This window comes from Cydia pomonella, chromosome 20 (assembly GCF_033807575.1).
Source record: "Cydia pomonella isolate Wapato2018A chromosome 20, ilCydPomo1, whole genome shotgun sequence".
Classification (NCBI taxonomy): Eukaryota; Metazoa; Arthropoda; class Insecta; order Lepidoptera; family Tortricidae; genus Cydia; species Cydia pomonella.
The window spans coordinates 4,664,196-5,674,309 of NC_084722.1; the positions used below are offsets into that span (position 1 = coordinate 4,664,196).

The following is a 1,010,114-nucleotide window of genomic DNA, read 5'->3' on the forward strand; positions in this document are numbered from 1 at the left end:
TTACAGGGGGGGGACACACTTTTTTTCACTTTGGAAGTGAAGACCTATTCATAGATACCCCACACGTATGGGTTTGATGAAAAAAATTTTTTTTTTTAATTTTATGACTTATTAAAAAAACACTACTTACTAGATCTCGTTCAAACCAATTTTCGGTGGAAGTTTGCATGGTAATGTATATCATATATTTTTTTTAGATTTTTCATTCTGTTATTTTAGAAGTTACAGGGGGGGGAGACACTTTTTTTCACTTTGGAAGTGTCTCTCGCGCAAACTATTCAGTTTAGAAAAAAATGATATTAGAAACCTCAATATCATTTTTAAAGACCTATCCTATCACGATTTTTTGCCTAAAAACTTATAATGTCCGGCTTCAAGGGTTTTAGTCCATCACAAGTATCACAACATGTGCAGGTGCAATAAATACCAAAATAAACCGGCCAAGAGCATGTCGGGCCATGCTCAAAGTAGGGTTCCGTAGTTACTCTTCCGTCACAATAAGCTAAACTGGAGCTTAAAGTATAGTAGATTGTTAACCGAGGGATGAACTGTGAATGTACGTCTTTTTACTACGAAGGGGAAACTTTTAGCGATAACGCAAAAATAGCTAAACTGATCATGCCCGCTATAGTTTTCATTTAATGTCTTTCTTAAGCTCTACTTCCACGATTTTTTTCATTTTTTTTTGGACCTATGTTTCAGGAGGGACACATTTTTTTTTTCTTTCGGAGCGATTATCTCCGAATATATTCACTTTATCAAAAAATGTTTCCACTTTTCGTGTAGGGGAGGTACCCTAAAAAAAATATTTTTTTAGATTTTATTGTACGACTTTGTCGGTTTTATTGATTTATATATATCCATGCCAAATTTCAGCTTTCTAGCACTAACGACCACGGAGCAAAGCCTCGGACACTCGGACAGACAGACAGACAGACAGACAGACAGACAGACGGACATGGCGAAACTATAAGGGTTCCTAGTTGACTACGGAACCCTAAAAATGCCAAAACGCGATGTGGGGTTGCTGGAGAACATGACGTGATAAAAGTGGTGCAGTCTTGTTTCGGAGGCCAAGTCTCATTTTGGGCCATTGAGCCAACGGAGTAAGTTAATAAAAAAAATCGAAATCGCTTCTGCTTTATTTTTGTACCACACTGTGCTATTTATTATATATAAGCAGCATATTTAGACACGCTGATTATTATTCACTTGGCAATTCAGGACAACGTCTAGTTCTCCAAAACCATGAAAATTAATCCGGAAAATACGATGAATGGTGACTTGATGGACAATCACTACAATCTTGGACACTATTTTATGGACTACATGACCAGATTCCCTGAAGACTGTATTTGGCAGGTGGGTATCATAAATTAATTGTCAACAGTGCCTTTCATCCGAGTTAGAGTTTGTGCGGAAAGAGAAGACTCGTGGAAGTCGTGGAACTTATGCTGGGTTCCCTTATATTCCACGACTCTTCTCTTTCCGCACAGACTCTAAATACTCTACTTTTCATATCGAATACGGGAAAATCAAAAAGACAAGGCAAATTTGCATAATCAGTAATTTTATTATAGTAATAGACGTATGGCCATGTTTTTTTCCTTAGGACCTACTTGCTATCGGAGACTTTGCATGTTGGGAGATATTAAAAAAACATTTGGATTGCAATATTTATGAACACACACATATTTTAGCAAACTGCAGTAATTTTAAAATGATTTGTTCATTACAGTATGACAATCAGCGGGATTGCATCTTACTTTTAATTTTTTTACTTTTTCGTTCAAAAACTGCCAATAGTCAACGGCATTGCTCACACAGCCAATTAAACTGTTTGTGAAACTAAATATTAAATAACATTTGAATGAGGAACATAAGCAATTTTTATGTTAAATTTTAATTTATTTACATGACTAATGCCAAATAACTTAAAAAAAAACATTTAATGTCGTAATAAACATTTAGTGTAGCTATATAGGTACGTCTTTTTACTATGAGGGTGAGACTTTTTGCGATAACTCAAAAAAAAAAGGCTGAATTAATCATGGTCACTTAGTTTTTATTTAATGTTTTCCTTATGCTCTATTTCCACGATTTTTTTCATATTTTTTTGACCCTTGGTTCAAAAGTTAGAGGGGGAAACATAATTTTTCGTTCGGAGCGATTATTTCCGAATATATTCACTTTAATTCTTTTTTGTCCAGCGATACCCCACGGTGTAGGGTTAAAGCGAAAAAAAAATACACCCCCCCCCCCCCCCCCCGTTACGTGTAGGAGAGGCATCCTAAAATACTTTTTTAGACTATATTTTACGACTTTGTCGAATTTATTGATTTATATATCCATGCCAAATTTCAACGATCACAGACACAGACAGACAGACTGGCTGTTTTGATTATATATAAAATTCTTGTCCAATATAACATCCTTGAAGATTAGTGAGATTATCTTAGTTCGTTGAGATAATCCGGTTCCTGTTTCTAATAAATATTTTTATCTGCATATGTAGATCGACGCTGGTACAGGCCAGTCAGAATCGAAGTTGTCTGTAAAGAGCCGGTCGATACGATTGGCGAGATGCCTCCGTAACGCGGGCCTGCGGCCGGGCGACGTGGCCGTCGTATGCGGCAGGAACCATCTGGACGTCCACATTCCATTCTATGCAGCATTTATGAACGGGCTGCCGTTGGCTGGAATTGATCCTATTTACAGATACGGTAAGCTGTTAAATTAATAGTGTTATACATATCAAAGAGCTTTTTAATTACTCGTACGATTTACGTTATTGTCAAGTGGGATAACTGGGAAAGGGAGGAGTAACTTTAGACAAAGGAAATATTCCCCAATTATATGAACGTGGCTGGCAGCAGTGTTCTTTTTACAATCTCGAATCAGGAATTATCAGTCTTAGGGTAATTTTTTTAACTAGCTACAATTATCTAATATCCCCCCCCCCCCCTCACTGTCCCCAGTCATCCCAATGGACGGTACGTGAACAATATTAACAGGTACTAGGAATCTACATAAGGCCCTCAGCACACGGCGCGTAAGCGTAAAAGACGCGAAGAACGAGAGAGCGCTACGTACCTACGAGCACGTACAAGTTCAAATTAAATAAGTCCGTACACGAAGCGTTGTCGTAGCGTAGCGTATCAGATTTCTCCCGTCATTACGACAGGCGTAGGCGTAGTATAGAATTACAGACGTAAAAAACAAAATAATACATAATCAAACAATAAAAAATTTCATCTGAAGAGAAAGTAAGATTGTCGATACATCCGCCGAAGACATCCGTTTTTCTAAGCTCAAGTACGCCATAGTAAATGTATGGCATTGTCCTACGAGCACGTACAAGTTCAAATTAAATAAGTCCGTACACGAAGCGTTGTCGTAGGGTAGCGTATCAGATTTCTCCCGTCATTACGACAGGCGTAGGCGTAGTACAGAATTACAGACGTAAAAAACAAAATAATACATAATCAAACAATAAAAAATTTCATCTGAAGAGAAAGTAAGATTGTCGATACATCCGCCGAAGACATCCGTTTTTCTAAGCTCAAGTACGCCATAGTAAATGTATGGCGAATTTGATCTTAGAAATCGGACAGGCTATAATCGTAACGTTTTTACGATACGCTTACGCGCCTTGTGCTGAGGGCCTAAGTGTTGCGTAATTTGCATTGCTATTTAGTAATGAGATGCGATGAGATTGATGTGATGTCATAGATAAATAGACTAACACTAACATAAATCGTCAAACTTTTATTTGTAGAAGAAATCAAAGTTAATTTTAAGACGACGCAACCAAGAATAGTCTTCTGTGAAGTGGAAAATTTCGGCGACGTAAAGAGAGCCGTGAATGATCTCGGACTTGATACGAAGCTGGTGACATTTGGTGACGGTGATCACTCGTTAGCAAAGTTCTTGGAGATGTACGATGACCATGAGCCGGAACACAATTTCAAGTAAGATTTAAATAAATGTACATATAAGTATGTAAGTAGAGAGATACGTTAAATAACTATAATTAGAGCGTTTTCACATAGAAATTTGTTTGGATTTTGGATCAAATATAAATGAATGTTATTAAATAAATATTTATCATTCAAAATAATAAATTAAAAGTCAATTCTACCAGCTAGCATAAGGAAACAACTCAAAATTTGCATCAGGTTACTTTGCTACACATGTGGATAAAATGCAACTTTGTCATCCGTTTTTGAACAATCAAGAGACCAACTGGTGTGGTGGAATATATGTGTATGTGCTCCAAGATTATTAATTTTCAGAGTGGCGAGCTTCGATACGGACAAGGTGTTCGCTTGGCTCATCAGTACGAGCGGAACCTCGGGACTGCCCAAGGTGGCAGCCATCAAGCACCCTGCCGTCATCAAGGGACTTCGGCTATACGAGATGCTCAAAGGAAAGTGAGTTTAAATGTTTAAACATTATATTTACAATAACAATGTACATAATGGATATACATTCATCATTTTCATCCGCTACTTTTGTTGCTGACTGCTGTACGGCTGCGGTACACTAGTTCTGCAAAATGTTTCTTGAAGAACTTAACTTAACCTTTCTTCTATTATGTTATAATTAGTATTCTTAATCTTCTAGAGAAATTCAACCAGCTCTGAACTTGTCAAGTGTGCAGTGGATATCCTCGTACCTAGCTTCTCTGGCCATGATCACCGCCAACCACATCAAGGTGCAATCTTCGTCCCCCATCACCATCGAGCACGCCATTGACATCATCAATAAATACAGGGTAAAGTTTTCTAATAGATACCTACTAACAAAATAGTTTCATTTCTCTTCAAGTCTTTTTACGAGTACTACCTACCTACCTACTAACAAAATAGTTTCATTTCTCTTCAAGCCTTTTTACGAGTACTACCTACCTACCTACTAACAAAATAGTTTCATTTCTCTTCAAGTCTTTTTACGAGTACTACCTACCTACCTTACGAAATGCATTCTATCGTCTCAAGACCTTATACAGCTGTAGGAAATACTTGTCAGAAAAAGTGAGAGAAATTCTTGTGGAAGCTCTAGTACTATCACCATTTAACTACACCGACATTGTTTATGGTCCGAGGTTATTAGCGAGTACAAAGAAGTCCATACAACGAGTACAGAATGCTTGTACACGTTTTTGTTACGATATCCCTAAAAGAGCACATATAACACCCTACCTTAATGTCAAAAACACCTTAAAGATGGAAAATAGAAGAAAACTTCATTTGTCCTTTACACTACGTAAGATTATAGAGTTTGAGAAACCTTATCTTACCTTTTTGAAAAATTGAAGTGGGTAAACGATGGAAACAAGTCAGTGAGAAGTCATAGAAAACATTCCTTGCTTGTCCCTAAACATAGGACCAAGTTTTTTAGGGGAGGATTCAAGTACGCAGCAACAAAAATTTGGAATGATCTCCCGCCACCACTAAGGAGTCCTATGCCGTTGCTAGAATTCAAGAAGCTGGTTAAAGTACATTTACTTAAAATACAGAAAGGAGATCCCCCCCCCCCCCCCTAACTAACTTACTAACTAACTAATAAATACATAACTAACTAATAAATATATACACATATATATATATATATCACACACGCATTCACACACACACACACACACACAGACATATTCACAAAACAACCGCGCCGATCGCATATATTATATATTAGATATTATGACTAGGATATATAATGACCGACCTGTCAAAAAGGGACCCGTCTGAAAATCAGCGCTGGGTATATATCTAGCAATAAAGCTGAGACAGGTACCCATTGCCTATACCAAAAAACCAGATAAGTAGTTAAAAATTTAGGAGCTAAATTGTTTGTTGTATGTTATTTTTTATTTTGTATCTTTGGTAGTTGGGGCAATAAATATTTTTTATCTTTATCTTTATCTTTTATCTTTACCTACTAACAAAATAGTTTCATTTCTCTTCAAGTCTTCTTGTTGTATATTTTTCTCTTGTTGCGGTACATCTTTTGTATTGCATTTTGGATATGTTTATATGACTGTTTGGTTTCTGAAAAAAAAAGAATACGCCGAAACCGTACGGCAGAATGGGGGACAAAAAGTAGACCCTGGGTTCTGGAACAGCTGTGGATGAAACCAACATAATATAAACGGTAAGATAATAAAGAAAGATATATCTCAATGAGATCATAGTTCCCCATGCGATCCAGTGTTATTCCTTTTGAAAGATATGAAACACACTAGGTCTTGAGTAATTGATTTATTTGTGAATTAAGTATTTGATAATATTAAGTCCGACGACCGACGCTCACGTTGGCGCGGGAAGCTCTCTTGACAGCCGCGCCCATGACAGCTGGGCTGTCAGTTAGGGCGCGTTTACAAACCCGGACAATATAAATATTAATAACTAGTATCAAAATAGAAATAGTTTGATGACAGACGGTGTTTTCCATATAATAATGATATAAATTATCATACATTTCTAACAATTTCTTAATAGAAGCAATAAGAAATTAACAATAGGTACTATTCTAACTTTTCAGCCTGTTGTAAGCACCGGGAGTCCAGTTCTGTTTACTGGCATCGTCAGGCATCCAAAATCTTGTGACTTGACTAGCTTCAACTGCATCATCCTTACTGGTTCTTCCGTGAAGTTGCAGATTCTCCAACTACTCAATGTAAGTCTATAGTGGCGAAAGTTCATTGACAGTGTGTTCATCACACTTCTAGAGGAGTAGGTACGTGCAATTATTAATTATTATAGGCTAGATGACGTTTTAATTAATGGTATCAATCGATCAGGTTTTGAGGATCAAATGTCTATATGGAACCTACTGCATTAAAATTAATACAAAAGTCAGAACTGACAGACAAACTCTAACAATCGTACTCTACTCACTGAGAAGCCGTCTTGAAGTATTGAAAACAAGAAAACGGTTGAATTAAGATTTCGTATACCAAACTATAATTACGTACTTTTCATGTATGGGCTCCCACTCAACTATAAGATTAATTTCGATACGCTGTAGTCAACTATAAAAAGAATTTAGCAATCACGTGCCGCCGTGCTCCCATAGAAAAGACTAAACGGGCGCGGGGAACAGGGCACGAGGCGGAATTCGCGCATTTATGTGTACAATTTTGTCTACTGAGATACTTACCAATTTTTATTAATTTATTTAGGTTATATAGTAAAAAAAGTATTATTTTAGATGACCCGTAGAAAAAGTATTGTTTACAATCGTTATATAATACTTGTGTACTTGTGTACCGTATTATGTCCACCACAGGACAGGCTATGCCTAGTGTGGGGGCCAGCATAAATGTAATACTGTTATTATTCTATTTCTGAAATAAAACATTTGTATTTGTATTTGTATTTGTATTTGTATAATCAAGCTTTTCAATCTCGTACCTTACTTGTACTCGTACCTTAAACACGGTACCCGACTGAAAAGCATTCTATTGTATCTCGATTGTATAAAATACTATTTAATAAAATGTAACAACTCGAATAGTTTTTCGTCTCGTCGCTCGCTCACACGTTTAACTATGGGTTTGTGATTTATTTTTATGGTTAATTTTCAGTCAAGAATGCATCCAAAAGCTGAGGTATGGAATCTGTACGCTCAGACGGAGTGCGTAGGACCTATATTCCTCCCTTGCCCACACGGCCCTGCAGGGAATGTGGGGAAAGAATTACCAGTAGTAAAAGTACAGGTACTTATTTTATTTATTTCAATTCATCGATAGTAAACTATTTTGAATAGGTACCTAATAAAAGTTTTTCATGGTCTAATCAAAGGCTTGTACCGATAAAAAACTGTAAAGTTCTAACCGCTGTAATTTTTGATCTAAGCAACATGGCTACGGCTTTCTTACCGCAGTAAAAAGTCTTATTTTTATATTATGTATATTTATATCATTCTGATTTAATGCTATACCATGTTACGAATAAAAGTGAACACTGAGAATTGATATTTTCCAAAGGCATACGACTGCCAAAAACTGAAAAAAGCCATGCAAAATCTGACACTGAATGCGTCAGGAAGAAGCGGCTATATATCACTACTACAGAAATAACTGTACCAAAACAAAAACTACAAATTATCTATATTAAATGTTGCCCCTTATTTTAATTATTCTAAAAAACATAGTTTCTTAACAATTTTCATCTGATTTTTCCATTTAAAGTTTACATTTTTTTAGTGTACCTCTGCCTACACCTTTTAAAGATTTATTATTTAAACTAAATGTGTTGATCAGTGAAGATGTAGTTATTTAGCCATAATTTTTCCTTATCATCATTAGTTTATTATTAACATTTAATGTATTTCTATCACTGAAATGAAACATTTCTATAAATAAATATGCTACTCCATATAAAAATGAACTGTCATAGGAACCATACACTCAGTATGGCTCGAAAAGCTGTTGCTAAAGTTAGATCAAGTTGTCAGCGATTTGGATAGTCCAGATCGTGCAAGTGTTCTTTTAAACGTCAAACTTCTTAATTCTAATATGAATTAGGACGTTTAAATAACATTTGCACAGTCTGGGCTATCGAAATCGCTACCATCTTAGCTGGGTCTAATTGTTTGTGCAGTTGGTCGACACTGCGACTGGCGAAGTCATCACGAAGCCAAACCAGACCGGAGAGCTCTGGTCGAAGGGACCAAGATTTGCAGTAAGTACCTAGACTCTAATAGGGTTAAAAATTAGGGACATTTGATCCTGAGTTATAGGTGCTTTCTTTTCTATGTATTGGTATGAATTATATGCATATTACCTATACAGCTATAAAGATAGCAGTAGGCACGTTTAATCATTTGTTAATATTTATACAACACATGAGATTCGTCTGTCATAACTAAAAAAATTCAAGCCCCTAATATGAACGTCAGCGAATTAGGTTGGCAACTAACTGGACGACCGGTCTGGTCTAGTGGGTAGTGAAGGAACCCTATGAAACTGATGGTCTCGGGTTCTAATCCCGGTAAGGGCGTTTATTTGTGTGATGAACTGATGAACACAGATGACTCCTGAGTCGTGGGTGTTTTCCATGTGTAATAAGTATGTATGGAAATGTATACGCAAGAAGCACTTGGCGTCTTTTGGCTTCGTTGGGTGGACGGCATTCTGAAGATTGCGGGTCAATTCTAGATGAGATTAGCTTAAAACCTGGACAAATGGCGTACTCGACAAGAGGCCTATGCTTCATATTGAGCGATGAAGGCTGATATGATGATGATGAATGCGTCGAAAATTGCATGCAATTATCGGTGAATTAACTGTATGTTCATGTTTTGTAGGAGTACTACAATAACCCTGAAGCAACTGCGGAGGCGTTCACAGCTGACGGCTGGTACAAGACCGGAGACCTGCTGTACAGAGACGGAGACGGTTACTACTTCTACGTGGATCGTATGTCCAGTGCCTTCAAAGTTAGAGGTTACTTTGTAAGTTATGCATACCTACTATTTTCTAATCTGGTCTTACTAAAGAGAAGCCGAAGAACGTGCGAAGTGGAGTAGAAAAAGCAGGTAAGTAGGTCCTGCGCTCTGACGAAATAGCGGAGGATGCAACCGGGATAAACGCTAAGATGTGTGTGTGTGTGTGAGAGAGAAAGAGATTTGTCTTCTAAGCTATTTTAAAATACAATCACTTAATCAAAGTTATGCTAAATTAATTTATTAAGCAAAAATGATTTTAAAACACGGAAGGACATTCATACATATAATACGCGTAATAAGGATAAACTATGCGTTCCTTCGACTAAGCTAGTTAAAACATTTAAGCAAGGTATCTCCCTAAAAGTTACCCTTTACAATCTTTTGCCTCTACACATAACTAATTTAACATGCATACAATTTAAAAATAAACTTAAACGTTTCTTCCAATTAAATCCATTTTACTCAATCAATGAATTTACAGATAAAATGAAAAATTATGATTTTATTATGTAAAATAATTCTAAGCGTAGGTGCTTTCATACTGTATTATATTGATGTATTTGATCATTTACCATTTAATATATTTTGATTTATATAATTTTGTCTACCTATATACCTAATAAGACATTGCATGATTAGTTTTAGCAATGACCTGTATTTTGACATGCTAGATGTAACGTTCTGTTGTTACTTGGCCAAATAAAGAAACTTGAAACTTGAAACAACTTGAAACTATCTTTCATCACTTAGACTGTTTAAATACATCTTGCAATAGTGATCAAATCTCATAGGAAAGAATGTTAAAATGATATATGGTTACGTGTGAAGTGCATGGTGGGTATAGTAACCTCCTGAGGCCCGGTGACGTCATCTTTTGTAAACATATTTTAACTTGAGTACTATATGTATAGAGTCCAAACTCTATGTAATATATTTACGACATGGGGCCTCATGAGGGTAAAGCGATCGCAGCACATGCCGTGGTAAAATGAAGGTTAGCGTCTTTAACATTTCATATAAGTTGTATGCTCGAAATTGAATTTTTAAGTTCCGATAACTTCTTCATTTAAATTGTGTACTTAGTGTAAGGGAACTAAGGGACCATTGTAATCTGTATGAACTGCTTAATGGCTAATGTATTTAATATGATAATGATTAATACTGAGTCCGTGTACATCAGTTTGTAAATATCTTTGCAAATAACACATATTATGTGATCTTTTTCTAGAAGTCAAGTATGGGTATAGTAAGTTATCCTTAAAAGAGAGACAGCACCATCATACATTGTGTTGTTATAAATAGCTCATACGCATTACGTTTTCGATTAAAGATCCTAAACAGCGTGATTTTTTCCGACATCAACCAATTTACACAAAATCTTAACAAGTTATACACCTACCAAATGAAATTAAAGAAATAAATAATTTTAGTAACTTTAAAAATTAATTAAAAACTTATCTAGTAAAAAAAGCGTATTACACATTAAATGATTTTTTTAAAGATAATATGGACGAATAACGTTACCGGCACAAATAAGACATACAGATATATAATACACCAGCCCTTTCTAATTGGCTTATGCCCATGATGCATGTTATTTCATAAGTTAGTTTTAAGAATATTGCTATACCCTTACAGGGTTCATGTGGAACTGTATTAAGTAGTTTTAAAGAACTGTACACTAACATGAGTGCAATAAACAATTCTGATTCTGATTCTACTAAACCTTCCTCAACACTCCAAACCGTATGAAAATCTGTTCAGTAGTTTTTGTGTTTTAGGGACGGGGAAATTTGTTTCGTAAGATGTAGTGGTAACCGCTAGATTTGTCGAAACTGGGTCGCGTGACAGTCGTGCACGTAGCTCTCCTCTGTACAGAGTGAAACATGTCTAGCGTCTTTCGACTTAAAATACGTGAATGACTCGTTTTTTATATATTTCATATTAATTACGTTCCCTAACTAAAATGAATTCTTCAGGTAATGCCCATGGAAGTTGAGAATGTGATCCATACGCATCCCGATGTGATAGAGGCGTGTGTGGTCGGCGTGCCGCACGCCGAGGACGGCAAGCGCGCCCTCGCCGTCGTGCAGCGCCGAGTCGGCGCCGCCGTCACTGAGCAACAGATCAAGGACCTCGTTGCCAGTTAGTATTACGAGTGTAACACTACTATCAAAATCTTAACAACAGTAGGTAGTATATACTACATACTACTACTTTTGCATCGGGCCCAAAAATCAAGTTTGTTCCAAGCTCTAACCCCTGTATTCATAAAACCAAAGAGAATTTGAAATGGAGGTGGATTGTCAAAGCAAACTTTGTAGCCACAGTACATTTACTGCCATCTTTTGACACATGATTAAAACTTTTAGAAAACTATTTGACTTTGATCCTTTTTTTTCACTGATTGTGTGATTTATTAAATGTTAAAAAGTGGCGCCATCTATTAGATCATAGGCCAAAGTTATGGCGGTATCATTGCGAGCGATGGTCATAACCAAATCAAATTCTCTTTGATAAAAGTTTTAACTTTTAATTATCTTACTTAAACTTTTACTTTGTTTTTAACTTTTGTTAAATTCTGTTACGTTCTAACAAACCAAAATGTCAAAAATGACGGATAAGGACAAACGATGTTCAAGGACACAACACCATAAGCGTTTATATAGGTACCCATCTATCGTGTAATTTGTGGTGAAATTAGGCTCATCTTTTAAGTAATTTACCTACCTGTCCCCCTCATAATACTTAATGATACATGAGTATACAGAAACTAAAGTAATCGTTGTTTTTACCAGGTAAACTCTCAGACAGCAAACATCTTCATGGCGGAGTCATTTTCGTAGAAAGTTTCCCGAGAACAGTCACCGGCAAATTGAAGAGAACCAAAGTTCTCGATATGGTCTTAAATGGGCAGAATATGCGTGATATGGAGATTCCCAGCGTCGGCAACACGAAAAAATTGATAAGTACCTTTCAACAACTATGCAGCTACGAAAACAACTCCAAATCTGATGTTCCACGTGTAAAAGTACCTTAAGCGATCGTCGTTTACGTTATTAACGACTTGCTAATACTTATAATGCGGTGCCACTCTACGTAAGCCCCGACCGCCATAAGGTACGTTTACCCGCTGAACGTCACAAATAAGCACGTCTTATCGAGAAGAAACTTGACCGGTCTAAAGGGATAAATCTCAATAATAGTTCACTATGAATAAATTAGATTGGCAACTGTTAAAGGTTTTTATAAATGGTTCCAGCAATCAACATATGTAGTTTTACCTGTCTCTAGATTTCTTCTATGAGATATGGCTTAAAGAGCCTACATTCAGGCCATATAACAAAAAATATTTTTCTCAGGCTTGACAGGTAAATCCTATTCCGGCACCATCTGTAAAATACTTCGACCGGCTCACCCTAGGTTATCCCAATGCTTAACCTAAAACAAAAAAGCATCCTTGGTACAATGCTGAGGAATGAGCCTATTTTATTTAGATTTAAGCTAGGTATAGTAATTATCCATATATAATCATTGTGTGTATTGTTGTTGTAAATAAAATGTTAAGAATTTAAAAAAATATATTGAATTTCTTAATAATTTATAAATATACTTTTTCCCCGACCTATTAAATATTTGTTGCAATAGAAATTAATTATAATAAACTTGCGATAGTTGCGATGATAGTTGATCTTGACTTGGTTTCACTTGAATAGAGATTCGATTTTTTAATGTCACTCGTTAACATTATCATCATAATACCCCCCTAACCCCTATAACACGAGCAATTATAAAAAAGAGATAATAAAAACTTGGAAAAATTACAACATAACTTAATTACATTTCTTTTTAGGGTTCAGTAGCCAAAATGGCAAAACGGAAGCCTAATAGTTTCGTCATGTCCGTCTGCCTTTATACTCTGAAACTATGTATAAGACATATTTTAATAAAATTCAGTGGCTTGTCGAAGTCCTACCTATATTATCCATTAGAAGATATATGACAGAACAAGAAAAGGGAAGTGCAGTATGAGTCAAGGCTTCACGTGTGACAGTGATTGGCTTTAAAATTTTTCGACAAAAATTTACTCTCTAACACGGATAAAATTTAAACATAGATCACGAGTTATTTACCACAGAGAAGTCACTGTTTTTTAAGTATTTAACATTCAATAAGTGATACTAATGTACAGCTTTTCGTCTTCCTTGCCGGTGTTGGTCGAAGCCATGAGAAAAATGAAAATTTACTGTTGGAAATATATCTTATACCTTTAAACGAGCAATTCTTGTATATTTATATATATATATATATATTTCCGGGATCTCGGAAACGGCTTTAACGATTTTGCTGAAATTTGGTATATAGGGGTTTTTGGGGGTAAACAATCGATCTAGATTAGTCTTATGTTTGGGAAAACGCGTGTTTTCGAGTTTTCATGCGTTTTTCTTTCGTCGCAAAATATGGTCGCTAATTTCGTGTTGCCGGCCATTGTCCGTCTGGTCCAGCGGGTTAAGACGCGGACGGCAAGAAACAACCAGTGTAACGGGTTCGAATCCCGCCCGTTGACTAACTTTTGTTTTTTTTTTATATGTTCAAGTTTATATTAATAATTATAAGTTCACATTTTACTTTTTTAAGTTTATGTAGATTATCACCTAAACATCACCATATTACAATAAATAGTTATAACCGAACAAAGCTCGGTCGCCCAGGTACTTTTATTTTAATGGCAACACATGGGTTACTTTTTTGGATTATTTGGTTCATAGTTTCGAATTATTTTTCACATAGCTCGGGTACGGTCAGCTGTCAACTCAATACATATTTTGTGCATTTTTAGGCTTTGACTTGAGTGATCTGTCGATACCCCCCGTCAGGGGGGTATGAGGGGCCGCTACCGCACTATGGCTGCGGCGGCTGTCGCGGGTCGCTTCCCCACCGACTGGTGGGGTGGTCTAATGGCCGTCATTTTGGGGACGGTGTGGGTAGCTGGTGTGGGCCAGCTCTTCGCTACCGATCGTTATCAAACCCCACGGCCCCTAACCTGGTGATACCGTTTGAGCGGGGCCAGGTTATGGAGCCGCGGAGAAGGCGACCGGCAGCTTAGCTGGCGTGTGTTGCGTGTTGAATCCGAGTGTATCATTTTTAGGTGTAGGTAGGTATGTACCTATATCCAAGCTATGTGAAAATGACAATGAAGAACCGGAGGAAACGTTCAAATAGGATGTTACGAAATTCTGGACATTACCAGATTTTATTTAACTCGTGATTAAATGTTTCTAAGAGGCGTATTTTTATTTTAATTATAGGATATAAATCTGGATTAGATATGGATCGAAATCGTATCGTATAATAAAATAAGTATACGCCTGTTAGCAGTGTTGGGCAAAAAGTAATTGCATTACGAATTATGAATTGCAATTACAAAATGTAATTTGAATTATGAATTGAAATTGCGGAAATGTAATTTCTAATTGCATTAAAATTTCACTGCATTACAAAATGTAATTCGCAATGCAATTAGAAATAACATTTTGTAATTTTAATTTGTAATGCATTACAAATTACACTCACACAAAAAACATAAAGGTGATATATTTTTCTATCCTTTAAATGCTTATTAGTAATTTAAATTGTATTTTGGTAAATGTTTATCCAATAAATGTTTTAAACTAGACTGAATATTTTCCTTAACCATTCCACGTGGGCAAATTTGATCATGTTTGTGTAAGTAATAAATAGTTTACACAACGTAATTGCGTAATGCAATTACGGATTAATGTTATTTCAATTAAAAATTACCAGGTAATTCAAATTAAATTTAATTCAATTACGATCGTAATGAATGCATGCAATTACTTGTAATGACAAGTAATTGCATTAAATGTAATTTAATGCGTAATGCAATTACAAATTAATTGCATTATGCCCAACACTGCCTGTTAGTTTGTTTGCTCCTAATGTGACGATTTTAACGAGCCCAAACTAAATTAGCTTGCGTTAATATGGAGTTTATAATGTGGCAACCTTCGACCTTCATCACCAAACCAGATCGATAGCACCGCAGCATTGCATTATCTACATTGTTATAAAGTTTAGGTACGTTAATACCTTTGCTAGATTTTATTAATTCTCGATGTCCAATTGAAACTAATTTGAATCTTGTGGTTCACTTAACACTTTAACTCCGATCTTGAGTTGAATAAGAGCCTGTAACAGTACATTACTATAAAGGCTGGGAAACGAAGGGTTGAAGGCCAAGTAGATATAGACACGGGCAGAGAGAGATACGCAGCCGGAAACCCCGTTTCTCGCAGAGATTTGTATAGTGCTTTTCTCAATGGGAAAAAAAATGACAATTTGTTTTATTCGTAGGAACAGCTAAAAACAACTACGCTACGGAGACTTCTTACCATCAGGCGGGCCGTATGCTTGTTTGCCACCGACTTAGTATAAAAAAAATTACGAATCTACTACTATTTGATGGTTGAATGCCAAGAAGGTTGCTTTAGGCACAAAAACAAAAGAAGGCTTAGGTTTGTAAAGCTGTATAAAATTCCTTTACATACGAGTACATATCATCTTCACTCATCATACCAGATAGTAGTATTCCGGGCCTAATTTGAAGTAAATCATGTCAACATTTTATTGCAAGTTTGAGAAAAAAAATTTTAGTACAAATTTTATTGACAATAACAATATACATAATGGATATATACAGATGATTACTATAACTAGCTTATATCTAAAATAGGCCCTTGAGGCATTGTACCAAGGAAATATATAAATTGAGAAAAAATATTTTTGAATACATGGACACTTTTCAGTCCACGTAAAATTATTAATTACATCAATAAAACAATCAGGGTGATAATGTATGATAGTCTAATGGATAATTTTGATAAAAGGATTTGTTTGGATTACGTAGGTAGTAGGTAAGCATTGAGGATTTGATTTATTTTAGGATATCAATAAAATTGAGTCATGTTATCATGCATCATGTAGTCATTACGTGTCAATTCTTTTATAATAAACTTCAGGTCCCTCCCATACCTTTCGGCACGAAATTTTCAGAAATTGCACTGCTAAATTGAGTCGCTTAAGAGTAAACATAAGTGGTCATTTTTACTTACAAACGTTCTCGACATTTTCCACTCTGAATTTTGGCCCTAGAGGAATATTTTTTTATATGAATTTATAACCAGTACACACAGTACGTGTCTGTACGTTTTTTGTCACTTTTTTAAATGTAAATGCTTGACTTGTTGATGGAAATACAAGAATCACTATATGTATGCCTTTCACATTTGAAGAGTTCCCTCGATTCCTCATGGATCCCATCATCAGAATAGAGTTTTGACAAAAACGGGACAAATCTGTAGGTGTATAAATTTAATCAAGAAAATAATTTTCAAAATCGGTCCAGAAATGACGGAGTTATGAAGTAACAAACATACAAACGAATTGAGAACCTACTCCTTTTGAAATCTTGAAGTCTGATAAAAATTTGCAATAATAAACACAAAACTCAAAACAGACACAGATAATTACTTTTTCATTCCGTTCCCGAAATTTCGTTACGATTGGTAAGTTTCGGAGAAGGGAAATGTCGAGATCAAGACTTCGATTTCTGAGGTTTACGCAGGTTTATTCACCTAAGCTGCAGTTGTCCTAATCGCACTAATTTTAGGATTCGCCCCCGTCAGCGCGACGGAGATATTTACCTAAAATTCTCAAATATGAGAAGGGGCTCAGCTGGTATTTCGTCGTTGAAATTGCTACAGGTTTATTTTTGCACCACACTGAAGGTGACAGTCTAAAAGTGACAGTCCATTTTCGAAAGCAGAAAGAAGCAGCAGTGCTGCAACGTAACGTCGCAACAGCAGTGCAGCTGCAGTCCGAAATAGACTGTCACTAGGGTGACCAGATCTGATTTCTGGTTTTACGGGACAATAGCACTGAAAATATGGGATTCGAGGTTAAAATACGGGACAGGTCGTTTTCTTATTCAATCTAATATTTTTTTTATTACTTTAATATTAATTTGGCATATCTTATTAAATAACTTATAAATTGAGCGACTTTAGAAAACAATATTAAATATTATAAAATACAACAATTTTTATATTACCTGGAAACATCTGGAAAGTAAAATGATAAATAATCAACTAAATAACCTATACATACAAACTTTGATTTTCTTTATGCATAAAAAAAACCCAATATTTTATTCATTATAAAAACACAATATAAATTAAAACTAAAATATTACTAAATTAAATCTAAAATAAAACTAAAATAAATCTAAAAATGGCCCCTGCGGCATAGTACCGAAGACGCTGGCAGCATTTCCTCGCTGGATCGTTAGACTGATGCGTTGAGCGAGGAAGCTGCCAGCTCTTTGATCTCCTGTGGCGTCTCTGAGTCTCTTAGACAGATCTTTGAAGAGACTCAGAACGCCAGGGCCCCACGGACCAAGGGTCTCGACACCGAATGGAATAAAAAATAAATATTTTTTATTTATTTATTTATGAATTACCCTTAAAATAATCAAAAATCAACAATTTGTTAATTATTTGGATAAGAAAATTTGGTTTAAGTAATCTACTAAATAACATATAAAAATAAATTCAATCTTTCTCAATTAAATACTCTTACAATAATAAATATTAATAAACACCAGGTTTTATAAAAATGTATGGAATGATCAACTAAATACCCGCTGTGTGCGTGTAAATAAATATTGTTCAAATAGGTATTTGTATCATTAAATGCCATTACGGGACAACTTACTGTCCCGTATAGGTTTCCCCAAATTACGGGACAATGAAAAATTCGTGCCTGAAATACGGGACAATCCGTAAAATACGGGACAGCTGGTCATCCTAACTGTTACCTACGTACTGATTATATGCTCTTTGGTGTTATCGGTCATATATTACATATAAACAGCAAATCTAGACACGCCGATCATTATCCAATTGGCAATTAAGGAAAGCGTCTAGTGCTCCAAAACCATGAAAATTAATCCGGAAAATACGATGAATGGTGACTTGATGGACAATCACTACAATCTTGGACACTTTTTTATGGACTTCATGACCAAGTTCCCTGAAGACTGTGTTTGGCAGGTGGGTATCTTATAATCATTGTCAACATTCAATTGACCAAACCAAACTATTCAAACTAATGGTTGCTTATTGCACTTCGGTTAAAGTATCTTAAAATGTCCTCCAAAATTCTGAATTTGAATTTAAAAAAGGAATTTTTGTCACTAGACTAAAATTTTTATCACTAGACTTTTTCATCTTGAATTTTGCGAATTTAACATCCTTGAATATTAGTGAGAAGTTTTGTTTAATTTTTATTTATTTGTGTAGATCGACGCTGGTACAGGCAAGACAGAATCGAAGTTGTCTGTAAAGAGCCGGTCGATACGATTGGCGAGATGCCTCCGTAACGCGGGCCTGCGGCCGGGCGACGTGGCCGTCGTGTGCGGCAGGAACCATCTGGACGTCCACATCCCCTTCTATGCAGCATTTATGAACGGGCTACCATTGGCTGGAATTGATCCTATTAACAGATACGGTAAGCTGTGAAATTAATAGTGTTATACCTACCTAAGTTATTTTTACTTACGTTACTGTCAAGTGGGATAACTCCGATAACGAACGGGAGGGGTAACATTAGACAAAGCAAATATTCCCCCGATTACGTATATGAACGTGGCTGACAGCAGTGTGCTTTTTACAATCTTTGAATCAAGATTTTACCAGTTTTAGGGTATAATTTTCAACTAGCGTAGAATTATCTAAAGTCCTCCCCTCCCACTACTGTCCCCAGTGATCCCACTTGACGGTACGTACGTACAACAATATTAGGAGATACTACCTTAGAAATTTGAGTTGCTATTTAGTAATAAGATGAGATTGATGATTGACGTAGACTTCTGGCTCAATTAGACTAACATAAATCGTCAAACTTTTATTTGTAGACGAAATCAAATTTCATTTTAAGACGACGAAACCAAGAATAGTCTTCTGTGAAGTGGAAAATTTCGGCGACATAGAGAGAGTCGTGAAAGATCTCGAACTTGATACGAAGCTGGTGACATTTGGTGACGGTGATCACTCGTTAGAAAAGTTCTTGGAGATATACGATGACCATGAACCGGAACACACATTCAAGTAAGATTTAAATAAATGTAGATATAAGTATGTAAGTAGAGGCATACGTTAAATAACTATAATTAGAACGTTTTCACATTGTCCGATCCCATATTGGACGTAGGGGTTAGGAACTGACCCCCCTGCTTATAAATTTGTTTGCAGGGGGGTTAACTATCCCCGCAGCTGAAATGACGCACCGTGCCTGCTTCAGCGGTCATGCACACTACAGCAAATATTAAACCTGCACATATAGGTACGCACATAAACAAAAAATATAGGTCCGATAGCTAACGGGGTCCGATATGTCTGAAATTATCGGAAGTGCCAATACTATATCGGATGCCATAGGAGTATGTGAAAGATAAATGTTAGAGAGTGCCCTGTGGCATGAAGTCCACTTTTTGGGTAAACGTTATTCTGTATACTCGTATTATAAATACAGAAAAAGATATGTTATACATTTTACTTCTATCCGATATCTCTCATATCGGGTCGCACAATGTGAAAAAACATCAGAATTAACTTCTTCGAGCTCCAAAATTCCAGATAGATCATGAGCAGTTTTTTTTAATACTACGTCGGTGGTAAACAAGCATACTGGTACCGGTGGTAACTGCCTGCTGGTAGGCAGTCTCCGTAGCCTATGAAAGCCCGCAACTCAAGAGGTGTTACATGCGCGTAGCCGATCCTTACACTTCGCATCCTCGTCGAGCTCTGGCAACCTTACTCACCGGCAGGAACACAACACTATAAGCACACGAATGCAACACTATAGGCTAATATAGGTGTCTTTCCCTATCATGAAATGAAAAACACCCGTTAGCAACCCATAGCGAAATTCTTGATCTACGATATGGCTGGACTACCTACGTTCAAGCGAATACGCTGTCAAAACAGTTCTTTGGAAATTAGTAGAAGAAAAAACAGCAGCAGATAAACGATAACAAGGAATACACGATAAAGAGGAATAGAATAGAATACACGACAAACAAAAATAACTAATTTAAGGGGAAAAAATATGAGCATGTGCTCTAAGATCATTCATTTTCAGAGTGGCGAGCTTCGATACGGACAAGGTGTTCGCTTGGCTCATCAGTACGAGCGGAACCTCGGGACTGCCCAAGGTTGCAGCCTTCAAGCACCCTGACGTCATCAAGGGAATTCGAATATACGAATTGCTCAAAGGAAAGTGAGTTTATACATATTATATATTACATTAATTAAAATAATTAAGATCATTGTGGCCAATATAAGTCAGAATGGAAAAGCTTCACTCCTGCTTTGCCGATTCTGTAGGTGGAGTTAGCGTACAATACAAAAGCAAGCGTTTAAAGCGACAAAAAAGCTTGTATATGGTCTTCCCCACATATATCTAAAGTTGGTAAACAAGGGGAGGGAGCGCCAAACAATTAAGATAGAATAAATGAGATTATTAGTATTTAATACTAAAGAGATACTTTACGATGCTGCTTACCAGCAGCAATGTATTAACATTTTATAATTAGTATTTCTGTTCTCTAGAGAAATTCAACCAGCTCTGAACTTGTCAAGTGTGCGTGTGTATTTACAATAACAATGTACATAATGGATATACATTCATCATTTTCATCCGCTACTTTTGTTGCTGACTGTACGGCTGCGGTACACTAGTTCTGCAAAATGTTTCTTGAAGAACTTAACTTAACCTTTCTTCTATTATGTTATAATTAGTACCTATTCTTAATCTTCTAGAGAAATTCAACCAGCTCTGAACTTGTCAAGTGTGCAGTGGATATCCTCGTACCTAGCGTCTCTCGCCATGATCACCGCCAACCACACCAAGGTGCAATCTTCGTCCCCCATCACCATCGAGCACGCTATTGACATCATCAACAAATACAGGGTAAATTTTTCTAATAGGTACCTACTAACGAATTAGTTTCAATTCCCTTCCAATAAACACCGAAACCGTACGGTGGAGTGGGGGACAAAAGTAAACCCTGGGCTCTGGAACAGCTGTGGATGCTTCGCCATATAAGCAACATATAAACGCTGAGATAATATAGAAAGATATATTTTCATAAGATTCCCATGCGATCCCAGTGTTATTCCTGTTTTCTTACTAGGAGCAAGAAAGTAACAATACTATTCCGACTTTTCAGCCTGTTGTAAGCACCGGGAGTCCACTTCTGTTTTCTGGCATCACCAGGCATCCAAAGTTTTGTGACTTGACTAGCTTCAACTGCATCGTCCTTACCGGTTCTACCTTGAAGCCACAGATTCTCCAACTACTCGAAGTAAGTTTATAGTAGCGAAGGTCCTTTGACAGTGTGTTCAACACACATCTATACTATCCGTCAACCAAAGTAATGACGACCGAGGTCACATCACTATCTCTCTCGCTCTTACCATTCATTCACTTATTTATTGTATGTTGTTGAAGCCACGGACGTAGATATATACATCATGGTTAAAGCATGAATGAGAAGTGTTACGACCCCAGTCGTCAGTTTGGTTAGGGGATAGCATAGAGGAGTACGTTCATCATAGACTAGATAACAAGTTTTTACTCATAGTATCAGTCGATCAGGTTTGTTTTGAGGATCAAATTTCTATATGGAACCCACTGTGTTAAAGCAATACAAAAATCAGAAATGACCTAACAAAACGGCGTATGATCGTGACGTCACTCTCACTAAGAAGCCGTCTTGAAGTTTGAAAACAAGAAAATTGCAATTTTGACGGCCGCGACACTGTAGCACCTCGGGTATGAGCACGGAAGGACGGATCGACGGCTTCCACGCGATCATCAGGAAGCGGTGTAGCTCGCTGCTGAGGCGGTGGCGCGCCAGCTCGAATATCACCCTGTGCACGTTGGCCGACCGGTGGGACTTACCATGGCTGAAGCACTGGGTGCAGCTGGAGCCCCATTATGAAAAAAAATTGTTTTAATGCTACTACTAACTCTAGATTTAAGTATTAGTATGTATGTTACTAACACATTATGGACTTTTCTTCGAAATAAATGATGTTTGATTTGTTTTGATTGCTTTCATGTTTATAGTTGCCAATATATTTTTAGTAAAATGTAAGAAATCAAATAGTTTTTTCGTGTCGTCCCTCGCTCACACGTGGAAAAGCCTGATGTGATACGTCAAATATTAAGTCTAGATACGATATGGATCGCATATTTCAGTTTGAAGAAACGTCACTTTATCATTATTCATATCATATCTAGATCTAATGTTTGTGATTTTTTTTTTTATGGTTAATTTTCAGTCAAGAATGCATCCAAAAGCTGAGGTGTGGAATCTGTACGCTCAGACGGAGTGCGTAGGACCTATATTCCTCCCTTGCCCACACGGCCCTGCAGGGAATGTGGGGAAAGAATTACCAGTAGTAAAAGTACAGGTACCTATTTTATTTATTTCAATTCATCGATAGTGAACTATTTTGAATACATAATCAAAGATTATAATTAAATTATTTATTTACATAATAGATATATACAGCACTCAGAATTGATATTTTCAAAATACTGATTGAAAATTCATCCGATTTTTCTATGTGAAGTTTTTGGTAAACCTGTTAAATATCTATTATTTTTAACTAAATGTATTGTATGTGTGTTCCTTTTCCTTATAATGATTAGTTTATCTTTAAAATCAATCACTGCTAATCCTGCGGTTTAAATAATGTTTAAAGAATTTGATAAGCCGATAAGCCATTGATTAATTTTATGACGTTTATGAAATTGACATACATTAATAAGTTAATAACCTTATGCAATTAAATTTATTTCTCGGTGGTTCTAAAGCCCCATTTAGAGAGTTCAAGAACTTGCATGCAATTTTCAATGGGTAAATTTTTTTTTTTTTTACAATCTCAGTATTTGATCTATAGACTTTGTACTCTAGCCAGCAATGCATCTAATATAGCATGCAAATTTATGAGCCGTCTAAATATGGGGCTTTATGCTTCATTTTTACTGCAATCCTATTCTCCATTTTTAGGATTCTGTACAAAACTAGGAACCCTTATAGTTCGTCATGTACAGTCAGCCAAGGAAGTGGTTTACCACTTTTCGACTCTATTTGTCAAGTAATAGAGTCTAAAAGTGGTAAACCACTTTCCTGGCTGACTGTACCTACTTACGCCTATCTGTCCGCGGCTTAGCTCATTTATCGTTAATGCCAGATAAGAAAGCTGTATATCTATCACGACGTCAAAGTGATATAAAAACTAGAATTTTATTTCCGTCATCTCCCGACTGTTCCTTATGGTACGCCATGATGTATCATTAAATAAGTGCTTAAAAATAGGGGTATTAAAGAACATTTTTGAAAAAGTAAATATTTTCGGAAATAATCGCTCTAAAACTTAAAAAAATGTACCTCCGCTTAACTTTTAAATTTAGCTTAATAAAGACTTAAGGAAAACGACATAAGCCATTCTTCTTTATTAAAAGTACGTACTTATAAGCCGCGAAAAAACTCTTTCTTTACTTGTTACCTTCGATCAATAAATACCAATAAACCTTCGATCAATAAATATTTATTGATCGAAGCTTGTTACTTGTTGTTTGGGTATGTCTATTAATTACTACAAAAAGTCCTCTTTTCATTCCATCTACGGAAGGTAACTATGTAGGAATGTAGATATACCTCTCGCGTCGAATAATGGTTCCCATGATAGTTTCTTCAAATATTTTTGGGCTTAATTTAAGAAATCACATATTTTTTTCTTTCTGAGAGATTATTTCCTAAAATATTCACTTTATCAAAAATTGGTTGTCGAAGACCCTTATTCGTTTTAAAATACCTATCCAAAAAAATACACTCTGTGAGAGGTACCCTAAAAATATTTTTGAAGTTTTTATTTTCGCCATTCTATTTCGCGTTCTGTCGTCATGCATGATTTATGTACTCAAAAAAATTCAAAATTCAATTCAAAATTCAAAATTTTATTCTGCAAGTAGGCCTCAAGGGCTCTTTTACAAGTCAATACAACATTTACAGTAACATCATATAGTGACATGAAAAATACATAACAACATTTTATAAATACAACAGCCAATACCTGGGTAAACATTACATTATAATAATCTTAAAATAAATAATTACTACAATACAATAGAGATGTATAGTCTCTATGGTTAAAAACACATTAAATCTGGAGATGTAAAAGGTCCCCAATGTCAGAGTACTAATATTAATAAAATTTGGAGGTGTAAAGTCTCTCCAAGTGTCAAAATAAAATTTATACTAAATAAATAAACCGCGTCTGGACTGTTAAACTAGCAGTCTCATAAACTAATGCTACATTCTGTACATAACTAGTATGTACCAAGTCAAGTATATTATACAATATGACAGAGACGTACTCGTATCTATGCCAAATTGCAGCTTTCTAGCACTAACGATCACGGAGCAAAGCCTCGGATGGACAGACAGACGGATAAGGCGTAACTATAAGGGTTCGTAGTTGACTACGGAAGCCTAATGAACTGTCATTGGGGCCATACTGTAAAAGAGACACGGTCTATTTTGGGTGGGGAATATAAACGCTCCAGGTAGATTTCTGATAATATTTATATATTTTTTCTTCAAACAACACAATACAACTATCAACTATCGTTAATGCTTGCCGCTTTCAGAATGAAATCACCTGCAGATCTTTATTCGTTCAGCAGGGTGATAGTTCTGAATTCAAATAATCGCTGCCAACTTAGCTTGGTCTAACTCCAGTGTTTGTGCAGTTGGTCGACACTGCGACTGGCGAAGTCATCACGAAGCCAAACCAGACGGGAGAGCTCTGGTCGAAGGGACCAAGATTTGCAGTAAGTACCTAGGTTTTAAGTAATATTAGGGTAAATACTAGGGGAATATCTATTCCTGAGTTATGTTATGGGTGTTTTCTAAGTATTTAAGTTTTATTGTATTTAAGTATTCATTCATATTTTATGTATGTTATCTATATAGTTGTGTAAATACCTACCTATAACACAAGCCTTATTGAGCTTACTATAGGATTTTGTCAGATCATGTAATAATGTCCTATATAATATTTATTTTTATTATTAATTTATTTAAAAACTGCGCAAAGGAAAAAACTGCCCTTTGTCAGGTGAGTTTACCTATGGTTTTTAAATGACTTCTTTATGGAATACATGTATAGGTATAATAATATTAATAATCGCGAGGAGAGAACATACTACCATTACTTTTGCCTACTGATCAGATGTGCAAACGGAATATTTACAAAATTGCAAAATTGTCTCATTAAAAAAATTCTGGAACTCATATTTTTGTACGGAGATCAAAATGTTCCATTTTTCTCAATTTTCTGTGAAATTTTCCGGAAATTTCTGTGGAAATTCCACCTTTTTTAGGGTTCCGTAGCCAAATGGCAAAAAAGGGAACCCTTATACATTCGTCATGTCCGTCTGTATACATTTTTGGAACGAAGTTCCTTATCAGACAATTGGCGTATGGAGGCTAGGTGAAAAAAATCTTACATTTTTCCGTCACGGCCCTCTTTTGTTTAAATTCTTTCTCGAAAGTATTAAGTAGCCTAATTTTACCGACTTATGTATATGACACTGCAGGTAGCACTATAGAACTCCAGAGACTTACACTTAAAATGCAGAACAAGTTAATTTTTATTGTTTGTAGACATGTAAAATTGTTCATTTTTATTGTTTGAGACATGTAAAAGTGCCCCTGTGGCCTATTTGCTAAATAAATGTTTTATATTTGATATAAGTAGTGGTGGCGTTGGGAAACAATCAGCCAGTACCAGCGACCATGTATGCAGATATTACTTTTTTTTGCACTTGAATGTTTTCTTATGTTTAGTTGTTCTACCTGCCTCTAAGTCAAATTTCTGGACTGCCCGAGTAGCCAATCGTTAACGCTTCGTACCGAACGAAATCCAACTTTCACTGTCGTACTAATATGGAAGAGTGATATAAAGAGATGACTACGCTACGCTACGGAAGTATGGAGCGTTAACGATTGGCATGTTAGCTACGCGGGCTGATTTGTGAAATTTTGTGAGCAGTTTCGATGATTATTATTTTGTCAATCAAGTTTTTTTGTGTTTGCTAATCAATAATATACTACGTTTATCCATTATAATATATTTCGTTCCAACAGACTGTTCCACACACACTTTTCATTTATTTATAAAGGTTTAGAAGGTTTAGGGTTCTCTCGTTTCGGAGGCCAAGATTCTTTTTGGATTGCTGAGCCAAAGCAGTTAGTTAGTTAGTTGGTTAGAAAGGTAACAATTAAGTAAAATTTAAATTAAATCAATCCACAAGCAGCTCTGACAAAAAAATACTGACAGATTTCGCTTTTAGGTCTACCAGTAAATTACTAACTGCTGCCATAACTATTATTTCGGTATCAGATGGGTTAAATCAGCCCCCCTTTTTCGCCGGAAGTGGCCTTCTTTTTTGTACTTTCGGCAAGTTCCGTCGTGGCAGACTATCAAATTCGGACTTAGCATCACTTTTATGAGAAACCATTGTGCATTTCATCGCGGTATCAAGTCGTAAAAAACCGGGACAAATGGTGTATTACTCGACAAGAGGCCTATGCTTAGTAGTGAGCGATAAAGAGCTGATATGATGATGATGAATGTATCGCAAATTGCATGTAATTATCGGTAACATCTGTGGATCCCATTAACTGCATGTTCATGTTTTGTAGGAGTACTACAATAACCCTGAGGCAACAGCTGAGGCGTTCACAGCTGACGGCTGGTACAAGACCGGAGACCTGCTGTATAGAGATGAAAATGGTTACTACTTCTACGTGGATCGTATGTCCAGTGCCTTCAAAGTTAGACGTTACTTTGTAAGTAATGCACACTTATTTTGCATTTTTCTATTTTGGTCTTACTAAAGAGAAAGCCGAAGACCGTGCGAAGTGGAGTAGAAACAGCAGGTAAGCTGCTTACTAAGCAGGCCCTGGGTGCAGTGGCGGATTTGCAGTGTTGGCCGCCCTAGGCCCCAGGCCTGGTAGTAACTAGTAGCAGCCCCTTTCTCAGGACCCATCATATAGACAGCCGCCTTGCTGCCGCCCCTAATGTCTTGCCGCCCTAGGCCCGGGCCTACTTGGCCTTAGGGCAAATCCGCCACTGCCTGGGTGCGTACTTGCGTAGACAAGATGTCAATCGTTAATGCTCCGAGCGAACGAAACGCAACTTTCTTTGTCGCACTAATATGGAAGAGCGATAAAGAGATATAACTATGCTACGCTACGGAGCGTGAACGAATGGCATCTTGTCTATTACGTATAATTGGGTTCCGAAGTAATAGCGGAGGATGAAACCGGGATAAACGCTAAGATGAACCAGATATTTATTCTTCTACTCGTAAGCTATTTTATATTTCAACTTTTTTGCATTTTATACAGTTTAAAAAACAATAACTTAATCAAAGTTATGATAAAATAATTTAGCATACACATTATAAACAACAACTCAAACTTTGACTGCTTTACATCTTGCAATAGTGATCAAATATTATAGGAGTGAATGTTAAAATGTTTCGAGATTATTGAGCTATTCATTTTCAACTTTGTTCATTAATTACTATTAAGTTCCCTAATTAAAGTGAATTCTTCAGGTAATGCCCATGGAAGTTGAGAATGTGATCCATACGCATCCCGATGTGATAGAGGCGTGTGTGGTCGGCGTGCCGCACCCCGAGGACGGCAAGCGCGCCGTCGCCGTCGTGCAGCGCCGAGTCGACGCCGCCGTCACTGAGCAACAGATCAAGGACCTCGTTGCCAGTTAGTATTACATTACTGTTAAGATTTTGTATTGCATCGGGCCCATAAATTAATTTTGTTCCAAGCTCTAACCCACGTATTCATAACAAACCTTTGTGAAATTTTGAACTTTCTAACAAACATAAATGTAAACATGATATATATAATATAGATAAATACATAAACTTGGTAGAACAAATGTATAAAGTAGAGACTGGCTTGCGATAAAAAAAAATCCGGGAGTCTAAAGTCCCGGAAACGTACCATTTAACTAGGAAACCTATTTATTTGTAATGTGTCAATGTAAATATTATCTAGTATGTATTCAAGGACAATTTACAAATGTTAAGTCTAAACATAGACTTAACATTTGTAAATTACACCACAAGCGTTTATATAGGTACCTACCCATCCTGTAATTTGTTGTCGAATCAGCTCATCTTTTAATTGATTTACCTACCTGTTTCCCTCATATACTTAATGATACTATGAATGTTTGTAAGCTACACAAGTATACAGAAATTAAAGTACTCATTGTTTTCCCCAGGTAAACTCTCAGACAGCAAACATCTTCATGGCGGAGTCATTTTCGTAGATAGTTTCCCGAGAACAGTCACCGGCAAATTGAAGAGAACCAAAATTCTCGATATGGTCTTAAATGAGCAGAATATGCGTGATATGGAGATTCCCAGCGTCGGCAACACGAAAAAATTGATAAGTACCTTTCAACAACTACACAGCTACGAAAACAACTCCAAATCTGACGTTCCTCGAGTACCTTATGGCCATCGGCGCTTACGCTATTATTAATGACTCGCCAATACTAATGCGGTGCCACTCTACGTAAGCCCCGACCGCCATTAGGTACGTTTACCCGCCGAACGTCACAACTCACAAATAAGCACGTCTTATCGGGAAGAAGCTTGAGCGGTCTAAGGGGATAAATCTCATTAATAGTGCACTATGAATAAAATGAGGCTGGTAACTATCAAATGTCATCAACTCTAGTTCTCTTCTATTAGATTTGGCTTAGAGGGCTAGCATCCAGACCATAAAATAAAACAAAAACAAAACAAAAAAATTACATTCGCAGGATTGATAGGTAAATACTTTCTGGCGCCATCTGTATTTATGTGAATTATTTTGTGTAAATGTGATCTTATTTGGTTTAAATTTATTAAAAAGTGTGTTTTTAATGAACCCTTTTGTTCATAACCTTTACAAGCCCCAATTCAAGCCTGACTAGTAAATATGATCACGCGTGGTGTTATAATTTCTATGGAACTAATTTTTTCATACTTAACTGAACTGTCACCCTATACATGAGAATAACAGCGCCCTCTTGACAATGATCATAATTATATTTCTGGTCGGTTTTTACATAGTTAATCTATGTTATGCCTTTCTTATAAATACATAAGACAAAATGACGGATTAAGACACACAACTTATATCTAATAGTAATTACCTAAATCTTATCCGAGATTTGTTAAAAAATAAAGTATAGTTGTTTGTATATCATAAATATACTCAGTAGAAGCGCATGCATGTTTCGTTGCTCATATCCATTACCCGCTATAGTTTTAATAGTAATAGAATAGTTTGAGATAGTTTGTATACTTCCCCGAAGTTGTTTAGAATTGGCTTTGTAATTACCTTCTCCTTTGTATTATGTTAAGTTCAAACATTTATTTCTCATTAAGTGATTATTTTTGTCATCTTTTGAGAAATAAACATCGTAAACCTAAAGCTATGTCTAGGATAAATTAATAGGCTTGTTAAGACCCATGTTATGTTTTAAATAAATAAGTTTATTTTCACCACACCAAAGGCTCTCTTGATTGTTCAAAAACTATTGAGAAAGTTGCATTTTATCCACATGTGGGGCAAAGTAATCAGATATAATTTTTTAGTTTTGTTTCCTTATGTTAGCTGGTAGAATCGACATGTAAATGATGATTTTTTTTTATTACGTTCATTTAGATTTAATTTGGTTTAATTTTTTTTGGTATTTCACAGTTAGTATTTTCCTCGCGTTCGTGCGGCGAAAAGTTTTGTTTCACTCGAAGACAAAGTTTGTTCAACCCTCGTGCCTTGAAATCCTTGCAACACTCAATATTTCGCTTGCTCGGGTATCAACATTAGCACGAGCGGTTAAACAACAACTTTGCCCTCTAGTAAAACAAATAACTATTCTCAGCAAGTAAGTGATTATATTTGTAATCTTTTGAGAAATAAACATCTTAAACCTAAACCTATTTCTAGGATAAATTAATATGCTTGTAAGACCCATGTTAATATGTTTTTAATACATAAATTTATTTACTATATGTAATTATTATGATTAGATGAATCGCGAACTTGTTTATGTATCCATATGTTACAATATAATTATGGTTATAATTAGAACGAATAAAGACATTATTATCAGATATGTTTTAATTGCCCTTCAGTTTTATCGAATTGATGATAAATTTTGATGCATGATTAAGGATGACTCACGATAGAAAAGCCTGGGACCGGGCCGGGGCGTCCGACATTTTGTTTTCTATAGAAAGCATCACATGATCACCAATTATCCTTCATAGAAAACGAATAGTCGGACGCCCCGGCCCGGGTTCGGGCCGTTCTAACGAGAGTCATCCATTAGGCAGCTTACCTAGGAGAGAGGAGCGTAAAGCTTGTACCCCGCCTAAAACGAGTAGAGGCACTGTTTTTTGGCGAAATTTAGGCGCCGTTAGTTTAGGCTCTTCTCCCAACGCAGCTCGCTGAGCACTGAGCGGACGGCCGTGCGTGCCCGGCATCGTTAAATAAATAAAATAAAATCAAAATTGCCATTACGGAAAATGTTTTTACATAATTTGATGGTTTTTAACCACAGCTATGCCCCTAAGTTTGTTATTTTTTCGATTTTTGATTATTGTAAAAATTAGAAGGTGCGAAAAATAGTTTTCATACAATTTTTTAAATGCTCCTAACTTTTATAATAGTCAAAACTTCTAAAAAAAACGGCCAAGTGCGAGTCAGACTCGCGCACGAAGGGTTCCGTACCATTCTCTAAAAACCGGCCAAGTGCGAGTCGGACTCGCACAGGAAGGGTTCCGTACCATTATTTATAAAAACAGTCACCCATCGAAGTACTGACCCCGCCCGACGTTGCTTAACTTAGGTGATTGGATGAGAACCTCGATATTGGAAAGAAATATTTATTTTATTCTGTTTTTAGTATTTATTGTTATAGCGGCAACAGAAATACATAATCTGTAGAAATTTCAACTGGCTAACTATCACGGTTCATGAGATACAGCCTGGTGATAGACGGACGGACGGACAGCGGAGTCTCAGTAATAGGGTCCGTTTGACCCTTTGGGTACGAAACCCTAAAAATCACTTTTTTGTATAGGGGCCCCATTAAATATTTATTTTATTCTGTTTTTAGTATTTGTTAACTATAGCGGCAAGAGAAATACATAATCTGTAGAAATTTCAACTGGCTAACTATCGCGGTTCATGAGATACAGCCTGGTGACGGACGGACGTACGGACGGACAGCGGAGTCTCAGTAATAGGGTCCCGTTTGACCCTTTGGGTTACGGAACCCTAAAAACAAGCGTAGGGGCATAGGTATATAGGTATAACAATATACATAATGGATATATACAGAGGATTACTATAACTAGGTTAAATCTAAAATAGGCCCTTGAGGCATTGTACCTAGGATGCTGGTGGCATTTCCTTGTTGTATCGCAAATTCGCAATACCGTTGTACCAAATGCGTTGTGCGAGGAAGCCGCCAGCTCTTCGATCACCAGTTTCGTGATTTCGTCAACCAGACGTTTCGCGATTTCTGCTATGGTTAATTTTCCATAAAAAATCGAATTGACATCCTCCTCCATCTTTGAAGTCGGTTAAAAAACGCAGTAATTGCATCGACATAAGTAATTGTAAATGTAGCGTGAAGCGTGACTCATCTACCTGGGATTCACCGGTAGGTATGGCTTTACGAACTCCTTCGATAACCACTCGATGTTTCAACAGCTGCTATACCGAGAGTTACAGAGTGGATAGTATTTCTTGATAACAAAACTTTCCACTTTCAACATCATGCCCGCTTTGTAATTTTGACATAATATTATTGGTCAAGTCTACGATTGTTCGCGTCCGTACCAAAGAGCATATAATCACTACACTTCCGTAGAGTCATATAAAATATGTTTATTAAATATCACGCGAGATGGCGCTGTACCGGGAGCGGCGATTTCTACATCGCGCTATTGAAATGTTTATAGGTGTATAATGTGTGTGTAGGTGTATGTAAAAATTTTGCCAATTATTACCAACCATGACAACTTCACGTTTAAGTTGAATATATATGGAGCAGATCTGTTCCTAAGCATGCCAAAATATTTAATTATAGTCAATCCTCCTAATGAGCGTCCTTTTTGAACGAGTTAGGAGTACATACATACAACGATCGCCAAGACAATCAATTGATTAAAGATAGAGGCAGATACCAGATCAAGATGTTTATGATTTAACGTGAGAGTCAGGAGAGCGGGTGTAAATGTAAATAAAAGGAGTTTACGGAAAACTCACAAAACTTGTACCTTAATTTGCACTATTTAGTATCTCCTTTAAATTTGTACCTATTTATTTATTATTTTTGTATTTGTATTTTTGCAGGTGTAATTAAAAGTACACCCGCGATTCTGACAGTCAGGATCGCGCGAGTACCTTAAAATGCAATGATCCCGAGATTGCTCATACATTATACATTACATACGAACCAAATTTGCTTTAATATTCAAGTATAAATTCAATCTTTTTATTTGGAGTTTCCGAGTTTTACACTTGTTGTTTAAATTGCTATTACGTTACCGCAGGCGCTACTATGCTACAACCTAACGGTTTTATAAAAAAAATTATAATTATTTTTACTATGCGGATGCCGTTCCTGTCAAGATAAGCAAATCTATTAAGTTAATGAATCTAGATAAACAAAAAGATCTTTTAGATCTTTAAAAAAAGCCAAGCGCCGTGTCAAAGGATTCTAGCTAGGTACCTAAAAAAACAGATACCTACTAATATGTTCGTTTTTTATTGAGCTTATAATTTTCTACAATTTAATATACTGTGTGATTAATCAATCAAAGCCCGCACATTACGTCTGTCTGCCGTTATATTAGTGTGATGAATACTTCCCCGTAGGATCCTATTCCTATGCTTGTTTTGCTAAACAAATGAAAAATATCTACTATATTTATTTTCTACTGTGCCTATGAGTATATTTTACGTGCAGTATTTTAATTTTACTGTTATGGATTTCTATTGTCTTCGTACCACGTACCACGACTACCACGCGACAACCAATTTAAGTCATTACGAGGGTTGACTTCATTTGCGAGTTTCCAGGTGACCACCAGTGACCAGGTGTTAAATTGGGCATAGTTTAGGTACATATTTCTTATCTTCCATGATTAATTCTCACTTGATGGTCTCATCGCAAGATCAGCGCTGGAAGTCGCTAGCATCTTGCTGAGATGAGGCCATTTCGTGACACTTTATGCTCACTATGTTCTCTTTTATGTCTATTGACTGTGTGTGTTTAGGAATAAAACATTCTATTCTATTCTATTCTTACTATAAGTCTAAATTAACATATCAGTAGTAACTTGACGTAAATATGCGACGGACGTAGTTGAATAAATAGCGTGTAAGCAATAATGGCCTATAAGTTATGTTTTCATTTACTTGCTCTCTGAGCTATACTTGAATACCGAGAATACAACACACCTTCGGTACCTAATGATTGGTTTTACCATGCCATCCCATCTCGATGGCTTTTTATTTATTTTCAAATCAATATCATAGATGGAGCTAAATGTCACAATCAGCCATTACGAAATTTTTATCCTACAGATATATTTAACGTTATTTATGTATGATCTGTGGTTTTCATTAATTTCTATTCGACCCTCCAATTAACCATCTTAATTAATATTTAAATATCTACTACTAAATTTCTCAGCATCTTGTTTGTCGAAAAAGTATGTATTACTGCCTGCTGAAATTTATAAGACGTTGCCGGTGAGATGCTTTTCAACAGCCGCCATTTTGACTCTCACGATTTTAAGTTAACTTCTTTATGAAAACAAGTTTTCCTGAATATTTATCCCTTTTTTATGTAAGGGAATAGTACATTACTATAGAGGCCGGGAAACGAAGGGTTGTAGGCTCAGTGGATATAGATGGATACGCTACTGGATGCGGATGCTTTTCTCAAACTTTCAATGGAATAAAAAAAAAATAGTCAATTTGTAAAAACTATTTCGAATCTACTACTATTTGATGGTTGAATGCCAACACTTTGTGTCTCAATTTGAAGTTGAAAAACAAAACAAAAGAAGGTTGCTTTACAGGCCTTGGTGTGTAAGGCTGTATGAAATTTCTTTACATATCATCTTCACTCAGCGCACCGGATACGTAGTATTTCCGGACCTAATTTGAAGAACATCATGTCAACATTTCATTGCAAGTTTGAGAAAAGTAATTTTACAATACCATGTTGACTATGTTTCACTATAACCTAATTTATACATTTATTTAGGGCCTAATGAATCATGATTATGAGGACTAAAACATTTACACGTTCCATGACAATTATGTTTTCTAGATGTACTTATTGTTATCTTTGAAGAGCATTGGTAAAGATTTCGTTTCTTTAACAAGGGATAACGTTTATCGATCATTTGAATGGAGTTTAGAAGGGCTATGGCATCAGCGGTAGCGGTTAAAACTATTTGTTGGTTAAATAATGAGATGGTGCAAAAAATATCTACCGGCACACTTTTATGGCAAGGAAATGAAAACGTTTTCACAAAATATATTCTACCTACATGTCATATGCTTTTTCTTGGCTCAATGTCGTCATAACTTTTTAATATAGGTAACCATATCCACCTCTTTTAAGTAGATAGTGGACGACCCCTTCTCCATACAAAGGTAAAAACAAGGCAAATGTAAAGGTTGAAAAGGTAAAAGGTAGTCCTTACTTTCAATATTTTTACACAATTTACCATAGCTAAAATAATAATTCAGCCCATATACGTCCCACTGCTGGGCACAGGCCTCCTTTCATGCGCAAGAGGGTTTGGGCTATAGTCCACACGCTGCCTTCTCTTGTTTTCCTTCACCGAAAAGCTAGTGGGAAATACTAAATGATACTACGTACATAGGTTTCGAAAAACTCATTGGTATGAGCCAGGATTTGAACCCGCGACCTCCGGATTGAAAATCTGACGTCAGATTTACTTAGTCACCACCGCTGTACCATAGCCCATAAATACATACCTTACATATATAGATTTCATAAACTAAATGTTGCCCCATATGTTTCGTGTTTAATTTCGCCATGCCATGGCTATGCCCCTTCGTTATATTTTTTAGGTTTGTTTAAAAATTATTAATAGACTAAGGATCTTTTAAAAGAATGCATTGATTTTGTTTTTCACTATTCTAATAATAATAATATTAAATGAATAAAGAGAATAATAATAAAAAAAACCGGTCAAGTGCGAGTTCGTTTTACTCGCGCACCGAGGGTTCCGTACAAACTTTGAATTATCTCTTGTAACTATAAAGGCGAAAGGCTTTTGATCAGATGTACCTATACTAAGCATAATTTTGTGCAGTGCCATCTATCGGCAAATTGTCTAACTAATTTGCGTGTGGTACCTAATAGCTAATGCACGTATGTTGGTTTTTCGTGGATAATTCTCTATCATGTGAACCGATTTCAAAAATTGTTATTTTATATGAAAAAAGGTGTCTTTAATATAATCTCATAGCAATTTCCAGCGTTTTTAATTACACTTATAGTTGGTTAAATTGCAAACTGAATTCGGAAATGTTTTTTGTTAATTAAAAAGAAAGTTACCAAGATAGAGGTCTGATTATATTTTTCCTGTAAAATTTATAGTAATGTTAAAATTATGTAAAAATTTCATAATTTTTCATCGGTAAACTTCGGAGATAGGGGGGGAGGTATTTTTTTTTCACATTTTCTTCCATAATTTTTTTTTTTTCACCACAAAAAAATAATAAAATATTGTTTTGGAATGGTCAATTTGAGCTCTTTCAAATGATATCCCACTTGACCTAGTCAGTAGACTTTGAAATTTTGTCCCCTCTTCATATTTGGCATTTCCCATAGTTATTAAAAATAGAATAACAAAATAATACTTTCAATGTGTCTGGGTTAGCGTTGTTCATAACTATTCCAAATTTCAAATCGATAGCTTAAGTGGTTCTCGAGATATTTAGCGTTGTGACAGACGGAAGGAAGGGTTCCTAGTTGTACCTTTTTGGTACGGAACCCTAAAAACGAACAAATTAGTTTTTTTACATTTCTTTTTATAGGTATAGTTAATAAACATCTAATTTTATAAACATTTTCGATATAATGTCAATATCCAGAAAAACGACTAAAATTAGTAGTTTATGTCTTAACTTCTTTAACCCACAAAAAAAAGTAACAACATAAGGCGCTTCAACTTTTAGTTTGTACCACGCACTGATTTTATGCACTAATAAAAGCCATAACAGTCACCAATTTATCTATTCTCACCTTAGTGTTCTCGTAACGTCTGGTGTGCAACATGCATCTCAAAGAGCACACGGTAAACGGTGACGGAAGGGGAGATGGTGGTTATCATCTTGGACACTTCTTCATGGACTACATGACCAAGTTTCCTGAAGATTGTGTGTGGCAGGTCAGTTTTAAGTTGAGAAAAAAATATCTTACAGGTGGCATCAATTGACAGAAAGTGAGCATTGAGATTGTAGAGAATGACTCACGTGAAACCGGAACGGGGCGTCCGACACTCCGTTCTTTAATGACGGATGATCGGTGATCACGTGATGCTTTATAAATATAGGCTCCCTCATGCTTGTAATGTACATGATACTTAATTACTAATAGCCCCGTTTAGCCTATTAAAGTCAAATAACATTGGACTCTACTCATAGTGTTGTGTTCCTGCTGGTGAGTAAGATTGCCAAAGCTCAACGAGGTGCGGTGTTAGGGTCGGCAACGCACATGAAGCTCCTTCGGAGTTGCAGGTGTCCATAGGCTACGGAGACTGCTTGCCATCAGGCGGGCCGTATGCTAGTTTGGCACCGACGTAGTATTAAAAAAAAATGATAATGATTCTATAATAGCTGCTTATTTATTGATTACTATTTATAGTCCCAAACTCAACTACCCGCTAAGAAAATCATAGTACGCAACTTCTTTACCAACTTCCTTTATATAGTAGATTAAATAGTAGACTTACAATGTGTGACAAAATTAAATGTAGTGGGGATCCGTTAGGCAGTGTCTTACGTGAGCGATGACTCGCGAATGCGACGCGGCGCCATGATGCAAAAAATCTTCTCTATTTAGTAAAAATATGTAATGTACATGATACATGTAATAGCCGCCGTTTTGTCTATTCTAATAGAATGGTAATTACGGAACCCTACACTGAGCATTTTTTTTTATTAAAACTTTTCTAATCTAAACACCTTAGATCGATGCAGCAACAGGCGAATCCGAGACGAAGTCGTCAGTAAAAGCCCGTTCCATACGGCTCGCTATAAGTCTCCGGAACGCGGGGCTGCGGCCAGGCGACGTGGCCGCGGTCTCCGGACGAAACCACCTGGACGTTCACATTCCTTTCTACGCAGCGTATATGAACGGGTTGCCATTGGCTGGAATAGATCCTATTTATAAATATGGTAAGCTACTACTAAACGATTATTTATTTACCTATTCATGATTATTTACAGAATTACCTACAGGAAAAAAAATCGCTATTAGAATGAGAATGATGAACACATGTCGTACTTAAATTATTAAATATCATTTTATCAGAATTACAGCAAGGATTGCAAATACAAAAGCATGAAGCATGAAGGTACCTATGTACCTACTTTCATTACGGTGAAGTTAATGTTATTATATAAAATAAAATACAAATGCAATACAGTCATGTGTCGACACGAAATGTTTAACGAAAATCTCATTGATGCTGATACCATGCTGATGCCTATATCATCGATTTAAAATTTTGGTATTTAAAATCGATGACCTAAACTCCTATAGTTCATTGTTTTAGCATTAGAAAAAAGGTGTACTATTTTGACGTGTCTTTTTATTGAAAATTTGTGATAAACGCTTAAAAAAATCGTTTATATTACTTATGAAAGCAAAAGAATGTAAATAATCGTATATGATTTATAATTGTTATATATTTGCTGTGACTTATTTTTCACGAGTGTTTTCTTTAATAAAAACGTCAAGATCGCTTACCTTTCTAATGCTAAAAAAATGTGCTAACCTGTGGTACCAACGGTACCTAACCTACTCGTATTTTCGGATTTCAATCTCATTGCGGTATAATTCACAAAGGGCTACTAATTTTTTTGCAAGTTTAAGCATATTTAATTAAAGGTTTAAATTCTAATTTCGTTTTTATTTTACAGATGAAATTAAATTTCATTTCGAGACGACCAAACCGAAAATAGTGTTCTGTGAGTTGGATAACTTCGGCGACATGAAAAGAGCCGTGGCAGACCTCGAGCTGGATACTAAGTTAGTGACATTTGGGGACGGGGACCATTCGTTAGCAAAGTTCTTAAAAATGTACGATGATCACACGCCGGAACACGCATTCAAGTAAGATACATTAAATTACAATAATAAAATAAATTTGCTTAAATATATAACAAAAGTGGCATATCATACATGGAAAACAACGAGAAAGATTTTAGTCCGAGCACCAACCCAGCTACCGTGTAATCCTCGGTTGGTTTTAATTATACGTTTGAAAGGATCACTTCCTCGTAACAACCCATCCTAACCTTGTCGGCAGTGACCCTCATATATAATAATGACATCATATATAAAAGTCAAGAGTGAGAATATAAGTAAAGTTACAATATTTTTTTTTTACAGTTTTTAAGAGTGGTAATAGTTATCGCCGGCGGAAAGTCTGGCAGTGTTGATTGTCAATTTTTAACAATGTTTTCTAAAATATACATAAAACTCAGCCATGAGAATATTGAAAAAAGTTAGTAATATTTTTACCAACCTTTAGCACCTTGTAATGCAGACAATAAAAGTACATACTAACACTATATTATCCCATACATTTTATTCATGAGAAAATAAGTAAGGTCTGGCGGCTCTGGGATCTTGGACTATAAGCAGGAGGCTCCGGGTTCAAATCCTGGCAAGGGCTTTTATTTGATTTTTTTTTGACGACCGGCTTGGCCTAGTGGGTAGTGACCCTGCCTACGAAGCTGATGGTCCCGGGTTCAAATCCTGGTAAGGGCATTTATTCGTGTGTTGAGCATGGATATTTGTTCCTGAGTCATGGATGTTTTCTATGTATTTAAGTATTTATAAATATTTATATATTATATATATCATTGTCTAAGTACCCTCAACACAAGCCTTATTGAGCTTACCGTGGGACTTAGTCAATTTGTGTAATAATGTCCTATAATATTTATTTATTTATTTATTTATTTATTTATTTATTTATTTATTTATTTGTATGTTCATCACAGATATTTGTTCCTGAGTTATGGATGTATTTAAGTATTTATCCATATCTGTCATATACGAGTATGATAATATTTTCGTCTAGTACCCACAACACAAACTTTATTGAGCTCGATTTGTGTAAGATTGTCCAATAATATTTTATGTTTTGTCTTAGAGTGGCGAGCTTCGATACAAACAAGGTGTTTGCGTGGCTCGTGAGCACGAGTGGCACCACGGGGCTGCCCAAGGTCGCAGCGTTCCAGCACCCCACCATAATCAAGATACTTCAACTGTACGTGCTACTCAAAGAAAAGTGAGTCGCTAAGTGTATCAATGCTCGTATTCATAGTCACACTAATAGACGTTGTGCTCTAGGAGTTCATGAAGGAATATGTACCTTATTTTATAGCTATAACTCTCTCCTCTAGTAATAGTGTATCTCATTAAACTAGGCATATACTTATAGGTACACTACTTAGCAGTAGATACGTATTATTGTGTACTTTTTCATCGTAAGAATGTATCTACCTAGTTAGGTGTGTCTGATTATTTACCAAGCTATTAATTTGACTTGACCGTTATTCGAAGCTTATTAATTGAGAGAGGCACGTCGTTTCCCGCCATTGTATTGCTATCTCTTTTCAACGTATGGCTATATTTCGCTCTTTTCCCCCACCATTAGTGGACCACCACCTGGCAGTGGGGATGAGGTTTACTTAAATGAAATCCCAGAATGGCTCGTCATTGGCGTCTCGTTTCCCGCCGCGATAGGTCGTGCTAACAAAAAGTACGACTTTGGTTAAATTAGTTATTTAAAATTATAGCTCCAAGTACAAGCATAATATCTAATTTTAAAAGTTTATAGTTACGTGCTCATTACCTGCAAGTATCTAGTAAAAGGTTACCTATTTGTGACAACTTATTCACGTAAGTAATCTTCGAGTAGCTGTTACTTTGTTTCTACTCCATTGCACAAAGAGTTTCGAATCTACCCTTCAAATTTGTGGAAAAATTATAATTATTTAAACGGTTTTTACCGTTCGATTCTTATTGTTGTTTGTATTGTAGATTATGGATGATGTAGAAGGAAAACCTGAGGACAAACTGGATGTCTCGAAAACAAAACATAAGCGTGTATCGAGTGAGTCAAGCAGTAGTGATAGTGACTGCTCCAGTTCCTCAGACTCTTCCAGGTCGGATTCGAAACGCAAGTGCCGTTATCGCAGCAAGAAAAGGGGGGGCCGAAAAAAGTCCCGTCGCAGGCTCCATACATTAACTAAACAAGTAAACGAGCTGCGAGCACTTGTTAATCCTGATAATTATTACACTCGTGATGATGATTGTGATGCATATTCCGTAGTTTCGGACAATGTCAGTCGAGAACTTTATACCGAAGCGGAACCTCAGCCGGGCCCATCCAAACCTTTTGTTTTGGGCCTCGGTACCAAATTAAAGGAACCAACAATTCTTGAAGCTACAGAACAGCAAATTAAACTTTTGTGCGAGGTGCAACGCTTCGATAGTAAGGGCTGGAATGACATTCGCTATTCCGAAACTCAGAAAATCTATAGTAGGTCTCCAGGTTACACTGATTTGGAGGTTAATGAAGAGGTTAAACAGTACGACACTTATCCTCATTTGGTGCATTCTGACAAAGCGTATGGCGCCCTTACGTTTTGTTTGATAAAACAACAAGAAGCCCTGCACGCTGCAGTGGCAGAAATACTTGATTATACTAAGTCAGGTGGAGAGTTTTCGTACGAAAGCTTCCGCGATAAGGTAAGTAGCGTCCTTTTGGGCGGCGACCTTTTCAAAGTATCCGAAGACATGTTACAACTGGTTTGTGGACACAGAGCCGAGGTGATAAACATGAGACGAAATGGAATCACGAAGCATATCAAGGAACCTTTGCTTAAGGCGGCGATACGCAAGATACCGCCATCCAGTTCGTCGCTTTTCAACACCGAAGCATTTACCGCTAAGATTGAGCACCATGGTGGAGTTCGTAAGTGTTTCTGGCCGCTCAAAAAGACCACTGTTTCGCAAACAGATGAGTTTAAGGCCACTACAGGCGCTCCCTCGCAGGGAGCAGTGCCTCATAAAGTGCCCTCGCAGGGCTACTGCAATCATCCACATGCAAGCAATTCTTGTAATGCTCATGTTTGCCAAGAAAATGCTGCCGCGCAGCCATATCTTCCCCAGCGGGGTAATTACAATCATAACTATCCTTCGCAAGGATGTAACAGTGCATTTAAGAATGGGTCAAGCGGTTCCTTTCGGGGACGTCGGTCGAGACAATACCAGCAAAGGCCCCAACATCAGCCCAAAATCGCTCGAAAACGAGGAGCTTCCCCCACGGGGTACAGATACAATAAGAAAGGTAAATATTGACACGAGGTTCAGGGCAGGTCGGCTGGCACAGTTTTACAACATATGGGAGAACATGAACGCACCGGACCACGTGTTACGGATGTTAAAGGGGTATCGCATACCCTTCTTTCAGAAGCCACCTCTGGTTTATCCAAACTGTTGCGGCAACAACCTCAAATGCCCGCAGTCAGCCGAGATGACGCAGATCATCAATCAAATGAAGGAACAGGGTGTGCTAGAAGTTGTGGATCCGTCTCCCAGTTTCATATCAACGATGTTTATAGTGCCCAAAAGCGACGGCTCGCCCCGGCCTATTTTCAATTTGAAGGCTTTAAACCGGTATGTAATGGCCGAAAATTTTGGATTGATAAACGTGCACCGCGTGCCAAATTTCATTCAGCCGGAGGACTGGTTATGCAAGGTAGACTTGTCCCAGGCGTACTTCCATCTGCCGATAAGCCCACCACACAGGCGATTTCTACGCCTTATCTACGGCCAAGAGCTCATGCAGATGACCTGCTTACCGTTCGGGCTCAGCACTGCGCCAAAAACCTTTGCGACCTTCACCAATTGGGTAGCGCAGGTTCTAAGGGACATGAATATAAGGATAATAGTATACCTCGACGATTTCCTTATTGCTCACCAAGACAAGAATACACTGGCCAGGCATGTCAAGGTGGTCGTAAAGAAATTAGAAACACTAGGGTGGTTGATCAATTATCAAAAATCTCAATTGACTCCCCAAAAAGCACTGGTATACTTAGGCGTCTGGTGGGATGCCTGGGGAAACCAGAAACGACTTCCAGAGGAAAAGATCGCTATTTTGATAGGCAAAATTCAACTGATGCTTTCCGCTGCGAAAACCAGCCGGAAAAATTTAGAGAGGTTAGTGGGACTTCTAAACTTCGCAAGTTTTACGGTTCAAAAGGGGAGGTTGAACTACCGAGCCCTACTAAACCTTCTCAACTCTATGCCACGATTTTCAAGCCGGACTTATACCATTCCCGACAGGGTAAAGGAGGACTTGATGTGGTGGTTGCATCATTGTCATATGCCTTCGCCAATCCATCTGCCCCCACCATCGCACTTCTTAACAACAGATGCGTCAGACCTGGCCTGGGGTGCCCAATTAGACGATCTAGCTCTGACTGGATTTTGGACAAAATCGGAGCAAATGCTACATTGCAATCAGAAAGAGATGCTTGCTGTTCAAAGGGTATTAGAAGGTCACTGTCAGTACCTGAGCAACTCTACAGTACTTGTCCAATGCGACAACAAAACTGTGCTAGCTTACTTACGCAATCAGGGCGGAACAAAATCGAATCCACTCCTGGAATTAACATTTCAGATATTTTGCATCCTAGAGCAATATCGCATCCATCTGAACTTAGTTCACATTCCGGGAAAATACAACAGCCATGCAGATCACCTGTCGCGGCTTCGCCAGGCCCCGGAGTGGCATCTGCTTCCGGGGGCCTTAGAGAAAGTTTTTTCAAAATGGGGTGTTCCCCAAATCGATCTGTTTGCGTCTCACAGGGCGCATGTAGTGACAAACTACGTCTCACTGGACCAAAACGATCCGAAGGCATTATTTCACGACGCTTTTTCACACGTATGGAATTACAACCTGGCCTGGGTGTTTCCACCTCCTTACCTGGTGCCGAAAGTACTAGCCCATCTCAACCAAGCAACGGGCACGTATCTGCTAGTAGTACCACGATGGGATCGCGTTTATTGGAGAGCGGACATCAGGTCACGCGCTCTAGCAGCTCCATTCACTCTGCGGTCCCTGGAAAGGTTCCTGATCGACATCACGACGGGATTGGCACCACCGAAAGTTCAGGACATGGTCCTAGAAGTGTGGAAGTGTGGGGGTGGTCAGCGAACTTAACTGACTGGAATTCTGATCAATTAAAATTGCTCGAACAATCTTGGCGTACGTCTACCAGAAAAACTTACGACATAGCGTGGAAGAAGTGGGTGGTCTGGGCTACTAGTCATAAGGTAGACTATAAGAAGCCATCAGGTTCAGACGTAGCTAAATATTTGTCAGACCTTCATTTGATACATAAACTTTCGTACAGAACTATATTGCTTTACAAGTCAGTATAGTGTCAACATTATGTAATACTGAGGATTCTGGCCTATTAAGTTCACACATTCTTGTTAAACATGTCCTTAAATCAATTGCTTTACAGAAACCTATTGGCCAAAAACCACCTATTTGGAATATTAAAATTCTTCTCGATCATCTGAATAAATGTAAAGTTAATTTAGAAAGCCCTTTAATAGAAAGTTAATCTAGGCACACTGCTATGTTACTGCTTCTTTGTTCCGGCAGACGAATTCATGATTTGACATTGTTGAAAATTGATTGTCAACACTTTGTGCAATCTGATGATGCTATTGTTTTTTGGCCGACATTTGGGTCTAAGACGGATTGCGCTGATTATAGGCAATCGGGATGGAAATTGTTGCAGAACCCTGACGGTCAAAACTTGAATCCTGTGTTTTGGGTGAAGCATACTATTTCCTTATTGAAATGTAGGCGTGAGTTAGCCAACATATATGATTTATTTGTTACTCTAAGAGGTGATGTTAAAGGTGCTTCCCGAACGATCATTTCGGGATGGATAAAAAGCTTGTTTAAGGAAGCAGGCATTACTGCATCCCCGGGCAGCATTCGCTCTGCTGTGGCATCAAAACATTGGGTGGACAATTTCCCTGTAGACGACATTCTAGCGCGTGGTAATTGGCGCTCGGAAAATACTTTCAGTCGATATTATAGGCGTGAAGTGATGCCTGTATCCTCTACTGTTGATTCTGTATCACACTTGTTTGAACCAATTAAGTAGAAAACTAAACTAATCTTATAATAAAACTGTGATGATAAAAATTTGTCTGTTATAATATATATAATGTTCTTGAAATAAATGTTTAATTGCTGAATCTAAGGTATTAATACATTTCTGTCCTGTCAAATTTATCATCACGTTGTAAGGTCACATTGGCGTCTTCTTTTCCACCACCACCAGGCGATAACAAACAGGTCTCAATTAATAAGCTTCGAATAACGGTCAAGTCAAATTAATAGACGCGTTTTACCTACCAATAAAACGCATATTAATTTACTTACCTTATTCGAAGCTTATGAGTAAACTCTGCCTGGTGGCATTCAAATAATTTCGAGCCAATGACGAGCCATTCTGGGATTTCATTTAAGTAAACCTCATCCCCACTGCCAGGTGGTGGTCCACTAATGGTGGGGGAAAAGAGCGAAATATAGCCATACGTTGAAAAGAGATAGCAATACAATGGCGGGAAACGACGTGCCTCTCTCAATTAATAAGCTTCGAATAAGGTAAGTAAATTAATATGCGTTTTATTGGTAGGTAAAACGCGTCTAATTTGAAGAATTTCAATATTAGGGAGTGTTACTTCATATGAATCTATTCTCTTAATTTCTACTTAGTAAAACCGGGAAAACATCTTTGGCACCCTTTAGGCATGTAAAAAAATTATTCACTCACGCGGCAGAAGCTTTGAATTGTACTAATATCTCCGATTCTTCCCAAAGTCTTCGGGCCAAATTAACATCTTGCGCTTGTTTGCTGGGTAACACTTCAGCACAGTCTTCGAAATATCGTCCACTAGTTGTTGCTAACTCCGGCGTCACGGCAAGGTGGATCGTTGTCTGCGCTCCTTCCCACGGACTCTTCCAAAAGGCCTTTAGGTAAAATAGGAAGCTTGATGCCAGCCAGTTATCACTTCCAAACCCTGTTGCCACAATTCCAGGATGTAGGCAGTTAACTGTGACACCCGTTCCTTTTAACCGCCGTTCTAATTCTACTGTCGTTAATATGTTGCACAGCTTTGAAATGCAGTAGACTTTCAGTTCGTTGTAAGTGTTTTTGGTTTCCTTTTCTCCATTAAGATTATCGAAGTCGATAACACCTCCCACATGCGCGAGGGAAGAAACGTTTATAATGCGACTGGGAGCTGAACTTTTTAATAGCGGAAGCAGTAAATTGGTCAGTAGAAAAGGTCCAAAGTAATTGTTCTGCATTTGAAGCAACAAGCCGTCTTCAGTGTATTGGAAATAGGCTGCGTAGCAGCCTGCATTATTTATGAGAACGTCGAGGCGTTTTTCGGTTTTGATGATGGCGTCTGCGAAGTGTCTGACCGAGTGTAAGGACGCGAGGTCGAGGTGTCGGTAGTGTACGTCGGGGTTGGCAGTAGCAGCCACAATCCGGTCCCTGGCGGTAACGCCGCGCGCCTCGTTCCTGCAGGCCAGAATGACCCTCGCCCCTCTCCCCGCCAAATCCTTTGCAGTCTCGTATCCGATGCCAGCATTACCTCCGGTCACAATAATCGTTTTTCCAACCAAATGTCTGCTATTCTTACATATTCCGCAAGATAATTTACAGTACACCCATGTAACAAATATAAGCAATATCGTTATTAAAAACATTATATTGTATTTTGAGAACTGCTTAGCAACACTAATGTGTGGCGCAACTGAACCGGAATTAATGACCCGTTGTGCCACTTCCCCCTCCTAACGTCTTTACTATCTATTTCTATTACGAAGTGGCCGAAACAGGATTTTCGTTTTATGAGAAAACTAATTAAGTACGGTGTGTGGCCTCTATTTTTAATCGACTTCTACAAGGGCTGTTTGTTATTATTATTCTCTTTATTCATTTAATATCTTAGGTTAGGATTTTTTATAATATGGATATAAAAGTAAAATATAAAAACACTTATTATTATTATTATTAATTATTTTTATTAATACAATAATTAAAAACTTATAACTAAAATAGTTCCCTGCAAAACTGTATATACAGTTTGACTGCAGGTATGAGTCTCTTTAACATTACATACAATGTTTGGCAAACAAAAATTAAATAATACTAAAACTTATTTAAATTTCAAAAGAAACTAGTTTATGGATATTTATATCTGCGGTATGGACTGATCGTGTGGGGAAACGGGTTTGATGTTCAAAGGGCTTTCATCTGCCAAAAAAAATGTATTCGTGCCATACGTGGAGTGTGCCCAATGACTTCTTGTAAACCTCTTTTCTCGGAATTAAATATTCTCCCTCTACCCTGTCTCTATGTGTTTGAAGTCTCTAAATTTGTAAAACTAAATATGAACTTGTTTAAGACAGCAAAGGAGGTGTTTCCTAGAAACACTAGGAATACAAACAGGCTTGTTGTACCTAAACAGCAAAAAACTGCTGCTTTTAAGAAAAACTGTTACTCAATGAGTGTCGCCATATACAATAAGCTACCAGACTATATAAAAGATCTGCCATATACTAAATTTAAAACAGCGCTTTTTAAATGGGTACTGGAAAAAAAATCTACTCTTTTAATTAATTTATTGCGGATGGTAATGTATAAAATCCATATTAGTAAAATTTAAATTATTTATACTCTATACCATGACATTACATACTTAATTATTTTATTATCTATTGCTGGCACTACTGCAAAATTGACTTATTGTTTATTCTATTTTAGTTTAATTTAAGTTAATGTAGTTTAGTAATTAAGTTAATTTAAGGTAGTCTCATGTAGTACAAATTTTATGTATTATAAGGACCCATTTGCATGCTGACAAAAACGGCTAAAAAGGCTAGGACATGTAACTTTTGTAACACCTTTTTATGTGCAAATAAATGATTATGATTATGAGTATATCTATGAGCAATGAAAACGAAAGTCCATTTGTATGAGAAGGTGAAATTCGGCCGAGCTTTCCGGGAACTCCTATGGTATCAGAGAATGGCAGATACTTAACGCATAGTTTGATACACAAATTTTGATTCACTGAACCCATGCCTTGTCTAAAAAGTAGGTATTTCTTCTAGGGAAGTTCAACCAGCTCTAAACTTGTCGAGCGTGCAGTGGATATCCTCATACCTGGCATCTCTGGCCATGATCACCGCCAACCACATCAAGGTGCAATCCTCGGCGCCCCATACCATCGAGGACGCTATTGATATCATTAACAAATATCGGGTAAGTAAAGAGTTAAAAGGCGCGTCCACGTCATTAAGCTATAAACTACCGCGCCGGACACATTTGACCGGTTTTGGGTATGGAAATTACGTTCGCGGCGTTTAAAGTGTTAATAGAAAAACAAAAAACTAATTATACTAATTTATAAAATAATAAAAAATAACAACTGCCATAATGTGTCGTTTTGAATTGAAAATTAATTTATTGTTGATATGAAGTTATTGCTAACAGCATTTAGTAGAAAATATGCTTTAAGATGCAAAATTATTCACACCTTTTTGGCTGCGACGCTGCCACTATGTGACTTGTTTTCAGACATGCCTACTAACGGACATTATAGTTTTAAATCCGCAATTTTTATCTGTAAACAATTAAAAACTTTACTTATTCGTAATGTTTTTTTTTTCACCAATATCTAAAAAGAAATCGTCGTCGTGTGTGTGTGTCGTGGTCGTATGCAGAAAACGCAAAAATTTTTTTTTTCGGGATAGGATTTTTTTAGGCCTAGTTTGACTAAAACTCATATTTATTATTTGGTCCTTATGACCTCAGGAACGCGTGGTTAAAATCTGTCGGGTTGTACCAGCCCACGGTATTTATATTATTATACATATTTTATTAATACATATACTTATCATGGTCGCGCGTAGGTAATAAACGTGTTCAAACCTATTCCTATACCGGCTGGGAAAATGGGCATAAAACTCCGTTTCGTATGTTACTTCCGACTGCTTACCATCAGGCGCGCCGTATGCTTGTTTGCCACCAACGTGGTATAAAACAAAACAGTATGTAAAACTAAACTACGTTCCTAATTTTTCAGCCGGCCATAAGCACCGGCAGCCCGCTGTTATTCACAGGCATCGCCCGGCACCCGAAACCCTGTGACATGACTTGCTTCAACACCATTGTCGTCACTGGCTCCTCTATCAACACAGAGATATTGCAACTACTCAGGGTAAGTCATCTCTTGATCTTGATACTTATTTATTTACTAACAGCAACATATTTACATTCAATAATAACAGTAACAAAACCCATGAAAAATACAATATGTTTGTACACGTATAGTGGAGCCATTAACCACGTATAGTACGATGAATTTTATCGACAAATCATCCCTCATACCTATGTTTTTTCTCAACCATTTTAAAAATACAACCCCTCGAAGTTTTATGCTGCAAAATACGACTGCACTCGGTTAATGTACCATTATCTCTCCATTTACCTATCGCATTCGATAAATTTCAAGCATGAATGTCACAGATAATTTTCCACAATTACTAAAAATTTACTTTTTTTACATTTTTATCATTTGTTTCGAAAACGAGGTCATTGACCTTTACTTTTTTATTGTAAATTGATAGTACAGGATATCAGCTAAAAGTTGACATCAAAACGATAGCTCTAGTTAAAACATTACACAAGTTACACGAGTCCAAACAAGACTTACTGCAATGAGCGTCAACTTACTTGTAAAGCATAATTGCCCGGCGCCAGAATTATCATTTAGAACTAAAGCAACTTAGTTCGACGCACATTACCGAAAGGTCTTGTTTGGACCTGGACTCGTGTAACTTGTGAAATGTTTTAACTAGGGCTATCATTATAATGTCAACTTGTAGCTGATATCCTGTGCTATTATTTAACATTTAAAAAGTACAGGTCAAAGACCTTGTTTCGAAAAAAAAAGATAAAATGCAAAAAAAGGAATTTTTGAAGACAATTTTTCGATTAATTGTGATTAATTCTCGAGTAATTGTGGAAAATTCTATGTGACATTTATGATTGAATGATTATTATTTTTTAAATGTGCGATAGGTAAATGGAGAGATAATGGTACATTAACCATAACCAAGTGCAGTCGTGTTTGGCAGCATAAAACTGTGAAGGGGTGTATTTTTGAAATGGTTGAGAAAAAAAAACATAAGTAAGCGCCGTGATTTGTCGATAAAATTCATCATACTATACGTGGTTAAAGGCTCCACTATACGTGCACAAGCATATTGTATTAACTAGACAAAATATAGGTAACATCAAACAAAAGCCTGTCATCGAATGACTCTCAAAACCTTAGACATTCAGGATATTTCATACATTATATGCAGACCCCGTTATCAGTGGTGAAAATTCATTGAAATAGAATCATAGGGTTGTCACACAATATTCATTTAATTCGTGTACATTTGACATACTGGTATAAATGTCGCTTAAAACAATTTAAGATGAAACGCATTATTTTTGGTTTATTATTGCACTGTCACCGAATCTGTATCTATGTCACGAAATGTAATATACAGGAAATAGGTAAGAAATGAGTTGCAAGATTTATGATTCCCAGTTTTACATATTATATTTCACTCATAGTTACATCTGTAGGATAAAAAAAAAAATTTTGTCACGAAAAAATTATCAATAACTATTGGAGAAAAAATATCGTCTATTGCACAGTTTTACTAAAATTACAAACCATTTTTTCCGCGTCGCATTCGGTTTATTTCCAGTTTTGCCATTAGCTCCATTTTAAACTGAGAGAATTCAGCACGATTATCCAGGAAGTTTATATTTTTACCGAACAAAATTAAGTAAGTATATGACATCAGACATATTTTGACAAATAAATGTCAATTTAGTACCTAAGTATTATTATAGAGTTCAACAACGAAATGAAACCTTTTTAAAGGCAATTGGCTTCACATTATAAATATATACCAACTAGCGGCCCGCCCCGGCTCCGCACGGGTATTCAACATTTATTTTTTAAATATAATATAGCCTATGTTCACGTGTAGCTTCCCAACGGTGAAAGAATTTTTCAAATCGGTCCAGTAGTTTCGGAGCCTATTCAATGCAAACAAACAAACAAACATATCTTTCCTCTTTATAATATTAGTAAGATGAATGAAATACGAGTAAGTAGGTATATTGTTTTCATCAAATATTAGGTACCTATATCAAATTATACACGTGTAAATATTAATGTTTAGTGCCAGCCATAGTATTTTCAATGTTTCTTCACCACTGATAACGGGGTCTGATTATATGTATAGTACTATAGAACAAGTGCGTCACTAGCCGATAGACTGGGGTGAGGGAGGAGGGGAAGTTCATATCGACAAAAGTCTAACGATATTTATAACCGCTAACGATAGCGATATTTAATCTCCAGGGGGAAATTTTTATTGATATTTGTATAATACCTAATAATAATTCAGCCTACATACGTCCCACAGCTGGGCACAGGCCTCCTCTTGTGTTCGAGAGGGCTTGGGCTATAGTCCCCACGCTGCGGGTTGGGACTTCAAATACACCTTTGCATTTCTTCGCGGATAAAGAAAAAAGTGATATTGTATATTGTATTGGTCTGAATTTTCTTGTCAAATAGATGGTAGATGTACCTTTTGGCGTTGAAACTCTAGATCCATGGGGTCCCAGCGCGCACAAGTTTTTTGGAGAAATCGCGAAACGTCTGGTTGACGTAACTGGTGACCGAAGAGCTGGCGGCTTCCTCGCACAACGTATCAGTATTGCGATACAACGAGGAAATGCCGCCAGCATCCTTGGTACAATGCCTCAAGGGCCTATTTTAGATATAAGCTAGTTATAGTAATCATCTGTATATATCCATTATGTATATTGTTATTGTCAATAAATAGTTCTTTAAAATGTCAATAGATGGTTTTGATTTGAAGTATTTTCTAAATTTGCACTTTTGCAGTCGAAAATGCGGCCCAAAGCAGAGATATGGAATCTGTTTGCACAAACAGAGTGTGTGGGACCAATTTTCCTGCCTTGCCCAAACGGTCCCGCTGGAAATGTGGGAAAAGAAATTAACCTAGTGCAAGTTCAGGTATATTTTATTAAAATTTATCCTACTTTATAATGTCGATATTATTGGACGATAAAAATTAATTGTATCCGGTAAACATTTTGATATTTATGATGATGATATTATCAATGACATGGTTGATAAAGTATTTTACAGTAGACCTATCTTAGTGTTTGCGATTATCTTATACCTTTACACAAGCAATTCGTGTATATATCTAGGTCTTATTTCCGGGAATACGCGCATTTTTGAGTTTTTATATGTTTTCCTAGCAAAGCTCGGTCTCCCAGATATTATTGTTTATACATCTAGTGTTAAATAGGTACCTAATTAGTAAAAATTATTGGACAATTTTACACAAGTCCCACAGTAACCTCAATAAGGTTTGTGTAGTCGGTACTAGAAGACGATAGGTATATTTATTATTTATTTATAGATATATACTGTATATAATACTTATACACGTATAAAACATTCATATCTCAGGAACAAATATCGCAATGCAATGCGGGACCTCCTGCTTCGACTAGGTGGAGGTCGTTACAGTGTAGAATTACTTATTTTAAGGCGAAAGTCGAGGACTCGCCCGAAAACACCTTTTCATACAAACGTTGTCCTGGTTTTCCTCTCTGGATACACACATCCATCTGGACATTATAGAAAATATTTTGATACAATTTATTGTATATCAACTACAGCTATGCCTCTACGTTTGATTTTTACAGGATTTAAATTATTACAGGAGTTAGAAGCATTTAAAATCTTGAATGAAATCTGTTTTTGCCCTTATATTTTATAATAATTCAAACATCGAAAAAAGTCAAATGTAGGGGCATAGCTATGGTTAGTATATATCAAATTATGTAATAATATTTTCCAAAATGTCAATATCCAGAGAGGAAAATGGGAACTACGGTTGTATGGAGAGTCGGCCGTCCTCTTTCCTCATAATATCTATCTTAATTATACCTAAGTACTTACTATTTAAAGGGCCTAATGATAAAACCGGCATTAATATATTAATTCTCAGTTGGTGGACACAAAAACTGGCGAAGTCATTACCGAGCCAAACAAGGTCGGGGAGCTTTGGTCTAAGGGCCCAAGGTTCGCTGTAAGTATTTACTCATTATTAACAAAAAAGGTTTATAAAAACAAAACAAAACTTACTTCCTAATTAAGTACAAAAACCTATAGATAAAATTTTTGTCCAGATCGCCGTCAACGGGCAAGGGGTCCAAACTGGCCGTTTTTAGTTACGAAGATAGTGGCGCCTTTATTTATTTTCTAATATTTTGTCGCACTGTAGGCGCGCCGACAAATATTTACAGAGCCGACGCGCACTTGGCCCCCATGGCCCTGAAGTTTATAAATGTTGTATATGTATACAAACTTGTAATATAATTATTTGGTAAGTATTCCACTGAGCTCGGTTCAGTGCTCTAGCACTGTTAAATTCGTTTTAAAGAGTATAAAGAAGCCAATTTAATTTCAACGTCTGTCATGTAGGAATACTACAATAATCAAGAAGCGACCGCTCGGGTGATAACGGCTGATGGCTGGTACAGGACCGGAGATCTGCTGTACAGAGACGAAGACGGTTACTACTTCTACGTGGATCGCATGTCTTGTACCTTCAAAGTTAGACGTTACTTTGTAAGTATTTTAATTATCAATTCATCAAAAATATACTTATATGAACGAAGCTCCCAGTAAATCTTCTTTTAAAGTATGGCCTCCATCAAATCTATGACGATTTTGCTAATGTTAAGTCGTTCGGTAGTTACTTTTAAGTGTGCTCTTAGAGCATGCGGTACCTAGTGTACCTACTTGCTTTTAGTAAAGAGATAGCGGGACAAATGAGCTCGATGACAAATAAGCCTACGGTCCGTCTGATCATCCATAGTGCTTGCAATTCCAGAGGTGTTACGAGCGCGTTGCGGACCTTTTAAAATGCCTGTTGCCGTTGCGACGTTGTAATATTAAAAAATACGGAACCCTAAAATACATGGTCAACACCAGTAGTACATGGTAAGGTAAGCATGCGTCTCAAATTATCGTATTCTTCAGGTGATGCCCATGGAGGTGGAAACAGTGATCAAAACCCACCCTGATGTGGTGGAGGCGTGTGTGGTCGGCGTACCGCACGCCGAGGACGGCAAGCGCGCCGTCGCCGTCGTGCAGCGCCGAGTCGGCGCCGCCGTCACCGAGCAAAACATCAAGGACCTCGTTGCCAGTTAGTAAAGTTACTCACAAGTACACTTGCAAGCATACCTTTTAACATCCCATTCTCTTCATAAGATAATCGGAAAATTCCATGGAAATTAGATACAAATGCTCGATAGGTGAAATTTATACATATTTCTATAAAATTCGCTCAAAAAATATTTTGATAAAAATCGCTCTGATGCCGGATACTTTTAAGTTGCAGTTTTTTTATAATAAAGAATTTAAGTTGGTGCAGACGGATTGACTTTAAAATTAAATACCTATATTTATTCTTCTTTTTCAGCTAATCTCTCCGTCAACAAACATCTACACGGTGGAGTTATTTTTGTGGAGAGCTTCCCTAGAACATTCTCCGGCAAAATAATCCGACCAAAAGTTGGCGACATAGTCATGCGAGTTCACAGTGAACTTAGCTGTGATGTTCCAACGCACTCAGACTCACCAAATGAAAAAGTAAATTAGAGTACGAATGCTTTAAATTAGAAAATAAAATGTACATATTTAATATCTGATTGTTAGTAAGTAAATATTTTTAATGAATAAAGACATTCTAAACGAAAATAAATCATAATATTAAAACGGAAACGCTTATCGATTTTAACTGCTTTTTTAAGTAATGTAGATGTCGGTGTGTAAGAGAACGTTTGAGAAAAAATAGTAAGTTATAAATGTAATTTAAATAAGAAATATATAAATGCACGTGTCCTTAATAAATAAATGTTCCGGCATTAATATCATAAATCAAATGTACTTATTTTACTAAATAACATACTGGTGCCGGCTCTACCCTACCCTAACGGAGCATCGTAGTCTCCAAAGTAATAGTTCGCCACTTTTCCCTTTTGTGCGCCTCTTCACATACCTAACTACATAAAATTTTCAGTTTTACTTATATAAAATTCAAGTCTTTTAGTCATTATGTATGTACTTATATCGTTCTCGGAGTACTCACAACACAAGCCTTCTTGAGCTTACCGTGGGACTTGGTCATTTTGTGTAAGAATGTGCCTTATAATATTTATTTCCGAATGTATTAATAATGTATAAATTTCCGAATATAATAATTTATTTTACTTATACTGATGATTAGTACCAAATCACGTACCAATAAATAAATCTATCAATCTATCGATTTATTAATACTAATCATCACATAAATTATTATTTTTAAATCGCAGTTCCATACATGATACACGAGGCACATTATTGTAAGTTTTTTGATGTTTTTATTCATCGACGGTTTTATGCCCTATCAGTACTGCAGAGTACCGAGTACCTAGATTGTTTGAGAAGCCTGCCAGGATCCCTGTTTTGATATTTTATTCCTGATTCCTATCCCGTGACCATGACCACACCACCAGATACCTACTCCGTCACCAACCCGGCTGTCACATAAATTACAGTAGATACATGCTTAAGGAAAAATTCGGCCAAGATATGTCGCGCCATACTCAGTGTAGGGTTTCGTAGTTACCATTCTGTCAGAACAGGCCAAACGGGGGCTATTATTAAGTATCATGTACATTAGAAGCATAAGGGACTAAGGGAGTACCTTCGCATCGCTTTGTACGTCCTTTTCCTAAGAAGAGAAGATTTTTTGCAATAACTCAAAAACGGCTGGACCGATCATGTTCGCTATAGCTTTTATTGAAAGTATTTGTTTACACTTTTCTTTCATATTTTTGGACCCATGGTTCAAAAATTAGAGGGGGGACATTTTTTTTCTTCCGGAGCAATAATAATTTCCGAAAATATTAACTTTACCAAAAAAAAAAGTTCTTGGGGACCCTTATTAGTTTTGAAAGGCCTTTCCAACGATATCCCACACCATTGGGTTAAGCGAAAAATAAAAAATAAATGTATGAGAGGAACCCTAAAAAATTTTTATTTCTACTTTTTATTTTACCGTTCTGGTGCTATACATGATTCATGTATCCCTGCAGCTGTTTAGCACTAGCAATCACGGAGCAAAGCCACAGACGGACGGACAGACGGACATGACGAAACTACAAGGGTTTCTAGGTGACTACGAAACCCTAAAAACCTATCTACAATCAAAATATTAAGCTCTAGTGAGGGCAGAGCGACCAATTTTCAACAGAAAAACAACTTAACGAACTAGTTTAACAGGCTCATACCATGACGTAAATCACATGGGGAGGAACGTGAGGAGACTGAGGAGTAATGGCAAAGCAGGCATCTCGGCACAATGCAGGCCAATTATAAAAGGGCAATGGGTTCACTAACTGCCGTATAAAGTATTTATATGTCAAATAGTCAACGAAGATAATGTAGAGTTATAATCAACGTTGAGGTTGGCGTTAGTAGATGTCCTTTAAGTTTTTTTAATATAATATATGCATTAAAATAAAATTAATTTCGGTGTTTACAAGCCCGACATTGGAGAACGATCAGTTTATAACTAACCTTTGCCGCGAAGCGTTCGAATTTCCTAGTATGGCCACTATTATATTTTTATTTCTATTGACGTTCGCGTTTAGTTCCAGCCAATCTGGCTATACCCAGAGTTCGGAGCTGGTGCATCCGCGGGCGGCCCGCGCTGCTCCGAATGCAACTGCCGTTGAAAGTGCTCGCACATATCCGGCGCCAAACAGAGCCACTGGCTTTGTTGATTTCGTAAATTTGTTCACCGATGTGCCGATTTCTATAGTGCGGTCCATCAGCAGCGGCGGCAGCGGTATCAACGGCCTCCCAGTCTCCTTCAACGACAACAACCTTGGAGCTTTGGGTGAAAATTTCGTCTCCGATTTCAAGTATGGCTTGCGTAACGAAGATTGCGACCTCCGATGTGACCAGCTCATTGCTAAATATGGATTTCCTGTGGAGACTCATGAAGTTGTAACTGAGGATGGGTATATCTTGAAGATGTTCAGAATACCTAGCGACGGCGCGCCCGTTTTAGTACAGCATGGACTGATTGGAAGCTCAGATGACTACGTGGTGGCTGGCTCGGAAAGTGGGATAGCGTATTTACTAGCAAGGGATGGATATGATGTGTGGTTAGCTAACTCACGTGGCTGCAAACATTCTCGCCGACATATCAAAATAAAACCTTCCCAAGGTACTTTTTGGGATTTCTCCTGGCACGAAGTGGGTTACTATGATCTTCCAGCTATGATCGACTATACTCTGAACGTCACCGGTCGCGACAAGCTTAAATATATCGGGCACTCTCAAGGAACAACCGCTTTCTTTGTGTTGGGGTCTGAGCGGCCAGAATACATGGATAAAATTGCCTTGGCGGTGGCAATGTCGCCGGTCGCTTTTAATTCTCATATGAGATCTCCGTTCATACGGCTTTTAGCGCCTTCATCAGGATTGTTATATGCGGCGTCAAGAGCTTTCGGTATTCACGAGTTGGGACCAGATAACAACTTGATGAGGCTCGCGCGGTGGCTGGCGTGCGGCACGGGGCCCCTGGCGGAGTTCTTCTGTTCCAACATCATGTTCCTTGTAGCGGGGTTCAATGTTGAGCAGTTGAACGTCACGAACCTTCCTGTAATATTCAGCCACATGCCTTCAGGAGCTTCAGCGAAACAGTTAGTTCATTACGCGCAAGAAATTATATCGAAAAAGTTTAGGCAGTTCGATTACGGGGCGGAAGGGAACATGAAGCGATATGGGAGCAGTGAGCCTCCTGAATACGACCTCGGGAAAGTGACAGCGCCAGTGTCGTTGGTGTACAGCGATGCCGATTGGCTGGTCCACCCCCGCGACGTGGCCAAGACGGAGAGGCTGTTGCCGAACGTCGTCGACTCGCACAAGGTGCCTAGTAAAAACTTTAATCATATGGACTTTATTATAGCGAAAGATGTGAAACAATTAATTTATAAGAGGCTGAGTAAAATATTGTCTCGTTATTAAGATTCGGTAGTGGGCTCTTTACAAAATATGGTAGGTAGCGGTATATTCGACTGTAAGTAGGTAAATTAGGGAACAAATTGTAAGTTGTTAAAACAAGGTGTATCAAGGTATGAACACCTTTTGAGTTTAATTATATTTTTAAATGATGTTACCGACTTTTAAAAGATTTATTTTAAATAAACCAGAATTGTAAGATTTACTCAAATTGAAATTATTATATAAGACTGTCAAAGACTGCATAATGAGTACGTTTACAGAAATATTAAATGAAAGTATGAACTCTTTTGGTTGTCTTCGTCTTAAAATAATAGTTTTAATAAAATTAAATATTATATTAATTGATTCAATATCTACCTATTTTTATTTGATGTTTCACGTGTCTTGTTATTATCTAATATTACCTCGATGACCATGAACAAGGCCGTGATTGCGAGATTATATAAGTATACAAAACCGGAAAATATATGTTACTTAACAAAGTAAATGTATGTGATATAAAATATGTTTGCATTTTGTATTCTTTCAATGATACAAACTAATAATGAATTTGTGGAAACTTCATGGGAATAACTTTTTTTTATATAGGAGTCAATCGAGCAGACGAATCGCCTGATTGTAAGCAATTACCGTTGCCGGACTGTAAGATGGAAGTACGCTCTTTTCTTAAAACTATTTACAACACAGCACGAACTCAAAGGATTTTGCTGTCTGGCAGAAGAAAGTCATGAAAAACTATAGGTCCTTTTTTCGAAAAGGTTCGGCAAGGTTTAAAAATTAGGTGGCAAAGCTCTGATTGGCTGGTGCACCCGCGCGATGTGGCCAAGACGGAGAGGTTGTTTACGAAAGTCGTCGACTGTCACAAGGACAAGGTGCTTAGTAAAACTGCATAATATGAGTACCTACGGTCATGGTTAGAAAATTTAAATATTTAAAACATTTTGAGCTCGATTTATGCTATATTTATCGACGACGAAGATATTGGGAGCCGAGATCCCGGTATTTAGTAACTTCTTTTGTCTCTGCTGCCTCCACTAAGTACCGTACCTGGCCTGGTCAAGGTCCTTGGCAATACTAGTACTCGTGTCATCTGCCTAGGGACTAAGGTCAATTGATCCTAGGATCATCAGAATCCCGCTATGTGATCTGTCAAATTTTCAGGAACGCAAACCTTATGGTAGATATAGTTTTCAGGGTATAATTTCAGTTTTCAAGAATCGGAGACAATTCGGAATTTACAAGCACCTTTTGGTTCGAGTTCGTTGACGGTGGCAAGAGACGCCGGATTTGAGGTGCGATGAGTTCGGGGGGCCTACCGCGAAAACTGAAATTCGCTAATTGCGGGGATCTTTCTCTTTCACTCTCACTAGGACGTAAGAGTGACAGAGAAAAATGCCGGTAATTGACGAACTTCGATTTTCGCGGTTTTAGCCCAGGTCCTTCTCCGAACGCAGCTCGCTGAGCATTGAGCGGACGGCCGTGCGTGCCCGGGTTCTCGGATATCATTATTATTGAACTGTTAACTTTAATAAGAAAAAGTAATCGTTGAGTTTGATCAAATATAAACGCATTTTTAGAAGCAAGTGTTATTTTATTTTGATCGAAAATTGTATAATCAGGCCGCGTAACCAATGTGCCAGTCGTTATATCGCGTACGGTAATCATCTCTCTATCACTCTTCCATATTAGTGCGACAATGACACCAGTTGCGTTTCGTTCGATAATCGATTCGAAACCTGCCCACGTAGCCAGCGCGCCGGCTACCTGGGCAGGTTTCAAATCGATGAAGTTACTAGAAAACCGTAACCGTTTTTGATGACCGTATGATGATGATGATGAGTTACGATATTTCAAAAGCTCTGCCAGCTGGCTGAACTCACTGCACCTTAAGAGGGAACTATACCACGTGTCGTCCATACAAAAAGAGAAAACGTTTTTCCACTTCTAAAGATTTTCCATTCTCCGTGATTTTTTAGTATGTTATAGACACAATGAAAAACTAGGTTTATGGGATTTCCTTTTTTTAAATTAGCAATATCTTTTTTTATTAAAAAAGCGAAACCTTTGTTTGTTAAGATTTAGTTACTGGAAAAGGTTTTCTCCCGAAATGGAATTTCATGGAAAAAGTACCGTTATTTCGCTAGGATCGCAAAGCTATTCTTCTCTCTCAAGGCAGTGTGCCTGGAGAGACGGCCGGCGCTATTTGGCATGAAAGCCCGTGGTGTCCGAGTTCAAGGTTCCTTACAATGTAATAAGACTAAGAAGAGTAGGTTCTCTTGTAGTTTTGACATTCCGAGAGGTAGATATAGTATAGTGGTGGAGCCAAATGAGTGTCATAAAACAAAATGGTTATAAAAGATACAAAATTCGTGTACCAAATTATACGTTTTTCCTCATTCTATTGCCACTCTATTCAATAGTATCCATTGCTTAGTAGTCGTTGTCTCAGCGCCCGTGGAAAATAAATAGCAAAATTGTTTTACTAGCGGTTGCCTTTTTATGAAAGCATACGGCACTACTACTTAGAAGAACATATAAGATTTATAAAATATTGTCCCTATTATATAAATATTCAAAAAACTATGACTTTTTTGTATTTGTATAGTTCTGCTACAGACATTATTTCCATTTACATATGTATACATATGATGGTTGATTGCACAGAATCATACCCAGTGCCCAGACTATTTAATTTTAATGATTGTTTTACTTTTTGAGCCAGCTTTACTTTTATGGTATATCTGTTATGGACCAAATGATAAATTGGGCATTTTTCATAATGCCCGGTCATTATGAAAAATGCCCAATTTGAGATGGCAATGTGATAATACATATGCAAATAATTAAATTGCTTGGGCATTATACATACTGCCTCTCACCTATTGGGCAATGGAATAAAAAAACATTTTTCAATACTATTATTTTTAATTTTAACATTGAAGTGAACGTAAAATTCCTTCGTTTCCTAAGATGCAATTACCTATGATTATATAAATAGAAATATAACACAGAAGAAGCCTAAAGATGCTGCTACAAAACAACAACCCCTGCAACCCTAGAAGATCCGATATTCCAGCATCGTGGCGCCGGTGCTGCTTAACTGGGTAGCGGTGGTCAAGGCAATCACCGCGGAGTTGGGCCGAACCGTCAACGCCAATACAGTGAGGACAGGCTTTCGGTTCGAGCCCAAATCAGAAGAGGAGTACCGTACGGTGTTCAAGCATCTCGAAAAATTGGACAATGCCATAGAGTGGAACGTCTACGAGTTAGACTCGGAGAAGAAGATGAAGGTGGCGCTCCAAGCTTTAACAGCAGATTTCAGAGTAGAGATTTTCAGTTTTCCATCCATTCCAGGTTAACGTCCAAGCATACTGGGCCCTGGATTTGGGAGTCTGACCAGATAGGTTTACGAGATTTGAGGCGGGCGTTAGGAATTTTTGTGTTTTTTTTTTGTTTTAGTTATGTAGCTAACCAGAGTCCTCTCCTCCTACATGGTTGAGAGGATGAACCTGAAGAAGCATGTCGTCGCAGCATTCCTCGACACAGAGAAGGCGTTCGACAAGGTCGGGCATGAGGGCCTGCAAGCCAAAGCTGTCAACGTCATCGGCCCCACGTCGAGTCATACACGTTGTCAACTCCTTCCTCACCAACCGACGCTTTCAAGTGGCAGTTGACCTCGCGGGAGTCCCACAAGAAAGCTATCTATCGCCATCTTGTTATGCTTGGTAAACCGATGATATCTCGGTGGTTGGCCGCGTCAAGCTGGGTCTGTTCGTAGATGACGCAGCATACTCCGCGTCGTCTATCACACCAACCCACGCCTCACTGAAGATCCAGCGCTAGCTTGATGTCCTACCTGAGTGGCTGACCAAACGGAGGTTCTAGGTGAACTTCACCAAGACGCAGCCGCTCCTCACGAGAGCAGCCTATGCGAGCAACTACTAGGCGAGGAGATATAGGGGCAGCACATGGCAAAATACCTAGGGGTCACACAGGGGCATCACAACGGAGCAACACACGGAGGAGTTAGTGAGACGGGCTATAACTGCGCGTACCCTGCTTTGTCTACTGCTCCACAGCAGCCATCCCCCATACGCACAAAGCTGGGGATCTATAAGACTTACTTGCCAGGACTCTCCTGCTAGGAGACGCTGTCTCGAAGCAATTGTTAGAGCGCCGCCAAAAAAGGCCAGAAATAGCCACCTCAAACCCCCAGAAAGGGAAGTAAAAAAAAGAAGTTGGTTTTTACTACATATTATTCGAAACTGAATTACGAAAATAAGATCCGTCCGCGTCCATCCGTATCCGGTTTTAATTCAGTCCAAATCTAAAAAACAACAATGAGCGTTTTACAGTTAACAGTGAATCATTTGACGTCCGCACGTTGCTATCGGCGACTCTGGTTGGTCAACGCGTGTCACGTGTTTGTTTTCCTCCTCGCACCTCATCCAATGTATCTTTATTATCAAATTGCCCAACGACCACGTAGCAATATTCATAATGACCAGACAATGTGATAAATAATGAAGTTCAGATAATAATTTATCACTTGGCTTGGCCCGATATAGCTTGCCATTATTCATAATGCCCGGGCATTATATGTAATGCCCACATTAATCACTTGGTCCATGACATATCGATTGTAGATCACTTAGATAACACTATTCTTTCAGCCCTGTCCATAGAAATGTCCCACCTGTATAACTATTGTGCCGTTGATAGCTGTTGGTTCTCCGATAATTTGATATTCAACTCATTCCCTCCTAAGGCAAAAGAAAAACTCCAAAATTTGCCATTGAACTTTGAACCTATCTACTAGGAAATAGAATTGATTTTGCTTTGTTTTAATATTGAACGAAACATATCAAATGCAACTCTATTCCGATTGAAGATGATTTAAATTAATAACTATAAGGTAGAACCATGAGCCCGAGGATAGAGTATTGCCAGTAATAATATATAATCGTATACTTAATCTAAACTTATCATTATCAAGGCAATTACTGTGTTTACTGAGGCATTAGAACGTTGTACTTTGTCCCGTAGATACAAAGTGCAATGACCCATTCCTCTTCACTTCCAACGTATTAATTAGACGGATGCAACATGCTGAGATGAGGCCATTTCGTGGCACTTTATACTTTCTTTGTTTTTGTTATATTATGTAATACAACGTGTATTGTTTGTGTTTACGAATAAAAATTATTCTATTCTATTCTATTTTCATTATTGTTGAGTTATATAACTAAAATCGAAGCGGACGGCTTCCATTTTCAACGCTCCGAGCAAAGTGAGTTAACCCTTTACCGGGCTGACAGTTCAAAAATGACAATCGAATGTCAGTCTTACTCATCGAAAATAGAATACATGTTTGAAGAGCCGCATGTGGGAAATATATATCCCTTAGCCTGGTAAAGGGTTAATATATAAACGATATATTTTCATATAATTTTGCCTCACTTTGTACTTGACAAATGCCATGAAGATTAGCTTGGCCCGAGTATAAACATTTCATCATCACCAAACATCACCGGATTTCTAAATTCAAACAGGTTTCCTTACGGTATATCTCGCTATAGCTGGTATACTTAATATCAAATGATTTTCCGTTATTTAATATAGGGATCCCGAGAAATCCATTTTTACGACCACCAGCTTAGAAGCTGGCCAGCTAAATAAAGAATAAAGATTGGCCAGTTTTAATTTAGATGATACAATGGAAACGCTGCCCCATTCATATAGGTATTAGTTCGTGTCATCGCAGAGATTGGTCAAATCTAACCTTTAATAACAGTCACGTCTGAAAACATCGACACGATCGAAGTGCCAAAATATGTATACACGCCTTTATGGCCCATATATTAGGGTAATGTATACATATTTTTGGCACTTTGTCCGTATCGATATTTACAGACGTGACCGTACGCGTCGTCGTGAATGATGCGATCTATATCTGTTGCAACCGCTTATGTTGACTACCTCCCACAGACCTCGCATTATGAAACGCTGCTCGCTGACACTATGCATGAGCGTTATTTTACCCAGGTACACACTACACAGATAAAAATAAAACCCGGTCAAGTGCGTTTCGTTTAACTTTCAATTATCTCGTATAAATAGCGAACGGCTTTTTAGCAGAAGCACACCAGAAGCGACATTGTGTACAGCGCCATCTATCGGCAAGTTGGCTAACGAATTTGTGCGACCTGTATGTATGTCGCGTTTTCAGAGATAATCGTCCGTTTTTCAGAAAAAATACATTATCTAAGAAGCATGTTGACATATGCAATGGAAATTATTAAATGTTGCTATACAAACTCCATTCTGCAACAGTACGATTATCTTGAATCAAGATGTGAGCCGTATGTAAGTAAATGATAGTCACTGGCCTTTACTTCAGTAGATCTTGAGGTAGCTCGAAACCGAACGAATGTATAGTAGCTTCGGATGTTGTATGTCTCACCAAGGCACCCACAGAGGAAAAACTTCATCAGCAATACGAGTAAAATCAGGTAAATAAGCAGCGGCAGTCGTGTTTCTCAAGACTCAGAGAAGAAGTATGGGCTGCGTGCGAAGGCAACTCAGGTAGCCCTCATATAAACTTTTAACACAAATCATAAGTATCAAGTCACATTAAAAAAATAAAATCAAAGCTGTGCTATTTGCAACAAAATTCCAAGACTAAAATTCTCCAGAGTAAACAAAAGTCCAACGAAAAGGGCATATTTCTTTTAATAACCGACCAGTGCGCGTGGTGGCTCCACTATGCAGGTATGCCATGTTACACAGGGTCAGATTAATCTAACTCTGGGCATAATATGTGATGACAAGTAGGTCGTTTCACCATCCTTAATTTATATGAAAATAATACGTTTATTGTGACACTAAAATGATTTATTAAATGAGTAAATAAATATAAGAAAACACTTATATCTTACATTTTCAATATCGGATCGAGCAATGTGAAAACGCTCTAAGTCGTCTGATATGCTCCATCTACAAATACAAGGTGATCTAAGCCTAAGCGCACGCATCATTATAGTATCAAAACAAAACACACTCGTAATTCCACGCACAATCTCGCGTCGACGTGACGTTTGTGTAACGGTAACATCCAAACAGTTAACTGTGATAAAATTATGAGTGAAACGTCGAAAAATGTACCAGTGAACAGTCAGAAAAATGAGAATTATCACTTGGGACATCTTTTTAGAGACTGCATGCTCAAAGATATGGATGCTGTCTGTCAGGTTAGTGAAAAAAGCTCGACTCTAATTCCGCCACCGCGAATTTTCTGTTCCGTAACTACAAAGGTGTAACAAAAAGCGGCCAAGTGCGAGTCGGACTCGCCCATGAAGGGTTCCGTACCATTTATGACGTATTAAAAAAACTACTTACTAGATCTCGTTCAAACCAATTTTCGGTGGAAGTTTTCATAGTAATGTATATCATATATTTTTTTTAGATTTTTCATTCTGTTATTTTAGAAGTTACAGGGGGGGGACACATTTTTTTACTTTGGAAGTGTCTCTCGCGCAAACTATTCAGTAAAAAAAAAAATTATATTAGGAGTCTAAATATCATTTTTGAAGACCTATCCATAGATACCCCACACGTATGGGTTTGATGAAATTTTTTTTTTTTTTAATTTTATGTCGTATTTAAAAAAACTATTTACTAGATCTCGTACAAACCAATTTTCGGTGGAAGTTTGCATGGCAATGTCTATCATATATTTTTTTTTAGATTTTTCATTCTGTTATTTTAGAAGTTACGGGGGGGGGGGGGGCATATTTTACCACTTTGGAAGTGTCTCTCGCGCAAACTATTCAGTTTAGAAAAAAATGATATCAGAAACCTCAATATCATTTTTGAAGACCTATAAAATCTTAATGCGGTTCATAGAATACATCTACTTACCAAGTTTGAACAGTATAGCTCTTATAGTTTCGGAAAAAGTGGCTGTGACATAATCGGACAGACAGATGGACATGACGAATCTATAAGGGTTTCGTTTTTTGCCATTTGGCTACGGAACCCTAAAAATAGGGGAGATCCGATCCGTTTAAGGGCCTATTTAGGTTGATCAGATGCCCCGTATTCCAAGCACAAATTTTGATTGTCCCGTAATTTGGCGAAACCAATACGGGACAGTAAGTACATTATGCCGTAATTTTATTTATATGATGACATCGAAAAAATGTTATAAAATTATATTATCACATATTTTGACTATGGTGTAGAGTTTGTGAAGTTAGGGCATGTAGAGTTAAAAGCTTGGCTCTACAAGAGATCTGATAACTTTTTGACAGTGCGAACCTTATGGTTTCGTCTTGGCAACATTTTATATGAAAATGTTTTTGATGGGTTTTCACTTCTTTTTGTAAGTAGCTTATGACAATCTTTCATCCCCTAATTTAAAAGGTTAGGGTGATTGACTATTAAAATCTTGAAGTACGTATCTGGAGGCATATTTTATACAATCTGCTTTTTTTACTGATAGTCCATACAAACTTCAACCCATTTTTCCCCTTACGCCCTTTTCCTCCCCCTTTTCATCCTTACGGGGTGATTGTGGGGTTAGAAACCCCACATAACAAAAACTATCTACGTACCAAATTTCAACTAAATCGGTTCAGCGGTTATTGATTCCCCATACAAAATTCCACCCCCCTTTTCACCCCCTTAGAGGTGAACATTTTCAAGTTTTTGATTTTCGTTGTTGTTTGTGTACTAATACTATCCTATATACTAAATTTCAGCTTCCTAGAACTTCAGGAAGTACCCTAAGGGTTATGATGATCATCAGTGAGTGAGTGAGTCAGTGACTAAATCGGGATTTTTTAGATATTAATAAAATCTAATAAGGTATGATAGCTATGCAATTGATCTTTTTATGCTTAATAAGTCTACTATTGACATTATATCCCGAGAGTTTTGTTTATCTGGTATAATCCAAATCCACGTTATGAGGGTTAAAAAAAACCGGACAAGTGCGAGTCGAACTCGCCCACCGAAGGGTCCGTATTTTTTAGTATTTGTTGTTATAGCGGCAATAGAAATACGTCATCTGTGAAAATTTCAACTGTCTAGCTATTATGGTTCATGAGATACAACCTGGTGACAGGCGGACGGACGGACGGACAGCGGAGTCTTAGTAATAGGGTCCATAGGGGGGAGGGTAGGGTTTTACCATTTGGGTACGGAACCCTAAAAACGACGATGCTCTTCTAGAAAAGTTAGGTAGTGCTCTTGCGCTTCGCTTTGCCCCCAAATTACACAAATTGACTTAATTATTTCGTTATTTGTTCATTAATACTGTTTAAAGTGTAATATCGACAGCTTATTATACAGTAAACTAATGTAGTATTGTACAGTGAATGGAGAATTAATCTTGAAACGGGTTTAACCACCATTTTGGAGTCAACGGCCGGTAGTCCACGTACTACTTGTAAAATCCAGTAGGGCTAAGATGCTTGGCTCTTTATCATTTGTCACCATGCTTGTCACGTTCTAACAAGTATGTAGGTAAGCCCGAAAGTGACAGGCATAGTGACAGGTGATAAAAATGGAACCATGCTGTCACCGCTGCTATCGATTTACAAGAGCTGATAAAATTACCGTACACTGTCTTGTGCTAACGGTGGTCCTCATTTTCTTCCCTGGATATTCACTTTATTGAAAATATTTTGACACAATTTGTTGTTTATTAACATATACTTGATTTTGTTCTACTTTTTTAATTATTATAAGAGTTAGGAGCATTTAAAAATTTGTATGAAACAATTATCAAAAAAATCTAATAAAGTCAAACGTAGCATAGCATAGCTATGGAACATCCAATTATGTAAAAATATTTTCCATAATGTCAATATCCAGAGAGGAAAATGGGGACTACGTTTGTATGGAAAAGCGGCCGTCCCCTTTCGTCTTAACTTTGATTGTACTGTCCACAGAAGTGACCTTTTTCTAAAATGTGTCTGACCCTTTGTAACATTGGTGCAATAGGTATACTTATGTAGCCATGAGATGTCATTAATGTAGGTAGTTATCTCTGTCCATCAGTAGATGATTACCCGCATCCGGTGTGACTGGCGCTTTTATAAGTGCTGTGGATGTGGCAGGCAAGTATGTCTGTCTCCGTCTAACCCAGGCATAGTACAATTTATCGACGTCATACGTGCCACTAGAATTACAACTTTAGCATTCCGACTTAAGACAAAAGGGGACGACCGCCCTGAAACCGCCCTCTTTGAGCACTCACCGGCAGGAAACCAACACTATGAGTAGGGGCTAGTGTTAGGTGTCATTTGGCTGCGGTTTTCTGTAAGGAGGTACTTCCCTAATTGGGCTCTGCTCCAGTGGCGGCGCGTCACAAATATTCATAGGGAACCCGGAGCTAATTTTGCTTTCCTTTTCTCCATGAACCGATCGTGGAAGTACTCAACGGGCTGAAATTAGACAAGCCGGTGGGAATCGAGCTCTTTGAACGATCCGCCACTGCTCTGCTCTAGATCTGGTATGACATCTGAAGTGCTATGATATTCACAGTGCTCATACCTCTCTTTTGGGAGTAGTTTATGGACATACGGGTTCGGGTCCCGGTGACTTGCTTGATAAAATAAAATATTGCACTTTTTATACCTACCTGCTAGCAGCTGTTTGAAGTCGATGCCAAGCCAACTCTTAAGAGCGTCAAAACACTGTCGAACCGAATGCCGACCGTGGGGGCCGATTTTTGAATTTAGAGCGTTCGTTTTAGTCAGTTGTAAATCTGTGGAAAACGGCGAAATGCTATTTTTGAAATACGAGCGATAGTAATTGGGAATCTAGTGTTATTGGCTACTCGTTTTCAATTCTATTACTTAGTAGAATTTAAATGCCTAGTCAGAAGATATTATTATTTATTAAAGGGAGAACACGAAATCGACCAGTAGGTCTAAGATGGTCGGCTCTTTATCATTTGTCACCATGCCTGTCACGTTCTAACAAGTATGTAAGCGCGAAAGTGACGGACATAGTGACAAGTGATAAAAATGGAACCATAATACCGCCGCAGTAGGTCTAAGATGGTCGGCTCTTTATCATTTGTCACCATGCCTGTCACGTTCTAACAAGTATGTAAGCGCGAAAGTGACGGACATAGTGACAAGTGATAAAAATGGAACCATAATACCGCCGCAGTAGGTCTAAGATGGTCGGCTCTTTATCATTTGTCACCATGCCTGTCACGTTCTAACAAGTATGTAAGCGCGAAAGTGACGGACATAGTGACAAGTGATAAAAATGGAACCATAATACCGCCGCAGTAGGTCTAAGATGGTCGGCTCTTTATCATTTGTCACCATGCCTGTCACGTTCTAACAAGTATGTAAGCGCGAAAGTGACGGGCATAATGACAAGTGATAAAAATGGAACCATGCTGCCACCGCAGTGCGCCGGTTCGATAAGAAATACCTAAGAACCGGGCTTAACTGCGGTTAAAAAGTGCAGTATTCCTACGTTAGATGTCGCTAATATGATCCACCCTAATTGGTGTAAATGATACAAACAATCACAATTTACAGATAGACGCAGCAACAGGCGACGAAGAAACCAGAAGATCGGTTCTCACTCGCGCTACAACCCTGGCCAGATGTCTGCGGACCCTGGGCCTGACGCCGGGGGACGTCCTCGCGTTGGGCGGGGACAACCACCTGGACCTCCATATACCGTTCTACGCTGCCCTTATGAACGGGTATCCTATCGGTGGTGTTGACCCGTTTTTCAAATTTGGTAAGATTTACTATGGAAGTTACTAGAATTACTACAGCGCTGCTACTCTCTACAATCTCTCCAAACAGCCTCTACACGTATTAATTAGATCTAAGTAGGTATAGGTAGGACCCTGGTACCCAAAAGAGAGGTATGGGCATTGTGAATGTCATCTTGCTTTGTGTGGTAGGGCACATCACAACGGATGTCATTTCAGATCTAGAGCAGAGCCAACTGCGGAAGTACCTCCACCTTACAGATAACCGCAGCCAAATAACACTAGACCCTACTCATAGTGTTGTGTTCCTGCGAACGAGGGTGCGGAGTGTTTGGGTCGGCAACGCGCATGTAACTCCTCTGGAGTTGCAGGCGTACATAGGCTACGGATACTGTTTACCATCAGGCGGGTCGTATGCTTGTTTGCCACCGACGTAGTATAAAACAAAAGGTATGTTTACGCAATGCCTACGACCAAACACCTATTTGTTACTCAATCATGGAAGTTTTCCTTAGAAGTAGGTCGTTAGATATAATTATCTATATAAATATTTATTTTAGTAATGCAATCCTATGACAGTCATGATAACTTTTTTTACAAGATAATAAACATGCAGTTATTGACTTTCTTATTAGTAATTACCTAATGTTAATGTAACTTGATTAACCGGGAATATGGTTGAAGTTAGTTAAGGAATTCTTCGTTATAACATTAACAAAAGCTACACCTAGTTATTGCTAGCTCTAAAGTTTTTGTTTGTTGAAAATATAAATATGAACCCCTAGTGTAAATTTAGTTGATAGCGAAACGTGACGTACGCGTTTGCGTTATGTCTCATTTTGTATGGGTTTTTGAACAGCGCGCCAAGCGGGACGTTTTGGAAAGTCAAAAATCTCATACAAAATGACACTTAACGCAAACGCGTACGTCACGTTTCGGTGTCGAAAATATTTATAATAGGGGTACAGTAAGTGTTTGAAGAACGTCGTCACATGTTTTTCTGACTTCAGTAGCTAATATCGTTATATTTTAACCAATTTACACAAAACCTGAACAAATTTTCAGTTCAGTCAATTTTCGCTGAAATTTTTTGATAGCAGAGGGTGCTGGTTCGATTCCAGCCTGGGGCACTGAAGGCCTTGGTCACTTTTTAGTATATGTAATTTATTTCAGTTCACTGAAATTATTACGATCTACTTACTTCTCGCTTAATAGTTGTGACAAAATACGGGCCTATAGTTGCAATCGCTCTGTGTGGCGCTGTCGTCTTCCACGGTCCTATTATCTATGACGTGACAGTACCTACATCCATTTACTTTAGTTGTCAAATTCGAAGCACGAGGATCTCTGCTATTTATATAAATAACTAATATAGGTATTTATCAGCGCTCAGGCTCTGCACATGGGGCTAGTACCCATGTGCAGAGCCTGCATGGAAGAAGAAGAAACAAAAAGACATATTCTCCTAGACTGTAAACAGGTAGATGAATACGAGGAAATACCTAGGGACTCCCTGTACAATAAAGGCTGTCTCCTTTACAGCAACCTGAAAGCTTTGCTAGGCTTCGTGGTGGAGTTGGGACGGGGTAGAGTAGCGCTACCACATTTTCATGCAAAATAGGCACAATATTAGTTGTTGATTTGCGGAAAATGCCCAGCATAATTTTCACAACGCTTTCCAGACGAAATCAAACAGCTGTTCAAGCAACTTGAGCCAAAGATCGCGTTTTGCCAGCAGTCTTCATACCAGGACTACAGAAGAGCTGTGGAAGAGTTGGGCTTGGACACGAGGATAGTCAAGTTTGACGGCAGTAGGCACACGATGACCGAATTAATACAACAGTATGATGCCAGCGACCAATCTATAGATGATTTTCAGTAAGTGCCACTGTTGTCGACACTGACATATATATGTCCATACTAGACGGCTATCGAGAACAAATTGTGTCCGCCATTTTCGGCATTTGACGTCTGTCATTAAGCTAAAGAATAAGCGTAGCTAGCCAGAGGCGAAACTGTTATGATAACTTCATTTTCTGCCTACATGCACTGTAGAGAATCTAGACGAAATGTATTTATTTCCTTACAAGTGAATTTTTTTTTTTTTACATATGTGACACTGACGATATTAAAATTTATAAAAATAGTCATAAAACTCTTTCTATTTAATTCTCGTATGTACTCGTAGCAATTTTGATCAAGTCGCGCTTATATCATAATAATATACGCTTTAAATATAATAAAAACACTACAAAAAATTACGAGATAAAGAGTAATATACAGAGGCCGGAATTCTCGTGGCATTTTTGTACTGTCACAGAGACTTCTCATTTATCGACTTCCGATGTACAAAATATCGATACAATTTAAGAACACAACATATTAAAAAGTTAATAGTTAATGAATATTTGACTGTAAAAGTAGTAATTGAACAAGATATTTTGGACGAAATATGACTACGAGTATTAATTTTATAAAGACACTAATGCAACACTTGTTAGTACGAAAACATACAATTGAAAAAGAAAAAACACTGAACTGAAGTAATTAAATGTGAAATTATTAACTATTCAGTTTTCATTGTTTTTATCACATTTTCAGCTACTCAATTTTTTCTGTTTCAATAAAATGATGTTTCCCTGTAATATAAATCTTCTTTAATATGTTGTGCTCTACTTTGTATCTATACATATATGTATATCGGTAGTCGATAAACGAGAAGTCCTTAGGATAATTCAAAAATGCCACGAGAATTCGAAAATATATCATTATAGTGAATATATTATATATTCTGCAAACAATAACGTAGATAATCATTAGAACGTAATACGTGTTACATCTGCGAAATGTAATCTATGCGCCAAAGAAAATGGCGTACCACCGTGTAGCGTGTTTAAAGCGGCGTTTCAAAATAATCTAAATGACCTTAAAACAAGAGTTTTTTCGCAGTGGATTGTTATTACATTGTTTTAAGAGTCTGTTCGGAAAGAGAAGAGTCGTGGAATGTATTGGGCCCCATACATTCCACGACTCATCTCTTTCCGCACAGACTCTATTGTGTTTCTTGATATTGTTAGAATACATTTTCATAACGTGCAGTCATTTTAAAATTTTATTTTATTTTTTAATTTTCGGAGACGTACTAATACTACTAAACGCAATGAAGTGCCGGCACTTTATTGAGGGGCGGAAACTTTTTGTTAGAGATGCTGACTCTATTAGTATTATATCATGATTATATCTCTCAATGGTTTTCAATCAAGGATCAATTAGTGAGGGGTCCTTCTTAACGGACTTCAAAAAAGGAGGTTATTTTTTGTATGTATGTTACTCGATATCTCCGAGAATCGTGAACCGATTTTCAAAATTTTGTTTTTTAATCGAACGGGTATAACCCCGAGATGGTCCCGTTGGCACCAAGTCGGGGTCTGATGATGGGATCTTGGAGAAATCGAGGGAACTCTTCAAATGTTATAGACACATGTATGGCGCTTTTGGTAATTTTTGAAGTCGGTTTTATTTTTTGTTAAAAAGTTTTATTAAAATAAAATGATCATCGCGGTCCGTTTCAACTCGAGTTTATTAAACAAACATAAAAATCAAGATATGTAGGCGGTCCGGGTCCGGACCGCGGGCCGCTTTTGATGAGCCCTATTTTAGATAGACAGGAACTCACGATAAAGGATCTTAACCGCCGCCATACAATAAAAGATGCGTATCTTTTATTGTATGGCGGCGGTTAAGATCATTGTCAAATGACATGTAACTTGACATTGGAGATTACAGCGAATATAAATTTACATACAAAACTTCTATTAGCTCTATTTTCTTTATTTAATAATTTTTAGCACCATTATGCCGTTTCATTTAATTTTAGAACTTGTAGGATTTAACAACCTGAGACGTTTTGTTTCTCTGTAATTTTCTGTACAAAACAGTCCATGCCGATTTTTGCGGGGCACGGAAATGTATGGCCTACGTACAAATAGCCGTGTCAGATAAACTTCAGACCATACAAAACATATGACCATTGGCCGAGGTTTTTCAGTGAGGGGTCTTAACCATCCACGTATACTACGTGATCATCCATACAAAAAGAGAAAACATTTTTCCACATCTAAATATTTTCCATTCTCCATGATTTTTTAGTATGTTATTATTGACACAAAACCAACTAGGTTTATAAATTTACCTTTATTTTCCAAATTTTTAAAAGATTTTTTTTTCAAAATAGCGAAACTTTATAAACCTAGAATATATATTATCAAAATCAAAGTGATTTGTTAAGATTTAGTTAGGGAAAAACGTTATTATAGAATTTCATAGAAAAATTACCGTTACCTCATTAGATTCCAAAAGCTATTCTTCCCTCTTAAAGGCCACTCCAGTTGTTAAGCCATCCAAGTTTACGAATGTCGTTTTAAAATGAGAGTTAAAATTCTTGTATGTGACAACTAGGTTCGTGTGACGGAATTAATCACTAATAAACCTTATTGCAACGACTTAAGGCCTACCAATGGGCAGTTAAGAGCGTTGCTTTTATTTGCCAAGCGTCGCTGTTGCCAAGTTAGTCTTGACAAATAACAAATTAACACATTTCAGACTTCACTGGCAAAGAAACCTGTGATCATGGACCTTATAAAAAGAACTCGTATTTAAATGAAGAATCCTGCCAGTGAGCATGACACGACACTTATCATTTGTGATTGCGTCACTAGATATATCTCGTCTGTTAATTACAGTCACATACCGTGATGACAGTAGGTACGTTGTAAATACAAAAACAAGTATTCTGAGAAAATATATCTGTGGTGTATTGAAGTTATAAACTTATAAACCTATATATTATAATAGCGGTACCTATCTTAGAATCAAACAGGCGCCTATGGTTTAGATTTAGATTTATTTATTTCATAATATTAAATTACAATATAAGTTATTCTACACTAATCTATAGGAATTTATACAATAATGATCGTCAATGACGAAAATAATTATAAATTATAGACAAATGTATCAACTTTTACTATGGGACGCCTCTGGCTAGCAGCAGACGTCAAATGCTGGAAATGGCGTACACAAATTGTTTTCGATAGCCCATAGGACGTAGTACATATAAGTTAGTAGTGTATCTGACATGGCTAGATAAATCGGCAGACTGTTTTATACAGAAAATTATAGAAAAGGCATCTCTAAATGCTCTAAGCTGCCGAGCCCTCGAGCCAGCCGCTGGCGGCCCAACCGGCGCCGCGTCCCCGAGTCCATACGTTTGTATGTCAAAGTCAGTCAAAATATTATTTATTCAAATAGGCCTAGCAACAAGCACTTTTAAAGATGAAAAGGCGATTTCGCACAGATCCTCCACTTTTGTCTTGACTTTAACGGACTCATGTTTTTTTTAGGGTAGCTGACATCGACACGGATAAAGTGTTTGCGTTTGTAGTCGCCACTAGTGGGTCCACTGGATACCCTAAAGTTGCAGCTATGAAGCATCAACCTATCGTCAAGATGATCAACATTTTTACAGCGGCGCACACTTCAAAGTAAGATCCCATTATATTCTTATTCAATTTTCTCTGGGAGGGGGAGGGGATACACATGAATTAAAATCGGCCATGTTTTCAAAAGAATAGTTTTGCTTCTGGTTTCAAAAAATATTGCTAAATCAAAATCTTAAGATCTTAAGCGTAGCAAGGGATTCTAAAGCACGAGAAGCAAATAACTTTGGTTTCGTATCACTCGTATGGCACATACAATTTTTCATATCAGTAGTGAGAATATACAAGATGTGGAAAATAATATATGAAATAAATTAAGTAAAGGCAGATTTGTAAAACACACTAAACTAAAAAAAGTGAATACCTCCCAGTCCAAGTTCCCTTCCCACTCTCATAAACAAATTTTTGTGATAGGGTAGCACAGTTTTTGGATTATTATATAGATACCAAAAAACTGGCTTCTCCCAATTAAAGGACGTTCAGGGTTGTGGAGAATTTTTTGTTTCGTTTGATTCAGCATGCATATGGATGACTTTGTAATCTTGCAGGAAGCTAAAATAAAATAAGTTAAATGTTTCCTTAACACGATAGTCTGGCAAGCCATGTCAGTAGAAATTAATTTTTGGCAAACATTTCATTTTTGGTACAAGGTGTTATCGCTGACTGTACTTTTCTTTCCACAAGCAACTAAATACTCATCGAGACAACTCTAACAACACCAAACACAATTACTTTGCATTGTTTTATATATTGCATTGTCATCTGATTTACATACTTACTCTACTCGTAGGTATGTATGCAAAATTTCAGCTCAATCAGAAATCAGGAAGTGGGTCAAATTTAGCTTCTAAGATTTAACCCACACTAACAAACTAAGATACTAACAGGGCAAGTTAAATAAAAGCTTGTAAAAAGGTGCCTTAGAAAAATATACTTACAATTTTTAGGGTTCCGTACCAAAAAGATATACCCTTATTTAATTAGGTACGCGGATTTTTCTTTTGACAAATCATTTTGCCAGGCTTATAGTACCTAATGACGTTGATTTCAGAACTTTAAAGCCTGCTCTGAATTTGTCAGCCGTGCAGTGGTTGTCAGCCTACTTCAACGCGATTTGCATGCCCGCACAGAACCAGATCAAGATCCAGACTTCGGCGCCTGCCACTGCGGACCATGTTATTGACATTATCAACAAATATAGGGTATGTTATGGGGAAGGTCGGTGAAAGGTAAAGAGAGTAAACTCATACATAAGTAGTACAAAACATACTTCAAGATTTATTTAATTACCTACTTACGAATTACCTATTATGAAGAAACGGAGGCACTGTTATTATGAATCCCACTCGCATACACATTCACACACACATACGCACACACACACACATACACACACACACACACACGCACACACGCACACACAAACACTTACTCTTAAAATCTAATTTAATAGTGTTACCTATTGTTATAAAATATTATAGATCCTTAATTGTAATAACACAATTGAATCGGGTCTGAAATTGTATACTTATTGTAAATTATAATAGTAAATAATAATCAGATTTGTAAATTGTATATTAATTAAGTTAAGTACAGTTTGTTGTTTTTACCCTATTTCCTAATGGAAGAGCGGGGTCTCCCGACACAAGTATTGTTATACTTAATGGGAGAGTCCAGCCCTTTATGTTATGTGTATTATAAGTTAAACCAAATAAACTATTTTGTGTTTTGTATTTTGTATTTTGTAATCCGTTTTCATTTCGTGCTCGTTTGCCGCTTACTCCTTTATATTTTTCTGTCCCTTTTAGCAAAATGTAATGGATATTTATCGTCAAATTTTCCGTGTTGCCAGCCAGTAGCGATGATGAGCACGCCTTCGATTCTGCACCGCATCCTGGAGCATGAGAAACTCTGTGACCTGACCTGTTTTGACGCCATTATCCTCTCTGGAGCTTGTATTAAAAAAGACCTCCTCGTCGATCTAAAGGAAAGGTATTTAGTTTTTTTACCTCTCTTGCAATACAATGCAAGTACTAGCAATATAGTACAGTAATGCAAGTACTAGTAATATAGTGCAGTAGTGTAGTAGTAGTAGTATATAGTAGTATACAATGCTAGTCAGTAAGTGCTAATCCGTTTTACTTACCTACTTGTTTATTTTTCGCATGCAGTTAATGTACCCACCCTCTCACCTCGAAAATAAAAGAACAAACCACCATCAAAAGTACGACATGCGGTTTGAAATTTACTGAAAATTTTGATTGTCTGGCGTTTGGCAATGGAACAGGGATTGCTTCCGTGGCTAATAAGCACCTATACTAATTTGCAGGCAGCACTTCGACCGGATGCGGTAGCGATAGAGGCATACGGGCAGACAGAGTGCCTGGGCCCCGTGCTGCGGCCAGCACCCGGGGGCCCGCTTGGAAACTGCGGTGTCGAAACACCCCTCAATAAACTCAAGGTAATAAGCACCTACTGATTTGCAAGCAGCACTTCGCCTCATCCGGATGCAGTAGCGATTCTTAGAGGCATACGGGCAGAGTGTCTGGGCTCCGTGCTGCGGCCGCCACCCGAGGGTCCCAGTACTGAGTTTGCATGGCGAGAACCGGGAATTCCCGGTTTCCGTACTGTATTTGTATAGAAAACCAGTACCGGGAGCACTCCCTAGTTGGTTGGTCACAGCGGCCTGAAAAAACTACAAAACGACGGGGCGAACGATTGTGTTTATTAAACGGCGACGAAAGATCGCAAACCTACCTAAACCACTTAACAAATGAGTCGATTAACTTATATAAGTTAGAATTTTAAAGACCAATCCAAAGAGGTAAATTAAAAATATTAAATATTTAAGCTTATCCTCGAAAAGATTTTTTTGTTTATCTTTTTAGTGTGTTGAACTGGAAATTGCTATATCGGTACAAAAAAGAACACTAATTTCATTGTGTTTCATGTCATTACATTATTGTATAAGCCTATAAGGTATTATTGACTATGACTAATAATTACATACCTTCTCGTTGGTGTAGGTATGATAAGAATACTGACTGAATTTTTAAGGATGACTCACGCTAGAACGGGCCGGGTCTGGACCGAGGCAACCGACACTTAATTCTATGACAGGTAACCGGTGATCACAAGATGCTTCCTATAAATTTCGACTTTCTTTCGACTTCAAAATTCCAAAAGCGTAGCGTAGGACATTCTCAATTCGGTAGTAAGTACCTATGTTTTTATAGCCATCTTTTTGTAGTTTTTTTGAGAACGATTTTTTTCTGCTCTGTACCTATACATCACAACCGAAGTTTGATCCGAACCCATGATTTTAGCCCTATTAGTAGGTATGTTTCAAATCCTGGAAGCTAAATTTCACCCACTTGCGGTATTCCGATTCAGCTGAAATTTTCCATACATATATGTATAAATCGGATGACAATGCAATATTATGATGACATGGAGCTGATGATGGAAACAGGAGGTGGCCATGGGAATTTAGTGATAAAACAACGCAAACTAATTTCAATTGGGGTTATTAGAATTGTCTCGATGAGTATTAGTTGCCTTTGGAAAGAAAGTATCTACAGTAAAAAAGTTAAAGTTGGTAAAGGTATAAAAAATTGTTACAAAAACGTTTTTTTTTTGCCAAAAACTCATTTAACTTTTCTTTGTGTTTATTCCCAGCTAGTGGATCCGGTTACGGGAGAAACAATAACGGAACCCAACGTTCCCGGAGAGCTCTGGACCAAAGGACCCCGGTTTACTGTATGTAAAACATTTATGACATGACGTCTACAAATTTTCTTAGATCGGAGTTATGTTCTGACAAAGCTCAGTGCACAGTCTTTGCCATGATAATTTCTACATATACGACAAAGGAAATATGACGTTTTTAGTTGCACACTCACACTTTGACACGTCTAAGGCGCTGCGGAGCTAGGTTGGTGTGCCTCTAACCTTATTATACTTAGTCGGAATAAAATGAGTGTCAGAAAAAGTCGTGGTCGCAAATTCACTGCAAAAATTTACTTTGTCAGTCACCTTGAGTGCGTACCAGCGACGCTCTCAGCGGTAGAACGCAGTAGCTGTGGGGAAAACGGCTAGGAGGCCATGATGTATAATTTGTTGTGATTTTACAGGAATATTATAAGAACCCGGAAGAGACAGCAAAGGCGATAACGCCAGACGGTTGGTACAAGACAGGCGACTTGCTGCGGAAAGATGAGAATGGATTTTTCTTCTTCGTGGAAAGATTGAAGATGCTCATCAAGTTCCGCTCTTACCATGTAAGATTCAAAAACTCTCTAAGAAAGTCTGCGTTATCGGAAGGCCCATAGGTCGCATTGTTATAGTAGTTTGTCACCAAACACAGTTTGTCACAAACATTGGAACATCGGAAGCTTGTAATATACTGGTAGGCATAGGAACCTACACTAGCCGCCGCCATACGAGTAAAGTCGAAGTTACTCTTTCATTTTAAAACGACAAACTGAGGTAACACGAAATTTGGCATGAATACCCTTTCGACCCCTTAACCTTTTTAACCCTTTTCCAGGTAGGTATAGTACGATTTATCGACCACATACGCGCCAATAGAATTTTAACTTTAGCATTCCGATTTAAGGTTCAAATTAGATTGGACTTACGGGAAATATGATTTGTATTCAAATGTAATTGGAATATATTTGGATTTTTTGGGTAAACCTTGTAGATTGATGCGGCCTGGAAAAGGGTTAAATTAATATATATACAAATTACACACTTACCTATTTATTTCACAAAAACCTAGTACATATTTAGTACCTACATATCATTTCAGGGTTGGTGTCTCCCGGTAAGCAATTATATTGCCTGTGTTGAGAGAGATCGTTCTTCCGTGATTATTGAATTCTAAATTATATGTCTTACGGGCAATAAGAATGAGGCCAGTACAGCGGTGTCACGCACACGAATTCGAGCCAATCGTGCAGTCTAACGCCACAACGCGATTGGTTGATGAGTTCGCATCACGCATTTGGTCGCAAGTTGCGTCAGACTGCACGATTAGCTCGAGTTCGTGACACCACTGAACTAGCACTTCCTTCCTTAGATATATGTCTATGGCCAGGTATCAGTTTTTGTTGCTTTATAACGTGTCATTCGTAATGTCAATTCCAGGTTATATTTGACAGAACTATAAAACTAATAGAGCGAGTTGAAGTTTTCTACGTAAAATTTCGTAATCGCTCCATTTTCTTTGTATTACAATTCCTAAAACATTTAAAAGGTTAACAAGGGTTTAACAAATAACATTGTTTAAAAATAATAATTTGACCCTGATTTTCATCACAGATCATCCCCATGGAACTAGAAGAGGTGATACAGAAACATGAGGGCGTCCTGGAGGCGTGTGTGACCAGCATAGATCACCCCGTGGACGGCGAGTGGCCGGTGGCGGTGGTCGTGAGGAAGCCCGGGGCTACAGTCACTGCCCAGGAGATTCAGTACCTGGTAGCAAGTGAGTATACTCACGGATTCACAGGGCCTAGCCAAGATGACAATAGATGACACAAAACGCCAATAGAAAATTAAATAATATATGGAATAGTCATATGATTTTCCTTGGCGTCTGTCATTCCGATACATTTTACTTTTCGTTTGATGTTTGTCGATGTATGTCATCTTGATTAGGCCCCCAGGCTTTTTTTTCTGTTTGTCACCATTCAATGGAGCATGCTTCTCAAAACCTTACACCTTTGATGCAACATAAAGGCAGTAGAAGACTCTCCACAGAACTGCTATGCAGTGAGGTTACTAAGTATGGCTTTTGTTCCGAGTGAGTCGATTTGCCTAACGAGTTGGCTTTATCTGTCTTTAAACAGACAATGAAACTTTTTCCAATCCATTAAAATTGGAGATACCAATTACGATGGATCTGCTATATTTAGTCTGTAAACAACTTCATATGATAGGATCAGATGGATGAAGATGATAAATGTGAATGGGTCTCTATTGTTTCCCATAAAGTTTTAAGTCATAATGTATTGTTTGCCCGCATTTTCGCTAGCCATAATTTGGTTTTTATCAGAAACGCGTAACTTTTCAGGATTGCCATAAAACAAACCTAACCTAACCTATCTATAGGATAACCTAAAGAAATTCCTGAAAAGTTAACGGTTTCAGAGTTATGACTATCATAACATTATGACTTTCAATAATTATGCCAAACAAAGGGATCCAATGTGAATATGTAAAGATGTTTTGGAGATGTAGGTGTTTATGTGCTGTTGAACTTTTTTAAATTGTTGATTATGGTGTTGAGGTCTATGTACTTCATCTGTGACAGGTAAACTGTCGGAGCACAAGCAACTGCGCGGCGGTGTGGTTTTCGCGAACGAGCTGCCGATGACGTCCAACGGCAAGGTCGCCAGGGTCAAAGTGAAGCAGATGGCCAAGGATGCCCAACAGTTATGAATCTACTTAAGTCAGTCTTCACATTCCGATGGGCAAGCTGGACATCGCTAACACACCGGAGTGGGATATTGATATCGGTCTACACACCGAAAAGAAAGGAGGAGGATAAGAAAATGGCCGAAAAAGAACCCCAAAAAAATCCAAAATCCAAAGTTTCACTTTGCTTTTTTTGTAAAATATGTTGCAAGTGTTTTCTTGATTCAATCTTAAATCAATTTATAAATAATTTATTTGATAATGTACACTATACATCATGCAATATTATATGATGCATCACTTCGTTGATTTTTATTTAAGTTCCTATTTTTTTACGATCGGTACTTTTAGGAGCGGTGTGGTTGGTTGGAATTGTCGATTAAAATCACTGGTGAATTAAGTGACTTGTAATGGGTAATATTTTATACTTACATATTATATAATAATAATAACTTATAGTTAGGGAAGTGCCGTAACACGATATTTTCGGACTGGATTGTAACACTTCTTTTTGATCAAAGCCTACTCCGTGAGTGATCCTCGTGATCATAATTATTTATTTATTTAAACTTTATTGCACGAGCTAAAATTGTACAAATAGCGGACTTAATGCTTTAAGGCATTCTCTACCAGTCAACCATTGGATCAAACAGAAACTTGCAGTTAGTGCAGGATTGTACACAACGAGAGGGAATATGAAACACAAATCAAGTTATTCTAAACAATATAACAATATTCTAGTCATACACTTACACATATAAAAAATAATAGCAATACGCATATACACAAATTTGCTCTGTGCTTGCCTTAAGGGTAGAGGGAGATCATTCCAACGGCGAATTGCCTGAAGGGCGACGGAGTTGGAAATAAAACCCGTGCGGTGATGGGGAATAGTTCGTTTCAGACTTCGAGACGTACGCAACTCGCAACCGGGACGTGGTGCTACAAAATTAAAGTTAGACTTAAGATACTCGGGAACAGCTGGATCAAATTATATAGAATAAAGGGTGCAAAGAATTCTTAGTGGCCTGCGTTCACGGATGGGAAGCCAGTTCAGTTTGCGGCGGAAGGCCGATACATGATCGTATTTACGCAGTCCAGACATAAACCTAACAACTATTCAGTAGCCTGTCTAGTTTGTTAAGTAAGTCCTGGCTAATATTACAGTAACACACATCTGCATAATCAATCACAAGCAACACCAATGCCTGAATAAGGAGAGTTTTTGTGCTAACTGGGAGAAAGCACTTGAACCTATAAAGAGATCTCTAAATGTTGGTTACTTTGCGACAAACGTCAGACACCTGGGAGGTCCAAGTCAAACCACTGTCAACAATCAGCCCAAGGTTTTTCACGTCAGACTGAAACGGAATTTCATTATTTTCTAATTTAATCGGATCTAAGCAGGATCTAAGAGCGTGATGTCAAGTAAGGACAGCAGACGTGGGCTACCCAGAATAATGGCCTGACACTTGTTGGGGTTGACAGAAATCCTAAAATTGCTAGACCACGCAGATATGCTTTCTAGGTCATTATTTATTTTCTGGATTGCTTGATCTAAGGTACTTCGGCTTGCTTAGGTGTAAAGTTGCAGATTAGAACAAAGACGGCAGAATAACAAATCACGATTATTTTATTTAAAGTTCTAATAAATCTCTCAAAATTAAAGGAACAAATTGCACATTTTATATTACATAACGAAATATAAAATAACAGCATGGAACGATATCAGTATCAAAGTAGCTCACGCAAACACGACGGCGGCCGGAGGCAAAATGTTCCAAGCAACGGTTTGCACCGGTTTTTATACCCTTAGGGGGGTAGGGTAGACTTGACGTTGCCAACAAATAATATTACACACAAATTATAATTTATTATCATCCCTAACCCTTCAAGTAATGTCAGCGAAGACTCCGAAAAAAGTCAAGTGGCCCCGCGGATTTGCGCAAACACAGTCAAGTTTCCGGGCTCCGATGGATGGTCAGCGTGCATTTTCACATAATCAGGGCCCGTACATTTCATGCCGTAGACAGAAAAATGACGTCACACTACATAGAGTATGATTCCAATTAGTATTTTCGTAATAATTAATCATTTGTCAACCTCTTTAACTAACTGATACATATACTTGACAATCATTACAGAAATGTCTAACTGACTTTCATCCTATTGTCACTCAAAGAAATAATAGATTATAAATTGATTAAATAATACATATTATTGTTTTTTAACAGCGTAACAAGCTTTTATTCACGTAACAAGTATTTATTTTGATACCCGTCAATAAGTTAGTTATCTAAATTTGTCAGAAATTTGTAGTGTTGTAAAAAAACTGCTTGTATGTTAAATTACGTCATTTTTGCGTCAACGGCATGAAAAGTACGGTCCCTGCACATAATCGTTGATTTATGCGTATCTTTCTATGAAAGTCCACTGGACCACGAACTCCGCGAAAAGACCCAGGAACTAATATCCGTGCTCATCACACAAATAAATGCCTTTACCAGGATTTGAACCCGGGATCATCGGCTTCATAGACAGGGTCACCACCCACTAGGCCAGAACGATCGTCAAATTTACGGAGTCAGAAAACAAAATTAATGCAATTAATGATTAAACGATCTAATTTGTCCAAGAGCTCCTCACTTAAGTCCGGATGTCACAGCACCATTGTCGATTATTGGTAGGATTAAAGTTTGTACTAGTAATATTTTGGTTTGAGTAGGTAAAAAGTGTTTAAGTCTATTGAGAGCATGAAGAGAACCAGTAACTTTGCGGCTTATGTCAGCTACCTTGTCCTCCAGCTCAGGGTACTAACTAGTTGGCTGTAAGGAATACGCGTGCCGTTAATGTATACAGGAGGTATAAATTCGACATTAAGGAGTTGTCAGGCGCTTTCGTCGCTCTCCTGAACCAACCAGGCCTAGGCCCACATACAAATAACTCATGGTCACGCTAATTAGAAAGAGATGCAATGGCCCACTTTGACTTTTCATGTGGACACACTTTTTTTGGCCAATGTACACCATCCGGATTATTTTCTAGATCCGAGACTTACTCATGCCCCGAAGTTAAGTTCAATAAAAACACGGTGTATATTTTAGAATGAGCTAAGAATTATATGTAATTTTTACGAGCTTACCACTCATTCAGTTCATGCGAACAATACTTAATAAGGCATCCAATAATTAGAGTAGCTGGACCGGCCGGACATTATCATGGCTGTATATTATTAGGTGCCGTCCGTCAACGTCAACCGTCAGTATATCTTATCTTATCTGTGACCAGTTGACCACTTTCTTTCAAAAGTGAGGTTATGTTACCTACTTACATAGGTCACCTAGATTTTAATTTAATGAAAGTAGGAAATTTAGTGTAATTTCTACATTAATAAATCTGTAGGTAATAAGATATACGTTCTTTCGTGATGCCTTCTTTTTCAAGACTTCAAAAAATAGCTATTATCAGCTTGGGCGCCGTTGGAGGCGGCCTAGCGTATTATCAGTTAAATAGTAAACAGGAGAGAAAATACGGCGTGCATAATTCGTGGACTACAAATTATTCTCCTAGTGTGAAATGGGATTCTAACTGGGATCAGTAAGTTTTATTGAACAATATCAATAAGTCCTTATTAATAAAACTTAGTGTTTCAAAGTTCACTCACCTGTGTAAATTAAGTTGCAGATGTTATGTGAACTTCAGATTAGTGTTGGTTTTTTTTTATTTAAAATGAATCAAGCAGCAGTCTTTTTCTTCTGCCCTTGGTAAACCACAATAAGTTCTCTATTGTGACAAATTTGAAAAGCGGGGTACATATTTACTAATTTTATTATTGGGTGTGCAATATTTCGGAATGGTTGCTTATGCAATCTTCACAGAATAGTCATATTGTGAATGTTAACTTGTTCATATTAGTTTGAAATTGTATATTAAATTGGTATTAAACACAGTCATAACTAATTTTAGCCGGGATCCAAAAGCTATTGTCAAGCCTCCAAAGGGAAGTAAACCAGAAGAAGACAACAAATATAATGAGGAACTGGAGAAGGCTAAGAGCAAAGCTGTACGGCACATATTTATGATCAGACATGGCCAGTATTTTGTTGACGGAGCCACTGATAAAGAGAGGGTACTTACAGAATTAGGTAAGATTATTGTCTTAAAATAGATGTTTCAATTAGGTATAAATGTGCACAGAAAAAAATCAAAAGGAGAGCACTTTTAAAATTTGAAGTTAAACATGACTACATTAAATTTAATCATAAGGTAAAAAAGTTGATTAATAACCTAGATACTCATTTCTGTTAATTATTTGCTGAGGTTTATATGTTACATGCCAAAGCCGAGTTTGGGACTTGTTTCTTGGTCTTTATATTTAGTAGTTTGTTGTAAACTATTTTGATGTGACAGTCAATGAGTTTGCCTATAAGATAATCTTTAGATCTAATTTATAACAATTTAAGTAAATGAGTCGTTTAGTTACTTAATCCATCAGAAGCCAGATATTTATATCCTTCTAAGGCCTAGTCATACAAATGAAAAATCCAAATTTTGCCACTGTAATTTGAACCTATAGTGCAGAAAATACAGTTGATATTATTTTGTTTGAAAACTGAACGAAACAAAACAAATGCATCTCTGTTCCAATTGAATATGGTTTAAATTTCATTGAATAAAAAAAAACATTTTCTATAACTAGGTCCTTGGGCCTTGCGAGGATAAACTTTATCTTATATCAATAATATAAGGTTAATACTGACATGTTGTTGGGCACCAAAGGTTTAAAAAATATAACAATAAAAATAAAATGCATTTTTTTTTCAACTACAGTTTAATTGGATCCACATTTTGTTAGCATAAAATTTTTATACCTAAAAGATTAAACTAAACATTACAAATTATTCCTACAGGCAGGAAACAAGCAGACTTGACTGGGCAACGGTTAGCATGCCTAGACATAAAATGGGACTTACTAGTTCGTTCTACAATGACACGGGCACAGGAGACAGCCACACTCATTCAGAAACATCTTCCCGCTGACCTGGAGGTGATCAACTGCTCCTTGATTGAAGAGGGGGCTCCAATACCTCCGGAACCCCCAGTTGGCCATTGGAGGCCTGAGCCAAAAGTAAGTTTTCAGGTTAGGAAATGTTTTAGAGAATAATACTACTACTAGTACTACTACTATTACTACCACTACTTACTATTGTACTTAGGTCAATGTTGAGAAATATAAAACTAGGTTGGGAAGACTGTCAAAAGGCAAGAACTTTCGTATTTTAGATGTACAGTCGCCATCAGATATATCGGAGCGGCCAAGGTGCTCACAAGTATCTGGGTACGCCTCGGCCACTCCAAAATATCTGATGGCGACTGTACTCAGCTTAGACACTGTCAGAGAGAGAGAGCTTCGATCCTTCTACCAACCTTCTGTAAGTGGAGTATGTATACAAGGCAAGAGTTAGATAAAGATAAGATACAGATAAAGCCCAGCCCAGCCCGTCCTTGTTACGTTCTTCATTCTTCTCGTACTCTGAAGTACTCCCTGTACTCCCTCATCGGACTGGATTAATGTCCAACTCATTCACCTGCCAAGCAATACGTCTGTGGAATGCTCTCCCTTTGCCTATCAGACAAGCTCAGAGCAAGCTTACATTCTAAAGCAAGTTGCATAAGCACTTATTTGAAAACATTCGCGACTAAATGTCTGCGTGATATCTCACACTAGGTACATAATTATTCTATATATGTATGTTTATTTAGATAAATATTGAATATGTTTATATTTAGGTATATTTAAAATGTATATTTGCGTAAGTATAGTATCATAGTAGTCTCGACTTGTGTCTATTTCTAATTCAATTTTTTACAATCCTGAACCAAACTAACTTTTTCTGTTTAGCCCAATGGTTGACTGGTAGAGAATCCCTCAAGGCGTTAAGTCCTCCATTTGTGCTCTTTAGAGAATAAAATATCTTTATTTATTTATTCAAATAGCAGGCATATTACAATGCGCTTATAAACATCAAATAAAGCTACACCGGCTCTAACCCTAGAAGTGTAGAAGTACCCTAGAAGTGTAGTGTAGAAGTTATTCTCGTATGTTTCTTTTATCTTAATGAATGTTTTAATTATACTGAATTTTGACTCTTAGAGACTATACATCTCTAAGGATAATTTAATAAAAATCATTTAGTTCTGACATTTAGAGATATTTACACCTCTAAATAATTTTAGAATTTATTTTTGTATCTATTTTGCATTAATATTATTTTCAATGAATTGTATTTTATAATTGTTGCTTGTTTTTGCTTGTATGTAAATTCCACGTTGACGTGTGAAAGTGCCCTTGTGGCCTATTTGCTGAACAAATGTTGATGTTAGAAGTGTAGACGGTTTTAGACTTCTCTCGTTTTAGACTAGATTTTGTAGACTTCTCCACATTGGCCTCATCTCAAGATTTGTTATCTCACAAACAAAGACTGAAAATATCTAGTTTAATTGTCTTTTCTCTCTTATCTGTGTTTTCTACTACACTGCCAAATGCATATACTAACCGTTAGTATATGCATTTGGCAGTGTAGTAGAAAACACAGATAAGAGAGAAAAGACAATTAACTAACCCCTCTGTTTAAATGTTGAATATGTACTTTAAAAATATGTATTTAGTTGACACCACACACATACATAATGGTTTTACATATGTAGAATTGAGTTCTGTAATGAACACTGGATGTTATAACTTGAAAAAGAAGAATAATGTGTGTATATGGGACAAAACCTGTGGAATTATCATAAGGAAGGGTGGTATTCCACCTGTCCAATTTCTTGGCCCAATGTGTATTTGCGTCTCACATTTTGCTTAATGAGAGTGAGTCAAGTCATTCCTCTGAACTTGTAAGATTGGGAAGTTGTGAGGCCCTTTTGATCAAACCTTGTAATATGTTACATGAGCAGAAATCTTGTTTTATAAAAGACGTCAATTTTTTTTTTAATAAAACCAACACTATTTTCACTCATAACTCATAATTTTAAAACTGAAACGGGACTTAATCGCCTGAAACGTCAAATAATAAAAGTTAGTCTAACCAGTAACCAGCTTTCATGAAGCTAAACTAAGCCTATGAACAAGTAATAACAATAGTTTGCACGTATAGCAGTTCTTCCAGGACGGCGCCCGGATAGAGGCGGGCTTCCGCCGCTACTTCTACCGCGCGCCACCCGAGCAGGTGCGGGATTCGTACACCCTCCTCGTGTGCCACGCCAACGTCATACGATACTTTGTGTGCAAGTGAGTTGTTATTATTAGTAATGGTATTGTAGGTACGTATAGCAGGATAGAGACGGGCTTCCGCCGCTAATACTTAATAACGCGCCGCCTGAGCATGTGTGCAACTCGTATACTGTCCTCGTGTGCCACGCCAGCGTCATTCGATACCTCAAGTACTGTTATTATTAGCTAAGTGGCTTGCACGTATACCTATTGTTATCGCCACCTAATAGGGTGACTGCTATAGTTATTGGCCACTACATAATAATTGGTCATTCTTAACAATAAGACTTGTATAGGCTTGTTTCTTTCTTATTTTTTAGGAACACCCAATTACCATGTTGTTGTCCTAAGGTCCAAGGTACCCCGGAGGTGCAAAGGGCCTTCACAAGCTCGCACCACGTCTTCTTATCTTCAGCGACCCTTCTGGCCTCGTTCCAGCTCAACCCGACCGCTAGTAGCTCTCATATGACGAACCGTTGCCAAGATGGAGCCACAGCTTCCGTCCTACGGTTTCCAACGCGAAAGCGATGTTAGCGTTATTCGTTTCCTCTTCAAATAGTATGTCCTATCCATTTCCAACAACAAACAACGCCAACATCACGATACTTCGAAGTCCGCGACTCGCGATTGTAATATGGAGGTATTGATATGCGTCTTCTGTTTTCCAGAGCCCTCCAATTTCCGCCCGAAGCGTGGCTCCGGATATCATTGAACCACGGCTCCATCACGTGGGTGTCCATCATGCCCAACGGGAACGTGGTGCTGCGATCGCTCAGCGACACGGGCTTCATGGAGCCCAATCATGTCACCAGCCGGTAAAATATACTTACTCACTCGGCTGGCGCGATGACCCAGCATTTATGTTAGATACGTAGACAATATATGTAAATTTTATGCCGAATGGGGAATGGGTCTGCCTTGTATGCCTTTACGCCAAACGATAAACAAAATGGCGGACTATATCTGTTTTATTTGGTTTAAAATTTATTTGAAAAAAACATTGTGTGTACTTATCACAGGCAGTAAGGGGGATTACAAACTCAATTCTGATGGGATCACCGCCTTTAATGCACAATGTCCAGTCAGATGCAGAGAAACGTGACCCCCCCTGCATAGACTGATTGTATGCAGGGGAGGGTCACTTCTCTCTGCAGCTGACTGTACTATTTGAAGTCAGCTGTTGAGACACTTTTAAGCGAATCACCTCACAGAAAGAGATGCAAAGTGACGTCATTCAAGGTCGTGCCTCAACAGAATGGCCTACACGGAACGCCTAGTTTGAATGTAAGGTTTCTAATGAAAACCGAAACAAATACATAACATATTGTCACGAAAATTTTGACGTAGCTCGTAGCTATAGATGCTTTCTGCTTCTTGGTCGACGTGGTCACGCCAGCCTGATAAGGCGATTATCACACGGATGCGAGACAACACTTTACGAGTATAATAGCGACATCCCGCTCGCACATGGGAGCAACGTGCGAATCTCATCCAGTGTGATAAGATAACCACCTATAATGTCCGCGCTGGTGATTTTCATATGATCCATAGTCGCTTTAATTAATCAATTCTTAATGAAACGTAAAACAAACTTACCCTATGGACAGTAAGAGACGCATATCTCGGTATCACAAAATTTTAGAAGATTTCATTTTGTTGATATCAATAATTTTTACTTTTGTTTTTTAATAACAGACTTTCGGCAACAAGTTCAGTAAAAAAATTAAATCTTAATCTAATTCTTAAGTCTAATTTGTTTATCCACTTAATTGTAGCGGAAATTTCAAATTATAAAAACACTAAAATAGCGTTATTTGTAAGAACGGAAGTCGTAATTGTTTTCGCATAATTTCAGGAATTTAAATGAATAAATTGCATGAGCCTATTTCGGAGGTGATGGGATATCTTTTGTAAGTTGTAAAAACTGCCAAAGTAATTTTAATTTAGATAGTTGTAGTGTATTAATTTTTTATTCTATTTTATTGTTTGACATATTAACATGGTTATTAATAATGTGTAAAATATATTCAACAAGCTAAAGAAGAAGTTTATCTCCAGTTAAACCCTATTCTTAAGTGATGTATTAAAAAATAATGTAGAGACAATTAGGTAATGAAGACTGTTCACCATACAAAGTATTTTTTAATGTAACTGACACCGAAAATACAGATAAATTCTTTAGAATTAGTGGACGGGTCTCAGCTGTGTGAACAGAACTGCAACACCAGCAGTTGGCCACTCTGATGCGGGCTGTACACACTCGTCGAGACACCCCGAGACAGGCCGAGACCGAGTGTGTACATGCTGCTCCTTTCTGGTCTCGCTCTTCCTCGTCTCGTCTCGGGAGTAGCGCGGCACTCGGGACTCGGCAAGAGGCTCTCGACGAGAGAGTACATCCGTCATAAGAATGTTAAATAAATGCTATTGCTTGTATTTCTATCCCTGATGGTGAGAAACTATCTGTATGGAAAAACAAACTTTGCTTATTTCTTTGTCTTTATGTATGATTACATAATTTGAAAGCCTAAGAGTATCGACATATAATTAAGTATTTTACGTATTTTACTGTAAATGTATTGTCAAGTTTAGTAATGTAATGCCCCATTTAGACGGATCAAGAACGTGGACGCGATTTTCGTTGTAACTGCGACATGTGAATGCATTGCGGTATTTTGGTCGATCTGACTTCATAGTACGGTCGTAGGTTTTGATTATGTCCAATGTAAAGTAAACCCTACATGGCTCAACAATTAAAGTCCGTGACTGTACTCTGTAGTTAACAATGTACCGAATATTGCATGCAAGTTCTTGAACCGTCTTAAAGCAGTGCCTATAGTTGGCTGCAATATCTAGCGTGCTTCCTCTTATAATCCTTATATTATAACATATTTATATATGCTATCAATTTCCTATATAACTTAATAACATGCCTTACAAATAGCGTAGAGTAGACTAGGGAATGAAAAAGTGTACAATATAGCGCGTAGTTTTGATTAGGCGGGTCCACACAGCGATTGTACGCGCGAGGCAATTTCCTCACGCACAAAACGGCCAGTGTAGACGTGCTCGCTCAATGTGGACCCACCTATTGCTGAACGCGTTTTGGCGTCGTATGTTGTCGTAAAAAACCGGCGTCAGGTTTGATACTTATCTCAAAAATTTGGTCGCCAAATAGTTCATCTGTCAAATGAAAATCCCTTCTAATTTTACTATCCTTTTGTTTTGATAATAAATAATTACTGTCCATTCTTTTAATAGGTACTAGGGCTCATAAATAAATAAAATATTATCTTTTGTTTTGTTATGTACCTAGCGGTATTTTTAGTATTTATAGGTATATTTTGTAATTTATTGTCATAAGTGCCAAGGATAAATGCTATGTTACTTTGTATTCTGTAACTTTATACGCATATAGGAAAAAAATATACAATTTTAGTTTTCCTGTTTGAATTCTAACATAATTTCTATGTTATTACTATATATAATATTTAAATGTTATTATGTTTTGTATTTTTTAATCATAATGTAATTTGTAATAATTGGCACCAACAGAAATTCATTCTTGCGAGACGCGAAGAAGAATACCTTAGAAGACTAGTTAAAAGGCAACTCGAAATACGTCTGAACATGCTTCAAATCATGGCCTAATGAGTGTGGGTCAGGCACGTGCAGGAAAACAAGTTGCCTCTTCAGTCCTGAAAGTTGAGGTTATCGTGCGTCTCGCTCGCACCAATACAGGTACGGAGAAGTACGAGCGAAATGCACGATAGGTAATGGAGCGTAATTTGTGGTTGTTACTTAGCCCTCAGCACACGGCGCGTAAGCGTAATTAACAGACGCGTAAGAGTATCGTAAAAACGTTACGAGTACGAGGCGCGTAGAGTTCTGGGCACCAAGCGTCGCGTAAGTTTAATCGTGTTATAAGTGAAATCCTATTAGTTGAAATCATGACGTCACTTGCGTCAGATGTCTTCGGCGGATGTATCGGTCTTACTTTCTCGTCAGATAAAGGTTTTTTATTGTATGATTATGTCAGAAGTCTAGTTTTTTACATCTGTACTACGCCTACGCCTGACGAGATAAATCTCATAAGCTACGCTACGACGACGCTTCGTGTGCGGACTTATCTAAACTTGTACGTGCTCGTAGAGCTCTCGTTCTACTCGCGTATTACGATACGCTTACGCGCCGTGTGCTGAGCACCATATATTGCCCGTTATGTTACCCGTCCCGACTTTTTTGCCAATATTGTGGTCATTTTTTGACCGATTCTCTTAATTTTTGAGGGTTGAAAAAATAAGTTAAAACCTAAGTAAATCTGTGTATGGCTCACAAATTTATGATTTGTACCGTTTTACGGAATGGCATTTTTACACCTGAATGTAATATTTTCGAGAAATGTACTATTAGCTTGTCCATTTGTTAAACCCTTTCACCGTCATATATCTTTAAAAAAAACTTCGCAAATCTTCTTGTTCCTAGAGATACAGATCAAATAGAGACTACGTAAGTAAGGACGGTTTCAGAGCGTTTTATACGAGCGTACGCGTATGCGCGTGTAAGCTCGTATAGACCAAATGTAGGAAAAAGTTACGCGCGCGTAAGCTCGTAAAAACTAAATGTGGGGAAATGTAACGCGCATGTTAGTTCCTACCGCTGAAACGACCGTATACGCGCAGAAAAATACGCTAGTAGTAATTGACGGTGAAAGGGATTATCGTTATTGAATGTCACATAAGAGATTTAACATAATGCAATATCTACCGTAAATCGTTGGTTTAAGTATACCTATCAGTTTCTTTTATATCGATTCTGTGCTTATGTCGCAGCCATCTGGTTTAGTTAGCCAGCTAATTAGTCGCCTAGGCCGATAGAAAATCACTCAACTGTTAACAACTTGTCGTATTGAAAGTCGGCTCTTTGAAAGCGACTGGACCATTCAGCCGAGTTATTTAAATGTAACTAAAAAAATTTAAAGAAATGAAATAACATGAGATAAAATAGAAAATAAATTTACAATAAAATACTTACCTAACCTAACCGAACATCAAATTCATCAAAGTCTTGGCTGTTCTTCATCCAACTAATTAGCCGGCTAATTTAACCAGTTGGCTGCGACACTTACATTTTCATAATAGCTATAGCCTAAAGCTAAAGTAAATCGGTACTAATCTGCCAGTTAAATTCATCAAAGTTGGCTTTAAATTGATTTCAGTACAAAGTTTAAACACTGCCAATTTCACACCAGTTATATGTACCTAATATGTGTGTAAATACGTAACTCAGTAGTAAAAAGTAAAACATACCTAGTCAATAAGTAATGCAAATGTTTGATTTTTCGTTAATATTCAGTTGACCAATAAGCACTAATGTTATTGACGTTTAAAGGCTTTCAATATCTTTCATTGACGCGCTTTGTTTTAAATTAAAAATCTATATTTTGACTGACCGACGCGAAATATATAGACCTCTACAAACGTCATCTATAATCACATGCGATTAGCAATACATTGCGGCATTTGATCGATGGATGGAATTCGTTGCTCCTATCTAGCCAGCAATTAAGTGGGTCCACACAAAACAAGCCGCCTCGGGAGGAAATTGCCGCGCGAAGCGGCTCGGTCGGTGTAGACGTGCTTCGCCCGAGCCAATGCGGCCGAGGCACGTCTACACAGACCGAGCTGCTCCACGCGGCGATTTCCTGGCGAGGCGGTTTGTTCCGTGTGGACCCGTCTATTATCTAAAATCGCATGCCATTTGTTGCAACATGTATATAGATACACATAGATCGTGTCAATCATGAGGCGCGAAGTCATTCAACAAATATAACCTTTAATAGCATAACAATACAAGCCAAGGTACGAGTCCTCGTGACTGACAGGATCTATAGAAACCTTATGTTCAATTGGATGTGCCGATTTGTTACAGGCAGTTTGTTCTATTTTGGTAAATAAACGGTAATCAACAGTTTACGACTAATCAATGATATAATACCACAGATACAAAAATATAGTTTTTCATCTATGGATCATCTTTAGAGTTAGACCAAGAGAACTTTGCAGCGATTTTGATAGTACAGACTGTGTGTTATTTATGCGTCATAATTAAAACTTGCACAGTACGCTGCAGAGTTATCTTGGTCCAACTCTAGCTCGAAGGTCGAACTATCTAGTTTTGTTTGCATTATTTTAAATAAATGCCCGATAGAACAGAATTCTGATATTCTTTTTTATTATATGAACAAAACAAACCCAAGTTGTAATTTAGCCGGAATACCTCAATGCGAAGTGTAGGTTAGCTGTAAGTACCTATTGTATGAATCGTGTAGTGTAAATATTTTGATAATTTAATAAAAAATAATGAAATATCATGACTGTCTTTTCATTATGCCATTACAATAATTTCATCTACGAATTTTCGTAACGTATTTCCGTAGCAATAACGCCAAGAAATGTATGAATGCAATATCGTACGCCTTTTAACCATTTTCCAGGCCGCCTCAATATACACGGTTTACCCAAAAAATCTTAATACCTATATTCCAATTCATTTACAGACAAGTCACATTTCCCGAAAGTCCAATCAAATTTGCACCTTAAATCGGATTATTACGGTTGAAATTCTACTGGTCCGTATGTGGTCGATAAATAGTACTATGCCTGGAAAAGGGTTGAGTGCTGCCAGCATTAGAAGTAGAAAATCAGACTGTGTCAAAAGTAGATTTCTCTAACACTTACTGTTGTGGCGCAGCGAGCCGAAGTGGATCTTGGCCTCCGACACCGAAGACCGCCATGCTTCTCTGTACAAAACCGTTTCTGTCAAGTCGACGGCGCCGAGTTCGTTAAGACCTTTTTGCACTTCGTCTCTCCAGCGGTACCTAGGGCGTCCAGACGGTCGGCCATTTGGAATTCCAAAGTACGCCCACCAGACTGCACTATCTTCACCCATCCGGACTACGTGCCCGAGCCATCGGAGTCTTCGGCTTTCGTTTCTCCAATGATGTTCGGCTCGGACACCAGGTTCTTAAATTTCAATTTTTTTTTAAATAACTTAACAAAAACAGATTATTGGATTCGTGTAAAACAGACTGTCGTTGTTGTTGTTGTGACTGTCGTTTCATTCACGAAGACGCGTTCCTTGACTCGTTCCTTAACTATACAGATAGGTACTTTTGATCGCAAACAATTGGAAATTTATCTCTATAACAATGAACATAGTCGTTTCGTTGCATGTTCCCGAAACCGTTTCGTCTATTTATGGAATATATCGATTCAGTAATGTGTGTAATCACTGGAATATGCAAGTGATAGAGAGGCAAATAAACTAACGACAAAATTAAACAGTTCCTAATGGCTCCTCTACACGATGGCCCAGCGTAGGCCAGTCCAAGGGACGCATTTATGCGTTAGAGGGAGCAAGTGATATTGCTATCTCATTTCACCGCATGGCTGCGTCCCTTAGACTGGCCTACGCTGGGCCATCGTGTAGAGGAGCCCTTAGAAATTGGAACCTGTCGAAATAATACAAATTCTTTAGTTAGTAGATTTTTATTGGTCAATATTTACCATAAGTCACAACATCGATATTAAAATTAATTTGAATATTTTCAATCGTTCTATAAATTGTAACAGTGTCCAGTTGATAGGATAGGTAGGTATTTCTTTGTATCATATATTTCGATTTAAGTATACATTTACAACCTTGATTTGAAAAAAAAACTGGATTTATGAGTTATATCTTCCCAAATCCAAGGTTTCATTTCTACTCGTAATGTATCTGGCCGCGTAGCCAACATTCCAATCGCTTACGCTCCATAGTGATCGAAACGCAACTGTCATTGACGCACTAATATGGTATATGGTATGGTACAAAGGGTTTCGTTGTCGTAGCGATAGGGATTGTCACCTTGGCTAGGCCGGCTGTATAGCAGCAACTGGCTTTATTGTGAGTCTTATGACAGCTATAGTGAGCGTGCATAGGTACATAAACTGTAGAGAGCAGCACAGGAGACGTAAGATTTTTGATACGAGGTGTAAATGTGAAGTTGATACTTCCAATGTGGCTTACAAGATGGCAGAACCTACTTTGCACAAGAAAACGTACGAGAACGGTAGATGGCAGCACTTGCTTTGGCGTGAAGTGTCAATGTGCATGTTTATGTTTCCGATTCAGGCCACAAGATGGCAAACCCTCCAACGCGCACGGTCCCTATGACAGGTAGGGGTGGAATCCGCGTATGTGTGGCATACGGGTGAGTGTGGCTGCCTTTCACATTGGGGCCAGTTAACACATTGATTCACTCACGATTCCCTACTTGCGTGTACTGGCAAATGTATGAACTCGTAAAACACTAACCATTATGTAAACAGACCCCAAATTGAAGTCCAACCACACTTAACGTGTAGCGTCGTCGAACAGAACTGGACGACAAGAGGGATGAGCTGAAAGCCCGACCACCAGGTGATCAACTATAATTATGTTGATTGTGTTCCTTGTGCCCGTTGTGCGCACGGGTCTTTGCCAACAAAATCGGCTACGTCAACCACACTCGAGGGCACATGAACGCCAAAAAAGGAGTTTAAGCAGTCGCCGTGGCCGAAGACGGCAGGAGCATATAATAATAACACGTAGCGTAGCCACAGCAACCCGTATTATGTGTCTATCATATCTGTGTCGATTTATTTTGATACTAAGTTGTAATCAAAAGTTTGGGTCGTGGACATCATTATATTATAGGTAAAAACCTTAAGCAAGTCATCTGTTGTAGGTATATAATTGTGACGTGTTCGAATAGACAATACATGTTTAAAAGACACACACAAACAAAACAAATGTCTATTCGAACACGTCACAACTACATACAACAGGTGACGTATTTAAGTTTTTTACCTATAGTCAGATTAGATTTCTAAGTTGGCAACGATTTTGATAGCCGAGCCTGTGCAAGTGTTAAGTCAACGTTATAATTCCCTCAAGACCATACAAAGAAAAAAAAAAAACGTTATAATTTCGTTAAGTTTGACGTTTAAAATTTATTTTGATCTGACTCTAGCCCACTGTTGTATGGCGCATTGATCATAATTTAGTTAGCTACCTTCCTAATCATTTTTTTATTATTCTTCATAACTGCCATTAGCGTTAAAAAAAAATATACCACGACGGTGGCAAACAAGCATACGCCCCGCCTGATATTGATTTTTTAGCTCGAGCCCTGAGCTGTCAAGATATAATTCATAAATCCAGGTACCTACAATCCTAAAATAGGTACGAGTTATTTTGAAAGTAGCTTAATCCCTGTTAAGATATGTATTAGTATTAGGAAATCAGAATTATTCAATGAATTTCGAGGACAAGCAAAGTACAAATTTATACATGTGTAGCTGCAAGGAAAACCGGTCACTTGACAACGACTTTTTGTCGGATGATCGAGTTCGAGTTGTAGCCGGCCCCGAACGGCTAATCCTTTGTCTATTGTAAGTAAAACCGCGCGTGCTACTTACCTGCATAAAAAAGTTTCGTTCGCTTTAACCGGTTATTGAATTACCACTATGAGAATTGCAATTAGATTCAAAAGGTATTAAAGAAAAAATATGTTGAGAGGCTGTATGTGGCATATCTACGGTTACTGAGTGCCGGCGAGTCGAACGCTACAGAACCACTCTAAAATGTGTCATCGAGATGCGTAACAAAAGCGCGTTACCGAAGAGCGCACTTACAATGTTTTTTTGAACGCTGGACTAGCCCGCACTCGGGTGCCAATTAAAATTATTTATCGCAGTAGCACGTGCGGTTTTACATACAATATACAAAGGATTACACACGTTACAATGATTGCAACTGAATCTTGGCACCAAACAAGTCTGTCTATAGGTAGTGTTTTTTTTTTTATACTACGTCGGTGGCAAACAAGCATACGGCCTGCCTGATGGTAAGCAGTCTCCGTAGCCTATGTACACCTGCAACTCCAGAGGAGTTACATGCGCGTTGCCGACCCTAACCCCACCCCCCTCGTTGAGTGTGTCTAAAGACATGCCATGTTTTTTACGGTTCAACGCCATCTGTACCCCTAGTGTAAATTTATTCGATAGCGAAACGTGACGTACGCGTTTGCGTTAAGTCTCATTTTGTATGGGATTTTGAGTTTCCAAAACGTCCTGCTTGGCGCGCCAAGCAATGTTTCTAAATCCCATACAAAATGACTAATGAGGCTTAACGCAAACGCGTACGTTACATCACGCTATCGAATAAATTTACACTAGGGGTTCTGTATTAAGCTTTGCTCGTTTACCCCCTTTAGTAAAATAATAGGTATCTATACGTGTGTCGCTGTTAGTACTTTCCTTCGCAGCTAACTATAGATATGTACCTAAGCACATACAATTATCTTATTTCTCAAATAACTTGTCCTCGAAAATACATTCATACGATTATATAAGATATGTTATTAATACAATGTTCATATCCATGCTTGTTACAAGCTATCTCACTCTGATGACATTATTAAATGCAGGATGGAGCGTTTAATAGAGTCAGGCCAAGCTAAGTTGCAGCGATTTTAATAGTCCAGACAGTTGAAGTGTTATTTTAAACGTCAAACTACTATTAAATTATGACGTTTAAAATAACATTTGCACTGTCTTGGCTATCAAAATGGCTGCCAACTTATCTTGGTCTGACCCTATAAACCACAAGCTATTTACACGCGCAATATTTTAAACCGTAAATTGATGTATTTATAATTATAAATAGGCATAGATTATAATTGTATTATTAAGTAATAATTAAGGATATTTTCAATTTTCCACTAGCAAATCTGAGCGTTAAGGGCAAAAGCACGAATTCGGAACGAGCCGCGTGGTAGCGCGCGGGTACCTATTATTGGTAGATGTCGTAATACCTTTTTTAACGGTTATTTTTTGTTTTTATACCACGACTTTGGCAAACAAGCATGCGGCCCACCTGATAGTAAGCAGTCACCGTAGCCTACGGACGCCTGCAACTCCATGTCCGAGGTGTTACATGTGCGTTGCCGGCCCTTTAAAAATCTGTAGGTACACCCCTTTTTTTAAAGAACCCTATACTGTAGACCCTCGGGAAAACCCCGGCAGGTATTTCACAAAAGTCCAGTTAAAACTCTTTAGTTTACATAAATTAAAGAGCTCATCTCATTTATGTGAACTAAAAAAAATATAATACCTATGTACTTACACCGAGCTGCAAAACTGCAAGGCCACTCTATGAACGGATTTCATTAATATTATGTCCATGCACTTTTGCAGCTCGCTGTACCTAGTAACATTCGTACCTACACTCGAAAAACATTAATGTGAAAGAGCTCTTATTCAAATGTTTTATTGAAATATGTAAATTATACGTGAAGCTTCCGAATGTTAAGGTACTTAGGCGATCAACTTTCCATCCAATTATTTCTTGCCTGTTCCCGCGAACGTTGTACTTAGTTTCTGCCCTGCCTGAATAGGGTCTAGTCATCTCGAGTCCAAAACTTATACGACTGTGTAGTGATTTGAACTCTTCTTTAAAGCCAAGTTTTGTCCAGTTGCCATTATCTGAAGATGCATTTTAACATCTCTTTTATTAAGGCCTTTGTTCAGATAATTGTGAACACCTTGAGCGCTCCGATATATCTAATGGCGACTGTCCAGTAGGAGCCACTTGCACCATCCCACTAACCCGGGGTTAACCGGTTAAACCTGGAGTTACCATGGTTACCAGTACAATTTGACACTGGGCTTAACCGGTTAACCACGGGTTAGTGGGATGGTGCAAGTGGCGCTAAGTTGGTTAACTTGGGAGATTTAATTGGCGGCCACGGGCCTCGGCAGCGCGATCTCGGTGTCGATGACGTCATCTTCGTCCTCGTCATCACAGGCGTCCTCCGGCTCGCCAAGCGCTCGGACGAATTCTGAAACACAATGTCGGCAAATTTTAAAGGATAGATACAACTACAGTAAAATTTTAGCTACATTAGTTGTAGAAATTTCAGAGAAAGATCTGAGTTTTGATAGTTGTTTATGTGAAATGAAAGCCATAATGGTGTTTGATCTTCAGGTTGGGTTCATTTTGCGCGGGCTAGGAATAGGCGCGACACTAGAGCGTCCGGGCAATCTCGGCTCCGTTCGGCTCGGCAAGTCAACATTGCTCCGAGCAATTATTAGGGTTGGCACAACTTGACATTCCTTTGCGTGCACCCACAGATAAGATAATACTTGAATTTTGACAACCACCAACATTAGAAAAAGACAGCATGATTTGTCCCTGAACCGCTGTCATACTTTGGTTTTGTAGGCAAGTAAAGTGTCATTTCTGTACGGTAGTACAATTTTTTTTGTCGTAAGTGTGCTGCATTGTTCACAACGTAAAATTAGAAAACTCATTCAATAATTTGCACTCTACTATATTTTAAAATTACCTTACCTAAGAAATCAATGCGACCATCTCCATCTGAATCCACTTCTTTTATCATATCTTCAACTGAAATTAAGTGAAACATGTATTATTCAAAAGCATTCGGTTTATTATAAACAGTTTCAGAAGGAAATGAATAGTTTAGGAGCTACTTAATCGAAACTAATAAATTTTTAAAATGCGTATTGGTGGCACACCCCGGTTCTCGAGCAAGGAGTAGACATTATTCTCTCGGATAAGTCACAATTATGCTTATGAAACAGTATAATGGGTAGGTAGGAGTGGTAGGAGAATACATACTTTCCTCCTCGGAAAGGTCTTCCCCAAGACACTGAAGCACAGCTCGCAGATCCGAAGCGCAGATGTACCCTCGATTATGCTTATCGAACACACGGAAAGCGTCGCGAAGCTCGCGCTCCTCCTGCTCGGCGGAGCTGGTGCCGCCGCCCACGGACATGGACTTGGAGAGGATGCTGACGAACTCCTCGAAGCTGACGTTGCCGTCACCTGGAAATGCAGTGCTTGTTATTTCTGGGACTGTTTCACTTATCTTCCATTTAAGATATGTCTGTCATAGTATGCCAGTCAGTCATAAATAGACAGATTTAAGGGCTAAAATCATAGCAAGACGATTAAAATATCGTGGCAACCGGGTGGTAGTTACAGGTAGGTAGACAAACCTTATCAAAACCACAATGAAAATTTCCGCTAGTGAATTTTGAACACATTCTTTTGTCCTTATATTACGCAACATAATCCATCGCTGATTAGTCACATGGTCACTGTGTTTTATAAAATGGCAAAAGTTAATACGAGTATAGTGATGTTCCTCGAAGCGCGCGAACATTTTGAAGTAACACATAACCCTGTAACTTCCCCTACCTACCCTCAAATCTACCCCATCTATTCAACCCCGGACCTAATAAAATACTGAACCTAATCGTTAACAAACCCACCTTTAAAATTACCCCTAAAATTTACCCCAACAATAATTTTACCTTAACAATAATTTGGCCAAGTGATCGTCTAGTTAAAGGTTAGGACCCCTCGAAGCGAACCGCGGTACCCTAGATTCTTTAATGAGTAACAACTAAATCTTGGACTCTGATTCTACCTGATTAAGTTTTACCTAGATGTTAAGACTCTGGAATTTACTATACTAAATAATTTATTATGATGATAGGAAACAATCGATAGGATATTATGTTAAGATTCAACCTTCAGCAAAATACCGTAAGACTAAGTTATTCCAAACCCTTTTCCATATTAAATATGACACCTTATAAGTAGAATGAAAATATATAACAATTGACAAGGTATGAGCAGTGTCGTGGTAAAGGATATAGGCTCCGCCCACACGCGCAAGGTCGTAGACGACGGGAGTAGCCTTAAGTTACAGAAATTATCAATGATTTTTGATGTAATGTAAAATATATTTTTATTAATTTATTAGAAAGATATTTAGGTATTGCAGCATATATGATTATATAAATATAAAAATATATTTGGTAAAATCCTGCTACTCCTATTAAGTCTTCGGGGTAACATTGAAGCAGCACTCCTGGGATAAGCCCATTTACACATTATTATTTTAAACTAAATGTTATTACCTATTATCTTCTAAACGAGGAGTGAATGGATCACTCGTGCTGCCTCTAATGCTAGATGCAGGTCTGAAGACTCTTACTCCGATTAGCAATATCAATCGGGCCACCTACTATCTTATTAGCCAGACGGGCTATGACCAACGCTTCGCAACCCAATGCAAACCTAAGGACTGACGAAAAGAAGCGATAAGTATTCGTCAGACACCATTTACTTATCTCTTTTTTTTATATCCAAAAGCTAAGGCTACTAAGCCAATATCCCAGTCCCCATAGCTAAAAGTAGGCTGAATTCCTAGGCCTTTTAAATGTATAAACGAAGTACAAGTTTAACTCATTACTGTACTTTATGAGATCGAACTATCAAGGTGAGTATTATTCCACTCAAAGATTCCAATGGACTGCGCTCGCCTGCCAAAGGGTCTCTAAAACAAACCATTCTTTAATCCCAGAATAGTCTGTGTTCCTAAACCCAACTTGATGTTTAAGGATTGAATATATAAATACCTTAGGACCTGATCGTAATACTCAGTACTTCGTCTCTACACCAAAAACCCAGAAATGAAAATAAATACATATAAGATGTTACAGATAACCCTCGACTTTCCACTCAGAGTAACAGTCTGGAAGATTTAGGTAATTATAACCCATTACCAGTATTTCCCTAATATTATCATTAGTACACGTTATAAAACCATAGCTTCACGTCATTAGAACCTTTTGAAAGATATATATATACACCAACCAATCAAATTTCTAGATCAAACCTAAGAAAGACCCTATAACAATGTGTGTGACTCTACCCTATTCCTACCCTTAGACCCTAATCTAGTATGTCCAGAACACAGATCGTACTTACCATTGATCTAGTGATTTGGAACATACACAAGTGTATCCCTAAGTCTAAGCTGTAAGCATTCGGCCGACAAAACCGAGGTATAGCAAACCCTAGTGTCTGTGTGATTGGCCCCCTCCTCATCGCCACGTGGGCACGGTGGATGAGAATAGACCGCCCTAGCATGTCTATAAGTAATCAGCACACTAGCACACACACCCGTACCAGTCACATGGGATACCCTGCCATGACTAAAACTTTATCTGTGATTGTTACCAATCATGACAGAAGCTCTCCCGTGACCAGCACTAGCATGAGCCAGAGCACCGAAATATATATAAATATATTTAATACGAGACCTAGCCTCAATTACTGCAGACTTCAGTGAGCTGAGATTACTCTCAATGGCACGCACGTGATGCCCTCACATTCATCTAACAGCTGGACCTTGAGACTAAGGAGAGTATGCTCGCCTCTTATGTTGGTAAAGAAGAGACGCCAAGTCCTCTCAACTTGGAGCAAAAGACTTCTAAACAGCTGCAATTTGACACCGTTAGGGAGCAGCTGATTAGATGGACAAACTGTTAGTCCAAACAGTGATCTGGCTTTATAAAATAACAAACTAACCTCATAGAAAGGTAATAAAATAACAAAATTAGATTTTACTAACAAAAACTCACAATATAGTAACACAGATAAGGAAGTAAAGAATCTCCACCATAGCCTAAGCTTAGCATTACGACAACATTGTCTCCGCAATGCCAAACATAGACACAATTTACAAGTTTAAATTTACCAGGATAATTCCCAGCAAACACAAACAAATAGAAGGAATAGTAGAGAAACTTTACTTACCCAAAGCCAGAGATACCGCCAGTCCGATGGTCAAAGAATGAATGCCCCTCCTCCGTACTTTACGGCCCTTTTATATACCTTAGTAGCGACATAACAGCGACATAACGGCGACATAACGGCGACTAGCGACATAATAGCGACATAACAGCGACATATTGGCGACTAGCGACATAATAGCGACATATCGGCGACATAATAGCGACATAACGGCGACATAATAGCGACATAACAGCGACATAACGGCGACATAGTAGCGACATAACGGCGACATAGTAGCGACATAACGGCGACATAGTAGCGACATAACGGCGACATAATAGCGACATAACGGCGACATAGTAGCGACATAACGGCGACATAACGGCGACATAGTAGCGACATAACGGCGACATAGTAGCTACATAACGGCGACATAATGGCGACATAACGGCGACATAATAGCGACATAACGGCGACATAATGGCGACATAATAGCGACATAACGGCGACATAATAGCGACATGATAGCGACATAGTAGCGACATAACGGCGACATAGTAGCGACATAACGGCGACATAGTAGCGACACAACGGCGACATAGTAGCGACACAACGGCGACATAGTAGCGACACAACGGCGACATAATGGCGACATAGTAGCGACACAACGGCGACATAATGGCGACATAATAGCGACATAATGGCGACATAGTAGCGACACAACGGCGACATAATAGCGACATAACGGCGACATAGTAGCGACATAACGGCGACATAGTAGCGACATAACGGCGACATAGTAGCGACATAACGGCGACATAGTAGCGACATAACGGCGACATAGTAGCGACATAGTAGCGACATAACGGCGACATAGTAGCGACATAACGGCAGGATTCGCTTGGTAGTCAGTTTAAGTAGACCAAAAAAATGATAAAATGAAACGTTTCAAAACCTATCAAGCATGAATATGCTAACATTATTATTTAACTTCAGGTATTATAGTTTTGTTTTCTGAAAATAACGTCTGTATTGTAATATTTTACGTTTATTATTAAGTTAGTAACTCAATGTTTTTTATTACACCAATAATTATACATTTATTCTAGGTTAACTTCAATTGATTATTATCATTCTTCGCAGCATTTTAAAATAATAAAAAAAATGAAAATTTACTGAGTGTTATGTATTTAATCGAAATCACAAATGGTAAAATACGGAAACGTGTCCTTCAAGTTGTAATTGTTAGAATACGGAGTGAAATCATGAATGAAAGATGCAAACAAAGAGTACTGTAGTTTTTAATTATTTTCTATGTGATTTAATATAAAACCAAGGCCAATATTACGAAATAGGCATATGGCTAGTCACATCCGCCCCCAAATTTAAGGTTTTTATGAATTACCACAGGAATTTATAAAAAAACTTCAATTTCCTCTAGATTTAGTCGGAAAATTTCCCCCCCTTTTTTAAACGTGTAGTGTATATTCCAATACTAAGTGACTGTTACCGACTCAGCGTTGAAATCAGTTCATCAGAACTCCGTCAATGATCCAAGACAACTTTTTCCCCAGAAACCTCGCTCCGCCAGAGATACCAGATTGTGAGTCCGATAGGTCCTATTAACCCGTTCTTGCCAGCTCACCCCGGTCTCGGCGAGATCTTTTTCTCTGTGGACCGTACACTTCCGTAGAAGAGCATCTAATGAGACAGCAAAAACTCCCCATGCAAAACGAAGAAACCTTTAATTTTTATAAGTACGAAGCTTTCAAGTTCCATTGCCAAAATTCGAACCAAATTTCACTGCCTTATCACTGTCAGTCACGTGTTCTTGGCGCGTGTCTCATACTTAAATAAGATACACCGACCTTTAAGTTTGTTTGGGTGTTTTTTTTTTTTTTTTTTGTTTTTAAACAAACTTAAAATTTACATTAGTTGACACTAGAAAGTACCTCAACATGGTACAGTAAAAATATTTTTGTCTAAACTAAAGAATCATTTAGCCAAGTAAATTTTTTTGCTAATTATTACACTTTATACCAATAAAACAACCTTATAATTATGTTTAATTAATTCTTGAGAAGAGCCTCGTCGGTTCTAGACGCTCACGGCCCATAAAATATGTCGAATGTCGGATATATCCCATCCAAGATGAGTGTGTGGATTTCGTAAGTGTCTTCATACCTTGTAGAGTACTAACTAGAAAAATCTACCCTTTTAAATGGGTCTAATCCAAAGGATTTTAACCTACTGATAAGACTTTTCCAGTTAGTTGTGTTTCCCCTTCCCCCCCTTTTTCTTCCCCTGCAAACACCGACAAATCTAGTTTGATTACACTCCAGCCTTTGTCTATCTGTATCAATCCATTTTTTCCAATAAAGGTACATCCGTCTACTATACGTCCATCATCTGATATTCATACATCTCATTCATAAAACCTCACATATTCATAACTATAAGCATTCATCGCACATATCCATTCCTCCTCAGTTACGCATTCGTACGATTTTTACAGACAGCCAAGACTCTTGAGATGCAATCAAAAATAAAAAAAATCAAACAAAATTTATTATTGTACTTTCAATTGAAAGAGATAAAAAATCTCATTCTGTCCTAGCCCCATACCAGCCCAATACCCCTTTTATTTATTTATTAATTACTATTTGAATATAGTTTAAATTCAATTGACACATGAAGAGAAAACCAAAAAAAATTATGTTATTTTTTTATGATAACGCTCCGCGACTAATCTCCATGCCCTTTACTCACTAATACCGTTCAAGAATGCAGTGTTGTCTACCCATTATACAGTAGACCATCGCACCGTGGATATGTATAATCAGCTACCAAAAAAAAAAAGTATCCTACCCTGTATAGAAGTTTGCATGTTAGAATCCTAAGCAAATATGGCAGAATTGAGAATAGAAATCAACATAGTTGCCTACTTCTATGAGAGCATTTGAAAAGTATAGAAAGCTTGAGTCTGCAAAATAACAACCTCATGTGACCACAACCCTCAGCCGCGAAGAGTCAAGAAAGAAAACAAGTGAATAGTACTGCTTACAATTAATGAAAAGTAATCCCGAAATGCGCCTAATGGTAATGTCTAACTATTGCCCTACCAAGAGCTCAAAACCACACTCTATTATGCAACACTCATCAGCTAAATGTCATACAATTTTGTTCTCATTACCCTTATACTGGGAAAATTGTCACATTGGGCAAAAATCACTCATCTACCAGACTTGGCCTACATTGGAATGCTATTGCAATAAACCTTAAATTGACTCTAGATGTACTCTGCCTCTATATGGCTAGTTCATTTTTCCAGGCAGAACATTTCAAAATATGTCCAAGAGAAAATTTACAAAAAAAAAATTAAACCCAACATCGAAATTGGTCTACAACCCGTGTGATAAAATATACTAAACATTAGGTATTTTATCCCAGTATAATTCCGAATATTTCTCAGATGACATTCGCGATGATGATGATAATAAATATTAATTAATCATATATGCTACAACAAATAATTAAATAATGATTTCAACTATAAATGTTTTACCATATAATGCATTTTACAAAAGTCAATGACATGTCAAATCTTCATCACACCAAATATACCTATACATATGTAATTATTACATCCAAATTTATAACCAAATTACAGCAATTACATTAAACAAGATTTGAAACAACAATGTACTTTACACAAAAATATCCGCTTAATTCTTCCTTTTACTTTAGGTATTTCTTGGTAAAATTCAAAATAAATAAATAATGGCAAGAATAAAAGTCCCATGTATAAATTGTTTAATAGCAAAGGAAAAGAATTTTATCCTCTGGACTAACGCAAGTTGCTTACGATTTCATGCATAAATTTTCTTCATCTACCACGATGCTCAGTAGACCTCAGGATAGTTGCAACAGGAAGGCCTGTATTCGTTGCTACTTGATCATACTAGCAGCTTGTAAACTGATGATGGTGTCTTATCTCCTCTTCTGACTTGTCCAGCATAAATAACTTGTAGAGTTTCTCCGGTATTACGATTTCACAAAGCACTTGAAAACACTTTAACAGTATTAAATATTACACATTTTGACACAAACACACGTTAACTCACTCAATTAGAATTCAGTTTTTACTTAATTTGAAATGATTTTACACTTTTACTCGCACTAAAACACACACTCCGTTTGACTCAATAAAACAAAATCTAATTCATTATATTAAATACATAGGGTTCCTAATCTACTAAGCATAATTTTATTCATGGCTCCAGTTTGTTATTCACTTATTCACTCATCGGGATTCAATCTTTGATCTAAAACGTTTATGCTCTATACTTTAGTCTATCTTCGAGACCGCTATGCTATGAGAGTGTTAAGAATCCGGACAAATTTAACAATGAGTTTGTGGGAACATATTTACATAGAGATGTGTACAACAAATGGCATGTTTTGTCGAGAAACAATGACGTTGTTCTGATAAGAACAGTTTATTGATTGATCAACGGATACTGCGATTAAGTAGGGAAACAGTGACATTTGCAGATTTGTGTTTGCTACTGGAAGGAGCAGTTTATGCATTACCCTGAGAAATGCAGTTACACATAATGGCTAATTATAAGAAAAAACAATGTTAATACCTACGCAAAATAAATCATGCAGATTTTTTTTGGAAACGCACTATAAATCGAAATCCATGTAGATAGAGAATTAAAAATCCGGAATGTTCAATGGATTTGAGTTTGTAAAGTAGGAGATTTTAGAAATTACATCATATACAAAACTATAAATATTCCGGCTTGTCAAACTTTGTACTCACGTTCAATGCACATTTCTTGTAAATTAAGCTATTTTTCATCACTATCACACTTCACTAATGTACACAATAATAATAGTTTCAATATAAATTTTACTGCATGAACTAATTTTCTTTTCGCGAACGAAACCTACAGCAAGCATATTTGTACTTTGTTTATTCATCCGCCTTACGTTTCTTGTAATTGCAAAATGAAAATGATGATTATTAGTGTTCATAAACTTATTTTCCATATAATTTTGACCAAATATCACTTTACTTTCTTTCAAAAACGATAATTAATCCGTAAGATCGCTCTTTATTTATTTTGAAAACGTCAAACTAAATTGTCAAAACAAAGCTAAAAGTGAAGAATATTGATCTATGATCTATTTCAAAACTATTTAGGACATTCGTAGTCTGTTAACCCTTTCTGTCAGTAGAAAAGGTGGTAAATTCAAAAAATGTACGTGAAAGGGAACTTCGCGCGTTCTTCCCTTGACATAGCGAACCGCCAGCGTATGTTTTATAAACTAGAAACTTCATCTTAACTCCATCTAGTGCCGAGCAGCGACACCATGTCTGTCAGTGCTACTATTTACCGTTAGATGGCGTCGTAATGATATTTTAGAAAACTTTCATTTTACGACCCGAAAAACTACGACTATATGTTTATAATTATATATTACATAATAAGAAGAGTGAAATTTATTAAAGAGAGAAATCTATTGCCTATAATCCTAAAATTACTTTTGCTTTTCGGAAATTTATAGATCGTCTAAGTACCCCTACTCGTCCCTAGATGATTCCACTAGCGCTAGTTTGGCATATTATTTTATTTTCTGTCCAATATTTTATCCGCATTTATTTATGTTTAAAGATATATAATTTGTAATATATTTATGAATAATTTTTAATAATAAATGAGATCGATCGTGTAAACATGCCTTTTTGTCATAGACAATATCTTTTCTAAGGTTGATCTATGTGCGTGCGCTCGTATAATGCAACAAAATTGAAAATACGTTCTACGAACCCTAACAACATGCATAACGCAGCCTACGCAATTTAGTCGGCTTGTGGCTGACTTTGTTAAGGTTCCCCATAGATGGCGTAAGTAACTAGAATCAAAATAATTTAATAGAATGCAAAAATTTTAGTATTGAAGGTCTTAAATATATATATTTTATATTAATTTGAATAATAAAGACACATTTAATCAATTAGTAAATTAAAATAATTGATTCAATCACGTCACGTCACACCATATCATTCTAGACTGTGTCAAATCTTACAAAGGAATTTTGCCCCTGGCAGCTCTAGGCTCTGTCACTTTATTTACTTCCGTTCTTTTAGATTCATATTAGTAGTTTTTTTTATACAGCATTCATTTTCCTTGCCTAAAATTTGTTATTAAATCCCAAAATTATTAATTAAAGTCAAAATTACCAAAGATACCTCAACTACCAGTGTCACAGTGATTTAACACTTTAATAAGCAGATAAGTGACAAACATCCAACCACCATATTGTAATTCATCAAGTTGCATAGAGAAAGTTGACAAATAATAATTACCATAACCATGACAGAAGTTTAAACTGAACTGGAAAAGATCGTCCTCGAGTCGAGTGCGCTTTTTATGATTCTCTTAATATCCTACCCATTGCATATCGCAAGAACTGTACAAGACAAACGACATAGAATTTCGGATTCAAACACGATCATGTTCTACACTTTCGTCAAAAATTTATAAATCTTCAATGAATCTAGTGCCGTAAGGTGTCCTATGACCTAATGTTTAAACCATCTAGAACTACGGATGTTTAATTAATGTGCCTAGCTACTGACAGTGCGAGTGAAATAAACTTAAAATATGGAAACTGTTCCTACAAGCAAGGTAAGATTATGTTCGTTTTCCTGCTTTAGAAAAGTCAAGGCTATTGAGATCTTGTTAAATATACTTAAACGTTAGCAATCAGAAAATAATTAGCCACAAATTGACCTATCTAGCATTAAATCTACTTTTCTAATTGATCCTGTCCATCATAACCTAACAAAGATTTCCCAAATTTTTTATTATCCTACTTAAAAAGCTTACGTCTAATGCAGTGTCAGGCCTAGTGTATTGTCTCCTTATTTTTATGGTTCAGTTCATTTATTTTCAAATAAAATTGAATGGGATCAAAGCGCTGACAAGATGACATTTCTAACTTTGTTTTATACTGCCTATTTAATGTTATTTTGAACCTTCACTACTCATTTCTTATTGCAATAAGACTTACAAGCGATGTGTATCTTTTCAGCGGCTGACAACTATTGAATGTGGTGTGGACAAGTCATTACTGAAGAAAAATAAGTTGAAATTACACTGTGAGATTCCGTTTACTGATTTTGACGAATCTTTCCTGAGCTTTAAGAGTAAGTATAACACCTCTGTTACTGGGCAGTTATTTTTATGCTTGTCCATACTATACTTGAAATTTGAAAACTGTTATCGTTCTATATGATGACATGAGTGATATTTTTTTTTTATATGAGCTTTTCGAACTTGGTAATGGAATATGTTATGAAAATGAAAATTATGTGATCACGCCAGCTAAATATAAACAGGATTTCTTGCGCTACTGAAGATCTGTTAGTGAATTGGTATTTTCCTTTCTAAAAAGAACCTGGCAGTTGTCCGATCATTCATAAAAGTGAACCTAAACTTGAACCTGTCATAAATATTCCTCTTCTTGCAATTAACCTTACAATATATGTTTAATCTTTCAGCAAACAGAGTCAACTCTGATGGCTGCCTATATATATACCTATACCTAGCAATCGGTGATATTTATGCTGAGCGGAGCAAACTTCCATTTGCTGTTTTCATGGGCTTTTCCGAGTCTCTCGATAATCTCCAAGTAAGTATAACAACTATGTCACTAGAAAGCATAAGTTTTAGTCTTAATCCTACTTAGAACCATAAATCTTAGGAAAACCTTTCTTGCTTTCAATATTTTTTTGAATTCTTTTATTTATTTATTTATTAAATGTTAGGACCTTTCTAGTTTAAAATAAACTCTTATAACAATTTCAAGCTAATTTTAACTAAATAATTCCTATTATAGTGCTATTTGGGACATTGTCCGAGCCACACAGCGAGTCTATCATCCACCTGACCTCAATCTTTCTCCTGCTGACTGCTTCTATTTATGAAAGGTACTTTATTTTATTGTAGTTAACTGTATTAAATATGAACTCATATCATAAATGACACCTTTATTTGAAAAACTTAAAAATGAGTCAAATCATTCCCGGAGGAATGAACAAAAGATGAAAAATGTTCTTAGCCTATCTTATTCTAATCCTGTTGGCTCATTTAATTTACTTTGGCATATTTATGACCTAACTGATGGAAATATGTCCTGCAAGGCAAAGGTTCTCAAACTTTTCTGTATTATTATTTTCAAAAAAAATTTCATACCACTATTTTTACATTATGAATACTAATATTTCCATATAATGTGTTTATGTATTCTTTCATTATGAATTGAAAACAATAACGCGCCCCCGCGAATGGATGTCTTAAGAAAATTGTTGATATATTGCCCAATTAAAACTGACCTTTAAGAAATCAAAAGTTACCTATTTAACTGAATTCTTGTAATGCTTGCCTATTTCATTTCAGATTATGAAGAAGCAGACCACTCCAGACTCCTGTTCAATGACTTTATTTCACGACTTTTGCTGCAACAATGGCTGCTGTCTTCTGACACTTGAAAGCTCCCGTTCAACGGCTCTAGTACAAGAAAACTGCTCCTACATCAGCAGTGGTCTACATTGAATACTACTTATAGGGAAAATTTCACTCAAGATCTTCCTTTATATTAGGTGCTTAGTATGCTACCTTAACCAATTTTGTACTATAATTCAACCGTAATCGAAATACGATAAAAAGTACCGTCAGTAGATCAGTACTGTAATCCTAAGTCAACCTACGTCTAGTACTACAAATAAGTATGCTTTTGTATGTGTGTCGTTAGTCAGGGCAACAACACGTTACAAATCTCAGTCGATTTTTGAAAGATAAAGCACTCATAGAGACTAGTAAATAATAGCAATGACTGTAGATGGTAACTATGCACATATTTCAGTGCTATTTTTAATAAATACAGCGGGAGTTCTGAAGAATACCTATGTAGCTAAATTCTCTTACATATGTGTATGTTCTACTAATCCACTAATAATGCCTTTATGACGTACTATGACTGTTTACTTTCCTAGACTAAATATCCTAACATGTGTGTTAAATATCTCTGTTTGTCAGATGAACTCAAGCAGATCCTAGTTCATACATACATACATGATTATCCTACAATAACAAATGTATGATTTTTATATACAACAATCAAACCAAACATAGTCCAAACATATGTAGTTGTCATTTAGATCTACGCTTAGGCGATTAATTGTACCTAACAGAATTAACTGTTTGTTGCTACTACTCTATGAATGACAAAACTTTTCTTAAGCGGCAGAAAATGTATGAACTTTACTATCCATTCCATAGCCTAGTGAGAGATGTTTTATCTGTAACATAGATCGAACTCTTATACTATCACACGCGAGTAGCTATTTATATGATATAGAAAGCAAAATGGCAAACGAATCGCCCGATGGTGAGGGGTTGTAAATGCGTTCCGGCATTTAAGATAGAAAAGTAAGAAAGATGCGGAATACGCCCCCTGTTCCTTAGTATTACAAGAAAATCTACGTGAAACTATTTCACGCCCCCATGATTTTTTTACAACCGGTGTATGATTTTCCATTTTAATTATATGTTTATAACAATTTGCTCTACCTAATCTAGCTTCAAATAATTTATGATATTTTTCTAGGAGATCCTGTAAAGCCTCTCGTTCATTGCTTGATAAAACTATTCCCGTGGTGTAAGTACCGTGTCTGTAGGGTTCTTCTATATACGCTTGATTTCCCCAATCACATTTATCTTCCTGAGTATGAAATCTAACCCATACGCTCTTATCATTATGGCGAATGTTTACCCCGCAATCATCTTTACAGAGCTGTATTGTTGCCTCTTTTTCTTTTAACCAGTCAAATCCGAGTATCAAAGGGAAATTTAAGTCGGGAATTACTACAAAGTTAACGTCCATTTCGAGAATTTCTAGTTGCACAGGTAATAAAACCATGTATTTAATTTCCTTACTTTTATGTCCGGAAGCTGATTTTATGTAAAAGGATTTGATGGGCATGATTGGAATATCGGGATGTCTGTGTCTTATTTCATCCCATAGTTCCTGTGATATACATGTGACATCACTACCCGTGTCAAGTAAAGCAGCTATATCGCAATCCCTAACATGAATTATTATTTCAGATCTAAAATGTTCACGTTCGTTTTTTTCATTTTCTAACTCCTCAAAAACTGAAGTGATTACCTTTTCGCTCCCTATCAATTCTAGTTGTTCCCCTTTTAATTTTAAAACGTTTACTATGCAATTTAATTCTACAGCTTCTGTTTGATCGTTTTGAATGTAACCTAAACCTTCATTTTGTTCCCTACTAGGTGATTTGACCTCTATGGGTGCACGCAATCCCCTTCCATTAATGCCTATTAACTGCCCGGGTTTCCAATTCATTTTAGTCATAATTTCTAAAATAGTGACCCTATCTACAGCTGATCCGGGGACTTTTTCACCAGCCTTTTCTAGTTTTCCGAATCTTCAATATTGATGCTCTGTACTGCCGCTGCGTTTCTTCGTTCAAGGTTCTCGGGTCGGCGCCAATTTGGATAGCTGTTCTGTGGCTGCGTCTTCTTTTTGTCAGTAGCCTTTGTTGTTGTAGTGTTAGTAGTGTTGAAACGAGGCTCCTGTTTATTAACGTCATCCATTGACCGTAGAAACTCGGCTGCCTCCAGGATGCTAATGGCTTTTGAAGTGATAAAAGCTTGCTGTATGTATCGTGGGAAATGCCGCATGATGTCTGTTACTAGCTGCTCTTCTGGTACGATGTAGTTGAGTGTTTTGGCTTGGCCTACAATTTTAATAAAATAATTATGCATCGATGACTCTTCCGTCTTGTCCCATAGTCCATGTACAATTTTCCTTCGTAGTTCATTCTGCTCGAACTCCCCCCAGTGAGATTTTAGAAAATCCTTTTTGAAGTCTTCGACAGTAATCCATCGGTCTTTGTAAACTCGAGCCCAGTCTCGTGCAGGTCCTTCTAGGCATTCCAGAATGGTTTCTATTTCATGGCCTTCTACAGAAATTTTGCGTAGATATGCGTCCAGATCTTCTAGAAACGTGACAGGATGCGAAGGTATTTTTCCGAATTTTGGTCGTTCAACATTGATATTTTTTATGTTGTAGATAATGTTTTTCTTCTCTTGACATGTTAGTTCTGGTTCTTGTTCTTGGTAATTTCGTTCGCGCTCATCTTCAATGATTTCTTCAGATGTCTCCTGTTCTTGTGTTGGATAAATCGCGGCTTGTAATTCGTTTCTTAATTGACTTAAGCCAGCGACCATCTTCTGTTCTGTTCTTCTTAGCATATTAAAGAATAGACCTCTTCCTGTTGCTGCTGAAGTAGATGGCTTTTTTTTAATGGTTTTTACAACTTCCTGTCTTCGTGTTGGCTCTATGGAAGGCGTGATATTCTTTGTTCTCTTCGTTGATTCGTTGTCTCGAACCCTGGCTGGTGCCTGTTCATTGTCCCGAACCTTGGCTGATGCCGTCCTTTTCCTTGTCGGTCTATTCATTTTCTATTTTTCGTACCTTAAATTTGATTGATAAGTCTGGATCAGCTATAGCTATGGTTCTTATATTTGAGTATTATTTTAAATATAATATTTTAAATACTAACATTATATATGTTCTTTCCATTTGTTTAAAAAAATATATACCCGATTAAAATATTATTTTAAGTGTTAAAATTATACTACATGATCTTTTAATTTTGCTACTTATTATTTTCCAGGTATCAAGGCGCAAGAAAATGAATTTGTAATTGATTCTTTTGCAATGACACCTCTTGGTTGAAGAATAAGAAAGTAATCCCCTAACAACGGCGAAAAGAGAAGGAGTAAAGAAGATTGATAAACTTATTTAGTAGGCAATAACTCTAAGGCTTTTCATTTATTAAGTAGACAATAACTAAGGATTTTGTACATAGTAACAGTTTCAGAAATAAACGTTAGGTTTCTTGACTTTTATTCAAAACACAATAAAAAAAAAACAGAGTCCAAAACTCAGCGCACCCACTCCGTCTCACGCCAACAAAATGTAGCCTGAATGGCTACTTTTACTTTCTATCCTTGGTGTCGGTTCCACCAAAATGTGACCATTAAGGTTACGTTCTATACTGGTCACGGCCTACCAAAATGTAACTTCCCCTACCTACCCTCAAATCTACCCCATCTATTCAACCCCGGACCTAATAAAATACTGAACCTAATCGTTAACAAACCCACCTTTAAAATTACCCCTAAAATTTACCCCAACAATAATTTTACCTTAACAATAATTTGGCCAAGTGATCGTCTAGTTAAAGGTTAGGACCCCTCGAAGCGAACCGCGGTACCCTAGATTCTTTAATGAGTAACAACTAAATCTTGGACTCTGATTCTACCTGATTAAGTTTTACCTAGATGTTAAGACTCTGGAATTTACTATACTAAATAATTTATTATGATGATAGGAAACAATCGATAGGATATTATGTTAAGATTCAACCTTCAGCAAAATACCGTAAGACTAAGTTATTCCAAACCCTTTTCCATATTAAATATGACACCTTATAAGTAGAATGAAAATATATAACAATTGACAAGGTATGAGCAGTGTCGTGGTAAAGGATATAGGCTCCGCCCACACGCGCAAGGTCGTAGACGACGGGAGTAGCCTTAAGTTACAGAAATTATCAATGATTTTTGATGTAATGTAAAATATATTTTTATTAATTTATTAGAAAGATATTTAGGTATTGCAGCATATATGATTATATAAATATAAAAATATATTTGGTAAAATCCTGCTACTCCTATTAAGTCTTCGGGGTAACATTGAAGCAGCACTCCTGGGATAAGCCCATTTACACATTATTATTTTAAACTAAATGTTATTACCTATTATCTTCTAAACGAGGAGTGAATGGATCACTCGTGCTGCCTCTAATGCTAGATGCAGGTCTGAAGACTCTTACTCCGATTAGCAATATCAATCGGGCCACCTACTATCTTATTAGCCAGACGGGCTATGACCAACGCTTCGCAACCCAATGCAAACCTAAGGACTGACGAAAAGAAGCGATAAGTATTCGTCAGACACCATTTACTTATCTCTTTTTTTTATATCCAAAAGCTAAGGCTACTAAGCCAATATCCCAGTCCCCATAGCTAAAAGTAGGCTGAATTCCTAGGCCTTTTAAATGTATAAACGAAGTACAAGTTTAACTCATTACTGTACTTTATGAGATCGAACTATCAAGGTGAGTATTATTCCACTCAAAGATTCCAATGGACTGCGCTCGCCTGCCAAAGGGTCTCTAAAACAAACCATTCTTTAATCCCAGAATAGTCTGTGTTCCTAAACCCAACTTGATGTTTAAGGATTGAATATATAAATACCTTAGGACCTGATCGTAATACTCAGTACTTCGTCTCTACACCAAAAACCCAGAAATGAAAATAAATACATATAAGATGTTACAGATAACCCTCGACTTTCCACTCAGAGTAACAGTCTGGAAGATTTAGGTAATTATAACCCATTACCAGTATTTCCCTAATATTATCATTAGTACACGTTATAAAACCATAGCTTCACGTCATTAGAACCTTTTGAAAGATATATATATACACCAACCAATCAAATTTCTAGATCAAACCTAAGAAAGACCCTATAACAATGTGTGTGACTCTACCCTATTCCTACCCTTAGACCCTAATCTAGTATGTCCAGAACACAGATCGTACTTACCATTGATCTAGTGATTTGGAACATACACAAGTGTATCCCTAAGTCTAAGCTGTAAGCATTCGGCCGACAAAACCGAGGTATAGCAAACCCTAGTGTCTGTGTGATTGGCCCCCTCCTCATCGCCACGTGGGCACGGTGGATGAGAATAGACCGCCCTAGCATGTCTATAAGTAATCAGCACACTAGCACACACACCCGTACCAGTCACATGGGATACCCTGCCATGACTAAAACTTTATCTGTGATTGTTACCAATCATGACAGAAGCTCTCCCGTGACCAGCACTAGCATGAGCCAGAGCACCGAAATATATATAAATATATTTAATACGAGACCTAGCCTCAATTACTGCAGACTTCAGTGAGCTGAGATTACTCTCAATGGCACGCACGTGATGCCCTCACATTCATCTAACAGCTGGACCTTGAGACTAAGGAGAGTATGCTCGCCTCTTATGTTGGTAAAGAAGAGACGCCAAGTCCTCTCAACTTGGAGCAAAAGACTTCTAAACAGCTGCAATTTGACACCGTTAGGGAGCAGCTGATTAGATGGACAAACTGTTAGTCCAAACAGTGATCTGGCTTTATAAAATAACAAACTAACCTCATAGAAAGGTAATAAAATAACAAAATTAGATTTTACTAACAAAAACTCACAATATAGTAACACAGATAAGGAAGTAAAGAATCTCCACCATAGCCTAAGCTTAGCATTACGACAACATTGTCTCCGCAATGCCAAACATAGACACAATTTACAAGTTTAAATTTACCAGGATAATTCCCAGCAAACACAAACAAATAGAAGGAATAGTAGAGAAACTTTACTTACCCAAAGCCAGAGATACCGCCAGTCCGATGGTCAAAGAATGAATGCCCCTCCTCCGTACTTTACGGCCCTTTTATATACCTTAGTAGCGACATAACAGCGACATAACGGCGACATAACGGCGACTAGCGACATAATAGCGACATAACAGCGACATATTGGCGACTAGCGACATAATAGCGACATATCGGCGACATAATAGCGACATAACGGCGACATAATAGCGACATAGTAGCGACATAACGGCGACATAGTAGCGACATAACGGCGACATAGTAGCGACATAACGGCGACATAGTAGCGACATAACGGCGACATAATAGCGACATAACGGCGACATAGTAGCGACATAACGGCGACATAACGGCGACATAGTAGCGACATAACGGCGACATAGTAGCTACATAACGGCGACATAATGGCGACATAACGGCGACATAATGGCGACATAATAGCGACATAACGGCGACATAATAGCGACATAATGGCGACATAATAGCGACATGATAGCGACATAGTAGCGACATAACGGCGACATAGTAGCGACATAACGGCGACATAGTAGCGACATAACGGCGACATAGTAGCGACATAACGGCAGGATTCGCTTGGTAGTCAGTTTAAGTAGACCAAAAAAATGATAAAATGAAACGTTTCAAAACCTATCAAGCATGAATATGCTAACATTATTATTTAACTTCAGGTATTATAGTTTTGTTTTCTGAAAATAACGTCTGTATTGTAATATTTTACGTTTATTATTAAGTTAGTAACTCAATGTTTTTTATTACACCAATAATTATACATTTATTCTAGGTTAACTTCAATTGATTATTATCATTCTTCGCAGCATTTTAAAATAATAAAAAAAATGAAAATTTACTGAGTGTTATGTATTTAATCGAAATCACAAATGGTAAAATACGGAAACGTGTCCTTCAAGTTGTAATTGTTAGAATACGGAGTGAAATCATGAATGAAAGATGCAAACAAAGAGTACTGTAGTTTTTAATTATTTTCTATGTGATTTAATATAAAACCAAGGCCAATATTACGAAATAGGCATATGGCTAGTCACAACCCGGCCGAACTTCCTTAGTAATTTGGTGCCGCCACAGCCCTTCGGCTATTTTGCAATGTGAAATGGACTAGCTCACCATCGCTGTCCACCTCCTGCAGCATATCCTGGAGCTCCTCGACTCGCGCGAACTGTCCCAGGCTTCGCATGACCCGGCCCAGCTCCTCCTTGGTGATGGTGCCGTCGCCATCTTTGTCGAAGAGGCGGAACGCCTCGCGGAATTCTGGGTGCCAACAATTTCATTATCAGATGGCGGAATTTATTAACTGAATCATTCAAAAACATAGTTGTTCTAAAGTCAAAGTTCAAAGTCTAAATTAAATACGAAACAATAGGAGACAGCATAAATGGTTGTTTGAAAAACGATATTTCATCAAACCGGAGTTAGTAGGTTCAGGGCTATAACCACGAAAATCGAAGTTCGACAATAGCCTGTTTTTCTCTGTCACTAATTACGTCTTAGTGAAAGTAAAAGAGGAAGATCTCCGCAATTTGCGAATTTCGGTTTTCGCGGTAGGCCCCCAGAAAACGGAGTTTTTGGATCACAATACGGCTGCGATCAATTTGATTAGCAATCTTCTCGAGGGACTGCATCGATTCGAATCCTGAGTTTTTGAATTTCGCTCAATAGAAATATATAAAAAAAAACGAACATAGGTCTAAAATGCACTTAAAAAATTTGTAACAAAATATGCACAAAAGCTAATAGGAAAATTGCATCTAAAAATCGGGAATATCATGTTTGAGGGAACGTACCGTTTCCTTTTTTCCACATCGTACGCACATCGAACTCGCTCACGCACCCACGAGTCACGCTTGAACATTGTAAGGGCGTCCGCTAGCTGGCGCGAAAATAGTACGAGTAACTCTAATTGGCGCGGACGCTTGCGACGAATTTACCTACAATGGCACCCGAGTGCGTGCGCCCGCTCCGTGCACCCGCGCCAGCTACCAGACGCTCCCACTAATCTTAATAGGTTTTCGTGCAGTCACTTCCCAGTTTAACAGATGTCAGTGTTACCTTTCATTTGGGTCCTTGTAATGCCACTGGTCTCATCCACGATGGACGCTTTCCTGTCGAGGTTGGTATCGGCGGCCGGTTTGAGGAACGCCACCTGTCGTTGGACACGTACGGGCGACATTGATCGCTGAGACAGCTGGCTGCAACAATAATAGAGGGTACTTATAAACGAGCGGATGACAGAAATGATGAAAGAGAACGCTCAAATAAGAGACAGATGGGTTACAAGAGCTGAAGGGAGTCATTTTCATCTCCTAACGAGCCTGGGTTTGGGGAATTCTAGAAATGTTGAGCTTATCTGAAAGTGATCCCTATGATAGTAAGTTTTTAGGGTTTCGTAGCCAAATGGCAAAAAACGGAACCCTTATAGATTCGTCATGTCCGTCTGTCCGATTCTGTCACAGCCACTTTTTTCCGAAACTATAAGAGCTATACTGTTCAAACTTAGTAAGTGGATGTATTCTATGAACCGCATTAAGATGTTCACACAAAAATAGAAAAAAAAAACAATAAATTTTGGGGGTTCCCCTTACTTAGAACTGAAACTCAAAAAATCTTTTTTCATCAAACCCATACGTGTGGGGTATCTATGGATAGGTCTTCAGAAATGATATTGAGGTTTCTAATATCATTTTTTTCTAAAATGAATAGTTTGCGCGAGAGACATTTCCAAAGTGGTAAAATGTGTCCCCCCCCCCCCCCCGTAACTTCTAAAATAACAGAATGAAAAAACTAAAAAAAATATATGATATACATTGTCATGCAAACTTCCACCGAAAATTAGTTTGAACGAGATCTAGTGAGTAGTTTTTTTTTTTAATACGTCATAGAATTTAAAAAAAAATTTTTTTTCATCAAACCCATACGTGTGGGGTATCTATGGATAGGTGTTCAAAAATGATATTTAGGTTCCTAATATCATTTTTTTCTAAACTGAATAGTTTGCGCGAGAGATACTTCCAAAGTGGTAAAATGTGTGTCCAAGTCCAAAGTGGTAAAATGTGTGGCCAAAGTGGTAAAATGTTGAACAAGATCTAGCAAGTAGATTTTTTTTTTATACGTCTCAAATGGTACGGAACCCTTCATGCGCGAGTCCGACTCGTTTTACGTAGTAGAAGTCAAGTATAATTTTATAGGCCTTTTTTAGAAGTTTTGGACATCAATCTATCTAGAAATGTAATATTTAAGTAAATACAGTAATATCACATTTCTGCAATTATTTATTAAATTAACTCCAGACAAAAAAGACTTGAAGGAACTGCCAAAGGGATCATCATTCGACGCGATATGTATGTGGTGTGGATAAACATGAGTTTTCAGCTTAACACCTTTGCTGCGACCATTAGAGTAACTCGTAATTAACCATACTTTGCATGGGGTCTTTCGACCCTCTACCGCAGTGAACGTGTATAGGTTTTAGGGAATTCGCGCGTAGTTAAAACCGAAACTATTCGGACCAAAGTTGGACGCTGGAAATGCTTTGACGGGGAAGAATTTTGGTGAGAAGTCAAACATCTACAAACTACCTACTTAAGCTTTACCGTAAAAATGCTAAACATCGCCTACCAGGCTACCTACAATTGACATTGTAGGTAATGTTGAGACAGTTTGCGGTACTTACGTCGATTTAATTTTTTTGTCTAATTTTGAAGAGCTCCTTATTCTGGTCGGAATAAACACGAAATCCCAATTTGGGACAAAAATGTATAACGTAAATTCCATAAGTTTTCGTAACGAACTGGAAGATTTTATAGGGCATACCTACAGCGAAATTGCGCTTATATTTTACAGAATAGGGAACTCTATAACTATATTTATCCACCAAAATTCATCAAAATCTGAGAAATATAAAAAAAGACACTAAAATAAAACACAATAGGTAACCCACTTCTTCACTTCAAAAATGTATTTGGTTCCCTGCCTGGTGGTTGCTGGCGATTATTAGTAAACTGTAGTAGTAGATATTCAGACTATAGTCCCAGTTATATATTTTGGAAATGATTTGTTGGCCTAACTTTTGGTAAATTGTCTTTTAAATGGGCATTATCCTTTTCACTAAAGAAAAATTAGGTAGCCACCGCGGTGTACAAAATAACAATGCCTATTGTTGAACAGCTTAGGGTATGATGCTAAAAATTTATCTCAGATAATTAATACTGTATTTGTATTACTCATTTAATAACAATAAGATGATGACCACCCTACAAAGTCATATTTTTGTATTCATTTTATAACAATAAGAAGATGACCACCCTACAAAGTCATATTTTTGTATTTTTTCATCAAGTATTGTACGTGACCATCCATACAAAAAGAGAAAATGTTTTTCCACTTCTAAATATTTTCCATTCTCCATGTTTTTTTTAGCATGTTATTGAGACAATGAAAAACGAGATTTATAGGTTTTCCTATTTCTCAAAATTTGCAAAACCAAAGTTTTTTCTTTTTTAAAGGCGAAACTTATAAATCTAATAGAATATACAGCGTATATTTTTGATACGAACACATAATCAAAGGGAGGTTAGTTTAGGCTTTAATTAACACACTCTCATATGTCATTTATAAAAAATGGACGACTTTTATTTTTTCATACAAAATAATTCAGCAAGCAATGTTTCACTACTTTGTTTTAACTCTTAACGTCTCATTAACGACGCGACGTCACAACTGTCACAAGTAGCGTTTTCGGAACCGGTATTCTTTTTGAGAACCGGGAATTTCGGTACTTTTGTATTACGGAACCGGGATTTCCCGGTATTTTCGGTTCTTGCTAGTTTTTGTCATAGAAAACAAGGGTTATGCTTCAAAAGTAAACTAAAATTCTGTATTCAAGTAACTTTAATTCGAAAATTTTTCTTCTATTTTCTGTTCTCATACCTAGTAGTAGGTAATTATATATAAATCAGACTATAATTAATCATAGTGTTATGTTATTGTTAGGTACTAAAGTAAGTATTTACTGTCAATTAAAGGGTAAAAATAAGGCAGTCATCTTAGATTCCTTAACATTTAGAATTATCTTAAACATTTTTAAAGAAAACAAAATTAAACTATTTTCTATTGTCATACCTAGTAGTAAGTAATTATATATAAATCAGACTATTGTCAATCACAGTGTTATTCTTAGGATCTTAAGTATTTACTGTCAATAAAATTAAACTTTTTTACCAAAAAATATTTAAAAATAATATCTCTTTCCGAGTACCTACCTATTCATAAAATATGGCGTAACCAAAGTTTAGCTTTTTAAGAGCTTTTAGCTCTCTCTTCTCTATAATAGGACCTTAAAAACAACAGTGCATCTAGACTTTTGTCACTCAAACGAGATCTTATTTTGTTGCATAACAAACCTGCCGAAGAGAAAACTCTTTCTGGCTCAACACTGGTTGGCGGAATCGTTAATAGATGGTCATATGCCTGAGACTAGTAACGCCCACGATCTCCTCCATTCTCAAAGAGAGCCATTTCAATCCTAACATTCGTAAAGAGATCTTCATGAGCAGAAGATCTAACGCGTTTTTCACTAACAGCCTTTGCAAGCTCAGCATTTAACTCATCGCCTTTTGTCAAAGCAATGTTTTGAACTTCAAGCACATCAGAGTCAAATTCACGTTCATTCGCCTGTTCACCTTGTGAGGTTTGTAGGGGTTCAGCTTGAGATACCGGAGTTGTTGAGGATTTGGTGCGACTTAGCAATGACACTATTGCGTTGCACATTTCATCGCTGCTTGGCCGCGAAAAAACTAATGAATCTTCATCATTTTGTTGGAGGAAATAACTTTCTGGATTTTGCAAGTAATTCAGAGTCGCAGCTGCAACATTGAGACGCCGTAGCAACAACGAGCGAGTGTAGGTAGTTATTGGTAATATCGAGCGCACCATTAATTTCGCGCGTTATTTATTTTAACGCTGAATTATTCACGTTAGTTTTGAATGTTTGAATAGTAGAAAGTGTGGAAAATTAAAGTAAGAGTAAATAAGTAAATAGTAGTGTGAATTGCTTAATAAAAATAAAATTCCCGAAAGTACCGAAAGAACCGGGAATCAAATTTGGTTTCCCGGTTCCATTTTACTGACAAAAGAACCGGGAATTCCCGGTACTTTCGAGACCGGGATTTCCCGGTTCTGAACCCTAGTCACAAGTGATCATGATGTACGAAATAGGTACATTGCCGCTCGAAAAAAATTCAAAAATTAATTATGCTCTGGTAGTGAAGACTAAACTAAAAAAATCTTTCAGAATTGTTTCATAGCTCTAAAACCTTCGTCTAGTTTAAGTTTGAGGTTTTATCAAATACACACTGTATTATTATATGCTGAATCGATCGACATCGAAATCAAAGTGATTTGTTAAGATTAAGTTAGAAGAAACCGTTCTATCCAAAAATGGAATTTTATATCAAAAATACCGTTATTTCGTTAGGATCGCAAAGCTATTCTTCACTCTTAAGCCGAATTTCTTAGACTGGTGTTAATGAGGCTTGAAATTGAGGATTTCTTTTAATTAGGTCCATTAAAAGGTTTATACTCTCTTAAGTACGATTTTATTTACAAGTAGCTTAATAAAATCTCTTTCAATATTTTCCCGTCAACATAATCCGAAACTAAGGGTTCCCGAGGGAGGACCCGACTCTTGACAGAAATGAAATCCTTCGCATGCGTGTGTAAATGTTTTCGTTGCGTAACACAATAAGGAAGGGTGACCTTTTGACCGTGTTATTCCCAGACCTTGCCCAGGGTCCCAGGATCAGTGTAAATGGACATAAAAAAGTGTAGGTAGCTTCTTTTGAAACACTTGGGTTATTTCTAACCTATGTTGGGTTATTTAACCAAAGAAAAAAGACACTTATGAAATATTTTGTCAGATTAGTCGAGTATTTTCACATACGTTTGGTATGAACTAAATTGACTCAAAAATATTACATTGTATGGAAAATTGGGGCCAATTTTTTATTAGGTAGTGTATGCTACCTGCTACTATATGAGCAAGGTTTCCCCGCTGCACCTATTTAATTAGCTTTAATGAAATGAAATGAAATGAAATGAAAATCATTTATTTCGAGCTAAAAACTCATATAGTGTTAGTACATACAACAATTATTATTTATCTACCTATATATCTAAGTTAGTACAATATAAACAAAACAATAAATACCTAAAACTACTTAACATAATCTATGTCGATGATGCGTTGGTCCGTTGGGTTCATGCAGTTGGTTCCAACGCCTCATCAGTGGGCAGTCCACTCTGACGACAAATACGTTTAGGAGACTGTTGGTGCTACCCTGCAACCTATGCAATAGGGATGCCGCTCTTTTACGCATAATAGCGTAAAAGTCATCCGTACGGGCATCGGCGAACATCCCTGATGCACTGCAGTACCGAGGCAGACCCATCAGTATCCTAAACGCATTATTATATTGCACACGCAGCGCATTGTACGATCGCTGCGAGAAGCTGGTCCACAGGCTGCAAGCATAAAAAGACTGACAATAAGCTTTAAAAAGTGTAACCTTTACGTCATTGCTACACTTTGCAAACCTGCGCACCAGCATATTGCATCTGACCGTCAACGCCCTGCGCTCTCGTTCCAAATCAGGATCGTCATTAAGGCTTTCGGTGAGCCATTGACCCAGGTACTTAAACCGCTCTACTCTCCTCAGGGCGGTACCATTTAACTCAACCCTAGGAACTTCCTCTAGTTTCTTGTTGCCGGCCCTGAAGATGAGTAGTTCACTTTTTGTAGTGTTATACCTGAGCCCATGTCTCTCCGCATAATGCTCACATATTTTTAGGAGCTTCCTGAGCGCTCTGATTGAGGGAGCCAGCAGCACCATATCATCAGCGTAACTTATGTTGTTGAGGCAGGTACCGCCAATGTTACAACCAACCTTGGCGCCACTGAGTTCCTCAATCAGCCCGTCCATATATATATTAAATAGGGTCGGAGAGGTTACCCCCCCCTGCCGCACTCCACAGTTCAGCACGTATTCGTCTGAGTGCACGCCTGCCCACCGCACAGAGTTGATTTGGTTGCTGTACCAGTATTCAAAGACCGCTAATAACTCTGCAGGGAGACTGGTCTCGGACGACACCTTGCTCCACAAGATGTCGTACGAGACCAGATCGAACGCTTTGGAAAGATCCAGAAAACAGGCGTACACTGGACTATCTTGCTTTCCATAGTACTGGACTGTACTTTTTAAACAAAATATGGCAGATTCCGTCGACACTCCTGGCTGGAAACCGAACTGAGCATCTTTAGCCTTATAGTGTTAATTGTTAATGTTAATTTTAGTCTCGAGAAATTTAATTTAATTGTATATTTGCGTTATTGTAATTTAATGGGTGGGTGATACCTGAATAATAGTACATTATGATACAAGTGTCCTAAGTTGGTCATTACACACGAGGCGATATTGTGCGCGCGAGCTATAAGCGAGCGCGCAATAAGAAAGCCGATGTGGGAAATGACCAATGTACACGCGTTTCATACGACGTTTTTCAACACACTTGCGAGGAAAAAACTTAATAATTCGATTTTTTTGTCAAAACAGTAAAAGTTTTCAAAATGGTGGCTTACAGTTTTAACATCGAATAATTTCACCAAAGCGTGCTGGGCTTGTAGGCACGTATTCGTCAGTTCATTGAAATAAGCTACCAACACGTTTTCCGAGAAACACTGGACGTTTTTGCTGATTTTCCATCGATTTTGATGGTAAAATGCTATCGTTCTCGGCTCTCTCTCTGGCAGCGTCAATTTTATGTGTTCTTCATTTCCAATGCTTGAAATGAAAATGACATTTTCGACAATATATAAACTAAAAACATGCAAAACTATTCCAATTTTATCACAAATATGGAAAATGGCTGGAGCGTTATTTTTTTTACGCACGATTTTAATGCGCGCGCAAGGCAAAGGCGCGAACGAAATCGACAAACAGCCAATTAAAAAAATGTAAAAAAGCTAATATTTTCGTATTTCTATTCGACGGATGGAGATCAAATCGATAAAATGTTATGTTTATTCATTAATGTGATTTACGAGATAATTTAATCCATAAATTATGTTTGGTGTGATAAAACCTCTTTGAACTAACATTTGAAACCTAATAGTTTATTTAAAAATATATATATTACTCGACCAAATTAAGAAGGTTCCGTTACCATGCATATTATTAGCAATCAGTTACCTTCTTAACTCAGTCGGATAATATAATGAAGAAGCGCAAGTGTTATAATATACTGAAAAAGCACGCGTGTTAAATATCTAGGATTATGAGCCAAAAATCGGTGGAATAAAAACGTCGTTTTGAGCAAGTGTGTTGAAAATAACATTTATTAATTTCTAGTCCCCGTGATTCTGTTTCGAAATAACCGAAAATTGATAGTTTTTTTTTAAGTTAATGATTTTTTTTCTGTAAACTCCGTAATCACAAATATGAGACATTTTTATTTCAGCTTTCAGTTTTCAATTTCATGAAAATTTATAATAACTAAAAATGTGCTATAAAAGCAGGAGAGGAGGGGTAAACAATAACTTCTCGGCATGTTTCTACTTCTATTTATTTTCATAAACCTAATATAACGCTATGTATATGCATGCCTCGTGCTTTCTGCCGGATGGGATCATACCTCCATCCTAAATCGAGCTAAGGAGCGGCACAAACGCTTGATAAGCGTTCGGAATAGCACCTCTTTTATCCAGAGCCCCTTTTCAGCGTCAACGAATGAGACCCAACTCGCGAATTAGAATTAAATACAACTGTTTTATATTTGTTGTTTTTGCGCTGAGTAAAGGCATTTATAGATAGAGACTTACAAAGAGTCTACGACCAACATCGAAACGTCGAATAACATTATATCTGCCAAACGTAGTCCTCATTCTCCTGTATGGATATTAACATTTTTTTTAATACTTACGTCGGTGGCAAACAAGCATACGGCCCGCCTGATTGTAAGCAGTCTCCGTAGCCTATGTACGCCTGCAACTCCAGAGGAGTTGCCGACCCTAAACCCGTCCCCCCCTCGTTGACCTCTGGCAACTTTCGCTCGATAGAGAAAATCACGAACATAGGTCTAAAATGCACTATAAAAATAATTTATAAGAAAAAAAACCGACTTCAATGAGGGAGACCGGTGAAAGAACGATTATTGTTGATTGTAGATTTCATACAATGTAATTCAAAAGACAGCGTCCTACGCCTAATTATGTAGAAAAGGAGGTAACATGTTTTTTTTTGCCACTGCACCCACCTTGACACATTTCAGATTTGCCCTATGGTTGACGGGTAAGATACCTGCAATAGGGTATTCGACTGTATTTAAGATAAATTATTGCACATCATGCATGAAATAAAGCACCAGATAATTATTAAAAAAACTAAATAAGTAGGATAGAAATATAAAAATGTGCCTTAAAAACCTAACTGCTTGGCAAAGAGAACAAAATTGCCAAACGTGAATTATGCATCATTGAAGAGTTCCGTTCTGTTCATCATCAGCAGTTCCAATTCATCAAATGTCACTTCTACAAATGTAAATAGTGGATTTGATAATGAAAAAAAAAATATATATATATATATATATATATATATGCCCTTAACATTTGAGGAGTTCCCTCGATTCCTCATGGACCCCATCGTCAGAACTAGAACTTGACAAAAATTTGTCATGAAAATCGAATTTGCTTAACAAACACAGCGAAGAGGAGAAATCGCCAAACGTGTACTATGCGTCGTTGAAGAGTTCCATTCTGATCATCATCAGCAGTTCCACTTCATCAAATGTCACTTTTTTAAATGTAATTGCTTGATTTGTCAAAGAAACTACAAAAATCACTATATGTATGCCTTTCATATTTGAAGAGTTCCCTCGATTCCTCATGGACCCCATCGTCAGAACTCGAACTTTTTCATTTACTTAACAAACACAATGAAGAGGAGAAATCGCCAAACGAGTACTATGCGTCGTTGAAGAGTTCCATTCTGATCATCATCAGCAGTTCCACTTCATCAAATGTCACTTTTTTAAATGTAAATGCTTGACTTGTTACAGAAAATACCAAAATCACTATATGTATGCCTTTCACATTTGAGGAGTTCCCTCGATTCCTCATAGATCCCATCATCAGAACTGAGTTTTGACAAAAACGGGACCAATCTGTATATTATATAAATTAAAACAAAAAAATAATTTTCAAAATCGGTTCAGAAATGACGGAGTTATGGAGTAACAAACATTAAACTTGAACGACTAAATGATTTTTTTGCAAAAACTTAAATTGATATTAAAACGTGTGTTCGAATGTACAGTGAGCTGCGAAATTGCATGGAGAAATTATGAATGAATTCATTGATAAAGTCGCCATGCACTTTTACCTACGGCTGATAGTACCTTCCGGTAATGATGCGAATTGCCAAAAGGCTTCGTAGCGTAACTAACACGGTAAACATACGTAATTAATTATAAAAGTCGAGATGTCGATCGCTACGCCTACGTACTGTAAAGATGCTGTAAAATGAGCTTTATATGCTCTGACAAAAAGGCGTAACTACATTGAATTTCACGTCATTTAAGTCATTTCAGGCTGTATGTACTCCAGAGGGATTTGTATCGATTTGCGCCCGCCGGGGCATCGAGAATTTATAGGGAATTTTATTACAAATCTCTCTGCTAAGGACGCTGTGAATGTTTACTCGTCTATTTATAGAGCTCGTGCATTTTATTGGGGAAGTCATTTGTGATGGATTTTTACGCTGAAACGTTACTTAGTTCACCGCATAATAAGCTATCAATTTAAACACATTCATGAGCCAAAATCAAAAAATATTCTTAAGTTCAACCAGAAATCAGTGGAATGACATGATATGTATTGTGTAATGTACAATATGTCTCCCACTATGGGGCTTTAAGTGCAGGGTTCGATTCTACTCGCTAATTCGAGCTGCTTTTACAATTTGGAACCAACCCCGAACACGCGAATTATTTTTTGGATTATCCATAGAAAACATGGACATCTGCTCAGCTAAAATGTATGAAAAAGCATATATTTTTTTCGTGATTTCGAGTTAGGTCCCATAATAAAAGTAACCCATTGTAGCGAGTAGAATCCAGCCCTGCATTTAAAGCGCCAGGGAGACACCATAAATTATGTAGTTTGTATTTGATTTTTATATTTATTGTCTATAATTGAACAAATGAATATAATTTATAGACCAAATTAGAAATGGTTGTTGTTTAATTACAAACATGGCCCGTACATGTCATTCCGTTGACGGAAAAATTACATCACGCTACATCAATTAGAGTTAGAACAATCTATGTTGCCAACGATTTTGATTCCTCGGACGGGGAAAGTGTTATTTTAAACTTCAAACTTCTATAAGATTGTGTCGTTTAAATAACACTGCCTCTTTGTCCTACGCCTATCAAAATCACTGCCAACTTAGTTTGGTCGCAACTCGCAATTGTTAATTATCTGTCAACCTCTTTCATTAACTGATAGCAATGAGAATTTGAAATAGAGGTGGATTTTCAAAGAAAACTTTATAGCCACAGTAACTGCCATCTTTCGACACATGATTAAAACTTTTAGAACGCCATTTGACTTTGATCTTTATTCTTTCATCGATGTGTTAAATTTGTTAATATCAAAAAGTGGCGCCATACGGGCTTGAACCAAAAATGCTTTTTTTTTACCAAAAACATATTTTCGATTCTAATATTACATGGCGCAGTCGGTATGATTCGAACTTAAGTTTTTATAGGGAAATTGAACTCCAATTGGCATAAATCATAAAATGGTTTTTTTTTAAATACTACGTCGGTGGCAAACAAGCATACGGCCCGCCTGATGGTAAGCAGTCTCCGTAGCCTATGAACGCCTGCAACTCCAGAGGAGTTACATGCGCGTTGCCGACCCTAAACCCGCCCCCCCCCCCCTCGTTGAGCTCTGGCAACCTTACTCACCGACAGGAACACAACACTATGAGTAGGGTCTAGTGTTATTTGGCTGCTGTTTTCTGTAAGGTGGAGGTACTTCCCCAGTTGGGCTCTGCTCTAGAACTGGAATGACATCCACTGGCTGTGCCCTACCACACAAAGCGAGATGACATTCACATTGCCCATACCTCTCTTTTGGACGTAGTTTAAGGACGTACCCGGGTTAATTAAAATGGATTAGACGTGGTAAGGGGGGAAATGACGGAACAGGATGGTCTTATGGGACTTTCAATAGGGGTAGCAGAAAAAGCGCTATTATTGTTTGTCCTTGTCATAGTCTCACGTTTCCTTTCTGCCTACTTCTAAAAAGTTCTAAGTAACGTCGACGTTTTTTGTTGCCCACCTTTGGTAAGTCTTCAGGAATGATACAACGTGTTTTTAATCTCGTCGCATTGCTTGTGTTCTGTCCCTCACGGGCACACGCGTATGGCCCGTCTATGGATAATACTAAATCTATGGCATAAAATAAATATTAGAAGGCAATCAACGGGTAAATATCGTAGGAATAAAGTTATTTTTAAATTTTCCACACCCGCCAGCTCCTCGGCGCGGTGTGCTGACGCCGTCTCTTGCGCCGAAGGGCACAGCTCCGGCCTGCGGGCTGTGCGTCGTGTGACGCCTTCCAGCGCCGCCGGCGACCACAAGGCCTTTCACGCAGGCCCACCCACGAACCAACGCCTGCCAGTTTGTTCTCGGCCCGGCTTAGCTAATCTGGGGCCTGATGAACGCCTGCCTCCTCTGATCTACCATCCGCCCGCTGCTGCTGGCACCGGCGTCCCCGGATAACAACATCAGCCATGGTTGTGTGAGTGCACTGAACTTTAGTATCCGATTCTGGCCAGAATCCCGCGTACCGTCTCGTCTCGTGACCGCGTGATTAAACTATAAGCTTAACTGTGGTCCCCGCCCTTTAGCGGTATCACATATTTTGTTATTTCCCATGCCCGCTTTCAGCGGAATGCCCTGTAACTAGGGACTTTTGTGCCAATTAAATTGCATGTAACCTATTCTGGCCTTATTAATTATATTATCCCTGCCAGATTCCCAGAACCATGTTAAGCCAAAACAAGAGGCCTTTAACTCCAATGGTCCATTGCTTTGCTGCGAGCCACATCCAGGTACTCATTATTCACTACAGTATATAAAATACAAACCCACATTTTTATTCACTACAGCTGCTAAAAACTTTACCCTTTCGTAGTCGAATATGGAACTGATTTATGAACAAATTGACCTTTAAAATTGGTTTAGCTTCGAAACAAGTGAAAATAATTAACTAATTGATTCTTCCCTAAATAGTTTAATCACACGATAAACTGCGTACAATAAATCATTCTCGTATTTCAGTAGCTCTCGCTTCGCCACTTCAGGCTCTTGATTAACACGATCCCTTTTGGGATTGCGTTGAAAATTGAAACACAAACTGGTATTTTAATTAAATTCTCGAAATTAGTAAATAAAAACTTATAATTTTCTGTAAGTATTTAATAATTTAACAGTATGTTTAAGTATACACAAGTACCTATAACTACATTTTTTTTTTCAAAAATAATAAAAACCGGCTAAAAGCATGTTGGGCTATGTTCAATGTAGGGTAGTTAACCGCTTGTCACTATTAGGCTGCCTTGAACGGGGGCTTTTAGGTGGCATCCTGTGTAGCACCTAAGCAGCACTTTTACTAAGAAGAGAAGAATTTTCATAAAAACCAAAATAAATAAGGTTGCGAGGGCTCAACGAGGGGGAGGGAATAACAATTTTGGAGGGAAAAGGGTGCCGAGAAATGAGATACGGCCGTTTATCGTATAGCTATATTCCGACTGACAGGACTGTTGCCGGCTGCAACCGGCTGACGTGAAAATCTCATCTACCCGATATCTTAAACCTAACATCCCTCCACCAATAGTTTTAAACAACCAAAAGAAGTTAAATTAGAAAAATTGTTTATAATCCACCAGGTTCCGAGCGCGTTTAGTCTTTCTCGGGGCCGCGTTTGGTCCCGCAGGTTCATCAGGCACCGACTTCGATGCCGGTAGTGTCGGCGTGTGGACATTGACAGAATCACTTATACCAGGTTCCTGTGCTTCTGGACATTCGGTCCATTCCTCTAACACTGTCTTGGTCGATGACGTTGGTGTCGTAGCCGGAGCGGGCAGGTTACAGAGCGCCGTTGGGGCTGCCATAGCTGATGGTACCGCTGACACTTGTGGAGTATTTGATGGAGCAGCCTCTATAACTATAGCTGGCATGTTATCGGGGGCCAAGGGTTTTTGCCCCGGTCGGGCAACATCTTTGTTTTCCGGTTCAGTTTGCCCCATGGCATCATCCTCCCCCCTATATTTGATTTTTATGTCGTTTTATTAAGTGGTCTGATTGTTCACATTGAACTAAATACGTCGATCTCCCTAATTGTTTCTTCACCAACGCTTTAGACCAGAACGCTCTTTGCTCTTTTTCACTATAACTACGTCATTCGGCTTAAAAATAATGTTCCTACTGCCACGGTACTGTTGCATCTGCGAACACTGATTTTTACGAACGGTTTCACACAATGAAACCCGTGGGAATGGATTCATTAAGTCAAATCTACATCGTAGGTTCCTACCAAATAAAACCTCCGCTGGTGATCGGTTCGTGGATGAATGTTTAGAATTTCGGTACTGAAATAAAAATTCGTGTATTTTCATTTTTAGGTCCTTTTTTTGAACACCACTCAGCAGAATGGCTTTCAAAGCTTTTTTAAAGATCTTCACATAACTTTCTGCCTGACGTTGCTTGCCGGTTGAATGGAGGAATCGTGACATGAGAAATACCATTCGTATTACAAAACACTGCGAATTCTGTTGACGTGAACGATGTGCCGTTATCTATGCAAATTGTGTTTATTAACCCAAACCTAGACATCAACTCACCTAAGCAATTTATGACAACTCTCGAACCGAAACCGTTGCTAACGTCAAAAACCTCAACCCATTTTGAATAAGCATCGACAGCTATCAAAAACATGTTATTATTAATCGGGCCTGCAAAGTCAAGATGTACTCTATAAAAAAAATCTGGTGGGTACTCCCAGGGCGTAAGGGGGGCGCGGCGGGGCGTTGCTGCGTGCATACTGCGCACGCGGCGGCTGCGTGTTCTATGCACGCGCTCTGCCCGGGCCACCAGAACCGATCACGCGCTGCTGCCTTCATTTTAGCGACACCTAAAAACCTATGGGTGACAGATCGGACCCATCGAATTACAGGCCTATCGCTATTACCTCTCTTCTCTCCAAGGTCATGGAGCGTATAATTAACACAAAGCTCCTGAGATACCTAGAAGAACACGATCTGATCAGCGACCGCCAGTATGGTTTTCGTCACGGTCGCTCGACTGGTGATCTTCTAGTGTATCTCACACACCGCTGGTCTTCGGCCATTAAGAGTCAAGGTGAGGCATTGGCAGTTAGCCTAGATATAGCGAAGGCGTTCGATCGGGTGTGGCATCGGGGTCTCATGTCGAAGTTACCATCTTATGGATTGCCGGAGGGACTATGCAAATGGATCGCTAGCTTTTTGTCCGGCAGACGCATACGAGCCGTAGTAGACGGAAGCTGCTCCGATAGCATGGACATTAACGCTGGCGTTCCGCAAGGTTCTGTGCTATCCCCAACACTGTTTTTGCTGCACATCAATGACATGTTGTCTATCGACGACATTCATTGCTATGCAGACGACAGTACTGGGGATGCCTATTACATAGGCCGTGCAAACATCCCTCGTTCCGTGGTGCTGGAGAGTCGTGAAAAGCTTGTGTCGGACATTGAGAGCACTCTATCCAGAGTTTCGGTGTGGGGTCGGGACAATCTAGTCCGATCCAACCCCACAAAGACACAAGTTTGCGCGTTCACCGCTAAGAAAACCCCATTTACTGTGGTCCCGCATTTCCAAGGCACAGCCCTTACCATGTCAGGGAGTATTGGGATCCTCGGTGTCGACATCTCCAGTGATGTCCAATTCCGTAGCCAACTGGAGGAGAAGGCTGCGCTGGCATCCAAAAAACTCGGTGTGCTCAATAAAGCGAGGCGATACTTTACTCCGGGGCAAAGACTGCTGCTATATAAATCGCAAGTCAGACCCCTTAAGGAGTATTGCTGTCACCTTTGGGCAGGAGCACCTGCATGCCAGCTTGGACCCTTTGACTCAGTCTAAAGGCGCGCTGTGCGAATCGTTGATGATCCCAAACTCACAAGCGGTATTGAACCTTTAAGTCTAAGGAGAGACTTTGCCTCCTTGTGTGTGTTCTACCGCTTGTACAACGGGCTCTGCTCTGAGGAATTGTTTGACATGATGCCAACGGCCACTTTCTATCACCGCACCTTAGAACCTAAATGGTCGCGTACTGTGCGGTTCAAGAGCTTTAAATACGATTAAAATTCTACGGTTAGTACAAGACAGTGTACGGTGATTTTATTAACTCTTGTAAAGTGAATTAATTGTGAATTAATCACGAGGCGTGTCTATCAAGATGGCGCTCGAACGCGAAGTCCCAGTTGTGAAATAATCTATCAGTGTTTAAAGTGACATTTCTGCAACCAGAAACGTTTGACGCTGACAGATCATACCCATAACTAATCCAGGGGCACATTTCTCGAACGGTATTAGACTAATATTATTAGTCCACGAACTGTTAAGTCGTATGGGCTACCATGGAAACACTTTTTTTTTATACTACGTCGGTGGCAAACAAGCATACGGCCTGCCTGATGGTAAGCAGTATCCGTAGCCTATGTACGCCTGCAACTCCAGACGAGTTACATGCGCGTTGCCGACCCTAACCCCCTCCCACCCTCGTTGAGCTCTAATAATATTACACGAAAAATGGGCCCCAGATCTGATTCGTAACCTGTGATTAAAATCATAATAAGCCTCTATGTTTAGCATGCAAAATGAGAATAAAGCCTGCTACGCCGCAGACAGCTACGGTTCGCACGTAGCCTTCACGTGTCTACGCTTTGGGATTATTTTCGACATTTTGTGTTCGCATACTTGCTACGTGTAATGGGTTCCTTCCATTATTCATGCAGTGTTTGTGAGTGGTAGGTAAGGTAAAGTAAGTTTGACCTTGGTAGTCCCTCGACTCAGAACGATGGAATCAGTGATATGTAATGGTATGGCTGATGGGATGAAAGGCTAATAAGGGCCTGTTTCACGTCCAAGTAAAGTATAGCTAATTGATAAATAAATTAACTTCCAGATGAAACTTCCTGCAAAAATTTGCACTTTATCTACCAGTTAAGCTCATTTTAAGATTGTCAAACGCGATGACTTTATTCGTCAGATAAGTGGCAAGTATATATATGGCTTATTCTGGATTTTACTTGAACATTGTGAAACAGGCCCTTAATATACTCGTTTATTTTCTCACCAAAGCCTTTCCTGCTTAACTTACACCTTACCTCTCAGAGTGGCTCAGAGCTACGGAAGGAGGACCCCGGCTGGCGGGGCGAGAAGGCTCGTCCGGTGGGCCCGGCTCACCCCCGCCACTGCTCGTCTGTCTAGTCTGAAAGAACGTGGCTTTTAAATGTTTCCTCTTATTTGGATCCTTCTTATTACCATAAAATGTGACTACTTTGCTCCAGAAATTGCTTCAAAATACGAAATTAGAAATATATTTTTTAAATTGCACACTTAATCAATATATACAGAGGTATTTCTATAACTAGCTTAAATCTAAAATAGGCCCTTGAGGCATTGTACCAAGGATGCCGGCGGAATTTTCTAGTTGTAATGCTGATATGTTGTGCCAGCTCTTCGGTCTCCAGCTAGGTACGTCAACCAGACTTTTGCAAACAACAGCTTAGCGATTTTTGCAAAAAACTTGTGCGCGCTGGGACTCCATGGACCTAGAGTTTTAACGCCAAATGGTACAGTCAACGTCAAATACTTTGTAGAAGTAGGTTGTCACGTCAACCATCCATATTCGTTATGTAGGAAACAAACCGTACTACATATCTATCTTACGCACACAAAGGGGCAACTGGACTAGACTACCCGGTCAGTAAGCAATGTGGAGTGGTAAGACCACACAGAAATGTAGGTCATTCGCTATCCCGATCTTGTTTTCTTAACAAAGTACATTTAAAAAGAGTAGTCCATCTTCAAACAAACCAAAAGTGAGGTCAAGTGTTTTAACTGCCTAACATACGGGAACGTGAGCGCATTCTTAAAGAATGAGCTGTAGATAGAATGTTATATTATTTATAAGAGTACTTACATTTAATTTTACTACATAACCCGAAGCGTACAATAAACTCAGTCGATCGACCAAATACCGCAATGTACAGAAAGCTGCAGAGTTAAGTGACGTCTCTGTATAGAAATTTGTTTGCACGGAAGTCACTTAACTCTGCAGTTTACTGTACCTAACGAAAATCGCATGCAAGTTCTTGAACCATCTAAATGAGGCTTGAACTTCGAACATAAATTCCTATTTTTTAAAGATAGCTTACTGTCATTGTGATTACACTATGTTGTTACCGATCCAATTGACCCAGCCATGGACTGCGAACGAAGCTAATTATTTGCTCGATGGAATTCGATATTCGATCAAATCGTGTGTCATGTTTTCCTGTTATTAGTTCACATGTCAAGGGTAGTTTTGACGGTGATTCATCAGTTACATCTAGTCGAGAATGGCAAATTGTTTGGAAATTGTTTCAAATTTATTTTTAAATACACATGGAAATAGGTAACTCGCCAACACATGCATTTTGTACCGAGATTCTGATCGGCACTGTCTATTACACTCAACATAGTCCAATTTTACAATGGTGCGGTCAGCAGCTAATTTGGTTGATAATACTAACGGTATGAAATGTCCAATGTAAAGTAAACACTAAATGGCTCAACAATTAACGTCCAACATAAGTTCAACACGTTATTAACAGTACGCACGCATATCAATGTTATTTCTAAGTTTTTCCAGTGGGGCGACACTCCTCCTTTCGGCTTTTCCCGGCTCCGTTCGGCTCAGCATTGCTCCGAGCAATTATTAGCGTTGGCACAACTTGACGTCCCTATACGTGCACGACCACGGATAAGATAAAGACTTGAATTTTGACAACCCTAAATGGCCGAAAGCGATAGCACTATACATTAGAAAAAGACAGCATAATTCGTCCCTGAATCGCTGTCAAACTTCGGTTTTGTAGGAAGTGTCATTTCTACACGGTCATACTATTATTTTTTCTGTGGTTTGTTGTCTGTTAGAATTGGTCCACTCTCATTTGGTAATCTCACACTAAACTGAGATATTCAAGTTACTTTTGGAATATATACCTAGTTATAAGGATCATTCTCAAAAAATATGTCTGCGGTCTGATTGCCGCCACCCATACAAAATGTATAAAAAGAGTCGTGGTAAATATAGACAACCGTAGACGTATTCTCAGAAAATGACCCTTACCGGTATTCAAAATTTGCTTTCAAATACTTAGGATTCCTACAGGTACCTACCTACCTACCACATAGATAGTAGATACTAGGATAAACTGGGGTAGGTTAAGAGTAGGATTCATCAGTGATGAATTAGCGAAGAAGTTGTTGACCGCGGAGAGGTTTGCTTGGAGCAGGAGCCACGCTCGCACTTTGTGCGCAACTACAGGGGACTCACCATGGAACTACAGGGACTCACCATGATGCCCTTGATCTGATTCACCAGCGGCGAATTCACGAAGAAGTTGTTGATCGTGAAGAATATGTTTGTTTGGAGCAGGAGCCACGTTCGCACTCTGTGCACTACTACAGGGACTCACCATGATGCCCTTGAGCTGATTCACCAGCGGCGAATCAGCGAAGAAGTTGTTGACCGCGGAGAATATGTTTGCTCGGCTCGTCTCGCCGGAGCAGGCGTGCTACGCCCGCTCGCACTCTGTACAAAAATAAAAACTTATGTCGCCGACTGTACTTCACGCCCTAAATTGGACTTGACAAAGGGAATTACAAATTCTATAAAGTATTTACACTATTTACTTATTTAAACTTTATTGCACGATATAAAATTGTAGAAATGGCGCACGAAAGTGGAGGACCTGCGTGAAATCACCTTTTCATACAAACGTAGTCCTCATTTTCCTCTCTGGATATTAATATTATTGAAAATATTTTGACATAATTTGTTGTATAACAACCACAGCTATGCCCCTACGTTTTTTTTTTTGAGGAGTTAGGTTCTTTTTGCATGGAATCTGATTTTCACTCCTATTTTTAGGGTTCCGTAGCCAAATGGCAAAAAACGGAACCCTTATGGATTTGTCATGTCCGTCTGTCCGTTTATGTCACAGCCACTTTTTTCCGAAACTATAAGAACTATACTGTACAAACTTGGTAAGTAGATGTATTCTATGAACCGCATTAAGATTTTCACACAAAAAAAAACACTAAATTTTGGGGGTTCCACATACTTTAAAACTGAAACTCAAAAATTTTTTTTTCATAAAACCCATACGTGTGACAATGATATTGAGGTTTTATAATATCATTTTTTTCTAAACTGAATAGTTTGCCCGAGAGACACTTCCAAAGTGGTAAAATGTGTCCCCCCCCCCTTCATGGGTGAGTCCGACTCGCACTTGGCCGGTTTTTATAATAATACAAAAAACTAAAAAAGTCAAACGTATATAGTATATAGGTATGGTTAATATACATCAAAATATGTAAAATTATTTTCCAAAATTGTAATATCCAGAGTGGAAAATGGGGACTACGTGTGTGAGGGTAGTCGGCCGTCCTCTTCCCTCTTAATGCCTTAACGCAATCAATGCCAGCGTGAGCTACGCGCTACGAGCGTAGCCGATAACACGGGAAAAACCGTATGTAGCGAAAAGCGCCTACGAACAGAGAACCTGCCTACCATTGAGTCAAACAGGAACTATTCTAGTAATAACTAATAAGTGTATTGTAATTTGTATTGGTGTTTTTAAGCATTTCAAGTACCTACAGAAGCCACTATCTACCTCCGGGTATTCTTTTAATTATGCCATATCTTATACGCTTTTCCTCTGCTTTAAGACTCGTCTCAGTTTTTTAGACTCTCATAATTATAAATATGGAACTCTAGTTTTTTTCAACTTAATAGAGACTCGAGTCTTTTGTAGAGACTTGAGTCCTTTTCGTAGGACTTGTATGTTTTTACAATGAACTTCGAAATGCGTTGTCTTTATGTGAAATTCATGGATGTACATAACATAAATCATACAATAACGCCTATTTACTGTTGTTTAGGTTGACTAATAAAATTGTTGACTGAGTCTTTATCCAGGGCTCGAGTCCTTTTGAGTAGCGCTCAAAAAATACTCAATAAAGGACTCAACACGGGCCTTAAAAGACTCAGAAGTTTTTTGAGCTCTGAGTCTCGGAAAAACAAGTCGAGTTCTTCAATTTAGACTCACTCAAGTTGCCAACAACACAATATGTAGGTATATGTAAAGAATAAACGTATTGCGAGTGTATGCTGCCTTGATGTTGGAAGCATTTTTATGTTAGGGTATGCCATATCGATATTATCTATAGTCATTAACTACCTGCTTATAGTTTTACACGGTTACACACTAGACTATTTGACAAAGTTTTTTATTCCAAAAAGTTTTATGTAGACTCAGTTCATTCTGGAAATTAACAAACTTTCAAGCAACGACAATGTCCCTGACTGAGATAAAAATCTACATGTTTATTTGATCGTTAGCCAAGTTTTAAGCGTTGTATAAAAACGAGATTTTCAAATGATATGCTTGTGGCATGCAGTTAAAACCATTATAAAATATAATACTTTAGTTTTATTTATTGACTACAATTATTTTTCCCAGTTTGTTTTGAAGATTGCAATCTGATTTCATATAGGTACATATATTCCCAGGGATTGCAGTGTTCCAATCTAAACCGCCAACGCGACAGTAGGTAAATACATTTAAATCGACAAAACCCATTCGGCGGTTCAAATAGTAGGCATTTTGAGCGTTGCGGTTGCGAGTGTTTCAAGAAACAAGACAAGAAACAAAAGACTTAATTTTCACCATAAACAGCGATAAAATTATAATAGTACATTACGATACAAGTGCGAAAAAAAGGAAATTCGAAACGAGTGGCGATATATTAAAACACGACCGAAGGGAGTGTTTTAAATCGACACGAGTTGCGAATTACCTATTCGCACATGTATCGTACAACGTTTTACAGTACATATGGCCCTTTAAATGTTCGACATAGTAACGTAATATGCTAATTTTCGCACTAGTGCTATAAAGTAGCACCGTATGTACTGTAAATATTTATTATTCAAAATCAACGCTTATCAACAGCTAACGCGAATAAACACGTCATTTGCATATCTAAGCATTACCTTGCAATCTAGATAATAAAGTCTAACTTTGCTCACTGTTATCACTTATCAAAGAATAAAGAGGGCATTTTCTGAGCGGGTATGGAGTAAAATAATTTTTCATACAACCAAAACCAAAATAAATGAAAAAAATGGAAATTGTACAACAGGTGAGTATATAATAGACGTTGTCTTTAGATTAATCAGATTTGCTCTTATTTAAAATTGCACTTGCTAAATCCTTGTTCCTGTAATTTCTAAAACAGCCGGCTTGGTACACTTCATTAAAGACATAATGACTGAATAGCCCCGCACTTATGCAGAAAATAGCTTAAGCAATTAATTCAAGTTACATCGCATCCTTTCCCATTCAACCTTAAATAATATACACGTACGGTGTTTTTTCAAATTATAAGATAAAATACATACCTCGGATGTGAAATGAAGATGAAGTTTTGTTATTTGTACGGAAAGCCACGGCACAGGCTTGCGGGGAGGTTTCCGGCGGACTGACAAAAGATGCTGGGGTGCTGTGTTCCGATTCGTGGAGAGCGCGCGCGTATCAGATCTTTGATAACCAGCGTAGCGTGACCTTCAGATCCTTAACTCGCAGTTTGATAGATAAAACTTTAGTCAGTGTTTAATCTCTTCTGTTATATAAGAAATTCAATAGACAGATGTCTAAAAGATACCGTGGAATAGAGTTCCTTTGATTCCTTGTGTTACTTTGATACGAAACTTAACTTCATGGTTAAACTTAAATTGTACACATTGTTAAAGCATCTTTAGGCTTATTTTTACTGATTGGATGTATTGAACGTTTTTGTCATTGTGTGGATCGCAATCGTGGGTGGGGCTGAAGTCAACAGTGCAAATTGACCTTTATGACAAATGAATCTAAAAGCAAAAGTGGCGAATATTATTGATTGCCGAGTATGATACTCGTACCCTTTTGGACCCGGGTACATCCTTAAACTTCGTCCGAAAGATTGGGCATTGTGAATGTTATCTCGCTTTGTATGGTAGGGCACAGCCCAGAGGATGTCATTCCAGATCTAGAGCAGAGCCCAACTGGGAAAGTACCACCACCTTACAAAAAACCGCAGCCAAATAACACTAGACCCTACTCAGTGCTGTGTTCCTGTCGGGAGTAAGGTTGCCAGAGCTCAACGAGGGTGCGGAGCGTTAGGGTCGGCAACTGCGTGCGTGTGGTGCGTGGTGTCCATGGGCGGCAGTAATCGCTTACCATTAGGTGATCCGTCTGCTCGTTCGAGTTGCAGGTGTACATAGTGAGATCCTGATAATCCGTTCAGCAGGCCGCCAGCGTTATGACGTTTTATACTTTCAACCTGGCGCATAGGTTCCGCCCTTGCTACTCCACTCTGGTCGGCCATTCAAGGCAAGCACAGAGACGAGAGCCAGAAGGGCCATCTGGAATAGAGGTCAGTGGTGTCGCCACTTGCCGTCAGCTCGCCACAAGTTAACCCCGCGGGCTTTTTTTGAGCTACTTTAGTTTTCTCATTCAGTATAAACTCTACATTCAACATTAATTGTGTGTACACTTATATTGGTTACCCCGCCTCAGGATTTGCTCGTGTTCTGTATGTCTGTAAAATTACACCGCTGGTGTCAAAGTCTTCACGCATGCGCCCTCAGCAAGCCTGCCAGCCAGCGCTGATATTATAGTCATATTCACCTCTCTCTGACTTCAAACTGACCAGTATAACAGATTTTTAGCTCCGGCTACACCGATGTTGTAACCCGAGGTTATGTAACATTGGACAGACTCAGGCGAGAACGTGGTAAGATGTGGGAATAACCTTACAGAAAAGGTCTATAATCGATAGAAAAACTAATTTACTTACGCCCTTTGAAATTAAGCTTTCTGAGAGGTAAAAGCTAAGGCGAGTTAGAAATAGCTTTGGGTTGTAACGTATCTTTCGAGAGCTCTTAATTTATTCATTCATAAGGTTGTCTTTCTTCTTTGTAGTGCGGCTCCTTAACTCGATTTAGTATGGATGTATGGTCCCATCCGGCAGAACACACGAAACTTGGCATGCATAAAGCTTTTACGTTTATAAAAATAAATAGAAGTAGAAACACGTCGAGAAGTTAATGTTGTAAACACGCTGCACTTACTCATCCCACTAGTCGTCTGACGTAAATAAATAAAGCATAATTTTAAAACTATAAGTCCTAACTTAACAATTTACTTCCAAAGAGAGAATTTTATGGCGAATATACTTCCCGTAGACATTATTTTTCAGTTTTCATGAAATTAAAAAACTAATAATAGGTATAGGGAGGGAACTTCTCAGCGTGTTTCTACTTCTATATATTCTTATAAACATAAAAGCTATATTATTATATGCCAAGTTTCGTGCTTTCTGCCAGATGGGGCCATAGCTGAGGCTAAGAAGCCGCACTGTAGAGAGAGATAACTACGCTACGGAGTGTTTACCCTGCCTAGTAAGACAGCACGCCTCAGAAAACGCTAGAACAGTGTTCGTGGCCCTTGGAATAGACCCGCCAGACTTCCCAGTCCCTAAAGTCAGTACTTATTTATTGCAATGCCTGGCAAGATTCTATTTGGCCCTGAATCACTGTCGCTACAAACAGCCATAGATTAGTACCTATATATTATTGCAAACAGCTTACATATTTATGACTATAATGTACGTACGTCATACCTATATAATCAAATAAGTAACATGTCAGTAGCGGTTATGTCAACGACTAATTTCAAAACATTGCGGCTTACGTGAGCCAATAAGTCGCGAACGCGAAGAGGCGCCGCGCGGCGCGGGTGTATCAATCCTTTAATACCTATGGAAGTGTCCTATGTGGGCGATCTCGTTGCGAACGCGAATGCCGTAGGCCGCCACGCCGCGCCGTGTCGCGCCGCTTCGCGTTCGCGAGTTGTTCGCTCACGTAAGCCGCTGCGGTAGAATGCTACTCAATTCTCCGTCCTTTTATGATGTTAATATTTTATTGTGCTAAAAATAACTTTTCGTGCATGTTTGGGAATCGTTTTTTTGTCTTTCAAAAATAGAAATGAAAATGGTACCATTCGATTCCTTACATTTTATTAAAAAATAAATTGTATGACAACTATACACATAAACGCAATAATTCAGGGTCAAAATGGCAATTCCCTTGATCTTCCATAGGTACATTTAGGACAGACTTAAGTAATGTGAAGTCACATCACATTATCATTTTGTTAGAGGCGTTTCAATCGTCGACTGCGAGCGTCAGACTTTAGCTCTCATTTCTGACCTTTGTGTTGCTTAAATGCCATGAGTTCTATACAGACATTTGACCCTCAGGAAAATCAAGATCGTTTCACATTATTTACACAAAACTTTCAAGTAGAAAATTGATCCCATTTCATTTATTTCTACCAAAACTTAACTTGTTCGTTTTGTTATTAACTCTTGTATATGAAAAATCTATATTATCAGGCAACTAACTATTGGCCCACTGATATAAATACCTTACAACTAGCATACATATCAAGCTACTCAAAAATTAAAAACACACATTATGGCTGAGATGCATTTCGCAAACTCGCTGTGTCAGAGAGCCGGCCGCGGAACCGTCGGAATTTGACAGTTGAAACCCTTCGATCAAAACTCCTTGGTGAAACAGCTCACCACAATAGAATTAAATTTTTTATTCGCATATTACATTATAGGTATTTAAACCTACATTCGCAGGGGAAGTACCGGCTGGGCAACTACCTCTTGGACGTAGAAGACCTGTCGAAGACAGGCGTGTACGGCGAATACCATGGAATAGGCTACGTAGTGAAGGACGGGCAGAACATTGCGTGCATACGAATGTCCGTTAAGTTCGAACCGATTGACAACTTTGGCTCTTTGCCGGCGCTGTATGGTTAATGGGGTATATATTTAGTTACAAATTTTATCTCATTTCGCTGTCCCCCCTAATATTCATTAAACGAAAGATACAGCGTACAAAATTAAAAGTATGTTTTTTTTTTCAATCATGGACAGCAAAGTGCCATTTCTTTTAATAGCAGCAAAATCGAGAGATTGACAAAATGAAATATCGTCATAACTGTTATCGATAAGCAAAGCAAGTCAAAGAAAAATATATAAAATTAAATATAATAAGTTATTTATTACTCACCGAAATGTTACGAGAATATAAATCGAATGCAAATTCACATACATTTAACCTATTTATAGTACTACCTGACCCGCCCCTACTTAAAGCCCGACTAGAAATATATGATCATTGTCAAGAGGGCGCTGTTGTTCTCATGTATAGGGTGACAGTTCAGTTTAGTACAAAAAATTTAGTTCCAATGAAATTCCGCAATATGGGCGGGATCATGTATAAAAATCTTTAAAGATCGATATTCGTATTGGCAAAGCAGCGACCATGTTCGGGAGGCTACGTTCAAGGGTGTAGTGTAACAAACATCTCACTGTTCGAACCAAGATGATAGTATACCAGACTTGTTACCAGACGTCCTAAGTATATTCTTGTATAGAGCAGAAACCTGGACGACGTATGCAAAACAGGAGCGACAGCTCAACACAAAGTGACTAATCAAAGGGTTCTTGAAAAAGCGCAGCTGCCCAGTCTTGCCGCTCTTCTCAAACAGGTGAGAGACGCTTGCGGTCGCTGGGGCATGTACACCGGATGGAACCCTCTAGAATACCTCGACGTGTTTTGCTTGGTGCAGTTGCGTATGCTAAAAGGAACGTTGGAAGACCGTTTAGCGAGACATGTCAGCATTTGAAATCAACCACCATGCCTGGGAAACCTTAGCTGAAGACCGTGATGGATGGTGCAAGCGTAATGTGGAGAGGAGTGGGCTATGTGACCAAGCCTAGTTTAATGCGTAAGATAACAGAAGGTGTCGCAGAAAGCAAACCGGGACTGGAACCTCAGGTGGCACGAGCTTTCTCTGCCAAAAATGTGGGAGGTCGTGCAGCTCACGCATCGGCCTCCACCGTCACCAAACCCGTTGTTTAAACAGCAATGCTTAAATCGTCTGCAATAGACGCAAAGGCCTGTGAAGATGAAGCTTTTAATATGTTACAAGTCCCAGTTTTGAAGAATCGAGTCCGGAACCCTAAAAACGACCTACAAACGGCAGTTTCTCTTTGCAAAAAGCATGAAAAGTTAACCAATTACTTACTTTGTACTTACTAAACTTAGATCCGAAGCTGCCTTCATCAAGTGAACCATTGGACAAGTACCTCACGAACTGTCTCCGTTAAGTATTAGGATTAGTCTAAAAGGGATATAAGTACTTAACTATGGTCCTTTGGGAAACATCTAAAAAAAGCGGCCAAGTGCGAGTCGGAGTCGCCCATGAAGGGTTCCGTATCATTTATACTAGATTTCGTTCAAACCAATTTTTGGTGGAAGTATGCATGGTAATGTACATCATATATAGTTTTTTACTTTTATCATTCTGTTATTTTAGAAGTTTCTGGGGGGGGGGGGACATACGGACGGACAGACAGACAGACATGTCGAATCCATAAGGGTTCCGTTTTTTGCCATTTGGCTACGGAACTCTAAAAAGGACTATTGAATGTCATATAAATAGATACTTAGATTATCTTGCAACAATTGACACTATTGGAAGTCTATAAATAGATCGATGAATCCGCCGCCATTGCTTTGAGAGTTTTGTTGCTCAATTATTTGGTGAATGTGATAAATCACTATCTTTGTGTCGTGATTGCGCCTGATTGTACGATTCCGGTGACTTTGAGAGGTTTGAAATTAAGAATGTGAGGAAGTCAGTTTGCAGTCTAATGCCTGTATTATCCTCGTAAGGCTAAAGAGAAAAGTGTACCACGTCCATACAAAAAGAGAAAACATTTTTCCACTTATAAATATTTTCCATTCTTCGTGATTTTTTTAGTATGTTATTGAAACAATGAAAAACTATGTTTATAAGTTTCCCTTTTGTTTCAAAATTTGCAAAACAATTTTTTTTTTCCAAACAGCGAAACTTATAAACGCAGAATATATTATGCTGAAGCGATCGACATCAAAATCAAAGTGATTTGTAAAAATATAGTTGGAAACTGTTTTATCCCGAAATGAAATTTCATAGAAAAATTACCGTTATTTCAAAAAGCTATTCTTCCCTCTTAATGTGTTTTTTACAATGTACATGCTCCGTTTCAATGTAGTCAATTAATTAGTACTATTTAGAAACTTTCATAAACGAAATAAAGCAGCATTTTATTTTATTCCAATGCCTTTGCAATAAATACGGAATTTTCCCAATTTACTATACAACAAGTTATTCTGTGAAAAGGACAACATGATAGTATTGATAAGTGTTATACTCGTATTATGTTGTTTGTTGTTCTTGTCACACAAATTTAACGTTACCAATTTTAATGTTAACATTATATAATATAACTGCCAGTGTAGGAGCACTGCGGACTAAGGTCCGACCGAGATCTCGGTCTCGGTCTCGGTCTCGGTCTCGGCATTCTCGGCCAAAAATCGAGCCGAGATCTCGGTCTCGGCAAGAATCTCGGCCCATTTTGTGTCTAAGCCACCCGTTGGTTGCATCGCCCGGTTGGTGTGACGTTTTTTGTGATTTTGATTGGTAATGTAAATTGGCTTAAAATGTGGGTACGAACCACATTTTAAGCCAATTCCTTATCAAATACTAAGTGTTGGGATCGGATAGGCGCGGTTGCAAGTAATGACTTGTTCATTTGTATCTTTTCGTTTTATGGTTGTTATTATTGATGAATAAATGAGTGTATATTGTTACCTGGATGTAACTTAGATTAACTTGTTGTGAATGGATGACACTGGATATTTTGATACTAAATATATTTGTGTTAACGGGAAAAAGCAAAGCAGTAGGTAAATACAAAACGACACCTGTGGCCGATTTTTTGGGTTACAATATAGAACTCTTTAGTTTGATTATTGTTATTGTACCTCTTTTTGTGCACATCCGTACTGAAAAAACCGGCCAAGTGCGTGTCGGACCACGCATAATGGAAGGTTCCGTACCTTCATACATTACAAAAAAGCTTGTACAAGCAAAAGAGCGTATGTTAGTGGCACTTTCGTCGTTTTAATAAGATCAGTTTTTTTTTTATAACTCTTAAATGGCTTAACCAACAATATTCAAAATAATTTTCCTGAAACATTATTTGCTTATTAAGCTTTATTATTTAGATATTTTTAAATGGTTTTGCTCTCCCGGTTCAAAAGTTAAGAGGGAATAACACTATTTTTTTGGAGCGATCATTTTCAAAAGTATTTACTTAATCAAAAAAACGTTTGTAGCAACCTTTATGTATGTTTAAAGACCTATCTAATGATGAGCCACATGATTTTTTTTAAAACTTTTAGTTACATTTATAATATAAATGTAACTAAAAGTTTAAAAAAAAATCATCATCATCCATATTATGGAGTATATATTTGAAAATATATTTAACGATTTTTTTTTAAACTAAGAAGCGACATACATAATACACCTATGTTCCAAATTTGGTTATAAAATATATCGTATAGTTTTTGAGTAAACTGGCTATGACCTACGCATAGACCGACAGACATAAGGTCATGACAAAACTATAAGGGTTCTAAGTTTGCCATTTTGGATACGGAACCCTAAAAGTACTATTTAATAGCGCTACGAATTGATTATGATAACTTTTTTCTGATAAATCGTCGAATTTCGATTATAAAAGCATTTTTAGTGCAAAATTCGTCTTTTTTTTCTATTTTATATATTCTCGGTCCCGGTCTCGGTCTCGGCCGAGAATCCGATTGAATCTCGGTCTCGATCTCGGTCTCGGCCGGGACAAAAAAAGCGTTCTCGGTCGGACCTTACCGCGGACTCGACGCTTGCGGCGCGCGGCGCGGCGGGCCTACCGCGAAAACCGAAAATCGCAAATTGCGGGGATTTTTCTCTCTTACTCTAAAACGTAATTAGAGTGACAGAGAAAAATGCCCGCAATTGACAGCCCAGATATAAATATGATGATAAACACTTAGATATTATATAAATTATTATAGTTTTAACAACTTTACTCCGACGAAGTGTGGGCAGAAACTTCAATTGTCCTATCAAATTCGAGTTCTATCAACTGAACCTATGAAAATCGGCTAAAGTAGGTAAAATTTTGTGAATATTAAAAAATATAAGGAAAAGGTACAAGAGTATTACTAAGGTAGGTATTTAGGTAGTAATAATACTAAGAATTTAATGAACAATGAAATGAATACTTTTCATTTCACAGGAAATTACTAGGTAATGCTAGTTTTCTTATTTATTTTTCCTTTGTGGACTGATAAACGAAACAAGAATTTCGAGGGATTATCTGAATTGAATAACGATACGTACTTGTTACCAAACTTATAGGTACGAGTAAGGTAAGGTATATGTCATTTGTCAGAAATACTGAACAACTATTAGGAATCAACCAAAAAAAAAAATTCGAAATGAGTGTGTTAAGTTTAATTTTATCCTCTAGACAATTTAAACTACCTACTCTGGAGTAAAAACTAAGTTGATGCTAATTTTGAGTCGTTTCTTCATGTTAGGTGGAAGGTAGAATATGAAGCGATGATTTTTTCGCTAGTAGGTAGGTAGGGAATTTTTACCTATTCTCCTCGTGGAGGTAAAGTGTTACACTCGGCAGAAAAGTTAACACCTATCGTGCCTTGAAACCCTCGCAACGTTAAGATTCCACAGTTTGATTCAATTTCGGAATCTTAAACTTCAATTTCAATTCAGGTCTTCAGTATATTAACAAGAGGGGTAAATAACTCGATAATGCTCCCTTGTTAAACAAACAACAATATTAACTAGGTACTTCAATAGAAATAAAATTATTATTACCTTTACGTATTTTTGCATTGCATGTATCTTAGGTACCTACTCGCACATTTTACCCTTCGTATTATATTAGGGTTTAGGGTCATAATGAATAGGGGCGCGCGTACTGCGCGTTGAAATCATAATCAAGTTTTGTTTGTAACAAAAAGAGATGACAATATAGACGAAGTGTTGTGAACGAAATCATCGATTAAAATAAATAGAATTTTTATACAAAGTACATATTTAAAATATTTATCGCATTATGCACAACGTATCATTATTAGGTTACACAGGACTCGAATACAACAGAGTTCATTTCAGATATAATTCGTAGTTACTGAACGCTTTTAGACCAACCGCTGCGTTTTGCACAAGATTACTCTGTTTGTGCGAGTCCATTGAACTCGATCTCGATAACCGAGACGCATCACTACCAAGGTCGAATGAGTCAGATCGTTCCGTTCAATCGTTCATCCGGTCTTCCATTCACTCAATGAGACGGGCATGCGTGCTGTGGCGCGTTTATTCATTCGTGAATCGTCCGGTACGGCGTCAACTAGGTTATTTTTTTCGAAAGAAATAATTACAAATTAAAAATGGAATTCGTAGGCAAGAAATACAAGATGACGTCGTCGGAAAACTTCGACGAATTCATGAAGGCTTTGGGTGAGTTTTTACTTGTATTTATTCCAATTTCTTTTAGAAACCGATGCCGGCCGGCTTCTCAATATCTTAGCCGGTCGACGGCTCTCTTTGCGTTACCACATACCTAACTGTTTTGCAACTCCCTGTTATTTAACCGGTCGATTGAGTTTTATGTGTTTTAAGATGATTTTTAATGAAGTTTCTTGAACGTTTTTACGAATTTCTTCGAGACAATTGCTACCTACGCAGACCAGACCCAACATTAATAGGGGTGGGGCAAGTTAATTACTACCAACGTCAAGTATTTTTAACTTAATTTACAATGCAAATTCTGTATAGGATATTGACTTACGTAGTAGCATTTCAGAGTTCAATATTAACGCAATAAGTACCTAAGAGGTTTTTGAAAACACGTGCCTGTTTTCATAATTTTTAACCGAAGTGCATTAAAAAGACTATCTAGGTATTTAAATAAATTAATAATACAAATTCTTAACTGCCGATAGTTCACCAAATGAATGGGCAACTTTCAATCGATTTCTATTTGAATATAAACTTGTTTGAGGTAGTGATGTGATTTTAAATATATATATATATATATATTTTTTTTTTTCAATCTAAAGTCAACATCTAAATTTGTGAGGGTGTTTGAATTTTTATAACCTCTCGCGTTGCGTTGCGTTGCGTTGTTTAACTTAACTTCGTTTTATGTAAAATGTAAAAAAAAATTGTTATTCTGCGAATGGGTAGCAATTTAGCCGCCATAGTCATTATCATTAGTGATTCAGTGGCACCGCATTGTAATGCTCAATCTACCCGCCATTATGCCCGTGGATAACGATCTGCCGTGCGGGGTAAAACATACGCTACCATCCACACTATTGACTGACAATATTATTTCTTGACAACAATATTAATTGACTGAAATTCGTCAAAATTATGACAAAGGTATAAAGTCCAATGAGGATCAATTAAAAGGCGGTTAACGCAAAACTTTATTTATTGAATTTTTACACGTTTTGATCAAGGGACTACGCCATGAAAAACCGACTACATTTGCAAGAGCAGACTCCAACCATAAACTTAAAAGGTTAAAGTTGACCCTAAATTAAAAAAAATACGAAAACATGTCTAAAGTAGAACCAAGCTAAGTTGGCAGCGATTTTGATAGCCCGGACGGTACAAGTGTTAAGTAAACGCCATAATTTCATAGAAGTTTAAAATAACACTTGCACCGTCTGGGCTATCAAAATCGCTACCAACTTAGCTTGGTCCGACTATAATTTTCATTTATTTTCAATTCTATATCGTTTGAATAAATTAAAACTTGCATATGGCGTTAACCAACCTAAAAAAAAGTTTAATAAAGTGGCGTGTTCATAGTTTTTATTCGCCGACTTATTCTTTTAAGTTTAAGCTAACATGATTGTTCAATTTCTACAGACGCTATGACTATTAAATGTCTAGTGTAAAATGAAACAAATGACTCAATAATTCTTATACCTACCTATATAATATACCTGTCTGATTTTCTAAGTAGTCGGTATGGCGTATTTGATCTTAGAAAAGCGGACAGGTATACTTGAATATATCTATTGACCACAGAATCGCAAAATAATATCAGATACTCTTTCAATCGAAAGTCTGGCAATTGAAACCTAATCGGTAATAGGTACTGAAAAATTACCAAGGACAAACTCATAAATAAATATACCTAGGTAATTATTAGCACATATTTGGTTTCACGTTAGCTCAAGGCAGCATTTGATATGATTTCCACTGATTTGAATATGAACGTTTAAATCGCATCCTTTCAAATATCCTGCGGTTTATTAAAAGTGAGTAGAAAATAAATAATAATTTAATTAGATATCTATAGTTAGTACATTGCACCTGCCTACCTCTACCTTTAACAAAATAACCCTATACTTGTATCTACTTACATATCTATCATCATCTTCCACACGTTGTCTCGGCATTTTGCTACGGCTCATGGGAGCCTAGGATCCGCTTGGCAACTAATACCAAGAATTGGCGTAGACACTAGTTTTTACGAAAGTACCATTTGACCTTCCAACCCCTCTGGGTTTACCCTCTGATAAACTAGGCCTTATTGGGATTAGTCCGGTTTCCTCACGATGTTTTTCTTCACCGGAAAGCGACTGGTAAATATCAAATGAGATTTCGTACAGAAGTTCCCAAAAAGTCATTGGTGCGAGCCGGAATTTCAACTTCAACCCGCGACCTCCAGATTGCAAGCGCACGCTCTTGTCGCTCTGCTAGGCCACCAGCGCTTCATCCTAATACGAGTACATACATATCTATGAATAACAATAATGATTTATGTAGAACCATAATAGGTACGGTCACAGACTTTAATTGTTGATCCACCTAGGGATCAAGCTAATGCATTAAAAGTTGTGTAACTTTAGAATAATTATCAGTATTATCACCCATACACGTATGTTCATAAATATTCAGAGATCTACGACGTATACCTTAGGAAGGTTAGGTTACTACAAGATTATTAACACAAACTTAACACCTGTGTTTTGTGTTCAGAAAACTGCTAAGCATTAACTAATAGCTATATGTTGAAGTGTGTTTATCCATAGCTATTAGGGTATAGTCGAAGAAATATTATTTGCACCGATGAACGTTATCGCTAATGGCTCACTTACAATAGGGCGATAAAACAATTAGCAGCCGGATTTGCTAAAAGTATACTTGAGCTAAACAATCGTGATCCCAGTTACTCGTACTTTTTTACATTTTAATTTCCAAGTTTTCCTAGTATTCCAATTCGTAGTCTATTGTTTAAAAGCATAAAATACAATCCTACAATCTTTTCTGTTTTGCCCTAAGGTTGACTGGTAGAGAATGCCTCATGGCATTAAATTCGCCTTTTGTACATTAAGTTTTTCTTTAGTGCAATAAAGCTTAAATAAATAAATAAAAGATTTATGTAAAGAAACATCAATTTCAAAGTAAATACGAAACATTATTATTAACCTAATAACGTTTCGATATTATCCCAGAAACACAAAGTATCAGAACTAGTTATTACTATAAAAATGGGACTCGCGGCAAAGCACTTTACACCTTTTTTATTCGTAAAGATAAAGTTTTATTACCAATCGGTGCAAATTATATTTCGTCAACTAGATATACCTATGCAGTCGCCTCAATGACTCAAAGATTATTTAAGATCTCTTAAAAATAAATGTGTAAACTACCTACTAGTTACAAAGTTCGACACGCGAAGATCGATCCATGCAAACAGTAGTTCAAACAGTTTTACCAACACGAAGGTATTTTTAATGAGATTGACGATTCTATAGTTTTACAGAAACTTTTGAAAAACCGCAGGTTCAGACATAAAATAACAACAAATTTTGTTTTATCTCTGTACCCTTTTCATCAAAATGCTTTCAAATTTAAATCCAATTTACTTGAATTAGATCTATTAGTTTTGATTGATACGGATGGACATAATATAAAATGCTAATTCGTACCAATTGAGCGTTGACGGAAAGACTATTACACGTAGAAATTTGAAATGGAAGAGGACGTAGGGGAATCGCGAGAGCGACACAATGATTACTTTTGAAATGAAAACTGATATATTTTTCGCAACGTCTAAGGACAAAATAATTAAAAAAAACCGGACAAGTGCGAATCGGATCCGCCCACTGAAGATTCCGTACTTTTTAGTATTTCTTGTTATAGTGGCAACAGTAATACATCATCTGAGAAAATTTCAACTGTCTAACTATCAAGGTTCATGAGATACAGCCTGGTGACGGACGGACGGACAGACAGACAGACGGACAACGGAGTCTTAGTAATAGGGTCCTGTTTTATCCTTTGGGTACGGAACCCTTAAAAAAAAGTGTATCTTCGTTGAAATACACCTCTTTCAATTAATTTCAAAAATGGATTTAGCAGGTTTTGTATTAGCAGTAGCACCTTTATTATGTAATAATGCTAAGAGACCTATCGTTTAACTGATAGCCTAACTTTAAATTATAAACCCATCCCCATCTTTAATTTCGACAACGCACTTACAACCCCTCTGGTGTTGCGCATGTCAATGTCTGCTCTTTTGTCTCCTTCCTATATCATTAAAAAGGGTCAACTGTCAAACATCAATTCTCACATTTTCCGATATTATCTCCGAGGCCTGGCATAAAAATACACATCTCCACGGCCGGACAGTGCCCGTAAAATCATTGTCACATAGTTTTGCCTGCTCACCAAAAAAATAATAAAATGGTGTTCAAACAGCCAATACGTGACTTTGGCACATATCCGAGTCCAGAAGGCGATGCAAAGTCCAAGCGCGCTTGCATCACGGACATAGACAATTATAGCATGACTCGGCGATGTCCGCAAAAAACTAAAATTGCCACTAAATTTTTTAGTTTAACTACAGGACAAGTGTAAATACGGGTTATCTTTGGCATTGTCATTGTTGAAGTGCCTATGTAATTTATAAACCGAAATAAACTTACCTGTACGAAAGAAGTGGGTAGAGGTTTATAGTATTTCTACTTGAAATAACACAAATCAAAATAATTTCATGGAATAATCATATTAATTTCAGAGTAATAAGTACCTACGGTATATTTTGTCAATATAACGACCCTGAACTTAATCAAATAAATATGGAAAAGAAAACAATGTTGAATTGAAAAGTTTTTTCCGAAAGAGGAATCGTCGTCTGTCAAGTTAAGCTAAATTAATAAATAATACCTACTTAAAATACTAGTTGAAAAATAGCATTTTTATGTGTAGGTCGTTATTAATAGGTACACATAAAAATATTAGACGCATTTTTATACCAAGGGCGCATTTGTCGAACCATGGGCCCATTTCTCGAACGGACTAAATATTGTCCATGAACTGTCAAGTCGTATGGGTCATGAGGCGGTGTGGAAGCTGTTCTCTAAAATGTGGGACGAAGAGCGAGTACCTGCTGACTTTCGAGTCTCTCGCATCTGTTCCTTATATAAGAACAAAGGAGACCGCGCGAACTGTAACTCCTACAGAGGTATATCCCTTCTAACTTCTCCAGGGAAGGTCTTTGCCCGTATTCTACTAAACCGCTTGATGCCACTATCGGAAAGCATTCTACCTGAGACCCAATTTGGCTTCCGACCAGATCGAGGCACCTGCGAGGCTATTTTTTCTATACGACAACTGCAAGAGAAATGTAGAGAGCAAGGTCAACCAATGTATCTGTGTTTTGTTGACCTAGAAAAAGCTTTTGACAGTGTGCCTCGCGAAGCTTTATGGGTGGTTTTGGCGAAACTGGGATGCACAGAAAAGTTTGTTAGGATGGTCCGGCTATTGCATGACAACATGCAATGCTGCGTAAGTGTTAAGGGCGAACAATCAGAGTTTTTCACTGTAAGCTGTGGCGTGAAGCAGGGTTGTGTGCTTGCGCCCACTTTGTTTGCCTTGTACTTCGCAGTAGTAGTTCGGGAGGCACTACAAACTTCTTCTAACGGCATCCGTATTCGCTATCGCACCGATGGTGGCATATTTAACCTAGCCCGGCTTAAAGCGCGCACCAAAGTGTCTCTCGCAGTCATAACTGAGATAATGTATGCAGATGATTTGTGTTTTGTGGCCGAATCTCCAGGTGCTCTACAACAGCTTATGTCGAGTCTTGATGAGTCTTGTCAAAGATTTGGCCTAAAAATAAGTGTTAAAAAGACTGAAGTTCTGGCCCTTGACACAATTGCCAATTCCCAGATTGACATTAAACTCGGCCGAGACTCGCTTAACCAAGTAGAGCAGTTTAAATACCTGGGTAGCACCATCACAGCCAAGTGCCACCTTGAGAACGAGATAAACTGTAGAATAGGAGCCGCTGCAGCAGCATTCGGCAAACTTCGTTCAAAGGTGTTTCGGTCACACGACATAAAGCTCGCTACAAAGGTTGCTGTATACATGGCTATTGTCCTGCCAAATCTTCTATATGCTTCAGAAACGTGGTGCCTGTATCGGAAGCATATTCGCTCATTAGACAGCTTCCATCTGAGATGCCTCCGCGACATTATGGGTGTCCACTGGTCCGACCGTCTTAGGAACACGGAGATCCTTAGACGTGCCGATGTCGCCGGAATAGAGGCCTACCTAATGAGACGACAGCTACGATGGTGCGGTCACGTCTCCCGGATGTCCCAGGACCGAGTCGCGAAACGCATCTTCTACTGCGAACTGCAAAATGGTAAGCGAAAGCGAGGCGGCCAGTTTCTGCGGTTCAAAGATGTGTTGAAGCGGCATATGAAGAGAGCTCATATAGAACCAACGACATGGGAGAGTCTAGCTGGTGACCGTCCACAGTGGAGGCATATTGTGCAGACGCAGGTGCGTGAATTCGAAGCCAGGCGACGCACAGAACTTGACGATAAGCGTGACGAGCTAAAGGCCAGACCACCTATGGCCATAACATATAATTACGTCGGAGGGGTGCTGACCTGCAGCGAGTGTGGCCGCACATTCGCTGCTAAGATTGGCTACGTCAGTCACCTGAGAGCGCACCAGCGACACTCTCAGCGGTAGAAAGCAGTTGCTGTGGCCGAAAACGGCTAGGAGACGATGATGATGAATACCGTTCGAGAAATGGGCCCTTAGACTAATATTATTAGTGAATTTTCATGGAAATCCATACGATTTGACAGTTTGTGGATTAATAATATTGGTCTAATAGCATTCGAGAAATGGGCCCTCTAATAGCATTCGAGAAAATCTCTGAAATTTTACAAGTCACGAATTAAGAATAAGAGTGTAAACTTCAAAAAAAGATATATATAATTAATAAGAACTTGATTTTCTCATTTAATGCAGAATATTTGTATCAAGTCTTGAGGCACAATAATCATTCATTCGTTATTTATAACGGCTCTTGTTCTTGACATGTAAAAAACAAGTATATACTCAGTTCCTTATCGTTTTGAAGTTGACAGTGCATGCTTTATTGAAAAAAAGAAGGTCAATGTTATCATGAATGCGAGCTCATTTTTATAGCGCCTTTTAGATGTTGCTATGGTTTTCTTGTACCACAATAGTAGTCTTTATTTTATGTTAAGGCGTATTTTTACAATTCCGGAAGGAAAAAAACATTAAAAAGTCGTCGTGGATAATTCCCAAAAGAAACACTTCTTACAACGGAATACGAGTGATTTTTAAATTATTTTCAAGATTACCCGATAGCTGAAATTACCCAAGTATACCTTATACTAGGGCTGCCATCCGTCCGGGTTTTCCCGGATTTGTCCTAGTTTGGAGGCCGTCCGGGGGCCGTCCCGGGGGGGGGGGTGTCAAGAAGTGTGTAGGGAAAACCCGGACACTTTTCATGTAAGGAAGCACATTAAAACTACATGTAAAATTAAAGGTGTTGTTTTTTAAAAATATTATTTTCGGACTCGTTCGGGGAAAAAATGCGATTTACGCCAAATGTCCGGGTTTTGTTGAACCTTTGTCCGGGTTTGGCGAAATTCGAGATGGCAGCCCTACCTTATACATAAAATACTGTCACGGCCATTATATTTGAATATAAGTAATAAAAGTTTCTTTTCGGAATCCCACCCACCACTTATTTATTGTTTATTTTTCTATTCGGAAATAAGTAAGAATCATTTTTGTTATGTATTAAGTACGTCGCTAGACATAAATGCGTAATAGGAGTCGTGTGTTTAGCCCGAATTTTAAGTAATTCCATTAATAAGCAAAGAAGTTATGATTTGTTTTTCCAAAAAACCGAAATGTTTATCGGCTCTGGTGTAAAGTTTGTATTTTGTCAGTTACTATGTTTTGGCTTTTTGCCATCAATATACCAAACATTACGACTATAAATAATGTACATAATTATAGTCTGTCAAGCTATTTCCGTCAGTAGAAAAAAACGGCAAATTTAAAAAAATATAGGCGCGGGATATAAGGGTTATCGTCCTATAGAAAATATAAATTTCGCGCCTTTTTCTACTGACAAACTTGTATGACAGAGTATAACTATTTCATTGGCTGGGATTATAATAATAATTTTATGTTATTATTTTCAAATGCAGCGTTAAGATTGACAAAGTTAAAACAATTCATTCATATATTGATATACCTACTTTATTATAAAAACAAATTCATAAACTGGTTTGACATAGGTTTTCACTAAATTTTCCATGTTGTTATACATAGCTATAAATAAAAATGTGGTGCAATAATATGTTTTATGGATAAGTTGATTAAATGCTGACCGGATCAGGTTTATCAGTTATTTATTGCATTTTGACGAAAATATATCGCTATCAGAAAATCCACAAAGTTTAACTCGCTAAATTAAGTAGATTAACTTACAAATTTAATCGTTTCATAATCTTTTATTCGTAATCAAATGCAAAGGTAATCCACCACCTGCTCCGTCAACTTTAATAACTTACAAGGTATAAACTTGAATCATGATACTGATAAGTTTCGTAGTTTCTAGGTAATAAAAGCTACCTACGACCACACCCCCAAACGATAGGTATGGGTATGGTGTAAGCCGATACGGCTTATACTATATTAGTACGGTCACGTGTGAAAATATCGATACGAACAAAGTGCCTAAAATATTTATACACTACCCTAATATAAGGTCGTGTATACATATTTTTGGCGCTTCGATCGTGTCTGTGTTTTCAGAGGGCCTACCACGAACCACGTTCTACGTGTTGCCTCTTTGTCGCACTTGTACATTTGTTCGTAAGTGTGACAGGGAGGCAATACGTCAAACGTGGTTCGCGGTAGGCCGTCAAATCTGACTGTACCAACCTTGAAATTGTCTTAATCTCACCACTATTCTCAGGCGTCATCATTGCATTTTATTTAAGTAAATAATCGGCAATTTGAAAATAATAATGTTATTTATGACTCATGTTTATTATCGTTATATTGTTAATAATATGTCTGCTATTTGTGCTATATTGAGCAATAAAATATAAATGAATAGACAAATGTATTTACGATACATACGTGTTTTACTGAAGCTATAAAAAGTTATTGTTTAATAAGTAAATGAATATTATAGGACAATTTAAATGTTATAAATATAATTTCCGAATCAATCTATACCTAGGTATATCAAGCTTATCCTAGAATCGTACAACATCACCCCTTCCGTTCTTTACATAAAAATAAACAATACTCGATACTTGCCAGTCAAATATAGTCCTTAATTCTTGGTCTTTAGGTTTAGGTGGAACGTTTGCAACATTGCAACATTTTAGTTAGTTAGTTAGTGCTTCTGGGCATTTTCCGCAAATCGACAACCATTGTGCCTATTTTGCGTGAAACGAGGTAGCGCTACTCTAACCACCCCAGCTCCTCCACGAAGCCTAGCAAAGTTTTCAGGTTGCTAAATGCCTCTCCTAGTGTGCACGGAGTCCCTAGGTATTTGTTCCTGTATACTTCTACCTGTTTGCAGTCTAGGAGAATATGTTTTGTTGTTTCTTCTTCTTCCATGCACGCTCTGCACATGGGGCTGTCTGTTTTACCCATATTGTGTAGGTGTTTGTTAAGTGTGTTATGTCCCGTAATTAAAGTTGTCTGTGATGTAGGTCTAGCTGGTTGTGTATATAGGATATTGGTAGGGGTATGATGGGCTCGGGTCCATATGCCATTGCATTGCAACATTTTAAATGCAACGTTTAAATGCTAATTGCAATCATTATGCACGTGCCCACCATGACCTGCGCGGTCTCGGATCAAGACCCAGGTTATGGATTACATAGACTTACGAATAGCGCGATGGAGTTTATCAGAGTAGAATCGAAAATCAGGAAATTCAGTAAAATTTCTTAATGTTTTTGTTTCTAGGGCCTAGCTTAGAGGGCAATCGTACATCGACAAACGACATATCTATCAACGATAAGATGCCTACCTACAGAAAGCAAACTAGTCAGAGCCACAACCGATAGCTGCTTTACTAGAAATCCATTTTATCGATTGTGAAATGATAAGGCAGCTTTTATGTTAAAGATAAGACTTGATCTAGCAAGATCAGGTCTATCGTGTGGAGATGGAATTATTTTTACCCTGACGACCAAATAAACATTTTAATTATTTTAATAGTATGTATCTGACTGACGTTTTGGTTTTGTATGAAGATCGCGAACCTCCGGTTCCGGCAATAAAATGGGTTTCAGTCGGACTATTTTATTTTCTATTATTCGAGCGTCGGTGCTCCGCTTTTTGGTGCGCATTTAGGTGGCTTGCGTAAGGAACATAATATTTACGCGATTAACATACATATTTAAATAAAATAATACTGCCTGTCTTGACATCATTTTAATGTTTAAGACAACCAACACAATAGAATATTGTAAATAATAACTCATTTTAATGGAAATACACATACAATAAAGAATTTTAATGAGTTTCCCATACTACAGTCATCAATATAAATTAGTCACAGAGATACCGCATCGTACGATCTTTTCAGGACCAATTATACGGAGGCATGAGCCGTCTAGCGATTACCCATTGGTCGCTCTCTGTCGGCCAATTGTCATAAAATGGTCGACAATCAGCACCAATTGTGGCCAATCACGCGAGAGGCCCGGGTTCTATAACGATTTTCATCCTATTCCGGTGTCTAAGAATTGCAACTGTCTCCGAACAATTGATAATTAGGGAATAATTCGATGAATTAAATTAATACACAGATAATTGGGTGCGCACGTTGAGAATACATTTACAATTATAAAACTAAATTTAACTTTGTGTAAAAAAATGTCCCATAATATTTACTTATTTATCCATTTCACACAAATAAATACATAGTTATTCTTAAAACCGGACTTCCTAGATTCTTTCAGGATGGCACAGCCGTGCCTCTTTGTTTTGCTCGACTTTGACGGCGGCGCTGCCGTGCCCCCAGATAAATTCCACTTAGGTAGGTGTCATCCTGCGGTCTAAATTAAACAAATATTTTTTGCTCTAGACTCTTCTAAAGGATGCCTCTGACATATCTAACAAATACGGTCTGGATAAAACAGGGTGCCTACGCCTAGCGGTTTATTTGCGTTTATCTGACGGGCGGGCACTCCGTGGGCGTCAAGACACCAGTAATAACATGAGCTATGGTTACTCATAGTCGTTACGTATCTCCAGGTCAGATTATTTTGGTTCCATGAGGCGAATGGTCTAAATAAAGGTTGGCATGTCATTAAAGCGTAATTATAGCAAACTAGTCAGGATGCATCTTGAAGAGCGTTGTAATAAAATTATCGCTGATGTATCTGTGGTGATTAAATTGTCGGACAATAATCAATTTGTCATGTTTAATTGTTTATAATATAGATGCTAAGTTGATAAGATGTTTATCTATATGTCTTAACGTGCGATAACACATAATAAATGTAATGCTATCAATTAATATCGGCAAACATGTCACATCTATAACTAATCGCCGCGACTAATTTTATTAAACCGTATAAAAAATATATATCTTGCTCTGATAAATACGTTCTTAACTACTTGATATCGTCAATACAATACAATAAAAAAACTCGTTATTGCATACCACAGACAACAACAAAACTGATTAGAGGTAGAGGTTAAAGAACAGGAAAAGTGATAAACCATCACAAAAAAAAACGATCTTTTCCAGACACAACATTATTAATGATTCGACACATTTTACTATGCGATTATCTTGAGGTATAAACTGAAATTAATGACATACTAGAGAAAAAGCGACTAGGCCCTCCAGTGGCAGAGGCTGCTATCGAACGTTAGTGGCCGGGTGGCCTAGAGGTATAACCGCGAAAATCGAAGTTCGTCAATTGCGGGCATTTTTCTCTGTCACTCTAATTACGTCTTAGTGAGAGTCACTTTTTCTAAGGAGGGGTTGGCAGAGACCACGGATTTCCTCTTGCTACAATCCTGACATACCTCTTTCGCTTCCTTCACTTTCATAACATTCCTCTTACACACGCTAACCGGTTTAGGGTGCTCTTTAGTAGGGGAGAGTCGGCTATATCGTGCCGCCGGTTAAATCGAACCACCTATAGTTTTCCCACTAAACGACTAGTTTATTTACACATAATGTACCAAACAGTGCTCAAATGGAATTAAGCTCAATAATCTAATCAGATATGGCATACTCGTATGACTACCATCGAACAAAAGAGAGAAGGAATATGTTTTTCGTTGAACTTGATCTTACTTTTAATGTGTATTTGTAATACCATAACATATGGTCAAGATAAGTTAAAATACCAAATTAAAAATATATTACTATAAATATAAACGGGTTTACTGTGTAGGTCTTAAAAATTGACTAGTTTTTATACTTTGGTTATTATACTGATTATTTCATAAAAATAGCTAGTTGTTAAAATCGTACTATAGCATACTGGCATAGGTACGATTTAAACGACCAAGTATTTTTGAGTCGTGTAAGTATGATTTCGGATTCCCGTAATAAATATTTGTTATTCAAACCTAAAATAAGCAATAAGTAAACTTGCAAATCGTTTCATAGATACAATTTTATTATGGGTGGTACGATTTAACCAACATGGTCGGGTAAATCGTACCGATGGCAGTGCTTCCGAAGAAATGCATTAAGGCTTTGTTAATTTAATCACAGAATGCTCATCTTCATAACGAATGTAGCCAAGTAACTGAACTTTTATATACACAGTAAAACATATTTGTAACTACCTTCAAACATAAAATATCCAAGTTTATATAATAACTGGTACGATATATCCGACTCTACCCTATATGCTATCTATTTCAGTTTATTGATTATATATAGTATTAGACTACTTCATAAACGAATCAAAATACCTATTTAAATAAATAAATAAAATTCGTTTCCTAGTTAATTATCTCGAGTTTTTATGAAATCTAATTTACATACATATTTTCGATAATTAAGATGTCATGTGGTTATTGTCGAAACGCAACCGACGATGCGGGCGTACAGTAATCGATACGGAAACTCTATCTGGCTGGGAATTGACAAAGATAAGGGCTTGATTGGGAATCTTGTACGCAACGAACCTAGGCGACAGAATGGCGAGCTAAGTCTGTGTGGCATTTGCAATGACAATCTGTGGTAATGCCAAAATACTATGAAATATGACTCTATAACATTTCTAATTTTGTTCTGTTCAAATCGGTCTACTCCGTTTTAAGAAGTTGATTTAATGGCTCCTCTGCACGATGGCCCAGCGCCGGACCAGTGATATGGCCATGCGATGGTTATGGCTCCTCTACACGATGGCCTAGCGCTGGACCAGCGAGATGGCGATGCAATGGTTGAGAGCACGCACTATGGAATGGGCCACGTGTAGATGCGTACGCACCACGCACTATCGCTGGCACCTTTTATGTACGAACGTAAAACAGATACGGTGGCCGCCCCATCGCCATCCCACCGCGCCGTAAGCCATCAGACACCTCTACCCTCTCTACACGCTGGCCCATCTTAGTGAGCCAGTATGATGGTCCGTCGTGTAGAGGAGCCATCAACCATTGCATGGCCTTCTCGCTGGTCCTGCGCCCGACCATCGTGTAGAGGAGCCATAACCATCGCATGGCCATCTCGCTGGCCATCGTGAAGAGACGAGGCATTAAGGAAAAAACCATAACGTTACCGCAATCATGTATGTACCTATGTATGTAACATATTGTAAGTTTTGTTATAAAACTGGAATACCCAATGAAAAATTGTGTGTTAGGTATTATTTCAATTTAAATTCTTGCCCGTTATTTTCAATAGAAGTTTTACTTCTACACCCATCTTTTCTCGCTCCATCATTCGGACTTTGTTGCTGATTTTTGACCAAAGTTATTTACCTAAGTTTACCCTAGTACGAATACTGTGCTATTATATCGCACACTACTATAGGTATCGAGGTTTTCAGTTGCGATATCGATACTCGCTTGCGTTTCGCCGAGAAGAGGTGACGCGTTGGACATTGAACCGCCTATAATTATCTCCACATCTATTCATAACTGTTTGTTTTCCTCTATCTGCAGCTGAGATGACTGCAGAATAAGCTGCTTACATAATATTCGTGTTTATTATTACCTACTTTAGTATCCGCCCGATATTCTTATATCATGTGATATGATATGATATCAGAATTTAAATTAATTTAATAGGATATTTTTTTTGTTGATATTGATGACAAATAAAAATATTATGCAATGATTTGAAGGAGTTTATAAATAAATGGTTACCGAGTGTGTTTTCTTTGAAGCAGTGGATATATATATAGGTAACTATACGCTACAAGTGTAAGAAATTAAAGGGCTAATAAGGGGTAATCAAAACCTGACTTCTTCCTGACACTTTTCCCTACAGTCATCATCATTTTGTTGGGCCTTGTTCCCATTTCCTTGGGGTCGGCCTTCCCTGTTCTTCTCTTCCATTCTGCACGATTGAGTGCAAGGTCTGCATCTATATTGAGATCTTTCAGGTCTCGCTGAACCGTCGTCAGCCAGTTCAGCCAGTTTCCCCTACAGTGAACACCTATACGTCTACCACCAGTTTGAGACAGTGTGCGTAACTTGCTTTCTATGCATCTTGCTCGTACTCGCATATTAGTGCTAGCCAGACGTTAGCGAATATGTCTGTTTGAGACTGCTAAGGCAGCCGTGGTAAAGCTACTGATTCCCATGTCCTTTAAAGTCAGTACAAATATAAGTTTTACGGCAACATTAAAATACTCCTGTGGTCTAAAGTTTTCTTTAAACTTGCGAATCGTTATCTATAAATTCTGTAAAACAATAAAACTAAAACGTCTTCCAAATATTTCAACCCGTTGTCCTTGAACATTGCATTCCTCGCCCGCCTTTTTTTATCCTTTGTAATAATGCTCGCAAAAACTTAATTGGTTGGCTGTCGCACCAAAAAGGCTCGCATTGGAGAATATTGAAGTTAAAATTATGTCGGAATCTGTTACCGAAGTGGACTCTATACTCTAAGCTTCTTTTATCCTAAAGAAACAGAAAAATACTTAGATAAGCAGTAAATTTAAGGGTTCATGGGGATCTTTGTGACATCACGAAGCGAATAAAACCAACACCCAATTTGTCTAACTCTGCCTTTATATAGGCATTATGATGTAGTACAGTGCTACATTCTAAACGGGGTCACTTACTCATGATGTATATATAAGAAGTATCAATGACATTAATGTGTTAATCAATAGTTATATGTTCTGGTATTCTTATTGCATATAAATGGAATGCTGCCCACATTCATATCCAACAACAGCGTAAGAAAGTATTTTCTTCATGTTCGTTACACTTCAATAGCCCGGCCCCTCTAATCCAATTCTCGTTCATTATGCAGCCCGCATAAACCAAAGCACTCCCTCCGGACTGCACATCGGACCTGCATTGGAATGCAGTTGCCGAGAATTGACACACTAGAGGGAGCATATAGGCGATTTCGCTTAAAAGGAAATACCAGTTGAACTCCTTCAGTGGTTTGAGAAATTTAGGTAAATATCTGTGCGATAAGGACAACTGCAGCTTAGGCGAAATGCCCTGCGTAAATATCTCAGAAATGGAGGTTTCGTTCTCGACGTTTTCCTCCTCAAAAACTTAACCAATGATAACGAAATCTTGGAAACGGAATGAGAAAGAAATTATCTGTGTCTGATTCTTTTGACTGTTGCGGTTTTTTTTTTTGCCGAGATTGAATGGTAGGCGTCTGTTTACGGCGCATTTTTTGGCCGTTTTCGCGCTGTTTGAAGTAACCTAGTTCTTACAAAAACCGGAATATAAAAAAGCAAAACGGGTAATGGTAATATTGTTCTTATGTAAAATATTATTCATCTAGCTAGGGCAAAAATCCAGACAAGAAAATGTCTACTTCGTTTTTATGGAAAACGACGACTAATGTTTCCTCTTAACTGTGTACCATTAACGGCCGGTTAGCAATCAGGGAAGTGACAGTTAGACTACTTAAGTCGCGCTTTAAAGTAAAAGTTACAATAAAATGCCCATATAATTGGCGATATACATATAATATTATTATATTTTTACGGAAATTATTTCAAGGCAGAATCGATTTCGAATCAAGTAAACATTTCATAAAGCATAAACAAACCAATTTACCTTTGTACTTAATCCAAATTCTCATGATTTTATCAACAAATTATATCTATACACTAAGCTTGTATTATTTTGACATTAATTTGAAGTTAAAACACTGTTAATTTAATAAAATTGAATTTGTGAATATCAGGTTACTTGCAAGTAAGTATGTCTTATTCTATTTTTATATATTTAATGATATTCCAGTGGAAGGTAGCCTAGTTTCAGGTGAAATTTACTTCAAGTATCTATTTAGTTTTTGACACGCCGCCAAACCTATAACCAGTAACCACAGCTGATGAAGAAAATGTGGTAATCAATAGTGTGAGTTGAAGCAGACTGTTGGCTTGCGACCCAGTTGTAAAAGTATAAACTATGACTTGTGACCCGGTCTTCCTATACTTATTCCTCATAATGCAGTATCTATGAGAGGTAGTTCTATATATTATGTGCAGTAGATAAGTATTATGAACTCTTCAAACAACACGTCCATTCAGAACTCGGCCGTATCCATATAGAGTCAGACCAAGCTAACTCGGCAGCGATTTTGATACTCACAAAGTGTGGTAAGTTTGCTTTAGAATTACAAGTATTACAAGCATGCTTGAGCTAATACTTCAGATGAAACATGGTACTTACTTGTAATGCCCGTGGACAACTGATAGGTACATCAAAGAATTTAATTTCTGTACAATCTCGTACCTAGTCACAGTGACAATCAACAAGAAAGTCGCTAGGGACCTCATACTATAGGGAGCGTGCATGAACTGTAGGAGGCAGCACAGGAGCCGTCAGATTTTTGGCGCGAGGCGTAAATGTGATGTTTATTGTTCCGATGTCGACCACAAGATGGGAGAACCTACTATGCACAAGAAAACACGTGACGTGTAAATGTACATGTTTATGGTTCCGATTCTGGCCACAAGATGGCAGACCCTCCAACGCGCACGGTCCCCATTGTCAATTGTGACAGGTACGAAATGGTAAGAAAATTAAATTCCTTGAGCATACTTGTAAAGACAAAGAACTAACGATAAAAGATTTTGTTTAGTTCTTCGAACTTGCACATGGGTCAAATACAAAATGTCTAAGTTTGTTAAAATGTAGCTTGACTACATTACTACATTTACTAACTATATTTTTTTGGGATGACAACGTACAATGGACTTCTGGAACTCTACTAAAAGCAAATGACAAATATTTTGGGTCGGCGTCTACACACATCAAAACTGTGACTAACTATGCTAATATTTAATGTCATTGAAGAGACAAATAGAAGCAAAATATGTGGCTTTGGCAAATATTACTGGATTAAGAAGCCTAATGTGGTCGGATTAAATATTTATGCTGTTGGCAAACATAATCAAAGTCCATAATAGTTGTGACTCCATTTAGGGATCGAAATATGCGAATACGAGCATATAGCTGACATGAAACCTCTTATGTATATAGTAAGTTATTAGTTAATTGTGTTTTTCTAGTTTTAAGATATATTATTTAATAAAATGTATGCTAGTTTTAAGGTATTTATCTATTAAACGAGAGAATATTTAAATAAAAATAAAAAAACAAAAAAAACGAAAACCAATCTCAGGACTATTTAAGGACAGGACAACACTTGACACCCTTCCAGGGGACTTGAACCGATCGAAAAAAAGAAACAAAAATCTCATTTGTAAGAACAAACAATTTGCATACGTGGCAAATAGCAAGATGAATAGAATTAACTACCTATCCCTGATTAGATGTGTACGTTGGTCGTATTACGGACATGTACGGAGTCGTTGTTTGCATAACTATGTAATCTTTGACCTACCCGACAACATGGGGTCACGCGTGGTGGGTGGCCTCCATTGTTGCTCGGATGCTGTATGCGGAATTACGGCATTTTCACTTTATCATGAATTTTCATAAATCCCATATTTACTTGGATATTTTACGTGACACTTGGTAATTATCAAGTGACATGGTGTCGTGTCCCTTGTGAGGTGTTCAAAATGACCTGCACATGCTCTTATTTTCTTATATTACCTTATATAACATTCTGTAAGGATTATTTTGTCCACTTTGCTTGCTTACCAATTTATGCTGCTGACTGTACCTTTTCTGAAACTTAATTAGCTTTAAGCTTAAGCTTTTATGAAGTTAATTGTGGACCCAAATAGGAGGACCCTTATTCTTCATGTGAAATAAGGACATTTCCATGTGAAATTCCAACAGAAATTCTGATAAAAACTTCCTAATTGCAGCTGAAGTATGTCCTTATGATTGCTTCTCTGATGGAAAGACACAATTTTTTGAAATATTTACGTACATATATAAGTACCCTATCATTACCGAACTTTAGACAAACTATAGGTACCTGTCGATTCCACACGTACCTTTCGGGGCGGTTTCCTAAATCAACCAGGAGTTAATTTTCTGTTTGTCTTCATTAATGCGCTCCGCACCGCATGTGCATTCTCTTGACCTTGCGTGAAAAATCCATAAGATTATTCATAACAACATTAACAACACAAAGCTGTTTTTATCATTATCAGTATCAATCACATAAAGTCAACTGTCAAATACCCATCCTTAGATAAATGGAACACCTAACTGACCTATCTATGACTACACTCTGACGAACCAACCTCTTTATGCAATCTGACAGTATCTTATCTGACATGTGTCACTTCTGAAACTGAAATAGATATCGGTTCCACATTTTATCATTAAGATTAATTCATTTTCCCTTAATTTAAGAATATGGCTTTTAATGTAAGCTTGTATCCATGGGAGGGGAAGAAATATAAATTGGTGTCTTCAAAAAACTTTGATGAATTCATGAAGGGTTTAGGTATAATCATAAAAGTAAATTCTCCCTAAAATACGTTTCGGTTATATGTACATTTTATCATCTAAGTTTTAAATTAGACGCTGTAAAATTTGACCCATCCATCGAGTCCATGATGTATCTTACTATCAATTCGAGCATAAAGTGGAAGTTAGTTATTTCACCCCTATAAGATGGCTAGGGTGTCTTTTACAAAAGTTCGGTAGTGCAAAAGGAGTGAAACTCCTACTTTCTGAGCGAAGTACGTAATTAAGTATGAGAGTTCTCGCCTAATGCCCGTCTTCCGAACCAAAAATGTTATATACCTTCCCCACATTGACTTGACTCCACTCTGTAGACCGCTATAACTGGCGCGAATGAATCTAATTAGAAAATTTTGTTTCCAGGCGTTGGCCTCATCACCCGCAAGGCCGCCAACGCAGTGACCCCCACCGTGGAGCTCCGCAAAGACGGAGACCAGTACACGCTGGTCACCTCCTCCACCTTCAAGACCACGGAGATGAAATTCAAGCCCGGCGAGGAGTTTGATGAGGAGCGCGCTGATGGCGTCCAGGTCTGTTCCCACTGTTACTTGTCACATCACTCTAAAGGTCTACAAAATCTCCTGGCTTCATTACCAGACTGTTATAAGCCCGCAAGACCGCCACCGTGGAGATCCGCAAGGGTGGAGACCAGTACACGCTGGTCGCCTCTACCTTCAAGACCACGGGCGGAGAGGAATTTAGAGCGCGCTGACGGCGTCTAGGTCTGTTCTCACTGTTACTTGTTGGGCAAACGACTTACATTACCGTCGAAGTAATCCATTACAAGTATTTGTCTCAGTTGACACAATCACAGATTATCATTCCAAATAGTAATGTCTCAATGAGGGCTATCGCGTTTAATTTCGCTAGGGGCGCTAGTGTAGACGAAGGTCTTCCAAAGTGTCAAATGCATAGAATTTTTGGGAGTTATTTGTTTATTTGGGGCTTAAACTTTTGAACTCTTTGAAGATCGCTCATACTAATCAGTATGCACAAACATGCAAAATGAAGTGAATGTCGTGAGTGAGATGCGCGTCCATCACCAAAACGATCGTCAGGGTCGTATTAAAATCAGTTCAAAAGCATAACAAATTATTAAAATAGAACTGTCCTAGTAGCATAGATAAATAACTTTACAATGTATGACTCAAAAACAAGCAGTCACAAAAACAGACTAGATTATCCTTGACTCGAGACTCGAAAAGTTTCGAAGCAAAAATTTAAGAGTTCCGCTATTTACCTCGTCACGGCTTTAGTTGACTATTGTCACAGCGGTCTAAAAAAAGACGCTTTCCAGATAGATTTTTGTACATTGAGCCGCCTGTGGTTATCTCTATTGTGCGCGCATAATTATATTGCTGTCATGCTCGCACAGTGACATACAACCGGCATCATGGGCGGGACAGCAATATAATTATGCGCGTGCAATAGAGATAGCAACAGGCGGGTAAATGTACGAAAATCTGCATGGAAAGCGTATAATTAATCAAATGAGTCAATAAGGGAGATGACTTGTTTCATGACAGTTATTTCCTATTTTTCATGATATATTTTTCAAACTGTTATCATGTGACTTACGTAAACCATGGTAAAGATTGTACCATTTTACTTAATCTTTATTTACTACTATACTTGTATGATGATGATGATGATGATCTTTCCGGCCGATTTCGACCATGGCGACCACTTCGACTCCTAGCTAGCTCGGCGCTCATGCGCCCGAAGATGGCTGACATAGCCGATCTTTGAGGTGAACCCCCGCGCACATTGAAGGCACGTGAGGACACCAGCTAGGTAGTGGTAGACACAAACACCTAAAAACTTATTATTTATCTAATGACTGAATATCAAAATACAGTTAACAGAGTCAGTCAGTTACTATCAAAGAAAACTTTGTAGCGACGTATATTTACTGCATCTTTGTCGAAAGACATCTGTGTCGACATAATTAAAAACTTCTAGAACGCCATATGAATTTAATCCTTATTCTTTCACTGATATGATATGTGTTCAATTTGTTAAATATCAAAAAGTGGCGCCATCTTACCGGCCACTACCTAAAGGTTATGGCGCCATCACCTCGAAACGATACTGCTATACCTTTGACCTTTGATATTATATGGCGCCACTTATTGATATAAGAATAAGGATCAAAGTTTCACCCATAATACTCGATATGCCTTAATAACATAGATAAAAATGCACTTACAGATTACTTTTGTTTTTCCAGGTAAAGACTGTGTGCTCGTTCGAAGGCAACAAGCTGAAGCAGGGTGCAGAAGGCTCCTGACGGCCTGGAGGTCACCTACTTGCGCGAATTCAGCCCCGAGGAGCTGAAGGCGGTAAGGGTCCAAGTTCCTTATTCAAATGGATTACCAACACCTGATCTGGCTTATCTATCCTTTTTAAGTTCTTTAGCCAGCGTATGCGATATAACTCATTATGTAATTTCCTGGGGTTGTTACAAGCAAGGCGGATCGTATTAATAGCTTCGTCTGAAGCTGCTCAAGCGGCGGTCTACCCGTGCTGAGCTCACATAGGCTAGCACCAGTAGCACAACCATGGCCAGATTTACTTCACTAGATTTGAAGATTAAGACATTTGTGTTTAATTAAATCTTCTCGGGTCAGAGGTGTAGGGTTAGAGCTGGTGTAGCTTTATTTGACGTTCATAGGCGCATTGTAATATGCATATATTTTATTCCGGCCATTTGTTGAAAAATTTATTATGTGATACTTATGTTAAATCGTCCCGCTATCTCTTTTTTATAGTCGCAATAAAAAGTGTGTAGGCTATAGGTATATTATACGCTTACTGAACCCCTGAAGTTACACGAAATAAGTTTTTGAAAAAAAAAAAAACATTTTTGGTACTGGTACAGCTTTTATCGCTGACTGTACTTTTCTTTCCACAGGCAACTTAACTCATAGAGACAATTCTTAAACCCCAACACACAATTAAGTTGCGTCATAAATTCCTATGGCCACTTCCTGTCTCCATCATCAGAACAGCTCGTGATTACCATAATATTGCATTGTCACCTGACTTACATATGTATGCAAATTTTTAGCTTCTTTGGACACCGGGTGTGGGTTCAAATTTACTGTGACGCTCTCAACCAAAATATAATTCAATACATATAGTAGGCCTCGACACACTCAAACTGAGGCGGAAACTATTGTTAATGGAGCATTATCATGGCATCATTAATAGGATAAACAATTCGTTTGTGTTGGAGCGAATGGGCTTGCACGTCCAGCATGGCGAGGGTTGCCTGAACTGACGCTGCCGCCGCGGCGCCGTCGCCGCTTGTTCGCGTGACTGCGCGCGCGCACCCGGCAGGCTGATAACGTGCCTACGGCTAGGCTCGGCACTGGGCGCAACTAAATGTGATGGCTGTTGAGGGTCATGATATCGATATATTTTGTGGATAATGCTGGCTGGATTTTCGCAGTAAAATGTTACCACATTTTAAATATTCTGTATCCCTGCCGATTGTTTGTATAAATTTGTATTTATAATTTTAATTTGAGAATTTTGTGTTAATTTTTTTTGACAAGTTGAAATTTATTTATTTTATTATGCTTCTGTCTGTTGAATTCGTCTTTTATTGTTGGTTTTTTTTATTGGTTTATAAATTATATTGATTTTATTTGTATTACATTTGTGACATTTTTATATTACAATACTTGACGTTAGAATTCAGATTTAACATGTAAACGACTTGGTGACTGTACTGTAAGTTTATTATGTGTCTAAATAAATAAATATAAATATTCAATAGACATCAATACGAGTATTATAAAGAAGTTATCTATTTATAACATATGTAAGGACATACCTTCTACTGTAACCTTCTGCAAGTCAGGGTCACCGAGATAATGCCAGTGCTAATTGCACATAAAACGATGTCTGCACAAGATAAAGATGAATCATTTTATAGTTTGGTATGTCCTACACCAGTACCTCACATCAAAGAGAATTTGAAATAGAGGTGGATTGTCAAAGTAAACTTTGTAGCCACAGTAAATTTACTGTCATCTTTCGACACATTATTAAACACTTTTAGAACGTCATTTGATTTTGGATCCTTATTCTTTCACTGAATATGTGTTAAATTTGTAAAATATCAAAAAGTGGCGCAAAAAAAACGGAAAAAAAATTATGTTAGTTGTATGGGAGCCCCCTTAAATATTTATTTTATTCTGTTTTTAGTATTTGTTTTTGGCAACAGAAATACATCATCTGTGAAAATTTCAACTGTCTAGCTATCACGGTTTATGAGATACAGCCTGGTGACAGACGGACGGACGGACGGACAGCGAAGTCTTAGTAATATGGTCCCGTTTGACCCTTTGGGTACGGAACCCTAAAAATAAAGAGTAGCATTTGTAAAGTGTAAACATTGGGCATTAACAACCCTTTCAAATCTTACAAGCAAGAAGCCGTGAACAATTTTTAGGTTTAATAGAAGTCGAATAAAAACTATCTCATTTATTTCACAGGTCATGACCGTGAAGGACGTCACCTGCACCAGGGTCTATAAAGTACAATAAGACAACCACTCAAGACTGCAGGGCGGGCGCCCTACTTTTGTCCTATTACATATAGCACAACTATTTTATAAAGTTAAATTATGTTACTACTACGCTCCTACATCTAAATGACTGCCCTGTGGAGTCGGCGAGATCGGCCAATCACAATGCAACAGATTTGACCATGACCGTGAGCACTGATATCGGCCAATCAGATTGCAATAAATAGATTTGACAAACGATCACACTCAACTGACTTCACACCAGGGCGGCTACCGGGAAAAATCGAAATTCGTCAATTTCGGGCATTTTTCTCTGTCACTCTAATTACGTTCTAGTGAGAGTAAAAGAGAAAGATCCCCGCAATTTGCGAATTTCGGTTTTTGCGGTAGGCCCCCACTTGTAATTTCGTACGTGTGACAGGGAGGCAACACGTCGAACGTGGTTCGCGGTGGGCCCTCTGACAGTTTCAACATTTTTTTTAATAAGTACAGATGGCAGTCCTTTGATTTGTAGAGTTTAAACGAGTATATTATTCTGTCAAACATATTGGACGCTGCTTGTGAACTCAAATGTTTATTTTTGTATGATTTCGTATGCGTGTTTGCCAAAGTTAGGTTAACCCTACTACGCGGTGATGCGGACCTACTTGCGTATGTTTGCATAAGCTATGGCGTGTTAAATAAACTCGTTTTATATAATCGTTGTTTATTGCTTAGTGGTCCTCGTTATGTAAGTACAAAGATTATTATATTGCAACATATGTTGTAATAGTAAATTACGATACAAGTGCGAAAAATAGGTAATTCGCAACGAGTGGCGATAAACACGATCGAAGGGAGTATTTAAATCGACACGAGTAAGCCTGACCATGACGCTTAATCGTGTCGACTGATCACGCGCCATATTGCAGAATTTCATTGGAACTAAATTTTTCATACTAAACTGAACTGTCAGTGTCACCCTATACATGAGAATAACAGCGCCCTCTTGACAATGATCATATATTTGTGGTCGGGCTTCACTATAAGTCTGGCAATCACAACTTGTCAGTAAGTAACTACAAAGAAAACTATACTCATCCCTTTCTTTTGGGTGATAGTACTAGCGTAAGACAAAGACAGTATGATTGTCTCTGTCTATTTGAAATGAGACAGTCCTGGGCCGAACTATACAATATAATAAAGATCAGAGATGTAAGTAGAGTACACAAATCCTTATTTTAATTGAAGATGTAAAAGGTCCCCTAAGTCCATAAAAAATTCTAATAGAAATAAATTTTGGAGCATGTACTCAAAGCAAAGAGAATTTGAAATTCAAATACTCTTTGACCTAAAAGGTATGGAAGAAAGAGGCAAGGAATAGAATCTCCTAAGGCAGAACTGTTGCAAAAGTGTCCAGCTGTCAGCTTTTTTTTAATACTACGTCGGTAGCAAACAAGCATACGGCCTGCCTTATGGTAAGCATTCTCCGTAGCCTATGTACGCCTGCAACTCCAGAGGAGTCACATGCGCGTTGCTGACCCTAACCACCCCCCCTTGTTTGAGCTCTGGCAACCTTACTCACCGGCAGGAACACAACACTATGAGTAGGGTCTAGTGTTATTTGGCTGCGGTTTTCTGTAAGGTGGAGGTACTTCCCTAGTTGGGCGCTGCTCTAGATCTGGAATGACATCCGCTGCGCTGTGTCCTACCACACAAAGCAAGATGATATTCACAATGCCCATACCTAGCTATAAATAATAGTTTGAAAATCTCTCCAGAGTAGCGCTAGAGTAGCTAAGAACCTAGGCGTTATTGACGGAGTGAAGTGCGCTGTCTATGATTAGATTTTTTCTCAAGTATTCTAGGTATTGTAGCGCCACCATATTTATGGTTTTTTGTCGGACACTTTTTGGTATATGGAGATTCTGTTCCTTGCCTCTACCTTCTAGGAGGGAGCTACTTCTTATTTAAAGGCTCTCCAAGTGTCAAAATGAAATCAAAGACCTTTTACCAGCCTTTTACTATATAAAGACCGTACCTACATATGCTAAAAAATGGGCCTAGTCCAAAGATGACTTAAACGGAGTTTTTCCCTTTCTTTTACATGAAAGATAATATATATAACAAACACACAAACTACATACTTACATAAACCCCTGGCTAGAAAAGAACACACTCCGTTCGACTATCCTCTTTGTTTGTAGCAAAGCAATATCAACCTTAACGGTAGCTAAATACGGTTCCAATACGGTTTGTCAAAATCTTCAATACACGGTCGGGTTTCGCGTCAGGAGTTCAGGGCTATAACCGCGAAAATCGAAGTTCGTCAATTGCGGCCATTTTTCTCTGACACTCTAATTTCGCCTTAGTGAGAGTAAAGAGAAGATCTACGCAATTTGCGAATTCCGGGTTTCGCGGTAGGCCCCCAGGGGCCGATTTTTTGAATTATGAGTGCTCGATTTCATGTAATTCCCTTAAATTTTTCTCCACTACTAGGCACTTAAATTCTACTAATATAATTGAAAAAAAACGAGTGGTCAATACCACTAGGTTCCCATTTTCTATTGCTCGTAAATTGCTATTTTAGAAATCTAAAATAATAATTCGCCGTTTTCCACAGATTTTCGAGTGACGAATTCGAGCGCTCGAAATTCAAAATCAGCCCCCTGATCTATGTGAAAACAGACCCCCTATGTGAAGGCCAGCCACACTTATCACGCAATCACGCAGTCACTCTACCCAGTATTGACCTAACTGCATAATATAGGATTAACAAGCGTCAGTGGAGGTCCATAAAACTCGCTTTCCACTTGCTTGCCTATTTTGCAGACAATTTAGCTCAAAAAAACTAGTGAATTAATCTTTATGATAAATTGGAGCCCTTAGTGCGCCCATAAAGATGTAGCTGTAATGCTGATAGAAAAATAATTAAAAACACTCTCACGAAAAAACAAAAAACCTTCCCTTTTCACACGCTTGCAACTCTAGTGAAACTACACGCGCGTTGCCGGCACTCTTCCAAGGATTCAAACCAAATTCTAACCTTCATCCTTTGGAGCACTGGAAACCTCACCATGAGGAACACAACACCCCCATACCTACCTACAATACAGACATAGAGAAATAAGTGAGCTTAGAGTGCTCACTCCTCACTCCATAAATAAAACCCCATTTAATATAGTTTTAGACGAGCTTTGCAAAAAACTTATTAATAATAAAATTTAAGCATAATAAGTAAGCAAGTTAAAAATTAATAATGATCGCATACCTCATACCTCCCATACAATACAAATTAAAAATCATAACTAGAGTCAGACCAAGATAAGTTGGCAGCGATTTTGATAGCCTAGGCGTAGTTATATCTTCCAAGTGTTAAGTCAACGTCATAATTTATTTTAACTTTATTGCACAAATAAAGAAAAATATACAAATGCGAACTTAATGCCAAACGGGCATTCTCTACCAGTCAACCATAATTTCATAGAATTTTGGCGTTTTAAATAACAAGTGCACAGTATGGGCTATCAAAATCGCTGCCAACTTATCTTGGTCAGACTATAATCTCTTTGATTGATATCATAAGCCGTCTGACCACAGAAATAGTTTTACAATATTACTGCCATCTATTATGTATCTTTAAAACTATATCGTTAGAATTTACAACTTCAGCCTTGGTCTACTTGAACACTAGATGTCGTTACTAAAGAAATTAATTCCGCTATTCGTCACTAGATGACGCTTTTGAAACGAACTTGCTAATTGCAGAAGCGTTTTTCATAACTGTTTTATTACGACTGTAGAACTTGTACTGTTTTTAAAAAAATAAATCATATAAATAATTACTTCCGTTTAAATAAAATAAATAATATTGCAAAAGGTTTTTTTTTATGTTTATATTAACAACTAAAATACATTTTGTAATGTAACGTTAAAAAATAAACCATAACACCGCAAAATATTATAAGTCTCGTTACTAACTTCCATTACCTATTTCAATAGGATTCTTAATTTGGTTGTATTATAATTTGTACTACGATTATGCTGCGGCCGGTGCTTGAATCGGCCGTGTTGCCTGCAGTTCGCATGCTATGATTAGTTTATTTGTGCCGTGAATAGGATAGCCTGTGTTGGGGCGCATTGTACAGAACGCGATTATTATCGACATCTGTCAAATCTTCAATTTTACGTGTTTAGTGATAGAGATGGTGGATTCTTGATTAATTTGCTGTGCCGGTGCGAATTTACTCGGTGTTAAGTTAAACTAAGCTTTATAATGTTTGGAATTTGTGATTCTGTGTTTTGTGTATAGCAGGCTCGTAGCCAAAGTGGCGTTTTGTGGATTGAGGATCACACAGTTTACTTATTTGGATTAAAAATACTCGCAAGTAAGTAAAATATTTACTTAACATCGTAACGCTGTGTTACAGTTTAAACAAGATACTATTTTACGGAGCAAGCAGCTGCAGACTAGCTAATTTGTCGTTTTTGTGCGGCTAAAACTAGTCAGTTTAAGAACTGTTCAGTTCATACGCCCATTGGTATTTGTTGTTTTATGCATTTAATTGCATTGCTGCATTCCAAGTTGGTTCTGTGTCGTAATACTTAACTTAAGGTTATTCTCCTGTGTTTGTTTACAAAGAGCAAGCATTATAAGTGTAATTAGTAAATTATCAACATGTGGATATGTTAATTGAACTTTTAATTTATTATATAGGTGTCAATAATTAATAAATCAAGTGTGACAACCAGCAGTGATAAGAAAGTAAATATCAACTATACTAAAAGTACACTACAGTTTATAACAGCTTCAATAATAATGATTAATAACAGACCACAAATGTAGACAACATAGGTACATGTAGCTATTATTTACCTCATTTAAATTTTCCTGTGAATTGACAATTCGTTGGCCCAGAATATGTTTGTGCCATATCCATTATCGAGCAAAATCGCTATTTAATGATTTCTAAAATAACAAAAAATATGTTAAAAAGACTATGTTATAACAGATAGAATCACAAAAGTTGAGGCATATCCAAAACTTTGTATCATGTCATACATTGTATGTTTAACTTGCACTCATCAAAAAACAAATATGGCTATAATCCTATAATAAAAATGCTTTTATTTCATGATTATTGATTACCACTATATTCAAAATATTTGTATGGTACTATAAATAGTAGTATAAGTAGTAACAGAATGGACAGGACCACTAAAAAAAGAGGATGAAGAAAACCTAAGAAACGATGGGCAGATGACATCATAAAACTAGCTGGAAAGAACTGGATGGGAACAGCAAAAAACAGAGAGGAAGGGTACTGAGGAGGCTTTCACCCAGTAGGGATCAGTGCAATGCACTGAGCAAAAAAGCTATAATAAATAAATAAAAATGTCAATTGCAAAATCAGTCCACATTGATCGAAAATGTGTTTAGGAATATTATTTTAATACCGGGATCACCAGCTTCGAAGGAGTTTTTGAAAACAAATTTTTTTCATGTTTATTTTCATCATTCTCATCTTCCACAAATTTAAATACTTAATGACATTTACAAAATACTCATCTGCAATATCATTATTCTAAGCCTTAGTACATTAATTTATTATACAGAAAAAGCAAGTATTTTTTCTAAACCTAATGCAGTTTCTTTTTCTGTAGCTATCATAGGTGATAGCTGATCAGATAACATTTGTTAAATAGGTTATATATTATAATGTAATGATGATGATGTAATCCTGTTATCTCTCATTAGGGGCATGGGGCTCGCAGAAGAATTTTCCATTTGACGTGATCCTGAGCGGCTACTTCCAGATCTTTCCAGCATGTTCTCATTTATTTCGAAGATAGTATTAAGAAGATTTTTACAAATTCGCAGTTGCCAAAAACCCTTACAAAATATACACAACCCAGATGGCTACATACATTTACATGTTTGTATAGGTTTAGCAAGACTACACTAATGTGAAAAACATTTACTATAATAGTTACAATGTGTTTACTTTTGTAGTGTGCTGCTGTTGATGTAGCACCTACGTTTATATGAGGATAAAAATAATAAGGGTTGAAAAATAAGAAGTCTGTTCTCTCTCGACCAAATATCGATAGATTTCGTTGAACCTACCCACCTTAAAATCCTAAATAATAAATATCCCTAACAGGACCTAAGACGTTTTGCCAAAACACGTTGGCAGCGGTACGGATAGCAAAGTCGATCTAAAACCAACTTTATTGAGTACATATTAAGGTGCATTTTACGTCAGTGCGTGTGGCCCGGCAGAGGGGCTGGGCTCAATCGATAGAGGGCCCCCGGCCGTCAGCTGAGGCCGTCTGGGTGAGAGCATAATTGCTTGTGATAACTCGATTTTTACTCCAAATGTGAGGTCGCAGTTGAAGTTCAGGAAGTAATTGAAAGGGCGTATTAATCGTATTTTTTATGTTATAGATATCGTTGAAGTTAACTTTGCTCACGGTCTTATTTACAGTACAGCAAGAGGTTAGTTACCTATCTGTGTAAATGAAAATGTAATAAACTTAGGTAGGTCTGAACATTTGACTTTAGCGGATAGCTAATAGGTAGGTAAGACTTACCCTCCGCCGTCTTTTGCGAGACTGCAAGCAGGAACGTGTTTATGTCATTCTTTTTATTTTCTCTTCATAGGGTCTGCCGACAACATCGAAAAATCGAACATCGCTTTCAGCCTATCAATCGCTCTTATTCGATAATGATTTTCGGTTTTTTGATGTTGATGCAAGACCCTCTAGGATCTGTAAGCTAAGAAGGGGCACTTGATCAAAAATTGTACCCTTTGAACGCGACGCCTATCGTGCACGAAGGTTAACATAGGTTTGTAGCCGAGCGCGTCATTGGCGTCCAAAGGGTTCATTCCGACAATCTCCAATTCCCTATATAATAAACAGAGAATACCTTAATAAACTAGCAGGTACGAATACGAACTATTCAGGTCACAAGTATCAAGATCGTCAAGTCAGATAAGTTGTCCTTGAACTTAATGTCCTAGCCAGTATGTCTACGAGCGATAAGTCGATAACCCATTTCAGTCATCTGTTCTCAAATTTCTTGATGCTGCCTGCACGGCATGTAGGTACATTGTGAGTTGTGAGCCTAAATTATTTTAGCATAGGTAAGTTTCTAAAAATAGGTATACCTACATATTATATTCCTCTATTAAGTACATATTCCTCCATTAGGTAGTTTCTATATTCAGAATTCATACAAGCTTTTTGTGAATATTTCACTATAATCTCCACTATAGCACACCTTGAATAGGGAGGAATAACTTTATAAGCGTGTTGAACCCTTGAATAGAATATTTAATGAGTGCGCCTCTAACGAGTTACTCAAATGAGTTACATACCTGCACTCAATGCCAGCTAGGGAATGCTCCCGGTACTGAGATTGTATGACAAAAACCGGGAATTCCAGGTTTCGGTACTGTTATTTGTATATAAAGCAGTACCGACAGCACTACCTAATGCTAGCTTTACGATTCCAAACGATAAGGGCTCTCTTCTCCGCTCCGCTGGATTACAACCAATGCTATTGGTTGATTCCCGCACGTCTCCTCTCATCTCAGCCTCAGTAGCAAGGCAGCCTTGTATTGTATTGTATTGTAATACGGGCGATTTTCCGCAACTCGACGACTGGCGCCTACTTTGCGTGAGAAAGGCATCCTTAAGTCAGGCGAATAATTTTAATTAAAAGACACATCACGCTTTCTATCCCGACATTCCAGACTTAGTACGTATAAGCCTTTTTAACTTTCTTACCTCTACGATGTAACCTTGACTGGTTAAATGTGTCACACTGGTTTGGCCACGCTCGTGGACTGGCTGAACCAAATCGAAGGCCACCCATTATTTACAAGCCTTTTATTCTTTTGTTACGAATGGACAAAAATAAAACGGAGCGGACTCGCGTATAACTCTGTTTTTCATGGTTTTCAAGGAATGTTATGTTGCCTAAGCTTTAAATGAGTCGATCTGTTGACACTTTATTTTTAATTTTGGATTTAATTAAATGTGTTGAGTCTGCCACATTATGCTGCAACGCCCGTAACATACTCGTAAATATGCGATTTTGTGTGTAATATGAAAATTCTACGTACAAAGTGAGATAGTGGCGTCTTGGCTCAATAGTCGTAAACATTTGGTCTCATTTTAGTTGGGTTACCTTGACGCAGGTGATGACAACGTACGTTGCACTGCACTACCACATCCACTGATAGCACCTTAAATTCGTGAGACAGATTAAACTATGCGATTTTGTGTGTAAATATGAAAATTGTAGGTGGCACAAATACAAAGTGCGATACTAGTCTTTGCTTAATAGTCGTAAACATTTGGTCTCATTTAATGTCACCGTGTCGTCCGTGGGATAGATTAAAATATGCGATTTTGTGTGTGAATATGAAAATTGTAGGTAGTGGCGTCTTTGCTTTATAGTCGTAAACATTCGGTCCCGTTTTAGTTGTGAACCTTAAAGTAGTGCTCCTATGACAACGCACATTGCACTGCTCTACGACAACCACTGATAGTAGGTACCTACCTAATTACATCCATGGCATAGATTAAATTAAAACTAGGTCAATGTTCAAAATTGTCCCCCAGTAGGATTTAAGCGGTTTATGCCTGGTTTTCCACTACAAATTGCCCATATCTCGTAGTGAAGTGCAATCCTGTCAAACGTTTATTATTGATGTTCAAAAGCAATTAACGTTGTGTCGGCATTCATTATGAATTCGAGAAGGTTACTTTATCCTTTTTCACGGCAGCTACGGATTAATTAATCAACGTGCTACAATAACACCCTACTTTAGGGTAGACATGGCGTGCGAGGTGCGAGTGACGACTATCTTGGATCTAATTCTATAGAAGTTCTGTGTTGCTTTCATAAAAAGTAGGTAACTTGTTGTTAAGTATTCTAATATAGGAATGCATACTAAACTCCCTAATAAGTGAGCCTACTCCCTTTTTTATATGCATGCTTATTTTATGCTGCGTTTCCACCAGAGATGTGGAAACGCAGCCTTAAACTTGCTCTTTATAAACCTTCGATGTTAGCTTCGGTCCTTCCCGAAACCCACATAAGCTGAAAGCAAGATGTAGGTACATATCTGTTACGCACCACGCCAGTCCGACAAATGCGTTGCAGATTACTTGGTGACGTCAATGCTTGCAGCGCGGTAATACCATCATGATATTGTTAACCGTTTTAGAGTACCAGGAAGAATAGACGTAAAATCTTCATTACGTCAAGATGACGTACTTACTCCCGTTACGTTCCAGCTTTTGGTCCCTCCCGATAGCGACTTAAGCTATGATAACCATCAGCAAGTCATCTGTTCCGCAACACGACACTCCGATTATCGGACCGGCATATGCGTTGCAGATTGCATGGTGACGTCAATGCTTGCAGCGCGATATCGTTATCCGATTAGTCAGTGGGGGGCAGTTCATTCTCTTCCAATAAAATGGACGAGTACCGTGAGGAATGGACTTTATTAACGACTCTAATATTGATACTTTAGAGATAACTGTTTAAAAAAAAAACTTTGGTAATTTAAGTAATCTCTGCACGTTTTTAAAAACTCTTAAAATATAATAATAATAAAAAGATTTGCTCCTGGATGATTATTATTTTCTATAAGTATATTTAATTTCTTGTATTTCGTTGTACAAATATACTTGTACAACTGTATTGCCGTCCAGTAGTTAAGCTCAAAGTGACAATAAGATTATACCATATCATATTTTTTTATTTATACCGATTTACCGCAAATCGCTGTTGAATTGCAATCGGCATCGGCACTTGGAAAAGTTGATATGCCACTGAAACATGTATAAAAAACGAAAATTATGACATTTAAGAAGCTCTTTAGAAAGTAAAACGGTTGACTGGCAGATAACGTAAACCGCGGTAAAGCAATTAGTGTTAACATTAAAATATTATTTTACGGCCCGTTTACTACAGATAAGCGCGGAAGGACTTTCCAAAATGGACACAAATTGATATTTAACACTTTCTTTACCAGGAACTGTCTGTACGGGATCAATTTCATTAAGCGATTTGCACTGCGTAAAAAATAACGTGAATGATATTTGATGACAACAGCGCTGGTAGGCTAGCGGTAAGAGCGTGCGACTTTCCATCTGAAGGTTGCGGAATACTATTACTTATTCTGTGGTTGTGGGTTCAATCCCGGCTCGTACCAATGAGTTTTTCGGAACTTATGAATGTAACGTACTAGTCCTACGATATATCATTTGATATTTACCAGTCGCTTTTCGGTGAAAGAAAACATCGTGAGGAAACCGGACTAATGCCAATAAGGCCCAGCTTCCCCTCTGGGTTGGAAGGTCCGATGATAGTCGCTATGGTCGCTATTGTAAAAACTTGCTTGACGTTAATTCTTGGGATTAGTTGTCAAGTGGACCTCAAGCTCCCATGAGCCGTGGCAAAAGGCCGGGACAACACAAGGAAGATAATGTTATTTGATAACATGGCTGTAACTTGTTTTTAGGGTTCCGTAGCCAAATCTTACCGTAGCAAAAAACGGAACCCTTATAGATTCGTCATGTCCGTCTGTCTGTCCGATTATGTCACAGCCACTTTTTTCCGAAACTATAAGAGCTATACTGTTCAAACTTTGGTAAGTAGATGTATTCTATAACCGCATTAAGATTTTTACACAGAAATAGAAAAAAAGCAATAAATTTTGGGGGTTCCCCATACTTAGAACTGAAACTCAAAAAATCTTTTTTCATCAAACCCATACGTGTGGGGTATCTATGGATAGGTCTTCAAAAATGATATTTAGGTTTCTAATGTCATTTTTAACTAAACTGAATAGTTTGCGCGAGAGACACTTCCAAAGTGAAAAAATGTGTCCCCCCCCCCCTGTAACTTATAATTTTTTTCTGAACTGAATAGTTATATATGATATACATTACCATGCAAACTTCCACCGAAAATTGGTTTGAACGAGATCTAGTAAGTAGTTTTTTTTAATACTTCATAAATGGTACGGAACCCTTCATGGGCGAGTCCAAAATCAAAAAAATCAAAAATCAAAATCAAAATTGTTTATTTCTTTCAAAAACCATGACAAATGTTACAATGGCTGGTGTCTCCTTGTAAGTTATTTACAAAATAACCTGTGCTAGGAGGCACCGCTCTTTCATAGCTAAGTACAGTCAGTATTATACAATTCTATTCTTAAAGCTAATTTCCTTAATTATTAATATGAGTGTGTGTGTGTGTGTGTGTGTGTGTGTGTGTGTGTGTGTGTGTGTGTGCGTGCGTGCGTGCGTGCGTGCGTGCGTGCGTGCGTGCGTGCGTGCGTGCGTGCGTGCGTGCGTGCGTGCGTGCGTGCGTGCGTGCGTGCGTGCGTGCGTGCGTGCGTGCGTGCGTGCGTGCGTGCGTGTGTGTGTGTCTGTCTGTGTCTGTCTGTGTGTCTGTGTGTCTGTGTGTCTGTGTGTCTGTGTGTCTGTGTGTCTGTGTGTCTGTGTGTCTGTGTGTGTGTGTCTGTGTGTCTGTGTGTCTGTGTGTCTGTGTGTCTGTGTGTCTGTGTGTCTGTGTGTCTGTGTGTCTGTGTGTCTGTGTGTCTGTGTGTCTGTGTGTCTGTGTGTCTGTGTGTCTGTGTGTCTGTGTGTCTGTGTGTCTCTGTGTGTGTGTGTGTGTGTGTGTGTGTGTGTGTGTGTGTGTGTGTGTGTGTGTGTGTGTGTGTGTGTGTGTGTGTGTGTGTGTGTGTGTGCCCATGTGTGTGTGTATGTTTGTGTGATCTGGCTAGGCTACATATCCTAATAATTCTTCTACCTGATCGTAATTTTTGTCTTCCAACCACTTTGTTATTTTATTTTTTCCATCATATTGCAGCATTGGATATATATCTAGTGCTTTGTTTAAGGTATTATATAAGTGAGATGAACGTTTGTTATACTGTCTACTAGCAAAAGTTGTGTACGTTTTAGGTAGGTGCATAGCAATATCTTTCCTCCGTCTTGTCAGAATGTTGCGGTCATAAGTTGTGGTTTTATGCTTTCTTAGGACAGCGGTTAATATATACAATTTTCTGACAGTAAGCAACTTACACATTTGATATAGCTTGTCAGTTGAGAACCACATCTTCTTAAAATACATAATTTTGAGAAGACTACGCTGAGCTCTCTCAACATCAATAAAGCGAGTCTTAGCAGCGCCACCCCAAACAGGCAAACAATAGGTTAACACGGATTGAACTAATGATGTGTAGATCTCTTTTAAAAGATCTCTACCGTGTGAGTCCGACTCGCACTTGGCCGCTTTTAGTAACTGGAGTTCTCGAATGCATTGAGTCATGTCATGGACATATGATGTCTCGTGATAACGCGGTTGTGTCCCGAGTGGGCATGCATGAATCTGGAAGTTTTTATCCTGCACAATGAATCACATATATGTGCTAATCCCATATCAGCTTGTGACAGTTCAAACATCAAATCTGAGGAATATCGCGCCGAGAAATCGGAAGGACTGATGTGCCGTCTGAGAGTTGCCAAAATTGGGAAATTTTCACAAGCAAACATTACGGAAATTTCTCATACGTTTGTATAGGTATAAAAAATTCCATTTCTGTAATGATAGTGTCATGATTTATTTGTTTAAATTAAAGATTGCAGTGGAATAATAATTTTAATGTGACAATATTATTGCATAACATTATACTACTGGCAACACGGTAGGTATTGGGGCCATGGAGCAAGTTGGAAAGGCTCGTGCACTTGGGTCGAGGCAGTCAAAGAGAACACATCGTGAAGGATCGGTCAGATCAGGGTACCTGCAAGTACCTCCGTTGTTGTATTAGTAATAGTTAGAGTAACCAATACGACAATAATCTTCACAATAGTGTCCCTGGTTTTCTGTGAATTTTTCCTGAAATTTCTGAAAACTTTCCGCAACATTTGAAAGCGGAATGGTGTGTGCCGCATTTCTGAGAGCAAAATGGCTCCATTATCCATTACGAATATTACGGTTCATCAGTCTTCGAGCGCGAAAAGTGCATGCATCGTATGCAGGTTAATTGTTTGTAAAACACGAAAAAATGAAACTAGGTGAATCGATCGTTTAAATGATTAGTTACCTGCTGTTAGTTCACTGTTGCACTGTTTTTGTAACAGACATGCGCTTGCATAATCTGTAGTCACGAACAATGACTTTAGTGTTCTTTGTCGTTACTTACTCAATGGGTAATAGTCTGAAAAACTTGAAAACATAGTACCTACTAGTATCAGGTGGGTCGATTTTATTTTATGGGCTTTTATTCATTTCAGATGTTTGATAACATTTGTGTAATATCGCATCCACGGCTTTATAATACCTAAAGGGGCCCACTGATTAACAGTTCGCTGGACGACATCGGCCGGCGATCCTTGGGCATACCTATTGTCGGGGCTTCCTCAGGAATGCCGAGGTGTGCTTGGGAATGCCGAATCATCCCTCAGGCGTTCTCAAGCATACGGTGTCAGATATGCTGACGCGTTCCTAGCATTTCTGGACACCTTAGTATACCTGAGAACGCCTGAGGGATGTCTCGGAAATCCCAAGCACACCTCGGCATGCCTAAGGACGCCTCGGCATGCTTGAGGACGCCTTGTTAATAGGTATGCCGAAGGATCCTTGCCGTGCCATCGATAGTTGGCGCCGAGCCTTAAAGTTAGCCAAGAGCTTCCAATTTTTTTGCCATTTGTTTTTCGCCTTCAAACCAGACCGTACCTCCAAAACAGTTTTAGACTTTGTTCTTAAACCAGATAACATATTTGAGCAACAGTACACTTGTTAAACAAATGTTTGTTTTCGACATGAATTACTTTCGTTTGTATCTATTGTTTGTATGTGGGTTGCTTCACAATAATCTTTGTGTACACGTACGTGAACGAGGTTGTCTGTTATAGGTTAGAATTTATTTAAAGGCTGGTTAAAAATGACAGTTGGTAAAAATCTATTGGTATTAAATAGCATATACTTTCATAGTCTGTACAAAGTAATCGAACCAGAAAAATCCATGTTATGTTTTTATTTTAAGCATTACATTTCGACATATTAACGTACGCTCAGGAATATTGAGGAAAAGTCTCTTTGTGTGCAATTACTATACAGAGTGGCCCGTTTTCATTGTCCTTAATTGCATAATTATTTATTAGTACGCTGTTTTTACCTATCTTGATTTTGCTAACTTTGTGTTTAATGATCCTCCAAATTTATTTGTACCATTTCTCAGTTTCTGTACATTATGTACAACATATGTAACATTTTTTAATGCCTGTTTGTGTTCTAAAAATACAGATTCAGGCTTGTGGTGGTTATGAGTAAGAGGGTTAATTTAATAGATTAGTATTCATCATGATGTGTTTATAAATTTTTGACCAGAAGCCTCATATTTTTCATACCACGACGGTGGCAAACAAGCACATATCATGACGGTTACCGGACACCGCAACTTATGGACGCTTGTAACTTCCGCGATGGCACAACCACATTGCCAATTTGCCAGCCCTTATGACATGAGTACCTACCTACCTAGCATTCACACTGAGTTCACAGATCGCATTTTCAAACTTAAAATTACGAGCTAGCTGGGATCATCTGTATACAACATTTGGTTCACTTGGTCGTAAATGTACCATCATTAAACTCAGTTATTTGACCGCTCGAAAACCTTGTTGCGACGGCATAAGGCCTACAACTGGTCAGTGTGTTGCAGTTTGTACTCTAGCAACACAGTTGCAAGGAAATTGCACTGTTCCGCCATTCATGCTTCATGCCAGTCACAATTGCTGAATGATACGGCCGTCTGGCCCACTGACACTGTTTCTTGTGCGAAATACTGGGATGACATTCTATACATCCTTTGGGCTTTTCATCATTGTCTTCCTGTCAAATATTCTTATTTTAACTTGAAGGAACACCGAAGATCTGGTCAGACAGATCATAGGTGTCTATCTGATTCTCAGGCAATCAATGGATTAAGGCAGCGCACGACTGATTGTAATAGAAATCGTTGTAGGAGACCTATGCGCAGCAGTGGACGTCTTTAAGCTGGCATGATGAACTACTTTAATTCTTTAATTGTTCCTTTGATTAAAAATTCAAAATTCAAAAATTGATTCTGCAACTAGGCCTCAATGGCTCTTTTACAAGTCAATACAACACACAGATATATTCCTGAGATCAGACAGCTTTTGACTCAAATGTCGCGGCCCTGCCTTCGGCTCTCTGTCTTCCTTTTCGCGGGCTGCAGTTTAGAAACCCTACCTTCAATTAGCACTTAGAATCAAGTTACACATGTTTGCCACAAAAGAGAATAACTGTAGCAAACAAGACTTTCAATTTCCGTTACCATTTACGAACTTCCGACCGACAAAGAAAGTAGCACAGCACGTGTACAAACTTAACAGTTAAGATCCATTAGAATCGAAAAAAAGGAAAATCGCAATTAACTCAATTTATTCTACAGCTAAACGTACTCCCATTTTAAAGACTCGTACAGATATATCTCACCACAATATAATTATGCTTGTGCGATAGAGACAGGAACTGGCGTGTCAATTTGCGAAATTCTTTGTTCTTAGTCCTTACGTGACCTTGCGTGACGTTCAGTTGACAGGTAGGCCTTTAGATCATTGTTTATTAACAGTGCGGCTCAGCAACATCTATTTAACAATGCAGTACTAACTATTGTTGTTATGACTCCAATTATCACCTGCACTAATGGATTAACACAAGACGGCTAACATAGTTAATGTGGTTATCCTACTTCACACAGGAAAGAAGTAATCAACTAAGTACTCTTCCATGAATCCACGATGGAGTTGCGTTTCAAGTAATTAGAGCAACTGAGTGACCTAATTAGGGTTGATACCGTGTTTTGCAATTTTCGCATTATGCTGCGTGCGGATTTTGACGACCGGTCTGGCCTATTGGGTAGTGAGCTTGCCTGTGAAGCCGATGGTCGTGGATTCGAATCCCGGTAAGGGCATTTATTTGTGTGATGAGCACAGATATTTGTTCCCGAGTCATGGATGTTTTCTATGTATTTAAGTATTTGTATATTATACAGGGTGGGCAAATAAGAAGTATACATTTTGTTTTTAAATTTTAACTGTATTAAGTTCAAAAATGATTAGGTATTGTTTTAAAAATATATTCTTCAGGGTTGGCAAATTCATGCGAAACATAATGTCTGACATATGTCCACCTCTAACAGCAGGCAAATGTAAGCCCTTATCATCCCAATGTTCAGCATCTATTCGCACATTTTGGGCATTATCTTAGTACATTTGTGTCGAATAGTCGGTTTTAACTGTTTAAATTTCATCAGCTCGTTAGCATAGACACGTAATTTTAGATAGCCCCACAGCAATAAGTCAAGAGCTACAAAATTTGGAGAATTTGGGTGCCAATCACTGTCACTTTTTTTCAAAATTAATCGAGCAAACAACGTGTTTTAAACAACAGAAACATTTGAGATAAAATTGCTTGCTGCTAGTGGTATACATTTGGCAGAAATTATCTTCCGTATACAATTGCCAACCCTGAATAATATATTTAAGAAAAAATATTTAATAAAATTTCCACTTAATGTTATTAAAATTTAAAAACAAAGTGTATCATTCTTATTTGTCCACCCTGTATATATATCGTTGTCTGAGTACCCACAACACAAGCCTTCTTTAGCTTACTGTGTGTGGGACTAGTCAATTTGTGTCAGAATGTCCTTATTATATTTATTTATTATTTCCTTTATTTATATTTATTCTTAGGATGATGTTTTTTACAATATGGATATAAAAGTAAAATAAAAAATAAAAAATACAAAACACATATAAACACATTGTAAAAAACCTAACCTACGGTGCCGCCAGCAGCGGGGCAGGGCCCAAGCAGCCCAATCTGCCGGTGGTCAGGGCTGCAGAGAGCGCAACCGCCGGACTATCCGCGCCGTGTCCAAGATCACCGCCTTCTGCATCTGACCCTTGATCCAACCACCTAGCGAGAATCTCTCAAGGTGCTGGTCGAGACTCTTCGCTATGAGACCGTTCGCTTATTTATTATTTATTATACCGGCCAACTAAAATGGGCCAGCGTCTGGCCAGCGTGTAGAAAGGGTAGTTGTATAAAGGTCTTTTGCTCAATGTCTATACCTACTTATATTTTGTATACACATTACACAATTCATTTAGGTGTTTTATATGTATAATAAAAACCTGCTGGTTGACGGTTGGTTGGACGAAGAGCGGATGGTAGACCCAAAAAACGATGGATGGATTGTGTGAAAGAGGATATGAGAAAGAAAGGAGTGAGTGCTGAGGTGACGAAAGATAGAGGAGAATGGAAGAGAAGAACATGTTGTGCCGACCCCACATAACGTGGGATAAGGGCAGGAGGAAGAAGAGAAGAAGAAGAATAAAAGCCTGCTGGTTGCCAGCCCTAACCTTCAGTCTTAATTGATGGTATGTGTGTACTACGTCGTGCGTTATATGCTTTTACTGTGCGGTCAGCGCCAAATACGTATTATGCGTACTGTAAACAAATGGGCCTTCCGCGAACACCGAAAAACGAAGTTCCGGTATCTACCTCTTTATCGCTCTTGCCTGTTTGAGCGATAGAGAGGAGTTGTTGTCATCATCATCAAAATCAAGGATTGAAATCAGCAAAACTTGTCCTATTGCTAAATTCTGGCGTTCGAATCAATCAAACTCTTTTCCGATTTCATTATTTAGTATTTTCTCTTAAAGTGTAAATAGGCGCTTTCTGCTGTGTAATTTCGTATCTGAATAGTCATCACGAAATAGTCATCATCATTATTATTACCACCATTAGACAGTGAAATGAAAAATAATACCACAGTCTCAATTAGCAGCATTTATAGTTCAATTAAACAAATCACTCAAACGTTACACCAAAATGAAATAAAAGGAAGGCGCACTCATCCACTTATGAGGGCCTAGCGCGATCAGCGAAACACGAAAGTCGAAATTTTGTTATCTTCCTCTCTATCACTCTTGTGTATTCGAGCGATAGAGTTTATATTAAGAAATTTCGATTTCCGTGTTTTGCGGCAGGCCCTCTGATTCACGCGCAGTAATTCGCCGTGAGTTTTACGATCGTATTCCGAATGCGTAGTTACGAGACATTGACCTTCTGGGCTCTGAATAGCTATCCTGCGTTGTGTAATTTTAAATGAACTGTACTGTGCAGCTGTACACATGGATATGTGAAACTGGCTTGGGCGCCTAAAAGTCGACGTATGAAATATTTGTACTTTAGGCTATCATGGTCATTCTTTTGGGTTTTGTTATCAACAGCAGAGGGTCTACCGCCAACAACGTCGAAAGTCGAAGAACTTTATCTACAAGATTTATTTATTTATTTTATTTATTTTTTCAAATATTTACACGGCATTACAGCATATGCCAATACACCGAATAATTAGACTATACAAATACAAAACATATATAAAATAAAAAACAGATATTCATCCATCATCTCACAGAACTTTTTCGATGTTGGCGGTTGGCCCTCAGCTTTGCGAAGTCCGTCGTCCGTTCGTCAGTCTGTTTATTCGTTCGCGGCTCAGTACCGTCGCCATCAGATACATCGGAGCGGCCAAGGTGCTCAAAAATATCTCAACACGCACTATTGCGCCATGACAATGGAGGCGTGTTCAGATATTTGTGAGCACTTTGGCCGCTCCGATATATCTGATGGCGACTGTACCTGACCTAAAATCTTCTTCATGGTTTTGCGTCTTCTGTCCAAGTTGTGGAATTAGCAATTTGTGTATTCGTGGATGTTGGTATAGAAAACCGCGTAAATGCAGTCACTATGTGTTTAAGTGTAATCATTAATCTTGATTCTCATTATACCCCATGCTGAGTGCTCTATAATGTTAACCACATATATAATAGTTCTTCTTAACTCCGGCTGACTGAAGACTAGCTTCCACTAACTAGACTAATAGCTTTTAATCGCAGGAACAACCAACGCCTTACGTCATTAGTTACTTAATCAGAAGCCCGTTCCCTCGGGTGGGCGCTATTATTATACCATTCATCGTCAAAAGATGGATTGCCAAAACGGCTTCCTGCAAACCTAATTAATCAGTCATAACACTACAACAAGGTCCAATGTGCCACTCATTTGTCATGGAACTTTTTACATTAAAAACGTAACAGGAGGAACGAATTTACTCCGAAAGTGGAACCTTTGGTACCAAGCAATTCAATTGTCGCTTTGGAGTACAACGACCGTGCCGAAAAGTACGTGATGCGCCGTGTCCGGACGGATGCGATAGAAAAGCCCTTAGAAGAAGAACGACATATATGCCTACAGGCTCTAGTCATACGAAGCTTTACGCTTGTAGATGTAATGTCTAACGGGGTTGCAGTATCCGTAATGCATCATGTGGGGCAAGCTGTGATCGTTAACGCGATGAACCTTTGGAAAATCCAGAGCTTGTATAAAAAAAATGCTACGAAAATATCATTACAGGGGCTTAGGGCTGCGTTCCCACCAGATATGTATGCGAGTGATGTGTTTGTTAAGCACCAATATAAGATTTTCTTTTTTAATGTATGTGGTGCTGTTTTAGATGGTTTTTACAATAAATGATATTCTATTCTATTCATTATAACTTCATTTGTTTTCCTCGTTCAGCGTGTAGTGAATGCAGTGATTCTTTTGGTTCTTAACAAACACATCCCTCGCTACGTATCCTCGCACATCTAGTGTAAACGCGGCCTTACGAGCTTTAAATTACTTTAAAGATGAAACGAAGGATGATGTTCCGAATACATGATCCTCGATCAATCAAAAATATCAATATACTACTTGTCTTCTAAACTTTATGTTAGAAAACGTGTTTCTCAGTCTCAAAACAATTAACACAATACGGTACTGCTTTCGTAAACATATATGCATTATAGTCTGTATCTTTAGGTATTTAAAAATAGGTAAACAAAATCTACCCTCAAATGGCTCCTTAAGGCAGCTGAGGGTAGATGAAAACATTACATGATCAAATAATGTAGGTTTAAAGTCAGGTCGTTCACAGTGACAGATCCAGGCGGTTTTGTATTTGGTTGGTTAACCAATAAATATTAAAACTACCCGAAAATGTACAAATTGTTTGTTTACCTTTTTTTAAATACCTAAAGATACAGACTATAGTAGCAGTACTGTTGGTTTTTATAATTTTAATGTTTCCATGCAAGAAATATAATGTCAATTGATATGTAGAATACCAAACCTTTCTAATGTCGTGTAACCATATTCGGGCACCAATTAAGCGTATGCTACTCAATGCGAGCTTTTGTTTGAATTAAATATCAAGTGTAAAAACGAGAATCAAATGGGTTGGCACGTTCGTTATCCCCTTGTTCAACACAATAGAACATTAACTGGAGCTGACAGATCGCTTGGTACGAATTGGCTATTTCTGTAGTTCCTACTCTTTTTACAATAGAAGGAAGGCAGTCATTAGCAATCTGAATATCATTTCATGGTTATTATGGACAATAAGCCACTATAACATTAAAAACGAGCCATGTTATAAGTTTTAAATACTTTAACTGACTTGGATCTCGATGAATGATATCTATGATGTTAGTAAATATATAAGCTCTACCAAATTGCTCTTGTTCTTGTCCAAGTTTTATATTAAATCGGCAACAAAGTATGCTGACGTAATTCCCTGCATTATGTTTAATATTCAACAAAAAATCTGTAATTTAGCTAACTCCATCAACAGCGGCAAAATCTGCGACTATTAGACCTATCTTTTTCTAGTTCAAAGCATTCTCAGCTATTAAAACTAGTCGAAGAAGTCTGTAATTCTGTATAGAGTATTGATAACAGAGGCGTTTAGTATTGTCTTCGCAGTTCTCAGACTATTAGGTAACAGCTAATATAGGGCTTCGGTAATCCGTATCAGCACAATGGTCCAATTATTCGGATACAATCCTCACCGCAATCTACGGCACCCTATTTTATTGATTCCATGATTCCGAAGAAACCATTTGAGGGCTAGGGAAGAAACTAATCTTTTCCTGGATTGAGTAAAATTGTTATAAATGGACTATGAAATGAACTAAACGTTCGCTTCTTACCTTTTTAAACGAAATATGTCGCTTCAATCAAATTAGGGTAGTTGACTGCTTAGTCAAATCAGTATCTTTTTCGAAATGTCAATACGATTAGCCACTATGTAATCTCTATGAAATACAGAACAATAACGTCACGGTCAAGTTACCTACTCTTTATAGTTCTTTCGGATTGATTACATTGTGATTGGGTCTGAAAGTAACTGCGGTCTAGGTTTTTCTAATATTTTTCTGGTGCTTTATTTCGTGCATGGTCACATGGTGTGAAATAATTTATTTTAAATACAGGAAACATCCCCATTATATTGCTATTGTTATGATTACTTACTACTACTTACTACGGTCATAAATTCCTATGTGTTTACTGTAAGTATTATTAGCAACAAACTGAAATCTGAACGCCTACCGCGAACCACGTTTGACGTGTTGCCTCCCTGTCACACTTACGTACGAATTTACAAGTGCGACAAAGATTCAACACTTCGAACGTGGTTCGCGGTAGACCCTCTGAATTGTCTTATTGTTCTTTCGTATTTAATGTTCCGTTATTATTGTACTCTTTTCACGTGTCATTGTTTTTATTACTATGCACGTTATGTATTAAATAGACGAGATACACCAATCAACCCTGCTGTACGTTTCACACCTAAACTGGTATGTTGATACTCATCTCTATTGTTATATGTTACTGTGTCACTTGTTTCAATAACTATATCGATCGATTGGAACTACAAACGTTTATAATAGGAAGTATTGACAATGAAGTATTAACTACTTTCTTCCAATTCATATTAGCTTTAGCTTTAATTGATACCTTGAGAAGTGGCTTTTCGGTGAGCGATTCCTAGGCATGCGGCAGCAACTCAAGGAAGCTGGCCCGAGGATATATTACAAACTTCCTATGTTACGTTCCACTGCCTCTCGGCGACAATCACTTGTGCCTCGTGATCTGGCAGCGATAGTCGGCGTTGCGTAAAAAATACTATTACTCGTACAGCTTTGAAGCCCGAGGCATAGAACTGGTTTTGGGTTGGCCCCGTACGGTGTATTTATTCATGAGTCATGAGTCATAATTTATTTGTATCAGTGTTGATACGTACATGACGGTATGTGTAGTATTTGGAAATTATTATCACAAAAGAATGCTTATTTGTAATAAAAAATCTTTTATATTTAAGAATACTCATGAATTTTGATCGATCATGATCTCTTAAATTTTGAAGCTTAGCTTGTTTTTTTTATGTAAACGCAAACGAGCAGACGAGCCGCTTGATTTATGTCTAACAGCTACTAATATCGTTTGATAGAGTCAGGAGATGATTTTATACCCTTGTCATCTTTATCCTTACGAGTATAATACCTAAAAGACTACGCTACCATGTCCGTACTTGCTTTTTCGGCAGAGCGTTCGACAAAGTGTCAAATAAGTATATTGAAATAAATAATTATGAAGGTACCAATTACCTTAATGATATTGATAATGGGGATGTAGTAAAAACAAAACTTTGTCTAACAGGAAAATATATGGTAGGGCATTAGCAAGCTGTGATGAGTGATACTACTACTAGTTGACATTTCAATTGGAGGCAACAACTTTCAGATACCATTAACTGAGAACAAAAATTGCAAATATTTACAATGTTCGCGTGTTTTCCATTTACGGCTGCTCTCATTACGAATAAAGATGAAAAAGCCTCCAGGTTGGTTGCGTAATCAGGTGATTGAACTCCAGACGTTGCGTACTCATAGTACTGCGTGCGAATCGAATTGTTACTCTTAATAGGGCTGATGATGAAGGTTGTTGTGGTTTTGTGATTCGCTAACTTTTTGCGATCATTTTTATTTGTAATGCAATGGTTTTTAAATTGTTCTGATTGCTTTTGATGTCGTTGATAAGCAGACGCAAAATCTTCAAGAACATTATTACTATCATCTAAACCGTCTTTAATCTCAATCTCGAAAACAACGGTACTGTAATGTTTTCCGTACTTAATTACAATAAACAAATTGTAGTCAAGGTTTGTTTGTTTCTGACAGCCCTGCAGCACAGATTACACACGCATCGCTGATAACGGTTATTGCCGACATAACTTGGTGTAACAATATAACACTTAGACGACCGTGTACTAACAAAAAACGTTATGCATTTCTTGTCTACAAATTTCACATGCTGACAATAAAGTTTACGATCTTAAGCCGTAATTTGTTGTTGAAATTGTCTTAAATTTTTCTTAGAAAACGTTTATAGTAGGCATATCTTGAGAGATAGTTCTTTGGTCAGAACTGTCATCAGAAGAGGATCTAAATAGGTTTATTCAGTGATTGACTAAAAAGTGTCTGTACGTACAGTCAGCTGCAGAGATAACTGACCGCTCTGCAGACTGTACAATATTAAGAAGATGTGTAGAAGTAAAATTCAGCAATAAAACTTTTGACAATAGTAGGACTATTTTGAACTGTAATAAATCTTAATGCAATATTGTAATAGGAAGGTAAGTAGTAAATAGATACTTAAGTTTTTATACAGACTATGTAATTGATACTGCTACATCAGGAGACAGCCTGAAGCAGTGTGACCTTTACTTGCATAATCTGATCTCATTCTAAAGTAATGGCATGTAGAGATGAAAATGATCAGGTTCCATAACAATGACTGGCGGTATTTAATTCTAGTTAGCTAAATATGCGTTACGTGGTGCATTCCTCTCCATTGTTACTCGCGGCGGTCGCGCTTGTGACGTGCCTTTATGTTTTGTCATGCTGCATGGCGTTTGACACTGTCTTACACTACCGTAAAAAGTTATATGACGTTCGCGCCCATTTTCTTCCACATATATTACATAAGTATCTCGATTTTTTTTGTAAAAAACATCTAGTTTGTTTAGTACAATTGATATTTTATTTATTGGAAAAATTGCAAGATTAGTAAGTGATAAAGTTTTGTCATCAATAAATTCAATGTTAGTAAGTTTTCTTGTTTTTGTTCTTTCTGAAGAGACTGACTCCTTTGCTCCTCTCTGGATCTTTGGACATTCCTTAGCAATATTATTTTCAGTCTTTTTGCCGATTACGTTCATTATTTCTTTCAACTAATAAGTATCTTCGAGCGAATCATCATTATTTAACTATTAGCCTCAACCATTTGCCGTTATTTATTCTTTTTGTTCTTAACAACAACGAGTCGGCCTTCATCAGAGCCTCTTACAATGATCACTCATTTCAAATACAAAGAAACTGATTTAATTGATTGTGACGCCTCATTGACCAACGCCTTTTTATCATTAAATAATGCGAATTCTGTCATCGAAGAAAGTGATGTGGATTGATGTGTGACGTATTCGTTATTCTTAAGATGTATACTTCCCCTTCCCACATGGATAACGTGAGGCCTGATGATTTGTATGGGTTCTCTAATCAATATTAGCTGATGCTCTATCAATCATTATATTAATTTCACCTGTCATTATTTATTACTGAACAGTATTTACGGGGGATGATTGATGGAATGGAGTATTCAATATTATTAACACAAGTAGGTATAGTACAAAACCTTATTTGCTAAGTTATTTATATATAAGGGATTTTTTACGGTAATATTTCATATTGTAAATATTAGACGACCAAATTAGCCTAAAGCCTAAATGAATAATCTCCAAAAAAACTTATTGTGCACAAGTGAGAAATCCCCAGATTTGGGTTTGAAAATTCTCCAATATCCCGCACTAATGGGAATGCACACTACCTTTTTATTCTCTGGTAGATGTTTCAATCGGGAGGTCGTGGGTTCAAATCCTGGCTCGTACCAATGAGTTTTTCGGAACTTATGTACGAAAATCATCTGATATTTACCACTAGCTTTTCGGTGAAGGAAAACATCGTGAGGAAACCTGCATACATCTGCGAAGAAGTTCAAAGGTGTATGTGAAGTTCCCAATCCGCATTGGGCTAGCGTGGGGACTATAGCCCGAGCCCTCTCGCGCATGAGAGGAGGCCTGTGCCCAGCAGTGGGACGTATAATTATAGGCTAAATTATTTTTTTTATATTATTTGATGTTTACCTTTTATTGGCCCTTAATAGGTTAATAGCTACACCGTTTTATAGTTTTCCGGAAATATCATTAAAGTTATATTGCATTCCTGAACATTGACCTCTCTTATCTGTTTTAAAAATTCCATTATTGATTTATAGACCAGCTTACTTAATATAGACTTAATCCTATTACTGCGTCTATTGAATGTTGCTACATTTACGATGGCTTAACGATCTATCCTTATTTAGCTAGTTTTTAGCTGTCCTACCTATGCACCTTATTTGTCGTTTGCAGTGATTATAAACGTTTTTACAATTTACTTGCTGTTGTCATTGCCACATGGATTACATTTCCTTGAGTATTCTCTAAATAGAGGTAACGTTAAATTGTGAAATACATACATGAGGAAGGAAGTATAGCTATATGTACTTATAAAAGTAAGCATTTGCATAACGGATACTATAACACAACACGAAGATCTCTAAGGACCCTGCCTGAAGATAGTTATTCTTGTTACTTCCTGAGCGCAAGCGAGAGTTCGTTTCAACTAACCAACCGGTTTAATACAACTTGACCTGTAAAATACGTACAAACAATGCTATTACAGACTGGAATTATTGGATATGGTAGGTATTACTTATTATTATTAGGTTAGCATAAAAAGAAAAGTGTCTGAATCTGATGGACGGGGTAAAGCACAAAAGAAAACTCAAAGAAAGAAACCAATCGAGGGAAAAGTCCAAGGAAAGAAGAAAGTTATTTTGCCGTTAAAGCAAATAAAAGTAGCATAAGACAGGATAACCTAGTGTGGGTCGAGTAACCTACAAGCTTTAGTCAGCAATAGGGAAACCTGAACTTCCGTGAATAGAAGTTTGATTCGCTGCATCTGATCGGATTGTACATCGACAAGAAAACTGGATATTAAATGAAACTGGCAAATTGTTGTTTTCAGCTACTTTTTTGGTCTAACGCGATCAGAGGCGATTTCTCACATATTATTGCCTTTGTCCTAAGACAGTTTTATTGTGATGATTAACTCCAGGCGAGACGAACTCTCGTCTACTCTCCGTATGTGACAAGGAATAATAGTCTCATCAATGCACGCGGCGTCGCCTAGTCTCGCTATTCAGGCCGATGCCCACTGACCGTATATTCTCTACTAATTAATAAACTTGTCACGCTGCGATTGAATAGTTTATTTCTGTTTGGCTCTATTTAGCTAACAGAGACTTCTATGTTGAATGCTAATGACTATTACGGCACACGATGACTTGTCATTCTTATTGGTATTTTGGCCAAATTGTACACTTTTTACATGTAGACAAATATATTACGATTTTTTTTTTAAAGTTAAGCCATGGGATACTGTCCTCAGAATACAGCGTATGATTTAAAAAATACTCCAACGTAACGTAACACAACAACATACAACCATTAAAGTTTATCTAGTAGATAGTTTGTTGAATATTTTATTCTATTTTAAATGTTTTCATTCCACGTGGGTCACGTGGCTATAAAACGTAGTATTATTATTTGCGGCGTTCCATGCCTAAAGAGCCCTTATGCTCCATGTGCAATAAGGACCCTTCTCTATGGGAAACCACATTTTCTCTCACGCCAACTGCGATGCAATCAGTCGTACTCTTAGAAGATGGATCTCAAATATTTAATTGTTTAGTTTAGTAACACGAACAGTTGTCCGAAGAAAGGGTCCCAAATGAGTTGCATCAGTTGCATTTGGGTCGTTCCATCACCATTATTGAGTGCAGCGCGTTGTCTCGATGTTTCTAATTTACACGCGTTCTTAGGGTGCGTTTATAACTTGTGACTTGTGATTTAGCCTTGGGGGGTAATTATTTTATTTTAGAAATTAGTGCAATATATACGAGTAGGTTGGCAAGCCATTTCCGCTAAAAATGTAGGCGCGAAGGGTTGTACCCCCATATAAAATTTGAACTTCGCGCCTTTTTCTATTGACTAAGTGGGTTTGCCAGATAGACCAGCGGTTGAACAAAAATGGGTTTCGATAATATTAAAGTTTTTTCTTTTTTGATATGTCATTGGGAGTATGTTAAATAATACTTTGGTAAAAAGTTAGAAATTTTAAGGTTGAGCTTTCGGTTATATTTAAATATTTTAATTTTTGCTAATAACTAAGTAAATATAGAATTAAAGTTACAGAAAACTTTAGCATATCGAATAACACTTCAATTTATGTACAATTTTCAGTTTTTAGAAATCTGGAACAGCTGCTTTCTGGTAAACGTAAAAACACGAGTTATTTTGTAAATATAGAATTAGAGTTGCTGATATTGCAAAATTACGATATTATCGATCAACTTAGTAGTCTAGTAAAAAGTTAGACATGTAGACAATGTGCTTGTCTAGATATTGATTTCAGGTTAAGCAGTATAGCTGATATTGAATTAAAGTTTGTAGAGTTAATAATAATCGATCATCAACAATGATCTCAGTTACTAAACAAAAATTTAGAAATATAAAATCACGGCGACACTCATTACTGATATGTATGCATTCCTTGCTTATATAAATACGTTACGTTTCAAACGCGCGGCAAGTTTGCGCGCGCCGCGCGCTGTGGCAGGAGGCAGCGAACAACGGTAGTGGGGAGCGGGGTGCCCTTGACTGCGTCTACGGTCCATCAAAAAAATTCCTAAAGCGTGTTTTAAATTAATAGCAATAGAAAATTGTTATTTTGTTGTTACTATAATAGGTATTGCCCGCGGTTTCGTTCACGTAGAATTCGTTATCGCGTTACATGAATATTATTTATTTATTTAAACTTTATTGCACAAACAAACAAAAAAACACAAATGGCGGACTTAATGCCAAAAGGCATTCTCTACCAGTCAACCATTGGGTCAAATAGAGACAAAATAAACACATTCTCATACAGATGACCACCCTTCCTTGTACCATTTTAAAAGCCAGTTGCAGCTTTTCTTTCCCGATTTTTTTCAGATGTTTGGACTTGGTATTTTCCTCGCGATAGTTATTTGTTTTAAGGGGAATGTTGTTGTTAACCGCTAATGCTAATATTGATAACCGATAGTTATATAGAGATACGTTATAAGGTATATGCACCCTCATGTTATTTATTTCTGATAAGAAATAAATGTAAGACAAAATTCACATGTGATACATTTCAAGTAGGTTGCCTTGTAAGATTGCGTACGGATAGTTTTTTTGTTTGTTATTTCATCCTATAATATATCAAATGAAAGCTTATTTGAAAGTTGCCGTATTAAAAAAGTTGGTCCAGTTAATGGTCGCCTAGATTAACCGATTTTTATATAAAATGTAGGCAACCATGGACTGGACCTACTTGTTAAAAAGGCAACCTAGTACAGTTAGTAATATAGTAAGTGGGCGACCGAGCTTTGCTCGGTTATAACTTTTTATTGTAATATGGTGGTGATAATCTACATAAACTTAAAAAGTAAAATGTGAACTGACAATTATTATTATTTACAATCGATTTTAACCTTACAGCACTTGTCACAGAGTAACGCCATCTATTGTCGATTTCTCTTATTACATAGGTCATTTTTTTTTACTAAATTAAACTTGTGTAAAACAATAAAAATTAAAAAATTATATATAAACTTGAACATATAAAAAAAAAACAAAAGTTAGTCACCGGGCGAGATTCGAACCCGTAACACTCGTTTAGCAGTCCGCGTCTTAACCCGCTGGACCAGACGGACAGTGGCCGGCAACACGAAATTAGTCACCATATTCTGCGTCGAAAGAAAAACGCAAGAAAACTCGAAAACACGCGTTTTCCCAAACATAAGACTAATCTAGATAGATTGTATACTAGTGATGGGTAGGACATCAATTTAAAATGAGTTTGTATGAGTACCTCATTCTCTAAAATGAGGTGTTACAATGTCTTACTTCAAATGAGGAGAGGTACTAGCAGTTTTGCAGCATCGACTATTCCATCAACTCCAACGGCAGCAAACCATATTTAATGTAAATACATATTTAGGCATTGCTAAACTTCCTTTTAAATATTTAATTGGAGTGCAATTCTGGAGGTTTAAAACAGAACTTTAACAACAGAAGACATACATTTAAGAATCAAACTAAGGAGTTAAAGTACATACATCCTATTGCAACTTAATTTGATGCTTTTATGAAACTTGTTCTAATTTAGCAGTTTATTATTTTTATTGTTAGATTGTTCAGTATCAATTTTTGCTACTTGATATCATTTTAAGTTTAACATTCATATATTGAAATAAATACTAACCATAAACTACCAAACAAACAATTAACAAACTAAGGAGAACAAATCCAATATTGTTTGTACCATTATTATATAGAAATTACTAACTTACCACCTCATCATTTATCAGTAATAATATCATTGTAATATGATAACAAACGAAAGCCTCAATAACGTTCGCGCGGTAATGCCACCGGCGTGTAATATACACTTGATTTTTGTATGCAAAAGACACAACGAAAGACCCACAGGTATATTTTATCGCGAAAACAATGTTAATATATTGTTATTTTGGCATAATTATAAGAATGGTCACTGATCACTATTTATAAAACACAACTAAAGATTACGAACAACTTTTTCAAGTTTCTCGTATTATAAATATGTCAAAATCATAAATGATCGAAATAGTTTACGAAGCACGTTAACAAAAAGTATTACAAATTCAAATCGTTAAAATGTACATGTTTATTTCACCTATACAAATTATATTTACTTTTTTTATTAATAAACTAATGTAAATTATCATATTTTGTGTACGCCACTATATTATATTTCAATAATTTAAATAATATTTTGGTCTCTTAAACGATAACTGTTTTTAAGCAAGCTTCGTAAATGCCCAGTGAGACTTGGTTGGCATTTCAATCGCTTATCAAGTAACCATTTCACTGTCCAGTCTAATTGATTCAGATTATACATGACACCAGCAATATGAGTCTTGAGGTCAGGTTATACTGGTATGCGCGTTAGTACAATAATAGCTAACAAATATGGAGGCCTACCGCGAACCACGAAGTTTTGCTTTGCTGTCGCACTTACGTATGAAATTACAAGTGCGACAGAGAAAAAAAACTTTCTTCGGTAGGTTCTTTGATGACTTAGATTTTTCGCTTTTGACAAGTAACTTAGCAATGCTAGGATCAAAATGGCGTAATATGTATGTAAGCTTGCGGACGCTTACGCTTGTTTTCTTTCGTGTTTCATTTTTAACGTATTTTCGATGAGGTGTTATTGAAGCACGGCGCGTGTCTGTCTCACTCCCTCTTTCGGTAAATCCAATTCATTGTTTCATTTTGAAAGGATTTTTGAGGGGATGTCACAGTGAGGCGAGTGAATGGTATAAACACAACGCATTTCTCGGTGGACCTTTTGTCCTTGCAATAAGGTTTGTAGTTGGGCAGTTGATAGTATGAGCGATGAATACGATGACGTCAATGACTCATTTCTTCATTTGAATGTCGGCGAGCACCGAGCGCCTCGCGACTCTCTTGCGAGTTGTGAGGAACGCGAGTGAGTTTGAAAGGCTGAGAGTTTTTTTTTAAATTTGAAGTGTTTGAGTGGTAAGAGCTGTGTGTGATGCGCGCGAGTAAATGAGTAAAATTAATTGAGGAGTGATGTATGACATTTATGCGGTGTGAAGTTCTGCGACAATTTAACAAAGTGAGTGGTACAAATGAGGTGCCTCACGAGTGAGCAACTCAACACTATTGTATACCCCCAAAAACCCCTATATACTAAATTTCAGCGAAATCGTTAGAGCCGTTTCCGAGATATATATATATATATATAGAATTGCTCGTTTAAAGGTATAAGATAAAAAAACTTTTCTTTTGATATATCATGTGACGTTTTCGTTTACACAGTAAAAGCACAGTGTAAAAAGTAACAGGCGCTTTGATGTTTGCGTAAATGCCGACACCGCTCAAGGTCTCCGTACCTACCTTTTTTTTTTTATACCACGACGGTGGCAAGCAAGCATACGGCCCACCTGATGGTAAGCAGTCACCGTAGCCTATGGACGCCTGCAACTCCAGAGGTGTTACATGTGCGTTGCCGACCCTTTAAAAATCTGTACACTCCTTTTTTGAAGAACCTCATACTGGTAGACCCTCGGGAAAACCTAGGGTTATCACAGACTTACACAACTGCCCAAAAGAGGATGGAAATGTTTTTAGTTTTCATGTTGTATGATGTATGTGTACTAATTTTACAAATGACGTCCATTTTGGAAATAAAGATGGCGGACGTCACTTTTTTGAAAAAGTCGTCATGGGTGTTGTTTTCTGGGTTTTTAGGGGTGTGGATTTCAAAAATGGCATCTATTTTGAAAATAAATATGGCGGACGCTACATTTTGAAATGGGTGTCGATGTGTGTAGCCGTGATATCAACCACCTTTAATTCTAAAATGGTCTCTATTTTTGAAATCTGCACCAACAAGAACCGCCAAAATTGACGTCATTTTTGTAATTGGAACCCCGAGGAACCTCGGAGATGACAACCATATCGATTTTTAAGAGGAACCTCGGATATGACACCCATATCGACTTTTAAGAAAAAATAATTTCCGCCATCTTGGATTTCAAAATAAACGTCATTTTCGTAATCAGATCCCCGAGGAACCTCGGAGATGACACCCATATCGATTTTTAAGAAAAATTAATGTCCGCCATCTTGGATTTCAAAATGAACGTCATTTTCGTAATCGGAACCCCGAGGAACCTCGGAGATGACACCCATATGATATGGGCCATATCGATTTTTAAGAAAAATTTATGTCCGCCATCTTGGATTTCAAAATAGACGTCATTTTCGTAATCGGAATCCCGAGGAACCTCGGATATGACACCCATATCGACTTAAGAAAAAATAATTTCCGCCATCTTGGATTTCAAAAAGAACGTCATTTTCATAATCGGATCCCCGAGGAACCTCGGAGATGACACCCATATCGATTTTTAAGAAAAAATAATGTTCGCCATCTTGGATTGCAAAATGGACGTCATTTTCGTAATCGGAACCTCGAAGAACCTCGGAGATGACACCCATACCGATTTTTAAGAAAAATGAATGTCCGCCATCTTGGGTTCCATAATGGATGTCATTTTCGTAATCGGCACCCTGAGGACTTTCAAAAATAATGAAAACATCAAATACTACATGATACAATTGATACATATACAAACAGAAGCAAGAAACAATTTCTTGCTTTTTAAAGTCTTAAGCTACTCATAATTTCTTAAAATAAGTTATAAAACATGTCCGCCATTTTTAATTTGAAAATTGATATCATAATTATGATATATTTTTGTTTACACTGAGACAAATAATTAGCACATGTCGTATGAAATATTTTAATTGTGTGTTTTTATTTATTTATTTTTATACTACGTCGGTGGCAAACAAGCATACGGCCTGCCTGATGGTAAGCAGTATCCGTAGCCTATGTACGCCTGCAACTCCAGAGGAGTTACATGCGCGTTGCCGACCCTAACACCCTCCCACCCCTCGTTGAGCTCTGGCAACCTTACTCACCGGCAGGAACACAACACTATGAGTAGGGTCTAGTGTTATTTGGCTGCGATTTTCTGTAAGGTGGAGGTACTTCCCCAGTTGGGTTCTGCTCTAGATCTGGAATGACATCCGCTGTGCTGTGCCCTACCACACAGAGCCAGATGACATTTACAATGCCCATACCTCTCTTATAATGCCTGTGCTAAAAATGTGATTGCGAACTACCTGCAATAACTATACAGTACCTGGGCGACCGAGCTTTGCTCGGTTATAACTAACTATTTATTGTAATATGGTGGTGTATAAGTGATAATCTTAACTACATTCTTTTACTAAATTAAACTTGTCTAAAACAATAAAAATTAAAAAATTACATATAAAATTGAACATATAAAAAAAAAAAACAAAAGTTAGTCACCAGGCGAGATTCGAACCCGTAACACTCGTTTAGCAGTCCGCGTCTTAACCCGCTGGACCAGACGGAAGTGGCCGGCAAAACGAAATTAGCGACCATATTCTGCGTCGAAAGAAAAACGCATGAAAACTCGAAAACACGCGTTTTCCCAAACATAAGACTAATCTAGATCGATTGTTTACCCCCAAAAACCCCCATATACCAAATTTCAGCAAAATCGTTATAGCCGTTTCCGAGATCCCGGAAATATATATATACAAGAATTGCTCGTTTAAAGGTATAAGATAATTAGGCATTAAAACACTCGTGTGATCTTTTTAAGAAACTCACTTCGTTCGTTTCCTAAGCCCACACTCGTGTATTTTAATGCCTTTTATTATGTAGCAGTAACATAAACTACGAATATATGTTGAAAGTAAGTACAGGCGGCTAACACAATGGTAACAAAAGACAAAAGTTTTGAAAATGTAATTTTCATCATCGTCACTTGGCTGTACATTTGTGGGCCTATCGCGAACCACGTTCGACGTGTTACCTCTCTGTCGCACTTGTAAATTCGTACGTAAGTATGACAGGGAGGCAACACGTCGAACGTGGTTCGCGGTAAGCCCTCTGATGCCACCTCCATTAGTCTTTTGTACGCTGGTATAGCCTTCGACTCAATGTATAATCTACACTTTTTATGGAAACGTAGTTCCTCCTTCCAGTAGAAATATTTAACTTTCCCATCACCAAGAAAGATTATTTGCTCGCAGTTATTAGCTGCTCAATTCCTCGTTTTTTCTCTGTTACTAAGTCAGTACAGTACACATATCAAACATTTTTCACTCATTTTGAAGTCATAATAACTTTTATTCTATAATTAAATTCATGTAATGTCCGCATCTAATTTATGTGCACGATAAACAAACAAATGAATGATTTGAAAGAAAAGACAAACAGCGCTTGCGAAGCTGAGCGGGGGGCGCGGGCGGGGCGAGGTATCTATCGCTCACTAGATCGGCTACGATAGGCTCCCGCGCGCCGAGCCGACATGTTGACGGACCAGTGCGGCGTGGTTATGAATTTCGCGCCTTTTTAAGTTGATTTTACTATTACAATGCAAGCTACACACAGATATTTCTTACTTTCCATAAAATGGCTGCATATATTATTTTATAGTAATAGACTTATCTCTACGGACTTTAATTCAATATTAGATCTTACAGGACAAAAAACGCATATTAATTGTAAAGCACATATCCTATTCTTCTAATTTTTTGCCTTGCCTATTAACTTAAGAATTTAGATATGATATTGTGGATTTTTCAAACTTTAATTCAATATTGACAAAATAATAAGCTAATTTGAGTTTGACAAAGTAGCACGTTGATTTTTTTTCTAAAAATTTGATAGCATAAAGCCTCATACATATTATAAAAGACGATGCTTAAATTTTGTACTTTAATTCAATATTCAAAATTCATCAATAAAAATACATAAATACCTTATTTATATCTAACGCTCGTTCTAAATTTTCTTCATATATTACAAATATGCTTAAAAATATGTCCCATACCAGATAAACATCACTTTTCACTCTTTAGAATTATCGAAACTTATAGGGCAAAAATCCGGTCCCACTATTGGTCTAAGAGATTGATCTACGAAACGTGCTTTTCATTGATTTTTGATAGGTGAAGACATTCAACTTCCAAGGCTCACGGTTTCATGGCGATTCTCGTCATCCTTATTATCTATTTGATACGTTGGTTTTTTGGTTAATTTTATAATTTAAACCAGCATAGTCATAAAAAACACATTCCATTACTGGACTAGCTAACATTTAGCAAATGTTTCTTGCTCTTTTATCCCAGCACAAAAGCTTTGATTAAGGCCACGATTGACGTCTGTGACAGACTTTATCCAATGGCTCGTATTCAAGTCACACAATCGCACAGAATGTGTCGACAGTTAGCTCGGATTCGATTCTAAATAGTAACGGTGTTCTGTCGTTGTCACATCGTGATGGCTTTTGGTGAATTCTTTGGGCGGTGTTGTGAATGCTGTGATTCACAAATGCTGTACTTCTATACTTACACAATGTTCTTATCCCTAAACGGTAGAGAGGGCACCCAGAGTGCGCCGAAAGCATTGCGTTGAGAATGCAAGTTTCGTCTATGTGGCTCTGTCACTCTTGCATATTCGAGCAGTAGAGAGACGAGTAGACTAACGTATCATATCGCAATTCTGATATATGTTTGCCCGGTGTTACATTTGCAAAATTATCATTTATTGAACGTGTATATTCAAAAAACGTTTATATTTCTAACTTTAAAAAAATACTTCCCATAGAAGTCATTGGGATAGGTTAGATTAGTGGTCACCTAAAATTTTTCGGCTTTAAAAAAAACCGCGTTCGTTCAGATGAAAAATTGGCAAACAAAACATCGTACAAATAATGTTTCGAAGTTGCGATAGGTAACTGAAATGAAGGAACGAAGAAGAACGAAGGACGAAGTGGTACGCAGTTTTAAGGGTAGGGAGTAGGTACATCGAGTAAACATCTTCCTGCTCATGTCGACGCCCGAAGAAGTTGCCCCCAGAAGCGATTTTCGGGCCGAAGAAAGACCGGCAACGTCAGGGGAGCAGCATTACTTGAGTGTTTATTACCTTTTGCCACAGCAATATTAATGCTGGTATCACTAGGTTGCGCCAGAAGCATGAGGAATGTGTACCTGTGTTGCTTTGGTAAATAGATTGGGTTGAAAGTCCAAAATTTGGATATTTATTTGTTATATGTTACGGATAGCAGTAGGTAAATAACGGTCGTGTCAGTCATCGTCAAGGCAAATGGTGAAATAAATTGGGCGGTGCTGTGATTTTCAAATGTCACTTTGACAAGACATTTGCGAAACGTTATAAATAACAACGGTAATCTATTCTAGTAAAAGACACTACTACTACAATTTCCATCGGATATATTGAAGCAGTCAAGGCCTTGAGGTCACGTTTATAATCTTTATGTCAATTGCCGATTGGCAAGAATTACAGACGAACTGAAAAAGCTCCATTAATAGATCCAATCATTGAAATAGAATGGTACTTCGGTCACTTATACGCCTGTAATACCAAAAGGAGAGACCTACAAATCTGTATCATAATGAAACGTTTTCTGACTTTAAAAAACAGATTTATCCTGCTTTTGCTAACTTCATTCATGAAATCTGATCCTATAGATCCCGATGTGACCGCATCACAACCGGAAACTAGTTAAATGCAAGGATGCAAGTCAATAAGCTTTATTAGGGTTGTCCGTGGTAGCCGCCTTTATTAAACCGGGCTTTGTTTCCAACCAAAACTGTTTACCATTCCAAAGTCTACCCTGTTAACTGACCAATCGTAACCCTTACTGCGAAGTTATAAGGTTCTCCGACGACTACTTAAAAATGTTGCATTGCTGTTACTACAGTCGTCATTAGATATTTCGGAGCGGCCGATATATCTGATGGCGACTGTACCTTCCACCATCTATGACCACTCGTAACTTATTGCCAAAGGCCTACGGTTCACCGATGATCAGTTAAAGAGTCTTGCTGGTACCGTCGTCGAAACATTTTTCTGCCCATTCTTAACCCTTAATGCAACGAAGTAAGATCTACCATTGATCAGTTAAATGTTAGTACGGACATATGATATATTTGATAGCTGGAACTGTAACTGGTACTTCAGTATTCTATGTAATCTTCGTCTATTGGAAAACTAACGGGGTTCGGTTTACAACCTGAAGTTACGTTAGTTATTCTGTGGGACTTGTGAAACAGATATATTTTCCAATGTTTGTTTTATACTCTGTTCTTTGGTATTTTAAGGTCATTTACCTTCGTCTGCTAACCAGCTGCAGCACCACTGACCATAGATAAGAAGCAACTAGCAGTAGGTAGAAGAGAAAATATTGCTGCGCTGGCACACAGGCAGTATCTGTAATTGTGCAATCATAGATTATTATATGCATTTAATTTATAATGGCTGGTCAGGCTTTGCGAGAAAAAGCTGATCACTTTCTGCTTTTTGCTTTCCGTTTTTTATTTTTTTTATTTTTCTGGGTCTTTGAGATACCTGGACACATACTATCCTCAACTCAAACCAAACTGACTACCGGGATCGTAGAACTTCTTTCTCGGTGACACTCGCATTCCTAAGTTGGATTTGCGGCTACTATATAATAGAAGCGGTTTATACTCTAAAAGCTGTTGGTTATGCCATTATGATTGTGTTCGTTGGTCACATCGTCACATCACATCAAATGCTTGTCCTTTGTCTCCTTGCGTCTACCGTTAATCCCGACGAGTTAAATAGCCACTCATGTAACGTCATAATGTTACATATGACGTTCCATGCCTAAAGGGTACTTATGCTCCATCTGCAGAAGGGTCCTTCGCTGATGGAAAGCCGCAAAATGTTAGGTTAATTTAACGGTAAATTAAATTGATTATTTAGCAGTTTACGGTTCACTTTACATTATACAGCTCTTAGCATAACTGTGTACAGTCAGATGCTGAGAGGGGTGGTGACCCCTCCTGCATAGACTGATTGTATGTAGGGGGGCCATTTCTCTCTGCAGCTAGCTGATTGTATAACCAACTTTACTTGAACCGCAAGCTTCTATATAATCAATTTCTTCGACTGTACCTATAGCCAAAATGCCATTACTAAAGATTGTCACTTTGTTCCAGAACCCGGTCGCCATGTTCAACTTCATGAAGAAGTCGACCGTCCTCGCGGGCGACACGGGGGGCTGCGAGGAGCGGGACGGGGAAAAAGAGAGACGGAAAAAGGAGAAGAAAGAGAGAAAGGAGCGGGAGAAACGAGAGAGGATAGCGGCAGGGCTGGAGGAGCCGTTGAGGCTTGAGGAGGTAAGACTTTATTGATACAATTAAGATCATTGTTCATTGTGCATAAGATGGTCTATCAGGTTAGACCATCTACAAGCTCTTTCTTCTGCGTTTGTACATATATCCCAGTAGAAGAAGGTCGCTAGAGCGAAGCTCTTCCTTTCTGACTGTGTCTAGAATGTATATAAAATAAGAAAGATCTTGCCCTATGACCGCAGTTCCTATATGGAATAAGTCCAACCAAACATTGTGTATGACTCCACATTGACCTTAACTACGAATATTTTAGGTCTAGTTTTTTCAACATAGCCATATGAAGCTCATTGTTTCAGTGATACCTTTAATTCTTTAATAGTAAGGTTAAAAATATTAGTGGTTCTAAGGTTAAGACCCTAAGTGCTGAAGACAATGATTCGATCCCAGCCCTGGGCATTGGAGGCCGTGGTCAGAAAAAAATCGTTTCTGTTTGCGAACTTGTACCTCATAGAATATATTCGTCAGGGAAGAAAGACGATTGGCGGGTTGGCGCTAATGTCTTTAAAGCTCTTCAGCTGCACAACATCTTATTTAATTCAGCAACTGACGACCGGGACACAACTATATACATAAGACATGATAGAGATATCTACATCTCACTTCTACGTATTTCTGCTAAATAAACTTTAGATGGAAGCCTACAAAATACTTCGTATTTTTCGTCCAACTTAGTGATTAACAAGAATACTACTAACAACAATCCTGTTTATGGAAAACGAGTTATTTACGTTATTGCGCAATACCAGTTTCGTGTAATTTATGCCAGGTGCTTGAACTTTACAAGTTTTAATCTAATTTTGTTTAACATTCTTGTCAGAATGCGGTAAGGTCAGGTTTACACGCCCACTTTCGATATTAAAAGCAATAATCAACCGGTATGAACTCTATTAACTCCAACCATACTCCAACACATTTTTTTACTATAAACTGACCGGCGATTGACCCTAGTCACACCTGATGGAAAGTGAAGACAGAGCCTAAGATGGAGCTCACCACCTGTTCGGTATATTAAGGCATGCTGTGTCCACACTTGCGTTAAACCACAAAAACAGTATTTAGGTGTTTCAAATTACTGTTTAAAAAATTTCTACTTATTTTAGATTGAGTTGAAATTTCAATCCCAGGACCTCGTGATTCACTAACGACTATTAGGCTAGGAAGCTGTTATACTGTTCAGCAAAACGTTGTCTACCTGATATCTTCGTGGAACAAACACTGTGGATATAATCAGAGAGTCGATTATTTTGTTTATCCTAAAAGCCTCAAAACGCTATATTATTAACTGCTCTAGCAAAATCCACGCCTTTTTAGGGTTCCGTAGCCAAATGGCAAAAAACGGAACCCTTATAGATTCGTCATGTCCGTCTGTCTGTCCGATTCTGTCACAGCCACTTTTTTCCGAAACTATAAAAGCTATACTGTTCACACTTGGTAAGTAGATGTATTCTATGAACCGCATTATGATGTTTACACAAAAATAGAAAAAAACAATAAATTTTGGGGGTACCCCATACTTAGAACTGAAACTCAAAAAATCTTTTTTCATCAAACCCATACGTGTGGGGTATTTAAAAATGATATTGAGGTTTCTAATATCATTTTTTTCTAAACTGAGCATGGCCCGACATGCTCTTGGCCGGTTTATTTTGGTATTTATTGCACCTGCACATGTTGTGATACTTGTGATGGACTAAAACCCTTGAAGCCGGACATTATAAGTTTTTAGGCAAGAAACAAAAGTTTGGTACAAGCTTTTATCGCTTACTGTACTTTTCTTCCCACGGGTAACTAGTGCTCATCGAGATAATTCTTAAAACCCCAAACACAGGTTGCGTTGCTTTATCACAGAGTTTCTGCACAAACAAAAGCAAGCCGCAAGCTAAAACTCCCTAAGGAAGTTATAGCGTTTTTCCCAATCCATAACTCCCGCGGGAGCAATATAGACCTTTGTCTTTCAGTATACCTGCATTAAATAAGATCTTTTTGAGCAAGTGTGATGAAAATTAATTAATTAATCACCCGCCTACGTCGTTGCCTTACATTGCTAAATAATTAATCAATTGATAAAAATAGACGAACGAAATCTGTATATTATTATCGACTATCTATGAGTTCTAATAACTAATTATACGATTTGTTAGACCTGTACCCCAAAAGCATAAAATTTTTGTAGTAATTCACCGAATCGCATTTCACCTTGAATGAAAAAGATATCACTGGATTTTTTTACTTGACGCACTTTTTCCCGTAGCCTTTGACATTAGTATAATTAATTTGTAGTATTAAATTTTTCGTGTAGTATGTTACCGAAGAGGCATTTCGCCGCGATCGACGTTTGTTTGGGACTCTATTTAACTTGATACGTTAATTTGATGCTTGCACTAAAATTAAGTGTTTTTTTAAACACGTTTTGTACTTGTAGGATTAAGCCTCAAGTGCTATCAAACTCATTAAAATTTTATCTATGTGACGTTGACGTTGCGTTGAATCACGTCGCCAATACAATACACGATCGAGGTGAAATGCGACTAAAGTAATAAACGATTGAGTCACAACGCGATGTTTAAATGTACGGTCGAGGTGAAATGCGACTAAAACTTATAGCCACTAGAAAAAAAAAACTATTGAGACACAATGCGAAAATTAAATATGAGATCGAGGTGAAATGCGATTCGGTGAATTACTACAACAATTTTATGCTTTTGGGGTACAGATCTAACAAATCGATGAATTCTATGAACCGCATTAAGATGTTCACACAAAAATAGAAAAAAACAATAAATTTTGGGGGTTCCCCATACTTAGAACTGAAACTCAAAAAATCTTTTTTCATCAAACCCATACGTGTGGGGTATCTATGGATAGATCTTCAAAAATGATATTGAGGTTTCTAATATCATTTTTTTCTAAAATGAATAGTTTGCGCGAGAGACACTTCCAAAGTGGAAAAATGTGTCCCCCCCCCCCCCCCCCGTAACTTCTAAAATAACAGAATGAAAAATCTAAAAAATATATATGATATACATTACCATGCAAACTTCCACCGAAAATTGGTTTGAACGAGATCTAGTAAGAAGTTTTTTTCAATACGTCATAAAAATTTAAAAAAAATTTTTTTTTCATCTAACCCATACGTGTGGGATATCTACGGATAGGTCTTCAAAAATGATATTTAGGTTTCTAATATCATTTTTTTCTAAACTGAATAGTTTGCGCGAGAGACACTTCCAAAGTGAAAAAAAGTGTGTCCCCCCCCCCCCCTGTAACTTCTAAAATAACAGAATGAAAAATCTAGAAAAAATATATGATATACATTACCATGCAAACTTCCACCGAAAATTGGTTTGAACCAGATCTAGTAAGTAGTTTTTTTAATACGTCATAAATGGTACGGAACCCTTCATGGGCGAGTCCGACTCGCACTTGGCCGCTTTTATTTCTCAGATAAGTTCATGCATATGCAAAATGTAACGGTTGATAACCACGTGTGTATTCCAAATGATTATTTATAGATTGGAAATTGACTTATTGATAATAGCATGGAATGATCGATTAATGATAAGACCAGTTTGCCGAAACTGTGAGCCCAATTTATTCAAATATTCATATCTCTTTTAATTTTATGATATACAACTTTCTCTTAAACTGTCGCAGTAGTGCATATGCTTGCATGGTTTTAAGTTTAGATTTGACTGAGCAAAGTGAGATCTTAGGGTCAACTAGGGGTACATTTGACAGGTTTGTGAGTTCCATGAGTGGCAATGATTACTCTATCAATATTATCGTGTGATCCACGCATATCGCGATCCATATCACGTGATATTGATGCGTATCACAGCTAAATCCAAACGTTATGAAATTTCGCGAAAATATTGACACACCAGTATCACATAACGATATTAATGATAGTCTAATCCAAGCCGTTGTTGGAGGATACATTGAGCACTCCTGAACCAATATTTATGAAATTAGGCAGGCAGAAACGTAGTTCCTATAAAAAACAATTTTAAAGATATAACATGGGAAGGATCGACCTGACAATTAAGGTGTTACAGTGCTCACAAAGTTAGTTAGTTAACACTTTTTTCTTACCAAACCCTAATAAAATCACATTGCACAAGGTCCTCAACTATAATTCACTGTCATATTTTGTACATAGAATACCACCAAAGTTTTATAGACTTAGTATTATGACCGCTTGCGACACGCGATACATTGCATTACTTATTTGCATTCACCTGACTTGTGAGATAAATCAATGACGTCGGCGTTTGAGAGGAGAAATGATGTAAGCGACCGTTTTTGCTACAATTAGACCTCGCTTTATGTTCGTTACTGGACTAGGACCGAATTCCATCCTAGGAGACCGAACTATTAGTGTTTTAAGTGTTTAGTACAGGCGTTTATGTAGTCACCTGCAATAATTTACTGAATATATAGGTCATATTTAGCAACTTTTACTATGGAACCAATCCCGAAATCGCGAGAAAAAACTTTATAATATGGTCAAGGTCAGACAACCAAAATGTATTTTTTTTCGCGTTTCCGGGTTTGGTCCTATAGTAAAAGTTGCTCAGAATGACATGTATATTCACCCCGTAAATTATTGTAGGTGACTAAATAAACAACCTGTATTTATCAAGTTGATGCTCCTAGTTTAGTTTCTAATACATTTTCTTGACGGCTACTGATCGTATGTAATTTTTTTGGTGTAATGGTCTTAATTTATAAAGAATGTTATTAAATATAATAAAAATTGTAACAAGGAAACCGTCGCCCTTAACATGACGTGAAACAAGTAGAATGAAAAAAAAACCTTATCTTCCTATTTGCTTCCTGAAATATTTAGCTTAATCGAAAATAGCTAAATAAAAAATTGGGGTGTCTTGGCGGGAGGCTTGAACCACGACACCGTAGACACTCGTATCATACTAGTATCTACACGAAAAAGCCACACTTTTGATGATAACTCAAAAATCCTTTTCGTTTTTCCGAAAGATTAAAAATTGTCCACCAGTCCCACCTGAGCTGTCTCCCGGATCTCACATTTCATCACAAGGCAAATTTTTTATTGATATTTTTTTAATTTACGTTATTTTATTATGTTGTACATATTTGTTTTTTGTTGTGTCAATAAAGGTACAATGTCGAGGCTAATTGATCTGTATATTAAGGAAGAAATATTTATATCGTTGACTTTGTTACTTCAAAGGCTTGACAGAATATAAAACACGGTCAGCCTAGTTTACTCAGCGAACCGCCCGAGATTGTAAACTACTTGCGGAACGGATTGTTCGGGGTTCTGCAATGCTATGTTGATCTTATTTGAAATGTTAAATTACATAATAATTGACTTCTCTATCCAGCTGTCCGATCGAAGATCCTAAGATTTTACCCGTGACTTCTATACTTTGAAAGGTCAAGAATAATGTATAAAATCAGCAATCTAAATTTCGTCATACTTATATCTATTGAGAAACCAGCTTCTGTCCCTGACTTCGTCTACGTAGAGTGATGATGATGATAATTCCCCTGACAAAAACTATTGTATGCCTTGCCTCGAGGCTCAAGCCATCTCTGTACCAAGTTTCATCTAAATAGGTTTAGCAGTTTAAGCCTGTAAAGGTAAATTATAGAGTTACTTTCGTATTTATAATACATATTAGTAGGAGTAGGTATCGTTTATTGTAGTTTGGATTATGCTCGATTAGACTGATTAGAGCCGCTTGAGTAATTGCTTCCTATATAAAAGAACTATTATAAAGGCTTTATTATTGAATTCAGTTTCGGCTCTCCGATAATCCGTGGCAATAATCTTTAAGTCTATCAAGCGACCCAATTAACTGTCATCGATGGATGGTTCATTGTATTGCGTAGGCCTAGTTTTGCGGAGGGTTCGAAAATCATTTCAGCAGTTATTAACTCTAGGACTGACGTGAATCTGTAGATGGATATTTTTATGCTACCTTCTTCGGTGCAAACAAGCATACGGCTCGCATGATGGTAAGCAGTCTCCTTAGCCTATGGACGCCTGCAACTGCAGAGGTGTAACATGCGCGTAGCCGACTCTAACACTCCGCACCCTCTGGCAGCCTTACTCACCGGCAGAAACACAACACCATGAGTACTTGAGTAGGGTCTAATGTTATTTGGCTGTGATTTTCTGTAAGGTACTTCCCCAGTTGGGCTCTGCTCTAGATCTGGAATGCCATCCGCTGTGCTGTGCCCATAAAGCGAGATGACATTCACAGTGCCGACACCTCTCCTTTGGACGTAGTTTAAGGACATACCCGGTTCCGGGTCCGGGATATAAGGTTTAAGAACTTTATTTCTCAAAAGATTTATAAAACTTCACTTAAATGGGAATTAAATTAAATTAATTATAGATATATATTTTTATCGATTAGTATATTATACTAATGCGACATCACATTTGACATGCGACTCATTACCTAGTAATCCTTGTATGCTTTAGTTAGTCTCATTCAAATGTGTGTGTTACTCAGGATTTTAGGATGAAGGGTTCTATGGTAAGATGTTCTATCTGTTGCAATAGGTCATGCTGTGCCGTTCCAAGCGTGCCATCACATTACCCAACATTAATGTCAGGCACTCGGCAGCCTCCCGAGGCAAGTACCTACGCTATGACGACCTAAATTCCGGGGGAATAGGTCAAATCCTCGGCCAATCGATTGTACACTCTGGTGTGCAGATGATCAAGCATGCTTTGTCAAGCACGTGGACTTGGGGGATAGTTAAGGGATAAAGATGTTACGAAAAGTCACATGATCTCCATAAATTATTTAAGAGGCGTTTTCTATCAACGATTCTCACTTGGCTAGGCCGTGATTTTCGTGATTGACAACTAGACAAGCTTACTGCAATTTCGATCAAGCCAAGCGTCAATATTTTGATCTTAGTCTTGAGAGTTAGATAACCACAGAGATCAAGTGATTGTCAATAAATATGTCGACAATCGAATGAAGTCATTTTTTTTATCAAGCGCCTTTAATCAAGTAGGTAATAGTGTAATTTGACAATCGTTCGCAAGCATAAAGGAATATCACAAGAGATACTTAAGTCCAATCCAATGTCTCTGCAAATGTCGACGACATACAATTATTTTCTAGGAACCAATGTGTAGTCTCCGACAACTGTCAAGGAAGCGGGATATTAAATCGAAAGAATGCTCTCGTTCTCCCTATCTCTAGGTATATCTTAGTCACGTGTAAGACGGAAGTGTTGTGCCAGTAACCCATTTGTCTATCCCTAAGGAAGAGAATTCGAGAATAGTAAGAGGCTCAATAACGAAATAAATTATAATTGAAATGCATGTACAGTCGCCATCAGATATATCGAAGCGGCCAAGGTGCTCACAAATATCTGAACACGCCTCTTATGTCAAGGCGCTAGAGTGCATGTTCACATATTTTTGAGCACCTCGACCGCTCCGATATATATGATGGCTATGCAGAGGTACTCCTAAAACATATTAAAAATAAAATTTAAGTTATTTGATTATTATCTACCTATATTTACATTTTTAATTGTAAATAATATGTTTAAATTCCTTCTAATTGTTTACTCGCAATATTTTTTGTCGAGATGCGCTTTTAGCCTCCACGAAGAAGCACGACATCCAAGAATGAATACTACTAAAGTCGATTTAGTTAATTAACCATTATTAAACCTTATCACTTCGCAATAAGGTTCACAAATGTTTAAACAATGACGATAGTATAAACCACCTAATAACAGACAATCGAGAAAAGCATGCCAACTATTATGCCATTACCATCCATCAACATAATAGGGTGTATCTATTGATTGATGCATAATATTATGACAGTCTGAAGCACGCGCAGTGATAGCGGTGAAATCTTATCTTTTATCGGAGAATGGCTTTTATATCTATTTGCTTATAGTTGGTACACTGAGTCATGTTGAGTTACGCCTTTATTTGGTTTAGGCGTGGTCAAATGAAATATACCTCGCTTTTTGTAGTAGACGACCTAGCTGCTTATTGGCAGGCTCTAGTGATTTCTAAAAAAAAGTAGTTGTTATTATTTATACGAACACGATATAATGGGTCCCATAATTTCCATAGTTATATCGTCCACTTTGACACTACTGTTTGGAAAAGGAAAATAGTTATTTGTGCAACAAGAGAGAAAAGTTGGTTTTTCTTGCGAGTGTTGATTTTGAGTCCTGTGTTAGCGAAAGATTCTAAGTTAGAACCTTGAGCGTAGCGAGGGACTCAAAAACACGAGATGTAAAACTTTGCTCTCGTGTGACACATACAAGTTTTCACCTCAGTAGTGTGAAGTTATGAACATATTAAAGGTTAAAAAATTCAATATCAAGTAAAGTAAACCACATTTATTTACATTCACGAATGCATCTTCATTATGACGAAAGCTTGTCTCACTCCCTTTCGTCACTCCCTGGATGAGGAAAATCGCACTTTCGCCACTCCCCGGAATGGCGAAAGTAGGCTTGTTCGAGCTGCTGAGATGAAAATAAACTATAAGGGGTGGCATTTTTTGGAGAACATAAGTAGATATGCGAAAAGCGACCCTGATTTAATAACTTAGAAAAATATGGACGACTTGATTGACCTTCTCCTTTTTTTGAAGTCGATTAGTAAATAACTTGTTCTTTTTATTATGATAAGCTACATAAGATTCTACTCGTATGTGCTAATATTCCTACTTTAAGCTTTAAGTTCTACTTAAATTATTTTAGTAAATATTTTCACCGTTTGCATTTTAGGGAAACACTTTTAAGATAACATCAGCTTCATAATTCAGTTTAGATGTTCATCTCTAGTGAATGGAGTGAGTAGCGTAGATAATACGTAGATAAGGCTATTATCAAAACTAATGTACTTCCGACGTTTGGCGTCACGATATAGCGTTTTCACCGGATATAACAATAACGAAGCATATTATCAGCGAGTATTTGTATGATTGTAATTTCTTACTACGTGTCAGATAATCCCGTATGCAGGTCACTCCGTCAAATTTCCACATACAAAACAATTGCGCATAGGGTAACGGTCGCTCTGTAACAGAGACGATGGGAGAGTTTGTTCCGTCACGGTCGCCGCTCGCGAAACCGGTGTACCATCACACAGATCACGAGTACCTTATCATGACTGAATAAGGTCTGGTATCCTTTGGTAATGTCTGGTAGGGTTTTGTACACTGGTTTGAAATAGGCCGATAGAAATGACATCCGATCTGCGTTGTTCACAACATTCACAACGCTCAGACTGACCATTGGCCGATGGAAACCCGTGTCTCTGACCTTCGGGCTTAAATAATTAAAACAAATCTCTAGGTCAAATTTAAGTATACTTAAGTCGCCGTCATTTGGTATAGTTTATTTCAAGTCTTTATTATTTTTCAGTTAAATTAACTTGGATCGTCATCCCGGTAATTAAGAAATTTTGAGTTGTCCGCGTTTAGTCTGTAATTAAGCTTTAAATTCTAACTGTAAATTTCTCCAAGACTCTTATTTGCTTTTTGGTGCATTGAACTGGTTAGATATTTCCCACTTTCAGCCTTTCACAACAGATTAACATTGTTTTTTCTAAGAATTTTATTAGAGCGGATACAATTATTCAATTACCTTTTAATACCTAGTTTTATTTATGCTTTAGTTTTTGCTGCTTGAAATTCCTTTGATTTAAATCGGCAGCCTCCATATATCAATGCGGCCAATTACATACGAATGCATTTAAAAGGTCGCGGTAATTCTCAATAATCCTTATTCAATAAAACATGCTCAGCGGACCCATTACGTAGTTTTTTACGCTTCTTAAATAACTCTGCAAAGCTCAACAATTACAAAATGCAGTCCGACCACAAACTTATGGACGAAAATATATCAGTGTCCAGTTTTAAAATGATACCTTTTTTCTTACAAACAGCCTCAGCGGTTGTGCACGCTTCTGTAGGAATGCGACTTTTTGCAATAGCAGGAACTTGTCCGGCTTCATCACTATTCAATACCTCTGTCTGCGGCGCGAAACCGAAAGTCAATTATATCTGCAATCCAATTTGTACTCGCTGCGTATGTTTATTATTACATGCGAACATCAGCTGATTTATAAACTGTAGTCTTATTACGATTCATTCACAAATAAAGGCAATACTAACGCGGGCAATCAATAATAAATATCTCGACCTCAATAAATACGATACGATTTAATCAGATCTTCATAATCTTGTTTAGTTTAGCCTTCATTGCTATTCAACCGTGACTTGCTTAATAAAATATTGCGTTTATTCAACAGGTTCGACGATCTCTCAAACTGCGAGGCAGACGCAAAGAAAAAGAGAAACTCCCCTCCGGCATCACAGCTGACTACACCGCTTCATTATTCGCGCATCTCGAGCAAGACTCCAATTACTCTAACTACCCGCTAATACCCACCTCCGGATCCAACTCCAATCTTAGCGACGAAAATAACCATCTTTCTCCTGGATACCCCACCACGCATGTTTGGAATAGAAAGGAAGGCGTTCTTCAGTCAGATAGTTCGGAGACGTCACTGAATTCTCTAAACAATCCCAATAATGCTAACAGTAGCCCGCGGCAGCCACAAGTTCTACCTCCCATTCCACCCAGACCACCAAAGCGTGGCATACTTAAAGGGCCCCGACTTAGCAATACTAGTTCTAATTCCCAAGAAAGTAACATACCAACTGTTGACACGGTCGATTACATCAACGGCCAAGATTCCAATGTACTAGCGCGTAACACGCAGCAAAATGAAGTAATTTCGTATGGAATACCGCCGTCTAAAAGCACTTCATCAAGCGATGATCTGCAGCAAGTGCAGAACTTTACTAAAAAGGTCATTCATAGTCCAGTTGAAAATCAGGTTAAGAATAATTACAAGAATGGTGGCAACCCATCTATCACCACTCAGGACATGGATGAGATGCCAAAAACGAATGGTAGCAGTTACTTAGGTGTCACATCAACATCTCCAAGCGCTGATTCGTTGACTGACACAACTACTAATTCATCATTCGCTACTCCGCCCTTTTCTACTTCTCCTGTGGGCGAATCTCAGGGCTTCCATAGATGGTCACGAACGAGTAATTTCGAAGATGTTTATCTGCCTTTACCATCCCTAAAACCGCTGCAGCTTCCTAAACCAAGATTGCTGACAATCCAAAGGCAGAAAGCTCCAAGAAATGATTTCGGCTTCAGTCTTCGTCGCGCAGTGGTACAAGAAAGAGTTTTCAGCGGCGATTATAACGGCCATGAGGAGAACGGATTGACCAATGGCGATAACAAATGCAACGGTAACATTACTAGTGCAGTTGCTAGCAAAGTTATACAGAAAGCTGTGATTCTCGCAGAGCCAGGATCCTATCCTGGGGCCAGTGAGTCGGGCTTACTGCCTGGTGATAGACTTCTAGAAGTCAACGGGGTTAACGTTGAAGGCAAGAGTCGCGAGGAAGTCATAGACCTCATCAAAAGCAGTCAAGAATCTGTCACCATTAAGGTAAGAATTCGCATATTTGCAAAAACTTAGGTAAATGCCAGTGTTGCCAGGGCTATTGAGTCAAATTACGTTTCATTTAAAGAAGTCACATTTTTATTAGGAAAAGTCACATTTTTGTCCTTGCATTATAAAATAAAAATAACAAGCTGGCAAGTGCGGCCGTATATAAGTCACGCACACGACACGTCACAGATAAGGGCCCAAAGTAACTATATCTCAACACTGGGAAATGCTATTTGACCAACACCACTCAGGGTGATAGTGTTTTTCATTTATTGCCATTGTATGGTTTAATCAAACATTACGGTTATCTTTATGAAGAATATCTTCATCATTTAAAATAAAATATGGCTACTAAACTTCATGCGAGTAAAAGGCATTTACAAACAGTTAATAACAGTAATCCGGTAACTTTAAGATTTTTTTATTCAGCCGCTCCCACATCTAATAATAGTATGTTAAATCATAATAAATATACCATTAATTTTCGTTCATATGAATTGCCTTGCCTCGTCCAAGTGGCAAAAGCTATGGCTTTAACAGTTATATATGATTTCTTATTTAAACGTCACGTCATAATGTTTAGATGAAAGCTTTCGCAGGCATTATGATTAGATTAGACGTTGCCGGTTGAAACTTAATTAATTATTTGTACAATGTACAGTGTCTGGAATCGTCGACTTAAGTAAATTTAACAGGCTACATATAACTAACAAAGCCTTGTAATAACAGTAGTGCAATATGGAAGTTTTGCCAAATTTTGTAGCACACGCCCATGCCAACCAACTATTTATAAAGGTACTTATTGAAGGACAATCACCTGTGCTTTAACTTACGGACAAAAAAAAAAAAAAAAATGTGAAAAATCGCATACGCCAAGTATTTGTGCTAATAAGTTTGCACGCTTTTTATAGTAGTGTTTACTTTTGGTAGCATTTTTATCTTATCTCTGTATAGGTAAATAATTATTTTCGCAATTACACAGTGTTTAAAAATGACAGTTTTTACGCAGCGATAATTGATAAATTAAAATACTCAACCATAGTTGCTGATGAAAGACATGGATGCGTAAAGCTACTCATTCAAGTATTCAACAAACATTGAATACCTCCGGTGCCGTATCGAGGTTAGATTCAAATTGGCTAAGAAAACTTAACGGGATACTCAAGTACGCGATTAATTTATGTAAAAAACACATGCTCACGCGACTTTCCCTGCGACCACTTTCATGCACAACGGCATAATTATTCAGGTCTGTAATGCGATGTTTTAATAAAGGATTATCCAAGTGCTTTGGTGCAAATGAATTCGAGTTCAGTTACTTGTTTGTATCTAGTTAAGCTGTAGTTTGTTGGCCGCGTTTAACAGGCGAATTTAAACGCGAACGATATAATTATGACATAGTGATTGATAGTGCATATAAGTTTAGGTGTACAATGAGAAGAGGTCTGTGTCTAGCTCCTGATTTAACACTAAACTGCGATACGATTATTGGTACTGTTGTACCTTTAATTTGGTAAACCTATAATGAGGCCTATATATTATAAACGTATAAACTAGAACTCTAGTTACTACCAATTTGGCATAGGTAGCATCATAAAAATCACTAACTTTACTGTACTGACGCCCGAAACAGAATCACGTCAACATCGAGTTAGTAACTGAATAGTCTAACCAATGGGCTTTTTAATGTAACAAACTAATTAGCTTTACAATATTGAACAGGTGCAGCCGATAGCCGAGCTCTCAGAGTTGTCGCGAAGAAAGGCGGTGGATGGCGGCGGCGATGTCGAGCTCTCGGACAGCAACGTCCGCGGTGGCACGCTCAGCCGCTCGGGCAGTCGCCGCTTCACCAGCACGCAGGTAAGTGTTCGACACAGGGGTGATCGTGGATTACTTTGTCCTAGTATACTACGAACACAGCGACTGGACGTAACTTCGTGCGTTATGACCGTTCGGGTAATATTAACTTTGGTCTAACTGGACCCAGAATGGTACACTCTAAGTGTGTCTTACACGTCATGACGTCATAAAAAAGCTGAATAATCACAGATATAAATATGTATAAGGCATGGCGTTAGACATACAAATGGAATCTAATTATGTAGTGCATTTATATTGTCAGCAAAAAATGGATTCGAAAATTTTAACTGAATAAAATAAGATTATTGTGCCTCAAGCGAAATTGACGTGCCTTTTTATTAAGCGATCGATTGACTGCGATGATACAAAAACATGATTTATATTTTCGTATAACCAATTTGAGGTATCCGCGGTTTTTTCCACAAATATAAAATCAATTTATAATTTTAAACTTATTCCAAAACCTAACGGCTGACCGTATTTGTGGTTTAGGTGCGGTATATTTCCTTTAAAGCATAAATATGTCACGCCAATAGGTCAATTAATATATTAAAATAGAAAAACCAATAATCAAAATAAATATATCAATAGAAAATTTATGGAGTTCTTATGTGTCTTGAATTGTAGACAGTTCCTGTAAATATACTTTTTTGTGTGCCTACCTAGTAAAATTACGGTTACAAGTATATGGCTAATGAACATTCTGTCTTCTTCTAGTCGCTTCAATGCAATTTCAAGTTGACTGGGAAATTCTTCAAATTACAACGGAATAGAAGGCTTTTCTTCCCTGCTAGGAGGGATCAAAGTGGCACTTTTCTGTTTTTTTTCTTTTTTGCATACTATTTTTGAAAGTAAATTATATTTTGGAGAATAATAATTTCCTCATAGGTGATGTGAAATGAGCATGTGTCACATGTTAGCAAAATTATTTCCACCTTGGAATTTCCTACGACAAGGATTCTATTTTAGAATCCATCGTTTCTTTCAGGATTCAAAGTACGCCTAAGCCGTAAATATATACCTACATATGTCATTTTGCTCCCTTGTGACACAATCTACTAATTATCCATATCCTTAATAAATGTACTACAATTTAAGTGCCCCTGGCACGCGATGCAACGTGATCCGTCATCCGATACTCGTACCCACTATGATATTGGTTGCACACGCAAATTGGCAGGCCCGTCAAAACGATCGAGTCAACCGGCTGAGGGCCCTTGCCGCAAAATCAAGTTTCTGCGTCGCCATTTATAACCATGCGTTGATCTAGATTTTTAAACAAATAGCATGGATGTCGTCGAAACGGCAATGTATTGCTAATTAAACAAGTATAATAGGTATGAGTATAATAAGCCTTTATTTCTACTATTACACCTCTATAATTCAAAGTACGTTATTTTAAACCTCTATAATTGGCACAACCTGCTTAAATGGAAAACCTGGTTAATTGACACAAAATTGCTGGTCCCTTGAGATTTCAATTATCCAGGTTTCACTATGAACTTACAGTAAACTTAGACACCTTATAATTACTTATACTATAATAATATGGTGTCCTTATGCTCCATCTGCATTAAAATGTATATATATATATATATATATATATATTTCAGGTGTACCAACCCATATGACACATTACAAAATACAATTCAAATATAAAAATAAAATGACTAAAAATTAATTCAATAACAAATTGAACATTACAAAATAAATTAAACAATTATAAGCGCCACTAGGTAGAAATCATTACTTTTTTTGGCCAGTGATGATTTCTACCCAGTGTTTTGTCATGGCGCAGTCCAAGCGCTCAGCGAACATGCTCAGGATGGTGTTGGAGCTGCCGCGTACTCTGTTCAGCAGTGACGCTACTCTCTTCCTTCTGACGCAATGATTGCTGGTGGTTGCAATGATGCATACGTGCGACCAAATACTAGTAATTAATTACGAAAGTATATGAGGATTTCCATCAGAGAAGAGTCCTTGCTCTGACGAAAAGCCTCATATAGTTTCGTATTTAGTTAATACGTAGCTAGTAGCCGCCTCTGCGCGCCTTATCGCGGGCCTTTTGCATTCAGTTGTCATTGTCACCAAGTTCACCAACTATTTCATTGAATATATCCCTCCATCGCCTCGAATGTCCATGATTTCTATTTCCATCATACGGAAACCATTTGGTCACAATATATATTGCTAATTAAGTATAGGTATTGATATCGGTAACATTAATCGTCATTGTGTTTAGTTTACCTAAATATATTATTTTCCCAATGAATATGTTTGCTTAACGCTCACGTCTTCTATCTAGGGTGCTATCGTGTTTTCTAACAAATAGGGAAACGGCCGGAGAGGTTCAAGGGGTACAGATCCCTCTTCAATAACAACATACTTTTCTGGAAAAAATGCTTTACTTTAGTCCTTTTAGCGAAGAGTTTGGAAGACGGGAAAAAGAAATGAATTAGAGGTCGTAAGTCTAGGTCAGTTGGTGTGGGCATTGGGGTGATACTTGGATACAGTTGGATGAAGCAAATTTCACAGTATGTTGACTTTACATAAGTTCTTTACACAACCTCTTCGAGCATGTGATCCCTGCCTAATAAGACTCGAAAATCAAAACGTGTATAAATAGCAAAATAGCTACAGCTACACAAGGTAACATAACGACATGAGTAGTTTTTGCTAGCTTTTTTAACGTATAAGATTTTGCCTGGCTAGGTTCAAATTCAAAGTTATAAACTTATTAATCTGGCCGTTTCGCTACCGTCACGTGGGCGTAAGGTGAAAATTTGTTCACTATTAATTACTGTTTTGTTATAGGTTCCTAGTTCACGTAATGGCACATATTTTGACTAAGGTGTAGAGTTTGTGAAGTTAGGGCTTGTAGAGTTAGAAGCTTGGCTTTACAAGAAATCTGACAACTTTTTGACAGTGCGAGTCTTATGGTTTCGTCTTGGCAACATTTTACATGAAAATGTTTCTGGTGGGATATGTATTTACAGTGATACACTGGTGCAAAAAAAAACCATCTAATAATATATAAGTTATATAACATTAAAATAAAGTTAAGATACTGCATGTTATGACACCTATTCCTACGTAGAAGAAGTTTTTCTTGCGGTCAGAACAGATATGAATTACAAAATAGTACTCATGAAATATTTATGAGCGCATAGTCCGTCAAATCATTAGACTGCAGTTATATATGATTATATTTATAATTGCTGACGATAAGACATTCGTTTGTGTTCGGTGAAGTTAGGTTAGGCATGTTAGGATATGTTCTTTAGGCATTATTAGTCCCCGGCAAGCTCCGCCGAATTTTCCATACATAAGGAGTTCCGTACTCATTTTAAAACTACGTGTTGGATTGTAAATATTGTAATGAAACTTTGCACATACAATGACATGAGGTACAGTCACGTCTGAAAATATCGATACGAAAAATATGCCAAAAATATGTATAAACTACATGTGTATACATATTTGTGCCACTTTTTTCGTATCGATATTTTCTGACGTGACCGTACATCTAGTCCTTTAATTAGCTTCAGTTTATAAAACAAACGAAATAGAGCAAAAACAAGTTTTATATGAATAACTTAAATTCGCTCTATTTTTTTACTATGATATCTGCAGCTACATAAACTGATTACAGGACTAGATATACCTTATCCTATTGTAAGTACAAAGTTTCAGAGCAATCTAGCTAGTCGTTTTACAATGACAGCGTAACTACGTTTGTATGGAGAACCGAGCGTGCTGTGGGGACTCTTAAGAAAAGCCAGGATGGTTTAATAAATGTAAGAAACTATTGTCAATCTCATACATATATAGTCCCCATACTTATGACACATGTCAAATGTTGTGACAGTCCCATAGTGATAACGTGACGAGGTTTAAATCTCAGCCCCTAATTCATGCTCAGGCTTCCAACAATGTCAGAACATGACGTATCTACCCCTAGCATAAACAATGAATGACCCCAATAGCATAGAAGCTATGCCATAGATTATACATACGTACAGGATAGGCAGATACAGATCAGCAGATATAGTTTCATCTTTACTTTGCGTGCGCATATTGAGTCATGCATGAATGTATGGCGTCAATAATTCGAGATTGTGTAAGGCACGGGAACCGCTTTTTGTCAGTCGGGCCGTATGCTTTTCTGCCGCGTGGTATACAAAAAGTACCGTAAGCGGCTATAGGCATTATGTTAGCTATTTGATATCTATTCCGGGTGCTTTTGGGGAAACCTTCAAGACAAGAGCGTACCTACTCCCATCTTAAAGGCCGGCAACGCACTTAACCCCTCTGGTGTTGCAGGTGTCCAAAAGCGGCGGTAATCGCTTACCATCAGTACCCCTAGTGTAATAAAATTCGATTTCGAAACGTGACGTACGCGTTTGCGTTAAGTCTCATTTTCTATGGGTTTTTGAACAGCGCGCCACGCGGGACGTTTTGGAAAGTCAAAAATCTCATACAAAATGACACTTAACGCAAACGCGTACGTCACGTTTCGCTGTCGAAAATATTTACACTAGGGGTACAGATGATCCGTCTGCTCGTTTGTTTCCTATATCATAAAAAAATCGTCTAGAACCAAAAGATCAAAATTTCCTTCTTCAATTTTGCTTTAAATGCTAAAGCATAATTTATTCTGACTAGTTTTGGTCAAAAAGTTGCCGTCTTAATGTTTTACCTAAAACATAGAGAAATAAGAAGTAAAAGAGTGCTATATTATAGGCAAGCCATGTCAGAATCACAAGCACCCTGTATAATCTGTACTGTACCCTAGCCTAAACAATGGGCGACCCCAATACCACTTAATGCCCGACAATGAACGAGTGAATGAATGAGTCACGCAGGAAGATTGATTGGCTCCTTTAATTGCAGATATCTGGAAACGAGTTTTAAATTTAAAGCTATTTGGTACGTTTTGATGTTAATTGGGAGGTCAGTAAAACAGCGTTTTCAAGGTCATTTATGTTTACATCCTAGCATACGGCAATATCTCTAGATTTTTTCTTTCTCTGTATATTGTAATAAACAGTGTTGATATTAACTGTTATACTACCTATAGGTATTTTACTTTCAAAAGTACCTATGGATAGTTACTAGTTGGATTTTTCGAGATGTCCGAATTGTAGGAATCTTAGGTAAAATTCGGATATCCGACACCTTAAACATTCCTTACATACGCTTTTGGATTTGGCTACAAGTGAAATGTCATACATTAGATACATTATTATACCAGACGTATCTTTTCTTCAATGCCAATAGACATCTATAATAGTAGTCCCAAGTACATCGTTAGTCCCGACAGTGGGAATCCACGCACCATTCATCCAGCCACTCAGTCGGGACTCTGAGGACCCTTGTCTCGCCTCCATGCATATTTGATGTGTATGCAGAGATGTTAGTTCCGCGGGCATCGTCTCAGTCCTTAGAACCAGTTTACATGCGACTCTCCAGTAAGCCAAAAAATCGATTTTACGAAATAGAATCTTAAGAGATCGAAATAACATGATTTTACGAAATAAATGGTTAGTCGCTTCGACATGCCGCCTCGCGCCATCTTGCAAAAGTTCTTCTTTAATTAATTCTACTTTAATTTTCATTCATTTTGCCACTCAGTCGGGAGTAGTAGGGATTCTGAGGACCCTTGTCTAACCTCTATGCATAATATGCATTGCATATTCAATATGTATGCAAGGATGTTAGTGCCGAAGTCTTCGTCCTAGTCCCTAGAACCGGGATGGATGCGCTCCACCAATCCGGAAAAGGTTGACTTTAGCAAGTTAGCACCGAAGGTGTAAATAAAATCGGATAGGGAGCATAGATTTTGATATTTGTTTTTCATATGACACGTTGTACTTGCTTAATTAATTTGTAATATCCTTTAAATGGCGGTTTAATTTAGTTTTTAATATTGACGCACTCTGTCATCCGCTGCAAGAAAGGCATAAGTTGGACATGGACATAAACTAGTTTTCTTTCAAAGCTTTTAACTTTTACTATTTTCATCACAGGGATCATACTAACGCACAAAACAGTCCAAATACAATCTGCTCAGTGAGCTTTGGGAATAACAGCATAGTTTTTACAATAAAAAAGGCGTAAATTCCACGTAAAACTACGAGTAACTTACGTCCTTTTGGCATATTTAAAATTTTCGTTGAATGTCCTACGACACATCACTGAGTCTGTGCCTAATCTATAGCCATATCGTATGCAATGCCTAGCTTTGGTTTACATAGTGTATAGATACTGTGGTTGTTTGCGATCCTTTGTGAGAAGCCTTTGATGTTCTCTACGTAGTTTACAATAAATATTTACTTGCTTTGACAGGTTATGTTATGTGCCTTTGAGATGCTTACGTAGCGCCTCTAAGTTGAGGTTTCTTTGAGGAATTCGGTTTTCTAGCTGTATAGTAAGATGTAAGATAAATAGCAGTCATGTATATAAACGCTAGGTGGGTAGAAAAAGTTATATAACTCGTGCGATTTCGTGACAGATTTTATTAACAACTTGGCCTCACGACTGGGCCATACGCGAACTAAACATAAATAAGGGTAAGTACCTAATCGTGGAGCTGAGCTCATCAAATTTACCTAAAAAATCAATTAAGTACATGACAATTATGCCATACTACAACATTGTAAATAGGTTATAGGTTAGCCTATCTTTTTTTTTTTACGCCGTTTAGTAATACAGTTTTGATGTCCGTTCTCCAATTCTTTCTCAATTGTTCAAAGGTTAATTGGAAGAGATCCATGGAAGTTCGCCTTTGTACAAATGATGTGTGTTTTTTCCTGTTTTATGTTTCTTTTTATACAATAAGTGTTTAACTAGTACTACTCCTACTATTATCAGCTAGTAAACGTAATCGGTTGAAGACCCCATAGACCGACGATCACCTTGCGGTCGCCATTGTGTCTGTATGAAATACTTACGGTGTGCTACGGGCAATGATGACGCGCGAACTGGCCTCAAAGTACGCGTAACCATGAAGCTTATCAAGACAAACAGTCCATTACCTAGCAATTATCGGCTTGTAAACGTAATCGACTGATAGCGGGCCGGCGACCCCGTCTAGACGGCCCGCCCTCCCGGGTCGGGTCGTGCGTGAAATCAGGATTGCCTGAAAAGGGCAATTTTGTTGCACCTAGCTTAAATAAATGTGCCTAACTTATTGGTCTACAATCTACAACGTATGTCAGGGGGTTGGTTAAGAAGTCGCGCGGTGATTTCCTAGTATACTCGCCCCGGCTTAGCAAGGGTTACACAAATAATTAATAGAATCAGGCGTTACTTTGCGGAAATCCATGCTAATTAAAGCAAGCAATTTAATATTACTTTGCTAATCCGCGAGAAACCGTAACAAAACCTTAACAAATTATACACTTAAAGAATCACTCTATTGATAGGTGAAAACCACTTGAAAAGAAAATACGGTCAGTAGTTTTTGAGTTTATCGCGAACATACAGACAGACGCGGCGGGGTACTTTGTTTTATAAGGTGTAGGTGCGGTCAAATATATCGCAGCTGCTAAGGTGCTCGGAAAAATCTGAACATGCCTCTATTACCGCGTGATATTGGCGTTAGAGTGGATGTTCAGATATTTTGAGCATGTTGGCCGGTTCGATGCTCCTATAGTTTTAATAAATTATCCAACATAATTGGGGTCTATCTAAAGAAAAGTAGGCCGATAAAAGCTTGTCTCGTTAATATCGTATTTTGAAAATCACATATTATTTCTAGGTATGTACCTATTTTCTCTTTACTAATTTTATAAGTGCTATAAATTAATAGGAAATATTAAGATCGTCATGAATCCAACGTGAACAATTACTATAAAATTATCCTTCAGGTTACGACTTATTTATTAGAATACATTATGTTCAGGAAATTTCCATAACAATTTCCGATAAAATTAGTTTGCTGACCATCCACATGTGTCATGTAGGTACATCTATTCTACCTTTAAAATATTATATTATCCTTCGTTAAATACTAGTTAGATATTTATACATACATATCAGTATCACAAAGTAGTTTTGTGCTATGTTGGTGGTGGTAAACCTTTAAGCGACGAATACGTACAGCGTGGGAAAAAGGGCACTTTCGTAGGCGTGAAATTCATGATATTTAACAGAATCACCACTAAGAAATAACTAATATATTCCGAGGTCTTTATGGCGCCATAATTGTATGTGCCAATATCAGAGCAAACAATGATAAAAAACGTAGTCCTTGGGAGTAATACTAGCAATTACTCCCTGTGCGCTAGCGTAAAACAATACCCCTTATAAACAAGTGTTGAAGAAAATAACCTATAACCATCACATTCCCTTTTATCAGAAGACGCTCCCCTACACGCTATTAAACATCCATTTTAATTATCTATTATATCCACAGAAACATCTTAAATGACTCCGATTGTGCGTTAAGATACGCCCTTTCTACACCCCTCGTCACATTAGCTGGACACCGCAGGGCCTTGGGGTACTCCACAAAAAGATCTACTATGTCGGGAACGTGATGCGTCTAGCACCTATCTTAATAACCTGTAGAAATTTGTATTATATACCGTTGAACTTAAAGCTAAGCTATCAAACGTTATCATGTCAAATATCGGCTTCTTAGCTTATTCTAAAGTGTTGAAAAAATGCGTCACACCCGATACTTTTGGGAACACATAACCTTTCTAGCGTTGCGAGATGTCCATGGGCAACGATAATCGCTTACTATTTGTGTTTTGTGCGGCATAAACGGCCATATCTTGTTTTATGATAACTTAGAAGTTTCATTTTTTCACAGCTTCAAGGTATTATATGGTTTTAATTTCAACTCGATACCTCCACGCGTTCCCGAGATAAAGGGACAGACGGACGGACGGACGTACGGAAAACAAAGTGATCATATAAGGGTTCCGTACCCAAAGGGTAAAACGGGACACTATTACTAAGACTCCGCTGTCCGTCCGTCCGTCTGTCACCAGGCTGTATCTCATGAACCGTGATAGCTAGACAGTTGAAATTTTCACAGATGATGTATTTCTGTTGCCGCTATAACAACAAATACTAAAAAGTACGGAACCCTCGGTGGGCGAGACCGACTCGCACTTGTCCAATTTTTACTATTTGAGTTACGGGACCCTAAAAATAATACCTTCCTGGAATGTCCACACCCGCCGTAAGAATGGGAAATAAATCGAGTTATAGCTTTCTTGTTTGGGGTGACCCTTTTGTTGGTTTTATGTGTTCAATCGGCTTGATGTCTTGAAAGAAATGTCAGGAAGTCCGAATGACACGAATTGACAGAACTGCAGTATCCACAATTTTATTTAATAGAAGTGACATTTGCAATTCACATTTAAAAAACACATATATTATACCTATTTATTAAATATTTAACGTTATCTTTAATATCCTTACTTACATTATTATTTACATACTTTTAATGAATCGATTTTTGTGTAGTTTGGCCAGTCTGAACTTGACCCTTTTGGAGGTGTTACAATAGAGTTGGCCAGACGCATTGTAGGTATACGCGTAGGGCGTAGGAGAAACCGCCTGGAGAGATGGTAGAAATGACACAAATCATATCCCACGCCAGAGGAGCCGCGGGCAAAGCCAGTATGTTAATAATTCGCTCGATATTTTGATCTAGATATTACAAGCGAAATGAATGCGTTTGGCAACAGTTTGGCCTAGCCTAGCCTAGCATCATTATAGCCTACGCTGGCCTAGGTGACATTCCGAAACGTGTCGAGGTCGGGCGGCTTTGGGACCAGTTCTTTACGTAATGTCATAAACAGGTGCATATACATACAAAGTAATAAGACGCGTTAAATAGTTATTTACGATACAAGTACGTAGGTCTTAGGTCATAAATCATATCATAATGCATGGAGCCATCTACAACGGCTAGCAAAGCGGACCAAATATTTTTAATTACACATCTCCGTATTTCTTTGTCTATCAATAGTAATACTAAGCAGGTGCAACATGTCGAAGCTAATTTTTTTTTTTTAATAGTACACCTAGTGGACTGCTTACCATCAGGTGGACCGTATGCTTGTTTGCCATCGACGTAGTATAAAAAAAAGAAACTAGGCGACAGCACAAAACTGCCTGAGAGCAAATTCAAGATTTTGTGCAAGTTGACAATTATAGTTCGTTTTTTTAAGCATTAGAAAAAAGGTAAACAATCTTGACGTCTTTTTATTGAAATCTGCTTTTAAAAAATCAGTAAGTATTACTTTTTTGGAATGGAACCCTAAAAAGCAATACAGAGGTGAAATATAATTATACAGAACATAAGATATATTATGCAATTTATTCAGAAATAGGATCAGTAATACCACTTTCTAGTCACAGTATACTATGAGCTCCATACTTTGTATGTAAAATCATAATTTCAAAACTCTTATACACTAATAAATAATAACTAAAACAATGCACTCCACTGATGGTTTTAAACATCCTGTACATGTCACAAATAACCTAAAAATTCTGTGGGTTTCTGTCAAAACTCTGCATTTCATATTTTGCAATGACATTGCACACTTCCATTTTCACTTTAGGTATTAAATTTGGTTGTAATTTCTTTACGCTGGCCGCCATACTTCTAAAGAACACATCTATTTCATTTGTGTTCTCTTTTAGCACCTTTTCTATAAGTTTGTCCAGAGTCTGGCTTCTCTGCTCAGCCGTTTTTGGTTCCTCTACGTATCGGAGCAGTTTTGGTCCATTCATGAGTATTGGTTTGGGTAGAATCTTGATTGGTTGTAAGTTACGAGGCATTGGCACGGATTTCTTTCTGCCGGCTTTCTTTACCACTTTCTTAGGGGGCTCATCAGTTATGATTTCGGTTTTTGGCAATATTTTGAAGAGTGGTTGCTTTAGCTGCTGTTGTTGTTCTGTTGGGCCGTCCACCACTGTGATCTGGAAACAAATTTAGCCTAATTAGTTTGTGTAAGTAGGTTGCTATTGTATAAAAAGGTTATACCCGGATTTTTGTGGATTTTTAGGTCACTAGTCAATTTTTATTTATATCTCAGTACTATTATCATACAGTTTATATTTAACACCTTCACTGCCGGGAACCCACCTGGTGGGCGCTCGTGAACTTTGTTCAGATGCCAGACAACCCGCTGGGGTTGTTTTGTAGGCAGCTATAGACCACCGGTTTCTGGGGTAGTGCGCAGTTTTTTGTCTGGCAGTGAATGTGTTAAAATGCATCAGTAAATCTCTAGATTTTGTACCTCTATTTACTGATAAATCCAGTACAGGCATAAGCTGTGTTTAAATTTGTTTGTGGTATCAATTCATTGCTAGAGACAGAACAAGTGTTATTTTAAATGTCAAACATATATGAAATTATGACGTTTACTTAACACTTGCACAGGCTGGGCTATCAATCATTGCAAACTTAGCTTGGTCGGACTCTACAATAATATTTACTCACTGATAAAACTGCTTGTCTTTATGCTTCCAAGTGCCTCCCAACACTAAATACCTTTACCATTCTTAATGTAAAATCCCTGGCACTAAAATGACAGTTTAATTGCCCCAATCTATCTAACAGATCTTTCACTCTCAGTGATGGTTGTTTTGGTTGGCACACTGAGGGATATAAAATTGAAATAGTAATATGGATGCACTAACCTCCCAATCTCACAAAACCTATTAAACTGGTAAAAAATACATTATGTATGTAGGTAATGTATTTATAAAATGTAGGATATTAAATAAGCAGTTACTCAGGTCATTCACCCCGAGTGGCTACTAAAACATTTCAGTACAACACCAGAATGTTGTTTGTAGTGAAATGACACATGACACATGATCGGTTGAACAAGTGTGGACAATCAAACTGCCTTTTTATTTCTGAGATAATATACCTTACATATTACTGTAAGGATTACACCTTGTCACACCTGTTTCACTGTTCTCCTAACATACTTACTTCATAATACTCCTGACTGTCAGTAATGACCTGCTGTTCCGTTACAACTTGCTCCTCTTGAACCTGCTGCTCATCATCCTCCATGGTAGCTTCCTCAAGTACTGTCTCAGTGCCGATGCCGTCCATAGGAGTCTCATCAAGGTACTGCATCTTCTCGAAGACGGGTGCCTTGGTTTTGTGCATGGTGCCCATCCGCTTGCTCCTCATGTAGCCATCTCGTAGACCTCGCCAGCGCTTCTTGCATTCTTCAACTGGAATTATTGTTTGTTTTTAGCCACTGCTCTTCTGTCAACTTATTTTAAACTCTGACGTAGACAATCTTGTATTAGGCGGTTACTCGCATCAATTTTGAACTATTTGACACTATCTTTTAATAATATAATTTTCAATTTAAGTTAAAATTGTCTGAGAATCACATGCAAAACGGTTATAGGCGTATTTTATTTTCACACTGATGTGCGGTGCAGCACAACTTTCCACTCGCTTACGCTACAAATTCCCGTTAAGCTTACCTGGCTTGTCCAATGCTTGAGCTATTTTCTGCCATGTAGCTTCTCGTGCTAAAATGTTCTTTCGCGAGGGATCAAGAACGTTATACAAAAAACTGTGAGGTTGAACTAATTCAGCTAAAGTTTGATCTTCTCCAGTGCTCCAGCCAACCGCGTTCAAAGGCATTCTCGTTTTCGCGTGCGTCACAACTTCAAAACAAAATGTCTGCCTGCCTATCACGAACGAAAATAGCCGCGCTGCGCAGCACAACGTCACGAGCAGTGTTGCCAATGTAATAGATTTTTTAGCTACATAAAGCGTGTATAAGCGCCATCTCTTCGCGAGTAGCAACATTTATACGTATTACTAGGTTTCTACTTGACATAAGAATATTTGCTACTCAGTGCTAGGTGGCGCTGTTTTCAAAGTTTTTTAACGCCATCTAGTGAAAAAGAATTACATTAATGTAGTTCGTAAAGTTGTTACTAGATGGCATTTGAAAGTAAATCTATTTTAATTTGATATTGATATGATGATAGCAGATAATAAGATTGATATTGGGACCGTGCGAAGTGCATGGTGGGAGTAAGTAAAGTGATCCCAGCGCATAAGGTGGTAAAAATTAGAACTAAATGCAGATAGCGTCTTTAACATTTCGTACAAGCTACATGGCTCGAAATGATACTCTATTTGCGATTACTCCTGAAATATTTATTTAAATTATATGGTGTAAGGGACCATTGTAATCTGTATAAAATGCTTAATATAACTAACGTATTTAATTTGATAATTATTAATACTGTATCCGTGTAAATAGCTTTGCAAATGCCACATACTATGGAATCTTTTTCTAGAAGTTAAGAATGGGTTTAGAAAGTTATCCTTAAAAGATAGACATTCAACAACGCGGACTTTTTTGTAGACCCATGAAAGAGAGACAACCCCACCATACATTATGTTGTTATAGTTCAAACGGCATATAGGGACCGTGCGCGTTGGAGGGTCTGCCATCTTGTGGTCTGAATCGGAACCATAAACATGCACATTTACACGTCAAGTGTTTTCTTGTGCATAGTAGGTTCTGCCATCTTGTGGGCTACATCGGAACAATAAACATCAATTTACGCTTCGCGCCAAAAATCTGACAGCTCCTGTGCTGCCTCCTACAGTTCATGCACGCTCCCTATAGGCAGCGTTTTCGATTAAAACTCCTAGCCAACGTGTTTTTTTCCGACAACATCGTTATATTCCAACCAATTTACACAAAACCTTAACAAGTTATATATACCTAAACCTATCTCAAGAATCACTCTATTGATAGATGAAAGTTGTATGAAAATCTGTTCAGTAGTTTTTAGTTTTGGAGAAGTTTTATAAGATGTGTAGTGCATTGACGTTTTCCCCTAGACTTGCGGACGCTAGGTTGAGTGACAGTCGTGCTGCTGCACATAGCGAATTGTCATACTGAAATAAGTCGACTTAGAGTGTCACTCCATACATGGGTTTTCTTACTTAATAATATTTGATAATACCAAATAATATTAAGTTGTATGGGAGATATGGTAAAACCTAAGCCAAATCTAATCTGGTCTAAAACAAGACAACGAAAACAATTTCGACCCACCTACTCCGTGCAACTGCGCCCGCTAGCGGTCCGCCATATTGAGGCACACAACATAATTCATGATTTAAACCAAACTAAACACAAACTTTTTGATTAAGTAATTGTTTTGTTTCCGCTACCCAAAGGTTGTTTGGAAGAGATCGCTCTTTAGCGATAAGACCGCCTGTTGTCTGCCTCTATCTTTAATCAATTGATTTTCTTTAAGCTGTAGGTATCTTTTGCTGAGATGTGCCAATAAAGAGTATTCCATCTATCTATTTATCTAAAAACACGAAGTGTTTTTCAAAATCAATGACTATCTTTTTATAAGAGTTGAGTCTTTTCGAGTCTTCGAGTCTATCGAGTTGGTAAATGTACTTACCCTTACTGTACACGAAAAAAGACTATATACAAAAGTTGATTATGAATGATATGTCGATTTATTAAATTTATTCCAATACAAAATCATGAGCATTTTGTAGCCAATTATATACACTTACAATATAAGCACAAAATACCATTCTTATCAAAAGCTCTCTTTGTTTGAGCTTAGTCTTGTATGAGTTTGTTGTGAACTTACTGATAAGATAGGAACAGGAACGTGCATACATTTAGAACACGTTCTATGTAATCGTTTAATAACGAAAAAAGAGATTGTCTTTTATTTCAGGACTTGTTCAATGTTAAGAACTTTTTTTTGTATGAACTTCAAGTAAAAGGGTAGGAAATTAAACGCGGAAAGGAATAAACGATATTCGGAATTTAGAAAAGGTCGGGTAAGGTATATTAAATAAAATACAATGTGATAAATATATACTAAACATTACAAAAAAAAAAAAATACTTTCATATTATTATGGTAGATGTACAGCTATCGTAAATAAATTAGCAGATCAAAAATCGGCTAACTAACATTTCCAGAAGTAAGTAGATAATAAGATTCAAAGAGTAGCGTTCGTTAGTGACACTAGTGGAATGCTCCTAATAGGCAATACAAAGTCGAGGTCCTTTTAAGACTTGGTCTTAGTATTTAAGACCGCCGCAGAACCTAGATAGTCCATACTCAGAGTTAATCAACTGTAATTAGCGCACATTCGCGGCCATTATTCCTTATAGAAGCGTGAAACTAAAATAAAACCTCCCCAAAGTCGTCTGAGTATTTACTCTATAAATAAAGGTTGCCGACATAATGGTACTAATTAATTCTTGCATCGCCATTCGGATCTCTTTGTGGAGATTCCGGCGGTCTGATGGTATTGTGATAAAAATATAAGTATTTTAATGTAGAATACATTTACAGTTACATTAGGACTTTAGGGATTTATACATTGCTTTTTTTAAATAACCTGCAATGTTTTACGATGTGAATATACCTTTATATACTTAGGTCATCACTTTTCCTATGGGAGCAATCCTGAATTCGCGAAAAAAATTGTCTCTCCCGTAGAAAATATCAACACAGACCAGGGGGGCGATTTTTGAATTTCGAGCGCTCGATTTCCTCACTCGAAAATCTGTAGAAAACGGCGAAATGATATTTTTGAAGTAGGAGCGATAGAAATTGGGAATCCAGTGGAATTTACCACTCGTTTTCAATTCTAGTAGTAAAATTTAAATGCCCAGTAGTGGAGATATTATTAAAGGGAGAACACGAAATCGAGTGATCGAAATTCATAAATTGGCCCCCAGCCAAAATGTATGACACAGCCAATATTTTTTTTCGTGTTTTCGAGGTTGGTCCCATGCTAAAAGTTGCTCAGTGTGACCTATGTATACACATCATAAAATATTGCAGGATCGCTGATTGCAGGTAACACAAAAACAGCCTGTATTATGGACGAAAATTTGATGAAAGATTAGGTAAAGTGCCCAGTTGAAGTTTTCAAATTGAGAGATCGGTTGATTTTATTTATTCGGACTCCTGTAGGATGCGATCGGGGAAAAGTTAGTACGAGGAGCAAGGTATGGGTCTGCCACTTAGGTGTCTCAAGACCACCAAGGTGTGCACTGTGACTTTCTAGTTGTAGTTAGCTGAGTTTTGGGGCTAAAACTATTTTTACAAGGTTTTTTAACTGGCCTTGTTAGTAATATATTAATTACTATTCTAGGTCAAATCTTTAATAAATTTGACCGACTTCCCGATTTTCGATTGAGCTGAAAATTTACATACCTATGTAAATTGGATGACACTGCAATATTATGATGACATGGAGCTGATCTGATGATGGACACAAGAGGTGGCCATGAGCACTATGGGAAGTCTGTGATAAAAAAAGCGCGAACTAATTTTGTTTAGGTGGTTACAATTGTCTATATTAATTCTGTGGTAATAGTTGCCTGTTGAATTAAAGTACCTACAGTCAGCTATAAAAGCTTATACTTACCACAAATTACATTTTTGCCAAAATAGTACATTACGATACAAGTTCGAAAAATGGGAAATTCGCAACAAGTGGGGATAAATTTAATTTTAAATCGACATTAGTTGCAAATTGCCTAATTCGCACATGTATCGTACAACATTTTACAGTAAATATAGCCCTTTAAATTTTCTACATAGTGACATAATGTGCTAATTATCGCACTACTGCGGTAAAGTCGCACCATATGTACTGTAAACTTATTTAGTTACCTAAAACAATACAAGTAGGTAAGCTTAACGTAGCCAAAATTTTAAGCAGTCCGTACCTGACCATAATTACCTCTTACTCATCGATCTCTCAATCATTTCTAAGCGTAGGCAACCCTAGCGTTGTGCCGCTGCGCTCGGTGCGGGGAGCAGCGCGTTGAAGGTCATTCCATTATATTTTTATGTAGGTATCAAAACGGTAGGTATTTGCGTTTTCTTTGAGAGATAAGTATCTGTTCATAAGAACTATTACTTATATAATCTGTGCTATGGTACACTTAACACGATTTGTAATCAATAAAAACATCGTTTTTTGTATGGCACATATGTAGCTATTTAAGGTGCTAACAAATTAGCCACATATATTTTTACAGCTGATAGTACTCGGCTCCTGGAGTATATTTCAGTGTGAAACATTATGGCTTATATTATGTTTTTTATTAGAATATTGGAAAACAAATTTGCTACGTAAAACACCGTGGTAATGAGATAATTTATTGAGACCTCGTTGAACAGACTCTAAAATGTGTTTTTTTTTTGCCACTGTCAACAACTTTAAGTGCAGTAGTATTAAAAGAAGTGTAGCATATTTTGTAGCTGAAATCATTGTTCATATTGCGACGTTTTTATTATGCCCATTAAGAATACCAAAGTCAAGCAAAGAATAACCGGCCAAGAGCATGTCGGGCCACGCTCAGTGTAGGGTTCCGTAGTTACTCTTCCGTCACAATAAGCTAAACTGGAGCTTAAAGTATAGTAAATTGTTAACCAAGGGATGAAACGGTACCTTTCACCTGAGTTAAACAAATAGGCAAATTTGCATAATCAGTACCTAATTAAAATATGTCTTTTTACTATGAAGGGAAAACTTTTTGCGATAACTCAAAAACAGCTAAACTGATCTTGTCCGCTATAGTTTTCATTTAATGTCTTTCTTAAGCTCTACTTTCACGATTTTTTTCATATTTTTTGGACCTATGGTTCAAAAGTTAGATGGGGGGGGACACATTTTTTTTTCTTTCGGAGCGATTATCTCCGAATATGTTCACTTTAACAAAAAATGTTTCTTGAAAATCCCTATTAGTTTTGAAAGACCTTTCCAACGATACCCCACACTCTAGGGTTGAAGCGAAAAAAAAAATTCACCCCCACTTTACGTGTAGGGGAGGTACCCTAAAAAAAAATTAAATTTTTAGATTTTATTGTACGACTTTGTCGGCTTTATTGATTTATATATCCATGCCAAATTTCAGCTTTCTAGCACTAACGACCACGGAGCAAAGCCTTGGACAGACAGACAGACAGACAGACAGACGGACATGGCGAAACTATAAGGGTTCCGTTTTATGCCATTTGGCTACGGAACCCTAAAAAATATAAATATTGTACAATACAAACAATATAAATACTCTTTACTGCAGAACTCAATACAGAAAACAATGCAAGGAATACAGCAACTCAAGAAGAGGTAAAAGGCGATTTTTTCGCTAAAAAGCGATATATTATGTGTGAGGTATATTGTGTATCAGAATGTACCGCGACCTGCGTATTGTCATGAAACTAACGTCATATTGGGGTGGCGACCGATGGAGTGTGAATCCGTTCCTTGCCCCTTTGTCCCAGTGTTTAATTGACTGACCGGGGGTATAGGATTATGTTGAATTGTTGCTATTGTTGTTTGAATTTGTCAATAAACTTGGGAAGTGGAGTGGTAAAAAGCTGGGTAAAAATCGGTGAGAACTACAGCTACAAATTCGTATAAAATATCAATATCATTGTCATTTTCGTAGCTTTTACAGGTGATCTGAAGAGAAGGTAATATGTAAGTAGGAGATAGCATACTTAGAGGAGCCTTTTACTTAAATAAATGATCTTCCATATCAATCCCATTAATTTTATCATATTTTTTGCAACTTGACGGCCGTACCTTTAATAATGGGCCAAATAAATATATGAAAATAACAAAAACTCCTCATGTAGGTTCTTTAAGTAATTATCAGTAAATATTATCAATTTATCATACATACTCAAGTATTCTATTTATTGACAATAACAATATACATAATGGATATATACTGATGATTACTATAACTAGCTTATATCTAAAATAGGCCCTTTTACTTACATTAAATAATTCCATATGTTGGTTTTTATGTGATTTAAAATAACAATAAAAAAGTCGCAACTACATAATCACTTCTCAGAATTCTCAAACCGCTCTTAAAACCTACACCTGGGTCCACCCTAATCTGCATCGCTCGTACCTATACCTATCTCGCGAGTCTCCTCTAAGCGTAAACAGTTAAAATCCACACCGTGATCGTCGCGCACGCGCCGACGCTATAACCGACGCGCGAACTAAATTCTATTCCATTTTCGAACTTGAACTTCGAACAGTTTTCATTTAAAGAGTGAAATATTAAGTGCCAGTGTATTTTGTGGTTTGTGTTTTTTTTATGTGATTAATCAATAAATACAATGTATCTTTGCTATGTTACGGTGCAGATCGATGTTGACAACAATTGTCAAGCTGCTTGACAGCTCTAGTTTCTTGACAGGCTACCGTAACAATATCTGAGTGACATTTCTATGCTCTCGAGCGGTTACATACGAATTCGTTGTGACACAGTGATTAATTTTATGCCTTACTTGCCTAATTGATTGGGTAACGGACTGGAAGATTAACTTGTACCGATGTTGTGCATGTCTAGGAGATTAGTCTGCATTTTGTAATATTTTGACAAATTCGCGTATGCAGCTGACAGTTGTAAAATATTTACGTTATTTGCCGACCGTCTTTAGAAACACATAAAAACTAAGTTGTGTAAAGTTTTCATCATAATATATTCATTATAATCACCAGTTTAGTTATGCAACCTAAGCGCAGGCTTCCAAAAGGGTTAGGGCTATAGTCCCCACGCTATTTCAATGCAAATTACGGACTTCACCACATCTTTTAAATCTTCTAATGTTTTTTGAGGATTTCATTCGATACGAATTACGATGTTTTTTTCTTCACCGGTAAGCAACTGAAGAATACCAAATTAAATTTTGTGCAAGATTTCCGAACAACTTATAACTCAGTATGTACCTGGGTTCGAATTCGAACCGACCTCCTAGTTTGGTAGAAGCGTAGCGCCCATCAATGCTGTTAGGCATCTTTAGCCCTTGAACCAAAACCTCACTCACGTGCGCCCAGAACATTAGCTCAAGCAAGATCTTTGTCGTCAAGCTCACCATACTTATTAACCTATCGAATGAGCCAATGCTTTTATGGATACTGGAAAGCGATATGTAAACATACTACATACCTATACGAGGCCTGGACGTTAGTGAGATGACGATATGAGTTGTGCTGGTGTCCGACTTTATTACCTGCATGTAAATGAGTTTCACATGATTATCCACCTGGTTTCTTGAGCTTAATAGTCGCCTCCAAACCTCCCCTTATAGCGACCCCATTCCTCACACAAAGTTTACCTTAAGTTCATATTAGCCTCACTGGATCACTGTTCACTCTGAGTACTGATAACGTTGGTCACAATATACCAGAGACATATCATTATTCTAATAACACCATAAGAACGTTCTTGACTTGATCTAAAAGCAAGTATCACTGCCGCGTCGATCTGTTCGCACACAACCCCCTTTTTCCTACTGTCGTTCTCATCTACCCTCTCAACTTCCTCAAAAAATCCCAATAACCTAGAAGCGGTTACTTAAGTTAAACGTGACTACTAGCGCCATCTACTCCATGACGTTGGCAAATATTAGCTGGTTCGCAATACGTTCGCGACACTCCCGCCCAGAAAGAAAATGCTACTCTTAATTGAAATTAGATGTCTATAGGCAAACATATAAATAAATCAACAATCAGATAATAAGAACACTTGTGAATAACGATGTGTTTTAGCCATCCATTCTCGAACCGCATAGTTCACCCTTCGCGTCGTGAATCGGCACGGCCTGAGACTTTGTGCAATTTCTGATGACGTTACAGAAATGTGCTGAGACACTGCGTTTCTGAGATCGATCCAATCGTGCATCTGGTCTGAGTTGAGTTGTGATTGTGAGTGATCTGTCTTGAGCTGATAAAGAACAGGATTCTGAGTCTGGTCTGAGCATTCATTAATGTTTGTGCTGAGCCAACTAATAACAGGATCCTAAGACTGATCTGAATACTGATCAATTTCCGTGCTAAACTGATTCAAAGCAGGATCCTGAAACTGGTGTGAGCGTCCATCGATGTCTGAGCTGAGCTGAGTGGGATCACGGCTGCGACCTGTCATATTTGGTCCATTACTGGTCTCTCCGTCAACCCATGACCAATGTTATTTCCTACACTCCCGCGCGTACGGTTCTAGATTCCTCCGAGCAGTCCCTAGTTGCAATTTAGGTCACGAGAAGAGACCGCGTCATGCGGCCCATGTGTCAGAGAGTGGCAATGCGATCTGATATCAAATATCGGTATTGTTAAACAGTGAGAGCTCCGTTCGCGATAGGTCTATCCCATCTGTAACTACCATCTGTGATTCGCTCTGTCACTTTGTCACTTTGCTCTTTTGACATCGTTATTAACATAATAACCTATTTCACCACTTCAAGTGTTACAACTATTACTACAGCAGACGTAAACAACTGTAACTGTTTTGAACACTGCGACGACCGCGTGAAAGAAAACAACATACGTTTTTATATGCAATGATAGTTACCACACAGACAAATGCGGCCGTCTTATCCGAACGGGTGTATGTAACCTAAATTCCCACTACTTCTCTTTACTGAATATTACTCGCAGTAATCTACTATGTTAAGTATGCGCTTTAAATCTATTCGCTTATCCATTAAGGCCACTGTTGACATGTCCATCTCTGCACCTGTGCACCCACTTCATGTCCGGCAGCCCTCCCCAGCCAAGGGAGAATCACGCTATTTTTATATAATCACAAATCAGAATGTAAAATAGAATCTATCTACAACTCGACCACACTCCTTTTTTTTATGCTAATTGGACATTCAACAGACTTGTCAAATCAGGCTCCCACTTCGAACCGTCAAATCCAAAACAAGTGATGTGATATTCGAGGCACCTTTTCTTACCTTTCATTTCGATTTATCAAGCAGATATTGAGTCAAAATGAACTCTGTTTGTTTGTTTGCAAAGTGGTTTTTATTCTTCTTATCATTCTCTGGTGCGTTTATATCGCGCCTTTGTGAAATAATCTAGTTTAAATATGTTGGGACAGTCAAGTTGTCAGCAACTGTTTTAAAAGTATTATATCGCGTCCGTGATTTTATTCACGTCGATTTACGCATAAACATTTTTGCCACACTTTATTCTGTCTAAATTGAGCTACACTGATACCGCCTTTGGGGGGTGGATGCTTTCGAGTACCTCGGTATTAATTCAACGCATTCAAAATGCTTTTCTTTTCTCTTTCTTGCCGTTCCACGTCACACCATTTTTAAACCGTTATAACCTATTAAATATGTCTGCCAGACCTACCTTACACTTTGCATCATTGCTTTTTGGAGTCATTCGCGATTAACAGCCGTCTTATCTATTTGAAAAACTTAAGATTTCGAAGGGTCATATACGTGGTGTCCTCAGGTTTAACGGCACGCAACACAGTAAGTCCGCTTTTCGTGGCAGCTTTCGATATGTTTACTCTTTGATTACATCCCCGTGCACATGCATCAGTCCTGCTAAGGATGGTAGAAACAGCAATACATATACTGTACATCCAAGGTACCGATCCATCTTCCTCATTCCGATCAGATCTTAAATTAAGCAAAATATCGCCAGCCTTCCGCACCACAGTGTTTTAACTGCTGTGTCCATCAAATTGACCCACTCTGATTCTTTTATTCACGAATAATCACTTCACAACTTTAACAACCATGCAAGACATATAGATGGGTACTCAGTAGCAAATTCTCAACGTGTGCCAATTAATAAAGAATACAGTGGGTGCGGCGTCTGTATACTCTTTAAGGCTTTGCGCTTTATTGACTTCGCATTCACAAAGGCTTTTGATTTCTTTAACTGGAGTAAAATGTTCAGAGTTATGAGAAATGGGGATACCGCAACACGTAATCCTTTTATAGTTGAACGAGGAGTGCAACTGTTCACTGAGATCTGTGAATAGACAATGAGTATTGGAAGGTTGTGAGGGTGATGTCCAAGTTGGTGGCCAACTAATCAATAAACTCAGTTTTGCAGATGACATGACTATATTAGGTTAAGTGTCTGTGGAAAATGAATTTCGGTTCTGCTACAAAAGATTGAGTATGCCAGTAATGAGTCCATTTTCAGGATCCAGATCCATACCTTATGATCAATAGAAATGAGACGAAGATGATGCATGTCGATCTTCCTGGTAAAATTAAGAGAATCAATGAATTGCACGATCTTGAGGCAAGTTGTTGGTTTACTTGGTATTTTAAATAAGTTATGATGGCATCTGCGACTAAAAGGTGATCAGAAGATCTCATATGGCCAAAGCTGCGGTGAAACGACTCGCCAGGATATGCATATGGAATAACATAAAACAAGGATCAGACTAATGCGGGCGCCTTGGTTTCTCGATCATATTCTTTACATGTCCGAAACCTAGACCATTGAAACTGAAACCCATCATAGGACAGAAGCGTTTGAGATATGGTGCTGGCGAAGAATGCTTGAACGTTACTACGGTGCAACTGCTTCAACTCTTGACAAACTCGACATCACCGAGGTTATCCACTGTTTGTACCCATAGCGTTCTTAGTTTCTTCGGCTATCGAGGCCGAACCAAGAAAGGAAGAGCCAAGGAAGCGTAGGGATGGACGTATGGTCACACGTCGTTGGGCGAACAGAATAACATTAAAGATAAATCCACATTACAGGCTAGCATACACCGCCCAAGAAAGAGCGGCTTCGAGTGCACTGGTGAAGAACCACACAGGACAGGTGTCCACAGTGACTTATGACGATACGGCAACGAATAAGACTTTGATAAATCTGTCTTGTGACTATTGCTACTGTAGGAGTCGTACATAAAACAATTACGGCTCCTCTTCCCGCAAAATACCGTAAAACTAAGTTATTCAGAACCATATTTTATATTAAAGATTGATACTTTCTGAGCAGCAAAAAATATATAACAATCTACAAGATATGACCAACGATATATTTTTCTGGAAATCTATTTTAATTTACACAACTATATTTCTTTCAGTTAGATCGGTAGTACTTCTGCAAAAATATGGAACTTTACAATCATTCTCACAAGACACTATAAAATGATTTGGTTTTCTTGCTTTTTGCAATTTCATAAAACTATGCCTCAATTCCTAAAAAACAATAAGCCTAAATTCCGCCTAGATTCCTACCATTACCCCCCTCTGCGGAGGCAGTGCGAGGCAAGTCGTATTGCTAGACGGACCCGTGCTGCATTGCACGCGCGAGCAAGCGATATTCTATTTCGAACGCATAGCTCTGCGCGCTCGATCTTTTACAGCGGGTGGTGCGGTGAGGGGTATAAAGCTCCGCCCACACGCGCGAGGTCATTGGCGTCGAGTGCAGCCTTAACACTACGATATTTCACGGCAATATTAAAATGAATCAAGAAAGATATCGAACTTCCTTAAATGACATCTGATTCTAATTGTGATTATGATTCTTGGGATCATAGTGTAGCTCCAGTCTGCATTTCAATCCGATTAAATCTGATAAACAAGCTAACAAGCTGAGGTGTCCCGATCAATAATTATCAATAATTATTTGGCTTATGATTAATCTCTTCCTTTTAAAGGTTTAATGGTCTGAGCTTTTGCATACTAAAATAATTAATAATAAAGTCCTTTTTATTGTTTCTAAAGATGATATTATACAACATAGATGATATTATATCTGAATTACTTCTGTCATTACATTTATTAAAATAACACAATACTTGAGAAATTCTGATCTTATTCAGAAATGTATCCACCATGGTCTTCTACCGCCTTTGTAATTATTACTATGAGTATGAAGGTTGAAGGTACTTAATATGTACATCTACGACGAGTAGACTCGATTGAGTTGGCGACATCAATTAACATCTACTGCTCGATTCCACTTTCATTTAACAAAATTAAAATAGTTATGCATGGCTAGTGACTATTCTTTAAATTATCTACCACTCTCTTACCTGTTTTTGTTGGAATAAAATAGATAATAAAGAAACCACTAGCCCATTCAATTAGTATGCATTTCATTTGAAGTCTTCTCAATAATAATATATTTTAATATTTTTAACCCTAGGTTTGGGTCATCGCATGTACATGACATAGATACATATACAATTCAGAAGTTAAGTTAATATTTATCTAATTAGTTTATATCAAATCGCTAATCTGTGACTGTCCACACTATGAATCAATGGTTGAATAATAATAGGAAGTCCTTATACCTATAGGGTAGGGCTTAGGTGCAAACATATTATAATAGCCTGGTGGCTTATACTAAACAGTTTTGCGTTTGCAATTTACTGTTATACAAGTTGATATTTACTGATTCTCTGATGACAATCTCTAGATTGGAATGTTAATTGGGATTGAATCAAGATACTGTGCTGAGTTACATGAACAGAAAAAGTAAGTGAATATTATTTAAACATAATATTTATATTCGGCAGTTCTTTATTCGTTTACCATCCTTTTAACCGTTTATTTTTTAGGACAGCAATATCATGCATGCCAACTGTTAAATCTAGCGAGAGCCCCATTATTGGCAGTTTGCTGGTGCCATTGGAGTGGCTGCGCGATTCTGATTAAGTCTCAATGATGGTCCTGGTCCTTTGAGTTTGGGTAGCCATGTACATATTATGACATCAAATTGTAATCTGATTTCAAGTGCCTCCTGCATTTTCACTAAGGCACGTTACAGGTTACCTACTGCATCTAAATGATACCTATAACTTCTAAGAAACCAACCCGTACCAATACCTTACAACTGTAACAACAAACAACAATGAGGCAAGACATTCCTTAACATCTCTTATGTTATGAGTTGTTCTAGTCCTTCAAACGAAGTGAAAGGGTTGATTTCGAATTTTGAATTACACGCAATGCGAATGCTTCTGATTTTAGCTTAGTGAATATATGGATGCGCAAAACATACGATTATAATAGCCCAGTTTGGTTGTTTGGAAGATATCGCTCCTCAGCGATAAGACCGCTTGTTGTGCACCGTAGTTTGAGTTATGTGCTTAATCTGTATGTTATTTTCGTTTTTATATTGGTGAGCAACAAAGAATATATGTACTGTATTATTTTATTAATCTTGATAAAATAAATTTTGTTTCATTCTAAGAGAATATTTATGGATCATATAAGTATAACGAACGAATGTTAAATCTGGTTCCTACCTAATACGTTAAACATGATACATTCGTTTTTTAAAATGACACGCAGTAGGTATAAATTGTTTCCATACACCACGCACACTTGCGCACACGACGAGTCAAATCAGGGCTGAGCTGATAATTTGTGATAAAGCGGATATTCTGCAAGCAATGCGTGTTATACAAAAGCATCATTCATAAGAGATTATGGTCCTTTTCACAAAATATTATAAACACCAATATAACTAGATCCCGAAGTTACAGAAAATATACCAAATCGGAGGTCAGACCTAAACTGGTTTGTAAGCAACAACAGTCGGCACGGCATTATATCAACTATCCGCATGATAAATAAACTTTAAATTTGGTACTATTCACCATAACAACTATTCCGCCAAACAGAACAATGAATGTGAGATTTTGATTCTTATTATTTTAATATTAAGATATTTATTATTTTGTTAAATTGTTGATCAACCGCATAATTTGAATATGTGATGAAGTCGCTGTTTGAAAGGATCCATTCTGGTTCACAACACAAATTGACCAGCAAATGTTAATTCAAAATGTCGTACATATTTATTAGTGCATGATTTTATTTAATTTATATCAAAGATTGGTCAGGCAACTAAATCTAAACACGTAAAGCACCTTGTCCTCTAGATGATGAAATATAAATATCAAATTTAACGTAACATATACCTAGATATGGATTATAGTTAAACCTCTTGTTCAATTTAAACTTGTTAGGTATGAGCAGGTATGGTAATGGCACCAATCATAGGACTTGAAGAGAACAATTGGATAATTGCTGACATTTCACTGACAATTGAAAAAAATCTACCGCTTTGGGCGTTAAAATTTGAGTTGAATGTCCTTTCGCCCTTTATTATTTTCGACATGTTTACGAAATATGTAGTTAGGTACTTGGTTTCAATATAATGAAATGTGAGACTTAAGAGTTCTATGGCTCTTGTTGAAGGTAAAATGTTACTAAGTCAGTGTTTAAAAACTGATGATAAATACTTGTTTTATAGAATTTATAGTAAACATACCAATACTGGTGCCACGTCCGTAATAGGGGTGTCAACTATACCTAATTACCAATGTTTACTGATACCTACCTGTTAAATGACTTACAGATACATGAATGATTACTGATTACCTTTTATTAGTAGGTAGAGGTAACTATATTTTCTGATGTGACAATCTTTGCCACTCTTCGAATGAGAGAATGAGAATTCTTTTAACATAGAAATGTTGAATCTGTTTAGTAACGTCACACATAACCATGAGCGTAGCGAGTGGTTAAAAAATTAGAATCTTGAGCGTTCCGAGGGTTTCAAGTCACGTGAGTTGAAAACAAACTTTGCTGCTCTGGTGAAACACAAACATTTTTATCACATCAATCAGTGACAAATACTGGGTCTAAAATATAAAAAATATAAATGAATTCTTTTAAATATTTATATCTTTCAAAACCATCACTTGAAATTCCATTCCACTGCTTATTGCTGCTTTAGGGCTAATTAACACACTGTTTTCAAAGATTAAAGAGAGTTTTTTAATTCAGACTACCCTTTGTCGCAAAATATTAATAATCGTGAAAGTATAGTATTTAGATATCTGCTTTTTATAAACTATAATATCAAAGAGCAAGAATGTTCAGTTAAAATGTAGGTACTTAATTGCTTGTGTGCTCAGGTGAACCACTAACATTCGCCTGCTGAATACCTTTTTGGAAGAAAAGGGTTACATAAATATGAGCTTCATGGTTGAAATAAAACATTAAATTGAATTGAATAGACCAAATAATGCAGATCTTTAGTTGTACGCGCGTAAATAAATTGACTTTTCATCTGTTAGAGAGAAACATATGTTACTTTTGATGATGATAACAGTACATGTGAATAAAAATTCCCAGCATGCTCCACCATGTCGTCAAGCTCACCATACTTATTAACCTATCGAATGAGCCAATGCTTTTATGGATACTGGAAAGCGATATGTAAACATACTACATACCTATACGAGGCCTGGACGTTAGTGAGATGACGATATGAGTTGTGCTGGTGTCCGACTTTATTACCTGCATGTAAATGAGTTTCACATGATTATCCACCTGGTTTCTTGAGCTTAATAGTCGCCTCCAAACCTCCCCTTATAGCGACCCCATTCCTCACACAAAGTTTACCTTAAGTTCATATTAGCCTCACTGGATCACTGTTCACTCTGAGTACTGATAACGTTGGTCACAATATACCAGAGACATATCATTATTCTAATAACACCATAAGAACGTTCTTGACTTGATCTAAAAGCAAGTATCACTGCCGCGTCGATCTGTTCGCACACAACCCCCTTTTTCCTACTGTCGTTCTCATCTACCCTCTCAACTTCCTCAAAAAATCCCAATAACCTAGAAGCGGTTACTTAAGTTAAACGTGACTACTAGCGCCATCTACTCCATGACGTTGGCAAATATTAGCTGGTTCGCAATACGTTCGCGACAATCTTCCTTCAGCCGTGGAAAGGGATAAAATACACTGGGGATTCGATCTGCCGAATATGGGGGGGTGTTCTGGCACTGCATTACGTATGGCAGCCACTGCAACATCAGCCTTGTAGGGGGTCTTTTGTTCGGCCGTCAACATTCTAGGCACCCAGCGAGCGGAGACATTTTTCATGAGTAATTCATGCGTTAAGATTTTTTGAATACTGCCGCACGAGATTCTCGTGAGCTCAACTACGAGTAGATGCCTGACAGGCAACCTTCTATCTGTTAACACGAGATCGTGTTTTTTGGCGTTTTCTCTAGTAAGGATGATAGATGGGCGGTCTTTGCGGCGTTCGTCTTTAGAGGATGTTCTACCCCTCCAGGTTAAACTCTTTGTACCCGCATGCAACTGTAGAATACCCCAATGTTCCCCCAATTCGATGTGTATATCTTTAGTTCACTTTTTCCAAACAGTGGTAGTCAGTAACAGCTCGCATTTAAGTTTTCTCCATCTCCACGTATTTTTTCCGACATCTAACAATCAAATGGATTTAATTCAATGACAGACATATATATTTATTATTTACTAGCCAAAAACCACTTTAATATACTTTTTATAATATCTCATTTTGCTGTTGTCACCAGTATTGTCATATCATTACTTTTGGATCACCCCTCGGATACAGATATTTTTATACCTAAACCTAAACTTTTTCTCGAAAGCATGAAGGATATATTGAGATTGTATACCTACATACACTTATAAACGTTCTTATCCCTGTGGCCACGAATCGGTCTTATGCTGCCTGCTATACTATAAATTTTAAATTCTTTAAATTGTATTTATTTTGTTCTAAACCATGACAAATATTACATTAGCTGGTGTCTCCTTGTAAGTTATTTACAAAATAACCTGTGCTACGAGGCACCGCTCTACCATAGCTAAGTACAATATATTTAGTATTATACTATTCTTAAAACTATACTGCCACATCTCCAAATTTATGATTATTAGAGTTTAGTAAAGTTAAGTTTCCTTTAAAAATTGTGGTGTCCAAGCTATTGCATATTTATAAACTAACGTTTATCACCTCATCAGCTCGCTCATTGCGTCTTCCCAAGAACAAACAACCGACACACCTGTTCCCCATGCCGTTATCTATCTTCAACATTTATAACAATACGCTGACAGTGTAATTGTTTGACACATCTTTGTACGAGCAGAAAACAGCGTAGCCATATAATATACACTTGCTGTTCGTGTTACCTCTTTGGTCGGCAAAAAATAGACTACTAAGTATGATGATTTTATCATGTGGTGTATGTTTTGTACGCGCACTGCTAGGTCCCGGCAGATTTGGCAGAATACCAGCGCTGCGGCAGCAATGCTGCAGCACATGCTGAGTCGGCGCTTTTACGGGATTGTGTCGTGACAATACATTTATAGATAATCTATGATCGTTCGTAATTAGTTATTATAATAGATGTAAGTAATATTTTTTATTATAAGATTTCAATATTTATTGTCGTGAGAAGTTTTGCAATAAAGTTTTTATATATCTATGTGTTATATGTTAATATGTTAACGCTTGCTTTTACGTGCGACGCAGTTATTAACAAATAATTTATTTATATTGAAATTGTCTTGTTACACACAGAATGCAAATGTTATAATATATTATATTCACAGATACAAGAACCATAACCATGTAGGTACAAAATGTGGTGGTTCTATATGTAGAACAATTAAGACGGTAAAAGATATACTTTTGAATGTAAATTTTAGAGATTTATCTATATTTGGAAAAGCTATCCGAAATATCAGATACTTTTGGCGCGTTGTTTCATCCGCTACTATTAATGCTGACTGTACATTACAATTTCAATTTGATATTTATTTAAACTTTATTGCCTTTTGCATATTGTTGGTTTTTCAAATCTTTGCTCAATACAATATGATTATACATATAGATATGCATATATCATAGTAGCTATATTAATTTACCTCTACAGGGTGACAATCGCTTATCCACAAACTCCAATAGTAAAGTAAAAATGTATCGGGGTAACATAACGTCGGCTAAAGTCGCAAACCTCGTAACTCCTCCGGAGTACGGCACGTTGAACGGCGATGGACAACCTCTGCATCAAGAACGACTCGGAGCGAGGGTCATGACCACCCTCCCGCATGCGTCTGCCCACTTCCCCAATACATGTCTTGGCCTCAACACACCAACAGCCAGTGGTTTCCACGGCAAGAGGGACAAATATAATCTTATATTTAACTATATCCATAATCTAATATGGTATCCGATCCAGCTGAAATTTGGAGAGCATTAATTCTGATGACAGTGCAATCCAATCCTAACAAGGAGCTGATCTAATAATGCAATCGGAAGGTAGCAAAGAGAACTCATCGATGGAAAAACACACACAGTTCATCAAGTTTAGATTCATTAAAAATGTCTCGAGAAGTAGGTACTTGATAGAAATGCAAATAAGAATAATTATGTACCTAATAAATTAAGTTGTACACCTCTTGAAATGCAAAGAACAGTTCGCATTGCGTCCTAATCAAGCCCCGCCAAGTATTTATATCCAGTAAAAACAGCAATTAATGGTCCAGTGATACCGTCTCGGCGCGCCTGGAACTTAACTGTGCTCCTATAAAAGGCACAGGATTTACTGGCTTGACTGACTGGCCTGTGGCTCGTGCCGGCCTATTTCCGTGCTCGAGCCAAATGGGATTAGACCTAATTTAAATGGAATTGCAGATATCGCGTTACTAATGGGAATAATGTTTTCGTCTTAATTATGGACTGGATGATGCTTTTAAGCGTTCATGTATGCCTGCTGATAGTGCTTTTACCTAGGCTAAAACATCTTGATGCCTGCAATGATGAATGAATGCCTGACTCACTGTTTTTACACTGTAAAGAATACTTGAATTCTACATTTGTCATTTTACTTATTAAACAAACCATCAATTGTTATTATATTTATTTCTATGACTATGACATTTGTAATTATTTCAGTTTTTGATGTAATATTGTATGTTGACATAACTCGTATTGTAATATTTGTATAATGTAAAAATGTGTACCTATATTGTTTAATATTTGTTTGTCAAAAACTTGACTGATATTGGTACAATAACTACAAATTACTTTAACATCTTGTAAGACGTATTATAAGGCAAATAAATGAATAGAATTGATGCGATTCGATAGCTTTATACATCAAATCACGGCGATCGGGCGGTTCAGCTACTTAAAGTAACAATCGTACATTGTTAACGCCAATTGGGTTGGCAACAGTTAAAGGTTTTTATAGATGGCGTCAGTAATAGTTTTGCATGTGTCTAGTTTTATTATATGGAAATTGGTTTAAAGGGCATATAAAACATGTATTTATACTATTCGTAATAGCGTCATCTGTAAATACATCGAAAAGATAAATTATCAATTTTAAGTCACACGCTCATATTAACGCTGCATGCCTTATTTCATGTGCTATCATCATCTGTTATGCTCGCACTATTTAGCGAATTACGTTGTAAATGTGCTGTTATTTAAACCTGATGGATATGTGGTTAAATTGTCGGTCTTATTACCATCAAGAATCAATTAGAAGTCAACCTTATAATCAACCTACAATGTATATTTTTCCTGAAAACGTTACATATGTGTTCCATCAATGGTAAACCGTAGGTAAACTAGATTCCCGAAGGCTAACGATTGGATGCAAATAATTAGTGCAGTTATTATGGTCACCTTAAGACAACATGTGGTCAACCGTGATCATAGACCGATTAACTCATTTTTATCTCGTCATCTGGATGGTTGAGTTTAATTAAACATGGCTTCATTAAAAAACAGGAGTTTTATCAGATCATATCCAATATGGCATGCAATATTTAAGATTATTATTTTATCTTCATCAAAAATGTCAACTGCTCAGGTTATTTAAATGAGTATATTGACGCAACAAGACAAAAAAAGTGTCGCCTGTTCCACCTATCCCTACTGCCTTATCCCCCCTGATAAAGTGTTGCTTGTAAAGAAGTATCTACCTATACTTTTTGAAGTGAAGTTGTCAATTTGTCAGTATCATACGGAATATGGACGTTTTTTAACATTTCCCGATTTGTCTTTACTCCTGTAAATTGATCAGGTTTTTTAAAGGGCTATGCAGGTTAAAGTTATTGACATGTAGTAGAGTTCAAGCGTTCAAACGTATGCATTCAGTAAGTGGAGTGTTTGCTCAGAAATTTCACTGCACTCGACTACCGCCCACGACCAGCCAATACTATGAATGTCACTTGGATGTTTACCAGAAAGGAACGTAACTTACTTAAAATATTTGTCATTTAAATTAATGACGTTTGTTCTGGACAGAAGGTTTAAATTTTCACGGAGAATTGATGTGGATGAGATGATTTTTCTTAAAGCCCACTTGAACTATGACTTCCTATAGATACGTGTTCTGGGGAAAATAAAAAAGGAAATGTCAAACAATGATAGTACCTATAAATAGAATATATGAGGGTCAACAATCATTATTCAATATCTTTAGCACCCAGCTATTACTTTATTCGTTTAATCGTTTTTTGTTTTGTGTGTGACAGAAAATAATGAAACCAATTTTATTTATTTACAATCAAATTGTCTAAGATAACCTTTGGCAACCCTTAACCCACAAAAGAAAACGTTATGATATAGAAGGTCAGCATCAGCATAAGATAACTTAGACCAAGTAGATAAATTGCATATATTCTTCATTCATATTGTCCAACCGAGTTGACGAATGCCTGTTGTGCTTGTAAAACTACTAAGATACTAAATTGGAAATTTTCTTTATCTTACATATTCAGGCTTCGAGCGAGGCATATAACGACATTTTGATTTTCGTGTTTCGCGGTAGACTCTCAGGTATCTGGGCTAATGTTAAAACAACATGATATATTAGTTCAGTCATGTCTCAAGTTTAAGTGATTAACTGCAACTACCCGAAGCTTGTTCCTTTATGTTTTACCACAAGATCTTTCTGTACCCACAGCTGTTAGGATTTGAAATATACATCAATCAGGATTTTTTATTTATTGATTTCAAGCATGTCTAATGTGTTATGTCAAATTTGGTTTTGCACATTTTTGCTTTAAGCAGCAGGTAGATATACGAAATAGGTATACGAATAATTGTGCAAAAACAACCAAGTAACTTGTTGACTTCCGAGTTATTTTCTTCCATGCGTCACTTTCGCTGTTACCGTCATTCAGAAGTACAACAATTAAAAGTTCACGCTAATTTCGGCATAATATTAGTGAAACTATGTTGCAAAACGTATGTTGTCTCATTGTGTAGCTCCGACTGTGAAATTCGAGTATTGTACTGGAGGCGTGGGCGGCGCGGGGGCTTTGTTTTCTCTCATGTTAATTTATGATAACTCAATTTAAATTGCATTGGTGTCTAAAAACCGATCTTGCGTGCGACGCATTCGAAACTATAGGATTTATTGCAGACAATTCCATTTATTACTCCTAGTTTTCAAATAATCACAAATAAAACGTTATACATCTCTTCAAATTTTGTTGGTGACAAAATTTCTTTGATCAAATACCACTTTATCACCAACGCATTAAGTGTATATTTCCATTTATGTCGCGCCTTTGTCGATCGGATCTTTGTCTCTATTTTGGTGCGGAACTCCGATGGTGCCCAATAAAACGTCAGTTTCGATATCCGCTCTTCTGATGTTTATTTTCGTCCCACTATTAACATTCACTGCGAAAGTTGCATCTATCCACATATCTTCACTGTTTAATTTATTCATTAGCGCAGTGTGAATTCTCGTTTTGCAATCAAATCAATTTATGTAATTTGGACATCTCTATCAATTGAACGCGCGTTGCGTTTGCTACCATAATCAAATCAGAATTGCTTTTATGATGGCTTTTTAATATGTTGTTTTCGTAATGGAGTTGTGACGTAGCTTAGCAATTGATATATCCAATTATACAGGATTATCTACTGTCTGTGCACATTTTTTATAATTGGGCGATGATGCATCTGCTAAGATACCATCAAATGCAAATATCACTTGAATTACTGGTCCATCTAAAACTAGTCTCATGAATGGTGATGAATTTTTCTCTGCATCGCCTTGTGAGTTCGCCACCTCACCTACATTCATTTCAATTCTTAGGATTTTTGCATTATTTTTTCTTACATGCATTTACTCAGATTCACTCTGTATGTTTTTTTGGTTCAAATTATGTTAATTAGATCTACTTCCCAGTGTTTCATTGAGCTGAAATTATTACTTGTTTTTAAATTAAACCCAGGAATTATTTCAGCATTTTCATGTTTATGTAATCGCTATTGCATTTTACAATGAGGTTTTACATTTAAGTACCTAATATTTTCCACCGCAACACACAGTAACAAACACATTTGACATTTGCCATACCCCACGGGCGATGTGAAGGATAACGAGTCAGAATTACCGATATTACTGTCTTGTACATCGATCTACTGCATTGTCTTACGTCTGTCCTATCCATACTCTTTAGGAAAGAAAAGGACGTATAGCACTAGACTTTGAAATAGAAATTAGACGTTTTGAAATATGAATACGTGTATGCTAATCAGCAGGTGTTGCGATGACGATTAGCATTTAAATGACGGGTGTATAAACATAAACAGTACTTGAGATGTAATAAGTGACGCGATTTACAAAAATAATGTTTTAACTTTTATTTTTCTTGTAGACGAAACGAAACTCAAAGACGAATGGAAAGAATACATAAAGCCGTACACTCCTGAGATACGATCGCTATCGCACGCTTATATGAAACCAGTTAAAAACTGTCGGTAAATGATCTTAAGAGATAATTATCTTGATTGTAAGAGATAAATACAACAATAATCCGTATTTACATTAAGAGTCATTAGAACCCGTCGTCTAAAATCCGCGTCGATACAATCGAAGTTAGCCTAGTTCTTACAAAAACAAGAAAATCAAAAAAGCAAAGCGTACTAACACAGGTACTATACATATATAAAAAATATTCATCTAAAATCCAGACAGGAAAATGTCGAGAACGTTTATATGGAAAAATTACCACTAATGTTTCCTTTTAAAACGACATGCTTAAAATTCACGGAACTTGGCATGGACATTTATGTTCAAAGTTTCATAGCTGCAAGTACAAGTTTTGTATGTAAGTTTTGGACCCGGGTAAACTAAGAATGTCATCTTGCTTTGTGTGGCAGGGTACAGCACAGCGAATGCCATTCCATATCTAGAGCAGAGCTCAACTGGGGAAGTAGGTGCCTTACAGAAAACCGCAGCCAAATACCATTAGACCCTACTCGTAGTGTTATGTTCCTGCCGGTGAGTAAGATTGCCAAAGCTCAACGAGGGTGCGGAGTGTTAGGGTCGGCAACGCGCATGTAACACCTCTGGTGTTGCAGGCGTCCATAGGTTACAGGGACTGCTTACCATCAGGCGGGCCGTATGCTTGTTTGCCACCGACGTAGTATAAAAAAAAGCGATTATTGCGGCAGCTAGGTTCATGTGACTTAATAATATTCTAATGAGAAGGAAAATTTTCTTGAAGAGCTTCTCACTCTGCCCACATTGGTAAATGCAACCGGTGATTAACCCAAAGGGTTAAGGTATATTAAAATCAAGTTTCCGTTAAAGGAAGCGATTATCTGATATCCTGAAAAGGAACGCGCGTTCTAAGTATAGCTTCAAAAATCCGTGGCTAAACAGCTCCTCCTCCTGAGCTCCAGACAAAAATGTTTCTTTTTTTAATTTATTTGGAAACCAAACAGTCGTATAAACATTAAACAAAATCTAAAAATTCAAATATATATAGATATATATATATTTTTAACTATTAGTTTTAAATAATATACTTAAACCTTCCTCAAGAATCTATTAATAGGTAAAAACGGCATGAAAATCTGTTCAGTAGTTTTTGAGTTTATCGCAACAAACCGACATACAGACGCGGCGGGGGACTTTGTTTTTATAAGAAGTAGTAATAAATGTTACAAAGGGCACGCGGTTATTATAGTGTACAAATAGCGGTGGTTTATTCCCTGGTTCCTATAAGACAGGTTTACCTAGTTTACGGCTCAGGATACTATTCCTAGGCTATCTAACAATAGAATACTCCTAAATATGTAATACTCTTCTACTATGCAATAAGCTGCAATTTTGATACCTAATAAATCATTTTTCATTTTCATTGTTTTGCTGTTTGGTTTTTCGTATATGACATTTATTTCTGTTTATAATTTATATAGTAGTGTTTTTACTTGAAATACTCAAATCAATATTATTTTATAAAAAGAATTGCTGGGCTGAATAAATTATGTATTTAGCTCGATTTTGTGTCTTTTGCTCACTTTGGGGAATAAGCTGCTGCAATCCGAGGCCAGAGGCCTAATGGCGAGTCTCTTTAGAACTGAGTTGACGCGAATGTGTAATCAGTGCATCCTTTTATTTCGAATAATAAAAAAGTAAAAAAAATACAACCACTAGATAATGTCCTACACATTACCTAGTGGTTGTATTTTTTTTAGGTAGTTTTACTAGTTTTATTTCTTATTATACGAGCACACTGACGATATTCCAGTGGCCTTACCGCGAATAACAAATATCCAAATCTTTATCGGCCTCTCTATCGCTCGAATAAGACATACATTTCGTTTTTCGCGGTAAGAGCCTCAGGTAGTGTTTAAATTTAAGCATTTTTACGAGGCCTCTATATTGATATCTCTTGGACATCTTATTTTGACTTCAAAAGTGGCTTTCAAATCATAAATCGATTTAAATTTCACCAAGTAATTTTGTTAATGAAGCCGTTCGTTTTGAGTTTTATTTTATACGAGGCCGTGCCGCACCGTGGTGCCGTTACTGGACTAAATGCGTAGCTCTAGTAATAAAAGAGCCCATTGTGGTTTGCGGTTTCAGTTAAATTAAAATGGTTTAGTAAGTATACAATTGTAAGCTCACCACCGGTAATGAGTCTAGTTTCTTCGAAAAGGATAACGTAAAAAACCGTGGACGCTATATTCGATGTAAAAAAGTAGTTATGGTTCACTAAAGTAATAAATAGTGGAAATAGTGATAGCTTCCTTTGATATAGTGAACCTATTCTCGGTGTCAAAAGCTTGTATGTTATAACTGGCGATGGCGATGCTCGGTTAGGGAATGCTCCCGGGACGGAATTTTGTTTAAAAAATCAGCACCCGGGAGCACACCCTAGCTCTCATGCTTTCAAATCGTCACGGCATCGTCTCCATGTCGTGCCCGACCCTGTTGGTGTAAACCAACCGCAAGCCCACGCGTGTCGTTAATTTAATGCATCCTCACAATAATAAGCGGTGATATTTCTTCGTTACTGTATTATTTACGATATTCCATGATAATTAATTCTTAGAAGTCGTGATCGCGGCTAGCTCAGTCGTGATAGGCTCAAATTTAATTAATTACTTATTGATAAATTTATAAGATTTAATAATGTACAATTTTAAATTATGATAACGAAGTTCCCTAATTAATATCACACTGAATTTTCAATTTAATAGAATAAACCACTAAGTTATACAGTCATAAATGGTCACTGTAATGTTCATTGACTCTTTTTAACACAATAAATATTTATTGATTCTTTGTTTTATATAATTCAAGCTTGTACTCACGATGTCGCCCACATCCTTTAATCGAATTCTCATACAAACTTTTACCCCATACATATACAGTGTGCCACATTTTATCTAAATCCGTTGAGCATCTTTCGCGTGAGATGAGAATAACAAATATCTCACAACTTTAACGTGTACAATATTACATCGTAGATATTAATTCTTTTGTTTTCCGTGCAGATAGCGCTAAAATAAGTTGCCGCTTTCCGGCTACGTCGAACAGAAAAATAGTATACAGTATACACACCTCGGCCAGTAAGGGCCGATACAGATGAACTGCAACGTCGGCTTCGGCGGCAGCTCCCATACAAGTTGCAGTCTGGTCACAGTCTGTTTGTACCGGCCCTAAATAAGTAAGCATCCTCGGCTTCGCCTCGGCCGACAATACCATGTCATCTAAAGCATCTAAATTTCGTATGTACTATTATACTATTTCAATCCTGTCAAACATTCAAATTGCCATCAACAGGGCCCAAAAAACAAAATAAAAACTAACATTTATTTGAAAAGCAACATGATTAGTATTCAACGTATGAGCGTTAAATCTGTCGGCATTGTCGAGCGGCCGTTGCATAAATTATTCCACCCTGTTTTGCCGCGCCAAGGACTCCCACAGGCCAATTCGAACGCAAGTCGCAAAGTGACATCAGAATAATATTGAAATCATTTTATTTTGTTATCGTGCATCTCGCCCGCGCCAGTATGTCTACGGACAAGTACGAGTGAAATACACGATAACTAAATAATATGATTCAAATATCTTTCTGATGTCAGTGTACATTCCAATTGGCCTGCCAGAGGATTTTACGAGATCTTTACCGTCGATCGGAAATTTAGTTAAACAATTTATATTGTGTCAATTTGGGCTGATATTTTAGGGTTTTTGGGACAAAAACAAAATAAAAACAGTATTTTTGCCGTTTGGTCAATGGCCATGCTTTTAAACTTTTCAACACTTATTAAAAATAACCACGATCAGCGAAAAAACAGAGAATTTAATACTGGTTTAAAAAAATCAAGCGTGAACTTAGAATGGATTGCTAATACCTAAACTATAGATATTTTTATGGATGACAGTTACCTATATAAATGTAGTTAAAACCTTATGATTAAATTGTTGACAAAGTTGTGACATTAAGTGCCGGGAAGCCGCGCGGCGGGCGCTCTGTTCGTAGTTGCTTTCATCTATAAAGCGGGAAAACGCTAGAATCGACTACCCTTGTAGTGCTACGAAAATTTTGAAATTCACATTTTAGGTTCAACTCTAAAGGCTACGTCATGTTTCATGTTCCTTCGTGTCAGAATTTATCTCAGATTACAATATTGGTTCTACATAATATTCGTGGTAGGCTGATAACAAATTTCATCGTCGCTTGTTTTCTCGTTAGACATTATGTAATGTAACAGCGACTATAAATAAATGAACATGACTGACCTTGATGCTTGATAATTAGTCGTTGGTACTTTCTTGGTTTTATTTTTATTATTACTCATATTGTAAATTAATAATTTTTCAAAATTTAAAGCTTGCTTCTGGACAGTGGCAGACTTGCAGTCTTGGCCGTCCTAGGCCCCAGGCCAAGCAGGGACCGGACCCGCTTACCCTAACCCGTTCAAAAACCCGGGTTATTGTAAAGCTGTGTTCCAAAAACCGCTTCATTTCGGTAAGCTTTTGATTGGCTTACCGGTTAAGAAACTAATCCTTTTATTTGAATTAATTCAGGTTAGCGCTTACCGATATTAAAAACCCGGGAAAGGGTTACCGCTTCAAGCGCTGATTAAATACGAACAAGCTGTTTTAACTTTTACGTGAACTGCATATGGTCTATTAACGTAGCGCCCGACGCGAAACACGGCGGTTCCATTCCCTACGTGCACGTGCGAGTGCGCGGCGCGGCGCGGCGGCAGTCGGTATTTGTCAAAGGCTTTGTAATTTGCCGACCTAATATTGCTAATTCAAACAAAAGTGTACGTTAAGTCAAGTAGCGCACAACGTAGATTTCAAAACACATGCTAAAGTTTAAGGCAAATTACCTAATATGGTAAGGCGTTGCATTGATTTTGGTATATTTTTGTTTAGTACCTATTACTCCTATTATAGTCACTTTCTTTATCGTTAGCTGTCTGTGCACATCTCCTGTATCAGTGGAACTCATCAATGGCTTCTAATAATTTTATCGAGTTCGGGCTCATTTTAAAGGTCTTGACGAGTTCTTTACGATACATATGGTGGAGAGGGTCTGATGGTGGAATCGGAAGGTGTCGATGGAACTCATCGATAACTACTAATAATGCTATCGAGTTAGGGCTCATTTTAAAGGTCTTGACGAGTTCTTTACGATACACATGGGGGAGAGGGTCTGATGGTGGAATCGGAAGGTGTAGATGGAACTCATCGATAACTACTAGTAATGCTATCGAGTTTGGGCTCATTTTAAATATATTGACGAGTTCTTTACGATACACATGGTGGCGAGGGTCTGATGGTGGAATCGGAAGGTGTCAGTGGAACTCATCGATAACTACTAGTAATGCTATCGAGTTTGGGCTCATTTTAAAGGTCTTGACGAGTTCTTTACGATACACATGGTGGCGAGGGTCTGATGGTGGAATCGGAAGGTGTTGATGGAACTCATCGATAACTACTAGTAATGCTATCGAGTTTGGGCTCATTTTAAATATCTTGACGAGTTCTTTACGATACACATGGTGGCGAGGGTCTGATGGTGGAATCGGAAGGTGTCGATGGAACTCATCGATAACTACTAATAATGCTATCGAGTTAGGGCTCATTTTAAAGGTCTTGACGAGTTCTTTACGATACACATGGGGGAGAGGGTCTGATGGTGGAATCGGAAGGTGTAGATGGAACTCATCGATAACTACTAGTAATGCTATCGAGTTTGGGCTCATTTTAAATATATTAACGAGTTCTTTACGATACACATGGTGGCGAGGGTCTGATGGTGGAATCGGAAGGTGTCAGTGGAACTCATCGATAACTACTAATAATGCTATCGAGTTTGGGCTCATTTTAAAGGTCTTGACGAGTTCTTTACGATACACATGGTGGCGAGGGTCTGATGGTGGAATCGGAAGGTGTTGATGGAACTCATCGATAACTACTAGTAATGCTATCGAGTTTGGGCTCATTTTAAATATCTTGACGAGTTCTTTACGATACACATGGTGGCGAGGGTCTGATGGTGGAATCGGAAGGTGTCGATGGAACTCATCGATAACTACTAATAATGCTATCGAGTTAGGGCTCATTTTAAAGGTCTTGACGAGTTCTTTACGATACACATGGGGGAGAGGGTCTGATGGTGGAATCGGAAGGTGTAGATGGAACTCATCGATAACTACTAGTAATGCTATCGAGTTTGGGCTCATTTTAAATATATTGACGAGTTCTTTACGATACACATGGTGGCGAGGGTCTGATGGTGGAATCGGAAGGTGTCAGTGGAACTCATCGATAACTACTAATAATGCTATCGAGTTTGGGCTCATTTTAAAGGTCTTGACGAGTTCTTTACGATACACATGGTGGCGAGGGTCTGATGGTGGAATCGGAAGGTGTTGATGGAACTCATCGATAACTACTAGTAATGCTATCGAGTTTGGGCTCATTTTAAATATCTTGACGAGTTCTTTAGGATACACATGGTGGCGAGGGTCTGATGGTGGAATCGGAAGGTGTTGATGGAACTCATCGATAACTACAAGTAATGCTATCGAGTTTGGGCTCATTTTAAAGGTCTTCACGAGTTCTTTACGATACACATGGTGGCGAGGGTCTGATGGTGGAATCGGAAGGTATTGATGGAACTCATCGATAACTACTAGTAATGCTATTGAGTTTGGGCTCATTTAAAATGTCTTGAAAAGTTCTTTACGATACACATGGTGACGAAGGTCTGATAGTGAAATCGGAAGTTGTCAATGGAACTCATCGATTACTTCCCATAATGCTATCGAGTTTAAGCTCATTTTAAATGTCATGACGAGTTCTTTACGATACACATGGTTGAGCTCATCATTTTTGAAAACCACATTCCCTAAAACCTATAAAACGACATCCATGACAACTTTTATGACAAGTTGCATGGCCGCCATCTTGGATTCCAAAATAGTCATGACTTTCGAAATCCGCACTCGCTAAAACCTATAAAACGACATCCATGACGACTTTTATGACAAATTGCATGGTCGCCATCTTGGATTCCAAAATAGTCATGATTTTCGAAATCCGCACTCCGTAAAACCTATACAACGACATCCATGACTATTTTTCTGACATATTTCATGGTCGGCATCATGAATTCCAAAATGATCATCTTTTTCGAAATCCGCACTCTCTAAAACCTGTAAAACGACATCCATGATGACTTTTATTAAATAGTACGTGGCCGTCATCTTGGAATTCCAAAATAGTCATCATTTTCAAAACCCGGGAGTGCGGGTAATAAAACCTATAAAACGATATCCATGACGACTATTATGACAAAAAACAAGGCCGCCATCTCGGATTCCAAAATAGTCATGATTTTCGAAATCCGCACTCCCTAAAACCTAAAAAATGACTTCCATGATGACTTTTATGACAAAATGTGTGGCCGCCACCTTTGATTTCAAAATGGTCATCATTTTCGAAATCCGCACTCCCTAAAACCTATTAAACGATATCTATGACGACTTTTATGACAAATTGCATGGCCTCCACCTTGTATTCGAAAATAGTCATCATTTTTGAAATCTGCACTCCCTAAAACCTATATAATGACATCCATGACGACTTTTATGACATTGTACATGGTCACCATCTTGGACTCCAAAATGGTAATCTTTTTCGAAATCTGCACTTCCTAAAACGTATAAAACGACATCCATGACAACTTTTATGACAAATTGCATGGCGGCCATCTTGGACTTCGAAATGGTCATCATTTTCGAAATCCGCACTCCCTAAAACGTATAAAACGACATCCATGACGACTTTTATGACAAATTGCATGGCCGCCATCTTGGATTCCAAAATAGTCATGATTTTCGAAATCCGCACTCCCTAAAACCTATAAAACGACATCCATGACGATTTTTATGACGTAGTACATGGTCACCATCTCGGACTCCATCCATGACGACTTTTATGACATATTTCATGGCCGCCATCTTGGATTCCAAAATAGTTATGATTTTCGAAATCCGCATTCCCTAAAACCTATAAAACGACATCAATAAAGACTTTTATGACAAATTGCATGGCCGCCATCTTGGACTTCGAAATGGTCATCATTTTCGAAATCCGCACTCCCTCAAACGTATGAAACGACATCCATGACGACTTTTATGACAAATTGCATGGCCGCCATCTTGGATTCCAAAATAGTCATGATTTTCGAAATCCGCACTCCCTAAAACCTATAAAACGACATCCATGACGATTTTTATGACGTAGTACATGGTCACCATCTTGGACTCCATCCATGACGACTTTTATGACAAATTGCATGGCCGCCATCTTGGATTCCAAAATAGTCATGATTTTCAAAATCTGCACTCCCTAAAACTTATATAACGACATCCATGACGATTTTTATGACATTGTACATGGTCACCATCTTGGACTCCAAAATGGTCATCTTTTTCGAAATCCGCACTCCCTAAAACGTATGAAACGACATCCATGACGACTTTTATGACAAATTGCATGGCCACCATCTTGGATTCCAAAATAGTCATGATTTTCGAAATCCGCACCCCCTAAAACCTATAAAACGACATCCATGAAGACTTTTATGACAAATTGCATGGCCGCCATCTTGGACTCCAAAATGGTCATCATTTTCGAAATCCGCACTCCCTAAAACGTATGAAACGACATCCATGACGACTTTTATGACAAATTGCATGGCCACCATCTTGGATTCCAAAATAGTCATGATTTTCGAAATCCTCACCCCCTAAAACCTATAAAACGACATCCATGAAGACTTTTATGACAAATTGCATGGCCGCCATCTTGGACTCCAAAATGGTCATCATTTTCGAAATCCGCACTCCCTAAAACGTATAAAACGACATCCATGACGACTTTTATGAAAAATTGCATGGCTGCCATCTTGGATTCCAAAATAGTCATGATTTTCGAAATCCGCACTCCCTAAAACATTTAAAACGACATCCATGACGACTTTTATGAAAAATTGCATGGCTGCCATCTTGGATTCCAAAATAGTCATGATTTTCGAAATCCGCACTCCCTAAAACCTATAAAACGACATCCATGACGATTTTTATGACATAATACATGGTCACCATCTTGGACTCCATCCATGAAGACTTTTATGACAAATTGCATGGCCGCCATCTTGGATTCCAAAATAGTCATGATTTTCGAAATCTGCACTCCCTAAAACCTATATAACGACATCCATGACGATTTTTATGACATAGTACATGGTCACCATCTTGGACTCCAAAATGGTCATCTTTTTCTAAATCTGCACTCCCATAAACCTAAAAACCGATTTACATGACGACTTTTATGACTTACTGCATGGCCGCCATCTTGGATTCCAAAATCGTCATCATTTTCGAAATCGGAACTCCCTAAAACCTAAAAATGATGATTTTTATGACAAAGTGTGTGGCCGCCATCTTACTAAAACCGGATACAAATAAGCATCTATATAGTAAGTCAACATTAACGAAAAGTACTTTTACGTCGGTAGTTACAATATAACTATCGAATCAATTACGTAATGCCCATTTCTGCCGCGGTGCCGCAGCGGTGGGGGAAAGGCGCGGGAGAGGGGTAAGGCTTACCCTAAACCGAAAGGTTACCGGTTAGTACACGCAAAACACAAACCGAATCAGCTCCTGTAAGCGGTAACCACTTGTTACGATTAGGTTAATCTGAATAATACGGGTTAATCATTATTGTTGGGTAACCGGTTGAACGGGTTACCCAAACGATTAGCTTATCATATGAAGGGGTTACCCATTCGAACGGGTAAGCCAAATGAACGGGTTTTCCGGTCCCTGAGGCCAAGTCAGTACCAGCCGCCCTTTTCTCACTTTTTTGTCACGATTTGCCGCCCCTGATATCCGGCCGCCCTGGGCCCGAGCCTAATACTGGACCTTAAGGCAAATCCGCCAATACTTCGTTTCATATCTTTTCCATCCAATCTATTTTGTCCTAATGATAATTTTCAAATTGAAGTCAAAGACACATTAGTTTTGCAACTGTGCCACTAGTTCCATTGTGTTCTATCCATTCAATAGCCATTTTACTTATCAATACCTTGAGAAGGGTTTATGTTCATATTTTGACCAATATCACTTACGTCTAAGTATGCGCGTGGGCAAGTATGCGCAGGCATCACATCAGGACGTTATCGATGAATCGCTTGGGGGGTAAGTAGTCGGTCACGCGCGGTCGGTTAACTAGCCTTTGATAGGGGTTCCATTGCTTCCAAGTTATCGATATTTAGGTATTTCAAGTTATAATAAAATTATCGGCAAATCAGCAAATTTTTATTAAAATACTTCGATTTATGTTATATAATAGGTGGAAACATTACAATACAAATTATAAACTGAATCCAATGGCCAAGGCGGGATTTGAACCCGCCGCGTCTCCAACTTGCGCGGCTTTTAATGTCTCCTTAATGATTTCCGTATTTTACAGTCACATGTTACAATATTGTTTAATCGCAAAGTGAAAGTAAAATGTATGGAAAAATAAGATTTTATTCTATACCAGTGGATACCGGAATAGCAAGCGTCCTTAGGTTACTAAGGGCGCTTGCTATTCCGGAAATGTCACATGCAGATAACGGAGACTTCGGAGTTGCATTATTTAATTAGAGTAGGTACTTGTCCGAAAACTTTATCTTATTCCTTGTACACTGTACGGAGTGTACGTACAGTGGTTTTTACAATTTATTTAACTTGTAATATGTTTGTTCTTCATTATTCGATTTAGCTAAAATTTCACATGTACGTTAGTTGGGTGACAACTGACAATGAAATATAATTCATTGTCACCCAACTTATTTAATTTTTTTAATGTAAGGAAATATGAAAAATAAATTTTAGAAAGTTTGGGTGACTTAATTGGCTGGCTGGGATTCATCAAATCCGGGATAATTTCCATTTCAGGGCACTCTGATAATGAATAAAACTCATCTGACGGATCAGAACTGACAATGGAAATAGCGGTTATGCAACAACAATTTCAATATATCGTACGCTGGCTATCTGTGTCGCCAACGAATTTGCATGAAGCGTTGACCAACGCGTGCGCAGCGCTCATGCGAAAAACAGTACGATATATTTGTTTTATTAGTTACAAACGCATAGAAGATGAATGTTAAAATTCGAGAATAGATGAGGGTTCGTTTGATTGCAACGTCTAGTAGTAGAATAGAAATAGAATAGAAATCATTTATTGTTTACCGTGTACAATAAGATGGAATACAATGTTATACACATAGAGTCACAACGGCAACCTATCTCGGGCATACAATATTACATTTACTACTTAACTAATAATTTAATTAAAACTATATACCTATTTGTTAACATGCTAATTGGTTTCATACATAAAGTTTTCATGCAAATTATAAAAAAAACACGATCAATCAACCATCCCTTTAGCTGTTGCTTGAATTTTTTTCCGTTTAACATTTTTATGCTTGAGGTCAGGTGATTGAAAACTTTAATTGCTGTTATAAATGTGCTCCTACAATAAGCTGCATTTCTGACTGCCGGGAGCAATATGTTGTATTTGTATTGCGATCTCACATTATTGCGCTGTGTTGAGCAACATTAAAAGTTGTATTTATTATTTGATACAAATAAGCGAAGTTCGTAGACATACAGCCCAGTTAATGTAAGAAATTTGTTTTCTTTAAAGACGTGTCTTACGGACTCATTCTTATAGAGGCGGTATATAATTCGGATGCGTTTCTTTTGCAAAATGAAGGTTGTTTCTACATTAACTGAATTGCCCAACCTATCTCGGGCATACAATATTACATTTACTACCTAACTAATAATTTAACTAAAACTATATACCTATTTGTTAACATGCTAATTGGTTTCATACATAAAGTTTACATGCAAATTATAAAAAAAACACGATCAATCAACCATCCCTTTAGCTGTTGCTTGAATTTTTTTCCGTTTAACATTTTTATGCTTGAGGTCAGGTGATTGAAAACTTTAATTGCTGTTATAAATGTGCTCCTACAATAAGCTGCATTTCTGACTGCCGGGAGCAATATGTTGTATTTGTATTGCGATCTCACATTATTGCGCTGTGTTGAGCAACATTAAAAGTTGTATTTATTATTTGATACAAATAAGCGAAGTTCGTAGACATACAGCCCAGTTAATGTAAGAAATTTGTTTTCTTTAAAGACGTGTCTTAGGGACTCATTGTTATAGAGGCGGCATATAATTCGGATGCGTTTCTTTTGCAAAATGAAGGTTGTTTCTACATTAACTGAATTGCCCCAGTAAATTAAACCATAACTCAATAAAGGATATACATTTCCATAATAAACGTTTTTTACTGTATCTTCTGAACATGTATTTGATAATATGGATAAGGCATAGCACTGACTGGAAATGCTTCTGTTAATTTTTTCCTCATGAGATTTCCAATTTAAATGTGGGTCTATGGAAACGCCTAAAAAATTGGTACTATCTACATCTTGAATTTTAGTATCCTTGTATTCAATATTTAAGCTCAGTGGGTCCGTTTTGTAGTTCCTAAATTGCATAACTTTTGTTTTACTTGTATTCACATTTAAGTTGATTGAATTAAGCCATTCTACGACAGCCTTTAAACAATTGTTTATTTTCTGTTGAAAGTTGCAATCTTTATTTTCACCAGAGAACAGAATAGTTGCATCATCAGCAAACATTACACAAATGTCATCTGTAATTTTGGAAAGTTCATTCACATAAACTAAAAATAATAGAGGACCAAGTACCACCACCAATTGGGACTGTATCAACTCTATACATTTGTTTTTTTATTATAACTTTCTATGACAGTGGCTTGTTGTCTGTGATCTTCTAATACCTACGTTATTAAGTTGTGTTAACAATATATTAGGAACGACACTATCAAACGCCTGGGACATGTCCAGAAATAATGCAACGCAGGGTCTTTTGTAATTGATATCATCCCATATATATTTAAACAACTGAAATATAGCCAGTGATGTAGACTTGCCCTTTTGAAAACAAATTGATATTGATGAATGGTATTATTGAATTAAAAAAATCCAATCAGATATCGGATTAAAAAAAAATCAAAATGTAGGTATATAATAAATACCTTTTAGCATTACCCAATTACCCATACAAACGTTGACCGTTGACATTGCATGCGTTTACAGGCAGTCGCAAACGAGTTTTTGGTCATTTAGCAGGAAGACCAAATACGACCGTTTTAAATAAATTATATACCTAAAATAAAGTTTATTTCAGAATTACGTCTTCCATAGATTTATATATTAAGCGTTATGCTTAACCGCCCGCTGTTTATAATGTATACTGTATACCATAAACTTATATTGTTAACTTGTATGTCGTACCAAAGTGTTGTCCAGGTTTCAACACCCATAATTAATTAATAATTACACGATATGGTAAGATATTGTTGTTCTAGCCCAGGCAAATTAATTTGTACTGTGTACTTGTGTCGTACAATGTTATCTATTATCATTTCATTGATCAAGGTCCCTATTATAGTATTATAGTCGACTGTCATCGCTAAATTTTCATTTAATTCGTTCAGTCCAAACCTAGAACTGAAGCCGTGTATAAAACCCTAAAACTTCCTACTTTTTAAAAGTCACAATGAAAAGCAGTGGAAAAGAAAACCGAGGAAAAAGTGGATGGGCTGCGTGAGAGATGATAAGAAACGAGCGCAAGATGCAACGAGAGAAGTGAATAATGAGATGACAGGCAATAGATGTCGCCTAATATAAAAAAAAAAAAAGGAAGAGATGTATGAAAGAAAATACATGCTGCGCCGACCCCAAGTGAATGGGATAAGTGCAAAACTTCAAACATTTTTCCATACATACCTACCCATAGTACAATATCCTATATGCTGTCTTACAATGGGCTATTCGTCCAAACCTTGAACCAAAGTCCTGAAACGTTTTTAACGTCACGTGTCAATATTCAATTATTATTTTCTATACGTACCTATTGTATATTGGTCTGTGCGCTGTGTAGATTGCTAACATCACTGGAAGGCATATTTACACACGATGTCTTCGTCTATCGTATTTCTCTAAGTGCATTTTGTTGTATCGTGAATTACCGATTTAGAGATTTCTAATCTCCGGCTCGTTTATTGAGACAGTTGGTAATTAGGATCGACTTGTCTGGATACATTTAAAATGTCTCTAATGTCCAGCTATGTCTTGGAATGTTACAATATAAAATCACTAGACACATTTCTATTCTGTCTTGGAGATTTCAGTGTCCTCATTCCGGAAGTTTAATATAAGGAATAAACGTAAATAATTCAGGATAAAACAGCAGCACGTGACGCGCTATAATTTCAAATTTGAAGCTACAAAATGCGGTAGATTGGTTTTAGATAGTAGTGGTTGGGAGTGATCGGAGCAAGCAATTAGTTAAGAAGAGAGAGAGAACGTCTAAAATAGCACATATCTCTATAATATGGGACTTTAAATTACAGTTAGCGTTTAAGTTACTAAATGTAATCAAGTACATAGGTAAAAAAGGTAATAGCATAACGAAAATGATTCTTCTTTCATAATTTGGCATATTTTTATGATTTAGTGATGTGTTACTATTATAATACAAATAAAAACAGGGAGTAAATTGAAATTGGTTACGTACCGAAGGTGACATATAGGGCCCCGTTCCCACGTCTAGTGAGAGCAGATAGCGTTGTGTGCGCAGCGATAACTGAATTAACAGGAGGTGTTCGAGATAACGAGGTTTTCTAATAACAGGGCTTATGTATAACGCTGATCATATACTTGAGTTGCAGCAAAATTACTAAAAACGTCTTTCTTCCGGGGTAAAGTTAAATTTGGTTTAAACACAAGGTTTCTTCTGAATTTTTTACTTGATTAAGTGATCGATAGCTAAACTTAAGTTAACGTAGATAACTAACTATTCATGTAGTCATTAACATATCGGAGATAAAAAAAATGAACCATATTTCTGAGGCACATGCTTGACTTAAACTGCGCCTAATGATACGTTTTATATGTAAACAAATTAAATTTATTTAAATATCTAAATGGGGATGTGGGAACTGAGTGAGTGTGTGATTGTTGAATATTGATACACGAAAGGATATTTAATTACATACCACCTAAATATCTGTAATTGTATGACCCATAAAGCAAATCCCGTGCAAAGTCTGTCACTAGATAGGCAATCGTGCAAATCGCGAATAACTTGCAAATCCGTTTTGGCTCTAAGCTAGCTTTTGAATTTCTCTCCTTTTGCATATTAATTATAAGGACCTAACTCGAATGACAATAGATACGAATATATTGGCTTCAATTTTTTTGCTGTTGTCACTTTCGATCTTCGTGGGCAGGATTAGTCATCTAATCCGACGTGCACAATTACATAATGAATATTTATCGATGTCGGAACACCTACTGCGGCTGCTTTTCCTTTCATTGCTAGCTGTGTGTTTGCAAGCATTAATGAATTGCAGGGGTAGGTTTAATGATATTGGTTAAATCTACTGTATTTTATATTGTATAGTTCTATAGATCCGCTTAGTATACCGCACGAGTTGTTTTTACACTAATGCGTGCAGACAAATCGCATTGATCATGAGCCAAGTTAGCTGAAAATATTCGGCACTGAGGTTATTACCTATTTGACAGGAACATCTTGGTTCGGAGAACACAGCCGATGACTATATCATAAGTATAAGAGAGCATAGCATAAGAGATTTTGGTGTAATATTTATTTATAAAACTGAGATTTTGTCTCCTAGATATTAATACTTATCGTAAATCATGAACGCACTGTATCTCTATTCTTTTTTTAGTTTTCTTAGTATACCTTTCGGTCACTGAGACTTTCTGTTGTAGTTTTCAATTTTAAGTTATTTGAATCGGTTACTACTAATATTTTCCCTTTGAGTGAAATAAAACAAACTAATTTCGAATGTTTCGAAACACATTCTTAAACGAATTCCATGTTGGAAAGACTCGTTTCCCAGCTGTTCAAACAGCTCGCGCAGATTGCTAATATATCTTATTTATAACAAAACAGTACATTTTGATCATTTATTGCGACAGTATGTCCCAGAATGTTTTTTCAATCCAAACTGGCTTGTTATAATATAAGAGCTCTAAATATCATAGGAACTTTTATTTTTGACTTCCATGTACAACTAAGCAATTAATCCCTTTTGCTTATGGACTCGCTTCAAGGTCACCAGTATAAATGCTCCCTAAGTCCTTGTATATTTGGAAAAGGCACTTTTATGCTTGGTTAAAAATACTAGGTTGGAATTAACGTGTTCTATAGCAACGTAACGTATGCGCTAGATCAAAGTAGGTATTTTGGCTCCACGGTGGCTTAAAATGGCCGTTGTCTTTGAAATTGAGTAAGGTAGGGCCAATTTAGTTGGACGTGTCGGACAGAAGTGAGCGCGTGCAGAAACACCACGCGTGGCGTGACCTGCGCTGGCATTCTCATTCCCTTCCCTTGGTACAGGCGACGAGAGCTCTGACAATCCAGTATGATTAGTAAAAGTTTGCTCGATGATTCCGCATAGTTAAAAGGTCAAGTAACACTAGACCGTAGAGATTTCGACTCCAATGCGCTCGCACAGGCTAACAGAATACGCGACCAGTGGCTGACTCGACCGTTATTATGCCGAAGTCACGCCCACGCTCCTTGTCTACATCGATGCCTTCGATGCCTTTGATTAATCTACGCTTTGTATGTCGTATCTTGAAAGATACGTCAAGTTGACTGCCTAAACGGGAATATAGCTTTATTGATTCTACATGGCGTTATCTGCTAAACAATAAATAACAATATTTATCAACAATCTAACGGCCCACAGGCGCTGTTTTTGCGGTGATTTTTATTTCTCTATTTTAAATACAACAAACTGCTTACTAACACAATAAATGATCGATCCACGTTCACTGTAATCTCACGATTTATATCGTCTATCTGCACCGTAACTTTAATAAATGCTCTCATTCAAGTGACATTCGCTATGATCCGATCAATACAGTTTCAACTCTGACCCCAGAAAATGCCAAACGAAGCGGGCCGGCCGCGTGAGAATATAACAGCGGAATATTAAGCATGAAGAATGTTCCACGTCCAAGGATCGTTTGAGCAATCGCTACGGGGCGGAGACGAGGTCTCCCCCAGCGGTAATAAAACTTTAGCTGCTCTTGCTAAGATTCATAAGCACTGCACTGGCAAAGCGCACGCGCTAGGATGCGCCGATCACAAGCACAACCCGCTCGCCAAATCTGACTCGAACACCAGTCTCCAATCTAGAAAATCCTTCCGCACCGAATGCATTATCGAAATACAAGATGACAAGAATTTAAATTCAATAAAAAATAATGACGGCTCTTACACTAAGTCGTTCAGCAATAGCACCAGCTCTTACGAAGGTCACAGCGATACCGACTCTGAAAATGCATTAAAAAATCGTATGGATTCCAAGATAACCGATCCTTGTGAACGCCTATTTTCTCAGAATACGAAGGCATCATTAATGAAAACTGCTCGCATGAGATACGCTGATGACAGTGTTATTTCCTCGATGCACGATGAAGTGGATGGTGATAAAAGTAAACCTTTTTGTAGAACACCATTGCGCGGAAGCTACAGGGAAAGAAAGTCTACAGTTGTTACCATAGATGAAGTCAAATCTGATGGCTCCAACAATGAAGAAGATTTAGCCAACGCTGTGCTGTTTGACGAAAAGCGGAAAACACCAACTCAAAACAAAATAGGAATACAGCGAAAAAATTCACCAGCAGCTGTCCTGAACGGCAAAAATGCCGTAAATGGGACGAAGCCTCCCTGGCGCGGTGCGAGCAAGAACAGTATTCCAGTGGAGCCCTTCGTGCGCCAGCCGTCTCTGCGCGGCAGCATCAAGAAGAAGACCGTGAAAAGTGATGGAATCCCTTGGAAAAGGCTCTATGAACTTTCGCTGTGGAGAAAGTTCGGAGTGAGCTTCGCCGCCGTCGGGGCCGACACGGAGCGCGCGCTCCTGCGGCCGTGGAGCGAGCTCTCTTCCCAGCCCCAGCCCCCGCTCTCTGTAAGTACCATGGACACAGTTTACTGACCATTCCTAAATTCTATTTCACCTACAATAAGGTCTATCAATAAAGTTAAGGGTGCTGCTGTTAGTATTTACGTCAATCACCCGCCGGCAGCGCCTGCACTTTGATATCTCACTCGTCTTATTTGGCAGCGGCTGATCACTGCACCGCCCCCTTATCGATGGAGAGCGCACGAATCTGAATGCTATTATGTCTGCGGAGGCGGTCACTCGATAATGCATTCTGTTATGGCTCTTGTTTGTAAAGCATACTTCATAATACAACTAGGTTGCTCTCAATGTTCATGGTGTTTGCACGTATTTAATCTTATCTTTCGCTGTAGATACAAGGCGACCCGCCTTTATTTGCTTTGAGATTTTAAAACTTTTTTGATAATTCGGGAAGAATTGGCAAGCAAATGTGTGACTAATACATGAGCTATAAGTATCCTCAAGCGTAGATTGTAGATTACATTTTTTGCAAACTTATCCCAACTATCACTGAAAATCTTACTAAATAATCAACTGCCAGGAAGATGGAAATTTTAAGTGTTATCGGATGTGTTTACTAGCATTGAAGTATTTATACTAGCTTAGGCACAATAAAAGCAAAGAAAATGAAAACTAAATTGCCGATTCACCTTTTCCCCCTCGAAACTGGTTATTCATTACCCTTATCTGAATCAAACTTTCGTTTTCCTGGGATCACGAATAGCATTTCAATCATATCGCACGTAACTCCGGCCTCCGTATGGAGTAACCTCGCGCCGCCGGCTAGTAGGCGGCGCGTGATCTCGCAGTCGTTACGGTTTTCATCGTGAGACCTTTGTACAATTTGTATGTTAGATTTACTATCTTGAGCTTGTTAAGTAGCAATATCAGGCGTATCGCTTTTATTGTTTACGAGCTCCTTGACCACGCCAGTTATGTTGTAGCCTTAACGACAGAATTTTTATTATAATTTAATTGAAGTTTATGATGCTGTTTGATAAAACTGTCCGTTACGATGAAAGTAAATTCAATTTATCATTCAGACACTATGCGCCTGAGACGCCATTGTCAGTTCGACTGACAGGGACAGTATCCCTTAGGTTCGGGCTAACCAAATTCGCGGTGCTGTGGTTATTGTTAGCAAACTGATTTTCACGCGAATAATTTTGGTTAGTACCAAATCCACCGTCTGTCGGTGTTTACCTAGTGCCACTTCGTTACTAAGGTCTGTATTGTATAGTCTTTACTCATGTTCAGTCTGTTCCAGATTAGTGCGTAATGTAGCTACTCTGTAGAACCTATATGCGTAGACAGAGAAAAATGAAGCTATATACTACAGTAATTTATATTAATTGTATTGCCTAAAACCCCAAGTATCGAGTAGCCTTAAGGGTGAAGTTCGAGTGGCAACTGCAGCTCGACCATTTTGTCAAGAAAATTGTCAGTAACAGCGCCCACATTTAAGCCGCAGCGGTAATGCCGCTACAATAATGAAGCTGCGGTTGCCGTCCGAAGGTCACCTTAAACAGCTTTATGAATTCGGTGTACCTGACATTATTACATTTGAATGACGGAATCTTAACACGGTATAAAATATCTTGAGAGGTGTCTAGGCGGCACTTGAATGCAGATGAGGTTGATTTGTGAGCCGACAGCCGACAAGAATCCGATGAGCTGCATGAATATGTTAATGGATCGTAGATCGAGAACCATGGCAGGGTTAGGCTTGGGGCATATGTGCATCAAATGCATACAATCAATCGATTGGAATCAAACCGATCAATCTCCAAGTAACTCAAGTAGTTCTAACTCAATATTATTTTTGTTTTATATGTGTAATTTCTGTTACCTCAGATAGAAGCAATATGCTTACGGTAAAGTACTTACGTCTCTATTTGAGTAAAGCAGATACGGCAGCACATGCAGACACCAATTTCAATGGAGAGCTTTGGAGCTAAATACCTTGGCCGGCATTGTCTCCGAGACCACGGGGACAATGCCGTTCTCGAAACATCGGAGGTAATTTTAAAACTTAATCATACGCGATTAAGTTCTGTTTTATAGTTAAATATAAATGTAATTGCACTGTATTATTTCTTATTAGATTATCATTATTGTCTAGCATTCACACAAACCTTAATATTCTACTTTCAGTCTAATATGTAAATAGTAAATGTAGTTAACTAATTCATAAGTTTCTATTATGTGGGAGAGGACACTGACTTCTGTAACACAGGTTTTTACCTAGCTCAGAAGTCAGGGACTTCAACACCTAAATGTACTAGCCTTTAATGCCAACAAAATTTATTTTTATTTATTTTATTAGTTAATAATGTGTAAAAAGGCCAGCACCAATACTAGCATTTATTTCTTCGTCCAGGTCGCACTTTGCACTTCAGAAATATGAACGTCCTGAGACACGTAAATGTTGTAGTCATTGATGATGATGTGTGTCTGATGCTAAAAGTGCGTTCGAACATTTAGCAGGAAGGTAGGGTCCGCGAGCCCCCCTAAAGGCGCACCAGAGAGTGGAACAGCTATTATACACTCTAATAACGCTAATTAAAAATGCCTACTCCAAGCACATAAGCGCTTTTGGTTGAAATCGTACAGGAGAATCATCGTTATCATCATTATAGTGACCGTTATTAGAAGAGGTATCTCGCGTTAAACTGTGTTCTAGGTGTGTTTTGCGCTTTAGCTCAGCGCGCGTGGGTTCTCGCGATTTGCAAACGCAGAACAATCGGACAAGACGTTATTCAAATGGTGTAAAGCTATTTAAATACTTCATTACGCGTTGTTAATATGCTGCGATTTGTCTTCGGCTTCCTTGTCTCTGACTTCAGAAGGCACGATTCAACATTGTTTTTGACAGCTCGTGACATCGCAAACTTTGTGACTGCATCACGTTTAGATAAATAGATAGATAGTTATAACATTTATTCGTTTGTCACTGTTCACGCGACTATTTTGCGTGAACTTGTTTCTTGAACTCTGTATTTAATGGAAACAATTTATAACAAATTAACAATATTTATTGTAGTTTATTTTTATTTGATATATTGACATGTATCGTATTATTTTTATGATGATTGACATGTTCGAATTATACATTTGAGAAGTAGAATCTGCGCCGGTTCGTAGTTTCTTCTAGCGGCGTTAATGCAAAAAGGTTGTTACGATCCAACCTCACAATACACACAAAAAAAGTGCATAAAATTATTAACTTTTGCCAAAAATATAATTTTTTGTACAATCATTTATCGCTGACTTTAGTTTTTTTAGCACAGGCAAATAATACTCATCGAGAATAATTCTGTAAACCTCTTAAACACAATTAGGTTGTGTTGATCCATCACAAAGCTGCCAGCATCACAGAGCTGCCAGCATCACAGAGTTGAACCTATGGCTATCTCCTGTCTCCATCATCAAAACAGCTTGATGGTACAATAATGTTGCATTGTCATCCAACTTACATATGTATGCAAATTTTCAGCTCAATCTCAATCGTAAATCGGGAAATGGGTAACATTATTCTTCTGAGATTTGACCCACACTAACTAACAAAGTAACATACTAATTAATAAAAGCTTGTAAAACATTACTAAGAAGCAGGTAGGTTTGCTGTGTGCGTTGTAGCAAAACAAAAGGGTTAAGGCTCAGGTTCCCGCGTATAATTTCATTATTTAATGTTTGTCAAACTGTAAAATTTAAATTATACAATGTACTATGAAAATGGACTATTTAGTATTTACCATTTATTTATAATTATATGATTTTGAGAGTGCCGTGCCGTGCAATTTTGCCGAAATACTGGGAATTTCGGCAAAATTGCAGTTTGCCATCTTCTCGGAGTAACTGACGTGCTACGAGTTTTTTTTTAATTGTGGTCTACTTTTTTTTAAATGTCGATGTTCGCATGTAATCGTATATTGCAAAACATACGTTCGCTAAGAACATCGTCTTTTAAATCATCGTCCTCCATCGTCCACATGTCCTCATGTCCTCATGTCACAAGTCTCATTTAAAACTAGTCGAATTTGCCTTAAGCTATTCTGCGTAATTCACTTTCGTAACGTGACATTGACGTGTGTCTTCACTACACGACGTCGTTGTCTAGCTTTGAATGGTATTGTTTCAGTGTTTGCTTATATGTTAAAATACTAAATACGGAAAGTTTCTAAAAAGTTGGAAAGGTTTTCGGAAATTTCAGGATTTATAGGAAATTAAGGAAAGTTTCATTTTTGAAACGGAAAATTACGATCCGTAATTTTTTTTTACAAATTTCGTAATTATAGTACCTAAGTAAATAAAACACCAATACGGGAAAGACACCCTACAGCGACAGAGATGTAGAAACTTTATATTTAATTTAAGTAATGAAAACACTAATTAACCTTACGTCAAGTTACCTGAAGATATATTATGTACATATTTTCAACAATCACCACCAGTAAATTCGCTTTACGAAATTAGAGTGTTGCATCGCGCAATATTATTTTAACTATTCAGTAATAACTGTCAGTCTCACTTTTTTATAACAAAATTCCTGCCAATGTTAAAAGCACTAAAACGCACTTAGGCTTTACCCTAACGCTAAAATCACTTCTGCTACAGAAGACCTATTATTCCATCTCTGAATTTCTGACGGAATGAAATAAAAATTTCTTTAATGTATACACCGTGTCCAATAAGTTCGAATACAAACTTTTAGCACTTGCTGTATAGACATACGGATCGCTGGCTATAAAATTCTTATTTTAATTTAAAAAGTATATTGACATAAACATAGTACTATAATTTCATAAGTCACGTATTTTTAGTTTGGCTTCAATACACGATGAAGTACGTTCGTGAAGAAATTATTAGAAAATTCCTTAAAGGCGACAGGCCATGTGCTATATTCAAGGCGTTACAACCCCATGGAATTAAACGGAATCTGGTTTATACTACTATAAAAAGGTATAAAGAGATCTCTTCTACAGAGGACAGGAAAAGATCCGGTCGGCCCCGCTCAGCTAGAACTGAAAAAGTGGTAAAGGCTATAAGAGAGCGAATTCGGCGGAAAAAAACACCGTTCTATTAGAAATTAGCTGCTGATCTGAAAATTTCCAGGGGATCTGTACATAATATATTGAAAAAAGATCTTGGATGTCATGCTTATAAAAAACGAAAAGTACATGGCATTTCAGATGCAACCAAGAAAAAGAGAGTAGAAAGATGTAGCACCATACTTTCTTGGCACGCAGGTGACGAATTTGTTTTCTCGGACGAGAAACTCTTTGTGTTAGAGCAGCCTCATAACGCCCAGAACGACCGGTTGTGGGCAGCACGGATAGAAGACATTCCAGAGTATGAAAAGAATGTGCCTAGGTTCCAGAGCTCACCATCAGTGACGGTTTGGGGTGCTCTTTGTAAGAGGGGCAAACTGCCTCTAGTTTTTATTGATAAAGGCGTTAAAATCAATGCGGCATACTATAAATCGGGAGGTTTTGGAGAAAAATGTTGCCACAAATTTAAAAAATATGTTTGGAGACCGATTATTATGTTTTCCAACAAGACGGAGCTCCGTCGCATACGGCAAACGCTGTTCAAGCTTGGTGCAAGGCTAATTTGACCGATTTTTTGCCGAAAAATGAATGGCCACCAAGTTCTCCAGATTTAAACGTACTAGATTATTTCGTATGGTCATACATGCTCTCGAAGCTAAATAATTATAAAGTCGCAAAACTGAGCCATTTTAAAAAGGTTATCGTGCAAATTTGGGACGATATGCCGATGGATGCGGTGCGTGCCGCTTGTGACTCTTTTGAGAAAACGTTTGAAACTTGTAAAAAAAAGTTAAAGGTGGAGTAATTCCAAAACATTTGTTGTAAATATTGTATATAAATGTGGCTTTCAGTTAATATAATTTTCATAACATAAACTACGCGTACATTTATTTCATTAAGGATCATAACTGTATTCGAACTTATTGGACACGGTGTAAATACTCGTAATATTGTGCACAATAATGCTGAACTTTTTAAACTATAAATTTTAATTTCAAGTATGTATTTTGACCATAATTAATCTATCTGTCTACATTAACTATTTTTTCTTATGTTGTTAATGTTAAATTGAATTTGTGTAATTGTATATTTAAATTAACCTGACAATATATAATCAGTACTAAATAAATGAATATGAATATGAACATTACCCCGGTCTAATAGCTCAATAGCAATTGGCTTCACAAAATAATACCGTCTATTACGAATCACAAATCAATCACGCTATACGTCAGCGTGTGAAAGTCGATCATTGTCAAATAGCTCGACTTTGCTGGACCAGACAATGGTTTCGCATCTGAAATTCTTTACCTCTTTAGGATGCAGATTCGAATATTTATTTGTATGAATGTTTATCGCAGATATTTATTTGGTCCTGAGCTATGGATTTTTCTAAGTATAAAGTATTTATATACATCTATTATACATATCAAAGTCTAGTGCGCACAAACAAGCGCTGGTGGCCTAGCGGTGAGAGCGTACGACTTGCAATCCGGAGGCTGCGGGTTCAAACCCCGGCTCGTACCAATGAGTTTTTCGGAACTTATGTACGAAATATCATTTGATATTTACCAGTCGCTTTTCGGTGAAGGGAAACATCGCAAGGAAACCGGACTAATCCCAATAAGGCCTAGTTTATCCTCTGGGCTGGAAGGCCAGATAGCAGTCGCTATCGTAAAATGGCCTACGCCAATTCTTGGGATTAGTTGCCAAGCGGACCCCAGGCTCTCGTGAGCCGTGGCAAAAATTCCGGGACAACGCGAGGAAGACGTTGTCTAGTACTCAAAATACAGGCCTTATTTGAGTTTACTGTGGGATTAAGTGGTTTGTGTAAGATTGTATTTATAATTATTATTCATACATCTTCATCGCACAAAATAAAACACATGACAATCCTTTGGGTGAAGCAGATATATGGTTGGCGCTGCGGCATCGCGTCGTATTACTCGTAATATACCGATTACTTTGTACAGTACATCCAGCCAGAAATATTATAACTTTTATAACGTAATAAACAGGCAAACAGGCATAAACATAGGTACCTACTTATTACTTAAACAATTATACTTACACTTACATATATTCATAATATTAATTCAATGTACTCGTATATGTATGAAATCAGATTAAATTTCCAAAACAGAAACGCTAAAAATCTGGGCTGTCAAAATCGCTGTCAACTTATCTTGATCTCACTCTAAGAATCTTCATTAATGCCAGCGAAGCTTTCCCGTATAAAGTCTCTAAACCCTAGCTAAAGTAATTCAAAGGTCGTATGTTGAATAAGCATTTTTTGTAAACGGAATGGGTTATTACATAGTTTTGTGTGTTTACTTATTGCTTTTTGTGTTTTAATGTTAAGTGTTATTTAAGATTGACGGAATTTGACACTTCCACTTAAATTTTAAAAGAATGAAATAATAACCTAAACCTCATTACACAACTTTTTCTAAGACGCGTATATCGAGAAGATATTTGGCATGGATAAGAATGGCAAAAAATTTCTTAAAAAAGACGAATTATGTATGTAAAAACAATGTGCGAAATAAAAGTTCAATAATCTAAGCGTATCTATTCTTATTTACTTATATATAATGTCTCTAGGTAGTTACCTATTAAATCCTTGAGCGTAAACCTTGTTAACATACCTACCATTAATTACCTAAACGAGATTTCAAAAATGCCCCCTGATTACTATCACGAAGATGTTCGGAACGTGAACGTAGATGAAATATGCCTCGCGCCAAGGGCAGCATTAATGTCAATCCAAGCATAATTCGTCTCCTACACACCTCACCCATTGTGAAATTCACGGCGGCGTGTACCTAATTATGAACACATTGTTGCATTTTTGTGTTCGCATATTTTATTTTAAGGCCTCTTTGTTTTATAATTTAATTTCTTGTAAGGTTTTGTTGTCGATTTAATGTGTTTCGAAATAGCGACATTGTTTAAGCTTTGTGGTCGGAGATTTGAGATTTATAGCGCTTAATAAATGCCGCGTACTAATTTACAATCTACACTCGCGGAATTAAATATAATATAAAGGCTTCTCGCTGCTCATGATAGTGCTATTTTTTATTTTTGAATACCTACTTGCTAATGTATATTCTCAAGCCTAGTGCTCCATTTGCTGAACATAATTAACAATTATTTTTTCTTATCCTGTTCTTGAACGTCCACCAATTTCCACGAATTACGTTATTTTCTCCTCACCGTCTCCATCGCGAACTACCCTGATGCCGGATTCGGTTTATGGCACCTATGTGTTGATATCTTGGGAATTAGGTTTTACTTTTGGTAGCTGGCAATACTAAACTTGCGGAACTGGAAACTTGCAAATAGAATATCATGTGTGCCACACAATAAATTGACTTTCCAAGTTATTTCGAGTCTCTTAATTGCTCTCGCGTGATTAATTTTCTTTTACTGTTCTTGTTTTAACTGTCCCATGTCTGTCCAAGGATTGATAGCTGCAATTTTGCGACGACATGTTACTACAGATAACTTCTACAAAGCCGTATAAGGATGAAATTAAATTAGGGAGTTTAACTTTATTCTGCTGGACATAAAGTAATGTTTTCAACTACACGTTGTGAGAGTTTAGAGGTAGCCTGCTGTTCCTCGATTAGGCGAAAGTCGCTACTTATTCTAGTGTTGCACTGATGGTTATCTGGTCGGTGCTTTTATGCGGGTTGTGTATAATGTGTATTCCAGATTTACATCAGATTATAGAAAGCTATGTTTTTTTCCAAGCAAGTTCGAATGAGACAACTTTTATGAGACCGACGCTACGGGTGTGTTGGCCTAGTGGCCTTAGTGTTTAGCCGCGAAGTCCATTTTCACAAGTTCAGCTATCTTCATCTCGTAACTCTCGTAAGCGAGTAAAAAAAACGCTTTTATACAATTGAAAAAAATAACACAATGAAAATAGATGATTATTGAATAACGGAGCTTACGATATAGCTCCAATCGCGTTAAAGTCAAGATGTAGTTTGTTTGTTGTTTGCAGTGATGTAGTTTTAGGTATTTCGTAATAAAGGCTATTATATTACTCATCTTTAACCCCCGACGCAAAAAGAGAGGTGTTATATGTTTGAAGCCAATGTCTGTCTGTCTGTTGCATCGTAGCTCTCGAACGGATGGACCGATTTTGATACCTTTTTTATGTGAAAGCGAGTTTACGTTATACGATAATTCCTTACACACGAACAACACGAATTCTTCTTTGCTTGTTATTTTTATAGGCCTTCCGATGTTCTACGCGTGCATTTCAGGACTGATTGCTGCATTTAAGTGCAATAAACCTCCTCATAAATATAATATGCATACGGTGGAATTGTTATGCGTTACGTGAGTCAGTATCATTATCTGTCAGTTGTAAATTATACGTTTCATTGATATATTGAATGTCAATTAAATGTTTGCATTAAGTGACTCAAATGGCACTCCTTACGCAAAGCTAGCCTTATGTATAGCTACCTACTTAGTCTTATATTGTCATTTGCACCGTGCCCTAACTCGAAATTACGAGCCCAAAAAGTACTGCATGAATGTTTATGTATACCTGAGGAAACTTGATCTTGATACACCACATTCGCACTCAGTACAAAACTACTTTCAACAAACAGAGTGCTAAGGTTGAATGAGCCGTGTGCTATTCAGATTTTTTGCCAGAAACAGTAATGAAAGGTATGTATAATAAAACATTGTCTGTTTAAAATATACTAGTAAGGTCAATGTGGTAAAAAAATTACGAACTTTGCTCAGACACGGATACGTCAAACATTTGCTAAAGATACGATATGGATTAGATATGTCAGTGTCAAAAGTGACGTTTCTTCAAACAAACACGTCACTTTTAACACTGACATATCCAATTCATATAGTATCTGTAGGAATTTTTTGACGTATCTTAAAGTTCGAATCGGGCCGACAGTCAGAAAGGAAGAGCTTCCCTCCTTCTGCTCTATCGGCCTTCTGTGAGTGGAGTATGAATACAAACGCAAGAGTAAGAAGCGATGAAAGAGCTTGCAGACGGTCTTACCTAATAGACGGTCTTCGCCACATTTACCTACCAATTCTAAAAAACCTTTAGTGCCACTTTTCACGTTTATTATGTGTCGATACGCCTTACGTGAAGAACGATACTCATAAGTCGAATATTTAACACTTCAACGGCTATCTGCCCTTTCCGATGTTAATTACATTACTGATCCCTATCATTAGCCGAGCCGGGTTCCGGCCAACGGGACGTCCCTGTAAGGAGTTGCGTCAGTTATAATTACTAGGAGATGACTGGGATGCTACAGCGCTGTTCTGAATGCTATAGAGCTTGGGCTATTCGAACGGTTCAATACACCAATTTAACCGGGCCTTTTGAAAAATCGCTCACTTTTTTGGGATCAGTTTATCCTTAGTGAATTAATATATCTCTTATGGTCAATAGTCACCTGAATCATGTTCTGAACTCCAATCATATAAATAGTTGGAATAAGTTCGCCAACTAGGATTAAATAATTGCGGGGTAAAAAAATATTACATTTTGAGAGGGATGTCCTATTACGAGCACATTACAGCACAATGGAATGATGGGGTCTCGGAAAACAATGTCGTCCAATATCATCATTGGGGAATATGGTGATATTGTCAAGTGAATTTTAGCGGATAGGTCTCTTGTTTTAAGTATATCGTCTTGTCTGTTGAAATTTTACACCAAGGCGTTAATTGCTAACTTTTAACCAATCTATTATTTACTATTAACCATTTCTTAATTAACTAATAACTGCCATGAATTATGTTAAAACTAAAGCTCGGAAATTACCATAATTTAGAGACATTCAAATATCACTAAATCAATTTTAAAGCCTGTTAACCGCGAAGGAACGAGGACAGTTAAAAAACAAGACTGCTACTGCTTCTACATAGTTTCCTCCATAAAAATAATAATTTCCGATCACAGCATGATACATTTTAGTAGAAGCCAATTAGGAATGTAAATAAAACGGAATTATTAATTACTTTAGAATGAAACTATCGTTATTCAACATGTTTTCGTCCTCGTTGTTCTGATCAGTAATTTGTTAGTCGCCAAGCGTTTATTGCTATTACTGTTTTATATTTATTTGGCACATTTTATTGTTTTATGCTTGTTTATTGAACTGTTTCGTAGATTTATTAGCCAGTCTGCTACTGTACCTAGGAGTAAAGGTTTACAATACATCTTAATTCATAATGATTTCAGTGTATCCTGAACTATCGCTGGTGTAAATACTATCTTGGTAAATGGCAAAGGAATGCTTTATCGAAACTGGATAATTCTATTTATCTCTCCACACAATCATTACCGTATTGCGGGGGCCGGCAAATTTTTGAAAATAGTAGAAATTTTCAATTTTAGGAATCCCAGAACTTCAAAAGTGGATTTGATTGGTCTATCTAAGTGTTACCTAATTGTTTGGGTACCTTGAAGAGCCACAAATGGCATAATTACAGGTCAAAAGAGCTGTATGCTACTCGCGAGCCGCGGTTTGCCGGCGTTAGCGTATAATGAAGACGATCTCTCGATGTCTTTCCAGAGCACATTAGGAGGAATAAGTTTATAAAAAAAAAAAGGTGTGGGTTCTTGACCTTCTAATTTGCCTTTTCTATTTCCGTCGACACGGTGCAAACCAAACTTGAGTTAGCTTTCTTTAGCACCTTTTTAACGTCTATCAATTCGACGCCTCTTGGTTGGTGCAAACTGCCTTAGATGCAAACAAAGCTATCTGGGGACTATATCAGGAGCCGCAGCCAATATGACAATCATCATCATAATCATAATCGAAAAGTAAAAATATATCGCGACAAAAAAGTAATGTAATTAATCATTATCGATTGGCGTTTTCTGTAAACAATTGTCATTTGACTAGACTCCCTGATACGCGAAAGTCTGTTATATTGACAGCTATGTAAAAATCTAGTATTAGTCTTTTAACTCACATTGTTCCTGGAAAGGTTCTTTTGTTTTCCCAATTTGTATGACTCAAAGTGCAATGTTTACAAAAAGCGTCAACAATATCGCTAACCATGCCATCGGTGTCGCCGCCCACGACTCGTTGCGAAAGGCAAAGCTCGGTTACACATTACAGTTATAACTTTATGTCGTTTCGAATTAGAATCCGTGTGTTACTGAAAGTAAGTGGCTATTGTTAAAATGGTTAAAACCGGTATTTATTCTCTAAGTGTGCTTGCTTCTGTGACGTCTTTCGGGAGTTTGAAAATGTATGTCTCTGTTTTTAAAATCCCGGAACCTGTTTTGGCCTCCGACACAAGACAGTGCCACTTTTCTTGGTCCTGTGCGACTTCTAGCCTATATTTGACTCGAAGTTCGTGCGGATCCGCCTCCACCACGTCGCTCTAGCGATACCTGGGGCGTCCGATAGGACGTCTTCTTGCTAGGCAACCTAGGAACGCTCTTTTCTTCTTATTATTTACCCAAATAATAATGCCATACCCTAAATTAGACGCACCATATGCATAATAAGCAGTCGAAGGTGACAAAGGTTGACTGGAAGAGATCCCTTATAGGGATAAGTTCGCCTTTGTACATTGCCAACATTATTATTTTTTCCTTTTATTGTATCTTTACTTGTTCCTTATGTACAATAAAGTGTTTACATACATACATACAATCTTAGATTTGTTTAATTAAAATATAGTACTGATACTGAACTCGATGCCATCTCACTGTCTACTTGTGCCTGTGTCATAGCTCATCTTTATCTCCAGTAAAATCCATCACCACTGTATAAACATTGACTACACCGCTCCCATAATCGTTAAAGTAGGTGTATATTTATTTACATTCACTTTGCTCCGATGCGTTCGAGGCACATAAATGCATTATGCTTATTTTGTATTACACAAACCAGTGCACAGCTTGTACTCAGTAATGCAACGTGTTATTATAGTATATATTATCGCCTTGGGGATATTAAGGGGACATATTAGTGGTCATTTTTCCATACAAACGTTCTCGACATTTTCCTTGCTTGGTTTTGGGCCCTAGATGAATAATTTAATTTTTTATACGAGTTCAATATTACCAGTACCGTGTCTGTACGTTTTGCATTTTTTAATATTTATGTTTTTATAAGAATTAGGTCACTTTAAAAAGCGCTAAAATCGGCAACAATAAATGCAAAAATTAAATCGGTCAGGCACATATATTTTATTTCTAAATTCCGTTCCCAAAATTTCATTCCGATTGGTTAAGTTTTAGAGGAGGAAAATGTCGAGAACGAAACCTCGATCTCTGAGATTTTTACGCAGGATTTTTCGTCTAAGCTGCAGTTATCTTATCGTACTAATTTTAGGCCCTTAGCTGGTATTTCCTCTTAATAGTTCACTGCAATGTCTGAATTGAAATATTTATACTTAAGAATTTATTCTTTATCTTGGTGGGGTACCGCACGATATTCATACAAATTCACTGTGGACCCAAAACGCCGTACAAAAAGGATTTTGAGAGGATGTGCTGTGTGCATTTCCATCTTAAAGAATAAAGTAAATATATACTCGATGGGCAGGTAGAGTGTTTAGCTAAGCATTAACCTCGAGCCACCCTGCGATATTTTGTCAAATTCAAAATTAAATGGATTGATTTATAGGCCTGGGCGGACAGACGCTAAAATTAATTTGATTACCTAATTTTTACAGTAAGTATCGCTTGTATTCCATTGAATCAGGCATTGTTGAGTCAAATAGTCACTTACTGTCTCTAATCTGTACATGCAGTACGAACTGCATGCTTGCATATGATAAGCATCCACTATATCGCCGTTCAACTGTTTATTTTAAGACCCTTCCCTCGAGTGGTTCCTGCGATTATTGTTTATACACAAATATATTCAGCTCAGAATCAATTGGTCGGATAAGTACTTTGCCTGTGTGCTCTCATTGGTTGATTGTTATTGGTTGAATCAAGTTCCTTGGCAAACCAGTATAACGTGACCTTACAAATATACGTAGTTGAAGACAGTCCTTAAATTGGATTTGGAACATCTCGTTCGCTTGGTATTAAGCGAATGGAATATCACTTCTTGACCGATATATCTGGCCTTTATCTTGTGTTGCAAACATATATAGGCCGTTCTTAGTGGTTAGTATTGCATGCTACCTGATCACCAATAATATGATGTGCTTATTGAATTAGTGGATCGATTTTGGATCTACTTTAAAGCAATATCAAATAATAGTTTGGGTGTTTTTACTTTTGGAGTGCTTTTCATAATTATGGCGCTCTTGCAGATAGATTCTGAAAACTGACCATGTCGGTGGCAAACACGTATAGCCCACTGCTACCGTAGCTTGTGAGCGTTTGTACGTTCAGGAGGCCCGAACGAAACGAAACGCTATTGTCTCTCTATCACTCTTCCATATTAGTGCGATAGAGACAGATAGCGTTGCGTTTATTTTCTCTGCGAACGATTGTCATCTTAGCTAGGCCGCCAGGGTGCGTAGATACCAATAATGATGTTTCTCCGACTCTTCCATATTGATGATGATGTCCTCCCAGACGTATCCGTCGACGGCGACATCCTGACAAGTTATTTTATTTTTATTAATATTGTATTTGAATATTATTTATTAACTATTACGCGACTTGCAAATCCAAATTTCGTTTTGAAAGTTCGGCTGCACGGAGCACAGTAGAGCTGTCCAGATGAGTTGTATGTATAGTTGTAGGAGGGCTTGGGCCGAGTTTTTCGGAGTTTTTCGCTACGGAGCGTTAACGACTGGCATTTTGTCTATGCACCCAGGAGTATCGAATGCGCGTTGTCAACCCTTTAGAAACCTATAAGTACACTTTTTTTATTAATGATCGGAACAAATCTCACACCAGCCCTTATGAATCTGTGTTAGGTACCCTACGATAAATTTTTCAAATGTGTCTTTTTATATATACCTTTTTGATGCCGTCTATCCCAGGTACGAATGCAATGATGTGCATACAAAATCAGAGATCCGAGCCTCAGATAACACCGCGTCATTTGTATTCTGAATCTGTCACCTTCCCTTATTGGGTGTGATCCTTTTAATATACAATAGATATGTTGTTTTGTACCTTTTTTTCATACCAAGGAGGCTACAATCGTATGGTCTTTTGATATCTGTAGTTTGTGGATTCTTGGAAGTCCATATGTGACACATGCGCTTTTTCGAAGCTTAAACCGTGATTTTTCGTTTCGAAGGAAAACGGTTTTTTACAATAATATTCCTTGAAATTGCATATAGTTTATTAATAAGGCGCCAAGATGAACGCTGCTGAAATTACTTTGATACTTAATTGTCCGTGCGTTAAGGAAGGTTTCCGCGTCGGCTTGACCCAAAATGATTTCGTATGTCCGGATGTTCTCCTCTACAAGGTCGCAATTCTCAACCGATTCTCATGAAATTTTGTGAGCCGGTTCGATAATTTATTAAGTACAATTTTATTGTCAATTCAGTTTTTGGAGACTTTTCAAAATGGCGGAGCCATACATTAATTTAGTTTTATTTTATGCTCGCGAGGTCTACAGCTCACAGAGCTACTATTAGTAAATATCTTATGCGCTCTACTCTAATGATTTTCTTGAAGTCACCACAGCCAATAAGCGTCGGCATGCCTAAACCATAATACATTCTATGCACGGTGAAGATTTCCGGACTGCGAGTCAACACCTCGCTATGGCATTTCCGACGTACCAGACAACGTACGGTTTCCACCACTTTCTAAAGAAACTATCCCTTCTCTCCTCACGCTAAGGTTCAAAGTTGTAAATCGAGTGCTTATGCGGGCCTAAATCAGAATGCATTATTATATGTCTTAGCTGTTCTATTTCCATGAATGGTGGATCTAAAAATGGTGGAGCTATTCTGCCGCGCGTGGTACGGAATACCGACACGTTTTCGCTTAGTTCTTCTATCTCTATCTGTCGTAAGGCTTGACCTATATGATAAAACGGAATAGTGATATGTTTTTATAGTTGTACTAAGCTTCTAGCACGCATATGTATTCCAAGCGAGGTGTCAGTCAGTGCGAGTCTGGACGTGCATTTATATTAGATACTATCGTTCGCTATATTTGTCTTTACTGCCTCAGATGTGGCGGTCGCTTTATACAAAATATATGGCATATAAAATGTCGTAAACATGTAGTAATAAATTATTGTTTTCTCTTAGTAACAAGGATATACTGAATTTTACGGAAAAGGCACTTGTAAAGAAAAAAACGTTTGATCTTCTCACTCCATTCTAACAATAAAATACTGTTTTGTAGTCTAGGTCTACGATATGCAAATATGGTGCTTACTGCGATGCATTCAAAATACAGATTTAGATCTCCGTGTCTTTAGCTCAAATTTCTTCAAATTGTTCACCATGTGTGGTACTATCTTGAGTCTCCTTGAAGTTCGTGGATGATATAAATTAAATCTACGTACCTGCTATTAGAAATAATTTATTAAATGGTATACATATTTTATAACTTTTATACACCTTAAGTTAAGGTTAAGTTAAATAAAATCTTGTAAAAATACGCAGTGACTTAGATAAACAGTGATATTTCTAACACTAGCATACCGTTTCTCCCCATAGACCGGGATCATGACTATCAACATTTTGACGTAACAAATGACTCAGCCGCCCCGATTTGGTCAGACCACGCCGGGTTCCCGTTTAGGCTACGCATGAGACATTAAAAGATTTCTAAATACGACTCTTAACGACCTTGTCCTTGCGGGGAAAAGCATGTTATTATCCCGGTTATGGTTTAATCTCCAATTGTGGATGGTGATTTGGATAACTTGTTAATTATATACTTAGATATCATAAGACCGGTCTGTCTTACTCGTATATATCGCAAATATCTGAACGAAGACTAGCTAGACACTAAAGTGCATGTTCAAATATTTTTGAGTACTTTATATCATTTTTTTAAACCGATACAGCGACTTGATTACTTGAACTAATTAGAAATAGATACTGACCATATCGTCACTCTAGTTACCTACTTATACACTCTTATTCATAAGTCGAAATGCCTATTCTTAAAAATGTGCCTTGCCTATGTTTAACACAAACGTTACCGTGATATGATAAGTAAGGACAAACGAATAATAACTAGATTTACCAATTGATTATCGATTTTGCCGGAATAAATATAAAAGTATTTCACTGTGATCATTTTATTACGTCTAAATAAAGTACAAATAGTCAAATTGAACTCATAAATATGTATTTACCGTCATAAATTACATTGACATAAGCAAAACCGTTACTGTACAGACATTTATTGTCAATTTACCGCTGTTCCACGTCGTTTCTATTCAAGACTTCTATGTTTCGAGACACTTTCGCATGTACACCGTAACAGCATCCGAAAACTCATTTATTGTGTATATAATATAAAATATATGAACTCGCAATAAACACTTATAAATATGTGTAAAGAAGCCTAATGTGACCACCTAACCTAATATTTGACGTATATTAAATTTCAAATCAGGCAGACATTCATATATTCTAAATGTTGTTAATACACACGATATATACGGCAAGCGCGGCAGTTTAAGTCAAGCTGTGGCAAACAAAAAAACGGTTTTTAATAAATCTAAATCTATTTTATTGGGATACTAAATCAATAGATTTACTTTTATTGACGGACTGATTGATAGCTCGGTTACTGATGTTCAAGGACCTATTACTTTTTCCTAGCAAGTATCCACATTTCTTACACTGATGGTCTCCTATTTTTTTACCGAGTTCTAAAAAAGGAAATCATTTTTCTACATGACTCATAAAGATCACTTTTTCTTGTACTGGTATTGACAAGAAATCCCGTTTCCTGATGGGTATCAGTCCTGTTAAAAAATATATAAAGAAAAGGATTTAGCTGCCTGGCTTTCAATGGATATAGTCGTAAAGTAACTACAATTGATGGACTTTATGATACTTTATTTACAATTTACGCCCTTATGTTAACTCTCAACTGCGAATAAAACACGGAAGGACGGTCCTAGTTGCAATTTACGATTGTAACATTACTTGTAATTTTCACATTCCAAACTGTATAGGCATTAAGAACTTTATTGTACCAATATTGAATTGCCTCTCATTCCCTTTACGAAACACTAATTTGAATAGTGGAAGTAACAGTATTCATATGCCTGTTGTTCGCATAGTTTATGGTGTGGTGACATTTACACTGATAAGTTAACGATAATAAATGTTAACATGATTCTCCAAGATAATAAGGAAAATTTTGTATAAATACCAAAGTTTATACATTATAAAGTGTGGCCAATATACTCGACGGCAATTTATATTCTGAATTTATTGGTATGTTTCTATTTTCTATTCTATGTCTTTTCGACTTAATCTGGAACGAAATAGATATTACTTGTGAGTTATTTCTTCTTTTCCAAATTTAGGCTCACGTTTATTGTTGATAAGGTTAGGTACTATTTTTTCGTCTATGTATAAATTTTGTATACCTACCTACATATCCAATATACTACTACATAATTTGTATCTTACTAATTGTAATGGCTAAGTTAATCGTCATTCTTATGAACTCAATCGAACCGATTCTAATTGCTGCAGTTGACAGCGGGTTGGTCAGATGTCGCGGCAGAATCGAGACCTTAACGTCGACAGCCCACTATTAATGCCAATCACAACTTAATTCCATTGCGTACTACTATCGTTCGACTCAGAAAACCTGCCTTAACAAGATATCTGACTGTTGAGACTTGTGATAAATAACGAGGCCATATTTTATATTGGTTAGCACAAGTCGAACTCTTAGGATAGCAATATGTAGTCGGCAAAACTGACGTTAATGATAGCGATGCACAGGAAGGGCATTCCTCATTCTGCATATGAAATTACCATACACATGCGATAACTGTAATAAACACGCACAGTGTCACAAGGTGAAATTGTGGATGTTAAACTAGTTTGTAATATCGGTGAGGGCGCAATGTTAATAGCGCCCATTGACATGGATATCTTTGATTGTCGCAATGTGGTACTAAATATATGTTGCAACGTGGTTGCAACGAGAATATTTATTTGGAACTGTACCTTTCCCTGATCAACCTTTCACTACGTTACGGTTTAGGTTTTTTTTTATACCACGTCGGTGCAGGTAAGCAGTCTCCGTAGCCTATGTACGCCTGCAATTCCAGTAGAGTTACATGCGCGTTGCCGACCCTAACAAGTGTTAAGTATATGTCATAATATTATAGATGTTTGACGTTTAAAATAACACTTGTACTATCTGGGCTATCAAAATCGTTGCCAACTTATCTTGGTCTGACTCTATACACATATTATATTTTCGATAACAAATTGTAACAAACAAGTAAAATTGCGGCATTTAACTCTGTACCATATATTATAATACTACTAGGTATATAACTTTAATGTAAATCTGAGTCAATTAAATTCCGTGTATTAAAATCAGGTTGTATCTGTACCACTAAAATCCGGTTGTCCAACATGAGTAACGTTGACGCCGGCTAGTAAACATTCGCAACAATTGTTAAGGTAAATATTACAGGGAACTAAATTATGGGCACATTCGTGGAATACCTATGCAAAACCGTTAAGATTAATTCCCTCTAACATTAATTCAACCAGACGTGCCCAGAATTTATCGCGTTTGTTTAAATTTCAATTAAAATTCTGAGTGTCTAATAAATGGAAGAAGGTTGTGAAAAGGGCGAATTTGGTAAACATAGATTACCATAAATGTGTTCAACGCTAACAGATGCCCGCACTGGGTCAACCGTACGCAACACACCTGCTATTCGGCCATACTATTAAACGTGACTGTAAAACGGCATTACTATCCAAACTTCCTATCACATCCAAGTTCTAGCTGAATATTCCACCGTTTTACCAGCAGCTAGAGTGCAATATCTAGCGAACTCTTGATATTTAACGAGAAATTGCGAAAGTAACCGGCGGATCCCTCAAAGCGTGGGATGTATGTAAAGTAACATGCATCATGTTGTAACCGGACTGCGTTCGAAACTGTTTCCGGAGACCTAAAATTAGATGTAATGTAAGTTCCACATTCACTGCAAATAGGTTACTATTTATCTTACTTTAATGTATCGATGTCTTTTATATTGACTTCTGTGCACCCTTTTCGTCTTTGGTTTCAAAGTAATAGGAAATGAATTAGTTGCACTTTAAGGTTAATACTGCTCATCTAACTTCATTAAATAATAGAACAGCTGCAGATATGATCAAACGAAAACAAAAATAAAAACGTTTGTATTTTGGGGTATGGTATGTTTAGATTTACGAATGTGCAAGTTGCTTCTGCAAACTGTTTGGAAAATTTCTAGTTTCCAAAAGGTTGGGAAAGCTCTCGGAAGCTTCTAACATTTTCATAATAATTAAATTAACTTTCCATTTTGGAAAAACTTAATTTTCAGAATCTTGCCCTAGTAATAGCGATTTAACATTTTTACAAATTTCCACTGAAACATCAGAAGCTGTATTTAGGTGTTTTGATTAAAATAATAAGAATAGGTAAGTAAACATCAAACATGTATTCGTACCAGCTTCCAAGTGATATCAAATAAAGTACTTCGCACCAATAACGTTAGCATCAGACGCAGTAAAACGGGAACCACCCATGTAGCACAAATTGATTCGCAATTTCCCCTGACAAAGTGTCGACAGCTGACGATTTATACCGTCCGCCTATTTGGTACCGCTGACCAATGACAACTATTACCTCTGGCGTATATGGGCGATAATGCCTCCCTAGCGGTACCCTGATACCATTCTACCCCGTGGACGTATGGACAGTCGGCGGGAACCATGTTAATGATCTGGGAATATACTGATTAGGAGTAAAGATAGCTGAATTAAGGGGTGAAAGTCAAAGGTGCTTGTAAGTTGTTGTATTTGCTCGAATCTAAAAACAAGGTTGCAAATAAGTACTTATATGTTTTCTAGTGCTAAAAAGAGCGCCCTGAACGTAAGATGTTCTGCCTCTTTTATTAGTAAACTGTGCTAAAAAATCTTGATCAAATCGTATGGCATTATGCATATGTACATTACTATATACAGAGAAATCATAAATCTAATTCCTAATGTTGATGATTGATCATTGTAAACCTTTAAACGATACCGCTAAATATAAATTTAACATATAAGGAAACGGATAGTCAACATCGAGCAGGAGTAGGTACTTACATCATAAACATATGGAAACCAACATAAACTGAAGTCTACCGTATTACAACCTAATAATAGCATAAGCTGCGTAAGTCACAAACGCTATCTCGCCGCAAACATCAGAATATTGATTTTACTATTACCACTTTCTATTTACTAGCGTCCTAAGACTAATGCAAGGACACTAAGCGCGCTGTCCGATAAGGTGGTTTACGGTGTCGCCGTTCGTTGTTTACTGGCGTTCCGGGTCTCAGCTTTGTCTGATCAGCTACCGGGATATAAAGAACTACAATGGTTCTTAGTGCGTAGCCTTAAGAACTAGCGTACGTGCGTAAGTTTATCGGTTTACGCATTTGTCGAATAGTTCACAGCGCGTTGCCGCTGCCTGTTTTATATTCTCTCGTTTTACAAATTTTCAGTTTTGCTTGGTTTCCGTGAATTGCAACACGGCTGCCGGTTTTGTTTAGTTTGTAATATAGTATTTAATTAGGTATTTTAGTAGTTGATAACTGCTCCGATTTACGATATTATATTTCGCCGATTGTGATACAAATGCGGATGTAATTTATGTCTTAACAGATAATTGCATTGAGTCAAGTAGCGTAGGAAGATACATGGATATATATGTGTAATGCGAGCTTCCTCGTCCGTATGTTCGTGTGTGGGCTCACCCGTTTGTCTTTGCTCTTTGTCATTCTGAACTTGTGTCGCCGAAGTGTGACCTCTTGGTCATTAGCAACTATTTGAAGTCAAAGACCACATTGTTACTGGTTTGCTTAAAGCGTTTGGCAAGCATTGAGAATGTTAGGGTCTTTTCGGAAAGTCATTAGCAGCACTTTTTGCAGATTACCATTTGATCTTAAGCATAATAAGGCATATGTAATTTCACAAAAAATAAAACAACTTTTTACAAGGATACCTAATCGTTAATTTTGATAACGACCTTTTGAGTTCAAACGTCAATGCGTAAGCGGAAATCGTATCGTAATTTTGACGAAGTTCATAAAAACTCTTAAGTTTTTACGAATAAGAACACAAAATATCTAACATTCTACTCGAGTTGTAAGAGATATTGTTTTTACTGTTACACTCAAAAGATTGCAATGTTTTGTTAAGTCGTGAAGAGCTTCCAAGTCTTCCAACACTCGTGTTACTACAATATGGATTAAAAATGAAATAATCATCAAACTATATCATGTCTATTCTAATAATATCTCCGAAAGACAGAGTAGATACCTACTTTCTGTCACGTAAAATAACCAGAAGATAAACACTTAGGTATATGAACGACGCTAAGGATCCCTACTTAGTATACAGCCACGGCAGATTGTTAGGTCGTTACGCTCGTTTTCAGTACACCAATAAAGCACTTAAACAAGCTGTTTTCACTTTCTATCGACAATGACGTGGCTCGATGACTAAGATTACTTTTATTTTTAAAACCAAAGTATAAAGTACGCCGTGGGTGTCAAATGCTCAGCAAGCTTTGTCTTAAAATTATTTACTTATTCATTGCCTGCATTTAGAAATCGTTCTTGGAATTCTCCTGATCAGCGTTATCTACAGGGCTATAATGTAATATAATGACTAAATATATTACCATATACTCTTATAACCTTTCTGAAAGTGTATGCTGTAGTAGGTATAACTATCACTTCATCCGCGCCCACTAGTTGTATATCACTTAGCACTGCACGCCTTGTATTTTCAATGGGAAATGCAGTTGACTGTTGCGTTTGAAAGCGGATGCACGAGCTAATAATAATCCGAAAGGCCGAAGTACTATCATTTGAGACAAGAAAATACTGTTCACACGGTGTGAACACAACTTTACCGGTATTAGTGGCGCCGCAAACCAGCGTCAGACTGGCAAAGAATTCTTAAATTTACATCACTTCACTCATTCAAAAAACAAGATTGCGTGGCTTTTTACATCGGAATAGTTGCTATTTCTGTTGTCACTGATAAAAGAAATACATTTATTGTCATGTTTTGAACAGCTTGTGGTGAATTATGCAGCCTCTGCGTTTGTGAGTAACAAGAAAGATACGAGTAGTAGAAAGGTACTTAGCGAATTCTGTCGATGTATTTTGCGCCGCGAACCCGCGATTATCCGCTGACAGACTAATCGCAACGAAATCACATACGTGTGCGCACTCTTACCGCATCGACTCAGCTTGACAAGTTCCTGACACGACTCATGTTAATATCGCGAATAATTCGTGGACGGCGTAATGCCTCCAAATTGGCATGTTTGCTCGAAACTGATTTTGCTCGTTGCTCCTCCGTGTTCCTCGAAGAGCTAAGTGAATATTATTGGTTGGCAATTTGTCGTAAATGCTGTTGTTGAGGGCCAAATTGATTCCGCATGGCTTGACGTAACGCGACCTTATGCTAATAACGTTTTAACTTGTAATACGTATCTTGAAGAGTAAAAGCAGCTGTTCCAAAAGATAAACAGTAGATAGATGGAATATTTAAATGCAATAAAGCATAGCTCCGAGCCGAAAATAATTTCAAGTTTTAAGATTTGACGAGAGAAACAAAGTCCGAACACAATTAAAATAAAAAATGGCGTGAGTAATAAAGTCTAAGTAACATTCCTTTTTTTCGTTTTTCATAAATGTCTCTCGAAAATATTCAACAATTCTGTCTATATACATATCATATCATTTTATTGTTCTTAATTAGATAAATATTTTCTTATAGCCGCGGCAATCCTAAGCGTTTTTTTACCTTCCATATCGTCTGTATGTAAAATAAATAAATAAAAATAAAATAAGCCTTTATTGCTGTTCTACAGTGATAACAATATTAGGTTTTTCTTTTCCGACGACTGAGTTTTGTAACAACAGCTTGTCTTTCGACAAAGGCCTCCTCTAAAGAGTTCCATTTCTCCCTATCTCTTGCGAGTCTCGTCCATCCTGGGCCGGCCACTTTCCTGAGGTCATCTTCCCAGCGTTTCCATTGGCCACCCTGGTTCCTTTCACAACCTATTGGGCACCATTCTATCTTTATCTTCCTAGTCCATTTATCAGTTTTTTCTCTTATCATGTGTCCTGCCCACTTCCATTTTAGTGTTTTACATACTTTGTTCGCATCTTTGAATTTGGTGATACCTTTAATTTTGTTTAATTTTATTTTATCTATTCTTTTTACTCCAATTACACTTCTCTCTATTCCATTTTGGCATACTTTAATTTTGTTGGTTAATTTTTCAGTTAGTGACCATGTTTGGCAACCGTATGTTAAACACGGAAGGATGCATGTGTTAAAGACTTTCCTTTTTTCCTTTATTGGCATGTCTTGGTTTTTCATTACTTCACTAAGTGACCAAAATCTTTTCCAAGTGTTGGCAATTCTTCTATCAATTTCTTTAGCCATAGTATCACTGGTCGCTATTAGCTGACCCAAGTATACATACTCGTCAACATAGTCTATTTTTTCCTTATTTACCATGATGGTGTGACTATGTGAACCGTTAGTCATAATTTTGGTTTTGTTTGTGTTCATTGAAAGGCCAGCTACTATGCTTTGGTCTGATAGTTGTTGTAGCATTTGTTCTAGATTTTCTGGACATTCTGAGAATAGAATCAAATCGTCTGCAAAACGCAAATGATTCAGATTTTCGCCATTTATGTTGAGTCCATTATTATTCCATTCCAGATTTCTGAATATCATCTCTAAGGCCGCCGAGAACAACTTAGGAGAAATTGGATCACCTTGTCGGACTCCTCTTTCTATAGAGAACTCTTTTCCCGTTGCTTCTAGTCTGATTTGGGCAGTGCTTTTGGAGTATATGTTTTTAAATAAGCGTATGTATTTTTCTTGGATTCCTTGAGTACGCAATGCTTCCCAGATGTAATCATGTTCTAAAGAATCGAAGGCTTTGTTGTAATCGACAAATCCTAGATAGTAGGTTTTATTGTATTCCCTGTACTTTTGTAGAACTTGTTTTAAAACATGGATGTGGTCGACGGTTGAATATTTGCTACGGAACCCCGCTTGTTCTTTCGGTTGATTTTCGTCGAGTGTCGATGTGATTCTGGAAAGTATTACTTTTGAAAAGACCTTGTATATATTCGATAACAAACTGATCGGTCGATAGTTGCCAATTTCTCCTTTATCTCCTTTTTTGTGTAACAGAATTATAGTTGATTTGGTCCAATCTGTAGGAATATTTTCGGTTTCTACAATTTCGTTAAATATATCCGTCAGTGCAGGGGTAATAGCCGGTATAGTAGCTTTTAGTAGTTTATTTGTTATTTGGTCTGTTCCAGGGGTCTTGTCTCTTCTTTGTGTATTGATTGCTCTTATGATTTCCTCCTTCAATATTTTTGGTATGGGCTCGGGGTCTGTTATGTCACTTCCAATTGTCGTTATTTTTGAGTGGTTACTTTGGTATAGGTCTCTATAGTAATCAGTAGCTATTTTAAGCATTTCTTCTCTATTGCTTGTATAGGTTCCGTGATTTGTTTTTGCTTTTAGCATCCAATCCTTTTTACAGTTCAATTCTTTCATAGCCTTTTTTGTTCCCCCGGTTTTTTCAATATGTTTTTTTAATGTATCTTGTCTTTTTAGTTTTTTGTCTTTTCTTATGTGTTCATTAATTTTTTTGCTAATGTCTGCTATTTTGAGGCGGTCAGGTTTACTTTCCTTGCTTTGTAGTAGTTTTTTTCTCTCTTGTAGCAGCTGTTGTGTCTCCGTGGAAACTACGCTTTTACTTATTGAATTTACTTTTTTAGTTTCTGATTGTAAAATATTTATAAATTTGTCATATTTTGCCTGGGTTGCTATGTTGTCTTGCTTATCTTTTCCTATTGACTCTTGTAAATATCTTATGAGTTGGTCCTTATTGTGAGTGCAAGTAAGCGAAGAAGTATCCTTGTGCTTCATCCTGTTCCTCTTTATATTTATGCCGCTTAGTTTAGCGCGAACCATTTTGTGGTCCGAATTAAAGTTTAAATGGTGTATGATTGACACATCCTGGAACATTTTGGCGTTATTAGTCATGATGAAGTCTATTTCGTTCTTGTATAAGCTGTTTGGGGAAATCCATGACCACTGTTTTGTTTTCTTCTTTTTATAAAAAGTATTAAGGATTCTGAGTTTGTTTTGTAAAGCAAAGGTAACTAACCGATCCCCGTTTTTGCTTCTTTCGCCATGACCATATTTCCCCACTGTGAATTCTTCTCCACTGTTGCCGCACATTCCTACTTGTCCATTAAAATCCCCCATTACTATAATGTTTTTATGGGAACTTTGAATAGTTTTTTGTAAGTCTTCATAGAATTTTTCGATTTTTAGTTTACTACTTGTTTCGGTTGGAGAGTATGCTTGTATGATAGACCACTTTTCTTCTTTTTTAAAGGGTAATGTGATGTTCAACAATGTTATTCTTTCAGATATTCCTTTGATTTCTTCAATACTGTGTGTAAGGCTCTTCTTGATTAGGAATCCCACCCCGTACAGGCCGGGTGTCTCTCCTTTGTAGTGTAGGATGTACTCTTGATATTCTTCTATTCCTTCGCCATATCTCCTCATTTCACTAATTCCTATTATATCCCATTTAATATCCTTTATGGCTAATTCCAGCTCAATAAGCTTTTCAGTAGTTCGCAGTGATCTTGTATTAAAGGTTGCTATGTATATTTCAGTGTTACGTTTGTCTATCTTTAGAGGGTTTTGGTCTTTTCCCCCCACGAGGACCAGTCGGCTTGGGGGGTTTGTTTCTGTTGTATTCTTGTCTTGTTTTTTAGTTAGTTGTTGTTTCCAGTCGCCGGTGTCTAATTGCTATTGTTCGTTGGTAGCAGAGTTGCTGGAGAGAGATAAAGAACGGCCTCTCATTATATCAAACGCATTTATTCGATAATTATTAGATGCATTCATTAATGTTTGTTGTTTCCTTGGCTGAGAATCGTTTTGCGGGGAGGTAGATATTTCCCTTTTTCTTTTATCTTTAGTATTGATGGTATTCTTGATTATCAGTTGATCGTACTTTATAAAGGCAATATTTCCCTTTTCCCGTTCTTCTGTAAGCTTGGGTTGTAGGGCTTTCCTCTTTTCTAGAGTTTCCTTTGAGTAATCGTCCGTAACATATATCTCCTTGAGTTTCTTTTTATTTTTCATGATTTCACTCTTTTTCCATTTACTTACTAGTGATAGAAGCGTAGGCTTGGGTTTCCCAGTCTTATTATTATTCCCAATACGGTATATTTTATTAATATCCCAGTCCTCTATTTTTATATTTAAATCCTTTGAAAAGCATTCTTTCACTTGTTTAACTAGCTCCAGCGTGGATGTCTCCTCTTCCTTCAACCCATGAATGATTATGTTGTTGGCTTTTTTTTCTCTCTCCAAATACTCCACTTTTTTCTCCAGGTTTTCAACTTTCTTTTGCAAATTTTTGTTTTCTTCTAGAATAGGTTTTAGTTTTTCATCAATTTTTTCCGTAATTGTATTAGTTAGTTCTTCTGTTTGCTTCTGCATTTCAACTTTCATTTTATCGAACAGTAGTTGGAATTGGTCATCCATATTTTGCGTGTAACGAACCGTATATGTCAAGTGGTGAGTTTTACTTCTTCTCGCTGGCAACACTGGATGATACTGACAGTTGATTTTGATGTACGAGTTGGTGACAGTTTTTAATTAAGGTCTTTGTTTATGAACTTCACTTCTAACCTCAAAACGACCGTAGGTTGTTGTACTCCAATTGTTGTGTAATCCTTCTATTTTTTGCACTGTTTTTAATAAGTAACACTCAGTTGTCACTTTGTTTTCCATTCACCGTGATGTGTTTGTGAAACTGCTAGGTTTTCCTATTTATTTGTGATTAATTTCACGGATCGTCGGCACTGTGTTGTGTACAATATGACAACCGGAACCGGAAAAAAAAAAAGTATGTATCCAGCCATAGATATAAGAAGTAAGGAGATTTATAACGAAGCATAATTTCAACGAGTCTCGCTGTCTCCAACAGCCCCCCACCACATCATTAAAGGCGTGGCCAGACAACCAAATCACGCGCTGTGATTGGCCAAACCACGCGGTGTAGGAGCCTAGAGCGGCGGCACTAGAGTGAGGACAATTCGATAGAGCTATCGATATTTTACATGTTCTGAACATGACCTTAGAGTTTTGACATTTTTGTTTTAAGTAATAATTACCATAGACTTAATTTATATTCCTTTAAATATTTTGACCTTATTTACGAGCTAAGAATTTTAAGGTACGTGTAAGGTATATTAGTTGATCCATAAGTTCTCTCACAAAGGTTTTTACTGATAAAATGTAATACAAAGCTTTTAATAAAAAAAAACATGTACCGTGATGCGAAAGCTTGTTTATGCTTCACTAATCAAATTGGTTTAAATTTTAGTAATTATTTGATGTAATGTTTGTTTAAATTGTTTACTTTGGGATTGTCGTTAGACGCGAGCGCTTCATTAAAACAATAGTTTCAGTTTATTATAGCATATTTCGTCACCAATTGAAAGCAATGCCAGCATGTTACATAGAGTTATGAAGAACTGCGAAAGCAAGTTATAGTAAATTATATTGTAAGTATAATGCACCATTAAATAAGCTTTTAAATCATATGTACGAATAATAAGGAAAGAGTAATCATAATTATCAGTAAAAATCTTTTTGATAGAACTTTTGGATCGACTAAGTATACAATATAGTATTATTTTAAACATATTTATATTCTATCGTTATATAAATGAGGCGAAGTGTAACTGGAAACATTTTTCTTGAAAATTATCCGAACAAATAACACTTTTCTCGCTCGTAAACCAGTTAGGGCCTCTACCTTGTAGCATCTATCCATTTTTCTTTAATACTGGGATTTTTCGGGAAACTGAAAAAAATTGCAATAATTAAAATAAATAAATAAATAAATATTATAGGACATTATTACACAAATTGACTAAGTCCCACAGTAAGCTCAATAAGGCTTGTATTGAGGTTACTTAGACAACGATATATATATAATATATAAATATGTATAAATACTTAAATACATAGAAAACACCCATGACTCAGGAACAAATATCCATGCTCATCACACGAATAAATGCCCTTAACAGGATTTGAACCCGGGACCATCAGCTTCGTAGGCAGGGTCACTACCCACTAGGCCAAACCGGTCGTCAAAAACAACAACATGAACATATTTGATTATATCTAGTGCAGTTATTCGAATCGTTGCTAAGAACCTGAATAAAATATACTTATAGGTATAAACCATAATGTTATAAATAAATTGTATTTAATTAAATCAGTTTATTTTTTGGCTTACCTATTAGATTTTTAATCCAAAGTAATAAGTATTAAATTAAACATTAGGTGCATATAAAATCATTGTAAAATTTTACTTGAAAAATAATTACTTTCATACACACTATATCCAAACATTTTTATCGATAACGCTCAAAGATCAATTATATGCACGAGCACCACTCTACTTCGCGGCGTCAATGAAGGGAGCGGTTGGCGGTCGTACCAAGAAACAATAATGCCGCTGTTAATATCTTTAGCGGTTTAATGCATTGCGCCGTTGCTAAGGACACTACACATAGTTTTCCATGCCAAAGCGTCAATGTAGAATGTATAGACAAATTGCCACGCGTTTGTATGACAACATGGTCTGACTCAGAAAAATCATATGTCACTGGATTTATTTGTTAAAATGTGTGGTTTTATTAACTAATACGTGAAAAAAAATGTACTCACATGTGGTATGTAACTCCATGATCCTTATAGTTTTTGGATGCACTCCTATTTCGACACAAAATAACGCTATAATTCGACATTTCAATAAAATTGACGCGCACGTTGTTCAATGACAGCTAATTTGCTACTGTCTTTCGGCGGGCCGGTATGGCCACGATGTGGCCATGTCGCGGCGACACGCGCCACGCCTCCGTCAGCCATCTAGTACTTTCTATGATCTGAGTATCCAGCTATGTTCTCATTTGACAGATCGTTGTATAAAAATGCGAGTTCGATTACCGATCACACATGTGATGCGATAGCTAATGACCGCTAATATCACACCTTTTACGGATCGCACCGACCTTCCATTCACTCTGTTTACAGCTTATGACAGACGGCCTATGTTGCAGTACAATTAACCAGTATTGTGACTTAATACATTCAATTAAAACGCGCCTTTCTAACGCACTCAGTTTTAATGGGAGTAAATAAGTTAACTATGTTGACACAGACAGTTTTGACAGTTATGATACCTTTTCCAAAAGAGTATTTGCAAGTTTGTTATCATGTTTAAAAAAATAAGCACACCCATTTTTAATGTGCGCCTCTAATCTCTGTTTACCAAAATATAGACATCTTCGGTTATATGTTTGTAGGCACTGTTATACTCTTAAATGTATTATCGATTTCGGTACGTTTCTAAGCCTTTTATCATCTAAAAAAACTACTTAAATTCTTTCACGTTTCTACTATTAAATTTTGTTATGCGAGGTTTTTCTAAAAACGAAAGATGGTACACAACAGCTGGTTGTTTAAACGATAGTCCGTACTGAAACCACTACTTTCACTGTGTTTTCTATTGCGGCCATTGACGACTCTCGGCCGTTGCGAGTTACGCACAATACGCACATTGCATAAGCGACGACTTTGAGGGAATTAGCGGCTGTAGGTTGAAGGCGTCGAAGCCCAACGCTGACCTAATAGTGCGACGTATTGTGTGTCATAGTGTCCTCTACATTCAGATTCAGTTGAGCTCTTACTTTTTTATAAAGAAAATTGTCCCTTTTTAAATATTTTCTCCTATCTTTTAGATAAGTTTTGCTGAATGATGGTTTGCTCTCGTTCCGTAACTTGTCAGTTTTTATACCAATAACCAGTTATTTATTTTACTTTTAAGAATTTCTCTACTTTTATATTAGGACGTTTTAAGTCCGGTTCAAGCGAAAGCATAATTAAGTTACAATAAATATCTTTATTATATTATATATATAGCCGAGATACTTCTAAAATCAATCAATAAGACAGATTACTATTATAACACAAGATCCTAATTATTTTTTCCTTGTCCACAGGCAAAATCAGAAGAGCAATTAGCATGCGAGAAGGAATGGCTGGAAGCTGGTCATATGTGGCTCGCACACAGGGGCGGGTTCACCGCCGTGGTGCGAGAGGGAGACGCCGATGCTGGCCGTGCGAGAGTGAGGGTGCTGCAGACTGGGGAGGTGCTCACCGTCGACGAAGATGACTTGGAGAAGGTATGTTTATTACACCTGTCAGGCAAATGCTGACGTGAGAGGAATGGCTGAAAGCTGGTCACATGTGGCTCGCACATCGAGGTGGGTTCACTACCGTGGTGCGAGAAGGAGATGCCGTCGCGAGCCGTGCGAGAGAGAATGCTGCAGACTGGGGAGGTGCTCACCGTCGACGAAGATGACTTGGAGAAGGTATGTCCAGAAGAGCAGTTAGCATGCGAGAAGGAATGGTTGAAAGCTGGTCATATGTGGCTCGCACACTGGGGCTGGTTCACTGCCGTAGTGCTAGAAGGAGACGCCAATGCTGGCCATGCGAGAGTAAGGGTGCTGCAGACTGGGGAGGTGTCACCTTTGACGAAGATGACTTAGAGAAGGTATGTCCATTAAACAAAGTTGGCTAGTGTGAGAGGAATGGCTAAGAGCGGGACGCAAGTGGCTCGCACATGACAAAGGGTTACGGCCGTGGTGCGAGTAGATGTCGACGTGGGCCGTCCGAGAGTGAGGATGTTGCAGACTGGGGAGACTCACTGTCGACGAAGATGACTTGGAGAAGGTACGTCCAATAGAACTGTCAGGCAAAGTCGACTGGTATGAGGGAATAACCACTAGAAAGTGTTGACACAACGCGCTTAAAGACGCGAAATGAAAGTGAACGAAGGTGAATTTTGATCACAAATTTTGAAGCTAGCCATGCTTCATGTTCATATTGTTGTATTTTGTCATAAATCATAAAATCCACGGGCAGCCCATATTCATTTTATATGTTTAATCATTTAATTCATGTTCCAGGCCAATCCACCCCAGATGGAGCGTTGCGAGGACATAGCCTCACTCCGCTGCTTGAACGAGTGCGGCGCGCTGAACGTTTTACGATCGCGACATGCCGCCGGGCTGCCTCATGCCCGCGCCGGCCACGCGCTTCTCGTCCTCGGACCGCCTAAACGCAGCTCCCCCATCTATACTGAGAAGGTAACACCATCTTTTGGTCATTAATCAGTTAATCACCATAGCCTCCCGTCTGAACTAGCCTTTAATAAAGTGTTCAACATCGTTTCCTACTTGAACGAGAACATCTGAAAAAACTGAGATAGAAACAGATGGAACAACTACTGTCAGTCGGGGCCAAAACCTAACCTAACTTATAAACTAAAATAAATGGCATATACGAAACAAAAGGTGACCAAGGCATCCAGTTCCCAAGGCGGGAGTATATCTTATTATTTCTCCCCTTTTTATCTATTATTTGCCAGATTATCGCACTGTTATGGTCTTCCACCTACCACCTTACTACTTCCACTTACCAAAGTAGCCTAATTTCGACTGTCGAATGTTTCAGGTAGCAGCGATGTTCCGCGGGTGCCGCGCCGACGACATGCCGCCGCACATATTCGCGGCCGCGCAGTCCGCGCACCGCTGCATGCTGGCTTCGCGACGTGACCGCGCCATTGTCTTCACGGGGAGGTAAGTTCCTCTAACCTAGCCTAGCCAAATCTAGACTATGGTACATCGATAAACGCTGCACGAAAAAAAACAATCGGGATGACAGATGCTACAAGAAGTCACGCGACTATTTGCATTTTTTTTGCTTTTCTGAAAATTATTGGGATCTTTGCTAGGTCTCCTGGTGACTTGGAGAACTATGCTTGCCTGTCCACACGTACGGCAAAAGACGGCTTAATCACGACCACATGTGTCAAAACTAATTCTGATTGTGCACCGCGAACGCACGAGGTGTTGATTAAAGAAGGTTGACTGGATGCTATGATTGCCAAACAAAATCTGCAGTATAAATAATACTCTATAGATACGATAAGCCGAAATTGGCCCCCCCTTCTCTCATCTATTCTTTCATTCAGACCGAGGCTATTCCGGCTATAATATGTTAAATAATACCTATCTCCATTGAGAAATTGCACATAGGTTACCTAGTTAGATCAGGTACTAAGACGGAAGAAAGGGGATTAAAATATATATTGCATATGAAAAGGAACGTCAAGATAAAACGAAACGCTCAAAAATTATACCTATACACAATCCTAAAATTTTACTAAACTATTGTCACTTACTGCGATTCGGAATAGCTTAAATATCGTAATGTGCTAAATCCTTGATTACATTTGCTCTATAATTTCCCAGCCAAGCGTATAACAGTGTAAATGTATGCACCTACAAAACGCGTTTCTAATGCACGATTTACAACCTAGCTTTAGGAGTTAATAGATAATTACTTTTGTCGTAAATTGCTACCGCGATCGTATCATAACCCGTCTGGATAATATCCTTTATTACTTACCACTTCACTGCACTAACTTAATTTAAACCTTTCTTCATTAAGTTAAAGAGCATTTTTGATTAGCAGTCTCGATGCAGATGTTAATCCTTCGCCGTGTACCTAAAAGGCGTTAAACTAGAAATTATAGCAGAATGTGATAACAAAATTGGCTTCATGTTGCGCATGGACATAGATCATTGATATTCTCTGTTTATACTCTTTAAACTGAATTCAACCTTATTTTCTAATGGTAAGGTTTCTTTTTGTATGACTAGTTGATCCTGTCACTTTTAGTATAGTCATCAATGCGGGGATAATATTTTACATATTAATAAAGCATTAAATGATGCTCGAGTTCAAATTTCAAGGTTCGTTCTCGTATGCTATTAAATATTATTTAGAGACCGGCAGATTTTTTATTTTATTTTTTAAATAATTTCAAACTTGTTTCGCATTTGTAAACAACCATCCAGTAGCATTATTTTCGTTTTTAGATTTTCTAATGAATCGTACTAATGTTCAATTTGTCAAACTTGTCCGTAAACAAGTTTGCCATCAATCAAAAGCATTTTTTGTAGGTTATTTATTTGTCATCTTTTTATCTTCTAAGCATTTATAACCATTGACGACCCGTCGAATTTTAATATTAGGTAATAGTAAACGTCTGTAGGCTTTTACACCGTATCGTACAAGACTAAGTGAAATCTGACTTTTGTTTTTTTTAGATCCGGTTCAGGAAAGACATTAGCCATGCGGCATTGTATCTGGTACCTGGCAAGTGCCTACCCGGCGCAGGGTTCCAAGCTCACGCCGGAGCGGCTGAGCGCTGCGATGGATGTATTGCATATGTTTGGGTCGTGTCGGTAAGCTCATTTTTCTTCAAGATTAACATAAGTACTAAGTATGTAAACTTCTGAATTACTTTCCGCAGCGCGACGAACATTTTAAAAATATCTTACAATCTTAATTTGCCCATTATCTGTGGCATGTTTTCTTTTTATCATTCCTCACAGAATTTTCCAAACCGTAATTTTCTAAAAGAACAATATGATTATTGCAGCACGGGCTCCAACCCTCACGCGTCGCGCGTGGTGTCCCTGGTGTCGCTGGACTTCGAGGGTGGCGGCGCGCTGGTGTCGGCCTCCGTGCAGACCCTGCTGCCCGACCTTCGGCCAGGGCGGTCCCGGCTCACCGCGTTGCATACGTAAGTACATTATGGTTTTACTCGGGTTCCAACCCGTATGGTGTCTCTGGTTTCCTTAGACTTCGAGGGTGCTGGTGCTCTGGTATCAGCTTCCGTACAGACCGCCCATCTGTGAGAGTGGGAGTGTGTGTTGTGTACTTATAATTGCTTAACGGAACAATAAAAGAGAGCCTTCAAGAAGCATCTCAGAAAACGTGTTAGAGATTCGATCGTTTTAGGACTCACCTTCTTTAAACGAAACTGGATATAGTTTTTACATTTAAAGTTATGGTTCGAAATATTGTAATATTATTTATTTATTATTTATCAAACGCTTAACCTGTTAGAATTAAGCGCTTAACACACTGTCGCTCCGATGTTTGGGCGAGACAACGCCATGCGCGTATTATAAAGACATTGCGTTCGCACGTCGGAGCGACATGGGAATCGGATCCAGTGTGCTATGCACCTAGAAGTTATGATGACGAACAACTATCGGAAATATATCCTGAAGGATGGTACGGTCGACATTTGTCGAGCATGCCGCCGTCCCGGAGAGTCACTCAGGCATATCATTTCCGGTTGTTCTCATCTTGCTAACGGCGAGTATTTGCACAGACATAATCTCGTAGCCAGGACTTTTCACCAGCAACTTGCTCTTTTATACGGCCTTGTGGACCAAAGTACCGTACTACAAGTACTCACCTGTGCCAGTTCTTGAAAATGGTCGTTCCACGCTCTATTGGGATCGATCTATTATCACTGACAGGACTATTGGGAGCGTGCACGACTGTCACGCAACCTAGTGTCCGCAAGTCTAGAGGAAAACGTCAATTCACTACATCTTATAAAACTACTCCAAAACTAAAAACTACTGAACGGATTTTCATACGACTTTCATCTATCAATAGAGTGATTCTTGAGGAAGGCTTAAGTATATAACTTGTTAAGGTTTTGTGTAAATTGTTTGAAATCTAATGATGTTTTCGGAAAAAATCACGCTGGCTAGGAGCTTTAATCGAAAACGCTGCCTAATCCGTTTGAGCTATAACAACACAATGTATGGTGGGGTTGTTTCTCATTCATAGGTCTACAAAAAAGTCCGCGATGTTAAATGCCTATCTTTTAAGGATAACTTACTATATCCATTCTTAACTTCTAGAAAAAGATCACGTAATATGTGGCATTTGCAAAGCTATTTACATGGATACATTATTAACAATTATCAAAATAAATACGTTAGTTATATTAAGCATTTCATACAGATTACAATGGTCCCTTACAACATATAATTTAAATGAATATTTCAGGAGTAATCGTAAATCAAAGTTTCATTTCGAGCCATATAATTGTACGAAATGTTAAACACGCTATCCGCAGTTAGTTCTAATTTTTACCACCTTATGCGCTGGGATCGCTTTACTTACCCCCACCATGCACTTCGCACGGTCCCAATTGTAGCCAATAAGCTTGACATTGTGATAATAGATCGATCGCAACGCCGGGCCGTGTTCGTCGATATCACCATCCCCCATGATGAGAATCTCGTGAAAGCCGAGAAGGACAAGTCCAGTAAGTATCTAGACTTGGCTCACGAGATAACTGCCATGTGGGATGTTGATTCGACGATCATTGTCCCAATAGTCGTTTCAGCGAACGGTCTCATAGCGAAGAGTCTCAACCAACACCTTAAGAGACTCGCTAGGTGGTTGGATCAAGAGTCAGATGCAGAAGGCGGTGATCTTGTATACGGCGCGGATAGTCCAGCGGTTCCTCTCTGCGGCCCTGACCACCGGCAGCTTGGGCCCTGCCCCGCTGCTGGCGGCACCCTAGGTTAGGTTTTTTATAATATGTTTATATGTTTTTGTATTGTTTTTGTACGTGTTTTTGTATTTTACTTTTATATTCATGTTGTAAAAACCCTAACATAAGAAGAAAAATTAATAAAGGAAATAATGATAATAAAATACTTTACTGTACACTAGCCAAACAACGATCTCTTCCAGATTCTTCCAGCATCACTAATAACCACGTTTCCATTATCTTTATAGACTGTTCCACGGCTGTGACGGGCGCCTCCGCCGCGAGCTACTCTTCGACCAAGCGCCCGTCAACGCTCCCAACCCCTTCCTCACGTCGAGCGAGAAAGCCGACGCCCCTAGTGACTTCTCGGCTCTAAAGGAAGCCTTCCAGTTACTAGGAGTTACTGAGCAGGAGCAGATGGCTGTGTGGAAGATATTGGCTGCTATCTGTCATCTGGGATGGGCTGGTGTTGTTAAAGGTAAGCCTTTAACTTATTTCTCACGTCGAGCAAATTTACGTAGTTACAGACTGGTCGGTTCTGAAGGAAGCCTTGTAGTTACTAGGAGTTACTGAGCAAGAGCAGATGGATGTGTGGAAGATACTGGCTGCTGGGATCGGCTGGTGTTGTTAAAGGTAAGTCTAACTTATTTCTCACGTCGAGCGAGTAAGTTGACATAGCTACAGACTTCTCGGCTCCGAAGGAAGCCTTCCAGTTACTAGGAGTTACTGAGCAGGAGCAGATCGATGTGTGGAAGATTCTGGCTGCTATCTGTCATCTGGGATGGGCTGGGGTAGTAAAAGGTAACAAGTAAACTTATCACTCATTTCCAATGACGAACGGGGTAGTCGACGTAGTTATTTTATTGACTTTGTTCTCGAAGTTCAGAAGAGAATAAAAGAGTTCCTTACCTGAAAATCTTCAGAAAATTTGTGTTTGAACGGGACAACGTAGACGATTTCATAGAATGCTCCCATAAGGAACAGAAATTGCACGTCGAATTTATATAAAGCGAAAGTGATGAATCCCATTAAGCCTTTCAAAGTTCTTAGATTTTTTTTTAATGTTTATTTGTGGCCTCCTGTGTGAACCTGTTATCGTGTGTGCTCACCCTCAGTTTATTTAGAATCGTAAGACCTATATTAAAGTAAGCTCGTCATATTCCAGCGAACTCCGGATCCGGCATGAAGTACCAGTTCAGCAACGCGGGCCTGGCGGCGCGCGCGCTCGGCGTGGCGGCGGAGGAGCTCGCCCGCGCCGTGTTCGCGGCCGCCGGCCCGGCCTCCCCGCAGCCCAACAACAACCTCAGGTAACATAGCATGGCTTTCCAAGCTAAGGCTTAGAACGCACTGCGATTCATTTCTTGCGGTTTCAGAACCGCAAGAAATGTAACGTAGGGCATGCTTCATAGGCGCACGCACTTGCACGACTTAAATTAATCACACTCTGATACTACAAAAGTACCTACAGTCCGGTCACGCGGGCTGCTTGGCGTCGCGACTGACTCGTGTAGTATTCGTAAAATTCCTCATACTCGTACGTTCATTCGTTACCCACAGCTTAACAAAAACCTACATGATGTCAATCAAAGACATTTAAACAGTAATGCATGGTCTAATACGACCATTTGGCATAGCTCGGGATTTGGTAGCCGCCCTCGGCGATCTCTAATAAAAGACGCAATTTCGCGTCGGCAATAAGTTACCTCTAAGTTGTGATATCACACGAGCATTGGCATGCTTTATTTCAAGGACAATGCGGACTATGAAATATTATATTACAGTACTGCTGCTGGTAAGAACTTAATACTCGTATCATTTAATTTTTACCCATCGCTTTTCGAATCCTTTTTTTTTTTAATACTACGTCGGTGGCAAACAAGCATACGGCCTGCCTGATGGTAAGCAGTCTCCGTAGCCTATGTACACCTGCAACTCCAGAGGAGTTACATGCGCGTTGCCGACCCTAACCCCACCCCCCTCGTTGAGCTCTGGCAACCTTATCCTAATATAGACACGACAGTATAGCGTCTGCGGGCCGGGCTGTATGAGTATGTGTAGAGTGCATACAACGACAAGACCACAGTAGGAATTATAGTAGACTCACAACAAAAATGACATACGGCGATGGCCTACATTTGCCTCATAAGCCTCACGGACGTACAGCGCGGTAGGCGGGTCGCGTGAACCACCGGTCGCGCCGCCCGGCACTAATCTTTTGATCGAGTCAAAATGTATTATAGACTTAAATAAATCTGTTATAGACGATAGCGGCGTCCAGTCTGTGGTCTCAGTGTTTATAATGAAAATTATTCTGCTACTAGAAAAGATAAAACCACAAAATAAATTCATTTTTAAATTTCTAATTACATATGCCAGTATGATTTTATTTAACATTTTATTTCACTTCTTTCGCCTTATTGAGCTCGGTCTCCTTCTTATTGAGCTCCGTCTGATCAGAGCACTCCTCTAACCGCACACACTTCGTCTTCACCTCGTCCCAGACTTTAGTCGCATCGCAGTCGCATCGGGAGTAGTCGCAGTAGTGGCCGATGACGCGCGCGACGGGCGCGCGGCACGTGCGTCGCGACAACGTGTCGAACCCGCAGCCCGGGCTGTATGAGTACGTGTCGGGTGGGCACGGCGACAAACCTGCAATTGAATACATTTATTTTTATTATGTGCCCGGCTACTACTGGCTAAAGAGACTGTATGTACGAAAAATATATCATAACAATTTTAAAGGACAGAGGCTGGGAAAGGGCAATTCGTGGATGAGTTTCGATTTTGCACAAACAATTTCCCTCTTTATTTATTTTTTTAAAGTTATAGGCACAACTATTCTGCCATTCAGTACCATTCAATATAATGCTACAATAAGGTGAACATTTCCGAGCATATTGGAGAAAATAACCTATTATCAATCACCATTGTGCATCTTATGAAACTAGCACGGCTAGGATAATAATAATAATAAGAACCAAGATAAATAAATAAAAAATAATAATAAATGATTATTTCATTTTATTTAATCAATCTATCTATAAATGAGCATTAGTTGCTTAGCAACCTTACTATGAAGAAGAATCGCCAGACGTGATAGGTTCGTTTTATTAATAATTATAATTAATATTAAAGGACATAAAAAATTGCAATAAAAAAATACCAAATCCTATTTTAATGTTTGAAACTTCTACAAAAAATATCGCATTCTTAATAATACAACTTACATTCTCCAAAGGGATCGTATATGCATTCCGTTGCAAACGTCGTCAAAACACATGCACAAAGAAAAACCAAAACCACTCCAGAAACACGCATTTTGATCGTGAAGTTACTCAGCCAACTAAAGGATTCAAAACAAGTTTACGATATCTTATAACCTTTTATACATGCGGAGGGGGAAAAGACTAAATAGTGCTACTTGTTTTTGCTTGGGTGGATTACATTTACCAATTAAGCTATTTACCTCCTTTGCAGATATAGACGGCTAAGGGTCAACGTCAACGTGCATGTTAATTATGTTGTTTACAGGCTGCGGTGCGCAGTGTTGATCAGAATATATTCTGCAGATAATGCCAATTTATATTAATTTTTCTTACGAAAAACAACAACAGTATTATTTTTACTATTTTTAGGAATACTTTCAAAACAAGTAATTAAGTTATGAGCCTTTAAAGAAAAAAGTCTATTACTTATGTATATCTTACAGGCGATGAAGGTGCGACAACATTATGGTGCGATTCTGTCCGTCCGTCTGTATGTCTGTCTCTCTGTTTGTCGCATCGCTAATTATCTCGAGAACCACTTAAGCTATTGGTTTGACATATGGATTAGTTATGATAGACCTCTATCTTGGTAACTTTTTTTAATTAAGAAAAAACATTTCCAAATTCAGTTTGCAATTTAACGAACTTTTCGTGTTTATTACACTTAAGTTTTCTATGAGATTACATTAGAAACACCAATTTTCAAATAAAAGAACAATTTTTGAAATCGGTTCACATGATAAAGAATTACCCTCGAAAAACCAACATACGTGCATTACATCCCGCAAATTAGTTAGACAATTTCCCGATAGACGGCGCTGTACACAATTATACTTAGTATAGGTACAGTCGAGTTCATAAATATGTATATATTTCTTCAATTTAATCCATTGCAATAAGGTGAAAAAATGTATACATATTTATGAACTCGACTGTACTTATGATCACAAGTCTCTCGTTTTTATAGTTACACGAGTTAATTCAAAGTTTGTACGGAACTCTTGATGCGCGAGTAAAACCAAATTGCACTTGACCGGTTTTTATTTTTGTTAGTTTTAATAGGGTCAAATATGTTCAGCAGGCGAATTGTGCATGGCTCTTTCCACGTGATAAAGTAAATATCACATATCACAACGCGTTTGAAAATTACTGACACTGTTTTTATCACGCTGTCACGTGGATAAATCCGACAGTCATGTCCGTACAGAAATATCTACACATCTATTCAATCGTATTGAAACAACCTGTACACAGTGTATTTGGTATGTGATTTACACACTTGTCTCCCTTCGCTCGGCCGTTTTTAGAACTTTGAACAGGAAAATCGTAACAAACAACCATGTTGTATAATATTTACCTCTGTATACCTGAAGAGTTTGTGAAGAAAAATATGCACCTGTTCCAAACACAGAAAAATGGAAGGTTAAAAAACAAACTTCACCTACCTGCACCAAAATTAGAATTATTCCGAAACAGCCCCCTATATGCCGCCGCAAAATATTACAACAATATGCCTAATTACATTAGGTCAGAAGAGGAGGGACGAATCGTTTGCAAAAAACTTGAAGACATTTCTTTTTTTAATGATGTTTGTACCAACTAATGTTACTATGTCAAATAATTATATTCTATTTTTTATTAATTTAATACTTAATAGCACTTTTCCTAGTTTTAAGTAATTGCCATACCCGTTCCGGGTCCATGAGATACTTTTTCATGTTTTAACATCTTGTAATTACCTTGGTGCAATAAAAAATGAAATGAAATGAGAGTCTTTATACTTATGTATTTTATTTATTACATGGGATCTATGATATACGAATGCCATTGCTGGATCAAAAAACTTTTTTTTAGTGTGAGTTATGGTTAAGCCTATTTCCTGGGGGCATTATAAAATGAATGGATTTTAAAGCTTAATGCTGTTACCGAACCCATAGGCATTATCATATTATGTATGTATGACGATTTGCAAAAAAGAATCTGCAAAAATAAATTAGTATTATACACTTATTGAGAAAAGAAAATCTTTTCCGAACGGTAAAACCGTTAGTTATTTTTTAAATTTAAATATATCAGCTTGACTTACAGATTTCTTCAATTTGTAAGTAGATCCGTAACGTTTCGCATTCAAGATGCCAATGAAGGCAAGCGAGAGCCCCTGGTGGCAGGCAGGTAAAAACGGAAATTCATGGAGGGGGTAAAAAGGAGTGGGAATTGCAACTATTCAGCAGCCGTGACGTCACCGCAATCAGTGCTGCCACTCTCAAATATATAATTAATATGCTTCGAATAAGGTATTTCGCTTAATAAGTGTTTTATTGGTATGTAAAACACTGCTATTATGTATGTGGGTATGCCGCGAATTTGCATTTGTGAGGTCTACCTGTCTCTAAAAATATACAGTCAATCATTGCTCGATCATGTTGTTTCATTGAAGTGTTCCCTATACTTCTACAGGCATGTTTAAACGCTCTACTTCTTAAACGCTGTATGATTAAAGCCTCAATAAAATGTACCCAAATCATTAACTTATATAGTGTTAACAGGAAAGTGAGGAAAACCGGCTCCCGAACGTTTTTCACCCTGGGTTTAATCTTACATTAAATTGCAGGACTCCTTCACCATCAACCGAGAGAGAGATTTCTGGCACTGAAGCCCTCGACGCCTTCGTCACTGGCCTATACAATGAGACCTTCAACATCATTGCTGCTCTGGTCAACAGGTATCTCATTCTGAATTATCTACTTCTTTGGAGGACTAAATAATTTTATTGTTTACTAAAACACAACTTGAATATGAAAACTATAATTGGTGTACCTACTACTACGTCCTAACAGGATTTTTTATATAAAAAAAACCGACGTACGATCGGGAAAATTCAAGGACTGCACTGCACGTGTAAATCTTTGGCGTATTTGTGTGTTCGCCTTATCTGGACGTACCTTAATGATTATGCATTTTCAGGAGCATCTCAACTTCAGCGCGAACGTCAGCATCTCTATTGCTCTTGGACGCACCAGGCGCTGATAACCCCATGTCTTCGGGGCACCAGAGTGGTGCTCCACTCTCCAAATTGCTTTCCAATTATCTACAGGTCTGTACTACGGTTATACTAGTGATAATTCAATTGTTCGGGCGTACTCGGGTCACCTACTACTCTGAGCAGTAATTGAGGCATAAATAGCATAGAAAACGATAAAAAAAACCGTGCCATAAGTTAGCGGTATTCATGACCTTCCGTTCTCTAATATCGGATTAGTTCGATATGCAGACGTTATCTAAAACAAAAAAAAATGTTTATAATCGTGATCTTCTTAAACACCGCTTTCAAATGGATTTTCATTGAAAGGTAGACGTTGGGAAATAGACGTGAACCTTCTCTTTTTTATTGGGATACTATATCAAATTAGGCAAAACACTACCAAAATTCGTCTAGTGTTTGTTTTTGTCCGAATTGGAAAAAAATATTATTTAAAATTTACCGATTTCCGATTGTTTTGCCTACAGGAACGTTTGCAAGCGGTCTTCCACGATGCCATGCTGGTGGCGCCACGAGAGCGCTACGCACAAGAAGGCATCACGCTAGACGACGGGGCTGAAGAAGGTAAACCTTACACAAATTCGGGGCATGTACCCATGGTTACAATCATTAACACCGAACGAAAAGTAAAAAAATATTGAAATGTCAAGTACGAAGAATTGTGAGACTAGTTTTGATTTGTCTTTATTTGCAGATTGGCTGTCAGAGACAGTGAACCCGGGACCGATGGTGGAACTACTCGACAAGTCTCCGCAGAACTCCATCGTTCGCAGCTCGCAAGCCGACCTGCGCGAGTGTGATCGACGTGGTCTTTTATGGTTTGTTAAATATTTCTTTGCATCATTATTGGACGTTGGAAAAATATTCTTTTATGTCTATGTTGTGCCATTAGAAAGGATAAGGGGGAATTTTTGTGTTGGAGAGGCTGTCAACAACATCTCTCATGAATGTGAAGCCCGACAGAAGAGCTACATTTTCTATCGGAAGCAGGCAGCGAAAGACCGCACTGGCAGGATCGCCATGTAGTGTACGACGTTGATTAAGACAGCCAATTGGTTATAAGTATGTCTTTATTCTGGATATTGTTGCTAAGTGCTAACGTATATAAAATACTAGGCTACGTAAGAGAGTGCGTAGCTTAGCGCACACTACAGATCGTAAACATGACGCTAGTCCTGAGGTGGATGTGTGACATTGTGCACTAGTTTGGAAGAATGAAGACTCTTCTGATCTGATTGATCACGACGTAAAAGCTTCAAAAGATTTTAGTTTTATGGGCTTTAGCCAAATTTTGATATTGACAAATAATGTTGACAAACGTTTTTATGCTGTTATCAGGCTTTTGGATGAAGAATCTATGTATCCTGGCTCATCCGATGACACGTTCTTGGAGCGAGTGATGACGCACTACGGGCCGCCGAACCAAACTCAATATCTTATCAAGAAGGCGCCGCACGCACGCCAGTTCGTTTTGCAACACCTCCAGGTAACCCCTTTTTATTAGATCATATTATAAACATAAATATGTATCGTATCATCATCCCTTTTCAGTTCCTCTTATTTCCTTGTATTTCCTTGAAAAAGAACAGAATATCCTCTGTCCGAGCGAAAAGTGTAGCGCTGTAATCATGTTTGTTTTCCAGGGAACTAATCCAGTCCTGTATGACGTCACTGGCTGGGTGAAAGCGAGCAGGGAGAACCCAGTGACAAAGAAAGCGCTTACTTTATTGCAGGAGAGCCAAACGTAAGTTTTATTTACTCGTATTATGGCGCGGTGTATAGTAAAATGCGCTATTTTTCAATCGATATTTACAGGCTTGTACAAAGATTTCATTGATTATTTTCTAGTATGTATAACTTCAGTCCTTGAACTAGCCTTCTGCTTGTCAGAAACACGACGGCTCATCCTTTTCTCGATAGATTATTGCTTTGAAAATATGCTTAAAATTGTGTCTTTCTCGATATTTTAGAAGTACTATGACGAATATTAATATGAAATTTACATCATTCGATAGCTTTTAAGTAACTCTATGGTTTTGCTTGTCATGTTATCGGTGCGTTAATTTTTTCATTCATAATTATGAATTCAACATTTTGTCTACTAAACGTTACGCTGCGCGGCAATACCGTCAGTACGCCAGTACGCCCGTGACCACTGTCAGCGTCGGACCTATGCTAGTTTAGCGGATGTTACATAAAATGGATAGTCAGAATCACACTATAAATACACAAATATATTATACACACAATGTTTTCATCACACTTACGAAGAAAAAACTAAAGTTTAAGCTACTTGATTCTTAAATACGGTGATATTTCAGACATCCGTCCGTCATATCATCTTTTTTGACAAGTTTTACACACGCACCCGTCCGGCATTCAGCCACGATTAACCAAAGGATGAAATGGTGCCTTGCACCCGAGTTAAACACTACTTTTCATGTTTAATACGAAGAAAGTAAAATACATGTGTATTAAAAAAAAGAAACACGGCTAAGTATAAACTTCAGTAGCATTTCGTGAGGGGTACTTTTAACTATAAATTTAGGTAAAACATAATTATTTATGAAATGGGGAGTTATTTAACAGAATGGAAATGGTACATCGAATCCATTTAAAACCAAAATTTGAAATGCTTATCGTAAAAAAATAAACAAACGTACTAAAAACGTACAGTGCTCTAGACTCGCTCTAGATCAGTAACTTTTCTGCACTCTTTTGAGAATAACAAAGACCCACTTTCAGAGCATGAGAAATGAAAAAATATTTTTTCTGAATTAGTAAGTAATATTTTTTCGTCACTAAATTATTTGGTATCATTTTACTAGGTTCTCAGTTTTTTCAGTATTGTACATAGTTATCTGATTTTTAATTTCATTGAGTATAAATCATTATCAATATAAATTTCCCGAAAAGATCCCAGAACTAACAATCCAGAATACGGGTGGCGTCAGAATAAGGACGCAGGCGTGCTGCGGGCGCGGCGTGCGGGGCGCCCGCCTGCCTGCTCTACCACTTCGTCTGCTTCACCCCTTCGAAAACCTAAAATCCGTCTATAAGAACGCCTTAACGATGTTGTTATAGCTTTTAGCTAATAACTAAAGATAATTAGAGCTTATAGTTTATTGTGTTTAGAAAATAGTGACTAATTGTTGTTACTCAGCTAGCCACGACTAACAATTAGGTCACATAAAATGTCACTGAATCGTCCAATGACAGAATTTTATAGATACCAAATGTAACTTCATTGACCGAATGTTAGTGTCACACAGTTATTTACACATTATTTTTTAGACCTAATTAGAATAGTTATGGTATTTGTGTAAGTGAGGAATAGTATATTTATTACATACCATCACATGTGGTCCGAGGCTTTTTATTTATTGGTAGGTGTGTTTATAATTTTACTTTAATTTACTTACGGCAACTTCGTTTAGCGCAACTAACCGAAAGTTGCCGGTTTGCGGCCGGAGAACAGAAAAAGAACGAGTCTTGCGTTAGAGTGGCACAACATGATTCTTAACACTGTGGGGATTCTATACGTAGTACTATTATGTACTCAGTGGCTAGGTGCTGAGTGTGCGTTTTCGCTTGCAGCGAGGAGATCGGTCGTCTGTCAGGCTGGGCGCGCGGGCTGTGCGGCGGCGGCGCGGGGCTGTGCGCGTGGGGCGCGGCGGCCGGCGACACCGCCACGCTGCGCCGCGCCTCCTCCATCCGCCGCACGCTCACCGCAGGTAACGGCGGAGCCTGCCGGCCGAGGCGTCGAACGAGTCCGTATGTGATCGGATTCAGTCACATAATAAATAAATAAATAGTACCACAGTTATGATGAGAAATCTTGCTCTGTGGACTGTTTGCTGTGGAAACGGAAAATTCACATCTCGCAAAAAATGCTAATGAAATTTAAAATAACATTTGACAGAAGACTAATAAATATCCTTACTAACCTAAGGATGTCACATCTAAGAATATGTTATACATTATTATTTTTAACAATATTCAGATAGTGAACACAAATAAAGATAAAAATACACTTAAAACAGCGAAATATATGAAGTAATTATAAAGTCAAGCTATTTAATAACTATATTTCATTAAATGTCAAACGCAATAATTAGTCATATAATTTACCAAAATATTCATCGAGACTGTAAAAAGGATTTGTACTAGGTACAAGGAAATAATACTGACAAAACTTTAACATATTGATACAGGCACGGCGGGCATGAAACGGCGCTCAACAGCGTTACAGGCCAAGTTCGTAGCAGACGGCATTGTGGACACATTGCGTCGCTGCGGCGCTGGCGGTGTGCAATTCGTGTGCTGCCTGCTTACCGCACAGCCTAATGACCAAACCGATGATGTCAATGTGCCACTGCTGCGATCGCAGGTATATGGTTTTTTCTTAATTCTTTATAGCTCTGTCTTATGAAGTTTGTAGCGAACTATATTGTGGATACTTTGGGGTCTGCAGTACGGGCGGTGTGCAATTCGTGTGCTGCCTGCTTACCGCACAGCCTAATGACCAGACCGATGATGTCAATGTGCCACTGCTGCGATCGCAGGTATATGGTTTTTCTTAATTCTTTATAGCTCTGTCTTATGAAGTTTGTAGCGAACTATATTGTGGATACTTTGGGGTCTGCAGTACGGGCGGTGTGCAATTCGTGTGCTGCCTGCTTACCGCACAGCCTAATGACCAGACCTATGATGTCAATGTGCCACTGCTGCGATCGCAGGTATATGGCTTTTTTTTCATTCTTTATAGCTCTGTCTTATCAAGTTTGTGGCGAACTGTATTGTGGATACGGTGCGTCGCTATGGTATGGGCGGTGTGTGCAATTCGTGTGCTGCCTGCTGACCGCACAGCCTAATGACCAAACCTATGATGCTAATGCGTGCCACTGCTGCGATCGCAGGTATATGACTTTTTCCTAATTTCTTATAGCTATCGTGTCAAGTTAGTAGTGGACAGTTTTATAGACGTGTTGCCTGTCATGTGTGTAAGTACGTGTGCTGCCTATTTTCCGCACAGCAGAAAGACCTTATCGATGATGTCAATGTGCCCCTGCTGCGATAGCGGGTATATGGCTTTTGTTTCTTAATTTCTTGTAGCTCTGTCTTGTCAAGTTCGTAGTGGGCGTCAGTGTGTACACGTTGCATCGCTATGGGGCCGGTGGTGTACAATTCGTGTGCTGTCTGCTTACCTTTCAGCGCGATGCGCATCAGAGCTATGATGATGTCAATCTACCGCTACTGCTATCGCAGGTATATGTTTTTTTCTTAATGCCTTGTAGACTGTTGTCGCCATGCAATATGCCGCTCCTGTCATCGCAGGTGTATGGTTTTTTTCGTTATTCAAGTTACTAGCGGATAGTATTGTAATTGTAGGTCACGTACACGGAGTGCAGTTCGTGTGCTGCCGTCTTACTTGACATAACCATAACGGCAATGTCCATTGCTGCGATCGCTGTCATATGGTTTTTTATGCCCTGTAGCCAAGCAACGTGCTGATCCTACGATCGCAGGTATATGTTTTTTTTCTAGTGCCGTGTTTCCTTACAACGCTCCATTCCTCCAAGTTTTTTTCTTAAGGTCCCGTTAGGTTTAAAATAAATCATGCCGTTCCTGCGACCGTAGGTATATAGTTTCTTCTTCATGTCTCGTAGCCCATCATTTCAAGCGATGATGTAAATGTGTAGTTGCTGCGATCGCAGGCATATGTTTTTTTTTCTTAATGCCTTTTAGAGTAAAGTTGTCGCCATGCAACACGCCGTTGCTGTGATCGCAGGTGTATAGCTTTTTTTATTGGTTTGCTCTGGATAAGGCAGAGGGAGTGCACAGTGCGCCAAAGGGTGTAGCAGGATAGCCTAGGAAAAATTGCCCCCAGCGATTTTGGGGCGAAACTGTAATCAAACGATGCCTTTTGGGGAGGTTATACTCTGCACAAAGTTTCATCCCTCTGTTACCCCCTGGGGGTGAAAAACACCCGATTAACCCCAAAACTGTTTTAATTATTTTTTCCTAAAAACTATGAAAGTGACGAATTTCAAATTTCGTACAGATATTAATAAGACTAAAAGCTATGTGCTAAAAAAATATTAACCCCCTAACCACTGAAATTCTTGTAAAAAAAACAAAAATAAAAAAAGAATCAACCTGTATATCAAGTTTGGCTCATGGTACCACACCATTTTTTTTTTCAAAAATGAACCAGTTTATATTCTACATGATACAAAAGTTTCATGGACCTACTCCAGAAGGAACATTGCGAAATTAATATGTATTGGCTCTTTGGTGCGTACTATTCATTGAACTCCCACTAAGAGCCTTGCATTATTAATAAACAATGGCTTGCGATCAGACCGCTGGCGCTGCTCGTGCCCGATTTGAAAAAGGTGGGGATAAAGAACTATGAATCAAACTCATTTGTATTTATAAAAACATTTTTAGGGTTCCGTAGTCAACTAGGAACCCTTATAGTTTCGCCATGTCCGCCTGCCTGTCTGTCTGTCTGTCTGTCCGAGGCTTTGCTCCGTGATCGTTAGTGCTAGAATGCTGAAATTTGGCATGGATATATAAACCAATAAAGCCGACAAAGTCGTACAATAAAATCTAAAAATTTTTTTTTTTTGAGGGTACCTCCCCTACACGTAAAGTGGGGGTGAATTTTTGTTTTTTGCTTCAATCCTACAGTGTGGGGTATCGTTGGAAAGGTATTTCAAAACTAATAGGGGTCTTCAACAAACATTTTTTGATTAAGTGAATATATTCGGAGATAATCGCTCCGAAAGAAAAAAAAATGTGTCCCCCCCCCTCTAACTTTTGAACCATAGGTCCAAAAAAAATTTAAAAAATCGTGGAAGTAGAGCTTAAGAAAGACATTAAATGAAAACTATAGCGGACATGATCAGTTTAGCTGTTTTTGAGTTATCGCAAAAAGTTTCCCCTTCATAGTAAAAAGACATACTTTAATTAGGTACTGATTATGCAAATTTGCCTATTTGTTTAACTCACGTGAAAGGTACCGTTTCATCCCTTGGTTAACAATTTACTATACTTTAAGCTCCAGTTTAGCTTATTGTGACGGAAGAGTAACTACGGAACCCTACACTGAGCGTGGCCCGACATGCTCTTGGCCGGTTTTTTTAAATTATTTTGTTTTCGGGTCCGAGACGTTGCGTATTAAGCATGATACGAGTATAATGATTAGTAGCTACGAAATAGTACGTTTATTTTAATTTCGCAATGTTCCTTCTGGAGTAGGTCCATGAAACTTTTATATAATATAGAATATAAATTGGTACATTTTTGAAAAAAAAAAATGGTGTGTGTACCATGAGCCAAACTTGAGATCCATGTACAAATGAGTTTGATTCATGCTTCTTTATCCCCACCTTTTTCAAATCGGGCACGAGCAGCGGTCCGATCGCAAGCCATTGTTTATTAATAATGCAAGGCTCTTAGTGGGAGTTCAATGAATAGTACGCACCAAAGAGCCAATACATATTAATTTCGCAATGTTCCTTCTGGAGTAGGTCCATGAAACTTTTGTATCATGTAGAATATAAACTGGTTCATTTTTGAAATAAAAATGGTGTGGTACCATGAGCCAAACTTGATATACAGGTTGATTCTTTTTTTATTTTTGTTTTTTTACAAGAATTTCAATGGTTAGGGGGTTAATATTTTTTTAGCACATAGCTTTTAGTCTTATTAATATTTGTACGAAATTTGAAATTCGTCACTTTCATAGTTTAGGAAAAAATAATTAATACAGTTTTGGGGTTAATCGGGTTTTTTTCACCCCCAGGGGGTAACAGAGGGATGAAACTTTGTGCAGAGTATAACCTCCCCAAAAGGCATCGTTTGATTACAGTTTCGCCCCAAAATCGCTGGGGGCAATTTTTCCTAGGCTATCCTGCTACACCCTTTACCCAATGCAGGGCCTGGCAACCCCATTATTTGATTCGGTGACATTGTTTGATACGGCAAACAACCCAGAATCGATCTAGTGTAGTTCAGTTGCCCACGTAGCAGGCTCTTTTTGGTTGAATTGGAAAACGCTAAGGACCGGCAGAGAAGGACTGCAACTCGACTGCTATTTGTATGGGAACTGCACTCCGACTTCACGCCAACTGCAACGTCGGCGTGCAGTTTCCATACAAGTTGCAGTCGGGTTGCAGTTCGTCTGTACCGGCCAGGTGATGAGGAGGGAGAGTCATCAATAAAGATGTGTTAGGTGCAGAAAGTTTTCAAACTGTTTTATTGTTTTGTTGTTAGTTGTATATTTTTAGAAACTGAAAATTTCAGTTATTAAAAGCAGTTTTCACTCTGGAACCCCCAATTGGCAACAGTAGAGTCTTTATATAAGTAGAACATATGATCCAATGGCATAACTCTCTCTGTTGTCCGCAGTTCCGTGGGTTCCAGCTTCTGGACGCGGCGCGCCTCTACAAGCAAGGCTTCCCGGAACACATGCCGCTCTCAGAATTCGCCAGGAGGTATTAAATTTACCATTCGATACTGTTAACTGGCTGTTCGTAAACCTTAATATAAATATAAATAGTGTTGCTGTTAGAATAACATTTGATTATTTGTGACGTTCCACGCTAATGCCTTTTATTAAACGGTCGAGACGCTAGCTCCAACCGCCATAATGTACGTTTATCCGTGAAATTGTTATAAAATTTTACATTAATACGACAAAATCTCAATGTTCTGACATTACATAATAAATACGGCATGAAATTAACTATGCAAACTCGCAAACATCCCGTCCTTGGTACGACCGGAGACATTAACCCCTTACATTTAAACGCTTTTTTTTCTTTTTGGTCCGATTTACTTGGCTTCAGAAACTGGTTAGACCAGACACCTTTGCTCGAATATCTTGCGCTATAAGACGCACAGTTTATTAATAATTTATGTCACTAAAGAAAAACATGTCTTGTTGAGTTTTTCTCTTTGATTAAGTGGAAAAAAACTGGTGAAAATGATTCTAAAATACACCGTTTTGTTAACATTCGTTTTGATTATAACACGCAATATGAGGACGAATTATACAAAATTGGACTACGTCAACTTGAATGTAGTCCCATTTTCAACTTCATTTTAACCTTGTGTAAAATTTCCGTCTAAAGTTTTAAGTTCTACTAGGAGGGCATTCAGATAATTCTATAGTATAATATTTTTGACGACCGGTCTGGCCTAGTGGGTAGTGAACCTGCCTATGAAGCCGATGGTCCCGGGTTCAAATCCTGGTAAGGGCATTTATTCGTGTGATGAGCATGGATATTTGTTCCTGAGTCATGGGTGTTTTCTACTCGTATGTATTTAAGTATTTATAAATAAATATATATATATATTATATATCGTTGTCTAAGTACCCACACCACAAGCCTTATTGAGCTTACTGTGGGGCTTAGTCAATTTTTGTAATAATGGCCTATAATAAAAAATTAATGCTTCTGTACCTACTGTGTACAGAATATAAAAAGTATTAGCCCTTTACCAACGTGACAAAAAATCACCCTTAAACATAAACTATTGCCACAGGTACCGACTTCTCGCCACATCAGAGAGCGAGTCAGAAGAAGCACCGCCGTCATCACCCCTTTCGGACCGTCAGGTCGTAGACGATATGCTGCTAGCGCTGGACCTCGACGTTACCAGCTACCGACTCGGGATAACTCAGGTCAGTGCAATTTGTGTCTTATTACACGCAGCACTAGGTGTATCACAGGTCCGAACTGCTCGCCACATCAGAGAGCTAGTCAGAAGAAGTATCGCCATCATCACCACTCCATCCGACTCGGTCAGCCTCACACAGGTCAGTGCTATTAGAAACATAGTTTAGACGCGCATGTGTATGTGCACTGCACACTTTGGGTGCAATATTGACTTTTCGTACCGCGATGGCAACCATTTTGATGACGTCATTACGCAGGATTTGCTTGTGCCACTGTCTCCTGACAGTTTTGGGGTCCTATGCCCAACAACTTACTTAATAAAAGTTGGTAACGGTTATCGCACCTGTACTTCAACCGCGTCCGGTAGGCATAAGACTATTTATTTATACATGACACAAGGTGGACAAAGTAGGAACCGACGGATACCGCTGTCGGATGTCTCCAGCTTCTCGACCTCACCCAGGTCAGTGAAATATGTGTCTTATTACACACGACACAAGGTGTATAACGTACTCTGTCTTATCCAAATCACGGTGGTTTACATGGCGTAACCGCTATGTCGGAAATGAAGAAAATTTGCGACTAATGAGCCGAGACTAGGAAAGTAGTAAAATAAGCCCACTGATGCATTAAACGATCATTTTGTGTCTTGATCTGAATCATAAACAACAAATTACCTTTTACAGTGAAAGCTTTTATGTGCATGATATTTCAATGTTTTTAAAAATGATATCTCGTGCTATTTTGTAACTTGAAAACTCCATAAATATTATGTAGGAATCATCCCAAAGATTCTTGTAGAAAACAATAGATGAGATTTTTTTGCAGAAATGCAGGCAAAACAGCCTGTTCGTTTCATTACCAATCTCTCGCCAATGTCTACCAATGTCTCGCCCATGATGCCGGTTGTCAATGTCACTGTGCGAGCTTGACAGCAATATAATTATGCGCGTGCAATAGAGATAGCAACACGCGGGTCAATGTACGAAAATCTATTTGGAAAGCATCTCTTCTTTAGACTTAGCTAAAAAAACAGTTGTTTCCTATAACAGGGTGCTTTTCAACGAATAGCTTTGCGAGGGGAATACTGTCATATTGAAGAATTTTTTTACAATGGTTGGTACAGTTGACGTCAAAAATATGGTTACTTGGTTCCACATAGAATAAGTACTTCAATATCATCTAGGTTCAGTCGTCATCAGATATATCGAAGCGGCCGAGGTGCTCATAAATATCTGAACACGCACTCTAGCCTTGACAATAGAAGGGTGTTCAGATATTTGTGAGCACCTTAGCCGCTTAGGCGACTTTATATACCACTTGCCAAAGTTTGCAGCTAAAGGATAGGTTAACATTTTAGGCAACGTTACTCAGTTTTCGACTTGTCGCAACATTGACATCTGTAGACATTGTACAGAGTAGAGTTAACATGTATAACTACAGTGAACAATTGTGGCTGATGGATCAGAGAAGGGTCCTTATGCTTCATGTGCCATAAGGTTCTTTTTATCAGAATTTCTGCTGGAATTTCAGATGGAAAGGACCTTATTGCACTTGAAGCATAAGACCACAACCACAATTATATTATCTTATTTAATTACACCTTTCTAAGTTATTGCGATTAATAATTACATAATTGCGAGTTTACGACATTACTTACTAGATATTATTTTCCTGTTAAGATTATTGACAAGTACTAATGTAATATTTGCTATCCTAACTATGATATTGACTTTCTCCAATTATATACTTGGGTAAAGCTGTAAAACCTGCAGTAGAAATGGTTAAGCGTGATACACATTTTATAGTATACTCAAGATTCCGCAGCAAGCTCGTTTCTCCATACAAACGTAGTTACGCTCTCATTTTCAAACGTACTAGCTAGATTTCTCTGAAACATTGTACTTACAATAGGATAAGGTATATCTATGCCTGTAATTAGTTTATGTAGCATCAAATACCATAGTTAAAAAAAATACAGCGATTTTATGTTTTTCGTACAAAACTAGTTTTTTTTGTATAAGCTTTTTTTATATAATCTGGCGCTATATAACGTAATTACAGGCGCATACATGCATCATGTCATTGTATGTGCAAAGTTTCATTACACTCCAACACGTAGTTTTAAAATGAGAACGAAGCTCTGTTTGTATGGGATGATGAAATTCGGCCGAGCTTGCTGCGGACTCTTAACTCGTTCGCGTCTTTCCTATAGACATCGCAATTATTTAATGCAAAGATCGCTTTTACATTGGTCCGTTGGATTAAAATTAATTTAGAAATCCACTGAAAGCTTTAACCAATTTCGACTATTTCACAAAAAAAAATTGTAGTCGGGTAGTAAATGACCAGTAAACAAATTAATAAGACCGCTACAAAAAGAACAGTCGTATTAAAAACATTATTACATTTCAAAACGGTTTATAAAAAAAGCGGCCAAGTGCGAGTCGGACTCGCCCATGAAGGGTTCCGTACCATTTATGACGTATTAAAAAAAACTACTTACTAGATCTGGTTCAAACCAATTTTCGGTGGAAGTTTGCATGGTAATGTATATCATATATTTTTTTTATGGTAATGTATAACCCATACGTGTGTGTTTTTTTTTAATTTTTATGAGGTATTAAAAAAAACTACTTACTAGATCTCGTTCGAACCAATTTTCGGTGGAAGTTTGCATGGCAATGTATATCATATATTTTTTTTAGATTTTTCATTCTGTTATTTTAGAAGTTACGGGGGGGGGGGACACACTTTTTACCACTTTGGAAGTGTCTCTCGCGCAAACTATTCAGTTTAGAATAAAATGATATTAGAAACCTCAATATCATTTTTAAAGACCTATCCATAGATGGGTTTGATGAAAAAAGATTTTTTGAGTTTCAGTTCTAAGTATGGGGAACCCCCAAAATTTATTGTTTTTTTTTTTCTATTTTTGTGTAAACATAATGCGGTTCATAGAATACATCTACTTACCAAGTTTGAACAGTATAGCTTTTATAGTTTCGGAAAAAAGTGGCTGTGACAGAATCGGACAGACAGACGGACATGACGAATCTATAAGGGTTCCGTTTTTTGCCATTTGGCTACGGAACCCTAAAAACGACAGAATAATCAACTTTATTCTAAGAACGGTACAGTCAATTTTTCTCTGACAACATCAATCTAGACATTCTTTTTTTCCTATAACAAATCAATCTCATCGTTTTAAATAGATAGAAAGGACAGGAAGTAATAGATACTTTTTTATTGTATGCAAACAATTCTGTCTATTAAAAAAACGTGAAACGAATTTAAGTAAGCACGAGTAGTAGGTATGGCTTTTACCATTTCATATATTATTATATATTTTCAATTAGAGTAAAAAAATCAATTTCATTTTGGTATTACAATCAGACTCATTTCGCTTATAATATTAAGAAAAAAAACGAAATTGGCAGACTTCATTGGTTGGTAGTGGTAGAGAATGCTTTGTGGCATTAATTTCACCTTCTGTACGATGTTTTTTTGTTTTGTGCAATAAAATTTGAATCAGTACAAGTTCTAACTGAAACTAGTCATTTAAGAACTTAGATTGATTTAAATAATATAATAAATCATTTTTATATGCTATATAATTATTCATAGTATAACTATTTTCTGAAAAATATCGTCGTGTTACGAGCGTGGGAGTAACATTAGATCGAGAAAAAACAGCGATCGATTTCACATAACTAGATGTATATATTAATGTTGTTATTGATCCATTGCCAGATTATCTAATAGCCATAAATTGAGTGAAAAGCTTCGTCAACTAAGCCCCATAGGCCTTTCGCTTTCAATGGCCATCACGGCTATCAACAACTACGGTAAAAACAAGTGAATAACTCGGTCAAGAACGAGTCGGGTCGTGATCAATGTCGGGTTCTGTATCAGATATTTTAAGGTGCTCCCTCATTGTTGTTATAAAGTGTTATATAACGTTGTATAACATTATCATGTTATGTGACGTTGTATAACTTTTAATATTATACAAGAAATTGCAACACTGTAACAAGCAACAAATTGTATTTTTTGTTGTAAAATGATTTATAACAATGTGAAACATGTTAGATGTTATAAGTGCCCCCACACTGAGCACTTACGATTTTTTTTGCAAATTGTTGTATTGGTAACAACTTATAAGTTTTGTATACAATTTGTGATAAAGTTATAAAACAATTGTTATGCAACATATATATTTGTTTGTACAACATGTTATGCATTTTTACCAGCATTTCAAACTTCAAATGTTTTTTTTTATACTACGTCGGTAGCAAACTAGCATACGGTCCGCTTGATGGTAAGCAGCCTCCGTAGACTATGTACGCCTGCACCTCCAGAGGAGTTACATGCGCGTTGTCCACCCAAACACCCCCCCCTTCGTTGAGCTCTGGCAACCTTACTCACCGGCAGGAACACAACGCTATGAGTACGGTCTAGTATTATTTGGCTGCTGTTTTCTGTAATGTATAATGTGGGAGCACCTTTAAATAGAACTCTAAATAAATACTTCCGATAGCTCAACCGCTGTTAGAGTCCGTCTAGGCTAACTTTGCACCGACTGGAACAGAACAAAGTGAGATGTGTGATAAACGTGGTATTTTCATAGAAATTTGACATTAATGACGACATTACCACGCGGTCAGTGAAAAGTTCCCTTGGTCTAAAGTATAAACGCTTCAATCAATTCAATTCAATCAATCAAACCCACTTTACGGCCCCATTTTTTTGGAGAGAAAAGGTGTAACAATAATAGGAAAAAGTAGAAGAAATATTGTTATGACGCAAAAGTTTTAGGACTTTGTATGGAGGGTTGGGCGACTTGGCCCATAGAAAAAAAAACATATATTTGCGTCAAAAAAAAAAACTTTGACTTTTTTCTAATGAGAACACGATACGGAATATGCCCTTAAACGGATGTTCGTATCTCCGACCTCTTTTGTACTAGTAGTTTCTGAGCAAAGCCACGGACTGACCAAACAGTTGAATTTTGACTTACTGTAAGAGTGTTTTCACACTGTCCGATACCGGATAAAAATAAAATGTTTTTTTTTTTTTTCTATATTTATTTATGCATTTAATAATTCTTATGGCAAAAAAACTATAAAGGCGGTATCTATGCCACAGGGCGGGCACTCTCCAACATCTGTTTTTCCGATTAAAGTCACCCGATAATTTGAAACATGTCGGGCCCTCGTCAGCTGTCGGACCGATTTTTTTGTCTATGTGACATAAATGTGGGCATAATGTTTTGTAGTGTGCCGCTGAAGCAGGTACGCGGCGCCCCAGTACAATCTGCGGCTCGACATTGTGGATGTATCCTACATCCGATATCGGATCTGACAATGTCCGCTCTGAGGGTTCCTTGTGACTACGAAACCTTAAAAACGTTCTGTAATACAATGACCTGTAACCTTCGATATCTCTTGAATAACTGAAAAAAACAGTGAAACTCGCGGCAAATGACCTTAGGAACTAAGAAACGATTAAGAAATATAACCAAGCAAATGCAACTTTCAAATGCACTTCATAAAAAAACTTCAGGAACACCCTTGCCTCGTTTAATCTAATAAGATATTTTTTTTATGTATACCTTTGTAGTTTGATTAAAATAATTTAGTAATGATCTTGAAAACATGATGGCTCAAAGAAAATGTAGTATTTTTAATGAAATCAGAAAACTGGTAGGTGTAAGACGACAAAAGCTTTGCAGATTCAATAATTCTTATAAAACACTAGAGCATAGAAACCTAAAAAAGCGTTATCTAAATGAAAACTTTGGGAATTAACCTAAAAAAATGTAACTGGCGTGATTACGGCATATTGCCTCTCTCTTTCACATTAATTTATTCGAAAGGGAGTGTTATATATCAAGTAATCTGATCACCGTATTTTTCCGCACGTTATCTGGTCGAGCCCACGCAACGGTTAATTATGAGCGATAACGTTTTCGTGCGTAGATCTGGCAAACTTATTTCTAGTAAACTAATTGATTAAATAATTTATTTACATAATAGATAGAGAGGTATAACAGTAGCTGTGCAAATACTAAACTAAATTAATAACTAGCTTAAATCTAAAATAGGCCCTAGAGGCATTCTACCAAGGATGCTGGCGGTATTTCCTCGTTGTATCGCAATGCTGATACGTTGTGCGAGGAAGCCGACAGCTCTTCGGCCACCAGTTGCGTCAACCAGATGCTTTACGATTTCTGCAAAAATCTTGTTTGCGCTGGAACCCCATGGACCTAGAGTTTAATTGTAACATTTCATCAAGTTCTTAGTCAAAATTATCACCACATTAATTAGGGAAATTCTCTTTCAATCGAAGACCGTCGTAACTGGCGTATTTAGCAAATGAAAATTAGGATATCTATACATTTCATGTATCTGTCTATTTATTTAATTAACAATTAACATATGTCTATGTGGGTATCAGCAATTTCGCTAAGAATACACTTTTAGATAAGTCATATAAGTAAAAGTGGAACGATATATTCTAATTTTAAAACTGATAACATTAATGCGCATGCTCACTCTATTTTGTTATTATGCTAATTACATTCGCAAAATTTTCATTCGCATGTGAGCGAACGTCTATTATAGGTACGCATTGTTTTTTCCATATGACTGATTTTTTGGGTTTTGAGGGAGGGAGGGTGAGAAATGCAACCATTTTACTAAGCATCAAATAAAACCTCATTATAGATTCACGAAGACGCGTGCCTTGACTGGTAATGTCATGATATAAAAGGTTAGATTTGACAAATCTGCGCGTCATCGTGGATGACACAAACTATAAACCTCAAATAAACTGTCATTTAAAACTATGGAAGGTAGAGGCAAGGAACTGAATCTCCTCAGGCAGAATTGTTACAAAAGTGTCCAGCTGTCAGCTATAAATAATAGTTCCAAATCTCTCCAGAGTAGCGCTAGAGTAGCTAAGAACCTAGGCGTTATTGACGGAGTGAAGTGCGCTGTCTATGATTAGATCTTTTTCTCATGTATTCTAGGTATTGTAGCGCCAGCTATTTATGGTTTTTTGTCGGACACTTTTTGGTATATGGAGATTCTGTTCCTTGCCTCTTACCTTCCATAATTTAAAACTCTACCACAATTTTAATGGAACTGTCAACGGACTGAGTACTAAATTAAAATAGTACATTACGATACAAGTGCGAAAAATAGGAAATTCGAAACGAGTGGCGATAAATTAAAACACGACCGAAGGGAGTGTTTTAAATCGACACGAGTTGCGAATTACCTATTCGCACATGTATCGTACAACGTTTTACAGTACATATGGCCCTTTAAATGTTCGACACAGTAACATAATATGCTACTTCTCGCACTAGTGCTATAAAGTAGCCCCATATGTACTGTAAATGTTCTTATTGAGATGTAGTTTTAAGATTGATACCTTTCACTAGGCACATTTTTGTAAGCAACCGCCCTTGTTAGATCACAGCCATATGAATACTTTTTTATTTATTTATTAGAGTGTTCCACATGTGTTTTTTTCGATTAGGTGACAATGCACCTTCTTGGCACTGAATTAGCAACAGCAGTTACAACGGCAGCAGTTTTTAAAACGCAGCGTTTTGAATTCAGAACGACTCGTTGCACATGAGATTTATATACGCACGCAATATTTTTAAACCTGACGCAAAAAGAGGGGTGATATATTTTTGACGCCAATATCTGTCTTCTGTTTGTATGTGGTATCGTAGCTCTCCAACGGAATGACCAATTTCGATGCGGTTTATTACGTGAAAGCGAGTTTCCATACGGTGGTTATTGGCCTTAATCAGATAAGGTGTACCTATTAGGGTAATTCCAATTTTTTTAAATTTTGAGGTAGTTCCAAAAAGCAGCCAAGTGCGAGTCGGACTCGCGCATGAAGGGTTCCGCACCATTTGTGACGTATTAAAAAAAATCTACTTACTAGATCTTGTTTAACATTTTACCACTTTGGACACACATTTTACCACTTTGGAAGTGTCTCTCGCGCAAACTATTCAGTTTAGAAAAAAATGATATTAGAAACCTCAATATCATTTTTGAAGACCTATCCGTAGATACCCCACAGGTATGGGTTTGATGAAAAAATATTTTTTGAGTTTCAGTTCTAAGTATGGAGAACCCCCAAAATTTATTGTTTTTTTTTTCTATTTTTGTGTGAACATCTTAATGCAGTTCATAGAATACATCCACTTACTAAGTTTGAACAGTATAGCTCTTATAGTTTCGGAAAAAAGTGGCTGTGACATAATCGGACAGACAGACGGACATGACGAATCTATAAGGGTTCCGTTTTTTGCCATTTGGCTACGGAACCCTAAAAATGGACCCTTTATTTCCGGATTTACTCTACGCTCACCCGAATACACCTTGAATTATGCATGCTTGTTTATCAGAAACAAACTGTGACTTTAGTTTCTGTTCAATATGACACCTAGAAAATCTAATAGACTTTAATTTGCACGTAATTAACTTTTTCCCATCATACTGGTGTTTTCATAAAAAACTAGAATATTTATTATACTCATAGATAAATTTGAGATGCAGATGCAATCATGTGTACGTATATATTAACCTTTGTTTATATTTGTCCCTCTCTACATATATCACGTATATCAAAAAGGAAAACCAATGAACTTAGTTTTTCATTGTGTCAATAACATACCATAAAATGACATGAGAATGGAAAATATTTAGAAGTGGAAAAAAGTGTTCTCTTTTTGTATGGACGATCACGGTATACTTCTCTCTTAGATATAAAACCTTACAGTAAAAATTATTGTTTTACTTATATCGTGTGATATTCTAAACGTTTAGTTTCCATGTAATCAAAAAACCGACCGTGCTTAATTCGCAGTGTGTCGAGTTACACTTTAGCTGAACGTGATAGTTCTGCAAAAGTGAAAGCCGCCTTATGCAATCATTGTATTCTGTGTAATGCGCGTTAGGCTTTGTGGAATCAACTGTTTTAACTACATTTAAGAGCAATGAACTTGGGTCACTTTAGTTTACATTTCTCTTGATCTACTAATCATAGTTACCCGCGTTTTTGACACATATATATGTGTTGGTTTATTTATGTTGTTGTGATTACTTTTATATATATAATACTCGTATATTTTGCAAATTATCCGCCATCCAAAGATTATCTCTAAAGGTGTAACCGCTGTCTTTATTTTATAAAGTTCCTCACAGTTTTTAAAAACAAGTTACCTCCAATACACAAGCCTTTTAAGCAGTCTTAAAATCTAGCCGTCACATAATTTACATCTTGATATATACTCTTATTTTAAGTCGTAGACTGCTGACTACGGATGTGTTTATTTATTTTTGAATGCGTTGGGTGAGCAGGTATTTTAATCATTTAAAATACATCGATAGGTCACAACTAAAACTCGTTAATTGCATAAAAGTAATTAAACAGAAAATCAACCTGGTTTTGTTACTAATACGGGTTATTATGGCTCTAAATTTGTGGTGGGAATCACTGAGTTTTGGTGACCACCTGACGATATACGCTACGGACTAGATGTACGAAATTGTCATTCAAAAAAAAAATTCAAACTGCATCGCCAAATAAATCAGGAAGTTATGTATAATCACTTCCGGAGTTATGTAACAACTGATAAAACTATGCACATGTGCATAAACCAGATCGGAAGTAGGTCTAGACAACCGGCCCGTCCCACTTCGGATATTAATAGTAATCAAGTATCAAAAACATTAGTTATACAAGCGTGGTCGTAACGCGTTACGTCACTTGTGTTACTTGTGAGCTTGCGCTGGCGCGTAGGGGCCGCAGTGGGCCAGCATATCGGTATAAGCTAGGGGTACACGGATCTACCAAACATCGAGCTATAGAAAAAACACCTGAGGGTCTACTGCGAAAATCGAAATTTTCTCTATCTACCTCTCGAATATGCAAGAGTGATAAAGAGGCAGATAACGAGACTCCGATTTTCGCGGTAGGCCCTCTGTTCTATATTAAATACATGTACATAGCTGGAATTAGACACAGATATGTCTTCTGGAGATTTGACCGCAGACTTAATATCTGTACCTGATTCCCGACTTACTAATGTACTAGACATTGCCAGAATTGTCCCACAAGCATATCTGCCACTGATCTAATGGACATGTCTGTATATTCCTAGATGTTAACAAAACTGGTTTAATATTTAAGTCTGGAGAATACTAAATCAATATTTTTTTTTTATCGTAAATATCGTAAGTTTAATTTATTTCAATAATAATTTAATATAATTTTTATAGTAAAGTCGTACTAACACTGTATGGACCAAGGTCTGAAATAAATGATTTTTATTTTATTTTTATTTTTTTTATTTTTATTAGGGACTTGCTCTCCGTTTTCCGTTGAAACGGGAGTGAGATTCGTTTCTAAGAATAATTCTTATAATCAGTAGGTACACAGCAGATCCGTTGAATAAAAACCTTAAAGCGCATCTTAAAGCTCGGTCTCCTAGTTTTGATTCTGACGCTCCCCGTCCGATCGTGGGCATAGTAAGAGGGCAATAAGCCGACGCAACTATAACATTTGGCTTAGTAAAGAAAATAAAACAAATCGGTACAACATTGATAGTTCGTTAGTAAGTTATTTAACTTGTTTCCGAACGATTACATATCGTTAAAAAAGAACCAATCTTACTAGTTTGATTTATTTATTTTGTGGAACTCGCCTCACTTCGTAACCTCGTAAAAGTATCTTTCTCTCAAAGGCAGCGACGCGTCATCGAAGTGTGACGAGACCTCAATCACCGCGGAAACTCGCGGACTGTTGTTACATCACAGTCTTCCGACTGCAGACGATTTCCATGTTAGTCATGCTTGCATGCGTAGATTTTAAAACAAAGTTTTTACATATATTTCAATTTTGTGGGGCTCAATTGGTGGTTGATTTAGCCCACAAGTCATCTGGCATACGGCAAACGTGCCCCGCGCAGTCCCACTTCAGCTTGGCGGCTGTTTCAGCCACGTCAGCTATTTGGGTTTTGGAGCGCAGTATAGTGTTTCTGATGCGATCGGTCAACTTCACGCCGAGATATCATAATAAAAATAAATAGTTTTTTTTATCGATATATTATTTTCGCCTCGCTCACACGCTCCCTTATTTAATTCGCCGAGTGAGCAAAGCGTCTTCCTTACAGCTTCCGTTAGTCTGTCCGGCTGTTCTTCTCTACGGGTTGTATTACTCAATCGAGTTTTTGGACATATACTCTTAATTTTGTATTTCTTACTGTTTTAATTCAAATGAGGTCATTAAAAATTATGACCCAAACCTATTGAGTTATATCAGCACTACTATCATAGGCGCTCGTTGAGCTTTTGCTTTGTCATAGCGTCATCGAAGTATTACGCGACCCCGATTCTTACTCGTAACTGTTACATAACGCCGCCTCTTCCGACAAAACTCACTTGGTATATGATTTGCATCTTTAACCTTATAAGACATGTGGGTCGAGTGAGCTCGTGGGTTCTTTTGTTACTTAGCTAGTGACATATTAGTGGGTCAAGAGAAATTACGTTACAGCATCAACGGTTTTATCTAGGCACATTTGTTGTTTAGTTTTTTTTTTTTCTATTGGCTCGCTATCAATACGGGCGACCAGCTTCAGAGGAAGTGTGATCTCAAAGTCCTGACCTAAACACTTTTATGGTCACATGTTTAAAACAATACTGGATTACGATTGATTAAATAACATAAATTCTGCCCAAAATCAATTAAAAACTAGTCTGTCTAGTCTGGCTGAGATATAAACAAAAACCTGTTTTGGGTAGTATGCGGAAATGTGTTAAATTACCTACCTGACAGACAGGTCTCAGATGCTGCATTAATATTTTTTTTCTACTCCAGCACTTCTATTTCTCGATTAAATGGCACTTAAACTTCGGCTCTTGGATTTTAAGAACCCTTATTATGTGTCTAAAAGGTAAATAGGAATTTGTGGACGAAAATTAACGCAGTGGTAAATGCCTTATTTTCATACAAATCGAGAGACAATCAAGGACCACTGAGTTACTGTGGTTAGGAATATTTAGAGTAGTTATTTATGAAACAAAGCCGTCGGGATTGATAGCCTAATTAAACCTCTTTCTCCATCACAAAACAGAAAATGAAAGTAATGGCCAAGTAATCTAAGATATCAATTTTAAAAAAGTGTCAAAAACTTATGTTATGTACAACGAAAAGTACAATGGTCTATGTACCTGTTGCAGAAAATACTATTGTAATTAAGTTCTCCAACATACTTTAGCCTCTGTTTTGGCGGTAAACAATAATTAGCTGAAGAGAAGATGTTAATGATTATGTTAATACAGAGGCGGTGGTGTAGAGACATATGTAGTTACCAAGATATAAAAACTTAACATGAAATGATAATTAGACCGCCCATCTAAAACAAGATACTCGTAACCATTGTGTTTACTAATGTTTATGTGAATGTATAATGATTAAATGGTTTTACATGTTAACCAAAGTATTGCTGCTTTAAAGTAATTAAAACCTTCAAGAAACGAGCGTACTTAGGGAGCGATCTTAAAGACCGGCAACGCACTTACCTACAACCCCTCTGGTGTTGCGTTCGTGTGCTGTTTTGCCTCATATATCATATAAACACGTAAAATAATTAACATTTCAATCGAGAAATTTAACGAAAAGCATTGACGTGTCGTCAATGACGACACGTCATTCTTACAACCAAATTGTCCTGAAATTACAATTGAATAAGTTTTGATACAAAAAAAGTTATCAGGGTTGCTTTTTCATCGTGGCCCGGACGTGGCCGTTACACAAAATTCATAAAAAAATTAAAAAAAGATGGATTTCGATAGTATTACAAGTTTCAAGCCTTCGAGAAACGGGCCCGTGCCTGCAATTTCCGCGTATTTTACGTGGAAATTGCAGAATAAAATAAATATTTCTTTCCAATCTCGAGGTTCTCATCCAATCACCGAAGTTAGGCAACGTCGGGCGGGGTCAGTACTTGGATGGGTGACCGTTTTTATAGATAATGGTACAGAACCCTTCCTGTGCGTGTCCGACTCGCACTTGGCAATTTTTTTTATTTAGAAATCATAAAGGGTTATCGTGCGCAACCTCAGTTATGGTCAGTGGTTAACACTTTCTAAGCGTTGATTTATTTTTAGTTGATGTTACATAAAGTCGCGATGGGAAAGCAATGGAAATGTACTAAACAATTGTGTTTGGTGATCAAGTCACTACTATTATGTTTCTATTGACATAATAGCGATGTTGACTGTATATAAAATAAATTACTTCACACCATGCATAAAATACAGCACCAGAACATTAATTGAGAAAAGTACGAACGAATCAGACTGAAATTATTTTTAGACACAATTTCTATTTTATAAGTCTAGTACCTGGGCGACCGTAACTATTTATTGTAACATGGTGGTGTATAGGTGATAATCTTAACTACATTTTTTTACTAAATTAAACTTGTCTAACTAACTAACTAACTATTGTGGCGCAGTGATCCAAAGAGGGTCTTGGCCTCCAAAACGAGAGAACGCCACCTGTCCCGATCCTGTACTGTTCCTGCCAGTTATCGGCTTCGAGTTGGCACAGATCCGCCCGTACACTGTTGCTCCAGCGGTATCTGGGCCGACCCACTGGAACTAACTTATCTTATCTAAAACAATAAAAATTAAAAAATTATATATAAACTTGAACATATAGAAAAAAAAAACAAAAGTTAGTCACCGGGCGAGATTCGAACCCGTAACACTCGTTTAGCAGTCCGCGTCTTTACCCGCTGGACCAGACGGACAATGGCGGGCATTACGAAATTAGCGACCATATTCTGCGTCAAAAGAAAAACGCATGAAAACTCGAAAACACGCGTTTTCCCAAACATAAGACTAATCTAGATAGATTGTATGCCCCCAAAAACCCCCATATACCAAATTTCAGCGAAATCGTTAGAGCCGTTTCCGAGATCACAGAAATTGCTCGTTTAAAGGTATAAGATATACTATTAGGCGACCAGTTATTGGATGGTGGCCAGTAATGGACGGTTTTGAATGATTCACGGTTAATTTCACTGGATTTAAATCGACTGTGATTTGATTACCTTTTGTATTGTTTTCGAAACAAAAGGTAATAAACGATTGAAGTCTTATCTTATAGACGGTTTATATTATTGCAAATTGACATAGTTTGACAATGTATAATGTAATGATATTATGAAATAAATAAATCTAAATCTATTATGCGTTCACCATAAATACGAAGACTTCACAGATATTTTAGCTTCATACCTTGAAGCATCAACGTGATTTAAATGATTTAAGTAAGTTCGCCGAAAGTGCTAAATTGCCCCAAATATCTGTATAAATGCACTTGCGATCGCAATTTCTCGTGGAAAGTAGTTCAGTTGATCCTCACTAATGAGCCATACGTTTTTCTGAAGTATTAAATGCAGAGCGCAGTTGAGCCGGTTGTAAGATAAACGCTTTTACTTAAAATGTGCACCAAATAAGTGCTCGGCTTTTACAAGCTTTTATTTAACAAATCAGAGGCCGAATGGGATCAGACTAAAAATCCGATAATATTTAAAATATTGCACTGATATGGGCGCACTAAAATAGCCCCGTACATCTTTCCTCTTAGCCTTCGATGCCTGTCATAAGCAATATTTCGCTATGTGATCCGATTGGCCGCGGTCTACCATACTCGTATGTTTGTTCGGGTCAAATCTTGCAAGGTAAATTAGACCTACTTCCCATTATTCGATTGAGCTGAAACTTTACATTACTTTACGTACTTATACAGTATGAACGTAAAGATACAGTATGAACGTATGTATCTGAACGTAAAGATACAGGATGAACGTATGTATCTGAACGTAAAGCAATTACTCAAACCCGTTATAAGTCATACTGAGCAACTTTTACTATGGGACCAACCCCGAAATCTGGAAATAATATTGACTCTCCCATAGGAAATTTCAACATCAGGCCAGCAAAATGTATGAAACAGAATTTTTTTTCGCGATTTTGTGAACATTTACGCGTTTAAGTATTTGCTTTATGTTCAGATACATACTGTATAAGTTGGGTGATAATGCAATATAATGGTACCATCGAGCTGATCTAATGATGGACACAGGAGGTGGCTATAGGAATAGGCACTCTCTGATAAAACAACGCAAACTAATTGTGTTTGGGTTTGTTAAAATTGTCTCGATGATTATTATTTGTCTGTTGAAATAAAAGTGCAGTCAGCGATTAAAGCATGTATCAATAATGTTTTTTTTTTTTTACAATAACGTTATTATTTAACAGTTAAAAGATGCTCGAGGCTAAATTTGAAAAAAAAAAATAGGTCATAGGCGTGTATCTCCAATAAAAAAATGTCTATTCCATATTAGAAAGATCCTGGCAAGAAGTTTTTGTTGAGTACCTTTACGTTTTCTAATAAGGTATTAAAAATAATTTTAAGTACCTATTAAACTATTGTTAACAAAATATAGTTCGTATCATCCACGATGACGCGCATATTTTGTCAAATCTAACCTTTAATAACATGACATTACGGGTCAAGGCACGCGTCTTCGTGAATGACACGATCTATAGGAACTATAAAATATGACAATTTATTGTAATGCTTTCTTAGAAATTCTAATAAATAATAATATATGGGCAATTTGCGTTACACAATGAAACAAATTACGTAAATTCTAGCTAGAGGCTTCATTGACGGTAATTCTTTTTTATCCATATAATTCTGAATAACGCTTCACCGAAATGTGCGCCTAACTTTTCATGCAAATTGCGAATGTGATCAAAACAATAGGACAACTCGAACTTACACTGATATCAGAATGGCGTCTAACTGATGTCATTCAGTTATCGTGCATATCTCTCGTACTTGTCTGCGTAAGTATTCGCGCGGGCGAAACGCACGATAACTAAATAACATGATTCATATGCCATTTTGATGTTAGTGTACGTTCGAATTTTGCAGGTGAACGTACGCAATTAGATGTAATCGCTTCTAAAAATAGCTTGTTTTCTATATTTAAACAAGCTCCGAGGTGCGTGGCGTTATCGTCTATGGTATATAACAAATTGCATAAGCACTGTAATTTGAATTTGAAATGCGTAAAATTATTTTATAACGTTCGACTTGTCACGTTAATGTAAAGTCTTAATATGTTAACCAGTGAACGGAATTTCCGTTCACTGGTTATAACTATATCTGGTATGAAAAAAATAAAGATGGCAGCGGGAACTAATATGATCGTTGGTTAGATGAGAAGAGGGGGCGTGAAGCCACTAAATTAAAAAGCGGCCAAGTGCGAGTCGGACTCGCCAATGAAGGGTTCCGTACCATTAATGACGTAAAACTACTTACTAGATCTCGTTCAAACCAATTTTCGGTGGAAGTTTGCATGGTAATGTATATCATATATTTTTTTTAGATTTTTCATTCTGTTATTTTAGAAGTTACAGGGGGGGGGGACACATTTTTTCACTTTGGAAGTGTCTCTCGCGCAAACTATTCAGTGTAGAAAAAAATTATTAGAAACCTAAATATCATTTTTGAAGACCTATCCATAGATACCCCACACGTATGGGTTTGATGTAAATATCATTTTTTTCTAAACTGAATAGTTTGCGCGAGAGACACTTCCAAAGTGGTAAAATGAGTGTCCCCCCCCGTAACTTCTAAAATAACAGAATGAAAAATCTAAAAAAAAATATATGATATACATTGCCATGCAAACTTCCACCGAAAATTGGTTTGAACGAGATCTAGTAAGTAGTTTTTTTTAATACGTCATTAACATTTAAAAAAAATCAACAAACCCATACGTGTGGGGTATCTATGGATAGGTCTTCAAAAATGATATTAAGGTTTCTAATATCATTTTTTTCTAAACTGAATAGTTTGCGCGAGAGAACCTTCTAAAGTGAAAAAAAGTGTGTCCCCCCCCTGTAACTTCTAAAAGAACAGAATGAAAAATCTAAAAAAAATATATGATATACATTACGATGCAAACTTCCACCGAAAATTGGTTTGAACGAGATTTAGTGAGTAGTTTTTTTAATACGTCATAAAATTAAAAAAAAAAATTTTTTTCGTCAAAACCATACGTGTGTGGTATCTATGGATAGGTCTTCAAAAATGATATTTAGGTTCCTAATATAATTTTTTTTCTAAACTGAATAGTTTGCGCGAGAGACACTACCAAAGTGGTAAAATGTGTGTCCAAAGTGGTAAAATGTTGAACGAGATCTAGTAAGTAGTTTTTTTTAATACGTCATAAAGGAACCCTTCATGGGCGAGTCCGACTCGCACTTGGCCGCTTTTTTTACCTTTTATCTCTTTCAAATTTGCTTGTAATATACCTTTGTTACATTAACAACGGCATACATCGGCAACAATTTTATACTAAATATATATGTTAAAATATTTATTTTATTTTGATAGGCACAATAACACAATGCAGGCAACAACATTTTAAAATATTCCATACATAAGTATCTTATACACTACCCACACCACGATTACAATTGTACACAACACAACCACGGAACAATTATTAAGCTAAGTACAATTTTTCACTATAAAATCTTGTTATTAAAGGCAGTAAAGAATATAGTAAAATATAACAAACTGTTAGTACGATGAGATATTTACTTACAATTTTGTGACAGCAAAAAATTTTTGAACTTAGGTAAAGAAACGTTCAAAGTATCTAAATCAATATCTAAGTTATTATATACACGACACATTCTAAAGACAGGCGCATTATTGGATACATTGTTATTAGAAACCATAGGCAAGGCAAACAATTCTAGATTCCGTGTTCTCTTATTGTTGGCTCTAAGTGAAACATAATCCATGAGGTTACTGTCGAGACCACCATGCACAATTTTATGAAGTGTAACCATATCAACGACATCGCGTCGGGACGATAGTGATTGTAAATTATATGCTAAAAGTCTATCTGAATACTCAGGAAGCGTTCGGCGTGTTTTAGTTTTCGTGGAAAGATATCGTAAAAACTTTGCCTGTATTGATTCCAATCTATCAGAGTGTGTCTTATCAAGTACTGCTATATAATCAAGTACTGCTATGATATGCCCCTGCATCGGCTTACCCTATATCGTTACCCTTAACGATATAGGGCAAACCGTCTGTTACTGGCCATCTTCCAATAACTAGCCAACTTATACTAAAAAGGATTCTGTTTAATATTCACACAATCCAAGTAAATTTTCAGAACGAATGTAATTTGGAGTAATTTAATTGTGTAAATAAATGAATAGAATTCTTATTTCAGCCATTTTACTATAAGGTGGCCATAATTTGTTATAAATGTTCATTTTAGACCTATATTCGTGATTTTTTTCTATCGACCGAAAGTCAAAAACTCAGGATTCGAATCGATACAAGCCCTCGAGAAAGGCTATTTAAATTTATGGGAGCATATTGTGATTTAAAAAAGCGCTACGACTTTTTCGGAGGTCCGTTTTTTAAAATAAAATGACCATCGTGGTCTACTTGAGTTTATGAAATACCTAAATAAAACAATAATATAGGTCGGCGGTCCGAACGGTGCGCCATTTGGTGACCCCTGATTTAGAGGATTGACGTCATTCATAAACGCGTACTACAAATCTTAATTAGCTTTTTTTTCCTTCCTAGCGTTGTCCCGGCATATTGCCACGGCTCAAGGGAGCCTGGGGTCCGCTTTGACAACTAATCCCAAGATTTGTCGTAGGCACTAGTTTTTACGAAAGCGACTGCCATCTGACCTTCCAACCCAGAGGGTAAAACTAGGCCTTGGTGGGATTAATCCGGTTTCCTCACGATGTTTTCCTTCACCGAAAAGCGACTGGTAAATATCAAATAATACTAGGCGCAGAAGGGAAGTTGTCTGAAAATTATTCCTTGTATTTAATAGTTAATTAGACGAAAGACTGGAAATGCCACATGTATCATCTAGCATGTCCTGTCCACCTTAGTGTAAGGCCTGAGTGGGCGTGTGGCGTGCAAGCAAATGCAAGCGTATAGGAGCGGCCTTAGTGCACGCTGCTCAAATCGCTTGTGATCCCGACGCTACGCTGCACGCCCCGCCGAATGCTCCGCTTCGAGAGTCCACTCAGGCCTTAAACTTACGCGTTGCGAGTTGCGAACGTGGCTTTTACCGCAAGCTGTACTGATCTACTGTTCTAGTTGAGGCTTCATAAGCCTCTAACGGGAAGACCAGTCAAACACTTAGCAACCGTCGCGTTTATATTTCAGGTATTTGAAGTATACTTACTTTTACAACATTTGCTGTAGGGAAGCTGACGCAATGTTACAAATATAATGTCCTCGGAAGCCTGGCGCTTGGCAATGAGTGTTAATTAAAAGTTATTTCTTCCGTGCTATACCTATATATAAATTTCTTAGTTTTTCCGTAAACAAGAGATCAAATAGGCTTTAACAGATTATTTCATTAAATCGTCTTTTAAGGATAAAATAAGTAAATGGGTTAATTATTGTTTTTTTTTTTTGAGACGAGAAAAGGAGTTTACGGATTATATCACCCATTCGAAAAAAAAATGTGTTCTAACTGAAGCTGCACAAGTACATACCCACTTTATGAATGAAATTCATTCATAGAATGGGTATCCATTCGTACATAAATAAATAAATATTATAGGACATTATTACACAAATTGACTAAGTCCCACAGTAAGCTCAATAAGACTTGTGTTGAGGATACTTAGACAATATATAATATATAAATACTTAAATACATAGAAAACACCCGTGACTCAGGAACAAATATCCATGCTCATCACACGAATAAATGCCCTTACCAGGATTTGAACCCGGGACCATCAGCTTCGTAGGCAGGGTCACTACCCACTAGGCCAAACCGTTCGTCACCGCCCGCCGGTACATGCTATATGTATTTAATGCATAGAGCAATAAGTACATTATTTAACCTTTTCAAGATGCATGCTTCATCGCTTCCTTAAAAGTATGTACAAAAAATTCTGCATAAGAAAAAACCAGGTAAATCATGACAAAAGCTGCTAAAATACAGGATGTTTTTTAATGACGTGCAATAATTCACGGGGTGAATATACAGGCAAATCATTAAAAAACAGACTGTATAACTAAAACCTACTAAATTATTCATAAAACTCTTTACTTAAACAATTAGACGTGACGTAGTCTTAAAACCAGTATATACCTGACCATCGGTCAGCTTCCTTATTTTGTTATATTACGAGTAATTCGTACCAAAATCCCTGAAGGTCAACCCACTTGCGAATGTTACTCATAACCTCCAAATGCGTAAATACTTGAACAAAAACCAAACAAATTATAAAGTGATTTTTTATGCAATGCTCGGCAAGCAGAATATACAGGTTGTTTTTTTTTTTAAGTCACCTGCAATAATTTACGGGATGATTAGGTCATACTGAGCAACTTTTACTATGAGAGCAACCCCGATATCGAAAAAAAATTACTCTCCCATGCAAAATCTTAACATCAAAAGGCAGCCAAAATGTATGAAACAGCCAGTTTTTTTCCCGATTTCGGGGTTGGTCCCATAGCATGAGTTGCTCAGTATGACCTATACATTCACCCCGTAAATTATTGCAGGTAACTTAACAAACATCCTGTACCTGTAGGTCAGCCTGTTTCAATGAAAACGGAGAGCGAATCAGCTACGTTTATTAATCTAGCAACAATTTGTTCTCGTGTTTTCAAGGTTCTTATAATAATTTTTCAGTAAGATTTAGACATTCAGGTCGCCACTCGCAATGTACTCGTATTAATTATGGAAGGTAGAGGCAAGGAATAGAATCTCCATAGGCAGAACTGTTGCAAAAGTGTCCAGCTGTCAGCTATGAATAATAGTTCCAAATTTCTCCAGGGTAGCGCTAGAGTAGCTAAGAATCTAGGCGTTATTGACGGAGTGACGTGCGCTGTCTATGATTGATGATTGGATTTTTTCAAGTAGTTTAGGTATTGTAGCGCCACCTATTTATGGTTTTTTGTCGGATATTTTTGGTACATGAAGATTCTATTCCTTGCCTCTACAGTCCATAGTATTAATATTAAACGTAGTTTTATTAAATTGTCTTTAAGACGGCTCTGTCATTCCGTATAAAGGAATTCCTATAATTTGTATTTAATATAGATTTAATTTGAAAATTAACGCTTATTTTAATTGCTAATAGATAATATCGTTAAGTCTACACGATTAGCGTTTAATTGAGTCTAAATAAAATATTAGTAAAACTTTATCATATTGTTGTAGATTGTAGTTGTCTGTAAAGTTAAACCAAGCTAACTTGGCTGCGATTTTGATAGCACAGACTGTGCAAGTGTTATTTTAAACGTCATAATTTCATAGAAGTTCGTCGTTTACAATGACACTTGCACATTATGTGTTATCCAAATCGCTACCAACTTAGCCTGGTCTAACTCTAGAATTTTTTGTTTGTATTCGTGTTTAGATCATAGCTGCTAAAATTGACGGACTGCTGCTGTTAACAATGACTGGTCTTCGCTAAAATCCTTACAGATTAATGAATAAACATCAAACAATTACAACCGATAATTAAATTCGCGATAGAGCTCCTCAATATCAAAGACAAAAAGACGCATTATCTATTAAACCTACATACAACCTTCTAAGTGTACCTGGTTGCTTTTAATCTAAGTTGTGCAAATACGGAACAGATCGTCGGGTTACGTGAACGAAAGGCCGGCGCTTGCGCGCGCGCAGTCTCGTACCGATCCGCACCGCGCTCGCGCGCACTTTCGCTCTCAATCCTACCGCAACGTGCGCGCCTGAAAACCGATGCTCCGTACGAAATCCCTTCCTAATATACAAGTGATATATTTTTTATAAGCTTTCTGCACTGTACAAAAAAACAAGTGAACAAAAGACGGCTTTGCTTGCTTTGTGGTGCTGAGTGAAGTGTAACAGGGACTATGTTTGTGATCCTTGCGTTCATCGGTGTACGGTTCGCCTTACATGTGTCCAGGCAGAGTGCTAGGGCGCTCGCAGACGAGTGCTACACCAGAAAGTAATTATTTTTACATGCTAGTGCTACATGTGGTACATACACTCACAATCATATATACACTTCACAAATATTCCCTGCTAATTTGCTAAGTCAATTAGCGATATCACTAATGAAAATTGATTACAAACATATACTTTAAATTCTTTACCTAAAAATTGAATTTTCTAATTCATTATTTTTTTGAGATATCGCTATTGGTCTTGAAATTGCATTTCCCTTTCAAAATGAAGTAATGCAATTGTTACCGAACCCTCAGTAGGACATGTTTGACATTAATCGAAGATAATAACATCATATGTCTTTATATTTTATTTGATTATTTATTATGATTGTCTATCTTCTTCTTCTTCCTCGCGTGTTCCCGGCATTTTGCCACGGCTCTTTGATCTATGAAAATCAAATTAGTGAAATGGCAAAAAGCAATATCACGACCAGTCATCATTAAAGTTTTTCAAGTTCGGTCCCGTAAACAGAAGATAAACATAGTGTTAGTAGCAACTCAAATTTTTATTCTAAATTAATCTAAATTTTAAGAACTCCACTCGTTATTACGCGACTCTTTGCTTAAGAAAAACTTCTTAGTCCTTTAAGTCCCGAGTAGAGTCCTTTATTATTGTATTTTAAGCGCAACTTAAAAGGACTCGAGCCTTCTGAAAGACGTAGTCAAAAATGTCGTAAGTTTTATCTAAATGTACACTAAGGAAAAGAGGCGTTATTGAATGATGTTACATCATGAACTTGGCACATATTGCGTAGATCTAGAATACATGAATATTAACAAAACTATAACAGTAGGTATAAACAAATCATTACCGTTAATTAAATTAATTGATAGACTTAATTAACCTGTAAGTTCATTGTTAACATTTGGGTATACGTCAGGCAGATGTTTTTCCTGTTTAAAATTGCGTATGTATTTATGTTTGTAGGTCACACATGACATACATACTCGTAATAGTAAATATTTGTTTCCTGATTTTACTATAAATAATATCTACATACCTATGTATGCTTATATGAAGGACATTACAATTACTTTACATTAAATTATTAAATCTAAGGGAGTAATTTCACGGAAATCTAGACTCGATTCAGCAATAATTATTGCAAATTTAATTCCTTACAAAAGAAAAATAGTTTTAGTTGTTCTTGAAGTAACAAGGTTACCTTTCAGTTTCGTTTCCTTTTTTGTAGCAATATTGTTGATTTTTTTTAAAATAATGAACTCTTAACATGTTTATTGTTTATAAGCTTAAATATTTAAAAGAATGCAAACTAAAAAACGACCATGCAATAGGAAATTAACTTCGAAATTTTTGAAGTCATACTTACTTGTATGAAAATTTGTACGTTTCATTACGAAATGACAGTTGACCTCGATACACGAAACGATGATCAGTTCGTAAAATGTACGTGGCGCAACTCGTCATTTTTTTTCTATGTTTCTTTTTATATACTTAGTTTATGCCTCAATATTTAACTGGAACCTAGGTAGCTCACTACTAGTGAATGCAATCCCGACTCGGGATTGCAAATTCGAGATCCCGCGGGATTAGAAATATCAATCCCGCGAGATCCCGGAATTTTCGGGATCCCGAGTAGATTAAAAAAAAAGTAAAATTCGAATGAATTAAAACGATAATAACGGCATGTTTGTGATGGTGACGTTAATTAAAATAACGTATTAATAGACAGAAAACAAAAACCTTTATTCTTTAATATTATTAACCAAATCATCATCAGTTTTCCTTGGAAATTAACAAAGGTAATCAAAACAATAAGTATAACTGTAATAAGAATCAAAACAACAAGGAATTAGAGAGTATTACAAGTGATTTTGAAAGTGACTTCTTAAAAAGCCAGCTGCTGAGAATGCCCTCTCCGACTCAACACTGGTTGGCAACAGCGTGTCGAAGCAATTATATGCAAAGTGCAAAAATCTCCCCCTTGTTCCTCCACACTCAAATAAATCCATTTCCTTTTTTATGACAGACTCTAATCTGTCTAAGCTCGTGGATACACGTGTAAAGGGACTTTTAGATGCTCGCAGAGTTTGTTCTCTTTAAGTGACATATTAGTTTGTACAGCAGTAGCACGTAAATTCAAATCTTCTGCAATCATTGAAAGAGGCAAGTCATCTTCGTTAAATACTGCCGTATTAATCTCTGCTTAGTTCGGTTCTTTACGATATAATACGTGTGTTACATCGCTGACGACTGCCGCCCAATCCCGTCAATCCCAAACGGGATCCCGTCATATTATGCGTCGGGATTGATCCCGAAAAATTACACGGGATCTCGCGAGATCGGGATCCCGCGGGATCGGGATTGCATTCCCTACTCACTACCTGCTCATCCATAACACTGCCTCTCAGTACCTAACATATATGAATAATTAAATATTAATATGAGTCCAGGAAATATCCGCAGTTATTGTGTCTATATGTTAAAGATGTTATTACAATGTATGTAAAAATCATGTAAATATTCCTTAATTAGGTATACTGGTTAAATATTATGACATTGAGTAAAAACCAAGCCATCGAGATAAATTGTCTGCTGCTTACATGTAATTAAAGGGCCGCATATGAAGATGATGCATTAATGCTTCCAATCTGCAACCTTATACGTATCGCTGACCTTGAAAAGTCGATTGTCATACAACAATACGGCAATTCTTTTTATATTACTATAATTATGAGGAAGCGGCAAAGGCCTTGCACGTCTTCCTCTTTAAAGGTACACAAAAAACGCTCGTGCACGTCCTATATTTTAAACGATTTTTTATTGTGACCGAAGTCAAATAACTATCGATCATAGACCTAAGTATTGCGATGGTAAAAATCTGGTCAAATCAATGTATTTTTTTTTTGTTTGTGTTTGTTATATTTTGTATATATTATAAAAAACAATTTGAGGTCAATGTGGAGAAGAAGTTCTAATCAGGTAAGACCGTCTACACGTACACACATTTGTACACATAAACCATTAACAGAAGATCGATAGAGTAAGAGGAGCGAAGCTCTTCCTTTCTGACTGTGTGTAAGTATGCAAATTTGAGAGTTCTTGCACTATGACGATCTTCCCAACAAAAAAAAGGAAAATAGCGGATGGTATTCTCCATTCACCTTAGATACAAAAATTAATCCTGTTGGCGTCGTAGAAATATAAAATTTTCGTCGGTGGAGAAAGCAACATTGAATTGAGTTTGCGTTTTGTACGATAAGGCTTTCTTTTGTGCAATAAAGATAAATGAAAAGGTTTTCTTTTGTGCAAGAAACATAAACGAATAAATAAAAACATTCTGCTTGAAAGCTCGCAATGTCATCTTGGCAAACCACAATTATTTACTGCCATAAATTAAGTTAATGCGGTAATCGTTTAAATTATGACCATACTTAAAAAAACCTTACTTACTTATATGATTAAATGTCAGATTATTGCAGAAAGCATCGGCGAGGGATTACAATTCATTTTTAAATAGAGTTCTTGATCTTTTAATCTTAGGTAATTAGGCATTAAGCGTTTCGTGAACTCTAAACATGAACAGTAAGCATAGCTAGACGAACAAGGCTAGAGTCTGTGCGGAAGGAGAAGTCCTAATTATATGACTTCTCCTTCCATATAAAGAATATAAAGGAATCAATACATTAGTACCAAGACTCTTCTCTCTTCGCAAATACCATTTATTAACATACTCTTCCCATGGTCAATTGATACCAGCCGAGTGCTCAGATAAGATGTATGTGATAACAACTACATATTTACGACATTATACATTTGATGATTAAACTTAATATTACACATCTATCGATTCTAAACAACCCATGCGTAAATATATGTCAAGCATCTACATAAATCCCTACTAATGGACAATAAATGCGGACGTAACTCTGTCTGTTTGTCTGTCTGTTACTTCTTTACGCTTAAACCATTGAGCCGATTTAGATGAAATATGGCATGGGGATATTTAAGGCTATTTTCCGGAGGGGAGGGCAGAGAACACGGATTTCCACTTGTTACGATCCTGACATACCTCTTTCGCTTCCTTCACTTTCATAACATTCTTCATACACGCTCACCGGTTTAGGGTGCTCTTGACCTGGCCTTTCTTCAGAATTTACCCGATTTGATCAGAGACAGTCCGCCGAGGTCTACCCCTTCCAGCTCCCTCTTCTACTTCTTCCTTCTACACTCTCTTTGTTAGCCTTCTTTCACTCATTCTTTCCACGTGTGCAAACCATCTCAGCGTACCTTTCTCAATGTTTGTCACTACATCTTTCGTTCATCACACTTTTCCCTTATCACACTGTTCCTAATTCTGTCTTGTAATCTCATACCACACACACTTCTCAACGCTCTTCCACTGCATTCACTTGGCTCTGATGTCTCTTCTGCCATACCCAACTTTCGCTAGAATCCATAAGAGTATGCACCTAAATGCATACAAATAGATACATAAACTCAAATAAATAAATGTACATAAATCCAAGAAAAAGAACACTCGCTTCTTAAAAATAACAATTAGCAAAAAGTTCTTATTAATGAAAGATACGCTTCCGAAATGCACTCGTCGCCTGTTATATTTGTTAGATAATAGCGGCAAGTAAAAGGCACAGCTATTTGAATATAATTAGCCGTTACATATACACGTACTTTCATTAAGACGAGAAGTTTTCATATTAATGCGGCTCGCCCTGTAGCCGTCAATGGCCATAGTAATCACAATGGGAATCGACCGATGGAGATGTAATAACGCTTAGAAATCGTTTAATTCGTTATAACCATTTTTTTGCCATTAGAAATGTCTGAACGGACACTAATAAAAATGATGGTAAATCTTGCGAATGGTTTTTTTATGAAAGTCACTAGTTTAATATGATTGTAAATAAATTAGTTCGAAAATGACGTGGCGGGATTTATGCAGTAAATTTAAATAACACTTTTAGTCAGTCAGTTTAAAATAATTTTAATAAGATCAATTAAGAGATTCTTAAACTCTTTAATGAAATGCTATTTTGTTACCATTTTTTAGGGTTCCGTAGCCAAATGGCAAAAAACGGAACCCTTATAGATTCGTCATGTCCGTCTGTCTGTCCGATTATGTCACCGCCACTTTTTTCCGAAATTATAAGAGCTATACTGTTCAAACTTGGTAAGTAGATGTATTCTATGAACCGCATTAGGATTTTTACACAAAAATAGAAAAAAAAACAATAAATTTTGGGGGTTCCCCATACTTAGAACTGAAACTCAAAAAATCTTTTTTCATCAAACCCATACGTGTGGGGTATCTATGGATAGGTCTTCAAAAATGATATTTAGGTTCCTATTATCATTTTTTTCTAAACTGAATAGTTTGCGCGAGAGACACTTCCAAAGTGAAAAAATGTGTGTCCCCTCCCCTGTAACTTCTAAAATAACAGAATGAAAAATCTAAAAAAAATATATGATATACATTACCATGCAAACTTCCACCGAAAATTGGTTTGAACGCGATCTAGTAAGTAGTTTTTTTAATACGTCATAAATGGTACGGAACCCTTCATGGGCGAGTCCGACTCGCACTTGGCCGCTTTTTATATTTGTGATTATTAGGGTTGTGTTAATCTTATATTTACAGAATAGTGAGAATCTTAAAAAAAATCAAATTACTGAATCACACGGTAACGTAATAATTGGAAATTTTAAGAATTTTCAAATTGAGGACATTTAGAAGATACTTGTTTATATAAATAGAACTAAAAATCTGGCATGTTGTTGTCATTATATTTTTTTTCTGTGCTATAGGCTGAATAAGTTCCTCAGAATAAATAACTTTAGCACACATATACAGTTTATTTACTACGACTACGTTAACTTTAGTGGTTTTAGGTATATCTAGTGGTAAACAGCTCAAAAATAGGACGTACATGAATGTATGTTGAGAATTTTGAATGAAAGTGAAATAAAGAATGACGATTATGAATATTATGATGCAAATTAATTGATAAGTAAGTAGTATCAAGTTCGTGATTATCGCGATCAATATATTTACTGCCTTCATTAAGTATGTGAAAGTGTCTCATTGTAATTTGCCGGTCTTGTATGTGTAAAACGGATACGAAACCGGGCTTGAAAGTGTAATGGATTTTAGTGCACCAATATCGTTTTGGAAGAAAATCAGTACTTGGCTGTTAGGGTGGAGCGCTATATGTGGGAAAAAATAAAAATTTGTTATACAATGCGGACTTTTGATGAAGAATTATTTTAATTAATTTCTTTGGCTGAGTAGTGTTTATTTTAAAATGGATGTAATCACTATTTACTATAAATAGTACATTACAATAGATGCCGGGAAACGAAGGGTTGCAGGTCAAGTGGATACGCGGCCGGCAATTCCGTTTTTCGCCGCGATTTGTATAGTGCTTTTGTCAAACTTGCAATGAAATAAAAAAAAAATTGTCAATTTGTTTTACTCGTAGGTTTACACTACTAAAAACAAATTACGAATCTACTACTCTTTGATGGTTGAATGTCAAGACGTTGCGTCACAATTTGACGTTTAAAAACAAAAGAAGATTGCTTTACAGGCCTGGGTGTCAATTCCTTTACCATTATCATCTTCACTCATCGCACCGGATACGTAGTATTTCCAGACCTAATTTGAAGTAGGTCATGTCAACATTTCATTGCAAGTTTGAGAAAATTGTTATTATGTTTTGTGGCTGACTGCGACTATGCATGTTGGAAATGTTGTCTTTTGTTTATTATTTATCTTCATATTTCTCACTTTTCTATCTATACTGAAATGAGCTACTAACGTTACATATACGTTTACTGTCCTGAAGTACGAGTTCTACAATTATAATGATTTATTGCAGATTGGATCCATCCTCGAAAGCAAAAAAACAACGGGTTGCACTCCGGGAGTGCCTGCAGAAGTTAAAACTTGAATATTAACGTTGTGCATTTTTGATATTTTGGAATGGTTAGGGAATAATTTTGCATGAATTGCTTTAATTATCAGTATAAAAGTCATTCTATCATTTATGTGGTAAAATACAATATTCATTTATTCCGCTATCGTACACAAACATGACAACTTATAAAATTAAAAATAAACTTAAAAATTTTACGCTTCAGAACTATTACAATTATTTAACAATAAAAAGTTTATCTCTCAGAAAAATCAACTTCCATCCATAATTTCAACGACTCTTACACTATCATCATTACTAGAACCATCATGGAGTTTTTCGATCAGGTCACGTGTCCGTCTTACGAACTTTCAATCTGACGAATCTGTTGATCACGTGACCTGCACTGCGTGCGAAGACTCTTGTGATCAATAATGATAAAGATAGTTTATTATTTATGTAGGCATATTACAATGCGCTTATGAACGTCAAAGAAAGCTACACCGGCTCTACCTACACCTCTGACCCGAGTAATATTTTTATACATAGTTTTTCTGCCGATTTTTCTTATAAAATGCACGTCCAGTTGTCACTACCTAACTTCATCACAGTATACGACTAGTAAAAGCCTCAGAAAGTTCTACATAGAAAACAGAAACAGAATAACAGTAGTAATAAAATATATTTATAAGTTACTGACAAGTAGTAAACCTTGCTTATAATATTATTATGGAACTGCCTTATCCATAATTCTATTTACCAACAAATAACGTAAAACTTTTCCCACTGCCTATAAGCGAAGACAATAAATGTAAGTGACTATTGAATATAGTGATTTGACTGGCAGAATGTTTTCCTCACGGCGGCGTTTGTATTTGTTTAGCAATCAGTTTCTTGTTAGTTGCCAAGTTCAAACAACCAATAAAATTGATAGGATTTTCTATTTTCTAAAATCTTTCCTACTTACGCAGATTATTTTCACGGAAAGTAAAAAATGATTGACATTCCAATTTATTTCTACCTGAAACAAATGCGATGTAACGACTTTGTATTAACCTTAAATATTTTTTGTTAATCTCTTGATTAAATTAAACTCTGGTAGCACAGAATAATTGTGCTACCTAAAGTTTGATTTATTATCGTAGAAGATGGATAGGGCCTCAATTCGTAATTTTTACGTTTGTTCCTACCTATTAGGCTCTTATTATAAATTTTTTCATGATGTGATTGGACCAAATGTTTTCTTAATTATAATAATTACTACTACTAGTTTATAACAATCAAATCTTGGGCGCTATCTCAATATAACAAAAAATATTCAATCAAATATACATGTTTCTTGGCGCAAAAACAGGAGACAGCAAGTTTTTTCAAGCACAAAACCTAGCAATCTATATATTTGGCCCTTGTAATATTGTAAACTTCATCAAAAAAAGTCATTCTGAAGACATTAAAATAACATTAAATGATTAATCAATTTCCGATCTTGCATTTAATAAGTTGTTTTCTTAATGATAGATCCATCTCTACACAACTTAGAGCAGATAAAATAACCACAACACAGACCATTATCAATACGTAATTGGATTTACAATTAAGTTAGTATTCATCAGACGAATACCTTAATCTGAATAATGAATCAAATCTGTAGCCATCTATGAAGGGCCATCAACGATAGCCATCACTCCTTGTTCCTTGCTGATAGATAGACGTGAAGAAAGAAGGTAATTAATAATGAACAAGATAAAGGATCCTCCACTTTAAATGTTCCTGTTGATCAAAGGTTTTTTTAGACGGTCAATTTCCTTTTGCCTTGTAACCGTTTAAGAGATTTTTATAACAATTGTAAACATTCAGTTAAGTAACGCTAATTTAAACTTCGTTACTTCCCTGTTAACATTTAGAGTGGGTAGTTCGTTTTGACCATGAAATGAGAGTTTTTTTAGTAACAGATACGACTTTTCACGTATTATTCTATCCGCTACTATTAATTTGACTGTATCTAAACGACGTTCTATAATTTTCTTCGTCAGAAATAGTGACAATATCCATTCTTCCGTAATAAATTTGACTGATGACTGAACTGTAGTCCATACCATAAATCAATACGACCTATTGTAGGTGTGTATTTAAAATTAACTGTAACTTGGACCCGAATACATTTTTCCCACGTTTTGAAATTAATATTCTGCTTTTCCGTCATTTCATTTTAAAAGAAATGCCAAATGTTAAAGTATGTAGTTCAAGAGTTGTCGTCGACATATATTTATGGAAGCATGACCAGCAAATTTAGCATTTAAACATTGTTATTCAACTTAATGACTTGCATATGAAATTATGTATTTGTTATTTTTGTAGGTTATTTCTCTCCCATAAATAAACTTAATGAAGAAACTTACTACAAATTAAAATTCAATTACCCGAATATGATTTGCACCGTTGAATGTCATCGCTAATGGCACTTTTATAATAGGATAATAAAACAGGCATCCTGTTTTGCTTTAAAGTATTCTTGAGCTAAACAATCTTGATCTCATCTTTTCAACATTGTAATGTGTGAGTTTTCCTATTATTCCAACTTTTCAATTCGTAGTCTATTGCTTAATACAATATTTATGCAAAGAAACATTAATCTTAAAGTAAATACGATTTGTGACGAAATAAAGATTCATTTACCTAATACCGTGTCGATATTATCCCTGAAATACAAAGTATCATAAGTAATAGTTATTCCCACTATATAGATTGGACGTGCGGCAAAGCACTTAACACCTGTTTTGTCCTTTTGTATTTCTAAAGATAAAGCTTTACGACCAATCGGTGCAAATTATATTTCGTCAACTATACATAATCCTAGTAATTTGTCCAACGGATGATGAAAGAAGAACATTGTTGTTATTGTTATACTATTTCGTTATTTAATACAACCTTTTACTATAATACTCAGTGCGCGATAAAGACAGTGTAATGAGCGCGACGAATCTCTAAATTTCTTAACGGAAAGCAACAGGTTGGTTCTTGATACGTCATATTTGACAGCATGTAATATTTAAATGGTTAAGTCTCAAACTATAATTATCTTCGTTGAGGTAATTAGAGGGACGGACTGGGCCATACAATCTGGCGTTTGTTGTCGCTTTTCATCGAATGAGACGGTGTTCAATCGTGACTTTATTTAATTAGCTCTGAGAGCATTGATAGCCTAGCAGTAATGGCGTGTGACTTTCAATCCGGAGGTCGCGGGTTCAAAGATGAATGAGTTTTTGGGCACGTATGTACGAAATATCATTTGATATATATTAAACAGTTGTTTTTAAATAAAGGAAAACATCATCGGGACACCGGACTAATCACAATTAAGGCCTACTCTCCTCTGGGTTGGAAGGTCAGATGACAGTCGCTTTCGTAAAACCTAGGGCCTATTCTAATTCTTAAGGTTAACTAACCAAAAGTTGCCAAACGGACCCCAGGGGCAACGCTAGGAAGATGATGTCAAGTGTCCCCACATGATAATCCCACAGCGTAGTAGCAATTATATATAACCATGCTAAACCGCCGGAGCCCGTTCGTAGCTGGCTAGACTTAGACTTTCAGTGCGACATGTAACTAAGGTAAACATAGCGTAGGCATACGTTTTATGAACTCGATTTATTAATCCTGTTTTCTAAGTTTAACACAGTGTACTGCAATGTACGTGAATGAGCACATTGCGGGTCAGAGGCCACAACAGTGTGCCAACGATAGCGTACATAAGTACCTTTCCTTTGCGGTTTAACGTACCTTGCATGTCGCAATAAACTGATATCTTTATTACTATCTAGACCGAGTTTCACTAGGAAAGATGCGGATAGGTAGGGCGGGTTATATGTACATGTCCATAATATTACCACAGCCTACTTATTCTTTAACGTATTAAATAAATATTTGGAGACAATCTTACACAGATCGACTTAGTCCCAAGCCCCAAACTAAGCTAAGCTTGTACTACGGGTACTGGGCGACGACGATATAAGATAAATACATTTACATACATGTATATACATAGAAAACACCCATGACTCTTCTACTTCTTCCACGCGTTGTCCCTACATATTGCCATGGCTTATGAGAGCCTGGGGTCCGCTTGACAACTAATCCCAAGATTTGGCGTAGGCACTAGTTTTTACGAAAGCGACTGCCATCTGACCTTCCAACCCAGAGGGTAAACTAGGCCTTGTTGGGATTAGTCCGGTTTCCTCATGATGTTTTCCTTCACCGAGACAAGCGACTGGTAAATATCAAATGATATTTCGTACATAAGTTCCGAAAAACTTATTGGCACGAGCCGGAGTTTGAACCCGCGACCTCCGGATTGCAAGTCGCACGCTCTTACCTATGCAGGGTCACTACCCACGAAGCCAGACCCGTTGTCAAAGTTTAGTATTACTAAGTATTCCAGGTGATTGCTGGTTAATGATGGAGCAAATATTATATAGATGGTCTATTTTCTCGTTCTAAATGGCTCTCAAAGTTTTATTTTCAAACATGCTTACTGAACGACTCGGCTGAATGGTCAGCCAGGAATCGCGAAAACAGAATTACAAAAACAATATTAGCTTTATAAATTGAATTATACCTACTTAGCTATTGTTTGCTTCTTTCCGAGCAGATAATTCGTTGGGTGTAACTTATTAGACAATACAGTTTTAAATAGCGTTGTTTTTTTACTTCAATGAAAACTGAGAGCATTAAAGATTACTTTTAACGGTAGAATGAGTTATTCACTAATATTAACCATAATTTAATCCTGTTAATCTTCAAGCGATCCGGAAATCACTTTATATGACCTTTGTTGATTCCCAATTACCTACTGAAATTTAAAAATATGTCATGTTTTATCGATAAGTCATAATCATACGTCGGGGTTTTCGGTGCGGGAATGTTTTCTTGTATTTATAACTTTGTCTATTGTAAAATAATTACCAAACTATGAATTAAAAACAGAAGGTAAGCTTCAAATGCGCTTAGAAATATTAAAATAGTATTGGTTTTTATAGTTTTAACCTGTTTTTTGGCTAGTGTAAAACATTCCCGCACCGAAAACCCCGACGTATGGTCATAATACCTTAGTAAAGATTATGCTTTACTTCATAATTGATCGTTTAATATCAAGGTTGTACTAATAAGTATAACCTCAATCCATCTATCGGACAATACACAAGTCAGAAATGTCAAAGTCTGACAGTCGCACTTTACTGACGGAACGCTCCTAACAAAATGGCAAATACATCGCCTATTGCCTATAAGCCATTTTGATATCATCATCATCATCATCATATCAGCCTTTTATCGCCCACTGCTGAGCATAGGCCTCTCTTCCAGTACGCCACTTATCCCGGTTCTGAGCCAATCTCATCTTTTGATGTACCTATGGAAAACAAGGAAATTAACGATAGGTAGCGATATTTTTTGAAATAAAATGTAAGGAATCGAATGGTACCATTATTTTTTCTTTATCGGAATCTTAATTTTTTTTTTGAAACTGGGGATTTGTATTTTTTTATAATTTCCAATTCTCGTATATTTTTTTTTAGTTTCCAATTTATTGTCATAAATTTCATTTTGTATCTATTCAACTAGATTTATGAAATTTAACATGTGTCAACGTCCCTGTAGTCCGAACGCATTGCGACATTATATTGTAGACAACACATCACATCACATAATATTGACTGTCAATAGGACAGTAAATGTCAAGGCAAAGCCTTGCGCATGACAATCAAATAACGCGGCAATGCAAGCTACGTACTCGTGATATAAATATATTGTGATCTAGCATGTTCTATGGTTTATAAATAAATAAATATTATAGGACACAAATTAACTAAGTCCCAAAGTAAGCTCAATAAGGCTTGTGTTGAGGGTACTTAGACAACGATATATATAATATATCAATATTTATAAATACTTAAATAAATAGAAAACACCCATGACTCAGGAACAAATATCCATGCTCATCACACGAATACATGCCCTTACCAGGATTTGAACCCGGGACCATCAGCTTCGTAGGCAGGGTCACTACCCACTAGGCCAAACCTGTCGTTTAATTTCGGTCGGTTTATAGGTATGTAGTATATTTCACATAGCTTAGGTACGGTGATAGCTGTCATCTCAATACATATTCTCGATATTTTGCACTTTAAGGTTATAAATTGTATGGAGATGATAGCTGTCACCGTACTCAAACTATGTGAAAAACATTATAGTATTAGCGTTCCGAGTGCCAAACAGAACCTTTTTAATAAGCTTTCGCCTGCCTGCCTGTTTGTCTTTCTGTCTGTTCACCTGCAAGCTCTTATCGAATGCAAAACAGACGCACTTTAGCATGTTCTGTTTTTGTAATCTGTTCTGTTTTGCTAAAGTTCTTTTTCACCAGAATCGAAGTCGGAATTCTATGACCCGTAATCGCCGGTCTATCGATTATGGGACATATTACTTATATTGGCCACCGATCAATTGACAGCTGTCTCATAATGTGAAAATTTCTTTCCACGCAATTTTTCGCTTTTTTCCATATTGTGCGTAGTGGTCACTTTGCTATCAGCCAACGCACTGCGATTTTATTTTTTTCGGAGACGAAGTCGAATTTCGCTCTAAGCATAACTGTTTCACCACCTTTGCGATCATGGGACATTACTCTTATTAGCCATCGGTCAGTTGTCAGTTGACAGCTGTTAAATAATATGGAAATTTTTGTCCCATGTAATTTTACACTTTTTATTTCATTGTCGTCGTCTATATTTTTCGTAGACTCCGCGCATGGTCAACGCACTGTAATTTTCTCCATAGCGTTTTCACCCGACCGCCTAATTTCCGCTTTCTTTTGCGTGCACGGGGCGGACATGTAAAGGTCAACCTATTATGAGTAGGCTAGGATTGAGGTTTTCGGCGAGAGCTAATATGCAATATGTGGCTTTCCATTAGACAAGGGTTCATATGCACATGGGGCATAAACCCTTTAGGCATGGAACGCCACATATGATCGTTAAATCCGGTAATTGACTCGTACATGGTTCTTGTGTGCTGTGCTGTCGTAAATTGTTCTTCTACTTTTAAAAAATCTATAAAAATACATGAAAGACATCTGAATATTGTGCTTCTAGATACAATTATTTTAATTAAAAAGGCTAATTTACCTAAAATATTTCTGAATTTAATTAATTCACAATTTAAATTATATGTTTCATAATTGGTTCCATAACTGATGAATAATGGGCTAGTTGTTTTGATGAAAGTAATCATTCTGTCACAGTTCCATTTAGGCATATTTGCTACGGAACCGTGAAAATGGTAAAATTCTCATCAACATAACAGTCGCCTTCTGGATGTTTTTGTCTTTACGCTTTACACTTAATTTCATCATTAGTGAAAGAGTGTACAAGTGAAACGGAATAATGTCCCCTGGGCATCGTCGGACAAGTTAATAGTCTTTCTAGAACTAAAATAGGTGTAGTTAAGCGCTACTTTATGGAATCGGTTTTCTAATTGGTTACAAGCAATTTCCGTGTAAAGAAAAGTTACAGCACTCCCACCTAGATCGTGCATACCGGGTGTGGCCTGTAACAGGAGCAAAAAATTAAACTGTAGGCTGTACTCCTCAAACTGATCAACATTTGTTCAGCAACTTTTTAAAATAACTTTTATTTTATTTTTAAAACACTTTAAAGTTTATTCTAAGACGCAATGTATTGCGAATTTTGTTATGTTTAAAGCGTGACAATCAACGTCAATTACACTAATGACAGCGTACATTTAAGTTAATATTTAATTTGTATGAAAAAAAGGAAGTCTAAAGAATTCATAATTTTCAAAAATCGCTGAACAAATGTTGGTAAGTGTGAGGAGTACAGCCTACAGTTAAATTTATTGCTCGTGTTACAGGCCACACCCGGTATATTACTATTGCTATGACAGATACGAACGTTTCCGAGAAAATATGATAGGAAATTTGGGAAAGGATCTTTACTTGTAATAATATTTATTACAGAATGGTCACTGTCCAACAAATCCGATGTTTGACAGCGAAATGTTACAGATTATGCTGTCCCTATCTAAATGGCGAGATGACGCATTCTCTTTCCCGTTTCTAGACCGTGCCCTTAAAAGAATATATCAGCTGAGCCGCTTCTCATATGTATTTGAGAATTTTAGGTTATATCTCCGTCGCGCTGACGGGGATAGCTGCTAAAATTAGTGCGAAAAGGACAACTGCAACTCAGGCGCAACATCCTACGTAAAAATCTCAGAAATCGAGTTTTTGTTCTCGACTTAACCAATCCTATCGAAATTTTGGGAACGGAATGAGATAGAAATTGTCTGTGTCTGACCGTTTTGATTTTTGCGTTTATTGTTGCCGATTTTAGCGCTGTTTGAAATAACCTAGTTCTTATAAAAACAAGATCAAAAAAGCTAAACATACAGATACAGATATTCGTAATATTGAACTCATATAAAAAAATATTCATCTAGGGCTAAAATCCAAAGAGGAAAATGTCGAGAACGTTTGTATGGAAAAATGACCACTCTTAATGATTGCTCGGAGCAGCCGCGAGCCGAACGCACCCGAACAATTGAGAAAAATAAAATACCACTGGCAATTGTTGATCTACGTGTATAACAAGTGTACCTAATTATAGTATTCCTTCCGTTTCGCAGTATTCGCAGTTATTTGATTATGGACACAGTCCAGTTATATCGGGAAAGTTATTTGCCCCGCAATTGTCAACCACTTAGCAAAATTCAGGCTAGGTAGCTTACTTTCTTTTAGTTTAGTCGCAGACGGTGTCATATAATATTTCATTTTAATTTAAAGGTATTTTGGAGTAACTTACAAGAGCGATAAAAATGTCACACTGTATAGAATTTGTATAAAAAATTACTTGAAGAAAAATCATAGTTCTTGTTCTTTATTAGGTATATACAACGGTTTCGTCTTGGGGACATATGGCTCGCACTGTCAAGAATTAATGGATCTCACGTAAAGCCAAGCTTTTCTACACGTCCTAACTTCATAAACTCTACATGCACCTTAGTCAAAGTTTTAATTAGGGTTTGTAGAGTTAGAAAATTGGCTCTACATGAGACCTGAACAATTTTTGATGAATATTTTACATGAAAATGATTTTGGGATTTAAATTTTCTTGGAACCCTTAAACGATATGACCTTACGACAATTAGTAAAGACGAGACGGCCAAAATTGCTGTCGGTCGGAACGAGATAAGAAAAATCACTTTGCGGATACGTGTAAAACAATAATTAGTTAGCAAGCAAAATGGTTGTTGTTAAAATAATTAACCGCAACCTGGCAACACTTTTTAAAAATAAATTTCTTGTCTATGTCTTACATCCGATGGTTTCATTGTGCTTTTCCCTAAGCCCTTAAATAATAATTAAAACATTAATCCGATTTACATTAGAGGATTCTAAGAGGTCATGGGCCATTTGTTCCTCAAATAATTAAAATTAGTGTTTTACCGATAAGTTTCGCGGCTCGGTTGTCAAAAAAGTTAACTTAACCTAAAAGTGCCCACGCGCTGCGTGGCAAGTTTTTATCTTTTCAGCCATTTCAGCCTAAATTATCATTAAATCATGGCCTCGCAAATATCAATGGGCACAATTGAGAAGTTAATTGGCAGGGAAAACTATCCGACATGGAAATTTGCGGTCAAGAACTATTTGGAACACGAAGACTTGTGGGATACTATCGAACCAAGTGCCGATTATGTAGCAGACAACAAGAAGGATATAAAGGCGAAGTCGAAAATAATACTTCTGATTGATCCAATTAACTACGTTCATGTACAGGAGGCGACCACGGCGAAACAGGTATGGTCAAAATTGGAACAAGTGTTTGACGACTCCGGGCTCAGTAGAAAAGTAGGTTTGTTACGAGATCTGATTTCAACAACTTTGGATGACAGCTCTGGTGTTGAAGAGTATGTAAATAAAGTAATGACAACAGCTCATAAGCTTAGGAATATTAATTTTGTAGTCGGAGACGAGTGGCTTGGTACTTTGCTTCTCGCTGGCCTCCCTGATGTCTACAAACCGATGATAATGGCTATTGAGAGCTCAGGTGTGTCTATTACAGCTGATTTTGTCAAAACAAAGCTGCTCCAGGAGGTGAAAGTGTCAGATTCTGCAGCATTATATGTAAACCATAATAAAGCTAAAAATATACCTAAGTCTCAGAAAAGTTCACATGGTAATCAACAAAAGAAGGGGCCAAGATGTTATAATTGCAATAAATACGGCCATTTCAGTAGTTTCTGTCACTTCCAGAAGAAAAATAAAACAAATACCCAAAATAATGGTTATTTTGCCGCTTTTTCTGTTGCAGACACTTTGGATGAGAATCGCTGGTATATCGACTCTGGCTGTTCTTACCACATGTGTAGGGACAGAAACTGGATGTACAATGTTACTCCGGCAACAATAAGTAGCATTAAAGTGGCAGATAAGAAGACTTTAAAAGTGGAAGGATGTGGCAATGTTAACTTGCAAATAAAAGACTCCGAAGGCAAACCTCAGACAATTCAGGTTAGAAATGTGTTATATGTACCTACTCTGGCAACCAATTTACTTTCTGTAAGTGAGATGACAAATAATGGCTGTGTGCTTCAATTTGAAAAAGATGTCTGTACAGTCTACCAAAATAAAAGACTGATTTTGACAGCTTTTAAATGCAATAACATGTATCTTTTGAAAGAAATTTCTGTAGCACCGGCATTTTTATCAACTGTTGAAGAACAAGATATAAATATTTGGCACCTTCGAATGGCTCATCTGAACTTCACTGATTTACAAAAAATAGTTGATTGTACAGAGGGTGTTAAATTATCAAAGAAAGGCAGCCAAGTCTGTACAACCTGTATGGCAGGTAAAATGAAACGACAACCATTTAAAAATGTTGGAACCAGGGCTACCGAACCTTTGCAACTAATTCACACCGATGTTTGTGGACCGATGGAAACTAGCTCTATAGGAGGTTCCAAATATTATGTCAATTTTATCGACGATTATAGTAGGAAAGTTTATGTGTATTTTATGAAAAATAAATCTGAAACTTTACAGAGCTTTAAGGATTTTAAAAACCTAGTAGAGAATGAGACTGGAAAAAAAATAAAAATGATCCGTTCTGACAATGGAACAGAATATATTAATAAGGAATTTAAATTTTTTTTGAATAAATTTGGCATACAACATCAAACAACTAATCCTTACTGCAGTGAACAGAATGGGATGGCTGAAAGAATGCATCAAAATCTGGTGCAAAAAGCTAAATGTTTGATTCTAAATTCCAGGTTAGAAAAGGCATTTTGGGCCGAAGCAGTATCTGCGGCTGCTTACATAATTAATCGGTCACCAACGAAAGCTCTGGACTACAAAACACCATATGAAATGTGGTCTGGTAAGAAGCCTAATATTGAAAATTTAAGAATATTTGGTTGTCAAGCCATGGTTCATGTGCCTAAAGAGAAAAGACAAAAATGGGACCCCAAGTCAGTCAAAATGTTATTTGTCGGATATTGTGAATACACAAAGGGGTACAGATTTTATGATTTAAAGCAGAGAAGAATATACAAAAGCAGGGATGCCGTTTTTCTTGAGCACACAGTTCAAAATAATAGCGTTATTGTACCATTATCAGAATTACAAGAAAAGGAGACAGAAGACTTGTCCCAAACAGCTGATACTTCCAGTGAATCTCCTGACACATCTGAGCCTCAAAGTCCAGCAGATATAACTCTAAATGGGAGCCTTAAGAAAGAAATATCTGAGGATGAGGATACTTACTTCACTGATAATGCCGATGAGGAGTACATACCAGATGAAAAAGTAAGTGATGAATTATCTCGTAAAATGACGCTAAGGCCAAGAAATAACAAGCCTGTCACCTACTTATGTCAAGAAAGCATGAATGGTTCAAACCAAGCAGTAGCTTTTCTCGCAAAAGAGCCAGAAACCCTACAAGAAGCTCTTTCAGGCCCGAATGCAAAAGAATGGAAAGATGCCATGAGTAATGAATATGAGTCACTCCTGCAAAATAATACATGGACGTTAGTACCCTTACCAGAAGGCAAGAGAGCCATTCCGTGTAAATGGGTCTTTAAAATAAAGACTGATGCTAAGGGCGAGATTGTACGATACAAAGCAAGACTTGTCATTAAAGGTTTTATTCAGAGAAAAGGAATGGAATATAATGAAATATTTGCTCCAGTTGTTCGTCATACTTCAATCAGATATTTATTAGCATTGGCTGTTAAGTACAATTTATTCATTGAACAAATGGATGCAGTTACGGCTTTCTTACAAGGGGATATAGATACCGAAATATACATGTACCAACCACCGACTTATGAACATGGAGAAGAAGTATGTAAGTTGAATAAATCTATTTATGGCCTGAAGCAGGCGAGTCGTCAATGGAACTTGAAACTTACATCTGTTTTAAAGGAATTGGGGCTGAAAAGTTCATCAGTGGACCCCTGTATATTTTACAAAACATTTGAAACAAACATTTTAATTGTACTCATTTATGTTGATGATATATTGATATTTTATAACAATGAACACATGGGTCAAGAAATAAAAAAAAAATTAAAAAGTAAATTCGACATGAAGGAGCTTGGTTACATACATCATTTTGTCGGTTGGAGAATTGAACAAAACTCGTCAAGAAGCGAAATTTATATTGATCAGACCGCTTATATAGAAAAAATTCTACAAAGATTCAAGATGACAGATTGTAATCCTGTGCATTCACCATGTGACCCTAGCATTAAATTGATCAGCACAGAAGATGAGAAAAATATACTAACAGACATACCTTACCAAGAAGCAATTGGAAGCCTGTTATATTTATCCCAAGGGACCAGGCCGGATATATGTTTTATAGTAAACAAATTAAGTAGCTTTAATAACAAGCCAGAACAGCAGCACTGGCTAGCTTTGAAAAGAGTGCTGCGATATATTAAAGGTACTAAGGAAATGAAATTAATATATAGCCAAAATACTGAAGAAAAAAGAACATCTGGCTACTGTGACTCTGACTGGGCTTCAGACATTAACAGCCGAAGATCTTGCTCCGGCTACACTTTTTTGTTTCAGGGTGCAGCAATATCATGGTGCTCTAAACGTCAAAACACCATTGCCCTTTCGACTATGGAAGCAGAATTTATGTCGCTTGCTGCTGCTGTACAAGAAGCAATGTGGCTCCGACACTTGGAGTCAGAATTACATCATGATGTTGGGACATCATCGACTGTTATATATTGTGATAATCAAAGTGCCATTAAATTTGCAGGTACAGAATCCTATTGTGCCCGCAGCAAACATATAGACATCAGGTACCACTTTGTTCGAGAGAAAGTAGCCAAAAAGGAAATAGAAGTCATCTACCTTGGAACCGAGGACATGGTGGCTGATATCCTGACCAAATCCACTTCACAAGTGAAGATTCACAAATGCTCCAGTGCCATGGGTTTGCGCTTAAAGGGAGGATGTTAAAATAATTAACCGCAACCTGGCAACACTTTTTAAAAATAAATTTCTTGTCTATGTCTTACATCCGATGGTTTCATTGTGCTTTTCCCTAAGCCCTTAAATAATAATTAAAACATTAATCCGATTTACATTAGAGGATTCTAAGAGTTGTCACTTGGTAAAGTGGGATACCTTCTGAACATATTTGCCTACGACCGAATGTCAAGATCGCGTAGTTTAGAAAAAGTTCAAATAATGGTCACCGTTCTATCACGAAGTGGGTGTTGAATGTCGATATTTGTAGAGAGCTGTGTGCAATACGTACCGCTTTTTACACACAAAAATTAGAATTCATTCGCTTGTTGTCATCATTTAGAATTCTGGTTTTTATTTACAATAGTTACGTAATTATTAGTCAATGTGACAAGAAGACATCTACTGTTATTTATAACTTTAACTATTACAAAAACATTCTCTTTGATTGATTATCAAATTTGTCTGGCTGCGTAATGTTATCGACAATCAAGTGTCGGTTAATGTCAGAATACGCATCACTAACTTAAAGCCATGTGACACGATTAATTGTCAACTAACTCTTCTTAGAATGCTGGGAAATTATTTTCCATTTCTGTCCTTATCCTTACACATATGTGGGGATCTGTTTAGGGGTATATTCGGTGTTATGTTCTGATAAGGAAAGAATAAAACATTTTTTTTACGCGAATAATGTTTGGCCTTTGTATGGAAGGTTGGTGAATTTAGACGACCTGCCCCAAATAATTTTTGTTTCCGTGTTCTGTTTGAAACTATCCAGAAATACCCCTTCCTTCATCGCAGTTTTTCACTGAGTACCGTCTCCCGAATACTTGTAAAATGAAACCAGTTTTTGTTTTTAGAACATTTCTTTCAATGAAAGGGATAATAAAGGCGAATTAAAATATTCACTTAGATCCTGTTACAATATTTCTTGGATGTTATTAATTTAAATAGTTTAATGTAAGTCATATATGTATAACATAAGGCAACAGTCAATCCTTATGGTTTTAGTTTTATTTTGGTGTTGCTATTGTTTCTGTTAGTTTTTGTTTATATGTGTGTATTGTGACAAGCGAATAAATAGTTTATCTATATAAAAATACGTTCATTGTCTCATTGAAGAAAGGTCAAGAAAGTCAATGGGAGCGTGTTTAAGCAATTATTTATAAGAACACTTATCTGGCTCAATTAATAGACGACTAAAATAGCCACACTCACAACAATTATCTTATTAAAACCATATATTTTCTCAATACGAACCCATAATTATATGTACTAGAACACATCACTTTGATTTACTACGCTGGTCACTGCCACGATTGGAATCTATTAGACGATCGTTTTAGGCCTACATTTGCTGAGTAACTGTCGCCCTTATTCGCAGCTATTTAAAGCCTATAATTACAGGTTCCGCTGTCACATACCAGTCATTTTTCTACTCGGTTTAGGGCCTACTGCGAACACCGAAGTTCGCGAATTGCGGGCTTCTTTTTCTGTCACTCTACTTGCGCCTTAATTTGAGTAAAAGAGAAAGATGCCCGCAACTCGTGAGCTTCGGTATTCGCGGTAAGCCCTCTGAACTTGATTTTGCCTTAAGCGTATAGAGCAAATGCCTACTTAATTATATTATTAGGTTGAGGCCAACATCTGTGCCAGTGAAGGTATTAGGTACTAAGACATCCTGCTTTAATAGTAAAGTAAACGTAATATAAGTACTAAAGTGCTACTAAATAGTATCTGGTCATGGTTGACCAGTTACCGCACATGCATAATCATATCAAGATCGAGCATCATCTACTATACTATCGTTGGATTTTTAACGATAAAGTACTACGATTCTACGCCATACATTTTCTACGCAAGAAACAAACGAGCGTACCATTAAATTTCCTATAGTATACTTTCAGATTTTTGAACATATAGGCTGTTTATTTAGTCACCTGCAATAATTTACGGGCTGAATATATAGGTCATATTGAGCAACTTTTACTATGGGACTAATCCCGAAATCACGAATAAAAATTTAATCTCCCATATAAAATGTCAAGGTCAGGCAGCCAAAATGTATGGAACAGCCAAATTTTTTTTCGCGATTTCGGGGTTGTTTCCATTTTGCTCATAAATGTATTTACCTTTTTTTTAGAATGATAAATTTAGCCAAGCAACACAGTACCGTTTCTTTATTTATAAATATGCTTTGACAATCAGATTAAAACCATCTGTGAACCACACACGCCATCTAGGGTATACAACCTACCTACACGCGTGGCAGCAGTTCTGAGGTTCAATTCGACTTGAAATAATAAATAAAACAGTTTTTGATATGGAGTTGATACGGCCACTTTTGTATAAAATGGCGATATCTGTGAATTGTAAGTTTGCATCTAATTGTGAATTACGTTACATTTAAAATTAAAATTAAAATAAGGTAAGCTAAGGTAGGTTAAGACTATCACCGGGGCAAGACAAAGTCAAAGTCAAAGTCAAAGTCCTTTAACAGAACATTTTCTGTCACAAAATTCATTTTAGCAGTTTTTATGGACACCTTCATTCTCTGTCATCAAACAAGTCGATAGCACCACATTAACGTGAAAGTTACGAAAGTAAATTTTACTTCGTCGGATATCTGGATCTGGTTCAAAATCAAAATTTGAACAAAACAAACAAAAACTGAACAATCTTCTTCATGTTATTTTTCCTATAATATAAAAACATTAAAATATCGTTCTCAGACGTATCTGAGTGATGCAAATTAGTTTAAACAAACAAACATAAAGACTTTTAAGAACAATGTAGAATGCGTCCCCGAATTCCTTCATGTACTCACCATGCGACGTGTCTCTCATCTAGATAAGAATTACCACTAAATCTGCTCCAAGAGAAAATCCTCCGCTTTCGAGACATTTTTGTTACTTAAACTCGCAGATAATTTACATTTCTTTGCGAGGCAATACCCGCTATATGTCTTGGGCATAATGCCGCCGAAGATTCAAATGCAAATATTATTTCATTGACGGCTAAATATTATTCACTTTTCGCTACATTACTTAGGAGAAATGGATTGCTTACATTGTGTAAAAGAGTTCCACTTTAAAATTTTATTTTGCATTGCGTCCACAACAAGTTTTTTTTGGAACTGATCCTTTTCATTGGACCTTTTAATAAAATGATCCTTTCCGATTTCAACCAATCCCGTTACTTGAACTTGATCTTAAAAATGTGTATCATTGGTTTGAGGTTAATATCCGTACTAAAAACATAAACTGTTGCGGATTTTATTAGTTTCGTTCGATATACAATATTCGCAATGCAACTAAAATCTGTAAGTACTATCAAAGAATTTGATTTCCGTCCACTTCGTGACGAGGGTCACAGTGATAATAATAAAAGGTCACTGGCGGCTTCCGTTGTGATAAGTTACGAGGTGGCAAAGAAAACAATCCCATACCTATATAAACATTTTCGATTGTATCATTAAGGTGATATAGCGAAGGCAACAGCATTACTGTTGCTACGTTACTGCTGGAACGTTGACGCGGGCGATATCACTGTCATGCCCGGTTCACATCTATTCCAGTGGCATTCCAGTACAGTGATCGAATCTAACGCTAGATTGCTACTGGAATAATGTGAACCGGCACTGGAATATAATCATTCCAGTAAGCATTCCAGTCCAGTGACTGGAATGACGGTCTACTTTTGATTCCAGCTCACCCAATTCAGCGCCAATGGAATAATGTAGACCGTCAATCTCCAGTGCAGGATTTAAACGTAATATAGTGAACACGCATTGTTGTTTTTGGTAACAGTCTCCAAAATTGACATTTCAAAATTAGATGGAATGACGACCAAATTCGTCAAATTCTTTTTCCGTCATTATCATTGCTAATCTGTATTCAAAGGGGTCTTCTGACGCCAACTGTCGCAAAAGCATTATTGAGCCTCCTTTTATGTTTCTTTCGCATAGATATCCAATTTCTTATCCAAACCCGTTTTTCTTTTTTAGTTCTTCCACTAAGTCATTTACTTCTTCTAAAAGTAGTAAATAATCAGTTTTCAGATGATTTCTGAGCCTCATTCTTGAAATCATTGTCACGCTTGTGTTACCGCTTTAACAACTCTTAACGATATGATCCAGTCCAGCACTGGATTCGATCACTGGACTGGAATGCTACTGAAATAGATATGAACGGAGGGCATCAATCTCTTTGGTAAAATGAGTGACGAATTGAACGTCCTAACCGTGACATTAGTAATGCCGCAACGACAGGAACGCAATTTATTAAGGAAATTGATACTGGTGTCGCCTGCGTCAATGCTATATCAGTAACATTGCAATATTAGCGGTTGATGTCGCCAACCGAACAAAACACTTTATTCTGGACGATGTCTATAGTTCGTGTCATCCAGGATGATGCCCAGATTTGTCAAATCTAACCTTTATTAACATGACATTACGAGTCAAGGCACGCGTCGACGTGAATGACACGATCTATATTTCGGATCAATAACAAATTAAGGTATTAAATAACTACATGACGAATGTTTCATGTTTTCTTTTCACTTGATAGATTAATTTCACACCAATTTGAATGTCATCCAACAATCTAATCTTGATACATTAGCAGATCTTTCCGATCAATCAACTTGCCAATATCAAAAGTAGGCTTTACGATATGCTAATAAAGACAGATCGAGTATTCAAATAGGCCTATAATAACAAAAATATAAACCGGTTTTCTATTTATACATATTAGATCGCTCTTATGATTTTTTTTAATGACATCTCATGTTAGTTTCCAGCAAATGCCATGTTAGATTTATTTATTAGGAAACGTGGAAAATAATTTCCCACAGTCTCCTAAAGGGTTAATTATTAGGTTATTTTATAAAAATATAATTCTTATCGTATATTATTTATATAATGTTATCTTATCTTTTTTAGGGTTCCGTAGCCAAATGGCAAAAAACGGAACCCTTATAGATTCGTCATGTCCGTCTGTGTGTCCGATTATGTTACAGCCACTTTTTTCCGAAACTATAAGAGCTATACTGTTCAAACTTGGTAAGTAGATGTATTCTATGAACCGCATTAAGATGTTTACACAAAAATAGAAAAAAAAACAATAAATTTTGGGGGTTCCCCATACTTAGAACTGAAACTCAAAAAATCTTTTTTCATCAAACTCATAAGTGCGGGGTATCTAGGATAGGTCTTCAAAAATGATATTTAGGTTTCTAATATAATTTTTTTCTAAACTGAATAGTTTGCGCGAGAGACACTTCCAAAGTGAAAAAATGTGTCCCCCCCCCGCCTGTAACTTCTAAAATAACAGAATGAAAAATGTAAAAAAAATATATGATATACATTACCATGCAAACTTCCACCAAAAATTGGTTTGAACCAGATCTAGTAAGTAGTTTTTTTAATACGTCATAAATGGTACGGAACCGTTCATGGGCGGGTCCGACTCGCACTTGGCGGCTTTTTTTATATTATCTTAGTGCGTAATAAATTAAGAAGAAGTTTGCCTAACATTGTTGATTTATATTAAGGATATATCTTAAAATCAACGTTCTCATACACGTACATTATACAGTGGTGTTTGCGATTTAGCATTATTGTAAATTGTGCTTTACCCGTTGTTTCAAATAGTAATCGAATAGAGTCAGACCACACTTTTCATACCAAGTGCTAGGTTAGGTTAGGCATTCTTCCTGTTTATGCAAAGTTAGCGTGGTCACAGTCTAGTGTAACGTAGTGCTTTTCCTAAAATAATTACTCATTTTTTATGGGAAATGTTACAGTGTTTTAACGCGCGCATGATGATCTCCTATTGTACAAATACCCCTTTTGTACGGAATATATTTCAGCGCAAATATATCTCGCCCTAAGCATTCTCGAGAACGGAAAATGATAAGTCACTCATGTACAGTGAGCTGCGAAATTATGAATTAATTCATTGATAAAGTCGCCATGCACTTTTACGGCTGATGGTACATCCACAACAATTCCGCGCGATGTCTTAAGAACGCTCCAACATTCAGCACAACCATCCGCATTGGCAGCGCAAGCGGCTCTGTTTACGGAAACTGGTAACGCTGCTATCGCTGATGTAACAGCTGTGTGCCCCCTCCCAGTAGTGGGGGAAACGAGAGCACGTACAGGCTGATGTTTTAGTTGACTAATCTGGTATAATACGACTGAATTGAAATGTTCGTTCGGTTAGGTTATTTCAGCAACTTATTTCTTATTTAGGAAATACAAGAAATGAATGACAACAATAGTCGAGTTTAGTATTTATAACAGAACATAAAAAATAGACATTTCAGTCAACAACAAAACAGTCAACTTTTAGGCAATGATAGTAATTCAATACACAGCTGAAAGAATGAAATATGTAATTACACACATCAACACATACATCTTAACACTTACCAAAAACACATACGGGTCATTAATAAATGGGTCTATCTTGTATCTGAATTAAAATTAAGCATAAATTATCTATAGTTAAATATACTACTAAAATGTTTAACTTCAGAATCAGGAAAGACATCATAGCCCAGGATCTAACGATAGAATGGAAGCAATTTTGATAACATTACGGCTAACAGCCGTCCTAGTCCATCAACGGGCATTAGTAATGAGCTTTAAAGAGCAGCCACAATAGATTATTGTTGGTCAAAATAGCACTCAAAAGGCAAATTGGCTTAGTCCGGTCCTGTGACAATCTGATGACCCATACACACATGTACAGTGCCACATGTAGCACCGGCTACAGCACACAACTTGCACAGATGCACCACCGCCGCCGTGGAGCTGTCGGTGCCGGAGTGGGTGCACTACGCGTGCGCGGCGCTGTTCCTGCTGTGGCTGGTCCTCGGCCGCCGCTCCAGCCACCTACCTTCCGCCTCGTGAGCTATGGGTATGTAGGTACCACACGTCACATGTACCAGCTACTCACAACTTGCACAGCAGCACTCCTGCCGCCGTGGAGCTGTCCGTACTGGAGTGGATGCACTACGCGTGCGCGGCGCTGTTCCTGCTGTGGTTGGTCCTTGGCCGCCGCTTCAGCCACCTACCTTCCGCCTTGTGAGCCATGCCTATGTACTCCACACAAGTGCTTCAGCTTTCATGTTTCACGCGTGGCAGCTGCCTACGAGACAATCTTAAAGCATTTTGCGCAACGGCATGCATCAATTGCGGAATCAATATCAGTATCAATAAACAGGAGTTTATTTGAATCGTGGGAAATCGTTGATCATCGATTTTTAAACCATAAGGAAATGGTTTCTGAACGATTTCGCCATTTAATTCTGTTAAGGTTGACGCCCACATCATAATATGCTTTAGTTTGCGTTTAAAAATCAATTCTCTATTTCTCAAAACTCGATGATCAATGTTTCGCCGCGATTCTAAGTAACCCTATTTATACGGTACTATCTATCGTTAATATAAAAAGTTACCTATCTCTTGTCATGATGAAAAAAAAACACGGTTATAACGCTGTTTATCCATTACATTGCTAACGATAAACCTGAGTAATTGTTCGAAATTAACTGCTAATAATGGTCGGATCGCAATAACAAATCACTTGTTTAATAATTAATTGCGTTAACTACTTTATCCTAAACTACTTATACGACCTCCTCAATTTTGCCGCAACACCAAACGCTCGAAAAAGAACATCACGCTGTACACGCGAGTGACGTATCTCGCTCTGCCCCTCCAAAGCTGTGGCGGACCGAGTCTGTGGCACGGCCAGACGGCCAGTCGCTCTCGGTCAGAGGGCCGGAGCAGTCGGGATGGAAACATGCACTCTTATTAGTTTTATCGGAGCGGACAAGGTGCTCACTAATATCTCAAAATGCTGTTATTCAACTAGGGACAACTACGGCCAGTCGCTCTCGATCAGGCGACCAGAGCGGTTGGGATGGTACCGTAGTGTATCAGACTATGTGTGAAAGTATTGACCATTCTCTGATACTCCTAATTAAAGAAAAATAGATATTATGTCTCTACATCTATCGTAATATTCGTAATATAATTCAATTTGCCATTGCATATACTTTTGAACGCGAACTGTTGAGATGTATCACTATTTGGAAAAGTATTCGAGGCTGGCAAATACTTTTGGCGCGTTGTTTCATACGTTACTATTGATGCTGACTGTACACCATCAGATATATGGGAGCGGACAAGGTGCTCAGTAATATCTGATCATGCTGTTATTCAACTAAGAAACTGGCCTCATTCGTTCAGCCCAGGACAGTGAAGGCCTTGATCGCTTTTTCTTTCATATTTTACATCTATTTCTGGGATTAAAATTATCTTGCGGCTTGTCTGTCCAGATAAATCATGTAACGAATAGGTATGATTTGTATGTTAATTAGATTTTTAAATTAAATTAAAGTAACGTTTATTTCAAGCTCGTGTGGCTCATAAAATGTTAGTTATGTACAATTTGTAAATCTTACCCAATGAAGACGAAACAAGAATATGGTTTCTTCAAAAAAAAAAATGCATGGATGTAGCGTAAACTTTGTAAACCTGTAGGTACATTTTCGAATTTAATGGTTCGAAAAAATTCGGGTAAGTACTTTAGTTGGCAACTCTAAAGTTAGAATATGACTCCTGATGGAAGTGATAACATACTCAAAGATATTATGTAGGTACTACATTAAGTTAGTTCAAGTATATCATAACTCGAAATAATTAAAAGTGGAAAAATCACTGTGACAGGGGCAAGTCTTGAATTGGAACACTTTTAATTTATGTCTAAGCTTTTTGACATCGTTTACAGATATTGCTAAATACAAAATGAATTTATAATAACTAGAATTAAGATAAAGGAAAAATTTGTGTCTCCCATGACCTGACCTTAATTTTTAAGTACGTAGGTAGAGGTACCAAGTTTAAGGCAACATATAATTTAAAAATTGTTTGTATTCCTGAGAAAAATATTCCTTAAACTATCAAACTTATTTATAAAATATAGCTCACTAATTGGTAAAATAATTACCTGCATAAAGTATTTTCGATGTAAATAAACGAAGCAAATTATACGATTAGACTAACATGAACTCTTAAGTTCGTCTTGGTTCTTGGCGGAGGTCCGCCCGAAACCTTTTCATATAAACGTAGTCTCTATTTTTATAAACCATTTCCTTTTAATTAATCACTACCACTGGTACCTTTTAGTTTGCTAAAACCGGGCTATAACCGGGTAAGTAATAGTATTTAATCCAGATTTTCATCAGCAGTAAAGACCTTAGCGAATTACTAGCACCATATAAGGCACGGTTAGGACCAGTAGACCGGTACTCGAACCATCAGATCCGTATGATAAATAGCGGTGGCTTTCCAAACTGCATTTGTTAGTTGTTTTCGCCATTTATGTTAATGCTTTAGGCCCGATTCGGTCAAATAGGAGTGAGGAGAGATTAATTGCTTGGATCTTGGAACCAAGATCAACGAAGAGCGACTCAAATTCCAAAAAAAAATATTAGGATGGCAAATGCAATCAAAAGTCATGTCACATTGATGATGATGATGATCCTTCCACCCGATTTCAACCGGCGACCACTTCGGCTCCTAGTTAGTTCGGCGCGCATGAGCGTTTTGATTTTACCTCCTATACAGAATGATCAATCCAAAACGGTCAGTATGGAGAAGTAAGAAACTATGAGAGATAGCGACATCTGTTCTTAGGAAACATGGCTTTGATTGAAAATGCAAATCCATTGTTTATTGACTTAGTTGTCGATAAAAATATAAATAAATCTAAAAATTTCCGCGCGGCTTGATACTGATGATGCTGCCAGATTAAGCATTAAGGCGTGCAGCTGTGTAAGCTGCTACAGGATTTAAATTTGAAACCTGTACACACCTGTACAGTCACGGAATTTAATTATTGAGTCATTTAGGCCTTACATTGTACATCACAACCGAATTAGCTTGAACCTGTAAGTAAAGACCGTAGTACTAAACTGTTGTTATGTTTGTCTTATACACGGTGCCCGCGAGGAAACGGAAAGATTTTTTAATTCACCTATTTTTAGAGTTAACACCAAGTTAAAAAAAAAAAAAAACGTTTTTTTATTGTTTCAGTGCATAACCTCTTTTTGATGGCTATGTCGCCACTATGGCACCTAGTCTAGCTACCAGAGCCATATTGAGAGATATCAAAGTAACAAGGAAGCCTTTGAATAGACTATTTTTTACAAAAAAAAATGTACCAATTAATATTAATCCATACAATTTCCAAGAACATGTACTCATTGTATTTAAAAACATACAAAAACTAAAAAAAAAGACTAAAAAAAAATTTTTTTTGGCGGAATTGAATTTGTATAAGATTTTTTCCCTCTTCTTATGACCTCAGGAATAAGTGGTTAAATTTTTTCCGTTTCCTCGCGGGCACCTTGTGTAGTTAAGAGGGAAATTATAAGGCCAATATACAACCGAATGTGAACGATGGAACGTCACTTGTCATATAGGTGGTTATATAACCTTAACACAATAGTAATAACAAAAGATACGCAACAAGGAAACACATGTCGCCGCTAGCCGCTCGCATCTAGGGTTACCAAAAGTTACTGTTCCTTACTACCTTATATAAATAATGACGTTTACGAAGTATAATTAGTATACACCAAAGCAGGATGTCAACATGAACTCTGAAAGGGTACAGCAATAAAATTGACAATTTTAACAACTTCAAGTATCCGATCCCATATGTTACATATAAAATTTGGTTTATCGGGTTTTATTAAAAACGAAGAATTTAGTATCGCGATTTTTTAAAGGTTCTGTGTGCTTTTAGTTAGTCGAGCGTGTAGGCTTTTAGGAGTTCAAGTCGATTTTGGTAATTTTCACAACATTAAATTTATAAATTGTGATATTACATAAATTAATATCAACAATATATAATATCATAAGTCTTCATATGTGTAGGTGCTGCCAACCCTGCCAGCACGTGAAAGTCCATGAATAACCGGGATGGCATTTCCTTTCCTCGGCCACCGACCACTCCCTACGTATAAAACTAACAGCACGCTTAGAAAGCAGTGGGAAATATTGTCTAGCCGGCGTATAGGCGACATCAAAATCATTTGCGCCTATCATGCTATCCGAGAAAGATATCAGAGAATAGTTAGTTCGAGATTTGCTACCCTTGGAAATATTATGTTTTGACCATGCGTGCAGCGCGCTTGGAAAGCACTTGAAAATATTGTCTAGTTGGCGTATAGGCGACATCGAAGCCATTTGTACCTAAGATGTTACCTCTGAGTAAGATATCAAAGAGTAGTTTTAGATCTGCTACCTTAGGAAACATCTTGATTTGACCCTGCGAAGCATTCTTAGAAACACTGGATCGGAGATGTTCTGTTACCATACCCAAGAAACAATTTTGTCTTGACTCTAGTTTGAACTTGGCTTTTAAATCTGCTTAATTGGACCTCACTCTTACCGATTTTTTTTTAACAAACGTCTCTTCTTCTCAGTATATTCGCGTCCACTGCTGAACATATGCTTCTTTCGTGGATTTCCATGTTCTTCTGTATGCGGTGGTTCTTTTTGAAAAACGTACGGTCCTGCTAATGGTTGTAACTAATAGATGTCACATACCGCGCTGCCTACCCTTTAGAAACCTGGAAACCCTGTTTATTCATAACAACACCTGGTTCATAATTGGACCATGAAAAAGTAGCGTCCGACCGACATACCGGTTTCGGCAGGTTATGACATAAAAAACATGGTTCGGCCGAAGGTATGGAGTCAGCCTAAACTAGAGCAATACCGAACCTACGGTTTCGGCAAAAATCCGGTTTCGGTCGGCATTATGAATAATGTTTTCTATTAAAAGAACCTTCAAAAACATTGGAATATCTTAATTAATTGATTGCTTGATCGCGTTCAATGTTTATCCAAGATCATCGAAGTGTAATAAGACAATGTCATCGTCATTCATCAACGATTTTTCGTGACGACCGGTTTGGCCTAGTGGGTAGTGACCCGGGTTCAAATCCTGGTATGGGCATGTATTTGTGTGATGAGCAAGGATATTTGTTCCTGAGTCATGGGTGTTTTCTATGTATTTAAGTATTTATAAATATTTATATATTATATATATCGTTGTCTAAGTACCCTCAACACAAGCCTTATTAAGCTTACTGTCGGACTTTGTCAATTTATGTAATAATGTCCTTTAATAAAAAAAAATAATAAAAAAGGGTTCTTCGTTTCGGTAACTTGGGCCCTTGAATTTTAAGACCGAATGATGTATCGTTGCACACAATATTTTCTAAGACAGCAGAAAACACCTAATATAAATAAAATCAAAGATTGGTTTGTAGATCTTTGATTAGAAGTCAGCATTAAAAAAAAATGTATTAATATTGTATGAATATTTCTAACAACACTGCTGCTATGGTGCTCCCACATTGGCTGTTATAAAACGTTATACAACATCGTGTAACAGGGACATCATGATAGTATTGATAGTAATTTATTATGTTGTTCTTGTCACACCATGTTATATAACATTTTATAACAGGCAATGTGGGAGCACTTATTGTGAAGGTGATTTCGATATCACAGGCACTCATTTAAACGGCAAATAAAAGTGCTGAAGTAGAAAAACTTATTAATAACGTTACGTTTTACCATACCTACCATATAACTGATTTAACTTACAATTATTTAGGTAATAAGGAAACATGTATGGAGTGACCACTCTACATACCTATAAAGGTTACTTTTTATCTATGCCATGACTGGAGGCCTAGCCAAGATGACAATCATTTGCAGAAAACGAAACTAAATGCTAAGAAAGGGTTAGCCAAGGTGACAAAGTAAGAAAGTGTTGTCATTCCTTGCATTTTGTGCATAATAACATGGAGACTTTATATCCACTTGGTAACGTTACCAAACAGGTTACTTCCTGAGCAACGGTCTCACGGCTGGAACACGCTATACGTGTTTTACTGTTTATTGGTACACTCCACAACGATAGTTACACCGGGATGATATTGTGTCAAATTTGTTAAATATCAAAAAGTGGCGCCATCTAATAGATCAAAGGCCAAAGGTATGGCGACATCGTCTCGAGCGATGGCGCCATAACCTTTAGGTTGTGCCCGGTAAGATGGCGCCACTATTTGATATTCAACAAATTTAACACATATGAGTGAAATAATACGGATCAATTTCATATGGTTTTCTAAAAGTTTTAATCATGTCGAAAGATGGCAGTAAATTTACGGGGCTACAAAGTTTTCTTTGACAATACACCTCTATTTCAAATTCTCTTTGCTCTTATCAACAAAATTAAGAAGCAACTGTCCATTGCAAGACGGTGCGGTGCATCTTCAATTATTTATTTACTTAAATGCTCGTTTAACGTGAGAATCAACTACTTTTAAAAGTAGCAACATTCGAATTAGTCGTGATCTAAAATGCTAACTAATTATATTACGTTTTGATTAGTATAAAATTATCAATTCATGATTATATTTTTTGTTAAAAGCTCAGTCAAAACCTTTGTGACAGAACTTATGCACAAACTAAGTATATATTTTTTGCGAGTGGTTTCATCCGCTAGTATTGATGCTGACTTTACCACAGCGCTGGTCTCGCTGGACCTGATATAAATCATCTCGAACAGCTGCCAGCGCGCCGCCGCCGGGTCTTCATCGCGCTTGTATTCGCATTATGCATACATTATCATAAATTTAGTGAAACTTGCTGCAGTTTGCACTTGGCGATCTTGGCTATGTGTCTGCAAGGGTAGGCAAACCTTTGGAAAGGAAAGTCAAAACTTATAAATATCTTGATTATTTATGTTACGGAACGTTCTGAAAAAAAATTGAATTGAATTGAAAACACCAGTTTCTGGAATCTCAAAATGTGAGTGGTCTATGAACACGTTTACGAATAACACCATATGACTAAATTCATATGGTGTTATTCGTAAACGTCTATCAAGTATCAAACTGTTGATAAGCGTTTGTCTCTATCTGTCATTTTACGTTTGTTTTGGTTTTGAGGTTTGCTAAGTATTATGAATAAGGGAGTTAGTCTATTGGGGGGCTTGAAGAATTGAAATTTTACGAGGAAACCAGTAAAGTGTTACTAAACTGCTAATAGGAAATTAGGAGTCGCATACAGCTCGGTTTGCCGAACCCTGTGCTAATGCCACCTATAGGAAGCCACTTCTTCTATTTTCTTCTTCTTCTTCCATTTATCCGGCACGCCTATCATGAGGGCTATACTGACTTTAGATACGCCCGCGCGAAACAATGTGCGTGCGCTGTGTGTGTGTGTGTGTTTAAACCATGTTCTAAGATTCTTATGTCATGAGTTAATACTCGATGGATGATCTATTCCCTTGATCCTTTAGATATCTATTTAAAAAAACCCTTTTCTCAAAAACATGCAGTTAAACCTCAATTCCGACCATCTTCTTATCAGCAGTGATTCGCATCACAGTTTTCTCTCACCCCTAACAGTCATATTTATAACTACGAGCGGTAAGCTAACACTTCATACTCGTACCTAAACAGGCAGAAATCACACTCATACACACGCATATATTTCACGCAATCATAGTATCAATCAATCAAAGGTAGGTATAAATAGGTATTGTGGCTTTCCATCAAAGAATCATTTCTAATAGAAAAGTCCTTATGCACATGAAGCATAAGGACGACTCTTCTCTGATGGAAAGCTGATGTAAACAATCTGTCAATGACAAACTGGAGTTCACCAAAGTAAAACGTACCTTTGTCCAAATCCCGTGTTAGATGTGCCGTGTGCATTCACAACTAGTCACTAAACCAAATTGTACTAAATATAATTGTACTAAAACAATTACCTGTACTTGCTCGTAGGTATATTAAAAGATGAAACGCTGCAATTAAACATTTAATAAACACTTTAGTGTGTACAATGAAATTAGTTCCCAGGTTTGCGCTCTCACTATGTTCGTATTGTTAACGAACGAATATGCGAGCGGTGGAAGAGTATCGGCAACAGGTAATAAAAAAATTAATCACCTTTTAACAGCCTCTTTGAAACATTAACAACCAACAATATTTTTTTCTATTCTTCGTGCGGAAAGCGTCAACTTTCGGCACGCTGAGCTAAACGAAGTTGCTGCTTTTCCACCTCGGCCAGTAGTTATGAAAGCACCAGATCGCATATTTGTCATAATTCCATGTAATCTGAATAATTTCTTTGCTGCCCTAAGGTATGTAATATTTATTACACACTTTTAAGTCCATACATATTTCAGACTAGCTGAAAATTCAGATCAGACGCTACGGTTTCTGGTAAGTATTAGGTACTTGATGTGGAGCGATCCTCCACATATTTTTCGTTACGAATTGGCCTATATTTTTACAAAAATGAATGCCATCTCGCCTTCATCGAGGAGACTATTAGGCACTATTCATTTATTACGAAGGCGAAGGGCTTTCACCATGTCTTAAGTTTTCTTTCAAGAGGTGGGAGCGAATTTTGATAGTTTTTCTTTTTACGTTAGATCACAAAGATGCGCAAAGTTATACCGGGTGTTTCCTGAAACAGGAGCAATAAATTAAACTGTAGGCTGTACTCCTCAAACTCACCAACATTTGTTCAGCAACTTTTAAAAATAACTTGTTTTAATTTTTATTACACATTCAAGTTAATTCTAAAACGCAACGTATTGCGAATTTTGTTATGTTTAAAGCGTGACAAGCAATGTCAAACACACTGATGACAAAGATAAAATCCAAAAATTTCGTAATTTTAAAAGCTGTTAATCAAAAGTTATGTCGTTTTAGGACTGCAATATATTACTTTGAAAACCTATTGTTCCAGAGATGGTCTAGTGGCAGATCCACCTTCCGAATGGGTTTTGAACCCCTGAACTGATCAAAATCTTATGTAAAGGTCTAAAGATTAATAAAGAAAAACTTTGAAATGAAACCAAAATTGATCATTAAAAATAACTTTAGATTCTAACGTAATAAATATTAAACAGGGGGCAGGGGGTCGAATATTCTTATTTTTTCTTACATAGGGGACAAGAACTGGCTAAAATCGTCCTACGTACTTAATGAATAGCGGCCTACGCCTTGATGAGATTCGCTTATGCTATCTGTACGTACATACATCCCTAGCTTATGATCGGTACAAAGCTGAAATGCCTACAATGTATGAGATGCGCTAACGCATCCATCCCATAAATCTTCGTCAACCGCGCCTACCCGCTCGCTCTCTTCTCATTTGAATTGCATTTGAAATTGTTACGAACTATTGCTTACGGGAAACCATAATTCATTGAAATAAACGATGGACTGGTGAATATTAGTTTAGTGCTACTACACTCAGACGCAATGAAAACAGGTTACTTTGTGTTTGGTTTCAAATAATCCTTGATACACAGTCTGATATTTTTGTAGCCGAAATCTTATGTTATAAAAATATAAATTTAAATGTTAATATTGTATTTGACGTATTTATTTAATGTATGCTAACAACCCTCTTTAATTTGTTACAGGTAAGTTAACATTGTCTAATGGAGCTCCACAACTATGCCTACTATTAAATAGGCCTTCAGGTATCATGTTTTTACTATAAATACATTGATTCGGTTCCTAAACTGAGATACAAGTACAATACATTTTATTTCTAAATTTTCACATAGGTACGTAATAATGCATACAAACAAATTCAAATCCGCAACGTAAGTTTCGTCAGGTGAGTCAACCATAAATATATATACATTGTTTTGGGAACAGTCGCTACCTATCAAACTATTTAGTAAGCTCCTAGGTATTAAAAAATGGGGCGGTTCTGGAACTTCGACGGCGGAAAGAAACCTTTATTGCGTTATATTTTTGAAATGTATTGTTTTCTCAATTAGCATGACAGTCCTAGAGTATTGAAAAAAATATATATTGTCGCAAGATAAGCGCGAACGTAGTAGGTCCAGACGAAGATGGCAGGATGACTTAAACACCTTCATCAGTAAATGGTGGCAAAAAGCACGACAGCAGGAGCTGTGGAGATCAAGGAAAAAGGCCTTTGCCCAGCAGTGGAACACTACTTATATAACAGGCTAAGAAAAAGAAATTGCCTTATGTAAATATAATACTTGCTGGCGAAGACAGCGTACGACATAAATAGTTACTAAAGTTATCCGATCTTATCTAAGAGACCAGACTGCATGCTATTTCAGATTCTCAGCCGATGCCAATGCCCCATTAGTTTTCCGACCGGACTGAAACTTTATGCTAATTGATCCAACCTGTGCTAATACGGCTCTAATCGCTAACGTATATCTCATTTCCTGAAGTTATCATATAAGAAGTTTTGATAATGTTACCATGTTTTCCAATTTAGACGGTGATGTCGCAAAGATTTGATACTTGGGTTTGGGATTGCACCATAAGAATGCGACGCGCAAATAACATGTGTATTGTGTACTAAACTGTACGCGGTAGATTTTTAACCATCCATACTTTAAGAGACATGACACTTTTTCTTCTGTGTGTAAATCCGTTTATTTCAGTGAACCTGACTTTTAATAAGATGTTTTAAAGAACACATGTTGAACACAGGTATACTTGACATACTTAATACAAATATAAATTACCTACCACTCGAATGAAAAAATATACATCGAACTGATGTAGCAAGATTCATTAAAAGGTTTAATTAATATAAGATACCATAATAATATTTCGTTATAAAACTAAACCTAATTAAAAAGGGCCCCTGACCTGAGGCATAATGCCAAAGATGCTGGCAGCATTTCCTCGCTAAATCGCAATGCTTAATTCGTTGAGCGAGGAAGCTGCCACCTTTTCTGTCCCCAATGACATCAACCAGCCGCTTGGTCAAATCCGCAAACAAACTCTGTGAGCCCGGGCCTCACGGACCGAGGGTCTCCACACCAAAGGCAACAAAGTTTAATCTATAACATTTCTAGCTACCAAAATAATATCATAAATTCTGTCTTCTTTTGGATACGATTTGGAATTTGAAACCTTTTTGGCAATTCGATCACGTTGGCAGGCAACAGCCGAAGAGTCTAACACATTACTGCTAACTGTCGAGTTTATTTCCATCCCATTGCCGTTCCGATCACGTCTCAATCTTCATTCATGTTTATGTTCGTGGATGGACCAGGTGATATAATGTTAACCAACTTAACTAACTTACATTATATGATATCGATTATATATTTCTTTCCTAGTTAAATATTTGTTATAATATGCTTTTGAGTAATTTCAAATTATTCACAAGATGCAATCCGTACAATAAAAACCAATAAGTAATATTTTTAATCCACTTCAAATTTTGACAGGAGGTTGCTAATTTATCCGGATTTTGGTTAAGGTGGATTCCTACTGAGGAACACCATTAAATGATTGTATTTAAAAAGTGACATCGGAAGTAGTTTTTTTATTAAGGTACTAATTACGTATATCATAATATGATTTAACTTCAATCACGTTCAGATATTTTTTTTCCAGATGAACTCAGAATTTTTATCTTTAGATCTTGAGTTATCATTGTAACAACACGGCTTGGATAACCAAGACTGTTTTTTTGTAGGTATAAGTTGTCCCTTTAAATTTTCAGTTTCTACAACTGAATCTGGAATTTTCTTGGTATTTTTCACTGAATTAATTGTTCCTCACTACAACATTATTGTTCCTATTTCTGTTTGTTTTTCTATTGTAAAATGTATTATTAAGGCCTACGGGTATTAATTGATGTTTCAAACACTGAATACCAGCTCGCTTGCAAGTTGCAGTTGTATTACGCGTGTTTGTTAGTACGATGCCTTCTATTAGTTGTACCGCCCGCTGTCGTTGACCGGTCGCGCTGTGTTATTCAAATGAGCCTCGTGTATACGGACTCTTCATTGAAACTTTGCATATGTTTAACACTCACTTGTTAACAGTTCTTCGGGAACATTATACAGCAACACACCCATTGACCATTGGTAGGTCCTATGTCATTGCAATACGGTGTATTAATGATCAGTTAACAGTGGTAGGTTCAACTACTTACTTGCCCTCTTTCTGAGATGAACTCAGAATTTTTATCTTTAGATCTTGAGTTATCATTGTAACAACACGGCTTGGATAACCAAGACTGTTTTTTTGTAGGTATAAGTTGTCCCTTTAAATTTTCAGTTTCTACAACTGAATCTGGAATTTTCTTGGTATTTTTCACTGAATTAATTGTTCCTCACTACAACATTATTGTTCCTATTTCTGTTTGTTTTTCTATTGTAAAATGTATTATTAAGGCCTACGGGTATTAATTGATGTTTCAAACACTGAATACCAGCTCGCTTGCAAGTTGCAGTTGTATTACGCGTGTTTGTTAGTACGATGCCTTCTATTAGTTGTACCGCCCGCTGTCGTTGACCGGTCGCGCTGTGTTATTCAAATGAGCCTCGTGTATACGGACTCTTCATTGAAACTTTGCATATGTTTAACACTCACTTGTTAACAGTTCTTCGGGAACATTATACAGCAACACACCCATTGACCATTGGTAGGTCCTATGTCATTGCAATACGGTGTATTAATGATCAGTTAACAGTGGTAGGTTCAACTACTTACTTGCCCTCTTTCTGAGCGATAACTGAGCTTGAACTTGGGCACAATGTTTTGTTATTTTGCCATAGTCAGCTATAAGAAGGTACTTGTCAGAGCGTTGTTAATATTCGGAGCTCAAAAAGATTTCTAAAGTGTTTAAACTTTTCGTTTGTTTAGTGGAGGTTTGTTCTAAAGGCAACCGTTTCGTAAATATTTCAAAGTTGAAGTGTTTCTTAAAATATGACTGCCTTCTCCAGAGATCCATACTAATATGTATTATATTTTAAATCCTCCAGAGATCCATACTAATATGTATTGTATTTATAAATTATAAATACGAAAGTACCTGTATCCTTCTGTCTGTCTCTTCTATCCTCACGCTTGAGCTGCTGAACCGATTTAGATGAAATTTCGAATGGAGTTTTGACTCCCGCGGAAGGACATAGAAAATAAGGGTTAAATTCATTACATAAGTGGTATATGGATAGATATTAATAATACGGAGGCGAGGCAAAAGCTATAATATTTAATAGGTGCCTTGAAGAATTGTAATGAAACAAGTAATTAATATAAAACATTTATACCCTGTGAAACCTCTAAGTGGATACTTAAACGGATACTAATTTCCAGTATTTTCACATTTATTAAACAGGTGTCGCGTATCTATTATATCGCGTATATTCAATTTATCTTAGACTTTCCCGTTAATGGTTTGTCTCGTTAGTAAAAGGTCGTATGTCTATCTTAAATTAGTGAGAAGGGATGCCAGTGAACAGAGGGGCAGATAAATTACAAAGTAAAGATTTATCGGTGATGGAATGTTTTTCATTGACTTAATCCATTGCCGTTTTCGATAATGATTAAGAAGAATAATTATAATGATTTATGATAATGAAGAAGGGAATGCCTGTAACCTCCAGGAGTTCAAACCAAAAACTAGTTCTGGGCATATATGGGTTATGTCAGTGTGTGTAAGGCGATTTATGTAACCAAAATTAAATATGTTACAATGCATAAATTTTTTCAAGAACTAAAACAACCATATCAAACATTCTTATATGAGCAACCCAGAGAATCAAATTAAATATATTCACGCTTATTAATAATAAATGGTTATACTATACTAGCTACCATTTATTATTTGTATTTATAGTTACAATAATTTACAGTAGTCATGCTTTTTGTCATAAAACTACAAGCATGAAACAACCGTCCAAAATGACTGAGTAAAAACTCGTCTATAACAAAACCACATAATTTACACAGTTATGGACCGAGAATCGAATGAATACTAAAAACCCGTGAGAAAAGTTTTTTAATATTACTTCTGTAACATAACAAAGGAAGGAAACCGTAGGAGGTAATCATTTTATTTTAAACTGGATAATATGCGAGATTTAATTATCACGGCTAAGGTTATAATTGCTTCGGTCATATTTTAAGCTTATAAGACTCTAATACCTTACTACCTACAAGGAAGTTCGGGTAATGTTTTTCCAATGTATGTTTGCGTGTATTTATTATTTACGCGCACTTAGCAGTCCTCACAACTTGATTTGGTGTTGTTGATTTGTTTCAGTTACGGATTCATTTACCATCGTTAATTTGAAAACTTTAAGGGCCTGTTTTACAATGTAGTTCTGAATAAGCTACTTGCCACTTATCTGACGAATAAAGTCATCGTTGGTGTTTAACAATCTTCAAATAAGCTTAACTGGTAGATAAAGTGGTAAGTTTTGCGGGAAGTTTTATCTGACCGTTAATTTATTTGTTACTTAGCTATCCAATACTTGGACATTGTGAAACCGGCCCTAAATACGATGGCTTTATGTGTATGTTTATTAAGTGAAGTGCAGTTGGTGCAAGATTAATATTAGATACCGATGGCAATACGTATTGAACTAATATAGATAGTAAGACCACGCCAAGTGCTATGTCAAGTATGAACCTTATAGGGATATGTAAGCATTCTTATTGTCAAGTTTGTGCTAAGTTACGTGGTCAGATTCTACCAGATACTGTAGGTAAGTTAAAATCAAGATACTCTTATTGAATTTACCTGGAAACCAGTTTTTATTTCAATGGTATTTATACATATGGCTCGTGCACCTTCGCCAGCGAAATCGGCAAAATGCACTTTCGAGATGCCGCGAATCGCACGGCGCCTGCCGATAAAATGTTGCATGCGCACGATAGAAAGGTTGCTATGGAGATTTTTCGCTGTCACTTAACGACTCGCAGGCCTTTTTTTTTGTGAATGTGGTAATTACCTTGTTTTTAAAGGTATTTTATTTTGAGCTCAACATGGTATGGTGGTGGTTGGTTAGGGTAGCCAACGGGCATGTACTCGTAACTCCTCTGGAGTTGCAGGCGTACATAGGCTACAAAGACTGCTTACCATCAGGCCGTATGCTTGTTTGCCACCGATTTAGTATAAAAAAAGTATTTCATATTAGGTGCTGCTTTGCTTACTCGATTCAAGTTTAATATCAATTCCATGTCAGTTTCATGTTATGCGTAAACGAAGGCGTGAAATTTATTCGTCGTTGTCACATCAAAATCTTTGTCTAAATCGCGTTTGATAACAACGCCCGCTCTCTCGAAACCGAAAAAGAACGAACGAAAGAACATTGTTAGGTACACGATATACTTTAATTAGAGAATTTTGTTTGAATCGACACAGATAAAGAATTAAAAAAGTGCTTGTTGTCTACAAAATGGTCCAATAAAATGGTAAAATATGAAAAAGACAAACAAGCATTGTGTATAAAGTTTTCTATCATAACATTTAGGCGCATGTTTTTTTTTTTTCAATTTAATTTAGTACATTCTGGATATTGGTGGATGCACTAGCAGCATCTTAGCGGCACTTTTCATTGCCATGGTTTTTCATCGACTCGATTCATCACTTTCGTTAGGTAAGTGAAAACCGTGCGAACCTTTGTCGCTCCGCACTGCATTTTGCAACAAAAAATGTTCATACAGTGTGGTCCAGAAATTTTAAGTTTTAAGAACACAATTTTCTGTACAAACTATATGGATTTTACGGTAACATTGCACAAAACGCTTTAGGAAATGTTTATAGGGGTTAACAATTTTATTTTCATTTATTAATTAATTGAAGCCTGCAGTGTCGGTTTAGTAATAAAATATTTGATTATTTGGCAGATCTAGATAAGAGACACTCGATTAACATATCCCTTTCAGTTCATTCGAAAAGATAATAGTAAACAAGGTAGTTGGTAGCTAATTATTTTGTTGTAAAGTAGCAAATTATTTTACAGTACTGGTGCTGTTAAGAGGACTAGACTGTAGGCTTTAATGAAACCATTTTTTTGAAGCTAGTATGTATGTTCTTATATAGGTGTTTATAGACATATAAATGACAAATAAAAGTACAGGAATAGGAAAAAAATTGTTGTCCTTTTCTATCCTATACCACAGTGTAAAAAATAACAGTGGACCGATGCCTTTGATGTTTGCGTAAATGCCGACATTGCCTACACCGCACAAGAACACCGTAGGGTTGTCACAGACTTTTATACACAACTGTGCAAAAGGACAGACAGCGATAAAACAATATGGGCAGCCCTGTAAGTAGTACCGAGCTACTAACAATCGCGATGTATGCAGCTCGGGTGCCCGCGACGCACCCCTCAACCCCGCACGATTGCCCTGTCGAGACGGCTTCGTCGAATGACTGTATGTTGTTTTATAGACTGCGCCTATACCATCCTGTATGAACGGTATCGACTAATTACTTAGATCAATGGGTTCGTATGATCTATCACAGGCGGTGATTAGAAAGTAACATTTCTTGCTTCATTATGTCTTTCGTATATTACGGAGAGTGTTAAGTAACTGATATTGACACTAGCAACACAACGTACCTTTGTTAGATCTTATCTCGTTGCAATAGGACATACGAATGGTCACCTTTTTTGAATAATAGTTTAGTATGTACTTGACAAAGCTCTCGAGGAACAAGAGAATACGATTACAAAATCATGACTCGTTAGAAAGAGGAGTGCTGTCATGAATACTGCTTATGAGTTATAAGATCAAGAACATGCGTTTGAGTATCTGAGTCATCGATTGTGTAAGCAAAGCTTCAGGAGTATAAACATAAAATAAATGAAAAACGCGACCACGCTCGTAACTTCAACAATTAGGTTGTTTCATCAAGCTGATAATTAGTAGTATTAAAACACTTTATTGCACAAAACAAGTACCTACATAACAAATAGAGACACAGGGCGCAGGCTGCGCCAAAATGTATGAAAAAATCATGAAATATATTTAATAAGTTTTTCATTATTTAGGCCTTATTAAATGCGTTTAAGTTTTCGATTGTGTACGTAAAGCTTCAGGGGTATATTTACACATAAAATAAATGAAAAGCCCCTATTTCATCACAAGTAGGTATTAAGTTAGCGAAATGTACGACAATATCATTCTGATGTCACTACTTTCGAATTGTCCCGTCACTCAATTAGCACATGCATGTTTTTTTAGAATATATCAATCGATTCTACTTCCCGTGAGAGTGAGATATTAATGTTTCTTATAAACATACCACCATACAAAAACCCATGCTTATGCCGCAGGCTTCACCAAAATGTATAAAAAATAAGTTTTTGTTATTTACGCCGTAAAAAGTTGCGTTAAAGTTTATTTTCTGGTTAAAGAATCTAATCAAAGAGATATACATCAGGGCAATAAAAAAAATGTTACATGCAATATCACGTTTTTGAACTCGAATATCTTTACAAAAATATTACAAAAAATGGCTAAATTCACATTTATGCAATAATTTCGTGTTGTTGAAGAAACACGTTTATTGAACAAACATTGTAAAAAATTGTTCATGCATGTAGCCCATTGTCATCATCATAATGAGTTTTCATTACACAAATATACCGTTCAAGCATTTTCTCTTTTTCACCTTCAGGGCTTTGACCACAAGTTAAACAATTTAAGCACCTACTTACAAAAACCTACTTAAAAAATGTAATGTATAGTTCTTCAGAGTGTCAAAGTGAATGTTTACCCCGGTGGAATGCAATCATTTCCTGGCTTCCCTAACACAATGCTCTATGTTGACAACACCAAGAGACCCGTTACGGTGGCGCTGCGCCTGCGACCCTGAGCAAACATGCCGACCCTTCGCGCTACTAATATTTGTACACGGTCTGAGGCACTGTGTACATGTCACCTCTTCAGTTTTACAAACTAACAAACTCGTTCTAAGAGTGAACAAGTTAAACTTTATCTCTCTGTTTTTGAAAACACACACATATATATGTGTGTGTGTAGAAGTAGGTAACAAAAAGTTTTAGTTTAGTTATTCGTTTTTGTGACAAGATGTAAAATGTATTAAGTTTTTTATACCCTAAAGGTGCGTAGTCACTATAAACACGTTGTTTAGAAACACGGTTTCAGAAACAGAAATCCTCGTGTCTCTGAAACACAGAAACAGTTGCGGTAAACATCGGTTGTTTATCTCCAAGTTCATTGTACTGTCCACACTATGTGTCCAAGGACTGTCCACACTATGTGAGCTGAAACTTGTTTCTGTAAACATCTGCATAGTGTTTCAGAAACGATCTCTCTAGCGATCTACCGTATATAGACCCTAAATACCTTCAAACAGAGAGACATAATATATGAGCTATAGCAGATGAATTTTAAATCCTTCTAAAGTCGTTTATTTACAAGTAGTTCTGTAATGGATAGGCGATGCCGCTATAAGATTGAGTGTTTCTATTTTAGAGTATCAATACGCAATTAGTGGCAATAGATCATAGTCAGCTCCCAAAAGCTTTGTTACAAATTGCCTACCAACTATCGTTGAACTTTCATCTATACATGAAACATACATAACTCGTTCTTCGTTATTCTGGTGGCTACATTGTCGTTCGTGTCTGTTTCTTAAACGAGGATATGTAATATTTAAAACGTCGTAACTGATACGGTTTATCTACAAGTATTAGTCATTATTTATGAAAAGGGTTATACAGGAAGTCGAGGCAAGAGTTAGAAGTGTTTGAACAGCGTTCATTCCGACCAGTTACAATCCTTTGTAAATTAAAGCTATTCTTATCGGAGTGAACAATGTTGCGTGTTTAAACAGAAGTCTGGAACAATCATTCCTACTTACACAAGTTAGACTAACTGTATTTGTGTCTATCGATGAGGGCAAACATTCTAAATTTTCCTTTGAGACTTTTAATGTACGAAATAGAATTATTAGTTTTGTAAATACGAATATTACAAAACTCAAACTGCTATCTTGTAGCAATAATTGTGAATCTTAGTGTTTATCGCCAAACTTATTGAGTAGTTCATTAAAATAACTGAATTTAAATAATGCTATTATTTAAGTAATAAGTAATTTTGTTCAATATTCTACTGTTAATTCTGTAATAGGTAACACATAGTCTGCAAGCCTCAATTTTTGGGTAAGTAGTAACAATATATTGTGTTTCTGAGGAAACATTTCCCTACAGTACCCGTTCAAGAGTATAATTTGAAGTATCACTATTTCTTATTTTGAAAATGTAACGGCCTGCCAAAGTACATAACAAACGTACTAGCGATTGCGGTCCGACAAAATGGTTTCCGCATAACTACAGCTCTACACCAAGCTAGACATTGTAAAGAAGTTGCTATTGTTGAAGAAAGAGTTGCTGGAAGTTGGATCTTACCAAATATTGGTATAATCAGGAAACCGTCAGCCGTAAGAATATCCTTCAGAGCTAAAAGACCGTTATTAATCAGAGTAACGCACGTAAATCTGTAATAAAAATATTATCTTATGGTGTCAATACCTATAGTTTCCAATGTTTCCATACATCAAAACGCTTACACAACGCATATACAAAATAAAGTGCTCATTCCTATTACAACTTGGTAACCATATTATCAATTGATAAACGAGACGTCTCAACTCAACGATGTAGTGACAGAGTTCAAATCTATCAAGACGTTCGGTCCCCAGATGGTTAACAATTGCCTACGATGCTGAGATTGACAGCTACTAGTACTAATTTGCGAGTTCAATTGTATTGTTTGGCTTCATTATCACTAATTTGTGATAATAAAGCGAAACGTTAATAATTACTTACAATGAATATTTTTAGGTATATTTTTTATGAATTCCCGTATTTTTATGAGTAAAATTTCCCTACCTAAGTTCTAAAACTCAGTTTAAACTTTTATTAAACAAATATATTTATTGCACAAATCAATAGATTAATCGTTAAAATAAGCAACATAACGTAAGCTTCGTCAGTAGGGTACAACCATAAATCAGCAACAGGCGTCGTCGTTACACACAAGCAATAAAGCTATCCGCAACAGGCTTCGTTATTTTTCCTTATGTGAGTTATTCTAAAACACAGTTATCTAAAACCTAAACTTTTATTTCGTAACTATTATGGTCCAAATTACTTGTATAGGTAATATCTTTATTCTCTGAAGTCCTCGATTCAAATTGCTTCTAGACTCAATTCAAAAAGCACAAACCCTAAGGCAGAAAAAGTGGAATACCAGTAGAGGGACTAGTGGGAGTAAGATATATATAGTTTGTGTCATCCACGATCACGCGCAGATTTGTCAAATCTAACATTTAATAACAACACAATACGAGTCAAGGCACGCGTCGTCGTGAATGACACGATCTATAAGCAGTTGCCTCACTGAGATACGTATAAGTTATCTGGAAAAGTCTTCAAATGACGCTTCAATTAACAATTAACTAATCAGTTATCGACAACTTAAACCCCTTTTTGTACAGTCAGCGTCAAATACTTTGTAGCAGTCAAAGTGGCCAAATAGTTCGGTACACTATACTAAATATATGGTGTACCGAACTATTTGGCCACTTTGGTTGGCCACAAAGTATTTGACGCTGACTGTACCCAACCTAACTTAAATTGGTTACTAGCTTGTGTATTTGTATTATTTAGTAGAGCTGTACTAATTCATCCAAATTTTTCGTATAGTGACATTAGTGACTAATATTGGCTTTTTTTGTTTATCTATTCTTTATGTGACAAAAGGCGGTCTTAATGATACAAAGCATTTTCTTTTTCTCCGGTCATCAGGATCTCTTGTTACTTGTTCGACAACGAGACAGAATATCCAAATTAAAGCTCTTTTTTAAAGTAATTCAGTATTGTTCATCTTCACGGGTCCATTAAATATGATTGCCCCTGACACATGCTTTAAACTCTTCAAAGCATGCAAATTAGCGCACGTGTCCGTCTGACTCGGTTCAACTCAATTAAGCCATCGTGACACGTCACTATCTTAATGGACGCCTTCGTTCAGTTAAGACGTAATCTACACTCTCTTGAGCTTTTTCATACCACGGTGGTGGCAAATGAGCGGACGTCTTTATGGTAGTAAACGGACATCTATTGCTTCCAAGTTGCTTAACTTCGATTGTATGACGGCGGGTAGGTTCGTGTGACTTATTTACAATAAATGCGTCTTGCTGATATTTTAATCTTAGGTACTAGTTTACTTATGTGAGGACGTATTAATGATAATCATAGGAATAAACCTATATTAATAAATAAATTATTTATGTTTTGGAAAATTTTATGGATGTACAAGAGTAATGATATTTTCAACTTGCAGTTACGTTACTCGCATTAATTGTTTTATTAGTTATCTGATTCACATGATACTTATATGTATTATGAAATCGCAAAGGTATTTAGCATAGCTCGAGGTCATATCGTTAAAATATTTAACTTTTAGAAAGTGGTAATAATAGAAAAGCAATTAAGTATCCAGTGGTAGAAACAATTTAGACTCTAATTACCTACGTGAATCATTAGGCGAATAGAAAAAAGTGAATAGTACACGGATTCAATTTTTATTGAGGTATAGTTTAAATACCTACGTTCATTAATCTCTTTCCTAATGGTTTAAATGGATTTATACGCTTTTAGCTTCACTTTAAATATCTATTTTTTTTAATATGATTGAAATCTTGTAGAGGTACGAAGTAGTCGGTCGTTAAGTTTAGTTGCAATTTATTCCCGAAATTTCGATGAAATTGACAATACAATATCTGGTGACACTCGGTATATGGCGACAGACACTCCGTGACACGAAATCTGAACCACAATAATTTGTATCCATTTGAAAATACATTTAAATGCCTTTAAATTCCTGTGTTTCCGTAGTATGCACACAGCTTTAAGGAGCAGTAATTTCGCGGTTAATCTAAAATGACAAGTAGCGCCCGTAGCGACCACATCATTGCTCTAATTGTTCCATTGTCTTTATGATGGCTCACTCTGGATTTCGAACTTGGTGTCTTGTAGAGGTTTGTCGTGTCATTCCCTATCCTACGTGGTCAAATTTGCGTAGAATTAGTAGAGTGGCGGCCATTTTAAAGTTTTTCAATGCTTTTATGAATTCTTTCGTGACTTTCCTTCATCGATCTCCCAATCAATAAGTAACGCATCATTGAAATGTGAGTACAGGAACCCAATGCATTAATTAACATGAAATGATGTATTTTTTAATTACTCAGACTAACTCTAAAGTTTAGAAATCCGTATCGTGTTCCAGACGTTAAGGCACCGTGAGTTTAGGGTGCTTAGTCAACGTGCCAATCGTTAACGATCTGTAGCGTAGCGCAGTCGTCTTTCTCTATCACTCTTCTACATTAGTGCGTCAGTGACAGTTTCGTTTCGTTCGCTACGGAGCGTTAACGATTGGCATGTTAGATGCGCACCCAGGTTCTTCTCTCTCACACACTGAGCATGAGTGTGAGCGAAATAGCTGTGCGAGCTCGGGATCGCAGATATCATTTCTTTGAATTCTTATTTCTAAGAAAAAAAAAATTATGATCTCGATCGAAAATAAAATTGCGCATTTTAGAACCAATTTTTATATTGATAATTGTGCATAAAATATAACATGCAGGGTGCATTTTTTTTCTATCGAGCGGTATTTTTTTAATCAGGACTCGAATCGATTTAGCGGCTACTAGATAAAGGCCTCAAGATTGCTATTCATATTTTTGGACAACCGCATTATGATCTAAAAATAGCTTATTCAAAAACTCTGCAAGCTGAACCTACGGCACTTTAATTACTCAAACTCTGTAAAGTTTAGAAATTGGATTCATGTTACAGACTTTAACTGTCAGTTCAAAATAACTGTTACGTTTGATGTAACAGGATAACCGTGTTGATGGAATCAGGTTGCGATGTTAATGTACTATCTGACGGTTTGATTATTTTTCCGACCTCATTAGTCTAACATGAATCCTTACGCGGCAAGTAGGTTACCTAGATAGCGCTTTGATGTGAGTATGTGTGTGTATCGGGATCGGCGTGGACATAAAATAACCATTAACGATTTTATGTACGAAAAAAGTTAGAAACGCTGGTAACATGATACTTTATCAGTAAACGAGTCAGACCTTATAATATATTATGAACATGTATATTCAGTGATTTGGGAGACGTGGTTCCAAATGTGAAACATATATTGACCAAGACGGTCCAACTGAACAAGTTTTCTCATGGGATCGATAGAAAAATCATAAAATATCCCCTAACCCTAACCTAACCTAACCCTAGGCCCATGCATATATACGCTTTGTCTACTTAACTTTACTATGGTAGGTATCTATTAGATTATTTTCACAATTTTGTCATTAAGACATGCCTCTATTTCTCTATACGTATTAAATTTTCTTGAATATCCAGGGAAACTACAATAATAGGGCCTTTTCGTAGTCGTAGTAAATTATAAATTAATCAACAGCTTTATGTCGCGTTTTATGAGCGTGCGTTTAAACTGCCTGTATAATTTTCACTTAATACCATAAATTGATTGGCCGCCGCTCTGTACGGCTCGAGAATATTAACTAGGTAAAGGAACTAAAATGACACAATGCGACTGAATTTAAATATGTGTAGACATATGACTGCCGAAAGATTTTTGACTAAAGTTCACTGAACATCTACTGCTGTAAAATCCATATTAAATACTGCATAACATACATATGTGTAGGTGTATACATACACAGGTAAACTCCAGCTAGGCGGCAATGCATATGATATTATAGGCTCTTTTCTAAGGAAACATTTATTCTCCCACATAGCTGCGAGTAACGTGCTCTATTAGCTAGAATATGACAGTTTTTGTTTACAAGCAAGCAAGTGCATTGCATCAATGGCTATGGCAGTCACGTCTTAGCGGCTGAAGTGACATTGACTTTCTTGTCTCGGGACTGATAGCGGCACAGCCTGCGCCCGCGTCGCCGGCACATGTCGGCCGCTCGCTGCCACGCGCGCGCGCATCCACGCTGCGACCGCCCGCGCGCCGGGCCCGCGCCATGCCCGCAGTGAAAGTATTCAACATATTCGGCGGACAGAAGCCGTCCGAGAAACATCCACCCGCCAAGGGGGCGATGCAAAAATTCTACAGGACATTCTCAGTCGGCAACGAGGCTTCCGAAACTAAAGGCAAAGTGACCGCGATTGCCGCGTGCCTCGAGAAAAAAATCAGTGAACCCGCAGTGAAACTAAACAGTGATAATGTGCAAAAGTTTTTAACTAAAATCAACGTTAATGAGACTTTTGTAAGTTCGCCCGATAAACCGCGACACCACGCTTACGAAAATGTAAACATTGCCGGCGGGAGTGTACCGCGGGAAGAGAAACTACTTGATGAGAATAAAGGATACTGTTCAATCTATGAAAATATCACTGTACTCGGTAAGGTTGCTGCTACGCGAGCTGCCCAAAAAGAAGCAGATTTTAACGCTGAATCAAAACTCAATAAAGCTCTTGAATCTTTCGATAAAATATTATCCGAATTTTCAACAAGCAAATCGGAATTGACTTTGAATAAAAACGAATTCATTCCACCCAAATTACAAAAATCGAAAACTTGTAGCATTATAGAATCTCGCTGTATTCTAAAACAGTCTAACTCCGATCCTCAAAGTGACAGCAAGAAACGAAACACCGTTTCACGAAATAATTCTATAGATAAAACCACCAGTCTCTGGAATCTTGACGACATGAAAGAAAAGGAATTAACAGCTCCTCTCATGCCGTTAACTCCGACACCTACAGACAAGATGAACCCAGATAAGTATGCCACTTATAAAATATCATCTAAAAACTTGTCTCGGACGAACGGCATTAAAACCGAAGAGTTGAAAAAACTGGATGTTAAAACAAGAATATTGAAGAAAACGTTATCGAACCCGCCGTCGACTCCCGTTCCGGTTATATCAAAGACAAAACCAGTAACAAAAAATGTCGTCAAAAAAGTGAGTGACCCAAAGAAAACAAAACCTAAAGTATACACAGATAATGGATCGACAAACACGAAAGCATGTTTAGAACGGAGAGAGCCACCCAAATCCCAAATGCTTAAAGCTAAAAGTGTTTGGGAAATAGGGAACGAGTCAATGGTTTCATCGAACTTAGAACGAACCAAGTCGACCACTTCTATCGCGGGTTCTCCCAGCAAGATCCCGGTGATCAGGAGTCAGATGCCGCATAACAAGTTTAGCAGTACAAGGGCGCTATTTTCTCCCACTCCGGTTGATCTAAATAATATAGACCAGGCCAGAGAGTGTGCTCAGAAAAAGAAGGTAAACGCGCCTCGAAAAACTACAGACAAACCTGATATAATTAAACAAATAAAACAAAAGTCTTCACTCAATCTCAAGTCAGACGTGAAGCGACAACAACTCGATAAGGCAAAAAAAGATGACAAAAAAGTTCTTTCAGCTTCAACTCCATCTATACGAGATTATACGGATGAAATAAGCGCGATGCGCGCTAAACTGCAGCAAAGAAAAATAAATAACAAAAGAGACATCGTCACAGTAATGCCGGAGCTCAAACGAAATGGAAATGAACCGGATGAAATTGATTCGACACTATCACCTGTCAAGTCCATCGTAAAAAAATTAGAGCTCAAGACTGCTATGGAATCAAAGGCGGAACCGGCGCAGTTTATCAACTGTAAGGTGATCCCTGTCGTGCACAAGGAGTTGTGCGTGGCCAACACAACTTTTCATAACCACTTGAGCACACTCGTCGGCCGGCAAATCAAGTATACGGAATCTAGAGATGACGTAAAATCCGTGCAAGTTGACAATATAGTTCCAAAACACGCAGAGGAAAAGATATCGGACTCTCATTCGGACTGCAGCGACGACTCCGGTCACGTTTCTAACGATGCCGCGAACGATAACGACTCTGCTTTCGATAACGTGCACGACATGAGCCCTGTGCGCACCGATATTGACGAGGTGGATTGTAAAATTTTCGACGGTCTTAAACAGTTCAGGATAGATGTCTCCGAGAATGCGAGGAGCGTGTGTCCCGTGGTGGGCCGCTGCGGGCGCGGCATCGAGGTCGCTAGCGGTACCCGAGGCACCGATGCTCCGAAAGTGGACGAACAGGTACGCGACGCTGTTTACATACAGATACATACAACAACAAACTGCAGGTTGTCTATCTATGAGATGCAGGAGCTATTGCTACCACCGGCGTTAACTCAAATCTCCGCTGCCAATAACATATCTAATATAACCCATTAAACTGGTGTAACTTGATTGACAACTCAAAAGCTGTTTATACTCTATTTTATATTAAAGACGCGTAGAGGTCAGTGACACTATCACTATACCTACTTATTTCGCTTTACCTCAATATTTTTTAACTAATAACATACTTGGCACGTTATGTTCAAGCCAAAAATGCAAACGTGCAAGCGCATCGATGAATAACCTTACCATGTAGCTATTTAAATTTAACCATCTGTCTGAATTTCAAATTAGTGAGTCCTTTCACATACCTACATGTATTACCATAATTTATTAACGACGACACGCGTAAATTATTCGATATTTATTATTCGCGACTCATAAAATCAATGATAATTTCCTGAATAAAATAAAAGTCCCCGATAGGCAATTTTGCGGAGTCACCTAACATTACCATAACAAAATTTATAAACGGTTTGCATAATTTAGCTTCCGTTCTCGAGTATTGAAAGCTTACCCATTCAGCTCTGAAGTGAGTAAATAAATAACAAGAGAAATTATGTAATAGTTGCCGGCGGTAATTCTTCGTAACCTATAATTCGAAATATTTGCCAGTCGAGTGCTTAATTTACATAAGAGGAAACTTGATTGCACTAAGTCCCGTTGTTGTTATGTAATTTTCTGATATTTAAACACGTTCGTTCTTTCAGACGTTATGTCAAGGAATAACGTAATGTTTAAAGATCTTAATAAGTTACATAACTTAAATGAGCCCATTACTTGGGCCCTGATTGGTGCTCAAAAACATCCGTGCGGTACATATTTGGGAGATAATGCCCGAGCTGTGCGTGGGCAATTTATCGCATACGAGACACGCGACAGGTGCACCGCAGGGGTCATTATTTGGGCGCTTTATATTCGCTCTTACTTTCACCGAATGGTTTTAAGTCTTTATTTTGTGTCGTCTGATGTGGTTTGGCGCGCTCCAGATTATATGAGCGCTCTTTATTGTGAAAATGCAGATTACTTCATTCATAATTACAAATGCATAGTTTCGCAATCATTGAAGCTTAACCAGGCTTGTCTGCATCCGTCTGTCCATCTTCTTTCAGTGTAAACACTGCTTTCCAAGATTGAAATGCAGACCTCACCCTCTACTACGTGCTGGATTGCAGGTAAATCACTTGTCACTTTCCGTTTTTACTTTCTCACTTCGCGATGTCACAGCAAATATTACGTGCACCGAGCTATAGAGGAAACTTGCAATATTATCTATATGAATATTTATACTATGTCTACAATACATGTTGTTCACTGCGCTTACAACGACGTTATTTTCACCGCGTAGTGCATTAAACGTTGAACACTTGCGTATAAAGTAAGTAATGAAAGGAGTCTTTATTGATATTATTTGACTTTCTACTCACTGGTTGGTTTTACTGACTGTTTGCAAATCAATTAGCGTCTCACCGCTATATTAATATTTTGGAGATGAAGACATTCAGTTCCCTTAAACAGGGAAACGCCACGTAGTATATTGTCAGGAGCATAGGAACAACACACTGTCGTGATCGGCATGCGCCACATTTTCTAGAATAGCGTCGTGGTATCTTTGTATTGTGCCTGCACATTTAAAAAAATCGTCTTGGTGACAGGTCAGAAAGGCAGGTTACCATACGAGTAAGAATGATTACTCGGGACATTTGTGGAGGCTTCTATCCGAAACCCATGATCCGGGCGGTATTTTGATTAAATGCTCTACGTTCATGCTTGCCTTAAAACACCATGTTTCATAAGTGATGAAATGCCTTTAATTGCATTACATAACGAAGATAAATGCCCGATACGCCCTCAGGCGTACGCTTCGATTCATCGACTTTCCACTGCATGCATTGAGAAAAGGAATTTAGCAATTTCAATTCAAGACACAATTCTCGTTTGCATTTCTTTCAATGCACCACGCCACGTGATTGATTTCGTACAAATTCGCTCTCGGACATAAATTAGACAATAGCCACGTATGCTTCCCGTCGATTCTTCGTATAATGCTGATCACGCACCAGCTTTCTCGCGCAATGTTGCGGGGAAAGCCATATCCTTACTATGAAGCTTTATAGCTACTTGTAGCATGTTATTTTATATAGGTACATATCGCTTTTTTGTTAATGAATGCAACTTCAAACTACTTTTAAACAGGGGATTTGCCCTTATCTGAGACTGCAATTGATTAAACTGTCTTAGCTTTCTGAACAAGTCGAAAGGTAAAAAATATATTTATACAGACTTAAATAAATAGATTGTTTTTACCATCGTCGGCACAACGTCTGGTTTCTTTTAACCGCAAATTACCAATAAACTTTTTCCAGTTAAGGCTCGTATCTGTTGAGTTCCATTATAAGATGCAGAACAAGTTAAGCGGGTATAATAATAATAGCTATGTCTTGTTTGCGGCATCTATATGACTGTCTTGTCTAACTTGTTTCTTTATTTTGTGTTTCTTCAACTCATCTTGTAAAATGGTGGAGGAGTACACTTAATGCGGTCCAGATACTATCGGTTCTAATGAATTGCTTCGAAAGGTGGATATCACTATTAACAGAGTGCAATTCGTTATTACAATGAAATGATGTGAAAACTGGAATGGAACGAAGGAATGGCAATATTAGTCAAGTCATAATGGCTTGTACTAGGCATATGACTTGGAGGCTCGGAGGCACATACCTACTGATGCTGTTTGGCACGCATGACGATGTTGACAAGGCAGTTAGTTGGGTTCATTATTATGTTAGTATAGAAAACATATGGTTTGCATTATCATTGAAACTTATAGATATTCCGGCCGTTACGACTTACTTAGGCATACCTAATTTAATGCTCATTAAAATGGGACGTGTACCTAATAATGCATAAAATATATAAAGAATTGTAGATAGTTCTAGACACAATATGAAATATATAGGTAAAAATAGCTTAAAATGTATTACTGACGTAAGTATAGAAGTGTAAGAAAGTATCAGTCCACATTGAACTTCCAAGCTATGATATGTTGAACAAGAAAGTTACCCGGCGCTATCTTCTGGCGGTTAATAGTAGTCTCGTAACGTGTTTCACTTTTAGCAGTACGGTTACACGGTAAACACATAATTATACACATTGAAAAGAATATCGATCGGCCGTCACTCATCTCTTGTAGGCCAATTCGAACGTACACTAAAATTTGAATCGTGTTATTTAGTTATCGTGCGTCTTGTCCGCACCAATACACGTACGGATAAGTATGAGCGAAATGCACGATAGCTGAACGACATCAAGTATAATTCTGATATCAGTGTACGTTCGAATTGGCCTGTTGATCTATGCTGATCCATTGTATATACCTCGCAAATATAGGTTTTAATGTCTTAGCCACAAGATGAAAATTGGGATAACAAATATTATAATATGTTATTGGACATGTCAACGTCCAGATTTGTACATTTTGTTATATTGTCTTGTGGGGAAAGTTGCTACATTGCGAACTTCCAATTTCTCGATAATTACCGACTTTTGTTATCGAGATTATTATGAAAGTTGTATGCGTTAAATTTCTATATAAGAACTTCGTTTTATTAAAATAAATACCGATGTATGAACCATACTGATATAGGTTTTTAAAGGCCTAACCGGTAACTGAAATTAATATGGGCATAATGTGAAGTTAGTTGTCACGTTCCAAAAAAAAACATGACGGGAAGTGCTTGGTTCCTAATGAGCGAAAACTTTCTTATACATATGGATGTCCAGTAATTGTTGTAGAAAAATGACATATTTGTAATATTCGTACTTACAACATGGAACTGCATTGTGTGCACAGCGATATAAGCAATAAACGACAACATAATAGAAATGTTTATACATAATGTTTAACGCTAGCGATGAAGCAGCTTTCTTTTTTTACTATTGTTACTTATACCTACACTGGCGCTAGTGCATCGAGTACTTTCTTAGTGTTATTTAAAGAAAAATATAATGATGACACTGCTTTTATTAGCACTAATTAAACATAAGAGGATTAAGAGACAAAGAAACTATTAAATAAATTAAAACAAGTGTTTTAAACGCCAATAACATTGCTATACATGCATGCATTACAGGTAATAAAATTAATGTCGCAATCATTCTCCATTATCCACTTTATTTACAATAGTACTCCAATTTTACTACGACACGCAAGTATTCAAGATCAATAGTATTAAGTTAGGCCTTTGATATTAGCAACCTAGATTTCATCTTAAAATTGCACCCGCAGGTGCCGGCCTCTTGCTCGAGATTCCGACAAACGATATATCAACTTCCTACACGTCACTGTTTCAGTTTAACTGTTTCTAATTTTGATCTCTATTTTGTACAGGGCTCGGTTACTTCTAGCTATTTCTTATAGAGATAGATACGAGGTAGGGTGAGTTAGTAACTCTGAGTGCGCTCACTCGCTCGCCGAGTATGGCGAAGTGATTTGTAATATACGAGGAAACTGACTACTTTCTTCCGCTCTACAACTGAAGTGGTTTAGATTTATTTATGTTTGATTACTTTATGCGGGTGTTTACAATTAATTATGGCTCATAAGCGATAAAAAACTTTTGGAAAAATACTATGAGTAATACCAAATTTAGATTAAACTTTAAAATCAGATGACTAAGACATGTTGTTGTAACGTTAATTATAAACTTCCGTTTACGATTTTTACTTTATGTGCTCGTACGAAAAACTATTTTGTATTTTCCATTGTGAGATTTATTAAAAAGGTAGTGTTTTGAATGATTCATTTTGTCCGATTCATAATTAAACACACAATTGTTTAAAGAAATACGTATTTCTGAATTATCAGAGTATTTAAAAACATAAGTCATCAAGTCATGTCACTTTGTGTGGTAGTAGGGCACAGCACAGCGGATGTCATTCCAGAGCTAGAGCAGAGCCCAACAGGAGAAGTACCTTCACCTTAAAAAAGACCGCAGCCTAATAACAGTAGACCCTACTCATAGTGTTGTGTTCCTGCCGGTGAGTAAGGTTGCCAGAGCTCAACGAGGGTGCGGGCTGTTAGGGTCGGCAACGTGTATGTAACATCTCTGGAGTTGCAGGCGTTCATAAGCTACGGTGACTGCTTACCATCAGGCGGGCCGTATGCTTGTATGCCACCGACGTAGTATAAAAAAGATACATAAATTCATGTTGTTTTGAAGACATTTTACGGGAAATACAACTGACACGTGGATAGAAAAAGTACTCCCATCAGTAAATAAGAAATAATTAAGGAAATCACTGACTTAATTCCGAAGCGCTGGTGGCCTGGCGGTAAGAGCGTGTAACTTGCAATCCGGAGGTCGCGGGTTCAAACCCCAGCTCGTAACAATGAGTTTTTCGGAACTTATGTAAGAAATATCATTTGATATTTACCAGTCGCTTTTCGGCGAAGGAAAACATCGTGAGGAAACCGGACTTATCCCCACCAAGTCTAGTTTTACCCTCTGGGTTGGAAGGTCATATGGCAGTCGCTTTCGTAAAAACTAGTGCCTACGCTAAATCTTGGGATTAGTTGTCAAGCGGACCCCAGGCTCCCATGAGCCGTGGCAATATGCCGGGACAACGCGAGGAAGAAGAAGAGAGACTGACTTAATTCCGTACATCTAAAGTCGATTACCTAGATGTATTACTGTCCCGCCTTTCTTAGATAAACTTGTTATGAAGTTAATTAAGTACAACACTATTGCGCAATCTTGCAGCGGAGTGACCTATGGGTGTCAAGTTTCTATTTATAATTATAGATAAATGATAAAACTAACTGGTCAATGTTTTGCAAACGTACCGTCATACAAAGTACTTATATTTTATACACTTAAATATTGCAGGTGTATAATATTTAAGTGCGACCTTTTTTTTTTTTTTTACCGATTCTCGTTAAATTGTGTGAGCATCACTGAGCAGATTCGATGATTAAATAGATTTTTTTTATCAATTCAGTTTCAGGATTTTTTTCAAAATGGCGGAGCCAAATATTTATTTAGTTTTAAGCTATGCTCGCGAGATCTACAGATCACAGAGCCACTAATATGATACCTGTAATAAAACTGTTTTACCAAAATCACACTTCAGCTTTTTCCGCAGGATGGTAGCTTGATGAAAGATGTAGACCGGTATTTATACTCCATCATGTGTGTAATTCTGAAGCTTTCTTAAAATTTCCAGTACTTAGAACATCCTGCGTAGAAAGCTCTCAGTGAAAACTTGACCAGCATATGGGTCATACATTGTTTCCTCTAAACGGTTTCTCGCTGTAATTAAACGACACGAACGTTTTCTCTAACGACTGCTGTTGGCTAAAGTAACCTGTTATTATGTTTGCTTGTTGCAAATCGGTCGACAACACAAATTGCCTTTAAAATATTACTTGTAAGCTGTATACTATAAATAGAAATAGCTGCTTATACGATTTGCAAGCAGAAAATGTTCTCAAAAAATATTTTTCTTACATTTTAGCTAACGAGATCATGAATACAATACAATACAATACAAATCCTCTTTATTGCACAACCTCTGAAAATAATGTACATGGAAACACATAAAAAACATGAAGATAGAGGTAAACAACAGGCGGCCTTATCGCTACAGAGCGATCTCTTCCAGACAACCTTCTAATGAATCATGAATCTATAGAACTACTGATCTTTATGATAATTTTGGATTGATACCATAAATAGTGTAAGTTGTTTCCCACTGGTATAACTTAGACACATATTCAGCTTGGAAAGTATGGCGTTTAAATTAAACTACGCTTTTTATGAGATTATTATATATTAAAATTTACAACTTGTGATTGTGACATTAATTGGACACTACGAATACATACTTATGGTTAACAGTACGGAAGATACACCAACTAGTATTACATTTGTAATAACTCCTTATTATTTCGGGACGAGTGGAAGAAGAGGGGGGGCCTTTGCTCAGCAGGGGACACAATAGGCTCGTAATAATAGATAGTCGCCTCCCATAGACCATTATCCAGTCCATCTAACTTGCAATAGTTGCAATACAATACCTTCGATCCCATCGAGTGCTGCACTGCAATAGTCTTCGGTCCTGGCGGGGCCCATCTCCGGATGTATTATATTGTGCGCTCGGGGATTTATAGCAACATGAAAAATACATAACAACATTTATATGTAAATACAACAGCCAATACCAGGGTCAAAATTACATTATAATAATCTTAAAATAAATAATTACTACAATACAACAGAGATTTATAGTCTCAATAGTTATAAATACATTAAATCTGGAGATGTAAAAGGTCCCCAATGTCAGAGTACTAATACTAATAAGATTTGGAGGTGTAGAGTCTCTCCAAGTGTCAAAGTGAAATTTATACTAAATAAATAAATCGCAGTTAGGCTGTTAAGCTAACAGTCTCATAAACTAATGCTACAGAATACATAACTAGTATGTACCCAACAAGTCAAGTATATTAGTATCCGTTTTAAATTAAATTATCTTAAAGGGCCTCTGCACTGTTGGCTTCGGCCCCACGCACGCCTCTCAAAGTTTCGGGACCCCATGGTCCCGTGATATAGAAAAGACACACAAATAATAATTATTATTCCTAGAGCCTGTTGATTATATACAAGTTTTTAGCATGCCTAGAATCAAAAAATCCATATTTTTCGCTTATCCGTGCTATGCATAGAACAATATGGGAAATATTGTTCTACTTGAGCGTACACGGGTGCTAATAACAGTGCATGTTTATCTCATCTCAGCTGCTAGCGGAACGCTGACACTGCACCGAAGCGTTAGCTAAGCGGTGAACTAGATGCTTGCTACTGTTTACTTGAATTCTTAGTTTCCAGTTAGGGTGGTAAGAGGCATCATGGCTTGTCGGTCGCGATCGTAAACAAGAAAATGGGTTTGTTGGTATACGCAACTGTAACTTGTTTTACTACGAAGCTGTGATCCGACAGAGCTATAGTTAAATTCAGTTTTATGCCCCAGACACTAAAGTTACAGTTCGATTGGATTGTTATCATACAGTTTGGGATTAAAACAAAGCTAAGATGGATATTTTGCCTCCGTAAGATTTTATCTAAAAGTTTGATTTTAGACATTTAGCTAGTGAAGCATAATTTCTATGGTATACTTAAAATAGCATGACGGCTTTCGTTCCCGGGAAAAACGAGCGAAACAAAATAAGTCACTAAGGAAAGTTAAAAATGTAAGTGCTCGAGAAGAAGACACTAAAATATACCTATACAAAAATAAAAATGAAATACCAATAGGAAACTTAGGTAACCTTGTTCCTTTATTTTGAAAATAGGCCGAAAGCAACATTGCTCATTGAATAGATAATCCGGTTACATTGGCACTATTGTCCGAACAATCTGCCTCATTGTGGCACTGTCCTACTTAGCTGATTGAGGCATAAAGGCATGATGTCTGATGAGGCTTGGCATCCTACTGCTACCGGCATCGAGTTCCCATGTTACGACTACAGTAACGTGATACTTTATGATCTTGTTATGAGACGCAACGAAGCTTGGGATCATGTTTGATAAACATATTTGGTTTCTTTCGATGTTTTGAAGTATACCATATCAACATATGGTCTGAGAAAATTTCGTAAGGTTTGAGAGTCTTGGGATTATAAACAGAATTACGTTTCTTTGGTTGTTTTTGAAACATGCTTTTGTGGTATATGAAATATTAAAAAGGTTCATGAATAATCACTTTTCAATCACATAATAATAAAAAGACATAAACTTTTTTCCGCCATTTGTACTTATTTTTATTCTGCAATCAAGTTTAAATAATAAAATAATGATAGTCACACCCTCGTAAATAGCGATGAAATATTTATATTAGATAATATATATAGGAGATTAACGAGGCAACTATATTGTAAATCCCACTAAAATAAGTGATACGAGTATAAGATCTCAAAGACTAGACCGACCGTGAGATCATTCATGTCACAAAACTGGCTAAATTAAATTAAAATTAAAAATAAATGAATATTAGCAAGAAAGGCGTCCTCTGTAGTAAGACGCCCGAGATCCTCTTTTTTGGGTTGCCGATTCAGCGTAGGGTTCGCCAGGAAAGGTATCAAATGGAATAAATACTAGAAACTACTTAATTAAAATTCACGCAAACTCCACTGGACATTTATGTTGCTTGTACACATTTTAAGTCGTATTAAGTAGATTTATTGACCACTTCATTTATGAGTACTGGTTTTATCGCACAACTTCCTTGATTTGCCGTTGGAAAACAAAATGTTTTTTCATTCTAATAAAACTTTTAAGTTGTTAGTAGTATCTTTTTTATAGTTTTATCTTCAATACACTAATGGCATTTCAAATCGAGAACACCAGTTGTGTCTTTGGGCTACTACAGCGTAATTTGATCCATAAATGGATGAGTGGCATCAGTGGTTGTTTCTCGTTATCATCGTCGAAAGTTGATGATTCACTCACTGCTACGCAGTGTCAATTTCTATCTGTGACGTCAAGTGTTATTTTATAGTTAGCTTAGTTCTGGGTCGAGTAGATATGTTTATATACACATTTTTTTCTCAGTCCATGACTATTTCATAAAAATTTTGATTTCTACCTCGTTTGATGCATTTTGATTGAATGATTTTTTTTTAATCTTTTTATTCTCATAAGACACGGTACATAGGTGTTTCATCAAAATAGTACTGCCAAACTGCGAAGCGGTTTGATGGCAGTTAGTTTCGCTCTTGATATCCATTTGTGTCAATTGGATATAACCATGCTGTATTATTTTAACTTAGTAACTAAGCATGCTAAGTCAATTATAATTATTCTAATTAGCCTTCAGGGTCAGCAAAGATGGGTCAACTTTTTATAGGTTTCCATAATGATTTGACCCCTCTCTACTGCTCCTGTGGGAAATTATCTATTCTAGTACATTACGATACAAGTGCGAAAAATAGGAAATTCGAAACGAGTGGCGATAAATTAAAACACGACCGAAGGGAGTGTTTTAAATCGACACGAGTTGCGAATTACCTATTCGCACATGTATCGTACAACGTTTTACAGTACATATGGCCCTTTAAATGTTCGACACAGTAACGTAATATGCTACTTCTCGCACTAGTGCTATAAAGTAGCCCCATATGTACTGTAAAATATTTTTAACACTCGTTTTTAAAATTACGTGGGCTTATCTCTTCAGCAAACAAATTTTCTGAAAGCGCATTAAATATTTTCGGTACCAAGTACTGAAACGTCCGCTCTCCATCGTAATTAATGGGAGTAAAATTATCTAAGAATAGTTTAGGTTTTCTTCTTGTCACTTTATCTTCATTCTGCGTTTTACATGGAAATGATTTTGATGTATAATTATGAGACGCCATAAATAATTTGAATTTATCATTCACCGGTATATTACATAATCTGAATAGCTGGTCGTACTCTTTGTTACAAGCTCTGTTTAGGATTCTTTAACTTCTAACTCCATATTGATCTCAACAAGTAGGTACGATATTTATAGCGGATAAATTATACGTACCTACATACGAGCTACGGGAAGCGGATGGGAAAAATGCTACCAATTTTTTTTTTTGTAAAATGACGTACTTTATAGTAATAGAAACTCACTCATCAAATAAACTTGTTATTCGAATTGAGAAGTGTACATCAGCCTTAAATTGACTATTGCGAGTTAGTTACTAATGCTGATCATCGGTTTTGTTATATAAATGGGAAATTGACTTTCTTTTTACGCGTTTTGCGTTGCAATCGCCTAATACATGGTATTACAGGAACTTATTGGCAATGGAATCTATTTCCTGGACGATTTGCACGTTTTTAGTGCGGTTGGATCATTTATCATTCGATTTTCCTGGTGATTTACGATGGCGGTAGTAAAAATCAAGTAATGAATATATTATACGGCATTAACATCGTAGGTTAATAACATGATTTTAAAAGTGGGTAGTATTAACCCGTAGCAGTGTAGTGTCGAAACTAATAAGTCAACTTTGACGAAGTGTGTCAATAAATATAGTACACAACTTCTTAAAAGTAGTCAGATGAGTTTACACAAATTATTTAGCTATTCAAACTTGTGACTTATGATATGTTTTCTTGTTTCAGATTATGTTCCGCGGCGGCGTCGTCGGCGGGCTGGACGCGCGCCGCGACGCCGCGCTCGCGCGTGTGCTGGTCCGCCTGCAGGCGCGCGCGCGCGGGCTCCTCGCGCGCCGGCGCGCGCAGCGCCTGCGCACGCAACATACGGCCGCGCGCTGCGTGCAGCGCAACGTGCGCGCGTTCCTCGCCGTGCGCGACTGGCCCTGGTGGAGGCTGCTTGTACGGGTTACCCCGCTGCTGGCTGTGCACAGGACCGAGCATCGGCTTAAGCAAGCGCAGGTTTGTTCACTTTTTATTCTAGAACGAAGTATTGTTCGAGGTAGAGTAGGTATACTCTGTTGATAAATTGTGAAAATTGGTAGTCTCAGCTGTATTACCAAGTTTTGCTGTTAACTTGTCAGCCGCCATTAAAATAGTCAAATACCGCTCCTAACGTTCAAAAAACGACTTGACTGCAGCTTGAGATCATGTTTACAAATTATGTCTAATATCTATAGGTACCTACACATATACCTATATTCCCACTTAATAGTAAAGTCACAAAAAGACCATCCTTACGCGACACCACTATTGAACAGTGGCGAAAACAAGCAGATGTGTATTGAAAAAAAAACCAGTATTCAAGTACCTAATCCTCTCAAATATACCCGATCACTCATTATAAGTCATTCCATTGAAATAGATATAGATTGTAGGACCTCACACATAACGCAATACGTACAAAAAGGAATTTACATTAACGACCCATTTCCAAGTTATCATTTCACATTATTAGGACGCCTTCATCCTTAGTCACTAAGCTATGACGAGTCACGTCACGTACGAACGTATGCAGTCAACTATTTGTAAAGTGATAGGTCTGTAATATTTCCTGTTGTATTCTGTCTTACTTTTGATTGAAGAAAACATATGTAGATATCAACATACCCCGAGCCGAGGTTTTTGGTACAATAAGGATTTCGTGTATTTATAATTTTGTTTACTGTAGAATAGTTACCAAAGTATGAATTAAAATCAGGTAAGTAAGTCTTACTGTTATAATACAATGGGGTTAGAGCTGCCATAAGTAACTCAATGCGGATTGGCACCAAAGTTGTGATCATTTGTACTACAGACTTTCGTCTTGACATTTTTTAAATAATTTCAACATATTTTTCACAAGCATAACTCAAACAAAACATAGACTATCACGTAAAATTGTCTACGAGCTCTTTCGTCGCTTTTAACTCGTGCGTTAATAGAAATACTCCATTAAAAGTAGATTGGTAAAGCAGAAGGAGCGAAGCTCTTCTTTTCTGTCTGTATCTGAGCGAAGTACGGATACAAATACGAAAGTTCTTCCACTTTGACGGTCTTTCCAAAAAAATCGTATACGCCGGTCATCGCCACATTGACAATATATCTTATTGGCCACATGGCTTTGAGCTTGTCAAACACAATATGCTACAATACCCTAGTAGTGTCGTAATTCCCAATTGTCCTCTGAGGCGGGGTTATCGTAACAGCTTCCTGATTGCAAGACGGTCCGTGAAATGGGTCGGTGCCCCGTCGCGAGGGTCAGCTGATAATTTTGACGTTTACGAAACGATGTCTATATCTGTGACATGTCTGTTGTTAACTGTTTAATTGATACGCGTTTGATCGTCGGTAGATAATTATAGAAGTGCGACCTAAAAAGAAATCGAGTCGGACCACGTTAAGTTTTCATGCGTGTGCTTCGTCAAGAATGGAGCAGGAATAATAACATGCATACCTACAGCATTCTTACAGCCAAATTTGTGCAAAATGAACGTGGCCAGAGTCTAAGTGTACGATCAAAAGGAGACCTAACACAATCTCTGGCTTAAGCAATCAATAGTGTTATAGACCATTTATACACGAAGACAATAATCAAGACAGTCCATTTATTAAACTATGCATTAAGACATTGAAACTGAAAATGTGAAATGAAATGAACAGGATTGTCTTTATTTGACGGTGCCAATATTTGGTTGGCTCGCAGATAGGTTATGTTATTCTCATCCTTTATTAGGTAAATAATGTTAAATCTTATCTTATTGGAGAAAGGTGCTAAGTTATATTCATGTCAGTAATATCAGTATCAAGAAGTCTTCACAACTATCAATTGGACGTCATTTACGGAAAAGGATCCTATCAACAAAGACTTTTAATCAAAAGGGGAAAAAATTTAGAGGATGTATTAATTTCGCTAAAGCACATCCAATTCTGCCCTTAAAGGATATACTTTTTAGAAGATAAAACCAAGAACTCAATATCTACTATCCCTTCCATATACTGGCCATTAAACTATAACAGTATCTAAGCAAAGAGCATTTCCGTGTATCAAACCGCCTGATGTACTTTTTACTGCACACCGCAGAGTGACATAAATTATGTATACGTCGCCACACGTCGTGTTAATTTTACTACTCTTCTGAGAACCGGGGAAGCGATGCTGCTAGTTTGAGTATCAATTTGTCAAGCTCCAGATACATTTTTAGGCATGTATTAAGACGATAGTAGACGACCGCTAATCCATACAAACGGAGTTTTTCCATTATCCTCCCTAGATCAAATATCAAACATTTATTCAGCAAATAGGCCACAGGGGCACTTTTACATGTCAAATTTTTACAAACAATAAAAAATAACAAAATACAATTACAAATATGGAATCAATTAAATAATATATACTTTATTAGAGATGTATATAGTCTCTAAATGTTGAATAACACAAAAAAAACTATGATAAAAAATACAACCAACAAATACTAAAATTCTTTAGAGATATATAAGTGTCAAAGATAAAATATAATAAAAATAAAAACCGGCCAAGAGCATGTCGGGCCACGCTCAGTGTAGGGTTCCGTAGTTACTCTTCTGTCACAATAAGCTAAACTGGAGCTTGAAGTATAGTAAATTGTTAACCAAAGGATGAAACGGTACCTTTCACGCGAGTTAAACAAATAGGCAAATTTGCATAATCAGTACCTAATTAAAGTAAGTATTTTTACTATGAAGGGGAAACTTTTTGCGATAACTCAAAAACAGCTAAACTGATCATGTCCGCTATAGTTTTCATTTAATGTCTTTCTTAAGCTAGAGCTTCCACGATTTTTTTCACATTTTTTGGACCTATGGCTCAAAAGTTAGAGGGGGGGGACACATTTTTTTTTTCTTTCGGAGTGATTATCTCCGAATATATTCCTTTTATCAAAAAATGTTTGTTGAAGACCCCTATTAGTTTTGAAAGACCTTTCCAACGATACCCCACACTGTAGGGTTGAAGCAAAAAAAAAAATCACCCCCACTTTACGTGTAGGGGAGGTACCCTCAAAAAAATTAAATTTTTAGATTTTATTGTACGACTTTGTCGGCTTTATTGATTTATATATCCATGCCGAATTTCAGCTTTCTAGTACTAACGACCACGGAGCAAAGCCTCGGACAGACAGACAGACAGACAGACGGACATGGCGAAACTATAAGGGTTCCTAGTTGACTACGGAACCCTAAAAAGATCATCAAATTATCCTTACAGATATAAAGGGTCTCCAAGACTTGAATTCTTATATAAATAATTAAAAGACAAGAAATGAAATCAGACAAACAGACAAGAACCAAATGAAGTGTCTCACGTTAATGCCACTCAAAAGTTAAGGTACACACACGTAACATGTATGTAGCCCGTGTAAGCTTAAACAGACCGGTCTCCACAAACAGAGATGGATGTTGATGGATGATGACTTTATGAAAAATATTTGTACACAGTTGATGTACCTATATTACCCACAGCTCCCTTCGATTCCTAAAAATATTGTCATCAAATTGCGTAAAAATATTTTCTATAATGTCCAAAAAAATGGGGACTAAGTGCGGTTGTATGGAGAAGCGGTCACGTAACATCGTCCCCTTTCCTCTTTAGGAGGCACTGTCCGGGTTGGGGGCAAGAAATATTCTACAATGCCTGTATAAAACTTTCTAGCTCCCGAGACGTAATCATATTTAAAAGTGAGTTCAAATTAGATAGACGGCCATTTTCTTGTAATTGGACCGTGCACAGCGTGTTGTTCTTTTTTGTTTTACCAACATTCCAGCTTCCAGCCTCGGAAAAAACAACATTTCCCAAGTGCAACAAAATGAAAAGTACACCAACCATCATTTACTTTTTCTCGATTCCCGTGGTCTCTGGACCATTGGTCACGCATTCTGCATTCGAATTCGTTCCATCCCATCCTGCGTTAGCTCGTCTCGTCTTCCGGGTGGCCACCATAGACTACGCTTTGATATTAGATAGTTTCAAATTACTCTTTAATTCATGTTTTAATTTTGATTTGCTTTCAACTCCGGATGCATTTAATTTTATTTTTAAATGTGTACTCTTTGATGTTGGGTTTCGCAGTCTCTTCTAATGTTCTATAGCATATTTAGCATTTTCTATCTAAAAAACCTGTAAGTAAAATTATTTGATTGAAACAGTAGTATAAGGCCTTGTTACTGTTGTATTTTAGTACCTTCGACCTCATATCTATCTGCTCTCGTACCATCGAATTAGACTGTATCTAGATATAGAGATAAGGTCAATACAGGTAATTGTGGCTGGCGTTTATATCAAGGCATAGGGTCCTGTTTACACATTGATCAATGTTTCTTGCGAGTTTAATTATTTGCCACTAAATGCTAGTACATATCTAGCAAGTAGAAAATATATGAACAATACCACACTATGTGTGCCTTCCCTCTTTTCATTTCACCGCACTTATATTTTTAAGAAGTAATTCCTACATATATTATTAATAATGCTACTTGAGATATGTTATATGCAATCCAAATATAGCATCCCAATGAAGACGTTGATAACTTTATTGCACGATTATGCAAATTAGGAACCACCGGAAATACCTCAACCTCATAAAAAGCAGTAAACAAGTTATAAATTACGAGAAAGTGTGTCAAGTGTGACAAAATGTCGTCAATATTATTTTTGCAGTAGTGTCAATTTGACATGACTGTCGTGTAATAAATCAATATATAATCATGACTGTAATTACTTGTTTTAATTATCATAAAATCGCAATTAAATTAAAATCATGATGTGTTTAGGTACACTTTAATCGAGTACTTCAAAATTTCACCGTGTTTGAATCATAATTTTCAATCTTACGAATATTAATTAGTAATGAAAGGATTTCTTGACAATTAAACCTGGGGAATTAAATTGCCTAAATATACATATATGTTAATAACACGAATCTCGTGATTTTAAATCCATTGAGCCGAATAGGCTGAAGGGCGTGTCAAAGAAATACACATACCAATGCTTAGAATACACTTTCATTTGCAAGGAGCGTCTACAAACATCATCATCATAAATATCATCATAGCTATCGAAACCAGGTAAATGTATATTATATCAGTAAATAACATTTGAACAAGATACGCAGCAATTTACTGTTTTTCTATAATGTTCCCACTTCCATATTTAGATTACTAATTGGTGACTGTGTCGTTCCATAAAATTTATGGTTATTAGTTATTACGAAATTCAAGTTACCATTACTAGTTGAGCAATGCTATAATTTACCGAGAGCGGACTGGGAAACTAAAAGCGAACATAATAAAGATAAAGTCATGGTATTTAAATATCTAATTGAAATTAAAACGCCGAATATTTGGAAAGTAGTCTTGGTATGCAAGTAGTTCTAATTAGGTTCATTATTATTTAATAATCTATAGATTTTATAGAAAATTGGAATTAGAAATGTCTCGTCTTTAGCCATTTAAATATTTATTTGTCCAACGAATTTAAGTGAATTATCTATCTTCTTATCTTTAGATAATTTAGTTATCCTTACTATCTTCATCTAATGCATGCGTTAGATAATTTTACATTAACTATTCATAAGATAATTTTACCTCTACACCGACATTGATGACCTACAGCGCGGTTTTATTTGGAACGTCACATCACTTGGTTCTCACCGATGCGTTCTTAAAAGTAGGGTGGTCTCACATTAAAAGCTTACTGTAAAAAAACCCTACACATGTGATTGAAAGTGATTTTAAGACAAAAAGGACGCCTCCTGCGTTGAATGATCTATAACCCTCCGCCCTGTAATCAACTTTTTGTACGCATGCGTGACGCAACTATAGCACCCATTACCATATTGAGATATTTACAAATTTTGTTTATCTTCTTTTTATGGGCGTTTATTTTTCATTCATAGATGCATCTCATTCTTAAACACATTATCGGGCTTATTATAGCAACTTCAAGACCAATTGAGCCATGAAAATCGTCCTTTTACAAAAGCCGCCTATCGAGGCCCAGATTATCTCCTATCTCACGAGCCGTCGTTCTTTTTTGTCGATGATCGTCGGTGATTTCCGCATGATTGCGCGCGCGCCGCGCCTTCTATGCGGACCAATTATGGTCAACCACTGTCCGTATTGTCAGTGCCATGAATGACCAGTTTAAAGTGTCCTCGAGATTCTTAACAACTACTTAAAACTAGAAAGTCCGTTTATAATGGTTTGACTCAGCGTTCGATTCGTTGATGCTTTGTAGTCAGAATGACGCCGCTGCCTGCACCCCGAGCGCAGCCATTGAACAAGTTGTAACTATGTACCAGCTAGTGGAGCAACTTACTCATAGGCACTTCCTCTAATCTAAACGTGGTTGATTGCTTGGGTGGTCGATGTGTCGCTTATAAACATGTCTAGCTCGTTCCGATTAAGATATGAGCAAGTTATAATTATTGCTACTTAAGCTACATAGTATCCCATTCATAGGCTATAAAGATTAGCTCAGCCATTAACTGCATTTTGCATAAGCAATACGAGTCTACAGTCATAAAACGATATTTCTAGTGGTTAAAGTGTCTGTGACGTTTGTACTCGTGCAGACAGAGCTATAAATTTAATCAATACACCCTACCACTGCATAATACATTGTTGGATTCGCTTCGCTAATAGTTACGTGTAAAAATGTTAACTCAGCGATTAACTTGGTTTATCTGGGCATTGCTCTTGGTTCTATCGGGGACGTATTCGACTGGGCAGAATAAGCCATGACATGGCCACTATTTATCAACTTAAGCTTATAAGGAAATTTAAGACAACAATCACCATTTTTAAACTTTTTGGTAGCAATAACTCCAATATTTTTTTTAAGTCCCGTAAGCTTCTTGAGTGATCGGCGTGGAAAAACTAACCACATGATTGGTAATTATGTTTCCATAATAACATGTGATCAATTATACGGTACTGTATCTCCAGACTATTCTCCAAGCAATAGTTACTAGATTAAGCCCGCGCTCCGCGGGCCATGTTCTATCAATTTAATCTTGATCACTCCCGGTATTGGACACTTCCTTTAACGAACCGGTCCTGTTGTGAAATTATGGCCCGGGTTTTATGGGCCGGCTAACTGCTACATTTGCAGGCGCCGATTAGATTTGCGAAATTGGCAGTTTGCCTTCCTGCTCGCGGCACCGCGGTATCATGTTGATGGATTAAACGGTTACTTCATATTTTATGGTTGTATTGGCGCGATAACATTTTATAGCGATAGGGGCATGTGAAAGTTCTAGGTTTTGACAGGTCTTTGATAATTTACGGCTTTCCAATATGTAATGAATGCTGGAAGTGTACATATAGTGTATATTTAGATGCGTTATCAATATTTGGATAGATACAAATTGTCAAAAAAGGCACATTTTTGTCACCTGTCATTTATTTATAAACACTACTTGCGACGACCAGTTTGGCCTAGTGGGTAGTGACCCTGCCTACGAAGCTGATGGTCCCGGGTTCAAATCCTGGTAAGGGCATGTATTTGTGTGATGAGCATGGATATTTGTTCCTGAGTCATGGGTGTTTTCTATGTATTTAAGTATTTATAAATATTTATATATTATATATATCGTTGTCTAAGTACCCTCAACACAAGCCTTATTGAGCTTACTGTGGGACTTAGTCAATTTGTGTAATAATGTCCTATAATATTTATTTATTTATAAACACTGAAAACATTTTTAACAGCCATCAATTCAAAATGTTTGTTGTTATTTCAATTACCATTTACTTTGATCTTATGCTTTATTATATTAGTAATTTCAGTAGTCACTAATAATATTTTCAATTCTTCACTGCTCCACACTATCAAACAGCCCATCTTGTTTCGAAGAACTTCCCGTGGGCAATATAATTTGAATGAGAATGCAATACAAATTTTCCGGTCATTTTAATCGGGATCGAGTCGACTAACTGTACTTGGAGAAAAAACAGCAGCGGATGCTATAATGCCTACTATATGCTAGTGGGTGTATAGCGGATCACATAGTTCCCACGAACGACCCAGTCCTGGCCATGTATTCCATTTTTTTACCAAGCACGGCCTAACCAGAGTCTGTGACCTTATGATCTATAACAACTACTCTTGGGCGAAGAGCGCGCTTATACTGGTAGCTTTCGGAACACTTAATTCGCTAAACTAATAATTTATTTGTGTCGTTTATCTTCACAATGTATGTTTAACTTCTTATATACATAATACCTTTTACAGTATCTTGGAGATCCAGGATTCATGTAGCTTTTATTTAAATTGCCCTGTTAGTATGCATGTATGTTTATGTGGGTCAAATCATGGAAGCTAAATTTGACCCACTTTCCGATTGAGCTGAAATTTTGCATACATATGTAAGTCGGGCGACAATGCAATATTATGGTACCATTGAGCTGATTTGATGATGGAGACAGAAGGTGGCCGTGGGAACTCTGCGATAAAACAACGCAACCTAATTGTGCTTGGGGTTTTTAGATTATAATTGTGAAAAGGCGAGTACCTAAATAACAAAAATTAATATTTTGCCAAAAACTTTTTGTGTTTTATTCCTTCAATACAAATACAGTAGGGCTAAGATGGTTGGCTCTTTGTTATTTATCACCTTGTCTGTCACGTTCTAACAAATATGTAACCGCAAAAGTAACGGGCATAGTGACAAGCAATACAAGCATACATAGGGGTTTTTGGTGCGGGAATGTCTTCGTGAATTTATAACTTTCTTTATTGTAAAATAATTACCAAACTATGAATTAAAAATATACAGTAAGCTCCAAATGCGCTTAGAAATGTTAAAGTAGTACCTATCGGTTTTTATAGTTTTTACCTGTTTTCTGGCTACAGTAAAACATTCCCGCACCAAAAACCCCGATGTATGAGCTAATAAAAATGGAACCATGCTGCCACCGCTGAAGTTAAAACGACGTTTGTTAGCTATTTGACGTTTATGAATAAGACGGTTAAAGTGTATGATCTTCCATCGTTGTACTCTTGATACATCTGTACCCCTAGTGTAAATAAATTCAATTTCGAAACGTGACGTACGCGTTTGCGTTTAGTCTCATTTTGTATTGGATTTAGAAAGAGCGCGCCAAGCGGGACGTTTTGGAAACTCAAAATCCTATACAAAATAAGACTTAACGCAAACGCGTTCGTCACGTTATGATGTCGATCAAATTTACACTAGGGGTACTGTTTGGCTGATTATAATTATAATTAATGCTTCTTGCAAACTGTATTCCGTCTAATATGGGTTGAACTTTATGAGACCTTAAGATCCCAGCTGCATCCCAATGATTTATTGGCCTACTTAAATCCAAGAATTTTATATAGAAATAATTTATTTGGTTAAAAAACTCTAACATCAAAATGGATGCCACTTTTAATGGATTTTATACGTTGATATTTTCTGATCTAGTATTCTCCTGTTAATCTTACAACCAACCAAAAATACATTAAGAAAATGAAATAAATATTTAAGGTGCGGTAGATTCAGAGAGCGGAGTTTTTGAAAAATCGATCACAGATTTTTAGATCACGATACGGTTGCCAGTTGCCAAAAATTTAATATATTGAGGATTTTCTCCAGTGACTTCATCTTTCTTTCGCTCGATAGAAAAAAATCAAGAACATAGGTCTAAAACGCACTTTAAAAATGTATAACAATGTATACACAAAAGCTAAAAATTAGAATATGCTTCTAAAAATGCGTTATTTTATTTTAGAGGGCACTTATCGATTACTTATTTTTTGTTAAAACTTACAACAAAAAAATTCTAAAACATAATATCCGCGGTTCGGAGCACTCACATCCATCTCGCTTACGCTCAGTGAGAGTGAGAGAGAAACACGAACCTACGGACACTTAATGGTAATTAGTTAACACGACGAAAGGTTTTCACTTGATAACGACAATTGAGAATTCGCGTGGATTGTCTGTTATTATTATTTATAGCCAATAACATACGGAAAAGAAAAAGTATTCGAGCTCCACTGCACATACTGCCAATTAAAAAGGGTATACTCGTAACTACAGAAAAACCGTAAATACCGTAATCAATATTTTCTTTAAACATGGATGGTAGCAGTAGTCTGCCATGATGGCAAATAAAGTTAGTTATGATGGTAATTTATTCGACGGGTAAATAGAGCATGTCGTGTGATTGTGGTGGATTGAATTCCATGATTGTAGCACATTGTATTACCACCACCATTTGAACCAGTATCTACGTATCTTATACCCAGCCTTAGGTAGGGTTGCCACAGTCAAAGTCCGGACATCACCCTAAAATGCCCAATATTTTCTGGACCGTAACTTATCTGCAAACCCACTTTTTGGTTTTCTTCAATTATGCCTGTGTATATAGAAGTGTTTAAAATCTGCTGTACTACAAGTTATCATATGCTGTAGCTACACTATAACGTAAAGCTTTGAGCTGGCTTCTAAACATTGTTTTTTTAGCATTAGAAAGAAGGTACGCGATCGTGACATGTATTTTATAAAAAAAAACACTTTTGAAAACAATTTGCAGCTAATACTTATGTAACAATTAGGTATATAGCATACATTATCTTTCGGTTTCATAATAGTTACTATTTTATAAATAGTGTTTGTGCGAGCGCACATAAGGTTAATAAATTAAGAAAAGAAGCCTTTAGTTTAGGACTTAGCCTTTAATAACTATGTATTACATAGTATAAAAATTGTATAGAAAATAAGGATCGCGGCCGCGTGTGTTCGGTCCGGCGACCTGTGGCGAAATAGAAAGAGCGTCGGCTGCGCCGGTGGCTGGTGGCGGCTTGGCGGGGTTCCTCACCCCCACGCTCGTCTGATGACGTTGTGCGCAGCGGCGCGGACATGCTGGGGGCCCTTGAAAGCCCTGCTTTCAAGAATCATGAAGAAGGCATATACGGTTCAGAGCCCGTCTGACAACTCCTCGCACGGTATCAATATCTGCGACTCGTGGTACTCCGTCTGAGCCAGTATGAAGCTTCAGCACTCTGCCCAGACGCCATAACATTGGGGGTTGATTTTCTTCTTTAATAAGGACTAGGTCTCCCTGCTGCAGATCCCTGGCGCGCGTTCTCCATTTGGAACGTTGCTGCAGCTCCATGACGTACTCGGACTGCCAGCGCTGCCAGAAGTGCTGCCTTATCTGCTCCAGCCGATTGAAGCGGTCCAAGTTGCGAATGTTGGTTTCCGTCAGGTCCGGGGCCGGAAGCGACGTCAGTGGCCTGCCAAGGAGAAAGTGCCCGGGTGTGAGCGCTGCGTAGTCTTTGGGAGAGGAGGAAAGGGGGCAGAGAGGACGACTGTTAAGGACAGCCTCAATTTGAGCAAATAAAGTCGAAAGCTCCTCAAATGTGAGGTGCGTGTTCCCTAAAATGCGCTTAATATGAAATTTTGCTGATTTAATGCCAGCCTCTACATAACCGTTAAAATTAGGAGCGTAAGCCGGGGAGAATTTAAATTCAATGTTATGATCACCTGCAAACTCTAATATAGGGCCAGAATTTTGTTTGAAAAAGGTATTAATCTCCTTGGCAGCGGCAACAAAGTTTTTGCCGTTGTCACAGTAGATTTCTTTTGGCTTACCCCTACGTGAAATGAAGCGGCGCAGGGACAATATGAAGGCGTCCTTAGAAAGTTCACTCACTGCCTCCAAATGTACACATTTAAATCTAAGACATATGAAGAGACATAAATAACATTTTGTTATCTTACAGCCACGGCCTCGCCGATCAGTGATCATAAATGGACCTGCAAAATCGACAGCTATAGTAGAAAATGGGAAGCCGGGAGTGACACGTTGTGATGGCAAATTGCCCATTATATTGGACATTGTTCGGCCATATTGCCGAATACAAATGACACATTTGCGAGCCGTGCGTCGTGCTAAGTCCCTACCCCCAATAGGCCAGAACTGCTCACGCACGGATGCCAACATGAGTTGAGGTCCCGCATGTAAGAGGCGTTTGTGTTCGTAAGTGAAAATTAGTTTTGTGAGTGTGTGTTTGGAACAGAGAAGTATGGGATGTTTTACAGAAAAGTCATATCTGGATTTACCTAGCCTGCCCCCTACTCTCAGGATCCCCTGAGAGTCAACAAATGGAGCTAATGAAGTGAGACGTGATTTAGGGCTTAGTTTTTTGTTATTTACAAGTGTAGGTAAATCTACATGGAATGATTGTTGTTGTGACAGCTTTACCAAAACAGTTAAGGCATTTTCAAGTTCTATTGCACTTAGCGGGCCCTTCAAACATTGCTTTTTGCATTTGATATTGATGAAGCGTAATACATAGGCAATAACCCTTTTAAATTTACTTAATTGCGAGTACTTATGGAAATCTATGAGAGCGTCCCCTTTTTGTTCCACATTAGTCAAAAATGAAGGGTTCGCTGGTTTAAATTCAGGTAAATCATGGGTCATATGGTTAGTATTAAGAACTGGCCAATTTTCCTCGGGTTCTAGAAGAAAGGATGGGCCATGCCACCACAACTGTTGAGACTGTACATGCTGAGGGTCGATCCCGCGAGATGCAAGATCGGCAGGATTCAGAGCTGTGGGGACATGGCGCCACTCCGAGCTCCCGGTGAGCTCTTGAATAGCTGCGACACGGTTTGCGACGTACGTTTTTAATTTTGAGGGACATATATTAATCCATGCTAATACTACACTGGAATCGGACCAGTAAGTACAGCGTGCTATAGGCTTGCGAGACGCTTTGCTTACCGTCGAAGCAAGGCGACTGGCAAGAAGCGCCGCAGCAAGTTCCAATCTCGGTGTAGTCGCAGAACGCGTCGAAGTCACGCGTGATTTAGAGCAAAGCAAATTTACAGTTTGTTTGCCCGAGGGAAAGGTGGCTTTGATGTACATACAAGCGCCATACGCAGCTTGCGAGGCGTCAGAGAAGGAATGAAGTTCAATAAATGAAGGTGAGTCACTGTTATCAAATATGTTCCTGGGCACAGTAAGAAGCTTCAGGTATTTTATGTTATCTATGAAGTGTGCCCAGGCTCGCTGAATTTCAGGGGGCACTTGAGTATCTCAATCCAATTTAAGAGACCAAAGTTTCTGTAAGAGAATTTTGGGTTTGACAGTACACAAGGTCAAAAGGCCCAAAGGGTCGAATATCTTAAATGTCGTGGACAAAATAGACCGTTTAGTTACTTTATCAGGTGAAGCACTACTATCGTCAATATTAAAATGAAGTGTGTCTTGCGTAGGATTCCATAATAATCCTAGCGTATGAAGTGATTGACTCAATACAAGACTGTCATTTTGTATATTTTCTAATTCAGAATTAATCAGAAGTTGAGAGTTTGACCTATATTTTCGCAAGTTAAAGCAACCCCGAGACAGCGAATTAGATACGGCTTGTTTAATATTAAGTAAGTCAGACTCTTCATCAGCTCCGGTAAGTAAATCATCACAATAGAAGTCGTTTTGGATTATCGTTTTGATAGATGAATCAGCTGAGTCCTCACCGAGCTGCTACAAGCATCTGGCTGCCAAGAAACTGGCACTAGAGAAACCGTAAGTCACAGTATTAAGTCTAAGCGTTTTAATAGGAAGAGATTCATTTTCACGCCAAAGAATCAACTGAAGGTCGCGATCTAGCTCGTTCATAACGATTTGTCTGTATTGCTTTTCTATATCACCTGACAAAACGTACCTATAGTGACGAAATCTCAATAAAATGTTGAACAAAGAATCTTGTATATTTGGCCCCACAATTTGAAGGTCGTTTATAGAGTAACCTGACTTCGTGCGCATGGACGCGTCATATACTACGCGCAATTTAGTAGATTCACTCGAGCTCTTTAACACAGAGTGGTGGGGCACAAAAAATGAGGTGTGAGGCCTTTCTACGATAGAGTCAGAAAGATGCCCAAGATCGCGGTATTCCTGCAAGAAATCAGAGTACATTTTCTTATGTTCCAGGTTTTGGTTAAGACGTTTTTCTAAGCTAAGAAAGCGCCTTTTTGCAAGGAAGTAAGAGTCGCCTAAACAGTCAGGCGTGTCAATAAGGGGCAATCTAACACAAAATTGACCATTTTCTAATCGAGTTGTGTTCTGAATAAAGTGCGATTCACTTTCGGTTAAAATAGGCTTGGATTCATGATGCTTGGGAAAGTCTTCGTACTCCCAGAACTTTTGAAGCTGTGAGTTTAAGTCAGTGTCGCTCTGTGTGGCCACAAAATTGCACGAAATCGTTTTATTTAGAGGCTTGCCCTTAGTTGGCATGCGGCCTCCTATTAGCCAACCTAACTCGGAGTTGTAAAGAGTGGGAAGATTGTTCCCTAGAGGGCGCTTCTCTGTGCCGATGATAGCCCAGAAAACTTCAGCACCCAATAAGACGTCAATTTGTGAAGGCTGATTAAATGTCGGATCTGCTAATTTGATTGATGATGGTATATTAAGATGGTTCACAGAAATGAAGTTCTCAGGAAGACGTTGAGTTATACGAGGAAGTACTACAAAGTCGAGATCGCAAACGAATGCACTCTGCCTTGATTTTATAAGAGCAGAACAGCGTTCTGGAATGATGTTAATAGGGATGTCCATGACGGCCGTGATGTTGTCATTGGAACGATGAGAAGTCAGCTGAAGACGCTGTCTTAAGTCATTAGTCATCATACAGCTCATACTACCATTGTCAATCAGTGCCCTCACTGTTTCTACTTTATTCGTCTGCGGGTTAACAATATTTATTATTGCAGTACATAGCAAAACCGCAGACGAGGATACTGCTGACATAACAATTGAAGAAGAGGAAGAGCTCTCAGCACCACCGTTGTTGTCACCAGAAGGGCTAACAGAAGCTGGCGATGTGGGTGTGTTAGTGGTGTGTTTGTGTAGGCATGTGTTATGACGCCTCTTACATACGCGACATCCTCCCAGTCGACAGCGCGCCGTGTCGTGGTCGGGGCGCAAGCAGTTGAAGCAGAGCTTGAGCTTTGCAGCCTGGGCCCATTTTTCGTCGGTCGTCAGACTGCTGAAGACCTTGCAATCGAAGATACGATGCTTCCCCTGGCACACGACGCACGGCCGCGGTGTCTTTTCGATAGCTGAAATGGCAAATGATTTACTTTGAGGCATTTCTGATTTTAATTGAGGCTTAACTTGTTTATCTCTTTTTGATCTATACAAAGTTTCCAAAACATCAGCTCGAGATTTCAAAAATTTTTTGAATTTATTTAATGAGGGTAATTCGACTAAATTATTGCGATATTCTTCCCATTTTGTACGAGTAGCTTGGTCCAACTTCGTTGTTAACATATGTATGATGATGGTGTCCCACTGATCAGTAGGCTGGCCGAGCGTCTTTAACGCCCGCAAGTTTTTGGTCACATGATCACTAAGATACCTAAGTGCCTTATCGGATTCGCGCTGCAAAGGTTCGATGCTAAATAAAGAATTAAGATGATTAGTAATAAGTTGACGATTATTATTATATCGTTCGCACAAAAGGTCCCATGCTTCAGAATAATTATCAGCTGATACTTCTAAATTTGAAATGACGCGCGCTGCTTCTCCTTCAAGGTATGATGTTAAGTAGTGAAACTTATGTATAGCCTTAATTCGGTCATTTTTATGAATAAGAGACTCGTAGGTGTCACGGAATTCAAGCCATTTAAAGAAGGTGCCATCGAATTTATGTATTTGAATTAATGGCAATTTAAAACCCAAAGAGTCGTGATCATGACAGCGGTGTGAGTTGGAATTTGATGATGAATCTTGATCGGCGTCATGAAAGGTCTCCTTAGGTTTACATACCTCAATGATAGATTGGGCTGTCGCTATGGCAAGATGAAGACTTTCCTCCATACTGTCCCTTTCGGCAAGTTCATCCGCGAGGTTGCCTTCATTCAGGACCTCTATACGAGTTTGCATGACCTCAAATCTGTTGCTAAGGTCTAAGAATTTATTCAACTTTAAAGTTAATTCATTGATTTGAATAGAAGTCAATGCGGCATCTCTGTCAAAATTATCCAAAAACCGAGTAAATTTGGTTATCTGTCCCTTTATAGAACTCCGTTTGACCTTGAGAACGTCTAAGGATTCCGTCGTTAAATGCGGTATCGTAAGGGACAGTGGTGAAGCCGATTTAGTGTCTTTCGACATGTTCTAAATGTAATTATATACGTCAAACAATAAAAATATGCAATCAATGAAGTAACTTATATTACGGCAATAAAATAAGTAAACAAGTTGAACAAATTACCGTTAAAATATTAAGATAACTAAAATTGCAAAAACGGCTTACGCTCCTTATTGTTATCCCGCTGTGGAATGCGGCCGACTAGGAGACGGCGGAGCACTGCGCCGGTTGCGCACGCGCTGGATGCACTTCAGAGCCTCGACGCGGGTTCGTTCCCGGGGCAGTAAATTACTGAAATGCGTATAAATAAAATATTGACTATGCGAGCGTAAGCATGAAGTGAAGTGCGAAGCAGGGATTTGTGCAATTGAAATAAGGGAAAATAAGACGTAAGGCTTTATTTTATGCTTTATAATTAAAGGGGCATGAAAAGGTATGCTAGAAGACGGTGTAGAATTGGCAGGCAGACAGTAGGTATTTAGATAAGACGTATAAGGAGAATATTTGCGCAAAATAAATAAATGGGCAAGCAGATCACTACGTAGGATGCAATAAATCGGTATTAAATTGTCGGATGCTGTAAGAGAATACAGATTAATCACGATGTAGCTACTTTTCAAAGAAGAGCTGCCATTAAGCACATGTGGCGGTGCAAACAGCTTAAGAAGCAAAGTAGCGTTTTATGCAAAGAAAAACAATTGACAAGATGCGTTTATAGGATTATATTACGATTACGATGATCGAAGAAGATGAATAAGATGGTCATAAATGATGCAAGAAGGACGTACTAAGTTCACACACGTTATGATGAAGTGCTATCGTCTTTATATGCTCAAATTGAGAGGGAATAAAAGAAGGAAAATGATGGGTAAGCTCACGGCACTCTCCTTGTAAAGATGTTCCAAGCGTACGGCGCAGTGTCCACCGTCCGGCCGACCTTTGCACCTAGACGCCGCGTCTCCGGCGCACGAATTTCTTCTCAAATCGTTGCTAACTCGTCCAGGTTCCCGTCGTAATCTTGACCGCTGTAGTTCTTCGCGCGATTGACGAGCTTCGGGACAGCTAGGCAGGAAGATTCTTGGCTTGGGGGTCCACAGTTCGGTCGGCGACACGTGGGCGTTTCGCGGCGCGAGTTACGTTTCCGCTTGGCGTTTTTGATGTCCGTGCCCACCCGGGGGCGCCAAATTATGTGCGAGCGCACATAAGGTTAATAAATTAAGAAAAGAAGCCTTTAGTTTAGGACTTAGCCTTTAATAACTATGTATTACATAGTATAAAAATTGTATAGAAAATAAGGATCGCGGCCGCGTGTGTTCGGTCCGGCGACCTGTGGCGAAATAGAAAGAGCGTCAGCTGCGCCGGTGGCTGGTGGCGGCTTGGCGGGGTTCCTCACCCCCACGCTCGTCTGATGACGTTGTGCGCAGCGGCGCGGACAGTGTTTTTCAAGATACATCCCCTCCATACATCCCATCTGTTTACCCTTTTTCTAACGCTAAAAAAACGAAGTCGCGAAAAAAAATCTGCTGTCTCATACATTTTGGTGAATAACATGTCAATGTTTTCAATGGAACAGCTGATTTCTTTTCGAGATTTCGGGGTTGGCCCCATAGTAAAAGTTGTTTAGTATGAGCCACATATTCACCCCTCAGCATATGGTCAGTGGTCACACACACACACACACACACACACACATAACATTTCATCCTGTAGATAATAAAGGAACTAATACTCTTAATTAATATTGTTTGATTCAAGTATGGCTCATGTAAGTCATTATGATTTAGTAATTGCTTGCTATCGATATCGATAACACTTTAGTCGATATTTAATTAATCACTAACACTGGTACTTGTACGTTTTGTTCCCGAAACCCGAGCAATGACTAACCACTTTCATATATGTATTACATATTAGTCATTAGCTTATGTATGTAGTGTGGCCTAAATAACAAGAACCATAAGTCTACATAGTCATAAAACAAATATTTCTACTGATAAAATGAACTACATATGAATATTAAGACAAAATGTTTCGAGAAAATTTGTCTGCGACTGCGTAGTGCCTGCATAATACAAATGTGGTTTACGTGCGTACGTCACCCTAATGTGCTGTGACTAAATACTAAGACAAACAAGATAAAAATACGTTCTTGAATGGGTTGTTTTAAACGTAGCTACACAGTATATTCTTGAATGAATCTTGTTGCAATTAAGCTTACGTACGTACACTGTATTATTGTTGAATCTTGTAGCAATTGGACGACCGGTGCGTAGAATCCCGGTAGGGGCATTTATTTATGTGATGGACACAGATATGTATTTGTTCCTGAGTCATGGGTGTTTTCTAATGTATAGTATGTATTGATCTATACATATAAGTAACACGTATGTATATCGTCACCTAGTACCCTTAGTATAGGCTTTGCTTAGTTTGGAGCTTGGTCGATCTGTGTAAGATTGACCCCATATATCTATATATTATTTAATTAAGTTTTCTGTACAAAAGAACGTTTTAGATTGTCGCCGTTGTTTTGTTATACGTTACAAATGTAGTTAAGAGGAAAGTTGACGAGAAGCGTACATACAAACGTATGTACAATTGTAGAGTCGCCATGAGATATATCAGAGCGGCCGGTTTTTAAAAAATATCTGGAGTCTAACGCTTTTACAATAGATAACAGAAGAGGCGTGTTCAGATATTTGAGAGCGTCTTGGCGGCCCCGATATATCTGATGACGTAGGGGCTTCCATTTTTCTCGCTCTTACATTTCAAAACATCGAGATGTATCCAACGCAGGGATCGGAAACCGGTATTTTTTGTATGGGAACGAAAACGGTATTTTTTCGTTCTTTGTTAATTATTCCCTTTCTAATTGGGCAATCTAATAATACGAAGTCGTTATCTAAAAACACAACCGAGTCCTATATTTAGAGTATAAAATAAACCGAAATATATGTTTATTTCAAAGTTTTTCCAAAAAACCGGTTCCGATCCCTGATCCAACGAGCTAAGTACATCAAAACTATCAAAAGCAGGTACATTGAATTGGTCGATATCCAGACAGGAATATGAGGACTACTCAACAAAATCAAGTTAACTTACGTATCTACGTATTTGTAAGAAAGGGATAAAGCAAAAATTAACATAGTGAGGCTTGTAAAGTTATATGAATGAGTTAAATATAATGCTACTCTTAAACTTCCTTAGACAAAATGTAACAAATTATAATCGACGAACGTCTAATTTTTACCGCGTAAAAAGCCGGCGAGTTCCTAGTAGTTGCATGCAGCATCGTTACATGGTCTGCGGTGAGCCGCTGGTTATGCGATAGCCGATAAGCCGATCTTCCGGCACACCTGCCAGGGCTATCTCTTTCCATGGCTTTTGTGGGCAGATTCAAACGTGATTGTTTCGCAATTTCGTTGCAATACTCGTTATGCGTCTGTTTTCAATTCAAATGCAATAGTAACTCAATAGTCCGTTTTGTATATATCGATCTATCGAATGCTAAATAATCGCTATATAATCACAGCGTCGTCAGCATCCGAGAATCTGATAAGAAATGTTCTAGTATTGTAGGCATTTCTTGTATCACCTATGCCTGTATATACTTTTTAATAACGGTTTTTTTTCTTATAAACAAGAATATTAAAATAACACTGGTGGCCGATTCAGAGAAATAACCGATTTTTGCAGTTATCCCCTTGCGACTTGGAGGATTTAACAACTGGAGACTGTAATTTTGTGTACAGAACTGTGTACCGACTTTTGCGCGGGAGGGGCACGTCAAGTGTATGGGTATTTGTACGTACAAATAATACAAATAGATATGACCATTGGCCGAGGTTTTCGACAGAGGGGTAAGCTCTTAATGGTGACTCCAAGCCTTAAGATTATTTGAAAAACGTTTTACGTAAAATAAATAGCCAGGAAAACAGAATATCAATCCCATGTTTTTTTAACTCCCGTTACTCCTAAAGAATGCTTCTCAGTTAGCCCTGAGAACTATAGATACATTATGTATGAAATGGTGTGATTTAACAGGCTAATGCAGAGATATTGCACATATTAAACATTTGTATTGTTTTCTATCTAGATGCCATTGTTTTCTATTCACTCACCTGTAGAAACAACTTGATACTCAATCACTGTAATAGATATTTCTGTATGAATTTTATTTTTTCAAAGTGTACATCCACTCAATATTTTATACGTTTGGCTCCTTTATGCCCAAAAACGTTACCATTAATGATACACACAACTTTTTTTACAGTACATATGTAAAGTAGCAACTTTATCACACTATTTAGCACATTACAAAACTATGATCGAAATTTTAAATGGCCATATGTATCTACTGTAAAACGTTGTAGTTTATATAGCAGAATAGGTAATTCACAACTTTTATCGATTTAAAGCACTCCCTTCGGTCGTGTTTTAATTTATCGCCACTCGTTGCAAATTTCCTATTTTTCGCACCTGTATCGTAATTGTAATGTACTATTCTGATATAATTGTAATATGTATATTTACTTACAAGGAGGACCCAAATCCAATTGCTTTCAAACTGTAATGTTTAACCTATTAAATATAAAATAAAATTATTTAATCATAAAACCCCATTCAGACGGTTCCAGAACTTGCAAGTGATATTCGATACATTGCTAACTACAGAGTACAATGAATTCAGACGATCGAAAAATACCGCAACGTAACGAAATTCGCATGGAAGTTCGTGAACCGACTAAAATAGGGCCTTTGAAGTGGTAAGGTTCCTTAGGCTCTTTCTACAGCCTCTGACCAATTTGATTACTTAATTTACTACCAGTTGCCAGCCCTGTTGGTTCAATCTTAGAGATTAAAGACCACTTTCTTTGCTATACTAGTTTTTAACCCTGCGGCGATAGAGCGGGTCCCTTTACCAAGATATAATCGATTTCAGATTAAACTTAAATTGTATATTTTGCTTCGTTTTAATACCGACAATTTAGTCGTTTAGTCTAACAGCTTGCTTAAAAATTTCTTAGATGCAATAGATACACAATTTTCACAAAAATAATCACATGTGACCACCACTACAGTGTACATATGTGTTTTGTGAAAAGGTGCGAAGTAACCGGTAGGTAAAGTGTCAGTTTTCGTTGTTAAAATGAATTATCTATCAGCGAAAGTGGAGGTAGTAAAATGGCGATATCATAACCATGTTGAATAGGCAGCGTAAAGAGGGTTTGTGCAAAAAAGAATGTCATATTGAACCCCTGACCCTTTACCCTAATCATTCAACATTCATCATGTCAAAATCACGATACAGGCTTAGGTTTGTCGCGGTACCTATCTGTCTTTTCACTTCATGTGTTAGTTTTTAAATCCAAAGACTATTCGTGACCTAGTAGCAGGCATTCCTACCGCGAGAGCCGATAACACATAGTCGTAAGAGATTATCGGCTCTGACTGCATACGTAACGCATTCTTCCACGCATTCTGCCATTGCGAAACGTTGCGGATGTTCAAAACATAACGTGAGCACATCAATTATTTAGATCAAAAATGCCACCGTGCGTTCATCTTTGGTCGTCTTTTGCTACTTTTAGTCTACAGAAAGTTAAGAAATCGTTCATGGGAAACTGTGTAACATTTTATAACAAAGTACCCTTAGAGGCATGTATCCTGCCCTATACTAATTTCAAGAAATACGTCCAAAATGCACTTCTCAAAAAGGGATACTATAAAATAGATGACTACTTGGGAGACAAGGAACCATGGCCAAGTATCCAGTCTCAAAAGCTGTAATAGTTTTGCTTGCAGTGTCCCGGAGAGGCATAGGGCGCTGTTGTTTCTATCTGTTCAACCTTATGTATTTATGTTTGTTATGTTTAGTTATTTTGATGATGGCATTGACTTATTAGATACATAGGAGTTATGTATTCTGTAAAACTAGTTTTAAGATTGTTAGCTTAACAGTCTCTTGACGTGAAACATGTATTTCATACACTTTTTATTTTCTTATTCTTTGACACTTGGAGTGCCTTTACACCTCCAAACCTCCAAATCGTATTAATGTCATTATTATTGTGTATTATTACTTTCTCAGACCGTGGGGACCTTATACATCTCCAAACTTAATGTATTAACCGTGGAAACTATACGTCTCTGTAATATTGTATAATATTCTTGACTTGGTACATACTAGTTATGTATTCTGTAGCATTCGTTTATGAGACTGCTAGCTTAACAGTCCAGACGCGATTTATTCATTTAGTATTCATTTTATTTTGACACTTAGAGAGATTTTAAATAAAAATAAGAATTGTTTATTTCGGACCATTAAAAAATCCATAGCGCTTTTAGTAAAAAATCTTAATATTTATCTTATTATCTATTTTAATCAACTACAAACGAATCCATTACACTTTACACCTCCAAATCTTATTAGTATTAGTACTCTGACATTGGGGACCTTTTACATCTCCAGATTTAATGTATTTTTAACCATAGAGACTATACATCTCTATTGTATTGTAGTAATTATTTATTTTAAGATTATTATAATGTAATGTTTACCCAGGTATTGGCTGTTGTATTTATAAATGTTGTTATTTTCATGTTACTATATGATGTTATTATAAATGTTTTATTGACTTGTAAATGAGCCCTTGAGGCCTACTTGCAGAATAAATTTTTGAATTTTGCTATTCCGATTTTAGGGTGACATTCGTTTGTAACTGAAGTTGCATTAGTGTTACACTAGGGTCTTTTGAGCGTCGGTGTCTAGTCAGCGCTATGGAAAATGGCGTCACTGCGCAGTTGCGCCCACATTGCGTTGTCGAGCAGCAGTCATAGAGTTGTCTAGACGACGACGCTCAGGAGACCCTAGGATTACTGCTGTGGTGTTGACAAGCGTTACAAATCACTATATGTACATTGAAATGGGGATTTATTTATTTTATTTTCTTTCCTTTTTTTACTGTAATACTTGGCAATGCATACTGTACTAAAGACGTTTCATTACTTTTAGGATTAATGTTATTGGCTATGTGACAAACGTCGATCACTGAAGCCAATGACCTCTTGGCTAGAAAATAATGGGTGAATCTCTTAACCGGTTATGCGCTGAGATAAAATGATAGAATGTTATTAACGTTTAACTAAGCTAAGATTGAAATGGCAATCGTGATTAAAATTGCAGTACTCACTGGAACGGACTGAGGTTCATTTTTATTATTGAATCATAAAAATAATATGAAACACCTATTTAGGAGGGATTTAAATATTCTCGGGCAGAGTTGTACGGTTAGAGCCGGTGTAGCTTTATTTGGCGTTCATAAACGCATTGTAGGCTCCTACATTTGAACATCCCGTTTTCTGCGGGTAAGGTTTTCCCGTCCCGTTTTAATAGTATGCGTGCAGTATCCCGCAAACAAAATGCTCGCGTGAATGTTACTATATTAGCCCGTATACTACTAAACCGGGATCCTACAGAAAACCGTACCCGCTATAAAACTGGATATTGAGTAGATAGTATGAGAGGAAAGAGCCAGAACAGCTAACATGTCTACTTGAAAAATAAACTATCTCTATCTTTATGAAACAAGTACTGAGGGCCTACCGCGATCACCGAAGTTCGTAAATTGCGGGCATCTTTCTTTGTCACTCTAATTACGCCTTAATTACATACTACGGGGTAGGGTAGACCCTCTGTAGCCGGATTTTAGTAACTTTGAATAGTAGTTTATGTGACTGCTACGTTGTGAAAGACATTAAAATACGAGTGTGGGTAACTATCATAATAGTAAGGACCGTTTATAAGATAGCGGTTAAATTATAATGCTAACCTTCCTTAATGAGCATCGTTAAATGAATTTATAGTGTTGTTAATATTTAGTTCTTTCCAGTATTGTCCAGGCAAAAAATTGCAAACTCCACTACATCAGCTGTCGTTTCATAAAACACAAACTGGCTAAATGGATGACAAAAATGGATTAACAAGACCAGTTGACAGGTGCATGCTGCTTGGTGTATTTTAGACACATACGAATTTCAAGTCCATAGATAGTCCATAAACTCCATAAATATAATTTTGAGGCAAAAATATTGTTAGATATACGAGAGTTATATGGTTCGATTAAGGACTTAGGCAAACCAACGGTCTCAACACACACAACTCTCTCACACAAGTCGGACACAAGGCTCTGAAACCGGTTAAATTTTCAAACCGTTATTATGTGCTTAGCGCAAAACCTTTTAATTTCGGGTTCGTTCGTAAAACCGTTATTTTTAAACCGGTTTTCAGGTGAACATTTCCATAAAGCTCTTGCCATATTAACCGGTTTAGAACAATAAAAACTGGTTTCTTCATATGTGGGTGTCTTTGTTTACGCGGAACACCACCAGGCCGGCCAGCCGTCTCGTCGTTCGTCGAATAAACCGGTTTCTTTAGGTTACTATAAAGTCCTTAAAGCGCTGGCGTTCTTATAAAGGTTCGGAGTAGGTAAACACAAATTAAACCGGTATTTACCACTATTTTCTTAAACCGGTTCCGAGCCTTCAACATTTCGATACTCTTTCTTTTACAAGCTTTTATTGAACTTGCCCTGTTAGTATGTAGTGTATGTAATGTGGGTACAATCTTGAAAGCTAAATTTGACCCATTTCCAGGGGGGCGATTTTTGTATTTCGAGCGCCCGATTTCGTCACTCTAAAATCTGTAGAAAACCGCGAAATGATATTTTTGAAGTAGGAGCGATAGAAATTGGGAATCCAGTGGAATTTACCACTCGTTTTCAATTCTATTCGTAAAATTTAAATGCCTAGTAGTGGAGATATTATTAAAGGGAGAACACGAAATCGAGCGATCGATATTCAAAAATCGGCCCCCAGATTTCCGAATGAGCTGAAAATTTGCATACATATGTATCTCGCGTGACAATGCAATATAATGGTACCATCGAGCTAATCCCATGATGGAGACGGGAGGTGGCCATAGGAACTCTGTGATTAAACAACCTAACTGCGTTTGGCCTGTGGTAAGAAAAGTACAATCAGCGATAAAAGCTTGTACCAAAAATGAACAATTTCCCAAAAACTTATTAGACATTAGATTTGCTACTTAAGTATACCATAATCGTTTCGAATATAAATATTTTGTAAACATTGTTTATGATAATGAACAGGTAGTGTAACAACAAGTAATTATGTCATAAAGTACCTATCAACACAATACACAGGCCAATTCGAACCTACACTGACATCAGAATAATATTCGTTTATCGTGCGTCTCGCCCGCGTCAATACATAATGAATGACATCAATTAGATGTCATTCTGATATGAGTGTACGTTCGAATTGGCCTGTTACTTTACTGGCATAGGATTGTTTATAAACAGCTATTACATATTACGTTACCTGATCTTATATGATATGAATGATATAACGGACCGCAACCCGCTTTGTTGCATGTTTAAAATCAATATAAACTTATTCTGTATTGTATATACGCGTATATTTTATAACTGACAGTACATTAGGTGCACGATCCGTAGTTTCAGATGTAATTCCAATCATTAACAAAGCTCGGGGATGAGATCGTACCAAAGAACCAGTATAAGGACTCTCCGATTTCGCATGGTTACTACGGAACACAAACTCACGTTACACTCGTCTCGTCATGAGACTTGAACATATGCGTTCGTGCAACAAAATAGGAATATACGGCCATAATGCGCACGCGACGTAGCGCTCCGCCGGACATCTCGAACGGCTCGATTTCTGCTTTCAAGTCACAGAGGCTCTGGTGTTTCCAAGGAATGTGATTTAATGCGAGATTCGATAATTGAATTGCAGAAAAACGGTTTAACGCGCAAAGCGTGTGATGCGTGCAGAAATTGTTGTTTGTCGATATCGATGTTTCTAGGCTTGTGTGTGAAAAGGTAAGCTTAGGTAGAGCTGTCATAATACATGGATACGTTAATAAGAGGTTTATACGAAAGAGGTGCTGAACACCTACATTAACTAGATACTAGAGAATAAAATCGAACACATACACAAGGGAAATTATAAATAAATTTGCCAATTTTAAGGACGTCTTCTGACAAGATTATTAATGTCCAAGTATTTTCAAAATTGTTTGCAGCTGCGGAGCTTCTAAGTTCCTTCTAATGTTTAAATCCCTATGTCTTAATCATGACGCCACAATTGCATCTTCTGCACTGTAACTGCTCATACGCAAGATAAAGTTCATATGAAGCTAATCGAATTATATCATAGCGTGATTGCCATCGCGGGTCGCGGGTCAAGCGCTTGCGTGTGAGCCATGGGAATTGAAAGTGCTAAGTTACTTTCGTCAAATGTCAGGTCGCAATTAACGCTTGCATTCAGTACAAATGTGGCACTCCACTGCGCATCTAATAACCAAAATTCGTTTCAAGCTCAACCAATATTTTTTTAAACTTATTGACCGACCGACAAACTGACTTACCGTTTATTTATTTGAAGCGATAAAGTTGCTATTTTAGGAGTTTTTCTTTGCTTTCGACTGTACCGGTGTCTGAAATGAAATCTTGTTTTTGACCCACCGATCTAAGACTTTAATGCAATTATATGTCACAATAAAACCATTACCTACTGATTCTTCATGAATAATGATGATTGATGATGAAGACCGAACTTAGCAAGAAAATTAAACAACGCAACTATACCTATGGTATTAGATTAAATAGTCTTTATAAGATGTATAGTCAAAGTTGGATAGCAATAAAAATTGTCAAAATCTTGATAGAATAATTATACAAATGATTTGACACCAAATAGATGTATTAAAACCGGAACATTCCTAACGTAAGGTGACTGTGGGCAAGACCGGCATACTTTATTTATTTTTTACATTGGAGTATTCTACGAGGGTCATGCCAAAAGAAGTTAGATACTCTATGGTCATTTGATCGATACTGGCCAGTTATACACCATTGTAAAGGTAGGTTATTTGCTAATAAATTCAAATATGGAACACTCGGAAAATGTTAGGATTCCTTTTTTAATTATTTTTTTTCTGGGTAATTTTGGAGGGAAATTTTCGCAACAATGGAGCTCACTCGACGTGATTTTCGTGTTATGATTTATTATGATTTTAAAAAAGGTTTAAAACCTCAAGAGTGTTTTGAACTTTTAGTTTCAACTTTTGGCGAGTCTGCTTGTTCACGTGCAACTGTTTTTAATTGGTTTGCTGAATTTAAAAGGGGACGAGAGACCTTTGAAGATGAGGCGAAGACCGGACGGCCGCCAACCGCAGTCACTCAAGAAAACGTACAGGCTGTGGAAAAAAATGTTCGTGCGAACCGACGAATTACATATGCAGAGCTCGAGCGTGAGCTGGGTATTGGATCAGCAGCATTGCAAACTATAATTCATTATCATCTGGCCCTTCATAAGCGTTGTTCAAGATGGGTGCCGCACAAACTCACCGATTTGCAAAAAGACCGCCGCGTAGATTGGTGCAAATTTATGATAGATAAATTCGACGCTGGCGAGAAAAAAAATGTATATGATATACTTACAGGTGACGAAACATGGCTATATAACTACGACCCCGAAACAAAGCGGCAGTCCACAGTATGGTGTTTTGAAGATGAGCCGACGCCAACAAAATGTCGCCGAACCCGAAGTACACAAAAACAAATGATTGCCTCATTTTTCTGCAAGACGGGACATATTGCTACGATAGTGCTAGAAGATCAAAGGACAGTCAACTCTGAATGGTATGTGACAGTTTGTGCCCCCAGAGTACTGTCAGCTTGGTGTGACAAGCGGCCGAAATCGGGAACTCAGCACCTGCTCTGGCACCATGACAACGCTGCCCCTCACACTTCTGCTAGAACACTTGACTATTTCAGCTCAAAAAACGTGACTATCTTGCCCCACCCGCCATATTCCCCCGACCTAGCCCCTTGCGATTTTTACTTATTTCCCAAAATTAAAGAAAAATTAAAAGGAAGGCGATTTGAGAACAAAGAAGATGCCCTGGCTGCGTATAATTATGAAATTTCTGAGGTATCTAAAGAAGAGTGGTCATCGGTATTTTCTAAGTGGTTTAGACGGATGGAAAAGTGTATACGTGTTCACGGTGACTACTTCGAAAAAATAGATAGCTGTAATAAAGAATAAAGTCGGTAACTTTTGAGTATCTAATTTCTTTTGGCATGACCCTCGTAGCTCCGTTAATTATTCACTTACGTGACCGCTTGTAATCACATACGATGAAGAATGTCATAAATAATAGTAAGGCTATAGTGACAGATCATTATAATCATAAATTAAGCAAAAACAATAGTATTTTTAAAAATTCGGCGAGTAGACGGACTTCCCGTGTAGTTTAAGGTAAGTCCGTCTAGTAACGATATCAGCCATACTATGGGTACTTATGTGTTCGTATTCGAATCCTTACAAAGAACGAAACAAGACAATGAAAAGTGTACTCTAAACTTGTTAATATAGGGTTTAGATTCGAAATAAACACAATTTTTCTTATTAAAAGGTAAGTCCGGCATATATTACGTAAATGGGGTGGTAAACCTTTTTTGGAAAATAATTATACGTACTTATTTTTTGGACTTCTCAAATAAAATACTAATAGTCGTGTTAAATTTACTCGTTGTTTTAAATTTACGGAAATCAAAGAGGGTTACATAAATAAACTCATAGTAGTAGCAATTTTAAACTACGAACACCGTTTAAGTTTAAATCAAATAGTGATTGGCAAATCAAACTCCAGAACACAAGTAGGTACCCTACATACGTAAATTTTCAGGATAAGTAAGGCGAAGAACCCACGTCACATAGCGGCGTGGCACGCGCGGTATAGCGTTGGCGTGGCGCGTAACCTTGTATCACGGTGTAGGCAAAACGCCTAAACTACGATAAGTACAATAAATGTTCCGAAATAAAAAATACGTACGGACTGATATGGCTGCAATGATTTTAATCTTCAAAACTGTCAAGAAAACATGACTGTACAACCGTATTCTAAAATTAAAGAGGAGTAAAAAGGGTAATAATATGTGTCATAGGTATAATAATATAACATATGAAGGCGATGATCATCCGAATCCCGGTAGGGGCATTTGCTTGTATAATCTACACAGATATTTGTTCCTCCAGTCATGTTTGTTTTTTATGTATTTATCTATATTAGTTTATATATGTCGTCGCCTAGCACCAATAGTAAAAGCTAAGCTATGCTTAGTTTGCGGCCATTATTTATTTACTTAATAGGTATTTTTTTATTTGTATTTTCGGTTACATAGTGCTGAGGATGAAGAACACATTTCTTTAGTAGTATCGAAATTAAAATTGTTAATAAACACAAAACACAAACATCATGCGCAATGTCGTAAAGATGCGTATCTGTAGTACCCTTATAAAATCGTAATAAAAAATATTGAAGCCATTTAACAGTTGGTAACCTCTGATTCAAGGAAAGTCCGGCATATGACGGACTTGCCTGGTGCATAGTAGACGGACTTTCCAACTTAGCAAAATTTTAATGTGATGAATGATGGAACGTATAATTACAAAACTAAGCCAATATCTGATAATTTAAACACATAATAAAGATTGCCGGGTCTTATATTACTTACGTAGTCAATTTCGGTTCAAAATTTTGTCACAAACTATTTTTAACAATTTTATTTGCAGAGACTGTCGCACTATCACTTCGAGTTCCATACACGTAATGACTTGTTTACGCGGATTGCTCTGAAGTTCGTTGTCACAGCGCCATCTGTTTTAGAGTGAGGGAACTAGCGCGAAAAACTGACTTATAAACTCGACGCCAAAGCGGCAAACTCTTTCTAATTCAAAAGTTATAATGTGTTGACGGACTTGCCTTGTAGACGGTCTTGCCCACAGTGACCTTATATGTTTCTTTGATTGCAGGAGGAGCTGGAGACCCTGCGAGCTAAACTGGATAAGGTGGAAACCGAACGCACCCATTTCAAGAATGAAAACGAAAGGCTCGAAACAAAGGTGAGTACTTCCGTTTCAGTCAAATATCATTTTATACAATAGAGTGGTATAGAAACATTTTTATTCGTAAACACGAAACACAATACATATAAGAAAAACGTTCCTACAAAGAAGAAAGTGCCACGAAATGACTTCGCATGTCTAAGCATGCTGCTGGCGACTTTTTATCATATCCTTTATCAAACAAAGAATTATCAATTTTTCGTCGATCCGTCTTGTTGGAGAGCCTTTTGCTGCGTTCTCCGGTTTACGGTAGCAATCCTAGAACCTATCTGGCCCAAGCTACCGACCGACCAACCGACGATCTAGTTAAGATCGTTGAGGACCTTTGGTTAAGGGTAACGCACGACCAGTCGTTGTGGAGATAGCTAACTTATAATCGTTCGTAATCGTAATGCCCTAGCACAACATGAATTAAACTTCAATTCAAGAATTCCGAACCCATTTCAAAGTAAGCCTTAATTACGTTCCAACTACGCCTAAATCGAGTCAATTGTGAATCCAGTTTTATTCAAACAGGATTCATTTGGTAGAAAAATATGTTCAATTTATCATTGTTTTTACGTCGCCAAGCTGGTCCTAGCTTCGAAACCGGGTGCTTTAATTGCGGCGCCCAGGGCCGCTCACACGCTGCAAAAAGACAAATGGAAGCTCGACTAACCGGATCAGGGACGGTGATCATAAACAACAATATACATCCCGATAAATAATAGTACATTATGATACAAGTGTGCTAAGTTGGTCATTACACACGAGACGATATTGTGCGCGCGAGGTGTAAGCGAGCGCGCAATACGAAAGCCGATGTGGGTAATGACCAATGCATACGCGTTTCATACGACGTTTTTCGACACACTTGCGAGGAATAAACAAAACTTATAAGTTGGATTTGTCAAAACAGTAAAAGTACAATTTTCAAAATGGTGGCTTACAGTTTTAATATCGAATAATTGCACCAAAGCGTGCTGGGCTTATAGGCACTTATTCGCCAGTTCACTGAAGTAAGCTACCAGCACGTTTTCCAAGAAAGACTAGGCGTTTTTGCTGATTTTCCATGTAATAATAGTTTCATATGCCGCCAATTTTTTTTTTTGCCGCCGATTTTGACAATAAAAGGCTGTCGCTCTCGGCAAGTTCAATTTTATGTGTTCTTCATTTTCAATGCTTGAAAATGATATCTTCTTCAATAGGTATATAAACTAAAAACCTGCAAACTATTTCAATTTTATGACAAATACGGAAAATGGCTGGCGCGTTTTTTTTAACGCACGATTCCAATGCGCGCGCAAGACAAAGGCGCGATAGAAATCGACAAACAGCCAATTAAAAAAATATAAAAAATGTAATAATTTCGTATTTCTATTCGACGGATGGAGATCAAATCGATAAAATGTTATGTTTATTCATTAATGTAATTTACGGGATAATTTAATCTATAAATTATGTTTGGTGGTGAAGAAAACCTCTTTGAACTAACATTTGAAACCTAATAGTTGGTTAAGAAAATGTATTACTCGACCAAATTAAGAAGGTTCCGTTTCCATGCATATTATTAGCAATCAGTTACCTTCTTAACTCCGTCGGATAATATAATCAAAAAGCACGAGTGCTATAATATACTGAAAAAGCGCGCGTGTTTAATATCTAGGATTACTCGTATGAGCCAAAAATCGGTGGAATAAAAACATCGTTTTGAGCAAGTGTGTTGAAAATATTATTAGTGGCTTTGTGAGCTTTAGACGCGAACCCCCGTGGCACAACAATTTTGAAAAAAAATTAAGAACTGAATGGACATAAAACTATATAAGTATCGAACCTACTCACAAAATTTCTAGAGAATCGGAGAAATGCGACCTGTAGAGGAGAATAGCTGGACAGCCGGACAGACATAGGAAAGCATTTTTGCCCAAGCTCCCCGACAATCGTACATCGACAAATGCCAAACGGATATTAAAAGAATTATACCAAGATGATGCTACGAAAAGTCCGTGACTGTTTGTGTACACAATTAAAGTTTTGATTGGCGTTTTCTTCAACAATTGTCATTATACGAGTAGCTAGGCCCCCTGAATTGGAGACTCTTCGCGCTCTCTCGCCCATTACAACAACAGTCGTTCGCTCAACGCAAGTTTGTTACAAGATTTCTGTATGTAGCTTTAGACCTGCTCGTTAGGTGATGAAACGATTAGCAAATTCTTATAAAAAATATAGTAGACTACTAGAAGAAGACAAATCGAGGCTGGTCTAACCGGACCAGGGATTACGGAGATCATAAACAAACCTCACTGAATCTCTCCAAAAACTGTTACTTCGTGTAATTTTTGTGGGGTTGGTTTCCGATTGCGCAATTCCGTACAATTGCAACATAGTTGGCGTTAACAAGTCAAGTTAGTTTCAGAAAGAAAACGACATTTGTTCACAATTTGAATCTCGGGCGGCCGTGGCAAATAGGCGTACTGACGGTATTATAGTAAGCGTTGACCGCAGCCTATGAGTCTATTGATATCCTGACGATTTGACGACACCTTAAAGGTTGAACAGTATTGCAGCCACAACAGTATTGCAGCTGCCGGTGACGTCCGAACGTCACCTTTAGATAAGTACGAGTAACTTACTTACTATAGAGGTATAATAAGTATAGAGATGAAATGGTAGAGCCGGCAGATGACCGAACAAGATGCTCATACGGAACTTTCAGTAAGAGTAGCAGAGAAAGCGCTATGATTGTTTGTCCTTGTATAGTATGGTTTATTGGGTAACAAATAACCCGAACAAATTACGTAGATTGTTTTTGATATGTTGTCAGGAATGTTAAAACGTGTTTTTAATTTGGCACATGGCGCGTTCTGTCCCTCACGGGCGCACGCGTAGCACATCTATGTTACTTACACTTTATAATAGATTGTCTTCTATCTTCTTCTTTCTTGTGTTGTCCCGGCATATTTGCCGCGGCTCATGGGAGCCTGGGGTCCGCTTGGCAACTAATCCGTAGAATTTTCGTAGGCTCTAATTTTTACGAAAGCGACTGCCATCTTACCTTCCAACCCAGAGCGTAAACTAATGTCAAAAATATCGGTTCACACAATTGGACAAATATACGTAAACACGAAGTTTAGTAGTTGTGTAAGTATTGTTATGGTAGTGGCGTCGGTGAAATGGTTTTATTTCCTAGGTATACATAAAACATCAAGAAAAAACTAAAATTTATTTCAAAACAATTTCCTAGAAATATTTAGCTGTTTTCATCTGTAAGTACATTTTCACGTACATTACTATATGCTAATGATAGTAACATCAAGGCAATGTCTTTCATCGCAAAAACCCGCTAGAATTGAATACATAAATCGGTGTTTTCTCTCACGGTCGCTCTACCTGTCAACGGGTTGCGGGCTGCGTAAAAAATGTCATTCATGTTCCATAGAACGGTTCTGTCACAAGGTTTTTGCACCATGACGAATGTTTACGAGGTTCCCGAAGCGATGTCGACATAGTGTTTTCATCTTTATTTTGTTTATTAATTTTTAATTGGTCTTGCGATAACTATTACCATAGCGACTTTTTAGTTTTGTTATTTTGGGAGTTTAGTATATGTTTCTTTAAAAAGCGGCCAAGTGCGAGTCGGACTCGCGCATGAAGGGTTCCGTACCATTTAAGACGTATTAAAAAAATCTACTTGCTAGATCTTGTTCAACATTTTACCACTTTGGACACACATTTTACCACTTTGGAAGTGTCTCTCGCGCAAACTATTCAGTTTAGAAAAAAATGACATTAGGAACCTAAATATCACTTTTGAAGACCTATCCATAGATACCCCACACGTATGGGTTTGATGAAAAAATTTTTTTTTAAATTTTATGACGTATTAAAAAAAAACTACTCACTAGATCTCGTCCAAACCAATTTTCGGTGGAAGTTTGCATGGTAATGTATATCATATATTTTTTTTAGATTTTTCATTCTGTTATTTTAGAAGTTACAGGGGGGGGGGGGACACACATTTTTTCACTTTGGAAGTGTCTCTCGCGCAAACTATTCAGTTTAGATAAAAATGATATTAGGAACCTAAATATCATTTTTGAAGACCTATCCATAGATACCCCACACGTATGGGTTTGATGAAAAAATTTTTTTTTTTTAATTTTATGACGTATTAAAAAAAAAACTACTTACTAGATCTCGTTCAAACCAATTTTCGGTGGAAGTTTGCATGACAATGTATATCATATATTTTTTTAGTTTTTTCATTCTGTTATTTTAGAAGTTACGGGGGGGGGACACACATTTTACCACTTTGGAAGTGTCTCTCGCGCAAACTATTCATTTTAGAAAAAAATTATATTAGAAACCTCAATATCATTTTTGAAAAACCTATCCATAGATACCCCACACGTATGGGTTTGATGAAAAAAGATTTTTTGAGTTTCAGTTCTAAGTATGGGGAACCCCCAAAATTTATTGTTTTTTTTTCTATTTATGTGTGAAAATCTTAATGCGGTTCATAGAATACATCCACTTACTAAGTTTGAACAGTACAGCTCTTATAGTTTCGGAAAAAAGTGGCTGTGACAGAATCGGACAGACAGACGGACATGACGAATCTATAAGGGTTCCGTTTTTTGCCATTTGGCTACGGAACCCTAATAAAAAAGGATTAATGTTAAAAGTACTGAAAAGCGTATGTGACACTTACACCCCTGGAGTTGCATTCGTCCATAGGCTATGGTAACCGCTTACCATCAGCCGGGTTGACTGCTTGTTTGACACTGATGTGGTATTAAAAACGAAACCAAATTAATCGCCGCTAGATTCTTTTTTATGTTTTTTGATTATCATTCGCATTAACTACATTTTAGTCTTGGTCGTTAATTATAATGTTTTTCAACGGCACCTGTTATTGATGTATTTTTCAACCATAAGACCAGAAAGACGCTACTATTGTACCATGATATGAGAAAGATTTTTCAATTTCGTATACCTAAAACCTACCTACATACCATAATATTTTTCAAAATAATGTCAATAAAAATAATGCACCTACATTAATGTAATGATATACCTATTAAATGTAAGAAACACAATATGATTGTGATCTTAAGACTCGGACCTTTCCATTTTCATTACGCCTGCCGTTCCATCACGTACACAATCGAAAGTGCCTTCAAAATCACAATACATAACAATGCTCTCAATAGCTTATCACCTAGATTCCGAGATTGGTCTATCACAGTGAAACAAAGGGTACTAAGTATCTCAAGCCTGATATTCATTCATGAGGAACAGACGCCTACATGCTCTAGTGTTGGTTGAGACTCGAGTCCTTCGAGACTGCTATAAGACTCGACTGTGTTTTTCTGACTCGTATAATTAAATCTAAACTCGAGTTTTTTTGTCATTTTGTTAGAGAACCGAATCTTTTGTAGAGACTTGAGTCATTTTAAGGGAACTCTCATTTAACAAAAACTGGCAATGCATTATCTTCTTGCAAAATTGCTGGTTTATGTACACCATACAATAAAGCTTATATTCTTTACTGGTACTAGTATTTTAAGAAACCCTACAAAATTGTTGAAGGAGTTCTTATTCGAAGGCTGAAGTGCTTCTCTCTCTCTTGACTCGGGACTTCAAAGCCTCTGGAGTTTTAACGTATAAACTTTTTAATGTAAATAATGTATGTACTATACTTAAATATAAATTGTTTTGTCAATACTAACATAGTGATTAGTAATATTGTACCTAATCACGTATGGATCTGTGATGTCCGAAATAAAGTCTTAATACTAATAATAAACGAGACGAGTTCTTCAAATGTAAAATTAAATAGACTCGAGTTCCTACCAACACTAACATGCCCCACAGTCGCTCTCCTTGAGACGTTGGGTTTTGCTCTCCTGTCAGTGGTTCTGTAGCTCCTACCTAGGCCAGTTCCTTTTACGTTTCATCTTTAATACAGTGATAATGTGAGTTTTAATTGCGGCATATGAAATGCACGTAAGTGACGTTGAGTTATTACTTCGATAAGCTATTTAATTTGTTGTCATAAATCTTGAGCAATCATTAGTTTCAGTTTAATCACGATTCGTTTCTAATCAAACATTGCTAATTGACAAGAATTTAATAATTAGACACGCAATTTACTTAGAACAGCCTCCGTAGTGCCTTAGGCCAGTGCCAGCCTTAGGTAGTGACCCTGGTTACCAAGCTAAAGATCACGGATTCGAATCCCGGTAAAGACATTTGTGCTATTTGCGTTAAGTGACAAATGTTTGAACTCACACTAAGCCATAAGTAGGTTTGCCACACGTTGTATACGGGACCGGCACCGTATTTAAGTATCGCGTCCCCTATATCAATACCGCTTCAGAATACCGATGTAAATGGTCACAATCATCTCTGTTTAACCACCTTACCTGTTTTTGTTAAACCTATGTAAATACCTATTTGCACCCAGAGTAACGCCATTTTGTCCCGTATCAGTTCCAAATAATTATGGTAACCATAGGCGATCCAAGCCCGTCGAGCCCTAAGCTGGCACTATAATAAATACATTTCTGTTTTATTTCCGAAAAAATAACTAGTATTTGACCATGCCTTTACACTTAATCTACTTTACACTAGAAATTACGACGAATTAAATTCTTACAATTACGTAGATACATACCATCAGAATATGTCCTACCGTAAACCGTCTGTGCTTTGTCTATGTTTTATATTCATATTTTATGTATTTAAATATCCTCGTCTAGTATCCATAACACAAGCCCTATTGAGCTTGCTACGGGACTAGGTTGATTTGTGAAGTCTTATAATTATTTGTTTATTCGACTGACGATGTCTAAGAGTAAATAACAACGACGTCAGTTCCTTGACCTAGCTAGACGAAAATACTGGAATGCGCTTACATAACAACCACTGAAGAAATTATCTAACTCAATCTTCTATTAGAACAACATCTCTATGAGCAAAGAGAATTGTGTATAGAGGCGTATTATCAAAGTAAATGTTGTAGTCAAGTAAATTTACTACCATTTTTCGATACAGGACCAAAACTCATAGAATGACATAGGCTTTTTGGCCTATGTTCTTTCACTGATATGTGTTTTATCAAACGGTGTCGCCAACTCGCACATAGGCCAAAGTTATATCGCCATCTATTCGAGCATAAATTATTATTTATTTTTCGAAGCACGTATTTTTTTCTTAGACTTTATTTATCTTATATGGAGTTATATATGTATATCTTCGCTATGAGTCACGTTTTTCAATCAAGGAGGCCAATTCGAACGTACATTTTCATATCCAAAATGACATCATTTTGTTATCATTCACCCCGTGCGTCTCTCTCATGCCAAATATGCCAATACATTAACGAACACGTACGAGCAAAATGCTCGCACGAATTATTATCCTATAGACATAATTTCGATATCATATTGTACACATAGAAGAATAAAAATTCGCATGTAACTTTCTATTTTTACTTTACGAGCCCTTAATTTAATAAAATATTTTAATACGATTTCTGTTTGCGAAGGTTAACGTTTATAAAGGTATATTAAATTATATCTTGTTGATATAATTAAATACTGGGAAAATTATCTTACCCGTATCAGTAAACTATAGTTTTCAAGTTATCTTTTATATATATGTCGGCAGCCGGTTGTAATATCCGCCCGACCGTAAAGTTCCTGTGTAATGTTGTGACTAAGTTGCTTCAGATACCCGAAGGGTAAACTGCCCAAAAATGGGCTCCGTCGACTCAGGGAATGTGACAATGATTTTCACGTTTCACGATATTATGCTTAGAAATTTCATGATCATTAGCTCTTCTTTAACCTATTCCCAGTATCAGCTGTGCTTTACATCATCATCATCAAGGGTCATCAGTGTTTTTACAGTTGAAATAAATCAAATATCATGAAAATATGGGCTCCCGATTTGTTATTATTTGTGTCCGCGGCTGGCAAAATGTCCCACTTTGTCACTTGCCATGAGGACGCCTTGTCAGCTTAATCGTATAAAGATAAAAGCTAATCTCGTCCTAGTGGCAAGCGACAAAGTAGGACGTTTTGCCGGCCGTGGTCTCCACCACACTCTTCCCACATATTCAATATATCCTCCCGAAAATCTTATACCTACCAATAGATCTAAGCTAAAAGACGTCATGTAATCGATCTGTAAAAATTTTGTCCGCAAATTTTCATTTACTGAGATTTCATTCATCTTAATATATTATATTAAAAGTATAAGTTCTCATTACGTGTCAAGCTATGTGCTGGTGTTAAAACCAAAATAAACCAACAACTTTACTATTCATACAAGATAATATGAAATATTATAACATCGTCTGGTCTCTAAATATTTAGTAATGTAGACGGTTTCTTTAATTAAACTATTAACACGTTTTAATTCAAACTATTAGTATCACGGTTTCGCATTTTCCGGCAACTGAATTTTAGGGTCACGTCAGTCAGTCAGTAAAACCACGTAAAACTGATGATTTTAATAACACGTTAAATCATTTTCGCTTTGAGCTCGTGGCTGAGCTGAACGCTTGACATGCTTGTCCCAATTTACTTGTTTTAGTTTTTCTAAAAATATAATGTTTCACAAGTTATATTTCTAGTTACTTTGTATCCTTTAATTTAACGTACATGATTAAATTGATAGGAACTGGAATTAAGAGACTTTCTGGCATATAAAAAATGAAGTTAAGTTATTATAAAACAAAATGAAAATGAAGGAAGTGTCTCAAAGTCGTAGCCAACTAAATTTCGGGATTGCATTTGGTGCATACCTTATTAAACTAGAGCAAAATCATTTAGGTTGAAAAAGATACTATTAGTATAAGGATCAATGTATAACTAGAAAGTATAATTTCCTACACTAAGCCCTACAATGACTGCGTGTGAAAATGTTTAATCTCTCAATAAGCATTGTCTTGTCACAATCTGTCTCACTTGTACACAGTGTCATGTGACGTTTAATCTTAATTAAATGTTAAGACTAACATTTAAACTTAAACACAGAAAACAGATTATTCAATTAGATTTTCGCGATCCTATTCTTATGTACCTATTTATTGATATTGGCGGAAGAGACATATGGCTTGAAAAATATTGTCATCCCCTTGCTTTGTCTTTTTCTATTATGTATTTCATTTATTTCTAATCACTACATTATCAATAGTAATGTCATTACTTCAAAACTAGTTTTACTGATAGTGTCTATCCCCCACTATGCCTATACAATCAGTGATCGAAAGTGCAATAGAAATCACAGACATTCAATCGATTTGAGCCTGCACATTGCGTCAACTGGACGCATTGGCAGACGTCGCTGCTATTTATTTCTTATTGGAACACTAACGAAATTAGAACGGCAGATGCGCTTTAAAGCTATACTCATATAGGACCTTTTGACATGTCAGCGGAACAGACGCACAGATGTTTGCAGTTTATTGTAAGATTTTGATCCATAAAGTGAATTGGCAGCGTTTAATATGATTTACGTTTTGTGTTGATGTCATTATCATTTTTTTGTTTCTGAGATGCGGCTAACGTAGACGTTTTAAACATGGCATAGAGTAGATAATTAATTCTACCATTCGAGGCTTACTGCTTGAAATATGCCTCGCTCAATTATCTTCACCGTACTCGGTGTCATGTCGCCCTCACACAGCATCCTGTCTTTACCATCATCAGATCGTCGGCCTGTCTTGTGGGGGGGGGAGGGGGGCAGTCACAGTCTCTATGTCACTAACAGAACAGGAGATTCACATAAAACAAATATTCATTATATATTCATAATATACAGATAAATAAGTATTATAGGGACATTCTTCCACAAAACTAAGTCCCATGGTAAGCCAAGAAGGCTTGTGTTGTGGGTACTCAGACAACGAGATATGATATGTCATATAAAAATACTTAAATACATAGAAAACAATCAAGAAATCAAGTGTTATTTCTTGTAGCTCTGCTGCCTGCAGTTACTACGAGTACATCATGAAATATGTTCATTGAAAGCTTCATAAGCTTGTGCTTTACAATTTAAGACATTGGTATTTCACAGAAGACATTGGTAGAATTGGAGCTCAAACATTTTTAGTTCTGTAAAATCATGTGTATTCTGCAAATAATCTTAATAGTAAAAACTGCACATCAAACAAAACAGTGATTAGTCTTAGACTCGTAGAAACCGGGTCACGTCATTGTCCAGTCTAGATTTAACGTAACTGAATATACAATTACATTGGTCCAGTACCAGTAATCTGTTTGCTTGCAAAATAGGTTACAGTAAACATGTCAGTTCTGATATCTCATAAACCCTGTTTTCGCGCGTTCTACTTATATCATTTTTATTGATATTTTGGTAATGAACCAAAACTTGGCAATGAATGTGATATCAACGGAAGGTTATTTATTATTAAGAGTCCGTCTAACTAAGCTAACTTTACACCGTTTTGAATAGAATGAATTGAGGAAATATCATTACAAACGTCATATTTTCATATAATTTTGTTAAGACATTTCCATACTTTCGTCATTGCAAATTCCATGCAAAGTTTGATTGGTTCGACTCTATCCATCTTCTTAGCGTAGTCCCGCCTTTTTAACCACGGCTCATGGGAGCCTGGGGTGTTAAACCCATGATTTCGCAGAGGCTGTAGTTTTTTTTATGAAAACCAATGCAACCTGTCCTTCCAACCCAGAGAGGATACTAGACTTTATAGGCCTCCACGACGCTCGGTTGTCCTGGATGATTCTGGTTAAGAAAAAAATGCAAAAAGAGGGTCTAGGGTTACCATATACCTAGGTATACATTTTAATTTACATTGCGAATTAAAGGGTTAAATTAGTCCGGTTTTCCCACGATGTTATCCTTCACCGAAAAGCGACTAGTAAATTATGAAATAATAAAATACGGAAGTTTATTTATATGGTTATTAAATGGATTTCGCATGCCAAGAACTTAGCGTGTTTGCGCTGTTGGCTGAAATAAACGCGTGTTTGCGTCAAAACATTGCGAATTCGTTTGTTTCCTTCACGCCTACGATATGCGCAGCAATTAAATAATATTCGATAAAGTAAGATAACCAATGTTTAGTTAATGTTAATTGTAAGCAAAGATTGGAAGCAAAATCTCAAATCTAGCCTTAATTATAAAGACTCGCAATTATGCATACATACATTAATCGAAAGTATAATAAACGTAAATTTAATAATAACTATTCAATTTCTGTGACCATTCGTAGGTATGTGCCAATTTTAACCCTGGACAACTACTAAAATGTGTGGCTCCACTTTTTACTTTCACGGTATCATTGGGAGAGATAAACAAAATGTAAATAGTAACCCTGAAATCGATTAAAAATTATGACTTTTTTCATAAACATATATTATACTTATTTATGCTATGATTACACAGTTGTCACTAACAAATTTACAACTCAATCTTACTTTTTTGGTGATCGACTTAATAATTTCCTTTTTTTTACAATATAAAGAACTTATTAATAACAATAAATCTACAATTGTTATGTAAACATCCACAATGTTACGTAAGATCCAGTCAGGTGGCCCACGGCCTTCACGGTTTCCGGTCTCTTGCGCAGCCACCCCGCGCCTGCGCCATTGACATGACATGCTTATCGAATAACCCACTAATGCATCTATTTATTTGCTATCTTGCCAGCATTGCGCTCCACTATTGTTATACACTTTCTCTCATCATTAGTTACATTGTAACCCGCTTATCGGGATTATTGATATAAATATGTAGTTTTAAGAAGATAGTTTCAAACTTTAGTTTTGTAATATAAGAAACTAATGAAGGTCCAAACATCAGCGGCCATCGCGCATGCACTTCGACATCTACGTAAACTAAAATAGTCGAGCGGTTGCGGCCCGGCGACCGAGTTAGCCGGCGCAGTGCGTCCGCGGAGCCCTCTCGCGCCGGTTCTATTTCCAACACATGTGCCGACGCATCCAGAATCGCCTCTGACAGTCGACACAACTGAAATGGCACCGGACTTTCGCCAAGGGAACTTCCGCTGCAGAAAACGCAAGCGCATCGCCTAACCTACCAAAATGCCGCACGCTCCCGACAGCGTTGGCCCCGTGGCCGCCGCGGTCCCCAGCTCCAACCAGCTCAAGATCCAAATACCAGAACACAATGGAACAAACGGCACACACAAATCTAATGGAGTGACGTCTCCAAATTCAAATGGGCTGCTCTCACCAGATTCTAATGGACCGTTATCACCGGCAAGCTCTAATGGGCTTTTATCACCACCGCTTATCTCGGACGCTATTCCGAAAAGACCACCAAAACCGCCATCATGCCGACCCATATTACCGATGAAGAAAGCAAAAACGCTACCTATACATTTTGAGGAAGAAACAGTGCCACCTAAAACTCCCACAACTCTTCTTAACGGCAAGAAACTTTACGTAACTAAAACTTTAAAAGAGATACACTCGGTTCCAGTGAATCCTCCAGACAACGGAAAACTGCTAGTCAATCGCTCTCGTAGTCCGTCTTACAGAAGGAGCATTTCCTCAGCTTCAGTTGAGACTGGTTCGATAGCAGAACTCGCTAAACGGCATTATCCAAGCAACTTGCTCACTTCTAGGTCGCCGAGTCCAATGTCAATGAGGAGCAATGGCAGCGTTTATTCAACCTGCAGCAGCAATGGAACCTACGTTCCCTTATCTCGTTCTTCAAGTGTAAATTCCTCAATTTACAGCCGCCGTACAACACCAACACCAAGAAGGATGTATCCACAAACATGTGACAGGAGAACTAGCGTAGATTTGACAGAACTGAGGGCGAAGGAACAGGCTCCCGTAGTGTTTGACGCAAATCTACAATTCGTTCTTGGCTGTAACAGACAACCAGTAAGACAAAAGTTTAAACCTGTAGCGGCACATTTAGAGGAAGGTACGTCATCGAACTACTTGAGCGCTAAGATTGACAGCTTCTTAAAGAAAACAGATCATGTAATGGATGAATGGCGCAGACTAGGACATAAAGATGACCCTGAAACTAGTAGAAGAATCGGAAGATCGAAGTCTGCGACAAACATAATGATCAAGGGATTCACTTTGTTTAGTCGAAGTACGAGCAGAGCCAGCAGCATGTGCAGAGGGATCTCGGAAGACCGCACAACAGTTTCTGAATTAGACGAGGTTGGTGACTAATCCAATCTCTATTATTTTATTTCCAGCTCAAGCGTTTAAAAGCGTTTCACAATGATGCGGTATTACGATAATAAATCGTAATAAATTCTCGCGTGGTGTTTGGTATGGCTACACGCGCGCGCGGCGCTTGTTGCGTACCGTCCGCCCGCTATTACCGCATCTAGACGCTTGCCAATTTTTTTTCATTGTTGAATTCTTACGATCGTTTTACAAATGCGTGAAATTCTTGACTGTCCGTCACCGTGACAATGTGACATTGTCACTCGGTTTTGCTTGGCGGAAGTTACACGCCTCGCCGCTCTCAGAACTCAAACCATAAATTTGTTGAGTGCAACTTTGCATTCAAAGGCAGATTTATGATTTACAATCAATAAACGAAATAAGCTATGTTTCCCTGGTGTTTTATGCACCGGACGTCCATCGTACGTCAGTGCAGCCCAATTTTAGATTGTTGTGTCTAAAATATCACCGAGTTGTTAAATCTGGGTAGTTAACGGCTCGAATGACTAATGATGCCATTTCTTATGATCTCGGATGAAATAACGGATGCACTCTGGACGACCTTGTACTATTTATAACGTCATTTATCAGTTACTGACGCCTTACTCTTGTTATGACTCTTTGTTTTAAATTGGTATCATTACTTATCTATTAGTTAACTTAATTACTTGCAATATTTGCTAATATTTAACAACTAGGAAATAAACAAGTCGTAAATTATAATGACTAATATCGCCTATAAATCGAAGTAATTAACATCGTAGTCTGTTATTACATGTCGAAGAGCGATAGAAACTATAAGTTTAAAGTGTTTCACTATAATGACTATTTAGGTACGCGATTGAGATTTTAATCCATTGACTGTCTGTATTTACTTCGGTTAGGCATTAAGCTGCCTAATCTTGTTCGTGGATTAAAGCCCACTTGTAAGTGACCGATCCATCAGAAACTTGGCACGTGTTTGTTTTGATAGTAATAAGCAAGTTTGGTTTTGAACTGATTTGTTTAAAATATATGTTAGGTACTTGTAAGTTTTAGATGTATTAGGTATCTAGAAATAGCTATATTACTCGATGACTTTTATCATGATATAGAAGGCAATTTATAATAGTCAGGCGAATATTTTATTTTGGATCTGAACGACATTGAACAACGTTATTTTATACGAGATGTTATTTCATGCTAAAATGTATAAAAAAATATTTTGACAGATTGAACCATTCTTTCTCAATACTGGATGTTGAAGTAATCTTTGTATAGTTAGCTTAAACTAACGATCGATTACCTGCTAACGATTGCCACCAATATGTATTGTTCCAGCTGTCGGAGGTGGGCGGCGATTTGGCGGAGGAGCGCGCGGCGGCGGCGCTCGCCACCGAGCGTGCCGACGCCGAGGCCGCCGAGCGGCTGCGCATCGAGCGCGACAACCGCGACCTGCTCGCCAACAACCAGCGGCTGCAGCAGGTACATAAGAGGACTGTGACTGTGAGTCGGCGGCGGCGTTAGCTAAGCACGCCGACGTCAAGCCACATTATCCAGCAGATGTCTAATTCAAGCAACGACGATACTTAGTCGATGCTGATAGTAGCGACTGACAAAGGCCTCACCAATTAAGGAGAGACCAAGCTAAAACTCACTATCCTTTTAAATAACAATTTGCCTAAGGAAACTAATTAAGTGATCCAGGATATAATCTGTCAATCAGATACCCACTCCATGTTAAGAGCCGCGCCATTTAAGATTTTAGTACTTTAAGGCCTTGAAATTGTTGGTGTGGTTCAGTTGCGTTTGATATTAAATATATGTATAAGTCTGCAAGTTTGAAATTAACGACTTCACAACATCGAAATCGACATTACAATAACCATTCTTATACCCCATTGAACTCCTTTATAAAGCATGTGAAGTACTAACTGTTCGTCAACTATTTATATTAAGCACAACACTTAAGCAGCACACCAAAATTCCTTTCAACAATGAATATAATAACAAAAGGCGCAAAGATATTATATGTATTCAAACCGTACAGAGAAAGCACGTATTTTTATCTAGATTTTTCGTCTTTTTGGGCCCTTTTTTGTACAACAGATTAAATTCAAAACTAGACTTATACGCATTTAGCTATGCTGATTGTAAGAATACTCTACGACGCGCCCTTCAAAATATGACATACGATGATACAGAGAACTTACTTATAGTCGTAAAATGACTACTTACTGTACTTTGATATAGAATACCTAAATAAGTTATTTTGTTAAGGTGATACGATTTTTATTGTGTACTATTTATAATTATAATTAAGAGAATAATTACAAATTAATAAATATTGTCCTATTCTGCCTGAAACACAGGAACTCCTAGTTCAGACATTTGTAAACTTTTCCTTATCCTTAATCCTTAGTCTTTAAGTGCTATCACTGTACTATACTATTTTCAATAAATTATTTGTATTTGTATCGCACTTGTGATAAATAATGTCTGGCAAAAGATGTACCTAATTGGCGTCATATACTTTTTTAAACATTTCATTTATTTACTTTCACCAATCGTGTTTTTCGGCTTATTAAATGTTGTTTATTTAATTTTGTGCATCCTCAACTCTATCTACGTGTAACTAAAACATATAGGTATTCTATGCTTTTCACTCTCGTAAACACCATGACCGATTCAAAACCCTAATGTTAACATTCTAATTCTCCAACAGGCATCCGAACGTCTCGAGCTGGAGCTCCTGCACTGGCGTTCAGCTGACAACGGGGGCGCCGAGCCGTCCGACTCCGAGGGCTCGGAGGCGGACGCCGTCGCCAACGGCGACAAGTACAAGAGGAGATACGAGCAGGCACATAGGGAGCTGCAGCTGTTGCGGGCACAACTGCGTCGGCAACATGAGGACGACCTCGAGCAACTTGTCACGGTTAAGAAGCAACTCGAGAAGAAGGTAAGACACAAGCAGGTGCCGAGGACTAGGAGGCGGACGCCGCCACAGAGGGCGCCGAGCACAAGCGGCGATATGAACAGGCTCATAGGGAGCTGCAGTTGTTACGTGCGCAGTTACGTTTGCAGCATGAAGACGAGCTACAAGTAGCAGTATGAAGCACAGCAATAGGAGATTGTTAACCAAGGGATGAAAGGCACTCATTTCTGCCGAGGTCTCACTGCGTTCGGGCACCATTAATCCGAGGCTGAAATGATGCCTTTCACCCTAGTTAAACGCTCTTCTTATTTCGAATACGTTTTTTTTTTAACATGAGTAAGTATATTTTATAAAGCATTTCTTAAGGGTATATTATCAACCATTTAGGTAAAAGTATCGTAATTTATGGAATGGGGAGTTAAATATCAGAATGGAAATTTTGTAACAAATTCATTTAAAAACAAATTTCAATTGCTAATCGTAAAAATATTAAGAAAAAAAACATCGTACTTGAAGAGTAAAAAGCTATAGTGGAGAAGCGTATCACTTTCTACACACACACACACACACTTTTTAGAACAACAATGATCCTCTTTTAGAGCATAAAAAATGAAAAAATAAAAGCTTACTCAAACTTAATCTACATTGATTTTACTTGCAGTAAGCGTGCATTTGGCTGTTTTTAATCTATCTATATTGAATTCAGAGTTGCCGTTAAGCAACTCGTCTAAAATATTCAGGGCCGGCCCTAAATTTAGGACCGGTTGTTCTAAATCGCTTTTAAGCGACATATCCGTTATATGTATAACCCGATATTGTAACTTTGACAGTTAATAGTTACAGCTAAAAGGTAGGAATGTCAGCTGACAGCGCAATGTTTTATTTTTAATTCGTTTGATATAAGTATTAATAATGCAACCTATGTACATTCATTTTCACACACCGTATTCTTAAACACATTCTTTAAGCTATAAATCCATTTTTATTATTTGATCATTATCATTACTGAATAGGTTATAATAGTAGATTGTACAACAAGCGCATAAAGGGCTCAATCTCTATCCAAGGCAATTTATTAGTCCGAGCGCAGCGATGCCTGAGTTATACACTCTACTTTTCACTTCGATTACGAGAAAAATTTACAATAAAATTTCAATATTTGAGGTTATTTTACCGTATTGTAGGCCGGTTGGGGGCGCGGGGCGAGCCAGTCAGAGCGCGCATGCAGGGCTGGCAGATTTCGAACTTTATTACTAAGCCGATAAGATGGTTTTACTTTATGCTCTAGAGCATCACAAGCAATTTTATATCGCTTACACTCGGCTTAAATGTCACTTGTCAGGAGCATGAGAAGTGAAAAATAATTTTGTTGTCTCGGTAAGACATTGAACTAGGAGTGAACGATTGTACCCGTATATTAGAACAAGTTCAAATAGTTTTAGTAACAGGAAAATTAATGATAGTCTGAAACAGAGACAACAATAAATGTGTCGCCTCCGCCCCTTTGGCAGCCCAATGGAACAAAGCTATTTGAAAATCATAAAATCACAGCGTTCCAATGTAAAACGAGGTCATACAACTGATATGAATGCGACTATTAATACCGACGTAATCAATTTAAAAATGCAACTCAGTAAAAGTCGTTCACTCTCACATTATTCGAGCTATTTATCAGAAGTTTCCATTGAATTACCACGTCCGAGCATATCTGGGTCACGGTGTGAACTGAGTTATCTCGCCCGAAACCTATCTCAAGATCATCCTTGATGTGATGTGATAGTGACAAAATTCCCGCCGATACCATCTCTGATAGTGCCAGTACAATTTGTGTGCAGGTCGTGGGTTATTTTATTAACCATTATTTAGGAGCAATGGACGAAGAGGTCAGTGCACTTTGATAAAGTGATTTCTTATGATTATCTATAGATGAATTTATCGTCACACGCGTCTCCTTGACCACTACTCGTTGGCGTTTGGCCAAATAGTTGATTTTTCGACAGAATCTTGCTGATGTTTACGTTATGTTGTTGAGATTTTAGACGTATTAGAAGAACATTCGAGAATATTATTGGATTGCTGTTTTGATGCAAATGTGTGTAAATGTTGTTGTGTCGGCTAGATCCGGGCGTGTGAATGTGACTTTACTTTAACATTTTGTGTGTATTTTTACGAATGTTTGATGAATGCGTTATGAATTCAATGCTTATATTTATAGAGCTGGATTTTTATATATTATCGTAAATATTATACGGATTATTTTTTATTTTATTTTTATTTGGAGAACCAACAGCTGTGACATTAACATAGAAAAATATAGTAGATACAGGTAGTCAATTATAGGAGCTCACAGGTAGTGACATAATACTAAACTAAGATTACGCACTATTGCAACCACATATGTGAGCAAAGCGAATACAAATGATACCTAATAAGGATAATGTGGAAGTTCAAAATACTAATTAACTTAATACCATAATGAGGTCTAAGGTAAAAGTATAAATAATAAATAAGTAAGTAATCATTTGATGTTCAAATACACCTAGCTTTTAAGCAGAATAAGAACAACTTCGCTATGACAATTACTTATATCTGCGAAGAAGGTATTATAGGTAATCCAAAGTAAGTCGGTATGTAAAGTCTCCAATTCACACAGAACTAGCACAATAACTTAAGTTTTACTTAACTTTGATTCTTAATTGACTATAACTCTATCCTCTTACCGATAAGCTATCATAACAGTTGCCCATGCCCTATGCGATAGTGTAGCAAATACAGGGTGGCCAAATAAGAAGTATACATTTTGTTTTTAAATTTTAACTGTATTAAGTTCAAAAATTATTAAGTATTGTTTTAAAAATATATTCTTCAGGGTTGGCAAATTCATGCGAAACATAATGTCTGACATATGTCCACCTCTAACAGCAGGCAAATGTAAGCCCTTATCATCCCAATGTTCAGCATCTATTCGCACATTTTTGGCATTATCTTAGTTTATTTGTGTCGAATAGTCGGTTTTAACTGTTTAAATTTCATCAGCTCGTTAGCATAGACACGTAATTTTAGATAGCCCCACAGAAATAAGTCACGAGCTGCAAAATTTGGGGAATTTGGGTGCCAATCCCAAATCACTTTTTTTCAAAATTAATCGAGCAAACAACGTGTTTTAAACAACAGAAACATTTGAGATAAAATTGCTTGCTGCTAGTGGTATACATTTGGCAGAAATTATCTTCCGTATACAATTGCCAACCCTGAATAATATATTTATAAAAAAATATTTAATAAAATTTCCACTCAATGTAATTAAAATTTAAAAACAAAGTGTATCATTCTTATTTGTCCACCCTGTAGTAATCTAGAGATTTCTGAGAAGTATAACGTAGACTAATGATGATGATGTACTTAGTGAAAGTGTAAGCATGGTGAAAAATTGTGACTGGAAGGAGTCGCAAGGGAACCGAGAAGAATATATAGCATCTTTGCTATTATAAATTTACATAATTCACAATACATATATATTACCGTTTGTTCGTGATAGGTGCAAGATGCGTACGAGGAAGTGGAGGAGCAGCGCGCCGTGGCCGCGCAGTGGAAGCGCAAGCTGCAGAAGCTGACCAACGACATGGCCGACCTGAGGTCACTGCTCGACGAGCAGGTAAGTACGATCAAATACTTGAAAGAAAAGGGGTAAATTATTACAAATTAATTGGTAAATTAGTCATCTTTATCCACATAAAGAAGTCTATTTGGGACCTTGTCAATACAATCACATATCAATAAAAGTTACGGGTCGAGTTTAAACTCAATGTCTACGTAATATTACCGGAATAAGTGCAAGCGCTTATCCCGTTTACCGTGCCATGTCGTGTGTACAGTCAGCGTCAAATACTTTATAGCAACCAAAGTAGCCAAATAGTTCGGTACACCATATATTTAGTATGGTGTACCGAACTATTTGGCCACTTTGACTGCTACAAAGTATTTGACGCTGACTGTACCACGATACACAAACACAAACGAGGCTTAAGATCCCCATGTCATAAATAATCGCAAGACAATCTTAATCTACAGATTTATAGCCAGGATTATCATCACCTTACGACAACGAGTATATTTCATGTAGTAGGTGTCTACGGTCGGTGTTGTGTCTTTTTTTTTTAATTTATAGATTTTAAATTGTTAGTTCTACAATATATTACTGAACCGTATTTCACTCAATATATATATCCGCTAAAACTTTTATTTACACCGACTGTCTGACGTATGGTATCGCTTCGTAATTTGTCATTTTATCTAAGATATCTATTAGTGGGGAACATGATACGCATTTTCTAAGTTCCATGTAGGAAATAAGTGAAATAACCAAAACATCCATAACATCAGCTAATTTGTCCAACTTCCCACAGACCTGCCGCAACAACTTGCTCGAGAAGCGCCAGCGCAAGTTCGACGCCGAGCTGCACGGAGCTCAAGAAGAGCTGAAGAGAGAACGAGCTGCCAAAGAGCGCCTCTCGCGCGAGCGCGACCTCGCGCACGCCGACAAGTACGCGCTGGAGCAGAGCCTCTCTGTGAGTACAGACATGCTAGACATGGCGAGTATGGAGCACAGTTGAAACGAAAAACCAGCTGGAGGAGCGCCTCTCAATGTACCTAAAGGAGTAATTAACTTATCAATTTGTATCGACCAGAACTTTCCTCAAATCTTTAGATATCTAGATAGAGCCTAAATAGGACAAAAATAAGTTTTTTTCCCGTAACTAAATATAACTCCATAATATAGGAAGCTCGGCTAGAACTCGAGCTGAAAGAAGAACGCCTGACGGCGGCGCAGCGCGAGTTGGAAGAGCGAGGCGGTGGCGGGGACGAAGTAGCGGCTTTAAGGCGAACAAGGGCTGAGCTGGAACGAAGAGTTCGTGACCAAGAGGAGGAGCTAGACGACCTCGCCGGACAAATACAGGTGAGTGTTGTTCCCAGGGTCACGAACTTGCCGCCTGACAAGAACTCAAGAGGACATCTCATGGAGGTGGAATAAGTCAGACTTCTGGCAATATATAGAACGGTGAAGAAGGCCACACTTTTTAGGCGTTTATTGCTTATCTTTTCTTGACGTTGTATTACTTGCAGTTACTGGAAAGTTCGAAGTTGCGCCTGGAGATGTTGCTGGAGCAGCAACGCAAAGAGGCTCGCTTGGAGGCGGCCGCACGAGATGACGAGATGGAGGAAACCCGTGCCAACGCGGCGAAGAAACTTAAAAGTAAGTTTTCGAGGATTTTAGTTGGGACGGGAGGTGCTTGTCAAGACGTGTCAACACAGTCAACCTTACAATCTTGTATGGTCTTCGGGTGCCTAATAACTCCATACATTGCGTACTCTCTCGTCTATTTTCGCCGAGTCCGAACTCAAATATTTGTCTGGATAATTAAATAAAATGTACACAGAATTAAAATCAAAAACCCTTATCATAAACACACATTTTCTGTAAAAATGAACTTTTTCCCCTTAGTCTTGGAATCCCAACTGGAGAGCGAGCACTCCGAGCGCAGCCTGCTGCTCCGCGAGCGGCACGAGCTGGAGCGGCGACTCGCGGCGCTCGAGGAGAGCGCCCGCGCCGAGACCGTCGAGCAGACGCAGCTGGTGCAGCGGCTCAAGAGGTACCTCGTATAGTACAGTTTTCGCTGGGTGCTCGACTGGTCGACACGACGAAAATCAGCAAAAACGTCCAGTCTTTCTTGGAGAACGTGTTGGTAGTATACTTCAATGAATTGGCGAATAAGTGCCTACAAGCCCAACACGCTTTGGTGCGATTATTCGATGTAAAAACTGTAGGTAAGCCACCATTTTGAAAATTGTACTTTTACTGTATTGACAAAAAAAATCAAATTTATAAGTTTTGTTTTTTCCTCGCAAGTGTGTTGAAAAACGTCGTATGAAACGCGTGTGCTATGGTCATTACACACATCGGCTTTGTTATTGCGCGCTCGCTTACAGCTCGCGCGCACGATATCGCCTCGTGTGTCATGACCAACTAAGCACACTTGTATCATAATGTACATATGGTGCACTAGTGCGATAATTAGCACATTACGTAACTATGTCGAAAATTTAAAGAGCCCGTATGTATGTACTGTAAAATGTTGTACGATCCATATGCGACTAGGCAATTCGCAATTCGCAAGTCGATTTAAAACACCTTCCCTTCGGTCGTGTTTTAATTTATCCCCACTCGTTGCGAATTTCCTATTTTACGCTATTTCTCGTAACGTACTAAGTATTACAAAATGCTGTTGCGGACTTTTTGCCTTCCGCAATTTGCATAACATTACACTTTTGTAAAACAACGAGGCCGTTTGTAAATTTGCCTGCGGGTGTGGCTAACCCATAAAAAATATCGTTTGTTTTAGTCAGTGTTTCCGTTTTGTCAGCATTATATTATATAACTGTATGTATTTCCACAGAGACCTGAAGCGGTACCGCGCGTTGCTCCGCGACGCTCAGACCATGCTGGAACAAAAAGAAAAGGAGGGCGGCGCCAAGACACAGATCAGACAGCTCAAGAACCAGGCTAGTATTACACTACATCCCAGCTTTTGCAACATTTTACACCGTGAGATCGAAGTCAGTATTAAACTATAGATTCAAATTTTTGAAGCTAAAAAAAAGCTTTTCTGGTATCTATTTTGAGTTAAAAGGAACTTTAAGTTTCAGAGACATTATTTTTCCAAAAAAGAACACGGTATTAATGAACCGAATAACCTAATTCGCGATATAATAACCGATTAACGCAATCCTATTACTTAAACGTTATTGGAATGCTTTGTTACATAAAATAAATACATTCTAATGATAAATCGCAAATATGTAAATGGTTAAAGTTTATGATTTTGTGTATTACATTCATTTCATATTCACTATTTAATTAGGCGGGTCCACACAGAGCGAACATACGCGCGAGGCAATTTCCTCGCGCACAAATCGGCCAGTGTAGACGTGCCTCGGCCGAGGCGGCGCGCTCAGGCGAGGAAAACGCGCTCGCTCTGTGTAGACCCGCTTATTTGTATATTTAAACGAAACTACTGGCTCTGTGAATCAGGTGGAGGACCTGGAGCTAGCAGTCCGCGCGGCTACGAAGGCGAAGCAGGCGGCCGAGGCAGAGGCGAGCGAGGCAACCGCCGCGCTGGAGGAGGCGAACCGCGCTCGCAACGAGGCAGCAGAACGCGCGCTTACCGCTACGAGAGATGCGGCAACAGCACGCGCTGCGCTTGATGATGCGGAGGAGGAGGCGGCTGAGGTAAGAATCTGATCAAGTAGGCTAGTGATCTAAAATGACGCTCGAATATTAAGGCGAGATAGGTGAGTAAGGCACCAAGGTAACAGCGGCGATGGAAGAGGCAACAGGCAGTCTACAAGGGACAGAGCAACTGCACGCGCCGCGCCTAATGATGCGGTAGAGGAGGCGGCTGAGGTAAGACCCAGTAGGCCTAGACCTATAATACCAAGAGACCCACTACACCAGCGTCTCCAAGCATCGGCGTCTAATCTACTCTATGGCTGCTGTTTGATGCAACGTTGGCACAACTGCACAGCGAGGGCATTTTCTTTAGCGCTCACTGTCTAGTGAGCCCCCACACAAGTGTCTTTTGAGCGTCTCAAAGACGAGGCACGTGAGCAGAGACGAGGTAGCCGACTCTGTAATCTAATGACGTGACGCCCGGATTTTGCGCAGCCGAAAGTGTTACATTACCCTATCAGCTCCATATTAGCATTATATGGATATTTTAGTGTCTGTTTAAAATCTTTGAGAAGTTCTAATTGCTGTATTGAGCACGAATATAAACTCTTCACAAACCAAAAATAATAAAGCTTAACCATTTGAACGCTACGCTTATCGTGCGCGGCGCGTCATCATGAACCTTGTCGGGATGCACGAAAGTTGATATTGGGCTGTAGCCGCGCGCGTCAGGGGGCCTACCGCGAAAACCAAAATTCGCAATTTGCGGGGATTTTTCTCATTTATTCTAACTAAGATGTAATTAGATTGACAGAGTAAAATGCCCGCAATTGACGAACTTCGATTTTCGCGATTATAGCCCTGGTGACGTCTTTGGCGGTCAAAGGTTAATATGTAACCATTTGTTATTTTCCAGTTGTTAAAAAAATACCGCGGCAGCACGAGCGCTTTATGCGCGGCGCAGGCTGAAGCACGCGAGGCAGCCGCCAAGGCCGAGGCGGCCACCGAGGAGGCGAGGCAAGCGCGAGACAAGCTTGCCGAACTCGCACAACGCCTCGCCAGTGCCGAGGCGGGACATTCACATACCCAACACGAGGCCGAGCGGCGACTGCAGTTGAGGAACAAGGTACGATAGGTTCTTTATAAGCCAGGGCAACGGCCGGGTTACTATCAAAACGACTGAATCTTAAAATGACCTGTTTAGCATGAGGTCCAGAACGCAAAACGACCACAGTATCAAAAAGCCTATATCTCATAATAGCATGGTAGCAAAACGACTAACGAGTAAAAGGCCTTCGTCTCAGAATAGCTTAGTATCAAAACGACTTGTTCGCAAAACGACCACTCCGTGGAACGTCTACATCTTTAAATGCCTTAATAGCAAAAGGACTAGATCGCAGAAGAACTAAATCTCAAAATGGTTGAATAGCTAAACGACTTCTTGTTGAAAGGGCATGAAACACTATTTCTCTTCGGGCATCTATGGATACCTAATTGTATAACATTATGTAAACATTATGCATGAAGATGAAGTATGTTAAAGAATTACTTAATAGTCAAATCGCAAGGAATAAAACAAAAGAAAATAAAGATAAATCAATATATGTCGTGGTAATAACTTACTCATTACTAACAAAAAATTGCTTTTACTTATCGCAATTAAATTTTTAAAATTATATCGACATTTAAACAGAGTTTCCCAACTCTAATAGCTCAAATGATTTTTATATCATAATAATAAAATAAATCATTGGCACATTTTTAATTGGCGTTTTTTTCCGATATGCTTTTGAGAAACTCAAATGGGCTAATATCTCCATCCTTCAGCGATTCCAGCTCCATCTTATATTTTCGATCAAATATAATGTCTCTTTTTTTGCGGTTTGTTGAATGGAATAGAGATCTGTGTAATTTCTTCTGCGATCTAGTCCTTTTGCTATTAAGGCATTTAAAGATGTAGACGTTCCACGGAGTGGTCGTTTTGCGAACAAGTCGTTTTGATACTAAGCTATTCTGAGACGAAGGCCTTTTACTCGTTAGTCGTTTTGCTACCATGCTATTATGAGATATAGGCTTTCTGATACTGTGGTCGTTTTGCGTTCTGGACCTCATGCTAAACAGGTCATTTTGAGATTCAGTCGTTTTGATAGTAACCCGACAAAATTGGACCTACATCGTTAAAACTTCGATCTCTAGGCTTTATTTGAAACCTCCGATAAATATCTTATCTCTTGCTGAAGAAATTCAAGTGTCGTTTTTCACGGTTTCAATCACTTTTACTCGTACGTATTTTAGTTTATGAGCGACAGGCATATATATACACCTACTCTTCTAGCGTTTTCAATTTTTTTTACTGTATCTTGATGTTTGACAGGAGCTGGAGTCGAGTTTAGAGCTGGAAGCGACGTCACGCGCGCGGTTGGAGGGGCAGCTGGCGCGGCTGCGCGACGCGCACGAGCAGCTGGCCGGCGAGCTGGCGCAGGCGCGCGCGCGCGAGCAGCAGGCCGCCGACGACCAGCGCAAGCTGGCGAGGCAACTCAGGTAAGAGACGTGGAAAATAGTACGGAACATAAGGCATAACATTTAAAATCCGGTCCTATTGCTAAAGCTCCATTTAGATTGTTGACTTGCATACGATCGGTCGGCTAAATATTGCAATGTAACGATAATCGCGTACAAGATCTTGAGCCGTGTAACTCGGGCTTGAAGAATGCTCACTCTGAAAGATTTAGATAATACTCGTAAATGGAGATATTGCAACAGATTTATTATAATTTAATAAATGTTATAAAAAAGATATGCTTTGTACTCGTTGACTGTAAAGGTTGAATTAAGATTTCGTATACCATACAATAATTGCGTACTTTTCATGTATGGGCTCCCAACTCAACTATAACATTCTTTTCGAACTATAAAAAACGAAAAATCATGTGCCGCCGCGCTCCCATAGAAAAGACTAAACGGGGAACGGGCAGGCGGTGGATTTTGCGCGTTTGTGTCTTTTTACTACATTTTTGTCTACTGAGATAATTAACAATTTTCATTAATTATTTAGGTTTTATAGTAAAGAAAACTATTGTTTTGGATGACTAGTAAAAGTATCGTATACAATAGTGATATAATCACATTATAATCAAGCTTTTCAATCTCGTACCTTACTTAGGCAACTCAGCAAGCTTCGTTACCTAAATACGGTACTCGACTGAAAAGCTCTTTATTATATCACGATTGTATAAAATATCTATTATCATATCGAATCTTACACATATTGGCAAATTATGTAGAAATTGCGCGTTCATTGAAACACTACGCGTTTATAAGTGTCAACTTTAATTTTGTAATATCAGGCCACAGAAAAAAATAAAATAAAATGGTAAATTACCGAGTGAAAACAAAAAAAGGAAAAACTTTCGACCGTTTGATACAGAATATCACTCAGAGTTGGACATTTTAAAACTAGTGCATTTAACTCAACACTTACAATATATTTTCAGAGAGTTAAAAGAAGAAAACTCGTTACTAAACGCGAAGCTGAGCGAGGCGGGGCGCGCCAAGTGCGTGGCCGAGGCGGCGGCGGCCGCGGCGGCCGGCGAGGCGGCGGCGGCGCGCGACGAGGCGAGGCTCGCGGCCCGCCGCGCGCACGCGCTGCAGGAGGCCATCGCCGGCGACCTGTCCAGCCCGGGCGACGACGCGCCCTCCGACAGGTACTATACACTAGGCTTGCTGGCCTACATGGCGGCGCGCGACGAGGCGAGGCTCGCGGCCCGCCGCGCGCACGCGCTGCAGGAGGCCATCGCCGGCGACCTGTCCAGCCCGGGCGACGACGCGCCCTCCGACAGGTACTATACACTAGGCTTGCTGGCCTACATGGCGGCGCGCGACGAGGCGAGGCTCGCGGCCCGCCGCGCGCACGCGCTGCAGGAGGCCATCGCCGGCGACCTGTCCAGCCCGGGCGACGACGCGCCCTCCGACAGGTACTATACACTAGGCTTGCTGGCCTACATGGCGGCGCGCGACGAGGCGAGGCTCGCGGCCCGCCGCGCGCACGCGCTGCAGGAGGCCATCGCCGGCGACCTGTCCAGCCCGGGCGACGACGCGCCCTCCGACAGGTACTATACACTAGGCTTGCTGGCCTACATGGCGGCGCGCGACGAGGCGAGGCTCGCGGCCCGCCGCGCGCACGCGCTGCAGGAGGCCATCGCCGGCGACCTGTCCAGCCCGGGCGACGACGCGCCCTCCGACAGGTACTATACACTAGGCTTGCTGGCCTACATGGCGGCGCGCGACGAGGCGAGGCTCGCGGCCCGCCGCGCGCACGCGCTGCAGGAGGCCATCGCCGGCGACCTGTCCAGCCCGGGCGACGACGCGCCCTCCGACAGGTACTATACACTAGGCTTGCTGGCCTACATGGCGGCGCGCGACGAGGCGAGGCTCGCGGCCCGCCGCGCGCACGCGCTGCAGGAGGCCATCGCCGGCGACCTGTCCAGCCCGGGCGACGACGCGCCCTCCGACAGGTACTATACACTAGGCTTGCTGGCCTACATGGCGGCGCGCGACGAGGCGAGGCTCGCGGCCCGCCGCGCGCACGCGCTGCAGGAGGCCATCGCCGGCGACCTGTCCAGCCCGGGCGACGACGCGCCCTCCGACAGGTACTATACACTAGGCTTGCTGGCCTACATGGCGGCGCGCGACGAGGCGAGGCTCGCGGCCCGCCGCGCGCACGCGCTGCAGGAGGCCATCGCCGGCGACCTGTCCAGCCCGGGCGACGACGCGCCCTCCGACAGGTACTATACACTAGGCTTGCTGGCCTACATGGCGGCGCGCGACGAGGCGAGGCTCGCGGCCCGCCGCGCGCACGCGCTGCAGGAGGCCATCGCCGGCGACCTGTCCAGCCCGGGCGACGACGCGCCCTCCGACAGGTACTATACACTAGGCTTGCTGGCCTACATGGCGGCGCGCGACGAGGCGAGGCTCGCGGCCCGCCGCGCGCACGCGCTGCAGGAGGCCATCGCCGGCGACCTGTCCAGCCCGGGCGACGACGCGCCCTCCGACAGGTACTATACACTAGGCTTGCTGGCCTACATGGCGGCGCGCGACGAGGCGAGGCTCGCGGCCCGCCGCGCGCACGCGCTGCAGGAGGCCATCGCCGGCGACCTGTCCAGCCCGGGCGACGACGCGCCCTCCGACAGGTATACACTACGTTATAATGGTGAGCTAAGCGAGACAGGTTGCTGGCCTAGAGCGCGCCCGACGAGGCACAACTTGCTGAAAGACGTGCGCCCGTGCTGCGGCAGGCGATAGCTGGAAACTTGTCCAGCCCCGAAGGTAAGTATTTTAGTATCTCGTTCGAGCCCGTGTAACTACTCATATTTTAGTCATCTGATAACAATAACTAACATAAAAATTCGTATTCCAGTGACAACGACAGCTACAGCTCGGACGAGTCGATCGGCACGTTCCTCGCGAACCACAAGCTGAGCCCGTCCGCGCCCTCCCGCAATAGTATGCAGCTCGACTCACAAAAGTAAGTTCACACTTCACTAATATATTATGCTAATTCGACAGATTTTAGTATAAAACCAAATTGGGTAGAGCATTAAACAAGTGAACTGTAATTTTAGAACTATTCATAGCTGCAATATTTTAAAGCACATTAGATAATGTGTTGTCGACAAACATTAAAAGTGTCATTTGTCTAGGTCGGCGAGCCCGGAGGGCCGCTCGTCGCGCGCCAGCGCGGGCTCGGGCTCGGGCCGCAAGCCGCGCAGCCCCGCGCAGGAGCCGGCCGCATAACGGCCGCCCGCCGCCGCCGGCCTGCTCGGCGCGCTGCCCGTGCTCTGCGCGGTCTTCTGCGCCCGCCCGCGGCGCACCGAACACACGGTGCTGGACTAGACACCTACACACACAATGGTTGCAGTTGCCAATGTTGATACCGATCCCACTCTGATGATTTAGAAGGAATATCCCACTCTGAAATCATCATCATCTATTCCACCTCGAAAGTGCAAATGGGAAAATAATAGGAAAGAACTTGTTTAGATTGACGCGCGATGCGGAGTATGTGGAATGGTATACTCTGCTTCCGAGGTGGTAAGTGCTACTTTCATAAATTTATTTGAAAAAGCATTCTATTTTGCTCTGTGGTGTAAAATATACGGAATTAACCTTGTTCGGTGCCTAAAGAGCAAACCAACAAAATACTATCTTTAGAGCATCAAGAGATGAATGTCAGTAAACGCATTTACAATTGCAATTAAATGTTAAACGTTTTTGTCTAATATAGTGAACAGTCACCGTGCCGTGAAAAGACAATGAGTTTAACGTATATTAGTGTCGAATTGAATAAAGTATTATTAACAGTGCTTGGAATTACAGTATCGATTAGACTGCTCAACTTTATAAACTTTTTCAAAATCTTTTATATGAGCTTTGATATATACAATAGCCTAAATGAATTAATTGTATTCTTAAAACGTTTTGATATTGATTAGAATCACTATTTGTACTTGCGTGCGTGTTCTGTGCCTGAGAAGATAAGAAAAATGAAAATGAATGCATTCCAGAATATTTATTATCTTTGTTCTTCTTGACGCGGACACGCACTTGTACGCTTTCTCTCTGTAGCCACACTGTTCTTCGACCCTATATGTAATACGAGGTACAGTTTTCCATAGAGAATTTTGTCTATGATTAATGTTGTTGAGCTGCGTGCGACCAGCCAGTATTTAGACGAGACATAGAGGCGAGATCTTACAAAGTAATGTTAGGTTCTTTGTTATTTAGTTAGCTAACTTTTGTAAATAACTAGATGGCATAAACATTTTATTATTTAATTTGTAATATTTGTGTGATCAGACTGTTATTCTATGATTTATTTGTTACAAGTGAGTTGTTACTTTATGAACAATCAAACATATCTGTTAGATAAATAGATTTTTTTATTTATCCTTTTTGACTGGTTTGTTTTACTTATAATTTTAAATGAATTAAATCTAGTGAATGTATCCATTATAAATCGTTATATATTCCTCATAATAATTATAATTATTATACTCCATTACTTCTAAAAACTTCATTCTATTTATACCTATGTAGCTATGTGTCTGTAACCATGATATGTGTAAAGTATGATATGTGATGAAATGTTACTACATTCAATATTGGTTGTAAAGTGAAACTATTTAAAATAAAGTAACAGAAATAAATTACGCCTTATCTTTTATTACTCGAATTATACATCTCCTTTCTCTTTTTTCATCGCCAAGGATCGGAACAATCTGTCTATTCTTGCGGGGGAGGGGCACGTCCACAGAAATATGGACACGTCAAATGTATGGCTATTTGTACGTAATGTTCAATGTCTTGTGTTGGTTAAATGCTCTAGGTTTCAATACTATATATATAGGTAGTATAGGTACCTGAAGCCAAGTGTATAACAAGACAAAAAACAAGACAACGAAAATAATTTAGACCCGTGTACAAAATTATACAGGTTGTTTATTTAGTCACCTGCAATAATTTATGGGGTGCATACGTCATACTGAGCAACCTTTACTTTAGAACCAACCCCGAAATCGCGAAAAAAAAGAATTGCCTGTTTCATACATTTTGGCTGTCTGAACTTGACATTTACTATGGAAGAATAGATTTTTTTCGCGATTTTGGAGTTGGTGCCATAGTAAGAGTTGTTCAGTATGACCTAAATTAGCCCGTAAATTATTGCAGGTGACTAAATAAACACCATGTAGGCTCTCTAGGTATTTAAATCAAGAGATAATACCACAAATATGATATAATAGTTAGCCTGTACTTGAGGTGTTTTCATTTTTCATACCTTTTCTGTTATTTATAAATGTAGATAATTAGTACATATTCTTCTTTTATTAAATTATGGCTTCAGTCCATTGGGACTATTTCGCCAGTATCAAAGTCATAGGACAGTGGTTCCTAACCTTTTTCAGTCACATCACCCCTAAGACTATTTGTATTGTATTGTATTCGGGCGATTTTTCCGCAACTCGACGACTTGCGCCTATTTTGCGTGATATGTTGGGGGTGGGCTAGTCCTGCCAGCCCAGCTCCTCGAGGAATCCTATCAAACCTTTGATGTTGAGTAGGACCTCGGGGAGGTCTCTCGGAGATCCGAGATGTTTAGCCCTGTATGGAGTCACTCCGCTGCATTCCAGCACCACGTGAGAGGCTGTTTCTTCTGTCTCCATGCAACCTCGGCACAGGGGACTGTCTGTGACACCTGTTGTGAAAAGATGTTTGTTAAATAGTCCATGACCTGTTATGACACTGGTTACCATACTCAGTCGGACCTTCCCTAGTTGCAGGAGCGCCCTTGTGAGTTTTCCGTTGATGCCAGGCATGGCTTCTTTTGCCTGTCTGCATCCAGTCTGGTTCAGCCAGTGTTCTGTGTGTAGTTTCCCTGTACGTGCCAGCAGCATTGAGCGTACCTTGCTAAATGGTATCGGAAGAATCGGTTCCGGACCAATCGCCCCCGCATTCGATCCTTGCCTGGCAAGCTCGTCCGCAGCATCGTTACCTCGGGATCCACTGTGTCCCTTGATCCATCCCTAAGACTAACTAGGGATCCTGATTTTACCCCTCCTCCCAATAATCATCAATAGTCTTTCTTATAGGTCTAATCTTTGTTATCTTTAATTCAGCTTATTACCCCCGTGAAATACCAATTTTACCCCCACACGGATAATTACCCCCAGGTTAGGAACCGCTGTCATAGGAGCTTTAAATACGACTAAAATTGTACGGTTAGTACAAAACAGTGTACGGTGATTTTATTCGCTCTTGTGAAATGATAGCTGGACTTTACAAGTATCACGTGAACTACCGGCCGTTAACTCCAAAATGGTGGTTAAAGTTAAACGCGTTTCAAGATTAATTTTATTCACTGTACACTACCACATTAGTTTACTGTATTAGCTATCGATATTACACTTTAAACAATATTAATGAGCAACGAGGCGTGACTATCAATATAGCGCTCGAACCGGAAGTCAACAAATACATATGTTTATCAAGCGAATCACTACCAATACGCGCCAAGCTAAATCAGTTGTCAATTTTAGTTCCATTGGTATACAACGAGAGCGCTAGTAGTATAAACAAACTTTTAAAGGGACATTTTTTATGGAAATATCGTTTTAGAGAGTATTATACATTTTATATACTTTCCTCAACATGCTCAAGCTACATGTGCCATGTACAACATTCATACGACCAAGTTCGATCCGGTTTCGAACTAAAACTTTACGAATGTTTGATAGTGAATGGCTTACTTTAAAGGACAACACCGTAATCGATGACAAATCAAATGTCATGTCATGAATACATTTTCTAATCTGTGGAAACGCCCCTCGTCGTGTCAAACGTACGTTGTCGGGATTTTTGCGTATTTTGTGCATTATTTTGCTATTTATTGGTAATATGATTGTAAAATTTGCATTAATATTGACTTTAGTTTGTTCTGCTTTTGAAAAAGAAGTTATTTTAGCAATTATATGTTGTGTTTTGAAACATTGTATGTGACATTCCAATACACAGCAACTATCGATTTTTCAGGTTCAGGGCAAGGAATAATTAGTTTAAACATCAAATTTCGGTGCTTGTAATTCATCAATTAGGTTAATAAGCAACAAAATGACCGACTCAAAGTATTTCACCACCACGAAAAAGGGGGAGATATTCGAACTAAAGTCGGAACTCAACAGCGATAAAAAGGAGAAAAAGAAGGAAGCTGTCAAAAAGGTACTGTAAAATATAAGTATTTACCACTTAACTTGCACGAAATTCGTATTTCAATACCTAGTAATGGATTTACTTATATTTTTTCAAAGTTCGATGCAAGTGGAAGGGTCTTATCTTATTCATTTTTGATGTTTCAGGTCATTGCGTCCATGACAGTCGGTAAAGATGTCTCCGCACTATTCCCCGACGTCGTCAACTGCATGCAAACAGACAACTTGGAGCTAAAAAAGTTGGTCTACTTATATCTCATGAACTACGCCAAATCACAACCAGATATGGCCATCATGGCTGTTAACACCTTTGTCAAGGTATGTTTCCATTTCCACTTATCTTTATTTAACTATTTGGAATTCTGTAATGAGTTAATTGGAAATCCTGTAACTGATTCTGCTTTTTCTAACTTTAAATTTGATTTGCATGTTTGAAAATTTAATATTTTCTGGAAAATCTTTTATAGTAATAGTAATATAGTAAATTCATCTTTTTATAATATTGGAGCATGGGAGTTTCAGTGTTGGGCTTTTACACAATTCAATTGAATGGAAGATGTATAATATTAAGACAAATTTCATTAATGAATAACTACGCTTACTGTAGTTATTTGTGTGTGTGTGACTTGTCTTTTTTATCGTTTTAATGTCTACTGTACCATATTATGATGGGTGGAAGGATCTACCAACATACCAGCTTGTTAAGGTAAACAAATGATCCAAAAGCCAATTGACTCATCAACTTGTAGATTTACACATTAAATCTCCCTAACAATCTGAACTAACATGAATTAGCACACAATAACTAATTTACTTAAAAGCATTTTTAATATTATTTTTATCCATGTAAAATTAAACCCTGCATGTAATAGATATTGAGGATTGCATGATATATAAAGTATTTATTTTTTGAATTAAGCCCTAGTGATACTAGTGGATGTGTAAATCTACATTCCAATGTAAACACAGTTATATATATACCAGTATAATATGCTAAAGTTTGTACTAAGAATATATAAGTCCATGCCTCATCCAAATTAGATGCACATTGGCTACAATAATCCTGTATCTATTCATACAGTAGAACCCTCTATTCTGTTACTTGAGACTAAATCCTTATCTCCTCTCATGCTACGAGTATTCAATGAATAGGTTTGATGATAGCCAGTGATTTGATAATTTCAGTAATAAAAAAAAAACATTTGTTAATATGAAATAGATTCAACAGTTTTCAACTGTAACAAGTAGGAAGCTACTTGTGCTTCTCAGTTTTATTGATGGCACTGTGGTGTGTGACCATTTTTAATTCTTAGCCTATGAAAAAAGGCAAATACATTAATGAACAGTGGAATAAACACTTAATTCAGCACTTACTGCTTTTATATTTTCACTAGCTGGTGTTTAATGCACTATAGGGTTAAAAATGATATACTTTTATATATTCATTCTCACTTTTTCACTTACATTAAATACAAAATTTAATTTTTTCGACTTCGACAAGTATCAAATAAACCTGAAAGTAGAGTAGCAAGTATAGCAGGTTTCTACTGTGCGCTTATTATCAGTTGCTTCCGTATGATTCATGTATTGCTTTCTCTTTTTTACACCCAATACCAAATGCAAACTACGTTGAAACATCTCCAGGATTGCGAAGACTCCAACCCACTCATAAGAGCTCTGGCTGTACGGACCATGGGTTGCATCCGAGTGGACAAAATCACGGAGTATCTGTGTGAACCTCTGCGAAAGTGCTTGAAAGATGAAGACCCGTATGTAAGGAAGACAGCAGCAGTGTGCGTTGCTAAACTGTATGACATATCATCTAGCATGGTGGAAGATCAGGTAATTATTTTTTTGTGATTTTTCAAAATATGGTCACAAATATTGGTTGAAAACAAAGATAAATTGATTGTGTAACCTGTGGAAAGTCAAGACAATTTCGTTATTCGACATTGACTAAGTTAAGGGAGATGGTGCTGGATAATCATTTATAATTTATTTTATCGCGTTTCAATCCGTATATTATGCGATAACTGTGGTCGGGCGTGTATCACTCCGCGATTTTTTTCGCGCCGCTAGGCCGCTACAAGTAGTGCATCTACCTGTAGCGGCCTAGCGGCGCGAACAAAATCGCCTACACCAATTTTGGTGTCTACGAGTGGTTGCCACGCACCGCTACAGAACGCACACCTGCTGGCGCTTGCTCTTGTACTTCTCGTAATATAGCACGCGCGCAATAAAAGATTTGTAGAGCAAGTAAATACTGCATTGCAGCTAGTTGCAGACACAAAGACAAGAATGCGTTAACGTTTGACAATTCAGTGTTCACTTAAAATATTGCGCAGTACAGCGCCATTTGTTGTGGCTGTTGAAATCTGAAGGTTTTTTTAAAAATATATTTTACTTTCTATTGCAATCAATAACTGTTTGCTTATTTATATATTTCCGTTGTCCTATTTGAATTACGAGTAAGTGGTTATCGAAATCAAATCTTGTTGGTAGGGTTTCCTGGACCAGCTAAAGGACCTGCTGAGTGACTCCAACCCCATGGTGGTGGCCAATGCCGTCGCCGCTCTCTCGGAGATCAACGAGGCCAGCGTCTCTGGACATCCACTAGTTGGTAAGAACTGGGTGGATTTGTGTTTTAAATTGCAATGAAGGTCACCCAAATCAATTGCATTCATGAGTCAAATGCACCTACTCTAAATATACAAGAAGCTAGTTTAGAGAGCCACTTGTACTCATGGTACACTTTTGCCAGTCGTAAATGTCTCTAGACTCACTTCTTGTATTTTTAGACTTTTACTTTACCAAGATTTAGTGCAAGTAGCAAAAACTTGTACTGAAATAATCATTCATAAGACATCTAATTTTTACGCCTCTTATTTTCTTCTTTGTTGCAGAGATGAACGCGCCAACCATCAACAAGCTGCTGACAGCGCTGAACGAGTGCACCGAGTGGGGCCAAGTGTTCATCCTGGACGCGCTCAGCAACTACTCCCCGCGCGACGCGCGCGAGGCGCACTCCATCTGCGAGCGCATCACGCCGCGCCTCGCGCACGCCAACGCGGCCGTTGTACTGTCCGCCGTCAAGGTAGAGTAGACTAGCTGCTCGCGGCGCTGGACGAGTGCACCGAGTGGGGCCAAGTGTTCATCCTGGACGCGCTCAGCAACTACTCCCCGCGCGACGCGCGCGAGGCGCACTCCATCTGCGAGCGCATCACGCCGCGCCTCGCGCACGCCAACGCGGCCGTTGTACTGTCCGCCGTCAAGGTAGAGTAGACTAGCTGCTCGCGGCGCTGGACGAGTGCACCGAGTGGGGCCAAGTGTTCATCCTGGACGCGCTCAGCAACTACTCCCCGCGCGACGCGCGCGAGGCGCACTCCATCTGCGAGCGCATCACGCCGCGCCTCGCGCACGCCAACGCGGCCGTTGTACTGTCCGCCGTCAAGGTAGAGTAGACTAGCTGCTTGCGGCGCTGGACGAGTGCACCGAGTCGGGCTAAGTTTTAATCTTGAACGCGCTCAGCAACTACTCCGAGGGATGCGCGCGAGATACCTCGCGCACGCCAATGCGGCCGTTGTGTTATCCGCTGGCAAGGTCAGTCATTAAATAAATATGAGGTTTGGTTAGTTCGTTAGGCTGCGGGATCCGTGAAACGCTTGACACCGCGTTCAACGTTTGCTGGACGTCGACTCAACTCACACATTAACTGCTTAACCTACTGCTCATATAAAAGAGATCTGCCTTTCTTAGCCCTTGAAAATCCATACACATTTTTCTTGGTGGCTGCAGTCCTTCGAGCGTTGAGTTTTGCGCGCTTAATTTCTTTGCTTTGTAACAAATACCAGGAAACTTAAGTTTGTCACATTTTTGCATTGTCTACCTAAGGCTGCATGCTGAACGCCGCCGCCGCCGCTGTAGTCCAAAACTTATTCATTCAAGTCTATACATTTTGATCGAATCGCTTGCGAGCGGTGCTTCACGCGTTTAATAAATGAGGCCGAGTTTTTAATTGACATTAACATTTCCCCATGCCCCATACTAAACTTCTTAAATAAAACAATTCCTACATAAATTTCAAAACAATTCTTCCTTCCAGGTCCTCATGAAGTTGATGGAGATGGTGTCCGAAGACACGGAGCTGGTGAGCACGCTGTCCCGCAAGCTGGCGCCGCCGCTGGTGACGCTGCTGTCGGCGGAGCCCGAGGTGCAGTACGTGGCGCTCCGCAACATCAACCTCGTCGTGCAGAAGCGGCCCGACATCCTCAAACACGAAATGAAGGTGATCCCATCTGATCAAACAGATCCTGACATTAGGAGCTCAATAGCATAAAAATGGGATGAATGATGGTTACTCCATCATCATATGGAGCATAGAATCCTCATGACTGAGAGTTGTGACCACCATAAGCCACTCTATGTTGTAGTGCTAATCCATCCTGGCTCATTTTTTGCCTTCCTGTTGGAACCCTGGAGTCTTAAATATATTATGATGATAATGATGATATCCAGGCTGTTTTTACCTTTGGTTGTAGTGTCATTCATTTTACTTTTCCTCTCCCCTGACTGTGATTTTAATACCAACACTGTAATTCGTGTCCAGGTGTTCTTCGTGAAATATAATGACCCGATCTACGTGAAGCTTGAAAAGCTGGATATCATGATCCGCCTCGCGTCGCAGGCCAACATTGCGCAAGTGCTAGGCGAGCTGAAGGAGTACGCCACCGAGGTGGACGTGGACTTCGTGCGCAAGGCCGTGCGCGCCATCGGCCGCTGCGCCATCAAGGTAAAATACATCTATTCGTAACGATCACAAAACATGTACGAACATGTACAGACAGCAATAGCAGAAAAGAAATAGAACATTAAGCGTATATCACTGAATTACCAATATTTCCCAAAAAAACACCCTTGGTTTAGAAATACTCAAGTCACTTCAATCAAGTACCTTCGAGCTATAAAAGCAGATTTAGGCTTTCGTCTGTGTTTAATAAGGGTCCTGACTGACTTTTTTAGTCACCTATTATTATTATTTACAGACAGAAGACAAGATTTTAGACCAACTAACATATGAAAGGTTAATTAAGTGCCAGTAAAATTAATTTAGGTGCTGAACCTTTATCTAAGTCTGAGTCGCACCCGGCAACTGCTAGTTTCCTGAATCTTTTACCAGTGATTTTAACTTTATATTGACAAAATGACAAAATGAAAGTAAATCGTATGTTGCTAGAAATAATTTACACTACAACATTATTCATGCCAGGTGGAGCCATCAGCCGAGCGCTGTGTATCAACCCTGCTGGAGCTGATCCAAACGAAAGTTAACTATGTAGTGCAGGAAGCCGTGGTGGTGATCAAGGACATCTTCCGCAAGTACCCCAACAAGTACGAGAGCATCATCTCCACGCTCTGCGAGAATCTCGACACGCTGGATGAGCCTGAAGCCAGGGCTTCTATGGTAAGTTTACATTTTTAAATGCTCCTAACAAAACTGTTCACGGAGCACTTATGGTATCACTTCAGTCTTGTTGTAGATGGGTCTTCTATTGTGGATTGTATTCCCCATAAATTCCAGCACTTCAACATTTCGAATACTTCCAGGTTCTGTTGGGCAACGGTCGAGTCGGGGCAGACTTAGCTTGGCTTGAATTGACTCTGACTCTCACGTGTTTTTGATTGTTCATAGATTTTTGGTAAATAAATTGCGCGACCCGTTATAGGAAGTTCAGGGGTTAAAATTATTTTAAGCACTATGTTAATACAGCTGGCAATAAAATTGTGTATCAATAATCAATTTTTTTTTTTTAATTTATTTAGAACACAAACAGTCACATATACAAATGAATTTGAAGTACAATGTAGAGTACTTAACATACTTAAGAATCTTAGACCTGGAGGTTCATTATTAAGTACACAATGTTAACATACATACTAACAGCATAAAGAAAATGAAATCATGAGCCATACTTAAATTCTATTTACTAGTCTTCAGAGCTAAATCGGTATCTAAATATCAAATGAAACTCTTACGTTTAATGTAATAGGGCAGAAAAAAAAATACAATAAGTAGTAATACAGTAAGTAGGTTTAACATTCATGTCTGTTTCATTAATTATCGGATAGGTTGTATTTTTTTTTATTACTTATATCTGGTACGTATTATGACAACCGGAAAATTACATTTATACATTGTATTATATTTAATTATTTGAAATACTTGTACTAAAACAATTTACGTTTAAGTATCATTTTGAGACTAGACAATGAGTGTGAAAAGGATCAATATCAAGTAGGTACTTATTATAATAACTAGGGACTCGTCTGAAAAAAGTGTGCCGAGAGTAATTCTTGCGGGCAAAGCTGATATAAAATAGAGATCTAGGACGTAGGGGGTGGTGCGGACAACTGAAAGTGACTAATTCTAAAAGATTCGGACATTTTATCGCTCCTTTAAGATTTTTTTTGACAGCACATTTTAAGCCGGTTGATCGCAAACTGTCAGTAACTGTTTATAAGCCTAACATTGAGGTGTTCTGAATGTGTCGTGCAGGTATGGATCGTGGGCGAGTACGCGGAGCGCATCGACAACGCCGACGAGCTGCTGGACTCCTTCCTCGAGGGCTTCCACGACGAGAACGCACAGGTATACACATATACACTTCATTTACTTATAGTTTAGTCAGCTGCAGATATAACTAAGAAATTTGTTTTGCAGGGGGAGTCAACTATCTCTGCAGCTGATTGTACAAACCCTAGTCAAAGGGATATACATACTAAAACCGTCCCGTTTTATTTGCGTTCACTATGTTTTGCACTACTTTAAAATATACCTTTGTCTATGGTTCTCCTTATGCTGTAGGTGCATTTTTAGGCTGCTCAAGACAACACTAGTATTGTGAGATAGCTTCGCTATGTTTTATTTTGTGATTCTCATACGGCGCTCAACGATTGTACTTCCGGTTCTTACGCTGTTTAACATGCGATGAATCTAATCGTTTCTTAAAACCCCTTATGGCCTTTGGCCCGGAAAAATACACTTTATCGAATATGATTGATGTTGGCGTTGGCAGCATCAATCGCCATAATCCTTTATTCACAAATGAATAATGACTGGTGTCGCCAACTTGTGGCGAAGTGGAAGGTAGCAGTGCGATGCATTACTTTGACGGCCGAGGCTTTAATATTCCGGTATCGGCAGGTGCAACTCCAACTGTTAACGGCGGTGGTGAAACTGTTCCTCAAACGGCCCGCGGACACCCAGGAGTTAGTCCAGCACGTGCTCAGCCTTGCAACGCAGGACTCCGACAACCCCGACCTGAGGTAACGTACGGCAATTTAAGTAACATTTCTTGTTAGCATATTTCATTTAGGATGAGCCGAGATTTGTAATCTGCTAGAATCTTGCCTTTACTCTGCTAAGGTGGTCTGTCACGCTCTGTTGCTCTATTTTGTATTACATTAATTTCACCATTTTTTGGAATAATGCAGTTGGAAATATATATAATATAATATCGTAAACTGTTAGATCTTTAATATAGCAATGTGTCACCAGGGACCGTGGTTTCATTTACTGGCGCCTGCTCTCCACGGACCCCGCGGCCGCCAAGGAAGTTGTTCTCGCGGATAAGCCGCTCATTTCTGAGGAGACAGACCTTCTGGAGCCGACGCTGCTGGATGAGCTCATCTGTCACATCAGCTCGCTTGCGTCTGTGTACCACAAGCCACCTACTGCCTTTGTTGAAGGTAAGTAAGCTTCTAGCCCATGTAAGTTATTTTACTGGACAAACCACTCATATCCGAGGAGGCGCACCGCTGCTCCAAAAGGAGCCGACGCTGCTGGATGAGCTCATCTGTCACATCAACTCGCTTGCATCTGTGTACCACAAGCCTCCTACTGCCTTTGTTGAAGGAGAGCTTCATGGTAGAAGTTGTTCTACCGGACAAAGCATACTTATATTCGAGGAGACGGACTTTCTGGAGCCGACGCTGCTGGATGACCTCATCTGCTACATCAGCTCGCTTGCGTCTACACACAATCCACAAACACACAATGCACAATCCATCTACAACTTTCGTTGAGGGTAAGCTATATTGAGCTAGAAGGAAAATCATAATATTGGTGAAACATGTGGAACTGTTTTTTAACTAAAAATTGCTAAAATAAGAGTTCGATTAGGCAGATTGGGTATTCGAACTGTCACATCTTAGGGAGATGTATAGCGACATCTGCCGTAAAAATATTCTATCTCAAAGGCGCAGTTGGTTAAGAGCGATTGGATCGGAGTTTCAAAGGTTGCAGTCGCAAGATCAAATTTGGTCCAAATGTGATTTTTTCCATTTTTTATTTAATGTATTGCAAGAAGTATTTGTTACAATTTGCTATAAAAACTATGAGTAGTTGCACTGCATACATCAAGACCATTAGAAATATAGTTGAACTTGAAATGTGCAGGGCGCGGCGCGGGCGTGCGCAAGTCGCTGCCGGCGCGCGGCGCGTCCGAGCCGTCCGAGGCGCACGCGCCACAGGCCACCGTCATTCCCAACCAGGTAACACGATTTACAATGTTTATTTCTTTATCATAAATAGAAAGTTTTTTTCAATAATTATTGAAATTACCGACTTTTGTTAATGTTAATTTCCATAAATCACAGGTATTTTAATGTTAAAAGGTACAAATTTCACAAGTTATGTTAAAACCGTTTAACTTGATTGATCAGAAGTCATGATTAAAGATCACAAACCGAAGGATTTTATGCATGCACTTGTCAAGACGCAAAACGAGAATTGTTATTATCATTACCGAAAGTTACAGGCGTATTCTAATTTTAATAACAGGATATGAATTAGATCCATATCTATATCATATCCAGTTATTAAAATTAGAATACTCGTACATCAGTTAGTCCCAAGAACATTAGTTTTGGTGAGTAAAATGGGTATGGCATGGTTTCCGTAGGAGTCGCTGATCGGCGACCTGCTGTCCATGGACATCGGCGCGCCGCCCGCGCCGCCCGCCGCGCCCGCCTCCAACCTGGACCTGCTCGCCGGCGGCCTCGATGTGCTGGTAACTATTATTTTTTTACTCGGATATTCAAATTACTTATTAAATATATGAAATGCACGAAACTTCGCGGTAATTTTTAAGTGTTTCGAAATCAAGCATAGGATGTTGCAAATTATCTTACTATCTGGAAAAGACTAATTTTCAGTGACCTCTTGTATTAGTCGGTGTAACATCGCACAGCGTAAAACTAGAATTATTTATATTGGAATATATAGTATAATAATGTAATAAAGAAACAAAGTAGTCATCTTGCCTAGAAATTTTTTTACAGCCGTTTGTAATTTATAGTTTTTTTTTCGCTACAAGCCTTACGAGTAATATATGCCTAGGTCTATAGTCTATACGCACTAGCGATAGAAGCTGCGCTGGAACGCCGTGCGAGGTAGACCGCAACTTCGATTTTAATAGCAACCTCGCGTGATAGTACACACTTAACCGCCGACCTACAGTATAGTATAGTTTATTGTGCTTTAGTACCCAATCTGTAGATACATTACAAGTAGATGATAATATTCCCCAGTTGGGCGGCGGGCCGGAGCCGGCGGCGGGCGGCAGCTCGGGGCTGCTGGGCGACATCTTCGGCGCCGCCGCGCCCGCCTGCTACGTGCCGCCCAAGACGTGCTGGCTGCCCGCCGACAAGGGCAAAGGTAATTCTGTACATTATACACGGCGTAACACGACTCCTCCCGTGTTACGTTTAAAATCCTCCGATTTTACAGTGAATTCGACTAGTTTCAGAGTTAATTCCAATGGAAAAAAAACTTCGTATTGTGCATTTACTAATATAATTAGATTTTTACATTATAAAAAACATTGGAAAAAAAAAGTTAAACAATTTTTTTTTAATGGCCCATTTTTCTCCTTGTAGGCCTAGAGATCTGGGGCACGTTCAGTCGGCAGGGCGGGCAGCCGCGCCTGGAGATGACCTTCACCAACAAGGCCATGCAGGCCATGAGCGGCTTCGCCATACAGCTCAACAAGAACAGGTACTTGAGTTTGATTAGCTTATAAACTAAAACTTAATACTTTTTTTTATTAAGAGTATTAAAACACACAAGGATACCCAAGCGATTTATCCGCGATGACGCGCAGATTTCAAATTTAACCTTTATTAACATAACATTATGACTCTTGGTAAAAGACACGTATAAATCGTGTCATGCTAGTACAACATGTAACTAGCCTTTACAATCAATCAGAGTACGCATACCGCATACCGATGCGGGTCAACGTCGCTACGTGCGCGAACCACCGCTCGTACAAGAGCATGATTCATCAGCGTTTAGCTGGTGTATGGTGTGTTCTAATAAGAACCAATAGCCTATCTCACCCGTAATTAAAAGTATGAGAAGAGTGTATCCGTTTTGCAGTTTCGGCGTGTTCCCGGCGGGTAGCCTGTCGGTGGGCGCGCTGGCGGCCGGCGCCAGCGCGGAGGCGCCGCTCCCCCTCGCCACCACCGGGCCCGTGCAGCGCATGGAGCCGCTCAACAACCTGCAGGTACTGTCCCACAGCCCTGGCAGCTGTCGGTGGGCGCGCTGGCGGCCGGCGCCAGCGCGGAGGCGCCGCTCCCCCTCGCCACCACCGGGCCCGTGCAGCGCATGGAGCCGCTCAACAACCTGCAGGTACTGTCCCACAGCCCTGGCAGCTGTCGGTGGGCGCGCTGGCGGCCGGCGCCAGCGCGGAGGCGCCGCTCCCCCTCGCCACCACCGGGCCCGTGCAGCGCATGGAGCCGCTCAACAACCTGCAGGTACTGTCCCACAGCCCTGGCAGCTGTCGGTGGGCGCGCTGGCGGCCGGCGCCAGCGCGGAGGCGCCGCTCCCCCTCGCCACCACCGGGCCCGTGCAGCGCATGGAGCCGCTCAACAACCTGCAGGTACTGTCCCACAGCCCTGGCAGCTGTCGGTGGGCGCGCTGGCGGCCGGCGCCAGCGCGGAGGCGCCGCTCCCCCTCGCCACCACCGGGCCCGTGCAGCGCATGGAGCCGCTCAACAACCTGCAGGTACTGTCCCACAGCCCTGGCAGCTGTCGGTGGGCGCGCTGGCGGCCGGCGCCAGCGCGGAGGCGCCGCTCCCCCTCGCCACCACCGGGCCCGTGCAGCGCATGGAGCCGCTCAACAACCTGCAGGTACTGTCCCACAGCCCTGGCAGCTGTCGGTGGGCGCGCTGGCGGCCGGCGCCAGCGCGGAGGCGCCGCTCCCCCTCGCCACCACCGGGCCCGTGCAGCGCATGGAGCCGCTCAACAACCTGCAGGTACTGTCCCACAGCCCTGGCAGCTGTCGGTGGGCGCGCTGGCGGCCGGCGCCAGCGCGGAGGCGCCGCTCCCCCTCGCCACCACCGGGCCCGTGCAGCGCATGGAGCCGCTCAACAACCTGCAGGTACTGTCCCACAGCCCTGGCAGCTGTCGGTGGGCGCGCTGGCGGCCGGCGCCAGCGCGGAGGCGCCGCTCCCCCTCGCCACCACCGGGCCCGTGCAGCGCATGGAGCCGCTCAACAACCTGCAGGTACTGTCCCACAGCCCTGGCAGCTGTCGGTGGGCGCGCTGGCGGCCGGCGCCAGCGCGGAGGCGCCGCTCCCCCTCGCCACCACCGGGCCCGTGCAGCGCATGGAGCCGCTCAACAACCTGCAGGTACTGTCCCACAGCCCTGGCAGCTGTCGGTGGGCGCGCTGGCGGCCGGCGCCAGCGCGGAGGCGCCGCTCCCCCTCGCCACCACCGGGCCCGTGCAGCGCATGGAGCCGCTCAACAACCTGCAGGTACTGTCCCACAGCCCTGGCAGCTGTCGGTGGGCGCGCTGGCGGCCGGCGCCAGCGCGGAGGCGCCGCTCCCCCTCGCCACCACCGGGCCCGTGCAGCGCATGGAGCCGCTCAACAACCTGCAGGTACTGTCCCACAGCCCTGGCAGCTGTCGGTGGGCGCGCTGGCGGCCGGCGCCAGCGCGGAGGCGCCGCTCCCCCTCGCCACCACCGGGCCCGTGCAGCGCATGGAGCCGCTCAACAACCTGCAGGTACTGTCCCACAGCCCTGGCAGCTGTCGGTGGGCGCGCTGGCGGCCGGCGCCAGCGCGGAGGCGCCGCTCCCCCTCGCCACCACCGGGCCCGTGCAGCGCATGGAGCCGCTCAACAACCTGCAGGTACTGTCCCACAGCCCTGGCAGCTGTCGGTGGGCGCGCTGGCGGCCGGCGCCAGCGCGGAGGCGCCGCTCCCCCTCGCCACCACCGGGCCCGTGCAGCGCATGGAGCCGCTCAACAACCTGCAGGTACTGTCCCACAGCCCTGGCAGCTGTCGGTGGGCGCGCTGGCGGCCGGCGCCAGCGCGGAGGCGCCGCTCCCCCTCGCCACCACCGGGCCCGTGCAGCGCATGGAGCCGCTCAACAACCTGCAGGTACTGTCCCACAGCCCTGGCAGCTGTCGGTGGGCGCGTGCAGCGCATGGAGCCGCAGAAGGCTGGCCGCATTGTAATAACTTTTTGATTGTAATTAACGTTTACAACTTCCGTATGTAAAAAAAGAATTCCATAGAAAACAATAGCCAATTTACTACCCAACCCGACGTATCTTACTGAAATTAGTAGTTAAGTAATTAAACTGAGTAATTAAATGAAACTATACTAATTCCACACACATTGCAGGTGGCGATAAAGAACAACGTGGACGTGTTCTACTTCGCGTGCCTCATGCCGGCGCACATCCTCTTCACGGAGGACGGGCAGCTCGACAAGCGCGTCTTCCTCACCACCTGGAAGGAGATCCCGGCCGCCAACGAGGTGCAGCACTCGCTCTCCGGCGTCATCGGCACCGCCGACTCCATCGCGCACAAAATGACTCTCAACAACGTCTTCACCATCGCCAAGCGCAACGTAGAGGGACAAGACATGCTCTATCAATCACTAAAACTCACTAACAACATCTGGGTTTTACTCGAACTGAAACTACAACCCGGAAACCCAGAAGCGACGCTCAGCTTGAAATCACGCACTGTCGAAGTAGCCTCCTGTATATTCCAAGCGTACGAAGCTATCATCAAATCGTAATCTCGTTCCATGTTAAGACGTATTGTTATTATAGTATTCTTATGTAAGTTATAGACTTTATACGATTGTAAATTCCATTAGTGTATGAATGTTTATTAGAGATTCTAGCTTTTTGAACGAGTTTCGCCTAATTATAAAATATTCGGTGGAATATTGTGAGAAGGAAAGTTAGAAACTATTTATTAGAGATTATGAAATGATATGCGAGTATATCGCGGCCAGTGCCGGATTAACCATTAAGCAAAATAAGCACTTGCTTAGGGCACCACGTCTAGGGGGGCACCAAAATCGTAGGAAAAAAACGCGCAGGCTGCATCAGCATCGCAGTCGTAGTACTTATGTACACGAAACTTTTTGTCGACTTTGACGTGTGCAAGTACCCATCTAATAACGGGGTCGTAATAGAGTGAGGACACGTAAGCACATCTCCAACCCTTCGCGGAGGCCCTCAAAGCTCATAGCCAAAATATCTTACCGTCGGGCTTGTGGTCAACCGATTTTCCCGACGTAGATTACCGATTTTGTAGCGAATTTTGCTCTCTTGCACGCCAGATGTGTCGGCCTGGCCGAGTTGCTGCAGAACCACGATCATGCGACTTATTAAGTTTCGGTTTCCACTTAAGCCAAAGGCCGAGCAGTAGGAGAACCGTGATTACATAGGTTCGATTTCAAGCCACTCTATTGCAATTCGGCGTTAGGTCTTATGCGACGCTAGGCCTTCTACTTTGTGCAAACTGCCTTACTTTCACTTAACATGGATCCAAATCTAAGCTGTCCTCTCTCGAAGCTGGGCCTTCTGCCTTGCTCACACCTCGCCATCAGTTGTATTGTATGATAACCCACCGCGATCGGACGCTCCGGACGTTCAGCCATTCATACCTCGCCAGTGGTCAAATTCAAATGCTTTCTTCCAGCTCGACCTTTGGCCTCATCCATGCCTCATCCGTAAGCGCCGATCGAACGCTCCGAGCGTTCAGCCTTATGAAAAGCTCAGCCTTAGACTTTGCCTTTAAAAACACTGATTTAACTTTCACGATTTAGGCCAATCAAATTAGATCCAAAAATAGCGTTTTGAGGAATTAATTCCCAGCAAGCTGGAAAATGTTTTAATACTTCCATTTCATTCTAAATGCGTGTAATCCAAGTTTGCTCCATCCCAGGGGGTATGCATACATTTTGGGATCCTTAGGAGATATTTTTTTCCTTTCGAAATCACTTGATTTTGAAGGACATACGACAGTTCGTGGATTAGACACTGCATGGTAAGAAGGCGTTTTTGGATTTTTAACATGATTTTACCAAAAATAAAAAATGTCGACCTTTTTATACAATTTAGACTAGGAATACATATTAGGGTACCTTCAATAAATCAATATGTTTTATTGCAAGAACATAATTAAATTACATTTCGGATCCTCAGATATCAGATTTAATCATAATTAGAACAAATTTTCCGCCGGACGTACCGTTTTCGATTTTCAAGCAAAAAAAAAACTGAAAAAGAGGAAACATTTATGCACACCTCCTGGAATGGAGCAAACTCGGATTACACGCATTTTTAGGACCAAATTCGAAAAAATCTAATTTTATTGGCCTAATTGTGATACATTATTATTTAAGAAAACGGGACTTAATCGCGTTTGATTTAGTTCTAAAATTACCTCCAACGTCAAGATAATGATGTCGACTTTACCCAGTCTTCTCCGAGACTATGGGGAAAACGCCGTTTTTGAAACGTCGGGTCAGTGGTAATTTTAAAACTTACCCTATTAAGTCCCGTTTTCGTTAACAATAATTTGCTATTTAAGACACTTGCGGCCATTGGTTCGTGTTCTGACAAGAACCAATGGCCAATGGCTAAGCCTCTACTGAAGCTCTGCCTTTGCTCTCACATGAATGAGCTTCGCAGGAAAGCTCTAGAGGTTGCAAAACCCTGTGCGGAGTACGGCCTATGCCTTTTATATCTTCTCACACTTGGACATTGGTTGGCTCACCTCCGGCCTTATGCGAAGCACGATCTTCAATTTGCTAACACTTGACCTTACATACTGTTGGAACATTACTGCTGCAGTACTGTCAATTTCCGTGATAAAATGATGTGTTGGATTGAAAATTCTATTCTCAGCAGTAATGCGGCAATAAAAGTCACTCAATTTACCAAGAAAATTCAATGTTATCTTGATGAGGGGGCACCATGGTCTAGAAATGCTTAGGGCATCAAAATGTCTTAATCCGGCACTGATCGCGGCGAGTGGGATGGAAGACTCCGGGAGAATTATGCCGTGTAATGGCTATAAATAAATAATTATGTTAAATTATGTCGACTTTTTATTTGGAACCCTTCAGATTGAATCTGCGCGGACGACTACGAAGACTAGATAAGAGTCGATCTTACCAACTACGTTTGAACCTCAATCAATAATTCAGCAATATAAATCAATCGCACAGCATAAAATTTTGTGGAAGTCAAAGAGGACGGAAAGCTTGGTGCAGCGAACTCTTCCAGGTCTCCCTATTTGCAAGGTTTTCCCAAAAATCCGAATATATTCCAACTAATCCAGTTTTGTCGATTCATTTGAGGAATCATATTTCCCGAAAGTGCAACCTAATGAACCTTAAATATGAATACTAAAGTTAAAATTCTATTGGCGCGTATGTGGTCGATACATCGTAAGTACTATGCCTACTATGGGTTAGTTCGAAAAGTACTAATCTTAACTCAGTTCCGCCAGATTTTAACCACGCATTCCTGAGGTCATAAGGAGCAAAAAATGTTGAGTTTTGGTCAAATTCGCCAAAAAAAATTTTTTTTTTTACCGAAAAAAAAATTTCCTTTTGCGTTTTCTGCACACGACACGTTATTTATTTTTACACCTTGGTGAAAAAAAATCATTGCAACGAATAAGTAAAGTTTTTTTTTACAGACGAAAATTGCGAGTTTAATATCTGTCAATAGGTATGTCTAAACCAAGTCACATAGTGGCAGCGTCACAGCTAAAAAGGCGTTTTTGACTAAGTTACAAAAGAAACAATTTTTTTTTTCAAATTTTCACAGAAATTGTCATTATCTCTAAAACAAGACCGATTTCAGAAAACATTGTAAATTGTAAATTGTGTTGTTGTATTGTTGTGTTGTTTGTAATATTGTTGTTGTTGCGGTCAAGAATACACCTTTGAAATCTGTCGGGTTTAATTGGCCCACGGTGTATATCCCAACAAAAACATTTCATGTAAAGTGTTGCCAAGACTAACATGCGCCTATAGTTTTCACATTAAAAAGTCATCAGATCTCTTAATACCAAGACTTTTACTCCATTAATCCTAACCCTTTAACTCTATAAATCCTAACTTTACAAGCTCTAACTCTATAAAGCTATCATCTTGGTTAAACAGTTTGGCCGTTTCACTGCTGTTACAAAAGTTGACCACGATCATGTCTGTTACAGCAACGAAACGGCCAAGCTGTCTAAGTGCGGCGTCGCTAGTTCGAATCTCGGACATCTGTGTGAAAATGTTTTTTGGATTTTTTTGCCTAAAATTCATTTTTAAGTTGCTAAGCATTTCCGTTTCACTTTGAACAAAAAATATTTCTAATTAAATATTATTTTTTATTATTTTAGGTCGCATTACTAAATCGTTTTTCGTGTAATTTTGTGAGTACTCCAAAAAGTAGCAAGTCGAAGCAATTACTCCAAAAACTATTCACTTTCTAAAACGTTCTAAAAGTTTTAATTATGTGTCGTAAGTTGGCAGTAAATTTACGTCGCTGCAAAGTTTTCTTTGACAATACACCTCTATTTCAAATTCTCTTTGGTTGTAAGAAAGACATTGTTTGAGTTGTAAGGTTGAGAAAGTTTACGACAAGAAACAGTGGCAATACTACAGAGGGCGCTACTTGGCTGCTTTACGTGAACCCGGTTCAAATCAGCACTTTGATTTTTTTATTGTTAAAAAACCACAATCGGAGGGGAGTGTAAGGTCGGCATCGCGCATGTAACTCCTCTGGAATTGCAGGCGTACATAAGCTATAGAGACTGCTTACCATCAGGCGGGCCGTATGCTTGTTTGCCACCGAAGTAGTATATAAAATGTCTACAGCTCACGGGTCCATTCCTTTTTTAATTTTCTAAACGTAATCGTGAACTTCATAGTCACTTGTGTTTGTTGTAAGTAAATTTACTGCCATCTTTCGACACATAATTAAAACTTTTAGAACGCCATTTGACTTTGATCCTTATTCTATCACTGATATGTGTTCAATTTGTTAAATATCAAAAAGTGGCGCCATGTGGCGAAACAGTGGCAATACTATAGAGGGCGCTACTTGGCTGCTTTACGTGAACCCGGTTCAAATCAGCACTTTTTTTTTTTTTGTATTTTTTTATTGTTGTTTTTTTAATAGCATTCCAATCACTGCTACCAGTACCACACAAAATTTCACTATTCTAGGACTTCAGGAACCAATGTTTTCAGGTTTGTAGGTATTTTTAGGTGAGAGTCAGAATGGCGGGTGTACCTAAATAAAATTAAATGAAAACCATACCATATTTTTGTATATAATTTGTACTATTTAGTACCTCCTTTAAAAAAAATTGTACCTCACGGTACTTAAAGTTATCACCAAAAAACAGGTCACCCGCCATCCTGACAGTCAGAATGGCGGGTGTACTTTATTACGCTATGTTCCCGTGGTTATTGATAAATTTTATAAAAGCCAAATTTTTGTACCTTTTTTGTATCTTCATATTCAATTATAATATGAGTCATTTTATTTGTGCTTTCCAAGTTTTACTCATTTTATATTTTGCTTGCTATTATAATTTTGCAGGCGTTATAATTATTCAAGTTATCGATTTAATTTTTAAGAAAAAACGCTAAGGTACAATTATTTTTATTATGCCAGGATTTAGTACCTTTAATGTTTAATCTGTTAAGTTCAAATAACTCAGTAAATCAGTCAGTCAATCATTATAACGCCTGCAAAACTGTAATAGCAAGCAAAATATAAAATGAGTAAAACTTGGAAAGCACAAATAAAATGACTCATATTATAATTGAATATGAAGGTACAAAAATTTGGCTATTATAGAATTTATCAATAACCACGGGAACATAGCATAATAAAGTACACCCGCCATTCTGACTGTCAGGATGGCGGGTGACCTGTTTTTTGATGATAACTTTACGTACCGTGAGGTACAATTTTTTTAAACGAGGTACTAAATAGTACAAATTAGGTACAAAAATATGGTATGCTTTTCATTTGATTTTATTTAGGTACACCCGCCATTCTGACTCTCACATTTTTAGGTATCCCCATTTTAAGGAGTTGCAGGGTGAAAGTCACAGATTTCTCTCGACCATGTGTTAGAATACAGACCCGTCTCTACATGCCGAATTTCAGCCTTCTAAGACATCAGGTCTATCCAAAGACATGTCAAACGGGTCTACAGTAGCGGAAAATAATCTATCATATTTGTGTTTTTTTATGTAGTTTTTTATGAGAACGACTAAGGCTGCCTAAACGATTATCATGTGAAAGTCCTTTAGATGTAGAGTATAATCATATACTACATTTGTATGACACCATATAAGAAACTCGTTTTGTACGAGTTTATTAAAAAGTGCATAAAATAACTAATACTCGAAATATAGGTAAAAGGGGTTTATTAATAAAGAAAACAACAAAAATTACAGATTCTGCACTGAAAATCAACTGAAACCCTTTGCATCAAGAACAGTTTTGCATTTTCGGGGCAGTGGTGCAATCAACTACGCGAGGAAAGAACTTGGAATGCGTTCCCACTCTTCCTTTAATTGTTCAAATCTTAAGTTGACATTTCTTGCACTCACACGACAACCTAGCTCCTTCCATAGGTTTTCTATAGGATTCAAGTCCGGACTTTGGCTGGGCCATTCCAAAACCCTCACTCTACGTTTTTTAAACCATTATTGTTTAACAAGATTAGACGAATGTTTCGGGTCTTTATCTTGCTGAAACATAAACGATCTGCCGAAATTTTGGCGTGCCCAGGGAAGAAACACATCTTGTAATACCTTCATAAACTTCCTTCGTCATAATGCCGTTTATTCGATGTAAAGGACCAACTCCGCTTGCACTGAAACAGCCCCACACCATAAGGGAGCCGCCGCCGTGTTGGACTCTAGGGAGCTGATACTTGGGGTCATAGCGAGCATTGTCGGGACGTCGTACGTAGGTAATTTCATCTGTTCCGAACAGTAAAAACTTGGATTCATCGCTCCAAATTACCTTTTCCCACATTTCCACAGTCCAAGAAAGATGTTCTTTCGCATATTTTTTTCTGTTCGATTTTTCTTGGAAATCAGTGGTTTCTTTGAAGGACGAGCACGAAGTCCACCATCCATCAGGCGATTTCTTACAGTACGTACGGACACAGAAACTGAATTTCCACACGATATTTCCCGCATAATGTCGCTCGCCGTGGATTGTCTTGCTATTCGCAAAATGTTGCGGTCTACCAAACTTGATGTGCAGCGTGGGCAACCAGGTCTGTTGGGCCTTTTGACACCTCCGTGAGTTTTTCGTTTCAAAACCTTCGATATAGTAGACTAATGAACTTGAAATTGCTTAGCCAGCGTCGATTGTGTAAAGCCATTTATAATTGCTTCTTGTATCGCTGCTAAGTTTTTATTTCCACGAGGTCTCCCCATGACGGAACTGATATTTCTTACAAATATGATTATGAATTAGCACGATATTCCGTTTTTTATCGACTTAAATACTACTAGTGACGAACGCTAAATTCCAGAAAAATTAATTCAAATTGAATTTCGAAATGCCTGTTAGCGTAGAATTGGTTGAGAATAAATCAATATAACCTGTTTTGATTAGTTTTCAACAAATTCAGTTCTTGGTTTCATCTAATTTGAGATATTTTACAGAAAAATCACAAGATAGATTTTTTCCCGCTACTGTATCTTTTCTATGACACGGATTTTACATGGCTCCGACAGTGAAAATTAGGGTATCTATAAAATCTAAAGTACTTATAAAAGGTAGCCTAAAAAAACTTGGTAATTTTGATAAGTCTACTGACTACATAGTACTTACATTCACTGCCGGGAACCCACCTGGTGGGCGCTCGTGAACTTTGTTCAGATGCCGGACAACCCGCCGGGCGGGTTGTTTTGTACGCAGCTATAGACCACCGGTTTCTGGGGTAGTGCGCCGTTTTTTGTCTGGCAGTAAATGTGTTAAAAATTCCAGATCTCTAGCGTTATTCAAACCGAAACTACGATGGTCCGAAAATACGACGAAACGTGCCGAGAAAAGATAGGCACTGCCTTTTGCCCTTTGTCTCGTCTTGGCGGGGGCACGGCCGTGCCCCCAGATTTTTGTACAGATTTTCAACCCTCTCGAAGATACGATGAGATGTGAAAACATTTGGAATAAAACAACTTATTGATATTATTATTACGCGCCTTGGAGTAAATAAAACAACTGTTTAGAAAAATCTTTATAGAATCAATCTTCTTTACTATGTACAAAATGGTCCAGACCAACAGATTTGTTGTGTATAAACCGCTAACTATGGACAGTCAAATCCTTTTTCTTACTAATACTAAGGCATCACATAACAGTAATAAAATATTCGCATTTCATGAAACAAGATAAACTGGAAAACTTGTAAGGGACTCTCAAAACTAATTAGAGATTCAAAAAATAAACTAAACATCTTTCAAAAGTCAAGAAACTTAAATCATAAAACATGCGAATACATACGAGCATATTGTATCGTAACATACATGAAATATTTTTTTTTTAATCCATCGTTATGACAACTAAATTGAAGTCTTTCATTACTCATCCTGCCTACAACCTGCGTATTGGCTAGATTGGAAGAAGGAGATGAGTAAATTACTAAATAATGTAAGATAAATATAAATTAGTCTATTTTGACAAGGAATTCTTCTATATCCAATTTCTGCCTCATAATGGCAGATAGCACCACCTCCGTGCTGCAGACAACATTCAGAGTCTTCTCCGACTGCAGCAGGTAATACACCAGGTGTAAGTCATTAGGCACCGTGAGCACTAAGTAGCTGTAAGGTCGTATGCTGTGCATCTCCTGTATGGAGACATAGGAGCGTCGATTCTTCTCGACCTTTCCGCCGCAAAGCTCTATTATTTCCGTGAGCGATGACCGCGAGGGTTTCACGCAAGGTGTCATGAAGAAAGTGACGCCTTCGAAGAGTTTCCTCCTCTGTTCGCCACAGAGTAGCACCTCGGAGATGTCGCATTTGAACATTTTGTTGAAGGCTTCGTCTCTGAGGCCGTACTGCGCTTCGTCGGCGAACTTGTTCTGGCGCTGGCTCTCGAGCACCCACTCGGTGGACAGCAGGTGCTTGACGGTGACGAGGCAGCTGACCAGCTTGCTGGTGCGCACCAGCTTGTCCATCACCAAGTGTGTGGCTTCCGCGGCCGTCGACACCACGAGACCTCCGAGTAACCTACGGAAAAACATCTTCGTTAGGAACGTCTAAGTGAAACAGTTACTCTATGAACTCTGGTTACAACAGATCAGCTATGAAAACTGTCTTTATGGGCCGATATTTATTTTGTTGTATTTTTTTTTTCGTCAGATTTCGATACAATTTGGTAGATTGATATAGTTCCCTATTCTGTACAATGTAAGCGCAATTACACCGTGTATCCTAAAAATCTTCCTTTGAGTTACGAAAACGTATCGTATTTTAGTAACGCAATGGAAAAATACATTTAAAAAATCGGGACAAGTTTTGATTTCGTTTTTATTCCGTCTAGAACGAGGAGCTCTTCTAAATAGCCAAATTGCATGTAAATCTAACGAAAAAAGAAAGATCTAAAACAACAAAAACAAACAGGTTCATTTATACACGGTGCTCACGAGGAACCCAAAAGATTTTGACAGTGTATTACTGATCACATTTAGAGACTAAAATGTCATATAAACTTTTCTGGATTTCGCCTAGTTTCAGAGTTAATACCAATGTAAAAAAAAACATCTTCTTATCGTAACTTAGTGCAAAACGCCTTTTTTTTAGTCTAAATATTCTTATTAATAGATGTCAAAAAGTGACATGTAACCTTTGCAAGAACTAGTTTTACCAAAAAAAAATCGTATAATAATATTTTCAGTGCCAGTTTTACCATAACATTAACTTTTTATGTACAAATACGTTCAAAATTAGAAACAAAAAAAATTTTTTTTGGCGAAATTTAGTGAAACTCATATAATATTTTTTCCGTCTTTTGGCCTCAGAAGTACGTGGTTAAAATCTTTCGGGTTCCTCGTGAGCACCGTGTATATAGTAAAAATCTAACTTAAGTTCTAAAACTAAGAATAAGGTGAGTGGGGCCAAATTCGTCTGCGAGATAGCTGACACCGATGAAATAGTGATTAAAAATAATTAGCAAATAGCGCACTGTAGGCGACGGTTCAAAAAATACGCTTTGATTTACGAATTGTAAGGTCAATTAGGCGAATTCCGTCTACAAGCTTTTTGGTTACTTCTAACTCTTCGTCCACTTACAGAAGGTGGGTAGAGAAGAATGATCGAAGTACCTATATATATACGAGAGTACTTGTGGCGTTCTTCCCAAGCAAAAAATGTACGTCTTGCCCACATTGACCTTAAGTTAACCGTATGGGCGGTATAGAAATTCTTGCAGACGTATTTATCCCACAACCATTATCATTTATGATGATCCATGACCTGTTATTAATCTACAGACGACACAATTAGTACGAATAAAATGACATATAAACGAAACGACACAAATTACTACAAAAATACCTCTCCCTACTCAGGACTACTTCCCCAGTTCAAACCCGTTACCGCTAGTGACTACTGAGTGAAAGAAATACAACTTTACTTATTACTACACGGTCAGAGTATCTTCTTTCTCATCCGATATTTTAGTGTCACTGTAATAAAAGTAATGCATTTATTGTCCTGTTATGACAAAAAACTTTGAACGTCGATTAAGATGTTTGAATAGTAGGGTTAGTCATAATTATATTGTACGTCCGTGATGGATAAACTTTGTATTATTGTACACAGTTAAACAAAAAATATTATCTTATCTTAAGAATCGCAATAGGAGCTTTCTTTCTGATATTAGGTGAGGATAGTAATGTAAAAAGAGATGCGAAGAGATAGAGATGACCAATTCTATCTATACGTATATTTTCCTAAAATTTAATTGAGAATAAGTTTATCGGCGTTTAGAGGCGGGGCGTGTCTATACTGTAGGTACATACCTGACTATAGCCGCGTACTTGTTCTGGTCCGCGGTGGGGGTGGCGGAGAACAGCACGCGCGGCGCCAGGTGCAGCGGCGGCGGCACGGCGGGCGCGCGCGGCGGCGGGGGGGGGGGAGGCGAGGCGGGGCGTGTCTACACTGTAGGTACATACCTGACTATAGCCGCGTACTTGTTCTGGTCCGCGGTGGGGGTGGCGGAGAACAGCACGCGCGGCGCCAGGTGCAGCGGCGGCGGCACGGCGGGCGCGCGCGGCGGCGGGGGGGAGGCGAGGCGGGGCGTGTCTACACTGTAGGTACATACCTGACTATAGCCGCGTACTTGTTCTGGTCCGCGGTGGGGGTGGCGGAGAACAGCACGCGCGGCGCCAGGTGCAGCGGCGGCGGCGGGGGGGAGGCGAGGCGGGGCGTGTCTACACTGTAGGTACATACCTGACTATAGCCGCGTACTTGTTCTGGTCCGCGGTGGGGGTGGCGGAGAACAGCACGCGCGGCGCCAGGTGCAGCGGCGGCGGCACGGCGGGCGCGCGCGGCGGCGGGGGGGGGGGCGGCGAGGCGGGGCGTGTCTACACTGTAGGTACATACCTGACTATAGCCGCGTACTTGTTCTGGTCCGCGGTGGGGGTGGCGGAGAACAGCACGCGCGGCGCCAGGTGCAGCGGCGGCGGCACGGCGGGCGCGCGCGGCGGCGGGGGGGAGGCGAGGCGGGGCGTGTCTACACTGTAGGTACATACCTGACTATAGCCGCGTACTTGTTCTGGTCCGCGGTGGGGGTGGCGGAGAACAGCACGCGCGGCGCCAGGTGCAGCGGCGGCGGCGGGGGGGAGGCGAGGCGGGGCGTGTCTACACTGTAGGTACATACCTGACTATAGCCGCGTACTTGTTCTGGTCCGCGGTGGGGGTGGCGGAGAACAGCACGCGCGGCGCCAGGTGCAGCGGCGGCGGCACGGCGGGCGCGCGCGGCGGCGGGGGGGAGGCGAGGCGGGGCGTGTCTACACTGTAGGTACATACCTGACTATAGCCGCGTACTTGTTCTGGTCCGCGGTGGGGGTGGCGGAGAACAGCACGCGCGGCGCCAGGTGCAGCGGCGGCGGCACGGCGGGCGCGCGCGGCGGCGGGGGGGAGGCGAGGCGGGGCCGCTTGGCGCGGCGCGGAAGGGACGCGGCCGCGCGTTTGGCGCGCTCGTGCGACTCGGGGGTTATGTTGATCGGCATCTTCCACGCGTCTGAGGGAAAGTTCCGGGTGAGTATAACCAATTGTACAAGTGTAGTCTGAGAAAAAATCATGCCCCGAATTGAACCGCAGCAGCGGCGAGCGGCAGCCGTAGGTTGGAGCGAGACACAGCGATCCGAAATCGCGTTCCAAACCATGGCCGCCGCTCGCCGCTGCCGCCGCCGGGCGAAGAAGAAACCGAGCCGTAAAGCTTTGGTTTCCTAGGATAGCAGTGCCGTCAAATAGCTGCTTTAATAATACGAACGCAAAAAAAATGTTCCTTCAATGACCGCCCTCGAGGAAACCTCGCAATTTTGTTTACATAGACAACGTTCTAGTGAAATCATTGTATTTCTGCCTAACAGACCGCGGGCCAGGAGGATATACCGTCAATCTTCGCCTCCCGGCTGATACTTTGTCAGATGATAGTGCTATCATGCATTAAAAAAATAGACAGCCGGTTGTATCGTGATGGAAAGACCGTCAGCTGGTCACATCACATGAACATATCAAAAATACACGCCTACCACTTATGTATGTATGTAAAGTATGCGTAATCCATTTATTTGAAACGCCTGATGGAATACTATTTGCAAAGTTTCATGTTTTTGTTATTACTCTCGTAAAAGGTAAAGCGCTTATTTTTTACACGTTCATGGGACCAGCTGACGTTCTTTCCACCGCGTCTGGCTCGTGGTCTATAATGACAAATACAAACGAATCGCACAAGTAGTAGCCGGAAGAGATAAAAGACTGCAATTGCCGAAAAATCCCTCTTGGGGCGGCCGCTAGCTGGCGCGGTTGCACGGAGCGGGTAAACAAAAATAGTAAGGCGCGTACAAATTATGCGCGGCTGCCGCGCGGGCCAGTGTTCGCGTGAACATTGGCTCGCGCGGCAAATGTTCGACGGAATTTAGGTTGACCGCGGCTGCCACGCGCGGCAAGCGATCCAACTCGATCAGCGCATGGCGCGCGCGCCAATTAGTTCGTTCTAACCATGGACGCGCGTGGTCGTGCGGCAGCCGCGTTTATTGTGATTCATCACATCATTCGCAATAATTTTAACCGAAAAAGGCGTTGGTGGGCGAAAAAAATTTATTTAAATAGGTTACAATGTGGCATACAACTAATGGCGGACATGAGACATGAAGCCGACGAAGACACCATAAAAAACTTTTTACGAGTGTCATATGCCGAGTTCGAGTTACTCAAATCATTATTCATTAATCATTGTATTAACTCGCGACACTTGTCGTTGTCCATTGCAAACGTTCATTCGTCGTGCACAAACAACCGTCCAAATTGCGCGCGCGGCAGCGACTGAAGCTCCTTTGATGCGGGCTAAAAAACCGACAGCGCTCGGATCGCCCCGCGGCACGTTGGAGCGCGGCAAAGTTCGAGCTGCCGCGCGCGGCAACCCCGTCTACATTATGCGCGGCCGCCGCGCGAGCCAATGTTCGAGTGTTTGCCGCGCATAATCTGGACGCGCCTGTACGAACTTTGCTAACTGGCGCGAGGCGTGCGACAGATTTTAAATACAATGGCACCCGCACCGCGAAGTGCACCCGCACCAGCTAACAGACTCCCTTATTCTTAACTTAGCAATCTCTTACGAACAATTGTTTTTTTTTTTTTAGTTTCAACAAACAAAAATGTCAAATAAACGGATAGGGACAAACAATTATCAACGATTTGTTAGATTGGACAAACGTTTATGAATAACGCCATAGATAATTAACATTATTCATTAAAGTAACAAATTCTTTACTCATTTATGCCTGCTATACTTATTCCAGACAATTAACGGAACTTTGAGAACTAAATGACAATAAATACGTTAATGACCGTCCCGAAAAAAAGTGATAATGAAACTATTACACATATTTTTCAGTAGATAATTAGAAAATGGACTTACTCATTAAATGCGAAACTAAACTGTAGTCCATTCTAAAAGGACTGGCTAGGTTGAACTGTTGATATTTGGTGTTTTCGATCTGAAAAAGGAATTACATATATCAGAAAACTGAGGAAATGCAAACATTAATGATATCCAGCCATACAAGTTTATGACTGGGCAAACACACCCAACATCTAATATAAATTCAAACGCAACGCGCGACGCAATAAATTATATGAAACAATATATAAAGGGTTTTTATTTATTTATAACCAAACCCAAAGCTTTTTTTTGACAAAATACGATCGAAGTCGTTAATCAAGGATATTAACCCCTGGAATTCCAGGCGTCCAATTTTGCCAGGCAATAATCAACCTTAATATTTTAAAATTAGAATTGAAACTTTATTGTCGTTTAGTGTGACTGGTTCGTGTGTGTGTGTGTGTGTGTGTGTGTGTGTGTGTGTGTGTGTGTGTGTGTGTGTGTGTGTGTGTGTGTACCTGTGCCAGTGCGCTCATGTTCCCGAGCAGCAGGTCGGTGAGCCAGGCGGGGGTGACGCAAGGGATGCCCCACTCGCGCGCCCTGCGGTACTTCGTGCCCTCCGCGCGCTTGCAGATTAGCACTGTGTTATCCCGCGTCATGTACGGCGTCAACTGTGGACAGAAATAGCTCATTATATCAACTGAAGCAAAGTGAAAAGGTTAACAAAAATTGTATTATATTCTGTAGTATAAGAGGTTCTTAACCTAGGGTTAGTGATGGACAGCCAGCTAAGTTTGTGTGTGCAGTTTGAGAGGCATATAGGAGAATTAGTGAAGTCGTGGTTTTATCGCTCGAAGGTTTTGTACCAAATCCGTAACCTTCTAAGCGAGGAAATACGTAAGTTGCTGTGCGAATCACTACTCTCTAAGTAGAACTACGAAGATATAGTATATGGGCCGCGACTGCTGGAAAAACCCGCCATCTTATACAACGAGTCCAAAATATCTGATTCCGCTTTTGTTGTTCAATCCCGCCAAGAAGACACATTACGCCTTACACTTAAACAAAGCGTCCATATTAAATATGTCCTCGTATAGACATCGACAGATTGTGAGTGTTGTATTTGGGGTGATGAATAACGAAAGGCCCAGATATCTGTTCAGCAAAATACGTATTTCCTCTTCCCATAAACGACACGGTACTCGATCTACTAGACGATGTCTTCTGGAAGCACTTCCCCATAAAACCGTTGCTTTTACAGGTTGTTTCCGGTACCTCGCAACCAGATGCTGGAACAATATTCCTCCCACCTATTCGTCTTATGAAAACTAAGCATTGATTCAAATTTGTATAAAAAATACCTTTCGGAGAAGCAAAGATTGGGAATCCCTCACGGTTACCGGGTTGTTTATTACCGAATTTAGTCATGACTACATTTTTTTTTTTTGGAGTTAAGTAACTAATTATGATACTATTACTATTAATGATATTTTATACATAATTAATGACACTACGTATTACTTAAGCATGTTAATTACACTGACACTTCAATATCAGTCGTGTCCAATGCGCGCATCGACATACTATCATGCGCATGTAACTCCTCTAGAGTTGCAGGCGTACATAGGCTACGGATACTGCTTACCATCAGGCAGGCCGTATGCTTGTTTGCCACCGACGTAGTATAAAAAAAACATAGACGCATTGATGATTAATTAATTTAATTAATTGCGAAATTGGCGCGGCTCTGCCGCAGCTAGCGAAGTGACGCGATGAGTGCCTTCGAGCAGAGTGCACCTATCGTGAACGAGCTCCTCGCCTTTCTGCAACGGAAGCTGCTGCTGGAAGGAATGATGGACACGGTGTGTGCTGTCCAGATCTGTTCGTCGAGTTTTTCCGTCGAAGACATCTGTGCAGCAAAGAAGGTGCTACACCAGTCACTCGGGATCGCCGGCACGTTTGTACCTCACCGGAGAGGAGATGAAATCGGGAAGAAGACCCTTGAGGATATCATAAAAGTTCTAAGGGAGAATGAAGACCGGAATCCGGAGTTTATGTCGACGGGTGCCACCAGCCTCCCGTCCTATATTCCGGATCATGTTGACGCTAGCTGCTTGTTGAAGGAAATCGTGGCCCTAAAAACAAGATTAGCGGATGTCATTTCGAAGTTTGAAGCAGCCCAGGTCACTAGAACCGAGTTACGAAACGAAGTCATCAGTTTGCGAAACAGTGCCCTTACTCGGTCGGCGGCGTCGAATTTCAAGTGCTATGACCGGCATGCCACGAGCGCCGAGTCGGTCAGTTTGCGAGTTGCTGACACTGTCAAATGTGTCGCATCAGCCGTGTTGCCGCCCGCCAGCCTCCCCCCGCCTCCTCCAAATCACGTCATCATGTTTACGCGGATGTCGTCGCCGGTCCGAAAGTTGCATCGAACCGGTTTAGTGTACTTGTAAAGGGTACTGAAGAGCGAGCGACTCCCACGGAGAAGCTCCCTGTTGTTAGTGTGGATGAGGTTCACACTGGTATCAAGAAAGAAGAAGGCGCGCACGGCGCCTCGTAAGACTCAGTGTGGTACCGCCGCACCGGCTAATTCTGGATTGCGGATTGCTACACCGAGTAAGGCGCTGTACGTATCGCGCTTGCATTACACCAGAAGACCGGCTACACGCTGAGGGTGTTCCAGCTTCGATCGCACCACTACGTGCATTTCAACTCTTTTGTTGTGCGCGTGCCGCGACCGCTGCAGGGGACCATCGAATGCGCCGACTTCTGGCCGAAGGGTGTCGTGTTTCGGAGGTTCCGGGGCAAACTGCCGAATTCGACACAAGAGCAGCCGATTCAACGGAGCCACGCCGTTTTGTCGTCTAAATAGTGTGTGTGTTGTAATTTTATAAAATGTATATGTATGTTAGTTTGTAAGGTATATGTAATATGGGCCTTGTTGCGTGAATCAAATTTTTATATAAATTTTAAATAAATAAAATATCATAACATTGTAAGTATATATTGTGGTAAACAAATAAACGGATTATCTATCTATCTAACAAAACAGATAAATCATTCACACACATTTGTATATTTGTAGGTAATGAGTTTTATTTAATTTATTATTTAGTTCTTTTTAAGAGATAACAAATAACTATACAAGTAAGTATTGTTTTTATGTACAGTCAACAACGTTATCCACAAGTTACTTGTAACTCTCACCTTAGCCCCTATATGCTCGACGGCGCACGCCACCCTGTCCCGCTCCTCGGCCCTCCAGCCCGAGAGCGCCGCTCGGTGGTGCTTGGCCGGCCGGTCCCGAGCGGCGTACATGGCGGGCAGGTGGAGGGCTTGCCACGGCGGCGCCACGCCGCGGCGCAGCATGGCGTCTGACAGCCAGTAGGCGGTTACGCAGCGCTTTGCGTCTCGGAGCGCCTGTAACACACCATCATTATACTAGAATACGATAATATGTAGTGTACGCTGTAGACTCTACAAGATTAATTTGTAGATCTTATTCAAGGTGAGTTAGAAATGTGTAAAAAGGAAAGAAACGAGAAACATTAACAAATCGATCTCGACAAAAATAACAAAAAATTCGATCATGATCCTTATCAGACACTAGAGGTGGGCGCCGACTAAAAAAATGGCAGCGGCGGCGCGCCGGCTGAAACAAGACTAATATCGGCGGAACGTGACGAGTCGAGACGGGAATATGTCAGAGGAATAAACGATGTATATGACGAGGCGAGTTCCGGGTATACCTGCATGACGACGCCGTGGCGCTGCGTCTCGCACAGCACGTGCGTGACGCGCGCGCAGTAGCCGGCCTCCACCTCGCCGCCGCGGCGCTGGATGCACTCCACCCAGCGCGCCACGCGCTCCGCGCCCCACGACTGTTGATACTCCACCTGGTTGAAAAACTCATAGTTATGTCTTTCCCATACGGAACAATGGTGTTCCGGACCTTTGGATGGCATGCGCGGAATAGAAGCTAACACTTAGATGTCCTTTGACACTTAAATGAAATGTAAAGTTTGTTGCCATTGCCCGAGCGGTTGTTGCCATTGCCCGTGTCCTGCGACGGACGCATAAGCAGCATTCGTCAAGGATTATCAAGAGTTGAGGGAAAGGGAGATAGACTTACGATGTGGAAGACGCATCCGAGAAGGAAGAGGTCGGGCGGCAGCTTGAGGTTGGGGTTGTGTCCGTAGAACTGCGCGCGCGGCGGCGCGGCGCGCGGCGCGCCCGTGTACACCTTGCCCGCGCCCGCCGCGCCCAGCCCCAGCCCCAGCGCCGCGCCCGCGCCCGCCCCGCCCGCTGCGCCGGTGCCCTGCTCACAAGCAACACGTTACTACGGCCGCACGATGCTCCTCGCGCGGCCGCGATGTAGCCCGCTCCGGTCACACACACTGCCCTACCCGTGACCGGGTTATTACAAAAAGGATTCACAATTTTGGCAAGGTAGTAATATAAAATCATAAAAGTACCAGAAGTTTTCGACTTTTCATACATGTTATAAAAAATGACGTGTGAATAATTAACTCCTCGGGTCCGTGAGACTCGAGGGGTTAATTATTCTCATAAATTTCCAAAGTATCAATACTGTGACGAGAAGCACTGTTTACAATCACTTAAAAATATTTCAAGCTCGATTTACGCAACAACAATGTAAAACAAATAAATAAGTGCAAAAAATAGGAAATTCGCAACGAGTTGTGATAAATTAAAACACGACCGAAGGGAGTGTTTTAAATCGACACGAGTTGCGAATTACCTATTCGCACGTGTATCGTACAACGTTTTAGAGTACATATGGCTCTTTGGGAACGAGCACTTTCCGTGCATGTCGAAACTTTATAAAAAGCCATATGTCATATAAAACAGTAGGTTTATATTTCATGAAATTGATTGTAATGAAAAACAAAATAAATGATCAATATACACCTGTATGGGGTGGTGCGCGGGCCCCAGCAGAAGGCGCGCGGGCGCCCGCGCCGGCCCGCCCGCCGCGTGCGCCGCCGTCATCAACCTGACACGAACAAATGCTATCATGTAATCCACCAATTCTCACACAGAAGTGCACGCACTTCAGCCCGCTTGTAGACGTCCGGTGTTTTCAATAGGGTAGCGGACAATAGGGTATTCTCCTACTAGTCAAATCAGTTTATTTTTTAGAACTGTCAATACAATTTGCCAATATGTAATTTATATAAAAAAACTGCTGTAGTGACGTCACGGTCAATTCATCTACTTTTTTTTTTGTTCCATCCTTCATCATCTTCCTCGCGTTGTCTCGGTCTTTTTGCCGCGGCTCATGGGAGCTTGCGGTCCGCTTGGCAACTAATCCCAAGAATTGGCAAGTTTTTACGAAAGCGACTGCCATTTGACCTGTCAACAGTTCTAACTCGGAGGATAAACTAGCCCTTATTGGGATTGGTTCGGTGAAGGAAAACATCGCGAGGAAAGCGACTGGTAAATATCAAATGATATTTCGTACATAAGTTCCGAAAAACTCATTGGTACGAGCCGGGGTTTGAACCCGCGACCTCCGGATTGCAAGTCGCACGCTCTTAGCGATAGGCCACCAGCGCTTCTTTTAGCAAGCCAGCATTTTGTGCATGGTTTGAAATAATTTATTTTAAATAGAGGAAACATCCCTATAGGGTATTTGACTCTATTTAAAATAAATTACTTCACACCATGCACGAAATAAAGTACCACAGCATAATAGACAAACGTCGAAAGCAGCTATTTTTAGACACTATTTCTAGTTCATAATTCGTATAGAACTATAAAAAGTAGGTAATTTAACCGTGACGACATTTGCTAGTGTTTCATATAAATTCCATAGTAGCAAATAGTTTTGACAATTCGAAAAAAGTAACTGATTTGACTAATAGTCAAATACCCTATTGTCCGTGTTCGGCGACGAGGTTTTGTTTTCTTGGGTGTAGCTGTCGGAAGTGACGGCGGACTCACATACAAAACTGGATGTAGTCGCGTAATACGGTCCGTTGTCCGGCGAAAGCACCGGACGTCTGCATGCGGCCTCAGGGCCTTCAAGGGTCCGTTAGTGATTGTTAAGGGTTTGTGGAAAGACGCGGTAGCGTGTGTGGTAATGTAACGAATGACTGTCTTACTTGTGCGATTTTTAAATAAAATGTTGAGAAAGCACTAGTTGAGTCTGGGAAATTCACCTACGATCTAGGTAAATAAATAGCTACTTTTTAATAACATTTTTCCAATTAATCAAGTTTAAAGAGAATGTCCAATGATGAAGCTGAAGACATAATAGGTGTCTCATATATTATGTAACATATATGTTAGGATCAGGAATTAAAGCTTCAAGGGCAATACCTACCGTCCCTACATAATACTTTACTTCCGACTTTGAATAAACTACTGTTTTAGAATCTAGATCAAATAATTAGAAAAACTTCATAAGTGTTTCTTACTTATTGCTCATATCTATTTTTTTGTCTCTCTTTTTTTTCTAATTGTAACTTTAATATTTTTCATATTGTAATATCTTGTGTCACATGTGCTTTTGTATCTAGTGTGTATTTTGTAATTATATAGACAGTTTCTATTTGCGAGTTCCTGTAATTGGCTCTGTATTACTATCTAAAAAGTTTAATGTATATTTTATAGCTGTTGGAATTCCTTGTATAAATAAATAAAAATAAATAAATGCTATTTCTCATGCATTATTTGCAATATTGTATACATATTTTAAATCGCTATAATGTATTAGATACCTCCAAATTAATCAATAAGATGACAAAAAAGAAAAATTCCGTGCCTAAGTCATAACTACTTGACTAATAATCCCTTGTCAGTAAAGTTACGCGCTGACACGATTTCCATAACCAAAATAACGGTGCTATAAGGAAAACATGAGACATTCCAATTTCAAAGATGAGATCATGTTTTTGGTTGGAGAATGTTTTGGTTCGTGGAAGGAGCGAGATTTTCACTTATTCATGACTCACCTGCGCCGACCCGTTACGGTTCCATATTTGAATCCGTTAATTCGAAAACAACCCGATGATATGAATTTCAAAGTGAGTTACAGTTGGGTTAGATGAACATAATTCAAAAAAATCTTTCATTGCATATTTTTTTTGATGGATATAATAGTTTGTGCTCACGAATTATTTAGGAAACACGCTCTTTCACGTTATTTTATTAAATCGACCCATATGAGACCCTATCAAGAATAGTTTGAAGTCCCGTGTAGTTTATCTTCGTACTTGCGTGGATTGAAAGTAACAAAGAGTTTTCGAGAACGTAAATTCACTACCGCGATTTTCACGAAAAAGTGCAGTGTGGTCAACTTGGAATCCTAAAAAGACATTGACGGAATTAACATAAATATCTGTACAATATTATACAAAGGTTGTCTGGAAGAGATCGCTTTTTAGCGATAAGACCGCCTGTTGTCTGCCTCTAAATTTAATCAATTGTTTATTTTTCTTGTATATTTTTACTGAGGTGTGCCAATAAAGAGTATTCTATCTATCTATCTACCTCAGGGTCCCGGCGGCGGAAGGCTCATGCTCGGGCGGCGGCGCGGCGCCCTGTAGCCGGATGGACAACATGTTGGCCAGCGCAGTCTTGGTTTTCGGGTTCACTAGCAACGCATTGTTTGCACCTGTATCGAACAAAAGTTACTGAATATAATTGGTAATTCTTGCAACCAAAAGTCAAAGTAAAGGCATAGAAAAATAAGTAAGAAAATTTTAGTTTGTTAAAAATATTTCCTCAGAATTGGAGGCAAAACGGCAGATGTCAGGCGAGACTGACAGCTGCAGTCATCCGTGTTTCTGTCATATACAAGTGTTACATTGGTTTTCGGTTATACTTAAAGCCTGACCAGTAATATATGATCACGCGCCATGTTGCGGAATTTCTATGGAACTAAATTATTCATACTAAACTGATCTGTCACCCTATACATGAGAATAACAGCGATCCTTGACAATGATCATATATTTCTGGTCGGGCTTTACCTATGTTTAGTTTAATATTAAAATGTCTCAAAACTGTTAAAATATGGGATATATCACGATTAAACTCACTCTGCGGGTCGGTGGTGGCGGGGCTCAGCAGAGCGGCGTCGGCGTGCTCGCCCAGACCCGCCACGTGCGGCGACACGCCGCCAACCTGGCAACACACGATTTAATATATACCGGACAAAAATATAGGGCAAACGCTCATCGTTACGAATGAAGCGACCCTTTTATTCTAACAGGTAGAAGCTACAACTTTAATAAATGCAACTATTACGTTGATGCTCGGCAGTGCTCCCCCCACCAAGCCAAGCACACTTCGTGGACATCCTTTTCCACCTACCTGCTTGTGCGGCAAGTGATGGTGGTGCTCTCTCTGCGCCTGCAGCTGCTGCAGCCTCTGGTACTGCGCCCTCTGTATCTGCAGCTGTTGGAGCTCCACCCCTCCGCCTGCAGGACTCGCCACGCCACCGGCGCCCACTGTTGAAAACACATACAACATACCCCTGATGCTGTAAGGAATGTTCTACAATCGGCCGATTTGTATAACCACAACAAATTCCAAACCAATTAAAAACATGGTTCACAAACTGTCGAGACTCGAGGGACTGTGAAAAGTGCTAGATTTAATGTTCCTTTATAAATTGGTTCATAGTAAGGGGCTGGATTGTCCAGAATTGTTAAGTAAAATTTAAATGACTGTTCGTACTAAGCTACCTCGTCCTGGTTTGTATAAGCTGTTTAGAATTCCATTTGGGAAAACAAATTTAGGTCGTAACTGTGCCCTTTTAAGAATGGCAAAATTATACAATCATATCCCTGGCTCTGCGGGAGTTGACACATTCAACAATAGACCAGAACAGTTTAAAATAAAGGTGATGAAATATGTTGGCTCACTGGATATACCAAAGTAATTCGCCACAGATTCAAAGATGCCTTAAAATACTTAATAAAATATTTGTATATAAGTAGTTAATAATTGTTATCAACTATTTACCATCATCCTACTTGTAGCATTAGTTAATGTAATGTACTGGTACTAATTAATTTAACCGTAAGGTTACTGCATGTTCACTGGTAGAAGACACTTATATACGATGTGGGTTACCTATAATTAGATAAGCATCAGTGAGTCCTGTATGTCATATAGATTTAAGAGCATGTAAGATGTATTATCTGTTCTTAATCCTAAATAAAGTATGTAAGTAAATAATCCTAAATGTATATCAAGTTTCACCGATATGCCTTTCCTGCGAGTCACGGGAAGACATTATAATTCTCAAAAGTCCACTTTTCGAACAAGAGAAATGAAATGAAAAAAATGTAGATATTATTGTAAATAATAGACAACAAAACCTATAGACCTATAGACATAGAAAATATATAGTACTTTATCTAGTGGGCATCATCAGAAAGCCCTGAAATGTCATCTTTCACGATACAACTTTTAGCTTACTGTAAAATATGTCATTCTTAGGCTATTAATAAATAACAACCTTCAAGGTCACAAATGTCTTCCGACATTATAAAAAAACTACTACTTAATTGTCAATAAACTATTCTTATAGCCACTTATCACAAAAAGCACATGTACCGGGCGAGAGAAGAAAATTGACTAAGTTGTAGGCTTAGGTTAGCGCTAGATAACGAAATTGAAATTATAATGCGGGCACCGCGTCACACATCACTATGTATGAGCGGTTTGCCAATACGGATTATTGTGTGTTTACATTGATTTCTGGATATCTTAGAAATGCCCTAAGAGATACACTGAGAAAACACAAAAACAGATTTTAAGACATAATGAAAGTTGGACTAGAGAATCTGGGTCAACACTTTAATTTAATTCATGTATGGTAAAACACTATACCAGAATCACGATGTAGAAAGCTGACTTTTAAGATATTGTGAAATATAAAAATAAGTAGGTATACGAGACATAAATAAATTTTTAAACCCCACCAAAAACATTTCATGTAAAGTAAGCGGCCAAGCGGCCTTTTACTGTAAAAGTAAAGTTATCAGCCCAAGTTACCGGCCCCTAAGCCCTGACTTTACTAACCCCACACCTTGGTTTAAAAACCAAGGGTTATATAAGATGTAAGTGGCTTCTTCTTCACATGACAAACGGTTACTTTTTTACCGATAACTTACCAGGGGACTGTGGAGGTTGCGCTGGCGACGCGGCCGGCATGGCCGTCGCGCGGGTGCCTTGCTGTTGCAGCCATTGCACCTGTACCAAACGCAATACATTAGGGTAGTTATATAGTCTTAGGACTCTTAGGGCTTGTAGCACCACAAATTGGCACACAGATCAATGTCACTCGGCTGGCAGAGAACTATAAAAACTTCCTATAATATATAATACATTTTTACTGTTAATTAGACTAGTTTATGATTAATAAAAGGTCGGTTGCTGCTGCAAGCCTAGGCCTGGACAGTATCGCGCCCACGAGACTACCCGTCTTTTTCTCACTGTATTAATGAGAGAGACGGGTAGTTTATCTCGCGAGCGAGATGCTGTCGCGCCCCACCTGTGCTAGGACTGCAGGCAGTATAGTGCAACCGACATAGAAAAGCTCGGCCAATCTTTCTTTAGTATATGACATCTATTTCAGTTTATAATTTGTAATGTAATTAATGTTAGAGACTTTCAAAGGCGATTTTCCATAAACATGATGCGCAAGTAATATAGTAAGCAGCAAGTTGTGATACCTGTTGTTGCCCCGGCGGTAGCTGCCCCCGGATGAAAGTGATGCTCTGCGGAGCGCCACCCGCCGAAGGCGACCCCGCTACTACGCCGCCTGGCTGCTGCAACAATAGCATTTTATACAATCTTGATATAATAGAGCTTTTCAGTCGAGTACCGTGTTTAAGGAACAAAGCTTGCTGAGTTACCTAAGTAAGGTACGACATTGAAAAGCTAAAACATCTCACTATTGTATACAATACTTTTTCTACGAGTCATCTAAAATAATACTTTTTCTTTACTATAACACCTAAATAATTAATAAAAATTGGTAAGTATCTCAATAGACAATAATTTAGTACAAAAGATATAAACGCGTGACTTTCGGCCCGCACCCCTTTTGTCTTTTCTATGGGAGCGCGGCGGCACGTGATTGGTAATTTCTTTTTAAAGTTTTTTTTTACAGCGTATCGAAATAAATCTTATAGTTGAGTTGGAAGCCTATACATGAAAAGTACGCAAGTATAGTTTGGTATACGAAATCTTAATTCAACCATTACAGGCGACGAGTAGAAAAAATCATTAAGATCACTGTGGGGAAGACCGCATATAAAATTTATGAAGATCATTATAGGGCAAGGACTCTCGAATTTGTACTTTGTCACTCAGACACAGTCAGAAAGGAAGACCTTCGCTCCTCCCGCTCTAGCGACCTTCTATAAGTGGAGTACACAAGCGTTAGAAGCGACGAAAAAGCTTATAGTCGGTATTACCCGATAGACAATAAACTAGAAAATGTGACAACGTTAATAGATCAATAAAATAGCACTTTGTTTTAGGTTCTCAGCCTATCCCTCTACAAAAGTCAAAATTTAACCGAACATTCTCTCAAGTGAAAAGTCTACTCCTCGACATCGGCAGAGCTAAAATTAGCGAGGAGTAAAAGCCATTTATGGAAAAAAAATCACTTTAGCGTTAATCAAAATGATGAAGGAGATCGTAATACTGCATTTTTTACTAGTCGATTTTAGTGTTTGTTTTAAGACTACTGTATATTTTTTTTTATTTTTTTTTATTTAAACTTTATTGCACAATACATGAAGAGTACAAATGGCGGACTTAATGCCAGAAGGCATTCTCTACCAGTCAACCATGAGCCAAACCGAAAGATCCTAATTGGTGCAGGGTCAGAATACAGAGTAAAATGACAAAAAAAAAAATCACAAAATTATACGTACATAAATAATATGATACATAAATATAAATACATACATATACAAATATATACCCATTGTGAAACATCATGAGGACGACCTTTGAACCTTGTCAAACAGATGCTTGCGCAACATGCGCTTGAAGGAGAATTTGTTCTGGGCTTGTCTCATAGAGAGAGGAAGATCATTCCACAGCCGGATTGCCTGAATGTTGAAGGAATTCGACATGAAACCTGTACGATGTCGAGGGACAATAAGTTGAAGGCTACGGGAGGTTCGGAGATCGGTGCCGGGGCGCGGAGTAACAAATTTGAATTTGGAACGAAGGTAATCAGGGGCTGAAGGATTAAATAAAATTGAAAACAAAGTGCAGAGAATACGCAAGGATCGACGTTCACGAATAGGGAGCCAGTTAAGTTTTTTGCGATAAGCGGAGATATGGTCGTATTTTCGGAGTCCAAAGACAAACCGGATGCAATTGTTAAGTAACCGATCGAACTTGGTTAGGTAAGCTTGTGAGAGATTGCTGTAACACACATCAGCATAATCCAGGATGGGCAGAACGAGGGCTTGGACAAGAAGAGTCTTGGTGCAGGTCGGGAGAAAATGTTTGAACCGATAAAGTGCTCTTAGAGTATTGGTCACTCTACGACAAACGTCAGACACCTGAGGATCCCAGGTCAGCCCACTATCGATGATCAACCCCAGGTTCTTCACTTGCGGCACAAAAGGTATATCTACTTGCTCATACTGGATAGGGGCTAAGTACGTCGTGTCCGTCAAAGACAGCAAGCGCGCACTACCAAGTATGATAGCCTGACATTTGGTGGGGTTCACTGCAATGCCATAACAACGTGACCAGGTAGATATGAAGTTAAGATCAGCGTTCAAATCAGCAATAGCTCGATCCAAATCATCGGTGCTTGCTTGAGTGTATAGCTGCAAGTCGTCGGCATACAAATGGTAGGAGCATTTAATCTTAGCGGTAATGAGATTAATAAAAATGGAGAAAAGCAGTGGGGATAGAATGCCACCCTGTGGAACCCCAGATTGGAGTTCACACCAGTCCGAAGAAGATCTGTCAGCCCGAACTAACTGATGACGGTCCCGGAGATAGGAAGCAAACCATTCAGCCACAGATGATGAAATGTTCACATTCTTAAGAGAAGCCAAAAGTAAATCGTGATCTACCGCATTAAAAGCGTTAGAGAAGTCGATAAGAACCAACACTGTAAGCAGCGAAGAGTCCATACCGATCCTCACGTCTTCGACCACTTTGAGCAAGGCGGTAGAAGTGCTGTGGCCACGACGAAATCCGGACTGAAGAGGTGAAAGCAATTGATTAGAGAATATGTGGTGAGATAACTGTTTATGAACTGTGGCTTCCAAGATTTTTGACAAAAAGGGTAGAACTGAAATGGGACGAAAATCTTTAAGTGAACTGGGATTGGAAACTTTAGGTAATGGAATGACATGGGCATTACGCCATAACGAAGGAAAAACCCCAGAAGACATTGAAAGGTTAATAACATGGGTTATAACCGGGAGGATACATTCTAAAATGCCCAAAATCATCGTCCTACTTAACTCATCATGACCTACAGCGTTGGATTTAACAGACGTTATTACCTTGCGAGTTTCATCATCTGTGACCGGGGTGAAAGAGAAAGTTTTATTAGAAATACAGGGCAAGGCATTGATATATATTACTAACTATGAACGCATACTTTTTTCTGTGGAGTTCTGAATACGACTGTAATGTAATGAGTTCATTACACAACACTTTATTGAACTGTTGTTAACTTAATTCGATCAATCACGTGTCACCGTGGGCATAAAGCAAAATACATCAACGAGCGTTAGACATAATAGGCATACACTTCTTTACGTAGGGACTTAGATTTTAGATTAAATAGTTTTTTTTAATTATTTCAGTGGAATGGAAATCCCTTTTTTATATAACAGTTACCTGCTGGTGCTGTAGTGCTGCACGCTGCATGGACAGCTGCTGCCGCCGCTTCTGCAGCTGCGCCACGAACATGGCGCGCTGCGTGGGGTCCATCTGTTGGAGTTGCGCGTGTGTTTGTGCGTCCAGGTGGATGAGCTGCCGGCCGCCGCCGCCTGCTGTCCATGATACCTACACAAAAGGAAACATACAATTTGGCAGCTTGGTTAGGGGTCACCACATTTATCGACCGCATCAGATTAAAGAATTAAAGAAATTTTAATTTATAAAAGTTATGCAAGCTAAAGCTAAGATATTAAATATAAATTGATAATGTACCAATCAAATATCACAGTATCACATGTTTTTGGGAGGTAAATATAAAAGATCTTACCCTTGGCCCAACAACTGTAGCAGGCTGCCCGAGCTGCTGTCGCTGTTGCAAATACTGTTGCTGCTGCTGCCATGTCACATTCTGCCCGCCTTGAACTATCTGCTGTCCACCCGGTGACACAATCTGCTGCCCGCCACTGTGTGTTATGATCTGCTGAATGCCACCTCCACTTGTCAACTGCGTACTGCCCTGTGGTGACTGTGGGACTTGTGATAATACTTGCTGATTCTGACCCACAGTCTGACCAATAATCTGCTGTCCGGACTGAGTCACAATCTGTTGTGATGACTGAGCAATGACCACTTGATGCTGCTGCCCTTGCTGAGTTATAACATGTTGGCCCCCCTGCGACAGCACCTGCTGCGTGCCCTGGGTGATAATCTGTTGTCCACCTTGATTCACTATCTGACCGCCCTGATGGACTATTTGACTCTGTGACACTATCTGTTGCCCACTCTGCAAGGTCACTTGCTGGTTTCCATGTACCAATATCTGCTGTTGTCCAGTATGCTGATTTATCAACACCTGCTGTGGGGCCTGCACTATTTGCTGCTGGTTTGAACCATTCAATAACTGCTGCTTTTGAACTAATATTTGATGATGCGTCTGGCCAATACTCTGACCTTGGGAGCCAATAGTTTGTTGCAAAATCTGTTGATTACTTTGCTGTATTGCATGCTGAGGGCTGGACTGAGCCTGTTGTTGGTTGTTTATCAGAGCCTGCTGTTGCGTCTGCATAATCTGTTGCTGTAAAATGACTGAGTTTTGGGGATTCCGCTGCACTAGGGGACTCCTGATTATCTGATGTTGGCCTTGAACATTTTGCACCATTTGTATGTTCTGTTGTCTCCAAGCGCCTTGTACATTGCCACCCTGCTGACTTTGGATACTTTGCTGTACAGACTGTATTTGCTGTCCTAATACTGTTTGTTGACCACTGTTCCCTACAAGTTGGTTAAGCTGCACTTGGCTGCCTTGGCCTTGAGAAGATGAAACCATACCCTGTTGGTTGACTACACCCATATTCAAGTTCTGCTGCTGGTTTGATAAAGACTGGACAGTTTGTTGTTGAATCAGGTTTTGATTCTGTGAAGACATTTGCTGCCCTGCACTCATGAGTTGCTGGTTAATGACTTGACTTTGCTGGCTGAGCTTCTGTTGCAGATTCTGAGTGGACTGAGCCAACTGCTGAGCAATATTTTGAACAGCTTGCGAAGCAGTTTGCTGGCTCAGGCTCAAGCTCTGTTTCATAGCCATGTTTTGCTGGTTCAATTGTTGCTGCTGGAGATTATTGGCACTCTGACTCAACATTTGACTGATATTTTCAATCTGTTGCTGAGCTGATGTCATATTACTGTTGGATTGTGTTATGTTTTGGTTCTGCTGTATATGATGCTGGCCGCTTTGGATGTGCTGCTGCATCTGGCCAGGGATCTGATTCATCTGGGACACTAAAACATTGGACTGAGAAAATCCTTGCTGATTTTGTTGGTTAGTCTTCTGTTGCAGCATTTGCATTTGCGCTGCTAGTTGGCGCTGTTGCAGCAACTTCTGCTGTTGTATCTGTATGGCGGTGAGACCATGTGGCTGCTGTTGCTGGGGCTGTGATTGCTGCTGCTGCTGCTGTTGTTGTTGTTGTTGCTGTTGTTGTTGTTGCTGTTGCTGTTGCTGTCCATACACTTGCTGCTGCAGGCCCATTTGGCCCACATTCATATTAGCTTGTGATGCTATGAATTTCTGCATGAGTTGTGTATTAGTTTGACTACCTTGGATCTGCAGATTTTGTGTCACAATACCCTGAGGGATAGACTTGCTCATGATGTTCCCTTGTTGCATGGTATTTGAATAACCCATAGAGGTCACTGCAGATGTTGGAACAGTGGAAGTGTTAACTGAAGATGGTGGGTGGTTCCAGGGCATCCTCTGCTTAAGTTTATCAAGTTTATCCAGCAGTGCTTGAGTACTCTCATCTTTAATTTCAGTCATGTTATGGGTGGGCACTTCATTCTTTGCTATACCCTCTTCAAAGTCAAAACCTGTAATGGCACTTATACGATCCATTGACTTGGGCGGAGGCTGTGGGACTATCAGTAACTTGGGGTGGAAGATATCAGTGACCGCCTGTATTCTGGCTCTCAAGCTCTCTAGCACCCAGTCTGGTGTCACAATCTTAATCCGGTTGTTAGGTAAACTGAGTGCCGCACTGTATTTTCTGCCGGATGCCGCACCACAGATCAAATGTGTACACTGGGGGTCCAAATTGAGCTTCACTTTTCCGCCATGGTATGTGATTATAGCAAACAATGTTTTCAAATCCCCGGGACTCACTTGGGCCACACAGGCAGTCACATTTGAAAATATTTTATTTCTGTTAGGGCTGTAGGGTTTGGGATTGGCTAGTCTCCGCAACCTGACGCAAGCCAACACCCAGTACTCGGTCACAGCAGGGATCTGATAAATATCTTGAGCGTCATCGAGGTCTGTGTCCGCCGCATTTTGACCACAGATTAAATGAGTAACGTAGTCTGAAAAGTATTTTGTATTCTCGGCTCCGCCGGATTGCAGGAGCAACATGATCTGTAATTTAACAACATTAAATACATACAAATAAGTTGTTTATCACATAAACACATAAGAAACCATTAATAAATACACAAAAACAAACCCTGTCGGACACATCGCCAGAGAGGTAATACTTGACATCCTTGAAAATTGGCTCTTGCAAAGACAAAGAATCTAAATCGTCGGCAAGCGTTACCATTTTCTATATCACCACAATAAGATAGAACTTGAGATTTATAGTTTAAAAACACATTTTTCTAATAAACTAAACGCCGCAACTCAACAAACGAACGACGTCCATTATGATTGATAATGATAGAAGTGTTGCCAGCTTAAATAAAACATTGGCGGTATACAAGCGGTATAGATAAAAAAAGGTCTCTACACACGTGTTAATTTTCTATCAAAGAAGTCTAGTTAACCCTAACCGCAGACGCATGGAATTTTCATTCGGTTTCCATCATCATCAAAGAATATAATACTCATGATCATCATACAGAGTGACAGGTGAGAATGGGACGTCGCTTTACAAATTTATAGTGCTGTTTCGTTTCCACCTGTCATTCCATACGGAATGCAAGGAACAAAATCTCCATATACCAAAAAGTGTCCGACAAAAAACCATAAATAGGTGGCGCTACAATACCTAGATACATGTGTTGTACATGTGCTGGAACGATATCGGCAATTGGGCATAGTCCGCTGTCACACGCTGGAAAACGGCGAGTTCTAGAATACTTGAGAAAAAATTCGAATCATAGACAGCGCACTTCACTCCATCAATAACGCTTAGCTACTCTAGCGCTACTCTGGAGAGATTTGGAACTATTATTTATAGTTGACAGCTGGACACTTGCAACAATTCTGCCTAAAATATTGCATGTATGTTAGTTTGTAAGTTAACTAAGTTATGTATATATGGGCCTTAGTTGCCTGAAAATAAATTATATTTAATGTAAATTTAATAGCGGCACGTCTGTTGGCTTTCTAGACTGGCCGCTAGCCGCACATGTAATTTCAAATTTGTATTAGGGTCGGTTACATAAAATCGTCTGTGACCGCTTGAACCTTCGCAATTTGAATTTTTGTATGGTAAGTTTCATAGTTCACTGCTCTGCGGGCCTACCGGGAAACACGAAAGTCGAAATTTCGTTATTTACCTCTATATCACTCTTGCATATTCGAACGATAGAGAGCTATAATCAAATAGGGCTAAAATATTGGAACATTGGAACGTTAATCAGTCCGTGGGTCAAGAAGTGTGGTTGGTGCGATTGGCCCTTAGTCTCCCCAAGTGAAGAGCACCTAATATCCCGCTCTAGGAGACAGCTGCCCTTTAGCAGCCTGCAGTCCTCGAAGGCGTGCTAGCTGGACTCCCGAGTTCAAGGTATTATGTACAGTCAGTTGCATAGAAAAGGTACCCCCGCATATAAGTTTGTAGTGGTATGCTAAGCGAATAGTATTGCTGACTGTACCGGTCTACAACACTTGTATTATATGTACTCAAAAATAAAACACAACCAATTAAGGCATAAAAACGATTGTATTACCTGTAAAGTGTTCTATTATTTTTATATAGCTAACAGTCAATTTCAAAATCACTATCTAAATTAATTACTTATAACATTTTTAATCCACTGAATAAACTTGGCTGCATCAGTGAAAATAACGTATTCGTTGAGGTTGCATGTGGATTCCCCGTTTTCTGGTCGAAGTGACAGTGAGACTACGCCGCGGAGGCGCCAGCGACCACCGTCCAGAATATATAATCCTCCGCCGGAGTCCCCTAAACAAGGACCAGCGCCATTACGATCACCTGTAACAAGTTACATTTTAAAACCTCCTCTTTGCTTACTAATTATCCTCTCGCATCGAATGATTTTCCTAGGATAGTTGTTTCTATTAGTCTCTTTAAAAAAATACGTTTTAGCTGTGTTTTTCTTACTTAAACCTTACATTTCTAATGTCCTAAACTTCCAAAAAACGTCTACAATCATTTTAAGTACGAGCAATAGCTACGCCATATACGGTTTGGCAAGTAAAATAAAATTGAACTGTCATAGGGATCATCGAAAGGATAATATATTTATTACTGTTAGGTTCATGAATGACTTAAACTTTTTTTTAAACACACCTGCGCAGAACGTGTGGTCGCTCGTGAAAACGTGGAAGTCAGGCCTGCTGGCCCGGCACATGGCGGTGCTGACGACGGGTATCCGCACCATGCGGGGCTCCCCTCTGCTGCCCGGGCCTAGTTCACTTGACCCCCAACCAGCTACCTATGAACGAGAAATCGACATAACAATTACTTTAGTAATCCTACTAAACGAATATATTAATATTCTTTTTCTATACATCGCCTGTAATGGTTGAATTAAGATTTCGTATACCAAACAATAATTGCGTACTTTTCATGTAATGGCTCCCAACTCAACTATAATATTCATTTAAATACGCTGTAGTTAACAAATTGACCAATCCCGTGCCGCTGCACTCCCTTACAAAAGACTAAACGGGGGACGGGCGGGCTTCGGACTTCGCGCGTTTATGTCTTTTGTACTACATTTTTGTCTATTGAGATACTTACCAATTATTAGGTTTCATAGTTTAAAAAAAGTATTATTTTAGAAGACTCGAAAAAGTATTGTATACGATTGTATAAAATACCATTTTATTAGAAGTTTTATGCTAAATAACTAAACAGTGGCATAGGTATAATCCTCTAGAAAGTTAAGTTGAAAGTATGAGAGTAGAGGAGGGAATTGGATACGTAGTTTAACGACTCCTACGCGAAGCCGAGGATGAAGCGGGGGTCTGGAATAAAGGAGCAACTATAATATAATAGAACATACCACCCCTGAAGCGCCCACTATCCTGTTGAGATCGTTGTTCCCATTCCAGAGACAAGCCGGCCTGATGTTGTTGTTGAACTCTACGCTTTTATCAAAAGTGAGCACAAGTAGGTCATCTGTGAACAAACAATGCATATCGTTTTTTGTTTATAGGAAGTTAGGTAATATGAGCATGCCCCCCCCCCCCCCCCGGGAGCTCAAACACACAGATTTCATAAAAAAAAATGGTCCTTACTCTTCGGAATAAAATCAAACGTCGGCATCAAAGGGGCATAGCTGTGGCTGATATACAACAAATTGTGTCAAAATATTTTCCATAATGTTATTACTTATCATCCAGAGAGGAATATGAGGACTACGTTTGTATGAAAAGGCGATTTCCCGCGGGTCCTCCGCTTTCGTTTTAAAACATATTTAAAATCACGAATTTACTTTGTTACATTTCGCTGGGACATCATCAGCTGGCCTAGCCAAGGTGACAATCGCTATTGCTTCGACAACGAAACGCTTTGTGTATCTCTATCACTCTTCCATATTAGTGCGACAGTGACAGTTGCGTTTCGATTGCTACGGAGCGTAAACGATTTGCATGTTGGCTACATGGCCAGTTATCTGCGACCGCGACCAGTGAAACCTGCGTTGAGACGTCGGAAATAAAGGCAACAAAGTAATCAATCAATCAATCAATATTTTTATTTGTTAGACATAGGTACATAGATATTACAATTTAGTACTTATTAGTATGACTATGTCTTACCAGCATAAGGTGTACAAATTTTGTTTTGTGTTGGTAATTTTAACAATAAATTGCATGCTTAAATCTTACCTTATTCTACACACTATATATTATAAATTTTAGTATTGCATTAAATTAAATTAATGTATTGTCTCTTATAAATTCGTCAATGGAGTAATACGTTTTGTTTGATAAGAATGAAAACAGACGTTTTTTTAAAAGACTTGAAAATTTAAATATTGAAAATTTTTGAAACCACTCCAAAAAACACTTTTAAATAATAATGCCGTTTTAAATGAGATGGTATTGCTAATCTTCCCTTAAATTCGCGATATAAGTAAATTCGCGATATACGCGGTTTTAAATATGTTTTAATGAGTTCAAAACGCGAAAGGTTGAATTGATTTGGGCACTGTCTGAATTGTCTCATATTGGTCATGTCATATGATTTGGGAAGACTTTCCTTACTATTATTGCTTAGGGCACTGTTTATGGTGATTGCAATTGTAGAAGTGTATTTGTAATTGATGAAAAGCCGTTGCAATTAATAAATAAATGGCTGCGACCCCTGGGCTGGATCTTATTTAGTCCAACAAATATTCTTGGCCATTCAGCGTAGCAACACAGCTGGCATATTTGGAACTTTTGGGCCAGGTAGGGAACAGTTCGGGGCCTAAAAGTAATTTTTTGACGGAGCTAGTTTGTGGGGGATTTTTATTTTATTTCTGTATTAATATATGTCGGAGAACGATAATAAGCTATTATTAACATTAGTTTTTAGTCTGCTTTATTTTAATCTACTGTTTCTGTACAATATTATGTTGTAAATAATTATTTTACTCAAATAAATGGCTGATGAAACGAAATTTACCGACATTTTGCCCAGTAATGAAACTGGGTGTGTAGAAACGATACTAATCGTTAACGCTCCGTAGCGAACGAAACGCAACTGTCTCTATCGCACTAATTTGGAAGAGTGATAGAGAGAGATAACGGCGCTACGCTACGGAGCGTGAACGATTGGCATCTTGTCTACGCACCCTGGATAGAACGGAGAAAACTGTTAAATCGGTTCATTTATATTAATACTGACCTTTAGTGGATTGCAATTCCGATATCTTTAATAGTTTTCACTAAATAATGTTAAAGGAAAACTTGCAATAATTGGTTATGGGCCCAGCGTAGCCTAAAATTTTATATCTGGTAGAACTTACTTGCATAGGTCGAAGAATTGAATCCTTCATGGATGATGGCAGATTCCAAAGTTCTGGTGACGGTGATATCGTCACCCCAGTCCTCCAAGTTATACACGCCGACTTTGACTACGATATCTCTGATTGACGTCAGCGTACTTCTTTGCTGCACGCAGTGGGCAGCTAAAAAAAACAATCTATTAAATGTGGTTATGATATTGGGAATACTACCTACAACGTAGATAGGATCAACAATTTTATAACTAATCATGTAATGTTGTGATGAGTCACACTAACACGTATGAGCTGCTGATACCTACTTGGAGAAACGTGAGGAACACCGTATTTTTAATGATTATCTAAGAAAACAAATAGAACACACACACAAGTATACCGCGATTATATGAATCCCTACAAAATTATTATTTTATACAATTTTGGTATAATAGAGAGCTTTTCAGTCGAGTACCTTGTGGCCTAAGTAGGTAGGTATGAGATTGAACAGTTTGATTATATTCACTATTGTATACCATACTTTTTGTACGAGTCAACTAAAATAATACTTTTTCTACTATAAAACCTAAATAATTAATCAAAATTAGGTAAGTATCTCCCTAGATAAAATAAGCAAAAGACATCAAAGCACTGCTTATGCCTTAATTAGTGGCGCGTTGATATCTTTTCTTCTTGACCGCGGCGATAAGTGATTGGTCGCATTGCTTACAGTATTACAGTTGACTAAAGCGTTTCGTAAGAAGCCATTATAGTTGAGTCGGGAGCCCACACTGAAAAGTATGCGATTTCTGTCTGTCAGTCTGACTGTTTCTATGAAATTTGGTATCCATGGAGATAGATTGAGGCCTGAAGAAGGACATAGGATAGTTTTTATCAATCACCACATCATTCAGATAAAGTCACGGGCACAAGCTTAACAAAGCGGACACTGAACGTATACCGAAGCAAGCGGGCATTCGTTATTTTTATGACCAGATCCCTTTATTTTTAGCGTAATCCACTTAAAACCAGGGTTGACAAAACTACGTACCAATAAATTCGATTTTAGTACTTACATATCTTCACCGTAATTTAAATGTAATCAATCAAAATATTTCGGGGTTTGTTTATGACAGGGCTCTCTAAGGAGCTAGTATTCCTGAAGCTCAAATATTGCAATGCATGTAGCTTTTCTGATGTTCCACTAGTGCTTATTACATTCACACGGTCACATGGCACTTTTTGTAGGAAAGGCCTCACTTCAAAAGATGCCAGGCAACCGTGTAGATGTAATAAGCGCTTTACTTGTTGACACATTGCCTAGCTCGTCATATGACTCAGTCGTCAGCTGATATGACTCAGCCGTCAGCATATTTGCTTACCAGTTTAAAAAAATAAATCTATGTTACTCGACTTACCAGACACAACATGTCGATCGGACACCAGCGTCCCGGAGCAGGCAAACGTCAGGCTGCCATCCTTTCGTTTATAAATGGCAACTAGCCACGGCCAGTCCCCTCGTGTGTAGCCAGTGCCGTGGTAGATGAGTGGCACATGCTCGTTGCCTCCCGCAACTACTCCACACTCAGAGCTAAAGGAGGGGTTTCGCGGAGGCATTGATGGGCTGAAATAGAATATTCGGTTTAAATTTTGATTTTAATGGATGTATATGATTATAAATGTGAATAAATAAATGAATATGTAAATAGATTATTAAATAAGGCTTGTTGGAGCGTTCATTGGTAGTGGACCGAGCTAGGCTCCTTAGTCCTTACAGGGACGAGATCAGAATCGGGGGCGTAGTTGCATGTGACAACGATTCGATGCGGGTGGCTGTGTTTCTTCGCCTGGGCTGCGATGTTTGTTTTTCTCACTTATGCATCTGCGGTACTATGGTGGGCAGCATTACGCTCTGAGTTGTGGTCGATGAGTGGGAAGATTCCCACGCCATCATGCATTAAATGACCTTATCCGGAGGGCGCTTGTCTCGGAAAATTTCCCATGCATGCTCGAGCCTCCAGGCCTTAGCCGGTAAAATGGTAAGAGGCCTGATGGTCTGACCTTGGTGCCTTGGCTGAAAGGAAAGTGCCTTATTTAGGACGCTACATGCGTCAGCACATTTGCTACGTTGCACATTGGCCATACAGCAAGGCCAAGGACAGCAGGGGCAGCTGCCGAGGTGGCGACTCTGAGGAAGTGACTGAAAAACGCGGGGTTGGATGGATATTTGTTTGTGTCTCTGCAATCTGGCGGGTCATACGACTGGCTGCTGGTGCTCAGAGGCTACATATTTATTTAAAGAGGTCGGAAACCGTTTGTGCAATAGAGGCATTGATCCCCGCTCCGGGTCATTCTTTATGCAGACGTCATCCATCGCGATTCAACACGGTAACGCGGCGAGCCTTTTGGGCACCTTTGCGCCTGGGATGACGCGGGGTGGGATTTTTGACTAAGTATTTTGTTTTTAGCTTGTATTCTTTTTTTGTATTATTATTTTTAGTATATTTAATGTTATTTTAGATTTATTTTGGCTAATATAATGTAATGGATTTAAGTCTTCTCTTCTTCCTTGCGTTGTCCCGGCATTTTAGCCACGGCTCATGGGAGCCTGGGGTCCGCTTGGCAACTAGGTAATCACGAGAATTGGCGTAGGCACTAGTTTTTACGAAAGCGACTGCCATCCGACCTTCCAACCCAGAGGGTAAACTACTTAATAGGCCTTATTGGGATAAGTCCGGTTTCCTCATATCACGATGTTTTCCTTCTACGAAAAGCGGCTAGTAATTATCAAACAAGCCGGGGTTTGAACCCGCAACCTCCGGATTGCAAGTCGCATGCTCTTACAGCTAGGCCAACAGCGCTAATTATAATAGTCAACATTAAATAGCCGGTCATACAAGTTTGTCAGTAGTAAAGGGCGCGAAATTCAAAAATACAATAACAAATATGGAATCAATGAAATATTACGAGTAGATATTTAAGAGATTTATACAGTCTCTAAATGTCGAATTACACAAAAAACTAAATATGATAAAAAAATACAAACAACAAACACTAAAAAGTGTCAGAGATAAAGTATAATTAAATAGTGACGGAAACGGCTTGACAGACTATACATATGATTGCTTATGATTTAAATTATGAAGGATTCCGAATAAGCCCGAGGGACGGGTAGTTGGAAGATTATGAAAGGCCGAAGAGAACCGAACTTAAGTAGAGAATTATTTGTTTTCATCGAACCATCTTATAAACGCTCTCTTTATTCTTCAAAAACTGATGAGAAAGTTGCATTTTATTCACAAGAGTTGCAAAGTAGTTTGATGCAACTTTTGAGTGGTTCTCTTATGTTGGCTGGTAGAATTGAGTTTTAAGTGATGATTTTGAATGATAATTTTTTAATAAGAATAACTTAAATTGGATTTTGTGTATCGTCGCCTTTAATATTTTACTGTTAGTATTTTCCCGGGGTTGTGTGTGAAAAATGTTGTGTTTCACTCGGGAGAAAAGTTTGTTTAACCCTCACGCCTTGAAACCCTCGCAACACTCACGATTCCACTTTTCAAACCACTCGCTACGCTCGATGTTTAATTTTGAAATCTTTTGCTTGCTTGGGCGTAATACGTAATATAGGCGTAGCACGAGATAAATAAATAAATATAAATAAATAATAAATATTATAGGAACATTCTTACACAAATTGACTAAGTCCCACGGTAAGCCAAGAAGGCTTGTGTTGTGGGTACTCAGACAACGATATATAGGTATAATATACAAATACTTAAATACATATAAAATATCCATGACTCAGGAACAAATATCTGTGCTCATCACCATAAATGCCCTTACCGGGATTCGAATTCAGGACCATCGGCTGCATAGGCAGGGTCACTATTACCCACTAGGTCAGACCGATCGTCAAATAAAAGATGTTAAATAACAACTTTGCCTTATTCACCTTCGAAACGAATCTTACCATAATTGAGCCATTCAACGAAATTTACATAACCTATATACTCGCAGAAGGATACAATAGTTATTTACGATACAAGTGCAGAAAATAGGAAATTCGCAAGGAGTGGTGATAAATTAAAACACTACCGAAGGGAGTGTTTTAAATCGACACGAGTTGCGAATTACCTATTCGCACGTGTATCGTATAACGTTTTACAGTACGGCTCGTTGAAGTTTCGACATATGCATGGAAAGTGCTCATTGACGCACTATATGTACTATAAATATATAAAAAAACCTTATGCTAATATAATATTCTAAACGCTAACTAGTGCAGGCGTAGCAGATTCAACTTACTAAGTTTGAGGTCGTGGCGGAGGAGGTGTCGGTCTTCTAGTAGTTGTGGTGTGCTGTGGTAATTCTAATAGATAGTACTCGTCGTCTTGTGGTGGTGGCGGCCGTTGAGTTTGCGGCTGCTGTTGTGGATGTTGGAATCCTGGAAATAGACATTTCATTAATAAACAAATTAATATGGAACAATATTACAATTTCAATTAAGGACATTTAATTTATCAATTTAATATCTTATTTAATCTATTAAAAAACTAAGCTATCAAACTTAAAATCTAAATCTTAAAATACCCACCCAGCCTGGCGTGGTGGGTAGTGACCCTGCCTATGAGGCCGATGGTCCTGGGTTCGAATCCCGGTAAGGGTATTTATTTGTGTGATGAGCACAGATATTTGTTCCTGAGTCATGGATGTTTTCGATATATATAAGTATTTGTATATTATATATATACATATATCTTTGTCTGAGTACCCACAATACAAGCTTACCGTTGGACTTAGTCAATTTGTGTAAGAATGTCCCTATAATATTGATTTGTTTATTATTAATAATTATTAAAATAAATAATTAAATGAATACAAACCGTAGCATAGTACATACTGTAGACGCTGGAATCATTTCCCCACTGTATTGCAAATTGCAATACAAATGCGATGAGCGAGGAAACTGCCAGCTCTACGGTCACCGGTAACGTCTACTAACCTTTTGGAGATATCTTTAAATGTTTGTGGGCACTCGGACTTCACGGATCAAGGTCTTGACACCAAACGGTATAAAGTTGTATTTAGGACCCACTAATAATATAAGGAAGAAGCTTATTACACTACGCGATTTGTCGGACCTGATTTATCAAAGTAGCCTCCATCTCCCTACCATAAGACGCAGATTAGGCGACTAAGTTAGGTAAGGGTAAGACATTTCTGTAACTGTGTTTTAAATGAAGATGAACCTAAAGAAATCTAGCAATTGCTCATGGTCCTTCGAACCGGATGTGAATAAGTGACCAAAGGATACAGTACCCCTAGTGTAAATTTGATCGACATCATAACGTGACGAACACGTTTGCGTTAAGTCTCATTTTGTATAGGATTTTGAGTTTCCAAAACGTCCCGCTTGGCGCGCTCTTTCTAAATCCAATACAAAATGAGACTAAACGCAAACGCGTACGTCACGTTTCGAAATCGAATTTATTTACACTAGGGGTACAGATATGTGATTAGTGTTACCTAATGTGGTACGAGTGCTTAGTTGACTAATCCTTACCGTCATTCCAAGTGCCGGTACGATCACCATCCACGTTAATTGCGAACACTTGAGCGTCCGGTGATGAAGGGATGTTGTTTACAGATGGTTCCTGGGGTTTCGGCTGGTTGTTGAACTGATTGAATCCTTGGTTGGATCCCTGATTGAACCCCTGGTTGAATCCTTGGCTAAAGCCCGGATTTCCTGGTCTCCCCCCTCGTAGAAACAGCATGTGCTGTAGACTGATTGTGGTCACGTATAAATTAGGCCGGGCCACATCTGGAAAAATATTTTACTGATGATCCAAACACAAACATGCTTACAAATTCGAATTGGTGATGAATAACTTCATCACCTCGATCTAGTATTGTGGGTTAAGTTAGGTTAGGCATCAGCAGAGTCTTGAGCTAGCCTTCTTGAATCTTGAGTCGAGTCTTTAAGACTCTACCGAGGCTTCATTGATAACACTTCTTCGTTCACAAGATAACTTGAGCTGCATCTAATTCTGCAGCTACATTAAAGTTATTAATCAGTGTACACTACTTTAACTTGGTTGGCATTTGGCATTACCTCCAGGACCGTAGCACAACACGTTGCCGTTGACGATGAGATAGGTCAGCCTCGGTAAGGGTGTGGTGACGGGGAAATCAACTCGGTAGTCTATGGGCGAGTCTTGGTTGAATTGTAATCCTAAGGGATTAATTGGCTGTAGGCGGCCTGCATAATTCTGAAAAAAAAAATGTTTTCTAAAAAGGTCGCCGTAGCTGGAGTAATGTTTATAGAAGAAATCATGCTGTAGGTATATTTTCTTACGCTAATATTTTTAGTATTTTTACCTTAAATTAAGGGATACGATAAATTATTACTTTCGTTTTGTACTGTATTACGAATGGCAAGTAAATATCTATTATTTATATTGTTCCAATTAGGTACTCTAAAATATCGTCAGTACCAACTTAATTACTACCTGAAAACCGTTGTATTTGATCTATCAAATACAACAAGCCTACATACATAAGAGAACTGTATATTATAGACCGAAATAAATGTCATATTCATATATCAAGGAAAAAATTACCAAGGCCTCCGGTCATTTTTTCCTTCGTATCGTATATGACATTTATTTCGTTTATATTAGTTTAAATACGAGTAGTAATGTGCCTACTTGAAATAACACAACATAAATCTAATTCACAGAAAGTAATTTAATTAAAATGACCACCAAGGCAGTGTCCTGGTCATTAGGGTTCCGTACCCAAAGGGTCATTTTTACCTTCGTATCGTATATGACATTTATTTCGGTTTTACAGTTTAAATACGAGTAGTAGCGTGCTTACTTGAAATAATACAAATTAAAATATTTTAACAGAAAGTAATTTAATTTTTATTTATTCTTAGAGCAACTGCATATTATATTGTACGAGTAATAAAACGATTAGTAAGGTACTTACAAGTATTACTTAGTACTTTACGTAGTAATTATGTTAACAGCACCAATCATGGGACATTTAAGAGAAAATTTGGAGTATTTTTGATATTTCACCGACACCTGTAAAATTTCCATCGCTTTGCGCTACAAGTTGAATGTCCAATTCGTCCTTTATGTTTTCTATGTATTTAAAGAAAGCTACTGCAATTGGTTTCAATATTATTAACCAATTAAAACTGTGGTTTTTTGCTCCAGTCATGGGATGTACGGCGCCATTCGTTTTCAAACTAACAAATATCAATGAAAAATTAAACTTAAGCAGCTGTTTGGTTCTTGTTTATGGTAAAATGTTGCTAGCGATTAAAAACTGATGGTAAATACTTGTTTTACAAGATTTGTCTATACCATCCCATTAGTGGTGCCTGTTCCATTGTAGGGGTGTTTACTATAAGTACATCATAACGTTATCTACCTATATCTATAGATAATATAAATGCGTGTGTCCTGACCGACTGACTGACTGACTGACTAGCTGGTTGCCTCATCAACGTAGCGCCGAAACTACAAAAGCAAGAATGTTGAAATTTGCATATCAGGTTACTTTTACTATATACAAGAAATAAGCGATTTTGATTTTTTATTTTATGAAATTTTTAAAAAACCGCCCGAGTGCAGTAATTAGCACTTTTAAATGGCCATATGTACTGCATGTTTTACGTTGTGCGAATAGATACTTCACAACTCGTGTCGATTTAAAACACTCCCTTCAGTCGTGTTAAAATACCCCGTACTTATCGAAATATATATTTAATAGTTTTATTTGTATAATAGTTTAATTTATTCCTTAATCGATTATTAAAGTAGCAACGTATGTAACGCCCTTCATAAACATGGTCCTTCGAGCCGGATTTTAATCTGGATAGACAGAGTTCCCTATTATGTGTAATATCAACGTATATCTTAAAAAGTCTTCCCCTTAGATACGAAAACGGATGGTATTTTCTATTTCCCTGATATCCGTGTTACACGCCGAAACGGATACCCGTATTCTCAAAAGCCCGGCGGTGCTAAGAACACGATGTACAACTTTATACAAATATGCGGACCCTGACTGGTAATCTACCAGCTGGTGACTAACAGCTACAAAATGGGTATGGAAGAAAAATACTCCCCTTTCCGTTTACAAACGCTCACGGCCGGGGGATGACCGACTCCCCTGAATTGAATGGTAAAATTATAATCACCTCCATCTTCGTCGGCAAAAGCCTCCGGGAGGGAGAGATGTTCTATTCCTGTAGAATTTGGTAAATTCATCCGTGAAATCACATTTAAAATACGTGTCTATGCTAACAGGCTGATGAAATTTAAACAGACCATCCGACACAAATTTACTAAGATAACACCGAAAATGTTCGATAATATGCTGAAAAGTACGATGATTAGGGCTCACATTTGCCTGTTGTTAGTGATATACATATGTCAGACATTATGTTCCCCATTTATTTGCCAACCCTGAATAATATATTTTTAAAACAATACCTAATAATCATTGAACTTAATGTAGTTAAAATTTAAAACAAAATGTAAATATACTTCTTATTTCCACCATGTGTGACCTTAATAAATGATTAAGTACGGTTTAAATGCGTATTTTTATAATTTTGTTCTTGAGATTTTCCCAATAAGTAGGTAGGTGGTATGAATATTTTGGTTATGTATCATATGATTTGTACTTTTTATACATTCGGTGCCTTTGAGGGTACCTAGATATTTTTTTTATAGTATTCAGAGTCAACGTGGTCAACGTATGTTGTTTTCAATTTATGAACTAAACATTCGGTCGGGTCTTCTAGAAATATTGAGTAAGTATCCTTAACAGGTTTTTAATACCAATTCAATCTACATTTATATGTGCCTTCTTAACTTACCGAAAATACTCTAGCTGCTATCGTAAAATTAACTACAACATGTATGCTAGACACAGGTCCATTGGGCTGCAGATGTATCACTCCATACACTCCACCACCATCACTCTGATACTCAAAAGTCCCAGGGCACGGGGAGTCCACATACTGACTAATTACGGGCAAGTAACTTGTATAACCTAAGACAATTAAAACACTATAAAGAAATCGGCACATTATCACAGAATCGCGTATTCGTTAAAGTTACTCATTATTGAATGACTAACATTACACGTGTGGTCACGACTCGCCGCGGCTTGCCACTGACTGACTTGACTCTGACCAGCCCTCGTAGCCAATATGCCAATCGTTAACACTCAGTAGCGAACGAAACGCAACTTTCACTGTCACACTAATTTGAAAGAGTGATAGAGAGAGATGACTACGCTACGCTGCGGAGCATTAATAATTAGCATGTTGGCTACGCGGGCTGTATTGTGGTTGTACTGGTGAGGCATTATTAGAACAATTTCGTTGGTCACTGCCCGATTCTGCGGGTATAGGCCGCCTACAAAAAGAAAGGCCAAGGCCGCTTCTCCATACAAACGTAGTCCTCATTTTCGTCTCTGAATATTAACATTATTAAAATTATGTTGACATGTTTGATTTCTTCGAATCTTTAATTATTATAAGAGATAGGTGCATTTAAAAATTTGTATGCATAATTTGTACGGCATGGCATAGCTATGGTTAATATACATCAAAATATCGGTATCGTGTTCTGAATAGTAATAAAGTAGAAGAAAAAAAATATTGACGAGATATTTTTTTTCTATGAGGCACGTCGTCTAAGTCGGACAACCGCCTCCATACAAATGGCTAAAATTATATAATATTCTTTCTTCTTCGTTTTCCTAATCAGAACACGATAAGTACCGAATACGCCCTTAAACGGATTCCAACTATTTTTATTACACCTTGTATGTAAAAACATTTTCCATAATGTCAATATCCAGAGAGGAAAATGGGGACTACGTTTGTATGGAGAACCGGCCGTGACCTATCCCCAAATATCAGTAACGACTCGACACGTGCATATTGACGTGAGTGTAGTTAATTACAGGTAATTAATACCGTAACAAATATATCCACTTTCGTAATGATAGGCTAGAGGAAACTTTACATAAAACTCGGACTTTAATCATTTAATTGGTTTTATCATTATTATAACTCCATCGTACTATTTGTACCTACCACGTAATAACATTTATTTATTTACGGTTACTGTACTGTCTTTTTTGATAAAATATGTATGTATAGACAGGTTAATTAATTCATAATAGGCAGTTTAATACTCTAGCTCTAAACTATTGTAATTAATTATTATTATGCTGCCAGCATCTACAACACCATGCCGCTAGGTTTATTTTAAGATAAGTATTATTTATTTTTAGATCTAGGTTTTTAAGTTTAAAGTTTAGTTATTTATAAAAATTGTGTACCTAATGTTTTAACTTAAAATATAGGAGAGAAATAAAAATGTTTATAATTATTGTAATATTAAATTAACAAATCACAACTTTAAAATTTAGCTAAGTATATATGTAAGTATTTAGTAGTTATCAACCCAGATTCCTCTACTAAACTACTAAATACCTATATATAGGTACCAGGTACCTCTAAAACTTTAGCTTGTAAACTTTAGCATCTTTGATCTATTATTTATTTGTTTATATCCCATGAATATTGTTTAAGTAGCTATTTATACAATAAACAATTAATAAACAAAACCTTGTTTCTCTGGTTCTATAGAAAATATTAAGGTTAGCAATAAACTTTTTATGAGATTACAAATAACCTAGATCGAAATCTAATGACGACTTGTCTGGCCTAGTGGGTAGTAACTCTGCCTATGAAGCCGATGGTCCGGGGTTCAAATCCTGGTAAGGGCATTTATTTGTGTGATGAGCACGGATAGTGGTTCCTGAGTCATGAGAGTTTTCTATGTATTTAAATATATCAATTGCTAGCTAAGTATTAAGTTATTTTAATTATGTAATTTTATTTTATTTCATGTTTAATAATTTAATTTAATGTCTAAAATTTATTTTAATTGTAATTGTGTATTGTGTACTCTTTGTGTCTATGATCCTTGTTGGTCGAAATAAAGAAATTTATAATAATAATATATATTATATATCGTTGTCTAAGTACCTACAACTACCTAACGTTGTGTAAGGACTTAGTCAATTTGTGTAATAATGTCATATAATATTGATTTATTTATAATTATTTATTTAATTAGTAAATATAGGTTTTAGTTACATGCACCAAATGAAGCACTTAGGTATCTCAACAGTAATTAAAATATTCCAACTATTTAATTAAAATATATTTCTAACGAGGTATCGTATCATAAAAACTTCAACAAGGAAAACGTACGGTTGAATTGGGAAAACCAGTTAGCCCGTCTTCGAGGTATCACAGTCTCAAGCAAAAACAGTACAGTAACGAATTATTTGTTCCAGTATCTAACAAACTATTGAATATCTGTAATAAACCAGTTTTTTTGACTATTGCTAAATTTTACAATGGAATAAATAGGTACAGTCAGCATCAATAGTAGCGGATGAAACAACGCGCCAAAAGTATCTGATATTCCGGATAACTTTTCCAAATATAGATAAATCTCTAAAATTTACATTCAAAAGTATATCTTTTACCGTCTTAATTGTTCTACATATAGAACCACCATATTTTGTTAAGTTGTAACAGAATGGTAGATACTTTTGAAACCTTGTTTGATCAGCTACTTTGGATGCTGACTGTACAACAAAAAGTAAACTCCGGTTTTTGTGTAAATATTAACCTTCTGAACGCTTTCTCTTTCGTATCAAAATGTGGCATACACGCCAACATCTCAACTCGTGAGAAACGAATTTAAACCTTATCTTTCAACAGTAAAATTGCTTTGACAGCGTGTGCCATGATCCTTTAGTGGTCGTTGGCGTGGTAGGCATGACAGCACACGACCACTTTAGTGGCTCTTGGCGTTCAAAGGGTTAACATGTTCGTTTTTTATTTAAATGTCCGAGCAAAGCGAAGGTTTTATACTTATCTTGCTCTTTGAACTGTCGACCATCCTAAATCTGACCGTATGTTGCTTGTTTGTTGATCATGCCCATATCACTTGTTGTGCCTAATGCTATACAATTAGTATGAAAATATCTAGATCCGATAGATCTTACGTACCTACAATTAAGATCCGGGTACCAAATTTAGTAACCGTTTAGTAAAAGTCGTTATAAATACAATCTATGTGTTTACTGCGTACGCGCACCCAATACATCATGTATTACTTTTACCCGCATGCTTCATTACCTTGGCCCAGCCATACCTGTCGTGGGTTGAGCCCATAACTTTCCAACAGGAAAGGGGATTTACCGCACTCGGAAATATCGGAGACGTCGTCGGCTGAGACGTCGGAAAATCGTGTGGTTTTTTGTTACATTACCGTTTGATGATAACATAGTGCGTAGCTGTTTAGAATGATAATTTTAATCATGAAGTGGGTTGTGACGTCTTAGAGACCAGCCCATTTTTTTTTGTTTGTGTGATGTCGAGGTATAGGATATAACTCTTAGGGATAAGTTCGCCTTTGTACTACACAATTATTTTGTATCTGATGTAATCAATATTTATTTTTCTCGTTCAATATAATGTTTACTAACTTACGTCGACGAAGTTGGTAACCGTTTGCTTTTATTTTTAAGTTTAGGTAACATTAAGTTTTATTAGGTCCTACGGGACTTAAATAAATCAAATACATTCTTATAAATATATTACCCTTTTTAACTACTGTTTTCAACCAATTTTACATGTTGGGAGAAAGTAATATTTTTATGCCAACGAACTGTACTTAAAATAAGGAAATTCCCACAAGCATCTCAGGTTTTTGTGTGAAAGTTTTAGTGCTTTTATTTAAGTGCTTGACAATGACCGATAAACAAAGTACCGAAATGATGATTGTATAAAAGAATGCATATATGAAGCTTTTGTTAAGGTCGGTTGTTTTTAAAACGAACATAATAATATGTTACACAATTAATTTAATCCTGACTATACATAAATCCTGTGACTCCTGCTAGTTCCGAACAAAAGTTGTTTTTTTACGCTTTAACTGAAATGGTTGCATTAAGATTTCGTATAGGTACCAAACTATAATTGAGCAATTTCCATGTATGGGCTCCCAACTCAACTATAATATTCATTTCGATACGCTGTAGTTAACTATAAAAAGGTCGCTACACGGATCGCGCGTTTATGTCTTTTGTACTACATTTTTGTCTACTTACCAATTTTCATTAATTATTTCAGTTTATAGTAAAAAAAAGTATTATTTTAGATGAATCGTAGAAAAAGTACTTATTGTATAAAATAGTAATATTATCAAGCTTGAAAAGCTTCGTTGCTTAAATACGGTACTCGAATAAAAAATTCTCTATTATATCACGATTGTATAAAATACTATTTCCCACCTTTCTAGCCGTGGTAGTCTGTTGCATTAGCTTATAATGATAGCTTTTCTACGAATTGATATGGGCAAGTTTTTGTCTGGTCAATTACAGTTAAATTGAAATCCGGACTCTTTTACAGAATAGCTGCAATAAAAAAAACACAAAACATAGGCATCTATTTTAAATATACATATACTCTCTTATTATTTTATTATAGTCTGGTAATGGTCCTTTGAATGAAGCTCTGCTGTCAAGCCACAAAAAATATTTGCATGTAAAAAGTGTAAAAACCAAATTGGTTGGTAATTTTTGATAGAGTAATGACGTAGGTACCTGCCTACTGTGATCTCCATCTGGTGACCAACTAAAGGATATAAAAGTTAAAGGTGGCACAACATGCTGAATCACTGTAATGATATAATACCTACCTACCGCTGGGTCGTTTATTTATTTTCTTATTTTTGACTTAGGTACTGTAACGAGGGAAATGCGGTTTTTCTGTGGTGGCGAATATAAACGCAGATTTCTGAAATTATATATTTTTTCATAACATTCAGATTACAAATATAGACTACTCCTGATGGATGCCACCTTCCCAATCGCCGTCTGCAGATCTTTAATAATCAAGCAGGACAATAGTTCTGAATTCAAATATATAATCGTTGCCAGTTACTACCAAAAGACTGTGAAGGCTTCAAACTTTGACATATCTCGCCTTCTTAGGGTGAAAGTGGCAATCATTTTCACAAAACTACACCCTGTCCTATTCTACCCTAACTACAGACTCCTACCTACTCAAGGCCCATACAGAGTATAAAATTTTCCTACTTCCCGTACGCTATGAGTCAGCCTTATTCAATCAATGTAGCCCGTGTCCAAACCATCCGCGCAGGTTGGATACGGCTTATGGTAAGGGAAACACACGGGAAAACAACCTTACCCCTGACTCCTCGGCTAAACTCTTATTATTTATAAACTTCCTGGCAGCTAATTTCCTCTGGCCATAACTAGATGACACTGATTTTGACAACTGTTAGAAAATTTGCCCAGCTTCAAAATAAAGAAATAAGGCGAATTTTATTTAATAAACCCGACAATAATCAATGCCATGCCAACCCGACAATAATCAAACATACCTTGTAAAAAAAAACAGTCCCTACTTAAGGGACCTTCTGTCTTAAGTTATTACGTAATTAGCTAACCTAACAACATCTCTATTTCCGCTACCCAAAGGTTGTCTGGAAGAGATCGCTTTTTAGCGATAAGACCGCCTGTTGTCTGCCTCTAAATTTAATCAATGGTTTTCTTTCATATTTTTACTGAGGTGTGCCAATAAAGAGTATTCTATCTATCTATCTTATAGTGACCATATCAATATAAAAAATCTTTTGTTTTTAATAAATAGATTGACTTGGCAATCGCACTAATCAATCTAATTTAATATCATATTTATTGCTTGTGAGATACGTTGTGTTTTCATGCGATGGCCAAGTTATTCTGTTTATTGAAAACAAAAAAGATTTTTAATATTGATATGGTCACTATAAGATGTTGTTAGGTTAGCTAATTACGTAATAACTTAAGACAAAAGGTCCCTTAAGTAGAGACTGAATACATTAACCGACTTGGTATTACATGGATCTCACTGCTTTTACGATTGAAGAACTAAGTTGCGAGAGAGTTGTTTTTTTTTACATGTTAAGTATGTTTTTGATGGCATCTCATTTATTTTTGTAGATAGTCCTACTTTTTTTTTCTTTTCCGATACCTTCTACTTCTTGAATTCCATTATATTGTACATATACAGGTACACTGATTCATTCACTGCAAATGTAACTTTGTAATCCTATACATTTAAATGGGATTACAAGGTTATTTATGCAGTTATCTAGAAAACTGGACCGAAATTGCAAAATATTTGAGTTTTTCCTTGACCTATACACTAAACACTCATTGAATTCTAAATTTGAAGTTTCTATGTCTGCTAGAAGTGCCTTAGGGTTTTAATGATCGTTCAGTCAGTGAGTGAGTAACAAAATTAAAAAACTTTGACTAGTTATCATTCTTAAACTACTGGTTCAAATTGAATGAAATTTGAAATATACTGTGCTTATACAATGCCTGCTTAGTTACTGAAAATTCAGGCTTCTAGTTTTATCAAGAGACTTTTATCACAACGAATTTATAAGGGGGTCGAAAATGCCCTGAGCTGCTTCGAGAAAAGGATGGTACGGCCGTGCCGCTTTTTTGCTCGACTTGGCGGGGGCACTGCCGTGTCCCCGGAAAATACTTATAGAAGCTGATTATCTTCATCGGTGGTGGCGTAAAAGCGGGGGCTGCATATGGCCGCCTGTCTTCTCGCCGCATATTCCGTGAAGAAGTCGAGCCAGAAATCGGCTCGCAGCTGATTCAGCTCGTTTGCAGTGACCCAAAATTGGGGTTTGCATATGACCGCCAATCTCCACCATGTAACTAGGGTAATGCAGTCTATCTATGGTGGCTTGGTGGCGAATATAAACGCAGACGTAGATTTCTGATATTATATATTTTTTCATAACATTCAGATTACAAATATCTACTACTCCTGATGGATGCCACCTTCCGAATCGCCGTCTGCAGATCTTTAATCATCAAGCAAGGCGATAGTTCTGAATTCAAATATATAATCGTTGCCTTATTCAAACCTTTACAGTACCTACTTATCTTCCGTATACGTATGACTTTGGCGTCTTTATTCGACGCAAAAATAGCTATAATGAAATTCAAAATTCAAATTTTTTTTCTGCAAGTAGGCCTCAAGGGCTCTTTTACAAGTCAGTACAACATTATAGTAACCTCATATACCTAGTGACATAAAAATACAATCATAACAACATTTATAAATACAACACAGCCAATACCTGGGTAAACATTACATTATAATAATCTTAAAATAAATAATTACTACAATACAATAGAGATGTATTATAGTCTCTATGGTTAAAATACATTAAATCTGGAGATGTAAAAGGTCCCCAATGTCAGAGTACTAATACTAATAAAATTTGGAGGTGTAAAGTCTCTCCATGTGTCAAAATAAAATTTATACTAAATAAATAAACCGCGTCTGGACTGTTAAACTAGCAGTCTCATAAACTAATACTATAGTACACTACTACAGAAGCCGGGACGAAAGGGGTTGCCGGCCGAAGACATATAGGATAGGTCTGAGGCGAGCAACCCCATATTTCTCGCCGAGGTATGTATAGTGCTTTTTTCAAACATGAAATAATAATAAAAATAGGATGATGATGATGATGATGATTATTATTATTTCATGCCTTAATGTGATAGGTTATTCAGTGCGTGGGGTATTAAAGGGGAACAAAAATTTGATTAGTTTGGCGCTACGACTCACGCCATTACGCTTTTTTTCATTTTTCGGTTTTTTAATTATTACTGTTGACCCTGAAATAATACAAGAAATAATAATTTGTATATCCATGGAGATACAAATAATACATAAAAAAGAAAAAAGAAAAAAGAGGACTTTGCCGGCCTAGGCCTGCAAGTTTTGTATGACATTCCATTAACGACCTCTTGTCCTAGCCGCACCTGAAACGTCATACTTCGCAGCCTATTATAAGGAACATAACGTCAATATTTCATTGCATGTTTGAGAAGATAATTATATGTTATAAATGCTACTACGGCTAATTTCTTACTATATTTATATACTTATTATATTTATTTATTTATCGTATGGCATTTTTAGTTACTGGATTTAAGTTAAATTAAATATTAATCTACAGATTAATGTTTGCACTCTTCAGATACTCGATGGCCCTTTCCCTAAGGTTCGCGAGGTCTTCAATCCGTCCCTTGAATTTTGTGAGATGGCATTCCAGAACAATGAGTTCGGCCGTCTACTCAGGGTCACCACACACACACTGAGGGGAGTCACACCAGCCCCATTTTATGCCAATGGTAGGCACAGTTTCCAACATCTGTTCGTATGCGGTTCAGTTGACTCCATACCCGGCTTCTTATTATATTTGTAGACAATATTATATCTAATAAATAATATTCTGCTGATATTTTAAGCGACGAGGACTTCACGCAGGTAAACCAGTTCAATAAAATATGAATGAGTTGTTTTTCTGTTTCTGTTTTTATTATTCAAAACATATTATTTTATGCGACGTAGGATCAACTGCCCAGACTAATCGTTAGCAAAACCTTGTAAAAACTGGCATGCAATTTTAGGTAGGTAATTGCCGGCTAAGGAGGAGCCATGAATTCGATCAATAGATTCAAAGGGAGTATTACTGCAATGTTCTGCCGCCAGAATGCAGCACTACTACCTATCGTAAACCATAGAGTAACTTATACATACTGTGCTAAGGACGGTGTGTTTAAGAACTGCAATAGCTTCTTCTGCTGCGACTTCGCCTACTTCGGCTGTGTCTGCTGCGGCTGCGTCGGTTGCGACCACTTGCGACTCCGTCTGTTGTACTCCGGGGACTGGCGGCGGTAATGAATTCGGCTTCGACGTCCTAGTTCATCATCAACCTCCGATTTTCGGCCATGTTGAGGAGTGTCCAAGCGCCTTCTGGATGTCTTTTTCTCGTGGTCCATTAGTCTGGAACTCGAAAATGACACCAACAATGGAAGGGTTCTATGTCCTTGAATTGGTAATAGTAGAAAAATACATTGTTCTTGTCAAACTAAATTAAACAATTTATTTATTTATTCTTTTTATTTTTATATTACTGCGCCTAATCCGGAATACAGGCTTTTCAAAACGAGAGAATTGTAAAACTGGGACGGAAATTGTAAGAATCCGTAGACACTACAGATCCGTCTCCAGTCCGGATCCGGCATCCGGAATCTTACACTAGCCAGCCGTATACTACAGGAGAATCGGGCAGACACCAACGCATTGATATATGCCTCATTGATAACGTAGCGAATCGTTTGCGCTATGACATCGAAATGCTTTCTGTCTATCTAAATTCAAAATCCAAAATTCAAAATTCAAACATTTATTCTGCGAGTAGGCCTCAAGGGCTCTTTTACAAGTCAATACAACATTTATAGTAACATCATATAGTGACATGAAAAATACATAACAACATTTATAAATACAACAGCCAATACCTGGGTAAACATTACATTATTATAGTCTTAAAATAAATAATTACTACAATACAATAGAGATGTATAGTCTCTATGGTTAAAAACACATTAAATCTGGAGATGTAAAAGGTCCCCAATGTCAGAGTACTAATACTAATAAAGTTTGGAGGTGTAAAGTCTCTCCAAGTGTCAAAATAAAATTTATAGTAAATAAATAAACCGCGTCTGGACTGTTAAACTAGCAGTCTCATAAACTAATGCTACAGAATACATAACTAGTATGTACCAAGTCAAGTATATTAATACAATATGACAGAGACGTATAGTCTCCACAGTTAATACATTAAGTTTGGAGATGTATAAGGTCCCCACGGTCTGAGATGAGTATCATTACATTACATTAATATGCGATGCATATATACTAATGTGCGATAGAGAGACAGTTATAGCGTTTCGCTGTTAAACTATTGGCATCAAGATTTAGCCATTCTAGCCAATTCTAGACATCCTGGTCAAAGTCAAGTCAGTGGCAGTCTGCGGCGAGTCATGACCACACGCGTGATGTTAGTTATTCAATAATGAGTTACTTTAATACATAATCTGTGATAATGTGCCGATTTCTTTATAGTGTTTTAATTGTCTTAGCTTGTACAAGTTACTTGCCAGTAATAAGTCAGTATGTGGACTCCCCGTGCCCTGGGACTTTTGAGTATCAGAGTGATGGTGGTGGAGTGTATGGAGTGATACATCTGCAACCCAATGGACCTGTGTCTAGCATACATGTTGTAGTTAATTTTACGATAGCAGCTAGACTCATTTCGGTAAGTTGCTAAGGCACATATAAAAGTTGTGCAGTGAAACCTGGATAATTGAAATCTCAATAGACCATCCATTTTGTCACAATTAACCAGGTTTTTCATTTAAGCAGGTCGTACCCAATATCCAGGTCCAAGAAAACGTTAACGTAACGTTCTCTGATAACGAAAACTATACAGGTTCTCGTTATCAGAGGTTGCGTTGTAAATAATCATTGAAAACAGATTTACAAGCTTATGCTCTGGGTTGCTGGTTTATATATTGTATATCGTGCATGACTGCATTAGTTATTACTTTATTCTCTATCGTTTCTGTAATCGATTTAGCTAAAAAAAAACCCGTAAATTGTAGAAGAAATTGAATACCGCAAAATAATCTTACTTTGCTCTAATATTTCCTTCACTTGAGGAAAATTTTGAATATATTTTGGACTATTCATTATAAAATATTCATACGAATTGCACATTATCTTATTTTACATAGTTTTATCGGCAAATCGACGTTATGGAGTATTGTTTTATATTCTGAAGCAATGAATAAGGAGCAAAGGACACTCATTGTTTGGGATATTTTTGTTCCTACCTAGTTCACTTAGGGGCACAAAGTTATCTCATTGTGCTCCAAATTAATCGGCTCCGCCAAACAGAACGATTATTTTTTGACTAACGTAGCAATTCAAAGTATGTATTAATACTAATGTTAATACATATTTTGAATTGCTACGTTAGTCAAAAAATAATCGTGTATAAATAATAACGTAGAAATATTATATTCGAATATATTAGACGTTAAGTCGTTTACTGAATTGGAACATAGTTACCCAGCGGGGAGCAAAGTGGGACCATTTAATTGTCTCAACATTCTGCTCGGTATTATGTAGTTTATTTTGTTTATCAAAACTATTTCACCTACTGGCTGTGATAGATATCCAATTAATAAAATTATATTTCATATTAATTAAATATTTCACAGTTTTTAAATTATAGTTTAATAACTAATATAACTATAATTGAAAACTGTTGAAATATTGATAAATAAAATTGAAATATAATATATATAGGAAAAATAATTTAAAATCAATAATTTGCTATTAAAATATTTTTCCTGCTCGTTAAATTATTCCAATTATATTAGAAGTAATCCGACGGGCTAAAATAACGGAACTTTTAAGCACTGTGTTAATTATACTTAGAGGTCTTAGTAGTGATACTTGCGATGTGTTCAATTATAGAGGCAAATTGAAGAAAAACACTAAACTCTTAATTTCATTTAAAGGGGTTCCATATTTTCAATTGTAGATGCCATTTGGTTCCAAGGGACCGGGACTGGTCCTTTGATTGCAATTATTGAGGTTTCCCATTTATCGAGGTTCCATCCAATTAACTAGGTTTCACTGTAGTAGTACCAAAACCTGTTCAAGATACCTTCTCAATATTTCTAGAAGACCCGACCGAATATTTAGTTCATAAATTAAAAACAACATACTTTGACTTTGTTTACTACACTCGCGGTCAAATAATATGGGTCAATGACGAAAACCTCTGTCTTTTGCAAAATAATAGAGGCACTTGCATGAAACTAACTCTATATTAAAGATAATTTAATATCGTACTAAATGCAACCTTCAACGTTTTACTTGTTACCTGGAAAAGTTTATAAATAAAAACTCGAATTAGGTACTATGTATATTCAAATCGCGCTTGTTTTATTTTGCTTGTTTTCTTACTTTTGTTTTCAGTCTGCCAAAGCATAATGATATAAAAGGCAATCATTGTTGTCGTTCATGGCCATTACTGAATCACTATCATGTCGCTAACACAAGATGAATGTAAGTATATGTTAGAAGAAGGCAAAAGTCAGAGAAGTACTTACAGCGAGAATAACAGGCGTGTCACTTTCTACGGTTCAGAGAGTCATCCAACGTTTCCGAGAAACTAGGCAGAACATTAGAAGACCAGGAACCGGTAGACCGAGATGTATTACGGCTCGAGAAGATTTTTTGTTACAACCATGCTCCGAAATCGGCACCTCACGGCAGATAAAGTCAAAAATCAACTTCCCCGACCCGAAGAGATGATGCGAAGGATAAAATTTGTATCTAAATGTACGTCCCTGCCCCTCTTCTTGGCCATCAGCTGGCGATGCCCTTGAGTGCAAGATAAGTGTAAAATATTCTTAATGAGCTTGTCGGCCCATACTGAATTAATACGGGCGAAAATTCCATGTTCATGCATGACAACGCCAGGCTACACACAGCTCAACTCGTAAATGATTATTTTGAGGAAGTTGGCATCAATTGTATGAACTGGCCCTCGAAAAGCCGGGATTTAAATCCGATTGTGCATGTATGGGACGAGCTTGGGAGGCGTGTAATATATCGAAACCCCGGCCCGGCTACCATAAGAAACTTAATAAACAGCATGCCCAATCATCTGGAAGCTGTAAGAAGAGCCCTTGGAGGCACTACGAATGAGAGTCAGGCCAAGATAAATTGGCAGCGATTTTGACAGCCCAGAAAGTGCATGTGTTATTTTAAAAGTCTAACTTCTATGGAATTATAAACTTTACTTAACTTTTTCTAACTCTATTAATTTGGTTTAAAGTTTTATTGTGATTTGTGATGTTATGTGAGGTATCAACAGTTGATTTTTCAACGTATTCTTTTATCGGCTGTAGTAGTATTCGCAACCAAAGCAACCGATGCATTTGAAAAAAAAGAAAAAAGTAAATACCTTTTTTAAATTAACTGGTTTTAAAATACCGGTCAAACCAACTTACTTTTAATACGGGGAAGTTTAGGTATTACAAATTCTACTGTTACTTTACTGGAACAAGGCTTCTAGAAATTATGTACCTTCACTATAAAAATATTTTTAGTCGGTAAATTTGAGTCAGTCATTATAATTTACTTAGATTGATTTTTTTATTTATTTCCCTAGCATAAAACATAAAAATCCTTCATTTGGCTCCATGGGAATTAGTTTTGGCCCAAACCTTATTCCTACTCTATAGAGTAATAGTAGTTTAAGTGACTGATACACAATTAAATGCATTACAATATGAGTGTGGGTTTCAGGACAAGGATCATGCGAGTTTTTTAATGACTCATTATGTAAAGTTACATACATTGATTGACTGTTTTATCTGCAATGCGATGTATTCTGGGACTACATATTGCAACCAGTATTTCAGCATGTTTCTCTATTCCAGTCTCGATTAATCGTAAGCTGCAAATATTAGCTTGGGAATAATATGTGATGACAAACGATACATTTCACGAAATAATATTTGGTGAAACATGGTTATTTAGAGTTTTGCTAACTGTACAGTTGCAATAAGTTGTTTTAACAAATGATTTTTTGGGAAATGATACCTTAAGTGAACTTTAGTGATGTGATCCTTTGGGAAAAGTTTTTTGCTCTTCATTAGTAAACCGGAAAATACATGATATACAGGTAGTTTGTCTTATCCCTTAATTAAGATAAAAATATTAGCGTAAGAAAATACAGCACGATTCCCTCTATAAGCATTACTCCGGCAACGGCGACGTTTTAAAACTTTATTTTTGCTGTTTTTTTTTTCAGAATTATCCAGGCCGCATACAGCCAATTAACCCCTCAGGGTTACAATTCAACCAAGACTCGCCCATAGACTACCGAGTTGATTTCCCCGTCACCACACCCTTACCGAGGCTTACCTACCTCATCGTCAACGGCAACGTGTTGTGCTATGGTCCTGGAGGTAATGCCAAGCAAGTTAAACTAGTATACAGAGATTAATAACTTGAATGTAGCTGCAGAGTTTGATGCAGCTCAAGTTATCTAGCGAGCGAAGAATTGAGAGTCTTACAAAGTCTCGATTCAAGATTCAAGCAGGCAGCTTAAGATTCTGCTAAGGCCTAATGTTTAAGTTAACACACAATACTCGATCGAGGTGACGAAGGTATTAGGACTAATTTGAATTTTTAAGCATGGTAATTTGTATTTATATATAATATAATTCAGCCTATATACGTCCCACTATGGTCCCACTGCTGGGCACAGGCCTCTCTCATGCACGGGAGAGCTTTGTAATTTGTAGTTGGAAAATATTATTCCAGATGTAGCCCGGCCTGATTTATACGTATCCACAATCAGTCTACAGCACATGCAGAATCTACGAGGCAGGAGACCAGGAGATCCGGGCCCTATTAAACTCATCTCTTCATCACCGGACGCTGACGTGTTCGCAATTGACGTGGATAGTGATCGTACCGACACTTGGAACGACGGTAAGGATTAGTCAACTAAGCATTACGATATACAGGTAATCACTAAACACATCTCTGTACCCTTGGTCACTTATTCACATCCGGTTCGAAGGACCATGATTATCCTAGATTCTTTCATCTTTATTTAAAAGTAAAGAGACGCAGAGTTCAGGCCCCAGAGATCACGTAGTGTAATAAGCTTTTTTCTTTCATAATATTAATCGGCGCTGAATACAACTCCATACCGTTTAGCAATATTAATTTGTTTATTAAAGTAAAATGTCCATTTCCAGGATTCCAACGTCCACAACAGCGGCCGCAGACGCAACGGCCAGCGCCGCCACCAACAGACGAGTACTATCTATTAGAATTACCACTCCACACCACAACTACTAGAAGACCACAACAGCAGCCGCAACCTCAACGACCAGCGCGGCCACCACCACAACCACAAGACGAATACTATCTATTAGAATTACCACTCCCTACCACAACTACTAGAAGGCCACAACAGCAGCCACAAACTCAACGACCGGCATCGCCACCACCACAAGACGAGGAGTATCTTTTAAAATTACCACAGCACACCACAACTACTACTAGAAGACCGACATCGACAACTCCTCCGCCACCACCTCAAACTACTTAGTAAGTTGAATCAGCTACGCCGGCACTAACAGTTACTGTTTATAATATTGTATTAGGATAATGTATTTTTATATATTTAGAAGTCCAAAAATGTTGGTATCCTTCTATTGTTTTGTCGTTATATAAATTATGTTGATTTGCTCATTTTTTATGGTAAGATTCGTTTCTAAGGTCAACGATGAAATAGGTATTTGTTTTCAAGTTGGCAAAGTTGTTGCTTAATCCGTTGATACCAGAGGAAGCGAAAGATTCCAAAATTAAAGAGGGTTTCAAAGCACTAGGGTTAAACATAGTTTGTTCCCGAGTGAAAAGACAACACTTTTCACCATACCAACACGAAGAAAATACTAATTGTAAATCATAGCAAATCAAATCCAAATGAAAGTTATTAATTAAATTTACCACTCAAAAGTTGCATCATCTGAAAGTGGATCGTTGTTATTCTAAAAAGTGTGCAGAAAATGATAAGTTTATACACTAGAGCATTTTTTCCCAGTATGTTTTTTTCGTTTAAATTACGATAAGCAATTAAAATTTGATATTTAATGGATCAGTAGTACAATTTTGATTCTGATATTTGACTCCCCATTCCAAAAATCACGGTAATTTTACCTAAATAAGTTGTCAATTGAAACTATTGAAAGTACCCTCGAGAAATGCTATAGCTACTATACGCTATAGGCATGCTGTACTTAGTCATGTTTTTAAATACACATGTATTTTACATTCCTCGTATTCGAACTGAAAAGTAGAATGTTTAACTCGGATGAAAGGCACCATTTCAGTCTCGGACTATTTGCGCTCTCACTGGGTTCAAGCGCCATAACCTTCCTTGTTATATTTAATTTATTTATCATATGTAAAGGTAATTATCATAATCTGAATAAAATCAGATCAAATTTAAATCCTAATATTCTATTCCAGCCCATCAATGCCTTCACGAACCCCTTCCTTCAGCTCTGACTGTGGCGTAGTTGCGGGAGGCAACGAGCATGTGCCCCTCGTGTTCCATGGCACTGGCTACACGCGAGGGGACTGGCCGTGGCTGGTTGCCATGTATAAGCGAAAGGAAGGCAGCCTCACGTTTGCCTGCTCCGGGACGCTGGTGTCCGATCGGCATGTTGTGTCTGGTAAGTCGAGTAACATAGAATTTTATTAAACATGTAGGTAGCAAATATGCTGATTATTGATGAGCGGCCTGATAGTCAACTCAACGCAATATGAAGAGCTAGGCTATGTGGAAACTTTTGTGGCCGATCGGCTTTCCTACAAAAAGTCCCAGGCGACCCTGTAGTACATCTATAAGCGCTAGTGGATCATCAGAAAAGCTACATGCATTGCCGAAGTTTGAGCTTCAGGAATACTGGCTCCTTGGAGAGCCAACAAACCACGAAATAATTTGATTGATTAAATTTAAATTTAGGTGAACTTATGAACTAAAGGCGAATTTATGGTACGTAATTTTGCCAACACTGGATAACTCTTGATAACTTTGCCAAGTCTGTGTACGTAACGTAGCCAACATGCCAATCGTTTAATAATAATCGTTTGAAGAGTGATGGAGAGAGATGACTACGCTACGCTATGGAGCGATAACGATTGGCACGTTGGCTAAGCACCCTGGTTTTCAAACGATTTGTCCAATGACAAAGGGATCTGATCATAAAAAATTACGATGTCCGCTTGCTTTGGTACCCGTTCAGCGTCCCCCTTTATTAAGTTTATGACATTGACTAACTTCTGCCCGCGACTTTGTCTGCATTGGATGTTGATGGCGATAGTGATTGATAAAAACTATCCTATGCCCTTCCTCGGGTCTCAAACTATCTCCATACTAAGTTTCATCTAAATCGGTTCAGCGGTTTCAGCGAGAAAAAAGTAACAGACAGACAGAATTACTTTCGCACTTATAATATTAATAGGGATTCATATTATCGCAGTATTTAAAAACATCGATAACTTGTATGTTTGCGTGTTCTATTTGTTTCCTTAGATAATCATTAAGATTCTACTGTGTTCCTCACGTTTTTCCACGTAGGTGTCAGCAGCTAATAATACATGTGACTCATCACAACATATATTATGAATAGTTTATTAAATAGTTTATTCCATCTACCTTGTAGTATTCCAAAGTAGGTCTATAATATGTTAAGACAACCACGTTTAATTAATTGGATTGGATTTTTTATTAATTGTAGCTGCCCACTGCCTGCAGCAAAGAAGTACGCTGACGTCAATCAAGGATATCGTAATCAAAGTCGGCGTGTATAACTTGGAGGACTGGGGTGACGATATCATTGTCACCAGGACTTTGGAATCTGCCATTATCCATGAAGAGTTCAATTCTACGACGTATGCGAGTAAGTTCTACGAGAAATTCTTTTTAGACAAAGCGCTGGGCCCATAACCTATTAAAGCAACTATTCCTCAAACATTATTAGTGAAAACTTTTAAAGATGTCTGAATGACAATGTCTAAAACTCGTCAGTATTAAATATGGCCCGATTTAACAGTTTTCTATCAAGTGTCATTACTGGGCAAAAACTCGTCAACTTACCTATATCATTTCAGCCATTTTTAGGGTTCCGTAGCCAAATGGCAAAAAACGGAACCCTTATAGATTCGTCATGTCCGTCTGTTTGTCCGATTATGTAACAGCCACTTTTTTCCGAAACTATAAGAGCTATACTGTTCAAACTTGGTAAGTAGATGTATTCTATGAACCGCATTAAGATTTTTACACAAAAATAGAAAAAAACAATAAATTTTGGAGGTTCACCATACTTAGAACTAAACTGAATAGTTTGCGCGAGAGACACTTCCAAAGTGAAAAAATGTGTGCCCCCCCCTGTAACTTCTAAAATAACAGAATGAAAAATCAAAAAAAAAATATGATATACATTATTATGCAAACTTCCACCGAAAATGGGTTTGAACGAGATCTAGTAAGTAGTTTTTTTAAATACGACATAAAATTTAAAAAAAAAAATTTTTCATCAAACCCATGCGTGTGGGGTATCTATAGAAGAAGAAGGGATAGGTCTTCAAAAATGATATTTAGGTTTCTAATATCATTTTTTTCTAAACTGAATAGTTTGCGCGAGAGACACTTCCAAAATGAAAAAATGTGTCCCCCCCCCCTGTAATTTCTAAAATAACAGAATGAAAAATCAAAAAAAAATATATGATATACATTACCACGCAAACTTCCACCGAAAATTGGTTTGAACGAGATCTAGTAAGTAGTTTTTTTAATACGTCATAAATGGTACGGAACCCTTCATGGGCGAGTCCGACTCGCACTTGGCCGCTTTTTATTTAATTTAAACAACAGTTTTACACCAATTATACTCGTTCAATTACAAGAATCACCATAGACAGTGCCCTAAGGAAAGTCTTTCCAAATCGATCTTCTTGTTTTCCTCAGCTCATACGGTCATCTTCAATGAAGTTTGAAACCGTTAGATTCATATCGCTGCATACGCATGTGTGGCGATCTTGTCCGCAAGCATGTGAGCTGTCGATTGCGTGCCTTATATGTATATGTAAAATCAAAAATTCCAAGGTGAGGTCAATATTAAAATTAGTGTCTACCCATTATTTGTCAATAACGTTTCCCAACAAGCTCTTCATAGAAAATAAACGAATGTAAAATCGATTTTAGATCTACATAAATTATCTTTGTAAAACTTTTTTACTTTCCTCACATTACCTACCTCCCTATAAATAAAAAACCGGCCAAGAGCATGTCGGACCATGCTCAGAGTAGGGTTCCGTAGTTACTCTTCCGTCACAATAAGCTAAACTGGAGCTTAAAGTACGGTAGATTGTTAACCAAGGGATGAACTGTGGGTGTACGTCTTTTTACTATGAAGAGGAAACTTTTTGCGATAACTCAAAAACAGCTAAACTGATCATATCCGCTATAGTTTTCATTTAATGTCTTTCTTAAGCTCTACTTCCAAGATTTTTTTCATATTTTTTGGACCTATGGTTCAAAAGTTAGAGGGGGGGGGGACACATTTTCTTTTTCTTTCGGAGCAATTATCTCCGAATATATTCACTTTATCAAGAAATGTTTGTTGAAGACCCCTATTAGTTTTGAAAGACCTTTCCAACGATATCCCACACTGTAGGGTTGAAGCAAAAAAAAATGTTCACCCCCACTTTCCGTGTAGGAGAGGTACCCTAAAAAAAAATTAAATTTTTAGATTTTATTGTACGACTTTGTCGGCTTTATTGATTTATATATCCATGCCAAATTTCAGCTTTCTAGCACTAACGACCACGGAGCAAAGCCTCGGACAGACAGACAGATAGACAGACGGACATGGCGAAACTATAAGGGTTCCTAGTTGACTACGGAACCCTAAAAATGATATGCAAATTAATTGTTTTGTTTCTTCACAGATGATCTTCTTGTGCTCACTTTTGATAAAAGCGTAGAGTTCAACAACAACATCAGGCCGGCTTGTCTCTGGAATGGGAACAACGATCTCAACAGGATAGTGGGATCTTCCGGGGTGGTATGTTTTTCTGAGTATAGCCTAGCTCCTTGTTTATATTTTAATACTTGTTCCTTCATTCCTGAGCTTCATTCACGACTTCGTCACTTCACGTAGGTAGGAGTCATGAAATTACCTATCCGACTCCCTCCTCTGCTCTCATACTTTCAACTCCATTTCCAACTTTCCAGAGAATTATATGCCACCGTTTAGTTATTTAGTATAAAACCTCTAATAAAAATAATCTACGTGTAAGTATTGCGATACAACGAGGAAATGCCGCCAGCATCCTTGGTACAATGCCTCAAGGGCCTATATTAGATTTAAGTTAGTTAGTAATAAAAAGAATATTAAAATATTCGTTTAGTATAATTACTAAACTAACTGTCGTGTCGATTTGTCGTTTATAGGTAGCTGGTTGGGGGGCAAGTGAACTAGGCCCGGGCAGCAAAGGTGAACCCCGCATGGTGCGCATACCCATCGTCACCAATAGTATGTGTCGTGCCAGTAGGCCCGACTTCCACGTTTTCACAAGCGACCACACGTTCTGCGGAGGTGGGTTATATAAAATTATAAGCTCAAAATTAAAAAAAAATGAAGTCATGAACCTAGAGGTGATAAGCTTATTAATCGGATTTCATCGGTACAAAAAGATGGTTTTAAAATGTCGTGGTGTTCAAAAAAACTTGTTACAGTAAACAACCTCGTTACAGGTGATCGTAATGGCGCTGGTCCTTGTTTAGGGGACTCCGGCGGAGGATTATATATTCTGGACGGTGGTCGCTGGCGCCTCCGCGGCGTAGTCTCACTGTCACTTCGACCAGAAAACGGGGAATCTACATGCAACCTCAACGAATACGTTATTTTCACTGATGCAGCCAAGTTTATTGAGTGGATTAAAAACGTCATAAGTAATAAATTTAGATAGTGATCTTGATATTGAAAAATAATTAGTGCTTAAGAAGACTTTTCAGCTAATAAACTAATCTTCTTTTCATAAATTGTTTTATTTTATTTTTGAGTAGTACCTACACGTGTTTCATATAAAACTTAGAACTCGTGGTCCATGTTGCTGTTCTTTAAGAACAAGAGGCAGCAGAGGGGTAGACATTTATTATATTAAAATCATTATTACCTAGGTACCCATATTAGATTCTCACTTCAGCAGTTCATATATATGACAAGCACGGCCAGTCTAGAAAGCTTAAGGACAACTACAAAGGAGCTGTGATGTGTTAGACCGAGATATATTCTGGCGAACCCTAAAACTGAAATTGAAAAACCCCCTTTCGCGTCTACATTTTTTAAATTTGCCGCCTTTTCTACTGACGAGTTACAGGCGCGTTGCCGACCCTTAAACCCCTCCCCCCCACCCCTCGTTGAGCTCTGGCAACCTTACTCATCGGCAGGAAAACAACACTACTTTGTTTGAGAGAATAACCATACAAAAACGCTATAGTGGCAACATGTGTTAGGGCCTTTTAATCAAGTATTGCTAGCCTAAAATAATTTGAATGTCAGCCGTAAGTTTGACAAATACTGGTGACAGTGACATTTAACATAAAATGAACTTATTTACGCGCGGTTTTAGGGCTATAATTGTTTTTAATTGCAATACCTGAATTTACTAAGTAATAATTTTATTATTAAATAAAATGTCTTGGAACAAAATTAAATGTAAACATCGAGAGGTTCAATTAATCGGAACCCTTAATGGAGGACAAAGCTTCAGGTAAAAGGATGTCAGTTTAAATGTAGTACATATATCTTTGTGAAATACTGTTTTTTTTACTAAATTATCTTGTTGTAGATGGACATATAATCAAGAAAACGATGAATGGATCGGGATTTTCTCGAAAACAGTGTGGAAATTGCGTCAAAAAGATGATTGCTTACATTACCAAGTCTTAGGTTCCTTGCTGAATAAACCTACTAAAAATAAAACAAAAGTTAATAATAAAGCAGAAGTAAATAAAAACGGGTTTTTTACGAGTTTGCTTGAGAAATATTTTCGCTTGGAAGTGGATTTGGGTAATTATTACAAGATGTGGTCAGAAAGTGACGAGTTGTTTAAAACGGCCGGGCAGCAGTTCTACGGCATCAGGATGCTGGCGCAGGAGCCTGTGGAGAACCTATTTTCATTTATTTGCAGCCAAAATAACCACATATCAAGGTATACACAATTGCACATGTGGTATTTTTTTTTATTGTTAGTTCTATGAATTAGTAAAGCAATTTAAGGTACTATTTATATCTTAAGGTGCTTTAATTTTGGTGATGCGGTTCACAATTACCAAACAAACTGGAGCAGATAATATTTATTGGCATTATTACAAACTCTTTGGCCTCTTTCAGATACTAGGTAGGTACGTTAAGAATTTTGCTATTTAAAAATATATTTTTCAATGTAATATTAAAATTAAAGTCTGAGATAAATGGTCAATAGTACTTATATTTTGTAATTTGTTTATTTTTGCTATAGACATTTTTATGTAGGAAGATAAGTTTTCACATACTAGATGTGTTTAACCAATGGGTGTGTCCATTATTTCAGGATATCAAGCATGGTAGAAAAGTTATGCTCTAACTATGGAGAAGAAATCTGCACCTATGAAGGCACCACATACCATGCTTTTCCTGAAGTTGAAAAGCTATGTGAGCCGAAGGTATGCCACCTGTATAATTGATCAACTGTTCGCCCTCAGAGACGCATAGTCTTTAAGATAGTATATTCTCCATTAATTGGGCACGGGTAACACCATGACAGGGTAGTGTAGGGACCCAGGTAAGTGCACTTTGTTTTAGTTTTCATAGCATAGGCAGTGTCATAATTGTGATATTAACAGTAAAAATATTATTGGGGGTCAATCAGCAAGGCTCTGCTGTATATAGAAATATGTAGTGATGCAAATAAGGTGAGATGGAGTATCAAGGTTTATTTTGCTTAGGGCAAGTCAAACACCATGACAATTCCAAAAAGTGTTCTTCTGTGTTGTGTTCATCTCACCCCATCTCACTTTAACTTTTAATACTTCATAACTTCTTAATTATTATTCACCTTTTCATTAAAGGTGGAATCTCAGCTACGGGAGCTTGGGTTTGGCTACAGAGCCAAATTTATCCAAAAGTCAGCAGCACAAATTGTGGAGTGGGGGGGAGAGGAATGGTTCAAGACCCTCCAGGAGATGAAGTACAAGGATGCCAAGGGCGAGCTCATGAAGCTACATGGAATTGGACCTAAGGTACCTATATTACCTTTAAGGTGATGTCATTAAAACCAGGGATTTATGATTTATTGAGAGGGTGGCTCAACTGGCGCAATATACAAGAACAAAGTTCATATGTAAATATTGCGTGTATGTATGTATGAACAGAAAACTGCCATTTGATTAACAAATTAATTAATTTTAGATACAATCTGCATTAACTATATGGTATGTGGATTTGTCAAAAAAGTTTAACTGCTTTTTCAAGCCTTTTAAACTACTTTTACCTTACCTTTATTGAATGTTGTCTATTCGTCCGATTTCCTGCTTGTCGGGCCTAAATTGTATTTTTATTTTGAAGTTTTTGCCCTCCATAGTCAAAATTTTTACACAAAAAATCCATAAAATTATCTAACCTGCTCACAAAATTTCACGAGAATCTCGATTTGAGACGCATTTCTCATTTCTCCTGTAGAGGGAACAGTCACCTACGAAAGCATTTGACCCAAGTTGAAAAGGAGACCATCGCTCACGCTCGGTCAATAACATAAATTTGAATTGTTAAAAGTTTATTTTGCTTTCTCAAGCCCTACTAACTGTATGAAGCTTCTTAAACCAATCGTTTCCTTCCGCGAAATACCGTAAAACTGAGTTACTCTGAACCTTTTTTTTATATTAAATATTTTCTGAGCAGAAAAAAATATAGAACCATCTACAAGATATGAGAAATGAAATGGTTTGTCTGAAACTCTATTTAAATAAGTGAAGAAAAAAAATCTTGAAGTCACTCCTATTTCTTTCAGTTATATCCTTATTACTACTGCAACTTTTATCGAAAATATAGGAAACTTAACAATCTTTCTCACAAAACACTGTAAAATGATTTGGTTTTCTTACTTTTTGCAAATTCATAAAACTGTGCTTCAATTCCTAAAAAAATCCTTAATCCTGCTTAAGTTCCTACCATTACCCCACTCTCGTCCGTATAGTCAGTGTGGGGCAAGTCGTGATGCTAGGCGGACCTGAGCTGCGTTGCGCGCGCGAGCAAGCGAAATTCTATTTCTAACGCATAATTCTGCGCATTCGATCTTTTGCAGCGGGTGTTGCGGTGAGGGGTATAAGTTCTGCTCAATCGCGCGAGGTCGTTGGCGTAATAGAGGAATCTCAAAGCGCATTTATTTTTCATTCTTTTAGGTGGCCGACTGCATCTGCCTAATGTCCCTCCACCACCTCGAAGCCCTGCCAGTGGACACGCACGTGTACCAGATCGCGACGCACTACCTCCCCCACCTGCGCGGCCGGAAGTCCGTCACCGACAAGATGTACGCGGAGATCGGCGATCACTTCCGGAAGCTGTACGGAGACTTGGCCGGCTGGGCGCATACCGTGAGTTTTACCTTTTGTCTAGTACTAGCTACTTTGTCTGTATAAAAGTCTAAGTTTCAACCCCATTTCTGTCTCCTTAGGGTTTGAGTTTACATTTTATGCAGTAGCTACATATATTTAAAAAAAAAAAAGGTTTTTATGCTACTAATAAAATAATGAATGTAAAAGCCGTTTTCAGAAGTGCCCTAATTTATTAGCTTACTCGAGCGTTAATGTTATGTCAAACCTGGCGGCGGTGGCTGTCAAAAAACCCTGTCTATAATGGGTTAACTGAGTGTACGTTGTTTACGACTACCCCTGTTTTTTATGTCAATATGCTATTCAACTAAATAATACATGAGTAACTAATAAAACAAATTTAATATATAACCAATAGCGAATAGATGCTACTTTTGGTCCTTCGAGTTGGATCACATGGCACTCTGTGATGTGCATGGCATGTTCTGTCTCTGATATGTTTTAAACTATAAACAAGGTAAACCTTTTAAAATTCTGTATTATGTAGTACTTTAAATACTCCCTACTTGTGGTATTCCGTGACACATGTTGATGAAGTCGTGCGTAGAATCTGCCTGTTTTGTAGTAGTAAAGAACCATAATTTTGGTATTAAATATATTTCTTTTTATTTGTTTTGTAAAGGTTTGTTGAGGACAACTTATGTGTAGATCTGTTTTTATTGCAGGTACTGTTTTGTGCCGATCTAAAGAAGTTTCAACAAAATGGCGACGATGAGTGTGTTAAACCGAAAAAAAGGAAAAAATGATCTGTGATAATTAATAATATTAACAAATAAAAGTGTTGTAAGATGATTAATACTTTTATTTAATACTTCAGTTCATCCGTATTGTTATTACATAAATATAAAAAAGTATAAAAAACGTTAAACTTAAATATATTGGTGTATACATATATATACTAGCGATTCGCCCTGGCATGTGTTACACAAAACCTTAACAAATTAACATCTAAACTTTCCTCCAGAATCACTATTGATAGGTAAAAACCGCATGAAAATCCGTTCAGTAGTGTTTGAGTTTATCGCGAACACACAGACAGACGGACGCAATGGGAGACTTTGTTGTATAAGGCTTAGTGACACATTCGCAAAATAATTAAATGCATTTTCAATTTACTATTGTGATAAAAGCATCGTGAGATCCAAGATAAAATGGATTTTAAAACTATGTACCAAATGTACCACCAGCCATAAAAGTGCATGGTAACTTATGAATGAATTCATAATTTATCCATGCGATTTCGCAGCTCACTGTAGCGCTTCATTGGCGAGAGGTTTTTGATAGTATATCTGTAGTACATAACTACATATTTAAGTAAACCTTTGAGGTGTCTATTCTCAAGAGTTTGTGTTAAATTAAAATAGTATAGCAATTGTTTTGTTTGTTGTCCAAAAGGACGATTAACCCCATTATTCATAAAAACTTTACGAGCCTGAATTAGTTAAATTATGTTTTATCCCTTTCTTACAAATACATAAGTCAAAATGACAGATAAAGACAAACGATTCATAGCTAATTCAGGCTTTTAATGCGTTTATGAATAATTCGCTTCTTTGATAAACTACTAATTTGCAAGCAGATACATTTGTCTTTATCAAATCGTTTGTCAGGATTGTTATACAGGATGTTTATTTAGTCACCTGCAATAATTTACGAGCTGAATATATAGGTCATACTGAACAACTTTTACTATGGGACCTACCTCGAAATCGCGATAAAATTTTAACTTTCCCATAGAAAATGTCAAGGTCAGACAGCCAAAATGTATGAATTTGTTTTCGCGATTTCGTGGTTGGTACCATAGTAAAAGTTGCTCAGTATGATCTATATATTCACCCCATAAATTATTGCAGGTGACTAAATAAACACTATATTAATTGTTACTCTTATATGTAAGTCTGTGTCTAAGTAATAAGTATAACCTAAACTTATAACACAACCTGGAATGGTCATAAACGAATATCTTTTTGAAAGACCAATAGTGTAATATCACAATTTTAAACAGGAAATAATATACCTTAATTTCTATGAGATTTTTAACAACATGAATTGCACATGTATTTCGTCCTTAATTTCCTTTGGTTGTAATAATCTTTAGACGTATTTAGTTATATAATATATATTACCTTATTTCTTAATTAACTAAGTATAATAAATATATAACATAAAAACATAATCATACATACTTAAATCAAACAGTAATTATTAAATATATGATATACAAATTGACTTTTCTACCAATCATCATATATGAATCCGCGCGGAATTCGAAGGAAAGGCCAGTGAAGTGATCTCATTTTGTTCAATATGGTCCTTCGAGCTAGATCAGAAGGTATCAAATGTATTTAATGTGCTTGTGCCTGTCAAACCAGTACTCTCACTTCATTTACTTGATTTGGTAATATATAGAAGGGCAAATGGTCGAGGGAGCCCAGTTCTCCGACAGGTCAGTGACCTCATTTCGTTATATATGGTATTCTATCTCTATTTGAGAGTAGCATCGAATGCTTTATGATTGTGTGTCGAATGGTTACAGTATTCACTTGTTTTGCTAATAGATGACAAGGCAGTAGTCGATGAGAGCCTGTAGAAATCTCAGAGAAGGTCAGTGACCCCATTTTGTTAGATAAGCTCGTATGGTCTTTCGAGCCCGATTTGAAGGTAAAGTCACCTCGAATGGTTTAGATATGTTCGTGTCTGTAAAATCGTTATAAAATTCCCTTGCTGTGATGGGTGCTAACATATTTCTCAAATAATGCGACTCCATCTTTGATATAGTCCTTCGAGCCGGATCTGACGGACGGAAGTCGCGTCGAATGGTCTAAATATTATCGTTTGACGAATCGTTTCATTATTCACTTGTTTTGATAATATATTGCAGGGCAGTAGTCGATGAGGGCTTGTAGCGCGCGGATCTCGAACGACAGGTCGGTGACGGCAGGGGGCGTGGCTACGAGTGTGGGTGCTAGTACAGTGCTCAGATTGTGCGACCCCATCTTATTCACCTCTGACATTTGGGATACCCTGCCGAAATTAACACATGATGTTAACATTTTTTATTTAACATTAATTAAAAAAAAGTTTATTTTAAGTAGTCTCTCATTGTCATGATTGTAACTCCTCCGAGTACAATTTTTTTATACTTATACCACAATGTATTCTGGATTTTTATTGAGTAACTTACGGTTCCAAAGTCAATAACAAAACACCTGATCCTGGGTCTCAGCAGGATAAATCATCCGCCATGACATCTGCTCTATTAAGTACCAACTCAGCTATCAAAGCTTATCAGAATGCTATGATGAAATATATTAAAATGCAAGTAAGAGATTACCTGTATAAATGTTGCACCACATATTGCAGACAGTTGTAGTGAGCTTTAGGTAAAAGTTCCAAACATTCTCGCAGCATGCCCACTTGGTCTGACGGGGTCTTCATTTCTGGAAATATAAATAACTATATTAGCAAAAATTTAAAATAAATTGAATCAATTTAGAAATGACAAAATTCCGCGAGACATCCTAGGTTGTCGACAGCTCAGATTTGGTACGCATAAGTGGCAGAAGGCATGTTGCCTGCCAATGGCTGCTGGAGCAGAAAGGTTCTTTAGAGATCAGAAACCGGAATACAGACATAGCTTCCAACAAATTGGACCAACAGTCTGGTTCGCGGAGAACTGTTGGATGAAGGCAGCTCATGACTGGTTGTAGTGGAGATTCTAGCTTTACGGGCAATGAACGTTTTCCGCTTAATATTCATCTTCAAACAAGATTACTACATTAAAATTCGTCGATACTTGGACCAGGATGCCGGCTAACGGTATACAGGGTGGACTTAGGCAGACCAGAGTGGCATCTTGAGATGCACTTAAACTGGTTTTTTATTGGATAATGGAAAGCATTTGACCAGTCTCATGTGATGCTAAGTGCCGATGCGGTTTTAGCATGAATGGTTTAGATAGACTGCTCCGTACAAGGGTGGTGATGGTGACTAATCCAAGTAATACACGGTGTACTTACGCGTAGCTTGCACGAACTTGGGGTGCACGTCGTAGGTGATTAGAGGCACGGGTAACAATCGTAAGTACAACTTCAGGGTGCCGGCGACTACGTTTATGTTGCTGAACGGGCTCAGGTCGGCTGCTTCACCGTCTGAAAACATGAGATATAATAAAAAAAGGCTTTTCGTATGCCCCCAGCATTCCAAATGGCAGCTGTATTTGTAAAAAAAATTGTTCCTGCATAAATTGGGAGCTCAGGTTGACGTATTAAACATTGACATACACACACAAACAGTCAGACCGAGCAGATCTCAAGCTTAGGTCAGGATCCGGTTGTCCCTTTCAATTGTTGTCATATTTACTTGCCACTTGTAAAAATTCCACTGACCTCATTAGACCTGGTCCCTGAATTCCACTAGATCAATCACTCACCTTTGTCAAAAGCCATCTTCAACGCTTCAATCTCGTCAGCGAACCCAGACACCCGGTATATGCCCTCAGAATCCATGCCCCTGGCTTCTATCTCGCTCACACACTTGCGCACGACGAACGGCAACGTGCTAGAGTGCGCGTTCAGCAACGTTGTCAGATCTATGCCGAATACGCCACGGATCTTCTTCAAGTCGGGTACGCAGTGGTTTGGCACGCGTTCCGAGCATTTTGAATGGGCTATGAAGCCGCAATCTGGAATTTTTATAATGGTTAGAACCTGTTGTCGCTATTAGGGTCGGTACAGACGGACTGCATCCCGACTGCAATTTGTGTGGAAACTGCACGCCGACTGCAACGTCGGCGTGCAGTTCTCATACAAGTTGCGGTCGAGTTGCAGACCGCCTGTATAGGCCCTTAGGCTGCGTTTTTACCAGAGATAGCGTAGCTTGTTAAGAATCAATAGATTGCCGACTAGAGCTGCGCTAAGCGAGGATAAGCCATGAGAATTTGTAATAGAGGTGAATTTGCAAAGTAAACTTTGTAGCCACAGTAAATTTATTTCGTATATATTCGTTATGCCTTATACCTTTGGTTCATGCCCGGTAAGATGGCACCACTTTTTGATATGTAACAAATTTACACATATCAGTGAAAAAATAATGATCAAATTCAAGTAGCGTTTTAAAAGTTATAATCATGTGTCGAAAGATGGCAGTAAATTTACGCGGCTACAAAGTTTTCTTTCACAATCCACCTCTATTTCAAATTCACTTTGGGGTAAGTTAATTGATTCTATTCGTTCATACCAATCACTCGCTACGAATTCTCGCACATCTGGTGGAAACGCAGCCTTCGGTGCTGTTCTATTTAAAAATTGGACATACATATATGCAAACTTTTACCCTGATGAAAGTCCAGTGCCACTTATCAATCGTTTGCCTTCTTGCGGATCCTTTCGACACGTAATCAGACGGGAGCCAGATAATATGGAGAAGCGGATTTCGGGCATGTTGGATGAAGGATGGGGATACCCCTGGGTAGATATTGTAAAGAATGCCAGCCAAGAATCTACACAGGCGCCTATTATTAGGACGGCGGAAAATTGTGCAGAATGGAGAGCCTTGGTGCACAAAACAACGACCTCATGTGGTTGCGACCCTCAGTCACGAGGAAACGAGGAAGAAGAATTGTAGTTTAGTTGTTTAAGATAAAATTTCTTATTTTTAGATCCTTTAGCGGCCCACCATACAAGAAAAACTGGCAGTCCAAAATGGATTATTACTGCAATGTTCTGCTACCTGAGTGCAGCACTAGCACCTATTGTAAACCATAGAGTAACTTATATTACTGTGCCTTAAACTGTTTTTGACAAGTTTTCACAGATAATAAAATAGGTATGACATTGATCATTGATGCATCAAGGCGGTTTGTTTACCTACCTACCGGGAATCGCGAAGATCGTAATTTAGTTATCTGCCTCTTCATGGCTCCAATATGCAAGAGTGATAGAGAGTAAGTAAGTAAGTAAGTAAATATTCTTTATAGCACCAAAAGTAATTTTAAGGGAAAGGAGAGGTTAGATAACAAAATTTCGATTTTCTTGTTTCGCTGTAGACCCTCCGATTGTGATGGATTGTGCTAATGGCGCCCCCTACGCAGAGTTTCGCATAGTATTCCGTATGAAAGAATTTGATTTGTTTTAAAATGGAATGAAATAAAACAATAACAACTATTAGCTCCCCTTACAAGTACAATACAATAATGCGTTCAGGGCACTGACGGGGCTGCCGCGATACTGCAGCGCATCAGGGATGTTTGCGGAGGCGCAGGTGGCGTGTTTTAAAGCTACCATGCGCTTGCGAGCCGCATCCCTGGTGCGACGCGTGCGCGCCAGCTCCAATGCGTCCTGGCAATGCTCGCGGACAAGTTTTGCCGGTACATGACATTTTGCTGAGGTCTCCATGAGCCCAGCAGTACAGTCGTTGACACATTGAGATATAGGTAAAAACTGTCTGTTAATCACTGATGCGGTAAAAAATGGTTATTTTATTTCATTAATGCGTGTGTATTATAGTGTTTAAGTCTACTGTTCCAAATTAATATGTATGAGTCATTATGTTACTCGAAATTAACGAATTTTAATTTAATTTAATTTAGGGCACTTACCTCTAGCAACATGAGGTCAAAGAATTCTAGCATACTCGTGAAAGTAAAAATTCAATCACAGAGAGAGAGAGATCTTACCTTCACATTTAACACCTTGTGCAGTGAATCCCCATAGGAAATTAGCACACAGCTCGCACCAATTCAGGCCCTTGAATGTGTGAACCTTAAAGGTATGGCTTTTAGAGTATTTATTAAGCAGAGGATTGTCTTCAAGTGAGGGTGTGAGGTCTAACACAGGCTTCTTGTCTAGTTCTAAGGTGCTTGTATTGTCTGTAGTTGTTATTGGGAGTTGTCTGCTCACTCTGAAATATAATTAATATTACAAACATTAAATAAGTATTTATTTTATTTCTTTCATTAGGCGAGACAGAGCGAGCACATGCGCGAGGCAATTTCCTCACGCACAAACCGGCCGGTGTAGACATGCCTCGACCTAGGCGGCGCGCGCGTTTTCCTCGCCCGAGGCGCGAGCGCTCTGTGTGGACCCGCTTAATTAATAGTCTATTATTTCTTCAGCTTCTGTGTAAGTAAACCTTTCCGGAAGTGTAATTTGGTTCTAAAAATTAAATTTTTACATATGGTTTTGGAAAAAAATCATAATTGACATATTGACATGATGTTTAGTAGCACAAGAATTATATAAGTTTCTGCCTTAGTATATAAAACTCAATAAAAGATGAATCTACCGCATCAGAGTTTGTAAAGCATGTTATTAAACTTACTGCTGCTTTCTTTGCAAAGTGTTTAATTTCCGTCTGTTCAATGTGACATAAGGACTCTCTGTATAGCTAGTTCGTGAGTTGATCATCTCTAGGATGTGTCGCGCTTTAAGCTCCATGTGCGTTGTGATGAGCCCATCCGCCACCAGGTCATAGATGCAGTCATACCGCTTGTCTTTGAGGTAGTGGGTGCCATCGTAATATAGCTTGTAATGATGGATTTTGTCATCGAACCTGCAAAATAAGCACATTACATATTATAAATACTTTCACATTCAGTTTAGTAATAAATGCAATATTAATTAACCCTTAATTTGGCAGAAAAGAAAAAGCTTGGTTTGAATTTTTATGTGCACATTTATTTATACGTTTAAATATGTATTAAAAAATGTTAAAAAAATATTTTACTGTAAGATTTCCTGAAAATCGAGTGTACAGTATTTTTAACAAAGACGGACGCTCGACATTTTAGTACCTGGTTAAGTGTTAAATATACTACTTAACAAATTCCAAAAAAGAGTATCAAAACAAAGACAAGTAAAATATTTTTTTAGCATATAATCTAACCAAAAGACCAAAAAGAACTCTGGATCACCACTAATATTTTATTTGTTACAAAAGTCGTCAGACTCCTTACTCGTATTTGGAATAGACGTAGAGCTAATATGCCTAGAGCTAGAGCTAATATGCGTTTGGAACTTAAAACCTAAAAAGCAAAAAAAAAAAATTGTTGCAAGCTACATCTAAAGTGGAAATGGGCTGGCCATTTGTATTATATTTGGACGGAAGGTGGACCTTAAGGGTAACAGAATGGACAGGACCAAGAAAAAAACTGGGCAAGTGCGAGTTGGACTCGCGCACAAAGTGTTCCGTACCATTATTTATAAAAAATATGTTTGTTGTATGGGTGCCCCCTTTAAATATTTATTTTATTCTGTTTTTAGTATGTGTTGTTATAGCGGCAACAGAAATACATAATTTGTAGAAATTTCAACTGGCTAATTATCACGGTTTATGAGATGATGTAGTGTAGGGACGCCCGGCCGGAAGCAGGCGGGCTGTCGATCGCGTGTTGCGTTCATTCAGCCCATCGGTTTATGAGATACAGCCTGGTGACAGACTGACGGACGGACGGAAGTGTGGTAAAATCTCACAGCATAAAGATTTGTTAAAAATACTTAACAGGTTGTTTAATTTCTAATACACTGTATGTATTATTTTGTCAAAAATACTTAACAGTTGTGGCTGCTTGCTTAGGTATACGAACGGATTAATAGGTATGCTATGTAAAGTATATGTTACACTATGATTAAATATAATAATATGATGTACAGTAAAATTTCGCGTAATAAAATCGAATAAAATAAACAAATACCTGGATAAAATGCAGTGTCAAGCTTCTACTCACCATGTTCATTCACTACTAACAGATAACATTGTTGCCAGTAAGGTTTTACTTTTTTCCTTATTCTACATGATACTCTTGTTGATATATTCTATATGATATTCTTATTTTTAAATTAAGAACTTTGAATTTACGTAAAAAATAACATGCCTACATTTTTTCAAAGTAAGTTTTTAAGTATACTTGATTAAAGGTTAATATTTAAATAGATTTGCATTTCAATATTTCTAGCTTTATAAGACTTTGTCAACAACTTATTTATTCAAATAATTTAATTTTTATATTATAAATGATTTTAATTATAAATAAAAATTACATGGATTTGTGCCTAAAAGATAATCAAACAGTATTTGTAATATATAATTTATTTTAGGTTGGGTACTGAAAAGCAACTTACCTCCATGTTAAGGTGTAAAAGTCATTAAAATCATTTCCTTTTCTAATAAGATATGCACCATTCGGTTCATTTTTTAATCGTAAAGTTGCTTCTTTGTGACCCATAATGCCATGGTATTCCTTGCCGTAAAACTCGGGTTTATCTGGGCAGTTCTCGCAAATTATACGGTGCGGCTTCGGGGCTTCTAATTGAATGCGATATACTGCAAAATTAATATTTACCTTATGAGTAATTACAAAGTTATTCAGCACCTTTCACAATCGATACGATCACTATACACTTACGTTCGGGTTTCCAAATGTTTCTGAGATTTTCCATAACGAATACGTATTATTATTCTTATTTAAGATTTGTTTCACCTTTATTCCTTTTAATATCTCAAGGTAAAACGGAAATTTATCGAGGAAACGAGTAAAATAGAAAACGTAAACAACTACTTTTGACAGTTTTGACATTCTGTTTACAAAGACAGCTATAATAAAAAAAAAGTGGCTGTGACATAATCGGACAGACAGACGGACATGACGAATCTATAAGGGTTCCGTTTTTTGCCATTTGGCTACGGAACCCTAAAAAATGCATTAACTCATCATTAACCATAACAGGCGGCCTAACACCACGTACAAGGTGTAAATACTGTATGGAATAATATTTTTAGTGTAGCAACATTTCTTCTGGGTATCCCCGCCATTTTGAAAAAGTAATAGGAAACAAAGTTTTCTCTAGTCTGAAAATTAAATATTAAATTAATTTAATTTAATTATAAAAGTTAATATTTACAAGTAATTTGATATTAATTTTATGATCTAGTCTAAGCTTACTTTGCATGTGACGTTGTATATGGGATTTGTAAGGAATGTTATGATGGTGGATGGTATGTAGGTATGCAGTGTATTTAGAAATACAATAAATAAAGAAGCGGCATTTGTATTATTTATTTTGTCTCAGCATATTTCATTGGTACATTGTTAAAGATTTATCCATTATAGTGTTTGCCATAGTTCATCATTAAATATAATATACAACTCTTTATTTTAAATTATGCACACATGAATGCACGATTAATATACATAATTTATATTATTTCGTATAAATAACCATACACGGTACAAGTCGTGATAAAAGATATGGATACAGATTTATAACAATGTATAAACAAGTGAACAACTTTGAACGGTGTTAGAAATAACGCTAGATATTTATTAATGATAGAAAATGTTCAAATAGTACAGGTTATACATACATTATATAGATATGTAGCGTAGTGCTTAGCTAAAACATTCGCAGGCGCGCATTATGTACAACAACCGAATTATACATACATAGTTATACATTCACGTGGACTAATCAGTTGCAATACATTTTACATACGAATGGTTATTATTAGGAATCGCAAGCTAATTCTGGATTTATATGTTAAAAGGTTTAAACTGGGTATACCGAAGCGATTATTTAAAGGACTTAATATGAATCCCTTGTACGAAGTGAGCAATCTTGAAATAGCCTACTCGAAGCGCGCTCCTGGCGGCCAGTCACCACCTGTGAGCCATTATAACCATCCGACCTAAGCACCCGTTCAATTAAAAAAAAGTTTGGCAACGGCAAACTAACAGGAAAGGGAATAGACATTATAAGACCGCGTGTGGTCGTATTAACACGAAGTATATGCACCATGTTTTTAGCACTGGGGTGTCGATTTTCAAATGTAACAGTTGACCTAGTGTAATTGTGAAAATAGTCCTTGATACCAGTTTGATATATTGTTATGTGAATACGTTAGGTATTGACTTTCTCTCCTTAGCAGTGACAAATTGTTATGCCAAACTTTTTTTCGCTTGTAACAGACACTTCAATCGTTAACCATTTTACAATGTACAACAGTTAGAGTTTAAGTTTAATTGCCAACGCATAATAAACAATTTTAGTTAACGATCTAAGATACCGTTATTTAAAGTCTTCTTTTCTTAGCACAAAATATGATGATGCGGGATATAAATAAATACCTATTAACAGGCATCTTGGCTAAACTTTCATGGACACAGGTTTGTCAAATGAGGGACGAGCTAACCTTCCATTTCTAATTAGGCAAGGTTTCATTTATTAACACATTCAAATCCAACGATCCAACATCAATTCAATAATGAATTTCATAATAACACAAAATCTGCCCGCAAAGACAAACACAGCTGTCGCGTAACACTTATTTTGTACGCTTAGTGTCTTAAGCGAATGAAAACATTAATTTCACTAAAACATATTTACAATTTTCACTAAATCAGTAGATCACTGACATTATTCAGCATCTATAAAGCGCTTCACGCACCTTAAGACGAAAGGGGACGACCGCCCCCAAAACTGCTTTTCCATATAAACGTAAGTAGTCCCCATTTTACTCTCTGGATATTATTGAAAATATTTTTACACAATTTGATGTGTTTTAATCATAGCTATGCCCGACCGTTTGATTTTTTTCGATATTTTTAATATAATAAGAATTATGAGCATTGAAAATTTGTATGATACTTACCTGTTTTTCGCTCCTAACTTTTACAATAATTATAGAATCGAAATCGATGTCATTTGATATTTACCACTAGCTTTTCGGCAAAGGAAAACATCGTGAGGAAACCTACATACATCTGCGAAGAAATTCAAAGGTGTATGCGAAGTCCCCAATCCGCATTGGGCTAGCGTGGGGACTATAGCCCGAGCCCTCTCGCGCATGAGAGGAGGCCTCTGCCCAGAAGTGGGCCGTATATAGGCTGAATTATTATTAACAAAACGAAAAAAAAAACAAACTGTTGGGCATAGTTATGACTAAAATACATAAAATTCGGTAAAAATATTTTTCATAATGTCAATGTCAAATCAATATATCCAGGAGGAAAATGAGGACTACGTTTGTTTTTTTAAACGATAAACGCTGCGTTGAACGCATGCGATCAACGGATGTAGGAAAAATGACAATGTCGCTTCGTTTACCGCGTAACATAATGTAGTGTCATTAGATGATCTAATGTAAAATGGATGTGCGGCAAACGCATCGCGTTTAACGCTGCGTTTATCGCGTATAACAACCGCGCGCTTTAAGTTAGGTATGTGAAGCGCTAAAACATTACACAAGTCAAAAAACTGAGAGATTACCGCGAAAATCTAAATTTCGCACCTTATTCTGGTCTATTCTCATTTGTCCCCACCCCATGCGCACAAATGGGAATGAAACTATTCCCATCTGTGGACGGCGGGGACAAATGAGTATGAGTTCTTCCCATTATTTTTAGCAACTGTCCATCTGTGCCTAGCCGGTATAATTGGGAATGAATCGTTAAAAATGTCAGCGATCTACATCAAACATGATCGTGAATGAACACATAATATTTGTGTCAGTACTCTTATAATAGTTGACTAAATTAACCTTAATTAAACCATAGAACCAATAGGATATCATTTAAAATAACGTAATATTATTAAGTAACAATTCCGTCAGAAATTCAGAATGGACACACAATTTGTTTCATTTTTTTTTCCCCTAAGTAACTTTAATAGGGCTTCCGAATTTTTTTCGGTGTTAGTGCATAATGAATGTCGTAAACGATTGCATTTGTATTAACCATTATCGCGACTACACAAATGGGGTACATAAATTGTTATCCCTTTTAAAGCAGCTTAGCTACTAAATGCTTCTGCGTAGCACGCAGCAGGCTAATCTCGTAAGAGGATAATATTTAATAATGCTACGCGCGCGCACACATCATGCCTGCGCGCTGAAAGGGGCTCAAAAGACTAATAGACTAAGTCTTGTAGTCATAAACTAAAAACAATTTATAGGATGATTTAGTATAAATACCTCATTTTGGTCTAACTGAAACATTACCTAGTATTTCCAAGGAGTAAAGATAGCTGTCTCTTATAATTTTCGTCTTAATAAACAGGCTTTTTTCGACAGCTATAAGTTACGAAGGAAAACAATTTGAAGTTAGACCTCTTCGAAATTTCTTAGTGATAAATGACGCAGAATTATTAATGTAGTACAATTATTATTATTAGAATGATAAAGATGGTATCACGTCTACTATCACAGAATATTATTATTTCGAGAATATCGTGGGGGCGTGCTGACGCTCGCACAAAATGCCTACTTCAGATAGTTTAAGTTGTTAACGTTGTTACACTACCTTCAAAAATATGCAGGAATTATTACAATAATGGTGATATCACTTTGATGTACGTGAATATGATCAATTTATAATTATTTTCTGGCAGTTTCACTCGGTAAGGCCCGGACCATAAACTATTCAATTTGGTTCCGTCTGAACAAATTCGCGAACCATATTAGCAGTTCGTGTGCTTTTATTGTGACGTCACCAGTGAGAACAGTGTACGTTGACATGCCTGGTGAGCTGTGGCGAACCTACAGGACACACTTGTGCTGTGGAAAGCGATGGATTGCTTGCAGTATCTGGTCAAACACGTCAACGGACTCTTAGATGTCGCCTGCAGCAAACTCGAGCATCCTCAAAGTCTTTTAAGTACAGTTCTTGGTCAGAAGGACGGTTGCAACAGGACATCTTTGCACTTTTGTATATTATTATTTTACCCGAAACAGACTAGTTAAGTATTTCAAACAATATTTATAAAAAGAGAGATTTAAAGGTTTAATTCCTGCTTGTAAGTAAGGAAACCTCACAGCTAGCGATCGTAAACGTAACGTAGAAAATCACAACAACTATGCCACGAGGACTGTAAAGTAACAACTAGACAATAACTTCATTATAATTTCATATCTATACATACGACAATATGCAGTTACAATGCTATAATGTGTAAACAATTTATATAATCTAACAGACGGGCAAGATGTCCGAGAGATAGAAAACGTACACGACTAATTCGAGGCGGATGACTCCACCCCGACCGTGGAGAGGTAACTATCGAGACAGCACTAATATTGAATATTCACTAGACTGTGCGTTTATTGAATTCATTTAATATTTACATTTCTTACAGTACTCTCGTCGGCGCGTAGCACCGTTCGGTCAGGGCGCGATAATACCAAACACGGGCCCGCTGGCGCGCGCGGCCGGTCCGCCGCGGCCGTCACGCGGCGCGCGGCGGCTCGGCGCCGCGGAGCCCGGGGCGCCGCCATTATTTGCCGCCCAGCCCGAACTTCATGAAGATCAGCTCTTTGCCTTTGCTGAGGATGTCGCCGCCGGGGGCGGTCATCTCGGTGAACTTCTGCATGAGGTTGGGCTGGGAGGTGGGCGGCTGCTGCTGCGCGGGCGTCTGGAGCGGCCTGCACGGCCGGCTGCGGGACCACGGCGGGCCCGGCGCGGCGCGCGGGCGACGCGGCGGCGGGCGGCGCGGCGGCGGGGCTGTTGCCGAGCGAGCCCAGCGCGCCAACGCCGCCCAGCCCGCCGGCGGCGGGCGACTGCACGGGCGTGCCGACGTTACCAGCGCTCGTGCGCGCGATCGTGCTCGCCGGCGCCGGCGCGCTCGCTGCGCCTCTCGCCCTCGCCTGCTGCATCCCACCACATTACTCATCGCGAATATCAGGACAGATCACACGTAGTGTAGTGCTCTAGCCATGAAGATCCGTTATCACCGTAACATAGCATCCATGAGATGCTTGTGGTTACTTAATTATTTTTTTATTGAAAACTAATAGCGTGGCTGGTGGATACTTTGTCACTGGTGAAAAGCGTAACCATCAATAAGCCCTTTGAGGAACGACCAAAAATATATTGCCCGCAATAACGGCAAGTGTGATCTAAGCGTGATTTTCGATAGTAGCAATGCATTTTGTCGATCTTTCACTCTTAGTCAGTTGTAACATTCACATCACAGGTATTTAGAGTTACGACGACTATTTAGTTTTTGTGGTGAAAGCAGTTCTGCATAAAAGTGAGGAATAGAACTAAAATCAGTCGACAAAATTCATCGCAAGGGAAAGATTTGTTTCATTGCAAATATTTTGTGAAAACTAGCCACTAGTTCTTTAACAATTCAGTTTATTAATTTAATAGTAATGATTATTAAATTCATTAACAGCCGATCTCTCTTTCAATCGAATGTAATTTTCCTGTTTTCATGCATAATGATTAAGTATCTACTTTTAATAATATATTCACTTTAAAAATACTTACAATTTGTACAGGAATACTCAGATATATCGTATATAAAAAAAAATGTGCAATAATTTTAACATGCATGCCATTCAATAAAGCCAGTGAGAGATGCTTAGAGGGAAATGTTATTAATTAGATGAAAAATATACTTTCCGGTATTCAATGTTTGGAGACTATTAAGTTGAAATTGTAGGTCCACATCATGCTTTAATCAACTACTTATTTACAACATAAAGCATTCAAAGATTATGAAGCGCTATACGATTACTAATAGTAATAAAAATGCTGGCAAACTATCAACATATTACAATAAGACGTTGATATTTAGAAAATTCTGTAAACACTCCCATTTGATATTATTAATATTACCTAATAATCGCATAGCACTTGAAAAAACACACTCACAGGCCTCTGAGAGATTGTCATTGCAATACGGTGAATGGTCTATGGTATATCTGATGTGAGTGAAGTATACGCCAGTGTCAGTTTGTACTAGTCGCTGTATATGGCCAGTCTGGCATGATGCTAGTGATGTTCGGCAATGCCGAGCGTTGGCGTCGGACTATCAGACTACCAAACGCCCTCAAGATACACTGAGCGTAACAATGAATCGCAAGGTAAACATATACAAATAAACAAAATAATGAAGAAAAGAAAGTGAGAAAATAAATTTAGAGAGATGAAGTGACAGTTTAACTAAAACGACTAGAATCGTTGCATAGTATATTTGAAACAGTATTGTTGTGGGTCGAATATATACTGTATTATTTTTACCTGAGAATTCACCTGTTCTGGATTACTGGCGCAAGTGTTGTGGTCTAACTGAGAAGGGGGAAGAGGGCAGGCATCTAGCAAACAGACAATACACACAACATATATAGTGACCACAGACAACCACTCGAATCTTGGATCACACCTCACGCACGTCGTGACTTCTGTGCTGAGTATGTTGCGTGTATTTGTTCAGAGCCTACCCACTCTCGTGGATCTAACGACCGTACCGGCAGTCGGGTCGCACGTGAAAATAAAATAAAAACAGGACAGATAGTTGGATAGATAACGCAGACAAAAATAATATGAAGGTGTCCTTAAACGCATTGTGACGAGAACATTGTATTATTGTTCTCGAGCTTGTGTAAACAGGGATTTGACAGGCTTGTTAGTTAAGGCAGTTATGGTAAATCCGAGTGAATCCAGAACGTTCTTTGAACGATGTTTGTGACTGTGTAATCCAAGATAGTGTAAATTAGCAAAGTGTACACCAAGAGTCTTTGTGCTCCGTAGATTGCAACCGGACTCGCGTTGTACAAAAACATCCCGTTTCAATTAACATTTTAGTATTATTTCAGACATAGGTATAATTAGATAGTCTTATCTGTTAATTCCAGTTCAGAATGAAAATTGTAATCTCACAAAGTTATCGAAAAATATTAATTATCAATATGACCTAGAGCAAATAGTTATTCCTATGTAGAACCGCGAGCTAAGTCTTGATCACACCTATCGTGCTTTGTACCATTAAATGCACAGGAAAATGCTGTATCATTCGGTGTGACCAGGACGAAAGGGATGGTACCGGAACGTAATCTCGAGACTAAACTCGTGACCCGCCTGTGCGAGTCCCGTCGCAATCGCAACACCGTGTACAGGAAAGATGATAGAGGATACCAGAGCGAAATAGCTAGCGTCTCTCAGTAGTCACATAGCAAGTCCAAGGTGCAAACATGAAACACTCAAAGCTCTCAGTGATCTGAACCGAACCTAATCGTCATCACTGAACTTACCAAACTTTGTCTTTATTATCTTTATACAGCTAACAGGGAGAGTAACTAGGACAGCGAATATTGAAAAGCCGGTCGCGGCTAGGGTTACCATCAGGAAGTCGAAGGGATAGGCGAGAAAGGACGCGGGAACTTTAGCCGTTCTAAAATAACTCATACCCCACAATTATTTAGATTTTGAAGACTTAAGAGGAGGATTTTTTTTTCATCTTCAAAGTCCAGAAATGGAGAACGTAACTGATTTGTGTGAGGTCGTTAGTGAAAATAAAGTTAAATCTTAAAAATCGAAAAAGTGGAGGGTACGGTTTTTAGAACGGCCCACCTATATCACCGTGTTACGATGCGAGCCTTGGGTCCACCTGTGGCCTTTTGCAGCGTTCTTTATCAGGTGCCGGTAACCCTAGTCGCGGCTCTACACAGTACATAGAGAATGTGGAATAGTACCTTTCCTCTGCTGGTTGCGCGGCGCGGGCGCCACGTTGTCGCGCGGCGGCGGCGGCGGGCCGCGCGCGCCCGGGCCCGGCGCCGCGCCGCCGCCGCGCCCGCGCAGTGCCGCCCCGCCCCTGCCACCCACAGCGCCTGACAAACAAAATCAATTTAGTCTGATGTACACTTAGCCCATGTGGTTTGCACCGGAACAGTGTTTGCCCATCAATGAGAATGATAATTCAGATAATTGTACTGCTTACCAGTATGTAAGTACATACATCATATCTGGCAAGACTGTTTTGTTTGAGTAGGTACTAAATTGTGCAATATTAATTGGGATTAAAGAGCTTCTGCACTAGATCTTATGGGCTAGTTTTTATTTTATTTCTGTCGACCCAGAGGTTCCGGGCACGAGCTCGCGTATCCATCTTCGCCTATTGGACATCTAAGACTCTGTGCACCATCCTTGTCCAGACTGGCCGGTGTTCGTAGGTATACTGGTCGTTGGGCTCGACTGCATCGCTAAGTTACTGCGGAAAAGCAACTGTAGAATTGAATGTCGTCCACTGGATAAAACTGTGTATCAACTTTGTCCAGACAGGATGGTGCCCACAGAATACGGTCGTTGGGCTTAAACGTATCGGCAAGTTACTGCGAACAAGCAGCTGTAGAATCCAATGTCTTGTCCATGTCCAGGCTGGCCGGCGCTAGCGTACTGGTCGTGGGGTTCTGCGCGGAAGAGGCTGGGTACAAGTACAAGCCCGCGCACGGCGTTTATCTTCGCCATTAAGAAACTGTCGTCATCCATCTACCGGCTAAGACAGTTTGCACCAACACCAACCTTGTCCAGGCTGGCCAGTGCCCGCGTACTGGTCGTTTGGCTCTGCGAGGAAGTTGCTGGGCACGAGCCCGCGCACGCCATCTATCTCCGCCATGAAGAAGCCGTCGTCGTCCATGTCTCCGTACACGTGAATTATCTGCCCCGTGTGGAAACTTAGCTCCGCCTGGAAAGATAAGTAATTTTAGTTTAGTTTTCATTAAGTAAACAGCGAGATAGGGGATGTTGGTTGCAGATCACTTTAAAGAGCACTTTTTCATCTTCGTTTGCACTAGTGGAATTTTAAGGAGGTAAGTAGATTAGAGTTAATTAGCTATGATTTTATTTATAATATAAAGGTACCTATATTTACGAAAGCAATCTAAATTATTAAAGCACAGCTCATGCAGGTCATATAGACGTAGGTAGCTGATAGATTACTTTATCGTATCGTACGATGTACGGACTGGTTTGAGGTACGAGTCTGTCAAGCGGTCAAGCGGTTGTCTAGCTAGCCAGCCTTCTACCTCTATATTGTAGAACATAAATTATGCAGTTGCACATACATCAGCATCCACGTTAGGGCTCAGTTCCTGCGGGTCGTAGTCGAACAGCGCCACCATGCGGCGCACAGGCTGGTTCGCGTACGAGTCCGTCCATCGATCGCGGGGCTTGCTGGCCGCCGCCTGCCCCGCGTCCGCCTCCGACACCTCCACCACCATGTTGTGCGGCACATAGCCCCGTCGCCCGCGGCACTCACCCCAGAAGAAACCGTCTGCGTCCTTGTCTCCCCACACCTGTAAAGTGGAAACGAAGTGGTATATGTTTGTATGTAGTGTACATACTAAATCGATACTGGTGATTGATCTCAAATTTTCTTGACACGTTAAACAATAAGGCTTTATGTTACCGGCGCAATAGCACACCTTGATGATGTCTCCATCACTAAACGGCAGTTCTTCATCGCAGCTCTCCGGGTTAGGGCTCATAGTTGCCGGGTCGTAATCGAAGAGCGCCATGAAGTACCGACTTCGTTTGGACTGCGGGTGCTGCTGCGGGTGGCGCGGGGCGGCGCCCCTCGGCCCCTGTGGGGCGCCCCCGCGCGGCCCGTACGCGCCCTGCTGCCCTTGTTGTTGTTGTTGCTGTGGACGCGATCACACGTTACATTCAGACCAATCCCGTGACAGCCAGCAGGGAAGTGGGCAAAGGAAGTATGTAAAAGCCTTATCGAAACAAAAAAGTCCGAATTCAATAATATTCGGAGAAGGATGACCTTGTTCACACGTTTATTGTTCTTTTCAGGTAAACCAGGCGGTGTGAACAAGCTCGTTCCTTTGCGAACTTTTTGGCAAATTGAATAAGTATTGTAAGTTAGGGTAATATCAGGAGCGGGAAAGTGTGGAACCCGTGACTGCACAGGAGACTTAACGACGTTTTCCGAACTCCCCCGCTCCAGACCTTGCCCCAACTTACCTTAATTGTTTTTATACTCTCGCTGCCAACTTCCCTGCTGGCTGCCGCGAAAGTGAGCTGAAGAAATTGTTCCCTAAAAGACAAGCATTAGAGGTTCATCGCAAAATGCAAGCAGAACTGTTCAATAAGACTTGAGTTGTAATAAGGTCAGAAAGTTACAAGTTGAAAAATTAACTACGAATAGGTACAACATGCCTCAATGTCACGAAGAAAAATTTAAAGAATGCTTTTCAAAAGCTGATCAGGGCAATTAAAAAATGAAGTTAGTAATGATTAGGAAGGTGAAAGAACCTGGTGGGGATTAGGAGGGCGGCCCCTCTCGTGGTGGTTCCTCGGCGGGGGTTGGTTGTAGGGCGGCATGGGGCCGGCCGCGGGCCCCGGGGCACCAGGGTACGGAGGCTGGCTACTTGGGTACTGGCCGGCTGGCTGTGGTTGATAGGGGGGTTGCTGCGTGCCATGGTAGGCTTGTGTATTCGGGTACGGCTGACCCGATGGCTGCTGCGACGCTTGCGCTGGTTGGGACGGTTGCTGCTGACGTCCGTACGAACCAACACATTAATAAGGTTAGATTTTCCATAACAAAGCCAATAGCAATAGTTCAAGCTCATAGCCACAATAACCCTTCATCGGCCTTATGCGTCAAGCGATAAAAACGTTACCTTCTCCTCGGGCGATAAATAGTAAAAGACATTCCGTTGTAGCTCTAGTCAACCCCCATGCACAACGAAAGCTAGCGTGCAGCGCTTACACTTGGAACCAATCATTCAATAGCAGATAATACAATAAGTTAGTCGATCTTAATTCAGAAGTGTTTGACAATAAATGCGTTTAAACGGTTAAACAGAATGACTCGTCCGGAATTCGTCGGTTAGTATATCGTTATTGAGTTTTAGCACCCCGCCTAAGTCCTTAAGTTAACATTTATAGGTCGAGTGTGGTGGTGTGTGACGAGAGGTGTAGGTTGAGTGTCGCATCGAAGCCAAGACAACATGCAGGAACAACCATACAAGACGGCGCGCATGCTCGAGTGAATGATCTGTATCGAGTGCTGTGGTGTGGTCAAGGTTCTGGACTGGCCTAACGAGCGTCGGCCGGGCCTCGTGGAGTGCTTGTGTCACCCTGCGTGTCGGACGTCGGACATTGAGGACGTACAGTTACAAGTGAAGATGACAACACAGATACACCGAAAAGTGGAAACTCGTGATTGGGATAAATTCCGCAAAAAGTTGAAATTGAGAGAGCTTTGTGATAGGTGAGAACATCGATGACAGCTAGGAGAGATCGCAGACCTGCTGGCGGCGGCGTTCGTCGTCCTCACTACCCAGCTCCGCCGCTCCCTCTTTAGTGATTTCGATGGCCGGTATCCCCGATTGCTGATACCACACGGTCATTCAATATTTAGCATAGAACAAATTTACTCTCAAACAGGATAAAAGAATATCAAATTAAATGTTTTATGGATACAAGTGCTGTCGGGATGGTCCATGTTGATGGCTGATGGAAACAAAAAGTTGGCATGGCGTCGCTCGTGATCGTCACATGGAGCTCGTTGCGTCAACACATTTGATACTATACTTATAGTTAGAACAACATGAAGCAGTTTCACTGACGCGTGTCTTAAAGTAGGGTGTACAGACACTACGAGTAGAGCAAGTGAAGCCGTTCAGGAAGCGAAGTGGAAAGTGAAAGATCTTATTAGCCGTGGAAGCGACTTTTCCAATAGCTCGCTGAAGCTACTCTTTGGTTAATCATTTTATTATATTTCCCGTTATCCTCATGTGTTATCTAACGCCAGATATTTGATGCGAGTGACATTTGATGTGTTTATGAGTTCGGATTGATAGTATGAGTATGATTTGGATGTTAACTGTCATAGTATCTAGAAATACAGGTTAGTCTTAAAAGATCTCTACAAATTCAAGAGCATTTCATTACTGAAAAGTAGAATTTAAGAATGATTGTCACTATGTATTGCTTGTACTTGAAGTAATGTATCTTTTATCCCTCCATGAATCTATTAAAACTTCTAATATAAAATCATTCACTGAAATAGTCGAGGAGAAAGTTAAAGTTTCCATATGAACATAACTAATGTATGCGTAAAATATATATCTCAGTTTTCTACAATCTTGTTTCGTCTACTTTTAATGTGAATATAATATAGAAGCGGGTAAATATTTATTTCATATGCTGATTATATGACTACTTTAGTATGTATAATACGATACTATTAGAAAACGGGCACACTGTGTAAGTTGATAACCAAATAATATCTGAACTCATTACATAACTAATAACTCAAACAAAAGGCACTCTCAAAACAAACTCATTCTAAACAAACTAAACTGGTGAATAAGAACGTTAGAAAGAAACATAAGAAGATATTTGAAAAGACGTGTTAAAATTCCTTACCGAAGGGGTTATTTTGTCGAATATACTCTTTAGGAGGCCTGTGCCGAATCCACTCGCGGGCTACGGAAAGGTGTAACAGTTATGTGAGAGAGCGAGGTTAGGTTAGACTATAGGTGGCATGATTCTATCATGAGCTTCATGAATGGTCTGTCTGTGTCACAAAGTACAAGCTCTTTAACTGTTCTAAGTAGGTATATTTGTAAGGTGTCGTGCGTTGTATCGGGTATCGGCCAATAGCACTAGCACTACTACTGATCTAGTCGCAAGCAGTAGGTTGCATTTAATTTTGAACGTTCGAGCCGAGTGCATAGCTATCGATGTCGCGCGTGGTGGTGTCGCGTCGCGCCCGCTCCGGCGCCGCGGATACTACACGGACTGGACATGTAGGAGATGCCAGCGACAGAACCACAGGAGATAGTATAAAGAGTGCAGTTTGCAACACTGATGTCACGCGACAAACCGTCCCAGGCCGACCATTGCAACGCCAAGATAATATCAACACCAAAGAAGCATGGTCGCCAGGACCGTTTGTCGCGTTAGAAGAGAGCATATGACACTGATAATTATAATATGATAGCTAAAGACACAGACGAAGAAGATCTTCAGAGATAAAATCAAAATATGAAGCTCATTTACATACTTGACCAATATCATATTAAAGAAAATGTACTGGCGAACTCAAATACAAAGGTACACACAAAATATAATACAACACTAATTTGCAAACCAATGTAGACAAGGTGCCGTGACAACGAACATTTAGTTACAAATTTAATGAACACATTTAGCGTTAATATAATTCTAAGGGGCATTTGATTAAATATTCAGGAAGATATAATATGGAGGTTCATGTAGTATCCAAGTGTATTAATAATTTCTTTGTATCTGTTAAATTCAGTAATATGAATATGTTTGCAAAGTTAGTAAGGAATTAAAAGGTCACCTGAGCGGCATGCGGATCGTGTCGATTGGCGGAGGGGAATATCTCCTTATCCGAGAGGTTCTCGTCGTGTTCTAGCACTTGCTGGTGCTGCTGGTAGGCCTGCGGGCGTTGCTGGGCACGGAAGCCTTGTTGCTGCCCCGGCGGCATAGGGCCCATAGGGCCCATGGGACCCCGAGGCCCACGGTTCACAACCCCGCGCAGCACCGCTGGCGGGATGGGCGTTGGCGCGCTGTCTCCCGACTGACTGTCGCGAGACTTCGTACGAACCTGAAAGTAATAAAAATAAGGTAACAAAAAATACTTTTACTCAGCACAATTTCAGTGCAGGTTGTTTAATTTTCAAATATATTTTCAAGTGCTCTTTTTATGAGGTAAATATATTTAGATAATTTGAAAGTGGATAAAATATTGCCAAAACGTAGCGTCCGGTAAGCCATAAAGCTACATCGAACTGTACTTACTGTGACACATTTGGGATTGAGGCCTATCAGCTTTCCGATGTCGATGAGCGCGTGATCCCCGGTAGGAGAGTCGACGTCGGTCACCTTCTTGCCATCCGCGTAGACAGCGTACCCCGTGACGGGCCCGGAGGCGGGCGGGCGCAGCACGGGCTGCCACGTCACCAGCAGCGTGCCGTCCTGCGGGCCCGCTTCCACCTGCGACACCGCACCAATCACCACCAACAATCCAGCCGAATATTCCTCATGCTAGCCAATTGGGTTTTGACAATATTTCTATCGCATGACCAGCTTCGAACACATCAACAAGCCACATCGACGGAAAAGACAGAGGCGGGGGCGCTAGGCTAAACGACACAGGGAAGGAACCATCGATTGAATTTTGTAGGTGAGCTGGATTTATGGTTGCGATTGACGCGACATCCTCGAAACGGTCGGGCGTGCTGTGTGCTTTGAGGTTGTGTTATTATTTGAAAGAAATAGGGTTGTGTTAGTTTCCGTGTATAAGTATATAAATAGGTATCTTATCCATCACACACTTTGTGGAGCGTTGGAAGCTGACTTATAGTGCGTGTGCTCACTTCTTAAATATTCAACTCAATGAAGTTGTCCATTGCCCACATCATGTTTTGGAATGCCCGAAATGAATACATACAATTACATACAAATAAGTTACAATATCAGCGAGCGGGGAATGTGTGTGTACATAAATTTGGGTTAAAGCATGCTTGGTACACTTCATGCCAGTGGCAAGTCGTGGGTACACGTACCATGATCTCGGCGGGCGGGTCGGGGAGGCCCTTGGGGAGCGTTCGGAAGTCCGTGTAGGCCCCGGGGGCCTCTTCTATAGGTATACCAGACGGCGGTCCGGCTCGTAAGTGTTTTGCTCGGACCGTTACTCTATACTGTGTGCTTGGAGACAAACCGGTGATCGTGTGGCGGTACACTCCGGGCTTTACTGTTCGAACCTGTAAGAATTGTAATAGTTAATTAATAATCATATTTATTTTCATAAGTTTAGTAAGTATAAAAAAATATGTGCCATGTAGGTACAGTCAGCATCAAAAGTAGCGGATGAAACAATGCACCAAAAGTATCTGATATTCCGGATAACTTTTAAAAATATAGATAAATTTCAAAAATTCGCGCTCAAAAGTATATCTTTTACAGTCTTAGTTGTTCTATATTAAAGCCATCATTTTTTGTTAAGCTGTTACAGAATGGTAGATACTTATGAAGCGTTGTTTGATCCGCTACTTTTGATGCTGACTGTACATCGTTGCCTGATGTCGGATATAGAACTCCAACTCGGTTTAAATAATTATTTTCAATCGACAAATAACTACCGAATATATTCGTAAAATTGCTCCACATAACTCGGTAACACTTCAGAAATGTTACAGAATCTGCAAGGTTGTACGATTATTTACACGCTACGTTCAAACTACAGGACCCAGTGAAATGAGACGGATTGTTGGTTTGCCGAAATAATACAAGGAGAAAACTTAATTACTTAAGATAGATAGATAGAATACTCTTTATTGGCACACCTCAGTAAAAAGATACAAGAAAATATAGAATTGATTAAATGTAGAGGCAGGCAACAGGCGGTCTTATCGCTAAAGAGACTTCACGAAAACCTTAAGTTTTAAGTTGGACTAACCTCAACATTATTAACGCAAACGACGTGCTGATGGTTCGAATTAGCCGGCAGCCAAGAGATAACAGCCTGCGAGCATGTCACGCCGCTGGCGCGCACGCACGTCGGACCCATGTTGGCCGTATCCCGCCCGATCACCATGGTGCAGGCTGCGTCGCGGGACGTGCGCCGCGTGACTGTCACTGAACGCACGCTAATGCGGTGCGGCTAGAAATTAAATTACGTTTAAATTGGTATTCTACACATTTGTCACTGCGTCTAATAGTATTGATAGACGGGCGTACCGGACCGCGACCTTGGTACGGTCTGTGGCCTGTTCAAAAGAGTGTAGGTAAGGGGTTCTTCACCGTACCGAAGAGAATTTGAAATAGAGATGGATTGTCAAAGAAAATTTTGTAGCCACAGTAAATTTACTGCCATCTTTGGACACATGATTAAAACGCCATTTCACTTTGATCCTTATTCTTTCACTGAAATTTGTTAAATATCAATAACTTGCGCCATCTTACCGGGCATCGGCTAAAGCTTGTGGCGCCATCGCTCTAAACGATGCAGCCATACATTTGGCCTTGATCTATTAGATGGCGCCACTTTTCGATATTTAACAAATAGAACACATATCAGTGTAAGAATAAGGATCAAAGTCAAACGGCGTTCTAAAAGTTTTAATCATGTGTCGAAAGATGGCAGTGAATTTACTGTGGCTACAGAGTTTTCTTCGACAATCCACCTTTATTTCAAATTGTCTTTGACCGTACGTCCTTTAGCAGCTATGAGTGAGAGCAAGAAAAATATCTGCTGACCCAGTCGCGGCCTGGTACGCCCGTCTAGTAGTGCTTTAAGCTCTGTCACACCATACTAACGGCCAGTTGCACCAGACATAATTGATGGACTGACAGTTAGTCAGCGAACATTTTTACGGTGACGGACGGTTTATTGCAACTTTGAATGTATTAAATGAGTAGGAGATTAAGTAGCCTCACACTTGGACACGTCAGCTAAGGCCGCACGGAACATACTCGTATGTAATATTAGCTGTTGCTCACGACTTCGTCCGCGTGGATTTATTTCCCGAACACAAACTTTCAACCCCTTTTTAACCCTATTAGGGGCTGAAATTTCAAAAGCACCTAAATTATTTTTCGTAGTTTCTTGATACCCATACAAAATTTTATACCCTTTTTAACCCTCTTAGGAGATGAATTTCCAAAAACGCTGCAATAACTTTTCTTTTGTCTTAATATATACCTTTACGTGAAGTTTTAAGTTCCTAGCTTAAAATAAAACTTATACCCCATACAAACGTTCATCCCCTTTTCAACCCCCCTTAAGGGATGAATTTCCATAAATACTGAAATTAGTTTTCTTCCATTTTAATATAATACCTTTTTACGAAGTTTCAAGTTCCTGTCTTTAAATAAAAACTTGAGCGCCATACAAACGTTCAACCCCTTTTTAACCCCCCTTTTTAACTTTAAAAATTCAACCCATAAATTTTTCAAAATCGCTTCCTACTCTTGTAAATGCAACCTAGTGTGTAAATTTCATCTTTCTAGCTTTTTTACTTTCGGCTCTGCTTTGATAAATCAGTCAGTCAGGTGTGTCAGGACATACGCATTTATTTATATAGAACTTTAAGCATTATCAATAAATGCATTATTAGATAATTTCTTAGATTTTTAAGTTACCTAATAACTTAAATATCATCCTTCCTGACAACCGACTAAGTGGTACCTTTTATTGTATAATTAATTTACTTACGTTTTAGTGTTGACCCCAAACTACCTAGGGACATTCTCAAAAAAAAAAAAATTATAAAAAAAAACAAAAAAACCCGACTACACACTAAAAAAGAGAAAAACAAGCCCCACAAGAATATTGTTGTTGATGGTAAGTATCGCAGGGACCAACAACCAAAATGACTATAAGTAACCCTCTGTTGGTCCCCGCCTGCGTTACTTACCATCAACAACAACATTCGTGTGGGGCTTGTTTTCCTCTTTTTTAGTGTGTAGTCGGGTTTTTTTGTTTTTTTTTTTATAATAATAATTTTTTTTTTATAACTTTTTAGTTACCCCCAAAAAACACCCTATGACACTCCCGTGATCAAGACGAATCTAACGATATATCATACATCAAAATCCATCAAGCCGTTTAGGCTACAGGAGGCCACAAAGAAACAGACATACATACATACATACACTCGAAAAACATTACCCTCCTCCCTTTGGCAGTCGGGTAAAATTATGTCTGCGGTCTAATGCCGCGACCCATACAAAATGTATTGAAAGAGTCGTGGCAATTAGATGCAATGCAACCGCAGAATATTCTCAATGAATGACCCCTAAACTCTGAGATTATAGAGCAGAGACGCTTTCCATATAGATTTTTGTACAATGACCCGCCTGTTGTTATCTCTATTGCACGCGTATAAATTATATTCCTGTCAAGCCCGCACAGTGACATTGACAACCGGCATCATGGGCGGGTCAGCAATATAATTGCGCGATAGCAAGTATAGCAACAGGCGGGTCAAAGTACGAAAATCTATATGGAAATCGTCTCTGCTTTAGTAGAGGATGGATTGTCTAATCTAAATCATGGAACATCTATCAAATATATTGGTCAACGACAAATGAAGTGAAAATACGCCATTTAATACCTCGAAGCTTACATTACTGGCAAAACTGTAGCTTTCGTCCTAAAATGTGACGAGCATAATCGAAACGTTCACAGAACCCTCCAACTGTTCAATGGATTCATGAATCATGTTTATGTAGTACTAAAGTGCCAATTACTGATATCAGACCCGATTTCGGGCCCAAGAAATAATATTTTTCCGTTTCACCAAATATTTGAAATGTAAAAAATGGTTCATACTCGTATGCAAAAATATATCAAACATTGGACATTTTTGGCAATTAGAGACAAAGTATTTTTTACGTTTCAAATATTATTAACGATGTGCTGATATTCCGTGGAACGAAAATGATTATCAGGCCCGAAATCAGGGAGTGTGGATCTAATTGGCGCTTACCTAATTATAAGATTGGTAACTGTATTTACACTTGTTTGAAAGAAAACTTTAGGCTATAAATGAATACACGTTGAACTTTAATCTTTGATCAGAACTCTAATGTTCATATCTTGTTTTTTTTTTTTATGCTATAGCTACTGCTTTTTTTAGGACATCAAGTTACTGATCACCAATTTAAGTAATATAAATATTTTAAAATATAGAAGAATAGGAACATTATAAGCAGTATGGAATTTGAATACTACGTAAAACTAAAAAAATGATTATGATATTTATTATATTATGCATAAGTACAAGGTGTTAAATTCATATAGGGCAGTGAGGGAAATCAAAACTTTAAGAGACAGCTCAATCAACGAGTAGGACCATGAATTCAATTTAGGGGATAGAAATACTAAATAGAGTTTCGGAAAAAGCGTGGTTCTTAAGAACACAAACTGTCTCTTATAGTTTCTCATTTACCTATGTTGTCCTATTTGGGTGTAACACGCCATGAAGTATTCGTAATTTTTAGTACCTAATTCTAAAAGCAATTATATACTGTCAAACCAACCTACAAGACTAATTACATTACTTTGTAACCTTTTGAATTTGAATAACTACCCGGATATCTACATGACACTTTTCGATTTTAAAAATTATACAGAAGGTCATTAACCTTCCGCCATTAGAAACAGTTGGTATTTTTTTATGTGGCAACTCATGTAGATATCTAACGGTTAAAAACTCTTATTAAAACGGGAAAACTAAGACTCTTTACACCTAAAGTGGGCAAAAGTAAAAATATTCTCAAGTAATCTTGAGATTGCAATTAATTACGTTACCAACTTTGAGGACTAAGTTGAAATAACCTCTAGCTAGAATGTCTTCCAGCGACTACTGCCCAAGCGTAGCTATTTACCGCAGAAAATACATAACTAATGTAGGTAAACGAATGGTCCTCAGAAAATAAGAAGTCAAACCTCACATTTCAATCATTTTCGTAAATGATATACAGCACTGTCAGAATAAAGTTTGACCATTGGAACGTTATATTCTGTAATAAATTGTAAACAAAAAATGTGTTTAGAATTAATCAATTTTGATATTTTAGTATATAGGACAAAATTGGTCTTAGGAAGTCATGTAACGATTTCATTTATAAACAGAAATCGGTTACTAACTATAACATTCCTGTTACTAAATAGCATTTATAAAATTGAGGTCAATAAAACGTTTCTATGGTCAAGCTTTATAATAAACGGATGATTTTGCCATATACATATATAGTTGGCGCAGTTGGTAGGATGAACTACCGCCTTACAATCAGTTTGACAATTTGACGTTCTATTTGCTAGGGACCATTGGCGATGATTGAGCAAAGTATGTGAGCTATATTATATTTGTACAATTTTTACCCTGCCAACCGGGAATGCCTTGGAAATTCAAATGTGCTTTATTGACAGATCATACACAAGCTATCATACGTATATGTCATATCTAAGCTTAGAAATATAACTAGCGGCAGGAAGGGGTATATCTAAGCGTAATTTTGTATTCATTGTATTGTATCAAGGATCAATTCAAACGATTTTTTAATTGTAAGTAAAGGTACGTGTAAGAGTATAGTGAACATATTACATTTAGTTCGTGAGAGAGTTTAACAATTCATATTTTATTTTAATCTGAATCCCAATCGATGATATACAAAAGACACTCACCCGATTAGAATCGACGCCTTCGACCAGCGCGCGTGTCCTCTCCGAAGCCTTCACGGTTGTCTTGAGAACTCCGTCGACGTATACATGGTAGCTCTCGATATTGGCTTGCTGGACGCCTTCGGGCGCTGTCCAGCCGATGAGTACGGACTTGTTGAGCTGCCGCTCCAGGGTCAGCTGCCGCGGCGCCGGGACTAGCGACGAGAAAAACAGCTCGGCTGGCGTGAATCGCAATCGCGAAGTGCGGGGACATGCGAAGCGTGCGGCGGTCCAGGGGAAGATAAAGGTATCGCTGTAGATGGCTATGTCTAATGCTAAAGCTATGACAGTTATATAATGTCTTTCTATTTATGCTATAGTCAACTTGTCGTGGCACACTGCAAACGTGGTCATGTTCAGCCAAAACGACTATCTAGAAAAGCTTTGCAACTCTAAAGATGTACAAATGGCTCGATTTTGTAAAGGTTGCTGTTTGCTAACAGCTACTTAAAGCATAGTGTTCTTAGATTTATTTCTGTATAATAATTGACTACATTATTATTTCTATGTCAATTTTTTTACAAGTCAACAAACTATGATCACAGAAGTTATCGTTAATAATTCGAAAACATGCATATCAATGACTGGGTCTGTGCTTTGTGTGGATGAATATTGAATTCCGATCTGTAATCAAAGCTATGAACTATGTGAATCGATATTAATGATCTCTCTAAGCAAGTCAGAACTAGAGCTTACCGTTGTCGTCATCTTCAGGTCCCTCGCTGAGGTCAGCCACCTCGCTAAGCCGCGCGACGTCGCGACTGAGCGAGAGGTCGCTGATGGCTGTCGTCGCCGATTCGTCAGCGTCTCGGAGTGTGGCTACTACAGCCTATAGAAAGGTAACGTTACCATTACAATTTCAGTTATAAGAAGTTTATTAGCGGACAATGGCCTTCCCAGAGATATCTACAACCTCCAGTTGAGCATTACTTGAGCGACAAATCACTGCTATATTGAACGTTAGTACTTGGTACAATTTTGTACCAAGTACTAACGAATATTGAATAAAAAAATCTACGGCTCGTATTTTTTATGATATAGGAGGCAAACGAGCAGACGAATCACCTGATGGTAAGCGATTACCGTCGCCACCAGAAGGGTTGTAAGTGCGCTGTCGCCCTAAAGGTATTCGCTGTTCTGTTTCTACATAATGTTACTTAATAGATTCAAGTACACTTGGCTGCTTGGTTAATAAGTTAGTCACGTACCTGATGGAATTCTAATAAGTCGTCGCCCACAAGCCGCTGGACGAAGTTTGCGGGCACGAGGCCGCGGCGTCCGTCCAGCAGCTCGGCGTCCAGCATGGCAGCGTTCGAGTCCGGCGGCCCCCACACCAGCAGATAGTCTCCTGCGCTCACGGACAGCTCCCCTTCCGCGCTCTCGATACTGCAGGAAATAAATAATATCAGCACTGAAATCACATAATTGACAGCGACGACGTCAGCGACCACTAACTGATAGGTGTCGTTTGCACTTTAATCGTTGTCATCCGCATTGAGTTACGCGCTGAACGACCCAAAAAACCGAGCACAATTTTATTTCTTGCGTGTGATGCAAGTGTATGTCCCGTTTAGCGGACTGTATGCAATAGACAGTCTTCCATAGCATTCAGAGTCTTGGCACTCTGCCATTCAAAATAGAACATGACGAAAGATTTCGCATGGACCCGCCGCTATGCTGCCGACGAAAAACGCTAGTGGGCCAAGGCTTTCAAGAGGATAAATTATTTAAAACGGAAACTTTAAGTAAGTGATTAATGAGGCCTGGATTATTGGCTTTGGCATATCCTATAACACAAGCGACCGTGTCTCCAAGTATAAATATTTGCAGTAGCTTTTGTCCCAATATTTGGACATGCTCCAAATGCCTCTTGACTTTCTGAATCGCTTTGTAAGTAAAACTTACACCGTAGTCTACTATATGTTTTCTTAATCTATAACTATCAATGATACTTACTCTGGTGGATCGTAAGAAAACCGGGCGATGTAGACACAGCAACGCCCTTTGCCAGGAATGTCCAGCATGTCTACCTGACCCTCCTGGCTTGGGGCGGTGCCGTTCATATAATGTGTATTCCGAACTGAAACAGACATAAATTGTTAGCCAATGCATTATCGATAGTAAATAAATCGAGATGACATGAAAAAAATGTGAACTTACTGTCCATTTCCAATCCAGAGTTAGGCATGATTCTCGACAAAGCTCTTTGATTTCGATCATGGCTGAAACCCGAATCTAATGCACCTAATCTATCAGTTCCAAATTGGCTATCTAATCCTAAGCTCCACCCGGGTTGATGTGGCGTGACGGGCGTCGCCACTCGCCCCACGCCTGACGTGGTCGTCCCATATCTCCCGATCCCGAGGTCTATTTCATCTAGCGGCTTCAGTTTAATGTTCATAGTATTCGTTCCTATTCCACTAGACAGTAACGGATTTGTGTAGGTTCCAGTCCCAGCACCATATACATTAGTGCCACTCAGGCTCGTATTTAATCCTCCCAGTTGCGTGGCAGTCGTCAGGTTGGAAAGGGCGTTTCCCAACCCTCCAGTCAATGTCGACTGCATTCCTCCGAGAGTGCTAGTCAATCCTCCAGATAAACTGGTCTGCACATTGTTCAAGCAGCTCGTCAACCCAGATCCCGCCATGGTTCCTGTCAACGTCGGTCCCGTCAAGCCTCCTCCTAAACTTATGCCTGATACGTTGCCAGTAATATTTTGTAAGTTGCTCTGCAACCCCGCTAGAGTGCTCGATAATTGTCCAATGTTGTTGACAAGTGGGGCTGTAACAGGGTTTGTGAAGGTGACTTGGTGAGAGGGATTCGTCAGTCCGTAGGTGTTTGTTGAGTAGGCAGAGACAGGGTTCGTATAAGAGGTAGGGTTATGCGCGCTCATGGAGTAAGCGACGGAGTTGGAGCTGGGCGCCGTGAACTGGCCGGTGGCATGAAGTGAGGACAGCGTGGGCATGGTGTTGCTCTGGCAGATGGCGACCGGGTGGTGCCCCGCGCTCGTGTACGAGTGCGGCAACGGTGACGGCGCCGGGGAGTGGAAATCCCCCAGCGCTTGGTTGGAACCACTCGTTTGCATACCTGGACCAAATAACATGGCCATAAGAAGAACTTTATTTAAATATAATATATGGTACTAAAATTTAAGGCAACTTAATATTGTAAAGAATTAATGACCACAAAGGTTTTAGTACATACAAATCTAATGTGCCAATTGAATAGGTACGTACTCGTATTTCTGTCACAAGACCCAGGACATTCCAGAAATCAAGTGGGACGAATATTGAATTGGTATTTTATACTGTTGAAGATGACATAATATAGTAGGTAAAGGTACCAACTATGTATATCGACAAGAGCATGAAATATCTCGTGGCTCTTGAAGATGGGAAAATCCCACCAGTAGCAGGCTTCTAATCTACATGAAGCATCTTACCTCTAAGCTTAACTCTACAAAATAAAAAAGCTATGGATACTTACATCTGTGCAACCTACCGTGCGTGGTGGAGCGGGTGTGCTCGAGCTCGGCAAGGATGCGGTTGTCCTGCTCGATCTTGGCCATGATGCGCTCGATCTCGGAGGCGGGCTGCTGGTGCGGCTGCTGGCTCCAGGAGGCAGCCGGCGCGCCGCGCGCGCGTAGAGATGCCGACAGCTCGAGTTGTAGCTCCTCGCACCGCACCGTTTCTAACGCCGCCTGTTTACACTCAGTATTTTGTATTTGTTTGTGTAAATCGGGCATCTAGGCGTGTTAATTCCATCTTATATTCATACCTTATATAGAATGGGCCACACATTAAGCACGTCAAGAGTTACGTATCAAGAATTCCAGTAAAAAAACTTTGATCATGGGAATAAACAACTAGAACTACCTACATAGATACCTAATTGTCCTCGGTATCTTAAGACAAAGGAAATAGTGCTGTGCCAAACAGTCATAAATTCGCTAGCAAAGTAACTCCAACACGACTCCAGCATACTGGCCTCTACAAGTTACGAGTGCGTTAGCAAATGTTTCTGCTTAGTCCCTACAAAATTAATAAGCAGTACGGAGTACCTAAAAAGAACGTAGGTTTTTCTCGTCTCGTATCTCCAGCTAGTTCTATCGGTTAAACATTGACGGCGTTGACTTCTAAAAGTTTGAAAACCTTGTCGTATTTTAACGCGATCATTATTTTTTTCTAAACTCTTTCTTTGTACGTATTCTCACAGTATGGTTTTCAAGCGGGCTGCAAGAGAAACAACTACTCCTTAAGACTTTATCCAAAATCATTATAATTATACTATCCTATTGTACCTTCTTCTCCAGCTCCCTTGCCCGCGACTGCAGCTGATCGACGGTGTGCGCGTCAAGCGGGCTGCGTTGCGCGGAACGGAGCTGCGCGAGCGCGTCGGCATGCGCGCGCTCGGCGTCGGCGCGTGCGCGCTCCGCGTCGCGCAGCCGCCGCGACAGCGCGTCCGAGTCGCCGGACATGCCGCCGCCGTAACCGCTCATTCTCTGCTGAAACAAATATTCCATTCAAGTAAGCTGTGTTTTATATTGGTATGGTTTTTGAAACAAAAGAATTATTATTAGTGTCAGTGTCAGTGGGTGTTAATTTGAATAGTAGATAAATTACCTAGAAGCTAAACAGAACCCATGTTTTATTCTTTATGAATTAAGCAATCTGAATTTCTATGGTAACTGTCAAATCAGAAAAAATATTAAGAGAAAACGGAGACCATAGAGAGAATATTCAAAAGTAACCCTTTGAATTTATTCAGTAACCGTAACAAATACATAAACTTAATTGAAGATTCTGTGGGATTAATGCAACGAATAAAGAAGACACGGAAATAAGTAGGTAAATTTAATTTAAGAGGAGCGTAAATATTTGGGCATTTCGTAACGTATTTATTACAAAATTAAATAAAAACTACTATTTTGCATAAGCCCACAAGGCAAGCATACAAGGCTTAGTTTCTAAATACAAGTTAGAAAACTAAGCTTACTAGGTAAGTACATCGGGCATATCATGCATTATGATTGACCGTCAGCAAATATCGATTAGTCCTTATCTACGCTGACGTCGGTACCGCGCACAATAGGCTCCCAATATCGGCCCCTCTATATCCGAGAGATAGGATGGATTTCACTAAGAATAGGGCTAGTGGCTGCTAGAGCCTTATTTGCAGTTTGGCAGTCTGTTAGGCTCGCGTGATAGCTGCTATATATATTTAAATGTATCTTGAGTCATAAGTTAGGTAAGTATGTACATATCAATGCGTATGGGTTAGCCTTGTTTATAACTATTTCAAATCAATAGCGTAAGTAGTTCGAGATATTTAGCGATGTGACAGATTGACAGATAAACTGACAGAGTTGCGCAATAATGGTATTTTACCTTTTTTGTTCGGAACCCTAAAAATCAAATCCTTTGATTGTATCGTCATATGAGTTTGTGATATTAAGACCGGTTCTAACGGATAAAATTTTGGCTACCTACTCTGCGAGTATATTTACCTATAACCGTCAATCCCGAAATGTTCCGTAGATCGCATATAATCGCAGGTCAGCACTGACGCCATGTATTTACTATAATTCATTTTGTTTATAAACAGTGTATGTAAACAAAGTTTTCTGGAAAATGTATGGTACTCATTACGAAACATTTTTTATAAACGTACTTTAAAAAACAATTTATGGTACAGGAGACAAACGAGCAGATGTATCGTTCGTAAGCAATTACCATTGAAAATGCGTTGCCGGCCCTTAAGATAGAATACGCTCTTTTCTTGAAGGTTTGAAGGTTGTATCGGTCTGGAAATACCGCTGGCGACAGTTAATCAATGTCATCAATTTCTTGAAAGCAAGAGAAACTAACGGTAATACCACGTCAACAATTCCTTCTTAGCCAAATGTAAACTGATCTATGCTAAGATCAGAACAACAATATTCCCATAACATGACCTATTTCCAAAAGAGCTGGATTTGTTACTAGTTTGGTACTAGAAAGATAAAATAAAGATTTTATATTTACGCAAGCAAGCAGGGCAGAAGCCACCTACTTTTCTTTCTGCCAGGGCAACGATGTAGAACGCCTAACACGGATATTGAAAGTCGCCGCTTCGTCTCGCCAAAATTATCTATTGACCCTGAATCCAAAACAAGTGAGTTCTCTCCTTTGTGGCTTAAAGATTTTCTTGGCTAGCATTAGGTAACGAAGCTATTTTTAGGGCTCTATTATTTTATTTTAAGAAATCATCGTCTCAACATGCAAAATACTTTAATTAATCAGGGACAGCTAGAAAGTGAAGAATTAATAAATAAGTATTTGGTGACAATCTTACACATGTTAACCTAGCTCTAAAATAACCAAATTTTGTACAATGGGTGAAGGTAAACATGCTTATATAGGTAAGTGTGTGTGTAAGACTTACAGACTTAGATAATATCCATAACTCAAGAAAAACATTAGTGATGAACACACAAATAAATGCCTTTACTCTCCGGCTTTGTAGGCAATCACTATGGACTGGCAAAGTTTATGCGACGTGTTTATTACATTTTACAAAGTGACAATTTGAATGTGGACATAATTTCACTACTTACCAAGAATTACTCTTTTTCTGTGACTTACTTGAGTAAAATAGGCCCCCTCTATTAATGACAAAATAAATAAAATTTATGGCTACTGACTTCCATTAATGGCCGAGAGCAAATACATGAGACATTTAAATAATTATGTAGAATCACGGGTAATATTTGTTTGAGCAGGTAAATTTAATATTTCAGAAGATTCGGTGGTTCAAATTATCAGAACTTAGGTGCCTATGTGGTTTTTATAATGCGTCTGCTCGTTCGCCTCCTTTATCATAAAAACACTGCCATGTAACTTCATGTAATAAGTAATAAACCGGTCCAGTGCAAGTTCGTTTTACTCGCGCACCGAGGGTTCCGTACACGTTTGCCTCCTTTATCATAAAAGCACTGCCATGTAACTTCATGTAATAAGTAATAAACCAGTCCAGTGCAAGTTCGTTTTACTCGCGCACCGAGGGTTCCGTACAAACTTTAAATTATCTCGTGTAACTATAAAGGCGAAAGACTTTTGAACAGAAGTACCTAAACTAAGTATAATTGTGTACAGCGCCATCTATCGGTAAATTGTCTATGCGATGTAATGCACGTATGTTGGCTTTTCGAGGATAACTCTCTATCATATGAACCGATTTCAAAAATTGTTCTTTTATTTGAAAAAAAGGTATATTTCATGTAATCTCATAGAAATTTCAAGTGTAATAAACACACATAAAGTTGGTTAAATTACAAACTGAATTCGGCAAGACTTGTTGTTAATTAAAAAAAAAATTATATTATTCCTGTAAAATTTATAGTATGTTAATATCATGTAAAAATTTCATAATTTTTTGTCAACAAAGTTCAGAGAAAAGGGGGGGGGGGGGCGGGGCGGGGTGGTATTTCTTTTCAAATTTTCCTTCATAAATCAATTTTTTCTCTATGAAAAAAAATAAAAAAATGTTTTGGAATGTACAGTGTTCTTTCAAATTATACCCCACTTGCCCTAGTCACTAGGCTTTGAAATTTTGCCCCCTCTACATATTGGGTATATTCCATAATAATTAAAATTAAATAACAAAATAATAGTTTCAATGTGTCTGGGTTAGCGTTGTTCATAACTATTCCAAATTTCAAATCAATAGCTTAAGTGGTTCTCGAGATATTTAGCGATGTGACAGACGGACGGACGGACGGACAGAGTCGCACCATAAAGGTTCCTTGTAATTTTTTTTTTTGTACGGATCCCTAAAAATGACTTATTTGGAATTGATTTACCAAGTGGGTACTAAGTAAATAACAACCCTCACTTCTGCTTCCTTTTTTAAGGTTTCTACAGACTTTGCAACAAACAGCATGCGATTTTAGATAATTGCTGCCTAAGAGCAACGAATTCAGTCGATCGACCAAATGCTGCAACATATTGCAAATCACGTCGTCATATTATTCTTGACGTTCATTCTAGGATATGCCCATTTGTTATCACATCTTAAAACACCAAAATGCCTATGTACCAAATGATAATCAACAAACATCAAACACAAAAATTTCCCGGCATTACAGAATCAGACGTTAACGTCGCCACTCCGTCTCGCCAGGCCCGCTGGGGCGGCCCGGGCGCCTCAGACCCGACGGCGACGACCGAAGGACGCTTGTAGAGCAGGTGGGCGACCCGATTGGTCCAGGAATCTGATATCTTAATCGAGTATGAGAGTCGATTTTGTTGATCTTTCGAACAATCAGAAGTTGTGTACGCAGCTGTGCGGCAGTCATAAAAACAGATGTGCAAGTTACGGAATGTCTAAAAAAAGTTGGGAAAGATCTCGGAAATTTCTGGTAAATGTATGGAAACTTTTTGTTGGAAATGGAAACGTTTGATCCCCATGAAATATTATGAGAATTTTTCGACATGGTTCAATGAATTCAAATTCGCAATTTTGGAAAGTTTCCAACGACGCATCAGGGGGCCTAGCCAAGATGACAATCTTTCGCAGAGAAACGAAACGCTATCTGTCTCTATCACACTAATAAAGAAGAGAGAGAGACAATAGCGTTTCGTTTCGTTTTCTGCAAACGATTGTCATCTTGGATAGGACCGCTTCAATTTCGAGCCATTTTCAGCGTGCTTTGCTCGTATTCATGTAAGTATTGGTGGAAGAACAATGCACTAAGATATTTAGATATTATTTGCAGCTCGGCGACTTCGCCCGAAGGAGGCCTTTCTAGAGCAGGTTTTTTTCTATATACTCATAGGAGACAAAAGAGGAGAGGAATCGCCTGATGCAAAGCAATTACCATCGCCCATACCTAGGATACCTTGAGGGGTTGCATAGATATACTATGTCGGTTTTTAAGATGGGAATACCTACGCTCTTTTTTTGGAGGTTTGAAACAAGGTACAGCTGGGACGACAGTTCGACCCGCGATTGACAAGATGGTAAAGTTTTTTAAGAGTTTCCTTTGATGATATTTTAAAAATCACAAACAGGTAGATTATTCAATAAAGTGTCAGTTAAGAATGCCCTTTTATGAATTCAATTTACGATCTGGAGATGCTCTATGGTAAAGTGGTAAAAAGACAACAGTAGCGTTCTTAATATGTACTCCTTTTGCATGCTACCGCAAGTATCTGCGGCAAGGTTTAGGGTCGGCAACGCGCATGTAACTTCTCTGGAGTTGCAGGCGTATATAGGCTACGGAGACTGCTTACCATCAGGCGGTCCGTATGCCTGTTTGCCACCGACGTAGTATAAAATAAATGTAGGGAAAATGGCAATACGCTTACCGCTGCCTTTTACCGCATGAAACAATATACGGTCATTCGATTTTGTTTTTGTTGGCCCGTTACCACTGCTGGGCGAAGGGCTCTCCCCGTGATCTCCACAGCTCCCATTGTTGTTTGATTTCTGGCCAGTTACTGATGAAGGTGTCTAAGTCGTCCCGCCATCTCTGTCTGGGCCTGCCACGTCCGCGCTTAACTTGCGGCATCCACTTGGCGGCTAAACTAACCCACCAATCCGGATGCATGCGGCAGACGTGACCCGCCCAGTCCGGCTTATCAAATTTAAAATGGGTGTGCGGCAAACGCTTAACGCTGCGTTAATCGAATTAAATAACCGCGCGCTTAAAAGTATAAATTCACAACTCTTTATTTAAAAAAGATGGCTTCTATTAATATAGCTTACGGGATAGAAACTAACGACAACACTTAATGATAAGTAATCTAATCTTGTCCCGAGGGCGCCTTAAAAGGAAAATGTAAAGTATTAGGTACTTTTCCTGCACGCATTAGACTTTAGAGATCAGAAGGCAGAAGCCGAGTCCTAATTTCGAGATTACCTGGAACCCTTCCAACAGCTCGGAGGCACAATGGGAGCTCAAGGAAGCGTTTTATTAAAATCGTCTTATTATTCTAAGTAAGTTTCTCATAAGTGGCTACTTAACGTCATTCCACCTGTCCAATTTCTTGGTCCAATGTGTATTTGCATCTCACATTTTGCTTAATAAGAAAGTAAGACGCAATGCACATTGGACAAAGAAATTGGACAGGTGGAATACAATCCTAAGCTAAGTTAGTACTGACTTGGATAGAACACAGTTAGAATGTGTCATTATAATCGTCACATTTTCATAAAAATTTTATATTGGTCATACTTTGTCGTTGCAAATGGCTTGCATCATCATCTTATCACTTCAAGAGAGCAAGTGCGATAGAGATGAAGATATACAATTTTCGATGTTTGAGAACGAGATAACCGTCCTGGGATGGCCCTTGTTTGCGATGCCAAGCATGCACGGACACTGCAGCGCGTTCTTATTATCAATTTAAGTTCAAAACTGCCAGCTGCTGCGAAACTTTTTAATTCCTTATTTTGTAACGGCTGGTTCTTGCACGTATAATGAAAGCTTTTATTGTAAAATTATAAGAATATATTGTAGTATATACAGGATATATATGAAGGTAATAAAATTAGATCCATATAACAAAGAACAATTTGTTGTACATAGTAGTAGTAGTAGTAAACTCTTTATTGTACAAAAAAACATAATAAAAGTAACTTACAATTAAGAAAAGGCGAAGTTATCCCTTTAAGGGATCTCTTCCAGTTAATCTTACATAAGTCCTGAACAGAACTATCGTTATCACGATAAAAGAGTCCCCAATAGAGCATTAAAAATCCGGAAGGACCTTTCAAAATGTTAGAGCTGAAGAGGTTAGTTTAGGCTTTAATTCGTTTTGACGATGCGTGTTGCAGATGAGTTGTGTAAATGGACATTCTGTTTTGACGAAACCTTTCTGTAATGTGACGAAGCCTGTGCTGTGGATCTGATGGTATGGTATTTTATTGGTTAAATAAGATTTTTTAACGGTTAATGTAGTTATCTCTCTATCACTCTTCTATATAAATGCAACAGAGAGACATTAGCGTCTCGTTCGCTACGGCGTATGTGATTGGCATGTTGGCTAGGCCCACAGGGCTGCGCTGGTTTAATTACTCCGCAACACATGTGACGTTTATTAGCGACATCACTCCGAGGTTTTGACGAACGATGCAACTCCTAGTGAAACTTGTGGTTATTACGATGTAGGAAATTAGACACAGAGCGTACGCAATAGGGGATGTAACGGGATGAAGTTCCTTTACGAGGGATTTTACTTGTTGTAGATGTGTGACGGAAGTGTGTGTAAAATAAAAATATAGAATATTACTCATACAGCTAGATGATATATACATGGACACATTACGAATAAAGTGGCCACGCACTTGCTGGGTGTACCTAAGATGTAGAAATCCAATCAGCATCATCTTCCTCGCGTGATCCTGGCTTTTTGCCACGGCTCAAAAGACCCTGGGGTTGGCTTGGCATCTAGTCCCAAGAATTGACGGGATAAACTACGCATTGTTGGGATTAGCCCGGTTTCATCACGATGTTTTCTTTCACATTATTATTTTTCATAAGCACCAACTGCAAGTAAGAACTGCAACGTTGCATGTCTAGTAATGGCCAACAGACTTTTTACGAGTATCTATACAATTACCTTGTGTTAAATTAGACTTATTTCGTTAATGCCTGAAAAATTAACACAAAGAAGTGACCTGGACACGGAATTCGTAAGCCTTCCTTGGAGTCGCGTGCGGTAGTTATCGATTCCATACTTCTGTGCAACGTAAGCGGTAGGGGTAAGGACCTAGGTTGATTGCTAATGAATAAATATGTACGTCTTGCACGACGTTAAAAACTGTATGATGTTGTAACAACGTTATTTTTGTTTGATTGCGAAGAAAAACTGGTAAAAGTGGCAACGAGGATGTGTCATTAAACATCATCTTCATACGCTCTTACTATCCTTAGAGCATTTTCACATTGCCCGATCCAAAGTCGGATGGAAGTAAAATGTAAGACATACGTGTATTTTTGTACTTATTTATTAATTTAATAAATTATGATTACAAAAAACGATAGATAATGCAGAAAAGGCGGACTTATGGCACTCTCCTGCAGCTGTTTTTCTCAAAGGCATCTACCACCATCCAATATCGGAAAGGCGCTTCCGATAATTTTAGACATGTGGGAGCCTCCTATCAGCTGTCGGACCGATAATATTTGTTTGCGTAGGCATAATGTATATATAGTTTTTTATGTACCTACTAGCTGTTGCCCGAGACTTCGTCCGCGTGGAATCTTATCTTGAACATTTTACATCTTTAGTAGGTGCAAAATATTTATTACAAAACTAATTTTATAATCTCAGTATAGCGTATTTGTTGTAGTATGCATGACCGCTAAAGACGGCGCCCCTGCGGCCTGACTACGCGGATGTAGAATGTAGAATCTTACATCCGATATCGGATCGCACAATGTGAAAAACTAAGTGTTGATCTTTTTAGCATCTCGCCTGCTTACCAACTTCCGCTGCTCTGACAGTACTTACTTCGTTCAGTTCTTGCTTTGCAAATGTCTGTCCCGAATGAATTTAAATTATATCTGATAGATAAGGATTTATAATTTTACGCCACACCTACCCTAAGTAAAGAAGTTTACATTAATAGACAGTTTCACCATTTTATGACTAGTTAAAATAAGTTACTAATGAAGCGATTTTTACTTCATTGCAATATCTAGCCAAGCTAGAAATTACACTAAAATATTTCACCCAAGTATTAAAGCATTACAGCTCTTGCAAAAAGCTTTGGCTAACCTCATTAGTCTTTTAAGACGTCTAGACAGGATGAGGGTTCAAACCCAGCCAGACTATGGCGATAACGATAACCGTATGGCTGATTCTCATTTCACAATTTGACATGGTTTTCATCTCATTTTGATAAGAACTTGAGATACGCGATACGCGCACCAAGGAGTGAGAGTGAAATGCCTGATTACAGATTTAAAAGTTGCAGAAAGTTGGAAAAATTCTCGAAAATTTTAGAAAAATTTCACAGGTAACCTTTACCTTGATTTTGGAAACGAAAATGTTTTATTCTTGTACAAATTAATAAATAAACGTTATAGGGACATTCCCACACAAATTGACTAAGTTCATCGGTAAGCCAAGAAGGCTTGTGTTGTGGGTACTCAGACAACGATTTATATAATATACAAATAATACTTAAATACGTAGAAAACATCCATGACTCAGGAACAAACATCTGTGCACGTCACACAAATAAATTCTCCCAGGATTCGAACCCAGGACCATCGGCTTAATAAGCAGGGTCACTAGTCCAGAGCGGTCGACAAATATATGATAATTTGAGAGAAAAGACGACCGGTTTGGCCTAGTGGGTAGTGACCCTGCCTACGAAGCTGATGGTCCCGGGTTCAAATCCTGGTAAGGGCATGTATTTGTGTGATGAGCATGGATATTTGTTCCTGAGTCATGGGTGTTTTCTATGTATTTAAGTATTTATATATTATATATATTGTTGTCTAAGTGCCCTCAACACAAGCCTTATTGAGCTTACTGTGGGACTTAGTCAATTTGTGTAATAATGTCCTATAATATTTATTTATTATTTATTTATTAATTTTCCAAAAAAAATTAAAGTGGATATGTCGCAATTTTGGGCACTTTCCAACGGCACATCAGTTCTCCTAATTGCATTTCATAAGCGACAATTAGCCTAAGTCAAAGTCATATCAAAATAAGCTGAAAACCATATCACATTTCTAAATCAGAAACGGCCGTTTCTCAAAGATTATGCCCGGAGTCCATCGGATAAATCTTACTCGCTCAATCCATCAATATTTTGACGCGCAGCAGATCACTAATGGCTTTTGAAGTGATCCGATGATACGTGCTATTCGGATTTCTCGAATGACGGGAAATTATGGAGCTACTTTTTCAGATAAACGATACTGCAATTATCGTGATACTGGGACCCTAGATTTGGTAGCTATATATTTTCCAATTAAAGAATCATCGTCTTACACTACCGAGCCATCGCCACCTACAAAAGTAGCCACGTGGACCACGTCGCATCTGCCGCTTTCTTGAATCAAATTAGGCCCCTATGCGTGAGTCTAATGGGGCCCACTGATTAGCAGTCCACCGGACGGTATCGATCTGTTCTAGTTGTTCGAAACTGACAATTTTTTGTTCTACTTAACTGACAGGCAGATATCGTTCGGCGGACTGTTCATCAGTGGACCCCTTAAGTATAGTTCGTATCAACCACGATGCGGCGCAGATTTGTCAAATTTAACCTTTAATAACATGACAATACGAATCAAGGCATGCGTCTTTGCGAATGACATGATCTATAGGTAACTATATTGTAACCGCAGTCACGAAAAATGGCAATGGGATAGTTTTTGTATGAAGATTTATATCTGGTTTCGTGAGTGTAGGTATCGATTTTTAGTCATTACTCATAGACATTTATGGAAGAACAATCATGGATATGTCCAATGTCCCAAATTTTATGATTACTAATCTAATGCGTGATTGGACTGTATAGAGGACATAGAGGTTTATAAATACACAAGGTAGTGCTATCGATTGATTACATCATTTAAATGAAAGTTAACTCGAACGCCGAACTAGACACAATTAAATTGATTTCAAAGGGTTGCACCCAACTAGGCACCAAATAGTATTACCTAATAAATAAATTATATGTAATTTAACGGGTGGCCGTGCTGCCAGCGCCATGAGGACGTTTTACTAGTTTTATTGACCGAAGCTAAGCGAAGGTCTCAGTTTCAGCTTGGGAAAAAATCTTTTGTATGTCCGGATATTCTCCTCTACGGGTCGCATTTCTCAACCAATTCTCGTAAATTTTTTCAGCAGGTTTTATAGTTATGTAAATAATTATTTTAGTCGATTCAGTTCTTGAATTTTTTTCTCAAAATAGCGGAACCATCGGGGGGGGGGGGGGGGGGGGGGGGTTTGCGGATTACCTACATCACTTGTAGCTTTTCTAAAGATAGATTAGAATATACCATAAAGGATGATTTACGCTAGAACGATCCAGGTCCGGGCCGAAACGTCCGACACTTCATTTTCTATGATGAGTGATTGCTGATCACGAGATGCTTTCTACAGAAAACGAACGCCCCTTATTTAAAACCTTTATTCAAATGGACTTACCATTGCGCGAGAGCACGCACCTTAATACGGCTACAAGAAGTGGTCGTCAATGAACTAAATGTATGCCCTAATGCTTGTTTGTTAGGTATAATTCCGGTAATTCCATAAGTTGACAGCCGTTTATCACCTCTATTGCTTGGAAATATTGAATGTGGTAACTATTGGGAGATTAATGTTAAGTACGTTAACACAAATGAAGTATGAACAGTTATAGGCTGGTGATAGGTATAAGTTACAAGACAATTCGAACGTACACTGATATCAAATGAATCTAACTGATGTCATTTAAATATAGTGCATTTCGCTGTACTTGTCCGTGCATGTATTCGCGCGGGCGAAACGAATGATAGCTAAATAACATGATTCAAGTCTCTCTAAACACTTGTAATGTTGTAAACCGCATGGTAGTGTTAAGTATTAAGGGAATCCCTAACGCCAATGACCTTCGATCTGAATCCCTTAGTTTTCTAATGTTTTTGTAGTTTATCATATTAACAGCAACGGCTGTAAGCAATATAGTATATCATATTTACTTCAAAGTTCACTGTCTTCGAAATATTTGGCATCAACGTTCAACAGTTTTAGGCCAAAAACCTGTTTTACTGGCCATAACTTTTGTGTTTATTAGTTCAAAATTTAGAGACGATTTTTAGAGACGTAAAAGATGAACCCAAATATGTAGATTTCGTACATGTAAAATCCTTCACAGTAATCTAGTAACGAAAAAAGTGTTTTTTTTTAGCCATTTTTAAAAAATATATAAAAAAAAGAAGTGTTCATATCTTTCAAAATCCGTCAGACCAGAATGGAGATAAAAGATTGAAAAACCGAAAGCCGTTTGTCTTATAATTCTATCTAAAGTACAAATGTACGAATAACGACTCAAAACTAGTCAAAAATCGATTAAAACTGCGGGGAGCCCCTTAAGTGGTACTAGGTTAGTGGGCTATGTTCTTCGTGAGATATGGAATCATCTGTATTTAAGGACATTTATGCTATTTAAGTTTTTCTTCATCCCATGTAAGTTTTCTGTGTCATCTCCTCAATAAAAAATATAAAAAAATGTCAGTGTGCGTTCGAATTGGCCTGTTAGTATGAATTACATATGAATGGCTTATTTGGGCGGAATAAAAGAAGTCTGACGGCATGGAATGCAATTACATCGAGCTGGAATGCCTCATACCTAGTACCTACCTATATCTATATCCCCATACAATACAGCCGTGACTCTAGATATATTAATAGTGGATTAGTTAAAGGCCTACTACACGGTTATCAACCAAGCTTTTAACAACTGCGACCTTGGTGGTTTTTAACCAATTACCAAGTGGTTTACTACCTGGTTCCACCAAATCCTGACGACCTATCTGGCCTAATTCGTAGTGACCCTGTCTATGAAGCAAGAGTTTTAATTAGGCGCACAGTCTAAAGCTTTAGATCTAGACGTACCTTTACACATCTACATTTGTAGCAATTTTTTTTGGTATATGTATCAGACACCAAATAATTTTACAATGTAGGATGTTCTTGAGATCGTTAAAATTAAACAAAAAATGAGCCTAGGTTTAGACATGTTAAGAATGTATATCAAGACCTTCGATGTGACATGTAAGCCGACGCGAAAACTCAGGAAATGAAATTATTCTGAATTATGTATGGTTCAAGTACCTATATCAACTTATCCAAATGGGATATTTCTGCTCAACCGCGTCCATTTGCCTCTCGTGTTATTTATCTTCATGCTAGAAGCACTTGTGTCGTTTAAACATGCCCCTCGTTTCTTGGCGTCATCAATCTTGTCGCATAAACACGTCGGCAACAGCGCCGTTTTTAAACATGTCCTCAATCGACATCTAAATATGATGTATGGATTAAGCATTCGCTGATATATCTTCATGGTTTGGGTTTTTACTGAGATGTAAGTTTACCCTGGGCCTCTTACGAGTAGGTGCTTAATGCGAGACATCTTTCGAACAGTGCGGAATTCCGTCGATCGATTGAAAATCGCTTCCGATTTATTGAAAGATAACCTAATAAGTTACAAAATCCAACTCTTTATAAAATACGATCCAAATGTAGGTACGAACCAATATTACTTATATCAGATTAAAAATAAGATCTTAAAACTGGCAAGTGAAGTGTGGGTACCTAGTTGTGTAGAAATATGTATGTATGAACCTCAAATAGTACCGAGTACAATATGTAGGACAATCTACCTGTTTTAGCTTGTTATTTTGTTGCTATGAAAAAGAAAATCATTGTTTTTACTGCCGCTTTGTATTTATTGCCCATTGATACGGTACACTCTGTAGGTACGTGCATGATAATACTTGTTGACATCAATTGACTTTGAAAGTTAGGGGGAAAAGCTCGTGTAAAGCCCTAATCTACCGTATCTTTATCAATTACATGAGCTGTTATCGGTAGGTACGTTATCACACGAGGTAATAAATACCTGCAGCCTACGCAACTCAATATGATGCAAAGCAAATTTAGGGTTCTTTCAAGTTAAAAAATAACAGAAAAAAACGACATCACTAAAAGTAAAAAAAAAAAAAGTGTAAAATTATTTACGCCGAGTGCATCACATTAATACAATTAACCCAGAGGTAAAATAATTCTTCGTTGAGGAAGTTCCAGTTTAGTCATCATTGGCAGTTGCTTGACTTGTTAATGAAAATATATTTTAGAACCAAATTTTGACTAAAAATAGGACCAATTTAAGAAGAAACATGTTTTTAAACAAAATGCAATAAGTGAGAACAATCGGGTTTAAAAAACACTCAATCGAATTCAGAACGGAGGAGGTCCTTTTGAATATTGATAAGTCGGTTAAAATATAACTAAAAGAGTAGGTAAAATTCTGTAGTAGTTGGTACCTACTTAAACGAATTGCGTGTATAGTGTTAATGTCGCATGTTGTATGATGGATTTTAAAGACCTTTTAATTGGGGGTTTTCGAGTAGGCACCAACTACTGCGAAATTAAACTTGTGAAGAAATGATTTGACTAAGACTGTTTAAAAAGTATAATTCGCTACTGGTACCTACAATCACATCTACAAACATCTCTCTAACTATTTAATTAAATAGGTAGAGAAAGTATATTGTGCATTGAAGTGCCAAAATACTGAAACTGTAATGGCTCTGAGCTCTGAGTCATCATTAGTGAGTTTTGCTCGTTGTTCCTTGTTTGTTGTAATTGTTTTGGTAGGTATTAGTGAGTATGATTTAGGTGTCGGTATGAGTATGGTAACATAGGTAAAAGAGACGAGGTGTCATCAAGAACATTACATGTAAAAAGATGAAAGTCTCGCAACGCAGTTCTTATACTACAAAACATCTATGAGATGTAATGTTAAACAAAGTCGATTATTTTAGTCAGTATCGGGTGGTCTCCATAGAACACGATTTCCACCGACTTGCCTCGGTTCCCACCGTCCGATTTTAAAACCGTGGAGGTATACATTTTATCGTTCTTAAATAAAGAGTAATCTAGCTTCAGATTACCAAGCGGGGTAGGTATGATGCCCCGCCACTATCCCTGGGAACATCTGTCTTACAACTTTGTCATAAATGGTTACCTTATAGCAGTAAGTTAACTAACAATATGTTATACGTAATAGGGACCGTATCAATATTAGATTCCTTCATTGTTTAAATATACACGGTGTAACACGAGGAACCCGACAGATTAACCACCCTTCTGAGGCCAATAGAAGGAAAAAATGTTATACGAGTTTAAATAAATATCGCCAAAAAATTATTATTTTTGCCTATTTTTCAAATTTTTAATGTATTTGTACATAAAAAGTTAATGTTATGGTAAAACTGGCACTGAAAATGAATTTTAATGTTTCTTTTTGTCAAACCTAGTTTTTGCGAAGGTTACTTGTCACTTTTTGACGTATACTTATCAATAAGAAGTTTAGACTACGCCCCATAAGAGCATCATCGCCATCAAAAAGGTGTTTTGCACTAAGTTACAATAATATTTTTTTAGGGTTCCGTAGCCAAATTGCAAAAAGCGGAACCCTTATGGATGTCTGTCTATCTGTCTGTCCGTCCGTATATCACAGCCACTTTTTTCCGAAACTATAAGAACTATATTGTTGAAACTTGGGAAGTAAATTTATTCTGTAAACCGCATTAAGATTTTCACACAGAAATAGAAAAAAAAAAACAATAAATTTTGGGGGTTCTCCATACTTAGAACTGAAAACAAAAAAAAAAAAATTCAGCAAACTCATACGTGTGTAGTAAGTAGTTTTTTTAATATGTCATAAATGGTACGTAACTCTTCATGGGCGAGTCCGACTCGCACTTGGCCGCTTTTTTTTAATTGGTATTAACTTTGAATACACTAGGCTAAATCCAGAAAAGTTTATATGATCAGGAATACACTGTTGACTTTTTTCAGTTTCCTCATGTTACACCGTGTATAGAATGACTGAATGAAGATATTTGTCAGTAAAGAAGAACGCGAGAACCTCGGTCCCTGCTCAAAGTAGGTCATCAATAAAAGTTATGAAAACAACATCTGGACCTCAGCGCAGCACGTACGGATTATTAAACATATTATTTATTCAGGAAAGTAAGGTTGTACCTACTCGTATTAAAAATGTAAAATACAATTATTGAGTTACAATTGATTACAAGTAAGTGAGCCGACATTGATATGTTCGCTTAAATTTTCAATTGAGCATAGTTATACTGTTTTATTTTAGAAGTTTTATAATTTCGTAAATTAAAGTATAGCCCAGTAAAATATGGTTACTTAAAACATTATATAATACCGACCGCCTGGCCTAGTGGGTGGGGAACCTGCCCATGAAGCCGATGGTCCCGGGTTCAAATCCTGGTAAGGGCATTTATTTGTGTGATGAGCTCGGATATTTGTTCCTGAGTCATGGGTGTTTTCTATGTATTTAAGTATTTATAAATATTTATATATTATTATATATATCGTTGTCTAAGTACCAACAAGACAAGCCTTATTGAGCTTACTGTGGGACATAGTCAATTTGTAAAATAATATCCTATAATATTAAATATTTATTTATTTATTTAATTTCGGGAATAATCGCTCTGAAAGAAAAAAAGCGGCCAAGTGCGAGTCGGACTCGCGCATGAAGGGTTCCGTACCATTTGAGACGTATTAAAAAAATATATACTTGCTAGATCTTGTTCAACATTTTACCACTTTGGACACACATTTTACCACTTTGGAAGTGTCTCTCGCGCAAACTATTCAGTTTAGAAAAAAAATGATATTAGGAACCTAAATATCATTTTTGAAGACCTATATCCATAGATACCCCACACGTATGGGTTTGATGAAAAAAGATTTTTTGAGTTTCAGTTCTAAGTATGGGGAACCCCCAAAATTTATTGGTTTTTTTTTTCTATTTTTGTGTGTACATCTTAATGCGGTTCATAGAATACATCCACTTACTAAGTTTGAACAGTATAGCTCTTATAGTTTCGGAAAAAAGTGGCTGTGACAGAATCGGACAGACAGACGGACATGACGAATCTATAAGGGTTCCGTTTTTTGCCATTTGGCTACGGAACCCTAAAAATGTGCCCCTCCTCCTCTAGCTTTTGAACCATGGGTCCAAAAATATGAGAAAACAATCGTAATACAACAACTTAATAAATACTTTCAATGAAAACTATATCAAACATGATCTGTCCAGCCGTTTTTAAGTTACTTAGGTATTACAAAAAGTCTCCTCTTCTTAGTAAAAAGCGCTGCCAAGGTACTCCCTTAGGCTTGTAATGTACATGGTATTTCCTAATAGTTCCTCGTTTAGCCTATTCTGTCTGACAGAATGGTAACTAAGAAACCCTAAACTGAGCATGAACCGACATGCTCTTAGGCGATTTTTTTGAAATGGTATTATTCTAATAAGATTTCTACAGATACATATTAGGCCAATCAAATTAGATCCAAATATAGCGTGTTGAGGAATTAATTCCCAGCAAGCTGGAAATCGTTTTAATACTTTCATTTGGTCCTAAATGCGTGTAATCGGAGTTTGCTCCATCCCAGGAGTTTGCTTAATAAGTCCACTATTGACATTATATCCCGAGAATTTTGTTTATCTGGTATATAAGTTATGATAAGTACAAAAAAACAACGAAGCGCTTCGAGAAAAGGTAGGTTGTAACCCTTGCGCTTTGCTTTGCTCTTCTTGGCGGGGGCACGTTAGTAGAGCAGCAGATTAAAAGTAACATACAATTAGTAAGATGTACAAAGGCGAAATTCCCTTTGAGGGATCTCTTCCAGTTAACCTAAATAGTTTTTTATACTGTGGTCGTTTTGAATTTGTCATTTTGTATAATTGGACTTTCTGGTACCTATCACGGATATTCGAGACCAGATCGCTTTATACCTAACCTAAACTAAAATATAATATATAAATTATTATTATAGGAATCATGGGGAGTTATTAGGCATACGAATTATTTTCAATTCGCCGTACTGCCAGTCCATAAAATGTTATTGTCTGCGTTGTTAAAGTTAAATGGTTACATCATTTCAAAAAGTTTGCTCGATAAAAAATTGAATTATAGGTAATTCTGGCTGGTTGCAGCGTATAATTGATAAATGCAGTTTTAACAGAGTACCGATTTATTTAACTTGAAGATTTTGCATTTATAACTAGTTTACTAATCATACTCGTACTAGGTATGGTACAAAATATTGCCAGTCATTCAAACGAGATATTCTTAATAGTGATGAATAATTTCATTGATACCGACCTATATAAAAATCGAGCAACATTGCCAGTAGTTATCGTTACCAATTTGACGAATCAAAATCAATATTTTATTTATACCGTACGTTTCAAGATTTTACTTTATTACATCGTCAAATTTAAATATTAATAACCTTTTTAGCCGACCACGGGAAGATTATGATTTTAGCAGTCTATTTATGGTTGTAGATATGTATATATGTAAGTATATTTGTGTCGTATGTTCCACCGTAGTTTCAAAATGACTGAGCTGATGATTGGGAATCAGGTTTCAATCAGTTCGTTTTTATAACGCACAGCTATCACAAACTACATATTTGACTGATTCTTTAACTCGTAAGGACATTTTGTTTTAGCTATAAACCGTCGGAATACAAATTTTTTTATCTTCTGAAAATCTACTCTTGCATGATCGGAATACAGTCATAGCTAAATCGTTCTGCATTGATTATACTTTTAAATATTAAAGTCGAGAATTAATAAGCTATGACCCACTAAGCTGACCTCAAAAAAGCTTGAAACAACGGCTCTTTTCTAGTATAGTGCTTGCCTACCTCGTTTTACATACTGAAGCAATAAGTAGCTAACAAAAATCTGGATCTAACAAAAACCATCAAACCTTTATTACAGAAAGGTCAACCATCACAAATGCCAAGTTCATCAAATATAGAAGGCTTCCAAAACAATAAGAAGATTGATCAATACAACGGTTGCCTACAGGGAACCCAACTATTTACAGGCGCGATACCTACGGGCAATATGGCGGCCGGCTGGCTCATTACTTTCACATTACCACCTCTAATCGGTTCCTCGGGCTACACCACAGGAAATATAAAGAGTTTTCTCGCAAGGGATAACGAGGCGATCGATACAGGTCGCACTTCAATATCCACTTGTCTTTTACACGATACAGAACAGCTACGCTTTGTTATCTTTCATATCCATTATAAGCCTGTCGCTTGAGGAGTGAGACTTAACTACGGGTGGTTCAGTAGTTCAGTAGTTACTCACCGAGGCAGCTTCTTCCGCGGATTACATGGGATCCAGAGCACAATGCACCAAGCTAGCGGGCTAGTTCGTGTTACAGTTGCACCTTTGAGTGGGCACGTCCTCAGCTTGCGTAACATTTATGTAACAGGACACATGCCTCACGCGAGCCAAACCGCACCGTCACAGGCTCGCGCCCCAGGCCTCGGCCTACATCCTGCCATTTTGGAATCGAGGCGGGCGCTCGGGGCGGCGGCGCGGGACCCCCGAACCGTGATCACAGCGCGCGTCTTCGGCTCGCGGACTACGGTTTCTATGTTATTACCGGGATGTCACAGCGGTCACTACGTACGGAGGGAAAATAAAAAAGTGTGAGTCGGTCGGGCGGAGCGGTCGGCCGGCTGTAAGGGGCACATGCCTGCCGCTCGATAGGCGGGCGCAGGCGCGGGGCGGCGGCGGCGCCCCGTGACGTCACACCGCACTCGCGTCGCGCGACGCTGCTCAATGGGCCGCCGTGCTCACTCCAGCCCCACACGCCTTCATTATTTAACAATCACTGTCACTCCGTACCTCGGATTAATGGCCCACTGACCGACTGCAATCAGATCTACTATCTCGGTTTCATCGATTTTATGGAAATTCAATTCGGTTCATGTTTTAACGAATGCAACTTTGTGGTGGCGTAATGACTGCGCATAATAGCATGGAAATGAGGTGACAAGGGGAGTATTTTAATGGGCCACTAGACTATTTTAACGTTACCCTACACCAACGCATTTTTGAAGGACACTGAATGAATAACCCTGCGTCGTGAAAAATATTTGCATATTTGCTCTCCAAGTTATGGACCCTACCTTACCTCCTTTCATATTTAACCATGACCTTCAGGCAATTTGTCACAATCGATAGATGATTTACGGCAAATTGTTAAATATAATTATAGATTAAAACTACACTCGAGAGCTGACTGAATGAAAATTTTCCTTACAGTATAACCCGTTCTCAATGGTATTCAGTACTTAGCTACATTACTTATTAGGTATCCAATTTAATGTTACCTATAACTTGGTTTTATTATTTAATAAGGACATAGGTATCTAAGTAGGTATTTTAATTCTACTTTAATGCAGGTTTCGTCCAAAATGCACTTGAAGGGCATCTTAGCACCTCAAGAGGCTGTCGCAAACATCGGTAAAGCCCGACCAGAAATATATGATCATTGTAAAGAGGGCGCTGTTCTTTTTATGTATAGGGTGACAATTCAGTTTAGTATGATAATTTTAGTTCCAATGAAATTCCGCAATATGGCGCGTGATCATATATTTCTGGTCAGGCGAGGTTCGCTGCATACTGCAGTCAGAATCCATTTCTACCGCTCTTGGACTGACGTTGAATGAAATTTCGAAGTTCGCGGTTCCAGACGGCGTACCGAGAAAAACGAAACTTCGTTATCTGCTTCTATCGCTCTTGCATATTCGAGCGAAAGAGAGGCAGATATTTATGTATTCGTTTTTCACGGTAGGACCTCAGGTTTTGTTACAAGACAAATCGTGATCAAGATAACAATTCTAATCAGAAAACTTCTACATTTTGGTAACTTTCCGTAACTTGCTTACATACATTACATTACATATAGATTACATACTTAATTATTAATTTTCTATTAATTTGGCAGTTTTGGCACAGTAAATAGTTTAAATAGTTTTTTAAAATTACTTTTATAGTTGTCATATCTTTTTAATTATTTTTCTCACTGCACCCACATTCGAGGATTTCTGTTTTGCCCTATGGTTGACTGGTAGAGAATGCCTTAAGGCATTAAGTCCGCCATTTGTACTTATTTTTATTGTGCAATAAAGTTTAAAATAAATAAAGTACTTAGTAGTACATACCGATTTCGTTTTTATTAGGATTCAGTAGTCAACTAGGAACCCTTATAGTTTCGCCATTATGTCCGTCTGTTTGTCTATCCGTGGCTTTGCTCCGTGATCGTTAGTGCTAGAAAGCAGCAATTTAGCATGGATACATAAATCATGCATGGTGACAGAACGGTAAAATAAAACTACAATAAACCTTTTTAGGGTACCTCCGATACAAAACATTTTTTTTTTCTTTAACCCAATGATGTGGGGTAATAAATACTTTCAATGAAAACTATAGCGAATATGATCGGTCCATCCGTTTTTGAATTATTGCAAAAAGTCTTCTCTTCTTAGTAGGGAAATTATACTTACATGATACTTACTAATAGCCCCGTTTAGCTCTGACAGAATGGTAACTACGGAACCCTACACTAAGGCCGATTTTTATATACCGGTATATACCGCTTTGTAATTGATAGGTATGTATTCTTAAAACTACGCGGTAATTTACAGCAAGTAGAAGTAACATCGTTTATTTATTAATCTATATATATATATATATATATATATATATATATGATGACATACATAACTAGCCGTGCATCTCGCTTATAACTACTTATAGGAAATGTAAATAATGTATAGGATATTATAAAGTTCACTTACCTACTCAGAATTACCATCCCTTGTGGCAGTAGTGACCCATTTTTTATTCCACATGGGTAGAAAATAAGTTTCCGGCCCGCCAGATGGTAAACGGTTACCGTAGCCCATGGACTTACTTATGGTACAATTTCAGGTTTGTCACATGCCAGTTGTTAATACCGACCCATTGGAATTGACATATTCCTTAAAATAATCCCCTATTTTAAGAGATTTATCAATCAATTTAAGTTTTATAACGAATTTATTCTAAGAGGCGTATTCATTTGTATTCGATGTCATGTTTTTAGGATTCAGTACCTCAAAAGGAAAAAAACTGAACCGTTATAGGATCACTTTGTTGTCCGTCGTCGGTCCGTCTGTCTGTCAAGAACCTTTATCTCGGGAACGGGTGGTGGTATATTGAGTTAAAATTAAAACCATATATACTCAGGTTTACAGTGAGAGGCATAATCTTCTGATGGACGTGTTTTATCTAACACGTAATGACTGGCGGACGTATAAGAAGTACCATACTACATCTCATCCGTCCTTAAGTTATCATCCTTGGCTTTTGGAACTTCAGGCTGCGTCTATATATTAGCCAACAAAGTTTACTTAAAGGGATAACATACCTTTTGTGCTTTGATATTCATTACTGTCAACAGAAGCTGAGCTGATATGTACAATTTAATGCTTCTATTACACTTCCTGCACTTCAAGCGAATTCCACTAACGTCACTTTGCATATACACATTATTTACAACTTCAGTTTCACTGGATTCCTCATTACTTGTATTTCCATTATCGTCTCCATGTACATTTAGTCGATGAACTCTTTGCAAAACTACACTTCTTTCGGATTCTACGTCACTTGCAAAATCTTCATTACTGTTAGTCACTTCATCAGTTCGAAAGATATCAACCTCACTCGATTCTACATAAATTGAACTGTCACTTTCATTTGTTTCCTCGCTTGGCGTATGGACTTTTTCAATTGTCTCGTTTTTGGACTCATCATTTATTTTGTCCACATCGTTTGCTTCATTTTCATCCATTTGCCTGTCCATGACTTGATCGGAGACTAGATTTCTTGAGCTACAGAGATCTCTATTAGCCCCTTCGTTTGTTTGTGTAAAAACTGTTTTAAAGGCTCCATTTTCATTAATCTCTACATCACCTGATACTTCACCTTCCTTGACGTCTGCTTTAGAACCTGGTAAATTTCTACTCTCGTTCGCTACTCTCCCAGATTCAATCCACACTTCAAGATCATGTATAGCATTATTTGATCCAGTTTCGACACAGAAAAAGTTCAATAAACATTGTCCGAATTCATCAAAATAATGTATTAGGTTTTGCAAATTCATTTTGTTAATTTAATTATGTGAGTACGTGATTGAGAATGTGAGGTTTGATATTGCAATGAGTTTTTCGGCTTTGTTTCCCAATGGCACAATAAACTGATAACGGTTTACCAGTTAATGAAAAAGTGATAAAACGCTGGGCACGTCTACTCAGACTTAATTATTTAAGCAACTAGACTGCTAACTAGTTTTATTTTTAGATAAATCAATGCAAGATATTTTTTCTAAAAAAAAATGAAAAAACGGCTTCGCGCTTGGAAGGTTCTGTACAAATTTATTTGGCACAGGTATAAATCCATCCCAGCAGTGGGACACCATAATAGGCTATTATAATAATAATAAAATAAATCCATATTGTCCCGGGCTATTACATTTCAATGTTAATGGGGTTGATTTTTGTTTTCTCGTTTTTGTCAGATGTTGGTAAATATGTAGATAGAATAGAATTCCCTATTCCGTACAATATACGAGTATAAGCACAATTTCACTGTATGTACTAAATAAATATTCCCCTTAGTTACGAAAAAGTATGGAATTTAGTACCTAACTCAATGGAAAATTTCGTTTCCCAAATTGGGATTCTGTGTTTATTTAATCCACAATGAGGACCTCTTCCAGCTTACAAAATTTTATCAAAATCAGAGAAAACATCGACACCAAAATAAAAATCGTCCCAATAATTAAATATTCTTTCCTAGTCTATATCAATTTGACTGACAGACAGAGCGATTTCACTAAAGAAGAGATGCTTTTCATATAAATTTTCGTGCATTGACCCGCCTGTTGCTATCTCTATTGCACGCGCATATTAATTATATTGTTGTCTCGCCCATGATGCCGGTTGTCAATGTCACTGTGCGAGTTTGACAGCAATATGCGCGTGCAATAGAGATAACAATAGCCCGCGTGTGTTCAATGTACGAAAATCTACCTGGAACACGTCTCTTCTTTATTTTATTTTAATAGTCTATTGTTTTAGAAAAACGGAACCTTAAAAGAGGGTTATAACTGTCGCAAGGGTGTTGGGTGGAACAAATCCACTCTTTCTAATGCTTTTTCTTATCAGTGCAATAAAGACGGATATCTATTTCGTGACACCAGCATTGAGTTAGCTAGTTAAAAAAGATGACAACAAAGTTATGTCATGCTTATTATTTTTTGTATAGGTAGCAATATTTTATACTTAAGTTATTAATGTGCATTTTTAGTTTTGTTCTCGAAAACTGCTCTAACAATTCTACAGGCTCGGCAACGCGCATGTGATACTACCCCTGCAACCGTCTATGGAATGGAACTGTTTACATTAGACGGGAAAAGTGAGCCGTAAATTATTTTTCATTTAATGTATGGAACTATGACTTAAGGCACACAGTTTATAACACAAGAATAAGTATTATTTCCACAGTAAAAGTGGAACAATTGGGACACGGTACAGGATCAAAACACATTTATAGACTATTAATTTATTTACAAATACATGTTGTATTTAACGATAATTTGGTTTGTTCAATAACGTTGATAGGTATATTTTTTCTAAAAACTTAAAATTTCTTAAAACATTAAACTTTATAATTGGCAACATTTGAATATAATAACTTAAACAGGTTACCTTTATAAGAATAAGTGCCTACGCAATGTTTAGGAACCAAGTGATTTTTAAATAACGTTTTTGATTTCATAAACTCCGCGTAGAGTATAAGGCACTTTAGGAGTTGACTATGATGTTATATTAAATAATAATTCATTTCAAACGACTACAAAATTATCAACGAGGTTAAAGCTCAAATACATTCTGATGATATTACTTGCAAAACGTGAAATCCCTTCATCTGGATAAAATATAGTGACATTTCTTTATCATATAAGCGTAGTATAAAACTTAGCTTAACATAATACATCTACACTACTATGATATGTACAACAATGATTATAGGATTTATATTTAATAAAAATAGGTACTATGGTAACTTTTAAACAGGACGCCAAAATGTTATGTTTTAATATACCCTGTATTTAATAACCAATCTATTCAAAATAAGATCGATATGTGTCAGCAACACAATTCAGACAGTAACCTATGAAATGAGGGCCTTATGAGAGACAGTATAAGGCAATATCCTACCAGAGAATTAACAAATGATGTGCAGATATATTGTTACCTGTTTGAAAATTAATTATATGGACCTCAGTTCGACATGTTATTGTTTATAAAGCTTCGAATGTAGGTACATTTTAATTATTTCATAAAATAAGACTTTCACAACATAACACCAACATTTAAAAGATCTAATACAATTGCTAAAAATATAATTAAATATTAAGAGTAAGGTAGCAATAGTCCAAGCTCGATATAAGGAAAAATCCTACGTATTTTGGCAACTTACCTATAACTAGTAAACAACACGATAAAACCCTGTTATGTAATTCGGAGAGGGGTGCCAATTCCGGTCACGGACTTATGAAAATAAATAATAGTCCAAATAACACTAATTCAGATACTCGGTGTTAACTCTATTAAAGTTTTCATGCATTTGGTATGGTTTAACGGAGATTAAGAAACAAATTTATTTAGTTTCTGTTTTGTTTCTTAAAAATAACAGTGCCTTCAGGGTTTGGCAAGAAGATAAGTGAAGTAACTGACATCATTTTCTTGACGGGTTGATAAAGACGAACATAAGTAGGTGGACAAAAAGCTATGACAGATCTGGAAAACATTTGAATGCTAACGTTACTGTAAATAATTTGAGAAGATAGTGTACCGGAAGACCAAACGAGCGAAAAGGCAAGTCAGCACCATAAACAATATAACATTTACAAGAGGTCAGGACCCTAAAATCACGTAGGTACGCAGCATCAGTCGATGTCTAAACTTTTGAAACTGCTGGTCAAGCTAGCGAACAAGCCTTTACTGGGCTTCTTGATTCTCTTCTTCTCATCAACCTTAAAGATCTCCGTCTCTATAAGCCAGTCTCTATAAGTTTCCTCCATGTTCTTGCGTTGTTCGGCGTGGAAGTCTTTCACGGGGGGAAGGGGACCGCCGTAGTCTTCCGGCAGGAGTTCCTTATCGACGACGGCGGCGGGACCCTCGGAGCAGAAGTTAAGCAGGTTGAGCAGGTTGGAGTGGATGAGAGGCTTCACCAGGCACATCACCTGGTTGATGAACGAGACTGTATGCACCACGTGGATCTTTTTCAGACGACACGGGTGCGCGGTCTGGAAGTGCATAACGTATTGATTAAAAAACAAAGAAAAACTAAGGACTGATTAGGCAATAGGGACTTGAAACATGATGATCATAATAATATTAAAAACCAGTTAACATATGATTTCGTCCGTAAGTACTGTACTTTTATTCGTACGTCAGCTATCAATTCAGCAAGATACATTCGGTCTCCATCAACAGACGAGCTTGAAGATGTAAAACTGTAACTTTTTAAAGCGATAATCATAAATTCAATTAGAGATCAAACAGGCTATTTCACAATTCACAAATGAAACCAACCTGAATGTAAACCATGAACGCCCGCAGCGCCGGCAACGTGACCCTCGTGAGGTGTCCAAGACTGCAGCCCTTCATGTCGAAGATGACGATGTACCCGTCCGAGAGCCGGTCCTCAGAGAGCTTTACGTCATTGAACATGCAGAAAACCCGCACGGCGTCCGCGAAATTCAGCTTGCTGTAAAAATTGATTTAGATTTATCTATTTATAATATAATTCATTTACAGAATATAGTGGATTATCAAATAAAAATAGGCTCAATTGGCGTTCAAATGTTTCGTCAGATGGTTTGGTTGATGGACTTTTGCAGGTGACTGGAAGTGCCATGCGATGATGCGAAGCGGCACTGTGGGTAGTCTCCCCGTGGATCGAAGCTGTTTGCCCGTAACCTACGTATTTTGTTAATAAATGTAATTTTTGATACAAGGTTTTATCGCTGACTCTTTGAACAGTCAAGTAATATTCATCGAGACAATTCCAATAAACCTAAACACAATGAAGTTGCATTGTTCTGTAAAGCCTCCTTAGGCCATCTCCGCAACGATTTCCATCATCAGATTAACTCAATGGTACCATAATATGGCATTGTCATTGTTTTCCGCGATACATAAATACTAGAGTCTACTGCAAACTTTATGAGAAATCACAATTAATTAAATATAGATAAGAACGTAGATACGTAAAATGTAGAGTAAATATGGTGCCACTGGGGAGTGTACTGGGACCCTTATTATGCTTGATTTACACCAATGACATTCGGCCTAATTCTAATTTTAATATAATCAAATTTTTGACGTATTAGAATCAAGCCGATAATAAGAAGTAGCCCACCCTTTTTTTATAGAACAAGACATTTTTAAGACAGTACAGTTTTTATAGAACTTGATACCAACATTGACTATGAAAGAAAAGATAATTTTACTCTTAAAGACATTATTAGTTAACTAAAGAACTAAAATTTTAAAATACCTACATAGAAGTAATGAAAAATCAATAAAAATGTGTCATACCTATAGTCGAAGTCCGACAGCCGGTAGAGCAGCACGTGGTAGCCCTCGGACGTCTTATTCGGGAGGCCGATCATGTGGCTGCAACGGGAAAGATTTACTTAAGTTCAATTGAATGTATTATTTTTACTAAGTGTGGTAAAATCTGGAAATACGCCCGATTACTAAGATTACGGCAAGATACCGACTATTGTGACCATAATTGGAGCAAGCAACTATAACGGTACAAGTACAAGTAATAAAGAAAACAGTCCTAACTCTGCACATTAAAATATGTACGCTTTACTAACAAACTTCAGACTCAACAACTGCTCATTCACTCGAAACTGGGTTAATACCTAGGTCTAGGGGTCTAGACCAGTTGTAGCTTGCCTTGGACCGTGTATCGTCACTTCTTTGGTGCAATTTTATTTGTTTGACAATTATCTCCTCTATATATTCTACCTATATTTTTTTTAACGTAATAATATACAGCATTACAGTCGAGACCAAAGCACTGTACAATTCAGATTATATAATAGGATTACATACTAGGAAAAACAGATCACAATCAACTTTCGTCCATCACCTCGCAATACCGCAGACACATCTGATACACTATATATTAATTGGGCGTTCGCTGACAGTATACACATATGCTTAACTAGAACTTACTGTCAGCGAAAGTCCAAAGAATTTTCCTGATATGGTGAGGAGTCCGAAACCGAATAAATAATAATTTCTTTATTTTTTGGGTAGCTAATATAGAGGTGAAAGGAATATTGGCCACGAGACATTATTATAAAAAGTGTGTGTGCATAGATAAAACTAGTTTTATTGTAGAAAAATAGACATCTTCTTTACATGAGAAAAAGTGGCCAATTCGTCCGGAGGCTGAGGCCGGAATTAAACCAGTGTCTTCAGCTTACGCGGCTAGAGTCAGACCAAGATAAATTGGCAGCGATTTTGACAGCCCAGACAGTGCAACTGTCATTTTAAACGTCAAACTTCTATGAAATTATGAAGTTTACTTAACACTTACATAGGCTGGGAAATCAAAATCATTCAAAATCAACTTAACTTGGTCTGACTCTAACGTCCTAAAAATAAATCAAAAATATACTTAGGACCACTTGCACCTCCTACTAATCCAGGGTTAACCAGTTAAAGGTGAAGTTACCATGGTTACCAGTACAATTTGACACTGAGTTAATGGTTTAACCTATGTTTAACCGATTAGCCCCGGATTAGTGGGAAGGTGCAAGTGGCGCTTAATAAGTTGTTTCGTTCCCTTGTAGGTAATATTCTATGGTGATATTCTGTAAGTAATATTCTATATTTATTCCTTGTAAGTACATGATATGTCCGACTAATAGGTCCCACTGTTAGATAGGTACAGTCAGCATCAATACTAGCGGATGAAACAATGCGCCTAAAGTATCTGACATCTCAGATAACTTATCCAAAAATAGATAAAATTCTAAACTTCACGTTTCAAAGTATATATTTTACAGTCTCAGTTGTTCTCTATATTAAAGACATCAGTTTTTGTTAAGCTGTGATAGAATGGCAGATACTTATGAAGCGTTATTTGATCCCCTTCTTTTGATGCTGACTGTACCTAGTGGCTTAAGAACACATAATCCGCTATCTGGCCGTACATAGATTGGCCGTTCTTAAGAGAACTGCTTTAGAACATATTTCTGTAACTCCAAACTTTCTACACCAGTAATTGTATTTCAGTTGTTAGGTAAACAGATTATGCGGTGAATTTCACTGATACACTTAACGTGCAGTAAGCAGTCGTTAAATAACGGCCGCATACTAGCCCGTATTCTGACATAACCACGCATTTTCTCAACATTAATGTAAGGACGATCGTCAGTGGTAATCCAAACGTACATACAACTATTTTAAACTATGACGATTCAACAGGCTTGTCCACTTGATAATATTGCGGACAAGGTAGGACACGAAACGAAGCGCGCCTGGTCAATAAAATTTAATTTTAAGAGACCGGTAGACATTGCAAGACCTCGCTTCGGCAACGCGGGGAATCAGGAACAGGCAGACAAATGCTACGGCCACATTATAGGGCGAAGATTCGTGGCGCGTTGTCGCGACAAAAACTTCGCGGTACAACGACCACGAACTACATGGCCACATATTGTCGCGATAAAAGCTTCGGGCGAACTAGATCGGTCAATGTGGATCTGGCGGCAAGATGGAGGAAGCCAACTCAGATTATTCTTTATTCGTACCCAAGCGTCATGAATGAGATGTTTTTTTTTATGATGAGGGTCTTGAGGGTTCCACAAAATAGGTTCCGCTTCGTAATTATCAATAAACTCCATGACTTTTTCATTGCTCCAATCCATGGCGACGATAGACTAGTACGTGCGAAACACTCGAAAGAAACACTTGAAATGAACTCTTGAAGTGTAGCCACTTGCACGAACTTTGTCGCGATAAAATTCCTTTGATGTGTTCATCAGTTCGAGTTCGCCCGAATGATTCGCGCCACAGCGAACTGCGTGGCTATACGTGTCGCGACAGGTCGAACATTCGCCGAATCCCGATAATGTGGCCGCAGCAAAACAGGGGCACGGGTTTGTTTCACCAATGTTTCCCTTACCCAACGTGACACTCAGGTGCAACACAAGAGTTATGTTTTTGGCGGAATTTATCAATGTCAAGTTACTAAGGTCTTACCCTCCAAGGCGCACGATTCCTATGTTTTTTGTCGGGAAAATAGTTTAATCAGTCTGGTCAAATAAAAAACGGACTATATTCAATTCCTGTAGTCTTCATCAAATTTACTAGACAAAAAATAATTGGCCCTGAAATGAAGGTACTTTTGCTCAGTCAATCCTGTTCGAATTTGATATTGAGTTTATTATTATATTAAACAAACAGTATTTGTGTTTGGACGTTGGACTGCACGATACACGATGCATGTTTACAGTTACGTAACTTATCTGCGAATCGTAAAATAAGAATGAGGCGGACTCGAGTGGCCCTGGCCTTAGGCTAGCAGAGGTTAGTAGCCGCTTTGCCTTGAGGAACATTCAAATGTTATAAAAATCAGATTATCAATTTTTATTTATCCCAGTGCATCGCTGGCACTCATATATTAATTTCAGAGGGATGGACTGCGCTTAATGTAAAAATGAATAACATATTTATATAATCTTAATACATATCTTTATCGGGGCGCAGTGTTAACTGTGCTTTGATGCGCATGTCATAATGATAATACATCCAACTCTCTTTTAAATATTATATAACCCTACTTAAAGAAGATATTAGATACAAGAGTACATTGTGCAACGAGGGGGGTAAGTGGAATTTTCGACACGAGGGTGGTAATTCTCGGCAGCCGCAGGCTGGAGGGAATTAAGGCCCTAGTTTGCAATATTCTTACCCCCTGAGTTACACACAATGTTTTTCATCACACTTGCGAAGAAAAAACTAAATTTTATTAGAAATAATTCTTCACTACTAAAATTAAAAAAAAAACACAATCCATAACTCCCGGGGGAACAATATAGGCCTTTGTCATTTAGTACACCTGCATGAATTAAGATCTTTTTGGAGCAAGTGTGATGAAAATATTATTATATTTTAGAATGAAGTTCTCAGAGTACCAACCAAACAACGATGTGTTATTAATTACCTTAACACTAATTTTGTTTTTAAAGTAACTTGATCTTGAAGTAACGTTCATTTCAAAAATGGAATCTCCTCCTGCAGATAGTTTTTAATTTAATATAGACTTGCATGACTTAAACTTATTTTCTAAAGGCAAGGCACGTCCGAAAGCACGGGATGTAATTGACGTCATTACTATACCGTTCTGTAATCATTACAGCCATAATTCAGATAGCCTACCGCGAACCACGTACGATTTTTTGCCTCTTTGTTGCACTTACGTACGAATTTACAAGTGCAAAAGAGAGGTAAAACTTCGTTCGCGGTTGGCTGACCGCAATTGCAGTGTCGAGGCTCCAATACGCACACTATAACAGAAAGCTTCATCTTTTCAACCACGCGCCGTGACTTAAGCGATCCTCTACGTTTTCTTAAGTAGCCTATTCCAGCAATCCTGCTTCCTAACTAAAACTCTGAGATCCCATATCAAATCCGATGGCATGGCCTTTTAGAGAAAAGGTAGAGTCAACCCAAGATACAGCTAAGCTAAGATAATATAAGCTCAACGAGGGGGGGCGGGGTTACGGTCGGCAACGCGCATGTAACTCCTCTGGAGTTGCAGGCGTACAATAGGCTACGGAGACTGCTTACCATCAGGAGGGCCGTATGCTTGTTTGCCACCGACGTAGTATAAAAAAAAAAAGATAAGTTGGCAGCGATTTTAATAGCCCAGACGGTGCACGGGTTATTTTAAACGTCATACTTCTATGAAATTATGACACTTGCACCGTCTGGTCTATCAAAATCGCTGCCAACTTACCTTAGTCTGACTCTAGGTACCTACATAATGTACATCCTCATTGGCTTAGCACAACGTTATTTTATTTCCTACTTGACATTGTTTGAATATCAAACTTATTCATTGATAGGTACTCTGTAGTACCATGGTACAATTGTTTTTTATTTCGATTATTGTTATTAATTATGTTTGACATTTATATATTTAATGATTATAATTATCTTAGGTATATTTAGGTATATTTTGTAGTATGATTTATATATTTAATGATATTTTGACATGGCTAATATTTTATGATCCATTTATATACCATTGTATATAACCTCTAAAACATTAAATTGTAATGTAATAATATTACATTTTAATTGATAATTAAATTTCACATTGTATCCGACGATCACTATACGACAAGTAATTGCTTATGTATCCTTTTACATTATCTATGCATGAAAATTGTATTGATAGATAAATAAACTACTTGAAAAATAATATCAACAGAAAAGTGATCAATCACGATCATAACACGAACCTATCCTCCAATTTATCGCTGAACTGATTTAAGCATTTATTACTTATTTTCTGTTAACGTTTAAGCCTTAATTTGACAACGCCCAAAATACTGGATATAAGTGTGACCCTGTTTTTACATTTTTTCCTAACAAGAGTCATCACATCAACCATTGAACTCCGGAAAGATGGAGGATGAGGAGGGAATCAAGACCTTTCGTATTTTGTATCGATGTTACGGCCTCTACTTGCCAATTATCTGACGAATAAAGTCATCGTTGGCGTTTCACAATCTTCAAATAAGCTTAACTGGTAGATCAACTGCTATGTTTTGCAGGAAGTTTTATCTGGCAGTTAATTTATTTGTCAATTAGCTATCCAATACTTTACTTGGACATTGTGAAGCAGGCCCTTAGAGTAATAAAGTCGCTGAGTGCGAATGTAATCACGTATAGGTGATTTAATTAATTAGTAGTACGTAGGAATATGCCGAAATTCAAAAACACATCCAGTATCGTCAGACGTAAACCAGACAGTATCTGATTTGGTGCAGTGCGTGTCAATTTAAGTACCTTGCCATAACAATGAACAAAACATGTTTGCATGAGTAAATTGAGTATTTATGTAACAGGGTCTCACAGAAAACTACCCCTTTCAGATGCGAGGCATAGATAGCAAGGCAGGATCGATATCACCCATCAGTATTATACGTTAGATCAATAACTGCCATATCAGATGTACCGTAAAAGCCCAGGCGACGTTGATGGAGTAAATAATGATGATGTATTATTGTAATAACACTAATAACTAGTAACGAGTTACGTTTAAATAGGTAAGCTAGTATTTTCCACTCAATAATATGATACTACCTAAGCATATTAAATACTTTATAGAAATAGTTATTAGTTTTACAAGGGGGCAAAATTGTTGTTTAACGTTTAACCGCTCGTGCCAATATTAATACCCGAGCAAGCAAAAGATTTCAAAATTGAACCACAAGCGTAGTTCGAGAAAGAAGTGGAATCTTGAGCGTTGCGAGGGTTTCAAGGTTTCAAGGCACGAGGGTTAATCAAACTTTGCCTCCGAATAAAACACAAAAATTTTCACCACACCAACACGAGGAAAATACTAACAAAAAAATCATACCAAATCAAATCCAAATGAACGTAATAAAAATTATCATTCAAACTCATCATTTAAAAGTCAATTCCATCAGCTAACTTAAGGAAACAACTCAAAATTTGCATCTGTTTACTTTGCCCCACATGTAGAATGTAGATAAAATGCAACAATAAAGTTTTTGAACAATCAAGAGGGCCTTTACCAGCTGGTTTGGTGAAAATACATACATAAATTTCACGCAGGTTTCACTGCCTGCGTCAAAACGTCGGAAATAAAGGTAGCAATAAATTCGAACCCAGTTTTAAACATGTTTTAAAAAGTACTTATACTATTATCGTCCCTTCCGACCAGTTGCGGGAAGGCGGCATCTTACCCATGTATTCTGACGTCATCCGAGTTTAGTGATTTTCTTGGTGACTACACAGAGTGTAAATTTAGTCACCTGCAGTAATTTACGATGTGAATATATAGGTCATACTGAGCAACTTTTACTATTTATGGGACGAACCCCGAAATCATGAAAAAATTTGGCTGTCTCATAGATTTGGCTGGTCTGATCTGACGTTGACATTTTCTATGGGAGAGTCATTTTTTCGCGATTACGGGGTTGGCCCTATAATAAAAATTGCTCAGTATGACTTGTATATTCACATCGAAAATATTGCAGGTTGCAGGTGAATAAATTTTCAACCTGTATTATCATTGGTGATCACTGTGGTCAGCTATATACCTAGTTTTATTCGATTCTTTTGACTTATAGATTGAGTTTCAGGAACCGGTAAAGTCATATTCAGCTAATTGACCATTGAGCTAATTGATAATTGAAATTGTTTCCTCAAATTCTACTTCATTATACCAGATTATGAATAAAACTCCGCTTAAAGAAGTTCCAAGTAAATCCTTGTCAAAAAATCATTTTTGGTACAAGCTTTTATCGCTGACTGTATTATTCTTTCCACATGCAACTAATACTCATCAAGACAATTATAAAAGTCCCAAACACAATAAGGTTGCGTTGTTTTATTACAGAGTTTCTAAGGCTACCTCCTGTCTGGATGGTATCATGATGTTGAATTGTCACCGGACTTACATACAACGTGTCCCAAAACTCAACGATAAGCCGGCACCAGAGGATGGAGCTGCTTATGATTAGTCGAGAAAAAATAAGGAAAAAAATATATCTCAATTATTTTAGAAATTACAGAAAAAAAAAATGAAATTCATTGAAAATCGACATCCCTAATGGTATTTTTAACGACCATGTCTACAAATATTCAAATATTACTGTTTTTTATTTTGTTTTTGGAAACTTCAGTAGCCCTGCTATCTAACACAGTTCTTAAAAATACCAAAATACATGTAGTTTTTACACAAAAAATAATCAAAATTCATTTTGTCCCTACAATTTTGAAAGATTGTTTCTTACAGTCCACTTTCAATCATCATGGTGTAAAAAAATAGTATCGACACCACTATGGCAATTATTTTCAAAAGTTGACGCAACTAACCAAGATTCCAAAATGGTATAATACTTTTGGAAACCTAATCACAACAAAAAACAACGAATTTTTAAATGTTGATATTAATCACTTTTGAAAAGGGTTGTTGTTGCAAGTTTTAAAATTTCAATGGAAAATGTGGGTAGTTAATACAATTTTCAAGTCAGTACACTCTGATCCTTTGTTCGCTGTGCACCGTTCCGTATTAATTGATGTGGCTCTCATACTAACAACTCTTGGCTTTGCTTTTTGGACTGGTGATCTGCAAACTGTACTGACCTGGCATTATTTTGGACTGTGATTGTGTTTTGTGTATTGGACTTTTTCCGTATTCTGGATTGTTTAGCGTTTATTAATAATGTAGTAAATGAATTTAAAAAAAAGGAAAAAAAATTGTACCATTTCTTTGCATTTATTCAACATTTTTCAACAACAAAAATCCTTTTTTGGGTACAGTAAAAGTGATTACCGCCAACATTAAATAATGTCGATTCTTGTTTAAAAATTCGTTGTTTTTTTTTGTGACTAGGTTTCCTAAAGTATTATACCATTTTGGAATCTTGGTTAGTTGCGTCAACTTTTGAAAATAATTGCCATAGTGGTGTCGATACTATTTTTTTACACCATGATGATTGAAAGTGGACTGTAAGAAAAAATCTTTCAAAATTGTAGGGACAAAATGAATTTTGATTATTTTTTGTGTAATAACTACATGTATTATGGTATTTTTAAGAACTGTGTTAGATAGCAGGGCTACTTAAGTTTCCAAAAACAAAAAAAAAACAGTAATATTTGAATATTTGTGACATGGTCGTTAAAAATACCATTAGGGATGTCGATTTTCGATGAATTTCATTTTTTTTCTGTAATTTCTAAAATAATTGAGATATATTTTTTTCCTTATTTTTTCTCGACTAATCATAAGCAGCTCCATCCTCTGGTGCCGGCTTATCGTTGAGTTTTGGGACACGTTGTATGTATGCAAATTTCAGATTCATTAGAAGTCGGGATGTGGGTCAAATTTAACTTGCAAGATTTGACATGTTAGATACATACTTACATTGCAAGTTAAATAAAAGCTTGTAAAAACGATTAAAATATTATATTCAGGCAATTAGTACAACCGCACAACAAATGCAGAAGTGATGTATTTTCAGCGTGAGCATATCCTATGTCCGGATGGCGTCTGACACGGGAACTGTGCCAAATTTGACTCCATTAGTTCGGTAGAACTCAATTAAGCCCCCCACCCTTCCCCACGCGCTTCACACTCATCAAAACCCCATTTTATGATGCCACTAGTCACACCACAGCCTACAGCAACACACTAATAATATTAGACTCACACCGTTCGAGAAATGGGCCCCTGGTTTATCAATGTAGATAATATATATTAACGTGGGTGTAATATAAATAATATCTCAAAAAGAAAGGAGATTATTTTCATTAGTGCTTGCTTGACGCATGTGCGAGCTCTCAACGAGGGCCTAGCCAAGATGCCAATCGTTTGCGCCGTAGCTAACCAAATGTCTCTCTGTCGCACTTATACAGGCTGTTTTTTAAGAACCTGCAATATTTTACGATGTGAATATATACAAAGCAACTTTTATTATGGACCGCGAAATCGCGCTGCGAAAATTCAAAATTCGCGTCGTTTGATATGCGTAAAAAACTGTCACGACTAGGAAATCCACAAATATTCGCGACTGTAGTCCATTTTGGGAGTGACGATGACGATCATATCGACATGTCCTGCGTTTAATTACTTTAATTGTATACATACGCTTGCCGCAAGATGAATTGAATGAAAAACCTTAACGCAAGATGGATATGAAGAATCAGACGGACACAGGCCAGGCACTTATTGACATTGACACCGGATAATTAAATTGACACTCTGGGGCCCATTTCTCGAACAAGACTGTCAAATCGTATGGGTTTCCATGACAACAATTTTGCGTATATTTCTGGGTCCGGGTAAGGACCGCACATACTGTCTAGTAGTTGAGTGTTCAGCAATTGTCACTGTCCAGGTGACCATTGTCACAATGGTGAAACAGGGGCAAGCTAGTAAGTAGTTGTTCTAATAAAAAACACATACGCAATATCCAGTATCTGTTGGTTCCTAGGCGACAGCGGGTCGCGGTTGCTGAAGAGATCGGGCGTGTTGGTGCGGTGCGTGAAGTAGTACTCAATGGTTTCCTTGGTCTCCTTGACCTTGTAGTAGTTGGAGTGCAGGAACAGCACGATGTACTCGTCGGAGATGTATGGCAAATGCGGCTGACTCTTCACCCTGGGAAAAAAGCATGGAAAATATTTATAACTATATTTTTTTAATATTTCATACCAACTGTGTGTTATCGTAGATATCTCCTAAATAGATGATCCATGAGTGGTTTTTTTACAGAAATTATTTTCTGTCTAGATCGTTCTTAGCTATATGATGTGACCATGTTGAGTAAGAGGTTGAGAGCTCGGGGCCAGAACAGATCGAGAATTCCCTACTGTGTTTCTCTTGCCCCAATGTTTTACTGAGCCTGTCTAGCCATACGTTTATTTTATTGTGTCGGGGTTAAATTTTATATTTTCATCACACTTGTTCGAAAAAGATCTTATTTCATGCAACTGAAGGACAAAGGCCTAGTTAGTTAAGGTTTTTTTGTTACCAATTCATACGAATTAACTAGATATAAATATAGAGTTTTACTTTTAAAATATTAAAGATTATAATTTAGTATTTTTGTTGATGTTTAAGAATATTTAATTTGATTTATTTAATAGGCGCATGAAATATTTTTTTTACAATTTTCAATTGTGGCTGAACGTCGGATAGGCCTGTGCCTTTGATGCCTAACCTGTCAAAGAATGACAATATGGCGGACGAATGTTTGAAATGTCACCGTATTTAAGAATTATTTCGCTTAAAATTTAGTTTTTTCATCGCAAGTGTCTTGTCGGAAGTATATTGTCACTCGAGTCTTTAATTCACTCCTGCGGCTGTCGTGAATATATAGACTCTCGTACAATATTTCACTCACCCCCCTCGTTGCACAATGTACTATTATACAAGCCGATGGCGCAGATCACATATAATGCAACTTATTCCTCCAAAACGAATAAACGCTAACTTTTTCGAGTGAATTAAAGACTCGAGTGGCAATATACTTGCGACAAGACACTTGCGAAGACAAAACTAAATTTTAAGCGAAATAAAATGAATCGATATCCTGCAGTAGCGAGGTATTTAACATTTCCGCAGTAGTGGTGTGCCATTACACGGGCGATATTCTTGGAAAAATCCTTAGTTATTAAGTTGGTAGATATTTTCATTTTGTTTTTCAAATATTGTAAGCAAAAACACTTTTACATAAGTATGCCTATATTAGGCCTATAGGTAGATTAATAGATTAACAGTCGTAACCTAGTAATAACGTGGTCGACAACGTTTAATTTTTGCATACACCTATGGCCAATGAAGTGTGTAATGTAGCCAGTCAGTATCAAATAGATTGTATCAGACACATTTTTACTCAAATGTGATCTTCCCATTGACATATATCTAAGGCGGGCCTTACGGGCAATATGAATGGGGCCAGCACAGCGGTGTCACGCACTTAGTGCCCGTAAGGCTCGTCCTTAGATATATGTCAATGGATCTTTCAACATTATAGTTTATTCGTGGCAAAAATATACAGATAAGAAGAGGAACAAAAAGAAACTTATACATAATATTATAACATATAACATTATATTACATGACACATATTAGCCACGAAATGGTCCCGACTCAGCAACAGCCAACGCTGGTCTTCCGCCGGGGCCATAAACGAGTGAAGCACGGAAAGTACACAATTTTTTTTTTTTTTTTTTATAAACAATAGCATTAAAACAAACAAATTGGAACGAAATAAATAACAGATCACAGTTAAATTATATGTAAATAAAAAATTATAAAAATAAAAGAAATTATGGCGATAAAAAGTACAACGTGAACGCGACCAAATTGCTATTGCAGCTCGTTACAAGTAGGCTGAAGTCGGGCCTTAGCTACCTCTACACAAACAAAAGTGTAAGTGGGATCATAAACGTCGAATCTATATGAAATTAAGACGTTTGTCATGGCCCTTACACACTTTATCACGTAAAAGTCGGTACAAAATTAACTTGGTCCGACTAAGTATAATTAATTGTACAGCACTTGTCCGCATTGCCCCTAGCCACGACTTATTGCAATACGTGACGCGTCGTGCGCTCCTTACACGTTAAACATAATTATTAGTTTTAACATGTTTTACTATGTTATTATCAAATATATATACTTTAGAGCATAAAAACATACCTATATAGCTATATATAATGAAGAAACCGGTTGAGCCGGTTTTACAAAAAAAAAACTAAAACAAAAAATCGTGAGAAAATAGAGATTATTTCTCTCAAAGCTCGATTATCTCGATGTTATGTGTAATTCATTGCATTAAAACACAATTCATTACCTAAGTATAAGTACCAGTGTAAGGAAAACACTTTATTCCTGATTAGTGACGTCTCTTAAAGAACCCTGTATATTACTCAGCTAATTTAACATAATTATATTTAACTAGAGGAACAACTGCTAATCTTATGTTATTTTCTATTTACATACGTACCAAGTGGCTGCAAAAATTGACAGTTATTATTGCTAGAGCGACACGACATGGTAATATTATACCTATATGCAAAAAAACGTGCCTTAGTACATTACTTTAAAATTAAAAATACAGTACACTAGTGTAGATCTATGTACAGTCGCCATCATATAAGTATATCATAGCGGCCGAGATGCTCATAAACATCTGAACACGTCTCTATTGTCAATGTGTTAGAGTTACAGTTCGTGTTCAGATATTTTTGAGCACCTTGGCCGCTCCACGACTATAATACTAACAGCAACACTCTTAATTGACTTTCGGTGGACTTTATATCTTTGTAATAAGACTAATAAGGTTCACGACTAATAATACCATGGACAGCACGTCGTACGAACGCGTTTATCAGAGAACAGAGGGCCTACCGCGAACCACGTTCGACGTGTTGCCTCCCTGTCACACTTACTTACGAATTTACAAGTGCGACAAAGATGCAACACGTCGAACGTGGTTCGCGGTAGGCCCTCAGCTCAACCTTACACTTTCTCAACTCTCAGTCTCTCTGCGACGTGTCTGCAACTCTGCACCGTATTCTTCAGTATTGCCTGTGGTCAGTGTCTATACTGAAAATAATACCTTGAAAAATTCGTAAACTTTATTGTAAATACATACGGTCCACCGATGGTTAGGTAGGTAAGTGATGCTTAGGTGTTACAATACTAGTAATAGGTAATGGGCTACTATGACAAGATAATATTGAGTACAGTACTCATAATAATTGTCCTATAGCAATTATAGCGCACAGCTTTGCAGAAAATCTATAAAACAATCAAGGCCAGTAATGGAATTAATGCTTTGAGTATTTTATTTGTTATTATTTACGAGTATGTTCTTTATGGTACAATAAAGAACATATAGGTATTAGGTAGTTACTTATTAACTATTGATACAAAAAAAAGCGGCCAAGTGCGAGTCGGACTCGCGCATGAAGGGTTCCGTACCATTTAAGACGTATTAAAAAAAAATGTACTTACTAGATTTTGTTCAACATTTTACCACTTTGGAAGTGTCTCTCGCGCAAACTATTCAGTTTAGAAAAAAATGATATTAGGAACCTAATATCATTTTTGAAGACCTATCCATAGATACCCCACACGTATGGGTTTGATGAAAAAATTTTTTTTTTAATTATATGACGTTTTAAAAAAAAAACTACTCACTAGATCTCGTTCAAACCAATTTTCGTTGGAAGTTTGCATGGTAATGTATATCATATATTTTTTTTAGTTTTTTCATTCTGTTATTTTAGAAGTTACGGGGGGGGGGGGGGGACACACATTTTACCACTTTGGAAGTGTCTCTCGCGCAAACTATTCACTTTAGAAAAAAATTATATTAGAAACCTCAATATCATTTTTGAAGACCTATCCATAGATTTCCCACACGTATGGGATTGATGAAAAAAAATTTTTTTTTAAATTTTATGACGTATTAAAAAAAAAACTACTTACTAGATCTCGTTCAAACCAATTTTCGGTGGAAGTTTGCATGACAATGTATATCATATATTTTTTTTAGTTTTTTCATTCTGTTATTTTAGAAGTTACCGGGGGGGGGGGGGGGGGGGGACACACATTTTACCACTTTGGAAGTGTCTCTCGCGCAAACTATTCACTTTAGAAAAAAATTATATTAGAAACCTCAATATCATTTTTGAAGACCTATCCATAGATACCCCACACGTATGGGTTTGACGAAAAAAGATTTTTTGAGTTTCAGTTCTAAGTATGGGGAACCCCCAAAATTTACTGTTTTTTTTCTATTTTTGTGTGAACATCTTAATGCGGTTCATAGAATACATCCACTTACTAAGTTTGAACAGTATAGCTCTTATAGTTTCGGAAAAAAGTGGCTGTGACAGAATCGGACAGACAGACGGACATGACGAATCTATAAGGGTTCCGTTTTTTGCCATTTGGCTACGGAACCCTAAAAATGGCTATTTTATACATTCCGGCTGATGTGATGATTGTCGGTGTGATGCAGCCAATTTCTATTTCGCGTTTTCAGCATTGAAAGCTATGAAATCAAACTGCTATGAAATTATGACGTTTATTTAACACTTGCACAGGCTGTGTTATCAAAAGCGCTGCCAACTTAGCATGGTCTGACTCTAATTCATTCGCGTCTTGCTTGTAGAAAGACAAGTCAAAAGCTATTTTTTACGCGGCAGACCGCGGCAGCCTTACAGGTCTTACAATTTTCCAGTAGTTGACTTGAGATTCAAACATGATGTGGCCAATGATGAATGTTCAAAGACTTCAAAGCTGCAGGCGGTTGTGGAAATGGGGTAACTGTCAGCTGATCCGTGTCAGGTAAGTTTCAGTCATGAGGATCGTTTTTTAAGACAAAAATGTATACGTATACAGAAAGAATTGTGTCTAAGTACGTAATTACTTCACGGTCCAATTCATGCTGAAATCAATAACATTCAACTAATTGTGTTGTGTAAATTGGCGCAGTGGATGCGTTGCAATGCTTCCTTCAGTTCACTGTCTAAAATTTCCTATTTACTGAAAATAGGATATTATTATGAAACGTTGAATCTTTACCCAGTCAAGACCACCAGCCGATTCGACGGGTCCTCGCCGTTTTGTCGCCTAAATAGTGTTTAGGTTAGATAACAAGCATGTACCTATTAGTTGTATGAGTCGATCTGGTTTGTTTTGAGAATCAAGTGGGATGGGGATGGGATCCATGACATTGAAGCAATACAAAAGTCTGAAATGACAGTCAAATTCACAATCCTAATGTACTCACCAAAGGGTACCCACTCTTCGATGTCATTCGATGATAAAGTACTTAAAGTACTCACCACTCTCTGATCTGCTGTATCTCCTCCTCGTACTCCTCGGGTAGCGACTTCAGCCCCTGTATGAAGGGGTGCGAGTCGCCGCCATCTTGAAAGTTTGTTGAACTGTCATTAATGCGATGATAGTACTCACCACTCTCTGACCTGCTGTATCTCCTCCTCGTACTCTTCGGGCAGCGACTTCAGCCCCTGCATGAAGGGGTGCGAGTACTTGGTCGCCGCCATCTTGGAAGCGTACCCTCACGCCACCTTCTGAAACAAGTACGTACCATTAAATAAATATACCTACAAAGGACCACACCTAATATATAAAGACGAAGGTAAACAACAAGCGACCTTATCGCTAAAGAGTTATTTATATTCCAGACAACCCTTGGACAGTGGAGAAATTAAAACTGTAAACTTAATCTTGCCCTCCCATTATGTTTCTCTATGATCTTTCTACAATGTTGCTTCTTCATACCTAAAGAGTGTTTCAAAACAACATATTTATAGTCATTAGTAAGGGATTACGTGTCGCAACACTCGCAACATAATATTTGAAATTTCCAAACCGGGGAAATGGCTATTATAGCCATTTTAATACTTAACTGGTTCGCGTCTCACGAAGCAAATGACCATACACAAAAGTAGGACAGATTGAAGGATCTCAACATCACGTAACGTGGCTCATGTTACTCAAGAACAGGATGCATTATCAGAGAAAGGCACGAGAAAGTATAAACAAAGCTACTTCCTGCTCGTAAATTCAGTACGGGCAGTCTTAAAACCTGTATTTACACAAAATTGAATCTTATCCCACCAACATAAATCTCTTTAATAATTGAATTGTTCTTACGCCAGCCAACGTAAGTATTAAAATATGTAGAACAATTGACAGTAGGTACTTGTGAAGTTCCTCTTTTAAATAAAAGTGTGAGTGATAATACTGATAATATATGAATTTTGTCCACGGGTCAGGGCACTATGGTAAACAAATGAAATGTTTGCAAAAAGCTTTGATCAACCCGGATTTAGTAGCTGACCATGATTGATACAACCCGGAAAAATGTTCATGACTTGCTTGTGATAATTACGCATCACACAGCTTATCAACTTATTATGTGGCCGTAGTGTGCCGTGAGCATTAAAAGTTTCTCCAAAAACTTCCTGCCTCGCACAGCCAAACTGTTGTAATGAACTGTCGCTCGGTATTTCCGACCGATACAAACTTAAAGCCTTCAAGAAAAGAGTGTCCTCCCATCGAAAGCACTTATTACAACCCCTCTGGTGTTGCAGGCGTCCAAGGTAATTGCTTATCAATATCATCAAGCGATTCGTGTGCTCATTTGCCTCTTATATATTATCATAAAAAAACACTATGTTGTGCATGATTGTGCCCATTAATTACGTCCTTAAACTAAATCTCACAAGAAATCGATGAGGCTTGTTCCTGAGTCCTTGGATAGCGTCCTGTTCGACGAGGAAACGCACAATTTCCCACTGAACATTTTCCCCTCGTAACATAAATTAGGATTAAAGCAGAAACAGCTGATTTTCCGGTTGTTCGACAGACAATAATGTTTGATTGACTAGTGGAGATTGCTAGGATGTTTTTGGTAGGTATCGTAATAGGTAGTTTACATTTATTAAGCTTACAAGTGGCTCAATTATTTTCACCGGTCTTCAAGAATACTCAAGTTTTCGTGAGTAATCATCCCCACTGCCCGACAATAGGTATAACTAGCGGCCCGCCATTCAAGAAATAATTTTAAGAATAAAAACCGAGTTCAATGAGGGAGACCGGTGAAAGAACCGGTTGTTGATTTTGGATTTCATACAATGAAATTAAAAAGACTGGTAAAATACCCGCAATAGAGTATTCGACTATTTTTAAAATAAATTATTTTAAACCATGCATGAAATAATACTAAAATGGCTATAAGTTTTCTTAAAAGAGTTGAGATTTACCCTCAATTCCTCATGGAATCCATCAAAACTCATGCATGACAAAAATGTAAGTACCTTGAAAACCTAACTGCTTAACAAACATGCGAAGAGAACAAATTGCCAAACGTGAACTAGGTATGCAGCGTTGAAGAGTTCCATTCTGTTCATCATCAGCAGTTCCGCATCATCAAATGTCACTTTACAAATGTAAATGCTTTATTTGATGATGAAAATACTAAGATCACTATATATATATATGCCTTTAACATTTGAGGAGTTCCCTCGATGCCTCATGGACCCCATCGTCAGAACTCAAACTTGACAAAAATTTGTCTTAAAAATCTAATTTGCTTCACAAACACAGCTAAGAGAACAAATCGCCAAACGTGAACGTCGCGTATGCGTCGTTGAAGAGTTCCATTCTGGTCATCATCAGCAGTTCCACTTCATCAACTGTCACTTTTTAAATGTAAATGCTTGATTTGTTTGATGAAAACGCAAAAATCACTATATGTATTTTCTTCACATTTGAAGAGTTCCCTCGATTCCTCATCCCATCATCAGAACTGAGTTTTGACAAAAACAGGCCCAATCTGTATATATATAGTTTCAAACAAAAAAATAATTTTTAAAATCGGTTCAGAAATGACGGAGTTATGAACTCCTCCTTTTGAAATATTGAAGTCGGTTAAAAATTACAGTCAAATTTGAATCAATGGTATTAGAAAACACAATTGAATTAGATTCGTTTTAAAACCGAACGAATCAAAACAAAAGCTACTCTTTGCCATTTAATAATGATTTAAATTTAATTTTAGGTAACTTGCACCTACTATACTAATACTATTATATGATTTATATGTATATAGCCGTGGGACGCTAGAGGATAAGTACCAAATAAGTACTTATATACGCTGTCAATGTAACCTTCATGCTTTCAAAAAATAAAATTTCTTACACCCATGACTATGGAAGGTACAGGTAAGGAATGCAATCTCCACAGGCAGAACTGATGCAAAAGTGTCCAGTTGTCAGCTATAAATACTAGTTCCAAATCTCTCCAGACTAGCGCTAGAGCTAAGAACCTAGGCGTTATTGACGAAGTGAAGTGTGCTGTGTATGATTTGATTTATTTTTTCAAGTATTCTAGGTATTGTAGCGGCACCTATTTAAGGTTTTTTGATGACACTTTTCAGATTCCATTCCTTACCTCCACCTTCCATACCCATGACATTGGAATTTGAGTGTCATTTTCTACAAAAGAAAACGCCTAACGAAATTTAAATCATGTACTTAGATATTCCCATCATCACATCACTTTTCCTTGCATCTGTACACCGGCCCCTTTCAAGAGTGACTTGGCAAAGTGTAGTGTACCTAAGCGCTATAGATTTTGTGCATGTCTCACACACACACACACAATCTTCAATTCTCATAAAATATAGTTTTAATTATTTTTCGTGTAAATGTAATAGCTACGTGCCAACACGTATTCGGTGCCGATGCCGTAAGGTTAACCATTACAATAAAGAATGTCATGACTCGGCTGGCCCACCTTGCATTGTGCATAATTGCCTACAACTCATAATTGCATATTGCAACTTTATTGTTACTTAGCTGTTTTCATAGTCACTTAGTGTTAATAAGGGGCTGCTGTTTTGTAATAGGTAGTAATTGATGACTTGTGTCTTAAAATTTATGTCTAAAGGGATTGGTCATTGTACAGTCAAGTGTAATTGGTGCACACATCTTAATCAAAAATATGTCCATAGCTCTTATGTCGACAAATTAAGAGCAATGGGGCATATTTATGTGTAAGTTATATGCGCCCATATTTTTATACTTGACTGCACATAGACAAAAAAAAATTACTCAGTACATTTAAAAAAGGTGACGGTCAAGATCTATATTATTATCAAGGTTAGAGTTATTTTTTAGAATAATCTTATAAAGTTTTTAACTCAGTCGAGCATTTCTTTTAAACAAATGCCTCTTTTCATCAATAAGAATTTTTCTATGATTTATTCTGTTATTTTTACTCAGAATATCGAGCTCTTTCGATCATAATAGTAAAAAAATCCTTAAGTTTTTCTTATTGTGCTGCCATAATTCGATATAGGTACTTTGTTTCATTTTCATGGTACCTAGCACAGTCGAGTTATAATTATATAAAATACAAGAAGTTCCAAGGGATATTACTCTATAAGGGGCCACATGAACGTTATTTATTTATTCTAATTTACCACTTCATCTGAACTTGGCTTTCCCGACTTCTTTTAAGTCAACTATTTCGCGATAAAAATAAGATTAACAGAGGGGATTGTAAACCATTAGACCATACAGGTTCAGAATTGTTGTCTATCTCCGTTTGTAGCATCTTTTCACTTTGAATTAAACCCATCTTTATTGTCACCTGTGCCTCTGAAGTTTTCCTCGTTTAGGTTAACAAAGGCAAATAAAACTCGATAAATTTCCGTGTTGCGTAGGTACACTCGTGCGCAATAACTGGTCGGGAATCGTTTGCCGAATTCAGAGTGGGTTACGGCGGCGGCGGAGCGGAACACATGCACTGTGCAGTGTAACTTCTTTCACGAATTAGGACAAGTACAGTCGAAGTTGATATTTACTATGAACGTTAAACCGATTAAGTTCGTCAATTGCGGGCATTTTTCTCTGTCACTCTAATTACATCTTAGTTAGAGTAAAAGAGAAAGATCCCGCAATTTGCGAATTTCGGTTTTCGTGGTAAGCCCCCAGGTACCTACTACCTCTACCTAGCAAACTGGAACAAATTTCAAGTTACTGTAAGGGGAGTACTTTTTTTGCTAAATTAATAACCTTTTCTAACTCATGTTATATCTACTGATGGTATGTGAATGAATTCTATTCGTTTACTTAATAAATGCATGAAATAGTAGCCATTTGTTAACGATTACCATTACAAGTCTGCTTTAAAACATCAATTATTCGCCTCATATACCGTAATAACAATTCATACACTCTGAAGATTAATTCAAAATAATTTGTTATCACTTCATCTGATCATAAAAAGAAGTATTAGTTCTTTTTTGTACTTGCTTATTTCAACGATTTTATTTTATTTTTTACATCTGCTAGGCTACGTAATTGTACAATCGAGTCAAAGATGTTTACATTTTTCACTTTCCAAACGAGTAAAGTGCAAAAGTGTATCTTTGAGGTTCTCGTACTCTTGCACCGGCAGTGTCACATGCTGGTTTCTTAAATGTTTTTAAGTGCATTTTATACCAATGACAATGTATGGTTATTACTAAATAAATGATACGATATGACTAATTATTATACTATATTGTACGATTGAGATCGGCCTTTAACGGGTTTATTCGCAGCCGCGTAATGATCTGACATAACTCGCTTTCTACGAGAAAGCGCAACCTGCCCTGCGCGCGCGTCGGTACCTCAACAACGACAAGTGGTCAATCAAGTCTATAGATAAACGCATCTTTACGCATTCATATGGGTCAAAGGCAAAGCATTCTACGATAGACGACAGTATATCTTTTCTATCAAATAGTGATGTAAGAGGTCTAATAATGGTGACAAGATTTTCATGGCTTGATTTATAAATTGTGTAATATATTAACGTATGAGAGTAAGGAATGCAGCGACGCGAATATAACTTGCCCCCTCTTATACATAAGTACATTACAAAATGAACCCTAATGAATATTAGTAACATGTCAATCTTGTTATGTTGTCCATACGTACTTATATGCATTCTGCACACAATTTTAATTACTTCAATGCTCACAGCATGGTATTTGTATGATCTAAATCTCATAAGAATATAACCTAAAGAGCTCTACGAAATAAGAACGAGATTTGCTTATATCTTTATACCAATAACCTGACAAGGGGTCCTTATGGCAAACGACAAAGTGGGACGTTTTGCCGGCCGCGGCCACATATATCCTTAAGTTGCAATTGAAATAAATTACATCCCCTTACATCAGAACATTTAGGTAAAATTACAAGCAAATTTGCAAATGTTTAGTCATTTCATTAGGCATACTTTTCATATATTAACTAAGTAGGTACCTTGACTTGCTATCAAATGGTTGAAAATCCTAGTTAACGGTCCCTTTGTTCATACACCTACAACGGCTCTTGTTTCTTAGGCTGTATGCAAGGTTATGGTTATTATCAATTTGATACAAGGGCACATTGGACCTTGAATTAATGGCTTCCAAATTATTATGATATATCTAGTAAGTACATAACTAAGCAATTGAGGTTGAAATAAACTATGTCAGGTTCTTTATGTTACAACGCACCAAAAACTCACATCGAATCTATTGTTTAAGTATCTTAAATAACAATGAATAGAACACAAGTGAATGATGAGATTACGGGAGACAAATATGGAAGATAAAGACATGCGGCGCCGACCCCAAATGAATGGGATAAGGGCAAGCGAATTATGAATAACAAAAAAATAACAAATATCGGCAAGTGACAAGCAACCCTCAATAATTACCACTACAAGTTCATAACCATAATCAATCCTATTACTACTAAAAGAGGACTGATTTTTGTTTAATTATTTTTTAGTAATTAGTCAGTTTTGCTTGTCACCTGTCGATATATTCAATGTTCAGAAATCACCAAATGTACATGATTGTAAAACACGCATGTACAAATTTCTTCGGTTTTAAGAAGATCCAAACCAGCCGACGCCCGAACATATAGCGTGAGCACAACAGTCCGGTTTTTTGCGAAGAGCCAGCATATATACGCCTAATCGTCCAAACCCGTAATCGCCTGATGTCCATTCAACCGCACATTCTAAAATTGAAGTCGCTGCGTGACTAGACTCACGCGTCGTGCGTTACGTTACATCAGCTTACGCGATCGGCGAGAGTAATTAACATAATGACCACGATACGAAGATGGTTTTAACTGGATACTGACATACTCGTATCAACAGCAAAATGTCGTTCAGATCCGATTTTATTAACATGCAAATACGGACCGGTTTGCGAACAACCGTTGTAGGTTTGTCTTTCTTTCGGCAACTACGTTATTTTTTTTATAAAAGATTGAAAGGTGATTGACCTTAGTGTCAACTGATGGTATTGGCAACAACATGGCCTAAGATGAAACTCACTGGTTAAAATATAGTCTGAAAAACCAATTGCCTTAAATTCCATTTGACAATACGGTATGCCAGACTATACCAGCATATTTATAGTCTTATCTGGATCAAAAATAAGTGAAAATATAGCAGATATCACAGCAAAAAACGCTTCTAGCTTTCAACATTTTAACAACACTTAGGTATACAAAATAAAAAATAACTTCTTGAAAATAAAATACGCAAACAAAAACATCAATAAACCAATGAGATAGCTATAATTTATTGCTCATCTTGTTCGAAGCGAAAGCTTTTCTGATGAATGAGTGAGCGATCGATCTCAATAAATCTACCTCCAGTGGGTCACGGGACCTTATCATCGGCACAGATTCCGACCTAGCCGTGTCTGACAGTCACTGATAGCGAGCGCGGGCGACGTGATTATCTCGGTCGGACAGGGTATTGTGACTTCTGACTTGTGACCTTGGGAATCGTTACAACAATGAATACCTTTAAACTGAAATAAATTTCAAAAAGTGCCCAATAGCACAATCGGAATAGGACCAACCTCGAAATCTCTAGAACAGTCTTGAAATTGTACCTATCCAGGAGAAGTGTTGTAGTCTAAATCTTCGTTCTCTATGAAAATATGGTGTAAGGCAGCATTCAAGTTTATTAAATTCTACAAAAAATACTTGCTGAACCCAGATTTAGTGCTTATACCCTTTCAGGGGATATTTTCTTCATAGGAAACTTGGAAGAATATGATCTAAGCTATGATACGTGATCTAAGCTTTTATTCCTCGTTTCATATGTTTTGGACCCATGTTTCAAAAGTTAAAGGGGAGGGCACATTTCTACAAGCTTTTATTATAACTTGCCGTCAGTATGTATGGGACAAATCTTGCAAATTAAATTTGACCCAATTCCCGGTTTCTGATTAAGATGAAAATTTGCATACATATATAAGTCGGGTGACAATGCAATATTATGGTACCATCGAGCTGATCTGATGATGGAGACAGAAGGTGACCATAGGAACTCCGTGTTAAAACAACGCAACCTAATTGTGTTTGGGATTTTTAGAAGTGTCTTGATGAGTATTAGTTGCCTGTGGTAAAAGTACAGTCAGCTATAAAAGCTTTTACCAAAAATGAAATTTTAGTCTAAAACTTATTTTTTCTTTCGGAGCGATTATTTCCGAAAATATATACTTTATCAAAAACTGGATTCAGGAAACCCTTATTCAACGAAAGATCTATCCAACGATACCCCACATTATTAAGTCACACCAGGAAAAAAAAAGTATGTACGGCACCTTAAAAATCACTCGTTTGTTTTCCAAACTTGATTGAAATGCTACATGCAAAGTTTCATTATTTGTTTTTGCTATCATAAAAGGTGTAGCGCTAATTTTTTACATGTTCATGCGACCAGCTGATGGTCTTACCACCGCGATATAACCGGCTGACGATTTTTTTAAATTAACAACAGCATCTGAACTATCATTTGACAAAGTATCAAACGGGAGGCGATCAAAATTTTTTTTGTTTGTCGCTGCCGTTCCTCAACCCACCAACAGAGCGGCAGCTGACGACCACGAGGGTTCATCATACCTAGCCGTTAACCACTACAGGAGTTTTCAGCCGGGAGGCGATTGGTCATGGAAATTGTTCCTGGCTCGCGGTCTAATAAGTGAACAGTTTGTTTTGCTTGCACATGCAAATGATGGCATTGTCCGGTGAGCAACCGGTGGTAGTTTCGTGACTACTGAAGTACTGATAGTATCGTCTATGTAACTGCCCCAATTTGCGGACACTGTCGCGTGAGCTTACACTTCTTGAAAAGGGCCTACGTTTCCGGATCTGATCCTGATACAGACTAGAGGTTTTATTTAAAAAGTAAACTATTCGCATTTGTTTATTAGAAGTTGGATTAAAACAAGCTCTAGAGATTGGAAAATGAAATGGGTGAGATGCACTGCGGGTCGTGTCAAATCCGCATCATTAACAATAACAAACCAAGACTCAAGTTGAGATTTTTTAACTTTGAATAGGCTTCTTGGCGCAGACTATCATTATTATCATTAACGACCAAGTTCAAAACTGATTACGATGAGGATTGGCTCGAGTAGAGGAACATTTTGTGCTCAACGAACAACCAATCTTTGCGGAGATCCTTGGGGAAGGACTTTGTCTACGAAATGATGACTTTTGGCTAACATGATGATGACGTTGTTCATTTTATCCAAGTTGATATACTTTAGGTTCCAATTACCTGGCCTACTACCGCGAACACCGAAGTTCGCATGTTGCGGATATCTTTAATTTCTCTGTCCCCCTAACTACGACTTAATTGGAGTAAAAGAGGTAAAGAAGGTACCCGCTTTTTACGAACTTCGGTGTTCGCAGTAGGCCCTCTGCTGTACAATACTGGAAAATCCTACGGTACGTTTTAAATAAGTAAACACATTTTTTATAAAGCGGCCAGCAAGTGCGAGTCGGACTCGCCCATGAAGGGTTCCCGTACCATTTATGACGTATTGAAAAAAACTACTTACTAGATCTCGTTCAAACCAATTTTCGGTGGAAGTTTGCATGGTAATGTATATCATATATTTTTTTTAGATTTTTCATTCTGTTATGTTAGAAGTTACATGGGGGGGGGGACACATTTTTTCACTTTGGAAGTGTCTCGCGCAAACTATTCAGTTTAGAAAAAAAATATATTAGAACCTCAATATCATTTTTGAAGACCTATATCTATATACCCCACACGTATGGGTTTGATGAAAAAAGATTTTTTGAGTTTCAGTTCTAAGTATGGGGAACCCCCAAAATTTATTGTTTTTTTTTTTTCTATTTTTGTGTAAATATCTTAATGCGGTTCATAGAATACATCTACTTACCAAGTCTGAACAGTATAGCTCTTATAGTTTCGGAAAAAAGTGGCTGTGACATAATCGGACAGACAGACGGACATGACGAATCTATAAGGGTTCCGTTTTTTGCCATTAGGCTACGGAACCCTAATAAAAACTTACCGTAATAAATAAAAACCCTTAAACGTATATAAAAGTTATTTTTAAATGAATACCATCCATTTGAAACTAATAACTTTATGATTTAATATTAAGTGTAAGTGGTGATAATGTGATGCACGTTATAATCGGATATCGTTTGACACCATTAATCTTATCAGAATTTAAATAACTTGACTTCAGGAAACGCACTCAGCGTAAAATATTTTGCTATGAGTTCAGTGACCAATTTAACTTTTAATATTATCGTAGTTAAAAGAACACGCATAAAATGGATACTTAACCCAATTAAAGTAGGTTAGGTACCTAACTTTGACTCCATTTATAACATTTATTCTTTTAAATAATTATATTTGTTGGAAATATATAATCCATCTTATCCATCAAACAACTTTGTCAGCAGAAAAAAGCGCGAAATTCATATTGTCTATGGGATGACAACCCTTCGCGCCTACATTTTTAAAATTTGCCGCTTTTTTCTACTGACCGGCCGGGCCTGTGGGCCACTGACCGGACGAAATGCATAATTGTAGCTTTTTCTACTTTCCTGTTTCAGAATTTGGACGTTGACTGCATTTAATTTATTCGTATTGTGTATTATATAGACATAGTCTAAGTTGTGTGTTTAATTTGTATGTAATTATATTCTTTTCGTATTGGTGAGTAATAAAGAATACCTATTTGTATTGTATTGTATATTATTACCAAATGGATACGAACACATTCGCATCTCATCCATAGTTACACTATTATGTCAATTTACCACTCGTAAATCTGGCCGCGTAGCCAATATGCCAATCGTTAACGCTCCGTAGCGAACGAAACGCAACTGTTACTGTCGCACTAATATGGAAGAGTGATAGAGATAGATGTCTACGTTACGCTACGGAGCGTTAACGATTGGCACGTTGGCTACGCGGCCTGTTTAGTGTTGCTAGTAGAGTAGCTAGCTAGCTTATACAGTGTGTAAATCCAATACGGGCAATAAATCAAACACGATAGAATTTACCCGTGTAATCATGAATTAAGAAGTTTTTTTTTAATTTACTCTTAATTAAGTAGACCCATTACACACTGTGTACTGTTAGATAATTATAATCAGATGTCAGAATAACAAAAGTAATAATAACATTTCGAATCCTGAGTTCATTAACTTTTTGACTTTTCCTAAAAAGCAAAGAAAAATATATTATACACAAAATCTAAAATTATGAATATTGTTTCTTAAAATCGGCAATATCATTTCTGAGGGAACTCAGCGATTACTTTCTTTATTATTAATATAAGTACACAAAAATTTTCAATCAAAAACATGATATCCGCGGTCCCGAGCACCCATATCCATCTCTCTCACGCTTACGCCCAGTGAGAGGGAGAGAAGAAAACGAACCTACTGGGCCTTAAGTTTCTCTTTTATGCAATAAAGTTTTAATAAATAAGATCACTTATTATAACGCAGTGTACTATGCAGTTACAAACTTGTATACCTACTTATTAAGAGGTTCATTAAAATCATAAATTAGTAGCTTCGACCTATTAAAATTATAGTAATTATGCTTACAAATGAATGATACACACGTAAGAATGACACACATATGGGCAGAAGAAGTGTGTAAAAACTTAAATAAACGTACATTATTACGAAAGTCGCGTCATTCATTCAGCTTGCTTACTTTCTCACCGTTAAGAAGTCACGCGAGCTAACTTTACTATTAACTATAATCTACCATAGTATACAGCTGACTATTTTTATCACACATAGTATATATTAATTCACTTTTAATTCATAATCATGAAATATTGAGCAAAAAAAATGTGTAATAGGTACAGCAACCGAGATTAGACTTTATGTATATGCGGAGAAGAAATAAATTAAGTTACGGTATGTTGAATGAATATACGGGTTCAATTATTAATCAACCTCGGTATTTGAAATAGGACAGGACGCTCTTGCAAAATTAACGGCATCGGCATTTCGCTTACGTGACTAAATTCTATAAAGAAGCTACGACGTGCCTTATAATTACAACGTAAACAATTTGTTCTAGTGCTAATTTTAAAAAGTAAACAAAAAACTTACCGTGTCTATGAAAATCCTTAGGTTAATTAAATCACGTATAGACGCGCGAATCGGGCGTGAGTGCACTCGTTAGGAACCTTTAGGAGGCTGGTGCGTGTGTACACACTGGCACACAAACCGCGACTGGCCACTCGAACCTTGTACAACTTGTGATGGAATAAAAAAGTTAACTTTCTAAATTTGAATTCGCGAATACGTTGAACAGGTGAGGCGGCAACTCGACCGTAGAAGACGGCTTTTACAAGAAAGTAGTGGATTTAGGCTTATAATTAGTACTACAGTTTGGATTATCATCAAGCAAACCAGATCAAAATAAAAGTGAAAGTGAGAGAAATAATAAATATCATTTATGGCGTCCAAAATTTCTGCCGTTTTCAAAAAACAGTTTAAAGGAAAATTACGAAAGGCGAAAGAACTAAATACAAGATAAATTTACAGCCCTTCCATCTAACGAAAAAATAGCAATCCGAAAATATGTGCAGACGTAAAGCGTAATTAAAAGTAATAGCAAATTAAGAAGGTCAATACCATACACTACTATGAGTTATTACGTACCTACAGAGATTTCCCACAAGTAGTATTTAGATTTACTGCGGCTGCGGCACTTACTACGGTGTTGAGCTGCAGAAGTGGTGTTTAAAAGATTTGTTTAGGACAAAATTAGACTTATTGAAAAAAGGACCATGGTGCCCAGCCAAGATGCCAATCATTTACTCTCCGTAGCGAACGAAACGCCAATGTTTCTGTCACACTAATGTGAAAGAGTGATAGAGAGAAATTACCGTATCGTTGGCTATGGCTCGAATGATTGGCATCTTGGCTAGGCACTCTGAGATAAGAACGATAAATTATATAGACGACGCGCGGAGTTATTACCAAAGAAATCACAATAAGATACATATAGAGCACAAATTAATATTTTATAAGTGTAACGGCAAAATAAGAAAAGGAATAGTGCTGTTATGTTGGACCTGTTGGAAGTGAATAAAGATATTATACTAATATTTATGTATGCACATAAAATCAGCAAAACATCATGTTGCGGCAATGGTGTCGTTCCCACCTCAATCTGACCAGGCCAACTATAGTACATTACTACAGAGACCGGGACGAAAGGGGTACAACCCCATATTTTTTCAGTCATGCAGAAATCTTAATAAGGCTGTATCTCCTAAACCGTACGTCGTAGCGCAAAAATAATCAAATTTTCGTTTCCTCAGGAAACCCTGAAATAATAATAATAAAACACAAAAAAGAAATAAAAAGGACTTTGTCGGCCTAGGCCTGCAAGATTTGTATGAAATTCCATTAACGACCTCTTGTCCTAGCCGCACCTGAAATGATACTTCGCAGCCTATTATGTATAAGGAACATAACATCAATATTTCATTGCATGTTTGAGAAAAATAAATATTGGACTGCACTTCCGAGTCCTAAAAATAATTATATGGGTACTAAATCCAGAATAAAAATCAAGTATCAATCTTCACGTTCTCAATGTTCAAACGTAAAGTGCTGCGAAAAATCTACGGACCAATCATGAACTAGATGCTCTAATACGGCGGGAGACCTTAGAAGGCACAGCGTCTACGTTGGGCGGGCCACCTAGAAAGTATGCCGTCGACTCAAGGGCGACTAAAATAATAACTATGTGGGAACCCCAACAAAAGAGATACACAGGCAAGCCTAAAAAATTGCGGATAGACTGCGTGGAAGATCTTCGAAAAACGGGAAAGTACACAAATGGAGGAAGCAGACAAAGGACCCGAGTAAGTGGAAAAGCAGAGGAGGCCAAGACCCACAAAGGATTGTACGCCACAGAAAGTAAGAAGTAAGTATCATTCTTGACGCTAAGGATATTTATTTACCTTTAAAGATAAGCAAATGTTAGACCAGAACCTCAAGCTACGGAACCAACCGTATTTAGGTGCATTGCTGCAAAACCCTATAAATTATGATCCGGTTTTTTCGCTGTTTAATTTTTTTTCTCTTTTTAACAATGATGTTAAAAAGAGAAAAACAACACAACACTATGAGTGGGGTCTATAGTGCTATTTGGCTGCGGTTTCTCTCTTTTACCTAATGCTAAGGGAAGTCTCTCTTATCTCCTTATATTACAAATCAATCAGAAATGGACTAAATGGGCGTAGCGTTGCGTAGTCATTTCGCTCTAATGTCAATCTTCCATATTAGTGCGACATTGAAAGTTGCGTTTCGTTGGCTACGGAGCGTTAGCGATTGGCATTTTGGCTACGCGAGCAGGTCGGAAAATCCCTACTAATATTATAAATGCGAAAGTAACTCTTGTCCATCTGTCTGTCTGTTACCTTTCCACGCTTAAATTTAGATGAAATTTGATATCTACAAAGATATAGTTGGAGTGGAGGCTCGGGGCCTTCTCCGCGATGTCCTCAAATAGGGTAGCTATTTAATATCATTCCATGAAGATGGAGTCGCGGGCAAAGTTAGTATTAATATATAGATTGCCGATTCACCCGCTGGAGACGTTGGTTTGCGATCTGTTGTCACAATAATGCACGAGATTATGAGGCGACAATTATGAGACGATAATATTATCTACGCATATTTATAAGAAAAATAGTTCAACTCATATTTACTAACATGCAATTCTGCAATTTCACTTCTACTAGACAATCGAGGTCACGGATCACGTAGCCTCTTGCCCTCATTTGTTAAGCTAAACTTAGGTAATTGACATGTTTACACGCGTGGATTGTGTACCTACGGTTAATTAGACATTCATGATTATTGATTAAGTAATGACATTAATACTAAGGTGCTTTTTTGTGTGCTGTGGAGTCGCGAAACACGAAAATCGAAACTTCGTTATCTCTTTTTCACTTGAATAGGCAAGAGTGATAGAGAGGCAGACAACGAAATATCAATTTTCGTGTTTCTCGGTAGGCTCTCTGAAGCGCATACATTCAGCCTGCGAAGGGCTGGGGCCAAGCCACCAAGCCAGGCACTAAGCGTACTTGCTGCCTCCGCCGTGACCAACTGGCCGCGCAGGGCTCTTGGGGAGGCCATGCCGTTAAAGGACTAGGGAGCCTGACCAGCTGGTGCCCCACGATTGAGCCGCTCGTGAGGCCGTACACCGTGGCTGAATGCTGATAGCGACCTCAAGGCGCTCCACGATAAGGCAAAGCTGGCATTCGTTAGTGGTTATAGGCGGTAGTCCCACCACAACTCACTCCTATATATCTCCTCGCTCCTCCGGAACCGGTGTAGAACCAGATGATAATCTTGATTCAGCCGACTATCATATCCAACGATAAGATTCTGAATACCGAAGAAGTCCGAACAGTCCTGACAATAGTGACATTTCAAATCATGAAATAAAAAATATTTGAAATTCAGCTGACCTAGTTATCGCATAAGTATTGTCATTCAGCGAGGGAATGCTGCCAGCATCTTTGGCACAATGCCGCGGGGGCCTTATTATTTAGATATATTTTAATTTAGATAAGCTTTTTAATTTTAATATAGTTAGCTATTTTATATAATTGTATGAACCATTATTTTACCTAGTTATTAGGTTTAACAAATGATATAAAAAATTAAATAAAAGATAATTATATAATTATATATGTGCAAAATACGACCAAATTGCCTCTATCTAGGAAGCAGCCAACTAATGTGTAGGTACCTCCGTACCGCGCGATGTAAAACACAGAAATGTGCATAATCTGTATTATTTTACTTAAAACAAATTATATTTTACTCGATCATACTTAATCGAAAACTATAAAATATGCAATAACACATTTTGAGACGAGAAATTTCACAACAATTTTTATCTTGACACAGCATAAAATGTTAGTATTATAGTTACTTTTTCATAATGTTAAATCTTTTCAAAACAGTATTTTTATTATATTTTTCAAATATATTAGTAGAATGTTCACACCCAGGAAGTCTATCAGTCCGTAAACGTACGTAACTTTTTGCACATTTTTACAAAATACGTACTACACTCATGGACAAATTTTTAGGAACGTAAAAAAAGGTTAAATTACTAATTTTGAATTTACTTTAGGTGCTGGCCAGTAATTAAACTTTTTTTGCGTTCCTCTAAATTTGTCCATGAGTATAATTATATCACAAACAATTAATGGTAAGCTTAAATGCTCTTAGAGCAGAAGTTAGCACACGTTTATTAAAAGAGGTAGCTCCAGTAAAACAATAAAGAGCTATATACTTAACAAGAATGTTGCTTTGGTCTTTCCTGATAATATCTTTTGGTAAAATTAGATGTTTTTGGACCCGGGTACGTCCTAAATTAAGAGGTATGGGCATTGTGAATGTCATCTTGCTTAGTGTAATAGGGCACAGCAGATGTCATTCCAGATCTACAGTAGAGCCCAACTGGGGAAGGACCTTACAGAAAACCGCAGCCAAATAACACTAGACCCTACTCATACTCTTAGTGTTGTGTTCCTGCCGATGAGTAAGGTTGGCAGAGCTCAACGAGGGTGCGGAGTGTTAGGGTCGGCAACGCGCATTTTACTCGTCTGGAGTTGCAGCGGGGGCAGCATGGTGGCATTTTTATCGCTTGTCACTATGCCGGTCACTTTCGCACTTACATACTTGTTAGAATATGACAGGCATGGTGACAGGCGATAAAAATGCGACCGTGCTACAGCCACAGGCGTACATAGGCTAAGGAGACTGCTTACTATCAGGCGGGCCGTATGCTTGTTTGCCACCGACGTAGTATAAAAAAAAAAGGTACTGCTATTGCAAAAGATAGAACCACAGTTTAACAACCCCTGACTTAATGTTAAATACATTTTCCATAGAAATTATACACTACACGAAAAGTACCCGATGTCAATGTAACTCGTATTTCATTGGTATGTCGTACGATGCTGTCTTTTTGGGACACCCTTAAAAATCACCAGCGAACCCCTGGATGTTCACGTACCATAGTTTCAGAAACTCCGTTTAAAACTTGATTAAGATATAACCACATGCTTACAGTAAGGTGACTATAGTGAGCACGTAAAAGGGGCTTCACGGCTCGCTCGATAACACACTTCATTAGTTTCATTACACTTTACACTTCGGACCTTTCAACAATATGCTTTAATGAATTAATAATAGGTTACGTCGACAATGAGCTCCACCATATACTTGGTAATTACCTAAGTTTAGCTTAACAAATTGACGTACCATCAGCCGTAAAAATGCATGGCGACTTTATCAATGAATTCATTTATAATTTTTACATGCAATTTCGTAGCTCACTGTAGGTACCTAACGTTAACAACGGTAAGAGCTACTTTAATGGAGCTTTTCTACTAATATAGATATTGGGTGGACGACATTCGAAAAGATCGGGGGTCACTTCTGAATGGAGAAAGGAGGCATATACTCAGCAGTGATGATGATGATACATATAGGCAAAATGGGAAAATGGCGTAATGTTAACAATAACCGGATGAAACCACATGATTTTTATGACCCGAGTTTACAATTTTAATATTGCCCCTGTTACTTACAGCGGTTTTATTAATATTGCGAAAAAAAACATTACACACACCTGATTTTATGGTGGCACTTCACATGGCGTTGCGTGTTCGCGTAGCGTATTCGCCGTGTGTGTCTAAATATTCGTATGAAATCCGAACATGAAATATACGACATCCACACATGGGGTGTTATCAGAAAAACAAGAATATGTTTGAACTTACTCTGAGCGAGCCATGTAGACGGTGAACGCAAATATTTGCCTTATTTGCGCGCTTTGTTTTGTGTGACCAAAAACCGTCAAGCGGGTAAGCATTATTGGCTATTTGCGTGTTTAGCTTGTAAATGGCAAATAGGTACAGACGATTAAATCCTCCTCGCATGTTTTTTTGGCCGAATAAGACAAATACGTAACGCCATGTGAAGTGCCAGCATAACTTTGAGGTGCAGGCGCGAAAGGCAGAAACCCATTTGGCACTCTCTTACTCATTTGGTCTTACGCAGCGGCTTACGTAAGGGGTGAACGGTTACGCGGGTGAATTAATCCTTTGATACTTATAGAAGTGTCCTACGTGGACGATCTCGTTGCGAACGCGAATGCCGTAGGCCGCCGCGCTGCGCCGCTTCGTTTCGCATTCGTGTGTTGTTCACTTACGTAAGACGCTGCGTTGGTGACATCATTTTGCTCCCTCTTCCCAATTTCTAATATGATTCGCCTCACTTAGTGTAAGGTCTGAATGGACGCTCCAAGCGGAGCGTTCGGCGGGGCGTGCAGCGTGGCGTCGCGCTCTCAAGTGATTTGAGCAGCGTGCACTAAGGCCGCTCCTATTCGTTGGCATTTTTTAGCATGCACGCCGCTGCCCCGCCCCGCTACACGCTCAACTCGAGCGTCCACTAAGGTCTCACACTTAGCGGGATGAGAAAGTCCTCGGCAGCCGAATTTAAGATTTTAAGCTGATACTTTACAGTAACAATCGAAATAGACTTTTTCGCTTGTGAATCTTTTTTCAATAACACAAAAAAGATTTTTTTACAGTTAACCGACAACTAATTGCAAGAAAACGACAAAACACTCTGGACCTATGTCAAATGTTCAACGTTGAAAACGAAAAGGTGCAAAGTGAACTTCTGAGTCACAATCGAGTTAAAAGAGCAGCTCCTGCGGTGAATCCTGCAGACAGAGTAGAGAACATCGTCGACAAACTCTATGATGAACCAGAGAATGGGGAAAAGGTCGAGTACAGAAAGAAAAATCTAACTACTACAGCTAAACCCGAGGTACAGTAAATTACAAATATGAGATAGTTATCAGTACAAGTAGACTTACATTTTCTGACACATTAATGGCTAGGAAATTTAAACTCAAGAACAAAGTATAAAGAAAATCCACACGAGGTACCCTGTGACCTCTTTCCATTGTTTTTCTCTTCTCCAATTCCATGTTGATTTGATAATGTTAGACAGACGTCATCAAAGCAATCTGTCACTCCAAAGCTTATTTTATTAGGTAAGTACTTCCAATGATAAATACTGGTAAGCTTGTAGGGTCGGAAACACGCGTGTGTCTGGCCCATAAACTGTGGTGCCTGCTGCCTGCTTAATATCAGGCGGGCCGCACGCCTATTCGCCACCATCTAAGTATAAAAAAAAACTTAATTTTTTTTAGGCAGAAAAATCCGGAAGAAGGTTCGATTTCGCTCCAGCCGCTTTGGATGTCAATATCATGGAGGAAAAAGATAGCCAACTGACGCTAGACGGAAAAACCGTTCCGGTACCATGGCACAAGTATTGGAAACACGGCATCATCCCGTACTTCATCGATTCAAACACATACGGTAATCGACGCAGACTAAATTCGCATTACATAAAGTAAACTTACCATCTACGCTACGGTAATTCAATTCTTCAACGTCCAACTAATAATGTTCCATCATCAATACAGTTAACAATCATTCATAACACTTATTGCAATAACATTAAGGTCTACTAATTCCTGTTGATTCACAGCGATATTACTAAAATATTGTTCTGCAGATACGTTCCTAGCCGAAAAAATAACGAAAGCTTTCGACAACTTCGAGCAAAGTACCTGCATACGTTTACAACGACTGAGAGAGAGGCCCACGGACAAAGAATCTTTACAAAATGTCCAATGGCTGTACATCACCAACCCTTCCGGCACTCGACAATGTGTGCATAGCAACGAGATGAAAACGATCTCAGGAGTTCAGGTACGCTGGCATTTTCAAGGCGTGTACCTATGAAACTTTTTGAACCAATGCCATCGTCTCGCTTTTATTACCGCATCTCCCGCCAAATGAGCAAAGCTTAGGTATTTCCTCTTCTTAGATACATGGTACACCAAGAATACTCATACTCATACTCATAGTTTATTGATAATGTAAATTACAGGTCAGGCTTACATGACTAGTATAAATTACAGGTAGCTAAATATACAAGATTCATAAATTTCAGAAATAAATTCAATTAACAAGTCGATTATTACGACATTATTACTATTATTATTATTTATTTAATTACACATATTTTGAGGTCAAGTATTCCTCGACACTATAAAACGGCCGCTCAATAAGCCAATTTTTGAGTTTAGCCTTGAAACTCACCAGGCTAGGCGCATCAGTTATGGACGCTGGTAAGTTATTGTACACAGCGGGGCCCATGACGTGTATAGATTTAGCCGTTTTGGCTAGACTGCGTGGCACTGCCGCTAATTTGTGTCCAAAGCAAGTCAAACGGTCGCTTTTTTCACCCCGTTTGAAATATTTATCCAGGTTCTCTCGTGTGTACACGGCTGTCTGCAGTATTAAGAGACCCGGCAATGTGACAATACCTAAGGCAATGAAATGTGGCTTGGCCGACTCATGCCATGGTACTCGAGCCATGGATCTTACGGCTCGTTTTTGGAGCCGAAAAAACACGTTGCCAATCGGCCGCGCGTCCCGATAGCTCAAGTCCATATTGTATAATGGACTGTATGCTGGCATAATAGCAGCTGCGGACTGCCTGACGTGGTAGAACAGTTGTCAGGCTGCCTAAGGCGAAACATGCTCTTCCTAGTTTTTCGCACAGGGATTCGATGTGGTTCTCCCACGTTAGGCTTTGGTCAATATGAAAACCTAAGAAGGAGGTGCTATTGACCTGACCTATGACACCGCTGGAGAGTCCCACAAGTAGTCCCACAATAAGCATGCATCTCGCTCGTTTCATCCCAGAACGTACAGAATTTGGAATGTGTAACACATTCCTGACATATTTCCTTTGGGCAACCACATGGGCCTGGGCCATGAGCGGGTATTCGGGGTTTTCAAGGGTTGGTAACGCATAAATGTGTCCTCCGATGATGCTCAAGTCCATGGGCGACGGTGACCGCTTCTCGTCAGGCAGCTCGTCTGTTCGTTTGCTGGCTATCATGAAAAAAAAATGTATCGATCACTGCACACGCATTACGTATTTCTGTTTTCTAGCGTAGAGGGTAAATCTTATATAAAATCTATGTGCTTAGGTCATGTTAATATTCCCCATTCATTTTCATATCGTGATTTTGTTTGAGTTTTCGCCAGTCGCTTGCTTGGATTTTGCACAGATGTATGTTTATCTCTTGAAACCATCGATATCACGGGTGACTGACCCAATAATGGCATGCGTTCATTATTGATTGATTCATGACTTGATTTGTGATCTGATAAGGATTTATGCTCTTCATTCTCTTAGCAATTGATCTCATACAAAAACAGTTTTTGGATTTAACTGATTATTATGTTGTAGTGGGTAGTATTCGGCTATGACTGTATGTCCGAAGGTCAGATCATGCACGAAGTCATGCACATCCTGGGCTTCTCGCACGAACACGTGCGCGAGGACCGTGATCAATATATCAGCGTCATGTGGGACAACATTAAACCAGGTAAGTTTGCACGAGTTTCCTGACAATTTAAGTTTGTATTAGGTCATATAGGCTCAGCATCCCGAGTGCCTATAATATTATTGTTTCATTTTCCACTGTTAGGGCAGACAGTGTTAGGGCCGGTCAGGTTACACCAAATCGTCTATCGTCGTTAAAGCGTTCGCAAGTATTTGAAGTTTCATAGTTCTCTGCTGAGTGACGTTGATCAGTCCGCTAATTAGTTGTGGTTGGTGCACCCGGCCTTTAGTCTGTTTAGTAGATTGTTAACCAAGGGATGAAAGGCATCTATTTCTGTCTAGGTAGTTTCTCCAATAGTCCGAGACTGAAATAATGCCTTTCACCCGAGCTAAACACTCTACTTTTCATTTTGAATACGATTAAAATAAAATACCTACATGTGCAGCAAAAAAATATGACTAAGTATAAACTTCGTAGTATTTCAATTAAGTACAAATTTAGGTAAAAATATCATTATTTATGAAATAGGGAATTAATTATCAGAATGGAAATCGTACAACAAATCTATTTAAAACCAAAGTTTTAATTTCTTATCGTAGAAAAAAATAAAAAAACGTACTTAGAAAGTACAGCGCTCTAGAGCAGAAACGCATCATTTTTTAGAACAACGACGACCCACTTTCATAGCATGAGAAATGAGAAATATATTGCTGACCACTCTGGATGAATGTACGAGTATCAATGGTATCAAAGACTCACCATTATATACACTTACATCAATTAACCGGCATAAGCTTCACATTGCAAAGGCATAGGCTACTTAATGTTATATTTAAACCAATACACTAAGAGTAGATGTCTGACCAATTTAATTTCCAGGCTACAAGAAATTCTTCGAGATCAAGCGTCGTCCCGCGATACTATCTTCTCTTCCCTACGACTACGCTAGTGTTCTCCATTACCCTCCAAGAGCATTTTCCAAAAATGGGAAGTACACTCTTGTTGCGGAGGTATGTACTTAAACTTGCGAAGGAAACTTTGGATCCCATTTACTTATGTAATGTAATATAATTCAAAAAACGAGCCCTACGGGCGAAACGAATTGGACCAGTAAATTGGTGTCAAATCGCGTTGTGCGCAACCAATGCGAGCCAGTCGTGCAATCTAACGCAACTAGAATTCAAAGTCCCTTGGAAGTTAGGAACAAGAAAATTCATCACATCTCAGTCGGTTGGTAAAAAACTTGTGCGGTGATTTTCTAGTAGAAGGTAGCTGAGTTTTGGGACTAATAAGTTAGATACTAGCTACTACAAGTCTGGCATCTTTGCAGGAGTCTGGCACTACTAAGGGGTAATAATATCAGCATTTATGGGACCATACCGAAATGGGAAAATTTTAAATGGATTATTTTAATTCATTAATATGTATACATATTTTACATTACTGTTTTCTTAATATGGGTTAACATTCCGTAAAATTTGTTTAGTTATTTTAACTCTGCTTTAAATATTTTAGTCTGGAATCGACTTTGGTCAACGCGTGGGACTAAGTGAGATAGACATAGAAAAGGTATCAATGATCTTTGGCGGCGAGTGTATAGACAGAAACAAGCATTACTTGGAAACCACCTGCCCTACAGTCATCGCTTCGAGACAACAGAAGGACACAAAGAAAGCAACACAGGCAGAAATCGATGATTATTTCCGTGACAGATTATGGCCGTATGGAATAGTTAACTATAAACTGAAAGACCGGATTGAGTTCTGTAAGTTTGCTTCTCTGGGTGGAAAATCTTAATAAGTACCTTACATAGAAAATACTTGCTGTCAAAACTTTAACTAGAAGCCAGTTATCGACTTACTGTTCGTCGTTTAGTCGTACGAAGCGAAGTTCTCCATTTCATTCGGTTTTTTTGGAGGTCCTATGAGTTTGCGAGGTTTACAACTCACAGAGCCAGTTTTCAGCTAAATCGGATAATATCAGTAACCGGTTCGAAACTTTGCATAGGTCAAAACCTTAACTACTAGAGTAAAAACACCATGAGTAAAAAAAACTTTTAAAAAACCAGAACATGTTTGTTAAATTGCAGCAATAGAAGAAAGGCAAAACATAGAAGAGGTCATAAAACATATCGAAAAGGAAACTTGTATTGAATTCAGAGATTTTTCAAAAGACGACGATGCCGATACCACCACAGCAAATAATGATGTGATCGAGGCCGATGACGGCAACCAAATACCAATGAAGGACGAAAAGGCTCTTAAAGTACTGTATCAACAATCAAACAAATTTTATCAGAGCTCAGCGTCATCGGAATCAAAGGCATCAGATTCATCAGATTCATCAGGTTCATCAGAGTCATCTATCTCAGTAGAATTCAATAAACTCTCACAAAAACAACCTCACTATAATACACTCTCACAGAATAATGATGTTGGTTTATGGGATAATATGACAAGAAAAAATGCTATCAACAATAATGTAGAGCCAGTTAATAAGACATCTAGAAAGGACAATTCTAAACAAAACATTGAGTCAGGTAAGAAACAAAGGAAAAACAAAGTTATTTATAAGAAAATTACAAGTGAGATGCAAAGAAACTTTCTCCCACCAAAATGGGTTAATTAATATATTTTTCACGTCAGCAGCTGGAACAAGGGTAATTTGCTGCTTAAAAACAGTGAGCAAAATCGCATTTTGCTCACTGAGTGAGACAAAATAACATTCAAGTGACCTTCATATTCGAATGTCATTTCAACGTGCGGGGCCTAATACAAGTTCGAAGTATTTGGATTCTATTGTCTTTGTCCCTTTCACGTCATTTCAAAAAGAAAGAGACAAAAAAGTGCATACGTAATTCAACGATATATTGACGGTTTATAATAGACCCCCGAAATAAGTCAGGCCGCATCAGTCCAAAACACCCTACGAGTCTCCATTCGTAATAATTAATTAATGAAATAAAAGTTTAAAATTTAATAAAAATACCATATTTTACGTATTTTATTATACAATCAAAACAATATACTTATACAAATTTACGCAATTGTTACGCAGTAAATAATTCTACTTAACGACTTTTAACGATCTCTACTATAGTTGACAAATAGTAGTATCGCAATTCGGACCGTATCTTACAAAGTTTTTTTTAACAAAAAAAGTTGACGATTGAAGTGTTAATAATTGATGTTCGTTAATTCATTATTTTCGTATCATTTTATTGAAATTTCTTTCGTTTTGTTTTATTGCGGTAATTAAAGTTAATTGTTAGAATACCTTCAGAAAACATGAGTGAAATAGTGATGAAGACGGATTACATTTTTTCAGGTTGTATTTTTTGATGGCTGACTGACGTGAATTTTTTTGTGTACTACACGAGATCAAAGTTATTTACATCTCGTGCGCTTTTGAGTCCCTTACTACGCTCAAGATTCTAAATTAGATTCACGAGCGTAGCGAGTATTATAGAATCTTTCGCTTGCACGGGACTCAAAACAAGCACTCGAAGAAATATCAAACTTTGCTCTCTTGTTGTACAAATAACTAATATCCACTTTATCGTCGGGCACTATCAGTTATCTTGCTGCTATATAAAATAGAAGGAATGAACTTATATATTCTCTCTCTGTCTTAGCAGAAAGTGTCCTCAAAAAGGATAAATGTACTTATTGTAGGTATTTTGTCTGTTTGTCAGATATATGTAAGAAAAGGACAAGCAAATTAAAACTAAGCAAGCGCGAAATACCAGCGAAGCATCTCCATTTCATCTTGATATAAAATGCTTACGTATTTCTGACTATTTCCCTCTACAGGTCGCTTTTCTTAACCGCTTCCCGAGTAATTTTGTGAGCAGGTTCGGAAATTACCTGGATGTTTTTGTCGAATCAGTTTTTGGAAATTTTAAAATATGGCGCTACAATCGGGGTTCGCGAAATCTACATCCCACTAGTTAACTAAATGGCGTATATATTTCAGAAGGCAGACGTTTCCGCAGAGCCGTGCCTCCATCGCCAGCGCGACGGCACGCCGACGATTTGTTGGTACTGACCCGTTCACCGGAGCCAGGCTGTCGGTGTCCAGAACCTGGTCGCGCCAGCGCACAAAAGGTAAGGCAATCTTCACATTAGATGCGGATTCAAGAAAAAAGCCGCAACGCAATCTTAAAGGCCGGCAACGCACTTACAACCCCTCTGGTGTCCATGGGCGGCGGTAATCGCTTACCATCAGGTGATCCGTCTGCTCGTTTGCCTCCTGTATCATAAAAAACAATCCCCTTTGATGTGCGAGGAACATCGCTGTATATAAGCATATCTCTGTCTTACCCAACTCTGCCTTCAGTTGCTTATGCATAGAGAAATCTTGTGTGCGACTATGGTGCGGCCAACATTAAAGGGGCCCACTGATTACCAGTTCGCCGGACGATATCGGCCTGTCAGTTATTCGCAATTGTCAGCTTTTCAGGTTAGGACCTAGCCAGACGTCAAATCTTAAAATATGCCACGGTGATCCGGTATCAGTGAGATAAATGCGTAAGGGGTGATCGCGGAAACTTAACCATTTTTATGCAAGCTGCGCCAGTCCAAACAAACATCATCTAATATGCGTATTAAAAGAGATGGTGGATGAGATGGGATGTCTGGAAGTATAAGGGCCTGTTTCACAATTTCCAAACTTAAGTCCTGAATAAGCTTGTCAATACTTGCCACTTATCTGACGAATAAAGTCATCATTGGTGTTTCACAATCTTCAAATAAGCTTAACTGGGTAGATAAAAACCTATAAATTTAAGGTAGTTTTATCTGGCCGTGAATTTATTTGTTAATTAGCTTGGACAGTATTGAGGTGAAACAGGCCCTAGGTGTAAAGATAATAACAATAACCGAACGGTAACTTTTGTCAACTGACCTGAAAGCAAAAGAAAATAGCAGTCTGGATATCATCAACTAGATGGAGTGATACACAGATACACAGTACCGCGGAGGGGCGCGTAATAAAGAGGCCTATCAGCAGTGGGTGCATACGAGCTGAATAGATAAATGTAGCCTGAAGGTACTCGTATTGTATACATAAAAAGGTAGTCCGTATTACAATTACAACTATTACTACAACTGCTGCTACTACCTTCCGTAGGAGCTGGTGATCACGGCGGACTGCTTCAACTCCGTCAACGACCTGCTGCACGTATTCGTGCACGTTCTCGGTCTGGACCATCAGCACAACTCGCACGACCGAGACGATTTCCTCGCTATCAATTGGGCTAACGTGACCAGGAGTGAGTTTCTTGGTATATTTACAAATACGTTAAATATAAATAAACTAAAAATTAGTGCGATATCGACCTATGCCACGACATATCGTGAGTGGCATCCTATTTGGTGTGTATGTAATTAATAACTGTGTTAATTATGTATATATTATTTAATAATGCGGTGTCTGTGTAGTCTGGCCTCACGACCACCAGTGACCATCATTTATAATTACATATGTCAGTCACTTGAAAGCGCACCAGCGACGCTTTCAGTCATAGGATGCAGTAGCTGTGGCAGAAAACGGCTAGAAGGTGATGATGAGTGTCTTGTGTGTTGATCTTATAGTTGGGGCAACTGCCAGTTGAGATATTAACACAACTTACACTCCGCAGCTTTAGAAAAGGATTTGGAGACCAAGCTACCGCCAGCAGCATCCGTTGGCTTCGCCTACGACTATCAGAGCGTGATGCATTATCCCTGGCTCGACATCAATCATGGGGTCACCAGCATCATGTATCCTATATGGGTGAGAATGCTTTCTTCGCATTCTTTTTTTTTTCTTTCTCTTTACACTAAACAGACTCATTGACCATTGGCGACGGTATTGCCTTGGAAAATTGACTTGTTGCTTTAGACAGATAAAGCGGGGTTTAATAACGTTTTCAATGAGTACTTACGCAGTATTTTAGACGTGTGTCTGTCTGTATATCGTACCGTAGACCATGTAATTGTCTGCGAGCAAACTGACCGCAATTCGTATATTTTGAATAAACTAACATACTCGTATTTACTTACACTTACATGTTTTGCACCGTCACCGCGATCCTGACCTGCTAGCTTGAGTTGCGTTCTCCCGCGCGACTCCATACATCTAGCGCGACATCAAGTATGGACTCGCGGAAACACAACTCATGCTAGTCGGTCTGGTGCATAACACCAAAACCAATAAATGAATCAACAGACCCAATATATGTAACGCTAACTTGAGCTTCTCATTTTGTTCAAAATGTAGTCTACCGATGAACCCCAATTTTTTTAATATTCTTCAGAACGACGGCTGGGCTATGGGTCATTGGCAAGGCCTGAGCTCAATCGACGTACAGAAACTGAACCTGCTGTATTTCGGGCAGTGCCAAGCGAGGAAGAAAGCCATGGCTGGTTTACTAAATAAAAATAAACTTTGATAAAGTTCAAGAGAATATAGTGAATGTTGAATAAATAAACTTGTTTAATTTATTTATTTATTTATCTTAAGTCTTTCCTGTATAAGGAAAATTGGTGTTCCCGGTGTTCTGCACATCTAGGAGTCATGGGTAGAGCTCAATTCTTAGAGGCCTTTTTGACGATTTAATGAATTGTAAGGCCTAATACTGATGCTTGCCCGAGTTATGGGTGTACAGTATTGCACCCCTGCATAAGTTTCTATGCAGGATTTTATAGCTGACTTGTTGACTGTAGTCAGTCTGTACTGTACCTTCCTTGCCTACCTAATAGCAAAAATTATGGCGGAACGAGGTCGTAAAGTATTATTGTAATGTTGTAAACATATTGTGAATACAAACTTGACTGTTGAAGTACGGTGTAAGCAGGTACTTAGATGGCGGATTCACGGCGCCAAACGATTAGTGGGAACAGAGGGCCTAACGTGGTTCGCGTTAGGCCCTCGGGAGTGTTAAACGTTAGCGTATATTTTTCAGCTGCTGTAACTCCACATAGTGGGGTCTACGACACATCCACCTATAAGATTAAATGTGGTTTTGCATATTCGACATTACATAGAGCTCTATACATGTACCCGTGGCTCCTTTTGTGTGGGATTCGGCCTTTGTGGCTTGTGGCTGTCTTCTCTTTCCCCTCCCCTCGGTATACACCGGTGTCTGTCCTTAAAAAAGCATTCATGTGTACGTCACGTACACTACGTGGCACTCTGGCAATCAATCTGATACGTACGTACTCTACGTGCCAGATTTCATCCAAATATTTTAAAAGTATGGATATAATGCCGAGCGAACATGCGCACCTACGAAAATGTGCACTAACGCCATTTGCGCACCAACGAACTGGCCCACTTCGTAGTGTTCTTAAGGCCCGTCTTTACGAAGTAAGATATAAGTCAATGATTTAATCTAAATCGGTTCACTAATTTGACTAGGACAGTTACTTCCGCTTTTAGGATATTAAGATTACCATTAAGCGAGCAGAGTGGGTGTTTGCCACCTTTCAAAAATTATCTATAATAGCTGGATTCCTATACTCGCGACTGTTGCGCTTGCGTTGCACCTGATCGCCAAACACCAGCTAGATAATGCAAACAGCTACTTACTTCTTTTTCACAAATCCTTGGAGGCTGCATGCTTTGATTCTCCTTCTTCCTCGCGTTTTCCTGGCATTTTCCCACGGCTCATAGGAGCCTGGGGTCCGCTTGACAACGAATCCCAAGATTTGGCGTAGGCACTAGTTTTTACGAAAGCGACTGCCATCTGACCCTTCCAACCCAGAGGGTAACCTAGGCTCCTCACGGTGTTTTCCTTCACCGAAAAGCGACTGGTAAATATGAAATGATATTTCGTACATAAGTAAGGCTGCATGTTTTGATTGGTTGTAGAAAATTCAAAAATAACAATATTTTAAAAATTTGAGTCAGACATTAATACAATAGCTTGATTAGCTTGTCAAATTAAAACCATAATAACAATATTGAACTTTTTTTGTAAATGAGAACTGTCACAAACAATAACTACCGGCCGGCACTCATGTTGACCAATCCCAAAAAAACACGGCCATGTGTCAAAAGAACTTTCAAGTAAATAGTCCGTTCCACGCATAGTTATTATCGAAATAATACAAAAATTTCATCTGAAATACTTTAAATATAAAGTTTTATGAAATGATACGTAAAGGGTCATTGTGTTTAGATAAATTGTTTAAAACAAATCAAAACATTTTTAGAAAAATAGTACTATAAACACCTGAGTAAAATAAAAGTAAAGTTAGCGTGTAACGAAATAAAATTTACGCTTTTTGGTCAAACAATTCGACCAATAGCAATTAAGTATAACAAATGGCTCAGCAGTTGTAATTGGTTGTTATTTTTTTCGAATGCGAGCAAATATAACAAACTGCTTTAAAAAAAAAACATGCTAATAAGTTGACTGACCGATACTATTCTTTCAATTCTTTGTATTTAAAGATTCAACTTCAAACAGTATTCATCTGTCCACGTCGCAAACTATTATTTTTTCAACTGCAGCCTATTCCTTAATCGACATTGATGATGCAGTGGTACCTGCTTTCCTTTTGCCTCGTATTTGTCCTGCCACCAGCGTACTCTACTTCTCTCAGCGGTACAGTGGAATTAAACGATTATACATTTGATAAGATCCTCAAAAAGTTTGATGCTACTCTAGTGAAGTTTGATGTGGCGTTCCCCTATGGCGACAAACACGATGCTTATATCGCACTGGCAAAGGACGCGAAGGAAGAAGACGATTTGCTGATTGCCGAAGTGGGAGTTAAGGATTACGGAGACAAGGATAACGAAGCGTTGGCGAAGAAGTACGGTGCTACGAAGGACAATTTCCCAGTAGTGAAGCTGTTTTCAAAGGGAAAGAAAGAGCCAATCACTTTCAACCCGGAGAAAGAGTTTACGAGCGATGAGCTTCGTCGTTTCGTGCGGGAACACACCGGGGTGCACCTGAGTCTGCCAGGCTGCGTGCGGAGCCTTGATAAGCTGGCCGTCAAGTTCATGAAGGCTGACAAGGAAGACAAGAAGAAAATTCTCAAAGATGGGGAAGATACCTTCAAAAAATTGCCTAGCAAGGTATGTTACTGTAATTTTCAAAACACTTCTAACAATGTAACTTTTCAACTATGCATATTTTTGTTATCAGTGTGATATGTTGTTATACAATTGTTAAAAATACCTTTGGATAACCCTTTGTTTGGTTAACTCCTACAGTGGGAATGTCTTTTTGAACAAAAACTTCAATTCAAATAAGTTTCAAGTAATGTCTGCCACAAGAAGGGATAATTAATTAGTAAATGTTCTGGATGTTTTATGCATATTTTATACTATCAACTAAAATGCATTATCTTATTATTTAGCAACTTAAAATAAATCAAAATATTTTCTATAATTTTCAGCAAGCTAACTCTGGAAAAATCTACAAGACAATCATGGAGAAGGTCATTGAGAAAGGTGACGGGTTTGTCAAGACTGAACACGAAAGAATCACCAAGCTGCTCAATGGCAAACTCTCGGAAGAGAAAAAGAAGGAGATGGGACAGAGAATTAACATTCTTCAGACTTTCCAGTTGCATGAGACCAAAGCAGATAAAGAAGAGCTGTGATTTTAATAGTTCTTAACTTACACTTAAATTACTACTATTATAAATTATTCCCTCCCTAAAGAGAACAATCTAGTATTTATACAGGGTGTCATTTTAAATTATTTTTTGTGTGTCTTTTGCACTACTGAGACATTCCAAATTATGAGTAATAGATATATTGCACAATATTTATATAATTTGCTCTATCAACTAGGCAACTTGAAAGCCATAAATAGGTAACACAGCTGATCTTACAAGCTAGTATCAGTTTAAAACTACCCTCATCTTCTAAAGTAAGACATGCAGTGTCACAAGACTTCTGATATGCCTGGGGCCCATTTCTCGAACAGTAGTAGTCTAATATTATTAGTGTGTTGCCATGGTAACTCATATGACTTGACAGTTCTTAGTTCGTGGACTATTAGTCTAATACTGTTCGAGAAATGGACCTCTCTTGTGCTATTATGGGTAAACTTTTTAAAATGGGCCAGTGGCAATGGCAACTAGCATGATAGGAATAAGGTAAGATAGCAACAAACTTGCAATTATTTTATTTACATTTTGACTGATTGGGCCCTATCTTAAACCCATCTAATTAGTCTAATTCATTATTTTGGGGCTGGGTCTCTCTTATGTTTATACAATAATCACACCATTGTGTGTCAGATTTAATCAACTTCCGGAATTTGATGTCTTAAATATTTATTTATAACTCTTGTTGTATCAATAGGTACTACTGGAATGGTTTTGTATGGTATATATAGAAAATAAATTAAACATATCAAATCGCATTCGTAAACTGCCGGATTATAGAGCTTGTCACCGCTAATTTCCGAAATACCGAGCGGCTACTGTATTCAAGTATATTTATGTTATTGTTTTCTTACAAAAGGGCTAAAACAGCGTGACTCCTTTATAATAATAATAAATAAAATCATTTATTTCAGACCAAGTTGATCCATATATGGTTAGTTATATTTATGACTCATCATTAGAGCTAAATATTCAGCTTCGTTTGTGACGTGTCACTTCACGGTTGATGGTGAATGCAATGCAGCGCGACTTAAGCGCTGACCGCCATAAGGTACCTTTACTCGTGAAACATCACGTTTGAATTCATGTATCACATGTGTGACTACCTATGAGCATTATTTTGTAACGTGGAAATTATTGCCTCGTTTTTACGGTTCGCCGCTCATAAAACCTGGCCATTGTTTAGTATCCAGTCAGTCGAGTTTCGCAATACTAGGCCGAATTGAACTGTTATTGCTCAGCATTGTACTTGTTTGTGTACTTGCTTATGCATCATTTTGAATTTGCACCATGTGTGATGAATGTATGAAATACATTAGTGTGTAATATTTTATCTGTTTTTAAGTCTCCCATCCCATGTAATTATAGAAAAAGCGACTGTAATGCCAACTCATACGGGGAAACTAGGCATATCGGTTTAAGACGGTAAATATAAGATGATGTTTCATACAAAGTTCTAAGACTGGAACAATTTGGGGTTCACAGCTACGAATTTCGGTTTTAAAGTCACGCCAGACGCTAAGGCTAACGGCGCTTTTTTTTGTGCATGTTACCTTATCAAGATATTCCATATTGGATATAGAAGGAAAGTAAACTAATTCACTTCTCCCTCGCAAATTGGTAATTTTTAGCCCCCCAACCACGCTAAGTTTGCACTGCTGTGACAAGCAATTGAAATAGTGATTAAATTAAAAACAGTTTTTCACGAATTACATTTATTTTTACGATATTGAATAAGACGTAAAAACAGCTTTAGAAATTCCGTCACAAAATTAAATCGACCACGAGAAAAAGAAACCAACGGAATGTAAAAGCAAACATTTTGGATTACTATAACTCCTATGTTTTAACCCTTTGATTGTCACTGCCACATGTGATGGATCGTACGAGGCACGGTCGCCATCAGATATATCGGAGCGGCCGAAGTGCTAAAAATATCTGAACACGCACTTTACCTCCTTGACCACCTTAAGCACCTTGGACGCCCCAATATATCTGATGCCGACTACTGTACAAACTCCAACAGCAATTAAAATAATTTTAAATTATTCGAGTTAGCTTCGGCACGAGACATTAAAAGAGTTCAAACATTCAAATCCAATTATGCATAAATGAATCTGTTGCAATATATCACGTCAACATATCCATCTATGTTAGGTTAGGTTAAAAATGCAATTCATTACAACAACTTGAATATACCGTGTACGGTAAAATACGATACAATTCACGTACTTCATAATTTTAAATTTGTATTCCAAATCGTATGAAACTACAAAATTCATTTAGCGAGGATACTAACTAAAATTTCGGTTTAAAAAAAACTGGAAATGCATGGTTAACACTAAACGTATATTAATAGACCCCATTACCGTGGTTGAATAATATTATAATAATCAATTTATTTTGGACCTCATTCATCCATAGACTTAACATAAGCAATCTAATAAGAAAAAAAATCTTTCCTAACTCAGAAGTTTTTGATTTATTCTCCATGGTAACGGGGCCTACACATTGCTTATTCTATCTCGAATTCAATCTGAAATTCAAATCCAAATATCACGACATTCATGCCTACAAGTAAAAGTTTTATTTTAACAACTTAAAACAATGATTAGATACTGTAACATGCAATAAACTATGATAATAAGCTAAGCATTAAGGAGAATAATTCAACTAAATTATCAGTTGTGAATTCTATTACAGGAGATGACGCCTAATGACATAGGGCAATTATAATTCATATCAATGTTGCCCTAGAAACCAATTCCAAACAGTTATTATTAGTTCTGTTATGTTTCGGTTGTGGACGCTTGAAAAGGGTTGCACTTTGCATTTGGAGCTGCCATGTACAGTCAAGGTATTATATATCGACACGGACATATGTATACACGGCCTTATTGCCCATACATTAAAGTAGTGTGTACATATTTTTGGCACTTTGTTCGAGTCGATATTTAATACCTTCAGTGCACCTTGTGTGGTGTTGCCTTTTAATATTTCGATAAAGTAATGGCACAAATTTGCTTGGTGTCTAACCCACCAAACAAGAATAGCTTTGGAGCCAAATCTAAATTTCTACACCTCCATTACTTAGAGCATGACATTGAAGCCACCGAGAAATGTGTACCTAACTAAACAGTATTTGGCTGGTATAGATTCCATTTGGATTAAAATAGAACTAATAACTTAGATTAATGAACGCATACTAGCAAGCACAAACTACATCAGCGGTGGCAGCAGGGTTCCTTTTTTATCACCTGTCACTGTCGCGCTTACATACTTGTTAGACTGTGACAGGCATACAAATGAATGATAAACAGCCGACTATCTTAGCCCTACTGGATACCTTTTGACCGCCACTGTCTTAAACAAGTGACATCACAGTATAAAATACACCTAAATGCATTGACAAGTTTAAATTCGCTATTTTATACAATTGTGGCGCCCAAAGGGTTTTCTGCACATTAACCAATTTCATATTATTTATCAGTTATTTGTGTGATTTCGAGGCATGACCATAGGAACACTTTATTGAGTCTTGTAATTCTTGGACCTATAATTAATTGTATTTTTTTTAGTTGAAATGAAATAAGACTAACGGCTTTCTTCGGTTTCACATGTTATCCCGAAATCACACATTAACTCATATATCAATTGATTTGTTTCATAATCTTGCATCTCATCTTGACCTAGCTCTAAATAGAACGAAGGCCATACAAAAAAAAATAAAAAATAAAGAGCAAGACAAAAATTGTCTTTCTTCTGACCCATCAATAAAAGAGGAAGAAACTTATCATTCGATATTTTACAAACTGGGGCAGTTTTGACGTTATTAATTATAAAACCATTACATGTTACAGTACACTAACAAATTAAAAACTAAACTAAGTTATTCAGATTTTTCACTTTCCACTGTAAGCTCTTTGAGCTTAAGTACAACACCCTCTGAATCCTTATCAAATTTGTCCGTGGTTTTCTCATCTGCCTTGTCGGAACTTTTTGGCTCTGGAGTGTCAGTATCCTCACTCCGAGTGATACTGCTTTCATCATCAGACGATGGATCCTGGGTGTAAAGGCTGCATTTGGTCCGGACTATTTCTTGCGCTTCGGCAAATTTCGCCTTCCACAGTTCAGCATCTGTAATTAGAAAGTATTTGATTAGATAAGATTCGTGCGCGTTGGTAGTCGAGTATTTATGAAGCTATGATTATGGAACCATTACGTGTTGTGATTATTGGTTTTTCGTATGTTCTAATGAGATACCAGAATAAATACATGAAATGACTTCTACTATTATTATTGATTATTTAATAACTGTTTAATAAATCTAAAGAGTGTATTAGTCTAAACTTAATTTTTTAAAGTAGAGGAATTGCACGGTGGATTGATAACACACAACTCGAAATAACTTTTGTCGATTTTATTATATAATTATTAAATTATATTTTATGTTTGTAAACACGTCTTTTATTTTGACAACTGACACCAGTTCTAAATTTGAATATTATAGGCTAGGTATTTTGCTACGCAATCACCATAAAGGTTGCACCTTAACATAATTCTCCATTTTTTAAATTTTAAATTCTTATCTTGATCTTTACGAACACTGTATGTGTGTGTATAACAATGTCGCGCTCGCAAACCGAAACAGCATCCGGATCCATATCCAATGTCAAGACTACTTGAGTCTTGTTGCATCTCACCAGTTGTTAAAATTATGGCATCAGTCCTGTGGGCCTATTTCGCCAGTATCAAGGTTTTAGACATGATAAAAAAAAAATTGTACAGTTAGTACAAGACAGTGTACGGTGATTTTATCATCTCTTGTAAAGCGATAGCTGGACTAAGTAGCACATAGACTACCGGCCGTTGACTCCAAAATGGTGGTTAAACGCGTGCCGGGAACCCGCTCGGTGGGCGCTCGGTTCGTAGTAGGTTTCCTCTACAAAGCGGGAAAACGCTAGAATCGGCTACGCGTGTAGCGCTACGAAAACGTTGGCAGTGAATGCGTTAATCATGAGGTGTGACTATCAAAATGGCGTTCGAACCGGAAGTCATTTCATGGTGTTATCGGCAAAGTCAGCAAGCACCAACCAGTTGAAAGGCTCATATTTGCTGTTGGTGCTTGCGGCTTTCCGAAGCGCACATTCATGCAAATGTCGGGTGATGAAGTGGTTAGCATACACTTTGAGTGTCTTCCGTGTTGTGGTTTAACAAAATACTTACTTTGAGGATTTCCAAACTTGATAGCCAGCAGCTCCTGTTTCATGGTCTCATCGGCAAAGTCAGCAAACACGGACCAGTTGAAGGCCTTATCAGAGCCACAGTGCACATTCATACGGATGTCGGGAGTGATGAAGTGGTTAGCGCACACTTTGTGCGTCTTGTCGCGACGCATCACCACACGCACCGTGTTGTTGGCCTTATGCCGAAGAAGCTTGATGTCACCTGTGCCACGCTCCTGGAGATGAGAGATAAATACTCAAGTTGATAGTACATAGTATCTCTTCAAATACTTTAGTAATTTCCTGGTCTCTTCTAATGCACGACTACTAACAATTAGAAATATTTCCAGTTAGTCATTTCTGTGTTCAATACACTGTGTTTTTCTTAGGTGTTTAAAAACTCTGTTTTAGTTTTAGAGTTTTTAAACACCGGGTATGGCTAAGTACATTTAAGGAAACTGAATCTTTTCAATTTTTTTTTTATTTACTTTCATAATTTTTTTCTTAAAATGCTGCAAATAGCGTTGTTGTAGCATGGGCATGCTATTTAATTTTACCAAACAATTGAAAACTTTGACATATCAATACCATTTCGGACATTGATCGTCCAATATAGTACTTGCAACTTAGTAGCAAATCATTAGCAAATGCATAAACTCATACTAAACACTGATCAACAGAGCCCGTACTTTTCATGCCGTTGACGCAAAAATGACGTAATTTAACAGGGAGTTACTACAAATTTAGATAACTTATTGATGGGTATCATAATAAATACTTGGTTCGTGAATAAAAGCTTGTTACGCTGTTAAAAACCAAAAATATGTGTTATTTCATAAATTAATAATCTACTATTTATTTGTGTGACAATAAAATGAAAGTCAGTTAGACGTTTCTATACTGATTGTCAAGTATATGTATTAGTTACCTAAAGTGGTTGACAAATGATAATTTATTACGAAAATACTAATTGGAATCATACTCGTATGTTTAGTTACCTAAAGAGGTTGACAAATGATAATTTATTACGAAAATACTAATTGGAATCATACTCGTATGTAGCGTGACGTCATTTTTCTGTCAACAGCATGAAATTTACGGGCTCTGCTGATCAATATGTGAACAAGCCCTAAGGCAAGTGTACACATTCATATAATAAATAAATAAATATTATAGGACATTATTACACAAATTGACTAAGTCCCACAGTAAGCTCAATAAGGCTTGTGTTGAGGGTACTTAGACAATGATATATATAATATATAAATATTTATAAATACTTAAATACATAGACAACACCAATGACTCAGGAACAAATAACCATGCTCATCACACGAATAAATGCCCTTACCAGGATTTGAACCCGGGACCATCGGCTTCATAGGCAGGGTCACTACCAACAAGGCCAGACCGGTCATCTAAATATATATTTTTTTATTATCTCCGAAATGGAGTTAATAGGAGTCTTTGAGAAATTAACTTAAGCTCAGGAATGCACCCTTTAAATTAAAAAGTTTAAAAAAGCATGATTAATGCTATGGGTTTTTGGATCGCTTTTAAGAAGCAATGTATGATGTGATCATGAGTGAAATGAGAATGATAGGAAACTCTTATCAAGCAATAGGTAATAATGTTAGCTATAATTTGAAACTTAAAGAAAATATCCTTTACAATATCTTCATAAATAATTGTTTTAAAAACATGGTATAAATCAAAAGTACATAATCTCTAGATGCCAGGTACACAGATATAGACTAGTAGAGATAATATTGATTTTTAGGGGGTGGGGGGTTAAGGTGCTACATAGGGGGGAGGTACGATAGATTGCACAACATTAATACATCCCCTAAATTGAGAAAAAATAATACATTAGAAATAATAATGACCCAAGATTTTTTAATGTTACATAGTATAAACTTGACATTGAAAAACATGTTCTTATATGAGATAACCTTAAAAAATCATGCTTGCTGATATATATTAATCCAGACTTATTAATCCAGACAGAGTCTAGTAATTAAAGATTTGACAAAAATGCGATTTAACAAGCAATTATTCAAACAATATTGTAAGATAGTAGCTCCCTTTCAACAAGAAAAATATTAAATGAAAAAGTGGTGTTAAAAATCTAGGCACCCAATAAAAAAATATGGACCTCAAGCCGCCTGAATAGCAGCTGTAATACAACGTAAGTATCTATAAAATATAAAACAATAATAAAATTGTTCTTAAAGAACGGATAATACAATGACCACTTTGTGTCACAGCTGTGGAGACAAAGGAACTGACCTTCCACTCATGATCAGCCGTGTCATATCTGTAGAGCCGCGCGCGGATCTTGACCAGCTCCTCCTCCTCCTCCTCGTTCGTCTGCACGTCCACCAGCGGCAGAGAAACTATGGGGTCGTAATGGGGGTCGTGTTCTGGGGTTTCCACTTCGCCTCCCTCGCTCTCACTGTTACGTCTAACGCTTTCTTCAGTCTAAAATAAAACAAACACATATATGTAACAAAATTAAATAATAAAAGGCTAAAACCAAACTAAAGCTAGGAATTATTGAAAAAGAAAACTCATCCGTTTAATTTTTCCGTTTACAAATTTGAATGATACTGATAAACTTACCGGTGAAGACATTTTTAACCAGAAATTTAAACCGAGAGACAGTAATGTCGTATAGTATAAAGTTTACGGATATCCAATGTAAACACTGTTTTACGAGTTTTGAGAGAAACTGGATGTAATACAATGAAAATATAACAAAAAATTCGCAAATTGCGTTGCGTGAGTTCTACGGTAAGTCACTTTAGAGATCGTTCAGAAAATCCGTGTAAACAAAAGAATACTTTTGTCGGTTGGCAACAATAATCAGTATCAATTAATGAACGAAATAAGCAGTTTCACACTTTCGGACCAATGCGGACAATGTCTGTAAAGGCGAAATACCTTGCATTCGTGTTAATGCACTGTAAAAAAACAACTGAAAAGGATTTGTAAAATACGGACTAAAATGAACCTTGTTGGCCTACGTTACCGTTAAAAATGCTGTAAACTAAATTCATGTAAATTGTTTGACGTTTTTTATCAATCCCTCTGCATACTACACAAGGATTTCATTGATAAATTTTGTTTGTTTGTTATCACGGTTATTGTTTAGTGATAGTTTTCCTTGAATACGGTTTTAAAAGTAAGTCTAGTTGAACTCCGTTTACTAAAAACCTGAACAGGCATTTATTATGTGGTTTGGTTAAGATATGTGAAACAATTAGTAAATTGCGGATGCATGTATTTAGCGACCTATTTCCGCGTCCCGTTTATTTTAGGAGTTGTTCCTGTTTTACCGGAATAGATATTTAAGAAAGTGGGTTTCTAGCTTCGCCGTCTAGTGTGGACACCGCGGCCCCTCTATAATAAGTGGTACATCATTTAATTAGAGAGTGAAGTGAAATAAAAATTGTGTTTGTTGAAGGAAAGGCCGCCTGAATGCAGAGCAGGGAGAAGATGATCACAGAGCAGCTGCGGAATCCGAATGAGCTGGACATCAGCCTTCGGATGGAGTTTGGTCCATTTGAAACTGTGCACAAATGGAAGAAGTTGTCCGAGTGCTATGAATTTGTTGGAGCCAAGTAAGATTATATCAAAAGTTACATTTTATAGTAAAGCTACAATAAACTACAAATATGTTCAATTAATACATTTTTAGAAATATTTTATTCAATGATAAAATATATACCATATGGTTGGAAGTGGGTGCTCCTTCTGCACTCACCTATTTAAAAGGATTTAAAAAAATCATTATATAAAGATCCTTTCCCTAAAGTAAATGCTTAAAGACCTACACATAGAGTCATTGTGCTAGTTTTTGTCCACTTGACAAAATTTGGACATAAACCTACCACCTTACCACACAAATTTAAAATATATTATTTGCTACTAGGGCTTCCAATACCGGGATCCCAGTATTTTCGAAAACAGGGGAAATGTGCAGTATTAACCCTTTATATCCATTAGAATGGTCACATTCGGCTGTATCAAGAAGCTTAGATACTACACGTCACACACATCTAGCCCTCATTTTATTATTGAACCAAAATCGTTGCCTATGCATCAGATAAATATCTGGTGGCTGGTGGTGGATGAATGCTGATGTTATGTGAGTAATGAATTTGATGATTTGATGATAGTGACATTAATATAATTAACATTGAAATGAAAATGGCAAGGAACTGTAGTATGACAAACTAATTTTGGTGGAAATTTGAAGAAAATTTGGCTGCTTGGTCAAGTTGAACTAAAGATGTGACTGGTGAAGTGAACAAGTTAAATTAAAATTATTGCCAACCTTCTGTGTGAAATAAAATAATTGCAGATGGCAACATTTATTGTTTAAGGGCAGTCCAGACAGGATGATGAATTTGACCAAATTGATCAGAAAAGAAATTAGCGTCAATCTCAGCCAGCATACACACATACACAATTTAATCACCAATTTTAGATTTATGGTTAATTCGAGGGCTCATAGTTAAAAAAAAGTCCCTAAATGCGCATACTAACGTCGGAAATTGGTATTCTTGCGTTCGCGCCTCCATTTGATCGATCATAATCATACAATCGAATAAAGTGGAATCGGGGAGCCAATTGTAATGATGACAGATGTACGCTATTCATCTACTAGGAAATTCCAGCCATATATTGTATTTGAAATTTGATTGTTGCCTAAATAAACATTTTTGATATAATTAGATTGGCGAAAAATTGTTCTTGTCTGGATGGGCCTTTATCTTTTTTAGCTTTTACTTAGGATAAATCTGGTTTTACAGTGAGCCTTATTTCCCCTTTTTAATAAAACTGTATTTTTTTAAGCAATTTGCATTCAATACCGGGAGCGCGCTATTGATGAAGCCAGTTTCGGTATTAATACCAGACATCTCACAATACCAGTTGTGAGATGTCTGGTATATGGCAGCCCTATTTCCATTGTGTAAACGAAAACTAGAGCCTGGACGGAAACTAGCATAATTATTATTATTATTTGTATGTCTCTTACAAATTCTCGGGACCATGGGGTCCCGGGCATTTTGAAGGCGTGCGTGGGGCCGAAGCCAACACGTAGAGACCCCTTGTAATAAGACAATTTACTCTAAAAGTAATGTGACACCAACCGACGATTATCCCTGTTCACACTATAGCAGTGCACCCAAGGACAACCCCCGGTTAGTGTAGGACTATTGTAAGAAAAAGGTACAAAAAGAAACCGGGCTATTGGGTTGAGTTGCTAGTGGACTGGTAACCGAGGCTATGGAGGTGACTATGGCACCTGCCCTGATCATATGTTAAAAAAACACGAAAAAATGGACAGGTGGTGACTCGCCAACTCACAATATGGGTCCCCGAAAACGGCCGCTCGCACAGAGCGACAAGGGGACAACATTGCGTGAGCGGCTCAGGGTGTGGAGAGGTGTGCGCCGCTTTCTACCCAGTGGCTGTCAGCAGCCACTGTGCCAACTCGCGTCTTATGCATATTTCACTTCCACCCTGCGAGCATATAGCTCTGACACCCCACTCTGGACGGCCGGTAAAGGCAAGCCAGAGGTGAGAGTCCTGCGGCCCCTGCTCAGTGTTCACTCCAGCCGGCCAATCAAGGCAAGCCGGAGAGAGGGGCCTGTCCGACTCTCGGGGGCATGGGACCCAAGGGACGTCACTTCCCATTCAGCTCGCCACAAGCTGCCCTGGGGGTTTATTATTATTATTATTATAATCTTTAATTCAGACCAAGGATCCATATTTTGTTAGTAATGTACATAAAAACATAAAAAAAAAAAAAACATAGAAACTAGTGTTAGTGTATAACATAGAAATAAAAATAAAAATAATGTTATGTAAGGGCATGGAGCCCAATCCACCTCTTCAACACTGGCGAGTCCCAGCGATCAATAACAGCGCACAGGAGCGTGTTGCGGCTGTCGCGTGTGCGCCGCATCATGGAGGCGCAGCGCGCGCGCATAATGGCGGCGAAACCCGCCGTGCGCGACTCCGCGAACATCGCAGAAGCACTGCAGTAGCGCGGCAGCCGCAACAACGCTCTGTACGCGTTGTTGTATTGTACTCGCAGGTCGCTGTATGCCTTCTGCGTATAGTTAACCCATAGGCTGCATGTATAGAATGACTGGCAGTAAGCTTTAAATAGTGTCATTTTTACTTGCTCAGTACATTTTGCAAACCTACGGGCCAGCATGTTGCATCGGACAGACAGCGCCCTGCGCTCCCGCTCTATATCAGCATTGTCTTTTTGGTCCGCGGTGACCCAATGACCCAGATACTTGAACTTGTCTACCCTATGTAGTTTTACACCAGTAAGTACAAACTCAGGAGCATCAGTATAACGAATTTTATCTGGTTTGAACATCATAAACTCACTCTTCTGAGCATTGTATCTGAGTCCGTTGGCCACCGCATAGGACTCACAAATATTGAGCAGTTTCTTCAGTGCGCCACTCGAGGGGCTCAGCAGCACCATGTCGTCCGCATAACTAATATTATTTACACAGACTCCATTTATATGACAGCCGATACCGGTACTGCTGAGCTCCTCGATCAGCGCGTTGACGTAAAGGTTGAAGAGCGTGGGAGAGGTTAGCCCCCCCTGCCTCACCCCGCACTCCAACCTGTACTCATCGGAGAAAGAGCGTGCCCATCTTACACAGTTGCTCTGATTATAATACCAATGCATAAACAAGGATGTTATTTCTCCAGGTACACTAGTTTCCGTCATTAATTTCCTCCATAGTACGTCGTAGGCAACAAGGTCGAAGGCTTTTGACAAATCAAGGAAAATGGCGAATACTGGTGTCTTTCTACTAGTATAGTACTTCACAGTCTCCTTGAGACACAGGACAGCACTTTCGCAAGAAAGATTTGGCCTGAAGCCAAACTGCGCGTCGTGGAGTTTAATGTGCTTATCCAAATGCTTACCAAGAAGACTATCAAGCACCTTAGCAACGACAGTGGCTAGAGAAATTGGTCTATAGTTATTAACATCAGAATGGTCACCAGTTTTATTTTTAATTATAGGAACCACTGTAGTACGCATCAACTTTTCCGGTAAATATGAGTGGCTCAGACACAAAGTAAAAAACGTTGACAACACCCTGTGCAGATGAGGTCCAGCGTGCTGCAGGTGCTCAATGCTGAGGCTGTCATGGCCCGGCGACTTGCCTCGCACCATTCCCTTTATGACCACGCTCACTTCCTTCGCCCTACAACATAATGACCCTACAACACAATATACAATCCCAATGTAATTATAAAAATAATGTTTGAGATGAAAGTCAACACTAGTTTTAAAACGAATACGGGACGGGAATAGGCAGTCTGCCTGTGACCACGAGCGTAACGTCACGTTCGAAACGTCAGGCCATATAATAAACGTAAGTTTACGCGATTAAGTCCCGTATTCGTTATAAAACTATGAACGAAAATCGTGTTGGTTTAAATCAATATAAAGTCAACACTCTGACTTAGTTTAATTTTGTATGGAAATATTCTTTAATAACAAAATTTAAATACACGACAGACTAGTTTTGTGATGAGAAAAAAAAGGATTTCATTTTATATCAAGAAAGGAAAAAACAAGTTTTAGCTGTCACATTTTAACGAATATATCATTTTAACAACAACTTAGTTGAATCAAGCCTAACTTTAAGGAACTTCATAACTATTCTGCCAAATATAATTGAATTTTTGAGATTTACCGCAAACAATGTATATGACATCCATTTTTATTTGTATATCACCTACAGACGGAGCAAGCACACGGCGGTGGCCTACAAAGACGCGATATACGTGTTCGGCGGCGACAATGGCAAGTTCATGCTCAATGACCTGGTCAGGTTCGACATCTGGGAGATGTCCTGGACCAAAGTAGGCTTCCAGGGCACCCCTCCGGCTCCAAGATATCACCACTCTGCTGTTGTAAGTACAGATATACAAATTGCTGATAGTTTCTAAAAAACGGAACAAGTGCGGGTCGGACTCGCGTTCCAAGGGTTCCATACATCGCGTAATTATTAGTGTTTTTTTAGAAATAAAACATTAGTGAAACATCTTGATAACCTGAACGGGTCACATCAAAACGTTTTATCAAAACATTACTTGGAATTGAATGTACCGCCGACAGAGATGGCGCTGATTTTGCGCTAGAAACCACGCATTCGTATTCGGAGCTAAAATAAGCCTTATGCGCAGTGTTTACTTTGTGATCGCATCAGTCCATGGATGGACGTATTTAGAAGAAAATTGTGTCATTTGATAGCTTACTTAATTACTACAACAATAAAATACGTGGGATTGTAACAAGCTGTAAAAAAATAATTGGGATTTTTCACGAGGCCGGGCGTTTGCCGCGCGAGGAAATTTCCTCGCGAGGCTACTCAAAAACTAGTTCAATTGTAACAGATATCTTGTTGAAGTTTCAGTTATTATACTTAATTGTATACTTGATCGCATATGATAAAGTAGATCGAAATTAAGTGTCGTTTTCATTAACTCTTTTCCAGGCATAGTACGATTTATCGACCACATACGCACCAATAGAATTTCAACCCTAGCAATCCGATTTAAGGTTCAAATTAGATTGGACTTTCTGGAAATGTTACTTGTTTTCAAATGAATCATCAAAGCTGGATTAGAATATAATATATGTATTTGGATTTTTTTGGAAAAGGTTTAAAAGGTAACCCTTTGAACGCCGCATCTATCGTGCACGGTGCATCATCGTGAAATTCGTGAACCTAGTCGGAATGCCGTGGGTTGATATTCAACGATTGTACGCAGGTGCACCGCTCGTCCATGTTCGTGTTCGGCGGCTACACGGGCGACATCCTCGCCAACTCGAACCTCACCAACAAGAACGACCTCTTCGAGTTCAAGTTTTCTAGCGCGCAGTGGGTGCAATGGAAGTTCCAGGGACAGTAAGTACATCACCTACTTCAGGGGCACACCGTGGCATGAGAGCCGTCGCATGACGGTTTGTACGCGTTCGTGTTCGGCGGTTACACGGGCGACATGCTGGCCAACTCGAACCTCACCAACAGGAACGACCTCTTCGAGTTCAAGTTCTCGAGCACGTAGTGGGTGCAGTGAAAGTTCCAGGGACAGTAAGTACATCACCTACTTCAGGGGCACACCGTGGCATGAGAGCCGTCGCATGACGGTTTGTACGCGTTCGTGTTCGGCGGTTACACGGGCGACATGCTAGCCAACTCGAACCTCACCAACAGGAACGACCTTTTCGAGTTCAAGTTCTCGAGCGCGTAGTGGGTGCAGTGGAAGTTCCAGGGACAGTAAGTACATCACCTACTTCAGGGGCACACCGTGGCATGAGAGCCGTCGCATGACGGTTTGTACGCGTTCGTGTTCGGCGGTTACACGGGTGACATGCTGGACAACTGAAACCTCACCAACAGGAACGACCTCTTTGAGTTCAAGTTCTCAATCGCGCAGTGGGTGCAGTGGAAGTTCCAGGGACAGTAAGTACATCACCTACTTCAGGGGCACACCGTGGCATGAGAGCCGTCGCATAACGGTTTGTACGCGTTCGTGTTTGGCGGTTACACGGGCGACATGCTGGACAACTGAAACCTCACCAACAAGATTGACCTATTTGAGTTCAAGTTCTCCAGCGCGCAGTGGATGCAGTGGAAGTTCCAGGGACAGTAAGTATTTAGTTTTTTTTTTTAATTCCTGCCCATGTCGCCTTAGTTACAAAATAAATCTTTAAAAAGTAGATAAGTGCTGTTGTTGGTTATTCGTTATAATTATTTACGTATTTATTATCGCATGGGGGGGGGGGGGGACATTCATTGCATATGCAAAGAGACGCAAGCAAGTATAATAGGTTAGTACTGATTTCTATTTCCTAATTCTTTACATTTGTTATTTTATTATTGGGCTTCTGTGCGCAAAAGCTGTGCTGTGTATTTTACATTTGGGCCTTTTAACAATAAACAATAAAAAAACTATTCATGTTTAATGGTTACTTCATGCATATTAACGATATCAAACATGAGATTGTATTTCACAGGGAGCCAGTGCCGCGATCAGCTCATGGCGCAGCAGTTTATGACGACAAGCTTTGGATCTTCGCCGGCTACGACGGTAATGCGCGGCTCAACGACATGTGGACCATCAACTTAGTGGTGCGTACATTCTGACATTTTTAAGACCAGTCTGTTAAACTAATTAGTCAATAGAAAAGCCTTTAGCCTAGACCTTGTCAACTAAGTAGATTGCACCATTTCCAAGGACTTTTTTAATGAAAATATCGATACAAACAAAGTCCCAAAAATATATAGACACGATCTTATTGCCCATATATTAAGGTGTAAAATATATTTTTGGCACTTTATCGTCCATATCTATATTTTCGTACGTATCATATAAAATTATTATTATTTAGTTTGAGCCTTAACGGCTGTCAATAGAGTTACATTTTATAAATGCCATAAATGGCTTCGTATGAACTAGAGGCTTAAATTAAATCTTGTTCCAGGGTGACAATCACCAATGGGAGCGCGTGGAACAGAAAGGGCAATGCCCGCCCACGTGCTGCAACTTCCCCGTGGCGGTGGCGCGGGGCAAGATGTTCGTGTTCAGCGGCCAGAGCGGCGCCAAGATCACCAACGCGCTCTTCCAGTTCGACTTCGAGACGCACACGTGGGTTTATAACTTATTATATTGAACTACTAGGTTCACTAGCCTCGCCTGCGATTTTGTCTGCGTAGAAGTTGTCTCGCCACGCCTCGTACTTCAACTATCAAGTTTTACGGGTTGCACACCTCAAATAACAACAGCTAATTATAAACATAAGTACACACTTACTGTACTTTCTGGCGAATAAAAAGAGAGTAATTTTGTTAAATCAAACTTGCACAAATGCAGGCCGCTTACTATCAGTGTTTCTCAACTGCCGTTCAAAAAGGCAGGAGCGCAGAGACCTGAATCCTCAAGGCCGTTGGCTATTGACAGCCATTTTATTTGTAAACTTCAATACATATTTATTTTGCTTGCAGTTGGAGCCGCGTGTGCACGGAGCACCTGCTCCGCTGCGCGGGCCCCGCGCCGGCGCGCCGCTACGGACACGTCATGGTGTCGCACGGACGGCACCTTTACGTGTTCGGAGGGGCTGCTGACAGCACTCTGCCCAGTGACTTGCACAGCTTCGACCTTGACACGCAGATGTGGTATGTATTACTTGTGTCGTGTCCGCTACGGACACGTCATGGTGTCCCACGGACGGCACCTTTACGTGTTCGGAGGGGCTGCTGACAGCACTCTGCCCAGTGACTTGCACAGCTTCGACCTTGACACGCAGATGTGGTATGTATTACTTGTGTCGTGTCCGCTACGGACACGTCATGGTGTCCCACGGACGGCACCTTTACGTGTTCGGAGGGGCTGCTGACAGCACTCTGCCCAGTGACTTGCACAGCTTCGACCTTGACACGCAGATGTGGTATGTATTACTTGTGTCGTGTCCGCTACGGACACGTCATGGTGTCCCACGGACGGCACCTTTACGTGTTCGGAGGGGCTGCTGACAGCACTCTGCCCAGTGACTTGCACAGCTTCGACCTTGACACGCAGATGTGGTATGTATTACTTGTGTCGTGTCCGCTACGGACACGTCATGGTGTCCCACGGACGGCACCTTTACGTGTTCGGAGGGGCTGCTGACAGCACTCTGCCCAGTGACTTGCACAGCTTCGACCTTGACACGCAGATGTGGTATGTATTACTTGTGTCGTGTCCGCTACGGACACGTCATGGTGTCCCACGGACGGCACCTTTACGTGTTCGGAGGGGCTGCTGACAGCACTCTGCCCAGTGACTTGCACAGCTTCGACCTTGACACGCAGATGTGGTATGTATTACTTGTGTCGTGTCCGCTACGGACACGTCATGGTGTCCCACGGACGGCACCTTTACGTGTTCGGAGGGGCTGCTGACAGCACTCTGCCCAGTGACTTGCACAGCTTCGACCTTGACACGCAGATGTGGTATGTATTACTTGTGTCGTGTCCGCTACGGACACGTCATGGTGTCCCACGGACGGTACCTTTACGTGTTCGGAGGGGCTGCTGACAGCACTCTGCCGAGTGACTTGCACAGCTTCGACCTTGACACGCAGATGTGGTATGTATTACTTGTGTCGTGTCCGCTACGGACACGTCATGTTGTCCCACGGACGGCACCTTTACGTGTTCGGAGGGGCTGCTGACAGCACTCTGCCGAGTGACTTGCACAGCTTCGACCTTGACACGCAGATGTGGTATGTATTACTTGTGTCGTGTCCGCTACGGACACGTCGTGGTGTCGCACGGACGGCACCTCTACGTGTTCGGAGGGGCTGCTGACAGCACTCTGCCCAGTGACTTGCACAGCTTCGACCTTGACACGCAGATGTGGTATGTATTACTTGTGTCGTGTCCGCTACGGACACGTCATGGTGTCCCACGGACGGCACCTTTACGTGTTCGGAGGGGCTGCTGACAGCACTCTGCCCAGTGACTTGCACAGCTTCGACCTTGACACGCAGATGTGGTATGTATTACTTGTGTCGTGTCCGCTACGGACACGTCATGGTGTCCCACGGACGGCACCTTTACGTGTTCGGAGGGGCTGCTGACAGCACTCTGCCCAGTGACTTGCACAGCTTCGACCTTGACACGCAGATGTGGTATGTATTACTTGTGTCGTGTCCGCTACGGACACGTCATGTTGTCCCACGGACGGTACCTTTACGTGTTCGGAGGGGCTGCTGACAGCACTCTGCCGAGTGACTTGCACAGCTTCGACCTTGACACGCAGATGTGGTATGTATTACTTGTGTCGTGTCCGCTACGGACACGTCGTGGTGTCGCACGGACGGCACCTCTACGTGTTCGGAGGGGCTGCTGACAGCACTCTGCCCAGTGACTTGCACAGCTTCGACCTTGACACGCAAATGTGGTATGTATTACTTGTGTCGTGTCCGCTACGGACACGTCATGGTGTCCCACGGACGGCACCTTTACGTGTTCGGAGGGGCTGCTGACAGCACTCTGCCCAGTGACTTGCACAGCTTCGACCTTGACACGCAGATGTGGTATGTATTACTTGTGTCGTGTCCGCTACGGACACGTCATGGTGTCCCACGGACGGCACCTTTACGTGTTCGGAGGGGCTGCTGACAGCACTCTGCCCAGTGACTTGCTCAGCTTCGACCTTGACACGCAGATGTGGTATGTATTACTTGTGTCGTGTCCGCTACGGACACGTCATGGTGTCCCACGGACGGCACCTTTACGTGTTTGGAGGGGCTGCTGACAGCACTCTGCCCAGTGACTTGCACAGCTTCGACCTTGACACGCAGATGTGGTATGTATTACTTGTGTCGTGTCCGCTACGGACACGTCATGGTGTCCCACGGACGGCACCTTTACGTGTTCGGAGGGGCTGCTGACAGCACTCTGCCCAGTGACTTGCACAGCTTCGACCTTGACACGCAGATGTGGTATGTATTACTTTACTTGTGTCGTGTCCGCTACGGACACGTCATGGTGTCGCACGGACGGCACCTTTACGTGTTCGGAGGGGCTGCTGACAGCACTCTGCCCAGTGACTTGCACAGCTTCGACCTTGACACGCAGATGTGGTATGTATTACTTGTGTCGTGTCCGCTACGGACACGTCATGGTGTCCCACGGACGGCACCTTTACGTGTTCGGAGGGGCTGCTGACAGCACTCTGCCCAGTGACTTGCACAGCTTCGACCTTGACACGCAGATGTGGTATGTATTACTTGTGTCGTGTCCGCTACGGACACGTCATGGTGTCCCACGGACGGCACCTTTACGTGTTCGGAGGGGCTGCTGACAGCACTCTGCCCAGTGACTTGCACAGCTTCGACCTTGACACGCAGATGTGGTATGTATTACTTGTGTCGTGTCCGCTACGGACACGTCATGGTGTCCCACGGACGGCACCTTTACGTGTTCGGAGGGGCTGCTGACAGCACTCTGCCCAGTGACTTGCACAGCTTCGACCTTGACACGCAGATGTGGTATGTATTACTTGTGTCGTGTCCGCTACGGACACGTCATGGTGTCCCACGGACGGTACCTTTACGTGTTCGGAGGGGCTGCTGACAGCACTCTGCCGAGTGACTTGCACAGCTTCGACCTTGACACGCAGATGTGGTATGTATTACTTGTGTCGTGTCCGCTACGGACACGTCGTGGTGTCGCACGGACGGCACCTCTACGTGTTCGGAGGGGCTGCTGACAGCACTCTGCCCAGTGACTTGCACAGCTTCGACCTTGACACGCAAATGTGGTATGTATTACTTGTGTCGTGTCCGCTACGGACACGTCATGGTGTCCCACGGACGGCACCTTTACGTGTTCGGAGGGGCTGCTGACAGCACTCTGCCCAGTGACTTGCACAGCTTCGACCTTGACACGCAGATGTGGTATGTATTACTTGTGTCGTGTCCGCTACGGACACGTCATGGTGTCCCACGGACGGCACCTCTACGTGTTCGGAGGGGCTGCTGACAGCACTCTGCCCAGTGACTTGCACAGCTTCGACCTTGACACGCAGATGTGGTATGTATTACTTGTGTCGTGTCCGCTACGGACACGTCATGGAGTCCCACGGACGGCACCTTTACGTGTTCGGAGGGGCTGCTGACAGCACTCTGCCCAGTGACTTGCACAGCTTCGACCTTGACACGCAGATGTGGTATGTATTACTTGTGTCGTGTCCGCTACGGACACGTCATGATGTCCCACGGACGGCACCTTTACGTGTTCGGAGGGGCTGCTGACAGCACTCTGCCCAGTGACTTGCACAGCTTCGACCTTGACACGCAGATGTGGTATGTATTACTTGTGTCGTGTCCGCTACGGACACGTCATGGTGTCGCACGGACGGCACCTCTACGTGTTCGGAGGGGCTGCTGACAGCACTCTGCCCAGTGACTTGCACAGCTTCGACCTTGACACGCAGATGTGGTATGTATTACTTGTGTCGTGTCCGCTACGGACACGTCATGATGTCCCACGGACGGCACCTTTACGTGTTCGGAGGGGCTGCTGACAGCACTCTGCCCAGTGACTTGCACAGCTTCGACCTTGACACGCAGATGTGGTATGTATTACTTGTGTCGTGTCCGCTACGGACACGTCATGGTGTCGCACGGACGGCACCTCTACGTGTTCGGAGGAGCTGCTGACAGCACTCTGCCCAGTGACTTGCACAGCTTCGACCTTGACACGCAGATGTGGTATGTATTACTTGTGTCGTGTCCGCTACGGACACGTCATGGTGTCGCACGGACGGCACCTCTACGTGTTCGGAGGGGCTGCTGACAGCACTCTGCCCAGTGACTTGCACAGCTTCGACCTTGACACACAGATGTGGTATAAATTACTCGTGTCGTGTCCGTAGGACACGTCATGATGTCCTACGGACGTACCTGCTCGGGAGCGCAGTCGATAGCACTCCACCCACGGACTTGACTCGTAGATGTGGTGCATAATGCAAAACTTGTATCTACGGACAGTACGGACTCTACGGGCATGTGATGGTATCGCAAAACTCGTGTTTTCATGCTTCCCGTGTCACATCTATTTAACAATAATTGTGAGCAAGTGAAGCCCAAAGAAGAGAAGAGTAAAGGAGTTTATTTATTCCTTTCACGTATGACTCCGCCCCTTAGTTTGTTTGGTTGCCAAACCAAATTTTTCTGTATATTATTTTTATATTATTATTATAGTCAAATCGTCCTCTGAAATGACAAAAGCCAATTCGTCTTCCTTTAAAACACATATAAGTACCAGCTTTTTCCGTAAAAAATGGAATTTATAGCAAAAAAATAGGAACAATTTTATTTTAATGCGATGTCGTATCATATATAAACGGATTTCTGAAACAGGTCTGTGGTGCACCCGGCGCACGACTCCCAAGTCCCGGTCGGCCGCCTGTTCCACGCCGGCGCCGTGGTCGGCGACGCGCTCTACGTGTTCGGCGGCACCGTCGACAACAACGTGCGCAGCGGCGAGCTCTTCTGCTTCCAGGTCTGTAATATTGTGGTCGGTACACTCCCGAGTACCGGTGCGACTGTTCCACGCCGGCGCCGTGGTCGGCGACGCGCTCTACGTGTTCGGCGGCACCGTCGACAACAACGTGCGCAGCGGCGAGCTCTTCTGCTTCCAGGTCTGTAATATTGTGGTCGGTACACTCCCGAGTACCGGTGCGACTGTTCCACGCCGGCGCCGTGGTCGGCGACGCGCTCTACGTGTTCGGCGGCACCGTCGACAACAACGTGCGCAGCGGCGAGCTCTTCTGCTTCCAGGTCTGTAATATTGTGGTCGGTACACTCCCGAGTACCGGTGCGACTGTTCCACGCCGGCGCCGTGGTCGGCGACGCGCTCTACGTGTTCGGCGGCACCGTCGACAACAACGTGCGCAGCGGCGAGCTCTTCTGCTTCCAGGTCTGTAATATTGTGGTCGGTACACTCCCGAGTACCGGTGCGACTGTTCCACGCCGGCGCCGTGGTCGGCGACGCGCTCTACGTGTTCGGCGGCACCGTCGCGACAACAACGTGCGCAGCGGCGAGCTCTTCTGCTTCCAGGTCTAATATTGTGGCCGGTACACTCCCGAGTACCGGATGCGACTGTTTCATGCCGGCGCCGTGGTCGGCGACGCGCTCTACGTATTCGGCGGCACCGTCGACAACAACGTGCGCAGCGGCAAGCTCTTCTGTGCTACTTTACGTAGCTGTTTAGCGTTCTCAAAGCTGGGTTTTGCGAACTAGTGCTTTTTACTTTTCCAACTTTTTTAAATTACCATAACCGTAATCCAGACGACCACACCAAAAAGTTTGGATGTCCAAAAACATGACATATTGTTTTATTCCGCCATGACACGTTTATTAAGTCAAGAAAATATTATTACACGATATAAATTAAATGTTTATTTGTTATTCTATAAATTAAATATTATATAACACGATATTTCACTAAATAAAATATTTTTCGTAAATATGTGATGTAATTTATAAAATTTAAATCATAAAAAAATAAAATAATAATTTAGTTTATATGTAAAAAAATCCGCAACGCAGGCTTCGTCAGGTGGCTACAAATACACTAAACATTCACTCGTTTCACTAAAACTATTTTATTATTATTAGCTGAATGACACTATCACTGCCACGTGGGCTGTAATTAACAGAAAAAAATCAAATTTAAAAAGTAAAACGAGCGCCCGCTGTTTTCAGTATTTTTACCTAAAATTTAGTTGTATCAAAATAATTCAACTTAAATTGCAACTGTGAGAGTGTTTTTGGATGAAATCAATTGTTGTGAGTAATTTTTGCAATGTAAATCATTGCTGAACGTAGTGTATACTGCTGAATTAACAATCAAATTCAAGGAAAAATTCGTAACTGTAAGTGTAATGAATACTCACGTAACAAATATTTGTTTTATTGTGATTTTTTCGCAAATGTATTTAAAAACGTCGTTTAATGTACGTGTGCAAGCGTTATTTACTTGTCCCGTATCTTCTATTCGCCTACGGCTCATAAAATACATTTCGGGACTCGTGAATAATGACACACATTGCACACTTGCATTGAAATGTACTATTATGACATCCATCTCTGCATCTCCATCAAGCCTTTTAGGTAACTGACAAGTGTTCAAGTTACACTAGGTGCAACCGAAAATGACAAAGAAAAGTAATGATGATGATTCAGCCTATATTCGTCCCACTGCTGGGCACAGGTCTCTCATGCGCGAAAAAAAAGTAACGAGCCTTAAATTGGTTTTGTTTTAATAACAAAACTTTGGTCAGACACAGACATATTAATAAATATATTAAAAATCGGCCAAGAGCATGTCTTGCCATGCTCAGTGTAGGATTTCGTAGTTACTGTTCTGTCAGAACAGGCCAAACGAGGGCTATTCATTAATAAGTATAATTATATTACAAGCATCAGGGAGTACCTTCGCAGCGCTTTGTGCGTCTTTTTACTAAGAAGAGTATATTTTTGCAATAACTCAAAAACTAGACTATGTTTTTGTTTCACGATTTTTTTCATATTTTTTGTACCCATGGTTCAAAAGTTAGAGCAGGGGGGAGGGGCACATATTTGCTTTCTTTCGGAACGATCATTTCCTAAAATATTAACTTTATCAAAAAAATGGTTGTTGGAGGCCCGTATTGGTTTTAAAAGACCTATCCAACGATACCCCACACTATTGGGTCAAAGCAAAAAAAATAACAAGAAAATTTAAGTTTTATTTTACCGTTCTGTCGCCATGCATGATTTATGTATCCATGTCAAATTGCAGCTTTCTAGCACTAACGATCACGGAGCAAAGCCGAGGACAGACGGACATGGCGAAACTATAAGGGTTTCTAGATGACTACGAAATCCTAAAAACGGGTCACTCACGTATTTAATATATTTAATTTGTTTTGTTTTTGTAATATAAATAAATAAATAAAATCATTTATTTCAGACAAGACTGTTACACAGGGTCCATATGTTACAAAAAAATACTAAAACTGTGACCTAAGCCTATACTTATAAAATAAATGGCCTCTTTGGCCCCCACCCTCTTCGATTAGGTTGTACATTCAGAACAGTGAACCGGGCAAGGACGGCAGAGTCCAGCCTATCTGCTATCATCTTTAGGATACCTACATCCAGCTGCAAAAGTGCATACCCACTTTATGAAAGAATTATACGAACGATGACACTTCAATTGGTTGGACTTCAAGGCAACGTTAATGACAGCAGTTGTGTGGTTTTCACTATAAGTTGGTACATTAGACAAATGTAATAGACATAAAACTAACTGTATATCTTGTTTCAGCTGTCCGACTACCCGCGCTGCACGCTCCACGACGACTTCGGCCGCATCCTGAAGTCCCAGCAGTTCTGCGACGTGGTGGTCCTGGTGGGAGTTGATGAGAGCTGTGTGTTAGCCCACCAAGCCCTGCTAGCTGCACGGTCCACTTACCTACGTGCCAGGATACAGTAAGTTTTGCAAATTATAGAGGTCCGTTCGCAGAATAGATTCACTATACCTACATATTTTCACTGCCTAAAAAAATCGATGTTTGGCTTGGCACCTCATGAGTCATATTATCGCACCCTAGCCCGAACCCCTGAATGATATTGCATCGCCATCGTTGCCTGTGGCTACTGCCAGGGGGGAGAAACTGCAGCTTTCGGGCATTCTCGGCTATATTCGGCTCAGCATTGCTCCGAGCAATTATTAGGGTTGACGTCCCTTTGCATGCACAACCACAGATAACATAATGACTTGAATTTTGACAACCCTAAATAGCCGAAAGGGATAGTGGCACACATTAGAAAGGGACAGCTTGATTCGTCCCTGAATCGCTGTCAAACTTCGGTTATGTAGGAATTTTCTTTTCTGTACGAAAGTACATTACTTATTCTGTGCTACTACACACTTTGTAATTTCAGTGTCTTGAGCATGTAAAGGCAGCTGCCCCCTCCCTCCTAGAGAATAAAATTTGTAACTAAATGTATTCCCCTCCAATTGTAACCCATAATATGCTTTCTCTTAAAAAAGGAGACTTAAGGTGCGGCCAGACCGCAGCTTAAAAAACGGTCACGATACGGAATCGCAGTGACGCGTCGTATGCGTACCGTTTTTGACGCATGCTCCCCACACCGCTGCCAAAAAAAACGGTGACGGTACGGACCGTTTTTTGACCGTTTTTTAACCTGCGGTCTGGTCGCACCTTTAATTAGTTAAAATCACGTGCCATCTGCGCAACTGGACCAACTAATAATGCCGCAAGTACAAATCATTTCTTGCTACTAACGCAATTTTTTTGGCTCCAGCCACAGACAATATATCCTAAAGACGTAGCTTCGAGCAATTATTTCATGAAACCTATGCTGCCAAACATACAGGGGTGCAGAAACGCGGTGTACCGTGATTGGTCCGTTGAAAGTCACGTGGGCGTTAGATAAAAATGTATGCCGGCCGCTAGTGATGTGAAGCTTTGAATAAGTAGATTGTCAAAGATGATGGTAAGTACCTAAGACAGTAGAGGAATTATATGCAAGTAGGTGACTTCAATGTTATGTTGATTCCTTATTCGAGATGAATTTATACAGGCTGACTTCAAATTAGTAAAAATACAAACAAAATACTTGGTTGTGGCTATGTTAATGACCAATAGGTGTTACATTAACTCAGTTGTTAAAATTAGCCTTCTTTGTAGGTCGTAAGTTTCCAAAGAAAACAATAGTGATAAAATAATTACATTAAAAAAGTGCGGTTACCCTAGCACTCGATTAAGTCGATGTTACTAATATAAGTTATAATTTTCTTTAACAGGTTACAACACACATTTTAACAATATACGTTTTCTTCATACATATACATCTATTCACCCAAACGTCCATTCTTCAATTCACTCATCCACCTATTGTCTGAGACTAAGTCCACACATTCGACAGTTGTCTATTGAAGTGATGAGGCTGAGACGTACCGTTTGTCAAATCTATAATGTTTGTATTATTAATCACTAGCGGCCCGCCTTAAAGAGCGCTTGTGCAGTGCACTCCCATAAATAATTATAGTACCTAATTAATATAATACTACTTATTCATAATTAATGTATCTATTCTAAACAAATCAATAATAGTTAAATAAGTAATTATTATTTATTATAAGTTTATAGACAGCCTATGACTACTCGCCTACTGCTATATTTTATACGTACCGCGCGAAGCGGAGCGCTTTGGATTGCGCTCCTATGAAAAAGAAAGAGAAGTTTAGCCACAGTTCCGCACGTGAAACAGAAGATGTTCTATGAAGAAAGACGTAAAATTGGAGCGGCGCTCCTACTGCTCCTAGTCCGTTTGACCTTGTGCCTTCTCGACGAATGCGCGCGTACACCGCGCACCATTTTGTCATTGTTTGCAAACATACCTTTTACCTTCATATTTTTTTAAGTACGCGCGGGAATGCAATTTTGGCTTTTTTCATTCTAAATAATTAGACAAGAATTAAAAAAGGGAGTGCACATAAGTTGTTAGTGGTAAAATGATTAAAAGTGAATGAATATAACGTGACATTCATAAAATAATGTGAAAAAACTTTACAAAATCGACTCGAGTTAGATACAAAAAGACGACCTTCAACTTTCGTAAAAATGTTTGGACCGAAACCGGTGTGTTAACAATTTATTTAATGTTATAATTTATTTCCATGAAATAAAAAAAAAACATCCATAATTTCGAAACCATTTGTTAAATGAACTGCAGTTGACGTCTATCGGTCGTCAAGATATTCGTAAAACATTAGATTCCATTGCGCAATGGACTTTTTACCCAAAATCTATAAGATAGTTCAATGACCGGGTGGACGAAAACCGATATCTATAGGTATTTTGCGACGGATAATAAATTGGGTAGTTTTAGGTTTTTTCTTTAATGTAAGTGAACACCCGCAATATATAGTCACCGGCCGCCGCTGTTATTAATTAACCTTTTTTCACATCATATTTGATTGTATAGTCATTTGTTTTTTTTTTAAGATAATATAATATAATCATTTATTTGATAAAACACGAGTTGATAAGCTGTTAATATACAAATTCAGTTCTTTACATGTTCGGCTGGAATTTCAGCATTCAAATATTAATCACAAAAATAAATTACAAATATAAAAGAAGCCGTACAGCAAAATATTGGGGAAAAAAAAAATATGTCAAAAGTATTTTGTTTTAAATGTATCGTTTATTATTTTTTAATCGATTTTTGTCAACTTACGGAAATGTCATATGAATCGAATCGACAAACTTGACCACAACACTGCTTTTAAAAAAGAAATGACATTTTAGTGCCGATCACCGGCTGGCTAGACAAAGGTATTATGATTGGATAAAGGCTGGAAAGCTTGAAAGTGGTACTTTTTTTTAATGAGATGCGTGAGAGTTGCAAGTTCTTTAAATCGCGCTAGAAATGGTGCCAAGATCACAAAGATCAAATAAAGATGGACATTATAACCTCTCATCATTCAAAGAAGGATTTCCGCTCCTTGGAAGGCCACAAACAAATTGAAACCTTTGAGTAATCACCCGGCTAGCGTTGAGGGCGTTAGCGACCCAAAAAGCATTGCTAACCTCTTTAAGGACTATTTCGTTATAAAATCGGCTTTAGGCCCAACAAAGTTGGGGGGGCTAGATAGTGAGACCGAGCTAGTGTGGGTCCTAGCCTTACTGCTAAGGACATTGCTAAAATTATAAAATCAATGTCTGGAGGTAAATCCCGGGGATACGACGGTATCGCAAATTGATTTCAGTGCATGCACATGATTTCGGTGTTTTTTTTTTTAATCTCAAATATCTTAAGGTTCTAATGGAGGCCTCCACTACCATTACTACCAATATTTTTTTAAATGAAGGCTCAATTTTAAGAAATTATGTCGCATATCATAAGTAAAAAAAATTCGGCACCGAAGTCACGCACCGAGAATCGCCCGCCTGCGACTTGTGCATTTTTGTACACAATGCAATTCACATAGGGCTGCTATCCGTCCGGGTTTTCCTGGATTTGTCCTAGTTTGGAGGCCGTCCGGAGGGGGGGGGGGGGGGGGGGGGGGTGTCAAGAAGTGACACTTTTCATTTAAGGAAGCAACTCATTGAATTTAAGTATTTATCGGCATTATTGTGTACAAGTAGGTTTCTTCTCTAATAAAAATGAAATATAATTTCAAAGACCTAAGTTGCGTTGATTTTTATAAGTTTATTTCAGAAAAGAAAGACGTCTTATCGAAAATCGGTGGATCAGAAAAATATCACTACTAATTGTAAGCTAAAGAAAATTGACTTTTTTGACTTGCTGGAAAAAGTGGCTATGTTGATACACAACTAAGCAAGTATTAAAGATAAATAGACGGGAGAGATAAAATATTCAGATTTTTAAAATAAGGTCTACATGAATCTAAGGTATTCAGTCCAAAAACAGCTCCTATACAATTTTTTTGCATGAGAAATGCATCATTAATATCCGTAGATCTACCCCACAATATTATTCCGTATTGAAGGTTTGAATGGTAACAACCGGCACTCCTGTCTTGTAGTGTTGGTTGATTTATTGTAGCTGGAGCTGGATAATCTGGTGTTTGATTTCCCGTTGCTTGTGGCGGTACATGAGGGCACTACTTTTCGTTTATTATTAATTTTTTATTACAAATTATTGCATGCTCTTCGTTATGTTTGGTAAGCCTGTTAGGTTTTTAAGCCATATTTTTGTCAAGCTCGAGTTCTAATGATGGATTCTATGAGGAATTGAGGGAACTCCTTATAAGAGTTTATAAGCATACTTACGATTTTTGATTTTTTATCTAAAAACCAAGCATTTGCATTTAAATAGTGCTATTTCGTGAAACGGAACTGCTCATGAGGACCAGAATGAAACTCTTATATTCTATACGACAAATGATTTTTAAAAGTCTTTGTTATGAGATGCACTATGGGTATAAATAATATAAGTGGCATATTCAACTATTTGTGAAGTCGGTTTTTTTCTTTTAAAGATGATTAAGTAAGGAAACTAATCTAGGTATGGACTATGGAGTGAGCACTCTACGCTTAGTTATTGATCTGTGACCCTATATTAAATAAAGATAAGATACGTTTTCATTGTATGTACGACAAGCTAATAAAATCTTCAAGCGGGTCCCTCGCGTATTATTAAAACGAATTTGTCAAATCTAACCATTTATAACATGACAATACGAGCCAAGGCAGGCGTCTTCGTGAATGACACGATCTATAGAGGCTTTATGATATGTTCGAGTCTCACGGGAGTTTTATAGTTAAGAGAGAGAGTATATATATACGTCTATACGCTGAAGGAATACATTCATTTATTTATATTTAATATACAATGATATTTATAACAAAAAGTGCAGGATTTCAGTATACATAGAGGTCTCTTATATTCTTCCATTTTGCAAAATTTAGATGTGCTTGATGCCGGTTATCTGAAAAAAGAACGATATTTAAATAAATTGGATCTTTTTAAATCGAGAGCGAATAGACATCTTTTAGGTAAGCATGTTCCATCCTAGACAGCATCGGCACTTTCCACCAGGTGAGATTGTGGTCAAATGCTTACCTTTTCGTAATAAAAAAAAATCCCTGAATATCATGGGGTTTATATGGTTTATTATGGATATGGTGACTTGTGGACGCCATAATCGTCACTTTTGTGACAAGATTTTGTTTAAAAGGTTCAGAAATAATCTCATTGTCATTAGGTTAGGTCAGGATATCGAGGTGGAATCGACGGGACAAATCAACTATAGACAAAGCCCTGAATACATTTTTAACTCCAAAAAACGGTCCATACAACTGACACTTATCTGTCATATCACTTTAAAGTTCCCTTCTCTATAAATACATCCCGCCCGTAGCTTTGATATAATAGCAGTCAATAAGAAAAAAAATTAGGGTAAAACTAAAACTTTAGATCAATTATATTACATCTTTTTATATAATTCTTCTGCATTACTTGACATTATCTCAAAATTAACTGTAACCTTTACTTAAATAATATTGGGTGTAAAAAAATATATCATGAAAACCGGCCTTTTTACTAAATCGCGGAAATTCTTAAAAATAATATATAAATGTAGAACCCTATAAAAGAAAGTCTGCATAGCTTTAAACGGCGTCTAAAACACTGGCTTATTGAGCGCCCGTTTTATAATTATAATGAATTTTTAATGTATAAGGGCAGTTAGTCCTTTTACACATCAATTTGGATATAATTATTAATCATATATTAATTATTCTGTTTTTTTATTATTATTATTTCTATTTTACTATTATAAGATATTATCATAATTTCAATGAATTTGTGACTTGTCATTTTTCTTTTTTTTTAATGTATTAATTGAAAATTTTAATGTTATTGTTTGTAATTTTACCGTGATGTAAGGATTAATTTTACTGTATAGTAACTTGATGTTAATTATTAATGTTGACTTGTAAATTGGCTTTATACAATAAATGACTATGACTATGACTATGAAATACAGTTGTGTACTATAAATGTAATTTAATGAAGATCGTCCTATAGACATTTTTTTTTTTCTGGATGACATGGGTTTGGATGTAAAGCTTTGATTGGAAATAATAGGCAAGATACTAAATTACATTTATAGTAGACAACTGTATTTCTTTTATAGAGGTCTACTTTTTTATAAAAAATTGCGTAAGTTAGTAAAAAAAGCCGGTTTTCATATTTCTTTTCCTACCAATATTATTTAAGTAATGGTTACAGTTAATTTTGAAACAATGTCAAGTAATGCAGAAGAATTATATAAAAAGATCCAATATTATTAATCTAAAGTACTTAATAGTTTTCCCCTAATGTACATTATCTTATGTACTGCTATTATATTGCACACAACTGTACCTACAACACAAGCCTTATTGAGCTTACTCGTACCGTGGGACTTAGTCAATTTGTGTAATAATGTCCTATAAATAAAAATTTAAAAAAACTTGTGCGGCATAACATTTATTTGTAGTTTTACATGTATGTAAAATGTATAATGATTGGTGCACTAAAGAATATTTACTTACTTACTTACTTACAATATTAATTACATGTTGGCGTTATCAACATGCGAGCTGTATAGTTTTGAGTGTATAACGATAATGAGTGTGAGCGGCATTGCGATATAATACATTCGATAGAGACTCACTAAAAGAAAACGAACCAAAGGATGTCGAACTTAAAGATATCCTTCTGTTCTAAAGGAAAACAAGAAGATTTGAGGAGAATATAGTGTGGGAATGCCGCCGGGACGGTAACCTGCAGCTCCAACCTCAGGAAATTGGGCTGAATGAACGCAGCACTCGATCGACAGCCCGCCTGTTTCCGGCCGGGCGTCCCTACACTACATCTACATCTTCATAGTTTTGAGTCGTGACAAAATTCCCGTGGGGTTATTTATGAGCTCTAGTCAGACTTGTATAATTATAGCAGTTCGTTTGGTGTCATCTCGGGCATTATCATGTCGATCACTGGGACGTTTACTTCAGTTAACTTGTGAACAATGGTTACCTTGGACCTCTCATTGTCGATGCACTCGTACACCTGATTGGCGCGCTCGCAGCCTGCCACCGGGTTTTGGTTCACTGTAACAAACCACATACAATTTAGGGCCTAGAAGCCTGTGAATACTCGTACCTCCCTTCCAACTAGCACGCATCATCTACCAAGTAGACCTCTGATCTCCTTCTTAATGGATGGAGCTTAGGATTTGCTAGCAGTTAATAATTCAAATAAAGTGTAGTTATTCTTATTATTATTTTATACCACGTCGGTGGCAAACAAGCATACGGCCTGCCTGATGGACACCTGCAACTACGGAGGTGTTACATGGACTGGTTGGGTCATTTTCCCAAAATCATTATTTCCTTGTAGCGTAATTTCCAGTCGCATTTTTTCCTATTCTTAATTTACACCAGACGTATTTATTCCTAACATGATTTTTCCATTCGCATATTTTCCCATTAGACAATTTAACTATTCTTAATTTACTCTAGACGTATTTATCGACGATCCACCCGCCATTCTGACATCAGGTTCATCTTTTTTGTTAAATATTTCGTTTTAAGGAGAGGTACACTAGATTGTATTAAAGGTACACTGAGGTACACCGAAGGTACAATATGTTTATAAATATTTCGTTCAATTTTGCTGAGGTCCACCCGCCATCCTGACGCTCACAAATTTATTACACTGAAATGGTGGGCTTGTCAAATATAATATCTACACACCTTTATAAATTTCTAATGGAATACTGTACAATATTAGTCTTCTCAAGTCGAAAAACAAGCGTCTAGGCTTAATTGCTAGAGAACTTCTATATGCGGATGATGCTGCACTAGTTGCAAACTCTGAAAATGAACTTCAGGAGTTGGTGACGCGTTTTGGTCGCACCTGTCGACTGTTCTCAATGAGCATAAACACCAGGAAAACTGTCATCATGGTGCAAGGCATGGTGTAAACCAGTCTCCGGAAATCATGTTCAACGGTGCTGTACTCGATGTCGTCGACCATTTCTGCTATCTTGGCTCTACCACCGCCCAGTCACAATCTCTAGACAAGGAAATAGATACTCGGATAGGCAGAGCATCAACTGTTTTTGGAAGGCTTTTCGTGCGCGTATATAGAAACATTATGCTCACTACATATACCAAAGTTCTTGTATACCAGACCTGCGTCCTAAGTATATTGCTGTACGCATCAGAAACATGGACTACATACGCGAAACAAGAACGCAAACTGAACGTTTTCCATATGCGCTGCCTGAGGACTATACTTGGAGTTACCTGGCAAGATAAAGTTAATAACGAGGTAGTACTCTCAAGAACACATTGCTTCAGCTTAACTGCTATGTTAAAGCAGAGAAGACTTCACTGGCTCGGTCACGTTCATCGCATGGACCCTGAGAGACTACCACGCCAAGTAATGCTGGGTCAGATAGCGGACGTAAAAAGACCTGTTGGGCGTCCAACTCTACGATTTAAGGACGCTTGTAAGCGGGACATGGACAGTTTTGGCATTCGGACCGACGGTTGGGAGAAACGCGCCGAAATGAGACCGGAATGGCGTCGCGACATTAAAGTCGGAATAGGTATCACAGCACGACGATGACTGGCTGGAGAACGTTAAGCAGAAAAGTCTTTGTCGTGCTCTACCACCTCCTGCGGACTCACGATTTGTGTGCGATCGATGTGGAAAGAAATGTCGCTCTGCTATAGGACTTTATAGCCACCAACGGCGATGCCTAGCCCCATAAACCTACAAGCGCCGCAACAAGCATCTACAACAGATGATGTGCCAATGCCAATGATGACATTTTAATCATTCTTTTTCAGGAAATTAAATCTTTTAAAAAAATCTGAGTTATACACCTACTCATTCTTTGTAGCTATGCTTTAGTTTGATTGCTCTGCCTTATATAGTTTAGGAGAAAAACGACTTTTAAAAATGTGTCCATAAAATGACGTTTTTACATTATCTCGGTGACGGTTCAAGATAGGGGGCTGAAAGTTAAGGTGTTTCTATATTATAAGATAGCCAACAAATGACATTATAAAAATTTGATATTCGTCACAGGGGCCACTTCTCCTTCCTTAGCCTGCTAGACCCTTTGCTAGAAAAAAATTAGGTTTTTACATTTTCGGACGCGATATGGCAACCGCGGGACTTTAGGGGATGGTAAGATTAAATGTATTTCATAAAAAGATTAAAATATTTCTTACATTGAAATAGTCTCTGAGTCTGTGCGGAGACGCATTTAGTATACATTGCTCGTATCTACTTATGATTATTTTTAATTTTGAAAATTAATAAATAAATGTTTCAAGCAAATAAATCGTAAGTTAATCATTTTATATGAAAACTGTGATGTTTTCATTTATTCATTATTATTGCGTCAATGACTTTTGTCTATGTTCTAACCGGCCAGACCCAAGTGCAAAGCCTATTCAAATTTTTTTTTTTTTTAATATTATTATGGAGGGTAGACGTGTCTCTAACCTCAATAGATTTTATGAACATAGACAAAGACAAACTGAAATAGGTAATCATATATATGTGCATACATATACATGGATGAATGAATACAGTACCCCTAGTGTAAATAAATTCGATTTCGTACGCGTTTGCGTTTAGTCTCATTTTGTATTGGATTTAGAAAGAGCGCACCAAGCGGGACGTTTTGGAAACTCAAAATCCTATACAAAATGAGACTTAACGCAAACGCGTTCGTCACGTTATGATGTCGATTAAATTTACACTAGGGGTACAGATTCACTCAGGTTACTGATAACTTTATTGTTACTAACTGATAACTTTGTTTTCCGCTTACTGCTCCTAGACTAGCTACTTATTATTATTAAGGTAGGGCACTCAAGGTCTATTAACACATTACTTATTTTTACATTATTTTTTGTATAAGACTGTTTGTTGCCTAAATAAATTAAATTAAAAAATAAATTAAAAATATATTTAAAAAAAATCACACATGGTAGTGTGACACACATCAAAATATTTGATAAAAATAATTTTATTTGTTCCCAAAGTTGTATATACAAAGCAAGATGGGAGCAATGTTGCTGTAGCAACATATTTTTATGTTAATTTGCCAGTAATTAGTCTTTCTCCAGCACCAGACCACACATGCGCTATTATGAAGGGTCATATCTTTCAAAGGAAGTCAACAGGCTTTGCTGTATGTATAGGCTCTCGAGAAAATGATTAATGGAGAATAGGGTTGTTTCCATCTACAAATCTTAGGGCACAATAGTATCCCAATAAATTCTTATGGATTATAAGAACATGTTAAACTACCTTTAGTGGACCTCTAATGAGCATATTTTTGTAAATATTGAATTTAAAATATCTTTTAACACACGTCACGTGACCGAGTCAAACGACATTGAAGATTCTGATGACGTCACAACTCACGGTTTGACACTGGGCTATAACCGCGAAAATCAAAGTTCGTCATTGCGGGCATTTTTCTCTGTCATTCTAATTACGTCTTAGTAAGAGTAAAAGAAAAAGATCCCCACAATATACGATTTTCGGTTTTTGCGGTAGGGCCCCCCGTTGTCTGTTCCAAAGAGTAAAGTAAGTATATAGGTCTGTTCTCGCACAAAATTTAATACTCAAGGTGGGCAATTAATTGAAGCTTCGATATCTGCACTAAAAATTAACATCATAGAAATGCTAATGGACAATAAATACTTTATGATATATAAAAACTCATTATTACAGAAAACATATTTTATTAGCTGGTTAAAAAACCCACACGCACGCATACACAGCTTGCCCACCACCTATATGGCTACGGCTTGAGTATCAAATTCTGCACTGAGAATAGCACCTATATAATTACTTTACTTTTTGGTATGTACATAGTTGTGTCAAACCGTAAACTGACGTCATACAATTTTCAAAGAGCGTTTTGGGCGCGAAAGCATGGGTCAAAATATATTTTGTTAATTTAACATATTTAAAGCCGTTTTTAGGGTAAAAGTTAAATTTTAGGGCAACGTTTGGTTAATATAGAACGTATTACAAACGTTTCAAAAAATTGGAAACAACCCTATTGATGGTTAGTGATGAAATTGGAAATAAAACCAAATTAAAATGTGAACGAGTGTAGGTATGATAGGTTTAACAGGTTTTACTTACGGGAGTTGCATGCTTTAGCGATTGCGTTGATCTGCTCCGGACTGAGTCCTACTGAGTTTTGGAATGCCAGCAATTTGGCCGCTCCGGCCTCCAGGTATAGTCCGTCCTTGTCTAACTGCACACACAACACATAATATATTCTAGGAAACCAATTTTAAGGCCCTGCATCAAAAAATAACAGGATCTTTGAAGCGTGGTAGTGGCTAGCCCCGGAAACAAACAGATGTAATTTTCGGATATATGTATCTTAACTAGTGATGTGCCGTTCCCGGGAAAGTTCCTTAGGTGGGAAATTTCCCATGGGAAGGGAAATTAGGGGAATTTTGAAATTTTAGTATGTATACAATTTGTATTATTAAAAATTCCGTCAAAACATGGACCCTAAATCCTTTTACAATGACATTAAACATTAAAACTCATCCACTGATGAAAATTCCCTCAATTCCCGGGAAATTTCGCATTGTTCCTTGGAAATTTCCCATAGTTTCCGGGAATAATTCCCTGGCCAAAATAAAACAATTTTCACAATAGTACTTTTTTAATCATTAAAAACAATAAATATCATCATAGTTTAATTGGAATATTTAATGTGTATACAAATAAAAGATTACAACTAGTTTAAACAGTAAAGTAGTGTTTTTTTTAAATAGTATTTCTTTAATCAACAATAAAAATTACAATCACCATAGTTTAAGTTGTACATCGAACGCCCATAAAACATTAAAATTAAAATTAGTATAAACAGAGCAGGGCTCCAGGGCTTTTTTATAAATATTCGACATTCTTACACAAATTGACTAAGTCCCACAGTAAACTCAAGAAGGCTTCTGTTGTAGGTACTCACTAGCCAAGATTGGTCCTCCAAAGTAGTTTTATTTCATTACTAATATAGATTCTATTGTAAACTTACTTTTTCTTCAGTGTTCATACTGATCGACATTTCGGCTACAGTCAGCTATGATGACGAATAATTAGATTCACTATTCGATTCACTGCTGTTCTTATTTCTTCTATTTTCTTGAAAATAACACTGTACGTTACTTGGTACTTTAGGGTATTTACCTAAATAGCAGGCAAATTTTGTCACGTTCTTAAATAAAAACAACTATGCTGCAGTAATTGGAAGAATACGTCCCTTTATTATTGACAGTATGAGTGGTGAAATATTCACTTCTGCCTCATGATTTACGAGTAGGTACATCTACGTACATGTTCCTTACACCGAATACGTAAAAAGACTGAACGTGGGATACGGTATCGTATCTTTTGAGAAGAACTGATAGATATACATTGAAAGAAAGAGATAGATATATTATGAACGCTACAAAAACAAAAAAAAAACAATGCATCCATGAAAATTAATATAATTGTGAACAAAACAAAAGCATATTATTATTGCATAAAATGTAAACATATCCAAAAAACCTTTACCTTGCATAAAGAAAACGTTTTTTTTGGCGAAATTTATTTTATTCATCGCGGTTAATATTCGTTAGAACTAAATTCTAATTCGCCCAATTACAATAGCAATATTCCCCTGTTTTGGGGATATTCCTGGGAACGAAAGACATTTCCCGGGAATTTACCATAAGGGAATATTCCTGTTCCCGGGAAATTTCCCACAGCACATCACTACTCTTAACTATATGATGAAAGGGTTTGATGGCGGTCGAAACACAAATGCTTAAAATTTTCTCGATGGGTACCTAATGATTCTCCGAAAATTAATTCGCAGATTATCGATTCGCAGACAACGATTCGCCGAATATCTTTTCGCAGGGTGATAAATATTGTTATGTCGCGCAAGAGGTTTGACATGGTGTCCTATTGATTTTCCGACAAACAATACGCCGATTTTCGATTCGCCGACAACGATTCGCAGACGGGTTTTTTGGCCGAATAACGATTGGCAGAATGTCATTACGCATAATAGTCGTTTGCACGAGTAGTTAATTCGCAGAATATTGATACGCATATTTACTTTTCGTAGAATAATCATTTAGTAACTCTCACAATCAGCCGAGAAACTATTGGTCGAAACTCAATAGGTCGAATAATCATTTGGCATTAATATTGATTAACAAAAGTTCCCTCTTATTTATGGCTAGACTAGGACATGACTAAACTACAGAAAAACTTTTAGTTTGAGCTTGATAAACATGGTTTTGATACATTTAATTATATACTTATTTTCATTAACACAAATGACCATAAAATTTTATGCCTTGAAAGGAGCAATTCTGAATATATATATATATATATATATACATTTCGGAGATCTCGGATCGGCTTTAACGATTTCGATGAAATTTGCTATATGAGGGTTTTCGATCTAGCTAGGTCGTATCTCGGTCCATATATTAAAAACCTATATTGCATAGGTACGATGGCCCACACTGTTAACTGTCCATCGGTGGACCTTATTACAAAAGGCATAAGGTCCACCGTTGGATACTTAAGAGTGTTGCTGTTTGTACAGCTTTTGTTCATATTTAAGTTAAAAATTGATTCAAAACTAAACTAAGCTTAACGCATATACTTAAAAAAGCGGCCAAGTGCGAGTCGGACTCGCCCATGAAGGGTTCCGTACCATTTATGACGTATTAAAAAAAAACTACTTACTAGATCTGGTTCAAACCAATTTTCGTTGGAAGTTTGCATGGTAATGCATATCATATATTTTTTTTAGATTTTTCATTCTGTTATTTTAGAAGTTACGGGGGGGGGGACACTTTTTACCACTTTGGAAGTGTCTCGCGCAAACTATTCAGTTTAGAAAAAAATGATATTAGAAACCTCAATATCATTTTTAAAGACCTATCCATAGATACCCCACACGTATGGGTTTGATGAAAAAAGATTTTTTGAGTTTCAGTTCTAAGTATGGGGAACCCTCAAAATTTATTGTTTTTTTTCTATTTTTGTGTAAACATCATAATGCGGTTCATAGAATACATCTACTTACCAAGTTTGAACAGTATAGCTTTTATAGTTTCGGAAAAAAGTGGCTGTGACAGAATCGGACAGACAGACGGACATGACGAATCTATAAGGGTTCCGTTTTTTGCCATTTGGCTACGGAACCCTAAAAAGGATAATATTTTATTTAAATCTTTCTGAAGTCAGTTTTTTTTGTAAAAGAGTTTTAATTTCGAAAATAACGATGTATAAAATGTGAAACGTGATTCGACTAAACATTCCTTAAACGAATGGATTACTCTGGCAAATGAAAATCGGTCAATAATAGTTCTGCTAATTTACACAGAAGCGAACTGAACTGTATGCGAACCAAGAATCTGCGTATCGTTAGTCGACCTAAAGTTACATCTACAAATTAATCACCCTGCGAAACGTTGTTCGGCGAATCATTGTCTGCGAATCGATAATCTGCGAATTAATTGTCGGAGAATCATTAGGTACCCCAAATCATTTGTAGTTTTACATGTATGTAAAATGTATAATTGTTGGTGCAATAAAGTATATTTACTTACTTACTTACTTACTTACCCCAATATTTGACGTTGCCAACAGGCGCGCAGTATAGTTGAGTCATTTTTACTCCGATTAGAATCAAAATACCATCACTAAAGACTCACCACTCCGGTTTTTTCGTATATACAATGGGAGTAACATATGTTTGTCTCCTGGATATGCTTGCATGCATCATGTGCTTCTTTGGGAACGTCTTTCTACAACAAAGAAATAAAATGAATTAGGTTTAGTTATGCTATGCAGGATGTGTTAAGGTGACGTTCGGATTCAGACTGCACCAGCATTACTGCGCCACATTTCTGATGACTGCCAACGTCAAAAATCCGGGCAGTTACATCGATTTCATTGAAAGTAGCATATTTTGTAAACTGTTCAAGTTAGATTAACGGAACAAAATTATATTGAACAATAATAAAAAAAAATAACCCACGTCATGTACTTATACTTCATTATGTAAAAAAACATTAATGATACGCTAATTATTTTACATTGTATAATAGTATTTCTGAATAGTATTTTAATAATTAATTTAGGTAGAATTGTCGTTAGTTATGGTATGGGGAGTTTCAAAGATTTATTTGTACAACATAGGTTAGATTACAAGATTTTACATAAATATTTTGGTATTACTATGTCGTGCCTATTGGCATATAAATTTAATAAGAATACACACTCTAATCATAGTATCACAGGCAAACAATAATAAATAGAACAGGGTTATATCATGAGGTAAATCTTAATTAGGTAATTAGAAAAAATTATAATAATAGAGGTCAGCATCCATTCAGTCAAAATTCTGTTATAAAGTAATAAGCTTTCTTGGTAAGAAAAGCTTTTAGGTTTCTTTTAAAAACATTATTGGAAGAGATCCCTTTTAGGGATAAGTTCGCCTTTGTACAGTCAGCGTCAAATAATTTTTAGCAGTCAAAGTGGCCAAATAGTTAGGTACACCATACTAAATATATGGTGTACCGAACTATTTGGCTACTTTGGTTGCTACAAAGTATTTGACGCTGACTGTACATAACATTTTTTTTGTTTTGTTTTGTCTGTTTTATGTTAAACTGTTAATGTGCAATAAAGTGACATACATACATACATACATTATCCTGAGTTAAATATCAGAATGGTTATTTTAATTGTTTGTCGTAAAAAAAAGTGAAAAAAAAAACTTACTTGGAAAGTAAATTGTTCTAGAGCACAAACCTATCACTTTCTGCACACTTCACACATAAACAATTATATACCCACTTTCAGAGTAATGAGAAATGAAAAATTAATTTTATGCATGGATAATGAAATCTGAAGGAAAACTTATGCCAAACGTAGAATATCATAAGAAGTTTTGTCAGAATAGAACTATGTATAGGTACTCGTCTCTTTTATGGGTTTATAACTAGTATAAGATAAAGGCAGCATGATTGTCTCTGACAGCCGATGCTTGCCAGACTATACTCACACTTGGCAACGCCACAACGCTCACAAGCACGGCCGCTGCCAGCACGAGGAACAAGGACGACATTATTACAATGAGTGGCTCTCGCTCTAACTTGTAGATGAACAGCTCACGCTCCAACTCGCGGACTGCGGCGGAGCGGCGCTGCTGCCTGTTTTATAGCAACCTCGTGATTCACTCAGGACTCAATTCGGTCTTCCCTAATAGTCATACTAGCTACCTAATCTGAACGGCAACAAACAGGAAATGGTAATTGTGTGGTTTAAGGGGGTCCCTAACGCCAATGACCTTCGATCTAAATCCCTTAGTTTTCTAATGTTTTTTGTAGCTTATTATATTAACAGCAACGGCTGTAAGCAATATAGTATACCATATTTACTTTTTTTTTTTTTTTATACTACGTCGGTGGCAAACAAGCATACGGCCCGCCTGATGGTAAGCAGTCTCCGTAGCCTATGTAAGCCTGCAACTCCAGAGGAGTTACATGCGCGTTGCCGACCCTAAACCCGCCCCCCCTCGTTGAGTCTCGTTGTTACTTCAAAGTTCACTGTCTTTGTTCAAGTTCATTGTTCAACTTTGATGTCAAATATCTCGAAATTTTAGGCCTAAAACTGGTTTACTTTTGTGTTAAGTAATTTAAAATTAAAATCTCTGACCAGTTTTTAGAGACGCAAAGACGAACCCAAATGTGTAGATTTCGTACATGTAAAATCCTTCACAGCAATCTAGTAACAAAAAAAGTGTTTTTTTAGACATTGTTTAAAAAAAATAAGTGTTCATTTCTTTCAAAATCCGTTTGTCTTATAATTCTATCTATAGTGCAAATGTAGAAGTAACAACTCAAAACTAGTCAAAAAAACCGCGGGGAGCCCCTTAAAACCTAAATTGTTCTGAGAATTGCGATGTCTTGAGGAAAGTACAATCTGTAGTTAAGCTAACCATGCACGTACTGGAATAAGACAAAGTGAGGGAGTGTCATTAGAGTTAGATCAAGATAAGTTGGCAGTGATTTTGACAGCCCAGACAGTGCGAGTGTTATTTTAAACGTCGTACTTTATGACATTATGACGTTTACGTTCGTTTACTTGAAACTTGCACATGCTTGGCTATCAAAATCGCTGCCAACTTAGCTGGGTCTGACTCTATACACGTCATACTTTCATAGAAATATGACATTAATGAATAAACAAATTGTTAAGATTTAGACCGTTTTCTCCCGAAATGGAATTTCATAGAAAAATTACCGTTATTTCGTTAGATTCGAAAAGCTATTCATCCTCTTAAAGCGTTAAATCCATTGACATATATCTAAGGACGGGCCTTTCGGGAACTTAGAATGGTGCTAGTTTAGCGGTGTCACTCACGAATCCGAGCCAATCGTGCAGTTTAACGCAACTAGTTGTGACCAATCGCGCGCGTGATGGGAACACATCAACCAATGGCGTTGTGGCTTTAGACTACACGATTGGCTCGAATTCGTGCGTGTGACACCGCTGTACTGGCCCCATTATTATTGCTCTTAAGGCGCGTTCTTAGATACGAGTATATGTCAATGGTTGAACCGATTTAGATAAATTTGGTATGGAGATAGTATGAGGACCGGGATAGAACACAGGATAGTTTTTCTCATTCATTATTCCACGCTGACGAATTTGCGGGCAGAAGCTTGCAACCGGTTTTGTTAAACAATATAAAAATATGTAAAATAAAATAAACTAATATCCGTGAGTACGTGAGCTGAACGTCCGTAGATCCGTAGATGAGCTGAACGTCCGTAGATCCGTAGATTTAGTGAGGTAACTCGGAACCAAACGAATGTGGGCTGTGGCTGTCCGGCAGCGAAAAACGCAATTCTAAATTTCGTTAAAGGCAAACCAATATAATTCGGCAACGTTTTCGATAGCCCACCGTAAACGTCAACGTCATAATTTCATAGAACTAATAGAACTTGCACTGTTGGGGCTATCAAAATCGGTGCCAACTTACATATCTTGGTATGTTATCTGCCTCTTTAGCGTTCTTTCATATTGTGCGATAGAGAGGCAGATGAGTCGGACCAAGCATGGATTTGCAATGACGAAGAATGGCAATGTCATCATTAATGTCAATTTTTTACAAAACTATGACGTTTAATATTGGCACTCCCTCACTTTTCCTGTTCAATTCGGTTTAAAGTTGACTAGGCGGACTCTAAAGAAATTTCTTCTCTACATATCTTCTTTCTCAATCGATTCTCGTGAATTTTGTTGAGCAGGGTGCTTAGCCAACATGCCAACTGTTAATGTTCCGTAATAGCGTAGTTATCACTCTTCTATATTAAGTGCGACAGAAACATTGGCGTTTCGTTGACTAGGCACCCAGGTTTATGCAATTATTTTGTCGATTCAGTCACATTCAGTTTATGGAATTTTTCAAAATGGCGTAGCCATGGGGATTTGCAAAGTTCTACAACTCACAGGGACTCTAGTAGATACTGTTGACTGTGTAATGTTTAATATAATGATGAAAAAACTATGAGACACTTGCCATAATGCCATATCGTATATTATTACTTGTTATAATGTAATTATTATTATACGTTGATTTTGTTATATTATGATTTGAACTAAATCGTAATAGTTGATATAATGCCTATTTTTGTGCCTGGTATAAAGACATATTCTATAATAGCTTTTGTTGTATTATATTTTAATATAGGTACCGTAATACTTTATAGAATCAATAACATTATTTTTATACGATGTCGTAGTTCTAACCTAACCTAACCCACTTTTCTGCGAGCCTTTTATTTCTATTGAGACCTACATATAATTATATAACGTCACTAGTTATAACAAATACGAGTATGTTTTAGAGTATGTACTAATTATGGCAGTGTATATGAGACGAAATGTTAATATACCCTATAACCATTATACCAATAATAACATTATGTATCGTCGTTAATTAGGTAATATAGAAGTATGCCTTGCCTTTTATTACGTTATTCAAAATGATGATATATCAAACTATAATATATGAAAAGTAATTATAAAAAATATAGTGCACCCCTTTTGACTAGGGATTAGCCTGAATGATTTTACCCATTTTCCTCGTACGATGCGTAAGAAGATTTGACCATTATCTAAATTAAGTAATAGTATTCGGAGAAGTGCCGAATCATTTTAGTGGTTGTAATGATTGGTCACTTTATTTGATCATTACTTATGTGTGTTTATCATACTTGTAAAAATTCTGGACAATATCTTAGCAAATCTATGATTTGGTACTGTAGGTACTGGCCAAAAATATATCAACTTCAGGTTTTTACGGCAAACCTTTTTACGGCTCCTAGTTGACTACGGTTTGCCGTAAAATCGTCGTTACTGTATTTTATGTCAAAATTTATTGATATTGCTGTTGAAGTAATTCAAAATATTCATTTCACCTTAGCAGCTCGAACATGCTTGAACAAGGGTACTTCGCTGCTTAACAAAATAGCATTTAACAGTGAGAGAAAATTAATGACCTGTACATTCGAATGTAATTTCTACACCAGGGCCCTCATACAAGTTCGAAAATCCTTAAACGAGGAATGATCAGCGTATCAGGTGATTCGCTGTTTAGGCTTATTTAGTGGTTGATAAGAAGAATGATTCATAAACGCATATTAGCCGTGTATTAACTTGGGCTTTCAATGCCGGGATCTCGGGATCCCAAAATACCGGGATCTGGTCTACGCAAACGCATTTTTCAATACCAGTATATTTAAATGATTTTCTCACACTATTACACACTATCACACCAAAAAAAATTTTGCAAGCTATGTTTAAAGTTAGTCAAATGACGTGCTAAAGAAATTAGGCCTGTTAAAATTTCACCCGATGTAACTACATTTATAAAGCATGTGTATATTTGTAAAGATATATAAGGACCGATTCATTGTACATGTAAATACTCATCCTCGCCCGGCTACAAATACGCTAAAAATTCTTCCTCCAGGAAATTGTATTTCAAAAAGCTTTTATACAAATACCATCTACATAATGGCCCCTAAATTGTTTAAGAACTTACCGGATTTCCTCATAAAAGAACAGCTGTCAACGTTTAAGATTAGGTTAAATAACTTATTAAAAGAGAAATGTTATTACAATATAGATGAATTTATTACGGACACTGACAAGCACGCGCGCTGAGCGCTGGTGGCCTAGCGGTAAGAGCGGTGGCGTGCGTGTGGAGGTCGCGGGTTCAAACCCGGCTCGTACCTATGAGTTTTTCGATGAAAGAAAACATCGTGAGGAAACGGGACTAATCCCAACCAGGCCTTAATTTAATTAGTAACTTACTTACTTAGTATTGAAACAAATATTCCTCTAGGACCATTTATTGAAGTCTGTCAAATATACATTTGAAAATACAGCAGTTATATATAAAAGTATGTCCCTGATGGCCAGTTTCAACACTCCCCCTACATCAGGGCAGGCTTACTTATCATGCCCAACAGGGTGCGTGCTCTGAGGAAGCTTTCCTTGGGCAAAGCTTTTGTCAACGTATCCGCTACTTGCTCCTTGGATGGCAGGTAGAGGACATCTACCATCTTTTCGTGGTACATTTCTTGCACGAACTTATACCGTGTGTCTATATGCTTAGTCTTGAAATGGAACACAGGGTTTTTGACTAGCTTGATTGCACTTTGGTTGTCCACAAACAATGTAGGTATAACGTTGAATCCTCGCACTTCTTTATAGAGACGATTGAGCCAAATAACCGTCTGGGCTGCTAAGCTGGCTGCAACAAATTCTGCCTCGGTCGTTGAAAGGCTCACACATCTTTGCGTTTTTGAAGACCACGACACTGCTCCCCCTGCGGCCAGACATACATAGCCAGAAGTCGACCTTCTCGTAGTCTTGTCTCCGGCGTAGTCCGCATCGCTATATGCTACGAAAGAATTTCCTTCCGCTGACGAATACTTGTACAATATACCAAGGCATTGGGTTCCCTTCAAGTATCTCAAGACTCGTTTAGCGATCGCATAGTGGCACGTATCGGGTTTTTCAACATGTTTCGATAATACATTTACAGCAAAGGAAATATCCGGTCTACTCACAACCGATAAATATAATAATTTTCCAACCAATTCTCTGTAATGAAAATTATTGACATTCGTGTCACTGTCGAGTTTGAAATTTTCTGTCATCTGACTTTTGTCTATCGGAATAACAACAGAGTTTGCATCACACATGTCATAATGTTTTAAAATAGTTTTTATGTAGGCTTCCTGGTTGATAAATATTGAGCCGTCATTTAGGCGATTTATTTCTAGCCCAAGATAGCAACCAACTTCAGAAGTTCGAACTTGAAATTCTGCCGTCAGGGCACTCAGGAACTCTTCCATACATGTTTTGTTTGGAGATAGGACTAATCCATCATCCACGTAGATCATGACGATGAGTTGCCGATCTTGGCTTATAAACAAGCACGGATCAGAGTCACTTTGCTGAAGCTTATATTTAAACAGGAACGAACAAAACTTCTTGTTCCAGCACCGTGGTGCTTGTTTCAAGCCGTATAGGCTTTTGAGAAGCTTGCAGACGCGCCCTGATCCGTCGTCAAATCCTACAGGTTGCTCCATATATATAACCTCGTCGATGTCGCCGTACAGAAAGGCAGTCTTGACATCGAATTGGGTAATGTGCATTTTTCTAAGAACTGCTTCGCTAAGCATAGTCCGAATCGTATCCCAGCGAACAACAGGGCTAAAAGTTTCGTGATAATCGATCCCGTGCTCTTGGCTGAATCCTCTGATGACTAGTCGAGCTTTAAAACGTTCAATAGAACCATCAACATTCTTTTTAATTTTGTAGACCCATTTGTTGCTGAGGGCCTCTCTATTTTGAGGTAAATCAACAAGAGTCCACGTATTGTTTTGTTTAAGAGAATTCATTTCCTCTTCCATGGCATTACGCCATTCTTTATGGTTCTTTGAATCCATTGCTTGCTTGTAAGTCTGAGGTTCATCTTCTGAAAGACATATACAGCAATTAGATCGGGAACTTTGAAGTAATCGTCTATCTCTTAGATTGTAGCGATTTACTGGATCTTCATTAGAGTTAGGATGAGTTTCAACTTCGCTAGTTTCGGGTATATCGGGTAGTACAGCCTCATCCGGAATAGCCTCATTACGAGAGTCGTTTTCTGTTTCAAAAATCTCAGCTGTTTCTGGATCTTCATGCTCGCCTATAACACATGGAAGCTTGCAAAAGTCGGAAGAAACTGTTTCTGATCTAAACAGTACATCTCTTGAGATGATAACGTCATTCTTTTCAGGTATCCAGATACGATAGCCGTCTTTGTCTCCGCAATATCCCACCAAATATCCTTTTACAGCCTTCTTATCGAGCTTCTTACGTTTCTGCTTAGGGATATGTACAAAACATTCTGTGCCGAAAATACGTAGATGGTCAATACAAGGTGTCTTGTTATACCAGAGCTCATAAGGTGTCTTCCCTTTAATCTGTGTTGGTCCAGTCCTGTTAATTACGTAACTCGCAGTATTAATGGCTTCAGCCCACAATTTTTTCGGAAGGTCTTTATTGTATAGCATGCTTCTTGCTGCCTCAACAAGAATCCTATTTTCTCTCTCTGCACCGCCATTTTGTTCTGCTGTGTAAGGCATACTCATGCGGTGGTGTAGGCCAATTGCTTCGGTGATACGGTGTACTTCGACATTGTTGAATTCTTTTCCACCATCTGTGAGTAATTCTTTAACAACATGACAGGCCGTTTTAATTTCAGCAATAAATTTGGGTAGTACGCTGGCTACTTCGGATTTTTGTTTTAGGAAGTATACTCTTCTAAACTTTGTGAAATCATCTTTAAATACAACGAAGTATCTTTTTCCACCAAGTGATAGTTCTGACATAGGTCCACAAACGTCAGCGTTAATTTGATCGCCTGGTTTATTGCCACGATGTTGCCTTGTACCGAATGACAATCTAGTCATTTTTCCGTATACACAGCCATCACAGTCATCTTTCTCTGGTGAAAATTTTATACCGTTCCGTGTAAGGACTTCCTTTACATGTCTTTTATTTTGATGACAAAATCTTTCGTGCCAAATTTGTAAGTTAGTCCCTTCTTTGACCACACATGCGTTTGCAGTTCTTACTCTCATTAGAAGTTTGTACAGATTACCCTCTCTGATGCTGACAGCTTTAACTTTGCCGCTCTTGTCTTTAAAGATGCGCTTGTCCTTGTCGGCTACCTCAATGTAACCGTGGTCTAAGGCTGAACCAGCTGAGAAAAGGTTTTGACCTGCTTGCGGTACATACCACACGTTATTTAGGTGAGCACGATTCCATTTTCCATGTACAGACATTTCTACGTCAACAATTCCTTGGCCATAAGCATACATAGCCCGATCATCTCCAAGGCGCAGGGCTTTTGGGTTATCGAAAGGTGTGTAGCTTCTGAACCAATTTGCGCTAGACGTGACATGATGAGACGCACCAGAGTCAACGATCCAGTTTGAATTGGGATCGCTAAGACGAGACAGAAACGCATCTCCATCAGCCTGAGTGGACTCGTTACTCGCAGGTTTCTTTGTGTTGTTTCGCTTCTTAGATTTCTTGAGCAAGAAACACGCCGATCGCTTATGTCCGATTTTGTTGCAGTGTGTACATTTAACGTTAGGTTTACTTGATATGAGAGCTTCGTCAGATATAGAAGTAGAAGAATTAGTACCGAGATCTCCAAGGCGTTGCTCGTGAAGGCGCAGACGTTCCATAAGAGTAGAAATATTTCTATTCTCTTTAGGCACTGACTCCCAGGCATTTTTGAACTCGAGGTATGTTGAAGGTAAGGTATTCAATATCCTGTTCATAAGTAATGATTGAGGGAGTGCTCCTTCTTCCTTTAATTCGTCGTTGAGTTGTTGCCATAATGTATGTAGCTTAGAGACGTGCATAGCAATATCATCAGCTTCATCTTTAGTATAGGTAAACAACTGGCAGTACAACAAATCGAGTCTTCTCTCATTCTTCTGCTCGTAGACCGAGTGAAGTTTATCCCACATTTCCTTACCAGATTTGGCAGTGAGAATATGCCGTTTCGGTTCGGCGGACACGCTACATCCTATGATGCATTGCAATAGTGAATCACGTTCTTCATATTTGATAAGCTTCTTTTGATAACTTTCGGTTTCGTCAGCCGGCGCATCACTACTTGGCGGAACAGGAACAGACTCGACGCCTTTTACTATACCTTGCAGTTTGTGCATAGTTAGTTGCAGGTTTATGTCGAACTTCCATTCTAACCAGTTGTCTTGACCGCGTAGCTTTTCAATATTAAAGCGATCTAGTTTTTGACCACTCATATTTTATACGGAACACAAAATCTCAAAAGATAAAACTCATCCGAAAAATAGAAGAAAAAACTCACTATAAAAGGTATATTTGTAAATATTTAACCATAACCTATTGAAACAAATATTCCTCTAGGACCATTTATTGAAGTCTGTCAAATATACATTTGAAAATACAGCAGTTATATATAAAAGTATGTCCCTGATGGCCAGTTTCAACACTTAGTTTACCCTCTGGGCTGGAAGGTCAGATGGCAGTCGCTTTCGTAAAAACTAGTGCCTACGCCAAATCTTGGGATTAGTTGTCAAGCGGACCCCAGGCTCCCATGAGCCGTGGCAAAATGCCGGGACAACGCGAGGAAGAAGAAGATTAAGGACACTGACAAATTAATGATTGACTTATAATATAACAAAGTGATCCAAATGAGATGAATTATTTTTGCTGTTTATCTAAAGGATTTGAACATAGTAAATTTTGTTTCTCACAAATGATCCAAATGGATTGGATAATTTTCGTTAGTAATATCTGGGGGCACGGCAGTGCCCCCACCAAGTCGAGCAAAAAAGCACGGCCGTACCATCCTTTTCTCGAAGCAATTCAGACCATTTTCGACCCCCTGTAACTTCGTTGTGGATAAAACTAGAAGACTGAATTTTCAGTAACCATGCAGGCATTGTAAAGACACGGTATATTTCAAATTTCATTCAATTTGAACCAGTATTTTAAGAATTATAACGGGTCAAATTTCTTAATTTTGTCACTCACTGACTCACCGATCATCAAAATTCTAAGGCACTTCTAGCAGACCTAGAAGCTTCAAATTTGGAATATAAGTAGTGTTTGGTGTATGAATCAAGGAAAAACTAAAAAATCTAGAAAGGACCGCAAAGAAAATTAAGCCCATACAGCCAAGTCTTCAGTTAAATTTTTCAATATTGGCTTTATTCGTAACGATGTTTTATGTTTTATTTATACATATATACAATAAGTAGAAAGTACCGAAAAGGAAAAAAGTAGAACTGTCTACAAAATACAAAAAGAAATGAGATCCCATCAAAAACAATACTTGTCAAAAAAACCAAGTCTCGCAACTCAGTTGTTCTGCGGCAAAAAGTTGTGAGATCCATGTAATACCAAGTCGGTTATTAATTTATTCAGTCTCTACTTAAGCGACTTTCTGTCTGAATACGTCCAGTCTCTAAGACCACGATCGTGGTCCATAACAATTGAAAATCAATTGTGTCTGGAATCTCCGTACTCGAAGCATTAAGTTGTTACGTAATAATTAACAGCATCTTATAGTGACGCATATCAATATTAAAATTATTTAATGTTTTATATAAATATATTGAGACTTGGCCATCGCACTAAATAATTGAATTTACATGTGTTTTCAGGCGATTGAATTTACACGTGTTTTCAGGCGACGGCGGTTTTACTTTTTACCGCAGAACAACTGAGTTGCGAGACTTGGTTTTTTTGACAAGTATTGTTTTTGATGGGATAGTAATAATAAGGATAAAAAGTGTGAATTACATTTCCTTAAAAAATATCCAGGCAGGTTAGAGTTCTTTTGATAAAATAAATGTGGAGCAGTTACCTACATTAAACATGAAACATTTATTCAGCAAATAGGCCACAGGGGCACTTTTACATGTCAAATATTTACAAACAATAAAAATAACAATTTCGCTGCTAAGGGCGCTAATATATTGTATACGGAGTCTTTCAAAATATCAAATGTATAGTATTTTTGGTGATTACAAGTTGTTTTGTCGCGAATTTTTTACTCGTTGTTCATAATTGTGGTAAATCCTTTTTCTATTTTTGATTATTCATGGTATTAGATATAGTATAGTAAATGTTAGTGATTAAAAAAGTGCAAACTAAAATATATATGCTAAATTAAACAGATTGAAAAAATGGCAAATTTAGACGTTTAAATACTTTTGTGTATATGAGAACGTTTTTTTTTTTAAATAAGCATAGCAGAATGTTGAGAGCTGTTTTTCGGATCTCTCTTTTTCTCTGTTTCTCTAATCGGACCACCATCTGCAGTGGCGCCAACTGGTGGGTTGCTCACAGGTATGGTTATGACTGTGTAGCAATGTAGGCGTGTCTCGAAAATCGAGTCAATCTACCGTATGCGTGGCAGAGGGGTAGAGCGACTATGCTACGTCTTTAGGATTCGTAGCTTGTGGCTCCAACGCTACATGTACAGTCAGCATCGATAGTAGCGGATAAATTTCTAAAATTTACTTTCAAAAGTATATCTTTTACCGTTCTAATTGTTCTACATGCAGAACCATCACATTTTGTTAAGCTTTTGACACCTTGTTTGTCACCTTGCTACTTTTGATGCTGACTGTACCATGTGCAATCACGTTACGAACTATATTTATTTGCAGGGAAGCGCGCGAAGAACTAGCCCGACGTATAGACGAGGGCCTCGAAAAGCCCCTAGAAGTATATGACTACAAGGCGAAGCCCCGTCTCACTCTAAAATTACCAGAAGCCACTCCAGAAGCGTTCGACATGGTGCTTAACTTCATATACACGGACCGGATCGATCCGAGCGAGAAGTGTAAGTTATGTTTCAAGAGCAAAAGCGAGACACGGACAAACAGGGATCGGAACCGGTTTTTTGCAAAAACATCGAAATAACCATATATTTCGGTTTATTTTATACTCTAAATGTAGGACTCCGTTGTGTTTTCAGATAACGACTTCGTATTATTAGATTGCCTAATTAGAAATGAAGTAATTAACAAAGAACGAAAAAATACCGTTTTCGTTCCCATACAAAAAATACCGGTTTCCGATCCCTGCCGACAAGAGTTTAAGAAAGGACCGAACGGCAAACTTTTGTATTTACCAGCGATATTATTAAGTATATCATTGTTTAGAAGAAATGAGATCTTGCATTGCCTTTATCGTCATTTTAAATGCAGATTTCATTCGCAAATTATCGCTACTCTGAAGGGAATTTCTTACTTACTAAACTCAAAATTGTTGCAAATATCTTTTCCTACAGATGAGGACCCCGAAAAGCCCTCCACCATCCTCCAAGTAATGGAAGTCCTCCGCCTAGCGCTACGCCTGAACATTCCTCGCCTTCGCGGGCTCTGCGCTCGCTTCCTAAAGGCCAACCTTTGCTACAGCAACGTGTTACCAGCTCTCCACTCCGCACACCACGCTCAGTTGCATTCTGTTAAGGAGTACTGTCTCAGGTATGTGCTACTTAGCATATCGGCTACGCAGCGCGCTTTCTCAAGGCCTGTGCTACAGCACCGTGTTGCCAGCTCTCCACTACGCGCACCGCGCCAAGTTGCATTCTGTCAAGGAGTACTGTCTCAGGTATTTGCTACGGCTGAATATATCAGCTACGCGGTGCGCTTACTCAAGGCCTATGCTACAGCAACGTGTTGCCAGCTCTCCACTCCGGGCACCACGCCCAGTTGCATTCTGTCAAGGAGTAATATCTCAGGTAAGTGCAATAAACAGGTAAGTGCAATAAACAGGTAAGTGCAAAAGTTTCTTGTGCAATAAACATATTTTTTATCTTTTATCTTTATCTTTAAGTGCTGCGGCTGAACATATCAGCTACGCGGCGCGTTTTCTTAAGGCCTGTGCTACAACAGCAACGTGTTGCCAGCTCTCCACTACGCACACCACGCCCAGTTGCGTTCCGCCAAGGAGTACTGTCTCTGGTATGTGCTACTGAACATATGGGTTACGCGGCGCGCTTTCTCAACGTGTTGCCAGCTCTTCTCCGCGCACTGTATAACTGTCTCAGGTATGTGCTACGTGTGCTACGGCTGGACACATCGGCTACGCGGCGCGCTACCTAAGGCCAATTTGTGTGACAGCATCGTGTTGAGAGTACTTTCTCAGGTTTGGTGCTACGTGTGTCACGCACGATCGTTTCATCAAGGAAACTGCTACAGCATCATATTGCTAGCTCCACGCTTAGACCAAATAGGTATTAGCTCTTCTTTAATAATTCGAACATTTCGAACTAGGGAAGTTCTATGAGAGCATAACCGCTTCCACATTTACAACTTCTATACAAGCAAATCTTGTTCTTATGGCAAGCGACAAAGTGGGACGTAGGACTTAGGACATAGGAGACCTAACAGAGGTCGAGTTATTTTCTTCATCTATACTCTTTTATTTCTATTTCGCAGATTTTTAGTAAAGGATTACAACTTTACGCAAATAGTGATGTCGCCAGAATTCGAAACAATGGAAAAGAGTCTGATGGTGGAAATGATCCGTCGTCGGCACCGACCACAGGCCAAACCACCAGCGCCGCAGGAAAGCGACGAAGATATTATAGGTTAGTACTGCGATTTTATATATGATGTTGTGTAGGTCCATACTTTAAAAAAAAGAGTCCTATGGTGGAAATGATTCGTCGTCGACACCGACCACAGGCCAAACCACCGGCGCCGTAGGAGAGCGACGAAGATATTTTAGGTCAGTATTGCGGTTTTTACTGAATTTACTGATATGTATTGGTGAATGTGGTCTGCTCTGGTAGTTTATGGTGATCGTTGCATGAGAAAAGAGTGTCGTGGTGGATTTGATCTGTTGTCGGCACCGACGACAGGACAAACCCCCGGCTCGTCAGGAGAGCGATGAAGATGTTATACTTTAGGGGTCATCCATTAATTATTAAGGGGGGAACCTTACTTAGTATTGCGGTACTAAACCAAAAAGCTACCAGGAGCCAGTAGGAGCATTCAACGCCTTAAGACAAACGTTGTGGAAGAGAAAAGATTGAAATTATCTGTCATTGACCCAGCATAGGCCCAGAGCGTATGCGATACTACGAGTGGAAGTCAGCGTCACAGGTTGGCAGGTCAGTTGTAGAATCAATTTTGCTAACACAAACTCAACCGGTTTCAAGTATTTTTACGTGTAATAACGGCGAAACACATTTTATCCTTGATTTTTTTGTTTATGGCCGCAGACTGGACGCACGCGGCGCGCGGTCCTAAACAGTCTCATTCTTAAAGGGGTATCGTGAGATCAGTGGCGCCACTTTGGGGGGATTGTAAGTAAGTAAGTAAATATTCTTTATTGCACCAACAATTATACATTTTACATACATGTAAAACTACAAATTATTTTTAAAGGAAAATAGAACCAGGTAACAACAGGCGGTCTTATCGCTAAAAAGCGATCTCTTCCAGACAACACAAGAAGATTGTGTTTTCTAATAAGCCAATTTATTTCTGCAAAATTTAGCACGGGTAAGATGTAGTCCTATAAATTCCCCCACTTTTAGTCTTTGTCATATAGTTTAGTTTTTTTTACTATTTACGTTTTTAACGAAACGGAACGGAGTGGCCACTATTTTTCGTTTTGTAAAAATAGTAGTAGCATAAGTGTATAAATTTTATCGAGCCGCGCGAACCATCGCTCGCGCTGCCCGGTTTCGAGTGGCACGATCAAAATGTATAGACTTGTACAAAATGTATAGACGTGTGAGACTGTTTTGGACGCCAGCGGCGACGGTTTGCCCCGCCGCGCGCCGCGTGCGTCCAGTACGCGGCCTAAGGCCGGCGCCCCACTGCTGCGCACGCTACATCCACGGCCCACGTTTTAATACAAACCGTGGGCAAGCCCACGAAATTTTGTATAGGAACGTGGGTCGTGTACATAGCGTGCGCTGCAGTGGGGCGCCGGCCTAAGGGAGTGAAATAGGGGTCGATAAGAAACTATGGAAGACGGTTTAACAAGTTTTACGTGAATGAAGTTTCTGAAGACCCCGATCGTCAGTTTCGATGTATTTTAAACAAGAATACATATTTTATCCCAAGGAACAACGCTCGAGCAAGACATGTGCGTGTTCGTGGGCGGCGCGGGCGCGGGGCTGAGCGACGTGCGGCTGCGCGTGGGCGCCGCGTGGCGGCCCGCGCACCGCTCCATCCTGGCCGCGCGCGCCGCCTACTTCGAGGCCATGTTCCGCTCCTTCTGCCCCAGCGACAACACCGTCAACGTGAGTGTACACACAGACACGGCGTGTTCGTGGCGGCCCGCGCACCGCTCCATCCTGGCCGCGCGCGCCGCCTACTTCGAGGCCATGTTCCGCTCCTTCTGCCCCAGCGACAACACCGTCAACGTGAGTGTACACACAGACACGGCGTGTTCGTGGCGGCCCGCGCACCGCTCCATCCTGGCCGCGCGCGCCGCCTACTTCGAGGCCATGTTCCGCTCCTTCTGCCCCAGCGACAACACCGTCAACGTGAGTGTACACACAGACACGGCGTGTTCGTGGCGGCCCGCGCACCGCTCCATCCTGGCCGCGCGCGCCGCCTACTTCGAGGCCATGTTCCGCTCCTTCTGCCCCAGCGACAACACCGTCAACGTGAGTGTACACACAGACACGGCGTGTTCGTGGCGGCCCGCGCACCGCTCCATCCTGGCCGCGCGCGCCGCCTACTTCGAGGCCATGTTCCGCTCCTTCTGCCCCAGCGACAACACCGTCAACGTGAGTGTACACACAGACACGGCGTGTTCGTGGCGGCCCGCGCACCGCTCCATCCTGGCCGCGCGCGCCGCCTACTTCGAGGCCATGTTCCGCTCCTTCTGCCCCAGCGACAACACCGTCAACGTGAGTGTACACACAGACACGGCGTGTTCGTGGCGGCCGCTCCTGCACTCATCAGCCTTACTCTCAGTGAAAAGAGCAGACGGCAGTTTCACGGTTCGCAAAAATGCTTGGAGGCGAGATAATGACAGATGTAGTGAATAATCCTTTCCCGTCGTATTTTCTCAGAAGCTTTCGTACTTGTCATGCTACTTTAGTCAACCTCAATACAGAAAGTACTGAAACTGACTGAAACAGCATGACACGTTCGTACGTTTCCATAAAAATACGATGGGAAAGGATTAATCACTACATCTGTATTATATTCGCTCCAGTGTTTTGTATCGGTATATACATAGGCCGCCTTTACACCTGTAAGTTTTACTTACGTAAGTAGGGACACAGCTATACTATAGAGTGAGAGATGAATATCATTAGCTCATTCTAACAAATAGCTTTGTCCTTTACTTACGTAAGTAAAACTTACAGGTGTAAAGGCGGCCATAGAGACAGACCAAGATATCGCTGCAGCGATTTTAATAGCATAGACTGTGCAAGTAATTTTTTTATTTATTTAAATTTAGGTAACGACAATACTTATTGACTACATCTCCATGTTTCCCTACAGATTCAAATATGCGACACGGTGCCCTCAGAGGAAGCGTTCGACTCGCTGCTGCGCTACATTTACTACGGAGACACCAACATGCCTACTGAAGACTCGCTCTACTTGTTCCAAGCACCGATTTATTACGGTAAATATTCCTAACTAGCTGTTGCCCACGACTTCGTCCGCGTGGATTCAATTTTCGGAACACACTATCAACCCGTTTCTAACCGTATTAGGGGCTAAATTTTCATAATCACTAAAATTGTTTTACGTACTTTCTAATATTCTAAATTAAATTTCATATTCCCAGGGTTTACTAACAACCGTCTCCAAGTATTCTGCAAGCACAATCTACAGAGCAACGTCACCCCGGACAACGTATTAGCGATATTACAAGCGGCGGACCGAATGCGCGCCGCCGACATCAAGGAATACGCGCTCAAGATGATCGTGCACAACTTCTACCAGGTGAGCCATGTCACCACCAGACAACGTACTTTACTTCTTTTTTAAAGTTGGCAGATGTTTTTTATACATAATTGTTGGGGAAGTACCTCCACCTTACAGAAAACCGCAGTCGAATAACACTAGACCCTGCTCATAATGTTGTTGTCCTGTTGGTGAGTAATGTTGCCAGAGCTCGACAAGGGTGCGGAGTGATAGGGTCGGCAACGCGCATGTCACTCTGCATGTCCTCTGGAGTTGCAGGCGTACATAGGCTACGGAGACTGCTTACCGTCAGGCAGCCCGTATGCTTGTTTGCCACCAACGTAGTATTAAAAGAAATCCATTATTGTAGATAAGTTGTAAACTAAAAAAAATCGTTGTTCAAATTTGAGTGTTGGTGTAAATCGGTGGCAGAGCGATGATTTCGTACCGTAGCTGAGATGTAGTACAAATTTGATCTATTTGTCTTAAGGGTCCCCAGTAAGTTCGGTTCTTCATACAAACGTAGTCACGCTCTCAATTGAAAGACTAGTTACATTGTCCTGAAACTTTGTACTTACAATAGGATAAGGTTTATAAAGTTTTGTGATTCGTTTATGTGGCTTCAGATACCACAGTTAAAAAATATAGATACTTAATTTAAGTTTTTCATACAAATTTCTTTTTGCTATATTTCGTTAGTTTTATAAACTGGAGCTATATAAACTAATCACAGAACTAGATATATCTTATGTCATTGTTTGTGCAAAGTTTCATTACAATCCAACAAGTAGTTTTAAAATGACAACGAAAAGCCGTTCGTATGGGAGGGTGAAATTCGGCCGAGATCGCCGGGGATTTTTAAGTATTGGATTTTATAACTTTTTTGTAATCTATTACTGTGCTAAATCGTACGTAGAGTAAGTTTAAAATTGACAGAATAATCACGTTAAGTAATGTTTTTATGTACAGCTGGCCCACCAGGAGTCCATCAAGAGCCTCCCGCAGCCGCTGCTGGTGGACATCGTGGTGGCGCTGGCGTCGGCGCGGCGCGCGGACTCGCCGCTGCCGCCGCGCGCGCTGCCCGCCTCCGCCTCCGCCGACACGCTGCCCGACGACGAGCACCGGCGCAGGGACCACCCCGGCTACTGGTAGTGACCGTGACCCTGCACTGACCACACCCATAGGCTCGACTTGTCGACACGGCCGCGCTCGCTTCCCAAGTCGTCGACACGTTGGCCGGCGACGACCGTCGCAGGAAACCAAACCGTTCCAAATATTTATGGTTGTCGATAGTCCTAAGAAACCAGACCATCCCAACTATGTATGGTTGTTGATCATCGTAAGAAACCAGACCAGACCTGCTTACCATCAGGCGGGCCGTATGCTTTTTTGCCACCGTCGTAGGATTTATAAAATCCAACTATGCATGGTTATTGATCATCATAGGAAACCAGATCATCCCAACTATGTATGGTTGACAATCATCATAAGAAACCAGACCATCGCAACTATGTATGGTTGACGATCATCGTAAGAAACCAGACCATCCCAACTATGTTTGGTTATCGATTATCGTAAGAAACCAGACCATCCTAACTATGGGTAGCTAGACCGAATGAAACATTTGTCGTTGCTGTATTTGTAAATTCCGATAAACGTGGCCAGACTATAAATTTTGATAATTTCACGAAATGCCATTTTAGAATTCTTGATATGGTTAGGTGAGGTTTGACTTCTCAATGATGGGGCCAACTGATCATTTCATGAAATGATAGCAACAAGATCAGGCCATATATGGATTTTTGAACCAAAGTCATACCAAAACTATTACTGGTTTTATTTCCTGAAAAATTGACGGATCACATAGCGGAATGTGCAAGCACGATACAAATATCTATTAGAATCTTAGAATAGAATAGAAAAATATTTATTGCTAAAACCCTCTACATAAAACATTAAATAAATAATTGAAGCTTATAAAATCTCTTAGGTTTGTACATGAATAATATCCACAGCCGCGCTCGCTTCCCTCGTCGTCCGCCGTCGCCGCCACGTTAGTGATGGTACAAGAATAGTTTGGATTTCTAATAGTTACATAGTCAATTATTAGATTACAATTATAGGTAAGTTATTGACACAATTGATTTGTATATAAAAAAAGAACATATTATATTCAGAGTGAAAAGAAAGATATGTTATGTTATAAAGATTAATTATGTAAATTTACTAGGTACACATATAGATAGGCAATTTATTTGTTAGCTAAGACTGCATTTATTATATTATTAATGCTTATGGAAGATATGTTTTAAATTTTACTGATACTACATAATGTTTTAGCAAATTATATACAGGACGTTAAAACGTTATTTATTTTACAAAGCGGCAGGGTTTTTGTTTAACCCCTCGTGCTAATAGTGACTACGCCTTTACGCGCGGGTATGGCTTTTTTTAATGGCAGCACACTTATTGTTTAAGAAAATACAAGACGCATGTTAACAGCACTAATGAGGCAACATATTTTTAAAAGAGGTATATAATGCCACGATCTCTCTTTGATACCTGTTTATAGTACATTACGATACAAGTGCGAAAAATAGGAAAGTCGAAACAAGTGGAGATATAATAAAACACGACCGAAGGGAGTGTTCTAAATCGACACGAGTTGCGTAATATGTTAATTTTCGCACTAGTGCGGTAAATTAGCACCATATGTACTGTAAAATATTATATTACGAATGTTATTTCTCTATTCCTTGTGTTTGTAAGGATGTAGTGGTATATAGATACATGCGTCAAGTCACTATACTATAAAATTCCATTTCGGAAAAAACTAAACTGACTGATTTTGATGTTGATCGCTTCAGCATAATATATTCTAGGTTTATAGGTTTCGGTTTTTTGGAAAAATACAATTTATATATATGAATAACTTATTAAAGTTTTGGCTCATATACCTTATAAACATGTTTACTGATTCATTTCTTATTCGAGATAATGACAAAGGCTAGGTAACGTCCAAATTGATTATAATTGTATCACAACAGGAATTTAAATATCTTTCGAGAAGCATATTAGTATGCACTTTATTTACATTTTTTATGAGAATTTGTGAGTGAGATTTACTAATCTAGTCATTTTAATGTGTATTGAAGACACCATATTACTACATCTAGCATGACATTGTTGTTAAGTAATAACTAGTAATAAGTGACAAAAATATATCTTAAAACAAATGAAATAACTTGTTTATTTTTTAAGTTATATTTAATTAAATCACATTGTTCTCAACAAAATTATCTAATAAATTAATCCATTTGATGTTGGTATTTTTTCATTACTTGTACTTGTGTTCAATATCCTTCCAGAGTTTCTGTAAAGAAAAAAAAAACATGTTTCATTAATAATATTTCCCAAAATCATTGCATAGAAATTCTCCTGGAAAAGAAAGACATATTCAAAACTTCTTTTAAATAATCAAGTCACAGAAGTAAGATTAGCATTGTATGGAGGTATAATTAGATGATTTTTGCTGAATGTTTAACTAAAGTTGTACCATTCTCGAGAACATTCTCAATTTTGTACGGGGAATGTTCATACGAGAATATTAACCAGAAAGCATTCTCGAGAATGGCACAATTATATGTTTAACTGTCGTCATTGTCTGTCAATGGCTTTCCTTTGACCCATAGTGAACGCGACACCTTGTATATTAACAAAACATTAGTACAACAATTTGTTAACTTATATAAACTGGTAGGTCAGTACTTGATAGACAGCGTCTGGGTGGGCTTCTGTAGATAGGTATTAGGCTTAATTAGGCTATTATTTAACTAGAATTAACAAGTTATTGGATATGTAACTCGTAATCTCAAGGTTATTATCAGCAGATTCTTGGCAATAGGTACCTATTTAAGAATATTATGTTTAATTTTTTTATCGGGCAGTGAATTAATTCATCGCAGTTAACACTCAAAGAGAATTGTTTTAAATAGGGAACTAGGATCATCAAGACAAAAATTATATAACTAAATACTCACTCCCTTGTTTATACTCTCGAAGATGGAAACTGCTACTACATCGAACGTTCGTTCGAAGAAGAAAGTACCGCCAGCGACGGCCAGAAGAAACGTCGATGTTCTTTTGAACAAAGCGCGGTTTAGCGTAGCCAAGAAAGACATTTTCGCAGAAAATCTCTTCTCGCACGTCGAAAGGTCTCGCAAAAAATTTTAGACAGCCATAGACAAGATACACGCAAGTGTCAAAAGGGTTGCCATGCGTGCCACGGTGCTATTAAAAACCAACACAAAATAACAATTAAGGCTAGTTTACACGTCCGGATTAAATAATCATCAATCTCGCAACAGTACCTCAAAGAGCATATAATCACTACGTGCATTACCTCTTTATTTTAAAATAAGGACCTATCAAGTGATAGAGATGCAGATAACGAAATTTTTGTTTACGTGGCACTTTTATGGTAGACCCTCAGGAAACCGCTTTTATTTAATTTTATAACCTGGCAAACTCTCCACAAACCATTTATACCACTACAATGAAGCGCGGTATTCAAAAATATCGTTGAGTGATCGGTCTACGCTGCTTACATTTGATTCAGCTGCCGTTTTTTGTCTGACGCTTTAACATTATATAAATAACAATAAATAGACATGTACATTGTTTTCGTTACTCATCCTGAGTGTATTCATTGACAATAACACAGCACTTTCCCTACCAGTATGTGCTATTGCTATTAGAATAGATTCAGTCAGCTTCGAATAGTCTGTCGAAATATTATTTCAACATAAATATGTAAGTCGGTATCAATACATTTCCAAGTCCTTTTGATATTTTATGAGATGTTGTTAAATTCTGTATTAGAAAGGTCGGAATGGAACGAATAAAAGTATGCAAAATCAACTTGCCATGCGATTACGAAATTCAAAGCAACATTCAATTTCTATTTCGCAATTATATTGAGAAGTAGTGAAATCTACTTGAATCGAATAGGTCGTAAATTGTGACTATGTTGTGGAGAGTTTCTATTTACATATTATTTTTATTTTACTACACTGGCAATGGTCAAATTCAGCTTGGTATGTAATTTATTACAAATTATTGGGGCCAGATAGGTGGTTGATCCTTATAGTTTATATCAATACGACAAAACTCTACCGGTAATATAGATGGGAGAGAATACCCAATTGGCGTTAATTTCTGTCTGTTTTGTAACGTTAATTATCGTTAATTAAGTTTCAATAAAAAATTGGTTTTGGTGTTCATTTCATAAACTATAAGCGATATTCCAATGCAAAAAAGTCGATTCCCATAAATATTTCATGCTTAATTGCCGTTATCTGATAGCGATTAACTTTTCTTAACAACTTACGCTAGCTGGGTAAGTAGAAGTAGCTACACTATTTTCTAGAATCTCTCAGATACATACCTAAATAACCGCTCACTTGTATCATTTTGGAAAACCAGTCCTATCATTGAATGGGCCATCACTCTAACCAACTGAACTACCGAAGCCTTCTCAACATGTGTAAATAAAAGCACGTAAACAGGAATTAAGAAATGTACTATTCGACCAAGAACCTACCTACCTATAGGTACATACATAATTACGGGGCAGCTAGCTTTCAATAAGCTGGAGAATTTGTTTAAGTAAAATGAATGGTAGTAACCTACTTATCAAACATAAAAATAGAACTTAAATATAATATGCAAAATGTAACATTTTATTCGAATAAACCACCGCGAGCAGTACCCAGTGCAAAGGTGCCCATCGCACTTGCCGTTATCACACCACGTTGGATGGCGATGGCCAAGCTTTGCAGTTTTGCACCAGGTACAAATCCGCGCGGGCATCGAGGGTACGTCTTCTTCCTGGCTTCGTTGATCCCCTCTTAAAATTTTGTAGTGGAAAGAAAGTTGCCTCCTTTTCTTACAACAGGTATCCTCCAAAGCCATTGACTTGTTGTACCTTCTGTTAATACTTCCTTATATATTTTAGTACCAATCGTAAATGGAACAGCAAATGTAAAAAAATTGTTAGGTGAAGATCAAGCGGGGTCTATAAAAACCTTAAAAGCTAAAAGACCGGAAAACGGCAACCTGCTGCTGCCGTCACAATGGGCGCTAGGGCCCGAGGGAACGCCTCGATGGCCTAACGGAGAAATCAAAGTCTATATTGACAGTGATTCTTATGGTAAGTAAACCCCTTGCTTCGTTGAAATGTTTTAAACTGACGAAGTCAGAAATCAGAAATATTTATCGTGTAAACAAGAATATGACTAGGTACATTTCTTGATGAGTATCAACTTATAACTTTAAAAAAATCTCTATTTCACAAAACAGTGTGTCATCATTTTATGGTCTTCATCAAGTCTCGCTTTACGATTATAAAAGCCAGATCACTTTGGGTATCCTCGATCTCTCCAGGATAACAACGAGTGAATACTCTTTCAAACAAAGAAAGTATTTTCCATATTTGCCCAGCGGTTACTGAAAAAATCGGGGATTATGCAGAAAAATATCCCAAAAAAAGGGAACGGACCTTTAAAAATTGTTGTCCTTAAGAAGTTTAAGGACTCCAAAAAATATCCAACGGTGGAGATATCCATGGGCGTAGGCAGGTACAGGCAGAGGGCTGGGGTCAGCTGCCTACCCTAGAGTTCAAATTTTACATACAATGTATGCACTGAGGTGTCTGCCACTTTTACACAATTCGCTTCACTCCGTATTATTTTTCTATATTTCCCTTCCTGCTTCTCTTTCCTTCTCAACGGAAAGTGACCAAAAGATAAATATGTAATAACGCCTTATCCAATACCCATTTGGCAACAGGTGACGGCATAGCGGGTCGCGTGCTGGACACACTTAACAAATTTCAGAGCCATGATGGCTACCTCTGCCCCCAAGTACAGGAGTTGAAAGAGAAGCCGACCGAACCGGTTGGAAGCTGGTTGCACATTACAAATCCGGACCGAGTCCGGCCGTGCGTCCACGACGCGGGGGTTGACGATAATGGAGAAATTGTGAGTTGTACTTAAACTGAAATAGAGTGACCAACCGTGATCGTCCAGTGGCCGCAGGTTGGATTTGAACCAAATTTGAACCGACGTCTTCAGCTTTCGCCTTAGATTATATAGATAACTATGGTTACAGGGGTTACCAGATGTGGGAGATGCGGAAAGTTTCCTAAAAGTTAGAAAAGTTTTATAAATTTATGGATATTTCACAAGAAATGAAAGGAAGTTTCATTTTGGAAATTTTCATTCCCCAATTGCCCCATAGCTTATGTACTTATCGTGTCGGAAAATATTCCATGTGGAAATTTCGCCATTTTGGACACATTCTATACTCGATAAATTGATTGGGACGGGTGACACCGTAACCGGGTGGCCTAGAGATTATGACGTTTGCCGCGAAAGCTGAAGACGGTTATTCGAGTTTAACCCCGACCACGGGAGGGCTAGATCAAATTTAAAATACCCACAAATCATAAACATAACCAACCCTAACTGGTCTTACACATAATTAATTACAAACTAAATCGGTGTTCTTATCGTATTCAGAAAGTAGTGTTAGGATACGACTGTCTCAAGCCTCGGGAGATCCTGCATACCATCCTGCACGGGCTAGGATTCCGAGATGAGGTGACGCATCCACAGCGGGACCTCTTCGTCAGGGTCATGTGGGAGAACATACAGCCAGGTAATAATAATAACCAAATAACCAATGAGACTTTACATCCCTAATACAGGAAAATTTAAACGAGACGTAGATTTGAGTGCTATGAAACCTTTTACGAATATTCAAAAGGTTAATACAATTTTTAGCCTTCAGATCGATGTTCCGAATCCAGTCAGTGGAGACGAACGACGCCGGCTTGATGGAGTACGATCCCATGAGCGTGATGCATTTTCACGACCGCGCCTACAGTCTCAACGGGCACCCTACTATAATGCCTATGGTAAACACCTACTATTTAAACTAGAAGCACTTAGTAATGAAGGAACGGTAAGCAAGATGCCTTTTTTAGGGTTCCGTAGCCAAATGGCAAAAAACGGAACCCTTATAGATTCGTGATGTCCGTCTGTCTGTCCGATTATGTCACAGCCACTTTTTTCCGAAACTATAAGAGCTATACTGTTCAAACATGGTAAGTAGATGTACAGTCAGCGTCAAATACTTTGTAGCAACCAAAGTAGCTAAATAGTTCGGTACACCATATATTTAGTATGGTGTACTGAACTATTTGGCAACTTTGACTGCTACAAAGTATTTGACGCTGACTGTACCTATTCTATAAAAATAGAAAAAAAAAACAAGAATTTTTGGGGGTTCCCCATACTTAGAACTGAAACTCAAAAAATCATTTTTCTTCAAACCCATACGTGTGGGGTATCTATGGATAGGTCTTCAAAAATGATATTTAGGTTTCTGATGTCATTTTTTTCTAAACTGAATAGTTTGCGCGAGAGACACTTCCAAAGTGAAAAAATGTGTGTCCTCCCCCCCCCCCCCCCCCTGTAACTTCTAAAATAACAGAATGAAAAATCTAAAAAAATATGATATACATTCCCATGCAAACTTCCACCGAAAATTGGTTTGAACGAGATTTAGTAAGTAGTTTTTTTTAATACGTCATAAAATTTAAAAAACTTTTTTTTCATCAAACCCATACATACGTGTGGGTATCTAGGGATAGGTCTTCAAAAATTATATTTAGGTTTCTAATATCATTTTTTTCTAAACTGAATAGTTTACGCGAGAGACTTCCAAAGTGAAAAAATGTGTGCCCCCCCCCCCTGACTATGAAGTGTACGTATCTTTAAACGAGCAATCGGAAACGACTCTAATGATTTCGATGAAATTTGCTATTTGGAGGTTTCGGAGGCGAAAAATCGATCTAGCTCGATCTCTCAGATATTAATTTTTAACTTGACCGCTGATGGCCCTTGGCCCTCGTCTCAAGTAAGTGTGGAGAGCCTTTTTTAAAGTAAATAAAATAGTACATTACGATACAAGTGCGAAAAATAGGAAATTCGAAACGAGTGGCGATAAATTAAAACACGACCGAAGGGAGTGTTTTAAATCGACACGAGTTGCGAATTACCTATTCGCACATGTATCGTACAACGTTTTACAGTACATATGGCCCTTTAAATGTTCGACACAGTAACGTAATATGCTACTTCTCGCACTAGTGCTATAAAGTAGCCCCATATGTACTGTAAACTAAATAATAATTATTACTAAAGCTTCCAGGATTGAAAGTAGAGCCTTCAGACGAACTGTCGCATCTAGACAAAATGAAGATAAAAAGGATGTTCAGCCATGAATGCAAGAAACGTCTAGTCGACAACGTTATCCATAGAACATGCGCCAGATTTGACGAACTTAAAGGAGAAGCCATACCAAATAACAATGGAATTAATGGATGTCCTACTGTTAATGGTAATCCTGGGGAAGATATTATAATACCTGGTAACGATGTTACACTTCAAAATGATGAAAGCGCTGATGACCAAGGGATCGGCAATGAAGTTAGTGATGATCAATCAGGAATGAACTTGGATGTGGGGGAAGATAATGGTCCCCGAGTTATAATACCCGGCAATGATGTAAAAGTAGTTGATAGTGGAGTCTCTGATAATGATGCCGGCGAAGATAATAAAATTTTAACAGGCAATAACGTGAATACAAACGAAGGAGTGAGTGACGAAGGTGTTAGTGACGAAGGTGTTAGTGCCGAAGGTGTTAGTGACAAAGGTGTTAATGATGAAGGTGTTAGTGACGACGCCATTAGTGGCATTGACATGTCACAAGCAGCTAAGCCCGTAAAACAAGTTAAAAAGCTTTTAGGTAAGGGCAAGCGAGGGGTATATAACTATAATAATATTCCCGACGATGAGCTTATTGTCGTTGGGTACGGGCCGAACGAAACATAACACAATATTATTCAATTAAAACTTTACACACCAGCATTGGCTTGTTATTATTCAATCTTATTTGGATTTCTTAATAAATTTATCTACACACATCATAAACCCCGCATGATGCGTTCAAAAATCGCAAATCACCAGCATATAAGGTAAAAAAAAATCTTAGAACAAATTTCATATCAGTTATCAGTGAAAATTTTATTATTGCGTAACAATAACGTCGATATCGATTTAATAACGTCATTGAAATTTCGAACATATCTGAAAAACAAAGGAATTGGATTTAAACCAACACGATTTTAAGTTTTATAACGAATACGGGACTTAAGGCATTATATTCATTTCAGGAAATCATAGACATGCATTTTAATATTGTTTCAATATTTATTTTATACTTTTTTTTCTGTGAGTGCATTCATCAACAAACCAAGTACTTCGTTTAAATGACAGGCTTAGGAATAAAATTCCCAAATTTGGTTAAATAATTGTTTATAAATTCATAAATGATAAAAATTATACCTATTATATTACAAAAATATCAATCCATGTTTTCCAATGAGTTCCCGATCAGGGTTTTTAATAAATAGAAAATGGAAATTGCAATACTGCAGATAAAACATACCTTGCCTCAATAATTTTACAAAATTACGTGCTCTTTCACTTTGATCCTGACAGATAAGAGAAGCCTAGAGTCGCTAGAGTCAGGCCAAGCTAAGTTGGCAGCGATTATGATAGTCCAGACGGTAAAAGTGTTATTTTAAACGTAATTTTTTATGGCGTTTACTTAACACTTGCACCGTCCAAAATCGCTGCCAACTTAGCTTGGTCTGACTCTAACTCTGTATAGAATTTGTAGTGACAAAGTGTGGTATTGGAAACACATCAAATTTCTATGAAAATATTACGTTCATGACACTCCCTCAAATATCACCATAAGTCTAAAATTGGTGATTGACGCCAATTTATTTTCTGGTGAAATCGGTCGATTTGATCACGTCGTCTGAACTGGCCTTTAGCTTGATCTAACCACTTGCCGTGTCAATAAAGTCATTAAAATGTATAAAAATAACAGATGTCTGAATTAACCTTTATCTGTCAGGGACAAAGGATACAGTATTATCTTGAATAGTACATACTTATATATCTTTTGATGCATGACTATGAAATTTAGTTTTATTTTTAGATACTGTATCCCACTTTCTCTAATATGATAGACAACCAACTTGTTGTTTTCATTATTAGGGTAAATGTTTGCACAAAATAACATTTATTTGACAGAACTCAGTGAGGCTGTCCATTAATCACGTCATCATAAGTAAGGGGTGAGGGGGGTCTGAAAAAAATCATGCATTTACATTTGTAAGTGGAAAGATCCGGGAGGTGAGAGTCCCACATATCCCCCAAATCGATCCACCTCAGACCTGGGGGGGACGATGCGAACTGCATTCCTACACTGTCAAAAAAAGGGGGGCGGGGCTCCATACAAGAGACGGTTGTTTCTAATATCTATTATCTATAACGGTTAAACATACAAACTTTGAAGTTGGTGTAATAATAAACAAATGAATTGAATAATATCAAAAACTAGCCAAAAACATATGACGTGATTAATGGACAAGCCCTGTGAGCTGCAAGAATTCCAAATACTAATTAGTTGTACAACTTAATAGTTGTTAACCAAACAGAATACGAAAAATTTGGCATTTACAATACTTTTGCCAATATTTACAGTGATATGTAAATATTAAAATATAGTATGACTTAAGTAGGACAAAGAAAAATAAAATATACTTTTAAAATGTGATCAGCATGCGTGTGCCGTTTCAGCCACGTTAAAATAGTTACTTTTTATCAAAACAAAAACTGAAGCTTTTCTAATGTGTTAACATAGCCCATAAAACAAATTGGTCATTCTGTACCAACACTTGAATATCGCATCCAGCGAACCATTACTTAAATAATCATAATAATACATTTCCAATTGTTTAATTTACTTTAAAATTATCCTTATTCGTTCCGATATGGCCCAATCACAGTCCGCGGTTTCCTGTACAACATAAGGCTGGCTATGAAAGAATATACGCACCTTCGGTATTTCCTAATTCATTCCACAATGAGGATCAGTCATTGTATTTCCCGCATATCATATTTTGCTATATTTATACCTGATCATAACATCATTCAACTAAAATACAATTTCGGCATAAATGCCAATGGGGTTTGAAACTGGCAGAGGTTTGCATAGATGGCGCCATCATGGCTTGCCCCTTTCTCTAGTTTTGTTCTATGAGATTTGGCTTTAATATTGTGGCCTGGATTCCTCCAGGCCATAATATAAAAAAAAAAAACAACAACATTTTGACACAATTCTATGAATTAACAGGGCAAGCTATGCTGGCGCCATCTGTAAAATACTTCAACCGGCCAACTCCATTGGACATAGAATTATACTAGCCGTTCAATTATTATATTTTATGTTCAGCAAAATTGCTTTCAGTGTTTAACATAGGCCATTGCCAATATCATCTTGAAACATACTGCATTGAAAAGTGACTGGGCCATAAAAAAATCATGTGATGAAACCAAACGATGCCTGCCCTCAAAATCGACCTTAGTAAAAATTAAATTAATGGTATACATTTATATATTCTATGCAACATTTCCATATCATACACACTCCACCACATAAAGATATTGGGAGTACAAACACACCTATGCATTCATAATAGCCTAATGTAATTTTTGGAGTCAATATTTCCATATACATGCTCGCTCCTCGTGCACAATGTGTCAACCCAGCGTAATGAAAAATAACCACATATTGACAATGATATACAACAAACTTGTTGAATAGTGACCATAGAATGTAAACTTGACAGATTTTTAAAGGTACTTTTGCACTGACAGGCCGATATAAATTTCATACTGTAGGCAATAAAAAACTGCATTTTGTTGAGGATTGTTTTCAATTTTTGTTCAGTCTTGCCTTTTTTGCTTCACAAGTCTACAATGCTCCAAGATCCAACACAACAGAAAGTCTCTTGTGTATGAAATCATTTGAGGACTTATATATGTAGTAATATCTCTATGAAACCTGAATACAGTGTTTGAACATTTGGTGTGCTAGTTGTACAAATAATAATTTTAAATGATAGTTTATAAGGTTTATATATATGCATGTAAATATGTGGCAATGAAAAGTATCTAAAAATGATTCTATTGTGCTGTCTGCAGGCCATAATTATCCCAATACGAATGATAATAAGTTTCCACTCAATTGCGACAAAATTTCAAATAGAGATCAACATTTTATAACATGCATTAAAAATGCAGTACATATTTCTAAATTACCCTTCATGATGTCCAAACTGCCCAATCAAGTGACCACGAGAGACCACGAGAATGAAACCATTTTCAAAATATTGAATAACGGTTTTGAACAATTCCTTTTTCAAATTCCTAGCACCAGTGACTGGACAGTATGACATGTTTTCCACTTAAGAAAATATTCTGACACTAATGAAACACTTGTATTGTAGTCCGTGGTCCTGCTAGGGTTGTGCAACACACAGTATTTGAGCATAGCGTAAGTGTCCGGCACTGTGCCCTATTTCACCACTAGCAACACTTCTTCTTGTTTTTGCTGCGACTATTCTTCAGGTTGACTGTGTCGTTTGATGTGACGTTTTGTCTCTCCTTCATTTCCAGCTTTGATCTTAGTACCTGGAATTGATAATGCAAAGTGGGTTAATAAACATTAAAAATACCAGAAAAACTTAAACATGCCGCACAAGTAACTTAAAATACGTGAATTAAAAGTACTTCGTAAAATTAGTTAAATGCTTGATGACTCAGTTTAAATTCGAAAAGTGTGTGTGGTGTTTCTATAGTTGTGGCGTTCTCGAGAATGTTCTCCGTTAACTATGAGGAATGTTCTCGAGAACGGCACCACTATAGGTGTTTCCTGCAAGCTTCTTACAACTTCACACTTTATATTATGTGATATGAGTTGAACTTCATCATGAAGCATCTAAATAGTTGATTCATAATACCAAGTACACATATTGGGCTCTCTCTCACTCTCTTTAGTCTGTCTTTATGTCACTCATCACGGTTCTGTGCGACCTGGAGCCACTTCTTCCCCACAGACCATTTGATATCGTCGTCCCAACGCATCTGGGGCCTACTTTGAGGATGTTACTCCTCCATGTTCGCCACGCGACTGATCTAATGGATGCGGTTGTGCGTTAGGGGGAACCAGGAATATTGCTATCTCATTTCTCCATGTAGCTGCATCCCTTACATTGGCCTATGTTGGCCCAGAATGTATACTCGGCATAAGGTGGTTTTAATATGGCAACCTAACTTGCAAATATTGCAATTAAGCTTTTTTTCTTTCAAATGTGTATTGTCCATTTGCCCAATATCACTTACCATTTTTGTGATAGTGAGAAACATCTCCTCCACATTGATATTCTCTTTTGCACTAGTCTCAAACAGAGGTATGTTCATCTGGCTGGCAAACCTCTGAGCGTCCTCCGTGACTACTACTTTCCGTGATGGACAATCATTCTTGTTTCCAACTATAAAGGTAGAGAATATTTATGGTTAATTATGGTTATCTATGGTCAAAACAGTTATCATTCATAAACCCTTGACAAAATGATTCTCCAAGAGTCAAGAATGTGTATTGTAAATGCAAAACAAAAAATCAGCAACTTGACTTATTATTTTTATGAATATTTTAATACAAAAATACAACAAATATTAAAAATTACGAATTTGACTTAAACAATGTGTGGACTTTTTTTTGCACTAAACTAATATTTATTCGAATTATCTCTCAATTGTGCATCAGTAGTAAAAAAATTATAGAATGCTGCTAAATGAAAAATATATAAAAAGAAGTGAGCAATCATCAAATTGTTCTACTTAATTTCAACCCAAATTCGTAATCTTGCCAATTACATAAACACTTCTTACATAATAAGAAAAATAAATGCTGACCTGTTTACCATGGTCAGTTGGGTTTTGTTTTTGGTTAATGAAAGTAGTTCACTTTTAATTGTTTATGGTAATCAACCTTATGAGATCTGTCTGCGAATTTGTAAGATGTTAGTGTGTTTTAATAATTTGCTTTATTTTCATCAGCATTAAGTATCAGCTCTATTTTGTTCAAAACATTGAGTGTATAATTTATTTTAACAGCGAACTTATAATCCACAAAGAGAAACATATTATGCATTTGCCTGTTTATTATTTATCAAAATCTATTTTTACTTACTACTATTGACATATATCTAAGGACGCGTCTTACGGGCACTAAAAATGGTGCTGGTTCAGTGGTGTTGCTCACGTATTCGAGCCAGTCATGCAGTCTAACGCAACTAGTTGCGAACAATCGTGCGCGTGATGCGAACTCATCAACCAATCGCATGGTGGTGTTAAGACTGCATGATTGGTTCGAATTTGTGTGCATGACACCGCTGTACTGGCCCATTCTTATTGCCCATAAGGCCCGTCCTTAGATATACGTCAATGCTTACAACCTATTGTCTGTCTATTAGCCATGCTAAACTACTGATAAAAATTGGAATTCAGCAAATATAAAATTTGCTTAGCTTGGAAGGAAGTGAGAAGGCTACCCTGTCCCCATAAGCACAGCTAGATCTTTATTCATATAGTAACATCCCCTTAAACTGGTTTACAAGCTTACAAATCAGGACACACAACATGGCAATTGACATAACTAATTTTATTATCAATTGGAATTTCAAACCTCTTTTAGTTTTGCCCTCAGTTACAAAGATAAGAGATAGTTTTAGGATGCAGGAATGATAAGGCTCTATGAATACCCACATGGCTTGGGATTATAAATAGCTACAAATTTTGTAATAAAATTCTCTAGTAATTTTCTTAGCAATGATAGAGACCCAATAAGAGTTTTATGTTCACAATTGGACACTGGGATTGATATTTTCAGATAGCAAATGAGTCATGATAAAAAAAAAAAAACAAATTGCTGATTCTGTTCATATAAATAATGTATGCTCCAGATAACATAGCTGTTACATGGAAGTGCTGATTTGTATTTAAACCGGGTTGACTGTGATGTTAACTAATTGCCGAGATACATATAGATTTTTTTACTGTAATCCTAAACATCAAGTCTGACATGAAACATCTATGCATTACTAAACAATAATTTACAAATTGGGTCCACAAATAACAGATTCAAGGATGTTTTGTAGTAGGTTAAAATTTATAAAAATCATTAAGATGTTTTATACCATACACATGTCACATAGATTAAAAACTGAGTAATTTTCTAACTACAAATTAGATAAGAACAATTAATTCCCAAACAGGAGATATACACACAGCTTCTCATAATCAGCTGATAAAAATTTATACCACATCCTTTACAAATGAACCAAAAATACTAAAGTCAAGGAAAAACCAGATTAGAAAATAGCATTTCAATATAACTTCAACTACATTATCCCAGACAAAGGTCAGACATGTATTTTCCCATAAGATAAAACATTTATTGACCTATGACTACTGAATGTGGTATCAGTGGTGAGTCACCAGTAAACCAGTGCTACTGGCAAAGGGAAATAAGTAATTAGATTACTAATACTGTTCAAGTAGCATAACTCATTGATGTATCATTTTAGACACAACACTGATATGGTAATAAGGTTAGATCAGCATTTAAATCTGTTTTGATTTTGTTTAAAAAGGTTTAGGTAAGGTTAAGTTTAGAATGATACTGTGGTATGAAAGTAATTTCACTTTTTTGTGTTAAATGGAAGCTTATTTGGTACAAAAGTAGGTTCTGAACATCAGCCATAGATTCAATGTGAAGTGGAACTTTATAATGGAATTAATCTTATGGGAAGTAAAATCAAAACTGTTTTGCAAGCATCGAACATTGTTTGACACTTTTATCATAGTTAATGCAGGATTAATGGTTTGGATATCAGTCAGGGCAAATTCCAATGAGAATCAACCTGTTTAGGGGGCGGAACACGTAAACAACACCTCATTACAGGCCTCCTAAAGGTAAGAGGTGAAGGTCTTTTGAATTGAGGAAAAGAGAAGCCGTAGCCATATAAAAAATGATTATATGTGTGAGTACTCACCTAAGACTTTGTTCACTACATCACAATTCTGTTCAATCTCATGCAGCCACCGTTTGACGTTCGCGAAGGACTCTCCGTTGGTGACATCGTACACGACGATGACGCCGTGAGTTCCCCGATAATACGTGCTGGTTATCGTTCTGAACCGCTCCTGTCCTGCTGTGTCCCATATCTGCAGCTTCACTCGCTCTCCGTTAATTTCTAGGGTTCTTATTTTGAAATCGACGCCTATCGTCGTTATGTAGCTACCCGAAAACGTGTTGTCGGCGAACCGCAGGAGCAGACAGCTCTTACCCACACCTGCAACACATCACCATCATTGCAATGAGCCATAAATTACCACAAAATCACACGGAAAATCGGTTACTGACGAGGCCTCGCCCACTCACCACTGTCACCGATAATCAGCAGTTTAAAAAGATGATCAAACTCGCGCGCCATTGTTCGGGTGTACTGCCGAAAACTCTCTAAATGGTCATGTGTTCACTAATGACGTTAAAAAACGATTTAACACAACTTGAACTCTGAAAATATTAATAAAACGCATGCCGTAGGACGTTACGTTTGCGTCACTTTACAATACGTCCGCCATTATTATCTTTTTTAATTTCAGTGTCATTACCATTAGGCAAAATTATATGACATTACATCATTACTGATTTATGGCAATACTTGCTTCTAAGGGCTTTACACATGACAACGATTTTGTAAAGATTTTAAAATAGCCGTATTTTTATTTTTTTTATACCACGACGGTGGCAAGCATACGATAAAACATACCATACGGCCCGCCTGATGGTGGTGATGGGTTTGCCTAACATTTGTGTCAAATACTCATCAAAAGCTTGGATACCTGGGCTCCTACCGGGAAAATCGAAGTTCGTCAATTGCGGCCATTATTATCTGTCACTCTAATTACATCTTAGTGAGAGCAAAAGATAAACATTCCCGCAATTTGCAATTTTCGGGTTTTGTGGTAGGCCCCCAGCTGTGTAGTACGCACTTAAATGAATCTTAAATAACTAGAATCTGTATTAGAAAAAAAAAAGATGCAATGTCATTTGGCGCTAGTGCTGCGTGAAATACAGCCAGTGTGAAAGAGATGCAAAAGTGTTAAATTTTTGACAAATATTTACTTTACGATTCTGTTTCGTCAAGGGGGGTGAGTCAATGTAGCTGTCAGTTTGTCAGAATTTATAGATAAAAGTTTAGCTTTAACTTAGGTGTGGTACTCTGTCATTTTTAGTGAAAATACAGCAATGTCGGCGACTCTGAAACCATATCTAACGGCCGTACGCCATACACTAACTGCCGCGATGTGCTTAGAGCATTTCTCATCGCAGGTCGTGGAACGATACAACAAGCCCGAGGTCGAGGTTAGAACGAGTAAAGAACTCTTGCTGAATCCCGTCGTCATATCTCGTAATGCCAACGAGAAAGTGCTAATAGAGTCCTCCATAAACTCTATTAGAGTGAGTATTATGATCAAACAAGCCGATGAGATCGAGAAGATATTGTGTAAAAAGTTCATGCGTTTCATGATGATGCGAGCCGAGAACTTCATCGTTTTGAGGCGAAAACCCGTCGACGGATACAACATCAGCTTCCTGATCACGAACTTCCACACGGAGCAGATGTTCAAGCACAAATTAGTGGATTTCGTTATATATTTCATGGAAGAAATTGATAAGGAAATCAGTGAGATGAAACTGGCCGTTAACGCTCGCGCACGTATTTGCTCCGAGGAGTTTTTGAAGCGTTTCTAAGTGGATTATACTGGTATAGACTATGATGAGGCTGCCACAGCCCCAAGCTTAGTTCCCACCCTTCAACTATTAAGCTCAAATGTGGGTGAGGCACAAGCCTTATTGTGGTGCACTTGGTACTTGATTATTTAGTGACTGATGTGATTCTTAATTTATATTCATCATTATGTTACATGACAAGCAAAGCTCTGTGGGTTCAATGCATGTAGATAATGTTTGGTAAAGTCTAAGGGATGCCTTTTTGCCCAATATATGTTAGCCAGGAATATGTTCCACTGCATATGAGTATCCTGTTCAATTGCTTGATAAGTATGAAAGTGCAGTAATTTTGTAGTCTTTTAGTTTGAAAGCTACCTAAAGTATAAAGGAAAAAAAGCATAGCAAAATCCAGAATTATATATTTTATCTTTTCCTAGACTTTTCCTGTTATGGTATAGTGACTCGTGACACCCATAACCTATAGGACTAAATTGTTTTAGAGTCAATACTAAATACTGAAAACTGGTAGCATCCTCTTTGCCTTTGTTGTTTTCAAGTAATAGAGTCAACCCAAAATAAGTTGGCAGTGATTCTGGCAGTCCAGACAGTGAAAGTGTTATTATAAACCAGTTATCAGTATTTATTTTTAGCAAAAATTATCTGTGCCAATTTAACTTGTTTTTATTTGTTGCCCACTGCTGAGCACAGGCCTCTCTTACTTTGCCTTTATCTAAATTATTTGGCAATATGTGTTAGCCTAAGCAAGCTTGTCTACTTTGAAACTAAGTTATGACTCTGCGCTCAAATGTCAAGGAGAGTTTTTATGCTTTAAAAGAAATATAAAATTTATACTCATTTATAACATGAACATTTAAAAGTATTGTGATGGGAGAATCCAGTGCCAGTCATTTTTTAGCCTACCTAGGCTTGGTATTTTAATATCTAACAATATATTTTTTTAACTAACCATTTACTTTCTTAATCATCTAAGACTTATATTAAATTAAGCTTTGATCTCTTCCTTTAATATGTTTAGACCCACAGGGTTTTGCTGTATACATACTCCCTTGTCTCTTCGATTTTTTGTCTTTTTATTTAAACAGACATAAGTTTAACCACTGCTTAAAATAATGGCATGAATTTATAAATAAAAAGTAATTTTATTCAGTAACTTGATTTCCAAACTTTGTGATGGTACTCATTCCTAACTTAAGGCATTTTATAGGGTTTTATTATATTGTATATTATGTTAGCAAATCCATAGCTACATATTTAATACTACAAGATCTTAATCTTAATCCTTTGACTACTAAAGATGTCATCTGATGGGATATTGTTTCCCATAAAGTTTTAAGTCATAATGTATTGTTTGTCCGCATTTTCGTTAGTCAATTTGGTTTTTCTCAGAAATGTGTAACATTTCAGGATTGCCATACAAACCAAAACAAACCTAACCTAACCTAGCTATAGGATAACTTAGTGGAAATCCTGAAAAGTTAATGGTTTCAGAATTATGGCTAATGATAATCTGACAATCATTACATTATGACTTTCAATAATTATGTCAAACAAAGGGATCCCCATCTGATGCGTACGGCTACAGCTCAAAATCAATCTTTGTGCATTGTAATAAGATGCATGATGAGTGATGACACACAAAACAGCATGACCTTCAGAGGGTTAAGAAACTTCTGGTATAAACATTTTATAAAATAAACTATGAGGCCAGTTTTCAGGATAACTTTGGTCTTGTCACATGCACTAACATTTTAAAATATTTTTAAGTTAGGATTATCAAGTGAACACTCAATTTGTTCAAAGTAAAGATAAACAAAATAAAAGTCCATTCAGATCTAGCGAATGTGCTTGGATGGTATTCCACCTGTCTTATTTCTTGGTCCAATGTGTATTTGCGTTATCTCATTAGCAAATTTTTTGCATAATGTGACAGGGAGACGCGATGCGATGCACAGAAATTGGACAGGAGGTGGAATACCACCGTTATGCACATTTTTGCTTCAAATTGAGCACTTCCCGTAGACCTTGCATGGTCACCTTAATAATTATACACACTGAAGTTGCCAATATGTAAACAATGTTTTAAAATATAAAGAGCAATAAATTAATGAATTTTAAGTATAAGTTTTCGATTCTAAGTTTTATAATTTAAAAATATACTATGACTATATGTTGATTATTTAGTTTTGTTATTATTATTTGTAACATAAGGTCAGAAAGCTAGTATAAGTTTCATTTCATTTAAATAGTTTTATCATGTATTATTTGTCTTGACTTGGAAATCAATAAAACAAGTTATGTATTTGTAACTACATTTTTGTATGCCACAACCATTTTCCTGGTAACATTTTATCATTTATAACAGGCTAATTGTGTGTAAATTTAAAATTGTTCCTGATCGGAAACAGGAAAAAACATGTTAGTAATTGTAGTAAATACCTTCTTAATATAATGTAGGGATATTTAATGTGGAAGGGGTGCTAAGTCATCTATGAAGTATAGGTTAAATTTATAATTCACAAACTATTAAATTATAAATTTAAGGAACTCCCTATACATTATGTCAAAAAATTCATTTTATGCCAGAAATGCTTTACATAATTTCGAAAAAAGCTGACATTCTTCAACTGCTGGATCGATTTTTATTAACCTCTTGTACGCCAGACGGCGAAGGAATATGCCGTGCCCCGGACGCAGGCGATCGCGATTATTTAAACGAAATTGAACTTTACGGAGTCCCGCGTTAGTCCCTATTGCATTGGCGAAACTGTCGGCTGTAGCCGTCGTTGGCGTCCTTGGCAAGTCTTTCAGATGTGGCGGTCAAAAGATTAAACATAGCTAAGAACCACCTCAAGGAAACTTACGCAAAAATAACCGCATCAAAATTAATAAATATTATAGGACATTATTACACAAATTGACTAAGTCCCACAGTAAGCTCAATAAGGCTTGTGTTGAGGGTACTTAGACAACGATATATATAATATATAAATACTTAAATACATAGAAAACACCCATGACTCAGGAACAAATATCCATGCTCATCACACAAATAAATGCCCTTACCAGGATTTGAACCCGGGACCATCGGCTTCGTAGACAGGGTCACTACCCTCTAGGCTAAACTGGTCGTCAAATTGGTCCATCCGTTTGAAAGCTACGCTGCCACTGACAGGCATTGGCGTCGAACGTATAACACCCTTTTTTGCGTCAGGGGTTAATTATTTATATAAAATGATTACATGAAGTTTGATAGAACTTAGCTCCAAAAACGTTGATTCATATTTCACCTTCAAATGAAAAACTTTTGGTCCAAAGTAGAGATCACGTGTATTTATTTCACAGAATCTTTCAGTACAACAGCAGCGTATGTATAAAATCTACTAAGGATGAGGCCACAAAACATGTTTGACAAATTATTTCTATCACTATTATTAGTATTATTTTTCAATAAATTTAATACAAACATGGAATGGTAAATATTGCCAGAAAGGATAGCTCAAGAAATAGCGTTCTCATACATGATAGTAGTGGCCTTTTATTTTAAAAATTATTAGCGTATCTTATGTTCTCTCTAATTCATTCATGTGACCGTGACACCAAGAGAGCTAGAGTCAGACCAAGCTAAGTTGGCAGCGATTTTGATAGCCCAGATGGCGCAAGTTTTATTTCAAACTTCTATGAAATTATGACGGTTACCAAAGAGAATTTGAAGTAGAGGTGGATTGTCAAAGAAAACCTTGTAGCCACAGTAAGTTTACTGCCATCTTTCGACACATGATTAAAACTTTAAGAACGCCATTTGACTTTGATCCTTATTCTTTCACTGATATGTGTTAAATTTGTTAAATATCAAAAAGTGGCGCAATCTAAAAGATCAAAGGCCAAAGGTATGGCGGCATCGTTTCGCGCGATGGCGCCACAACCTTTAGCCGATGCCCGTTGTTGCCACACTTTGTCAGAGTTAGCTCGGTCCTACTCTACCTTACGACACGGTATTATTTCTAATTTCCACTGTTCCTTATTGAATAAGGAATTCAGCAGCCAATTCTGTTATCTTGGGGGCTGTCATAAATTTCTCAGTTTATGTATCTCTGTCTCTATCACTCTTGAATTGGAGTGCTAAGATGGAGCAGGTTCAATTGGCTCAAGTCAGACCTATCTGATGACCAATATTGGTTAACTTAATTTTCAAATTTTTCGCCGTATGAGATTTTTTATATAGCAGGTCACGAGTACTAGGTAAAACATTGGCAGTGCGCCGCGAAAACCCCCCTTGAACTCCTTGCGTCTATTCGCGGCTTGATCCAAACACCTGCCTTGAGGCTTCGTCATACTGCAGCGGGGTCTAAGCCAGGCGCAGACATTACCCCCGCCCTGTACCGTGAGATCGGATCGAAAGCATAACACGTGCCACGCTGCAGTGTGACAAAGCCTTTAGCTACCCTTAACCTGTCATCTACAAGCTGTCAAAAAAAAACACCGCTCTATCTACCCAGGCCGGAGATTACCGGCCAATGGCCTATTATTTGTTGCCCTTGTCTCCCGCTCACCACCCGCGCGGGCCATCCCAGGGTCGTTACGATGGATTTTTTTTGCACCCGAGCTGATTTTAATAAAACTGCTTTTTAACTGGGGTTAAAATGGCCCGGAGATCTCCATACGTAACAAATATGGGGCACAAAATACTGGACGGAGATCTCCGGCCCGGCTATATAGAGGGTTGCTTTTTTCTCAAGGCCTTGACAAATGTTATGGTTTTTTTTTGGCTGGAGATATCCGTACTGAGGACAGGTTAACCCGAGCCCTACGAAATGCACGCTCCGAACGTGTACAATTGTTTTAACCAATATACGCTCGGAGCGTGCCTTTCGTGGTTGAAACATGAGCAGACGTAATTAGTTGGACTTGGCAGTGCGCAGCGTGAAGCCCTCGCCCTTGAAGGCCTCGAAGGGTTGGATGGGCGCCTCCTCGCGCGCGCTGGACGGCCGCGTGCGGATGAACCGGATCGTGCCGATCTGGTAGTCGTAGTCGGGGATGCCGCGGACGTAGGGCTGGAACGAATTTATACTAATTTAATACGTATTAGGAAATATACGAAGATGTTCTGAAAATGTGAGAATATCCTCATTTCTGATTTTTCTATGGTAACGATTTTTTCTCAAACTTGTAATGAAATGTAGACAATTACTTACATCAAATTAGGTCCGGAAATACTGCGTATCCGGTGAAAACAAATTGATTAATAGTACATTGTGCAACGCGGGGGGTAAGTGAAATTTTGCATACGAGGGTGGTAATTCCCGAGAGCCGCAGGCTGGAGAGAATTAAAGACCCCAGTTTGCAATATTCTTACCCCCGAAGTTACAATGTTTTTCATCACACTTGCGAAGAAAATACTAAATTTTAAGCGAAATAATTCTTAAATACGGTGACATCAAACATTCGTCCGCCATTTTGTAATTTCTTGGCAGGTGAGGCATCGAAGGCACAGACCTATTCGGCATTCAGCCACGATTGAAAAATTATGTAAAAATATTTTAAACGGCTGTTAAATTAATCAAATTATATAATTTTAAACATAAACAAAAATATTAAATTATAAACGTCAGTATTTAAAAAGTAAAACTCATTTATGCTACTTGGTTTGTACAGTCAGCGTCAAATACTTCGTAGCAGTCAAAGTAGCCAAATAGTTCGGTACACCATACTAAATATATGGTGTACCGAACTATTTGGCTACTTTGGTTGCTACAAAGTATTTGACGCTGACTGTATGAATAAGCGACATAATTAAAAAAAAAAAAAAAAGAAGCTATAACTCCCTAGGGAGTTATAGCTCTTTTTTTTCACAATCCATAACTCCGCAGAAACAAAATAGGCCTTTGTCCTTCAACACACCCGCTTGAAAGAAGATCTTTTTCGAGCAAGTGTGATAAAAATTCTTTTTTATTTATTGCAAGTTTGAAATTGAAATCATTTATTGCATATCACATAGCAGGTACAGGTGTTGTTAAATATAAGGCTGTTGATGTGACGCCCTGTTAGGACACAGCAACATAGTTCCACAAAAGGCAACACACTAAGCTTTCTAAAATTGTACATATTATTGGCACATGTATCACTATACAAAAGAGATATTATGTATCTTCAAATAATTATCTTATACTATAGTAGCATTTATTTAACAGGAATGATTTTAGTTTCTTGCTAAACAGGCTTAGTTATTCTCGTTTCTTATGCTATTTGGGAGGTGATTATATATTTTTATTGACATGTAGTGTGGGCTATAGTCTGTATCTTTAGGTATTTAAAAAAAGGTAAACAAAATCTACCCTCAAATGGCTCCTTAAGGCAGTTGAGGGTAGATGAAAACATTACATGATCAAATAATGGGTTTAAAGTCAGGTCGTTCAGTGACAGATCCAGGCGGTTTTGTATTTGGTTTTAACCAATAAATATTAAAACTACCCGAAAATGTACAAATTGTTTGTTTACCTTTTTTTAAATACCTAAAGATATAGACTTATAGATGTGACCAATTTCAGTTTAGAAAAAGGAAGTTTCACTTTATTTAAATTGCGGTCGTTTCTTTGGGTAGTGTTTCAGGAGAGTATAATTCACTACGTTTTTTTTTACAAATTAGTGGTCTCTAGAATATCTATAGAGGTAAGGGTGACCCAACTAGCAAAAACACGCTTAGAATAGTCTCAAGACTACAATTTTTTCGCTCTTATATTGATCTTATAGCATCGTATAAGCCCGGATTTGGGCACAAATTATAAGCGTATTTATTTTAATATCGTTCTAATATCAGTCTAATTGAATGCTGCTTGCATTTACAGTAATCTTTCCAAAACTTATTTTAGCTACCTTTGGCTAATATCGCTTTTACGTAAGTATCTTGTAAGCCTACATAGGCTTATATTGGTCCAACGTTAGAATCTTATGAGCCTTAATAAGCTTATTTAGATTTTTTGTAAGATCACACAGAGAGTTGAAACATTCTATTTGTGAAGTATAAGTGTACGAGTGAAATTAAATGCAGCAGCGTGACATAAATATGTTAGTGTAAGTATTTATCTAACTGTTTATGAATTATGTTTCAATATAATAACGTGCTCGTTATCATCGTGTGTGTTTATGTTTTACGGTATGTAATCACGTGGGAAAATATTATTTACTGTAAAGTAGACCCTGTTTTCCACTTCAAACTTCATGCGCCTGATCAAATATGGTATTTGTATCCGTTTATAATTATTTTATTTCTTTATTTGTACTGATAGTCAGCCATAGCTGTAGGTGTATTATTAAAGCGCACTATTAGACTATTATAAGATTATTTACACTAAATTCTGCATTCAGAATACAAATGATATGGCCATGTTGAATTAATTAGGGTTCCTTGGTTTACTTACTAAAACCTTAAATACATTTGTTTATCCTTACTAGATCGCTTGACACATACTAATAAACTAAATGTTTTTTTTTATTTAAGTGACAAGATTGGTGATGCAAAATGGTTGTATTTATGGATATAGACCATTACTTGATGAAGAAAGACTTCCGCATGTTAAAACATTTAACATGGCCTTGGGAAGAAACACAATATACAAGTCTTGTTATTAAGCTACTATGCCAATACATTCCAGGAGACAACTCATTAATTTGCACAATCTCTTTGTTTGTGTTAAGCAGTGTCCTTGCGTCCTTTGGTAGAACATTATTTAGTCTTCTGTTTAAAATAATCAGCAATCCATTTACTGCTGCATGAGGGATATTAAATTTTAACGCCCATTTTTGTAATTCACTTTTTAAGGCAAAATCTTTCTCATAATCTGTTTTGTCATCGGTCGAAGATTCTTTTTCACTAAAATCATTAATTTCACATACTGAAACTTTGTCTTCAACCTCTACATCTTTCATGCAAGCAGAACCTACAGAACCCTCACTAATATTTTCACCAACACTACCTTGTCTTGGCAGGAGCTGTATATGTATTTGATTTACTTATGATTTTTTTGTACTTCTGAATTTTCCGCCGATAACCATCACTTCTCGAACGTTTTTTCCAGTTGTCGTAATCCATACCTATTTAAAATTACACTCTTACTTTAAATTACAAAAAAAAAATTAATTAAATATCATACTTACAAGTGTTCCCAAAATCGATTTAAGATCAAACGATCTTATATTGATCTTGTCTTTTGTGATATAAGTATCTTTATCCTATATCACTCTAATATCTTACTAAAGTGCTGCTGTTGATCTTATTATGCTTGTTTATAGATTTAAATAAGATCAGAAAAGTACGTACTAACAGTGTTCTTATGCTATGTTGATATTAGTCTTACATTCTTACAATAGCATTTAGAAAGTCTAATATAAAATCAAATGAACTTAGAGAATGGGGATATAAAACTAGGTACTCTCAAGTTCAATGAGACTTCGTAAATGTTATTGTAGGACCAAGAGGCTTATAATAGTATTATACTATGTTGATATTAGTCTTACATTCTTACAATAGCATATATAAAGTCTAATATAAAATCAAATGAACTTAGAGAAAGGGGATATAAGACCAGGCACTCTCAAGTTCAATAAGACTTCGTAAATGTTATTGTAGGACCAAGAGGCTTATAATAGTATTATACTATGTTGATATTAGTCTTACATTCTTACAATAGCATTTATAAAGTCTAATATAAAATCAAATGTACTTAGAGAAAGGGGATATAAGACCAGGCACTCTCAAGTTCAATGAGACTTCGTAAATGTTCTTGTAAGAGCAAGAGGTTTATAATAGTATTATAAAATGCTCTTATATACATATATAAGACTAGGTAATAAGACTGACCTTACTAAAGCCGGTACTAGCTTGTCTAAGACTAATATAAGAGTGATGATATGTTCCAAAACAATAATAAGAGCTCTATAAGCTCATCAGTCTTATAAAGTGCGCAACCTGAGACTCTTTTGCTAGTTGGGGAGTATATAATTTTTAGTAATAAATGGCATACAGGATTCCATTTCGTCAATGTTAGCCAGAATTCTGATGCATCGTTTTTGGAGTATAAATATTTTATCTATGTCGGTACTATTACCCCATAAAACGATCCTGTAGCATATTTTGGAGTGAGCGTATGCATAGTACGCTGTGAGAGCTGTCCTTATGTCCGTTACGCGTTTGAGGTGATTTAGGGCGTAAATGAATGACGATATCCTGTTCGTCAGGTTTTGTATATGCTGCTTCCAATTGGTACTAGTATTGATATCAATCCCAAATAACGTTGTTGATTTGATGCATTCTAATTTAATATTATTATAAGTAAGGCTAATTGGCTAGTCCTGTTTTTGGTGAGGTTTGAATTGGATGACTTTTGTTTTATTTAGGTTAAGTTCAAGATTGTTGGCTTGTAGCCAGTCCTCCGTTTTACGTGTTTGGGTTAATATTGTGGCAGCTTCTTCAGGGTGAGTGCAGGGAAATAATATTGAAATATCATCAGCAAATGACGTGCAATGTAGTTCTAATATTTTTGGAATAAGGAATAACGAAACAACCCGATACACTACCTTGCGGGATAGAGCCAGTTACAGGGACTCTGTCTGATTTGACGTACTGTGTTAAGCCTGTATCGAAGTTTTAAGCCATTTTCATGTAGAGCCTCTGATTCCTGTGTTATGCAATTTAACTAATAGACACTCATAACTATCTCTATGTCATGCCTTACTCTGTCGAGTAAGGCATGACATAGAGTCTCTCTCCTACTGTCGAGTAAAGTTTGAGAAAAGCACTAGGTATACAAATATCGGCGAGAAACGCAGTTGCCGGCCGCGTATCCCTATCGTCGTTGTGGCACTCAAGTCTTAGAGAACTCTTGAGAAGGTGGGCGGAAGTTCCATGAGGGTTACTGAGAACCAATGTTCAATGCTTGTGGCTGACAGATATATTCAGAAGTCCTCTAGATATAATTTTAAAACACTACTACAAGTCAATTCTGTTGATGCTAACCTAAAAATTTAGCTACACCTATGTATATAATTGGTTCGCGTTAAGAGTGCAGTTAATCATCATTAAATTTAATTCAGTTACACAAAGGACAGAACACAACCGTTGCGCTCGAAAGTATGCCTTCAAATGGTCAATGTGAACTAGGATTTCTAATTAGGAACGATTTGATTGGTTAGGGGGCGTAGCTAGGCCGGCGGGCAATGATGGATTAACTGCATTCTTAACGCGAACGAACTATAATTCCTGGAGTTTTACCTCACGATTCCATTTGGAGTTACCCCCTGTATAATGTTAATAGCACAAGCATGCCGACATTGCGCCGAGGGCTCCGAGTCACTCGCTGACCAGCTTATTCTTGCCATCCAGCCGGTTCCCCTCCCCCTTGAAGGGTACATAGCTCTGCACCAGCATGAGGGCCGCGGGATGCGGGATCTTGTTCAGCCTCGCCCTGGGTGTCTTATCATAAACTGTCATTTCCAAGTACGTTTTATAATGTCACTAGTCATACCTGCTGACTTTGCGCGCCGCGGGCTCCGAGTCGCTCTCGCTGACCAGCTTCTTCTTGCCATCCAGCTGGTTCCCTCCCCCTTGAAGGACACGAAGCTCAGCTCAACATGATGCCAGGATCATGTTCCAGACCCTCAGCCTTATCACTACACCTTATAAAACAAAGTCCCCCTCCGCGTCTATCTGTCTGTATGTTCGCGATAAACTCAATACTACTCAACGGATTTTCATGCGGTTTTCGCCTATCAATAGAGTGATTCTTGAGGATGGTTTAGGTGTATAATTTGTTAACCCGTCCGAAGCCGGGGCGGATCGCTAGTAACAATGATATAATGTTGGTACAGACCTGCCGACTTTGCGTCGCCGGCTCCGAGTCGCTCTCGCTGACCAGCTTCTTCTTCTTGCCATCCAGCCTGTTTCCCTCCCCCTTGAAGGGCACGAAGCCGCTCGGTTCGGGCATGAGGGCTGCGGGGTCGTGTTCCGCCTCGCCCTGGGCCTCATGGCTTGTACGCTCCTCTTCCTTGTAGCCGACGGGAGATTCGAATTCTACCTGTTAGGATACAAAATCGCGTTAGCATCATTATTTCTACTTAAAATATAAAATATACACCACTAGAACCTACATGCATACTTAGCAACACATTAAACTGTCCAATGTATACCTTATCCCCTTGCCATAGGAATTACTAACCTTCAATAGAAGTACTCACGTTCATATCGCACTCGATGATGATGACCGCATTTCCAGGTTTTGTTTCCAGCACGCACAGCTCGTACACTTTGGAGTTGTACTTGATGGCGATGACGTCACCGGTCGTCAGGCATGAGAAGTTACGTAGGCAGTTCTCCAGTACTGAGAAACGAAATTATATAGTCAGGGCAATTGGGAACAGCATGTGAGGGGAATGTCCAAACCACACTGCTAAATTAGTGTGGTTTAAACTTTATCTTTTATGGCTATTGTTATCGCAAACCTGGCCTTGATGTTGGCTAGAAGTAAAAGGACTCGGGAGCTGGACTGAGAAGGGTTTTGGAGACCCCTGGGTAAATGTTTGGTACTGGATAATCTAGCATTACGAGTATGTTGGAAACCGAAGCTGTTAAAATCCGGGGCGTATTGATATGTTTGACACAATGTAGAGCTGGTTTTTACTTTTTACGCTGTCAGAACTCTAAATTCTAACCAAGTGTTTCAATTGGCGGGATCACACATAAACTAGCCCCTTACTTATTTCACTGGCTCAGTGACCCAAACAGGATCTTGGGCTCTGACACAATAGAGCGCCACTCTGCCCTATCCTGCGCCACTTCATGCCAGTCAAAGTCAAAGTCAAAATATTCTTTATTCAAGTAGGCCTAGCAACAAGCACTTTTAAATCGTCAAATTTTACAAATATCATCTTAATCTAAATATAAGAGCAATTTATTGATGCAGTTATTATTGTTCTAAAAAAAAACATTGAATTATTATAGATATGGTAAACTTAATAATAAGAATTTCACAAAAGGATCGTCAAAGATCAAAATTGTATAAAAATACTAGTCTAGAAACTTTCTAAAATAAAATCTAAATGTAAAAAAATACGGTATATATCAATTTCATCATTATTAACATACAGTAACATACAGTTGGGTATTCAGAGGGCGAACAGGTCTTTTAGGACTTCGTCACTCCAGCGGTATCTGGGACGCCCAGACGGACGTTTTCCACCCGGGTGCTACACATACGCTCTTCTCACAGCACGATCCTCTCCCATCCTCTCTAGGTGACCGAGCCAGCGAAGTCGTGTGGCTTTGATCTCGCCAATTATATTGGGCTAGCTAAACTAGCCCCTACACTAGGAAATTGCTGAGCGAAGCTGCCTGGTGGAGTTGAGTTTTATTTACCTGCTTTAGGATTGCTTATGTCTAAGAAGTCTTCAGAAAGTGGTTTGAACTTGGAGAATGTTGCAACGGGCAGGGACACACTCTCAATCTGGAGCATAGTACCCTCCTCCATTACCAAATTGGCCATCATCTGTAAATAAAACATACAATTATTCGTTATTGTTAATATAAATCAAATATAATTGACTAAAACGGGATTTAATTGGGTATAAAATAAAAATAAGTCTTTATTTCTGGGTAACAGAACAAAAATATAAAATATACGCAACTTAATTTAGGATTAAACCTAATTAGGCGGATCCACACAGAGCGAGCATACGCGCGAGAAAATTTCCTCACGCTCAAAACGGCCAGTGTAGAGTGCCTCAGCCGAGGCGGCACGCTCTGGCGAGGATAACGCACGCGCCGCCTCAGCCGAGGCACGTCTACACTGGCCGTAGTGTGCGCGAGGAAGTTGCCTCGCGCGTATGCTCGCTCTGTGTGGACCCGCCTATTTATATATAAAGAAAATCACCAGACCCCTCTTAAAAGGTATAAGGCCTCCTCCAGATTTTTCCATTTTTTGAGATCTTGGGCCTCCCATATCTAGTTGGTACCTGCTACTTTATGATGGTTCCTATGACAGTTTATTTTAAAAAATGATTGTAAACAGTTTATGGGAGATTAGTAACATTTAAGTAATAAAAATACAGTAAAACATATTTCTTCAATTATTTTTGAAATAAGCCGCACCAACAGTGCCGGATTAAGATATTTTGATGCCCTAAGCATTTCTAGACCATAGTGCCCCCTCATCAAGATTACATCGAATTTTCTTGGTAATTTGAGTGACTTTTATTGCCGCATTACTGTTGAGAATTTAATTTTCAATCCGTTATCATTTTATCACGAAAATTGACAGTGCTGCAGCAGTAATGTTGCAACAGTAGGTACGAGTAATACTGCTGCAGTCACCATGATGAATGTCACCTTTATCAAAGCTGACCTAAACGAAATGACCGAAATTATCTATCTATCATTGTGTGCTTTATACTATGCGATTAAAATTAAAACCTGCTTTGGTTCACAAGGTTCTCGTAGCGTAACATGACTTATGCACCTGCCCAAGAGTAACCCGATAGTTTTTAACAGTGTATTTTGATTATAATTGGAGCAGACTTTGGAATAAACAATGGTCAAGTGTAAGCAAATTCGAAGACCGTGCTTCGCATAAGGCCGGAGGCCGATCTTACCAATGTCGCAAGTGTAAGCGAAGACGTAGGACGTAGGCCGTGCTTTGCACAGGGGTTTTGCAACCTCAAGAGCTTTCCTGCGAAGCTTATTCATGTGAGGGCAAAGGCCGAGCTTCAGTGGGGGCTTAGCTCTGACAAGTTTTAAGGAATTAATTCTCAGCAAGCTGGAAATCATTTTCCTACTTCCCTTTGGTCCTAAATGCGTGTAATCCGAGTTTGCTCCGTCCCAGGAGGTGTACCTTCAGGAGGTGTACCTATCGAGTGGTTTGGCAATCCAAGGAAAAAAATATCTCCTAAGGATCTCTTAGCAACAACAACAAATCGTTCTTGAAGAAATTTTTGAGATAAAAATGTACGCACACCTCCTGGGATTGAATAAACTCGGATTACACGTATTTAGGACCAAGTGAAAGTATTAAAACGATTTCCAGCTTGCTGGGAATTAGTTCCTCAACACGCTATTTTTTTATCTAATTTGATTGACCTAAGTCGTGAAAGTTTAAATCAGTGTTTTTAAAGGCAAAGTCTAAGATTTAGCTTTTTATAAGGCTGACGCGGAGCGTTCGATCAGCGCGTGTGAATGAGGCCAAAGGTCGAGCTGGAAGAAACCAGAGTGGGAATGGCTGAACGTTCGGAGCGTGTTCACTGTTCATACAATACAACCAGTGGTGAAGTGTGAGCAAGGCAGAAGGCCCAGCTGCGAGAGAAGAAAGCTTGGAATTGGATCTATGGGCAAGTGAAAATGAGGCAGAAGATCGACTTTTGCATAAAGTATAAGGCCTACTAGCCTAGCGTCGCATAAGACCTAACGCCGAACTGCAAAAGAGTGGCTTCAAAACAAACATATCACGGTTCTCCTACTACTTGGCCTTTGGCTCAACTCGAAAGCACGACTTGATAAGATGCTTTTGGTTTACGGAATTCGCGGGGCCCTTTATTTTGACAATTAGGTCGTAGGATCGCGGCACTGCAGCAACTCGGCCTAGCTGACGAATCTGGCGTGCAAGAGTGCAGAGTTCGCTACAATATCGGTAATCTACGAAAAAATCGGCTGGCCATGGTAAGATTTTTGGCCATGAGCTTGGCCAAAAGCTTGGTTTTTGGCCCCAAGGCCCTCCGCGTAAGGTCAAAGCGAAGGCCTACGTTGGAGACGTGCTTACGTGTCCTCACTCTCTTACCTTTATGACCCTTCGTTATTAGATGGGTACTCGTACTTGCACACGTATCATGAAGTTTCGTGTACATAACATACTCCACTACGACTACGATGCTGATGCAACCTGCACGTTTTTTTTTCCTCCGATTTTGGTGCCCCCCCTAGACGTGGTGCCCTAAGCAAGTGCTTATTTTGCTTAAGGGTTAATCCGGCACTGCGCACCAAAAAAAACTTGAAGGAACTATCATAGGAACCATCATTTAACGCAAAAGGTATAATGTATAATGAAGGGAATTTATTGTAGGCCTGCATATTGCTTTGTACAGGCAGAGCTAGTAGTTAAGCAAAAACCCAATATATAGAGAATGAGAACGAACGAGAGATCAAGAACTTATGATTGTTCAACAAAAGGGAAGACTTACCTACAATGCACTTGCTACGAAATCATAAAAACCTAATGCTGCCCTCCTCTAGACTAAGAATGCACTCTAACAATACCTTTGTCATGGCTATAAAAATTTATAATAACTAATAAGTTGCCAAACAAAATCAATCGAAAATGTAGAGAATTTTTTTGTAAACAAACTAAAAGGATTATTAATATCAAAATGCTATTATCCAGTTAACAATTAATTAAATGAGTCTATTTTATGAATTTTACTGTTACTTAATATACTTTTCACTGATAATTCAATTATGTATATTCAATTCTATTGACATGCTATATTACTCTTTATTCAAATTATGTAATTATAATTAATTAACTTTAAATTATTATTATATTTTTAGAAATGTAAAAATGTAGACTTAAAAATGTTGCAGTGCCCTAACAGGGTGTCATGTACCTACTAATGTGTTTATTGTAACACCTGTATTTTTTGGCCATGATAGCAATAAAGAAATATGAATATAATGAAGAAAAAAAGAGAGGAACTATAAAAACCTTAACATACCCAGTGTGGCAAGTACACCTTCCCCTCATCAGCCACAAACTCCAGCACTCCGCAGTGTGTGGACCTCTTGGACTTCTTGTTGGTCAGTTTGAAGATCATGGGGTACTCTATATTCAACCTTGTAAGCTGCTCTAGCGCTGACGGTGGCATGATTACTGGAAACACATTCCAATGAGAATCTTAATAGGTGGGTCCACACAGAACGAGCATACGCGCGAGACAATTTCCTAACGCACAAACTGGCCAGTGTAGACGTGCTTCGATCGGTTTGTGTGTGACGAAATTGTCTCGCACATATGCTCACTCTGTGTGGACCGACCAATTCACATTCTTGCTATTTCCATGTAATGGTTATGACAATTTCTTAACACATAACATGATTAAAAAACCATATGTAGCGAAAACGCTTATGAACAGAGAACCTGCACTGGCAGAGAAAGCGTTAATAGGAGTACAATTCTAAAAGCTAGCTAATAATTTAATGTAAATGTTAAAAATAGTATTCATTTACAATTCTAGGTTAGTGCTTGTATTATGATTATAAATATGTGGAAGAGAAACATTTTGAATTCTTGACTTGTTTTCCTAATTTATATATATTTTTGAATATCCTGATCCTGAATTATAATCTAGCCTTTTGATATTTTAGTGATGCTTGTATTATTTTTTTATTTTTGTGTATGTTCCTGGGAGAATCAACTTTTTAGTGTCACTCGTTGCCATGGTTACGATTAGTTGTCCAGGGGACAAAAGTTCATTGAAATACTGATTTTATAGTACTTAAATGTATCAAAATTGCGTTTTTGTGGTCGTTATAACCAATGTCCATAATGGGCCCCCTACTAAGCATGTTAATAGAACGGCATACAACGTCTCTTCAAACAAACTGTGCCACTGTTGTCCCTTGGACAACGGGACAGGATAACAAAACAAAAAAGTATTTCACACCGGCCCAACGCCTACGGCTTTATAAGGCGCAGGTGCGCCCGCACATGGAATACTGTTCTCATCTATGGGCAGGGGCACCCCAGTACCAGCTTCTCCCTCTGGACCGCATCCAACAAAGAGCAACTCGAATTGTCGACTGCCAGTGTATTTCGGATCGGCTTGACTCCTTGGCGCTGCGTAGAGATGTGGCCTCGCTCTGCATTTTCTATCGCATGTACAACGGGGAGTGCTCCGAGGAATTGTTCGGATTAATCCCTGCCGCTTCTTTTCGCCATCGCCCTACGCGACAACATTTCCATCCTCACCACTTAGATGGTTGGCAGTCCTCAACTGTGCGTTTTTCCAGGAACTTTCTGCCTCGCACAGCTAAACTGTGGAATGAACTGTCGCCTGCGGTATTTCCGGAACGATACGACCTTCAAACCTTCAAGAAAAGAGCGTACTCCCATCTCAAAGGCCGGCAACGCACTTACAACCCCTCTGGTGTTGCAGGTGTCCATGGGCGGCGGTAATCGCTTACCATCAGGTGATCCGTCTGCTCGTTTGCCTCCTCTACCATAAAAAAAAAAAAAAAAAAAGTTGATTCACCCTCCTAATATATTGTACTGTACTGTATGACAACATTATCATCAAACCCTTTGTATTACATAATGTTGCCAAAGAGAATTGATTGTAATAGAGAGGGAAAGTCTAAGTAAAGAATGTGCCCCTTAGTTTGACATCCAAAACAGATGGCGCTGTATTGCACTGATTGATAAAAAATTATGTGATATATAAGCTATTATCTACTACATACACTAAGCTATTTCTTACACAGCAGATATATAATTTCTACAATACCTAGACATTAACAACATTAATCAAATTAAATATATGATTGAAAAACTGATAGATGCCCTAAAAACCAGTGCCGGGTCTTACAGACACAGCTTATGCTGAGCGGCATCCTATTTGGTGTATATATCATTATTTACTTTGTTGTTCTTATGTACGTTTTTATGCCAAATAAATATTCCATTCTATTCTAGATGAGGGCTAAGTCATATCTCAAATTACTCCTTTGTAACCAAAAAAGGTTAAGAATTTGCTAACTTTTGCCTCCCCTCTCAACGTCCTGTCTCTCGTTTCCTGGCAGCATGGACACTGAGAAGCATCTGTAGGTCATGTTGAAAGGCCTCGATATTTCATGAAACATGTTGAAACCAAACTGAAACTAAAACGTGTATGTTAAATAATTTATGAATTACATTTCATAATTTATAGTGTATTTACAATAACTCCTACCATTTTGATATTTTTTTTGTTTACTTTACCAGAAACAAAGAAATATTAATTTATTGCAAAATCATGCACACACAATCTAGCAATAGAAAATAAACATCGATTTGACAGATGACAGCTGATTTGACACACAGGAGGACATTGGCAGAGTTAAAAATATTCATTAGAAAATTGCAAATCAAACTCGAAATCTAAAATATCTTTGCAAGAATACTACTTTTTTGTGAGAGAAGCTGGCTAACCTTTGTTTTTTTGTATAAAAACTACACGCCCTGATTTATTAATTTTTATGTTTGAGTTTATCCACAATATTTTTTTGACGCAGGCATCCCTAAATTGTTAAGTGTTGCTAGAAGTTTTAAGAATAGAATATCATAAATATTCTTTAGAGAAAATAGATGTACCAAATTTCTTTTCTTACTATTATTTTTTACGCAATTAAGCTTGTTATTGAAAAATCATTATTAAAAAAGCTAAATATTAATTACAGCATGATTGTGAATGCATCGATTACTCATCACCGAGTCTACCTTTCTTTTTCTCGCTGATATCTGCCATTTCATTTGTATATGTGGCAGCTGCGGGTGTTGTAGAATTTTTCGTAATTTCTCCACATATTAGAGAAGTTATCAAGCCCTATTTTTCCTTAATGTAGAAATAAATCGATTGTGTGAGTGAATAAATAGCTACGTCATTATAAATCCATAAATTATTCCATAGATATCCGGCCGTTGTCATTCTCGCTTTCAAGTAACGCCATGTTGATTGTCAAAAGTGTTTTCCGATGAGACAGCAGTGAAAAGATTTTTTTGTGTTATCATTTCAGACTGCGATTTCAAAGAGTCGCGTGTAATATAAATCGGTCTAGTTAGAGTGAAGATCTAGCAGCCATGGCGCAAGTATTGCCTATTAGGTTCCAGGAGCACCTGCAGGTATGTACGCCCATCGATTCGATGAACATATACTTATAGCGGCTTGACGGGGGTGATAGATGATTCAGTTGACGAGCAGGGGGTGTCTGATGGATGTTTAGTGCATTATTGTGTCGTATATGGAACAATAGTCGCTGGTAGTGACATTGCGCAATTATGGTTAACAGTTTCCACCCCCTGCTCGCGCCGTCGGGAGTGGGTGCCCGGTATTGATTTGCTCCACATTCACCTCTGGATCATATGTTTCCAATTCGTTGCCAAAATACTTTAATAGCCAGGTCAATACTGCGCTTTCACTCCCTTAATTTTACAAAATTTCTTTATGCCAACTTTTACTTTGACTGGAAATCTTTACTCACTTTACACATTCATTGATAACATATTTGACACATACTTACTTCATTCATAGTCTCAAGTTGGCATCTTACTATTACACTTGAAAACACATGTTTTCAAATCTTATAGGAATCTAATAAAAAGAAAGCAAACTTACTGAAGGAGATCCTAGTAACAGAATTTGTGTTATTGACAAAGACCAAATTTAATATTATCTGCTGCACAAGATACAGATAATGAATACTGCTCTTATTCTTTATTGTTTCTTTTTTTATATAAACTCTAAAAGATAATAAAATATGTGTAATGCACACATATTGTTTTACAAAATATATTTCGAATTAACAGTTATGTAAGTATCAAATAGGCCCAAGTTCAAGCTACCCACTTTTATTTTAAATGCCAATTTGACAAAACAGTGTTTTTTTTTCATTCATTATGACAGTAACACTGATGTTTTCCTTTACTTATTAACTATTCACAACATTTTCTATAAAAAGGAGTAATAGACTGATCAGTTAGTTGATAAATAAGTAATAAGTTGGTTTTCTCCACCAAACAAAAAGCATTATTATTCAGATAAGACATATTATTAAACAATATTGCCATAATGGAGCTTTAACAGGGTATAAAAACCATGACTTGTCACACCCTTAAGACTTCAATATTATGAAATAAACCAGCCTGTCAAACAATAATTAATGTAATTGTTACAGCTCACAAATGTTGGCATCAATCCAGCATCCATTTCTTTCAACACCCTCACAATGGAGTCGGACAAGTTCATCTGTGTTCGTGAGAAAGTGGGGGAGACGGCAGAGGTGGTGATCATTGACATGGCAGACCCCACCAATCCTATAAGGAGGCCTATCAGTGCTGATTCAGCCATCATGAATCCAGCCAGCAAGGTTATTGCACTGAAGGGGAAGGCTGGTGTTGAAGGTGAGACATTTTCTTATTAGATGGAGACATTTTTAACCCCCAACGCCAAAAGAGAGGTGTTATATGTTTGACTCCAATGTATGTCTGTGGCATCATAGATCTCCCAACAGATGGACTGACTTTGATACAGTTTTTTTACGTCAAAGGGGTCATCCATTAATTACGTCACATGAATTTCTATGTTTATTGATCCCTCCTTGTCACATTTGGTAAACCCCTCCCCGTAATTTTGTTTTCAACGAAAAATCGAATAGACAGGTCCACACTGAGCCACCACGTGAGTTTTCTTCGCCCGAGCGTGCCACCTCGGCTGAGACACGTATACACTGGTTGGTTTGTGCGTGAGGAAATTGCCTCCAGGCGCGGATACAAGATTTGGCTTAGGGGGGGGCCATTTTGAGAAAATCATATATTTTTGCACAGAAAATAAAATTTACTCAATTTAGTAATGTGAGAGCCAGGGTTTTAGGGGGGGGCCATTGCCCCTATGGCCCCCCCCTTGTATCCGCGCCTGATTGCCTCACGCATATGATCACTAGCCGGGTCCACACAGAGCGAGCATACGCGCAAGGCAATTTCCTCACGCACAAAACGGCTACTCAGTGTGGACCCAGCTAATGAAGTTTGCACATATCTGTCGAAGTCTAATCAAAAGTCCCGTTTTGTTGCTTACCATAAGGATGAGATTTACTTGTATCTTTATACAAATAACCTGTCATAACGTCCTTATCGTAAGTAACAAAGTGGGACTTTTTGCTTGGAAACAAACAACACATATCGTCAGGGATAGTGCAATACCGTTGATAGAGTTCTAAATAACAAGGAAATAGGACCTTTCTGCATTTGTTAGTTCCGCGGTATTGCAGTTTGCAGTATCCCGACAATATGCAAAGTTTGCAAAGTGACAGTAACAATAGCAAAGAACACCAATTTTCATTAGATTTCTTGTAATGCTGTACAACATTTATTTATTTAAACTTTATTGCATAAAAGAAAAACTTAACATACAAAAGGCGAACTTAATGCCAAGAGGCATTCTCTGCCAGTCAATCTTTGGGGCCGAACAGAAAAGATTTCATAAGAACATTGTATACAATAAATTTAATTTTTGACATCTATTACATAATATAATAGCTATGACATGTATTGTGATAATACTGATAATCTATTAAATTTTTTATTGTTTACATAATTACATGTTACGAGTATGTTCATTGTGTAGATGTCAACAACTTTCTTTCCATAACTTAACAATTGCGTATTGGGTATAGGTAGGATCAATTATAACTTTTCTGAATATTTTAAACAAATCACTCAAGTTGTTAAGAGCACATACAATTTATAATTACTTTTTACTTAACCGCCTTCTGTTATCAGGAAGCAATTATTAGAACTGTAGCATAGTGATAACACCAAGTGCTTATTATTAAACATCTGCCTCCAGACACAATTGGGTGGTTATCTTTATCAGTCATGGATGTGGGTTCAAAACAAACAAGTGGGACTTGGATGGGTTCATGAGGGAGAGAACAAACAAAACTAGGAAATATCTAAGAGTTTTGCTTAAATAAATCTTAATCTACTGCATGTCATATAAATTTATTTATTTAAATTTGAACTTTAATAGGTCAATAGAACTCGATTTAACTAGTTACAATATTCAACTGAATATATGGCAGTTATAAAACTGCCTTTGTATGTGCAAGGGGTTTAGTTGATCTTGAGTCATATTCAAGATAGGATTGCTATATAGTTTCCAATTTGTATAGATATTTAGGTTAAGAGATTGGAGTGACAACACTGGGTTGAATCCTGCCAAATTAAATGTTTGATAGTAAATTTAGAGGCATATATAGTCATTTTACTAAATTTATACAGGTAGCTAAGTAACATTTACATATATATTTGTTAAGCCAAAAAATCTAATTGATAACATTTGTTGTCAGTTTTCATTACTTTGACACTACACACACAAACAGTAATAAAACAAACAAGAGTCTCGTGAAACTTAAAAATGATAACATAGTGGTTAATTGTTCATTCACCAATCCTTTTTCAACTAGTTGTCACAATATGCAAAAAAAAAAAATAACTTGGTTACATCATGCATCAAGCCGCCCCTATCGGGATAAAGATAACAGGCCCGGCAATGACTCATGCATACATTACCCCGAATTCTGTGTGTCCGTTATTGTTTACTGTTGGCAACACGCCCCGTGAACTGACCTTTGCATTTATTGGAACTCTTTATGTGACCCTACAATTAGGAACATACGCAAATTAGGCATTTCCTCTTTGTTGGACTTGATAAAAATATGAAACATGTTGACACACTTGAAATTTTTTAAATTCTAAGTCATCTATCGTCGTTGAGAATGGCAAACCTAGCAACAAAATATATAAGGTATTATTTAATTTGATTAAAATCGCGCACATACCGGATTTGGTATTCTAACCAGAGATGTGCGAGGTTGCGTAGCGAGGGATCTGTTTGTTAGGGCCATGTCTCACCGGGACACCATGGCGGAACCAATCGCATACAATTTGTTGTCGGCGGCGACTGGTTGCGCCGCCATGGTGTCCCGGTGAGATCCCTTAAGAACCATTAGAATATTGTCTTCTAGAGCTGTGCAGAGTTAAGATAGCTAAATGAAGTGATTCTATTGGTTTATAAAGAACATATCCCTCGCTACGCATCCTCGCACATCTCTAGTCGAACCCAGACTAAGTGGCAGACAGGCATCTTAAAAAATAATTTAACGTTTATATAAAAAAAATGCGGTAATGTTGTCAAAGAAAGTTCACTAATTTCTTAAAAACATAGTGTACACACATTGTCACATTCAAATCCAAAATTCAATAATTTTCTACTGAAATTTGAACCTATAGTGCAGGGAATACAGTTGATTTTGTTTTATTTGAAAATTGAACGAAACAAAACAAATGCATCTCTGTTTCAATTGAATATGATTTAAATTTCAATGAAATGAATTAGTCCTATAGGTAGGATCTTGGGCTTTACGAGGATATATACAATTATTAGCATATGATAATGATAACTATTCAAATGTTTAAATGTTCCGCATCTGACCTTTTACATTAAGTACAATCGCCATCAGATATATCGGAGCGGCCGAGGTGCTCAAAAATATCTGAACACGCACTCTAACGTTTTGACAATATAGGCGTGTTTAGATATTTGTGAGCACCTTGGCCGCAGATAAAGACATTCCCGTATCGATTAGGCTGTGCACGTGGGCGCTAGTGAATGCAATCCCGACTCGGGATTGCAAATTCGAGATCCCGCGGGATTAGAAATATCAATCCCGCGGGATCCCGGAATTTTCGGGATCCCGAGTAGATTTAAAAAAAGTAAAATTCGAATGAATTAAAACGATAATAACGGCATGTTTGTGATGGTGACGTTAATTAAAATAACGTATTAATAGACAGAAAACAAAAACCTTTATTCTTTAATATTATTAACCAAATCATCATCAGTTTTCCTTGGAAATTAACAAAGGTAATCAAAACAATAAGTATAACTGTAATAAGAATCAAAACAACAAGGAATTAGAGAGTATAGGACATTATTACACAAATTGACTAAGGCCCACAGTAAGCTCATAAGGCTTGTGTTGAGGGTACTTAGACAACGATATATATAATATAAAATATTTATAAATACTTAAATACATAGAAAACACCCATGACTCAGGAACAAATATCCATGCTCATCACACGAATACATGCCCTTACCAGGATTTGAACCCGGGACCATCGGCTTCATAGGCAGGGTCACTACCCACTAGGCCAGACCGGTCGGTATTACTAGTGATTTTGAAAGTGACTTCTTAAAAAGCAAAGGGTATTAAGAGTGTTATCTGCTAAACGGCATCTTACATCCGTTGCAATGTACTCAGCTGCTGAGAATGCCCTCTCCGACTCAACACTGGTTGGCAACAGCGTGTCGAAGCAATTATATGAAAAAAGCAAAAATCTCCCCCTTGTTCCTCCACACTCAAATAAATCCATTTCCTTTTTTATGACAGACTCTAATCTGTCTAAGCTCGTGGATACACGTGTAAAGGGACTTTTAGATGCTCGCAAATTTTGTTCTAATTCCTCTTTAAGTGACATATTAGTTTGTACAGCAGTAGCACGTAAATTCAAATCTTCTGCAATCATTGAAAGAGGCAAGTCATCTTCGTTTAATACTGCCGTATTAATCTCTGCTTAGTTCGGTTCTTTACGATATAATACGTGTGTTACATCGCTGACGACTGCCGCCCAATCCCGTCAATCCCAAACGGGATCCCGTCATATTATGCGTCGGGATTGATCCCGAAAAATTACACGGGATCTCGCGAGATCGGGATCCCGCGGGATCGGGATTGCATTCCCTAGTGGGCGCGGAAATTAGGACAGGTCGAAACAAAAACGCAATTGGTCTCCAGAGGGCGATTGGTTACGGCTGCGAGGGTTTCTGGAGAGACTGGAGATTTTGCGTTATTTGACATTTAATTTGCTGTGACATTTATGAGAAGTTCTTTTAGTAAATAGGCGGGTCCACACAGAGTGAGCATTCGCGCTCGGGCGAGGAAAACGCGCGCGCCGCCTCGACCTAGGCACGTCTTCACTGACCATTTTGTACGCGAGGAGATTGCCTCGCGCGTATGTTCGCTCTGTCTGGACCCGCCTAATTGTTATCAGTTTTTACGCACTTTTATGTAGCTTCACTCTGTACATATATGGCCTACATATGTGTGCTTAAATTTTTTAAATTGATTTTTAACTACTTCTCGGTGTCTGAGTTGAAATTTGGCGTACTTCCATAATTCAAAAAAGGCAAAAAGTTGATTCCCATAAAGTTTTCATGCTTAATTATCATCACAAAACTGACAGTAATTAACTTTTCTTAACTGCTCACGCTAATTGGGTACAATATTTTCTAAAAACTCCCTTATACATTACTTACTTGGCTGACGCGATGACCCAAAATGAGGCTTGGCCTCCAACACAACAGTCCGCCATTTTGTTCGATCCTGAGCGAATTCACGCCAGGTTTCGCTGACGCCGCTGACGGAGGTCTACCTCCACTCTATCCGCCCAACGATATTAGGATCACCAACAGGACGGCGTCACATACACATTATACATTGTTCACTTTAATTTTACCAACAAGGTACGTGAACTCCCAGAGCTCAAAAGTGCCAAAAGTCAATTAACATCAATGTGCGGTTCCGTATTAATTTATACAAAGCGAAATAATCCTACCGAGTCATTAACATAGTCAAATTATCAACACAAGACAATCGCGCTCGTGCGTGTCACACGAACGATATGTTTAATTATAGACCTTATACAATTGTAATAAGGTGTAGATCTGTTAATAACGTTTGTAGTAAAAGTATCTTTGTTTGTTCAGGCATTTTCGAGTGTAACCTTTACTTTCAGTCTTTGTTCTAAAATCTGATGCTTAGATATCTATTTTACAGTGAAAACTGTTCTTTTCATGATTATTATAAACATTGTTAAGGAGGCATTTATTATTTTTTAGTAAAATAAACAGTTTGTATTACGTCACATACAAAACTGTGCCCTTATAGAGATATATCATTGGGTACACAAAGTCCATGTACTTAAAATTTCAATCTTGTTTTTGGAAGAAGAGAATTCCTCTTAGTTAATAGTATGATTATTTTAGGAACAACTGCATAAAACGATCGTTGATAAGACTTGATTACTAGATAAGACATTTAACTAAACCATTAGTCATGCGTTATCAAAACCAACTTAGTGTATCTTAGTTATTACAATATTCCCAATCTGAAATTCCAAATTAAAGTAAAGGGAAATACATTAACGAGGGCATAGTTAAAAAACATGTTTATGTTGTAAAATCCGTAAACATTAAAAAGTTAAAATTCGTAGATGATCATTTGGGCGAATGTACACAATAACTTCGCAAAAAAACTAATAACGGCCCGGCCTATACGTAATCTGTGGTTTTGCTTAATTGTGTTATACATACGTATGTGATTAAATGCCTCATAAGTTTCTTAATTTGAAATAAGTACACTTTAAATAAATTAAAACAGGTCACTGTGGGTTCACATTTCGACGATTGCTGAATCAAATCTATGTCGATTGTCAAAATAAAGCTCAGATACACGAGGTAAGAACTTGCATGCGAGTTTAGTTACATTGCCGACTATTGAACTGAGGTATAACGAATCCCACCGATTGATCGCATGTGAGTTCTTGCACTGTCTAAAAGAGCATTGACTAATGATTTGATAAATGTCAAACTACAAAAAGGTACACCTAGATTCGTACACAGAAATTACATAGAGCGGTGCTGGGTTTAAATTTTAAAGCACTTGCGTAAGGTTTCCGGTTTCTCAAAGGGTTACGAAAATAGGGCATCCCAAGGTACTTTAACAATCTGTTAAACTAACTGTTTTGTCCACAGCCCAAAAGACACTACAAATCTTCAACATCGAGATGAAGTCCAAAATGAAGGCCCACACCATGACCGAAGACGTGGTGTTCTGGAAGTGGATATCGCTGAACACACTGGCCTTGGTGACCAAGATGTCGGTGTACCACTGGTCCATGGAGGGCGACTCCACGCCCGTGAAGATGTTCGATCGGCACTCTTCGCTCGCCGACTGTCAGATCATCAACTACAGAACCGATCCGAAGCAGCAGTGGCTACTGCTTGTTGGTAAGTCTGACCTAGCATAATGAAGGCCTTCAGTGGATATCCCTGAATACACAGGGTCTAGTGACCAAGATGTCGGTGAACCACTGGTCCATGAAGGGCGACTCCACGCCCGTCAAGATGTTCGACCGGCACTCTTCGCTCGCCGACTGTCAGATCATCAACTACAGGACCGATCCGAAGCAGCAGTGGTCGCTGCTTGGTAAGTCTCATCTAGCAGAATTAAGGCCCTCACCTAGACTTGATGAGAACAGACACTGATGAGAAACCTTTTGATTAAATTTTCCAATGCAAAGCAAATTTGTCAGAACCACCTCTCTTCACAAACTGATTACTCTCTCAGTCTCATCAAACTTATAAAGGAGTAGATTTAGGTCTTACACATTTTGTGAAATATTTTGTCCATTTTCATCGACTTCGAATTCTTAGATTAATTCGTCAACAGTTGACTAGGTTAATAGCAAAGACTTCCGTTGCATACGACTGGTTAAATAAACATTGTCACATTCCAACTGTAATACTCGTCGCGACCCACGAATCAAATTATGAAATATCTTATTTAACTCGGCTCACTATCTCTCTCACACATCAGACTTGGCATTATAATTGGAGAGAGAAAGTAACCATGCCGTCGCGAGCGTGTCAAGATACTTGTTAAACACATTCATATGGTTTCAAGCCACTAAAGCATAGTTCATATAGAATTGGCACATAATTAGCAATGTTTAAAAAATAATAATTCCATGGCGGGAAAAAAAATTACAATAACAGTTCAATCACCAACCTTCAAAGTATTAATGGTGAAAATATTATCTTCCTAGCTTTATGCATTTTAAAGTTTTCGACCATGAAAATTGAGAACAGGAGATTGATCGTGCACAAATACTTCGCAAATTCTTATCGATCCCGGACAAAGACAGCTAAGTCGCTTAAGATGCTAAAAGCTAGTATTTGTAGGGTCATAAAACGTTACAAGGAGACTCTATCAGCCGACAGGAAAACACAAACTAATCGGAGGTCTAGGACAAATAACAAGATTTTGGGAAAAAAGTACCAAGGTCACTCAAACAAAATTCAGGACGGTCTAATTACGATTTATCCCAAAAATTCAAAGAAACTTCTAGAAAGATAAGATGATTCACATTAGAGGTGGGTATAAGAGCTATCGACCAATAAAACAGCCAAATCGGACTGTCAACAGATCCGACAAGCTAAAACACTAGCTCGACTATTGTACGACCCAGTATTGACAGAATTCGAAGGTTGCTTATTGTTGGACGACAAGACGTATGTAAAACTCGATTTTAATCAACTACTCGGTTCGAAGTTTTATATGGCCAATAATAGAGGTAATTTACCCGAAAAATATAAGTTCGTGAAACTTGACAAGTTCGCAAAAAAACATATGATATGGCAAGGAATTTATAATTGCGGCTGTAAGACGAAAAGTTTTATAACATAGTCAACAATGAAGTCGGACCTTTATATTAAAGAGTGCTTAGAGAAATGAATATTGGCATTTATTAGAACCCATAACGGTCCTGTGAAATGTTGGCCAGATTTAGCCAGCTGCCACTACTCAAAAAAAGTTTTGGCATGGTATGCTAATAATCAGGCCAATTACATACCCCACGAGATGAATCCTTCGAATTGTTCCCAATTTCAATCTATTAACATCTACTGGGCAATCATAAAAAAAAATTAAATAAGACTAGTCAAATTGTCCAGGGTATCAATTCATTGCGATCTACAAGAAATCAACACCCCAAAAATGTCGACAAAAGTGTTGTGCAGAAAATGACGGGGGTACATTATGAAAACAGTTCGTAATTATTTACACAACAGAGTTTTTTTTTAATTTATACATATTTGAAAGTAATATATTTAATATTACTATTTAAAATTCACCATTCATAACTTTCTTATTTTATTAACTTAAAAAAATAACAATCTTCTAGTGCGTACCAATTCTATATGAACTATGCTTTATAACCTGGCTATTGGTATCGGGTTATTGCCTTAGCGAAGTGAATTATGTCGGGCAATACCTAAAGTGGGTCAGACATGTTTGTCCTCTCATGTTAGTACTAGGAGTTCCATAACAGGTGTGGTGCTCATTCCTATAGGGTTGTGGAGATAACAAAATCAAGCAACGCGAATGTAGAGAACATTAGAGAATTTAAAAAGAAAGTCTAAAGAGTTACTATTTATTGCATTTTTGTCCAAATATATTTTAGAGCAGTGGTTCCCAAAATTGATTTCACTCCGACTCACCTAACAGAAACTGCCATTTTTGGGGCCCAACTCTTGGACGGCTTAAAATGGGGGCATAAAGTATTCGCGGTAACGCTCAGTTTAGTCTCAGGGCCCACTTAATATGGCTTGGCCGCTTCGAACCATAGTTTGGGAAATACTGATGTAGACCTTATAAAAGGGTGCCGTATTACTTTCTAATTAGGAAAATATATGGATTGAACGGAAATAATTTTATCTCTAGTAGCTTGCTGCTAATAATTCAACAGACGCTTCATTTTAATACATTTTGGGGTTAAATAAAATCTTTTTGTGTCAACCTCTAACACAAAACTGGGGTCTAAGCGGCGGGTAACAATAGGTCAAGCACGTGATGACCTGCATAAATGTACTATCATCGGCCGCAAGTCTCAATGGCTCGCGCAAAAAGGTTGGGGAAGCCTGCTTTAAAAAGTTAACCCTAAAAAAGGTAAACACCGGCTCCCCCGTCACGGCGCGGCGAGTGAATGAAAGTCAATTATCTCTTTCACGTCTCGGTGCGCACTACTTTGTGCGCCATTTTGAAACTTGGCTTTAAAAATAGCAGGATGTTGTGTTACGCTGTACAGTCAGCTGCGTACGATTTTATAACAATACGATTGTGACATGCCGATACACAGAACTACTGAATAGTAGGGCTTTTGGAAACCCTAGAACAACAAAATCAAGAAGTTTCAAATCCTAGAATCTAAATATCTGAAAGTTTATCGTATATGTGAAAGTTTTATAGAATAAGACTTATTCCAACCACAAATATATTTCTAATCATTATGTTTTATTCCAAAGGCTTCTACGGCTGCGTTTCCATCAGAGATGTGCGCAAATGCGTAGCGAGGGGTGTGTCTGAACCAATAGAATCATTACACGCTGACCGAGGAAAACAAATGACGTGATTCTATTGGTTTTTAACAAACACATTCCTCGCTACGCATCCTTGCACATATGTGGTGGAAACGCAGCCTAATGCAACGGTATGCATATTAGTGTCAATTGGACATAAACAATAATACCCGAAATGTATTATAAATTACTTCAAACTGCTTAGATTAAAGTCAATATTATAGATTAGTATAAAATAAATAAATAAAGTATATTAATAGATTAGTATAATCGAGCCTTAATTCATGTGACGTCACACCGGAATCGGCCCCAGCTCTCCTCTCCTTTGTTTAGCCTTTTCGTACACAAATGTGAGAAGAACAGGTACACAAATGTGGGAAGAAAAGCCATTAAAAGCAAGAAACGTAATTTGTGGATACACCCTAATATAATATACTATAGCTAAACAAAGCTGATATTGTATTTTGGAAGCTTTAGCACGTTTATGAATAGACGATAACACTGCTAATTTATAAAGCTTGATTTATAAAAGCGTTTTACCAAAACACACGCCATCGTCGGATGGTAGCGTAAGTCGGAAACGATATACACAAACAAAACACGGCGTTGGACTAATCACAATAATGATTTATTACTGAAGGTAAACCAATATCACCTGGTCTCCAGTTTAACAAAGATGGTTGGAAGCGCCAGGTCTTTCTATACTAGGAACGAACTCATTATCATTAGGGTTTAAAATGGTTTGTGAATAAAAGGCAAGTTGCCAGCCCGTTTCGACGGCAATGTACTAGCTAAACTGATAACCAAGCTCAGACGAGTGCAAAGCCTAAACGAACCAATTTAAGTGGAACACCAAGAACCACAACAACATATCAGAAATATATCATAAACTGGTTACCCTAAGCGTCGGATTGTCATATCTCCCGCTCGGTCGTTTAGAATTACACAGTTGATAAATGCAGCGTTCGAACGATGTGTGAAACTTGATCGATTTTGGATAATTTGGTGCTATTGAGTATCAATGTCAAATCGTAACATCTGCTTTAAATTTTATCAATTTGGGCACATTCACATTATTTGGGCATTATTTTTGCAAGATGTTTAGAAAAATATATTTGGAGAATAAGAATCATTTCGTATGTAAATCTCCGAACAAAGAGACCCGTAAACATTGTTACTAACTCTATACATACAGATTTATCGATAAAAACGTGATACAAATCTAATATAACGTGACACATATCTTACATTTGCGACTTTTTGCAGCGATAATAATCATAATAATCATAATAATTTATTTATAAAACCAATTTATACGTCATTAATAAATAATTTAGTAATAGTACCTATAGTAATTTACCAAAAATACATGGTACTTATGATAGTTATTACAATAAAATAATAAAAACAGTATAATTATTGCGCTTTATACGCAATGAATTCGTCGTAGCTGTAAAAGGATTGCTCGATAAGCCACTGCTTTAAGCGAAATTTAAAGCTACCCAAGCTTGGAGCATCAAGTATGTTTTTTGGCAACTTATTGTAGACAGTGGGACCCATGACGTGAGTGAGTTTAGATGACTTGGTCAACTTCCGGCTAATACCCACAATTTTATCTGCGTTCCGCGTTTCGTACAAGCTTAACATTCTAAATGTTTTAAATGACGCCAGATGCACTCTCACATATACGGCCACTTGCAGAATGACTATTGCCGGCAGTGTTAATATGATACAATCCTGATGTCGTAGCAATGAAGTAATTTTAACATATTATGGCCGGTATCGTGATGCAATCTCGCGTTTGTCAAACGCGCGTTCGTAACGCTGCAAAAAGTTGCAATTTAGTTGCAAGTTCCATCAGCAAGAAAGTTTGGACATAAAATGGCCGTGGCATTACAGCTACACAGTTTTTTTTACATACTGCATTATTCCATAGGTATCTCCGCCCAGCAGAACCGTGTGGTAGGCGCCATGCAGCTCTATTCCGTAGAGCGCAAGTGCTCACAGCCTATCGAGGGTCACGCAGCCTCCTTTGCCACGTTCAAGGCCGAAGGCAATGCTGAACCCTCGACGCTGTTCTGTTTCGCGGTGCGGACCGCGCAGGGCGGCAAACTGCACGTCATTGGTGAGTCCAAATAACCCAGCTGATCGACGGCTACGTTCAAGGCGTTGTGGCTATGCACAAATTAGTCATCCGTCGGTATAGCTAGTGTATATCTACATATCTGTATGTATATCCTGTAGGCTATGAATTGAAAAATGTGCTTGTTGTATAAAAAGAAGTTGAAAATGTGGCAAAGGTGATCTTAGAGAATGTATTTTCCTGGGCAACATACTAATAATGTTATTTTACCCAACAGAGGTTGGCCAGACACCAGCGGGCAACCAGCCGTTTCCCAAGAAGGCCGTGGACGTGTTCTTCCCGGCGGAGGCGCAGAACGATTTCCCCGTCGCCATGCAGGTCTCCCCCAAATATGACGTCATCTATCTCATCACTAAATACGGGTGAGTTAGTTACTAATATGTAACAGAGGTGGAGTGGGAGCAACAAGCCGTTCCCAAGAAGGCTGTGGACGTGTTCTTCCCGGCCGAACAGCAGAATCCCCCGTCTAGACTTCCCCCGTCGCCACGCAGGTCTCCCCCAAATATGACGTCATCTATCTCACCAATAAATATGGGGTACCCCAAACTGATTCATCGCTAACTTAGGCTAATGAGGTCGGAGAGAGCATACAACGACACGTCGATATGAAACGGTCAGCGCCTTTTAAATTTAGAAATAGCCTACTACCTCCTACTGTTTCTTAATTTTAATTGTGTGTTCCTTACTGACTCCTTATAAATCGCATTCGCCTCTCTCTAAATTGTAAAAATACATATTCGCTATGCTAATTTTACTACCGTACACCCGAAATATCCATACATATTTCTTTGCGCGAATCCTTTATACATAATGTATATATATCCGGCAGAAATTACATGTTCACCGAAAATAATAAAAGAATTTTGTTTTCCCTGGTTTGAAAAACCCTCAAAAAACACTAACCCAAACTAAGTCCGTATTCCTGTTCCTAACAGGTACATCCACATGTACGACATCGAAACCGGGACCTGTATCTACATGAACCGCATCTCTTCTGACACCATCTTCGTGACGGCCCCCCACGAAGCCACTGGTGGCATCATTGGTACGTCAACTTATAATGATGACTACGAAAATATCTTGTTATGCCTTGGAGACTTTGATGGATGATTACTATGATATCTTATAATCTCACGAAAACTTGGACTTGATTGTTAGGCTGATTAGGTTAGACCATTTCAAAGCTTAAGCAGCCTAACTTTGAGAAACAAACGAGGTATTTTTAGGGTTCCGTACTCAAAGGGTAACACGGGAACCCTATTACTAAGACTCCGCTGTCCGTCCGTCTGTCACCAGGCTGTATCTCATGAACCGTGATAGTTAGACAGTTGAAATTTTCACGGATGATGTATTTCTGTTGTCATTATAACAAAAAATACTAAAAAGTACGGAACCCTCGGTGGGCGAGTCCGACTCGCACTTGGCCGGTTTTTTATTAAGATTTTATCTTCATATTACATTTATATTTGTGCCTATTAATTTTGGCATCAAGTTTTAGTGTTATTTACATACCCCGCACCAGCTATGCTTCTCTGTTTGGCCTAAAGGTTGACTGGTAGAGAATGCCGTGTGGCATTAAGTCCGCCTTTTGTCAGTGTATATTTTTTTACTGTGCAATAAAGTTTAAATTGAAAATGTGATAGCTTAATGAAACACAAGACAGATGCTCACCATTCACTTAATTCCATGGAAATACCAATAGCAATTTGGATTTGTATGTTCGGAAAACATGCAAAATGCTGTCCAAAAACATAATGTTTTATTTTAAGAATTGCACGCTACAGTCGACAGTCATAACTTTTCATTTCAAACCCATTACCATTTAAAACAACAAACATATTCCGTTGTTCTGCGAAAATTAAATCTCATTAAGATGTGAACTAAACATTGCATGTCCAAGTTCACGCCGCAGTCGTTGACCCGCTATCGAGCGTTAGAATAACAAGGTTGCAACTATTTATACACCATCATTATGATACTACTTTTCTAATATTAGCTGCAAGCCACAGACTACACAGACACCGCATTATGAAGCGTTTACGAAGAGCATGAAGTCACCACACATAGGTATATGTAAATTAATAAATATTATAGGAACATTCTTACACAAATTGACTAAGTCTCGCGGTAAGCCAAAAAGGCTTGTGTTGTGGGTACTCAGACAACGATATATATAAATAAAAATACTTAAATACATAGAAAACATCCATGACGCAGGAACAAATATCTGTGCTCATCACACAAATAAATGCCATTACAGGTTTTCGAACCCAGGACCATCGGCTTCGTAGGCAGGGTCACTTCCCACTAGGTCAGACCGATCGTCCAAATATGTACTTGTTAAATGCTACGATTCGAACTGCTCATCTGAGCTCTACATTGATTTATACGTTAAAGATTTTTACTCATTATTTTTCACTACGACGGGACTTAATTAAATCTAGTGCGCAAAACGTTCGAGTTGATAAACACGATCAAGTGCGGGTAGTTCGAAAAACTCGCGCGGCTAGAAGATGTTGATATCAACTTTAGCCAGCCTTCTCCGAGACCACGGGGACAACGCCGTTCGAAACGTCGGAAGTAAATTTAATAGTATTTTATGCAACAGTTGTATAAGAAGGGTCAAAAAAGGCGAGTGGCGTGAGTTACAATGTGAGCCGGAGCCGAAGGCGTAGGCGAACATTGTAAAGGAATACGCCACGAGCATTTTTTGACCTACTTATACAACGTTGCATACAATATTTTTCCTACGAGTCAACAAAAATAAATCTTAATTTAGGTAAACAATGCAAAAGTATATAGCCAAGACGCGCGAGCATACCTTGTTACGCGCCCGGCCCGCCCCGGGCCGCGACCGGCCGGTCGGCGACACCTCGTAATGAGGCCCTGGTACTTGCTACTTGCTAAATTAAATTTTTGGACAGTTTTTTTCTCAATTTTGGCCACCGTAGCCTACGGAGACTAACAAGCAACGCTAAGCGGTCTTCGTAGTCTATGGGTGTTGCTATATTACGGGTGTCACATGCGTGTTTCTGACTTATGAAGTAATTATTTTTACTATGCAACCAAATTAATATTTTGTAAGTTGGCAGCAATGCACTTAGTTTAAAACTGTATTCGTTTTGGTTTTGTTAGGTTGGTAGCCATTAATCGCAGTAACGTTATAGCGATTAAAAGCACAAGAGCTTTTATGAGGAATAGACAATATAGACTTTTCTTGAAACCTTTTATGTATGTTCTTATATTCGTGTTAATGAATGCATAAATGACAGATAACAGTAGAGGAGTAGGAAAAACATTTTACGTGATTAAGTCACGTACTCGTGAATAATAATGATATCTGAGTTTTTTTCTCCACCAGTTTATAACATAACAGCCTAGAGGGCCTAGCTAAGATGACAATCGTTGATAGAAAATTCCATTCGAAACCTAAATAATGTATGGAAATTATCACGTGATTTTTACCATCTCGATACATCTTTGTCGTTTGGTGTTTGTATATGTTCGATGTCATCCTGGCTAGGTACACCCTTAAAGCTGTATAATTTTTGTAATTTTATTTTCTACTCGTCGACTGTAATGGTTGAATTAAGATTTCGCAAGCTTCGTTGCCTAAACACGGTACTCGATTGAAAAGCTCTCTATTATATCAAGATTGTATAAAATACTATTAATTTACACGTGTACTTGTATGTGCAAATTAAATAAGCGGTCACGCTCCCATACTAAATTTGTACGAAGCGATATGCGTGGTGACCTCGATTCTCTAATGTGCTCCGTCTAGTAGTTGAAGCGGTCTGTGCCGCAAGTTCAAGAAAACGATTTTTCATGCCGACGCTCTGAAATGCCTTACGGCGTTGGCCGAATACAGATTAGGACGAAGATGCCTTGGCACGTATTGAATTTGGAAATTAATGTTCTCGATTCACCAATGGTGCAGATGAATCGATTCGGTAGGCGAATACATAAGTACACTACAAGTGTATCGCAAATGACCATTTCATTGCATGTTTTCTATTTTGTAATGATCCCCTTAATAACTCACGCGAAAGTATTGTTTAGTTTAATGCATCTGTAGTGGTATACAAAAACCATGAGTGTTATATTGTAAATGATGTCCAAGGCTGATAATTAAACAGTTTTATTGTAACTATTCTGCGAAGCTTCTTTAAAGGTTTTGTTGACGACAAATAAGTCTTGAAACGAGTCAACAAAGTAACAGCAAGAATAAGTAATACATAAACTTCGGTTTATGACCTCACGCCCCTTATGGTATTACGCCTACTCACAACACATTAACCTTTTGAACGCCACGCCTATCGTCCGCGGTGCGTAATCGTGAACCTTGTCGGTACGCATGAAGGTTGATATTGGGCTGTAGCCGCGCGCGTCATTTGACGTCTTTGGCGGTCAAAAGGTTAAAGGAAAAGGGCATGACCATACCCCGTAATCAAACCCGCAAATCTGTAGCAAATGTACATCAGAATTGCCGCTACGAACTAGGAATAAATAAAAACGCAATGTTATTTAAATCATCAAATTTATATTTAAAATATCTTATTTACCTCGACATCATTTTGAAACAAACTATGTTCCTGTATAATTACGTCCTTATCCATAAATGTAATGAATGAAAGGCACCATCGCGAATTATATACCAGCTGTGATCCATTCTGAACCTTCTTCTCTATTGTATATAGTCAGATGATGTGATGAACTAAATCCCGACACATCTTTTTAAATAATTATTTTAACTTTATATGGGATTTATTCGAATACTTATCAGTTGCTTTGTGAAAAGTGACGACAAAGGTTAAAGACTTGTACGTGTAGCGGCAACAGTGTTCAATGTTCTATAATAAATAATAAAACATTTATTTCAGACAGAGCCCATACAATCTTATTAGTTAATCTTAAAAACTAATTATTAATTGATGTTCTTAACTAGCATTACAATAGATCTATAGATCTTCAAAATAAATTATCATAATTTTTTCTAAATTGATTGCAGTCAAACTGCGTCGCCTACTTTTGTAAATCCATTTTAAACTCGAAAACGAGCGTTCCACGTTGGTAAATAATTTAACTATGTATAATTTTGTTATGTATTTTTATTACTCATACGTCCATTACAGTAAGTAAATTATTTATCGCAATCGCCAACCCTAACAACAAACTGTCAAATGCTACGGTTTTGCTACATTCGTTGCGAGGTATGGGCATGACAAGCATTCCAGTAAAAAACCTAATTCCAAATGTTCTATTTGCGGAAATTTCCAATTTTATTTTCTTTAGATACAAATAACAACCAAAAACCTAAAAACTCTATCTATGCCATACATAGTCATAGATTCTATGGTAATATGTCGGTGACGCCAACGTTTTGAAACCCTTCGGTAGCCTTTTAAATTCCACTTAAAATTGTAATTTTAAACTTAATTAGAGTAAAGGAGCAAACGGGATCCGGTCAAGGTCTACTCGCTTTCTTGTGTGGCCTCAAATAATGACGTTACTCCTTCCACAGGCGTGAACCGCAAAGGCCAAGTCCTCTCCGTAACGGTGGAAGAGGACTCCATCGTCCCCTACATCAACACGGTGCTGCAGAACCCAGAGCTGGCCCTGCGGCTGGCCGTGCGCAACAACCTGGCGGGGGCTGAAGAGCTGTTTGTCAGGAAGTTCAACATGCTTTTCACCAATGCACAGTATGGCGAGGCCGCTAAGGTGAGTGACATAGTGGCCGGGAAATTGTAGCTGTCCATATACAGTCAAGATATTAAATATTGATACGGACAAAGTGCCAAATACATGTATACACGACCTTATTGCCTACATATTAAGGTAGTGTGTACATATTTTTGACTCTTTTTCCGTATGGATATTTAATACTTTGACTGTACAACACAGTTGGTACATGAAGCGCTTTACTCGACTTTAGGCACCTTTAAGCTTGCAGACGCTTGCTCGATCTAGCTGCTCCGCTCGTCGCAGTGTGTCCGTCTAACGATAATTTTGTTAATATATGCATCACATACATCAAAGTCATAAATATGTATACAATTATCCGTAATATTTGAGTAGATTTAGGTTATTTAACTACTAAATCTTAAGCAATTCTTTATTAGTATTGTAATTAATCCAGGTGGCAGCTATGGCCCCGCGAGGCATCCTTCGCACCCCGCAGACCATCCAGCGTTTCCAGCAAGTGCCAACCCAGCCAGGACAGACGTCCCCCCTACTCCAGTACTTCGGAATCCTGCTCGACCAGGCGCAGCTCAACAAGTTCGAGTCGCTCGAGCTGTGCAAACCGGTGTTGTTGCAAGGTATGAGGCCTATACTTTTAGCAGACCAGAGCTGCAGTACCAAACGACTGACATATTTTAACTAACAAACATCTTGTCCTAGCCTGTTAAAGACAAGAGTACTGCTTCCCGCACCACCATCTAAGACTACACTTTTTTGCCTTTAGAAGAGTGGTCCTCATAAGTGAAGAACTAACCGACAGGCGCTATAAGCCCGGGGATCGGAACCGGTTTTTTTGCAAAAAAAATGATATTTCGGTTTATTTTATACTCCAAATGTAAGACTCAGTTGTGTTTTTAGATAACGACTTCGTATTATTGCCCAATTAGAAATGAAATAAATAACAAAGAAGGAAAAAATACAGTTTTCATTCCCATACAAAAAATACCGGCTTCCGATCCCTGCTATAAGCTATTGCGAAAATCTCTACGAAATATTCGTTTCCAGGTCGCAAGCAGCTGCTGGAAAAGTGGCTAAAGGAAGAGAAGCTGGAATGCTCAGAGGAGCTCGGAGACCTGGTGAAGCAAGTGGACCCCACGCTGGCTCTCTCAGTGTACCTGCGGGCCAATGTGGCCAGCAAGGTCATCCAGTGCTTCGCCGAGACAGGACAGTTCCAGAAGATTGTGCTGTACGCTAAGAAGGTGAGCTCTTGTGTAATTTCCTTATCCTGTGGTTTTGGGAATCACATAGGCTTTACTGTAGTACTAATAAAAAGTCTTCAAAAACAGTCAGCAGAAGTTTCTAAACAGGCAAAACGTATGACGATAATTTTGACCGTGGCTCGCGCTCCACTTGGCCATTGTAGGGGTGAGAAGGGAATTTGGTTCCGGGGTTATTTTTTGTGGCAATAAAGCATTTCACTTTACTTTTACTGCTGACCAGACAAGATAGTTAAAACGTAAGAAAGTGATTTCACAATTTGGGGGTTGGATCTATCGTAAGTTGGTCAGTATGGCGTAATTTACCTACATGGCTTATGGTCAGACGTTGGTAAAACACTGTGTAGGCTGTATTAACACGAGTTAGTGTTTCTGTCGCAGGTGGGCTACACGCCCGACTACATATTCCTGCTGCGCTCCGTGATGCGCACCAACCCCGAGCAAGGCGCCGGCTTCGCGGGCATGCTGGTGGCCGAGGACCCGCCGCTGGCCGACATCAACCAGATCGTGGACGTGTTCATGGAGCAGAACATGGTGCAGCAGTGCACCGCCTTCCTGCTGGACGCGCTCAAGAACAACCGCCCGGAGGAGGGGCCGCTGCAAACCAGGTCAGCTATCTGTTACCATTTCAATGATGGAGCAAAATAATAGCTGATCCTAGCCAATTACAAAGTTATTTTGACAAATACACGTTGTAACGCAGTATTTACGTTGATTCAGTATAAAGTTTCAGAAGCAACAATTTATGTTTTTGTTTGATACAATCGGCCCAACGTCTGTCGAGAGAGATCTAGCACAAGTACTCATAGTTTGGGTATCTCCACTTGCCTGTGTTGTGAGGTTTTGTGGACGTTGATGATGTAATATAGTTTTGCTATATTGACTACTGTTTTGTTTCCTGCAGGTTGCTGGAGATGAACCTGATGTCAGCTCCGCAAGTGGCGGACGCGATCCTCGGCAACGCCATGTTCACGCGCTACGACCGCGCGCACGTGGCGCAGCTGTGCGAGAAGGCCGGCCTGCTGCAGCGCGCGCTCGAGCACTACACCGACCTGTACGACATCAAGCGGGCTGTGGTCAGTACTCCGATCTTGTCATGTGCTCCTGGTACTATCCATGCAGCCCATATAAAATAGATATGGTACACACACACACACACAACCTTAACCTTACAAAAAAACCTTTCAAAACTTCAAAGATTTTATCTGTAAAAACTTTTTAAAGTATATTGTTTAAATGTTGTAGAGTTCCAAAAAGAAATGATTTTTGAAATACAAATTCTGAAAGGATGAAGCGCCGACTAGTTTCAGAAAATCTAAAATTCTACTTTCTCCCCAGGTCCATACCCACCTGCTTTCAGCCGAGTGGCTGGTCACCTACTTCGGCAGCCTGTCTGTCGAGGATTCCCTCGAGTGCCTCAAGGCCATGCTCCAAGCCAACATACGGCAGAACCTGCAGATCTGCGTGCAGATCGCCACCAAGTACCATGAGCAGCTGACAACGAAGGCGCTCATTGAGTTGTTTGAGAGCTTCAAGACTTATGAGGGGCTGTTCTATTTCCTGGGATCTATTGTCAACTTCAGCCAGGATCCGGAAGTCCACTTCAAGTATATTCAGGTTAGTAATTATGATGACATTTAAAATTTTATCTCAAATCATGTTTAAGTTTAGTTTTGATTAAGATTTAGTTTATTGTACACATACTTAATTGTTATAATTTTATTATTGTGTGTTGTTACTAAATGGTGATGAGACTGAGATTTTTCTTCCTCCATAACGGAACACATACCGAGTGATATACACGTATTTGAACAAAAAAGAAACCAATTCACATTATTCTTATTTGTAAATTTGACGTTGGATTTTTTTAATTTACGATGTCTAATATAATATTTATGGTGCCTTTTTGAAACATCGATCTTCCTTTGTAAGAATTCACAAACATAAGTCACATTCGCAATGAAGTTATTATGATGGTGCCTTGTTGACTTTTTGTATACACGGTGTAACATGAGGAAACCGAAAGATTTTAAGTGTATTCCTGATCATATTTAGAGACTAAAATGTCATATAAACGGATTTCGCCTATTTTCAGAGTTAATACCCATAAAAACACATTTATTGTAACTTAGTCTAAAATGCCTTTTTGATAGCGATGATGCCGTTGTGGCGCGTAGTCTAAATAACCTTATTGATAGATGTCAAAAAGTGACAAGTAACCTTTGCAAAAACTACGTTTTACGAAAAAAAATCGTATAAATTCGTTTTCATTGCCAGTTTTACCATAATATGAACTTATTATGTACACAAGATATAAAAAAATTGAAAATAATATTTTTTTTTTGCGAAACTTACAAACTCATATAACATTTTTTCCTTGTTTTGGCCTCAGAAGTGCGTGGAAATCTTTCGGGATCCTAGTGTTACACCTTGTATACTACCTCTTGCTATTAAAACACGAGTTTGTAATTTGTATTATTTTCCAGGCTGCTTGCAAGACCGGTCAGATCAAGGAGGTGGAGCGCATCTGCCGCGAGTCCAACTGCTACAACGCCGAGCGCGTCAAGAACTTCCTCAAGGAAGCCAAGCTGCCCGACCAGCTGCCGCTCATCATCGTCTGCGACCGCTTCGACTTCGTGCACGACCTCGTGCTGTACCTCTACAGGAACAGCCTGCAGAAGTACATCGAGATCTACGTGCAGAAGGTGACTACACAAAAGACGTGACACGTTCACACAATAGAGTTCCACTTCTAAAGACAAATTAATCGTCGCCCTAAACGAATGGTCAAAGCGAGTGCGATGGATCATCCGATAGGCATTCCTGTCAGACCTCGGCAATAAACGGCTGCTCTACGCGTTCCGATTTTTCAAAGTAATGCTATGAATTTCCAATACTTAACCTGAGTTGGAGGATATAAATAACTAGCGATGAAAATGACAAAAATATCATGTATTTTCCAAATGCCCCCCCTGTATTTTTCAATAAAATACAGTATCTTTCCTTGTGGATCTTCGGTTGAATCGTTCGCAAGTTTAAGTTTTTTATGTGCAAAGTACAATGTATTTTTCGCATTATTATATTATATTATGAATAGTGTCTCGGAATGTGTTGGCTCTCGTACAAACAGGTGACTTATCATTCATTTTCATGGCGTTATTAATTAATAAAATATTTACATGTATGATTGTATTTGTCAGACAAACATCAGTTTTGTTTTTTTTTTTTTTTAATTACATGTAATTTATAGGAATGATACAAAGTTTCGAAAGAAACAACATGAACCTATCGCCATTTTCATCGCTATAAATAACCCTATTTAAACATTAGACTGTGCTGGTTGCTAACAGTTGGCAAAGTTAACAGTTTTCATTCAGATTATGACAACCTATGTTCGTTTAGTTGAGTTTAGAAAGACGTTTGTTACAATCAAATTGTGTTACAGGTGAACCCGTCGCGTCTGCCGGTGGTAGTCGGCGGTCTCCTGGACGTGGACTGCACCGAGGATATCATTAAGAACCTCATATTGGTTGTGCGAGGACAGTTCTCCACTGACGAGCTCGTGGCCGAGGTTGAGAAGAGAAACAGGTGAAGTTATATGCTAAATTTGTTAAGGCGGTGCCATATTACATTTGATAGAAACTTGTTGAAAAAAAACCTTTTATGTCTCAGGGTTTCGCCTTTTTTAGGGTTCCGTAGCCAAATGGCAAAAAACGGAACCCTTATAGATTCGTCATGTCCGTCTGTCTGTCCGATTCTGTCACAGCCACTTTTTTTGTGTGAAATTGAGTGAGCATTCTGTTGACGCAATATCGCGTCTGCGGGAATCGAAATAAGACGTTAAATTTATATACCCATCTCTGTGCGTAAATATTAACGTGAACCTTATTGCAAATAGATAAGGTATCTTATCCTTTCCATCTTCTTTCAGAGCGACTTACTAGGAGCTAGTAATTCATGAGTATCCTAATTCCAGACTGAAGCTGCTGCTGCCGTGGCTAGAAACCCGCGTGCACGAGGGCTGCAACGAGCCCGCCACGCACAACGCGCTCGCCAAGATCTACATCGACTCCAACAACAACCCCGAGCGCTTCCTCAAGGAGAACCAATGGTAAGACGGCTTTAATTACCCTGTGTATACCTATCGATATCTGGTTTAAATATTGAAAGATTGTTTATCTGCGTTTTTGCTCAATAAGTGATAAATTTTTAGATGATGAGCGGATTGAGAAAAGAAGAAGAAATATCGGTCCTAATTTTACCCTGTGGGACATACCCCCTTATAATGTTATTATCGAACTAGCAATCGTAGTTAGGTTCAGGCCTCTCGTGCTTGCTAATATGCAATTGTCGGTCCGTTCGACAATTTGAATGTTTAGAACGTCGATTATACCAACAACTGATTATTTATTTGTGTGGGATTATTAAAGTCTGCTTATATCTTACTAACAGGTTTTACCTTACAGGTACGACTCCCGCGTAGTCGGAAAATACTGCGAAAAACGCGATCCCCACCTCGCTTGTGTCGCTTACGAACGCGGACAGTGCGATAGAGAGCTCATCGCCGTGTGCAACGACAACTCGCTGTTCAAGACGCAGGCGCGCTACCTCGTGCGCCGCCGCGACCAGGAGCTGTGGCTCGAGGTGCTCGCCGAGTCCAACCCCTACAAGCGGCAGCTCATCGACCAGGTATGTACCGTCTGCAACAACTCGCTGTTCAAGACGCAGGCGCGCTACCTCGTGCGCCGCCGCGACCAGGAGCTGTGGCTCGAGGTGCTCGCCGAGTCCAACCCCTACAAGCGGCAGCTCATCGACCAGGTATGTACCGTCTGCAACAACTCGCTGTTCAAGACGCAGGCGCGCTACCTCGTGCGCCGCCGCGACCAGGAGCTGTGGCTCGAGGTGCTCGCCGAGTCCAACCCCTACAAGCGGCAGCTCATCGACCAGGTATGTACCGTCTGCAACAACTCGCTGTTCAAGACGCAGGCGCGCTACCTCGTGCGCCGCCGCGACCAGGAGCTGTGGCTCGAGGTGCTCGCCGAGTCCAACCCCTACAAGCGGCAGCTCATCGACCAGGTATGTACCGTCTGCAACAACTCGCTGTTCAAGACGCAGGCGCGCTACCTCGTGCGCCGCCGCGACCAGGAGCTGTGGCTCGAGGTGCTCGCCGAGTCCAACCCCTACAAGCGGCAGCTCATCGACCAGGTATGTACCGTCTGCAACAACTCGCTGTTCAAGACGCAGGCGCGCTACCTCGTGCGCCGCCGCGACCAGGAGCTGTGGCTCGAGGTGCTCGCCGAGTCCAACCCCTACAAGCGGCAGCTCATCGACCAGGTATGTACCGTCTGCAACAACTCGCTGTTCAAGACGCAGGCGCGCTACCTCGTGCGCCGCCGCGACCAGGAGCTGTGGCTCGAGGTGCTCGCCGAGTCCAACCCCTACAAGCGGCAGCTCATCGACCAGGTATGTACCGTCTGCAACAACTCGCTGTTCAAGACGCAGGCGCGCTACCTCGTGCGCCGCCGCGACCAGGAGCTGTGGCTCGAGGTGCTCGCCGAGTCCAACCCCTACAAGCGGCAGCTCATCGACCAGGTATGTACCGTCTGCAACAACTCGCTGTTCAAGACGCAGGCGCGCTACCTCGTGCGCCGCCGCGACCAGGAGCTGTGGCTCGAGGTGCTCGCCGAGTCCAACCCCTACAAGCGGCAGCTCATCGACCAGGTATGTACCGTCTGCAACAACTCGCTGTTCAAGACGCAGGCGCGCTACCTCGTGCGCCGCCGCGACCAGGAGCTGTGGCTCGAGGTGCTCGCCGAGTCCAACCCCTACAAGCGGCAGCTCATTGACCAGGTATGTACCGTCTGCAACAACTCGCTGTTCAAGACGCAGGCGCGCTACCTCGTGCGCCGCCGCGACCAGGAGCTGTGGCTCGAGGTGCTCGCCGAGTCCAACCCCTACAAGCGGCAGCTCATCGACCAGGTATGTACCGTCTGCAACAACTCGCTGTTCAAGACGCAGGCGCGCTACCTCGTGCGCCGCCGCGACCAGGAGCTGTGGCTCGAGGTGCTCGCCGAGTCCAACCCCTACAAGCGGCAGCTCATCGACCAGGTATGTACCGTCTGCAACAACTCGCTGTTCAAGACGCAGGCGCGCTACCTCGTGCGCCGCCGCGACCAGGAGCTGTGGCTCGAGGTGCTCGCCGAGTCCAACCCCTACAAGCGGCAGCTCATCGACCAGGTATGTACCGTCTGCAACAACTCGCTGTTCAAGACGCAGGCGCGCTACCTCGTGCGCCGCCGCGACCAGGAGCTGTGGCTCGAGGTGCTCGCCGAGTCCAACCCCTACAAGCGGCAGCTCATCGACCAGGTATGTACCGTCTGCAACAACTCGCTGTTCAAGACGCAGGCGCGCTACCTCGTGCGCCGCCGCGACCAGGAGCTGTGGCTCGAGGTGCTCGCCGAGTCCAACCCCTACAAGCGGCAGCTCATCGACCAGGTATGTACCGTCTGCAACAACTCGCTGTTCAAGACGCAGGCGCGCTACCTCGTGCGCCGCCGCGACCAGGAGCTGTGGCTCGAGGTGCTCGCCGAGTCCAACCCCTACAAGCGGCAGCTCATCGACCAGGTATGTACCGTCTGCAACAACTCGCTGTTCAAGACGCAGGCGCGCTACCTCGTGCGCCGCCGCGACCAGGAGCTGTGGCTCGAGGTGCTCGCCGAGTCCAACCCCTACAAGCGGCAGCTCATTGACCAGGTATGTACCGTCTGCAACAACTCGCTGTTCAAGACGCAGGCGCGCTACCTCGTGCGCCGCCGCGACCAGGAGCTGTGGCTCGAGGTGCTCGCCGAGTCCAACCCCTACAAGCGGCAGCTCATCGACCAGGTATGTACCGTCTGCAACAACTCGCTGTTCAAGACGCAGGCGCGCTACCTCGTGCGCCGCCGCGACCAGGAGCTGTGGCTCGAGGTGCTCGCCGAGTCCAACCCCTACAAGCGGCAGCTCATCGACCAGGTATGTACCGTCTGCAACAACTCGCTGTTCAAGACGCAGGCGCGCTACCTCGTGCGCCGCCGCGACCAGGAGCTGTGGCTCGAGGTGCTCGCCGAGTCCAACCCCTACAAGCGGCAGCTCATCGACCAGGTATGTACCGTCTGCAACAACTCGCTGTTCAAGACGCAGGCGCGCTACCTCGTGCGCCGCCGCGACCAGGAGCTGTGGCTCGAGGTGCTCGCCGAGTCCAACCCCTACAAGCGGCAGCTCATCGACCAGGTATGTACCGTCTGCAACAACTCGCTGTTCAAGACGCAGGCGCGCTACCTCGTGCGCCGCCGCGACCAGGAGCTGTGGCTCGAGGTGCTCGCCGAGTCCAACCCCTACAAGCGGCAGCTCATCGACCAGGTATGTACCGTCTGCAACAACTCGCTGTTCAAGACGCAGGCGCGCTACCTCGTGCGCCGCCGCGACCAGGAGCTGTGGCTCGAGGTGCTCGCCGAGTCCAACCCCTACAAGCGGCAGCTCATCGACCAGGTATGTACCGTCTGCAACAACTCGCTGTTCAAGACGCAGGCGCGCTACCTCGTGCGCCGCCGCGACCAGGAGCTGTGGCTCGAGGTGCTCGCCGAGTCCAACCCCTACAAGCGGCAGCTCATCGACCAGGTATGTACCGTCTGCAACAACTCGCTGTTCAAGACGCAGGCGCGCTACCTCGTGCGCCGCCGCGACCAGGAGCTGTGGCTCGAGGTGCTCGCCGAGTCCAACCCCTACAAGCGGCAGCTCATCGACCAGGTATGTACCGTCTGCAACAACTCGTGTGTTACTAGGAAAAAATCATCTGCCCTGCCCTGCCAAAATAGCTCAATCTTCATCAGATCAGCGTAGCGAGCAGAAGCATCGAAAAGACGTAGACTGAAGTTTTCCGCTACGATTGTTACCGTATTCTGCCTTTCAACCATCCATCCATAGAAATGGCAAAATTTTGTCCCCAGATTCAGACTGTTGATGCTCTTAAAGTTACTCGAGCTATGAAGCTAGTATCTATTGGTAGCCCAATGGCATAACTTTTGTCCCCGGGATTCGGCACTGTGGCTACTTATCAGAGCAGAGTCTGACTTTGATATAGCAAACAATAACAACATTCAAATAAAATTCTCGTTTTAAAATTTAATTTTTCAATCTTTGCACAGGTCGTCCAAACCGCTCTCTCAGAAACGCAAGACCCAGAAGATATCTCCGTGACAGTGAAGGCTTTCATGACCGCCGACCTGCCCAACGAGCTCATCGAGCTGCTCGAGAAGATCGTGCTCGACAACTCCGTGTTCTCCGACCATAGGAACCTGCAGAACTTGCTTATCTTGACAGGTTAGACCCACTTGCTCACAAAAACTGACAATTATTTGAATAAACTTTTCCTTTTCGTCTGTCAAATCTTCAAGACCTTCCGAGTCTAAACTCGATGTCGTTTTTCTATTACGGCGTTTCTTAGGCCACCTTTCAGCTGTTTGTTCAGATCCCGACCATGCATAATATATGTGACGTTATCTATGAAAAGGGACCTTATTGTCGATGGCGCTTCCGCCATTACAAACGATGCTCCGATACAAATACAACGCTGCGCGACGCAGTGCGGCGTAAGCGCCATCGACAATAAGGTCCCTTTTCATAGATAATGCCGCATATTATTATTACATTGTCCATATAAAGATAGTGCATACATATACGGAAAGAAAAACTAACTAAAAGTATGTGTAAAGTAAACTCGAACTCACGAACTCCTTGAGAGGACTCTTACGGATTTATGCACATAAGTCTGAGCTAACATGAACCGTATGTGTACAGCAATAAAGGCGGACCGCACGCGCGTGATGGAGTACATCAACCGCCTGGACAACTACGACGCGCCCGACATCGCCAACATCGCCATCAACAACGAGCTCTACGAGGAGGCCTTCGCCATCTTCAAGAAGTTCGACGTTAACACTTCTGCTATTCAGGTACTCATTTGCTACAATAAACTTCATATTTTGTACCTTTATTCATTAACCTTTCGAGCAGATATGGCGTAAAACCGTCAAAATCCGAGCGTTTTTTGACAGCGTTAGGTGGCTCCCCAGGGAGCCGGCGGGTATTCTGGGTTACCATAGTACAGGTTGATTTTATTTTGTTATAATTTGGTAAAATTTCAATTAATTGTATAATTATTATTGCATTCAGTCGGGTTGGTTATTTTATTATGATTTATGAAACTATTATGGGGCGTTAATTTATTACGTAAAACAATTTAGGTGGGGGTGGGGGTCGAAAGTTCAAATATGAGGGATTATTATCCATATATTTTATCTCACTGGATAATAAATGAATAGCCCAACCCGATTGTTATAAAATGGGATTTAGTAAGGATCTAACATGAAATAAAAAATAAAGATACATTTCAGATGCAAATTTATTTACATTATGAATTACAATATTTACACTTATACTAAAGCCGTCCAGCAGGACTCGGATTCCGCATTATTATCGATTTTGTTTGTAGCAGTAAACTGTAAAAAATGTTTAGTAAACTTCACATACATATTTGTTTAATTTCTTACCTTGCGTTTTTTACAAAATATATTGATATATTTTATATATTTTACAAAATGCATCAGTAAGCCGTAATGAGCCTCCAGGTGTTACCGCCACAGGGTACCCTACCGACAAGTTCGGAGGTTGAACTTGATCGCCGTTCATTTTGGCAATTACTAAAACAGTACAATAGAAAATTAGCCTCAATACAGAACTAAAAAGTTACCGGCTCCCCGGGGAGCCAGCGGGTATGCTCGCGACATTCATAAAATAATCATGCCGTATGTTCATTTTATTCCAAACATGGCCGAACCCAGGACGCGGCATTTCATTTGTATGCTAAAATAAAATAATGTATAACATGGATTGTAAATTGAATATTATAAATAGATTCCCAATTGAATTTCCTAAGAAATAAAATAGTCACCACTATAAAAGTTCATAGAAAAATTGAAAAAAAGACGTTACAAATACGAGCCGCAAGTAGTCCCAGCAAAACTCAGTTTTATTTATCTATTATATTGGATTTACACTATAATTACATTATTATTTTTATGTATTTACATAGTAAACACTATATAGTAGTGAAATAATAACATATACTTACGTATTTCTCACTCAAAACACAAATTTTCACAATAAAACACGGAGCAACCTCACTTGTTTTCGCCGCGTAAATAACTGCCGATTTAAAATTTCCCTAACGGTTATCCATAGACATTTTGGTATCATTCTGTAGCTCATTTCATTCGCTTGCCTTTCGTATAAAAAGAAACCTTATCGCCATTAAATTTTGGTTGAAATTTGAATAAAATCGTGCTGGCGCCCTGGGGAGCCGGCGGGGCTTAGAGGTTTTTAGCGCTGGCGACCCAGGGAGCCGGCGGGGCTCGAAAGGTTAAGCTGCAAGAAGCGCTGGTGGCCTAGCGGTAAGAGCATGCGACTTGCAATCCGGAGGTCGCGGGTTCAAACCCGGCTCGTGCCAATGAGTTTTTCGGAACTTATGTACGAAATATCATTTTGATATTTACCAGTCGCTTTTCGGTGAAGGAAAACATCGTGAGGAAACCGGACAAATCCCAACAAGGCCTAGTTTTCCTCTGGGTTGGAAGGTCAGATGGCAGTCGCTTTCGTAAAAACTAGTGCCTACGCCAAATCTTGGGATTAGTTGCCAGGCCCTCATGAGCCGTGGCAAAATGCCGGGACAGCGCGAGGATCAAGAAGATTCATTAAACTGCAAACCAATCTGAAATTTTGTTTCTTTCTAATGACCGCAAATGTCAACATTACGCTGTAGTAAGCGATTATCAACGGCTTGTTAGGTTTTACATGAGTTTATGAATATCGCCATAACTTTTTAGTCATCATTTACATAGATTACTGAGAAATCTAGGGGGCATTTCGGATTTCAAACAATTGCAATTCTCATTGACTTTAGAAAGGCGTGTTCATGTGCAAAAGAATCTTTCCTCTCCTGACTTTTGATAATGTCTTGTTCATGTCTATATCTTCCCTAAAATCACTTGAAGTACTTTGTAAATTAACATATGTCGACTTCAATCCTCTTCCAGGTGTTAATAGAACAAGTGAAGGACCTGGAGCGCGCGAACGAATTCGCCGAGCGCTGCAACGAGCCCGGCGTGTGGTCGCAGCTCGCCAAGGCGCAGCTCCAGCAGGGCCTCGTGAAGGAAGCCATCGACTCCTACATCAAGGCCGACGACCCCTCCGCCTACATGGACGTGGTCGCCACCGCCACGCAGGAGCAGTCGTGGGACGATCTCGTCAGATATTTACAGGTATGTGCATATGCACATGTTTCATATCGATCTGAGTACTGAAGAAGTAGCTCCAACAAGGATTAATGAAGCCCATAGGCGTCCAATTCAAGGCGGGTAATAAATGAACCTAGAGCTCGGAGTATGAACACCAGTATTGGACAAATATATGGTTTTTGTTGTCATAATTTTTGGAGTGAAAACTTCTTGACGCTGTGCACTTTTTGTGACAGATTGAAAATTCGTAAGATGCACACGTGACCTGGTCGAAAAACTGTTACAATTAAATTATTGTAATAATTCTGAAGTGTAAAATTTTTAATGTAATATAAATTGTCATGTTTCTGTACGATAGTGCAATAAATGAATATAGTATTTTACCACATCAATGATAGTACTTTTATACTGATAATTAAAGCAATTCGTGCAAAATTATTTCCTGACCAATCAAAAATACACAAAGTTAATATTCAAGTTTTCACTTCTGCCAGCAATCCCGGAGTGCATCCCGTTGTTTTTTTTTTGTAAACTCGTTTTGACCAAGTGACCTGGCATGTGTTATGTCTATTTCCAGATGGCCCGCAAGAAGGCTCGCGAATCCTACATCGAATCGGAGCTCATCTACGCATACGCCCGCACCGGCCGCCTGGCCGACCTGGAGGAGTTCATCTCCGGGCCCAACCACGCCGACATACAGAAGATCGGCGACCGCTGCTTCGACGACAAGATGTACAACGCAGCGAAGTTGCTGTATAACAACGTCAGCAATTTCGCCCGCCTCGCCATCACGCTCGTGCACCTCAAGGAGTTTCCAGGGTGAGCTCACTATGATGGCCTCGAGGAGTCCGTCTATAGCCTCAACCATGCTGACAACATACTTGAAGTAGCGCTTGACATATTGAATCGCGGGTGACAACGTAAGTCATGCTAAGCGCTCAGAAATCTAAATCAAGTTCCAATCAACGTAGGACCGTTTAGTGTCCTCAGTCATGATTGTAATGAGTAACTGGAAATCACGCTTAAAGGTGCCGCGCATGTTGTAATATTTCATAGCCCGATTATTTAAATACTGCATTTTGATAAGTCCAGTCAATCCATTTAACAAGACATTTGTAATGTGTAATGTTGCTGCGCAGGCGCGGTGGACAGCGCGCGCAAGGCCAACTCGACGCGCACGTGGAAGGAGGTGTGCTTCGCGTGCGTGGACGCCGGCGAGTTCCGCCTGGCGCAGATGTGCGGCCTGCACATCGTCGTGCACGCCGACGAGCTCGAGGACCTCATCAACTACTACCAGGTACAATACTTCAGCATACAGTCGATTTCAGACGTATGTTTACACTTTTTCATCACACTTGCTCGAAAAAGATCTTATATCATGCAGGTGTACTGAAGGATTAAGGCCTATATTGTTCCTGCGGGAGTTATCTATTGTGAAAAACATTGTGTGTAACTCCGGCGGTAAGATTATTGCAAACTTGGGTCTTTAATTCCCCCCAGCCTGCGACTGTCGGGAATTACCATCCTCGTATCCAAAACTTCACTTACCCTGCTCGTTGCACAATGTACTATTGCAAATTTACAACTTTGTAAAAATATCTCAGAAACCTAATCCTAGTATGATGAAGAAAAAAAAACAGGATCACTTTTTAGTTAGTTTTGGCGACAAAGATCGTCAAATAATATTTTCTTTCTCTACCAATTTAAATAATTTTTAATTAGTAAAAGAATTTTACTGGTTTTTGTGGGAGGTCGTGGGTTCAAATCCTGGCTCGTACCAATGAGTTTTTCGGAACTTATGTACGAAATATCATTTGATATTTACCACTAGCTTTTCGGTGAAGGAAAACATCGTGAGGAAACCTGCATGCATCTGCGAAGAAATTCAAAGGTGTATGTGAAGTCCCCAATCCGCATTGGGCTAGCGTGGGGACTATAGCCCGAGCCCTCTCGCGCATGAGAGGAGGCCTGTGCCCAGCAGTGGGACGTATATAGGCTAAATTATTATTATTATTATATAAAAGAATTTTAACTAGTTACGTAGCCCAGAACCGCAAAATTCGTCATCTTTCCATTAGCATATCTATTATATTTCCGTTGGAATTACGCTTTATAACCCTCATTGATTAATTTTTACAGGATCGAGGCCACTTCGACGAGCTGATCAGCCTGCTGGAGGCGGCGCTGGGACTGGAGCGCGCACACATGGGCATGTTCACGGAGCTCGCCATCCTCTACTCCAAGTACAAGCCCGCCAAGATGCGCGAGCACCTCGAGCTGTTCTGGTCCAGGGTCAACATCCCCAAGGTCAGACAAGCATTTCACAGGGTAGAGACGACGTCAAAACTCGATAAACGCGTGTTTACACACGTTGAGGTCCAACCTTAAAAAAACACATTTATTTATCATTAAATTTATTTATTTTTAAAAAAAATTATGCCACTTTTAGTGTATACTACCTACCCGCCCCGGCTTCGCACGGGTTGCACAAAACTTTAACAAATTTAAACTTTCCTCAAGTATCACTTTATTGATAGGTGAAAACCGTTCAGTAGTTTTGTAGTTTATTGCGAACATACAGACGCGGCGGGGGATTTTGTTGTATAAGATGTAGTGATATAACTTGCCTTGGCAATCACATGAAGTAACCTATACTAGGTTACTTTATGTGATGTTAAGGTCCGTTCAGATCAGCCAAATAAATAAATGCGTACCAAATGGGTCCATATTGAGTTGCATAAAAGTTTAAGTCATAACTTTGATACGCATAACAACTTGTGTCATAATCATCATTGCGCATACAAATGAAAAGTCATATTATATTGTGTCATACATTTTTAGCCATAGTATTTGATGACATGCATAGCAGCTTTCATATATTTTTTGTGCATACCTAACGAACCTAACCTAAAATTTATGACTATAAAAATTATGACAGAACTCATTTATGACAAAAATTCAGTTATGTTTAGGAATAATTATGACTCGCAATTGTATGCATAAAATGTTATGACAATTAAAAATATGACAAAAGTTGTTATGCGACCAGAGGGAGTCCCGTACCAAATGTATTGTTAACGCACTACACATGTGTTTAATCTACGTAGCCCTATCGCAGTATGCGCACGTGTAAATGTAAACAAATAATGTGAAATGATTGTTAGATTGTCTGTTTCCAAAAGCAAGATTGAACGTTTATATTTTTTACTTATTAAAGTTCCAATTAATTTAAAAAAATTCGCAGAGTTCAATGTTTACTTACTGCTAAAGTCATAAATGGCTTAATTACAGCAAGGGTTCGGACTTATTAAACTAATTTATATAACAAAGCAAAATATATGTTTGCATAACATAGTCGTAATTATTTGATATGAAATAATTTTTAACTTCGGTGGGCAGGTGCTGCGCGCGGCCGAGCACGCGCACCTGTGGTCGGAGCTGGTGTTCCTGTACGACAAGTACGAGGAGTACGACAACGCCGCGCTCACCATGATGCAGCACCCCACCGAGGCCTGGCGCGAGGGACACTTCAAGGACATCATCACTAAAGTAACTACTGTACTTCATGTTTGCTTCCGGCGGTTAATCTTTGTTTAACATTAGTCAACCTTGCGTTATACACGGTGAATACTAAGTGACGGCGAGAAAATACAACTGTATCCAGTGCTGGTTTAACCTTTTGACCGCCAAAGACGTCATATGACGCGCGCGGCTACAGCCCAATATCAACCTTCATGCGTACCGACAAGGTTCACGATTACGCGCCGCGTACGATAGGCGTGGCGTTTAAAGGGTTAACCCCTGGAACGCCGAACCGACAAACGTACTTGTACCCGTCAAATGCCCAGTGCCGGATTCGTCCCATCCCCCTCAAACGCCGGATAGGCTCGCGTACGTGCACCCGTTGACTGCCGCGACTTATACTGCATTGAAATGCAAGTAATATAAAACTCTATTTGTAAATGTTTAGATCTCAAAATTAAATACGAATATGCTAGAATACATTTGGTGACTGATAAGGCACAAGGCAGTTGAGACAGTTTGTACAGATCCGGGACTAGTTAGTTGACGGGTACAATAATTGAAGATCCTCTGGCAATTGACAGGACTGGTACGGATCAGGGCAATAACCGCGAAAATCGAAGTTCGTCAATTGCGGGCATTTTTCTCTGTCACTCTACGTCTTAGTGAGAGTAAAAGAGAAAGATTTCCGCAATTTGCGAGTTTCGGTGTTCGCGGTAGGGCCCCAGGCACTAGGCGTCCCATGGGTTAAAGTTGAACAAGGCGTGTCTCGATATCGCGCGGTGGCCGGGCCAGCATTGTTCGACCGCGGCAAATCTGTACTTTTGGCACCATCTTGAACTATAGCGCGGCAGCCGAGCGCGGTATACGATCCGACGATTGATCAGTTTCTTTCATTAGTTACTTTCCCTTCATCATCGATCATTTACTTTCCTTTATATAAATCGCTAAAAGCGTGGTCATTTTCTGTTTTAATTCCTTTACAGACGGGGCCATTGCTGCACTAATATCATTTCATGCATTATTTCTTAATAGGCGAATTTCAAATATATGATTTGTTGCGACATTCTCTACATTCATTGTTCCATAGAAATTGTTTAGAGCCGTATAATTTAATTTAAGTACGACACTTTTCGTTATCCGTATCTGCGGCCGTGCGTGCCAACTGAAATATATACACCTCCGTCCCAACTGTGCGAACAAAACAATGATCGCTCCATTTGCCGCGCGGCCAAAACTGGCAATAAATAGTTCGTCGCGCGACACTTGGCCGCTCGCCAATGATCGTGTCGCGCTACACAATGTTCGATAGCTTGCCGCGCGATATCCAGACAAGGCTTAGTATTATAAAATTGTGAGGAATCTGAGTGGGAAGAAAATTGCTCCGCATATCGGATCGGTCTGTGTAGACAAGCCTCGCTTGAGGCATCGTGGCATCGTAAATATATTCGTAAATATATTATTGTGAACTATATTCCATAATCTTTTGATATACAAAAAAAAACTAAAACTTTATTACCCCATCGTATTCCAGGTAGCAAACATGGAGCTATACTACCGTGCTATCCAATTCTACCTGGACTACAAGCCGCTCCTCCTCAACGACCTGCTGCTGGTGCTGGCGCCGCGCATGGACCACACGCGCGCCGTGAGCTTCTTCACCAAGGCCGGCCACCTGCAGCTGGTCAAGGCCTACCTGCGCTCCGTGCAGAGCCTCAACAACAAGGCCGTCAACGAGGCGCTCAACTCGCTGCTCATCGACGAGGAGGACTACCAGGTACACTGCTGCAACCTCGGGGCCGCTCGAGCGAAGCCATCGGCAGGGCCGCCATGATAAATAAATGCAAAGGTATGTGAGCCTCCGTGCACGATACTCCAATCGCTTGGACCCCACCGCGCCGCCGGCGGCTGGCGGCCGCGCACGAGGCGGCGGGGGGCACTCGACACTCACTACGTCATTCGCTAATGATTCGTCCACACTGTTCACCGATACTACCCAAAACAGTTTTCCAGCTCGGAGGCCCTGACCAACCACGACCACGGCTAAAATTCGAATGACTAATTTCAATAGCCTCCCGTACTTTTCTCTGACAAATTGTTACTTGTTTGTTGTTTAACTGTTTCAATATATTTGTTGTTGTTATTGTGTCTCGTAACATAACCAACACAAGCCACGACAAACTTGTAACCTAGTTTTGTAGAGAAATTATATTATAAGTCAGTGTTACTCGACACGGTTCCCTGTTGATATCCTCCATACACTACTGGTTACAAACCGCGGAGGTGTTAGTGTTGTGTTCCTGCCGGTGAGTAAGGTTGCCAGAGCTCGACGAGGGGTTGTTAGGTTTGGCAACGCGCATGTAACTCCTCTGGAGTTGCAGGCGTACATAGGCTATGGAGACTGCTTACCATCAGGCGGACCGTATGCTTGTTTGCCGCCGACGTGGTATAAAAAAGCTAGGGCTTTGCGGATTTTTTGCCGTGCGCCGACGCCCTGATGATTGAAATCTATCATAAAATAAAATATAGCAGTTGCAACTATGTTAGCAATGCATTGTCTTCTGATTTCGCGAGTTATATCTGTTGTATGTTTTACAGGGACTACGGACATCGATAGACGCTTTCGACAACTTCGACACGATTGCGCTCGCGCAGCAACTGGAGAAACACGAGCTCACCGAGTTCAGAAGAATCGCCGCGTACCTATACAAAGGTTAAATTTTATCATTACTAGTCTAAGAAGCAACGTTGAAGTTTTATATTTTGAATTAAAGTTATGCGTGAAGCGAAGGATTAGGCGGGTCCACACAGAGCGAGCAGCGTGGCAAGGAAATTTCCTCGCGCGGCAAATGGCCAATGTAGACATGCCTCGGCCGAGGCAGCGCGCTCTGCCGAGGGTAACGCGCGCGCTGCCTCGGCCGAGGCACGTCTACATGAGCCGTTTGCCGCGCGAGAGAATTTCCTCGCAACGCTGCTCGCTCTGTATAAACTCGCCTAATTATCATATTCTATATACTCTGTATATTTAGGTATTTTTATAAAAGCAAACAAACAAGTATATTTTCGGGTAGTTATTTATTGATTAACCAACCAAATATAAACCGCCTGGATCTGTCACTGAACGACCTGATTTTAACCTACATTATTTGATCAATGCATGTTTTTATCTACCCTCGACCGGCTTAAGAAGGCATTTGAGGGTAGATTTTGTTTACTTTTAATTAAATACCTAAAGATACAGAGTATAAGATCAGATACATTGCTATTACACCTTTTTACTATTACACTTTCCTCGCAAGGCGGCTGTTCTGAGCGGACCCGCCTGTGTCGGTTGCGTCGAAAATCCTATCGTAACTTGGAACTCGGAAATAAATGATAAATCATTTGGACAATTGTACTCAGGAAACAACCGGTGGAAGCAGTCGGTGGAGCTGTGCAAGAAGGACGCGCTGTACGCGGACGCCATGGAGTACGCGGCCGAGTCGCGCCAGCCCGACGTGGCCGAGGAGCTGCTGGACTGGTTCCTGCAGCGTGACAACTACGAGTGCTTCTCCGCCTGCCTCTACCAGGTACAGAACTGGCTGTCACCATAGGATGCCCTGGATAACCTGCTCTAGGGTCCTAATTGAGGGAAGCTTACGCGGCGGCTTGCAGGCGCGGGTTTGAGCCCATGGCAGGCGACCGGCCCGAGCGCAGGCGGCCAACATTTCCTATTAAACAGCTGAACTTGTCCAATCGTAAAAATTCACTGTTAGTTGTCAGTGTAGTTTACAATTTCTATCAAATAAACTAGTCACGAACACAACTGGGATTTTATATGTTATTTGTTTTACAGTGTTACGACCTATTGAAACCCGACGTCGTCATCGAGCTAGCGTGGAGGCATAACATTATGGACTTCGCCATGCCTTTCCTCATCCAGGTCAGTTGAGTTCCGAAATTTTTGGCAATAATATTCATTCCGAATCACTGTATTAGTCATTTTATTTCATTTATTCAACATTGAATATCTCATAATATATTCGTGAATAGGCGGGTCTACACAGAGCGAGCATACGCGCGAGGCAATTTCCTCGCGCACAAAACGGCCAGAGTAGACGTGCCTCGGCCGAGGCAGAGCGCACGTTTTCCTCGGGCGAGCGCGACCTTTGCCGAGCCGCTCGGTGTCGGTTTTTCTGCATGCTCTAAGGTGCCTCAGTCGTTTGCCGCGCGCTGGTCGGGACGTGTTTGTTTGGTGCGCGTGGTTATTTTATTTTGTTTCGTACATCAAATTGGAAAACATGAATGAAGACCACTGTTGCAAATTAATATGCTTTTACGTAACAAATACGTGATATGGGATGCTAGAGATCTCAACTACATGAATAGGGGAATTAGAGAGGACTGATGTTTAATTTGATTGTAAATTTAATAAATAGACTGGTGTACGAGTCTTCCATCGCTAAATATCGCTGTGTGGGAAGCACCATCTCCCTGAAAGTGATACCTTTCTTCAGTTTGTGTCTCGCCGTTTAAGTTTTACGTGTAATTGTGAACATAACAAGTTGAATCACTTCTTTTTTTAATGCGTTTAAAATACGTCTTACTGCATTTTCTAACCTCGAAAGAGCCGATTTTCGTATCGTTATTGGTATTTATAGATTTGTTGCACCCAAAATCTCCTGCAACTTGTTCGTTTTCTTTTGGATTGCTTTGTAAAGCAAAATAAAACATACACGAGCCACATCAGTAAATATGTGCAGCATCATTTTGAACAGCTGACTGAGGGACGCCGTCTTGCCGAGCAAATTGGCTCGGCTGAGGCAAAAGTTACACGAACACGCGGCCGCGCGAGGCCCGTCTTTTGCCGCGCGAAGAAATTTCCTTGCGAGGCTGCTCGCTCTGTGTGGACCCGCTTAATAGAGAAAATAAAAGTCTTAAATATCTTCAACAAAACTCAAGTTTCGGTACTAAATGGGAGAATTTATAACAAAAACTATAATCTACATACATACTCACTATCACTTCATAAGGCCACACTGTTAGGGCCGCCATGTGACGTGGGGACGTTAATTAACAAAATTTACATTATTTATTATGGTTTTACTTTGACATTTAAAAATTCCTGACAAGTACAAGAGCTTGATATGCGTAAGGAAGGTGTTGTATGAGGCGTAAGCACACACATACAAGGTATAACATTGATATTGAACAAAACCAGTAAAATATATATAAGTTATAGCAAATAACCATATAAAAAACTTATTCCAATTATAATATGACTATTTTATAACCACTTTAGACTGTCCGCGAGCTGACGACGAAAGTGGAGAAGCTGGAAGAGGCGGACGCCAAGCGCAGCACCGAGAGCGCCGAGAACGACACCAAGCCCGCCATGATGATGGAGCCGCAGCTCATGCTCACCGCCGGTACGTCCGCTTGTCTCGCCACTGTAGAGTTACGAGCGGCCCCTTCGCTGTGTGGACTGCCCAACTTACGCGAGGGTCTGCCTTTAACACCTGATGAAATAACCACTGCTCAATATGTACCAAAACTATTACCTTAGGACCCCTCTATACATATTTGTATGCAGGGGTGCTAAGCTAATAGTTTTGCGTCATATTTAGCAGTGGTTATTTCATCAGGCGTTTAAGGCTGACCCTTAATACTTTAGCTGACCTACACTACCGGGCAAAAGGAGTTCGGTACAATGAAGACTTTAGTGTTATCAAAGTTTGCAGTGCTGACATCGAAAGGAGGATGGGCAGATTTGCCTGGACACTGGCCCATAAACCAATAAGAATAAGCGACATACCATCGGAAAGGTTTTTTTATTGTACATTTTTTGTATGTCGAGACTTTATCGTGACACAAAATTATCTACAATAACAAAACCTTCATGATCTGCGACATAGGAACTTAGTATCGAAAAAACTATATAAGTAGTTACGTTTCAACTCACACTACTTTTTGCGGCGATAACTTTTTTCACACAAAGATTTGGGACTACCTGTCATAATTAGTAAAAGTGATACAACTTACAATATTCTATCCGGTGACATACCGCTTGCCCTTATTGGTCAAATGGGCCAATTAGCCCACCCTCCTTTGTTTCTTTATCTTAGATGTAGTTTTTTTTCTTTCATTTAGAAACCACGTCCCGGGACATAACGAGCTATGAAAATCAAACAAGACAAGGCAGGCTTTAAATAGCTTCTACATATTTTGTTTCCTTAGTGAGTAGTTTGCGGCGGCTAACAGTGTTAGCCTAACATGCATGTCTAATAAATCGTTAATAGCAAGGTTTTATGCTCATTCCTATTTTAAATTTATTGTAGCGTACGCACGCAATAATAAACATTTGGGCATTTTAGAGCTAATTAATATTTTTTTTTATACATAACTGAATGATAATAAAAATATACTAAAATACTAAACATTGGGGGTTTTTCAAATCAGTTAAAAAACCATGATTGTACCCCGTTTTCGGGAACACGCTTTTTGATGATTTATTTGCGTATGTGAATTTTCATATAGTCCCTTTATGATTGCTTAATTTATATCAATTATATCTCTAGGTGTAAAACGTATTTACATTTTCCGATCTGATATCGGATGTAGAATCTTTCCAACATTCGTAATGTCGGGTCGCAGGGTGTACTTGCAGCGGCGTTCGCTTCAGCGGGCACGCATACCACAGCAAACATTAGCCCCCTTATTCATAAACGTCTACTAAAGTTAACAACCTGCTAATAGTTGTTTGTCCCTTTCCATCATATCAATACGTCGGAAAGTTACAAACGATTATTAGCGGCTTGTCAATTTTAGTAGACGTTTATGAATAAGGGGGTATATCTACACATATATAAAAACGTGCCATATTAGTGCCCGTTAAGATTAATTCTTACAGGTAGCTGTTGCTACATGCCACTTTAAGGCGTTTAACCCTTGGGACGCCTAGTGCCAGGGGTTAAGTATTAAGGGACAAATGGAAAAATTCGCACACATCTGTCTTCCGTGGCTCAGTTGGTAGAAACGATTGGACCGGTGTTCCAATGGTCGCAGATTCGAGTCCCGCTGGAGGTGTACATTTTTCAATTTTTCCTTTAAATTAAAATATTTGTAGTAACGCTCGCAGACGTTTGTGCTTGATAAAAAACATATATGTTATACATTTTACACTATCTGATATCGGATCGGACAGTGTGAAAACGCTCGCAGGGTACGCATATGTGGCATATACGTGGTTGGAACTGTAAGATGGGGGGTTTAAGTGCTTCCCACGTGGGCGCACACTAATTATGAGTTACGGTGCAGCGCCACAAGTGCGTGCGAGGCCGGGGCACATATGATACCTGGCGGTGTACTGAGTGAGCTCTCCCGCAGGCCCGTCCATGGCGTACCCCGGCGTGCCGGCGCAGGCGTCGCCCTACGCGTACGCCGCGCAGGCGCCGTCGCCCGCGCCCTACCACGGCTACGGCATGTAGGGCTCCGGCGTGCCGGCGCAGGCGTCGCCCTACGCGTACGCCGCGCAGGCGCCGTCGCCCGCGCCCTACCACGGCTACGGCATGTAGGGCTCCGGCGTGCCGGCGCAGGCGTCGCCCTACGCGTACGCCGCGCAGGCGCCGTCGCCCGCGCCCTACCACGGCTACGGCATGTAGGGCTCCGGCGTGCCGGCGCAGGCGTCGCCCTACGCGTACGCCGCGCAGGCGCCGTCGCCCGCGCCCTACCACGGCTACGGCATGTAGGGCTCCGGCGTGCCGGCGCAGGCGTCGCCCTACGCGTACGCCGCGCAGGCGCCGTCGCCCGCGCCCTACCACGGCTACGGCATGTAGGGCTCCGGCGTGCCGGCGCAGGCGTCGCCCTACGCGTACGCCGCGCAGGCGCCGTCGCCCGCGCCCTACCACGGCTACGGCATGTAGGGCTCCGGCGTGCCGCGCTAGCCGCCCCGCCACTTCTGAGCACCCGACCGCCGCACCAGGACCCTAATGGAACAAGGAACCCACCACCGATATTCATTCCACTTTTATCTCGGCTCTACGCCCAAATTCATTCAAAATCCTTTGGACGTTACGTCAGCGTGTAATGTCATATTACTAACATTTATTCTAACGTAGGGTCTAAGTTATTTTTGTAACGCTACCCTAGGTAGATTGTAAAGCCCGGATAAAAGTGACCGAACACCTGGAGTTGCGATGGAAGGCGAACATGGCGTCTCTCGCTGTTCTCGGCTAGAAAATAGGGGAGAACACGTACACTGATAGTGTTCCGAACGCTACTCATGATTATTACGAATTTGAACGTTGCAGCGATGAAAATAAGATTCATTCTTATTTTACCTCCCGCCCCCCGTCGTAACCCTAGGAATGGAACGTGAAAATGGCAATCGAATGCGAGTAGCGCAGTAGCAAATCTCGATCGTCATTTCGCGTATACGGCAAGTTCCGGTGGAGCCTCGGACCCGCGGTCTCGTTGGATGTAAAGACGCAACAGATATGGTCTCTATGCACTTCCGACCGGAGTTGTCCCGTTCCGCCGGCTATGTATGATAACTGAAAACTCCCGCGCCCCTGCCGAGGCCTAAGTTAAACTAGTATTCTATTTAGTATTCTCATTTTGTAAAAAGTTATTTACGTCGTAAGTGCATAGATATACCTTTAAGATTTACGAATAGATTAGCGGTTGGGCTGACAACTAGAACTATATAAAATGTTGGCCTGTACAAAATTATAATATATTTGATGGTGAAGTAGCTCTCGTGACTACAAAGTGCTTTATTTTTAAAATGGAATGAGAGTTTTAACAGATGATCGGTCTGTTGGGCTTGAGTAGTTGTCGCGTTAGGCCGCGCGCACACGACCTTACCACCGCGAGTTAGAGACGCGGCGCTATAGGGTGTCCGCATGCGCGAGATTATGTAATCGTTAATGTTTACAACCAATGTTACGGTGTAGCTTGCCATGTGGGTGGACTGTTAATAGTTGATCATTCAGCTTATATAATGACACATCTATCGAAGCTATTGTGCATAACGTTCAATTTATCGTAGTATGCTGCGGTGGCAGCATGGTTCCATTTTTATCACTTGTCACTATGTTCGTCACTTTCGCGCTTACATACTTGTTAGAAACAGGCATGGTGGCAAATGATAAAGAGCTGTCCATCTTACCCTACAGTGGGGCTAAGATGGTCGGCTCTTTATCATTTGTCACCATGCCTGTCACGTTCTAACAAATATGTAAGTGCGAAAGTGGCGCATGACATGACAGGTGATAAAAATGCGACCATGATACCGCTGCTGGAGTAACATTATATCTCGTTCATATGTTTATAACCGAAAGGCCAAGGTACCTAAATGTTGTTTAGAGTGTCCATATGTGGAGCCGCGAGCCGCCAGTAGCGAATGACGTCCGAAATTTAAATTAATAAATTATTGAAATTAATACTTTATTTAATCAAATTGTATGTTAGTTTTCATTTATTATTTTTATATTACTGAAAAGACTCATAATAGTTGAAATGTTCATATAAACAGATCTAAAAAATCAATCGAACAATAATTTTTAAAATAGTGCAATAATAATACTTAAATCATATTATAAAAAATACCAACGAATAAATGCATGCACGAAAATTATCTTCAATATTAATGTACAAAAACACGATATTTCGGGAGTTGACCGCGTTTGTATGTATATAATGCTTTCACATGTTTAGACTCCGCCAGAACTGGCCGATTACAGGAAATACTTGAGGTTACGAGTATCGTAACGGTTTCATAATTTCTAGATACGTTAGGTTTAGTTTAGGCGAAATTAGTGGTACGATGTTATTTTTGAGTAAAATGTTGAACCGTGTGCGAGGTTTAGAACACGCTTTAGTTGCGTCCGTATCGCACTGGGAATGATGCCTTCGCTAGATAAGTCAAATATATCTCTCTCTTATGAAGCGGCCGAACTCGCTGTTACTGCGAATATTAGCGCAAAACAGGTACATCCTGTGCTGACTATATTCGCTAGTGGGCTTGTATGTGTCGGCCCGCGAGGCACTCTGGGGAACTCTAGCCTTATATGTACGTTACATTTTTGTATACACATTATTATTTCGAGATATTCATATTTTACCCAGTTTTATGCGGAATGACCCCAGAAATGCCTTATTATTCTTAGAATACGTAGATTGCATTCATTTGTAATACATTCTGTATCTCAAAATCGTGCAGTCGCAGACAAATCAGCTTAATGTATTAAATAGGACGAATAATGGTTTTCAGATACAGAATTGTTACTTATTGCATAATGCGGGTTGCAAATAAATCATTGATGTTAAAATGATTCATTCAAATCATTCCTATCACATTATGATAATAATAATAGCAATTGTTATATGTTCATTTTGTTTCGTAATAATACATCTTTAACATAAACTTTGGAAATAAAGTTTATTGTTCTATTATTAATATTGTATTTATTCATGTATGATAATGTTTTCCTGAATTTTATTATAGTAAGAAATAAATATTAATAAACTTAGTTGTGTTTTTGTATTACCCTTTTCCCCCAACCAGAGAAGAGTAGATATAGTCTTTTTGCTTAGGCAAAAAAAACAAAGATAACACCAGCGGTGGCATCATGGTTCCATTTTTATCACTTGTCACTATGTCCGTCACTTTCGCGTTTACATACTTGTTAGAACGTGACAGGCATGGTGAAAAATGATTAAGAGCCGACCATCTTAGCCCTGCAGTTAGAGATAGAAACGAAATCATCTTGAAATGCACATCTCCCTTAGACAACATGGTGTATTCCCATTTATGTCTCCGTTGGGTACAGTTGGGAATAAGTGAATTCATATGAATCATTCCCATCTGTCCCCGCTTCACGTCACGTGGGGCGGGGATAAACATGTATATATACCGTGGTCATGTAATGTATCGTGCGAGAGAAAATATTGCACCTTTTTATGGAATTTTGAGGCTTTGAATCTGAGGTAAAACAATCAACCCCACACATACTCAAGGTCAATAATCAGGATTTTAAGACAATGGGCGAGTCCACACAGAACGTGCCGCCTCGCGAGGAAATGGCCGCGCGAAGCGGATCGATCGGCGGCGTGCCTCGCCCGAGGCAATGCCGAGTATTCCTTCGCCCGAAACACGTCTATGCAGACTGAGCTGCTCCGCGCGGCAATTTCCTCACGAGGCGGCTCGTTCTGTGTGGACCCACCTAATAATTAAACTATTAAAATTAATATGACTAGCTTACAAATACATTTGTCTTTATTTAGTCGATACAAATGTTAGATTGGCTTTGATGGATTGTATCGGTAATCGGCCTCGTGTAAATCCTGCATTATGCACCAGTACGTACCGTCTAGGTACTTTAAAAGATAGCGTGAACTGGGCGCAAGCAGCGCGCGGCGCGGCGAGCCCATACATTGCGCTCGACCAAATGCAGCAAATGTATGAACAGTTTTGATTTGATGCCCGCCGCTTGTGCCCAGTCCGTGGTCTTACAAAAGATGCAGGTGTAAAAAGTGTTAACATTTCTTTGACATGGACTGCAAAAAAAATCACGTTATTTAGACATTACATGTTGATAAATAAATGAACATTTACCCCCAACTCCCATGCGTTTTTGACTTTTCATACATTTTGCGGTGGGAGCTGGGAGCTCAAGATTAAATTTAAAGTCTGTCATCAAAATATTTCAGGTATTGCTTTTCCGCGTCTACAACTTGCTGGCATGCGTATTCCCACAAAGTACTATCAATCATTTCAATGCGTTCTTTTATTAGATTCAGATTAGATGTCAATTCTTGCTCCACATTCTTTAAAACCACATCCTTTTTTAATACTCTCCAAATATGTTCCATTGGGTTCAGTTCAGGGTGATGAGGAGGTAACCTTAGAACTTGAAAACCCTTTGACCTAACTAGTTCTTCAATAGTGTGACTTTTAAATGTTCCTTTGCCTTTTAATATTAAATCATACAGTTCTACTTTATTCATTGTTTCTTCATACTCAATATTTCGTTCAGTCAACCATACATGCATAAAGCTTTTACTTGAATTAGGATCAGGACAATTTTCAAATACACAATTTTGATTATTCATGACAATGGCAGCATTTTTTGGCAGATTAGGCATTAGCTGATTTGTAAGCCATTGCTTATAATTGTTGAAACTCATACTATCATCACTTGTTGAGTTCGTCTCATATATTAAGCAGGCATTTGGGACAAACCCTTGACATCCACCAGCATGAACAATTATAATCCGCATTCCATTTTCTTTTTTCCATTTTTTCTGTGTGGATGCTGTGTCGACATAGTAGTTGTCAGTAAATACAATGTATCTACCTTCGTCTCGATATTTTTGCAGCTCTTTAAGATATCTGAATCGCAACATTTGAATATCATGCCTTTCAACAAGTAATTTGTGATTATCAGTTGTAGACCATTCAAAACCTGAATCATACAAAATTTTTCGCAAGGTTTCTTTACAGCCATTGAAACCAGTTTTTTTCTGATACAATTTCCTTAAGTTCTTTTAATGTAGGCATTTCATGATTTTTGGTCTGGTATGAAATAATTGTTTTTCGAAGCAAAGATAGGTCGTAGTTGTCCAATGTTGATTTTGGGCAAACACGTTTTCTTTTTGATGGTGGCTTGAATCTCGATTTTGTGTCTGGCTCCACAAAGGATGTGTTTGCACAAGCTTGTCGTTCTTCTTTTAGTATTTTGAATACAGTTCGTTGACTGTAACCAACAGCTTGTGCAGTTCGCCTGCTAGGGCTCTTAGCATTTGTAAGATTTCTAACATTTTCAATTTCTGCTTCTATTTTCATCTGGTGATACACCCTAGCAATTATTTCTTTGGTCTGTGAATTTATATCATTTGTTGGTGTCATTGTAGTTTCCTCTGTTGTGTCGGTTGATGTACATTCACCATCTTGTTGTTTTTCATTTAATATACTGGTTATAATGCATTCACTATAACCAACAGCTTGTGAAGTTCGCCACATAGCATCTGTAAGATTTATAATGCCAGTTTCTTTTTCTTTTTTTATATGGTGGAATACTTTAAAAATGATTTCTTTGGCCTGAAAAATTATACAAATACTTTGATTTATATATAAACAAAAATCATACAACTGTAAAATGATATTGTGAAGTGAAATTTACAGTCAATCAGCCTGACAACTGAAAGGGAATCTTAATTTACTATAAATATATTATTACAAGGAGTCTTAATTTAATCGATTTTCAGTGTGAGTGCATGTAATTGAAAGGTTTATTTTTGAACGTCGAGCGCCTAAAAGGTTGTTTCTAAGTGACGAATCTCCGAGGAAAAATAAATGAATGCAAATGGAATATTATAATATTCGTATCACACAAATTCAATTCATCAGCTTTATACAGAAATAAGGAAAGCAAAATTATTTACCTGGCTTCCAAGACATTTTTTCCCCGACATAATTGGAGTCTATAAACATAAATAATCGTAACCCTATGTACTGATTGGAGTGAGTTAGAAGGAGGAAGGAAGGAACCTGAGGAGTGAATGAAGTGATTGAAGACATTGAAGTAAATCTCAATCAAAACAAGCCCGATCGTTGACAGTTGGCCGCTCCAAACCAAACGGAATATCTTTGATGGCAATCAATGCCAACGTAGACTAAATGTAGACACACAAGATAGGACAAGAAGAGAAATGTCTGAGCGTGTATACCGTATTTAATTATATCGATAATATGGCAGCCCCACGATTGTGATGTGACAACATATTACGCCATAAAATCCAAAAAAAAAGTGACAAAACATTATGACAGCTAACTGACAGCTACACAGTGACTTAGTTTTGAATTGTTTTCCCCTTTCCCTTATTTTATTATGACATACAAACGTAAAAAGTACCACCATGGAGATACTCATTTAAAAAAACGCTGGAGAGTCAGAAATCGGAAGAAGGATCTCGATCAGATCGACGACGATATCAAAGAAGGTAAGGTTATAAGTCCTGTCACATGGTTTCAATTTTGTAGGTTATCTGTCGTTATACTATTTTTATTGCTGTGTTTTCAGAGAATGCTGAAAAATTATTGAACCAGGACGTGGATTTGGATCTCCCTGGTGCAGCGCAACATTACTGTCTTCACTGCTCTCGGTATTTTATCGATGACAAGGCGTTGGCTGAACATTTCAAGACGAAAGTTCACAAACGAAGGTTGAAGGCTTTAGAACTCCAGCCTTATACAATTGAAGACTCGGAGCGAGCGGCCGGTCATGGTAACTTCATACAGCCAGTAAAAAGGAAAATTACATCACAGAACCAGAACAGTGATAAGGCAGTCGACGAAGATGGTGACGCAGTGTTAGACGACGTTAGTCCGAATAAAAAGAAAAAAGTTGACGAAAATGCTACGTAAAAATATTGAGTTAATTTCTCGCAAAGTTTTTAGTTGTAAGAAGTTGTTAGTGAGGAAGTCTGCATTGTTTATAAATGGCCCAAAAGCCAGTGAGACATTTGTCTTTGTGACTCCTCATGTTGATATACCAGAACTGATCAAACAAAAGTCAATAATACAAGAACAATTGGATAATAGAAAAGTGAATATTGATTTCCAAAAGGTGGAGAATCTTTGGGCTGTATATGAAGAATTAAAGAAGCAGAAATCAGATTATGATAAAAAGAAAGCTGCAATTGCCCAGGAATTGGGAAAGTTAATAAAGAGTGAGCCTGACAGTGATGTTACCAAAAAGTATAAAATCCAAAGTGATTTGGTCAAAGAAAACATTAAAAAGTTAAAGGTGCCATTGTGGTCTGCTGAAGAAGCTGTAATGCTTGAAATATTAAAAGTACCAAATAATTTACATGCAAAGACACCACTTAAGGAATATCAAGTCATATATAGTCACAGTACCACTCCAAATAATGATAAAGACCATTTGATAATTGGTAGAGAAAAAAACCTAATAAATTTTAAGAAGAATGAAAATTACTACCTAACAGGGGATGCAGCAATCTTTGAACTTGGGGCGAAATTTTGCATTAACAATATTCTAAGAAAGAATAAATTCATTCAATTTTCCAATCCTGATTTTGTGAAAAGTGTAATTGTGGAAGGCTGTGGGGAAGATCACACCGATCCAGATGCTACATTTATTCTGCACCATAATGAGGACACTAAAATAAATCCAGACAGCAGGCTGCATTTGACTGGAGGGGCTTCACTCTGTGCTTTCTTTGCATACCATGCTAAAAATGTTTTGTTTGCAAAATCCCTGCCATTGAACTACTTTTCCATGGGCCGCCAGTACATACCATCACCAACTGAAGAAGACAGCTTATTTCATGTCAGCCAGGCCTCTGTTGTTCAAATTTTCAATGTTACAAAAGATTCTAATGAATGTGATGCTTCCCTTGACAGAATTATTGGGATTCTCAAAGATGCTTATACCAAACTAGGTTATCATTACAGAATATGCTTTACTCCGGCTCATAAGCTAGCCATGTGGGAATCACTAAGAGTGGTAGTAGAGATGTACTCCGGCTCTATGAAGAAATATGTGAATGTTGCAGAGATTTCTGTCAGTGGGGACTTTATAAGCAAGAGGCTCATGTTCACTTATACTGAAAATAAAGAGTCAAAGTTCCCTCACATTATTTCTGGTACAATTCTGAATGTTCCAAAATTATTAGCCTGTGTTCTTGAACAAGATTCAGAATTTTCAGTTCCTGAACTGTTTAGAATAGAGAACTGGTCAATGAAAAGTTAGAATGTAAAACAATTTATTTCTAAACATAACAATCCATACATTCGGTTTACTAATTAGTAGCTAGATTATAAACCAATCTGGAATTCTTCTTTCTTCCAATTTGGGCTCTGAAGATCAACTGGGTTCTGCAAACTTACCTCAATGATGTCTAAATGCCCTGTCTTTGTTAAGAGCACTATTGTGTGTGTCCTACAAATTAAGAACAACAAAATATTTAATACATGCTTGGTTATGTACAAATTTTAATCATACTAAGAGTTCTGTACCTTGTTCCATATCTAACCTCAGGTATTGTGACAAATATTGAACTTAATTGTTGATACATTGGAGTTCTATTTTGTAATTCTTGGTCAGGTAAATGCCTGAAATAAAAATTTTAAGTTATTTATGTGTATTTTTATATCACGAGTGAGCGAGGAAGACGGCGCGTGCGTTTTCCTCGCCCGAGCGCGCCGCCTCGGCCGAGGCACATCTACACTGGCCGGTTTGTGCGTGAGGAAATTACCTCGCACGTATGTTCGGTCTGTGTGGACCCGGCTAATTGATATTATGTAATTTGTGTTATTAGCCAGGTCCACACAGAGCGAGCAAACGCACGAGGCAATTCCCTCACGCACAATACGGCCAGTGTAGACATGCCTCGGCCGTATTATGCGTGAAAAAATTGTTCGCTCAGTGCTATTTACGTAAAAAATGACTATACAGGCAACAAGTCTTACTGTTCCTTTGATTTCAACAATGTAAGTAGCTCCTCTACCAACTGCTGCTTCTGCGCAACCTTGTTGAGTCTGCTGCATATGTCATAAAGGGCCCTCTTGCCAGCTACAGCCTTTGTCAGGGGCTTCTCCGGGAGACTGTTGGAGAAGCCCAGGCATGTGTACTCCCAGGTGTGCAGTTGGTTTGTGGAGTTTGTATATGTGTTCACTTTGGTATTATTACTGAAATATAAAATATAGAAGATTGTGTAATCAGCTTCAACAGGACCAATTCTAGAAGGTAAGTATGTACAATGAATGCCAATTTCCTTAAATAAACAAATATAAGGATGGCCAAAAAAGACAGTAAGGTGACACATATAATAATATTACATAGAGAGACAATACTTTTCTGTAAGTAAATAAGTTTACTTACCCAAACTCATATGTTACTAAAACAAACTCATTAGTTTCTTTAACATAGTTCTCTTTTGTCTTAATATATTCTTCAATAGACAAACCACATTGCACATAATCTGTAACCAATCTGCCTCTACCTGCAAACAATAGAAAGCTTTATCCTCTTTTTTACAAAACACCTTGAAGTATAAATTCCACATGTATATATAACATGTTTTTTTTTATTTTGTTATGGAATTTTCATTTTCCTCAGATTTCGATATAATTTGAGGGATAGGTAGCTGTACAATTAGTACAACATAAGTGTAATTTCACTGTATGTGCTAAAAAATATTCCTCCCGAGTTACGAAAAAGTAAGATATTTTTGTAACCAAAGAGAAAATTCCATACATTTGTTTTGGAACAAATTGTGATTTTATATTTACTCCGCCCAGGATCTTCAAGTCGGCCAAATTCTATCGAAATCTAACAGCAACAATATAAAAGTTAGTCTGGATAGATAGTTACTTTTTGCATCTGCCCTCTTACTGTATGGCAGATTCAGGAGAACCCCAAGCTTCCTCCTTTGTGGAGACACGGCTAGCCAAGTGCCATCACCATCAGGGGCTCCCAAATCCCGACCTGCAGACAGTACATGTCAGTCATGTTTTAATTACTGACATTTTTCCCAAAAAAAGTAATGAAATAATTGATTAAAGATGATATACTTCGAATTGATTTCACGTAAATTTATTCGGAATAATGTTTTGATTCTAAGTTCAAAATTCAGATTACCCGCTACAACATTGGAGTCATTCCACAGGCACATGTTAAGTGCTGACCGATCATAATACTCGTCTCGGTTTTCTGCTAAAATCAGCTGGTAGTCGCTCTCCGCAACATTATCACCACAATACGAAAACAGTATACACATTTTTGCTGAAACATAAAAAAAATAATGTCTTAAAATGGTTTATTTATTTAAATTAATGAATGTTTATTCACAAGCACATGTATATAGGCACAGTACATTATAAATATACACATTGTGGACCCTTTACGTGATAAGGCATATGTAAATGGTTTTTTCTATGACATGACAATGCCATAGGTATATGTGAACACCTATTGCGTGCACATAATGTTTTAATTATTAAGTATTATTTATTATATTTCTTGTTAATGTCAAAGTACTTTTATGCTAAAATAATAATACCTAAGAAAAATTTATGACAGGTAGGAGGCAAACCAGCTGTTCGCCTGATAGTAAGCAATTACCATTGCCCATGGACACCCGCAACACCAGAGGGGTTAGATGTCAATGTCATAAAGCATGCGTATACAGTTGCATTTTTGTTGAAAAAAACAAATAGACTATTAACTATTACCACAAGGAGTCAGAAGCTGACACTGCAAACGTTGAGATAGCGGCATGCACTGGCGCCCAAGTATACAAGATAAATACTGCATTCCAGGTATCATTGCAGCAGACAGACATTATAACAAATCTTAATTCAAATAAGTAACCGACGTGAGCTAGTTCTCAGTAGCTTATTATTTACAATTAATTACCTTAGAGTTGAATAAACACTTGTATAACAACACAAGCCTTAATATTTAGTTTACGGTGAGGCTTAGTCAATTTATTATAAACGAATATTTATTATCAGATAAGTAATTATTATGATAACGGCATTGAATTTCAAACATTAGGTATTTACCTTTGTCTAAGCCATCTGATATTGCTGATAAACTATGCAATAAGAATAACAGTGTTTGATAAATGTTAAATGCAAATTATTACAGTAATATAATGAAATTACATATGTATTATGTATGTTTCTATTTGTACGCTTAAAAAACAGCGAATTCGACAAAATCGTACAAATCAGCCTCAGCATACATACAATATGGCTCATAGTGACAGACTCAGGTCGGTCAGACTCTGACACACCACTCAACGTCTTACGGTAGCTATATACTGTAGTTATATAAAACGGTCGTGCAAAGAAACTTTTATTTGTGTTATGCATCTGGCAACATTTTGACTGCTACTGCTGCTGTCTCAGTCAGCGCTGTCAGCAGACAGTCACCATTTTTATTGAGAAATGAGTATTGTTGTGAATTTATTTCAATCGAAGTGGTATTTAAAAAAATACCTGTAATATGCTTTAGAGAAATATATTTAAACGAAGTGTGGGTTCAAAAATAAGCTATGGATTCGACGCTATCCTTCTTTAGTCTACCAGTAAGTAGTGTTAGTTTCGTTTTTATGCAATCAACTTTTTAGTTATTATCATTAATAACATTTACCTCGCTCAGTTTGTAGACTCCGAGAGTGCTGAATTGGCACTAAATATCAAGAACGTTAATCCAGACTGTGGTTATGACGAGCTTCAGTCCAGTTTGCCCTCACACAGTGGCCTGCTGGGTCACGACGACGTGTTGGCCCAGTTTCTGTCCCCGGACGAGCCGCTGGAGGAGCCCGACCTCAACGGCCCCACCACCTTGCACTGCGAGATATGTCAGAAAAAGTTTGACAATGCTAAGAAGTACTATGGTCATCTTAGAATACATTCCAAGGGCAATGCTTGGGTTTGTGGTATGTTATTGCTATATATGAATCATTTACCTGCTAATAACAAAGAGACGTATGGTTTAACTAGTTTTAGTGTTTTATAATAAAATCATTTTTACACAACTAATTTAACTAAACTTCAATTTTATATATTGTGTTATCAACTTCTTCACACTGCATGTGAATTTGTGTGTGACATGTATTTCAGACAAGTGCCCGGACCAAAAGTTTGCCACTAAGCAGCACCTCATGAAGCACAGCCTCAGCCACAAACCCCTGGAGCGAGTGTGGCGGTGTCAGCACTGCAGCCTGTCCTTTGAGGCTCTCTGGAGGCTCCAGCAGCATCTCTTCTCTACCCATTTGGAGTACAGGTTAAAACTACAAGAATGGAAATAGATTAGGCTAAACTTCTCATATACTTTTTACAATTATATGTGACAGTACTTTTTACTGATATTATTATGTAACTCCCCTAACAAACATACTATGGTTCTTATTTTAAAAGTTTTATGTATAAATGTATATAAAACATGTAACAATAGGAGAATTGTGGTGATATACTATACTATAATATTGTTCACTGGATGAACCTTTAACAGGCAACATCCCATTGAAGTTAATTTTATTTATGTTTCAGACCCCACAAATGTGATGAATGTGAAAAGGCTTTCCATAAAAAATCTGATTTAAAGAGGCACAAAGACATGCATAGCAGTAAGTGTATTGTTTAAAATATACTTTCTTACAACAAAACATCCTTAAAACAAGATGATGATGTTAAACATATAAATATTTTTTGCAGATATAAAGAAATTCGCCTGTTCAGTATGTGAGGTGGAGTTCAAAGACAAGTGCAATCTCAAGAGGCATATGTTGCGGCACACCAATGAGAAGCCCTACTGCTGTGCAGGCTGTGGCAATAGATACAAACAGGTATGAAACATTTGTTTTTCCAGCCTAATAAATAGGTGGGTCCACACAGAGCGAGCATACGCGCGAGGCAATTTCCTCGTGCACAAAACGGCCAGTGTAGATGTGCCTCGACCGAAGGAAATTGCCTCGCGCGTATGCTCACTCTGTGTGGACTTGACCTATTGAACAAATATGAGTAATGTTCATTATGGAGATGTTTTAAAGTTGAGTAGGTTTTTATGGTATGGTATGGAGAAGGTTGGAGGAGGCCTTTTGCCAATAAATGGCACACAGACAGGAAAAAAAAATATGCAAGAAATGTAGAAAAATTGAAATTTACTTTACTGTCTGAAATAAAGGATTTATACATTATACATAGGTTTTTATGATTCATTCATTATCACTAGATCTCATTTCACCTTTTTTACTTTCAAAACATTAGAAGTTTGATTTGAGAAAGAATATGTTAGACCAGCATTTGCCAAAATACTGAAATGCAGAAGGCCTAGTTACAGCAGAGCCATCAAATTTATTGTGTTATAAAAAGAATTTGATGCAAAAGTAAAAGGCCCGGTCGGGTTTAGCGCCCCGTGAAGGCTGAAGACCCAAAGAATACCAGCAAGCTCTGCTCTCCTGTAGCATAGTACAAAGAGTGGGGAAGTAGGTTATCTTCATACAAACGCACCGCGCGCGGCTTGTATGTGTGCGCCATTCTCTTATTCTTCTTTGTCAGGGGCTATGTAAGGCTCTACAGCCTATATATCACTGAGCCCATTCCTGATGTATTGTGATCGCTACCTATTACAATTCTCGATCCAAACCTGCAACTTCAAACAGCTGCGGGATCTTCTTGATCTCGAGAGACCTTAACTCCTCCGGACGTAATATATGTCTGCCCAGCATTGAGTCACGAGTGTGCATTAGGCAAGGGTACTCTGCGAGGATGTGCAAAGGCGTCCCCTGTGCCTCCATGCAGAGTCTGTACCGCCCCATGTTTCCCCATAGTGAGTATGTGCTTATATAGGCCGCAGTGCCCAGTAAGCACCCTTACCAAGTTGCGCAGTTGGTTCCCAGACAGCGCTAAGGCGTTCGAGGCCGCCTTTTTGCTGAAGGCCTTGATAAGCGCCTTGGAATGGTTCAAGCCTGTAGTTTCTTTCCAGAGTTGAATGGTTTTGTAGTGACAGTAGGTCTCTTGGGTGAGCCGCGTTAGGCTTTTGGGAATACCACAAAAAGGCTCAGGACTGAAGTTCTTCCTCTCAGCCCCTGCTCGCGCGAGTTCGTCGGCCTTTTGGTTTCCTGCGATACCCGCGTGCCCCGGGACCCAACGTAGAACAACCTTGTTCCTGGCTCCAAGGTTGTTCAGTAGCTGCCTGCAGTTCTCGACCAGCCTTGATGTAGTAACATCAGAGGTTAGGGCCAAGAGTGCCGCTTGGCTATCCGAATGGATATAGATTGTATTTTTGCCGTTGTTGCATTGCAGGTTGATCGTTGTTGCATTCTGGCCTGGAATATAGAGCAGTAACGTCCTAGGTTTAAGCTAATGCCCTTCCTAGACGCTTCGCCATATACTCCGCAGCCTACTCCAAATCCGGATTTGGAGCCATCAGTGTACCACCTCAGGCTTCCTTCTTTCCACTTGAATTGACTGTTTGACCAGTCCTCCCGTTTGGGGAGTTCCACTGAGTAAAGTTTGTGTGGTTAAAATTTGGGTGCCATCATGTCGGAAGGTATCCCAAGAACAGGAATATCGTGTACTGATTCCCTTAGCAGTCTCAGAGTTTGCGATAACGAGTTACCTCTCCTCGCGCCCGCTATTCTCAGCATACTAGATTTCGCCTCCAATTCCAAATGCAGGTGAAGGGGAGGCAGATTTAGTATGGCCTCTAGGGCTGCCGTTGGGGAGGATGACATGGCCTCCAGTGACGATAACACAGGCAGTTCTTTGCAGACTGCTAAGCTTCGCCACCATTACCTTTTGCGGCGTTTTCCTGTACCATGCTACAGAGGCGTAAGACACTATCGGCCTCACTATATATGTGTCACCATTGATACAATTTGGTTTTCTCTTGCACGCCTTCCGGCTCTCCACCACTCATAATAGCATCACGCCTCTTGTCCTGCGATCCCACCTCGGCCGCCGAAGTCGTCAAGGGAACGTGGCAGGCCAGAGGCTTTTGGACTTTCGGTCCTGGCTCGTTTTTGACGACGACCGGTCTGGCCTAGTGGGTAGTGACCCTGCCTATGAAGCCGATGGTCCCAGGTTCAAATCCTGGTAAGGGCATTTATTCGTGTGATGAGCATGGATATTTGTTCCTGAGTCATGGTTGTTTTCTATGTTTTAAGTATTTATAAATACTTTTATATTATATATATCGTTGTCTAAGTACCCTCAACACAAGCCTTATTGAGCTTACTGAGGGACTTCGTCAATTTGTGTAATAATGTCCTATAATTTTTCTTTATTTGTTTTGAGTTTTCTAAAAAATACGACAATAAAAAGATGTACAAATAAAGTGATGGTACTCCTTTTTGTTTGATATTATATTCACCAACAGCCCCCGTTCAGGGCAACCGAATATTGTGACGCGACGGAAGGGTAACATGGAACCTAATACTGAGCATAGCCCGCCATGGTCTTAGCCTATTTTCATTATTGTTATTAAACTGCATTTTGGGTAAAATAAATTAACCAAGGGCGCCAAAACTCAATCTCGCTCTACCTTGATCGACACATCTTAACATGAGGTCCACCAATGTAGTACTACCCACCTGTTAGTACTTGTAGTAGTAAAAGTAGAATCAGACTGTTGATTGTACTAATCCCTTATTTTTCAGTTGGCATCAATGAAAAGGCACAGCGTAAAGTGCCCCAAAAATCAGAACAACATAAATGCGGATGCCAAAGTCCGCAAGAACCATTGCAGAGTGTGCGGCATGATGTTTCAGTACAAGAGTGCTTTATTGGAACACTGCGTCAGGTAATATTATGGTATTTTAGGCCTTGTCCATTTGACGGCGTACATTGTGTACAGTTACGTCTGAAAATATCGATACGAATAAAATCCCAAAACAAAAATACGTATACACCTTATTGCCTATATATTAAGGTGTATTCATATTTTTGGACTTTATCGTCCATCGTATTTTCAGACGTGACCGTTCAACATCACTTAATTTGGTAAGATCGCGCTCCAAGTTACAAGAACCGTGTAAAACAGCCTTTAACACCCGCATGACCAATGGCGGGGGGCGTTTTGGCCAGTGTTGCTGCGTTTAGGGCGTCCGCTAGCGTGCGCGGGTGCACGCGCGCGTTTGCCATGCTAGGTAACATCCGCCGCATGCGTCTCCACCAGTTAGAACCGGTCATACTATTTTTCGTTAACCCGCTCACCCGCGCCAGCAGCGGACACCCTTAAACTTGTAAGATTGTAAGTATTTTATAAATTGCGCCCACGGTATTCGTGATCGAATGTTATGTAAAGTTTATTTTTATTTTTATGAGAAGTTTTGATTATGGCCGAATAACTAAGATTCTCTCCCCTCCCCCTCGTCCTCGTCGGCGATGGCGGGATAACTCACTCCTTTTTGAGAGACTAGCCAGTTGTGGCGGGACGAGTGGTAGAGGGGGAAGGCCTTTGCCTAGCACTAGCAGTGGGACACAGTAGGCTCGTAAAAAAATAACAAGATTCCAATTATACAATTTTTTTCACAGGCAACACACGAGCCCCCCCGCCCCCGCGCCGGACCAGCCCCGCCTCGACACCATCGTCGACGACATCCTCGCCGCCGAGGACGACTACCTCTCCCTCTCGCACAATAACCTCCTCAACTACACCCAGAACGAGATACAAGACAACAATGATAACCTCATGCATGTCGAATTCTTAAAAGCGATGAATCAGCTCCACAGTCTTGACGATGAACTGTTTTATAACGATTTAGATTTAGATAATTTCCAAGCTTCACATATATTCAACATGAACACTAATGATATGGACTATGGAGATAAAAATGGAGAAATCCTCTTTGATTTCGCTGATAATGGGAGGAGTATGGATCAAGATATAATGAATGTACTCTCCGATGTTACCGTCCCGGAGACATCTAAGACTGAACCTGAACAAAACCCACCGGTTTCTGTAAACGAATGCGCGACAATTTTTGAAAGTGATGTTGATTTAGAAGCCAGTACAAATTTAGCGGCTAATTTGAATCAGTTGATCGGCGAGAATAATGTTCATTACGTTTCAACTGAAGATGATGATACGTTTATAATTAGTTTAAACAGTGCTATAGACGCCGAGCAGTTAACGGATATGTTGAATATAGGAGTTGAATTAGTTGAAAATAATACTGAAGAAAAAGCGCCAGAAGTAGTACCAGAACTGGATAAGACTGATGATCAAATAGATGATCCTATTGTAGTGAAAATTGAAGAGCCTGTACTCAATAATGAAGTGCCTAATAATAACAAGGAAAATGTCATAGTGAAGCCAAAGATCAAGAAATGTACTTTATTTATATGCCGGACGTGCAATAAAGTATTTAAAAAAAAGGAAAATTATAAGTCACACAAAGGTGAGTTTTTTATTTATTTAATTTTTATTGCACATAAGAAAACACACTGTACAATAGGCGAACTTAATGTCGTAAGGCATTCTCTACCAGTCAATCTTTAGACAAAGCAGACAAGTTGTAGGTGGTGCAAAAACATGAGGTATAGGTGATACAATTAGGTACATGTACGAGAACACAATACAATCATAAGAAATACACAAACACACATATATATAAATAATATTGATACAAATACATATACATACATACATATATATGAAATTAGATGAACTTACAAAGCAGAAACACTAAGATTTTCCAGTACTGCCAGCAAAATTATAGGATTTTTTAAAAGCAAACCTGTTCGGACTTAGACGGGTTTTTATTTGAATATCCCATAGAATTAGTATTTTCTTTAGATTGGCCATACGCGTGGGCCCGTGACGGACAGAACATACACCATGCGACGAAATTAAAAACACGTTTAAACAGTCCTGACATGCCAAAATCAAACCTACGTAATTAATGGACTATCCATATTATTATCGCACAACAGCTTGATCAATATCTATGGTAGGGCCTTTAAACCTATATTTGTGCGAGAATAAATATGCGCTGGGGACCGGAAAATTATGAATGGACTATATTAAATTAAATAGAAAAACGTCGACCGTACATACAAACGGTCAACGTCAAAAGGCTTTCAAGAGTGCAATGTGTGTGACCCTACTGAACATATTGCAGCGACACACAACCCGGCGCTGCGCGCGCACCGCTGCGGCTCGTGCGGGCTGCGCTTCAGCTACCGCTCCACGCTCAACAAGCACCGCGCCGCGCACGCGCCGCGCCCGCCGCGCCCGCCGCGCCCGCGGCGCTGCCCGCGCGCCGGCTGCCCCAAGGCGTACGACGCGGCGTGGAAGGTCGTTGTGAACAATAAGTATAAGGCCCGAGTGGCCGCTCGCAGCGGAGCGTCCGGCGGCGCGTGCAGCGTGGCGTCGCGCTCACACGTGATGTGAGCAGCGTGCCCTGCGGCCGCTCCTATACACTTGCATTTGTCTAGCAAGCACGCCGCACGCCCCGCCCCGTTGTACGCTCAACTCCAGCGTCCACTCGGGCCTTAAACTAAAGACTTATTAGTTTTCAGACGAATGTAGGGTAGTTTAAAGGCATCGGTACTGCAGGCAGGGGACCGCGGATATCATGTTCTTGTATTTTAATAAAGTTTTAAAAGAGGAAACAGTAATCACAGAGTTCCCTTAAAAATTACATTGCGCGTTTTAAAAGCAATTATCACGTTTTTAGCTTTTGTGCATTAATTGTCACAAAGCGCGTTTTAGACCCATGTTCGTGATTTTATTGTATCGAGCGAACGTCAAATAATCAGGATTCGAATCGCCGAAATCCTTAGAGAAAATCCTGAAGACTGCTAATTAAATTTTTGGCAACAGTATTGTTATCTAAAAAACGGCACGGTCTGCTCTCTGAATCTATACGGCACCTAAAACGTCTATAGAACATCGTTGTCTGAGCACACACAACACGAACCTTCTCGAGTTTACTGCGGGGCTTAGCCAATTAATGTATAAATTTCGTATAATATTTGTTTATTTCTTTTGCAGTTGAAAAATCACATAGAGCGGGACCACGAAAAGCTGACACCGTACAAGTGTGACAGACAGGGTTGCGGAAAGAAATTCTACAAGAAATGCGACTTGCAGAAACATGATAGGTAACACTTACTTTCTGAAAAAAAAAAAACATATGCAATATCCGATATTAACATAAAGTAACGTCGCTTTTACATTACATTCCGTAAGTGTTATGTATTCGGGTAATTTGGAATTCTTTAGAATGTAAGATAGTTTCGAAAGTGGACTGTGTTGGAATTATGATTGATCTTCGGAAGTATCCGACACTACAGTATCCACTATTACCCAAATACACTTTATTGTTCACCAATTTAACTTAATCACGTAAACCACACACGTACACCACAAGTATTTTTGGCGCGTTTGGACAGGGTGGGCGTCGGAATGGAGTTAACAGTATACGTAATTATTTTTTAAGTTCTGTTCCGTATTCTAGCCCATATTGTATAAAGTCATCATGGTTATTTGCATTTTTTGTGTATTGACTAATATTTGAAGCTACGCCAAAAATACGTGATAGCCTAATAATAAACAAGGAAATGTTCTCAGGTTCCACTCCGGCGAGAGACCGTACTCGTGCGACGTCTGCCGGCGCGCCTTCCAGCAGGTCTCGCATCTCAAACGCCACGTACGGACCGTCGACTGCACTCGGCAGTGAGTTACCTACTTTTTTCCTTTTTAGGGTTCCGTAGTTTATCCTAGAGCATTCCACGGGCTGTCCCGTACGGACGCATTTTATTTCCTGTGTTGCAACTTTTTTTCGCGTTTAAAGCAGTTAATTATTTTTCTGTATATATTTTTGATCATTAGTCACAGAAAAAGAAACTCTTGTACCTGCAAATCTTCAGAAAATTCGCGTTTATACTGTACAACGGTAGACAATTTCATGAAATGCTCCTCCTGTTATAAGCCCGACCAGTATTATATGATCACGCGCCATATTGCGGAATTTCATTGGAACTAAATTTTTCATAATTAACTGAACTGTCACCCTATACATGAGACACAACAGCGCCCTCTTGACAATGATCATATATTTCTGGTCGGGTGTTGGGTTTATGCGGAGTGTGTATCATATTATTCCACTGATTTCGGTCCAGAGGGCCTAGCCAAGATTATAATAGAAAACGCCAATCCAAGCTTAAATAATGTATCGAAATGATCACATGATATTTCGTTCACATAATCTCCAATTCCTCATACATATTTACTTTTCGATTGGCATTCGTCAATAAATGATTGTCATGTTCGCAATAAGGGATATTACACAAAACTCTGCGTAGGGGGCGCCTGTAGCATATACTGAGGGCCTACCGAAACACGAAAATCATGCCTTAGTGAAAACTGTTTAAGGCATAATATGTATATGTTACTCTATGGTTTACAATATGCGATAGTGCTGCTCTCTGGCGGCAGAACATTGCAGTAATACTCCCTATTTGGGTTTGCAGGTTTGCACTTAGCACACTTGCTGTACGAATTGACGCCAAGCAAAATTAATGCCTACATTTTGTTCAATAACTTCACTGTTTTATGCGATTTTGTGCCTTATTTTATGAATTAATTGCACTTTGTGCTGAATTGTGTTTCAAGTCGTGTTTATTTATTTTCAGTGCACAGCGATGATCCTGGAGCTCCGCTAGTTTATGATTACTGTTCTTAAGACTAATATTGTGATAATGCCCTCTTAATATGATAAATATGATTATTAAACATATTTGAACATTTATGTGTATTTTTCATTATTTTCCAGACCGCACCAATCTACAAGGTTTTTCCAAAATATCGAAATATATTCCAATTAATCTTAGATTATTCATTTGAAGAAAAGTCGCATTTCCCGAAAGTGCAACCTTATTTAACCTTAAATCGGAAAGTTTAAGTTGAAATTCTATTGGCGCGTATGTGTTACAGTAATATTATATACTAATCTATGCGTATGTGGTAGATAAATCGTACTGAGCGCTGGTGGCTTAGCGGTAAAAGCGTGCGACTTGAAACCCGGAGGTCGCGGGTTAATACCCCGGCTCATACCAATGATTTATTCGTATCTTATGTCCGAAATATCATTTGATATTTACCAGTCGCTTTTCAGGGAAGGAAAACATCGTGAGGAAACCGGACTAATCCCAATCAGGTGGCAATAGCTTTTGAAAAACTAGTGCCTACGCCAATTCTAGGGATTAGTGGCCAAGCGGACCCCAGGCTCCCATGAACCGTGGCAAAAATGCCGGGACAACGCGAGGAAGATGATGTGGTCGATAAATCGTACTATGCCTGGGAAAGGGTTAAACATTTTGAAAACTTCTATTAACTACAAAGAAAAACAATGTATATAAAACATGTTTAAAAATAATTCGTTCACTTTAAAACTTCATTTAATGATTACAATGATATAATTACTACCTTATTTACATCTTATAAAATGAGTGACAATTATTTTTATGCTATATACACATGTGTATATAGCACACACTATACAACTTCCACTCCAAAAAAAAAAACCAAATTACCGTCTCTTTATCTCTTCCGTCAGGAGAGGTTGCATTATTTTTTCTTCAAACCATATTGAGTTCAATTCAACAACTCTACATTAATAATTTGCGTAAAAAAACACTTTTTGACATTTTAGTATGGATGGTGACAATTTCTTTTTCACTAAGTCACCGCAAGTACTCTTATTTTATTATTATGACTTTAAAATAGGTGTTTTAAGATGGCACTTAGGTTTTACAGGATTGTAACTATCGCAATATAGTATAATGTGACCCGCCATTTCAGCCACTAAAAAACGAAAAAAAAATTAACAGCGAGCTGCAAAATTGATCGAATTCATTTACAATGGTGACATCATTGGCGTGTAAAGTGTTTTCAACTTTAAAATGTCGTGCCTTTAAAATTATTTTAACTTTGATCGCCAAGGATTTCAGGAGTCACGTCTGAAAACATCGACACGATCGAAGTGCCAAAAATATATATACACGACTTTATGGCCCATGTGTTAGGGTAGTGTATACATATTTTTTAGCACTTTATCCGTATCGATATTTTCAGACGTGACTGTACGTTCCGACAAGGTTCTCGATGGCGCACCGCACACGGGCGTGTCGTACAACGGTTCAGTCTTCTTCATCCCGTTGCGTCATGCTTTGCATGAAGTTCTCCAGGCCGTTGTCGCTGTTGACCAGGCTCTCGTACGTGTGGTGGTTGTTGCCCAGCTGTAAATAGGGTGGATCAACTTTTAGAACAATGATTTCGTGTCCCTAGACTACTAGCAAAGAAAAACTATATTGATTTTTTAACTTTTTTGTTACAAATTAATGAAAATTGGTAGGTAACTCAGTAGACAACAAATGTAGTACAAAATACATAAACGCGCGATTATTAGTCCCGCTCCGCGCCCGTTTAATCTATGGAAGCGCGGCGGCACGTGATTGGTAATTTTTTTATAGCTGACTACAGCGTATCGAAATGAATCTTATAGATGAGTAGGAACCATGAAAAGTACGCAATTATAGTTTGGCATACGAAATCTTAATTCAACCATTACAGAAGAAACATATATGTACTCACAAAGCCCTTGACCCACTTGGAGAGGTGGTCGGTGTAGTAGGCAGCCTGGAAGCGCGCGTCCACCAGCAGCACCGCGCCCCAGTCGCCGCGGTGCCGCACGCAGCGCCCCACCGCCTGGTTCAACGCCCTGAACACATTCCACATGATTAAGAGATCATTTAATAGATGATCCTTATTTGACCAGACAATCCCTTCCCAATGGAATAATAATACGCCACTATTATCAGACAGCTAAGACCCATTGATAACACTACGAGTACAACAATAACCTAAGAATCATTTTCATTACGATTTCGATGCGATGCAAATCAGCGGTGTCAGACTTGACTCCTAGAGTTGTCTATGTCATTGTTCCATACAACGCGAATTTACTGAACATTGGTAGGAGTTTCTTTTACCTGGTATACTTACTCTTTGGTTTCTTTTTCTCTGACAAATAGTCAAAAATATGCCTAAAAATAAAGTCCTAATACATGAAATATAGCGTTTGTGCGGGGCATCCCAGTCGAATGCTTCTTTAGCGAAAACACTTCCTCAGTTAAGCCAGTAACAGTTCAGTTGAGCAGAATTTCTTGCAGAAGTTTTATTCAAAGATGAATGCACAAATTTTATAAATCGTATCATTCACGAAGGCGCTTGCTTTTAACCTCCTTAACCAATTCGGTTAAGGAGTCATTACTGTCCGGCTGGCGGCACGAGATACACCGCCAACTTGCTTTTTTATCCGCGTTCATTCTTTTATAAGTGTTCTCCTGTACTCCAGAACACCGATAGTGATAGGATCGTCCACATTGTGAACACGGCATATCACCATCACCATTAAAAACATCACGTGAGTTAACAATAAGAAACATAATCGGTCGCTCGCGCGGTCGATCGCTAACTGTAATATCATCTCATTAAAGGTTAGATTCGACAAATCTGCGCATCATCATGGATGAAACGAACCTGTATGCTTGCACTCGGAGCCACTCTCGGCTGGAGAGCAGGTGTCTTTGCGCGGCGTATTTGTCGTTGTATTTCATTTTCTCCTTAACTGCCATGTCGAATGTGTTCGGGTACGGCACACCGATCTGGAATACACTTATTAGTTGTTATCATGCTTCGTAATTAATTTCGGTGAAGAAAACATCGCGAGGAAACCGGACTAATCCCAATAAGGTCTAGTTTACGCTCTGGGTTGAAAGTTCGGGTCTAGTTTACCCTCTGGGTTGGAAGTCCTCCGGCTATAAAAAATTCGAAATTTTGTGTGACGTAATTAATGGATGACGCCCTAGGTTCTGCTATAGATGGTCCCAACTTCATCGTAGGTAAGAATAAATGCCTTAAGGCGTTAAGTCCGCCATTTGTACTCTTTTTTTGTAAATTTGTGCAATAAAGTTTAAATAAATAAAGTCATAGTGTAATTAATTTATAGGTATTATTATTATTTATTAAGCAGGCAGGCAGTTTGACAACTGATATGACCTGTATCCAATATTCATAAAGATAGTTATCATGAACGAGTAGTAGATATAATATGCTTGTCTAATTTATTTTTAAACTGGTTCACATTTTGTGCTAAAACCACATCTTCTGGGAGTTAGTTCCAAGCCCCCACTATTATTAATGAACTATTTCTAAGTATGTATATCGTCGCCTAGAATGCTAGAGTCCTTGTACATATATACGAGCTTTGCTTAGTTTGGGGCTCAGAGAGATTTGTATATACATAATTGTCCCCAAATAAAGTTTCACCACACTAGCTGGTAAAGGCCGCTGGTGTTTTTTATCCACATGAGTGGCAAAGTAATGAGTTGCAAATTTTGAGTTTTTACCGCATGTCCGCTGACGGAATTGTCTTTTAAGTGATGACTTTGAATGATAAATATTTCATAGCGTTCATTTGGTTTATAGTGTTTTACAGTTAGTATTATCTTCATGTTGGTGTGGTGAAAATTCTTCTGTTTCCTCCTCGTGCCTTTTTTTTTATTAGGAAAAGGTAAGCATTTGACCACAATCTCACCTGATGCTTACTTAAAAGAAGAAAGCATTGAAACCCTCGTAACGCTCAAGATAATTTTTTTCGCTCCTTTTTTTACTTTATTTATAAAATAATAATTTGTAAAAGTACCGTAAAACCGGGTTTCTTTAGCCCTAAGGGTAAAGATTGTCCCAAAAAATTAAAAGGAATTTAACATCCCGCCACAAAGCCAATAGACGTCCGATCGTAGCAGTTACGCTCTAAAATCATAAATGACACTACCTACCCGCGACGTGGTACCGTTTCCAAGTTGCTTGCGCAGGTTTCAACTTGTCAGTATCGATCAAGCGTGAGGTGAGACGTACGTACATAAATGGTGTCTGCAAACATTTGGTTAAAACAGCGAAATAAGGTAAGTTAGCTTACTAATACCTATATCTTGATACAAAGCATGTCTTTGAGGATACTGCCATTACAATAAAAACTTATTTAGTCTTTTCTTAGAAACATAAAGTTCGTTAGTATAATCATAGTAAACATTGTCCCCCATTTCGGGGAACTTTAGCCCGCGGGTAGCTAGCCTACAAGTAATACCCGATTGTACCTATCGTATTAAAATGACATAATCATACGATTATGTCATTTTAGACGAAGATCAGTTGATAGTTTTCGTTAATCCAATGATAGTTTTCGTTGAAAGACTGAATTAATTAAGTGCTGGTATCTAAATTTTAAGTTTTTCATGATTGTTGTGAGTTTTTGCTCTCCATAGGTTTAAAATAAGTATAAGTGAGTCTTAAGTTACAAAAACGAATTGTTACCCTACTATTTCCAACGATTATTCTCGTTAAAATGCTGTGATTTAAGAATTTGTTACGTTTTCAGTATTAAGTTTTACTTGACTGAGATTTTGTACTTTTATTTTACTTAGAGGTAAAATATTACCATATTCTTGTTACTAATAAAGGTGATTATTATCGTATATGTTGACTAATTCTAATGATGATTCTTATTAAAAGGCTGTTAATTAAGGTTTTGTTAAAATTTGAACAACTTTTATTCTATCTCAGAACTGAAAAAGTTATTTTTGTTTGATTTTTGCTCAAATAAATGTCAAATATTGTATCAAAAATTAATTCGTTTCATTTGCTAGCCTACCTTAAGAAGATTTCTTGGGTTTCTTTGTTGTTTAGATTAATAGTGGGACTTTCTGTATGAAAATAAGTATAAAGTTCAAACTTACCCGCATCTAAGATCAACTTTGGCCCAAAAATGAAAAAATAAAAAAAAATACACAGAAGGTTTTTTTTTACTTTTTTTTTACGTTTACTTATCCGACGTATCCTTAAGATGCACCTAACCGTAACTAAAAATTCGGATCAAGGATAGAAACGTAATGATCTAGAAGTATATAAAAATATACAAGAAAAAAGGGTCATGTAACCCGACTTTACGGTATGTAATAACTATTACTGTACATACTGTGCTACTTTCTCGCACTAGTGCGGGAATGAGCACTTTCCCTTCCTATATCGAAAGTTTGAAGGGCCACATTTGTAGGTACCTACTGTAAAACGTTGTACGATACACGTGCGAGTAGGTAATTTGTAACTCGTGTCGATTTAAAACACTTCATTCGGTCGTGTTTTAATTTATGGCCACAAGTGGCGAATTTTCTACTTTCCGCATTTGTATCGTTAACGGTGTCATTGTATGTCAGCATAATGAGATGGAATGAGCTATATTATGCCCACGGGCGTATTAGATTAGTTTTAATTTCATTAAGCCGATGGGCATATTGGGCATGTTTTTTCAAGTAGGTACAAATGAGTTTTAAAGTTTTACTTCTAAAATCTGGGGGCAAGGCAGTGCCCCCGCCAAGACGAGCAATGCGAAGCGCAAGGGCACTACCTGCCTTTTTTCAAAGCGCTTCATGGTTTTTTAAACCCTCATAACTTGGGTTTGGATTATACCAGATAAACAAAATTCTCGGGATGATTGTATTATAGAACTAGATGGTGACTCCGTGACCGAGTTTGACTCGGGCTGCTGCAAGGCGCTGACGTTAACGTCAATCGGGCGCGAAGTTGAAGCTTTGCCTTCTTTGCCGAGGTCTTCCTAGTGTAATTGTAATTGACTGTGGAAATTGAATGCACCTCTACATTCAGCCTTGTCGCACACAGGCGCAGAAAAGGTCTCACGGTCGTGGCGTTACGATATGCATTTGTAGCAAAGTCCATGCTTCTTAACGTGGCGCCATCTGTCTTTACGCAAAGCGCGTTTAAACTTCTTACAATCGGACAACTTCTAACATTGAGTGCGGCATAAGAGGCACTTATCGTTCTCCCCTTCGTCGTCGCGTTGGTCAGTTTGCATTAAAATTGCTTGCGCTTCCGGTGCAACTATAGTAGTATCGTGTTGCTTTTGTTTATTCTGCACAGCGATAACTTTGCAGATGAACGTTGGCGATCATGGTAATCTTGAGAGCTTCCATGTTGAGAAAGTCGGACTCGGAAATAATATTCAAACGCAACTTTGCTCCGTCCTTGATTAGTGGATAACTCTATAAGTATAGTCCGACCACTTTGAAACGAGTACTGGAGGTAGCTTCGATATTAGCAATGGGACAATGCTAAGCCCTTGCACGTACTCCTCGCGCCCCACTGCCTTCACAGACTCCACAAAGTTTTGAACTTTGACAGAAAAATTGACTATGTCTTTCTGGTACTCTTGGGACATACATTCGGGGCCGCCGTGACGAAGTTCAAGAGTCGTCCATCAGGAGAGGCGGCGGTTATAAGCAGGGCTGACACGGTTTCTTTAGCTTGTCCATGCAGACACGTAATCTCCATAATTTTTCCTTCGGGGTAAATTTAGAAATGAAACTCAATGAAACACTTTGTACTTCGAAACTTACTGAGTGCGCGGTTCAAACATATGTATAACACAAGGACCGGCTCGAAGACTAATGAAGATTTTGTAAGCCGATTCGCTAATAAAACGTAGAAATCTTGCAAAATAACGTGTAATTTAATTGAATAAACTAACAGTGACCGATAAAGAAAAATTGTAACAGTTAAAAATAGAAAAAGTATCGAAATAGATATATCCAAAAGAGCCCGTCATCTACACCTTCTATGACCAAAACTCTCGTCAAGACGAAGCAATTCAGCCCAAGCCCGATTAAGTTCGGTCGTTATATTACAGCGGTTCTATGGTGGACACCTTCGGACCCTGGATGCCATAATCAGGCCCTGGCTACCATTGAAGACCAAAGTACTCATCAAAACGAGTCAAACTCGATATAGTCGGGTACTTATAGTTGTATTACAGAGTTCCTCTGATCACCTTCTGACTCCATCATCATCAGACCCTGAATAGCATCTACGATCAAAATACTAAATAATATTTGTTTGTGTACCACGGTCTCTGTGTGAAAGTAACAATACTCTAAACGATCCTACCTACCTACCTTCATTACCGCGCCCATCAGGGTTTCATGTGTAATTTGTGTACCTACCTATAGTTTTAAGTACTTGGAATACTTGTAATGTACATGTGACATGCAATAAATAAATACAAATTAAACAACCCCAAACTCGAGGGGGTTGCGCGTTTTATTACAGAGTTCATATAGCCACCTGTCAGCTCTGTCATCAGATCAGCTTCATGACATAATAATATTGCGTCCAATTTACATACTTATGTATGCAATACCTTCATCGAAAACCAGAAAGATGGGTCAAATTTAACTTACAAGATTAGAACCGTACAGACATACATAAGTATACATTTCAAGTTATTTCAGGTTCACGAACTGCGCGTCGACGTAGAATCATAGGATTCCGGATAGCCCCCTTCAGGTACGGAACTCTGATAAGTTTTTTTGTCAAGTTTCTGTCAATTATTTTGATACATGTTTGTACCGTTGACTACTTCTCTTTCCACGTTTGTACCGTTGACTACTTCTCTTTCCACAGTTACTAATACTCATCGAGACAATTCTAACAACCCCAAACACAATTAGGTTGCGTTGTGTTATCACAGAGTTCCTATGGCTATATCTTGTCTTCATCATCAGATCAGCTCGATGGTACCATAATATTACATTGTCACCGTTCTTACATATATATGTCAATTTTCAGCTTCATCAGAAACCATAAGTGCGTTAAGTTTAACTTACAAGATTTGACCCGTTACATACATTACATACAGGTACATTGCAAGTTAATAAAAAGATTGTAAAAAAAATTACTTCCTTCGGTCTATTGCGGCCCGGTTGTATGAAATTACTTTTCAACACACTTGCTCAAAACGACGTTTTTATTCCACCGGTTTTTGGCTCATAATCACGCGTGCTTTTTCAGTATATTATAACATTTATAACACTCGTGCTTTTTCATTATATATCCGACCGAGTTAAGAAGGTAACTGATTGCTAATAATATGCATAGAAACGGAGACTTCATAATTTGTTCGAGTAATACATTTTTTTTAACCAACTATTAGGTTTCAAATCTTAGTTCAAAGAGGTTTTATCACACCAAACATAATTTATAGATTAAATTATCATGTAAATTACACTAAACATGACATTTTATCGATTTGATATCCATCCGTCGAATAGAAATACGAAAATATTAGCTATAATATTGTACATTTTTTTAAATTGGCTGTTTGTCGATTTCGTTCGCGCCTTTGCCTTGCGCGCGCATTGGAACCGTGCGTAAAAAAAAATAACGCGCCAGCCATTTTACGTATTTGTCATAATATTGGAATAGTTTTGCATGGTTTTAGTTTATATATTGACGAAAATAGCATTTGCGAGCATTGAAAATGAAGAACACATAAAATTGCCAGTAATACTAATAGAGGCAAGAGCCGAGAAAGATAGCCTTTTTCCATTAAAATCAGGTGAAAAATAATTGGCGGCATATGAAACTTTTATTCAATGGGAAATCAGCAAAAACGCCCAGTCTTTCTTCGAAAACGTGTTGGTAGCTTACTTCAATGAACTGGCGACTAAGTGCCTACAAGCCCAGCACGCTTTGGTGCAATTATTCGATGTTAAAACTGTAAGCCACCATTTTGAAAATTGTACTTTTACTGTTTTGATAAAAAAAGTTTTGTTTTTTCCTCGCAAGTGTGTTGAAAAACGTCGTATGAAACGCGTGTGCATTGGTCATTACCCACATCGGCTTTCTTATTGCGCGCTCGCTTAAAGCTCGCGCGCACAATATCGCCTCGTGTGTGATGACCAACTTATCAAAATTGTATCATAATGTACTATTACAGTTCTCTCGAGCTGCTCCGCCCGAAACGTGATACTTTGAAGTCTGCTATAAGGCACGTAATGACGACATTTCACGAATAATATTTTGAACGCTAAAGTAAATTTATTGACAACTGAATATACAGATCATCCAATGCAAATAATTGAAATAATGCCAGAAACATTATTATTTGTTGCTGACCTCGTGTTAAATTGTTATTAGACAATTCTACACCTGTATAACTTTAGTAAAGCATATATAATCAGTTTTTTTGTTAATTAGTGAGCAGTAAAGTAACCACCCCAGTGGACGAGGATCCAGTAATGAATGTTATAATTAAGGACTGAATATAATTGTAGTTTGAGCACGTAAATACATCATCGTCTATCTACTTATAAACAGGACACTTGGCATAGCCAAGATGACTATCGTTTGCAGAAAACGAAATGAAATGCTATTGCCTCCCATATATTATGCCAATTTCCACCATTATGAACATTTTCCAAAAAAACGAAATGACAGACAAATTCTATGTAACTACTGAACCTGCTCAAAAAATTTCACGAGAATCGGTTGAGAATTGCGACCTGTAGTCCGGACATATTATAGGAGATTGCCCGAGTCAAAAAGTAGACCTCCGCTAACGTTTCGGTCAATAATTAACGACATATATAACTACACTCGTAGGAACAGTTAATCTAACACACTGCCATTGGAAGTTGACTTATAGACCATTGGAACCTACCACAATAGACGGACTGATCAACATACAGTAGAGAAGTAAACTTCCCATATAGTGACAGCCGGTTACTGTACAACCGACTCATAGAGGAGGCCATACGCATACCCACTTCGGGTAGCAAGATTTGGCATACAATATAGGGTGTTGCATCTTATCTTATAAAATATTACATTTCGCTCGCGGTGCGCGTCCCGCGGCCTTTGCTGGAAACCATCGCGAGCGCGGACTTCTGGCGGTTCCGCGGGAATCTGCCAAATCCTACACCGGAAAGCGACGCAACAGAAAGCTGTGTCGCCGAAAAGATTTTTATTATTGTATGTGTTCGTTTGTAAGGTATGTATATGGGCCTTAGTTGCCGAATAATAAATGATACTTATTTCCTTTATTAGTCAGTCTTTTAGTCAGTGGTTGCATTGAACCAAACATTATACGAATGCTCTCGAAAAGCCAGCTGATTATTTCTGGAGTTGAGTTTTATTTTTTAGGTTTATTGTGACTGTTTGTAGGAGGACTAGTCACCAAAATATAGGTAAAATCAAGACATTTAACTCAAATTAACCAGTTAAACTTGTAAAGATAGCAGTGGAAATTTAAAAACAGTCAATATCTGTTTTTAATCTATCCATAATTGGGGTTGTTACCTTAATAAATATTAAGTTGGATAGGTGACATATTTGTTACAATGAAAGCATGGCTTCATTCTACATTTGTTTCTTTCTCGAGATTTACTAGCGCTTGTCCCGCTATTATATATGTATTATAAGCTTTTTCCCCAGCCTGTTTTAGTGTCCCACTGCTGGGCAAAGGCCTCCCCCCTTTATCTCCACGACTCCCTATCTAGCGCCTCTTTCGGCCAGTTGTTGAGGAAACTGTCTGTCTAGGTCGTCCCGCCCTCTCCGTCTGGGCCTACCTCGTCCGCTCCGCGGTATGGACGCATGCGACTCTGGATGCAGTCCCATTTATTCTCTCCAAAGTTAGCAACGGGGGTCTTGAGCGCAGTGTGGTGTTCCGGATACGATCGGTCCTCTTAACACCTAAAATGTTGCGCTCAATAGCCCGTTGGCAAACTTTTAATTTGGACCTCCGACTCTCTGTGCCATGTTTATATGTATTTGTTAATTTTGTTATACATATACAGTAAACCTTGCTTGTAGGATTTCTTTCAATTGACTTCACGGAATCCTAAAACTAACAGACCTGCTGCCCGAGAAGCGAACATTTAACAAGTTTTACGAGCTGCCTCAACGTTTTCTTTACACATACCCCACTTACAGACAGTCGGTAGACCAGAAGGAGCGAAGCACTAACTTTTCTCACTGTGCAGAAACGCGAGTTCTTGTCCGTTGTGACGGCCTTCTCAACAACATTCAATATGCCGCCCTGCCCGTACGTCTTGTCTAATCAACACTTGTTATCAGTTAAGTTCTCTTCTGCATATAAAATGACATACATATGCGTATGTACGAGTAGGTTTATTTTATAATCCTTTTTTTAGGTATAAAAATATTTTGCAAAAGTTACACAAACAAGTACGCAAACCTCTTGCCATTCGCAGTGAAGCTGTTAACACATCACCAAAATACGGTGGCATTAATTCGTCATGGCCTCGGAGTATAAAATATTCGACTTTGGAAATTTAGTTATGTACACACAGTTCTCTTCAAGAAGCACGACACCAAAATGAAGTCCGCTGTCCTCTTATTAATAGTGATTATCCAGTATTCTCATTGCGACTCCGAATTAGATTACTCGTCGCTACTGGCAAATATATCAGATCTTACCCTTACTGAAGATGGGAGGCTTAATTTCACGCAACTTACGAGTAAATATGGACATACTACCGAGCGGTATGAAGTTATCACTGAAGATGGATACGTCCTCACGGTATTTCACATCCCTGGAAATAGGGCTCCAGTATTAATAGGCCATGGACTTGGAGCGGATGGAGATATTTGGGTTTTGAGAGGACCTGGCTCATTGGCCATAGCTTTAGCGGATGCGGGATACGACGTGTGGATCCTCAACAACAGAGGTACGAAGTTCAGCAGACGTCATACCGAACTGGATCCTGACAAGGACAAAAAATTCTGGGATTTCAGTTTTCACGAGATAGGATATTACGACCTCGCCGCTACGATAGATCTCGTGAACGATCAAACAGGTGAGAAGGTCTTGTACATCGGTCACTCTGAGGGAACAACAGAATTTTTCGCACTTGCGTCGCTGAGACCAGAATACAACGAGAAGGTGAAATTGTTCATTGCATTAGCGCCTGCTGTATATTTCTTTAATATGCCGCCATTGTTCCAAATAATCGCTGACGCTGGCCCTGCGCTATTAACTCTTGCAGAAACGCTTGGGATTGAGGAACTTTTTAGAGACCGCGGTGCGCTTCTCAGCCTGATTAAAACGATTTGCACTAAAGGTGTTATTAGTTACATAGTGTGCGTCAAATTTGTAATTTTCCCGATTGTTGGATATAATCCAGCAGGTTTCGAGTTAGACTTCCTGGGTACCTTATTTGGGCACGCACCCGGTGCAGTTTCAAGGAAATGTTTATTGCATTACGATCAAGTTTATTTGCGGAAGAAATTTAGTCAGTTCGACTATGGATTTCCTGGCAATTTGAATAAATACGGGAATCTGATTCCGCCAGAGTATGACTTGAGCAAAGTAACAGTAGATGTAGCGCTGATGGCTGGGGAGTTGGATAAAATAGTGCTGGTGGAGAATGTGAAACTATTGAAGGAGAAGCTTCCAAATGTGGTCCATTACGAGGAAATCGCAGCCACGTCACACAATGATTTCGACTTTGGTAGAGAAGCATATAAATACCTGTTTCCATCTATCTATGAACTTCTAAAAAAATATGAGTAAGGCGATTATATTGCTTTGTGATTTAAGTTATAGTATACAATCCCAAGGTGTCACCAGGGCTAGTGGTCCTGCGCTGCGCATTATTATATTATTATATTATTTTTCTGTTACCCAAAGAGTCAACTTTCGGCACACTGCGCTCCGTTGACCAGAAAAAGTGTGTACTTCGGCCAGTAAATAAGAAAGCCTCCGATAATATGTTTGTATTTATACATCACGCGTTGAACTATTCTGTAAGCGGCAAATAAATAAATAAACTTATCTTAATTGTTTGTATTATTTTATTATCATTGACATATATCTAAGGACGGGCCTAACAGTCACTAAGAATGGTGCTAGTTCAGTGGTGTCACTCACGAATTCGAGCCAATCGTGCAGTCTAACGCCACTAGTTGCGACCAATCGCGCGCGTGATACAAACTCATCAACCATCGCAATCTCGTCGTGGCGTTAGACTGCACGATTGGCTCGAATTCGTGTGCGTGACACCGCTGTGCTGGCCCCATTATTTAATGCCTGCCGTCCTTAGATATATGTCAATGTTTATTATACAAAAAATAACTGACCGTGATGACGGCTCGAGCCTGGTGATCTTTGAAGTCCATGCCCTCGGACACCTTGCCGCGGTACACGGCGAACAGCAGCGCGCCCTCGGCACTCGCCGAGTACTTGTAGTAGTCCTGCAACAACAGCGAACAAGCTGAACTACTGGTCGCCTTCACCGCGGCCCCGAAACCTGGCCCCGCTCTAACGTTATCACCAGGCTAGTCGTGGTCGTGGGGTTGGGTAACGATCGGTAGCGAAGAGCTGACCAACACCAGCAGCACACATCGTCCACAAAATGACGAGGATTGACCTCCCCACTTCGATGGGACCCGCTACTGCCGTAAGGCGGAAGCGGCCTCTCATACCTCCCTTCCAGGGAGGTATCGAATGATATCTATCCACCAGCGAACAATAATCAGTGTTCCGGCTGCGATCGCGCCATTACGGGCACCGCAGTTCATTTGTGTTGCGCGTGCCGCGGACGCTGTTGGAAACCACCGGACTTCTGCAGGCCTTCCGCGAACACCGAACTTCGCAAATTGCGGGCATCTTTTTCTGTCACTCTAATTATGCCTTAATTGGAGTAAAAGAGAAAGATACCTGCAATTTTCGAACTTCGGTGTTCGCGGTAGGCCATCTGGCCGAAGGCCATTTCGGCGGTTCCGTGGGAATCTGCCTATTTCTACACCGGAACAGATGACGCTATGAAACTGCGTCACCAAAATGATTTATTTATTTATTTATTCAAATTAGTTAACAGCATAACAGTAAGTACTGAACCACAGTGAACTAGTTACACAATTAATAAATAAAAAAATACAATTAATAATTTTGAGTTTTAAATTTTAAGATATTTAATTATTATATGTATGTTCCTTTGTAAGGTATGTATCTATATGTCTTACTAGGCTGAAAATAAATGATATATCATTTAATTTGCATAAGCTGACCATAAAGACCCTAATTCTATTTACTAGTTTCTCTTCTGAATAAGAAGATCAGAGACCCGAGTTATTCACCTCTCACCATATCACGCGATTTCATAATAGTACATTACGATACAAGTGCGAAAAATAGGAAATTCGAAACGAGTGGCGATAAATTAAAACACGACCGAAGGGAGTGTTTTAAATCGACACGAGTTGCGAATTACCTAGTATAATAGTATCATACAACGTTTTACAGTACATATGGCCCTTTAAATGTTGGACATAGTAACGTAATATGTTAATTTTCGCACTAGTGCGGTAAAGTAGCACCATATGTACTGTAAAAACATTAATGATCCAAACAAAAAGGTTTTTCACATTTTGAAGTGCTGGGAGTCAAATGATTAAGTTACATGTTACAGCTCAACATTGATTAAAATGCTTAGTGCAGCCTACATATATTTTATTTGATGACCGGTCTGGCCTAGTGGGTAGTGACCCTGCCTATGAAGCCGATGGTCCCGGGTTCAAATCCTGGTAAGGGCATTTATTCGTGTGATGAGCATGGATATTTGTTCCTGAGTCATGGATGTTTTCTATATATTTAAGTATTTATAAATATTTATATATTATATACAGGGTGGCCAAATAAGAAGTATACATTTTGTTTTTAAATTTTAACTGTATTAAGTTCAAAAATGATTAAGTATTGTTTTAAAAATATATTCTTCAGGGTTGGCAAATTCATGCGAAACATAATGTCTGACATATGTCCACCTCTAACAGCAGGCAAATGTAAGCCCTTATCATCCCAATGTTCAGCATCTATTCGCACATTTTTGGCATTATCTTAGTACATTTGTGTCGAATAGTCGGTTTTAACTGTTTAAATTACATCAGCTCGTTAGCATAGACACGTTATTTTAGATAGCCCCACAGAAATAAGTCAAGAGCTGCAAAATTTGGGGAATTTGGGTGCCAATCACTGTCACTTTTTTTCAAAATTAATCGAGCAAACAACGTGTTAAAACAACAGAAATATTTGAGATAAAATTGCTTGCTGCTAGTGGTAGACATTTGGCAGAAATTGTCTTCCGTATACAATTGCCAACCCTGAATAATATATTTATGAAAAAATATTTAATAAAATTTCCACTTAATGTAATTAAAATTTAAAAACAAAGTGTATCATTCTTATTTGTCCACCCTGTATATCGTTGTCTAAGTACCCTCAACACAAGCCTTATTGAGCTTACTGTGGGACTTAGTCAAATTGTGTAATAATATCCTATAAAATTTATTTATTCATATTAATCAACATAGCATAACAGTCAAAAGTGAAACACTGTGAAATTACACATTAAACCTAGCCAATCTAGAGATATACATTAAAAAAGTGGTAAAACGAAACATTAGTAATAATAGTATTACTGGTGACACATGTCAGACAGAGGAGGGACGAACATCCATTTTCTCGCTAAACCTCAGATATTCATCACGCACTACCACCCATCTACTTGCAAACACATCACACTCGGGCGCCGATGTGAGAAGTGTATTCAAGCTGTGTAAATAATATTAATAAATTCTTTTATTACAGATACATGCGATCCATAATGACACAATCACTAATTTAAGTATTAACAAATTTAACAAAATTAGAAAGAAAAAGAATACATTAAAATTACAATCAATAACACTTGCACACATAAAATTAGAAATTAAAACGAATAACATACAACTAATAAATCAGTTAGACGCCCTGTGCAGCTTATCCCAATGAAGCTGAAAAAGGCCGTCTAGGCGCTCTGCCACCGTCTGAAGGAGGGTATTCGGTAAAGCGCGAACAATGGGAGAGTTCCTGCGCGACACAGTTCGAGAAGCCGGCACCGATAGAATACAGCGATCACGGGGCCGAAACTCAAATCGTTAATAATAGCATTTGAATATTAATAATAGTATTTTATACAATCGTGATATAATAGAGAGTTTTTCAGTCGAGTATCGTGTGTTAACGAAGCTTGCTGAGTTGCCAAAGTTAGGTACTAGATTGAAAAGCTTGATTATATCACTATTGTATACAATACTTTTCACCACTTCAACTGGTAAAGGCACTCTTGATTGTTCAAAAACTAATGAGAAAGTTGCATTTTATCCACATGTGGGGCAAAGTAATCAGATGCAAATTTTGAGTTGTTTCCTTATGTTAGCTGGTGGAATTGACTTTTAAATTATGATGTTGAATGTATCATTCCATATTACGTTCATTTAGATTCGATTTGGTTTGATTTTTTTGATATTTCATAGTTAGTATTTTCCTCGCGTTGGTGTGGTGAAAAAATTTGTGTTTCACTCGGAAGCAAAGTTTGTTTAACCCTCGTGCCTTGAAACCCTCGCAAGGCTCAAGATTCCACTTCTCGAACCGCTCGCTACGCTCGTGGTTCAATTTTGGAATCTTTCGCTTGCTCGGGTATCAATATTAGCACGAGCGGTTAAACAACAACTTTGCCCCCTTGTAAAACAAATAACTATTTTCTACGAGTCAATAAAAATAATACTTTGCACTAATAAAATCATACAGGTAAACAAGCCAAAAGAATACAGCTATTTAGGTTTATAGAACTTTAGTTTCTCAAAGAAATTATGCATTTTACTTCACAGAAATTTAGCTAATACAGAAACAAATTAAAAGTATAGCGAGTGTGTACTCACTTACAAAGCACTTAACTAAAACTTAAATGTAAATAAAAACTACAACGTATGTTTGGTTGTTAAACAAAACAAAGTTTATTACGCGCACAACGCGTAAGAAGCCCCTTTAGTATAATATTTGCAGATCGTTTAATTACCTTTTACCTATACAAACAATAATAAAACAATAATTAGTTAACTAAGTATAGATAAGGTAAGTTCAAATCAAAGACAACAAAATCAGTGAGCAGTGGGTAGGGAAGGATCTACAAATTGTTACCACAAAATATACCAGTTAGTACATATTGTATTTTCAGAATATGGGAATAAGGTCTACAATATACGCGATCATCTAAGATACGCGAGCAGCCGCGATACCTTCATACTCGTGCGCGCCCCGGCCGCCGGGACCCGGCGGTGGTCAGCGACACCTTCTCGTAACTCATGAGGCCCTGGTACTTGCTCCTTGCTAAATTCTATTTTTAGACAGCTTTTTCTAGATTTTGGCCACTGGAGACTAACAAGCAATGGTAAGCAGTTTTCGTAGTCTATGGATGTTGCTATATTAAGGGTGTCACATGTGCGTTTAATGACTTATGAAGCAATTGTATCTACTATACAACCTAAAATAAATAATTAATTTGATCTATCGTTTTGTTTCGTCCTCTTGACCGCGGCGAGCTGTGATTGGTCTATTTCATTATAGTTGACTAAACCGTTTCAAAATGAATGTTATAGTTGAGTTGGGATTCCATACATGAAAAGTACCCAATTACAGTTTGGTATACAAAATCTTAATTCAACCATTACAGTCGACGAGTAGAAGAATTTTTATGAATTTTTTTTTATGATTTGCAATAAATGATTTTTTGTATTAATAAAATAAGCATTTTTGACCTATGTAGTGAAGCCACTTTTAACATACCTCCATGATATCGTTGTGATCTCTAACATTCCTGGACTCAACGAAGACCCGTTTCGTTTGACTCAGTTTCATCCACAACCCTGTTTCTCTCCATCTGCAAATAATTTCAAGTGTCAACCCTGTTTGATTTCGAGCAACAACGGCTTCCGACACGTCGGAACACACAGTCGCTTTTCTCACTCACTACATACAAAAAAGAATCTGTAATGGCGACACAAATACAAGGAAAATGACACGTACGTCAAAGACAAATCTTGCCCACCTCGATCTCTTTTTGTGTACGGACGTTATAGCCTGATGTGTTGTGACTATAGTCTTTACTATTCTAGGGGCTCACCTTTTTACCAGCTTGTTAATTAAAGCGTAGGATGGCAGAAAACATAGTACGCCACTTGGGGTAACCTGTGAGACATACAATATGGCCTGCCCGAGGCCGTCCTGTATATCTGGCTGGTCAGTTCCGCGACTGTTGCACTCAAGGCGCCGGCCATTAGGGCAAGTTGATAGAGAGCCTATCCACACCTGGAAATAATTCGAAATATTAACAGTAGATCAATAATGTACAGATATAGTGAATAATCCTTTCCCTTCGTGTTTTCCCGGAAACGTTCGTATTTATCCGACACCGAAGCAAGTGCTGCCATCTACCGTCCTCGTACACTTTCTTGTGCATAGTACATTGGAAGCATAAACTTCACATTTACACCTCGCGCCAAAAATCTGACGTCTCCTGTGCTGCCACCTACAGTTTATGCACGCTCCCTATATCGTACAGTAATCCCATATATGAGTCGTTTAACTTCAAACTCGGATAAATCCAACTGACAGATTTTACGATTTTGGTGGGTAGATATTTCCTAAGGGTGGATTTATCCAAGTTTGAAGTTTTGTGACTCATATGGTTCATTGGAGTCTCTATTGTTTCCCATAAAGTTTTAATTCATAATGTATTGTTATGAGTGACATTCAATAATTATGTCAAAGGGATTCAGGGTTCAAGGGATTATCGTATTTATCGTTTAGACACAGCTTGTACACGGTGTCTGAACCTTTGATTACGACTGAGTTCGTGATGAGAGTGTGAGTTTCAGAACAATATACGTAAGGTTCAATATCACTTACCCTGGCTGTATAACGTGGTTGGGACTGACTTACAGCGGGAACTACTACTGTTGCGAATGCAACTTATTATTACCTATATAAAAATATTCCCAATGCAGTAGCTAAATGCACCCGTCGGGCTCGGCTAGTATTCGGAGGCTTTTCGAAAGCACCAATAGGAGCGCTCCACATATTCTGTATCGCGGCCAATTAGAAGCACCTAAGTTTAAACCACCTTTTGTACTGATCAAATATTGCAAAATCACTCTTTCATCATCCTCCATACTATCAACACCCACTTTCTACATTTAACCGTTTTGGCAAGAACCCTTGTAAACCAGTACCTTTTGGAAGATTATACCTATCACTTCATTATAAATCGAACGTTTTATTTGAATTGTCGAGATCCTGACCTGCACGGCGGCTACAACTACGTAGACTGATGAGAGGTGTGGGGGTACCTGACGCTAGTATGATGGATTTGGTTTCCTTCAGACCTTCAACTGTAGAACTATAGTCCGCCTTATAACAATATATTTAAGGTTCATTATCGCTTACCCTATCCGGAGGTATCACGTGGTTGGGACTGACTTGCAGAGGGAACTCTGTAGCCAGTTCGGAGTGCAGACTTATTAGGGGTGTGAGGGTCCCTGATGCTAGAATGATACATTTGGCCTCCTTCAGACCTTCGAAGACCACCGCTGGGTTCATGCAAAGGAGACGGAGTGATAGCGTTTCCTTGTCCTGTAGTAAGAAATAAATAATAGGCGTCTTATTATTTATCAATGTTTACGTGTTTAGGTATGTTAAATAAATTTTGAGTTTCGAATAATAAGCTCGTAAACACAGGGCTATAGATTGGCTTGACACGCCGCTGTCTAGATTATGTTTTTGATGGGATCAACTTTAAAGTTATTTAAAAGACGTAGTAGAATGGTTTTTACAAAGTATGATCTGGCAAACAAGTCTTGTTATTAAGAGTATGATTCTCTCTGCCCATGTTCCACTGATAAGCTACTCTCGTCAATCTATAGTATTCGTAAAACTATAATATCAATCAATTGTTCTGGCGCGCTTGGCTCCCAACTTTCACGAGCAGTAATTGAGGCAGACTAAAGAACGAGAAAGAGATGTCGTACGTTAGGCGAGGTTAGTATGACTTGTGCAAGAATTTTACTGTCTCTCTCTAGCGCATGCTTTCAAACATGTTATACAGCGGAAATTCTGTACGTAGTACTTGTATTTATACTGTGGTATCATAAAATTTACTAGATCGTGTTGGCAGAACAACGAGTCCATCTCCAGCCCCTGTCTTATTTATACTTCGTTTTTTTAGCATTAGAAAAAATGTAAATAATCTTAAAATGTCTTTTTATTGAAAAACGCAAATTATCGTATATGATTTGTAATTGTTACATATTTGCCATACTTATTTTTCATTAAATAGACACGTCAAAATAGCTCACTTTCTTTCTAATGCTAAAAACGAAGTATAGTGCTGGCATGAAGTCGTCTAATACTTGACAGTGAGAATTCTGTACGTATTTATACTGTGGTGTGTGACTGGCGAAGGGCGCTTACCTTTTCTCTCGTGTTTTAGAACCCTCATAACTTGGGTTTGGATTGTACCAGATAAACAAAATTCAACAAGCAAGCTTACTTGAGTGTGTTGGGAGAACTGCGAGTACCGCGGTTCATCTCCGCCCCCGGTCTTAACCAGCGCCGGCACGAAGTCGTCCAAATACTTGGCGTCCTGGCGGAACAGGAACCCTAAAGTTAACACAGTACCTATAAATATACGAGGAGAGGAGGTTTTATTATTATTTTCACCACACCAGCTGGCTTGATTGTTCAAAAACTGATGAGATAGTTGCATTTTATCCACACGTGCACGGTGGGCTGGCCTTAGGCCATAACTAAAAAAAAACGCATGTTGTATTTTTTGGTTTCCAATGACTGAATATTATTAGCTAATAAGTGTACTTTTATCAGGTATAAATAGATCCCGCATAACTAATTACTTTCATTCTCTAACAATCCTGGCAAAGTAATCTGACGTAAATTTTGAGTTGATTCCTTGTTGGCTGGGAGGATTGACTTTCAAATGATGATTTTGAATTATAAATATTTAATAACGTCCATTGGATTTGGTTTGATTTTGTTAGATACTTTACAGCAAAGATGCATTGATTGAGTAAGGTGTGTAAAATCTAAGCCAATTTCGGGCTTCGAATTTAACACGTAAACGAGATGGCGCTGTACGGCTTGATACATTTTGCGGTAACTCTGATTGTCAAAATGAAATCAAAAACATGAAAAACATTTATTTCGAGTAACTAAAAAGAAAGAAAAAAGTTGACATTTGACAATTTAATACCGCAAAAGATATGGTGCAGTACAGCGCCATCTGTTTTAGATGGCAAACTAAGGGGCACGTTTTTTTCTTAGACTTTACCTCTCTATTACAATTTATTCTCTTTGCTTTACAGTTAGTATTTTCCTTGCGTTGGTGTGGTAAAAAAAAGTGTTTCACTCGGTGGTAATATATGTTTAACCCTCGCACCTTGAAGCCCTCGCAATGCTCAATTTTGGAATCTTTCGCTTGCTCGGGTATCAATATTAGCACGAGTGGTTAAACAACACCTTTGCCCCCTTGTGTGTGACAGGGACTCAATTTACAAGCATTGTACTGGTTGCTCGCGAAACTACTGATTTGTAAATTGCGAAATTATTCAATTTCTAAGTTTCCATTTTCGCAGACACCCAATAAGTCCAAAATTCTGTACCGCTGTGTAAAAAAGCTCTTTCTAAATGTTAAGCTAACTCACCTAGCACCATTTGTAAGGTTTCAATAAGTGTGCCCGTCGCTTGCGACACTCCGTACAACGTCCTCGGGTCCTCGCGTAGTCGCCGACAAAATATCTCAGCGCTTTCGCTAAATTCTGTAATAAAAGATTAAACTACGATATAAATTGATAATAACTATTGTATGAAGCGTGTGGGGGGTTATGGCGACAGTTAGAGTTGAAATGCTAAAGAATGGCTTCGTGGGATTTATACACCGTGTTTTTTTTTATTTCTGTTAACAAGGGTACATTTCTGAGCTTAAATTAAGTAACTTTCTCAAAGACACCGCTGTTCTAATTAAGTCCATTTCGGCGATAATCAATAATTTATTTTTTATCTGATAAGGCCCTTACGCGCGTGTGCACTTACCTTAGGGCCTGTCTACATATTGATTAGTGTTTTGTACGAGTTTATGCATTTGCTATTAAATGTAAGTACTATCTCGGACGATCGATGTTCAATGACATTGATATATCAGTTTTCAATTGTTTGGTTGGGTTAAATGTAATACCCGTGTTACAACAACGTTATATGCAACATTAAAACACTTTTTACAAAAATAAAAAAGATAAAAAAATACAGTTTTTGAAAATTAACTATGTCATTTGATTTGCCGAAAGCCGTACCCCGAAGTTAACGGAATAAAAAAACATAGGGTGTAATAAACTAGAAAAATCTTTACATCAAGCCATAAGATACAGTATATAGTTTGATAGTTCTCAAATAGAAATGCAGATATCTAACTGCAAAAAAGTTGTGTTAAACATACTTTGACAAGTCCTGTTACGGATTAACTGTAACTATATCGACGAGGCATTTTGATAGTGTGATGAAGAACTACAGGAGCTCCTAAAAACGTTACTGAAAGTATCGCGGTAGTTAAGAAGTGTGTAGTCACCGCTGAAATGTTCCAGGCCGATGTTGTGGTTCTTGAGAGTCTGCACGAAGTGCTGGACCTGCCAGGTGTGGACAGCCTCGTTGTTGTTTATCGGCTTGTTGGTTAACAGAGGCAGCTGGTTAGCGAACCTGTAAATATAGTTCAACAGTTATACAATGGGTTTAATAAAAAATCCAATGTGTGGTCCTGCGTTCACCCGAAGGCGGACTTCAAAAAATGTATTCAGCTGTTTTCCGTCCTGCAAAAGACATGCCAAAAAGCATGTGAACTGGGAGAGAGCATTTCGAAAAATGAACCCAACGGTCCCTAGACGTAGCTACAAGGATGGTGTGAGGATAAACGCTATAGAAAAACGTTTAGTTAGACTTACCAATCGTCCCAGAATTTCAACGTTTTTAGCAGGATATCTATGTAACTTAACACGTCTTGGTTCGCGTACCGGTAATCCGCTACATGAGCCAGTTCCTGTGCACAGACAAAACATTTAAATCTTAAGTTCACAAGTGAAATACAGTTTAAAATACGTCGCGTAATCTTATGATGCTTGGAATAGGATTTAACAATACCAACAATCAACAGAGTAGAAAAACAATATCAACATGGTAGAAAATCAAATGTTTAAAAACTTTAAAACTAAGTGCCACCCCATATTTAGCGTCTCTCGAGCGTTGGCGTCTAGTTAACTCTATGGCTGCTGCTCGACGCAACGTTGGCGCCACTGCGCAGCGACGCCATTTTCCATATAGCTAACTAGACTTCGACGCTCAAAAGACGCAAGTGTGGGGTGGGGGGTGGCTTCAAATGTCAAGCATAAACTACGAGTAAAGATACTCGTACCTGGTAGAAAATTCTGTTGCATTTGCGTAATGGTTTATATCTATTTGAACAATAAAAAAGTATTGTAGACGTTGGCGTTAAAACAAAGGAACAGCTAGAATGTGTTAGTAGAGTTAGTACCTTGATCGCGATTTGTATTTCGTCCCTCGTGACTGTTTGTGTGGCTGCGTCGCGGCAGATGTCCTCGATATTGTGTGCCTCGTCGATTATTATGATCTGGTCGCGCACGTCTATTTGCATCTGCAAAAATTACATTTAATAAATGTGTTCAATCGTATTACTCCCATGATTGTTGATGTTGGTGTGAGTGAGATGCACTGCAAATGAGTTTAAGCTGTTGCTACGATTACGGACAGAGTACAGACGCGGTAAGTTCATGTTAGGAGGTTCTAATAATAAAAGTATTATGATTTTTTGCCATTACTCACGTTGGTCCTACCGCTGGCCTCTATGAGGTGGTTATACGGGCAGAAGACGATCTGTGCCGCGGCCACTATACTGCGGGTCGCGTAGACAGGCTACCAGAGACTCCCCGACAGCGACCAGCTCTTCGACGTCGAAGGCAGCTGGGAGGGAGCTGTGGTGGAGGACCTTGTGGTTATCGAAGGTGAACTCACGTTGCTCCTAATGCCGGGTTCGATGAGGTAGTTGTACGGGCAGAAGACGATCTGCGCCGCGGCCGCCATACTGCGGGCCGCGTAGTACGGACAGGCTACGAGAGACTCCCCGACGGCAACCAGCTCTTCTAAATCGAAGGCATCTGGGAGGGAGCCGTGGTGGAGGGCCTTGTGGTTGTCGAAGGGTTTGCAGTTGGTGGCGGTTTGTGTTGGGGCGTCCGGTGGGGCGGTGTGCGTCTGAAAATGATTTAGCCAGTTACGAAGAAATGTGTGTGTCAGGTATACGATACATCTTGACTTGAGTTAATAGTTATTCGGTCATACAAATATATTCTAAATTCTAAAAATGCTTATCGGTCTATCGTGGTAATAGAAAAATAAGTCAAAATTTACGTGTCTCTTTTGCTATATATGTCAGCGCTAAGTGCCAGAATCAGATAGCTATGTAACAATACACCTCAGTTACACTTTCGTGATTAGCTAAGCATATTCTATGCACCTTGGGATATGCCCTGCACATATTGTTCCCACAGATTTCGGTCGAACTCCCTTATACACGTATACTCCCGACTCACCAGAATCGTTATCTTCGCCTCCCTACAGTACAATGTCCTCTTGAACTCCTTGACACCTGCTGAAGCTGCTTGGATTTCCACTATATTTAGAAGAAGAACTATTGAATAAATCTCACCTTGGTACATCCCCTGGCCATGTTGTTCTTCGTCTTCCACAGCTGCCTGTTGATCTCCCTTAAACACAGAGGCGTACTCCCGACTGGCTAGGATCGTCGTCTTCGACTCTCCTCAGTAGAACGTTCTCTTGAACTCCGCTTGTGGGTCCACTATATTTAGTACAATGGCTATTAAAAAGCTTCTACCTTGATACATCCCCTGCACATGTTGTTCTTCGTCTTCCACACTTGCCGATCGAACTCCCTTATACACGCATACTACCAACTCGCCAGGATCGTCATCTCCGCTTCTCCGCAATAGAACGTGTTCTTGAACTCCTTCATGACTTGTTGGAGCGCTGCTTGCGGGTCCACTATATTTAGAAAAATGCCCATTGAAAAACTTTTACCTTGGTACATCCCCTGCACATGTCGTTCTTCGTCTTCCACAGCTGCCGGTCGAACTCCCTGATACAGGCGTACTCCCGACTCGCCAGGATCGTCATCTTCGCCTCCCCACAGTAGAACGTCCTCTTGAACTCCTTGACGACTTGCTGGAGTTGCTTGTGCGTCCGCGCGCCGTAGTAGATGGTGGGAATGCTGGAATCAACAAGCATGGAGGTCCGGATTTGAAGGGACGTGATGAGGTTGTACAGCCGTCTGGAATAGAGTAATTGGTTACCTCCACCGGTGGACGCCACATGTTACACATTTCACTTTTTGTCATGCTGCATGCGTTATATACATTAAAGACAATACAAAGTTATCTAAATATATTACTATATCTATTGGCTTAATAATATGTACTGAATTTACGTCAGATTACGAGTACAAGAGTTCGAAGTTAATACTTTACAGGTTAATACTGTTTATAACCACCATAATTCTAGTCAGTGTAGAACCCACAAAAAAATCCATATTCCCTTAAAAACAACTAGGGAGACAATAAAAATATGATTTACATAATACATATTTCATAACCACTACAAAATACAAAATATAAATATATCCTATAACAATTTTACATCCCCAGACATTAAGGTGAATTAATCACAGATTATTGGAGTGTTATGTTACAGTTACATACTTACTAAGCCTTCTCAGCAGTACCCAATTTCGGATGTGGGCGTCAAGGAGTTGACTCAAAGTACGAGTATGTAGCTGTTGCGTTTCATGAGTCGTCTTATGTTTTTAAAGCTTAACCATATGTTTGCTAGAAGGACTAAAATGTACATCGGATTTTGCAGTAAGCTATAGGCCGAATTCCGCTTTCTCATAAAAACGGAGTTTCGTTCTCATTTTAAAACTACGCGTTGGATTATAATGAAACTTTTCACATACAATGACATGAGGTATATGCCTGTAATTCGTTTATATTGCTTCAGCTTATAAAACAAACAGAATAGAGCAACACAAGTTTAGTATGAAAAAATAAAATTCGCTGTATTTTTTTTACTATGGTATCTGAAGCTACATAAACTAATTAAAGGTATATACCGTATCCTATTATCTTATTTTATTTATTATTTATTTTATTTATTAAACAAATACTTATGACTATATTACATACAAAAGCTTCGCCAAACTGAAGACATATATTATCTTATTTATTTACTTTTTTTTATTACCCACATTATTTTATTTTAAGTACAAAGTTTACTGAGACAACTATGGTAAGTACAACTTTAATGAGAGCGTAACTACGTTTGTTTGTACGGAGAACTGTACCCCTAGTGTAAATTTGATCGACATCATAACGTGACGAACGCGTTTGCGTTAAGTCTCATTTTGTATAGGATTTTGAGTTTCCAAAACGTTCCGCTTGGCGCGCTCTTTCTAAATCCAATACAAAATGAGACTAAACGCAAACGCGTATGTCACGTTTCAAAATCGAATTTATTTACACTAGGGGTACAGAGCTTGCTGCGGACTCTTCAGATACTTATCCGTCTATCGTGGTAGTAAAGTTGTTCCAAACCTGACTCGAACGTAAGCCAGTGATTTTCGTGATTGATTACATGCCCATATTATATGAACAATTAGGCTTACCGAACTTGCTCAGGAGTTTCGGGTTCAGGCGGTTTGGTGGTCTTTTCAGGAGTAGAAGGTAGATCTGGTGACGTGGAGTCAGAATCGAAGGAGGTGTTCAGTTTCCGCTTCTTGTGGATGGTTACGAGACCGTTGGTCGATGATTCTGCGAACGAGTTTTTTTACACGTGTATGAATATAGATTGCAATGCATTATGTCCATGTCATTTCATTCCATAAAACATAGAAACGCTTATTAATATGTATAGCTTATAGCTTGGCTAGCCATTTGTGTGCCACTCTAGATTGATAGTTCTCTTTTTTTTAATTAGCCTGTTTGAGTGTCCCACTGCTGGACAAAGGTCTTTCCCCTTGATTTCCACGACTCCCAATTTGGTGTTTCCTCCGGCCAGTTGTTCAGGAAGCTGTCCAGGTCATCCCGCCATCTCCGTTTGGGCCTGCCCAGTCCACGTCCCTCTAACGGCATCCACTTGGTGGCTACGCTAACCCACCTCTCCGGATGCATGCGGTAGACATGGCCGGTCCAGTCCTATTGATAGTTCTAGTGTTTGAAATATACCCGTAGTTGTACCTCCGGTTCGTAATAAACCAACCATGAAAAGTGGTTTCAATATCATTAAACTCAAACTAGACGCTTATTTTCAGACTAAGACTATTTAGTTTTCAAATCATAATCATGCTGGGTCAAAGTTCCAAACGTAATTGGAAACACAGCATACAATATATCCTCTTCATATAACAATTACATATTTATAGAACATTATGGGAATATACAAATAGAAATACCTCTCACCGCTTGCCGCCTATATTCAAAACAACACACTAAACAGCCATCAAACCTCCGTAGAAACAGCATAGTTAACGAAATTACAGACTGTTCATTTAATGCACTAAGGATATTTACAAGAAGTGATATAACAGATACAGATGTAGTATATAATTATTTTCCACAGTATTTTCACGGAACCATACAAGCGTGTCTTGCTATTTCTGTCAGTCTCGGTACATACAGTACTGAGGTTGACTGAAGTAGCATGATAAATAAGAATGTTTCAGAGACAATACGATGAGAAACAATCTGCACTATATCTGTACCAAAGCTATACTATATGTACGTTTTACAGCTGGGCAAGCACGCATTGAGTAAGCATTGAGAAAAGTCAATATTGCACCAAAACTATGATTATACATACACATGTGGGCTTAGCAGAATAAATTTGTTTATTTCCTCTTATTTATTTATTTTCTTTAACGTTCTGACGTATTTTCCCATTCAAGAAAATAAAAAATACCAAGTAAACAGCTTTATGAAAAACCTACGCCAAGGAGTCCAAAGATATCTTAACAATATTAGCTTTTAAGTATTTTCTATTTTCATTAAAATTTACTGACTTCTTGTCTTTTCAAAAGTGGCATTCCAGAAAAGTGACCGGTATTTGACGCTAATTTGGCCACTTCTGATAAAGCCAAGACGTCGATATTTGGCACGATAACAGGTGATAACTTAGCTTTAATTTCCACGGTATATAATACACACTTCTGCAAGTTATTTAGCTTCTTTTAGCTTCCATAAGCGTCACGTCCTCGACAAAGCAGACCTTTTTGTAGACTATCCCAAAATATTCAAAACTGCCCCCTCTGTTATCAACGTTACGTGAACAGACAAGCGGCTTATATAGCACAGACGGTACATAGAGAGTAAATAGCAGGCGGACCGCCGTAGGCCGGACAAGGATCGGTAATGAAATATTCATTTTCGGCCGCGTGTAATGTTATACGATACAAGACCTGAATTTATACTGTTTATAGAAACGTAGGCGTAAGATGTACTTAAATAAAGGTTTTGGCTGGAATTTTGGTGACACTGAATTTATAAGAACGCCCGTCTGATGCCATTTTCTAGGGTTGAGATTTAGGACCAGTTTTGGCCGAACGATAATTAGAATTGACCATTAACCATTATTACAAATTGAACCGTAAACTGTAAGCGTTACGGTTTAAAAGTACTTATATTTAATGAAGACTAGACAGCTCATTTGGGTTTGAGATTTAACCTCTTCTCTATGTAAGATAAGGGTCCTGACTAGGGTTTGCACGACGGATCTGAAATGTATGGGAAGATCCGAGGATCCGGATCCAGTTCCGGAATATTTCATACATTTCGGATCCGGATTGCAAACCCTAATCCTAACCGAATTTTTAGTCATATTTTTGTATATTTTCAGAGAATCAGAGATTTTTGCTGCTCTTGTGCTGATACAGGACAACCGAGGTTTTTGACCAACACTCCATACGAAATGTTAATGAGGAAAAAAGTAGATGCATACCACCTAAAAACTAGACAGCTCATTTAGGTACACTCCACATATTCTTATTTGGAAAACCTAAAGAGCAACACGCACGACGCATTTAAACACTGATTGGAAGTTCAGAGTCTCTTGGGACTAAAGTAGCAGGTGCCGATGGCTCTAGGAGCTCAAATTAAGAGAGAAGTATACCACGTGGTCGTGTATGACACAAATAGAGAAAACGTTTTTCCAATTCTAAATAATTTCATTCTGCATGATTTTTTAGTATGTTATTGACACAATAAGAAATAGGTTTACAGGTTTTTTCATTTATTTATTTTCTCATTTTCCTCCATAGATCAATTTTTTCCACTACTAAAAAATTGTTTTGGAATGATCAATTTAAGCTCTTTCAAATGATACCCCACTTGACCTAGTCACTAGACTTTGAAATTTTTCCCCCTCTTCATATTGGGCATTTCACATAGTTATTAAAAATTAATTAACAAAATAATACTTTCAATGTGTCTGGGTTAGCGGCTGTGCCAATGTCAGCGGATGTCACAAAGGGAGTTATAGAGAAGGTAAATGGAAGCACAGAGAGAATGGGAGGAAGAGACTGGTTGCAGACAGTCGAAGATGATGATTAATTAATGAGACCACAGGAGAACCAGGTATCTTTTGAAACTAGGTAAGAGCAGTCTGAGACTACTGACGGGTATAATTACTGGTCACAACACTCTCAAAAGACATTATTATTACTGGAGTTTGTGGGCCTTTGAGTGCCACGTCGACCAGGCAGTGATCTATTGTGACAGCCCTTTAAAGTTACTAAGTTACTAATGCCCGTTGAATCCAGGAAATTCCAGATTCTTTGGGCCGTAATGTTCTGTACCTCATAGGGTTGCAATACGTGCCGCCCTAAGTGGGTACTTCTTTTTGACATTAGTGGTCCACAGGAACAGAGAATGTGCATTGCAGTCTCCTCTGACTCCTGACAGAACCTGCATGTCGCATCTTGTTTCTTTCCAATTTGAAACATGTGTTTGTTCAACTTACGAGTACAATGTCCAGTCAATAGACATCTTAAGATAATGAAAATCAGTAGAGACTTCTCCTGTCCACACTGTGGTCAGGAGGAGACTAGCCTACACTTACTAGCGGATTGTATTATGTATGCGGCACCGCGATATAATACATTCGGTAGAGACACACTGAAAGAAAGCGAACTAGAGGATATCGAACTCAAAGATGTCCTTCTGTTCTGCAGGAAAGCAAGAAATGCCGCCGGGACAGTAACCTGCAGCTCCAACTTCAGGGAAATGGGCTGAATGAACGCGACAAGTGATCGACAGCCCGCCTGTTTCCGGCCGGGCGTCCCTACACTACATCTACATCTGGGTTAGTGTTGTTCATAACTATTCCTTTCAAATCGAAAGCTTAAGTGGTTCTCGAGATATTTAGCGTTGTGACAGACGGACGGACGGACAGAGTCGCACCATAAGGGTTCCTTTTTTAGGTACCTTTTTGGTACGAAACCCTAAAAACTTACTACCTTTAGCTATAAAACCTAAACAACAGACACTACGCCATCAGATACCTATATCTAAGCGGCCGAGGTGCTCAAAAATATATGAACACGCACTGTAGCGCTTTGACAATAAAAGCGTGTTCAGATATTTGTGAGCACCTTGTCCGCCCCGATATAATTGATGGCAACTGTACCTGTCCTATGTATTTATTTAAAGCTTACTTTACTGATGACTTTTCTCCCCACTTGCTTGCAAATAAGCAAAATCACTCCCCCCTATTCAACTAAATATGTACACAATTATGCACCTTACGGCGGTGAGATAAGTATTAATATAGTGTAATTTTTATGGCTAAACCGAGACCCATATTTCCATTGCTTGTGCGATTCGGTTGATAGACATTCTTGGCTGAAACGTCATAACCTTAAGATAGTAAACGACCTATTCATTTAAATACGTATCTAATAGGCGAATGAACTTATCCTACTTCGCTTAGTGTTGTTAAGGCCGAGATTTTTTTTTTAATTATAGGCCTCCACTCAGTTTTTTACAAGCTTTTGTTTAACTTGCCCTATGTGTATGTTCGTTTGTTAGTTAGTAGTGTGGGTCAAATCTTGGAAGCTAAATTTGACCCAGTTTCCTGTTTCCGATTGAGCTGAAATTTTGCATACATATGTAAGTAGGGTGACAATACAATATTATGGTACCATCCAGGTGATCTGATGACGGAGACAGGAGGTGGCCAACTCTGTGATGAATCAAAGCAACCTAACTGTGTTTGGTTTTTTTTAATTGTCTCGATGAGTATTAGTTGCCTATGTAAGAAATGTACAGTCAGCGATCAAAGCTTGTACCAAAAAAGAAATTTTTGCCAAAAACTTATTTTTTAGTTCTATCTACATTTGCTTTCGCTTCGTCTCGCTTGTACTACGCAAGCGTCCAGAATAACCCCCCTTGTAATGAAAGGGGAACGGAGTCGACAAGTGGCCGGGGGACGTAATCTCTCGAGTGCGTCATTGTCATCGTTCCAGACGCCATGTTTAATGATTTGGTGAAAAATTGCGAACGCTGGGGTATTGGGATAAGCCTGCGGTTGGTATAAGATATGATATTGATATCAGTGGGGAAGGGTCGAAATACTCTTACGAAGGCCGGAGCAAATTTTTTTGGCTGGTATTTTTGTTCTGCACCTTCAAATGTGTCTGGGGAGAGAGGTTCCATGCGCTTGACTCCGGAGCTGGAGGGGTCCAGGTCGCACGGCTTGTCGTAGATGCTCTTCTCACCTGGAGACAATATATTAGAAATGATTAAATAGCGTTATTCGCATCTAAAAAGCAAAAATCGTAAGATACTCGTAAGAAGACACCATTGATTGATATCTAAAATAATGATCGATGCACAAGCGTAATTGTATTGATTCAATTTAGGATGTATTGATCCGTAATCGTGATTTTAGCGATGCTGTAATGCGATAGTAGAGATGCAGAACTGTGTTTGACGTGTGCGAGCGTATGTACATGACCGGCCGCTCATGACGAACGACCGGTCTGGCCTAGTCGGTAGTGAGTGTAGTGACCCTGCATGAAGCCGATAGTTCTAGGTTCGAATCCTGGTAAAGAAATTTATTTGTATGATGAGCACAGATGTTTGTTCTTGAGTCATGGGTGTTTTCTGTATTTTAGTATTTGTGTCAAGTATTTGTACAACACAAGCTTTCTTTGGGGCTTAGGTAGTCATAGTCAATTTGTGTAAGGTTGGCTTATATATTTATTTATAACCAGTGACAGCTTTGTGACTGTATCGCGATCTTTCGGCGACGGAATTTCTGCATAATGTAATTGTTTTTTGATTTCGTGGGTTTGCATATAGCACACAAATAAAAACAAAAAAAAAGTAAAAAGTAAAGTAAGTGTAAAGTTTTTATTTTTTACTTTGTATGTTATTAACACATATATGGGTGGTTGTATAAATAAATAAAATTGAATTGAAATGCCTGAAAAAAAAACCAGAACTATTTTTATGTATTTATACCAAACCTACCATAACTGTCAAGAAAATAATATCCAAAATCAGACTGATAAAATATCATCGCCTGATAAACTGGGCCTCAATTCAGCAGCAAACATTTCCATTCATATCTAATCTGTTTATCAGTGCACCCGCTCTCACTGAACTTCAACTAAGAGCGGCACGACTTGATAAACGTACGGAATATGAATTGAAATTAAAAAGAAGTCTTTTATTGTGGCAAAAAAAATATAGTACATACAGAGCAACGGATAAGCAAAAAAGCACAACAGGGTGTAAGTCCAATAGGGTTGTTGAAATTAGTGAAATGGTTGTTGTACCTACAATAAGGGACTGTTATTCCAAAGGTTAGGTCAAAGAATCAGCAGCTGATTTTGCTAGGTCCCTTTTAATTATTCTATATTTAATTATATTTCATGTAATATTAAGCCATTTTGATGTGAATTAAATAGTTTTAGTGTTAATTTTAATGTATACATAATAAGTGAAGTGCTTTAGTGACGTTTACAAGTGTCTTGTAATATCTTAAATTTGTAGCCGTTGTAGGTTATAAATTTAAATTTGTGTTCGTCTCGGTATATTTTCTATGTTTTTATCGCTATTTATTACCAATTTTGTTTGTATTACAGCGTAGTAAATCATTGTACAGAGTCAGAACACAGTGTAGGCATAGTGAAACGTCACTATTTCATGTAAGTACGCTCGTAATATCGCTTAGCTTGAGTAAGCAATTCCCTGGTTTGTTTTGGGTCTATCCTACTATAAAATACATTTATAATGCTAACTCGCAGAGCAGCTGCAGCGGTTCGCCAGCAGGAGGCTGACAAACTCCAAATTACCTTGCTGGAATTAAAAAAATCCAAGGAATTGTGTGCTCAACTGCTTAGTGAAAGAGAGGATAGTGAAAAGGAACTATTATTATCACTTAATAGTATAGAGAAGTTAAAGAAGGAACTATGTTCTTTAGAAAATGTTTACAATGATGTAAATTCAGAGCGGGCCCGGCTCCAGGAGACGGTTGACAAGTTTACTGAGTGTAGTGCAGCATATGAACAGGCCTTGACAGACATCAACTCATTAGAGAGAGCACTGCACGACGCCCACGAGCAAATCTACGAGCTACAGGAGGCCCAAAATATTGCTGCAGCGGCACACACTCAAAACTTATTCGAGGAACTGGTCCGGCCCGACTCACAGTTGGTTGCCGCTCCAATTGAAAACCCTGTTGTTAGTATAGATTTAATCAATGAATCCACCACACCAAGACTAGTAAATTGCAGCGGAAACAAACTCAAAAAATATATTAAATTAAATAGAATGATTAAAAAAAACCAGAGATTATCAAAAATGAATAAATTGTTTTTTAAGAAATTGAGATTTTGTAAAATTAATGTTAATTTAGTGGATAAGTTAGACTTGTATTCTGTTCAATTAGAACATAGTAAACTACAGTATGAAACTGACACACAGATTTTAAAATCAAAAGTTCAGAGTTTGGAGGATTCTATACAATCCCTAGAAACAATAAATGAGAGTTCGAAAAAGGTGATTAATGAATATTCTTTAGCCATGGATGATTTAATATCCCAGATTAAGCACAATTCAGAGCGGTTTGAGTCGCTGACCAATGCCCAGTCATGTGCATGTAAGCAAGCGACTGGACATTTGTTGACCAGTGTACTCGATCCAAGCCTGTGTGACAGTTTACCACAACAGCAAATAAATGATAATAGCTCCTTCCACACTCCACAACAAAGCACACCTAAACCTAATATTATTATGTATTGTGATGAAATTGGGAGCAATATGAGCTCATTTTTAAACTATCACCTAAAGGGACTTAGTACAATCAGCAATTGTCTGCCTCACAGTAGCTTTGAAAATATCTTAAAACAAATTTTAAATGACAGTAATATTAATTCTAAGACAACACTGCTAATTCTTATGGGTAATAGGGGAAATGTGAACAAAAATAATTTACTTAAATACTTTGAACAGTTAAATTCACTTGCAGTGCATGAAATTATTATTTTCACATTCCCCTATTGTGAGCAAATGTCAGAGGCAGAAAATAACATTAGACATAAGTTGAATATATCTCTATATAATCTTTGTACATATAGTAGTAAGTTTATCATAATTGACACTAACAAATTTGTTAGTAAATACCATATGCCTATGGTGTTTTTGACTAAAGGTAAGTGTTACCTTTCAAATTATTACAAGAGACAAATAGCTTTATCGCTATCCTATTTACTTGACATTTCTGCCAAGAATTTGGCAGACAACTCTGCTCCTATTGAGCAGCCCAGTGTGAGCTTGGAATTGGTTCCAGTCATAACCAATGATTTAAACTAGCTGTTAAGACAAAAGATTCTGTCTCTGGCAATTTAGTTTTAAATAAATATAATGAAAAATACTGTAAACATGGAAAGTATATCCACCTGGTGCATCAAAACATTCAATGTATTAGAGGAAAAGATTTACAGATTGAACTTTTTATGAACGATTTTTATGTTGATATTTTATGTATTACTGAACATTGGTTAACAAATAATGAATTAATGCCTCAATTTAATAATCATCAGGTGGGAAGTTCGTTCACCAGAATTAGTTCCATACATGGTGGGTCGTTAATTATATTAAATAATCAGTTAAAATTTAAGGAACGTAAGGATATTGTATCCATGTCTGTTGAACGGACTATAGAACTAAGTGCAGTAGAATTGGAGCAATTTATTGTTGTCTGTGTGTATAGGCCGCCATTAAGTAATTTTGAAATATTTGAAAGTGTAATGGATTCTGTGCTACTTAAAATATCATCTTCTAGTAAGAAATTATTTATATGCGGCGACTTTAATGTAAATATTTTGGAAAATTCAACAATGTCTTGTAGATTGTTGAATCTATTCAAATCTGGTAATCTCAACCACATGTTTATGGAGCCTACTAGAGTGACTGCTACTAGTGCAACCTGTATAGATAATATTTTCACTGATATTGTTCCTATTACTAAAAAAGTTATCAGTAATTTAGAATCAGACCACTTAGGTCAATTAATGGTATTTGAGACATTAAGGAAAAATACTTTGAGAAAACAAATAACTTTTGTACCAGTAACCTCGGACCGCGTAGAAAGAATGAAGCAAAGTCTAGTTCAGGCGCTACCCTTTTTGTCTTCCGATATGGGTCCAAATAGTATGTATAATTCATTCTTTCACACTTTTATGGATCATTATAATGCGATATTTACTTCAAAATCGGTCGTAGTTAGTGGTGCATCAGTTTTTAGTGAGTGGGCTACTGCGGACTTACATCAACGAAGACGTGCACTGTATGCCTTGTATGAGGAACGGCGGTTTAACACGAGTGATGAATTTAAAGAACATGTCAAGCAATATTCGAAAAAGTTTAAAATAGATTGTCATATAGCTAAGCGAAATTATCTAAGTCAAAGAATAAAAAATAGTACCAACATTATTAAAGCAACCTGGAAAGTAATCAATGTGGAGACTGGTCGCTCGAAACACAGAGTGAATGATTTTAAACTAAATATTGATAACAAAATTATAGATTCCAATTTAGAAGTAGCTACAGAATTTGAAATTTTTTTCACTGACGTACCAGTTTTCACAACTAAGGATTTAAATTCATCACCCTCATCTGCTGTTACTCTATTAAAAGATAACGCTCCAGAGTGTTGTGGAGATTTTCATTTTGAACGTGTTTGTACCTCCGATGTAGTAAAGGCGTTTAATTCGGTTAATGTCAAAAAAACGAATGACCTCTGGGGAGTCTCTGTCCATGCTGTCAAATCCTTAGTAGAAATTATAGCGCCTGACTTAGTAATTATATTTAACAACAGTGTTGATTGCGGCGAGTTTCCTGATTTAATGAAACATAGTAAAATAACTCCTTTATTTAAATCGGGTAGCAACTCTGACCCCACTAACTTTAGACCGATATCTGTGCTACCAACGTTCAGTAAGATTTTTGAAAAAATAATTCTTTCTCAATTAGTACGACATTTTAACGTCAATAATTTAATGCATAATAAGCAGTTTGGTTTTACACGGGGTCGCTCGACAACCGATGCTGGTGTCGAGCTAATTAAGCATATCTTCGATGCCTGGGAGGAGTCACGAGATGCTATAGGTATCTTCTGTGATTTGTCTAAGGCCTTCGACTGCGTTTGTCATGAAACATTAATCAGGAAACTACACTATTATGGAGTTAGAGGAGCGGCACTGGATTTACTTAAGTCCTACTTAAATGGTAGAATACAAAGGGTCGATGTGAATGGACAGCGATCACCGGGGTCATTGGTCTCTATGGGTGTACCACAGGGGTCAATATTGGGACCTTTCCTGTTCCTTATCTACATAAATGACTTGCCATTCCTTGTAAAGACCCACCATGATATAGTATTGTTTGCAGACGACACTTCACTTATTTTCAAAGTCAAACGACAGCAACAAGCTTACAATGATGTAAACGATGCTATTTCTAAAGTAGTAAATTGGTTCAATGTTAATAATTTATTGTTAAATGAGAATAAGACTAAATGTATTAAGTTTGTCACTAGTAATGTAAGGCATGTACAAACAAGTGTCATTGTGAAGGATGAGGAATTGGAATTAGTTGATAGTACAGTTTTTCTTGGTATAACTTTAGATTCTAAACTCCAGTGGGGTCCCCATATTGCTACTCTTTCGAATAGACTGAGTTCTGCAGCTTTTGCAGTAAGCAAAATCCGTCAGTTAACTGATGTCAAAACAGCTCGATTAGTATATTTTAGTTACTTCCATAGCATTATGTCATATGGTATTTTACTGTGGGGTGGTGCTTCAGAGATAAATACCATTTTTGTTCTGCAGAAGAGGGCTATTCGAGCAATATATAAAATGAACCATAGAGACTCACTGAGAGATAAATTTAAGGAAATTGACATCATGACAGTGCACTGTCAATACATTTATGAGAATATTCTGTATGTGCATAAAAATATTGCCGATTTTAAGAAAAATTGTGACATTCATAATATTAATACTAGAAATAAACATAAGCTCGCCGTGCCCTTCACTCGGCTCCATAAAATTAAAAAATCATTCATGTGTAATTGTGTGAGATTTTATAATAAACTTCCAAACCATATTACTGAGTTACCAATTAATAAATTTAAGAATCATGTAAAGCGTAAACTTATTTCTAAAGCTTATTATACCACACAAGACTACATGAATGATAAAACAACGTGGGATTAATTGTGATTCGAAATGATTAATTATTTATTATATTTGAATAATGATGATGAAATGGATATTCCAATGCATGTATTTCCTTTGTTGTTTTTATTATATTTGTTTGACATTTAGAATTTATTCTAGAAACAATCTAGACTAGTATTTTTTATACATTTTTTTTTTGTATGACTGTATTTTGTGAAAGTTTTAGTATTCAATTTGATCTATGAATTATATTCATTAGTATTATATATGGAATAATATTTACAACATCAATAAATTGCTCTGATAATTAGATTAAGATAATTATATGTAATACTGTCTTACTATTCATAAGTGCTTGTTGCTAGGCCTACATGAATAAAGTATATTTGAATTGAATTGAATTGAAAGGCCCATTTAGATGGTGAGAGTTTTTCGCCACGACCATACGTTTATCGTACCATTGACACGAACTATAGCTATGGTTGATATACAACAAACTGCATCAAAATATTATTAATTTTGGCGTTGAAACTCTAGGTCCATGGGGTCTCAACGCGCACAAGTTTTTTGCAGAAATCGCGAAACGTCTGGTTGACGTAACTGGTGATCGAAGAGCTAGCGCCTTCCTCGGACAACGTATCAGTATTGCGATACAAGGAGGAAATGCCGCCAGCATTCTTGGTAAATGCCTCAAGGGCCTATTTTAGATTTAAGCTACTATAGTCATCCTCTGTATATATCCATCATGTACATTGTTATTTTAAATAAAGTAATTGTTAATAATGTTAATATCCAGTTAGGAAATGAGGACTACGTTTGTATGAAAAGGCGGTTTTAGGGCGGTCGTGGCCTACCCTCTCAAGCTATCTTAGAAAACGATATTCTGCATTAACTGAAGAGACAAACTTTCAAGTAACATGTATCAGGTCTGGTACCAGTTTTCCTTGCTAGAAATTGTACAAATAAATTAGACCGAGTAGAAGTTTTGCATGGCTGGCATGGTCGGCCTAAGAGGATGGCTGGACGCATTTCTCAGCAACAGCAACAAATGGATGCTGCAGTTCATCGGGACGATTGGAAGACTAGGGGGGAGGCCTTTGCCCAGCAGTGGGACACTTTATAGGCTCGTTAAAAAAAAGAAGTTTTGAATCTAAAACCGCGAACGCCGTTTTACGATAACGCGTTATTGTTGAGATGCCGAGGTCACAGTAACTGATTCGCTTTAATGCTCGACTCAGTAAAAAATTGAGAAGTACACGGTCTGATAACGATAAGATGTGATCATGACAATGACAGTTCAAATCACCCAAGTGTTGTGAACGAACGTGATAGAAAGTGTGGAAAATGGACGAGTTTTTGGGGAAGAAATACGCTTTGAAAAAGTCGGACAACTTTGAAGAATATCTTGTATTTATTGGTAAGTGAAGTTATGGTTTTCAAAAATATAAACATAAGCTAACACATAAATATAAAGACCTTTCTAATCTGACGTAAACATTGAATCTTTATCAAATAAATTAAAAAAAACAATCATACCTCTGAAAATTATGTAAAAAGTGTTTAAAATTAGGATAATAACAATAGATTTTTAAAGATTTCTTTGTAATGCTTGTTTAAATAGACTGTAATAAACAAAAATTGGCCTAGAGCGGACTAAAAGGATGACGATGATCAGTGCAAATATATGTATTAATAAATTATATGTAATTAAATCTTTAATCTAAATTCGTATATGATGAAAAAAACAATTACAGAAATTTATTTTAGTGCCATCTATAATCTGTCGCCTGTACTACAACGATAAATATTAGTGACAGATCAATGCTTGCTTTTAGTACAGATAGATCCTGTTAGGTGGCAGTAAAATCACCAATGGAATTAATAAGTACAAAAAAAAGCGGCCAAGTGCGAGTCGGACTCGTGCACGAAGGGTTTCGTACCATTGTCTAAAAATAACTTTTTTTGTATGGGAGCTCCCTTAAATATTTATTTTATTCTGTTTTTAGTATTTGTTGTTATAGCGGCAACAGAAATACATAATTTGTAGAAATTTCAACTGGCTAACTATTACGGCTCATGGTCATGAGATACAGTCTGGTGACTGACAGACGGACGGACGGACGGACGGACGGAAGGACGGACGGACGGAGTCTCAATAATAAGGTCCCGTTTGACCCTTTGGGTACGGAACCCTAAAAAGGTCAACATGTCATGTTGTATAATTTCAGGTAAAAACTATTTCCAAAGAAAAGCAGCCCTTTCCCTGAGCCAAGAGAACTGGTTGACTAAGGACGAAACCGGAGCGTACACATTCCACTTCCACTCTCCTTTTGCTAGCGCTTCCACAACATTTATATCAGGGAAAGAAGTAGAGGAGACCAGGCCTGATGGTGTTAAGGTACGCTAAGGTATACTACTCTGGTTTACACGGCGTGATACTTTATGACTTAGTTTATTCGTTTATAGAAATAGAGAACATATAATTTTTATTAATCATATATCTAATAAAACTTACAGGCCCTATCGAGTATTATTTATTAAATGTCATTCCAATATGATCCTGATCTGTAAGTGTCAAAAGTGACGTTTTTGGATTCGGCTTTCAGTTATTCTCAGATCTCATCAATCTCAAAATCAAACCAAACGTTTAAAAACATTGGTTACAGGTGAAGGCATTAATAACAATAGAAGACAACAAAATGATCCACATACAGACGGAGGAAAACGGAAGAATCTCAAAACACGAACGTGTGTTTTCTCCAGACTCAATGACAGTGGTAAATCATATTATATAAACAGGTTATAAAGCAAGAGAAGTACAGAGTTAAGCCGCGTATCCACTAGAGGCAGCCTCGGGTCGAGCGGCTGCCTCGCTCCCAGGCCATGCAAGTGGAGATGCTGCCTCAACCTGAGGCACGCCGCAACAGGAGGCAAATTCGTCGCCGCCAGCCGAGCCAAATGTTGTCGGTTTTTTGCCGTGCTCAAAGGAGCCCCATTCCGCGTCGTGCATTTGACAGAGACGGGCTCGCATTCTGCTTGCCGTAACGTGGCTCAAGCCTATGCCTCAGAGCGAGCAGCCTCAAACTGAGGCTGTTTGCTTCAAGTCGAGGCTGCTCTAATGGATACGCGGCTTTAGGTATATCGACATTTAGTCACCCCATCCTCAAAAAAAATGTTAGAATAATTTTAAATAACGCTTCTCTGCTAATCTTTTTACGCTCAGACGCTCACATTTGGATCCGGATCTGAGGGATTAACCATATGTTTTTTTTTGCAATCCGGAACTGGATCCGGACCTGATGGATTTACCATATAATTTGTATCCGGATTGTAAGCCCCTAATACGTCGTACATTTCAAAATTGGTTACCAGCTTTATCAAAATATTATTATAATACTCGTATAGGGTTATCCCTACAATTTCGATGTTGATATGTTAACCATAGTCTGCCGCGTACAGGCGGGATTCGACCAGTGTGCATGTGCGGCACTATGCGGGATTTAGAATAAAACCAAGAGAATAAGGATGCCTTTCGACCAGAGATGTGCTATGCTTGCTATACTATATTTTCATACATTTGAAATGCAGTTCCAGCTACTGCTACGTTTCAAATTTCAAATGTATAAAAACATACTCGTAGCATAGCACAGCATAGCACATCTCTGGTCGAACGGCACCCTAAGGGTCGCTGGTACCACACCGCCTGTCACCGAAGACAGTTTGTTGGCAGACCGTTAAAGTTATTTCATAGTTCTTTTCTTGGCAGCGTAGCACGCTTATCAGAAATATGAAAACTTGGATTATGAATGCATATAGAATGCCACTATCGATTTGATAAAGATACAACTGAGAAAAGGTTTGTTTTGAACAAAAGATACGATAATGTCTTATTATTATATTTCAGATAACCACATTCACAACTGTGTATGGTGCCGAGAAAACAGCAACAAGACACTATGTTTTAGTCGAATGATATTTGTAAATACATATGTTATTCAAGGCTCGCATATCGGTTCAATTTTCAAACAGTTATCATATATTTGACGTAAGTCTTCATTTTGGTGTAGGTTTAATAAAATATATTTTAAATCCGGTTTATGTTGATACTGGTAATAAAAAAATCAACCCAAACAGGGTACTAAGCTATGTATTAAGTATTTTGTCGAATTAACCAGTAACGACCCGATTCGAACTTTGTTATACATATGTCAAATATTAGGTCTAGATTAGATAAAAGTCAATTTTGATACTGAGATATCCGATCCGTATCGTATCTTGACCTAATATTTGATGTATCTTAAAGTTCGAATCGGGTCGTAAATGTAGGTTGCAATAAAATAACGCGTTTTCAAAAAAGTTCAGAGTATAAACGTAAATAACCGGTATGAATATTTTAATACGGTTAAAGATAATATTTTAGTGATAAATAGTTTAACTACATGTACATTTACTCAATTCATGAAATCATTTAATGAATTCTCTGTACTGTAAAGTTTTAGAATAAGTAGTGACAAGTACAGTGTAGTTGTATCCCATCCTATACCCGTTTACGAGCGACGTTTATAAACCAAATGACACATAACGGCTGTAACAGTTTTGATGAAAATTCCTTAGGTAAAAAAACGATCCAGATAATTCACATTTGTTATAATTGGTTGTCCCTATTTTTACGACCACGTCGATTTTATACAGGTCACATGTACGAGTATCTTAAGTGTCAAGCGAATGCGAATGTCCGAATGCGAATACGAATGTTAGGGAATATGTAGTTATTATTATCATTCCTAATTAGAAAAAAATCTGTTGGTACATAAAACATACGTTACCTTAGAACGGGATGTTATAAAGTGTTGAAAAATGCTGTCTACTGGTCAAAATGCATGACTTGAAAACTGCGCGCACTGCCCATACGCGAATCGACGACACATTCGCATTTAGCAAAACATTCGGTTCATTTGATTTGAATATTCGTATATACGAATACGAATATTCGTGACATGGGAGTGTTGAGGTCGAGATAAGTTGACGAGGAAGTATTTGTAGAATGATCGCTAGTTGGTATTAAGACTGACATTAAATATTGAACACTTGAAGTTTTATTAAGTTGCAGTGCAACTTTTATATAACATTTATCGGTACTCAATCTTTTACTTTATTTTATATTTAAGTCTGGCAGTATTCACAAGTAATTAGTTACAAAGTTTTTTTTTCATATATTGTACTTGTACTTATTTATCATGATTAAAAAAAAAGATTATTATTGAGGAAACACTATTGATCCTTTGTTACTTTTATGAAGAAAATTGTTACGTCATGTTGCGTAAAGATGTGCTATACTTGTAGCGCTACGCCGTAGCTATAACCTGTAATACTCCGCATGTAGAAAAAATACTTCGTAGAGGTATATGAAATATTTGCCGCGCCCAACAGGGTACATAATAATGTGATCAATAATTATATTTGTATTTCACCACACAGGTGAACCATTATGTGCAATAAAATGATTGAATATTGAGTATTGAAATATGCATATTATTCTCAATAGATGTCGCTGGAATTCATAAATTATAGTATTGTATTTAATAAAATTGGCCAAAAAGGTATTTCAATTATTCAAACAATGCAATGTAATGTATTAACAATGTTTTCCTTTTTCAAAACAACCCAGCCACAAGCTCTACCCTTCTCAATTTCCTATGCCCATTAACTATTAGATTACACTATAAATTACACGAAAGCCCACTATTAAATCGTTCCCATAATCAAATTTCGGCCTAATCCCGTATCGACTTTCACTTTACATGGCTCAGCAAACCAGAACGTTCTCCAGGGCACTTTCCAAAACACGATTCCCTATTCCATTAGACCCTCCCGAAGTTATCTCGCGTTATTTACATCGCCTGACCGTATCGTCTTATGTACCCCCTATGTGTATCACCCTCTGTTCGGTACATAAGTAAGCCACTTTAAACCTTATATCGTTGTTTTAAGGTTTATTTTGGTGGGTGAGATGTGGGGTGGCGACGGGTTGGGTAGCGGTGTCGTCGCCATGGCAACGCGGCGCCCGGACAGCGGATCGCGACGCCCGCAGTGTCGGCCGCCGCGCCCGCACCCCGCCGCGCAAGTGACACGCGCTGCAAAAAAGCACAACCACCCTGTATGTGGGGTGGCAATGATATCGAAATTTTGTAGGATTTTATAACAATGTTAGAAGCTTTACGAGGCATGAACTCTGGAAATAGAACGTAAGTAATTCAAGGTTTTTGCGGTCAAACTGTTGTAGCAAAACCTGGGAATTGCACAGATTTTCTGTATAAATCGAGTTTCAATCGTCGTAGGTGTATTCATTTAAGGAATGTTACTAAAACGTTGTCAAGAGCGTGACCGCTAATGTTCTGTTTTTAAATGCTCAACTCGTAAATCATTTCAGCTTAAAATTCCATCTGCCTTAGTTGTTTTCCAAACACTTAAGATAATTTCTAATATCATAGTCTAAGCTGATAATGTGACTAAAATCAGTACCTACTGTTCATAAAATGTAAAAAAAAAGATTAGGGTGCAATTTTTGTCTTTTTCTCTGGTTATTTGCTAAATGCCCCTTTCGTAATTCCTTTAATTTTTATCTATTCCCATTCGCAAAATTTCTCACTTTAATGATCCGGTCCCTTAAACTTGCAGTACTTCCTCACCATAGTGCTTGTTTTTCTGGAAGCTAGTTTAGTATGTATGAAATAAAATAATCGATTCGTTTCTGGGTCATTCCACGGGTGGGACATTTTTATTCCTTTTTTACTTATAGGTACTTTGATTTATTTCTCCCTGGCACCTACAATATTTGTATTAAATATTATACAATCGTAAACCAAATAATCATTTTATACTTCACCATTGAAAAAAAGTAATAAAATGGTTTTTTTATTATTAGAAATGGATGGTATTAGAAGTACGAAGGGTGGGACAAAAAAAAACAACAAAAGGACATCATCAAAAACTTCGCAAATTGTAACAAACTATGCAATTTTATTAAACAACTTTTTTATATATATATATATAACAGGGGTCGCCAAATGTCCGGACCGCCGACCCATTTTGTGCGGACCGCGAGAACACAGCAACTTTTGCACTACAGAGTACGTAATTTAAAATAAAAATGTATCCCCCGCATTATCTTTGTTGACGTCAATTTGAAAACGGCCGGGCGAAGTCACTAGCTAAGATAGTCCAGATAGTCCGCAACAGAAAATGTAATTTTTCTCATTGATATGTAAAAAAATACCTTTGTTATTTCTGTAATTACATTTGTTTAATAAATATTTTTTCTATAAAATGTTGTGCGGACCGCGATGGTCATTTCATTTCTTAAAACAGACCCCGAGCGAAACTAATTGGTGACCCCTGATATATAAAATATATATAATAAATGTTCTGAGATTGTATGAATTAAGCACTTGTATAATTCATGCAATGAAACTTGAGCAATTTTCATAAATTACTTGATTGAATTGAGAGATGTCGTATACATTTTTGAGATGTTTTCGTAACACACCTTGTTACCGTAGAAATAAAGACGTGTTCTGATTCCATATTTGGACATTAGGCCAACTCTATCTGTTTGTTGCTGACTGCACGAGTGGAGTTATTTGGACTTAGAATTGTGAGCTATCCTAGTGTCCAAGCCGTCATGGTGACCCTACCGCCCGCCCCCGGGGTCGGATCGATGGCGGGAGGAGCTCGCACCTTTTGTTTAGGACCCCAGCCCCCCTTCATTACCCGTGCCCGTGTTTGCAAACGGTTTAGGCGCCTAAATGTAGGAAATGTCACGGTTTCACTTTTTATTATTTACCTCCGCCCGTCGAGTGCTTTCAGAGAGTTTTAGATGCAGTCTTTTGAGGAAATGTTTGAGTGTGTCTTAGAAGTTGCGACGTGAATGGGTTCTGGAGAGGTTTTTTTATGCCAATATTTACCGTTAGAAAGTTTACCTTGATATTGATAATTCTTAGAACTGAAATTCCAATAAAAAATTATACCTATCTAACATATACTTACAGCGTAAACAATTAAACATACACACAGCATACAGCGTAAATGAAAAGAACTATTATTCAGCTAATGGCATAGTATTTAGGCGTACAAATGTAGGAAGTGTCGCTGTTTTTTTTACCTCCGCTATATAACCAGTAGAGTACTTTTGAGTTTTAGATGCATTAATTTGAGAAAATGAGTATGCCTAAGATGTTGCGACGTAAATGTGTTTTCAAGAGGTTTTTCATGCAAACAGAGCCCCTAGTGTAAAATTCGATAGCGAAACGTGACGTACGCGTTTGCGTTAAGTCTCATTTTGTATGCGATTTAGAAACAGCGCGCCAAACGGGACGTTTTGGAAACTCAAAATCCCATACAAAATGAGACTTAACGCAAACGCGTACGTCACGTTTCGTTATCGAATAAATTTACACTAGGGGTACTGAGCTATGCCGTTACGCGGAAACCTTTATTAAACTAATAAAATACCTTCTTACGGTATAAAGACTATCTTTACTTCATTTAGGCAATATTTGGCATTAGGTAACGTTAGTAGGTGGGTAGGTGTTCAATCACACAACGTGCCTCTTATGGAGAGGCCGAAGGATTAGGTTCCGTAGGGTCAAATACCGAAAACAACTGCAAGAGGCACGTCTTTAGTGATCAAACACGGAACATTGGTTCAAGTGTCTTGATGCAAAGGCCGAAAGTCAAGCTACGGGCCTACGCCCGAAGGCCCAGAGCGTCCGATAAGTCCATGCTTTTTGTAACTTTAACAAAAATCTTAATTGCGAAGTGCTTGTTGAGCTCGGGTTTCAGTTTCCACATATAAGTAGACATTGTGCATTTGAGCACTTTTGTGAGTAGGTAAGGTACGATAATTATATGGATTTTTTTTGGTCAATTTGGCTTTTCGATTTTATTCTTAACGGCTTCGCAGCGAAGCCATCCACATTCAGTTTAACCCATTACCAGGCTAAGGGATATATATTTCCCACATGGGGCTCTTCAAACATGTGTTCTATTTTCGATGAGTAAGACTAGGGTTAAGCTAATATGTAGTATTGTAATATCGGGCCAAATTCATCTTGGCCGTACATTATGCCTCAGATTACAGTACCATGCTGCCATTTTACCTATATACCAAAAAAAAGAAAAAAATCTAATTTCTGAATGTGATCAACCTTCTACGCCTACATTTTCAACCGTGTTAGCTAATGACGAGAATACCTGGGGACCTACGGCGAAAACCGAAATTCGCAAATTGCGGGGATCTTTCTCTTTTACTCTCACTAAGACGTAATTCGAGTGACAGAGAAAAATGCCCGCAATTGACGAACTTAGATTTTCGCGGTTATAGCCCTGATCTAATTTTAAAATACACGCGCCAACTTGTTTAAAAAAGTAGCCAGACCATTTAACAATGGCGGGAGATATTTTTGCCGCGGCAGCCTAATAAGGTTTCCCGGGAAATGGAGAGCGGGAAAACGAGGGAAAGTGAATTAAAACAGGCCATTTAATTTGTAATAGCAGGTGACTCCTAGTGTTCCTTTAAAGTATGGATATATTAAACAAGATAAATAAACTTGCTTTTTATTTTCACATTACATAAAGTATAGATACATTAACACATTGAGTACCTTTCCTCTACAAAGCGGGAAAACGCTGGGATCGGCTACGAGCGTAGCGTTACGAAAACGTTCGTAGTGAATGTGTTAAAAAAACAATTTTCTAATTAATCTAATGTGAATCGGTGTACGGTGGCACATTACGGTGACCGAAGAGCTGGCGGCTTCCTCGCACGACGTATCAGCATTGCTATACAACGAGGAAATGCCGCCAGCATCCATGGTACTCATACAATGCCTCAAGGGCCTATGTTAGATTTAAGCTAGCTATAGTAACACCACTGTATATATCCATTATGTATATTGTTATTGTAAATAACATTTGTTCAATAGTGTGGATCCCTTTTGGGTAAAAGCCTCTTCACACTCTCTCCATTTATCTCTATCTTGGGCTGTTTTAATTCAATAGATGTCTGCTACTGAGATTGTCTTCTAAAAACAATATTTTTTCATCACACTTGCTCGATCTCATTTCATGCAGGTGTGCTGAACGACAAATGCCTATTTTGTTCCCGCGGGAGTTATGGATTGTGAAAAAAAAGCCGTAACTCCCTAGGGAGTTATAGCTTTTTTTAATTATGTCACTTATTCATACAAACCAAGTATCATAAATGAGTTTTACTTTAAAAATACTTGCGTTTATAATTTAATATTTTTGTTTATGTTTAAAATTATTTAATTAGATTATTTTAACAGTCGTTTAAAAAAAATTCACATAATTTTCAATCGTGGCTGAATGCCGAATAGGTCTGTGCCTTCGATGCCTCACCTGCCAAGAAATTACAAAATGGCGGACGAATGTTTGATATGTCACCGTATTTCAGAATTATTTCACTTAAAATTTAGTTTTTCCTTCGCATGTGTGATGAAAAACATTGTGTGTAACTCCGGAGTAAGAGTATTGCAAACTCGAGTCTTTAATTCCCTCCAGCCTGCGGCTGTTGGCAATTACCACCCTCGTATCCAAAATTTCACTTACCCCCCCGACCCTATCGGCGGCTTTTTCCCACCATTTTGGATATAATGCATCCAAGCCCCCCCCCCATCTCCTTTTCGGTCTGCTTGCACCCCGTCCCGCACCGTCTATGGTGTTCCGTGGGTCCCACTCAGTAACCAAAAACAAAAACTAAACACACACTCAGTAAAAATAAAAATTATTAATTCTCAGACTTTTCATACTCAATTTTTGTAATTTATTCTATCCATCTCTTTTTTTGTTTGCAATTGCGCTTTCTCCCTGCTGTATTGTAGTTTCTAGTGTCCGTCTTTTGTCTTTGTACCTAGTTATATCTGAAAGCTTTGTAAGCATGGATACCTGTAATAATTCGTCTGCTTGTCCTAAAAAAAGGAATAACAGCGTTAAAATTAACGTGTTTTGTCTAAAATGCCAAGAAACACAGATATTAATTGTGCGACTGCCCCAAAAAACAGAGTAGTAGGCAGCACGTTCATGTACGGTCGCGGAAATTGATTCTTTAGCAACTTGCGGTTCAAGTAAATTTGGCTGTACATACTTATGGTAAGAGCTGTCCATTGTAACGTGACACGTTAACTGCTAAAGAATCAATTTCCTCGACTGTACATGAAGTTACTTGTTATCTATTTATAAAAAAAATAGGTCATACAGGGCGCTCTGCCGTATTCGATTAATTCTTCAGTTAAAAAAAGTTATATGAAGCAAAAAAATCTTTAAATGAAAATTAAACTTATCATTATCAAACGCTCTGATTAAATAAAATAATAACTTGTAGGGGAGAGTGGGGTAATCACGGACATTGGCTCTCGCTCGCTCTGATGTATTGGTGCGTTAGTGAGGGAATGCGATCGAGTTCACGCAGTTGCTCGCGTAAATGTCAAATGCTCACTCGTGAGTACCTAGCCGTTGGACCAATATGTCTTATAAGATACCTGCGGCGGTATCATGGTTCCATTTTTTATCACTTGTCACTATGCCTGTCATGTTCTAGCAAGTATGTAAGCGCGAAAGTGACGGGCATAGCGACAAGTGATAAAAATGGAACCATGCTGCCACCGCTGATGTACATATAAGATTGGGCACTATTGTGGATCTAGTAAGATGTTTTTGGTTAAGATATATTTCCTGGGAAATGTGATCTTAGTGATCCGTCTGCAACTCTTGAGTTTTTTTTATTAGAAAGTTACAATTTCCGAGTCGGGTCGAGTGGAGAAAACGAGGGGAGGCCTTTGCCCAGCAGTGGGACAATAAAGTAAGCTAACAAAAAAAAAAGTTAAAATTGTTTCAAAATTGTTTTGTTTTGTTGTTAGGCCGCATGTTGTTTACCTCTATCTTCATGTATTTTATGTGTTTCCATGTACATTTTTTCAGAGGTTGTGTAATAAAGAGGATTTGTATTGTATTGTATTGTATTAGGTAAGACGGTAGAAATCGAGTTCTACGGATAAATATACTATCTAATATATTATACCTAGTTTACATCTAAATTAAATTGGCATATACTGCGATTATGAATTCACTCAGCCGAGCCGTCGGCAACAAAATATCCGAACTTAATTCTTATTTAATCAAAATAACGCAGCGAGGTTGACACAATCTAGTGTAGTGTAAACATTTAAGCGAACGTTTTGGGCTTTATTAAGTCGGTAGTTTAAAATTTAATGCATGTAAAGCGGCATTCTGATTTAAAAAATCTTGTTATGTAGCCATAAATAAGCGTGAATGAGATCTACTGAGAGTATAAACAAAAGAAAAAGAAAAACTGAATTTAAAATTTGGATTGCTTCAGAATTTGACAGATAGTATATAAGTAGAACTCGGCATCAAAATGGCGTATCAAACATTGCGTTAAAAATATCTAAAATTTTCTGATTGCTTAGCAAAAAATATACCTATGTGTTTATACCTATATAGAATAACTAAATGCTTGCACAAACCTGAACGCGAACTGTCTAGATATATCTTTATTTGGAAAAATAATCGAGGGTGACTGATAGTTAGGTCATGTCATATTGAAAGTTTAGGTAATATATTATATACCTAATCCCGAAAACTGTAGTAGATAATTATGTAAAAATTTCTTTTATAATTCCCTTTCGTAAACTCGTATATATTAAGGTAAAAATTTTCGTTACAATAGGAAGTACACGGCCCATTTTTCCTTAGAACCTTTTTCTATGAAAATTTGGGCCCTCAGTGATTTTGTATGGCGTTTGTGGGGTATATCTGTTTAGATTCATGTTTTCTGATGTATGACGTACATGAAGGTTTTTGAACTGAAAACTTCTTTAGCGGCGCTGTGCACTTTTTGTGATGAGGGAAAAATGTTAAACTCGCGACAGCTCACGTGACCGACAGATTCGTCAGATTAAACATTCGTAAGACGGACACGTGACCTGATGATCGAAAAACTCTATGATGGTTGTAGTAATGATGATGGTGTAAGAGTCGTAGAAATTATGGGTGGAAGTTGATTTTTCTGAGAGATACTTTTAAATAATTTTCAGTTCTAAAATGTTAATTTTTAATGTAATTTAAATTGTCATGTTTGTGTACGATAGCGCAATAAATGAATAATGTATTTTACTACATAAATGATAGTACTTTTATACTGATAATTAAAGCAATTCGTGCAAAATTATTCCCTAACCATTCCGAAATATCAAAAATGCACAACGTTAATATTCAAGTTTTCACTTCTGCCGGCACTCCCGGAGTGCAACCCGTTGTTTTTTACTTGACTCATTAGGATACTAAGGTATCCTTTTTTTTTGTCAAGTAAAAAACAACGGGTCTGAATCTGCTAATATGCGACTTTATTGTAAATTATTATTATTATAATTAAGCATACAGCTGCGATTTTAGTCAGAAAGTCGCTGCCGAAAGACTTTATTTTCGATTATCATCCGTAAGATTTATACGAAAACAACTAAATTTATAAAACTTAACACAAACCGTCGCTTGAGAACTGGGCTTCATTTTAAGATAATATTTGAAGTCTGGTATAAACGTGTTGTCGACTGAGGGAACATTGAAAGTCGTAAGTAAGGGTGTCAGAAATTGTGTAAAATTGAACCCTATCACTTTAAAATCAGGTAGGAAATATATTTCATGTGCCTTATGAAGGCTTACAATTTCCATATTGTCAGCATTCCTAAAATACACATCATACCCATATAAATTGTATCTCAAAAAATGCCACTATATTGAGGGCAATTGCCAATCTTTGCGTTTGCGAATTTGTAGCTTTCGTTAACACTTCAAAACTCGACGTGTACAGGTACACGGGGACTTGCGAGTATTAAAAAGTAAAATGCCGCCGGTAAGGAAGTAGCAAAAACAAAATGAGCATCGCGGATCGATCGCAGTTGACGCTACGGGTGTCGGGCTCCGCCCACTATTCGCACGAGAAGTGACGATTGGCCGAGCGGCGACACGCACACATGCACAGCCGCGGCGGTTTGAAAATATGGGGGACTTTCAGGATTCTAAATATGCTTGGATCGAACGTTATTTGTACTTAGGTATATCAAATGTCTAAAACGTACAGAAATTTAAATGAACAATTCTGATTTTGTAATGTTTCCGATACTTATTTAATTCATTACGTGACTACGGAATGACGGGTATTCGTGGTTTATAAGGGACATATAAAATACATACAGAAAACGTATGGAAATTTTAACGAATTACCCGCATACAAGTAAAAACTTGAGGCTAAAAAGCGTGTTGGTGATTAGTAAACTTGGAAAACTAACAGGATTCTAAATAAGCTTGTATCGACTCTTATACTTGAGTATTCAAGGTGCTCTCGAAGAACCCGAAAGATTTTAACCACGCATTTCTGAGGCCAAAATAAGGAAAAAAATATGAGTTTAGGTCAATTGAAAACGAAAGGAACATTTTTTGAATGTATTTGTACATAAATATTAGATCATTACCTATGAAATTGGCGTTTTGTATGGAGAACTTTAACGAAATTCGATTTTTCATACAATAAATTCTGCGGATTATTATTTGATGGCATTTTCAAACCAAACAAATTTTTGCCAGTAATCTGAGACATTTTTAAGACACATTTTCTATTTCATTTTTTTTTTAATCTGTCCCGTCAGAAAAATATAAATCATTTAAATACTCAAGCCGGCAGCACATGAAAAGAGCTGTTTTCAGGGCGGTATTCTGAATACATAAAATTAGCAAATACAATTATTTGCACATGTAAAATCGTTGTTATGTAGCGCACTAATGAAATTAAAAAAATACTTCGAAGTTACTATTAAAATAAATAAACTATGACATGACTAATACTTATGAAACAAAAAGTAAATGTTATAGTTGTTAACCTAGTTGTTGCAAAGTGTTACTTGAGACTTTTTGATATCTGTCATATTTAGAATCGGCCCCATAGTGACAACATTGCCATCAAAAAGGTGTCTTTAAATATGATCAGGAAAATGTTAAAATATATCCGAAAGATTTTGTCCTCGTGAACACGTTGTAGATATGACTGACTTTAGAAACTTGATTAAAAAATCTTGATGTTTTTTGATGTTAGATAATATTCTCTCTGATCTAGTGAATTTTTGACAACGTCCGAACCCAATAAATAAAGACGAGCAAAAATGGGCATTAGTGGATGGTTCACTAGACTTAACAAAACTGTGGATTTTAAAAATATAAAAAAAATATATAAAATGAAATAAGTGAAGTAGGTAAATTATTAAATACATAATGGGTGTTATATACTCGTCTCTTATTTACAGATTTTGAAATGAAAAAATCTTTATTTTCAGGCAACTTCAGGCAGGTGTAAAAGTTGAATGAAAATATAGTATAGGTATTAGTTTGTTTTGGCGCACGGAAAAAAGGAAACATGACCGGAATAACAGTTACGGCACACTTAAGGAATGTGATCCGCAGGATAGTTTAAAAACAAGAATATACCGAACCAGATCAGATGCGTATACAGCCCGGTTTCGCCGATACTTTTTGGACATGGTCGCATATAATTCCATATACTCGTATTTTAATCCACCGTGGCGTGTGCAGGTGTGTGCAGAGTGCGCACGTTCACCAAGAGTGTTGGTGACTATCTGCATTCGCGTCTGCTTTATAAAATTCTATTATAGGTACTTAGTATAGTAGGTTCTAAAAACTGGACACCACTGAGCCGACAAAACTGCTTGGTTTATTTATATCGTCTTCAGTTGTATCAGGTAAATCAGGTTCGTTAACATGCCTAGGAACAGGCGAAACAGTTTTTAGGCCTCAGTATTTTTGGTCATATTATAAATCAGTTTCAAAGTTTGACAACATAAATTTAGCGCTGTCAAATTGTCAAATTTAAAACTTCATGTACTATTATGCAGGACGAGCGTTATCAAGAGGTTAAAGAAACAATGATTGAATGTATAACCAATACCTACATCAGTCTACATACAAAATCAAGACAAGTAAAGAAAGCATAGAATAGTGCCTAAAGAAACTTCACAATGCGGAAATACAAACTCTATACCAAGACACAGATGTACAAATGATTTGTGAACCACAAAGAATCAGTAAATTACAGAAATATAAACCTTTTGGTAACTGAATAATATCTTAACAAGCGTTACAGATTTCTTGGCAGAACTGCCACTGAAGAAATGAACTAAAATCAAACAAAAATAAACCCTTTGCCAATGGACCAAGTGCGTGACTAGTTGCAGATAAGAGTTCGTAATGTAATGCGCACGCAACTGCGCGCAATGCTCACGCGCCGATGCCTTTCCATATTCAAATTATCTGAGCTGTCGATCAGCGAGTGTGTTATGGCGGTCGGTTTGCGCACAGTATACAGTGTTACGACCGAATGTATACCGTCAGTCTAAAGTATTTTATTAAAAAAATATGACATATCATTTGAACCCATGCATGAAACGGTACAACAGTTTATTTATTTATGTATTTTGTACCACCCACCTGCCACCACCACCTGCTCTTTCAGTCGTATAACTTGTAAACGGCTAGGTAGGTACTACATCAGTGAAGGAATAATGAAGGAATGAAACTTGTTAAGGAGGCATGGACTGGCCTAAAAGAGACAACTCTTTAGTGATACTACAAATACAATACAAATGGAACACGGAGTGAGCGGGCTCAATCCCTGGCTCGTACCAATTAGTTTTTCGATACTTAGTTTATTATGTACGAAATATCTTTTCGGCGAAGGAAATCATCGCGAGGAAACTGGATTACTGGACTAATCACAATAAGGCCTAGTTTACCCGCTGTGTTGGAAGGTCAGATGGCAGTTGTATTCGTAAAAACTAGTGCCTACGCCAAACCTAGGGTTTAGTTGCTCAGTGGACCCCAGGCTCCAATGAACCGTGGCAAAATGCTGGGACATCCTGAGGAAGAAGACTACCAGTTGTTTGTCTGTACTTGTAATCGGAGTCTAGTCTTGTTTTATTATACAAGGTAGCCAAAAAATATGTGCATTCCCGTTGCCAGGGAGGTTTTGGGCTTATACTGAGCAACTTTTACTATGGAACCAACCCCGAAAACGCGAAAAAAATTTCTGGCTGTTTCAAACATTTTAGCTGGTCCATTTTCTATGGGAGGGTAAAAAAAAATTCGCGATTTCGGGGTTGACCCCATACCAAAAGTTGCTCAGTATAATTCCAAAACCTCCCTGGCAACGGGAATGTACGTATTTTTAGGCAATGTAGAGGTTTACAATTAAAAGTTACGATTCGTAAAAGTTCGATTCGAAGTTCGATTGCAACTGGTGTAAACCTATCTTTCAACTGCAGAGACGTATGTAGTAAACAGTGTGATGTGAAATAAAATCTTGTGCTTAGCATACTGTTATTTCTGTAACGACTGTTCCCTCGAGTAAAATTAGATGTACGTATTACGATTGTGCGCTTTTGTTTGCGCCCGCGCATCTGCCCGATCGCGCCGGAGTTGGATTTCGTTTTTTCTAAGTGTTAACGGTAGCGGATTGGGCAACAATGGCCGTTACAACCGTTTTGATCTCGTGAATAGAGAAATAATAACTAAAATTACATCGAGGATTAAAATTGTTAGCGAGTTATAATTTTGGAGATGAAACTAGGAATTGGTTCTGATGGTGCCGATGAGAACTTTAAATGCTCATAATACATATGTCACTAAATCTGAAGGCATAATTGTTGGTTGAAGGTCATGTATAAAATATTACCTCTGGGATATATTTTTAACTCCACAAGCAACCAAATATTTTCGTCAGGCAAGGCAAATAGAGTATTAGGTCACTAGACCTACGAACTAGGAAGTCGTTAGACTTAAATACACATACTCGTATGCTGTAGTACTTTAAGACTTTAAAGTGCAAATTGAATTTTGAACTATAACGGAATAAAAGAAGGTTTCAAATTCAAAACTGCAAAAATGACTCTAGAATTCAGGAGGTGACGTTTTCCTTGAACTAAAGATGCGAGACCTAAAATGTCCGCGCCAAGTTTATCATCATACAACCTAAGGAAGGTGAGTGAAAGGTATTATAATTAGAACCGAGTATTAGAAGTCACCGAAGGTGCGTTTGCTGAAGGTGAAGAGTATGCCCAAGTCGCCTTAGTTTTTTATCAGCGACGCAATTTGTTCAACTATATTCTCCTTTCCTCGCAACTGAGATACGAGTCCTGGAACTTGTTCACCAGGTCTAAGTTCATGGAAATTAAAGCAGAGTGGAACTTTGTATTAAAACTCGCCGAAGTTGGGTTTGTTAAAGAGCTTGCTCAAGTCGACCTAGTTTTTCTTGTAAAGGGAATGCAATTCCTAAAACTTCTGCACACGTTCTATGACCATGAATACTAAGGGGGGATTATGAAAGGTACTTGTATTAGACTTCACCGAAGCTGGGTTTGTTGAAGGTGAGTTTGGCCATGTTGACATAGCTTTTTTCGGCGACGCTATTTTGTTCGACGATATTTTCCTTTCCTCGCAACTGGGAAGAAGATTCCTGAAATGTCTGTGCCAGGTCTATGAACATACAAACAAACGAAATAAAGTGGAAGATACTTTGATTTGCATCTGAATACTCACCGAAGCTGGGTTTGTTGAAGCTGAAGAGCTTTCCCAAGTCGACATAGCTTTTTTTCGGCGACGCGATCTGTTCGACGACGTTCTCCTTCCCTCGCAACTGGGGATGCGACTCCTGGAACTTCTGCGCGAGTTCTGTGGCGGTACGATCTGAGAACAAAAAATAATAACTTTTTAATAAAATTTTTGGTACATGCTTTTATTGCTGACTTTTCTTTCCACATACAACTAATACTAATTGAGATAATTCTAACAACCCCAAACACAATTAGCTGCGTTTTATTTTATCACAGAGTTCCCATGGCCACCTCCTGTCTTGATTACCAGATCAGCTCCATGTCGTAATAATATTGCATTGTCATCCGATTTACATGTAATTTAGCTTCCAATATTTGACCCACACTATAGTTCGTTTTTTAGCATAAGAAAAAAGGTAAGCAAACTTGGCATGTCTTTTTATTGAAAATTCTTAAAAAACGCTTTTTAAAAACTAGTTTATATTACTTATGAAAGCAAAAGAATGTAAATAATCATAAACATTTATGTATACTTATGATTGTTGCATAATTGCTGTGACTTATTTTACAAGTGGTTTTTTTTAAATAAAAAGACACTTCAAGATTACTTACCTTCTTTCCAATGCTAAAAAACGAACTATAACGAACAGAGCAAGTTAAATAAAATCTAGTAATAAAAGAATGAGTATAGAATGATTATTTGTCCACAGCTGTCACCTCTTCATTGAATGAGGTATCTAGATTATTTGCTGAATTTTATATTATCATATCTCTTTGAATCTAAGGAAATCATCCAGTTAAGGAGCACTAGCACAAATCTAATAAAAGAAGACTATTTGCAAATCTTCGATCTATTTATAGGCATATTATTATTTTATATTGGGGATATTTGTAGGCACATCTACTTTCTTGATGTTTTATGATGTATTTTTATTTTTATTCAAGTATTTGTTTAGAAAAACTTACACTAGGACTATTTTAAACAGTACGAGGTACTTGTTGAAATAAAAATATTCGTCCTCGGTCAGGAACTTTATTCTTTTAAGTTTACTCAGGGATGTAAAGGAAAGAATGAATCTAAACGGGGGACCGGACATATCTTCGCAATAAAAACCATAGCGATCGAAATTTTACTTACAATTAATAACATTGTCTTTGTTCCACTACCGAGAAATTCTCAACAACTTCGGAATCCCTTTAACTGCGCAATTTGTTTCTTAATTGTTATCCGAAGAAAAACTTACAAACTCGCTATAAACGCCAAAATTTCATATTTCCTAAAACAGTGGAGGCAAAACCGCGCCTCCCCGACATAAAGAACTGTAAAATCCATGCAATTTATACCTACTTACCCTCTGCTCTTAGCGTGTATATAGATACCTATCGATTTATCGCAAACACGAAACCGTATTTCAAAAAGTCAAGTTTAAGCTCGTCAAGCGACAGTGTTCTGTTCTGTTTTGTCTCAGGGATCATTTTTGGTTGTTGGTGAGCGTGGCATGTAGGTTTTCTCGGCACGGTGTCGTGTAAAAATGCCGTCTTGTCGCAGCCCGCCGCCCCACCAGCGACATTTTTTAGGAGGGAGGGGGCCACCCGCGGCCGCTCCAGTCATTTCGTTGTCATCCAGGGACTTTTTGCGCGAACGCGCGGCGTCGACAATACCGTTCAGTATTTTTATTCTTTCCGAGAAAATAAAAAAAAAATAGAGAAAATGATGAACAATGCCGCCCTTCGCCGAGATTACCGCCATCAGAAAATGAATGCTTTGTTAGATCCGTCCGGAATGTTTTCAGTTGTTACATTAGTCTTGTCGTGTATCCATTAGACGATGGGTTTAGCTAGGCATGAAAAGTTCTCGGATACGATTGTCCCGTTTCAATCCTGGGATGGCGTTTCGGGGTTTTGTTGTTGAAAAAAAAAAAGAAATACGGCCGTTTTTGTTATTCTCGTGGAATTCTGATGAAAATTCGTTGGTATTTTGTGTTAGAAAATAAAAATAAGAGATAACAAAAGAAGTAAATATAAAAACAGTTCATTTTTAATACATACGAATTTAGGTAAGCAACTCAAGTTCTTTCAGTACCTAAGCAAATATGTCTCACTTTAGACTGGAATGATCTTTTTTGGCTTGGACCACGCTAAGTTTTCCTGCCAAGTGCTAAGTCAGGTATGGCACTTCTAGGGGATATGAATATAACGCAAGGGTACTACCAAGTCAGTCCAAAATTAGCGTGCTTGGAGTCTATACCTACAAGCTATTAAGTATTAAGCATAAACCAGCGATGATGTGCCCCCACGAATTTGAAACTTTTTAAAATTAAATTATCAATTGCTTGAAAATCGTTAGTTAGATTGGAAATACTACTTTGAGTTTTCCTGATTTTACACTTTTTGAACCCTCTTAACTCCATCACACACGTTGCGTATTAGATGTAGCCACAGGAATAGGTAGCTAAGCTGGCGAGATGTTGAATATGACCAACAGATAATGTATTTACGAGTAGTGTAATACAAGCATGTCGTTTTAAGAGGGAAGAATAGCTTTATTTAATTTAATTAATTTATTTCAAAAGACAACAATGGTCCATAATGGTTAGTAACATTTAAGGTTTAAAACTAAGTGTTAGTACAACAAATACAAAAAGACAAAAAGAAAAGCGAAAAGTACAGCAACAATTAATAACAAACAATAACAAACAATCACCTGGTAGCGGTCATGATACCCTCAAAATGTCGCACAACAGGTGAGTCGTATCGGCCCGCTACCGTAGCCAGGATGGGGTTGGAGCTGGCCCGCACTCTGCAGAGCAACGAGGCAATCCTCTTTCTTATTATGGCATAGTAATCATCTGTGCGAGCTTGTGCAAACATGCCCGATGCGCTGCAGAAACGGGGCAGCCCCAACAACATCCTGAAACCATTATTATATTGGACGCGCAGGGAACTGATGGTCTTCTGCGTAAAACTAGTCCAGAGGCTGCACGTGTAGAAAACTTGACAATAGGCTTTAAATAAAGTTATTTTTACCTGTTGGCTACATCGTGCAAACCTCCTTATTAGCACGTTGCATCGTACCGCCAGTGCCCTGCGCTCCCGTTCTATATCTAATTGGTCTTTAAGGTCGTCGGTGACATAGTCTCCAAGATACTTAAATGTATACACGCGCATTTAATCTAACGAAATAACGGTAATTTTTACAAAACTAAATCTTAACAATTCACTTTGATTTTGATGTCGATCGCTTCAGCATAATATATTCTAGGCTCATAGGTTTCGCTTTTCTGAAAAAAAAAAATGTTTTTGTTTTGTTAATTTTGAAAAAATAATGGAAAACCTATAAACCTAGTTTTCCATTGTGTCAATAACATAAAAAAAAACATTGAGAATGAAAAATATTTCGAAGTGGAAAAACGTTTTCTCTTTGTGTTATGGACGATCACGTGATATAATTCCCTCTTAAAATGAGAGCGTAACTTCGATTATATGGGAGCGGCTTATTGCCGACGGGTTCGTGTTACTCTTACGCTCTTACTCTCACAACAACAATGAGACGAGTAGCTCATTTAGGACACCTCCAGTTACATCTCCTGCCGACTGTATCATTGTATAGTCAAGGCATGCTTTAAATATCGACACGAATAAAGTGCCAAAAAATACACACACAACCTTATTGCCCAAACATTAAGCTAGCGAGTACATATTTTTGGCAATTTGGCCGTGTCGATATTTAATACCTTGACTGTACACGCTTCTTTGTAGCCTAGAAAAAATATCTCTTTACACACGCGACACACGTCGTCCACGAGATCACATAAATATATAGGCTTAAAAAAACAACTTCGCCTTTCTTTTTGCGCTCAAGGAAACCCAAGTCTATATTTAACCTAAGACGCGCCTCAAAGAAAAACAAACCATCATTCATATTTATTCAACCCGGTTTTTAATCAGATCCGATTATCAAGATACGGAGGCATCGTGATGAATAATTGAATAATGAATAATTTTTCTGTAATGAGGTTGGCGACGGGACAACGCGACCCGATCTAGATAAAGGGTTATTCGATACCGCGACGACACGAAAGCGTTTTCCGATAACGCGGGGCGATCACGGGATGGGTGAAATGTCACGCTACGTTCATTTTGGATCATTTGCGATTAAAATTTGGGCTTCGGAATGTTACAATACGAGTATGTTTTTATGAAGCATGTTTAGATGAGGTGAAACGGATGAGCGGCTAATGACAGTCGCCGCCTAGAGATGCCGTACGAAATTGCTTTTTGTATGAAAAAATAACTATTTGATTTAACTTAAGAAACTCTAAGCTGACTTAAATAATATATCGTCAGGTGAGAACCAAAAGTCAGTAATTGCAAAAATAATTAAATAAAAATAAGCCTTGTTTTATTACTAGCACACGGTTTATCAGCTCTGAACTCGTGGTAGAATGTACCTAATTAGTTTATTTTGGTTGTTGTCAGACGATATTCTGTTTATTCCAAATATAAGTTAATTTCATACTTGAAAACCAGTGGTAAAAAATATCTTAAATATGTCCGTAGTTATCATGGCTTAAAACCGTCTAGATCACAAATATCACTTTTTCATCACACTTGCTCCAAAAAGAGCTTATTTTATGCAGGCGGTTAACTAAAGGACAAATGCCTATATTGTTCCCGTAGGATTTACGGTGGAGCTTTTTTTAACTATGTTACTAATTCATACGAACCAAGAAAATAGTGACGTTTATAATACATTAATACATATATTTTTATTTGTTTAAAAATATTCAATTTTATTAATTTAATTTAATAGCCGTTTAAAATATTTTTACACATATTTCAATCGTGGCTGTATGCCGGATGGGTTTCTGCTTTCGAAGCCTAACTTGTCAAAAAATTAAAACGAATGTTTGACATGTCACCGTATTTAAGAATTATTTCGCTTATATTTTAGTTTTTCTTCGCAAGTGTGATAAAAAACATTGTGTGTAACTCCGGGGCAATTTTTCACTTACCTTCATTACACAATGTACTATAATAAAACGCATGTCCTCATCAAAAGCCTCAAAAACACAGGTGTAGCCCGTCTTTTTATCCCTTTACCCAACATGATATGATTGGCGGCGACAACCTTTGCGGCTGCCGAATTGTATGGCGCTGCATGGCTTGTGTGGGTGTCGTCTTACGGAGGCTTTGATTTACACGCGGCCTTTGGTTCGGCCGAATGCCGCCTCCCTTTGATGATGCCGCTTTAGTGTTTGGGCAGAGCTAGATGTAGGCTAAATGAGGCAGTAGTGAGCATCAATAGTAGTGGTAGAAACAACGCGTGAAAAGTGTCTGCCACCCTTGATTACTTTCCAAATAGAGACATATCTCTACACTACGAGTATATGCTCAGAAGTTAGCTATGAATCAGTTAGTTATGGTTGCATAGGTATAATGGCTCCTCTACACGATGGGCTATAACATTGGCCCACTAAGATGGGCCAGCGTGTAGAGAGAGGGTAATGGTGTCGGATGGCTTATGGCGCGGTGGTAGGCGATGGGATGGCCACGGTGTGGGTTTTTTGTCCGCACATCAAAAATAATAGAGGGCTGCGTTAGTGCGTAATACACATCTACACGAGGCCCATTCCATAGTGCGTGCTCTCAACCACCTCATAGCCATCACGCTGGTCCAGCGCTGTGCCATCATGTAGAGGAGCCATCACCACCGCATTGCCATCTCATTGGTTCAGCGCTGGACCATCGTGTAGAGGAGCCAAAAGTGTATTAAAATGCCCTTTTATACCTAAGCTGCGCGAGACGTACCTTTTTTCACTAGGGCCACAGAATTATATCGGTAGATTAATATCACTTAAGAGTGAGATACAATCTACTTGTTGGTTTAGTGCGTGGCAAATAAATTACCTCATATATTACCATTTATTAATGAAAGTGCACATTAAAATGTTGTTCATTCGTAAATAAACTATACTGTAGCCACAACTATTTAAAATTGCTTCGCATGCTCCCTACTTCCTTATTAAACTAATTATGTGTTCAAACTAAAGATTTAAACAACTAACTTCCGAATTAATACATAATCCTTTTCTGGTTATCATTTGTACTTACTAACCTATCAAATAAGCCTGCTTGCTAACTGCTAATATATTATATGCATATGTAGTTCATTGTTGTCTTACAAGTGAAATTTTGTTATTTCTTTAGATATTAAATACTCCTTAAACCAACTACAGTAAAATTAACATAACAAAACGAACAGCGAGTACGTTTTCAATAATATTTGTTCTCAACTATAGTGCCAGAGTGAAATGGAAAGCAAAGGCGGATTTTAAAATGAAAGTAACACGCGCTGATGGGATTTCTCGTATCTCGTAAAATGTTCAGGTTTACTAGTGAATGAGCAGTGCGATTTATCAAGGGGTCCACTCATTACCAGTTCGCCGGACGATATCAGCCTGTCAGTTATTCGCAAAAGCTGATTATCGCGAATAACTGACAGGCCGAAACCGTCCGGCGACCTGGTAATCAGTGGGCCCCTTTAGACTATGTAGTTATCGCATCTTCCATATACCAAAGGCTATGATTTTTATTACTATTTAGATAAAAAGGCGTATGAATGACTAATAAGGTCATCATGACATTCTGAAAAAAAAAATCTAAACATGTCAGTCATCCATTTAAATGTCTATCATAATTCTATTTTTTCCATAATTTCTTGTCTTGCTGTAAACCTCATTTGTACGCTGAACCGAGCTTAATTCTATAGCATATTTCCTTACATACACCGAGAAAATTGATAACCAATAATTAGAACAATCACTAAAGGTACGCTTGAATCGAACAAAGGCGTCTTTACAAAGGTAAGGAAATAGCAGTTTCGGGGAGCTATATTAGCCAACCACATTTAGTAGGTATAACTATCGTAACTACATTTGAGATCACATCTATTTCCTACCTTATTGCGTATAGACAAGGTTGGTTTTTGAAAGAGTTTTCGAATGCAGTTATGCTATTTATGCAGTATGGTGGTGGTAAAAACGGATGTGTCAATAATTAACTGACGATCGGTGCTCGGCGCCCGCGGGCTTCGCGGGGCGCTCGGTACAGTACTGTCTACTGGACCGTAAATTATGAGGTTCAGTATAGGTATAAGTTGATTTAGATTAGGTACCATATTCATTTCTTAAGCATGTTCTATTGTTCTTGTTCAGGTACTTTGTTATTACCAGTATTTACTGTGTATCTCTAGCACATCTATTTCCACATATCTAGTAATTACTTACTGTGTGCAGTATTTGCGACCTAGTATATGCTGCCTGGTGCGAATTGCAATAGTTTTTTGAACATTGTTTTGTGTGGTTGTCTTGCTTCTTTCGTTGTTACGTACAACTGTTTTTACTGGCCTAGTGTCATCTGATTAATATAACAAGGTGAAAATGTACCTAACTTGTTCCGTTAATAATACCCAGAAGATTCTTTAAATTCTGACAACAAAGACCAGGTACCTTCTGAAAAACGTGCTTGAGCGATGATGTTGAGTAACCGAGACTTCAAAGAGGCAATTCGAGTCAGAAATTAATCGATTCACAAAACAGATGCACTATCTCACGGAGGGCCCATTGCTCCAGGCGGAATCCTAAAAAATAACGAACGCGCATTGTACTATGGACAAAAGAGTTCCCCGTGTACTGTTTTCGCTCTCCGTAACATTGGGGTGAAAAATATTACACCCCCGGGGCAGCCAATGCACATGCGTTTGTGGTACAATGGGCTTCGTAATCGACTGGCCATGTAGGGCTTTATGTATTGGCTTTATGATATAGTCGTACTGGCGTAGGTTTTAGGGAAGATACTTATGGATAGATTAGTGAAGGTTTTTGTGATCGAATTTCATTGAGACATGATCATGTTTAGTGGTTTTGTAGAGGTCTCATTGTATATAATACCTCTGGAGTTGCAGGCGTCCATAATCGTAGGCTACGGTGACTGCTTACCATCAGGCGGGCCGTATGCTTGTTTGCCATCGTCGTGGTATATAAAAAAAATTACTTCTATTTTCCGTAGAAAACGAATTATTGGAAAATTTAAATCTTGTTAATTAATATTTCATTAATTGCTATGCAAAAACGCAGCATCAATATTAGGTAGCGAACGTAACAGCTGTACAAATATAAATACGTCTGTACATTGGTCTACACCAATCAGACCGTGGCAGATAGGTACCTACTTGTGAACACGTTACATCTCTCTTTGGAGAACTTAGGATCCTGACTGTAAATACTCGTACTGTAGTGGTGTAAGTTAGTACATAAGTTACATATAATTATCTAAATATAAGGAGAGACATGTGGGAGTGTATAAACCGTTGCGTCGTGTATTAAACATCCATTATCTAACCGAACTTGTTTGTTTCACTACATAACACCCTACCTCTACATGGCGACCCTGCCAGACGTCGCAGACACACGTGAGAGTATATAAACCGCTGCGTCGTGTATTAAACAGGCATTATCTAACAAAACTTGGTTGTTTAGCTACACCCTACCTCTACATGGCGACCCTGCCAGACGTCGCAGACACACGTGAGAGTATATAAACCGCTGCGTCGTGTATTAAACAGGCATTATCTAACAAAACTTGGTTGTTTAGCTACACCCTACCTCTACATGGCGACCCTGCCAGACGTCGCAGACACACGTGAGAGTATATAAACCGCTGCGTCGTGTATTAAACAGGCATTATCTAACAAAACTTGGTTGTTTAGCTACACCCTACCTCTACATGGCGACCCTGCCAGACGTCGCAGACACACGTGAGAGTATATAAACCGCTGCGTCGTGTATTAAACAGGCATTATCTAACAAAACTTGGTTGTTTAGCTACACCCTACCTCTACATGGCGACCCTGCCAGACGTCGCAGACACACGTGAGAGTATATAAACCGCTGCGTCGTGTATTAAACAGGCATTATCTAACAAAACTTGGTTGTTTCGCTACACCCTACCTCTACATGGCGACCCTGCCAGACGTCGCCGACACGTGTGAGAATATATAAACTGCTGCGTCCGTTATTAAGCAAGCATTATCTAACCGAACTTGTTTGTTTCACTACATAACACCCTACCTCTACATGGCGACCCTGCCAGACGTCGCAGACACACGTGAGAGTATATAAACCGCTGCGTCGTGTATTAAACAGGCATTATCTAACAAAACTTGGTTGTTTCGCTACACCCTACCTCTACATGGCGACCCTGCCAGACGTCGCCGACACGTGTGAGAATATATAAACTGCTGCGTCCGTTATTAAGCAAGCATTATCTAACCGAATTTGGTTGTTTCACTACATAACACCCTTTCTCTACATGGCGACCCTGCCAGACGTTGCAGACGCATGTAAGAGTATATGAACCGCTGGATCGCGTATTAAACAGGCATTATCTAACCGTCACTAACATAACACTCTGTACAATACGTGCCGATGATACTAAGTGCCCATAAAAGATGGCGTACGTTCCAAAATATCGTATCGATTTGATAATTTCTATTTTCATAAGCCCATTGAATGGACGTCACATATCTATTTGTATGTCTGACCTATTTATTCGTCATTCAATTAGCATTGAAACTAAATTCACCGATATGTTCGATTCATTAATGAAACTATTGTTTAGTAAATCGTGTCGATAAATAGCCGTGGGCTTACAGAAAATGTATTCTGCGTCACTTAAAACACAATTTGTTATTTAAAACTTGATAAAGGCGACTAAGAACAGTCGGTTACGGCGAATTGCTGAAAATAGTGAAAATATTTCCAGCAAAAATCGACTTAATTTAAATAAGGCAAAGTTTAAGAGTAGGTCCGCAATAAGATAACTACAATGGAGAATATGGAATGTTGGCGACAATTCCAGATAACTGATGAATTCAAAATCATTAATGCAAATAAAAATATGCATATGATTACAATGGTTGCAGTAGGCAAGAAAAAGTGTTAGCCTTTCATAGATTTTTTTCAAAAATCATGATTTTCGAAAAAGGGGGCATAGGCATAGTTGGAATGGCTACATTGGCATGTTTGATGGTAATTTCTGGGAAACTCAGATAAAAAGGTAGAAAACTAGTAATGTCCGACCGAAGCCGGATTTTTGCCGAAACAGAAGGTTTTACTCTATTTTCGCCGAAGCATGATTATTATACCGAAAACGAAACTTTTCGTCGGACACTAAAAACTACATGACAGTATTGACACAAGATACTGACAAAAATAGAAGAATGATAATGGCTACAAGAGTTTCGCGATATCGTACTCTTGATAATTAGTTGTGTCTCCGATAGCCTCAATCAAGGCTCGGAAATTATCATGTACCTACCTTGGCGGAAAACCTTTTAATTTCAGTTTCGCTCGAAAAACCGGTTTTATGAGAAGAGTTCTTGTCAAATTAACCGGTTCTCGTCGCTTGTCGAATAAACCGGTTTTTTAGGTTACATTAAATTTCTTAACACGTTCGCGTTCTTATAACAGTTTGGAGGAAAACCGAAATAGCATCTGAGGGTCAATATTCACAGTTAAGCGTTTGTAACATGTATAAATTATGCCTACCCTCACATCCAGATTGTTCATGTGGAGGCCCCTCATCATTTACTTATTAATCCGCGCCTGCAGCTATTATTCATAAGCAACTTGTTATGACAAGCTTAATGTACATTATGCTAGGAACGTAGGGACTCTTCAGCGTATCATGGCTTATATATATTAACAGATATATAGGTAGTGAGGAGCATTAAAGGGGGGGCTAATGGAAAATTGTAGAATTTATATTGAATTTGCACGTTTATAAAAAGGCAAATGTCATGAAAAAAATTACAGAAAATAAATTATATTAGCAAGGGCAGACTCCAAGCAAATGGAAGTATTTTTGTGCTTTTTGAGCTTGTCTCTTTCTCATCGGTGAGCGGGAGCTCGTTAGGGCGTGCACATTTCTCGCTTGTCCAGGTGCGACTAAAGGCAACTTGTACAATTTGTCATAAGGTAAGAGCTTCAATTTTGAGACGCATATAACATATCTTGAGTTATAATACTTATAATAAATCATTGGAGCAGAGTCCAACTGGGGAAGTACTTCCACCTTACAGAAAACCGCAGCCAAATAACACTAGACTCTACTCATAATGTTGTGTTCCTGCCGATGAATAAGGTTGTCAGAACTCGAGGGTGCGGAGTGTTAAGGTCAGCAACGCGCACGTATAGCCTGTCCGATTTCTAAAAAAAACTGAGGGATTTGGCTAGCAAAGTTTTAAATAGAATTATACTCGTACTTTCATAGTTATTGGGGTAAATGGGGTAAAACGTTAAACGCCACGCGATCACCAAATATTCCATCGTAAATTTAGTTTAGCTCCGGCGTGCCATTCTTTTGTTCCTTTCTAATTTCCTGGCTTTAAGGTGAAATCGATAATCACGAGTAGGTACAGTAAGCTGCAGAGATAACTGACCCCTCTGCAAACAATTTTGTATGCAGGGAGTCAGTTATTTCTGCAGTTTATTCTGTTTATTCTCTGGTAATGCTAAGATGCAAGACATGCAAATAACTACACATGTAATGCCGTCTAGATTGTTGAAAAAAAAAAGATCTAGCAGAGTATCTTTGCGATTTTATACCAGGTCAAATTATTGTGTCTATCGAGTATTTTGAAAGAATAAGTAGTTATTAACCGAAGCGATAACGAAGGTCTCCATTTTGACTCGGGCAATCTGCTTTCGTATGTCCGGATGTTCGTCTCTACAGGTCGCAATTCTCATGACATTTTGTGCCAGATTCCATGACTAAATAAAAAAAAGTCGGTCCAGATTCTGTAAATTTTTCAAAATGCGGACTTGCGATCATTTAGGTCGCGCTTCGATCATTGACATTTAATCTTGTACATTTTAGTACAGTCCAAGAATTTAATTTCAGTACCATTTACAGTGACTCAAAAAAGAGAGAGAGTGATGAAAGTCGTTGGAGACCTCATACTATTGTCACTATGACACGATGCGACGTGGTACTGAAATAAAATTCCTTTAACGTATTATATACCCATAGATTTTCTTAACATAAACCCAACGCAGATTCAAAATGTCTACCCACTTACACGGCACATACTGACAAGCACGCACAATCACTACTTGCAATTTGTCAGCGCATAATTGCACGGCAACCCTCCGGGGGCCGAGATTCATCCGGCTAATCCAGCTAGTAAAAGTGATGGCTCTATTCATTCGGGTTCGGGGTGGTAGCCCCCCGGCGAAGCGCAAAAATTTAATAAAGGGGCTCCACGGCCTGCCGATTAATTACGAAGGTAGGGGGATGTTGAGGGCGTGAGGCTTATGTAGGTAGTCGAGGGTCTGAAACGGTGCGACATCGTTCCTGTAGGTAATGTGCCTAATTATTGTATTATTTTTCGATAATGAAACCCACAGACATTTTATGATGATACCTAATTCCACCAACTGGTGTCTTGTATCAATAGAATTGAATATTATAACTGCCATATAGGGCTGCGCATGCGGTAAGGGGTTAAATAGATAAAAATATAAGTAACATATAGACTACCTAGCTTGCATATTATAGGAGCTTCGTCTGCCAACAAACCACTTTGTGGTTTGGCAGAAGTATATTGTAAATATTTATAAGGCATGAAATGTGAATAAACGTTTATTTATTTATTTAATTATTTTTTATATAGCAAATGGTCTTGGTTTTTTTTTCTATTTTTTTAAATTAATTTAATCTATTAAGAATAGATAATGCACAACGGCAATACACTTGCAAAAGTTGAAACCCCTCTGATGTTGCGAGTATCCATGGGCGATGGCAGTCCATTACCATCAGGCAATTTGTCTGCTCGTTTGGTTCCTATATCATATAAATAAAGTTTCCTGTAACATAATAAGACAGATAATATCTAAAAGTTCCACGAAGTGCCGTCAAAAAGCCGTTTCAAACACAATCTTGAAGTTACGCTCTCATTTTAGAACGACATGCTTGCATTACATTAGCGTGAACATTTACGTAACATATATCTTAGTTGTACAGTCACCTGCAATAATATGTTACACAACGAAGGGCGCAAAAATATCTGACACGATCTTATTTGTAGAGCCAAAAAGTGTGTCACATATTTTTGCAGCCTTCGGAGGGTAACATATTATTGCAGGTGACTATACTAGTTTTCGTTGCCATAGATCGTGTCATTCACGAAGACGCGTGCCTTGATTCGTAATGTCATGTTATTAAAGGTTAAATTTGACAAATCTGTGCGTCATCGTAGATGACACGAAGTATATAAATTGTTATAGGTACAATGAAAATAAAGCAACTTTTGTACGTAAAACTTCTACTCGCATTTGTATTCGCATTTATAATATTAGTAGGTATATTCGTCTATCCACTTTTATTTGCATATACAGTCCCACATAGACAAAATCACAGGTAACAAACGAAATTGCCAATTATCTACAAACGTGCGTATCTTACGCGCTCGGGCCTGGTTCAGAAATTTGCAAATCTATTAACCTCTGCTTCAGTACAGTTGCGTCAGCACCGCGCACCTGACAAGATCACTACTCGTACAACTTAACCATGCAAGCGAAAACAGCTCTTCACTGCTACTCTATAAAGTCTTTATTGACTGGTTACATGTATTAATCCTGTAATTAAATATAATTCGACATTTTACATTTAAAAGATCACCTCTTGTGACTGTATCATTGAAAATTCAATCTTCTTACACGCGAAATAACGTCGTTATTTCAAATGAGCGATGTCAGATAGATTTGTAGTTAGGTAAATAGTTCGTGGTGATGAATTTTAATGACAACTAATAGGGAGTAAGTTTGATAATTGTTTTACGTGTCTCGTTAGGCTAAAAGAGATTTCTTAATGAGGGTTATGAGCAATGATATGATGCAACATTAGTTTCTGTTAGGTTAGTTAGGGGTAATGGATTTAGATTACGAGGGCATAGGGGTTAAAGCTATCGTTGGATGGTAGACTAATATTTCGTAATATTTCGTATTAACTAGTGCTTATATACAGGCATTGCTAATGTACCGCGATACAACATTAATCTTAACTGGATCAGTTACTTTAAAGCATAACTTCTGTCTAGTTATCGTCATTCGCTGATTATAGGTATTTTGCTTATATTTGTTTTATAGTAAATAAAACAGATTTGGACATTATTTTATAGAACCGACCTTAAGCGAATTAAATAAAACTTTTTCTCAAAAACGGACGGCAACGTTGACTTCGCCGGTTAAAAAATAGGTCGCGAAGCGCGTAGTTTATGGTCAATCAAAAACTAAAAAGTTAAAAACATTGCAGTCTCGATTTCAGGACAGCAGTGTTGCATAAAAATTCAATTATTTTTCGAGTTCCAAACTTTAAAAAAGTTGAAATGGCCATATCCAATGATAGAATACATAGGTCAATTAAACAGCCAAAAAGCTGATTATGAAAAGTAATTTTATCTATTTATTTATTCAAAAATAAGAGGCGAATGCTGATATTTAGTATAGCACTTAAAATGATGTGGACATCATAAAAAAACAGGTCGAAAAGCTATAAGGCACAAAATGTTTCCTGCTACGATTTTCTATGGGAACAATTCAGGAGTAACTTTTTAACAAAAAGTCCAAGATCTCAACAAGGGTGCGGGACCTCTGGAGTTGCAGGCGTCCATAGGCAGTCTCCGTACTGCTTACCATCAGGTGGGCCGTATGCTTGTTCGCCGCCGACGTAGTATAAAAAAAGATTGACGAAATGATAAAAAAAAAATAGTGTCTATTCTAATCCTAGTTATCAATATGCCAAAATACCTAACCCTGTTCAGCCGTGTTCGCTTCATTGAGCAACATGCAAACTTAAGTAATATTTGCATTGCTATTCCATTCCTCATTCTGTTCTCTCAAACGCAGTAATCAAGTCTTCCAAGTGGTGTACCTCAGTAACGACACATGCGTATTTCTCGACCCCGTATAACCACTGACTTACAAATGTCAACCTAATGAACAAGGCTTTTAAGTTTACTATTGATAACACAGGGTAAAGAAATAGGCAGTTTTAGAGGCTTCATGTACTGAAGCAGGTAGGTTAATGCACGAACGCACGCAAACGTAGGATTTATCTGGGAGGGGACTCACACGTTATGGAGCACCACTTAGTGTCTGAAACATAGATGTCGTTAGCTTTGTTAGCCTCGGTGAGCCTTGTGATATAGCAGAATATTAATTACCTGCGTACGTAGGTAGTTATACCTAAATGCGTTTTCTTACTTTATCTAAGTATGTATAACGAGAACGTATCAGAAGACCACGGCCTACTCTAATTAAGTAAGACTAAAAGTTTCGGTGCGGCCGAAAGGTTTGGCAGTTTTTTGGTCGAAACATGACTTTTGTACCGAAACCTGCCGGAACCGAAATTTCGGTCGGACACTAGTAAATATCGACCGGACATCGAAAGCTTCCTGACAGCGATGACGCAGTTACAATGACGCAGATCGCAGAGCCGGTTAAATGATTTCGCCTTGATAGCTGATTGACTTGCGGGTTGCGAATGCGATCAATTGCTTAGCGAATAATATCGGGTCATATTTTTTATCTTCACTTCAAAAAATAAACTAAATATTGAACACTGTCATATTCGGTTTCACGCTTACGGTTGTCCTCGATCCAAACAGGCTGAGGAAATGACAAGATGATCACTTCAAAAACTGAACTCGTTTAATTAAAAATGTATGTATTTGAACTTCAAAAATTGTTTTTAATACCTCATTTAGATAATAAACACAAGCAAAATATAGTAGTGAAATTATCTAATAAAAGGCATGTAGGTACATTATAACATTTCTAATTTAAAATTTCATCCCCCAAAGCCAGCGACAATGTTGCCCATATCCAATATTGGGTGATATTGGATATGCCCGAAACAATATACAAATTCATTTCGGCACCCTTTCGCTTAATAATGGCCCTGTCATCGACATGACACCGACCGCGACCAGCGGTCAACCTTTCTACGCGTAGTTTTGTGCATTGGCATTTATGGCTTTAGGTGTTGTAATAAAATACGTTTAAAGGAAATTGTACTGTATACGGTTTTTAGGAATTATTCGTAGGAATGGTACTCGGAGTTGAGCAGTATTTTACTCAAGTTAATCGACACTAAAATAAAAATAGGTATGTATTATACAGTCAAGCGTATAAAAATATGGGTGCACATATCTTGCGAATGTTTTTGAGTAAGTTGTATGCACCTATATTTTTACACTTGACTGCGTAGGTGACGTAGCTATAGTGTTGTATGAAAAAGTCAATTGGACGCCAAGTGTAACGTACGTTTTACTTAACTATATTATTTATAATGTTCATTAAAAATTTGTTAACAAATCGACTTCTGAATAACAAAGTCGATTCAACCTGTTACTATTATATTTGCAAGCATGCTAAGCAAGAAGTCTGAAGAAAGATTTTCTTTCCGAAAGTGTAGTGCTTTGTGTAACATTATACCTACAGCATTAACATGCAATAAACCTACATAAGTAAATAACACGCAGTTGTTAGCACAAACTTGATACGCAAATACAAAGCGATTGGGTAGGCATTTCGGCTCCTCCGAATATATTTCTCAATAATAAAGCTCGTTCGACCTTTTACTATTTAATCACGTAACGACTTACAAGAAATACAAGCAAGGTTTTCTTTCTGAAAATTTCTGTTTTCGTGTACTAAAATCCATGCCCTATGTCACAGAATAAGTAATAGTATTGTCATACCTGTGTAGAATAACTTCGTTTCATAATGATTCATATGACATACACAGTTCTCTTTTCGCCGCCATGTCAATGAAGTAATAAAATGTCATCAATCAAAAATTTCACGTAAGCAACCCGTATAACATTTCAAGTCATGGCGTGTGAGGTACGAAATGTACTGACTTTATATCGAATCAATGGCGGCGAAAAGGGTAAACCTAGTTGTTAGCACTGGAACGAGTTCCTTAACATACATTAGCCTATGTACTATGCCACATTACCTGGCTTGATGAAACAGTGATTTTCTACCATAATGCTTTGTTGATGTTTAAGAGGATACGGGAGTTGAGATTTAAATATTTTAGGTGAATATATCTATCCGTCTCGCTAACGGAAGCCGCTTCTAAAACTAGTGCGATAAGGACAACGCCAGGTTAGGCAAACAATTCTGGGTAAAAATCTCAGAAAACGATGTTTCGTACTCGACTATTTCCTCCTTCAAAACTTAACGAAATTATCTGTGTTGGACTGTTTTGCTTTTAAAGCTAATTGATGTCAGTTTTGAATACCATGCTTCTCTTTGAGGCCTAGTGCATTAGGTCGTTTTTGCGAATATTTGAAGTGCACTAGTGCCTTAAGAAACAAAAATATCAAAAAAAGCAAAACAGTCTACTTAAACAAGTCTACAACTCTAGCTTAAAAAACCACGGAGGAAACAGTGGAGTACGTTTGTATGAAGAAATGACCACTCATGTTACCTCTTAAGGATAGACACACTGGCACCTTCTCACCTCCAACGGACTAATGTAAACGCGGGCGCAGAGGCGGAAAGCGCCGAAATTTTGAAACGTAATAAATATAAGAGCCTCGGTAGAGAATACCATTTTGTACCATTTGGCGTTGAAACTCAAGCTCCAAGGGGTCCTAGAGCGCACAAGTTTTTTGCAGAAATCGCGAAGCGTCTGGTTGACGTAACTGGTGACCGAAGAGCTGGCGGCTTCCTCGCACGTGTCAGTATTGCGATACAACGAGAAAATTCCGCCAGCTTCCTTGGTACAATGCCTCAAGGGCCTATTTTAGATTTAAGCTAGTAATAGTAATCCTCTGTATATAACCATTAAGGATATAGATAGCAGTTCGATACAGAATATTTTTTTCAAGCCATTGGTAGGACAAGTTAATGAACAAGTTATCGGCCCACAAAACAAACGACGAAGCAAATTACTCCGGGATTTCGGCTCGTCAGAGGACACTGCACAATAAAGTTGAATCGCCGTCAATAATTGAATTCCCGGGGAGGCTCAGCTAAGCCCTTCTTTAATTGCTGGTATTAATGCGTCCCCTCGGCTAAGGGCTAGGGGATACGGGGATGAAATGTACACCAGTAAAGGGGCGATTTTGGCGTTTCGTGGTTAGGTACGGTTTATGTAGGTACATAGCGCAAGTTTCCTATTTTGAAATTCTGTTAAGTGAACAACCGTTTCTGAAATCGAAAGGAAATTTGTAAATATAATTTTGGAAGTGAAACGTCATACGAAGGGGCATAGAGTTAGACCAATTTAAGCCTGCAACGATTTTGATAGCACACGCGGTGCAAGTGTTATTTATACGTCATAATTTCATAAAAGTTTGACGTTTAAAATAACACTTGCACTACGTGTGCTATCAAAATCGTTGCACACTTCTCTTCGTCTGACTCTAGACATATTTAATACATATAATATACACCAAATTATGTAAAACTATTTCCCATAATGTCAATTTCCTGAGAGGAAACTTGGGACTATGATTGTATGGAGAAGCGGTCGTCCACTTACTACTACTGTTGCTAGGCGCCCGTGTAGATACCGGTACTATATTTTGGTTGTGTTTATTGTCTAATTGTATGGTGCTGAGACACGGACAGTCTAGGAGTGAGAGAGACAAAGAATCGACGCACTCGAAATGTGGTGTTGAAAACGAATGCTGCGAGTATCTGAAACACAAGGTGACAGAGAGCAGAGAGGCTCTCAGCTACGGTCAGAAGAGCGCGTATCCTCAGATACTTCGGAAATGTGACGCGACGTGGAAAGCAGGCCATGGAGAGACTTATTGTTCAGGGACGCGTCAATGGCTGTAGGTCAAGAGGACGTTCCCCAATGCGTTGGACGGATCAGGTAAAAGCCCTTACCATCACCCCACTTAACACATGTGCCAGAGAAGCATCTGGCAGGGAGAACTGGCGTCGTTCAACAAAACCACGACTGCTGTACCAAGATTAATTCGAAGAAGAAGATCATCTAAATTAGGTATTAAAGAACATCTATTGCACTTCAAATCGTTCAAATTTACTGAACACAGTATAATAATATTAATAATAGACAAATTCTTACATCAATATAATTATAAAATGTTATTTATGTTGCAACATTTCGAATTAACAGATGTGGGCGGTGCTACGCCGTAGCATTCGTAGCATCCACTACGCTTTGCATTGACATATGATTGGCATACATACTCAGGCCAAATCGAACGTGCATCTATTCTGTCATCAAAACGATATTTTAATAATATTGGAATCATATGAGTTAGCTGTCATTCGCGCGTGCATTTCGCTCTGACGTCCGTCCGTGCTAGTGCGAGCGAGACGCCCGCGCGAATGACATATAACTGATGATTCCAATATCAATATAATATCATTGAGTGTTGGGAACCCGCTCGGCGAGTTCACTGTTCGTAGTAGCTTTAGGCTACGAGCGTAGCGCTACGAAAACAAGAATAAATGCTCATCAGAAGAATAAATGCCCTAACCAGGGTTTGAACCCGGGGCCATCGGATTCACAGGCAGCCAAAAAAATCACTTTTGACACTGACAGCTGGGTATCGTATCGCTATGACGTCATGTTATAAGCATAGTTCGAATTCGGCCGTATATTTTGCCACAAAACGCCCTTTTTACCCAAATATTCGTGTTGTAGTTGCCAGTCATTCCTATACGTGTAATATTGTAATTATTGTAATAATTCTTTAAAATACAATGTCTGATATGAACCCTGTAATGGCACGGCACATAATATCTTACTCATAACATATTTACATATTATTAGCAAATTTTAAAACTTATTTAAAAAACATCAGGTCATGAAGCAATTCTTATATTACACATGAGATCCCTAATAAATGTTAAACAAATAAATAAATTAATGTACAATATTCATAATACAGATATACAGATTTAATTTTTGGTTATAAGTTTGGGTAAGTCTGAAAATAAATGTCATTAGATTAGATTATTTTATTACATGATATTAATTTCTATACAAATTTGCCTAAGCCAAAATTATAAGAATACAAAATTATAATTTACTATAATCATTGCTTTGATTATAGTTAATTATAATTGCTTATTAGAAGGTGTCTTTAACACCATCATCAAAAAAAATCCATAATTTGTAGTAACATTTATTTAAATTATTTGTAATTTTTTTGAGCTTTGATATCATTTCTGAGGTGGTTATATATTTTAACTGCCATGACGTTTGAACTTGTGCTATGGAGTTTGAGTTTAGAGATTGAGGGCAAAGCTAAATTATGTTTAAACCTTGTTTCGAAGCGTCGAGGCTGGTCTACTAATTTTGTAAATAGGTCCGAGTGTTTTCTTACGAATTTACAAATTTCGAATATGTACATTGAGGTTAGGGTTAGAATTTCGTACTTAATGAAATGTGGTCTACAGCTCTCTGGACTCTATATATTTGCGAGGATACGTATGCATTTCTTCTGAAGCAAAAATAAATCGTTTACGTCTGTGCTATTTCCCCAAAGGATGATACCGTACTTGAGCCAAGAATAGGCATACGCATAATAGGCTATTTTTGCCGATTGTAGAATAGTCGACTTTTTTAATTCTTGCAGGGCATGAATTTGAGCATTTTATTCTTGATTTTCTGAACGTGATCTTTCCAGTGTATGCCTGTGTCAATATCAAAGCTTAGTAGGGTGAAGGTATCTACACAATCCAGTTTGTAGCCGTTAAACGAATAATCAATTTCTTGTACAGTATATTACTAATAATAAATGCGAAAGTAACTCTGTTTATCCAAGTTTATACATTTCCTACTAAACGTAAGTACTATCTCGGACGATCGATGTTCGAAATTACATTGATATATCAGTACCCCTAGTGTAACTAAATTCGATTTTGAACCGTGACGTACGCGTTTGCGTTTAGTCTCATTTTGTATTGGATTTAGAAAGAGCGCGCCAAGCGGGACGTTTTGGAAACTCAAAATCCTATACAAAATGAGACTTAACGCAAACGCGTTCGTCACGTTTCAAAATCGAATTTAGTTACACTAGGGGTACAGTTTTCAATTATTTGGTTGAGTTAAATTATGATGCCCGTGTTACAACAACGCTGTATGCAATATTTAATTACTTTTTATATAAGAAAAATGACTGTACCAATTAGGTTCGTATAAAATAATTTTAATATGTTCGAGTCTCACGGTAGTTTTATAGTTGGATCCAACTAGTTAAAGACAAAGATAGTTTATGTTTCAAGTAGGCATATTACAATGCGCTTATCAACGTCAAATAAAGCTACGCCGGGTCTAAGTCGGAGTTGTTTACCACCTGTCCAAATAATGTTTGTATGTTTAAGAAATAAATAAATATTAAAGGGACATTCTTACACAAACTGACCAAGTCCCACGGTAAATATAATATACAAATACTTAAATAACATCCATGACTCAGGAAAAAATATCTGTGCTCATCGCACAAACAAATACCGTTACCGGGATTCGAACCCACCACCAACCATCCACTTCATAGCAACCATCGGCTTCATAGGCAGGGTCACCCACTAAGCCACTCCGGTCGTTACATTTACAAAGAACTGGGGCCCCTTTTCCCGAACGGTATTACGCGGAACGGTAACCCATACGTCTTGACAGTTCGCGGACTAATAATATTAGACTGGGTCTTTATTGTTTCCCATAAAGTTTTAAGTCATAATGAATTGTTTGTCCGTTAGCCATAATTTGGTTTTTCTCAGAAACGCGTAACATTTCAAGATTGCCCTAAAACAAACCTAACCTAACCTATCTATAGCATAACCTAAGGAAATTTCTAAAAAGTTAACGGTTTCAGAGTTATGACTAATGATAATATGACTATCATTACATTATGACGTTCAATGATTATGCCAAACAAAGGGATCCGTATTAGTCTAATACCGTTCGGAAAATGGGCCCCTGCTTAAAGATAAACAACACTTAGGTAAGCATCTGAATGGATACTCGTTGCAACCACATGCAAAGTTTTCTAACTTTAAATAAAATAAATAAGGCACCTGGCAGTCCACACAAATAGTGGTTTAGGTATTGGAACACTCAGTCGTAATACATGATGTAGCAGAAGCGTAACTTATTAATTATATTCAGTCGGGTTTTAGGGGGCAAAATTAAATGACAGGTAAGGAGTTTATATAGTATAGCTAAACGCAACTATCGATGCTTTTCCAACATACTAGTGATAGCTTCAAATTTTGTTTTGTTATGTTTTACAGTTTTCCACCTTTTGTTAAACAAATAACAATATTTACTAGGGTACAAACCGAGCATAAATATAATCTTGAGCGTTGCGAGGGTTTCAAGTCACGAGGGTGAAACAAACTTTGCTGCCGAGTGAAATACAATATTTTTTTAACCACACGCCAACGAGTGGAAAATAATAACTGTAAAACATTACAAATCAAATCCAAATGAACGCTATTAAATATTTATCATTCAAAATCATCAGTTCATCACTCAAAGTCAATAGCCAACATGAGGAAACAAGTCAAAATTTGCATTAAATTATTTTGCCACTCTTGTTGATAAAATGCAACTATCTCATCAGTTTTTGTAAAATAAAGATAGCCTTTACGAATTGGTGTTGTGAAAATTAATAAACGTACTATAGCTATTTGTACAAGAGAGCAAAGTTTGATAACTTTGATCTCGTGTAGTACACAAAACTTTTCACGACAGCAGTGAGAACATATTTGGAAGGTAAAAATAAAAATACAATCTGAAAAAATGTAATCCGTCTTCATCACTATTTCACTCATGTTTTCTTAAGGTATTTATTAAGGACAGAAATTTTAATAAAATAATACGGAAATAATGAAGTAACGAACATCAATTGACAGTTCAATAGACAACTTTATATTGTAAAAAAAACTTTGTAAGATACGGTCGGAATTGCGGATAAAACTTTTGCCAACTATAGTAGAGATCGTGAAAAGTAGAATTATTTACTTTGCGTAGCAGTTGCGTATTTTTTTTAAGTACATTGTTTTGATTGTATAATATAATACGTAAAATATGGTGTTTATTATTAAATTTTAAATTTTGTTTCATGATTTAATTAAGACTCGTAGAGTGTTTTGGAACGATGCGGTCTGACTTATTTCGGGGGTCTATTATAAACCGTCAATATACCGTTGAATTACGTATGCAGTTTTTTTGCCTCTTTCTTTTTGCTAATGACGTGAAAGGGACAAAGACAATAGAATCCAAATATTTCGAAATTGTATTAACGTGCGGGGCCACGTTAAGATGACATTCGAATATACAGGTCACTTGAATGGTTTTTGTCTCACTCAGTGAGAAAAATGCGATTTTTCTCACTGTTTTTAAGCAGCAAATTACCCTTGTTAGAGCTGCTGACGTGAAAATGACTTTACCTTATCGATACTTCATTTACAAAGGATTAAAGGTTGCCATGCTGCAGTACGCGGTGGACGGAAACAAGAGAAAGCGCTCGCGGGAGGGGAACTGCCGAGATCTGGCTAATTGCCATTTGAGCACCTCTTGTAAGACAGAGAGAGAGATAAAATGCATGTTATATACAACAATTATTAAAGGCTTCTTCGATTTGATAGACATTTTGAAAAACGCCACAAATGTTTTTAAATGTATATCAGAAGTAGGATTTTAAAAAACAAAGTCGCACCATAAGGGATCCTGTTTACCTTTTTGGTACGGAACCCTAATAAAGATTAAAGGTTGCCATACTGTAGTTCGTGGTGGACGGGAACAAGAGAAAGCGCTCGCGGGAGCGACACAGCCGAGAGCTGGCTAATTGCCACTTGAGCGCCAATTACGACGACGATACGCCGAGTTGTAGGGGGCGCTGTGACGAGCGCGGCGGGTTGTTGTATGTCAGAGTGGGATTGAAATAAGAAAAAGCACATTATAAGTATATCAGACACATTAAACACAGAAAACATTAAGATCACGTGGATTCCATACAAGTGTTTTTCTTGCCCCAATATTTCTATTACCCTATCTAACCATGTAAAGACATATCTAACAGTATAATAGTAAATGCGACATATTGCGTATGGCATCAAACCCCGGATCTCGGGTGCTCGGGTGAAGTATCGAGGCCGGCGATGAAGAGTCCCTCCACCGTGACGCGAGGCCTAACAGAAGGTGTCATTACTGCGTATAATAGAAAGTTATATCATACTAGTAAGTTTATATGAAAATACTTCTAACATGAAAAAACAGATTACTGTAACAGTATAACGGTAAATGTAAACAGTTATAACACTACGCCTCGGGCCTCGGCTTAAGTAGCAAGGCCGTCGAAAGTAGAGGTACGTGGATCATACCAGCCTGGCTCGCGAGCCACTCCGCTGTGACGCGAGCGCTCACAAAATATGTCACTAGTGTGTATATTAGCTACCCGCTTCTATAAAAATACTTCTAAAATAAAACATAGTGAACAACAGTATGACTGTAAATTAATCTTACGGGCATGGCACTAAGCCATAGGCCTCGGGTGAAGTGTCGAGGCCGGCGAATGAAGAGTGACGTGCACTTTAGCCTCGCGACTCTCGCGAGTCATTCCGCCGCGGCGCGTGGGCTCACAAAAGATGTCGTTAGTGTGCACACTATTGAACTTGTATTTGGTAACCGTCGTAAAATATAATATAGCCAAAGCAAACGCTTTATTTTTTTTATGATAGAAGGCAAAGGATAGAAGTCAAACGAGCAGACGAATCGCCTGATGGTACACAGTAATACTATGGACAGTAATACTAAAGGTGTTGTAAGTGCGTTGCCGACCTTTAAGATAGGAGCAGTATCCTTTTTTCTTGAAGGTCGTATGGGTCCGAAAGCCTAGTCGATAGTGACCCTGCATACGAAGTAAGGTCCCGGGTTCGAATCCTAGTAAAAGCTTTTATTTGTTTGTTTATCGCAATCTCAAAAGTATTTATATATAAGTATATATTGTATATATCGTCGTCTAAGTACCCACAACACCAGTATTATTGAGCTTATTGTAGGACTTGGTCGAATTTTGTAAAGTTGTCCAATAGGTAATATTTATTTATTTATTCCAAAATGCATCAAGCCATAGAAAGTCGAGGTAGCCTATTGTAAATTTGTGACACATCGGCCACAGTATCCTCAAAAAACAAAAAGCCTAAGCCTGAGGCCAAAACATCCTTTTTTGAAATAAGACATGCCTGTAAGCCTAGAGTAAAAGCACGCGATATCCCCTTCGGAAGACAGCCGCAATAACGAGAATTCCTCCGAAAGAATGAAATACTTGGTATATTGCGTTGAGGGAAGCTTCGATTGGGATCTGCCGGAGGGGCACTATACTGATCGACACGACAAAATATAGGAACTAAAGCTGATGATCAAAGAAAAAGCTTTTGCAATCGGCGAAGTAAAATTAAAGCCAATAAAAATTTTCAAGGGAAAGCGTGTCTAAATTTTCTGAATTTTGAAAAGGTACAGTCAACCAATTTGAATCCTAGGCCACTATAGAACCTTGTCGTTTTATCTACTAGATACTTAACACGCATCACTCAATAAGCACTGTCGTAGAAGTCATTATGGCATGGTTCTATAGTGGCCTAGGAATCAAATTGGTTGACTGTACATAAATATTTCCGATACGTAAGTCTCATATTTGTACGAACGCCATTGGGTGTAATTTATTAAGAGTAAATGATGATGTTGACGCTGGTGATGATGATGCATGGTATTATGTGCTTATCATCAATTTATTTCATTTATATGTATGTTATATCATTTACAATTTCAGTTTTGCGAAAATGGTAATATCAAAGTTTTTTATCCTTCTGGAGATTTCATCACTGCACTAACTGTTCTTAAATGTCAAAAGGAATTTCGTGTCTATTTAGTAGATATATTTTTAAGTACAGTATAAATTAACTGCGACTGTTGGACGTTAGCTCTTACTCCAATTAGTACTTGCCTTTATACTTCTTATATAGTTTATTTATACTGCTTATAGTCATGTCCGTACATTAAATATTCAAACAAAACCGGCCACAAAACGAAACCAAAGGCAATATCACTTTCTCGTATCTTGTTGCATATCCATTTCGTGCTATAGCGTCACAATCGCGACACCGGAGGGTGTGTTACCCACACCCTAACCAGCATACACCCTTCACACGTGCCTTACACTTGGCAAAGTTAATATCAAGTGAAAATAAACTTTACTGTTAAGACATAAGAGACACCAGGAAGTTTTTGGATTGTTGCGGTAAGTTTGTGCTTGTGTACATAGGGCGCGCCCCTACTGTCGCCGTTCAAATATGGCGGCTAACAAGGTTTTTGCGAGCACTCGTGAGCGATTTCGCGCCTAATTTTGGTACGAATGTGATATTTTGATAACGAGCAAGTTTTATTTGCACGTTGGTAAGTTTGGAGGTATTGTGGAAGATTCGAGTTTGGAGATGAGACTGAATGTTTTAGTTGGGGAGTAGAAAAGTTTGTACTTTTGTGGTATGTTCGCGAAATGAGTTTTTGCCAACAGTTTTGAATTTATTTCTGTGAGCTCGGTGACATTTTTTGGTATAATGTTATAGAACTTTATACAGTTTCCCAAGATAAACTTCCTTGTTTTAGCCAGTTTGTAAGATGTTGTTTAAGTTTTCCTGTATTTCGCGTAGCCTTTGGCTTATCAATTCGTTGGGAAATTGTGTAAGATTTTCCTTACAAATATTATTATTTCAAATATATAGCGACGGCAGAGTTAGAATATGTTTTTCCTTAAAAATTATCTCACCCTACCCCAGGTTGTAAATTGAACTAATTGCCATTTTTTGCAAAATGAAAATTTAATCAATATTAGCACCTGACCCCCACAAAATAAGACCATAAGTAATTACACTGTTAAAGTAAGTCAAGTAGACTAACGGTGCCGTCCCTACATTGGTAAGCTACCTTATTCTCCTTACTGCAAACACAGCGGAGCTCAACCTGTTAATTAATGAAGTTATATGGGAGTCCCATTGTAAGTTGGAGTATAAAGTTATTCCTAGAAACACGTGGTCTTAGCAAATTCTAGATTTTTACCATTAACTTTAATATTAGAGACTACATTTTCAGTTGATGAGTTTGCTAGTGAGAACCGGAGAAATGGGTTTAGTCTTCAAAAAGTAATTCATAACGAACAGCAAATGGACTTTTAACGTTCGGAAATGTCGCAATAGACGGTCTAAAGCCAAGCTGGAAAGTAGGCAATAGCTGTAGCACCTGAACCACCACTACTACTACAATGTTTCATTGTTATCATCATCTGTCATTGGTAATCATTGTGATCATCATCTGTTATTGGTGATGGTAAAAGGTCTTTTTTTGAAGTAACTTTTTTCTCAAAAATAAAATTGGGTTATTTATAGGACGAATTAATTGTTTAAATAAAAAGAAACGTCAAAACCATTCAGTTCACGCTCAAGGCGTTTTTAATTTTGTAGCTGTTTATGTTTTTTAGCAAAAACGCTCCTAACTTTAGAGTCGGTTTGAAGCAAACAACAGAAAAACGCCTCATAAAAGTGATAAAAAAAAGTAAAAAAGTTGGGATCGGAAAATACTTACTGAATTGAATAGTGTAAGTTGTGTTTGACTAAAAATACAAGAAACACGTATCTACGCCATAAAAATGAGTTCGTCTAGTGAAGAAAATATAAATGTTCCTGGCAAAAATAAATCGCTTTTTTTTTTCAACAATTGTCCTCACGCCAATATAAATATCAATTTCTATTAAAGTACTTATGCAAATGTTTTCTTATTTCCTCGCTGTAGTCGCTATTATGTAATGCCTCGGCCGGAAACGCTAAAGATGGACTCGTATTATTTGAGGGCCTCCACTAATGTATCGGCCCTCAAACTCACTCTTCTATCTTTGAGTTTTCCGGCCTATGTATGTATGTAGGTCAATTTCTTTGGCACGCCCTACAACCCAAACGGCTGGACGGTTTTTGATATATTTTTTTAATGTTTGTTACTTCCTATTGTCATTTGAGTAGATAGAATACAAAATCCAAGAGTTTGGAAATTTGACTTGTTATTTTTCCTTATACTGCAGGGATACAGCTTAGGGAAGTCCTTCTCCCCAGCTCCGCAGTTACGAGTAGTATATCCGAATGAGCCAGGGATGATATCTCTACCTTAGAGAAGACCGCAGAGTAGGTGTGGACTCTGCAGGCCTAAAATAGATTATTTATATTCCATAATCTTCATAAATAGACTGTTAAACTATGGAGCAATAATTGTCGTAGTCAAGTAATACAGAGCGAACTCTTCCTTTACAGCAATAATTTGTTGAAAACTGGCCAAAATCTAAAAAAGTACGCCAATTCTCTAGAAATGTTATCAATGACCGCTAAACTTTCGACGCTCTTCAAAGCCTGTAAGTAAATCGAACAAAATAAGCACCATTTCAATAATACAGCACAATGAAAGCACCCAACGCTCTACGGATTTATTACTTACAACAAAAACTTACCGAACGGAAGGAGTTGGCCCACCAACCAAAATCCCTAGACCCTCTCAACTTTTACCGTGACACTTCAAGATAAGAGCATTTCAAAACGAGAAAGAACCTTTAAAGTTCGAGTTATATTGGCCGGTTAACAAATAATCGAGGTTCGTTAAAAGAGCATTCTGACAAAACGTTATTAAATCTTATTTCAGTGAGGATGAAGATATAACGAGTCCTGTTGTGTTCATTGTCGGCCGTTTGCCCTTCACTGCATATTATCTGCTATTTTGAACAGATTTGTATGGCTTGTTGGGCCGTGGTGTTTGAAAAAATAATAACCGACACGAGTTTTTGTGAAAGGGGATGTTTTAAGCGTATATCGGAGAATGGTGGCTTGCATTCGATATCTTCGATCGAGAAGAGAACTTGGTTTAATATCAATTGCAAAGGTATTGTTAAATAGAGGGCATTACTAATTTGCCTCTCACAGTCATTCTCTAAATATCGTTTCTCAGTATGTATAATGTTTCGGTGCGATTTTGAAAACATTTTGCGTTGCTTGTAAGAATTTAGTAAAATAGCTCTTAACTTCAGCATTGAGACCTACCCGATTCATCATGTCAGCGAAATCGTAAGTAATTTTAGAGAGCATGTTTACGTATAGTATCAGTGTTTATGTATAGTAAATGTTTACGTTTTTTTAGTTACATTTTTAATAGGTACCTACATGCAACACACTTACAAAACTATCTAAATTCAAATCATTACTTACAGAGATATCTTCTCTATTTTTTGCACAACAAGTAAAAAGCAATTTGAAATCAGATAACAAAATGCCAGCGGTACATTACCGGCGGTCGATTTCACATCAAAACCATGCGACAACCCATATCATTGTCGTGACGACAAACGATTAGCCCCCGGCCATCCAGCAAAATAGGATGAAAATGTCAAAATACAATCTTTCACGACAATCTCTACTTTTGCAAAATTACGATACTCGTAAATCAACCTTTACTTACCCGTAATAAGAGTGAAAAGAAGTGTAAACCATCCGTGTCGCGATTAAAGTGCCAATCATTGACATAAAAGATGTAACACTAGAACTTGTGCCAATATGACGTGTTTTTTGTCAGGATGGCCGAGTCGACAAAAGCATTGAATGACACGGCACGCCATTGTCATTAGCATTGTTAAAATGGAACAGGAAGACGAGAGTTGTGTTGCGTTTTGCGCAAACTTGAGTTTCTTATCTTGTTAAGGTTTGGGGAGTAGAGGAAGGTATAGAGTCGGCGTTTTAGATTTGTTACTGTATCATTTTAGCGGCAATAATTTTGAAGAACTGCCTCACAACAATAAAGTTACGAAAAGAGAGACCTAAGATTTACGATTACATGTTAACGCGGCTGACTAACTTTATTGTGCAACTAGCGACCCGCCCCGGTTTCGAGCGGGTAGTAAAAGCAAGAACCTGCCTAAAGAGATAACCAAGAGGAAAAATATGGTAAATTTGTTAACAATTTGAAAAAATATTTAATAGAAAACTGTTTTTATTCCATACAAGATTATTTTGATTTGTATAAATTTAAAAAATAGTGTGATTATGTACTTTTTTTTTGTGTGTGATTTTGGTTATAGTTTTGCAATACCCTAACAGGGTCTCATGTTGTGCTTTAATTTTGTAAGTTTCACCTGTATTTGTTTGTACCAGCGTGATCGAAATAAATATATGATATGATATGATCTTTTTCCGACATAATTATCAAATATTATCATAGTTCAACCGATTTAACTACACAAAACCTTAACAAATTATACACCTAAACCTTTCACAAGAAACGAGCTATTGAAAGGTGAAAACCGCAGGAAGTCGTTTTTGAGTTTATCGCGAACATACAGGCAGACAGACGCGGCGGGGACTCTATTTTATAATGCATAGGATAGAGCGTTTGAAGGAAGTTGGGCCTAGCCAACTATAATAGTGCTCGCGATAGACAACGTCCATAATATTTACCTATTTAGGGTCGCCATCACAGAAAGCAAAATTGTTACGGTATGCTTGATTTTTTTTAGATAAAAACTTTGGGAAAACCTTGAAAGTTCAAATCAATACACTGTATCAATATTTTTGCAATTTGCATTTATTTTAGTTTACTAAGACTACGCATTTTACGGTTTCACGTGCAATGTAAAATTATCAAAGGAAATGTATTAATTAGACGGAATTCGCGCCATTTAAAATCAATTACGAAACACGGAAAAACAATATGTGCTTCGAATCATTTGAGTGGAAACAAAATAAGTATTACCTGACCCCTACAGAGCGATTCTTCTGTCTATAGGTGCCGGTAATTTTCAAGAAGTTTGCAGGTACCTGTAAGCGGTGTTTCGAGTTTAAATATTACTATTGAATTGTCCATAAAATGAATATTTCCAACAGCTTTAACGCATTCTATCTACTGTTTTTACGATTATTAAATACGTGCCTCCTTTTCTCACCAAAAAATGTTAATATTCTAAAAAGCAAAGAGCCAACAGCGACTCCACAGCTTTTCCACGCGGCGTGTCCTCGAAAAACCTTCCCTGCCTGTCTTACCCACAAATAAATTGGCCTCCAGCCCCCACTTGCCCGAGGGGATTTTCGGATTAAACTTTATTACATCTCAAAAAACTATTCCAGCTCCTTTGTCAGCGATTTGTTGGATTTTGGAGGCATTGTGTTATTTTAAAGTTCTATAGGTATTGGACAACTCTTTGATCGTCCTTTAGAAATTGTGAAGTGATGATAGAGTTAATGTGATTAGTGAGTTTTGTAAAGTTGTGAAAGGTTTAGGAAGTAATGTTTTGTCGTAATATAACATAAGGTAACAAAGGTTTTAGTATATTTGTCTTATTTCGTACCAATGAAATTTAGTGGTATCATTATTGAGAAGGCACTGCGTTGCCTTAGTTGACCGAGCGTTATGGAACGTCTCCGTTTCAGCTTGGGTAAAAATGCTTTCGTCCGAATTTTCAACCGATTCTTGTGAGATTTAGTGAGCAGGTCCGATGATTAATCGTCAATTCAGTTTTACGACTTTTTCTAAATGGTGAAATCATACATTCATTTAGTTTCAATCTATACTCCCGAGGTCTACAGCTCACAGAACCGCTTGTAATATTTTATTATAATACAACTATTAGTTAGAAAAGGCAGGTAATAATTATAAATAACCGGCCAAGAGCATGTCGGGCCACGCTCAGTGTAGGGTTCCGTAGTTACTCTTCCGTCACAATAAGCTAAACTGGAGCTTAAAGTATAGTAAATTGTTAATCAAGGGATGAAACGGTACCTTTCACTCGAGTTAAACAAATAGGCAAATTTGCATAATCAGTACCTAATTAAAGTAAGTCTTTTTACTATGAAGGGAAAACTTTTTGCGATAACTCAAAAACAGCTAAACTGATCATGTCCGCTATAGTTTTCGTTTAATGTCTTTCTTAAGCTCTACTTCCACGATTTTTTTCATATTTTTTGGACCTATGGTTCAAAAGTTAGAGGGGGGGGGACACATTTTTTTTTCTTTCGGAGCGTTTATCTCCGAATATATTCACTTTATCAAAAAATGTTTCTTGAAAACCCCTATTAGTTTTGAAAGACCTTTCCAACGATACCCCACACTCTAGGGTTGAAGCGAAAAAAAAATTTACCCCCACTTTACATGTAGGGGAGGTACCCTAAAAAAAATTTAATTTTTAGATTTTATTGTACGACTTTGTCGGTTTTATTGATTTATATATCCATGCCAAATTTCAGCTTTATAGCACTAACGACCACGGAGCAAAGCCTCGGACAGACAGACAGACAGACAGACAGACAGACAGACAGACAGACAGACAGACAGACAGACAGACAGACAGACGGACATGGCGAAACTATAAGGGTTCCGTTTTATGCCATTTGGCTACGGAACCCTAAAAAACAAGTGATGTTTTTATTTACTAGTTATTACTGTTTCTATTAGTTACATTTTTGCTGATTTTGACTTCAAGGAAGTATGTTAAGGATAAAATTATACAAAAAAGAAAAAAAAATCTCGCCCTTTGTATGGGTATACAACATTCATTTTAAAAGGTATCCATTATCAATTACGTAGGTTGAACCAGTAATGCTCCTCGCCTTATCACTCGCCAAGAATAAAATCACGCGTCCAATCTCATCGTCTTTAGCTATATACCCTAATGCAGTATAGCCTGCCAGGCTTTCCTTTAAGTCATCGGCGTTGCCGAGCTGGTTGTTGGTTATAAATTCGTTCTCCACCGGCCCGGGGTTCACAGAATTTACCCTGACGCCTGAAGGCGCTAGTTCTAGGGCAGCGCAACGCGTGAAGTGCCCCAACGCCGCCTTTGACACGGCATAGAACATAAGCATAGGTATCTTGTTGGTCGTCAGTTCTGCTACACTGGATATGTTGACCACATTTCCCTTAGTCTGGATCAGATAAGGCGCTGCAAGGCTGGTCAGTTGAATCACAGCTCTTACGTTGGTCTTCATCACATCGTCGTATGCTTGTAACGCCTTGCCATCCAGTAAGCATCCCTGTGAAGCCATTCCGGCGTTGTTAACAAGTACATCGAATTTTCCGAAATGTTTTATAGTTTTCGGGATGACGGTGGCGGTGTCAGCCTCGTTGGATAAGTCGGCTTGTATGGCGAGGGCTTTCCTACCGAGTGCCTCGACGTTTTTGGCGACGGCAGCGAGCTTGGCCTGCGTGCGCGCCACGAGCGCCACGTCGGCGCCCTCCTTGGCGAACATCAGCGCCGTCGCCGCGCCGATGCCCGAGCTTGCTCCGGTCACTATCACTACTTTGTTAGCAAAACTCATGATTCCTTATGCGCGACTGTACCTCAGTAAAACACTGCTAAGACTGGTACATCGCCACTACCAGGCTGTCCTGCGAATCATTGTATAAAATTACATAATTGCACTCAATTACTTTAACAACCACATAGGTAGCCTCATTAAGAGGAATTCCTAGTTGCGATTTTTCCATACAAACGCTCTCGACTGATTCCTCCCTGGATTTTTAACCTAGAGCAGTGATTTTTTCAAATAAGATCAATATCATCAATATCTGTGCCGCTATGTTTTGCTTTTTTGGATTATTTTATTTTGAAGAAAGATACAGCGCCTCGAAAATCGCAAAAACGGCTAAATTGAATTGGCTGTAAAAAAAGGCATAGTATACAAATATGACAAAAAATATCCAAAAAATCAAAACATAGCGGCATAGATTATTTCTTCCTCTTGCAATTTCCAAAATTTCATAATGATTAGTTGCGTTTTGGAGGAGGAAACAGTCGAGAGCGAAACCTCGATTTTTGAGTTTTTTGCGAGTGAATTTCGGTCCGAGCTGCAGTTGTCCTTATCGCACGAATTGGAGGCGGAGACAGTTTCTAAATATACGTACACAGAAGAAATAGTGATGGGCATAACATCCTTATTAGGGATTGCAGAACCGGTACTGTTTTAAAGAACCGGGATTTCCCGGTACTTTCGGAACTGGTCTAATTATTTCATTATTTTCAATAAAACGACAGCATTTTGCGATTTGACCACCTTTCGTATTATAATTTAATAATCACATTTTCTTTTATTACGTAGTAGGCAATTTTTTTTAGAAATATAGTATTTTACATTGCTCACACTTGTGCGTCACAAGTAAAAGATTAACTACTTTGATGTTTGCCACTAGATAGCAAATTTAATGAAATTACATTGACGAGGGGATTTATATATAAGTATCGCAGTCGTATTGTATAATCCGCCGTATTACATTACGGCTAGCCGATATCAAAATAAGGGCCATTTTGAAATGCGGCGGTTCAATGATTAAGGTATGTTGGGTAAATACCGGATGCGGGTGAAGAACGTAGGACATTCATTTCCCCCTAATTTGGTTTTATTTTTTAATGTTGGCATCATTGTGTAAGACGCCATTTCATTGCGTCTCGACTGTCAGTGTCCCCGCGTCGCTCAGGGAGTCGGGCTTGTGTTATGTGCAATCACAGAGAGCAAGGTAAATTTCGCGAATTCTTCCTTCTATCCGATCTTCGCTCTGTAATTTATTTTGCGTATTGTGATGAAACTGTGTTTGTTTTTGTAATTGTGTTAACAGGTAAAGATCGGACCAGAAACAATCAGATCTTTACCTATTTAAAAAACAGCAGTGATTATCAAACTTTAAATTTTCTTCAATTTACCTATTGACCTTAATTATCACATTTATTGTTTTCTTGATCACACTTTCATACCATTATTTTTATCCAGTACCACTACCAGCGCGACGGTTACTGACAATGTAATTTTTTTAATTTCCGCAACCCAAAGGTTGCCTTTTAGCGATAAGACCGCATGTTGTTTACCTGTGCTTATGTGTATGTTTTCTTTTGTATTGTTTTCTTTTATTGAGGTGTGCAATAAAGAGTATTTATATTGTATAGGGATGATGATACATGTTGAAATTTATAACAAAATCGAGTAAAATAGATAGCAAATGAGCAATTTTTCGCAATAAAGTACCTATACAAACGGATGCATATGTAGATGTGCACGCATACATACATTGCTAGTTTCGGATACAAAATAGAAATAGGGCTTCGAAATTAGTTTCCTTAACATGCTTCAAGAGGGCTCTCTTTTCCTATATATTTACTTTACTCTTTACATACGATCCTTACATTTTATCAAAAAAAAATTGTATATCAACTATATATATATATATATATATATATATACATAATTGCAAAATTAAACCAACAAAATCGCAATTTTAATTATTTTCCATACTTCAAGATGGGCTCTCAGTGACCTTGACCTTTTTAAAGAACTACTTAGTCTTTTTGATTTCTAAGTTTGATTCTTATTTTTTTGGCGCCCTTCATTAAAAATGATTGGGCCCGATTATTTTTTATTTTGATTTTTGTCCCTCCTACTTAAGTACTTAATATCTTCCAGTACATTCCATTCAATAAACAATACATTTACACTTTCCCTAAACCTGTACAGTTCACGAAATCTTAAATTGTCAAAACTTCGTAACGTATCTATTATTTTAGTGGTTTTTTTTTATTACTTCGGGTAAACCTTACAATAAGAGGTTTCTTAGCACATTGTTTACTTATCAAATTGCCTTATGACATAGGTATCAAAGTTTGAGAGCCACAATTTTACCAATTTTTGTATCAGGGTTAAGATCGGATACAAAAGGGTAGACACCGGACCTATTTCTTTGTGATACCTTATTCTCTTTCCATTAGAAGCAACTTTTTTTCACCATCCAATGTTCTCCCTTGATGGCAAAACACTCGTTACCCTAAAAAAAAGTATGTCTCATCTTTACACAGGTACAAAACTAAAACCGTTCTATATTGAAGATTACCAAAATTCAGGCCGAATCTACGGTTATTATTTAACGATTCGCTACGTACTTCAAGAATCTGTCACGTGTTGAGATCTCGAAAAAACATTTTTTCACGAGTTCTCTCAATTGGTCCCAAAATTGTCCCGCATTATCCCAACATACTTTACCCAGATTGTCATTGCGATACGTTCTTCAATAAGGCGGCCCAAGTTTAGCCCCATCGTACTACAAGTTAAATAGATTGTAGTTTAACCATAGGTATATTTATACCTACTTACAAAATTTCACAACACACCATGATCACTCCCAACTTACTGATACGGATAGGTACAGTCAAGTGTAAAAATATGGGTGTACACATCTTACTCAAAAATATGTCCCATAGCACCTTATTCCAGTGTAATAAGAGCGTAGTACCATATTTATGAGACGATTCTTTCGATACATATTTTTGCACTTGACTGTACGACAACAACCGAAGCTGAGACATCATTCTTTTTTGCAGTTTTTACCTATATGGTAATTAATATCAATCAATCAATCATTTATTATTTCGTCATCATAGGTGTAAAATACATTTAGTACAGGTGATAGGGTATTTGGTATAAGGGTGTAATAGATACAGTATAATATAAAAATGAAAAACAATATTACGTGGTAACAACAAAAACAACTTGCGTCGGGCAGCGCAGAATAAATTCCGTCTGGCTCGCGGGCGATGTCGACGGAACGGCGCGCAATGAGCAAGCGCACGAGTCTCGCGTCTGTGTGCGCGCACTCACACTTAGATAGCACCGGCTCCCGCCCACCGCAGCGCGACAGAAACATAGCCTCAGAAATTCGAGATTTGAAAAGTTGCTCAGCTAGGAATTGCTCTTAATAGCACGTTGGCGAGTAGACGCAAACAGACACTGATACAAAACATAGACAACGAAGCAAAATTACATGCTTTATTGGCTATGGATACAGGTTAGGTTATAATAAGGTCACAGAGTTATATTACTATAAAAATATGACGATTTAATGACTCTCATTGAAGTTTGCTTAGACGGACTTTATGAGTCTTATTCGCAAGTTTCGCAACGTATTATATCTTTACTCACCAATTTCGATTAACTATAGTTTGCTACAAAGAAATGTAACGGAAAGTTGCATACAATTTCAAAAAATTGAATTAAGAGTGACACAACGGCTAATTTCAAGATTGAGTACAACAAATAATATAATTTCTCAAAGGTTAACTGGAAGAGTATGTACTAATGATGTGCATTTTTTCCTGTTTTAGGTTATTTTTTTTACAATAAAGTGTTTTACTACTAATAATTACAAGAAACAGCAGCCTAAACTGTTGCTTCTCGTAATTATTACTTATGAGCTAAACAGAAAAAAATGGTCGTGTGTCGCGCATTCTAGCATTCAATCTACATAATTACCGCCAAAGCCCGTAATTAGCATTATACAAAAAGAAAACTTATCACAAACTCGTCGGATCGCACAACAATTCTAAGTGCCCCTCTAAATCCTTTGTGAATTCGGCAATCTGGCGTATCAATGGCGCTACCCTATGTGCTTATTAATTACAAAGCATCCGACAACCCTGAGCCTAACACTGCTTTTAACTACGCATACGCACACGTTTAATAAATAGAACACCTAGTTATTGCAAAAATAACCTCGAAGACATGGTAATAAAGTCGACTTTTAAATATCAGCGTTACGCAAATTAGCATATGAAAGCGAATCTTTGGAATTTAGAAACGAGCTATTTTGAATTCTAAGTTCATTGTGATAAGGTTTAAACTGGATTGGGGGGTGGGAATAGCCAGGGGTGTGAATTAAAATATTGTAAAAGGGACAAAAGGGGAATGTCACATGAACGCTTAGTGTCACCCTCGCATGTCTTTGAAGTCCATGTAAAATGGGTGGATATTATTTATTTAGGAACACAAATACGTTTGGGGCGTTGTCGCATGTTGTGATGCACGTCACATCCACAATGACAAAGTGCCTTGGGATTTATAAATAAATAAGCCTTTGTAATGGCTGACAATGACATGGGTACTTGATGGTGCTAGAAAATGTGTAATTGAAATTACTACCCCTTGAGAACCGTGAAGTTATAATCCTGCTTATGCTTTGTTAAGAGAATGTATTTTTTGTTATGGTATAACAGCGCAACAGTTGAACGAGGTCATTGTAGAAAAAGTTACTAGAAAAAGGTTCCAAGATTGCTACTCATATTTTGGCAACCGAATTTTGATCTAAAAAAGCGGCCAAGTGCGAGTCGGACTCGCCCATGAAGGGTTCCGTACCATTTATGACGTATTAAAAAAAACTACTTACTAGATCTGGTTCAAACCAATTTTCGGTGGAAGTTTGCATGGCAATGTATATCATATATTTTTTTTAGATTTTTCATTCTGTTATTTTAGAAGTTACGGGGGGGGGGGGGGGACACACTTTTTACCACTTTGGAAGTGTCTCTCGCGCAAACTATTCAGTTTAGAAAAAATGATATTAGAAACCTCAATATCATTTTTAAAGACCTATCCACCCCACACGTATGGGTTTGATGAAAAAAGATTTTTTGAGTTTCAGTTCTAAGTATGGGGAACCCCCAAAATTTATTGTTTTTTTTTCTATTTTTGTGTAAACATCATAATGCGGTTCATAGAATACATCTACTTACCAAGTTTGAACAGTATAGCTTTTATAGTTTCGGAATAAAGTGGCTGTGACAGAATCGGACAGACAGACGGACATGACGAATCTATAAGGGTTCCGTTTTTTGCCATTTGGCTACGGAACCCTAAAAATCGGGCAAGAGCATTGTCAGGCCATGCTCAGTGTAGGGTTTCGTAGTTACCATTCTGTTAAAATAGACCAAACAGTAAGTACATACTCGTATCATGTACATGATATGAGTACATTACAAGCATAAGGGAGTAGGTACCTTTACAGCGCTTTGTACGTCTTTTTACTGAGAAGAGATTTGCAATAACTCAAAAACGACTAGACCGATCATGTCCGCTATAGTTTTTATTGGAAGTATTTATTAAGCTTTGGTTTCACATTTTTTTTCTTATTTTTTGGACTCATGGTTCAAAAGTTAGAGGGGTGGGACACATATTTTATTTCTTTCGGAGTGATTATTTCCAAAAATATTAACTTTATTAATGTTGGTCTTTGGAGACCCTCATTCATTTTGAAAGACCTATCCAATGATACCCCACACTATTGCGTCAAAGCAAAAAGAAAAATAAGTGTATATGGTAGGTGTCCCTAAAAAATTTTTTTAAAGATTTTATTTTACCGTCTATCGCAATTATTTATGTGTCCATGCAAAATTGAAGCTTTCTAGCACTGACGATTACGGAGCAAATTAAGCCTCGGACGGACGGACAGACGGACATAGCGAAACTATAAGGGTTTCTAGGTGACTAGGAAACCCTAAAAAGGGGTACGATTTTTCAAAAACTATGCAGGCTGAACGCATGGTACCTTAGGGCCACCCCGAGTAGATATCGCATTTAATTGACCCTGGCCATAATCGCCACCCACACTAGCGGCTTTTGAGCGTCTGCGTTTTAGTCAACTCAATTGCTTCTGCTCTACGCAACGTTGGCGTAACTGAGGGCCTACCGCGAACCACGCTCTACATGTTGGCTCCATGTCACAATTACGTATAAATTTACAAGTGCGACAGAGAGGCAACACGTCAAACGTGGTTCGCGGTAGGCCTTCTGCACAGCGACGTAATTTTCCATACCGCTGACTAGACGTCGACGCACAAGTTATGGCCATTATGGCCAGGGCCAATGAAATGCAACATCCACTCGGGTTGGACTACTTTGAAAGGCACTATTATTTCAATAAGACTTTATATTTCAATCGACAGTGATATTCTTGACTTGAAAACAAGACAAATACGTGATTTATAATGAAATAAAATGTTTACTCAGATCTACTTGATAGGAGCCTGTTGTAATAAAAAATAAATTGTCACAATGATATTAAATATGTAATTACAATCACAATGGTATTGCATTAGTTTCCAAACAAACCCACGGTTGTCTGTTGAGCGCCTTGCAGCCGTGCGTTTCTTTCTCCCCTTTTAATTTGAAAGCTTGCAGTCCTTATATCGCAAAGTAGTTCACCCACCCTCCGTTAGATGGCGCAAAATTCAAAGAGGAATGGTGTACACTAACTGCAGTAGGTGGTTCAATGTTCAAGGTATAGATGGCGCGGATTTACAATTATGTTTTTTCACTTGAATACTGTATATTATTACTGGAGTCTATTAATTAATTTGAATTTTTTTTACCACACAAGCTCGTAAAGGCTCTCTTGATTGTTCAAAAACTGACGAGAAAGTTGACTTTCATCCGCAAGAGTGGCAAAGTAGTTTGATGAAATTTTTGAGTTGTCGTAGTAGATTTTTAATGATAAAATATTTAATAACGGTCATTGGACTTGGTTTGATTTTGTTTGATGTTTTCCAGTTTTTATTTTTACTTACGTGTTAAAAGTAACTAAAATCGTGTACTTGAAAAATGTTTGACTCTACATTTTGAACAATACTAATCTACTGCGTTTATCTAGGCGCAGCGAGATTAGGCGGAGTAACGGTTGATTTTATGTTCAAAATACAAGAGTCCGCAGCAAGCTCGGTGCTCGATACAAACGTAGTTACGCTCTCATTTTCAAAACGATTAGCTAGATTCCTTGAAGATTTGTATTTACAATAAGATAATGTATATCTAGTCCTGTAATTTTCCTGTAATGTAACTTCAGATACTATATACAAAAAACAGCAAACTTATTTTTTTCATATAAAACTTGTTTTTGCTCTATTTTGTTTGTTTTATAAGCTGGAGCTATATAAACTAATTACAGGCATAGATATACCTGATGTTATTGTAAGTGCAAAGTTTCATTGCAATCCAACACGTAGTTTTAAAACTCCATTGGATGGAAAGGTGAAAATGGTGCTTTTGGTTCATCACCATTGGTCCAGTACCTGCGGTATTTCCGGACCGATACGACCTTCAAACCTTCAAGAAAAGAGCGTACTCCCATCTTAAAGGCCGGCAACGCACTTACAACCCCTCTGGTGTTGCAGGTGTCCATGGGCGGCGGTAATCGCTTACCATCAGGTGATCCGTTTGCTCGTTTGCCTCCTCTACCATAAACAAAAAAAAAAGTGGCTGTGACATAATCGGACAGACAGACGGACATGACGAATCTATAAGGGTTCCGTTTTTTGCCATTTGGCTACGGAACCCTAAAAATGGTGAAATTCGGCCGCGCTTGCTGCGAACTCTTAAGAGTCACATGAACCCGCCGCCAAAAAGCCGCTCGCATAAAATTGAGACGCTTGCTTATTATAAAACCACTAAAAAGTGTTATACAAAGAAATTAAAGCAAGCAGAAGTGTTAAGTGTTGTATGCAAAAATTATAGTTCCTCTAACTTATTTGTATTACAATTTCTAGAAAGAAAAATTAGTACCAGACATTGATGTTAGTTGAATGTTTATGTCAAATGTCGTTATTTCAGAATCAAGGCCCCAACATTGTCTATTCTCAATACAGTATTGAATACTCAAGCCGCAGCCATTTTGGTGGTCACACTGTGGTGTATGTGTGCGTAAAAATAGTTTTTAGGGATGTGGACTGGTCGATTTTAATCATGTTGTATATCGATAAGCGCTACACATCGGAACGGGATAGTCAAGCTTACATATCTTCACTAAATAAACTAAAATAGAAATATTAGAAATGCTAATGGATAATAAATATTTTACAATACATATAATAATTGTCGCGGAAAACATATTTTAGTAGCTATTTATATAGTGTAATTAAAAAATCCGAACTTTCCCTTGGGTTAGACTTAAAATCGTGACTTAATAACCATGACAAAGAATAAAAGCGTTTTTTATTAATTTTAGGTATAGATTAACTTTTTAAGTACAATTATAATTGCACGAAATGTATCGAAATTTCGTACAATTATAATTGTACAACTATCGAGTTTATCGATATTATTTAATCGACATGGCTACAGTATCTGGTTATACATTGTTAATTTTACATAAAAATGTGGGTGTGTGTGTGTGTGTAGCGACGGTGACAGCTGGCTTTAACTTAATCTTTTGAATCTTATATCTATGTTCAGTACCCCTAGTGTAAATATTTTCGATAGCGAAACGTGACGTACGCGTTTGCGTTAAGTGTCATTTTGTATGAGATTTTTGACTTTCCAAAACGTCCCGCTTGGCGCGCTGTTCAAAAACCCATACAAAATGAGACGTAACGCAAACGCGTACGTCATGTTTCAATATCGACTAAATTTACACTAGGGGTACTGAATGTCGTTTTGAAATGAGAAACTTCGATTATATGGCAGCGGTTACTCTTAAGATATTAACAAGTATCCACGAGATCACTTACGCTGTCGTTGTGGTTTATTTTGGTGTGCTTGATTGAGTAAGATGCGTAACATCAAAGACAAATTCGTGCTCCATACATTTTGCGGTAACTCTGATTGTCAAAAGTTGACAATTCAGTGATTGCAAAACATATGGCGCAGTGCAGTGCCATCTATTTTGGATTTCAATCTAAGGGCCACATTTTTTTCTTAGACTTAACCTCTCTATTACAACGAATTCTCTTTGCTGCATACTTAATAATCTCTTCATAAAGATTCGACGACCGGTCTGGCCTAGTGGTTAGTGACCCTGCCTATGAAGCCGATGATCCCGGGTTGAAATCCTGATGGTAAGGGCATTTATTTGCGTGATGAACACGGATGCTTGTTTCGGACTCATGTTTGTTTTCTAGGTATTTAAGTATATATATAAATATCGTTGTATAAGTACTTACAGTCAAGTGTTAAAATATGGGTGTACACATCTTACTCAAAAATATGTCCCATAGTATCTTATTCCAGTGCAATAAGAGCGTATTTAGTACCATATTTATGAGACGATTCTTTCGATACATATTTTTGCACTTGACTGTTTGCACAAGTCTTAATTTGTATAATAATGACCTTTTAATGTACCTACTCGTGGAGCATTCCATGAAAGCGGTACGTTTTTCATCTAGTCTTTTTAACAAAATCCATTAATTCCATTATTTAACACTTTCAGTGCCAAGTGCCTCATTTCCAATACAAACTGAACCCACCTAGCGAGTTCTTGGCAGTAGGCCACCGCCAGTGACTGCAATGCCTAATTGTACCTCAAAGTATTGGCGTAAATATGAGCAATATGAGTACGAGTCGCTTACGTAACGTTTGCTTAGTACTTATAGTACCTATAGTAAAAGTAAGTTATAAAGTTTTTAAAAACACACGCTGCTTTAAGATGATATTAATTATACACGATAAAATGACAAGCCAAGAGAGTACCAGTAGGGCTATGATGGTCGACTCTTTATCATTTGTCACCATGCCTGTCACGTTCTAACACGTATGTAAGCGCGAAAGTGACGGGCATAGTGACAAATGATAATAATGGAACCATGTTGCCACGGCAGGCTTGGAAAGTAAAAAAAATAGTGCAAGTGTCGATTACGTAATGGTGGAATGCTCATCAGTATGTCTGATTGTCCGATTCCAGTAAAAAAAAGTTTTATGTGTGAAATACAGTACCCCTAGTGTAAATAAATTCGATTTCCAAACGTGACGTACGCGTTTGCGTTTAGTCTCATTTTGTATTGGATTTCGAAAGAGCGCGCCAAGCGGGACGTTTTGGAACCTCAAAATCCTATACAAAATGAGACTTAACGCAAACGCGTTCGTCACGTTATGATGTCGATCAAAGTTACACTAGGGGTACAGGTTTGTCTATAGAGCGAAGTTCATCTTATACCTTTGAACGAGCAATTCTTGTATATATGTTTATATATTTCGGGGATCTCGGAAACGGCTCTATTTCGATGAAATTTGCTATATGGGGGTTTTCGGGCGCGAAAAATCAATTTAGCTCTTAGCAGGTCTTATGTCTGGGTAACGCTCATTTTTGAGTTTCCCAGATATTCGTATTAATGTAAAAGCACCTAAAGGGGTCCATTGATTACCCAGTTCACCGGACGATATCTGATGACAATCGCGAATAACTGACAGGCCGATATACAAAATATACCGAGCTATATCGCAAGGCATTTAAGATACCTTGCAATAAAATGTCGTAAGATACCAAAATATATATTATAACTTCGTGTGTGGACTTTGTCAATTAGTATGCAAAATATATCGTAAGATGCCTCGCTATAAGATATCTTTAGGTATATTATCGCTCCGTCTGTGACGTGCTTTACGCCTGCTTCTATTAATTATTTGAAGGGTCACGTGTTAATCGAAGATTTGTGGCTTCAATGATCGTTGAGACACTCCAAACTCCAATGACAACACGTCTCTTGTCATTAGAGGTAGGTAACGATTATTTTTATCTTATTATTTAAGTACCTACGTGATATTTTTTATACGGAATATTTTGTCGTATGTTGTCTTAAACACAGCGCCGGCAATATTAATAGATCCATAGTATAACTAACAAAGAAAAATAGAATACCAATAAAACAACTCTATCGCTGTATTTATCGCTTTATTTGCTTGCGTTCCAATAAGGCATATTACTTTAGTTCCGCTACTGAACAACAGATGGCGCTCGTATGCAGTTCACTAGAAGCTTTGATTTCTTAGTTGAAATGTTTTAAGTATTACTTTACATTCAAAATTTCAAAACATTTCTTAATATCATGTTTATTTAATTAATAATGAAACACAAGTAAAATATAATAAAGTAAAAACGTAAACTAAAAAGTTATTTTACAGTAGCCTGCTAAACCTCAGACGCTGATTAAGATATGAAGTTATATAATAATATAACTGTTTTTTTTTCTTAAAATGTATTGTTTTATTTTTGTATATACAATAAATAAGGTGGGCCTTACACGGGTCTGGTACATGGGCCAGAATTTCAAATATTTCAATACGTATTCAAGTATCAATAACAGTGTTATTTTTGGTTGTGTTTGAGTGTTTTATTCAATTTATAAAAATGTCTTAGAACTATAACATTCAAATAATAGTCACGCCTGAACGAAGATAATTGAGTTCATTTTACGGTACCTAATCGTGCACAGTCTACCTAGTTCAAGCGCGATTATTCTTGTCTCGAAAACTACGAGTAACAAACTGTTACTAAGCCACGATTCAATACAAAAGAAACAGAAATAAACAGGGTTAACTCATAAATCACTGATCAGTAATATTCTTCCCATACCCCACCAAATTTGCATTAACGACCACCCCGAGGCCAATTTAAAATAAAAACGACAACAAAAAACCAAAAGACAATACTAATTCTTTCGTAAAACAGCTATCTGAATCGAGTCACGAACTGTCTAAAAGCCCATCACATTAATACATTGACGTGCTCAAAACTGTAAAATTACCATTCCAAATATGATTGTAGAAAAAAAAAACCGTTTAAAAAAGACAAATAGGATCATGGCGATGGACGATTATAGCGTAAGCGCCGCCGCGCACGAACGGTGCTATAAATGTTGCTATCTATTAGAAAAAAAAACTTCCGTTTTTATCTATGGCGGTGACATGGCTATGAATAAATACAACGGGTTGCACTCCGGGAGTGCCGGCAGAAGTGAAAACTTGAATATTGACGTTGTGCATTTTTGATATTTGGGAATGGTTAGGGACTAATTTTGCACGAATTCCTTTAATTATCAGTATAAAAGTACAAAATACAATATTCATTTAGTGCGCTATCGTACACAAACATGACCATTTATATTACATTAAAAATGTAACATTTCAGAACTATTACAATGATTTAACATTAAAAAGTTTATCTCTCAGAAAAATCAACTTTCATCCATAATTTCAACGACTCTACCTACTGGCTTCAATGATTTCTAACAGTTATTCGATCAGGTCACGTGTCCGTCTTACGAATTTTCAATCTGTCTAATCTGTCGGTCACGTGACCTGTGCAAAAAGTGCACAACGCTGCTAAAGAAGATTTCACTTCAAAAATGAACATACGTAAATTGAATTTTATGTTTTAACACTTCCTGGATATAAAGCATTGCTCTCGGATGGCATGATGCATGATGTTATTCGTAGTTACTATTTCATATCGTTCCAAAGTACGATTACCTACTTTGCAATTTTTGTCACCGGTCTAAAAAGTTCGGCGGCAATTTGAAATTCGAATCGTAACAAATCTCCTGGCTGGTAAGGAGACATCGATACAAACAGTATAGAGTATTGATAGTTCAAAAACAAAACACAGTCAGACCAAGGCAAACTTAACGGAAAGTTGATCACGCGACACCAAGACTTATTTACGACACAACCAATAGGTTTAAAACGAATTTAACTGCTCAGTTTCACTTTATAGAATCAGTATTCGGATCAGGCACACGCGATTATTGTTGTAAGACGGTGTCACATTGAATTTATCGTTATTATACCTAAATTCTGTTTCATGCACGCCATTTATAACCGAAATAACGTTGTATTTTTATTGCCAGTTAGCCCAATAATACCTTCAAATACTGAAAGGCAAATCGGTTTACATTTTTTATAGGTGCACGATTAAATAAAAAATAAGTAGAATCTACATTAGAATTTTGCCGTTTTCGAGAACGTTCTCCGTTTTGTATAAGAAATATTCTTGAGCGAGTACGTTTCCCATACAAAACGGGGAACTTTTTCAGAAACGGCACAACCCTAACCTAAAACAAATCTAATTGTAAAGCGTAGATTACAATCGAAAGTCCAGAGATGTTTTCGAACAGTTATCGATAAAATTGAATCGAGAAACCGGAACGGAAAATTTACGATAATGTAAAAGTAAACTACCGAAAGATCGAATCGGCTTGTAATCGTATTTTTTTAAGTAAATGGCTGTTTAATATTCAAAATTTGCCTACCCCTTTTTGTCACGGCGCTGACTTCCGACCTGCGCTAATCGACGTGCGATCGACAACGGTGCAACGCTTTTTATTTTAGAATTATCTGCATTAACATGCGTAAAAAAGCACTCGCTAATACCCTGTAGAGTTTATGGAACATTAAAAACCACTTGCAAGTTATAAAAATACAGTACCCGTATTAGTATTCAAATATGGAATACTAGAAAAATAACTTAAAACTATCATAGACATAGGATATAAAAACTACATATATACAACCTCAACAAAGATGACGAAAAATATTAAGCAGCAGTAGGTTCAGAAAACGGAGTTTTAAATTAGGATCAAAATACAGCTACCATAAATTTAATTAGCAATCTTGAGGCCTTTTCGAGCGACTCACGCACGAAGGGTTGCATACCATTATCTATATAAACGGCAAAAAAACATGTTTTAGTATTTGTTGTAGCGGCAACAGAAATACATCATCTGTGAAGATTTCCACTGTCTAACTATCACGGTTAATGAGATACAGCCTGGTGACAGACGGACAGATGGACGGTAATAGGAGTCTTAGTAATAAGGTCCCGGGTAAAAACCCTTTGGGTATGGAACCCAAAAAATCACGAACTAAAATGCACTTTAAACAAATTGTAACAAATTATGTACAAAAGCTGTATGAAAATTGCTTCTAAAAATCATACTTGAGGGAATGTATCGATTATAAATAAATAATTTATTTAAAAGTACAAGAAATTAAAATTAGAAACATGATATCCGCGCTCCTGTTGGATAGAAGCCTATGAAAGAACCTGGTTTCTAAGAATTTAACGTGATGTCGCGGTTCTCAGTATTGAGAGTACGATCAATGTTAACTTCAGTTAAATGTTAAAAAAAGTACTTAAGTTAGATCCATAGCTTTTGATTTAATTGAAATTTCCAGAAAAAAAAATTAAGCACTTTCCAATTGCCTCTGATGGTCTCGTTTACCATACCTGTGGTGGCAGCATGGTTGCATTTTTATAATCTGTCACTTTCGCATTTACAAACTTGTTAGATCGTGACAGGCATGGCGATAGGCGATAAAAATGCGCCCGTGCTTAGCCCGCTGCTTCGATCACATTTGTGTATTTTTTTCTGACGAAATTTTCCAAAACATAATGGTGATTTGCGAAGGTCGTATTCACGACTGTCTTAAAATACAGGGTTGCTCGTACACAACTACACACAGCAATACTCTTGACTGTCCATCAGTGGACCTTATGCCTGTTGTAATAAGGTCCAGCGATGGACAGTTAAGTGTGGGCGCTGGTACACTATCGGTTGTCGACTCAAGAAGGTGTCAATGTCGTAAATCGCCACTTCACGTGAACTCGCATCTGACCCGTGACATTGAATAACACGCTTTTTCCCAAAACAGAGCCTTCTTGATAAACGCATAATAATCTTTGTATAGTGTTGTACGTACGACGTCTAAAATCGTTTGACAGAAAAACGTCTGTATATCACGGCAAGGAACACATGTAAATCGCCGGTTTACTGGAACTCTCCTGTGTTAACACTACCCCATTGAATATTAAGCTTTTTTCCTAACACAACCCATATAGTTGAACACACAAACTATTAATCCTGTCGTACCCTGTCCAATGTTGCTTGACAAAAAAAAATGCCCGCCTATTACGGCAAGGAACGCATGTAAATCGCCAGTTCACTGGGACTCGCCTCCCCTTAAGACGAAAGTGGAGGACCCGCGCGAAATCGCCTTTTCATACAAATGTAGTCCTCATTTTCCTCTCTGGATATTAACATTATTGAAAATATTTTGATACACTTGTTGTATATTAACCACAGCTCCTAGGTTGATTTTTTTCGATTTTTTAATTAAGGAGTTAGAAGCATTTAAATTTTGTATGAAATCTGTTCTTCGCTTCAATTTTTTATAATAATAAAAAAACGAAAAAAGTCAAACGTAGGGGCATAGCTATGGTTAATATACATCAAATTATGTAAAAATATTTTCCAGAATGTCAATATCTAGAGAGGAAAATGGGGACTACGCTTGTATGGAGAATCGGCCGTGCTCTTTCCTCTTAACGTTGCATCATTTGAAAAATACGCTTTTTCCTTAAATAGAGCCCTCCTGTCGATTGCACACTCCTTGTATGTAGGTACCTATGTATTGTATCGGCAGAAAAACGTCCGCCTTACCGCAATGAACGCATGTAAATGTCCAGTTCAGGGGCTCGCCTCTGCCCACAGGGCTCATTGAATAACACCGCGCTTTCGACAGGAAACAGGCGTTCCGAATGTTCTCTCTGGTTACCAAATACCCACCGCTGCGTCTCATTTCTTCGGTCTTTTTTAACCCCCATAGCAAAAGAGAGGTGTTATAAATTTGACTGCTATGTGTGTGTATGTCTGATTTTAAATTTATATACCGATATAGAAACGTTATTTTTCTATTTGAAATCAGGTTTTCTAGGACTGGTTCTTAGTGATTTAATTAAAATTGGTTCACCCGTTTCATTGTGTTGGGAGTATGTATGTCGTAATTGTCATATAGGTAATTAAGAAAAAAATACAAAGACTTCCATCAATTTTTTCATCTTCATCTTTTGTAATAACCGACATACTCTTAATAAACCCATAGCAATAGTTTAATTTATGTAAGAACAAATTTAATTATTTTCTATGAAATTAGTTTTACTTATTACTTCCTCCGTTGGCTCATCGACCCAAAATGAGACTTGGCCTCCGACACAAGACAGCGCCATTATTCTCGGTTAATTTGTATTATTCCAAGTAGACACACTACTATTTAAACTGTAAACCGAAATAAATGTCGTTCTCAAGCAAAAGGTACCACAGTGTGGCTTGCCATAAGGACGAAATTTGCTCATAAATAAATCAATACCTTTTGCCTGAGAACGTCACAAATTTCATACACGAAGGAAAAAACTACCAAGGCCTCCTGTGTCAGTTCAGTTTAGTTCAAATATAAGTACTTTATTCATGTAGGCCTAGCAAAGTAGCAACAAGTACTTATGAATAGAGTATTACATATAATTATCATAAGTTAATTATCAGAGCAATTTATTGATGTTAATATTATTCTATAATAATATTGAATTATTATACAGATCAAATTGAATACTCGGAATATTTCACAAAAAGATCGTAAGACGTTGTAATTTAGTTTTTAATTAAATTGTTAGGTATTTTATATACTAAAAATAATCAAAATATTTTTTCCATCGTATTTTTGGACTGGCCTGTACTGTTATTCAAAATGTCTTAAGGCCTGTTTCACAATGCCCAAGTATTGTAAATTAACTGCCAGATAAAACTTCCTGCAAAAATTTGCACTTTGGACATTGTGGAACAGGCCCTTAGAAACCTACATTTATACTTATCTGTAACCTTCAGATTGTGTCCGTTAAAAGATAGAAAACATAAATTAAATAATAGACGCTTGTTAATATTATTCAATAAGAAAGTCAGACTGACTCTATACAAAGTTTAGGCATTTTCCATATTCTGCACTTTGCATTTCCTAACGGAATCTCTATGGGAAGGTACATAGCGCAAAAGAATTCGTCGGAACTCGTGGGCACAACTAATAATATAGTTTTTACTAGTGACTCTGTGAGCCCCCCTAACTCCGCCATTAAAAAAAAATCCCAAAAGGGAATTAAAAAAAAACCATGTAGGTTCTAGAAGCAGCAGCTGTTCTGCTCGCAAAATTAGACGAGAATCCGTTGAAAAAACGACCTGCAGCGGACAACTGCCGGACCCACGAAAGTATTTGTACCCATGCTGAAACGGATACCGCTTCCCTCGATCAGTATGACGACGTTATTGACACGTTGTGATGTCGTTGGGTGTGTCTCTCTCATTATAATAGCGAACCTCACAGGCACGACTCACCTCACTAAATTGTGGCACCCTCATCTCTTTGAATATCGGAAGCAACCGTCGTTCGTGTATAAATTTGTATGCAAATGCCTCGAAGAGCGGCAATAATCGCCCGCGACCGTAAATAACGTTTACGATGCGGCAACATGACGCTACACACATCTCCTACCAAACCTTGTCAGATCAATGAAATTTAATCCTTAATCTCACGTCTGAAGATTCAGTTTCGAACGGGTTGTTTAAAGAGTTACACGCTTGCGTAAATTATGTAGAAACCCTTGAAATTAACGCTACTTCGACTCTGTAATCAAATTTGCATCTTTAAATTCGCATCAAGTTGCAACATTCCATTGTAAATTAAACTGTATTTACAGCACAACAAGGTTCAGTTTCGATTGATTAGATTGGCTGATATAAGAGTTTTGGTAAGTTAAAGAGTTGGAATTAACGCGTCGCGGGCGGTGCTGGGCGGTGCTGGGTTTAAAGGACATCTCGATGTCACCAGGACTGTTATGTTATGAGACTTGTGCTAATTTAATTAAAAGCTTGAGGTTACCCTTAAGGCTCCTTTAAGAGACACGCATAATGTGTTACTTACCTATTTATATTAGAACCTTTGAATCGAGAGTCATCATTTCCATAGGGGCGCTTTATGTTTGAATTTATATAATATTGCAATATTTTTCAAATGTTGGTAAACATGTCAATATTAGTACCTATTATTTGAACAACCCTTCGCGCACTTTTTTTTTTAATATGCCGCTTTTTTCTACTGACGGAAATGGCTTGATAGACTATAACATAAATACTTATAGGTTACCTAACTCATGGTGATCCTAATCGGGCGATCGTAAGATTGATTGTGAGAACATTCCTCGTCAGTTGAAAAAACATTGAACATTGACCTGTCCCCTCAGATAACATGGTAAGCTGGTGACATTAACAAATTGTGAAACATTCCTATCCAGTCTTCAAAAAAATTTCATATTGACAAGTCCTCCTCACAACGTATGGGGATCATACAGCGCAAATAAACTCTTGGCATTAATATTGAAAAACATTTCTCGTAGTCTTAACAATTGGCACATGCTGAGTTGGTGACCCTAACGGCATAAGATTGAGAGCATTGCTCGATTGCATAAATTTTAACATTATCATGTCCTGTTCAAAACGCATGTTAACCCTAACCAGGCGATCGTAAGCAAATTTAACTTATGCAAATCTAGTTAATTGGCATTAAGGTTGAGCACGTATGCCGATTTGTGCGGAGAAAGCCGCCTGGGACAGTCTTGGATCCGTGACGTGTGGTTACTCGGAGTTTATGTTTGAAACAATAACATATTGAGATCTGGGTGGCGATATCATCACTTACCCCATAATTAATTCAACATCAGCATCTTCAGATCAGATTAAAGATGATGGGGTTCTTTAAGAAAGAAGTGCACCTACAGGTGTTTAAACTGATAAAAAAAAAACTTAAAAGAAAATTAAGAATATGCAAAAAGCCAAAAGCTTGCTTTCAAGGATGCGTCTCCTCGCAAAAATACCTGATTAAAGATAAATAAAAGATAATGATCCCATGATGATTTCCCATCATTTGTCATGAACAGAAACGCGTCGCGTCTTCCGCGCTGTTCCGAATTCAAATTCAATTTAGCAAAGGGTTGCCATCTACGCGGAACGAAAAGTCCCTAAAAACGGGGTAAAAGGCGAGGGGAAAAAAGGAAATTCAAAGACATGTCTAGGGGCGGCGATGTGTCACGTCTCGCGTGCGGGTTGGGACGTCGGGGTAATTGATGCGTTCCCGATTAAGATTGCTTTTTTATGTGTACGATAGTGATGACAGGGCGAGGTAATTTTGGGAATGCGTGAAAATTTGAGGTTTGGGACACGGGTGCCGTTTTTTGTAAGTGCTGAAAATCCTTAATTGTAAGGTATGTAGTGAGAGAATTTGTTTCTTGGACACACCTATTGTGTAACTTGTTTGACGGCAAAAATATTGTTTAGGTAATTCAATTTAGATAAGTTAAGGAACAAATGCAGGTTCCTCGGCATGGCTAAGATTCAACACAGTGCATCCATGTGACCAGTGGCAAAGTGACTTAAAATCAGGAATACAAATTATAGAAAGCTGTGAATGACAGAGTACGGTCGATTTCACAAACATCCAACGTCAACGTTCCAAAAATATATTTACACGAACTTATTGTCAGTGGCTTGGAGACAAGTAAACGGAGTAAATATATTTCTGGAACGTTGGCTTGCAAAGATGATTGAGAACTCGACTGTACATAGTTGTTTATGGCCGTAGTCTTCTGTAAGCTGAACTAAGTACTTCCTCAGTTGAGCGGCTCCAAATTTCAACTAGTTAGGAACTTTGAACCTTATTTTCCCTGTAAAAACACTATTAAAATCGAACATCTGATAATACTTAACTAGTGGCAATCTCTACCGGTTTGTACATAGTTTCCATTAGCCATTTGAAGCATGTTTTTTCCTTATTTTCATGTCAAGATAACGTTTTATGGGTTGCATTAGACGCTCAAACTTTGCCAAACTTCGGAACGAGCAGTCAAAATTCGTTCACGATTGACTTGTCAAACAAGTCGACACGAAGAAAATTGGACGAAATTATCGTTACCAAAATCCAATGCAGTTAGTTGAAAAGAAAATATGTGTGATTGGCTAAGAAAAGGGGATCTTTAAGCAGTCGGCGCTTAAGCTGTTATTAACAATCCTTCAATACTGATATAAAGTTTTTCAACGAAAGCGCCAATTGACCTAAGGCCCCTTTTTACACAGAATGACACTTACGTCTATTTTAACTCTTCAGTCGTTCTGAAGTAAAAATTGTAGCCATCATCCGTCAAAACCATATGCTTTGTGGACATCGTTTCTCACCGGCATTAAAAAGCAACCTAATTTTAATTTCGAATCAGTATATTTTTTTGGCGTTTTTTAAACTGACAGGAATAGAAAAGAAACTTATGACTCTTTTCATCTTTTTTTGTTCACTATAGGGCTGTTCAGTGCAATTAAAATCAAATTTCCGTCTGATTACTGATTAGAGTATCATTGTATCGCATTCTCACACTTTTGGTTACATAATACGAGTAATTCGGTTAAAAACTTTTTTTAGGGTTCCGTAGCCAAATGGCAAAAAACGGAACCCTTATGAATTCGTCTTGTTTGTCTGTCCGTCCGTATGTCACAGCCTCTTTTTTCCGGAACTATAAGAGCTATACTGTTGAAACTTGGTAATTACATAGATGTATTCTGTGAACCGCATTAAGATTTTCACACAAGAATAGAAAAAAAAAACAATTAATTTTGGGGGTTCCCCATTCCCCATACTTAGAAAAAAAAATTTTTTTCATCAAACCCATACGTGTGGAGTATCTATGGACAGGTCTTCAAAAATGATATTGAGGTTTCTACTATATTTTTTTTCTCTGAATACTTAACTTCTAAAATTAGACAATGATAAAACTAAAAAAATATATGACGTACATTACCATGCAAACTTCCACCGAAAATTGGTTTGAACGAGAACGATCTAGTAAGTAGTTTTTTTAATACGTCATAAATGGTACGGAACCCTTCATGGGCGAGTCCGACTCGCACTCGGCCGCTTTTATTAGTGTGTGTTAAGGTCTACTAACATTTGATTATTAAAAAATAATTTTCTTACTTTATCCTTATAAGCATAGGCATGTTAAAACCTTATATTTATTAAAAGTTGTATAATTAAATTAACTTAAAATTGTATATATTTCGTTAGCATCTTGTGGTATACATGCAGAGGTGCTAAAGCTAATAGTTGTACTGAATGAGCATATTACCGGATATATGCAGAATTTTAATTAGGTAAGTTAGCTTTAAGCCGTATGTACTCAAAAGGAATAGAATTTTAAACGTAAACGACCATTCTATAAACGTTATCGTTGGTCAGAACAGAGGGTCTACCGCGAACCATGTTTGACGTGTTGCCTCCCTGTCACACTTACGTTCGAATTCACAAGTGCGATAGAGAGGTACCACGTCGAACGTAGTTCGCGGTAGGCCCTCAGACTCCATTACTTTTTACTCTATGGTTGAGTATGGCCACACTGGCGAGGCGGCAAAAAGCGCGCAATTTGGCGGGTGCGAAGTAATTACCCTACTTTATGGGACCATTACATATGCATTGATACATATTTCAACATATTTGATCATATTTTAACATAGCAACAAGCTTATTTGCCAAGGTGAGAAGATTAATTGTTTTTTTTATTGATGATAGTGCGTTCGTTGCACTATTAATGTAATCGTGTATTTTTCAAGATAGCGGAAAACAATAATGATTGTATTGTAAGGTAATATAGGGCATAAACGGAGGTGTTAGCATTACCACTGCCTATATAAGTTATATCTTTTTGCTTAGCCGTCGATTATCAGCTGGGGTAAACATTCTACATCGCTTATTACATTATTGTATGTTAAGTACGAGTACGTACTATTGAATATTAACAGGTAGGTACACATTTGTTTATCCAATAATTTTCAAGTTCTTATGTTCTTTGAAACTATACATAGGTCCAGAGGGTCGCGCAGCGATCACTATTTTTAATTTTTAAGGAAATCGTGAAGGGTCTGGTGACCGAAGAGCTTGGCGGCTTTCTCGCACAAAAGTATCAGAATTGCGATAAAACAAGGAAATGCGGCCAGCATCCTTGGTACAATGTCAGGGCGTATTTTAGGTTTAAGCTAGGTATAGTAACATCACTGTATATATTCATTATGCTGTTATAGTTCTTGTTATTTATACAGTCGAGTGGTCAATCTTTTATGGGAGGTCATACAAAATGAAACTTAACGCAAACGCGTACGTCACGTTTCGCTGTCGAATAAATTTACACTAGGGGTACTGACCTTCCCGCCTACAGTTTTCAAATTTACTTACCTCTTTTTATGACGGAAATGGACGGTTAAATATTTAATCTTGTAGCAAGCTTCTGCCCGTGTCTTTGTCTGCGCGGAATCGGTTCAGCGGTTTAAGCGTGAAGAGGCAAAAGACAGACAGACAGTTACTACGACTAACTTCTGCCCGCGACTTCATCTGCGTGGGTTGATGATGATGATTGATAAAAACTATCCAATGTCCTTCATCGACTTCCTCTACCTCCTATCTCCATACCAAATTTCATTTAAGGGCCAAAATACTTTGTAATGCTTAATAGAAATTGTATACAAATTTCGTTTCGAGAGACAAATTAGTTAATATAAGACAACATATCATTACTTTTTTTATATGCATTCAGAAAATTTATATATATTTTTTTAAATAATAGACTATCATCGCTACAGCGAAGTTTATACAATAACCATTTTATTTATGCCGATATTAAAAAAAAAATCTTGGGGCAACAACAACTGCGTTACTTTACTAGCCTGTGGATATATTATTAGAAAAAACAATTAGGAAGAGCATTGGTTTGTGGTAAACAACAAGAAACTTATGGGGTCCTATTATTTTAAATAAATATTACTGTATTCTATTTCATTTTATAAATTATGCTAGTAAATCTTTGGGACAAAATGGTAACGCAGTGGTAATAATTGACCAAAATTTATATTTAGATATTTGTTTGTACAAAATATGTCTACGCTCTTTAGTCCAAAGACAAGTGTTCGCGTGCCGGGAGCGAACGTTTCGGTACACCGGCACAATACCATAAATCATAGACTGTCGCGCGACCATCGCCAACGGCCTAACACGAAAATTGCGCTTCGCCGATACTGAATATATTTGCCGCATGCAATGTTTGTGTGCATAACACTGTAAGTGCAATTTGGAACTGAATCATTTAGTGTGAATTTTGCAATGAAGAGATTGTATAGTAGTTTAGTTACATTTAACCGTTTCAGGCCGCAGCAATTTACAAAAACCGAAACATATATATTGCAACAAAATAGTTCATGTTTAGAGATGAGGGAAAAGCTAGAAGTGGAGAAGCTCACAGTCTCGGGCCCTCTCAAGTGTATTCTGATCTGATAATGATGATCAAACCTAGTTATCAATGTTTTAGTGTATTGAAACGAGATAACTTGTCCTTAAACTACGTCCAAAAGAGAGGCATGGGCAATGTGAATTTCATCTCGCTTTGTGTGGTAGGGATGTGACAGCGGATGTGATTCCAGATCTAGAGCAGAGCCCAACTGGGGAAATACCTCCACCTTACAGAAAACCGCAGTCAAATAACCTAGACCCTCCTCATAGTGTTGTGTTCCTTTCCTGCCGGTGAATAGTGCTTGTTTGCCACCGACGTACTATATAAAAAAAACTTCGCCTTAACTAGCATTACATCATAATTCGACTATAAACTGTATCATCATTCTTATGCGTAGGTATTCAACTTTTAAAGATTCGGAATTAGTCTTAGCATAATTTTCATGATTAATAAAATTGATTAGGCAAAGTTGGGGGCGGGTGGCAAAGAAAGGTTATTTTAGAATGCGTTTATACCTACTGTATCTGATTTTCAATCGATCGCAACATCGACAACGGGATTTGATGATGATATAGATCGTGTCATTCACGAAGACGCGTGCCTTGACTCGTATTGTCATGTTATTAAAGATTAGATTTGGCAAATTTGCGCGTCATCGTGGATGACACGAACTTTTTTTTATGATATTGGAGGTAAACGAGCAGACGGATCACCTGATGGTAAGCGATTACCGCCGCCCATGGATACGCGCAACAGCAGAGGGGTTGTATTGTAAAATTTTTCACATACGACAATATTCCCGTTCCCGTCCAGCGGCCGAAATGGCGTCTTACACCAAAACTTTGTGCACTTGAGCAGTAAAATTTGCAGTGAAGTTCGCTAACTCGATATATTACGTCACCGTTCGCGTGACTAGTTCGGAAGATGCATCGGTTACGCGTTCAGTTCATAGACTTAATTCCTATACGGATCCTATATAGCCCACAGATCTAAAATGTGAAAGATTGCCCGTCAAATATATTAGTGCAACCAAAATCGGAATGATGTCAAGTGTGAAATGCGTAAATTAGTTGCTTTTGTACAGTATATTCCAGAATATGAACATCCACTATACCACCTGAGTACAGCTTTTTCGTATTTACAAGCTTTTATTTGACTTGCTCTTATTAATTTGACTTCCTCAGTGAGTTAGTGTGGGCCAAATCTTCGTAGCTAAATTTGACCCACTTCTCGATTTACGATTGAGCTGAAATTTTGCATACATAAGTAATTCGGATGACAATGCAATATTATGATGACATGGAGCTGATCTGAAAATGGAGGCAAGAGGTGGCCATGAGAAATCTGTGATAAAACAACACAAACTAATTGTGTTTCGAGTCGCTAGAATTGTTTCAATGAGTAATATTAGTTGCCTGTGAAAAGTACAGTCAGCGATAAAAGCATGTACCATAATGTAATTTTTGCCAAAAATTTAACCTAACGTTATGGCAAATTCAAGCAGCCGATAGCGGGTGCTATGAAGCTCAAAAGTGGTCACTTGTTTTCATTTGTAGACTGCCTCTTTTGCACTCATGATGTTCATATATGTGATGGTTTCTCTTTTGCACACTTCAATTATCTTTATGCGTAAACGTCATTGTAGATCTGTGGTACATTCGCCATCAGATATATCAGAGCGGCCGAGGTGCTCAAAAACATCTGAATGCGCCTTGACAATAGAGATGTGTTCAGATATTTGTGAGCACCTTGGATGCTCCGATATATCTGATGGAGACTGTACAATCGATATGAACTCGGAACTACTGTTTACTGATAAAAGATTATTATTTGTGAGATGGTCTAAGAAAAAAATGTGTCTGCGAGATTGATACTTCACACTATTTTCAACAAAGCCGAACTAATTTTTTTTATGATAGAGGAAGCAAACGAGCACACGGATCACCTGATGTTACGCGATTACCGCCGCCCATGGACACCTGCAACACCAGAGGGGTTGTAAGTGCGTTGCTGGGATTTAAGATGGTACCACAAGTACCTTTCTATGACTAAGTCACATTTTTTTTTGATTTGATTTTATTTTAGCATTTTGTACCTAAATGTAACAAATGATAATCTAATCTTGTGTTATTAATATGACCAGCACACAACTGTATCAGTTGTCCAAAATGGTGCCACCCAACTATGGTCACAGAATAAATAATAGTACTACCGTACAGTAATGACACTTCTCGCAAAACCGAAGTTTGCCCTTTCTAATGTATGGCACTATCCCTTTCGGCTATTTAAGGTTATCAAATATCAAACATTTATTCAGCAAATAGGCCACAGGGGCACTTTTACATGTCCATTTTTACAAACAATAAATTTAAAAAAAAAAAACAATTACAAATATCGAATCTATGAAATAATAAAATCAAAATTCAATTCATTGTGCATGTAAAGAAACGTTAAGTTTTGACAAACCTAATAAGTGGGTACTTGACACAACATCATAACATAACAATAAAATAATAAAATGTAGCTAAATGGACAGAAAATTAAAAAAAGTGGAATTTGAAAAGTCATACATATTGTGATTATAAAAAAATACAAGGCTCCAAAAACTCGAAAACAATTTTTTTTTACTTTCAGAAAGGTAAAAGAAAATGTTACCATTTGATTCCTTACATTTTATTGAAAAATAAAATATACAACAACTATATACATAAACGCAATAGTTTTGGGTCAAAATGGCCATTTTCTTGATCTTCCATATATTTAGGACAGATTAATGTAAATTTTGTTGGAGGCGTTTCAATCGTCGAGTGCGAGCGTGGCTTTAATTGTCATTTCTGACCATTGTGTTGCTTAAATGCCATGAGCATGAGTCCTATGTAGTCTTTTGATCCTCAGGAAAATCAAGATAGATTGACATTATTTACAAAAAACTGTCAAGTAGCCAATTGCTCGTAGCAATGCTGAGCCGAGAGCGTCCGAAAGGCCCAGTGTCACCCCACTGCTATGGCCCAATACTACACTTATTTGTGTTAGTTTGGGCCATAGCTAAGAGATGATTTTGCACTATAGGCAAGTGGTTTTATGTCACATTTGCAATTACAATTGGTATACCCCGTTTTTTTAAGATTGGAATTTTTCTAAGCTCAAAAGTAGTGGAAATTCTAGGGTTCCTTTGATATCTATTTATATATATTGGTACAATAATATTATGTAAACGACACTATAATTCAGTGCATAGTTACTCCGATTTAATTTTGGAGGTAAAAAGTTACCACTGCTTTTAATAATAATAAAGTTTATTTCAGAATTCAATTATTCCATATTCACTTAAAATCTATGCACATTTTTACATTTTAAACTAGGTGGACACATGAAATTCTAGCACACATAATATACCTGTAGCTAATATTACCTACACTATAATTATAATTGTTATAGCTCTAGATACAGAGAACATCCACTAGTCAGGTGGCAGGACGAAATTGGTGCCATAATACCGCAGGAAGGCAAACCGTAGCACTCATTGACATATATCTAAGGACGGGCCTTACAGGCAATAAGAATGGGGCCAGTACAGCGGTGTTATGCACACGAATTCGAGCCAAACGTGCAGTCTAACGCTACAACGCGATTGGTTGATGAGTTCGCATCACGCGCGCGATTGGTCGCAACTAGTTGCGTTAGACTGCATGATTGGCTCGAATTCGTGAGTGACACCACTGAACTAGCACCATTCTTAGTGCACGTAAGGCTTGTCCCTAGTTATTGTCAGTGGTAGCACTAGACAAAGCGAGATGGAAACACCTGGAGTAGGCTTTTATCCAGAAGGGATTTACAGAAAACGATAAAATAGAAACTCAGCATTTTAAAATAATTGTCTGTAGCATTATTAAAGCTTAAATAAATAAAATATTGATAATTGTATATAAGACGATGGTCATTTTACTTAAAAAACCGGACCCCTAAAGAAACTAATTAGTGACCCCCGTAATAGACTGAACTTACTTCTCATGTGCTGCTGCCAGGCTAAGGCAGCACACAGCAGGGCCAGCGTCTTCCCAGAGCCTGTGGGACTCTCCAACAAGCAGTTTTGACCTTTGTTGATTGCTGTTATCACCTGCGCAAAATTGGTTATATTCATAAATCAACTTTATTTGTTGCTACAGATGCTTAGCTCAAAGAATTTGGTACATTGACCTGCCTGTTCCTATTTCTAATTCTCTATTGCACACTGATTATATTGCTGACTCCCTCGCATAGCGCCATTGATAGCCACCATCTTGGGCAATATAATTGCGAGCAAAAGACTATTCTAATCCTTATTTTATATCATATTTATCGTCATTATCGCCTAGCCACTCTCGTCTCAAGATGGCTAGAGGTTATTAGAAAGATAAGTTTACAAGATATATGCTTTCTATCATTGACAAACAATCCATGGTTAATTGAGGTTTGTAGTGCGCTTATAAGTAACGCCATTTATATATATGGTATTACACATGTGGCATGGTGTGGTACAGAATGGTTCTTTTATATTAATAATGATTTAATTTTAAGTTTAATTTTATATGCTAGTTATTATCAATAGGGTTGACTGAAAATAAAGTTTTTTTATTTTATTTTCATTTATATCTTTGTATGAACAACAGTGTGTGAATATAAGCAAACAAGGCCTATTTTAAATCTGTCTATATAGGTATTGTGTAGCAGCAGGGTAAGTGTCTCTGGCCTTTACTTTTGCCCATACTCACCTAATACATTTTTATTCTAACATATATTTTCAAAAGTATATTTACAAATGTTTACCTTGAACATCAGCGCTATTTGGCAACCATAAGGTTCCACCGGCAAATGAACAGGGACACCACCAATTATCTTCTCAAACCCTGGTACTTTGGGTTTAAGATACACAGGCATTTTTGAGCTGGAGGACATTCCTGATGTAGCACTTTTAGGGAAAAGGTTTTTGATCACAGCGGTCTTTTTTGAAGATAATGTGACCTCGGGAAGCTCTGAATCATCGTCTGAGATCAGGTTTGTGTCACTGTAATCTATTGTGTTATCTGAATCGACTTCACTTGATATTTCCATAACGGTTGGCTTGTTACTCGCAGCAGCTGACCTTGTTATCCTCATGGAGGGTACTGGGGCTTCAAAACTATCGTCATCGTCGGATATCTCAACCGGAGAAGACATTTCGCGGCTAAATTTGCGGGCTAAACTACAGGGGACAAAAACCGGCTAATATGTACACTTATTGTAAGAGTAGAGCGTTTTGGTATCACAAGAATATTGTCATAGAACTTGAAAACGATACTTTTCATTTAGTTACATAGTTTTCATATGGTTTTAATCACAAAAACAATCGGCAGATAAACACGACAGGACGAGTTTCACTTTGACACTGACAGTTCGAACGTAAATGTCAAAATAAACGGCGTTGCGTTTCGTATTTGCAGAGTATTGGCTTAAAAAATATGAAATTATACACATGATCTAATGAATATAATAAAATTTTATTTGTAAAATATGAGTAAAATATATACAACAAGTTACATTTTTACTGACAATTCTTTTCTTCAAGACATCCACTTGATTTTATCCTCGGTACCTTCCATTTTTAAAACGCTGCAAGCAAAATAATCGTTAATATTACAAATATAATGTCATGGGAAATAAATAATAAATCTACATATATGTGGGATTTCTGTTATTGTTATATATAAAAAGCATAAACGAAAGGATTTCTATAAATATTAGTAGAAATATTTGTTTTGGTGATAGTGATACATACTTATTTTGGTGGTGGGGGTACTAGTGGTCCATTATATACATAGGAAAACAACGAAAATATAGCTGCCCAGCCTAGCCAACACATCTTGAATTTATGAAGGTATGTTTATTTTCACTTCTTATTTTGTGATAAATTGTTCCGTTTTAAAATATTTACATATCCTACTCAATCTGAATTTACATGACATTTGAAGTTTCAAGTCAATATATTTTTTATTGTAAGCAACTTTTGCCTGCCAGCACTTTTTCATCTTTTAGTCGCCTTTAAGAGCTTACCCCTCCTTCGAAAACCTCGGCCAATGGTCATATGTATTGTATGGACTGGGACAAAGAGGGTTAATACGCATAGCCAAGTTTTATTGACGCAACATATTAATCTGAACAGATTGCAGCACTATGAAAATTTTATGATTAAATGACGAAAACTCATAAAATATATTTTATTGTTCGTTCACCCACCATTAACAGTTAACACAGTCGCATTAGTCAACTGGCTGTATAGTAGTGTCGCCTTCGCCTCGGTGCAGCGCGTTCCCGCCAAAACGGGCGCCATTACACGAGTGAGTTGTCAGCGGAGGTTATGGTGCGTTATAATTTGGTTTATACCCCGACACTGCGCTGTTTAGTCGATGCAATTAGCGCCAAAAATGTCGCAGTCACACATTGCGACTTGCGAGAAATATCAAGTGGAATCGTTTAGGTTTTTACAAGCTTTTATTTAACTTTCCCTGTTAGAATGTATGGGACAAATCTTGCAAGTTAAATTTGACCCACTTCCCGGTTTCCGATGAAGCTGAAAATTAGCATACATGTGTAAGTCGGGTGACAATGCAATATTATGGTACCATGAAGCTGATCTGATGATGGAGACAGGAGGTAATCATAGGAACTCTGTGATAGAACAACGCAACCTAATAGTGTTTGGGGTTTTTAGAATTGTCTCGATGAGGATTAGTTGCCTGTGGAAAACAAGTACAGTCAGCGATAAAAGCTTGTACCAAAAATGAAATTTTTGCCAAAAACTTGTTCCTTATTGCTTATAGAATACAACTTAAGTTTGAGGCTTAGGTTATGGGCTAAGATTATAGAAGACTAAAGTCAGACCAAGTTAAGTTAGCAGCGATTTTGACAGCCCAGACTGTGCAAGTGATATTTTAAACGTCAAACTAAAATTTACTTTTTTTTAAATTTAAGTTTACTTAACACTTGCACAGGCTGGGCTATCAAAGTCCTTGCCAACATATCTTGGTCTAGAATCTAAATGCCTAGTAGTGGATATTGTATTAAAGGAAAATATAAGCATTTTATGTATGTATTTGACATTTTAACACACAGCACCCAATAATAATAAATAATAATAAACATACAGAGTATAGGCCAACCTTTTAGTGCAAAAATATTTTGTGTATACCCTAATACTTTACACACTATCCACATTTAATTTATGACAAGCCGGCAGATAAAACAGTGTTAACACAACGCATCTTTATTCAAGGATGTCACCCCATTTTTCGGGCCATTCAACAGTTAGCGTCCGCCTTTTAATACGATTCCTACAAATTGGTATACGTCATAAATTACAGTGAAGACGCAGCCCTAGCTCCCCTCGGTTGGCTGTTCGTATTAGTAGACTTTTTGGTTTGATTAAAAAAATACACTTAAATTAATATTTGTTTTTTTAGCATTAGAAAAAAGGTAAACAATCTTAAAATGTCTTTTTATTGATAAACGCTTTTTAAAAATCAGTAACTATTACTTATGAAAGCTAAATAATGTTAATAGTCGTATACGATTTATACATGTTACATATTTGCCGTAACTTATTTTTCAAAAGTGTTTTTCAATAAAAAGACACGTCAAAATCTCATGCCTTCTTTCTAATGCTTAAAAAACGGACTATAAAATAGAATATTAGGTGAGACATTACATTTTATTGTATGCTTAACTCGTTCCCATCTTTCCTAGATATCGCAAAGTTGAGTGAATCAAAGGCTAACTTTTACACTGCTTTTTTTTTAGGCGGGCTGCATTTTCAGCCAGTAGGAATTAATATAATTATATACACTTGGTACGGCACCGGGAACGGAAACCACATCAGTGTGTTGATAACCGCCAAGCACAAATACCTCCGGTAACTTGTACAAACTATAAATATTTGAAACATTTGCAGACTTAACCCCAAATAAACGGCTATCAATGACGTGAAAGCCCCTCAATATGATATATTTCAATCCCATTCGACCCACAAGTGACCTAATGTGAACACAGGAGCTCTCGCGGCCAAACAGTGGCGCGTCCCTACCAATTATTGACATGGTTTATTGCATTTCCTCTATCTGAGGCGCCTTTATCAACGTATGTCGCTCCACACGATACAACGGCATAGTTTTACTGTGGAACTAAGCTAATTTTAACCTTAATTCTGATAGTTAAAGCTGTTGGGAGATGCAGGGATGATGGTGCGCTGTCCGTTTTGCGTTTCTACTTAATTTGATGGCAAAAGTTGGTATCAGAGTCATTTATACGGTCTTATTATAGATGAAAAAGTTAGTTACTTTTTATTGTATCTGTTAGTTTTATTATGTACGTAAATAAATACTAAATATAAATACTATCTTGAACGCCTTATGTTGTTGTTGTTGCCAAATACTTAGCTATCAAGAAATGCCACACTCACGCCAACATCATGGGTTCTTGTTAGGTACCTAACTTGAAACCCTGACGGGAAAGGTTGGTAAGCGATCTTGCTTGGTGCTATTGCTTGCTTGGACTCTTTAGGGGCTCTTGGAATTCAAAGGGTTAAAACTGACTGGGACAAGTCGAAAAACAAGCGTCTAGACTTGATTGCTAGAGAACTTCTGTATGCGGATGATGCTGCACTAGTTGCAAACTCTGAAAATGAACTTCAGGAGTTCGTGACGCGATTTGGTCGAGCCTGTCGACTGTTCTCAATGAGCATAAACACCAGGAAAACTGTCATCATGGTGCAAGGCGTAAACCAGTCTCCGGAAATCATGCTCGACGGTGCTGTACTCGATGTTGTCGACCATTTCTGCTATCTTGGCTCTACCACCACCCAGTCACAATCTCTAGACAAGGAAATAGATAGTCGGATAGGCAGAGCATCAACTGTTTTTGGGAGGCTTTTCGCACGCGTATGGAGAAACCGTATGTTCACTACATATACCAAAGTCCTTGTATACCAGGCCTGCGTCCTAAGTATATTGCTGTACGCATCAGAAACATGGACTACATACGCGAAACAGGAACGCAAACTCAACGCTTATCAACTCATTGGAGCCTGGGGTCCGCTTGGCAACTTATTCCGAGAAATGACGTAGGCACTAGTTTTTACGAAAGCCACTGCCATCTGACCTTCCAACCCAGAGGGTAAACTAGGCCTTATTGGGATTGGTCCGGTTTCCTCACGATGTTTTCCTTCACCGAAAAGCGACGGTAAATATCAAATGATATTTCGTACATAAGTAAGTACTGAAAAACCCAGCCAGTCAGCCAGTCAGTTCGAGCCGGGGTTTGAACCCGCGACCTCCGGATTGCAAGTCCCACGCTCTTACCGCTAGGCCACCAGCGCTTTTTAAGTAAAAAAGTACCAAATATAATTTTAGGGATTCCGTACGTCCGTTACAAAAGTAACTGTCAGAAACTAGAAGGTTACATAAACTTTAATTTCAATTAGTCTTGGTATGGCTTGTCAGACATCACGCGAAAGTGTCGTCATCTATTTGCCAAAAGAGTAGGTAACCTAATCCTGATTGAGTGATCGAATGTTTCCAAATCTAACGGTGCAGATAAGAAACACCCCATAGTTAATACTTCTGGCAGATTGCAATTCCCAAGTCCATCGCTTAGATGTTATCTGTGGTATAAGTAGTTCCTCGGCTGTTTGGCACTTCTATTGCATTCGTTAACTTCTACTTAATCTATGAATTAAGAACTGATAAAATAACGATTAAAAGAATTAATGGTAGTTCTAACTTTAGTTGTGTTGTTGCTTTCTACTTCGAAACTCATAATTCGTTATTCAACGCTTGAGTTAGGGTGGTCTGTGCCTATTACAAATGAATATGTTTGAAGATTAATTTTCATTGCGTTGTGTGCGTTGCAATGAAAAGTTACTTGTGGTCAATCAGTTCTTTTAATTACTCGTACATATTTTTTCATCTTTAATCATTTTAATCTTTCGGATGAAAGAAGCCCCTGGCGTCCGTTGGCTCGTTGGTAGACGACATTCGGAAGATTGCGGGTCACTTCTGGATGAGATTATCTTATGGCGTACTGGAAGAGAGGTCTATGCTCAGCAGTGGGCGATAAAGGGCTGATATGATGATGATGACATCTTTAATGTGTAGCCAGTAGCGTGACGTCATCTTCATAGATAGATAGATAGAACTTTTATTGGTATTAATCATACACTGTCAGTTACACAATAATAATTCATTATAAAATGAAAATAAATTTAGATTTACATGTCAATAAATTATTTAATTGCTTAGATATGTTGATATGTAGTTAGGTTAAGCCTGTATTAATTACTTAAAGAACGAACGAAGTCGCTTGCCCTGTAACAGAAGATGATTTCTTAATTGTGCGGTGGAATGAGATGAATTAATGGTCAAAGATCTTTCATTTTCTCTTTTTCCGTCGCATGTCAGATTCCCAAAGATTGCCCAAGTTTGACCTATCTTGTACAGTCAGCAAAATAGTAGCGGATGAAATAACGCGCCAAAAGTGTGTGCCACTCTGGAAAACTTTTCTAAATAGAGACAAATCTTTTTAGTTTGCGTTCAAAAGTAGGTATCTGTTACAGTCTAATTGTTTTGCATAATAAAGAAATATTTCTTTTTGTTAATCTGTAAGACAATCTTAGACATAAAACATTTAAAATTGGAAAAATTACTGCCTTGGGTGAGACTTTTGAACTCACGGCCTCTGGTTCAGTTCAAGTCTCACCCAAGGCAGTAATTTTTCTACTTTTAAATTTATTCTAAGCTTAAAGCATCGTTCGCAGACGTTTCCGCTTGTTAAAAATTAATCTTAGATAGAGTTAGACCTAGCTAACTGCAGCGAAGTTAATAGCACAGAGTGTGAATGTATCATAAATGTCAAATGTCTATGAAATTAGGTATGACGTTTAAAACAACACTTCCACAGTCTATGCTGCATTGATGCTGACATTGCTGATTATATTGGGAGCGTGCACGACTGTCACGCAACCTAGTGTCCGCAAGTCTAGGGGAAAACTTCAATTCACTACATCTTATAAAACTACTCCAAAACTAAAAACTACTGAACGGATTTTCATACGACTTTCATCTATCAATAGAGTGATTCTTGAGGAAGGCTTAAGTATATAACTTGTTAAGGTTTTGTGTAAATTGTTTGAAATATAACGATGTTGTCGGAAAAAATCACGCTGGCTAGGAGCTTTAATCGAAAACGCTGCCTAATCCGTTTGAGCTATAGCAACACAATGTATGGTGGGGTTGTTTCTCATTCATAGGTCTACAAAAAAGTCCGCGATGTTAAATGTCTATCTTTTAAGGATAACTTACTATATCCATTCTTAACTTCTAGAAAAAGATCACGTAATATGTGGCATTTGCAAAGCTATTTACATGGATACATTATTAACAATTATCAAAATAAATACGTTTGTTATATTAAGCATTTCATACAGATTACAATGATCCCTTACACCATACAATTTAAACGAATATTTCAGGAGTAATAGTAAATCAAAGTTTCATTTCGAGCCATATAATTGTACGAAATGTTAAAGACGCTATCCGCAGTTAGTTCAAATTTTTACCACCTTATGCGCTGGGATCGCTTTACTTACCCCCACCATGCACTTCGCACGGTCCCAATACAAACCGCCAACGTCTTTAGTGTTGCCAATTCAACCGTTCACACCCTGCAGCGCAGCGGGCAAGCCAGTCGATCACTCCATTCTGCGCGAGCATTCGTGCGTGATAACCCCAGTGTGACCCGACTAATTTCTTTGTTACTTTGTTGGATTTAAAGCCTAAGTTTTCGGACCATAGGGGTGTCGTTTGGTAAATTGGTGGTATTGATTTTGAATAGACAATATTTCGACTCGGTTTTATGAAAAAAGAGAGGTATTGTCCCTACCGTAGGTATCACTGACCATTGCATAATTAAGCGATAGTAAAAAACGTACAAACAAGGGTCCACATTTCATATTCAATTGATATTAATTTTAAAAGCATATATATGAGACCTGAGATATAACCGTGAATACTTCAATCGTAACGATGCATAAGATTTGCTATGGTCTAGTTTCTCTAAACCGCTCAAGGATAGCCGATGGTCAAGCAAAAATTTGGGTAGATACCTACCAGAATTTATATTTTTCTTAATCAGATCCAATTCGCTAAGTTTGTACAACATTTTAAGAGCAATTTCATCCGTAAGGTAACTGACCCATGTAAGGTCCACCTTAATTATTTTAAATTCAATAATAATACTATACATTTTAAGAAAAAGCAACAAAATGTTTTAAATATTTTTTTGAATAATCGACAGACTGTAGTAGCTTTGGCTTAGAAAACATCTACTATTTAAAAAGTGGGCTTGATTAGGCACTTTTGGGGTCAAGTACCTTAGATTTTCAAAAAATCTTCCACTAAGTACTAGTGTAGTTAAGAATACTACTAATACTGGGCTATGGGATAAAAAACCGGACGCCTGCCTAATAAAACGGTATTCAATTTTATTTCCGGCAGACTTACATAATATGTAATTACATAAAATAGTATAATATATTATATTATACTATTTTCGTCACTCAACGAAAAATTAAAAAATATTCTTTCGCGACAACTTGTGATTTCATATCGATCCCGCCCAGGATGAGATCTTCAAACCAGCCAAATTTCGTCCAAATCTAACGTAAAAAACCCGGCAGCAAATTAAAAATCGGACTAAATCTTAATTGGCTACTTGAGCCATAACTTTCAGAATAGACAGTTCGACTGATTATATTTCTGAGGGCCTACTGCGAAAAAAGAATAGCGAAATTCCTTTATCTGAATCTCTATCGCTCTTACAAATAAAGCCCGACCAGAAATAATTTGATCATTGTCAAGAGGGCACTGTTATTCTCATGTATAGGCTGACTGTTCAGTTTAGTATGTAAAATTTAGTTCCAATTAAATCCCGCAATATGGCGCGTTGATCATATATTACTGGTCAGGCTTTAAAAAAATCGATTTTCGTTTTTCGCGGCAGGACCTCTGATCACCAGTGTTGATTTTCAATTCATAAACAATCCGATCGCTGCACTAAATAGTCACCAACCAATTACACCCTCCGCATCCCTTACAATTAGAACAGTAACAGCTACCACATTAGTTTCGTTTCGCTAAAGCGGTGAACCCGACATATGTCACCGACAGACTTGGCTCAAGTCGAGTGTCCAAGATTGAACGGAGCACAGGACTGTGTTTTAGTCGCTGATTGCCCGCTATCGTTGGTTTATCAAACGATCACTACAAACAATTCTTTGACGGCTCGAATTCTAGTGATCCTGCCTACGATGGTCCTGGGTTCGAATCCCGGTAAGGCCATTTATTTGTGTGATGAGCACAGATATTTGTTCCTGAGTCATGGATGTTTTCTTGTATTTAAGTATTTGTATATTATATATATCGTTGCCTGAGTACCCACAACACAAACCTTCTTGGCTTACCGTGGGACTTATTTTTGTAAGAATGTCCCTATAATATTTATTTCTAAGTCTAGTGGTAGTTTCCACTTTTCATTTATATGAACTAGCATCGGCATCGCTCTGCCAACTGAGCTACCGAGACTTCACTAAATGACAGCGAATATTTTCATCATCACCTTAAGAGCATTATATTAGGGTTTAAAGTAATCTAACCACCTATTTGGTAGATCAACGAAGGATATATAACATTTGTTACGTTCAATGTGCAGTTTGTGTCGTTAAGACAGAATTTATATTTTTTTCATACATTTACAAAAATTAAAATTCTGTTAGCAGACGCCTACTCTAAGTAGTATTAATTATCGATTTCTTGGTTGAATACATGTGCTCAGATGAACAATACTATAGAGGTGACAAGAAGCGAGGAGCGAGATGACCGAACGAGGTAGTCTTATGGAACTTTCAGTAGGAGGAGCAGAGAAAGTGCTATTATTGTTTGTCCTTGTCATAATCTAAATTTTAATTTACTTATGTCTTCTTCCTAAAAGCCTTAAGTGCCAATCAAAACGGTATTGCTATTCCCCAGTTAAGCTTGATGACGGTTTTGTTATACGTTGTCAGGACTGACAAAACGTGTTTTTAATTTAGTCACATTGCGTAAGTTCTGCCCCGCCCCTCATTTTATATGGCAACTCTATAGTATACTTGCTGTAAGGTACGCTTACATTGTAACTGGTGTGTCAATTAATTAAATGTCAGCTTCGATTGTTTTTACTGCAATTATCAGTAAACTGGCTCATAGAGAATGCTCTAGTTTTAATTTCCTTTTAAAAAATGTCGTAACCACACGCGCGTTTCTAAGTAAAGCTAATGCAACGGAACTATGCTACGAAGGCTCAAACTATGTTGTAACCTGAATTTTTATGGAAAATACACCCGTGCGTTCGTCGCGAAAGAAAAAGACGGCTATATTTGCCGTATAAGTCCGTCTCTTTCACATAAGAGTGTAGTTTTATAACAGATGACTGTTATTACACCTGCTTCACCCCTGTAGGTCTCACGACACGATACGAATCGAAATTGTATAATTTTAATCGAGTTAATTATCTCTATTTGGTCACCCATCACACGGTCCGATGAACGGTTTTATAGCTCAAAATGTCGGCGATGAAATAACTATTTTACAATAGAAAATGTGTTACAAAAGAATACAAGAAAGACTAGAAAATAAAGCTATTGACATTTGAACTGAAATGCTAACTTTTTCGATAAATTGAGCTTTACGTGTGCCTAATCGCTAAAGTGATGGCAATGGTCTCACAGGCTAGCATAAATATCAAGTCACATTTTTTTTTATACTACGTCGGTGGCAAACAAGCATACGGCCCGTCTGATGGTAAGCAGTCTCCGTAGCCTATGTACGCCTGCAACTCCATAGGAGTTACATGCGCGTTGCCGACCCTAACACCCCTCCCCCCCTAGTTGAGCTCTGGCAACCTTACTCACCGGCAGGAACACAACACTAAAACCCATGAAGTAATGTGACATTAATGATGACATTGCCACATTTTGTTATTGTAAATGTTAGGCAGAGTTAGATCGGTCAGATTCGAGATTCTATATTGGCTGCATTTGTTTTGTTATATCATTTGTTGTCGTTCTTGTTGTGTCCCGTTGTCCAAGGGACGATAGTGGATTTGTCTGAAAAAATATTGTATAACGTTCTACTAATATGCGTAGGATGGAAAGGAACTAATATTATGGGACAATTTCTACAAGACCTAGACCTAGTCCAACACAGTCACAGTCAGTCTTGTGTTGTGGGTACTCAACGACGACATATGTAATAAATAGAAATAGATAAATACTTCAATACATAGAAAACATCCATGACTCAGGAACAAATGTGTGTGATAACATGACATAACATAGTAGAAAGCTAAATAATAACATCTTTATGTACTAACTATATAGGATTTGTGCCAATGACCATTTTTCTTTTACCAGGAATTTACCAGTTATCTTAGTGGCCGCACGCAAATAGTTCAAATCCCAAACAATACTAGTTTATATGCAAAATCAAAGCCATCTGTCGTCTCCAGAGGTGTGCCGCAGGGCTCAATTCTGGGCCCGCTCCTCTTTATTCTCTACACAGCTGATGTCAGTGGTATCATTGAGAATTGTAATTTTCACCTTTACGCTGATGATATCCAAATTTACATATCTTTCGACCCAATTGAAACTGGTTATGCCGTTGACAAATTAAACAAAGATCTTGAGAATATTACAGCCTGGTCCGAGTCAAACTGTTTAGTATTAAACCCTAGTAAATCCAAAGTTATGTTTTTTGGTTCCAAGAAACAGATTAACCAGGTGGAAAACCATCAACCGATTATCATTATCTCGGGAAATGAGGTAGAACGTGTATCGGAGGTGCGAAATCTGGGAGTTTTGATGGATGAGTCATTGCGTTTCGAGGGTCACATAGCGCAAATTGCGAAGAACGCATTTTACAGACTTAAAGTACTTTATCGGATTCGCGATTTCCTTAGTGTTGATTTGCGAATTAAGTTTTGTCTTTCATTAGTACTCTCTAAATTTGATTATGCTGATGTCGTTTATGGCCCACGTTTATTAGCTAGTACAGACCGGATGGTACAAAGAGTGCAAAACGCCTGCACACGTTACTGTTTTGGAGTCGCCCCGCGAGAGCACGTGACGCCATATTTGAACTCAGCACGTATTCTTAAAATGTCATTACGCAGAGAATTGCATCTTTCATCTCTGTTATTTGGTGTTTTTAAAACGTCTAAACCAGAGTATCTATTTAATAAGTTTAAATTTCGTGGTAGCAGGTCAAGCTTGTATGGAATCAGATCGGTTTGCGATGATTTGTTACTGCCTCGCTGTCACGTTGCCGTTTTCAAAGGTAGTTTTAAATACTCAGCAACAAAATGCTGGAATAACTTACCGCCACCTATCAAAAACTTAAATACAATTAGTACTTTTAAATTAAAACTCAAACAACAACTTCTAGAATTTCAAAGCATGCTACCTCCTGGTACTAGAGTAAAACCGTCGTATCTGTAGTGGTCGAAATCGTTCTTATGCGCCGTTCAACTTTGTTAATCTCGGTACTTACTTATAGTAAAATTATTACATTCATGTTATTTATTTCCTCAATATATACTTTATTACCCAACGTATTTATTTAGCCTAAACATTAAACCTACTATCACATATGTCATAGTATCATACAGTATAATCTTATAAATATATCCATAAACATAAACATATATTTGCATACCTATATTATTTTCTACACAAACTAAAACGGTCTTAGCCATACAGTTTCCGACAAGCAGCAAGTAAGTTCGTATTGTACGAAGGGTCGGCCTGACCAGCGTTGTAGTAGGTAAGCCTGCTGCAACACATGCTGAGGTTCGCTCCTTTTTAGCATCATAATTTTAAAAGTTTTTTATATCTACATGTAAACATAAATTTGTGCCTAATTAAGTTTCATTTTAAGGCTTGTAATGTTTTGTAGTATTGCCTGTAAACATGTTTCAATGTGGTGTTAAATAAAAAAAATCTATGTCTATGTCTTCTATGTCTATGTCTAATGAAATGATAAATACCTGACCGAGTGCCCTTACCAGGATTAATTCGAACCCGGGAGCTCCCGCTTCGTAAGCAGCATCACTATCGAGTATACCGACTAGCCTAGGAGGACGTGAAATAAACACATAAATGAAACAAAAGGTCCAATAAAAAATATTACTTTTTTCTCATTTGCATTGAAGTATAATTGATACTTAAGGGGTTAAGTGGAATTTTATTCATTCATTGCAAATTTCAGACATCATCAAGTAGGACATGAATAATTGAATATTCAGAAGGTACCTGAAGACTTTAATTGTTATTTTATTGGGCCAGTTATGTAAATATAATACGCTGCATTTTGTGAAATTGTATATTGTAAATAAAATACCTTTAGCAAAAAGGTAAAACAAATGATTTTGTAATAATAATATGTAAAAGTGTAATAATTAATCTTAATTTATGCGATTGATTAGGGTAAAACATTCAGTTTTTTTTTATAAAGGGACAGTATTTTAAAATTGTGGCTTAAGATTTTCACCCATTTTGGACCCTTTACTTAGCGAATTAAAAAAAATCGTTAACTCTACAAAAAGGCTCTACGAAAAAATAGAAAAAAGATAATGAAAAATTAGAATAGTATAACAAGAGTCGTTTGTCAGTGGGGCATAGACAGAAAATTATCTTGCAATTTTCTTATGATAGTATTGATATACCAAGATTTTTTTTATTCTGCTGTTTGCCAGACTATTTAACAAAGGGTTAAGGGGAAAAATCTGTCTGTCATTTTCATTACAGGCTTTTATGTTTCGACCAGATTAGTAGGTACTTAACCAAAATATCTATTTATCAATATATAACAAACCCAAATTCGACGAAGCTACTTATGTTTTATTATTACAGAACTAACTTAAGTCTCCATGACCTCAGATTTTTATCGTTAGTACATACCATAATAGTTCATCTTCGCTGAATTTTTACTATTTTATTTCAGGGAAATACCACTACGTGGTTTTTACCGATATTTAGGCATTTCATGTTAGTAGGTAATATTAATAAACTTATAAACAGGTTAATTTTCCAAAGATATACCCACCGCCATAAGGGTTAATATATTAATAACTTTCAAACAGATCAGATATATACGACTAAAATTACCAACTTTCACCTTGACTACAAGAGGTAGGCTAAGTTGCGGATGAGTCGGGATTATTCCGCCAAGTTCTGAAGCAGCCCGCATCCAACTCGCAAGTTCTGGGTGTTTGCTCCACACTTTCGCTTGAACTTGGATTTATCTAGCCTCCATTCACAACTTTGGAAGTGTTAGATGTTTGAACAACTTGTTCGCAGGTTTGTTATACCTTAAAAATATCTATAAAGTAACTGGTGTCCGCGACTTCGTACGCGTGAATTTGTATGTTGGTAGTTATATATTCTTCATGAGCGTATAACATTGATTGTCTGTCCTATCCCAACCAACGAAGTTACTCGATCCTAATTTTAAAAAAATGCTTTCGATGTAATTCCTGTTAAACCCTCTTAGAAAATTTAGAAGTCCACTATATAAAAAAAACTGTTCCCTCCCGATGCAAATTTTCAACCCTTTTTCATCGATTTAGGGGATTCTTAAGTATGTAATTAAGAATGTAATCTTGTATGGAATCCTCATACTGTTTTCCTGCTTGGAGCAAAGTGACCTATGTTTCTACCCCGCAAGATCTTATGTCTTATAAAAGATTAACAACACTGTTTATTTACAATAACAATATACATAATAAATGCATATATACAGAGGATTACTATAACTAGCTTAAATTTAAAATAGACCCTTGAGGCATTCTACCAAGGATGCTGGCGGCATTTCCTCGTTGTATCGCAATACTGATACGTTGTGCGAGGAAGCCAGCTCTTCGGTCCCCAGTTACGTCAACCAGACGCTTCGCGATTTCTACAAAAAACTTGTGCGCGCTGGGACCCCATGGACCTAGAGTTTCAACGCCAAATGAATGGTACGAAATGGTACTCTCTACCGAGGCTCTTATATTTATTACGTTTCAAAATTTCGGCGCTTTCCGCCGCTGCGCCCGCTTTTACATTAATTAGTCCGTTGGAGGTGGGACGGTGCCAGTGTGTCTACGCAGGTAGGTCCTGCACTAACATCCGTCCCAAGCTGCAAGGAACTAACGACATCCCATCAGGTCTCTTGCCATCATCCCTGATAATGCCAGTCGGCTCAAGAAGAGCAGGCACATTGATGGTGGCAAGTAACCGACGGATTATGTCATTAAGATTAACTATATTACATTACGTAGAAGACAAACAGTTTGTTTTAACGTCCCAGTTCCGTGCTCGCATTAGGCTAATGGTCGATGCGTTTTCGCCCGCGCTCTGACTGACGGCTCGTTACGCGCTGACACCAATTTTTCACAACTTTTCCCTTCTTTGAATAATCGCTCGCATTTTTTGGGACTGTCCCTAATGAGTATGTGGATACGGTGTGTTACGAATAGTTTTGAAGGGTTCATTTTTTCTATTTTAAAAATATATAAAGATCTGTATGAATCAATTGTTTCGCATCTCAAATAGTTACGAATATTCTATAGGGCTGCCGAAATAATTAATACCCGAGTCGCAATTTCTCAACCCCTAAATGTTTGAACATGACAACAAAACTTGGAGCGATAACTAATGTATGGGAAAAGCATCAATAGTTGAGTTTATCGAGATATGAACTCTCTGAGTGTCATTAATTTTTGCCCCATAAACTCTGATTTTTAATAGTGTTTTTATAAATAATTATATAAATACTTATTTATCACAGCGTTTTAAATGACAAACGAGGAATTTACGAATTCTAATTTGATTTTTAATAATGAATTAACTGTTTATTACTCAGGATACGTACCTAAAGTGTTTTTATTTCCATGAAATATAATAAATATTATAGGTTTTATTTCCTTGTGTTTTTATACATACACAGCATATAGTACTTAAATATTTATATGACTTACCATAAAAATACGTCTTACAAGTCACATCAATGCAAGTAACCCCAATACAGAACCCCTAGTGTAAATTTATTCGATAGCGTGACGTGACGTACCTACTCGTTTGCGTTAAAACTCATTTTGTATAGGATTTAGAAACAGTGCGCCAAGCGGGACGTTACGTTTTGGAAACTCAAAATCCCATACAAAATGAGACTTAACGCAATCGCGTACGTCACGTCACGATATCGAATAAATTTACACTAGGGGTACAGTTAAGGATAGTTATCGTAACCCCCAAAAATAGTGTAACCTCCTATAATTACGGAACCCTAAAAACTATCACAGCCTCATTATACTAAGCGTGTCGCCGCACGCAACTATTTAGACTTTTTGTAAACTTTTTATATCAGATTTGTTTGATTGCTACGCAAGTTTTTACGTGTCGCTTATTGGGTGCCATTTGTTGGTAAATTAACTGATCGTTTACAGCAATTTGTTTACATAAACCTTATATTTTTCAACCCTCAGTTATATTCTTCGAGGTGTTTGTGTGGGGTCATAATACAGAGCAGCGATAATTATCGAACCCATCCCGAAATAACGAAAAAAATGTCGACTCTTCCATTGAAAAAAATAAGAAATAAGAAAGTAATATTATAGGACATTATTACACAAATTGACTAAGTCCCACAGTAAGCCCTATAAGACTTGTGTTGTGGGTACTTAGACAGCGAGTACATAGAAAACATCCATGATTCAGACACAAATATCCGTGCTCATCACGCCAATAAATGACCTTACCAGGATTTGAACCTGGGACCATCGGCATCATAGGCAGGGTCCACTAGGCCTAACAGGTCGTCATTAACCCTTCAATTCAATTAATTCATATGTGTTACATAATTGTTTACTGATTCTGGGAAAAATAAAAAAAAATATATAAAACATCGATTTTACTGCTAAATCAGTGTTAGAATTGACATCTATAGGCTAAATCATATTTATGTAAATATATAACTTTCAGTAAGATATGTATGAAAAATCTTAATACTATCAGAAACGTACACTAGTTGTGATATACCTATGATAATGTTTTTAAATATAAAATAATTGCAAACCCCGAAAAAAACCGCCTAAATCACATACTAAAATCACGAACTTTTCGAGATTTTCCAAATTTTCCGCCATTTCGTCTTAAAACTAATGGAATTTTTTAAAACTAAAATACTGCGTAGATTTGAATAAAACATCTGAAAGTGTATTAATTAACGATCAAAATAATAATAAAGAACTAAAAAAATTAGTTAGATTTTTAAAATCTGTGAGCTGTCTAATGCTTTGTAGACATTTCAGCCGTGAATATTATTATGTATAAACAGAGATTTTCATTAGGTACCTACTAATTTCAGGTTGGTCTCAGTTGAAAAACTATACGCCTGTTTACTTTTATTAGGTAGGTATAGCTACATATAATAATATTATGTCTAATAGTTTTACCTATTTTACGAACGTAGTATAAATATACCCCATTTTTTAAATCCTTTCATACCTTTTGTTGTGGATAGACCGATATACACACACCAAATCCATAGGTATTGTATTAAAACTATAATTAAGCATTTGTGTTCGAATTATATCTATTCGGGGGCGTCCAAACAATGTTAAAAGCTTTTAAACTAAATTACTGTCCACTAACACTAAACTACCGGCATTGTTCCAGCACAATGCACGGCATATATGGAAGCTATTTGAGTAACTGTCCGAGCTATTCGACGCATTGAATCAACTGTCCAAACTGTTCGATTAGCGCATAATTTATGTTGGGAGGGCGTTGGCGTATTGTTGTGATTTGGTTCAAGTGTTGGAGTGAGGGTATTAACCCGAATTACTTTAATGTATTTAATTCACTTTGTTTTCATTCCAAATTATTGTAGAATCTTTCACTTCACGGGGTTTTTGTCGAAGCCTGCCGAAACATCAGCCCGACACTGTCGAGAATGCAGTATCAGTTAGCGCGGTCGAAAGGTCTGGCAGTTTTTGGGCCGAAACCGAACATGTTTTATGTTGATACCTACCTGCCGAAACCGCGCCTTCGCTCGGACACTGTTTACTAGACTCCGCCCGCAAATATTAGTTTATTAATTTTATTTATAAAGCCCTTTATTCTAAACAACTTTGCTAAACCAGTTACCATCAAAATGTCGTCTCTTTGACTTCCCCAATCCAATTGAACGAGTCTGTACTACACACACTTTAGCTTCCGCTTACCCCTACCACTTCCTAACTAAAGTGTTGCCAGGTACGTCATTAAACATTACCCATCACTCTGACATTAAGTAATTTTTTTTTTTTGGATTTTGTGGCCTGGTTACGAGACCTTTAAGCCAAGTCTTTAATTGTATTACACAGCACTACGATAACACATTTATTAACGTATTTTAGGAATGTTGCCAACGTAAAATTCATATTTGCTTACACTATTTGGTATTATTATTAAAAATCATGACATGTTTGTTGTTTTTATATGATAGCAAATTAGTTTTGAATATTTATATGAAATCTCTTAGTTCAGTGTGCCTGTCGAAAGGCCTCCTCCAACTTCTTACAGTATTTCCTCTCTCTTGCCACCCTTGTCTAGAGTGTTCCAACTGTTAGTATTATTTCATCTTCCCATTGTGTTATATAAGACTTTCTGTCAGTTAACTCTTTCTTATTCTAAATATCAGTGTCGGTGTTCAGTGTTACATTACTTATATTCTTTATGTGGAAGATTTTGACCCTGATTGTGAAGAGTCATCGAAAAATATCTATAACACTATCTATCTCTTTATCTAAAGTAGGCTTATTTCTAGAAGCAATTGATGTATCTAAGGGTTTTGTTGTAATGTTTAGTCAATAATATTAATACATGTGATAGTTATACGTAAACATATATATCTGTATGATATCGTATATATGGTAACTGATACTACGTAGTTTGCAATTTGCTTCTTTTAACAGCCTTCTAACATACCTAGTCGGTACAGGCACCTTGCCTACGAAGCAGGAGATCCCGGGATCAAATCCTGATAAGGGTATTTATTTGTATAAATATTTATATACGTACATAAAAAGCATTCTTAATCCATGAATAAATATAAATGACAATTTCACAAGTAAATGCCCTTCCAGAGACTCGAACCAGGGACTTCCAGCTTCGGAAACAAGATACCGACTAGGCTTAGACTACTTAAAGGCCTTAACCCTTTGAACGCTTTACGTCATAAACAAAAACGTCACTTACACGCCAAGGTTACGGGCTCTCACGCTCTCTCACGCTAATGTAAACCTTACTTGAAAGTGTGAAGGTTACTTTGACAGTGTTCGCCATAACACTTATAGTTGTCCATGGCGCTGTGGGCACGGCTAGTTACGACGCCTTTAGGTGTTCTTGGCGTTCAAAAGGTAATCTTTCTTCTTACACTTTTTATCAGTAAACTAGCTTCTGTCCGCGACTTCGTTGGCGTGGGATAATGATTGATGGAAACTATCATATGCCCTTTCTCGGGCTTGAAACTGTCTCCATACCAAATGTTATCTAAATCGGTTTAAACAGTTTAAGCTTGAAGAGGTAACAGACAAACATAAAGAGCTACTTTCGAATTTGTAATATTATATTAGTAATGGTAGGGACATCAATGGTGTATTCCCATCGGTCACAGATGGGAATAGGCGCTACATGTACATACAAAATCATTTCCATCTGTGCCCGCCTCTTGTATGGCGGTGGTCACGTGGGGCGAGGACAGGTGGGAATACGCCATATCAATCATTTATTTATTTGCAAAAATAAAGTAACAAAAGGTGTGGGATAGCAATATGAGTGAAGTTTAAGTAGTAGTAAACCCGTGTAATCTTGTATTAACAGTGTAAATGTCGTGTAAGTGGCGCGAGGGTCACTAAATGCTGGGCATCAGGTGTCGGCGTGGAGGTTACGCGATTATTTTGTAGGTGCACTACTATTAGTTGTGGCGGGGGTTTACATGGATCAGGAAACTGTAATGTATAGGTTTGACTTCCAAATTACGGGTACTGTTTAAATTGTTGTAGGTAAATTCAAGATGTAGCAAAATATTTTTATACTATTTCTGGCACTATAGTCAATTTTTTTAAGCATTAGAAAGAAGTTAAGCGATTTTGATGTGTCTTTTTCTTGAAAAACACTTTTGAAAAATAAGTCACGGTAAATATGTAGCAATTATAAATCATATACGATAATTCACATTCTTTTGCTTTCATAAGTAATAGTTTCTGATTTTTAAAAAGCGTTTTTCAATAAAAAGTCATGTCAAGATTTTTGACCTTTTTTCTAAAAATATCGAACTATACTACTCGTATAGAAAACAAATGTAATTTTTATGCGAATATTGTTATTTGATTGTGAAACCCTACTATTTAAATTATGTATAAACTAAAACAGATGTCATACGCGTATATGTAGTATGAAAAGAAAGTGACCAAGGCCGCCGGTGCCCAGTAGGGCTAAGATGGTCGGCTCATTCCCCCGGGATGTCCCTTCGGGATCCCCCGGGATGTAATAGAGAAAAGATTACCTACCTCTAAACTCCCAAAACAAACCAAAAAAAAATGGTCGGCTCCTTACCTGTGACATTCTAACAAAGTATGTAAGTGACGGGCATAGTGACAAGCGATAAAAATGGAACCATGCTGCCACTGCAGTAGAGCTAAGATGGTCGGTTCTTTATCATTTGTCACCATCCCTGTCACGTTCTAACAATTATGTAAGCGCGACAAAGACGGGCATAGTGACAAGTGATAAAAATGGAACCATGATATCATCACAGGGCTGGAATCGGCCGAGAAGTCACGGCATCTGTCGCAAATGCAGCGCTGGTTCGATTCCAACTCCGGGCGATCCGTTTGTAACATTTCCTTTTGTGTGCCATCTGTCATTTCTGACACTTGTTGATTGTGTATTAAAAGTAACATGTTTTATATTAAACAAAATATGATACAGTCACGTTGCTGAGCGGATCGTAGGTTCACCAAGTGAGTCAGAGCAAAACGCAGAGATAGCCCTAGGAAGATGTCTATGACAAAATTAAATAAGTCATTACACTTTGATTCAAAAATAGCACAGGTACTTATAAACCCAAATTTAACAAATAAGTCAACTTAATTTTATACAATTTAAATACATATTACCGGACTAAATTTTGTTCCCATAACAGTAATAACCATGTAAGCCAGCCCGAAATCACACTCGCAGCGACCAGGTGTTTTAACACCATTAATATCAATTGAACATTGACCGTCTGCCACTCCATAACCACTTTACCCTGACCTCCCCTTCCCCGTATCCACCCTCAAACATGGACCAACAAGGGGAGGTTCGACTCGCACGGACGCTCAGTTGAAAACGGTCGCGAAATATTTTATGAGCCAATTTCCGTTTAAAGAGTAATGCCATTTTGTGCTATCCATTTTGATGTCTTTTTTCGTATTTTACGTGTGCCATGTGTCGATATCATGAATTATTATTGTTAACGTCATTATTGTTAGGGCTTTAAATTTAAATGAGGTGTTAAGTAGGATGTTACTTAGTTATGGACGTAATATCATATTATTTTTGGAAATATTGTAACAGAAAATATTCTGATCGACATATCACACAATTCGCCGTTTCCACTCGGTCTGTCTGTATGTCTGTCTGTTTCTTCTTCACATTTAAAGCACAGAACCGACTTACATAGATGTGATGCACCTTAGCTAAGCCCCCTGGCCGCGTAGCCAACGTGCAAATTGTTATCGTTCCGAAGTGTATCGTAATTCGTAGTCATCTCTCTCTATCACTCTTCCATATTTGTTCGACAATGATAGAGACTTGCACCTTTGCTACGCGGCCAGGCCATGCACAAAAAGAAAGAGTGAGTCCATCGCAACTTTAAAATAACGCTAGTTATCAACTTTATAATTTTGATAGTTGAGTTTATAAAAGAATTTCCTATATTTGCTGTGTGATGTGATGCACCTAACTTAATTAATTAATTAGACTTGCACGAATTCTTTCTATGATTAGCGCCAAGAGAATGTGCAAAAAATGTAAGCATAATTTATTGTAACAACCAATAGCTATAAGCTACGTATCTGTGTATAATTTAATTAGTCTTACGACTAAAGTAGGTACTTAGTTAACATATCTAGTCCAATTGATAGGTAACTGAAATCCAATATTTTGTGCGTATTACGTAGCTGTAGCTACCTCTCGTTGCGCTAAAAAAATAATTTAAGCAATATCTTTGTACCGTTTTTAGGTATTATGTACTTACATAAATGTTGCCAAGCCAATGTAAGGTTGCCAGAGCTCAACAAGGGGGAGGGGGGTTTAGGGTCGGCAACGCGCATGTAACTCTTCTGGTCTTCTGGAGTTGCAGGCGTATATAGGCTACGGAAACTGCTTACCATCAGGCGGGCCGTATGCTTGTTTGCCACCGACGTAGTATAAAAACTACACGTCTAATCCCTATGAATATAATATATGACCTTGACATATTATGACCTTGTTATACATCCACTTTGTCGCTGTAAAGAGTGCAAAGTCAAAGTTAGATTAGCATAGATGGACTATAAATGAGTGTGGGTAAGTCCGCATTGACTCGACTACAATATACCTAAGTTTCACTGGTACAAATTGCAGAAAAAGCAGCCAACAATACAACATAACATCGCAATGCTTGACATTACAAATTCCCTTATCATTCCCATCCCATGCGCGAGCGCCGTTAAAAATAAAAGAAACTATAATCAACACGATTTATGGCTATCGATGGTGTCTTTATGGCCTGTAATCGATTCCCATGACATGTGGCGATGACAATAGCCTTAACTACAATAAAGTCATAAGTAACCAAAACGCCAACCTAATCTAGACCGTAAATTTATAACAAAAAGGTTGCTTTTCCTCGTAATGGATTCTCATGACATGTGGTGAAGACAATACGTACACCTAACTTTCAAAAAGGTAACAAGTCACCGAAACGCCTACCTAAAGTCAACCTTAAGTGAATATAAAAAAGGTTGCCTAATCAATAAGCTGATGTTTGGATGTTAGACAGTTCTCATGCGTAGATGACGGTGGGGTGGGTTTTGCGTCACGCTGCGTCTGTTCTGCGGAAACGTATTCGAATTAGCTGATATGTTATAATAATTTACTGTACTAGAAAACCAATATATCTTGACCTAAAAATCTTTAACAACACGTACGGCCAAAGATCAAGTTTGTGCTGGTTTGAGGCTTACACTGAGAGGAATGGGAATATAAATGGTCTACTAAAAATGTTAGTTTTGGAATCGGGAAGTAATAAATTGAAAGCCAATTCACCCAAAAATAGTGTTTGATAGTTTAACGCGGCGGGTCAAAGTTTTTGCTTCTGTTAAAAAAGTTTTGGATTTATATAAACTAAGTTCAAGGTACTACCTACCTACCTCTTTACACCTAAAGCTAGGTATTTACCTACTCCTTAAAATTACATATTATAAAAATTGAGACCATTTCTCAATGAAAACATGTCTCTTTGTATATGTCGGCGGCCGATTGCAAGATCAGGCATATAGTAAAATTCCTAGGCATATCAGCAAACGTGAAAATCTTTGTCTCGTTCCCTGAGTCGACGGAGCCCCTCGGCCATCTGAAGCAGCCTAACGGACCTGTCCTACCTGTCTATTGGTTTATTGTTACTACCGTCAAAATATGGGAACATCGAACGATCTGCCTGATCTTACGATCGGCCGCCGATGACGATTTTTCAAATACGCTCTTATATGTAGAAGGAACCTCAATTATCCGAACTATAACTTAATTTACTTACTTTCCCGAACTTTTTGAGGTGTTTTATATTTGAATGTTGACTTGTATGTTAAATGTAAAAAGGTGTTGTTTTTAACTTGTCCAAAGATATCTCTATATATATATAGTCTCGTTCCAAATTAGTTCGGATAATCGAGGTTCTACTGTACTTAATACATATAGGTATTTTTATATGAAATGAGCAGCAACACTGAATCACCCCTAACGGTCAATCACAAACAAATCCAAAATGACTCGGTTAAACCACTGAACCAAATTTTCGGATACAGTAAGAAGGGGCATTTAAAACAATGATAAGATCAGCAGTTGATCCCGGAATCAATATGGGGTTACTGGGATTGGGGATGGCTGGGACACGCGAGAGGAGATAAATCCCCCGAAATATTAACTGAGACTAACGGATATGTTAGTTGTATTTGTCTACGTGACAGCATAATAATGACCACGTCAGTCTCTATCGATTGGGTTGTGTTAAAAAGTGTACTTTAATAACTTGGGTAATAAGATGTGTGTACTTAATAAGATGTGCTGAACGTATAGAAAATGTTATCATCTAATTTGTTGTACCACATTTCACGCAAATAAATATATTTCTTCTATTTCTATTTCTATTTAAAGCCAACTTTAATACGCCTGCAGAGACGTTTTCGATGCACGTGTCGCGAACGTATTGCGAACCAGCTAATATTTGCCAACGTCATGGCGTAGAGTAGATGGCGCTAGTAGTCACGTTTAAGTAACCGCTTCTAGGTTATTGGGATTTTTTGAGGGAAGTTGAGAGGGTAGATGAGAACGACAGTAGGAAAAAGGAGGTTGTGTGCGAACAAATCGACGCGGCAGTGATATTTGCTTTTAGATCAAGTCAAGAACGTTCTTATGGTGTTATTAGAATAATGATGTGTCTCTGGTATATTGTGACCAACGTTATCAGTACTCAGAGTGAACAGTGATCCAGTGAGGCTAATATGAACTTAAGGTAAACTTTGTGTGAGGAATGGGGTCGCTATAAGGGGAGGTTTGGAGGCGACTATTAAGCTCAAGAAACCAGGTGGATAATCATGTGATACTCATGTTATATGAAGGTAATAAAGTCGGACACCAGCGCAACTCATATCGTCATCTCACTAACATCCAGGCCTCGTATAGGTATGTAGTACATTTACATATCGCTTTCCAGTATCCGTAAAAGCATTAGCTCATTCGATAGGTTAATAAGTATGGTGAGCTTGACGACATGGTGGAGCATGCTGGGAATTTTTATTCACATGCACTGTTATCATCATCAAAAGTAACATATGTTTATCTCTAACATATGAAAAGTTAATTTATTTACGCGCGTACAACTAAAGAGCTACAATATTTGGTTTATTTAATTCAATTTAATGTTTTATTTCAACCATGAAGCCCATATTTATATTATTTCTACCAAAAAGGTATTCAGCAGGCGAATGTTAGTGGTTCACCTGAGCACATAGGTAATTGAGTGAGTACCTACATACATTTTAACTGAACATTCTTGCTCTTTGATATACAAGAGATTGCAAGTGTCAGTAGGTATCATAATATAGTTTATAAAAAGCAGACATATAAATACATACTTTCACGATTATTAATATTTTGCGACAAAGGGTAGTCTGAATTAAAAAGCTCTCTTTAATCTTTGAAAACAGTGTGTTTATTAGCCCTATAGCAGCTATAAGCAGTGGAATGGAATTTCAAGTTATGGTTTTGAATCATATAAATATTTAAATTTTTATGTTTTAGAACCAGTATTTGTCACTAATTGATGTGATAAAAATGTTTGTGTTTTACCAGAGCAGCAAAGTTTGTTTTCAACTCACGTGCCTTGAAACACTCGCAACGCTCAAGATTTTACTTTTACGCTCATGATTATATGTGACGTTACTAAACAGATTCAACATTTCTATGTTAAAAGAATGAGAGAGTGGCAAAGATTGTCACATCAGAAAATATAGTTATCTCTACTGAATAATAAAAGGTAATCAGTAATCATTTATGAATCAGGTAGGTCTCAGTAAACATTCGTAATTCGTGTTTACTATAAATCCTATAAAACAAGTATTTATCATCAGTTTTTAAACACTGACTTAGTAACGTTTTACCTTCAACAAGAGCATTAGAACTCTTAAGTCTCACATTTCATTATATTGAAACCAAGTACACATATTTCATTAAACATGTCGAAAATAATAAAAGGTGAAAGGACATTCAACTCAAATTTTAACGCCCATAGCGGTAGAAATTTTTTCAATTATCAGTGAAGTGTCAACAATTATCCAATTGTTCTCTTAAATGTCCTATGAATGGTGCCATTAGCATACCTGCTCATACCTAACAGGTCAAACTGCTCAAACCTAAGTTTAAGTTGAACAAGAGGTTTAACTATAATCTATATTTAGGTACCTATACGTTATGTTAATTTTGATATTTATATTTGATTATGTAGGGGACAAGGTACTTTACCTACGTGTTTAGATTTAGTTGCCTGACCAATCTTTGATATAAATTAAATAAAATCATGCACTAATAAACATTTACGACATTTTGAATTAAAATTTGCTGGTCAATTTGTGTTGTGATGTGACCCAGGATGCATCCTTTCAAACAGCGACTTTATCACAGATTCAAATCATGCTGTTGATCAACAATTCATTAACAAAATAATTAACATTGTAATATTAAAATAATAAGAATCAAAATCTCACATTCGTTGTTCTGTTTGGCGGAATAGTTGTTATAGTTAATAGTATCAAATTTAAAGTTTATTTATCATGCGGATAGTTGATATAATGCCTTGTCGACTGTTGTTGCTTACAAACCAGTTTAGGTCTGACCTCCGATTTGGTATATTTTCTGTAACTTCGGGATCTAGTTATATTGGTGTTTATAATATTTTGTGAAAAGGACCATAATCTCTTATGAATCATGATGCTTTTGTATAACACGCATTGCTTGCAGAATATCCACTTTATCACAAATTATCAGCTCAGCCCTGATTTGACTCGTCGTGCGCGCAAGTGTGCGTGGTGTATGGAAACAATTTATACTGCGTGTCTTTTTAGAAAACGAATGTATCATGTTTAACATATTAGGTAGGAACCAGATTTAACGTTCGTTCGTTATACTTATATGATCCATAAATATTCTCTTAGAATGAAACAAAATTTATTTTATCAAGATTAATAAAATAATACAGTACAAATATTCTTTGTTGCTCACCAATAAAAAACGAAAATAACATACAGATTAAGCACATAACTCAAACTATGGTGCACAACAGGCGGTCTTATCGCTGAAGAGCAATATCTTCCAAACAACCAAACTAGGCTATTATAATCGTATGTTTTGCGCATCCATATCTTCACTAAGCTAAAATCAGAAGCATTCGCATTGCGTGTAATTCAAAATTCGAAATTAACCCTTTCACTTCGTTTGAAGGAATAGAATCACTCATGACATAAGAGATGTTAAGGAATGTCTTGCCTCATTGTTGTTTGTTGTTACAGTTGTAAGGTATTGGTACGGGTTGGTTTCTTAGAAGTTATAGGTATCATTTAGATGTAGTAACCTGTAACATGCCTTAGTGAAAATGCAGGAGGCACTTGAAATCAGATTACAATTTGATGTCATAATATGTACATGGCTCAACTCAAAGGACCAGGACCATCATTGAGACCCAATCAGAATCGCGCAGCCACTCCAATGGCACCAGCAAACTGCCAATAATGGGGCTCTCGCTAGATTTAACAGTTGGCATGCATGATATTGCTGTCCTGAAAAATAAACGGTTAAAAGGATTGTAAACGAATAAAGAACTGCCGAATATATTATGTTTAAATAATATTCACTTACTTTTTCTGTTCATGTAACTCAGCACAGTATCTTGATTCAATCCCAATTAACATTTCAACCAGTATCAGAATCAGTAAATATCAACTTGTATAACAGTAAATTGCAAAGGCAAAACTGTTTAGTATAAGCCACCAGGCTATTATAATATGTTTGCACCTAAGCCATACCCTATAGGTATGACTTCCTATTATTATTCAACCATTGATTCATAGTGTGGACAGTCACAGATTAGCAATTTGGTATAAACTAATTAGATACATATTAACTTAACTTCTGAATTGAGTATGTATCTATGTCATGTACATGCGATGACCCAAACCTAGGGTTAAAAATATTAAAATATATTATTATTGAGAAGACTTCAAATGAAAGGCATACTAATTGAATGGGCTAGTGGTTTCTTTATTATCTATTTTATTCGAACAAAAACAGGTAAGGGAGTGGTAGATAATTTAAAGAATAGTCACTAGCCATGCATAACTATTTTAATTTTGTTAAATGGAAGTGGAATCGAGCAGTAGATGTTAATTGATGTCGCCAACTCAATCGAGTCTACTCGTCGTAGATGTACATATTAAGTACCTTCAACCTTCATACTCATAGTAATAATTACAAAGGCGGTAGAAGACCATGGTGGATACATTTCTGAATAAGATCAGAATTTCTCAAGTATTGTGTTATTTTAATAAATGTAATGACAGAAGGAATTCAGATATAATATTATCTATGTTGTATAATATCATCTTTAGAAGCAATAAAAAGGACTTTATTATTAATTATTTTAGTATGCAAAAGCTCAGACCATTAAACCTTTAAAAGGAAGAGATTAATCATAAGCCAAATAATTATTGATAATTATTGATCGGGACACCTCAGCTTGTTAGCTTGTTTATCAGATTTAATCGGATTGAAATGCAGACTGGAGCTACACTATGATCCCAAGAATCATAATCACAATTAGAATCAGATGTCATATAAGGAAGTTCGATATCTTTCTTGATTCATTTTAATATTGCCGTGAAATATCGTAGTGTTAAGGCTGCACTCGACGCCAATGACCTCGCGCGTGTGGGCGGAGCTTTATACCCCTCACCGCACCACCCGCTGCAAAACATCGAGCGCGCAGAGCTATGCGTTCGAAATAGAATATCGCTTGCTCGCGCGTGAAATGCAGCACAGGTCCGTCTAGCAATACGACTTGCCTCGCACTGCCTCCGCAGAGGGGGGTAATGGTAGGAATCTAGGCGGATTTAGGCTTATTGTTTTTAGAAATTGAGGCATAGTTTTATGAAATTGCAAAAAGCAAGAAAAATAATCATTTTATAGTGTCTTGTGAGAATGATTGTAAAGTTCCATATTTTTGCAGAAGTAATACCGATCTAACTGAAAGAAATATAGTTGTGTAAATTAAAATAGATTTCCAGAAAAATATATCGTTGGTGATATCTTGTAGATTGTTATATATTTTTTGCTGCTCAGTCATCAATTTTTAATATAAAATATGGTTCTGAATAACTTAGTTTTACGGTATTTTGCGGGAAGAGGAGCCGTAATTGTTTTATGTACGACTCCTACAGTAGCAATAGTCACAAGACAGATTTATTCGTTGCCGTATCGTCATAAGTCACTGTGGACACCTGTCCTGTGTGGTTCTTCACCAGTGCACTTGAAGCCGCTCTTTCTTGGGCGGTGTATGCTAGCCTGTAATGTGGATTTATCTTTAATGTTATTCTGTTCGCCCAACGACGTGTGACCATACGTCCATCCCTACGCTTCCTTGGCTCTTCCTTTCTTGGTTCGGCCTCGATAGCCGAAGAAACTAAGAACGCTATGGGTACAAACAGTGGATAACCTCGGTGATGTCGAGTTTGTCAAGAGTTGAAGCAGTTGTACCGTAGTAACGTTCAAGCATTCTTCGCCAGCACCATATCTCAAATGCATCTGTCCTATGATGGGTTTCAGTTTCAATGGTCTAGGTTTCGGAAATGTAAAGAATATGATCGAGAAACCAAGGCGCCCGCATTAGTCTGATCCTTGTTTTATGTTATTCCATATGCATATCCTGGCGAGTGGTTTCACCGCAGCTTTGGCCATATGAGCTCTTCTGATCACCTTTTAGTCGCAGATGCCATCGTCACTTATTTAAGATACCAAGTCAACCAACAACTTGCCTCAAGATCGTGCAATTCATTGATTCTCTTAATTTTACCAGGAAGATCGACATGCATCATCTTCGTCTCATTTCTATTGATCATAAGGTATGGATCTGGATCCTGAAAATGGACTCATTACTGGCATACTCAATCTTTTGTAGCAGAACCGAAATTCATTTTCCACAGGCACTTAACCTAATATAGTCATGTCATCTGCAAAACTGAGTTTATTGATTAGTTGGCCACCAACTTGGACATCACCCTCACAACCTTCCAATACTCATTGTCTATTCACAGATCTCAGTGAACAGTTGCACTCCTCGTTCAACTATAAAAGGATTACGTGTTGCGGTATCCCCATTTCTCATAACTCTGAACATTTTACTCCAGTTGAAGAAATCAAAAGCCTTTGCGAATGCAAAGTCAATAAAGCGCAAAGCCTTAAAGAGTATACAGACGCCGCACCCACTGTATTCTTCATTAATTGGCACACGTTGAGAATTTGCTACTGAGTACCCATCTATATGTCTCGCATGGTTGTTAAAGTTGTGAAGTGATTATTAATGAATAAAAGAAACAGAGTGGGTCAATTTGATGGACACAGCAGTTAAAACACTGTGGCGCGGAAGGCTGGCGATATTTTGCTTAATTTAAGATCTGATCGGAATGAGGAAGATGGATCGGTACCTCGGATGTACAGTATATGTATTGCTGTTTCTACCATCCTTAGCAAGACTGATGCATGTGCACGGGGATGTAATCAAAGAGTAAACATATCCAAAGCTGCCAGGTGCCTTGAATATCACATCACTTGTTTTGGATTTGACGGTTCGAAGTGGGAGCCTGATTTGACAAGTCTGTTGAATGTCCAATTAGCATAAAAAAAAGGAATGTGGTCGAGTTGTAGATAGATTCTATTTTACATTCTGATTTGTGATTATATAAAAATAGCGTGATTCTCCCTTGGCTGGGGAGAGCTGCCGGACATGAAGTGGGTGCACCCAGAGATGGACATGTCAACAATGGCCTTAATGGATAAGCGAATAGATTTAAAGCGAATACTTAACATAGTAGATTACTGCGAGTAATATTCAGTAAAGAGAAGTAGTGGGAATTTAGGTTACATACACCCGTTCGGATAAGACGGCCGCATTTGTCTGTGTGGTAACTATCATTGCATATAAAAACGTATGTTCTTTTCGATCGACGCGGTCGTCGCAGTTACAGTTTTTTACGTCTACTGTAGTAATAGTTGTGACACTTGAAGTGGTGAAATAGGTTATTATGTTAATAACGATGTCAAAAGAGCAAAGTGACAAAGTGACAGAGCGAATCACAGATGGTAGTTATAGATGGGATAGACCTATCGCGAACGGAGTTCTCACTGTTTAACAATACCGATATTTGATATCAGATCGCATTGCCACTCTCTGACACATGGGCCGCATGACGCGGTCTCTTCTTGTGACCTAAATTGCAACTAGGGACTGCTCGGAGCAATCTAGAACCGTGCGCGCGGGAGTGTAGGAAATAACATTGGTCATGGGTTAACGAAGAGACCAGTAATGGACCAAATATGACAGGTCGCAGCCGTGATCCCACTCAGCTCAGCTCAGACATCGATGGACGCTCACACCAGTTTCAGGATCCTGCTTTCAATCAGTTTAGCAGACTTTAGCACGGAAATTGATCAGTATTCAGATCAGTCTTAGGATCCTGTTATTAGTTGGCTCAGCACAAACATTGATGAATGCTCAGACCAGACTCAGAATCCTGTTCTTTATCAGCTCAAGACAGATCACTCACAACTCAACTCAGACCAGATGCACGATTGGATCGATCTCGGAAACGCAGTGTCTCAGCACATTTCTGTAACGTCATCAGAAATTGCACAAAGTGTCAGGCCGTGCCGATTCACGACGCAAAGGGTGAACCATGCGGTTCGAGAATGGACGGCTCAAACACATCGTTATTCACAAGTGTTCTTAATATCTGATTGTTGATTTATTTGTATGTTTGCCTATAGACATCTAATTTCAATTAAGAGTAGCATTTTCTTTCTGGGCGGGAGTGTCGCGAACGTATTGCGAACCAGCTAATATTTGCCAACGTCATGGCGTAGAGTAGATGGCGCTAGTAGTCACGTTTAAGTAACCGCTTCTAGGTTATTGGGATTTTTTGAGGGAAGTTGAGAGGGTAGATGAGAACGACAGTAGGAAAAAGGAGGTTGTGTGCGAACAAATCGACGCGGCAGTGATATTTGCTTTTAGATCAAGTCAAGAACGTTCTTATGGTGTTATTAGAATAATGATGTGTCTCTGGTATATTGTGACCAACGTTATCAGTACTCAGAGTGAACAGTGATCCAGTGAGGCTAATATGAACTTAAGGTAAACTTTGTGTGAGGAATGGGGTCGCTATAAGGGGAGGTTTGGAGGCGACTATTAAGCTCAAGAAACCAGGTGGATAATCATGTGATACTCATGTTATATGAAGGTAATAAAGTCGGACACCAGCGCAACTCATATCGTCATCTCACTAACATCCAGGCCTCGTATAGGTATGTAGTACATTTACATATCGCTTTCCAGTATCCGTAAAAGCATTAGCTCATTCGATAGGTTAATAAGTATGGTGAGCTTGACGACAGCACGTATGAAGTACTTATACCTAGATGTTCAATTTGGCTTTGATTGAATCATGATTTCGTCACGATTTCGCTTGTATTTATCAGAGGCAACTCGTTTGACAACTTTTGTATCATTATAAGTAACTATATTTATATCTCACTCTGTTGTATTGAAATTCAGAAAATTTGAAGAGTTCATAAATAAGAGAAAACGATAAAATATGCTCGCTGAGCAGATGACGTATACGAAAAGTACTTATATTTTTTTTATAAACGAAATGTTTTCATTTGTAATACTTTTGAAATGATATTATGTTCGGCTTAAAGTAACTTTTGGAATATATACCGATTCCGGTTTCTTTAAATTTCAATGAATGTTTTTCAGAGAGAGACACTCCTCTTAAATAATTTTGCGTTTCTTTCTAGGAATCCGTCATACAATATATGAAACATGAAGTTGTAAATAGAATGTTTTTCTGCAATTCTTGTGACTGGCAGTTTTCAACTCTGCGATATTTACTTAAAGTTTGTAGTTTGCCGCAAATGTTTGCTCCACGAGTCGTCGCCTTCCATACAAAATTGTTTAAGTTTTACCTAACCAAAGGGAGGAGAGAGAGTAATGTTTAATTAGTGTATGTAAATAGTTGGTGTATTGGTTATTGTTTTTTCCTTGGTACAACCAAGTTAGCTTTGCTTCTGAGTTCTTCGCCCTGTGTTATATGCATTAGCTACTAACTTGCGGAACTGATACTATAATACATCTATGCCTCGTATAGATATCTTACTAGATTGACATTAATGTTGTCCTATTGTACCCCGTTGGTCAGAGGGCCTTTGTGAGACATCGCCATCCGCTGCTGTCCTGTGCCTCACTCCGCGTCCTTCCAACTCAGTCCGGCTGTTCGCAGCTCGGCGTCGACGGCCGACACCATCACCTGCTCCCGTGCGGCCTCCACGTAAACGCGATCCTGGCCGTGTTGTCCTCTGGTCTAAGGGTGTGCCCTATCCACTTCCGGTGAGCGATTTCTTGCTTGACCGGGACTTGGTGGCATCGATTCCATAGATCGTTGTTGCTGATAATGATCGTTGTTGTTGTTGCAATTCGGTCAGAATTGACATGAATAATATTGTTAATCCTTCGTTTCATTCGAATTTTAATATCTTTTCATACCAATCGTATGTAATCATAACGTTCTTACATAAAATAATATCGGGTCTCTATTGTTTCCCATAAAGTTATAAGACATAATATATTGTTTGTCCGCATTTTCGTTAGTCATACTTTGGTTTTTCTTAGAAACGCGTAGCTTTTCAGGATTGCCATAAAACAGACCTAACCTTACGAAATTCCCGAAAAGTTAACGGATTCAGAATTATGACTAATCATAATCTGACATTAATTACATTAAGATTTCCAATAATTATGGCAATCAAAGGGATCCGAATAATATCATTATTACTAATTAGGGTCCGCCCTCAAGTTCCTCCACGTCCAAGTCGTTAAAAATTCTCATTCCCGGTTTACCGCCTGAAATTTCAAGTAATAGGATTCATGCACCTTGCACCTTCAATGACTGGGATATGCTGTTGATATCTATATAACTTGAATATTTTATTTAAAAAGGTATTAGTGTCAGGACCATAACACAAGATTTAATTGTTTTGGTATTACCAGCTCTATAGAAATAATCGTCCCAAACACTCCCCGTAAGAAATCTGTCCGTCTCGGAGATAAATATGTAATCTCGATATAATTGCAGCCGCAAACAGATCGCCGGGCCGGCCGCCCTCATACTACTCTCGCTGCGGCGGTCGTAGAGTACAGAGGAGTCACTTCATTCACGATATATAATTACAGGGGAAATGTGATTGTCATGTCAACTGTAAGACGTCCACATCAGGGCAATCCCATCTCCATAAGATATTATAGTGACTTTACTTATGTTAGTAACGTGACGGAGATAAATATGTAAGCTCGATATAATTACAACTCGCTCGGATACAGAAAACAGAGGACTCACTTTTGAAAATGAAGAAGATTTATTGGGGCAAAAGAATAAAACATAAAAACAATGTGTCTATCAGCAAAAAAATTAAATAAATGAGATGACACCAATTGTTATTAACCGAAATCAAGTGTGTCCGTGCACTCGCTGTAGGTACAATCTGTAGTTCTTGTGGCATGGAACTGATAGCAAGTGTGCTTGGTGACAGAATGATTGTGACTATACTTATACTTGCTATATTTTACCCGAGATCTCATCTGCATATAAGTTAATTACGATTTGATACAAACTTTAAAAATGTATTTAAAAAATGTCAGTGATTGCCCTGTTAGTTAGTTAGTTAGTTAGTGTTTCTGGGCATTTTCCGCAAATCGACAACCATTGTGCCTATTTTTCGTGAAACGAGGGAGCGCTACTCTAGCCACCCCAGCTCCTCCACGAAGCCTAGCAAGGCTTTCAGGTTGCTAACTGCCTCCTTTAGTGTGCACGGAGTCCCGAGGTATTTGCTCCTGTATACTTCTACCTGTTTGCAGTCTAGGAGAATGTGTTTAGTTGTTTCCTCTTCTTCCATGCACGCTCTGCACATGGGGCTGTCTGTATTGATTGCCCTGTGCTCTTATTTGTAAATCTTGTAGAGGTGAGGATGGCTGGTGATAGAATGACTGTGAGTTTTGCTAAATTATAATTTCTGAGAACTTGAAATTTTGCCTATACTTATAGAAATTTTGCAGCTTTTGAAATTTCACCTTGGTACAATGCCAGCTGTGGCCATTCGACTATATGGATACTTGGTATACTTATTACTTGGTCTACGTATTTAAGTAGGTACCTGTTGCGGCAAGCAAGAAAGTTTACTCAATTTCATGGTAGATGGCGCTGCGCTGCATACATCGCGCGTTACGAGTTCCCAGCAACCTATATAAGCGGCGGCGGATTGTCAAGTTTTTTATTTTTGCAATATTCTTTATCGAATGAACATGTATACGCGTTAAAATGTTATAATATAAAAGTGTGTTGTAAATGGCGTCTCAATTCTTATTTCACAAAATATGAGTAACTAGAATGTACAAAGTGGCCCATTAGAACCGGATTTATTGAATTAGTGGTGAAAAACGAACAATCGCAGTGAAATAAGAACGTTTTCGAGAGATTATAGACGTCGCGCATCGAACATTCTAGAACAAAATAAATGAAAAACTGACAAAAGTGAAAAAACAAAATACGAACTATGGTGAAAAAAATACTAAAAATACGAGAAATAAACAGTGAATGAACAATATTTACGAGGTTTCAGTGCATAAAAACGATAAATAAGCGTATCGAGTACCGCGAGAACAATAATTTAGTGAATTTCGTGAAAAATAGTCGGCGTTTCCGTGTAAACATCGGTGTAAACAATGGACATAAAACAATGAAAATACATCGCGATTCGTAATAATTTTGAAGAAAACGTGTAAAAACGAGAAAATCTACGAACATACTAGCGTTTTCGAAGCAAAAAGAGTGAAGATTCGAGATATTTCGTCGTAAGATTTTACTACATAACCTACAAAATGGATACATACGTGTCGGAACAAGAAATTACTTACGATTTAATAAGAAAGATCGGACTAAACTTCAAGAAGCAAGGAAAAACACGCATTACGAAAGGCTATGTACAAGCGAGAATTGATACATTGAACGAGTATTGGCAGAAATTTCAAACAAATCATTTCGAAATCTTGAAATATGCAACAACGGCGCAGAAGAAGGAGCATAACTACTTCACAACCGACTTGTATTCTGCCGGAGAAGAAGATTATTTTACGATTAAAGGAGATTTATCGGATACTATCGAGCTATTCAACAAATCCGTAATTTCGAGTGAGCAACCGCAACCGCATCCGCAAAATAAGTCAACATCGGAAGTAAACAAGCATTCCACGCAAGAGGTGAAGCTTCCTAAAGTTAGCCTGCCACAATTCTCTGGAGATTATCAAGAATGGACTTCATTTAGAGATCTGTACACGTCACTCGTTCACAATAAAACATCGCTGAGTAAAGTACAAAAACTTCATTATCTTAAATCAAGTGTCACCGGTGAGGCTGAACAATTATTGAAACATCTACAAATAACCGAGAAAAACTACGATGTCGCATGGGAAACTTTAGACAAGAGGTACAACAACAAACGCATGATAGTGAATACAATCTTGAATAGATTCATGAATCAGAAAAAAGTGTACCACAGTACATCTAGATCTATCAGAGAACTACTCGATACAACTCAAGAATGCCTGAACAGCCTTAAAAATAACGACGTGAAGATTAACGAGTGGGATACAATCGTGATTCACATTATACTTAACAAATTGGACGACGAGACGCGCAAACAGTGGGAAGAGGAGATACGAGCGCTGCCTGTACAAGAGTTGCCGAAACTAGAGAAGTTTACAACCTTCTTAGAGACACGTTTCAGAGTGTTAGAAATGGTTCCATCTACAACCTATTCGAAGGACAGAGAGAGAGCTATCGTGAGACAAAGATCGTTTCTAACAAGCCCCGCTACAACAACAGTACAGTGTTCCTACTGCAAACAAAACCATTTGACTTATCTATGCAAAGACTTTGCAAACCTAGATGTCAACAACAGAGTTCAACACGTCCAAAACGAAAGACTTTGCTTCAACTGCTTGTCATCAAAACATAATGTGAAAAATTGTAAATCCAGAGTATCTTGTCATCACTGTCAGAAGAGACATCATTCATTACTGCATTTTGAGAATAAACTCGCTGAGGAGAGAGATAATCCAGTACAATCTACATCGAGAGCAACCGCAACAAATTCAAACTATGCATCAAGAGAAGAGACTACTGCAAAACCTTCAGATACACCAAAAATGAGAAATTATCTTGTCACTCAGAGTCATACTGCGCTCATGGCTACCGCACTAGTAAACATCAACACTGGCCATGGTATACAATTACTACGAGCACTCATTGATCCCTGTTCCCAAGAATCATTTATAAGTGAGGCAACTGTCAAAAAACTACAGCTGCGAAGAAAAACAGCTGCTGGATTAGTTACTGGAGTGGGTCATATGTCAACAAGAATTAAGTTTGCTACAGATATAGAAGTTTACTCAAGGTTCAACGACAGCTTCAAAGTCAACTGCACAGCCTACATTGTTCAAGATGTCACCGACATAATGCCTGAGATACCAATCAATCCACAGAAATGGAGTCATCTGCAACACCTGTCACTGGCAGATCCAACTTACCATACACCGGGCAACATTGATCTATTACTTGGAGTTCACATCTACGCAGACATTTTAATGAACGGAGTGATTAAAGGAGAACCAGGTACTCCCATAGCACAACAAACTCGCTTGGGATACATCCTGTCAGGAGGTCAGTTGAACAACAACCGCATGAAAGAGTTCAAGAGTATGCATCTGAACATCACTTTAGAGGAGATGGTAGAGAAATTTTGGGAGACAGAGAGATTAGAGTCAGAGGAAAACGACACTCTCACCCCACAAGAACTTCGGGCTGAGAAAATTTATCAAGAGACAGTAACCAGAGATACAAACGGAAGATACATTGTGGCACTGCCATTCAAGAGTAACAAACCTACTTTACCAGAGAATTCGAGAGAAATCGCACTGAGAAGATTCATGAGCACCGAGAGAAGATTAGAAGCAAACGCAAAATTGAGAGAATCCTACAATGAAGTCATGAGAGAGTACATAACACTACAACATATGGAATTAGTCAATCGAGATGAACCTGTAAGAGAGCCAGACAGACGAGTATACCTGTCACATCATCCTGTGATCCGTGAAGACAGAGACACTACCAAGCTTCGGGTTGTTTATGACGCTTCCTGCAGAGGAACCAACGGAGTAAGCCTCAACTCAGAACTGCTAGTTGGTCCATCACTTCTGGGAGATCTTCGAGACATTCTTATGAGATGGAGAATACATAAAGTCTGTTTTGTTGCAGATGTCATAAAAATGTACCGTCAGATCCTTGTAAGAAGAGAAGACACAGACTTTCAGAGAATACTTTGGAGATTCAGCCCTGATGAAGACATAAGAGAATATAGAATGCTAACTGTAACCTTCGGAACAGCATGTGCACCATTCTTAGCAATCAAAACCCTGAGACAGATAGCAATCGATGAGGCAAACACAGAAGAGTACACCCAAGCACGAGAGATCATCAACCACTCTTTCTACATGGACGATGTACTGTCAGGGGGAGATACAGAAGAAAACGCAATAGAAGCTAAACGTCAACTGATAGAAATACTAAGAAGAGGAGGCTTCGAGTTACAAAAATGGTCTTCAAACAACAAAGAATTTATGAACACAGTAGAACCAGAGAAGAGAGCGAAAAATTCTGAGATAGATATCAACAAAAAAGAGACAATCAAAACATTAGGAATCATTTGGAACTCAAACGAAGATACCCTCTTAGTCACAAACAAAATCAACACTTTATCTGAGCAACGAGTAACTAAGAGAAACGTCTTAACTGTCATCGCTTCCCTGTTTGATCCAATGGGTTGGCTAGCACCATCTGTAGTCATGGCGAAGATATTTCTACAGAAAACATGGTCAAGAGGATTAGCATGGGACACAGAGTTACCTGAAGACTTGAAGACAGAGTGGAAGACTTTCTGCAGAGGTCTAGAGCACTTGTCAGACGTGAAACTTGAGAGATGGATTGGAACGAGCAACAAGAGCGAGTTAGTGGAACTGCATGGCTTTGCTGATGCATCAATGTCAGCCTACGCAGCAGTAGTCTACAGCAGAGTAATCCAATCAAATGGAGAAGTCAAAGTATCACTCATCATGGCAAAAACAAAAATCTCTTCAATGAAAAAACAACTCACTTTGCCCCGTCTTGAGCTGAGTGCAGCACTGCTACTGAGTCAACTACTGAAACACGTCGCTACAGCTATGAGAATCGAGCACAAAAACACATATGCATATTCAGATTCAAAGGTAACTTTAGCCTGGATTCTCGGAGACCCGCTGAAGTGGACAACATTTGTGAAGAACCGAGTCATTGCAATCAACAACAATATAGATACTACATGGTCTTACGTGAACACTAAAGAAAACCCCGCAGATCCAGCATCAAGAGGAGTCACACCTGAGAAATTAAAAGAACATACACTATGGTTTAAAGGCCCAACATTTTTAAATCAAAGAGAATGGAGAAGAGAACCCTGTGAAATAGAAGATACAGATCTAGAAACCAGAAAATCTATCAAATGCGCAACTACTACAGTGTCAGAGAAGAAAGAAGATTTCATTCTTACTATTTCAAAGAGATATTCATCATTGAGAAAACTCATCTCAGTCATAGCCTACTGTCGAAGATGGCTCATCTTAAAAAACAAAGATGTAAAATATAACTTATGTCAATATGTAACTCATGATGAGCGAGAAGAAGCACTTACAATATGTATTAAGCTGTCACAACAACTAGAATTTCCAGAAGAAATCGAAGCTCTGAGAAATCACACAACTTTGAAGAACAGAAGTCGTTTACTGTCACTTACGCCCTTTCTAGATGACAAAGAAGTACTGAGAGTTGGAGGAAGATTGAAACATGCAGATTTAGAGTTCTTGAGCAAACATCCAATTATCCTGTCCAAAAACAACGTACTAGTACCACTTTTACTTAACGACGCACACAAGAAGACGTTGCATGGAGGCCCTCAACTGATGACAACATATCTTAGAGGAAGATACTGGCTGATTGACGCAGGAAACACTATAAAGACATATGTGAGAAATTGCTTTCCTTGCGCTAAACAAAAAGCGAAGACAGTAACTCAACTGATGGGCGATTTACCTGAAATACGAGTGAAGCCGTCAAGAGCATTCCTTACAACTGGTGTAGATTTCGCAGGTCCAGTAAATGTGCGCATGAGCCCTGGACGAGGATCAAAGACATTCAAAGCTTATATAAGTATTTTCATCTGCATGGTAACTAAAGCTATACATATTGAATGTGTGAGCAACATGACTATGGAAGCATTCATGGCAGCATTTAGAAGATTTACATCACGAAGAGGATTCGTCAAGGAGATGTGGAGTGACCATGGAACTAACTTCATTTCCTCGAGCAAAGAGATACTTGAGATGTGGCGACTTGGCAAGTCAACAATCCCTGTTGAATTAGCAGCCCTATTAGATACAGAAGGCACCAAGTGGAAGTTCATCCCTCCAGGATCACCAAACCATGGCGGATTGTGGGAGGCCGGAGTCAAGAGTATAAAGTTTCATCTTAAGAGAACTCTCGGAGATGCTACACCTACCTTCGAAGAATTTACAACTCTCTTGAACCAGGTCGAAGCTTGTCTGAACTCAAGACCTTTATCACCATTGAGCGATCATCCTGATGACCTAGAGCCGCTGACACCAGCACATTTTCTTGTTGGAGAACCATTAGTCACCATTCCAGAGAGAGATTTGACACAACATAAGACAAATTCACTATCGAGATGGCAAAATATTCAAAAAATGCTACAAATATTTTGGAGAAAATGGCAAACGGAATTCCTAACAAGATTACAAGAGAGACCGAAGTGGAAAATCAGAAAACAAGAGTTTAACGTCGGAGATCTAGTACTAATTAAGGATCATAGATTACCTCCTAGTAAATGGCTACTAGGTAGAGTTTTACAGAAACATCCTGGACAAGATAACGTGACAAGAGTCTACGACATCCGCACAGCAACTGGAGTGCTGACACGTTCGATTCCGAAGCTCTGTCCACTACCAGATGTGAGAAGAAAAGATTCTGTTATCCTTTAGGCGGGAGTATGTTGCGGCAAGCAAGAAAGTTTACTCAATTTCATGGTAGATGGCGCTGCGCTGCATACATCGCGCGTTACGAGTTCCCAGCAACCTATATAAGCGGCGGCGGATTGTCAAGCTTTTTATTTTTGCAATATTCTTTATCGAATGAACATGTATACGCGTTAAAATGTTATAATATAAAAGTGTGTTGTAAATGGCGTCTCAATTCTTATTTCACAAAATATGAGTAACTAGAATGTACAGTACCTATCTAAAAATATTGTCTGGCAAGGCTCAAATTTCGAATGTTCTATGGGAGTTCTCTATCGTCATCGTAGTACAATACATTTTTCAAATCTGCCGCCTTTTCCTACTAACAAACTGGTTTGCCAGATTCTCTACATCACGATAAGAAAGTAAAGGAAAACAAATGGTTTTAAAATTCGAACTCCACCGTTGACAGTTCATAGACGTGGTCGTCAACCGCGGTCTTGTGGTGGCTGCAACTGACGGGCTGTCAACTATTTCTTAACTGTCAGGGGTGCTCGCGTCACGCGGCGGCTGTATGAACTGTTTGTGACCACTGGATTTTTTATGGGTAATTTTATTTAGTTTTCGAAAATATGGAATTTAAATAGAAGAATTATAAATAAATAAAAAATGTATTGCGAAGGTTAGTATCTTGAATAATACATGTAAATTTTCACAGCAAACCACTACATTGAACCAAGCCGCGACCCCCGCTAACACCTAATGACAGGGTGCACGGCAGAGGACAGCCAAGTCCCACGGATCGACGACCTAAATCTAAACGTTTCCGCCGATAACTGCCTGAATAACATAATTGGCTATTATGCACTAGTTAAATAACGCACGACAACACCTTGGTCACACTCCGTGGCTGTACTAACAGCGACACTCTTATATGACCAAAAATAGACTCTATGTCTTTGAAATAAGGTTCAACAATTGTAAGTTTGCGGCGTGAATGGTACACTTGTCATTTGTGGAACCTGTCATTTCAGTCATGGTGTGCGGGTTGCTAGCATACGAATTAATGATGAAATTAACGCGGACAATTCATGTAATATGGGAATGATTGTGCGTTTGTGTGTATTCTTGTAGTATGTAATTCGATGACAAACGGAGTATGGATAAGTAGTACCTACACAGGGTGCTTCTGCTTAGGTCTTTAAGAGGAGTCCAAAGGATTATACCATGTATTTCTAATGATTTTATTTAGCGACTGATAGCGTTATTTCATTGCCTAGCTTAAGCCCTTTATATTTTTTTATAGATTGATAGATAGAATTAGGGGGACCAGATATAATTTCCGGTTTTACGGGAAAACTGCATTAAAAATACGGGATTCGAGGCTAAAACACGGGATAGGCCGTTTATTTATTAAAAATCAACATTTTTATTACTAAACTTTGATATAATCACTTAAATTGCTAAATTTCTTAATTAAATAATTTAAAAAAAGTATTTAATTGGATCGCGTGGTGTTCATCGTTGTGTGCAAGAAAATAAATATTATTACAGGTATTTTTGTTCCAATACCTGACAATGACAATGAAAATGTACTGTCCCGTATTGGTTTCGCCAAATTACGGGACAATGAAAAATTCTTATCTGAAATACGGGACAGCCCTAAAAATACGGGACATCTGGTCACCCTAGATAGCATACTCTTTATTGATACACCAAAGATACAGCTTAAAGAAACATTATTGATTAATTGTGTTTCTTACATATATACATAATATGTTTACATACAAATATTATTTGAAATATTGTACCCATTTAAAACCGTCATATTGTCTATTTATATTTTGCTTTTCATAATTAATAAATGAACTATAATTTCTAACTCATAATGAAAATTCTAAAGCAAATTTTAATCGTATGTTTCCTTCACGCCTTCAAGGAGGCATTCTTGTCGACACCGAGAAAAAATAACCTATGGTTTATAATTTTTTAGTTCTTATTATTGCTATTTAAAAATTTAAATGTATCGTTTGTAGCTGTTGGAATTCCGTGTATAAATAAATAAATTGCCCGTTTACATTACTTACTGAAATAAACAAAGTCGGCTACGATATTCTTTTAATTATAAGTTAAAGGATCACTTTCAAATTGATGTTTTCCCGACCGTATCGTAAGCGACAAATAGCCGACAAATGTTCCAAAACGTTTTTAAAAACGGACAAAGCCACAGGAAGCGAATACGGGTTATTTATTTATTAGAGTTTGATTTATGCCATCAATGGCTGAAGGCGCGGCGCGTCGCGCTCGGCGGCCGATCACATTATATGGACACTGGATATGGCATCGCTATTACAATCTCAATTATTTAAGGACATTTTTTTAATCATGAGTATAGAAGAGAAAATCATACACAGCAGAAAAACATAGGGAAGAGAAATTGCCACGAACTGGTCTCATCTCAGCACGGTACTGGCCGAGTTCCAGCGCTGATCTTCCGTTGAGACCATCCATCCTTTGTCTATAATAATCGTCTGTCAATTTCAACCTAGTAGCACAGAGAAGTAAATGGTGCAATTTTACTGGGCAAGTGAACCTGAGCCGGTCTATCCGAATATTCCGAATGCAAAGTATTAATGTTGCCACGATACCACTATGATTTTAATTCGGCAAACGCCCCAGTGCAGTGTGCATTCGACATAAGCCCGCGTAGCCAACGTGCATATCGTTCGCGCTCCATGGCGAACGAAACGCAACTGTCACAGTCGCACTAATATAGAAGAGTGATAGAGAGAGATGACTACGCTACGCTACGGAGCGTTAACGATTGTAACGTTGGCTACGCGGCCAGGGAATATACCCACACTACGTGACCCATTTTATTCAGTTTATTTTAAATTTAGGTAAAAAATATCAGTTTGGTATAAATCGGCTATTTCGGCTGTTCTACTCTAGACATCATATTTCTTAATTGAAGTTGAACAGGTTCGATATAATTATGAAAATGTTAATAATTTTAGTTTTTGGATATTGGCTGAGCCATGACGTTTCCCGGATTCAAAGCTCACAGAGCAACTAGTAAACTAAAAAATAAATGGCCATTTCCAGCAGTATATGTCCGTGTGTCAGTTTTCACGCGCCGCTGCAACTATTAATATTCAAATTGGCGCGATCTGTCGCCGCCCCGACTGGACGCGAACTGTAATTTATTTTTAAATCCGGAATTGTGGACACGTCACGTAGTCACCTTTTTGTGTAAAATATCCTTATTTTTTAACAAGATCGTTTGTATATTAACAGCAGCTAGCATAGTGCTGTTAATATATAATTAGTAGAGAGCTCTAGCTCGCTCTCATCATCAGATGTTTAACTCAAGCATATCCTGCTGTTTTGCGAGAAAATAAGAAGATTTGAAGAGAATAGCGTGGGAATATCACCGGAAAAGTAACCTGCAGCTCCAACTCCAGGGATTCGGGTTGAATAAATACAATAACTAATCGAAAGCCCGTCTGTTTCTGGTCTGGCGTCCCTGCACTACATCTAAGTACATGTATTGAAGTATTTATCTATATCTACCCGCAACGCAAATCTTAATCAACGTTCTGTGGGACTAGTTCGATTTGCGTAAGATTGTCCAATAATATTTATTTATTTATTGTACAAACTTAAACCCTCATTTCCCTATCATGGCATTTTTGTCCGATACGTGGTGTTATTGGACTTATTCATGTGAAATAAATTAATTGATGATTCCCGTAACACATAAATTAAACTTGGCTTGTCACACTATCTTGTGGCTAGTGTAAAGGTGCCGTTCGGATGATGACTACAGTTGTATTACTATTGCAGCGTTGCTGCTACGATTAGAACGCTCAATTTGTTACTCATTTTATGAAAGAAACAGTGACAGCGCCCGGCAGGCCAATTCGAAGGGCGCATAACCAACGTGCCTATCGTTAACGCTCTGTAGCCATCGATTTAGTATACCATATTATATTAAATCGATGTCTGTAGCGAATGAAACGCAACTGTCACTGTCACACTAATATGGAAGAGTGACAGAGAGAGATGATACGATACGCTACGGAGCGTTAACGATTGGCACGCTGGCTAAGCACTCAAACATCGAACCGATATAATATCAATCATATTAGAATCATATCAAAACTGGCATTCGCGCGGGCGTCTCGTTACGTACGCGTGCGCGTAGGATCAACTAGATGCGCTATACGCGTGCCCCCGCGAGGCCAGAACATTAGCAATGCGCCAAATTAAAAACACGTTATAACATTTCTGACACCATACAAAAACAACCTACGTAATTTGGTCGGGATATTTGTTGCCGACCGTAAGCCATACTAAAATTTACGGAAGGAATAAAAAAAATCAGATTGTGACGAGGACAAACAGTCATAGGGCTTTCTCTGCTACTCCTACTGAAAGTTCCAAATGAGCATCTCGTTCGGTCATCTGCCGGCTCGACCATTTCGTTTCTATACTTATTGTACGTCTATGGAGCGAGATGAACGCTCGAATGATAGCGAACTGATATGATTCCAATAGGTATTATTTGTTTTAAGTGGCAAGTATAGTAAACACCCCTATAATGGAACAGGCACCATAGGGATGGTATAGACAAATCCTGTAAAACAAGTATATACCATCAGTTTATAATCGCTGGCAACAATTTACCATAAACAAGAGCCAAAGAGCTGCTTAAGTTTAATTTTTCATTGATATTTGTTAGTTTGAAAATGAATGAGGCCATACATCACATGGCTGGAGCAAAAAACACAGTTTTAATTGGTTAATAATATTGACACCAATTGCAGTAGCTTTCATTAAATACATAGAAAACATAAAGGACGAATAGGAAATTCGACTTTTATTTATTTATGTTCAGGAGAACCAACAGCTTTAAACTTACAATAGGACAACAAGATTAATGCAGAGAGCCAATTACAGGAACTCACAAGTAATTACAAAGTATATAAAAAAATAATAATGCTAACACTGACGCACACACACATGCACAATTGAAAATGAAAATACATAGAAGCCATTAAAATATACCCTAGTTTCGGAAACACTTAGTTCATTAGCGCCCAGAATAATTGAGGTCTCAAAAAGTTTTAACGCATAAAGCCGTAGAAATTTTACAGGTGTCGGTAAAAGTAAAATATAAAAAATACTCCCAATTTTCTCTTAAACGTCCCATGATTGGTGCCGTTAACATAGCTTATTCAGAACTTTACTTGGACATTGTTAAACAGGACCTTAGAATAATATTAATAGTGTATTATGTGTAAAACTTCAGTAAACTTAATATTGACAGGCATCAAGGGAACAAACTTACGTATTCAAGTACCTATTCGTAAATTCTAGACATTTTAACCATTTTTGACCGAGCGTCAGCGAAGGTCTCCGTTTTAGCTTGGGCAAAGATATTTTCGTATGTCCGGATGTTCTCCTCTGCAGGTCGCCTTCTCAACCGATTCTCGCAATTTTATGAGCAAGTTCAGTAGTTAGATTTATTTGTTGTTTCGTTTTTTGGAAAATGTTCAAAATGGTAGAAACTGACCATTGTGAGTTCCCTGTGAAAATGACTCAACGCAGAATTGTACATTTTTACATTTTTAAGCTTATGAAGCTTATCGCCAGGTCTACAACTCATAGAACCACTAGTTAGGCATATACTCACATGTTTTTTTTATGCTCTTGAATTATGTATATAAGTAGAGTCGAACTAAGCTAGGTTTTCATGTTAAGTGTTACGCCAAGTATGGACCATAGTGATATTACACCTTACTGCCAAGTTTGTCTGTTTTCCTTTTAAAGTAAAGTATACACTAGTTTAGATTTGTGCCAGGTCTGTGACACTATGTGAAGTGACGGCGGCAGTGAGCAGTAATAACAGTGAATTAGCATATGTGTTATGCAAACGCAGGAGGAGGGTTACAAGCGTTACTATTGAGATCAACTTACTGACCACTATACCTTTAAAACGAACAGTAGTGGTTTAGATTTGTACCGCGTCTGTGACACGATGTGAAGAGGCAGCAGTGGGCAGTAATAGCAGTGAATTAGCATAATGCGGGATCCCGTGCTATGCGAACACGGGGGAAGGGTTAAAAACGCTACTATTGACCTCAAACTACTGAAAACTCACTATACCTTTGAAAACCAACAGTAAAGTGACGGCAGTATTGAACAGTAATAACAGTTATATGTGAACGCGGAGGAAGGGTTAGAAGCGTTACTGTTGACCTCAACTTACTTACATTCACAACACAGATTATTCTAACTCAGGAGTAGAATAATCTGTTCGCAAATTGCGGGCATCTTGCTCTTTCACTCTATTTCTCGACTCACTGACAAATCGCTTCTGTACCCTGCATACCATAGCAGTAGAATTTCAGTATAAATATAGCTATTGATATAGCGGAGGGACCTGATTAGCGAAATTTAAAACAGCAGTATATTTTCAGAGTAGATGATTTTGATAAAAGTAAAAAAACCCTCGCGGTGGCCATATACCTATTTCGAGCAAGTTTCGAGCGGCGTGTCATATCTTTTGTTTCCTACTCCTAGCTTATGCCATTCTTAATACTAAGTAGAAAAAAATAAGGGTCGAACAACGAGTTTCGAGTAAGTTTCGAGTAGCTACTAGTAACGCTGCAGGTTCTTGTTGATCCCCATTTAACGCTAACCGACAGAGAACGTTTTATAACCTCTAATTGTACTGTATTTATTGCTGTGAAGCAGCACAGGGCAGGTGTGGAGACGGTCGACATTATTCCAACTTGTACACTCGGAACAAGCTAACGCCGCTAGCAATGACAAAGAGTGTCCATGTCATAACTATTATATGACAACATTTCAGTTTGTAGAAAAAACCGTTTATCCGTTTCGATTCGAGTAACGGACATGCGAATGTCTATTGTCCATTAGATCTTTTACGAAAAAAATAAATATAAAAGAAGTTTTCATCTGGATTTGGCTTGTAACGGGAAATATTCAATAAACGAACGTTTGAAGGTTAGGCGGTGGAAGCATCTGAAAATGATTTTTATGAAGTCAGTTGTTTTCGTTATTCATAAAGAAAAAAATCAAATCTGGTTTTTTTTTCTTGATACTTTGTCACAGGGATGTTATCCGTCTAACCTCTTACAAAAGTGCCAAACAATCGCACGGTGTTCCCATTTGTTTTAGGCAAACATCGCTGTTATAAAGTGTTTTGTTTTGTGTCGGACCATACTCTGAGGTGTGAATGAGGTGTTATACTGAACAACTTTTAGTGGACAACCCCGAAAAGCAAAAAAAATCTGCCGTCTCATACATTTCGGTGAATCATATGTCAGTGTTTTTTATGTAACAGCAGGTTTCAGGGTTGGCTTCATAGTAAAAGTTCCTCAGTATGATATAATTCATATTCACGCCTGAGTATGGTATTTTCGTTGTATTATTTATTATGCATTAAAAATATATATATCTATATCAATTACTACTAATAACAACTCCATTGCTTCTAGAATGCGGTATCACGCGGTAAAAACATGTGAGAAGTGCGAATCAATGGTTGTCGCAATTGTCATGCTCAAACGCATACTGTTGACACATCATCTACCGTGTCATCGATATAATGAATATAAACTAGTGGCATGGCGTCACCATTTTGGCATGGCATCACCATCACCTAACAGATCCGACTAAAATTCATTATAAAGCGGGTAGGGCTTGTAAAAGGAGCAATTAAACTAAAAACTGTTGGCTGATCCTCAAACTGACCAACACAGCGACTATTAAAAATCACGTGTTTTGATCTCTTTCGCTTTCCTTCACTTTCATAACATTTCTCATACACGCTCGCCGGTTTAAGGATGACTCATGCTAGACCGGGCCGGGGCCGGGACGGAGCTTCCGGCGCTTCGTTTTCTATGGAAAGCACCACGTGGTCACCGATCAGCCGTCATAGAAAATGACGTGTCGGACTCCTCGGCCCGGGCTCGGGCCGGTCCAGCGTGAGTCATCTTTTAGGGTGCTCTTGACCTGGCCTTTCTTCACGATTTCCCCGATTTGATCAGAGACAGTCCGCCGAGATCTATCCCTTCCAGTTCCCTGTTATACACTCTCTTTGTTAGCCTTCTTTCACTCATTCTTTCCACGTGTCCAAACCATCTCAACATACGAGTATATACCTTTGTCAATTTTTACTCTATTATGTAGTAGTAGCAGTAATATAACAAAGTGAGCAGGTGCCATTAAGGATGACATTGTTTCAATTTGTCATCCCAAACAGCATGCAGAGCTAGCTTGTTCTGACTCTACCAACAATTTGCCTCCAGCGCATCCTGCACTATTTCCGAGATATGTGGCCAGATAGGCCAGACGGAAGACAGAATAGCTTTGAAAATGGGGGTGTAGGAGTTGTTATAGTATAATAAGGAATGACAAAGAATGTCAGATAAATCTGATTTGGCTGTGGCTGGCGAATGTCACCGACCAATTAAGACAATAAGATAAACACATGACAACGATGCATAACACCATGGCCAATACATTTTTGTCAATAAAGAAAAAATACATAAATATTTAGTAGGTATATTTTTTGTTTTATTGACTATTTCTTGTAACAGTGTGTGTCTATTTGGGTCTTTTCGCCCTCCTAGCTTGTGATGTTTTCTATGTATATATGTATATACATAGAAAACATGTAATATATACTATTATAAACGACATTATAATATATACTAAAGTATAAATATATATAGAATAATATATAGTAAAGTATATATTATAATGTCGTTTATTACCCGCGTTTACTTCCTATCTTACTGTTGGACTAGATCGATTTATGTGAGGTTGTCCCATAATTATTAATTATTTAATATTTATTGCATATTATGATAATATAAATGGCGGACTTTATTTATTGGCATATAGAAGGCATTTATTTATTTATTCACCTACGTGCTAATAATGAAGCTGTCTATTTGATTCTTAAAGCAATTAAGTGCATTTTTGACATTTTTTTACAATGATTTAAAGGGCAGAACGGTGGTAGCGATGTCCCAGTATTAGTAGTGCTTTACTGAGATACTGTAGCGCATAAGGAATCATGAGTTTTGCGAATAAAGTGGTGATAGTGACGGGAGCAAGCTCGGGCATCGGCGCGGCGACGGCGCTGATGTTCGCCAAGGAGGGTGCCAACGTGGCGCTCGTGGCGCGCACGCAGGCCAAGCTCGCCGCCGTCGCCAAACACGTCGAGGCGCTCGGCAGGAAAGCTCTCGTTATACAAGCCGACCTTTCCAAGGAAGCTGACACTGCCACCGTCATCTCTAAAACGATAAAATATTACGGTAAACTAGATGTACTTGTCAACAACGCCGGAATGGCTTCAGAGGGATGCTTACTAGATGGCAAGGCGTTGCAGGCATACGACGATGTGATGAAGACTAACGTAAGAGCTGTGATCCAACTGACCAGTCTTGCAGCGCCTTATCTGATCCAGACTAAGGGAAATGTGGTTAACGTATCCAGTGTAGCAGAAATGATAACCTGCAAGATACCCACGACGTTTATGCTTTATGCCGTGTCAAAGGCGGCATTGGGACACTTCACGCGTTGCGCTGCCCTAGAACTAGCGCTTTCAGGCGTCAGGGTAAATTCTGTGAGCCCCGGGCCGGTGGAGAACGAATTTATAACCAACAACAAGCTCGGCAACGCCGATGACTTACTTGGAAAACTAGTAGGCTTTACTGCGGTAGGGTACATAGCTAAAAACGATGAGATTGGACGCGTGATTTTATTCTTGGCGAGTGATGAGGCGAGGAGCATTACTGGTTCTACATACATAATTGATAACGGATGCCTTTTGAAATGAATGTTTTATAGGTACCTGTACATAGGGCAAGAATATTTTATTTATGTTCAACTATATTCTTAACATACCTATTTAAAATCAAAATCAGCAGTATTTGAAATAATTGGTACAGTACAATTATAAAACTAACTACTTGTTTTATTTTTGATTATTACCTTTCTTTCCTAACTATACTTTTCGCGTCAAATGATTGTACTTATAGCAGTTCTTTCAAGTTTTTTTTTGGCCGGACTTAAGTTACTGAGCGTTAACCAGCATGGTCTCCATTTCAGCTTTGTACTTTGTAGGCTTTGTAGCGGGCTAACCAACGTTAAAGAAAAACTTTTATTCTTAATAAAATTATATACATAATTCATTTAACTAATAACGTACGTGAGCCATAAACAAAAAGAGATCGTCATTGTCACTAGCCTTAATGTTAATGAATCCCGATCTTCGTCCGAGGAACCGAATGATGAATAAGGGTCTCCCCAAACCAGTCGACGCGGAGTCGGCTTTCGCCGAGTGTTTTACACCACACTATTCGCATTTAGCCGATCGACCGTCTCCGCGGTTGGACACCTGCGTTTAGCAGTCTCATCCTCCTTGCGGCCGTAGAGACGCCCGATCGCCTGCGATTTGCTATCGCAACAGTTGTAAAGCGACGGTCGGCTCTCCCGTGCTCCGTCCTGCCGTCGAGACGTCAGAGAGCACACGTACAGCCGTTGAGTCCGACGAACAGATGTAGGACAGCGGGTGATCGGCAATCGTAAATCTCATTTTTGGAGACTGGTTGTTAGTAACAACCTGAGTTTGAAATTGAACAGACCTGTAAGATTATTTTCCTTGGTAATTGTTACATGTTATATAATAACCTGTGATGATGGATATTTTACGTAGACGGGCACGAAAAAAAGGCTTACCAGCATTTTTACCGTCATTGGCTCTGTTCGGCCGTCGTCAGCTATGTTCGGCTGTCGAAGACGCTGAACGGCTTCCGCCAGCTCTGACCGGTCCTTGTCGTAGGTACTCGGCCGTGTTCGGAGCCGTTCAAGTCTTTCCGGCACCGTACGGCGGTATAAGGAGATTTATGAATGCGAACGTGTGCGGTAGGCTGCAAACAGCGTCGTACGAATGCGAACAGCTTTACGGCAAAACGCCGTTTTCCCGTCGAAAGACGTCGTTTCGCGTGGGCCGAGCCGATTTACGACTTATTCGCTCTTATTGCGTTGACATAAAGCTTTTTCCGTACGCGATTTGCCGAAACGGCGTCGACTAGTTTGGGGAGACCCTTACAGTCACGTGTGCCACTACGTGTCCAGTGACGCAGGCGCACCAAAGCCCAGGCAGTGAAAACTTCAGCAGCAATAATTGGTAAAATAAACAGCGGCAGCCTTGTTTGTTGGGTTTAAAAATAAAAAGAAGGGCTGCGTTTTAGACAGCTCACATATGAAGTCCCTCTTGACAATCATATACCATGAACATCGAGCAATTTATAGAACAAGAAAATTTTATTAATTTCCAAATTCCGAGAGAAAATTCATGAGAAAAAAATAAAAGACGAGCGGGAAAGCCATAGTTTTTTTACTGGCCAGCGCAAGCGGTGGCTGCACTTTGTATTTAGGTTTGCCCTGTTTCAGTTCGGGCAAAAAATATTTCGTTTATCCGGATGTTCTTGATGGATGGAGGATGCAATTCTTAACTGATTGGTAACCAGGTTATATGATTAAATACATTTTTTTTTTGGTTATATTTATGAAATTTTTAAAAACGACGGTGGCATGGTAGATTAGCGTCTAACTTATTCACTTTGCCTATATATATTCGTCGCCTATGCAATAAATTAAACTTGTTACTTATTGCTCCTACGAGTAAGAGTTGGAGAGCAGAGTTGGGCAATAGCATAATCGGATTAGAACCAACCTCGAAATCTCTGGAACGCATGCGCAGGTCTATATGGCAGTTATAATTTTCAATTCTATTGATAGCTATTAAAGTTTATTTTAAATGGCTAGATATACTTTTATTTACGAAATGAAGTAAGGGGTTAACGCTACAATCTGATCATACCTACAGTATATAAATGCAATGCATGTGTACAGTTTATAGAGGTTGTAATTTACCTTTTATTTTATTTAATAGATTATTGCTTAGTTTATTTTAAATGTTTGTTATTAAGAGTTAGATTTGACAAATCTACGCGTCATCCACCGTGGATGGATTTGTATTGCCGTTTTCTATGAACGATTGTCATTTTGGATAGGTTTCTAATTTGCATGGCAAATACCACCACATTTTAGACATTAAAATATATAGCTAGTTTATTTTGATTATAGTGTGTCTATTTCCGTCTGATCGCCTACGTGCTAATAATGAGGCTACTTATGTGATAGTTAAAGTAATTGAGCGCAATCATGAAGTATATTTGTACAATGATTCGCCGGGCAGTACGTTACGAGTAGTAGCGATGCCACAGTCTTAACAGTATTTTACTGAGATACAGTCGCGCATAAGGAATTATGTCATGAGTTTCGTTTAAAAAGTGGTGATAGTGACCGGAGTAAGCTACAGGTGACGTTCGGATTCCGACCGCAATTGCAGTACTGCGGCAGCATTGCATTGCACCGCGATATTACTGCCGACTGTATTACTGTCGCAAATGTCAAAAATCCGGGCAGCAACATCGTTTTTTCGATTTGTAGCAACAGTACTGTCGCACTGCAATACTGCTGCAGTCGACTGCATTACTGCTGGAAATGACAAAATGTGAATTTATCGAGTAATTTATACGAAATTGAGGCTTTCTGCAGTAGTGTCGCGCTACAATATTGCAAAAACGATTTTGCTGCCCGATTTTTGGAACCTTTGCAGCAGTAATGCAGTCGCCAGTAATGTCGCGCTGCAATACTGCCGCAGTAGGGCAGCTGCGGTCGGAATCAGAACGTTGCCTTTATATTTCCATTTAATCAATTTATTATATGTCTCTTTACCTTATCTCAAGTTGTTAACGTTGTTATAACGTCGATAAGATATAATATAAAAGCTCTTGTAAAACAATTTCCTCATCATAACTGCAACACATCTGCTGCAGCATATCTATTGCGGCGGAATATTTGAAAGCAAAAGCTGTATTATTAAACATGAGCTTTACTGAGAAAGTGGTGATAGTGACGGGAGCAAGCTCGGGCATCGGCGCGGTGACGGCGTTGATGTTCGCTAAGGAGGGCGCCGACGTGGCGCTCGTGGCGCGCACGCAGGCTAAGCTCGCCGCCGTTGCCAAAAGCATCGAGGCGCTCGGCAGGAAACCACTCATCATACAAGCCGACCTCTCCAAGGAGGCTGACACCGCCATCGTCATCCCTAAAACGATAAAATATTTCGGAAAACTGGATGTGCTCGTCAACAGCGCCGGAATGGCTTCACAGGGATGCTTACTGGATGGCAAGGCGTTACAAGCATACGACGATGTGATGAAGACCAACGTAAGAGCTGTGATCCAACTGACCAGCCTCGCAGCGCCTTATCTGATCCAGACTAAGGGTAATGTGGTTAATATATCCAGTGTAGCAGAAATGAGACCCAGCAAGGTGACTACGCTTATGTTCTATGCCGTGTCAAAGGCGGCATTAGGGCACTTCACGCGTTGCGCTGCCTTAGAACTAGCACCTTCAGGCGTCAGGGTAAATTCTGTGAACCCCGGGCCGGTGGAGAATGAATTTATAACCAACAACAAGCTCGGCAACGCCGATGACTTAAAGGAAAGGCTGGCAAGCTATACTGCATTAGGATACATAGCTAAAGACGATGAAATTGGACGCGTGATTTTGTTCTTGGCGAGTGATAAGGCGAGGAGCATTACTGGCTCAACCTATGTGATTGATAATGGATGCCTTTTAAAATGAATGTTTTATGCCTATACAAACATTTTCTTTTAAAAATCTTTATTTTTAATATTTATACCTACTCAAAGTCAAAATTAGCAATTTTTTTATTAATTGGAACAGTATAGGAGGGCAACCCTGGCTGTCAAAGAATCAGCAGCTGATTTTGCTAGGTCCCTTTTAATTATTCTATATTTAATTATATTTCATGTAATATTAAGCCATTTTGGTGTGAATTAAATAGTTTTAGTGTTAATTTTAATGTATACATAATAAGTGAAGTGCTTTAGTGACGTTTACAAGTGTCTTGTAATATCTTAAATTTGTAGCCGTTGTAGGTTATAAATTTAAATTTGTGTTCGTCTCGGTGTATTTTCTATGTTTTTATCGCTATTTATTACCAATTTTGTTTGTATTACAGCGTAGTAAATCATTGTGCAGAGTCAGAACACAGTGTAGGCATAGTGAAACGTCACTATTTCATGTAAGTACGCTCGTAATATCGCTTAGCTTGAGTAAGCAATTCCCTGGTTTGTTTTGGGTCTATCCTACTATAAAATACATTTATAATGCTAACTCGCAGAGCAGCTGCAGCGGTTCGCCAGCAGGAGGCTGACAAACTCCAAATTACCTTGCTGGAATTAAAAAAATCCAAGGAATTGTGTGCTCAATTGCTTAGTGAAAGAGAGGATAGTGAAAAGGAACTATTATTATCACTTAATAGTATAGAGAAGTTAAAGAAGGAACTATGTTCTTTAGAAAATGTTTACAATGATGTAAATTCAGAGCGGGCCCGGCTCCAGGAGACGGTTGACAAGTTTACTGAGTGTAGTGCAGCATATGAACAGGCCTTGACAGACATCAACTCATTAGAGAGAGCACTGCACGACGCCCACGAGCAAATCTACGAGCTACAGGAGGCCCAAAATATTGCTGCAGCGGCACACACTCAAAACTCAAAACTTATTCGAGGAACTGGTACGGCCCGACTCACAGTTGGTTGCCGCTCCAATTGAAAACCCTGTTGTTAGTATAGATTTAATCAATGAATCCACCACAAGACTAGTAAATTGCAGCGGAAACAAACTCAAAAAATATATTAAATTAAATAGAATGATTAAAAAAAACCAGAGATTATCAAAAATGAATAAATTGTTTTTTAAGAAATTGAGATTTTGTAAAATTAATGTTAATTTAGTGGATAAGTTAGACTTGTATTCTGTTCAATTAGAACATAGTAAACTACAGTATGAAACTGACACACAGATTTTAAAATCAAAAGTTCAGAGTTTGGAGGATTCTATACAATCCCTAGAAACAATAAATGAGAGTTCGAAAAAGGTGATTAATGAATATTCTTTAGCCATGGATGATTTAATATCCCAGATTAAGCACAATTCAGAGCGGTTTGAGTCGCTGACCAATGCCCAGTCATGTGCATGTAAGCAAGCGACTGGACATTTGTTGACCAGTGTACTCGATCCAAGCCTGTGTGACAGTTTACCACAACAGCAAATAAATGATAATAGCTCCTTCCACACTCCACAACAAAGCACACCTAAACCTAATATTATTATGTATTGTGATGAAATTGGGAGCAATATGAGCTCATTTTTAAACTATCACCTAAAGGGACTTAGTACAATCAGCAATTGTCTGCCTCACAGTAGCTTTGAAAATATCTTAAAACAAATTTTAAATGACAGTAATATTAATTCTAAGACAACACTGCTAATTCTTATGGGTAATAGGGGAAATGTGAACAAAAATAATTTACTTAAATACTTTGAACAGTTAAATTCACTTGCAGTGCATCAAATTATTATTTTCACATTCCCCTATTGTGAGCAAATGTCAGAGGCAGAAAATAACATTAGACATAAGTTGAATATATCTCTATATAATCTTTGTACATATAGTAGTAAGTTTATCATAATTGACACTAACAAATTTGTTAGTAAATACCATATGCCTATGGTGTTTTTGACTAAAGGTAAGTGTTACCTTTCAAATTATTACAAGAGACAAATAGCTTTATCGCTATCCTATTTACTTGACATTTCTGCCAAGAATTTGGCAGACAACTCTGCTCCTATTGAGCAGCCCAGTGTGAGCTTGGAATTGGTTCCAGTCATAACCAATGATTTAAACTAGCTGTTAAGACAAAAGATTCTGTCTCTGGCAATTTAGTTTTAAATAAATATAATGAAAAATACTGTAAAAATGGAAAGTATATCCACCTGGTGCATCAAAACATTCAATGTATTAGAGGAAAAGATTTACAGATTGAACTTTTTATGAACGATTTTTATGTTGATATTTTATGTATTACTGAACATTGGTTAACAAATAATGAATTAATGCCTCAATTTAATAATCATCAGGTGGGAAGTTCGTTCACCAGAATTAGTTCCATACATGGTGGGTCGTTAATTATATTAAATAGTCAGTTAAAATTTAAGGAACGTAAGGATATTGTATCCATGTCTGTTGAACGGACTATAGAACTAAGTGCAGTAGAATTGGAGCAATTTATTGTTGTCTGTGTGTATAGGCCGCCATTAAGTAATTTTGAAATATTTGAAAGTGTAATGGATTCTGTGCTACTTAAAATATCATCTTCTAGTAAGAAATTATTTATATGCGGCGACTTTAATGTAAATATTTTAGAAAATTCAACAATGTCTTGTAGATTGTTGAATCTATTCAAATCTGGTAATCTCAACCACATGTTTATGGAGCCTACTAGAGTGACTGCTACTAGTGCAACCTGTATAGATAATATTTTCACTGATATTGTTCCTATTACTAAAAAAGTTATCAGTAATTTAGAATCAGACCACTTAGGTCAATTAATGGTATTTGAGACATTAAGGAAAAATACTGTGAGAAAACAAATAACTCTTGTACCAGTAACCTCGGACCGCGTAGAAAGAATGAAGCAAAGTTTAGTTCAGGCGCTACCCTTTTTGTCTTCCGATATGGGTCCAAATAGTATGTATAATTCATTCTTTCACACTTTTATGGATCATTATAATGCGATATTTACTTCAAAATCGGTCGTAGTTAGTGGTGCATCAGTTTTTAGTGAGTGGGCTACTGCGGACTTACATCAACGAAGACGTGCACTGTATGCCTTGTATGAGGAACGGCGGTTTAACACGAGTGATGAATTTAAAGAACGTGTCAAGCAATATTCGAAAAAGTTTAAAATAGATTGTCATATAGCTAAGCGAAATTATCTAAGTCAAAGAATAAAAAATAGTACCAACATTATTAAAGCAACCTGGAAAGTAATCAATGTGGAGACTGGTCGCTCGAAACACAGAGTGAATGATTTTAAACTAAATATTGATAACAAAATTATAGATTCCAATTTAGAAGTAGCTACAGAATTTGAAATTTTTTTCACTGACGTACCAGTTTTCACAACTAAGGATTTAAATTCATCACCCTCATCTGCTGTTACTCTATTAAAAGATAACGCTCCAGAGTGTTGTGGAGATTTTCATTTTGAACGTGTTTGTACCTCCGATGTAGTAAAGGCGTTTAATTCGGTTAATGTCAAAAAAACGAATGACCTCTGGGGAGTCTCTGTCCATGCTGTCAAATCCTTAGTAGAAATTATAGCGCCTGACTTAGTAATTATATTTAACAACAGTGTTGATTGCGGCGAGTTTCCTGATTTAATGAAACATAGTAAAATAACTCCTTTATTTAAATCGGGTAGCAACTCTGACCCCACTAACTTTAGACCGATATCTGTGCTACCAACGTTCAGTAAGATTTTTGAAAAATTAATTCTTTCTCAATTAGTACGACATTTTAACGTCAATAATTTAATGCATAATAAGCAGTTTGGTTTTACACGGGGTCGCTCGACAACCGATGCTGGTGTTGAGCTAATTAAGCATATCTTCGATGCCTGGGAGGAGTCACGAGATGCTATAGGTATCTTCTGTGATTTGTCTAAGGCCTTCGACTGCGTTTGTCATGAAACATTAATCAGGAAACTACACTATTATGGAGTTAGAGGAGCGGCACTGGATTTACTTAAGTCCTACTTAAATGGTAGAATACAAAGGGTCGATGTGAATGGACAGCGATCACCGGGGTCATTGGTCTCTATGGGTGTACCACAGGGGTCAATATTGGGACCTTTCCTGTTCCTTATCTACATAAATGACTTGCCATTCCTTGTAAAGACCCACCATGATATAGTATTGTTTGCAGACGACACTTCACTTATTTTCAAAGTCAAACGACAGCAACAAGCTTACAATGATGTAAACGATGCTATTTCTAAAGTAGTAAATTGGTTCAATGTTAATAATTTATTGTTAAATGAGAATAAGACTAAATGTATTAAGTTTGTCACTAGTAATGTAAGGCATGTACAAACAAGTGTCATTGTGAAGGATGAGGAATTGGAACTAGTTGATAGTACAGTTTTTCTTGGTATAACTTTAGATTCTAAACTCCAGTGGGGTCCCCATATTGCTACTCTTTCGAATAGACTGAGTTCTGCAGCTTTTGCAGTAAGCAAAATCCGTCAGTTAACTGATGTCAAAACAGCTCGATTAGTATATTTTAGTTACTTCCATAGCATTATGTCATATGGTATTTTACTGTGGGGTGGTGCTTCAGAGATAAATACCATTTTTGTTCTGCAGAAGAGGGCTATTCGAGCAATATATAAAATGAACCATAGAGACTCACTGAGAGATAAATTTAAGGAAATTGACATCATGACAGTGCACTGTCAATACATTTATGAGAATATTCTGTATGTGCATAAAAATATTGCCGATTTTAAGAAAAATTGTGACATTCATAATATTAATACTAGAAATAAACATAAGCTCGCCGTGCCCTTCACTCGGCTCCATAAAATTAAAAAATCATTCATGGGTAATTGTGTGAGATTTTATAATAAACTTCCAAACCATATTACTGAGTTACCAATTAATAAATTTAAGAATCATGTAAAGCGTAAACTTATTTCTGAAGCTTATTATACCACACAAGACTACATGAATGATAAAACAACGTGGGATTAATTGTGATTCGAAATGATTAATTATTTATTATATTTGAATAATGATGATGAAATGGATATTCCAATGCATGTATTTCCTTTGTTGTTTTTATTATATTTGTTTGACATTTAGAATTTATTCTAGAAACAATCTAGACAAGTATTTTTTATACATTTTTTTTTTGTATGACTGTATTTTGTGAAAGTTTTAGTATTAAATTTGATCTATGAATTATATTCATTAGTATTATATATGGAATAATATTTACAACATCAATAAATTGCTCTGATAATTAGATTAAGATAATTATATGTAATACTGTCTTACTATTCATAAGTGCTTGTTGCTAGGCCTACATGAATAAAGTATATTTGAATTGAATTGAATTGAATTGAATTGAATTATAATTATATTAGTTCATAGTTTCCTGCTACCCAAAGGTTGTCTGGAAGAGATTGCTTCTTAGCGATAAGACCGCCTGTTGTTACCTAACTTTTACGTGTTTTTTCATTTCCTGTCTTTTTTTAACTGTATGGTGCACAAAAAGAATATTTACTTACTTATAATTAGTAAATAAGCGCTTGTTTTATTTATGATTATTACCATCCTTCCCTACCTAGTTGTAGTTTAACCTTTTTCTAGGTGCATGTGTGATACTACTTTAACACGCGTAAAGCGTAAAGTAAGCGAGGCGGCGGAGGAGGAGTTACAGAGTATAACTACCTATGTTAGTTGAACAATATAAAAAAAAATAGAAAAAAAAAACTAAATATATTACACGATATAATAATATGATATCAATTGACAGGGTAAGCAAGACAAACAATCTGCTCTACTTGGCCCTGCCAATCACCACTTCAACCCAGTAGCGAGTGAGAGTCGAGGCGCTCCGCCAACGCCCTCAGAAGGTAGTAATAAACTAGCACGGCAAAATTTATAATAATGTCATTTATATTAGTAAAAATAGTAGCAAGGTTTATTTAGCTGTGGCAACAATTATAACATTTATTCAATTGTCACTTCATCGTCGCCCTAAAGAAAAAGGGACTAAAGCACCAATTACATCCACACTTCCCGATAACGGGCCCGAAATCTGGACTGATAATCGTTTTCTGTTTCACGGAATATCAACACATCGTTAACAATATTTGAAATGTAAACAATACTTTGTATATACCAGAAATTTTCAATGTTTGATATTTTTGCATATGAACATTTTTTTTATTTTTACATTTCAAATATTGAAAACGATGCGCTGATATTTTGTGAAACGGAAAAATATTCTTTCTCGGCCCCGAAATTGGGTCTGGTATCAGTGGCACTTAAGGTCTCCCTCGAGCAATTTTTCTAGACACGTTTTTTGGAGGCGAGAGTGCAGTCTATTTTCGCGTATGTCTCTGGCCAAAGAGACTTGATTGTATCTTTGCTCTGACCATCGGCCACGTAGTTTACGCTGTATACAACAGATGGCGCTGTGTTTTGCTTAACGAGACTTTACGGTCGGAATTGTCTGCATGGCCTTATCTTTACTTTTTTACATCTATGTTTTATCAAGAAAATTCAAAATAGCCCAGATTAGATGTGATCTTGATGTTATTTTAGTTTGTAAGGAGTTGATTTTCCATAGACTACCGTCAGACTTTATCAGAATCTCATA

At 38.3% G+C, this 1,010,114-nt stretch overlaps 43 protein-coding genes and 3 long non-coding RNA genes across 80 annotated transcripts; 25 read left to right on the forward strand and 21 right to left on the reverse strand.

The window, feature by feature from the left end:
* The first annotated feature begins 1,005 nt into the window (after positions 1-1,005).
* Positions 1,006-14,288, forward strand: LOC133528834 (luciferin 4-monooxygenase-like). The gene is made up of 11 exons (XM_061866316.1): positions 1,006-1,362; positions 2,516-2,723; positions 3,779-3,971; positions 4,296-4,433; positions 4,627-4,777; positions 6,544-6,678; positions 7,589-7,720; positions 8,607-8,687; positions 9,313-9,459; positions 11,433-11,598; positions 12,252-14,288. Exons 1-11 carry the CDS (start codon positions 1,249-1,251, stop codon positions 12,491-12,493), a joined length of 1,707 nt encoding a protein of 568 aa, XP_061722300.1. The 5' UTR covers positions 1,006-1,248; the 3' UTR covers positions 12,494-14,288.
* A 3,942-nt stretch (positions 14,289-18,230) lies between these two features.
* Positions 18,231-33,283, forward strand: LOC133529307 (luciferin 4-monooxygenase-like). Its single transcript, XM_061867002.1, has 11 exons — positions 18,231-18,584; positions 18,834-19,050; positions 19,448-19,640; positions 20,659-20,811; positions 21,354-21,504; positions 21,764-21,898; positions 22,881-23,012; positions 25,360-25,440; positions 27,317-27,463; positions 28,237-28,402; positions 28,929-33,283. Exons 1-11 carry the CDS (start codon positions 18,471-18,473, stop codon positions 29,189-29,191), a joined length of 1,752 nt encoding a protein of 583 aa, XP_061722986.1. The 5' UTR covers positions 18,231-18,470; the 3' UTR covers positions 29,192-33,283.
* A 3,711-nt stretch (positions 33,284-36,994) lies between these two features.
* LOC133528804 (luciferin 4-monooxygenase-like) lies at positions 36,995-55,016 on the forward strand. Its single transcript, XM_061866272.1, has 11 exons — positions 36,995-37,152; positions 37,954-38,161; positions 38,909-39,101; positions 40,150-40,287; positions 48,226-48,376; positions 49,200-49,334; positions 52,095-52,226; positions 53,236-53,316; positions 53,712-53,858; positions 54,273-54,438; positions 54,715-55,016. Exons 1-11 carry the CDS (start codon positions 37,039-37,041, stop codon positions 54,891-54,893), a joined length of 1,644 nt encoding a protein of 547 aa, XP_061722256.1. The 5' UTR covers positions 36,995-37,038; the 3' UTR covers positions 54,894-55,016.
* LOC133528806 (retinol dehydrogenase 13-like) lies at positions 45,754-47,037 on the reverse strand. The gene has a single exon (XM_061866274.1). It carries the CDS (start codon positions 46,813-46,815, stop codon positions 45,871-45,873), a length of 945 nt encoding a protein of 314 aa, XP_061722258.1. The 5' UTR covers positions 46,816-47,037; the 3' UTR covers positions 45,754-45,870.
* A 496-nt stretch (positions 55,017-55,512) lies between the features above and the next one.
* LOC133528805 (lipase 3-like) lies at positions 55,513-58,818 on the forward strand. Its single transcript, XM_061866273.1, has one exon. The coding sequence runs from the start codon at positions 56,889-56,891 to the stop codon at positions 58,314-58,316; it is 1,428 nt and encodes a 475-aa protein (XP_061722257.1). The 5' UTR covers positions 55,513-56,888; the 3' UTR covers positions 58,317-58,818.
* A 6,565-nt stretch (positions 58,819-65,383) lies between these two features.
* LOC133528810 (luciferin 4-monooxygenase-like) lies at positions 65,384-82,289 on the forward strand. Its single transcript, XM_061866280.1, has 11 exons — positions 65,384-65,563; positions 69,881-70,088; positions 71,748-71,943; positions 75,468-75,608; positions 76,615-76,765; positions 77,416-77,548; positions 77,891-78,024; positions 79,242-79,322; positions 79,697-79,843; positions 80,889-81,054; positions 81,883-82,289. The coding sequence occupies exons 1-11, from the start codon at positions 65,453-65,455 to the stop codon at positions 82,008-82,010; spliced, it is 1,596 nt and encodes a 531-aa protein (XP_061722264.1). The 5' UTR covers positions 65,384-65,452; the 3' UTR covers positions 82,011-82,289.
* Positions 82,290-84,301: 2,012 nt separating this feature from the next.
* LOC133528883 (serine/threonine-protein phosphatase Pgam5, mitochondrial) lies at positions 84,302-95,629 on the forward strand. 2 transcript variants are annotated; one of them, XM_061866373.1, is made up of 6 exons: positions 84,302-85,583; positions 85,953-86,131; positions 86,897-87,114; positions 89,144-89,277; positions 89,928-90,074; positions 92,812-95,629. In XM_061866373.1, the coding sequence occupies exons 1-6, from the start codon at positions 85,414-85,416 to the stop codon at positions 92,855-92,857; spliced, it is 894 nt and encodes a 297-aa protein (XP_061722357.1). In that variant the 5' UTR covers positions 84,302-85,413; the 3' UTR covers positions 92,858-95,629. The 2 variants fall into 2 exon arrangements, with proteins under 2 accessions (XP_061722357.1, XP_061722358.1); XM_061866374.1 differs by having other exon boundaries at positions 89,147-89,277.
* Positions 95,630-99,129: 3,500 nt separating this feature from the next.
* On the reverse strand, positions 99,130-143,843 carry LOC133529275 (neo-calmodulin). Its single transcript, XM_061866973.1, has 8 exons — positions 143,454-143,843; positions 140,464-140,579; positions 138,106-138,209; positions 121,668-121,807; positions 120,726-120,869; positions 101,986-102,192; positions 101,695-101,751; positions 99,130-101,182 (listed from the first exon to the last, which is right to left on the reverse strand). The coding sequence occupies exons 2-8, from the start codon at positions 140,464-140,466 to the stop codon at positions 101,076-101,078; spliced, it is 762 nt and encodes a 253-aa protein (XP_061722957.1). The 5' UTR covers positions 140,467-140,579; positions 143,454-143,843; the 3' UTR covers positions 99,130-101,075.
* Positions 110,384-116,757, forward strand: LOC133529276 (uncharacterized). 2 transcript variants are annotated; one of them, XR_009801116.1, is made up of 4 exons: positions 110,384-112,665; positions 112,873-112,963; positions 113,433-113,635; positions 116,741-116,757. It is a non-coding gene; the product is annotated as an uncharacterized LOC133529276 (long non-coding RNA). The 2 variants fall into 2 exon arrangements; XR_009801117.1 differs by lacking the exon at positions 116,741-116,757 and having other exon boundaries at positions 110,389-112,180; positions 112,535-112,665; positions 113,433-113,673.
* Positions 143,844-144,352: 509 nt separating the features above from the next.
* Positions 144,353-147,015, forward strand: LOC133529308 (uncharacterized). The gene is made up of 3 exons (XM_061867003.1): positions 144,353-144,466; positions 145,431-145,574; positions 146,744-147,015. Exons 1-3 carry the CDS (start codon positions 144,353-144,355, stop codon positions 146,924-146,926), a joined length of 441 nt encoding a protein of 146 aa, XP_061722987.1. The 3' UTR covers positions 146,927-147,015.
* Positions 147,016-152,386: 5,371 nt separating this feature from the next.
* LOC133529390 (fatty acid-binding protein-like) lies at positions 152,387-176,731 on the forward strand. The gene is given in 5 exon segments (XM_061867093.1): positions 152,387-152,547; positions 171,859-172,025; positions 173,726-173,767; positions 173,769-173,837; positions 176,001-176,731. Coding segments are annotated over 5 exon segments (399 nt in total). The 5' UTR covers positions 152,387-152,477; the 3' UTR covers positions 176,052-176,731.
* A 3,349-nt stretch (positions 176,732-180,080) lies between these two features.
* On the forward strand, positions 180,081-481,786 carry LOC133528823 (unconventional myosin-XVIIIa). 8 transcript variants are annotated; one of them, XM_061866296.1, is made up of 37 exons: positions 180,081-180,399; positions 213,886-214,065; positions 224,381-225,604; positions 227,330-227,467; positions 312,425-312,607; positions 313,394-313,573; positions 313,941-314,065; positions 315,602-315,739; positions 315,937-316,080; positions 318,111-318,340; positions 319,028-319,169; positions 323,740-323,850; positions 324,093-324,222; positions 324,636-324,732; positions 324,863-324,986; positions 325,507-325,654; positions 325,812-325,912; positions 327,766-327,902; positions 328,383-328,558; positions 332,587-332,672; positions 333,727-333,865; positions 420,775-421,047; positions 451,142-451,231; positions 465,757-465,900; positions 467,141-467,374; positions 470,889-471,005; positions 471,757-471,918; positions 472,131-472,307; positions 472,475-472,604; positions 472,854-473,001; positions 473,806-473,911; positions 474,441-474,638; positions 475,495-475,704; positions 476,953-477,119; positions 478,073-479,767; positions 479,995-480,102; positions 480,278-481,786. In XM_061866296.1, the coding sequence occupies exons 2-37, from the start codon at positions 213,898-213,900 to the stop codon at positions 480,369-480,371; spliced, it is 7,974 nt and encodes a 2,657-aa protein (XP_061722280.1). In that variant the 5' UTR covers positions 180,081-180,399; positions 213,886-213,897; the 3' UTR covers positions 480,372-481,786. The 8 variants fall into 8 exon arrangements, with proteins under 8 accessions (XP_061722280.1, XP_061722281.1, XP_061722284.1 ...); XM_061866297.1 differs by lacking the exons at positions 180,081-180,399; positions 213,886-214,065; positions 224,381-225,604; positions 227,330-227,467 and adding exons at positions 246,286-246,602; positions 280,010-281,085; XM_061866300.1 differs by lacking the exons at positions 180,081-180,399; positions 213,886-214,065; positions 224,381-225,604; positions 227,330-227,467 and adding exons at positions 246,286-246,602; positions 280,039-281,085.
* Positions 207,135-207,928, reverse strand: LOC133528914 (uncharacterized). Its single transcript, XR_009801071.1, has 3 exons — positions 207,865-207,928; positions 207,363-207,728; positions 207,135-207,183 (listed from the first exon to the last, which is right to left on the reverse strand). It is a non-coding gene; the product is annotated as an uncharacterized LOC133528914 (long non-coding RNA).
* LOC133528824 (uncharacterized) lies at positions 237,791-240,170 on the reverse strand. Its single transcript, XM_061866305.1, has 3 exons — positions 239,954-240,170; positions 239,442-239,692; positions 237,791-238,417 (listed from the first exon to the last, which is right to left on the reverse strand). The coding sequence occupies exons 1-3, from the start codon at positions 240,114-240,116 to the stop codon at positions 237,977-237,979; spliced, it is 855 nt and encodes a 284-aa protein (XP_061722289.1). The 5' UTR covers positions 240,117-240,170; the 3' UTR covers positions 237,791-237,976.
* Positions 308,148-309,237, reverse strand: LOC133528825 (uncharacterized). The gene has a single exon (XM_061866306.1). The coding sequence runs from the start codon at positions 308,886-308,888 to the stop codon at positions 308,148-308,150; it is 741 nt and encodes a 246-aa protein (XP_061722290.1). The 5' UTR covers positions 308,889-309,237.
* LOC133528826 (uncharacterized) lies at positions 320,219-321,247 on the reverse strand. The gene is made up of 2 exons (XM_061866307.1): positions 321,090-321,247; positions 320,219-320,511 (listed from the first exon to the last, which is right to left on the reverse strand). Exons 1-2 carry the CDS (start codon positions 321,178-321,180, stop codon positions 320,258-320,260), a joined length of 345 nt encoding a protein of 114 aa, XP_061722291.1. The 5' UTR covers positions 321,181-321,247; the 3' UTR covers positions 320,219-320,257.
* On the reverse strand, positions 431,766-434,146 carry LOC133528831 (uncharacterized). Its single transcript, XM_061866314.1, has one exon. The coding sequence runs from the start codon at positions 433,984-433,986 to the stop codon at positions 431,998-432,000; it is 1,989 nt and encodes a 662-aa protein (XP_061722298.1). The 5' UTR covers positions 433,987-434,146; the 3' UTR covers positions 431,766-431,997.
* A 2,136-nt stretch (positions 481,787-483,922) lies between the features above and the next one.
* LOC133528733 (AP-1 complex subunit beta-1) lies at positions 483,923-499,742 on the forward strand. Of its 2 annotated transcripts, XM_061866187.1 has the most exons (18): positions 483,923-484,023; positions 484,164-484,349; positions 484,487-484,657; positions 485,984-486,181; positions 486,842-486,959; positions 487,243-487,433; positions 488,442-488,624; positions 488,946-489,128; positions 489,606-489,800; positions 490,893-490,985; positions 491,541-491,662; positions 491,895-492,085; positions 492,795-492,889; positions 493,300-493,407; positions 493,928-494,054; positions 494,276-494,393; positions 494,778-496,779; positions 497,026-499,742. In XM_061866187.1, exons 2-18 carry the CDS (start codon positions 484,242-484,244, stop codon positions 497,425-497,427), a joined length of 4,605 nt encoding a protein of 1,534 aa, XP_061722171.1. In that variant the 5' UTR covers positions 483,923-484,023; positions 484,164-484,241; the 3' UTR covers positions 497,428-499,742. The 2 variants fall into 2 exon arrangements, with proteins under 2 accessions (XP_061722171.1, XP_061722170.1); XM_061866186.1 differs by lacking the exons at positions 483,923-484,023; positions 484,164-484,349; positions 484,487-484,657; ... (1 more) ...; positions 486,842-486,959; positions 487,243-487,433 and adding an exon at positions 487,460-487,791.
* Positions 499,743-504,913: 5,171 nt separating this feature from the next.
* LOC133529228 (PAX-interacting protein 1) lies at positions 504,914-527,931 on the reverse strand. Of its 2 annotated transcripts, XM_061866907.1 has the most exons (16): positions 527,710-527,931; positions 525,045-527,621; positions 524,675-524,842; positions 521,518-521,613; positions 520,957-521,035; positions 519,146-519,282; positions 518,872-518,956; positions 518,321-518,444; positions 515,735-515,819; positions 514,935-515,120; positions 514,552-514,698; positions 514,010-514,222; positions 511,321-511,473; positions 510,839-510,917; positions 508,723-508,936; positions 504,914-505,920 (listed from the first exon to the last, which is right to left on the reverse strand). In XM_061866907.1, exons 1-16 carry the CDS (start codon positions 527,803-527,805, stop codon positions 505,356-505,358), a joined length of 5,004 nt encoding a protein of 1,667 aa, XP_061722891.1. In that variant the 5' UTR covers positions 527,806-527,931; the 3' UTR covers positions 504,914-505,355. The 2 variants fall into 2 exon arrangements, with proteins under 2 accessions (XP_061722891.1, XP_061722890.1); XM_061866906.1 differs by lacking the exon at positions 504,914-505,920 and having other exon boundaries at positions 508,521-508,936; positions 521,518-521,610; positions 527,710-527,929.
* A 1,199-nt stretch (positions 527,932-529,130) lies between these two features.
* Positions 529,131-541,593, reverse strand: LOC133529230 (serine protease gd-like). The gene is made up of 9 exons (XM_061866908.1): positions 541,284-541,593; positions 538,497-538,653; positions 537,948-538,205; positions 536,690-536,828; positions 533,800-534,005; positions 532,409-532,570; positions 530,459-530,574; positions 529,741-529,885; positions 529,131-529,422 (listed from the first exon to the last, which is right to left on the reverse strand). The coding sequence occupies exons 1-9, from the start codon at positions 541,494-541,496 to the stop codon at positions 529,217-529,219; spliced, it is 1,602 nt and encodes a 533-aa protein (XP_061722892.1). The 5' UTR covers positions 541,497-541,593; the 3' UTR covers positions 529,131-529,216.
* Positions 541,594-551,415: 9,822 nt separating this feature from the next.
* Positions 551,416-562,115, forward strand: LOC133528886 (serine protease gd-like). Of its 2 annotated transcripts, none has more exons than XM_061866377.1 (9): positions 551,416-551,715; positions 555,295-555,451; positions 555,810-555,980; positions 556,253-556,607; positions 557,532-557,737; positions 558,806-558,967; positions 561,018-561,133; positions 561,523-561,667; positions 561,826-562,114. In XM_061866377.1, exons 1-9 carry the CDS (start codon positions 551,503-551,505, stop codon positions 562,038-562,040), a joined length of 1,740 nt encoding a protein of 579 aa, XP_061722361.1. In that variant the 5' UTR covers positions 551,416-551,502; the 3' UTR covers positions 562,041-562,114. The 2 variants fall into 2 exon arrangements, with proteins under 2 accessions (XP_061722361.1, XP_061722362.1); XM_061866378.1 differs by lacking the exon at positions 551,416-551,715 and adding an exon at positions 553,438-553,538 and having other exon boundaries at positions 561,826-562,115.
* A 612-nt stretch (positions 562,116-562,727) lies between these two features.
* Positions 562,728-566,514, forward strand: LOC133528997 (N-glycosylase/DNA lyase). The gene is made up of 6 exons (XM_061866564.1): positions 562,728-562,844; positions 562,923-563,285; positions 563,667-563,778; positions 564,184-564,354; positions 565,513-565,704; positions 566,388-566,514. Exons 1-6 carry the CDS (start codon positions 562,768-562,770, stop codon positions 566,466-566,468), a joined length of 996 nt encoding a protein of 331 aa, XP_061722548.1. The 5' UTR covers positions 562,728-562,767; the 3' UTR covers positions 566,469-566,514.
* LOC133528996 (beta-chimaerin) lies at positions 566,510-575,613 on the reverse strand. The gene is made up of 8 exons (XM_061866563.1): positions 575,126-575,613; positions 574,842-575,043; positions 573,043-573,273; positions 572,399-572,622; positions 570,155-570,406; positions 569,742-569,873; positions 569,057-569,162; positions 566,510-568,746 (listed from the first exon to the last, which is right to left on the reverse strand). Exons 1-8 carry the CDS (start codon positions 575,157-575,159, stop codon positions 568,578-568,580), a joined length of 1,350 nt encoding a protein of 449 aa, XP_061722547.1. The 5' UTR covers positions 575,160-575,613; the 3' UTR covers positions 566,510-568,577.
* A 139-nt stretch (positions 575,614-575,752) lies between these two features.
* Positions 575,753-621,009, reverse strand: LOC133528995 (peripheral-type benzodiazepine receptor-associated protein 1). Of its 12 annotated transcripts, none has more exons than XM_061866551.1 (21): positions 618,642-621,009; positions 600,013-600,213; positions 599,199-599,412; positions 597,873-598,799; positions 597,669-597,792; positions 596,921-597,098; positions 596,409-596,541; positions 595,677-595,867; positions 590,943-591,146; positions 590,050-590,247; positions 589,283-589,477; positions 588,822-589,088; positions 587,879-587,938; positions 586,756-586,839; positions 585,758-585,997; positions 584,920-585,135; positions 584,560-584,790; positions 584,018-584,180; positions 583,192-583,326; positions 581,741-581,814; positions 575,753-580,359 (listed from the first exon to the last, which is right to left on the reverse strand). In XM_061866551.1, exons 2-21 carry the CDS (start codon positions 600,208-600,210, stop codon positions 579,823-579,825), a joined length of 4,569 nt encoding a protein of 1,522 aa, XP_061722535.1. In that variant the 5' UTR covers positions 600,211-600,213; positions 618,642-621,009; the 3' UTR covers positions 575,753-579,822. The 12 variants fall into 12 exon arrangements, with proteins under 12 accessions (XP_061722535.1, XP_061722537.1, XP_061722534.1 ...); XM_061866553.1 differs by having other exon boundaries at positions 599,214-599,412; positions 600,013-600,216; XM_061866550.1 differs by having other exon boundaries at positions 600,013-600,216.
* A 2,926-nt stretch (positions 621,010-623,935) lies between these two features.
* LOC133528998 (clavesin-1-like) lies at positions 623,936-654,349 on the reverse strand. Of its 2 annotated transcripts, none has more exons than XM_061866566.1 (6): positions 654,212-654,349; positions 642,183-642,301; positions 636,654-636,845; positions 626,999-627,076; positions 625,991-626,165; positions 623,936-625,701 (listed from the first exon to the last, which is right to left on the reverse strand). In XM_061866566.1, the coding sequence occupies exons 2-6, from the start codon at positions 642,272-642,274 to the stop codon at positions 625,342-625,344; spliced, it is 897 nt and encodes a 298-aa protein (XP_061722550.1). In that variant the 5' UTR covers positions 642,275-642,301; positions 654,212-654,349; the 3' UTR covers positions 623,936-625,341. The 2 variants fall into 2 exon arrangements, with proteins under 2 accessions (XP_061722550.1, XP_061722551.1); XM_061866567.1 differs by having other exon boundaries at positions 642,183-642,298; positions 654,212-654,333.
* A 3,668-nt stretch (positions 654,350-658,017) lies between these two features.
* LOC133529107 (uncharacterized) lies at positions 658,018-670,056 on the forward strand. Its single transcript, XM_061866730.1, has 12 exons — positions 658,018-658,164; positions 660,738-660,979; positions 661,368-661,536; positions 661,736-661,932; positions 663,488-663,626; positions 664,464-664,594; positions 665,100-665,349; positions 665,674-666,123; positions 667,560-667,690; positions 668,715-668,856; positions 669,226-669,359; positions 669,883-670,056. The coding sequence occupies exons 1-12, from the start codon at positions 658,074-658,076 to the stop codon at positions 670,015-670,017; spliced, it is 2,211 nt and encodes a 736-aa protein (XP_061722714.1). The 5' UTR covers positions 658,018-658,073; the 3' UTR covers positions 670,018-670,056.
* Positions 670,057-671,919: 1,863 nt separating this feature from the next.
* Positions 671,920-674,526, forward strand: LOC133529116 (endoplasmic reticulum resident protein 29). Its single transcript, XM_061866751.1, has 2 exons — positions 671,920-672,653; positions 672,977-674,526. The coding sequence occupies exons 1-2, from the start codon at positions 672,105-672,107 to the stop codon at positions 673,181-673,183; spliced, it is 756 nt and encodes a 251-aa protein (XP_061722735.1). The 5' UTR covers positions 671,920-672,104; the 3' UTR covers positions 673,184-674,526.
* Positions 674,527-674,893: 367 nt separating this feature from the next.
* LOC133529117 (ran-specific GTPase-activating protein-like) lies at positions 674,894-681,243 on the reverse strand. The gene is made up of 4 exons (XM_061866752.1): positions 681,043-681,243; positions 680,710-680,901; positions 678,422-678,656; positions 674,894-677,332 (listed from the first exon to the last, which is right to left on the reverse strand). The coding sequence occupies exons 1-4, from the start codon at positions 681,052-681,054 to the stop codon at positions 677,085-677,087; spliced, it is 687 nt and encodes a 228-aa protein (XP_061722736.1). The 5' UTR covers positions 681,055-681,243; the 3' UTR covers positions 674,894-677,084.
* Positions 681,244-681,619: 376 nt separating this feature from the next.
* On the forward strand, positions 681,620-733,000 carry LOC133529126 (leucine-zipper-like transcriptional regulator 1). Its single transcript, XM_061866762.1, has 15 exons — positions 681,620-682,043; positions 686,217-686,388; positions 687,250-687,386; positions 688,499-688,613; positions 688,967-689,130; positions 689,487-689,657; positions 694,394-694,535; positions 697,348-697,511; positions 724,451-724,626; positions 725,077-725,272; positions 726,230-726,381; positions 727,871-728,664; positions 729,269-729,395; positions 729,561-729,718; positions 730,649-733,000. Exons 1-15 carry the CDS (start codon positions 681,901-681,903, stop codon positions 730,829-730,831), a joined length of 2,994 nt encoding a protein of 997 aa, XP_061722746.1. The 5' UTR covers positions 681,620-681,900; the 3' UTR covers positions 730,832-733,000.
* LOC133529124 (cytochrome b-c1 complex subunit 9) lies at positions 732,925-733,931 on the reverse strand. Its single transcript, XM_061866760.1, has 2 exons — positions 733,720-733,931; positions 732,925-733,052 (listed from the first exon to the last, which is right to left on the reverse strand). Exons 1-2 carry the CDS (start codon positions 733,858-733,860, stop codon positions 733,017-733,019), a joined length of 177 nt encoding a protein of 58 aa, XP_061722744.1. The 5' UTR covers positions 733,861-733,931; the 3' UTR covers positions 732,925-733,016.
* Positions 733,932-734,531: 600 nt separating this feature from the next.
* On the forward strand, positions 734,532-739,674 carry LOC133529110 (low choriolytic enzyme-like). The gene is made up of 6 exons (XM_061866740.1): positions 734,532-734,775; positions 735,696-735,890; positions 736,529-736,719; positions 737,260-737,398; positions 737,524-737,657; positions 738,949-739,674. Exons 1-6 carry the CDS (start codon positions 734,706-734,708, stop codon positions 739,636-739,638), a joined length of 1,419 nt encoding a protein of 472 aa, XP_061722724.1. The 5' UTR covers positions 734,532-734,705; the 3' UTR covers positions 739,639-739,674.
* Positions 739,675-740,104: 430 nt separating this feature from the next.
* On the reverse strand, positions 740,105-747,399 carry LOC133529120 (ras-related protein Rab-35). Its single transcript, XM_061866755.1, has 4 exons — positions 747,170-747,399; positions 746,781-747,080; positions 744,067-744,215; positions 740,105-743,355 (listed from the first exon to the last, which is right to left on the reverse strand). The coding sequence occupies exons 1-4, from the start codon at positions 747,219-747,221 to the stop codon at positions 743,251-743,253; spliced, it is 606 nt and encodes a 201-aa protein (XP_061722739.1). The 5' UTR covers positions 747,222-747,399; the 3' UTR covers positions 740,105-743,250.
* Positions 747,400-747,904: 505 nt separating this feature from the next.
* LOC133529121 (actin-related protein 2/3 complex subunit 4) lies at positions 747,905-750,852 on the forward strand. The gene has a single exon (XM_061866756.1). The coding sequence runs from the start codon at positions 748,040-748,042 to the stop codon at positions 748,544-748,546; it is 507 nt and encodes a 168-aa protein (XP_061722740.1). The 5' UTR covers positions 747,905-748,039; the 3' UTR covers positions 748,547-750,852.
* A 1,009-nt stretch (positions 750,853-751,861) lies between these two features.
* Positions 751,862-766,644, reverse strand: LOC133529113 (ubiquitin fusion degradation protein 1 homolog). 2 transcript variants are annotated; one of them, XM_061866742.1, is made up of 7 exons: positions 766,523-766,644; positions 766,331-766,451; positions 764,291-764,445; positions 760,950-761,079; positions 759,773-759,915; positions 759,409-759,612; positions 751,862-753,597 (listed from the first exon to the last, which is right to left on the reverse strand). In XM_061866742.1, the coding sequence occupies exons 1-7, from the start codon at positions 766,523-766,525 to the stop codon at positions 753,442-753,444; spliced, it is 912 nt and encodes a 303-aa protein (XP_061722726.1). In that variant the 5' UTR covers positions 766,526-766,644; the 3' UTR covers positions 751,862-753,441. The 2 variants fall into 2 exon arrangements, with proteins under 2 accessions (XP_061722726.1, XP_061722727.1); XM_061866743.1 differs by having other exon boundaries at positions 766,331-766,445; positions 766,523-766,631.
* Positions 766,645-767,044: 400 nt separating this feature from the next.
* On the forward strand, positions 767,045-813,053 carry LOC133529125 (clathrin heavy chain). The gene is made up of 30 exons (XM_061866761.1): positions 767,045-767,189; positions 767,346-767,451; positions 768,504-768,729; positions 775,205-775,459; positions 780,525-780,713; positions 780,949-781,093; positions 781,667-781,776; positions 786,256-786,452; positions 786,871-787,051; positions 787,479-787,672; positions 788,072-788,298; positions 788,595-788,766; positions 789,029-789,307; positions 790,177-790,395; positions 791,136-791,278; positions 791,667-791,801; positions 792,157-792,379; positions 795,874-796,048; positions 796,526-796,680; positions 798,820-799,044; positions 799,598-799,833; positions 800,155-800,317; positions 801,160-801,327; positions 802,420-802,569; positions 804,077-804,319; positions 805,141-805,255; positions 805,945-806,111; positions 806,378-806,464; positions 807,824-807,950; positions 809,908-813,053. Exons 2-30 carry the CDS (start codon positions 767,410-767,412, stop codon positions 810,006-810,008), a joined length of 5,049 nt encoding a protein of 1,682 aa, XP_061722745.1. The 5' UTR covers positions 767,045-767,189; positions 767,346-767,409; the 3' UTR covers positions 810,009-813,053.
* A 728-nt stretch (positions 813,054-813,781) lies between these two features.
* Positions 813,782-816,149, reverse strand: LOC133529118 (uncharacterized). Of its 2 annotated transcripts, none has more exons than XM_061866754.1 (2): positions 815,968-816,149; positions 813,782-815,623 (listed from the first exon to the last, which is right to left on the reverse strand). In XM_061866754.1, exons 1-2 carry the CDS (start codon positions 815,995-815,997, stop codon positions 815,021-815,023), a joined length of 633 nt encoding a protein of 210 aa, XP_061722738.1. In that variant the 5' UTR covers positions 815,998-816,149; the 3' UTR covers positions 813,782-815,020. The 2 variants fall into 2 exon arrangements, with proteins under 2 accessions (XP_061722738.1, XP_061722737.1); XM_061866753.1 differs by having other exon boundaries at positions 813,782-815,550; positions 815,968-816,144.
* Positions 816,150-816,315: 166 nt separating this feature from the next.
* LOC133529122 (zinc finger protein 593 homolog) lies at positions 816,316-816,949 on the forward strand. The gene is made up of 2 exons (XM_061866758.1): positions 816,316-816,525; positions 816,606-816,949. Exons 1-2 carry the CDS (start codon positions 816,414-816,416, stop codon positions 816,947-816,949), a joined length of 456 nt encoding a protein of 151 aa, XP_061722742.1. The 5' UTR covers positions 816,316-816,413.
* Positions 816,939-818,686, forward strand: LOC133529112 (serine--tRNA synthetase-like protein Slimp). Its single transcript, XM_061866741.1, has one exon. It carries the CDS (start codon positions 816,939-816,941, stop codon positions 818,298-818,300), a length of 1,362 nt encoding a protein of 453 aa, XP_061722725.1. The 3' UTR covers positions 818,301-818,686.
* Positions 818,290-821,243, reverse strand: LOC133529114 (transport and Golgi organization protein 2). Of its 5 annotated transcripts, none has more exons than XM_061866748.1 (7): positions 821,117-821,243; positions 820,191-820,334; positions 819,924-820,037; positions 819,432-819,552; positions 819,020-819,238; positions 818,567-818,662; positions 818,290-818,489 (listed from the first exon to the last, which is right to left on the reverse strand). In XM_061866748.1, the coding sequence occupies exons 2-7, from the start codon at positions 820,327-820,329 to the stop codon at positions 818,366-818,368; spliced, it is 813 nt and encodes a 270-aa protein (XP_061722732.1). In that variant the 5' UTR covers positions 820,330-820,334; positions 821,117-821,243; the 3' UTR covers positions 818,290-818,365. The 5 variants fall into 5 exon arrangements, with proteins under 5 accessions (XP_061722732.1, XP_061722728.1, XP_061722731.1 ...); XM_061866744.1 differs by lacking the exon at positions 821,117-821,243 and adding an exon at positions 820,784-820,936; XM_061866747.1 differs by lacking the exon at positions 821,117-821,243 and adding an exon at positions 820,612-820,745.
* On the forward strand, positions 821,149-830,818 carry LOC133529108 (gastrula zinc finger protein xFG20-1-like). The gene is made up of 11 exons (XM_061866731.1): positions 821,149-821,643; positions 821,718-821,997; positions 822,182-822,344; positions 822,611-822,687; positions 822,776-822,906; positions 825,721-825,863; positions 826,598-827,463; positions 828,187-828,362; positions 829,062-829,171; positions 829,641-829,745; positions 830,705-830,818. The coding sequence occupies exons 1-11, from the start codon at positions 821,611-821,613 to the stop codon at positions 830,715-830,717; spliced, it is 2,097 nt and encodes a 698-aa protein (XP_061722715.1). The 5' UTR covers positions 821,149-821,610; the 3' UTR covers positions 830,718-830,818.
* Positions 830,819-831,427: 609 nt separating this feature from the next.
* Positions 831,428-949,588, reverse strand: LOC133529106 (Fanconi anemia group J protein homolog). Of its 2 annotated transcripts, none has more exons than XM_061866729.1 (19): positions 949,069-949,588; positions 948,268-948,379; positions 887,402-887,548; positions 862,640-862,732; positions 857,630-857,774; positions 855,991-856,180; positions 854,911-855,147; positions 854,414-854,533; positions 853,827-853,921; positions 853,457-853,584; positions 852,540-852,653; positions 851,372-851,481; positions 850,270-850,455; positions 848,948-849,132; positions 848,611-848,704; positions 844,086-844,199; positions 833,613-833,737; positions 832,665-832,791; positions 831,428-832,309 (listed from the first exon to the last, which is right to left on the reverse strand). In XM_061866729.1, exons 1-19 carry the CDS (start codon positions 949,456-949,458, stop codon positions 832,211-832,213), a joined length of 2,811 nt encoding a protein of 936 aa, XP_061722713.1. In that variant the 5' UTR covers positions 949,459-949,588; the 3' UTR covers positions 831,428-832,210. The 2 variants fall into 2 exon arrangements, with proteins under 2 accessions (XP_061722713.1, XP_061722712.1); XM_061866728.1 differs by having other exon boundaries at positions 855,991-856,240.
* On the forward strand, positions 861,332-874,304 carry LOC133529123 (fatty acid-binding protein homolog 6-like). The gene is made up of 5 exons (XM_061866759.1): positions 861,332-863,824; positions 869,114-870,122; positions 870,934-871,103; positions 871,372-871,482; positions 872,610-874,304. Exons 2-5 carry the CDS (start codon positions 870,050-870,052, stop codon positions 872,676-872,678), a joined length of 423 nt encoding a protein of 140 aa, XP_061722743.1. The 5' UTR covers positions 861,332-863,824; positions 869,114-870,049; the 3' UTR covers positions 872,679-874,304.
* On the reverse strand, positions 919,960-920,922 carry LOC133529115 (3-oxoacyl-[acyl-carrier-protein] reductase FabG-like). Its single transcript, XM_061866750.1, has one exon. The coding sequence runs from the start codon at positions 920,865-920,867 to the stop codon at positions 920,106-920,108; it is 762 nt and encodes a 253-aa protein (XP_061722734.1). The 5' UTR covers positions 920,868-920,922; the 3' UTR covers positions 919,960-920,105.
* A 171-nt stretch (positions 949,589-949,759) lies between the features above and the next one.
* Positions 949,760-950,295, reverse strand: LOC133528811 (uncharacterized). The gene is made up of 2 exons (XR_009801059.1): positions 950,057-950,295; positions 949,760-949,890 (listed from the first exon to the last, which is right to left on the reverse strand). It is a non-coding gene; the product is annotated as an uncharacterized LOC133528811 (long non-coding RNA).
* Positions 950,296-998,730: 48,435 nt separating this feature from the next.
* On the forward strand, positions 998,731-999,909 carry LOC133529218 (3-oxoacyl-[acyl-carrier-protein] reductase FabG-like). Its single transcript, XM_061866897.1, has one exon. It carries the CDS (start codon positions 998,794-998,796, stop codon positions 999,556-999,558), a length of 765 nt encoding a protein of 254 aa, XP_061722881.1. The 5' UTR covers positions 998,731-998,793; the 3' UTR covers positions 999,559-999,909.
* Positions 999,910-1,001,960: 2,051 nt separating this feature from the next.
* LOC133529254 (3-oxoacyl-[acyl-carrier-protein] reductase FabG-like) lies at positions 1,001,961-1,003,475 on the forward strand. Of its 4 annotated transcripts, none has more exons than XM_061866940.1 (2): positions 1,001,961-1,002,108; positions 1,002,539-1,003,475. In XM_061866940.1, exon 2 carries the CDS (start codon positions 1,002,678-1,002,680, stop codon positions 1,003,437-1,003,439), a length of 762 nt encoding a protein of 253 aa, XP_061722924.1. In that variant the 5' UTR covers positions 1,001,961-1,002,108; positions 1,002,539-1,002,677; the 3' UTR covers positions 1,003,440-1,003,475. The 4 variants fall into 4 exon arrangements, with proteins under 4 accessions (XP_061722924.1, XP_061722927.1, XP_061722926.1 ...); XM_061866943.1 differs by having other exon boundaries at positions 1,001,970-1,002,097; positions 1,002,629-1,003,475; XM_061866942.1 differs by having other exon boundaries at positions 1,001,971-1,002,108; positions 1,002,629-1,003,475.
* The last annotated feature ends 6,639 nt before the right edge of the window (positions 1,003,476-1,010,114 follow it).

Bases quoted from the DNA above. Each gene is read 5' to 3' on its own strand.
- LOC133529106 (XM_061866728.1), bottom strand. From the start codon at position 949,458: ATGTCTTCTCCGGTTGAGATATCCGACGATGACGATAGTTTTGAAGCC. The intron at 855,148-855,990 runs GTAAAAGTTTTT...AATCATTTTCAG, and splicing joins TGTGCAGGGGATGTACCAAG to ACGCACACCGCCCCACCGGA. The intron at 849,133-850,269 runs GTAAGCGATAAT...AATTATTTCCAG, and splicing joins ACGTGATACCTCCGGATAGG to GTGTGGATAGGCTCTCTATC.
- LOC133528886 (XM_061866377.1), top strand. From the start codon at position 551,503: ATGTGCCGATTTCTTTATAGTGTTTTAATTGTCTTAGCTTGTACAAGT. The intron at 555,981-556,252 runs GTAAGGATTAGT...GTCCATTTCCAG, and splicing joins TACCGACACTTGGAACGACG to GATTCCAACGTCCACAACAG. The intron at 556,608-557,531 runs GTAAGTTGAATC...ATTCTATTCCAG, and splicing joins CCACCACCTCAAACTACTTA to CCCATCAATGCCTTCACGAA.
- LOC133529307 (XM_061867002.1), top strand. From the start codon at position 18,471: ATGAAAATTAATCCGGAAAATACGATGAATGGTGACTTGATGGACAAT. The intron at 19,641-20,658 runs GTAAGATTTAAA...ATGTGCTCTAAG, and splicing joins GAACCGGAACACACATTCAA to ATCATTCATTTTCAGAGTGG. The intron at 25,441-27,316 runs GTAAGTACCTAG...CATGTTTTGTAG, and splicing joins CGAAGGGACCAAGATTTGCA to GAGTACTACAATAACCCTGA.
- LOC133529113 (XM_061866742.1), bottom strand. The intron at 761,080-764,290 runs GTATGTTAAGGT...TTTTATTTACAG, and splicing joins AGGTGTACTTGCCACACTGG to ATGATGGCCAATTTGGTAAT. The intron at 753,598-759,408 runs GTCTGTACCAAC...AATTCGTTCCAG, and splicing joins CGGCGACGCAAAGTCGGCAG to CCCTACGTCCGCGGCATCCC.
- LOC133529125 (XM_061866761.1), top strand. From the start codon at position 767,410: ATGGCGCAAGTATTGCCTATTAGGTTCCAGGAGCACCTGCAG. The intron at 799,834-800,154 runs TCCAGGGTGAGC...GTAATGTTGCTG, and splicing joins CTCGTGCACCTCAAGGAGTT to CGCAGGCGCGGTGGACAGCG. The intron at 806,112-806,377 runs GTACAGAACTGG...TTTGTTTTACAG, and splicing joins TCTCCGCCTGCCTCTACCAG to TGTTACGACCTATTGAAACC.
- LOC133529114 (XM_061866744.1), bottom strand. From the start codon at position 820,877: ATGATACCTGGAATGCAGTATTTATCTTGTATACTTGGGCGCCAGTGC. The intron at 820,038-820,190 runs GTAATCTGAATT...TACTGTCTGCAG, and splicing joins TGACTCCAATGTTGTAGCGG to GTCGGGATTTGGGAGCCCCT. The intron at 818,490-818,566 runs GTACAGAACTCT...CTTAATTTGTAG, and splicing joins GAGGTTAGATATGGAACAAG to GACACACACAATAGTGCTCT.
- LOC133528995 (XM_061866551.1), bottom strand. From the start codon at position 600,210: ATGAGCGGTTACGGCGGCGGCATGTCCGGCGACTCGGACGCGCTGTCG. The intron at 597,793-597,872 runs GTAAGTTCACAT...TGTCTGTTTCAG, and splicing joins CTCTGGATTGGAAATGGACA to TTCGGAATACACATTATATG. The intron at 586,840-587,878 runs GTAAGGAATTTT...GTGTGGTATCAG, and splicing joins TCGACAAAATAACCCCTTCG to CAATCGGGGATACCGGCCAT.
- LOC133528806 (XM_061866274.1), bottom strand. From the start codon at position 46,815: ATGTTTTTAATAACGATATTGCTTATATTTGTTACATGGGTGTACTGT.
- LOC133528826 (XM_061866307.1), bottom strand. From the start codon at position 321,180: ATGCGTGTTTCTGGAGTGGTTTTGGTTTTTCTTTGTGCATGTGTTTTG. The intron at 320,512-321,089 runs GTAAGTTGTATT...ATTCAATTGCAG, and splicing joins ATACGATCCCTTTGGAGAAT to GTTTGTCGCCGTGCCCACCC.
- LOC133529228 (XM_061866907.1), bottom strand. From the start codon at position 527,805: ATGGTAACGCTTGCCGACGATTTAGATTCTTTGTCTTTGCAAGAGCCA. The intron at 521,614-524,674 runs GTAACTGTTATA...CTATTGTTGCAG, and splicing joins CAGCACTACAGCACCAGCAG to CAGCCAGGCGGCGTAGTAGC. The intron at 521,036-521,517 runs GTATCACAACTT...CGTTTGGTACAG, and splicing joins TACCGCCGGGGCAACAACAG to GTGCAATGGCTGCAACAGCA.
- LOC133528883 (XM_061866373.1), top strand. From the start codon at position 85,414: ATGCCTTCTTTTTCAAGACTTCAAAAAATAGCTATTATCAGCTTGGGC. The intron at 89,278-89,927 runs GTGAGTTGTTAT...TCTGTTTTCCAG, and splicing joins ATACGATACTTTGTGTGCAA to AGCCCTCCAATTTCCGCCCG. The intron at 90,075-92,811 runs GTAAAATATACT...TGGCACCAACAG, and splicing joins CCCAATCATGTCACCAGCCG to AAATTCATTCTTGCGAGACG.
- LOC133528823 (XM_061866296.1), top strand. From the start codon at position 213,898: ATGTTCAACTTCATGAAGAAGTCGACCGTCCTCGCGGGCGACACGGGG. The intron at 475,705-476,952 runs GTACGATAGGTT...GATGTTTGACAG, and splicing joins GACTGCAGTTGAGGAACAAG to GAGCTGGAGTCGAGTTTAGA. The intron at 480,103-480,277 runs GTAAGTTCACAC...TCATTTGTCTAG, and splicing joins ATGCAGCTCGACTCACAAAA to GTCGGCGAGCCCGGAGGGCC.
- LOC133528825 (XM_061866306.1), bottom strand. From the start codon at position 308,888: ATGGATGACCAATTCCAACTACTGTTCGATAAAATGAAAGTTGAAATG.
- LOC133529112 (XM_061866741.1), top strand. From the start codon at position 816,939: ATGCTACGTAAAAATATTGAGTTAATTTCTCGCAAAGTTTTTAGTTGT.
- LOC133529120 (XM_061866755.1), bottom strand. From the start codon at position 747,221: ATGGCGCGCGAGTTTGATCATCTTTTTAAACTGCTGATTATCGGTGAC. The intron at 744,216-746,780 runs GTGAGTACTCAC...CTACCTTTATAG, and splicing joins TGTAGTGAACAAAGTCTTAG to TTGGAAACAAGAATGATTGT. The intron at 743,356-744,066 runs GTAAGTGATATT...TATCAATTCCAG, and splicing joins TTCTCACTATCACAAAAATG to GTACTAAGATCAAAGCTGGA.
- LOC133528834 (XM_061866316.1), top strand. From the start codon at position 1,249: ATGAAAATTAATCCGGAAAATACGATGAATGGTGACTTGATGGACAAT. The intron at 7,721-8,606 runs GTACTTATTTTA...TTGTTTGTGCAG, and splicing joins TACCAGTAGTAAAAGTACAG to TTGGTCGACACTGCGACTGG. The intron at 9,460-11,432 runs GTAAGTTATGCA...TGAATTCTTCAG, and splicing joins TCAAAGTTAGAGGTTACTTT to GTAATGCCCATGGAAGTTGA.
- LOC133528824 (XM_061866305.1), bottom strand. From the start codon at position 240,116: ATGCCTTTGAACGCGGTTGGCTGGAGCACTGGAGAAGATCAAACTTTA. The intron at 239,693-239,953 runs GTAAGCTTAACG...CAATAATTCCAG, and splicing joins TCAAGCATTGGACAAGCCAG to TTGAAGAATGCAAGAAGCGC. The intron at 238,418-239,441 runs GTAAGTATGTTA...ATTTGTTTCCAG, and splicing joins ACAGTCAGGAGTATTATGAA to ATCACAGTGGTGGACGGCCC.
- LOC133528733 (XM_061866187.1), top strand. From the start codon at position 484,242: ATGACCGACTCAAAGTATTTCACCACCACGAAAAAGGGGGAGATATTC. The intron at 492,086-492,794 runs GTAAGTAAGCTT...TGAAATGTGCAG, and splicing joins ACCTACTGCCTTTGTTGAAG to GGCGCGGCGCGGGCGTGCGC. The intron at 494,055-494,275 runs GTAATTCTGTAC...TTCTCCTTGTAG, and splicing joins GCCCGCCGACAAGGGCAAAG to GCCTAGAGATCTGGGGCACG.
- LOC133529122 (XM_061866758.1), top strand. From the start codon at position 816,414: ATGACATACAAACGTAAAAAGTACCACCATGGAGATACTCATTTAAAA. The intron at 816,526-816,605 runs GTAAGGTTATAA...CTGTGTTTTCAG, and splicing joins CGACGACGATATCAAAGAAG to AGAATGCTGAAAAATTATTG.
- LOC133529124 (XM_061866760.1), bottom strand. From the start codon at position 733,860: ATGTCTTTCTTGGCTACGCTAAACCGCGCTTTGTTCAAAAGAACATCG. The intron at 733,053-733,719 runs GTGAGTATTTAG...TTTTCTTTACAG, and splicing joins TCGAGAGTATAAACAAGGGA to AAACTCTGGAAGGATATTGA.
- LOC133529121 (XM_061866756.1), top strand. From the start codon at position 748,040: ATGTCGGCGACTCTGAAACCATATCTAACGGCCGTACGCCATACACTA.
- LOC133529115 (XM_061866750.1), bottom strand. From the start codon at position 920,867: ATGAGTTTTGCTAACAAAGTAGTGATAGTGACCGGAGCAAGCTCGGGC.
- LOC133529117 (XM_061866752.1), bottom strand. The intron at 678,657-680,709 runs GTCAGTTCCTTT...TCTCATCTCCAG, and splicing joins CGGCTGATCATGAGTGGAAG to GAGCGTGGCACAGGTGACAT. The intron at 677,333-678,421 runs GTAAGTATTTTG...TTCTAATTACAG, and splicing joins CAAGTTTGGAAATCCTCAAA to ATGCTGAACTGTGGAAGGCG.
- LOC133529123 (XM_061866759.1), top strand. From the start codon at position 870,050: ATGGACGAGTTTTTGGGGAAGAAATACGCTTTGAAAAAGTCGGACAAC. The intron at 871,104-871,371 runs GTACGCTAAGGT...CATTGGTTACAG, and splicing joins CCAGGCCTGATGGTGTTAAG to GTGAAGGCATTAATAACAAT. The intron at 871,483-872,609 runs GTAAATCATATT...ATTATATTTCAG, and splicing joins CTCCAGACTCAATGACAGTG to ATAACCACATTCACAACTGT.
- LOC133529218 (XM_061866897.1), top strand. From the start codon at position 998,794: ATGAGTTTTGCGAATAAAGTGGTGATAGTGACGGGAGCAAGCTCGGGC.
- LOC133529254 (XM_061866940.1), top strand. From the start codon at position 1,002,678: ATGAGCTTTACTGAGAAAGTGGTGATAGTGACGGGAGCAAGCTCGGGC.
- LOC133529308 (XM_061867003.1), top strand. From the start codon at position 144,353: ATGACGTTTTATACTTTCAACCTGGCGCATAGGTTCCGCCCTTGCTAC. The intron at 144,467-145,430 runs GTCAGTGGTGTC...ATGGGGCCATAG, and splicing joins AAGGGCCATCTGGAATAGAG to CTGAGGCTAAGAAGCCGCAC. The intron at 145,575-146,743 runs GTCAGTACTTAT...CTACATTCGCAG, and splicing joins CAGACTTCCCAGTCCCTAAA to GGGAAGTACCGGCTGGGCAA.
- LOC133529116 (XM_061866751.1), top strand. From the start codon at position 672,105: ATGATGCAGTGGTACCTGCTTTCCTTTTGCCTCGTATTTGTCCTGCCA. The intron at 672,654-672,976 runs GTATGTTACTGT...TATAATTTTCAG, and splicing joins TCAAAAAATTGCCTAGCAAG to CAAGCTAACTCTGGAAAAAT.
- LOC133528805 (XM_061866273.1), top strand. From the start codon at position 56,889: ATGGCCACTATTATATTTTTATTTCTATTGACGTTCGCGTTTAGTTCC.
- LOC133528996 (XM_061866563.1), bottom strand. From the start codon at position 575,159: ATGGAAAATCTCAGAAACATTTGGAAACCCGAAC. The intron at 573,274-574,841 runs GTAAGTTGCTTT...CTTATTTTGCAG, and splicing joins TTTTACACCTTAACATGGAG to GTTCGATGACAAAATCCATC. The intron at 570,407-572,398 runs GTAAGATCTCTC...TAAAAATTCCAG, and splicing joins ACAAGGTGTTAAATGTGAAG to ATTGCGGCTTCATAGCCCAT.
- LOC133528810 (XM_061866280.1), top strand. From the start codon at position 65,453: ATGAGTGAAACGTCGAAAAATGTACCAGTGAACAGTCAGAAAAATGAG. The intron at 77,549-77,890 runs AGGAAAGGTATT...ATACTAATTTGC, and splicing joins AGACCTCCTCGTCGATCTAA to AGGCAGCACTTCGACCGGAT. The intron at 78,025-79,241 runs GTAATAAGCACC...GTTTATTCCCAG, and splicing joins CACCCCTCAATAAACTCAAG to CTAGTGGATCCGGTTACGGG.
- LOC133528997 (XM_061866564.1), top strand. From the start codon at position 562,768: ATGTCTTGGAACAAAATTAAATGTAAACATCGAGAGGTTCAATTAATC. The intron at 563,779-564,183 runs GTATGCCACCTG...TTTTCATTAAAG, and splicing joins AAAAGCTATGTGAGCCGAAG to GTGGAATCTCAGCTACGGGA. The intron at 564,355-565,512 runs GTACCTATATTA...TCATTCTTTTAG, and splicing joins TACATGGAATTGGACCTAAG to GTGGCCGACTGCATCTGCCT.
- LOC133529230 (XM_061866908.1), bottom strand. From the start codon at position 541,496: ATGTGCCGATTTCTTTATAGTGTTTTAATTGTCTTAGGTTATACAAGT. The intron at 538,206-538,496 runs GTAATGCCAAAT...ATATTTTTCCAG, and splicing joins GTTGTGCTACGGTCCTGGAG to ATGTGGCCCGGCCTAATTTA. The intron at 534,006-536,689 runs GTAAGTTGAATC...ATTCTATTTCAG, and splicing joins CCGCCACGACCTCAAACTTA to CCCATCAATGCCTCCGCGAA.
- LOC133529275 (XM_061866973.1), bottom strand. The intron at 121,808-138,105 runs GTAAGGTGTAAG...TTATTGTTGCAG, and splicing joins GCTCTGAGCCACTCTGAGAG to CCAGCTGTCTCAGCGATCAA. The intron at 102,193-120,725 runs GTGAGCTAGTCC...CTGCATTTCCAG, and splicing joins GCAGGAGGTGGACAGCGATG to GTGACGGCAACGTCAGCTTC.
- LOC133528831 (XM_061866314.1), bottom strand. From the start codon at position 433,986: ATGTACATCAAAGCCACCTTTCCCTCGGGCAAACAAACTGTAAATTTG.
- LOC133528998 (XM_061866566.1), bottom strand. From the start codon at position 642,274: ATGGCGGCGACCAAGTACTCGCACCCCTTCATGCAGGGGCTGAAGTCG. The intron at 627,077-636,653 runs GTATGTGTTTTT...TTCCCGTTGCAG, and splicing joins CAACAGATACTGGATATTGC to CCACATGATCGGCCTCCCGA. The intron at 626,166-626,998 runs GTATGACACATT...CAATTTTTACAG, and splicing joins CTGTCGGACTTCGACTATAG to CAAGCTGAATTTCGCGGACG.
- LOC133529110 (XM_061866740.1), top strand. From the start codon at position 734,706: ATGTTGTGGAGAGTTTCTATTTACATATTATTTTTATTTTACTACACT. The intron at 735,891-736,528 runs GTAAGTAAACCC...ATTTGGCAACAG, and splicing joins TATTGACAGTGATTCTTATG to GTGACGGCATAGCGGGTCGC. The intron at 737,658-738,948 runs GTAAACACCTAC...TTATTACTAAAG, and splicing joins ACCCTACTATAATGCCTATG to CTTCCAGGATTGAAAGTAGA.
- LOC133528804 (XM_061866272.1), top strand. From the start codon at position 37,039: ATGCATCTCAAAGAGCACACGGTAAACGGTGACGGAAGGGGAGATGGT. The intron at 48,377-49,199 runs GTAAGTAAAGAG...CTAATTTTTCAG, and splicing joins ATATCATTAACAAATATCGG to CCGGCCATAAGCACCGGCAG. The intron at 54,439-54,714 runs GTTAGTAAAGTT...CTTCTTTTTCAG, and splicing joins CATCAAGGACCTCGTTGCCA to CTAATCTCTCCGTCAACAAA.
- LOC133529126 (XM_061866762.1), top strand. From the start codon at position 681,901: ATGCAGAGCAGGGAGAAGATGATCACAGAGCAGCTGCGGAATCCGAAT. The intron at 689,131-689,486 runs GTGGGTTTATAA...TTTTGCTTGCAG, and splicing joins TTCGACTTCGAGACGCACAC to TTGGAGCCGCGTGTGCACGG. The intron at 728,665-729,268 runs GTGAGTGTACAC...GTTTCCCTACAG, and splicing joins CCAGCGACAACACCGTCAAC to ATTCAAATATGCGACACGGT.
- LOC133529118 (XM_061866753.1), bottom strand. From the start codon at position 816,103: ATGTCTTCAATCACTTCATTCACTCCTCAGGTTCCTTCCTTCCTCCTT. The intron at 815,551-815,967 runs GTAAATAATTTT...TAAATCTTACAG, and splicing joins AAAAATGTCTTGGAAGCCAG to ATGCTATGTGGCGAACTTCA.
- LOC133529107 (XM_061866730.1), top strand. From the start codon at position 658,074: ATGTTAAATCTTTTCAAAACAGTATTTTTATTATATTTTTCAAATATA. The intron at 661,933-663,487 runs GTACGCTGGCAT...ATTATGTTGTAG, and splicing joins AAACGATCTCAGGAGTTCAG to TGGGTAGTATTCGGCTATGA. The intron at 669,360-669,882 runs GTGAGAATGCTT...AATATTCTTCAG, and splicing joins GCATCATGTATCCTATATGG to AACGACGGCTGGGCTATGGG.
- LOC133529108 (XM_061866731.1), top strand. From the start codon at position 821,611: ATGGATTCGACGCTATCCTTCTTTAGTCTACCA. The intron at 822,345-822,610 runs GTTAAAACTACA...TTTATGTTTCAG, and splicing joins TCTACCCATTTGGAGTACAG to ACCCCACAAATGTGATGAAT. The intron at 822,907-825,720 runs GTATGAAACATT...CTTATTTTTCAG, and splicing joins GTGGCAATAGATACAAACAG to TTGGCATCAATGAAAAGGCA.